Here is a 1120528-nt window from a genome sequence, read left to right on the forward strand (position 1 = left end):
TGCCACTGATACCCAGTTTAGGGGGTTGGCAAGCCAATTCTAGGGATCGTTTCACAGAGCTCTGGTTCTGAGGCTGAGGGTAAACAAAATGGAGGCCTTTTTGTTTAAGAAGAAAAAATGTAAATGACTGAAGAAAAGAACATTTGGCCTTTTGCTTAATTGTCGGTTATTGTGTTAGCTACTTAGGCCTGGCTTGGAAAAAGTACTTCTAGAATTCCAGGAGAGAGAGAGGGTTTTGTTTTGAAAGTGCTAAAATCTCTGGGCACTTGTTTTAAAAGTGCTTAAAAATAGATAAACTTGAACGGCTTTAATCTTAACAAGGCCCATGGGTCGTCTCTGCCATACTCAAGTCAAACAGAGCCCAGCTGAGGTGACCAGTCCCCCAGACTGTGACTGGATAAATACTGAGGGTGATGATGATATACAGTATGCGTATGAATGTTTGTCTGTGTGTGTTTGACATTGGGCTGGCTCAGCACGCAATTGACATTGTCATCAGTGAAAACACAAAACCAAGATTAATCTTTACTTTACAGATGGAGAAACATCAACATTTTAACTCATGGCCCGTCCATTTTTGCCAAGTCATTTTATTAGGCTTCACGACATTTCCATTGATATGGTTGTAAACTGCACCTGCCATGAACTATTCTTTCTTTAGAACCCAATGGAAAAGGATGGAAGATAACGAGTCTCTTAATTTCCAGTGTTTCAATACATCTGTCTTCTGAAGGTTTTGATTTAACTTCTGTCTTGTGATGTATTAAGGACTAATCACCTTTTTGACTTCATGATGCTTGAGCACTGTCGTCGGAGGCCGATAGTACAAAAGTCAAAAGGCAGCCATTTCTTCTTTTCTCAGTTTTTGTGATAGAATTCAGATTCTGTACTCCAGTAGAACTGATTCAAAGCTTCATAGACTTGCATCGTGTCCTGAAACTTTAATATGCGACAGGAAGGAGAAGGAAAGGAGTTCCATCTTCCAGCCTGTGTTGTGGGAGCTGAGGCTGTAAATTCCAGTAGGATATGGTGGGCGGCCCGTCAGGAGCATCCCTGACCTTGTGGCCTCTTTTGCAGTGGATGATCTAAGAAGCAAGTGGAAAGAATTTTGGGGGGCGTGTCAGCTCAACAGTGAAAACACATTTTTATACGGCGCGTGGGTGTGGGTGTCAAGTGGGAATGTGTAGGCCTTCGCGTGGCGCAAGAAGTTCTGTGTTAGCAAAAATTCCCCATGGCACGCCTTTGAAGCGTTTAATCAAACTGGAGCAGCAGGATAATTAAAAAAATACTTAATCTGCTTCGGAACAGTTGAGGTGGCTTTAAGATTAAATATACTTCTCTCGATGGCACTCTTTTGCCACAATTTGCATCATTTATAGACTTAGACAGGCTAAAAGTAAGCCTTTTTTGTTTGACTTAAGTACTCAGTTCTGCGTTTATTTTTAATGTGGATTACTCTCCCTCATATGAGGCCTACAAACAAACAGTGGTAAGTGAGGAGTTGCTGTTGACTGGGGGAAGCCAAAACGTGAATACAACGTAGACTTCCAGCTGCATATAAAATATGACCAACACTGACTAGGTTGTTGTGAGCAACAGGAAAGTAAAACATGAATAGTGTGTGGTCTGCGCCTTTACACCAGTCAGTCGCACCACGGTTGATGACTGGAGTCCATGTGGATTTGAAACAAGGGAAGCAAAGTAAGACTGCAGCCAGGAGACCTGTCTAGGTCAACAAATCGCTAGACTGTTTAATTCCTGCTGTACCCTTGAAACACCTCAGTGCTGTGACTGAGACGTGAACAGGTGGGTTCAAACGTTTGCTCGAAAATCTCTGTCATGTTTGCCTTTCATTTTCCAGGTGTGCAGTAGACAAAAGTTCCAGGGCGGAGAGGTTGGTGGAGAGCTATGAATCACAGAAGACAATAAAAGGAAGAAAAGTGTTATTTACTCGTCTGTCTGAGGTCTTCCCCCTAAGGAAAAGTCCCAACAGTGGATCCCCATCTGCAGTGAGTCAAGTGATTTGTCTGTAATGACAGGTTCAGAATGCTGCTTTGAAAGACCACTGCATACAGTTCTGTAAAGGCTTAATTACATTTATCATATTTTCTTTTCTGTAAAATACAATAAAAGGTATAGGGTGACGAAACAATTCTGTCCAATGTACACTATGATACACGCCACAACAGCACGTTCATGAACAAGACCGGTCCACATGTCCCAGCATTTGTGTATTATCACACATTATTTTAACATCCACAAGTCATCCATCCTTTTTTTAATCACTTCATCCAGTCCAGGACAGAGGAGTCGGAGGCCAACCGGACGAGCAAAGGGCATAAAGCTGGATACACCCTCGACAGGACACCAGTCCATGACAGGGCAGACAGGCACAAACACAGACACACACACACCAGAGCCAGTTTTTTTTCCAGAAGCCAATTAAACTATCAGTATATCTTTGGACTGTCAGAGGAAACCAAATCCAGAGGTAACATGCAAACAAGGGGAGAACATACAAACTCCACACAGATAGCACCCCAGGAATTGAACCCAGGGTCCCAGCTCTGCAAGGCTGGAATCCTAACTACTGTGCCTCCCTATGTTTTAAAACTGTTTTTAAGATGGCATTGAGAATAAATATTGGATATTATCAGCAATGTTCAGAATGATACAAAACATCATTTACAGCTAACAAAAAACACTACTGTGCACAGTTTTACATTCAACTGTAACCAGTGTTACCAGAACTTCATACAGAGTCAGATATTATCACCAATATTCAGAAATATCGAAGGTTCTCAGACACTGGGGTGAGGAAAGCCATTTTCATATTAAAACTTTGTTAAAAGGGGATAGGTATTCACCCCACATTTTCCACCTAAGAATGTGTAGGGTGATTATTTCATCATGAAAGGCACTGTAAAGACTGCCTTCAAATGATCTGAATCATTTGAAGAAGAGCGCTTCACTTTTCATGCTGTTACAGTATGATGTAATCCAATGTAAAAAGCTTCAGCGCTTTTTTGTGCCTGTAGTGTTTGAGAGCAAAAGAAAACAGGTGCACACTTTTGGCAGGTATTAAACACTAGTGTAGTCTTTATTAACTCAGTAATGTTTTTAGATTAACCCAGAGGACAGAAGAACCTTGGGGATAGTTCGATATCACATCAACACTTGTTCTTAAATATTGCTTGTAAAAGCTGCCAACAAAAATAATTCAAATTTTAGCGATGACTACCTTTGAACGATAATGGTGTGCCATGTGTTTGTCATTGAGAATCTTTTTGAAATTAAACTGCCAAATACTGTTCCTTTACGGGACTGTAAAGTGATCATTTATAGGACATAAGATCACGATCATGTTTGCATTACAGACCATTCTCAATTAAAACATTCCATTATTTGATTCTCCCTGCTCACAGAGAGGCAGTGTTTGTTAGTCAGGTCTGTTTGCATTGTTTGTTTTCAGATCAAAGCGTGTCGTACGTTGGTCCCTACAGTTAGGGTTTTGTTATTTCAAAAAGCCCAATAAAATTCAATCTGAAATCGTTTTAATATACAGTACATTTGTCAAATCAGTCCTGAAAAAATATTTTGAAAGGGTGAAAAATCTACACAGTCCTGACAAAGACTTTCAATATTTGCAAGCAGTTTCCTAAGGGATTGCAGTGCCTGTAGTGGGTGGATTTGGGAATGACAACAATTCTTGTTCATAATACAACATGGAAATTGTATACAACAGAGCTGCTATCATACACACATATTCACAAATGAAATGTAGTATTTTCCAATCGGAAGACCCAGTGTGGGCTGCTCTAGACAATAGATTGAAACCATGACTTAACTTTCTAGTATACGTGGATTATTTTAGCAAAAAGTATTAATATTTTTTCAAAAATATAAGTCAAAACTGAACATTAATTGTGGTAGGCGATAACATTCGAATTAGTTATTTGAAAGATTTAGCCATTGTTTTTACTGAGGGTACATTATTCCTCTATTTTCCAATCGCTTTATCCAGTACATTATCGTGGGGGAGTCAGAGTCTCAGCAAGTAATGTGCACAAAGCAGGGTAGACCCAGAACAGGACACCAGTCCATTTGAGGGCTACACACAGACAAAAACAAACATGCATTCACAAAAGGCAGAATTTTCCCAAAAGCCAAGTAACCTACCAGCATGGATTGTGGGAAGAAGCCAGAGCACCTGGAGGAAACCCATGTGAACATGAGGTTAACATACAAACTCCATGCAGATAGCACCCCAGGTCCAGAATTGGACTCAAGGCCTCATCCCTCCAATGCTAACCACTGCACCACTGTGCTACCACAAGTACACAATAATGAAGTGTAATAGGCTCTTCATTCCTTTACAACACATAAAGATGCATTTGCAGAAACATGGTCACGATCTCCTTGATTCCTTAGAAAGTACCTTTCAATCATTAATTTTGGCTAAAAAACACACAAAAGATGTATTTCTAAACGGAGGTTATAAACAGCCACAAAAAAAAAGTTAAGGTACCTCCCATCAAGTGCCTGGGTGTCAACACAAGCCTCCCAAAGTAAGTGATTATTAAAATACTCCCTTTGTGCTATAATCTGCTATTTATATTTAGGTCTAACACTTTGCTGCAAATTTGTTTTCTTGAATTACATGTTTTCTTGCATGTGTTTGTTGAAGACATCGATCTTTTGTGGAGGCTCTATAAATGTTTTGTTTTTATGTATTGTTTGACAAAGAGAACGTATGACTGTTTCCGTCCCAGTACCGTGCAGATCAGGTGATGGGTTTTTAATTAACCGAAACACGTTTTTGTTCACATTGTTCACAAAGCCTAGCGACGAAAAGTTGAAAGGAAAATAGTTTCAAGATTTTTCAAAGCAGTGCAGTATAATCTATAAAAACTCTACCCATATATACAGTACAGGGTGCTTGTGAAGTTAGTTGTCCTGTTCACGTACTGTAACTAACTTGTATTAATGGAATCCATGCCTATATTACACAGCAGGGGACATTAATATTAACATTAACAGCAACCATTAACAGCAACCATCAATTTATGAAAGCTGTCGGGGCACTAATAGTAGTTGTAGAGATCCAGTATGGTTTTCTCTAGTGTTTTAATTGCCGTTTTCTGATAGAAATGTGTTCACCATTACCTAATTTATACAGTATATCTAAATTATTTAAGGGCTTCATCATGCAATTTGTGGGCCAAAATTCTTTGAATAATCTGACACTCATGAAAAGCCCTTCAAAAGTAAACAACAGATGGGACAGAAAATGAACAGCCTGAGAATACAGTAGTGTTTTGCTAAAGTTTAAGTGACGATAAAAATAATAATACCTTTAGAAATGTATTTTTTTGTGAGCCATTCCGAAAAACATCTTAGTAACATGGGAGGAGTGAATTATATATACTGAACATTGTCATTGCCTTTTAATAATATCTTTGGTTTATGTGTTTGGCACCGCAACGTACTGTATATTAACTTAGTTTAAACTGGTCAATTTAGTGCATTTGATCAGTATTGTTCTCTCACAGTTTTCAGACACCTTGACAAAAGTGAAGTCCCTTGAGGTTTGCTTCAGTTATTTTTCACTTCGTTAACATATGAAGTTCCTCTGTATTGACTGCTGTTGCCCCTTGTTCTTCAGTGGGTAATATATAAAGTCTGACAGCTTAATTGCGCCTTCATTACCATCTGTTTTAAGAGACTCTTGATTGATTGGATTGAAAGCTACAAAGTGGAGCTTACTGAAGCTACAGTTCCCAAATTTATAAACACAAAGTATTAACTTACTATCTGCACGAGATAGGTGACTGAACATCCTACTAGGATGTGCTAGAAGGTTCACAACCTTCACATATTGCTGCATTTCAGTAATTGAAGTTTTTTTGTTGCTTCCCTTATTACAAACCTGTGACAGTTCCATAGGTTGTGTTGAACTTGAATTGTGTTGAACATAGGAACTATGACAGCTGCCAGTGTTGGGTGGACTAGACCTCAGCAGAGCTACGTTGGCAATAACTGGTAACAGAAGTAACTATATTGGCTATAAAGCTGACATGACAGCATCAAGAGATGCACCAGGCCTCCAAACACATGCTAACGCTCCTGTATGAACTGATTTGATTAACAACAGGTTCCAAACTGGCATCCATAAAACAGAAAATAATTCAACATTAAATATGTCTCGAAAGAATGCACTCTGGGGAAACACATTTGTGCCATGTTATGATGTTCTGCCATTATAGCCTGTGCAATGCTCAGACATATGTCTCCAAACTTCTCTCCCATGGAATCTTTTCCTGAACCAATTTTTGTTAAAATTCTTCTGAAATGGCATTTTAAACGCAACCATCCTATAGCAAATTACTAGGGAGGAATGCAATCAGAAAAAGAAATGGAAAAGGCACAAAATTTATAATCCCCACTTTAAATCTGATATTCTGGAAAAATGTTTTCATGAGATACGAGTATTACACTTTTATTTCTTTTTATTGACCATTACTGCATCGCCTCAAGAAAATTGTTTGGTATGAATAAAACATTTTAGATCTAGATCCCTAGGAGACAGTTTTATGCCACTGATGATGTGTTCCTGCAGTTTTAATCTTGCTTAGAATGAGAGGAGCCGCAGGTTCAGACATTTGGAGTATGTGCTTGCTGAGGAACAAATGGCGTGAAACCCATCTGTGGGATTATGACTGAACGCCTAAAATAATTGTCTCTGTTCTTTTAACCCTCCTAGCAGTCTGTCAGAGTGTTACAGTAGGGGATCACGCAGGAGGGCCATCACTAGATCCAGAGTACTCTTGACTGAAGTGGTGAATGGTGGTGCTCACAAGATGGCCATATTGAATGATGATAAGATGACAAGATTGTCAGTTTTGAATGATCTTTTATCAGTGATAGACAACACTTGTTGAGGGTTTCGTGGGTGGAGAATTCTGCAGGTATCTGCTGTGCTGAGGGATAATGTGATTCTGTGCTAGAGCTGCAACATGATGGCATCATGCAGACTTGTCTAACTACGTCAGTCCTCATAGCTGTGATAAGCGACCACTGGGGGCCAGATGAGGAGAAATTCAAGGCGCAAGATCTGCTGCACCACTCTGAAGTGAATGCAGTGTATCCATGCAGGAGGTGCAACTCTCATTATGATGGGAGAGGGAGTTTGTGGAGATGCTCAAGCTTGGGACTACCATCAGACACATACAGACACGGGTATCTAGTGTGGTCATCAAGGGCAGGGAGTTTGGCCCACGCGTATTAACAGGCACTGTCTATGGGGTCACAATAGCCATCATCCCAAAGGGATCACAAGCTAGTTGTCACTGTGTGATTAAACCCTGTAACCATAGTTAGTGAACACGAATGTGTTGCAATCCAAGGCTACAATAGGGACCTTCACAAGTGCCTTCCTGATTTTCAAAGCAGGACTGTGAGTGTAAGTGTGCAATAAGCAATGTGCACAACTTTTGAAGTTGAGTTTAGATGGACTGTCCTTGGCAAAGAAGGAATTCTTCAGATCATTGAGGTCACGCCCACAGTCCCAATATCACGATACCAGTGACTGTTGAGGACACTTGAGTTCAAAAGCCAGAAGAGCTGCAGAGTCCCAGGGCAGGGAGGCAGAATTAAAGGGTCTTAATGACAACCCTCAATTCAAGGTCTGAACCTTGAGTCAAGGTTGATGAGAATGGAGAATTGTTGACCTGATTCAGAACTGTTTTGCACCACGGTCGAGTCAGGTTCAAGACACATTGAAGCTGGGCTGAAGTCCTTGAATTCACAGTGCTAAAGATACCTATAACCTATTTTAGCCGAAACAAAGAGGATTGTAATGCACAGCCATTTTTAAGCGTTTAGTGGTCCTCAACAAAAAGGGATCCGCAGCAAAGTACATAGAAGTCCCACACAGAAAGAGAGAGATAGAGATATGGTAAGCAATTAAGAAAATGAAAGAAAAGGCCAGAGGGTTAAGGATGTTACCTTATCAAGGGTTAAGCAACCTGCCTCCTAAAGAAAAATCCAGGTGTAGGACACCGTGAATCAAATCCAACTTCAACAGCAGAATCCGAAACCAGGCCAAAGCCATTTAAAAGCAGTAAAGACATCTGAGTGAACCAAATGAATGCATAGAGATAGAGTCAATAGAGATTAAGAGCCAGGGTCAGGGGTGAGGCTAAAAATGGCATGACTTCTAAAAAAGGCTGGGTTAGTATGAACTGATTCATCATACAAGCTCAGCAAACGTCATTACAACATTGAAGCAACATGGATGTTCCACTTCCTGTTTGTTATTAACTGCATTATGAAGATGAATGGGAACTATGGAATACATTATACAGTACTATACAGTACAACTGAGGAAACATATCGTTTTAAGCACTACAACATATGGTTAAAGTAGCGTTTCTGTTCACCAATTTCACTGTTATCCATAGATTTTTTCAGTCACAGGTCCACTTTTCAGAAAATGCAGTGTTAGATCTTGTAGAAACTGCATGCCAAGAATTTAAACATGGTGGTATTTTCTTTAATTCCTTAATTCATTGCATGAATTCCTTTGATTCCTTATTCCATTTTGATGTGATTTATTACGCATTCAATTAAATATTTTTTGCTCTGTTTAGAACATTTTTTGCACAACCCTAGACACAGTGTCTTTTTTAGGTCAAAACTACAAAACAGTTTTGGATTTTGTTTGAATAGCAATATCCTTCAAACTGTTTTCTGACTGCTTTATCTAGTACAGGGTTGCAGGGGAGTCTATCCAAGCAAGCAGCGAGCACTAGGCAGGATACATCCTGGAGGAGACACCAGCCTGTTGCAGGGCACACATAGACACGCACACACCAGGGACACTTTTCCCAGAAGTCTGTTAATCTATCAGTATTTGAACTGTGGGGGAAAACGGGAGGACCCAGAGGAAACCCATGTAAACATAGGGAGAACACACAAACCTCATACAATGTTGACCACTGTGCCACCATAGTACCCAGAGGAGCAAAAAAAAATCATTTTTTACTTCTTTTGATGTCTCATTTTACCATTTTTATTTCATGTGATGTGTACTTCTATGTAAATGGAATTCGATAATTACTGGGAATGTAGATGAAGTTTTCTATATTGTTTCAATTTTATTTAAATTATTATTTTTAAAATACCCATATTCTTTTAATTATGTGGCACTTTTTTATTTTGTTTTACTCTTTGAACATATCAGTACAGTGGTTATAAATTAACTGACAGCTAGAAACATCCACTTTTTCAGTTGATTCCCAGCTCTAGAGGTCTTAGCAATAGGAACTGATTTAATCTGCATTTTGGGAGTGATTCTCAAATACTGAATTAGCTACAGTATTCTCAAATTAATACTCTAATTGTGTTCTAAATCCGAATGTTCATTGCAATTCAGAAGTAATCCATTCAAACATTCAAAACAAATAAAATCAGAGGATTTAATTAATGACTTTACACATGTTAGAGGGGTGTTAAGAATAATTCCTTAAGATAATTCTAAAGCAGATCCTGAAATAAACATGGAAAATCATGACAACAATTATTTTTTCCACAAGTAACAAAGCAGCTCCTTACAGGGTGCCAAATAAAGATTAATGTTTCACTTACAAAACATGCCAATGCATAAGTTAGGCCGTGAATTAAGGGGAATGGAATTCATGACACCTGATTAAATTTAACTCTTTCTGCAAGGGTAGTGGGAGATGGTTTTCAGCTGCTGGTGGCTTATCTCTTGCTTCCAACTTGAACTTTACCACAAGAGAATTCTAGAAAGACAAGTCTGATGACAGCAGTTAATAATGTATCCAGTTCTGAACAGATCAGTCTCATTTAACACCACATTACCATCATATGAAAACAAAGTGTAAAAATGACTTCAGAAAGAAAGGGAGAATTGAAGAAAGTGTCTTTATTTAGTGAAAGTCCTCTCAGGCAGTCAGTGTTTTGTGGTTTATTATAGGGTGTATTATATAAGTCACGTTTGGTAGAGCTACAGGTAGTTTCAGTTGCTGTGTTAGAGGCACCTCTGAATGATGGCTTAGTAAGAGGTTTCGCTGCTAAGCTTGTATGTACACTTGCAGAATCAATTGGCTTAATTGATTTGTCTGTATAATTTGAAGGTGCAGAGGAGAATCAATGATTTTTTTACTAACCGAACGCTTTTATCCAATAGTGTAAATAAGAAAAATAACCTCTTCTATTTAAAATCTATACAACAACATGAAAGCGATCTACAGGTTCCTGAGAGACCATTTGCCTGTGCCCCCAGTCAAACCATAATCATTATACAATGCAATTAAAACTGGAGGTGACATTTTTTCCTTTGGGTGTGTTTAATTTCAATGGGACGCGGACACAATGGTGGTGCAAGTTAGTCAAGAGAAAATTCACATGTATGCCTCTGGCTTAAAAGCTACTTCAATTAACGGCACTCTAGATGAACTCCACATCTGTCAACTCATGTTGAAAAGAAACAAGGAAAAAAGGTGTCAATAAATGGCACTGATATTGATGTGTTTATATACACGAAGAGAGATGGACTGGATAAATGTGCTCCCTGCCAGCTGGGCTGGCCTCTCTCCTGGTTTCCGAGAGGGTGTAACTGCCGGTTGGCCGGTTGCTATGCGTCAGCCATGTTGGAATGCTCTCCCCAGGATGCAGCGCTGCTGTGTCAGTGAGTGCAGGAGAAGGAGAGAGGCTGTGGTGGAGGCAGGCAAAGGGAAGCGCACGCAGAGCTCAGTCACCGCGCATTTGTCGGAATTAAAACACCTTTTAACAGCAAATAGGAGCGGAAACCCAGAGGGCAGCCTCCAGACTCTCACCGGGGAGGACAAAAGTGAGTAAGGCTTGATTATTAGGCATTTTGGAACGCGCAATTTTGGCATAAAATAAGTTAAGTGTCTGTGTAGTCAGAGCAGTGGGAAGGGGGTTGCTGACACTGGGTTTTATGTTTCCATTCCCGACTGCAGAGTGGTCTCAAGGACTGGACTATTGCGCTTGAACGACGCACTGAACTTCGCGTTATTTTGCAATAGCTGAGTGGGTCCGAGTCTCCCCTGTTCGGAATGGAGAGATTTTAAAACCTAGCAGGAGCGTTGCTGCTGACATTATGGCCAAGAAAGCCCTTTCAAACTGTGCTTATGCTGGAACTGTACATAAGCGAACCAACCATTGACTTTTGCACTTTCCCCTCCCATTTCTCCCAGCGCCAGCAGCACTAAGGGCTGTGTGTGTACTGTACTGGGGATTTTCTGCAGAAAATAGCGGAATTATTCATCAGATGGTCAGGCGTACAGCCTCTAGAAACCCACAGATTTCTACTCCATACAAGTGCGCGATTGAGATGGGATACCACTGTTCCGATTGGCATCAGCTGTTGGAAATTAAAATCCGAAAAAGACCTAGTGGTTGCTTTCAAAATATAACGTGAAACCCCGTGATTATTAATTTTCTCTGTGTTTTTTTGTTGTTGGTTTGTTATGGATTGCTCTCGTCTTTGTCAAATTGAATCTTTCCACCGAGAGAGGGGGGTTTTAAGTAAACGGTCTAAGCTGTGTGGTTTTTGCTTTTCTTTTGTGTACGTTTTCCTTATGTTTCAAGTATTTATGAACAGGGTTGGGCACTTACCGCACTTCATTTTAATTGTTCAATGCGAAAGCAATAGCGCAATTGGAGAGCGTAGTATTTCTGTGTATACAATGCCTTTATGGTATTTTTGCCTTTGTTTGAAAGTATTGTCGTTAGCTGGAAGGGTAGGAAATTGCAGTGCAGAAGGCCATATTATTTTTAGACAACAATTGGCTCACTTGTGCCTGAGCTCAATAGCAGCTTCCCCGCGTTTTGTAGTTCCAGTGGAAATATAATTTCAGTGAAAATATAGAAGAATGATGTGCAGTGACGGAGATGTTCCGGTGCTTGTACTTTATCTTTAACCTGATCTTGTAGGTGCTCATGGACGTAGACGTCATTTGCCTGCATCCTAGGTTTAGCATACTGCCTGTATACTCGTCAGAGCAATATACTGTATCCTAAGTGTTAGGTGCATCTTTATTTATAAACTTTATATTTCTATAAATGTTGTCAAACATGCTTAATAGTTCATAAATAAAATTGCACAGGCAACTGTGTGTAAGAATGTTTGTATGGTAATATGAAATGTTTATTTTCCTCCAACTGTCGAAAGTGCTTATTATTCCTCACAAAGCTTGCAACAATATTTGTGCAGATTCATTCGATAACAATGGGTGTGAATTCGTTTCTCCTTTAAAAACAAACTTTTGTTTTAGTTTAAGAGCTTACAAACATGTTTTAAGTGATACTTTACATATAACATGTTTCCTCGTTGAAAGTTTAGGACGGATTCAGTGACTACTTCAGATACTTTTTGCACTGGTATGAATGTTAAATCTGTGCCACTCATCTTTTAACTCTCTGGGTGGTAAGGAGCAAAGCGAGCAGCCTTTCTGCTGAAAAGCAGAAATATAAAAGTAGGGAGACTTCACCCATCCCTTAAAAAAGAAAAGCTTTTAAGGCCCGGGGACCAGATGTTCACTAGACAAAATTTATGAAAACAACTCACAAGGTTTCTGTTAAAAAACAAGCTCGGATTACATTGCAATCTACAGTGGTGTGTGCTTCAAAATGCTTTTTCTTCTGTTTTTTACAAGTGCCTCATGTCTTCCCAGGGCTGGATTGTGTAGTTTCCAACAAATAAGAAAACTGTGCACTTGAAATATATCCCTTAACATAAATGTGATTTCAATTTACGTTGGTTTTAATTTATGACATTTCTGTCAGTGTGTAAGGTCTGTGTATGGTACAAAAAAGTGGATTAAAATACATAAAGAAAAATCATAGACTTGGGAAGTTTTCATGTTATCACTTTCAAAATAGCTGCGCTTATGTAAAGTAGTTCTTGAAATATTTGGTGCTAATATAGAGCTGTTTCGGGCTCTGTGTGGCCTGTTTCGAAGAGAAGGTCTGTTTTAAGTGCTTGCCTGTGAGAGGAAGTGTGGGTTAATCTGTAAGATTTGCTGGTTTATTCTGCCCAGATTGTAGATGCAGGATGTTTTACCTCATTCCATGTCCCTCAGGATCTGAGGGAAAACGCCTTTTTCCTTACAATAGCAAATGCTTGATATCCTTCTGTGTCGCGTTAAAGCTACATAGTCTTAAAATAAATGTGTGGAACAAATCGGTATCATACCATATCAAGTTTTTACATTTTACATGTATTACAAAATACACAGTATGCCCTTAGTTACAGTATCTCTTATTTGTGGAATGTGACTAATTAACTTCATAAACAAGAAAAAGTCCAAGCAAAAGGAATGACTCCATGCATGTCAGAGTCTTTTGTACTCTCTTAAGGGTTTTTATTTTCTGAGGAAAGTGATTTCTGTGTGGTATTCTTCATCGTAACGTTAATTATGAGTTGACAGAGAAAACTGCTAGCTTTCAGAGGTTAGCAAAATCCTTTAAATACTCTTTATGCTGTTCCTTCCTCCACTGCCTTTTAAATACCTCAGCAGTTGATGTGGAAAGTGGCTTTCTATAAAGAAAGTCCTGCAGTAATTACTGTGCTCTGGAAGGAACCATGTAGTGTTTAAGATGTTATATAAGATAAGCCTTAAATGTTTTCAGTTATGAAACAAAACTCTTTCAACCAATGAGTTTGATGGGCAAAACCTGAAATTTGTCATTAGGGAATACAAATATTTACAATTTAGTATTGTAAAAATTTTAAAGAGGGGTATATCAACAACACTGTGCTAGCAAGGATAGCAACCTGAAGAATATCTTGTAGATTGTATTAACAGCATACTTAAGTATAAACAATATTTCAGGTGGGTAGCTGCGTCAGCATGTGTAGGCTGCAAAGGAACAAGTAATAGGTTTATTCCATGCTGAAAAGAGAAGAAACAAAATACGTTTGTGGAGGTTGTGTTTTCTTTCTTCTCTTTTCAGCATGGAATAAACCTATTACTTGTTCCTATAAACAATATTGTTCAAGTCCAATTACGTATCCCCCTTTCTAATGTACATTCAATGTACCCCAATGTTATGGAGTCTTGCATACAGGTGATTTGTTAGTGGAAACTCAATTACCACAGATGATTACAAATATTGTCTTCAATCTCAAGATGGTAGAATCATAGATGCCTTGTACCTGTTTTGCTGCCTTTAATCCTGTGTCCACCAGAAAACTAAAAATATTGTAGCAAGATGTAAAGAGAAGACTAATCCAATGGCTAGGATCAGAGAAAAAAACAATCAGTCCTGTGTACTCCTGACATACAGGTTTCAGATCACTGCTTTTCTTAATTTATTTTAAGGACCTCATGCACATTAGAATACAGAATCAATTAGAAGCCATTAGCCATTTTGTTTGCAGTGAGTTAAGCAGGGATCAGACCTTTTCTCTTAAAGAAAATACGCATTTGTCAGCTCAGTCAATTTAAAAAGCAAATGGGATAATATTAAGCCCAAGTCAAATTAGAAAAGTGTTATTAATGTTGCACTATTATAGTGCTATTAATAATAGTACTATGTAGTGCTTCTCTACTGGTGGAAGCCAGCTTGATTTATATCGTTCTGATAAACATTACCACAAAAAACAGCTGTGCAGGTTTGTTTGCTATATCCAACAGATTAAAGTGTTTGTGTCTGTGTTGCCTTTGGCTTCACAAATCATTTCCTTACTCAGACAAGTCTTCGTAATTAGCACTTTCAAAGACACAGCAGTGTTGAGCCTAATGAGCTCTGTATGGTCACATACTGTACAACACACAAATTCCTACAGCTCCATGATTGCAGAGTGGTGATCAGTGTTACATGGGGTACTTTAAGAGGCACATTCATACATTTGCCTTAGTGTACCATTAGTATACATGCTGTACATGTTGTGTGAAGTAGGTCTTTAAGGTTTAATGTACTATACCTTCTGTAATATTTTGATAAAATGAGAACCACATTCTTTGTGCAGATTAAATGGCGTGACCACTGACTGACAATCAGTGGAACCTGGTGAAAACCACAAGAACTGAATGAAAAGAAATTCCATTCGGTTTTGTAACACAGAGAATATCACTGAATCTTTTGGAGTTGGTTGGATGGGAGGATATAGGTTTGTGGAGTACTAAACAATCCAAAGTTAAGAAAATAATGAGCAGTATCAAGGAAAAACAGAATGGCTGGTGACTTTTCAGACAATTCCACAGTGTTTTTAAAAACACAGAAATGCTACAGATATAATGTAAAGATCTTTGATTCTCTGGTGTCCTGTGTACATGTAGTTCTACGTGGCAGAGAAAATGTTGTTTGCACTCTTTAACGTTCCTTTGAATTTATACTAAGCATGTCAAATGTTATTCTGTGTTGTAGACAAGTTTAAATTGTGTAGTCTAGGGATGCATATACACGCTGTGTATATGTTGTAGAGTCTAATTCAGTTTTTGAAATTAAAATAAACCTTGAACTGTGCTTATAATGTCCTTGAGTGCAGATAAATTGGTGAAATGGCATGTTCTAGGCACAAAAAAATTCTTAATTTCTTTTCACATGAATGTTTCAGAGATGCCCAGTATTTCTGTGAAATGTCTTAATGTTTTTTTGTGTTTGTAACCCTACATGAACAGAAGCGTAACACAGAACAGGACTTATATTAGAAAATAATGGTTGATACATCACTTAACATCAAGAAGACATGGTTTGAGGGAATCTGACATGTTCTTTTAACAGAGGCCTGATGGTTTAATCCATTAATGTGCATAAGCCTCTTTGTCAGTTTGGGGAATTTTATTTGAACAGAATCGTGCACAGAGATTCTCTGGAGGATAAAACATCTTTCTGCCCGTCTGCAGCACAAGCGTACTGCTCAGATGAAAATTGTTCTGTAGATATGCTGCTTTGTTTACAGGACTGCTGCTAAAGCTGGCAAGAGAGACAGGAAAAGGGAAACAAGCAAGGATACAGCTCAGATCCAGGCGAATGTGGACGCCTACCAAATACTTCTTTAACGAGGTTAACATCAGCACAAGCATAGTGATCTGGAGGCCTCACAAGTGAACATTACAGCAGTAGATATGCTGCTAAATTTATCTACCAGCTAAAGAATTCATTGAAATGAAAAAACATGCGATAGCTAATTACAGTATGTACAGTAGTGGCTTTGCAAATCGGAAACCTATAAATGAAGTTTATTTCCAGTTGCAGAAAAATTACTGTTGAATGTGCTTATAAATGCAGTTTATCACAGTAAAAAATCATGACTGCTGTGCAAATCTGTTTCTCTAGATAGAATATCTTCAAAGCATTTTTGACTGTCATCAGGTTATCACTTTCTTTCCTTTCTTTTCAGAAACATTACTTAGCAAATAAAGTACATTCACTGATACCTTGCTTGAAATTGCCAGACATACTGTATCTGAGGGTGCTTCCCTCCTACACTATGTGCTTATAATACATCTCAACCATTGATTTGAGACCTAAACCAGGACAAGATCCATGAAACTTCAAAAACTGTTTGATATTGCAGTGAACGTGTAAGCTTATATAATGCTATTACTGTATGTGTTCATTTAAGTTGTCTTTTTTTATTTCTTCTAACAGTGAAAATAAAATTTTCTCATTCGATTAGTTTCAATGTATGTGTATACTGTGCATATATTTTGCTTGAATGTTTCCAGATTTAAAGTCTGGTTGGCCTGAAACGTTTGTGCTTCTGCTGTTAAACGAAGAGGTAATGTACTGTATCTTAAGTGTTGGTTGGCATTGAAAGTGTTAGTGACGCATGAACTGAACTGTAATTTATAATTCATTTTATAGGGTTTGGTATGTGTCAAGACCTTGAGTGGCCTTCTGTCTATCTTTAACGTTCTGTCTACTAATGAGGGAGCTTTTATCTTTTATGAGTTCAGTTTACTTGAATAAACTGTTACGAAAGAAGCCGTTTCAGGCTTGTATGACGGATCCAATTCAGATCAGTGACTGGCTTTCTGGGTTAGTAGTGTTTCTTTTTGTTTCTATTTTAAGCAGCAAGTAGACGTGAAGAATAAATAATCTGGGATTAGCTGATGTGTTGTTAATGTAGTGAAAACTAGTTGGCATTCAAATTAAGTAATATAACAATGGATTTTATATTTAGAATGACCTGTCATGGCTGTGGAGAGTTCTAGCTACGTTATTATAGCAATGTTTTTAGCAATGTATGGAACCTGCTTTTTAAGAACACTTCTAACACTTTAGTACCCAGCAGCTATATCACCCTGCAAATCACAACTCAAAAAACCACTGACGCTCAGCAGGTGTGAGCCTGGCCAGTACCTGGATGGGACACCTCCTGGCAATGCTAAGGTTGAGGAAGAGGTGTTTGTAGGGAGCGCACCCCCTGCAGTCTGTGTGTGGCCTGGGTGAAAAGTAAAACCGAGGTCCTGACTCTCAAAAAGGTGTTTCTCAAAAAGATTCGGGGTGTTACTCTGGTGTCCTGGCCAAATTTCCCCCTGGCCTTTACCAGTCGTGACCTGATAATAATCCCCAACTCTGAACTGGCTTCCATCATTCTGTCCTCCTCCCCACTGCTGGCTGGTGTGTGGTGAGCGTACGGTGTGCACTTTGCCTGCCATTGCATCATCCAGGTGGGTGCTGCACTGGTAATGGATTGAGTCCCCATTACCTGTAAAATGTTTTCAGTGAAAATTCCTTACTCAGCTGTTCTGGACATATTATTCATCTGGGTTATTAATCATCTACCTACTTAATGCACTCATTTATTGATTTTGAGGAGTAAATACATTTTCCAAATGATGTAAAAATTCCTTAATTTAAAAAATCTTTCCAAAAGATCACAAATCGTTCTCCATATTTAGAAATTGGTCATTTGACGGTCTCTTTTCAAACCTTTTGGATTATGGCTTTCAAAAGCAGAGTTAGATATTGGAAGCCCACACATTGAGACTGTACTATAAGTTTGAGCTGTGTATTTTAAATGGAAAGTATTAAGTGGGGAAAAATGAACTACTGTAAGCTTGTGGTTATTAGTAAGCGCATTCTTAAACTAAATTGAGCATTCAGTAAACTAGTAAACTTTGTTTTGATAGGTCAGCTTTTGGTTAACTTTGTTGGCTATTTTATTAAATCGAGCTTTGGATAAGGAGCTGAGTTGGCATACGGGCTGCAACAGAACAAGTGTTTACTACATTCTGAAAAAAAAGCAAATGTTTTAAACTGCGGAGCACACAGGACTCGTCTGAAGGCTCTAAAGCTGAAACATCTTTTTGTTCAATGACACCTGACTCGCAGCAAAGTGATTCAATTGATCTTGAATCTAGTGTTTTAGTTCTCATGTTGGGTAAATCCTTTACTTTTTTCTCACTCAGAATCACAATCCTCATTTCACATATGGGAAGAATGAAAAAAGTTTACACCACCCATATTGATATAAACTATTCAGCAAACATTAGTCCTGGGCTGATTTCCATTTGGATTGACTTATGTTCTGTGATCTCTTTCATTCAGAACCACCTGCAGCCTCTGGTTAATGCCACATGTATGATAGGCTTTTGTGAGTCTCCTGTGAAACGGCAGCTAAAAAAGGTTTCCAGTCCTGAGGGTTAAAAAAAACTCTCAGGTTGTCACAGGTTTACATCTCAGTGGTCATGGAGTGAGCTTTTATGAAGTGCTTGTCTTGTTTTGGATAGGAACATGGCATTTTTTAATTAGAGTTTTATACAGTGATTTATTCTGTCGCTGAATGTCAAAGATGGTTCCAATTGGGCGTCAAGTTCCTAAAGCCGTATACATGTAAATGTGGATTTGATTGTATTTTATGGGAAAATGTTCTTGACTGTAAGCTGTTTTTAAACTGCACAGTCTTTTTCTTTTCAATATTCTTTGTCTTGATGCACTACATTAGTTTCATTCTTGCTTTCTTCTTGGGTATTTTTGTACTTTCATTACTGGAGAGAGGAAATGAAGAACATTACAGCTGTTCAAAAATCTCATTGGAATACCCAGTCATTAAAGAGCTCGTCTCCTGTGGAGCTACCGTTAAGAGTGATTTAATAATATTCTCCAGAGCAAGATGAGAGCTCTGTGGTAGATATGGCCTTTCAAGGAGCTGAGACTTCAACTATCAAGATTTCAAGTGTTTTGCTGGCAATAATTTCAAATAATGTGGCCTGTTGAAATTTCTTTTAAAATAGAAGTAGATCAGACTATTTTGGTCACCAGAACTATTTTTAAGCTGCCAAAAAGCTTTTTATTGCACAATAAAATGTAATAATGGGTTGGACGTTGGAATGGCATTGGGTCCTGAGTTTGATTCCAGGCTAGGGTGCCTTCAGGTGGCGCTGGCATATGTGTTGGCTTCTGCCAGGTATTTGGAAGATTGGAAGGAAACATGCAGACAGCGTTAATGAGTGTCTTGTATGCTGTATGTGTTTTGCACTGAGAGAGTAGTCTTGCCTTGTGCTGCCTTTAACTTCAGGGATAGGTATCAACATTTTATGATAAATAAAAAGACTTTATTGGTAGGAAAAAGTCGGTTACCCATCTTTAAACGAGTGTAACTGGAAAAGGTCAGTGGTGATATGACTGAAAAAGCATAGGCTTTTAGTCTAAAACTTAACTTGCTCCACTGGAAATTAGTTTTGCTTAACATACTTACCAGCGCTATATAATTAATGTTAAGAATCTTAAAAATCTCTCTGTTATTATGTTACTTAATACTCTGAGGAATAGTTGGAAGTTGTAGTGTTATTATCCCATTTATACACATACAGTATATTTGCATAATGTGCTGTGCTACTTGATCTAAGTCAGTACCTAAGGTGCTTTATTATTTTATTTAAGAAGTGTTAGTGGTTTCTGAGCTCTTAGTATAAGAGGAAAGTATTATTGATAAGATGTAATGGTTTCCTGTTACTGCTAATTTTGTAAGTTTTTTATTCATAGGCACTCTGCGAAATGGCTCATCAGTAAAGTGCTGGTTTTGAACTTTTTTAACATTCAGAAAGTTGTAGAACACGATCAGGTAAAGTATGTACAGATTTGAAAATACAGTATTTACCTATTTAAATATTACCTAACATCATGATGGCCTTACGTGAATGTGCAGTTACCCGATCCATGTCATGTATTTGTCAGCTGACCTATTTTTCTTTTAAGAAATTAATAACTTTGAGTGCATTTTTTACATGATTGTGTTTCTTGCTTTTGTTCACACAATGTTGTGGGATTTCTCAGATCCCAATAACTGCACCCTTGGTTAGCTCCTATTTAGCTTAAATGGAGTCTTCCACCACTCATCGAAGGGTGTCAAGGCTACACATTTTCAGTTTCATTTTAAAATAATGAAAGCCTGTCCGAACTAATCACATCAACCCATAGTCACAGCTGTACAGCGAAACAGATGAATCCTCGAACTTGTATCCCCAAATAGCACCCTTGCTTTTATACTTACAGTATGTCAGAATATAATTCCCCAAAAAACAAGTAAGACATTCAGAGGTGTTGAGCAGCAATATTAAATATTAGATTATATCTAGAGGCCCTGTTTCCAGCTAATATTAAATGCTAATGAATCAGTCCTTGATTTAAGGTGATACTATTTCCTTTTCTTGTGTGATTTTTGCATGTATAAAATATTATACAGCCTTTTGACAGCTCATTCTCTTAGGTGATTTTTTCCATAGTAATTGCCTGGATAATTTAGAATTCACCTAGAGGCTATGAACATCATAGGCATCGTAGATCCACGAGGCCTCACTGTGAAGTTCCTGCAGGTGCACTCTGAGATCATCAGACTGGAACCCTCTTGTTAACGTTTAACAGGAACGTGTCTGGACTTTCAGTTACGGTTTTGGGATCTTTATTTGTTGTGTTATTGTGGACTCCTGTGGTAACTAGAACATGACAGGATTTGCTTAAGTCATTGTTTTTAATTGTCTTGTTGCCATATCTTAGTTATGTTCAGGGTCATTTCAGGGACCATTTCCAAAAGCATTTTCTCTAGAGAAGAAGTGAGATGTACTGAAGTGATGCCACTGATAAAAAAAAATTGCAGAAGGTGGTTTTAGGTAGGGCAAGGTCACTGATGTTACAGTTCTATCTTTTACCACCCCAGTGATTTTCTGACACTGATACTGACCATGCCTGGGACTAGGACCTTCCTGCCTCTTCTTGAATATCTTTCTTGATGCTACATGTATGGCTTGATTAAGAGAAAGAAGGAATTCTAAAGAGTTTTTGGATTTCAGAAACGTTTAGCTACAGGGGAGTAAATGCTGTTATGTGAAAACGTCTCCTTTTAAGCTTTTCATTAAAATGTTTGCTATCTAACTGATAATGGTCAGTTACTGTACTACAGCTTAAAGCAGCCATAGAAAGTCACACTTGTGAAACAAGGGTTAGAATGTGCTACCAACCCTCTTATGTGTTCATTGTAGTCTGTATACTAATGCACTTTAAATTCCAATGTTTCTGTTCAATTGTTTACCTTGTTTATTGAATGCAGCAGATATGTATGTTAATAGGAGCATGCATTGTGACCCAACACTTAATGGCACCTTCTCTGTAAGGCGTGAATAAAGATTGTGATGTTTCTTCCATTAAACATCATTTGGGTGTCCATGCAGAACAGGAATAACGCTTGCTTATAGATGCCAACAGATAATTGTTTGACCAAGGAAACAAAAGGAAAGACTGAATTTTATGAAAACACTGCAGTCAAGGATTGAGTGTTTTAAAATGAATGTTTAATGATAAAGTCAGCACAATTATCTGTGGTTGTGCTGTGCATTGCTAAAATCAGCATTAACAATTTACACTGCATTTCGCTAAAGTGGTATAGCCCTTTTTCTCTGTATAAAATAAAATCTTTCATCACTCAATTTTAAATCTATATGAGGCTGTAAAAACAGGCTATTTCACTGCAGTTGGGATTTAGTAGGTCCAGTGTGAATTGTCGCTCAGAGGTTGTGTTTATACAGCTCTGCAACTGCAAGCAGTTTGTACCAGTTTTCTTAAGCCTTTGTGAGCCCCAGAATATTTTCTTTAGTGCTGATGAAAGTGAGCTTTATGAACTGCCATGCTACACTATTTCATACTTTGACAATGTTTTAATCTGAATTTGACGCCCTGCTCCGAGTGTTACAGGCTCCATCTCTGAGGAAAAGCTGCTAAAATACTTTTTTTTTCTGCAGTCTTTGCCCCACTTTGAAGAACAAACAGCTATGTAGTTAACACTTGAAATTGTTGCCTAGCATACATAACATAGTCACATTAGATTTTGAGGTCTTATCCCTTTTTCTTAATCGTAAGATTGAAGCCTCTGTGATTCATATTTTGCCGCATTTTCAGTATGTGCTTGCAGACCATTTAGTCTAGTTGTAAAGACCTTACTGTCCCCTTGTATTTTGAGATAGATTCTACCTTTCTGATTTAAATAATGAGAGCAAGGGTGAAGGAGAGGGAGGGGAGGAGGGAGGGAGTGTGTGAGTGAGAGACAATGTGATGTGCAATTTCTGCGTCAGGAATTCATCTAGAAGAAGATTGCTTTGGGGCTGGATCTCCTGATATGTACCTACAAAATGCAGTTTTGGAATTTTCTAAGCTGTGCAAGTGGAGGTAGGTCTATACCATTTCTAACTTTGTGGTCTTACGAAGAGCTATAAATTTGATCTTTTACAGCAACCTGGACATTTTTGGACTAGAGTTTAAGAGACGGTAGCTATTGATACTGTAATCTGGACCTGGGTCATTTCGTAAACAAGAGTGAATATGCTTGAGCTGAGATGAGGAATTTGTAGTATGTTTACGCTATGCAAGCAGCTGCTTGTGTGAATCTATAGAAACAGGTAAAACGATTTTGTTACAAGAAAGAAAAGCCTCATGGTCTTTAAACCGTTTATGGGATTTGTCAAACTTTCCATGCCGTGGATACGTCACCTGTAGTTTGGAATTGTTGTGAACAGCAGTGGTATTTTAATGAAGGTAGCACTGTGTTTTATATACCTGTGACATGGAATTCACAGTGGAAGGAAATGCAGTACCTAGAGCACTGACTCATAAAGCTTCAGGTCATGATTTTTGGGTTTCCTAAACTTTCTAGGTTAATTTGAAAAGGGTGTGAATGTATACAATTGTACTGTATATGTACAGTAAGTCTAAGTGTTGAATACTTGTTCTATTGTGGACTATTGTAAACAAGTGGTCTTATTTTTTACAGCATGTAAAAGGTTGATTAGTGAAGAAATGCCTATCATTATTAGTTTTTATCATTTTCATTTTTTTGGTAATTTCAGGGTTTGTGCTTGCGTGATGAATGCCCTTTTATATGTGTTTTTATCAAATTGAGGCATTTGAATTACTGTACATGTTGAGTCAGTTTTATAGGATTAAAATATCTAAGCCAAGCCAAGTTCTTTGGGTGCCTTGTGTACATTATTGGGTGGCACGATGAGAGGTGCTGGGCCCTTGTGTTCAATTCCAGACCATGCGGTGCTCTCTGTGTGGAGATTATATGTTGTTTCAGTGTTTGTGTGGGTACTCTGGTTCCTTCCACAGCACAGTTAATTGGTAAGTTAATTGGCTTCTGGGAAATTTGGTCCTTGTGTGACTGTGTGTGTATCCATCTGCCCTGCCATGAATTGGTGTTCCATACAGGGTGTTCCCTTCCATGTGCCCACTGCTTGCTGGGAAAGACTCCGGCTCTCCTGCCAAGCAAATTTGAAGAAGCAGTTTGAAAATGGATTAATATACATTGTTATACGATTTGTATATCAGTTAGTCAGGTAGTGACATATATACTAGTATTTTAAATGTTTTATTCCATAACACATCTTCTATTAAAACCTTGCTTTCAAAATACACAGAGAAGTTAGACCTTTTTCAGAATTATTCTTCGCTTTGTAGTAATTCAATGTAAAAGATTCCAACGTGAGAAGTGTGCTGTCAGTACAATGCTGGCAACTGGAGCTTTGAACAGTGTGTTGTTTGCAGAGCTCACTTCACGGTATCTCAGCTGGTGAAGTCTTGGTAATGAGTTATGTTTTACTTTTTTTTAATGGAAACCTCGTATTAAGCATGTGTGGTAAACTAATCTTCTCCCCTGTAGGCTGGGATGGCCATTCCTCTGGAAGAGTGGAGGTTAAAATTGTGACCCTTGCACTAGTATTCATTTCATGACAAGTCTGCACAAAGAGGAAGACCAACACACAGCTTCAGCAGCTTAGTGGATTAACGACCTCCTGTTTTCATCAGTATCTCTCTGGATCACTGGCTTTAATAGGAAAAGAATAACTACTGTAAATTCTGTTTCTTCCGTGCACATCATATCCTCAAACCAAACTCGCTTTTCCTCTTTGAAAGCGTGTCACCAATGTCTACCTAAGGCATAAGGCACAGTGAGAAACCAAATCCACTGGTTCCAACTGGAGCCTGTAATTAAGTAAAGCAATCCTTAGTGATTTACAGATTAACATCTGTGTAAAGAGTGAGCAATAATTTTCCACCTATAGAATATGTCCAGAAAATGCATTTGATGTTGCTTTAAAATGCATGTACAGTAGTTTATTCCTGGTGGTAAGCGAGCAGGGGATGTTGCAATTCTAGCATTTCTTGATAATATTTGTTTGGATATAAAAACAAGATTCAGCATGTAAACGGAAACCTATTTTTATATTTTTCTGAAGTATAAGTATTCATCTCATTATGGGATTTTTTTCACTGTGAACCTATAATTCACTCAATGTGGGGAAAACCCACTTTACACAATCTCTTTAAATCTTAGGCTATTATTTAGAAGTGAGTAGCTTATTAGAAATCCTAAACATGAAGTTATTTCCCCCCTGGTCAGTGTGATTATATGGAAGATGTAGATTTCGTTTGCCTTATCGAGCTTGAAAAGTTGTAAAGTGTGGCTCTAGAGGACTTTATTACCATGTTCATCTGATAGTTGTCTGTGTCTTGAGTCCACGCTCATATTTAGAGGCTCATCAGCCATGAGCTCATGCCCACTCCTGCACCATCAGGAGGACTGAGAGAAGGTGACCCCCCAGGGTGGGACAGCGATCCATCACAGGTTTAACCCCAGCAATGCTGATACCCATTAATCCAGCTTGGTGGAATGGAGCAATTGGGGAGAAATACCCTTCTCAGGGCTGCATCAGGTAGTGTCTGCAGTGAGGACTTGAACTCACATCCTTGCAGTTCTAAATGCTACTCTACACTGAAAGTAGCAGCTTCAGAGATAAGTAATTGAGTTTATTTCTTTCGGTGTTAATATTTACAATGGTGAAGATAAAGTCTGTCCATGTTTGTAATTATTCTTTAGCAATAACTTTCTCTGCTTGCTTAAAATAAAGGCTAAATAATACTGTTTTTGGCCTTATTATTTTTTGTAAGTTTTAGTACTGTGTGTTCTGATTGATCATAGCTTGATTGTCACATGTTATTTGGAAAATACAAATGCAAAGCTGACTTGGGTGCAGTAAGTGCTGTATTCAGGCGTTTCAGATTTCATTTTCCTTTATAAATGTTCCATTGAATGCTGTTCTTGAGGTAAAAATCCGAACGGTTTTACACAGATCGGACTCAAAATATGATTCCAAAATGTTCTCCTTAATCTTTTAGTAAATTGGTCCATCCTGCATTTCAATTCAATTTATTTTTATATAGCGCTTTTCACAACAAGGTTACCCCAAGGCGCTTAACAATGCAAGTAACCATCCAGTACATTCTGTGAATACGGAACAGAAGAGGAACCAAAAACTCCTTAGAGAGGAGGAAAAAAAACTCTAGGGGTCCAAGGTCAACTGGCTGCCCAACCCCTATGGGCATACTAACATTATATAATAAAAAAAGGAAATAAATGAATGGGGGTATTAATCCATCCATCATGTCCTCTGTATGTCAGTACTCCATGCAGTTCTCTGTAGACCAGCAAAATCCTCCTAAATGATAGCTATATCCATGATGCCCCTCTTGGATCCATGGCAGTGTGCAGCACGGGTGCCATCCAGACATGTGGGGAGGAGACTAGGATAGTTTGGTCAGAACAGATGTATCTACCTGGTGGGCCAACATAGAGACACACAATGGCATGTACAGCAGCACCAGCAGCCATGGTTGCAGCAGGCTGTAATGTAAGGTGGGAGTAGGCTAGGCTGAAGTAATAGGGCTTCAGTCTGGATTTGAATACTGAGATTGACTCGGCGTCCCGAATATGGGGTGGGAGACCGTTTCATAAGCTAGGGGCCCTGTAACTAAAGGCTTTACTGCCAATTGTTTTTTTTATTAATGCGTGGAATATGAGGAAGACCTGCATTCTGTGATCTAAGCAGGTGACTTGGATAGTAAACATTATTAAGTTCCATTAGATAGACAGGTGCCTGACCCCTGAGAGCCTTGTAAGTAAGTAGAAGGATTTTGAAGTCTGCCCTGTACCTGACAGGAAGCCAATGAAGGGAGCGAAGTACGGGGGTTATATGGTTGTACTTTCTGCTCCTAGTAACAATTCTAGCTGCTGCATTCTAAATTTATAGTTCTAGCTGCTGCATTTCTTAGGTAAAACTTTTTTCTACAGTATATTGGATTATATTTGATGGAATGCTAAATTTTTAAAAATAAGACTAATGAGCTTCAGAATCAAAATATTCTTTGTAGTGGAGTGTGCTTTCTATATCATAGAATTGTTTAGGTATTGAAAACTGCACATATGTCAAAAGTATTGTAAAAGTAAAGCTAATATGCAAAAGTCAAAAGCTAAGTCTACTGTAAGTTTGCTACAGAAAAAAACTTTCCAGACTTTATCTGATATGACTAGATTTTCCATGCCTCTGGTGTAGCTTTCATGAGCTGATCAGTGTTTGCAGAAAACATTACTAAAGAGACTTGGAATGCTCAGTCTAAAATAAAAGATCTTCTCAACATTTGCATTTCAAAGAGAATTCTAAAGAACATTTCTCACTTTTATTCTCATGTGTTAGACCTGTTGGTAGTGGATCTATACTGTACAGTCAAAGCTTTTCCCAGTTGTTCTAGACAGGAATTACATTAATGCTACAGAATCGTCACCCCCCTGCCTATCTACAGATGAATGATACCTGTTCAGTGAACTCAATAATATTCACTGATCAGACAGATTAGAGAGTTAAAACCAGTCAAATCATGCCAGCTGACCTCTTGCTAGCGAAAGGTCATTCTTGGCCACTTGTCATGATGTTATTTCCAAACATACACTCATGAACTCTTTGGGTATGTGGGTTTGGAGGTGAAACACCAAGTTTTATACAGGATTATAGAGTTGTGTTGGAATAGACCTGAACAGTGGCCAAATGCTTGTTTTAATGTGATGCTGTTAGTGTTATAGTGTTTTTAATAATGTGCTGGTTTAGAAGGTACTGTACAGAGAATTGGCAGTCTTGTGTGTAAATTATTTTCAAAGGAATGGATAACAATGGTGTATCAAGGCTCTAGGTAGTCATGTAATTTGAGGTCATGAACATTAGTTGCCAGATTTTATTTGGGTTTGTGCTCTAATTAGGATTAATTATGATCTGCAAGCTAATAAACTGTAGATGTGTGTTCTACTAATAAACTTGTAATTTGATTTTCAACTTTGCTTCAAACAGGCTCCTTTTGTTGAGGTACATACTTGATACAATACCGTTTGTTCTAGTATGCTGGAAGTTTCATAAAGTTACAAAGAGGAAAATAAGGATTTTTAAAACATCATTAAAGCGACCTTTGAGGCAGTCATTCTGTTGGGTTTTTTTTTAGAATTTGACTATTGTCTAATTATGCAGATCACCATAGGCTGTTTTGTAAAAATAAAGATGGGTAGCTGCTTCCAAATGTGATTTCAGGGTATCAGTAAAAGAATATCAAGCTGCCTATTTCTTTTAAGTGGAAATCATTTTCCTTGACACGCTAAATGTTACATAGCAATAATTAGAAATATACTAGTCAATTATTGAGTGATGGGGCAATATGTGAACCAAGTTTAAGGATAATTTTGGCTGCTGATGTTTTTTTCTGGTGTAGGAGACTTTGAATTTGTCAATTGTATAAGTACTTGAAATGTCGGTGTAGGGTTAAATAGAGAATGATTTGGACAACAAACATACTGTAAAGTACTACACAACAACATGTATAGCACCATTTATCCATAACTCCTATCTGGTGATTAATGTGATCCCAAACATTACATTTACATTAATGATGTTAAAATGTTGCTATGCCTAGTGTAATGCCTTCTATCACTTGACATTGTAATTTTAAATCAATAAAATTATTTCATAAACACAATTGCATAGTGCGAGCTACAGTATGTGTCAGGGAAGAGGTAAAGCTGTATGTGCATATGCCTTAATGTCACAGGACAATAAATAGCATACAATAATGTTCAAATTTGCATGAAATTGCTGTAGAGTAAGTGTGTAATTTAAATAAATTTCAATCTTGAATACTGGGCATGGCAAAGCACAGTAGGTAACCATTTGAAACGTTGTGGGTTGAGCTCCCCTCTGCAGCTGTTGTTTCTTGAGTGAGATGCTGTACCCTAGTTCCTCCAGTCCACCCAGCTGTAAAGATGTGGGGACCCATGTTGCTGGGGGTAATCCTGACAGCCCATCTGGGGGCGCCATCACATGCTCTGTAGTCGGCTTAATACCACAGAAACCAGGATGAACTCATGTGGCTCTGGTTTGGACTTTACCTTCTACACCCCTTGAATACTGGATTTACATATAATCTGTTAGAAAAGTAGTCTGGAGAATGTTACTTTTGCAGTTTGTAAATTCTTCTGTTGTGTGCCCCTGATACTGGGGTGACAAAACCTCCATAAAAGAAGAAGTGCATTGCTTGATGTTGAGTAAATATTCGGGGGTCATGTTGATAAATTCATCATTACCGACAGCAAATGAGCATGATCACACACAACCCTGCCACTCCCCCAATAGAGCCCTGTTAATCACCTTTGTTGATGAGAAATGTTAATCAACATAATAACCTCAACCAATACAAAACTCTTGTCATTCGTTTGTTGAGGTAGTGTTGTTTTTCATGCTCATATTTTCATGTTCAGAGACTCTGAAATACCATATGTGTTATTTCACCACTTTAGCAAAGCTAGCCTTATAAACCTGATCGTGAGCTTCCTCCAACCAGCCATTAAGAGTCTGTTCAGTTGACTGGGTGTTGGCTTATGAATGTACTGTATACAGAGGAAAAATTAGACAATACCATCAAAATAAGTTTATGAAGGGTTTTTTTTTGTATGTTATGCGTTTTTTCTTCTTCTTTCATACTTGGGTTCAGAATGTCTGTAGTCTGACCTTATAATGTCATTGTATTTTCCAAGAATTAAGTCAGTGGAGCCTGTGTCAGTAACAATTCTAGTTTATACTCAGTAGGTTAACAGTTGTAGGAGGTGCCTTTCGTCATGGTTTTTTGAAAAGATTCCAAGCTGTGTGACTCAGCCCAATGACCGTCTTCCTGCTGAAAAGAACAGGGTTGAACAAGAGATCTTTGGGACAGTGTCTGTAATTATGCAAGAATGAATCACAGGGAATTGCTCAGAAGAGAAACAAGAACTCATAATATGACCTTGTCTGCAGCCATATGATGTTTTCAATGAGAAGGAAAGATGCTGTTTTGCTACATCTTTTAACATGCTTAAAGTATAACCCATTTTATCAGTATTATGGCTGTCCTGTTCTGAGAGAAAAGTGTTTCAAATGGGTTGACTGTGAAAATAAGCTTTACAAAGACTAAACCCATCCAATGCCTTCGCTTTAATAGTTTTATAACTTTTTCAAAATAAATGATTATCTGAGTGCTTGTCTGAAAAGAAACGCTTTGGTCTCTCCTTTGTAATTCCTTTTTCCTGTCATTTCATGAAAATATCTGGAAATAGTTCCATGGGAGCTTTTGTTAGTACAGCTGTGGTCACCATTAAGAGGGATAAAAGGGGTTTAATCAAGAAGGACATAAGAGACAGTTACACTAACAGACGTGGGACAGAACTTTACTTAAATAATTGTGGAAAAAAATCCAGACCCAGGCACTCCTCCCCCCCAACTGTGTGCCAATGTCTTACAGACTGCTAAATTGAATGTATGTTTTTATGCTTAAGTAAAGCATAGTAAAAAATAAATCATACTTCCATAGTCTCCAACATGGAGCTTCATAGTTTGGTCCAAGCCCGGCTGGAGCTTCTGAGCACACCTTTTCGAGGCCGCCGCTGGCAGAGAAAAGCTGGGGCAAGGCCCGAGATCTCCGAACTGCAGCCCGGTCGTGTTCTCCGAGCGGAAACAAAGAAGAGAACCTTCATTCTCCTTTTGCACGTAATTGTTGAAATATGAGAGCGAATCGGGCTGTTTGCACCACATTGACACTTGTGTTTTAATTTCTTCCTCTCTTTTTTTTTTCCTTCCCTTCCTCCCTTTAGGACACGCCGAACAGAGCAAACTTTTATCATTGTCAGCAACTGTTAAACCAAAACAGATTTTGGCTTCTGCTAGACTAATCAAATGATGTAAGCTCAGCTTTGAGACCTGGAGATCAACCAAACAGTGAATGAGGGGGTTGAGTCAGAGGTGGAGGGGGGTAATTGGAAATGGGCCATTTTGATGACTTCATTGCAAAGCTTAAAAACTGAATTTACACTAAAGTGAGAAACCATTCCCTTCACAGTGGTGGGGATGTTAGGGCTGTCAGAGTTGAGAATGAAATCTATGAATTTGGAAATGAAGTTGTAATGATTCTTAGAACACACAGCTACTATCTGTGAGATTATGAATGAACACTTTTAAATCAGACTCTAATCTAAAAGGTACAAAGTATTTGATAAATTAATCCAGTAAAGAGCCTCCGGAGTGGCTCAACCATTAAAGGCGTTCATGAAAACTACAGAAATGTATTTCCAAAGTTGTTAGGGTATTAGATAAGTGGCATTTTGAATGTATAAAAATATAGTATATAGTACTACAACCACTAGAGGGATCACTTGACATAAATTTATATTACAGATTCATTAGGGGCTGTGAGATCAAGGGTATACTTTAAAAAGCGAAGTGGAGCAGTTTTTCTTCTGCATCAGTTTTGAAATTTGCATTCATGTAGTCTTAGAGCCTTACTTGGAGCTTAATCATGAGACATCTTTGCAGTGCTGGCATCTTTTTAAAAAGCGGAGAATAGCCAGTAATAACAACATGACTAATGGAGAATCACTTTACTGAATGATAGTCCCAAGTTTTTAATAATTCAAGGTGGTGTCGTCAAAAGTAATCACAGTTTTAATAATGGCATCAGGCTGATGAACCCCAAAGGGAGATGGAGAATACTGAAGGATTTTTCAAAAAATACAAATCAAGATGCAATTATGACATCCATATTTTTTATGCACTTTATCCTTCTTTTTGTCCTTTTTCTTTTTATTATAATAAACTGTTACAAGGAACGAGAAGGGTTTTCGGAAATTGACTTCACCCAATGAAAGCAGAAATAAAAGGAAAAAAGATTGGATATTTTCTGCCTCAAAGAAAGTCTTAAATAGAAAAAAGATGGTTTGAAAATCTTTGTATAAACAGAGTTTAAAGGATTCCAAAATATAAATACCAAAACCCAAAAATGTTTAAGTTTGGAGAATTAAAATTTTGTTGTTCAGTATTTTCCATGCAGCACAGAAATGTAGCAGATTGCCATATTTTAACCCAAATATCATTTCATATTAAGCAAAAATCTACAGATGTGCAATTCAGCAGTATGTTAATTTTAGTTATTACTAATTACATTTTTGTGTTGCGTCTTGTTTGGAATGCACAGAATCCTGTTCAGTCAATGTCTTCAGCTCGTCTTGTGGCTTGAAAAAGAAGCAATGAGTGAAAGGCAATCTAAACGAGAGATCTAATAAGGAAAAGGAAACAAACTTGAGAACAATAAGAATCTGTGAGGACTAATATGACGAGTTGTTGATCTTGTGAAGGTGTCCCTCTGTCTTTATGCTCACCTTTATATTACCAGTTTTAAGGACCATTTCAAAGAAACAATACTCATTATGAGAAAAACGGGACAACCTTTAGAGCTTTGTTTTTCCCTGTAGCTCATAATCCAGTATGTTTCTCTAGTGACGGAGGCATATCTTACTGAACTATCTTGCATAGTTTTTGTTGTGTGCTTTACGCTGCTGTGGTAATTGTATGATGTGAAGATCAATGTTTCTCGTAAAGCCTGTAATGAAAACATTTTAACATTCAAACATTTTCTTCCTTTGGTTTGAAATTGAGGAATACTTTCCTAAGTAATCTTTCTGATTTTCAGAAATGAACGAAAGATATTCAGTGAATGAAAGTCCTTTTTTTTCACGTTTGGGGTTTGTCTTCTGTGTGCCATTAGAATGTGTGGAGTGGGGGTCAGTCCAGCGGGTAATGTTTGTATGTACAGTAAATAGCTGCTTTGCTGGATCCAGAGTTTCTGTAGTCTAAATGGAATCTGATGTGCCTGAGGGATGTCAATGGCTCATGCACAGTTAGGACATGTAGAATTAATCTGACTAGTGGTCTTTTATGGGTTATCTACTAAGTTAGTGGCATTTAAAAAAGGTTGTTGCTGCTCTAGTGCCATCATTTCAATTGAAGTAATTGCTTGATGTTTTTTAAAATGGTTAGTTTAACTTGCTGGTCTTTTCATTTTCTTGATGTTTCATACTAGATATACCAAGGAGATTAAGATCAAGAGAGTTTTACCAGAAGCCAGTTAACCTACTAGTATGTCTTTGGACCGTGGGATGAAACCAGAGCACCCAAAGGAAACTCATGCAAACGCAGAACATACAGACTCCACACAGATAGCACCCAAGGTCTGGACTTGAACAAGGGGTCCCAGCACTGCAAGGCAGCAGTGCTGACCACTACACCACCATGCTGCCCAGTTGTCATCTTTGTTTACAATAAACAAATAAAGCACACCATATTGTGTCCAATTGTACACTTTACACTTAGTGTCAGTTTTTAGTTATACTCTTGCTTTAATTTCTGGCTGCCTGTGCTCCAGGCGTTCCAGTAAATAATACTGAGGGTAGTATTCTGAAGCATGTGAAGTATCAGGGGAAAATACACAAAATTTGAAAGTATTGATATGGATATTATCATTTAAGATGTGAAAAATCCTTGATTTAGTTCCTGTGTTTTCCATAACAATAAAACAAGCCATCTGACTTGAAGGAAGTTTTAGTTGTTCTTTCAATAGTGATCTAAACCTCATGATGCAGAACACTGTCCCGGAAAACACTAATTAGCAGTGGTGAAAGTGTGTGAAATGGTATTCTCTGTGTTTCATTACATAGGACACCTGTGGTCTACAGTCAAGGGTGTGGTGGTAGTTTATCCTTTTGTTCTAGTTAAACATAACTTGTAAAACACAGTTGTCACATTGTGAGAACTGTGACACGAATTTGGAATAAGAACTGAGCAAGGGATGTGCCCACAGATTTGATGTTTGTGGTAGCTGTATAATGTCAATACAGCGATGCTAAGAATAAATACAGACGCTGCAGTTGTAATTACCATTGCTGTTTTGAAATTATGGGGAAAAAAAACGCGTAATTGATGGAAGGTGTCTTAACCGGAACAAAGATTAAATGAAAAATCAAGATGAACTGACTCTTAAACATTTAAAAAGCATGAAGATGAAATCAGTGAGTAAATCTGTGCATGTTTGAATTCTGTGTATTACTAGCTATACAACAAACTTCGAATTAAAATGATTGTTGGTGTAGAACAGTTTTATTTTGATTACTTTGATAATGATTGAAAGCAGCTGAAATGCATTTGAAAAATGTTCAGCCATGATGCAGCAGTGTGCTCATATGGCTTTTTCACGTTGTTTTTGGCACTTTTTACTTTTTTCAGATTAACACGCACTGTATCTCCAAGTGTTCAGAAGGCACTGAGGCCCATACGGAATGGAAAATTTAAACCTGCGAGACTGAGGACATGTTTAGTTTGGCTTTTGTTTTGCTCTGTCATTGAGAAGAATTTCTTCCTGGAAAACATTTTTACAATACTTTGGTTGCATGTGGTATGGTCTTTATTGAAGTGGTATTTAATTTTTTAGGAATGAACAATAAAGACCTTTGTAATATTTGCAGCACATTACATTAATTATTATTAATTATTAATCTTTCCATGTTTAGGAAAGCCATAAAAGTAAAAGCTGTAAAAGGAAATTGTTTTTTCAAAAATGTTTGTTAGAATCTGTAAATATGTTCTGCAGTTTTAATTTAATTAAAGCATACATTATCATTTTATGTAATTGCATCCAATATACTGTATAAGAACATGCAGTGTATGTAAAGATTATTTGCACATTTATATTTGTTGTCATGGGTGTGTTGTGGACAAAAAGGGTCGATAATACCTTGCATGAAGCCAGTCATACTCCTAAGGCGTGAGTATTATTTAACAGAAATGCAATCGTCTTCGTGGGGGACCTTTCTCCTCTTGTTACTGTTAATTGCAGCTTAGAAGAAGGGTGTACTGCTTCTTTGCCAAGTTCAAACCATGTCAAACCCAGAGAGCTGGCAGGTAGTCAGACACTTTTGTGTGTAGCTTTCTCCCTGTTGGAATTTGCTGTTAATTCAAACTTTTCTTTAGAAAATGAAACAGCTGTCAGCCTTTCAGGTTATAGTGTGCATTTTGCTAACCATTTTTTACATCCTGAAATGCTTTTATTCTAGTTACATTTCTGTCTGCTTTAAATACAGTACATTTCTTTCTTCCTTCATTTATCTTTTGAGTTTTGGTAAAAATGAAATGTTTTCATGTGCTTTCCAACCCCAGCACTTGTCCCCTAGTCTGTAAAATGCTTTTTATCCTAGGTTTGGCTATGTATCATGATCTGAATTTAAAGTAAAGCTTGTGAATTAGTCAAGCTTGTAAATGGTACAGACTGAAGGCGCTGAAGGTTGTACACTGTATTTTTCACGGTCTTTATTAGGTTTATTCAGCTTGCAGAAGGCACCTTGTTTTTATATATTTCATGCACCTTCAGAATGTTGCTGTAAATCTCATTTGACAGTATACTTGGATACCCTGTAATTCAGAGATACCAAGACACTGGTGCAGTAGTTACACATGTAGAATTTTAAATTGGAAAGCATGGAGTGATTAGTCATCAGCTCCTCCAGTACAGTAAACCCTCCGTTTAATGGACTTTGGATTTAACAGACATAATCTTCTAAAGGGGAATGTTGTAAAATCAGAAATACCAGACTTTCCCTGCAATAATGGAGAAGTGCAAAAATAATAAAACAAGGTAAATATTGGTGCTATTTAAATTCAGGAATGGCAGTGGTGCCTTACTGGGGCTGGTCAATTGCCTAATGGGTCTTTTTGTATGCTTTAGTGAATTTTATGCAGTATACTGGATATACAGTATGACATGAAACAGAGCTCGTAGATTTATGCTAAAAAAGGCACAGGAACAATTTTATCAGCCGTGTTGATTGCAATTGTTAAAAAATAGATCCTGAAAGCATATGTATATACATATATTTTGTTCTCACATAGTGTCTGTGGGCTGCAAAAACAATTTGTGATTTAATAGACATTCAGCAATAATGGGCACCACTTCACCTCTATTAGTTCATCAAACCAGGGGTTAACCGTAATATGATAGAATTAGAAACTTATTTGCATATTTTTCAGAAGCTGTAACAATCGGTATACAGTATTTATTAAATTCTTAAACAGAAACTTAATGTTAAACTGTATGTCTTCTGTATGCATGTTAGACTTCAGCCAGAATGTTAAATGCGTTCCCCATAGTTGGCAAGATGTCAGAATAATTTGCTTAATGACTATCTAATGATTATGCTTGAAATGAGGGGATTTCTTCAACAAAGACCAGATCATTTTCCTTTGTTTTATCTTAGACAAATGTGTGTTTGATTTAAAAACTCTTTAAGTACGACATGTGGCCTGTGATCCTAATCCACATGGACAGATGCAGAGGCTTGAAATAATGGAACTTCCTTTTGATTGAAACGGTCTTGCTAATAGGCTTTCAGATGGCTGTGTATTGTGCTGTTTTGTCTTTGCACATTTTTTGACAGAAGGGCATCAGCAATACAGGCCTAGTTTTTTAATTGCTTGTTTTCAAATTGTGATCTTTTACACACAAAAAAAACAGCACAGTTCAAAGTCTGTTGATAGAAGCTGCAGTAAGGGTTTCATGCACCTTTCAGAAGATTCAGGCCAGATAAGGGAGAACGATTTAAAACCTAAAGGCAGAACTAAAAGGAAATTGAATTACAAAAAGAACCTTTTAACCAGATTGTTGGGATCATTGTTGATGCGTGTGAGTGAAGTGCTGGATTTTTTATTAAGCTGCACATCCTGTAAAGCCCTGTAGAGCCCTATAGTTCAGACACTTCTCTTTCAAGTCATCCAGTTATTTACTGTATGTTGCCAGGAACCCCCCATACACACCAACACAACTGACCTTTGAGGTCAAGGTGCCTTTGAGCTGGTCGGGGTATCCCTGGTTTGCTTATTGTCACTGTTCCCTTGCCTTGCTGGGCACCTGTGGTCTTGGTGTCGCCAGTCTGCCTTTTGTCGTGGGCCCTGCTTGCAGCATGAATGTAACGGAACGGCTTGATAGTGCTTCTTTCAGATTCGTTCGTGGTCTGAGGGTGAGAGAGGTTATCGGAGTTGACTGACAATGAGCGATTATAAATTGCTGGTGGTACAAGAGTTTAATAATATTTTTAAATTAAAAAAAAAAGTTGCTAGATGATAACGTGGCTTTAAAAGGGCTCGGGTATCATATCCATTAGCATATGTAATGCTTCAATAGGCGAACGTGATGGTAAAAGCTTTTGGTTAGCTGGAATGGCATCTTCTCTGCAGCTCTTCGCAGAAGCTTTTTACCATGTTAATACAACGAGCACTTTGCCCTCCCTTGTACGGATTGTAGATGTATCCAAGGAATCTGGGACTGCAGCCTACTGTGTACCAAAAGGCATTCTTTGCAGATGGCCTCCGAAACCCATTTAATACCAGCTAGGAAAGCGCTAGCTTCAAAATCCATAACAAATTAAACTGAAAGAGATTTGTAAACTTTTTAGAACACGAACCCGAGTAGCTTACTTAAAGGTGACTTCACTCCTTACACAAGATGTCCACCTAGTGATTTTCATCCATATATTTTACTTTATGGTGCGTTGAGCACTGTAATTTGCGGTCTTACATGCCATGTCGTATTTTCGCAAAACTCAATATTTGATTTAAAAACTCAGTCGCCCCCCCCCTTTTTCCCCTCCTCATAAATTTCTAAACGGTCAGCAGTTTAGTGAGTGGCTGTGATAGTTCTCCAGATTAGATTCGTTCTGTTCCTTTCAGCTGAGAGAAGGATGGGCACTGGATTGCCTTAAGTCTTGCGAACAGCAGCGAGAAGGTTTATAGCTTTATATTTGTTAAGTAAGCGCATGTGGCCCAAGCTAGCCACTACAGACGGCCCTGCCTGTTGCCACTTCATGTGGTACTGTGCTGTTGAGAGTAATTAAGAGCCCACAGAGATGATTAATTCCTGGTGTCGTGCTCAGCAATGGTGGATCTTCATGTCCAACTGCTCCTGGCAGAAAGGAGGCGCGTGTGGGGGACACTTCCTCTGGACTGTGCTGCCTGCCAGCCTCTGGTTCTTATGGCCGCAGTGTACGATTGCCAGATTAAAGCTTGTTTTCATGTGCTTTGAATAAAAAAAAGCCCATTAACTAAATCCCTTGAAGTGGATTTTTAAAATAATTTTTATCTAAATTGGAAAAAAAACCCATAGTAAAACAAGCAGATTAGAAGTATGGTGCTGACTTTAATGGATATGACTATGATTTGTTTTGGGGTTTTTTTCAGGGAGCCTGTGTGAATCTAATCATATTAGTGTATCACCGCATTCAAACAAAATGAGCCCTTCAGATCCTAATGGTGATTACCAAGCACAGCTTTGGCATTTATAAAGTGATAAAAGTACACTCTGTTGTGAAACATTGCATCTGTATTTTCTGGCAAAAGATTGCCTTTTTTTTAAATAATTGAACCTCTGAGTTCTGGTGAGTTAATAATAAGAATGATGCACTTAGGAAAACTATAAAATTGCACAATGCACAAGGGTCCAAGAGAAATGAAGTTAATTATAAAATACTGTTCCTGGGAAGCTGGGAGAATAAAACAATGCAATTTGCTTTTGGTTCCAACCCCTACAGCGACTTAATGGAGGAACTAGGCTTCTGCAATCTATGAAGTATCTGCAGAATTAATCAGTAGGTGCTGGATTTTGTCTTAAGGCACATAGAGCTTTCAGACAAAAGAACTAGAAAATGGGTTCTCAGCCTGTCTGAAGTCACTCCTTTCTCTGCCCGTACTCTCCCTGCAGTTGACTGAAGCACTGGCATTCAGTCTGAAGGGTGGAAGAGCACAAATTTAGAAGCCACACGGATGCCCTGTTGAAGTCCACTGTATGGCAAAGGTGACCGAAGCCCTTTGTTGGGGGAGACTTCTGTACTTTAATTCAGCATATTTTTCCCCCAAACCTGGTAACCAGAGAAGTGTGGGACTGCTTATAGAACCTTCTAAAAGAAGAACACATGCACTCCTTTGATGTACATTAATGTACAGTATAGTGTTTCAACAGGAAGAGTTTTAGCAGACATTCCGCCCTGGAATTTGAAAAGATTTGTAGATTTCTTTTTGATAAGTTCTTAATTTAAAGCAAAATTGAACGTTAGTAATGGTACCTTGCTTTAATAATACTCTGAGGCACTAAATTCTGCAATTTCCCTCACGGGATCAATAAAGTATCTATCTATCTAAATGTACCATTATTTCCGGTAAGCAAATTTGAAATATCTGCTTTATAACACAATTGTATTAATAGAATGTTTTTAGGGTGCCCTACTGAGAATTGTAATACTGTTTTCATTCCAGTTTCTAGGAAACTAAGTAATAAAATGTCTGTCTACGGTTCATCAAACAAATTAGCCACCTGTAGCAGTACTTTTTAAAATTTGTAATTCATGACTTTTAAATGATAATGTTAATGGAGGTTTTTGATAGTCAGCAGTGGAAAATCAGTATGTAATAAGCACCCTGCTCTCGTTAGGAGGTGCTCAGTTACTGCAATCAAAACAATTCAGTCTTATCTAGCTGTGATCTGTTTAATTGAGTGCTTGTGAAACTATTTAAATATGCACAATAAATATCTAGATATATATGCATATCTATATGGTGAAGTCCCAGTAGATCTTGTAGTTGCTGTGTTATTGACAGATGATCCTAGTGAGGTGTTGAAAATGATTTTTAAATTTAAGTGGGTTTGTTTTTACAGTTTTCACAACAACCTCTTTCTTTTTTAGAGTGAATTATTTTTGAGTAGCTTCAGGAAGACAGACATTTATCTCCACCCTGGCCCCAGTGTAGCCTGTATTTTGTGTCTGATTTAGTACAGCTATAATAATTGTTTCTTGGTAGCTCACCAACATCCTTTTTGGCTCTGATCAAATGCAAAGTTAAGAAAGCAGTCAAACAGATAGTAATCTAACAGAGAAAGAGATTTGAAAGATTCACCTCCACCCTCCACTTCTAATGGCACAGATCCCCCATTAGAAACCATAATCGTAGGCATATTACAGATTGGGCTCAGTGACTTTTCTTTCTAATCCTTTTTTGAGCTGGAGTCAAGGGAAGGATTTTAATTGCAGGGAGAAGTTCTGTACATCACATTTCAGACCTTAGTTGCCTGATTCAGGGATTTTTAGCTTTTCTTTCTTAAGTGGTGCTAAACATTAAGGATTAATCATGTGCTATTGCCATTAAACCACTGAATCTGAAATTAAAACTTTATCATTTTGAGAAAGCTTTAATAAAAAAATCAAATATTACTAGAAAATCTTCTCAGCTGAATGTTCTGTTGGATTGGGAGCAATATTTTAAAGCACAATCTGTAGTAATCAGAGTTGTGGTACAGATTAACACAATTTAAAATATATACAATACACTGTTGAAAAAAGCACTGGAAATGGAAGCATTTTCTTTAAAATGATGTTTTAATTATGATGTGATTTACTGCAAAGTCTAAATCTCTAAACAAATATTGTTCAGAATATTTAGTTTCATGCATGGACACGTGTCTGTTTCCTAGTATGTGGCTGTGTTTGCTTTTAAGCATGAAAAAAGGAGTTAAATTATTTTCAGTTCAGCTTTCACTGGAACTATTTCACACTCTATGCTGTATAATTTCTCTTGAAATTCATTATTGGTTCGTACAGTGGAGACTGGAGTTTTAAGGTACCCGGTGTACAGGTCAGACTGGTGAACAAGCTCAAAAAGTGCTGTTGAATTTAAAGAAAGATGAGCCTTGCAGAAACACAAAGCAGTGATCGTAGCGGAGAAGCTCTGTCCACTGTAACAAAGGATTGCATTAAAGGATTGCCAAGTAATTGTTTTTTATTTATTTAGGTATAAAAATAGTTATACACATTAACCCGCTTATCTGTCACACCTCTTAACTACTCCCAAAGATATTACTTTCATTTTCATGTATTTTACTGTTCTGTGAGAATCTTAGCTGGGTCAGTAAAGGCAAATTTCCTTGAACTTTTGCCTTTGCTCTTTTTTATAGAGTGACTCGGGAGGAAAGCCGAGTCTCATAATGTGATGCAGTGGGAGCTGTGAAGAACTGTATTTTATTTCCTGTTGGCTGATACCGTATATTCTAATTCCAACCACCTTCTGGTTTGATTTCTTTGAACCAGTCGACACTGAGTTCAGGGTTCAAAGCTTTTGAATGTATTTTTATGAAACGAAGGATTCTCAAGATACAAATACAAACGTTTTCTTTTTCTGAAACGTGACCTGTAGAAAACGTAATGTTCAGACCTGTTTTACAACAGTTTTTCTCTGTTTGAGTAGACAAAGCTTCCCTCCATTTCGGCTTCAAGTTATTGTTGTGAAGAGGAAGGCTGTGCTTTCTTCTCCCAGGGAGAGTTTTAAATTACGTGTGTAGCAACACATCCCCTAACCCTTTTGAATCAATTTTGCATGGTACGTTGTCTTTTGGCATGCATATCTCCAATGATTGATGGCTGTATGGTTTTTATGCCTTAGAACCTGGAGTGTATATTTACATGTGTGCAGTCTTACAAAACCACATCATACATTAGGACAACTTATAAAACAAAGCTGTAACACTTATAGTTAGGAACAGAAGGAACCAATTCTCCTCCTTTCGATAGTCATAGTTAATTTGTATTTTAAACTATCAAGACGAAATTCTCTTTTGAAATGTGTGGCCTGAAGCATTTCTTGTGCTCTTGGTCCCTGTAATTCTGTTGCCTGAAGCAACAAAACCAAAACTGTCTAATCGCTTTAGAAGTAAATCTGGAGATAATATTGGTGCGAGGAATGCTGTGACTTGTGAAGCTACCTAAAAGACTATGCAATGATGTGGTTTAGTTCATTTCCCACAGATTTCAGAACGGGGAAACCGCTTTTAGTTGAGGCTGCCAGTTGTGAAGTGGTGATGCTCTGTGTCTAGTGCTGAATTTACTGTTTAAGATAAGAACGTTTTTTTTATTCATCTGGTTGGAATGGGCTGTCTTGTCATCGGAAGCTAATGGACATCCAGTGATGTATGCCTTTTGTTTATGTGTGCGTCTCCCTCTCTTTCCCTCCCTCTCCGTCATCCTCTCTCTTCCTCCCTCTGGGTTTGAATGAGAGACAAAGACCCCCCCCCTCTCATTTCCTCTCCCTCTCTCCCTCATTTTGAGCTTGTCCACTTACATTATGAACAGGTTTGCAGCAGAGCAAGCAAAACGGCACAGTGCTAAGTGGGATATTGTTGTTTAGTTGTGATTAAGGGTGCAAAATGCAATTGCTTTCACATTGCTGAGATTCACAAATCTTTTCCGGAGACAAGACCGTAAGGATTACACATTGCTCCAACTATAAGGACTAAATCTGAAAGCAATTTGTGTTTTAATGGAAGGACTTTACCACGGTAAGCATCTTTTTCTGCTTGTTTTTATGCAGATGTCCTCTTGCAGTTTAAATGTTGATAGATTGTGCATTTTTTAAGTAGGCTTTGAAATGGTATAGGTCCCATGCCTGTAATGTGAAGAAGTGTTTTATATTGCTTGTGTATGGATGTTTGCAAGCTTTTACTTTTGAATAACAGACACACTGCAACACCATATCAACAGCTGCATCATAATCCCTTTAATGAATGTAGAGTATTGTAGAAATATAATTTAATTTATAAAATACTTCAAAGCAAATGGCATAGTTGTTGTACAGTATATAAGTAATTGACAGGTATGAAATGTTCTGCATAGCTGACTGGAAAACTGAATCTGAGAATATAAAAGGCCTACAATTTCTTAGCTTTGGATGCCTGTAAATAAGAAATGTATTTCCTTCAATTAAAAAAAAGTATTTTTCTGGTTGATTGATAGAAATCTCTCTGACAGTACCTTTTTTATCAAGGTAGGTGTGTAACACAATCTTATTTCAGATAAATAAGGTGAAACAGAAGACACTGTAAATGTTACGTTTCTAAGACGGGCCTGAAATATCTTCTTTCTTGTATGATCTGTTTTGCTCTGTTTTTTTTTTATTTCTGTTTGCTGGAGATTTGGTCTATGAGAATATTATAATATGTTTTTAATATACCTTTCGGCTCTAAAGCACTCTTGCGCAAACAGGAAAGTAATGGTGGTCAGGAAAAACTGTGCAGTCCAGGTTGACTCTAAAAGTGATATTGTTTGTCACCAGCACATAGTTATTTGTGTGTTTAATTGGCAGACATTTTGTGATCCAGTATGGGCCCGATTTTACTTTTATTTCTTAATGTACGTTTTTTGAATATTAATGTTAGTTGCATTCGTAAGTCAGCCCCTCACACAGTGGTTCACGCATGGGAATAGAGAGAGCCACGAAACAATCTTTAAAAGAAAAAGAGTCCTTCTCAGCACTGCAAAAACACAGGAATGCTTTTGTACAATTGCTGTACAAAACGAGGATCTTTTTCTTTTATGATCAGAATGATAACTGACACCCTCTTGTAACCGTCTCTTGTAGCCTCTGAGAATGGCCAGCTAGTAAAGGCAAAGTGCACACACACACACAGCCCTTTCAGCCAGGATGCTGGATCTCCTTTGTGTGTGTGAGTGAGTGAATTTGTGAGCAGGTGCTAGGACCCTGGGGAATTTCTACCGGCTGCCTCCCCTGCGTTCTGCCATGCACGCTTCAGTGTTGCTCTCCGTCTTGGCCTCTTTGTTTGACAATGAGAACCCGATGGCCTTGTGCCGCACTGAAAGTCGAAACGCGATGGGACTGCAGCCAGCTGGTCTTGAGAAGCTCCTTTGGAAAAGCAGAGGAGGGCATCATCTGTGTCTTAGCTGTTCCCTATTACTTTGCCTTGTTGCATAAAAGCTGCCTTTTGCTAATTCCTGTCAAATCCCCTCTTTTCATCTAAAAGGTGGCTGTAAGTCGTACACATTGTTTTCAAACTCTCTAACTGTGGCATGAAAATCTTTTGAGAGTTATGCTTCCAGTCTAAACTCTGCTTTTTCTTCTCCTTCAAGTCTCAAGGGCAGTTATTTAATGTAGAAAAACTGGAGTCAAATGCCTTTTATCAGTTTCTGCACAACCCGTTCCTTGTTTAGAGCAAGGCTAATGCGCAGGCTGCCTGCTTGTGTTGTGTCCTGAGCACCTGGCCTATAGATGATCACGAGTGGGGAAAATGAAACTGAATTTTAGATTTATATTGCGAGTAACATTGAAAAATGATAGTGTTACGATGTAGCCTGATCTTATCAGATGTCAGACAGTAAGGCTGGGTTTAGTCAGTAATGGAATAGGAGACCGCCAGGGTAATCACAATTGCTTCTGCAAATGGAGTTGGTGGAAAGGTGGGGGGTGCTCTTTTGGACTGGAATTCGCCAGGATAGTGACCAGGAACACTGGGCTGTACTGGGCTGTACATGGTGCTGTTCTCCGGGTGATCAACCGAGGACCTAACCAATTGGCCATTAGCGATTTTAATGTTAATGTTAACATCACTATTCATTCAAAAGACTGCAAAATTCTGACATTCTGAAAGCTAGCACTGCTTGAGATATTTGTACAGATATTTATTCAAACCACTGCAAAGAGAACATGAAAAGTACTAATAATAATTGCTTACACTTATATAGCGCTTTTCTGGACACTCCACTCAAAGCACTTTACAGGAAACGGGGACTCCCTTCCACCACCACCAATGTGCAGGCCCACCTGGATGATGCGACGGCAGCCATAGTGCGCCAGAACGCTCACCACACGTCAGCTATCAGTGGGGAGGAGAGCAGAGTAATGAAGCCAATTCATAGAGGGGGATTATTAGGAGGCCGTGATTGGTAAGGGCCAGTGGGAAACTTGGCCAGGACGCCGGGGTTACACCCCTACTCTTTTCAAGAAACGCCCTGGGATTTTTAATGAGAGAGTCAGGACCTCGGTTTTACGTCTCATCCAAAGGATATGTTTACAGTATAGTGTCCCCGTCACTATACATTAGGACCCACATGGACCACAGGGTGAGTGCCCCCTGCTGGCCTCACTAACACCTCTTCCAGCAGCAACCTTAGTTTTTCCCAGGAGGTCTCCCATCCAGGTACTGACCAGGCTCACACCTGCTTAGGTTCAGTGGGTTGCCAGTTGTGAGTTGCAGGGTGATATGGCTGCTGTGTCCTAGGAAAATAAGATCACAAGATAAGTGAAAGATGAGAGGAGAGCATTTAGTTTTGTGTGGTATTGCCTTTTGGGCTGTTTAGTAGCTAAGTAATCATTTTTCCGGCCCTCAAAAGGAGTCCAGTTCCATGGATCTACAACTCTTTCTGTAAAGAAGTAGGATTTTCTCTGTCAATTAATTCCCTTAGGATGCAAGGTTTCCTCACTTTCTTGTATTACTAATAAGCCTGAAGTGCTACACTTTTTGACCTTGTCCGAACCCCTTAGGACTCTGTAGTCTGCAGTTTAATTACTTTTCATGATATATCTCTCCTTCATATTGTTGATGGAGCTGCTCACACAGACAGCTTGAGCAGCAGGTGTTACAAGATGCTGCCAGACAAATGAGACCCACCCTCCTTTAATGGTGGAGTTAGGGAAGTTCTACAGAACTGACACGCTGACATATGGGCATGACCTGTCAAAGCTGGTATGAAAGAGGACCATCTGTAATGTAGTATTATCAGCCTATTAAAACAAGGTTATCATGACTAGAGGAGACCCCAAAAGGTAGTTTGCAATTTTAACTGTTTTAATCACATCATTGATTTCTGGAATCTGGAATTCATAAAAGGTTTGTCAATCAGAAGTGTATTGACCAAATTCAAATTCCTTCAGCTCTACATAAAATCTAAAGCTTATGTTATTGGTAAAATGACATTGAAAGTTCTCTCACAGAATGTTGTTATATTGGAAATTCCATTTTGTATTTACTCTGTTGCACGCAGCGATACAGTTGACCCAGAAAACAAGGAGGGAGACATGAGTCACTGTTGAAGTTTCAATATGTGGCTTCAGTTTTGATTGGCAGTTGAGTGCTGGTGGACAGCTAATGGAACGAACTGTATGCTGATTTTAATGCTGAGGTACTTTGGGATCAGTGTCAAAAGACGCTGTATTTCAGTTTTGCAGTGAATCGGTCATCCCTGTGCTTCCTTCCTCTTTTCTTTTCTAGCCAGTGAATAATCGCCTCTTTCAAAACATGAATCTTTGAATTGGAAACCGGCCTGGGAAAACTGAAGGAAATCCTAAAATGGAAACAAAGGCTGCTGGTTTCTGCAGTAGTTATACATGGAACAATCAAGTTTTATTCATGTTGCAGCACTTGCAGTAACTTTTCCGGTATCAAGAACACATTTCCAAATGTTGCCATTGTGAAGAAATTTCCAGCATAGTGGAAAATGTTTTTTTTTTACAGTTGTTACCTTCCTTTGTTTATTGACACATTTTAAAACCGTACATATTACATTTGGTCTCCATTGTAAAGCCCATATGCATTGTACAGTGGAACAGGTGTCTGTCCTTCAAAGCCTGTCTTTCCAAAACACAAGCTGAACAACGGAAAAAGCAATGTATAGAAGACAGGAAGTAACCTAACAATCTAGACTTCTCTTTGTTACATTTTTTGGTTTTAGGTTTATTTTTCTTAACTCTGTTCTTGAGGTGAGTCAAAAGCCAAGAATTCACTCCGCAAATGTTGCCTGCTTCCTAAATTTTAATCTAGTGTTATACCAAACAAGCCAATATAAGTCACATAGGGCTGTGCTGTTGGTGTTTGAGATAAGGAGTTTAATTGGGATTAAGTAATATTAAAGAATTTAAATGAGCTTCTCTTGCAAAGGAAGACAACGTTTCTAATCACTTAGTTTGCTTGCTACTACAAAATTATTATCCCAGTGTTCTGATTTTTATTTCCTAAAGAACATTTATCACGTTTTATTATATTTAACATTTGAATATATTTTATATATATATTTATTTCTTTTTGGTTTCTTATAAATTGCCACAATAAAGGCTTTAAGTGCATGGTTACCATTTTTAACAATGAGCTAAGTGTGATGGAGTGAAATTAGACATGAACTCAACTGAAATGCTCCAGAAGAACCAGGACCTCACCTAAGAACCTCTTCCATTTTATGGCTAGCTACATTTTACATTTTTGCTAAATTTACAGTGTTTTCTTGCCCTTTTTAGCTTTTTAGGCCTTCCGAATAGTGTGATGTGTAATGGCAAACCCTGTCTAGTACCACTGGTCTTATTTCTCTTTGAATTCTCTAATGATATTCCCTTCACATTTTTTCCTCAATTGTATTTTTTATTCAAACTGTTTCAGTTATGAGACGCTATAAAACTGGCATGACCTGAGTCTTTTAGCTGCTAGAAGGGACACTGCTGTGTCTTCAATTCCAGGCAATAATTCTTTCATTCAGTACATCCTGAGCGCCTTGACAGGATGTCTGGTGATGTTATCAAGATGCAGTGCTGCCAGCCCGTCCACTGTTTTGGTACAATACTGTGCTCTGCCATTAAAGGCTATAAAGTTTAATCATCTTCTCTGAAGCAGAGTTGGCTCTGATGTGTCATCCTCTTTTCAGTAGTTTTTAATTTTTATTGGAGATTAGTTAAGCAAGATGGTTTTTTAAACACTCCATTACGTATGACAGTTTTTTTGCTACTTTTTGTTTCTAATACTTAAGTTTGTTTTTATTATATTTTTACCTTAAACTGACTTTTAGGCGTTTAAAGTTTCCTTGTATAACTTTCTTACAGAGACTTAACCAAGCTTGTAGGAGAATAACCCACTGCGCCAATTCAAAACATAAGGATGATTACAAATGTGAAAAATCCATTTGAGACATTTATCTTGTTTGGTTCCTAGCAAATTCATTTAAGCTAATTAATCCAAGTTTCTCATCCAGCCATTTTTTGAAAGAATTAGAGGAATCTACTTCAACAACAAATTTGGGCAGATTGTTCCATACTCTCATAACTCTTTGCTTAAAATTTAAATATTTTCAGTATAGTTATTATAGTTTCCTTTAATTTGCTTTGGTTCCTGCTTTACTGTTGATTCTTCTGTAGAAGTCCAATTTATTGACTTTGTCTATTCCTTTGAGGATGATGAAGGATTGAATCATGTCCCTTTCATTTCCTTTCTCTGTGTAAGAATTCTGTTTCTTTAGCCTGTCAGGGTTGGACATTCATTTGAGTCCAGTAAGATATCTGCTTTCTCATTTCCAGACTGATTTCAGAGTAGTAATATCTTTCTGGTAACATGGTGACCAAACTTGTATATTATTCAAAGTCTGTTATTTCTAGTTGATTGTACACTTGTAAACAATATTTTCCACTTCCAATTATAAATCCTGGTACTGTTTTCCCAGATTTTTTTCTCCATTATTGTTGTTGCTTTTCAAATTAATTGATGATTTAACAAGACCTGCCTCTTCAAAATTCGTTTTGACTCATTCACTAGAACAGACGTCTTCATCCCAGGTCCTGGAGAGCCTCAGTCAGCTTCATAGATAACCTTTAAATCATCAACCAACATGAGTTAAACAGGTGGTGTGTTCAATTAAGTAATTTAGAGGTTATTTGGAAGAACACAGAATATCCTTAAGATCTCAAGGATAAGTGTTTCCTTCTTTGAAACTTAGTTGGTAATGTTTAAATAACAGGTGATTTTTTTGTAATCTTTAAGAATAACTGGATTTGAGCTCTCCAGAACAAGATTTGGAGACGCCTGCTGTAGAGTAATGAATCGAGGCGCTCAGTGTCCTCCCTCATGGGAGAGTTTAAATAACCAGACAAACTATCACTTTTTGGATTTTTGTTCTTAAGATGATTCTATATCCTTGATCTTTTAAGTGCTTTTTGTAAAATAGAGTTTTGAATTTTGAAGCAAATAAATTATGAACTCAGACTGTCCTTGATCAATGTTAGGTCAACCCGATTAATAACATAGATCAGGTTTAGTGGCGTTGTTAGGGAATGATAGCATGCCAGGAAGAAAGTGTTTTGAAGAAAGTAACAACGTGATTTGCAGTGATTTGTTTTTGTTGAGATCCGGAAAGGTGATTTATGAAGTTAAGCAGGAAGAATTACAGATGCAAATCTCAGAAGAAACTGTAGGATTTGCATCTGTAAAAGATCATGTATATATGATGTTCTGTTTGGAAGGGGTTATTTGAGTGGTTTGTATGGATGTTAACTGTGGTTCAATGCAAGAAGTCACTTTGCAGGCATGTTGTCACTTAATTCTGCTACTCTAGAGGGCGCTATACTATTTGTGGCTATCCTCTACATTGAGAGGTGGCGAAATTCCATATTGATCTACAGAAGCATCTTTTTCAATACTTCCAAAACACATACTGTACTTTCATAAATATTTCATTACTGCATAGGCCTATTTTCAGAAACACTGGGAGCATGCTGTTTGTTCTGCAGTGGCAGTTGTCACTTCTCATGTGCTGGAACATTTGGTGTTGGTATTCGTGTTGTATCAGTGTTCAAAATGTCAGTATTAAAAACTGGCAGACTGAAATTGTAAAATGTTTCTTCTCATTGTAAACATTATGCCTTTATTTATGCATACAGTTTTTTCATATAATGATTGTCCACACATTTTGTATATTGAAAATATATAGCTAGAAAATCAACATTGATTTTGCAAAAAAAAGCTGATCATTGTTCATTATGCATGCAGGAGACATTGCCATCAAGTTCTGCCAGAACCATTTTAATTCAGAAATCAGTGTTTGAGTTTGCTAAACACAGGGCAAAGCACCAACTTTATCAGTTGATGTAGTCTGAATACTATTGGATTTTCAAATAGTCTTTTGTATCAAATAAATCTCCGCTGTAATTAAGCAAAAGTTGAATGTTATTTCTTCATTTTGCACGTTTATTTTCCTTTATCACTGCAGGTTGTACATTTCATCATATTGGAAAAGTTTTACGATATTTACTGTAAAGGGAGTTCATCCTTTAAACATATACACTTCCTAACTGTCATGAGCAATGATTAAACACTTCCAGAGAAATTTTGTAAAAACACCAAGAGCCACTCCTGTCTCAGAATAATGAATTTAGGGTTTTGGTGACTTCAGTTTTTCGATCAGATCATCTTGATTTATACAAGTGACAAACAAAGACTGTTTGACCTTTTCAAAAGCAAAGTGAATGTTGCATTTGAAACTTAGTCACACATAGAGTCAAGGAAGTAGATCAGTAGTACCATTTGGATGCAAATGAAAGTTTAAAATTGATCTCATAAGATACTGTGTTATAAAGGTAAATCACATTTATTTTACATTTGCAATAAAATAGTGAGCTGTAACTGGAAAAAATGGAAAAGCAGTTGCAAGGAGAAATTACAAAAGGAGAGGTTTTTAAGTACTTTGTTCTGCAGAATCTTAAAATTAGGTCTATATTTAGCTTTTGTGTAGTCTTAATTATTTTGAATACTGAAGGTTATATCTAACAAAAAGTTACAAAATAACCTTAAGACATGGTTCATCTGGTATACCTACAGAATATGACATTAGACTGTAAAAATGCTTTTGATCGCTATTTGTAAATTGTCCATAACCCACTCCTTATATATATATACTGTATATCGCTTACGGCCACACCACATTGAGCAGTGCCCGATCTCTTCTGATCTCGGCAGCTAAGCAGGGTCGGGCCTGGTTAATACTTGGATGGGAGACCTACTGGGAATACCAGGTGCTGTAAACTTGAGGGTGGTGTGGTGGCTCTGTGGCTAAGGATCTGCGCCTGTTACTGGAAGGTTGCTGGTTCATATCCCGCGGCCGGCAGAGGAATCCTACTCCTTTGGGCCCCTGAGAAAGGCCCTTAACCCCAACTGCTTCAGGGGTGCTGTATAAATGGCTGACCCTGCGCTCTGACCCCAAGCTTCTCTCCCTGTCTGTGTGTCTCATGGAGAGCAAGCTGGGGTATGCGAAAAGACAAATTCCTTATACAAGAAATTGTGTATGGCCAGTAAAGTGATCTTATCTTATATTCACCAATCAGTGGGTACACGCAAAAGTGTTCGATTTTCTGCTGTTATTCCCCTCAAAAGTACGGTAAACTGAAACATCAAAATATATTTTAGTGTTGACATACAGTGCAGTTGTTTCCCGAGTCGCTCACTGGGAACAGCAGTGCCAGGAGTGTGTATTGTAGGGTTTCTGCGGGAAGGTGGCAGTGCTGTTTGAGTGAGTGTCCCAGCTCCTCTCTGCTACAGTAGGTGGCTGTCTTTGCACAGGCTTTAAACAGTGTTGCAAACTTGTTAGTACTGCGGATCTTATTTCTTTTTTTCTTTTTTTTTTACAGATATTTCAAGAATTTCCTACTACACAGGTGAGTGTCTATGGACTATAAAGGTTTTCATTCATTTCATGTGACTGTTAAATATTTGTCCTGGCTAAACTAGCCTATGTCCAACACCATATACTGTAAACAATATGGCTTGGGAGAGCACAGCTTAGCTTTAAAAATGTAGAATTTATTTTAAATAAAGCATGATGTTGTCCTCTCAGGAGAACATAATTCCCTATTTTTAGATTCTAGATGTGGTGGATCTTTCCTTTTCTCACTTTCACCTTTGTCTAATTTTTTATGCAATCTTAAATCATTACTCTTCTGGAAAGAGTTGATAAACAACACCCGGTTTTAGCAGAGAAAGAGCAAATATTTTGTGAAAGACGAAAATTAAATTTGGTGGATTCTGTGTGTCCACCAGTGCTAAACTTTGTTTCTATTTATTGCCTCATAAGCATCTTGCAAGGGTTGTGGAAATTTGTGGATAGGGTATTGTTAAATGTGTTATGGTTGCTTAATTCAGGCCTTTGTGAATCTATCACCCAAGGGGATTCATCTGTTGTGATGCTTTCAACATCTCATACATTAGTATTGATTGATCACTGTTTTTTATGTACACTTTTAAGTAGTTTCCTAACTAGGAGGTAGTATACTGTTCTGCTGAGCAGTCTTGTGCCCATTATTCTATGGTTGTGTAAGTATTCCTTCATTATATTTGCTGCTACTGAAGAGGCCCTGCCTCTGAATGCATTTTAAGGATTTCTGTAAAAGAAAAAAATATATCATCTTGCCATTTTATTTGGAAATAGCCCTGTATGTTACCAGGGTAAAAAGGGTAGTCTAAGAGAGGGGTAGCTTTTTGTATTAAAAAGGAAAGTGCTAAGACTAAATTCAAATATAAAGACATGTACATGCACGGTCTGTAATCCTTTGTTGTGTTTTGAAATGCTGTCCTGACTTGGTCATGTTATACCTGCTTTGAATCACTTGCGTTTTAAATGAAAAGGAATTATCTGCGTGGAATAGAGTAGGGAGGAGTCCCCACCTTGTATCCTGCACTGATCACAGCTCGGAAGCTAAGTAAAGCCGGGTCTGATCAGTAACTGTGATGGGAGTGGTGTTGGTGGGCCAGCACTCTACTGGCTGGACCAGTGCCAACGCTGCAGTATGGTGACCGGACATCCTTCAGATCCTGACTGCCTAGTCATTACAGATGCCGTGGTAGAAATGTTAACTCTGGTGTCTTTCTTAAATTCCACTCTGGGCTAGCAACACTCTCTCCTACGTAACGTTCCACTTGATTTAATTGGTGAGGTAAATTCTGGCTTTCCTACCTGATCTACTGTGTAATGAGGCTTCTGGCCCACGGTGGCCGTCATGCATCACTTGGATTTCTGCTGCACTTCGGGGGGTGTTATACATGATGGATCCTGAATGTACAGTTCTTTTTTTCACTCCTTAAAACGTGCTGTGTAAATGCATTAAAAAAATAGTGCTTTAGTATGCTTCCTGGCCTCCACAGAGAATTGTCTCTGCATCCTCAAACATAGGAGCATGTTAGGATTCTCTTCCTAACTACAAAGTGTTCATAGCCTCTGCGTTAATTCTGTGCAGCCAGACAACAACAAAAGCCCGTGCTTCGAAAACAAAACCCAAGAACAGTTTTAAACACTTCAGTTTACAGCAGCATTGAAATTTCAGCAGTGCAGTGCTTCATCTACAGTATTTCAATGAAAAGCTTTTGCTTCTTGTTATTCTGTTTGCCTTCCATGCCGTTCCACCATCCATTTGTCTCGGAGATGGACTGTCAAAAGAGCAGAGATGCACAGTAACGTCACACTGGATCCTTCACATGTGAAGCAGTTGCAGTGAATATTAAGCATCTGTGTGGGAAATTCTAAACACGTTGCTAATTCTGAGATGGTGAAAGTGTAGTATTTTAGGACATTTAGTATATCTGCTGCACAGAGAACATGTTTGCAAGAAATATAATTCCCTATTCCCTGAGATTAGGCTACTTACTGGAGTACAAATGTAAATGTCTACTCATTTATCTTCTTGACACCCCATCCACTGCGATGGTTGCGACCCCCTGCTGTGTGCAAGTGTTTCTAAAGCCTCAGGCCAGAGCTCTGGAGGTGAAGGACAGAGCAGCGGGCTGTAGGGACAGCAGGGTCTGTAAAACCATCACAGGTCTACAGGGCACACAGCAGCTCTGTGGCTACTCCCCAGAGCCGAGTCTCGAATACCTGAGAAGAGAGTGAGGAGTGGAGAAACAGTTCTGTGGCCTATAAATAAATCAGATGCTGTCTTGATTAATGGTTTTGCTTGGGCTAGCTGGATAATACTTCCGACCACTGCATGAACATGAGCTCAGTTTTTAAGAAAGTTGTTCATAAAACGCTAACATTAATTATCAGGTAATGGATTTCTGTTTGAAATATTACTGATTATTTCAAAATATATAATCAAATGCAAGATGTTCTCTGCTGTACATTCCAGTTTTTTTTAAGATGTGAAAATTGTTCATAATATCTTTTTTTCCTTTTATATTTCCTGCTGCATTACAACATTGACCACTTTGCAGTGCGCCCTGCAGGGGTTTCTCTGAGAATGGAGTCTTGATGAGATACCTAAACCACAAAGCGTGTTTTGTTTTCATTTTGTATTTCTTTCTACCTTTTTTCCCCCGGCATCTAAATGAAAACACCAAAAAATACATTAACCTCTTGGCTTGAATTTTTATTTTTGTGTAATAAGTGCTCATATTTTAGGAATCCTTTCATAGAAAGATAACTTTAAATTGTTGTACAATGATATTTACAGGCAGTGAGACTAAAGTCCTGACTGTCTCTGTACATCTTGAATATTTTGATAATATTAGGGTGTCAAATAATTGTTTTATGAAAGCTTGGTGTACTGTATATAATGTGTTATTAGATACAAAAATATCAGTTTTAGATATTTTTCAACAATGATGAATGTGATAAATTCATAGAATAATAATTCAGCTTTAACCTGAAATCAAGTTCAAGGACAAAAGAGTTTTATTGTAAAACTCAAAAGAGCAGTTCTGTTTTTCATTCATGCAAAGGAAACCTTTGCAGAGTATGCACTTTGAATGTGGCTGAGATACAATTTTTTTAGAGGCACACAATTCAAACCTCCCTCTTTGGAAAACAGTCTCTGGATGATGTCCACCTCAATTCTGCTGTCTAATATCTTTTGACTTTACCTTGCTGTCCAGCCAGGCCAGAAACCCTGATTTAGTGTTTAGTTTTTTTTTTCTGCTGGCAGGATATTCAAGTCCTGACAGGCCTTAAAAGGTTAAAGCAGTTCCTAGCTCAGTCTTATTAATTGATACTGATTTCATCACTGCATATTTGTTAGTTGTTCTGGTATTGTATGCAGCTATGATGAACACAATGGAATCTGTACTTAAACGATTCATTAAACCAAGGAAATTAATTCTTATTTATATTCATCTTGACAATAAACTGCTCTAATAACCATTTTGTGGGATACAGAAAAGTACAGGACAAATTTTGGACAGTTTACAATCTACACTTTGACAATTTATTAAGAATGCACTTGGTACATTTTCTTACAGATAATTACATTATCCATTATATTACATTTCCTTACATTTGCAAGGTAAAGTGATGCAAGTCTCTACAGGTCTCTTAAATACTCTTGTAGCTTACCTTGACAAACTTTTTGTGGTTATCTTAAGTGTTAGTTATTGGGTTTGAGGGTGTTTTAGAAAAAACATTTATCACTCAGTTTATTCCTTGTCTTTAGTTTAATGCTCAATATAATGCCTTTAATGACAGCATTGCAACGCTTTGAAATGAAATGGACCATTAAAATATGATGTATTACAAATGACATCTAAAAACTAGTGTATAGCGATCTAAGTGAAAGTGCTTTGATCCAGGCATGCTGTGGTTGAGTCTTGGTCGTGTCCTTAGCTGGGCCCCAAACTACCCAAGTAAAATGAAGTTAAGGTGGGACTAGTTGGCCAGATCTATTTGGAAAACACAGTGACCTCTTAGGCTTCCTGAGCATATGTATTGTAGGTTTGAGGTATTGTCAGTGAAAGAGGTGCCTCTCCTCTAATTGAACCTCCCACACAGGGCTGTGGTACCTGTCGTTAAAACACAAGCCACTCAACACTTCCTCATTCTGTCCTCTCTGAGGTGACTGAGTTTGTGAGCCAAGATGTGGAAAAATTGGAAAATTTCAAAATGGGGTGGGTGTAATAAAGAAAATAGCCGTTCTAATTTAACTTTCTTGCAAGGTGATATGGGCCTAGAGATCATGCCAGACCCTTGGAGCAGAACTGAGTCTAAAATATTGCTGCTTAACCTTAAATTAAAGTCTGGGATACAGTGCAAGCCAGCTGAAAAAGAGAGATGTTCATACATTTCAGTTTAAGATGCAAACAGCCGAGTTCAGGACATATTGCAACTTAAGATCATACACCACCAAGGCCTGCATTACAAAAAGGCTAGAAAAGATAAATGCTTCCATTAGATTCACAGAATCAAACTGCAGAGAGTTTTTTTTCTGAGTTAATTTCTGTTTGCAACACGAGGCTGTGATTCAGGATCCGACCAATTTGCAGGACTCACAATCAAGCTTAAGTACTAAATCATAAAGTACAGTAGTAATTCCTCTTCAGAAGGGCTTCAGTGCATCATTTATTCTTACACAGAAATGTAGCTTTGTTTCCCAAGAATGGATGGCCTCTGTAGGGGACATCTGAGATGGTATTCACTGTAAGAAATGACTTGATTCTTTTGTTGTGAAATAGATTGCTTTATCTCTTTGTATGACAGAAGACATGCATCTACCAGCCAAAGTGACCCTTCATCCCTAAATTTTCAAATAAAAACTAAAACAGGCTACAAGGAGATTGTTGATGGGTACCGATCTATACTGAAAAAGATTACAAACACGTACCCACCTCAAGGCAATCATTAAATGAGATAAAATGATGTGTGATAACTGTCCTCCCGTGTTTGAATTTAGAGAGAATAACTCATCTTGTTAAAATAATGGCATATGACAAGATATAATTTACCCTGTAAAATAAAACCTTTCCCAGGTTCCTTTACCAGGAATTATGGTAGTTTCAAGCAGCCTACTGGTCCAGTGACTTGAATCCCACCAGGACTTCCTTTGTGACTGACTGGCAGCTGTTCACCCATAGTGCATTTCTTTTGACACACGACAAGCTTTCTGGGAATATGCAGAAGGTTCAGCATCAACTGGAGAGGTGCATCCTTTGCTGATGTCATCACAACCCTGCAGGCACCTGAGAAGCCCAAGGGTTTGTAGAGTTCCACAGGAACCCAAGAGAGCTTGGTCTAACTAATTAAACCCCTCACACAAGAATAAAGAGTCCAGCACCTCTTGGATAATCCTGGTCATACACTTAACTTGTGACACCTGACCTGATAATTTGCTGATTATTAGAAGGTTCTGTTAAATTCCAGATTTATGATGTAATTTATGGATAAATGGTGCTTATTGCTTTACAGTATGTTGTGCATTTCAGGTTGATTTCAATATAGCTTTTTCTTTAGTTTGAAAATGAAAACTCAAAACTAGACTGTTTTGACATTAACGTATAAGAAAGTATGTAAACAAGACAAGACCATTCATCCCTCTTTGCTTGTTTGGTAATCTAGTGGCCAAACAAATCTAGAATTTCCTTCTATTGTTTCTTGAAGGAGCTCGGAGTTGGGACCATCTGTTGTATATCAGAGTTATTGCCATATATCATGCTGGCAAACAGAGATGTGCAAATTATTAGTTCTTTCTGAATGAATCAGTAGGGTCGATTCAGGAGTCTTTGGCTGGTTTGTTCATTTGATTCACTAAGTCTTTTGGCCCTGTGAGATGAATTGACCGTCAAGCCTAGAGAGTCACGGCAGGAAATGATTTAAAACTTAAAATCTGTTCCAGACGCAAAGCTCAGAGGATGAAGGGAGTAACTTCGAAACCTGAGCCGGATGCGATATAGTAAATATTAAGCAATCATAAATTGCCAAACTCAATAAAAGCATACATAGACTTTGTATTAATGGACAGTGGGGAATTGAAGGCTGTGTGAAAAATGTATTTTGCTGTTTATAATAATAAACACTAGATATACCTAATACGAGAGAAAAGCATGATTTTTTCTGTCTGTTTTTATTCTGTTTTAAAGCTCGATGAGGCATTTTTTTCCATTGTTTTCAGTATTAATAATTTAGTGTATAACCCTGGTTTGATAGTTTCAGAAATAAGAATATACATTTTTCATGTTAATGTTTCATTTTCTCCATTTATAATTTATTTCACCCTTAGCTTTAGTGAGACGTTTGTTTATAAATGAAAAATAATTTCCTAGTAGTTCAGCATTTATTGATTTACAGTATGTTTAGCTGTATATAAATTATATAAAAAATATACTTTTGAACAAACAGACTAAACTCTTATCCACTAAACTGTATGTACTGTACCGTCAATATTTTCTTTCTGTCACAAATATAATCTTGTTTCTCAAAATACAATACATATCTTTCCATGTGGAAGAAGGAAAACTACAGGAACTATCGATTTTGCATGATCTTATTTTGCAGATTTGTACACTTTAAGACTCGTTTCAATAATTTAAATGAATGTGATATTCAGTGGCATTGTGTGATTTGATCTAAATGTTTTTTTAGTGGAATAATTAAGATGATCAGTCCATATGTTGCTCTAACCCAGTACAAGTTAAAATAATGGCCCAAGCAAATATTATAGCAGTTATTCTTTAAGTAGCTAAATTGGATATAAATATCATTAAATAGATTTTAAATTAAAAATGTGTGATCTGTGAGAATAAGTGTGGTACCATTGCAAAAGAAATAAAAGCAGGGTAAAAGTAAATCGATCTTTCCTTGTAATGTGCTTAACGTACCCTTTGAGCATGACTGAGTTTAACACATTGAGTGTACCCTCAGGTTGCTCAGAGCCCTGACGTTTGTGCTCATGAGACACTCCACTTTGCTCGGTGTGTAGAAAAATAAAGGGAACATTGCCCCCAAGCGTTTCATTATCTCAGTCCTAATTTAGACTACCTTTTAGTTTCCAGTTGTGATCCTGTGTCACAGCTCCCGGGCGTGACCCAGTCTTGTACACCTTAGGATGTTACATACGTGGATCGGATCTCTTCTCCGTCTTCTTTTTCTTGGCCCAGTAGATTTACCTTCTTACGCCTGCCTGTATACGACAGTCCCCCGAGATCAGGAGTCATTATGTTGTTCTTAAAACTCAAAGGCTATTGTATCCTGTTTGTGTTATGGAGACCAAAGCAACAACATATTACTATGCAGGACCTTATGAGAAGCTTTATCAGAGTCAAAAAACATGATGTTTTATGTTCTCAGCAGTCCTTGTTACTTGGTCAACAGAATCTGAACGATACCTTCGCTTTCTAAATCCTTGTTGTCTCTGTCTTAAGATGACATTGTTTTGTAAGTATTTATCTGATTTAGCTCAAGCTGTTGTGTCCATAACTTCACTAATAACAAAAGCAAGGTGTGAGAAATAAGATCTGTAGTTTCCTGGTATTAGGTTTGTCTCCGTTTTTAATAAATTAGTGCAATTCTCCTATTTGTAGATGCAGCCCCCTTCCTTAGTAAGAGTTGAAGTACTGTAGCTAATGGTCTAGGAATAAAATCCCTCATTTCCTAAATTAGGACTGGGAAATTTATTAGTTTGAAACCACCCTAGCTTTATAACCTGTGTGCCTATTTTAAAATTGCCCAATGCTACTGGATACCCTTCTGTCACATGAAATTACTAATGGTACTTGCAAGACGGTAGAAACACTTAAAGAACTCGGACATAAGCATCTTCTTAATGATGATGAGTATTTGCCAATGTATATTTTCCTTTTGTATTTCAACGTGCATGAAGGGCATTTGTTGGAACATAATGGGGTTTGTAACCTGACATTTGCTGCACCATTATTCCCAGTGGGAGTGTTGCATTGCAGAAAACACTCTACTGAATCAACACTGCATTTAAGGCACAGAAATGGACTTACTGTCAGTAAGCATTAGATCATCGGTAATGATTTATATTTCTAACTTTTTCCTTTCAATAGATTTTCATCAGATGGGGTTGAGGTTAGGTAAAAAAATTAATATAGACCTGTATTTTGATAGAGTGTTTTTGTGCATATCAGTTACAATTAGTTTGTAGTTTGTGCACTAATTGCTAAATATGTTTGATTAATTTATCAATCCCTTCATAGTCATTCCTATGTTAGCTTTAGGTAACCAGAAACTGCTGATTCTTAATTAAGTCACTTTTAATATAATCACATTTTTAAGTTTTTGTCCCATGTGTCTTGTCATATCTTGGCCTGCCAAAATGCAATATAAAGTTTGTTCTGCAGTATGTTGGTGGTGGTATATTTTATATCACATGACCTCAAGATTCACAAAACGGGCTTTTTTTGTCGCGTCTAATTGGCTAGCATGTACCTTCATTCTTTTTGTTGTGGTAATTCAAGGTCAGTGTATCATTTTAATGTGTGCATCTGCTTTAGCAAATTACTAAAAGGAAGTTTTGGTACAATAGATGACTGAGAATATATACTGTATCTTCAAGTCATTAATTGAATTCTTTATAGGCAGCACTATATTAATATACATGTAGTACAATTATGGGGATTTGTATGTCCATCTAAATTCTTTGTCTTAATACAGATCTTCTGTGTGTTAATCACTGGCTTTCATGCACAGTCGGGATTTTGGGTGGATTTGATCATGAAAAGACAGCTTAGCTTTCTTGGGAAGTCCAATACCTGGAGTTCTTTCCTTTGCTTCTTACTAAACTCCCCCCTATTCAAGTACGTGTCTAAATGTACTTGGGTGTTGCTCTTAAAGGGTTCCTCCAGTCAAAGTACAACATCAGGAGCTGGTACTACATACATTATTGATGAGTTTTAATAGCTTAATCAAAGTTATTGCATTTTAGCTGGCAATAGTTTGTCAACATTTTTTCTTCATTTATCCTACACTGGTTTAAAAAAATCTTGTAAGCTTGATTATTTTTGCTATTGTCATTATGTACTATATTTAGTATATAATACTATAGTCAGTGAATCTTTCTCCAGTTTCTCCAGTAGGTCTTTACTGTGCATGCAGGAAAACTATACTGTAAATCATCAGCAATAGGGATTACCAAGTAGTTTTATTTATGACATGCATCATTATGAACATGACAGGCTATTTCCTATTCTTTAATATTAAATTCTTTTTTTATTGCCTGCTGATTTTAGGATGACTATGACATAGGCTTACAACTGTTTTGCTTGGATACCGTTAAATATTTTACAATTGACAAAATCCTGTACAAGAAATCCTTATATCCCCAAACGTATTGTATCAAAGAATTTGATTTAAAGAATTTTCTATTCTGAGCAGGAATGTTACAACAATGAAATATGGAATGGAAGCATCATTTCGTTAACATTTGAATTTGCATAGGCCATAGGGAGATCCCACAGTAGCAGATCTGCATGGTTTGCTGCAAGCTGTCCTTAGGACAAGTACAATCTGTTCATTAGTAGCTGAAAAATACTGAAAAGTAGCTTTGGACCATGGTTATGATGTCAAATTTGAAATTCTGAATGTATTTTAAAAGAGATTTAAAAAATGCTGATTTTTGTTTGTCAGTTCATTATCACATTGCAGGTTTTACTAAAATTTAGAGCAGTGATTTTAGCAATTATGCCAAAAAACCTTGTTTACCATTTGTATAAGGTAGGGTGTTAGTTGATATGACAAAACTATTTTAAACCTATTTAGTTTTCCAAGGGAACTCTTGGTTTGTAGTAAGCCTGTTTTTATTACTGGTTCTATATAGCTTATGAAATTGTGGTACATGGAATGTAAAGAAAGGATGTCAAAGCTACAGATGTACAAAGGATTACATATAATTTTTTTCCGTCTCAGACTTGAATTGCAGGGAACAGTAGTAGGGCTCCAAAATATACTGTTGTTTCAGAATATAGAAAAGTCAGTGTGTTTTCCAATTATCTCATTGACCTGTAGCAGTCTGAGCTGCAGAACAAAATAGATGTTTCCACACCTAGAAGAGCATTTAACCTGTGTTACATTTAGCAATAGCTGCTACTAACAGTTCAGTTTGGCTTTGTGGTTTGTCCATCCCTTTGAATTCAAGGAAAACAATTTTGTTCCTCTTGGCTTCACTGTTGCATATTCTTTGGAGCCTTTTAAACAAGATTACATTTTACATTTGATTAAATGGTGTTTTGGTTTTCATTGCTGGCTTTTTGTTAACAGATGACATATCTGTTTTCTTGTTACAACTGCCTTTGCAAAAGCATGGAAACACTACAGTGATCTTATTTCAAATTGATATTGTTGTAGCACATTCACTGTTTCAGAAGGCAAATGTTTCATCTTATCTAAATCGTGTTACTCCTAATATTGAAGAATTGCCATGTTCCACTTTTTACATGGTTTCTGGGTTGCCATTATGTTTTCCTGTAAGGAACTGAATTGAAAATCTGGGTGAAAATGCTCATTGTATTCCAGGCATGGGTCAGTCTAATTAGAAAAAACAGCATGGCAAAGCACTGTAGATGTTTTCTGCTAGTCTCCAAAGTAAACCATTTAACAGTTAAGGGAAAGTATTTATGGAGGAAAGCATCTTGACATTACCTTTATAAATATTTGAGGCTGTTCGTATCAAAGACTTATTCTGCATTGCAGTAAAAGATGAGTCAACATCAAACTGTTCTTTAATTACTTATTAGTTGCATTTCACTGTCTGTTTTATTCCAGGTATGTTTTAACCTGTTTAATTTGAATTAGTAAAAACAAATACTGTACGGAAACATTTCTATGAGATTGTAGGGAGTAAAATGAAAATCCTCTGTTCACTACTTTTTCTCCAGTGGGTTAGCTTATGTATTTGTAAGTCCTCTTTACAGTACAGAGGGTTGAGGAAACCAAGTCTCGCAGTAGTCATTAGCTTCCTTTTTTTTCCTGAAAGAAGTGGTCTAAGGTGAAAAACAAATCTAAATTAATGAAATGACATCTAATGTGAATCCTTTACATTCACAATTTTATCTTTGTTTTATACTTTATTGAGTATATGTTAAAGGTCTACCAAGTAAGGCATATTCCATTGATCAATGGAATAAAGTCACAAAATGGGAATTGGTACTCTTAAATATTAGCTTAACTTTTAGTCATTTAGTTCTTGCATGGAAATGTCTGTTTTTGCTTTAAACCCAAAAGCTTGATATTTCTAAAGGTGAATTGCATTGCTTTAAACTGCAAAGATTGCTAGGTATGTTTTTGCTGAATTCATATCCTTTGTTTAGCTTGAAAATTTCCACAAGCAAATAGAAGTAAAATAACATGTTTGTCTAAAGACTCCTTCTTTATTTTTTTTCTAACGGAACTTTATGTAGATGGCGTTCACGTAATCGACATCTGTGGCACTTTTTTTTTTCCCCGACGAGGGGCTGTGCACTAACAGAGCATTTGGTGTGGGGGGGAGGCAAGAGATGCCGATCAAAACAATGGCATTCATTTCCATGCATTCCTCACCTGACCTTTCTGCAGGACAATCATTGCTAATCAAGTGCTGGAATAAAGGGGAGCAGAGGGGGCTGTGGGGGCAAGCAGGCCTGGCCGAGGGCCAGAGGCAGGCAAGGAGAAAAGGGTAGGTGGGGAGGGAGGGGAGCCGTTCTGCAGACACGACCTGGGTCAGCCTTGATTTGCAGCTCCTGCTCACAGTGGAAAGGCACTGTCAGTTTTGTAAACACAAGAAGGCTGGGTGAATTGGAGCGAGGGTAAGATTAGCATATTAATGAGACTGCCCCCCTCCCCTGCCCTCCCTTCTTTCCCCCGATTCCCTCAATGAAGCAGTGTGCGCGCCCACTCTGAGTCACACACACGAACCGTGCTCACACACTCCTGCCTGCTTCAATTTTGTGCAGCCGCTGCTTGTACTGGATACAAAATAAAGGAGCCAAAGAAAATGTTCCACTGGAGCTGAGAGGATTCTATTTTTTTTGCCTCCTCCCCTCTCCCTCCAAATTGCTTCTAGTTTCCAAACGGTGGTCTGGATTTGTTTGCACCCAGCAGGGGATTTATTTTAGGTCCTGGGGATTTTTCTCAGGGGGTGAAAGGGTGAAAAGCAAGCAAGCAGATGTGAAAGGGAAAACTCAAAGATCTATCTATCAAACATTTATTTTTCCTATTTGTGTTTGCAATCAACCTGCTCTGATAACCCGGTTTCTTTGCGGCGAACGGGTGCTGATGTAGTGAAACTACCCCCACCCCCCCCACCCCCCAACCCTATCCCTTCGCCACCGGCTCGAGAGCTCTCCCCTGCCCCCGGCCTCTCGGCCCGAGAGGGGCTCTCCGGCCTGGGGCAGCGCATGCAGCGCAGCAGCCTGGCCTCTATGCGGTTGTGCGCGCGCGGGGAGACCTGGCTGGCCGTCGGGCCCGGGACCGAGAAGCAGGTGCCGTCCGCATGGAGAGAAGCGGCTGCAGCCCGTTCCCCGTGTGCTGGGCTAGAGGTACTCGTACTCGCAACGTCCTCCCATCGTTCTCTCTTTTTTTTAAAAAAAAAATCTTAATTTTCTGTTCATTATTCCTCCACCCACCTCATTGATTTTCATCTTAACTTGTGCCGTTTTGCAGCTAGAAAGTGCTCCAGCTTCAGAGTAACCCATTATCTTCTGATGTATGCATGCCACTTGCTATATACTATATAGACATATGCCCATGAAAGTATCTGTGTGTGGATCTTTTTAATGTCCAGCCATTTCCACAAAATTGTGTTGCAGTCTAACGACTGATTTGTCAGCCTTAGCAGGTCTGCTTCATCAGCTTTGATAGTGCTGTGGGTTTCACTTCATTCCTGGGGCTTAGTGCTGAAGTGCTGGATTCTGCCTGCGGGCTTTCAGCGCAGAATTACTTTATTCTGCATTATTAAGATTAACTTTATTTACATGCCGTCTGTCTTGCTGCATTAATTTCACGTTCTGGTTTAAAAGGGCACAATTTATTCCACCCACTAAGAAACTACAGCTTGCCTGCCTTCCCTGTAAACTGTTGGTCATAATGTTCTGCTTGACTTTTTTTATTCGGGTGTAAAGAAGCATTCTTAGGGGTGAATTCCTGTTTTTGCGATTAAGGCGGCTGTGATTAGTTTGGTTTCAGAGTAACTAGGGCAAATAAGTGACTTCATTGCAGCATTGCATACTGTTATTTCCATTGGTTGGGCTTGGAAATGTGTATATATTTTTGAAAGCAGTACAGAAGAGCAAAATTTTATACAATGTTTTAATAAACATTTCCATAAAGAATCTTTTTTTTTTCAAAAATCAAAACTTTGAATGGGATTAATACAGTATATTTTGTGATAAAACAATAACGAAAGTTAAATCTTTCGCATGAAACAATACTGAAAATATTGGTCCTTGGTTCTTTTATAGTGATGAATGTAGTGACACAGATAAGAGATGACTGAAATGTGCAGCAGAGTCCAGGAAGTAATGAAAGCCCTGGAGAGAAGCTGGGAGATCAGTGGGAAACTGGATTGTGTAGTAATGAGGGGCCAGTGCACTCAGGAGCAGGTGCTGGCTGATGAAGTTGAAGAGGTATTTGTAGGACATAGCAGCTGAAACTATTGATCCTCATGCAAGTAAAAGGAGGGAAAAGGCTAAAACTATTGCGCACACGCCTGCCATGGACATCCCTGTAATCAACGTGCACTCAGAGAGGACAGCACTTAATAATCGTGATTGTGTTGCATCCTCCTTTAAACCCTGGAAATGGGTAGGTTATTAAAATTGAATGAAGAAATAACAATTGTCAATGAAGCCAAGATCCAGCCACTCCACCCTATTTCAATAAACCTCTTGGGGGAAACCTCAGATATTAATGTACAGAGAACTTGATAATTGGCTTGTAATTGAACTAGCAGTAGCCCTAATTGTCAGCTTGTCAAGGACCAATGTTAGATCCATAAACCAGTGACAGACATCCAGCTTCAGTGGTTTCTATGTTTAATAAATTCTAAGTAATAATAGATTGCATAGAACGTGAATGTGCCATTAACTATGAAAACAATTCTGGTCACACTGGTATTTTTTAGAAGTATCCTTTGGGAATAGCGGAGCCGCCTAAGGTGTAGTATTCAGCGTGAGACAGTGTTTGAGTCTATTCACAGCTTCACAAGAAGTATCGTAGGTCAGTGCTGGAGCCTTCTTGCAGTTTTTGATGTACAGTACAGTAAGATTGTCAGCACTTGTCAACAATCCTCTGCAAATAAAATGAACATCTACCCCACCCTATTAAGATATTTGAAAAATGTTCCAGAATAACAGAGGTGTTTTTTTCATATACCTACTGATGTAAAGGAAATCATTTCATTGTGAGTTGTAGTTTTCTTTTAGAAAGTGATAACTGTGTTCAGTAGCAATATGGATTTTCTCATAGCTACAATATATACAGTATAGTCAAAAATCTACAATGTTGATGTTTAATTGCTACCTGTTATGACCTTGGTAGGCTTCTTTTGGGTTATTTTTTCCCACAGTTCTTTCTTCAGAAGGCAGAGTGCTTTGCACAGCCTGGTAAATCGATTACATATTAATCAGTGTATTAGTCAATAATGCTGTGGTTCAATGTACTGTTTCAGCTTTCTTTTTCCCTTCTGCAATGCTGCTTAATATTTTAATTCCTTAATGCAATGAAAATGTATTTTTTATTATATTAAGGAAGTTAAACATGGGATTAAGTTGCCGATTTTCAGAGTTAAGGCGATCCCATGGCTAGATGTTAGCTTCCTGATTGAAGATGATACGCAAGAATTCCTGTAGTCGATAACTGTCAGAATGTGAAGCATTTTCTAATAACAGATTTCTTTGGGGGCAGAGGAATTGAAAGAAGGCTGCTGTACGGAATTTTTTTGTGTCCATGACCTTCTCTCCCTGCAGAAATGGAGTATTAGGAAGTGAATATGTAAAGTGGTAGCATGAACACTAATTGCTTTTTTACATGTTTTATCTGGATAAAGACCTCATCACTGGTGAATGTTACCGTGCTTGATAGAGAACAATAGTATGGGGACTTATTCTGCTCTTTGGATCTTTTTTTTATTTTTGCCTCTAAGGCCACCTATAACATTCAAGCCTTTTACATGGTACATATATCTACGGGCAGCCTAGGCTGTATTTTACTATTGTAAAACCAGCCCATCCTGGAAAAAAAAGCCCTGCTGGAGGGCCAGATCCTGCTTTTAGATTGGATAAATCAGCTTAAAACGGTTTCCATTGTGTTCGTATTGAAGCAGAATCAGCCTCTTTATAAAACAGAAATATCCCCAAGCTTCAGGAGGGGGAGAGCAGGCTGTGTGGCGTCTCTTCTGAGTTTAATTCACTCTGGAGTATAAATATTGTACACTACACTGTGCTATATTTAGGATAAGATGGTGATTAAACAGGTTCCTTCATTAGCAAATTATATCGCGCATTCTAGTGTACTACTTTGGAATCATTGATATTTAAAATATGGTTAAAGATTGAAACATGCCATTTGTTTTTCTTGCATTTCTTACTGTTTTTCCCCTTTCTGACGTGTTGGATTGCATTATACTATAGAGCTTAACATTCAGAATCTTGTCAGAATGTTTACATTGCGAAGACAACATGTTTGTCTTAAGACTGGCGACCTGGGTGTATCCTGCCATGTGCCCATTGCTTGCCAACATAGGCTTTGGCTCCCTGAGACCCTGCATTGGATGAGGCTGTTAGAAAATGATGGATGGATTGACTCATTTTTACTGATATCACATATTCTGGGAAAAAAAGACTAGCAATGACTACTTCAGCTCCGATATCCCCTTTGACAGGTGGTGAATGTTGAGCTAAACTTAGGTTTGGTTTAATGATCTGTGTCAGGATTAACTATACTCCACTGTTCTGAACAGTATGCAGTGCAGAGTGGCAGGTTTGATACGTGATTTAAAAATAAACCCAGAGAAGCTTTAATGTTTTTAACATGGGTAAAAGACAGATGTGACAGCAATATTCTGGTGTTTTTTGTAGAGCCAATCCATTGGGATTTGGTCAGTGTATTTCACGTCTGCAGGCTCCGGTTTATGTTGAAAACCAACCATCTGCCTATTTCATACATTTACTTAGAAACACTTTATCTGAGCTACTGGATGAAGGGAAAGTTTTAGGCCTGTGCTCTTAGCAGGCTTAGTGTGCTAGGAGAGCACTGGAAAATCCAGGCACAGATGGTCTCACCAAGCCAGGTGGTATGCTTTCAATAGGTGACTGCTCTGACATATACGTTTTCACTGTTAGGAGATGGCTGAGCCTCAAGGGCACCTCCAGATGTCATGAAGTTTAATTATATTTCATGAAAAAGTAAGGAACTGTTAATTGTGCTTTAATATTGAATCTTAATGTTAGACTTTACAAAATTCAAATATCCTAAATAAAAATAGACCTAATACCTGAATTAATTTTGATGTTTTTAAATGACACCCCTATTTTTTACTTACTGCAATAGGATTGGTTTTAAAAAATGGCATGGTGTCTTTACGTCTTAGAGATATTTCTCACTTTGCTCATATATACTGCAGCTGGTTTTTGAAGTGGTTTCCCTACATGCTTTGAGCTCCAGCAGACTTAACTGTTTTCCCATTTTAGGGGGGCTCTGAATTTGAGGTGTTCAGTTTCCGTTTTTGATCAATTTTCAAAAGGTTACTGTTTGCTTAATGTTGTGTTGTGATTAAAATACGTTGATATGGGAGTTGTAGCCGTGGAAGTGCTGTGAAGTGAGATCAGAAATTTGTGGACACTTTCTCAAAGGGAAGTTTATTCAGTACGATTCTGCCTTGGGCTCTTCTCACAAGAGAGGTTTAGAATTGCCTTGTTATACAGTATATTGACATTGAATAATGTGACCTCGGCTTTTTGCTTTTTGGGTGGCTTTTCAGTTTTGAATTCTCATTTGCAAATGGGACAGAAAGGAGAGGGGTCTATCCAAGTTGCAGAGACCATCCTTTTGTGAAATGTCATGCAAAAGTTGCATGTAATATTTTTTTTCAGTATGAGAAGTTGTCCATTTTCTAATTGGAAGCTATTCAAAAGTGATACTACTTGAACTGATTGAACTACTTAACAATAAAGAGAGATGCTTTTAAAAAATGCATTCGTTTTTGCAGTCCATTAATGTAACTATGTGTATCTATTTTTAAATATGTGCAGTAAGCAGAGGGACGTGTTTTTTTTCCAGTTCAGCAGTAGGTGTTGTCAGTGAAGCAGTCCCATCTTCACGAGTTTATTGGGTAGAGGCAGTCCTTTTGTTACCCTGGCAGATTCAGTCCAAGGAATCTGTAAGCCTCTGTGTGATGACCAGCTTGGTAAGGGCCTTTCTAAAAACTCTGTTGTGCTCAGTGAAGCAGAAACAGCAAGCCCATATTGTATCAGCTCCTCCTTTGTTACAACCCTGTCAGCTGATCAAGAGTAGAATTAACCTTTTGTTTGCCTTGACCCATTTGTGCCACTGCAACCAGAAAGACGTCCTAAAAATGTTTAAAAAATGTTTCACAGTATACTGGCCAAAAATGAGGTTAAGGAGTAAATACGGAAAAAGACATGTTTGTTTAAGGTTGTCTTCTATATGTATTGTAACAGAGCACCTTACTACTTTAACAAAATAAAAATGGATGGATAAAGCAGGCTCCATTTTGATGTACTGTATAATGCAGTCAGTCTCTTCCTGAAGGTTAAAGCGCTTTAAAATCCTTTGGGATCAGCTTGAGACTGATATATAAAACTAGGTTTCCATTTCTTGCATCAGTGTGTAGGCTGTGGAAGGCTATGTAAATTAAATTTACGGCTTATTTGAATAAAACATGCCTTACATGTAGCTGTTGACCCTTCGATGACATACAGTAATACTGTAAATCTAGGATATCCTCACTGAGATCATGGCAGGTCAGATTGGTTGAGACTGAAGTTCTTTAGAATTGGGTCACTTTTCATAGAAGATTCTGTTCTACTGCAGAATTATACGAGGCCTGTGACTAGGGTTCATGAATCAATTGTCAAAACAGTATTTTGTAAAATTCCTTTTCTGCTTGGCCTTTTCTCACACTCATTGTAAAAATACCAGTGAAGCTTTTTGTTGTTTTAGGCACTACAATATGCCCAGTACAGCTGAGTGTTTCTTAAAAATCTCTTACAATTGTAATGATACATAAAGTATTCTCTGAGTGGATTTCTCTGCTGTTGTGACAGAAATACAAGTGGCACCCTGTAGCCAAAATAAATGTTCTGTAGCCTAGGCATTAAGTTTTCTTTTTTCTTTTTTACATCCTTAGCAAGGATGTAATTAAATATGAGGAAGGCAAGACCTTATGAAAATACTGGAGTGTGGGTATTGTACATTAAAGGGCATTAAAGGTTCAGTCTGTTTTTATTATTTAACCTTAGCAAGCAATTAAATTGCTTAAAATGTGCTTGGAAACTTGATGTACTTTGTTCCATTCAAATAAACTAGCCCTCAAGATCCAACCAAAGCATACTGTAGGTTTACAATGCAAATAACACGAGACACTTTATTACTACTTAGATCCTTCTTAAACATAGAAAATGACTTGTGAGTTTGGTGAATTGTAAGTTCTGTTAGAAGACTTTTTCTGAACGTGTTTCCACAAGGAGAGGGCAGATGCCTGTGGATTGTGGTGATGATGGCAGGATGTGCTTCAAGGCAGAGAGGATGCTTTGTTTAACCCCCAGCAGCACCCCTTTGCCTAAATTCTGATTGTTTAGAATCAAATCCCAGGAAAATTCATAGGGATCAGTGGTTGTGGCTAGTATTTTTTAATCTCTACTTAAATATCTATACTGGCCAGGTTTTCCTTCTGCTTTCTGCCTATTTTGAGGATTTTTTCCATTTTGTCGTGGTGAATGCATGTGATAAGAAACTTGATTGTATAAAAGTGGCTTCGAAAAGAAAAATAAATAGTGAGAGCAGATAGTAGAATTTAACAGCTCCAATGAAGGTTTGGAATACTGAAGGAAAGTAGACACAAACCAGTTAAATAAAAGCCCTTGTAAAAAAGGTTTTGAGTCTAGATTTGAAAGAGCTCAAGGAAGTTGACCCCCTGAGCTTTCCAGAGCTTTGGGGCATAGCAGGTGATGGCCCCCCTCACCCATAGAGTGTAGAAGGGCTTGGGGGACAGACAGGAGACCAAAATTAGATGAATAAAGGTTGTTAAGTGATAGTAGTGATAGTTATGTGGACAGGTGACAATGCAGAGCCTTATAGGTGAGCATGAGGATTTTGAAGTTGCTATGAAACTTGATAGGAAGCCAGTGGAAGGATGCCAGAATAGGAGTGGTCACTTGCACTAGTCAGGAATCTGGCTGCCGAATTCTGGACACGCTGAAGTTTGTTCAATGTAGACTAAGATACCCAAGTGAGTAGGACATTGCAGTAATCAATTTGAGAGAAAATGACCAGCTTTTCAACAAGTTAGCAACACAATAGAACATAGTCTGGTGATATTTCAGAGTGTCTTCCGGCCTAATAGAGTCTTTTCTTCACAGCACCGCCTATAGTCTGATGCATCATAGCAGTCAGCTTGAGCGCTAGTTCATTACATTTTCACTGTGAAGGAATGAAACAAATTAATCTTAGCTGAATTTCTCATTCTAGCTCCTTGGTGCTTTATCAATGTTATCTTCTGTATTGATCTCTAAGACCAGGAACCGACCTAAGAATACACCAAATGCATGTAAAGTACCTGTGTAATGTGTTGTACTAGCATGTTTCTAATGATCTGCCGTCGGTGGAAGCTGATCCCTGATAGCTGTTTTTAAAATTTTCATAAAATGTGTGCTTGTTTACAAATGTGTTATAATTCAGAAACATGCAATATACTGTACAGCCCTAAAGGATAGCGTGCAGGTGTCAAACAAAGTCACAGAAAAATGTTTAAAATAAAGATGGGAAAAATCCTGTTCAATTTTCAGTGTAACCTGACAATTTTCAGACATGACCTACCCAAGCATTAATACAATCCTGGCATTAGAAAACTCAGCATTGTTTCTTGAAGTCATGCCATTGTAATCCTAATGCTGTGTGGTCTAGCATTGTCCTGCTAGAAATTTTTCACTTTTGGATTGACAGGAAGGAACAAAAAGATATTGGCTTGAGCATTTGAGTTTATCCTAGAGCAGTCAAGTTGCCGTCACACTGCGGCAAAAATGTTCATGTGGTAAAGGAGATTCCTTTCCTCACACCAGTGGTCGGCAGCCTTTCAGGAGGGGTATGTGAAGACTTACAGTGGCCCATGCACTGGATACTTGTTTAATGTTGTTAATAGCCCTACTTACATTTCAATTAATAAGAATATAATATTAAAATATAATACTCTTTAAAATTAATATACATATCTTACCATTTAGTATGATTATTGGCAATCTCAGGCTCGTAGCGTGACGATAGTTTAAACAGCATGCAAGCCTCTGAGTGTTGTTAACCAGCCACTGGAAGGACAAAGAGCTGACTTTGTGTGCAAATACCTGTTCACAGACTTATGTTGATCCAAAATCTCTTTGTGCTGCCGACCCCCACCTCTTAACTTCCACTGCCTGTTTGGTTTTGCCATGCGACAGTCGGTATAACTCTCACCATAATGACTCTGGTCTTCATTCAGGTCTGTCCAAGGCAAAACAGTATTCATCAATTAATAAAACATTACACCACTGTCTCTGTTGCCACCTTCTAAGCACTCTAGCTGACCGAAGATGGCATTTACATTGTTCATCTGCCTGCATTACCCCAGAACAGACTTTTGAGCATGCAGACCAATTTCATGTAGATGGCGATCTAAAGTTTTCTGATATACGTTTTGTTTCTTCCTGAAATTTCCCATGCTGTAGCCCCTGTCATCTCAAAACAATAATGTCGATGGATCAGACAGGTGTGATGACCCTGGGATGACTACCTTGGACTGGTCTACTGATTTTTGACCTGGACCATCTTGTTCTCTCAAGCTGCTTCTCTTTAGTGATGCTGATAGCAACCAGATAGTTTTCATTATCGAGGGATGTGGTCATATCTTTCTTTGTTCTTGCCTTAATTAAATTCATTTATGGTTGCTGTTTATCCCGATTCTTAATGGACTTAGTTTGCTGCTGTTAACTCAATTCAAGTAAGGAATGCTGAAACTGGTCTTCTTTAAATTGCTTGACTTGAGCTGAGTGCTTTATTCCAAAAAACCTGTTTGTTCATTGCTCAAATTGTAAATAACATTGTGTGCAGTGAGCTGTTTTATGCAAAATGTTACATTTTCATTCAGTATCTGTATATATATTTACCAGTTGAAAGTTATTTTTTTAATACTTTTTGTTTTTGGCACAGTTGTCTTATAAATAGTCTGAATACTTTAATTCCCTAGCAACACACAATTGAACTGCAGTGTTGTGCAGACCCTGCTTTTAGGTGATGCAGTATTTTTCTGTGAGCACTTTCAGAACAATGGCCAGCAATTTTAGAGAGTCTGAATTTAGCTGCAGTACAGAAGTTTAACCCTACGCATTGTTTTGTTTTCTGCACTCTGTTTTTTACTGAGCATGATTTAAAAAAATATATTTTTTTCCCAGCAGCAGTAATTTGTGGGGAGAAAATTATGCTTCTATATATATAGTGTTTTGCTCTTTAAGATATAGACAGCATGATGCAGAGTAGTGATGCTAGATATACTTAAAAAATTAGAAGTAATTAACTTGCAGACTTGCAATAACATAATGATACTATCCGTGTCTAAATTAGAAATTAAAATGAAGGTTTTTCAGACTATGCTTAAATCTGTAGTGTTCTAAAGCTTTCTATCTTTTTTTGTAACTGACTAACTGCTATGTAATCATTACCTCATTGCTTCAGTCCTGGATCTAGATGAAGTTCATCGTATTTCAGCAGGGGAGTTATATAAAAGTCAGGGTTATGAATAATTTTAATTTGCTACAGATTGTATAAGGGTAAGTTTTGAGTGTGCCTTGAACAGATGAACATAAAGCCAATATCAAGGGATTTTATACAGTTTTACTTATATCAGCAAATACTTTTTCCCCACTCATTACTTCAGAGCAGTAATAGGACATTGTAGGCTTTCATAAATCCACAACTGTAGATCTTTTCTACTTAAGAACACAAGGAAGGAAAAATGTTCCTTCTGTGCAGATTACAGAGAAATGTCTGAAAATTGCCTCATGAAAATGTCTGAAATACAAGTCTAACCAAAACAGTTAATGCATGTCCTCCTCCATTGTACTCTTTGTCATTACCTATCCTGAATGTGGTGTGAGCTTTTGGCAGTTTAAAGGTTAACTTCAGCATAGCAGGCAGGTATGTAAGGCCCACCTTGTAGGCGTCTGCCTGTGCTGAAATCCGTTTAAGCCACTCAGGTCTTGTTTACTTCTGAAAGCCAGCCTGCATGCCTGCAGTCAGTAATTGTGGTGCCCCGTGATAAAAGTGTTTTGTAATCAGCTGTGGTCCCTTCCCTGCACTGGGAAGTTGTAGTCAGATACCTTAAGGCCTGGAGAGGGGAATGAAGGAGAAGCCCTGGAGCCTTCTTCTCCCAATGATTCATACTGCTGCTTGGAGGCAGGGAGTATTGTGATAACCAGGATGTGACGTGACTGGAAAGGAAAAAGCCCTAGGAAGACCGAAGATGTGTATGTGTGAGTGGTGAACGGAAAAGGCAAGGTGGAAAAACAACAGCTGCAATCACTTCCCTGGGATACCTTAAGAATAAGTGTCGATGAAGGATATAATTTCTCTCTTGTACAACTCATGTTTTCAGAGAGCTATGGTGGTCTGTCATCCCGAAACTCCAACATACCATGTACGTGCTGGCCTTTTCTTCTCAAAGGTAGGAATGATGTGTGTGACTGAGTCTGACTCTGGAAAGGAGCATGGTAATGAGTGAGACAGGAATTGGAGACTTATCTGTGATACAGGATATACAGTATGTCACAATTTATACTGCTTCACCTGGCAGTTTATCACGGTGTTGGCCTGTAATTACAGTTGAAAGGTTTTATTATTCCTCAGGACTCTTTATAACTGCTGTTGTGAAACGTGCTAGTTGTTTAGTTTTTAACATGTGAATGTTCACTAAGTTTGGGTAGGTAAATGTTCATTCTGTTTGACTCCTATTTTGATGTACGGTGATGAAATGTCAGCATTGTATTTTTTGGTGGTGGCTGAAGGCAGGCCCAGGCATTTCTAACATTTTTGTGTGCGAAACCAGTTAGAGAGAATCTGGAGGAAGAAAACCACACATTGAAATTAACCAACTGTGGAACAAACCTGTGTATAAGCCTTGATAATATTAGTAACCAGTTATTCTTTTGTGTTGGTTTGTGATTAGGTAGGAGACAGAACTGTTTATAAGGATAAAGCTCACTAAATGTCCTTTGGTTATTCGCTCAATTACAGCAACAACATGTGAAGGTAGTTGAAAACCAAATGCAGGAAGTCAGAGATTACATTAAACTTTTAGCAAGGTTCTGTAGACGGTTCAGTCAACTGTAACATAGATAATTTCAGGATAAAATCCCCCTACCAGGTCAGACCCGTGATGTGATAATATTTTGTGATTTTATGTGGCAGCATTTACTCTTAAACAGGACAGTCTTTTGAAAATAAAACTGTAGATTTAAAATTCACTCAGCATATTTATCCTACTTTCTTTATGATACGTTTTACCACCTGGTCTTTATTAATGTTTTGAGGATAAAAGATTAAAGCTACTAAATTAATTTCCTCCTTTATTCTATATCTGCTTATCAGACATCTTTGTCTTAATGAGGTTTATAATACTGCCTTGTAAAAGCTAGGGATACATGAATGAACAAAATAAATTTTCATTTGACTTTTTTGTCAAATCAGCATTCTAATGAGGATAATTCAGTGCTATAAATATGGATTTGATACTGATGGTGTTAACATATCTCCACATTGTTATATTGTTCTTTTCTCTCCATGCACCTTTTACAATATACTTTCATTTCACAACCTTATAGCACCAATTGAGCAAGGTAATTTTATTGATCATATCTTTCTGACATGTCAACCTCATGTTGTTACTTTTTAACTTGCATGACTGTATTCCGGGTCACTGTGAGATTCCTTCCACTGCCACAGCTAGAAAATGAACAGAATTGGGTCACTGATAAATCGTATGTATAAGATTGTCACTGGCAGTTTCCGGCTTGTGCATAATTATTAAATTGTCCGGTTCGTGCATAATTTCTGGCTTGTGCATAATTATTGAATTGCTCTTATTCTGCGTAAATTATGAACTTACACTACATATATATTTCAATACACAGTTTAGAATTATACATTGTGCTTAGAAACCTCATGGTCAACATTTGATACATTATCTTGTCTTATTGAAATAAGTTATGACAGTAATAACAATGAAACCTTTGTGTTCTTTCTGGTACTGTCATTAAATCTGATACTGCAGGACTGCCCCAGAAGCTTCACAGCTATTTTAGATGAAGTGATAAACATTATTTGTTTGTGTGTCTTCCCCTGGGCTGTGTCTTTACCTCTTTATTTTATAATAAGCGGCTGCTTTGTTTTGACTCCAGACAGCAGGCTGTGAAAGATAAACTTGAATGGAGGACAGTTTCTCCCATCACATCACACAGATCACAGAATCTCAGGTTTTAAATTATGAATGCTTTCTGCATTTGTATGAATACAGTGTAAACAAATTGGTTATCCATGGCTTAGCTACCTTTTAAGCATGTTGAACTTTGATAAGTTTTATGGTGTTGTATTGATCACTTTTTGTGACTCACAGTGAAACACTTGAATGACTCAATGAAATAGATTGAAATAGATTGGAACAAGTGACGTAACCTATTCAGTGTTAAGTCTGGTAAAATCAAGGAAGGAAAACCAAGTAACCAATGTCCTTGACAAGAGAACAATTAGAATTGTGCCTTTGGTGCAGTATGGTGGATGCTGGACTAAGTAAAAAAAACACCATGTGCTGTCTGGAGACGTTTTGAAGCGGGTAATACAATACATAACATGCAAACACAGTCTGTCAGTGTTGGGCTACAATCTGGGAGACTTGACATCTCACCTCAAAATCGATTGGGGGGGGGGAGGTGCTCTTAGACCTCATCTCTTGCCCATTCTGCTGGCTAGGAATGGAACAGAATCTCACAAGACAGCATCTGCAACCTGGTGCAAAGCATCTATCACAGATGTACTGTACAGCTTGTATTACTTTCAGCAGTGCCCCCTAGTACATTGTACTAGCCTACGAGTTTTACAGTACAAATGTTAGCATAATGAACTTACGTATGTCTGTGTCTGTTTGATAAAATATCACTACACCAGCTGCAAAAATCCTGTGAATTTGTCGGACTTCTAAGTGGCATTTGTTTTGGTGCTCTGTGCATTGGCACATACTAAACTGTATATACTGTACTGTAATATTTTCTGACTTTCCACCTCATTACTCCTTTACACACATGAGCAAAGAGGACTAGGAGTTTCAGTGGGTATTCTCACATTCCATGGTTTATATTCAGAACATTATCTCTTTCTGCAATATCGCCTAATCCCGGAGTGCAGGGCAGGATATTTCACCTCCTGCCTTCTCTTTGAAGAGTGGGGGGATGCATGAGCCCAGTGCTCATCCGCCCTTCTTAATTAAAGGAATGTTTGATGGAGCCCCTTCGGTTTGAACACTTAGTGTTCAACGTTAATGCCTCAAAGGAATCTACTCGTGAAACTTCATTTTTAATTATGGGATATGTGTAAGTCAGAATGGGAACAACTGCTGGTCAGATATAGTTGACTTCCTGCACTACTTTCTTACAGCATGGATTAGCTCAGTGAACAGCAAACAGACAGTGTTGTTTGACCTCAAATCTTGCTCTGAGCCAGGATCAAGATTTTAAAAATGAAACCCCATATGGCCTTGTTTTTATGGGTTTTCTTTGGTCATTTTAAATCAAAATGGGTTTTATAAGTAGTCTGTATGTATAATCTGCTGTATCCATTTCCAGTGCAGTATGTACTGTCCTTTTTAAATTCAAGGATTTGTAGGTTTATGGCATTTTTCATGTTACTTTTGGCTTTCATTACTTTGGAAAAAAGTTAATTTTTTTACTAGTAAAATGTAGTGTTGTATTATAGTAGTTGTGAAATCTGAACTGATTTAAGTAATTTATCTGACCTACTGTCTTTTACAGGGAACTTTTTCTTATCTTTGTTAGAACTACAGTATAAGGGCACTGAGGTCTGGGTGCTTATATGTCGTGGATAAATATTTCCTTCTCGTGGTTTGTGTTAGTGTATTTCAGAGTGTGTCAAGGACAAAAAAACAACCTTTTCATAGCCTTGTCTTTATATCAACCCTTGATGGTTCCTTTCAACTGTTTTTTTTAAATAGTGAATAAACAGTGCTTATCTTTGTCCACTATTTTTTTTTCTGTTTGTTTTCTTTATATTCAGAATAGGATATAAATTAAGTACAAATGAAAGCGATCCTGAGCGTATAGTTCGTATCAAAATAGAGAAACTGCAAAATAAATCCACAGCATCCAGCAGAATAAAGTCAGTGATCTCCTGTAATATTTACAATGCTCAACATTTGTATTGCCACTGTTCCTATCAGATGTTAATTCAATTTTAGCCAGCATACAGTATCAAGGACTGAGCCTGCTGGGGATATCTGTTAATACTGTAGTACACTGCGAAATGAAATTTGTATTTTCTCAGAATAATGTGGTGTTTAACAAACCAATATATTAACTATATCAATACATTTTCTTTTTGCTTGTAGAATATGACAGACACCTAGCACCCAGCAAAGGCATGGCAGCAGCTTACCTGGACCCTAACCTGAACCACGCTCTGGGCTTGGGGGCCAAGTCTCGGCTCAGCATGGGGATGGAGCGCTCGCCGGGGGCCCTGGACCGGGTGCTCAAGGTCTTCCACTACTTCGAGAGCAACAGCGAGCCCAGCACCTGGGCCAGCAACATCCGCCACGGGGACGCCACCGACGTCAGGGTGAGCTCTCGGCAACTCCCACGCCCCGACAGGGGACAAGAGTTTGTCTACTGCAAACACCCGGATAACAGTGTTCCTAAGCCGACTTAATACGGGCTGTCTCTGTGGAAAGTATTGTGCAGGTTGAAGGTTGTTTTTCATTTGCACCTATAAAGGTGTAGTTAAAGGATAGTTAAGAAGAAGAGTTAAAAACCGAAACGAAGCCGCCAAAATAGAGAGAGATCAGAAAAGAGCATTTAGCTCATTTGATTTTCAGGCCCGAATTGGTCCGAAAATCTCATTTATTTCGGAAGTCTTCCGAGGTAGATACTCTGCGAACAGATTTATTTTTTTGTTTGCTTTTAAGATCCTTTGCCATGAGTTTAGTGCTTTGTGGTTTTTACTCCTTTGTGTATGTTTCAGCGATCTAAAAATGACCTCTAAAAATGAGGTTAAACAGGTTGAAACCCAAGATAGATAAGTATTACAATAAATTGTTTTTGGTTTAATTAGTACATTAGTTGGGCATGTATGTTTTCATTTTGATATCATTTAATCTCTCAAAGAAGTTTGATATACTGTACATGGCACATTTAATTTAGGTGCCCCTATATAAGTGATGAATACCTGAGGATGAATACCTTGTCTACAAACAGCAGAGTATTAGAGTGCACACATACCACAGCAATATATGTCCACTCAGTCTGTAAGCTTGTGTTCATTCTATGTGCTCACACATCACCTTAACATATGCAAACTGACAAGCACACCTTTCTTGTGACACTTTTTCCATTTCATGCTCGGGATCTAGGGCAGCACAGTGATTTAGTGATTAGAGGTGCCTTCTCTCGTGTCTTCAGGGTAGCTCCATGAAGTTGGCTCCCCTACAAGCTGCACAAATGTTGCAATAGTGCAATGCACTATCTGGACAGCTCAAGCACCGAATTACTGAACACGTGGGTAGCAATGTCTGCAATAATGTTTCTCCATTTGCCTGGTGGGGCAGCGGTTGATTTTGTATTTAATACCAGTATTTTCTGTGCATTTGTATGAACCGAGAAATGTCTCCAATATCATACTGTAATCGTGACCGTTGCCATTTTAATCTTACAAAGAGATCATTAGTAAACAATTGCATTTTCTTCAAAAAGGCTTTAACTAGCACAGCTTAATACTTCACAGCTGTGTCAATATTTTCTATGTCAATATTTCTGTTAATATTTTCTAAAAATATCTATGAAGTGTTTGGATGTTCTCCCTGGGTTCATGTGAGTTTTGACTGAATGCTTTGGTTTCCTCCTACCTCACAAAGACATATTAGCTGGGTACAACTAGCTTTTCTCCTATGTCATCCCATCCAGTGGGAGAGAAGTCACATGCTTTCACTCCTGCCTAGAGCCCTACGCTTCTGGGATAGAATTAGACTTCCCATCATCCTCATCAGGGAGAGGGGTCGCTTGTGATGATGGACTTGAGAAATATGAAATTCATAAAAGGAACACGCGTTCTAATATTTTCTTTTACACCACTCTCAAACATGTTAGTCATTTAGCATGGAATAATTAATTAGGGTTGATAAGCCGAGTTTCTAGAGCATTTCAGTATATTTGAAGGTTAAAGTAATCAGGTTTGCATTAGGTTGCTTTTAGGTAATAAAAATTCAACACGGGTTAGTTGCGCTAGACTCTGAGTCATTAATAATTGTTACTGATATGCTTTGCTTCACTTGATAGGTAGTAAATTAAAGCTGTCACAAGAAATATATTGATTTCTGTTTCCCATCAAAATGAAAATGTATTTGACTTCTTTATTTGCCAGTGTATATACATTGGAGGGGATCAGTTCTTGACCTCTGTCTGCCTACCAGATTTTCATTCCCTACTGCAGTTATTCATTATCTATCCACACTTGCTGTCACTCTGCAGCATTTTCAGTTATTTTTTGTAAAGGAACATACAGTAGAGGTTGGTCTATTTTAAACCCATGAGTCAGTTTTCAGATCCATCATACTGACAGAATTCTATAGCTAATATTCAGTTGCTGTTCATGCCATACATTTTGACATTTTGTAGTAATAACATTGGCGTTACTTAAGTTGGCTCATAATTTTGGTCAAAGGTTGTTTTAAAGTAAGGTAATAGTAATTTGATAAATGTGTTACAGGACTGTCTTTGTTTGGCATAATAGAGTGTACAGAAAGTCAAAATACACCTATGTGGTGGTAAACTAAAGTCTTTTGCATGTAATAATTTGGGGTTACTGCACTTTTATGGACCAATATCATATTTTAATTAGATCTTAAGAAGGGTTACAAATGGTTATCTGTATCATCTTACCTGTCTGTATCCTAGCAGCTTTTTGACCCAAGCATCACACCGAGCCATTTCTCAAAATATCCGCATGAATCACCCACAACAATAATTAGCAGGCTTATAGTGTTAGTCCCACAGGTTTCTCTGGAATCCTGTTTACAGTCAGCTAACGTTATAGGCCAAGCTACGGGCTGTAGAGTTCAGAGTTCTCTGTGAGTGAGCATCTTCATGGGTTGAGATGAATTCATACGCATTTCCTGAAATTCTGGGTTTGAGAATAGCACTCTAAGGTTTACAGAATTGTCATATTTCTCCTTGTTTGTTATTGTGTCAGTAGGACAGTGTAGTGTGTACAAATAGTTTTACTGAACACTAGAGAAACAAGCAAATCTAAATTCTCCTAATTCACACTAGTGCAGAGTACCTGATGTAACCTTTCATTCACTGACAGTGCTCTGATCAGACTTAGCCAATCTAGTTGAATATTACTGTTACCATCACTGGGTGACAGGAACCTGGAGTTGGGGCATATCTTTTTCAGTCCCACACTCATGATTTACTTATCTTCCAAAACAATTACAGTGTGGTAAAACTGTAAGGCACTCCTTACAGTTAAAAATCAACCAAAATGTTGTTGCATCTGACTTTTTACATTCCTGTAAAGTTCACTTTTATTTTCATAAAAAAATAGAACTTTGTAATTAAGCACTGTGTACTTCTTCTTTATTACAGACAGTAAAGAGGTATTAGAGCAGAAGTGCAGAGCAAGGGAAAAGTCACAGTGCTATTCAGATGGTGATAAAAGAGCACTCTTTGTTCTAACACCAGTAATTAATCAACTTGTCACACAAATTAAGTTTTGCTAAACACCGCATTATTTTATTTTTGCAGCAGAATAATGAAAATTCTGTGGTCTCTTCTGTATATTTGAATTGTTGGCAGCTTAAGGGCACAGTAAAGATGTAAATATCTACAATGGAACACAATATTGTGCTGCTTTGGTGTTTCGGCGTGTTTTCATGTCTGATTATTCCTAACTAACCAGTGTACAATTAACAAGAAATGCTATTATTTATCCAGTTTTTAGCTTGTCTGTTACTGCTGGCTGTAATTTTAGCCATCCTGCTGCAGCCACTGGAGTGTTAACTTTTCAGTATCTGCAGGATTTGAATTGACAATGAATTCAAGGATTTCCTGTTTATATCCTCTTCTACCTTAAATATCCTGTATAATTATAGTGTCAAGAGCATCTTTCATGCAGCAAGTGTTTTGGTTCCAAAGGAAATAATATAATTATAGTTACATGTATAACTATATTTCGAGGATTTCTTCAATAGCTGGTTTTCTGTGGAGAAACTTCCTGCTTGTCTACTGAAATTGTTTTTTTATTGTAGATAGTGCATGCTACCCCGGTTCATGCTGAAGTAGCATATGAGAGATGGGTTACTTAATTATGAATTCCCTTAATATTAAATAACTTCACTTAATACAGTGAATTCACATGTATAGGGTATTTTTCAATCTGCAAACCAGATCTCATTAACAGATATTATTTCCTCCAAAGGAAGGTTTTGTATGCAGGCAAAACCATTAGGAAAATGTCATATGTGATGTATGCTGGGATAGGTCTCAGGAAACAGCATGGCTGAATTATTAAACATATCAGTAATCAACGTGGTCATACAAAAAGTTGTATTTGCATTTAATCAAGGGCAGCTTCTTGAATTGACTTCTATGAATTGTCTCTTTGAACACCACATTTTTTGTTACAAATCTCCTTACAATCTTATTAAGAAAATGAGTTTACATTTACCATTCTCTCATTTTCTATAATATACAGTACCTACCCAGGTCAGAAACATACAACTGCAGCTGGCTAGTAACTTGACCCAAGTTTCCGGCCCACAATGCCTGGATCATAGAGGTCAACCTGTACTGGAGCAAGGTTGTTACTGCTTGAGCCGCTTGGGAGACTCTGTAATAAAGGTGACCTTTGAAGGCAGCCTACGAGCTACAAAAGAATCTCTTAAATATGGACAGAATAGTTGCATTATATTACTTGTTGGCAGTAGTGGACATTTGATGCAGCCTGCCTGTCTAATAGTTACTCAGGCTGACAGTGTATTTCCTCTTCTTGAGCAATCACTGCTGCGTAAGCTTCTTAATCATCCTCAAGATCTCTTCTTATCTGGCTGGCTTGACGAAAAACTCATCAAATCAGAAAAGGCTCAATTGCTGATGATTTAAAGGGGCTCTTATTATTGTTGTGGTTTTTGAACGTTTATTGTTTCAACAGTCAGAAGTAAGTGATGTTATGTTACTCTTGAGCTCCTTCCTCAGGTGATTCTTATTCAGATTCAGGTCTGATTAAAGTGGAGGTTTTATGAATATTGCCAAACGGCTTTTCTAAGACCATAATGATTCAGTGTCACATTCTATAAGATTAACGTTTTTAATTTCAGTACTGCGGAAAAAGTCATCCATCAGTTTAAACCCCCCTCCTCCTATAGCTGTACAGTAAAGCCTTAGAACAAACAAGAGCACTGTGAGTTATTGGGGGTTAGGCTTAGGCAATTTGTATTTGCATGTAAATGGTTTTAATTTAGATTCAGTCTCTGCTTACAGATCTGCTCTTTCTTACCAGCATGCTTTTGTAAGTTGGCCATTGGAGAGTCGACAGGGCAGGGGTTTTAGAGGAGTCCTGGGCTTGCAAGAAGTACTGGAGAATACAGCCAATTTGCATGTTCCTTGACTGATTAGGTGTTTTGCAGTGTGCATGGTATTAAGAAGGTAATGAAAGATTTTAGTTGTACTGTGCTGATCTATAGGGGAATTTATGTTTTATTATCAAGTCTCTCTTTTTTTGGTATTGTGCATTGTAGTCTGTTTTCAAAGCACTTGTGTTTTTCTGGAGCTCGTGGAAATGATGAGGCGAGTTAAGTAGTCTTTCCTGGTAAGTGGAATCCAATCAATAAAACTGATACCCTGCACCTTAAAAGTATGAGGTTTTTCCTTTCTTTGTGGTGTTAAATTGATACTGCACACAACGGATTGTACCTCTGCTGAAAACATACTCCTCTAAGTACTTTGTATATAAAGTTATGAAAATAAAACAAATCGTTAATCTTTAGAATTAGAGCATAAAAACTCCACATTTTGAGTTCCGTCATATATTTTAAATCTCATAACGTCTTCAAATTTGGTTGAAGCAATTTAAGAATGTCTGTGCTATTCCACACTTCAGAATCAGTTTAAACCTGTTGGATGATTGTTGAAGGATTTGTAAAGTGTTTTTATAATAGTTGATGGTGTTGTATTGATTGAGCTGTTTTGCATATTAAATTCCATTCCTATAAGGTAATTTGAGATTATTTTGGTTGTTCTAGAGCAGTCGTTTGTTTTGTTTTGCTTTCTGAAGCACCTAAGGTTTGTATGTAGTATTTGATAGTGAAGTCTCACCTGGATTCATGTTTTCTCATTCACATTGAACATGACAAGATTAACTTCTAAATAATTTAGCCAGAGCAACAACAATCAAAGACACGCTTATGTTGTTAATTAAAGAAGTTCCTGATGCAGTGAACCAAAACAGGATGGATGGTCAGCCTTTCATCTGCAGGCTAAGAGGCCACTTCCCTTTAGCCACATGAGAGAATTCCTACTTCTGGGAATGCTGAGCTCTTGCAGGACGTTTTTTAAAGGAGAACTATCCAATCAGCCTGTATTATTTATCTTATACTTGTATTTTATTCTTTGTAAGAATATTTCTGACAATGTTGACATTTTTGGCATTGCTCTGGGCATAGGGGATTTTCGGTTTTCCCTATGTAAGTAATCAGTACCTCCTGTTTTAACATCACCTTGAACTTAGCCATTGTAATTTGTGTGGCATAGTCTTGGATTGTCTATGTGAATGTTTCTTCATTCATTCCGTAAAGCAGCTGCCAGATCAACAGTGTTATTTAGTGGCTTTGACATTGTGCATCTTAAAACCTATCCCCCAACTGTTTAGTTTGGTTCTGTAAATACAGAATCAGGTGCTGGAATGTGGGACTAAATATTATTGAGTAGCATCAACAGGTGGATAAATTCTCTCAGGTTGTGAACTGTATAATGACATCGCGCAGTGAGTTCACTGTCAACAAAAATTTGCCAGTTCCTAATACTGACATTAACAGCCTTCACGCCTATGTCTTTTCCGCTGAATGAGAGACTGATCAGGCCATCGTGAGAAAAAGCCACACTAGACAATAGGGTAGCTTGGGTAGCCAGGTGACATCGCATTATGGTTTTGTCATTCCAGTTTATGGGTCTTCTTAGACACCCAGTTTTGTTAGCAGCCATAGTTGTTGCTGTTCATACAATAAGTGATCCCTGAGATTCCCTCACTACATCTCATGATCCTTGGTGTCTGGGATGTTGAAGTTGACATAGCACAGGCTCACTCATGGGTGTTTTCCTTTCATGTGGTATAGTTGCTGCAGCCAGGTGATGGTGGTTTGGAGAAATCCTTCCATCTTTTTCACTGGACCATGGCATCAAAGCAGGGTGATCAGAACCAACTAGCATGGCTCTCACAGCTTTACACACATCACTGTGCAAACTAATCATACCAGTCATACATTGTCACCCTTGGAATCATTTTATACGAGGAGTGCAAAAGGGGGAGATCTCTTTTTCTGCTAGCATTATATAATTAACTTTAAGGGTGAAAATACATTTAGTTCTCTGTAACTATTTTAGTGTACGTGTTAAAACTGAGTTCTGCCATTAAGAAGTGTTTGCTGATTCTTTATATCAGCGGAATACTGATTCATATGGCAACTGCAGTTGTATGGATTCTCCGTATTGTTCTGTTAATTTATGCATCAGTTTTTCTTGCCAATTTTATTCTTTATATACAAGTACAGCTTTGGGGAAACAATTCTCAGGACTCAGTAAAATAAAAGAAAAATGATCAGTGAAGCACCCAATAGCCTTTTCAATGATTTTTGATGCCAGTTTGCTCCCATTCTACATTTGGCACGCTTTAATGTTTCTTCAGCTGTAGAGTATTCTAAGTTTTTAATGTAGCCAATAATATTTTAAGCTTTTGGTTTTGAAGAACTGCACTTTTACATATTAACCCCATAATTTCATAATGTAAAAATGTTGAAGAATGAAATTGAGATACTTCAGTTCATGTGAATGTTCCGATCTTAGCTCTTTTTGCATATGAGAGAATGCTGCATTTGTAAATGTGTGAGGGTCAGTATTAAAGCATTAAGTAAACAGGTAATGGGAGTCCCCATTACCTGTAAAGCGCTTTGAGTGGAGTGTCCAGAAAAGCGCTATATAAGTGTAAGCGATTATTATTGTTAAACATTCCACATAACTCCTCTTAATGCATAGGAACCATTTCTGTCCTGTCTGTTGTGCTTTATTTTGTGTTCAGTAATGCTGTTAATAGTGAACAGTGCTGTTCCTTTTCTCATTCTAACAAATAGATCAAAATGAGTTAGCCCCGTTCACAGAGTGGAAAATCCACATTTCTTTGCAGGTTAAATTTGTATACTCAGAGCAAAAACAGAGGGTTGCTTTCTCTTAATCACTGGTTGCACAAAACATTTTTTCCTGTACTTTCTTATATGATAAAAGCTCCTCAAATTCTTTCGCACTTTTACCAATTCTGGATCTCACCGTAGTGTGCATCTAACAAGGAGGACTGCCAGGAAGATTTTTGTCTTGTTCTTCGCCTGGAGAATTTGGAAGCTAGATTCTGCCTTCTGTTTTACTATTGACATCCTGTTTGTTGTGTTGTTTAGATGGGACCTTTTTTCTTCCCTTTCCTGCTCTTTAAAGTCTTATGTTTATGTTATGGAGTTGAATCAGTAAAACTCGTCTGGGCCACTGAGAGCTTTTTCAAGTGAAGAACTGGGACAACAGCATTTCAGATGTTTTTCTTATGCTCGCCTGCAGGCTTAGGATACATTAAAAAAAATCTTAAATATATATGTGTATGTTTTCTTTTGCTTTTTTTTTTGAGAGAGACAGTCATATCTCAAAAAGTTTGGTTTCAGCTTTAATGAAGTAGTAAAAAGCTATGCTTAGGAAAGTTAACATATAGCACCCGCATATAAATACAACCTTACAGCACTGTGCTATCAATATCTTTTTGTGCTGTATTGCAAATCCAGTTAATAAGTGGTATGCACGCATTTTGATTACATTGCAACATATAATTTTAACATTACCTTTTATTTTCATTTCAAGACATTTGTGAGTTATGTGGTATAAAAGTTGGCACACTGTTAAGTGTTATTTTAGTTAATATTGCTACTAAACAGAATTTTGAAAGGTCTGGTTATGTAATCTTTGCACTACTGTTGCAGTCTCCATTAATTTAACATACCCTGAAGGAGAATGACCATTATAGTTAAATTAACTACTGTAACATCAAGAGCTTTTAGAACTTTTTTTCACAAAGTGATGTCATGGGAAGAATCCCACAGAGCAGAACTTGTTCACAGACATGTAATGAGCACTAGTTTGCAATGTTAAATTGCCAGGTACAATTTTATTCCATTTTGAACTGAGACGGTAAAAACCCGTAATGAGATGGCTCAGGGAAGTCTTTAAATCAACTTCTTATTTTACAACACTTGTTTGCCTCAAAATGTGGATGAGAACTAAGGCAATTAACTTCAAGTACACAGTGGAACACATTTGTGGTGATAACAATACTTTGCTTAAGTTGATGTGCTTGTCGATGGTGATGTTAAAAAGGTAAAAAGGCGAGGCCTGAAAACATCAATATTAAAATAGCACGAATACCTGAGCTTAAAAATAAGTACAGTAAGATAACTTTCTAACAAAAATGTAAACCGATAGTTCTTTTCCTCATTATTTACACCTTTGACTGTTTGAAATGGAACCAAGTTAGTGACCTGGAATTGTCAGATAGTATTATATAATTAGAGAATATTTTCCCCTGAGCAGCATTTGCTGTTGCATCCGATAGCCAAGAAGCTGAAGTAATTTGGTTCCTGCAGTAAGGCAGGATGCTGCATAGCTTATACCACTTCAAGAATGACAGCGTTCCCTGGAGGAATCATTAGTATCATGTTAGTTCACATATCTAACGAGGCCGCTGCAATCATATTTGTAGAAAAGTAGGACATCTCTCGACCTTTACGCGCTAAATGTGCAATTCCTGTTGAATTTTGGCTAGGTTGTTAGGTTATTTAATTACATGCAATTTAGAAGTGGGCCCATCTGCATTGGATGGTCTGTGGAAGTCATAATAAATAATGGAAAGTGGAAAATGAGGGAAAAATCGTATTTTTTGTGGGCCTGCCCCAGATCATTTCCTGAGGATTCCCATATGTCCTGGAAAACCTGGGAAATTACAAATTAATTTCAAGGATTGGAAAGGTCATGAAAAAGAAAAAAAATGTCCTTGAAAAATCCTAGAAAAATTTGACAGAACCGTGTTAAGGGAATGACTAATATGTAAAGAAGGGGTATTTTGTAATGACACAGCAAAATGTTCATGTTTACGCTGAAGCACGAAGAATATTAAAATTGAGGAAAATAACTGATGATACAGCAATAAATTAATTATAGGAAACAGTACTGAAAGGACAGAGTCATCAAACCTCTATACTTAATTTTCTTGTCCATACTGTTCACTAGGCAGGAGTAACTCTTCGCTCACCTCCTTCTGGTATATGACACAGTACATAATGAAAAGAGTGTACTTTGTGCTAAAGCTGAAAAGAATGAAAATGGTTAAACAGATTTCTTAATATTAGTAGAATTTTGGTTATCTTTTCCTAGGCAAGTAGGTATATTACTGCACGCTGTGCATAAAGGGTAGTTCAGAAGTTGAATATATGGTTTATTTTTTAGAGGAAGAATGAAAATGTAGCGGGGCTGATTGTTAATATGTGATTCTGTCTGGACAGGGCATAATACAGAAGATTGTGGACATCCATAAAGTGAAGTGTGTGTCCTGTTATGGACTCCGCCTCAGTCACCTGCAGTCGGAGGAGATCCACTGGCTTCACCCGGACATGGGAGTGTCGCATGTGAGGGAGAAATACGAGCTGAACCATCCCCAGGAGGAGTGGAGGTAAGCAATCGCAGGGTATACCTGATCTCCCAGTGGAGGAAGTGTGCCTCAGATTCATACATTTAATCCTAGGATTGACACTGCAGTCGAGCCACAATATCTGTTTAATGATATAAATATGTTGCGCTACTCTAATTTGCTCAACTAGCCTTAGTTTGCCTTTATTCTCAAATATTGTTTTGGTGGATGAATCTTTTTCCTTGGCTCTAAAATAGAGAAATCTGATTTATATCAAAATGCATGTTTTAACAGTGTAATACAGTATGTTGCGCATTTAAGTAACCCCCATTGCTTTTCTGATAGGCAACAAGCTAGTTTTTTTTGTAGAAGTATATCTACTATCATTACTCATCATATTTTTAGCTGCTGCAGTTGGTGAAGTTTCAGGATTAAAAGACTGTTAATAGATCCGTTTTTCACACCTGTCAACCTTAATTACCCTTCATAGGCAATTGCTGCTTTTCTGTAAATCAGTACTTTTGCATTCATATGCCAAGATGTGTAACTGATGAGTGCAGACATACTCTGGGCTTGAAAAGGGTGTCATAGAGGCTGGGCATTAGACATAATTTAAAATTATATGCCTTTTAGTGCAAATAGCGTTTGTGCTTTTAAACCGTATTATTACATAAAATGAAAATACATCTTTTAAACCATTCCTCATTGACTTGACATTCATAGTCAGTAATGAGTGTGGGTGCAGTGGAGTTGATGACATGGCTTTATATATAGAATGTTTGAAATACAATTAGCAGATGCACAATTTGACTGTTTAACTTTTCTGCTTTAATTATGTTCTTGAGGCTTGAAAGTGCTCTTCTGGTTAAGAATAGTGATCTTTTCTCTACCAATGTTAGAAACGTTTGCAAACCTACTTACTGTCCTGAAGGCTGACGGACTTTTTTTTTGTAAATATACCAAGATGACACTTATTTGTAAGGGCTACAGAAATCGATTTAAAAAAATGCCAGTGATGGTTGTGCCTTCACAAAACTGTTTGTAAAATGCACACAGCATCCAGAAAACCTGTCATACAATGTTCTGCAATTTTCACTTATTGTTTTTCAAAATTCAATCGTGATTCACTTTTAAATCCTAAATTGAAACAAAGCCTTATGAAAAGCATAAGGTGTTAGATTTCCCACTTAGAAATAAGCAGTTATTTCAAAGAAGTGTAAGAGTCAGCAGGCAGATTTGATAAACTATTTGCATACACAATCTACAGCTGAGTTGACAACATATTTCTACAGCACTGCCAGAGTGCCTGCCTCATGAATTAATTAGACCCGTTCCTATGTCCCTTCCAAACATGTCACACTTTATTGTGCGAGAAATTGTGATTATAATTAGAGTTAAAGTGAGGACTGTCCTGCTGTCTATCAGTTCATATTATTGCAATGGTCAGAAAATTATTTTTTTCTGTTCCATTAGTACCTGCACCATAGTAAATGCAGAAAAACAAAGCACGATTTTAGAAGTAGTCAGATATAAATTCAGTTCTTTGGGTGGGATGGACATTGTATCAGCACTTTCAAATTTGCCTTTTTTTTTGCAAGACAGGAAATGAAAAAGTTACAGATATTCAACTTTAGATAAATATGAATTCCATGTCCCTGTGTTATTCAAACAGATGAATCATAGCTTTTTAATTAAGTGCTCTTTCACATCCAAAGAATCTCACAAATCGAAAAGCCATTAATAAAATAACTACTGCAAAAAAACGCTTTGCAATTTAAAATGTAAAACAAATGTCCCTTCCTGAATTAATTTGACATTTTTTTGTTCTACATTGACGTTTCACCTTATCCTTCTTATTGTGCAAAACAGATTTTCAGTTTTCTTTCAGTATCTTTATTCAGTCTTTGCAGTATTGAGCGTTTGAAGTTTGCATTGCCTGAACAGTCTTTTCTCTAAAAGTACAATACATACTGTAGTTCTTCCTCTCTCACAAATGGAGTGTGACTACTAAGCTCCCCAGCAGTATGTACTGTTACTTTTCCCTGAATTGAAGCTGCCTGCTTCCATGCTGTTTTTCATCTGACCCGTGTTTGTTGTGAAGTAAGCTGTTTACCAGCGTTAATTGCTTTAGTTTTTGGAGCAGCAGAATGCCCAGAGGCTGACACCGCGCTAGGCAATCCCATTTCAGCCTCCATTTTCATTTGCTATCTGCCCAACTGTGAACTACCAACAAGGTGACAGACAGCTCCTATTTATCATGTGCTTTCCCCCCAACAGCCACTCGGTGTGGGCACATATTTGGAAGACAGAAAGCGTCACCATCGCTTCAGCAGTGGGGGTTGGTCTTTGGAGCCAGTTTCCTCTTTTCTTTTTTTGCTGTTCACTGCACTCTGGAAAGCTTGTGTTTTACAGCCCAAAACACTGATGTGTTCTACATTTCATTAGATGAAACTCACCCCTTATAAATTGATCTCAGATAAAACAACTATGTGGTGGATTAAAGAGGCTGAAAACAGTCGTTTTAAGTCCACAGATGCAGCATGCACAGACCCTTATGCTAGCTTCCAATGCTTTTGGCCCAACCTGTCATTGCACCCTATTGTTTTCATCAGATTTATTTCCCTCTCTGGTTTACTTTTACCCTTAAGTTTGAAAGCTTGGCGCGCACTGAAACCCTCTGCAGAAGTGGTGTTACTGCAGCTTCCTGATACCACATGAGGGTATTGTCTTATTGTGAGGTTGATGTTTGCTTGGAGCTGTTCGATTGTTTGTGCAGCAATGTGAAAGCCAAATGTGCTTGATTTAAAATGTGCTAAAGAAGGTCACACATCGTCACACAGCTACAGCTGAATAAATTTGCCCAAAAATATGGCGCAGACTCAGATCTGGTGCTTTTATAAGGAGACTTTGATTCGTCCTAGGAGTTGATTATTAAAATAGTAATACTGATGAATACTTTAACACCATATATAGCTTGTGAGAATTCTAAAACAAATAATCTTTCAATGTGTTTTTAACATGCTTAGCTATATGCTTTTAAAAAATATCCACTTCAAGTAAGTGTGCATACAGTAAATCACAAATGAGTTTTCTACTTCTGGTTAGAAACAAAGTTAATCTGAGCGTTCTCCAGTTCAGAATAATGTAGTGCCAGGCATCTTTGCTTGGGTCTTCTCTGGGGTTTTCAGTGTTCACTGCTTCATGACACTGGCTGTGAACTCCACAGGGAGCTAATAACTGAAAGTAGGGCATTTTGCTGATTGCGTATTGTAGACCAACTCATTAAGACACCTCATCTCTTTGAGGGTCTCAATCCAGCAAGCTTTGCAGGACTCCTTAAAACATTACGTGCTCTAAAATAGGTTAAATTACGCAAATTACCCAATTAAAAGTTCACTTGGAATGATAAATCAGAACATCACATGGCTCCTTAGGTCTACTGTCCAGGACTGCTGATACAACTCTTTGCAGTTTAAAGTTTGATCATACTGTACTTGAAGATCAAGTGTAAAGAGAGTTCTAACTACTGTAAATCGGCAAGTATTTAAGTTTTTTTTTCTGAAAGAAATCTGTGTCCACAAACTGGGGTTCATCCTGAAAACAGCAATGACTTCAAAGGTGGAAGACAATTTTTACGTGGTTAAAATCCACGGCAAATATATATTTTAGGTTGATTTCAACCTTTATAGAATGTGTGAAGTCTATTTCATGTATATACTCTCTTTGGTCTGTTTCTTTTTTTATATTTTCTGTTAATGTTTGTTGTCTATAAAGCCTCTTACCATATCTTTCCATATTCAGCTTCTAGAGGAAAGGGAATATTATAAATTCTCATAATTATTTTCTTATAATGCAAATGTAGCCACATTAGTTGCTGACAAAAGTATTTTTAGCCACCAGGCATCAAGCACAGCAGCAGTTCTTTGAAGTAAATTAAAGTGCTGTGTGCATGATGTGGCCTGGATGTTTATTTCAGCGGTGTAGTGTATTCTGAAGTTTTTTCTTGTGAGATGAGAAGGATAATTTGATATAATTGTGTACTTTTCATGATTCCTTCTTTAGCGTCTGTGTTATCTACTTAGTCTTCTTTCATGAATGTAGAGCAATTAAATCTGCATTTGTATTTGAAGATGGGTGTCATAAGACTCTGTTCCATTTTTATTTCAACATGGTTTTTTTTTCATTGCTACCACGTGAAACAATTGTGCTTTTAAAAGTCCAGGTGGGGAGAGCTTATCAGGTTTTAGTCGGTGTCTGGTGAGCAGAAGGATGGGAGAGAGGAGGAAGCAGGGAAGGATTGCGGACAGCTCCCGGGCTCTCCTGGGGACAGGCTGCTGCCAATATGAGCCAGCTCACCTCTGACCTGCACGCCTGCAGCTGCTGCCCAAGGGGGAAGACCAATTCAGGCTAATTGACTCCCACAGGGAAAGCTGTTAATTCCTCTCTTCATACTGCAGCCCTTTTGTTTCATTTATCAATGACTGTTTTGACTGGCTCTGAAAAATTGCAAATGCTGAAGCCTGTCTTTATTGATTTAGAACAGATAATCCACACCACTTTCTCAATATTTGTAAGGCAAAGCAATGCATTGAAAGAGGTACTGCTTTATTCAGTATACTGTATTATGACCTCATAAGTAATGATAAATCAGACATAATTTGTGTCTAAAACTTTTTATTCCTCTAAAAAGAACTGAAGACATTCTTAAGTACTGAAAAATCAAGCAAATGTCTAATAGATTAATGCAATTATATATATTGTTTTGTTTAAGGTGGTAGATTCATTTAGTTATTGGTTTTTGATAGTTGACATGTAGTGGGAAAATTAGATTGAGAACTTAAACCTAATAATCACCAGTAATGACGCTGGGAGTTCCAATGCACCTGTCTGGCAGTCACTATACCATGTTGCATTAATTGGGAAAATGTGTGAATGGCTGTATAAGAACATCAGAAAATACTATTTACAAGTAGCAAAGAGGATATAAAACCTGCACTGTATAAACAATGAGACAATGTACTGAAAATGCAGCACAGTACAAGATTGGTCTTGCTCAAGTATGTCGACGTGGAATAAATAAATCGTTTTGACAGAGAACACAGGAAACACATTACACATGACTAAAACCCAGTTCATCCACAGTTTTTATTGCATTCCAGTTTCAAAGAGACACGTACAGTAAACTGTAACATGTACCTGTGGTCAGGTTTAGACCTCAGCATGTTATTGAAATCAAACAAATCTGTAGTAAAACATTTTGTTCTTAATCTTGACTAAAATTATTTTTAATTACATTTTAGTCTAGGACCTCCCTAGAATCAATGTATTAAGAGTCAGTTCATTATGGAACTGAACAACTTGCTGATTTCTAATCACTTTAAACCTATAAAAGTGGTTCCAACTTGAAAACATCAAAAGAAAACTTCTGTTGTTAACACACTGCACACACTGAACATACTGCATGTTAACAAGCATATGCTGATCTTTAGAAAAGGAATAAAAACATGACTTGGACTTCTTAGAGAATACAGTGTGCTTCAAAGGAACACTCTCTGGTTTTCTTCACTTAATAATAACAAGCATTATTTTTTCTTGTCTCTTTCCATGCCTAGTCAACACCTCAGACATCTTTTTTTAGTGGTTGCATTTTCCTAATTTGTTATCATGAGCCAAAGAGAGCTCTGGTTTCAACTGGCTATAGCTGCACTTAACTATGTTCAGACTATGCTTTTCATCTGAGATCGGTGTATTTATTTACCCCTTTTTTTACCAATATTTCTTAATGAACTGTGATCTGCAAAGTATGTTTTCTTCTTTTCAAGTTCAAGTTTGTCATTATACTCACACACAGGTATATGATATAACAAGATGCTATTTAATTAGCTCTCAGACGATAAGTAATACAATTGTGTTAGAAAAGAAAGACAGAGACAACAGGCTCTGTGCAAAAGAACAGGTAATGTGCAAAACAGCAACAGTTGTGCAAAATCATACTTCAACAGAATTAAATAAAGGATACAGAATTATGGGAAGTGAACATTTTGACGTGAGGTAGAGGTAGATTCCAATCTGTGTTTGAGTTTTGATAAAGAGAGAAGGCACTGTAAGGGTTCAGATCAAAGGTGAGAGTGGCTGGGAGTTTAATAGTTTAATAGTGCGGGGGTAAAAACTGTCTCCGAGTCTGATAGTCCAGGCCCGAATGCTCTGGTACCGTTTTCATGATGGTGGAGGGTCAAACAGTCTGTAGCTGGGGTGCGTGGGGGTCTTTGATGATGCTTAGAGCTTTCCTCAAGCACTGTCTGTCATACAGATTAGGGTCTTCGGCCTTTAATCTCATCCATCTCGTCCATCTCATTGGTGGAAGCTGAACAGTTTTATTCTGCAAAGACCGAATAGAATCTTTTTGAATGAGAGCATTAGGTGAAGAATAAATGTAGCACTGTAGAACTGTCTGAATGAGAGGACAATTACACAGCAGTTGGGCAGGCCAGTGACGCATACTAAAAAGGAGGCCTGAGCCCCACTGCCCATTTCACAGAATGAAAATAAATCAGCACTCCTCCAGCAGGGTCCAATATTTCAGACTTCACTCTAAGTGTAGCAGGACCTATGGTAGGGGGAGGATTGGAAACAGTCCCTTAAACATTTTTTACCGTTTCTGATACGGTAAAAGATCAAATTAAAAACAATGAGAGATGTATTGAGTATTCAAAACATTTATTTACGCATTTATGTTTGTAGAAAAATCAAGTATGTGGATAAGTGTTTTTAGCCTCATTTTGATTAATTGATCATTTATGACTGATATACTGAGAGTATTAATTGGGCACAAGTGTGTTAAGGTTTTGAATGTCAAGTCTGGTGAAAGAGAATAGTATAAAAAGGAGTTAATGTGCTCCACTTCAAAAGAGAACAACTTCTTCATGCCTTCATGTATGTTGGAAGCTGAACATATTTGCTTCCTTTGACTCTCTGGTGGTGGAGCCAAATCTTATTCAGTAATAAATCAAGGTTTTTTTGTGATCTGATGACATTGTGGGTATTGGAAAGTGTGTGACAGACATGTATAACTACAGTATATGGTTATGGTCAATTGAGAGATCATGTGTGATGGGCAATAAGTGGCTATTTGCTACTGAACTCTGCAAATAGTCCTGATGGTACAGTGCTACATTGACCAAGCCCTGGGACCTTCTGCCTGTATGCAGACTCATCCTGATGTGACAACATTCCAGCAGGACAATGCATGGCCTTGTGCTATTTGTATAACAGTATTCTTGACAGATATACATTTCGTCATTAAGCCCCATTAAATGTTTTGAGAGAACATGTGGTATGTGGGACTAGAGACCAATGATGAGACACATGCTTGTTCAGCAACCTGGTGCAAAGAATGTGTCACAAATATACACCTTGTCAACACACACAGCTAACCTGTGATCAACACTGTTGATGATAATTGATCATATACAGTACCTGTCATGTCTGTTCAATTAAAATGTCACTCTAGCTGCTTAAAGTTGTCTGTTCTTACTATGACTAGACCGACTCTCTTATTGAACTCTTCTAAAAGTACGTTCCTGATCTAAACCTGCATACTTTTTAAATAGAACTATGCTTGTATGTATTAGTTGTATAAGGCTGCTTTTCCTTTCATTGTGAGCGCTATACTTTTTTTTCTAAATAGACTGTAGTAAAATGTTATTAACAAAAATTAATAGCAGAAATAGAACTTTTTGCTTGCCACTTACAATTTGAAGCGTGGACCTATATCGCATTCTGAAAATACTTTTTACGATATCTAAACCATTTTTGAGCTAAATTTTAGGCCTTCCTCTATTTTGAGTTCCAATTTGATTATCTGTCCTTTTCTAGGTATGAGCTGCGGATTCGCTATTTGCCAAAAGGATTCTTGAATCAGTTCACTGATGACAAACCAACACTCAACTACTTCTACCAGCAGGTAAGATGAGACAAGACAGAGAAATATATTATTCATGTAGGAATGTTCAGTACCGTGCCAAAGTATTCAGACCCTTCTTGTAGTGCCCCATTTTTGTAAAATTATAAAATGCTGCACATTCTTAACCTAAATATTTTATTCAAGAGCAGAATACTCAGAGAATTGTAAAGGGTAAGATAATTTGCACAAAGTGTCATCAAAAACTAAAGAGAACAAAATGAAATGTGTTGAGTGAATAAATATTCAGATGTGTGTACTCTGGTTGAAGCACCTTAAAGTATTTGCCTGAATCAACTCTAATTACACTCATGTCTTTTTGAATAAGTCTCTATCAACTTTGCACATTGGCTTGGTGCAATGTTCATCCATTTTTCTTGGCAGATTTTCTCAGGCTCTCTCAATTTGAGAGGGGATTGCTTATGGACAGCAATTTTCAAATCTTTTCACAGATTCTCGATAGGATTCAAGTCGGGACTTCAACTGGGCCACGCAAGGACATTACCTTTCTTATTCTTATGCCAGTCTAGTGTAGTGTAGCCTTAGCCTTATACTTTGGATCATTGTCCTGCTAAACAGTGAATGTTTGCCCCAGTTTTAAGTCTTTAGCAGACTGAAACAGGTTTTCCTCTAGTATTTGTCTATACATTGATCTGTTCATTTTTCCTTCAATCCTAATGAGATTGCTAGTCCCTGCCGAAGAGAGGCAATACCATATCATGATGTTGGCACCACCATGCTTGACTGTAGGAATAGTGTTGAGTGGGGAAATTTGCTGTGTAGGATCTGTAACAAATGTAATGCTTCGTAGTCAGACTGAAAATTTTTCTTAATTTTGTTGACTGATACACGTATTATGCAATCTTAGCCTTTGAACTCTATCACTCTTTTAAAGTTAGACTCACAGTGACATTCCTCACCGGTTTCCTCCTTGCCTCGCTACTCAGTTTGAAGGAACAACTAGGTAGTGCCTGAATGTAATGTACCTTCAATTTCTTGATGACTGAGTGGACTGTGCTGAAAGGGATACTCGGAGACTTCAGTATTTTTGTCCCCTTCGCCTGATCTGTGCTTTTGCATGACTTTATCCCTGACTTGCTTTCAAAACTCTTTAGACTTGCCCATTTTGCCTTTGCCTGAAATTGAAAGAATTACTATGATAGCACACAGACAGGGGCCATCCAAATAATTGTATGGCTCATTGTAGTAATTTTGTGTATCTAAATTTTAGTTTTTCCACAGCAAGGGTTTGAATGGTTATATAATAATGACTTCTCAAGTTTTCTCAATTATTTTTGTTTTCTACTGTGGAGTATGTACATATAACGAAATCATTTCTACTCGATATGTCACAACTGCAAGCTTTAACACAAAATGTGAAAACTATGTAAGGGTCTGAATACTTTTTGCAAGGCAATATACATTATGTGTGAGGCATTTTCCTAGAGTGCTGATTGAACAGTCTTTGTTTAAATCATTATTTCAATTTAAATTAAAAAAGGAGATTTGAAAAAGACCAAAAGTGCAGTGTTGTTGGTGGCATTTATTTGCTTGATCAGTTTTTTATTTTTTACATCATCCGTCTTTCCTTTTTGTGCTTGTGTTTGCACATACAGAATGTATGAGTGACGCAGGTGTGTCTAACTGCATTTTCTCGGGCGAGAAATACTGTACAGGGTTGACATAGATTTTGAATCAGATGGAAGTAATGTTTGTTGTATACTGTAAATCTCTGCAGTCTGTTAAAAATAGGTCAGTAGGCTCCAGTGTGCTATACACTCAATGCCCCTGAGGTCTGCTACTAAATGTAATGTTTCAGTTGCAAAATGTTATGAGTACTGTTGCTTTAAGTCATTCCTAATCTGAATGGGTTTTCTAGATGGCAGAATGAAAATGTTCACATTCCACTGGCTCATGTTGTTAAAATTGCCACAGGATTTTTGTGATGAGAGCAACACACAATTATCTTTCACATGTGCTTTAGATTATAAGGTTTTATGGACCTCCTGCGGTATTTTCTCATCTTGTGTAATTTGCTGTGTTTGAAAATTTTAATTCTGGGTCCTCTAATTTTTATCTAAAAAACTGCAAGATGGTTTAAGGTTTAAACTTCATCACAACATTAAACGCAAAATGTACAATTTAGGAATAGCTGTTTTCCTGGACGTCATTAGCCTTCTGATGAAGATTAGATGTGTTTCAGGACTGAAACACTGACCATGTCTGATATATTTTGTAATATTTTTATTTATAATGCAAGACAATACAAAGTCTCTGTGTGAAGACTAAATTTTATTTAGTGGTTTAATTTCTAACATTGATTTTCACAGTGAGATTTAATTTTCTTTGTACACTCAGGATTTGTTAAATTCATAATTGTATTAAACATAGCTCTTAAGAGTTGTAGCAACAATTCAAATGAAAATGTTAAGACCTTCCATGATTTCATGGTTTGCATGGACATTTTTGAATAAGCATGCATTGTTGATTAACATACTGCCTTTGTTTTATTTTAGGGTACTATATAGTAACACTTACAACATAGGTCAATGTTTGTTAAGGTTGTGATCAGGACTGAAAAACTGTTTAAAAATACTTATTCATAGTTTCTTAGGGAGATTAGAATTTGATGTCCCCCATCAGAGATGGCTTTATAATGCTTATCCTCTACCAAATTACACAGGAATAAAGTCTGGTATTTATTATAAATTGTAGATAGAGGTGTTTGATCTTTTTGCCTATTGGCTTCTTCTACACTACATATACACTATAGAGAAATATAACCATATGAAAAAGATGATCTGCTGTAAATGGCCTCTTTTTGTCTTTTTGTCTGCGGCCTTCCTGGTGTTTGGATAGTTGGAAGACTGCTCACATTCACTAGGTCATATATTCTGTAAAGCATAAAGCTGCCACGATTTGGCACTTTAATCAGTTTAGTGTTGACCAATGCTCAACGTCAATGAATTTTGTATGTCACTAGCACCATTTTCATCTCCAGAAGAACTGCTTTTTAGACACCATTATTTGGCGTAATCAACTGTGAAGGCATTTTAGTCTTTTATTACTGAGCCTCTTTGGTGTAACTACAATTAATAGTTTTTTTACTAATATGTTTTCCATTTAATGAAATTACAGTTTCTATTTAAGTAGTTAAAAAGTACATTTTCTGGTTTCATTAGTTTCAACCTGGGTTCATTGTAGCTGCTGTAATTTATTTTTACAGGTGGGGAACTATAAGACAATGCAGGGTTAGTTACGTTGGTCATCTTCCTATCTTAAAGTTCGGAGACCTAAGTTTGTATCTTATGTTGGATTTTTAGGTGCAATAAGTTAAGGAGATTTTGAGCCAAATAGTTTGTAGCGATTGGTCCAATAGTCTTTGCATCGTGCTTAGAGAGATTTATTGCTGCCTAAGTTATCCACGGAATTGGTGTATGAAGGATAAGTATAGTATAAATTTTGCACAACATGCCTCTAAAACTAATACTTTTGTTTCTACAGGTTAGAAACGACTATATGTTAGAAATAGCGGATCAGGTAGACCAAGAAATAGCTCTGAAGCTGGGCTGCCTTGAAATCAGGTGAGTGGATGCTTATAAGTTGCAGATGCTTAAAAGGGTAGCAACTATATTATATTTAGGGTATCTGAAGCTTGTAACCAGCTACTCAGCCATGTTGTTAAAGCAGATTCTCTTCTCTCAAGAACTGTCCAGATGAGATCTTTGGATCAGCCATTAACTACCAACAGACTAAATGGGCCAAATGAATGCATTCTATGTATTACAATATCTGCTTCTCTAGAAGAGTACACATTCCATTTGTTAAACTTTATTTTTTTTGTCTTTATCACAGGAGATTCTTCCGGGAGATGAGAGGGAATGCTCTGGATAAGAAATCAAACTATGAACTATTAGAGTAAGTTGAGTTCTGAAAATTATTTTCAAATATTTTTTTCAAAAGTCAAATTTCAGCATTATTCTTTTAATTATGCTTAGGGTCAAGACAGAATGCTAGAGATTCTGAAAATGCAACATTTTTAATGCCTCCATGTTAACTTATTTTTAATCAAGAAATTTAGTTGTATATTGTTCTAAATATAAAAGCTCTTATCATTGCTGTTAGTTTTGTGCAACCACCTAATATTGATTATTATGTGTTTTCACATAAGAGAGTCTTCTCTATCTTGTGAAGTATTGCGCAATTTAAATGGATTCATGGCGTCTACTAATTGCCACTTGTTTTCCGGCTTTCAGATTCTTAAGAAATTATGATGAGTCAGTACAATCGTGGAATTTGTCTGTAGGTTAAGGATTTTTTATTTAATTTTTGTATCCTGCATCAAAAAATACCCTGCTTTTGAACATAGTATATTTTGTTACTATTGCTTTGTTTGGCTCATTAGTTGACAGAAAAAAAACTGTGGAAAAACCTGACACCGTGAAACCTACTTTCTCCTAACTCTATCAGAGAAAAGAGGAATAGTTGTGCAGTTCAAGAGAAGGAGAGAAATTGAGAATTCTTTGCATAAATGAATGGAAAGTCAACATGCTTAAACTTTCCAGAAAGTCGCTATTGCCAAAGAGCAATAGTGGTAGTTGTAGAATTGATTGTTTGGCTGTTTTTATTTTGCCGATACTGTATGTAACAGTGAACTACATTTTCAAAGTTTATTTTCGTCACACAATGTCCCTTTAACATAATCTTTTTTCTGATTCTGTTTCCCCGGTAAAAAAATAAAACTCTGCTAATTGCTGAACAATTAGTGTATGATAATTAGCGTATTACACCCATAAGAGATGAGACAAATAGGTAAAAAAATAAACTGTTGAATACACAGATGTCTCTTGACAGCTCACCTTTTCCAGTCCTTTCTATTCTTTTGCCACTTCTATAGCCAGTGGGAATGCTTTACTTATTTTCTTGGCTTTTGTAGATCCTGAAGCACTGGCATCATGTTTTGCCAATATGATGTGAAAAAGAAGGAGGATTTTCAATGTTACAAATCACTAAAAGACATTAAAAAGGAAGAACCTACAAATTGAAACACTTCTGTTGTAGCAAAAATAGCTTTGTATGGCAAAAAAACGGGTATAAAAATGCATTATTCAATTTTTATGAACATAACCGTCATATAGGGTGGGGTGTGTGTATTGAGGCTCAAGTTATTGAACATGTTAAAGAGCATATTTTTCAGGAGAAGATTTTCTAAGTGTACAATAATTGCATCTATGATATTTTGAATAAGGATGACTAACAATTCTAAAAAAATCCCTTATTAGAGTTATGAAGAAGCTTTGCTAATTTGTCATCTACTGAAGATGTCATGACTGCTAATTGAATTTTTAAAATTAATTATAAAATAAATGCCAAATATGCTAATTAATACATTATTTTTCCTATGGATGAACAAGTCCTCTTGGCCTTTAAGTCAGTTGAGAAGTTCATACATTGGGAGCAAGTTAATTGGTTAATTTTGCGGAAAGATGCTTTAGTTCCTTTTACTATCAGCCATATAAAATCCCAGTCTTCCGTCTCTATCCAACTTTGTATTTGCCAGCAAATCTCCTAGGATAATCCAAGAGAAACTCCTGCATGTCCACTAGTAAATGGTGGATAATTATTTACTGCAGCCAATGAAGTTTACTGCACCTTATTGAGGTTTGGACTATTAGAGATAAAGGCTATACCGTGCATTATTCCCATACTAGACAATAGCCTAATAAAATGTTATTACATAATAAAATGTATTATGTGTGGATGGCTCAGTTTAACATGTATGATCCACAGACATAAAAGTATTTAAAAATGAAGACATGCAGTTCTTTTTGAAATATTGCAATATTTGATTCGTTTCCTGGATTTGCATTTCATTATCTGACTAAAGTCTGTTTTCTGTCCTGTCTTGTTTGTTAACTCTGAAGAGAAGCTGAAAGGGGAAGTATGAGATCCATCATGTATTCTGTCATTTTTATGGCCAGATAATGTAGGTCATCTTAATAGTGCTTCTTTACACACTTGGCAACATGGTTGTTCTATTTATAGTTAAGAATAATTGATCCTCAGTAATTTGCAGCAGTAACTTAAGATCCTTAGTGACTTTTTCTTTGCCTGAAGAGTATTTGATATTCTGCTGGAGTACTGGATTTCCACTGTAGTTGTATTTTGTCAGGTCTCAAGTGACAACACATTACCTACAGTCTCTATGGGACATATTCTCTTTCATCCTGCTTCCTCTGTTATGGTAGAGAATGAAATAAGCCTGTTAATATTTGAATACTGAAGTTGGATGCTAAAGCTTTTAGTCTATGCATTCCTTGCACTCCATGTGACACCTTAAGACTGCTGTTTATGTCAGTTTTCCACCAGATTTGAAAAACAAGTCTGTACTGATGTGAAAGTAACTTCTTAGCCCTTGAGATTATACATGTTCGTGTAATACTTTAGAATGGTGGGAATTTCTTGACCACAAATCGGTTTTATTAAATAACATTTTTGCAGCATTTGTCATTGCCAAAATCTTAGGTCTCATTTTCCTTCAGGCTATCATAAAGTAAGCAAGATATTAAAAGAAAAAGGAAGGTTTATTTCCAGCACTCTCTCATTTAACACCCCTGACAAAGTAGTTATTGTTTTTCCGGAAAATTTAAAATGACAGAGCTATCAGGGAGTTTGTTTACTAGGACAAAAGTGATATACAGTATTTAGACTACTGTGTAATAAGTGTTTTATTAATATAATGAAACATACTACCTTCAGCAACTCCTGTGTTTCTCCCATCTTAAAAGGCTGGAGGAATTCAAAAAAAAACCTTGCTGTATTATGAGCCTTAAGCATCCATTTCCCTGTGCGTTATAATTGCATTTAAGTCTTTTGTATTTTAGTCTTTGAAACAAAGAGATTATGTCCAATCAAATCACATCTTTGACACAACTCTAATACAATATGAAAAACTACAAGAAATATTCTTTCCCGTGGAATAACCTGTTTTCCATATCTTTAGAGGAGAAAATACTGCGTAATATTAAAGTAATAGGTTTATTCTATGCTGAAAAAAAGCATGGAATAAACCTATTACTTGTTCCTTTGCAGCCTACGCATGCTGACGCAGCTACCCACCTGAACTAATATTAAAGTGTTGTTCTTATCACCTTCAGCTCTTGTCTGAAGAGTTATGCAAAAGCAATTGGAAATATTACACCAAATATTTCGTTTGAATATCAAAAGAAATATCACTTTTAATGTCATTACATCTCATAGTTATCATGTAAATGACTATTTTTGTAGCAGAGGCAACTGACATTGTATTGAATACATCTGTAAGTGTATAGTGCTTATTAACATTTGTCATCAACACAATGAGATCACAAGAAAGTCGTTGTTGAACAACCATCAAGAGGACAAGTATTGTCCTGCTGTTGGAATGCCGTTCGGCCGGAATTTTTGCATATCAGGACGCGCCTGCAGGAAGGACAGCAGGTGACGTCTCAGGACTTGATCAGTGTAGCACTGTGCAGTCAGGTGGCTGTCGCTTCAAGTGAAGTTCTATAGCAACTCATATCCAGGAAATCATGCTTTGATCTCCCCATTGCCTGCTTTGTTGTAGACATCAAATAGCATACTGTTGTGCATGTCTGCACCATACTTGCTGTCACCCATCAAAGTTTTCTAGATAAAACTGTGCTAAAGAGAGCTCTAATCCTGGTGAATCCAGCTGAGTGGACTTTGTCCTGTCTCCAGCAGACATTGGCATAAATGTGTTCTTTTGATATGCACAGCATGTTGGTTTCTCTTTTTTCTTAAAACAATGTTCAAACTTCTCTTTCTGAAACAACGTGTTTATTAAATATACCTCGCTGCTACTGCTTAATCTCAACGAGCTGTTTATTTTCTCATTCCTAATGAAAAATTAAAGTGCGACAGTGATTGTTGCATATTGTACCCCAGGAGGTAATGTCAGGCCTTTATATAACAGTGTAGTAATGCAGATATGCCAAAATGCACAATTACCCACTTTATCACATTTTTCCATTGCTATTATAAAGTATAGTTTGTGTCTCTATTCCTGTTTAATTCAGAGTTGAGTGTAATGACAGAAGAATAAAAATGAATCTATCTGATCTGTACAAAAGTATAAAAAGATGCCGGGGATAAGCTTGTTTATTGCTTTTTAAACCAGCTTCTGTGTTTGATTTTTGTCAACATTCAGCCTGCTCTCCAAGTACTCTAAGAAATGTTTTTTTTTATTAATGCTTCTGTCACAAAGCTCTTTGATTGATGGTTATTTTATGACCCAGGCCTGTTGCAGTGCATTAGCAACCAGAACAAATGTATCTTTTGTTGTAGTAATAAAGTATGTTTTCAATAAAAGTCTATCTGACATTGTGTCAGAAGTTCAGAGCATAGTTCTTATTTATAAAATTCTCAACTTTCAGTACACTCCCAGTTAAAGGCAAAATCTGTGACAATCTGTCTTTATTTCTTTAAAAGACATATATCTGAAATAGGTTATTTTTACTTATTTGCTTATGCACTTCTGTAGCGGTAACATTCTTGTTCAAATTTCACATCTTCAGTAAGTATTTCAGGTTGATGGGCCTTATTTATTCCTCTCATTTGGAACGTTTTTTTGTATTGTGATAAGATATTTCCGTAGTTTTGGAAAAACAATTGCCAGTTTTATTACAATTCATATGGTGTCGTGGATAGCTGTAAAATTCATTTTTTTAACACTGAGCTGTTTTGTCTTCTTCAAACAGAAAAGATGTTGGTTTGAGAAGATTCTTTCCCAAGAGTTTGCTGGACTCCGTCAAGGTGAGAAATCTTCATTGTAGTTTTATACATGACAAATTCCCTTTGATTGAAGAAATGTAAGGGTCACTTAAAATGGACAAATCAGATTACCTTTTCCACAGCAGAAAACAATTTTAATTACAACGAACGACCACTAGAAGCAAAGCTTCCTGATGGACTTATCCTGTGAGATCTAGGGGATAAAAATGAGTGTTATAGTTTATGGGAAGAGACAGACAATGTGGGAACAAACGATGGAACAGGAGTGAAAGTCCCTTTGAACTGAAGCTGCTTCTTGTATAAGAAAGCAGACAGATGCTGAGCCTGCAGCACAATGGGAAGAGTGCCAGCTGACCTGGGAGGTTTCATTAATCCTCCCATCTCGCCAGTCCCCTGGGATGAAGGGGTCCACTGTGAATTTCCCCTGCTGTCAAACTGGCTATTCCATCACGTAACTCTGACGTTGCGCATAATTTCCTGGCCGGTTCTCACTGTAAAGGCAGTTTTTTTGCCAAAGCGATGTTTATATTGCCGCATGGAAGTCAGATTAGCATCGGGGTCATTTTCTTCTTTTTGAGCACAACCTTGTGTTTTTCAGGTGTGATGTCTTCAAATCTTTCTAATGTTTTATGAAATATAAGAGATATATTTCAGGGTCTGTTTAATTAGGTACTGTACAAGTCAACGGCTTGTTCCGTTTTGTCATCTATGTGTTTGTTGTTGTTCAGACACATCAAATATTATCTTTCCAGTATGTCTAATAAAACCTTGACAGTGCGTTCAGGGGATAAATGGCAGATTTGGACATCAAAACATTGTTGATGTGATTATTTCTGCTATCCAGATGAACACATTTTATAGACTGCAAAGTATATTATCCGACAGATGGCTCAGGCTTTAACAGCTCATTCACAGGGTGATCAAATCAAGCAATAAAAATGATTGATGCTTGAATGTAATATTTGCATAATTAATCATCCGTAATTTATACCCAAAAGTCACTTAAATGCAATCTTAAAAGATTGATTAGGTATAAATAGCTTTTTCCCTGTTTGTTTTAAAGAAAGGAAATTAAGTTCCATCAAACATTAACAGTTTCAGTCTTAAACTTCAGTTGTTTTTGCTAGTTTCCACTTTCCTTCATTTTACTTTGGTTTTTCCCCAAAAGTGGATCCTGCACATTGGATCAAAAACATTTTTGAGCTGTACCCTTAATATTCTGAACTTGTGCTACCTGTCAAGATTGAAGAAAAGATATAGCTGTAGTGCGGGATGGGTGTGGCGTTTTTAAAGAGCTGTATGTATTTCTAGTAATTGCACAGGTTCTGGTAGTTTACAGTTCTCACCTTAGGTCAGCAATTTACATAATCTACCAATTTGTATGGGTTAAAAAACCTTTGGGTTTAGGTCCCTCTCTCCATGAAATGATTTTTTTCTTAAAATATCCATTTTAATTTTTTGTCTGACAAAATAGTAATCCTGCAGACTGCAGGTCTTAACACACAATAAACCAATATGTATATTTATTCACATGTAAACACATCTAATTTAAAAAAGAAAATCTCATAATATGCACTAAAAAGCAGTTAATATTAGGTGGGGTATGTGTATTGTAAACCTACAGATGAGAAGAAGCAATAAAAGGAAGTTTACTGATCAGTCATGCCAGTTGAGATTGTTTTGTGCTTACATGTATCTTACTGTTCTTGAAGCATGAACTCATTTACAACAGTGTTATATTCGACATCAGACTGGATCACCACCTATCATAGGCCTCTTTCAAGAGCCTGAGAGTTTTTCTTGACTGTGTCTTTCTGAGGGCCTACCCTGTAGTTCACTTATTATCCTCTAGGCGTCCCTGTAGATACTTTTTTATTTTAGCATTAGGCAATCAAAGGAAATATGATTAGTCAAAAAATTCAAACGTAATGGGTACAGATCAGTTGAACGAATTGAAAAATATAATGTAATTTGGACTTAAAAGCCATTGATTGAGTGAATGAGTGCAAGGGAAAAGAAAGGTGGCATGCAGTAAAGTACTGAGGCATCGGTATGCACTCACATGTTCCCCTGGATTAAAAAGTTAAGGTAATTGCACCTCTAAACAAATATTCAATAACCAATGGGGCAACTCCTATAACATGTCACTTAAGAAACAAGCTTTTGCCACAGTCTGACGATTTGCATAATCAAAGTTACATAATCAAGACATACATCCAGTGTCATTTTTTTTATAATAATAATAATTGCTTACACTTATATAGCGCATTTCTGGACACTCCACTCAAAGCACTTTACAGGTAATGGGACTGGATGATGTGACAGCAGCCATAGTGTGCCAGAACACTCACCACACATTAGCTATCAGTGGGGAGGAGAGCAGAGTAATGTAGCCAATTCATAGATGGGGATTATTAGGAGGCCATGATTGGTAAGGGCCAATGGGAAATTTGGCCAGGACCTATTTCGGTTACACCCCTACTCTGTCAGATCTACTTATGTCAGATTGAGTACATTAGACATGTATGTGTAATATCGGCAGTGTAGCCTGTGTGATAAATATATGGGCTTTTTTTTCTACCAAAACTAGACCAATCTGTTGCAAGCGAAATAGGTTTTAAAGAACATCAGAGAATCAAACAGGCTGTTCTCTATCCATAAAACTGCTCCTTGAGCCAGGTACAACATGATGGCTGAGAATACTTGGTGTTCTGTTGCCGGTTACCATTCTAAATAACTTATTTTTACTCAGACCTTGTGTAAATAGAAGTGGACATTTCATTGAACATGATGGGGTAAAAAGAGTTGGAACCATTACTGGAAGATGTACTGGTTTTGGAAAATCAGTGCTCCGATTGTGACAGATAGTAATACTCTCCCATACAGTGGTTTGATTGTTGTAAAGTCCACATGAAACAATCAATATGATAAGAAATTCAGTAAATGCAGAGCATAAACCACAGGATTAACAGACTGTGTTTTCATTAATATTCTGAAGAACTGACTGCATTCTTAAACTCTGATCAATTGAAGATCAATCAGGGTTAGAACCAAAACTATTTTGCGGTTCAAATAACTTTTTTCTTTCTCTGTCTTCGTTCCTAAGGATTGAATTAACCGACTTCTGCACAGCTGACACAACTTCAAGCAAGAAGGAATCCATTATTTTTCGTATTTTAACGATACTTTAACAATGCTTGAGATCATATGCAGTACTGTAATTATTTCAAATATATCTCATGTTTTCTTATTTTTTAGGCCAAAACTCTACGGAAATTGATCCAGCAGACCTTCAAACAGTTTGCAAACCTGAATGATGAGCAAAGTATTCTTAAATTCTTTGAAATATTGTCGCCGGTTTACAGATTTGACAAGGAGTGTTTTAAATGTGCTCTTGGGGTACGTGAAATTAAAGTTTTATGCATATGTACTTTTAGGAAACTATAAAGCATAATCTAAAAGTTTGATTCTGGACTGTGTGAAGTAAGGCCCAGCTTTGTCTGCCGTCTTTAGTACTGTCTTTCTTGTGAGACAGTTGTTCTATAGTGACACCTGCTGGGCAGCAGAGCAAAAATTGAGTTGTTCGTGGATTTTTTTTTCTATAACCATGCTTCAATTTCTTGTGGACATTCCATTTTATATTTATATTTGATGGATTTGTTCAGATTAGTCCATTTTCTGCATGCAGTGGAAATAAGAGATTTCATTCATGTCAGTCTATGGTAGATGAAGTTCAGAGTGAAAAAACTGTGACAAAAGATGCCTCTTTTGGCGCATCTGGTATGATGAGTTCTCAGTCTCGCATTTGCAGTGTTTCCAATGAGCAGAAGCTAGAGAATCTTATCCACCTTTTTAGAACTTTGATGTTAAGGTAATTACTTTGATCAAACTGTGTAATCCAAGGAAAATGAGTTTCCTGAGTACTACTTTTCTCTTAACAGTCAAGCTGGGTGATCTCAGTGGAATTAGCAATTGGACCAGAAGAGGGAATCAGCTACTTAACAGACAAGGGCTCAACTGTGAGTGCTTTTGTTTTATTGTATTTCATATTTGCTATTTGCTTATTATGCATTATTTTCAATAGCACTGTTAGCAGGGAGAAGGTCTGTTACTCTCCCACATTAAAAAAAGAAGGTAGAGCAAAGCAGCCTCACTTTCACCAGGAAAGTGCAAAAAGAGGGTATTAACAAGTCTCTGTTGAAAACTGAGCTGAATCGGCACCTCTTCTGCAGTCACGAAAGTCAGCTTGCACACAGGTAGGGAAATGATCAGGTCCTCATCATTGGTCACTGCAGGAATATTTTGGTAGAATAAGCATAACAATCACAAAAAAGCCCTTATAAATGATGAATTGTTTAACAGTGCTCTGAAATTAGCAAACATGAAGGTTAAGGGTCTACAATTTTAAAACGGGCATAATTATCCAGAGCAGTCTTTGTGTTACACTATTACAGTCCTGTGTTTATCAGTATGGCTAAACAAACAGTGTAGCTTAGCAAGTTTAACAAATATTCTAAGCCTGCAAGTCAATTGAGATTTTAATGCACGGCCTGTTTAGATTTTGTATAATTCATTATTTTCATTTAACAATCTTATTGCAAAATAAATACAGCTTAAGTATAAAGATTAAAGGTGTTTTATTAGCAGTTTCTTTATATTTGCATGGAGTAATTCAAAGCAGTACTTACTGATTCAGAAAAACCACTTCTGAAGTATCATTCTTCAGAACACAACACCTCATACTGCATAAGAAATACTGCTCTTTATGCCTTTGAAATATTAGTCTTTATATTCTTCAAGGAATAAATTTGGATGTTGACTTTACTTATCATGTTTTCTCTATTATCATACTTTTTTACATAACATACCTTTTACATAAGTTGACTTTCCATACGCATTTATTAATTTGGAAAAGATCCCAATTATTTCAGTAGTTCTCTGCTCAGTGTGACCTGATGTTATCTGAGTACCTTATCACTACCTGTGCAAAGCAGCAGCACTTTGCCTTGGTTTTGAGTTAGACATGAGCTGAAACCTGATACACCAGATCATCCTTGAGTTGCAGACTTGTTGGGGTTTTTTTACTAACCCTTATCGCAGTTTCACAGTTTTTCTCCAGAATGGAATTTCCAACAGCTTTGCTGAGAACAAATTATTTCATAAGTCCCAAGGTGCTGATATAATGGGAAAGGGATAACCTCTCTACACCACAAAAGGCTTAGGTATATTAAAACATGGAAAACAAATAGGATTTATTTTCCCCAAAGAAAAAAGAACTTTTCACCCTTTTTAACTTTTCAAGTTTTGTTGGAAGAAGCAAAAGTAAAGTAATAACTAGATTCCATGGGGGAGAATTGGCAATGAACCTTTATTTCTGGGAACAGTTGTAATGACATGGAATGACGAACAGTTTTCACAGAAGGTAGGGGGAAGTGAGAAACTTACAGCTCAAATAAAACTAAACATACAATACTATTGGCATAATAAAAGCAGTTGACCTCAATATGAGGAACTTCACAGACCTCGTAGAGATACAGTATAAGCAAATAGGCTCTAGGGCTTGCATGTGGAGCAGAAAGATCCAGAATAAACCCTTTTTATTAAATAAAACACCCTGTAGGGGAAATCTTTATCTATATTTAAATGATAATTCCTTCTTTCTTTCTAAACAATTTACAGTCCCATTTCCTTTTTACTTAGCATAAGCATTTTCAAGCATAAGGTTCTTTTTCACTCTTTCTAGTAGACTAGAGTCATAAACGGATAACATTACACATAAAACTGCAGATAAAAATACAATTTTAAAGCCATGTAAAACTGCCTTGTCATCAAATTTAGGAGAAAAGAGTTTAAGAGTTTTATGGCATAAAGGTACACAACAAATCCAAGTAGCCCAATATCTCTATTTTTTCTGATTGCAGTCTGAAAGAATTGTTCTCACATTTGACCTTATATTTCTAGATTTGGTGCTTAACAAATATAGTTTGGGTTTTAAGAAAATGTACTGGGATATGTCCAAGTAATTGTTTTCTATATGTCCAGCCAACCCACCTGGCTAACTTCAACCAGGTGCAGACGATCCAATACTCCAGCAGTGATGACAAGGATCGGAAAGGAATGTTGCAACTCAATGTGGCTGGAGCCCCAGAGGTAGGAACCAATCGCAAGAGGCTAGACTGTCCTGATACAGTCTGTGAAGTGTATTGGAATACAAGTGTCATTGGTTCATTTGCCAAAGGAATGAATGTATTGTAATTCCAATTAGCTGAGTCCTCTGCGGGTATATCAGAATTTATGTGGGGATAATTAGCTTTTCTTCATTTTATGACAAATCACCAATTCCGAATGTTGGAGTCTGGGCTCCAGGAAATTTTAAAGTGCCAACACCTTAGGACTGCTGAGAGGCGATAAACTACGTTACGACTACTGCTTTCATTACTTGGAAGTGCACTTAAAACCAGGAACAGAAGGCATTTCTTTACACAAAGTGTTGTTGGAGTATGGGACAAGCTATCACTCATGTTGAAGATGGTACGCTGACTTCTTTCGAGAATTGACTGCATGAGGTCCTTGGATCAATTAGGTACTAACTACCAAAAATGTTTAGAGCAGTTAAGTGGTCTCCTCTCCTTAAGAAAGAACCTTTTTTATGTTTTCTGGTCCAAATTAACACTTCTTTCGTGTTTCTAACCTATGGAGACATCAAACACCTCCTGGATTATGGAACCAGGTACCAGAGTTGGCAGTTCCTGAGTCAGAACATTAGAGCTTGTGGTTAAGTGGGAGTTTCTAACTTTGTGGTTAAGGCTGGCAAGAAGTGCCACAGTGTCACGAAAACCTTTTTCACATTGGTGTGCATCTTTAAGCATTGGTCATTGTAAGATTGTAAAAGATTTTTTATAGATATCAATTTAAAAGGCTTGGAGAGAGCTGATTTTGTTCTTGTGCTTCTGTGTTTGCTGATATTTGTTCTGGGAAGAGGACATGAGACCTTATTACAGCTGTGTTCAGTCTTGTTAATGGGTACAGAGTTTTCTAGTTGACACCATGCAATGCTGGTGCTCTGGTATTGTAGCAGTGAAGCCTTTTTTGTGTATTTCATGCACCTTTCTTGTTACAGGAAAAGGATATGGGAATCTTCACTAGCCCCTAGGACTGTTCAAAACATGTACTGTAGTTTTTCAATTTTGACTATTTAAGTAATGGACCGAGGAGTAAATGTGAACAAGATATAGTATTTCCTTGGTTCAGTTCCCAATTCTCCATGGAAATCCCTTCTTGTTAATAGGGGTCAGACAGAAGCAGTTTTGTGCAGTTACAGTATATGCAAGGTGGAGTCATAATTATGACAAACGACACAAACCATAATATTCTTGAAAGTATTACATTGCTAAACATTAGCTGAAATACAGTAACACCTTTGTGCTTCACAATTTTAAAGTATAAGCCAAGTTCTGATGCCTTCTTCTTCATTTTGTTTTACCAGTGAATCATGTACTGGCTTTGGGGCCACATTAAAAAGCAGATCTGAACTTGACTGGTGTTCCCTGTTCTCCTGCCCAGCCCACTGGCTTGTTTTCCTGTCTGCTGGTAGTGACCTCTGCCCTGGTGCCAAAGGAAGTCTGTGCACTGGGAAGGGGGGTTTCTGCTTGTGTGTGTCTAGCGTTCTGTGGTTGCGTGTGGTATCTTGATGTAATGGGGCAGCTGTGCAATTCAGAGCACTTGCAGTGTTGATAATGCCTCTTTGTTGACTCTGTTTTGCAGCCTCTTACAGTGACAACGCCATCACTGACTATTGCAGAAAATATGGCTGACCTGATAGATGGCTACTGCCGACTGGTGAATGGAGCCTCCCAGTCCTTCATTATTCGACCACAGAAAGGTATGTTTCCTGAATCTCTGATGCTCTCCGTTTCTGTTTGTTTGTGTCAAAGTAGGGAATGAAGGATGGTTATTTTATGTAAAAGTGAAACTTTTTAACAGTTGTGTGCGGCATACACACTGCATCCTTTGTAGGAGCTATTGTATGCAGTTACAATAAATGTTTCAACTTTTAACCATTTCAGTAGTAAATGCAATTGAAAGCTAATGGTAATCATTTTTATATTTTGCTAAAAAACACATTATTAGCCAGTTTTCTTTTAAAAATAGATTTTAGTTTTCCTCCAGAGATTCAGAGATTTTCCTAAAAATGTCTACAAATTTGTTGTGTTCTGAATATCAAGAGACATCTTAAAAAAAAAGATGTATTTAATGTAATTTCAATCTTCACTTTAAATCTGTGGAGAATATTAGAAAACATTTATTTGGAATTACTATTTTCTCTCATAATGAGACTCTATTGAACAGAACTTTAAAGATCTACTTACTTTTTGTGGTTTAAAAAACAATTACCACTGTTTTTTAAATGCAAAAGCAAAGTTTCATGAAAATCTGAAAAAGAAAACTTGAATGAGGTGGAGACTCTTTTCATTTTATTCAGCATTATAGTGCATTCTTTTTTCGTGGTTTCACACTGCCTCTGGTTGTTAAACGATATTCAATATCACAGCCCTAGAGTTGAAATGGGCAGCATAAGTGAAATTATGATTAGTTACAACTTCACTAACCATTAACACATCTTTGGAATTGGAGGGAATGCAGCTCTCAATTCAGGACCTGTGTTTTATTAACATTGTGTTAGGTGCTAACCCTGAAACGAGAAGAGGATAATTTACTGTATTGTTACTTTGGTGCACTTTTGTGGTTTTGCTATTGTAATGGAATTAGTTTCCAGTGGCGTGACTATAAGTTGGAAAGGAAGAGACAAGGTTTTCCCCTTCCGACCCAAAGCCAAGTTTATGACTTCTGAACAGACTGACAGTTCCCTTAGTATAACATCTCCATTCATTAAAGTTGAGCAACCCTTTATTTATGGATGGACAAAACCATTGGTGCCTCCAGATTTGAGTGTGCCCAACTAAAAGCTTCATCTGTAAGCTAAAAACAGAGCTGTTCATCATATTGATACAGGGTTTAACCATTGATCTTCCTGTTATGTTATGTACAAGGATTTGATTGCACTAGTGCTACTTTTATGCAGTTCATGAACAGATATTGGCCCATATTGTCCAATCGCAGAGCAGATTAACATGTCCTTTGCCAAGTAGGTGAGATTTTACACATTTTACGCTTTAGAAGGCCATTAAGATGATTTATCCTGAAAAACCTCAAGCTGTGATGTCCCTTTGCAGCCTCTGTTCTGTTTTCCTCAGACTGGCACAGTCTTCTAACCCAGATGGAGCCCTGCAGGACTAGCAGTGAAAACACTTGCCTCATTTAACTGACCTCGGTTTGTTTCTAATCTGTGAATTCTGCAGGTTTCTGTGTCTAAAGTGTCAGTGTCACAGGCGTGCCATGACATTTATTTGCACGTCTCCCTTTACTCAACATTGTTTTTTTTTCTTTTCAGCAGAGGGAGAGAGAGCTTTACCATCAATCCCAAAGTAAGTTTACAAATTATTTGTATTATGAATATATTTATCTTAATATAACTATTGTATGCCGGGTCTGCTCAGAAAACATAGAAGCAGAAAAACAGAATTGTAAAGGAACTGTAAGAAAGTTCTGTTAAAGTGTCAGCAAATACAGTAATGATAGAAAGAAAGGATTTCATGGTTAGATTGCTAGAACAAAAACTCGAGACCTTGAGGCTAGCCTTTTGCCACACCTTTCTACGAAAGCCAATCTTTTTGTTTTTTAATATAAGGTATTTTTCCTTAAATGACAGAATAATGTTCCAGGTGTATGCATTAGGAAAATTTTAAAATGAGCTTCTGTTCCTGAAGCCGAGAAGAGGCAACATTAACGTTTGAGTGCATAGGGCAGCTTCAGGCTGACAGATGTTCCAGAGGATCTCTGCATGTCTTCTGAGAAATCAAGGACAAGAAAATGTCTGTTTCTCCATGGCTGGGATTACAAACCACTTCTAAACAACTCTCTGCCCGAACAGTTGATAAACCATACCAGGGCTGTTTAAAATTGAATAGCGCGAGAAGTTATTTTTCTCCTTGTTTTACATATTTTTCCAAGTTGTCTGAAGTTGTACCAAAAAATAATCATTTTAACTTTAATTATGTTGTTTAAAAATGTAACTACCTGAATTACTGATGAAAACATTTAAACCAACTCTGTCACTTGAAACAAATAGTAGTTTTCTTTCTCTACTTAGTATACTTTTTTTGTTTTTTTTTTAGTTGGCATAGTTTTTTATGTATTTAGATGTATGTTGTGTGTCCATATTTTTCCCCTAGGGTATAATAAAAGTTTCTTATGCTTTTTTTTGCTAATGCCAGCCGTGTATACTTGTATATTTCTTATCAAAGTATTGTTAAAATTAGTATTACATCCTTTCCCATGCTCACAGTCTTCAACAATTATACCTATTCAGTCAGAACTGTGGCACACTCTGCTTTGGTCAAATAAGGCAAAATATTTTAAAGCCAAAGCTTTTTTTTACATCTGCACAGACTTTGAGCATGTGGGTCAGATTTCAGATTTCTTCTAAAAACCAAACAGGCTTCTCTCAAGTTTTGGCTGAATAGTAAGGAATTTCTCTATGTGTTGTGATGTTAATTTGATCCTTTTCAAAGGACTCGTGCCTGCCTCTTTTTAAGCATGCCCCAGTGGTAGCTCCTGATTCGTGTGTTAGAAGCAGCACCCCTACCAAAAGTGCACAGACTGTAAATGGAACAGTCCAGCTAGTTTCTGCCCTGCTGGGGACAGACAGAATGAATTTCTAATGCACCATCTCCTTGGAGAATGTACAACATTCACCTTTTCAAACCTCTCTTTTACAGACTTGCCAACAACGAGAAGCAAGGAGTTCGAACACGGACGGTCTCTGTCTCAGGTACAGGCACTGCCATGACTTAATTGCTTTACTGCTTCTAAACTAGCAATACCATTCAAGTATAATATGGTGTAGAGCATTCAGATGAAAACTCTTTAGCTATTTCAAAGCAAATATCTCACTCATACAATTTGAAGTTGTTAAGGAATGCTTAAAGGATCTTTCTGTTTCGGTTGTTGTGTTTTGACCAGGAGTAAATTTAGCATTTTAATCTAATCAGGTGGGATCCTTACCATAGACTTGTAAACTGACACATGTTGCATCCATTTGGTGTTTCTATAAATACTGTTGTCAGAACAATGTAGGCTGTCGTGACATTCCTTTTTTGTTGTGTGTTTTAAACTTTTTTACACCTGTGTTTTAATTTTATCTAAGTGATTTTGTCAAAAATGTTTGCATACATTTTGATTAACAGTGTCTCTGGCTGGTAGATGAGATTTTAGCATAAGCAGACGTACTGTAAGACAAAATCAAACAATGTTGTTAACCTGTGGAATTTGGTGGCCATGTGTTTTCCTCAAAATAGTCTTCTAGAGAAATCATTAAACGTGGTTTCTGCTTTGTAGCTGTATGGGCCAGTGTTGGGCAGTGCTGTTGGACAGTATCATCTTTCAGCAATAATTAGGTTGTGTGTGTTCAGTCCAGATCACTGTCAGGTTATGGGTCAGTTTGAGAATGTCTTGCCTGATAGAATGAGATCATGGGTTAAGTGGACCACGTTGGGCTGATTAATACATTTTGTCAAAAAATAAAATTTGCATAATCCTTCATGATCAACTTGATAGATTTATTCAGCAGGAAAACTATCCTGAAACTGTTTTGTGTCTTTATATAAGAAATCCACCCCAGGTGAGGAATTAACATTTTTCTGAAAAATGCCTACAAAAAGTGTTTAACAGGAAACATTTCTAAAATAATTTCCCCATAAGCCTGTAATTCTGCTTCTTTGCTGAACCTCTGAACAAGGTGATTACCTTATAAATTACTTTATAGCTAGAAATAGCTATAAACAATAACTTTATGGATTATGCTAATTGAAATGTCTATGTGATTGCAGATTCGCCTTATATTAAAAATGATATGTGTATAGTAGCATGTGTAAGGGGGGTGCACTTACAAACTGGAGGGAGAGAATAGATATCACATTCTAATAAATGGGGTGGATGAGTGGTTTGTGCCATGAACCCACACTGCTAATGACAATAAATGTCAACGAGCACAACATGTGCCAGCGCTAGTAACAAATTAAAGTGCTGGCGGATTAGCACGAGGCGATTGCACATCGCTGCCAAAGGAATGACGAGGGACAGCAAGCAGCTGCGATGAATCTCTAAGTGCGCCCTGCTCCTCCACTGTTGGCCTTTCCATGGAAGCTCGCCAGCCCCTTGTCTCTTCCCTGCCCAACAGGAGCAACACTTGTGCTAGACAACTGCAAGCCTCTTCCATGACAGCTTCGAGGACATGTGTCTTTCCCATGTCTTTACTGATAAGCTGATGGCGGATTTCTCACAAGTAAAGTTACTTATTTTAGCGTAGATGGATTTTTGCTAGCTGGAATGGTGGGTATTTGGGGTTTTCCTACGAAAAAGTTTATAATTTACGGCTACATGTATATATTCACATGCTCAAGCACTGAACGGGACTGCTCTGAATCATTCTTAGCGATAAAAGGGTATAGTGTTACAGTTGCACATTCTTTTTTTAAAACCTGGTTTCATGCCACGGAAAGCTTAAATTTTATTTTTCATTACATTGCGTGTATTGGCCTTTGCAACTCTTTTGGTTGCAAAAAGATACCCACGTTATCTACCTGGTTCATCTGGTTATTTATCTGAGGGAATGGTCGGGATGCTTAACGGAAGAGTCCAGTGAAGTTTTAGCGTATGGGTAAATTAATTCTAGTTAAGACAACAGTTTAGCCACTTAGTGAACTACGTGGTCAAAATAGTCCTGTTGATCAGGGTAGCAGTTACTACTGTTAATCAGCTTGATTCAGACAGTGTTATATAGCACAAGTTGCTTGTTCCTGATTTATGCTATTGAATGTTATGAAGATAGATTGAAATATTGTGCAAAATGAGGTGGGTTTTTCATGCGTGTTTTTTTTAATAAGGCATCTGCCTTTTCAACAGTTTCGATCTCATTAGCTGTAAGTGGATGCATCAAATAGATATGTCCTTTTAAGGTAGGTGTTTGAATTTAAAAGCAGACAGATTGATTGACAGCATATGCAGTATGTTTAAAACTTAAGAAGTTAGGAGTATTTGGAATTTTAAAGAATAACAAACCCCATTTCCCTGGTACTGGTGGACACTGCCTAGGCATTAAGCCAGAAGGAAGATCTTCACAGCTGAATTTGGCAATTTAATCAACTTACAGATCTGTACAACAGAAGGTTTCCATCTGCAAACTGCATTGCTCAGTAACGTTTCTAGATAAATGAGCCATATTGACTTGTTTTCACCAACAGTCTAAATGCTAATGTTTCGTGACATTTATTATCTTAAATGTCAGGAACAACAGCCTATAATAACGGGCCCATACAGTATAACAGGCAAATGCTAAATGCCAGAGTCAGTGAGTGACAAATAAAGAGCTGATTGAAGCTATAGTAATCCAAGAGAGCACAGACAACCCTGTGTGCTTTGTGACCCAGTGTCTAGGCTAAGAGAAGCCTCTGACAGACTGGACTTTGAAAGGGTTTCTTGTGAGATGACTTATCAGATAACCAATTTGGGAATGCTGAAGACACTGGCAGTCTTCTCTGTCTCAGTACTCTAATCACTCCACACAGAGCTACATTATAATATCATAAGAGGGACCGCAAATCACTACATACTGACAGGGCTAATTGGTGCATAGAATGTGCTACATGACCACTTCTGCAGTAGTGAGATGTTAAAGTATTTTTCTGTTGAGCATCACTCGGATCACTGCCTGGAAATAAAAGTACCTTGGGAGGTAATGGTGTAGAAAATATCAGCCCTATTTTAGTTTGAAAGCCGGTGTATTTCTTTTGGTCAAGAAGCAATTGGATGTTCCTGTGGGGAAAAAATGTTTTGCCTTTCGCTTTTGATCGTATGGTTGGAATGACCTGTTCTCAATTGCATTTAAGTTTTCCCTTTCCTTCTCGTTCTTGATGTGAACAGTCCTATTTACTACACAAAGGCCAGCTTCCTCTTGTGAATGGAATAGCTAATGGCATTATCATGCTGTGTTGTCAGAACTCTCCGAGCAATTCTGAGGACCGGTATTCTACTAAATAAAAATACAAGACAAGCACCAGAGGGAGAACTTTATGATTAGGAAATGTATATGGTCTTCTATTCACGCTTATGGTTAGAAATAAGAAATAGTGAACAATGACAGTTTTCTGAACATTTAGAAGTTTCACATTTTAAGGTATTCAACCTCAAAAAAGAGTGCCAAAAAATGGCACATTTCATAAAACCCTTTTTTAAAAGCATTTGTGTTAATAATCCTTTAGTTTGAATAACAATTTTTGTTGATTTATTTTCGTTTCCACAGATTTTTACGAGCATTTAATATGATGTTATCATGCTTAAACTGAATAATTCCATAATTACACCGGTGTCACCTTTTCAATTTCTTATTCTGTGTTTTTAATTTGCTTAATATGTCCACCTTATATTTTAAAGACTCTTGAGTCAATTTGACCTTTTCCAATTTCAGAATTCATTCTTCTCCCATCTTGTTTCTTCTCTCCTCTTTCCTCTTCTCCTGTCTCACTGTGCGAAGGAGTGAATCACAGTCAGCCTAGAGCTACGAAAGCCAGGCGCTTTCTCCTTCCTTTCATCTTCTGTTCGCATCAGTCTCCACCCAAGGGTACTGCACTCACGCTGGCACTGCTGGCCTGCTCCCGATTGCCTGACTAACCCAGCCCAGCAACCAGCTCACCACCTGTCTGCCTCCTCCTCACCCCACTCAGAGGCTCAGTGAATAAGCCCAGGGGCTGATCCTGGCCAAGTCCACTCTCGGCCCTGTTACAGCTTCAGTCGATAGCCAAAGTTCAAAGATTTAACTAAGTCAGAAATAGGAGTGAATCCACTCTTGGCTGCACTGTGGTACAGTGTTTAGCATTGCTGCCTCACAGGGCTGAGGCCCTGGTTTCAATTCTGAATCTGGGGAGCTATCTGCGGGGAGTTTGTATGTTCTCCCCACGTTTGCGTAGGTTTCCTCCAACAGTCTAAACCTAGGCAGGTCAATTGGCTTCTGGGAAATGAGTGTGCGCGTGTTTCTGCCCTGCGATGGGCTGGTGACCCATCCGGAGTGTATCTGGCCTTGAGCATATTGCTTGCCAGGTTAGGCTCCAGCTCCCCTGTGACCCTGATTTACATGAATCAGGAAGAAAACTGAGTTACCCTAGTTTGACAGAGGAGAAAAGGCTGGGTGGAGCTACTTTTGCCTTGGTTTTTTTTTTAATAATACCGCATGAAAACTAAATCTATTTTTGAGTGTATTGACTAGAAATTGCATCCAATATATACGCCTCTAATTGCAACAAAAATGAACGTGACTTGCAATGTTTTAGGCTTGTCTCCGAAAATAAACGTCAGTTAATCCTAATTTGATGTGTTTGTTTTGGTTCGGTACTGCATTCTCAGTCTTTTGTTTGCTTGATTAAATAGATTGAATGACAAACCACTGCTCTGTTATCCAGCTAAAACCGTATAATACTGCATCCACAACTTTTAATAACCAACCATGATCATGCTACTGCCTGAAAAGTGTCACACCCCATATAACAACACATGGGATGTACCTCAGGCTCCTGTCATGATTACCTTCTGAAGACTGGAAATTCCCCATATTGAAAACATTTTTTCCCTTCAGTAGATTTTAAGAAACAAGTTTGTGAACACGCTGTTCCTGATTAGTGTTCATAAAATAAACACATGGTAGGAAATACAGTAAACAATAGGTGATACTGTGTAAAGTTTCACCTGTGATATGGAGACTTAACCTACATACAGTCAGCAACTTTGTTAAACCTACAACTATACTGGCCTTGTCTGTACTTGCACATGTGAGTGTGTTGAGGTATGGAGATTCTCATTCCTTCTGTCAAATTTGTGTTGCCTCTTTGACTATAAGTGCATGCTGTTGAGGTTATTTTTTGAAGAAAGAACTAGCATGGCAACACTCTTTTCCAGTGATTTACCAAGGCACCTTGGCTTAAGTTTGGGCAGACTTCACTGCCTCTCTGACGAGCAGGGAAATAACAGTGGAGCTCTCCCCAGGCGGTATCTTTCTGTTCTGAGAAGACGTAATTGAAGCTGAAAAGGCTTCACAGGATGGTGAAGATTAGATAAGTGTGTTTTTGTCTAAAGGATTAGATTAGTTCATTTTGTCTAGAATAGGAGCTTTTAAATTACCTAGAAACTCAGTTAAAACCCTTGACACAACGGAATGAATCACTTCTTTTTCATTTTAATCTGAAAACAGATGAATGCGCTGCAAAACTGCCAGAATGTGGGGCTAAATTTAGCTTTTTATATTTACTTCCCATAAAAACTAATTTAAAAAACCTGCTAATTATTACTCCATCAGTGTGGCATTTTGCTTACATCTCCTGGAAGTTAGAGATTTTCCTTACGCTTTGGTTTGTACTTGGATTTGGATAATTCTGGATTCTGCTGGAAATCCACAGTCATCATTTTCTGTGTGATGTAAATAAAAAAAAAAGTTTTAATGCTGCAGCTTTAGTGATACACACATGAGGGGTTTGGTTTCTTAATTACTGTACTTGAGCAAGTATTTGTTGACAGAAGCCTGAGCAAGTATTTGTTGACAGAACAACATATTTAGGATGTTAAATTACTTAAATTTGCAATAGCAACTCAAAACCATTGAAATCATAGTTAGTTGAAAGGACTACCTGTAACATTTCTTTACGTAGAAAATGTGAATTTATAAATCTTTTATACTCTGTATTGCATAAGTATTTTGTAACTTGTATGGTAACAGAATAAAGCTATTTATGTCCCATTTACAGAACTGAATTAATTTGAAATGTACTTTTTTGCTCTTAGATTTTTAAAACCTTTTATCATTTGTAGTTGTAATTTGATTAAAAATCTTAATGGCTACGTGTTTGATATGCGTTTTAATCTTTATGTACTTGAAAACGGTTTGTTGCATTACAGTACCTTGAACTCAATGAATGAAGTTTAGCGTTGTTTAAAATGTTTTCAGTTGTTTAAATACTATGTATGAGGTTCCTGATTTTTTTCAAAATAGTTTTCATAGTTTTGCATTTGAAATTAGTGCTTCGCCAACAATGACTACTTAGTTTACAGCCACTGCTGACAAATAATTTTGGCCCCACCACTAGTATATAAGTGCATACAGAGTTCGGAATGGCTAAAATAGTGAAATCATGTTTTAAGTGGAGAGCTGTGATTGAATTTTTTGGCTGTAAAAGGTAAAGCGCTAACAGCGATCCACAGATGTCCACACCTGTCCTCTCTGGCTTTCATTTGTTCAGCCCTCTGAAAGATTCCCTATAGAAGCACCATTTTCAATCCACTGACGACGTGAAAACAGTCATTTGTCAAAGCTTTCTTTTGCAGAGCTATAATGGCACGGCTTCCACATTGGTACAGAGGACAGGACTGTAATGGGAACTGTATTGAAAAATAAGTCTCAGGACATTTTCACTCATCTTATCGCTATGAATGTATACTTATGTTGAATAATAAGTAACCAGTAATAAATTGTTAAAAATCAAGAGCATTACTTGTAGGGTGACATTTGAATGTATTTGTATAAGGAGTCCAGTAAATATATGATGAGCTGCCATACAGATGCAGTAGGTCACTATGATTTAGTGTCATCATTAAACACACAAACAATATCTCAGGACTAAGGAAAGACAGACCATACAGAGCAAGTTTGCATTCCTAAAGGTGTGCTTTCAGTATAAAAAAAAATAAACTTTGAGCTAATATCGTTTTATATTTATATATGATGTTTGAAATATAACAAGAGGGTATCGGAACAAAATACCACTTCATTCAGCACCTTGCCTTCTTCAGGAGGTAATTTTAACAAACCTTGCTCCCTGGTGGCTGTGAGACTGCTTCACAGACTTTGCAATGGCTGCTTCTGGATTCCCTTCTCACACTTAAACTGATTATGTATTAAGATCTTGAATGCTGCTGATCTAAATTAACCCTTTGTTACAGTGCTGACAGGTCTGTGGAGAGCTTTGCTCTTTGTTTGTTTGAATCAAATTGTAATTCAGGTAGCCGGTAAACTGCACTCCAGCTTCATTGCATGCATAAATCATTGAATTCTAACTTCAAAGCCAAACATTTTTAACAGAATGTTCAAAAAGTAGACTATGGGCCTTTAACATTTTTTAATCATGTATCAGTTTTTAATGACTCTTTAATGAAGTAATCTTTTTTTCTGCTTCTCTTTCCCTTTTTCATTGCTCTTTGCATGCTACCTGGATCTCCAGATGAAATAAGTGGGGATGGTAATTTTTTACATATCCTTTTTACTATTTCTGTCTGTTCCTGTGACTAATATCAAAAATAGGTTAGATGACTAATTGGCTGATTATATCTCATGCTGTACATTGAGTTTCATAATTGTCTGCTGCTATGCTTTTTTGGTTTTCAGTGTAAAACGTAAATATACATAGTGTATATTTCTATCATAATAGTATATGGTTGAATGAAATCTTGATGAGAATGAGGAAGTAGTAAAATTTAAATTTGGGTTGGTTTCACAAGTAGAGATTTTGGGTTGGGGCACCTTCTCTGTGAAGTTTGCACGTTCTCTGCACATCCACATGGGTGATCTCCGAGTAATGGATGTACTCCCATGACACAAATACCAGCTCACTAAGTTTGATTCTCTGTTCCAAACCGTTGTTTCTCTGTGGCTCCAAGACTGACCTGCATCCCATGTAGAGTGAGACAAATATTGCATTCTCTGTTCTGCCCTGCTCCTAGTGCTTCTCTAGGCTCTGGCAGGAAAAGCAGTGTTCTGAATATGGATGAATTAATCTATGCTGCTGTAGTTTGACAATAATTACTTGGGCCTGTCTCGTCTCATTCTGTCCGAAGATAACCCAGTGATGTTAGGAACATTTTGCAGCTGCCGTTTTGAGTTACCTCATTCTAAGCATTATCTTAAAGACTTTTATTCAGCCAAAAAAAAGTCCTTTTAGAGCTCCAAAATTCTTGTGTTAAAAGCATTGGCTTCGTTTACTGTAACATTTTCCTAGAAGTGGTGTTACAGACAAGATGACTGAGTTACTGATGACTTAATCTGTTTTTCCTGAAGTTTCTCTCTCTAAAAAAAAATCACATCCCTTTACCCCACCTCCTCCTTCCCTCCCCTTCTCTCAAATATCATAGCTGTGTTTATGTGCTCTTATTGGACAGTGCATTTTACACTACACAAAAGCTGTCATAATAGTGTGGATGGGCGGGGAGGAGTGTGTGTGTGTGTCCGGAAAAATTAGGAAATGTTAATGCCCAATTGCTTTTCTTTAACTAAAAGTAGCATTTCAGATTTAACACAGATGCCTGTGGGACTTCTCAGACCCTAAAAAAGTTTGTTTTCTTGCAGAGACAGATGATTATGCAGAAATCATAGACGAAGAGGATACGTACACCATGCCCTCCAGTAAGTACAACAGCAAATGTGAGGTCAGGCAGCAGGGAAACTAGTTTTATGTCTCATAGCAGTAGCTGTGAGAGTTATCTCGAGACCAGATTCGACTGCAAGAACATGTGTTTTCTTTTCAAGTTTCTTTGATCATGGTTTGTTTGTAAAACCTTAACCTACTTTTTAAAAAATATTGCTCGTCTTTTTAGCTTTCTTTCTTGAAGCATCACTAAAATCCCGAAAAGACGGATACAATTACATTCCTTAAATTGGCAGTTCTGGTGTGATTTAATCAAATAACCTGGCTTTATTTTATCATGAATTCTAAACCTTTTTGAGATCATTACACTAGGTTCTTAAATGAATTTTGTACATTTGTTTCGTTTCTCAGTGTGCAACATTATCAGCTTGATCTGCTGGCAGTTTGTGTTCAGTTTACTCTTCCTACCTCAGCTCTATTGAGCATTACCATGTCATGTCTTAGGTTTCCCTTTTTTTGATTATTAAAATTAAATGTATTAACAGATAAGCATGGGTAACCTGGTTCACTGGAGTGAGACATGTTCCATGTTTTCTGTATTTCAATCTGTATCCAGGTAGTAAAAGCGGTAATGTTGAATAAACAGTGTGAAATGTTATTCCTGTGCTTATTTTCCATGAGAAATCATCATGGGGGAAACAGCCGAAATCAGCTGACTAGTTGTGCCTCTGTGTGAAAGGCTACTTCTCTAGGAAGGAAGGAATTCTCTCTAACCTGTAAACCAGAATGTGAGCGGCGTTTATTTCCATTAGGAGCAAAACAAAACATTTGCCGTTCATTCAAAATTAGTTGTTTGATGTTCATATCTTTGCTTTATGGAAAAAGTTTGTTTTACTTATATTATTAGTAGTAGTATTAGTATTTGGGTGGGAAATACTATGCATCGAACTGTATGTTTTTCAAATGTGACAGTCTAATCCTCTAGCAACAAAACCTAATTAGTTAAACTTCTATGCATTAACACCAGAGAAATTTGTACTGTAGCACATATTGATTGAGAGGATTTAATTCTATAAAGCAGTTTGAGTCAATTCTTGAACCTAATGAACCCAACAGCAGATTCTTGGAGACATTTCTTTTAAGAACTTACTAAATCATGGCTAAATTACCCCTTACAACAGAAAATGTATTTGTGCAAATTTACTTACAATCATAAAATCTTTGGGATGAGAACAAGTGGCTATCTTTTTTAAAGGTATGCACCCTACACTTCAGCTAAAGGGGAAATTCCCCACTGCAGGTTTGTAGACGCTACCTTTTTCAGCATGCATGTGTATCGGCAGGAATGGTCATAAGTGATAGTACCCCTGTGGATTTCACTGTAATATAAATATGACAACATGCCTTAAATTTTCAGTGTAGTTCACAAGATGAATTTTAGTATGATAGTATTACAAACATGATTATTTCATTTTTCTAGCAATATGAATGCAAGCAAACCCATTACCCCCCAATTATAAAGATATAGTACCTGGGATTTTTAATATACTATATTAAAAACTGTAACATCTCTGAAAGCAGTTTAGACTGTTGTCATTGTCATGGCTGCTGCATTGCTTTGCAGGGAAAAAAAACATTGAAGTCAATTGAGTGCACTGATACTGTCATTTTTATTTAATATAGATATATGTTTCTGCTGCTGAATCATTTTCCTGTGTAATGTTGTTTGCTAAAGCATTAGCCCACTTGCGTCAAAAACAATGCAATGTCAGTGTCATCAAAAATCTGATGTGCTCTAAAAAACAGCTTTTTTGATTTTTCTTTCCATTAACTGCACTGCAGAAAGCTATGGATTAGATGAAGGTAATGGTGTTCCTCTTTTCCTTTCATTGTTACAGTGTGCTTGCTGCCTGTCCTAAATGTCTGCTGTGTTGTTATTTTTTACTTTGGCTTGTTTTTGTTTGGTTACCTTTCATACATTTTTGTGTCACTTGGAATTAATTGATTTAATGATTTCAAAAACAAGCTCCCAAGATGATGGTTTTATCAAACAAAAAATGTACCTTTATGTACTGAATCCAATTTAAAATATTGAATTGTTTACCAGACTGCTACCGTATGTAACACGACTGAAGTGAATTTCAAAGCGTCTGTGCTGTTTCTTGGTTTATTCTGACAGCTGACTAAGTTCTCCATACAAGAATGAAAAGACAAGGGAAGGGTGATGGGGATCATTTTTTTAATACTTGGTTATGATTGGAGTATTCATTCTATGCATTATGCATCAGTACAGCCTCAAGTTCTCTGCATGGTTTGCAGAACATTGAGTGGGTAGTTCTGTATGGCACATCTTCAGTATTAAACATGGCTTTTAAACATTAGTTAATAAGTTGACAAAACTTACTCGGTGAAATCCTCAGTATGCCTGAAATCACAAATGTGTGTGAGTTTGAATTCCAAGAACTACTACCTTCTTTAAATGTATAGTTTTAAACCTCTGCTTACACTTGGTATATTTAAAGTTAAATTGTTGCTACAAATCTGTCTACATAATTTTACATGTGTCTGGTGCTAATGAAGCTTATTAAAGCTCACCCACCTCAGCTTTAAGTACAAGAAGCGTTGTTGCCATTTGGAATACAGATTATACCTTAAATCAACTGTATTTAGACATTCCCAGTAGATAGCACACAACAATCTAAGTGATGGGTCTGTGTGGTGGAGATGGCCAGAGAATTCGGCTGTCAATAGTGCTGCCAAAGCTCTTACAGGACTGAATCTTCACAGTAAGACCATCCTCCAGCTGACAAAACCCAAGTTGATTTCCACAATGGCAGTTTGGAAAAAGCAAGTGATAGTTGGTGCTCATGTCCTGTAGATTCTGTGTTGTCGTAGTCTTTCCTAACACATTAGGAGATTACTATTCCAGAATGAGCCTGTAGAGGAAAATGTTATCCTTTTCTCATTAAAACAAACAAGAAAGAGAAGGACCAAATGCTCTTAATAAACATTCAGAGTCATCCCTTATATTATTTTAGGAATGTACACAGGCACTAGTTATATTTTGGTATAAAATGACTCAATTAGATGGGAGGGTGTTGCAGTAGAGGCCCTGGATTAAATTCCTGGGGGACTATCTGCATGGAATTTGTATGTTCTCTCTGCGCTAATGTGGGTTCCCTCCAGGTGCTCTGGTTTCCTCCCACAGTCCAAAAACATACTGGCAGGTTGACTGGCTTCTGGGAAAATTGGCCCTGGTGTGTGCGTGTTTGTGTCTGTCATGTGATGGACTGTTGTCCCATCCAGGGTGTATCCCACCTTGCACCTATTGCTTTCTGGGATAGGCTCTGGCTCTCCTACATGAACCTGAATTGGAAAAGTGGTTAGAAAATAAGTGATTCTGTGAGATTCTCCTGAACCCAGTTGAATATTAAGCAAATGTTTCTTAAAGCACCTTTCATTTGTTTCTTGGCAAGTTAAAAATAGTGTTATATCTTCCTAGACAAGGTACAAAATCTTTCTTACTTCTGTTGTTCTGAACTACAGAAATACCTCTCCAAAACTTTAAATTTTAAATTAAAATATTACACCATACTTTTTTATATTCCAAAATCACACAATTTGAATCAGTCTTGGCAAAAGAAAAAATTGGGAATGCAGGTTCCATTGATTCAACAACATTATTTCTCTATTGCTAATTTGCTTCTAAACCAAAATAAGTCTAAACGTTTGAGTGTTTTGTTTTTATTTGCTTGGATTTACTGCGTTGTGTTTTCTAAGAACCAGCTACATTTGAAATGTTCTTGAGTTTGAAATGTAGTGAACTTACAGATATTAATGTGAGTACTTAACACCCTGCATGGATTTGTTTTGTGAGACATTACATTCAAAATATAACCATGGAGTTAACTTTCGGAAAGTAAGGCTTAGTGAGTGTTGACAGCAGCTTTCTGATTATAATATCATTTGTGTATTTGACAAAAAGAAACTGTTTTGGGCAAACTGAAATATCTTTTGTGACTGGTGTGGAATAATGTTGTGAAATGACTTGTACCATAACGAACACTTATTTTATCAAATGCAAAAGGTGGGACAGATTTCTGAAAAGAAACCATTTGTTTTTCTCATTCTGCAAGCATGTCTACCCAGATGGAATGGAATTGTTCTGTAAGCTCTTATTTTTTTGTGTTGCCTTCCCAGCCAGGGACTACGAGATCCAGAGAGAGAGGATCGAACTGGGTCGCTGTATTGGAGAAGGACAGTTTGGAGATGTACACCAGGGAGTCTACATGAGTCCGGTAAGGAGCTCTGAGGTTATCAGCCCATAACTTTTTCCTTTACTGGCAGAAAGTGATTAGAGGAACATAAACATTTTTAGGAAATTCCTACAGTTAGAATAATTACACCTAATGACATTTTCACAGGATGTTGTATATAGTGGCAGTTAGCAAAATTCCTTTACCGCAATTTGAAATTTGTGTTGGTAGCTTTTTTGTCAGAATACTGAAAATTCACAATTTACTTCCTGTTACTAGACAATGACCCTTATGTCTCCAGGTTGTTCTTAAAAATTTTAAGGTGCAGTAAAGACAGGTTTCCTTTAGCTTTATGTTTACATCATTGGAGGTGATATATTTTTAGTGTGTTGGAACCTGTTTGAAACACCTTTTTCAGATTGTCCCAATAAAGATTTGTATTTTTATTTTTTTGTATTTTTAACCTATTTGCAGGAAAATCCTTCTCTGTCAGTGGCTATTAAAACGTGTAAAAACTGCACGTCTGACAGCGTCAGGGAGAAGTTTCTGCAAGAAGCTCGTAAGTACTGGTTCTGCATCATCTGGTACATTTACTGCTTGGTCTTTTCACAAAGAATCATGGAATGTTTTGAAATTTTGATAGGGATCAATGTTTTTATTTTATTTTTACATTCATATTTGTATTCATCAAACTTACTTCTTCCCTAACCAATTTCAGATTTGTACGTAAACAGTATTCAGATACTTTGTCTGTGGCCATGTGTTTAGTATTACTGCACATAAATGAAATGCTCTTTTTAAAGAGTCTCTTGGAAGTCAGCTTGCCTGGAAGCAGAACTATCAGTCTTCTGTAGTCCCGTTAGAAAGACTTCTTTATGTGAAGGAAAGACCCAGACAAGGTGGGACTAGCTATACAGATTGTAGAAAAATAAGGAAGTTGGAAGAATTTAGAGTGGGTTGCAGAATACAGAGTACTGTTTGAGTACGATGAAACTAGACCTCTTACGCATGAACTGAGGCCTCTTGATTTGCCTCATTCTGCTGCTTCTTTAAACAGACAAAAAATAGCTTTACAAAAATAGTCATTGCCAAAGAATGTTCTCTTTGGGGTTTTGAAGGCATTGAAGGTTAAATGATTTCAGGTTCAAATGGTGTATTACATAGGTGTTTCGGAGTAGTATAACAAGCATAGTGTGATCCCAGATTTTAGGTTAATCGGCAGTACCTAGAGGCTGGTTTAAGTCTAAATTTAGTTTTTAAATAAACTTGGCAAGTTATGGGAAGCTGGCATCTGGCTGGAGCATTAATTCTGTGTAACTCTGTGTTAAATAGCTGCAGTGTGCTTTTTTGTCATTGTACAGTATATCCACAATATGTGGGATATACTGTCTTAGTATATCCATCTAATCATGTAGCTCTGGACCGTGAAAACGATCATGGCTTGTCTTCCTTCCCCCACAGTGACAATGCGGCAGTTTGATCACCCCCACATAGTGAAGCTGATAGGAGTGATAACAGAAAACCCTGTCTGGATCATCATGGAGCTCTGCACACTTGGGGAGGTAAGAACTGTTGTGACTTTCACCCCTGCAGCCTATGCAGGTTGTTTTTTGTTGTTGTTATCCCTCCCTGCCCAGACTACCAAAGACAAATACATCCTGGCATTTCAAAATAAAATACATTTTTTATTCTCAGTGTACCATAAATTATTGAATAAGAGTTATAAGACTTGGTGGTTTTTTTTGGTAAACAGAATGTGTGGTATAAAAAACAGTCAATTCCCATATCTGTTCATCCCTCACAAAGGTATCCTGTCTCTAGTTTAGAATTCAAATTAGATTCCAGTCGTAAATGGTTATATCTGCTGCCATCTGGTGGTATTTCTAGTATTTTTCTAAGTGTGCAGTGTACAGTGGCTTCTTAGATAAAAACACTACAAATATGTTATAAAACAGCTGCTTATTGTTTTAGCTCATCAATCCTTCAAGCACAGTTTATGGGTATTGTAGGTAAAGAGTCCATGAGTCTTTCTGTAACACAAATTTAAGTATTGCAGTTGGTATATAGATAGATACTTAATTGATCCCGTGAGGGAAATTGCAGTATATAGTAACAGGTTCATGATATGCGTACCTATTTTCTGCAGTAGTCGAATTTGTTGTTTTCAGCAACACTACAATATTTAAATTGAGATGAACATCCTACATCCAGAAGGAAAATAATGTTTTGCTAAACTGGGATATACAGAAGATGCAACAGCTGCTCATTGCCTTTGAAAAGGTGTGATGTAACATAAGTGCTGGAAAACAAAACGGTCTTCTATTATTCATCAAATGCATTGATGACATCCGCACAAATGGATTTCTATAATAATGCAGTACCGATGTTTTTCATAAAACGTTTTGCATTTATTTCCAGATGTTCTTGCTTGTTTTTTTAAATGTGACCTTTCCTAGTTTTATTGCATAAAGCTTATTGTGTAAAACGTTTATCATCGTTATCAAAGGTCTTTTGCAGGTGAAAACACAGCATCAGTGAAGACCAATGAATATTAAGACCACAGTATTTTTGTTCCATTTCTGATAACAGTTTTTGTTTGTGGGATTTTGTGACCTGCTCTGATATCTGTAGGCAGTTTAATTCCAGAGGCTTCCTTTTTCTTTTTAATGACAGTTGCGATCTTTCTTGCAAGTAAGAAAATACAGTCTGGACTTGGCATCGCTGATTCTTTTCGCCCACCAGCTAAGCACAGCTCTTGCCTACTTAGAAAGCAAGCGATTTGTACATAGGTAAGCTGATTTGTCTTCCAGCACCAGCAAAACATTTGAACATTTTCCATTATATGCATCTGATCAAATTTGAATTGCTTTTTTGAACGTATGCTTCTGTCCTCAGGGATATAGCTGCTAGAAATGTCCTGGTGTCTTCCACAGACTGTGTGAAACTGGGAGACTTTGGGCTCTCTAGATACATGGAAGACAGCTCCTATTACAAAGGTATGTCTCCTCATATCTTCAGCACAGTGAAAATGCTGTCCTCTTCTGTTATAAATCTGAACTATTAATATTCAGGAATTTGTAACACCTCAAAATGTCTCCTATGAATGAACAATTTTCTATGTGAGGACAGAGCATCTTTATAATTTTAAGTTATTCTTAAGACACATTTCCAAAAGCTGACAGATTCTATGCAGTATGACTTTTGATAATTTATAAGGATTTTTGGTGGAGTTTCAGAAAAGTTACAACTTAGAACACATTACAGGCATCAACATTTTCGTTGAGGAATTGCAGGTCTTCTTCGGTCTTCAGCACCTTTTCCTGCATACTAAAGCTTAGTGACTGCCATTCTTCACCCAGATTTGAGCATTTTCTCATAATTGGGATTTTATATTTATTTTACATGCGTGCACATGTGTCTTTACCTAAGTTATGTTTATTTTCAGCTTCCAAAGGGAAACTACCTATTAAATGGATGGCTCCAGAATCAATTAACTTTAGACGTTTTACCTCAGCTAGTGACGTGTGGATGTTCGGTGAGTGTAATGCTTTTAGACTAAGTATTGTCTGCTTTTTTATCGTTTAATGATCTACACAATGCAACTTGGCTGTAGCAGATCAGATGTGTATGTAGTACATAACCTGCTTAAACCATTGAACACAGACTCAAGCTACTGCCAAAGTAAACTTATCAATGCATATGAGTAGTTCAGGTGGGTAGCTGTGTCAGCATGCGTAGCCTTCAAGGAACAAGTAATAGGTTTATTCAATTGAATAAACCCTATTAATTGTTCCTTATCAAAACATATAACTAAAGGAAACTTTACAAATAAGGGCAAGTCATTTAATCCATATTCAGTATGTTATTTGTAGCCAGCAGCCATATCACCCTGTAACCCGCAGCATGAGCTTGGTCAGTACCTCTCGGGAACGCTAAGGCTGCTGCTGGAAGAGGCGTTAGTGGGACCAGTAGAGAGCGCTCACCCTGCAGCCTGTGTGGGTCTTAATGTCCCGGTATAGTGATAGGGCCTTTTTACGGTTTAGTGTCCCCATCTTTCAAATGAGATGTAAAACCGTGCTCCTGGCTCTCCGTAGTCATTAAAAATCCCAGGGCGTTTCTTGAAAACACTAGGGCTTGTTACCCTGGCATCCTTCCCTTTGGCCTTGTGGTGAGCGTAGTGGCGCACTATGACTGCCGTCGCATCGTCCAGGTGTGGATGTTGTACATTGGTAGTGGTGGAGGGGAGTCCCCATTATCTATGAAGTGCTTTGAGGGGAGTGTCTTAAAAGCACTATGTAAGTATAAGGTGGTGGTAGTAGTAGCGGTAGCAGTAAATAATTCAAGGACTTCAACAAGCCTTTCTCTGCTGTTGCAACATCTTTGGGAAAACAAGTATATCCACAATGTAAAGCACAAGTACTGTGGTATTGGGTTTATTATATGTAATCAAACTATTTTCAGAATGGTTTTAGTTCAACAGTTGCTGATTAAACTATGAATGCTAAAACCTCCAAGATGAAACGAAGTTAAATCCTGTCGTTCGCTACTGCAGTTTTTGCAAACTGTAAATGTACAGAAACACCAAGGTAAACTTTACGTATTTGTATGGGAGGCCATATTTTTGTGATTTAGGAATCACATGCTGAGTAATATTGAAGATTTTAAATTTTCAGCTTTAATATTCTGTATAACCTCTGCGCTTTGCACTTCCCTGTAATATCTTATGAATCTTCCTTATATATTGCTTAAAATATATATTTATAATACAAAATATTCTAAATTCATCTTTTGCCTTTAGGGTGTTTTCAGAAACAATAATATTACACCAATATGCAGTGTTGTAATAGGAGAGATTTTAATATAATATAACCATCTTATAAAACAATTTTATCCGGTTTGAATGGAGAGCTTATTTTTATGTGTGAATATAGAATTGAATTAATGTATTTTGACTTTTTGCGTATATAACATGTATAAAACTGGTTAGACATGTGAGTAATATCAGATTTTGATTTTAAAATAAAGTGTTCAAACTTCTACACACAGAACTAGAACACTAGCTAGTCATTGAACTTGAGCACTGTAAACTACAGCCAGGCTGAAACCCATGAATCACCCTGAATGTGATTGGTCTTGGGCTCACAGTGTATGAGTGAATCATGGATTGGGCAGAGGGCTGCACCACAAAGTAATGGATCTCATGTCTTTGCCACTGCTGCACATGGTTCAAGAATGAAGAAGTCTTCTTTCCAAACTTCAGTGTACTTATGTCTAGTCTCTCTCTATATATATACTGTCTTCATGTGACAAGTTTGTCACAATGCACTGACGTGTATGTATGAGGGTCAGTCACAGTTCTCAGAACAAGGTACTGTACAAGATTCTAACCACAAGACTGCTGTGTCTCACACTGTATAAGACAGCAAACCCTTCTACTAATACTGTTCCCGAATGGATTTGAAAAGGACAGCCTTCTTACTGAGAGCTTAGACCTATCCAAATGCTTACGATTTATCTTTAAAATACTATCACATGAAATACCAACTTCTGCACTTCTCTAATTTATGCAACTGTTAAAGGTTCCAGTTTGTGATGACATCAGGAAGACATCCAGAACTCATTTCACCTTCATGTGACTCTTCCACACCCGAACTTGGCTACAGATTACATACATAGTGAGAATTGTGGTGCTCAGTCATTATAAACACGCCATTTGCTGCAGAGCCTTGCTATTCATTTCCAGTTAGGAAGAGAAACAGGCACTGATTTTGTAGCATGCACAAAAATGTGAAGAATGATCTTTGAACCAAACTGCAATGAATATAATTGCTTTGTTCTATGAATTTATTGATGGACCCTCTTACCGTTTACAATGCATACAGATGTACATAATTATGTTTAGAGGTATTTTTAGTGCATCTTAAAATCTAAATCCTGGAAATCTGTCTATTCTACCAGTGATTAAAGTTATCCCAGCTAGAATAATATTAATAATTGCTTTCACTCATATAGCACTTTTCTGGACACTCCACTCAAAGCACTTTAAAGGTAATGGGGATCCCCTCCACCACCACCAATGTGCAGCATCCTCCTGGATGATGCGATGACAGCCATAGTGCACCAGAACGCTTTTTAGTGGGGAGGAGAACAGAGTAATGAAGCCAATTCATAGATGGGGATTATTAGGAGGCCATGATTGGTAAGGGCCAATGATGAGAAATTCGTCCAGGACACCGGGGTTACACCCCTATTGTTTTCGAGAAACGCCCTGGGATTTTTAATGACCACAGAGAGTCAGGACCTGGGTTTTATGTCTCATCTGAAGGACGGCACCTTTTTATAGTATAGTGTCCCTGTCACTACACTGGGGCATTAGGACCCACAGGGACCGCAGGGTGAGCGCCCCCTGCTGGCTCCACTAACACCTCTTCCAGCAGCAGCCCAGGAGGTCTCCTATCCAGGTACTGACCAGGCTCACACCTGCTTAGGTTGAATACACACCTGAACACAGAGGAGTTGATTGAGCAGCTTGTCCTTCCTGTGCTGTGGCCGGCAGACAGAAGCTCTGAGAGAGATACTGTGTTTGCAGGCGTGTGCATGTGGGAAATCCTGATGTACGGAGTGAAGCCCTTCCAGGGGGTGAAGAACAACGACGTCATTGGCAGGATAGAGAACGGGGAGAGACTGGCCATGCCGCCCAACTGCCCCCCCACACTCTACAGCCTTATGACCAAGTGCTGGGCCTACGACCCCAGTAAAAGACCTCGCTTCACTGAACTGAAAGTACAGCTCAGGTAATACCACTGCTTTTCTGAGATGTTTTTTTTATATCGGGGTGCGTAGTTTTTTCCCCAGATTTTCCTGTTAGGTAGTATTGATTTGTTACAGAACTGAATTGCCTAATTCTTGCTCTTTGGGATTAGCAAGTCACGATTCTTTTAGTAATGTAAATTAGATAAATGTGGTCCTTTATTCACATAGAATTACCCCACCAGATAATAAATATAGTAAAACATTACCATAGCAAAAATGAAAGCAATGCCATGTACTGTGGTGAATTATCCAGATTTCTAATCACGTTTTGCCCACTAGGTGTCGCTGTTTTACACAGGTGCTTGAATAGGCTGTCGAGTATTTTTTTGTGCTTTTTTTAATTGTATGGTATTGGATGTTTCAGTTTAACTGCATAATAATCAAATGTGAGGTTTTCCTTTGCCCCAGGACGTCGGGCGTGCCTTGTGCTTATCCCTGTGTTCGACAGCACTGCTGTTCAGAGAGGGGCTTTTGTCTTTGACTCACACCTTGCCAGTCTGAAGCACATCCTGTTAGCGTATTACCTCATAGCTGGCACTCTCGCAGAGAGGGATGATACTGCCAAGACTTATCTAATACCACTTCTACCTGGGGGAAGAAATATTAAATAGCATCCACTAGGTTCGATTTCTTGAATTCACAGAGTTGCCAGTCACATAGATTATTTTATTGTAGCTTTCTGTCACCTCTCCTGATTTAGTTTTAGAAAATATTTTTCCTTAAAGCAAAATAAGACCGTGGTTTCCTAGCCCTGTGAATGAATGCTGCTACTGGAGACCACTTCTGAGTTCCTGTAGACTTAAAAAACCCCTCTGAAAAAAGAATAGTGTGCAAGTTAACGTGTAGCATATAATTTCCTTACACTATTTTTTGAGGCTGTGTGAGTCACACCTCCATTTTAGGTATTTCCCACTACGTCAGTCTCAGAGTGGCTGAGTTCTTGGAAACCATGTAAATATTTATACTGTTAATACTATTTATATCAAGTCCATTCCTTAAAAGGCATTGAATGTTAGGCTTGAGAAGCAGGGATGAATTTGTGTAAGATAATTAATCCATTCCAACATCTTATTTATTTAAATTTTTTCTTCCTGTCTGCATATTTATTTGGTTTCAGATAGTTTTCAATATTTATTTATTTTTTAGTGTGTGTCTTTAATAGAACTGCTTTTTTTGTATGTGTTGGGGAGTTGTTTTCTAACTTAAACTGTTGTGAAGGTGATTTATTGTAATTGTCATTGATGTTTTCACAAGCTTATGGGCTGACCCCAAATCCGGACAATTCACAAGATTCCAGTCAGCATTTCGGTAATTTTTTAAGTTTTGTTAAAGTATTTCATATTGAGCACAGATACCTTCATGCATAATGTTATGTTCACATACAGTTGACGAAAGCACATACTGAAATTTTTTCTAATAAGAAAAAAGACTTATACATGTGATCCCTAGTTTCAGAAGGGCTCACGGTCATTTTCAATTTCATTACAAGTTTCCCAGCATAATGAGGGCGCAGTCAGTGTAGTTCAAGAGAAGCTGCTGAGTAATAAGTTAGTGAACCGTCAGATAGAGTAAATACAAGTAAATACAAGTGATAAAGCACTGTCAGTCTTGCATTATGATTGTTGTGAAAAAGAAGACTTTGCACATACATGTCCTTTGTAGATCTGAGGATGACATTGTATTGACTCATTTTCCTTTGAGTCCCTTTGGCAAGATGTGATTTTCTGTGTAATTGATGGGAATATTTGAAGTTAATGAACTATATTATTCTGTTTCATGAAATGGGAGACTATCATATTCCTGTGAAAAAGTTGTGGAATCTCAGTACTGTGTTCCTAAGGTCCTAATATCCATTAATCAGCAACCAAAGGATTTTCTGAAGCACATAATGCAAACTGTATTTATTGTAGATATACTCCCTTCACATTAGCAGTACAGTATTTTAAAATTTGTTTTGAGTCATACGTTTGCTTGTAATGACTCTGATCACATACTGAGACAGCATATTCATTAGCTTTTGAATGCTGTCCCTCCCATCTCAGCATTGCTTATTGATTAAATACATCGATACATGGATGCAGTGAATGTAGAAAGTATTGACCCCTTTGGACCTCTACCGCATTTTGCTGTGATACCATCTCCAATTGCAACACGTTTGAATAACATTTTTTGTATGGTTAACTAAACATACTAAATGTTTTGGTGGGGCATCATTTTTATTGTAAAATTAAATTTGATCAAACATATAAAACTGTCAAATTAAGTTTGGAAAAGTATTCACCTCCCCTTCCCACGGGACTTTAATCATTTAATATTTTGTTGCCTCACCTTTTGCAGTAATTACATGCTCAAGTCTTTTGCGTTATGTTGCAACCAACTTTTCACATCTGACGGGGTTTAATTTTCTCCCACTCTTCCTTGCAAAAGTGCTCCAGCTGTTGCAGGTTACTGGGGGAGCGGTGGTGCACAGCAATCTTCAGTTCCTGCCACAGACCTGGACTTTGACTGGGTCGCTCAAGGACTTTCAGCTTCTTTTTAACACTCAAGGGTTGCTTTGGCTTTGTGTTCAGGGTCATTGTCCTGTTAAAATATGAATCTCCATCCCCATTTCAGATCTTTTGCAGATTGTTCTAGGTTTTTGCTCCATCTATTCTGCCCTCTATTTTGACAAGCCTGTCGGTCCCCGACAATGAAATGCAACCTCACAACACTTTGCTCTCACTGCCATGCTTTATTGTGGGGATGGTATTTTGTGAGTGATGAGCAGTGCTCTTTCGCCAGACATAATCCTTGGCATTAAGGCCAATGAACTCAATTTGTCTCATCAGACCACTGTCCACTTCTCTGACGAATATCCTTCTTGCCCAGCTGCTGAGTTTTGGATCACGAACTGGTGATTGCAGTTTCGGAGTATTTTTATATGTCCTTCACTTCCTGATAATTGATTTACTGTGTTCCGTGCCATTGAAATCTTTTTATATTCCTTACTTGACTTGTCTGTCCACACCTTTTCCTTAGTTGTTACAGAAGCTCCTTTGACTTCATATTCATATTACATGGCTTGGCACCTCAATACCTGTCTGAACTTTTATCGCCCTACTCCCCACCTCGCAACCTCCGCTCTTCAAATTCTGCCCTCCTTACAGTCCCCCAGGCCCGTCTACATTGTATGGGCGACAGGGCCTTCTCCTGCTATGCCCCCAAGCTCTGGAACTCTTTGCCCAAGGATATTAGAGAGTCACCTTCTCTAAACTCCTTCAAATCTAGACTCAAAACCTTCTTCTTCAGAAAAGCCTTTACTTAACTGGTTCCATTCTTCACCCCTCTGCTCTTCTTAATACCACCTTCCACGGTCTCCTCTATTGTTATTGTTGTATTGTTGTAATTATAATTGTGTCCTATCTTGTGAAATCTTCTTATTTATTGTTGTAGTCTTATTTATTGTTATTGTCATCCTGTAAAGCGATTTGAGAAGCCATCTTTAAAGGCGCTATATAAAATAGTTTTATTATTATTATTATTATTGTTATTATTATTATTATTGCTTAGTAATGTCTATTGATGGGATCTCACAGACAGGTGTATTTAACCTTACAAAGAGATGTGTTCAATCTGAATGGCTAACCCCTCAACATATTGAATCCCAGTCAGCATATTGTGTAAATTCTGAATACAACTGGTTGAGGCGGAGCCTGTTAAGAAGTATTAATGCTAAGGGGTGAATAGTTTCCCAGTGAAGATTTTTTTTTTCTAACTTTTTAGTTCCAAACTTTTAAACACATTGATATTGTTTAAATAAATGATACTGTTGTGTAGATTAAAAGGGAAAAAAAGTCTGTCGAGTTTTCTGGTTGTGACAACAAAAATTGGCAAAATACAATGGGGGTGAATACTTTCTACACTGTTCAATAAACTCTTATAAAATTATGCTCAAATCTGTTTTGTTACAGGGCAAAATAATTTAGCCTTAGAACAGTAGGGGTCAGACACTTTACCACTCACTCTGAAACAACTCAAGAATTGAATGCAGTGGCATGTTTGTCATTTGTTTAATGGGGTTGAAAATGTTTAATGGTGTTGTTGCTGGGTCAGTTAAAAGCCATTTGGGATGTAAACCTTTACGCTGTGGTACAGTTCTCCCTCCTGGGACACCAGCACCCTTGTTCCTTCACAGCTGTGAATACAGTGATCTACTGCTTGGCTTGTTTACAGGCAACCGCATGGAACTGATATAGTAATTTCATGGCCCCTGGCTTTTCTCAGAACCATTTTGGAGATCCTGGGGTTTTATAGAAACCGTTTCCTCTGCACTGTCAAAGGTAATTTGCAGAGCCTTCAGTCTATCAGGTTATTAGTGGTGCTCAGTGAAGAATGCTTGAGGACTGTGGAATAGAAACAAAACCAAGAGCAGAGGAAAGCAGAAGCCTTTTCGCAAAATATTATCCTAAGCGAAATGATGAAAACATAATAAGAGCAGAAGAGGAAAGAGTGCAGACATATTTAGGAAGCCTTTATTAAACATTTGTAAATGAATCGTACAGATGAAAGATAATCTATTGTTTCTTACATGAATGTGTCATGTTAAACTAGTTGACGGAACAGATTTTTATTTAATTTTAGTAATGCAGCTAGATAGGGTAACCACTTTCCATTTTATCTCCCAACAATTCAGTTTGGAAGTTCTTACAATGCACATGCGCATATAGGCATTTCAAATAAAAACGTAGAAGGATTATGGGCAACTGTATCTTGCCGTTAAACTTTCCCATAAAAAGCAAAGGTTTGAAAAGCACACTCCTACCATCAGAACTGCAGACCTGTTTCTGTGTGCCTTTGTTTTTCTTACTCCTCAAGGGTGCCCCAAAGATTTCACAGATATTGATCACATTCAGTTCAGAACAGGTCATATCAAAAGTCAGACAAAACATAGACTAGGCCATACCATATTTTACAATGTACCAGACTGCTAAACTTTCATGCCAGAATTTTTCTGATTTATAATGATCCACTTACTGTATATGGAACTTAAATTCCTTTTAGCTTGTACTGACTCACTACTATTACAGATGCTGATTCTGTATCTAATACTGAGTCATTGTGAACAAAGTGTGTTATCAGCAATGTGTTCCTTCTTTTTGAAACGGAATGCTAGTGTTGATTTTTAGCCTGCATAGCTTCTCTCCTCTAGAGCATTACAAACATGCATTCCCCTCTGGAAGTAGTTATTTATGGCATGTGTATTTCCTAAAGTGGCATTGCAGTTTGAGTTCCCATGATTGTCTGGGAAGGAGCACAGTGTGACTTAAGCCATCTCAGGGATTTTGCAGCCCTTCTGTGGACCTCCTTTAAAAAAATACAATTCTGGAATAATGCGAACTCAGGGTATCTGTATTTATATACAGTACATCCTAGGATGGAAAATCTCAGCTCCTTTAGATTGAAGATAAATCAATTGGGTCACAACACGCACGTATCTTACAAATATATGTCCTATGAGCATCTTAAAATCAGATACACAATGCAAAACATTGATTTGTATTAGAATCGGTAAAAGTAATAAATTAAGTATAGGGAGGGAAACTATTCGTGATGTGCCCGGTTTTATAATGAAGTTGTCAGGATTAGGGGCTGATCTCTTTCGCCAATTGCTATGTGCCTGTGTAGCTGTCAGCACTGTCACTCCTTATTTCTTACAATTATAATTGTTTAACTATGAGCAGCTGTTACATTTTTTGCAGTTTATCCTGTTGCTATTAGATACAAGCCAGAGAGCTGTCTTTCATGTGGCGCAGACTTCAGTGACATGTATGGTAAAGAATACTCCTGACCAGACGCCACATAGTGAAATAGTCGCCGCAGAAAAGAAATTGAATTCCAAGTCATTAGAGCTCTGTAAACTATTAATGAGTATGTAAATCCTCCAATATATTAAAACCCATCTGAAGTGGGTTTAAAGCCCAATATCAAAATCAATATCCAAAGGGTTTTGTGCACTCAAATGTTCCTCTCAGTGTATTTTCAACGTATTCTTCATGCTGTATAGGTATGAATACAAAAGTGCACATTTTCATAGAATTCGTAGATTTGCTCTCCGGTGTGGCTGCGAGGTCTGCTGGTGAATTGTCACGTCTGATATCTATGCAGGCAGTAAAGAGAGGAACAAATGTCAGAAGTAACTTGACATAGGATCAGTGGGACTTTCTGTGGAAACCTCCATGACCAATAAACTTTGGAATGCAGGAAATTGTTTTATATGGTAAAATCATTTACAGCATGGTAAAAACTTTATTACGTTTAATAGCATTTTATCATTTACTGTTTTTAAAATGATTGTGAAGGAAATAGATACCTACAGATCAAATACATGAGTTAGGATGAGAGCCTAATTTTATGTATGTATTTTCTCTCCTTGAGAGGTCATAATTAGACTAGAGTCTCTGCTTGCTGTACTGCAAGTTGACGGTGTCCAGAATGAAAACAAGAATTTATCCAAAAATGAAATTTAAATATTTTCTTCATGAACAAATTGTGTGTTCTTGCACAGTATAATGATGACTGATAAACTCTTGAAACACAAAACCTTACATTTTTAGAATCTTCCAAAGAGTGCTGAAATTCTTATATTACTACAGAATATTATCGGTCTGTCACATGGGAAGCAGAAAGATTTTTGATAAAGGAATACAGTTTAAATGTTCCCTACCTTTCTGTCTTTATTGGAGCTTTGCTGCACCAACCGTTAGCAAGTTAAAAATCCAGCCAAACTGGCAGAAAGAGGACTGCCCTCAAACAGCCCATTTCTGTGGAGCCTGAGTGTTGTACAAACTGCCCTCTTTTTTAAAAGCTGCCTGCCTGGGCTTTTATACGTTGGTCAGCTGCCAAGCGTAACAATCTGCATAGCTAGGCAGGGAGGAGGCTGCGTCACAGAAGGCCAGTCCGTTTCTCCCTGGCTCTGATAAAGGCTCTTTTTACTGTGAGCTGCTCTGGTAAGTCTTAGTCAGTGTCAGCTCTGGATTCGCACTCTGTCGTGTGCTGTTCCTGGCATTCCCTCACGTGCTTTGTTTGATCTTCCATCTCAATGGATTCCATTGTATGCATAAGAGATGAGGTGCTCCCAGCTGAAGGTAACAGATGGGCTTCTTGGGCTTTTTGTTGTTCTGCGGGATAATGCAATTGCAGTTTGCACAATGTCAGGGTTTGGGTGTCAAGCTGTAACAGATTCTCGCTATGGGTAAATGTGCTTGTGTGATTTTAATGTCGTGAGTCTTTCGAAAAGTTTCAGTAGTTCTGATTTCAGTTCAAATTGTACATATGGGATTGGAAGCATCAGTTTAAAAGGTTGGAGACTAAATTATTAGTGATTCAAGTGCTTTGATTACCGTGCTAATAGGAACCTCTGCTAAATAACACTAACATCTGTTTTCTACAAAAAATAGTCTTACTGACTTGGGATGTAGTTTATTATATTCAGTTGTCATGTGTTTTATTAAGTAGGATTTACCAGTGGTTAGCTATAGTATTTTAAAGTAATTATTGTTATCTAGTTCAGTTTTGTTTGAATAGAAAAGCACAGATTTTGTCATTATTTCAGGATGGACAAGGACAGATGGTCTTAATGTTGGGTTTTCCATTCATTCACAAGAACACATGCCAGCATTACACAGAGCAACCCCTTTTCCAGAAATAGCCCTCTCTAGGTGGCAGGCAATTCAGAAGAGACATTTATCTTTCTGTCAAATATGAGTCCTTGATGGTTAACCTGATGTTTTGCCATAACTGGCAGTATAAAACAGTAAAGATCCAATGCAGTTGTGCTTGGCCTTTAACGTTAAAGCAGTGTTGGAAGGGAATATTCACAGCATTACTAGGTCACCCTTCCCTTAATTGTGAGTTACTATAAATAGATTGTTTTATAATGGATATAGCAGACTTAAAAGGGAGGGCAAGCATTTTAGCATTTCAAGAGTTCAGACCGATTTCCTGCATGTGTCTTATATTCACATATAAGAGAAAAACATAGAAATCAAGCAAATATACCTACGGCTCTTCTTTGTAAGTAAGAACAAAGAGACTTGTGCGTATAATCCTATAGTGAGCTCTGCTGCAAACCAACTCACGTTGGATTTTTGTTCACATCTGTGACTGGGATTCCAGAGGAGAGCTGTAGTCGTTTTAAGAATCTGGGCAATGGTACTAGTAGTGAGTGCTCATCTTGAAACTATAGAAGAATTTCTTTTTTTTTTCTCCCACTCGCTCTGTAACCGATCCAGTTAGCTGCTTTTCAGCAACGTGAACTGGTGTCTGGAATTGTATCACTGTTTGAGTGTCTTTTGTCTCCTAAAACAGGGTTTTCCGGGTTTATATTTGCCAAGATGCTCTTTTATCTAAGGAAAGATAGGCTTTTATCTTATTTATCTTTTATTTCTTCAAAGTGTGTAGGAATCCAAAGTTAGCAGATAACTCCCTAGAGCCTTGAGTTTTATTCCAAAGCTACACAAAGTAGCTACTGCTTCACTTTGGTCTGTAGTTCAAAACCTGACAGTTGACTTAATAGAGTTCCTAAAGGTTAACCTGTTTCGTTTTTGCCACAGCACAATATTAGAAGAAGAGAAAGCTCAGCAAGAGGAGAGGATCCGAATGGAGATGAGACGTCAGGTGACAGTGTCGTGGGATTCCGGAGGATCTGATGAGGCACCCCCTAAAGTAGGTACTCTCTGGAGAACTGAGCCGATATTCTTATGGTCGGGTGGGCCAGAAAGACTGCAGCTCCCTGTGTCTTCCCCTGTTGGCTTTGTCTTGTTGTGCATTCCCTGTTAAAACTGGCAGCAGTGAATTGAGCTTCTCCCTGTGCCCAGGTATACAGTAGTTCAAGACACGAACATTATAATGTGCTTTTCCTGATTGGAATCTTGGTAAAATACTGCACTTGTTTTAGCCTTTAAAGCTTGGTCTTGTGTGTTTTGGCAGCTGCCTCTAAGTAATTGAAATTGCTAAAAGTACCTGATTAGTTTTATTTACACAAAGGGATTCTGACTTCAGGGCTGTGGATAATTATGGCATAAATTTAAGTTATTTAGATTTTTAGTTGAAATAATACCTAGCTGATTTAGTTTATTTAGATTGCAATTTAGATTATTTCCTTTTTGCAAATGAAATCAACAAATTGGCTTATACCTCTACAGAAGAGCTGTCTTGCTTTTTCACCTTCACAACATTGCTGTAGTGAAGGCTAGGCTGATTCCCAGAAATGCTCATTTTTAGCAATACTCAGATATAACTTTCCCATCCTAAGCCTCAGTGCATATGGTAAGAAAGTGATTTTTCACTAATATCCTTCAGCCTAGCTGGAAGTTTCCTGTTTAAAACTGTGTTTAAATGTCAGTTTTTGCGCTGTATTGCCAATACAGAGTAATACGTATTCTGGTGTTGTAGATTAGATCGTTTATATATGATTTATTTATATATGTATTAGTCCTAAATGTGCTTAAACTATTTTCTTGCTTTGTCATGTTCCAGACCCACACTTCTCTGCCTCCATCATGCACTGCTCTGCTTGCTATTTACTGTCCACTAAGTGTTTTTTTTCTTTCCAATGTGTTTTTTTTTAATGTGCTTCTGTGTCCTCTGTGCTGGCGTATGCATATGTCCGTGTGTCTCGTCTTGCAGCCTGCTCGCCGGCCGTCCTTGCAATACAGCCTTAGCTTGGACTGTCTGTCTGTGCCACCAGAGCTCTCCTACCACTGCTCTCAGCTCTGTCTGGGCCTAAAAGAGCCTACCGATCAGCATCTGCACCCTCTGGCCCTGCGCCCTGCCTCCGAGGCGCCCTGTCAGGCCAGGCTGCTCAGGGCTGTCCCTGCTCGGCCCAGGAGGTGGCCTTCACTGCCCCCCTGCGGCCCCCGGCCAGGGCCACAGCGCACGCTGCCACTCTGCTTTGACAGGCCAGCCCTAAGCCTGCAGCGCCAGCTGACCCCTGCAGGCCAAGGCCAGAGAAGACCCCAGGCAGGTGTTGAGTCGGGGAGGAGGAGGTTTGGAGATTGCAGGCTATTTTTACAGTGAAGACTTTTGCAGTAGAGCACTGAAACAGGCTTCCGGGAAAAGGTTTCGTAACTCAGTCATAGAAGCCAACCAGAAAGTTAGTGTGGTAGATGAACGCTTGCCTTTGAAAAGACCGCACAGCAGGGACAGTGGTTTAGAATTTGATTTTTCCTTTCCCCCATCTGTGAGTGATGTCTCAGTACTACTGAGAATCAGAAATAGACATCGGCTCTTCTCTCTCAGTGTGGTTCTGATGGCAGAATCTTAAGTTTTGTTTTTTCTAGCATAAAAAGCAGTGAATTACTGTAGGTTTAATATAAAAAGGTTTATAAACTAAGGAAGCTATATATTTTTTATTTCACCAAATGTGATTCTGTAGCAATCTAGGTGTGCGTCTTTGTCTTCAATAATATGTAGAACTTATAGCATGATATTTGAAATGGGTTCCATTAAAACAAAGACAAACTCACCTGCACTACTGCTATGTTAGCAGAATACAATTTCACTCTGCTCAAGATTAGACATTTCATAATCTTGATTTAAAAGACATAATCAAATAACGTATTGGTACTGCATGTTCTTTGCATGTTTTGAATGGAAAGCTTTCTGCAATAGAGGGTTCTCGACTTTTATATGTAACTGATTATTAATGGTAGTCTTATTCTGATTCACTCTCTTTACTGTGGTTTTTGCACACTTGACCATTATTTCCATGATAGTTTAGTGATGAACATGCTGAGATTCACGTTGGGGTGTTTAGACCCTCAAAGGTTTTTGAGTTTGCAGATAGCCGAGATGTACTGTAGTCAGGCTTTTTCTTTGTTCTTTTTCTGAATTATTACTTTTTTTATTACAGTAATTAATTTTCCTTAAGATCACAGCTTATACAAATAAATCAACTTGTGTTCTTTTTATGGCTATCTGTTTTGGAAATGCCAGTTGGTAATCAACGCAGATGCAAGTTTTAGATGTGTTCGGGGTATATGGATTTGTCACATGGTTTGGCCATCTTATTGAGCCATCAAAAACCATTCAAGTGACTTCTTTTCTGAAGTCACTATGAATCTTCAGACTTGGTTGATGTCATTCTTGTGTCAATATATTTAACTTTTGCTGAAAGCAGGCTGCTACATAGGCCATAATTCCTGCCTGATTGACATTTTTTTCTTAAAGTAGATATACTGTCTTTGAGAACTTGACTTGAAACTTGGTGTGTTTTTCACACTCAAATTTGCCTTAAAGTTGTACCACAAAGGCTGCAGTGAAACTTACAGAATGTCCTCAACCTTGTCATCTCGTGCTTTGAGAAATGGGTACTGTAACTGTTCTTCATTATAAATTTGACAAATTAACTTCAGATTTCGAACATATAATTGTTTTGACAGTGTAATTTCAAGACAGGAAATGGTGTTCTTACAAACCAGAAAGGCTACGTGACACCCATTTTGTTCTCATTAATGTACAACCTGTACTGCACTCAGTGCATGATTAAAAACTGTTTGGCCAAGTCGTTTGAAACGTGGTGAGTAACCTTGTAATGGCAGTACCCTTCTGTTATTAATTTATTTCTAAATGGGGTTCAACCTGCCATTTTATTCTCTTGTTGATATCTATACCTTGCACTTGGTAGGTAGGCTTTCCTGACTATACATTTGAAATATTGCACTATACAGTAGGAGTTTTGTATTACTTCACAGCTGTTTTTCCCTGGAAATTCACCTTGCCTCTGGAAACACACTGCTGATTGTGCTGAGACTTTTATGTTTCACATGTTGCTGCGGTACTTTTCCTACCCAAGCCAAGACATTATAAAACTTAGTAGGCCAGGCATTCATTGGAAACCTTGACAACTGAGAGCAGCTTTCTAGTTTCCCTTTGAGGTACAAGTAATGAACAGAAACTGGAAGTGGTGTTTTGTAAATTATAGGCTCAAACATTATTCTCCTTGGTTCAATCACAGGGAGATCTGCTGCAGACCAAGAATTTTGCCTTATAGTTTGGTTGTCGCAGTCGCTGAGAATGACTACAATTCACTATAAAATATAGATAACATTGAACATATTTCAATATATCAAAGATGGGGAATAATACAAGATAGTGGAAATGTACTTTATATTTGTTTCTAATAGAATTGAAGGTATGTCAATACTGAAAGATAACACCTAAACCTCAGATGACTTCTATGCTGTTGTATAAGTTTTTTAGTCTAGGGTTTAGTCTAAATGAGGCCTTATTGGTTTAATGGCAATATTTAATAAATCAGAAGTGCTAGAGTACCCTACAGACTGCTAAAAGGCCCAAGATTCAAAACTGGAAAGGGGTATATCAAGCTACAGCAAAAAAACAAAATCACCAAGAGGGAGGTGGAAAAGAAGGTTGAAATAGAGACAATAATACAAGAAGCTTTCAGTTCTAAAGCAATAAACGAACTGTAAAACCATAAACTGTTTAAATCCATATTATCTCAATGATAGAAAATGATCTACTAAACATGCTAGTATAGAGAGACACAACAGGTATTTACAATACAAGACATCATTGTGTCCTCTGTTACAGAATGAGCCAAGCAGTGTTAGAAAGTTTTAGCTTACACTTAGGTTCTGCAGGGGCCAGGACAGTTAACAACTTGTAAATAACCAGGTGTTCATGGTTTCCGAGTCATACTTAAGGAAATAAGGAATGTTATTTATAGACCCTTAGGTAGGATATTTAATTTCTTGCTTGGAATGGGACCAGTGCTCTGTGTTTGGAGAACTGCAAATGTAATACCAGTTTGTAAAAAGGAGAGACATCCAAGTCGAGAAACTAGAGATCACTGAGTCTGGTTTCTGTCACTGAATAAGAATTTTTCAAACAAGCAGCATAAGATATATTTTTAGAAAGCTTTTGATAAGTTCTGCTGTAAAAGGTTCATTCTCAAATTAAGTCATACGAATCCAAGAAGCTGCAGAAAGCTATGCACAAAAGTATATTGTTCTATGTCCACATCAACATGTTGTGGGGAATCAATAAAGAAAACACTGTTTAGGTAAAATTACAATTAAGGGGACTTTAATCTTACACTTTACAATGGACTTGTACGAGCTAACATATAATGTTATCATTTTTCATCATAGTTTCACAGTAATGATACCATGGTTTTAGAAAGTGCTTAAAGTAGAGGAACAAGAATGATGTGTGATAAAAGGTTTAATTTGAACTATGTTTACAGCTCCTAAATGTGTTGGAGACTGCATTTTAACTATTGTATGTCTTAAAATATCTCCAACCTTTCTAGACTAGAAAGAAACTCAGAGGTTTCAACAAAGCAACCCTTTTAGTTCAGTTTGATTCATGTAAGTAAAGGGGATTTACAACTATACTGATTCTCTTCAGAACAAATGAAATTTTATACAGGTATATAAAATCTTAATAGGTTTATGTTGTATCAAACTAGGAGACTATTTCGGTAAGTAAACAAGATGAGGACAAATTTGGAGATTTAGGGAATTTATTTAAGACCAACCATAGGAAACATACACAAGAAGATAATGGTATCTGGAAGACGATTCCTATACAGGAAGTTAAGGCCCAATCTCTTGACACTTCTAAAAAAATGATTGGATAAAATTTTAGATTTGATTAATTACTGATCTCCTCATTTACAGCCTTTCTTATTTTCAGTTATATTTCTCAATTTGGTCATGCATCTGACTCGGTTGGGTAGAGACCATAACAAAGGACAGAATCAAAAAATGAGTTGGCTGAATTTACAGTACAATACTTTCTCTGTACCACTCATGAATGTTCCCTAAACAACACAGTACTAAGTACTAGACTTTTTGTTACTGCTTTGTTTCTTAATCTTATCTGCTTGCTTCTTATTGCAACTTTTTGTCTTCCAAATCATCTAACATCTTGTTTGCACGAACATCATTGCTTGTTGCTAATTTGGAATCCATTCCTCAGGCAGCAGTATGAAACCTTGTTCTCTGTGTTCTCCTCTTTCTGCTTTTGTAGCCCAGCAGACCGGGATACCCCAGTCCAAGATCAAGTGAAGGATTTTATCCCAGCCCTCAGCATGCTGTTCAGCACAATCATTACCAGGTAAGACCTCATTAGCTACTTACCTACACTGTTTTTTATAAACTCTTTCTAAACCATTCAGTACCGCAAATGATCATATTACCTGACTGCTCTACACACCTTAGGTTTTCTAATGTATAAAATGATGTAAAAGTATAAAATAAACACTTTGTGAGAAGTGATTGTATCCAGCTGTCTTTTCATACAAGTTTGATCATTTTATAAACACAATAATAGCTAACAAAAACAGCAAGTTTATATAGAGCCTTTAAAGGTGGCTTCTCAAAGTGCTTGATATATATATGTGTATATACTGTATATAGTGCACAATATATGGTACCCTTCATATTTATTCATTCCTGTTTACATAGGAACAAAAACAAATACCATAGATTTACAGATTGGGTAATATCCTGTCTAGGATAAATGTAAACATTGTGCTGTAATATTAATAACATTGTACAGAGCAAGTCGTATTTTTAATAAAGTCCAGGCAACACAGGGATTCACTTCCCTGCAGTAGCCAATACGAATCCTCTAAAGCCAAGAGGTCCTGGCACTTCTAAGGAGGAATGTCCTCTATGTCCTTCATCCCCTTTGGTTTCCATTTGTGTGCAGTCTTCTTGTGTTTGAACCTCACTTGCATATTTATGTAATGGCTGCATTTTTAAGTCAAGCACTTTTATTTTGTTTGCAGTTAATAATGTCCTTGTCAACTGTGAATGTATGGTTTAGATTATTGTCATACTGAAATGCTTATTTTTTGCTGTTTGGCTGGAGTGTCCTGATTCTTCGTGGAGTTCATGATTTCCCTCTATCTTAACAAGGGCTCCAGGATCAATAGATGCAAAAGTATCTCAAAATAACTACTCAACTACCATACTACCCTGCCATATTTCACAGTGACCATGCATGTTTTCGCATCATGATCTTGACTTTTTTTTGCACAAAATATAACGAGCATGATGAACATCTCCAAAAAGCTTTTTGTGTTTTTTCTCCAAAAGAGGCTTTTTTTTTTCTTGCAACCCTACCATGAATGCCACATTCATGCTGTCAACAAAGAGTGGTAGTTTTTCGACACTTTGTATCCTGAAGATGCCAGTTTATGTTGGAGATGTGCAGCTGTTGCTTTTGGATTTATGGTTTGCCTGCCATAGGACTGTTCTCTCAGTCTGTGGTGTCAAGGTACACTTGTGTCCTGTTCCTAGGCGGGCTGCCACTATACCAGTAGCGTTTAATTCCTAAGACTTAAGCAAAGTGTTTCGGGTAGATCTTTGGGATTCTTTTATAAACATTCCCAAGTTTTGGAGATCAATCTAAAATGTCTGCAGTCTTGGGAGAGCTTTATGACGTTAACCCTCATGATGAACGCTGCTGAACAAACGTGAAGAGCACTGAATATATACGAATGCAAAGAACTAAAGAACTTAAAGAACTGATATGTCTCAGGAGATCGGAGAAAGTCACATGAGTAATTAACTAGAACATTTTAGTTTCTCATGAGCTCCAGACAGAAATTGTTAACAGACTGCAAAGATAATAAGTCAAAAATATTTTAAGTTTGTTAATGACCTTTAGGCTTCTCATAAAATACACTGAGAGCAAGCATTTCCTGTTATTTCATTTGTTTGCTTTTTTTAGGATGTTGGAATTCAGTACATAAAGTTTGTTCTGTTGGGACCTCAATGCGATATTAGGAACACTTCATTTTGACATGATATTCCACTTCCACTCAAATAGATTTTTGTTCCAGCTAGAGTACTTTACATTGATTAATTCTGAATAAAGTCTATGCTGTATTTAAATGTACTGACAGGGCTAATCTGCAGGGCTGCCAAAGCAGATTCATTTATGAATCATGAATATGTTACCAAATTTTGACATCTGAGTTTGAGCTGAACTGCATAGCAGCCTGTTACATCTTTAGCAGTGTCCTTTACATGCAATTAGATGAGGCCCTCTTGTCTGACATTTAGCCCCATAGTTACTAACATGGGGAAGACAATAGTTTCTCTTTCTTGTCGGTATCAAATTCTGCTGTACCATTGTGCTTTCTAAATCATTCACCACATTATTAGTTTTTCCTCTGTCAGGAAGGCCAGGAAATGCATTTTTAGATATAAAGGGACATTTAGAAAACTGAGGACTGCAGCAATTTGTCAAGTAGAATGAATTTGTTTGAAATTTCAGTCCGACCAATGATCAGACAGGCAATTATTACGCAAGTTGACTAAGTTCTATCTGGATTTCGTTGGCCAGCCAGGCAAAGGGCTCTTAATTCTCTTATTTTCCTGTTGTACGACGCACATTAGGTTTCAGTTGGTTTATATTCAGATCCATGTGCATTCCAGATACCTGTTGCCTGTCGAAATCATTTCCTGTCCTGCTTGTGCTCCGCAGGTGTCCGGATACCCAGGCTCTCACGGTATGTCTTCGATGCCCAGCGCGGTGTATCCCCCCCAGGCCTCTGTACTGGATCCCCATGACTCCTGGAACCACCACAGGCCACAGGACATTCCCATGTGGTCTCCCAACATGGAGGTGAGGACCATTCCGTGCCACGTTTCCCTGTGGAAGGCCATACAATTATCCAGACAGGCCAGATATTACTTGGTGCCCCCCCGCCTCCTCGCCCTGCATTTGCCGTTTGACAAAGAGGGAAGGAGCGCTCGCTGGTGGTTGTTTTCGAAACGCGTGACCACCGGGGCCGTCGTATTCAAAGGCCGAGATGGGTTGTTCCTCCTGCACTGCCCGCTGCCAAAGTGAGGACGGTTCGCCGTGGTGCAGAGAGCTCCAAGAGCTCAAGTGGGGCGGCCCGGGGCTGGGGAGGAGAGAGGGCCCAGAGAAAGCACGCTAATCGCCTGCGTGCCCGCAGGAGGGCGGAGCTCTGGACCTGCGAGGGATGGGGCAGGGGCTGCCCACTCACCTCATGGAGGAGAGGCTGATGATGCAGCAGCAGCAGATGGAGGAGGATCAGCGCTGGCTGGAGCAGGAAGAGAGATTCTTGGTAACGTCACCTTATTGTTTTGTTTTCCATGAGCATATAATTTAGGATGAAGATTTATTGCTTAGTTATGGCAAAGAACGGGACTTGACTTAATATAAAAAAAAAACTTTTGCCTTCCATGAATGGAATAAGCAGGTCATTTCCATCCCCATTTTGTTTTTGCTGGCATCAAGTTTACTGTTCTAAGCCCCATTTCTCTCCAATTAATTTTTCACGCTCCTGATTGTTAAAGGTATGTATTTATTTTGTGTAGAATAAACGGAAAACTAATCCCCAGGCTTTTGTCGGCAGTGCCCGTTTTTCAAAACAAACCTATAAATCGTGGTAGTGAGCTCTGCAAAAAACTGACACCAAACTCTGAGCTGTTTTTAGGAAATAAAGGAATCGGCCAATGTCTAAAACATTAGACTTTATCTGTCTGAAATTATGATGAAATGTCTTTTTCCCATTTAGTTTCCCAATGCTGTAAAGAATTCGCTCCTCCCACCCTGGTATTTTTGGTTTTATACTTCCTTTCTCAGAATCGGGAGTAAACTAAACCCCTAAACACAGCCCACCACTTTCCAATACTTGGTTAAGAGACAGTTTGGGTTAAGTCTGCATATACAATTAATCTTGGGTATTGACTCAGAATTAGGAATGCATTTGGCGTACAGAAATCAGTGCCAGTAATAACTTAACTCTTTTAATGCAAGTTTGCTTGAGCTTGAAACATCCTTGCATAATAGTGCAGTGATGTATCAAGAATTTGTTTTTCTGGCTAGGTTAAAGATTTACAATGAAGGAAACCTCAGTGTCTTCTGATGTCTTTCCTGTGGAAAATCTGGGATCACTGCTGTTTTTTTTTGTAACCACTGTGAGCGCTTTGGAAGCGTCCTCTTGAATAATAGTTTGTCTACACAGAGATGTGGAAATCTTTGTGGCCTGCAATTCACATATTCTAAGAACCATATAGTCTAGCAACTGACAGCTTCAGCAGCATTTATACCTGCTTTCCAAGGTGCACTGCAGACTGTAAAGTTTTTTCTTTTTTCATTTTTCTCCACGTGGGCAATGGGCAAACAATGTAAATAATAATTTATTCACTATTTTTGGAATATGTGGAGAGGAAAAATGATCCTTTCCCTGGCTTCATGATCTAAATCAAGATACTAAATAATTCAAATCCTCTGAAAAATTGCATCACTGCAGTGAATGTGGAAGTCTTCTTTACTTTCTCTTTGTTTTCGGTTAAATCTGAGGGACTGTCTTTGATTTAGATCTAAGTGTCTGTCTTCGATTTAAGGCTATAAATTAGAGGGCAGCATTTGTCTGAACATGTGCATTCAGTTGCGAGTAGTTTATTGACCCAAAGTTTTCATCTATTCTTTTGGTGAAAAATCTCAGCTGCTCAGCTTCAACTTCATCACTGGGTAGCTTGATCCAGACACCCAACTCCCTCTGTGTAAAGACCTATATCCTTTTCTCACTCCTAAATACCCTCTCCTTCAAGTTTCTGTTTCCTGGAACTTAAATTAGGCAATTAAGAATTCCTCTTGAATTTCTGAGATGCTTGTTGCACTAGAAAAAGTAAAGTTCTCAGAATTTTTCAATTTAGTCAGTACCTATCAGGATTTTAAATACTTTTAAATTTTCAAAAAGGGCTTGGTAAAGAAGGGTGTTGCTAAAGATAGGGAAAAGAGTTGGTTTGGGAAAATTAGGAGGGCTTCTTTGCAAAGTTTTGTCATAGTAATCATGAAGGTATGTCAGAAACTAGAAAGAAAGTTGGTTTAATGTCATGAATTAAATTCGTTTTTATAAAAGAGCACTTTGAAAAACTGTTTACTGCACCTCTGTTTTAGGAGGACTAAAACACTGTAGATTCCAGCTAATCTTCAGAAGCGCCCTTAAGCTTTTTGGTTTACTTTCATAAGATGGGGAGACATTTTGCACTGAAATGAATACCTTTGTATATCACTCTGTCATTGTGCTGTTTGTAAACTGCATGCCAGTGCTAGCTTGGAATTATCATTACAGGTAAAAACTGAGACGTTTATTGTCCACGTGCCAGCTCCTTGCGTGATGTGTACACTCCTCTTTTACCATTATTGATCACTATAGCTACAAAGTAATTAAAAAGGAAGTTTATTATATCCACTACAGTATTTGTGGACAGATGTTGCATGAAAGCACATTTCAGTGTAAACCAATCCCAGTTATTTGTTTTAAAATAACATTATCTAAAAAATCCAAAATGGAATGCTTCATTTTGTTTTCTATATTCCGTTCCTGCTCAGTCCCACAGTTTTTACAGCAGACTGGCTTGACATCTTTTGAAAGTACATATAAGGCATTCAGTGTTTTTTTTTTTTTGCATGATAAATGGCTACATAGGAATTCTTGGAGCAGTAAAGGATATACAAGGTCAGAGTTCTCAAATGCTTCTTTTATTTCATGAAAATATTTATTTCTAGTTCTAATATTTCAATACAGCTACTTAGTAGAATTGTGTGTTTTGTTGGTTTTGGTTTCAAGTTTGTATTTGGGCATAGCAAGAATGAGAGAAAATAGACCTCCTGTGGCAGGGAATACTAGGAATACTTCAGTCGACAGCAAAAGGATGCAAACCAACATACTTAAGGGATAAAGTGGAGGAGAGATGCCATGCATGGTTATCTGATCACAGGCATGGCGCACTCAGAGCGAGGGAGAGAGGCTGAATTAGCTGGCTGCGTGTCCTCGCTACATGAATCAGCCAAGTACATATAAGCCTTCCTCCAGCAGGAAGCAGATATTAATGCACTGCCCTTCTCATCCTGTTGATGGAAGTCCTCGTTGTTCGCTCCACACTTAAAACCACTGCAGCGATCCCACAAGAGAAAAGCACAGAGGATGCAGGTTTTCAAGTCCTGCTTTGGAAAACTGGTACAGCAAAGGGGGGAGGGTTTTTTTTTTTACTTGTTCGTTTTTCTTTTTTTTTTTCCTCAAATTGTTGGCAAGCAGCAGAGAACTGGCAAAGAAGACTGTTCTCACAAGTAAACCCTGTCAAAAGGGCTTGAAGGCTTTGAAGTGTTCTGTTCTACTTAAGGATTGTATTTAACAGGAAAAAAAATGTTTTTCTTAAAAATTGTCACAGCAAGGTAAAGAAACAGTGAGCGTATCTGGGTGTTCAACACTTTTTTGAAGAGGATTTTATTTATTTTTTTACTTTGTGACCGTGGGAGTTATGAAAGCTCAGTGACTTGTACTGAAAGCGTCGGTGGCCAATGTATAACAGTGCACTGTGGTTGGTAGTCTTGTTCTCCGAAAAATGGACCACAGTCATGAAAATGGACAGTGCTAACAAAGTTGCACTCTGTTCCTACTTTGCGGATAAGATTTTTCAATAAGTCAATGTTTTATAAATAACGTTGACCATGTTTGTTTTCGTTAAACTGTTTTTTTATATATATATATTATTAAAAAGCTGGAAATGTCTGTTAATCATCCCTCCTCTTCCCATCCCAGAAGCCAGACCCAAGGAATTCAAGGGGCAGTATTGACCGGGAGGACTGCAGTCTCCAAGGACCAGTGAGTGTCTCATGTTTTTTGTTTATTTTTCCAGATGTAACAGCTCACAGAAAAGGGGAAATCCCCTTCTTCATGCCTCCTCCTTCTCTCGAATGGGGCTAAAATGTTTCCTTCAGCTGAGGCTGAAATAAAATCATGCACTGACACATTTACAGTCTATCATTTTGCACCTGAGTTGAATGTTGCTTTGTGTCATTTGTAACAAACCCCTAATAACATCAGCAAGGAAATTGCTTACGATAATAGGCATAAATCGCTTCGAAGCATTGAAATACATACTTATAATTGGGAAAAAATGTGATTTGCAATTCTTCTAATATTTATTTCAGTAAGAGTTAACTTAAAAAATGTTGGGAATTCTCTATAAAATAGTTTTGTATTTTTAAAGCAATTATATCAATTGTAAAGACTGCAAAGCAATCCTTGAGCTATTAAAGTATTAAACCTTTTTTTTCTGCCAATATGAAGCAGGCTTGTTCAAACACTTCCCCTCTCTATTAATGCCCTGGGGTGTACTGTGAAACATTGCTACTCTTAAACAATGGTTCTGTTTAGGAAATCATAAACCAACTTCCAGCAGGATTTCAGAAGAAACTCATTTCATATGTTCTTTTGCTAGTCTGTCATTGTTTTAGCACCTTAACAGAGGTGAAATGTTTTCTGTGTGAACCAAAACACAACTCCGATATGAGCTACTAAGTAAAATACCAAACAAACTGTGGTGCTTTAAGTAATGTTTTTCTCATATGCTGCCGTGCTTCAGAGAACATGTAAATGGATGCCAGTACAGACAGAGGCAGTTATGATATTTTCCACAGGGAAGACATTATAACTCATTTGCTTCTCAGCATTTTTGCTTAGAAAATTCTCCTTTCAAAGATAGCACTAAAATGTTGAATTATTAATTTAGAAACATTTCTATTTCGGTCCGTTTTTGGCGTTAACTTTAGAATATATTAAAAAGTATTCATAACTGTGGAGATTAAAGCATGATTTATTCCCTATTATTTAAAAAAAAGGGTTTTCTCCAGGAGTGCCGGGCTAAGAGCCATTATTTCTGGTGATGGAATTCAGTTTTGGATACCAGTATGTTTATATGGGCTTGTTGTGAATTCCTTAAGAGGACTGACTTTTAAATGATCTCTGTTTTATTAAATGTATTGTGTTATCATGAATAACATTCTACTTTTAAACAAGTTATATGGAATAGTTTAGTGTATAATGCTATTATGTGGAAGAAGGTCTACACTAATACAAAAAGATTTGAATCCTGTCCTGTTGATATTTTAAATTTACAGTCTGTTTAGTAGGACAGGCTGATCCATTTCTAGCAGAGCTGTTTTAAAAAAAAACGTCTGCTTCTTTCATCATCTCGGTTCTTTTTTGATGTTTACTGGGTAAAAGCACAACTTTTCTAAAATGATTTAAAATTGGTTTATGGGTGTGTATGAGCAAGTTGCTCCAGTGGAGACGATTGTCACCAGTCCTTTTATAAAAAGATTTACTGACAAGGGATTTGTTGTTTGTGGTGTCACTACTCGGATAAAGGTTTTTTATTATTATTATTTCTTGTGGTCTAGGCAGATGTAACTGTGCTTTGCAAACATCTGAACTATTTGTGCTATTCATTGAGAAACCACAGCAACTCAAAGATGTGGGAGTAATTTAACTTTAACATAATAAAAACATTTTTGAATCAGAAGCCATGAATAATTCTAATTGCTTTTCATTTTTTCTCCTTTTGGCAGATGGGAAACCAGCACATTTACCAACCCGTAGGCAAACCAGGTAAAACTCAGGCCAACTGTGCTCTGTTAATTGCTTTGTTCTCCAAGTCCCTTATTGTTCCTGACTTCCAGCCCTCTTATTTAACAAGATTATATGTAGAGTTGGCATGTACTCTGCTTTATTGCTCCCACAAGACCAGTCCATGTGGCCTTGAAAAGACTAATTATTAATCCAAACAGAAGAAGCAAAAATGGTCTCAGCTCGGTGTTCATGTTGGGACCTACAGTCTACAGGAAATGAGTTGTTGGAATCGTGGCTATTTCATTCACAGATGCTGATTCCTGCAGGTAGATCATTCTGGAGTTAGGTGGGTGTGTGGCCATAGATCACCTCAGCTTGACACACAGCAGTGACCTCTATTAGCCGGCTTTGATCTTCATTTGAGCTGCGAGAGATGTCCGCCCGCTGCCTGAACATTGCTTCTTGTACTTTTGCAACTTGGTCTTGAGATGTGACCAGATGTGAGGCACACAGACTCATCTCCGTCAGATCAGTATGAGTGTTCATTGTTATTTTAAGAAAAAACAATTGAGCAAGTAAAAGAAATGTCAATATGCCAAACGTTGTAAGTCTCCAGTGTTGGTGTTCACTCTGTTAAATACATGACTAGGCTGTGAAAGCTACTGCATACCATCTACATGTACAAAGGCTTAAGATGGGGAAGTATGGATACCTCTTAGGACAAAATTGTGGAAGAAAGTGTATGTCTTTTTAGCTTCTGATATTCCCAAACATTTTATCCTTACTAGAACATGTGGCTCCACCAAAGAAACCACCTCGCCCAGGAGCTCCCAGCCACCTGGGCAGCCTGGCCAGTCTGAACCCTGTAGACAGCTACAACGAAGGAGTGAAGGTATGGCTCTGGTCTTCTTGTTTGGCAGTCCACCGTCCCTGTTTTGTCTGAGACGTAACTTTCCGAATGGATGTTGTCATGGTCACCGAGGTTATCGGCTCAGGCTGCATGGCTGATAGAAATGTAATATCAGTGCCAATGACCATGAAACACATGGCAAGTACATCACAATCTTTTCTTAGAAACTATAAGGGCATTATTTTCAAGACGTAGCCTCACACATTTCTCAAGGGGGAGCTTCAGTTGTGTTTTAGCGGATTGCTGTGGTCCCTGCTCGCGGGAACTGCAGGGGACATCGGTCACAGGCCTTTGTAAATGTACACCTCCTTCCATTTCTGACGCTAGGACACGCATACTGTACACCCACAGACAGGAAGGATGGAAAGTAGGCAGCCCTCTCAGCTTGTCAAAATTTCCCCTAGCTTACCAGGAACCTACATAGTTCCTTGGTGTCAGCAGAACAGGTCTCCTCCATCAGCTCCTCGGAGTCTGTGCAGCCTTCAGCCATGCCACTGGCCCCAGCCTGCCAAGCCTCAGCTAAACCAAGACCAGCTGTTCTCCTGCACAGCCCCCTCCTCCTTACTGCGTCTATCTGGCTGGCAGTGCAGCACTGTTAATAAATACCAAATATACGTCTGGCGAAGGTACAGCAGGGAGGAGGGAGTTCCTATACAGCGAAATATTAAAATCTGAGAAGGGGGGGGGAAGATAGGTTGACTAGAGCTCTTTCCCTGGGAAGTTGTTTTGCTTTATAAGAAAAGTACATTTGAAAGCTTCCTGTTGATCATAATCGTGTATAGAGAGATTATTAGTGAGAGACCATTTGGTAGTGGTATATAAAATGTCACAGTTTGTTTTGCTACCTTTTTTTTTCATTCCAATGTGATCTGTCTGCAAGCAGAGAGGGTTAGAGAAATCCCAAGAACAGACCAAAGAGGCCTCTCCTAACTGTGAACATAAAACGGGAGTAAAACTGGCTTATTGGAGAATGAATTCCTGAAATATGACAGACACAGGAGTATGAGCTGGGCTAAGTTTACCTTAATGTTATATACTAATGAAAGCACACGTGTTTTCTACATGTTTGATCTCTGCCTTACATCATGATAGGCTTTAGTAATGAGTGCAGGGCCAGAGTACGTTAACAGAATATGACTGTTTTTGTAGAATATGATAAATAGGCTGCCCAGTAAATTCATTTAGAAGTTGCCCTTTCAAGTCAGAAAGAAAACGGGAAAAATAAAAAAGCGTTTACTGCATATCTGCAACAAAGCATGTGCATGGTATTACTTTATTCTTGCAGCATTGCTCTAATGTTTAAGCATGTTTTTTTTTGCTTGTTACATTATTAATATTTTGTTCCTCTTTTGTTTCTCTGCACCTGCAATATTTTATTTTTTTTACCTTCTGCCACACTGTTCTTGAATTTAGCCATGGAGGGTAAGAAACTTATGTGTGTTTGTGTGAGTCTCTTTGCCTCTGATAGTGTCTCCATCTCCTTCACTTGTTTTTCACTAGATTTCATCAATTACTTTGCATGGGTCCGACGGGCTTAATTATCTCCAGCCTTTCTGATTCCTTTTGACAACTTTCTAACAGGGCTTTGTCATCTGAAAATCACCAAACTGGACTTAACTATCCTGGAATTCAGTCAATTAGTGTTAATAAATATTCTTTACTCCTCATTGGTTCTGTGCTGTACCTAGCTTACTCCCATATTGGATAACCTCCATCAACTTATAAATTCACTATATTTCCCAGTATTCTTTGCAAAACACCTTTTTTATGAAGGCAACAACTATCCTTTGTGAGCAATATGTAGGTATTTCTTCCAATAGTTTCATTCAAGCACAAACCAAGTGGTGATTGCGATATAATACTCCAAATTGATTAAGCTCATAGTAAACTCGTTTACAAAAAGCCCATTTGCAGCTCATTTGAAAAATGTGTAAGAGCATGACAGATCTGCAGACAGAGCCTTTTTAGAAAGAAGCTTCCTCTGCACTTCTTAAACACTTATCTTCATTGATCCAAATTGGTTTGTACCCATAATTAACAATTGCAACATTTTAGATGAGAAAGTTAATATGGGCATTTCATCATTTCACACTTAAGCCACAAATGTCTGAGCATTATCTTCGTACATTAATGTGAATTGAATTTTAATTGTACTGCAATGCATATTGTTGAGCCATTTTTTCAGTGTTGTATTTTTGTAGAATTGTATTAAATTTTAATGTATAAATGTGAGTAGCTTAATGTTAAACCACTCGTGTTACCAACAGATGTGTGCTAATTGTGAAACACTAATTTAAGAAGTTTGAGATTAACTCTTAATTTGCGCTATTCTGGAGCAGTAAATGTAGGTGTTGTACAGATAATATTAATAAATTAATTTCTGCTTATTTAACTGTTGTATTATCATTTTATTTTTTTTAACATTTATAGGTTTTAATCTACATTCAGTATTTCATTTAGTAAATGAAAGCCAGTGTTTTCATTTGAGAACAAAATAATACCTGCTGTTTGTGTTTAATTGAACTCACTCATGCTATTTGTAAATTAAATGTAATCTTTATCAATATATAAGATATTAATTAATTTCTGTATTGCAGTCTTTTAAACTGCCTAAATAGAAGTATTAAAAACAGAAGTCTAGAACCCCCATTTTTAAACATTTGTTACTTAAAAGTACTTTTAAAAAGAGTAGTAGTGAGGAGCTATGGTTAGGGATCTAAACTTCATACCATCATCAAATGGGTGCAAATGTAAATCAAACAGGATATAGAAATACAAGTATTTAATTCTGTTATGTGCTAGATAATCTTTTAAGCTCCTGAGGCATATATCAATAGCATAACAATCAATAGAGGTTTATCAACACTAACCTGGTACTGAAATTAATACAAATTCAAAGTTAATGCAATTAAAAAGTGGAACACTGCCCTCTGCTGGTAGAAAAGACAAACGCAGCCAGTAAATTGTCCTTCACAGTTGTCATCATGAATATTCGGCATTTTGCTATGCATTGACCACCTCTCAGAAACTTTACTGTGAAGCAAAACTGTGCATTTAAGAAGTCTTTAAACAGTCTGTAATGCTTTTTAACGTCAATATAGCACCACTACTATGCCAAGATAGAGTGACCTACTATGAACTGGAGTCCCTAGGAAAATGGACTCCACTTCCTTTTAATATTCAAAATGTTATTTAACTCCTTCGCTTTCTATTTCTTCTTTTTTTTGTTGTTGTCTAGATTCAACCCCAGGAGATCAGTCCTCCCCCGACAGCCAACTTGGACCGCTCCAACGACAAGGTGTATGAGAATGTGACAGGGCTGGTTAAGGCTGTGATCGAGATGTCCAGTAAAATCCAACCTGCGCCGCCTGAGGAGTATGTGCCAATGGTGAAGGTACAGGAGCAGTTTTCCACTTTTCCCTTCACTATTTTACCCTGAATCTCAGTTGAGTAAAGTTGGGATCCATATATGTTTTATAATGGAATTTTGTATTTAGTCAATTTATTTTATTAGTTTTTACAACATCTGCTGCAGAGTGGGGTTTTTTTTTACTCTAAAAACAGTCTCAAGCCCATTAAAACTCAGAAAAGGTTTTTATTAATGCTTGTTGTGCAGTCCCAATTTTTCAGACCGTTTATTAAATGTCTGCAACAAAATAAATTAATTGACGGTATGGCTACATTTGACAAATTCCAAGTTAAAAACAAAATCATGAATTTCGTGAAAGTACTGTATGGTCACCATGTCGTTGCAAACCCCTGGTCTCTCCACAGGTGAGAGCGAGGGTTTGTGCGAATTGTGATGTGAAGCGGCCCTTCCTGCTCACTAGTCACTGTAATGACTGATGTACGAGTGAATAAGTACAGGTTGTGCAGCAGACATTTCACTACATAACATATTCCAGCATGATCTAAATGTAGAGTAAATAAGAATTATTTTGTCGGCAAAACTGTCTTGAAGTTGAAAGTAAGATTTTTATTGGATTAAGAGATGAATTCACAAGCCTGCTTGTTCACAATGTAATATGGCCGCTTCACCTCACTGGAAGTTTGGTTGCCTTGTTCTGAATCACAGTCAGGTACGCACGGCGCCACTGGAAATTCGTCTATTTGTGACGTAAATTGGAGCTGTCACGCATTACTATGTACATTTTGCTTTCATTGTGGTTTGAAATGCACTCATCAGTGTTGATTCTTTATAACCCTGAAATTCAAAAATAGTGTTGCAGCTCCCCTTTAACTGTACGTTGTTTCAGGAGGTCGGACTGGCGTTGAGGACACTGCTGGCCACAGTGGATGAGACAATACCTGTATTGCCAGCCAGCACACACAGAGAGGTAGACATTCCAGCCATAGCCCTTTCATTCTGCTCCTGCATATTTCAGCTGATGTAATCTTTTTTGGCCATTAAAATCTTCAAAATGTAGCTAGTGGAGATTCTTGATGGTTTTGTGTGTTACAACATTCCTTCCAAATTCCCTCCAGAACCTGAAGAAATGTTATTGTTCAACTGAGAGTTGAATTCTCTTTCTTTATTGGCTTTAAATATTTTAAGACAGCACTGTCTTTATCATAAACACATGCTGACGTTAAAAAAAGTGAAGCTGAGAGACTACTTCCACTACGTTCTGTCATTGATGGAATATATATTGGCATTTAATAACTTGCTTGATTAATTCTTGTTAGTTTTCCTCTACTGACTGTACAAGGTGAAACACTGACTGGCATGTGGGGATTAAAGATGCTCATTACTATTAAATTCATTATTTCTTTTTTGCTGCTGTGTAGAAAGCTATTTCTAGGTTTTAGACTACTGCAAATATCATAGGAACCTTGACACGCAACGAGATGATTGCAATTTAATTTTCTAGCATTATGGTATTGTACTGTACATGTATATGTACTGTATCATAGTGGTAAAGTATTAAATTGTCAGACTGTTACTATTTTTAGGTAATCTGAGGCACAGACAAGCATCTAACATAGAATGATTGGTACCAGGTGCTCAGTGCATTGTTGAATTACCTAGCCTGACCTGCTTTGCTCTCTGCAGATCGAGATGGCTCAGAAGCTGCTGAACTCGGACCTGGCGGAGCTGATCAACAAGATGAAGCTGGCCCAGCAGTACGTTATGACCAGCCTGCAGCAAGAGTACAAAAAGCAAATGCTGACCGCAGCACATGCACTGGCCGTGGATGCCAAAAACCTGCTGGACGTCATTGACCAGGCCAGACTCAAGATGATCGGGCAACCAAGGCCGCATTAGTGTCCCAACCAGAGGGACGGGCAATTGGCCGAGTGCACGAGGGTAAATACAACTGTGTTGTGCTGCCGGATGGAGCTGATGTTGGCCAGACAGGAAAAAGACTTGGATCACCTGTCACACACCAGCAACGATGGACAGTTACACCTGTACCAGTACTGAAAAGCGGGAAGGAATTAAACTTCAATGAGTGTCCTTCTTCACTTCCTTCCAAGAACTTTTGAAAGACTACTTGGATTGCTTTCCAGACCAAGGACCTTTGAAGAACAGTCACACTTTTTGTTTTGATTGCGCCTATTGTGTGTGCTGATTGTACTTTTTTTTTGTATCAAGAGACACGTTCAGAATTTCAGTTCAGAAGCCAAGTCCCTATAGGTGGATAATCATCGGATCTGGAAAATGTCAACTGGAACCATCAAAGAGATCCAAGCTGTTGTCACGTTAGAGTTCTGGGAAACCTGAAGGTTGAGAATTCTTTAATCACATTTAAAATAAGTCTTTTTATTATTGTGTTTTATTGTAACACAGTAAATATGCTAAACCAGACTTTCAGTGGAGGATCGTAAATATATATTTTGGAGGTTCAAGTCATTTCATTTTTTTTTTCCCCATCTCCTCTTTCTTAGAGGGGAAAGTCTTCTGAAGCAATGAATGAAATAAACTGCCAGAGTGGGAAAGTAAAGACTGCAATTTGTCTTTTTTGACAGGGATCTCATGATGGTTTTTGTAGTTAGGTTTGAAGAAAATAAAGCATTGAAATCATTGTGGGAAACGTTTTCTGGAAGCAAATTTGCTGGTTTTAAAGGGCATACCAGAGAATTGAGTGTTGTCTGGGGAAAATTCAAATCAAATGCATCATTTCCTTTTATATTTAAAAAAGACTAAAGCTATGTTGGATATTTTAAACACTGTAGTTACTAACTCATTTCCTATGTTCACATTCTAATTTCTCTATCCTTGCCCAGGAGGTTTTAAGGAACAGAGAGACACTTTCCCCTTTTTCTTACAACCTGCTATGTGTAGCATCTGTTCGTTAAAACTCACTCTGCTTTTGGGTATAAATTATTCTCAGGAAGAATATAATGACCTGTACAGTTCCTTGACTTATTAAAATGGTGTTATCAGTATACTTGTCTCTTGAAGGTTTCTTTGAATATATATCTATAAAACAAGTCCTTAATGTTTTGTACATCTTTGTTTTCTATTAAAAAAAAATCAACCTAATAGTTGTTAACTTATGATGACCTTCGGTCCTTTTATTTACGTAAGAAGCACATTTCCTGAGAGGTCCTAGGACATTGTGGGGATCTTTTATATTGGCATCAAAGCATCATTGTTGGGATTTAGTGAACAAGTCTGCACCACTTATCTTTTCAGTACACACAGCTTTTATTATTTTATCAATATGGAAATGCAAATTCTCGTACATTCTAGTGTCCTTGTAATTGTTCACTTTACTGTTGTTCTCATTTTGCAGTAACTGTTTCTCATTTTAACATTCCACACACTACAGAAGCATTCAGATTGAATCATTGTAAAAATCTTTTGCCTTAAGGTAAATTTAAGCTTATTAGCAATTTACAATACACTTAATTGTGCAATTGCTGTAAAGGTGGTCCTCAATTTCTGTTTCAAATTGAAAGCCATTTTAGACTCAGTATACCGCTTTTATTACAGAAAACATGGTCACCAGCTTCTCTTGAAGATTGAGGTCAATTTTATACCGAATATGCTGCAGAAGGTTTTTTTCCTGACTTGTCTGTGGAGTTCAAAGGCGAAGGTCTGGAATCAACAAGTGGCACCATTTTCAAACACAACACTATTTCTTTGATGTAAATTGCATGTGTGATTTGCTTACAGTATTTTAATAGGGGCTGCCATCATTTAAATTGTGCAATTACAGTAATCCTATGCAGTTGAGGATGATTTTAATTTGGTCTCGGTTGCTAGATACAAGTTTTAGAGCAGAGGTTGGCAGCAGGTTTTATGTTTCCCTTGGCACGTCAATTTTCTTAACATTGGGAACAATTTAGTCTTGACTACAGAAGCTGTTCAAGTTTAAATTGCAGAATGGAAATATCACTTTCCAGCTCCTGACCACGGGTGAGCATTGCTAGCTTAATGGAACCAATTAACTTCTAATCATTGATCGAAACTCATGTGTTGCAGGTCTTTACAGATTGGTGCCCTACAGAGCCTGTCTCTTTATCCTTGTCTCTTTGAAACCAGGGTGATCAGGCCACCCCTGCTATAGACAAGACCAGCATGATGCGTTTCTGGCATTGTGCCCCAACTCTGTTCATTGACTTACCATCCAAGCTCAATTCTAATTTCCTCCAGCTCCAGGCTTTTTCGGACAAACATCTGCCGAGCTGACCAGTGTTGTCCAGAGCTGTTTCTGACTACCTGCGACTTCACATACTGCAGAGTTGGACAGCTGCTATTTTTGTGCTTCTCACTTGGAAATGGAGTGGCTGACTCGGTAAACCATGAACTTGTAAATATTTGTTTTTTGTAAGACTAGGCTATATCAGACCTCATCCTAAAAGCGGTTACATTACTTAACATTTACTGGCTGAACATTAGCACTCAGGCCATCTTTATACTTCAGCTGTGAATCTACTTATTGTATGTAGCTAGAGGAATTCAGGCATTGTCTTCCAATGAATCAAAAATATAATGGGAAACATTTACCCCCCTGCATCCAGTGGTAAAGCATTGTTGTAGACTGTATCTCCCTTATTATATTATGAAAGGCTGCCCTCTGCACCAGATATTGCTTTTCATAGTTTACTCAGATTATTTTGTGCAATTTGCTAAAAAGTAGTAGAATAGTCTTTGGTGTTTCATGCCAAAGCAAAATATTTGGATTCCCGATAGTAAAAAAAAAAGTGGAATGGGTATTTACCATGATATGCTATCATTAATTATGTTCTATTTTCTTACTGTTTTAACGTTTTATCAACTTGATTATTCATGAAACCTGCTTGTGATTTATAGACCAAATGCTTCGTTTTGTCACTGAAGAAGGTGGCATACCCGTTACATTTCCTTACCTCCTTATCACACCTGATCATGAGAAAATGAGACAACTGGGACAAATGTGTAGATCAATGTCATTCAATTCTAATGCTAAAAGCAGAAGTAGCTTTAACCTGAAGTGATTCACACTCCTAATATCTGTCCACAGAACTTTGGATCCACAGATTGTAGTTTTTAGCTACTACAGGACCTAATACTTTTACCACATTTATACAACTGATGAAATGTTTTTATATTTTTCCATGCCCCTAATAATACATTCTTGTATTTCAAAAGATATGGCCTTACTCTCAGCTTAGTATAACTAGTTTTAACTGATTGCATTCAGACTGTAGTGTTTCCAGTGGGTTATTGTACGACAATAAAACACATGTAAATTAAGATAACTTGTAATTGGTTTAGGGAAAGTAACACATCATGGTTTTTCTAGTGGTCTACACAATGTAGAGCTTTTAATCCAAGCTATTTATCCGTTTTCTAACCTTTTTATTCTATACAGGGCTACAGGTAATAACCACTATGTGCATGTAAAATTGAGCCTTATAGGGTCTGCTCACCTGCATTTCTGCTTTCAATATTTTATTGTTATTATTAAGAGTAATATTTGATCAGTCACCAGCTTCATTTTCAATTTGAATTAGTGGTCTATATTAAACAGAATTTCATAAAAGAGCAGAACTGAAAGGCTTCTTTATTGGGCTCAACTTTACTTTAATTGGCAAGATTTTACTTTTTCTGAAACCTGATCCAATTAAATTAACTGAAAAGTAGATCGAATTTTTTGTGATTTTTTTAAAGATTCTACTCAGTTTTACTAAACTTTTACATTTTTAACAAGATAGGTGGATAGGAACCAGGAATTCTGTTAAATGATTTCATATGTTAATGGGTTACACTGTAATGGCACTTTGGATTTGCTACATTAATAGAATCGCATACTATCAATGAGACATTTTTATAGATTTCTAGATAAATCAGTTTATAAGTTGGTAAGCAACCTTCCCAGTATTGAGCCTAGTTTTAAATGCAAGGCAACCTGACAATTTAACTGCCTGAAACAAAACTTTGCCTGCTGCAAAATCATCAAATTTGTTTTGACCTTTCTTCCCTCATAGATAAGCTAGAAAGGGCAGCATAAAAATAATTTCACAATTCCTATTCTAGACAGAGCATCTTGCTTGTTCTAGTCAAATGCCCAGAACTCAGCACAAATGGGGAAACCAATCGAAAATAGCCACAAAATGTTAAATGGTTTGTTCATCTGTCATACAGCTTAATGCAAGTTTACAGAAACTCAGATAATCACAAACCATTTAAACATTCATGTCTCGATTCATTTTAGCATGGTTCAACATTCAACCCCTCACGGCTTCACCAACTTTCATCAAAAGAATTGGCACGTCATCTTAAACTGGATTGAACTTGAATTTTAGTTTCCTCCCGAGACCTGTATTGCAATCCTGTTCAAACTGCAGGACATTGCCCAACTCTGAAACAGCCCTCCCAGAGCGCCGCGTCATTTGTTGGGGACGGTCAATTCTGATCCATATTAAAAACTACCCAGCCACGCTGCCCTCGAGTCCAAGGACAATTATAAAAAGACACCGAGAGCAGGAGTCATTTTCAGTTTTTTATTTTTCCCAGTTTCTACAAAAAGAACTTAGTCAAAGAGACCAAAGCCCATGTCATCGTCAGACTCCTCAGACTCTTCCTTCTTCTCTTCTTTCTTCTCCTCCTTTTCAGCTGTAACGAGGAAAGTCCCAGTTAATTACAGTCAGCGCAGCAGGAATGACAAAATCCCGACTCTCCCATTCCAGGGGACCCTTCATTTACACATCATGGCAGGAAAGCATGACAGGTACGCTTAACATTTCTTCAAAGGCTTACTATAGAATATGTAATTGAGAATATCATTTATCTGTAAGTTACCTGGTAAAGACACCCATAAATCACATCATGGAACTGCCTAAAGCCTAAATTTCAGTCCGAAAAACCTTGATGACAAAAGCAGGCTCTTATTTACCCAGAAGGCTGTGCGACGAAGGCGCCAACTACTCAGCCGTGTGACTGAAGCCGATAACCTGGCTTCTTTCACAAAGCGACTGCAGGAGATCTGTGGAACAACTAGTTCCGAGCCTAGCTGGCCGAAACATCTCCTCTCATCTGTAACATTTCTTGACGTTCAGGTAGTTTTAAAAAAAAACAACACAAGTACTCGGGGGGTAAACTGTATTCCGCAAGACCCCCCATCGTCGAGTCATCCTGTAACAGTGCGAGCCACCTTCCGTAAAGATAAACACTCCTGCTTCCCAAGAAAGAGCTACGAAACTTTTCTCTGGGTGGGCAGGGGCAGCCGGTTTCTCCCGGCGGGGGTCCTTACCTGGGGCGGCGGCGGCGGGCGCTCCGGTGGCGGCGGCGGCAGCAGCGGGGGCCCCTCCGCCGGCACCGACGCTGCAGATCAGGCTGCCGATGTCCACGTTGGCCAGGGCCTGGAACGGAGGAGAGGCGAGGTGAGAGGAGCGCAGGCGTCGCCCGCGGGCTGGCCCCTCGGCCGGGGAAGAGCGGGGACCGAAACGGCGAACCGGGTTCGAACGTACCTCCCACCCCCCCCCAGGGCACTGTGATATTTCATTCGGAAAAAATCGTCAGCCGTGTCTCATGACCTCCTCCAGCAGGTCAATGAAATATTACATTACCTGCTCACACTAGACTGTATCCAGGGGATCTCCAATACCAGCTCTGAAGGGCTGTTGTCCACAGGTTTTCATGACAACTCACTTTCTACCACTAATCATCACACCCAGATCTCAATCTTCTGGCTAAACTGAATTATATTAGCAATTTCCCCAAGCTCTTTAGGTGTTGGTGCTTTTCACAGATTGCAGAAAACCTTCAGATGATCCATGCCCAGGACTAGAGACCCTTGCTCACACTGCCTTTATTGAGCCCGGTTTCAGTCACCTGAGCTTCAGTTTGCAGTTTGTCATGATGAGAAAAGCATTTCCCCAATAGTTTAAACAAAAAACCTACAGCACCATTAATTCTGCCACAATCTATTCTTTTTATATTAGACATCAAAGCAGATACCCATTCAATGAGCTTGGGTTTGAAGTAAAAGGCTCTTGAGAAAAAGGATTCTACCACGTGAACTGCCATACTCTAAACTCCAAGATTGAATATGCTTCCTATACAAAAGCTATCGAAAGTAATTGGCCATTTAAAAGTTGTTCAATGTTAGTTGTCATGTATTCTTCCTGTTGACACGCAACAGCTCCTGTCTGTGTCTTAATCTTAAACTTCACTAATATTGACATTAGAAATCCTCATAAATGCACCACTTTGATCACTGTACAGATTTCATCCATCTTTTTCATTAATGTAATCTTCATCTGAAAAAACCTCAAGATGCATTAATGATGTAATTAGTGTCAATTCAACTGTAAACAGTAATCTGCATGAAACAGACTAACTTTCAATAACTTTGGTGTTTAAGAATTAACCCAACTTTAAAGAGCACAGGTAAAAAGAATTCTTTAAAAGAAGTGCATGTGTGTGTCTACTGTGTGTGTAAGAAAAAGGGGCTTTTCCCCCAGTCTGAGGGGAAAAAGCCAATAAAATGTTAAAGGTGTTAAAGAAGCAGCAGGGTGAGACAGTACAGTAGCTCACCTTGGCAAACAGACCAGGCCAGAAGGGCTCCACTGTCACTCCGGCCGCCTTGATGAGGGCGTTGAGCTTGTCCTCCTGCAGAGACAGGGACCGAGTGAGGCTTCACATCAGCACGTCCACCCGAAGCACGCAGCAGGTGGGATTTATACTGGACAGTAACATCACAGGAAGCGAAACTGCACGTTTCATTCAACACCGTTAAAAGCACATTGCTCTCATCTGGCGCCGACTGTACTGGCATCATCTAGGCAGAGTTTAATGCTGGTGATCGCAATTTAAGAAAATCATAACGGGCTGGAACACGTGCATCTAGAACAGTTATACTGGACAAAAACTACTCCTATAATACAGGATCTCTTGCAGCTCCCTGGGAGAAAACACGTGTCCAGCAGTATAACAGTAGGGCCCAAGGTGCAGGCCAGGTGCTCCACAAGCAAAGTAATGAAAACAACCATGAATGTTCATTTAAATCTTTAAACTAAAGGTTTAATCCTCTCCACTCACGGAGGAGCCAACTGTAATATCACTGCACTTTATAGTACATGGGTGATTTAACTACGGCTTGTAAAAAAACACTGACGCCAAGCAGTCAAGTGACATTTTTACAAGCCACAAAGCGATTGGGACTTGTACAATCCGAGACCCAAAATGAACATATGTCAGCACTTTAAAGCATGCACCGCTAACACAAGCCGACACCGAAGCTGTCGTGCGAAGGCAGTGGACCACATGAAACACTTTCCGGCTCTCCGCCATGTTGAGTTGGACCCGTCTGACAGCGGCCGGGGGAGACTTACTGTGACGGTGACTTCATCATCGTGGAGGATGAGAGCCGAGTAAATACAGGCGAGTTCGGACACGGAAGCCATTATTCTCGAAGGTGGTAGGGTTTTTGGCGTTGGATGCCTAAATAAAGGAGTGCTAGTCGCCGGATTCAGAGGCCTTAGCTTCAGATGAAGGACCGAGCACCTTAGGCACCACACGTACTGGCTCAGCGGGAGCGGAAAGAGGAAGTAGAAGGGCGGGGATTAGCTATTTGAAGTGAATGTGACGTCACGCTAGCCTTGGGCGGAGAAAGACAGCGGGGCCACACGTGTGCGCTTGTGCAGGACTGCGGGCTGGTGGTTTTTAAGTTGGTGTTTCTGAGGTTGTTGAGAAGTTACCCGTACACAAATATGGATTTTTTTTCTTTGGAAAATCGTGTAAAGTAGTGTATAAAATCAACACTTTTACAATAGTGTCGGATCTGGGTTTTTTTAGTCCATCTACATTGATGAAGCTTACATTATTAGATCCTTTGGTACTTCGGATGCGTGTAATATTTTCTGATTTTAGACAGATTTTCTTACGGCCTGCATGGTTTACTTTGTTTTTTGGTTTAACTGGGGGATCCTTATTGGGGATGGGTGCCACGTCTCCGTACTAACCAGGGCACCAGGGTTAAAACGCTAGTAAGTTGTGTATATGTGTCAATATGTACACATTTTCAGCCGATCAGACTCCTCCCTGTCCCCCACCTTCACTCCTCCTGGTCGTGCCTCCAAGTGATCCTCTGTTAGATTTGGGCACTGGCTGATGTAACGTTAATATTCAAACAAGGACTTTTAAATCAGAAACCGAACTGTTCGAGGGCAACCCTATCCATTTGAAATGATTTCTTCGCTATATGCGTTAATTTTATTTCGTAACGCGGTGTGTTTGAATCCAGCGAATGTTTGCATTTCATAAGTTGGGACGGAAGCAAAATGCTAAAGGATTACAGTTACAGTTGTATTGTAAAAGGAGAGCTCAGGATTCAAGTGGTTGCCACCGTCGACGTTTCTAGTGTGTGTGTGTGTTAGAAAAGATGGGTGTTTAATTTAGAAAAATAAAAGTTATCCGATTGGGTGTTTCATGCGACAACGTCCCTGAAGTAAAGGCCATGTTAACATCCGCGGAGGGGATCCCGAGTCCAAGAATGACTTTTGTGTCTGCTGGTTCTCTTCATAGCATCAGTACCTGAAGAGCTGGGAGATGTTAGCAAATTAGTCCAATTAATCCCTGAGTAACTTGATTCAGGTCATTAACTGGAACGAAACACACTCCCTGACCAAGGGAATCTTCATGTACCAATAAACAGGTGAGTTGGGGGAAAAAAGAAAATAATTCAGTCTTGTAGTCAAGTTCAGATTTTCAATGTTTTGTTGTCACTTATCATACATATCAATTTTACAAAGTGTGTTAGTCATCTACTGCTCCTGGTTTTAATCTTTCCATGTTTCTCTTTGTGTAAGCAGTTCATCTAAACATAAGATCAGGAATAGGAAATAATAGTTAACATGGTTTATTTTATGAAACACTCAGAAAAATCTTTTTAACTACAATTAGACAAGCACTTTTCTCTGTTGTACTCAGACATAGTGATGGAATAGAGACAGAGCTGTAGGGTCTTTCAACATCCTGCTGCACAATTGCAGCTATTAATAGATCATCTAATGACTTGTTAATTTACGTGACACCGAATAGCATTTTTTTGGCTTCAAATATGGAGTTAAAACAGTAGCTCGGGGGTTATCGTACTGCAGGCAGTCTGAGCTCAGGTGCCTGCTCTCTGCTGTCAGGTTTTGCTCAGGAGGAACAGTGAGCTCAGGGGCAGGGCCAGCAGCAGAGAGCTGAGCCTGGCAGTGGTGGAGCCATTGGCGTTGCACAGGTTCGTCTGGCAGCAGGTCACCTGGTTGCGGTTCCCAGACGAGTCCACACTGGAACCGGACGCGGCCGCAGAGCAGGTGGTCTTGCTCATGCACGCTTTTACAATGGCCTTGATGTTGCCTACAGACGCAGAGAGAGAGTTTAATCGTGGCAAAACAAAAAAAAAAAAGAGAGAAAGTAGTTCTGAAGTTTCGTAGCTTGAAATATCCACTAAAAGTAGTTCAGGTGGGGAGCTGCGTCAGCATGCGTAGGCTGCAAAGGAACAAGTAATAGGTTTATTCCATGCTGAAAAAAAGAAGAAAGAAAACAACGTTTTGGCTGTGGAGCCTTCTTCAGGTGTGAGAAAGATAAGGCAGTCAGCAAAGGTAATGCTTGTCTTTCTCACACCTGAAGAAGGCTCCACAGCCGAATCATTTTATTGTCTTTCTTCTTTTTTTCAGCATGGAATAAACCTATTACTTGTATATTTACTAGAAGTAGAGTAGAGAGAGAGAGTAGCAGAGTAGAGGAGTTTATTGCCCTATGAACATTGGAATTCTTATTCATGGGTCGTATCCTCTCTCTCAGGACATACAGTACAACAGACTGCACCACACAATGTAGCACATCACAAACACAATCAATGACAAGAACAGGAACCATAAATATGTAGTAGTGAAAAAAAAACATGGCAGACCAATGCAAAAAGTGCACATGCAGATGGGCGTAGAGTCTGAGGCATTGCAGTCGGCTGTTGAGGATGCGTACTACAGTGGGATAGAAGCTGTTCTTGAGTCTAGTGGTCCGTGCTTCAGTAGTGTGGCACTGCTTGCCAAAGCGCAAGGGGGCAGAACAGTTTGTGACCGGGATGGTGGGATGCAAAATGACATATTATCATCAGTGGGATACTTTTTACCAGGTACTCCAGTAGCAAGGCTCTGTCCAGGGGTCATTCCTCACAGATTCATAAACTATCAATGCAATTGTATTCAGAAAATAAGTAAACCGAATTGAGACTAAATGTATAAACCCTTAATTCTCTCACATCATTACTTTTACGTGAAGCTGAATGGCCACTCTACTTAGTGCTCTGGCTTAAGCAGCTGTTGTTTTGTTTTCTTTTTCATTTTTGTAATGTGCCAGGCAACTTACATGAGCAACCATTCAACATTTAATAGTGCAGACACTCTTATTACCCATTAATGTCCAGTCGGTCCTTCATGTTCCGACCAAACTATATTGAACACAGTTCTAACTGTTAGGAAATTTGAATTCTCGCGTCCAAGTCTCAGTTGAAAAGAGACAAAACTGAATTATCAAGCACGTCAAATGAAAATCCACTAACCAGAGACCAGGCTTTCGGTCAGGGGTCCCAAAATCTGGGCCTGAAGAGGCCTACAGACCTCCAGGGTTTCATTCCAGCTGAGCTTAGTTACCTACCTGAAGCTTTAATTGAATTAATAAGCTGCTTTGCTTGGGATATTTGCAAGTACTTTTTCGCCTCAAGAGTTTGGGATTTGTTTGAAATGCAATGGTTAAAAGGCTGCCTCCAGTAGGGTTAAAATCTGCAAACCGTCACACAGTTCATCCCATTATTAAGTCAATAACAAATTCAATACTGTAACAACTTGGCTGGAACAAAAACCAAGAGGTGTGTTGGTCACAGGGCACAGTATTGGGAATTATTTTTGTAAGGAGATTCAATCAAGAATGTATATCACGTAAATAAATATGGTGGGAATGAAATTTGTACATCAGAAATGGTAAACAGAATATTACTCACACCTCAGATTATTTTGTAACCCTTTGGGACAGAATTTTATCAAAATTTCTCTTAAAGGAAACCATCTCCCCTACAGCTAAAGTGCCGTGTAAATGCATAAACTTTGCTATTGCCGTGCAGAGCTTTATTTTTTAAATCTGTAGATGTTTCTTCTTAAAACATAGGTGTTTCTTATAAGCCAGGTGTTTATTATGTATCGTTCATCATATGTATCATAGATCATCTTAAATATCGCTTATCATCGGCGATCGCTGCACTCGATCCTTGTTATAAGAAACACCTAATAAACAAAGGAGAAGCCAGATTTTAACAAGTTGCTGAGGCTTGGTGTTTGTTACCCAGTTTATAAGCAGGTAAGCGGGATTATTGACATGATTACATCTGGCCATCCTGCAGGAGGAGAAAGGCGTGTGCACTGTCTACTGATCGGTCTCAGTTTCTCACCTGAAGTGACTACAGTTGTCATGCATGTGTCCAGGGGGGCCTGACAGCTCTGTGTGTTCTTGTTGCAATCTTCATTGGTAGATGTCGATGGACACACATAGCAGTCTAATGCAACAACTGAGAAAAAGGAAAATGGTGTTTTCATTGACTAGTGCCAGTTACGAGTGAGGCAGTTGTAATAATTATGTACTATTGTGTAGGTGCACCAAATAAAGACAAAATTCAGATTCTCACTCTTTTTTTTAAACAGTACAATTAATAGGGGTGGTAAAGTCTCTGAAATAAAACCACAAAATAAATTAGCTTATTTGTTATTAACAAATCTGAGACAAATCTGAACAGTGTGTGGTCCATGGCATTTTGCCTCTTCATAATTTTAATGAATGTAATCAGAAGTTACTATGACACTGACTATGAAAATAACCCATTTGTGTTAAATGATTGGGAAACAATTTTTCTGATTTAAAATTTTGTGATTGTAGGTTTCATTCACTTTAAAAGTCAGCTGTACATTGAAAGTGAATTATGATTCAGGGATGTCTACAGCATGTCCAATAATACCACTGTCTTAACCGAAAAAATAAATCAGACAGAAATGTTTTAATGAAAACCCTGATGATGATTTATGCTTTCAGGTTTGCTTTGTTTTGTATGTAATAATTGAGTTTTAACAGTCACGGCTTTCATATTGCAAATTGTTCAAAACATAAGATTTTTAAATCAATGAAACCTTGACATGGTTAGTTTTACTTTGAAAAAAGGTTGTTGTTGTTTTTTTTTTTTAAGTGTAGCTTTAATATATGGTTTCACCTGATGAAAAGTTTGGGTGAATCCGATTGTCTCTATGCTTATTCTGTACCATCTCTCACTCAGATACCATGTAGAGGTATTGTGGTCTACCAGTAGGTGGCAGTGTTTTTCCAGCAATCCTGTGATTGCTGGGCGTGTCACGTTTACTTAATAGTAATGCTGCAAATGCAATGTTTAATTAGTTTAAATGTAATACAATAAAATAATTGGCACTTATTATCGGTAATAAAGAATTATAGAGTCCATAACACTGGAATTACACTTTTTAATGGATTTTTAAATTCCAATTAGATGTATTTCTATAGATTTGCCTTTATAATTTTAAAATTAAAGTTTATTAATTTAGTGCTTTCCTTCCCAAAGTATTCTAAAAGAACTTTTTCATGTACGAAAATTCCCATTTTATCCACAGTTAAAATGCAGTATCAACCTGAGTAATTCTGAGTAAACCTGAGGAATTTAGAAATGCATCACTGACTCAATTCAATTATGGGAGAGGTACACCAGATTGAGTTTTCCTCAAATGGAGTTTATCTAAAACTTAAGGGCTAACATCCCTACTCTTCCAAATAGTGCCATGGGATCTTTAAAGACAATTTGGTCAAGAACTCAGTTTAATGGCTCATCCAATGGCTGGGACCTTCTACTGCAAAGTGTCCCTGATCAACGTAGGTCGGTATTGTTTGGAAATATAACCCAAAATATTTTCCCTACACAGATAATACACACAGCAACACAGCAAAATACAGTAATGCAGATTTTTATCATTCACTACGAAAACTCCTCTGTCAAGAATGCTGTTACAAAACCTCTGAGTCAGTGACACTGGATACACCAAGAGTGCATTAGGTGAGGGAGAGGATCCTATTTGCAATAGAATTTAGAATTATATTCTAATTTTGAATATATTAATTTAGAATACTGTGTACGATTCTGGTCACCACTTTATCGAAAATATATTATTTCTCTGGAATCAGTTAGGAAAAGAACAACCAGATCCGTTTTGGGACATAAAGGAATGTCCTAAACTGACAGGGCGCGAATCGAACTGAAACTTTCTAGTGTAGAGCAGAGAAGACTATGAGGGAAACTGATACCAGTATTCAAAATCCTCAAAAGCACTGACAAAGTCAACCAGGGTTAGCTTCAGAAAATGTCTAGGAAATGCAGGACTGGAGCAAGTTTTCCACCTTTGGATCCAGAAATGGATTGAACACAGTCAGACTGTGTCACCAACACTGTCCACATAAATATTTACCATCCCAAATGAAATATAAGCTATACACTTAAGGCTGTATGTTATGATTCCTTTCTGTTTCTCTTACATACAGTACAATTATGTATTTGATCTGTTTTTTAGATTTATATCATTGTTATTGCCAAAATTCTAAAACAGTCATTAAAAGTAGAGCAAATGAGAAGTAATTTGTCAGAAGCTCAATCCTGATAATTACCATTGAAGAGTCAGAGTTTAAACAGGTAGTTACCAGTACTATATTGTATATAAACATACTGTACAATTAAAGAATACACTACCATAATAGTAGTTCAGTCAGAGAATTTACCTGAAGTGACATCAAGACAAAGAACTAGCAGGGGAACCAGGATAATCTTCATTTTTGGTCTTTCAAGTCCACCAGTGACAGTGCTCCTGCGTGTGTCCTCTGTGCCTCTGTGTACAACAGACTCCACTTACAATTGGAGGATCCACCCACACTGACACAAAATCTTGTTCTGCTCTCTTTGAGTTCATGAACAGCAGAATCAATACTCAGCAAAATGGAAACTGAAATTAACCCCCTTCCCAGTTTGGTCAAATTTGGTACATCGCCTTGTGATTTAAAAATCTGGTTTTACAGAGTTTTTTTTTTTAATCTATCAGCAGATATTGTTCTGAACTGTGTTCTTCTATTTTATTTCAGGACTTTAAAACTTGCACAATGTATAGCATTCATACATACTTGCACAACCTGATTTCCAGAAGGGACTCAATAAGAACTGGATTATTATTCTTTGAAACCTGATAAAGTAATTAAGTCAATTTATTCTGATATTTTGAATGCAGTAATAACTAAAACATAATGCATTTTTACATATTTTTGTCATTATTTTGTGAACAAACAAATCCCAACCTTCACTAATACATACAAATTGTTTGTTTATGCAATATGTGGATTTTTACTTTTGAATATTGTGGTTCTCATTCTTTTTTTTCTTTACAATATCTGTAATACACTAAAAATGTTGCAATATGTTAGGAATATGTTTTCAGTTTTTCTCGGTGAACGAAATATTTTAGAATGTTACAGAACCTCCACAACAACTGCCTGTCACCAAGCTTATTATTTCTGTTATAAAGGAATGCAGAACACTCCCATCATTGAAACTACTCCACTTCTTCTGTTTATTTTTTTAGGACCAGGTGAAATTGTGATCTCAAATGAAACTCGGAGAAGATAACGTTTATTTGTGTAATCTTCATCCGAGTGCTCCAAAATGTCGTATTGAAGAGCTGTGAAAATAATGTGGGATTAATCTGACAATAAGAAAAGACACTAGAGGTTACAGCCGCCCGCAGTGAAGTACATTCTAAACTGAGGCCATATCTCAGGGCTTTTCAGAGCATTCATAAGGAGAGAGGGCCTATTTTTACAGAAAATCCTTTTCTGTTAAATGTGCTAAGCTTTCAGAAGCATGTTGTGTTTAATAAGGTGTCTGGAGTATTATGTGCTCACTGTACTGCATCCTAATAGTTTAATCTACCTCACTGCATTGCACTGGAAGTGTTTTGCTTCCTGTTACACACCAACAACAAAAGCCCTTCTTGTAAAGAAATGTTTCGCCATGTGTTGTGAAGAAGGTTCTTGTGCGTTTTCTGATTCTAGAGCTACAGAATGCTAGATAATTATGGTTTACAAGGTTTATGTTCCTTGAAAACAAGGTGAAATGCATTCGCTCGCTGTTGGCTGTCAGGGCTCCAACACCTCTGCATAGTTGCAAATATTTGTAGTCAATAAAAATACATTCAGTTCTTACAACTGATACAGTGTAGATATATTCTGTTCCAAATACAAGTCTCCGTATCTGAGAGTTAGCTTCTGGTTCTGTTTCAAGACTGTGGAAAGATCTCCAAATCCAAATTAGAGCTCGCGAGTCATTCAGCCATTAAAACTCAGTCAGTCTTATAACTCCATCCATCCATTTTCTAAACATTTTATCCAGTACAGGGTTGCCTTAGAGCTACCAGACACACCTAATGACACAAACAAGACTGGCTTATTACAGTGCCTGCCAGAATTATGGGCATCCTTGGTAAAGATGAGCAAAAAAGACTATGAAAAAATATCTTTGTTGTTTGTCAGCTGGATCTTACACTAAAAATATGAGAGAAATCGAACCTTTCAGTGAGGTAAAATTATTCAAAGAAAAAAAAAATCCTTATAAAAGATATAAACTTTTTTTTCAAACATACGGGCACTGTATGCTTGAAAAAAATAAGACTGAATTCACTTCAGTCTTAGAAAAAATGAGCATTTGCCACCTCGCAACCCCTGTATATTGTGCTATCCTGGCACTTTTTAAAAAATAAATTAAAAAATCTTTTTTAAAAAAGCACCTGGATAATCCACAAATAATTTCCTACCTGCAACTTCAATGGAACACTGGCCTGGCGATCCTTGATATCAGAAACAAACTTGTATCACCCTTCACTGCCAGTTTTTGCTGACTTTTTCTAGCACTCACTGCAGAACTGTCCACCTTTGCATAAATATGTCGCTGCAAACAGCAACAGTACTTTCAAAGGAAACATTTCCCTGGATATTCAAATTTGTCTCGCAACCAGAAGCATCCACTGCTCCGATACTTCTGGTGTCAAATGCCACCATTACTCACATAAATTCATCTTCTTCGTGAAACGCTCACATTTCTGATCCAGCTGATTGGTAGAGACCTTTCCATCATCCATTTACTAACCTCTTCTTTCAGGTCAGGGTCGCAAGTCCCAGCAAGCAGTGGGCACAAGGCAGGGTGCACCCTGGACAGGATGCCAGTCCAGCGCAGGCCAGACACACAAACACAGACACACATACTCATAGCAGGACCAATTTTCCAAGAACCCAATTGACCTACCTAGTGTTTGGACTGTGGTAGGAAACTGGAGCACCTAGACGAAACCCATGCAAACTTAGAGAGAACATGCAAACTCCATGCAGATAGTCCCCCAGGTCCAGAATTGAACCCAGTGCAACAGGGCTGTGAGCTAGCAATGCAGACCACTCTTTTGCTGTGTCACCCACTAACTTTATAACTCTAGCTTTTAAGTTTGTTGATTTACTGTTTTAATCTGTAGACCTGTGTGTTTTGGTTTGTTCTGTTGTATAGCACCCTGATATGATGTCCTGTGAAAGTACTATATAAATAAAGGCTGTCAAGATTAATACTAGTAGTAATACTGAAATGGAACAATTAAAGGTTCATTTCATGCTGATAAGTAGAAAAATAATGTCAGCATGGAATTAACCTGTAGGATCTCCTTTACAGTAAGTAGAGCTCCCCATTCAAAATCTTGAAGCATTCCTTTGTAAGCGTGTAAATTTCAATTTCTTTAATTACACAGAAAATCTAAAAGTTTTTTTTTTTCCACAGAGATGTTTTATAGGTACCTCGATAGGCCTTCCAGAAAATATAAGAAAAAGAAAAAAATTAAAAATCAAATAATGTTTGTGTATGCATGGAGACAAAAAAAACTAGGTGTTAACTTTTTAATGATTGTGTTGGACAAGAAGTTACAGAGCCTGTTTTTTTCTTATTGTGTTTTGTTCAGTTTATTATATACACACCCAACCGATTAAAACATAAATCGCTGTCTTTTTGTACACTGCTATTGTACGAAATTGTTCATATGAAACTTTACTGCTGCCTAGCAATTTGTATATTGTTCTGGGACATAATATTGATATATTTAAAGACTCAAAGGAATAAAATCATAGATCGTTCAGTCTTAAAAGAGATTTCATAAAACTCCAAACTGATTTGCTTTCCCAATACTTTAAATAAATATCAGCACGATGTTAACAGTTACACAAATACATTTGTGAAATGAAAACCTTACAGATGTAGGTGAAATTAGATATTTATTATTGCTAATCTTTTAGGTTTAATTTTATATTTAGTGAAAAGCCATTGAAAAATCAAATGGAAATGATCAAATGTCATCAAACACAACATACCATTTTAATGGTAATAAATATCTTATTGGCACATTTCTTAGGAAGTCAGGAAGTTCTTAACAGCATACTTTAATATTCAGTGACTTTTATTGTTCCGTTTTATTTGCACCCATGTTTACATGAAGAATTTCCTTGTTGATTTTATTGACAATGATGTCAGCTAAAAATAACAATGATGATGGTTATTAATAATACAACTATTTCACTGAAAACAATTGACCCTTAATTGAAAACGAAGACCGTGAGCACAGAGTAAACGCAAAACTACAGAGTGACAAATGGAGATGGATACCGGTATAATTATTATCTGTATGTCACTGCAGCGACTTGTATAATCAAGGCCAGACAGATATAAAATAATTTTATGGAATTATGCGTTCATCTACCACAATGAGAAGCAGTTCCCCTGTTTATTTTTAAAGAAATAATCTATTTTGGACTTTCTCCAACATTTTAAAGTGCAAGGTTGTATTTTTATTTTTAGTGTCATGCATCAGGAAATTTCTTGTGCAAATTAAAATTGTGGAACTATGTAAAGGAATGGTGCTAAATGATGTAATATATCAGAATACAGTCGTTTGAAAGAGTATTGCAGTATTAATTAAATCTTAGTAAGTGTAGATGTATTACGGACACGCCTCGCTGCCATCAAGGAAAAAAATTAATGTGTATCTCGTAATTGTGTGAACATTATCTCATAATTACGAGATGGTACATTACCGCGTACTCAATGTGATAATCACGCTGTAGCATAATTTTCACAAAATATCTACATTATCCCTCGTTGGTTTTCATTTTTGAGCGATTGCACGGTGCACTTTGTTGTTTAAGGATAAGTCTTGGTGTCTTTATGTTAATAATTGATTAAACTGAATATTGTAACATTTCATTGTGACTAAACCCTTGTGGACCGTCACTCTGTGCACATTTTGCAGCTGAGCGGAACACTAAGCCCTCAGTCTCAGCTGAGCTCTCGGTCGCTTCTGGGTGCTGTCAATTGCACAGTGCAACAGGTTGTTCACACACGCAGATGATGATGATTTGTATCTCGTAACTACACCACCAAGTAATATCTCATTAGAACGAGATCATTTGTTCGAAATTACGTGATACACATGATTTTTTTTTCTTGATGAAAGAGTTTCTGTAGTTTTTAACCCATACAAATGATATTTCAAATAAAAAGGGGATTTAAACGCCAGTGAGTTATTACCACTCTCATATCTTTTGAGAGCACGTCCCCGTCCACACGTCCAGTGGTATTCTGATCGGCCGGTAAATAAAGTGACCAGATTTTCAAGTCAAAATGAGATGAGGCATTCAAAGGGCTTTTATAATGGGGAAAACAGAACCCTTCTAACAAGACGGCAGCGATTCGTGGGCGAGCAAGACACCGCCGCTGTCGACCAGCAATCTCCGCTGGTGCTTTCACGCCGCCCCCGTGGTGACCAGCATAAGCAAAACGGAGGGCAGCCCCAGAAGCAGGAGGTTGAGCCTCGTCAGCTCGAAGCCGCTGACGTTACAGAGATTAGTGGAGCAGCAGGTGACTTGCTTGCCGCCGATCACAAGGTTGACGTTGGTGGCCGCGGCGCTGGCGCACGTACCGGCGGTGGAGCACTCCTTCGTGATGTAGTGCAGCCCCACTGCGGAGGGAAGAGGGAGCAGAGGAGAGTCACTTCGCAAGACGCAATAGAGAAAATGAACATTTGTTCGTAGTTGATCTTTTAGGAATCATAAAAGATATCGCATTCGGAAAACAAGATCGTCTAATGCTACCCCCTCCTTCCATGCTTTTAAGATGGAAGTGCAATTCTCAGCTGCGTTCAAAACGTTCAAATGCCATTGGTATTTGTAAAAATATAACTGGTTGTGCTCAGATTTTTAATGACCTCTGGCAGTTTGACCTCTATTTGTCTGCAGTAACATACCAAACGAAACAAGGGGGACAAATTGATTTTTGAGCTATTTTCGTGTTTCTTTCGTCGAAATAATTCTTGTACTTCTATGTACCCACCTTATATACTACGCTGTATGAACACTGGGGCTAGTAGTGGATTACAGCTTTGTTAATCGGTGTTGCCGCGACATGGTCTTGTTACTTACGGACGTTGGTGACGGTAGTCATGCAGGTGTCTCCCGTGGTACAGTTCTGTGGGCTCTGGTTACATTGCGTGTTGCTCATAGTGGAGCTACAGACGTAGCACTGCAGCGCCTCCACTGGAATTCAAATACCGACAATACTCAGTGGGTACATCAGCACACCTCTCTTCCCCAAACGTGCATTGCAACCACTTGAAGAAAAAATATTACGGGCGACACCTCCCCCGTTATTATAAAAAGGGCCAGAATACAGAACTTAGGCCTGCTTCAATTTTATACCGGGGTACTAATATAAATAATCACTGATTGCATTTGTATAGAGCTGTTTTAATAGGACTCATGAGATCCACCTGGAGATTTTGAAAGCACACCTAAAAGAGCTAAAATGTTTTTTTTTAAAAAAAGGTGACAGCAAATACTTTCATCCCTTTACTGACTTGGTTTACAACAGAACACTTAATACGCGATTACATTAAGGAGTAAATGTTTGAAAGGCATCATGAAAAACAACCTGTAAGGTTAATATGATGCTTAATGCATAGTTAACATGCAACAGGCTATGGTAATTTGAAATAACAGTGCTGCTCTCTATATGTAGCAATCAAAGAGTACTGGTTTCGTTTCTTTTACTATCATTGCCAGGTTCTTATTGGTTCAGTTCAAATTTAAAACACCACGTTGTTATCCGCCTTGAACTTGATTGGAAAAATACACGCACCGCTAATTTCCCCGTATTGCAATAGACTGTGTAACGCTGAAAAAACGACTACGAAGCCCATACATAATCTGGAACGACAACTGAAAACCATACAATAAAATACGGGATTTTGTGCCACCGAGCACGAAACTGGGGTAAATGGGGAATTTCAGAAAGAATATTCCCGGTTGATGTATTCAGTAATGCAGTGCATTTAGTAGTAGTAAGCATTGTTAAATGCCCGTGTGGAACAGAATATAATTCTTTAAATGTTTTATAACGGAACAGCTCACTTTTCTGTCACTGAAGCGCAAAACCCTTCAGCTTCACCTGAAAAAGCGTGGGTATAACTATTTGTTCACCATGGTAATAAGCCTGTTCTTGACCTAACATCTCTATTTTGTATCGCTTAATGCTAATTAACTATAATCAGCTCTTAGTTTGCATTCGTTTTAAGTATCATCAGCATAGTGCTCATTTATAATAATCTACTTTCATAGTAGTAACATCCCAATTAAGTCTTTTAAAAATGATTAAAGATGCAGAGCGGTTCCACAGTCTGGTGCTTCGCCACGGCATTTAGACTTAGTGGGCGCGGGAACCGACTCCTTAAATGTAGTCTGGCACCCTAACATCTCAACATTCACCTGGGCTACTTCACCTCCCCGAGCTTTTTAAGTTGCGCATAGGTACCCAGTGCATTTAGTGTCAGCCTGTCAGTTTTTTTTTGCTTTTCGACCCGTGTTTATTGCCTGTGGAAGCAGCTTGGCCACATCGGTGCAGACCTCGTCAGGTCTCCGAAGCCAGGCCACGCTGGGCCCGTTCAGCAGCGGGATGAAGACGGCCAGAGGCGCTGGTGGACTAGCAGGCGGCACTGTTTCCAACCAGTGTCCCTGGATGGGGACCGGGGGACACTGTGCTGTCGGGGGTGCCGGGAGCCCGAATACTTGGTTATCAAAGATCCAATTTCACGTTTCAGGAGAGTAAACGTATGAACCCCGTTCTCCGGGCCAAATTCCACTCTGGCCTCGCACAATTCCACCGTCCTAAAATTCGCCCTCAATTCGAGTTCGCAATGTCTCACTTTTCCTCTTGATCTGCTAAGTAGTGTTGGTAATCTAGAAGTTGCTGAATACTATCAGAGCTAGATGCATATAATATGGTGACCTATATTACATATGTGAAGAGTTTTGGGATAGTTTGAAAGTTACTTTAAGGTGTTTTATTTAATTATTGAATTGCGTCCCTAATATTACAGCAAGGTACCGCAGATTAAAAATTAACAGTAACATTTAATCCAAATACCTCTCCAGCGCCTATCTAAAATTGTGAAATATTCTTGTTTTCAAAATGTTAAGTTCTATGAATAACGATAGAGATTACCACTATGTCCGTCAGCGGACATGTGCCTAAATTTCGTATGTACATCGTTTCAGGGAAAAGTACAATTTTATATAATCTTATAATAGTGTAACGCTTACGGCCGACAGGCACTGTGTAAGAGCCGGCGTACCAGAGCGGGTGACGTCACCGCCCTTCCCTGTGATAGCAGGACCACAGCTACTGGGCTGTGGAGAGATCTCTCTTTAGCTCACGGGGCTAGGTCGCTGCAGAGAGACGCGGAAGTCCCGGGTTCGAGCCCCGGACGGTGCAGGGGCCGACCTTATGCGGCAAGGGCGCCCGCCTGAGCCCCCGTTGCGTTACAATAGTATTGTAATAGTAATATCGTATCAGTCGTACAATCCACTCATACTAAAATTGTATTTTGCTATACAGGGAAATTCGCTATATCTTTTTTCTGTGTTCACATATTTTGTACTATAGTCTGTTCTCCCTTCTCTTTCAGTGACTTGTACTTTTCCTAATATGTTTTAAACATTCCATCCTACATAAAACCCCTCATTTTTGTTTCCACGAGAATGCTAAAATAACCAATTAAGTAAAAGTACTGTACCTGAAAGGGTGCTCATAGAGACCAGCAAAAGAAATGCTAGACCAGTCTTCATTTTGGGGAATTCTTGAGGATTTCAGAATAGCTGTAACTGTCTAGTCATATACTTACGGATCGCCAGCGTCTTCGCAGTATCTGTCGATTTTTTCCTTAAATACTGATATGTGTTTTGAGTTGTTGCCTAGATAGTGTTAGGTGAATCAGTTCAAAACGTGATATTTGATACGACAGCTCAACAGGTAAGTTGAAAACCTACCAAATCCCCGTACATATAATTAAATCAAAACAAGACCGTAACCATTGTCTTTTTGTTTTTTATTACTCTGTTAATGTTGCAATTATTATAGAATAATGGAGACATTTGCGTCAGCGGATTGGATCATACATTAAAAAATCAGAATTTGAGTTTATCTATCCTCAATATAGTTGTAACAATAATTACATTTCAAAATTGGTTTGGAAACCTTTGTGGCAGAAAAGTTGTGTGGTAGAAAAATCGTGGTTGAAACAGTGTACCAGTACCAGTTAACCCAGGTTCATTTTCCTGGTCACATTATGTGTTTTTTTGTTGTACATTATGTGGTAACTGGGGGCTGGAAACAGACTTGTATTGTGTGCAGTGTCCGTGTCAGTGTGAAAGGTTTCTACTGGCTTTGTGAAACAGAAATAGTTCATCCATCGTATTGAGGACACCGGAAATTTATGAGCGCGTTTCATTCCGATCAGAGAGATTAGGGTGGAGGCAGCAACTGACGTCAATATTCTAAAGCAGTCCTGCAAGATAAAATACCAAACGTTTTTTCTCAACAAAAAAAAGACAGCAAACATTTAAAAAATAGTAATGTAAAAGGTACTGCTCAAGATAATCCCATTAATCAGTCCTTCATACGTCTATGGGAATGTTGGATTAATTCTGAATCTTTTTTGTTGTTGCTTGTTTTAGACCATTTATTTATTCCTTAAAAAGATTGGGAGATGTAGATTGGGAGGGTTTGTAGAAATCGAATTAACCTTATCCACCTACAGTGTGTCCTTCCTTTTCTGTAAAAACACCCGTTATTGTTTAATACATCAGGAGTCTACACAGTATAATCCAGGTATTTCACGATGTACCTTTTATGAAACCATATGTTAAAAATTGAGATCAATTCATTTTGACAACTTCTTCCATTGTTTATTAAAATCGCTTTTGCTGCAGTGTTTTCTCTGAGTAGCCAAGTAGAGACAGATTAAGGTCTTGGGCATAGAAAGGAGTCTCAGAATAGTTCAAAAATCTTTGCCAAGTGATACAAAACTGATGGGTCCACTGCTTATTTTATTTTCTTCAATCTAACGAACTACGCTGTATTTTTGATCCATTGAAAACATTTTTTCCTGATTTTGTAGTACAGATCTAGCATATTGCTGTATTTCATAATATGCACCATAAGTAACATAAATCTGCAAGTAGTCAGTAATGCAGAAATTTTAAACACATCAAAAAATGTTACAATACTTTTTCCAGAGAATTGCATAGACTATTAAGCCTCTAAGAAAAAAATGAGTCAAAATTACTCATTTTAAAAAGATTTCCTTTTCAGGTAACTCTAATTAAAATGCTCCAGAACTAAGGAGCAAACATGCAGATGTTAATTGAGTGATTGGTTCAAGCTGTGAAAAACAGCTGAGGGGTGGCTCATTTAGAACTCATTAAACCAATCCAATCTAGCACTGAGAGAGAATGAACACTTTAATTAATCTTTACTTTTCTTGTATCTGTCTTCAGAATGTTCTTACCTTTAAATTAAAGAATACTCGGCACGGAATGATTTATTTTGCGTGGAAATACCGAATTTCATTTTTTGTCCCAGGATGTATTGCATTGTTTCACAAAATCCTTTTCTTTGGCCATAGCTGTAAAGTTGTCAAGAGCTTTACTGAGTCTGTTTGTATCGGTCATTAAAAGGGAATCTATTTAAATATATAGTATTGGGAATGAAGAATGAATCACATTAAGGTTTTTTTTCCTAGGATTAAACATCTACCACAAAGTAAAAATACTTTGTGTGTGCAAGGTGGATATCTTTAATCGTTATTTTGTAGGCAATACAGAATACCCTGTTATGCTTTGTAAGCCTATTTAGCGGTTAACCAGAAGGCTTCAGATAAATATATTGTAATAAAGTATGCTCTCTGATATTCTGTCTTTCTTTGGAGCATTTTCTTTGCTTAAGTACAGGTGTGTGTAGTGTTGCTTAGAAACTGGTAACCTCAGAGGTTCAAACACAAAACACAGTCGACATTAAAAGTTTAAAAACTTTAACTTGATATATAATTACAACTAACTACCAGTGTTTTTTCCTATTATCGCCACTCCACCAGCCAGTGTGCTCAACATGAGTAATAATCTTTAACAGATCTTGACTGGCAACAGACAACATTAAACGTGCTGCCAAACAAGGTTGTGATTATTAGTGAATGCGGTCCTTAATGTTCAAACACAAGTTACAGAAGATTAAAATTCAAAGAAAAATGTATAGCATTTATTCCAAATAACAACCCCCCACTGTTCTAAATTATTATTATATAATAAGAAACATTGTCTTATTTTTCCAATAATTGAAATGCAGTGAAAGTTTATAAAGATAATAATTATCTCCATTATTATGTCCTTGCATCTGTCTTCATCATCATCATCTTTATTTTATATAGCACCTTTAAAGGTGGCTTCTCAAAGTGCTTCATAGAATGATAACAATTTAAAAAAAGAATACACAAGATAAAACACAAATACAATACACAGAGGAGACTGTGGAGTGTGGTACTAAGTATAGTAGGAGCAGAGGGGTAAAGAATGGAACCAGTTAAGTAAAGGCTCTTCTAAAGAAGGTTTTGAGACTGGATTTGAAGGAGTGTAGAGAAGGCGACTCTCTGATATCCTTGGGGAGAGAGTTCCAGAATTTGGGGGCATAACAGGAGAAGGCCCTGTCACCCATACAATGTAGATGGGCTTGGGAGACACTAAGGAGACCAGAATTAAAAGAGTGAAGGTTGCGAGGTGGGGAGTAGGGCAATAATAGTTCAGACAGGTACTGAGGTGCCAAGCCATGCAGAGCCTTATAGGTGAGCATGAGGATTTTAAGGTCCACACGGAATTTGACAGGAAGCCAGTGCAAGGACTCCAGGATAGGAGTAATGTGATCACTTGTACTAGACCTGGTCAGGATTCTGACTGACGAATTTTGGACATTCGCAGATGCATACAATGGCCAGTGTCTCTGTATGTTGGCTGCATTCGTCTTTCCTAGTTCTCTCATTAATCAAAGGTCCTTGTGTCGATACTTGTTAATACCACACATTTCAAAGGTGATGGGGGGGATTGTGAGACAGGTCTAGCGCCTCGGATTGAGGGGGCGGCTCCAGCACAGGGTTCAAAGACAGTGCAATCGTAACACCTCAATTTCCCTTCAGGGTCAATAAAGTCTTATCTATTTATCTACACTTGGCCATCAGCATGCAGTCAGTTGGTCGATGAGCCCTGAGGAGCTGGCTCTGCCCACCCTTACACATCAAAGGGACAGGTCCATCCCCAAGAGGAGGGAGTCCTGTTCCCTGGTTAGGGGAACTTCAACAACCCCCATGATAAGGTCTTGCTAGGACACAGGGACAGAAGAAACTGGGTGGACTGGAGGACTTGGATGACCGAGAGAAACAGAGGAGCGCCCCCCGGCTTTGTCTTCCTCTCTCCTCTACCCAAAACTGGACTCGGGAGATAAATCCTCAGGGATCGTATCGTTTGGGACAGCCAAGACTGGAGAGGATGCCTAAGAGCACACCGCGTTTCTGCTCTGTGACGGGAAAAGGCATGCAGGGTCACCAACTGGAGTTATTTTTAGAGAATGACGCTGCGGGACTGCTCTTCTGGGACGCTGGATTTTGGAAACCAGGGTCCCCTTGTTTCTTCTGCTTGTTTATGAGTGTATGTCCCTTGCGGATAATTTGTCTCATCTGTTCTGTACGATCTGTAAATTGTATTGTAAATTGCCATTGTGTAATATATTATATCCAAATGTTAATCTAATCCCTATAAATTCTGTCGCTCTTACGAGCTCGCTGACAAAGCATTTCATTGCCGACAACACCGCTGTATGCTGTACTGTTCGTGCATTGATAAATGCACCTTGATTGATTGGATTGTTCTGTGCATCAGGTGGGCAGCTGTATAAATAGTTGTGTTATGGGGATACGTTTGTGTGATAAGTAGATTGGTAGACTGGGGTATTATGTAAGATAAGTGTTTTTTTGTCTGGTCTGTGAGTGCCCTGGTGGCGCAGGAAGATAAAAAAAAGACCTGCTACGGGGAAAAGGGGCACACCTTTAAAATTGATAGGTGGCGTAGTTGCTGTGTTTAGATGTCATCACCCGTGATACAGTGTGAGAAAAGCAGGAGTTTCGCCACCTTTTGTCGCTCGACGCTTTCGAGTACAGTACTGTGAGTCCGTTGCGCCATCTGGTGGGGATTAAGCTAATTTCGCACAGTTTCTGCTTTGATCTTTGGCGAGCTGCCTGATGCAACGTAACGTTTAGGGGCGCACGTCACAAACTTGGATTTTGTATTTAGTAGCTGAGCGTCGCCATTACCAAATTTCACGATCTTCTTTATACAGGCTGGCCAGCTAGCTCTTTTATCTCCCATACGTTTAGTATAAAAAAGCTGTACTTGTAAGGAGCAGATGAATAAGAGTTGCTTCGCGGTATGGTATTGGTGAATGTGTCCATTCACTACAGGAGACTGGAAGCTTTCAGTTAGGAGAGCAGAAGAGCGGTAACCAAGACACTCTCTTAGTTTAAGTAATCGTGGGACAAAGAAAACACTGAAGCTAACCGTCTCTTTATAAAATTCCTTCTTTACTGGTCGGTAAAAATCTATTTGCTATGAATAACATTGCATTCTTGTGATAATTTGGTAGTTCATTAAACTATTATACGCTGTATCTGATGTTCCGAGTTTTTTTGCGCATGTTAATTTTATGTATCATTTACAAATATTATATGTTAGAAAAGTTTTTTTTTCTAATACTAACTCACCTTTATAGTTTAAATAAACGAGTGGGAACGAAAGCACTGAAACTAATCGTTTTCCCTCTATTCTTTATAGTTGCGGCGGTCCCAGGCTTATTGTTGTTAACTGTAATACACCAAAAAAATATTCGGACGAAATGAAACCAGTTGGTTTTAAAAGTTACACTAAGCTTGTCATTGTTTTTCTATTATGGATGACCATGTGCTGTTCCTGTTTCTTTACACACAAAACAAACAGTGCCCTGCAAACGTATTCACCCCCTTCTTCGCTGTAAATGTTATTTTGGACGAAGTCAGGACTGACAGAGTCACTCAGGGACACTAACACTTTTGTTCTTAAAGCCATTTAAGCGTAGATTTGGCCTTGTACCTTTACTCGTTGCCCTACCGAAGGGTGAATTTGTGTCCCAATTTTAGATCTTTAGCAGACCAAAGCAGGTTTTCCTCTAAGTAACAGATCACCCTGTGCTTCGCTCCATCCATTTTCCCTTCAGGCTCGACAGGCTACCCAGAAACAGCTCTTTCAGAAACAAACACTGACACCACCGTGCTTGACAATCGGGAGTTAGACCAAAACGTTTCCGTTTTTATCTAATTTGACCACAAAACCTGCCCAATGTCTGCAATGTACACCTTATGAGTCTTTTGCATTAAAGGCTTTCTTTCCACTTTCCCACAAATGCAAATCTATATTTCTGACATCCATTCATTCATTTTCTAACAGCTGCTTTGCATTCCAGGCTGGTGGGGGACAAAACTAGAAAGCAAAGGGCACAAATTAGGATACAATCTGGACAGGATACCAGTCCGTCCACCACAGGCATAGAACTTTGCAAATCGTTCAGGTACTTTTGGCTTGGCTTCAAAGTGCCCTTGCTAATCAATTTTCTGTTTACCCCATGTACTCCGTGTGGAAGGGCAGGTTGATCTAGTTAATGTCTGGTTTGTTATGATGCCCATTTTCCCTTCTTCATAATCAGCTTCCTGGTACTTCCTGCAACTCACAACTGGCAGCCCCACTGAAGCTAAGCAGGTGTGAGCCTGGTCAGTACCTGGATAGGAGACCTCCTGGGAAAAACTAAGGTTGCTGTTGGAAGAGTTGTTAGTGGGGCCAGCAGGGGGCGCTCACCCTGCGGTCTGTGTGGGTCCTAATGCCCCAGTATAGTGACAGGGACACTATACTGTAAACAGGCACTGTCCTTCGCATGAGACATAAAACCGAGGTCCTGACTCTCTGTGGTCATTAAAAATCCCAGGGTGTTTCTCGAAAAGAGTAGGGGTGTAGCCCCGGCGTCCTGGCCAAATTTACCATTGGCCCTTACCAATCATGACCTCCATCTATGAATTGGCTTCATCACTCTGCTCTCCTCCCCACTGAGAGCTGATGTGTGGAGAGTGTACTGGTGCACATTGCATCATCCAGGTGGGGCTGCACACGTGGTGGTGGAGGGGAGTCCCCATAATCTGTAAAGTGCTTTGAGTGGAGTGTCCAGAAAAGCGCTACATAAGTGTAAGTTATTATTACTCAAAGGGATGAGCAAATGTATCCTGATCCATTTGGAGGGGAGTATGCACTCCCCTCCACTTTATCCCTGCTTCATAGAGCTGATAGAGCTCATTACTCTTGTGGTTGATTTGTAATGTTGCTGTGTGGTTTAAATCAAGATCGGTCTGAGGGAACTTACAGAAACACATGGCTTTACTATAAAGCCGAGTTAAAACACTTTGATCACACGCAGACAGAAACCTTTACACTAATTTGGTGACCTTTCAAACTACTCTTTTAACTTAGTGAAACCGAGAGTAAAACTAAATGTCACATTCCAAGATTTAGTGAAGATTTTGTGTTGACAGATATAAAAGTTCTAAGGTACTTGAGCTGTGAGATGTACATACTGTATATCATATATTTAAACATCATAATAATTATTAAACAGAGATTTGGGAAACATATGGAGTACTTTTCTATGGTTTAGTAAGAATAATCAGAAAGAACAGTTCAGCTGTTATCCATAGTTCAATTGTAAGAGTTATGAAATAGGTGCAATAGCATATTAACAACATGGTATGACATATTGCATTAACATTTTAGAAAGAAACCATTTACCTATTACAATGGTTTGATTTAACAGTGAACCATTAAGTATTAGATATTTATTTTGCAATCAATAATTGTTTTTCATGTTCTTATCTATGTTAAAAACATACTCTCACGTTGCAAATATAATTAAGATATGATTATACCTTGTAAACTTATTTTTGTTGAGAGTGGAGGATTCTGGTATCTTTTCCAGAGGCAAAAAAAATAATGTAGAAACAACATATATTTCCTTCTATTTAGAATCATTGTTATTTTAATGTTATTAAACAAACAACATGTTTATAAAATAGCAATGGAAATATCTGCATCATCCTAAATTTATGGAAAAGTGTCGTGTTTGCAGTCTGTCTGATGTGTAGAAAATGAGTGACCTCCCAAGATGGGCTGGCTCACACTAACTGAGAAAAGCCAAGTAGAATATGATCTAGAGTAAAAACAGATATGAGTCATGTATCATATTTGTGCAAGACTGGCTTCACACTGCTTTTTTTCCCTAGAATTTACTGTTCCCATGTGGGGCTGAAACAATGATATGACTGGCTCTTGAGTCAGATTCATGTGTAGAATATCTGCATGCAGCTGCATTCTGGAAATTACTGAATATTGTAGGGCCATGCGTTACTGTACGTAACCCTGTTACTAGATTTGAAAAAAGCAATGCATCAGTCCTAACATTTGGTCCTTATTATAAGACTGCTGAGCACATCCTCTGACATTATCACACAAATCAGGCACACACTAATGCAAAGCAAAAATATAACAATAATAATTCCTTACTTAATTCGTTAATTATAGTGCTTTTCAATACAATAGATCTTAAATATCTTAAACATAGGAGACGATCCACTTCACCAACCAATAAATACAGCTCCCATCTCGGTCGTACGCAGAGATTCCCAGACACAGCAGAGGTAGTAAGAAAATGCTTAGCTGAATTAAGGGGGAATTCTGGTTAGACCAGATGGTATAAACCTAGAGTAGAAATTAGCAAGCACACAAGTCTTTAGTTTTACAAACATGGGACAGACTTTTGTTACCGAAATTTAAAGTCAGCAAAACGGTAAAGGTTTGTTCCATGTTGAAAAGACAAGAAGAGGAACACAATGTTTCAGCTGGGGAGCCTTCTTTGGGTATGCTTTTTTCAGCATGAAATAAACCTTAACTTGTTCCTTTGCAGGCTACCATGGTAACACAACTACATACTTGAATTAGTCAGCAAAGAGGCCCTTGCATTTTTTAAAGAAAATTATTTCTGTTGTGAAAACACAAAATATGTGTAATGGAGAATATAGTATTGTTAGGACAACTACTGCAATCAAGAAACTGGATTCTGATAAACATTATTAAGAAGATATGTTTCCAAGTTCATAAAACATTAATATAACAATATTCTTAACATTTTTCAGTTAGATAGTATTAAACAAATTGTGATCAAGCTAGCGTTTTATTGGAAGGACTTATTTGTAATTTATGATTCATTAATTTAATGAAAATGCTGTAGTCTTTTGTTTTGACAAGTTTAGACGGTACATTTCAGACTATAAGCAGTTTCAAAGTACTTTCATTTTCAATGCTTGTGTTTGCAAAAGGATTTAAAATAAAAGCAAAGGAACTGACCATTTTTTAGTTTTATTATTGTTCTTGCAGTGTAATTAAATTTTACATATTAAAATAGAAAAGCTTCTGCAAAAGCCATCACAGTGTTATATCACATAAAGAGTTTGGTTACCGCAGAAACAGTTTTGATTTGATCCCAAAGAAAAAACATTCACTGCATTTGTAATCATTGGGCTGGTCAGGAAGATAAGATAAGATAACACTATCCCAAAGGGAAATTGGGGAATTTCCTAATTTTTTTTAGAAATTAAGTAATTGTAATTTCCATTCAAATATCTTACTTTCGGAAAGAAAAAACATAATCAAAAACCAATATAGGGTTTGGCATGCTATTGAAAAATATTACCTCTCTCCAGTCAGTCTGCAGAGGAGCAACTAGATACATTCTGGGCCTTAAAGGAATGTTTGGCACCAACAGGTTTTAGGACATGAACCTTTTTAGGTCTGAGCAAAGAGCACTAAAGACAGGAGGGAGCGATCCAAGTATTCAAAACCTCAAAGTCAAGCCAACTTCACAAGTGGATACTATGTGGTAGTTCATTTGAATCTGAAAACAGGAGGCATTTACTTAAACAACATTACATTATTGAAACAATCTACATTGTGAGAGTGTAGAGCAAACTACCCGTCCATGCTGCTGAAGCCGAAACTCTGCCTTCTTTCACAGAAATAAATGGGCGTCATCATGTGGTCAATTACAGCCACAGACGGGTTTTATGGGTCTAATCGGAAGCATAGAGCCCGAGAAAAGTACAATTATCATGTCAGTTGAATTCACGCTGCTTTTCCAGACAACCCTACTGCACCGTCTAGAATCCATAAAATAATATTTGGCGGTTGCATTTTGAGTTCTAGTTACAGATTCATAATTACACGTGGGAAATGATCAACGCTGTTTAAAGTCGAAACAACGCGTTCTTTTCTTCCTAAACTTGGGCTCTGGGGGAGATGAACAGGATAACAGGCAGAAAGACACGCTTGCAGAGGTTGGCAGAGGACGTGAGCGTCGCTTGAAAAAGTTCCCTCTCCAAGTACAGAGGACTCCCGCTTGCAGTTAACAGGGAGGGGAGCGAGGCGGGACATCGCGTCTGGTATGCAAACAGGACAGTCTTGATGCGTGTTTTCTGAATGGCCGTTTTTATAACGGCTAACCACGCCGCAATTATGTTTCAGATTTTAGAGTAGCCCCATCCTCTGTTTATACTTTACGACGAAAAAAAAAGTAACATGTTAAAAGAAGTCATCACAGATCAAAGACACTCAAGCCCTTATTTACTTTATGTTACACGCGACTGTTCCTGGTACCGACACTTAAATGGAAATATTTTTTATATTGTCCCATACTAGATTAGGGCGCCTGCAAAGTAAATATAGTAAAATAATAAAAAAAAAACTGGTTGGTATCCGGTTTACAAATCATCGTCAAAGCGGGCTGTATTTTGTGACTGAGCCAAGTTTTTGTTCCTTCGAAGCCTGTAAATGAACCACATTAAAAAACAAACAAACTGTACAGGCAGGTACGTTTTTGCCAGTTTTTTGTTGTTGTTGTTGTTGTTTCCCGGTGCGGTAACTGAAAAAGCCCATCGCTTCAAGCCTATGAACACCGCGCAGCGGCGGCGTCCGCCCAGAGGGCCCCGGGCGAGCACATGGCTTTCACCGCGCCGGCCCCCCTGGGTGACGTCACGGCCCCTTCTCCTCTCCTGCGGTGAGCTGCTGGGGGAGGAGCGGAGGAGCCCAACTAGCGAGGATCCGTGTTTGTGTTTCATTCCCTTCACCCCCCAACTTTAATCCTCTCGAGTGAGGCTGCCCCTCTTGTTCAACGTAATCACGGCGAATAATTTTTTCTTTGGGGGGGGTGGAAATCTGAAACGTGGAAAGTGAACGGCAGCCGGACGAGACGGAAAGATGTACACGGGAGGAGCAGCTGGCGGTAACTTCATCTAGTTTCTTTTTTTAAAAAAAAAATACTACAGAATGTGTGTTGATGGGGGAATTTAAAAAGCGGAGGAGGAGGTGGTGGTGGTGGGGGGGAGCGTTTATTTGTTTAAGTTTGCCTTTTAGTGGTTCCGTAAGGAAAGTTGGGCTTCCAGTTGAAAATCGCTTCGTGTTTGCAAATCGCCAGGCGTGGGGGGAATGAGATAACGAGTCTTGACGCGGAGAGCGAGTCTGGAGGAAAGAGTTGGGAGCAGAAGGGAGGGATAGAGGCCCAAGACACCGATAACGTGAGGAGAGTAGGTCGGGGAGGGGGGGGTTATCGTGGTACGATTTCGGACGAGCCCCTTGCGAGGTGAGCCGGAGTGGCGCCGCGGTCGTGCGAGTTGGCGCACCAGCTGCGCCTCACGGCGGTTTCTGGTCGCGCTGGCGGGGTTGGCGGTAGGCCTGAGCGCCAAGCCCCGAGCTGGCGTGAGCGCGCAGGCGGGGGGACCGGGGCTGAACTCCCGGGGGCATCCGGCGCTGGCGGCTCGGAGTCATGGAACCGGTGCACCCCGCTTCCTCCTGCGGAAACGCACGCTGAACAAGCTCACGAGTTTATCAACGTGAAAATAATGACTAAATATGGTCTATAAGGCTGCTAGGCACGTCTCTGTACACTGGACAGCACAATGGTTGCGATACTGTACTTTCAGCATCGTGGACTTTTTCTGCTCTGAGACCAATGTTTTCGTCAGCTAGCGCGTATTAAATGCAGAATTTGTACGACACAATTGTGGCTTTTGAATATGTAGGGTGGATCTTGAGATCTTATATCAGTGGTGGAGTGTTATGTGTTGTTAACGGCAGCAAGAGTTTAACTTCATTCCCACACAACTGGGTCGTTCATTACGGTGATGTTGTTATTGAGGGTTTTAAAGTGAAAAGTGCGCAGCTAATGGTAGTTTATCTGTCTAATTTCCACTGTGAACCACAGCGGTTCAGGTTGCGGTTTGCCTGGCATCAGAGCATACCTGTTTTTGAAACTGGAACTAGACCAGAACTACAATCTAAACTCCTTTTTTTGTATCCGAAATGCATCGGTTTTTTTCCCGCTGGCTCTCCTTGCCCTTTTAAGTAATTACACACTGCAACACAAGACATTTTACGTTGTGTACTGTATTACAAAGGGACTTTATATGTGATCAAGAACGCAGATTCCAGTAATGCATCTTCAGTTTACCTTAATCATCCTCATTTTCCCTTTCCCTTTGACTGAAGGGGGCTTTATCTGGGAGAAAGGGGATGTCCCTGTCATCTCAACGGTAGGGAGGGATAACTTGGCTAGTGTAGGTGCAGAAAGATGAAGCTATTTTTGAAGTAGGCCATACGTCTTTCAGTGTGATGACCACAAATATCCATGTGGTAATTGAAATTGTTCTGTTTTAAGACATATGAATGACAAAGTAGTATGGGCTAAATTTCATTAGAAGATGACTGCTCTAATGGCATTTTGGTGTGGATATCACATCTCCCATTTGGCTTTGATATTCTTGAAAACTAGGTATGGCTCATATGTAGTAAGTGCTATGAGTGATTTTGAGTGTCAAAATGAGAAGGTGATTGTGCCTCGCCCCTGGTACAGAATGATGTTAAAAAAACTGTCTAGGGTAGATAAAAAAACCCTAAACTGATGGCGGGATTTCAGTATGCTTCAGTTAAGCGTTCTTAAAACTGCTGCTTGGTTTCCTCTGATTTCTAGATTCAGACGTGAGCGAGTTATGTGCTATCCTCAGGTTCACTCAGTTCCTGACTGACAGAAGAGTATCTTAGTCAAGTATCTGCACAAGTTCCTGGAATTTGCTGGCCAGTTTGTATGATCTGAAAGCCTTGCACAAAAGCCAGGCCCAGTTGGCTCAGAGCAATCCATTGCACTCTTATTTTGTAGCTACAAGTACAGCTTTGCTCCCTTTTACAGCCTAGAACAGCAGTAACACATTATGATCAAAACCTCAGAAGGTCTGTGAGCATAGTGATTCGTATTTGGATTTCCACAACTTATATATTGTAAACTCACGATGTATTATAAACTCAGAAATAAGTTTATTGTTCAGATGAAATGTATAAGGAGTGTTTAAAGCTGTATTTTGTTTTAAAAGCAGACCCTTGGAAACAAAGGTTGGTTGTAATACTAATTTGATATTTTCAACAGTGACTCAACTTTTCGATGGCGAGTTCACTTGTAGCATTTAAGTAAGTGAAAATGTTTATAAGCCTTATATCAGATATTCTGGATTGCAAATGGTAGGGAAACACACTTGGAGAGTTTTTGATTATTATTCGGGGGATTTTTTCGAGACTTTCTGGCAGTGGGCACGTGGAAAAAGGTCAGATCCTGGATCGGACGGCACTGTTTCTAAAAAAGGTTTGTGAGATAGTGGAAGATACGGAGGCACACTTTCTTGGAAAATTGAGTGTCTGCCTTTTCACTTGATCTACAGACATGAGAAACCTGTCTCGGCTGTTACTATTTGTTTGTGATAGATTGGATGAAAAAGATGAGATCAGTACAAAATTGGCCTGTCAGCTCTGTTCCAGCAGAATTAACATCCTGTATGTCTGATTCCTGACCCTCAAATAATCAGTTTGTAAATTTGTGCAATAATATTTTACTAATCATATATGGATGTGATTTGGTCAGTTACACTTATATAGCTCTTTTCTAGACACTCCACTCAGAGTGCTTTACGGTAATGGGGACTCCCCTCCACCACCGCCAGTGTGCAGCCCCCACCTAGCTGATGTGACGACAGTTCACCAACGTAAGCTCTTAGTGGGAAGAACAAAGTTATGAAGCCAGTTAATAAATGGGAATTATTAGGAGGTAATGATTGGTAAAGGCCAGGGGGGAATTTGGCCTGGACACCAGGGTAACACCCCTACTCTTTTCAAGAAACTCCCTGGGATTTTTAATCACCACAGAGAGTCAGACTCTCAGTTCTACGTCTCGTACCAAAAAAGGACAGTGCCTTTTTTTTACAGTTTGATGTCCCAATCACTGTGCTGTAGGACCCACACAGACTATAGGGTGACCACTCACTGTTGGTCCCACGTACCCCACTGGTGTTACTGGTCCCACTTGAGCTCATTTGAAATGAAAATACCTTAACCATGAAACTCCCAGGTCCATCGTTTTCCACTCCCGACTTCATTCAACAGATTATTACTAAATGGATCAAAAAGTTAAGTTTTAAGACTTTCTGAATTTGATTTTTAAGGGTGATCTCTAAGACCTGCTAGATTGTGGCTTTTATGGAGCAGATGTGGCTACCCCTGACACCCATAGACGAAGCAAGGCATATTTTATACAGAGGACTGCTGGCCTATAAAAATGGAGCTTCCAACTGAACGTTGATTTACTGTTTTAGAACGGTATGCTTGAAGCTCGGATCTCTACTTGGGATGTTTGTGAGGTACTGGGGCTCTTCTGTGGATCTTTATTGAGAAGGGTGTTTGATTGGTAAGCAGATGTGGTTCAGATCTCGCTGAATCGGAGTTCTGCATTGGTTGATTATTTTAAAAAATCACAAGTGGATTGCAGAACTACCATATGTGCGGATATTTTTGACAACCTAAAAGGGCCCAATATCAGTATGCATGCTCCAGGCACCTAAAGTAATGGGTCCCTGCAACAAAATCAAAAGGATACGAAGCCAAAGAAGGGTGGCGTAATGGAACTGTCACTAGCCCTGGGTGATGTGAGTGTGTGTTTGTGTGTCTGGCCTGCGCTGGACTGGCATCCTGTCCAGGGTGCACCCTGCCTTGTGGCCACTGCTTGCTGGGATAGGCTCTTGCGACCCTGACCTGAAAGAAGAGGTTAGTAAATGGATGATGGAAAGGTCTCTACCAATCAGCTGGATCAGAGATGTGAGCGTTTTCGAAGAAGATGAATTTATGTGAGTAATGACAGCTTTTAACACCAGAAGTATCGGCGCAGTGGATGTTTTTGGTTGCGAGCTGAATTTGAATTTCCAGGGAACTGTTTCCTTTGAAAGTACTGTTGCTGTTTGCAGTGACATATTTATGCAAAGGTGGACAGTTCTGCAGTGAGTGCTAGAAAAAGTCAGCAAAAACCGGCAGTGAGGGATGGCGCAAGTTTGTTTCTGATATCAAGGATTGCCAGGCTGTGTAAGACCCACCAAGTGTTCCATTGAAGTTGCAAGTTGGAAATTACTTATGGATTATCCAGGTGCTTTTTTAAAAAAAAAAATAGGATTAGGATTAGGGATAGCACAATATGTAGGGGTTGCAAGGTGGCAGATTATTTTTTTCTGAGACTCTGAAGTAAATTCAGTGTTATTTTTGTCGGACATAATTAGCTAGTCTTGTTTGTGTCATTAGGTGTGTCTGGAAGCTCTAAGGCAGCACAGCTGCTGTATGCTGTCTGATAAGAAACCTACTGGGCAGTGGCTGCTGTAGTCCTCAGAGAAGATCTGCTTGTATTTTAACATCCGAATACATGCTCTGCTGCAGTTTTGCAATATTATTGCATTAATTAAGCATGGGAATGGTGAGATTTTGTTTATAGTCATCCTTGATGTATCATAACAGCCTAATGGCAAGGAGGAAAATCAGTCGTTTAACAGCAGTGTTTTGTGGAACAGTGGTATCCAGTTTAATTGCTTAATGTAGAGCATAATAGCTTTTTTTCTGCTGTATAACTTGTTGGGTGATGAAAAGCTGCATGCTTATGGCATAACTTTTACATTAAAGATAGAATCAAGAAGTGGTATATTGAACTTTAAAAGCCTTTTTTAATGTGATATATATTTTGCTGTCATTTGGGAATTGTAAGCTGCTCTAGACAACAGACATTTGGATGAAGGGAGTTAATTGTTGCATTGTATACCATTAATAGGTTTGATCTGCAAATCTGGGAACTGCTTTAAGTGAGCACTTCTAAGCAACGAATTTGAGTAGTTGAGCCTACTACTGTGGATTCAAGACTAAAAGCATGTTTCAAGCTAAGCTGTTCTTTTACTACTAAATTCATGTAGAAATTTAAGGAATTTTGAAAACAAACCATATTTTGCGATTGTTTGGACCTGGAATTATACAGATGGCGGTTGCTAGTTATTTTGGGGACAATACAGATTTTCTTGAAAAACTGTTACCCACACTAATACGCAGGTTTGCTCAGACTTATAGCTGTCACTGTCACGATAATGTGTTTCTTTCCCTATAGTTTTATTATAAAAAATCACAAAGTGATGCAGAAAGTTTATTTTTGAAGTATTAAGTATTATGCTTATCTCCAATAAACTTGAAGGGTTTAACCCTTTGCATTAGCTTTACCTGTGGCTTGGTAAAATGTAACTTTTTTTTAAAACCTGCTGTACTTGACTGTAGGCATATTTTGTTTATTGCACGCTTGTATTCTACTGTGTTTCATCATTTAACCCATTACCCACAAACTGTTTTACACGCCCAGTGAAAAATTGTGATAGGTTTTCCCTGATATTTCAAAGAGAACTGTTTTTGTTTCCTATAGCTGCTGAGATGTATGAGGAACTTCAATCCACTCATTCTGGTAAGCTTCTCAGAATTGTGCACCCGTGATTCCGTATGTTGTGTATGAAAATTGTTAAAGACAGTCTAAACCACATGCTTATTTGTAATTTCTAACCCCATGGAATTTTGCTAAATAAACCACTATAAAACATATTAGTTTAGATATGGTCTAGGCAGGTGCGTGGTTATTGTGTGGTAGCATGACAAGCCCTTTATATGTTTAGATGTGTAATGCATAACAAATATACCAGATCTGTGTAAAATTATTCATAGGCTATGAAGCCTTTTTCATTATCTTCTGGAAAAAAATGTTTACGGTCATCTTGATGGGCGAGAACATGAGTTGGCTGGAGTTTAGTTGACCTAGTTTATGAGTTAGTCAGGTATCTTGTGGATAGTAAGTTTCTGTAAGCTTTCAGCATTAAACTTGCATTAAACACCTTTAGCAACTGTAGTGTTCTAAAAATATAGGCTGCAGATGTTTTTAAATCGTTGTGCTTATGAATGTTTTAGTTTTTTTTACAAACCTTTTAGAACTTATTTCCACTATAACATTGAGCAAAAATAAGTACTTGATACTAAGGGAAGAGCACTTAACTCTCCGGGCTTGTATTACGTTTCTCTCTTGTTGGTGCAAAACGCAGATCTTAGCCACCCTGGTCTGGCTAATGGCAAAAATCTTTATTGTGTTAATCTTTATTATGTTGCAGCACCATTTGCATACACTGTTCAAGGCAGGCTTAGGTTTGGATGTACAATCCTACCCCTAAATCACAACATACTCTGTGATCTCTGGAATGAGGTGTAATTTAATATGGGTAGTTGCGTCAGTATGCGTAGGTTGTAAAGGAACAAGAAATAGGTTTATTCCATGCTGAAAAGAGACAAAATAATACACAACATTTCGGCCATGTGGCCTTCTTCAGGTGTTCTTCCTGGAGCTTCTGTACCTGAAGAAGGCTCCACGGCAGAAACGTTTTCTTTCTTCTTTTTTTCAGCATGGAATAAACCTATTACTTGCAATTTAATGTGCACACATTCCTAACACCTAAACTTTTTTTGCCCCCTTCAGCCAAAAGCAACTTTATCCACACCTGCTGCGAAGGCAGTGAGGTTTGGCCCCAGCTGAACGAAATTGTTTGCAAAACTTCTACAATTGAATATGTGAATCCTATTTCCTGCTTTGCAATGTTAAAAAAAAATGAGAAACAACATTAGGGTAATGCTTTATTAGCATATAGTTTTCAAATTATTTTGTCCCAAAACCTGATTTTTTTTAAGCCTGGCTTTTGGAAAATGAAATGAGTACTAAGTCTGCCACACTGAGGTAAATTGTGGTTTCAGCAAATTATGTAATTTGTATAGAATAGTAAAACTACATTTTAGAGGTGATAATTGCTTGCTGAGTAGATTAAAAGTGGTGTGGGTGTGGTTCAGGTTCCTGAGCGACTCAACTGGTAATGGTGCTTCTTTAAACTGCAGTTTGAAGTCTGTGGTGCCGATTTGAATTTGAGCCTCTTCATGTTATGAGCTGATTGTGACAGAGATTTACAAAACAATTGCAAGCAATTGAGCGCAGCAGGAGATAGTGTCGTAATTGGTTGCCTGGGAGGGGGGTTCCCTTAGCTGACTTAACCGACTTGCATTAGCATGAGTGAAGAATGTGTGCCATTCCTTCAGCTGCTGCTGAATTTCCTTTAAATTGCTCTGGAGTAAAAAGAATGGCTTGATGGGGGTGGGGGTTGAGGGGATCATGTGTGCCTTTTCTCAGTTTCCGCAGCTGAGCATAGGGGTTTGTTTTCTGGAACAGACTGGGAATTACAGGACTGTTGGCTTACTAAACAGCTGGCGATGCTAAACAAACAAACAAAAAAGATGCAGTTGACTGTTATACAGTATATGCACATTAAGTGGGTAATGAAAAAATGATGGCAACGTCTTCTGAAAAACGACAACAAAGTTGTTTACTGTTTGTATACGTCACACGTACAACACTAGTCAGGGAATTTAACTTAGAGGAACAGTCCTATCAATTTTGCATTGATTTTACATGCATGGAGGCCAGTGCTCTCCGAGCGTGTTAGAATTTTTACTAATTTACAGTTCTGTACCTGTTTGTTCTGTATGGAACTGTAACTGTTCTGTATGTGCGCTTGTTAATGACCTGCAAATGTATATGAAATTTGTGCCAGGTTTTGTTTTGTTTGCTACTTTAGTGATGGTATCAGCATTTTTAGTTATTGAATGATGGAGCCCTTGTTTTTTTAGCTTGGCTCTTGCTTCTCTGTTGTGTGTGAAACAGTGGTGATGGTGGTAGGGGGTCATTTTGCATTTACAGTTGCAGTTAGGGCAGCGTTGAGCCAGTGAAGGATGGGAGGGGTCATCTGGCAACATTTTACAGTGCCCGTAAACTATCTAAGAGCAGGCCTAGAAATAAACAGCTTAAGGTGTCTCTGTACTGAGGATCAAAAGACATTTAGCACTCTCCATTGTTTAGTAGAATAAAGTATGCAGATAATGGATAATGATTAGATGTTTTTGGTGTCCGTGTGTGACTAATTGATCACGACTAACAATCATCTACTCAAGTCACTTTGTTGCATGAGTGTTTCTGCACTAAATCGCCTTGTGGGTGAGAGAGGTGATTGGGCTCAAGGGATAAGGCATTGTTGAATATCAGACCTGCTGAACGTGAATCAAGAAAAATGAACAGGCCACGTTTACAAGTCTTGGTGGATTTGCCTGCAGGGGGTGATCTTTTGTATCGATCACCCTGATGGGTGGGTATCTGCTCCAGCCATGTCCTGGAGAGCCATACTCTCCCGTGTTCCAGTCTAGTTCTGACAGAATTAATAGGATTAATCAATTGCTTAATTAAGGGAAAACCTCTCCCTTAATGCAGCCCGTAAAATGTGTTGGACTGCTGCGCCCCACTTTGCAGACAAATTATTGCAATTATTTAATTGCAGATGACTTAAATACATACAGGGGTTGTGTGGAGTATGTTGTACAGTTCTTTTTGCGTTCAGTTTTTGAATAACTGAAGATAATTAGTTTTAAGTAAACATATTGAATTATATTTGGTGCACAGCTACAGATTCTTGTTCGAAATTTAGTCTTCACTGTATATATGTTATACATTAGCAGCTGTTTTTTCAACTTCATTAGGAACATCGACTTTCTAATTATGGAGTCTCAAGTGACTCATGTTGTATTTGAACCTTATTTAAAACTAAATAGGAGCATTTTTAGCACACGTTTGCATCCAATTTTACCGCCCATGTTTTGACGAAAATACAAAATCTTAAAGTTAAAAATGAAAACATCTTAAATTAGTGTCCCCAATTATTTCACTTCCAAACCTCAAATGAATAGGGCCCAGAGTTGACAGCTGGGATTCTCGTGATACCAGAAATTGTTTAATGTGGTCATCTCAGGTGAGGAGAAAAAAAACAAGCTCCCAAGTATTTTGGTTGCTTTGACATGGTTTTACTTGTCAAGGTATATTTTTGCTCAACAAATTCATTCTTTAGTTATCTTTCTCAGGGTTCATGTCCTTGGAAAGTAATTTTAGTTTGTAAATAACATACCAGCAAAGTCTAGGAATGTTCATCTTAGACCTGCTGAGCTAAGATAGACTATTTTGTATAGATCAAGTGCCCCGGAGATGTCCAGGAGAGGTCTCCCGGAGATGTCCAGGAGAGCCAGAGTATCTTTTGGTTTCCATTCTAGTTTTGACAGACGTAATAGGATTAATCAGTTGCTTAGTTAAGGAGGATCAACATTGTTCCCAGGTCCCTGCTCATTGATCTTTTCAGGCTGCCCGTAACTGCTGTTCCCAAGACCAAGGTTACAGGCCCCTGGTAGTTTAAATATAGCTTTTAAGATGTTTTTAGAACCACATCACTGTTTTCAAGAAGTTATGGTTAGTATGAAAATCCTAAACACATCACCAAAATGTTGAATGCATGTGTCGGAATTATCTTTTGTTACGTATACCATTATTGGGTCTTAGTTTGTAATCTGATACACGGCTACGTTTCGAAGCTGCATAAACATGGTTCACAGTGTGGTTACATTTCGGTGAAGACGATGTATAATGTTTTAAAAGCAAGAAATTTCCATTTCTTGTTGATCCTGTAGCATCACATGTGTTGCTCTGTTGCTGGAATAAGATTAATTGCTAATAAGTCAATTTTTATCAATTTAAGCCGCAATTATTATGCTTTCTTATACGCTCCTGTAAAGAGTTTTTATAGTGCGTCGTTCATGAAAGCCAGGTTTATTCTGAATGATGGACTGCTGAAAGCTGTGCTGAAGAGATAAAACAACAGACTGCTGAGGAAGTGGGAGCTGATTATAGCAGGCTGCTCTATGGTTGCTTCAGCTGAACAAGATCCAGACAAGCACACACCCGAACAGTGACGTGTGATTAACTGTATTCGTGTGACGACTTTAACCTTCAGTTTTTTTTTCCAGGCTCCCCCTCTCCACCGCCACCGGAATACATCTTCAAACCTCCTCCCCGGCCGGACTTTGGTACAATGGGGAGGATCATCAAACTCCAGGCGAATTTCTTTGAGATGGAGATCCCAAAACTCGAGGTGTATCATTATGACATTGATATCAAGCCAGAAAAATGTCCAAGAAGAGTCAACAGGTAAATGAATTGGGTTGTTTTTCGGTCGTTTTAAAATGTTAACATGCTTGATCTTGCCACAAAATGAGTATTTAAAACAGTTCTTCCCTAGAGCCAGAAATCCATTGTTGTGTAATACAGAAGGGTCTCAACATTTGGAAGGGTTTGGTGCAGAGAACTATCGCAAATAGTCGACTTCACATAAAATCAAGTCCAACTCTATACTGTTGCATACTATACTACAGGATGTAGTATGTATGGTTTGAAAGACATAAGTAACCCTCCATTTTATGATAAAGTACTCATGCTTTGGCTTTAAACTAATTTTAAATAACATCGATCAATTTCAAAGAAACAATAACCACAGAGTTATAGTAATCAGCTAAAATAAGCATGATTCCCCCAGGCTGATGCAGAATCGGGAGGGTTTGTAATGTAAAAGCAAGAGCACTTTGATGCTGGATAGTGAGTACTTTGGCAGGGGGCGGAGAGAGGCTCAGTCACTAGCGAGATTCAAATGGTTTTTCTAGTGTGGTGCAGTTAATCTGACAGTGATTCTTAACCTTCAGTTTGGTTTCATCTTGCTGTTTTCTTCTTCCATATGAGACCAAATCACAATAAGGAAATGTGTGAATGTTAAATTTGCAGATCTTGAGATGTCTTTTATAAGTTTCAGAAAGTATTGAATAGCATAGATTCAACGATCTGCTTAAGAGCTAACATGTATGCACTAAATAGAAAAAAGTCTCCTAAGGAGCACTTTTTAATCTTGACATTTTATGATTACAATATGGAATTATAACCTATTTTTGGGGGATATCTTTGGGAGGTTGCACAGTTGATTAGTACAGCTACTAATAAGAACTACATCATGAAGACAAAGGAACATTCAGAGCAAATTTGAATGACTTATTGAAGAATGCCAATCAGGGGATGGGTATAAGAACACTTCCAAGGCATTGAATATCCCCCAAAGTACAGTAAAGTCCATTATAAAGCAGTGGAGAAAATGTAGTACAACTGTGAACCTGTTTAGAGCAGGGCCAAAAGGAAATCTATTGTTGAAAGCAACTCACATCAGATTTTGTCTAAAGTTTGTCAGAAGAAAAGTGGAAGACTCTGAGACCAAGTGGAAGAAGGTTCTATGGTCTGATATGACCAAATTAAGCCTCAACACTAAGCATTATGTTTGGTGCAAGTGGGAACACCACTTCTGCCATGGGGTCAGCATCATGTTAAAAACAAAAACATTCTGTAGTAGCCAAGTCATAGCCCAGACCTCAATGCAATTGAGAATATTTGGCAAGAGTTGAAAGTTGCCATTCACCAATGGTCCCCACCCAACTTGAAGAAGCTTGAGCAATTCTGTAAGGAAAATTGGGCAAAATTTGCAGTGTCCAGGTGTGAAAAGCTTATCAAGTTTTTTTTGGCTTTATATTTATAATTGAGGAGAATCAGTAGGATATTATTTTTACATTGACATTTAAGAGTATTTTGTGTTGGTCAGTAAATCCCACTTAAAAACATTGATGCCATATTGTAACAATAACACGTGAAAAAACGTGAGGCGGGTGAATACTTTTGATAACCACTTTAAATGGGGCACCGTGGTATTAAATACATGTTTTATAAATTGTCTCATGTTAACCAAATAAGATCTGAGCTGAAAAAGTGTGATCATTTTGGAATTTTCCATGTCAGCCAGCAAATAAAGACGATCTGCACCAGAAATTGTTAATACAGTCTGAAACCCCAAAGAAGCTGTATGGTTCAGACTCTTTTCTCAATTTAAATTGCAATTTTGTGTAAGTGGTATTTGTTCCCTTTTCATTGTACAATCCTAACACCTCATGATGGTCTGATATGCAAACTTCATTTGGCGAAACCTTTTTTCTGACCAATTCTTAAGGCATCCCTGAGTTTGTGAAGACCCTCACACAAGAGCCTTTTCACAAAGCCTACTTCAGCTGGAGCTCATTCAAAAGGCATATCAAAGCAATCCATTCTTGCCCGTTTTAGTTTTCGGACTGCCCTCCAGTGTTGGATCAGGGATTGTTTTCCTCTTTCTTTGTTGTCGAGCATTATACACCTTCTCCCCGGGGTTTGTAAGTGGTCTGTTCTGTAAGAGTTGACATAATCCAAATTTCCTGTACGAAAAGCCCCTTTCTCAGCTGTTGCGTGAATGCATACAATTACCATTCATGCTATTGCAGCAACGCTGCCTTATTTGCCCTAGATCTGTCTGCAAGTGCGGAAGGGGGTGCAGGAGAGCACAGTTGCCAGTTCAACAGCTCTTATCTCCCTATGATGCTTAACAGGTATGTGTGCTAATCTCAGAGTGGGTAGAGAAACGTGGAGAGACAAAATAGCGATGAATGAAAAACATGTTTTAAACTTAAATATAGCATACCTTAAAATAAGCAGTACAGAAAATGAGAGGAATACATTTTATAGAATTTAGAAACGCAGTACACTGTACTGTTAATTAATTCAAAAAAAAAAGTAAAATCACTTAGGTGCTTACCCAACACGATTGCCAAAGGGGTTGCTCTCAATTTTCATTGAAAGTGCCAAGATATAATTTTGAAGAAAAAAAACACTTTTATGTACCTTCAAATGAGGTATTATGTAAAAAGTTGTGTAAAAATATGGAACGAGATAAAATGGCTTAATGTTTGTATAGAGCCCTTTATCAAAAAAAAGTAACGACAAGAAAATAGTTTCAAAAGTAATACACTTGTACTGGCGGCATGAAAAACTCAACAATATATTAAAAATGAGAAAACGATATCCACGGATTAGTGGATGAGTATATGCAAATTAATAAAAAAAACTTTTCCACGTTCACGTATGTAGAGAAACGTCTGTTGGAAAAACCTGATTTGTTTAGCTCCAAAATGGAAGTAAAAGAAAAGAATGACAAAAGAATCACTTCACAGGTTTGGAGAGCTGGTTAAGACCTACTTGCACATATTCTAGTCCTGTTGGCTATTTATAGCCCTTAATTAATAAGGTGGTAAACTCAGTTACACCTTTAAATTCTCAGTAACAAATCTGTAAAAAAGTTTCCTTTTGATCACATTGAACCAAAATACCATTTTATACTAGGAATTAATCTTGTGTGATAGTAAAAACGCTGTCACAAGAAAACAGTTTATCAAAGAACATCCGACATCTGAACAGTGGATTGATTTAGTGAATGAGATTTATATAATGGAAAGGATAACATTTTCTCTCAAATTAGTCAGAAAGGTTTAACTAATACTCATTAAACTGGATCAATTGTCCCCATTGAGACCTGATTTCAGTTTCTGAAGTAAAATGAAGTGATATTTCTGTGTAGATGCCTTTTTTGATTGGTTTTTTTAGGTAATGTTCAAATGCGTGTAGCTTCTGATTTTGTAGAAAATCTAAATTTGTGCAAGTTGAGTCTTACACAGCCCGGGGAGAGAGTGTGTTGCTTTTCCATTGTTTTTCACAGACCCCTTCCAGCCACAAGACCTGTTGTGGGTTTGTTGCGCTTGTTTGCTTTATGATGAGTTGTTTTGGTTTTTCTTCCAGAGAAATAGTAGAGCACATGGTCCAGCACTTTAAAACGCAAATCTTTGGTGATCGAAAACCAGTATATGATGGAAGGAAAAATCTCTACACAGCTATGCCTCTTCCAGTTGGGAGAGAGAAAGTAAGTTCAATTAACATATTTCAATAAAGTTGAAATTATTAAATGAATTTGAGGCTGCCCTGGTTTATTTGTCTGCACATGGTATTTCCTCAGAATACTCCGAGATGGTAGTCTTTGTAGAATTTTAAATTATTTACATTAAAATGTTTTACAGAAGACGAGTTAGTTTGATGGAGTCTGTAGGATGATTTGTGGATGATTTTTATATTGCTACATTAGCAACCAGTTGCTGCAGAAATTGTGACTTCAGTAGTTTAAAACTTTACCTGTGTACTTCACAGTAGGATTGTTACAATACCTTTAAGGCTAAAGTGTTGCTCACTCTCTGAGTAAAGCAGTACATCACACGCTTTTAATTTGCTCAGGGTTTAATACCTAAGAGGTGCAATTTCCAATGCAAACCTGAAACGGTAAAGTATGGCATGAAAACTCCTATTATTCTTCAGCCGTTCAAGTGCATAAAGGCTGGACTTTCAAGGATGGCTGTGGTACTGTACTGGAACTAATTTATTTTTCTCCGCAGACGGAACTTGAAGTTACCATTCCAGGGGAGGGAAAGGACAGAAGTTTCAAGGTGGCAATAAAATGGGTTTCTTGTGTCAGTCTTCAGGCTCTGCATGATGCACTGTCTGGGCGACTGCCAAATATTCCCTTTGAAACCATCCAGGCACTGGATGTAGTCATGAGACACTTGCCCTCTATGAGGTTAGTAATCCCAGTGTTGACTTGGGATCTTTGGGGACTGGTTTGTTTGAAGCAGGCGTAAATGCATTTTCTGTGCGTGAATAAAGCCTTGTTAAGCATTAGCTGTGTGTCTTCACGTCCTGCTGAAAGCCCTGAAGACAGGGTCAACACTTAATTCACTTGACTGATTACGATACTTCAGTGTTGTATTTAATTCAGGATTGATAGTAAATCCTTAAAGAAATTTGCTGTTCCAAATTTCATCATCCCTTGTTTCGTACATTGCTTTCAACTTGACAATGAACCCGTCTTGTCAATAGTTCTTTTGTGGGAAAAGAATCAACCACATGTATAACTAACAAAAATATTTAAATTTATGAATCTACATGTTTTCAGTTGCATAGGGTTGAATAGGCAAGTGAACTGAGGCAGGTTCATTACAGTTTTATCTTGCCATTGCTTGTAGTATCTAATGTAAAGTTTTGCTCTTTTGTATTTTTATATTTTAATAATTGTGTACACTATTAGTTTAAAAGAATCACAATGTTACACTTAGAATGTGAAGGGTTCTTTGAACAAAGCTAAAATTTAGGAGCTTAATGTACACTGCCCTCTAGTGGCCTTTGCAGTTTGTGCAGGAGCTGCCTCTGTGGAATTCAGCTTAGAAAAAGTATTCTGAAATACTGATTTGTGCTTCTGCATGTGTGGAGTCTTTCTGGCAGTTGAAATGTTGCAGAAGTAACCTTGTGATTTAGTAGATGCTTTTTGAAAAAGTGCATTTTGAATCGATGCCACCTTTATCTTACTCACACTCTTAGATTGAAGTAAGCACCAGCCTTGACTACATATCACAAAAAAAAATAAGGCTGATTGAATCATTCACATCTGTTTAATATTGATTAGTTAAGCTCAGTAAATGGTATGATAAGTAAATGTTATAAACCCTAACACCTGTAGACAGACCCTATTTACCAGTTTTTATTATGTACTTTTTATGTACATAATCATAACTGATGTTTCGTTCACACTATGGAATGGACATTTCTGACCCTATAGCTCTTGTTTGTTTCACTTCAGAGGTGAATGGTACCCTGCCTCTGATGACACGTTCTAGGAATAATGGTGTTTGTGTTGGCAAACAACATTACTGCTTCGCTTTTATTAAGCGGCTTTGAAAAACAGAAAGACAGCAGCCAAGAGAACAAGTTCCTCCATCGCTAAGAACATGCAGCAACTCTGCAGCCATTTCATAGGCTTCATCACTAGACCGAAAGGTGATTGGCAATTGCAGTTATTTAAACAGCACAGGATTAACTGAATTTCCTTGTGGCGTAAACATTCTCTACAGCAGCATTTGTATGATAAAGCTCCACCCAGCCAATCAGCTAGATATAAAATAACCTTTAATTTAATTTAATAATGTGCTGTCAAGTTATATTTTCTGATACCGACTGGAGGGCCCTTCAGTGAAAATCAAGGAAAACAAGAATGTTCCGTTTTAAAATGTTACAAAAGCTTTTTGTCGGACATTTTAAATGGAAATATTAAATTTTTCTACTCTAAAATTACAATGTGCGTAACTTCCAACCTGTCACTGCTCAGAAAGCCAACTTTCCATTTCTTTTGTGCGCTGATGAGCGAACGCTAATTCACGTTCGCAACCATGCTTGGAATAGACCTGCTCTGGGACCCTGAGCAGGTGACAGTTTTGAAAACGGAAGAACCTCATGATGATGATGATGTATATCACCTTTTAAGCGCAGTGCCGTTTAAACTGGTGTCAATCCAAAGTACAGCAGTGCAATATCTCCCAAGCGTTACGTGACGGATGTCTAATTACGGCGAACTTGTCTGTGCTTACAACAGGTACACCCCCGTAGGCCGCTCTTTCTTCACTCCCTCGGAGGGCTGTTCAAACCCCCTGGGTGGAGGCCGGGAGGTGTGGTTTGGGTTCCACCAGTCTGTTAGACCTTCTCTCTGGAAAATGATGCTTAATATCGATGGTAGGGTTTCAATCCGTGTGTAGATACCTTGTACTTGAATAACTGTTCTTTTTTCAATCCCTCCCCCCTGGCATTTCGATTTCACTTATCACTCCCCAGTCACAGATCAGCCTTCGTTCAGGCCCTTGCCTACGTGGCCATGCTACCCCCCTGTCCTGTGTTCTCCTGTTCGTGATGTCTCATCCACCTCCCTCTCTCTCACGCACACCTGCAGAAAGCTCAGCAGCTGAAACCTTGTTCCTTTGCCCCCTTTTATCGCATCCTTTCCTGGTTGCTTGGTTGTCATTGTCACTGACATATCTGGTTATAAAAAAAAAACCTAAAGACTAGCACTCGCCGTGTTCAGCTCAAAATATCTTCACAGCTAACTTCAATTTCTGTGTGATTTGTTTTAGTGTCCGCCACTGCGTTTTACAAAGCCCAGCCGGTGATTGAGTTCATGTGTGAGGTTTTGGATTTCAAAAGCATTGAAGAGCAGCAGAAACCGTTAACGGACTCCCAGAGAGTAAAATTTACAAAGGAAATAAAGGGTCAGTTATTTTAACAACGCGTTATTGTGGTTCTGTTTTCAATAAGTAGTTCAGGTGGGTAGCTGCGTCAGCATGCGTAGGCTGCAAAGGAACAAGCAATAGGTTTATTCCATGCTGAAAAAAAGACGAAAGAAAACGCAACGTTTCGGCCGTGGAGCCTTCTTCAGGTGTGAGGAACCTGTAGAAGAAGCTCACACCCGGAGAAGGCTCCACGGCCGAAACGTTATTTTCTTTCTTCTTTTTTTCAGCATGGAATAAACCTATTACTTGTTCCTGTTTTCAATAAGCCTCCTGTATGTATTCTCTGTTTTATGTTTCTCTGCTGTACTGTCTACTAATTACAATTTCATTGAAAGCTGACGTGCATTGGGAACTGGCTTGTGGTCTTTAGCCTACTGTGAGAGCAAGAGTTGTTGCTTCTTATTAGATCTAGAAGTGCTAATGTGTTAAAAACACTCCAACTGTATTAAAAATATTAGTTAATAGAATGCAGAAGGTGTCTAATTTTAGTGGGCAAGCCTATTCAATTCAACAGTTCACCCATGCGTAACTACTTGAAGGCTTTATAGGCACCCATAAGGTAACATGCATTTTGAAATTACTCAAAATACTGCGGCATGCATCTTAGTCACACCTGCTTTACAAATGCTTTACAAAAAATAAGCTTTGGATCTTGTGTGTGTGTATATAAATCTCATCTTCTTGATTATAGGTCTGAAGGTGGAAATAACACACTGTGGACAGATGAAAAGAAAATACAGAGTATGCAATGTAACCAGGAGGCCAGCCAGTCACCAAACGTAAGACTTCACACATGTATACATTTTCCATTCCTTGTAGGCTCTCTTGTATTATCTATCTGCATTTGAAATTGATGTAACTAGAGACTCAGATTGCTTTAATGCATATAGAGAAACTAAATTTTAGCATCTTCTGTCTTGAAACCTTGGAGAAATAGTCATTGGCATGCATCCTATTATTTGTCATACTAATTTTGTTTTTCCTTTGCATAGGTTTCCTCTTCAACAGGAAAATGGACAGACAGTTGAATGCACTGTAGCACAATATTTTAAAGACAAGTACAAGCTTGTCCTCCGTTACCCTCATCTTCCATGTTTACAGGTTGGCCAGGAGCAGAAACACACCTATCTTCCTCTAGAGGTTAGTCTAAACTCCATTGAGGAAAATAGAGCTGTATATCCTCGCTGATCACATTTTTCGCCACGAGACCAAAAGTGTTTGAAAGTTGGAGGCGTGTGTGGGTGCCAACTTCAATGTGTTGCGTGTCCATCACGTGTTTTATCTCTAGTTACCTAAACTAATTCTTTTTAAGAAGATTAGTTTATTCAGTCATCTGTTTCTCGGTTTATTCAAAGTGACCAATCTCTGTTTGTTGTAACAGGTTTGCAATATAGTGGCAGGTCAGAGGTGTATAAAGAAGCTGACAGACAATCAGACCTCCACAATGATCCGTGCCACAGCCAGATCAGCGCCTGACAGGCAGGATGAGATCAGCAAACTGGTGAGTATAACTATGTACTTAATAGTTGCTCTGTAGATCTCTGTACTGCACATCAGAAAAAGTATTATTTAAAACATTTCAGTGTATTCAGTATCATATTAATTGTAGATGAGCATCAAGAGAAATTTACACAGATATTGCTTCCTCTCTTTGGATTTCTCGAGTCTGTGTTGGATCTAATGTTTCAAACACCATTGAGCGTTTGCTCATGTACAGCTTCTTTTCCACTACATTATTTTCTAAAACTTTAGGAATAGAGATTCCAAACATTAGTCAGTCCTTGATAACCGAAATGACTACTTCTCTTTCAGATGAGAAGTGCCAGCTTTAACAGTGATCCTTATGTACGCGAATTTGGCGTAGTGGTGAGAGACGACATGACAGAAGTAAATGGTCGTGTTCTTCAGGCACCTTCTATACTCTATGGAGGCCGGGTACGTATGTAAATAGAATTATTATGAATACAAATGAGAATGTAATGTTGCAAATGAGAGGGTCAGCTCACCTGACTCTTGTGGTATTAATCTCTCATCCTTTAGATTAATGCACAGCATTTTCTGTTTTGAGAGTTTTGTTGTTTCAGAAAATGTCTTTGTAGTATTGGGATTTCTAAAGTTGTGTATTTGAGGAGTACAATTTTTAATTTCACAGCAAAATAGCCTAAATATTGTGCAGGTGTAGGGAAAGAGTTGCGTTGCGCTCCTTTTTTTTTAGTATTTTCTGTTCCAGAGGAAATAAACAAGTCTCCTTACTGAAGCCTTCACATCTGTTGGAAGCAGTGAGGATGTTTAATTCTTAACCTCTTCTGTTTTAACTTCCAGAATAAGGCAATAGCCACTCCAATCCAGGGCGTGTGGGATATGAGGAACAAGCAGTTTCACACTGGAATTGAAATTAAAGTTTGGGCGATTGCCTGCTTTGCTCCCCAGCGACAGTGCACTGAGCTTTTACTCAAGTAAGCACGGTTTCTTTCCCGTTACGTTTTTCAAGAAGTTTTGGAATAGTTTCCCGACCTCCGATTTTATGTGCTTATCCGTCGTTAAAAAGACGTCTTTTTTTTTCTTTTAAAGAGCTTTCACAGATCAGCTTCGCAAGATTTCACGGGATGCCGGCATGCCGATTCAGGGGCAGCCTTGTTTCTGTAAATATGCCCAAGGAGCTGACAGCGTGGAGCCAATGTTTAAGCATCTGAAGTACACCTACCAGGGACTTCAGCTGGTGGTGGTGATTCTCCCAGGGAAGACTCCCGTGTATGGTTAGTACTGCCCATATTCAATTATTCTGCACACATTTGCGTATCTTGTTTTTAGAAACTAAACCGTTTTTAGGCAACTTTTTAGCTTGAGTTAATTTATAGTTATATGGGTTTGTAATTGTAGTATCTTGTCCTGGGCAATTTTAGCTGAAGTGAAACGCGTTGGAGACACAGTCCTGGGGATGGCCACTCAGTGTGTTCAGGTGAAGAATGTGCAGAAAACTACCCCCCAGACTCTTTCAAACCTCTGCTTGAAGATCAATGTCAAACTGGGCGGCGTTAACAACATCCTTTTGCCACAGGGCAGGTAAGGTCAATTTTCATTGAAATGTGGAAAGAATTCTGCATAACCCGATATACAGTACATACAAGGTGTATTGAAATACTTAAGCAGCACTGGTATGTGGTAGTAAGGGAACGATTTGATGACTATCACTCTGTATAATCATTCTTCATCTTAATGCTTTTGGCCCATTTGGTCTTTAAAATGGAAATTACTTGTGTATAGAACCCTTCTGACTAGGTGTGTTCAACTATGGTGTCAGATCAAAATGACCCTGGACTAAGAACAGTAGTGTATTTAAAGCTGTCCAAATTCACAGGTAATGAGGACCTGTGCCTTGTTAGCAGTACAGGAATACCATGTTGGTTGTTCCCAGTACAAATATTCAGTCATGGTCTCTGAGGTTGAGTGGTGAACCTGTATCTGGTCATCAGTTACTAGATGATAAAGTGGCGGATCAACAGCTTTTCTAGACACCACTCTTTGGGATGTTTTGAGCTGAAATTCTGGGGCTCCCATCTTGCAATAATGTTTGACATGCTGAGATATTGCTGGATAATTTCAGTGTTACAAAATTCCGACTGTGTCGCGTTTGAACTCCTCTTCCCAGCATGTGATTGTCTAATAATGATGGACAGCTTCCCCCTCATCCCAAGCACTTGTCCATGGATTTAGTTGCAGTGTGTCCTTCCTTTGACCAGCATTTTGACCAAATGAAAAGATGAAAAGAACAGCCATTAGGTGTACATTAAATAATACATGGATTATAATTGTTTGTGCAGCTTTCAATAATTCTTATGATTTGCACAATACTCAGTGCTTAAGCATGCGAGTTGCGAAACATTTTGAGCACCTCATTTTATAGATGTAGGTCTGTTTTCTTAATGCAAATGTAAAGTTTCAGTGTGTAATCATAACATGATCTCTTTCAGGCCCTTGGTGTTTCAGCAACCTGTCATATTTCTGGGAGCAGATGTGACTCACCCACCAGCAGGAGATGGGAAGAAGCCCTCGATAGCTGCTGTAAGTTTTTTATGCTTGGCTTTAAATCCCTTATTGTGCATTTTTTTTCCCCTCCGAATCCTTATGAATGCCTTTGCACTGCGGGCCAACTGGCTGTTCTCCTGCTTTGCTAGGTTGTGGGTAGCATGGATGCCCACCCCAGCCGATACTGTGCCACTGTGCGGGTCCAGCAGCACCGTCAGGAGATCATTCAAGACCTGTCTGCCATGGTGAGGGAGCTGCTGATCCAGTTCTACAAGTCGACTCGCTTCAAGCCCACGCGGATCATCTTCTATCGTGATGGCATCTCTGAAGGGCAGTTCAATCAGGTAATCGGGAGGAGTAGATGTGCAGAAGGTGTGCTTTGTGTGGGCCGTTTTCAAAACTAGAGGATAAATTCAAGGGCCCTCTGTAATAAGTGAAGGACACTAAAATCGTGACCTATAAAAACGTTTTTATTGTGTTTTCAATCAAATGCATTCTCAGGTTGTTATCCTCTTGCCTTAGTCCTTTATTAGTAATTCAAGCTAATGTTATTAATATTAGAATGTTTCTTCTCAGTAAAGGGGGTAGCAGGTGAGAAATCCTCTGCTAAATTTGTAAGTTTGTGTGTTATGCCGAAATCGTGCAGTACAGCTGAGGCATGCAGATTTTGTCCTTCTGTCTAAAGTCTTCTTGAAGATGCCCCATGGTTGTTGTTCATTTTCTTAAGGTGCTTCATTACGAGTTACTTGCTATCCGTGAAGCTTGCATCAAACTGGAGAAAGACTACCAGCCAGGGATTACATTTGTTGTGGTGCAAAAACGCCATCACACAAGACTCTTTTGTATGGACCGAAATGAAAGGGTAAGGGATATTAACTAAATTCTGTCCCATGCACGAACCGAGGCATTGCACACATTTTTACTAATCTGAATCATTTTTGTCTTTGCAAACTGTAATGAAATCCAATTTTATAGAGGTGGTATAAAAAGCTGCATAAAAGTGGTCTGTACATTTGGTCCTCTAAAAACTGTAATAAGAGTGTATATATATATCATGGGTTTTCTTTAGAAAGTTTGTGGGCTATATAAATGGAAGCATTAAGTCAGCTTATTCAGTGGTTGCTGCATTCCTGGCTGTACTTGGCCTTCCAGAACTCAGAGCATTATTAGGGTTATTTAATTCTTATCTAAATGTCTTCACTTGTTCATCTATAGTAGACTGGGGCACTCGCTTAAGTTATAGTGTTAACTATTTTGTGATTATCCAGAGCTTTCTTGTCCCTAAGGGCTGATCTGCTCTCTCCTGAATGTCCTTTCTGTGAATGGTGCTATTTTAAGAATATTAGTTGACCACCTTGCCTGTTTGGTTGGTAGAGAGCTTAATGATTATTCATAGTTTGTCCTACAATATCCTGAAGATGCCCAGAGTTTGGGTTGAAACTGGCCGGCCGGACACCATGTACCCAACACCCACAACTGTTTGTGTAAAGAAATGACCAGCCTTTATATCATTTCCAGTGAAAGTGACCCTGTGTCCCTATTTTGCTTCTAAGCCTGATGAAGTCTCCTGGGTTTACCTTATTTTTAGCTATAATTCGTTACTAAGTTCTCCCTTAATTCACTTGATCAAGCAAGTTCTTAAATATTTTTTTGCATTGTGTTGAATGTATTATTTTATTTTGACATAAATGCCTACTCCCTGAACTTGAATATTTTACCAGGTTGGAAAGAGTGGAAATATTCCTGCGGGCACAACCGTAGACACAAAAATAACCCACCCGTCAGAATTTGATTTCTATCTGTGCAGTCATGCTGGCATCCAAGTAAGTACTGAGTCTGTCACCGACTTCTGTTCTTACATTTTTAATTACCCCGTAAAATGGATTTTGCCTGTGCTTCACTTTTTTTGTTAGGCTTTATTTCTTAAACATTTAGGGCTTTCATTATACCCACTCTCATCTGAGGCACCTTGACGTGACACCTGTACCAACTGTAATATGTCTCTACAGGGAACCAGCAGACCATCACATTACCATGTGTTGTGGGACGACAACCATTTTTCTTCAGATGAGCTGCAGGTGCTCACCTATCAGCTGTGCCACACCTACGTGCGCTGCACTCGCTCCGTCTCCATCCCAGCACCTGCCTACTATGCTCACCTGGTAGCGTTCCGAGCACGCTATCATCTGGTGGACAAGGAACACGACAGGTACGCAAGAATAGAATGAGAAAAATATTATCGTATAACGTATTGACCTGCTCTTATAATACAGCACGCTTCCTCATGGGTGACGTTTGATATGATGTCATCAGGTTTTCCCAATTTTATTTTCTAAACGGGATTCTTGGAAGCTTAAATGTCAGATTAACCAGGTAACAAGTGCAGTTTAAAAACCTCTAGGGTAATATGTATGGGATGAAGCCCAGCTTTGAAAATGAATGCCCAAATGATTTTCTTTCTTAATTTCTAGTGCTGAAGGGAGCCATACCTCAGGGCAGAGCAACGGACGGGACCAGCAGGCATTGGCCAAGGCAGTCCAAATCCACCAGGATACACTCCGCACCATGTATTTTGCTTGACCAGGGTGTGGGTGGGAGGGGGGAACTGGGCAAGGCTTGAAGCATAATGTTGCAGAAGAGAGCTGGGTTCCAGTCTGACTGAACTGCACTTCTCACCCCTCATTACTTAAAACAGATCAAGAAAGCGATTGGAAAAGCACTGACAAGACAGGTACTTCATGACATGTACTTTGATATTTCTGTAATGTACTTGGACAATACAACATTTTTTTTTTTTAGTGGTAGACCAGTTCTACTCTGACTGATCTCGACTGGCAGACTAAACATGTCAGGATCTTTTTTTTTCTAATATTGATGGGACTGGGTCCCACCAGAAATGGACTTCAGTGACGCATTGTTCATATAGGTCCATGTTTTTGTTACAAATACCTAAGCAACAGGTATGCCACTTAAGTGTTTTAAGCCATGATCTTTCTATGCATTGCATAGGACACTGATAAAAATGATGGGGTCTCATTACTTTATGTATTAGCCAAGCAAATACTGTTTCTTTTTTCGCTACTTATAGACTCTATGGTGCACTGTAGTTTTAAACACAAAATCCTTCTTCTGAAAGTTTTAAAAATTGCTCTTGTATGCCACATTTTGTATGAAGCAACTTAGAATATATCAGAAGTTCAAATTACATAAAACCTCAAAAACATTTTAAGTGAGCTTGGGAGCAGGCAGGACTTTTCAACAAACATTGCACAAAAGGTGCAAATTTAATTTGACTGCTATACTGTTGAATTTTATCGTGTCTAAGGATATGTACAGAGCCGACCAAGAAAGATTTTAGATGCTTTGACACTTAATAAAGGTCCTGTGTCTTGATTCCTTCCTGCCTTCATCTCAGTTTGGCACTTAGATTTAAGACCAAGACTAGAGAAAGGAAATTTGGATAGTTTGGTTTTGTAGAGTAGTATGCTTTCCTATCTATGACTTTTTGAGTTTAATCTTTTGAGAGAGATTTAATAACAGGTCTCTTTTGAAAGCATCCAGGAAAAAATGAGCAATGAAATAATCATTAGTACTTTCTTTCTCCTTAGTATAAGGATAATATTTTTTTTGTAATTTGGCGTTCCACCCAAACTTTAGTCTACAGCTGTATATTTCCATTAGAATGTGATATTCCTGTTTTAATGTGAAAACATAATTGTTAAATCATTTATAGTAACTACAATTTGGCCTCCATTATTGATCTAAATTTTCAATCTCTTCGTCTTTAGATATTCACTATTTATACAGCTACCTTGTGATTTTGTTTCTTTCAGTAGTTAGTTTCATTATATTGTGATGACTTCATTGTCTTTAATGGTACTTATGTGTCCACACCTTAATTGTAGTGCAAAAAAGGAGGACATGAATTTTATTCCCAGTAAGTATAGATTGAATTTGTTTTACTTATTTACTGATATTCACCAGCACCTTACGTTGTCTGACATGCACAGAATAAGCAATTCCTTGAATTATGAACAAAACTAGAACAATGTTTTGCACTTTAACTGAAAAAATATAGATGTTGTAGTTTGAGAGTTCAGGACCAGTGCAAATCATGAAACAGTAAGTATAAATATCAAGTGTTTTGGACATGGACTTAGAATAGCAGATAGTCATTATGTATTTTATAATTATTTGGCAGTTTTTCAGGAGAAAACGAGAGAAAGGGCAAGTTGACCATTTGTTGAGTAATAAGTTCAGCGCCTGAAATACTCATTATAAAAACAAAGCCCAACTGCACTTTTTAATCTCTTATAGTACTTGTTTTATGGTTCAGTACAATGGCTGGTTTGAAGATCTCAATGCAATCTATTACACCGCCATGAAGTTTTGATGGGTGAAGGTTCAGTGTAAGACATTGTCAGAGCTGCCCAGCTCCCTTCAGTTCAATTAGATTGCCAATAGCATAGAAGACAAAAGTTTACTTGTACTCAAGAACTGAAAAAAAATGTTGTTTACCTGAAGGTACCTCTGTTAAACCAGCTATCAGCTTACAACACAGTCAGAAGGGGAGGTGGTACCTTCTGTCAGTCCTTTGAAATCCCCACCTTGTTTTATGGTTTTAAGGTTCAATTAATGTGAGAGGTGGCAAGGAGATTTAATTTGTTGAAAATGTAACTGGTAGATCTTTAGATATTTGATTTGGTGAAAAATATTCATCTGCACACCTTGATAATTGAATACTATTTTTTTATTCAGAAATTAAGAGCTTCAAGGATACCTATACTATCCTTTTGTACTCGAAAAGCTATTTCAGCAGACTACCTGAATGTTCATAACTTGACTAGAGCCAGTGCTTTCAGTATGTCTTCAAAATAAGATCAGTAAAGACAAGCCTTTTAAAGCAGTCAGAGTAATCTTGGGAAGCTACTAAGAATGTATCAACCAGACTTTCTGATAGCAGGCCAGCATAAAAACAAATTGTGAAGGTTTTTATGTAAAACAAATCTTCACATTCTTAAAGCTTTTGTGAGGTGGTATAAAAAACGCATTAAGGGTGCTTCAGAGTCTTAGAAAATTAAGACTTGTAAATATTCTCTTGGCTAGTTAAACTCTCTGTTATGGCCCTGAATTTGGCCAATGTCTGTACATCAGGTTTCAAAGTGCGGTTTTACTTTATTTAAAAGTCAAATGTTGAAACAATTTCCTACATAATTTTTAAATGCCTATGGTATGCCTAAAGCTATTTTACATCTGCAAGTGCATCAATTTCACAGTAGTCTACTAATCATTACTTTTAATTGCAATCTGTTTATATATATGGTGAAACCAAGTTTAATGCAGATGCTTATCTATTTTAAAAAGACAAAGTTAATATAACATATCAATGTGTATGAGATGAAATTTTCTGGTACTTTCAAAGTAACTGATTTAATATAAAATGTATTTATATTTTTAGGAATTGTAGTACCTTTAACATATATTCAGATTCAGTCAGTGTGTTCAAAAGTAGATCAGAAACTAAAGAGCAGTGGGTTAAGCCAGTTTTATTTATTTCCATTTTCTAATCACAGTTGGCCTGTTTTTGTAAATCTGATTATCAGGTTAAAACCTGTAAAATGTAAAATAATGTAAATACAGTTATCAGTCTATGCAGTAAGTTTGTAAATATCCCGATACATCTTAACATAATTTGGTAGATTCTACCTCTACTATGAGCTTTTTTTGTGTCGACATTGCCTAGGCACTGCTGTTTAAACACATTACTTTGATGAAAGTTCATACAACAGGAAGCTGTGTATTAAAATAAATATAAAAATATTTAAAATGTCCTGAAAGTATTCATTTGATCATGTCTGACTTTAGGCATATCATAGACTGAAACCAGCAAGTTCCAGATGTCCACCTGTAACCATGGCTAAAGAGTTTTTATTTTGTTTTTAAACCTAGACGTGCTTCTTTTTAAAAGCCACACTTTGTTAATCATAGACCCGCTTAGAGCCTTCTGCTATGCTGCTCCCTTCAAAGATAAACTGTCAACATTCCACAGTAGGAACAGAGTGACGTCTGTATTTCTCTAGTAGACACTATGTATATACTTGTATTAGTGCTGTTCCAGCATCTTGAGCTTGAGTCCTTACTGCTGCTGCGAGTTGAATATAAGTGTGTGTGCAGGTAATTGTGTGTGTGTGTGGGTGCGTGTTTGGGGGGTGGGGAAGAGATTTCATCTCCGAGGTTAATGGGGTTGCATGACAAATCATGGAAATATGCCACATAACCAGAAAAGAGAGAAAATGGTGCTTAGTATAATACAAAAATAACAAAGTAGTTACGTCTCTTTGCATTTATTACCGCGGTATCTTTAAATAGTTTTCTGCCTTGACTGGTGTCTATTATTTTCGTTTATCGTTGTAATCACGAGCAGCTGGAGAATTGTAAGCTGTTTAAAAATCCCAGTCTGAGAAGGTTTCAAAACATTTTGGAATTGTCAAACAATGTTTTCAATCAGTTATTGCATAAAGAAATGATTCTCTAGAAAATATATTAATTACTGTTTTTTTTAAACCTAGAAATGTCACTTATGCTCATGTTTGGATAAAGCAACATCGTGGTCTCTTACACAAAGTTCTTCAAAAGATGACTAGTCCTGTATGTTTTTTTTAAGGGGAAACTTTCATTGGTAAATGGTGCCTCACATTTCTTGGATATTTTTCCATATGGAGTGTTTGGGTATGTTAGCGAAAGCTTTAGTTGATAAAAGTATTGGCAGCTTCAGTTTTTGCATGTGTCCCAACAAATATTGCTTTTTCAATCACTTTTGTAAGAAGGAATACCTTGATATCATACCATTCAAGAATGGAAGGAATCTAATGTTCAACTTCGTATTAGGTCATCTGGTTTGTGGGCGTTTTGGAATCCTAACGTTTCGTAAAACAAAAAAGTCATAACTGTTATTGTTTTGCCTTTGTTATGAGATTTACATTCAGAAACCAGTAATATAGAACATCATACATTTAAGATATTGCTTCTTTCCAAATTGTAGTAAAATAGTTTGCAAATCAGCAATCTAGTCAACTGCTCTAGCACTAGAATGTTTTTAATTGAACACAAGAAGCAGAACGAATGTATTTTGAGAAGCCAGCTTTTTATAATACATTAATGTAGGTAACTGACAGACGCATATGAAAACTGCAGAAATTCACTGGCTCCCAAATGGCACAGATATTTTTACAAGTGTTTTGTCTCCATTCAAAATTTCTTTGTTGTGGGTTTTTTATGTTTTGGTGGATCAACACAAAATATTTGACATGCAAAGACATCTCTTGCACATTTTGTGCTGAGTTTTCATGCTGAAGAAATGTAACATTGTGCCCATATAATCTTGTGACCATTTGCAGTTTTCTTATTCATAAGTCTCCAACGTGGATATTACATTTATCCCATGGATAAAAATGCCAAATATGTCATTTCTCAGCTTCCCATAAAGTGTGTATGAAAGTTCAGTAGACACCTATAAAATACTCATTTTGTACCTCATGAAATGTACAAATGTACCACAGCAGGACAGCACCAGCCATTAATTAACTTTTGAAGAGTGAATTTGGTAACCCAGTTTTCAGTGTGCACTGTAACAGTTGAAACCGTGGAATACACTATCTACCATTTGAAAGCATTATATCATTGTTCAAACTATACAAAAACAATTTCTAGGAATATCAGTGTAGACTGAGCACAGCCAGTTTCAATCATATAGTAATCTATTTTTATTTTTTTAAGGATGAACTCAAAATTCTGGTAATGGGACTGTATCCATTTAGATTTCGAGGTGCACACTGAATAGAGAGTCTGAATCGGAAAATGGTTCTTAATTTTGTAATGGGTCTGAATGAGAAACCTAATATTGTTCTAAGGATTTATCCAGTTGCTTAATATTATTTTGAATAATTTGTGTGTATATTATACTGTACTCATGGTAAGGTAGAATTTACAGCAATGAAGTTTTTAGCTTTTTTTGTAGTAAACACTGCCTCGTTTCAACCAGACTGGTGTTCTTGCAATTTTAAAACACTTTTATCTACGTTTTTCTTTGTTTTGTAATTGCAATATTGTACAAATTACCCATGGCCGCAAGGTATATACTTGATAATTATAGCTGTCATTGCAGAATGAGTTTTTATTTTAATATGGAGACATATAATTCGTGTGAAGAAACTCACATGACAAGATAATGTACTGTTAGTAATCTATGGAAATGTGAGATTCTGAGCAGTTTATGCCTTTGTTGAGTATAAACCTGTCATTTAGTAGGGTTCTTCACCAATGTACTGTGAGTTAGACTTTTTTCCTACAATATACAAATATACAAAGTACAATATACTTCCTCTTAAATAATTTGACAGCCTCATAGTTAACTCTTTGTGGAATACATTGGCTTGATAATTTCTTTGGCAGACTTTGACACAACTAGCTGGTGTGCTTTAGACCATTCAGTACTAACCACTGAGGGTTATTTTTCTAAGATGAAGTGACTTCACTGCTGCCACTGAATCACAGCCAGAAATGTTGTCATAAATTTGTGAATGACAGAAAACTATTATAGGGCTCCTCGTATTTAACAGCTGATGCCATATTCATTTAAGATGCTTATTAAAAGCAATTTATGACTAGAAAGAACATTGTTTTGTACTTTTTTTTTTTGCATGAGGCATTAATGATTTTGGGATGACCTGGCTTTTTTAATACCAACTGGATCTACCTCAGAATGAAGGTCAGGTGCTACAGTTGTTATCCCTGACATAGAAAATAAACCACAATTGTGACCAAACAGCCAATACTGTGTATATTTGTTAAAATAGTAATTGTGGACTAGCGTGATGGGTGTTTTCTTGAATATGTCATAGGAGTTCAGGGGACCATTTTTGTAATTGGAAATAATAGTACAAAGGGGAGTCTTTGCATCTGAGTATTGTTTTAAAACTTTTCTCCCTTTTTAAAATGTAGTATAGACTTAGTAGACAAGTGTTTCAGTTTTGATAACATTTTATTTTACTTAACCTACTGCTACTAAATGAAGCACATTATATAGGACAACATTTGGGGATACATAAAAGGTTGTGCTCTTAATTGCAATGGAATTTGGAGATGAAAGTCACTTAAAAAAACTATTGCACAATAATTGGTCTATTCCCTGGAACTAACCTTTCTCAAGTGAATCTGTTGGGCAGTATTGAGCAATAATTTCACTGTAAATGAGGTTTTAGAGCACTGATTTGAGTTAGGCATGTCCCTACTTTTTGTACTTTTCACAAGTAAAGCAGGTTAGATATCTTGCAGTGCAGAAAGAATAGGGTGTAATTGCACAGGTTCAGTTTTCTAAATTTTCTCCAATTAATTTTTTTTTCATTTCAGATACCATACTTTTTTTGTTGCTTTAACTGGATTGATGTATTGAAATGAAGTGGGTTAGCCTTAACTCTAGTATCCATTGTCTAGGCATAGCAAAATGAATTCTGTGCAATAGGCTCAATCACCAGCATATTATTACACTTTCAATGGATCATTTGGCCAGCAGGAAAAAGTGGTGTCACTGCACCTAATAAGCTATGTTTTATTGATCGATGAAAATTATAAAGTAAAGCCTGACTCATTTGTCAGAATAAGTGATGGCTGCAATTTTCATAAGGGTTTTTACTACATTTTATAAAGGGAAGTCTTTTTATTTTAGAAAAGGTTTTTTTTATAATATACATACTGACTGCATATTATTGCATATAGAAAGTAATTTTAGACTTTATTCAAATTAAAAGGTACAAAGCTTGTGTGTGTGTATATATATATAGTGGAAATTTTCATTTTTGGTGCAGTTTGCAAATTAATTCAGCAAAGCTATTGTATTTGTTCCCTATGTCTCCCTGGCTGGAAACATCCCTTGTTTTATTTGTGCCTTTTTGTACAAGCAGTTTCCCTACTTTGGTTAGCTGTAATAAGTGTTATCCTTTTGTTTCACAGCACCACATAACAAAGTTCTAAATACATATACAATGAGAAATGACCGTGCATTCTTGAATATGCTGCAAAGAATGATCAGTATTTGTGTTTTGCACTTTCTAAGCAGTGACATGATTGCCTGTCAAATAAAGCCGGGCAAATAAAAATTAAAAGACGAGGTATTTTGTGCTAACAAGAGGATCTATAAAAAATTCAATAACTTTGGAATAAATATGAAGTACCTCATAAGCCTGATATATGCTGCATTGATTTTTTTTTTACCATTTTATTTGCTGCTTAGTTGAGTTGACTTCTATACTTCATAACCGAGATCACTTTGAAATTATTTTGCCCCCATTTCTTGTTGGTCTTGCTGTTCACAGGGTACTGTGCATATTGCCTTCTAGAAGTGATTAACATTTAATGACATAAATTTAACTCTTTAATGGAATGTATTCTTTGTAATACACCTTGGTAAAACGCCACAAGCACTTTTGAACCTTTTTTTCTTTCAGTCCCATGACAATCAGCAGGCAAAACGTACTAGACACTATTGTTTGTGCACCAGAAGGTATTGATGTTTTTGCAGATTTTGGTTTTGATGGGATCATTATCCTGCTAGCTTTTATTAGAATTTAATGCAGTTTGCAGCTTAAAGTTAATTCATTTTCAGTGGTCGTAATGGTTTGAATGGATAGAGCCGCAAACCTAAAGAGTGGTGTTAATGGAAGTACTTTTCATCAGGCAGTTACTCAAAATAAGCCAGAGTTCCTGAAAGTAAGACTAAATGTAATTGCCAAATGTAGCTTGCCTGATCCATTCCTAGCAGCTTGGTGATCAAAGTACAAATCCATCATGCCATTTCATGCTCGGCACCTGTATAGGCACGCCATGCCATATATTGGTAGCAAGACAGCAGTCTGGAGTCCTGAATCAGAGGGTTGTTACTGAAAGAGTACCTGGCTGGGATACCACTGTTGCACCCTTGAGCAAGGGACTGCATTCATGTTGCTCCAGTAAATACCCTTCTCTGTAAATGGGTCTCTAGGTTGTCGTTATGAATATTCTTTCTCGATTTACTGATCCATTAAATTAAGATGGTCTGTTTTGACTTTGTAACATCCTTATACGTCCATCATCTTCATTACCTCCAAATCAAATAGCTAGGACTTATCTTCTTTGGGTAAGTAAAATATTTAGGCACTCCCGACAAAATAATGGGTTCAACTTCAGTACTGGGTGCGCAAACTATTTTGTGAGCATACGTTTTTGACTTGCATCTCTTCCTTTTCCAACAAGTGCAACTGTCAACTCAGGTATCGGCATTGAAGGGCTCTGTGCTCCAGCTGAACCACTGCTTGCACTTCACTTTTGTCTTAAATAGCCCTATAATTCGTGATGGGTTATAGTTAGAAAGATTGGCCTTAAAATACATAGTTGCACACTGTAAATTATGCTCAAATTTTAAAATATAGTATGTTCTGCTGTTGGCTCCTAACCCATAGATGTCACATCTACCTCCTCCATATTCTGTCATTTAGAGTTTGCAAACTACTGTGTTTACCATACCATGGAAGAGCTAAGTAACCAAAGTTACTGTTCAGGAATACTGCACAGTGTCTTTTGAACACAAGGCCTTGAGTCATGAGTTTTTTTTTTAACATATGCCAAAATTGCTGACATTTCCATTGAGGTGAGGTCTTTTGTTGCTGTTTTAATTCATTCAGTTTCACTGCTAAGCTCCTTGTTATTGTAAGTATGTTGTGAGCATAATTTACATTTTCCTTTTGTCAACACTTATTAAAACTCCAATATGCTGTAAACCCTGTTAGAACATAATGTGAAAATGTATCATTTAATGAAGTTGATATTAATGTAGTTCACTTATAAGTTTTTTTTTGCTTGACTGTATTACATTCTTAATAAAATTTAAACTTTTAATGTTTGTGACTTATTTCCAGTTTGTTCTAAAACATAATTGAGTAGTGTCTTGTTTCACTAGACTAACCAAACGAGTAAGGGGCTTTGAAGACAACTGGCTTTATAGTCTTAGGCCTGGTTTGCAGTAAGAGATCTTATTCTGACTTGTTTTTTCTTTGCAAGCTGTGTCAACTGCAGTCCTCCCACCATTTAAATAGGAAAAATGTTGACCTGGACAAAAAAAAAACTTGTCAGTTACTGGTGAATGTCTTTGGTCTGACATATGTCGTTTGAAGTGCTTCCCAAAATAAGCTGGAAGTAAAATTTTAACAGTTCTAATTACTGCATTCTTTTGTAGCTGAAGCATATGACTTCAAATCTGACTTGAGTTCTCTTCTCGTGTTTCTAATAGTGCGTATAAACTTATGACTGGCATTAAGGCACTTGCTGTGAAATTAATGATTGAGTTGGAAAACAATTGTAGCCACAATATAAAAATGTAAAAGCATACTTTGAGAAACGGCTAATATTTTTGTACTCTTTTTGTGATTGTGATTACCAAATAGTGTATGTTGTTAGCACAGTGGTGATAAGATTTCAGCAGTTCGATTAAATACCTTTAAATGCCAAATGCTGTCAAATTCGTTTTCATCTGCGATCACTTGTCATTAATATGGACTCCTCTTGGCTATGCATTTTGAACTTTCTGCACTTAATCGACATACAAATAAAACACTTAATGGAGGGATAATTACAATTCATCCAGCTGGCAAAGAAAAGATTAGTTAATTGAACGTAAACCCATTGTAGTTAGGATAGTTGGGAAAAGGAGGCTCCCCCAAATTGCACCTGGAATCAAAGTTTATTATATTAACATCGTCCAACTTGGCGAAAGAAAATAGCAACTGAAGAATATGCACTTTCAGCATTTCACATGATAACGAACAGAAGTATCAAGTGAATTAAGTGAAAGACGTGAATATTAACAGTATTTGCAAAAATAACGTTTTTTTAGTCCTTGAGCAAAAAAAAAATCCTGATGCAGTTCGATTCCTTAGTTGTCTAAGGAATCGAACCTAATTCCAAACAATCTAAGTAATAGATTTAATGCATGTCTAACATTTCTCTAAGAAATTAGCCGGCAGAAAATCTTGCATCCAAAGAAATCGCGACACCGTCGCAGGATTCAGGTAATAATTTGTTTCAGGCATTATGAATTATTTGCGCTTGTGTTAGTACTCCTCCTTAATCAGTGGACAATTACAGTCCGTTCGCTATTTTTCACTACTGTAAACTGCGGTACTGCAATGCGTTTGCCAGCTGATTCATGTTTTGACTACACATGAGGTTGCTGTAGAAACCGAGAAAATTCTGGACAAATGATGAAATAACGTTCTCGTCTGAATTGTATAGTCTCATTTCGAAAGTAGAAAGTTAATTAAACAACGATATTCGCAAACTATAAAGACTGGTTAAGTTTCGGGTCCTTGTCAAATGCATCATTCATATATTGTTTCGAACAATGTCGTGTTGTTTTTCATTTAAAGTGTTGAATGGCATTTTTAGCGTTTTAAGATACGAGCGGCACTGCAAAGTCAGGAACGCAGACACGGTGAAAGCTTTGCTTTTGGTTTTTAAAGACAAAAAAAAAACTGTCACGAATTCCACGATTGTTAAATGTCGAGTTTCAAAAGCGAAATGAGGTAAACCTCGAACGAAAGCAAATTATGTCGGCGAATACTGCCGGGCATTTCCCTTTAAATTCATACTCCAGGGCATTCAGCGTGTCAAACTTTCCAATAGCTCATCGGTGCTTGTAATAAGCCACTGCTGGCTCTCTGAGAAGGAGTTTTGATGTTTGATGTTGTGTTGTGACATCCACTGAAGGTAAGTAAAATATTTCGTTTTGATACGTTACAGCGATTTAACATGCTGCAATATTTTGCTTTGAGTAGCACTTAATGCAAAACTGTTTGCGAGACGATATTTAATAAAGGTTAACAGTGGTGCATCTCCGCTTCAGTCTTTCTTGGCAGTTCAAATATCTTGGAGTCATCGAAGTGTCGTTTTTGTTATTCAGTGCTGTGAAAACCGAATGATGCAAATTGAAACGGACCACAGTTTGTGTTCTAAAAAAGTTAGTTTAATGAAACATGAACAAGCTCGGCTTTATTATTTACTAAATAATTTAGTTTCATTCGTTTGTATTTCTTATTAAAAATTTCAGATGGCTTCCAGTTGTTTTTCTTTTTTACGATTTCCAACGCATCTTTAGGTTGTTTTACTTTGTCCGGTTACAAACAAAAACTACATCCAGTCGTAATTAAACTTAAACTATGGGTCAGACTTTTTCCAACAGTATGTCCTTGGACGTTAGGAATCCCCAATCTTCTGTTTATCTTCATAGAGAGAGAGAGATGCTACTTGTGCTGAGAACCAAATTGGATTTGGCCACTGTAATACCCTGGTCTGTCTTGCTAATGGACTGCAGCCAGGTTACTCAGTAGGTTTTCCTATATAACCTATTAAGTTATCAGCCAACAGCACCTAGGCGTGCCAGCTGGGTATTAGTCTTATTTTTATAGCTACTACTGTACCAGACGTGTTCAGCACCAGTTGTAAAGGTAGCCTACCCCCAATTAATGGAAAAATGTCATGTTCTTAGTGGCAAGACATATAAGGAATCCTGATCTTTTTATATCATTTTTCAGTAAGAATAAAGAACATTTAACAGTTTTTTTTTTGCTAACCTTCTTGTGAACGTTTTATGTGGATTTCTTAGATTTTCTCAACAAAGAGGTTGCCCTACGTAACTGTTCTGCTTCCATGGAATTGTTCCATCCGCATTTTGCGTTATCGAAACAAACCTGACTGTCAGTATTTGAAGCTTAAAATAATGAGCATATTGATGGGGGAAATAGGATATTGCAGAGTGTCTGGATTTAACTTCTGAAGACTAGCATTTAAGGCGTATTCTTCTCAGTCTATTTTACGGTAGTTTTAATGCTAGTTGCTTAGAAGTAGAAAAGGGAACATATTTACCTTAAGACATTTCTTGGAATATGAAAATGAAAAAAAAGAATTGCCGAATTTTTGCCGAACAAAGGAGGGTCAAAAAAACAGACTCCTTCTTTTTGAGGTGAAGATTCCCAATCTATGCAAACCCTAAAATTAAAAGGGTTTGAATTGTACTGTACACTTTTCAGTGACTTGTTAAAGCTCTAGTCTTTCAGTGGTGTTTATCACCAGATGTACAGTGGTGTACCCAGTTTCTTTCACGATTCTGAGAGGTCCAGTGATGTTCCACTCAGACATTACCAGCAAAGAACCAGTTGTGGGTTTCTCTCTCCTGTTAGTCGCTTTTTTGAGGCTGACTTTTACAGCGATGTGTTCTTTTAGATCCAGTTGTCAGAAACAAATCTGCAGCAGGTTGGACACATGGGTGGAAATGACCATTTCAACAACTCAACAAGCCCACTTAGATGTTGATTATGGTCAGCTGACTATTTTCTTATAGAATACCATGTTGTGAAGGGAATTTAATAATCATGGATACCACATCCTTATATCTAAATCTTTGTGTTGGGCCATGGTAACTCAACTATTATTCACTGATCTTGTATGTTCTTACACACTTCCTGTTTATATAGTCAGCTCATCAGCCTGCATTTTCCAGTTTTTCTATGATCCTCTTATCACAATGAAATAACTTTCTAAAAGCTCTCCACACCCATCTGAGGGGCTAAATGCCAGTAATCGCTGTGCACACAATTCAGTTTGAACTCAAAACTGTTTCGCTGAAAGTATTGTTTTCCTTCTGTAGGATTGTAGTAATATTTCCAGGTGTCCCCCTAATGTGTACTATCATTGTATGCTACGTATGAAACATCCTTAGCATAATTTATAATGCTCACAAGTGAGTAAAGCTTAATATATATGCTAGAAACTGATTGGAAGATTTGGATTTCTTTGTAAGCACAGTTAGTCCCTAATCTAATTGAGGAATTTGTCTTGTGATGTTTAGGAAACAATGACACAGGCTTGGCTGCTAGGCTGCCTCCTGCTGTCGCTATGCACTCTGTGCCTTACGGAAAGCTTTCATCTGGAACTGGAGATGGAGCATGACTGGGACTGGGGGTCTGGACTGGAAAATCTTCTCCACAGCTTCCCGGCCGACAGCCCTTTTGTGACCGAAACCCCCGAGAAACCGGTTAACTGCTCCCAGCGCTTCTGGCTGCCCCCGACCTCGCCCATCTGTTGGGAGAACATCGCTGGACCGGAGGAGTTTGAGCGATCTCGTCTCCTGGTGCTGCAGAACCGGGCAGCTCTGAGGGCTGTGTCAGAGGCCAGCGGTGTGCAGGAGGGGGAAAGATCCTACAATCAGCAGGCCAGGGAGGAAGTCCTGGCCATTCAGGCCGATCACCTCAACATTGTGCAGACGGCTGAGACAATGCAGAAAGTCTTCCAGAATCTGGAAGAAAAGAGGAAGGAAGGTACAGAGCTCTTGACCTTTTCAAGGTGAGTAACCTGTCTTGCACTACACCAGGAAGCAGGTCTCAAGGTCAGCACCTAGAGAAAAAGGTAGAGTCGTTAGTAATTCAAGGGGAACTGCAGTCCCAATTTCTCTGAGCAACAAAATAAATTAATAGATGATATTGCAACGTTTTACAAATTCCAACTTAAAATCAACACGAAATCATGAATGTTGTGAAAGTACTGTATGGTTGCCATGTTGTCGCAAACTGCTGGTCATGTCATGGACAGGAGCAAGAGTTTGCGACATGAAGCGGCCCTTCCTGCTCACTAGTCACTGTGATGAGTAATGGAATGTGATGTACGAGTGAATAAGTACAGGTTGTGCAGCAGGTATTTTGCTGCAGAAATGTTCCAAGGTGATCTACACGCAGAGTTAACAATTAAGCAGTATTTGTCGACAAACGCATCTCGATGTCATGAACAATATTTCTTTTTGAAGAGATTTATTCGCAAGCCCGCTTGTTTCCAACGTCCTAGGGCTGTTTCACTTCACCGGACGTTTTGTGGCCTCATTCTGAATCAGTGACAATGACAGCAGAATTGTGGTTGCGCATACCTGGACATTTTATTGTGTTGTGTAAATTGGAGGTTTTACACATGACTGTGGACATTTTACTTTCATTTTGGTTTGAAATTGAATCATTAATGCCAGTTCTTTCTAACCCTGCAATATACCCTAAAAATAGGGTTGCAGTTCTCTTTTAATCAAGGAGTCTGACATCTTGCATAAGTCCTTCCTGTGAGCCATTCTGTCAGAAACGGACAGGTAAGTGCTCTGTATGGTTAAGAGTTACAGAGTGCTTACGTGGAAGCCAGACAGCTAGCGGAAAAATAAAATAGGTTTACATTTGCACACCAACAACACTGAATTCTCTGAGCATGAAGTCATGTGGATCGGACACAAGTCCAGACTCATCAGCATGGGCTGCTTGGTCCAAAAACGAACAGAAAATATTCTGGATGCCATTTGTCTTGCAACTAAAAAACTTCACATGTTGATTTTATTTGCAGGCCCATCTGGTTTGAGGAAACGTTGCCTTTAAATGTAAACATGGAAACCCATCAAGGGTCCTAATTCTGATGTAGAGTGGGCATTAATTATGAAAAAATATCCAAGTGCTTGAAGCACAGCCAAATCCTAAGTATTGTGCAGCAAGCAACACATAATCTAATCCCTAGGTGCTGATTTACACAGGATGTGTGGGAAGGTGCTGTAGATGAACTAGTCGTTTTGTCCTTTTAAACTCTGTGATTTCTTTGCAGCTTTAAGGAGAGGATCGGCACAACAAAGGATTCTATACAAGGACGGGAGCACCTGGCAGACTTGCTGGAGAGACAACTGGCCAGCCTGGAAGGGTCTATTCACATCCTGCAGCACAGGCTAGCCAAGTTACTGGCCTGATGATTTTGTGAGTCAGCCTGCAAGACAGCACCCTCTCTCCAGATTAGCTTAGTATATCCAGAACAAAAACTTGATTTGCTTGGCTGTATGCCTAGAAAAGCAAAGGAAACCTGTTTTTACACAGTGTATGGTAGCCTATAGAACTTTTTTTTGTATCTCAATATCCATTCTTTGCATGCTGACAGTCATGTACTAAATTCTCCATCTACACATAGCGTTCCTACTTGAAGTTCCTAGCAATAAAATCTATTTTTATACTTGTAACTTGCCGCATTTATTCCATAGCACTTTTATTCTTCTGTAGGAATGAGGATATTCTATGGTTATTTTTAATTTCCAGTTTTGTATAGTACACGTACGTATGACTTATATACCACTAGTTCATTTCACTGTTTTAAGTATTGCGATATGACTATACACATTTCAAAATGGGGTCGACTCCCATAAAAAAAAATGTTTAGAAAAGAGTGTTTTTAAATGTTATTTTCAGCCTAATTTGAGTCTTGACATCACAAGCAAGATCATACTTGATATAAAATGTCATTAGCTGTAAAATGAAGGATTTGCTTGATGACCTTGGGAATATTAAGTGTGTTAGGGTGGATGGAAAGAAATGCATAGTGGTTCTGTGAGAGAGATCTGCTTGTGATATTGATGTTTTGAGGGGTGTCGGACAGCATGCTGCTGAAAGACAACATTTTAAGGACTTGGTTTTGTAAGTCTGTGTCCTTGCTGCAAAGATGATGCCGATGATGTCTGAGCAGAGAATCAGTGGATTTGTAATGCACAACAACTTTCAATCCCAGGTGGTTAGTCTTAATTATCTCCAGTTAAAACAAGATAATATTAATTGGCTTCCCCCTCAAAATTACATTGTCCATAGCTCACTTTTTCTGATACAGAAATTGTTCCCTCAGGTTCTGTTAAGAATTTAGGAGAGATTTTGGACTTATCCTTATATTTCAACTCACATGGCCACAACGTCTGCAGCATATCCCTCTTACATTTACAAAACATATCCCGTTGATTCTTTGTCTTACTGATGTTTTGCTAGCTAGATCATCCAAGAAGAAACTTCAGAGACTACAATCTCTCCGAACTGCTGTCGAGTGCTGAGCAAGCCTTAAAAAACCTGCACAGATTTCTCCAGTGTTGAAAAACCTGGACTGGCTACCAGTTGACTTGTTTGTGAAACCTACCAGACACTGCATGGTCCGACTCCTGTGTATCTTACAATTCCCACACATCCCAGATTTGCTCACTTTGCTCCGCTGGCTCTAGGCTCTTCCAGCTTTCCAAAGCCTTCACATCGTATGAGAGGGGACTGAGCCTTTTCAGCAGTGACCCCTCTTCTTTGGAATACTCTTCCTGCCCACATTAACGACTCACCCACTGCCGTTTTTAAATCTTGCATCAAAAGTTTTTTTTTCAGATCTTATTCTCTTTTTCCTGCTTAATACTCATTTTTAGACGCATCATATAAAATGCTCTAGCTCGAAAGGTGCTATATAAGAATAAGCTTGAGACCAGAAAAGGACGAGTGTCAGATTAGAGATTAAAAGTGAATTTGAGTGATAGATGTCAAAAGAAAAATATTGTTTAATAGCCACCAGAAATCCAATTCTTCCTGGTGAAGGTCACTGGCACCTTGGGCCTGGAAGCACAGACCAACCTGCATAATTTAGTTAATACAGCCAGTCTGTCTTTAGACTATGGAAAGAAACCAGAGCATTTGAAGAAAACATGTTAATAGTAAAATGTATAGTAGTTTTAACATATTTTTGTAGATATTTACCAGGTGGCATGGTGGTGCAATGGGTAGCATTGCTGGGACCCTGGGTTCCATTCTGATGTGGGGTGCTATCTGCATGAAATCTATCTTGTACATGAGTTTCCTCCAGGTGCTCCATTCTCCCACAGTTCAAGAACCTACTGATAGGTGAAATGGCTTGTAGGAAAACTGGCCCTAGGTATGGGGGTGTGTGTATCTGCCCCGTGAAGGGCTGGTGTCCCATCCAGTGTGTACCCTGCCTTGCGCTTGCTCCTTGTTGAGACAGACGCCGGCTCTCCTGCGACACGAAATTGGAAGAAGCACTTAATGGCAGCAAAATGTATGGATAGATATCTACCTTCTAGATCTAATCAGTCTAAATTCTCTTGAGATTGTTCCGTACTGACAGTGATTTCTTGAAAAGAGGTTTCACTGCCAGAAAAAGTCAAAACCCTCTTGCATATATTACGCAATTGCTGTAGTAGAAAAAGATGAGAGGAACTATTTAATGTATGTCATTTTATTTATTTTTTTACAAAACTGAATATACAAAATATCTGAAGAAAACAAAACAGCTGCATGATATACAAAATCTTCCAATATATCCTTCTGCTGTTTGACCAAATTATTTACAACAATCAGGGTATTTGATTAAAGAATTCCCCTTCACGCAGCAGAGGGAACAGTTTAATATCAACAGCTACCCCACTCTTTACAGCTGTTCATTTTCATGAGGCGGCTGGGCTCAGAAGCATTTCTACCTCATCTGTAGATCGTGAGAAAGGGTCTATAGTATGCTACCTCACATTTCACAAGCTACTACATCCCAATTATGTTGAGTAATGGAAATGTACCATTTCACTAAGCAGAGAAAGTGTTATTTTTTATTTCAAAAAGCTCATTTCTCCTGATTTTGGATGGATACCAAAACACAAGAAATGAAATGAAATTCCCGTCGACAGAAAACAGATATCCTCTGTGTATCATTAGCAAATATTTCATACAGTGTAAACTATAAAATGTATTTTTTCTTGTTTCTGAGTAATTAATCTGACTAGAATACAGAAATGGTCAGTGCACAGTACAATCTAGCTACACCTGTTTGGAGGCTGTTAATATTTCTATGTACAAACTACAGTTAGCCCTTCTTAATGAAAAAAGGCAGTTTGTGAAATATCAGATGCATCCTTCTGTCTAAAGATCTTTTGTTAATGTTCCAATACACAATACCTGGTGACCTTATAGTAGTAGTAGTAATAATAATAATAATAATAATAATAATAATAATAATAATAATAATAATCATGCTTAATGGCATTCTTTGTTTAGTAGCATTCAAAATGACACTTGCGCAATTTGCTATAAATCAAGGAATAATGTTTTGAGTGTAATTAAAGAGCTTCTGAAAAAAGCCCTTACAAGTGTCCACTAGTGAGAAATAACTTACAAAAACCCTCAACTACTTCAGTGGAATTAAACTTGAGATTTCTAGAAAAACACCCTTTTTTTGCAGCCGATATACAGATTCTATCAAGGCACATCTCCTTCAGAACTGCTGCAAAGATCTTCTGAAGTATCACTTTGACTAATTAATTTTTGGCTGTTTTGATTTGTGGATATATTAAATTCCCTTTTCTCTCTGCAAGGCAGAATCCACTAATTCTGTTCTGAAACAAAAATAACCGATCACCACTTTTTTATGGGGAATGTTCCAAGACTAGTAGAATTTGCGATATAAGACATGGACTCTTTGCACAATTTTCCCATGCCCTTGAAGGAATTTCTGATAAATTTCCAGTAGTTGCAAAAATTAAGCTGGCACAGATCACGGACAATCTGGTAGACAATGGGAAACTTAAAACCAGCAGCCTTTATTGAACCAAAATTTTGATTTTTTTTTAAATTAAAACTGCTATCAAGCTCAGACTATGAAATTGAAAATTATCAAAAATGTCTTCCATGATTTCCAGACTCAACATCAAACCTAAAACATAGAAAGTAAATGTTTAAAAAGTTATTTTTGTGTCCCCCACAGTATATGCTACCATGCCACACCACACAGCAAAGACTGTACATCGTACTGCGGTAGTTCAATGTCTGTAAGTACTGCAACCAGCAGTGGTCGAAAACATTGTTTTTTGTATTGAGAACAGGCAAACAGAAGTATATGGGTATTTTACTGGAGCCGATATATGAAAAAAGGGTTGATCTGTGAGGATACTATTCAGACGTCAGAACACAGAACTCTCAAATTAAGTTGTCACATAAGACAAATCTCCGATTGCAAACAACAAAGGTAAGGTTTGCTGGGGTGATTTGTTAGCAATTTGTCGTCCTCAAGACCGTGACATGAGTGTGAGCCATATGGTCTTTTGTGGTAAATGTCATCTCGCCCAAGATCTTTATTGTAATTTACTTAGTAGGATTTGTTTCCTACTTTTCCTAGCTCTTATGCTGCTGGACAGTTTTAAGAGGTTGACAAAAACTTGGGCTGGGCCATGGAGTCACGTACCTCCACCTGAATTGAGCAGATCAAGGAAAAATGAACAAAAAAAAAGATATGAGCCTGCCCTTTATATGATAGAAATATTACGTTTTCTTTGGCAAGTGGCAGATTGTTGGGGGGTCAGGAGTGTAGAGGCTAAGAGGAGTTCATTGGAGCCTGAGAGCCTGGCTGTTCTTCCACATCCCAAGCAACAGAATTCACTCGCTGTCTTCTCCCTTCTCCTCCAGCGACTTCAGGTAATCCCGTGCCAGAATCTTTCTTGGTAGGATATCTGAAAAATTAACAACCACAGTAAGGAGTACGACATTACATCCTTGTATGAAAGACAAATATAACACTACATCACTCATTCCCTAGCCTGACTGGAAGGCAGTCACAGAATTACAGAATAAAGTGGCCAGCACGTATCAAAATATAGGGATTTCTATAAAATATTCAATCACCGTCAAATAAAATCACTAAGTATTGTAATTGGCAGATTAATACATGCAAATGGTCTATTGATAACTTAAACATATCATTTAGATTCCATATTACATGGGCTTGAAGATGCTACACCAAAACGCATATCTATTGCCAGGGTTCTCAAAAATAATGCTTACTTTTCAAGGAATCTTAAGTGAACACAAAGAGCTCATTACTACATAAGCCTGCTTTTTTAAAACCTGAACTTTCTTAAGTTTTAAAAAGGTAGGACATACATCTGCCTACCCAGACCTTAATTAAATACACTGTATGAAAAACTGTGCCTATGGTCTTAACAACCAATTTCTCTTGATGTGACAGCAATTTCCCGATAAATAAGAGAAGATGGGGACGGACCACAGATCTCAAGGTCACAAGATGCACCCAAGTGAGTGGGTGGGTTTGGGTGTTGGAAACTGCGGAGATCAGGCTTTATAACAGTGGTACCCAACCCTGGTTCTGGTGACCCACATACCTCTTGGAGTTTGCTCCAGCCAGGCCCTCAGTTACACAACCAAACCCTTCATTGACTTAATAATGAGATTAGTTTGAACCGACTGTTCCCGGCTCTCAAACGTGTTGGTGCTTTAACCGCTGTATGTGGTAAGTGAAATCAAATCCCAAGAAACGAAATGCAAATATTCAATTGAAGCACCTTCTTAGATCGAGTAAGGCTCCAAATATCTAACTTAAGGTGGGAAGGAATGAAACCCAGCAGGAATGTGGGTCACCAGCATTAGGAACTACTGCCATAGGTTTGTGAGTGGTAAGAGATGCACCTGCTAGAAACTGGAAGGTCTCTGACTCCTCTGCAGCATTTGCAAGGTCACTGTACGTCAGCGAATTTTTCTCTTTTCCTTTGCCTTTTTTGAATGCGTAGGTTGCCAAGTGTTGCACAAAAAGTTCCTGTGAAAAGAAAGCAAGCATGGTGCCACAATCATGAATTGTCAGAACTGCTGAGATTCCAAATAGCTCAATCACTATATTCTCTGTGCCACTGTAATGGAGGACAGTTTGAACTGATCCAGCACCTTGCCTTCCAGCACTAGGGACAACGCTATGATGCACCAACAGCTTTCATACAGCTGCCTGTTTGCACTTTCAAAGGATGGAAGCCTTTGGTGACTTCTAGACTTAAATTCTTGGGAGTTTCAGGTCCCAAGTGGGGTAAGCTTTAGGAACTGCTAGACCGACAGAACTGAAACCTGTCCGATTTAATTTAAAAATCAAACCTTTGTGAATGCTGCAACTCAAAAGTTAAGACAAAAGCTTTATAATAATCTTTACACCTCTCTGCTTTCCTCAAGCCCTGGCTGCATCTCACTGGTTACACCTGTACCTGACACACCCACAGTGGGTCATCACCTGTTAAGCAAAATGCAACCTATAATGTTAACTGCTGTTGTTTAACTAGCTCAATATTTTTTTAACTCCAAACATATCCAGTATCATTCTATTAAAGTGTTTAAAGTGTCAAAAGAGAGTTCATGCTTTAAACCACGGTGGTTTCTGATCTTGTTCTCAAACTTCTATGACAACAATACAGTATGTTCTTGACAAAAAAAAAAACCTCGACAAAGTCTTCTTCAAACTTTTTGGTTAAAGGACTCCAAATTGATAGGTAGCCCATCATTCTAACTTACCCATTACTAAAATGGTTAAAGACATGTTCAGAATAATTTAAAACTGCTTTTATTGCGCATCAGAAAACCCCTTCAAAATCTCATGAACCACATTATATTAAACTGAATAGAAAATATAATTTTAAATCGTTTTCTTTAAACCATCATCTGAATAGTAGATGCGATATGTTTTACACCCACAACCAGTCATAAACAGTTACAGAAACGCGGCCTATCGTGCAAACTGCTCATGCTCAATAATCGTTCGGCCAATTTACTCCAATTTCCCTAAATCTAGTCGCAGTCACAACAGTGGCTGAGGATGTACTTGGATCGTTTAAAAATGCCTTGCAGTCGTAGTTGACGTTTAAATTCGCAACATTTTACATTTAGATTCTAATTTATAATTTGTTAGAATTCTAAGAACATACATTAAACAATATTTAATTAATCTACAGGCGTTGGATATCACACATCCAATGCTTCCATTAGAAAGTAGACGGAATGTGCTCAAACATTATGACCATAACAGCTGTTTTTTGTACTACTCTGTCCTTACCGTAGCCTTAGCAGTCAGAAAAAGGGCGTCTTGATTAATACTGGAAACGTCAGGAGAGCTTTTCATTATCAGCTTAACCCGGGAAATAGGAAGTGAAATATGTTTGTTACTTGTGTGATTCTGTTTCTCATCCACATTGTTCCCCGCCATCTTTACAAAACACAACTGTCCCACAGCATTCTGTAAATAGAGATTTGAGTACATGAGGGGAGCTGTAAGTGGGAGTTGTAGTTTAAGCGGAAACAACGTGCCTTTTGCTAAAGCACTTTGGGAACGACCACGGAACTACAACTCCCACTATTCAGGTCGGTCTTCCAAACTTTATTTAAACACGAATTTGTAGCTTGAGCACTTGATCTCAAGAGGAAGCAGCAGCATTCCTTTTCTGACGTAGGATATTATTTGCAGTCCACAAAACCAACACAAAAATGTGTGTATGCGTGAGAGTTTAACAGCTGCACTTACAAAATGTAAAATATCCCAGAGAAATAGCTAACTATACCCTAACAAACACTCAAACCTTTAAATATTTCTGCTAGTTAACTACTCAATCACTGTCAGTGTGATCTACGTCACATCATTAGTACACCTGCGATGTTATACAGCATTCTTGTTTTCACCGATTAAACATTAGTGCATATTTATTATTATTAACAGTTATTTGTTCGTTCAAACGGAAGTTTTTTAAAAAATAAAACTCTATTGCCCAGACTGCACAGCATAGCCCAGCACACTACCCTTCCAAAAATATGCGGACAAACACGGTGAGGAGGGAAAGATCAACTAAACGACCGCTGTAGGGGTACGAGGTTGTTACTAGTATAAAACGCATGCATATATAGAAGACGTTTGTGCTATTCCAACAAGCTAATTTGAAAATTCTGGATTTTAATTACGTTACATACATATTCCAGGTAAACAGTCCGTAACTGATGGACTCGTTAAGCGATAGTAATAAACACATTCCCCTGTTTCTGGGTTTGTAGCAATTAGGAAGCAGGAAGTTGCTCCTGCCATTCAAGGAATGCTACAAGAAAGCTGCCTGGATTTGTGACGGGAAACGCGCAGAAAGTGGGCATGTAAGTCGAGTCAGGCTTTCTTTTAATTACTGTGAAGGGTTTTAGGGTGCAAACGTATTTGCCTAGCTGTGAGTTACAACCACGTCGGCTAAATTACACAAGAAACAGTTCAATGGAAGTGAAAACGTCAAACACTTTACGTTAAGTACTATTGCATAAATTGCAATGCATGCATCCTAAACCTCTACACACCAATCCCAACAGAAACGGAGGGTTTTGCAAATTGAACCAGCGAAATGTGGCTGTTTTTCACACCTGCCGTCAATTATCTGCAGTTTTAACCTACAAACCTACAGGTTTGGCGCGTCTTCCTGTGATACAAGTCTAGTGTACTCTTTATGTTCAACTGCTTTTTGGCATTTAATTTTGAGCTTATAATATGTTAAATGCACTATAATAAAAAAAACGTATTTAATGTTGTAACAACAAAATGGAAAACCGTTAGCTGTCGTTTTATTATTTTATTTAGGGAGGTGGGTGGATTTCACGTCTGGTTTCGTAGTCTCAGGCTTGTACGAATGTTAGTGAAAGATGTAAGTTTCTGTTTGTTGTAAAAGACCTTTCTTTCATTTGGAACTTATCTGTGCAAGAGTATGTCTCCTGTAGAACGGAAGAGCAGCAACTTTCTTTGAAACAAGTGTTTGGATTAAAACGCAAGAGATCTCAGTAGCTGTTTAAATCACACAGGGGTCTAGACTCCTCTGGTTAGAGGGGGCGTTTGAATATGGGAACTGTTTTAGAGCAGAATGAGCTGGGATGAAGATTGAAGAGTTGCATACCAGACTGTATTCCTTTTAAACGGATCTAGTTACAAAAATGGGTTTAAAGACCCACAAAAAGGGTAGAAGTCAGCCGGGAACTCAGATTGTTTAATCGCCAGTATGTCGCTTCTTGAAAGAGCCAGCCTGTAACACGATCAGAACTACCTCCAGCAGAAGCGCTCGTAACTCGGACTTTCCAGTAGTAACCAAGCCAGTGCATTGCTTATCTTCTGTGATATTGTGTTATTAGGTGGCTTGGTTGCTGGCCAAATTCAAAATATGAGAAGACAGTTCATCATTAGGTTCAAAAACCTTGCTGAATTTGCTTCTCGGTTCCTAAACTTGGAACTTGGTTAGATTAATTAAATTGATGAGTTCATGCCATGTAAGTAATCCTAAACTTTGAGCATGCCAAATTGCTCTCGGTACTTAAGGAAAATGTGCATTTCCCTGATGTAAAGATAATAATTGCTTAAACTTAGATAATGCTTTTTTGGACACTCCACTCAAAGCGCTTTACAGGTAATGGGGACTCCCCACCACCACCAGTGTGCAGCCCCACCTGGATGATGCGACGGCAGCCATAGTGCTTCAGAACGCTCCCCACACACCAGCTCTCAGTGGGGAGGAGAGCAGAGTAATGAAGCCATTTCATAGATGGGGATTATTAGGAGGCCATGATTGGTAAGGGCCAATGGGAAATTTACCCAGGACGCCTGGGTTACACCCCTACTCTTTTCGAGAAACATCCTGGGAATTGTTAATGACTAGAGAGAGGACCTCGGTTTTATGTCTCATCTGAAGGACAAAAAAGGCTGCATAGACCGCAGGGTGAGCGCCCCCTGCTGGCCCCACTAACACCTCTTCCAGCAGCAGCCTTAGTTTTTCCCACCCAGGTATTGACCAGGCTCACACCTCAGTGGGCTGCCAGGTGTGAGTTGCAGGGTGATTATAGCTGCTGGTGACGATGAAGGTGATCAGAATGAGGTCTAGGTCTCTTCCAGGAGAGCAGGGGGATCAAGCTCTGGGCGGAGCGGTGGCTCTGTGGCTAAGGATCTGCGCCTGTGACTGGAAGGTTGCCGGTTCAAATCCCACGGCCGGCAGAGGGAATCCCGTTGGGCCCCTGAGCAAGGCCCTTAACCCTAACTGCTCCAGGGGCGCCGTACAATGGCAGACCCTGCGCTCTGACCCCAAGCTTCTCTCCCTGTCTCTGTGTCTGTGTCTCCATGGAGAAAAGCTGGGGTATGCGAAAAGACGCATTCCTAATGCAAGAAATTGTATAGGGCTAATAAAGAAACATTATTATTACATTATTATTATAAGCTTGTCCCGGTCTTCTATCCCCCCTGTCCGCAGCCGTGTGAAAGATGAGCGTCCCTGACTACATGCAGTGTGCTGAGGATCACCAGACGGTGCTGGTGGCGGTGCAGTCAGTGGGTCTGGTCCCCGAGGATCAGTTCTTCCGCATTTACAAACGCATTGCCAGCGTGAGCCAGGTCAGCATCCGCGACTCCCAGAGGGTCCTGTTCATCCGCTACCGGCATCACTACCCCCCGGAGAACAACGACTGGGGCGACTTCCAGACGCACCGCAAGGTGGTGGGGCTGATCGCGGTGACCGAGTGCTCGGCGGCCAAGGACTGGCCCCAGACGTCCGAGCGCTTCCACGGCCAGAAGGAGGTGTTCGGCTCCACGCTCTACGACTCCCGCCTTCTGGTGTTCGGGCTGCGGGGGGAGGTCACCGAGCAGGCCCGGACCGACGTGGCCTTTTACCCCAGCTACGGCGAGTGCGAGGACGTGGAGAGAAGAGTGGAGGACTTCATCGAGTCCATCTTCATCGTGCTGGAGTCCAAGCGCCTGGATAGGGCCACCGACAAATCGGGAGACAAGATCCCTTTGCTCTGCGTCCCCTTTGAAAAGAAGGACTTTGTTGGTCTGGATACTGATAGCAGGTGAGTTCTTTACCTTTCACATAGTATTTTCCCCCAGTTCCATAGCAGAACGCACTGAATCCCGTGATTCTAAATGATCCAAATTGGGATCAGTAGTATAAGCGTGATCCTGGTCGAATTTTAAAGTGCTCATTAAAATGTTACGTTTTGTGTCTTTTCTCTCCTCCCAATCTCTGCATTGAGTTCGTCTTTAGGCTACTAAACCGTAATGCACGTAGTAGGAATTGTAGCAAGTGTAGTAGTGGGAACTATTGTTGGAAATCTGGAAGCATATCCTGCTACAATATATAGCAACACTTCAGTATAGTCTCCATCAAGTTTAATGTGATCTCACGGAAAGCATTTGTCTGACATACTGAAAAACAGCTCACCTTACTTTCAAATGCCATGTAATTATCTTATTTCTTTCATATTGCTGCACAAGACAAAGCCATATGAATTAATCAGAAGTATAGGAGAATGTGTAAGTCCGCGGGACAGCTAAAATGACTGTAACCTAGACCAGTGAGAGATTTCTGAGCAAGTCTGGTCGCAGGTTAGCTGTATAAAGATCTTGTTTAATTTAGATTCATTTTTAGGTAAATGAGATTGAGGTTGTATTCGTTGAATTACTTTTGAGCCCTCCCTACAAAAGGAAGGGGAGAAGTTCTAGACCTGGGGTATTCACTGTCTTGGGTTTTTCCCATTTTGTAGAGGCAACTTGTAATGGTCAGTGAGGGAAGACCTGGAAATGTTGGTTAATATAGAATTAATGTAGAACAGTTGAGTGCGCCATTCATTTAAACCAAGTGTTTCAGAGTGCTGGGAAGAATGAAAGACGGAAGATACATTCACTTGACCTAAATGAGCGAATCTCTGTTATAGACACTGTCAATGGTCAAGACTTTGGTGTATTTATGAAGGAACCTTCACCTCTCTCAGTTATTCTGTTTGTCTTCTTAATAAATGAAGTTACTGAGACACCTTCACCGGCGCGACACCTTCTCTTTCACACACATACTGAGGCTGATCTGGGTTCAGTCTGATTGCATTTTGAGGATCAAACGGGGGGAAAAATGCTTTGACTTTGTTCTTGCTTTTTCATCTCTTAGAGCAAAATCTTGCCCCAATGAGCAATGGTTATAGAAATGTCAATTGTTAATATGTATTATTATTGTAAAGCACAGTTCTTCATAATTCAGTTAACTGCAGGTTAATAATAGCAAGAGCAGTCATTATTTGTGTAACAGGCTATACTCACTATCAAAGCAGAATAGTAGCACCGATTGAGTGTAACTGTGCTAAATTCCAATATAAGTAATACCTGCTTTTTAGCGTTGTAGCAATGTTTAAATTGGTTAATCTGCTTAACAAAAAGTCGTTCTTATAGTTTTAAGTTTGATTTTTTTTGGATGTTAATTATTGGATGCATCTGTTTTAATACTTTCTTTTATGAGTGTTACAGTGGTACATCTTTCCCATGCAAGGTTGACCGCTAACTTCCTGTCTGTTGCAAAAAGAACAATTCATACAGAGTCACGGTTCATTTTCTTTACCTGTCCATTGTGCAGAAAGGAAAGACTGCCCCTAGCATTTATTAGGCCTGTATCACAGGACACTCCCCAGCCATATGTTAAAATACAATAATGCTTTAAGTAATAAAGGAAATGTAAACAAAATTTAAACCAGATAAACTTCAAAACTACAAATGCAATTAAACAACAACAAAATGATTTTTCATTTGTACATGAGGGATATAAGTTTCTTTAGATTATTAGATGTTTTGCAAAGTAAGCACATGACACTGTTAAGCCTCGTTTTTATTTTTTATGCTTATTTTCTTTTAAGTGATTTCTCTTGTTTTATTTGTCTTTCTTCTTTTTTTTCCATACTGTCCTGTGAGTTTGTTATTGGGTGTCAAAAGGTGAGCTGTAGTCTAGTTTGCACCTTGCAGTAGCGAAATCCATAATGTGATCCATTGGCTTGAGCCCCTGTCCCGTGCAAGAAACCTCTAATGTCTCAGTGTCTGTGGTTTAGATCTGAAGTCCAAAGACATTGCCCTCCTTTCCTATTTGTTTTTAAGGCTGTGTCGGCTGGATTTATAACGTGTCAGGTCAACCAAAAATTCCAGACATCACAATTCAGTTCTTTTGCTCAGTTTTTCAACTCTTGCGTGTCTCTGTAAGACAACTCAATGTAACTATTGAGGTATTTGAACCTCAATAACAGTATGTGGGTTAAAAATAGTCAGTATTTCAAAAGTTCAAATGCCAGGCTTTCCATTATTTTCGCTGAAAAGTCATGGTAACCTTATTGAGACAAAACTAAGGGGATTACAACCTTCTTCTTGAAAATCTTGGCTGTCATTGGAATTTAAATATACTACGGCTTATTCGAATGAATATAAACCCTACAGTTTCGGTGTTAAACTAGAATGGGTTTTAACAGGTACACGAAAGAAATTCGTATGCATGTAGTCACTTCCAAAATGCTGAAAACCATGAAGGATTCTCAACGTTGTTTTAACGCTGCATCAGAAACTACAGAGAAATATTTTCAGTAATTCCAGATCTGCTGTTTTGCGGATGCTGAATCGCATCTCGTTTTACCCAGAAGAGGCACCGTCATTCCAAACAGCAATTAAAAGCAAAATGCGAATCATTTAGTAGCTACACTACAAACTGTGTAGTTGCTAATGCATGCTGGCTCCTAAACTTCAGACCTGTTTCAGGGCACAGGATGGTCAGATTTGATCGCAACTAAGCTGTGCCAGGGTGAACTGTTGTTATTTTCTCTGCTTATTTCAGTCAATTAGTTGATCAGTCAGTTTTATTCTTATATGGCACCTTTCAGTTCAGGGCATTCTCAATGCTCTCTACATAAATTATGCATATAGAAATGAATGTGAATACAATCAAATAAATCAATAATCTATCGAAATCATTAATAACAAGCTTAAGAATTCGCAATTTTTATTATTTGAACTTTAATTTAAACATTAGTTTAATTGCTGCATTTGTCTTGCCTCTCGTGTTGCATGATCAAAACTCTTCCCTAAATCTTGAGAGTTCTGTTACGTATGTTTTTTTTTTTAGTGCCAAGTTGTTTATTCTTGGGATCAAGACGAGTGCTGCAATGTGTACTGCCACGGATCCAACAACAACAAAAACTTCTTCACCCACTTAAATTTATTCACTTAAAACTTTAATTTATTATTTAAGCTTTATGCCTTAAACTGCAAGCTTTGCAGTTTAAAATGTGAGGAAAAAAATGAACTTGAAAAGAAATCGGCTCCAGCCCTTGTCTTGAGCATTTTCTTTTCTTTTAAAATGTCCTTCTTTATGTAGAATTATAGGTGTATTGATGGTTTTATCCCATTTTGAAGATGGTTTTGAAACTGTTCCTTTTTTCTATGAGCTGAAAAGAAACCAAGACTCACTAATTCAGCACATTTTTGGTGAGGACATGATCGTTAATACAAACAACACTTCACTTTGAAAATGAGCAAAATACAAATTGTAGGAATTTGTGGTTGAAATGGTGGAACCTGTGGCCAAGTAAATCCTTGGAGTTGTTTTGGCTCCGAAGACCCTTTGGGCTAGAAGGTTAAGTGTCCTTCCCCTCCCAGTTTTTACATTAAGTTATAGAGACCTGTACCTGGATTTCATATGAGAATTCATGTGTTACACATTACTGTAGCTTGGCTTACCATCTTGCCTTTCTTGAAAACATGAATTTGATTATGGGTTCCATGTACTGTATTTCTTTTGTGAATGGAGGTAGAAAGTTATTTTTTAATTCCAGGTACAAGGCTGGAGAAGGGATTCATTTGGCCCTGTAAGATGTTCCAAATTTATGACCATCACAATGCCTGTTGTTGGGAATGTGAGCAGTATGCAACTACTCGTTCCTTGCTTCTTCTGTGAACTTTGCGTATTTTTCAGCATCATGTTCTTTTGTATCTTACAAGATTGGCTTTCCCCTTGCCAAAATCCAAATCGAATGCCCAGATGTGCAAAGCTGATGAAAATGTTGATCTTGAAAACAGTTTGGAATGTGCTAATAATATTGTAAATCACGATAATAGTATGTATAAACATTGCATTATTAGATAATGGTAGTATTTCTGCAGCTTTAACTTCAGTTGTCTTCAAACCTCTTGATACACAACTGTAAAATGGTTTATATATAAAGATTATTATATTTTGTAATATATATATTTTAGTTTATTGGGTCTTTTTAGGGGATGACACTTAACCTTCTGTTGCACTGAGCTTCCAAAAACAAAGAGGTCTTGCATGATGGTCCTGTATTCTGTAGAAAATGAGTACTTTTGCCTCATTAGGTCTTCAGAAATGTGCTTCTGCTTCCTTTTTAAATCCAGCTCCTAAGATAGTGCCATTTGTACTTGGAAGGCCTGCACTCTCCTGTCCTTGTTTTCACGGAGCATTCATTCTGGGTCACCCTAGCCCAGTTGGAAGTCTTTGGATGTTCTGGTAAAGTGGAAAATGAAAACCTGGCAAGCTGCAAAAATCCCTGCTACACTTCAGAGTGATTTTAAAGTAATTTTAAGGATGGCTGAATGTTTACCAGTGACCACACAAGTTGTGATGCCTTGCAAAAGTATTCACACTCTTCCCATGTTGTGAAATTCCATTATTATGCATACTGTACACTTAATGTGTTAAAGAGAAGGCACTGAAATGTGTGTATTGCATAAGTATTGAGACCCTAAACTCAATATTGGGTGGAAGCATCTTTGGCAGTCATTACAGCCACAATTATTCAATAATTGAATATTACTTTACCGACTACACTCTGGCTTAAGATAGTTTTTGCTCATTCTTCTTGGGAGCTTTGCTCAAGCTTTCTCAAGTTGCTTGAACATCAGTTCATTAAGTCTTACATCGATTCTCTATAGGATTCAAGTCGGAAACTTGAATGTCATTGAGTGACCCAGTTTAATTCTTATTCTGAAACCACTCCAGTGTGGCTTTGGCCTGATGCTTCCAGGTTATTGTTCTGGTCAAAGGTGACTTTGATTCGGTTTTAGCAGGTTTTCCCCTTAAGATTTGCCTGCCTTTGCTCTTGTTTATATTGCCATCAGTCTTGAGCTCCCCACTCCTGCTGATGAGAAGCAAAACTCATAATGCTGCCACAGTGCTTAATGTTAGGAGTAGTTTTGGCTGAGCAATGCAACATGTTGGGTTTGCATCAGATGTAAGACTTTGCATGTAGGCACAAAAGTTTGAATTTTGTCTTTCCTGTCCACAAACGCTTTTGCCACAGGTTTGCAGTATCACTTAACTGCTTTGTTGCAAACCTTATGTGGGATGTGGAGTTCTTTTCAGGGTGTGTTGAGAGAGATCACTCCAAATACAATTTCTTGCATTAGGAGTTTCTTTTCACATACCTCTGCTTGCTCTCCATGAGACACACAGGCACACAGATGGGGTCAGAGCGCAGGGTCAGCCATTTAAACGGCGTCCCTGGAGCAGTTGGGGTTAAGGGCCTTGCTCAGGGGCCCAACGGAGTAGGATTCCTCTGCCAGCTGTGGGATTTGAACCGGCAGCCTTCCAGCCACAGGCGCAGATCCTTAGCCACAGTGCCACTGCTCTGCCTGGTGTTGGATTGAGAGCCAAATGTAGCCACTGCCTGTATGCCTTCCACTTCTTAATGAATGACTTCATAAGAGAGAGAAAGGGTCTTTGAATTTTCTATGCCCTTCTACTTGTGCATATATCCTATTTTTGCCCTTATTTTGAAAGCTCTCATGGTTGAGTCTTTGCTTTACATTCACTACTTAACTTGAAGACCTTACAGTGATAGGTGTATAAACCTCTTTTATTGCACACAGAGACAGACAAAAGCCACCCAACTAATCATTGCTTAAGGTAATTTGACCCTAGTTTAATTTTGCTACAGTAAAACATTTCAATACATATGTAACCACGACCTTTCTGTTTTTTCTTTCCTACTAATGATGTTTACTTATTTTCTGCTTTGGAAGTAAGGAGTAGGCTGTGTATATAACAAATATTAGCTGCAACTTCAGTGTCTTGACTGCAGGTTTTAAAATAAAAATGTGAAAGCAGTGTCTGAATATTCTTGCAAGGCAAAGAACTCCATATCAGGTTTCATTCTAGAACTTTAAAATTAGTACTGTGTGCAGTTCTCTTTTCCCGTGCACTTAAAACATTTTCTTGAGAAATCGGCTCAGATACAATTAACCCTATCTCAATAAATGTTAACCGGTTTTGTGTCCTAACTTGAAATAAGTAATGTAATTTAACTGACAATATTATACTTAGCAGCTGTGGAATTACCTCATTACAGTAAATTAATTCCATTTAATAAAGCATTAATTTAAGTTTTTATTCCCAGACCCAATTTTAATCTAAAAAACAGCTATACCCTTTTTCAAGAAATGATTTTCGATTTGAATCCCCAGTTTAAACGCATCTAATTATTATTCATGTCAGTAAGTACGTTAGAATCCAGCACAAGTGCTATCAGACCAGACTCGCTATGCCAGTTTTGCTCACTACTACTCGAAATGGAGGTAGAGGTGGCATTTCTTTTTTTAAGAGATACCCTGAACAGTCTCCGAGGGGCTCCCTGAATCACCTTTTGCACACCCCTACTCTAAATTATAACTCGCATTGGAAAGGTTTATGGGTTACAAACATTTGGCCTCTCTAGCACATTCGGTAGTTATTAACTTGCTCCTCCAGCTGTTTCTTGAAAGAAGCCTTGCTATTGGCTTCGAAAACATGGCTTGGGTAGCTACAGGTTATCGGAAAGGTTGTTGTCTACTAGGTAGAGTCATGCAAGTGCAGGTTCTCTGCCAATTTTAATTTTAATTCCCCAATTTGTAACCCTCTCTTTCTCAATAGGCACTACAAGAAACGCTGCCAGGGGCGAATGCGAAAGCACGTTGGGGACCTGTGCTTGCAGGCTGGAATGCTTCAGGATGCTCTGGTCCATTATCACATGGCTGTGGAGCTCTTGCGCTCTGTTAATGATTTCTTGTGGCTGGGAGGTAAGTGTCTGCGCATGATTTATGAGCGCTGGTAGCAGCCTCCAGGGGGTTTCATAAAGAAGTTATGTGCACAGAATTGTCACTTCTGTCATCTTGATCTTTACGGGATACCCTGCACCAGCTGCCACATGGTGGTAACTTTTCAAGTGCATTGCATTTGATTTCTTCGTGGCTCGAGGTCCATGATGGACAGCCAGCCACGTCTGATTCAGCCTGCTGCCCTTATCAAGGAGAAGCTGTTTCCTTGTCTGATGCATGGCAGCTGTTTTCATCTTTGGTGCATGGTCGTTCTTAACCCATTCAACAGCAAAACCTCGATTTCTGCTTATTAAACAAAACGTGGTTTGCAAGTAGTTTAGATTTATGGCCAAAGCTCAGAAACCACAGAAGAGATTCATTTAATATTTTCCAGCTTTACGCATTTTTTGAGAAATTGTGCCAGGAATTTTGTGGTATTTTCCTTGCTAGTAGTTGTCAGATTGATGGTTATCTCTTTGTCCGGTAGGCAAGTGCACTTGTGTTTCCACAGATGCATAATGTTCATATATCAATCAGTTCATTCTTTGTAAACATCCAATATTATGTAAAAAACACATGCTTCAATTTGAGCTTAGAGTTTCTTGAGAAGGTGTATGACAGTACTATTAATCTCAATCAGTTCAGTATCCTTCCAAAACATAGACATGTTGTACTCATAGGCATAGGCATAAATTTGTTACATTTGACTCCAGTGTAGAAATTAGCTTGTGGGGTGTTTTTATCATATTTTATCATATCGGTATCTGAAGAATACGTTATAATGTAGAATTATCTTAAATGTTGAAAGATGTATACAAGGTGATTGGGGAAAAAAAAAGCGTTTCAAGTTTATATTGCTTTATTTTTATAAAAATAAATCAGATAGCTTTGTAAATAAAATATTGATATAGTATCGAGCAGTAGAGCGGTGGAGAAGTTTGTGTTCTAGACTCAGACTGTAACATTGTGGGTTCAAGTGAAACACTGCTATTCTACCCTAGAGCAAGTTGCTTCAGTTTCTTCCAGTAACACACCTGTGTGAAAGGGAGCAAATGTCAGTTGCTTTGGAAGAAAGCATCAGCTCAATACATGCACTGTGAATGTAGAAGAATAGATTGAACATGATCTTTGATGGTTATGCATATTGCAGTTTTTTTAATGTGTAATCGATTTGTCTTTGTGATGCACCCACCAAATGTGGTATCGCCAGTTCCCTGTATGTCTCTGTATGTTCCCATATTAACGACCTCGACAGTCACGCAGGGAGAACGAGGATTTGCACACAGGCTCCTCTTGAGCCTGCTCAGCCCTTGAGCTGTTCAGCTGTGCCGCCAGCGCAGCAGAGACGTGTGGCATGTATCTCATGATGTCACTGCAAGCCTCAAGGCACTTCGAAAGGCACTGCAGAGCAGAGGTCATTGTTTCACTGGGAGTCGAGAGCCTTACTAACCCCAGCCCTGTTCCTGGTTGTGAACATATGACTCATGAACTTTTGAGCTTGTGAAGTGTCGATCTTGAAAACCTCCTACACTTGACACGAGCGCCTTTCCAGTCAGTGTCTTCATATCGCCTTATTTTGAGAGATTGCTGTATGCTCCTTGAAAGGAGCTTCTAACCAGCCATTGCATAATTCAACATAAATTGATGACACTGTGGAAAATTGTAAAAAAATCTTCCCGTTAAACGAATATATTAAATGAGGAAACTCTTGCCGAAATTAAAGATTGATCAATGCTTCGAACGAACTAAGATAAAATAAAACGGTTCATTTGTCGTTGGTGAAGCTCTCAGCCGCAAACCTGAGACCACCGGAATAGTATTTTCTCAGCAGTGGGTCCATTCCTTTTTTTTTTTCCTTTCCTTGTGTGTGACTTGCTGCTGTTTCTTCTCTCAGCTGCTCTGGAAGGCCTGTGCTCTGCTTCCGTCATCTACCACTACCCTGGGGGAACAGCAGGCAAGGCCGGGGGCCGGAAGCCCAGTCTTTCCCAGCCGTCTGACGCGGGGAAGAGACATCGGCCAGGTAAGACCCTCCCTCTGCTTTGTGGAATAATAATAATAATAATAATAATTGCTTACACTTATATAGCGCTTTTCTGGACACTCCATTCAAAGCGCTTTACAGGTAATGGTGTGTAGCCCCCACCTGGATGATGCGACGGCAGCCATAGTACGCCCAGTACGCTCATCAGCTATCAGTGGGGAGGAGAGCAGAGTGATGAAGCCAGTTCATAGATTAGAAGGCCATGACTGGTAAAAACCAATGAGAAGTTTGGCCAGGACACTGGTATAACACCAGTACTCTTTTCAATAAACTCTGGGACTTTTAATGACTATAGAGAGTCAGGACCTCGGATTTACGTCTCATCTGAAGTTGGCGCCTTTTTACAGTATGGTGTCCCTGTCACTACACTGGAGCATTAGGACCCACATGGACCGCAGGGTGAGCACCCCCTAGTGGACCCACTAACACCGCTTCCAGCAGCAACCTTAGCTTTCCCAGGAGGTCTCCCCTCCAGGTACTGACCAGGCTCACACCTGCTGAGCTTCACTGGGTTGCCAGTTGTGAATTGCAGGGTGACATGGCTGCTGGCGTGGTATGGCTATAGGCTTTCATCCGAGACACGCATATCGCAGGGAACATTGAGTAGCGAATGGGCAATTTTAACTTTACCTTTTTAATTTTTTTACATTGTTCCCTGTTTTCCCTTTCGGTATCTTCCCAGTTTTGTAATGACGCTTTTAATTGTATTTGTATCAAGGAAAAGGGGGATTAAAATCACTGAAAGCAACTCAATTTGGAAAGTTGCTTTTCATCCCGAATGGTCCCAAAGCTGTTTGTATTGGAACCCGTGACCTCACCCTAGAGGTGTCGCACATGCCTAGGTGACCAACACCAGCCAAGGAGCCCCACTGCACAGGAGAGTGAGAAGCTGCACCACACGTTGACGTAAGAGGGAAGATGAGGTAGTTCAGACTGAGCAAGTTTTAAATGGCATTCAGCCAGAACACCAGGGCTAATGGGTCTTCCCTTACCAATAATACCATGGGACTCAGGACACTGGTTTACTCTGTTTAACTTTCCGAGGATGTAATAATGTAATTCCTACAGCAAAGTATCCAACTTTGCCACACAGGGATTTGGGGTTTTTAACAATATTGCCCAGAGAAGAAAAAGAAAAGGAGGAGAAAGGGGAGAAATTTTAAAAATTTCGTCCAGAGGAGGAAAAAAGAAAAGCCATTTATTTGAGCATTAATTACCACAGGGAACTGGTTTTCCTTGGGGGTCTACCATTCCAGTACTGACCTGGCCCAGCCCAGACAGTTTTAGGCAAGAATGATTGTTGTCCCATATTAGAAAACAAGTAATAATTGTTGAGATCAGGGACTTACCATCTCAATTAATTGTTTTATTAAAAAATGCAGAAATCAAAACAGTCAATTGGCACCTCATGTAATAGATTTAAGTGATGTGCTTAAAAGGTTAAGTGTATCTAAAAATGCACTAAAAGTGCACAGTTGTTTTTTTAAATTGCGGAAAGGATGTAGCAAAGAGAGGTAAAATATAATATTTAGCTGTTGTTGTAAAGATAATTAGTTGCTAGATTCCCAAATGTCCACAAAAATGCAACAACAATTAACTGGTTAACTGGTTGTTAAACAAAATTCTCATCCAATCTTAGGTAAAGATTTGATAATATAAATGAAATAATCCACAACATGTTTATAACATTAACAGTATGTTTCCAAATGGTCTTGTGGGATATAGATCTTAAACTATCAGAAGCACATCTCCTAAAGAATTATATGTGTGGTTAATTTAACACTTAAAAATGCACTTATGGTAAAAGATGCATTTTAGCTTAACAAAATATTTTCTAAAATGAGACTTAATAGTGTATATAGTATTGTGAGTTTCATAGCTGTTTCAAATCTTTGACCATCTTAAGTAATTATGTACAAGATATTGTCTTCTGAAGTATATTTGTTCTGAAAATAAGTGGAGTGTAAGTTATTTACCTCTGAATTTTTATGTTTAATGATATTTGAGTGCACATAATTATGGGTCTTTTTGTGTGTGTTTGTGTTCGCTTTGTTTTTGGATAAACACTTTAACTGCTGTACACGATAATGGGATTGAATGACGAGTCCGCCCCAGGGTTACAGAATCCTTGAACATCGGCCTCATGGTGTAAATAAATACCAGCCAACACTGCCACCTTCAGGAGCTATAATAAAATTCATCCATCCATTTTTCCTTTCCTGCTTTTTCCCGATCAGGGGTTGCGGCAGTCGTAAAAAAATCAGTTGTTTTTCCTTAAGATACATCATGGTCATGGATAAAGATTTGAATAATAGCTTTATGAAAAGGTACAAATTTAACACTTGAATATGCAAGTAATGGATTATGGAGAAAGCTGCATATTAGCTTAAAAAGTAATGGGTTTCTAAAATGAGATTTTACGGTCTTCTGAAGAATTCATACTTCTGAAAATAGGCGCAGTCTTTTTAACCCACTTTTGTATGTCTTTTCAACTTGTAATATATTTAATGAGTGTATATTTGCACAGCTTCAAAGATGTTACAAACGCTTTGTGTCTAGTTCAAATTATTATGTTGTGTCCTGGAACAAAAAAAGAGTTGATTTAAATGTTAACTGTCTCGTCTTGTTAAACCTTTTACTTCTGATTTTACTTTGCAACTAAACTACCTGAATGAACAACTGTAGAACTGATAAGTTGTACGATACTTGTCAAATCACACTCAATGGTATATAACTTGAAAATGGACATTTTTGCAGTATATTTTTAATGATTTCCAACCCAGAGAAGATGTCTGATGTATGGTTTAAATGTCTGTGCTGGTTATACTGTTGTCTTTGCCAGTTTTGCTTTGCCTTTGCTAAGGTTACTGGTCATCACTTAGAATTCCCCCCTCTCACAAGACAAAACTGTCAGAATAATATCAATGTTTCTGTGTGTTATTGAATTAACGTCATTCTATTGCTAGAAATATACCATATTTACATTAACATCATTCACATTGAGGCGTTTATGATGCTCTTAAATATAATAATGTTCCCTTCTTTGGAAAAATATCCAAAATCAGAAGCTCCTCTCATTCAGCTTTGTTTCCAGTAAGGCGCTTTCCAGACTAAGGACATGAGCAATATCACAATCTGGAAAATCGAGCTGTTTAGTATATGGTATCTAATATATGAGTAACTACAGGTTCTTCTTCCTAATGGGTATCTGATTGTCGTCTTGTGTTAGAACAGAAGATGTCCTTTGTTGTGGCAATGGTATAATAGTTCATTACAATGCTATTAATGCAAGCATAGTTTCTGGTCAGCTATGACAAAAGGAGTGTTGTAAGTTGCACCTTGTTAAAAAAGTATGCATATTGAGCATTAAAAGAAACGTATCCCTTACAACTGCACAGATTCTCAAACATATGGAACATTACAGTTTTCTGTAGCAGGTGCACTGCCATATGAAACAGAAATGATATGGTGAAATTCATTATGCTGATTAAGTTTTGTCATTGACAAGGCTGGTATACAAGGGGTCTGCTATGAGAGTCACTGGGCAGAAGAGTGTGTGGCCACTTTTGAAAGCAATACAAGCTGTGCAAATGTGACTCTGGTGCACACTCTGTCAGGCTCACTGAAGTCTATCTGCTCACTGATGAGGGACAGATATGTGCCTATTTACTGGTCTCTGAAACCAAAATGCCACACATTATCGCTGCTCATCTCACAAATGTTAACTGTTGAGAAGGACATTCATGGCATACAGTGGTGTGAAAAAGTGTTTGCCTCCTTCCTGATTTCAGGGCCATGTAGGTTTGGATTTTTTTCCCTTAATAATAAAAACCTTCATTTAAAAACTGCATTTTTTGTTAACTTGTGTTATCTTTGTCTAATATTTCAATTTGTTTGATGATCTGAAACATTTCAGTGTGACAAACATGCAAAAAAAAAAGAAATCAGGAAGGGGGCAAACACTTTTTCACACCACTGTATTTGTAACGCAGTGAGCAGCTTGAGGTCATGCGTTGTCCTGCTGGAATGTGGTTGCGTCAGGGTTAGCGGTCAATAGGTAAAGCACAGGAGGTCTCAATACTCGACAATATGAGAAGTAGAGTCTTTGACTAGACGCTTCTGTCCAGACCGCCATGCTTGGCTCTTCCCATTGACTGATCTTTACACACAATGAGTGAATCTTTCTGCATGTCTTTGCCAGACTCCCTAACGCCTGTCAGGCTGGTCTTTGCAAAACCTTGATTTATTACTAAGGAGAACTTGGCTCCACCGCTAGCAAGCCCATCTGAGGTGTTGCTCCATCATAAAACATCTTCTTTCTTTGTTTTCAGCAGGCCTGACATTCATCAGGTTAAATCTCCTTATCTAAATCCAATAACTCCCTCGCGAATAATATGATTTAGTGTTTGTGCAAGTCACTCAAGTGTATCACTGTCAATCACGAATCCTAAGTAAAATGATGTCAAAAACCTATTTAATTTTTGTAAAACAATACATGGCCTGCATCGAGTATTAACTTTCTTTAGATTCTTAGTAGGATGAGAACATGTCTATAGAGTAGTTTATATTCCAGTAACCTTTGCAGACGTGGTTGTCTATTTGGGGCTTTTTGAACATTTGAAATTTAATTTCAATATATAGAGACAGTTTGATGTGATTTTTGTAGTTGGCCTTTGGTACAGTAAGTTTCGATCTCTATTTTTGGTGCATTTTAATCATCTCTTGAAGGTACATAGCAGGCAGCACAAGTGCAGTCCAGGTTAAAATATGATAAAAGCATCTAAGACAGAACGTCACGTTTCTATTTTTGAGGTATACTATAAAGAAATCAATCCTTTTGTTTCCAATTAATAGATTGGAAATGAAACATACACAGCATGCTAGAAGGAATAGCAATTTTATTCACGTTATTTGTTGGTGTGATATAGTCCATCTTTAACAGGAGAAAGCAGTTTCTTCCAAAAAGGATAATTAGCTTTTGACTTGACTAAGATTGTTTTTGATATTCTCCATCTTTGAAATAATTGGATTAATGATCAATATGCCTGAATTAACTGCACTTTGTGCCAATGAGTGAAACTGCATTCTTTCTCTCTGTAGGAGCTCAGGAAGTTCTCATTGATCCAGGTATAGTACCATCAAATTGCTGCTTTAGTTGCCTGTCTTTGCTTGTTTCTTGATGTGCGTATAGTGATGTGCTCCTTACAATCTAGTCTGTCTTCCTAGTTACTAACTGTATGAGTAAAGCTTGTTTTAGCCCATGAGTATAGTGCATATTAATCTCTGGTTTCCGATTCTGTACTTCTGTGAGTCTTGCATGTTACGTTCAACTTTTGTTACATTTTTTGTAACCTGATAATGTGTAGACTTCTAGCGTATATATTCTTCTCTTTCCAGGAATTTTGTTATGCTTTTTTTTATTTTGTTTATTCTACTCTCCTAATAACTTTGTACACAAGCCCCAGAAACGTTATTTCTGAATCTGTAGAAAATATGTTTTCGGATTTATGCCAGATGTACAAAATATACCTGATTTATATAAAACCTTTTTTTTAAGTTTATTACCCAAACAGTACAGCAACCATTTGTTTCCAGTATGACTTGTGATTATTACACAAAGAGAACTGAGGATGGCAGTGTTGTAAATGAAATAAGGGGACAGTACAGCATGACTAAATGGATGACTTCAAGAGCTGCTGTGTCTGAAAAAGGTATCTTATGACTGCAAGTATATTTGCACGAAGCAGTTTGATAATGAGTAAACTAAAGATGTAACTTGGCACTCATCATGGGAAAGCACACAGTATGCCAGTGTATATCATTTTCCTCCATGGAGTAAGTTTTAAAACAGTGCTGTCAGTGATCGTAACCGGCCTGAGCTAATGACTGCTGCAGCCCTGCTTTGGATTCTGTATTTATAGTTATATGGGGGCAATCGGTATACCCACATTGTTATACTGTGGAGTGTTTGGAAATCTGTGGTTCTTTTATATCTTCTGTTAAGCCCCGTTGTTTTGTTCTGCTATCTCAACTTAAGAATTTGTGCTTAACTGTGGTAGAATACAGTACATTGCATGATAGGGCAATGCAGTCTGAATTATTGTTTACTCAGGCTTAGTTTGTTCTGCAGCTGTCCCTAAACCGATTCAATCTTTTAATTTGCTGGTTTTTACGTAGTTCTAAAATGAAGTAGGTGTTTTTTTTTTTAAATACGAGGAGGCAGGAGAAAAGCATCTTAGCTTGCACTGAATAAGCAAATGAGGAAATTGGGGAAATATTGTGTTCACGTATTCCAAGTTTCCTTCTGCTGAGGGTGGGTTTTCATGGTAGGTGAGTTCATTTGTTCTGTTAGTTTATCAGTTTGTGAGTGATATACTACCAGGCAATACCTAGATTTGGAAATTAATACAAAGCTTTTGCTCTATTAAACCTTTATTTAAGAAAAGAATATTGAATCCCCTGTGAATTGATTTTATCTCTGTTGTGTTTTTTGAATGAAACTGGCGTTATGGGCTCAATAGCAAAGAAAAGGTGGGAAAGAAACTTTAAGAATTTAAGGTAATTTAAGAATAGATGATCCGTTATTGGATATATGTTTTGTTACTAAGATTGGGAACCTTTTTTATAACACTTTAAGGTTTAGAAGCCCAACCAACGGTAAATAAAGTTGTTCATGTATTATAGCACACAACAACAAAAAAGTTTAGCTTGGTTGACAGGGATCGTTCTTCAACTTTCTAGGTAATGGATAGTGCATCTCGCTCTATGATAGCTCTCCTGTCAGCTCGTTATAGATTGTAATCATTCATTGAGACATATTGATACAGTTTGAAGTACTACTTTTTTGATCCTGTTAAAATTCTGAGGAAGAAATCAATAGGTATTTAAGGGCAGTCCCATTATTAAAACAGCCAGTGAATCCCAAAAGCTTAGCTAAGCTTTTTTTTTTTGTTTGGTGCCAAGGCTGGATTATTACCTTTGGAAAATCAATACTTTAGTATGTTAATCGTGAATGCACATGTTTTGGGATAGAAGCAGTGGTTATTGGATTTGTAGGATTCAGAATGATCTAAAAAATTATGTTTTCCGACGTCGCAGATGGGTTTTACAAAATGTTTCCATTATTTTAAAATTATTTCACTCTTGCATTTAAATTTTTAATCATATACTTGTGCAAAGCTTTCAGGTATATACGTTTCCCAGAGGATCCTCATTTATCAAGTCCACAATAATTCATTAAGAATTGTATGTGGCTATTTTTGTTGTTTATTTTGTTACCATCTCTCTGAAGTAGCAGAATCTTTGATGTTCTTTCTCAAGATTTGATACTTTGATTCATAGTTTTTTTTAAGTATTCTGATCAGTCCATATCAGCAAAAGAAAGATAAAAAATGTTGGTTCCTTCTTCTTCTAGGCTTTCTTTTTGAGATTAATCAGACAGAGCAGGTTTTATTTATTGCAGGATTTTTTTTATCGTGTTTTACATATGCAAAGGACCAAACTGTTATTCGCTGAAAAGTCTACTTGAAAAATAAGAGTTTGGTGTTTTTCTTTAAATGCTTTTGCAACAAATGCTAAATGTTTACTGTAAGTGATATTTTTTCACCTGTTGGGTAAGATGAAAGGCATGAATGCACGCATGTTTACATTTTTTATTTCTATTTAAGACCTCTTTCTGTCCAGGTGATTCCTTGCATGACAGTAAATGTCCTTGTGTGAACATGGCTACATATGTAAAATATTTCTTTTACATTTGCAGTAACACATGACATTTGAAACCTTTGTGGTGATTTAAGTGTTGAATTGTTTCACACATTTGTTGACTGCTTGTAGTCTTGCCTAATTGTATTGTGTGCATGCAATCTTCAAGATGCATGTCTAAGGCCTTTTCTGTCAAAATGATCTTACATGGGCTCTTCCCATGTAAGTGGTTTGTGATTTATTCCTTTTTTTTTCCTAAATCCTAAATCCTGAAAAGAGGATGGCAGGGGGAACTCGGCGTGGTTTTCTACAGGAGTCTGCGGGGATTAATTTCATTCTCGCTTTGTGCAAGTCCAGGTGCCCTGACCACCAATGGCATCAGTGCCGACACCAGCAGTGAGATTGGACGAGCCAAGAACTGCCTGAGCCCAGAAGACATCATCGACAAATACAAGGAGGCCATCTCTTACTATGGCAAGGTACTGAGCCTTTATACACCTTGGTATAAATGGGGAAAAATGAAAGGATCACACTGCGGGTCCTTCAGTGTAGGAACCAGTGCAAGATTGTTTTTAGAAAGGGATAAATTACTTAAGGCTTGGTAGCGTACTTGAAAAGCACACTGTAATCGTGCATATATTATTTGCACTATTACAAGAATATTATACTACATCTATGAAAAGCTTTGGTTCGATTGGGTGACTAAGAATGAAACGAATATTTTTCTTTGGGGAGTGAACCAGTGTTACTTCTGGATTCAGGTCGTTGTTGAAGGTTAAAATGCATTTCATAACCCCTACTTTCCTTTCATTATATTCTGCTCCTGTTCATTGCCTTAAGAGCCTTCAAAGGGATGTTTATCCATTTTTATTAAAAAAGCAAGCATTTAATAGCTTTGTAATCAGAATTGATCTCCCATGGGTTTCTGTGTACAACTCTGAAGTTGACTTAGACAAATGGTGCAAGATAAGACTTTTATTTTATTTATTATCTACAGTAAATGTGCACTGTTATATTAGGTACATAAATAAAACCATTATTAATGATAGGAGATAACTGGGGACTCGGAGTCTGAGGTAGAAGGTGTTGTCTTTAAAATTGGGGTGCAGAGATGATAAGATCAGCTTTTCCCCTTCCCAGTTATTTTCTAAGAACAGGCTACAGGTAATGTCTGAACATTTAGTCACAGTGTTTTTTTTTCTTTGTGCTATAAATAAACATTCCAAAAAATAGTCACTTTATAAACTTGTCTACTTTGTAAGGATAAAAAAGAAGAAATTAGAGACACAGCCCTGCCCTTCTATGCCGGATTAGAAACAGCTTTAAGAGCCTAAGCATTGCTCAGAGCTGTGCTCCGATAATAGTCCACAGGTGTTGGAGATGATTGGTGCTCATAGCTCACCAGAGGGCTCTCTTTCCTTTAGGTCATAAACTCACAGACAGGGCAGACTTACATTTCCAGCAGTTTGAGCCACTTCAGACTTTATTTAGCAGTACTTTGAGCATTTTACTTTTCACTTGTCTGTGCTGATTTATTCACTACTAGGAGACCAGAACAGTCTTGTCTTCCTACAAGTTTCTAAAGCTAATAAATAGTCAAAAAAAGGATCCGCGCCATGTTTCCCTGATTTATTTGGCCCTTCATTTAGGATCAAAAGAAGAGTCCTCAAAAGGCAGAAAAAAGGTTTGTGCCCTTTTTTTCTGGTCAATCATGGGAAAAAGTGGTGTAGATATGCATGTTGTTGTTTATAACAGTGCACGGTTGCACTCCGACAGATTGCTGTGCCTCGTATATGATTGATATAGTTAAAAGCTGAAACGAAATGTTGAACAATGAGAAGACATCTACTTCAGTCTCTCGCCATGATGGAAAAAACTGTAGAACATTAATTGCCTTCTTTACATGCAGCTCTCATGCTGCCTCTTTCACCTCTAACTAGTTCATGCCATATCAAATTACACCCCTGATACAAGGGCCAATTTAGATAGTGATTGGATTTAATTAGGAATACAATTTTTTGTGTTTCAGGCCTTGTCTGGCAATGCTATTGATTGTGATAAGTTGATTAAGCATTTCGGTTGGATCTAAACAGACTAATATGGATCTTGATCTCTTCAGAAGCTCAGTTTTCCTCTTACCTCGAAGCGAGTTTAATTTTACAGTCTTTATTGTAAAATCAGCACAAGTATTGGGATCTGAAATTAAGGCCAAAGCTTTTTTGCATTTACAGGGCTGCCCTGTTCTAATGTGGTTGTTGGGATTCATAACTGGGAGACTGTTTTCCATTATAACATAATCTGTGCTTCTGAATTATTTACACCGCCCACAATCCCAGTTATTACCGTCGATGTAGATGTTAGAGGATAAGCAAGGCTGGGCCTGGCAGTCCAGGGATGGGAGACCTCTGAGGAGAACCAGGTGGCTGCTGTATGTGGTGGTGTTGGACCAGTAGGTGGTGTTGTAGGAGTTGCAATCCTCTGGCTGAGACGTTAAACTGGCACTAGGACTGCGTGTCCGTTAAAGATCTCATGGCACTATTCATAAGGCAGGAGTTATCCGTAGTGTCCTCATTCCACTGGCATACCTTAGTTTCCTACTTAAATCAATTGTCATTTCAACCGACTATATGATCTGCTGTATAGTGAGGCAGCTGGCCCATAATAGATGACTAGCATCACTTCTATCTGTGATCTTTTTAGTTTTAATAACATCTGTGAGCAACAGTATTTTGTATAACTCAGTGCTACTGTGTAGGTTGTTTTCTTGTAAGAAAACAACAGCAAGATAAAACCAGTGTTGGAGGGTTTTCTTGACTTTTTTGAGTATCTTTGACAGGTTAGACACTCCTTTCTGATGTTTTTGCTGTGCGCAAATGCCTAGTTCAAGCCTACATAGTCATGCTAATTGCTTTCTCAGTCTGACTAGAGGATGAGGAGCTTCTGTATTTAAAATGAAAACTCTCTTTAGCGTTCTGGTCACAGTAGGGGCATCTAGTTCTCATCATTTCTGAAGTTCTTAATTTGCAAGTCTTCGTTAATTTGCGATTGCTGCAGCGCTATTAGTCTTAAAAGGTGAAGAACATTTTAAATTGCCATGCCCTTGCGTTTAAGTTAACTGTTAAGGTTAATATTAGCAAGTTTAATATACCTCGGATTAAAATGTTGTGTTTTACCACAGTAGTCTGTGCAGTGCAAAAAAAATAAATGCATTAATAGGCTTGCTCCTTTTCAACTAAAACTCATGACATTTGTACCAGTTGGAAGATTCAAGCTGTAAGCTGCTGTAAATACATCCAAAAACTTTTAATTATGACTCATTTTTCATCTGCAAGAAAAGAACAGTGCCTCCTAACTTTCCCTCATAAACCCAGTTAATGGCATCCCTCTGCTGAGAGCATCACAGCCAGCCTGTCCTTGCTTGAGAAATGGATTGATCTGTTGAGTGCTTGTTAAATATCAATACCCCTGTTCGCAGTAAGACGTAGACTCCCTGTTGGTGTTCCTGCAGAAACCAAAGAAAATGGACTAGTTCATCATCTTCACTTCGGCACTTTTTTTCCTACTTCTAGGAGTCCTCTTTAAAGCCTCCTGCCTGAAGAGTCCTTCTTTGTTCCATCTTAACAGTATAGATTTTGCAAAATATATACACCTTTATTTGTAATCAGCCATGGGAGTTTAATCTTTTCTTCAATCTCATCAGCAAGTGTTTCATTTTAAAAGTTTCTGACTATCTCCAATATTTGAGCCCAGTTATATTGAGGGACAGGGCCTTAGCCAGCCACCATATCGCCCTGCAACTCACAACTCATTGATTTTAATCCCCCTTTTCCTTGATACAAATACAATTAAAAGCGTCATTACAAAACTGGGAGCATAACGAAAGGGAAAATGGGGAACAATGTAAAAAAAAAAAGGCAAAGTTAAAATTGCCCATTCGCTACTCAATGTTCCCTGCGATATGTGTGTCTCGGGTGAAAGCCTATAGCCATACCACGCCAGCAGCCACGTCACCCTGCAATTCACCACCGGCAACCCACTGAAGCTCAGCAGGTGTGAGCCTGGTCAGTACCTGGATGGGAGACCTCCTGGGAAAGCTAAGGTTGTTGCTGGAAGAGGTGTTAGTGGGGCCAGCAGGGGGTGCTCACCCTGCGGTCCGTGTGGGTCTTAAAGTCCCAGTATAATGACGGAGATGTCTAACCCTGGTGTCCTGGCTGAATTTACCATTTGTCCTTACCAATCATAATAATCCCCATCTATGAATTGGCTTCATTACTCTGTTTTCCTCCCCACTGATAGCTGATGTGTGGTGAGCGTTCTGGCGCACTATGGCTGCCGTCACATCATCCAGGTGGGGGCTGCACATTGGTGGTGGTGGAGGGGAGTCCCCATTACCTCTAAAGCGCTTTGAGTGGAGTGTTCAGAAGTGTAAGCAATTATTACTATTATAAATACTAAAACAGGTCTGCAATGAGGAGCAGTAGTTAACTTTCTGGACTCCTAACCGGTGTCGTGGGTTCAGTTCACAGCTGGTGACTCGGCTGTACCCCTGTCCAATGTAGTTTGCAATATTTCTCTAGCAAAACCAGCTGTATAAATATAAATACTAAGATCTGTATGTAAAAATAGGTTTAGCTGTGTAGATCACTTGGGATAAACATTCAATTAATAATAATAATTAGTTGGCAAAAGCTTGCAATGACTCATTGTAATCGTGCTTTTAATCTTTGCAGTCATGTTTTCCTCTTTAATTCACATTATTACTTTTGTTCTGTCCTTGCAGCCTGCTATCAGGCTTTCTCTATTTAAAAGATGAAAGACTAGGATTTTAGAAGTAACAAAATCAAATTCGCTAATTAGTAATGATGAAAAGTTGCTGCATCTATTCATGTTTTTTCCCTTTAATAAATTTAGCTTTGATGCCTACACATTTGACAAATGTGAAGCATACATCATTAGTTTTTTAATCCTTTGAGAAATGTGTTATTGCTTCTAACAGAAGAATTTAAGAGGTTAAAAACAAGAGCAAGACATTTGACTGTAGTTTTTGGATAATTGTGCCATGAAACTTTTTAAACTCCATTTCAGAGGATCCCAGGACACCAGTTTGAAATTCTTTGAATGTAGCTGGAACATCCACATTTTGTATTGTACACAAAACCATAATATACTCCATAGTACTCTATTTGTGTTGGAAAAATTAAGGGATTCACATAGTGTTGGAGTAATATGTCTGTGTTTTATGCCTCCACACCAACCAAGTCCCACTGTTTGCTTTGTATGTGTTTCTAGAAGTAGAAATATTTTAGAAAATGCAGTCAGCAAAGCTTTAATACATGAATTGTTACAACCAAATTTGTCTTTTTTCCAGTAATAAAATTAGGGAAGAAGGCTTGTCCTCCTACATCTGTTCAGTAGCTGAGTTTCACAGTAAGAGGATAACTGTTCCTTAAGGATGCAGATCCAAGCTGAATGTGAACAGCATGCTGCATTTACAAACCAACTAAATAAACGCAAGAGACTGCTCATGATTTTTCCAATTAGGCAGTGGTATATGTTTTCAGTACTGAAATATGCTGAGACGTATCTGCCATATTCCTAAATAATTGCCGATCCCCAGGGGAACATAAGAAATGAAAACACACTCTAATTATGTGCGATACAGAATTTCCTGTAATTACAAATAACAATTGTTTTCTGATTGGTATCCTAAAGCCACAATCCTTCAGCCCTTGAGATAAACTTGTCCCCAGTTGGCAGCAATTAAGTGAAATAGCTTGTGTATTTTATCCACTGTTGTTCGATAACAAGCCCTTCAACTGAGAGCACAGACATTGCCATAACAACAGAATTTTTAACACTTGTGAAATTCGCACCAAGCACTAAAACTTTTGCTTCTTGTACGGCCTCATTTGGATGTGGGTGAAAATGATCATCTTTGGCGATTTCTACAGCAAGCAATTGAAGTACCTGAAACGTATCAAGCTCCTGCACTTGACAGTTTATTTTTTCTTTCGCTGGGTGTTTTCTGTGAAGAAGTTCAGTTTGTGGAGTTCTGAGCAATAGTATTCGCAATGACTTGATTCTCTCTGAGGAAAAATAAAGAACCACTTCAGCAGTGCTGTTGATAGCCTCATCTTCTTGACTTTGGACCTGTGCATCTTTTCATCCATGTCTGATGTCAACTTTACAGTCTGACCTCAGGAATGCTAGTAAATTGTAATGAATGTCCACCGTCAAATTTGAGTTTCCTTTTATTGCCCCAAAAAATAATTCTGTATTCACAAGAATTTCCTGTGTCTTGGTAAAAATGTCGGTGTTTTTTTATCTTCCTGATTCCACTTTTTTTAGTGTAATCAATAAGTTATTATTTACTTTGGTCATATCATAATTAGCAAATGGTTTGTATTACATTTAATTTTGTACCTTTTGCCAAATGATTTAAAGGTTTGAATAGAGACTATAATGCTCTGCAAAATACTTAACATTGCCATCACAGGCCTGATTAATCCTGCTTGCATAATTTATTTTTTGTGATCATTTTGCTGGTGGTTCTTTGAGTTTAGTTTTTTTTTTGCTGCAAAGTTACACTTTTAAAAACTGTCTTCGGTTACTCAGCTTCTTAAAAACCTTTATTTATTTTTTTGCTGAACACCGTAACAAATTGCTATTTCCGTTGTGCACTCAAGAGTGCTGAATTTGCCTAAGGCTGTGCACTTTCTTTTATAGTATAAGAATGCCGGTGTGATTGAACTGGAGGCGTGTGTGAAGGCAGTCAGAGTCCTGGCGATCCAGAAGAGAGCCATGGAGGCATCAGAATTCCTTCAGAATGCAGTCTACATCAACCTCGGCCAGGTAATCTTCTCTCGCCAGATGCAGAGAGTCAGTATATCCTGTGATTGTCACTTAAATCACACTCTCTGAGCTGTTTCCAAAAACGATGGAAGAAATGCAGTTTCCTCGAGAATCATTAAAACGATACCGAATTCCGAAAGCAGGGAAGACCCTAACTGACTTATTTCCCAATGCTTTAAGTTTTGTATATTTCTTTATGCGTGTGCTTTGGGACTTCTGATGGAGACCTGCGTGGTTTGTTGATCAGAGGAGGTCTCTGGGCTTCTGTGTGTTAATTCAGAAAAGGTGCTGAAACAGTGCCAGTTGGTGTGGTGTCAAGAGTTTGTGCTGGGTTATTTTTGGATTTCTGTGTAGGAGTGTTCCTCAGTGGAAACACGCTTTGCTCTAGACTCCCCTCTGCTCCTGTGTTTCACTGGCACCTAACCTGCAGCTTCTTAAAGCATCCATTTGCCTTCCCCATTTTGTTCAATTTTGCTGGGCTCCCCCTGTTGAGAGACTGATTAAAAATAGCCCCTAGTAAATTTGTTGCTGGGAAAAGGGAACAGGACTCTTGATTCTGATCAGTTTCCTAATCTAATTAAGTTAATGCATTTGTGGTTTCAGTTTCAGAATATCTCTGAAATATTTTAAGTGGACTGTATTTATATTTCAAGTATGCTTTTAACTGGTTACACAGTATTGAAAATTGTGATTAACTTAGTGAACTGTTCTTATAATATTTAGCTCGTATAATGCATATTCATAGGTAGTTTACTTTTCTAGGAGCAATAGCTGTTACTATACACAACACAATGGGACAACTGGTTTTCTGCTAGAGAATACTGTTACAAATATATTAATATATTATTATATAATATTATTATATTATAATATACAAATGGTAGACCTTGTATTCAAAGATTCAATGCAGATGTTGAAAAGTCTGTCAACCCAGATCAATTAAAAAAATTAGAAGTCGTTTCATTCAACTATCTCTGTTGTTTCAAGGCAGTGATGGAGGATGTTCAGCCCAAAACAAGTGTGCCTTTAAGACAGTTAAATTATGTTCTGTGCTTTAATGACTAATTGAAATCTGAAGTAGAAAAAAAGAAGAGGTTTGGAATCAAGCTGAAAAAATATTTCTTAACTTAATGTTAAAGGCTAAACAATATTTGTCACACAGCAAGGACAATCCCATGAAAGAATGAGTATTGCAACACATGATTCTATTTAACAGCAAGTAATAACACACAGTATACTTTGAATATAATTAAGGAAAATAAGTGTAATTTAGTAAAAATTGTTACTTGTACATTACATGTAACTGCCTTTTTTCCCCACTGTACACTATTACCATACTATATACTGTATAGGCTACTTCTGTTTAATTTTGACTGTACACATTTTCTGATTTCAGTATCTTTCATCTCTTCATTTGAAGCAAAACTTGTTGACACGTTACATATGCCTCATTACCACACTGTTGTAATATTGAATAAAATTGGTGAATTGCCGTATCGATCTACACATTTATGCATGTTGTACTAATTAAATGAGTGGCATACGGTTGGTTTAATGATTGGCTTAATAAATGGCTTTACTTGATTCTGTATGGCCATGTGTGTGCTGGAGAGGTAAATACTGGTTAAAGTCAAGAACGATTCCATGCTATAACAATAACAGAACATTCAGTTCCTGGTCTTCATTTAGTTCATGCCAGGTTTAGCTCTTTTGTGTTTTAGCCAGAAATGTGAACTGAATTTTTTGCAAGATGTTGGTTGTAAAGGCAGAAGGGTGGCACACTGGTTTGTAACGCTGAGGCCCTGGGTTCAGTTCTGGCATTGGCATGGGTGTCCTCTGGGTGCTCCCGTTTCCTCATGCAGTTGAAAGTCATGCCAGTGGGTTAATTGGCTTCTGGAAAAATTAGCCCCGGGTGTGAGTGGGGTTCTGTATGTGCCCTGCGATGGACTGATGGGCTGACGTCCCATCCAGAGTGTATCCTGCCTTGTGCCCATTGCTAGCCAGGATAGGCTCCATGAGGACCAAACCTTTTCTTCAAAGGTTTTCAGACAACGAAATGCGTAAGTGCATGCCGTCAAAGGTGGCACCAAGGTTTTGAGATGAAACGGCAACATCTTTGATATAACCAGGTCTCATATTCAAAAACTAAACATGAAGTTAAAACGTTATGTAACCTAGGTGAAGGTTATGTTGTGGCTTTCCGAGTGGCTCAAACAATGAAGGTGCTCGCTCAGAATGCAGGCATCTGTTTTGAGCATGAGACATGTCATTATGCCAGCAGTGACCTGGTCTTCCTTAATAGGCAGAGTTGCTGTCAGTGCAGGGTGGATGTAAGTAGGCCAGGATCTGTCATTTGGTGAAGCAGTGACGCTTGCAATGATGCCATTGAGAGATTACATCTCCGCTAAGGAACTTCGGAGCTTGCTTACATCATAAAAGAAAGATTGATTCTGGTAGGTTAGGGTTAGTAAGTCTGGTAAGTCTGCATTACTTTAATGAGCCTTTTCGTTGTGCTGCATGCTTTATGTACTTCTGTCCCCCCCAAGAAAAGGACTTGGATATAGATATATATGTGGATCCAGTCTCATTTCGGTAAAATATTTTTCAGAAATATAATTTTAAATTATTGCAGTAAAAGAGGAGGGTAGGTTCTACTTCCACAAATATTGTCAGGTGAAATGCATGTAAACTGATATGACAGAAACATGTAATACAGACATTTTAAAAGGTATTTTTTCTATTCAAGATTTAGCTTCTCAGTTAAGATTCTATCTTTGACTTGAGATGGATAGGATTGCCACCATTCTAACATTTCCAGCTGTTCCAGCTAAGAAAGTGCCTGAGATTTTGGCTATTGATTAATCGTTGATGCTTTCTGTAGCTATAGTGGTCTACAGTAATCACTGAGACTGTCTGGAATGGATCATAGTCTAATTTCGCCTCAAGGACTAATTAAGTAGAAAAGTGTAAGAAAATCTAGGAGATTTACATTTCATAGTGATTTAAGGACTAACATTGAAGCAATCTTACTGCATGACCTTAAGATCTTGGGTTTGAAGTTTCTCTTGGTGTCCTCCATGAACATATTGCACATGCACGCTTTAGAAGATCTACAGGAGTTAAAATGATTGTTGGCCTAATTTATCCATCTTCTACATGGAGATTATTAGTCTAATTTGCCAGTTATCCTACCATAAAAATGCAAATATTAGCATTTTTTCATTGGAAAGGAAATGAGTGGGATAGGAACTTGTGTAATGAATTTTGAATTCCAAACCCGGAGGTTTCTATATAAAGAGCACACTTTTAGAAAGATGTAGCAACACATCAGATAGCTTGACAGCCAAGAAAAACCTGTCAGTATACATAGCATGAGAACTGTAATTTTAATGAGGAAAATGTGGATGAAGAGAAAGCAGTATAAAAGTACTGTTAAACCCAAATTTGTGGAATAAATCACCCCTAGAACAGAAATGCGTCAGGTCAGCTCCTCAATGATCAAAGATAACTGTACTTTGCAGATTAAGGTAGAATGATAACTTGTATGTAATTAGCATCTGTAAACAACATGGGAAAAATGTTTTCATTATGAGTAGACCTAAACGTTTAGTCTTTAGCAAATGGCAAAGACTGGTGCTTCAGTTATTCAGAAACTACAATATCATTATGGCCAAATTAAGTTACTGGACTTCTTCAGAAAGAACAGTGACACATGAGCCAAAGACCACAGTGGAACTTACAGGGAAGTACATTTACAGTGGCTATCAAAAGTATTCGCCCCCCTTGGGCTTTTACAGAATCACAATGTATTTATTTTTTTTGCCATTGATTGACACAAAACAATGTCAAAGTGAAAACAAAATTCTACAGATTCCCCTTAATTAATTATAAATATAAAACACAAAAGTGATTGCATACCTGTAAGTTTCCCCCCCCTTTACTAAGACACACCTAAATAGGCTCTGGTGCAACCAATGTCTTTAGTAGTCCCATAATTATTTGAATGGAATCCCGCTGTGTGCAATTAGGGTGTATCAAAGTATAGGTTTAGGATACATACACCTATCGCTGGGAAGTCAATTATTTGATTTGTAACCCTTCCAGCAAGAATTACATCATGAAGACAAAGAAAGTTTCAGAGTAAATTTGGTTATATACTGCTGGTGAAAACTTTTGCAATTCATTATTTTCCCATTGTGTGTTTATAATTAATTAAGGAGGATCTGCAGAATTTTGTTTTCACTTTATCGTGTTTTCTGTTAATCAGTGGCAGGAAATTAATTCCCCCATGGGGGTGAATAAAGTATTTTGAATTGAACTGAAAACTCCCAGTTTAATGCATTATGATTCCATATTGTAACACATGAAAATATAAAATACAAAGTCCAAGGAGGGTGAAGACCTTTGATAGCCACTGTAAAACTGAGATCATAAAGGGCTGTGAGATCTGGAACACGTTACCCAGGGATGAGATGCGATCCTTGGATCAATTAAGTAGTAAAAAACAAAAAAAGCTAGATGACCCAAATGGCTGTCTCATTTGTAAATGCCCTTTAAAATGGAAAATAATTTTAAAAACTCAGGGAATATAACAATTTACACTAAAATGAAATGTTAAGTGGTTTCACTGTAATCATAAACTCGGTGTCCAATTGCAACCGTTCAGAACATGTTTTAATAATAGTGCAAATTTAATTAGGAGGAAACCGCTCTTTTGGGAGAACATTTGTTTGTCTGTGTTAATACCGAAGCAGGCAGCATAACCGCTGCTTGACATTTCAGGCTTTGCTTTGTTACTGTGCGTATGAGTTCCTCGTTGAGACTGGGTGCTTACAAAACCCAGACAGTGGAATCTGTGTTTGCAGAGAGAACAATCCCACAAGTACACATACTCATTTGTAAAAAAACTTGTATTTTCATATGTACATCATAAACGCATGTTCAGTATCCCCAGTATCTGTAGTTGTACTGACACAGCTTGCTGTTCGTACAACCTGAGAATCCTTTGTCTTCATTTTAACCTCTACTACTAGTTATTCTGTCCTTGTTCTTCACTTTATAAAAGCAAAATAACGAATATCTCCTCACCCCCTTCACTCGACTCAAACAGTCTCTTCCCTTTTAATATGCATGTATAGTTGGATATCTTTTGTGTGTATACACGTCACTAGTGGGGCTCTGGTTTAGTCATTTTATCGCATTTCTCTAATCCAAGTCGAAATAATGCAGTAGAAAAAAGATGGTTGGGTCCATTCATGCAGATTTTGTATGACTCCCCTGACAAGGTAGGTACCTCATATCATATATATATATATCAAAGTATCAAAGTTTAAAATGTGAACAGTCAGGACTCTTGGTTTCTCAGAACCTTTAGTGGTAGAACATTATTGGTAAACTTAATGCTACTGCAGCTGTATAAGAAGATTTGGCTGGCTTTTAGGGTATATGTACGAGTTGCGGTAAGGTGTCAATAGTATATAAAAGGTATTTGTCACCACCCCTTACCATCCAGAGATCGGTGGAACGCCCAACCCTGAAGACTGTGGATCATCGGTTTATCACCAGTACTGACAAAGACTCTGGTTATTGGTTGGTGTAGTTGATTATTGCCTACTGGGAAAATGACGTGTCAACTGATTCATAATTAATAGTCAGATAAATTGACTGCCGAATTCAATATATTCGGTAATTGCAGTCCTATGGCAGCCAGATTTATTATCAATGTGATCGCAAATGTTAGGAGTGCTTGAGCACACACAGCTCAAACCGACATGGGACCTAAGGATGGCAACTGAAAACCTTTGTGTTACTTTGCACCCTGTCCTTTCATTTGATGTTCATCTATCCATTTTTCTAACTGTTCCTTCTATAATTCAGGGTCATGGGCGAGCCAGAGCCTTTCTTGGCAAGCAATGGGCACTAGGTGGTGTACACCCTAGATGGCCTGTCGCTGGGCACTCACAAATACAGACACGCACACACTCACAATGCCAATTTTCCCAGAAGCCAGTATGTCTTTGGGTTGTGGGAAGAAACCAGGGCACCCGGAGGAGACCAGATTGATCATGGGGTGAACATACCGCGAGGCAGAGATGCTAACCCCTGCACGACTGGATCCATTTGATGTTCATATCAGACTGAAATATCGATACATGCCTGGATTTATCCAAAATGAGACTACTTTAATGTTATGCAACAAGTCGAGGTTTATTCCAGGCTGAAAAGAGAAGAAAAAGAAACACAACGTTTCGGCTGTGGAACCTTCTTCGGGTGTGTTTCTTTCTTCTCTTTTCGGCCTGGGATAAACCTCGACTCATTGCTTTGCAGGCTACACATGCTGATGCAGCTCCCTACTTGAACTATTTTGATGTTTTGGCTTACTGGGGTATCTTCTAAGGTAGCTTTTGTATTTCTAGAATTCTTCTGTTTTTAGTTTTGCTGTTTTGTAACGTGTACCATTATACACAGCATTTATATAAAACTGAATTCGTATTGCTGTAAAAAAAAAAGTATGAATTCAAATACCGAAATAATGGTCTTCTTTTCACTTTAGCTGTCTGAAGAGGAGAAGATTCAGCGTTACAGTATTTTGTCCGAGCTGTACGGCTTAATTGGTTTCCATCGCAAGTCTGCATTTTTCAAGCGTGTGGCTGCTATGCAGTGTGTGGCCCCCACCATCCCTGAGCCAGGCTGGAAGGCCTGCTATAAACTGCTTCTGGAGACTCTGCCTGGATACAGCCTGTCTTTGGATCCGCAGGACTTCAGTAAAGGTAAACCTCTTCTTTTGATATTGGAGCTTCTGCTTTGAAAGTCCGCAAGTGTATCAGGTATATAGGTATGACCTGTGTTCCTGTGAGCACTTGTGGTTTGTGAAATTTCTTCACCAGCTGAGCCCTCCAACACACACACCTCTCATTTTGAGATTCCAAATTTCCATTTGCCTCCGTCTGCTCAAGTGAGTCTTACATTTTGTGGACAATTGCTGGAAATGTGGAGGGGTTAGTCAAAGAGCATCGTGGTGGAGAAATGAGTCATTTCTTATAACGACGGAGAAGACAATAACTATTCCTTCTGGATGGTTGCCAGTACATATTATGGAAAAACTAAAACCAGGACCACATCAAATCTTTTACCTAATTACTGTAGATCCTTTAAAAAAACCTTTGTTGAGGTCTTTAGTGGAGCACTCTTGCAAACAGAAAGAAGCTATCAGTTACGGGGTTCATAGTTTGAGAGTGATGATTGGGTTAAAGTGCTTACTTGATGTTGTCCAGACAGAAGAATATTTAAAGTTGCCCTTTTATAATGGGGACCTCATTGTCTTAATAAACCTGCTGTTGTGTTAAATGATGAAATGATCTATTTCATCATTTAGGTTGGAATCTTTGTATTCTTTTGACACATGGTCATAATCAGACAAGTCATTGGATGTCATATTGAAAATTATCATAAAAGGGTTTTTGTTTTAAACCAACCAGACAAACAGCTGTTCCAAGTGATACGTTTAAGATAAAGTGGATGCATCATTTTGTAATTTCACATAAGTCTGAATAATTTTGCAAGGCACTGTATATGCACAGGCAGAAACAATATATTGTTACTGTTTATAGCTTCTTAGACTATAACACAAATTGCAAAATGAAATATTATGACCGTATTCGCAGTCAGTAAACCACTGGGGTGTGAGCTTTTTTTCGGTGTACAATATTTCTTTGGCCTCTCTGCCCCCCCCCACAGTATTGAGTTGTTTTCCTGCTTGCATATAATTAATATAATATAGCTTAAAATGTAGTTCTGCTTCTAGTTCTTGAATTCATTTGGCTAAGCAAAAAAATAAAAAGAAACAACTCTTTTGCTTCTACGCATTTGACTTTGAAACTTTTTTTGTAGGATTTCAGAATCCATTTTGGCTTGATCATCTAGGGCTATCGGTCTGTCTCCACTTTTGTTTTTCTTCATAGACCTTTGGATGGGAAATAATAATTTTTGTTGCAGGAGCTGTTAGGTAGTTTTACAAAAAGTTCAGCCTTAATACATTTCCATTATGGAGTTTCTGTATAGAATGTTTGCTTCTTCATAACGTGATTTGATCTATAGGCAATGTGAAATGCTGTTTTTTCTGTCCATTCATCCATTTACTAACTACTTCTTCCAGTGATGCCAGTCCATTGCAGGGCACACAAAGACAGACAGCCAGACTTACATACAGACACACGCCAGGGCCTATTTTCCCATAAGCCAATTAACCTGCCGGTATGTCCTTTGACTGTGGAAATAAACAGGAGCATCTGGAGGAAACCTGGAGTTATTCTATCAGTAAAATGTGGTGTGTATATATGAAAAATAAAATCTTTGCCTTGGGCCTGGTCACTGACTTTTAGAAAATTCTTCAAATGAATATCGAATAGCGATTTTCCCTCAGGTATTCAAGTCATTTTATCATTTACGTGACCTCTGCACAAACACAGTAAAACAAGACCTTGAGGGATCTGACAGATGTATATATTTAAAAATGCATGAGGAACAACTTTTCTGACTTGATTTTGATGGATTGATTAATTTTCTTTTACACCAGTGTGGAAGAGGACTATTTGCTTCATAAAGATTTTCAATAGCGAAACTGTACTGTAAGGACACCAAGGTATCGGATACGCATTTAATGCTTGAATAGGCAGTTCAGACAAAGAAACTGTCATATAAAGTATCTGCACAAAAATATTCAAAAGAAAGTACAGTAAACTTTAAAAAAAACATGGTTAAATCTTGTATTAAATACATCCTTTGTCTTTGTAGTCTGTGTAGTTTAAGGTCTGAAATATCTGCTTTCTACATGCGGAATTTGTGAGTCTTTTGTAGATTGAGATGAGTCTGCACATTATACAAGTCTGTAAGTCGTGCATTTCATTGTTTCATAGCTGTGGGCCTCCATCTGCTGTCTCAATCCCTTGTCTGACCTTGTGGCCTACAAATCATGTGACTGACCTTAAGTGCAAATCTGCAGAACAGCTCTGGGGATGATGTGTGTGGGGGGGGGGCAGGTGTTATTTGCCTATCCCCGTTTTGCTTCAGCGCGCTAAAATGAGAGCTGATTAAAATAACAAAGCTGTAAATTGACACCTGGTGATGACAATGCCCCTGAGGAGAACCTGCAGTTAGAGCAGAGAAATACAGACAGGGCCATGTTTTATTATTCCCTTGTGGGTACGGTACTTGCTTTGCTCTGTCAACATGCACACATGCGCAGACAGTGTATTCCCAATTAAATAATTCAGTGCAGAGAAACCCAAAGTAAGCAATTAAATGCCACTCAACAGTGAATAGAGCACTATCCTGACTTGTTTCATTTTATCATTTACAAATCTGTCGGATGCATTTGAAAGTCAGTATTTGTGCTGAGTTGGGTTCCAAATAACCTGGTTGTACTGTAATTTTTTCATTACATTTTCTTCTTTTGCTTTTTTCGTTATGCATTTTTTCTTACATACAGTTCATGACTGCTAAAGAAGCAGTGTAATTTCTTCACAGGGATTAAAACAACTTTTTCCTGATTTGTTTTTCAGCTGCATGACACTGCATGACATGATATCCTGCATGTACAAGATCATAATGCAATCAAGGTGCTAATTAGATGGAAGTATAATGTGACAAGATAGCCCTCCCACAGACCTGCCAAGCATGATTTAAAGATGCATAAAGTGCTCTCCTTCAGATTCAGTTCTTCAAATTAACATTTTAAATCTCGCATTTGGTCAGTTATATTCCACACAATGACTTCCCACAATGAATTTAATCATAAAAGAAGTGAAACAAAGCAATTCCGTGATTTAGGCTTGATCCGAGTCACAACAGAATACAATGTTTGCCTACCATATTGACAGAAATGACTTAAAATTGATGTTGCTTTAAATATTTAGCTGACATGATGAAAAACAAAATTTAAAGATAATAGATTCACAGTTTACATATCAGTTGTACAAGATGCCCACAGTAAGAAGTTTAAGGTGTTTGGAATGGAGTGGCATGGTTAAGTCAAGACAACTTCGGTATGTAAAACACAGATTTCTGAAATGCCTTGCCCAGAGAATACAGGTGCTACCTTACAGGAGCATTTGGTCTAATTACTTATTGAATTGAGGAAGGTATATTCTGGCATTGAGTACTGGATATTGAATGTGGCTCAATAGAGAGATCATGAGGAAGTGAGTGGCACACAGGTTTTATTGTTTTGCAAATTCTTATAAGTACTTTCAAATGACCAGAAATGGAAAGTGCAATGGAAAGTGCAACTGTTCTGTTGCTGGGCTTTTTTTACAGGTTAACGTGATTTGGGGTTTTGCAGTTTTAGGGGTTATAATTGTAGCCATGTCATGAACCTTTTTTGAGTTTTTCCTATAGAAGTTCAGTGGCAGTCAATATTCAAAGACACAGTCCTAGCTGGTTTAATAGACTTGTAAATAGAGATTTATTGCTGGCTGTATGTCAGGATTAATAAGAAAAGATTTTGTGTTGGTGCGTCAAACTAAAAAAAAATGAATAAAGTTTCACAGAACACAACAGTTGTAATTGCAGTTGTGAACCCATCACAACTTTCTTTACTGACTTAAGTGCTTCCTTTCAGCAGACTGTGGTGCCTTTGTCAGGGCCTTTTGAGGATTTTTCATATTTGTAACAAGTCCCTTCGCAGTCTTCACTTTTCAAGACTAAATAAGTTTGATTCCTTCAGTCTGCCAGTATGAATATTTGTACATTTGTATTTAATTTAATATCCCTTGGTATAAATTTTATACTTTTGAGTATGAGAACATTTTGTTTGACTTATTTCTATTTAATTATTTTAATAATGTTTTGGAAATAAGTAGAATGTATAAGAAAGTTGTGGCACTTTCGTGAAGGGGCTATCACTTGCAGTAGACATAATAATTTACTGGAAAAGAAGTAACTTATAAAAAATGCTTGATATGATATACACATCAATATAAAACAGAAACGACATGGATTTAGTTCCAAATCCTTCTGGTTATTTTAGGCCATGATTAAAGCAGTTTAAGCAGAGTCAATAAGAACTGATGGAGTTCTGTTTAAAATTCAATTGAACTTTGATTATCCTATTTTTATGTATAATCCTCGGTGCATGTCTTCAAGGAAGTTTGTAATTTATTGGTCAAAGAGTTAGGAGAATTAAGAATAATGGCAGTGTCCAAAACAGCAGGGAAGGAATTAAATTATTGAATGTGAAGAAGCAGCAGCAACATCGACATTTCTGTTTTCTGCAAACAATGTGCGCATCCACTTGTGACCAGGCTTAATTATTCTGTAAACCCATTTGTATTAGCCCTGGGAGTATACGCGCCCATCAAAATGTTTCTCTCTCCTAACCCATGATATTCTAGGCAGTGAGGCATTGTATTTGTCGTGTTGCTGAAGATATAACTTTGAAAAAGCCACCTATTTAATCATTGTTAGTGGTACTAAAATGGAGATTTGCAGTCATAACCTGAAAAGTGAGACCAGTTCTCAAAACTGACACAATAACAGGAGGTCATTTTTTTTTCTTGGAAGACTTTTGTCGCAAAGAGGGACAATACCGGAACAATCACTTTGCGTTCGGCTTTTGTGACATTTCCGTCTCGCGTTTGGCCTTTCAAGTTCCTTGAAGTTAAAAAAAAAAAGTCTTTGCATCGAGCAAGTAACTGTTTTTTGTACACCGTCCCTATAATTAGAATTTAATTAGAAGGTTGCTATGCTCTGTCAAAAGAGTTGGGTCTGTGACTTGGGCCACATTTGTTTTTCCCAGTTCATTCATGGATTTTACTTCCTCATGACAAGTGTGAGGATGAGTTTGTCCCACTGTTTGATACAGCCGGGAGATTCTCGGCTCCAGCTGCAGCACTTCGTCAGTGTGTGCCTGATGCCTGACATGCAGATGTGCAGTTCGTGTTTGAAAGATACATTTAAGGTGATAAGCTTTAATTAAACCAGGTGTTGCAAAGGGAATAACAGGATGCAGGGAAAAGGGAAATGGTTACTAAAAATTCAGATGTACAAGAAGGAAAATAATCATAGCTAGGTTCCCCCGCAACTTGCTGTTCTTCTATGCAGGTGTGACCAATTTTGGAATTTGTTTCTTTAGCATGTGTTAAACAAATATATATGACAACGAAATAAAAAAATACCTTTGTATAACCAAGAAAATCTGAAGACTTGGTACTGCCAAGCAGTATGTCTGTTAACTACGAGCAAGCTTTATTTTACCTTTTATTCATCTTCAGTTTATCTGTTTATTTCCACAGCTTTCTAAGCAAGCACAAAATGATGATATATTTTGAAAGCATTTCAGACTTCAAAAGATTTTTTTTTTTGTTTAGGCTTGTGCCATTTCCTTTTTTTTCCCTTATATTAATGCGAGCAGGCAGTGCCTCATTTATTTACTTATAAAGCAACACAGGCAAGGGAGCCCAGCTGTGATGTGTCATCCCGAAACTGCAAAGTTCCTGGCAGCACCAGGAGAAACATAGTAGAACAAAAAAGCATCGCAGAGATACGGCCAGATAACAAACAGCCACATTTTAATTTAATAAGAAGCCACTCTTAAAATAGCGTAGGCCAGGTGTTCGGTTTTGCCAGAGAAAGGGGAGTTCAAAGTGATAAATGAATTTCACTCATCTGTGATGTAGCCTCTTATTAAGAAGACTTTGTAATAATTTGTTACAGTTGGGTTAAAATAGTAGTGCCAAGTTTTGAAATGAAAAAAAATACCACATTTCTTCCCCGATATTGACTAATGCAGTGTAATATTGTACACAGCTGTGCATATAAATATTTTTTTGCAAAACAAGAATAAATAAATTGTTTTTTTTTTTTACAAAGAGAACTGACAGCATTTTTTGAACTCCTAAAGGATATTTCCTTTGAGATAATCTGTATTGTTAAATAGCATCGCTATTATACAGGTTTTTTGGGCAGAAAAGGGGGGGACGGACTTAAAATGTTTTCAACAATTTTCTTTTAAATGTAATAGATACTGGCTGAAATGATCTTGTGGCATCATAATTTAAGCAGATATTTAAGATGTTCCTTGCACACCTGAAAATGATTCACCTTTCTAAGCTCTAGAAAAAATAAATCGCAAACCTAAAATAAGAGTATTGTTAATCCCTGCACTAAGCACCCTCTGAAGTAAATGGAGCTTTGGTGCCCCTTTATCCTTTATTTTGGCAAGATTACAATGTTGATTTTTACAAAAGCTACATTCTATCATTTTATTTTGGATGCAGTATTTGAGAGAACCTTTTATGACTCCCAAGTGAATGTACAGCGGAGGTATTTGAACTGTGGGATTTAAATAAATGCCAAGATCAGTATCCTGTACTCTTTACAAGGGACTAATACTCTGCCTTTTGTTAGCCAGCCAGAAGGTGTTGAGCCTTTGATTTAGGCAATGTGTGACAGTGTGATAGCTCTGTAGCAGGACCAATATCATTATCTTGGCAGTGTGCTAATTGGATTGCCAGACACCTTCAATCATACCTTGAAATAACACCAATGAAGACATTCACACGGAGAGCTGGAGCCTACAGCTTGTCCACTGGGTTTCTTTCACCTGATAAAGGCATGTTCAATGTATAATAAGAATCTGCCTCAGTTTTTGTCTTTAGGGCACTTCGTGTTCTCTCGGGCTTTAAAGTGATCAGCATCAGTTTTTAGGGCTAGAAAACGCGCTGTCCCACATGTAAGGGAGTAGGGCGAGTTGTGGCACACTCCACACAAAATTGCGAACTTGCTGTATGCGTTTAGCCTAGAAAAAAACATTTCTTTAAAAGTGCATCTTCATGCTTAATTTGTGAGCTTTGTGTTGTGTGCTGGTAATGAAAGGCATTTAAATTTGTCAGCCTTATAAACACATGTGGAAAGAGTGTGGAGACTGTAGCCTCATGTATGTATTGCATCCACAGAAGGAAAGCAAAATTTGCTTGATGCGACAGCAGCCAGAGTGCACCAGTACTTTCACTACACATCAACTATCAGTGGGGAGGAGAGCAGTTTATAGATTGGGCTTATTAGGAGGCCATGAGGAAATTTGGTCAGGAGGCCGAGGTAACAGCCCTATTCTTTTCAAGAAATGCCCTGGGATTTTTAATAACCACACAGAGTCAGGACCTTGGTTTTACTTCTTCACTATACTGGCGCCTTTTAACAGTACAGTGTCCTCGTCACTATACTGGAGCATTAGGACCCACAAAGACTGCAGGGTGAGCACCCCCTGCTGGCCCCTCTAACACCTCTCTCATCTAGGTACCGACTAGGCTCTCACCTGCTTAGATTCAGTAGGTTGTCAGTTGAGATGCAGGGTGATATGGCTCCTGGCTTTAAAAGCTTAAACGTTTTTAATGATAATACAAGCAGTTACCTATTTTAGACTTATTGTTTTGAATTGGGGATTTTTAACGGCTTCTTAGCTTGCTGTGTCATTCTTCTAACAGACTTCAACTTTTAATATTTTCTTCTTGTAACTTCCATTTCTTTTATAGATTGCTTTGCAATAACAGTCATGGCATAAGCTCTGTGAAATCATATTATGGAGATGCTCATTTTCCTGGTTCCCTAATAGCTTCAAAAGGACTAAATAACTTTAACTGAATATGTAATGTGTAATGAAATTTGCCTCCTTCACAGTGTGCTTGACTTAGTGAGTTATGTGTGTATGGATTGCTTTTTAATAAAAAATAAAGCCTTATTGATACAATAAGTGGAACATCAATAGCACATTGACTTTTTAAAATAGTGATATATGTTTTTCCAAACAGGAGACTACCCTATAATTAAAATATGATGTGCTTGGTAGTATACTTTAAAACTGTGCAAAGCCCCCCCAAAAGTTTACAGTGTTAGAAAATCAGACTTTGAAGGAATGAGAGAGAGCTTAAGAGAAGCAGAATGGTAGGATAGGTATCAGTGAAGAATAAATGGCAACAGTTTAAACAGATTCTGCTTGAAGCACAGAACAGGCATCTCCCAAGAGTAAAGCCCAAGCTACAAAAGGCTCCCAAATGGTTTAACAAATCAGTTCTGAAGGGAAAGGGCTTTTATAAAAACATCAGAATCTGGTTAAGGAAGAGAAGTATAATGAATTGTACTCACAGGTAAAAAGGATATTAGAAAGGCTGAGAGAGACACTGGGATTTGGAGAGCAACAAAGGCTAAAATAAAGTTCTTTCAGTACGGCAACAGTAAAAACTGTAAAGGGTCGTGCAAGGTGCATTTGGCAGAATGATGGGAACATTTTAGACAATGAAAGGGAAATGGCTGATGTACTAACTGGTTATTTCACTTCTGTGTTAAACAGTATTAACACAGAAGAGGCGGAAGTACCTGGGTTAGTGGAAACACTCGAGATGAATAAACCTCCAGGTCTCTAGGTATTCTGCCAGTTGTGCTTAAAAAAAGATGTTATTCATAAGCCATTGATGCAGCTCTTCCAACAGAATCCTCAGGCTTGATTAGTGTCCAGGGACTAGAGAATTGCTAATCTAGTGACCACCAATAAGAAGATTAACAAGCTTGAACCAAGTAATTAGAACCAATAAGTCTGTGTACCTTTATGGAAATGATTCTTATAACTTAATTAGAGGGTCACTTCTGTGGAAATAAAATCCTAGGGAATAGTTAGCTTGGGTTTAATCAATTTGTTGCTTGTTCAGAGAATCCTATAAACTGTAGCTGATACGCCGAGTGTGCAATATAGTGCATTTATATTTTCTAATGGCTTTGATATATTTCCTTCTGAAACATTTTCTCTAATGACATTCAGTCAGCAAATGTGTATTTGAATTCAAAATTGAAGTACAGATAAGAGGAGAATACTCAATGGGACTTGATGTAATTGTGTACTACAAGAATCTATAGTAGATTTTATTACTGTTGCCAATGATCTGAAATGTGGTACACTTAGTAAACCAGTCGAGTTTGCAGAGGATACCAAAATAGGAGGATTAGCAAGTCCATCGCACACACACACACTCATACCCAAGCAGGATTTTCTCAGAGGCCGTTTAATTTACCAGTATGTATTTGGACTGTAGGTAGAAACCAGAGCACCTGGAGGAAACCCACACAAACGTGGGTAGAAACTACAGTTTCCTCTGATATAGTGCCTCAGGTCTGGCATTGAACCAGGGCCCCAGGTGCTGTTCCTGACCAATACGACTGGTGAAATACAAAGAATGTAACTTCTGGATTTAGCGGTCAGTGAATGTTTAGGAGCTGCACTGCATTGTTTGTGAATGAAATTTGCAAGCATTGCCACCTACATACTTTAACTGATGCGAATACTGTTGTAGTGAGCAGTCAATATGGAACAACAGCCGTTCTTTAAAGACTGTTTAAGTTAAGAAGCCTCCGAAGTACAACATAAACCTGAAATTGGTGTCCAGCTTGATTGTTACCTACACCTGTATATGTAGGGTCCTATAGTATCACAGCATCTTTACTATTACCAAGTAGTGTATATTTGTGTTTTTTCTTAATTTGGTGGAAAATCTTAAAAGGGAGCAGGGTAGGCTAGTAACTGGAAAGATGTGGGTTTAAATCCTACGCGGAGCACAGCTGCTGTACTCTTGAGCAAGGCGCCTCACTTCGATTGCTTCAGTGAAGTACTCAGCTGTGTGTATGGGTACACCTCTAAGATGCGTCGGATAGCGGCATCAGTACAGTGATAATGCCAGGTATGCGCCAGTCCTTCAGGTATTGCGGGACTTTTGGGGCGACGAATGACACAAAGAATTTGTGTTTTCTCCGCAGGGTCTCACCGGGGCTGGGCGGCTGTGCAGATGCGTCTGCTCCACGAGCTGGTGTACGCCTCGCGCCGCATGGGCAACCCTGGCCTCTCCGTTCGCCACCTGTCCTTCCTGCTGCAGACCATGCTGGACTTTCTCTCTGACCAAGGTAGGCCACCCCCCCATCCTGCCTGCAGGCTCTGCGTCCCTCAATGTGAAGACCATGGTTTTGGTAACAGTAAGGAAACCATGAGAGAGATCTTACCTCTTCAGTGAAGGAGACAAGGAAGACCTCATTTTTAGGTAGAAGGAGGAAAAGCTTACAGACTTATCCTTACTTTTTACCCACTCTTCCTGTTTGATTTCTGTCCTCTGATGTCTAAAGAATATTTAGGGACATTAAATAACCTTAAGCGTCAAGGAAAAGCAAACTTAAACAAGTTTATTGCTCACTACTCGTAGCTGTTTATTGTGCTTAGAGTGTGGGACTCATTTGTTGTGTAAAATTTAGTTTGATTCTTTTGAGGTGAACAGTTTTTGACTGCAGCGTGTTTATTATTAGGACTTAATCATGCCCTCGTATTTATCAAGACTCTATTAATATTAATGTATTTTCCTTTGAGATCTGTTTGCATGTTTTACAAAGTTAGAATGCATTTTACACACACAGTCATTCTCATGGGGTCAGCTTCTCGTGGAATTATTTATTCCGTGATTAAAATATTTATACAAGAGAGCTCAGGGAGATGTGAATTCTCACAGGTCTTGGCACTAGAAATGAGGTCCTCATTTACTCAAGGGGCAGTGTGTAATTGATGTACAGTTAGATGTCAGGCGGTGACGTTCAAGCCTTTGAGCAATCAGCATTACACGAGGAGAAAATCTGTCATAAATCGTAAGTTGACAGTGTCATCTATTAGTGCTAATTGGCTGTTTGTCTTTAAACAACTTTATCGATCATCTTGGTAGATAGTCTCTAAGGCATTAAAACCATTTTTCTTCATTTTTTGTGTACAGTTAGAGAGACAGTACGTCTCAACGTCTCAAGAGGTTATTTTTTCACACATCTGCAATATGGGACTATTGAAATGTGGGTCCAGCATGGTACCTGTATGCTATGATGCAATGCAATAAAATTAAAAAAAGAAAGCGTGAGTTTCAGGTAAAAATTGGGTCTTTTCTTTTCTAATAATGCGATTACCTGTGAATTGCTTTGTGGATCTGGAGATTACTGTGTATTCTCTGCTCAATGGTCCCTGTCATAGCTGTGAAGAGTGTAATATTGCTCAGAACGAAGCTGCCCTGGAGTTTCACAGCCATCGGTACTCACCCATGCAGTCTGGAGCTGAGTTTGCAGATGACATAATCAAGGCACATGTAATCCTCTGGCAGATAGAGTGCTAACACCATGAAATATTCAGCACTGTTAGCAGGAGCAATACAAATCAAGGGAATTCAGTGAACTGCGCGAGGTAAACGGCAGCCTCCGAAGGCTGCACTTTTCTTCCAGGGTTACCAGCACGAATCACTGCTGTTTTCAACTGCTATTTTAAGCACGATTCCTTATGAAGATGCCACCTCCGAAATGGATGACAATGGTCGAGCAGAAATCATAAAACACTTTTTTTTTTTAGAGTATACCCAAATCTCAGAAGATCTGAAAATAACATGCAGGTTTTAAACAGCACTGAGCACTTAAGAACTGGCCACTTCTTACTCACCGTTCAGTTTTATTACATCATGAAATGTTAGACGTTTATTCCATCTTATTTAAAATGTATCAACATCCTTTGTAGTTGCAAAATTTAACTTCTATGTTGTATGATCTCTAGCTGCTAGTACAGACAGAGCCAAATACCGTGCAAGCAGGTCCTTAAGTGCCTGTTAAATTATGCTGTTTTATGCTGAGGTAGAATGCAGTGTTATCAGCCCTGTTTTTTAAAGCCAAAAACTGAAAAATAACAGTAATACTTGATGCAAGTGCTGTTGTTGGTCAGAGAAAATCGCAAGTTTGGCATCTGTTTTTTTCAAATTTTGAGCTAGACTGTAACAGGTGCAACTGTCTGCAGTTAATATTTGAAAGTTATAGAAAACGGTTTCCGTTGTGCACTTTCAATAGAGTTTGCACCTAAAAATTGTATTAGCGCACAAGGAGTTTCATTTTATTTATGGTAACATAGAATAGTGATAAATGAGGGCAATTCAATTAAAAAGGTAATGCGACCTCACACAGTTGAAAATGAGTTTCCCTGGTGGTTTAAGTAGACCGAGAAGGTGCATCGTCATGAACCCACTGTGTTGCTCCACCTGTTTGCAAATGTGATTGGACACGGAGTCCTACTGTACATTGCTTCAGCAAGGCATCATGGTCCTTCATGATAACACAGGGACACACACCACCAACCACAACCAAGAGTGCTGATGCATTATGGGTGTAGGCACTGGACCACCAACCTGAAAATCATTGATTCACGTCTCCTCTGTCCCTTATACAGGCTCCTGTCCACATAGCTGATAATGTATTGTTACTGTCGAAATTCAATTCGTTTTGTTTCAGCTCTAGGAACGACATGGATTTGTAGTACACTGGAGTTCTTCCTGTTACAACTGGGGACGCACCTAAACAGATTTTGAAACTATGTGACAAAGCATTTTAATTGTAGCTATACATTAATGAATGAATTTGCAATGGATTGTTACTTGTTAACTTATTTTATAACATTTTTCCACACAATATTGCTTATTTTTTTTGTTGGAATCTGGGAACAGGGCACTTGGCTTTTTAATAATTCCAGATAGGTCAGTTTTAGTTGTTCATTGTCCTTGATTTACCTCAGTCTACATGTACTGTAGAAAATGTCCTCCATCCATTCTTTCTCCAACGCTTTGAATTACACTTTGAAAGTACTTCAGTAGATTCAGGTCCTCAGTGGAATTCTTAAGTAAGATTATAACATCAGGAGAGTGAAACACAAACACTGTGCCTCACAGTGACATAAATATGCACTGTTTCAGCATACATAATTTCTTTTAACATATCGTTGTTTGTAAGAAAATAAATTATGCACAGAATAGTAGCTCCTGTACAGATGAGGACCTCCTTTTTTGGAAAATATAATAATTATTTGATTGCTTACACTTATATAGCGCTTTTCTGGACACTCCACTCAAAGCACTTCACAGGTTATGGCGACTCCCCTCCACGACCACCAATGTACAGCCCCACCTGGAAGATGTGACAGCAGCTATAGTGTGCCAGAACACAGAAGTGGTGAGAAAAACAGAGTAATGAAGTAATGAAGTCAATTCATAGATGGGGATTATTAGGAGGCCATGTTTGGTAAGGGCAAATAGGAAATATGCCCAGGGTGCCAGGGTAGCACCCCTACTCTTAATCTGGGATTTTTAATGACTACAGAGAGTCAAGACCCCAGTTTTACGTCTCACTTTTACGACTTTTTACAGTAAAGTGTCCCCGTCACTATACTGGGGCATTAGGACCCACATAAACCGCAGGGTGGGCGCCCCCTGCTGGCCCCACTAACACCTCTTCCAGCGGCAACCTTTGTTTTTCCCAGGAGGTCTCCCATCCAGGTACTGATCAGGCTCACACCTGCTGAGCTTCAGTGGGTTGCCAGTTGTGAGTTGCTGGCTGCTAGCATCTGATACGTATATTTAGTTGGATATTATACATCAACTACTAAGTTATGTCTAGTATATTAGTCTTCATTCCCCTCAGGCTGCTCTCTTAAGAGGTCATTTAAGGTTCCTCTTCCCAACATCACAAATACTATTGCTCTTCAGTCCCAGCACATGGTCATGCACTGTGCATAGAACACAGCAGAGCTTCATCTCACATGCTGTAATTATTCAGCATTGCTCCATTTCTCCCTGCAGTGCCTTCACACTTGCCCTGGCAAGATATCTAGTCTCTGGTCTCCACTGACATGGAGGGCATTGTCTGAATTTAACAGGGAATGAATTCTGTGGTAACACTCAATGTGCCCACCCATGAACTGAACCCCTGCTGCTCTGTGGTTGCGGACTGATTTGGAGATTTGATTTTAGATGCTCCAGTGCACCAATGGAGGTGAGCTGTGGGATGTGGCCAAGTGGAAAGGTTAATGTGACCGAAACTGTGCTTCTCCATGTCTGATTTCTTCTCAGCAGTGTGGGGAGACAGCCTGTTGGTGGCAGCAAAGCATGTAGTCTAACTGTTGATGATAACTTTCTAGGCTTGAAAGAAGAATAAAGCTCTATAAATCTTAAATCCAACTCTTACTGATGCCGAAACATGCTGAGGGCAGCGACATTAGCTTTTGTTCTTTTTTGGGATATTTTTGGTTCGTGTTTCTCATGCCCTTGTTTTGGGAAACTGTTGTGAAAGATGGACTACATTTGCCACAGCTAACTGCAGGTATCGCTTTTGATGACCTGTTGGCTAATAATTAAGTGGAAAGCATGTTCCTTAGATTTTAAACACACCTGTTCCCTTCATGAGAGCAGGCCTGATGTACAGGTTGCAGGTGGATGATCTTTTAAAATATACGGTTATACTGCTGTAGGGAGGGAGAGTGTGCAGAGGAGCGAACTGTTTTTTTGTTTCTTGTGTTTAGTTTTTGCGACGGAGGCAGCTGGCATCTGTTAGGGCATCTGTCTGCTCCTTCCACTGTGGCGTGAAAACATGAAATCACTTCAGGATGGAAAAAAAAATGTCCTTTGAAACATCCCTCACTAAATGTACTAAAGAAATACACTTGTGTTCCTAATTTATTGTTCATATTGTTAATTATTTTTTAGATCTGGGCATTAAAGCAAACTGTATAGTTGTGTACTGTCCCCTCTGGTTTCATATTAACCTGAGCACCTCGGTATAGTTTCCATTCAGTGAAGTAACATAAATATTAATGCCTTCGAAACCTTTTTTCATGTGCTAGGAATGGAATAGCATTTCTTCGATATGTAACGTTGGAGGTTATAAAACCCGTCTCCAGTGGAAAAAATGACGAAAAAAAGACATCCGCCTCTGAAGATCAATGAGGAAAAATGTCAGGTTTTAAATACTACAGTGCTTCCTTATATGTCATGGCTACGCTGGGAAAATATTTCAGAAACGCGTCTTGTGTAAGGTGAATCCAGAGAGAGATTTCTGTGTTTGCATCATGTTTTGAAATCTTGTGGCATGACTTACAATGGGGGTATTGTAAAAAAAAACACCTACTTTGCATGAACACCATTTCATTTGTATTGTGACCTCGTGCAGTGTACTTCTTTAGCCAAAATAAGAGAGGGGATGCTAAATCTTTAAGTAGAGGAATCTTATCTCAGACAAAATACTGGTGATATTTTTTAAGCTGATATGAAAATGTCAGACTGATGAAATTATGTCAGCATAACTGCCCTAAGACAGTTGCAGATTTAGAAGGGATGTAAAATTTTATCACAATTTAAAGTGGAACAAACCAGGTGTACAAGTGGTGTTAAATAAAACCTTGCACCATGCAATTAAACAAGCTATAAATAAATAATTAAATTGGCTGGCATTGTATTTAGATGTACCCCATAAGCAGTTTATTTTTCAAATAATAAAGCAAACAGACAAAACAAACATCAACAACAACAATGTATTCTGTTGGATACAGTAAAAACTGTTTACTTTGCAAAATGTACAGCAGTCTCTTGCAATTTGCTGTTGGAACATAAGGAATCTGATTATCATTAAACCTCATTGCCTCGCTTTAAAGAGGCTCTGTGGGTGTGGAGGATTAATTGCATCTTTTAAGACCACTTAAATCATTTCTTTCATTTTTTTTCATACCACTTTATCAGCCCACTTATGCAGCCAGAACTGAAATTTTAATTCACCTGATTTCAGTCACAGATCACCATGATATCGGGACTTTTTCTCTGGATCTCTGGATGTTTTCAGGCCTTTGACCTGCGGCTCCATCATTAGTAAGCATTTGATATTCACCAACAGGTAGCCTCTTCGACAAGGGAAGGCTTTGAATTTTGGGCATTCTGTTTCGGTCACTGCCTGAGGTAATTGCCTTTCAAGTTTCAGCCTGTGACATTAAAAACTTAACTTAAAATGTTTTATTTAAACAACCCTTAATGGCAGAGTAGGCTTGAGCAGCACTTACCTCCAGCTTGGGTCACAGCAGAGGGGTCGCGCAAGCTAATTACTTCCAAGCCTCTTGTCATGCAGACTTTCACCACCGACACTGAAAACAGGAGCAAATATGGAGGAAATGTAAGTGACAAAACTGAAAACTATTGCAGACTGACTGAGACGTTTCCTTGAATAATAGAGGCATGTCAGTGGTGCTTAATATGGATGGATGCACAAGCAAAGAAAGCAAGAGTATGGCTTTTTTTTATTAAGTCTGAAATGCAATAGAATGGCGAGCTATATCGCGTAGAAACAAATAATTAAGAATTTGTGTAACTGAAATAATAAATGAACCCCTAGTCACTTAGTGCCTTTAATTAGAATTATGCGTTCCATTAGGAGTAATTAGAACCATGGCATTGAATAATTGGGTACTGAGCAAAAAAAGGACTGGGTTTCTGTAGTCCTAGCTTAAATAATGACCGTTAATGTTGTAATTTTGGTCTACACCATACATGTTATTGGAAACATGTCATGCCATGAACAGAAGAGATTCAGAGGGCTGTAGAAAACAATTAGTTAATGCAGATCAGTCTCATTAGGGTTGCAAACTTATTTCTAGACATTTGAGGCTCCATTCATCCATTATCTGTCAGTCTACAAAAGTGTCCAAGACCACGGTGATTCTACTACTAATCCTGCCAAGATCTCTCCAAGTGCAACCTCGAATTTCACCCAGTTACATCTAAGGATCTTTTCTTTCAAGCCTTTTTTTTAATCAAGTATAGATGGGGTGGGAATGGTTTTCATGGGAGGATAGGCAGGAAGAAACCATTGCTTTCTTAAAAGAACATGCCTCATGTTCGCCAGCCTGCACCTGGTGGATCCACAAGACTCTTGGAAGAATGTTCTCTAGGTAAAGTTGAATGAGTCAAACATTGAATATTCAGTCCACAGTAAGGAATTTTTTGTGTGTAGAGAGCCAAACACTGCCTTCTGACAGAAGAACCTCATCCTGACCTTCAAGCATGGTGGTGGGGCTGCTTTGTTGCTTTAGGACTTGGACAGCTTATCATAACTGACTGAACCATGAATTAAGTGTTGTATCGGCAAACTCTGGAGTTGATGAGGCCAGTCATGCATTAGCTGAAGTTGAGCTGAAATTAGATCATGCAACACGACAATGTTCCTAAACATACAGTACAAACCAGATCTATACCAGAATAGTTGAAGTAGTTTGGATTGGCCAGGTCAAAGTCTGGACCTAAACCCCATTGAACTGCAGTGAGCAGTTCATTCATGACATCCCTCAACAGTCATAAACCTGAATCAGAACTACAGTACAGGGGAGAATGGTACAGTGTTGAAGTTGTCTAGTTGAAGTCATTGTTGCTCAAGGAGGTGCCACCAGTTGATGACTCCAAGCATTCACTGAGTTATTCATATGAGGATACAGTATTTGCTGTTGGATCATTTTGATAAATAGTCCTACTATATCTTCTGTATTTTCTATGCTTAATCAGGTAATTTTCATGTTTTGTTAAGGCTTTTCATGAAGATCTATTATGTTTTTAGGTCTGAATATTGACCAGGTTTGGAGGTCTGCAGTTTTTTTCTCAGCACTTTACTTTCTTTCTCTGTTGTCTCTGGCCTCACTAAAATTAGAATGCATCTCTTTATAGGTTTATTTCTGAATTGACTTGTCATGTGCTCTTCCTTGATGCAAATTACTATTTTTTACTCCTTGGGAATTGCTTGCTGTGCCAGTGCACCTGTGATCTATCCCTCTAGTGCTTCTTTTGTGTACCACTTAAAATTTGCATTTGGTTTCAAAGTTTTTTTTGAACAGCTACTCCTTGAAACTCATATACATTTTATTTTAGTTTTTTGAGCTGACGTTCTGAAAAGAACTGTCCATGGTCTGTCATATTCTGTCACAAAATACTGTGTAATAGTCAAATGCTCATTTCCGGCTGTTGGTATAATTTAGGCCCCTCAACCATTCTTGAGTTTTGATTTTCATCAGTTGTTTCTAAACCTTTTAATAGATATAAATCTTGCTTAAAAGTTAACATTTTATAATGAGGAATAATACTAGAATCTCTTTAATATGCATGGTAAAATCTCCTTGGCTAACAGAAATCTCTCTGTATAACAGAAATGGTATACAGTTAGAACAACAACCATTGCATTACTATTAATTGTTTCTTTGTATACAAGAGATAGTGTTTCAGCTGAATGACAGTTGTAGACAACTGCTGATGGTCTTATTGTTTTATCATTTATCCATCTTCTAACCTCTTTTTCCACTGCAAGGGTGCAGTGGAGCTGGGGCCTATCCTGGCAAGCTGTCAGGCAGGATACACCCGGTCCGTCACATGGCTGACACACGAGCACAAACGCGTACTTGCACTCTCTGGGCCCATTTTCCCAGAAACCAATTCATCATCCAATATGTTTTCTTGAGTGGGGGAGGAAACTGGAGCAGCTGGAGGAAACCCAGGGGATCCTGGTTAGAACATGCAGACTCCACACAGGTAGCACCCTAAGAATTGGACCCAGGACCCCAGCACCGCGAGGCAGCAATGCTAACCACTCCACCATAATAATGCAATCCAGCTTTTCTCCATGGAGAGACAGACACACAGACAGGGAGAGAAGCTTGGGGTCAGAGCGCAGGGTCTGCCATTGTACAGCGCCCCTGGAGCAGCTGGGGTTAAGGGCCTTGCTCGGGGGGCATTGCTCAATGGAGTAGGATTCCTCTGCCGGCCGCGGGATTTGAACCGGCAACCTTCCAGTCACAGGCGCAGATCCTTAGCCACAGAGCCACCGCTCCGCCCACCTTGCCACATTATAACTGTATATGTATCCTTAACTAATTTTAGTTAGTGTCTTTTATTTTACATTGTTACTCCTTCATCTTTTTTTTTTTTAAAGTTGATGACATTCTTTTTTGCACATTTCTGTGGTTTGGGCTGTGTGTGGGGGGGATTTAGGATCAGCAAATGAGGGGATTCACAACTTGGAAACTTTGTATCTCGATATGTTGTCCCCCTTGAAAAACATCCAATAATAAGATCTGAGCTAAAGTATAAAGGCCTAGTGCCCGTGGGTACAGTTACAGAAATTATCAAGCACCTTTGTAGTCTTAACTGCTCTGATGCATTAACTTTTATTTGCACTCGGAGCCCTTCAGTGATTAATTAAAACCCGCATAACTGAGAAAAATGCATTTTGTGAGAGTGATCTTTTCCTTAAAATGACAAAATCCCGCTTAATGTGGGGCATGAGCTCATCCCACATGCATCTAGCCTTAAAAAAAGTAATTTATGCTCAAGTTGCCCTTACAGCTTTCATACGTCATTGTCTGTGAATAGAATTTTATGTTTTCCCTGTTGTGATTAATTTACAGGCAGGAATTGTGAGGCTCACATCCGTGTTCAGTTTAATGGACGATATGATATCCTTTTGTTTCTTAGCTCCGGGCACCTCATGGGGATGCGAGGCAAGCGAATCGGTACAAAAAGCGGATAATCAGACTACAAACAGAAAGGGAAAAGGGATCAAATCAACAAATCAGTTATATGACCGCCCCTGGGGATTAGCTCTGCAAGTACAGCAGTAAAGTTTGACATGTGCGCTTAGACGAGGCCAAAAGAGATCGGCAACAAGAAAATCTCTAAAGTTCTTGAGTGAATGTTTGCATTCATCTTGCAGACAAACGTCCTCTTGGAATTAGCAAGGGGCCAGGACATCGTCAGCAAGTCTGATACCCCATGTGCTTGCCATTCCTGTTGGTTAAACTGTGTTCAGCAGTGGAAACATGTGGCCTAAGCTGTCCACTGCCTGTTGGGACGTGGTGTGATGAAGGCTGCTGTTTCGTGAGGATCAAGCCTGAGCTGCCCTTCCAGCTGTTAGACTAGGGTTTGTCACTGCACTGCAACATGACACTGCTGAGCAGGAACATGCATGATTCATCCTATTTTATCAACGGTAGGCAGGCCCTGATATTTTTATCAAAGTAGCAGTGCCCAGCTGACGTTTTTACATTATTTGCAACACATCAAGCTAGAATCTGAATGCTGTAATATGCTTCCCAGCATTACAACGGATACTAACTTATTTAAAGTGAGTATTTTTAATTAAAACTTACTTTACACAACTTTATGGCTGAAAGATGTCAAAAACTAAAATATAGTGAATTCTTAAGTATTCATCCCCTTTCTCCAAGACCAACATAATTTAGCTACATAAAATTCTCAAGTCATTTATAATCAGTTGATGCCCTCTGTGTGCAATATTAGTGATTAGTTGTGATTTCATAATAAAGATGCCTGTCTCAGTAAGGTCCTTCAGTTGTATAGTAAATTTTCATTGGTGTAAATGCAAAGTGCCAAAAACCCAGCAGAGTACATCACGCAGTCCGCATTGTAGTGGTGCATGGTAGTGGCAGCATTATTTTATAGTGGTGTTTCTCATCAGGAGTGGCTGGGAAACTTGTCAAGATTGAAGGGAAAGTAGGTGGAACAAAGTACTGGAATGTCTTAAAGGAAAACCAGACACAGTGTGATAAAATCAGAAATTAGGGCAAAAAGTGCTTGGATTTTCTATGGAAACTCCATTGGAAAGATTGAAAATGGCTGTCAATCTGTGTAAATGGGTGAAAACTGCCCTGTCATGAGAATTTGTCATCAAGATTCTTAGCTGTAATTGTTGCAGGAAGTGCTCCCACCTACAGTAGTTCTGATGCAATGGTTACACCTTGATGTTTTCCTTGCAATTTCTATTGGGCTTTCACTACTTTCATCTGTAGAGGTGTTCAATTTGAGCACTATTAAAAATATTCATATACACTGGATTTTTACATTTCAGGCTCTTTGTCCGTGTGGAATTTCAATCTGACTGAGCCCAAGATGAGGTTTTTAACCATTAGTTAATCGGAGTGTTTCTAGTTTCTAACCGTGTTCACCTAATGAATGAGTTAATGAGTCAGTCATTTCACAGGATCGAGGAAATTTAGCTGAAGCAAAGAAGTTCTCGTCTTTGATTCTGCTGGCATCTGTACACTCACGTGATGGATCTTGTATAACAGCCAGGACACTGCCCTTGGCTCAGCCGCCACGCCAAGCGCACCCTGACAGTGCAGTCTAATGACTGGGCAGTGAGTTCATTGACATCAGCCACTGCTGAGAGTGCACTGCTGATTGCTCTGCTGTTCTCCTGTGGGCGTCTTGGTCTCTCTTAGATAACTGTGACTGAGTCACAGTGGACAGGTGACCCTGTCAGGTTTATGTCTCCCACTATTAAACTTAAAGGCCTGACATGGTGTATTCGCTGGGGACCAGTTGCTGAAGTGCTGACATGAATAATTTGTCTAGTAGCAGAGCAGAAAACGCCAATTATCGTACTTTACTGATGCAGATTTTTGTCTGTCCATTTACCTGTCAGAATCTCTTGCGATTTCATATCATTTGAGTATTAAACTGGTGTTTTACAGCATTGTAATGTGGTGTGAGATCAGACTACCACACTATGTGAATTTACTTTGGTTGAAATTATTCCTAGAAATAATTTGACTTTTTTTTTGTATTCTGTTCTGCTGTCTGTATTCTATAAGCAGTTTATCCATCAAACACCACTGACCAGTTTATCATCTATGGCAGCTGCAAGTATAAAGTCTGCTTTTATAGAATTTAATGCCCTGTCACTACACACTTCAAATAGAGATGTAATTCATCCAGAATGCATTTTGAGTTTGAAGCATACTGGATTTTTCTGAAAGGCAGCATGACACAGAATGTAAATGTTCTAAAAAAGCACAGATTGCCAGTAGTATTTCTGTCAAAATGCCCAGTGCTTTTTACTCCCTACATGCAGTTAATAAAATATATGGATTCGGGGAAAAAAAAGTACTCCGTAAATTTTAGAAAATACTTTTGTGTTCAGTTAAATGTTTTTTGTTGCAGCTATGCTCTTCATTTGCGTTACATTCTAATAAAATTTTGAATGTTTTAGAAAGCATTTGGATTTGAGCAAAGCAGTGATTAAAGGAGCACATGGACTTTTGTGGGAATTAATCTCATAGCATCTGTAGTGCATTTGGTTGTTTGTGGATTTGTTTCGAATGGCTTTTGCCTAATAGTTCAAATCTAGGAGTCAACCATCTCATATTGAATTATACTTATAATTGTGGTTATAACTAAAATAAATAAAGCATTTTATTTAAAAAATCCACCTAACCCAGAACACCCATTGCAAACATTCCTAAACCCCTTGTATAATAATATCATCTTATAAGCCAGCAGCCATATCAGTCTGCAACTCACAACTGGCAACCCACTGAAGCTCAGCAGGTGTGAGCCTGGTCAGTACCTGGATGGGAGACCTCCTGGGAAAAACTAAGGTTGCCACTGGAAGAGGTGTTAGTGGGGCCAGCAGGGGACGCTTGCCCTGCGGTCTATGTGGGTCCTAATGCCCCAGTACAGTGACGGGGACACTTTACTGTAAAAAAACAAACTGACATTTTCTGGAGAAACCCAGTGATATATTGACTTGTAGTGAAAATGTTCCTCCAGAGAAACCTTTGATTTTGTTTAGAAGGTCTTCACAACATAGCACTGGGTTTTGCTTCAGCAACAGGCAGATAATTAACATTATTATGCCAGTAGGTCTGAAGGAGTTTGAATTCTCAACTCCAGTGTCCTTGGAGGACTAATGCATCACCTACGTGTGGCAGATGAGGAGAATATGTGAATGTAATTGATGGGCTTTGCCGACTATTGAAGTTACATGTGCTGCTGGAGTACCTGACATTCTGTGATGGGTGTTTGTTGCCCCTTTGCATGTGGAAACAAGTCAAGCTTTTCTAGAGAGATTTGAAGCCTGAATCTATTGGTCCTCCTGGCTTTCTAACTGCAGCAGTGAAAACCGTAGTTAAGATGGAAATGCCGGGTTCTGTTCTTTTTTCAACATGTGAACTGTGGGAGTCAACTCACCAGTTGCAAACCTGCGACCTACTAGCAAACTTTTATTTCTAGACTGCCCTTCATCAATCTCCGATGTGATCACAGAACTAGGGATCGCAAACCTTTCAGATTGGGATGGCTGGATTGCAACAGTGAATATGGGCGGTGGCTGTTGAGTCTTTTTGTGGATGCCAGTTAATTTAAAACACTGTAGGAATCCTATTCTAGTTGTGTCCCAAAGAACAAGAAATAAGTTTTATCACCTAGACTTTTTTCTTCATGCACTGATTTTATGCGGTTTTAACACTTGATAGATTGAATGTTTTAATGCCGCACCTCTCAGATTTCTTCATCTCCATTGGGCATCTTTCCAAGAGACGTTTAGTTTTAAACACTATGCAGCTGCCTTTTTTCCCCCTTTTTATTACTGTTGATTTCGTTTGTTTCAAAAGCGTAGCCCCCCTGCTTTTCCAAGTGGAGATGAACCATACAACTAGCTGTTGTATCCGTACCCACTTATACCCAATTGAAATTCCATTCCATGCTTTTGTCTTTTAGGTTTCGTGTGCGTAATGTATTTTGAAATACCACCTTCTTTCTGTCGCATAAAACAGCAACATACAAACCGGTGTCATGTTCCAACCTCGCTGTGCCATTAGTGTTCAGAAAGTAGGTCATGATCTCTTGGAGGATTGTGTGGGGACAGCCCTGAGTTTTCAATTGACTCCATTACCGAGATATTTTTTATCTAATGGGCCGCATTTGTTGCACCTGAAAAGAGATTTTTGATGTTTTCATTTTGTTTCTGTGGATTTCTCAAAGCTTCCCCATTATGTGCTAAATTGGAGGTTTTGTGCGTATACATGTGTAGGTGTTTATTTGTAGTTTATTTATGCTGTTGGTTTTCTGGCCTTGAATGGGTCTACCTGAATGCATTATTTCCCCTTCTGCGTGGTATTCTGGCCCGCATCTCCTGACCTTTGTTCAAAAGCCTTTTTTTCCTGTGTGTATGCTTTTTTCTGAATGTCAAGCATTTTGGTTCACGCTAATACAGCTGCCTGAAATGTTTAGTTTGGACTTGTTCAAAAGTTTTTCTTTGTTATGCTGAGATAATGCCATTTTTAAAAATGTTTTTCTAGACTGATACATTTAAACGTTTGAAATCTGCCAAGAAGTTAGTGGTGTATTAGTGTACTTGATGTAGTGTAGCCACTGCTTCAACAGAAAAAAAAAAAACCCTCTTTAAACACCATACTGGGCCATGGCTGAGTGCCGGCTCCCTTACTGGCTGCACAAGTAATCCCCCGCAAGGTCTGTATTTCCTCAGACGCCTCTTGTTTGCAGGCTGATGGCTCCAAGTGAGCATCTGAGAAAACAAGAAACTCTGATTGGCTTTACTGCTTTATCTTTGTGCCCCTTGTTGCCTTCTCCTGATTTTCCTGAGCATCCAAGCAAGCTGTAATAAAGGCACACGCACATAGAAAACAGCATTCCATATGGGAGCTGTTATGAAAAAGGAAAAAAAAAAATTACTACTGTGCTTCTATGGGGCATAACTTTTATTTGCTGCATTGCTGCTGAATGCAGGTGAAGTCAAAGTCTTCTGCTATGCTTGTGTGCTCGGTACCCCTAGTTTCAGATGCTCGATTAATATTAAAAGACTGAAATGCACCAAGGAACAATTTGGGGAGAGGAGGAAAAAAAAACATTCCATTAATATTGATGGTTCAGTGCACTGCAAAGTCTAGCCTTAAGGAGTATTTTTGTGTTCCGATTCATGTAATTTATATACCTTAAAATCCTTGATGACTAATCCTTTAAAAAATGTTTGAAACAGTGGTGGAGATGTAAGACCATCACTTCTGTGGCTTGTGTTCAGAGAAGCACTATTTCTAGCACTTTAAATGTTTTTTTTTTTCACTGAATTATAAACGGGGAGATGCTTGCTATACATACATAGACTTACACTTTTTATATACAGAAGTCAGTATGCAAACTTTACAATTTATTCATCAAAGACACTTGTGGGAAACACTTATTTTTTAAAATATTCCCCTAAAAATCCATACCCTTTTGCCACCAACTCATAAAGCTCGATGTCCTATGTTATTTCTGCACTGCTACTTAGATCTAATTATTATCACTCAGGTTCCGATGTCAGACATTTGTGGATGGTGTAACAGTTAAAAAACTCTGAGACCTATTAGCAAGGAATGGTACATATAACACTGCTTGACTTTCCATTTAATAGGACATAGTTAATACCTTTACAGGTTTATGTCCTTATACAGTATATGCATTTTCACTGGCTCTGTCAAACTGGTGGAAAAAATACAAATCTGACACTGTATGAATCCTATATTAGGATGTCATAAGGGAAACAAAGGGTTCTGAAGTTAGACTGACATCCTTTGTATGTTCCTGGTGAAAGGGATTCATATAGTACATAAAACAGTGTCTTAAAGAATATCATTTTCTTTCTTGGAAACAACTTTGCCCTAATCAGCTGTTGTTATTTTTTTTCCCTTTAAAATTGTCTCTGAGGTACAGCAGTATGTCAGTGAATTTCAAAGTTCCGATTTGTACGTTGGCTTTCCTTTGTGTTTTTTTTTTAGCAGGTTTCTTCAACCAGTGGTATGTGGAATTTATGCCTAATAAGGAATAGTGCTCTTAGAATTTTCTGTCATTCTTCCAGTATTTGTGCTATAGTTCTGGCCATGCTGTTTTTATGTACAGGGCACACGTTCAGAAAGATAGGAAACATTTTATACAGCTTTCTGCTAGAGTAACTCATCACGTTTTTCAGAACCCAGTTGACAGAGTCTTTGCAGAAGTATGTGAGTAATATCAGGAGTTGCCTAAATGATTAATAAGACATCATATTAGAACAGCTGGATGAGATCCTGGGATCAATGACCTACTAACTTCCAAACAGGCTAAATATGCTGCATGACCAGCAATCACATGTAACCATTCTTACTGTAAGTTTTAAATTTTAAATTCAAATCAGTGGTTTTTAAGTTGTGTAAGGCTTTCCCATTTTTCTGAGCACCCTCATGCATTATCTTCACTTGTTTATTTTAGTTTTTTTAATCACTGATCTTGTGTTTTCAACTTTAATGCATCATTTTTACAACCCTAGTTTTACATCCCCCAAAACGTACAGATGTCCTTTAAGTTCAAACCATGCAGACATCTAATATCTTGACAACTGTTCCCATTTATTTTATAACGAAATGTTAACTGTGTGGTATTTTGTTGGTAATAGTCATTTCCAGTGGCTCTGAAACGCTGGCATGAAAAACGAAACACTCAAGACTCTTCCACTTTCTCAAAGAATACAGCTGCACACTTTCTCCTAGAGGTCACAATCCCAGAAATAATGCAGTATTTAAGCTTGACTTGGATCTTACTGTTAAGTCTTTTTCCTAGCCAGGGTGACACCTTCAAGTGCCTTTGCAGGCCACCTATCTAAAAAAAGTCCCTACAGGATCTATTGTACTTCACAAGCAGAAGTTAAATGGGAAAAAAAAAACAACAGCCGAAAACCACAAAAAGTTGTACCTCTTAATGGAAGATGAGATGCTAGAGACTCAGATTTGAAAATTTTCGTAGATATATTTAATTGACATCAAGAGTCATCAGGACAGAAATGGAAAAGTGTTGAAAAGCCTTGCTTTCTATTACGCATAATTTAAGGAATTATGTTGTAATACTATGTATATACTAATATATAATTTGTCCTTTTCATCATGGTTTTTGTCTTTGAAAACTCAGTATTGCTAGTTATTGTTCTGGGTTCGGTTAGTAGATGTTGCATAGTTATACAGTAGTTCAGGTGGGTAGCTGCGTCAGCATGCGTAGGCTGCAAAGGAACAAGTAATAGGTTTATTCCATGCTGAAAAAAAGAAGAAAGAGAACACAACGTTTCGGCCGTGGAGCCTTCTTCAGGTGTGTGGCATAGTTATAGTTATACAGTGTATGCTTCACGGATTGCTTTGGATTTCTCTGGGGTTCTGTGATGAAAGCCACATTTGTATTAGTTTAAAGATATGGAAATAAACTAAACTTCTAACTATAGAATAAGGCAGAAAAGCTGAAAAAGGATAAGCTATTTGTGTTCCATGATTCTGTTTCCTTTAGTCAATTTGTTATACCTTTTCTTTCTTTCAGCTGACTGGAAACAGGTCAGATTTTACACCTTTTTCTGCCTTTGAAGCCCTCAAGTTGTGTGTTGTAGTAGTTTGAGGAGTACAATATTCCTTATTTATATGGAGAGCAGAAATTTCTGTTTACAGAAAATGTTAAAAGAAGGATGTTTGAAAGTTACCGTATATAAAAGCAAAAAGCAGCCACTGCGCCCGTTCACTGTAATCTAGGTAGAAAATCACAGCACGAGTTTCCAGACTACTTTGTAAAACTGATAGCTGTGAGCTTTTTTCCCTTTAATGCTGTCATTTATATGATTATGAACAAAAATGAACTGGTTCTCATGCAAATTGCCAATTAGGTCAGAAACAAGTGAAATCAGAGAAAAAAAGAGTGCATTAATGCATTTGACAAAACGTTGACTAATGAGTCTCATTCATTAACATTGTGAGACTGAAAACAACAGGTCTGTACATTAACAGCCAGAGGAATGCTTGCTTTGATTTCTCAAATGAAGGGAGATTTACAGTAGTTAAGTTCTAAATTAATTTAATGAAGGCAGACCTATTTTTAATTTGAAGGCAGATCTGTTTTTTTTTTATTCAACTTTTAAAGTCTCCAACTGTGAAAGTTAATCTACAATGATGATTTGCATGTGGCTGAGCTCCTCATCTAATTATAGAGCTCTTCTTTGTGGATGTAAATCTGGTGAATTGCACGAGCTGCACTCAGAACTTGGAAAACATGCTGCTTCTTCTCAGAACTGGCTGTTATCAAGACATTTTCAACTGCACAGAGAGACAAAAGAAATGAAATGAGACAGAGAGGCAAAGTTGTCGAGACAGATATGTTGGCTGTGCTTTGGACTAAAGGTTAGATTTCTTTGTGCTTTGGTTTTAGTAGGTATCCTACCAAAAAGAAATTGATTCCTTGTCAAACATGACATGTGGCTGTCCTTCAGCACTCAAGGTTAAAATGTTATGAAAGTTTTGTTTTAGCATTTGTTACAGAGGCTACAGCACTGTTTGTTTGCAGTGGAACTTATTGATTGCAAGTATATAATGGCTCAGTTAAATTAACCATGGCAGGTGGGAGTAGTGATGAGGTTGGAAAGCACTTTATCACAGAAGGAGAGGCGAATTCTTGCAGTGGGATATCAGGTCATGCTGACAGCACTAACACTTGAGGACACACATTATTTTGATTCTCACTTGAGTACAGTAGAATATGCTGCATTTTCAGAATTCAACAAGCCGCTTAGTCATATAATCAACTAGGAACCTGAATTCCAGGTCGGTGACAAAGGTACGTGGAAGATTTTCAATAGCCAGCACTTCTGAGCGAAAGAAATCATATCCTTCAGAGAACGATGTGTAGTTCATACAATACTCTCTCCTCTTCCTTTCCTTTTTCTGCTTCTAATTATAATTCCTCAAATGACCAGTGTAGAAAGCAACAATATAAAAGGAAAACAACAAAACCGAAACGGTTGTTTTTTAAAATTTCTTTTGAAGTCACTTTGTTATAATTCGGATAGACATATTTGTCATGCAGGAACGAGAGATGAAATTAAAGCACGACATGGGGAGTCATAAACGTTTTATAGCTCTGGCAGTGAAACAGCTTTGACATAGCAGAAGGCTGCTATGAAATTAGTGTTTAAAAAATAAGTGTACAAAAGATCTGCAAGTAGTAGGTAGTTTATCTTTTTAAATTTGGAAGCTTAATCTGAGATTAACCTTATTGAGCTAAAGTGTCACTTTAGCAGCTATAAAGAATTCATGCGTGAGACAGGCTTTTTGGCATTAGCTTGTTGGACACTGATCCTGCGTAAAAATATGAAAAAAGCAAAAATCAGGCCCCGTGCCGTTCTCTTTGGTAGTTGTAGAGGCGCTTTCGTGTCACTTTTCTTAACAGCCGGGGTGTTAACCTCAGTGTCCTGGCTAAATTCCACCCTGTACTGGTACAATCTGGCCATCTTGAAATCCCCCCTTAATTCATCTGTTGGAACAGTTTCTCACTTCTCGGCCTGATCTGTTGTGTAATGTCGGTACATTAAAGCTGCAGCGCTTCATTATTGGAGTAAGTTGGGTTCCTTCAGGTTTTTAAGGTGCTTTTGCATCCTTTAGAGATAAAAAAAAACATTATTTCCATGCACAGAAATATTTTTTTTTCTGTGTGAGTTTAGCCCGTACAGCAATATTTTACCAAGGTGGCGCCAGTTGGAAATCCTAAATAATGTTAGAGTAACGAGAAACGCTTGTTTTTAAAATCCTCAAAGGGTAAATGCCAGTAGGGTCTTGACATCTGCAAATGTAACATTTGCGAATTTGCTTGCTCTCTGTTCGGTCTGGCCGTCGGAAAAGAGCAGAACGGGATGAAATTGAGCTGAAGATGGTGAACTGCAACTTTCAGATCAGCAGTGCGATAGATTAGGATCATGAGATGAAGCTAGCTAATGAGTGAGCATCTTCCTGTTCCCTGCCCAAGTACCCACTTCCCAGCATCCGTATCTCAATAAGGTCCTGCGAGTGTATCGTAGTGAACTCTCCCTGTTCTGTGTCAGCAGAGTGGGGACTGAGAGGTTGGAGACGACTTTACAGGCTCCCTGACAGTTTTTTTGCCCTTTTCATTACAGTGGGGTGGGCTTATCCTGGTGGCAGAGGGAGAAAGTGCAGGCATCCGCTGCACACCAGAGGAGGAATTAATGTTAGTTGAGCTATAAGTGTGTGATTAGTGTTGTTTCTTTTAGTTAATCAATGATAATTAATAATAATAATAATAATTGCTTACACTTATAAAGCGCTTTTCTGGACACTCCACTCAAAGCGCTTTACAGGTAATGGGGACTCCCCTCCACCACCACCAATGTGTAGCCCCACCTGGATGATGCGACGGCAGCCATAGTGCGCCAGAACGCTCACCACACATCGGCTATCAGTGGGGAGGAGAGCAGAGTAATGTAGCCAATTTTTACCAATAATGTAGCCATGATTGGTAAAGGCCAATGGGAAATTTGGCCAGGACGCCAGGTTACACCCCTACTCTTTTCGAGAAAAGCCCTGGGATTTTTAATTACCACAGAGAGTCAGGACCTCGGTTTTACATCTCATCCGAAGGACGGCACCTGTTTACAGTATAGTATCCCTGTTACTATACTGGGGCATTAGGACTCACATGGACCGCAGGGTGAGCGCCCCCTGCTGGCCCCACTAACACCTCTTCCAGCAGCAACCTTAGTTTTTCCCAGGAGGTCTCCCATCCAGGTACTGACCAGGCTCACACCTGCTGCACTTCAGTGGGTTCCGAGTTGTGAGTTGCAGGGTGATACAGCTGCTGGCATAAATTATATTTAAATGAACAATGCCAGTGCATTACTACTTCAATTACCACATAAGGGAGGGTTACTTATGTCTTTTAACTGAATACCTTTAACTTTAGTACATAGTGTCGTATATTATGCGATGGCACAGGGGTGGACGATGTTGTACAGTATGCAGATTTGGCTATTTGCAACGGTTCTTTGTACTGAACCCTCGTGAATGTGACGACCCTATTGTATACCACTTTTTGGACTTGGCCATCTTATTGTTTTGAAATGACACTTCTGTAAAATTGTGTGCATGTATTTTGTATGTGGGTGTTGTGCAGCCTCACTGTTTTTGTTTTCCATTTGCCACAGAGAAAAAAGAAGTTACCCAGAGCCTTGAGAATTATACTTCTAAGTGTCCTGGTGGAATGGAAGTTATCACACTCCCAGACGGACTCAAACTGCCTCCTGTGCCATTCACCAAACTCCCTATCGTCAGGTAAACTTTAACTCGGGGAAGCCGTGAAAAATAGCTTGGAATATGCTAATAATTTCTGTTTATATTGTTGCTTACAGAATACCGCAATAAAAAGTAGCCTTTTATTTAAGGAGTTGTTTTAATTTCCTTATTTTAACCTTTTTAACTATATACAGTAACAGTAAGCAATTAGAAATGTAAGTGTATGTTCTTCATTTTTTAAATAACATAGATACGATAATATTCAGACACCTGCCCCTTTTTAATGTTTAAAAAGATGATGAAATTGTTTCCTGCTGTCATTGAATGAAGTGATTGAAGGCAGTTTTAATGTTAAAATAAATCCACACACACTTAAAATGAGCAAAGTACTGACAGTTATCACTTGTGATAAATGATAATGATAAAGATCCTCAACATCCAGTCAGACTGTGAGGTCAATTGGCATCTTAAATGAAACAATTACCAGGTGAGTTTTTTTGTTACAGTACAGCACCATAGATTATCAATGTAAAAAAGTATGAAGTCTCAATACTTTATTTAGTAATAAATCACACATTTTCATAATTTTCCTATAGATGTTTCAGAAATAGTGTTGTTTGTTTTTTTTAAATTGAACGGTTTAGTCTTGGTAATCCAACAAATAAAAGAACTTAGCATTTTAAACATGACAAAGCCATTACAAGGTGTTTTATTTTACTTTTCTATATATTTATGCATGCTCATTGTAAAAAAATCTTTCTTCTGTCTTTGGTCTCCCAGATATTACATCCTACATCTCAGAGACAGTTTTTGCTTTTTCAGCAGATAATACCCATGTGAGCGTTTTATGCTTCATTTTCTGGCTTACAGTACTGGCTTTATATCAGTTTGTAAGCCTTGATTTCAATATTTCTGTCATCTCCTAGACTCCTTTCCTTTAGGAGAGACTTGCCTCCAACCCTGTTGTTAATCATATTGTTGTGTTCGGAAGTTGTCCGTAACACTTTCACTGGTTGGTTTGCGCTTGCTAAATAAAAGGGATTGGTTATGGGGTGACACAGTAGAGAAGTGGATTGCTGCCTTGCAGAGCTGGGGCCTTGGGTTTAATTCCTGAAGTGTTATTTGTCTGGAGTTTGAATAGGTTTCCTCTGTGTTCTCCTGTTTCCTCCCAGAGTCCAGAGACTGGTAGGTTAATTGGCATCCCACATAGGGTGTAACCTACCTTGTGCCCATTGCTTGGCAGGATAGGATCTGGCTGTGCCCTATATTAGATAAAGTGGTTACAAAATGGATGGATGTGAAGAGAAAAATAAAAAATGCATGTCGGTAGCCTAAAGCTAAAAAAGTGTTCTACCTCACAGTACTGTGTCAGCAAATACTATGAGTATTCCAACATTTCCTTACCAGCTCTGTTTTATGATTTTAACATTTGAATCTTGATGGATGTGTTAGCCTCTCAATGGAACTTTATTTGGCAGCAGTGTTACCACCTTTTGGCCCCAGCTTGTTTGATCTCAGAATCTCAGGTCGGCACAGGCATGAGAAATCTCCAAGGAAGACAAGTTTGCTGCTACAAATGATGTTAGTGGACTAACACTAGGTGGCAGTCTTCCCCCTGGATAAGACTTTTTTTTATCCAATGGCCAAGTGTGGTAATTGCAGACACTGCGCCAGAGGAGGTGTATTCCCTTGGATGAGATATTAAACTATGCTAATGAGTGTTTGGTCATTAAAGATCTCATGACACTTTTTGAAATAGTACAGTAGGAGTGTTAATCTCTGTGTTTTGGCTGAATTCCACTCTTGACCTGCACAATCTGCCCCTAAGTCAACTGGGGAAGCAATTACTCGCTTTTCTTCCTGATCTGCTGAATACTGGGGTTGTGATGGCATGTAATGGCTGCCACATGTGACGTGGGCGCTGCACCTCGTTGTGATATCTGGTGGCAAACAATGTATTTCCTTTCTCTCTGTAACAGATCGGTTAAACTCCTGAATCTGCCCATCAGCCTGCGGCCTCATAAAGTGAAGAGCCTTCTGGGTCAGAACATGGCCACCAAAAGCCCCTTCATTTACTCGCCTATCATTGTGCACAACCGTGGAGAAGAAAAGGGAAAGAAAATAGGTATGGAGGAAAATAATGCTGTTCTCTTTTATCGTTTGTGAGCTCTGTTGGAAGCTGACCTGTGTTTGCAATCTTTTGATCTCTGCCTTGAATATTGAGGTATTGATGGTGTTCCCATAAGATTCCAAATAGCATGTTGAAAAACAAAACAAGTAAATGAATGCGGCTTTTTTTCTTGCAATTTAATTCAAAAATGACTGTTGATTGTTTTACAAGAATTGAGCCACGCAGCTCACCCCGTCATTTCTGAAGAAAGGGTGTCACACAGCTTTTTCCATATACCCATTTATCTAAAAACAAATTAAATGCACTTCCACTTCATGTCCTCTGGTTTGTGATTCACTGTTTATTAGTAAGTCCATAGAATTTTCAGCGAATGTCTTTGAGGATTTTGAATCAGTTCCCTTTGTCTTCTGCTCAAAACTAAAAGGTTTTGATTCTTTCAGCTGATTATTTCAGCGTAGGTCCTTCCTTTGAGCCCAGGAATGTACTGTATATTGTTTCTTTTTTTTTAACTGATTCCAGAGGAACATATTTTCTGCGTCTTGGTGACCATAATTGTACAGGTGCATTGTACTGCTTGAATATAGCATTCCTTAATTGCTTGCTCAAAGAACTCTAATAAGTTAGTTAAGCATGACCTGACTTTTCTAAATTCATGTTGGCTATCCCTACTAATCTTATGTCTATGCAGACGATCCCATCCTTTAGTTTTAATTGTTGTTTCCATAACCTTGCATTAAATCGAAGTAAGACGTATTGTTCTATCATGAATTGGTTTAGCTTCTTCTCCCTTTTCAAGGATGGGTGGTCTATTAGCGATTTTTCCAGTCAGTGGGTATTACCCTTGTCTTGAGAAACTGCTGGAGGTGTTTTGTAAATGGTCTATGAATAACATCTCTTGTTTCTTATGTTCAATTGGTAGAACCATCAGGCACTGAAGATCTGTTTGTCTGAAGTTCTTCTAATACCTATAATACTAATATTTTTAGATACTGTATGTTTATGAAGGTGGTACTTGGTAAGGTCTTCATCGTGCAATGATTTTTCCCTCAGTCCTGTGTATTGATACTTTTGAGGAGGATCCATGTTTAATGTAAGAGTTTACACATGCCTAGTCCTCATATTACACAGATTACAAATTGCAGGTTTTAGGACAATTTCATCGACTCTTTTAGGACTACAGTCTGTCTCATCTTGTTTCAGTTTTTGTTAACATTTTCATTAGTTTTAGTGATAAAAGCCATAATAAATTTGAACAAATGAATGTTAACATACTGTAAACTTAAACAGCATCAAATTACATTGGTTGTGTTTGTGAACTGTGACTTATAAGTGAAGCTAAAGCAATAAAAAAAAACTGCTGTAGCTATGGAACAAATGTTACATTGAGTAAGACCGGTTTTGAAGCTTGGAAATAGGACTTAAACATGGAAAACATGTCAGATCTGGTCTGTACTACATTCCTCAGAGAGCTGTGGAAAGTGATCTGCCATCCTCAGTCACATTACTAATTAATAGAACACAATTGGTCAGATCAGAGTTTAAAAACCCGGCAGCAAGGTCAGTCAACATCTGTTGTCTGGAGACAGAGGGGAGATTCTCTTTTGTGATTGCAGTGTGAATGGAGTATAGAGACGAAAGGATGTGATTGACCAACTGTTGGAACTCAGAGTGGTGGGTCTTTTGGAAGAGTGGGAGTCAGTGGGAGACTGTTGTGGAGCCGCTAAGCATCTTAGCTGCCTGGCAGTTTATTAAAGAGGGATTTGGTTTTGTTTATCTTACTTATAAAAGTATGAATAAAGCTTGGACCCGTTTTTCAGTTCTGGAATAGCATTTTCATGTGCATAGGCACCCCGATCCACACTGCCAAAGGCAGTGCTTTCACCTTTGTGGTGCAACCTGCCAGAGTTTTCAATGAAGTACTGCAGAAACTTGCCGTCTCCCACAATCTACTGCATTGCAGCAGCGCCTGGTAGGGGGATTCAGCCTGGTGTCTGTGAACAAACAGCCATCCAATATCCTCAGCAGGGTTAGAATGAATACAGGTGTTGTTTCGTAAGACAAATGACGAGGGTGCATGCATGAGGTATTCAGCTTTTTGGTTTTGCTTTTTAATTTAGTTTTAAATATAAAATAAAAAATGTCAGGTTTTAAATGTCTTCACATCATTAGCAAAATGTCACTGTTAACAGAGGCTCAAGTGATTATCCACCTCTTCAAATATGCAGTATAAATAAATGAAATAAGCCTCGTTGTTAAATTTACTATTAATTTTAGGACATTCAGAACCTTCATTACTGGCACACGTAATATGCGAACAGATGGTTCTCCAGCATGTACATTCCCCACTTTCCATGGAGCTAGAAGATCATATTAGTCCTTCTTTTTTTGCAAACTACTTCAATCAAAAACCAGCGATTTGCCAAAATTCAGATTTTATTCTGAGAGGTTTTGCTAATACAAACACTTTGTTTACTTTGATACAGAAACTCTTTTTAGTGCCAAGAAATATTGTGTGGTACAGTATTTTCTGGCATTATGTGTATTAATTTGTTTGTAATATCCTCATGAAAAGAATCTGTATATAGCAGCAAGAAGGGTATATTTAAGATTAATCTTGACAGTTGAGTTTGTTAATCTGTTCAGCCTTTTAGTTTTTAAATTACAGTTTTTTTGTGACATAATACATAGACATGCAATGTAACAGGTGCACTACCTTTTATACCAAAAATAGATTTAGTTTTAGAATGTTTTCCTCTTTAACTGATTTCTATCTGGAATTCTTGTGCTTGAATGTCTGCTTAAAATGAACAATGTGTGATTTCGTATAGTATCTTGGGGCTAAAAAGATTCTGAAATATGTTTTAATCCTTAGTGCAATATTGGAATTTTCAATTATTAATACTTGTTTAAATACTGCTCTACTGCACATTCTTACAATGAAGTATACCGTTTCAGAGTTCTGGTCTGGATTTGTGTTTTGGATTTTAGTAAGTACTTTAACCATGCCTTTCTGGTGAGTGTACACCAACGTTAAGGTGATCCTGTGAATTATGTTTGTTTGAACCTGAAATGCATGTAGTTTTCATATTTTATGTACTTCCAAGCACATATCCTAATGAGATCTCATAACAAGACTTCAATCCTTACAAAGTCTCACTGGTCACCTCAGCTCCCTGAGACTTAATACATAAGTGGGTCTTTAGTATGTGGAATGTTTTTTTTTAAACCCTGTGAATCCAGCCTTGCTTCTAAAATGAAAATGAATATTGCAATTTTATAATAAAACGGAAAGATGGAAGTTGGTTTATTTTAAGCATTTTGGCTGCAACATTTATTATGTTTTATTAAAAACCACGTCTTTTCCACCCGTCTCTGTGGTGGAAAAGTGTGGGTGACTGCTGTTACTGTATACGAGCGGCTGCTCTCTCTTGGCTCCGGAAACTCTCTTCCCTCAGCACAGGCGGATCAGACAGCAGAGACTCTTCCTTCTGGAAACAACCCCCTCTTTCAGCGCTGGTCCAAAGCTTAGCCTCTCCACTCTGTGCGGTAGCACCTCCTGCCGTCAGGTCGGCTTTACGGCTTCTTGAGAACGCCTCTTCTTTCAGTTCCGGTGCGGGTCTTGGCCACTTGGTCTCCCTCCGCCAGCACTGCTCAGGACTTTGCTCTCCGTCAGCTCTATAAGGCTAAGTTTGGAGAAATTTAGTCATCTCTTCTGAGCATTACATTACACACCTGCCATATGACCGTACACCTGGTGACATAAAATAAAAACGAAAACGAGAGAGAGAGCTACGTATGAAACATCGCCATTGAACGGCACTGATACGTTGATGTGAGTGACCTCTAATTAAGGCCACATCCTTACACGAACAGCTCTGGCTCTGTCTGAGCACTTTGTTCGGCCACTCTTGTGTATCCAGACCCTTAACCACTGGTCTCTTTCAGTGGCCATTGTGCAATAGCGTTGCAATGTTGCTGGCATGCGTGTCGATAAACCCCAATTTCAAAGAAGGCAGAGTTCTGTTGTTTTACTTTGGATTTGTGTTCTTCGATATTGGAAATATACTATAATTCTGAAAAAAGGAAAGAAGCTTCCTCTTCTATTTTTATGCTCTGTGTACAGAAATAATACTGTAATTTTCTGCTGTGCTGGTCTCTGGCATGTTAGAGTTTGTGAATTTCTCAGCCTTAGACATATTGTATAGTAGAAGAAAGAGTTGAGATTTATATTCATGGATCTGTAGACAGGCAATCACACAGGAATGCTGCAAATAACAGAAGCATCTTACAACAGGAGGAATGTCCCTAGGTTATTCTGGATTATTATGATCATTTCTGAAAGGAGCTACAAACTGATCTTTAATTTCAAGATACTAGAGAGAAAAGCTGGCTGTGCAATTGATGAGAATGTTGGACCAAATAAACCCAACATCATTTGCAGTTCCAATTGCAGTACATGTGTAGTAATTGCCATGAGTTTTTCTTCTTCCACCTCAGTTTGGAATTGATAATTGTCGATAACAACTCCTCTCCTACTATCAAAGGGGACCTGATGCTAACATAAATACTTCTTGAGGGACCTTATCTGAGCCTGCAGGTCTTTTTAAACTCCAAACCCTCTGTGGAAATGGCAAAGCTAACACATTGGGCAGAGGGCTTGACACGGCTCTCACTGATAACACCACTTATCCCCAGGCACCTGGCCATCCACAGGAGTCAGTGGAAAACTTTGCCAGCTTCAAATCAACCTGGCCTTGGTGGTGCTTGCTAAATTGTGTGCTGCCCCCTGGTATCTCCAGGTCACAGATGGCTAATGACAGCCTAGATTTGAACCAGCGATCTCTGGAGCGTATAACCCAACCTGCCAACCTGCAAATCTGTTGCATTCAGAATTGCTTCCCTCTTTCATGCAATTGCAGGGAACCAATATTTATATAAAAAATCTTTAGGTGATATACCTCTTTCAAGCAGCCAAAAATATGTATTTATTCTGTTTTTACAATTGAATTTGGCGCCAGGATCATAAGACTTTAGGAATTTTGTTTGCTACCAAGAGGATTCAGAAAATTCGATGAGATGAGTATTAACCTGGCTTATCAGCTCAGTAATGCAATTGCAGTTCTTATGGCAGCTGGATACTCCATTCCCATAATCATGTCAGCCTTAAGAGATTGACGTATGACACGTGCCTTGTTTTTGACGTGTCTTGGTTAAAAAAAGCTTAAAAGGGAGAACATCCAGACACGAATTGAGGCTTCTCGTTAACAGGCATAACTGTTTAAGTAATGCAGATCAGTGGTTATTTGCTCTCACACATTGTTATTGGTAGTATGAGTGCAATATCTAACAGTTTGACATATGCAAAGCCATGTTAATATGCAAACAGGTGTGCTTCTTAAAGCTACTGCGCTGGGTGTCATACTGGTATATTGAAATATAAAGTGCTGCAACAAATACTGATCAATGCTTATAATTCTTTCCAGGGTGCTTAACAGCAACTGTTTTTCTGACAACCATGAACAGGAACATACATAATAGGGTAATAAGGGTATAGCATTTTGGAAAAACAGCTCATTTCTACGTGATTCCACGAATGATTAAATCTTTGAAGTAGAAATTCTCAAAAGTCCTACTGGAATATTAGGACCTAATAGGAAGTGTTTAGCTTCTGTAATTAACATATTTGTTCCGACTTCAGTGTATTTTAAAAGCTTAGCAAGTGGATTTTAAGGTTAGCATCGCCTCACAGGTCTAGGGTTCTGGCGGTGATTCCAATCTGGGTCACTTTCTGTGTTCGGTTGCATATTGCTTCTATATTGTTAGTTTTTGGGGCAATTTGGTTTCTTATTATCTCTCAAAAATATGCTGGTTAGGTTTCATAAGATTTTCTACATTCTCCCTAGAATTTGCTCTCTTTGCCCCCTTATCCTTCTGAACATAGAAAGATACAGTATGTATCACTGTGTATGAAGTGTATGGCACTTGTATGGTTGTTGGAGTATGGGACAAGATACCAAGCCATGTTGTTCCATTCATTAGTACAACAATCCTTTCAAGCAGTTTGCCTGACAGTTTTTAAGTCCACTGGTTTTTCATCATCGAAAAGCTCGATACTGTTTGGACCTGAGAAAGTAGTCTCATTCAATAGGCTCTGCATGTGTGTCAATGAGACCTCAGCAGATGATTGACAGTTCGATGATGATTAAATGTTTATGAGGTGTAGGTGATTATATTTCTTTTCACTTTGGTGGCTGTAATGTATTTGTATTGCGAAACAAGGAGTGCTTGGAAGTTTTCAAATCCAAATGAGAGAACCAATATTGTTGGTTTTACCTTTGAAGAAAGATCGCTTTTTGCATGCTTTGTGTCAGTTTAAAAAAACATAGAGTGGTATGCAGTAACTAAGATAGGAGACATGATATAACTTGTCTGGACTCACTAAGATAAGAATCTTGACTGGCTTGCAATAACCTGTTGATTTATACTACCCATTTTGAATGTTTAAAACAACTGACTCAGTCTTACTGCCTGAATTTCAGATGTGTCCATTAAATATTTTGGTTTCATTACATTCAGAAGCAAACACCATTTTAAAAAACATATGCGTGCCAACAGACGTTTTACAATATAGTTTTCAGTATACGGTATGCTGAATCAACCTCCCCTTCATTTTTTAAGCAAGTGGCTGTAGATTAGTGCCTGTAACAGTTACATTTGCTCTTTTTAACTACCCTGCACAAAAAAGTCCTATACGTTCCATATGTTATATTAGATATGGCAAATTCAGTTGAATAAGGTTGCCTATTTTGTGGGCTTTAAGACTAGAGGGCTTTTAAGTTTTATGACACTCTTTTCATGATGAGGCTTCTAAGATCCAAGCTATTGAAGATACACTGTCTTCCTCCAGAGTGCAGGCCTAGGGCATTTTTCAATGTTCCAATCCATGCCACTTTCTATAAAACAGATTGATGCAAAACCATAAAATAGAGCTTCTATAATAATAGATTGTTTTTCCTATAATTGTTTGGAGACTTGTTCTAAAAACTGCTTAGTTTACCAGTATCCTTTTGTGACTCTAATCCACCGTTCAAGGCTGGCAATGTTTTTCAAGCATTTAAACTCGCAGAGGGTGAAAGTGGAAATCTTTAATATAACAATATCAGCTTGTGAGTGCAAGATAAAAATGTCTGTGTTAGATGAGATTTGGGGTGCTTCTAATTTTTTAAAGAACGTCTGGCTGTCACGGTCTCCCTGACTCACCAGACTACTTTAGAGTAGGTTTGATTGTTGGTCTGTTTTAAAGACCATTCAAAGAAATCTGGGATTGTGCCGTGTAATTCAGGGCAGGCTGCTTTCATCATCTTTCAAATGCATTGATTAATGCTGCATTACTCTCATCAAATATAACAGTATTAATGAAGACACTCCTTATTACTGGCCAGCACATGTACTAACACAGATCTCAAGAATGAATATGTAAGGTAATGAAACAGGTCCGCTCCCAGCAATGAAACTTTATTGGCAGAAAAAGGAGAGTAACACATCACTAAACCAAGTATTTTATTGTATTTAAGGATATTGCAATAATGATAGATGTATTTCATATATCCTTATTGGAAACAATAAGGGAAAAAAAACATTCTTAATATGATGCTTTCTTTGGTTTTATGACGCTATAAAGTTGAAGGAATTACTGGTGCTCCTTTGTGATTTACATAAATTAACCATTTCGTATATTTTCATGAAAATCATACTTTTCTTGAGGCTTTAAATGAGTGTGATGTATTCATTTTTTAATAAAAGTGATCTCACAGGTAAGAAGCAAAACTCAGGCAAGAGGAAAAAATGACCTTGTGCTTCTATATATATATATGATTTATAAAAGCTTCCATTTTCTTACAGGAGTCAAGCAGTATATTTTAAAATGACATTTGAATAGTGAATAAATTTACATGTATTACTCCAAGCTAAATCCAGCTGGGAAGCCTGCATTATTTTGAGTGCTGTTCTGTTTGACTGTTTCTGTCTAATTTAAAAAGAAAGGATTAAGTACCCTTGCATTCCTTATGGGTACTGGAGTATTGTCCTTATTAACCTCTGAGTTCTCCTGGCTCTTGTCAAATTTTAAATCAGAAGAAGTATCATTGTCTGCTCCATGCAGTCTTCATGGCAGTGCAAGGAAAGCTCTCAGTGCTAAAAAGACAGTACCACTTTAAGTTGTATTTTTTTAAACCTTCTAAAAGGGTTTTCACTAGCCATTTTCTATGGAAATTGCTTTATCAGGCATAAAACACTCTTTTTTTGCCTAAAAAAAACAGTATAAATTTCAAATATACCTTGGTCCATTTGTTAACAAACAAATGCCAATAATACACAAATCCATGGTATTAAATTTAGATCTGTGTTGACGCTGTGAATTAACCATGGGCCATCTGCCAATTTCTTTGTAAATTACCTTAAACTGGTCATTTTTCGTTTTCTCAATTTGCCCACAGAAACAGCTTTCTCTTAATTATTTTTAATTGATGGGTTTTGCTTCGCAAACGTGTTGGGAAAAAAAAAGATCAATATACCCATTACACATTGAACAGCTGTCGAGTAAGATATTTTGGATGTCATCATTCATTTTCATATATCTTTTTTTAATTCATCTACTTACATTCTAGAAGGTGGAATATAGGAAAGTTATTTCTTAGCATACGTTTAATTCTTTTTAGGATTTGTCCAGAATGGCATGGAACGTATTAGAGTATTATGTTATTATTGATCAACCAGTGAAATATTAATTACTTTTGACTGAAATTGATTATTTTTAGCAGAGATTTACTTTTGATTGCCATTTGGCTCTGGTGTGATATTTTGTGGATGGAAGACTTTGAAAAATAATTAAATCCACTGGAGTGAGGATGTTTAGTCATGAACACACTTTGAGAAAATCTAAAAATAGTTTTATGTTAAATAACATGGGTGCAGATGTTCTTTTATGTATTTGAGGTGGACATAAGGAAGATGAGCAGATGAACAAGATTTGTCTTGTTCCCTTGCTATTGTTTTTGAGGATATTGAAAGCTTGACCTAAGCCCTCACTTAGTCTCTGTAACTAAAATGATTACAGTCTTTTTATTTAGCAATGTCACACATTCTTTAAGTCAAAGAAAGTACCTGGTCATTCTCAGATATTTTTTTAATGTGCTGAGCAAAGGTGCCCATTGAAGAAACCAAGAGATTCGAGCCTGTGGTGTCCGTTCGCCAAGCTTCATTGTATGCAAAGAACAATACAATTAGGATTATTGTTGTAATTGTTCCAAGGGGATGTGGCTCTCCACAGCTTATATACACTTTTCTCTTCACCTCCCCCTCCCCTGTCTTTGAGGTACTTTCTCAAGAAACTCAAGGACTCAGAGAGCAATTAAAACATTCCTTCCGTATCAGGGAGTTTGGTACAGAAGATGGGAGTTTAGTACAGAGAGGGAGAAATACCTGTGCACAAGCAGGCGTGAAGGTTAGAGTTTAGCATGTGAATTCAGCAGCAGTTCACAGCTCCTACCACTATATGGGTACAGAGTAACATACAGATTCTGCTAGCGGACTCCATCACCGTAATGGTGCTCCAAACTCCTTGTGCTCAACCTAAACAAAAGATTGGAATACAATTCTAGTAGCTGGCAGGTAGTGCTTATGAAAGCAAAAGCCCTATTACTCTGTTAGTGGTGAATATGTATTGCAATTTGAATATTGAGGTAGCACCATGAACTGTGGAGGTATTTTGTACATCCGGGTTGTAGAAGATAAAGGCAACTGACGTTCCCCTGATCAGAAAAAACTATAATCATTAACATTAACAAATCTGTAGATCGAATGTTGGAAAGTAAATAATTTAAAGGTATTAAATATTTAAGAAAACAATAGGTGGAAGGGGAAAGCTGGAGGGTAGGGCGAGAGGGGAGGTGTCAGTGATCGTTTTTTCTAAACCAGCAGTGCTGATGGCTGCAGAAATAAAGCTCTCTCCCAGCAGAAATAGTAAACTCAGTTAAGGGGATGCAATTTTACACTGAGCAGCGAGTGTTGCAGGCCATCACAATTCATTGTGAGTTAGTAAATAGCATTAGGCAGATGGCTGGGGCTATGAAGACCTACTTTTATTTGCGTTTGAAAGTAAAACGAATGGAAATGTGGTTCCCGACGGCGAAATGGCTCTGAGATGCTTATTTCAAATACCACTCTGAATTTTTTGACATGATTATCTACCTTATAGGGGCAGAAATGGGAGAGGGACAGCTGGCAGGGAAAGTAAAAATAACTTTTGGGGAATAGATCTTTCTCTTTTCCCCATCTCATTAGTGGCTTAATGAGCCTCACAAGTTACCTGTTGTAAGAGTTCTCCTCAAGGCTGAGTGAGGCTGCCACCACTGGCATTCTCTGAGATGCCATTTCCTGAACGGTGGCCTTTGTATTATCACAGAGCCTGGGTCTCTCGAGTTTAAGAATATTTATCTGTAGCCTTTAAATACTGATGTTTCAGGTGCGTAACAGGTGTCTCAAGCTGAGGAAATCATTTCACTGTAGTTCCCAGTGCTTGTATTTTTAAATATGCTAAATATGTATTTAAATATTTATGTAAATATTCCAATTAAAAAATAACATTTTGTAGCCATTTAATTCTTTTTAAATACATGTGCATGCTCTTTACATTAGCACAGTCATTTGCTCAAGAAGTGTATTAAATGTTGCATGTGCATGTTATTTAAACTAGTTGAAAACAATTTATTTCAAAAGTCGAAACTAGAAGTGAAGTGTTCTCTTAGAATGTGAAACTGTCTAATCAGATTTCTTCAGCATGTGATTTTGTAGGTGATTAAAATTGCAACTGTGCTGACCATCAAAAGAAACATCTCACATACACTGTAACTACAAATTCCCAAATTTTTACCAGGAAAATGCTTTCTGTAGACAGTTTATTGAACAGACATCACATAAGTGAATACGCTATTTGTCATCAATAGGGTATCTTCTGTGAAACTCAGAGGCTAGTATAGGGTGTGTGGCCATCTTTGAGAGCAGTACAGACTAGACAAATGTGACACATTGGTTGCCGATGCCTTCGTGTGGGATTCTGTCCCTTTTGTCTTGTAGAGCCTGGAGAAACGTGCCTATTCACTGATCGCAGAGTCCTAGAAACCACAGGTCATCCCAGCTCGTTCCACAAATGGTGAATGGGGCTCATGTCTAGAGAGTAGGGTGTCCATGGCTTAACTGTAATTCTCGTCTTTTATAAAGAACATATGGGCTTGCATTGTCCCACTGTGTAACTCCAGAGGAAGAGTAAGGTCCCAGGTGGAACGGAACACTATGCTAGGTAGCACAGATCTGTAGGGACTGTATGTTCCTGTCCAGACCATCAGACTTGGGCCTCCCCATCAGCTGGTTGGTTATATGCAGTAATTAGCCCATTATTCTATATGTATGAGACACCCTCTTTGATATCTACCAAGATCTACAAAAAAACGTGGTTTATCACAAAAGAGGACTTTGGCTCCACTCCTGGTGAGTCCATCTGTGACTTTATTCAGCCTTCAATATCCTGACGGCATGAAGGTGTTGTGATGTAAATAATCAAGACATATTGATTCTGTATTTTTCTTTCCTGATTTCATCAAGCACGATATTCAATTGTATTATGACTAGTCACAAATGAATAATTAATGCCAAAATGAAGCCAACACAATTAATTAATATCCAGAATCTTTCTAATTTACTTTCCTAAAGAGTAAATAGTGACATTTCTCTTGCTCAATATATTTTCTGATGAAGACCACTACCAGTTTTTCTGCTACATCAAAGTCTTCCTTTTCTCTCTTTTTTTCTAAATCATGGGATGCATAGCCTGTGACATGTCTTTCAATTTAATTAGAGTTAGTCAGTAGTTTTCCTGTTTTTACATTTTGATCTCTTTGTGGTTGTATTATTTTCTGGCGAGGGTCATAGCAACCTGGAACCTCAATCATACGTATTGGGTGCTGGGAAGGACAGCACCTTGGATGGAACTTGGTGCCAATGCAGGCCACACATACACAACCAAAGACAAAAGCAATGTCAGAAACAACACGGCTTTAGAAAATGGGAGGAAAACTAGAACCCAGGATCTGTGAGCCAGCAGCAACTACTAAACACCATTGGTGATATATTTAATTATTTAGCAATTTTTACTCTTGCTTAAATCTCAGGTGTGTACAAGTTGAAGCTCATGAACTCTTTCGTATTCAGAAGACAAAAAGAATTTGAGGGAAGGCACCTAATGGGATGTTGAGCACAACTGTGTGAATGTGTATTTTGAGGAGAAAGACATACTGTATTGCAGTGCAGTGAAGTTCTGAACAACCTCATGTTGCTCAGATATTAGGCAGGCTTATGTTTGACATTTGATAATCACAAAGTAATTTCAGCAGCAGTTACATGATGACCAGATGGAGCTGTTTTAGTATTATTGTCATTTTTATGTTTGTATCATTTTTTTCCACATTAGAGGATAGCTGTCTTTCTTTAGTAGTCATAAATACACCAGGCCTCTTTTGTCATGGAGGAATCTGTATGAATATGCATGAAAAATACAGCCTTCCATATTTAATAATTGTGGACTCCTGAAAGGAGTCTTGGGTTTATAATGCTCCGGTGTTGGTGAAAGACAAATGAATATAATTATAACTCATTTTTGTCTTTCTTTCCTTGTGTTTGTTTGCATATTTAAGTTGAGTTAAGTTAAGTCTGTTAAATGTTGTGAATAGTAACTAAATGTGCTTGGAGACTAATTCTGATTCAGAGTGCAGTTCACACACTGAGAAAAATCTGCACGAATCCTCTAGTCTGCAGATTTTAGCCCGTTGTTAACAACAGGTCATCTTTAGGTATTTTAATTAAAGGTAATTTTCTAACAACTGCTATAATCAGGGCACTTGTCTTGTAATCAGAGATCAAAGAGTTTTTTTGACCCCCAAGTAATACACTGAGATTTGGAAAGGTGCTGGAAGATAGAATGCTGACTCTTGTCATCTGAGGTACTGAGGAAGGAACTACAAAGTTTTTTTTTTTCCTCTAAGGGAGCTAGCCACCTGTCATAGCATGGCTTGAAATAACCAGGCTTTTTAATATTGTTTGGCAGGTGAATTTTGAAACAGTTTAATGGTGCTCATGGGTAATACAATATAAATTCATCTTTTCATTTTCGAGCCATAATGAAAGTGTGCCAGAAATGTGCAAAGTGCTGTCCTAAACAGAACTTGATAATGGAGAGAGAGCAGTGCTGGTTCTTGGAATAGAAGAGTGCCTTGGCTCTCTGACCTAATCCTTAAAATCTGCCATCTAATTGGCAGCTCTGAAATGCTGGACAGCTAGGCAGCTACAAGTTAATTTGTTAATTTACACGAGCTATTTAGCAAAAGAGTTTATGGGCACTTAACTAAATACATTTTCATTAAATTTTGTGAAGATTTCCTCTTGTACTTTTCAGGAACATGTAAAGATGAATAACATCTGATATGCAAGAGACAGAACAGTTTTATATGCTGTAGGATTGTGCATAGCAGAGATACGAGTTCTTTCTCCGTTCCAAACACTTGGATCTATTTACGATGTGTTAGCTACTGCAGAAGTGTTAGCAGTCCTTGATGTTAAATTATGAAAACAGATATGCCACTGTATATCAAAAAGGCCGTTTCTACAATAGGCTCCCCAAATGTCGTTTTGTTTGCTGTTTGATTTCCTGTGCTTTGTGTGCATGCATTATGCAGGGCATGATTACATTACAGCTGCCGATGTTTCCATACTCTAATATATATTGCTGGAATGGGATTCAGATGAAGGCAGTAAATATCTGTTCCTGTGTTTCCTTGTAACTGAGGATCTGTGACCTGGGAAATATTGAGTATTTATGTGAGGACAGAGAAGCCTGGATCTTTAAAATTAATGTGGTGAAAAGAGAGCTTTTATCCGCCCTATGATACACTGAGTGCTCCATTAGTGATTTTATTTACTGTATGTACATTTTTTTTAAAAAGTACTTCTGGTTAAAGTTAATACAAATTAAAAAAAAAATGATACAAAGCCCATTATAATTTATAATTTAACTCCAAACCCATAGTAATTTAGGCTTATGTCCCACATGTTTAAAATGTCTGCAGAAAATCTTTCTCTGTGATCTTTATCAGTGGATCCACACTGATACAGTACCAAACATTCATGTTGTACAAAGCCAAACTGCTAAGTACTGTTGTGCAAATGTTCTATTTGTTTTTTGCACTATAGTGATGCTGTATCTCTGTGTCCAGTCTTCATATTTTAATGTGACAGCACCTGGTATTTACTGTATGAATTGAGATGATTTCAGGTGGCAGAATCTCGGCATCTTTCCAATGTTTCCAGTATGCTTGTGCTCGAATTTTAAAATTCCTCCACATCAAAGTTATTGTTTTTTTTTCCCCAAGATAAACTTTTGTCAAACTTCACTTCTGTTATGGGAATATGAATCAAAATCTCAACCTAAAACTTTTGACGATTTTCAAAATAACACTTTCACTGAGGAGAGATTGAAGTTTTATGATTGCTGTGTTAAGAATTCTCAACAGAAGCAGAAGAGTGCAATATGTATTGTTACATTCATTTTCAGAACATTAAGTTCAAAACGGGGAATCACAAGGGACTCATCTTTTTTTTCCAGATTGGTTTGATTTTTGATCATGTTTTCTAGGCATATGTCATGACTAAGATCTAAAAGAAAAAAAAGGAGTTTGCAGTCACAGTCCTGTTAATTTAGAAGTTTGGTGTTAATCAGCAGAAGTAAAATATTCCAACATGACCAGTTATGTCGATTTTGTGTAGTAAAAATCTAGTCTTGACTTCATTTAGTGTATGTGTAAAGCTTTGTGGATGAAAGCAGTGTTTACTTATTACCACACTTTTCCTTCTTAAATCTGTTTCTTACTTAATTGGACCTTTGTGAGTCAGCGTCCCAACAGAGAGATGAAGTTGTGATGGTTGTCTTTCCTACATTATGGATGAATTTGAATATCTTTAATTTCCCAGGTGTTCACAGAGCTTACTTTCTATAAATCCAAATGCCTACCAGATTCTAGAAAAGATTGTTCAAAATACTTCTCTTGGGTCCACTTAATGTATTTAGAATGCACAGTAGAAAGAGAAAATATAGTTTAAATATATGGAAAATTGAACCACAGTGTAATACTTTTAGGAGTGTTTTAATTAATCAAATGTGCAGTGTATAGTTGTCAGCTTCTTTCTATAACCTACCATCACAGAATCGGGCTGAGAGACCACCTTTCCCCTTGTTACTTCTCTTGCTTTTCATGTGATATGAATTTGCATTATTTTCATGCAGATCACTGAGTCTTCTTGAACTAAAGCATTGCTAACAGGGTTTATGAGAAACTACTGTACCCGAATCTAGTTCTCAGCAAGAGTCTTATGGTAAAAGCATCGAAAACTGCTGGAATTTCCTTCCAGCAAAAAAATATTTAAAAATATTGTTTTACTGTTATAAAGGCTGTACAAATGATGCCCACTTGATGTTCTAATGAAAGTGTTACTTTTGTCCTTCCTGTTTCATGTTCATAACAGTTCACTAATGAAAGGAATAAAGTATTGTATCACAGTGGTCAATGAAAAGGTCTGTACTTTGTGCTATAGCTAATAAACAGTAGTTCAGTCAAATATACAGTATTTTGGATCTGGTTATACATTTTTAAAGGCAGCCTTATTTGTTATTTTATCATTTTAAAGTAATTCCCTGTATTATTATAGTAGTGTTTGTCATCCCAGTAGATTCACATATAGGAAAAATCCAACTTTTTCCATAGCTGAAGTGGATAAAGTGCCGGATAGGCTTTTAAAAACTGTAGTTTGGGAACTTTAATGAACAAGTAATAAGGACCTTGCTTTAACATTTCATCCAAAGAAAGGTTCTTCCTACAGAGCATTCTGCCCTCCAACCACACTTGGACATTGGTTTGGAAGTTTTAATCCAGAAGAGATAGTGCTACTTACTGGTTCAACACTAGTTTAAAGTTTAAGAAAGTTTAAAGTCATGTTATAGCTTTCAGTTTGCCATGTGAATTCCCTACTCCAGCCTTTGTAACATTTATATTTTTTTAACTTTCCCCTAAACTCACGGCTCTGTTAGCACGTGTCAGCACGTATAATACACATAACAAAAATAAAACAAAAGGGAAAAGAAAAGCTCACCAAGCTGACTTAGTCGATTAAGACCATATCTATGATCAGAAAGCTGTTTTTTCTTTGTAAGTGTCATGGCGTCCTGTAGCGTGTCTTGGAATGTTAGTGAGTGAGGAGCGAGACTAACTGTTACTTACACAACACAGCCCCCCATCACCTTATATGAACAGGAGTGGAGTTCAAGACTCATTTATGAGGTTATTTAGAAATGAACAAAGAGTAGTGAAACTAGCTTTGAATAGGGAGGTAGAACTAGGATCTAACAAACAGGTAATGAGTTGTATTTTAGCGATCGGCAGCATCAAGAGAGAAACATGAATCTATAAAAATAAGAGAGGGTGCCGTTTTTTTACTTTTGTGTACCATGGGAGGATCAGGCAAAATAAGTGGTTTTGTCAGAGCTGCACTTTCAATAACTTTGTATTAATGTGTCATTGTAAAGAGCAACAGAATCCTCAAGCAGCACTAAAGGGAGACTTTGTGCTCTCCACTGAACCAGTTGAATTCACTACATTCAGTCTGCAGAAGGTCATAGTCCATTAAGTATTAATAGGAAGGAAATATAAAATACAGGACAGGCATTTAAAGCTTTTCTGTATTAAAATGCATAGATTGAGAACATAAGAAATGTTACAAATTAGAATGGTGGATTTAACAGATTTTAATATTTTTCCAGTGTTGCTACCTTACTGCTTATAGGATTTTATTTGGCTGTTTTGAGCAGGAGCACAGGGAGTCTTCAGTACCATGGCGGATATTTTTCTTTGAGAGAGAGAGAACCTTTCATACCAGTTTTTGGTCCTAAATGCTTTCCCTAGAACGCAGTGGTTTCATGACCTCATTTGATTAGTGTAGATTGAGCCATGAGATTAGAAAGCTGCTTTTATCCCTGATGATTTCTTAGTATTGCAATGAGTTAAAAGTATAGTAATGTTTATTTTGTGTTTATAAATTCAGTGTTCAAAAAAGGATTTTTAAAAAATCTGTGCCTAGAATTCTTATTCTCTCCGTATTTCAAGTGTTTTAGGGTTAATTTACTAGTTTAGAGGCAGTTTTATGGTATTAACATCAGAGGAAATGTCACAGTACACTGAAATGTTTCAAATGACAGTGACTCTAGACCCACAGATCTCTCTCAAATGACACCATCTGTCCCCTTCTGTCATGTAGTGATGTGCACTGTTATGAGTTTTGAAATTGAATTTCATTTTGTTTTGGAGACCCCAATAAGCAACTATAATTAATGTGAAGGGGCATTAACAAATGAAAGTTTTGTATTGAATTAATAATTTGTACACGTATAAGTTCTTACTTAAATTTACTTCAGGAATGAGTTTACATAATTAGAAGCAAAAACCTTTTCATTTACGTCATGTAACATTTTAAACATTACAGGTTTATAAGGCACTTAGAAAAGGTTGAAGCATCCAACATAGTAGGGTATTAAAATAAGTTTACAATCATTTTCATTTCCTTTTTTCAATGTTTTTGAATAGTGTTAATGCACAATTAGCTCACAATTATTTACAAGAAATGTAATTGATAATTGCTGTTGAAAGATAAGTTACTTGTGACTTATATGGGTTAATCCTGTTTCTTTGGTGAGCTTTGATACCACACACAGGACCTAGGTCTTATTTGTTTCTTTTTCTTTCAGACTTCCAGTGGGTACAAGGAGACGTGTGTGAGGTGCAGCTCATGGTGTATAATCCCATGCCTTTCGAGCTGCGTGTGGAGAACATGGTAAGTTCAGTTTCATTATGGGGGAAAAAAAACATCGTAATTAAAAACATAAAAATCGTTATTTAGGCAATTATAATTTAATTGACCTTTATGATCACTATTTCATCAGAGAGTTACATGTTAATCAGGTCCAACCAAGCTAAAATGAACTTTCAATAATAATAATTTTTTTCCTGAAATTCTTCTGGTACCTTGGGCTAAAAGGCTATAAAATAGCTTTGGCAAAGGTCATGTAAGCATATAAACCTTTGCTGATAAAGATTTCATAGCTGTTCCACTAAATCAGTACAGGGATTGATTCTTAATTCACTAATTCACTTAGACTTCTTGTCACTGGGACTGGAAAAAATCATCTGTGCTTTGCAGTAATCTTTGCACACCTCCCTACTTTTCCATAACGAGCTTCATCTCAGTGTCAGATGGGTGATGTGTAAACTAATTATTTTCCCAGGTGGGAGTCCTAAATGCGAGAGTTGTTTCTCTCAGAACTGTGACTTTGGCTCAAAAACAATATCTACTTTTCAAGGGGCTTAGCTCAAGGTATTTATTCACTTTAAGAGAACTGAAAAAAACACCTTGAGCAAAAATACTGCAGTCAAAGACTCTTCTCCTTCTTGGGAGAGTTAAAAGCTTTCCCTTGCACTGAACTATAGATTAATCCTGGCACTCATTTTAGTAGAAATAAGCATTCTGATGTTTTTCTTCACTTTGAATCTGCATGGTCTCCACAGCGTCCTTTTTTATAAGCTTCTAAATTATTCTAAAGATGAGGGACACCTTTGAACATTATTGACAACTCCATATCAGATATTGTCTTCACGGTGAAATTACTTCACTTATGATTTCTGGCTGTATTGCTCCTTCTTTTGATAAAAGTAAAGGTATCTTGGTTGTGTGTCTTGTATGAGTGTATCACATTATCATGAAAGACTCCAGAGAATATAAATGAAAAGTCAAAAAGCCATCAGGCCTCTATGGCAAATTTGCTCGGGATAGCTCCCAAAATTGGTAGTAAGATCTAGAGGTTGGGCTCTCCCTAGCCTTTCTAGGATTGGGATTCCACTTTCTAGGCTTCCAATTGGGGCATTGCGTAGCCAATCAAATTTGGAGACTTGCATTTTTTTGTCCCCTTGTGGGGGTTATATGAACAGTGACTCCAGGTTGTGAGATCTTGGTGTGACGCTCAATGATTTGTGTTCTTCATGGAAATTTGAAAATATGTCAGCATTTCTTGTAGGAACCAGTAGGCAGACTCTATATTTTTCTGTCAGGCCAGGCAACACATACAACTTGCAAAGATGCAAATGTGCCTGGGTAACAAAATTATTCCTGCGTGTCAGCTCACTCCAAGCCTTCAAAGGTTTATATGGTAGATTTATTTTTATTTTGTACGATTCTGTAATTCACAGTGCCATTTTCTTCAGTAGCCTTATAGAGCTTCTGGCAATGGGCAATGTAATTTACAATCTGGAAATGGAAGGAAAGCAAGACTTGTTCTCCTGAGCTAAATTGCTGTATTAGGGTTCAGGTCATAATGCTTTTTTGTGTTTCTTGTAATCTAGTTAATAGCTCTGTAGGAAAAATGCATTCCAGCAAATGCAATGCATTCCTGGAAGTGCATTAAATAATAATCTAAAAGATTTAGATCAGTTACTAGTTTGTTCAGATTTCCAAGGAACTATCTAGGATACCTCTGGGGCATCTCCCACATGGGAGAAAAGGAAGAAAATCCTGCAGAATCCAGGAGTACCACCTGGATAGTGGAGAAGTCAAAGTGTAGTAATGAATCCCAATCACATCCTAATTTTCCTGAAAAATGCTTGACCACAAATGTTTAAGAATGTTGTACAGGTCCATTAATTTACAGGTGCTAGAGCAAAAATCAGGAAATCCATCTGTGTAACATTCTCCGTTAATTGGGAAGTGAAAGGACTACCCTCATCAGTCAGACTTCTGCTAGGGATTCTTAACTCATGAAAAGAGTACTGTATACAATATATCCCTGCGAGAGATTGTATCTTGAGTGCAGTAGCATAGTCTACTATTAAAAGGATTTTTCATGGAGTTTTTGTCTAATAGCCTATAAGGTCCATGGCTATCCCCTGGAAAGGATCTGTGGTAAAGGACAGCAGCTGTTGTGGTGTGCTGAATTTAGATTGAGTAACGTCCATTGGCAATCAGAGTAGCCAGAATTTAACGCAGTAAAATGTTTCGTGTGCCTTGGGCCAAAAATATTGCTGTAAACTCCTGCCTGATGTCTTTTTTACATAAAATGAGTATGTGCATAGTGGTTTTGGTTTGCCCCCCTTTTCGTTTATTTTATTTAAGGGGTAATTTCAGATTGCAAATGATGTGGGCATCTTGACCTTCATTCTGTAGGAGTTCCATTCATCTTCACTGCCGAAGCACAAACAGGATTGATGTGGGGTCCTCTAAGCATCTTGTAATTGAATCCATATGAATGTGGCCTATAAGAGTTTCCATTTCCCAGGTCTCCCATGGATCAGGGAGAGGAATGGCAGCGCTAGAGGGAAGGTCACGGAAGGATAGATTTCTGGTCACCCCTTTCTTCTTTCTATTTTTCTACTGTATCTTAAGTGGATGGGAGGGAGTGTCCTGATGTTTGTCTTCCCTTCTTTGCAGACATGGTTTTGGAGTTTTGAAAGCAGCAAAATAGCTCAGACATCTGGACTGAAAGAAGTGTTTATTGCAATTTCCATAAGTTTTTAAATGGGTAAATCCTCATTCTTTTGGGTCTTAAACTCCATCAAAGTTTGCACAGTAATCAGAGAGTAGGGCAGTTGAGGTATGACGGCTACCTTGGCATTATAAGTTTAGCTGGAAAGGAAGTTAAAGTGTATTCCATGCTGAAAAATATACCAGAGAAAAACAATGTTGCAGTGTAAAAAAAATATTCTTACCCATAAATGGGGATCCCAAGAAAACAGTTGTATGATAGAACATATTTTGTAAGGTGATTAAGAAAGAGCCCCAATATTAACTCAGCACTCATTTTCTAAAGAATTTTGTGCAAGTTGCATTTAAAATGTCCACTAACCATACTAATACCGTCAGTTGTCTTAGGTCCTTCTAATTGGTCTACTGTCAGCACACGGTCTGCGTCACCACGAGTTGTTTCTGCAGGTTTCATGTCTGAACCTGCACTGGCTCTTTATGATGTGGCTGGGCAGTAAGTCTGTGGTTTTGGTTTGTGTTCAACAAGTTGATGCAATTTATTGTTTTCCTTCCTGAATCAGCTGTTGCACAAGCTTATCTTCTTGTAGGTTTGCGTCCGATTGTTCAAAGCCTGCATGACATTGTTTGTCGGTTTGAGGAAGGTGGTTTCAAATATTTCAATTAATTTATTTAAGAAAAAGTACAGCTTGTGTGCATCGGCCGAGAATATCAACTTCTAGTGCTGTGTCCTGCATTTGTTGTGAAAAGCATCCCCTATATCTGTAGCTTGGAGTTACTTGAATCTAATTAACTACTTTGCCCGGCTTCTGGTCACTGGATTGCAAAGAGTCTGTGGAGAGGCTATTCCAAACTGGGTTAGTTGTAGTTAGAGTTGGATGGCTTCCGAGCAAACTCATTTTTATTTTCCCCTGTGGGAGTCTTTTCCCTCAGAACTGCTGCTCCAGCCAGAGGACGGTATCAGCTATCTTTACAGGATAGAACGCCATGAGCGAACAACGCTGCAGTCCGAGAGTCATTTTCTCAGGAGGGCTAGAAGCTTTGCCTTGTGCTAACTTCAAATTAATTCTGGGAATCTCTTTCTTAGTAGAGAGGAGCCTTCTGTTGGCTCTTTCTCTTTTTGTGTCTGGTAATAGGCTGATACACTCTCCCTAGGCTATTCTTTCATAATGAGGAGCACCTATGAATATTACCGACATCGGCTTCACGTGGAAATAACTTCCAAGCAATGATTGCTGTTGTGGTTGTTGGCACCCTCTTGTGACTTTTGATGGTATTGCTAGCCTCTTTTGACGCTACTTTGGTGCATTATTTTTAATAGAACATAAATTTGATTATACCTGTATGGGATAATGGGAAAGTTTACAAACTTCAGTGGTGCATAACTGTACTTTAGGGTATATATCTGCAGTGCTATTAACTTCTATGTTTCGTATGCTGTACTCTCAATGCTTATAAAGTGTAGAATAGGAATAGGACAGTGATAAAGCTTTCTTTATTCATGTTAGTGAAAGCATTTTAAATTGAATTGGGTGCTTTTGTTTTTCCATCTGTCGTGTCAAGCTCAAAAGCACCATAAGGTAGCTCAGTTCCAATGTAACTGTTTTTAATCGCTATTTGATGTTTAGCGTTGAAGAGCTGGATCGCGACGCTAAAAGCAAAGAGCAAAATCAACATGTAATTATGTTTAGTCCTCTCTTCCTCAGTGACTTTCTAGAAAAGGATGACTTTTATTCGTTTTATTTGAGCAGGAAGAATAATCTTTTTAACCTTTTCATGTTACAAAAAGATGTTGAGAGCAACAGGAGCAAAAATTAGAATAGAAGATACATAAACCACAGATATTTAAAATTGAATGCAGCATAGCAGTTATATGTTGATATAGTTTATATAGTTTAGACATATAGAGAAATATAGTTTAATATACATATAGAAAAATATCGTCTGTAAAGTAAAAGTACATCTATAAACAATACAGATCTTATTTTACTAAAAACAAATATTAAACGGAGAATGTACTGGTATCTATTAATTGCTCACTAGCATGATCAAATACAATGTGTGTGTGGTGTTCATGTTTCCCCATTACTTGGTTGATTCCTCTTTTAGAGCAGTTCAGTAGCCAAAGTATCACTGATTTACTGTACAGTATTACCACCCACATGTGAAGCTGGTCAGTAAGATCTCCGCTGGATCGTCCTCAGTTTCATAGTAAGTATACTCTTTGGCACATCTGTTAACTACTTCCATTTCTGTTACCAACAGTTCCAGTTTCCCTCACCAGGGTTTTGGGTAAAATTTCTGCTGAAACATGAATTTGGGACACAACCTGTTGGAGGGAGAAACCGTCACTAAAATGTCCGTTTCTTGTTATGTGATTGGGCATCTCAAAGGCCATAATTACTTCTGTGCATTCATCACAGAAGAATAGTATCACTGCTCGTACGTCTGTAGTTCGTAGATGGATAAATACTTCCCAACTGGGGAATCATAGTTTTTGTTTCTCATGAACCAAGTACTGTACCTATTGTAATGTATTGTACATTACATTAAACAAGTAATGTGTTTCTGTACAGCATACTGCTTTATTTCTAACATTTTTACACAGTAAACAATATCCTAAGAATGGCCATTTCCTTTTGTTATGTGTTGTGTAACAGGTTTAAAATAGTTTTAGTTTTCTGCTGAAGACTGGACGGAGCTGTACCTTTCTTTACTTTTTTTTTCTTGGAAATAATTTAAATGCTGAGAAAGAAATGATCTTATCTATTTATCTACAAGAGTTCCATGGAGGAAGTATTATCTATAAGGTTTCCTTCAAATGCTGGCTATCATAGATGGCCCACAAACCATAAGTATAGATTAAATAATTCTTAAATGTCTAATTCAATTAAAACAAACTTTTCAATTAAAAGTCATGTTTTTGTTGAGCATAATGAGCAGATTGGTGAGAAATAATGGCTCACCTTTATGCATTGTTTTGCTGTGCTATACAGTACAGACGTATTTGTATATTGCTCTTATACATTTTTTATATTTTGATAATTGTTGGATTTTATAGTTACATGATCCTGAGCTGACAAAGACAAAAAAAAATGAATTGAACAAAATTATTCAATGAATGTTATGAAATCACATTTAGAGTGGCCCTCTGTCTTGATCTACCTTCTTAGATTGAAATACATACAGTAAGTACTGTGCGTCAAAAAAATTAAATGTGCACAAGAATAAAATGCACAACTTTCCTTTCCTAACGCTACGGTCTGAAACCCAAGTTGGCAGCAAAAAATCAAGAATATCTACTGTTTAAGCAAACATTTTTTAAAGTCAATCTTGTATCACCTCCTCCTTAGTTTAAGTCCTTTTTTGAGTATTTGAGAAGGAAGGGCACACAACTTAAAGTCCTGAACAATGAGAAACATTCCTCTCCATTAGTTTCTCAAGGCAATGGCTACTTATTACTTTGACTCCAAAAGAGTGTGTTGAGGAAGTAGTTGATCTTTGAATAGCATTACAGGTATGTTCAAAGAGACCGATTCCTTAAAGGCCAATCCAGTCTATAGAGAGATAATACCATCTATTTATGTTAAAAGCCCTACATTCACTTGGCTGAAGACTGGAAGATTAGTGCCACCATCCGTGAGGATTCCTGCCTGCACCATTTAAGAACTACGTTTGAGAAGAGAGAGTCACAGTAGGTGGGAAATAGCCTCATTAAAAGTATACAGTAAGAGCAAAATACACCAACTGTTAAAATTACCTCAATATTTCTGGAGCAATGGACTTAAATAACTCTAATGCTCCATTCTTGTCAGTTTATTTCTCTTATTTTGAAATGCATCATACAGATTTTCAACAGCGATTTACAGTGAATAGCTGAAGTAACCCCAGAAGACTAAAAACAAATGTTTTTCCAAAAAGCAAAACACATTATTGCATTTGCTTTTTTCTGTCTCTGCCGATTAACTGTGCTCATGACATTTTATAAGAGAAATTAGTTTTAACATGGGATTTTTAGAAGATTGTATAATGGACTGTAGGTTTTGAGCAAATTCAGTGTATTTGTTTTTGACTGTCGTTTTTTTGAAAATTTAAAGAAAACTGTTATTTTCAAATGTATAATATGTTCCTACATTTCAGCAAATGATGAGCCATCTGGCCTCAGTACCTTTTCTACCCAGCTAAGCTTTTTCTTTTGCTATAAAATCAGTCATCATTATCAATTCTCACAGTGATGGAGTGTCTGACCTCCTTCATGGAGATCCTCTGAAATTTCTCTGACGAGGCTACAGTATGCTGTCTGGATGACTTTTTTCTCTGAATCAGTTTCAGAGAAGTCTTTTTTCACTGTATCTCTGTAGGTAGGAGTTTTCAGAACCTCAGAAACACCTTTTGGTTCAATTTTCTTCAAATTGTGTTTGAAAATCTATAATATATGACAAAACACTTAATTGGATTTTGCCTTATATACTGTGCTGTATTTGGAAGCCCATACTTATTTCTAAGAAAATAAACATGCAGAAGGAAAAGTTTTTATAAAGTTTAGAGTACATCTTCAAAGGAAATACACATAGTGGAAGCCGATACATTTTTAAAATCAGGTTCCCAACGTTATACTTCCTCTTACTTTCTGCTTGGAGAGAATTTTATCAGCCTCTTGGTCTCTTTACAGGGCTGGAAGGCAGGATGAGATGAAGGAGTGATACGATCGAAGCAGTGAACCCATAGCAGATAAATGTCCTAGTACACAGATATGAGCCAAGTGTTCTCCGTTTTCCTAGCAGCACAATAATTACACTTATTGAGGTTTGTCGGAACATTTTCTCCTCCAGTCATATTTATGTCTTTATATTTTTACCTCCTAGTGTCTTTTATAGGTAAATTGGCAACTGTAGGTGATATTCAGAGGGCATAAGACTGTTTCAGGAGGACACTTTATGAGGAACAGGTTAACCTATAATATTTAAACCAGCTTGCCGATGTATTCTGCGCACTGACTCATGATGCCACAGCTCAAGTCAGAGCGTAGCTGCTGCATATAAACCAGCCTGTCCAGATAATCACTCAAAGGCACCTTCCTTTTATCCTCATTGCAAGGTTATGAAAAACTTCTCTCACTGGCTGCAGCGTTCAGAGTACAGAATATGCTTATATATGCTTATTTTCTTAAATTTGTTTTATGTCATGACTAAGTGCTTTATGCGCCTTACTTGCCTTTATGTTTCAACAATTGATTTTATTGAGGTTTGAAACATTCCCTCCTTCATATACACACTTACAGTTTACCCCTTGGTGTTTTTTTATTGACTTTAAATTTTTAAATTTACTGTAAATTGCCCTCCTGATTTCTCCACTTAGTGTATTTGTTCCATGAAAACATTTTCTTAGCTTTATCTGAGGATCCCAGTTGCTTGAATACCTAAAACAAATATAAATGTTTGAAAAGCTGAAATGGAGCAATATTGAAATGGTCAAAACGCCAGATTCTGATCACTAGGCAAGGTGCTTACACTAAGGCAAGAGTTTTAGATTCTTGTTCCTATGTTGAAGTCAAGACAAAGCAAATTATTGCCATTACTGTGTGATTTTGGAACCAGCCTTTGTCAGGGGTTCCAGAAACAGTGCAAGCAATATACTGTATACAGTGCAGTCCATAAGTATTTGGACAGTAATAAATATTTGATGTTTTGGCTCTGTACTCCAGCACATTTGATTTGAAATAGAGCAATGACTGAGGTTAAAATGCAGAATTAATTCGAGGGTATTTATGTCTATATTAGGTGAACCATATTACAATCACAGCCCTTTTTATACATAGTCCTCCCAAATAAGTTCAAAACAAACTAAAAAAAATACTGATACTGAGAATTTTTGATGAAAGTCTGATTAAAATGGTCTATTAAATAGAATCAGAGTGAAGAGAAATCTCATTTTTATATTTTGCCTTTCAATGAGTAGCAGTAATCATTTTTTTGTTTTCCCAGACACAGATCCATGAGTACATAAGCAAAGAAAAAAAGCAGTGTTTCACCTTCATGGAATAATCTCTTCAAAATGAAAATTTATTCTTGTAATATGTCTTTAAAGAAATTATGCTTCTTGTGTTGATCAAATCCTGTCCAATATCCATGTAGATAATGGTGGAAAAATGCAAGTGATGTTTGATTTTATTTAAATCTGAATTTTAAACTCTCTGTAATGTTTTCTGATACGATATCTGCAGTGCTTTTAATACAGTAGATGGGCTATTGCTACCTATCTGGAGCAGAAGTAACATCAACATTTGTAATTGAATCCAGAAGTGTCTTTATTCGTTTTTTTCTTTACTACTGCAGTAGAACTTTGAAAAAATAAAGTGAATTAAAAGAGCATAGACTTGGAGATGGAAGCCAGTGATGTACCAGAGACCCTGATATTTTCATTTGCAAGCCCTGTTTCCTACTGTTATTTGTGGCATCTGTGCAATGCAAAGGCGTTGCCTGAAGAATGTACTTTAATCAGCCATGATAATCAGGTTGTCAGCAACATCCATTGCTCTAGTGCAAAATTTGCTTTATTTCTTTCTGACTCCAAATAAGTCTTTTTTTCTAAAGCTAGTTTTAAATTTAGAAAAATATTTGAGGTCTTTTTATACTATTGTCTTACGATACAACATTTTACCTCCGTTTTTTTTGCTGATGCCCCCAGAAACAGAAGCCTTAAAAGAATATTCTGTATTTTCCTTGTTTTTTTTTTCTACTACATGATTGAATGCCTTGCTGGGGTAAAACTCTATACGTAAGACCATGACCCTATCTGAAATCCAGGATATTTCAACTATGGAGAAGAAAACGGCTAAAAGATCTCTAGAATGTAATGACTTTAGCTATAGATATGTTGTTAAATATTTGTGTTGTGGTGGTAGATAGGAGCAAAGGCAGTTATCCTTTTTTTTTGTTTTTTTCCCCATAGACAAAATCTTCTGTAAGCCAGGACAATACATTTCCACACAGGGATGGCATACTCCCATAGGGTGTATGGTATGATTATAAGCCGCCTTTATCATGGTGATTCTCTTAATGGACTTTGTGACTGAGCTCATAGACATAAATAAATGTAATGTGTGACCTGTACTGGGGTGTCTACACTGATGGTGTCAATTAGGATGAGTCAGTCCTTCACTTCACACTCTGGGTCAGCCAGTGAGTTGCTACGTAACCTGGCATCTTCTGTAATCTTCTCCATGTATTAATCATAATATCCACAGAGGATTCGTGAATAATAGCTGACTGCCATCCAAGACTATTTCAGTCCAGTGTGTGAAAAGGTTTAAGACACTGTCCCGTTATTTTCTAGACAAAAATGCAGATGATCAAGGGCATACTGTAAGTTTATTTACTAAGAGATGATGAAAGCAGAAATAGCATGATGTCTGGATCTCCTTGTACACTGTTACTTCAAATGGTCTCTTTAACTAAGCTGCAAATGTATGTTTTCAGACGTTGGATTTTCTGGCAGCTCATCAGACTTGCTTTGCATTACAGCCTTTGTTGGGAACTTGTATAGCTGGAATAAAAGCACAGGTTATGGACCTGTGTTTTTTTATTTTTTGCCCCTACATATATCCTGTTCCATCATAGTAACCTGTACCAGGTGGCTGGGAAATGTTTAAAAATATATTTTAAATTATGTTTTAAAATGTTAACACACAAATGCCATCTCCATGTAAAGATTCAGTTCATTGGAGCTGGATTACAGTAAGAAGAGAAACGGTAAAAATGCATTAGCTTTTTTAAAATTACTGTTTAAAACCTGAAATTTTATAATTATATTTCATCATTGAAGGCATCCAGTGGTCAATGAGCTGAAACTGTTTGTACTGTGCTAAAGCCATTTCATTGCAAATCTTTTCATATTTATAATTTGTAGATCTCATATAATTGTTTTTGCCTTAGATCATTTTCTGTTCAAATCATGGGCGCCAGTGGAAATGAATTATTGACTTATCACTATTGCGCCTGTTTCCTTCAGCTTTTGTGATCAGCTTTTGGATAAATTGTAATCGTCATGTCACGATACATTTCGAGTCTTATTTCTGATCTTAAACTTTCCAAGTCTTCTTTTTCACGTGCAGGAAATTCTGCATACATCTACATGGTCACTCATTCAGATTCATCTTAAACAGTGAAAAACACTTGTGAGGAACTCACTGTGATCACAGCCGGTTCTCAGTTTTGAAATAAAAATTGGGTCTCAATTAGAACTGACTATTACAATTCTCTCTGCAGTCTGTCCTCCCACTCAATAGTAGATACAGTAGGTGCAGCATTGGGAAGAAATCATATTAATCTATTAAGCACAATATAGTTATGATTATTTTTCTCTGTGGGGCTGGGTGATTTTGATAGACTGCCAAAAACGGTTCTGTTGTCTTTGTGTTTGATTAGCATATATCAAAGTAGGCATGGGATCAAGTGGTATTCATGACTTGCAATGTTCATTAAAAATTAAGCACTCTAGCAGCCAAACTTTCAAGAGGAAAGGGTCATTAAAGTGAAGGGCGCAGGGGGGAGCTCCTCAGGGTACAGAAATAACTCCAAGTGCTGCCTTCTTATTCCTTCTAAAGGTTAGCACCTCCCCGGAGCTCTGTTAATTTGGCAGTAATATTTAACACATGCTTTTCTGCTTATTGAGCTTCCTTAAACTTCAGTGCCTTCGTGTCTACAGCCAAGGAATGGAAGCAAGGGGCCTGCTTTCCTCGGGGCATTAGTGACCGTATTGGTAGTTGGGGGGCTAATGAATGCTTGAACTTTCAACTCATCAGTAGCATTTGAAATTCAATATTTTGCCCACCAAGGCCCATGTGCATTGACTTCTTAGGCTGCTAAGTAGTGCAGTGCAGAGGGGACTGGTCCTTCTTTTGCAGTAATCCTATTGAAATAACTTCTTGTAAAGGTTAGAACTATAAAATATGACTTAATTTTGTGATTGTTTTTTTATATTTGTTCTGTGGTTTTCTGAAAATATACAGCCCTAAAATGCATACATTTGGGAAAATATAAAACAGCTTTTGTGATGTTATACAAGAGTCATCAATTCAGAACCATTAAATTGTGTGTATTGCCTAATCTGTCCAAGTGTTAGATGTCACGTGATTCTGACATTTGGATGATCACTGATCATGTTTCATAAGCACAAACCATTGTTTTTGTTTTAAGTAAACTCGCTATTGGTAGTTTGTATTGGATTGTCATAAGCCAGCAGCCATATCACCCTGCAACTCACAACTGGCAACCCACTGAAGCTCAGCAGGTGTGAGCCTGGTCAGTACCTGGATGGGAAACCTCCTTGGAAAAACTAAGGTTGCTGCTGGAAGAGGTGTTAGTGGGGACAGCAGGGGGCGCTCACCCAGCGGTCCATGTGGGTCCTAATGCCCCAGTATAGTGACGGGGACACTATACTGTAAACAGGCGCCGTCCTTCGGATGAGACGTAAAACCGAGGTCCTGACTCTCTGTGGTCATTAAAAAATCCCAGGGTGTTTCTCAAAAAGAGGAGGGGTGTACCCTGGCGTCCTGGCCAAATTTCCCATTGGCCCTTACCAATCATGGCCTCCTAATAATCCCCATCTATGAATTGGCTTCATTACTCTGCTCTCCTCCCCACTGATAGCTGATGTGTGGTGAGCGTTCTGGCGCACTATGGCTGCCGTCGCATCATCCAGGTGGGGCTGCACAATGGTGGTGGTGGAGGGGAGTCCCCATTACCTGTAAAAGTGCTTTGAGTGGAGTCTCCAGAAAAGCACTATATATAAGTGTAAGCAATTATTATTATTATAAAAATGTGGCAACATTATATTATGTTTACAAACATTTTTGTGTACAAGATTTATTGTTAAGATTGGTGTCACAGTGGCACAGTGGTTGGCATTGCTGCTCTGCTGAGCTGAGGCCCTGAGTTTAATTCCTGGGCTGCTATCTGCATAGAACTTGTGTGTGCGTGGGTGTCCCGTGGGTGCTCTGGTTTCCTCACACAGTCCCGTGTCCTGGTGTGTGTCCGTGTCTGCCTTGCGATGAAGTAGTGTCCACCTGTTGCTTGCTGGGATAGCCTCCGGCTTCCCTGTGACCCTGTATTGGATAAAACCGGTCAGCAAATGGGTGGGTTGAAATAGGTTTGGTCTAAAATTGCCAAAGATCCCAGTGAGCACCAATTTATAAGGCGAGACCCTCTTTGTTTGCCAGAATTGATTGCAAACTTATAATGTGACCTTTTCAAGCTTCACAAAATATTTCTTAATTGTCTTCTTTGATCATTCTGAAAGCTTCTTTTCAAAACCTCGTTCATATTTGCCATACATCAACCTTCACGCAACATTTGGGTTTTACTCTCTCTTTTTACTTCATTATTTAATTTACAGTTCATCTTAATCCGACTTATTTTTTAATAAAAATAGTGCTGGTAGAGCCTGCAGATAAGGTTATTGTTTTTATGTTCGTGTTGAATGAGTTATTAAATCCGTTTTTTAGGCTCATCTGCTCACATCTGCTTGGGTTTAAACTTTGCAAGCAGGTAATCACTTACAGGTGAGTGTTATTGCTGTTTGGTGATATAAATTGTGAACTGCTCTGTGCTGTTGAGTGCAGATTCAGAGCCTGTTTTCCCAAATTGCAGGCACTTGATTACGTCGATAACACAAAGGGGAAAAAAGCCACGTGGGTGTAAGCAAAAATTGGTTTTCACATAGTGATTGTAATATCTAATAGACTTAGAAAATAATTTTCCCTTTCTTCTGAACTGTTCCATTTATAACTGTAAATACTCATTTTTGTGTTAGCTGACACCTTCAGGAAAATGCTGAATCCTACAGAGAACATCTTTTATTTTTCTAACAACTAAAACCCCTAGTGCTCCAGCTGCAATTCTCATTTGTTAATTATCAGTGGTAGGCAAAGACAAGTTATAACAAAACACAAATAATTACAGAAAAAAGGCATGAAATTTCAGCTGTTCTGTTTTGCTTTTCCTGGATTGTCTCATTACCCCTTTCTGATCTTCATCTGATTGTGCTCGTTTGCCCATATTCTTTGATGAAGGACAGGCCCTATATACAGTATAAGCTTCGCCTCAGTTGGAAGCTAAATGCTTTAATCTAGTTTACTGTTCACAACCTGAGAAGAAATCTTCATTGCATAGCCTGTGAAGAATGCATTACAATGCCTTCTAATTAAATTGACACACTTTCAAAATAAGGACTGGAGTATGCCAAGCACTGAATATGTTTTAAAAAAATATTTATCTGATTGTTTTTTGCACTGAAATATTGAGTGAGTCTTGCATGGTTCAAGTGATGTTTTGTTAGGTATATACTTGTATTCTGCAATTTTCTTGCTAATATTCCTATGCACTGCTCATGAAATGAATGATGAATGAATCGTGATGAAATGAATAGAATTTGTCTTCAAGGATAAAACAGTAGGTGGCATTTCTGCCATGATAACAGTGTACATGCTCTCTGTGTAATCTAGAGTTGTGTTGACATTATGCTATAGATGTGCTGACATTGACCTCATTGTGTGTAGCAAACGGACATAATCATAAATAAAGAAAGTCTTCTTTTCTGTGCATCTTACTTGTCTTCAGGTGCTAGAATTATGAATAGGAAGAAATACAGTATGTTAACACTGACAGTTTTCATGCTAGAAGACTTTAACAAGACATTTGTGTCAATGAGGCAAATCAAAGAAGATCTCAGAAAATTGATGAGCTGTCGTGAAAAATAGTAATCATTTTCTTGCTTACAGTATTCTTGCATTATCAGAGTCGGACCTTGAAGAAAACCTACTGAAATTGTCATGATCTGTATAGATGTACAGGTTTTGGACTCCGTTAGAAAAATCAAGCTTAAAGTGTCCCATGGCTGTCTAGTCCATGAAATCAACTTCAAACTTCATGTCATACGTCAATGGTATACCCTAGGCAAAACTGTGGAATTTAGCTTGAGTCATCCAGGCAGTGGGCATGCAGAGAAAGGAACAAGATGTTTTAAACTTGGAATCATTTTTCATTTTTTCAAGACATTATTAAATTGATTTTTACATGGTGAGTTGGGAAGTTGTTCCGTGCCTGTTATGGATAGGTGTTCATAATACAACTTAATCCATTACACAATGCGAATTTTGTGAGTCTTACTTTAGACTTTAAAGAAAAATAGCAATGCTTACCTTTCATGGTTTTCTCTGTATTTGAAATACTGAATTACATTTAGTGTAGTAAGTGAAGAGTGTGTTGTTTTCTTTAAAGAATACACATTATTTGGATAAATTCCTTTTAAATAATCCTCATAAAATGCAATCATTGTACCTTTGTTAGGTGACAGTTTAGGAAATACCCTCTGAGTATGGGATGTTTTTCTAGCATTGTCAATTATATTTTAAATACCTTTTCAATATAATTCAACAACACATGAAATAAATGATCTGTTATATACAGTATACCCACTAATTTAATGCTCTGTTAATTATTTTTTTCCACAACAAAGCACTTATTTGAATATGTTTTCTACATACTCTTTATATTTTACATAATGTCTGTAAAAGGTGTTGCAGTTGCTTCAGGTGTTATAAAAGCAAAGAGCACAAGCCAAAGTAAGGAAGAGAAGATTGAAAAAGCCATGTGGTTGAAAGACATTATGATAAGGATACTCACTTTACTAAGATAAATGGGCTAATTAACTCATGCGATAGCTTTCTTATATTTAAATTTGACATATCTCAAGATGTGAATAATATTGGATGTTCTTGATCTTGGGAACAAGTAATCCATGTAAAGAAAATGAAAATTTACTTTCATAAACCATATGCAGAATGTATTAATTGATGAAGTATTTGAATAAAATGTGAAATGTAAGTTACACCAGCCCTTGTTTAGGGATCAGGATCACCTGTTAACTCTGCTTGAGGAACCAGAGTTGGCAAAAGGCAGGATAAAGCTGACACCTGTCAAAAAATACACTGAAAATGTGGAACATTATTTGCTAGATATCAGCAATATAAAACCACAGTAAATTTACTATTTTTCTTTTGCAGTTGTTATAGAATTCAAACGTAGCTTTTCAATTCACTGTTATGGAGAAATCTTTTTCGATTTCTCAGCTTCTTTAGAAGCACTTGAAAATTCCTGTTTTAATTTCTTCAATATATTATTATAAAGGTCTTATTACTAAGCATTCTTTTGAGATAAGAGAAAAAAACTTTCAACATTCACTGAAATCTGGTTGCTTCAAATTTGTAGGGAGGGTTTTGAGGAGGAGTTTGCGGGTCATTTTTCTCTCCATTTTTGTGCAAAGGTTCCTCCCTGTCAAAGTAAATCTGCGAACACATCAAACAGCGGTAGACAACCGCAGCGAGTGTCTTGGTAAAATCAAGTGCGCTCGCTCGGTGTGTGAGCTGTTCAAGCTCTGCCAAAGTTTGTTTTAAATCCTGAAAGAGGCTTCAACCTCACCTGCCTGTGACATATTTGACACCCCTGTTTTATATAAAACTCAGATAAATGATAAAAGAATCAGGTGATTTCTTACTGTTGAGTTTTTAGTGTGCTATAATAGCCTGAGTATTCAATTAGAATTAAAAAAAGTTATTTTTCAAAGAACATCAGATCTTTTATCACGGCGATTAATAATAATCAACCATCATGTCGCAGAAATTGACAAGGACATTAATATATATTTAAGAACACCTACATTACATAAGTCTGTAAATTGGCATTACCATTATTATTTGCATGTATAAAGTTATTACTTCATGCCATTACTAAAGTTATATTCAGTGAAACACAATTAATCTCCATTCACCTATTATTTGATCAGTTTAAAAACTATATTATAACATACAACTTTCATTTGTGTTTTGTACCATTCAATTACACTGTACATTATTTTTTTTAAAGGGTGGATGGGTGAGCCATGATTTCCTAGAATAGAACTTGACCAGTATTCTATTTGAGCTGATGAAAAGTATCTAGGAATTGTACACACGGCTTATTCAATGCAAATTTAGATCCTGATACTGTGTGAAACCAGGGTTTGTAAAAAATGGAACATTTGAGGAAATGCCAGTGGAATTTCGTATCGCTTTACGTCAAATCCATCCGTTTTAACCACTACAGGGTCATGGGGGAGCAGGACAAATCTCAGCAAGCGAGAGGCACAAGGCAGGGTACCCCCTCGGTGGGATGCCAGTCCATCACAGGGCAGACTCACAGACCAGTCACACTCACACCAGGGCCAATTTTTCTTTGGACTGTGGGAAGAAACTGGAGCACCCAGAGGAATCGCACATTAACACGGGGAGAATGCACAAATTAACCACCTTAGGAACTGAATCCAGCACCCCAGTGCTTCAAGACAGCAAAGCTAACCACTGTGCCACCATGCGGCTCCATCATGTCAAATACATGCATTACGTGTGTTTCTTTGAATTGCAGGGTCTCCTGACGTCAGGTGTGGAGTTTGAGTCCTTGCCTGCAGCCCTCTCTCTGCCTGCAGAGTCTGGCCTCTACCCAGTCACGCTGGTCGGGGTTCCACGGACAGCAGGGAACATAACAGTGAATGGTGAGCAACCCCCCCGTTGCCATTCAGGCACATCTTTATTACCTTAGACCTCGAAATGGACAAACCTCATGAGTGGGCAGAGTGGTTTGTTGTTGTTCATCGTCCAGGTTTGTGTTTTGCAGCAGCAGCAATATCGAATCTCGGCATTTCAGTTTCTAGAGAGAACTTACAGTGCCTTTCTACCCATGAACAGTGACGAGTAGACAAATCAGAAATGAAATATTTCTTCTTGCTTTCCCAAATTCATCCTTTTACTTCTGAGGCCTGAGAATGTCCTGTGTCGTGTCATGGGCTACATGACTAAAGAAACGGAGATAGCCTTTTTGATTTCTTGAATTAATTATCAAATAAAAGTCAGGTATCTTTATTCTTTGGCAGCATGTTGGGATATTAATTGAGAATTGCTTGAGAGTGCTTCAACTTTACAAAGCTGTTTTCAGCTGTATACTACAATAAGCTCCTCTGGCTCATTTGGTAGTTCAGTAGCTGAGTGAATCTAAAATTATATCTAGCTGTTTCTTAATGGTGCCCAGCCAGCACATGGCTGGAAGCCTGTTCCAGATACCACTACTATAAGAGTGAAGAAGTGTTTCCTGTTCCCTGTCTTAAATAAGTATTCCTTAAGTTTCCAATTGTGACCCTTTGTTTCTCTACTGAGTGTAAAACAGGCCCATTGGTTGAACCTTTATTAGTGCCAATTAAGATTGTGTTTACTTGGATCAAATATTCTCTTTACCTCTAGATGACTGAAGAATTTTAGCTCTGTCAGTCTGTCTGTATTTCTTTGTATATGACAAAATACTGTTTTTAAGCTAGAGTTACTTGGAGTTTTTGAAAAATGTTCATTAAAATCAGTGTCGGACTTATGGGGATGCAACATGAAACGCTTATATTTAGGAAATTCAGTTAGTTTTTTAAAAATAAAACAGTATGGGTTTCCCTTGGAAATTTTAGTTCTTTTTGCTTAGTTTGCAGTACCCTTGGCAGGACAGCCTGTTATACTTGTAGATTTGTATAAATACAGTAGCTGTAATGTAGACAATCTTGCAATGTTTTAATTCATTTCTTCCTCACAGTGAATACAGGGCAAAGTCTCTGTTAATGTAGAATGTCTGACACTGTCCTTCAGATTCAACGTTGTTGTTTCAAGCCCTAGGAATTCCGCTTTGTAAGTTATTTTTCAGATGAATTGATTGCTTGGATAGAGACAAAAAAACTTGCACATGCCTACTCGAAGCCTGACGTGGTTGTGTCTGACTCAAGAGTGCGTGGCAACAAGTGGGCCACTTAACCTTCTGTTTGCATTTTTTCCTCTCGCTGTGAGATTATGAACTGTAGTGACTGTGCCGCGTGTTTCGATTGTCATTAGAGAAGAGCGAGTCACAATAACCTCTCTGGGAGCCCTGAGAGAATCTATTCAGAGTGCTCTTATTTGAGATACATGGAATCGGAGGGCTTTTCTTCACTGAATGTGCTCAACGGCCTACACCTAAGTTTAATAAGTTAAAACTATAAACAATTTATGCTAGCCTATGAAATGGTGTCTAGTGTCTGCAGCTGTTTTTTTAACTCAGTTTAAGTTGATTTTCATTGTTGAAAATTTAATAAATCTGTTTTTCTTGAACAGTAGAAAATTATGAAATAGCACTGCAATTGGACATGTTTAATAACTACAGTGTGTCATGCAGATAAATGGCATACTTTACTCAGTAGAATAACCATTTAGTGTGATTCTTAGATGTGTCAAGTTCCCCTGATGATACATTGTCTTTTTTGCATACTACTGCAGGTATCTAATTATTTCACTATATATTTTCAATCTGAACTACAATCGGGACTTCCAGTGACCTAGATTAGGTCAGGGCAAACAATTTATTCTGTTAACCCACCTACTTCCTTTATCTTCACTTTGTCTGTCTTCCAACAACAGTGGGTATCAAAAGTATTCACCCCTCTTGAACTTTTTCACATTTTATTGTGTAGCAATATGAAATCAATATTTATTTAATCAGGATTTTCGTGAATGATTGACATAGAACACTGTATAATGTCAATTTGAAAACAGAATTCTACAGATCCTCCTAAATATAAAACAGAAAGTAACTTGAGCCCATTAATATTCACCCCCTTTACCATGAGACTCATAAACATGCTCAGGTGTAACCCATTTCTTGGTTGAACGGACCACCAGAGTGCTATTAAGTGCTGTTAAGATTCAGGTTAAACACATTTGTCTCTGGGCAGTGCAATAATTGATTAGTACAGCTTCCAACGAAAACAAAGGAATATTGAGAGCAAATCCAGTAAAGGGTTTTTGAAAAGCTGGGGGAAGGGGATAGGAGAATTTCCAAAGCATTGCATATTGTGGCTTACATTTATAATTATTTTTATAATTCATGTAGGAGGAATCTGTAGAATTTTGTTTTCACTTTGACATTATGTAGTGTTTTGTATTAAACAGTGCCTAAAAATGTGTTGATAAAGGCAAAAAATTAAATGAGTTATGATGTAACACAAAAAAGTCAGAGGGGGGGGAGGTAAATATGTCTAATAGCCACTGTAATGATGCATTTTGTTGTTTTGTATAGAATCTTGTTAATTCCTGTTATGAATATGTGTCACCATAGATTAATTGTAATCTACAATTGCTTGATTTCTGTCTGGAAGATGAATCAACAAATGTCAAAAGTTGCCTGTCTTTAATTAGGATTGTGTCAAAAACCATTGTAATGTGTGATGTCAGCCTATGTAGTTCTGATTCATTGATTGAATATGCATCTTGTTCTGCTTCTGGACAAAAAGAGCAACTGATTAATACCGGTTCTGTTTGTGGTGCTTGTGAAGTGAAAGGTATGTTCAAAAGCATGCAGTCTGTTCTGCTTTGCATTGCAAAGATGGTTAGGGAAACTCTTGAGAGTTTATGATGCAGCAGCTGTTTGTAAGCACACTCTAGTCACAGGAGTTTGTGCTGCTTCTTGATGGAGAGCAGGCGGAAATTGATTATGCGTAAGAAATGACTCCGTCCCGATCAAAACATGATGCGAGACGAGCTTGTCCCTGAGCACATCCTGTAATTACCTGAAGAGGACTGTGATGATCCACAGTGTCATGTTCACACTAAGGATTGCATCTGTGGGTTGAACAAGAGTGGAATAAATCTCTAGGGCTATGACATCCATGCAGTTTTGTAACTGTGGTGTGGCGACAGCGTAATCCACTTTCAGTCTCACTTGCTGACAGTCGGGACACTTGATATTCATGTATCCTTTACTTGTTCTCCTTGTGCTTTTATGCGGTCATCTTCCAAATTACCACCATTTGAGCGTTTGAAAGGCTTCTTGTTTGTGGAACAGTAAACTCTAAAAGTGAGCAATGAGGGTTATGTAATGACCTGCATGCTTTGATCTTCCCATACACCTCAGTGAAAACCCTCCACTCTTGCATGTGGAATACATTGCTGTAACCAGAAGAATCGAATTTCTCAGGCAACAGCCAAGGATAAGAAATGAAACTTATTTATGTTTGAAAACAATTTGTAACATTCATATTGCAGTATATTGGGTTTTTAAATGTTTCTACCTGCTAGGTAATATTTTGACTTTGCATTGGAGTTGCAGCCTTTTTTATTTAAGAATAAGAACAACAACGCAGGCTTACAGATCTAGTGGATTTCGAATTAGCGTCATGATGCAGTGACTTATGAATCAGTGGTTGTCTTGATTTATTAATTGAGTATGAGTTTTCTGTGAAACATAAGGCTGTCTTAGAATATCGCACATCCAATTTAATACTCTTTACTTTTAAAATACTCATACTATATGTACTGTCTTTTTATACTGTTTATATTCTTTTGATATGCAGTATGTGACTATGCTCTCTTGTGTTTGGGTGCTGCACAAACACCTGCAAATTAAAAATTCCCTCATTTAAGGGAAATAATAACTTCAATACAGGTACCTCAAATATATTGCTTTAAAAACAAATCAGGTTATCTTTGCATTACCAGTTTGTTGAGCTGTGTATAGTATTCCAACAGTCATCTTATCTGCCAAAGTACAGGGGGTCCCATTGACATTTTAAGACTGTGGATTTAAAAATGATCTGACTACATTCAAAGGACCTAAACTCCACCCTAAAATGGAGTCCAGAGCATAAAATATGGCAATTTTGTAGTAAAATCATTACAAAATAGCACTGTACTATATTAAATCATTATAGATAAATATTTTGCTGTACACCTTTATAGCTGTATGCGTTTGAGATATTTATTTATTTTTTATGTCTTTTCTATGCTCCAGCTTTTTCCTTGTAACTGACAAAGATGATAAGTTAAATTAAGTTAAAGTATAAGTAATTTTACTCGGAATTTTACACTTTCAGTATTTTATCTATCTTGATGTAATATTATTCTGTACATACAGTAAGTTGAATTGAAAAGTATATTACTGTGTTGCTTTCATCTTCATGTGTTCTGTAGGAACACTATGCATTAATATTATTGACATTTTTACTTTTAAGGTAAATGTTTCAATGAGTTTAATTTAAAAAAAATGTTGTTCATCACTCACACACACACAAACAAACTCTCTCTCATACGAAATCTCTTTCATTCATTGTTAATTTCTAATTGAGAACCCAATGTTCAGAAAATGTGAATGCACATTACAGAAGTCATCGTCATGTTCTGGTCATTCTGGTTATTGCTAAAATACATCGATTCTTCTAAAAAAAAATGTTGAGCTTAACATCTTGTGGGGAATGTTTACACCCTGTGGTCCCTGCTAATTCCCTGCTTACTGTAGCATTGATTCGCTTTATGGACCGGTTTTACAATCCCCATTAAGTATGTTAAACAGGGACTTACTGTATAAAGTTTTTTATTCCTAATCACAGTGATACATTTGTAGCACAGGAGCCAATGTTTTTAATCTGCAGTATTGTTAAGATACAAAATACTTTGTATTTACAAGATTACAAATACAAGATTTAAAATACACCCCAATTCCATGTTTCGATTCAGAACTTTTTCAGTGCTAATAACCTGATTCATGATTAATTACTTTAGTAACAAATCAATTGCTTAATTAACAAAAGTCAGATTGTTATCATAAATGCTCATAAATGTGTAATGAATACTTCAGTGTTAATAACTTCATGCATTCATGCAAAAGTGTAATTTGTACATCATATTGTACTTGAAGTCATTGAGATAATGACATGTTATATTGCACCCTGATTTTACACAAAGAAAGGGTTTTGCGATACAAAAGCAGGTACTTATGTAAAATTTTAATTTCTTCTTTCACATCTTCTTGAAAAGACAGAAACACACATCGGCTTTTTCCTCAGTGTCATGGAATGCTGATGAAACATACTGTATGTGGTGAAACATACAGTACATATGGGAATTTACAGATTGAGAGCTGTTCATTCAACAGAATCTGGATTGCACTGCAGTGTGGCCCCATACTGATCCAGTGCCTTTAAGGACACATGGCCAAAAAATGTGCTTACTATATACAGTATGAATGTATAGTTCATTTGATGGTGATTGTCAAACAAATTTGATTTTGACTGTTGAATAAAAGGTTCACAGCCAGGTATGCAGCATACCATTTTGCAGTGATGTGGAATTTGTGAACAGTTTGCGTGTCAATAAACGTGCTTGTTGCAGATGGTTTGATAGTCTGATGCGATAAGACCGTCCATTAAGAATATATCTATATCCGCTTTATTTATGAAACAAAACCCTTAATCTATCCCTTTGGGCAAAAAATAAAGTCATGGATGCTCACAGGAAATGATATCTGTTTTATATTATTCTGATATTCTTTATTTTACTGAGTCGCTCATATGCTGTGCATAATCTCATTCAAAAATCATATTAACCATAGAAGAGCAAACTAAGCACCGTTCTGAAGTATATTTTGGCACAATTTGTTGATTAATATCTCCTTCACCAAAGAGCTTACAATAACATGGGGCTTATTGGTGTATTCCCAGTGTGTGCCCTTTCTAATTCACAATTTAATTTCCTCGTCACCTTATGGTCTACTGATTATTATTGTGAGTAGACATAGCTTTGCTCAGCTCTTCTAATTTAATTTGATCAGGAGTCAAGGTGGTATGACTACAGGCCTTTAATTTTCTTAATGCCAGTGCTAGTTTGTAATATCATTCGTGTGTTTGCTGATATCGCCGAAATTAAAACAAGGGTCCAGAGTGTATTGCATGAAAACACATAGAACGCTCTTCCATTTCCAAAGGATCTCTCCTGCAACGTGTCCTTCTTTCAATTCCTTGCAGTTCTCCAACTTGTCATTTGTTCTTACCGTTAGCTTGTGCCAAAATACTTCATTGTCTTCTAAATGCACATGCACATCAAGTAAAGGAAGGATTCTGTGAGTTACCTGTAGTCAGTTGAATGATTCATTAATCCTTTCTTGTGTTCTCAGGTTACCACACGTCGGTGTTTGGGGTGACGAGTGACTGTCTCCTGGAGCATTTGGCTGGGGTGAAGACCAGCGGATGCACTGTGGAGGTGGTTCCTGCTCTGCCTCGGCTCCAGCTCGGCACCTCCCTGCCTCGGTAAGCCGGCCTGTGCCTTTGTTGCTGTAAGAGGCGTTAAATAGTGACGCGGTGTGGCTGAGAATTTCAGAAGATGGGCAGTAGTCTGGTGAAAGACAATTGTAGTTCCCCACAGTGTCAGGTGATTTCTGATGCACCTGGCCCATACCCACCTGCTTGGCAGGAGTTGATAAGATGCAGGATAGGGTACAAAGGTGATATTATTTGTGGACGGGGTAATTTATGGAAATCAGGTGTTATTCCCTAACCTGTACTGATTCCCACCTGTACAAATTGACAGAGAACATTTTCCCACCGTGATGCAGCTGTTGTTATGGACCTGGCTGGCCCAATGATGATAGGCCTCTACCTCATCACTTTAGATCTCACCAAATACCGGCACTGACAAATACCCCTATCACACTTACAAGGAGTTAGGCACCAAATATCTAACAAATGACCCAGCAGAACCCTTAAGACTTTTCATAACCTTTGACTTCAGGTGTTTTACAAATACGCATTAAACATTTGTAGAAATAAAACTGAACAATTGAAATATTGATCTAATGTGCATTCTACACTACAGTTATGAAATTCTTAATTTTAATAAAACATTTTAATAAATGTAATACATTTGAATAAAACAGGTCGCATACTATTATGTACAGCTTTTGACTTTGTCAGATAAAATCATTAAAGGACATTTACATAGTTTTCCATGTTTATAAATGTATGAGTAAAGCACATCATTGTCCTTTGGGCTTTATGACCTTGATGTTTATTAATCATAATTTCCCTATTTAGTCATTTGTTTGTATACTGCAATTCAAGGTAACAATGTAAAAATGTGGGACTGAATATTAACTCTGGTTTTGAGATGTTTGTTGACAGAACCATCTCAACAACTACTAGTTCTTCTTCATGGGGTATCTTAATTGACACTCACAGTAGCAGCCATACTGTATGTGAAAAATTAATATTCCCTTAATTCATCATGAAGGCTTGTTCTCAAAACACACTAACCCTGTAGGATGTTCCTTTTTATATTCATTTTTAATCATGGGATATATCAACAATGGCTCCAGCCATTTCGAGACACTAGAAAGTAGAACTCTCTAATGAGATTTTTAATTAGTCTTTGTATAATTAAGTCAGTGTAAGCAGCCACAGACAAACTATTAGGGCTCATCAGCATAGCATGGCTGTAACTTGATGAATGAAACAGGCTTATGCATTAATCGTCTTATGAACATCTTTCTAGAGTATAATATTTTTAAAGAGTAAGTAGAGGTTGCTATGGATCATGGGGTATATGATTATGAAATAGATGTGATCATTTTGCAATTCTGTCCTTGGCTTCTTACTTTGACTTTTGGATATCCACAAAGCAGAATTAGAAATCTCTTCAGATGGTTCTTTTTCATAGCATATGAAACACTTAACAGGTAATTCAGATTCACATTGTATATCCCATGATTCCTCACAATGTTTCCTCGCTCTAGATAGATAAAAAAAATAAATTCTTTTGACATGTTATGAAGTAGCTACAGGAGAAAAAAAACATGTAAGCCCAGACATACAGAAAGAAAATATAGCTGTTCCTTTGGACTATGCAGTTGCTAGAAGGCAGTTGGCATTGTAAATGAGACCTAATCTTTGGCAGTCATATCTGCAGCAGAGTCTCCTAAAGCCAAATTTCTGTTCTATATTAGTTCTGAGTCACGCGTCATTGAACGCTCATAATTCTGACAGCTCCTGCCTCTGGCCAAGTATGATTCCAGTCAAAGTTTATTCCAGAATAAAACTGTTTTTATATATATTCTGACATTATTTTAGATTATGAATAAGAGTCTTTCTTGGGGTTAATGCTATTAACTATAAAGAGTGTTTTGTCCTCTGTTATAGAGGTTTTTCAGTTTAAGTCATGCCACCCAATAACATTTTTCTGCATTCTTGCCCCACACTTGCTGATAAGGGACAAAACCTTCACTCTTTGCTGAAAAGAACTTGGGACCACTACTAGCAAGTTCACCTGAGTTGACATAGTCCAGCCTCAACCGTACTGATGGCATGAAAGGGTTGTTTTGCAAGAATAATTATTACTTTCTGTAGTTTTGTCTTTTTGGGTGGCATGGTGGGGCAGTGGTTAGCACTGCTGCCTAGCAGAACTCTCCCAGGGGCAATTTTCAGGATTATAATGTGAATATCAAACTTTTACTCATAAAACCAGATCAAGTTTAAACTTCCGTCTGAAGGCCGAGCTGGGTTAGATTTGTCACAGCTGTTGAATCTCTTGCAGCTGACAGGCCTGTGTCCCAGGGCACCAAGAGAGAGGAGAAGCATGGAGTTTGTCTGTGCTCTCCGTGTTTGTGTAGGTTTCCTCCCAAAGACATACTAGCATGTAAATTGGCTTCTGGGAGAATTGGCCCTGATGTGAATGTGTGTGTTTCTGTGTCTGTGTGTCCTGTGATGGACTGGCATCCCGTCCAGCGTCTGTCCCAACTTGCGCCCTTGCTTGCCGAGATACGCTCCAGCTCCCTTGCAGCCCTTCATTGGATGAAGTAGATAGAAAATGGATGGATGGATTTATCTTTATTTTTAATAGGCTTGACATTCTCAATAGGTTACATCATCTCATCATCTGTTGCCAATCAACTTCCCCAGTAAGGAGGTGATTTAGTGCTTTTGCAAAAGTCACTCCACTGTATCATGGTCTGTCTTGAATGATCAATTAATCATTCTGATGGCAAAGCGTTTAATCATAATCCAAGAACTTTGCACTTTGTTTTTCTAAAAACATGCATGCATGAATAGAGAGCAGAAAGTTCTTTTGATGCTCAGTATGAATTGACTCATTGGTTGGGCAATGTCTCTTAAAGGAGAAGTTTAAGTTGATTGCAAGCTTCTTTTAAAGGGGAGCTGAGTTTGTGGTCCATGATTTACCATCACGCTGAGGAAATACGGTGATTAAATAGTCATCATGCACCTGAACCTTATCAAACCACATGACTGCAATCATTACTATCCAGGTTAGAATTTTAACTTTATTTCAAGATGCCAAGCCAAGGGAGAGTCCTATGGAAACAGAATTCTGACCAAGGGGAGAAATCATGTGATTGCATCGTAATTTTTGGCCAATCAACAAAATGAACACAGTTTAACCTTTTTGTCGACAGCCAGGATATCAGAGTGTATTCAGGAATAGCCTGGGACAAACCAAATTCTCCCCACCTGGCTAATTGCAGCCTGACGCAAGTCAGACGCTGTGCACAGTTTGTTTTAAAAAGCAAAGATCAGCACATAGCAAACGTCCCCGAGGAGCTGTCTTCAGCACCGTGCTAAGCAATGCTCTCCCTCTCTCTGTGTGCCCTGGGGCATGCCTGGCAGCAGACCTGCCAGCTGAAGGAGATTCGAGAGCTGTGACGAACCTAGCCCAGCTCTGTCTTCACAAGGAAGTTAAAACTGGACCAGAAACGCTTGGCCAGCAGTGTTTCTAAATGTAAAAGTTTGACATTCACCTTACATTTTTGAGAGTTAAACTATTATTCCAAATGCATGTCTGAACTGAAAAAGTCTAGATCACAATAGTAAATGAATGTTTACTTGCCTTCGGGAATATAAATGTGTTTAATTATATGAGACTTACAGAGTAGCGAATGACAAATCTAAATGTTAATCCTAATGTTATTAATGCCCATGTAATCCTTAGAGAATGATCAGCCAGTCGTATCAGTATGTAAACCGATCGATTCACATAAAATGCATATTATATCTCTTATGGGTTGCTATGAATGTTTAGGTATTGTATTAAGAAATTATTCATTGTATAGTCGTCTCCTTGATAAAGATGAGCAAAAAAGGCTGTATTAGATAAACAACACGGGTAATGAGCTATATTTTAATTTTCTGACATGGAATATATTTTACTTTTTTAATAATTCAAATCAAATCAACCAAAATTTCACATCTCAGATTATAAATTGGATTCCAAAAATATTAGCACACCGTTTTAAGTACTTTGTTCACCCTCCTCTGGCGAGAATAACAGCAAAGAGCCTTTTTTATAATGTTTTCTGAGATTGGAGAACACATTTGGAGGGATATTACGTTCTTCTATAGAGAATTGTTCCAGATCCCTGAAGTCCAGGCACTTTGTTGGCCTGTGATGCATATTTTGATTTGCAAAATATTGATGTTGTGGTCAGTTAACTTTTTTGTGTGGATTTTAATGTGTGCTTGCTATCATTTTCTTGCTGGAAGATCCATGTGTAGCAAAGTTTAACCTTCATGCAGAGGCAAGCAATAGAACAGTATGTCCTGGCACTTGGTAGAGTTCATGGTGTACTGTAAATAACCTTAATAAGGGCCCTAGGACCAGCAAAACAGTCCCATGACATCAAAGATCCCACACCATTTTCAGAATAGGTATGATGTTCTTTTCTGTATACGCATTAACCTGCTAGAAGGGTGTATGGCTCTATTTCCATCTCATCTGACAACAGTATCTGGTTCCAATCCTAGTCCCAGTGTTATTTAGCATAAAATATTTAGCATAAAAACTTCCTCATCAGTATCAAGGGTGCAAATATTTTTAGAGGTGACTCTATATTTTGAATCTTATTGTGGCGACTGCTTGTTATTCTGTCCTGTTGATTTTAGACACCCTTTTAAGCAAACTCATAATTTACTTTTCCAATTTCTAATTGCTTCAGTAAATCAAAAGCCTCCCATTGTTACCCAGGTATAATGAAAATAGTGCCAATTTTGAAAAGGAATATCCTATTCAATTTTTTTTAAATAGAATTCTCAGGTGATGGAAAAAAGGGTCGGTAATATAAAACCTTTCTATGTATTCACTCAAGCTTTTTACTTCAACTTCACTGGAAATTTGTGGAATAAGCTTGACCAAAGGGATAAAGAGAACTTTTGAATGAGAGATGATGAGTATGCAGTATTAGATAGTGATACACTCTATCTATGTGATGCCTACAGTGTGTGCAGATGTTATTGCTGATGAGGGACAGATTGACATCTCTCAATAGTTTGTTAATTTGTTTGTAACTATGTTGCAGTCAAATTTCCATTTTTTCATTCCCTAACTGTTCACTAAAACTCTGAAGCATGTGTTATTGTGTATGTGCTCCTGAGGTTCATCTGTAAGTTAAGTTTGGTTTTTGGGCTGATTTGTTCTTGATAATATTCTATTTATGTTGCTATCTGAAAAACTAATAAAATATAAGATGCCATCTTTTGCACCTTTTAAATATGTATTTGCAGAGCCTGAAATTGATAAATCGTAGAGAATGAATTTTTAGGGTCTACTTTCAGCAGAGCTGGACAATTATGTATGTGTAGTTCTTGATGACATGTAAATGTTACAGTTTACAGATTTATATTGGACTTTTGAAGAATAGCTTACGTTAACACATCATTAAGTGTCACCATTACCACCAGTTTATTTTTTCCTCACAAATGAAATAAATGAAAAAATAATTAACACTGCAAGAGGCGGCAAATGAGGACGGTTTTGGGTTATCGGTCTCATCCACTCTAAACTATGTCTAAATCCATCACTGTCAGGCAGAAATCTAAATCGGTTCTGCTCTGTCACTAAAATAATTTATATAGACAGTTGTTTGGCTTAAAGACACATTTTTAATTATTCTTGCACACATAAAAAAAAAATCAAATTAATCCTTGTTAATCTGTTAATTACAGGTTCTTGCTTTGCTTGTGATTTTTTTTTTTGTTGAAGATTACTGTGTACTTGACAAAACCTGATCAATTAAATACCTTTTGTAATGGTTTTAGTTCTTAGGTTGCTTTTTTTCTTTTAGCCTGTATATTACTTTACCCTTTTATTTACCTTTTCAGATATTTTCAGATGTCTTGTAAATGTTCCTTCAATACTGAGTCACTTTGGATTATCCGAGATACCTAACCTTTTATTTTCTTGACATCTCTAGGGCTGCAATTATCACCAAATCCCCTAGGTGCACAGATTATAATAGAAGTCCCCTGATAGCTATAATACGGATGAGTGCCTCAATATATAGCATTGACATAAAATAAACTCTTAAATTGCACCACAGAAGCATTTAATAAAACCAAACAACAAAGCACGAAGCGTGTTTTAACAGATAAGAGTGTACAATCACATTTCATAAAGAAGCTTTTATAAGCACTGGATTTCTTTGATCAAGTTTTTCCAAAAAAAACCCTGGCAATTTTATTTTACTAATACCTCACATCTGTTAGCTGTATAATTTGATGCACATCGAGTATCTTTGCTGCTGGACTTTTGTATTGCTTATCTTTCTGTGAGAAACAAGCGCACACATAAAATATTTGTAGTCCTTATAAATGTGTAACATTACATTTACAGATGTAAATTGCTTGTATTGGCCAAAATCGGTAACTGTAACCCCAGCGAGTAAAGAGTGACTAATCAGCCAATGGATCTCATTAATCTTAGAAAACCCTTTAGATGAGCTAATTAAAATTTTAAAGCTTAAACTTTGTTCCTAATTTTATTTTGTCAGAGCTTAATTGGTTCTGCTTCTTATTTCATGATGAGTAAGGTTGAAGTGATCAGTTAGTCTAGCAGGCAGCTCTTAAGATTGTGAAACTAGAGTGCTCGTGCTTTATTTTTAAATCCCATGTTGATGGCAACCTTTCTCATTAATAACCTTGCCAAGTGACAATAAGTCATCAGACACCTAGCCTGGAGACTGGTTTGAATACTGGCAGTTCATTTAAAATGTGAATGCAAAGATTTTCTTTCACTTTGACCACCTGAGCTTATTGATACTGTATGTGTGCTGTGGACAATTACTTCTGAAATTCTTGTGAAACTTTTCCTTTTCTCTGACTTTTTAACATGAAGTGTTCACAGCAGAGAAGGCAATACTGAGTCACTTGTAGAGGGAACAGGTTTTTAAGCACATTGGCACTACACCCAGGCAAATCACATACAGTAATAAAACAAGGGGCTGGTGATAAAACCCTTTATGCTTCTCAGTGGTAATACACAGAGCAGCAGGCAGTAACATTTCGGCAACATATACAAAACTTTTGTGCTGTACTAAGCTGAAATACATTTGGTGCTGCTGTCCAACAATGGAATGACAATGAACAATGTGTTCTCATTGTGTTTTGTTGCTTGTTTCTAACACGGGTCATTGAAAGTCGGTCTTCATGTTCATGACCTTTGTCTGGTTTGAAAAGCCTGGCGCTGAATGCCGGTGCGAGTGCAGGTGAAAGCTGCCACTTTTTGTAGTTGTGAATGTTATTTTGTGCACTACAGCAAACACAAAAGGCTGCTGTGCCTCTACCGTTCCGCACTAGCGTGGCTCTGCTTAGTTTGTCATGTGCCAAACCCATCTGTGCTACTGTTGGTGGACCAAATCGATTTCAAGCAAAAACATACACTTCAAACTTGTTGCAATTATTTTTTAGCAAAACGTGAACATGTTTTAATTATACTTGAACCAGACTTAATTCTCTGTAGGGTGTAGGGAATACAGGGTGAATGATACATTATTTAAAGCATTATATTGTAAGTATTTAGTCCCTTTAATAGTTTTCAAATGCTGCTGGATAACAAATGATACGTTCACATTCTTTTCCAATCCGTATTTATATTGCCAACTCGCATGCTCAAAGACAAAACACTTTTAATAAGAAAATTAGTTATCAGCAAATATTTAAAAGAAATTCAAAAACTGAATGTGCTGTTTGCATAGGTATTCAGACAACTTTGGTTGGTAACTTTCCGAATTTGATATCATCTGGAAACATGTCTTCCATAACATGTATCCATTACTATTGTTACTTTTTCATAGTTTTCAACCATTTGCTACAATATTATTTCCATATAGCCACAAGTTTGATAAAGTTTGGTTATAAGAGTGCATCGTTTTGGGTGGTGTGTAATTTTTCAACCATTTATACCATCATTTACAGCATATCAATAGATTGTTTATAGACAGTTAATAACATTAGGTATCTATTAATGCTTTACACTGCTACTGACAGAGTGAAATTCTTACATTTATTTCCTGTGCAAAATCTTACTTTCATCTTTATCTTGTGGTTGTCCTTCTTTAGCTCTGCCCACACCCTGCAGCTTTCCTCTGGAGAAGAGGTCTCCACCAGTGTGTCAGTCCAGCTCTTCAATGGAGAGACCCAGCAACTCATCATCAAACTAGAGAACATTGGCACAGAACTTCTGGAGTCATTGGAGATTACTTCAAAGACTGTCAATACTAAAGGTAGGAAAGGTCTTTCAGGTTGATCTAAATATATTAACTGGTTTACAAATGAGATTAAATGTTAGACCATTTGTGTTTCTGTGTTGTTTGCTATTTGACTCAGAAGCTTACTACAGTTTTAATTTTATGTTTAATCCTTTGTGCTAGGACTTCTTGGGCAGGTTTTTAAGTCCCGTTTCAAATTCATCCAACCTTGTTCCTCACAGTCAGTTGGTACAGTAGTTTGATAATGTTGATCACAATGGCATCAATATTGTGGGGAGTGTAATCTTGGTAACGCTTAAAATGTGACAACTGAATTTTGTCCTTCATTAAAATGCTATATAAATAGGTGCACATTTCTACACTTTGGGTAACAGTGTCAGGAAAAATAAATTAATACGTGTTATAAAAGCTTGTTGGAACCTTCTGAGTAGCTCAGTGTACAGGGGCCATTCACATAACTTTGTGTTAAAGGTTTTTAGAAACAAGATAGTTTCTCAGTATAATCAACCTTCATTTCAGTAAGCCTAATTATCCATCAAGCTTCCAGTTCCCTATTAATCTCATTCTTCTGACTGCTCCTTTAAATGCTCGTGAATGGTATATTTAAAAAAACATCCATAACATCAGACTGTGTACCATGGAATGCAAAGATCTAATGTCAGAACAACTAATAACCATTAATATCTCAGTCTGGGCTGTAATGTGGATGATTTAACTGTTTAACTTACAGACTTAGACTGACAAATGAAAGCATGTGTAGCTCTAGGCTTGTGAACTGGGATGTAGTCATGCACTGATTGAACATCAGGTGTCAACATCCCCTGCTGTGTTTCTACAGTTTGACAATCTTACAAAACTTGGGCTGTACTCGATTATCTGGGGTTGTAAAGTACTTCTGGCATGTAATCAATTATCATTACCCCTTTTGAGTTCCAAAATATTTTACCATAATCGTATGTGCTGGGGCTAGGTGGTATCATTTCTCTAGGGGTGGAAACAGAGCTTTGAATTGTCTTGGTCAAAGTGAACTCATGTCTCATCACTAGGAACAAGATGAGAGACAACTCCTTAGTAAATTTTCAGATGGCAGGCTTGTGAGCTGGGTGTTCAGATGTTTTGAGAAAATGTGGCAGAAACTTTTGATATGCAAAATTGTCCATGGGTTAGGGTTATAATGTTTCCAACATAAATGCAAAATCTTCGTACCTGTCACTGAGCAGTCGGATATTATGATGATTTCAACAGCAACGTTATTAGTCCTGAACTGTTTGTGTCCGAGACTCATACAGACTTGAGAGACATCTTCAGTTCTTTCCATTCTTTGTGTTCTCCCTTGTTTATCATGTTACTGTGGGATAATGAATTTACTTTGCAGTTTCTTACAAATGTGTGACAAGTGCTTGTGGGCCAGGGTTTGAAAACGTGTTTTATGGTGATATTGGAAACTACAAAATGGAATTTGTTGTCTTCAAATACAAACATGAAAATTGAACTGTACAGTATGTATAATTGTAACATAAATGTTAAAAACCTGCTGTTTTTTTAATGAAAATCAAAGGCAGTAAATGTGGAGATACAAGAATCAGACACTAAGTTACTAGAACCAATTCAAATGTACTCTTTTTGCTTTTTTAATTATACCTGTAAGCTACAGTATAATGTGATGTTATAGATATCATCTCTTTTTGTACCTTTAGTATATTATCAGATCATTTGGGTCCTGTAAATATTATAATAATATAATGCAATATTATTAGATGAATATAAGAAAATTATTATTATTTGGGGCGCTGTAAATGCAATATTACACTGCAATAGAAGTTTTCACTTTCACAGACTCAGTACTTTGCACAAAAAACTATAATATACAATTGAAAACAGTGATAAAAAGTTACCTAAAGGAATAATGCATATAAGCTTGTGTTTAAAACCAAAATTTTGCTATCTAGGTACAGTAGGTTATACCTTAATGATGCCTTAAACAAATTATATGTTCCTTTGAAAAACAACTGATAAATTTGATGTTGGATATTTTAAAAATAAAAACAAGGTCAACCAGAACAGTGCCAGTCAATCAGGTGTTTCTCCCCTCAGATGGTGACAAAAACAGTATGCCAACTTTTTACTGAGGGCTGCGTAAAAACTCCTGCGGCGTTTGGCAGGGTTGTTGAAACAGATTATGTCTGTAGACATTTGGACCTTTCAGCAGATCCTGTAGAGCAGCAGGTAAATCACAGGTACTGTATCGAGAGTCTTAAGTTTGAATGATGGAATAATTTTGTATTTTTCTTTTTTTTTTGCTGAGACATACACTTCAAAAACACAATCCATCGGATACAACATGACAGTATATGAATGATTAGGTACCAGAGTTTTTTGTTTCACGTTTTACCTAGGGATATTTGGATCTGAGTATCTGAAGTGGAAATAATCAGCCTCAGTCATACCCTGAAAAGTGGAACACTGAGAGCTGTATATAGAAATTGACAGCAATTACTGTCCATCTCAAAATCCACCTTTCAATAATGCACATAAACCGCTAAACTTTTTTGAACACCCCTCTTCCACGTTCTTGGTTTTTGTTTTGGCTGCAGGTTGAGTCCTGTAGTCAGACATTGCTGCATTAAATCTGTTCTCCTTTGTCACATGACTCTAGCTGAGATTCCCCAAGTGGTGGAACACCGTTGTTTGAATGCAGGCGAGGTTGTGTAAGCATGACTCAGACAGAGTATCCCATTTTCTCATGGTTTCTTGGGCTCCTGTGAGCTGGCATGATGTTGTCGGCAGGAGTTGTGTCATTCATCCAACTGCTGTTTGCACTGTAGGATTTACAGGCTGAAAAGACACAGTTAACTCTCTCAAGGACATGTTTTTCCCTTTTCCGTCTGTGCTGGTAGAAGTGGAGATTCTAGTTTGATGGATTATAGAAAGAAAAGCTAATCCTATCCTAAATATCAAGACCTTTCAAGCTAAACTGTCTACTCATCATGCACAGTAATAGAACCTTTATTGTTTCAGCCATATTGCACAACAGATTATAAAAAAAAAAAAACTTGAGCTCACCCAGTGTCTTATTAATGGTTGGAAAAAGTAACTACAAACCTAAGGGAAAACATAACCTTTAGGATTATCTTTTGGTGAATTTGGACTATTGTATCTACTATATCTTGGACTGGCTGCTTTTTGATGATGACCTTTTTTAATGCACTCTAAAATATCCTTTTCTCTTCGTGTGGCTTGTTTCTGGTGTCTTTTTCTCTGTCCCAGTGGCTTGCCTGGAGGTCACTGGTCACTGCTTTGGTTTCTTGCCTTCTGCACTGGCAGTCCTTCATGCTTGCCCGCGCCTTTTCATTCTGAGTTACCTCACATTGCTCAACACCTGCTCTCCCTCGGTTCTTCTCCAGATCTCTGCGGCTCTCCCTCTTCTTCCATCTGACTACAGCAATATGCCACAAGATGCGAGAAGCTTGTCCACATTTAAATTTAAATCAAGACTCATCCAGTTGCAGAGATAAAATGTTAATTTTTTTGTCTCTAAACGGCTTCGGATTTAGATTGATTTTGTTACCAGTCCTCTATCGTTTTCCCCCAGTGTCTAAAACCTGAAATAAAGTGTTTTTTCCATGCATTTGACGTCTATCTGAAATGTGTATTTGTCATATCCACTCTTGTTGTCAAAGTGTTTTATTGGCTGCATATACTTTTCTGGGTTTGAAGAAAACCGTTGTGTGTGCAGAATATCGTTATAATATACAAAAATATACTTATGTACTTGTTCTTGATACTCATTTCTTTTGATTTATGTGTTAGATTTGTTTTCCATATGATACAGTATACCTTTATCAGATGTTCACTTTAAGATAAGCACTGCCTAAAATGGTGGCAGTGTACAGCAGTATGCTTTAGAAACCTTCTGACAGGAGGGTTGAGGGATCAAATAGCAGGTAGGGACACTGTTACTGTGTCTTTGAGCAAGGTTTGTTGCCGAGATCGCTCTAGCATTCCCATCAGATGAAGTGATTCCAAATAAATAAATCTGAATGTAAAACAAAATTTTTTTTAAAAAGTTAAGGCCTGAAAGTCTGCCAAATAAATGCATGACCAAGTTCAGGATTACAACAGCTTCAGTGAGTAAATACTGGAGACTGTTTACTGCATTCTCAAGCAGAGTAAAAGCTATACTTTAATATTTTAAGGCTTTGTAAGGCTCTTGTGAATGCACCAGCTTGGAAAATGTTAAAATATAACTGCATGAGCTACAGAGTTATAGAAACTATGGCATAAAATATTTTTATTCTGTGCATGTCCAGACATCATTTAACTTTGATAACGGTTTGATCTATGATGTTGCAGACCTACTTGCATTGAAAAGTAACTATACACGAATTGTAAAATGAAAAACTTCATATGCTGTCCATACGGTACATCTGCAGCAGCATTTACAGCATTTGCCCACAACATAATGTGGCTATGAGTTTTCTCCACATACAGATGTACATCATGTTTAGTACTGACAATGCTTTTTAATGTTCTTTTGTAAAGCGTGATGGGCTGGGGATTTTTCAGTAAAAAAGCTTTTAGTGGATTATTTGCCAATATACTGTTGTTTTTTTTGAAGTTATCTTTTGCTTAACCTTTGAAATCTTTGGGCCCAGGATTTTTTTGGGTGTTCCACTAAACTTCTTTCAGTCGTATAGCTGGATATCAGAGCAACTCGCTTGCTATGAAGACATGGTTGAATGAACTGGCAAGATTGTTCTTGTAAATGAAAAGGTTTATCAAGGATAAGAGAATTGCCCTAATTAATGCTTACTGTGCTTGAATGTGAAAAATGTCTGCTCATTAACAAAAAGCAATTGATGCTCTGACAGGCATAAGTAAGTATCATGTGTAGTTTCATCTCATCTAAATTATGAACTTTAAAAAAAACATATAGCATTGTCATATGTGTTCTAATTTGGTTACGAACTGTGTAAGAAAATAACTGAGGTAAGGCTGGAGACTTAAGACTGCTGTCAACTCATCCTACACGGTCATTTGTTTTCATGGCATCAAATCATTTATTTCAAATGACACCAATGAGCTATTGTGTTATTTCTAGGTATGGCATGCCTTGAGACTGACTACCTTTGTTTTTCTGTATTACCTGTTTTGTCATCATTAATGCTTTCTGGTGCTCTAACACTACTTTTCTTAGTGCATAATGCATTTTCAGGTACCCATAATTATTTTGAATAACCAGTAATGTCGAAATCAGTCAGGGCTTCTGCCCTTCAAGAAAGGTGTGAAATTCAAGTATTCACAATAAATGGTAATATTAAGCAACTGTTTATTTTAATTTGGAAGGATGCATCATTTATTTAGTTTTTGAAATATTATTAATATGGTATAACTATGAATAAGAATTTATGATCTGTATTCCTATGCATAATTGTCAAGTGGGGAGCTGTGTCACTGTGCTTTGGCTGCCAAAATTACAATTTCAAGCTGAAATACAAGCACACTAATATTACAGACCAAACCCTGAGTTTGTCAAAGCTTTCCAAAGCATCGAGTTAGTCCTTACTTGTTCCTTCCTAATACATAACACTCATAAAACTATTTAAATTAATGATTTATCAAATTAAAGTGGAAACAGTAGTTAATACATTTAAATGCAGTTTATTTATTCTTTAATGCTCTTAGATAAGAAAGTGAAAATGTTTGCAAAATACAGCTTTAGTAGGATGCTGTTTAAAAAAAAAAAGGGTGGCTACCTGAAACAGCCAGAAAGTGAGAAGAATATTTTGAAGTTACTGAGTATGTGGGATGGATGAAAGTCATGCTCTCACCTGAAATGGCAAACCATGTGAATGTTAATATCTCTTCTAGCTCTGCTGTTGCCACAGGTCTCTATGGAGCGATTGCTGTCAAGAAACCAATAAAAATAAGACCTAGAATAAGTCAAAATATTGAATACTGGAACAGTGGAATGAAATAGTGTTACTAGTTTAAATTGAAAGTTTTTGGATATGGACAACACTATTTTCTTTGTGGGTGAGAATGTTTTTTGGGGATGTGCCATCTTTGGAGTATGAAGACTACCTTTTCTTGTTTTTTCATTGCTGGTCTTTACTGACCTTTGGTGATTTAAAGACTAATGTGTACACCTGAAAAATGTCATTTAGGATTTTGGAAAGGCTATGCTGATTATGCAGTGTAAGCTTTTTACAACATGCCTTATTACACCATGCTTTGGTATATACCAGTATTGTTGTGTCATCTCAGTTGGATATACATTTCTTGAAAATCCAACATTTTATGTTTTATCTAAAATATGTAGCCTGTATAGCATTTTAAAATGTATCATGGCTATACAGTTTTTTGTTCAGAAATGGCAATTACATGCCATAAATGGAGCCAGGATCCACTAGATGGAAAGCTCTCACTTTAGATCACTATGTATGGTATTTCTATGTACAGTGCTGTAGCATTCATGTATTGGAAGTCTTCTTTAAGCCCAGTAAAAGGAAATTTTGGTTGCTGAAAGTAAAAATCACCAGAATATAATAATATTTCCTAAAGTTATTAAAATATTAGTTTATGAATAGAAATCTTATGTACAGTATTTATATAGCCGGTAGTGATAGATGAAAAGGAAAAAAGTACAAAACAGTGTTCCTCCTTCTTCAAAAACGTTTTCTGCATCAAATTCTTTAATTTGCTGTTGTTATTTTTGGAGCGTTTTGATATCTTCGTTGTGACAACATTTTCAAATGTGGAAATTCTTTTGGAAATTTGGAGTTCAGATTAAAAACAATGAACAACATACGACTGAACAAACATAAATTATATGAGTAATTCTAAAACATCAAGGCTCTTTTTTCTTTGTATTTTGCAATGTTTTGATATTTGGCAGTTATCTCGTTTTTCCTTTGTGATGGTAATAGGCTTCCATAGCCCTGAAGGTCCCACCTTATTATGTATTTGAACTATGACCTCTAACATGAGGGGACAAAGAAAGATGAGAAATACGTGGACAAAACCCCCCCCAACATTTTCTGACCTCCAACACACCTTAAAGAATTCTGTGAATATCTACAGAAATCCATGTTGTACCTTAGCTACGTTCTTGCAGACTACCTTAATCTAGATGAACGTATTTACACTACTGTTTTGTAAGTGCAAGTAAAATATTAAAATGTTTTGAGTGGTGCAAATATTGACAGTCCTGCATCAGATTATTCTTAAAAATAAAAAAAAGCATTTAGCAGCGTACTGCCTACCGTGGTATACAGTATCTACTGACACTTTGCGCATTCTAGATGGCTGAATCTGTAGGTTAATTGGCTTTTGGGAAAATTGACCCTGGTGTGAGGGTGTTTGCATGGCGTCCCATCCAGGGTGTACTCTGCCTCATCCTGTAGCTTGTCAAATTGTTTTCTCTGGCTCAACGTGACCCTGAACTGGAAGAAGTGGTTAGAAAATTAATGAATGGATAGATGGAAATCCTGTTTGTAAGTGTCATGATTTCAAACATGGTAAGAAAATTTGGAAAACTTTTCAGGAGGCCTGAAAACTTCCGCATCCCCTGTGTGCCACACCATTTTATGCTATTATAATCTATGTTGCACTTATCCTTATTTTTCCTCAAACAGTGGTACAGTTTCACAATAGAAATGAAACATAGCCCTGTTGCCTTTTCCTTTATAAAATAATCAAGGTCTAACTGGAATGACCCTCTAAAGCTTGACAGAAAAAATAACAAGTTGTTCTGAAACTCCATTTGAATCGTGAGATGCTGCCAGATGAAGGGGACTTTTGAGAGAAATAAGCTTTGCTTGTAGGGGAGCTGACAATATTAATAAGTAATGAAGGCAAGAAAAGATAATGGAATCGATTTGACTTTGTTGAGCAGACTGCATTTTTGCTTTAATTGAAGTCTTCCTTTTGTATCCCTCGGCAAAGATTGTGATTGTCTTGTCCTATGGCTGATACTGATTTAATGTGATATAAGACAGTATTAGCAACATAAATGTTCTTTCAAATAATCAACCCACATCATGAAGGTCTTTAAAACAACATAAAAATAATAAATGTCCAGCAAGTGAATCTTGGTGCATAACAAAAGGCAATAAAACTATAATATAGGAGTTTTTATACAGTATGTATCATACTGTATATATATACACACACACCTAGGGTATAACACCTTAACTGATTAATGTATTACAGTTAAAATTAAATCAAAAGCCTTTGAAAGCTACGACATGACAGATCATTTTCTTCAGCTCTCTATGACCTGGGAAAATCTTTTTTGGACCTAAAGGGACGTCAGACTATCAGTGACTTCAGCTTCGATTTTAGCCATAGCTCTCATGTCACTGTTCCATAACTGTCAAAGCTTTGTCACCCAGACATTCGTCTAAAAATAATGTTTATCAAAAGGGAACACACTGGCTTAGGCCTCAGTGTCCATGGTTCCTATTATAACCATGCACTGATTCTGATTTCAAACTATGACATTGTGGCACAATTTAGAAGAATTCTGAACAAATTGTACTATTTTTCACTAGTCTGACACTCTGGGAATCCCTTTTCCGAATATTTACTATGCCAGGAGATGCTTTTAATTACAGTGGAAAGTTTCTAAAAAATTCCAAACTGCAATTATTTTACATTTTAAACACTGCCAGGTTGGAATTGCTGGTTATTAATCGAATTTGCTTTTATGACCCTCTTCATAGAATGTAAACCATGTGTGCTTTTCTTGAAAATAACTTGCTGTGATCTACAGTCTTGAACATTGCAGGACCCACTGTGTCCACATCAACTAGAGAAGAGACGTGGTTCTAACTAATGTGAGTGCAAACTCACAGGCCCTGGGCAAGTCACATTAACTGACCCTGTTTGGCATTGAGCTCCTCCAATCACAAACAGCACTATTTCAGTTCTGATTCACTGTTTGGGGAATTTTGGTTATGGTCAACTAATGGAATAGCCTGGATTCGAACCACCGATGTTTGGACTTAAGTCTCTTTCTGCAATCCAAAAACAGTTTTACAGTGTGAGCCATGTGTGAGCTGCCAACATACTGTATTAAAACCATTAAACAAATGTCTGTGGTATGAAATTATATAGCAGATGTCCTCTTAAAAACGAGCATTTAAATTTACTAAATAAGTAAGAGACTGTTAATCTCGGAATAAGTCTGGTTTGAAGAGGTTCAAGTGTGGAGTTGCATCCACATGTGTCGGCTACCGAGGAATGAGTAAAGGTTAATTCTGCACTGAGAAGTAGAAAGTAGAAACTGTTTTGGCAGATATAACGTCTTCAGTTGTGTGACCTGTTGCCGCTTTAAAGATTCTCAATACGATTTAAGTCAGGATTTTGACTGGGCCACTTAAAAACATTCATTTTCTTATTTTTACACTATTGGAGTGTAGCTTTGGCCATGTGATTTAGGTCCAGATTCCTACAAAAAAGTAAAGTTTTCACTCCAGTCTTAATTTTGTAGTAATTTTTTTTTCTGGGATAGTGCTGAGTGTGAGATGTGTTGTGTTGTCTTGGCTTGTTGTAGGCCTCACAGTGGCATCCCCTACCTTCCTGCCTGACTGCCAGAGACATCACACACCTTCTGTTTTTCATGATCAGAGCTTTTCCATGACTTTATCCTTGTCTTGCTTGAGTCTTTACTTGCAATTCACAACCTGACCAAGCAACCTGGCAGAGAGGAATTATTCAAGCACTACATTTGCACACAGAGGCCGTTGAAGTAATTGGTTAGCTTGTTATGGTAATTTCATGCACCTAAATCTATTTAGGTGTGCCATAGCCAGGGATTTGAATACTTATGTGATAATTATTTTTCCATTTTTCTTTAATATTATCCATTTACTTATGTCTTTTTGTATTTACTTTGAATATGCAGAGTAAATTGTGTATATGAGTGTATGTGCATATAACAAATACTGATTGCTAGTTCAAAGTGTCATAACTGCTAACTAAAAAATGCAGCACTATTATGCAAAGTTCTAAGTTCTTTTGCAAGCCACTGTAGAGTGGAATTTATGCCCATGACTTATTACAGCTATAAATACAGCTTGGAGTGGCCTGACCAATTTTTTATATTTCTTGGAGGGGTGGCATATTCATTACTATATTCTCAAATGTATTCATGCTCCCAGTGAAACAGAAGTAAAAAACATAAAACAAGTTTCATATTGGATAATGAATATTGCTTTACAGTAATCAAAACATTTTACCTTAATTAATGTTAATGTACAATTAATATTGTACAGATCATTATAGTGACTCACCTGTTGTAAATAAACTCCAGAAAATATTCCTTTCCATAAAATTTAACTAAACCAAATCTATATTCTGCTTCTTGGGAAGACAATGGAACTATATAGATGCCTCTAAAGATTTCTTGTTTCCCTGGATGTAAAACACAGCAGACATTCAGCAGCAACATTCATCATCATGGTTACAGTCCCAAAGCTCTCTGAAGACCGCAGGCAAATGATCATCGACCTCCTCAATTTGGAAGAGGGGTAGACTACAAAATAACTGACTCTGCAGTACCACTTCCCACTGTAGTTCTCTTTTTTAAGAAATATAAGACTACTGTTATAGTGGCATCCTTGTCAGGAAGAAGCTACAGTGCATTTTAATTCATAATAATTCCTTACACTTATATAGCGCTTTTCTGGACACTCCACTCAAAGCGCTTTACAGGTAATGGGGACTCCTCTCCACCACCACCAATGTGCAGCCCCACCTGGAGGATGCGACGGCAGCCATAGTGCGCCAGAACGCTCACCACACATCAGCTATCAGTGGGGAGGAGAGCAGAGTAATGAAGCCAATTGATAGATGGGGATTATTAGGAGGCCATGATTGGTAAGGGCCAATGGGGAAATTTGACCAGGATCCCAGGGTTACACCTATAATTTTAGAGAAACGCCCTGGGATTTTAATACAGTATGCTGCTTTTGTCACTGTGGGCTGTAAAATAAGTTGTCTGGGAAGCAACAGTAAATGCGAGTGCAACAGTTAGAGGTTTTCGTCACAAACTTACATCTTGAGAATAGAAAGTGCTGACAATGACCGTTTGACATTACCTACTGTAAGTGATTTCTGATAAATATGGATTTGCTCTGAGCAACGCTATTAAGAATTCAGTATAACATTTTCATATTTTTTAAACATTATCCAATCTATGAATCTTTCATATGTGATTTTTTTGTTCCTATTTCATCAAGATTATGAGCAGATCTGCAGGGCATAATCTTAATTTCTCATTTTAGAGCTTTGCTAAAATGTGGAAATGTTTTAATGGACTTACATGCATTTCCTCAGACTGAACCCTCAGAAAATACTCGGTTTGAATCAGATTATCTGTTTCAACAAATACTGCCATTCATACTCTCTGCTCAACTGAGTCAAGATGTCTTTATTTCTTATTCCGGTGCAAAATACAAAAAAAAACAGCAGAACAGGCTTCGCACTGAGAGCCAAGAGAATTTCTACAGGCCATGTTCAGGGAAACTAATAAACCACTAAATGACACATTATTTCTCTAGATAATCCAATGTCACCTTGTGGTCTTTTACTGCTCCTCACATCTTGCTTATGTGTGCATTTACATCCCAGATACTGAGGAGCTGAGATTAAAATGTCATTGTTAGTCTACAGGGGTTGAATTTTAAAGGTCCTATTGCTAGGTAGCTCCCTGAACATACACTTAAAGAAATAATCACAATATTGAAAAGAAAAGTAGTGCTTCTGGCCTACAACAGCATCTAATGGTTATTTTCAGTATTTCAACTGAGATAATGCAAAGTGTCCTCTTGTGGCTTTGCAGAATAAATTATCACCATATGGACTTGGAACTTTCCACATGCACAAAAAGGGCAGGAGGGTCAAATATAATGAGCAATGATTTATTGACTTTTAAAATTATTTTTAAGGTGAACCCAGTCAGCGACAAATGTGGACCCAACCAATTGCATCCCTTTTTCTAACATTTTAACCAGTATATTAGTTGTGAACGGGTCATATTCAACCCTGCCTACTCTTATTCCTAATAAGGACTCATCAAAATGAAGCTTCAGAGTATTACACAAGTTCAGTGCTATAGGCAGTTTAAATGTGTTTTTCTCCTTTTTTTAAAAAAAAAAAGTACGTTTGACATAGAGTGACAGAAAAGGCTCAAAGCAAGGCCCTTGGAGACGACATTAAGGACAAAGGCAGCCGCAGAAGAGACAGTTGAAGGGATGCTGATGCTGTATGACAACACCTACTTATCCTCTTCTGTACTCACTTTCATCACTGAGTTCAGAAGGCTTTCTCTATTTTGCGTCATTATGAGCGCATGCTTAAATGTAAAATGAGATCTTGCACTTTATCATGACTTATTATAAACAACAATTCTTTTGGAAATAATGGCAGTTTTAAAAGGGACTGAGAACAAAGCCAAACAAAAGAAAAAGAAAAACCACTTCCCCAGGGAGGTGTTTTCTCAATTTGTTAGTAAACTGTTATCGCTAAACTTGGAAAAAGTATTCGAAATGCTAATTAAAAACAGAAAAACACAATATTCAGTATCTTGAAATTCAAAGTAAGTTTCTTGAATTACTTATAAACAAGACTACAATAGCATATCTATAAAACCATTTTGTCAATGGAGCCACCACCCAGATTTTAGGCATCAACCATAATGTTAAGCTGAAAGCCAGATTTTCAATTACAGTATATCCTGTTCCTATTAAGATGCGAAATATATCCTGTGTTCTGATCCTTTTTATTCAGTGGTTCATATCCAGCCTTCACATTAAACTCAGTACTGCCAGAAAATCATTTCTAGAAATGTTTTTTTTAACTTGTCTACAGTATATAGTAAGTTTGGATATATCTGATTTGGTGAAATGGAAAACTATGTCTTGTGTGCCTATAATTGCTAGGTGTCATTTCAATCTCGAATACTGTATTAGATTAGATTCAATAATCTAATCTTATATTAATTCATTGATGTTTCCTATCTTTTTACTGAGTAACTCAAGCAAGTTGCCACCTTATCTAATGCTAGGTATGATGATACTGTCAATTACCCATTGTGTACTGCTTCTATTTATCACAAGAGAAAACTTTGCTCACTGTTTGAGTGGAGGAGAAATCCATATTTGACTAATCAGACTATATAGGGTGTTGTCAAATAACTCAGGAGGGTTAATGGTGTACATTTTGCCATATTGTATTCACAATGATTTATGTATTGTCTTGAGATGCTGGTGGTATGGTATATTGAACTTCATCACTTGATTTCTTGCCTGTACAGTTGATGTTGTTTCTTTGATTCTAGTCTTCTAACCTAACAATCTTTCTCTTTTATTCAAACATTTTACCACCAGATGTTTTTTTTAGTACTGATTTGCTTGCATTAAACATTCTTACAAAAAATTAAGATTTCATCTTAATGGAGAAATATAATTGATATCACTATTAATAATTTTTGAAATATGTTTTAAAATCTAAAATAAAGAATATAGTGAATTGCATTAATGCTGCATTTACATTTTATTCTTTGTCAGGATAGTTTCTGACTTACAAGGCATACTGTATATAATGCATACTCCTTTTTTCAGTCAGTGAATAAATTACTTTAAATACATACAGTGCATGGTTTATACACTGATAGATTTGAGCAGGTATGCCATTACATTTGTTCTATCTGGCTGTATGTTCTCTATTAACAACATTTGTGTGATGTCATCCTTTGATCTTTTGATTAATTTAATTTTACAACTCTCTTGCCTAAGTGGTTGAGTGGCTTTGAAGAGAAGAGGGTTCTCTTCAAAGCCATCCGGGGCGTGAATCAACAATTAGAGCTACCCCTGCAAACCATTGCTTCTTTTCAGCAGTCAGCAACTGTTGCATTCAATACACAAGAACATGAGAAAGCTTTCAATCAAAACGAGGCCATTTGTCTCATCTTGCTCGTTTGTTTGCTAGTAGCTGTTTGATCGTATCCAGCTGTTTCCTGAAAGAAGGGTGTAAGTTTTGAAAAGATGACTATTTCCATTCCATCCAGACTTTGTGTCAACAAGTATTCTCAAGCATAAATGCACTTCCTTGTAATTTCTGATTAAGGTTTTGGAATATTTGAATCAGAGCCCATCACAGGTCCTCCAAAAAGATTATTTTCTTTAAAGCTCTCAATGTAGGATATTTCTGTAAGCCCTGGAATGTACTGTATCTGGTTGATCTACTCTGTAATAACTACAGAACAGCAATATTGTTTGTAACATGGTGACTAAAATTATACATTCTAAATGAAGTATAACTAGTGAATCATACTATTTGAACACTATCTTTTGATTCATATTCTCCACTTTTATTTATTCTAACATGTTTGTCAATTTTATTACATTGTCCTATATTGTCTAGATTAAGAAGTAAATTGTCAGTATATATAAGAAAAACTTTTTTGACAAGCAGCTGCTTCAAACTGAGTTTATCCCTTTTATGCTGATAGTTTCTATTACGTGGGTTCAACATTCTACACTTGTGTGCATTAAATTTAGTCTAAGCCCTTTTGAATCTATTACAACATCCTAAATTCATGCCAATCTGTTATTCAAATTATTCCTTTGGTATAATCTGCAAACTTGTTTAATTTACTAAACTGTTCTAATGTACAAGTCTAGATAATTGATGTAATCTAGGAATGACGGTGGTCCTAATACTGATCCCTGTGGTGCATCACTACTTACATACTGTAGCTCCAGTTAGAGCATTCACCCCTTATCATTATCCTGGTCTGAATTCAAATAAATGTATTTATTAGCTTAAACATCCACCAGTACAATTTGAGAATTAATATTGTATAACGTCTGCCTTTTGCATACTATATTTATTATGTTTATTACTTTTTTACTCAGCTTGTTCTTTTTTATCTTTGGTCAACATCAAGATGATATATTAATTTAATATATCAAGTTATTTCCCTTTTATTGTATAAATGATTGTATTATTAATGATAAGTTATAAGTTATCTTTGACATAGGACTTACTGTTCTTTTTTCAATTACATATTTCTAATATTAAACTTGCAGCTTTGCTTTGGCTGTTGCAAAATGTATGCATTCATATTTTTCTGCAGTTACTACATGAATTTACTATCAGTTATTTCCTTTTTTATTGCCTATTTGGGCATTTTTATTTTTGCTTTGCACAAGAAATCATAATAAACAACAACATTAAAAAGGCCACAGAGGAGAGAAGGACATTTGGGTCATTGAACTCAGTTGGTTCTATTTCACTCTGTAGGCCTACATACAGTTTTAGTTGCAGAAGGAACAATTTTCCAGTTATGATATTCCCTAATATCCCAGAAAGGCACAGTTTTCGAAACGTCAATCCATCCTAACATACAGGTCAGGCTAGGTGTCCAAAGAAACTGTGAAAAACTCCATGTGAACATGCAAACACTAACCAGCCTAAGCTGGAATTTTACCCAGGGCTCTAGTGGTATAAAGCAATAGTGCTAACCACATTTTCCCCTTCATTTCTAAATATATTTTATGGTAAATTGCTTTTATGAAACCCAAAACCAGGCAAAAAGCGAACCCAAAGATTTCTTTCCTTCTATAATTGAATTGTTTCTCTTGTTAAATATAGCTCAGAATTTATGTGTGCCTTCTGTCTGTGATGTCATTTTATGTATCCTGCAGTGAGTCACATGATTAATAAACTCCACAGCTCACTGTTGTTGCATGGTGTCCTGGGATGTGTAGTTTTCTGCCCATTCTCTCCAAGTTGTAAGTGATCTGGTGCCTGGACTTGGATATATCAGTAGCCTGTCGTTTTTACCTTTAGACTCCACAGATTTTCCTACATGTGTTACTTGATGGATGACTTTATTGATTTGTTCCTCAATGAGTTGGGCTGTGAAGCCTATGCATATGTGCTGCAGGGTTTGGCCATCGGTACATTCGTTGTATTTTATAATACCAATTCAGACACTACCAGGAATTAAGCAGATATACAGTAACTGGAGAACCAAAAATTCTACCAGTATTTTAAAAGTATTCAAACCCCAGTTGTTCATATCGGAGGAATTAGAATACTAACCCCAAATGATTTATCTAATACGCTCATAGTTTTTTATCGTTATCCTTTCCTGACAGTATAATGTTTTCATGTTATTTTTATTTTTTGGTGCCCGTAGTTTTGATGCTCTGGTGTACATGCATTTAATTTCTCTCGTAATTGTTTCACTTTCCTCTTAGCTCCTTTATTCAGATTTACGGATTATAGAGAATTCTATAATTTACAGATTATAGAGTTTGTGTACCCTGTATAGAAGAAGACACTTATTTTAAAGCTGGGCTAAGAGTTTAACCTGTTATTGCGATTTGACTTCTGAAGCAGTAGTTAATATAGGTAGTTGTGTCAGCATGTGTGGGTGCAAAGAAACAGGTAAAGGTTCATTCCATGCTGAAGAAATGTTGTCTGTTCTCTTTTTCCTTTCACAACTGAATAAAGCTCTACCAGTTTTTCTGAAGCAATAGGTATTTTACTTTGCAGTGTTGATATTGTTCATCAATTACTGTTACATATACAGTATACAACAACATACGGTACAAGCCTTACTGTAAATAGTCTTTAATAGACTTTAATTAGAAAGATTCTTAATAAGATCACTTTATTGGCCATATACAATTTCTTCCATTAGGAATTTGTCTTTTTGCGTATCCCAATTTGCGCTCCATGAGACAGGGAGAGAGAAGCTTGAGGTCAGAGTGCAGGGTCAGCCATTTATAGGGTGCCCCTGAAGCAGCTGGGGTGAAGGGCCTTGCTCAGGGGCCTTACGGAGTAGGATTCCTCTCCAGCCATGGGATACGAACCGGCAACCTTCCAGCCACAGGCACAGATCCTTAGGCACAGAGCCACAGCTCCGCCCCCAATATAATGTAGGCTTCCTCATTTTTTTAAATATGTGCTATATATATTGGTACATTCATACAGCCAGGCATGTTGCTGGAGAAATCTGTGCATAGCAGCCGTGCTCCACGTTAGGAGTCTAGAGCCCTAACCACTCCTCCACTAAATGAAACACTGGAAATCTTTCCTTGAAAGACCCCAGGAGCATGTTTTATGAACAGAGGATAAACTGGATACAGCTTTGAAATCTGCCCTATGCTGTGACTAGTAATTAACACAAAACATCGTGCAGTTTTAACATGGTGCTTTGCTGCCACTGTGCTTGTTATTGGCAGCAGAATGTAGTCTAACTGTGATACCATAGAACGTCTTATAACCCAGGTCATACTCCAGTTAAATTTCTGAAAAGTATTTTTAAGAGGATAGTGTAGCAAAGGATCAACACACAACCCAGTGCAAATGCTAAGTAAAAAATAAACATACTTGAGACATTTTAGGTTATTTGGCTTATTTTTTTACTGTTCTCTTACTTTGGTAGGTAGACCTATAACAATACTGAAGATGAGGAAAACAAATACTTTTTTTGATGTCCACTAACCACCTTATGCATTTCCTTTGCTGCAAAGATACGCTTTTTTGAAAAGCATACCGATTTAAATAAATCCTTTTGTCTTTTAGGCACTTTTTTGTTGCCTGTCTGAAAATGTTAAACTGTTAAAGGAAGAAGAAAACAATGCTGAATAATGTGAATGTTGGAGTATACTCAGCAAGGAGTGAGACATTAGATCTAACCACACTAAAATTTAACACACCTGTCACAAATGTTAACGTCTTCTCTTTATGACAGTGAGTGTCAGTCAAACTCCTGAAAGAGAAGGCAGCCCTTTGCACATTGCTTCTGTTGGTTCAGCATTGATGCTTATTGCTTGTGCTCTTCACGTGTGTAAGTACAGAGTTCTTGTCCCACAGAGATACTTCCATCCTTTTAAAAGGGCTAAAAGAGCAAGAGAAGTGATAATAGATCCCACCGACTGGATATGAGTGTCCTGCTGCTTTGTAAAAAAAAAAGTGAAATAGAGTCTCTGTGTTATTGTTAATACTCGCCAAACAGTAATGCCCTTGCAAATTGATGTAAAATGTATGTAGATCATTAGAATCGTAAAATGATTATGAAGTATAATTTGTCTGTATTACTTTTAGCTTTTTGCCAGCTTTAGTTAACTTCAGTAATATTGATGATCAAAATGATCATGATCCTCCGATGCAGCACTGACTATATAGCTGGTGATGTCACCAAAATTTAAATATTAGAAAGAGTCCAATACTAGAGAAGATGAAAAAGAATTCAATTGCGGCAACATCCCCTACCACAGAAATGAAAGTATTAATGAAAAATAGCAAGAGTCAAATGCTTGCATATTTCAGAAAAATGTGGTGAATTTTACTTACTGCACTTCAAATTCTTGTTTTATTATTTTTGGGTTACATTTCAGATGTTTAATGCTTCACGTGGTTTGAGTTATTGGCTGGTTTGATTAATTCTCATTCTCAAGCATTGTGCTAATAGAAAGATAACCTGTCTAGAACCACCAAACTTCCTTTTCCTCTGCCACTGATCTTTGGTTACTGTTTTGAGACTCCTTAAAGGCTGTACCTCCCTATGAATAATGAATACTAAAAAATGCTTTTCACAATAGAGAGTCATCTGTGGAAAAGCAAACAGCAGATTCATAATGCAAATTTGCTGCTGTAGAAAGCTAGAGGGTGAACTGTCAGAGACTGAGAAGGCTATCTGAGTAGAACCCTGCAAAATTGTAAGCATGCCAGTATCCTGACAGCAGAGGGCAGTGGAGCCAGCATGAACAGGGAGCATTTAATGGGAATTGGGGAAAGCTGAAATCAGCCTTCACTTTGGACTAATGGGATTTTGTTGGTCTTGAGAGATGATGTGCTACATGTTCCATTATTAATGAATGACAGGTAAACCTGCTTTTGTGTAGCCAGTGAATGGAAATGAGAATTTATTTTAAACAAAATCCTACTCCTTCTCACTTTTTTGTCACATTTAAAAACAAAACAATGGGGAGAACTTCTGTTTTGTCTTCTGGTAGTAGTAAATAGTATTTAAGTATGTGGTATCACTGAAAAGCAAAGCCACAGTTTTGTTTTTTGTATGCAGTGTTTTATATTTAAAATGACAAAGGAGAAATAATATTGTGGTCTAATCGCCTAAATGTTTCTGTACAAGCAGGAACAATTTAACCTGTATTCAGAAGAGAAATTCACCTAGCAGGATGATTTGGAAGAAGTAGTTTATTTAAACATTGAAATTGAACTGTACCCAATTAATGGTTTGAGTGATAGAGAATAGAATCCATTGTTAAGTGACCATTGAAATGTATTTCAGAAAAATGATTGCTGAGGGATTAGTGTCTAATCAAAAAGTGTTATTTCTTTCTAGGTTGTGTCTAACGTGTTAAAAGGGAAGAACAGTCACTGTATTGTGACTTGTATTATGACTATGTACTTATATGACTAGCCTTATATATACAAGCTCAATATTTCTTATGAAGACCTGAAAGAAAAACTTAAAGTTTTTATTCTGTTAAAAAGACAGTTTAGAATGTGTCTTGATAGTTCTACCATGCTGGAAGCATTGCTCATGTGTGAGCAATAGAGACGCGTACAGAAATCTGTCAGTCAGGCATTGTTCGGGACTGCTGAATTCTGCCTAAATTTGGAAAAGCAGGACAAAGATACATGACCCTGTTGTGCTATCATGAGATACAGATTGATGCTGCCATTAAAGGAGCTGTTTCAAGTACTGATAAATTACACAGAATAAGAAAGTAAAGATAACAGAGTTAAGGATTCATACTGTACATATGCAGCTTATTCCATTACACTTCACATCTGATAATCATACATGCACTTCAAATTAATTGTAAAAATTAATACCTTTAGTGCATTTTGGATCTCATAGATGTATCTTATTGAAACACTTGGAAGGTTTTTTTTATTTGAATCCATAAATTTGTATTCATCCACAATTGTATGTTCTTACTATGTTTTTTTTTTGTTTAAAACGGTAGTTTATGTGCATTACTTGTCTAAACAGAAAAATGAGTTCAGACAAAAATAAAGTAAATGGAACCTATTCCCTTTCCATTTCTTTATAATCTACTGTACATTCTGTTAGACCTTATATATTTATACACCTGCAAGAGGACTGTCTTCCCACATATTACACAGTTGGTAAAGATATCAGAATAAACTGCACATTCAAAAGGTTTTCAAAAAGCTTTACATCTCAGATAAGGAGTAATGCCCTCATGTTCCTTATCCCCTTCCCCCTTGGTGCACGATTCTCTGATGATATAGCTTTTTGCTTCTTTACCCACAAATTGAAAGTGGACTAGGAAGAATTGTTGTTTTGAAATTATTTACCACAGAGTGCAGACTTCAGATACTGGTGCACATAATTGTCACGCAGGGCTACTTTAGAGCTGTGATTCAACAGTTCAGACCCACACTGCATAATGGCAGCCTGTGTAACCCCGGTCTTGTTTTGCAACAGCAGAGGTGTTTATTGTACTGCATGTCAGCATTCCCTGCCATTTTCGTGTGGGTGGCTTCATGCAGCCAGGTCTGGAAGTCAGCATAATTTGATTGAGTATTTTGCAGCATGACTTTAAGGATCAGAACGTCTTTGAGGATGGAAGTGCAAGGTTCTTCCACTTGATTTAGTGTTGGTCTGGGGGTCCCCTAGCACAACACCCATAAATACTGTAGATGCATTTGGTACTCATCATACCCTTTCTTTCAGGAACTATGGCTGTGGATTAGTTAGGCTTTGAAAAGTTAATTATTCAGTGATGCTGGACAGAACAAATCTGTATGAGTTAGTTACAGATATAATAGAAAAAAAAACTTTTGAATTACATATTATTGTATATCTTATAATAATGATATGTCTATAGGTTGTATAGCCTTTTGAATGTCTTTCTTACAAATAATGTTCAACCTCTCGCATAGTTCACAGACTTGCAGTTGAGAAATTAAATTCTGAAGTCCAAGATGAATATGACAAAGGTTTAATATTACTGTAGAATGTATGGTGAGGTTTTGCAAATAATATTCACAAGTATTACACCCAAGTTAAAATGGGTAGCTTCAATAATTTCCAACTTTTTGGTGGAGGGCCTGAAACTCTTTGTCTCTACTGGATAAGGCAGGCAAGGTTTACCACTGACATAGTGTTTAATTTCAGTAAATTTTAAACTTGAAGCTGCTTAATGTTGTCATTGGTTAGATGCATTGGTTTGTTTATTTTTTATTACTTTGTCCTGCGTGACAAAGTCTCTCTTCATTGACATAGTGCGTACTGCTGTAGCTTAAATGGTAGTGCAGTAAGCATTTTATATTCAGTTACAGTATACCGACAATTCCAAGTTATTTCCTGATGTTGAATCCTATCACTATAACTCTGGCAGAGTTACTTTAGCCAGGTCTGTTGGTGTGGATATGGATATACAGTAGGACACATGAAGATCAAACTTGTCAAGCTGCCCGTCAAAATTAAACCCTTTGAACTCCTGATTTCCAGTCATCTTTAAAGGGGCTCTGATGTGATATGGAACTGTACAGAGAAAAAACAGGAAAACTGTGATACATCAAGGGCTCTGTGCAGGATGAGTGATGTTGCACTACTTTTTGGTCTGCAGTGATAAGACTACCTGTTCTCAAAAGATGTTTTTCCTGTTTATTGATATTGGTGTGGATGCATTATGTTTATGGGTGGGGCAAATTGGTACGTCTCTTCTTCTGATCATTGAACTCTGAAGTCATCGCCAATAGGGAAACAAGACATTTATTGCTTCTGCTGATGCTCCTTCCATCTTAACGCACGCTGTACACATGGCTTCATATGTGGCTTCTGGCTTCTGTCATAGTACATAAACTATGTTGTTTGACCATAATAAGAAATCCCATTTTCATTTTATTGATATACATCCATTTTTTCATTACAATGTGCAAGTGTGTATATTGCAGGTAAGGCAGAAACAATCTAACCTTTCCTACACTCTTTCCAGAGTGACTCACATCTCTCCCAGTAGAATATGATAAATAAAAGATACAGCTATGCAAATAATCTTGTAGGTCATGCGCAGCTTTTCCGGATTCTAGTATTCTACAGAATATATTTATAAAAAGTATTTTTTCATAAGTTTCTCACAACCTTGGTGTGTGTCTGATGACATAAAGTTGTTTGATTATGTCAGATCAGATGGTGAGGAATAGGGACTAGAGCTATTAATCCTAATTATCTGTCATCTCATTATTTTTGCTACAGTGTTTTACAGTTTCTTTTTGGCCATAGATAACAATGAGGAAAATGCTTAGTTTCCAGCTTTGACTATGGAAATAGTACAGACGTGCATTCACAATAGTTTTGTCAGTAGAGTGCATTTTTGTTTCCTGCTTCAAGTTATGTCTTATTTTATGCTATTAAATGGGAAGGATGTTTTATATTAAAGTACACTCAATTTTTTCATTTAAGATAATTACTGATTTTTTTAGTTAAGCATGTTGATTTTACTATCACCTGGTGTATGTGAAAACCAAAGCCTATCAGTTTTGTGACTTAGTGAAGTGTTTGTATTTCACTTTTTAAATATCTTTTCTTCCCATTGTAATTATGATGACTGCATTCAAAACCCTTCCATCCATTTTCTTTTTGCTTCATCCGAATGGACACCAGTCCATTTCAAGGCAGAGACAGACAAAGATACACTTACACCTGGGTCAATTTTCCCAGAAACCAGTTAACCTAGCAGTCTTTGGACTGTGGAAGAAAACTAATTTGAACAGGGGGAAAACATTACAGATTCCACACATGCCTGGTAGTTTTGCATATATAACCAAGATTATATTTCTTTCATTACTTAAAAAAAAAGTCACTCAAAACTGAGTAACTTTGAAAATCACCATTTAGAATGCACCGCCAATCTTAAAATATAGTTTATTTCATTTTAAATGAGAAAACTATTAATGCTATCACCTATGGTAGCTGAGTCATCTCTCAAGGTCTGTACTAATCTAGGTGTGACAGATTGGGCAAGTGTCAGGGACAATATAAGTTCCTGGCCAAACAGGATCAGTTAGATTGCAAGTTTAAGAAATGGAAAGGTTAGTGGATTATGGATCATTCTGAGGTTGGGAATATTGGAAATAGCAGGGTTTGTCTGTCCTCATCCCCAGTTCTGCACTATTCATTAATACATAGGGGGTTTTGTGGGTATATTTCCATGGAAAAGTATTTGACCCCTTTTAGATTTTCTGAATTTATGTGTATTTTCAACCATGAATGTTAAAGAAGAATTAATTTCAGTGCCCATATACACCAACAATATTTGGGGCACTTTACAGAGTGGTAAATCAAAATAACATGAACAGAAATAAGGATATCAATAAATATCTATAGATATATTAGTAGATACAAAAAAAAGAAAATGAAAACCTGACTAAACAGATAAACTGAGATTTTAAAATTGTAAGAGCTTATATTTCTCGAATTTGCAGGGAGTGAGTTCCAGAGTTGTGGAGCAAGGTAATTAAAAATGTGCACCCGGAGGCACACATACCTATAAGAAAGAACTACTAAAAGTTGTATCTCAGCACAGCATAAAACCCTGTTTGATAGAGATTAAATGATAGGGAGAAATGAGAAGTATTATGGGGATTTGGTATCTAAGGCTTTAAAAATTTAAAATAGAATTTTGAACTGAATTTGCTAAATAATGGTGAGCCAGTGAAGATGTATCAGAATTGGGGTGATATGATAATGGAGTCTTGATAATGATATTATTGATATGATAATGGAGAGTTGAGTTTTGAACTAGTTTGTTCAAGTTAGGGAGACTATAGCCTGTTACAATAAGGCTATTACGGTATTCTATCTGAGATGTGATGAAGGCATGAATCAGGGTTTCTGCAGCAGCATAATCAAGAAAAGACTGAATGCAGACAGTGTTTCAGAGGTGAAAGTAAGTGAGACTTTACAGATGGCTTTTTTTTGTGCATCAAAATAGAGCTCTGGATCAAACAAGACACCCAGGGCTCTGTCCTGGGCATCTGCCTTGTGGGAGAAGACAGAATTCCTATGAAGTATCTCCGTTCAGTTCACTTAGATGTTCTGAATGGACTTTGACTTCCCGAGCCAGGTCACTGAATCCACTCACCACCTTCTCTGCCTCAAGCAGAGTACCTTGTGCCTGCACACAAATATGCCATCCAGTTCTGGACCCTGGCCATTGAGTGTGGATTGGGGGTGGAAGCACTCTGCGCCATGTTCAGAAGATCTCAAGGATGAGCTGACGTTTAAGCACCTGCTGGACACCCTTGATGCCCTTATGACACCAGCCATCCATCTTGACAACCATCTAAGAGAGTGCTGTCTGGGAGAGGAATTGGAGAAACCATCTTGAATCCCTCAGGAGACCACCAGTGCTCTTCAGCTGATGAATGCTGTGTTCTTCTTATTCCCGAAAAAGGATTGTTCACTCCATCCATTCTTGTATTGATTGCACAGGGCTAAATAAGATAAATAAGAAGAACTGGTATCCCCTGCCTCTGATTCTGTCACTACTTAAGAGGGCCAACCAGGTGAAATATAAACAAAAGGTAACCTGAGAGGCGCCTACAGTTTGGTCAAAATCCGGCAAGGCGATGAATGGAAGACGGCGTTCAATGCACGTTTGGGGCATTACAAACATAAAGACATCCTGTAATGCTGACCAGATTTACTCAACAAATTAAACAAACACTGAACGTTTGATTTGGTGAGTTCCCTCGGGCACCCTTTACATAGAGTATCGCTATGACCCACGTGAACTCTGGAAACACCCTTAAGTATATTTTTGTTTAAGTTACTGTACGTAGCTCGAGTCAAAATAAAGCGCACCACATAGTTATGCCGTTAGCCGTCTGATGTTGGTGTTGTGTTGGTGCGTTGGGAATACTGGTACACAGTGATGCTGTTGTTGAGAGTTTTTTTTCTCTTTCACATCTTCTCTCACTCAAATTCCCTTTACAGTAAACATAACTTTATGTATTTTATGTCTGTGTAAACAGTGTTTTTGTTTAATACAAGTCACAAGTTGATGTATTGAAGGTATTTAGTGTATGGCACATCCCAACATTTGTGTCTATAGGGTGTAAGTAGGGTCAAACGTACGCACGCAGAACGCAACTATGGCATTTACCATTATTTTAGTTGGAAAAATGCCATGCCAGTAGCCTGGAAGGATCTGCTACACATCTGAACAGTTTTTTCCAGACTCCGATAACCCTTTGAGTAGTGGAATATTACCTGTCGTAAAAATGTTTTTCACATGTCCTCTGGTTCATTGTTAGTTTTAAAGACTAAATGCACTATAGAATGTGACCTTGATGTGACTAATTCACTCAGTAATTGAATAAGCATTAAATAAAGTAAAATGCCTATTGCAGCCCATCAAGTTATTTGGGCAGATCAGTATTTATTGGTGCCCTACGTATATTTTTCTAAATGGCTTTATAATAAGATTTGTTTTGTCTGTGGTAGAGGTGACAAGGTCACATCCTAAGGCACATTTAATCCTTTCAGGAAGAGCAAGTGTGATTCGTTTCCTAGAGATAGTTGTTTACAGATAAAAATCTTTTAAACTTAACCAACAGAAGGTAAATTTATGGGGACATCAATCAGATTAAATCAATTAGGAATCTTGATTATTAAATATTATATTCTTAGGTCCGTATCTTTTGACATCTGTTTCTTTCTGTATCCATCCTTCTGGTGGTCTTTGAGTCAGTGATCATTTATTCCACTACAATGTCTTATGCGTAGTGGCCGTTAGGCTTCCTGTCTATAATTGTCATCTTCCTCACTGTTTCTCACCTTGTCTAAGATACAGAAGAGCCGCATTGCTATAAACTGAGTATGTTTCTTCTGTTTTTGTTTGAATGTTTCTATGTCTTTGTACTGTAGATATAAAATACTTTGTATACTGAAATACTTTTTAAGGGCATTTGTATGGTCTGAACATGTAAGGTACTTTACTTTACCGAACTAATGCCAAATAAATTGACTTATGATGCAGATACTCGGGACAAAAGATGAAACTTGCGACTGGCAAGTAATATATGGGCAAGACTTTGAAATGTCTATTTTTAGCGTATGTTGAATGGCAGCTAGAAAAAGCTTTTGCTGTCGAAGCGGTTGATAGATGATATGGCATATCAAACAAGGTGCAATAACTCACACTCACATTCAGGCTGCATTAGGTTAGGAGAAACATGCCGTACTGCTTTTGCCAGTGACCGAGAGTGCTTGTGCATTGCGCCATATTGTGTAAGGCAACAGTTAAGTGGTTCCTGTAGCTTAGCAAGTGTTACAAAGATAATGGGTGTGTTGCTAAAATACATCCAGTTACATGAGTAAGTGAGTAAATTGCATAATAAGTATCCACTCCCATCAGTTGGAGATGTTACCAGTAAGTGCCTTATCTATTTAGTTTTTTTTGTTTTTCCTTTTATAGAATAGCTTTTACTTGAATTTTACTGCAGTGTTGCTTTCATAAATATGCATTTTCTGCCTTTATAACACCTTCTATTCTTTTAAAAGCATATATTTAAAGAATGCTGAGCATACATTATGAAAGAGTCTAAAAGTGTCCTGTTGTGAGGCCTCCTAGATTTGAAATTTAAGATTTTCTTAATTGGAAAAAAATACTTTGATGTAAGAAATGGCATTTAGTCTTTTTTTCTATTGCTCTTCTGCACGATGGATATGGTACAATACATTTCCATCGTTGTACTCGCATTTGCCTCTGAGGGGAATCTTAAATGGTTTTCTTGGTAAAACCTATTAAAAAGGCTGAAAGGGTGTCAACCAAAGTCTCAACCTTACTGTTTGTGGAAGCGTTTTAAAATGGTAGATAATAATGAAGGTTTGCCTTTCTTACATTTTTTGAAAGGCTATTGTACAACTAATGCAACATTTAAAACTGATTATTAGTATTTAAAATATTTTAAATACTGTTGTAAGCAATATATGGACAAAAATAATTCAGTATGATATATTGCAATGTAAAGCCCCTAAAACTTGGAAAGCTTAAGTCATTCTTCAGGTTTTGTTCTGTCAGCTGTTTAGAGGCTATAAAATAAAGCTTATTTCTCCAGATGACTTAGAACGTGGGTGATATTTTATCGGCAAAAGGGTTTATGGTAATGACGCTTGATAAGAAAGGAGCAGACTTGTCAGTTTGATCTATACCTGGGGATCTTAAAACCTCTTCAGAGGCCCTGTCATGTTCAGCACAACAGATATGAGAATGTGCTGATAGGGTGTTGTAAAAACAACACAATTTCCATGCATATTTATTTTCTCTTCCAGAGAAACTGTTTGGAGACTTCTTGAGTTGGAACCTGGAAGACACACTTTCCCAGTTTCCCCTGAAGCCTGGGCAAGTGGCCACTTTAACTGTGAACATAAGGGTGAAACTGGACTTCTCCGGGCAAGAAAACCTGCTGCAGGACCTCAATGATGGTAAGCACTGTCTGTGAATACTTGACATATGCTGAGGATCCCCTCTGTCAATGCTGTTTTGTCAGTAATTGTTTCTTCAATAAAAGAATTAGTCCTTGCAATTTGAAATTTAATTGTCAGAAATATGATTGATTTTTGATTAACGTAAGTACTATTATTGATGTTGCACTGTTTAAATCAAAGAATGAGTAGCAGTTGAATTTACTAGGATTTCCAGATCAATGGAGAAATGCTTTTCTTGACTACAGGCATGGGCATAAATTAGTAGCACTTTAGAAACTTCAAATTGCACTTTCTAAATGCATAATAATGGAATTAACGCTGAAGTATCCGTAAATAAGGTATTTCTATCCAAGAGGATTTGGTAATAACCATACAGATAGTCATTAGGAGGGGTTGCTACTAATAATTGTATTATCTTGGTTCAAACCAGGGTCAATGGTGTATTTCGAGCCAATGACTGCTGAGTAATTCTGCAGAATTAGATAGATCTGGACTAAAAGCACATACAGGTAGAGCATGGTAGAAAAAAAAAAAAGAACAGTTAGCCTGGCTGTGGAATTAGTCATTCCTCTGGGCAGCCTGAGGAAAGTGAATCAGTCTGCTCCTAGACTGCAGCTGAGAAGGTGAGAGTGAGGAATCCATATATGGGAGTTCCTCCTAGAGCCAGCTATGGGAGTCACCGAGCTGTGAGGTAGATAGAGTAAATGCTTTATGGAGGTGCTATACAGGTTCTGGATAGATGGGCTGCATGAGCAGCCATTCCCGGTAGGAAGGTTCTCCTCATGTACTGCTGAGGACCAGGATGGCATGCTGGACCAGGGCTGACAAGAGGCACCAGCAGGAGGGAGGCATTGTCTGCCAGTGTAGTCAGTGGTAAGGGATGAGACAGAATGATTACTCTCATGCCTAGTGAAGGAAATGATCAAATAGGAAGTGAATGGGAAATTCAGAGGAAGACCCAGATCTAATTTTCTCTGGGAAGGGACGTATGTGATTGCTAGGATCTAGGATGGGGTCCTTGCATGGTAATCACATAATTCCAGGCCACTAAAAGGGTGGAGCGGTGTCTCTGTGGCTAAGGATCTGCGCCTGTGACTGGAAGGTTCAAATCCTGCGGCCGGCAGAGGAATCCTACTCCGTTGGGCCCCTGAGCAAGGCCCTTAACCCTAACTGCTCCAGGGGCGCCGTACAATGGCAGACCCTGCGCTCTGACCCCAAGCTTCTCTCCCTGTCTCTGTGTCTGTGTCTCCATGGAGAAAAGCTGGGGTATGCGAAAAGACGCATTCCTAATGCAAGAAATTGTATAGGGCTAATAAAGAAACATTAAACATTAAACATTAAAAATGTTAAAAGGTCTCATGAAGCAGCTACCACTGAATGATGCGAGATAAGGCTGTGAGAGGGTAAGCTCTTGTTACAAAGACCAATCTCAAGAAACACTGCTACGAAACTTTGTGGACCTTATGCATTCTGTTTCAAAACTCTGTCGGTCTCTTGTCAATAACAAAACTGCAATATAGCCAACATGCTGCATTTCAGTGTGTAAATGTTGACTGGGTTAAAATCATGCAAATAACCATGTCATGTTACTTAAATGAAATAAAGGAAATGGGAAGGAAGGATATTTATTAGCTGTGTCAATTTAAATGAGGAGAAAATAGAGCAGATTGCTTAACATATTCACATATTCAAAAGGTTTTGTTAACTTACTATTAACTTACTGTTCGAGTGAATGCTCTGTGAATTTGGAGGCCATGGTAGTTTCTAGGACTTCACTGTGAAAATGTTCTTTCTATTTTATATGTTTGATAGCACTATAATAATCTAAAAAAAATGGGCCAGAGCTCTAGCTTCTTAAAGTAAAAACTGTTATTATACACTTGAACAAGGTTGTTTACCCCAATTGCCCTGGGCCACCCAGCTGTGCAAACAGGAACTACCATTGGTGTAGGTGACACTGTGGTACAAGGACAGACTTTATTACTTCATAACCTACAATATGTACCCCAATTTTAGATGTTTTAAATCCTTTAAAAATGTATTACACAGATGCAATAGCTACATTTTATAACCCTATTTTTTTTTTTGCATATTATGTCAACTGTTATTTGCAGTGCCTTACAGAATTATTAAACCTGGATTTATGTATTTAATGAAAATGTAAAAACATGAATGTGTTCCTCTGAGGATTGTTGAATAGATCATATAGTTGGATATCATCAGAATCTGGTGAATTGTGCTATTTATAAATAATTTCATGGTTAAAATGATTTATTTAAATACACAAATGATTTTGCAGAGAAGACAAAACACTACAGTACCAGCTATGGATCAGGAGATGAAATAGAGATTTATTTACAGAAATCTAGCACTAGAAGACAACATTAGAAAGTTTAAGGAAAGTATCAGTGTATTATGATTTAGTATGTGTGTAATTAAAACAATCTAAGTATGTGTGGTCACTTCCAAGCATTTTGATGAGGATGTTCTGTCAGGTGCTCTTGTTTGACCAGAGCGTCAGGTGACACTGTATGGCATCCCCCACAAGCATTTCCAGCTCCTGATCTATGGTCTTTTTTATTTGTCTTCTTTTTTCAGAATTCTGCAGGTTTACTTTTCTATGTTGTATAAAATAGCCTGGAAGTCTTTTTACAGTTCTTTGTTAAGCATTTAGCATCAATTGCTAGAGCACGATACTGATTAGTAAGTTGTGCTTCTTTTTAGTAATAGTCTGTATTTGTGCAGAATTTTATATTAAAGTGTTATTGTTAAGTGTTAAGTATTTTCATACTTAGTACCTTGCAAAAGCATTCAGCCCTTGAAATTGTCAAATTTGGTTGAATTACAAATGATGTATACATATGTTTTTTAAGTGAATAATATAGCTTGAGTGCTCGCTCTAAACAGATTAATGGCTGAAATGGTAAGTCTCTGGAAAAAATCCAAAACTACTGTATATTATGTTGATTGTGAAAGTGCTCGCCACTTTTGCTGTGGTAAACTTAAATTTGTTGAAGTGCACTAAAATACAAGTCACACGATTAGATGAATGGCCTATGTCTGTGTCCAATTATAATGGTTCACATGATTTCAGGATAAATACACCTGTCTCTGAAATTTCAAACAGCAATTCATCCATGAAGACCAAAGAGCTTTCAAAATAAAGTGGTAGAAAGGCACTATGGAGATGGGTATAAAAACAATTCAAAGACATTGAGCAAAGACCTCAGAGCACGGTGAGGCTGATCATTAAGAAATGGAAAGTCTATTGTACTGTCGCACACAGACATTGCCTAGATCAGTCTGTTTTCCTAGACTGAGAACCTGTCAAACAGGAATGTGGTTGAGGATGCCATAGTGAGGCCGCTTTGAAAATGCTGCTGAATTGGAAGAAAATGTCTACGAGTCAAAGCTGGTCTGTATGCCAAGAAGGAAGCCTTTGTTGATTCTCATTTCGTAAAGCTACAGTAGTAGAGAAGTCGAGAGATGTATTGAATCACTGGAGTGAATACGTATACACATCTCGTTTTTTTATTTTTCTTTTCCTAACATTTACCTTGTTTCATGTATATAAGTGTGTGGTTTAAATATTAAAATATTCCCGGTAAAGCAGTATGTATACATTATTTGCAATTCAACCGATCGTGACATTATTGGAAGCTGATGAATACCTTTATTAGGCACTGTAGTTGTAATCTAAAGCTTTCAAACTGAAGAAGATTGTGTTCAGCTTTCAATGTTTAATGTAAGGCACCACACAGATACTACATCAAAGCCTGGTGTGTAGCCATGTGCTCCTGTTACCGTATGTTTGACTGTTTAATCATCCTTTGCTTAAGTATTTTTTTAAAATGTTTTTAATCTGTTTGTCTATAACATGTAACATATTACACATTTCTGATTTCATACATGTGTATGACCATAAGAAAATGGGTATTTTTTAGTGGATGTTGAATAATACTGTACCTTTACAAAGCAAAATCCCTGGATTTTTTTAACAATGCCCTCAGCAGGTTTCACTATCTATAGTTCACTGACATATTTTTTTGCCAGCATGAACTGTACATAGAATGGCAAGCTGCATAGTGTAAATGTTGTGCTCCTTTGACATTTTTTCAATTGAAACTTTGACCACCTGTCTGGGAAATGTGAACTTTCTGGCTAATGGGCCCAAGGAAATCAGCTGGGTCAGTGAAGTCTGGGATGACAGATCATGTCTGGGGTCAGTCATAGCAAGAAAATAACTCTGTACCAACGAAAGAGATACAGGGATGGAAAAAAAAACTAGCAAAAAAAAAAGGGCAAATATGTGTTTTTTTTCCATTTTTAAATTTAGAAATGCCAGTTGTTTTGTTTTTCCCAGTGGACTGTTGAAACACCAGCTGTGTGGTTTTCTTGCCTTGGCTCACAGCTAAGGCCACCTGTCGTGTGCCCACAAGTGTCTGGGAGTCTGTGGAGGGGTTGCTGTATTTTGGGGTGAGGGTCTGGCCAGTCATTCCAGGCTGCAGCTTTGGGAATCCTGTAATATGCATAGCGTGTTAAGATGATTTTATAAGCCATATACAGTGATCTTAACATGCTATGCGTATTACAGGATTCCCAAAGCTGCAGCCTGGAATGACTGGCCAGACCCTCACCCCAAAATACAGCCTGAAAGATCCTATCCCATATGCTAAACTCAGCTGTTCTTTACTCTGGAAAAGCACCAGCCACCAGTTCAGAGAGGCGAAGCATCTATTAGAAACCTTGTCGGTGCTGCTTATTCTGGTGAGAGCCTTATGAGTTATGTTGGAGCTGCTCAAGACCAGTCAACTAAAAGGAATTGTCACTTCTAATGGTCACTTGCCAGTAAAGTGACATGGCCGGAATTATTCCCTTTAAAAGTGAAACCAAATCTTCTCTATTAGTATTAATGATCATTTTGCAGTATGTTAAAGTAAAAATGAATTCTGAGGTAAATCCTAAGGTTGTGCAATCCTGTTGAGTATGGCTCATTTTTTTCATAAATAATATATCCTTGTTTCAATTAGATGTAACAGTCATTTGCTTTAACAATCACAATTTGTTTATTTGTAGATGTGGATAAGTTGTATAAACACATACAGTAGGTAAATAACCAACCAAGATTTTTAAAAGCTGTGTTCATAATTACACAATACACCATACTTTTATACTTTTGTCTTGGTGGAAAAGAAGAACAGAAGACAATAATGTCTTCTGTTTACAGCACTAGTGTGCGTTTGAAAGCAGAATGCATATTTTTGCATAAATTGCAAAAATATGCGGTATAAATAATTGTGATGCATATGGTAATCTCTTCTAGGCATTTGAAGATACTGTTGAAAGTTTTAAATTAGGATTTAATTAATGTAAATAACTGAATTCCAGAGATAAAGCAGCAATTCATTAAGAAAAAACACTGAATAATTTATATAAGGGAACATGGCACACTGCTTGCTCAATAGTTTTAATGCAATTAGGCATTACAATGCATTTCTATTTACTGTATAGTATTAATAGTAGAAATACTAGAACTAGTGTAGTATAATAGAAGTTTTGACTTACAGTATTATGCCTAACTTTCATTGGCTTGCATGTTAATCATTTCAAGCTGTCCTGCATCCAACACAGTACTGTATATGCATGTCCTATAAAAATGCATCCTGTATACATTACAAGAATTACCATATCATATTAAAATGTGATAAAGCAAAATAACAGGAAAAAAATAAAACAGCATTAAAATTCTATAACAGCAGAGGCGGGAAATAAATACCACTAGCTCAGGGGTGAATTATTTTGTAGCTCCGAGCCTCAGTAGCAGAGGTAGGATATTTAACCAGTCTTGTACTGTATGTTCAGGTACTGCTGAACTCCTACTCAAAGTTATTTGCATTCAATATAGTTTTGTAAAAACTTCAAGATAAGCTGTTTCTTTGACATTTCTGTGAAGCAGTTTCTTAACTATTTTTGTACTGCACAGAACTAGATTGTATTAGTTAATTCAGTTATGTTTCTGAATAACTGATATTAGTTACTTATTGATATTAGATATTATTACTGTTACCATTTTAAAGCTGCTTATGCATTTATTATGATTAATGATCAAGCATATGTGGGAGACTGAAGAGTGGGTATTTATGACATCTGGAGACATATATCCATCTTAATCCAGTAAGGGCAGCAGTGATTCTCTGTCTGTAATTTTATTCCTTATTGTTAATGTACCCTACTTGGGTTTTCCTTTTTTCCTTTACTGCAGTAGTGCCACAATGGAATACATTTCATATTGTGTTCATTAGTTTTCAAAAATAATTTTGCCCTCGTGCCCTGTAAAGCATAATTACTCTTAAAAATGTGACTTTAAGTCATCATGTATATCTAAAATGAACAAACAGCAAAGACTACTTGACAGACGTTAACTATAGAGCTGAAAGCTTTTTCACAATTATTAAAAATACAGTACATACAGGTACATACTGTACATAGAGTTAACTAACCATGAAGGATGCTGTTTTTGCAGACACTAAAAAGAAAGCGATTATTTATGAAATCAACCTGCCTTCGTTTCATTTTATTTGACCTAGACACACTTCATCAAATATATTATGTTGCTGTAAAATAAATTAGTCAGAATGCTGTCCAAAGTGAGGGCTCTTTATAAGAGAAGGTTGCCTGTCACCTGCATGTTAAACAGGCTCCTTTATTTTCCTTTTTTCAACAATCGCAATGTGGTTCTAGTTTTATTTAACGATTTATGACATGCATATTTGTATATACAGTATTTTCTATTTTAAGAAGAACAATTTGTAAATTTCAATTAAAGATTGAAGTAACTAATATATTTTTTGAGGAAGTGCAATATGCAATGTATTAATTTCAATAGTAAAATGTAGAAATCACAGTATCAGTTTTTATATTTTACAAACTGCCCTACTGCTTTAAACTTACTCTCTGAGAAGTGCACATTATATATCTAAAATTGGATTTTATATTTTTAACCCTGATGGGAATTATTAAAGCCATTTAGTCCATGTGCATACCTGGTTGTTCTTCTTGATAAGACTAATCAATAGTGTTAACTGTTTATAGATGTATGTCTATATGATGTCTATAGCAGTTTTCAAGTGCCTGTCATGTATAAACTTAGGAGTGCCTAGCATGACTGATTTATTAATTGTAGAGAAATGAATTTATTCCTCATAGTACATTTCCATTTCAGAAAATGTACTGTACGTTCATATCACCATATGTCTTGCATATCTTTTCAGTGCATGTCGTACACATAAAGAAGCATGTTTCTTTTCACCAGAGTAACTATAATGTGATCAGTCACTGAAGCAGCTTTTAATAAGAAGATCAGAAATAAACATTCATTTTAATTGTGTTTAATGGCTACGACTTGTACCCATGCATTTTAGATATGAGTTCTGCCCTGGACTTTTAGAAATATGGAGAATCTATCAGTGTTTCCTCCTACCGTGACGTTCTTTAAATCATAAAATAAAGAGGAAAATGGAGAATTTTTTACTCCAACAATATACCGTGTTCTGCTTAGTTTTTGTTCCTTAAACAGAGATTTGAATTAAGAAGGCTCAGCACTTTCAGGTAGTGAGCGTTTTGACATGTGTCTGATGGTTTATTACTGGCCCAAGGAGATCTTATAAAAGCTCTCTGGAAAAGCAGCAGCCGCCAGAAACTTTCAACTCACACACAGTGAACTGACATTCCAGGCAGCTCAGGTACAGAACTGAATAGAAAAGGAAAACATTGTCCTGTACCAGAGAACTGAGACACTGAGTCAACCCATACTAACAACTTTAAACCCCTCATCATTCTTATGAAAAAATGAGATCCCCAAACTCAATATGCCCTTGAAACCCTGTATTTTTAGTTAAAACTGTCCTTTTGTACTGTATTGTTTTAACTCGTCTTTGCTTGTTTGGTCTATGCATACAGTATGTCTGTGCAATTAATTCGATCCACCGCTAGATGTCAAATGATTTTCATTTATAATGCAAAAATATTTATAATTTTGTTAATGTTGTAAAACTCTTCTTGTTTACAATAGGTAATTTCAATATCCATATTCCATATCTGTCACACTGATTCATCACTCTAGAGCTTAACCTTGTTTTGCATGGTGTTTAGCAGACTACAGTCCAACCCACTGGATAGGACATCAATCCATTACAGGAATTACCCCCAGTAGTGCTGATCTCCACGTACAGTATCCGCGTTGAAGATCTTAGCTCAGGGTACATACAGTACAGTAAGCAGTGTCTACTGTCTGACTCCACAACCCACCAGCTATGAAAGCAGGGCTACGCTAAGCTACAGTATCTTCCCTGTTTTTAATTTCCTTACTTTAAGATGGTCTCATCAGGATTTTTACAGATTTACAAGATTATTTCATTTGAACAAAACCTTATATTTATCATCCAGTGCTCTTATTCTGTTACCGGTGCAGCAATTTGAAGAACATGTAATGATGACAGCAGATATGAGTCAGATGTGTGTATTTAGGCTTATTTCCGCAACTGATGACTAGTTATTACCTGTGCTTCCATGTTGATAGGTGTGGATCATAGTTATCATTAAGCTGCAGTATTTCTGTCTCATACTATAGTCATGAACATGTCTCATGAGTTTTGAAAACTGAGCTCCATTATCCAAAAGAAAGTTATCTTAAATATTTCATGGTGTGCTACTGCATAGAAATATATTTTGCTATTTTTAATAGGGTAGAATATGGTGGTTTATTAGAAATTCCGGTAATGTCTTAGCCTACTTTTAAGTCAGAATTATTTTACCTTCTTTATACTGTGACCATTTAATGATAATGACCATAATCTCATTCAGGCTCTTAAAGCACACATTATGGTCTTCCGTCAGAATAACCTTTTTTATAAGGCTTCTGTTCCCTTATCCAAGAGACGAAAGTCATTGAACAGATAACAATATTTTTAGAAAATTTCTGGGTCTTTGCTTTATTGCCTTGGTAATTACTCTTTGTGGCTCAAAGGGTGGGGGAGTAGAATATATGTCAAGTATATAACTCAGTGTTAGATAAGAGCTAATTGAAAAAAGATGAGAAGGACTCTTTAATATCATTGGAAGTCATCCCTAAGCAGATAATTTATATATATATATTTCTACTTATTGTTGCTACTAATACATTGTATTATAAATCAATTATCTTTGCAGCCCAGTTAAAGTTAAAATAATCATTTTCTTCCCTGCAGTCAACGTGTCTCGAGGCATTGAAGGAAATTTGTGGAGCCTAACAGGATCCTGTCATAAAAAATAATTGCTGGCTTTGGCAGTAATTGCTTATTAGTAGCAAACCAGTTTAATAACAAGTCATTGCTGGTGTTCTAGAAAGGTTTTGATGAGCATATGTTAGGAATGAGAGTTAAATGTGAAACACAAGATAAGGAGTAGAATTGTTTTAATTTGTTTTCAGTGAGCTACGTAAGGCTGTCATGAAGGTATTACTGCTAGTCTCTAGGTAGTATTTAAAGGAAGGGTAGGAATAAAGTACCTTCTATAACTGTGATCTTTTAAAACTGTTATTGTTGTGACAGAAAATTTAATTAGGTGAAGTGTGCATTTTATTTAGTCATTTCTAACATGTAGTAAAGAAAAACTACATCTGTTTGCTTTAGACCTTTCGTTTCTTTAATTTGAGGTGTGTGGATTAAGTGAGGGTTCCCTTAAATATTTTGGTGGCATGTATGCATGTACCATCTCTCAGCAGTGGACACTCATGTTTTATTACTCATTGTTAGAACTGATCCTTTTTTCAGTCAAATCATGAATTATTAACCCTCTTCCAAAATGATCTTCAATTTCTAAGTTCATTTCATTTTTTTTTGTTTCAGTCACACTTTTATTTTTCCTAGAAGCCACTCCCAGCATTTTTCCTTTGGAGTCTCTCTGCCTGCTATAAATTGTCCAGTCACTATCCATTACCCTCTTTGTTAAAACATTCATTTGTGGTTTGGAGAGGGTACCTATCCCTTCCATTCTCATCCCGTACCCAGTTCATTAATTGAAGCTGAGCCCTCACAAGCTGCTGTTTGAAGGCAGCATAATATTTTTTATAGCTTTCATAGGAGACGAGCAATCTGATTAATGTTGTCATTATTTCTTACATTTGTTACTCACATTTTCATTTCATTTGTACTTCAGGACATGAAAACTTATGTGCGTTTTAAAAAGCAGGGGCATTAATAGAGCCATTAGTCACTAGGGTATAGCTAATGTTCCTGAGCGCTCCAGGCAGTTTCTCTCTCATTGAGAAAAGAAAAGAAAAAAAATCTGTACTTCCAGCATTCAATAAAACTGTAATAAAAGTAATGCATTGGATATATTAGATTTCCATAGTGTTATTTCCCTGAGTTTTTCAAGAGGATTTCAGTGTGACTTGTCAGATAAATAATCAAATTCCAGCAATACAACACTACCACCACCACCAACAACACACAAATGATAATTCCTTCTTGTCTCTATCATGAGTTTGATGTCAGAGGAACAAGCATTGAGGTTATCGGTACCTTTTTTTAACCTTAATGCTGCAGTACCCCCATTAATTAGGTTTGCTGTCGGTGGAATTCTTGAAGTTCTAATTTCGTGTCCTTCAGATTTGTCGTACTGTAAATGCATATGGTAAAGAAAAACAGCCGGAAGAAATCCAAGTTCTTTTTAATTGCCAGGGGATCCTACAAGTAGACATTTCAGGGGCCCCACAGTGTTTTACTTTTACTAGAAAAAACACTTGTCTTTTTTATCCTATTGCGAGGACCAAAAGAGCAGCCTTCCCACAAGTGGTGGTTTGGCATTCGCAGATGTGTTGATAATGTCGGGAATCTTAATGCAAAACTGTTGAGGCCTAGGAGCTCAGAAAAACGTCATCTCAGAATAACCACAGATAATTTGTATCTTTTCTCAATTTCTGCTTGGGTAACCTCTTGCTCTATCACTCAAAATGGACTGCTGATTTCTAGACACCAGTGACAATTTGTAATGCTTACTACACCTCAAACAATAATTTGTAATATCTTTAGGACTGGCTGAGAGCTTGATGGATTTGCAGAGGTCAGGAAGTAATTGGTTATTGTAGTTCCAAGCCTGACCCAGGGGGCTGAATTTTATTAAAGAGCCAGTTTGCTGTTTATCATTTGTATGAATTCTTTAGCTATATCAGCCATTGTGTTCATTTGATGTGTGTGATGTTTTTTTTTTATTCTAACTGGGAGGCAAGAGAAGTCTGGCCTTAATGATCAGTTCAAGTATGCTTTTGAGGAATTTTTGTTAGGTAGTGAATAATGGCACTGCAAAAGTCGCAATTTAACTGGTTGTAAATTATACTGCAAATAAATGCTAAGTTTGAGTAAGTGTAATTATTTGAAATTTAGGATTTGCTCTGTGTGTCTGTTCGCCCGTTATTGTCATTTTGGGCAGTGAGGTGGTGGGGAAACTGGCTTAAGTGTAGCACTCAATTTGCATCAGAAGTCTTTTTCAGTTTCAACCACACTTAAGTCAGAACTTTTCTCAGTCTTTTAAGCTAAATCAGTTAATTATGTTAGAATTTGCAAAGACCCCTAAACATCCCCCTGAGATGGTTGTTCCCATCTCATATTATAGCTTGCTGAGTGTTCAATGGATATAAAAAACCCTTGGATAAGGAAAAATTATTTGGATTACTTGACTTTACCGTGTGACCTCTCTTTTTCCTTAGATGTTTCAGCATGGCTGTTTTCTGAACTTTGGGATAGTCTTAAAATGCTGCCCATTTCACAATGACTCAGTGCATTGAGTGGATAGGTATCTGCACTGTTATCAAAAGGTTTGTAGCGAGTTCCTGCCTATACTGGCTTTCCACCAGCAAAGGCCTTAGAATAAATCAGAACTTTGACCCAGTCAGCACTTCTAAATCACAAAACCCAGTAGCTGATGGTGACTTCTTGGTTCTGTCTATTGGAAATCTGCTGTCAAGTATTTGTTTTGTAATTTGTGGTGGTGGTGAGTCGATGCTTTGAAAATTTGCCCCTTAGTCTATTGACTTTACAGTGCTTTAGCAGAGGCATGTGTCTAATGATGCCTGTGTGGTGTCCACATCACATGACAAGATGCTCAATAGCTTCTGCAAATTACTAGTAGTTACATAATGGGTAAGCAGCTGACACCTATTGGAAAATACTATGCTTCATTAGTTGCCACCTAGTTTAAACTAGTTAAAGTAAAATCCCAGTTATCTAAATTAATATAGGTACAGTGATACTCGGTGCTCCCTTCAATCTATAAACAATCTGTGTATTTCTGTTAAAGAAATTAAATTACTTTGCAACAAAACTGTTAATGACAATAATGTAGATGTACTGTATTAAAAAATGTTGTCAGCAATTTACTAATGCCATTGATTTGTATATTTAATGTGAAAAGTGTGCAGCCAAACTAATACCAAATATAAAAGAATCAAGAAAATATTTTTTCATTAAATGTAGGATGTATTATTAAAAACGTTATCTAGTTCCTGGACATCCTATAAAATTAAGATCACACAAATTTCTTAATGCTTTTTAAAATAAGAACTGTAGGTGAATCACTTTGACATCTTCTTATATTAGACCCTTCTTCCATTTTAGCAGCTGTGATATGTGTTTCATACATCCATTTTGTAAATCTGTACACTTGAAATGAACAGATCAAAAGAGCTGCCATGACTTTCACCCGTCTGTGAAATTTCCTGCTTCAGTTTTCTGGGTTATGTTGTAGTTGCTGCACTGAAAATGTCTTAATTGTTTCTGTTATCAGGTACTGCTATACCCAGCCTGGTCCAAACACTCAGTCAAGAGCTTCCTCTTTAATGAAAGAAGTATGTTTGTTGGTACATGGTGGCATCACATGTAAAAGCAATGTGCTCTTAGCTGTAAATGAGTGTTTGAACAAACAACTGGTAATACAATCCTAGTACTAGTGAAATTGTTACCAAGCAAATAAATATATAGCTAGACGACAAGACCGTGTCACTTTGTTTTTTGCAGCATTGTACCTGATTTGTTTTAGATTACTGAGACTTCAGAAAATTGGCCCTAAGGGATCTACTTGTAATGTGGCTTTGGAGGTCATTGTATAAATCCTGTGGATGTTCACAGGGTGCTCCAGTCTGGGTGGTTGTGCTTAAAACACACACACACAGGAGCTGTCCAGTGCTGATTTAGTTGATACAGGAGGAGCTGTCCGTAACTGCAGCTCGGTAGTTGGGCTGAGTGTATCCTGTGTTAACATGATGGTGTCAGAATGAGGCCCAGCTGAAAACAGTGCTGTCATGCTGCTGCTGCTGGTGTTACTACTACCACCACCACCAATATCCTTCTACATATGTCATACCTTTCTAGGGAATCCCTTCCACCACTACCAATATATAGCACCCACCTGGATGATGCAAAGGCAGCCAAAGTACACCAGTGTGCTTTCCAGACTTCAGCTATCATTGGGGAGAAAAACAGACCCTTGATGTATCTTAATATAGGTGTAGGACATTGGATCCATTCCTAGCAAGCTTATTTCAGCTGTGTCTGCTACTCTGCCTTCCACAGTCCGTACAATTGAATACAAACTTGCATTTCATTGATATGGCATATTTACTGTATTTTGTATTCTGCTTGAATTAATGTTGCTTTTAGTTTAATGAAAGGGAGCACAACCTGACAAAGGATTTCTTTACTCAAGAGTTTCTTTCACTCCTGAAAATTTTGAATGCACTCAGTGCCAAAATTATATTTGTTTTGTGAGGGATTGTTGGATGCATGTTGGATTAATATTTTTTAGTGTATCACATTTATTTGATACGTTATACCTAAAGTCCAGAGTTTTATTGATTCATTTTCAAACCTGTTTTTCAGTCTTCCAGCATTAAAAGGTTGATTTTATTTTAAAAAAGTGGCTTTTCTAAAGCCACTTATGGAAAAAATCATCCCATTCTGGTACCTAAATCATCTCGGTCAAACACATAATTGACATAATTTACTCACATAAGCAAGCAGATTAACAGCACATGGCTATTGACACCTAATCACATTTCTGTTATAGTCAATAATATCATGGCCAATGCTCAACTTTATTGTATCTGATTTTTGCCACTCTCAGACCACAGATTAATCAGACTGTTTTGCTCAATGAGTTGCAGACAGACAGAGTTACGTTTCTAAATCTAGTGTATCCTAGTGGAAGTAACCCATTTGCTGTACCTGGCTCAGGGGGAAGTTTTATACTGTAGGCAGAATACATCCTTTGTGTTTAGTTATTTGCTTATTTTTTAAATGTGCTTAATTGTGCTATTATAAGTAATAGTACTGAAAGGCAGGCTGTGTAGTCACAGCTATGTTAAAGGTAGGACATACTGTAGCTGCTATTCTGTGCCTTTCCACTGACGTCTAGAGGACTCTAGTTATTGACACGTGGTGATACTTTACAAGAAGCAGCACAAACTAGTTTTTCTCAAGTGAAAATAACATTACTTATTCACAACAAAGAAACAACACAGATGTTTTATAGCCCACCCCAGTTGTACTGCAGATATGCATATGTTACATACATTTGTAAAGAGGCAAACTGGAACAAACCGCCCAACCAAAGTTGTCAAAGTTCATCCTGGCTTTAATCAAGAAACAACTGGGGCAAAATATCTGGATCAATCTTTGGATCATTGGATTGAATAACAGTTGCAAGTCAAGGTCGTGTGGTTTCTCTGTGCTCTCTGTGCAGTAAAGCAACAGTGCTATTTTTTACATTTACCTACCCAGCTTCTCAGAACCACAAAGTGTTCAAGAATGTGTGAAAAATTAATAATATTCCAGATAAGTTATAATATATGTGACATAATATATTGGTCTAGAGTTCTGCTTTGCTAACACAAACCTGAATAGATGCTTCATCTTTGCTAGGCCTCATCAGCATGGCATAGATGAGATCAGCGAAACAGGCTTATATACAGAATGTATCTTATAAGGAACAACTTTTTAGAGCAAGCAGAAAACACTCAGTTATGGGGACTTGAATATTAATTAGCTCGGACCATTTCACACTGCTGGAACGCTGAGCTATCTAAATAGAATTCTGATTTCACAATTTGTAAAAATATAAAATATGCCATCAATGTAGTTAAGATGCCATTGAACGGCTGTAAAATGTTTTTCAACAGATGCTTTAGAATGGGAGGCATATGATGCTTCTGTTTTATTCCCATGCTAACACGTCTATTTAAGTGTAAACATTTCCATTAAGGGAAAAACAATTAATTGAGGATACATTCACCTAATGTTGTAATATTGTCTATTGGGGTTTTCTTTACAGCCTTCTCATCAAGGAACGGCTTAAGTGTCAGTTTAGTACAATTTGTTTAGTTTAATGATTTTTAAATCATTGAATCCTTGTATACAAAGCAAAATCCTTTCCTTTTTTCAGTACATATGGTTCACTACTCATCCTTGGCTTTACATTTGCAAATGCAGCTTTCATTAATATTTATAAAGCTTATCATCGTGGTTATAAATTTTGGATTATTTATCCAATTCCTTTACCAGTCTTTTTAATAATAGTGTAGCCTCATTATTTATTTGCCTTTGCCTGCCACCTTAAGCACATCTATTGTTTGTAGAGAGCACAATATGTCCTTTATTTTTCCTTAGAGTGTCAGGTTGTAAGATATAAATCAGAAAAATATCTTTAATCTCCTTTCTCCCTGCTGCGGTTGTGAAACTAAACAGGGCATAGGACTCTACAACATGATATCTCATATCAACAATCAAATTTATCTGTTTTTAATGAAAATGGCACCTTCTCTAGAAGGAGGGAGGAAGATTAAAAGTCCATGCTTGCCTTCAGATTTTTCATTCTACACAGGGGCTCTGGTGGAAACAAACACTAAAATGTCTACTAAGAAAAAAGATAATTGAACTCTGTTGTTATCCCATTGTCATATCAATTTGATTTGTTGTGGTCATACTTAACATGCCCTTTAAGAAACAAGTTTGCACTCTATGGCTGGGGCATTCATTTTCAGTGCATACTGTAGCAGTGTATGCACTCGACAGTGTTTCTTCTGCCTGCTAAGCTACAGTACCTTTCTATCCACATCTCCCTTCTATCTGTCATTTTATTTCCTTTCTGTTAGGCTAGTATTTATTTGTTCTGCTGAAATTCTATTTTCCGATTTCAACAACTTTCAACGAGAGAACAATTTCCGCTTTCCTAGACATTCAAATACAAATGTTAACAAATGAAGCAAGCACACACCTGTTCAGAAGACAAAACTGTTTTATATCTTGCATATTTTATGGCGTATTCAAGAAGGCCTAGAACTATTGCTTGTACTGTAAAAAATCCCCGCCACACCATTAGAGCAATCCACCTATAGTACAACTGTGTAGTAAGCACACTAAGACTTTGTATTTTCAGAGTACTATGAAAAGAATAGTTATTATACTGTATGTTTCTTGACAGCTGGTGTATTTTATTGCAGTACATGCAATAATAATTTCATAACATGCCACAGGGTACACAGGTAATGGGATGAGTTCAGATTCCTAATAATTTGCCCAGAACCCTGCTCTTCCATCTTGTTGTTCACATTTGTGTCCATGCTGTAGTGCCCTGTTGTGTTCAGAAGGATCTCAACAGCATTAACAGTGCCTCCCTTAACCAAGCGACCATCTTGTGTTGTGTGCTTTCAGATGGAATCAGTGTGACTGGCCTACCCATCTCCAGCCCCCTGCGTCAAGTCCTCAAACCGCGGGCTGAGAGCAAGACTGTCAACCCCTCAGAGGCCAGCAAGGCGGGGGAGTATAACCACATCAAGGTACTGTAGGACCGCCGTCTCATAAGTGATGCGAAGTGCAGTGGCGAAGGACACGTTTTTCATCTTTCAGTGTGGGGTTAATGTGTCTTCTATAAGCGAACCACTGAACACGCCAGATTTTATACCTGTGCAACATGTGTGTTTTGGATTTTTCCCTTGAATCTGACTTTCACAACACTTCTGCAATGTTTTCTAATGATAGGCTTTTTTTTTTACCAGGACAGAATGAATAAGTCAGGCCAGACCACCTTTTTTTTTTTACTTCACCAAACCTAAGATTTTGCTGCAATTTCCCCATTTTAAATTCATTGTGTTTTCCCCCCTGCTACTGTGAGTGACTGAAAAGCAGTGTCGAATTACCTCCAGCTGAGATTCAGAAACAGCAATGTGAACAGGGATTAGATTAGCTGTCTTGACTGTGTGAGTTTCAATGTCATGCACAGAAAAAAACCTGCTTTTTGTTGTACAGTTGAGTATGAGGTATACAGTATAGAATCTATTGAACTTGGTTTATATTCGTTTTTAATGCTTTAATTAGCAAAATCTAATTAGGGGGGCAATTAGCAATCGGTAGAAAACAAACTTGGCAAAATGTCCAAGTAAGGAAAAAATGATCAAATTAAGCAACATGCATTTTATGCTTTTTGTTCTAATCATTTTGTACATGCATTTGTGATTTGTGTGTGTTTTTTTTAGTTTTAGGGAGATTTGCAAATATTAAAATTAAGTTAGTGCTTTATGGATCTTGGTTGTATCAAATAGTTAGTAGATATTTTAGCATTTTAACTCCTGGTAAATAAAATTGCTGAGTACTTTAAACTTCTAGTCATAAACGAGGAATTCATGTTTTCTTTATACTGTAAGTTTCCTAATTGGACAGTTTGTCTTTTATAATTTTCTTCTTTCCTTTGAACCTCTGTTTCACTAATTAATTTTATATCAGGCTTTGAAGAGTTGAAAGTATATAAAAAGATACAAATTATATTATTGTGGAGCTTCAATAGGAGAGACACATATAAATATAAAGTTTAAATCTGAGCTCTTCACCCTCTTTGTCTGCAATGAGAAAGATTGTTTGTGTGAGCCTTTTGTCCATCGCTGCTGCTTTAAATCGGGACGATTCAAAAACTCTTGAGGTTACTGTGTAATATTGAAACTCAAACCAGACTTAGTTTACTGTTCATTTCAAGATGTAATTTTGACTGAACCTTCTGTGTACTCCAGTACAAATATAAACGGACCCAGCAGTGTTTTAACTCTTTTTCAAGACTGAAGTAAAGTAAAATGAGTCCATTCCAAATGTTTGGTCTGCCTTTCATTTTGGTCACCTGTGGTTAGGAGTGTATGAATAAGGTAAGAAAAGCTGTAAAGTATAATCAGATAATGCAGTAGCCCAGCTTGGATATTTCACATGAGCACTAGACAGTTCACTGAAAATCTGTAGTTAAAAACCACAGCAAAGTCAGTAGATTGCAGGGGTCATTTTCCACTGATCCTTCCAGCTAGCTGTGCTGCAGTGCTTTAACTACATTTGAATGAGATTGATGACAGCGGTGCATTAGTGGAGAGATTTAGCTGAACACCCTTTCTCTCAATTCTAGGCAGTCAACATAAACTAATAGATAACACTGCATCAGCTGATGATTCCCTTGCCTGCAGAAATTTGAAAAGCACCAGAGTATTACTATTCCTGTACCACCATTATTAGTTTATGATTAAAACCTTAAATCTACAGTTGAATATTTTTAGAAATAAAATGTATGCTTAAAGTATTAATCTCGTAAAACAAAACCATTTCCATTACATGTCCTTTGGGTGTGTTTTACTTCATGCTTTGGTGTATAGTTGAGGTATTTTGGTTGATAAATGTATGCACTGGGAACTGAATTATATAGGCACAAAACACCTGTCAGGGTTGTGAACACTCAAAATACTGTATATTCCTCCTTTAAAGTGTGACGATGCAAGTTTAAAATGTTGTGTTGCTGAGGTTAAGTGAACAAACTGGTAGTAAATTAATTATTGAGTGTGCTGTAAGACTGGTATGTTAAATCACCACGTTTTGCACACAGAATGAAAAAAAGGAATTCCGTTTTTAGTGTGCAAAAATTTCATGTGCTGTAACAATAAGTAGCTGAATTCAGTTTTTCTCACAGCTTACCCGCAGACTATAAGTAATAATTATATTTGCATTTCTTAAATGTGTTAACTAATTTTGGAAGTGTGCTTTACTAAAAAATGCCTGCTATTTGTTATGCATTGCACGAAAATGTTTTATTTCAGTTTAATATACTTTAGTTATGTCATTTTTGTCCTGAACTACAGATTGCTTTGACTACGGGAAACATAATAGAAACAAATTGTGTGATAAGGGGAACCCAGATTATTGTTTTATAGAGACAATATTAGCAGATTAGTTGTCCAGGCTAAGGAATGACACTCTCCTGTCAGGAACTCTTTTAACTGTATCCTGATATCCCAGAGTGAGACCTGATGCCCAAGTTCAGGTGACCAACGTACAATCCTACTTAATGCACTCGTCACCTGCTCTTGGTGCTTGTTGCTACACATCAGCTTTTATGTTCTTACCCCAAGGCAAGAAGAGAGGATGTGTCTTTCTCATTCATCTCTGAGCAGGAAGGGCTGCAGAGCAGATCAGTATGAGTTCATCTTCTGCAGATTCTGACAGGCGCATGCCACTCTGCTTCATTCACACCAGCTTTATTTAAACCTGCATTGACATGTGCAGGTGAGAAGGAAGAGGGACTGTGAGGGGCACTTTTAATTAACTAAAGACTACTTTATTATTCAGCTCTTTAAAAATGCATAAGCCTGAGCATTCAAAGAACCTTTGCTTTGAATCTGTCAGACATACATGCTCTCTGGTGACTCACGAAGAATAAAAGTAGAGTTTTGGCTGTTTACACCAACACTTTTTATTTCTTGTTTCTTAAGATTTATTTTCCAAATTTAAATCTTGCTTTTGGCTGCATGAAGAGATGCATTATACATATAGGCCTGCGTTTTGTGAAAATACATTTGACTTTTTATCAAAAGCTTGACTCAAGGTGAATAGAAAGTATTGTTTTGCAGTGTCAGTTATGTTCTTGATATTTTGATGCCTTCTTGAGTTAAATTATCTCTTTTAATAAATAATGTTTGTGTTATTTGTCAAATGGGGTTAGTTGTATCTACTATTAGGACTAGATTCTAAGGTCCTAATTTTAGAAATGTCTAAATATGTTAAACCATAAAAAATACTTTTTCACCACACTATGTATTGACAGAAGTCAACAATCTAGTAGAGTTGCATATTATTCATATAATTGTTATACAGCCTAACAGAAAATACATTTATCATGGGTTATCACTATTAAGGATTTTTAGTAACAACTTTTGGTTTTAAATGGTGAGCTCATGACATATCATAGTAGTGTGTCATTCTGTATATTTATTTACAAAAACAAATGCTGTTGGTTTATTACGCTAGTTCATTTTGGTTTGGGTTGCACCAATTATTTTTCTCTTTGTAAACTCCTTGATTTGGAATAGTTATGTATTGACTTGGCTTTGTCAGTATATCTACTGTGCCAGCATGGTCAAAATTAAAGTACCATGGTTGCACTTGTCAGAGCAATTTGTCATTTTTTGCACAGCACGTCTCACAGTGCTGAAATAAGCTTTAGCATTGATTACACAAGGAATGCATCTCTCACTCTTAACTGCTAAGGCTCAAAGGTTCCTGGCAAATCCCAGGAGTTGCTAAATCAAGCTTGCTTGGTTATTGTGGCTGTTAACAGACTGTTTGCTGCCTCTTGTGAATCACAGTTACAGGGGACTGATGCTTTCACCAAGACCAGGCTTTTCTTGACTATTCGGATCAACCTGGGCTCTTTATTGGTCGAGCTATTTAGCAGGCACAAAGAGTGTTTTAAAGAAATAGGATGATTAACTTGGATATTGTTTCTTAACTCACAAGTGGTTGTGTGTGTTCTGTGTTCAAAATACAGTAGTTTTTAAGGTGTTTCAACCTATGAAGCATGAGCTGTGAATTCAACTGAACACATGCACATATTTTCTTAAAACCATACACCTGTGTTTAAAAAGAAACCCTTTTTGTATATACTGTATGGCCTTTTTTTATCATACAATGAACTATTTTACTCTCACGAGCATTAGAATGTAATATTTCTTTGAAAATGTATTTAAAGTGTTTTAGAATTGTTGGATTTAGAATTACCATCTGCTAGCAAAAGAGAAGCAAAAAGAGACAATACCTTTCTTCTACTGATAAAAATGTATTTCGTCTCATTGGTGACATGCAGTCATATGAAGTGCCTCTTTAAGTTTTAATAGCTGAGTTTATTTAATACCCTAGCTTAAAAATATTTTTTAAGCCCCAGTTTCAATTTTTAAATGATCATGTGATGCATGATGATGAAGAATATTATCCTATTTCACTTGAATTATCTGTATGTAATCCATATGTTAATTGGTCTCTGGAAGGAATATTCATGATATCTATGACGTGCAAATATTTTGTTTGACAAAACTGATTTGAGTGCATCTTACATATTCCCACAGTGTGTAATTTATTTCAAAATATATGCACTTTCATCCTCTTTGAATATAATTTTGTCTTTCTTCCTCCTTTGGCAAGATTCCCCATTCAGCATCCTTCGGTGAAACATTCGTTTTTCATTAGTACTACAAAATCAGCATTTTTTCTCTAGTGTTCACTGATTTTGTGGGGGCATTGACAGTCGTCACACTTTTCTGGATTGACTTAGGTTTTTCTGTGTGTTACCAACACAAATTAATAAGTGAATTGGAAGGGATTGATCTCACCCTTGTCTTTTGTACTCTGGAAATGATTTTGTTTGTGTCCTCTTGCAGGCTATTCTACATATGTACTTCATGTTGCTGTTGTAATACTATTTAGCAAAGAATCTGTTGTTTCTGAAAATATATATATATAGTGCATACAGTATTCCATTACGAGCAAGTTCTCTTCCAGTTTAGACTTCAACTACTTTTTCCTTTCCTCTACTAAATTTGTTTGAATCTGTTTTTAAACTCTATTCCATTTTTTCTGGTAAGAGAAGTTATATATATATAAAATGTATCGTACGTTAGGGAAACAGGAAGGAGACTTGGAGACCGCTTCAGAGAACATGTTAGGGTGAAGATTAAAGATTTCTCCAGGCCTATTGTTTCTCATTTCACCTCTGATGGCCATGATCACACTAATCTCTCCGTCTGTGTTCTCAAAGCCAGTTTTCCTAACTCCTACATCAGAAAGACTAGAGAAACTTAAATTATCCTGCAGCTAGGATCACACCTTTCCCCTGCTCTCAACAACAGACTCATTTTCTTCTAAATTCTCTCTATTCATTATAGGTTTCATTTTACACCTCTCTTCACCAATCCTGACTTCACACTACCTGATTGGCTACTCTTTCTGTCCCCTGCTCCTGCCTCCCGCCCCTCCTCTCTCCCAGCTTTTGTTCTCCTGCTACATTACCTTTGCCTACTGCCTTGTCTTTCTCACACCTGAAGATGGCCCAATGGCCGAAACAGTGTTTTTTTCTTTCTTCTCTTTTCAGCATGGAATAAACATATTACTTGTTCCTTTGCAGCCTACGCATGGTGACGCAGCTATCCACCTGAACTATATTTAATGTATTTTACCTGAAAAGTACAATTTGTCTTAATTGCCCAAATGACGAAGACTGCAAAGCAAATGGCTCCAGCAAGGCAACTGCTAGTAGACTTCGTTCATATCCAAACGAAGACAAAGCCAAGAAATATAAACATTTTTTAAAGCTTTTTCTCGTTCTACAGTGTGACTGCTATGGTCATCAGCATCTAGCTGATTCATGAGTAGTCACCATGAAGGCTTGAACTGTTCTGTGTAAAAATAAAGGAAAACAACACATGGTAATGGCTACATAAATGGTGGAAACTATTGATTTATAGATTTTTCAGTTTGATTCATATGTCACAGAATTCCTACGAATCCTCTCTTATCGGTTCCTATTGTACTTTTTAAATGGCAAGTCAATGACAGAACAAAAAGGTCAATTATTCCGGCATGATCAATATTCATTTCTTTTTCACTGCAGTTGCTGGTCTGTTGTATTCATGTCATTGTTTGCATTCCTGTCAATTAGTAGCAAGCTTTGCTGTTTAGTGATGTTGCACATTATATGAATGCTTGCAACTGTAGATTGTAACTTTGTACCCTCAAAGTCTATAAATGAAACTAAATTATGCTCAGTCTTGCTTACAGAAAGTGTTTTTATTTCCTTCTAGAGGTACGGTCTGACAGGCATGTGTGCCGTTGGAGAACCCCTATTAATGCCTCATCTTAAAATCAACTTTGTCCTGTATTCCTGTAAAATGATCATGTTTGCTTGACTTAACTTTGTTCTTCTTTGGAATTAAGTGTCAGTAGACTAAGTGTGGTGTAGTAGCTCACAAACTTTGGAAAAATCGCAAATTCTTTTACCTTCTTCTCCTTCCTCTTGAAATTTATCGCATGTTATTGACCTTCACTCACCTCCCACCTTGGGTCTGTAAATTAAGGTCTGTGCAAACTGTCACTACGTTGGGCTTTTTTATCTGTAGTCTTCGCTTTCCTCTGCTTAGAACACAATCCATCCATTAGCTCCCACTGTGCCTATTAGTGAAAAGGCACTCTTGCAAAAGGAGGCTGCTTCACAAGGCATTAGTTTAAAGTGAGCAGATTGAACTTCAGCAGCAGCTCGAGAGGGGGTCGAAAGATTTGGCATTGACTCGTTATGATGTCCTAGCAGTCTTCATGACACAAAAAGTGAATTTGGAGTGAGGAAGGAAATTTGTCCCACTGAGACTTATTTTTAAATGTTAGGAAGATGCCTTTATCTCTTTAGTGATGCTGTGAATTTTAACAAGGAAACCATTGCAGTAAATTGTGTCATGCAAAAAAAAAACGGTTCAATGTAAGTACTGATTGCTAGGAGCTGGCAGTGCTTTGTGCTTTTCTGTGTCATTGTGAACCTGAATATTTAAATTAGATTTTCTGTGTAACAGAAGGTTTATAATGACAAGGTCTTGATTTGCCATTCTGCAAAACATAAAAACTGAAGAGTTACTAAGTAATTAATAGTTCATAATTGCTTACACTTATATAGCGCTTTTCTGGACACTCCACTCAAAGAGCTTTACAGGCAATAGGGACTCCCCTCCACCACCACCAATGTGCAGCATCCACCTGGATAATGTGACGGCAGCCATAGTGCGCCAGAACGCTCACCACACATCAGCTATCAGTGGGGAGGAGAGCAGAGTAATGTAGCCAATTCATAGATGGGGACTGTTAGGAGGCCATGATTGGTAAAGGCCAATGGGAAATTTGGCCAGGACGCCAGGGTTACACCCCTACTCTTTTCGAGAAGCGCCCTGGGATTTTTAATGACCACAGAGAATCAGGACCTCGGTTTTTCGTCTCATCTGAAGGACGGCGCCTGTTTACAGTATAGTGTCCCCATCACTATACGGGGGCATTAGGGACCCACATGGACCGCAGGGTGAGCACCCCCTGCTGGCCTCACTAACACCTCTTCCAGCAGCAACCTTAGTTTTTCCCAGGAGGTCTTCCATCCACGTACTGACCAGGCTCACTCCTGCTTAGCCTCAGTGGGGCTGCCAGTTATGAGTTGCAGAGTGGTATGGCTGCTGGCTGTAAGTAGCACTAAAGTAGTTAAAAAAGTCTTGATTTTTTAATTTCCATTACACATAACCAGTATTATAACTTAAATAACACAAGAACTGAGGGCAAAGTATTTAAAACGTTTGATTTTGCTCTCCAGAGGGATGGCAAAGTGTGTGACTCTGTACCAATTGTGTAGGTGAGACCACATGGTTTTCTCTCAAGCCTAGTCTGGTGGGTCTAAAAGAACACGCAGGTCAGTGTCCATCACAGTACAATCACCTGCTCTGGCCATCAGCATACAGACTCTTCGCACTGAGTGATTTTTACAGTAACTGAACAAGTAATAGGTTTATTCCATCCTGCGCATGCTGACGCAGCTACCCACCTGAACTTTTACAGTAAGTGCTGTGTCTGCTTTCTTTGCTTAACCAGGTGAGAAGATAGGAAGTGTTTTGGTCTGAGTGGCAATTGGGGTAGTTGTTAATATGCCCCACTTAAAATATAGTTGCTATTTCCCAGTACATTTTGAATTTACTGTATTATTTTTAGTAGTGCTGAAAATGTCTATCCTTCAGTCGATTGACATCATTGTTTAATAAACAGAGCCAGATGTACTGGATATATTGTTTCATAGCAAGACAAGGAGACCCTGGTCTACTGTAACTCATTAATAAAAACTCGTAATCATTCTGTGAGTATTATTTTCCCATTTCATTTTTATAGCAAAGGTATTCATTTATTTTACTTACTGAAACAAAATGAAATACAATATGAAAGTGTCATATCTGAAAGGAAATAATATTTTTCCAAATATGATTTCCTTAAAGTCTGGGTCTTAAAATGTGTAAAAATTTTTTTTTAAAGAAAAATGTGTAAAAAAGTATTTTTTAAAGATTAATGATAATGCTCGTTGTTTATCAGAGGGTTTATTAGAGACTGCTATAGTGCGTTTGTTGCTAATTGGTGCAAAAAAAAATCCACTAGAAAAATGCAATGTTCTGCTATTTGCTGAACACCCTGAACATGCTGTTTGCAGTTTATATACAGCTAAGACTAAATAAAGAGGATCAGACTTGTACTGAGGCAATCAAGGACAATATTAATAAGATGCATTCGAATCCTGAGCTGGTCAATCAAGTTTTTTGGTGCTTTTATTCTCATTCCTCCTCTTCTGGAGCTGGAACTAAATTCTACTTGAATGATGAGTAGAAATTCTCAGTTTCCTGACAGTAATTCAGCAAGTATAAAAGTGTTGCAATAAATGCCAAGTTTATAATGGGCCATTTCACAGTAATAAATAAGTTTCCTTGGTAGATTTGAATAGCAACAGCCCTGTAGCACTATTGTCTGCTTTATCAAGAGTCCTAAGAGCATGCCACCTGTGTGACACTAAGATCCGTTTACTCTAATGTTTTGCAAACATAGTAGAATACCAAGATGTGCAGCTTGATTTTATATCTGTGTGCTACAGGCTATGGACACAACACATTCTGGAAAATTAATTGCTAGCGCATTTAGGTGCACAGACCTTATATTATGGCATGCAACTTGGTATAGCGGTGGTGAAGTGCCCTATGCAAATAAGTTTAGGAAAGATAGAAATATGAAACCTGATGTAATTTACCTTGGTAACATTGCCTATAGCCAGCACCTATGGGTACCACAAAAAGTGCATGCCTTTTTGAGTACCACAATAGCTTGTAGATGTTCATAGAGTAAATTAACTCAGGGGCTGCCTGCTGCAAGTGGCCTCATAACACCAGGCTTCACACTACCAGCCATACCAGAAATTGTATGTCGTATTACATGTGGGATTGCTGTATAACCCAGCTCGTAATTTTAACCTGGCATCCAAAGATTCTTCTTCCGTTCCTTAAGGACGTGTCCAGTAGATGACTTGGAACTGGAAGTGAAGTGCAGCAGGGAATTAAGCCTGGGCTTCAGGAGCTTGGCATGGATTTCTGCTATACTGGATTCAGTGCGTTAGTGTCACAGTGTGACACATGATTAAATTGGTTTGGAGTATATGTGAGGAAGTAATGAGCGCCATGGGTTTTTTATTGGTTAAACTGTAACCATGTGCAAATAAATGCAGTATCAAGGGAGCTCTTATCCTGCTGTTAGAGACGTGCTTATGTTCGAAACTTTTTTTGCAGTTTGTTTTATAGTTATTTTTGGTATACACCCACTCCATTTAGATCTGCCAGCCTTCAAACCACTGAACTAAGCTACACAGCCCCAAGCAAGAGCTGTTTGGAGGAGATTTCCCTCACAGACAGTATTGGAAGACTGACTGCATTCACCGGTAAGTCACAGGTGTGACTGGGAGCCAGGGGAACCCGGCCCAACCTACTCACCATGGCAATCAGCAAATGGTGTGCCACTGCTCTTAAATCCCAGTCACTCACAGTGAGTTACAGGACTCAGGCTGGAATTCATGATGTGTGGATCATCGACCTCAACGTGCTTTCGCCTCCACTTTAACTGGTTAACCCACTTAGGGCACCCCCTTTTTTTCCCCTATTAAACGTGTGAAATATATTCTGATTTTTGAATCTGTGCTCTGAGGTATGCAGTTTCAATTCAGTAGCAAGAGCAGTAATGCCAAATTAGACAGCTTAATAATGAAATGAACAGTATGTAGTTTGTATTCTAGGAGAGTGTACACACTCAGTCCACATGGCTACAGGAAACGGTGTCTTTTTATATGATTCAGTTTGATGCCCCTTATGCTGCTCTTCAAAATACTGAAACTGTTGTGCCTTCATTCTGACATTGAGAAGTGTCGTGCTGCTGTTATTTAACTGGGAACAGTGTATCCCCGATCGCTTTGGGTTAGATTTATGATGAGTACCTACCTCAGGTGTGTGGAGATGACTGAATATAAGTATTTTTTAATGAAATGGAAGCCGAGAGGATCAGAGGAAAACAGTCATAGTAACAAGAATTTACAGTATTATGAAAAGAAGGTCAGTTTGCATGTCGGTACTGTAATGGGAAATTTGTTTCATATAATAAGATTTCGTATAACAGCAGTGGAGTTTGTGTTAGTAAAAACAATCAATTTGATACAGTACATACAATTGAATACAGCATTACAGGTCCTCTGAATGTGCTTTTCTTTCTTTTTGTATTCATCAATCTTGTTTTGTGATAAATCTACCTTTGCACAGCAGAGCATTTGAAAGGCTCAGTGCTACTGCATCTCTTTCACTTTCACAGTGGTAGAACAGGAGGAGATTAGTTTCTGTTGTGGCTTCATTACTTGCTACATGTTCAGTGCTCTTTTGCTGTCTGGTTTGTGTGCTGTAGTTTTCACACTTTTCTGAAATATTTTATATACAGTAGGTTTGAACTTCCTATAACTGTTGACTTAAGAATATGAAATCGTTCATTTTGTCCTTTGGAAGCAATCAATGTTGATGCATCATATCAGAAGTTCTAAAAAAGTTTAAGAAAAGGCTTTTTTAACATTAAGAACTCGAGAAAATATACAGCAAAGGGAGTTTGTGCATTGACATTCTTTATTATGTTTATGTAACAAAAAGCTTTGCAGTCATTACCAGTGTGCCTTATATATGTTTTTGCTGTACGTAAAAGTTAATGCCTTGCAGACATTGTTATATTAAGGAACAAGTAATAGGTTTATTCCGTGCTGAAAAAAAGAAGAAAGAGAACACAGTTTCGGCCGTGGAGCCTTCTTCAGGTGTCAGGTTTTTTTCAGCATGGAATAAACCTATTACTTGTTCCTTTGCAGCCTACGCATGCTGACGCAGCTCCCCACCTGAATTATTATATTAAAGTGCATTTACTGTATACTTGGCAGCCATCCCAAAAATGTCAGAACATAAGCAAGGGTACAGGCAAGAGGAAGCCATTTATCCCATCTACTGTACTACATTTGGTTATTAATGGCTTAATGACTATTTAACCCTGTATTTTCAGAAGAAAATTGAAGTTGGTAAAATGTGACGTGGCCAAACGCAAATCTGCTTTAGAATAGGATAGCATGGACCAGCAGGTTGGGATTTCATCAGCAGTGTGACAGTGATGGGTGTGTCAACTTTCAGATAGACCAGCCTCTACACCACTGGTGCCCAGTCCTGGTCCTGGTGACCCACACACCTGCTGATATTCATTCCACCCCACCTTCATTAGAGATTTGAAACCTTACTTGATCTAAAAAGCTGCTCCAATTGAATGTTTGCATTTTGTTTCTCGTCAAACGTTTGAGATTGTTTCATTTACCAAATACAACGGCTGAAGCTCCAATATATTTATGAGCTGGAAACAAACAGTTTACAACAATCTTATTATTAAGATAAGAGATCCCTTTATTGGTCATATACAATTTCTTGTATTAGGAATTTCTCTTTTCGGATACCCCAACTTGCTCTCCATGAGACACACAGACAGGGAGAGAAGCTTGAAGTCAGAGCGCAGGGACAGTCATTTACATGGCGCCCCTGGAGCAGTTGTGGTTAAGGGCCTTGCTCAGGGGCCCAACGGAGTAGGATTCCTCTGCCGGCAGCAGGATATGAACCGGCAACCTTCCAGCCACACGCGCAGATCCTTAGCCACAGAGCATTAAGTCAATGAAGGGTTTGTTTACGTCACTGAGAGCCCGGCTGGTGCAAAAAAAAAAACACTAAAAGACTTTGAATGTATATTTTATTATAAAATACATTTATTATTTTAATTTGGAATTTTGGTTTATCCTTGACTTTGATGGGTCAGTTTGGTATTCCAGTGCTCATAAATAGATGCATGCATTATTTTTTTTAACATTTTTATTATTAAGAAAGCCAATAAAACCTTCAGACACAAATGCATATACTGTTCCTCTTGATATTTTTTTTTATAGCTGTAATTGATCTTGAATTCTACTGCTTTGCCATGCAGTTAAAGTTTCAGAAAATCTGTTTTGGCGAGGAAAATAAAACACGTACTGTATCCCCTGGCAGTATCAATTAAAATTTTGGAATCCTGCTGTATTTCTCCACTGATTTGCTTACAGAAATTTGGAATTTTTGATGACACTCCCTTGCTTGTTTTAGCCCATTGAGGAGTGCCATTGAGTAGCTGTGTATCAAATAGAGGTGGAGTCATAGATGCACATTAATGTAAAAAGTAAACAAGCTGGCAAGTAGAAATGAACAGAAAACCCCAGACTCCTCCATTAACTAGTATAAGAAATTAGCACAGCTGTTTGAAATCATGCTTGCGTTGCATGGGAGCTAAATGAAATGTACTAAATTAAAATAAGGACATAGTCTGAAAATAAAGATATAATTCAGTTGTAAGATAAACAGGCAACAATGTTTGCTGTGTGCAGAACCATTTTATATGAGGTGCAGGATTAGTACAGATACTAATTAGTGGAAGGGAAACTTTCTCTAAGGATATTAACATAATCAATTTCCTTTCCAGGCTGATAAAATAGTTTCCTTCATTAAAAGGAAGATGGTGTTTTGCCCCCTCTCTGAAGAGAGGTATTTTAAATAAATAATACTGGAAAAAAATCCATACTTAATGAAAATCCACGAAGCAATGCAGGAATGCACTGTGTGCTATTTTTAGCGTAGTCGCTGACTTGTGCCCAGTTCTGTTTAAAGATTCAGTTCTTGCTCCTGTTGGGGATATTTATAACGGTGCTGCTGACTACTGAAGTGTGAACGTCTTGATAAATGATAAATCTGTTCCTTAGGAAGCGTTCATTGGTTTACCGTTAAGTTTTACTGACAGAGCGTGTTGTGTTGAAACCCAGCTCAGAGCTAACACCGGGCCTTCATTGCATTGCTTGAGTTCCATTGTGTTTGCAGCTCTTTTATTTCTTTAGGCATGTTGATCTGATCTTATTCTTTATATGAATACTGAATAAAGCAGTACATACAGTTACTAATGTAACTAATGGATCATACCACTCACTGAAGGTGCAAAAAATAGACATTGCAAATGTGATGCACTTTGCTTATCATTTAGCAGGCCAAGGTTCTTATACAATGCATGGATTATACTGTACGTTTCTGCCTGATTGTGGCTTTTTTCTCTGCACAGCCGTTATTGCTCATGTGTTGTATACAGGTATGACTTACAGTAAATGTACAGAATTGGGCAACATCTGGGTTATTCCTTTGCGGAATATACTGTACATTTATAGAACATATGGGTCATGTTGAAATGTCCATCCCTTTCCAATTAGATGATTACATATTCAGGGATCTTTTTCATCTGATACAGGCGATCAGACAGTGATGTTTAATGTGAAATGATCAAGGTGCAATAACATTTAGTAACATTTAATTGTTTAACAAACCACAGTATATGGTCTCTTTGGAGGGAGAACATCATACGGTATTTCAAATTGCTATTTCAGTTTCCTATCATCTGATTTCTTAAAGCATAGTCAAAAAATTAAAATACACTGTTAAATCTTTGTGACTGTTGCTTTGTTTGTTGTTCAGCATAGGTCTCTTTCTGCTTCAGTATGGTAGCTCTTGACAGGAAGAACATTCAATGGTATTTTACAGTATATAAAACAAAGGACTTTTTTAATTTCTATGCTAACACAGATCTCTGTCTTCACCTTGTGAAGACTTGTCAATAAGTACACTAGGATCTTCTTTACCAAAGCATTTAATCAAAGAGCAGAGTTCTGAGATTTTAAACCAGACTCTTTTGCTCAGAAGAAATGCACGTCTTCAGAAACAGGATGAGGTAATGCTATCAGATGGTGGTAATTAGAAGCAGGAGAGGGACAGCAACATTTATTCACCTTTTGGTGCTGTTGCACATGATAAGAGCACGACATAATTTGTTTTAAGATTATATAGTGTAAGTCATGGTTGAAATAAACTTCATGGTATCCATGATGTTTAATTATTTGGAATTAATATTGTTGCATGTTTGAATAAGCAATTTGTGCCTTACTTGTTAGTAGATTTCAATATACAGTATGCTACTAATAATCTCTGATTAATTGCTCACTGACAGTGCTGTGTTCTGAATTCATCTCTGAAAGGACATTGTTTTCCTCTTATAGCTTGAGCAGAAGTTCTTACAATAAGATTTCCATTGATTTTTTAAAAAGTAATTTATGAATTGTTCCATTACACTAGCATTTATTTCAAAAGTGACCTGCTACTGATTATTTCCACGTTTTCAGTGAGTTGACTTTATATTTCAAGGGGATGCCAGATGCACAACAGGCAGTATATACTATTGACAGCAGGATTTGTACAGTAGGTACAGTCATACATATTGTACAGTGTCCTACTTATCTTTAATGAATGCTGAAACCAGTAAAACCTCAGCTCTTATACTTGTTTTTATTTGTTTTTTTAATAAGAAAATATATTTTCTGATATATCAAGTGGGTTCATCTGTTTTGTCCTTTGGAAATGCATATCAAGATACATGTTTCGTTGTTTTCTTATTTCAAGTGTCACAAGGCATTGGCCCATGAATTTCACAAGGAAACACACACTTCATCAAATATGACACAGTAGTTTATCATGTAGATCAATGGTTCTCAATCCTGGTGTTGAAGGACCCCCTGTGTCTGCTGGTTTTTGTTCCAGATGGGCCCTTAATCCCCAGTGATAATTGGTGCTTGTATCTGATGGCTTCCTGGTTTAGGCTTTTTTCTACTCTCAGGGCTTGTTCTCAAAAAATACCCTAGTGCAGTGGTTCTCACTTTTCATCCTAGGTAACTTCTGTATCCTCTGTTTTTTCTTCTCTAGTCAGGTTGTTTATCACAGGTTAATTTATTTCAGTTTTCTAAGTATTTCAGTTTATATTAAATTTGCTGTCTGCTCTTAAAAGGCTGAATGAGGTTTCTAATTGATATGCACCTTATACAGTTTCTGCCCTAACTCTGGTGTGCTAGCCGAAATACAGACATTTGGACCTAAGCACAGGGGAAAAAATTGAATCATTGTGGGAGTTGTTTAATTAGTATTCTCAGACAGGTGAGAAATATATTAGACAGGAAGAGCACAAGTTATAATTCTACACATGAATATGGTAACACATATACTCTCAGAACAAACACATCATGGATTTCAGCAGGAAAATGTTGGGTTTACTACATTTCAGTACTAACTTTTTATTATCATCACAGTATTAAAAATATACTTGAATGGAGTTTTATGAATGAGATAGTAAGATCTGTTTATGTGGGTTTACTTTCTTTGCCCCATGCTGTTTTTGTCTGAAGGAATTTTGGTAAACCAATTAATTTCAGGGGTGTTTTTAGGATGTTTTTGGCAAAAAAAGGCTCATAGTGTTGCTTGCCCATACATTATATAATGATAGAAAAAAATCAGGAACACAAGGAAATAACAGGCCTCAGTCCTAGTCCATCAATGGGCTCATGCAGTGGCAGTCTCTACAGTTTCTACTATTCACCTTTCTGGGGTAGTTGGCAATATAACAGATGTTTTGGCTTCTATCAGGAGCTGATTGCCAAAACACCTTGGGATGCAACAACTACAACTCTAGCAGTGAAAGTTAAAATTGCAATTAGACAGAAACTTGAATAAAAATGCTTAAGATGCAGTATCACTCTTTGCTCTGCTTTCTGGCTATTGGTTCTGTGCACTGTACAGTATATATGAAGATGGACCTTACTTGGTAAAATGATGGACACATTAGGGGTCCTCCTTGGCTGTATTGTTGCTCATACAGTACATATTCATCCACCTTCATATCTGCACAGGGACTTAGTTACAGTATAAGAACCAAGTTACTGTAGAATAGTAATAATAAATGTTAACAATAATAGTTACCGTGTAATAACTAAGGTCCTGTACTTGAATTTAAATAAACTTCAGCTTTGAAATTAGGGATAGACAGTCCTTGGTAATAAATTCATTAAAGAAAAACATAAAACCCAGTTCACTATGTCTTGTCTGATACTAGTTTATATGTCGTTATTTTAAATGCAAGAAATGCAGATCATAACTACACACGTTAGGGAGGAACATATCCACATCAATTCTGTTCAGCTGCGCATGTAAGGTGGTTCTTCCTAGACACATTGGCACATGAAATAATCTGCAGTGTAGTTGCATAATCACTCCCGAGCATATTTGAAATTGAGCCTCAGTGAAAATTGTTGCTTTACTTGTTGCCTGCCTCTGATGTCAAGCAAGCCTCTCACACTCCAAATCACTCTTCAGCTCTTCTTGATATGTGAAGTACTCCGCGGAGAGACAAGGGCCAGATTAACGTAACCAATCCATGAAGAGGAAGCAGCAGTGTGTTTCTGTTGTTCCTGCTACCATCAGACTCTGGGATAATAATAATGGGTCTTTATTATGGGTAGTGCAAAGTATAATGTGTACCATTTTGGGTAATCTATACTTTCAGTCCATGCACAGGAAAAAGTAAAATATACTTTATTAAGCAGGGCTTTTATTTAACTGGCTCTTTGTCTGCCCCTTTGCTTTCCTATTGTATTCCAGTCCCTTATTATAATTGTGTGATTCTGCTGTCTCTTTTATAGCACTTGTTAAGGTGCTATATAAAATACTACTACTATTAATAGCAGCAACAATAATAATTTCAATCCCAGCACAGCAAAGTAGCTCCTATTTTTTTTTGTTTTAAATTATTAGACCACTGCTCAGTCACAGCTTCAAATCTATCTTTAAGGAACCTTAATGAGACTGCTTTTGCAGAAACTGTATCTTATCTTGCAAGTTTGAATTTCAGCTTCCCTAAAACAACAAGGAGGCAGAAATGTAAATGTTCATGTCTGTGTTTATGTGGGTTTTCCCAAAGCTCTGCTTTCTTCCCACTTAGACGACTACAGTATGTTTGATGGGCTCTTCTAAATCGCCAATTGCATCCCATCCAGGCTGAGAGCAGTTATGTCCAGTTTGATGAGACCCCTTACAAGGACAGCAGTTTTTATGATGATAGATGGACATAATGATGCCGGATTAATATAAGAGGTGTTGTTGATGCAAAATGTTGTACAATTCTTGTGTTGTAATATTAATCAGAACCAAAGAAGATTGATAGTGATGGATTGAGCACGAAGGGTGCAGTGACATTGTGAAAAGTACAGTATTTGTTTAATTGAGAATCATACTTTACATTTTTGGTACAGATGAAAACACAAGTCATAATGTTTTTCAACTTTTTATAGCGACATCGATATCAAGAAGCAGGTATTTTAGTTGTTATGCAGATACCTGGAAATCTGCACGCAAAGAAAAAATAAGTCTCCCACACAAATGGGAAATTATAGTCTCAGAGGACCCAAGTAATGAAGGCATCCTACGTATTTTTGAAGAAAAAGAAAAGCCTCCAATAATTTTTGTAAATGTCCCTTCCTTTCTACTTACTTTGTATGTAATGTACTCTTAATTAGAGCTTTAGAACAACACATTCAAATCAGAACTTGAACATATTGTACTGGGTAATGCACTACAGTCTATTAGGAATTGAGTTTAGTTGATATTATTTGAATTTATATTTTTGCCTAATGTGTGTATTTCATTTTTTTTATTTGACATGAAGTATTTTAATATACAAAATACATGTAGCCCTCTGGCATTCCACATTTGGAAATGCAAATTGAAATTTCCCCCTAGGTTATTGTTCATGTATTTTAAACAGAGCTGCACATTAACACATAATTATATTTATTCATTTAGCCAGCATCTTTATCTAAAGTGATTTGCAGTGTTTGAAAGAAAATAGAATACAATGTTTGTTTAGCACATTAGAGTGTTTCATATGTACATTGCTATATTCAATATGTATGTTTCTTGAATGCATTTGAAAAATGATCTATGAATGCTCAGCAAAAACATGCAGATTTTCACTTTCAAATTACAATAAGCGATGCTGAATGCTTTTCAGCATTGTTATGCCTGTTTAGGCCCCAAAACACAGTTGCTTTTCAATAGTAATAAGAGGGTTCTGAGAAGTACATATCTGCTTATTAAATATGAGAGACGTTGTGGCTAACGGTCAGTGTTTAGTTGTGCAGTCAACATACTAACTTACATTAAAAGGCATTAATGGTAATTAGGCTGAGTAAAAAGGCATTTATTTCTAAACAGACATTGCAGTGTGTTTTCACTTACATTTTCCAAGCTACCCAAATTCTGGGCATATTTTCTAATACATTTGACTGTTTTTAAATAAATGTCTAAATATTACGAATTGTAACTACTGTGCATATTAGTGATATGTAATCATATTTCTCAAAATATCCTGTACTGTACAGGTATCCTGATAGTTATTGTCTACTAGGATTATGCAGAACAACACTTACTGTACATGTTGTTAGACTTAACAGAATACTTCAAGTGGTACTCTGTGTAAGCTTAATGGTTATTTTAACAATCTATTTAATAATATATGAATATGTAGGGAGGATATCGGGTGCAGGACATCATCTGCAATCAGGATTGTTTTTAAACTGATTTTGATACTTTATCATGTTCAGTACTTTATCTAAAAATGCTTTGAGCACTTTTGAGTGTTTATTTGGACACAGCAATGCTCACATGCAGCAGTTTATCTGCAGTTGAAGTGAATTGTTGGTAGCCTTTGTACTGTAAATACTTAGGCTACTAACTGTTGAAACGTCGCCAATGCTGTACCTCAGCAGGTTGAATCTTTACATTAATACAGTTAGTCCCTAAATAGTACAGACCAGCTCAGATCCCCACTTACATATTGTATTTATGGCTCAATTCAGCATTGTGCTATACATTTTCATATAGGAAATGGATAATTACACGTCAAACTACCATCTAACCAATATCGATACAGGGTTACAGGGGAGCTGGAGCCTGTCCTGGCAAGCAATGGGCACAAATCAGCATACCCCCTGGGCAGGGCCACTCCTTCACAGGGAACACACAGACACGCACACACTCACACCAGGGCCAGTTTTCCCAGAAGCCAGTTAACCTCCAGTACCAGTATGTCTTTGGACTGTGGGAGGAAACCAGAGCCCCCAGAGGAAACCCACCCAAACACAGGGAGAACATACAAACTCCACACAGAGTTTCTCTGTGGAGAAGCTTTATGAAATGGAGATTGCATTTTGTGTTAACATAACATGCGTCCCTATATGGACATCACCTAGAATGACATGATTGTATTTGACATGCTGCACAAGCACAGAAGTAGTTAGGTGGGATATTGCTGGAAATTAGTAATGATCAAATATGCTTTATCCCCTTTTTTTGTATTCCTTTGTTAATAATTCACAAATGTAAATATCACTAAATATTCAGCAACGTTCCGTCATCATCACCATTTTCTATTCTCCAAATGAAACGCAATGTAATTCACTAAAATAGTTTTGGCAAGTTTAGATTTTTGAAGAAGTTTTTATGTAGTGCGTAAAAATAATTTGACTTTTGCAGACCCGTGACAAGCTGTTTCTCAGGAGTTACTGTTCTTTTGAGGGCTTTTTCTCCCATTTTCTCCCGTTTGGGCCCCATAAATATAGTGCGCACACTGACACTCCCACATCTTCCTCAACTCCGCAACGTTGTGTCATAGTGACGTAAGGAAGGGGGGGGTAATTAAATTGAGCCTCAGAAAGGGTGAGACTGCTGGCAGTGATGGAGGAGTAAGCCTGAATGAATGTAAATTAGCTGCGAATTTACAAGACAGCTGTGTGAGAAAGACAGTGATCAAGCAATCACCATGCGTCTATAAAAACATATATCCCCCTTCCCATTAGGGGATCTGACTGAGTGCCGAGAACATTATTTTCCAATCTGCTTACCTTTATTAAGTGTTTAATTCACTTTTCTCTAATTCCTACCAGCTGCATGTGGCTACACTTGATTATTCTCCTACACAGAGCAGTGGGGTTGCATGAGGATGTTTGTGTGTAGGATTGCAGTGAATCGAAAAATAAACGTCTTACTTTACAAATGTATTCCCTTGGTTTTAGAAAAGGATATACAGTACCGCACTGGTGTATTCAGGTGGTGAACTATGGCTGTTACCTCAGCTAGCTTTGTACTGTACTACAAAGCTACATAGTACACAGCTTTGTACTTTGGCTACGTATCACACAGTTATTGTTCAGCTTTAAATAAAAATGTGTCTATAGTGAGAGCAGTACCAAATGAAATTCTTTTAAAATTAATTTGTGATCACATGTACAACACAATTTTTCTATTAATTAAAAAAGCAACATAAAATTAATTACACAGCCCTCAAAGAAAATGCCTAATTGTCTCTCCACACAATATAAGTAACTGGATATAGAAATATTGGTAGCCATGCACTATTTTGAAACAAAAAAATAGCTGATTTTTTTCAATATATTGAACTGAACCAAACAAATACTGCTGTTGTATTTTCCTAATTGAACGTATTAATAAAATACTAGCAAATGGACAGGATGAGCTGAATGGATTCCTCTCATTTGTAAGCTTTCTTAATACTGTAAATGCAGCAATTCGTCTCTATAAATTAATGCAGAACACAGTACTTTAAATTACTTACTGTACAGTTTTGGTGATGCCTGTTTGGATAACTGCTTCAGTAAATGGATATTGGTATCCCTCTACCTGAGTTAGAATTCAAAGTTAGTTATTCTACAAGTTGTGGGTTAGAGTGTTGTTCCTCTGTGTAGGTCTAAGCTATTGATTCAGCATCAAAGAAAAATAGAAAACCATTTTGTAATCTCAGTTTCTAATTTCTAATCTCATAACTCATAGTAAACTACCAGACAAACCCATCTCTGGATGCTTGTCTAATCCAGAGAAGCACACCTCTAAACAGTCACATTAAATTAATATGGAATAGAATGGTACTAAAATGTCTTCACTCTTCTTAAGGGTTTGAAAAAGAGTCTATTAATAACTTCCGTTAAGCCATTATTATTAAAGAGGAATTTCTAAAAAGATGTGTTTGAGTATTATTTTCATTTGTTGCAACAACAGGTATAAAAACAAACTGCCTTTTGTTTGCTGTAGTTTTCTTTGTTTCTAACCTAATGAAAGGTTTTTCCCACATATTGCTTAAAATATTGCTGCATCTAAAAAGTAGGAAGTATTTTACAGGTTTCCAAGGATAACTTTGGAAAATATTTTTTTAAAGCCTCGTTGATGTATTAATTTTAGGCATCAACACCTCATATGTTAATCAAAACCTGTTTAATTACTTAATTAATGTTTCTTCTACTCAGTTGTGGAAAATCATTTTGTCATTGGTCTATATGTAGGTAAATAGTAAATATATATCTCGGTACTTGTTCCTGAATAAAAACGACAGTTCTCTGTTGTTATCTTCTCTATATATGTATTTGAGTGTACAGTAAGTGAACAGTAGAATCTTAAAACAGAGAGAATAGCTCAAGATGGTGGTATCTGTGGGCTGATTTCTGTGATAATGCTGTGATGCATACATGTACCATAAATGGCAACTTGTGGCGGAACTCCAGAACGCTTGTGTAAAGGGATTTTAACAATGCAAAGAAGCTCATCATTTATTGGCAAAAGTTAGCCTCCTATTTAATTTTTACTATCACTATAATGTCATGCCCTGGTGCATTATCCTACAGTTACCTTAGTTGTGGAGAGAAATGCATTTTATTATGGATAAATGTCAATGTTATGAGGAAATAATACTATGAACTTTTTAAAAAAAAACAAGGCTACTGGATAAAGTGAGACTGTATTTTCAACTTAAACATTTCGTTTGTGTCCGTTTTGTACAGTAGTCACTCTAACCTTTTTACAGCCCTAACATCTGAAATTTTAGTCATGTTTTTATTAAAAGAATGTACACTTTTTATATTTAAGTTGCATGTGTTTAATAAGAACAGTATGTCATGATGTGGGATATCACCAGCTTTTCAAGTAGCCAGCGAGCTGCTTTAATATTCTATAACAGTAAAATCCCTGGAGTGCTACTGTATGTTTGTCAGTACGTATGCAGGTCATGTCATCTTCTTTTTTCCCTTCATGACCAAGCCTTACTCTTGCACCAGTTAGAGGCATTTTCCCATTCTATATACTGTATATAGCCTGTATTTTACATTGTAGTGAAATTAATGTCTGCGGATAGTTGGTCTATCAAGTAGTGTTCACCCATCTCCCATCTTTGCTGTTTTCTTTGAGAAGGAATGACACATTGAAATAACTTTCTATCACTTCCTCATTAAGGTTTCTCACACATTTGTCAAGAAAGAAAATGGTTTCTGGAGGCTCATTGTCTGATAATTCCAGACAGAAGAGTATGTTCTTTGACAATCTGTACAGTGATACACTGAATCTTGTTGGGAAAAAAAATATACAGAGATGGGCATTACATCCAACAGCAAGATAATTCAGCAAGCTGATGTTCTGGACTGTCTCTGAAATTCTTTATATAAAAGCGAGAAAATGGAGAGGAAACTCAATATATCATATCCATGTCTTTTTTTGTTGTTGCTGCTCTGTCAGCATATGCATACTCTTTTGCTACTGTATACCCTATTTGTTATTGCTGGCTAGTAAATTTCAAAGCCATTAAACTGAGCTTGGAAAGCTTAAATGGCTGCTTTGTATTCTTATTGCTAATCGCATATCGCAGTAAAATGCAACTTTCCTATAACACTAAGTATTTTTTTATGAGCAGAGGCCAGGCAAAAAGCTCATATTTCATGACTTTGTCACATTTTAAATGCCTTCCTGGAGCTGCAAATGAACAACATCAAGATGAAAGTCTGTGCCATAGATATATTTATTTTTTTATTTTCATTGTTATATTGATCTAGACCCATTTTTGTACCTTAAAATAGCACTGAATTCAGTAGTACTTAAAGGGAAAGTCTGCAAAATCTGTACAGTGGAGCAAGGAAGACAATCCTATGTTGTTGTTTTTTGATGATATAATGGTAATGAAGATAATCTTAATAAGCCCTAGGAAGCATCACCACCCATGCTAGTTGGCAAAGTAAAATTTAAAAGTATAAATGCATGATTTGAATACCTTAGCAATCTGCAATGCAGAGTTATGCATACTTTATGTCCACCAGTGCTGCTCTGCTAGTCTTTGATATTTGCTAGAACATGGAAGAGAAAATCAACACAGGTATTAGGCAGGGAAAACATAAATAGCCCTTTCACATTGAATGCTAAGGTTTTAGTTTTGAATGATTTGGAATTTTTTCCTGATGATTGAACTGATTTCAGTTCAATGTACTGATTTACCATATTTCAGTATACATCATTTGTACCTCAATAGCATGAAAAACTATGACTGGGGGTCATAAAAAAACTGTGAGGGGGTGAATACTTTTCTAAGATGCTAACAGCTAATAAAACATCTATAGATCAGTCAATACAATAAAGTAGAACAGAGTGGTGGTGAAAGTGTTATTGTTTTAGGAAAAAACGTCCTGCTGACAGTAATAAGTATGACATAGGGAATACAAAACACTAATACATACTGTAGATATGTCGATTGCCTTTTTAAAGGATAGATTTTTGGCAGACTAAAAAAGACCACTTGTCAAACGAAACAGTGGAATTATATTTCTCAGTGTCAGAGGTGGAATATACAATGACAGCTGTTTCTGTGCTGTATTCCCTGCAGGCTTTTCAGTCGCCACTGGTTGGGTTGTGTGGTTTGTGTACCCAGGGAATGTGACAGTCACAGGCTGCTGGCTTCACTTAATTTTATTTCACACAAAACTTATTTGTAGTGTTCTGTGTATACTGTTGCTTTTTGGTGTTGTGCCTGATTGAGCTGGCTGGTGACTTAGTGTTCTCGAATCACAGAATACATTTTAATGGGTCTAAAATAGCTAATTGCTCACATTTCATGTGCTTTACCTTCTGTTTTACAGCATGTATATTTGAATAATTCATGTTTTAATCTCTGTTGTCTGAAAGAAAAATTGCAATACTGATATTGATTTTCATTCTTCTCTTTTGCATAATTTCCAAACAGTGCCCCTGATGCTATTTTCTATTTGATTTGTGTTTGTAAAAGGAAATAAAGACACAAACCAAAGCTGCTCGCAAAACAAAATACTATCTTGAAATATGAAATATGGTGATATGAAACAAAAATAAATTGGAATTGTAATTTGCTGACTCGGTGAAGTAATGATGGAATTATAATTTACAGCTGTATATTTGCCAAAGTAATTGGCAGAACATATTGTTGATTATTAATAGGAGTATCATCATCATTATCTTTCTCATTATTGTTATTATTAATTCTAATGTTTTTCATAATGCAACCTCAAAGCACTTTGCAATAAAATAAATACATGGTAATGCACAGTTGCAGGATAAACAGTGATGGAAGATAACGCACCAAAGTAAGATGTTAGAGAGGATTTAGAAGTACTAATCTATTTGCAAAATCTAATATAGGCTACGTGATCATATGAAAAACCATTTAATCCTTTGGAGGAGAACATCTGTATTTTTAAAATTTTATTCTGAAATCCACAAAGAGCCATCGCAAGAAAGCTTAAACGGGAGAGAGACGCTCTTGTTATTTAATTTTGGTTATGATTCAGGCAGTTCAGTTCTGAACAAAGCCAGTTGCAGTTGCAGCCGGTTAAGAATATGATAAATAAGCAGTGCAGTGCAACAAGCAAGCTTAGAAACAAAACCAGCCATTAGCTTCTCCGTGTCACTGTGAGAGGGACACAAAGAGACACCAGCAGTGTTATAAAGATGAAATAGAGCCACCTTTGCACCACTTCATGAGCCATGAGATTTGAATCAAAGATTCCTGACCCGAGAACTTGAACTGATTGTAACATCATCCAACGTCCAACTAAAGTCATCACATTTGTGCAGCCAATCAGCACTATCTATTTTGGCGGAGTTCAGATGAAAAAAATAAAATATTCCACTATTTTTAACATCAACTGAGTGGTTTGACAAGTACTTGCTTAATATCACACTTTGTGCAAACATACGTACATACTGTATATATTTAGGTGTTATGATATATGATTTCATCATAAAAACGTAAAGAACCCTGTGGGATACTAGATGTGACCAACTTTGAACAGTGCATACTTCAAAAAGATGTTCTATCACTTAAATAAAAAAATTAACAACAACAAAAGCAGTTCAAATAATGCCATAAAACCCTGTCTGATGCGGTCAACCACCACAGTCAGTAGTCATCAACCATTAGTAACAATAAGAACAATTGTGGTAGTATACATAAATCTGAATCCAGATTAAAATGGTTCGTTTGATAAATTACTCTATAACTGAAATGTTGGTCCACCAAAAATGGGTTCAATAATTATTTCATTATTCTATTACTGTAATTTTCCCCCTGAAATCAGACCTACTGGTACTCAGTTCTTTAGTATCTGATTGTTAATGTTTCTTGAAGGCAGGTGAATAAACAGATAGACAAGTATCCCCTCACCCTTTTCCATGTTTATGGAGAAAAGTTGCCAAAGACTGTCATGAAAATGAAACATTCTCCAATTTTGTTTGGTGAGCTAAACTATTTAAAATGATATCAAAGTTGGAATTCTGATGCATTATTTTCCTCAAAATAGACAACTCAGAATGGATTTTAAAATCCATTGGAAGTGATAGTAGACATGATTTTGTATTAACTTAGTAGTATTCTTGGGTTTCTAAGTGGATATGGAACCTTCTGCTCAAAATGTATGAATGATCTAGATTTCAAATGCCCAGTTCAAGGACTTGAAGGTTACTAATAAGCAGATGATACTGTAGGTGATGATCCAGTATGTTACTGTTGTCATGGACAGATATATTCACATGCTGAATAAACAATTCAAGAGAGCTCCATGTTCTGCTGAAAGAACAGTGAAAACATGCTAAAATTAAACTCTTTGTAGAATTAGGTGTCAGAGGTGACGACATATCCTAAAACTCTTATAAAATCGATCTGTTCTTTGATAGCCTATCAACAAGTACATTTTTGGAAACAAGAACTAGACAAAGGTGTTGAGAATTTTATGATCCCAATTCATTTAAACATAAGTGTAGTTCATTCACAGGAAAAAAAATCAGTAGTAAAGCCTTTGCTGATCAAAGAGTGTGCATTAAACAAAGCTAATTTAACGGTATTTCTGGATTTTAATTGCTTGACAATACAAGAATAGGAATACTGCGCAAACATCTCACATCAGTACATAGATGCATAGGTAAAGAGGATTTTTGCTTGTCCAAAGGGAACCTGTGTTAACATTTAACTGCATATTGTAAATAAAATCTCTGCTAGATCACTGCCTAAGGGTCTGCATTCTTAACTGAGAATAACTGATTTATTTAAGAAGAAACAATATGTACAGTATATTACATTAAAAATGCAAGAATTCAGACAATGAGAAAACCCCGAGGCATTGTAAAGTCAGAAAATTATCAACTTTAAAGTTCTATGTAGAGAATTAAAAATCCTTAGCCAAAGGGACAAATCAATCAAGTTGACTATAACACCTGGGCAGCAGAGCCTGAGATGGCTCCCAGCAATCCAGCACAAACACTGGATAGTACAAGACTACGGGGTAGAAGTAGTCCTGATGAGCTAATCATGACATACATTAAGTTGGGTATCAAACTCACTTTTGTAGGAATAGCTTCTCCAGTGGTTTGTAGAAGATAGGAACAGGATGGGATAATGGCGGTCTTAGCCAACCACAAGTTAACCACCTCGATCAGTGACTGTGATCTGACCCAGTGGACTGAACCCCAGATTAGCAGACCAGTCCACCAAGGACTAACTACACCATAAGCGGAGAGACAGGCAATGCACCATTCACTCAATAGTCGAGGGTTGTAACACACTGTCACAAAATCAGGGAATCATAACCTGACCCCAAGTGACCAGGTCTAGCCTCTCCAAAGCTTGCAGCAGGTCACATTTAAATAAATGCTTTGGATTGGATTAGAAACACAACTTGTAATAGAATATGGATATACTGTAAATAAACAATACTAGTGAAATGAAAAACTACTGATGAAGAACCAACTAAAAACATAGACAAAAACACATGGCGGAGAAGTGGAAGCCAAGATGCATCAGTATACAGTACTCCTAATACTAAAAAGGACCCTGGTCTCTATGGGTTATAATTCTTTCCAGTTTTATCTGGACCTTTGTTTTCCTAACAAGAGAAGCATTTTTTCCAATCGGCCAATGTTTTATTTGCTTTCACACCCTTTGCAGTTTGTCACAGTTCCTTTACACACACAAAACACGCCCGGCAGTATTATACTTCACTACCTTTGCACACACCCTTATATAAGTAAATATACAGGTTTTTTTTATAACTATTTTAGTTTCTTAAAAATCAAAGCACAAATAAGCATACAAATTTTAAATGATTTTTAAAAAGGTTTTTATTTTAAAAAATAATAACTGAGCTTACAGTATGTCCTTAACACACACCTATTGATAAAATATAAGAAGGAAATAAACCGAAAAAGGTTTTTATGCGTGTTGGGATGATGATAATAGTATTTTCTCACTTGTAATGTTAGAAAGCTTAAGCACCTTGAATAAAAAGAAGACGGTGTAATTGAATGTAACAGCACGTTCATTGTGAACTTCCAGCACCATATTCCTCGTATTGAAGAAACTCCTGCCTTTGAAAAAGATAAATTAAAGGCTGCAGCTCCAATATAAAGCATGCTGTGGAGTCAGTCTGCTCAGCTTCCGATTATTCTAACCTTGTTTCAGTTTGGAGCTAATCATCAAATATCTAGCAGGTGCCAAATGGTAACCTTGGGAAGTCTTATTCATAATTATGATTTGATTTACAGTATCAGCATCCAGCATTCATTAGGGTCACCTGAAAGGTAATTCAGCATCTGTCAGGTGTGTTAAAGAAGGTTCCCCAAGTGATTCTGTGGAAGGTCCTGATTGCATTTTACCAACTTAATTTTTGTCGTCACTCAAGGATACTTGTGTCTTCGTGGAGGGATTTAAAAGTTGTTTTGAGAAGGACTAGCTGTCTTGTGTTGCTTGAATCAATATGATCTGATTGTTATCCCAGTTCTGATGAAAGCCAGTTTAAAATGCCTACTGTTTAATAAGGCCAGCTGTCTATTTCCCAGTTATTTTTCCTTGGAGGAGGCTGTCACTCTGTCTTACCCTAGCCCATGTGGTAAACGCTATGGTGCATGTTGAGAGCGATATCATTACTCAAATCAGTCTTAACACATGGCCAAAATGCAGGCTGTCAGTGTGGCACGTTAAATCATTCTTTTAAGTCACACAGGAGAAATAAACAGGCTTCCCAATGCTCCCTAAATGAGGAGGCCAGAAGTCATTTTTGGCATTTGCTGTTATATTGTCCCTAGAAAGGTTCATATTTTCTAATATATTGATAGAATTGAGCAGTTATAAACTGTTAACATAATAGGTTTTAAAATATGTTTAGTTTGCTTTAGTTTATTGGTATTTGTCTGTACTTCTTGTTGTGCAACTTTTATTTATTAATTTTCATTTATTGTTCAGGACCAGAAGCTTCCTTATTTTGTCTTTAAGTGAGACATTATTTGTATTGTGGTAGAAAAATTTGGAAGTGCCTGGAAAATAGTGTGATGTTTCGCGTCAATTATTACTGTATGTTTCTATTATGTTTCATCAATTATTATTATGATACAATATCTATCAATTGTTTATCCTTATGCTTTTTCTTTCCTCAGCATATTTCTATTGGACAATTTGGAGAAATCAGTTCTGTCATTACTTTGTTTTTTATTACTCAACCTTATTCATTTAACATGAAGCTGTTGTTAGATTTTTTGTTTCCAACTCAAGTGACACGTGAAATTGGTGTATGTTGCTAGAAATCCTCCTGGTGCCTCTGTCCAGCCAAATACCTTTCATGTGTGTGTTCCAACAATCAAAATCAATCTGGGAGTGCATCTGATCTTATGGACCCTGGAGGTTCTTCTCCATCTGCTGATGGAGAGGAGAATGTGTGACTCTACATCCTTGTACCCTAGACAGTCGAGAGGAACTGTAGTTCTCCCTGTGCACCCAAAACAAAGATGAACATATCTGTATGTTCAAGATAGAAGGCATAAAGCTCTTGATTGCAAATATTATCACTCTAAATGCAGTATTGTTTTTTGTGGATGACACACCTTAAATGTAGTTTCCTTCAATTATTTTAAAATGTAAATTGATGCTCTCACTATTAACTTGCTTTTTAAAACAATTTAGCTCAGTTAAATATAGTTATCCAATAAGGTTGAATTGATTACAGGGGTATGTATATACTGTAGGTGTGCAAGTGAATGAATGAGTGAAGAATGCAAAGTTGACACAATTTAGAAATGCAGATTGAGTTTGATGTGCTTCATTTTGAAGCGAGGACAGAACGTCCAAGCAGTGCAACTAATGGTGGGGATGTTGGGAGGCAGATGAATGGATCTTTAATCAAATGTGAGTCACAGTTATGATGAAGGAAATCCAACAAAGTAAGTGTCATGGGGCAGGACATCTGGCTCAGAGAACACATAACAGATGGGTGATATTTGTAACAGGACAGTTTCCAAGAATTGGAACATGATATTGGAGGAGGCAGAAGGGGAGCTGGAGAGATGAATGTGAAAGAAGTGGAGGCGTGAGATGAGAATGACAGTGGACAGCGCTGTATAGCAAAAAGAGTGGACAGCGCACTCAGCAGTTGACTGTCATTACCTGAGAGCTATGAATTCCCTATTTGTTTGCGGTTGAGATTCCTTGCTGTATTAAATTAACATTAATTGAATTTCAGAACTTGCCTCATAGAGAGATTCTGCAGGGAGTTTTCAGATATCTCCGTTCAGCATCTGTTTGTTTTTTTGCTTGCTTTCACTACAGTTTATTTTGTAAAACTCTCCGACATCCAAATCATATTCTCGGACTCTTCATAACCTCTAAACAATTACACCTGAAAAAGGGTGCACAGCCAAATTATTGTTTTTTTATTTCTTTTTTCTTTTCAACATGGAATTAATCACCTCTTTTTCCTTTGCAGCACAAACCCTGACATAACGTCCTGTTTCTTTATATTGACACATAGAATTAAATCCATAGTAATTTCAGTCCATTTTCTAATAAGAGTTATAACTATATACATGCAGACATACCTAAAAAAGCAAGTTTCATTTAATGGTTGTTTTTCAGTGGTGATAAAGGCACAATAAAGTATTAAATCATTGAGAATTATATACTTTTTGCAAACTGCTGAGCAGCTACTAGAATGATGCACAAAAATGATTAAATGATCAGAAATTTTAATTTAATTTTTTTCATTTCGTGTGAATTAAATAAAGCCAGGTGTATTAATGATTCTGGATGGAGAAAAAAAAACTGTGTTGAGGTTCCCTGGTGAGCTGTTTAATGCAGTAGATTTGTAAAATATATGTAAAATATGCCAAGGTCAGGACTTACAGTACTACACTTTGCTGAGTGAATTATACATATTTCATTAGGATGTTGGTCTGTATCAAATGTGAAACATAGTGCAATGTTTGGTTTTCTTGTCTTAAGCTCCTACATCGTACTTGAAGGTCTTCATTAAAAGCTGGTTTGAACTTTATTGTGGGATGTGAGTTATATGAGGCAGATCAGTAATTTATTATTTTTTTATATTAATGGGTGTTTTGGGATTGTGAATCATAGGATGTTATATGTGCACTTTTGACTTATTGTTTCTTTATCAGAAATTCAGTTTTAGACCTTGTGACCATATGGTGTCAGATTTTGAGCAGTGGCACAGTAACATTAGTGAAGTGTTCTTTTTAAGAACATCGCAGATCTTCTGACAGTCCCTTTTACTGTTTTATATTAACAATGGAGTTTCCGAAGTGATTTTGCTGGCATGATATCAAGTTCCACATTCAGAAGTGACTGCAAGATAATTTCAGAACAGAATGGTGAAAATGAATGACATTCTATTAAATACTTCTCTTGCAAAAAACTGTAATGTAATTTTAGTTTAATCTTGTCTGGGTGATTTATTTATTAGCATTGCATTTTTTATGGGCTGTAGACTGCTGCTTTGACACGGTTATGTAAGCTTTTTAATTGGTATTATTTTGTAAGGCATGTCAGTTTTTCTAAAGTAAATTTCTCTACTTTTAATATTTATCAGTATTCTTAAAAAATTCCCTGGCAACTAAATTGCCATACATTAATTGACAAAACTGTAAAGGAAGAATTCAGTACAATCCAGAGACATTGGAAGATGTCCTAGACACTTACTATTCAAGCCCATAAGATTTTATAATTGTACATAGCTAGAATAGTACTAATTCCAGACATTTTCCTCATTGATTCTTTCCCAGAAGCGTGAAAGGTTGCCTTGTTAGCACTGACCCTGATCTCTGACAGATCACCTTACTGATCGGACCCTATTGAGTTTGAGTTTTACCAGAATAGCACTACATTTTAATTACCTCCTTTACGCAGGGGTACTTAGTAATCCTTCTTTAATGTGTTCTGTCTGGCTTATTCGAAATGTCAGGTCCCTGGGTTGAATGTATACGCAGTATATACAGTATATTGAGCATCAAAACAGACACCAAATTCACAGTTATCAGGAAAAGGTTTTTTTCCATCAAATGTACTAGCATTTTATTAAAAAGACATGTCATCATTAAATTCATGAAAAATAAACGCCTTATGATGAAAGTCACCGGGTTGTAGTGTACGAGGCCATAGATGGAAAATGTATAAGCTGTACATGTTTAATGTGTGCTTTGCACCAGATTACAGATACTGTCTTGTAGGATTCTGTCCCATTTGTCCAGATAGAGCATGGACAAACTAGATCCTGTTCTATAATTGTTCAGTGATTGGTCACCAGTAAGTCTGATTGGTAAGATTAATTGATTTCTAAGCCTTAGGTGCCACATGAATTCCCAGCTCATCCAACATCATCATTGGGGTTTACAGTAAGTCTGAAAATTATTTCATGGAATAATTGGTAACTTTGAAAACTCGTGTTACGTGAGCAGCACTGAGCCACGCATTGTCCTAATAGAATGCTGTTACTTCAGGATCAGCTCACAAAAATAAGCAACTATTGAGGTTCCAGGACTTGATCAATCAATTACCATGCAACCAGGTGGCAATCAATCATTACAAGCAGAGGTCTGTAGGGACTAGACACTCTTGTCCTTATCATCATACATGGGGCTCCCAATTGATTGGTCTGTGGTACTTTACAATTTGCATTTCCTTCTGCACTTCTGCATAATTGCTGAAATCTATCAAGGTGGTGTACACCAAACCTGCATTCATGGGACCTGGTTTTATTGCTTGTGGGTGCAGCTGAGCTGTTGCTCACAACTCATTATTTTGTGTCCATGAGCATTGGTGATTGGTGGGCTCCTGTAGTGTAATCTAGTGTGAAGAGTGTAGAAATGTGTAGCTCAAAAATGTACCTCACTCTAGAACTAGTCATTGCAGCCTGGCATCTCAGATGCACTGAAGCTGTCAGTTCAAGAACAATCACAGCGATGTAGCATGATAGTTTGTAAATCTTGGCAAGGTGTGGTCTCCTAGTTTGTGATCTAATATTGATGGACTGTGTTCGGCTATAACAGTGGCAGTTTAGAAATTAGTGGCTATCTGCATCACAGTTGTCCAAGGATAGTGCACTGACTTAGTCAAATCTCCAGCTTACCGACAGCATTGTTCTCTTGTATGAGTATTTTATTGATTTATGTAATAATTATAAAATGTTATGTTTTTGTAAGCTCTTTCAAGGATGTATTTGTACAAAATTATTTCTAGATATATTTACAAAATTTGTTGGCTTTTGTGAGAACTCTGGGATCAAACATTTCTTTTTAGCTTCTCCTTTGTTTAGATTTATATATATAATCTGCTTAATTTATGCAACAAATTAAAAGTTGCAATGCAAAGATGTGTAGTATTATTGCTTTTTCGAATCAGTGCTGTAATTTGCAAAGATTTCCTAACATCTATAAATGCAATAGCAGGCATTTGCAAAATTGATGATTGCTGTTTTATAAACCCTTGGCCATGTATCCAACTCCTGAGAATTTCCATGTATGAGATGTTGTGTTGATTTGTTTAGATTGTGGCATCTTGTACTTGTGGTCAGACTGCTTTAAAGTTTTGTGCATTGCTTCAGCTAAAGGCTACCTTCTGGTGAAGTGATTTCTCTCCGTGCTTGTTCTTCTCTGCTCTCTTTGTAGTGGGATTTCTCTTCCAAATCTTAAATTCTTTTCTTAGATGACCTTTTTCCTTTTTTCCATTATTTTGATGCAGTATTCTTTTAGTAAACTGATATCCTGAAATGACGAAAATTGAGTATTTAGATAAGGATTTAGATGAGTTTTAGGTGATGTTAATATTCATATACTGTAGGATGGATGATGGAATTTGTGAATATTTTAACTGCCTGGGCTGTCATTTCCCCTTAGATCATCTTTGGAAACATACAGTTCATTACTGTAGAAGGGCTTTCTGGGGAAATTGTACAAAAGCATCTTTGCAACCATGATTCATTGTAATTGGATAATGTGAGTTTTAGAACATTAAACCATCCTAAATTCTAAACTGTGCAGGGTATAATTTTCCAGAAGACTTTGCATGGTATAATGATGAACCTTGATCCATGAAGACTGCAGTTTATCAGCTTGAATACAAATGGAAATTGATTAGATAAACTGTTCTGTGATCCTATGAGATACAGTAACATCAGTCATGATATAGTTCGTCTTTATGGAATACCAGAAATGCCATTTTAGTCCAGCTAGTTAGATAGTGAAGACCATAGCCCAAGACATCGTTTTAAAAATATATCTTCTGTCAGCCACCTTTTGTCTCTCCTCTAGATGTTCAAGCAACAGCTGAAAAGTGTCAGGTGAAGTTTTTTCAGGATAACAATTTCAACCATTAAAGTCAGCAGTTTCTGCTCCGAAATTGTGATTGAAATGAAATCATTCCTCCGAAAAGGAATGTTTTGAAAATCTCTCCTCTCAAGACCTTTTAGTTTTTTTTTCTTTTTCTTTTAAGTTTTGAACAAGTTTTCATTTATCTGAGATATAGTAATTCCCACCTGTTTATTATTTATTGAGCAGATTTTCTCTATTACAAGCTGTGCTCTTGTAAAGCATTGTCAGGATGCCCATTCTCTCGGATCTTCTCGGACGATTAATTTTTTTATATTTGATTACATTTTATTTTTTTTTATAATAAAGTCTTCTGTCTTAAGTGCAGATAGTACAGGATAGCACCAAATGTGTATGCATTTCCTAACAACTGTATCAGTATAACTACTGTACTGTGCCATAAATGAGCAGGAGTGCTTTTGTTTTCTACCTACAGTATTGTTTATACATTGACTAATATCTTTAACCATGTTACTCCAATAATTAACCATGAATGTTATTTTTTCATACTGTGCTGAATAAGGTCAAAGTTGCGTGTTTGAGGGAGTTCTCAAAACAGAAATTATGAAATGGGAAAAGGACTTTAATTTCCGTTATACAAGATCGCACCTTTTGAATAGTTTTCGAGGAACTAATTAAGATTGTAGAAATTACTTTAAATAAAGCCCAGCACTTGTTGCTTTGATCCCTTGCCTACATTTTTGTTAATAAATTAGTTTGCAGCTGTCTCCTTCTATCTAAGGTGATAAATATTTGTCTGTGTTGTGGTGAGGCTGCAAATTACTTTTACTGTGTATATCATTTTGTCCTCAGTAACTACAGATGAATTTCAAACCTACCACGTATTTAGTAAAGATTGGGGAGTGATTTGTGCTTCCTTAGAAATGACTTTGGTTAACTTTGCAATTCATCTGCATTTAACAGTGGGTTCTGTTTTTTGTCCATTCTTCATGTGGTTTTAATTCTGAGTTTTGCCTTTGATACTTTCACAGTATCCTCCTTAAATGCTTCAATATTTCTTAAGTGACACTATTCATTGCTGATTTGAGCCATGACAAAGTTTTTATCACTTGGTTATTGTACTTTTGCTACATCAGCTGTTTGTACTTGTGTGCCTCAGGGGTTTATGTAGGAACCTGTCATTTACCATCTACATGTTCCCATTTTACCCTTAGGTGAAAAACTTTACAATCTTAGCATGGGTTATCACTTTATACAGTATGATGCTGACATTCAGATTTCTAACTCACATAGTAGTTCCTTTACTTGTGCTACCAGGATATAAAACAGGGGTGTGAAATATTTTGAAATTCTGATAAAACTGAGGTTGTTTTATTTGTTTTGGGGCATCAGGTTGTTTATTTGTCTGAGTTTGGCATTTGATAATCTAGATTTTATACTACTTTTTAAAGCCAGAAACCTTGGTGTTATTTTTTATTTTACTGTCAGATTCATTCAGAGTAAGACTAGAACATTCTTTTTTCATTTCACAGTATGTACAGTAACATTGATAAACTCAGCTCCTTCTCATCTGTGCTGCTGAGACATTTGTCCACATCTTTGTTTATTTTAGGATTTACTGTTGTATCACGTTGTTGGCTAGTGTCTCAGAAATCAACTGAAAAGCTCCAAAATGTCTAAATCAGTGTTTCTGGTGTCCTCCCAAAATCTTCACTGCAATGATTACCTGTAAAGTATAGAGTGAATTTTAAGAGCTTGCTGTTGACATGCAAAGCTTTATTTAGCCTTGCTCCTCTGTATTTGAGGGACCATTGGCAAAAATGAAATTTTATCTTTTCGTGTATTATGTTCAACAGATTGCTGGTCTGTTTCTGTACCAAAGCTGGAAACTATGGGTGAACAAGCCATTTATATCTGCATCTAAGCTGTGGAATTCCTTTCTCTTTCTCCGTAAATGATTCTGAATTATTGTGAAAACTTTATAAAAGACTTTTGTGCGATTCGATCTTTTGAAAATTATAGTCTTTATAATCTGTATTATGTTTTCTGCCTTTGTGTAGACATTGTTTTTTAGTGTCTCATAAGCATCTTGAGATGCAAAGCATTAAATGGTGCTTTATAAATAAACTTTGACTTGAATTTGAAATGCAAATTTACAGAATGTAAAGTTGTCCAAGTTTTTATTTATTTTTTTGTCATTTAACACTACAAGATAAAGTTATGCAGCTGTACTTTTTCCATAGAGGTTTAATTATTATAGTTCCCTCTGAAAATGGTTTGTAGCAGTACATTAACCTGCTTGATTGCATTAAAACATGTTTCATTGCATTTATTACTCCTTTTATGCATGATGTGTAAAAGTATTTAATGTATAATATGTGTGCCAGGCTTTAGTAATCATTATATTAACTTAATTGTTTTTTAAATAGGATTTCCAATACATTTTAACAGGTGAAGCAGCTTTGCATAATTTTATTACCTGACCTATCAGCTGTCTATTGTATATGCAGTTAGATTTTTTTTTAACACGTCAGTGTTGTTATAGAGGTTTGGGTTATTAATTGAAGTCCTTAAAACAGATACCAAGTATGTAGTACACTGTATTCAAAATACTAATGCTCTTATGCGTGTCTTTGCATTTGTATGATTACTGGAGCATTTCAGTAGATCTTTTGTCCCATTTATTTTTAGTTACAGCAAAGACAGCTAATCACAATTTACAAATAACATGACAATTTACATTTTAATTAACAGCAATGTGTCTCTTTGTGCCATCTCAGCAAGGAATCCATTTGAGTGTTGCGACAGATGTTTATTTAGACGTTCACAGACTATGGGACACAGAGGTCCAAGTGCTTGCTACAGTATTAAGAATTATGACGTACTAAGATCATAATGCACTACAGCACTAAGATTATGATGCAGTTTGATGATGCAGACATTTATATCCATGTTTTTCTTTCTATTAAGTTGCTTTATACTCCGAGTCCTTCATTTATTCTACTAGCAAGCTTTGAACATGAGTCAGCCCAGGAGCCACGACCTTCAAAAACACACACATATACACACACACACCTGTCATTTAACATTACTTGATTCCAGTTCCATTAAAAAAAAAGTGTTCATTTTCTGTATCTAATTAATTAGAAGTGACAAGCCATTGTAGCATTGCTGAAGCCAGCTGTAGGTTCCTGGCTCAGCTGCCCCGTCCCGGATAGGAGTGAGACTTGTTTATTTATGGAACGATAAGTAACAAATCAGTTACCTGCTGGGAATGATTCTGGGTTTCATGTAAGGAAAAAGCTAAGGGTCTTCCCTGAATTCATTCTGCCATTAATTCAGGAAATCATAATGCTTGTTGACACCTATGTATCAGTATCCTTTTCATAATTGGAATAGAGAAATGAAAGCAAAAAACAGATACATTCCAATCAGGGATGAATGTTTGTAGTGATACACAAACACCATCACAAACTGCACTGAATATGAAGATCTAATGGCATTGCCTCTCATTTTAAAAAACATAGATTATCTTCATTTTTCTTGTTTTGCTGTTCTTATATCCTGTATTTAGTGAGCTTTATATTGCATCTGATCCATTTTCCTTGTTTTTATCATTTTAGATTCTATCTTAGTTGTTTCCTAGAATTGTCAGGTCCACATTCAACTTATTCATTTTAAGAAGTGTTAAAGCAACTACATGTTCCCTCATGTAGCTGTTTTCTAAAGTAAAAACATATGACATGTATGAGAAAGGGTTAACCTATGTTGAAAAGCAGCACTGAGAAAAATAACGAGAATGTCAGTGACAAATATAATGTAATATTTGCATGGATAAGCAGTATGCATGTACTGTACTGTATATTTGTGAAGCAATTTGATTAGGTACCAGTGGTCAGCTTGTGCTGCTTTTAGTTTGAAGTTTATTTATTTCCTTAATTAATTACATAATGTTGAAGCAGCGCCAGGTCTTTTTATTGTTAAATGTCACTCTCAGTGCTCCCAAATAGAACATGTTTTCTTCTAACAAATTTTCAGTGACAGTTTCAAGATGACATTGTAGAATTAAAAGTGGTCAGTAATGTAGGAGTTATTAATGTAGTGCCTATTATATTCATGAAAGCTGCAATGTGTACACTTGTTTTAAAATGGTATTAGCCCTGTCAGAGCCAGACTCATTTGTAAATAGATGAGGTAGTCTCTTGGTAAGGCATTCATCCAAGAAATGGGGCATTATTTGTGGCAAATGTCATGCTGGTTAGCATTCCAGTAATTAAGGAAGTCATAAGCTTTTATATTTTCTTTAGCTTCATTTAATGATGGCCAGAGGACCCTGTAATTATCAGGTCTGTTTTGCTGTAGTCCTCAGAGTTCTCTTCAGTTCCATTTTCATTCCAGAAAGGTCAACGGGAAAGACATTAGCATTAGGCGTAGCACTGATATTGTATGTCACAAGTAACAAGATGGACATGTCAGAATCACTTGTAACCATTTCAGGATCAGATTGGTGTTCCATGCTGAGAATACGGTGAGGTTTGTATTACAGGGCAATTAAAGTTACTGTTTTATAAATGATTTATCTCATAATTATGCCCCTAAGTCTGTGTATGGATACATGTAAACACATTGTCATTGTTTAAATCCTTTGCGTTAATAGAAAATGCGACCATTAAGTCAGGGCAACACATCGGTTGCTACCATGAGGTAAAGCCATAATGTGTAAATGATTATCAAATAAATCCACTTGGGTTGTTGCACTGTTCCGAGTGACTGCTTCTTTAGCCTTTTGTTGATAGTGTCAGAAAAAAATATTGTTTTGAATATTGCTTTTTTATTTCTTTGCCATGGCAGAGCCTTTTCTTCTGGCTTTATTAAAGTGTCTGTTAACTGTGATATTGCAGTGTGTTTGTAATGTATCTTACAGATCTCAACACCTTGTTATGCACTGGTTTCCTTATTGAAAATGCCACGGATATTGAATTGAGGCGATATGCATATAGTAAACCTGAGCAACATAATACTTAAGTTATCACCTGAAGAACATTAAAAATGGTCTCAGAGAGAATCCCAGGGTTTCAGCACTACTTTGTTATAGTGGACTAAAGGAGGTACAATATTTTGAGTAAAGAAATTCAGCCAAGTCACTAATGGTGCAAGCGAGCAAGCTCTTATCTAACAGACTGAAATGAAAGATCTTTCAGCACCTGAATATTCTCAGTTCATCCTTATATAATTGCAGTCATTAGTCTACACAGACATATATTTCAAAGTATAATGAGAGGGATATAGACACACATATATGTTGTGACACTGCCAGGGGTGTACTAGGCAATGATATTTTAATAGATGAGTCTCACGAAAACAAACACACAGATGCAGCCATAAGTGTAATGCAGTGTAATCTTAGTGATCTTTACAGAAAGGAAATATAAATCTAAAAAACACTGTCTTTCTTTGAGCAATAACTGCACTTCTTTTCAAATTGTCCTCTCAAGGCTGTCCTCTCTAGATGCAGCTGGGCATCTAATCTGCTTCTTGCCATAAAAACAACTCACTTTAAAAGTTGACATTTCAGAAAAGCTCACAGGTTCTGTGGTCAGCTGGTTGGTTGGTTGGTTGGATGAATGTTTCCTTCACCTTCTCCCTCTAGTGCAGTGCATAACAGAGGATCTGTCAGGTTCTGAGACATTACATACTGACCGACAGCTGGTAGCCTGTGTGTCCTGTTGTTTTAGTTCCGCCTGATAAATTGTGTTCCACAAATTGATCAGGTGACAATGGATTGCAGATAGTTTCCTACTGACTTCTAGGGAATGTGGTCCAACAAGAACTATCATCCTAACTCCACCTACTGCCTTCTACAAATTGATTGATTATATCAATGTGTGTGACTTTGTGAGAAGTAAATCCAGACCAGAGTTGGTATTAGCAGTAGAATGGATGGGATACCATTGAATACAGAGGAATAGGATTGGCCTGCTGTACCAGGGTTGAAGGGAGGCATTAGTACCAGAGGAGAGGAGAGCAGAGAATCACTTGGCTATGCGAGAGAGCACAGTGAGAGAGCAGCCTAGATATCACAACTTGAGTCCGGATCAGTCCCTGTTTTTTTGCTTAGAGAGAAGAAAAAGGAAGGAACTGACAATCAGCTGTTGCTATGTCCGGGACACAAGTGTTTTTGATAAGTGTCCCTGGCCAAACAGGATTTGCCTGCAAATTACGAAGGTAATTAGTGAGGTAAATGAGTGGTGATTAGACAAGATAATTGCCATTTTGTGAGAGAAAAACCTAGAATATGGGTGTGAGTACTAAAAGAGTCATAGAAGGCCAGTTGAAGGAAGAGGTTCCATGTAGTCTTCTCCGAGAGGGGACCAATGAGTAAGAACAAGGATCTCACAGGAGATCTGGAGAAAGAAAAAAGAAAGAGTAGGCACAGACATGTTAAATGCAAAATGGTAAGGAGGCACATGGGCGGTTTTGGGATTGATAAGGAAAGTGAAAAACTATGGGTCAGCATTGCCACAGGGTGTTTCAGTAAATACAGTACACCCAAAACATGTTTGCACACAATGAGAAGGCCATGGTATACAACTAATATTTCACATAAAAGGTGATTCAAAAGGAACTGATAAATGAGTACCAGGTCAGGGCAATGATGTGGTTAGTTCAACATTTATGGGTTTAATTGTCAGTGAACTGAGGCTGTAACATATGTAATGTGTCATATTCATGAAAGAGCCTCACCTGGGTGGATTCCTGAGCAAACTTGCTTCATTGTTCAGCACGTGCCCCCAGGGAAATGTTTCTTTTGCAGTGAAAGAAAGTTTCAGAGGTCTGTCTTCCCTCATCAGTGTGGCAAATATTCTCATCTAGAGAGAGGGTAATGGGATGTCACCTTTGCAACTCGTGAATGTCTGCTCTGACATTAACAGAGCCATTGTGCCACACCCACACACATTTGTGTAACCTGACAGGAGATCTGTATATCTCCATGATTTGGAGATAAATTTTAGCTAAAGTTGCATAACACTGTATAACTCAGTGGTTGACCGCGTTTGCACAATGCAAGCCATCTTTAAACTAATACTTGCCATTAACACTAAGGTGGAACTACTATATGAACATATAGTATGACAGCATTACAGTGCACTACCTATACAAAATGTATTTGATTAGTTGTTTTCGATTGTAAGAGGCCTTACGTATTTAAATTTTCTTTTATTTTATTCTAGACACTTATAAAATATTTGCTTCTGATTCTAGCAAAGAAAAAAAAACACAGGAGAAAGGGGTTTGTTGTGCTTGATGTTCTGTAGACCTTATATTCCTCAATTGATTTCATGTTATAAAAATTTGATATATGTAGATTGAATGGATGTGGAAACCAAATTAAATTCAACTCACTTAGCTGCTTCATTCTTCAGTATTCCTGAGTGAAGTCTTAAATTCTGTTTATGAAAAGGTATTTAATCAAGATTCCAATCACAGAGAACAATTATCATATTAGTTGGCAAAACACTTATGCCAGTTTCACAATAAGCAGTTTTCTGAGACACAATTAAAAACTACTGTCTTCATTGCCATCACTTGCAATCATAGGTTTGTCATAAAATGATTTAATTGCAAAGCATCCAATTAAGTTTTAGTTTAATACTGTGTATTTAGTTGGAGAATATGCTACTTAAACACAAATGAATTCCAGATAGCACTGGAGCATATTAAAAATATCACTCAAATAGAAAGCATGGTTGTCAAAAAAAGACATTTAGTTTTTTTTAAAAAAAATTTACATCCCCAGTTTGGAATTACCGAAACTTAATCAACTGAATTTTCTGTTAGTCTACTTTCTGAAACAGCAGAGGTGAAGACTCTAGACTTGTTTTGTGCCCTTTTGAGGCCAGCCGTTTCTTGTTCCCACAGCAAATCAACAACTCCACTCAGAGAATTGAAAGGAGCACAAGTGCAACTCTCACTTACAGTAAAGCATTACAAGTTACGTACTGGTGTCGGGTAGGCAGCAGTGGTCACTGTTGTGTAGCAAGGTATGGATTCAGAGCAGCTCAAGGAGGACTTGCTTTTGGTTTGAAGTTTTCTCCATTGTATCTTTAAATATACAAAGTCAGAAGTCCTTAACTCTAGTTACAAGAGCCACAGAGCTTTTGGCTTATTCTGTCTGAACTGAATTGTTTTCTTAGTTGGATGATTTTAACCTCAGGCTGGGAGTTACACACTCCACACAAACGTACCAATTGTTTTTCTTCTAGAAAAGCAGTGTGTTGTGAGAAATTATCATTCTAGTGCAACTACGGTTCTTTACAAAGAAATTAAAATGTAATTTTGAACTCCATCCATCCATCATCAGAAAGACACTTCAATAACAATATTCTTTAACAGTCTTAATCACCGAACATAACAGAAAATAACAGTGGTAATTACACTGCCATTAATAATAATGAAGAGGAAAGTGTATAAACTCATTTAAAGTTAATAAAAAAATATAATAAATCCTCATTAGGCAAAATCATGGACAAGAAGGAAAGCCTACTTTGCCAGTGACATTTTTTAAGGTCATAGTTGTAGGGAAAATGATCTTTTTTTTCTTTTGCCAATTTTCCTTATGAATCATCTGTGTGCCTCACATTGGCGCAATAGGAGCCAGATAATGTCAAGCTGACGCCAACCAACAATTATGGGTTTCTGCTTCAGAAGCTGTCAGAGAGGGAAAAAAAAAGCATACATTGTTTTTATCACAGCCTGCTGATTATCAGGTCATTAAAGTAAACCATGCATGGTCACCTGAAAACTGGAAAGCTACAGGTCACCAGTGCTAAATTCTACATATATATAACTCTATAATACTGTGGTAAAGACACTCTTACCTGTAATCAACAGGAACCTACATTTCTGAGGCATCTAGATTGCGGAACATAAATGTATTTGCATATTCTGTCATCTGTAAACACTAACTAATTAACTTTTACCTGTATGTTCGAATGTGTATATGTATATACATAAATACATAATATATTTTTTTGTAAATTGTTACAGTACGCTAATCTAGTTACTCAACAGATTAAATGATCAGAATGCTAAGAGAATTCTAAAAGTAAATGTTGAATTACAAGTTTATGACACTTGAATAATTGCAGTATTTATAGCTTGAAAATAGATTAAAAGGATTTTTTCGATGGCGGTCTTATTGGATCATGGAACTTGAACGGGCGGTGTTTTCAAGAAGGGTTGCACTCTGATTCTCAGGCAGCTTCCTTTTCCTTTCTGAAAGAAAGTGGCATCATTGTGTTGACTTAGTCTAATGAAATCCAGAAATTCTGTAATTGTTCAGCTGCATGAAGGCATATTTTAGACTTTAGTGCTGGACAGCAGAATTGTTATCACTTTGAGTCAAATCAATGGCGATTAACATCTGTTCTTTTATTTTGCCTACTCAAAAGTGTTCTCTTTTTAAAAAACAAAATGCTTTTGATGATAAATTCTATAGAATCCCATGAATAAATACAAAAAAATTGGAAGTAAAGAAAGACACTGCCAGACACTGCATTTTCAAAAGGCTCTTTTATGCAGAAGCTGGTACTAAAAGCAAAGAAAAATATTCAAGATGGTGCTTGAACTGCTACAGTTTTCTATCACTTTTTGTGTCTTATCAAGGTGGCCAATCCACCCTGACCTAATTTGCAGAGATAGCATAGTTTGTATTAGAGCCTTTTATCATTCTTTATAAAGGATTAGTATTAATTCAGTAATCTATCCTTGTTTCACTAAAAAATAGTTTTAAGTTTGACATTAGCTTCCTTAACTGTCACCCATCTGGTCTCTCAAGCATTGCCTTTTCAAATCATATCATTGTACCAGCATTTATTTACTGCATCTTATAAAATATTCCACTAATTTTGCCTCACACTTCAGTGGACAGTGATACTATCCTAATTAAAAACATTGTAAACCAAATACTAAAATTAAGTGCTGGATATGTACAGTAAATTAGAGTTCCCCTAAATCACTGCTAACTGATGATTTAGTTTTCTGTCCTCTGAAGTTGCATTAGATTGGCAATTATTTAATATCTTTTTTTACCAATGAAATTATCTGAGATCCATCTTCTTTCCACCCTCAAAGGATTTCTAGTTCTAAACCCTAACACTCATTAAGCTCTCTAATATCTAATACTTTTAAGTTAATTCTATAGTGTGTGCTAGACAAGATGAATGATAACATTAGGTTTAAAGACGGGGCACACAAGCAGAATAAAATTGTACACTGTAAAAGTTAAGACCACCTGTGAAAGGTGTTACTTGGTATACTGTTGCCCTCTGTTGCTTTTCATTTTTCATCCCACATCTTATTGTTTTGTTTTTCACAGTATTGTAATTATTCTGAGCTAGAGTTTACAGCTTTTATTTTAAAAATGTATGCGTAAAATGTTTGTCTGCTTATATGCAGTTAATTTTGAATTATTTATTCTTCAGATTAAAGCTCCAAAAGTGGAAAATCTTATCAATATTTAACTCACTTGCTTATACCAGACTGGGAGGCTTTTTGCTGGTGCCGCTGTGATTTGGTTTTGATTGCCATGGTTGTGGTACTCAATGGTTTATATACTGTAGTATCTCTGTATTATGTTGGGAAGTTTTGCCTTAAAAAGCAAGTATCCAGCAGAAGTATAACCATTTTAAAAGCTTATAAATGATGACTTGTTTGATTTCATTACCTTAAAATGAATTGATTTTGCATTTTTGTGTACTGTATTGATTTGACATGTTTTTTTGGATTGAGTTTTCAAAAATGTTCTTAAGAAAAGGTGAGAAATGTTTGCTTATTGGCCTTTCTTAACTGTCTGCCTCTATCTTGGCAATTCCAGACCCATACAGTGAAATATACTGTATCTATGCAGTTAGAAATAATGGCCTTTATCCTATCTGGGAAATTATTCAAGTTTTGAATAGAGGGATTTTGAGCATCATACTCACTGCCTTTTGTCCTGTGTACTGAAACATACGGAACAGCAAAAAATGTATTGTTTCAAGCACCTTATGGATCAATTAAAATCATTATCTGTCAGTAATGTGCATCATATAGTTTTTTGATGGGTGCTTTGGCAATATAGGATAGCTTTGAGGTTTGCAAGTTTAATTGCGTGTGATTGAATTTAATTGTGTTTGATGAAATGTGAAAGACATGAGTGTCAGCAGAAAGTATAATTCACCAATAGAGAGGTTTTTCCCTGTTTAGTTATTAGGCAGTAGCATTACCAAGTTTTTGCCTGATCTCATCGGATCTCAGAAGCCAAACAAGGCTGATCATGGACAGTACTGTGGTGGAGCTTGTCCAAGAAAACCTGGTTGCTGCTGCAAATGTTGTTGGTGGACTAATAGCTGTCACACCACCTTCTGGATCAGAATTTCAAACCTGTTAATATAACCGGGGCCAGTATGCTGTATGAAGGGCTATCCTTTGATATGTCAAACTGAGATCCTGGCTACTTGGTCATTTCCCATGGCACTTTTCGAAAGAGTAGGAGTGTCAACCTCTGTGTCCTGGCTCAGTTCCACTACTGGCTTGTACATCTGGCTTTTTTAAAGTCTCTCCTTAATTCAATGAGAGAAGCATTTTCTCCCTTCTCCACCTGATCTGCTTTGTAGTGGGACTGCAAGTGGTCCCTGTCTTATGTTTAAAGTACATTGATATCCTTTGGGATGAAAAGTGCTATATATAATTCAAAATAGCATATCTGGTGTTGTATTTACAAGGCTACTTTTTATTAATCATTATCTGTATTCCAACCATCCATTATTAAAGTTACTTATTCCTGGTAAGGACTGTGGCACCCCAGGATGTAAGGTTATGCTTATATAATCCACTGTTATAGTTCTTTTCTACTCCACCCAAAGCCCTTTACAGATAATGGGGACTCTCCTCCACCACCACCAATGTGTAGGACCCAGCACTTGGATGATGCAACAGCGGTCAAAGCGCTAGTATGCTCACCACATATCAGCTCTCAGTTGGGAGGAGAACAGAGTGATGAAGCCAGTTCTTAGATGGGTATTACTAGGAGGCCATGATTGGTAAAGTCCAGGAAGAAATGTGGCCAGGACACTGGAGTAACACCCCCAACACTTCTGGAGAACGATCTGGGATTGCAAATGCTTACAGTGAGTTAGAACTTTTACGTCTCTCCTGAAGGATGGTACCTTTTTTTTTACAGTATTTTTTACAGTGTCGCTGTCACTACACTCGGGCATTAGGACCCACACATATGGCACGGTGAACTCTCTCTACTGGTTCCACTAACACTTCAAGCAGCAACCTTAGCTTTCCCAGGAAGACTTCTATCCAGGAACTGGCCAGGCTCACACCTGCTGAGCTTCTGTGGGTTGCCAGTTGTGAGAAGCATATGGTGCAAGGCAGGATTATATGCTGGATGAGATTCCAGTCATGCACAGATATACAACACACACAAATACACAGGGACAATTTAGAAGCAGCCATTAACCTAGTCAGCTTGCCTTTAGAAGTTAAAAGAAAACCGTAAGAAACACATGTGAGCATGATCTTCTCCACACAGAATACTCCCCAGTCTTTGATTGAACCCAATACATAAAGGCAGATAATCTTTGTTACTATGCTAAACTATGTATATACTGCATATACAATACTTACAGTATATATTGTGTAGAGTGAATGATGCCATCTTGGCAACTGATATTTAACCTTTTCAAATTTTGTGAACAATATTTCACTCATACATCATTTTAAATTTTTCGGATTTTTAGTGTTTTTTTTATTTTTGTAGTCATTTTGTAAGACAAAAATAAGACGTTTTGTGAAAGAAGATGGTGGGAAACACTGAAAGCCATTGTGTTGCTTTCAGTTTATAATAGAATGCTGGCAGGCTCTGCAAACTAAGAGATAGGTCAAGCAAAAGCACTTTTTGTCCTTCAATCCCAGAGTAGAATGTGTTTGGAAATGTGTGCCTATCATTAGATAGTTGTTGAGTTCCTGTGGCGGACCCTGGATGAGACCGCCGGTCTAGATTTGTGACATAAAGCCTTTGAAGCAGCTGCCACTTCTTCCCACTGGCAAGCTGACGTCACAAGTACACAAAGCTGCAGGGCTATTTGCAGCTCTGAAAGGCAATGGCAGATTTTCTGTGTAAGGAACAGTGCGACCTTTGATAAACTTTTAATGTTCCACTGGGAGGCCTCTTTAAATACATATTAAGGTTGCAGCTGAGTTACAGCTGTACAGATAGCAATCCAATTTCTCTGTAGTACGTAGTGCCTTAGTCCTGCTCTCTTGCCCAGACGTCACTACTAACATTTTGCAGAGAGCTTGGTGTAAAACTCTTCTATAAGCAATGGGAGATCATTACAGGATGCTGCATGACTGTGTGGGGGGTTTCAGCCTATGCAGTGCTAAGAAATGTTTTCTGTAGAGCTGCATTTGTTATAGTTATGTTATGTTTTCAGCTCATTTCACAAACACTCTGTATCTGAACCTTTGGTTTGAAGTTATTCGGATTAGAAATGATTTGGATTTTGATTGAGCATCAACTTGAGAAACCATGTAGCCCTTGCAGAAGTATGAGTATTATGTTCTGCTACTGTGGATTATTTTAACCTTTCAAGATATTATTACTACCATCATAGTGATACTGGTAAATACGGAATTGTAAGTACATTTACATAGCTGGGCCTTTTGTCTCATCTTCAGGGGTCCCTTCTGATGGAATCCTAACTTCTTTAACTCTCCTAGTTATAGTCTAGAAGAGACAACACATGTACAGTACTGATTCTGTCCCACGATTGCCACAATTTCCATTGATCAGGCTGAATCACTGCAAAAGTGTGCCTTACATGAAAAGCACACAATCTGGAAGGCAATACAGTTTTACACCTGCAGCATGGTTGTGTACTGTATTTGACTGAAATTCACAAAACTTCACAACAAAAGCCTTATTGATTAAAGTATGATGTGCCTAACCTGATACATACAGTACTTGCTGCATCTCACCAGTTTAACCGTAATATTAAGGCATTGGTAAATGAAGCCAGATGTCAATTATTTTCAGTCCTCTGTATTTCTGTGTCCATTGAGTTGGCTGGTTAAGTACAGGTTCATGTCATGATTGTCTACAGCTGTGGGAAAGATAGGTTGTTCATGCTTTCTTTGAGAGTGGTTAGTCTGTGTTTTCTGCCTGCTTGAAAGCTTATTTCAGGTTTGGACAGCCACAGATGGGCGAATGACTGATTGTAATTCAGGTAATATCATTTCACGTACTGGAGTAGTAGGGTACAGAGGTACAGGGTACAGAGCAGCTGTCCAGATATTTGCACAACATGGAAATGGATTGCTAAAATATTTTGTGTAAAAATGTAATTATCACTGTTTTTTTTTTGTCAGAATAGATCACACCCTTCCACGGTTAATAAAACAAAATGATAAATTTCTGTACAGGAGGGAGGTCACTGCTTTGGTGAGCTGATGCAGTCAAAACAATATCCAGCTCAATATAAATGAAACCAAAGAGGTATTGTTTGATTATGATTGATGGTCGGATAGTGGATGAAGTAATGCTTCAGGTTTCTTGGCACAATAATCTCCTCCACCTTGAAATCGGTGACCAATGTACAAGAGACAGTGAATTAAGCCCATCAGACACTATTTTCTCATATCGCTCAGAAGGTTTGTCATGTCTCAGGAAGCCATGGTCCATTTCTACAAAGCAGCAATTAAGAGCATGTTAACTTTTTCTGTGATCGTCTGGTTTGGGAACAGCTGGATAGGGTAGTTTATGCGGCTTCTAAGATGTGAGTTGTGACTTACCATCTGTTGCTTCCATTTAAATCAGAAAACTGAAGATTATCAGTCAACACTCCCACCCAGTTTGGGCCTCACAACTCAACACTGTTAAAAAAAGTACATATTGGTAAATTTGTGGATTTCTATCTGCGCTGTAATGTAGCAGTGTATTGTAAATTATATGTGATTTTTATTTATGCTTTTTTTTCAGCTTCTTTTTATCTATGCCCTTTTTATCTTTATTTTGAGTGCGCCACAAAACATCCACAACAACCTGAAGGGGTGGTTTGGCCATAACCTTTTTGTCAGACATTGATAGTGCTATACATGACTGTTTACCAGCTATTAGTCTTACTAATTAGAATCAAACAGTCAATTAATTTGATTTTTTTCTATTACTACCTTTTGCCATCAAGAATGTAAATCCTACATTTACAGAATGTATATGCAAATCTTCAGTCCAGAAAACTTGGAACATTAATGTGGCTTTTTCCAGAAACAATGACCACCTCAAGTCCATTATACATTATAGTGGAAGTTATACATGAATTGGGGGATTCCAGTCACAGTTGGCTAATGTCTTACGCTCAGACATGACCGAACAAAATGACTGGACTAGAGGGATCAAAACTGTGCTTAATAGAAATGAAAGTTTTAAAGAAAGGTTATTGATTAGACGAGACAGTTTCTAGCTTATTCGGATACTGGTATCTAAGTGATCTAAGGAGTTCATCTACCCATTTCATGAAATATTCTGTTTTTTAATTCAGTTATTGAAGTACAGTAAGTTTTATTCTTTTAACTATACATCTTGAAAGGAATGTGAAAATCCTAGTTTACTGATTTTGCCAGCAACTAGATCATAATTTAAATTAGGAAGAGCTGGGGTTCTAATTCAAACTGTGGTACTCTTCTAATTACAGTACTGTACATCACCACAATCTGAGTAGCCACCCCTTATCTGTACTGTTTCAATCCTCTAACCAGTGCTCAAACAAATGCATTACTATGTATGCCCACTGCTTCCAGTGTAAGAATTAATATTCTCTGAGGACTTTGATTAAAGGCTGGTGCTTGCAAACAACATATACAGTATTACATGTGAGTTAAGACATACAGTAGCTTTCCTAAATCTATGATGGCTGTTCCCTAGAATGCTTTGCTATGCATTTGTTTGTAATTCTTCTCATTTCCATAACCTGCCATGCCAAGAAATTTTGCATGAGAATGCACAAAATTGAGCCGATTCTAACGTCTGCCCTTCATATTTCATCTGATCGTGAGACTTAGTGAGTAGTCTTTTTGAAATTGCTTTACCTCAGACATGTTGATGTCTGATATTAGGCATTACCAAAAAACATTTCTGTTCGCTTGAATTTACTGTCAGTGGCTGCCTCCATAAATACTATGGAGTGCTTTATGATCCGTGGCTGATAAAATATGCTCTATAAAGTTGAAATTTGTTTAATTCATTAATTCCCTGTCACCCAAATTATAGAACAGCCTTCCTAAGGCAATTGGGGATTTAGAATCTGCAGTTATCACACAAAGGGCTCTGATTTGTCCTACTGCATTTTTGTCTTTATATTAGATTTTTGTATAGCCTAATTTCAATTTTTGTAGTATGAATTGATCTTTTAAATGAATTGAGAAGTAATTGACACAAACAGCTCTTGCCCACTTGATCCTGTATTAAATATACAGGTGACTGACTCTCTGGCTAGTAGTGGCTCAAGATTCAGGTTTTTGAATGTCCTGGGAGAACAGCAATTGAACTAATATGTTAGGAAATTAAGATTTAGAATTTATTTGATATATTTTCGGGTTGCAATATGTGAGGGGGTTTGGAAAACAGAAATGAACAGAAATGATCAACAGGCAGAAAAGTAAAAAAGAGGAAATGGGATAATAATTTGCTGGTAATGTGATATGAAACACGAGTGAAATAAATGAGACGTTAAAGTATTGAGGTTTTAAAGTAATTTTGCAAAACAATGTGTATTAAAATAAACTGTGTTTTGTTTCAAAGAGCAATAGTCTGAAACCAGCAATGAATGTGCAATTATGGCTGTTTCTGTAATTTGATCCAGATCCCAGCATGGGTTAAGAGAGTGAAGGGAAACATCTTTCCAAAGGTTCTGGTGTGCTGTTGAAGCTTCCTACAGTATATCTGTTTTGAAAGACAAATAAGCTGATAAATCCAGCATGTGATTTCTCATTCTTTTATAGATTAGGTTTTTAACAGTGTTTTTATTAATTTTGAGAGACGAATTTGCATCTGTTAAATGCAATAAATGGGAGCTTACAAAAGGAAAATAGGGGAAAGGGGATGAATTTGGCTTTCTTTTATGATGATAACCATGCTGTTGCAATGTAGTATAACAGTAAGTCTTTCTGTAGGAATGGGAAAAGGCCGGAGGCTTTGTGTTACCATGGGAGCCATCAATGAGAAAATGCAGTCCAGGGCTCAGTTGCACATAAACACCTAAAAGCGACATGCAGATAAAAAAGCAGTTCATCACAGGACACCCCAAAACATGTTAGTGGGGTACTTGGCACAACTTTGTGATCAAGAGGGAAAGGAGAAATCTTCATGGGGAAAAAAGTCAGTATGGAGTTGCATGCATGTTAGCACGTTTAAAATGGCAAGTGTTGCAACAGACAGGTCAGTTAGGTATAGCATCCAGCTTGAACGTAATAGGAGGGGACTGATTTTAGAAGGCGAAGAAATCAGTAGAGAGAAGAGACTAAATGCATAGTGTTGAGTGTTGAAACAATTAACTTCAGCCACTGGATAGGAGGGTAAGGTCTCTGCAGGCACCCCATAGGTGTGATGGAATAATTGGAGTCTGGGGTCCATGAAAAAAGGAAGACCCAGGAGGTGTGTAAAAGTTCCTCGTATCCTGTAATGCGCACAGGCCGTTTCCTTTAATGAAAACAGATGGACATTTGTTCATCACAAAGAAGGACATTTCCTGTAGGACTCCCAAGATTGCCAAGCCTGTGATTTACCTCCATGCGCTATATGTCGCATGTTTGTAATGATTGGGTACACTGAAGGGGAGGCACATCTACTCTTGGGAGCAAAAAAAAAAAATCCTGGAGTGTAATTAGTTTAATTAAAGCTTCCTCAGGTTGGAGCTGCAGAGCTGATGCTCTGCAATCCACCCACGCCCCAAACACTCTGAACTACAAAGTCCAGTAGAAATAAATTAAGTATAGCAAAGGTCTCAAGAAGTTTTTTAAAGGCATCAAATGTTCTTAGGTGCACACCTCTACTGATGGAACTAGTTATTATGAGAGTTAATTTGTTCTGGTAGTTGAGTAAGAGTGAAATAGGAATCTTGGAAAATAAGGAATAAGGCAAGGAAGTACATTAATTTCTATAATGGAAACTCTACCTCTCACTGTAGCTCGTGAAGACCATCAAATCTAATCTACTTCCACTTCATTCTCAACCATGAGAATAATCTCTTTTATAAAAGATCTTAATATCCACATAAGCCAAACCTCAAGACTGTAACTGAATATGAATATGAGGTAGGAGAGTGCTTGTCAGAGGAGTGGGTTTTGAAGATGTAAAGATAGAATTTGTCCAATTTATTTTAGATCAAGAGGATTTTTCGAAGTTATGAAATAGTTTAAAGTGTGGGAAACTGAATTAGAAATATTATAAAGAAACAGGATATTGTCATCCAAATGGTATTTAGACCCTCCATATGTCAAAAGGAGCATTGCTGATATTTTTGTCCAGCAGTCCTAATGAAGGTAAACCAATAATTCTGATCTCATTGAGTGCCTCTGTGCCGAATGAACTGAGGAAATATTACTGACCTGATCTACACATAAGCACTTTAGGATCGGCATCACATTGATAACTACATGGCCAGAATCAGACGTCTTCTCTGCGACTAAAAATGAAATCGTACAATCGCCTAGTTGATGAGAACCCTTGAGAGATCTGGTCCAGAATGTTAAAGAAGTTGCTATTTGGTTATTAGAAGATAACCACCATGCCTTAAAGTCATATCTGGTTATAATATTTTAGATAGCATGTTTGTATCAAATAGCTTCTCCTCTGAATCCTTCCAAATCAGTTTTTGCTTGAGTTTAACTATGGGCTAAAGCTACCATATTCTTATTGGTCTTTGCATTTTTTGAGAGTAAGTCAGCTGTGAAAGTTACTGTGGAAAAAAAAATGTGCAGAATCTAGCTAAAATCTTTCTTAATCCTAGGGCACTAGAAGCAACTCAGGAGGCTGGCATTTCCACTTCTGCATAGATTAAGCAGCTCTCTGAAACTCTTGTAGATGTATAGAAGGAAAAACTCAGCATGTTTAACTGTTAACTGAGACAAGTTAAGTAGATTTAAAAAATGCTTGAACTTTGTCAAGTTAATGTGTGCTTTTAAGTGCAGAGACGCAAATAAAAGTCTTAGACAGCTGAATGAATCTGGGTTAGAGAATACAATACGTATGGTCCTTCACCTCTGTAGAAGCCTTTTTTATTTTAGTCTTAGCGCAAGGTATTCAATATGTTTGTAGTACTGCTGTTTTCTTTTTTATGTCTTAGCAATTCAGCTTTAATGCAGGGGAGATTTTTAAATTGACTTTTCAGAGTGGCCAGATGCCTGCCTTGATTCTCCAAAGAAATGTTTTTTTTGTTCTGTTTCCAACTGGAGTTTTCTATCTGAAAAATCTGCTTGTGGGTTTCACAGATTAAAAGCAACAGCTTCTAATATAGCCATTTAGTAACCTTCCATGAAGTAAAAGGATTTATTTCACTATAGTTCATCCTTTGCTGGTAATATACCGTACGTCTTCTTAACAACTCTTAAGGGACCCTCTTTGTTTTTTTCAGAGTATAATAATGAATGAATAAACAATGAATTGATTCTGCATATTTTAAAATCTGTGAAAATCAGCAGACTTGTGATGTGACTCCTTGTATAAAACAGTTGGAATGTTCTAATGTTTACTAGCTATTTTGTTGGGTGGAATCAAGATGTGCTTGTTTCAGGATATAACACAATCTTATTTAAAGAGATTTAAAAACACAGCAGTCAAGGATGGTCTTTGTCCTGGGATAGCATAGCACACAGGACATGTGTAGCTTCAAACACATCAAAAGAAATAAGGAGAGACAAAAAACAGTGTACTCTCCAGTTCGTCAAATAGATAACGTCGGATCATATTGAAAAAGACAGGATCTGAAAATGTTAAATTACCTCACAACAATATTCAAACACTACCTTCACATGAAAGCTAAGAAGCATTGACAAACACACTAACTGTGAAAACACTAGCCTATTACTCACTGCCAGAGCAGGATGGAGCCCATACATCCATTTTCTAACTGCTTACTAATGGTGAGGGTCACAGTACTAACAGGCTGAGCAGGGCAGACACTTTCCCCAGCAGCATCCAGCTCCTCCTAAAGGGATTCCCAGTCGCTCCCAGGCAAGCAGAGAGAGATAATTCCTCCAGAGTGACCTGGGTCTGGCCCAGGGGTCTCTTCTCCGTGGGCCGTGTCCTGGGAAGAGGAGGTCTGAGGATGGAGACCTCTGAAAAAAATAGTTTTTCCTGGTTTTGGTGGACCGGTTGGTGATGTTCAGCCCTCTAGAACATTCTTAAAGTCACTCTGGGGATATTGTGCTGTAGGAGCTACTGTATTTCAGATGAGACAATAGACTGAGGTCCTGAAAACTTGTAGTACTTCAATACTTGTTCTCATGGTACTTTTTGAAAGAGTAGGAGTGTTATCCAATTTATCCTGAATAAATGGCACTCAGCTTGTCATCCAGGTGAGCTCTGTGCAGGTTGCTGTGATGAGTGAAATCGGTCTCCTCTTATATTTAAATGCTGTGAGATCTTTTTGGATGAAACGCATTGTGTATAGTTAATGCAAATAATAGTTATTAACATAATCGCATACCCTACAAGCTGCACTGTGCAAGACTTGTTTAGGTGGGTTTTAAGCAGCGATCTGGCTCTTTGATGGTGTTGTGGGACTGGCACTTTGCCACTTGCGGAATCTCCTCTCCCTTTCATTCTTCTCCAAATGTTGAAGGCAATATTAGAAGGTTCCCTGAGTGGTGCAGACTGCTTTAACAACCTCAAAGAGATTGGGTTTTCATAGTTCCTGAGGCGCTAACACAAGTCCCTCAGTGAGCTTAGCTGTGTATGCAATAACTGCAGTAGTTCTCCTTGTAAGTTTTCCCAAAAAAGTTTGCAATCTGAAGTTACGACCTGTGATTTAAGAAGGTGTTTCCTGACTTCGTTTTGTGGATGATATGCCTGTATTCATTACTGACGAGTTATATTTGTCAGTGGTCTTCCTATTGCGGTGTTGTTGTGAAAATTGTCCTAAACTAAAACTAAAAAGGAAATGGGTTCAGTGAGAACCCCTTAACCAGGCAAACTGCATGGCAAGGGGTAACCGGAACTGCCTGTTTTTAGAATAATTAATGACGTACTGTACCTGTAGTGATTACTAAGCTGAGAAGTTTTTAATTGGGAAGTAATATTTGTGGTAGGTTTTATGTAATCTAATCAGGTTGTGTTTTGTACCTGATTGAATTCACTTGTTATTAAAGACTCCTCATATTAATAAATGCACTGTAACATACTGTTGTGAGAAAAGAAATGATGAATAGATTTACTTACAGGGTCAACAGATGAAAAAGCAAGTCAAACCTTACAAAGAACATAGAACACAAGAAAGGTCACAGATGAGAAGAGGCCATTTAGCCCCTCAGGTCTGCTTGTCAGCAGTTAACTATTAACTACCAAGTAGTAGTAGTTAGTACTTGCTTTAATGTAGCAATTTCCAATATGAAAAATCAAAAATAGATCATGTTAAAACAGATATTTCAAACTCAATCAATATCAGTCAATTAAGGTATTAAATTAGGGAAAGCACGTGCCTTTCATTTCCAATTTAATGACTATAGAGAAGCTGCAAAAATGTAGTTTCTGTGCACCATAGAATACATGATCTTCTCAACCCCTGAGTTATCTTTACAATTTTGCCCTTAATTTATTAACCAGCAATTAAAAGTTAAAAGTAGTTAATCAATTATAATTATTAGGAGTTTATGTAACAGCTACAGTATAGGAGCTAGTGATCTGCTTTTATTTGTATTCATTCCTTATTTTTGTAAAGCCCTGACTCTCTTGAATTTTGTATTCCAAGAGTACTGTATGTCTCAGCATTCATGTCTGCATCAGTAAAGTGAAACTCTATTCCTTGCACGCTTTGCTCATTATAAGGCTGGCTATTTTTAGCTGCCTGCGATTGAAATAGAGTCTTAGGGGACCCTGAGGGAAGTATTGAACTGTTCAAGACGCCAGGGATCACAGAGCTGAGCAGCAAGTCTGGAAACACTAGGTACAATATTACACTGTTTCTGAGCTGAGCTCCTTGAGGAACAAACTGCGGGACCTATGTAGCTTTCTGATTTTTCGTCGTGCCCTGTGTTTATACAATATATTCCACGACATGTTAACATACTGTATAAAGGCTTGTACAAGTGGCTCTAAGGTATGTATGGGAATAAAGGGTTGAAGACTGCAGTTAACGCCCCCACCTCTGTATATTACTATTTAAGAAAGGCAGGTCAAAACTGGCCAGATTGAATGAAGATGCAGTATGTACAAATTAGATTCAAAATATTAAATGGTGCCAGAATTCCTAATATAACTTGGAATACAGTTCTAAAGACAGGAAACATAATGATGGAAGGCGCTGGCCCGTGATTTTGATTGACCTTTGGGACCTGCATTAGTCATGGTTTTGGAGTGTGGCTGGGAATGCAAAGAGTTCTAATAGAACACAGTATAAATCAAAATACCTAAATTAAGAAATAATTTACAATAAGGAGATAATATGAAGGAATATGTTCAGAGTGTACTCTCATCCAGAGAACTCACGTGTAAAAATATGCATATTTTTTCAGGTACAGTAACTGTTGACACAATTGTATTAGAAGTGATTTGAAACTAAACGGTAATGTTTGAGAATTTTGTGAAACATGTGAGGCAATTAGTGGTCAGTGATAGACGGTGTGAAAAAATACATGAGTCTTTAGTCCTTTTACTCTTTTTAAAAGTCTTGTAAGTAATATAACGAATTGATTTGTGGCACAGCTTAAGAAGTAAACGTGAGATGTTACATCAGTGGTGGCTGTCAAAACACTGGAACAAAAACTGCCCATCTTGCCTGGCTGTCACCCAGGTGACAATATTTGTCCCAGCATGCAACTGTGTTTGTTCAGTGGACGGTATATTGTCTAGACAAGTGGCCTGTTGATGGCAGCACCCAACAATTAAAGAAAGAACCAGTAGCTTCCTAATTTAAGAAGTGGTGTATGTGCTTGAGGTGTATCAAACCAAAAACACAAATTTATACATTAATTGAGAACTGACTATTTCCTTAATAACAAAGGTTATAGTCCTAGAATTAACCTTACGTACATTTACATTAGTTTTCAAACCTTGAGCAATCCAACTGGGGTTCCCAGTCAATAATATTTTGCCAAATTGAAATGTTAAATGTTGATTATTTATTGCAAAGTTATAATCACATGCCAGCATTTTAATCCTTGGAAGCAATCCCAGGTAAATCTGGGTCACCACTTTCATGGAGTGTTCATTTTTAATAGACTCAGGTGTTGTGTGGGCTGTACATCAATACCACATTTTCATTTCAATCTAAGTTTGGTAATGTGCCAGTGAAACAAATATGTTTCAGCACGTGGCTGCAAATAATTATAATTCCTGTTATAGTTATAGTTTAAATGTTATAGTTATAGATGTTATAGTTTTAGGTTAGAAATTATCTTTTTTGATACTGTCTGCCTCTGCCTGGCTTTGCAGTTTAGGAGTCTTACAGGATATACAGCTTTCTACAATGGAGCACTTTTTTACTGGCTTCAGTACTTAGAAACAGAAACAGAAGTTAATCGCTGTCTATATCTTCATTCATGTTCCAGTGCTTTACTGGCCTTGCTGCAACCAGTAGCTCCTTCTCGGTTGGTATCAAGTCTCTGCTTTGCAGGTGAAGTCTGAAGTTAATGATCTGAAGCCTTCTGGTAGGCGACCTTGTATGTGAAGTCTTCAATCATTCTGAAAGCCACAGCAAAATCCACAAAACCTGTGTACATTGTTTTTCATTTTTCTTTTTCTTCTACATTTTGACAGAATTTATAAATCATGTAGTCACACTCTGGTTTCTTTGCCCGTCGTGCATTTTTCTTAGTGAGGTCCGTTCTTGTTTTGATTTTGTTTTTAATCCTCACCTGCAGTTTATGTTTCGTGTTTAGAGACTTCAAGGTATAATTGGCAGTAGTGTGGAGTGTTTGACTGGAAGGTCTTGGGTTTGACTGTCCTATGTGTAGGCTTATGCTGGTGTAAACAATCAGGATACTTTCCTTAGATTGCTCCATGAAGAGATCCTGTTGTATAAACCGAAATCTTGCCATTGACTTGCCTGATGAAAAATACTTACAATCTCTATCATTCTGAATTCTGTATACCACGAACCACATGTTGCATAGTGAACTTACTAATTGCATAGAAATATAATGTAAGGTAAGATCACTTTATTGACTATATACAATTTATTGTATTAGGAATTTGTCTTTTTGCATACCCCAGCTAGCTTGCCATGAGACACAGACACACAGACAGGGAGAGAAGCTTGGGGTGGGAGCTCAGGGTCAGCCATTGTACAGCGCCCCTGGAGCAGTTTGGGGTTAAGGGCCTTGCCAAGGGGTCCAATGGAGGAGGATTCCTCTGCCGGCTGCAGGAGTTGAACCGGCAACCTTCCAGCCACAGGCGCAGATCCTTAGCCACAGAGCCACCGCTCCCCCCATGTGCTGTTAATGGCTGGGAATGGCTAATCTTGCAAGGCAATGTATAATTACTGCTTAGCGTTAATTCATTGTGTGACTTATAAGATATACAGCATATATGAAGATTCCACTCAAAGGACAGTATTCTGCACAACAATTATCTGGAGTTCTTTTTGCTTGAAATACCACATTCTCCAGCGTAAAAGTACTGTTTAGCATTTGTATAGGAGTTTCTGTTGTGTACTATAACCTGTACTGTACATAGCACATAATCAGAAGGTTAAGACTCATAAGAGGTAAGAGAGAGCTGAAAATGTCCTTTCAAATATAAACTGGTGGAATATACATTACTGTCACAGTGTCTTAACCAATTAACCAACGTTAAAAAATATTTACTATTTGTGATGTATGCATGTAACCAAATGTGAAGATCCATGTTTTTCAGTATTTTTCTCCTCAGAACCTTGTAATGTAGCATTAACATTTTTTTAAATATAACCATTAACCTTCTCATTCAGTGTTTGGAATTTTTGTGTGCTAAGCTTTTGCCTGTGGGTTGTTCAAAATGGACAGTTATTCTAAATAATATGCAGTGTAGGGTCACACTGCTGTTATGTTATTTTGTCCCTTATTACCTTCATTGTTGTCATTCAGTGCTTCTTAAATATGTGTTACCTACAACTTGTATTTCAAGTACATTATAATACAAAAAAATATTCAGGAATTAAAATAACTGTTGCTCATTTCCACTTTCAAGTGCTAAAAATGTGGAATCCTATTGAGTTTAAATCATTAATACATTTTAGTAAATGACCAAGATTCACAGTTGCTACAAAGTGTACTTGTTGCCCAGTATAAAGGGTTAATGCTAATGATTTTTAATCTCCCACCTTGCAGAATATTAGAAATTAGGTTCATTAATTGCTGTCATCCGTCTGGTCTTTAAGATACGTAGTTTTCTCCGCCAGTCCTTTCAGGCTTTGTCTCTGAAACCTTTCATCACTTTCTTTTTCTACTCCGGCTCTCTTAATGTTGCGTAGCCTCCAGTTCTGAGGGGTTCATTAATTGACGCAAGGACATAAAGCCAAGTACAGCCTGTAAAGCTGTTTGAAACTTATACATCAGTTATTGGTTTGGTTCAGTGGGCTTAAGGAGGTTGTGTAAGAATAATTAAATGGCAGAGAGCTCCTGGGATCTGCACAGTCCGCAGACAAAGAAAACTATTGGATTTCATACTCCCAGGATACTTTCTTTAGACCTAGAATTGACTCTCCCCTACAGTAGGTCTACGAAATACAGTTGAAATAAGACACAAGATGTGAAAAGGGGTTAACTTAAGTCAGTTCTGCCTGAAGATTAGACTTCTAAGCAGCAGGAGTTAACTGATAAGGATTCCAGATGCCAGCTAGGAAAACCCCTGGGGACTTAATCCCTGATTTGGCCAAAAGGCTTTAAACTGGCAAAACACATGACCTCTCCCCTTTACCATAATAACGAATGACGTCTGAAGCAGCAAGGAAGGACTATATAAACCTAGTTTGTACAGGCACCTTGAACAATACTTGAACAATATTGAACAACGGTTTTGTTGTTTCTTGCGGGAAATAACTCTGCTCTGTGCCATTGACACCAACACAACTTCATAAGTCAAAGTAAAGCCAAGCAGTGTTTACAATATGATATATACAATGCAGTATATATAGCACCTTTCTTTGCAGTACGAAGCTTTCCTTTTTTGTAATGTAAGTCATAATAATTTACAGGGCAAGAGAATTAACACTAATACTCATTAGTATGATCAATAACATTAAAATGAGGGAATTTGTAAAAAAGATCAAGTTAATTGGATACTAGAAATCAATAGTGTGCATTCCTGTAGTGTCTCTTGCAATATAATACCTTAAAGTTTTAATTTGAAAGGTTAAAGCACAGAAATATGACAGTTAAGAATGAAACATAGCTCAAACTACAATTACTTTAATTAGTCAAACCAATTTTGAGATTGCAGTGCTAAACAACTAAAGTCTACAGTAACAAGACTGCAAAGTAAATAAAAAATATGGATATACATGGATAGATGTATGGAATTTAACAGAAGAACTGGAATTCTTTAAGAATTTTCCTCTTTCCTCTGTCCTGGTAAAAATTATCTGTTAACTACTGTACATACATTACAATATGTACAAATCCAAAAGGTTTAAAGAAACTATTTTTTGTCACGTGCTTTCAGAAAGCTTTAATGCTCACTGAAAGGCAGAGGAGAACTGTAACGATTTTCCTTTGAAAAATCATTTGAAAAATACCTGTTGAATGCTGTTCAGAAAATACATTCTTTATCTTTTCTTAACTTGGCTTTTTAAAAAATAAATAAAACTCTTGTACAAATGTTTTATTTCCCAGCAACTTCACAAGTTTTCATGGAAAGTTTTGTGGAAAGTTCTACATCTGCACCTTTCTAAAGAAGCATAACCAAAAGCAAAGACATGCCTTCTTTTTTTTTTAAAAAAAGTATTTTAAGACTACCTATCTACAGTGCGGCAGATTCTGCATACTCTTTCTTCTACAATTCAGGATGAACTGTGGTGGAAGGTGTATTTGCACAGAAGCAGATTCCTGTGTACTTAAAATCCCTCCCTGAACTGTTCATCCTAAATCCTTTATGTCTGCATGTACTTAAGTGCTCAGTGTCATTTTCCATTTTTAATGCTACCTAGCCTTACTGCAGCTACAGCCGCCAAGTAAATCGTCAGGCAGACGTGTGGATATCAAGCAACAGCTGGTGGTAGATCTCATTTTGCTTAGCTGTTAAAAGGAAAAAGAGTAACAAAATCATAAAGAATTGCCAAATTTATTCCAGATCAGGCCGCAAGTGCCTCTATCAGCAATATGACAAATTGGCAGTGATGATGAATAGCCGGAGGTACAGAGCACCTCTTCAGCTCTTGCCCCTGCCAATAGCCACTGCATGTGCCTGAGTCAGCGAAGCTCTTTCTCATTAGCTGTCACTTCCAATATCACTTTTTCATTGCTTACGAAGAGCGGGCATTCAGAGGTAGTGCTGTTCACCACTCTTGCTTTTAAAAAATGGGACAGACTGATCACACTCTCTGCTGAAGCTTCAGCAGATACTGTACCTATGTACCTGATACAGAGAACATGAGCCTCAACACTTCTCCAGATCACCGGTTTAATGCTGTTTAAATGTATATATTATGATGGAAGCTGGCTGTCACATTGACTGCAGAGAAGAACCTGCTTCCAGCAGTATGTGATTCCAGCAAGGCCTTCTGTTCATGGTAATGTTATTTACAAAAACAGCTTTGGTCATTTTCTGTGGGTGTATGTGTGCTCAAAGCTTTCCAACATCAGGTAATCATGGTTACCTTAAAGGTTCATCCTGTCCTTGGAAGTTGGTTTGCCTGAAGTCCCACCAAATTCGGAATTAAGTGACGGTACAAAATTATGTGTAATGGAAATCAAACTGGCAAAGTACTGTACCTCCAATTATAGAGCATGAAGGGTCATGAAGTTGATATGACAGTTGTCTAATGTCACTCTCCCTCTTTCACACTGACATTATTTTTGATTTTTTTGCTTTGGTAATTATCCTCAGTATTGTTTGAGATGTATGGGAGAGTCTGTCTGGAAATTCTCTGTATATAAAATGCTATTCTACCCTTAGGTTAAATAGTAACCTACTAATGGCTTTGAGTGCAGCTAAAGGTTAATAGAAGTTTTAGTCTGCAAATTTAACTATTTGCCGCTAGTAAATTTCTAAGGAAATGGATGCAATGCTGTTGAGTTTCCATTCAGGAAAAACCATGATAGTATATATCAAGACAACTGATACAAAATATAGCATGTAACTGTAATTTGTCCTGAACAGTCTCTTTTAATGAGTTCAAATCAATGTGAAAACATTCAAATTTTTCTTTATGCATATAGTGGTAAAAAAACAAAGATGCTCTCAAGTCCTGTGTTTTTGGCATAGGGCTTTTTTGGCACACATTTTTCTGAGCACTTAAAGGGGACTTGCAACGCTATTTTTATATTTCGGGGTTAGAAAGAATCTGCATTGAAGAGAGCATTTCAAACCACATTGAAAGTAAAATGTACACAGTAATGTGTAAAACCTCCAGTTTACGTCACAAACTTGAAGAAATTTCCAGGTCCTGACTCTCTGTGGTTTTTAAAAATCCTGGGGTGTTTCTTGAAAAGAGTAGGGGTGTTACCCTGGTGTCCTGGCCAAATTTCCCATTGGCCCTTACCAATCATGGCCTCCTAATAATCCCCATCTATGAATTGGCTTCATTACTCTGTTTTCCTCCCCACTGATAGCTGATGTGTGGTGAGCGATCTGGCACACTATGGCTGTCGTTGCATCATCCAGGTGGATGTTGCACATAGGTGGTGGTGGAGTCCCCATTACCTGTAAAGCGCTTAGAGTGGAGTGTCCAGAAAAGTGCTATATAAGTGTAAGCAATTATTAATATTAATAAGTGAGGTGAAGCTGCCCTATTACATTTTCAAACAGCAGGCTTGTGAATAGCCCTTTAACCAAATGGAGTGATTTGGTGATATCTCCAGGCTAAGCCTTTTATAAAGGGTGGTGTGGTTGGTGAGGGGTTCCTCATTTCTTTTACAAATTTAATTAGCACAACTTTCAGCAAATGTTGTTAAGCAAGCTGTGGCAATGTTCATGTTATTACAATTTTTCATTTTTGAATAAAGACCTAAACACTTCTAAATGTTAAAGTATTCTTTTATTTTACCACATGCGTCAATTCAGAGTGAATTTTCAATAACAATAATTGTCAATGAGCAGGAGAACCTTTTATACAGTACATCATGTCATTTACTGGAGCAATTGAAGAATATGGTACCTTACTCAGGGGTACAATGGCACAATCCCATCTGCGATCTGAACCCCTAACACTCCTGTCTGGAGACTGAAGCCCTAAACACAGCATGCAGCTGCCAAATTATAATACACTTACTTAACTAAAATTTCCAAATATTTACATCCACACCTAGATACTGCACTATAAACAGCTTTAGGCTCTCTCATGTGATGTAGTATTTTATGTAGACACTTTCAATGGATGTTTTGGCGCACAGAAAATACATTCTTTGATTCCTGGCACATGCATATCTTTGAGATTTCAATCAGGAGTGCTATAATCAAGATTTATAAGGCGGCTTTAAAATGTTCCTCTTAAAATATATGTTTATTCTTAAGCCTTCTTGGATGCCCATTTGCAGGAAAATTAATTATGTCTTCATTTGCTGGCTGGGACTGCAATATGGGAATTCAAGCAGAGTGGGAGGTGGAAATCAAAGCTTGGTAACCAGACATGCTGCATTGAAAATAAACCTTCACGGCTCTGCTTCTCTAATGCCTGCTACTCTTCGAGTTAAACAAGGTGTTAATGAGCAGAGCACAAGGGGCTGGTACTGTGTTCTTGGTATGAACAGGGGCAGACTCATTGCAAAAGAAATACACCTAAAATTGTGTGACTATGGAAATGTTTTTTAATTAGCAGAATTATAGTTTTCCTCCTGATTTGTGGACCCCTAATTTGAAAACAAAAACAGAGATAAATTAGGAGACTATTATGTAGACAAACATTTGGGTGAGCTCCAGGACCTTTTCTCTGAAAGTGTTAGGCTGAATGAAGTTAAATGTGGTATAGAATAAGTATGTCATGGTATATGTCAGATTTGTTTATGGCAGAGCGCTACCTGCAATGCATACAGTTTATAGCATTAGTCTCTCGATGATATGGTCTTACAGACTCATTAAATCACATACACTGATCAACAGTAAATATTTAAGTGACCCTAATCAGTCACATGGTTTGACCACATGGGGTGGTCATCATATGTGAGTATTCATAGTTTCACACAATTTTGAAAAATCTTGTTTAAGATTTTTTATCTTTTAATAGTTTTACCACCTGTCCAACATTGTGATTTGTCCAGGAAAGACGGATCAATCAGGCCTGGCAGGCAGTTTGGAAGTTTGGTTTGCTGGGGAAAAAAAAAAACATTCAAACATATCTTCTCATTGTGGGCTTGCCCAGTTGCAATGAAATGTGGTTTCTGCAAGCTAGGGCTGGCTTTTTCTAAAAGTAATTCAACACAACTTATGTTAAAAAACTTTGGTACTACAAGCCAGCAAAATGTCAGGTGTGTTTAAAGTGCTTATATTGTAACAAACTGTACAGTACACCTATAAATCACAGCGGAATAGTAGTGTATGGAAATTATAGTTGACTAAAAAAGTTGATTGGTCACATGATTTGGTAGATTAAATTATACTGTATACAGTATCTTAGACACCAGAGTCATGGGTATTCTAGAACGATTCTATAAGAAATCTAGAATAATTCTATAGGAAATATTTTTTTTGGTTGAATTTCATTAACAGTATTTACTGCAGAGGACATTGTTTGTGAGATTACTTCATACAGTATGTTTTTAATTGAAAGTTTAAAGAAGTTTTATTGTGTTGTTTTTCCCTACACTAAATCTGATGCAATATGTCATTAAATCCAGTATTTTAAAAAAACTTTGATTTCTTGTACTCTCACAATGTTATTTAATGAGTGAGCATCCCTGCAGTAACACGTACAGTACAAATACTGTACCATCCTTTTCTAAAGTGCTTCCTGAATCCTTACAATAAATCCTTACAATAAATCTGTTATCGTCTATTTTACATTGTATCTGTTATAAAAAATCATATAAATTAATATTCACATTGAGTTTTTGATAAAGTCTTAGGATGTGATGTCAGATTAAACTGAAGAGAACAGAAGATGCTGATCTTATTCACATAATGTATCACAATGTTAGTACCATTATTGATAAAAAATTCATGAATGCCATCAGTGTGCCCTTTTGAATAGTTTCAGTGTCAATGCACAGTGCATTAGGTTTAGTTCTCTTTCCTATGGATGTCTTTATAGTGTACTACAGACAAGGTTTAAATTAATTAACACAGCATTGTGTAAAGAACGCACATGAAGCTTCTTCGTAACACTGCTCCAAGAGGTTAAACTACCAAATTACAGACATACTTTTGCTGAGGCCACAGAGACGTTTTGAAAGCTAAACTGTTTAAGATGGTTACGCTGATACCTTGCTGGAGAATAAATTTAGTCAACTCACATACCATTGTTCATTAGAAGGTAATCAATCCCACAAGCTTTTTACATTGTTTAAATCTTCAGTATTTTTTTGCTAGCCTTTGCATTTTATATTATATATAAGTTAATGGTTAAGGTTGTGGTATTTTTCCATCATTAGTGCCTGGTTTTATGCTGTGGTACTTTTTCAAACCCTAAGAAAATCTACATTTATTATCAGTACATGGCCATTTAAGCAGTAAATGAATTATTCAATACTGCATTCCTTCTTATGTAAGAAGGCAAGTTCTTTTGATTGCATTTAGAGATGATTGGGAACAGGGAACTGAGATGAGGCAATGCACCAGAAGTGGCTAGGAAAGACAGGACTGCCAGATGGATATCATTCTTATGCAGTAAAGACTTAAACCTGCAGTTAGTGGAGAAAAATGGAAAAAATAGAGTAGAGTTAGTAGCTGAATATTTGAGTTTTCAGGAGCCTTCTTCAGTTACAGATATACCTTCTGTTCTCATGATCCAAATCCATAGTATGGGTACTGGTGCTAGGCTGGGCAGCCAGAGTTGTTGCAGGAATAAGTAGTGTACCATCAACAGGATGGGTCAATGAGTTGGTTTTAGTGTGGTCATATCCCACTCAGTGTCCCTGGCCTTGGACACTAGGGAACATTACCTTTTGACCATATATCCTTTTTTGTGTAATGCGTGTATCCCCAATGAAGAAAAAATGTCTGAGTAACTGGTGTAAGCTACAGAAATCTCTTGCTACTAATACATCATACTATATATACTGTATATCAATCAGTGGATTTATTTTAGTTTTGTTATGTAAACCGTACAGGTACAGTCATCATTTTACAGCTCAATTTTACAAGAAAAACTGGAAGCACAATGTAACAGAATCCCATCTCCCTACATGTTATTTGGTCATTTTTAATATTCAAATATATGAACAATGTATTAATACCAAAGATGAAGACTTGGTAAAATACTCATATTTTACGTACAGCAAGTATGTAAATAAATCACGATTTGTGTTTTTATAAATATTTATCAGTAATATTCCTGTGCAATCTACACTTCTGAGTTACACACAACAAATCATTAGTTGCAAATTGTTAGAAGTTAGCCAGACTTGAAGACCTTTAGATTTTTCATTTATTTACATTGTCTAGGTCTCATATGTACAGTATAATCATGAAACATGCATTGTACCAAAATATGTGTGGGAGATAAAGCAAATTCCATCCATTTTTTTCATACAAATCAAAAATTTAATAGAGCGCATAACATTGATGGTAATTAAACAGCAAGCAATTCTTATGGGCTTCTCTGTGAAGATGGCATCATTGTTTTTAATGTAACTGATATTTGTATGGGAGTCATTTCAGTCATGTTCTGTTCTGACTCTGCTGCTCTACTGCAGTGCAGTACTTACATACAGGACATACAAAGCTGGTGTGTAAACTGTTTATTTTACACATTTTTCAATTTAAAGCAAAATTAGTTAAAAAACTAAAACTGTTATAACAATTTGATATCTATAAATTACATAAATTTCTAGGTGGTGTGAGAACTATAAAACAGAGATGAGCTACGTGAAAGTTTGTGAATTGTACCTATTTGTGTCCTGTGGAACATTGCAAAGAAAGTAAGGAAGGTGGATAGGGGAAGCTATCCATTATTTAAGTAAAGCTATGACACTTGTTCTCTGATCTGTGGAAGTAAGATTTATACTGATGTTGTGAGAAATTAAGTGTTTTCTGGAACTCAAATGTTGACACTGATTTCATAGTTGGAACTTAAGGCTTGATTTAAGACGTTTTGTGCAGATGTCAACCCATAAAATGTAAATGGTATTTTTGCATTTGTTTAAGATCAAGTTATTAGTTGTACATTAAATGTAGCATATCAGTGAGATCAGAAGCTTATGCCAGGCATGTACAAAACTAACTTTAGTTAAACTCTACATGAAATTTGTTTTTGTGATTTTTACTGCCTGCAGCATTAAAGGCTTTAGAAAATGTTTCTTAACATAGGCTTACAACAAGACGACTATAACACCCCCATATAGTAGTGACAGGCAGAAAGAACTGAACCTTTTTAGTCTTAAACAAAGAAGACTTGGAGGGGACCTGTTGCAAGTTTTCAAAATTCTCAAAGGCATTAAAAATGGATAGCTAGTGCAGTGGACTTCTTCAACATAAACAGTGAAACATGAACCAGAGAACGGAGGTGGAGACTACATGGAAATGCATTTAATACTGTTCAAAAGAGGCATTTCTTCATCGAGGGGTAATATGAGTATAGAACAAGCTACCTAGGCAAGTGGTTGAAGCCAACACGATTACTTCCTTCAAGAAACAACTGGATGAGAACTTTGAAGCAGTAAGCTACTATCTGCCATCCATACAATCCATTTAACCATTTTCTAACCAATTTATTGCAGGGCAGCCGGTCCGTCTGCCGAAAGGGCTAAATGACCTCTTTTCGTTTGTAGTCTTTCTTATGTTCTTAATGGCAAACTTTGCTTTTTCTGTTCCATTCCTTTGTATGTTCCTTGCCCCTGAAATGCAGATACAGTACGCTGCTTGTCTAATTTTTCAAATTGCTGTTTGTTTGTTTGTTAATGACAGAATCATTTATTTCTGCTCCTTTTCTTGCAGACTGTTGAAGCAGTTTTGAACTTCAAGTATTCAGGGGGCTCCGGCCACGCTGAAGGTTTCTACCGAGATCTGTCTTTGGGACTGCATGTGGAAGTGGAGCCCTCTGTGTTTTTCACAAGGGTCAGCACCCTACCTGCGACCAGGTAATTCTTCAGAGAGCCCATTTACACTGAGAGGTCTCATCTAGATACAGTAGATATTTATTTTTTCCATTTTTTTATGTGTATGCTTACCACCAAGATAAAAATGTATGCAGTGTGAGGTATATCAACCATCCCAGGAATAATGGATTTCCCCTTCCCAGAATAGAAGCAGAAGAGCTAAGCAGTTAGAAACCGTTGTTTGGAACAGGTTAGATTACACTAACCAAACAAGGTCATACTGTATAATTGATTTGTTCACAGAAACATTTATGAATTTTGTTCTGAGGGTAGAGTCACACCCAGTAGCCGCACAGAGACCTCTCCACTTGTTCTTCTGTCCCTTCAGAAGATTCATGGCTAACACCTGAACAGGGTGAAAAATATTTTTCATTCAAATTTAATTAACATTGTGTGCATTAAAAAGATTTTTAATATATAATTAACAACAGAGTGTTTTAGGACATCACAAATTATGAATGCATTGAATTCACTGCATTAATCTTGAACAGAAAATGTCTGTCATGTATGGTTAAACATTCATAATTTTGTGAAAGAGTAGAAGAGAGTGTTTTTATTAAAATATCTATGTATATGTATGAATGTCTGTGAAGGATTTAATGTCCCACGTTTAAGAATTTCTTAATTTTGAATACTGTCCTTTAATGTGTCTTTTGAAGCCAGACCTGGTGGTAACATGATTTTATCTTTAATGAAAAGTAAATATTAATTCCTGATCCTCTATGTCAACTGTGTGTTTGGGAATGTCTCATATTATTGGGGCCCAAAATTAAAAAATGTATTTTCTGTGTTTAGTTATTGTGGAAAAAATACTTTGAGGAAGACAGATTATACAATTTAGTCTGTGCAACTTGAATTATTTACCATAATTATAGCTGTAGTTTAACCCATCTATCTTACTTAGTGACAAATTAACTATCTGACAGTCCTGGCACCAAGAAATGTGTGTTCTTGAAAGTTTTCCATCATGAATGAAAGCACTAGATGTGCACACATTTCAGAATGGATATACTGTATATTTAACCATTTTACAGTGGCCCATAACAACTCATAAAAGTTACAAATCAGAGCAGGCCATTTGAACCCATGATTCCTCTTGGATTTCTCTCAGAATAGACCTGCATAAAAATAATTTACTGTTCCAAGTTTAAAACCATTCAGTGCTGGGGAGTAAATAGAAGCTATACTCTTGTTGAGATACAGTATTTCTGTGGAGCCAGGTCAGTGTGTATGAATGTAACATTTAACAGGAGATTTTCTTAAACTCTGTTTGTTTGCATACTGTGCCATACTAAGTAATTGTATTGTATCAGACTGGAGTCTGAAAAGAAACAACTTTCATCCTTCTGAGGCTTCTCACTAAGTACATTATTGAGACCCTTGTTTTTTTCTGTTTCGTGAGCCCCCCAAACCTCTGCTGCTGTTTACTGACAGACAAGGGGATGATACATTGCTCATGAGTGGGATTTCATTCTGCACACAAAACGATTAAGAGAGATGTGGATACACGGCTGGTCTCACATGGAGCCAGCTACTTATTATCACTTAAACCAGTCTTTGAGTGGAAAAGTAACAAACAGAGAACTAGACGTACACAGCTGCTGACATGAGATTTTTTAATTTTCCTTTTCTTGAGAGCGAACATTTGTGAGTTGAGAGAGAACACTAATTCTCTAACATATTAGTGAAGCCTCTGTCAACTTCCATAAGGCAGTAGTGCTAGATAAAAGTTCAACATATAGATACATACAATATATAGATATAAAGGTGAATTAACTGAATGTCTAAGACGTTCATTTGTGAGTAGGGACTTTTTAATTGCTTTTTTAAAAATCAATCCATACTTTCTCCCAAGATAATTGAGTTGATTCTTTGTGTTAAATAATCTCAAATCTTGGTCATCTTATTTCAAACACTTTTTTTTTTTGCACAGTGACCTCCCATAATAGGATGACCCACACATTGGAATAAGTTCTTTATCTACTGTATCTGTATAAATAAAAGTTGAAAATCTGTAAAAGCTCCAGTGATCCGTGCAATGGTAGAAAATCTTTTTCTTTTTTCTGCAGTGTCTGGGTGAAGATTGGGTAGCAGTTCCTTCAGTTGTTAAAATGAATAACACCTCAGTACTAAATTCTCTTGCTGTTGGTACTCAACCAATGGGAGCTGTTATATATTGGAATGTTGGATTTCAAATCAGGGCCAAGCAATCAGATTAACTAAACATTTTCTTTAATAGTGGCTTGTTTCATTAAAAATAGCTCAGGAATTGATTACACCCTATTATTCCCATATAACATTCATCTGTTTTGGTAATTTAGAGGGTGTCTGTGTATGTATGTTGGTATTGTGGCTTTTGGGACACTCTTATGTTACTGGAAATGGAAGATTTTATTAACAGCACTGCAAGCATGTACTGTTCTTGTGGACTAATTTTATTATGGAAATTAAAGGCATTATGTATGCCAGACATTCATTTAGAATACCAGAAGATTGCAGTGGAGTGCTTTATTCCATGTAGGAGCTTAAGACTGCAATTCAGAAGAATATGATTGCATTTCTGAGTAAAATCAAAAGCTGTGGTATGTCTACAAGCATTTCTAATTAGATTGATTTAAATTAAATTTTGAGTACTTTTGAAATAACACTGACAATACCCACATTCCTTACAAAGCGAATTCAGGGAAGCACATTAGCACAAGCAAACATGAGAAATAAGTCTTCTTTTATGTTCCTGTAGAAAGGAGTAATGTTTTCTCTGATTGGGGAAAAAAATAAGTCTTTCTCTTAGGTTTCTTTTTATGTGGACACATTTTTAGTTTTCTGAACACGATAAACTACTATACAACAAAAATAACCATTCCCCACTCTGTAACCCCCTTCCTCCCAATTCTTCCCCCTTCCAAGTTATTACCCATAGGCGTAAAAAATTTGAGCAGCTACAATGGAACTCCCAAGCCACATGGCTTTGACTGAACTAGTTTCAGGTAAATAACAGAGACCAGGATCCACTAATTATAGAAGAGGCAACGCAGAATCTCCTATGACAACATATTAGTGCTGTTCAGACCAGCCGAACAGCCAGTTTATTTTACTTGGGAATTCTTTGATCTTTGATGTCCCTGTGAGACACAGGTTAAAGCCATCGTCCAGCAAGGGTGTTAAATGCGAACAAGGAATATCCCTGTTTAGAAAAACGGACAATCAGAAAAAGGCCTGTTTCCAAAATATAGCCTTTGGAGCCTTCCAAATACTAATAGCCAGAGTGTGCAATGTAACAGGGCGAAGTGTGACCCTTCCTTAGATCTTAGACATTGACCAAAGAAAAAGCACGATGAATTTTAATGTCCGAATTCTTCTTGGATCCTTTCTAATCCTTGTTCTCAGAGCTAAGAATGGGCTCCTGAATTTTTAGTTATTGAAGCATTTTTTTACTTTTGAAAAGCTACTCATTTTGTTTCAGGCTTACTTTATTTTTAAAAACATTTTTCAAGAATAGCTTCACGGTCAGAGGTTATTGATCAAAGGCTGTTTATATTGACCAATGGTCCATTGTAACATTGATTCTTGTTAATGATCTTTGCTGCAGATAATTTATTTTCTGAGCTGAAAACACATTTACCCGCTTTATAAACGATGCATGCACACTCCTTATATGTGCTCTGTTTATAAAGATGTCAGTATCAAAAATCTACTGAATTTAAGTGTACTGTATGAAGTGGCTGTGAGGCCAATCTTCCTATTTTCCATACTAATAAATAATATATCTAATTTTGTCTTGAAATGACGGGATTTCATCAAGATGTTTCTTGAAGAAAAGCTGCAACAGAGTGGCTCTGTAGCTTGTTCCTGATTTCTCAGTCTTTTGCTTTAAAAAGTGCCATCTCTTCTCCATATTAAATGAATATTAAATGATTTTCACAATATCTTTAAGGTTTTTTTATCCTTGAAACAATTCCTATATCAGAATATATATAGGAATTCCTATATATAAGACTAAAGACATTCTTTTCTTTTCACTAGTCAGTGTAACATATGTATTCCTTTGCTATCAAGGAATACACCTGTTGGCCAGGGGCTTCTATCCAATGGAAAACCATCATGAAGCAGAGTGTAGTCTGTAAATCACGCACTTGGATCAAGCTCTGGATTTTATCTGGGCCTAAATCGCCATTTAGAGTCATCGTAGAAATGATGCTAGGTGGTTACCTACAAGTGGCATGCATAATAGCAGTTTTTTTTAAATGGTCGATGAAAGGCAAAAGGGTAAATCACTTTATGGATTTACTGCTCAGGTTGGTATACCTTGTGATGCCTGTTGTATTGATGGATGGATTTATTGATTGAAAAAAATTAAAATCCCATTAGGACTTTTCCTTTTTAAAATGTGAATCCAGTTTTGGTCAATGATTTTGCTTAGTGGGGTCTTCTCTGATCAATACCAGCAAATAGCTGACTTCACATCTCATTTATCAGTGTGGCGGATCTTAGCCCAGATATAGAACCACTGTTCTTTGTTTTGGAATGCATTTTCATTGGCTAGCCATTCTGGCTGCATTTATTTTTTATCATTTTTTAAAATATGTCGTTTGCTTTATTTTAAGTAGAAAACATATATATATATATTTTTCTTTTCTTGTGAATATCTGTATTAACACAAGTCACTTTTTAAACTTTTTACACGCAGAAAAATATATCAGGCATTGGTTGGTTAACTGTGAGATGGCAAAGATGTTCCACTTCTATTAATACTATCTGTAAGGTGTTGTTGAGTGTTCAAAGGTGGATTCAAAAAGTTACCTTTGGTTACAGTTATGTAAATTCCAATAGCCAAGTTGAGGTTGTTTCATTCCATTCCTAATATATACAAAAATTAATCATGACGACCAAGCTCATGAGTTGTTTTCATTTCTGAGAATAAAGAATGAATGGAAATATATAAGTCTCTTCATACAGTATACTGTATGTCACTAGTTGCAAGTGGAGTACTTAGCAGTTGAAAAACGTGTTCCTTTTTTTAAAATAAAAAGTGTTACTGGCACCAGTCTGGCACTGAGTTGCCTTGATTAATTATAGCAGTTGAAAGCTTATGCAAGAAAAATCAGTGCTTTATCGCAGTCCTTGTAAATCATCTCCTGAAACAAAGGCAAAGATTGAGAGAAATAAGTGAAGAAACATTGATATACCTTCAGGATGTATGTGCTTTTAATTACAGTTGATCGTTTTTAAGGAACTTCGTCACATTGTATGTAAGCAGCCATTTTTCCTAAGATTCAGTGCTCAGTAAGATGTCAGTGAGATTTTAACCTGCTTTCTGCTGTTTTGAAGTCTGCTTTTTTTTTGCTAACACAGTATTGCCCTTTTTAAGCGCAAGAAATAATCACTGGCTCTTTTGGAAAATGTGTTTACTGCAGTCAATGTATTACTGTTTGGACAAAGTTTGGAGTTTTCTTTGCCTGATCTAGAAGCCTATTGATACTGTTCTGAGTGGCTTGATAGCAGAAACATGATTTAAAAAAACCTCAATGTGTAAAGTCATGCTATTTATTCAAGGAACAGTGGTGAGCTTATATGAAGTATCTAGCCTCTGTTTGCAGCACAGGATATCTGTTATGTGTCTAGAATGTCAAAGTATCTTTTTTTTATCTGGCCTCTTTTAGAAATGCAGTTTTGGTTTTATACAACTTCCCTGCATTTAAATAATTTATTTTAGAACCTCAGGAACTGTTCTTTATAATTTATCAGTAATACAGTACATTGCTTGCAGCGTCTTTATGTGAAAGACTATTTACCTTGAGGGGGGGATGGTGATGTGGTTCGCACAGCTGCCTCCAGGCTCTAGTGATCCAGTGAGGACAGACGAACATACTGTACAAGAGGTTAGGAACTAGTGAAGGCATTTTGGCCCATCTCGGCTCTTTGGCAGTTAGCTAATTGATATGCTGTATACTGAGTATGCTGATTGATATAGTGGATACTGTATAGGATCTTATCCAGCTGTTTGGAATGGGTAGCTTGTTCCATACCCCCACAACCTTTATACTGATGAGATTAATCCAGGGCTTTGACGCTTGTCTGCCCAGACTCTGCATGTTCTGTCCATGTTCTTGTGGCTTTTTACCCAGTGCTCCAGTTTCCTCCCTACCCCCAAAGACACGCAGGTTAGGCTCTCTTACTGCAGATTGCCCTCTGGATCGAATACTCTGATTCCTATTAGCCTAAGAATCATGGCATGATATGCTTTTTCATGATTATATATGTCATATGACAACAGCATGTTTGCCACTAAACATGTCACTTTGACCTGCTTAACTTAAGTACTTTTTGAACTGTTTTTTTAAAGTATTTTCAACTGATATGTTCAAAATGTTTTATAAGAAATGTCTAATGTTTCACATAAGAAAATGGGATACTGTAAGTGATATTACATTATTTGGTTCTTCCAATACTTCTAGAAGTGGCTATTTTATATTATGTAGTGTTTTTTCTTTTTTCTGAATAGTTGTGTTTTAGACTCTCCACACTGAAGTGAATTCTAAGAAAATAATTAAAACAATAGTGGGTGAAACAGATCAATAATCCTTCGGTTCAACATGGACAAATCTGACAGTGTTTTGAAATTAGCACCACTGTCTACTGTACGTCTTACAAAACACACTTTGTGTCTGACTTAAAGATGAGCTTGAATGAAGGACTGTGACAAATCACTACTACCATAGCCTCTGGGCAAATGACACACCTCAGTTACTGTTGTTTTATATCTGGTACTGTATGTGAAGCACTTTTCAGGGAATCTGTGTTGAACTGTGTGATATGAATTTTGCCCACGATGAATTTCACAATATTTTGGAATAGAAAAGTGTACTTTACGGTGGCAGGGTGGCCCAGTGGCTAGCATTACTGCCTTTCTGCTGGGGGCCTTGGGTACAATTTCTGGGATTTTGCATGTTCTCCCCGTGTTCATGTGGGTTTCCTCCCATGATCCACAGCCATACTGGTAGGTTAATTGGCTTCTGGGAAGAGTGAGTGTTTGTGTCTACCTGTGTGCCCTGCAATGGACTGGCTTCCCATGCAGGTGGTATCCTGCCTCTCGCCCATTGCTTGCCAAGATAGGCTCCCCTTTTAACCCTGTATTGGATGAAGCGATTGGAAAGTGGATGGATGAATGGATGTGTACATCAACTTAAAGACAAAACTAGTGATGGTGAGTGCCCATGCTCAATCCATAAAATACACACTTTTGTTTTTTTGCAAGCCTTGAGAGTGAAACCTCAAGCGATTTTTATTTTTTGTTGCAATATGGAGCCTGTTGTATGGACAGAAACAATAAGTCTCAATGATGGAGTATAATGCCTCTTGCCAGTATGACAATGAGGAATGTCTGTATGGAAGTATGTGAAAAACTGCTGTAACGTCTTAGATCAATCACAATGGCAGTGTCTACAAGCTCTTTTTCTATGGTAAATCATGAATGAGACAGTCATTATGAGTTGGCGGAACGTAATATACAAAAGTATGAATCAGACTTAACTGTCCTGTAGTACATACTAATGATATCATATGCAAGTTTAGTCTTAATTGTGTATGTGTGTATAGTATTAAAATATTTAGTATTTTAGGATTGTTATTTCTAACAGTACCAGGTGTTGATCGGCTGAAATTTATATTTCAAATCCATGGAAATGTAAACGCTACATAAAACAGGAACCAAGTAAAGAATGACCTAAAAAAATATCCATACAGTAATTACATTTTTTTCCCTAACAAAAGCACATCAGTAATATGTTGCAGCTGCAAGGGAAGTTGTTGTGCAATTGATCACCGTAGGAGACTAATTTCTCTCTCCATTCTCTTGTAATAGAAACATTTTCTAATCCTTTATGCAGCATATTGATTTACAGGTGGTGCACAAATTGGCCAGAAGGGCAAAAATCACTTTATTGACATATGTTTTAGCTTCCTAAATACGGCTGATTGTTCCTGTTAAGCTCCCGGTGCTTTGAAGGATGCCTTCTGATATTGTACACAAGATGCAAAATATACTTTTCTAGGATGATGTAACCAGACCCTGGTTAGTGTTTTCTTTTCCTTCTCGTTTACATTTTGCTGTTAATGTGAATAATATGATCCTGAACAAGTCAATAATGAAGAATTTTTACGATGGTCTGAAAAGTTTTAAATGTTGGTGAGCTTGGATTGACCAACGACAACGACAATGACAACTACTACTACTGGTGCTCCTACTCCTACTATAAATAAGCATAAGCAGGAGAGATGAAGAAAACATTTGTGTCATTTAACAACATGTGCAGTCTAGTTACCTACTTGTATTTGCTATTGTGAGCCCAAAGCCCTAGCAGGAAGACCTGAAGAACTGGAAGGATGGACAACTGAAGGCCTCAATTATAACATCGTGCCTGGCAAGTCTGAAGTTGAGGAAACCAAGCACTCTTGGGCCTAACTAACCACAACTTCAGGAATGCTGTTTCAGTCACAGCTTGCTAATGCCACAACACCAGGCTCAGTAGAAATGACATACTGTATGAGTATACAGTACATAGAAAAGGTTGTCTTGACTTTAAATTGAGTCATGGGTACATTTAATACTGTATGTATTATATCAGGTGGTAATGAGGAAAAGTTAATCTGCCGCAAGGTTAACAGAATTTAAAGTGCAACTTTAACTGTGAAAAGCAAAGTTGTAATAATCAGTGGTGGAAAAGAATTCTTTTGGCAGCTTTTCCTGTTTTCATTAGCCATTTACAAATTAGAATTTATGTGTGGGGTGAGTAATTGTGATATCATCCCTTTGCCAAAAAAGAGGGATGATCTAATCTTGGTTAAACTTTAGCATTTCCGAAGTCGTCTGCAATAAATGCACAGTGCAAAATGATATTTTGATTAAAATTATTTTCCCCCAGTAAGAAATAGAAATTTCTTACTCTGATTTTAGATAGACTTTATTTACTTTACCTTTATCGCAAAGACCACCTTTATGACACATAAATGGTAACAGATCTACCAGTTGGAGGAAGTCTTGTTCCATTAGATTTCCTGACAAATGTTATTTGTAGGCTTATTAATAAAATAGATAGATGGATGGATGAATTGGAAAACTGATGTATGTGAAGATTTTATAGAAAAGCAGTTCTGCTCTGTGAGTTTGCAGAACATTCCTGACATTGTACCCTATGGATGGTATCATCCAGGTGGGTGCTGCACATTGGTGGTGGAGGGGAGTACCCATTACTTGTAAAGCGCTTTGAGTGGAGTCTCCAGAAAAGCGCTATATAAGTGTAAGCAATTATTATTCTTATTGTGTCAACAAGGTTAAAACTGTTATTTTTGCTTTGTAGTCAATTTGTACTGTAGTGGCCAGATCATTGTCAACATCCATCCTTATTTTTTTTAGGTGGGTAGCTGCGTCAGCATGCGTAGGCTGCAAAGGAACAAGTAATAGGTTTATTCCATGCTGAAAAAAAGAAGAAAGAGAACACAACGTTTCGGCCGTGGAGCCTTCTTCAGGTGTGTCACACCTGAAGAAGGCTCCACGGCCGAAACGTTGTGTTCTCTTTCTTCTTTTTTTCAGCATGGAATAAACCTATTACTTGTTCCTTATTTTTTTTAGTTTCGTTTTACACAATGGACATAATCTCTTGATATTTGAATTAACATGCCAACTTTCTCAGGCATATCTTTCCTATCATTCAAATGTATTCCATTTCTTTCAATTTCCCATATTTTCATAGTTTTGATATGAGGCAACACTAACATTGTAAATGCCATTGTCTTTGCCTCTTTATTGTGGTATACAAACAGAATAAAGCATTGTAGGTAAAATATACTGTACAATAGTAATGAAGTCAACATATTTTTTTTATTTTATATAAAATATATCTACGATATATATCTCATTCTATCCCTTTACTTTGAGCTCTTTGTACAGTAATTGGTGCATGATTGCCATTGAAATTGTACTTTATTTTACTATGTGCTTTGGATAACAGTTTGCTACTATAAATACAGGAATAAAATATTTGTATTGATTTATATCTAGTATGTTATTGTTAAATAAAGGCGAAAACTGCATTTTTTGCACAGTTTCTCTTAGCACAATAAAAGCTCAATATATACAACCTGCTTTACTGCCATTTTTATGGATTGAGAACCCTTCTTCTTTAATTTAGTCTGAAACCATACTATACAATGCTTGGGAATCTAACTTCTTTGAGTGAAAATCTTTACCTAGTGCTAGATCAAATGGAGCAAATACAGGAATAGCTACAGGATGTTATATTTGTGATTCACCCTCTCAAGGGAGTTTTTTTTGTTGGCCTGACTTTTTGAGGTAACTGTGCCTTCACATAAACTAGTACAAGGTGAATGGAAGTTGTTCGCAAAACAGTGGTTTAAGCAGAAATGTGCCTGTGGTTTTGCAAAGTTGGTCTAGATTGAAATCCGGGCACTGTGGCATAGGCTCCTAATGAACCTTTGCACCGATACTTTTCCTGTCAGTTAAACATACTTCTGCAGGTAACATTTTGCTGTCTTCTTAATGCACAATTTGAAAGCATTAGACTTTCTCATAGACTTTTCATTAGACGATAACTGTTGTATAAAGCCATGTCAGTGCCTTATCTACTGTTTTTTTAACTGTTTCTAACAAAACATTTAAAGTGCAGATTTTTTTTTTTAATCAAAGTGAAATTGATTTCACGATTGACATGAAATTGAAACATTTCTTTCTCAGGGGAAAGTCGCACAGTATATTTATCAAGTCTGTCAAAATGAATTTGACAAACTAGTTCTATATCGGTACATCATCGAAATATAAGTAGAAGAAACAGAAGAATTATTTTCCTATTTCTACAGGCTTGACCTAGTATGGGGGTCGATCTCAGTTTTTGATTGGTTCCTTAAAGTGAGTCTCCCAAAACACTAGCATTAAGAGAATACTAAATAGTAAAACAAAATGAAGGTGAAAGTACACATTAAATGATAGTACTGAATAACATGATTCGATCTGTTATGTTAGCTGAGAGTTTAAGTTGGCTCAAAGAGAATGCTCAGAGAGGTGCAGTGATGCTAGTCGTCCTAAAACCCCTCTGATCTGTCTGCTCAACTGGACTATTAAGACCCCTTTCACTTAGGGAAATCTAAATTGCTTTGAGGAATTTATTGTCACTGCACGGTTTATGTTCTGCTTAGTACTCTCTATGCAGTTGAATAGATCTTTTGAAAAATGCTTCAAAAGTTATCATTTGTTGGGATTAAAGTTAAGCCTGGGGCTAAAACAGGTACACACTGCGTGAACCTTTCCGATAGGAACTGCAAAAGCACACATGATGTAGTTCACACTTACTTGTCTTTGAGTGCATGAGTTTGTTCTGAATCCTACATAATGTACTCAAGTCTGCACAATCATTACAAGCGTCAAGAATGCTTTTCGCGAGCTTTCCTGTAATTTTTATTGAAAGAGAATTCTTCTTAAAGAAAAACAAAAAAAAGAGTGATGGTATGGAGGGTACTATAAATCATCTGAAATTTTACAGATTTTATCTAGAAGATTGCTGTAGTTAGGTCCAGGAGGTATGTTTGAGGGAAACTGGAAGTTCCTGTTTTCCTTGGGTCTTGACTGCTACATCTTCCATCTAGTGCATAGCCCTGTATTTGCTCGGCTCTGCAGGAAGCTAATTTTTTCTTGTGAAGGCAAAAATGGGTCACTGAACTGAACACTGTGGACATCACCAGCTTGAACTTGGGCATTAACATCTGACAGCTGGTCTTAGCACAGTTTGGAACAATGTGAACTGTCTTTTAGGTTAAAGCCTCATTCTATATTGGCCAGATTTTCACCTTTCACTTCCATTCTATTTGATTTTTTCTGGTTTTATTTTACTCTTTTAAAAAATGTTAGTTTTGAAGTGTTTTTTTTTCCTTTTTTATCCATATCATATAAATGAAAAACACATTTCTTTTCTCTTCAAAATAAGCACAACTCTTACACGTTGAACTTCTGTTCCAGTATTTCCTGCTTTTCAAAGCAATGCACACTGTATGAAATCACCTGGATTCTAGGATCTGTAGTGGTACGGGAAGCTCATGCCAACTGATTTTTATTGTGTCCTTGCCCACAGTGCCCGTCAGTGCCACCTGCTCCTCGATGTCTTCAACTCAACAGAGCACGAGCTGACAGTCAGTGCCAAAAACAATGAAGACCTGGTCCTGCACGCTGGAGAGTGTCAGAGGTGAGACATGCAGGCTACAGCTCAGACCGTGACCACCAAGATCTCCAATTCAGACTAAAATGCCGTTCTTTTACAAGAATTCTAGAGTTACAGCCCTTTGAATTTTCAGCATATGGAAATAAACTAGTGACCGGTGTTCTTACTTTGCATTTGCATACTAAATAAGACAAAACCTTTCTGCTAAAAGCTAATATAACACATTAGAACATATGGATAATCTCTTTTAATTAACTCGATTACACAAATAACTTGCATGAAATGATAGCTAGTAGAGCTCAGTACCTCGTTCGTCGTACCTAATAACTAGGTGCTAGTACTTAATCTCATTGGCCTGGGAAACACAACGACAGTTTATAGTCAGTGGTAAAATGTTAAAATAAATGAAGGTTTCTAAATTCAATTGTAAGTTCTAAGTATATTGCAGCTTGAGGCTCTGAGACAGTTTTCTGCTGCATACCAGATATCTTGTTTTCCAACTAAGAACTTTAAATAGGCAGTTTACGTGCCTTTGCCTTGTGTAAATGAGACAGTAATTGCTCCTATGGATTTATTGGGTAGTGTCAATGAGTTCCTATACCCTCAACCATATAATATGAATTGTCAATTTCTCCACCAACAGTCTTATTGACATGTTAACCACACTGCCTTAGGCGCAAGTGTTTTTTCTGCTTTAGTTTGTTGTTGGCAATGTAATTGCAATTTTTCTTTTTCTAGAGGTTAATTGTTTGTAGAGTGCTAGACTGAAGCAGTCTACGGCCTAAGCTTTTAGGTGCAGCATACACCATTGAAATACTGTACCAGAAATATGCAGACTTTAAGGAGATAATTATTTACTATTATGATGGATGAATCCTCCTATTCATATATCTTGCTGTCTGCCTGCCTCACTTTCTATATCCAACTAGGAACACATTTCAGGTTTATGATGTATTTTTAGCACATAGTTTTAGTCTTCATAGAACCTTGCTTGCTTTTAGATGTCTGCTTGCTCTTAAAATACAAGGAATACCTTTCAGACTTTTGTAAAACACATACAGTATATACACCTGTTGTACTGGTCACAATTAAGAAATATGTACGTTTCTTTATGGAAACATAAATGGAAAAAAGAAAGAAACATCCACAGCTGTCTATGGCTGCTTTGATCTGTCTGTTGAGATGGATCTGCTTTTCAGCATTATGAAACCAAAGAATTATGGGAATGTGAATATGAATTTCTGTGTCTGAGTTTTTTCTTATGTCTCAGTAATTAATTAATGGAAACCTTTATTACCTGTGCCAGCACTGGTATAGATTTACTGTATGTATTTAAGCCCATTTTCAAGTTTAACTAATTTTTAAACCATGTATTGAATTCCAAAGTTATTAACCTAAAAGTAATGCATATTGTCTAAATAAACCATTATTTGGTACAATCTGCTTAATTTCACTTTGAGACTTCCCAAATCAACACTATATACTGTATACACAAAGCGGTTTAAATGGTCATTTTAGAACATCTGACCCAGCCATTTCAGACCATTTTTTATTAAGGAAAAAAATATTTGTACACTGCTTTTATGTCCGCTTACAACCTGCTTGCCTGCACGTCTTTAATGCAAAATATAGTGCTTGGGTGCATCAGGACTCTGTATGTTAAGGAATCACGACAAGTGTAAATGCAGTGAGCAATGAGATTAGTAAAAACTGCTTTTTACTAATTTAAAATAATTTTTAAAAGTACTCAATGTGGGTAGACATGGCAGTTCAGCGATTAGCATCGCTGGGGCCCTGGGTTCACTGCCAGACCAGGAGAGGTTGTATGCATGCAGTTTGTACTGTATGTTCTCCCTGTTTGGTGTTTCCTTCAGGTGCTGGTTTCCTCTCAAAGTCCAAAGATATACTGGTAGGTTAACTGGGCAAATTAGCCTTTTTGTGAGTGTGTGTGTCTTTGTGTGCCCTGCAATGGACTGGTGATCCATACATGTACTCCACCTTCTGCCTGTTGCTTGTTGGGGTTGGGATAGGTACCGGATTCCCCATGACCATTTATTGGAAAAAGTGGTTAGAAAATTGAAAGATGGATGGATGGATTGATGGAAGGAACGGAAGTACTCTACGCAACTGTTAGACATATCTGTGGTGGATAGCAACGTGATGGACAGCTCAGAAAGAAAAGTGGTTCAGGAATGAGATTGTAAAAAGCAATTTGTTTAAATGTGGTGTTTGTGCTATCTGCTGTCACTTGTTTTCTTTTTGGTAATGCATGCTTGAGTTAGGCATCCCATTAAAATTTCAGATATTCATGTGGTTCAATTTCCTGGAGATGGTTTAATTTCATTCACACAAAAGGCCCTTTGCAGTTCACAGCAGGTGTCAGCTTCTAAGTAAAATTGTTGTAGTACATTAGATAGGTGAGAAGGAAATACATAGAAATTAATCATAGGCAGAAGAAAATAGCACTTCCATCAAATTCAATTGTATGCATAAAGTGAAAAGCTAAATAAGTGCACAATCTGTAAAATAAGATAATATTTAATGATACATTTATAAAGTATAATGGGTACCTCAGATTGAATAAATGTCATAACCAGTGTCCTGAGTTTTTAAGATTGGTTTTGGGAATAATTTATGAATATGCAAATAAATCCCATCTAAAGTTGTAAATATCAACTGGAAGTCTTTTTATAAACTTTCTTTTTGACATTTGAAGAGGAAGAGACTGGATGAAGAATCTATGCTCTGGATTTTACATTTCTAGATGTGAAATGCAGCTGAAGCTGCAGAATGTGAACATGCATAAATGGTTTATAATACCAAAATTAAATGAGGAACCTCGGACATAGGTACTTAGTTTTTTCTTACTTCTGTTTGACTTGCTAACACTGACAAAACAGTTCATCTAATTGCTTTTTGTGAGACATTAAAGGATTGCTTTTTTAGTTTTAAACTAAAAATTGGTGACCCAGTGAAAATATTGGTAAGTGTAATAATGGAATTATGTATCATTCAAATTCAGACATGCTGCTATTTCAAATCCTGAAATGTCAGAATATGTCATTTGAGTTACTTGTCAAGGACTCTGTCAGAAGGAAAATGTCAGCCATGACTATGTAAGACATGCAAAGCATGAATTTAGAGAAGACAAATGTTTTATCAATAAAATTATCTGCTGAAACTAAGAACGTTAAAATGGTTATCTTACCAATGAAAATACAGTGGGGTTTTTTTCAGAGCGATAATGTCTTAATATGACTTTGATATCTTGTCAGAGTAGTATCACAGAGATTAGTTGGAAATGAAAATGGAACTTTCTTGATCAGCAGTTTGTTCTGTGGTCTGTCTTGCTTGTTAGTCTATGTATCCTTGGTTTCACATCTCTGCAATCTGTTAAGTATCAGTCAGATTTCCGCCTTTTAAATGTCTGGCAAGCAGTGAGATATCAGACATGTTGTAGCAGGTGGCTTTTGTCAGATGTGGGCAAGCTTAGATCTCCTCTGGACAGTTTTGTGCTGTGTGTATCTCTTCTTCTGTCCAATATGTCTCAGAATCTGCTTTAATAATTTTCTTGTGCTCCAGACTAAAACAAGTTGGAATGACATAATAAATCACATGCCCTATAAAAATAATCTGGTAGATTAGATCCTGACCTTACAAATGTTTATTTTACAAAAAAAACTATAATTTTACTGTTGTACTTTATGTAGTGTGTATATATATATAGTGCATATAGCCTGTTCTTATTGTTTGTGACAGGCCGCACTTAACTGAACAGTTGCAGGAGTGTTTTTTTAAACAGGCCTTCTTAATGCACATAATCCTGCTGTAAATGTATTAGCAAATAATCCAATAAAGAGAAGTGGAAGGTCACAGAGTCTGTTCTTGGCAGAGTTCCATATCATTTTTATAAAGCTTTGCCACCAAAAATCATTTCTCGCATGTGGGATTTTCCAAAATGTTGCATTGTGTTTGCAAGCATCTATAGTGATGCATTTCTAAAAGGGAATGGTTAATATTTTTTTTAATTGCAACAGAGTGGTGGCACTACAGAATGTGCTATTGTTCTTTATATTGACTGAAAATGTACTATTTTTTGCAAAGGCTATTTTTAAGGTTCATCAAATGTGTAGGCTTGTGTTCTGTCTCAAATGAAGTTTTCATTAAAAATGTGTACATGAGCCACTGCACTGCAGGTCAGCCTGTAACGTCTAATCATCATGATTACAGCTGCAGAGAAACTAATCTCTTAAAAAGGTACAGTAGTTTTCCACATTTTGTGGATTGTGGACTTAATGTAATACATTATAAGTCCAGCATGAAGAATTAAATGAAAGGCACCCTGGTTTGATGGTGCTGTAAGTATTGCTGTCTGACAGTTCTTGGATCCTACTGTTGGTTTGATTCTGGTTTGGGCATATTGAATTCATTTTTTTCTTTCTTAATTTCAATGCATTTACAGTACTATAGTGATCCTGTATGATTTTTGGTGACTTCTTTAAAAATTGAAATCTAAAGGCTTTATGCTTAGTTCTAAAATTGTCGTAACATGCTTTAAGCACTTTAGAATAGTTTTTTTCTTTGTTGTCTGTAATGACTGGATGAGGAATCTGTTGTTTTTTGTATAAAATAAAGCTCCAGCAAATCACAGAAAACAACATTTTTAAAAGGTATTAATGACAGGATACTTTGCATTATATTACACATCATTGTTTTGGGTAACATAATAGGAATGGAACATGGATTTTAACCGTTCTTTTGTAATAAAGCTCTAGACAAGCTTGGCAGATGTCCCTGCTTTAATTGTATTTGATAGATCATATTCATGTTTATGAATCAAAAACGACAAATAAATAATGACTATTTTCTCACCAGGTTTCACAATAGAACAGTACTAAAGATACCATGTATAACTACTGTTTTCTAAACAATTCTCATTGCTCTGCATCTGAGTCTCTTTTTGATTTCCTTGGGCTGTTTATTTTTTGACCTACACAAAGTCAAAAGCAGATAAAGATTTATTGTCTGACATCAATCATCAGTTAAGGTGCTCTGCTCAGAGTAATATTTTTGAGATGTTAACAATGTAAAGAATAAAAGATTAGTCTAATGCGACACCAGAAAAGTACACAAAACCAAAAACTATACAGAAGTAGTTTTGTGAGCAGAAAAATAAAGCCCACACATCCCAGCTACATGCAATGTGCAACTGTCTACTGTGAAATTCTCGAAAAATGTAAAGTAATAGTTTTTGGACGACATGGTAAATTACATAGTAATACCTTAGCTTTTCCCTCCCCATATTGCTTACTTCATATACAGCTCAGATCCATCCCTGATCTTACATTATTGTATGGTTCATTTGGTATCACAATATTGTTGTATTTCTCATTTTCCAGCTTCCCAAATTATGCTGTCACATTCTGTTTTCAGGCCATATTGAAAAATGAAAAATGTCAGTCTGCGTGATTTGTAGGTTTTTGAGAACTGTGTAACAGATTTAAATGGTATAACCCTCCTCAGTATGAACTATTTATCTGCCAGTCATCTTGATTGCTTATATACAGTAGTACTGAGACAGGAAAATGCCTAAGATAGTACCCTCTAGACTAAAGTGGACTTCAGTTATAAGTCAGACTGTTCAGCACGGCAGAAGAACAGCAGATTTCTATCTCTTTTTTTAATTTAATTGTTGTTGAATTTTTGTTAATTGTCGTTAAATTTAATTTGGAAAGCATTACTTAACTTCCTCATGGTTGTCGTATGTGCATAATCAGGCTTCAGTGCAGTGTCTTTCTTAAAGAACTATCACTATCTCTCAAATTAAACTCACCGGTTTTAAGATTGAAAATGGAAGATACTAGTCCCTTCAGCCATTTTTTTCTACATTTGATCTGTGTTAAAGAGCAGATCACGTTACTTAGATCCTCTGCTTCCTTCCAAAACAACATCTTGTTCTAGGATATTTTTTCTTTAAAAAAAAGTTGATAACAAAAACAGGTACTTATGAATACAAATTGGCTGTGTGATGTAGAGGTGTTTCTTAAATCAGATGCCAGTTATTTAAATTAAATTAGATTCATGTCAGCAGTCAGAGTTTTCACTGTTTTTGATCTGTCTCTCTCACCCTATTTCTGCAGCCAAAACACAAACATAAAATAAAAAAGAAGTGAAATTTCAAAGAGACTAGTCTGTCCCCTGTACCAACCACATACAGTACTAATTGTCTAGTGACAGTTCTATAAATTGCTGAAATGTAGTTCTACCTCATTCCCCTATGCCTTCAGATATATCTATCTCAATTTCTGCCTCTCATAATATTTACAAAATAGATAGATTATGTATGGGATGCAAGAATGAAGTACTTCACCGAGTTCAAATTGTTAAAAGTGTTACAAAAAGTGGTCGTGTAATATTTGTTCACCATGAAAAAGCTTGAATTTTTGCAGTTTGAATCTCAATTCAGTAAAACTCCACCACACAATGCAGGCCATACTCTGAGTGCTTCATCGTTTTAATTACTATGATTTTGTTTTAGCTTTGCTTCACACGGTACTTCTTATTTTTAAAATTGTATTTTAAGCATGAATGTATTAAAAAAATATTACATAAAAACAGAAGGAAAAACATTTGGAATAATAAGCATCTCATTATTTTTGTTTAGCTTTATGAGCCTTCTTCATTTGCCTTTCATAAGACAATCATTCCAAATAAATACAGTAAATCTAGCTTAGGGCATTGAAGACTTATAATACACAATTCATATTTATGAATGTGTAGATTTATATATATTAGTTTAAAATGTTTTTGTGTGGTGTGTTTGGACTCAAATTTCTTCACAAATCCAGCTTGCCTGTGGTAATATTATCTTTATTTTAAAAATTCCCTTGCTTCAGTCTCCAGAGGGCATATAGTTTTAAATTCATGTGTGAGCTAATTTGTTGTGTCTTGTCTTTTTTTAGTTTTAGACTGCTATAGCATAGCGCATTTATACCGCAAAGAAACAGCTACAGGAGTGTAGCGTGGACCAGTCTGACTTTGGGTAAGAGAAAAGTATTACACTGTCTTAAAGAAAAGCTACAGTTAAAAATGGTCAAAGACCTCCAAAGAAATAGAAGTAAACATATTTATAAATCCATAGCAGTAATTCATTCATTGCAGAAAAAAAGAAAAACAGTACCATGTTATGGTGGCAAAGTAGTGCAGTGGTTATCATTGGTACTGTACATCACAGTGATGGGGCCCTGGGTTCAATTATCTGCATGGAGTTTTTATGTTCTCCCCATATTTGTATGGGTTTCTTTCAGGCGCCCTGTTTTCCTCCACAGCCTAAAGACTGGTAGGTTGATTGGCTTCTGGGAAAATTGGCCCTGGTGTGAGTGTGTCTATGTGTGCCCTTTGATGCACTGATGTCCCATTGAGGTTGTATCCTGCCTTGCTGGGATAGGCTCCAGCTCCATAACCCTGTATTGAATAAAGAGGTTAGATGGTAAGAAGGTTGGATGGTAATTAATGAAATGGGTTGTCACAAAATAAATAAAACTAGACACTTAATCTATAGAGATTAGTACTTGATTCTATCCTGCATATATAGAACATTTTTTTAAACAGAAGCCATCCAGAAAGGAAATGTAAATGAAAAGAAATAATTTTAAATGATTATGAATTCAAACTGATGCAAATATACAGTATGAAAGGGATTATTGAATTCACCAGTAGCATAGCTGGAAAAACTAGTTTTTTTTTTTTGCATCATGGATATTTTGCAATATTTAAAATGTTGTGTACAATTCTGGTCATAGAGAATCAGTCCAATCCCATGAACATTTCAGGGCTTAAGGGTGCAGTATGTCCTTCTCTGACAGGCAGAAGGAACTGTACCTTTTTAAGTCTTTAATAGAAAAATGATGAGGGAACCTGATTGAAGTATTCAAAATCTAAAAAGCACTGAATCATCTTGCTAGTATCCTTTTTGTGTTATGATTAGCAGAGAAAGGGTGATGGTCGTGCTGAAAAAGTATTTCTTCCTTTTAGTAATGAACATGTTTTAGAATTTGCATCTTCTAGTTCTGGTGTCCTGGTAAAAATGAGTGTCATACAGATTACAAAGTTTAATAGTGTCTTTTTAGCCAAGAGAACTGGTGGCGAATTCTGCCAAAAAACTCATGCTTTGTCGCAGATGGACTTGTTACAACAGAATAACTACTTTCAACCTTTTATGAAACGTGATGCCCACACGGTTAACAGAACTTACAACTCCCAAGAGTTTTCAACACATGTTCTTGATTAATCATCACATTCTGTTGTGGAACATGTGTGGTATGAGCTGAAGAAACCAAGTGACACGTGCAGGAAAAGCAGGCAGAAGGAGGAATTCAGCAAGTGCCTCCTCTTGGTTGTGAAAATTGTTTGCTAAGGTATCCATATTGAAAAATACTTACAAAGCTCTATCGTTCTGAATCCTGTACACCATGAACCATATGTTGCACAGTGAACTTACTAATTGCATAGAAACATATACTGTAAGATAAGATCACTTTATTGGCTATATACAATTTCTTGTATTAGGAATTTGTCTTTTTGCATACCCCAACTTGCTCTCCATGAGAGACACAGTCAGGGAGAGAGAAGCTTGGGGTCAGATTACAGGGTCAGCCATTTATATGGCAGCCCCGGAGCAGTTGGGGTTCAGGGCCTTGCTCAGGGGCCCCAACAGATCCTTAGCCACAGGAGTACCGCACCGCCCGTGTGCGAAACCCCGTAAATTTTTTCAGCTCAATTGCTCACCTTGGATGTCAACTTATCTTGTTGCGCCAGTGCTGAGTATTCGAACTGAGTGTATAAGGTCTCCTGCTGTGCTTACGATAAGTGATGAGCTCAGTGTCTCCTCACATTTGAACTACCCTACTACTGTTGTAATCTGGTGTTTCTAATACAGTGCAATTGGCACTGTTAAAACAATCCCAATGATAACATGCTCAATCTGGCATAGTGTTATGTCTCCCCATATGTGGGGAGGAATTGGGGGTTGTTCCCTTCAACTGAGTCTGCTCCAGTGCGGACTCAGATAAACGTAAGTTTATCTGTGCCCAATTAATTAATCAATCCCACTAATTAGATGATTTAATGCTTTTGCAACTGACAAATCATTTGAATGTATCACAGTCATGAATGATCAACTGAAGGAGATAGTGCTAAAAGTGCTAAGTGCTAGATTGTTATAGAATATAGTATGTTGTCCTTTTTATGTCAAAAGCAGAAGCAGTAGAAAAAGTTAACTTCTTTTATAAGAAGCCATTTTTATAAAGGGATGAAAGTGGGGAAGAAGTTCTCTAGAACTGGTGATAACACGTTGAAATCTATGGGTATGTTTACTCTTAGGAGAAAATGTGACAGTCATCAAGACAAGTAATTTTTATTTTCGACACTAGAAATAAAATGTATATTTAACATGATTAATAGTATTAATTGGCTTTTGGAAGACTGGCCCAGGTGTGAGTGTGTCCATGCTTGTGTCAGTGTCTGCCCTGTGATGGACTGGTGTCCCATCCAGGGTGTATCCTACAGTCTATGAATAACATTTCATGTTTTCTTAAGAACAGTTACAGTATGTACACTTGGAGATTTGTTTATTGTTAGAGCTTCTAGTACCTGTTTCTCTTCTGTTTCTTGTATGCTAAAACCGTTTAATGTACAGTAGCATGTTGTCTTTGCTCAGCCTGAGGCATGTTGTCAGTTTCTTTCTTGATGATCACCTGAGTGAATTATTTATTTCATACATCCGCCCTTTACCTTTCATCATCCAAATGTTTCCCATTATTATGTCTGAGATACCTTGCGTCTGTTTACTGTTCTTTTGCTGTTAAAAAGAACTTTGATTTTCTCTGTTGCAATAAGCTTTTGTATCTCTTCTCTTCCAATGTCAATACTTTCTCACAATTAATTTCCTCCTTTTTTACCATTTGATCCTGTTAATTTAAATCATTTTACGAAGCACTTTCTTTCTCTGTATTTTTATTTATTCTACCATTTAATCCACTATATATTTCAGTAATGGAATGTGCCTTTTGCCTCATTTTTAATTGGTAGTGCACTTACTTACTGTAAGAAGGTGCAATAGATCTGTCAGTGGCAAGGGGGTGGATATGGGGAACATTCACATTGATGCTTCTTACACCCAGCATGTATTTTCTGGTCCTGAAAAATAAGAATCAGTTGCTCAATGTCAAAAAAAAAAAGTTAGGGAGAAGATTATTTTTGAGTCCCTGAAGTTTCTTGCTCAGAACAGACCTTTTCACTGATTTCAAGCATTTGCCTACAGTACTATACCTGTTTTTTTATTTTTCAGATTTTAATGCTTCATTTTTACGTCGCTCATCTCCAGTCTCTCCTAGTAGTGCAGTAACAGGCTAGATGTTAGTCACCGTACATATTCAAAACTGGATAAAGGTGTTGAAAGAGGGTGACCTCTGGGTACACACAACTAATGAAAGAGTACCAGTGTAAACAGTGCATTGTCAGCGTTTGTGGGTTTCTGTTAGTTTATGAAAGTGCATTGTCTGTAAAAGTGTCCAAACTTTGACAGTTCCTATTTTAACTGCATAAGAGTTTATTTTTCTGTCTAAATTTCATGGTCCCTTTTTTAGTCTTGGGTACTTGTGTTCTCTATCCATTTCATTGTCGTTTCTCAAACTTGATGTTGTCCTCATTGCTGTCTGTACACTGAGGACTAGTGACTGAGCTGTGTGTATAGTTTGTATGTGATGGAAATGGCTTTTCTTATTATCCATCCCTAACAAATGCAGGCTGTTGCTATAGCAATGGATTCTTAAAAACCTTCCACATTGTGTTTGCAAAGACAAAGGTCATAATAAGGTGCGCTTTCTACTTACTTTTTTACCGGAGAGGCAACATTACTTGGAGATATTCTCACATCAGTACAGAACACTTCTGAGATTATGTGTACATCCTGGTAGATAGACATGGTAATGGAGAAAGAGAGAATTGTGTGTGACTGTGTGTTTGTATATGCATTCACAGATCCCTGTTTCTCCACCCCCTCCTCCCATCCATCCAGTGCAAATAGTATTGAAGTGTAAGGTGTCCCTTATTGGCACTGAAGCTGTCACCTAGCAAGCTAAAAGGCTTAGAAAAGATGGGTGATGAGCAAATCAGTAAATATCTAACTGTAGTAAGGTGCAGAGTTTTTATTTGTGAAAGGTCACTCTACTCAATAAAAACACTAATATGACATTTCCCAGGACCTTTTTAAACCTTCTTCCTTCTCAGCTCGATTCCTGTGACACAATGATATTAAGTGTCATTGATAGTGACATCTGTCAGTTTAAGTTGGAAGATACATGTTCCCTCTGGTCTTAGTGCTATTGCGAGAATATACCTGTGAGTCTTTTAGTTTAGTCTGTGTAAAATTTTTAATTTTCTTTAAAGAGAACACTTATTGTAGCTTTTTAGACATTGAATCAGCAGAAGCTATGTATACTGCAAGTCATACCTTATTTAAAACAAATCCTACTTCACTTGCATCACCTACAATACTTGAATGTCATTTTATGTTTCACCGCAAACAACCCTTTGTAGGTTAATGAAATGCAGTTCATTTTCCAAAAAGCAAAATGTCTGGTGTTTCAGATATATTCTTCTGACGTTTTGACTGCCATGAGCATGTGTATCATGTAATTGCAAAGATTTAACTGTTATATGTGCCTTTTCCATATTAGAGGAAATACATTTCAAGCAAAAAACTGTATCGCATATATATAAAAGCTCTTTATTGTAGGTTTTGAAGATATAAAGGTTTTTAAAGGTACCTCACAATCCATTGCTAAGGTAACTCTAAAAGTACTGTAGGTACCTTCTCACAGGGCTTATTGGTGCTCTCCTTTGCATAGCAAGAATGTGTGCTGTTTGTAACTCATTAGGCTTAAACAACCATCACCAGGATAAATTATTGAGACATACAGTTCTGTAACATGGGTTTATAGTATAAAGAATATTGCAATTTTAGTATTCTCCCAGTTATTGTCAGAGAAAAATGCTGATTAGGTATCCTATTTAATTGTAGGCTTGCCTGTCTCTCATCACTGATTATCATATCATCAGTCGTTTGTTTTTACAAAATATTGTTACATTTGAGAGATCAACCATGATATTTCTCAACAGAACAAACTTGTTTCTCTCAACTGTTATCTTTTACTTTGTAATAGAAAATAATTGGGTTAATTTATCACAGTGTGTTGCTGAATATTAACTTTAGTACTGTTTTTTGCCTTTTCAACATGTTTTCATATTCAGATGAGTAAATGCCATAAAACATAATGAAACCAAATACGACAGACCTCTCTTTGATTAGACACTGAATTAACGAAAGAGATTTCATGCACAGTATCCCAGAAAGCAAAATATATAAAGTATTCTATAGTAAGAGTGAGATGGCCTTTTATTTCCAAGTTACAAAATGCTGATGTGTAGAAAACCTTTGTGCATATTAGTTGGAGAGAGGAGAAGAGAGATGTAATTTGCAGTGTCTTGCATGCATCCTGAGACGCCTGTGTCATGTTAATTGCATGACGGATTCTTCCCACGTCTTACCTGTCAGGAACCACATCTGGTCCCCTCAGTGATCATAAGCTCAGTCAGTTCCGAGTTGGCGACACTTTTCCGCTCCATTTCATGAGCACTGTCCCAGCTGGGATTGTCTAGTTCATAAGGAACTCTTCCTACATCGGCTTTTTCCCCATGTGCATCCTTTTCATGCCGGCGTCCGTCTCACTGGCTTGACAAGCTTCCTTACTGATGGAAATACAGCTCCGTACTTGCTGCCAACACAAATTAGCCCATTTTCTTGAACAGAATTGAATACGGTTCAATTTGTTGTGTGTTGTGTTTTTGAGATCAGGGCTTAGTAGAGAGAGTTACCTATCAATAAATTGTATCAGACCTCTAGGCTTAGAAAGTTTCACATTGACTGAAGTAATCTGCCCCATCGCTATTGTGGGTTTGTGTAGATAAAAGACACCAGTGAGTGTTGCAGCTTTTGGCACTTCTGGCTGTTGAGGGATTTATCATCTTTCATTACAGAGAGCATTATTGTCTCTCCCTTTTGTGGTTTTGACATGTTTGCCAACATTACTGTAGAGTTTGGGTGAAAAGCAATTGTTCTGTCCAGAACTGCCTAGAGCTTTTTTCGCATTTTGATCAGTCAGGAGACAAAAGGTTGCAAAGAAAAGCCCTGTATGTTAATTGCTTTGGAAAACAACTCTCATCATGATCAAATCTTACAGCTTTTGGATTGTAAGAAATGTAGTTTAAGACACATAAACACGGTACAGTTATTAACAGAATTCCTGGAGGATGATGTTCTTGTATTAAACATTATTATTCACCCAGGTGAAGTTGAAATCCATCATTTATGATTATTTTCCCTTATCAAGAATGCACACAATGTATCCAAAGTTTTTATTAAGTGTATGTACAATATAACCAACAATGATGTATGTGTTAGCACAATAAAATAATTAGACCTCACACAGTAAAGCTAAAAGTGCACAAAAGAAGGAAATACAGTAGAAAGAGCTAAAAATAGCAACCATATATTGATATACATCAAGCAACAATGTGAACTCTCCATTCATCTTATGGTCTAGGTTATAAATCTGTAACCTTTTAGTGTGACAGCCAAGAGCTGTAAGATGTCCTGGTATACTAAAAGAAAGGCACTGGTGATTTTTTTATTTACAGTACTTTATTTATCTTTCTCATTTAAGACGGTTCTCTTGTCATTTTCGGCATTGTTCTTCTTTGAAACATGAGCAACTGGAAGCATGTAGTGTGAAGCATGTAGCATCACATCTAAGCAATTGGTACTTTTTTTTACCAAAGGGTCAATATAGCTGGAGCAAACCAGTCATGTTGTCAAAACCTCTCCTCCAGAAAACACCCAAATGAGATCCTCAGATCATTAAGCTAGTAGCAAATAATCAAGCTAAATGGTCTCACATCATATTAAAATAATTAAGATCAATTCTCTTGTCAATGTGTACATTACCTGAGAAGGATGATGTTGAATGTTCTATTTTTGAGAGTAAATCAGCATTAGAGAGTGAAGTCTTATAATTCCTTAGCACTTTTTACAGCCAATTTCATTTGGGTTCTTTATCATCCTTCCACAGTAAACCTTTCTGATAAAGGGCCTCGCGCCACATTTTGCATGATCCTGATCATTCCGAAACCAGCAGGCTGCCATGCTGTTTCTCCCAGATTTAAGCAATGAATTTAAAAATAAATCCCTATTCCCTTACGCCCAGACAGACCAAATCTGTACCCTTTTCCTTTCAGCAGCACTTACAGATCTGTTTGCATTGAAGCCTGACGGTGTAAGAAGCCAGACTCAGAGTTCAGAAGCTGTTGCTACAGAAGGTTACCAGAGTCAGCCGCAGTCTAAAAATAGACTCCTGATGAAGGAGACTGCATTTTAAACATTTTTCTCTTCTCTGCCAGCCACTGATCTCAACTGACGAGCAGATGCACGTGAGCTAAAAATAGCTCCTCTGTTGCTCTCTCTCTCCCCCCACTCCTGTTCTGCACTTTCCTTTTTTTTCCTTCCAAGCTTTTCCCTAGTGCAATAACACAATTACAGGCTGTTAGAGCCAGAGCAAAAGGTTTTGATAAAAAATTCTTCTCCCTGGTGTCTTTTTCCCTAATGGGTTCCTCTGTTCATGCTTGAATTATGGATTCTACAGCGTTGTTTAAAAGAAACAGCGAAAGAAAAAGAAAGCAACTGAGTAATATTACCATTGGGAATAAATGTGACTACAGGAGATGTAATGGATGTAATTGCATTATAAATCATTATTTGTAAATCAACAATTTGCATGCGAGTAGACTGATACATGCAGTCTTTTTTCAGAAATGGCTGCTGAGAACTACAACTGCTTTTTTTAATTAAAAAAACACCAAATGGGATTTTTTACTCAGGAACATGGTATAGTTTGACCCCTAATGGCATACATGATCAGATAATAAGCAAACCTCGTAACCTTTAGGAAAAACAATTGCACTGAAAACACGTTTTCTCCTTCTTATTTTGAGTTGTCTTATTTGGAATCGTAATTTAAGGTTTCTGAAGTAATATCCCTGGCTTTCCTTCTTCCCCTCTAGTACTGCAGGGCAGTCCTCCTCAAAGGACCTCTTTAAAGCTTTTGATATTGATTAGTTTCAAACACCGCTGCTCAATAGAATGACATTTTGTTCCTAAACCTCTGGGTCCACGTAGTATTATAGAGTGAGACGAGGTTTGTGGAGAGGAAACGCCTTTTTTCAGTCTCATGTTTTGAAGCAAATGTGACCTTATTTTCTGCATGCAAGCCTCATACTTTTCATGCATACAAAACTGTATATCATTCTGGAAATTGTTAATAAAAAAGCTTTTGCTTGGATAACAATAGTTTAAATAAAAAGATTTAGCAGAGTTTATTTACCGATTTGGTCCCAGATGCAATCAGTTTTCACAGCTGTTATATCTTTTATTTGCATTTGTTTTTTGAAAGAGGGAAATGAATGGGTAACATCTTTGCAAGTGGCACCCCAGCCAGCCATTTCCTGGGTATAATGTTACAGTGGAGGGTGCAGGAGCAGGCTGTGGTGTTCTTCTCCTTAACCACATCTACAAAAATCAAAGAATCCAGCTGAAGTGAGCACGTCGGTAAATGTCAGAGCCGGAGACAGAGGGGTTGTGCGGGGTTAAGCAGATGCTCCGTTCTGAGGAGGGGGTTGACACAGTCTGTCAGCAGGGGCGCTGTTGTCTTACTGCTGCATGCACCACACGGAGACAGACCCCCCCCCTCCCTCCCTCCACCCCACCATGGGCTCTCTGTCACACTGCCAGACTCAGCCGACTCTGTGCACACCTTTCAGCTCCTGATCCAAAGACCGCATGTCTGCAGAGCTGTGGGATCACTTCCAGTTCCTCCCTTTCTGTATGGCTTGTATGTGTTTTCCTTTCTTCTAGCTGTCAAACAATAAGAAATTTGTAGTGTGTGGGGCTTCATAAGAGCACTCTTCTGTTTCCTTTCCTGGCTTACACTTAAGCATTTAAGGAAAATGAAAAGAAAAAAACCCACACTGAAAGATTTCCTTCCTTTCTTCCTCTACTTGGATGTAGAATGAGCCTACACCTTGTTAGTGTTTTAATAACTGCTAATTGTTCTTGTGTGCTGAAAATCCTTTTCTTAGCTTGTTGTTCATAGGTATCTGAACAGTTTATTATTAAAGTACGATTCCGATGTGTAATCACACACATGCTTGGCTTTTGGAAGCTCAATGTAAATTCAGAAGACCTACATACATTCAAAATCAGCAGTAGCTCATAGTGAGAAAAACAGGAAGAGAGTTTAATTTAGTTTTTGGATTCTTTTATATTTTTGTTTACATAGCGCTAAAGTAAAAATGGAGCTATGAGGTAATGAGGCTCCTTGTGTTTCCTGAGTTATGTAGGTTTATAAATATTTTTTGTAAAACCGATTTAAATGGGTGGTGTTCATGTATTTCATATGCATTCTCTGTAAAATATCATTTGTATCTTTTATATCATTTTGCATTACAAATAGCTCTGTATCTTTCCTTTTTTTGTGTTTAGTGAGAGCCACCCTGTACAATATATACTGTATAAATATTATTTCTTTCAAAAATCTGATCCAGGAATATATCGTAGTTACAGTATAGGAACTAGGAGGATTCAGCACATGCATTGCATAACAGGACTTTAAGCACTGTTCTACTGTATAATGAATATATGTATGCTTTTTTGTCTTTTGTTACAATATACTATTTTTTTCAAAAGATAAAATGCATATCAGATAAAAATAAAACAATACAGCTTCTTAAAAATCCTACATGTTTAAGCCCCGGCAGCAGTATCTGCCCTGAAAAATAAAATCAACATATGTACATTTTTTTTCCCGATATATTGTGAGGCAGATGGGTAAAAACCAAAGAGGTCATTCTGTCAATTTGGCAGGTACTATTATAATCATCTGTTTTTAATTATTACCATGATAATGATGTTAATTTTGTATTCTGTGGTGCATATCTCAGCAGCTCTCCAGAAGTTATTACCTTGAGTTAAATACTTTAAAAAGAAAAAAAAAAGATTAATGTTTAGAGAGCTTTAGAGAGCTACACTAAGTATGGATGCATAAATCAATTGCTGTTCATAAGCTACCCTACTCATTGCCTTTCTACATCAGACAGATATCTGAGTCACTACCTCAGACTGTCCTGAGCCACTGAATTCTGAGCTTTTGGGTGAAAACAGTTCAATAAGGGCCCAGCAGGTGACTTTAAAGTGTTGTGTGTGACGGAACAGAATCAATGGAGGAGCTGGTGTCAGCTTGGGAAAGTCCCGCAGATTCGGCACGGCCCCGTCTAGACAAGAATATGAGGAGGGATGGAGGAAGGAGAGCCAGTTCTGCTTCCATTTTCCCTCTTGCTTCCTGGCGCTGTGTTCCTAGGTCAGCGAGGACAAGGTGGCGATTATCCGCTTTGTCTGTTCTTCAGGACAGTGGTGCCTCAGGGGAATTTTCCACTTCATGTGTGGGGATTAAGGCTGTAAAACCTCTGCTGCAGGCCTAGATTGCTGCGTGAATGAACGCAGCCAGTGATTAAAAGATGGTTAATAGACCAGATTAGCTCCCTGTTCCAGCTAAATCCCTCAAAGATGCTGTGGTCCTGCAAGTCACAGAATCTGAAACGGCCTTTTAACCCTTTCCTCCTTAATGAGGATACCTACCTGACAACTTTAATACGCCAAATTAACTTTGACTGATTTCGTATTTTCTGGGAGAGGTAGAGGCCTATCTTAGAGCAGCAAAAGCGGCTACTTGATAAAGCTTCTAGGAGAAGGGACCCACTCCAGGCAATATTTCTTATTCATGCTGTAATGCAGCTGCTCCTAGTGTACAATTTTGCCTGTCACTAATACCGTATTTTTTCATCACTGATGAACAAAGTAGAATGAAAACAATAAAAAAGAAAAAAAAAATAAGAGCTCAAATCACAGAGAAGGCAATAGGATATAACCAAATTGGACGGGTGGTCAAGATGTCAGAATATGTGGTAGGCATCCTGTCAGTGCAGATGATTAATGGAGTATATTCTAAACTTATTTAGAATTTAATTACAGTTTTTAACAGGTTTTCAGCAATGAGAAATCAGCCTGGGGAACATGCATGTCATGCTCAGTACAAAGCAAAAACAAGATAAGATAAAATATTTGAAAAACCCAGGACCTGTATTAAACAGCCCAGCCTCTAATTTATTAATCTTGGATTGCTTCACAGAGACAGGGCTTCAGTTTATTTGGCTATGAAGCAGACTTTTAACGCATTAGCATTTGGCATGTTAAGCTTTATAGATTGTTTTTTTTCACCGATATGCCCAGTAGTGCCCATAACCCTTCAGTTTTTGAAGGATGTCAATTTCACATCATATGTTCTTATTACAGCATTTAAACTATAAGGTTTGTGTTTCTTTGTTGCTAGATGTTAAAGATAACCTGGATTATCTCTTTTTCTATTGAAAAGGTAGGTTGATAGATTTTTAGCATTCATCAGGCTAGATTTATTGGATATGTAATATTAGAAACGGTAGAAGATGAAGTTTGAGGTTTTGAAATGCACTTGTAAGCTACCACCAATATGGCGGTTTACATTAAGAGTTCATTCCTGACCGATGTGGTGCTTTTGCTGCTTTATTTTAAGTTATGCCTTCTTATAGTTTGCTAAGTCACTACACATGGCATGCGTGGTCTTTTCTAAATGGCCTTTATGACTAGGTTAATTGGATGAAGTCTTGTGTGCTTTAGCATGAGCCTGGTATATTACAGTCTACTCTTTTTCTGTTTTAAACCATAGTGCATAGGAACAGAAACCTTTCATTCTCTTTGTACAGAGCCTTGATTATTGTTTAATTTCTGCTCCTCTTTGTTGTTAGGGCCTGTTAAATGATAATTTAACAATTTTTGCTTTGAGCTTTCCTCAAGGGTAATCTGGAGTGCCTTGAACAGGACTGTGTACAAAAAACACAGGCCTCAGTGTTTTGTTTTCCACATCCTTAACATGCAGTGTGCCACTGCCTTTTATATTTTTTGCATATTGCATCAAAGGTAGAAACCAGACAAAGCTGGAGAGAATTAGCCCTCCGCATTTGCGAGCACACGGCTTTATAATTCATTTACAAAACAAAATGATACTTTACATCAAAGAAATGGGGCTCCGCATCTTAATTAGCTGAGACGCTTCCCAGCTGAATTCCCGTTCTTTCCTTTTTTTCCTCCCCCCCCCCCCCCCATTGAGTTTTTTTCACAAGGTGTAGAGGGGATGGACATCTTTAATCTTAATGAAGCTTGGCTTTTTCCTGCTCTCTTTATAGATGCTTAGAAAGTGTAATTGGAAACAAGGTAGTTCAACCAGCAAAATAACATTATAGGATCAGATGAAGTCATGCATAGCGTTTTCGGGTGGTTTTAATGCCAGCTTACAAGGCTTTGTATACAACACGGTCAAATAAGGCAGGTGTGTGGGATGTATCTGCACAGTAGGTTCTGTATCTCACCGAGAGCTCTTTGCATGCCAATGAAAATGATACAACTGTGGAACTTAAATAAAGCTACAGTATCTCATATGCCAAAAAAGAAGAGGAGACATTTTTTTATTTACTACGAAGCATTGTTTTTGCACTGTTTCTTCATTCATGTTAAGGAAGGGAGTAATTGAGATGTTGAAGATGTGTATTTAAATATTTTCCTTGGAAAATTTTTCATACTTAACATTCTGGCTGAATTGTAGTAGCCACTACAGTGTTAACCAAAGTGAAGTACACAGGTAACATTATCTACAGGTGTTCTCAAAGTTGTACAGTATATCGAAGACAGCAAGCTGAACATTTGAATGAAACATCACTCACGTGATGTTGGATTCACATGCCAGTGATTTAAACAATAGCTTGTTGTTTAATCTGTTTTCATGTTTTCAGTAAGATGAGGTCTCAAGCAAGGTTGAAGAAGAAACATAAGAAAAAAGTATGGGCATGCATAATTACTAAACACAGCATGTGGAAAAAGCTTATTCTTTAATGAGTAAGTCTGCATGATTGCTGAATTAGCAAGTGCCTTTATCATAGAGGCTGTTGAAGTCAATTTAGTTTGCACTTAGGAGGTGATGTATGGAAGGAAACTGTTTTATACCCATGATAGTTTTGCACAACCAGCTTGTTTCAAAAGAAATGTGAGGTCATCGCATGTTTATCTTGATGGAGAACCATTTCAATTCCTCTTAGCTGCAAGACCTAATGAATATTACAGTAGAACTTTCCTGCTATACCAGAGCGTTTGAAAAATTGAATGTCCCAAGGCAGCAAAGATGATGACTTTTCAAAACCCAGGGAAAAGTCCACTGCTATCTGCTCTTTGTTAAGGAACGTACTTATTGAAACTCTCTCTCTTCTAAAACAAATTAAAAGTCACAGGCAACCAGGAGTGACTACAGTGTTTGTACATTCAAATCCTGCCTGAGAAATTAGTTTAATTACAAACACAGCACAGGTGAAATCTCTGAACTTTACCTCTAATTAAATGAAAGCTTGTGCACATCCTGTGCGATAAGAACCTGCTGCAGTGTCTATAATCCCTTGACTTTTTAACTCAAGAGAGGGCTGTCTCCTGACATGCTCTTCTTCGTGCTGCGGGCAAATGCTTTTTTAGTTAACTTCAATTTGTTTTCATTTGATATGATTAGTGACTTCTCTCCTGTGTTATATAATTGCTATTGATGGGATTATTGTTCTTGCTCCCAGGCTGCCACTTAACTGTTGTGTAAAGATCTGCTTGCTGTCTTGTCTACAGTGAACATTATTTGATTACATCTTTTTCTTTTTTTCTTGTTTTACAAAAGAGTGCTTTGCAAATAAACTGTTTATCTCAGTGGAAGGCATCAGAAAGGATATTAGCTTTGTTACTACTGTACAAGTGGCAGTTTAGTTTAGCAGACATTTTTGTGTTTGTGAGTTTCCCCCGTAAGTGGCAGTAATTTGAAAGAGAAGCGCTCACACATATCATTTAAATGGTTCTTAGAATCGCATTTGGATTGTGAATGGAAATTTTTAATAAGTACTCTATTTCTTAAATATGCTTTTTTGTTACTTATTAAGTTACTCTATTTCACATTGTAGTGTCATCAGACTGTAATACTATACATGCAGTGGAGAAGTTCTTTAACAATTCTGTCGTTTAATTTTGCTTGGGTTTCGGATTATGGGATGCAAGGAAAAATAACCTAATAAACAAGCTTGGATTTATAGTATGTTCTTAAATGGAAATATATGACAGCATTTTGTTAAAAGTGCAATGTGTTTTATTTTTCTCCACGACAGCATGCTGGCCTGAAAGTTGAAGGATCGGTGGATTTAAACCAGTCACCTCTGCAGTCACACATGGCCACCTTGCTGCTATTTATATCTTCTTTGCATCATCATACCTTTCCTGGAATGTAGTACAGAGAGCAGTTGTGCTGTAATTGGCTCTAACACAGCAGTGTGGCACACAGAAAACAGCAGTGTGCAGAGCGAAATCAAATCTCAATGGTCCACACTCCACCCTTCTGGGAAGCATACTGCTCTCTAACTGCGGTCATTAACCTGTAACATCTCACAGTCAGAGACATTTATTGCAACTAGATTGAGTATCACTTCAGAACTGACACTTCTTGATAATAGTGACAGACACACATAAAGTACAGTACAAAGAAAATTAGCTAGATTTGTTTCATAACAGGTAGCTTTTTGATGTTTTCTCACAGTAAACTTCCATTAACATCTTACAATAACGCAAAACATTGTTCTCTACCTGTAAGCTGTGTCCTGCAAAAATCACATCTGTGAATTTATTGCACAATACAATTGTAGAAGATACTAAAAAACAAATAGTTGAAACAATTGAAAATGTTTGATCGTGTCTTGTATTGCTGTCAGGATAACCTATTTTCTCTTCAGTGACTGAATCCCATACTATAAGTGAGAAAGTAAATTATCTGAACAACACTCCCTTTGTGCAAAAAGAAATAAAGCCATGAACTCATTAAAAGGAAAACGGTGTGTTAACTTGGTGAAAAAGTATTCTCAAACTTCCAAAACTGACTTCAAGGACGTTATAAGGAGCCGCGCCATTAAAACGATCTTGAATCTTGTCCTGCTTCAAGCTAACCACTTGTACTGTATTTTTGTCTGATTTTGTAGGATGGCGATTCAGGTGAACAAGTTTGATTTTGAGAGTCTTCCTGAGCCTGGTGATGAGAGAGCCCAGTTTACTAACCTGAAGCAGCTGGAGGAAGAGAGACAGCAGGCCAGGGGGTACGAGATCAACAGCAAGCTGGACATCTGCTGGAAGATCATATCCTTTTCCTATGCTTCTCTTTGGTGTGGCCTGCTGTCACAATTTTGGATATGTGGTACTTAAATCAGCTTTGTGTGGGGTTTAAGTAATTCAAATAGGGTTCCATCGAAAGCACTGTAATAGGTTGTAATGCGTTGTAATGATACTTGTCGATGGGTAGGATTCTGTTTCCCAGACACACTTAGTATCTGCTCCAAGGAAAACTGTCACTAAGTAGCAATTTTGGAAGTTTGTTACCGATGCATACGTTACGACTTGATCTTATTCCGACAACATAAAAAGAAGTATTACGTTTAAATGTGGAAGACAAACATGGCTGTGTGCTTTAAATCTGTGATCTGTGATTGAAAAATAACATTTTTAACAAAACAAATTGTTTTTTTTAGTAACTTTCTGTTTAAGAATTTGAACAGAATCTTTACAAGATGGATATACAGTACAGTGGAAATCATTATACCATTATTTATATTGTATATTGAGAAAATTTCAGATTAAAAATATTAAGTTTAAAATGTTTTAAAGCCAACTAAATCTACAGTAAATTACCTGCCTGAGAGTCATGAAAAGGATATATTCTTTGATAGAATCTGTCTAATCTAATTGTTGCACTTTATTTCATAGAGTTGCATGTTAAAGATTTGTAGGATATCCTTCAAATGGAACACGTTCTCAGTTTACGTATTCTTTATAATAAGATGTGTTTTTATCCTGGCATTGTACAGGATTATTAACCTTGTTTAAAATTTGAAGAAAGGAATTTGAATTAGAATATGCCAAGATCATTTAGAGTGATGGTGACAAATCACCTTCATTCACAGGTATGTTAATACTTTTAAAGTTTTTAGCTGTTGGTATTAGGGTTCATTCTATAGTGGAGAATCAGTGGACATCTGGCCAAGTCCTGCCCATTGCCATCTGGCCTGTCGGGAGCATTTGGAAAAAACATACTCCAAATGTTTTTTTAAAATAAAAATAATGCATACGTTGTTACATTCAGGTGTGTTAATGGTGCAGTGTAGGGTAATGTTGGAAAGGACGTACAGTAAGTGACTGATTTTCTGAAAAGGTGTGTATGGTGTCAATCCCTCCATTCCTCCAGATCTTACAACATATTTGATATGTCTCAAGTCATTTTATACTTGTTGAAGTTCTAGTTTGCATGGTTATTTAATAAGAAAAGGGTTTTTCAATTCTAAGCTTTTAAAGTATAAAGTATACTGTTTACTGCAAGCAAAGTGCAATATTCTTTGAAGAAAAATTGACAAATTATGTTTTGTGAGGATGAAATGCCTGTCCATTTGCCTGATTTGTGGAGAAATGATTTTTGACAAGAAACATCTAATATAGAAAGAAACTGCAAAAAAATAAATCGAAGAATTGTTAGATCTCCATTTAGACCAAAATAAGGAACCTATGATGAATTTATGCAGCGGGAGCTTTTCAGAAGATCATAAAAGGAGATATTGTTACGCCATCCATTAATTGTAGAGAGAACTTATTGTATCACAAGAAAATCTTGGCCTTACTCAGAAAGAGAATTTGTAAGGGCTGTACATTATTACTACCATCCCTGACTAAATAAAAAATTAGAGTTATTAGAAAGCGTAATAAGCTTGCAATTTCTTCTTGGACATCATCAGATCGAATGAACAAAATGATCTGGTAGTGTATATTGAAATGACTAGGAAGGATTCTACAACCAATTTTGAGTTCTACTCCCTAGCTATGAATCAGATGGCAGACCTAACAAATACTGGGCAGCAGGCTATTTTTATGTGCGGGATTACACCTGATTGTATGATTCAAGAGGATTTGCTTTCTTTTGTATCAATGCTTGGCACGAACAAAGGAGAGAATATTTTTGAGAAGGTTACAGTATGTCAGCTGTAAAGAGTCTTCAGTTATTATTTGAAAAATGTCAGTGGTCTTACTATTGATGCGGCGGCAAGTGTGGTGGGGTCTTGAAGGGAATTAGTTGCCCTACTCAAGAAAGAAAACACCTTAGCCTTGATCTTGATAAGTTGATATTGCGTCCTTGACTTTATTGTTTAAGAAAATCTATGTGCAACTGAATAATGTAATGGTGGCAGTAGTATCATGCTTTATTTTTTTAATAGAGAATTAAACAGTCAATAGTAGCAAAACAGATGAACGACATAATTGTAAAATCACAGTATATTGTATATTCTAGAAGGGTCCAAGCTAGGGTTATGTTAACAACATGTTGATTTGTTATTTCCTGGAAAATGAAATTTGGCCCAGTGTTGCAGTTTTTGCTAAACCATGTGCCTGTCAATCCAAAATGGTCAGAAATCACAAGTTAGAAAACGCCCTTTCTTCATGCTAAATAGTTATATTTTTTTCATTGCAAAACAAACAAAACAATGGTTTTGGCCAAACTGTAGTAGTGATTGTAATCCTAACCTGTAAACAGCTCAAAATGTGCTCAATTTATACGTCATTTCAGCAGCAGGTTGCAAAATAAGATGTACTGGAAATTTTGAATAGATTCACAGCAGTTACCTTTTGAAGTACTTTAAAACTGCTACTTCAAATGTTTATAACTAATTTGGAGTCATGGAGTATCTTGACCTGAGCTGAGCTAGGGTTAGGGTTGGGATTTTAACAACATGTAGACATTCTGTGATGTTTTTGCTGTGTTTTGGGAAGCATTTGAAATGCAGTTTTGTTTTGTAAGTTCCTGGAAAAAGAAATTTGGCCCAGTGTTGCAGTTTTTGCAAAGCCTGTCAATCCAAAATGGTCAAAAAAAAGTTAGGAGAAACACTCCATGTTTCTCCATGTTAAAAGCATGTATTGTTTGCATTGATAGCCACTGTAGTGGTAACCTGTAAATGGCTCAGACGTGCTCAATTCAAAAGCCATTTCAGCAGCAGGTTGCAAAATAAGACGTACTAGAAAATGAAAATTGGTTCACAGCAGATGCTGTACCTTTAAAGTCCTTTAAAACTGCCACTTTAAATGTTTCTGACTGATTTGGAGTCAGGACGTAACTTTTTCAGTAGTCTTCGAAGCCAAGGTTTTTTATATATGTTCTAGAAGGGCCCTAGGTAGGGTTAAGGTTGGGATTTTAACAACACCTGCCGGTTTTGTGATGTTTCTACTGTGCTTTGGGATACAGGAAAAGTGTTGTTTTGTTGTTTCCTCGACAAAGATACAAGTTTTATCTATAGGAAGAAAACTAGGTCTTATAGGATGTAGTTTCTTTATAATGTGGTGTTGACATATAAAAGTGAGGGTTACAGAAACACAATGAATCGTGATAATCTACATACTGTATGTACATCAAACTTTCTTTCCTGTGTTTTTTTTTCAGCAGGGTATCATGATATAATTAACAAGCTGCCTCTGGTTCAGTAGGATTATTTTATTTTTGAGGTGATATTCTTTTTACTTTAGCAAATTAATGTTTAAATTACAATGTGTAGTATAGGCAATATGATTCTTAAAGCATGTACCGATTGTTCTGGCCATATTCATCCTGATAATATCTACCTAATTTACAGTTGAAGTACAAATGTACTGTACATTTTACTGTAGTATTCGTTCTTCACTTCATTCAAATTTGAAGTCATTCAACGCTAAGTAATCACAAACGTAACTAAAAAAGGGCAACACGATCAAAAATGTGTCAACAAGAGAGTATGCCAGGGACTGTACAAATTTGACAAGATGTCAGAGTGGAAGAATGGGGATTAAACATTTTCTCCATCTTTCCAAGTCTGAGCCGTTGATGTGCTGTACAGTACTTGGCAACTTTTCTCTGCTGGAATTCTGCAGATTCAATGCAAGCGCCAAAGAGTTTTGGATCTTGAGGAAACATATTTGGAAATTAATGTTATGTTTGATATGCTGTGAGCAGTTTCTGTCAAGTCTTTAGCTTGACTCAGATTGTTGGCTGCATGCCTAATTAACAGTTCTGAATTTGGAAAAAAAAAGTTCTGAATTTGTGAGTATAAACACCTACAATTTCTCTATAACTAGACACGAGAAGAAAACGCCATCTCAGTCATCTCTGGTGAGTTTAACATGTTATATTTCTTGCTTTCTAAAAATAATCTAAATTAAGCTCATTTGGTATGTATTGGGAGAATTTATACAGTATGTATTTAGCCTGGGGTTGTTTTTCTTCTGGGTCAATGGACAGTTGTAGAAAAAAAGATTTTCCAACACTGGATTAACTTTGCCAATTAATATTAATTTCCAAACCTAGCCATTTCAGAGGTTTTATATATATATATTATTATTATTATTATTATTGTTATTATTATAATTATTATTATTATTATTATTATTGTTATTATTAATAATAGGTTAGCTAAATGATATAATGGTGTAGCAACTTGAAGGTTTGAGAAAAACAAGATTGGTTTCAATCTCATGCCTAAGTAGCTGCAGATTCAAAAACACCACCTAAATTTACTGTATATGTTCACTGATTGCCTTTGAATTGCACTCTGTATACATCACAAGGCCCGACTTGAGCCTGTCTAGAGTCACATGTTTTTTCACATCAGAGGAATCTCGTAGCATATCTGTCATCGTATTAAGGGCAGTAGTAATTTAGTGTGTAATCTTTTGAAACACACATGCCAAGGAATATTTATAACTGACTGCGAAGGTGTAAAATCAAATCACATTTTGCTGAGAAAGCAACAAGGGGAAAATATTTGAATACTCTTTTAATTGTGGTTTTATATCCCTGATGACGACAACCAGAACATCTGAGATTTATTCTGAACTGCCATCTATGAAAAAAAATATTACTTCTTTCTCCTTGAGCTGTGCTTTAATGCAAAAGAAACAGATTGGGCTTTTTTTTTAGGGATTTGAAAAGCCTGAAGTGATCACTGCCACAAATGCAGTGCATCTATGTTTTCGTGCAGTTCATTGTGGAAGTCAAACCAGCTCTCAGCTAGCATCTGCCATCGACATCTGGATAGTACTCAGGATGAGAGGGCTGTCTGTAATGTGGTGAGAGAGCAGATGAGTTGATAGAGTTGAAGTGGATCGTGCATTCACAAATTTATTGTTAGATATAAAGCACTTCAAGAGAGCAGTTTGGTCTTTGGATGGATGTTAACTAAATAGGGGATCGTTAAATAGTATTTGGATATTGATTTTCTTCTGCATTGTATGTTTAAATGTATAAATCTATTTTATAGATAAAAATGAGCAATACTTTAAGAGGGATTTTCCTTTAGCAATATTGAATACATTAGAATGCATTTTTTCGCTAATAAACTGGGATTTATATCTGTTTTCAATCATTTTTCCTACCCTGACACCCAGTAAGTTATACTGTAATTGTGTGTGTGACAGACAGCACCAGCAGGCCCTCACTATGTACACATTATGACTCCCCATTTCTGATATACTTTGGCTGAGATCTTCCACCACTGCACTGACTTCTTCGTATCGTTGTTATTTTTCTGTTCCAGTTGTGGATTGCTGAGTCTAGTGCTCTTCATTTCACTGTTGTTTTATAAAAACTTTTTTCATCAGCTTGTTCATTATTTGTTGTACTGGCAAGTGCTTATCTTGTGTTTTGCTTCCGATGGGAAAAAAAACTAAGAGAGAACAACAGCCAGGTTGTCTGGACTTTTTGCCTGTGGCTTTCATATTTCTCCAGCACTCCCCTGTGAGATTGCTAGAGATGGACTGCTGTGTTGCTTTGCATTATGTCTGGTGCTTTTGCGCTGCAGTAAGCATCTGTAATCACCCAACCCCGGCTTCCCATTTTTTAAGCTCACCACATGATAGTGGTGGGGAACAGGCATATTTCTGCTCTTTGTTTGGTTGTACTGTATGGTTTTGTTATGTTTCTTGCTTCTCCTTGTTTCTAGAAATTAAGAGATCTGCAGTAGCTACAGTATAAGATACAGTAATACAGGCTGTGCAAGAAAACCCACTGTTCCAACACTCTTGTGTAATTGAGGGCATCTTATTTTTAAAAGTTTTTATCTCTGTATTATGCACCCCTGTTTTTTACACAGAAAAAAAAGTGAGTTTTAGCTTTATTCTTCTAGATTCCTGTTTAGGGCTCTTAAGTGGCTCAACAGTTGAAGGTATTCACTCCACCCATGTGACTAACCAGCTGCGTCCGGGATTCTTTTGAAGTGATGGAGCACAACTGGTAGAACAAAAAATGGATGTTTATCACTAAAGTGACCTAAAAATAACTGGCAAATCCAATTTCAGATTTTAAAAATCCTACTTAGCTTATAAAACACCTCATAAAAGGTTATAGTGCTCTTCTTCTCATAAAGACACTGGTTCTGTGATGGGACTGTTAAAATGAAACCATATTGATATACAGTAATATATATCTGTTGATGTTGCTGTTGATGGAATAAAAAAAACCCAATTTCTATGATGCAGCACATTGCTGCAAAGTCAGCAACAAAATAGTCTGCAGGAGAAGTCCATATCTGGAACAGCAGGGTAGAGAAGAAACAATTATAGATTCAAACGTGGTGTATTTTAAAATTAGCTGTCAGGTCGCAAATGCTATTATTTATTCAGTTGCATAGTTATTGAATTCACGGTCATGTTGACTAAACAGCCCTTCAATTATTCGTCTCCTTCTTTGAGTAAGCAACTATAGGAGAGGTGTTGGGTCCTGCGGTGTTTAAACAAAATAAGTTAAACACAAAGATATACTGATGAACCAATTGAAGAGAGTCGTATTAGAAAGGGAAGTACAAAAACTGTTACATGCTGAAGGTTGTTTTCAGTTACCTCAACAAGCATTACTATGAGGTTAAGGTATCCATTGTATACGTCTCCAGAAAGTTTCTTTCATATTCACTGGCAGCAGATACAAATCTATATCTTGAATGGCACAAGTGCATGACATCATACCAGGCCAGCAGCCCACGTAGGAAGGTGCTAGATTGTAGTAATTCTAGCCAGCATAGCCATGAGCAAAGATGATGTAAGAACTGGCAAGAAAAGTTAATGATTTGCTTCAACAAGAGCTGCAACCCCCTTAACAATAATACTGCATGTTATGAATTGCACCCTCTCTGTAAACTGCTAGCGATGTCATGATTTATGGGAAAATGTAATATTTATAGTTAGCCCATCAGTTGCCATTTCTGTCTTAAGAACATGGCTGACAATCTTACTGAAGAAAAATTTTTAAACAACAGAATTTTAATTCCCTTATTTTCAGAATCTGAAATGTGAAAGTTTTTTTTTCATTTTTTGTGCATAAACATGGAAAGATTAACATTCTACAATCAATATTGCATAGTAGCGTCAGGTGATATTACATAAAAATATGCTGCCAGTTTGTTTAATTATACATTGTTAAATTTTGAGATTATTACCTTTTTATTTTCAGTAGTTTTTTCTCCAGTAGTTTGTCTGCAAATAGACTGTAGATTTTAGGACCTCAGATTTGGCAGTATGAATTGGTAACTGTCCAAAATTCAGAGGTGCTTTTGTAATGTAAACTATGATCTGGATTTTTATGCACAATAAATCATCCATTGCAAAAATCATATTACTATTTTTTAAAACTTTTATCTTTGTGAGTTAAGGTAGAATATCCCAACAATATATGACATTACAAAACTGAAGAAACAATAAAATAACTTAATACAGGTCGTCACATGCAAAATTGAACAAGATAATAAAGGTTAAAAACAAACGGGCACCATTTTGGTAGTTTGTAACAAATGGTTATGAGGAAATTCAATAGTCTTTATTACCCTTTGTTTAAAGGGGAACTGCAGTCCTAATTTCTCAAACAGGTTATCTCTAACCAGTAACAAAATAAATTCACTTACATTATAGAAACATTCTACATATTGTGAATTAAGCACAAAATCATAAACTTTCCAAAAGCATTGTAAGTTGCAATGTGGTTGCAAACTTGCTTTTGAGTTTCCATGAATTGACGTGATACAGCCCTTCCTGCTCACTAGTAACCATAATTACTAATATAATGCAATATTTCTATTGGATTAAAAGAGATGTATTCACAAGCCTACTTGTTTACAATGTAGTAATGCTGAAACATAACCGGAGGTGTTGTTGCCTCGTTCTGAATCACAGAAATGGGCACTGCTCATACCTGGAAATTTTGTATATTTTGTGTTTCAGTGCAGCGCATTCCCTGAAGCCTAGGAATGTACAGTATGTGGCTGTTCTTCTCCAGGCTGATTCTAGCACAGTCATATTCTAGCTGTAATGGAGCAGCTATCTCTCTGAACTGTCCTTGTCAGTTTATGCCTCTAGAGTGTGGCTAAAACAGCCTCAGTAAGTATAGTCATTCACACTAGTTTGCAATGCAGGATACCAAAGCCAGGTGATTTTTAATTAGGTTTCTCTATAAATTGGTAAAGAACACAGGTATAAATACCTAGTTTTTTTGGATCATACCTGCATAGTCTCTTATACCAGTCTCTTGTGATTGTCTTATTTGTGTTCTGTAACTTAAGGCATCAACACTGAAGTGAACAACTGAGAGTGTTCAGAGTATGTCCATCAGCTCAGTGATTAGCGACAGCAGGTATTTCCCAGGTTAGGAATACAAGTATGCATACACTATAGGTTTAACTGTTGCCAGTGTGTTCACTCTCTGCGAAGCCAGTTGGTTCTACTTGGAAAGGAAGTTTTAGCACTGGGATAAAAATTAGTCGCTGATGTGAAACTCTGAAAGAACTGCATTAAGATTTAGACAACAGGGAAATTCAGATTGGCAATGTGGTTATAGGCCATATTAGAGTGGAAGTCTGATTTTATGACACCAAGGTTGGTTCGGTATCAGACCCAACTCTAAATTTCCCCATAGTGTTGTTGATGTTCTCCTAAAGGCAAAAGTTTGAAAATAAGTGATAATACGGTTCAAAATCTTATGTTTGGCATTGAATGGACAATGGTTGCATTAATTCTTTGGAGGAATTCTGAACCCTAACCCTAACCTAGTGCAAACACAAAGCTAGGGTTAGGGTTAGGATTCCTGCAAAACGTAGATACTTTTTGAGGTCATGGCAGTGTTCTAGGATGGAAATGATATTTAGGAAAGTTGTTATTTGGGTGATAGCTCTAAAATAAAATTATTTCATATATTGCTATTTGCCCTGCATTGCTCAAAAAGGAATGTTGCTGAGGTTGTCCTAAAGGCAAACGTTTGAAAATAAGTGATAATACAGTTCAATATCTTGCCTCTGGCATGGAATTGACATGAATATTAAGATATAAAGGCCATATTTTGGTGGAATTCCTGACTATTACCCCCCTTAAGCCTGAAACCATGCCCAATGAGGTCACAATTGAACACAACATTTTCAGTAGTAGAATACTTGTCCAAAAATAGAATTTTACCCTTGTTGATGCATTCTCTATGCTTTGGTATGCTTGCTTAAGCATTTCAGACCAATATATTGTTTCAATGAAGCATATTTTGCCCTTAAATGAGTGGAAGGTTGCATTAATTATTTGGAGGAATTCTGAACCCTAACCCTAACCTAGTGCAAACACAAAGCTAGGGTTAGGGTTAGGATTCCTGCAAAACGTAGATACTTTTTGAGGTCATGGCAGTGTTCTAGGATGGAAATGATATTTAGGAAAGTTGTTATTTGGGTGATAGCTCTAAAAAAAATTATTTCATATATTGCTATTTGCCCTGCATTGCTCAAAAAGGAATGTTGCTGATGTTGTCCTAGAGGCAAAAGTTTGAAAATAAGTGATAATACAGTTCAAAATCTTGCCTCTGGCATTGAATTGACATGAATATTAAGATATAAAGGCCATATTTTGGTGGAATTCCTGACTATTACCCCCCTTAAGCCTGAAACCATGCTCATTGAGGTCACCATTGAACACAACATTTTCAGTAGTAGAATACTTGTCCAAAAATAGAATTTTACCCTTGTTGATGCATTCTCTATGCCTTCGTATGCTTGCTTAAGCATTTCAGACCAATATATTGTTTCAGTGAAGCATATTTTGCCCTTAAATGAGTGGAAGGCTGCATTGATTATTTGGAGGAATTCTGAACCGTAACCCTAACCTAGTGCAAACACAAAGCTAGGGTTAGGGTTAGGATTCCTGCAAAACGTAGATACTTTTTGAGGTCATGGCAGTGTTCTAGGATGGAAATGATATTTAGGAAAGTTGTTATTTGGGTGATAGCTCTAAAATAAAATTATTTCATATATTGCTATTTGCCCTGCATTGCTCAAAAAGGAATGTTGCTGATGTTGTCCTACAGGCAAAAGTTTGAAAATAAGTGATAATACAGTTGAAAATCTTGCCTCTGGCATTGAATTGACATGAATATTAAGATATAAAGGCCATATTTTGGTGGAATTCCTGACTATTACCCCCCTTAAGCCTGAAACCATGCTCATTGAGGTCACCATTGAACACAACATTTTCAGTAGTAGAATACTTGTCCAAAAATAGAATTTTACCCTTGTTGATGCATTCTCTATGCCTTCGTATGCTTGCTTAAGCATTTCAGACCAATATATTGTTTCAGTGAAGCATATTTTGCCCTTAAATGAGTGGAAGGTTGCATTAATTATTTGGAGGAATTCTGAACCCTAACCCTAACCTAGTGCAAACACAAAGCTAGGGTTAGGGTTAGGATTCCTGCAAAACGTAGATACTTTTTGAGGTCATGGCAGTGTTCTAGGATGGAAATGATATTTAGGAAAGTTGTTATTTGGGTGATAGCTCTAAAAAAAAATTATTTCATATATTGCTATTTGCCCTGCATTGCTCAAAAAGGAATGTTGCTGATGTTGTCCTACAGGCAAAAGTTTGAAAATAAGTGATAATACAGTTCAAAATCTTGCCTCTGGCATTGAATTGACATGAATATTAAGATATAAAGGCCATATTTTGGTGGAATTCCTGACTATTACCCCCCCTTAAGCCTGAAACCATGCTCAATGAGGTCACCATTGAACACAACATTTTCAGTAGTAGAATACTTGTCCAAAAATAGAATTTTACCCTTGTTGATGCATTCTCTATGCTTTGGTATGCTTAATTAAGCATTTCAGACCAATATATTGTTTCAGTGAAGCATATTTTGCCCTTAAATGAGTGGAAGGTTGCATTAATTATTTGGAGGAATTCTGAACCCTAACCCTAACCTAGTGCAAACACAAAGCTAGGGTTAGGGTTAGGATTCCTGCAAAACGTAGATACTTTTTGAGGTCATGGCTGTGTTCTAGGATGGAAATGATATTTAGGAAAGGTGTTATTTCGGTGATAGCTCTAAAAAAAATTATTTCATATATTGCTATTTGCCCTGCATTGCTCAAAAAGGAATGTTGCTGAGGTTGTCCTAAAGGCAAGAGTTTGAAAATAAGTGATAATACAGTTGAAAATCTTGCCTCTGGCATTGAATTGACATGAATATTAAGATATAAAGGCCATATTTTGGTGGAATTCCTGACTATTACCCCCCTTAAGCCTGAAACCATGCTCAATGAGGTCACCATTGAACACAACATTTTCAGTAGTAGAATACTTCTCCAAAAATAGAATTTTACCCTTGTTGATGCATTCTCTATGCTTTGGTATGCTTGCTTAAGCATTTCAGACCAATATATTGTTTCAGTGAAGCATATTTTGCCCTTAAATGAGTGGAAGGTTGCATTAATTATTTGGAGGAATTCTGAACCCTAACCCTAACCTAGTGCAAACACAAAGCTAGGGTTAGGGTTAGGATTCCTGCAAAACGTAGATACTTTTTGAGGTCATGGCAGTGTTCTAGGATGGAAATGATATTTAGGAAAGGTGTTATTTCGGTGATAGCTCTAAAAAAACATTATTTCATATATTGCTATTTGCCCTGCATTGCTCAAAAAGGAATGTTGCTGATGTTGTCCTAGAGGCAAAAGTTTGAAAATAAGTGATAATACAGTTCAAAATCTTGCCTCTGGCATTGAATTGACATGAATATTAAGATATAAAGGCCATATTTTGGTGGAATTCCTGACTATTACCCCCCTTAAGCCTGAAGCCATGCTCAATGAGGTCACCATTGAACACAACATTTTCAGTAGTAGAATACTTGTCCAAAAATAGAATTTTACCCTTGTTGATGCATTCTCTATGCTTTGGTATGCTTGCTTAAGCATTTCAGACCAATATATTGTTTCAGTGAAGCATATTTTGCCCTTAAATGAGTGGAAGGTTGCATTAATTATTTGGAGGAATTCTGAACCCTAACCCTAACCTAGTGCAAACACAAAGCTAGGGTTAGGGTTAGGATTCCTGCAAAACGTAGATACTTTTTAAGGTCATGGCAGTGTTCTAGGATGGAAATGATATTTAGGAAAGGTGTTATTTCGGTGATAGCTCTAAAAAAAATTATTTCATATATTGCTATTTGCCCTGCATTGCTCAAAAAGGAATGTTGCTGATGTTGTCCTACAGGCAAAAGTTTGAAAATAAGTGATAATACAGTTCAAAATCTTGCCTCTGGCATTGAATTGACATGAATATTAAGATAAAAAGGCCATATTTTGGTGGAATTCCTGACTATTACCGCCCTTAAGCCTGAAACCATGCTCAATGAGGTCACCATTGAACACAACATTTTCAGTAGTAGAATACTTGTCCAAAAATAGAATTTTACCCTTGTTGATGCATTCTCTATGCTTTGGTATGCTTGCTTAAGCATTTCAGACCAATATATTGTTTCAGTGAAGCATATTTTGCCCTTAAAATTAGTGGAAGGTTGCATTACTTATTTGGAGGAATTCTGAACCCTAACCCTAACCTAGTGCAAACACAAAGCTAGGGTTAGGGTTAGGATTCCTGCAAAACGTAGATACTTTTTAAGGTCATGGCAGTGTTCTAGGATGGAAATGATATTTAGGAAAGGTGTTATTTCGGTGATAGCTCTAAAAAAAATTATTTCATATATTGCTATTTGCCCTGCATTGCTCAAAAAGGAATGTTGCTGAGGTTGTCCTAAAGGCAAAAGTTTGAAAATAAGTATAATACAGTTGAAAATCTTGCCTCTGGCATTGAATTGACATGAATATTAAGATATAAAGGCCATATTTTGGTGGAATTCCTGACTATTACCCCCCTTAAGCCTGAAACCATGCTCAATGAGGTCACCATTGAACACAACATTTTCAGTAGTAGAATACTTGTCCAAAAATAGAATTTTACCCTTGTTGATGCATTCTCTATGCTTTGGTATGCTTGCTTAAGCATTTCAGACCAATATATTGTTTCAGTGAAGCATATTTTGCCCTTAAAATTAGTGGAAGGTTGCATTACTTATTTGGAGGAATTCTGAACCCTAACCCTAACCTAGTGCAAACACAAAGCTAGGGTTTGGGTTAGGATTCCTGCAAAACGTAGATACTTTTTGAGGTCATGGCAGTGTTCTAGGATGGAAATGATATTTAGGAAAGGTGTTATTTCGGTGATAGCTCTAAAAAAAATTATTTCATATATTGCTATTTGCCCTGTATTGCTCAAAAAGGAATGTTGCTGAGGTTGTCCTAAAGGCAAAAGTTTGAAAATAAGTATAATACAGTTGAAAATTTTGCCTCTGGCATTGAATTGACATGAATATTAAGATATAAAGGCCATATTTTGGTGGAATTCCTGACTATTACCCCCCTTAAGCCTGAAACCATGCTCATTGAGGTCACCATTGAACACAACATTTTCAGTAGTAGAATACTTGTCCAAAAATAGAATTTTACCCTTGTTGATGCATTCTCTATGCCTTCGTATGCTTGCTTAAGCATTTCAGACCAATATATTGTTTCAGTGAAGCATATTTTGCCCTTAAATGAGTGGAAGGCTGCATTGATTATTTGGAGGAATTCTGAACCGTAACCCTAACCTAGTGCAAACACAAAGCTAGGGTTAGGGTTAGGATTCCTGCAAAACGTAGATACTTTTTGAGGTCATGGCAGTGTTCTAGGATGGAAATGATATTTAGGAAAGTTGTTATTTGGGTGATAGCTCTAAAAAAAATTTATTTCATATATTGCTATTTGCCCTGCATTGCTCAAAAAGGAATGTTGCTGATGTTGTCCTAAAGGCAAGAGTTTGAAAATAAGTGATAATACAGTTGAAAATCTTGCCTCTGGCATTGAATTGACATGAATATTAAGATATAAAGGCCATATTTTGGTGGAATTCCTGACTATTACCCCCCTTAAGCCTGAAACCATGCTCAATGAGGTCACCATTGAACACAACATTTTCAGTAGTAGAATACTTGTCCAAAAATAGAATTTTACCCTTGTTGATGCATTCTCTATGCTTTGGTATGCTTGCTTAAGCATTTCAGACCAATATATTGTTTCAGTGAAGCATATTTTGCCCTTAAATGAGTGGAAGGTTGCATTAATTATTTGGAGGAATTCTGAACCCTAACCCTAACCTAGTGCAAACACAAAGCTAGGGTTAGGGTTAGGATTCCTGCAAAACGTAGATACTTTTTGAGGTCATGGCAGTGTTCTAGGATGGAAATGATATTTAGGAAAGTTGTTATTTGGGTGATAGCTCTAAAATAAAATTATTTCATATATTGCTATTTGCCCTGCATTGCTCAAAAAGGAATGTTGCTGATGTTGTCCTACAGGCAAAAGTTTGAAAATAAGTGATAATACAGTTGAAAATCTTGCCTCTGGCATTGAATTGACATGAATATTAAGATATAAAGGCCATATTTTGGTGGAATTCCTGACTATTACCCCCCTTAAGCCTGAAACCATGCTCATTGAGGTCACCATTGAACACAACATTTTCAGTAGTAGAATACTTGTCCAAAAATAGAATTTTACCCTTGTTGATGCATTCTCTATGCCTTCGTATGCTTGCTTAAGCATTTCAGACCAATATATTGTTTCAGTGAAGCATATTTTGCCCTTAAATGAGTGGAAGGCTGCATTGATTATTTGGAGGAATTCTGAACCGTAACCCTAACCTAGTGCAAACACAAAGCTAGGGTTAGGGTTAGGATTCCTGCAAAACGTAGATACTTTTTGAGGTCATGGCAGTGTTCTAGGATGGAAATGATATTTAGGAAAGTTGTTATTTGGGTGATAGCTCTAAAAAAAATTTATTTCATATATTGCTATTTGCCCTGCATTGCTCAAAAAGGAATGTTGCTGATGTTGTCCTAAAGGCAAGAGTTTGAAAATAAGTGATAATACAGTTGAAAATCTTGCCTCTGGCATTGAATTGACATGAATATTAAGATATAAAGGCCATATTTTGGTGGAATTCCTGACTATTACCCCCCTTAAGCCTGAAACCATGCTCAATGAGGTCACCATTGAACACAACATTTTCAGTAGTAGAATACTTGTCCAAAAATAGAATTTTACCCTTGTTGATGCATTCTCTATGCTTTGGTATGCTTGCTTAAGCATTTCAGACCAATATATTGTTTCAGTGAAGCATATTTTGCCCTTAAATGAGTGGAAGGTTGCATTAATTATTTGGAGGAATTCTGAACCCTAACCCTAACCTAGTGCAAACACAAAGCTAGGGTTAGGGTTAGGATTCCTGCAAAACGTAGATACTTTTTGAGGTCATGGCAGTGTTCTAGGATGGAAATGATATTTAGGAAAGTTGTTATTTGGGTGATAGCTCTAAAAAAAAATTATTTCATATATTGCTATTTGCCCTGCATTGCTCAAAAAGGAATGTTGCTGATGTTGTCCTACAGGCAAAAGTTTGAAAATAAGTGATAATACAGTTCAAAATCTTGCCTCTGGCATTGAATTGACATGAATATTAAGATATAAAGGCCATATTTTGGTGGAATTCCTGACTATTACCCCCCCTTAAGCCTGAAACCATGCTCAATGAGGTCACCATTGAACACAACATTTTCAGTAGTAGAATACTTGTCCAAAAATAGAATTTTACCCTTGTTGATGCATTCTCTATGCTTTGGTATGCTTAATTAAGCATTTCAGACCAATATATTGTTTCAGTGAAGCATATTTTGCCCTTAAATGAGTGGAAGGTTGCATTAATTATTTGGAGGAATTCTGAACCCTAACCCTAACCTAGTGCAAACACAAAGCTAGGGTTAGGGTTAGGATTCCTGCAAAACGTAGATACTTTTTGAGGTCATGGCTGTGTTCTAGGATGGAAATGATATTTAGGAAAGGTGTTATTTCGGTGATAGCTCTAAAAAAAATTATTTCATATATTGCTATTTGCCCTGCATTGCTCAAAAAGGAATGTTGCTGAGGTTGTCCTAAAGGCAAGAGTTTGAAAATAAGTGATAATACAGTTGAAAATCTTGCCTCTGGCATTGAATTGACATGAATATTAAGATATAAAGGCCATATTTTGGTGGAATTCCTGACTATTACCCCCCTTAAGCCTGAAACCATGCTCAATGAGGTCACCATTGAACACAACATTTTCAGTAGTAGAATACTTCTCCAAAAATAGAATTTTACCCTTGTTGATGCATTCTCTATGCTTTGGTATGCTTGCTTAAGCATTTCAGACCAATATATTGTTTCAGTGAAGCATATTTTGCCCTTAAATGAGTGGAAGGTTGCATTAATTATTTGGAGGAATTCTGAACCCTAACCCTAACCTAGTGCAAACACAAAGCTAGGGTTAGGGTTAGGATTCCTGCAAAACGTAGATACTTTTTGAGGTCATGGCAGTGTTCTAGGATGGAAATGATATTTAGGAAAGGTGTTATTTCGGTGATAGCTCTAAAAAAACATTATTTCATATATTGCTATTTGCCCTGCATTGCTCAAAAAGGAATGTTGCTGATGTTGTCCTAGAGGCAAAAGTTTGAAAATAAGTGATAATACAGTTCAAAATCTTGCCTCTGGCATTGAATTGACATGAATATTAAGATATAAAGGCCATATTTTGGTGGAATTCCTGACTATTACCCCCCTTAAGCCTGAAGCCATGCTCAATGAGGTCACCATTGAACACAACATTTTCAGTAGTAGAATACTTGTCCAAAAATAGAATTGTACCCTTGTTGATGCATTCTCTATGCTTTGGTATGCTTGCTTAAGCATTTCAGACCAATATATTGTTTCAGTGAAGCATATTTTGCCCTTAAATGAGTGGAAGGTTGCATTAATTATTTGGAGGAATTCTGAACCCTAACCCTAACCTAGTGCAAACACAAAGCTAGGGTTAGGGTTAGGATTCTTGCAAAATATAGATACTTTTTGAGGTCATGGCAGTGTTCTAGGATGGAAATGATATTTAGGAAAGGTGTTATTTCGGTGATAGCTCTAAAAAAACATTATTTCATATATTGCTATTTGCCCTGCATTGCTCAAAAAGGAATGTTGCTGATGTTGTCCTACAGGCAAAAGTTTGAAAATAAGTGATAATACAGTTCAAAATCTTGCCTCTGGCATTGAATTGACATGAATATTAAGATATAAAGGCCATATTTTGGTGGAATTCCTGACTATTACCCCCCTTAAGCCTGAAACCATGCTCAATGAGGTCACCATTGAACACAACATTTTCAGTAGTAGAATACTTGTCCAAAAATAGAATTTTACCCTTGTTGATGCATTCTCTATGCTTTGGTATGCTTGCTTAAGCATTTCAGACCAATATATTGTTTCAGTGAAGCATATTTTGCCCTTAAATGAGTGGAAGGTTGCATTAATTATTTGGAGGAATTCTGAACCCTAACCCTAACCTAGTGCAAACACAAAGCTAGGGTTAGGGTTAGGATTCCTGCAAAACGTAGATACTTTTTAAGGTCATGGCAGTGTTCTAGGATGGAAATGATATTTAGGAAAGGTGTTATTTCGGTGATAGCTCTAAAAAAAATTATTTCATATATTGCTATTTGCCCTGCATTGCTCAAAAAGGAATGTTGCTGATGTTGTCCTACAGGCAAAAGTTTGAAAATAAGTGATAATACAGTTCAAAATCTTGCCTCTGGCATTGAATTGACATGAATATTAAGATAAAAAGGCCATATTTTGGTGGAATTCCTGACTATTACCGCCCTTAAGCCTGAAACCATGCTCAATGAGGTCACCATTGAACACAACATTTTCAGTAGTAGAATACTTGTCCAAAAATAGAATTTTACCCTTGTTGATGCATTCTCTATGCTTTGGTATGCTTGCTTAAGCATTTCAGACCAATATATTGTTTCAGTGAAGCATATTTTGCCCTTAAAATTAGTGGAAGGTTGCATTACTTATTTGGAGGAATTCTGAACCCTAACCCTAACCTAGTGCAAACACAAAGCTAGGGTTAGGGTTAGGATTCCTGCAAAACGTAGATACTTTTTAAGGTCATGGCAGTGTTCTAGGATGGAAATGATATTTAGGAAAGGTGTTATTTCGGTGATAGCTCTAAAAAAAATTATTTCATATATTGCTATTTGCCCTGCATTGCTCAAAAAGGAATGTTGCTGAGGTTGTCCTAAAGGCAAAAGTTTGAAAATAAGTATAATACAGTTGAAAATCTTGCCTCTGGCATTGAATTGACATGAATATTAAGATATAAAGGCCATATTTTGGTGGAATTCCTGACTATTACCCCCCTTAAGCCTGAAACCATGCTCAATGAGGTCACCATTGAACACAACATTTTCAGTAGTAGAATACTTGTCCAAAAATAGAATTTTACCCTTGTTGATGCATTCTCTATGCTTTGGTATGCTTGCTTAAGCATTTCAGACCAATATATTGTTTCAGTGAAGCATATTTTGCCCTTAAAATTAGTGGAAGGTTGCATTACTTATTTGGAGGAATTCTGAACCCTAACCCTAACCTAGTGCAAACACAAAGCTAGGGTTTGGGTTAGGATTCCTGCAAAACGTAGATACTTTTTGAGGTCATGGCAGTGTTCTAGGATGGAAATGATATTTAGGAAAGGTGTTATTTCGGTGATAGCTCTAAAAAAAATTATTTCATATATTGCTATTTGCCCTGTATTGCTCAAAAAGGAATGTTGCTGAGGTTGTCCTAAAGGCAAAAGTTTGAAAATAAGTATAATACAGTTGAAAATTTTGCCTCTGGCATTGAATTGACATGAATATTAAGATATAAAGGCCATATTTTGGTGGAATTCCTGACTATTACCCCCCTTAAGCCTGAAACCATGCTCATTGAGGTCACCATTGAACACAACATTTTCAGTAGTAGAATACTTGTCCAAAAATAGAATTTTACCCTTGTTGATGCATTCTCTATGCCTTCGTATGCTTGCTTAAGCATTTCAGACCAATATATTGTTTCAGTGAAGCATATTTTGCCCTTAAATGAGTGGAAGGCTGCATTGATTATTTGGAGGAATTCTGAACCGTAACCCTAACCTAGTGCAAACACAAAGCTAGGGTTAGGGTTAGGATTCCTGCAAAACGTAGATACTTTTTGAGGTCATGGCAGTGTTCTAGGATGGAAATGATATTTAGGAAAGTTGTTATTTGGGTGATAGCTCTAAAAAAAATTTATTTCATATATTGCTATTTGCCCTGCATTGCTCAAAAAGGAATGTTGCTGATGTTGTCCTAAAGGCAAGAGTTTGAAAATAAGTGATAATACAGTTGAAAATCTTGCCTCTGGCATTGAATTGACATGAATATTAAGATATAAAGGCCATATTTTGGTGGAATTCCTGACTATTACCCCCCTTAAGCCTGAAACCATGCTCAATGAGGTCACCATTGAACACAACATTTTCAGTAGTAGAATACTTGTCCAAAAATAGAATTTTACCCTTGTTGATGCATTCTCTATGCTTTGGTATGCTTGCTTAAGCATTTCAGACCAATATATTGTTTCAGTGAAGCATATTTTGCCCTTAAATGAGTGGAAGGTTGCATTAATTATTTGGAGGAATTCTGAACCCTAACCCTAACCTAGTGCAAACACAAAGCTAGGGTTAGGGTTAGGATTCCTGCAAAACGTAGATACTTTTTGAGGTCATGGCAGTGTTCTAGGATGGAAATGATATTTAGGAAAGTTGTTATTTGGGTGATAGCTCTAAAATAAAATTATTTCATATATTGCTATTTGCCCTGCATTGCTCAAAAAGGAATGTTGCTGATGTTGTCCTACAGGCAAAAGTTTGAAAATAAGTGATAATACAGTTGAAAATCTTGCCTCTGGCATTGAATTGACATGAATATTAAGATATAAAGGCCATATTTTGGTGGAATTCCTGACTATTACCCCCCTTAAGCCTGAAACCATGCTCATTGAGGTCACCATTGAACACAACATTTTCAGTAGTAGAATACTTGTCCAAAAATAGAATTTTACCCTTGTTGATGCATTCTCTATGCCTTCGTATGCTTGCTTAAGCATTTCAGACCAATATATTGTTTCAGTGAAGCATATTTTGCCCTTAAATGAGTGGAAGGCTGCATTGATTATTTGGAGGAATTCTGAACCGTAACCCTAACCTAGTGCAAACACAAAGCTAGGGTTAGGGTTAGGATTCCTGCAAAACGTAGATACTTTTTGAGGTCATGGCAGTGTTCTAGGATGGAAATGATATTTAGGAAAGTTGTTATTTGGGTGATAGCTCTAAAAAAAATTTATTTCATATATTGCTATTTGCCCTGCATTGCTCAAAAAGGAATGTTGCTGATGTTGTCCTAAAGGCAAGAGTTTGAAAATAAGTGATAATACAGTTGAAAATCTTGCCTCTGGCATTGAATTGACATGAATATTAAGATATAAAGGCCATATTTTGGTGGAATTCCTGACTATTACCCCCCTTAAGCCTGAAACCATGCTCAATGAGGTCACCATTGAACACAACATTTTCAGTAGTAGAATACTTGTCCAAAAATAGAATTTTACCCTTGTTGATGCATTCTCTATGCTTTGGTATGCTTGCTTAAGCATTTCAGACCAATATATTGTTTCAGTGAAGCATATTTTGCCCTTAAATGAGTGGAAGGTTGCATTAATTATTTGGAGGAATTCTGAACCCTAACCCTAACCTAGTGCAAACACAAAGCTAGGGTTAGGGTTAGGATTCCTGCAAAACGTAGATACTTTTTGAGGTCATGGCAGTGTTCTAGGATGGAAATGATATTTAGGAAAGTTGTTATTTGGGTGATAGCTCTAAAAAAAAATTATTTCATATATTGCTATTTGCCCTGCATTGCTCAAAAAGGAATGTTGCTGATGTTGTCCTACAGGCAAAAGTTTGAAAATAAGTGATAATACAGTTCAAAATCTTGCCTCTGGCATTGAATTGACATGAATATTAAGATATAAAGGCCATATTTTGGTGGAATTCCTGACTATTACCCCCCCTTAAGCCTGAAACCATGCTCAATGAGGTCACCATTGAACACAACATTTTCAGTAGTAGAATACTTGTCCAAAAATAGAATTTTACCCTTGTTGATGCATTCTCTATGCTTTGGTATGCTTAATTAAGCATTTCAGACCAATATATTGTTTCAGTGAAGCATATTTTGCCCTTAAATGAGTGGAAGGTTGCATTAATTATTTGGAGGAATTCTGAACCCTAACCCTAACCTAGTGCAAACACAAAGCTAGGGTTAGGGTTAGGATTCCTGCAAAACGTAGATACTTTTTGAGGTCATGGCTGTGTTCTAGGATGGAAATGATATTTAGGAAAGGTGTTATTTCGGTGATAGCTCTAAAAAAAATTATTTCATATATTGCTATTTGCCCTGCATTGCTCAAAAAGGAATGTTGCTGAGGTTGTCCTAAAGGCAAGAGTTTGAAAATAAGTGATAATACAGTTGAAAATCTTGCCTCTGGCATTGAATTGACATGAATATTAAGATATAAAGGCCATATTTTGGTGGAATTCCTGACTATTACCCCCCTTAAGCCTGAAACCATGCTCAATGAGGTCACCATTGAACACAACATTTTCAGTAGTAGAATACTTCTCCAAAAATAGAATTTTACCCTTGTTGATGCATTCTCTATGCTTTGGTATGCTTGCTTAAGCATTTCAGACCAATATATTGTTTCAGTGAAGCATATTTTGCCCTTAAATGAGTGGAAGGTTGCATTAATTATTTGGAGGAATTCTGAACCCTAACCCTAACCTAGTGCAAACACAAAGCTAGGGTTAGGGTTAGGATTCCTGCAAAACGTAGATACTTTTTGAGGTCATGGCAGTGTTCTAGGATGGAAATGATATTTAGGAAAGGTGTTATTTCGGTGATAGCTCTAAAAAAACATTATTTCATATATTGCTATTTGCCCTGCATTGCTCAAAAAGGAATGTTGCTGATGTTGTCCTAGAGGCAAAAGTTTGAAAATAAGTGATAATACAGTTCAAAATCTTGCCTCTGGCATTGAATTGACATGAATATTAAGATATAAAGGCCATATTTTGGTGGAATTCCTGACTATTACCCCCCTTAAGCCTGAAGCCATGCTCAATGAGGTCACCATTGAACACAACATTTTCAGTAGTAGAATACTTGTCCAAAAATAGAATTGTACCCTTGTTGATGCATTCTCTATGCTTTGGTATGCTTGCTTAAGCATTTCAGACCAATATATTGTTTCAGTGAAGCATATTTTGCCCTTAAATGAGTGGAAGGTTGCATTAATTATTTGGAGGAATTCTGAACCCTAACCCTAACCTAGTGCAAACACAAAGCTAGGGTTAGGGTTAGGATTCTTGCAAAATATAGATACTTTTTGAGGTCATGGCAGTGTTCTAGGATGGAAATGATATTTAGGAAAGGTGTTATTTCGGTGATAGCTCTAAAAAAACATTATTTCATATATTGCTATTTGCCCTGCATTGCTCAAAAAGGAATGTTGCTGATGTTGTCCTACAGGCAAAAGTTTGAAAATAAGTGATAATACAGTTCAAAATCTTGCCTCTGGCATTGAATTGACATGAATATTAAGATATAAAGGCCATATTTTGGTGGAATTCCTGACTATTACCCCCCTTAAGCCTGAAACCATGCTCAATGAGGTCACCATTGAACACAACATTTTCAGTAGTAGAATACTTGTCCAAAAATAGAATTTTACCCTTGTTGATGCATTCTCTATGCTTTGGTATGCTTGCTTAAGCATTTCAGACCAATATATTGTTTCAGTGAAGCATATTTTGCCCTTAAATGAGTGGAAGGTTGCATTAATTATTTGGAGGAATTCTGAACCCTAACCCTAACCTAGTGCAAACACAAAGCTAGGGTTAGGGTTAGGATTCCTGCAAAACGTAGATACTTTTTAAGGTCATGGCAGTGTTCTAGGATGGAAATGATATTTAGGAAAGGTGTTATTTCGGTGATAGCTCTAAAAAAAATTATTTCATATATTGCTATTTGCCCTGCATTGCTCAAAAAGGAATGTTGCTGATGTTGTCCTACAGGCAAAAGTTTGAAAATAAGTGATAATACAGTTCAAAATCTTGCCTCTGGCATTGAATTGACATGAATATTAAGATAAAAAGGCCATATTTTGGTGGAATTCCTGACTATTACCGCCCTTAAGCCTGAAACCATGCTCAATGAGGTCACCATTGAACACAACATTTTCAGTAGTAGAATACTTGTCCAAAAATAGAATTTTACCCTTGTTGATGCATTCTCTATGCTTTGGTATGCTTGCTTAAGCATTTCAGACCAATATATTGTTTCAGTGAAGCATATTTTGCCCTTAAAATTAGTGGAAGGTTGCATTACTTATTTGGAGGAATTCTGAACCCTAACCCTAACCTAGTGCAAACACAAAGCTAGGGTTAGGGTTAGGATTCCTGCAAAACGTAGATACTTTTTAAGGTCATGGCAGTGTTCTAGGATGGAAATGATATTTAGGAAAGGTGTTATTTCGGTGATAGCTCTAAAAAAAATTATTTCATATATTGCTATTTGCCCTGCATTGCTCAAAAAGGAATGTTGCTGAGGTTGTCCTAAAGGCAAAAGTTTGAAAATAAGTATAATACAGTTGAAAATCTTGCCTCTGGCATTGAATTGACATGAATATTAAGATATAAAGGCCATATTTTGGTGGAATTCCTGACTATTACCCCCCTTAAGCCTGAAACCATGCTCAATGAGGTCACCATTGAACACAACATTTTCAGTAGTAGAATACTTGTCCAAAAATAGAATTTTACCCTTGTTGATGCATTCTCTATGCTTTGGTATGCTTGCTTAAGCATTTCAGACCAATATATTGTTTCAGTGAAGCATATTTTGCCCTTAAAATTAGTGGAAGGTTGCATTACTTATTTGGAGGAATTCTGAACCCTAACCCTAACCTAGTGCAAACACAAAGCTAGGGTTTGGGTTAGGATTCCTGCAAAACGTAGATACTTTTTGAGGTCATGGCAGTGTTCTAGGATGGAAATGATATTTAGGAAAGGTGTTATTTCGGTGATAGCTCTAAAAAAAATTATTTCATATATTGCTATTTGCCCTGTATTGCTCAAAAAGGAATGTTGCTGAGGTTGTCCTAAAGGCAAAAGTTTGAAAATAAGTATAATACAGTTGAAAATCTTGCCTCTGGCATTGAATTGACATGAATATTAAGATATAAAGGCCATATTTTGGTGGAATTCCTGACTATTACCCCCCTTAAGCCTGAAACCATGCTCAATGAGGTCACCATTGAACACAACATTTTCAGTAGTAGAATACTTGTCCAAAAATAGAATTTTACCCTTGTTGATGCATTCTCTATGCTTTGGTATGCTTGCTTAAGCATTTCAGACCAATATATTGTTTCAGTGAAGCATATTTTGCCCTTAAATGAGTGGAAGGTTGCATTAATTATTTGGAGGAATTCTGAACCCTAACCCTAACCTAGTGCAAACACAAAGCTAGGGTTAGGGTTAGGATTCCTGCAAAACGTAGATACTTTTTGAGGTCATGGCAGTGTTCTAGGATGGAAATGATATTTAGGAAAGGTGTTATTTCGGTGATAGCTCTAAAAAAACATTATTTCATATATTGCTATTTGCCCTGCATTGCTCAAAAAGGAATGTTGCTGATGTTGTCCTAGAGGCAAAAGTTTGAAAATAAGTGATAATACAGTTCAAAATCTTGCCTCTGGCATTGAATTGACATGAATATTAAGATATAAAGGCCATATTTTGGTGGAATTCCTGACTATTACCCCCCTTAAGCCTGAAGCCATGCTCAATGAGGTCACCATTGAACACAACATTTTCAGTAGTAGAATACTTGTCCAAAAATAGAATTGTACCCTTGTTGATGCATTCTCTATGCTTTGGTATGCTTGCTTAAGCATTTCAGACCAATATATTGTTTCAGTGAAGCATATTTTGCCCTTAAATGAGTGGAAGGTTGCATTAATTATTTGGAGGAATTCTGAACCCTAACCCTAACCTAGTGCAAACACAAAGCTAGGGTTAGGGTTAGGATTCTTGCAAAACATAGATACTTTTTGAGGTCATGGCAGTGTTCTAGGATGGAAATGATATTTAGGAAAGGTGTTATTTCGGTGATAGCTCTAAAAAAACATTATTTCATATATTGCTATTTGCCCTGCATTGCTCAAAAAGGAATGTTGCTGATGTTGTCCTACAGGCAAAAGTTTGAAAATAAGTGATAATACAGTTCAAAATCTTGCCTCTGGCATTGAATTGACATGAATATTAAGATATAAAGGCCATATTTTGGTGGAATTCCTGACTATTACCCCCCTTAAGCCTGAAACCATGCTCAATGAGGTCACCATTGAACACAACATTTTCAGTAGTAGAATACTTGTCCAAAAATAGAATTTTACCCTTGTTGATGCATTCTCTATGCTTTGGTATGCTTGCTTAAGCATTTCAGACCAATATATTGTTTCAGTGAAGCATATTTTGCCCTTAAATGAGTGGAAGGTTGCATTAATTATTTGGAGGAATTCTGAACCCTAACCCTAACCTAGTGCAAACACAAAGCTAGGGTTAGGGTTAGGATTCCTGCAAAACGTAGATACTTTTTAAGGTCATGGCAGTGTTCTAGGATGGAAATGATATTTAGGAAAGGTGTTATTTCGGTGATAGCTCTAAAAAAAATTATTTCATATATTGCTATTTGCCCTGCATTGCTCAAAAAGGAATGTTGCTGATGTTGTCCTACAGGCAAAAGTTTGAAAATAAGTGATAATACAGTTCAAAATCTTGCCTCTGGCATTGAATTGACATGAATATTAAGATAAAAAGGCCATATTTTGGTGGAATTCCTGACTATTACCGCCCTTAAGCCTGAAACCATGCTCAATGAGGTCACCATTGAACACAACATTTTCAGTAGTAGAATACTTGTCCAAAAATAGAATTTTACCCTTGTTGATGCATTCTCTATGCTTTGGTATGCTTGCTTAAGCATTTCAGACCAATATATTGTTTCAGTGAAGCATATTTTGCCCTTAAAATGAGTGGAAGGTTGCATTACTTATTTGGAGGAATTCTGAACCCTAACCCTAACCTAGTGCAAACACAAAGCTAGGGTTAGGGTTAGGATTCCTGCAAAACGTAGATACTTTTTAAGGTCATGGCAGTGTTCTAGGATGGAAATGATATTTAGGAAAGGTGTTATTTCGGTGATAGCTCTAAAAAAAATTATTTCATATATTGCTATTTGCCCTGCATTGCTCAAAAAGGAATGTTGCTGAGGTTGTCCTAAAGGCAAAAGTTTGAAAATAAGTATAATACAGTTGAAAATCTTGCCTCTGGCATTGAATTGACATGAATATTAAGATATAAAGGCCATATTTTGGTGGAATTCCTGACTATTACCCCCCTTAAGCCTGAAACCATGCTCAATGAGGTCACCATTGAACACAACATTTTCAGTAGTAGAATACTTGTCCAAAAATAGAATTTTACCCTTGTTGATGCATTCTCTATGCTTTGGTATGCTTGCTTAAGCATTTCAGACCAATATATTGTTTCAATGAAGCATATTTTGCCCTTAAATGAGTGGAAAGTTGCATTAATTATTTGGAGGAATTCTGAACCCTAACCCTAACCTAGTGCAAACACAAAGCTAGGGTTAGGGTTAGGATTCCTGCAAAACGTAGATACTTTTTAAGGTCATGGCAGTGTTCTAGGATGGAAATGATATTTAGGAAAGGTGTTATTTCGGTGATAGCTCTAAAAAAAATTATTTCATATCTTGCTATTTGCCCTGCATTGCTCATAAAGGAATGTTGCTGATGTTGTCTTACAGGCAAAAGTTTAAAATAAGTGATAATACAGTTCAAAATCTTGCCTCTGGCATTGAATTGACGTGAATATTAAGATATAAAGGCCATATTTTGGTGGAATTCCTGACTATTACCCCCCTTAAGCCTGAAACCATGCTCAATGAGGTCACCATTGAACACAACATTTTCAGTAGTAGAATACTTGTCCAAAAATAGAATTTTACCCTTGTTGATGCATTCTCTATGCTTTGGTATGCTTGCTTAAGCATTTCAGACCAATATATTGTTTCAGTGAAGCATATTTTGCCCTTAAATGAGTGGAAGGTTGCATTAATTATTTGGAGGAATTCTGAACCCTAACCCTAACCTAGTGCAAACACAAAGCTAGGGTTAGGGTTAGGATTCCTGCAAAACGTAGATACTTTTTAAGGTCATGGCAGTGTTCTAGGATGGAAATGATATTTAGGAAAGGTGTTATTTCGGTGATAGCTCTAAAAAAAATTATTTCATATATTGCTATTTGCCCTGCATTGCTCAAAAAGGAATGTTGCTGATGTTGTCCTACAGGCAAAAGTTTGAAAATAAGTGATAATACAGTTCAAAATCTTGCCTCTGGCATTGAATTGACATGAATATTAAGATAAAAAGGCCATATTTTGGTGGAATTCCTGACTATTACCGCCCTTAAGCCTGAAACCATGCTCAATGAGGTCACCATTGAACACAACATTTTCAGTAGTAGAATACTTGTCCAAAAATAGAATTTTACCCTTGTTGATGCATTCTCTATGCTTTGGTATGCTTGCTTAAGCATTTCAGACCAATATATTGTTTCAGTGAAGCATATTTTGCCCTTAAAATTAGTGGAAGGTTGCATTACTTATTTGGAGGAATTCTGAACCCTAACCCTAACCTAGTGCAAACACAAAGCTAGGGTTAGGGTTAGGATTCCTGCAAAACGTAGATACTTTTTAAGGTCATGGCAGTGTTCTAGGATGGAAATGATATTTAGGAAAGGTGTTATTTCGGTGATAGCTCTAAAAAAAATTATTTCATATATTGCTATTTGCCCTGCATTGCTCAAAAAGGAATGTTGCTGAGGTTGTCCTAAAGGCAAAAGTTTGAAAATAAGTATAATACAGTTGAAAATCTTGCCTCTGGCATTGAATTGACATGAATATTAAGATATAAAGGCCATATTTTGGTGGAATTCCTGACTATTACCCCCCTTAAGCCTGAAACCATGCTCAATGAGGTCACCATTGAACACAACATTTTCAGTAGTAGAATACTTGTCCAAAAATAGAATTTTACCCTTGTTGATGCATTCTCTATGCTTTGGTATGCTTGCTTAAGCATTTCAGACCAATATATTGTTTCAATGAAGCATATTTTGCCCTTAAATGAGTGGAAAGTTGCATTAATTATTTGGAGGAATTCTGAACCCTAACCCTAACCTAGTGCAAACACAAAGCTAGGGTTAGGGTTAGGATTCCTGCAAAACGTAGATACTTTTTAAGGTCATGGCAGTGTTCTAGGATGGAAATGATATTTAGGAAAGGTGTTATTTCGGTGATAGCTCTAAAAAAAATTATTTCATATCTTGCTATTTGCCCTGCATTGCTCATAAAGGAATGTTGCTGATGTTGTCTTACAGGCAAAAGTTTAAAATAAGTGATAATACAGTTCAAAATCTTGCCTCTGGCATTGAATTGACGTGAATATTAAGATATAAAGGCCATATTTTGGTGGAATTCCTGACTATTACCCCCCTTAAGCCTGAAACCATGCTCAATGAGGTCACCATTGAACACAACATTTTCAGTAGTAGAATACTTGTCCAAAAATAGAATTTTACCCTTGTTGATGCATTCTCTATGCTTTGGTATGCTTGCTTAAGCATTTCAGACCAATATATTGTTTCAGTGAAGCATATTTTGCCCTTAAAATTAGTGGAAGGTTGCATTACTTATTTGGAGGAATTCTGAACCCTAACCCTAACCTAGTGCAAACACAAAGCTAGGGTTTGGGTTAGGATTCCTGCAAAACGTAGATACTTTTTGAGGTCATGGCAGTGTTCTAGGATGGAAATGATATTTAGGAAAGGTGTTATTTCGGTGATAGCTCTAAAAAAAATTATTTCATATATTGCTATTTGCCCTGTATTGCTCAAAAAGGAATGTTGCTGAGGTTGTCCTAAAGGCAAAAGTTTGAAAATAAGTATAATACAGTTGAAAATTTTGCCTCTGGCATTGAATTGACATGAATATTAAGATATAAAGGCCATATTTTGGTGGAATTCCTGACTATTACCCCCCTTAAGCCTGAAACCATGCTCAATGAGGTCACCATTGAACACAACATTTTCAGTAGTAGAATACTTGTCCAAAAATAGAATTTTACCCTTGTTGATGCATTCTCTATGCTTTGGTATGCTTGCTTAAGCATTTCAGACCAATATATTGTTTCAGTGAAGTATATTTTGCCCTTAAAATGAGTGGAAGGTTGCATTACTTATTTGGAGGAATTCTGAACCCTAACCCTAACCTAGTGCAAACACAAAGCTAGGGTTAGGGTTAGGATTCCTGCAAAACGTAGATACTTTTTAAGGTCATGGCAGTGTTCTAGGATGGAAATGATATTTAGGAAAGGTGTTATTTCGGTGATAGCTCTAAAAAAAATTATTTCATATATTGCTATTTGCCCTGCATTGCTCAAAAAGGAATGTTGCTGAGGTTGTCCTAAAGGCAAAAGTTTGAAAATAAGTATAATACAGTTGAAAATCTTGCCTCTGGCATTGAATTGACATGAATATTAAGATATAAAGGCCATATTTTGGTGGAATTCCTGACTATTACCCCCCTTAAGCCTGAAACCATGCTCAATGAGGTCACCATTGAACACAACATTTTCAGTAGTAGAATACTTGTCCAAAAATAGAATTGTACCCTTGTTGATGCATTCTCTATGCTTTGGTATGCTTGCTTAAGCATTTCAGACCAATATATTGTTTCAATGAAGCATATTTTGCCCTTAAATGAGTGGAAAGTTGCATTAATTATTTGGAGGAATTCTGAACCCTAACCCCAACCTAGTGCAAACACAAAGCTAGGGTTAGGGTTAGGATTCCTGCAAAACGTAGATACTTTTTAAGGTCATGGCAGTGTTCTAGGATGGAAATGATATTTAGGAAAGGTGTTATTTCGGTGATAGCTCTAAAAAAAATTATTTCATATATTGCTATTTGCCCTGCATTGCTCATAAAGGAATGTTGCTGATGTTGTCTTACAGGCAAAAGTTTGAAAATAAGTGATAATACAGTTCAAAATCTTGCCTCTGGCATTGAATTGACGTGAATATTAAGATATAAAGGCCATATTTTGGTGGAATTCCTGACTATTACCCCCCTTAAGCCTGAAACCATGCTCAATGAGGTCACCATTGAACACAACATTTTCAGTAGTAGAATACTTGTCCAAAAATAGAATTTTACCCTTGTTGATGCATTCTCTATGCTTTGGTATGCTTGCTTAAGCATTTCAGACCAATATATTGTTTCAGTGAAGCATATTTTGCCCTTAAAATTAGTGGAAGGTTGCATTACTTATTTGGAGGAATTCTGAACCCTAACCCTAACCTAGTGCAAACACAAAGCTAGGGTTTGGGTTAGGATTCCTGCAAAACGTAGATACTTTTTGAGGTCATGGCAGTGTTCTAGGATGGAAATGATATTTAGGAAAGGTGTTATTTCGGTGATAGCTCTAAAAAAAATTTATTTCATATATTGCTATTTGCCCTGTATTGCTCAAAAAGGAATGTTGCTGAGGTTGTCCTAAAGGCAAAAGTTTGAAAATAAGTATAATACAGTTGAAAATTTTGCCTCTGGCATTGAATTGACATGAATATTAAGATATAAAGGCCATATTTTGGTGGAATTCCTGACTATTACCCCCCTTAAGCCTGAAACCATGCTCAATGAGGTCACCATTGAACACAACATTTTCAGTAGTAGAATACTTGTCCAAAAATAGAATTTTACCCTTGTTGATGCATTCTCTATGCTTTGGTATGCTTGCTTAAGCATTTCAGACCAATATATTGTTTCAGTGAAGCATATTTTACCCTTAAAATTAGTGGAAGGTTGCATTACTTATTTGGAGGAATTCTGAACCCTAACCCTAACCTAGTGCAAACACAAAGCTAGGGTTAGGGTTAGGATTCCTGCAAAACGTAGATACTTTTTAAGGTCATGGCAGTGTTCTAGGATGGAAATGATATTTAGGAAAGGTGTTATTTCGGTGATAGCTCTAAAAAAAATGTATTTCATATATTGCTATTTGCCCTGTATTGCTCAAAAAGGAATGTTGCTGAGGTTGTCCTAAAGGCAAAAGTTTGAAAATAAGTATAATACAGTTGAAAATCTTGCCTCTGGCATTGAATTGACATGAATATTAAGATATAAAGGCCATATTTTGGTGGAATTCCTGACTATTACCCCCCTTAAGCCTGAAACCATGCTCAATGAGGTCACCATTGAACACAACATTTTCAGTAGTAGAATACTTGTCCAAAAATAGAATTTTACCCTTGTTGATGCATTCTCTATGTTTTGGTATGCTTGCTTAAGCATTTCAGACCAATATATTGTTTCAGTGAAGCATATTTTGCCCTTAAATGAGTGGAAGGTTGCATTAATTATTTGGAGGAATTCTGAACCCTAACCCTAACCTAGTGCAAACACAAAGCTAGGGTTAGGGTTAGGATTCCTGCAAAACGTAGATACTTTTTGAGGTCATGGCAGTGTTCTAGGATGGAAATGATATTTAGGAAAGGTGTTATTTCGGTGATAGCTCTAAAAAAATTTTATTTCATATATTGCTAATTGCCCGGCATTGCTCAAAAAGGAATGTTGCTGAGGTTGTCCTAAAGGCAAAAGTTTGAAAATAAGTGATAATACAGTTGAAATTCTTGCCTCTGGCATTGAATTGACATGAATATTAAGATATAAAGGCCATATTTTGGTGGAATTCCTGACTATTACCCCCCTTAAGCCTGAAACCATGCTCAATGAGGTCACCATTGAACACAACATTTTCAGTAGTAGAATACTTGTCCAAAAATAGAATTTTACCCTTGTTGATGCATTCTCTATGCTTTGGTATGCTTGCTTAAGCATTTCAGACCAATATATTGTTTCAGTGAAGCATATTTTGCCCTTAAATGAGTGGAAGGTTGCATTAATTATTTGGAGGAATTCTGAACCCTAACCCTAACCTAGTGCAAACACAAAGCTAGGGTTAGGGTTAGGATTCCTGCAAAACATAGATACTTTTTAAGGTCATGGCAGTGTTCTAGGATGGAAATGATATTTAGGAAAGGTGTTATTTCGGTGACAGCTCTAAAAAAACATTATTTCATATATTGCTATTTGCCCTGCATTGCTCAAAAAGGAATATTGCTGATGTTGTCCTACAGGCAAAAGTTTGAAAATAAGTGATAATACAGTTCAAAATCTTGCCTCTGGCATTGAATTGACATGAATATTAAGATATAAAGGCCATATTTTGGTGGAATTCCTGACTATTACCCCCCTTAAGCCTGAAACCATGCTCAATGAGGTCACCATTGAACACAACATTTTCAGTAGTAGAATACTTGTCCAAAAATAGAATTTTACCCTTGTTGATGCATTCTCTATGCTTTGGTATGCTTGCTTAAGCATTTCAGACCAATATATTGTTTCAGTGAAGCATATTTTGCCCTTAAATGAGTGGAAGGTTGCATTAATTATTTGGAGGAATTCTGAACCCTAACCCTAACCTAGTGCAAACACAAAGCTAGGGTTAGGGTTAGGATTCCTGCAAAACGTAGATACTTTTTAAGGTCATGGCAGTGTTCTAGGATGGAAATGATATTTAGGAAAGGTGTTATTTCGGTGATAGCTCTAAAAAAAATTATTTCATATATTGCTATTTGCCCTGCATTGCTCAAAAAGGAATGTTGCTGATGTTGTCCTACAGGCAAAAGTTTGAAAATAAGTGATAATACAGTTCAAAATCTTGCCTCTGGCATTGAATTGACATGAATATTAAGATAAAAAGGCCATATTTTGGTGGAATTCCTGACTATTACCCCCCTTAAGCCTGAAACCATGCTCAATGAGGTCACCATTGAACACAACATTTTCAGTAGTAGAATACTTGTCCAAAAATAGAATTTTACCCTTGTTGATGCATTCTCTATGCTTTGGTATGCTTGCTTAAGCATTTCAGACCAATATATTGTTTCAGTGAAGCATATTTTGCCCTTAAAATTAGTGGAAGGTTGCATTACTTATTTGGAGGAATTCTGAACCCTAACCCTAACCTAGTGCAAACACAAAGCTAGGGTTAGGGTTAGGATTCCTGCAAAACGTAGATACTTTTTAAGGTCATGGTAGTGTTCTAGGATGGAAATGATATTTAGGAAAGGTGTTATTTCGGTGATAGCTCTAAAAAAAATTATTTCATATATTGCTATTTGCCCGGCATTGCTCAAAAAGGAATGTTGCTGAGGTTGTCCTAAAGGCAAAAGTTTGAAAATAAGTGATAATACAGTTGAAAATCTTGCCTCTGGCATTGAATTGACATGAATATTAAGATATAAAGGCCATATTTTGGTGGAATTCCTGACTATTACCCCCCTTAAGCCTGAAACCATGCTCAATGAGGTCACCATTGAACACAACATTTTCAGTAGTAGAATACTTGTCCAAAAATAGAATTTTACCCTTGTTGATGCATTCTCTATGCTTTGGTATGCTTGCTTAAGCATTTCAGACCAATATATTGTTTCAGTGAAGCATATTTTGCCCTTAAATGAGTGGAAGGTTGCATTAATTATTTGGAGGAATTCTGAACCCTAACCCTAACCTAGTGCAAACACAAAGCTAGGGTTAGGGTTAGGATTCCTGCAAAACATAGATACTTTTTAAGGTCATGGCAGTGTTCTAGGATGGAAATGATATTTAGGAAAGGTGTTATTTCGGTGATAGCTCTAAAAAAACATTATTTCATATATTGCTATTTGCCCTGCATTGCTCAAAAAGGAATGTTGCTGATGTTGTCGTACAGGCAAAAGTTTGAAAATAAGTGATAATACAGTTGAAAATCTTGCCTCTGGCATTGAATTGACATGAATATTAAGATATAAAGGCCATATTTTGGTGGAATTCCTGACTATTACCCCCCTTAAGCCTGAAACCATGCTCAATGAGGTCACCATTGAACACAACATTTTCAGTAGTAGAATACTTGTCCAAAAATAGAATTTTACCCTTGTTGATGCATTCTCTATGCTTTGGTATGCTTGCTTAAGCATTTCAGACCAATATATTGTTTCAGTGAAGCATATTTTGCCCTTAAATGAGTGGAAGGTTGCATTAATTATTTGGAGGAATTCTGAACCCTAACCCTAACCTAGTGCAAACACAAAGCTAGGGTTAGGGTTAGGATTCCTGCAAAACGTAGATACTTTTTAAGGTCATGGCAGTGTTCTAGGATGGAAATGATATTTAGCAAAGGTGTTATTTCGGTGATAGCTCTAAAAAAAATTATTTCATATATTGCTATTTGCCCTGCATTGCTCAAAAAGGAATGTTGCTGATGTTGTCCTACAGGCAAAAGTTTGAAAATAAGTGATAATACAGTTCAAAATCTTGCCTCTGGCATTGAATTGACATGAATATTAAGATAAAAAGGCCATATTTTGGTGGAATTCCTGACTATTACCCCCCTTAAGCCTGAAACCATGCTCAATGAGGTCACCATTGAACACATTTTCAGTAGTAGAATACTTGTCCAAAAATAGAATTTTACCCTTGTTGATGCATTCTCTATGATTTGGTATGCTTGCTTAAGCATTTCAGACCAATATATTGTTTCAGTGAAGCATATTTTGCCCTTAAAATTAGTGGAAGGTTGCATTACTTATTTGGAGGAATTCTGAACCCTAACCCTAACCTAGTGCAAACACAAAGCTAGGGTTAGGGTTAGGATTCCTGCAAAACGTAGATACTTTTTAAGGTCATGGCAGTGTTCTAGGATGGAAATGATATTTAGGAAAGGTGTTATTTCGGTGATAGCTCTAAAAAAAATTATTTCATATATTGCTATTTGCCCTGCATTGCTCAAAAAGGAATGTTGCTGAGATTGTCCTAAAGGCAAAAGTTTGAAAATAAGTATATTACAGTTGAAAATCTTGCCTCTGGCATTGAATTGACATGAATATTAAGATATAAAGGCCATATTTTGGTGGAATTCCTGACTATTACCCCCCTTAAGCCTGAAACCATGCTCAATGAGGTCACCATTGAACACAACATTTTCAGTAGTAGAATACTTGTCCAAAAATAGAATTGTACCCTTGTTGATGCATTCTCTATGCTTTGGTATGCTTGCTTAAGCATTTCAGACCAATATATTGTTTCAATGAAGCATATTTTGCCCTTAAATGAGTGGAAAGTTGCATTAATTATTTGGAGGAATTCTGAACCCTAACCCTAACCTAGTGCAAACACAAAGCTAGGGTTAGGGTTAGGATTCCTGCAAAACGTAGATACTTTTTAAGGTCATGGCAGTGTTCTAGGATGGAAATGATATTTAGGAAAGGTGTTATTTCGGTGATAGCTCTAAAAAAAATTATTTCATATATTGCTATTTGCCCTGCATTGCTCATAAAGGAATGTTGCTGAGGTTGTCCTAAAGGCAAAAGTTTGAAAATAAGTATAATACAGTTGAAAATCTTGCCTCTGGCATTGAATTGACATGAATATTAAGATATAAAGGCCATATTTTGGTGGAATTCCTGACTATTACCCCCCTTAAGCCTGAAACCATGCTCAATGAGGTCACCATTGAACACAACATTTTCAGTAGTAGAATACTTGTCCAAAAATAGAATTGTACCCTTGTTGATGCATTCTCTATGCTTTGGTATGCTTGCTTAAGCATTTCAGACCAATATATTGTTTCAATGAAGCATATTTTGCCCTTAAATGAGTGGAAAGTTGCATTAATTATTTGGAGGAATTCTGAACCCTAACCCTAACCTAGTGCAAACACAAAGCTAGGGTTAGGGTTAGGATTCCTGCAAAACGTAGATACTTTTTAAGGTCATGGCAGTGTTCTAGGATGGAAATGATATTTAGGAAAGGTGTTATTTCGGTGATAGCTCTAAAAAAAATTATTTCATATATTGCTATTTGCCCTGCATTGCTCATAAAGGAATGTTGCTGATGTTGTCTTACAGGCAAAAGTTTGAAAATAAGTGATAATACAGTTCAAAATCTTGCCTCTGGCATTGAATTGACGTGAATATTAAGATATAAAGGCCATATTTTGGTGGAATTCCTGACTATTACCCCCCTTAAGCCTGAAACCATGCTCAATGAGGTCACCATTGAACACAACATTTTCAGTAGTAGAATACTTGTCCAAAAATAGAATTTTACCCTTGTTGATGCATTCTCTATGCTTTGGTATGCTTGCTTAAGCATTTCAGACCAATATATTGTTTCAGTGAAGCATATTTTGCCCTTAAAATTAGTGGAAGGTTGCATTACTTATTTGGAGGAATTCTGAACCCTAACCCTAACCTAGTGCAAACACAAAGCTAGGGTTTGGGTTAGGATTCCTGCAAAACGTAGATACTTTTTGAGGTCATGGCAGTGTTCTAGGATGGAAATGATATTTAGGAAAGGTGTTATTTCGGTGATAGCTCTAAAAAAAATTTATTTCATATATTGCTATTTGCCCTGTATTGCTCAAAAAGGAATGTTGCTGAGGTTGTCCTAAAGGCAAAAGTTTGAAAATAAGTATAATACAGTTGAAAATTTTGCCTCTGGCATTGAATTGACATGAATATTAAGATATAAAGGCCATATTTTGGTGGAATTCCTGACTATTACCCCCCTTAAGCCTGAAACCATGCTCAATGAGGTCACCATTGAACACAACATTTTCAGTAGTAGAATACTTGTCCAAAAATAGAATTTTACCCTTGTTGATGCATTCTCTATGCTTTGGTATGCTTGCTTAAGCATTTCAGACCAATATATTGTTTCAGTGAAGCATATTTTACCCTTAAAATTAGTGGAAGGTTGCATTACTTATTTGGAGGAATTCTGAACCCTAACCCTAACCTAGTGCAAACACAAAGCTAGGGTTAGGGTTAGGATTCCTGCAAAACGTAGATACTTTTTAAGGTCATGGCAGTGTTCTAGGATGGAAATGATATTTAGGAAAGGTGTTATTTCGGTGATAGCTCTAAAAAAAATGTATTTCATATATTGCTATTTGCCCTGTATTGCTCAAAAAGGAATGTTGCTGAGGTTGTCCTAAAGGCAAAAGTTTGAAAATAAGTGATAATACAGTTGAAAATCTTGCCTCTGGCATTGAATTGACATGAATATTAAGATATAAAGGCCATATTTTGGTGGAATTCCTGACTATTACCCCCCTTAAGCCTGAAACCATGCTCAATGAGGTCACCATTGAACACAACATTTTCAGTAGTAGAATACTTGTCCAAAAATAGAATTTTACCCTTGTTGATGCATTCTCTATGCTTTGGTATGCTTGCTTAAGCATTTCAGACCAATATATTGTTTCAGTGAAGCATATTTTGCCCTTAAATGAGTGGAAGGTTGCATTAATTATTTGGAGGAATTCTGAACCCTAACCCTAACCTAGTGCAAACACAAAGCTAGGGTTAGGGTTAGGATTCCTGCAAAACATAGATACTTTTTAAGGTCATGGCAGTGTTCTAGGATGGAAATGATATTTAGGAAAGGTGTTATTTCGGTGACAGCTCTAAAAAAACATTATTTCATATATTGCTATTTGCCCTGCATTGCTCAAAAAGGAATATTGCTGATGTTGTCCTACAGGCAAAAGTTTGAAAATAAGTGATAATACAGTTCAAAATCTTGCCTCTGGCATTGAATTGACATGAATATTAAGATATAAAGGCCATATTTTGGTGGAATTCCTGACTATTACCCCCCTTAAGCCTGAAACCATGCTCAATGAGGTCACCATTGAACACAACATTTTCAGTAGTAGAATACTTGTCCAAAAATAGAATTTTACCCTTGTTGATGCATTCTCTATGCTTTGGTATGCTTGCTTAAGCATTTCAGACCAATATATTGTTTCAGTGAAGCATATTTTGCCCTTAAATGAGTGGAAGGTTGCATTAATTATTTGGAGGAATTCTGAACCCTAACCCTAACCTAGTGCAAACACAAAGCTAGGGTTAGGGTTAGGATTCCTGCAAAACGTAGATACTTTTTAAGGTCATGGCAGTGTTCTAGGATGGAAATGATATTTAGGAAAGGTGTTATTTCGGTGATAGCTCTAAAAAAAATTATTTCATATATTGCTATTTGCCCTGCATTGCTCAAAAAGGAATGTTGCTGATGTTGTCCTACAGGCAAAAGTTTGAAAATAAGTGATAATACAGTTCAAAATCGTGCCTCTGGCATTGAATTGACATGAATATTAAGATAAAAAGGCCATATTTTGGTGGAATTCCTGACTATTACCCCCCTTAAGCCTGAAACCATGCTCAATGAGGTCACCATTGAACACAACATTTTCAGTAGTAGAATACTTGTCCAAAAATAGAATTTTACCCTTGTTGATGCATTCTCTATGCTTTGGTATGCTTGCTTAAGCATTTCAGACCAATATATTGTTTCAGTGAAGCATATTTTGCCCTTAAAATTAGTGGAAGGTTGCATTACTTATTTGGAGGAATTCTGAACCCTAACCCTAACCTAGTGCAAACACAAAGCTAGGGTTAGGGTTAGGATTCCTGCAAAACGTAGATACTTTTTAAGGTCATGGCAGTGTTCTAGGATGGAAATGATATTTAGGAAAGGTGTTATTTCGGTGATAGCTCTAAAAAAAATTATTTCATATATTGCTATTTGCCCGGCATTGCTCAAAAAGGAATGTTGCTGAGGTTGTCCTAAAGGCAAAAGTTTGAAAATAAGTGATAATACAGTTGAAAATCTTGCCTCTGGCATTGAATTGACATGAATATTAAGATATAAAGGCCATATTTTGGTGGAATTCCTGACTATTACCCCCCTTAAGCCTGAAACCATGCTCAATGAGGTCACCATTGAACACAACATTTTCAGTAGTAGAATACTTGTCCAAAAATAGAATTTTACCCTTGTTGATGCATTCTCTATGCTTTGGTATGCTTGCTTAAGCATTTCAGACCAATATATTGTTTCAGTGAAGCATATTTTGCCCTTAAATGAGTGGAAGGTTGCATTAATTATTTGGAGGAATTCTGAACCCTAACCCTAACCTAGTGCAAACACAAAGCTAGGGTTAGGGTTAGGATTCCTGCAAAACATAGATACTTTTTAAGGTCATGGCAGTGTTCTAGGATGGAAATGATATTTAGGAAAGGTGTTATTTCGGTGATAGCTCTAAAAAAACATTATTTCATATATTGCTATTTGCCCTGCATTGCTCAAAAAGGAATGTTGCTGATGTTGTCCTACAGGCAAAAGTTTGAAAATAAGTGATAATACAGTTGAAAATCTTGCCTCTGGCATTGAATTGACATGAATATTAAGATATAAAGGCCATATTTTGGTGGAATTCCTGACTATTACCCCCCTTAAGCCTGAAACCATGCTCAATGAGGTCACCATTGAACACAACATTTTCAGTAGTAGAATACTTGTCCAAAAATAGAATTTTACCCTTGTTGATGCATTCTCTATGCTTTGGTATGCTTGCTTAAGCATTTCAGACCAATATATTGTTTCAGTGAAGCATATTTTGCCCTTAAATGAGTGGAAGGTTGCATTAATTATTTGGAGGAATTCTGAACCCTAACCCTAACCTAGTGCAAACACAAAGCTAGGGTTAGGGTTAGGATTCCTGCAAAACGTAGATACTTTTTAAGGTCATGGCAGTGTTCTAGGATGGAAATGATATTTAGGAAAGGTGTTATTTCGGTGATAGCTCTAAAAAAAATTATTTCATATATTGCTATTTGCCCTGCATTGCTCAAAAAGGAATGTTGCTGAGATTGTCCTAAAGGCAAAAGTTTGAAAATAAGTATATTACAGTTGAAAATCTTGCCTCTGGCATTGAATTGACATGAATATTAAGATATAAAGGCCATATTTTGGTGGAATTCCTGACTATTACCCCCCTTAAGCCTGAAACCATGCTCAATGAGGTCACCATTGAACACAACATTTTCAGTAGTAGAATACTTGTCCAAAAATAGAATTGTACCCTTGTTGATGCATTCTCTATGCTTTGGTATGCTTGCTTAAGCATTTCAGACCAATATATTGTTTCAATGAAGCATATTTTGCCCTTAAATGAGTGGAAAGTTGCATTAATTATTTGGAGGAATTCTGAACCCTAACCCTAACCTAGTGCAAACACAAAGCTAGGGTTAGGGTTAGGATTCCTGCAAAACGTAGATACTTTTTAAGGTCATGGCAGTGTTCTAGGATGGAAATGATATTTAGGAAAGGTGTTATTTCGGTGATAGCTCTAAAAAAAATTATTTCATATATTGCTATTTGCCCTGCATTGCTCATAAAGGAATGTTGCTGATGTTGTCTTACAGGCAAAAGTTTGAAAATAAGTGATAATACAGTTCAAAATCTTGCCTCTGGCATTGAATTGACGTGAATATTAAGATATAAAGGCCATATTTTGGTGGAATTCCTGACTATTACCCCCCTTAAGCCTGAAACCATGCTCAATGAGGTCACCATTGAACACAACATTTTCAGTAGTAGAATACTTGTCCAAAAATAGAATTTTACCCTTGTTGATGCATTCTCTATGCTTTGGTATGCTTGCTTAAGCATTTCAGACCAATATATTGTTTCAGTGAAGCATATTTTGCCCTTAAAATTAGTGGAAGGTTGCATTACTTATTTGGAGGAATTCTGAACCCTAACCCTAACCTAGTGCAAACACAAAGCTAGGGTTTGGGTTAGGATTCCTGCAAAACGTAGATACTTTTTGAGGTCATGGCAGTGTTCTAGGATGGAAATGATATTTAGGAAAGGTGTTATTTCGGTGATAGCTCTAAAAAAAATTTATTTCATATATTGCTATTTGCCCTGTATTGCTCAAAAAGGAATGTTGCTGAGGTTGTCCTAAAGGCAAAAGTTTGAAAATAAGTATAATACAGTTGAAAATTTTGCCTCTGGCATTGAATTGACATGAATATTAAGATATAAAGGCCATATTTTGGTGGAATTCCTGACTATTACCCCCCTTAAGCCTGAAACCATGCTCAATGAGGTCACCATTGAACACAACATTTTCAGTAGTAGAATACTTGTCCAAAAATAGAATTTTACCCTTGTTGATGCATTCTCTATGCTTTGGTATGCTTGCTTAAGCATTTCAGACCAATATATTGTTTCAGTGAAGCATATTTTACCCTTAAAATTAGTGGAAGGTTGCATTACTTATTTGGAGGAATTCTGAACCCTAACCCTAACCTAGTGCAAACACAAAGCTAGGGTTAGGGTTAGGATTCCTGCAAAACGTAGATACTTTTTAAGGTCATGGCAGTGTTCTAGGATGGAAATGATATTTAGGAAAGGTGTTATTTCGGTGATAGCTCTAAAAAAAATGTATTTCATATATTGCTATTTGCCCTGTATTGCTCAAAAAGGAATGTTGCTGAGGTTGTCCTAAAGGCAAAAGTTTGAAAATAAGTATAATACAGTTGAAAATCTTGCCTCTGGCATTGAATTGACATGAATATTAAGATATAAAGGCCATATTTTGGTGGAATTCCTGACTATTACCCCCCTTAAGCCTGAAACCATGCTCAATGAGGTCACCATTGAACACAACATTTTCAGTAGTAGAATACTTGTCCAAAAATAGAATTTTACCCTTGTTGATGCATTCTCTATGTTTTGGTATGCTTGCTTAAGCATTTCAGACCAATATATTGTTTCAGTGAAGCATATTTTGCCCTTAAATGAGTGGAAGGTTGCATTAATTATTTGGAGGAATTCTGAACCCTAACCCTAACCTAGTGCAAACACAAAGCTAGGGTTAGGGTTAGGATTCCTGCAAAACGTAGATACTTTTTGAGGTCATGGCAGTGTTCTAGGATGGAAATGATATTTAGGAAAGGTGTTATTTCGGTGATAGCTCTAAAAAAGTTTTATTTCATATATTGCTAATTGCCCGGCATTGCTCAAAAAGGAATGTTGCTGAGGTTGTCCTAAAGGCAAAAGTTTGAAAATAAGTGATAATACAGTTGAAAATCTTGCCTCTGGCATTGAATTGACATGAATATTAAGATATAAAGGCCATATTTTGGTGGAATTCCTGACTATTACCCCCCTTAAGCCTGAAACCATGCTCAATGAGGTCACCATTGAACACAACATTTTCAGTAGTAGAATACTTGTCCAAAAATAGAATTTTACCCTTGTTGATGCATTCTCTATGCTTTGGTATGCTTGCTTAAGCATTTCAGACCAATATATTGTTTCAGTGAAGCATATTTTGCCCTTAAATGAGTGGAAGGTTGCATTAATTATTTGGAGGAATTCTGAACCCTAACCCTAACCTAGTGCAAACACAAAGCTAGGGTTAGGGTTAGGATTCCTGCAAAACATAGATACTTTTTGAGGTCATGGCAGTGTTCTAGGATGGAAATGATATTTAGGAAAGGTGTTATTTCGGTGACAGCTCTAAAAAAACATTATTTCATATATTGCTATTTGCCCTGCATTGCTCAAAAAGGAATGTTGCTGATGTTGTCCTACAGGCAAAAGTTTGAAAATAAGTGATAATACAGTTCAAAATCTTGCCTCTGGCATTGAATTGACATGAATATTAAGATATAAAGGCCATATTTTGGTGGAATTCCTGACTATTACCCCCCTTAAGCCTGAAACCATGCTCAATGAGGTCACCATTGAACACAACATTTTCAGTAGTAGAATACTTGTCCAAAAATAGAATTTTACCCTTGTTGATGCATTCTCTATGCTTTGGTATGCTTGCTTAAGCATTTCAGACCAATATATTGTTTCAGTGAAGCATATTTTGCCCTTAAATGAGTGGAAGGTTGCATTAATTATTTGGAGGAATTCTGAACCCTAACCCTAACCTAGTGCAAACACAAAGCTAGGGTTAGGGTTAGGATTCCTGCAAAACGTAGATACTTTTTAAGGTCATGGCAGTGTTCTAGGATGGAAATGATATTTAGGAAAGGTGTTATTTCGGTGATAGCTCTAAAAAAAATTATTTCATATATTGCTATTTGCCCTGCATTGCTCAAAAAGGAATGTTGCTGATGTTGTCCTACAGGCAAAAGTTTGAAAATAAGTGATAATACAGTTCAAAATCTTGCCTCTGGCATTGAATTGACATGAATATTAAGATATAAAGGCCATATTTTGGTGGAATTCCTGACTATTACCCCCCTTAAGCCTGAAACCATGCTCAATGAGGTCACCATTGAACACAACATTTTCAGTAGTAGAATACTTGTCCAAAAATAGAATTTTACCCTTGTTGATGCATTCTCTATGCTTTGGTATGCTTGCTTAAGCATTTCAGACCAATATATTGTTTCAATGAAGCATATTTTGCCCTTAAATGAGTGGAAAGTTGAATTAATTATTTGGAGGAATTCTGAACCCTAACCCTAACCTAGTGCAAACACAAAGCTAGGGTTAGGGTTAGGATTCCTGCAAAACGTAGATACTTTTTAAGGTCATGGCAGTGTTCTAGGATGGAAATGATATTTAGGAAAGGTGTTATTTCGGTGATAGCTCTAAAAAAAATTATTTCATATATTGCTATTTGCCCTGCATTGCTCATAAAGGAATGTTGCTGATGTTGTCTTACAGGCAAAAGTTTGAAAATAAGTGATAATACAGTTCAAAATCTTGCCTCTGGCATTGAATTGACGTGAATATTAAGATATAAAGGCCATATTTTGGTGGAATTCCTGACTATTACCCCCCTTAAGCCTGAAACCATGCTCAATGAGGTCACCATTGAACACAACATTTTCAGTAGTAGAATACTTGTCCAAAAATAGAATTTTACCCTTGTTGATGCATTCTCTATGCTTTGGTATGCTTGCTTAAGCATTTCAGACCAATATATTGTTTCAGTGAAGCATATTTTGCCCTTAAAATTAGTGGAAGGTTGCATTACTTATTTGGAGGAATTCTGAACCCTAACCCTAACCTAGTGCAAACACATAGCTAGGGTTTGGGTTAGGATTCCTGCAAAACGTAGATACTTTTTGAGGTCATGGCAGTGTTCTAGGATGGAAATGATATTTAGGAAAGGTGTTATTTCGGTGATAGCTCTAAAAAAAATTTATTTCATATATTGCTATTTGCCCTGTATTGCTCAAAAAGGAATGTTGCTGAGGTTGTCCTAAAGGCAAAAGTTTGAAAATAAGTATAATACAGTTGAAAATTTTGCCTCTGGCATTGAATTGACATGAATATTAAGATATAAAGGCCATATTTTGGTGGAATTCCTGACTATTACCCCCCTTAAGCCTGAAACCATGCTCAATGAGGTCACCATTGAACACAACATTTTCAGTAGTAGAATACTTGTCCAAAAATAGAATTTTACCCTTGTTGATGCATTCTCTATGCTTTGGTATGCTTGCTTAAGCATTTCAAACCAATATATTGTTTCAGTGAAGCATATTTTACCCTTAAAATTAGTGGAAGGTTGCATTACTTATTTGGAGGAATTCTGAACCCTAACCCTAACCTAGTGCAAACACAAAGCTAGGGTTAGGGTTAGGATTCCTGCAAAACGTAGATACTTTTTAAGGTCATGGCAGTGTTCTAGGATGGAAATGATATTTAGGAAAGGTGTTATTTCGGTGATAGCTCTAAAAAAAATTATTTCATATATTGCTATTTGCCCTGCATTGCTCAAAAAGGAATGTTGCTGAGATTGTCCTAAAGGCAAAAGTTTGAAAATAAGTATATTACAGTTGAAAATCTTGCCTCTGGCATTGAATTGACATGAATATTAAGATATAAAGGCCATATTTTGGTGGAATTCCTGACTATTACCCCCCTTAAGCCTGAAACCATGCTCAATGAGGTCACCATTGAACACAACATTTTCAGTAGTAGAATACTTGTCCAAAAATAGAATTGTACCCTTGTTGATGCATTCTCTATGCTTTGGTATGCTTGCTTAAGCATTTCAGACCAATATATTGTTTCAATGAAGCATATTTTGCCCTTAAATGAGTGGAAAGTTGCATTAATTATTTGGAGGAATTCTGAACCCTAACCCTAACCTAGTGCAAACACAAAGCTAGGGTTAGGGTTAGGATTCCTGCAAAACGTAGATACTTTTTAAGGTCATGGCAGTGTTCTAGGATGGAAATGATATTTAGGAAAGGTGTTATTTCGGTGATAGCTCTAAAAAAAATTATTTCATATATTGCTATTTGCCCTGCATTGCTCATAAAGGAATGTTGCTGATGTTGTCTTACAGGCAAAAGTTTGAAAATAAGTGATAATACAGTTCAAAATCTTGCCTCTGGCATTGAATTGACGTGAATATTAAGATATAAAGGCCATATTTTGGTGGAATTCCTGACTATTACCCCCCTTAAGCCTGAAACCATGCTCAATGAGGTCACCATTGAACACAACATTTTCAGTAGTAGAATACTTGTCCAAAAATAGAATTTTACCCTTGTTGATGCATTCTCTATGCTTTGGTATGCTTGCTTAAGCATTTCAGACCAATATATTGTTTCAGTGAAGCATATTTTGCCCTTAAAATTAGTGGAAGGTTGCATTACTTATTTGGAGGAATTCTGAACCCTAACCCTAACCTAGTGCAAACACAAAGCTAGGGTTTGGGTTAGGATTCCTGCAAAACGTAGATACTTTTTGAGGTCATGGCAGTGTTCTAGGATGGAAATGATATTTAGGAAAGGTGTTATTTCGGTGATAGCTCTAAAAAAAATTTATTTCATATATTGCTATTTGCCCTGTATTGCTCAAAAAGGAATGTTGCTGAGGTTGTCCTAAAGGCAAAAGTTTGAAAATAAGTATAATACAGTTGAAAATTTTGCCTCTGGCATTGAATTGACATGAATATTAAGATATAAAGGCCATATTTTGGTGGAATTCCTGACTATTACCCCCCTTAAGCCTGAAACCATGCTCAATGAGGTCACCATTGAACACAACATTTTCAGTAGTAGAATACTTGTCCAAAAATAGAATTTTACCCTTGTTGATGCATTCTCTATGCTTTGGTATGCTTGCTTAAGCATTTCAGACCAATATATTGTTTCAGTGAAGCATATTTTACCCTTAAAATTAGTGGAAGGTTGCATTACTTATTTGGAGGAATTCTGAACCCTAACCCTAACCTATTGCAAACACAAAGCTAGGGTTAGGGTTAGGATTCCTGCAAAACGTAGATACTTTTTAAGGTCATGGCAGTGTTCTAGGATGGAAATGATATTTAGGAAAGGTGTTATTTCGGTGATAGCTCTAAAAAAAATGTATTTCATATATTGCTATTTGCCCTGTATTGCTCAAAAAGGAATGTTGCTGAGGTTGTCCTAAAGGCAAAAGTTTGAAAATAAGTATAATACAGTTGAAAATCTTGCCTCTGGCATTGAATTGACATGAATATTAAGATATAAAGGCCATATTTTGGTGGAATTCCTGACTATTACCCCCCTTAAGCCTGAAACCATGCTCAATGAGGTCACCATTGAACACAACATTTTCAGTAGTAGAATACTTGTCCAAAAATAGAATTTTACCCTTGTTGATGCATTCTCTATGTTTTGGTATGCTTGCTTAAGCATTTCAGACCAATATATTGTTTCAGTGAAGCATATTTTGCCCTTAAATGAGTGGAAGGTTGCATTAATTATTTGGAGGAATTCTGAACCCTAACCCTAACCTAGTGCAAACACAAAGCTAGGGTTAGGGTTAGGATTCCTGCAAAACGTAGATACTTTTTGAGGTCATGGCAGTGTTCTAGGATGGAAATGATATTTAGGAAAGGTGTTATTTCGGTGATAGCTCTAAAAAAATTTTATTTCATATATTGCTAATTGCCCGGCATTGCTCAAAAAGGAATGTTGCTGAGGTTGTCCTAAAGGCAAAAGTTTGAAAATAAGTGATAATACAGTTCAAAATCTTGCCTCTGGCATTGAATTGACATGAATATTAAGATATAAAGGCCATATTTTGGTGGAATTCCTGACTATTACCCCCCTTAAGCCTGAAACCATGCTCAATGAGGTCACCATTGAACACAACATTTTCAGTAGTAGAATACTTGTCCAAAAATAGAATTTTACCCTTGTTGATGCATTCTCTATGCTTTGGTATGCTTGCTTAAGCATTTCAGACCAATATATTGTTTCAGTGAAGCATATTTTGCCCTTAAATGAGTGGAAGGTTGCATTAATTATTTGGAGGAATTCTGAACCCTAACCCTAACCTAGTGCAAACACAAAGCTAGGGTTAGGGTTAGGATTCCTGCAAAACATAGATACTTTTTGAGGTCATGGCAGTGTTCTAGGATGGAAATGATATTTAGGAAAGGTGTTATTTCGGTGATAGCTCTAAAAAAACATTATTTCATATATTGCTATTTGCCCTGCATTGCTCAAAAAGGAATGTTGCTGATGTTGTCCTACAGGCAAAAGTTTGAAAATAAGTGATAATACAGTTCAAAATCTTGCCTCTGGCATTGAATTGACATGAATATTAAGATATAAAGGCCATATTTTGGTGGAATTCCTGACTATTACCCCCCTTAAGCCTGAAACCATGCTCAATGAGGTCACCATTGAACACAACATTTTCAGTAGTAGAATACTTGTCCAAAAATAGAATTTTACCCTTGTTGATGCATTCTCTATGCTTTGGTATGCTTGCTTAAGCATTTCAGACCAATATATTGTTTCAGTGAAGCATATTTTGCCCTTAAATGAGTGGAAGGTTGCATTAATTATTTGGAGGAATTCTGAACCCTAACCCTAACCTAGTGCAAACACAAAGCTAGGGTTAGGGTTAGGATTCCTGCAAAACGTAGATACTTTTTAAGGTCATGGCAGTGTTCTAGGATGGAAATGATATTTAGGAAAGGTGTTATTTCGGTGATAGCTCTAAAAAAAATTATTTCATATATTGCTATTTGCCCTGCATTGCTCAAAAAGGAATGTTGCTGATGTTGTCCTACAGGCAAAAGTTTGAAAATAAGTGATAATACAGTTCAAAATCTTGCCTCTGGCATTGAATTGACATGAATATTAAGATATAAAGGCCATATTTTGGTGGAATTCCTGACTATTACCCCCCTTAAGCCTGAAACCATGCTCAATGAGGTCACCATTGAACACAACATTTTCAGTAGTAGAATACTTGTCCAAAAATAGAATTTTACCCTTGTTGATGCATTCTCTATGCTTTGGTATGCTTGCTTAAGCATTTCAGACCAATATATTGTTTCAATGAAGCATATTTTGCCCTTAAATGAGTGGAAAGTTGAATTAATTATTTGGAGGAATTCTGAACCCTAACCCTAACCTAGTGCAAACACAAAGCTAGGGTTAGGGTTAGGATTCCTGCAAAACGTAGATACTTTTTAAGGTCATGGCAGTGTTCTAGGATGGAAATGATATTTAGGAAAGGTGTTATTTCGGTGATAGCTCTAAAAAAAATTATTTCATATATTGCTATTTGCCCTGCATTGCTCATAAAGGAATGTTGCTGATGTTGTCTTACAGGCAAAAGTTTGAAAATAAGTGATAATACAGTTCAAAATCTTGCCTCTGGCATTGAATTGACGTGAATATTAAGATATAAAGGCCATATTTTGGTGGAATTCCTGACTATTACCCCCCTTAAGCCTGAAACCATGCTCAATGAGGTCACCATTGAACACAACATTTTCAGTAGTAGAATACTTGTCCAAAAATAGAATTTTACCCTTGTTGATGCATTCTCTATGCTTTGGTATGCTTGCTTAAGCATTTCAGACCAATATATTGTTTCAGTGAAGCATATTTTGCCCTTAAAATTAGTGGAAGGTTGCATTACTTATTTGGAGGAATTCTGAACCCTAACCCTAACCTAGTGCAAACACATAGCTAGGGTTTGGGTTAGGATTCCTGCAAAACGTAGATACTTTTTGAGGTCATGGCAGTGTTCTAGGATGGAAATGATATTTAGGAAAGGTGTTATTTCGGTGATAGCTCTAAAAAAAATTTATTTCATATATTGCTATTTGCCCTGTATTGCTCAAAAAGGAATGTTGCTGAGGTTGTCCTAAAGGCAAAAGTTTGAAAATAAGTATAATACAGTTGAAAATTTTGCCTCTGGCATTGAATTGACATGAATATTAAGATATAAAGGCCATATTTTGGTGGAATTCCTGACTATTACCCCCCTTAAGCCTGAAACCATGCTCAATGAGGTCACCATTGAACACAACATTTTCAGTAGTAGAATACTTGTCCAAAAATAGAATTTTACCCTTGTTGATGCATTCTCTATGCTTTGGTATGCTTGCTTAAGCATTTCAGACCAATATATTGTTTCAGTGAAGCATATTTTACCCTTAAAATTAGTGGAAGGTTGCATTACTTATTTGGAGGAATTCTGAACCCTAACCCTAACCTAGTGCAAACACAAAGCTAGGGTTAGGGTTAGGATTCCTGCAAAACGTAGATACTTTTTAAGGTCATGGCAGTGTTCTAGGATGGAAATGATATTTAGGAAAGGTGTTATTTCGGTGATAGCTCTAAAAAAAATGTATTTCATATATTGCTATTTGCCCTGTATTGCTCAAAAAGGAATGTTGCTGAGGTTGTCCTAAAGGCAAAAGTTTGAAAATAAGTATAATACAGTTGAAAATCTTGCCTCTGGCATTGAATTGACATGAATATTAAGATATAAAGGCCATATTTTGGTGGAATTCCTGACTATTACCCCCCTTAAGCCTGAAACCATGCTCAATGAGGTCACCATTGAACACAACATTTTCAGTAGTAGAATACTTGTCCAAAAATAGAATTTTACCCTTGTTGATGCATTCTCTATGTTTTGGTATGCTTGCTTAAGCATTTCAGACCAATATATTGTTTCAGTGAAGCATATTTTGCCCTTAAATGAGTGGAAGGTTGCATTAATTATTTGGAGGAATTCTGAACCCTAACCCTAACCTAGTGCAAACACAAAGCTAGGGTTAGGGTTAGGATTCCTGCAAAACGTAGATACTTTTTGAGGTCATGGCAGTGTTCTAGGATGGAAATGATATTTAGGAAAGGTGTTATTTCGGTGATAGCTCTAAAAAAATTTTATTTCATATATTGCTAATTGCCCGGCATTGCTCAAAAAGGAATGTTGCTGAGGTTGTCCTAAAGGCAAAAGTTTGAAAATAAGTGATAATACAGTTGAAAATCTTGCCTCTGGCATTGAATTGACATGAATATTAAGATATAAAGGCCATATTTTGGTGGAATTCCTGACTATTACCCCCCTTAAGCCTGAAACCATGCTCAATGAGGTCACCATTGAACACAACATTTTCAGTAGTAGAATACTTGTCCAAAAATAGAATTTTACCCTTGTTGATGCATTCTCTATGCTTTGGTATGCTTGCTTAAGCATTTCAGACCAATATATTGTTTCAGTGAAGCATATTTTGCCCTTAAATGAGTGGAAGGTTGCATTAATTATTTGGAGGAATTCTGAACCCTAACCCTAACCTAGTGCAAACACAAAGCTAGGGTTAGGGTTAGGATTCCTGCAAAACATAGATACTTTTTGAGGTCATGGCAGTGTTCTAGGATGGAAATGATATTTAGGAAAGGTGTTATTTCGGTGATAGCTCTAAAAAAACATTATTTCATATATTGCTATTTGCCCTGCATTGCTCAAAAAGGAATGTTGCTGATGTTGTCCTACAGGCAAAAGTTTGAAAACAAGTGATAATACAGTTCAAAATCTTGCCTCTGGCATTGAATTGACATGAATATTAAGATATAAAGGCCATATTTTGGTGGAATTCCTGACTATTACCCCCCTTAAGCCTGAAACCATGCTCAATGAGGTCACCATTGAACACAACATTTTCAGTAGTAGAATACTTGTCCAAAAATAGAATTTTACCCTTGTTGATGCATTCTCTATGCTTTGGTATGCTTGCTTAAGCATTTCAGACCAATATATTGTTTCAGTGAAGCATATTTTGCCCTTAAATGAGTGGAAGGTTGCATTAATTATTTGGAGGAATTCTGAACCCTAACCCTAACCTAGTGCAAACACAAAGCTAGGGTTAGGGTTAGGATTCCTGCAAAACGTAGATACTTTTTAAGGTCATGGCAGTGTTCTAGGATGGAAATGATATTTAGGAAAGGTGTTATTTCGGTGATAGCTCTAAAAAAAATTATTTCATATATTGCTATTTGCCCTGCATTGCTCAAAAAGGAATGTTGCTGATGTTGTCCTACAGGCAAAAGTTTGAAAATAAGTGATAATACAGTTGAAAATCTTGCCTCTGGCATTGAATTGACATGAATATTAAGATAAAAAGGCCATATTTTGGTGGAATTCCTGACTATTACCCCCCTTAAGCCTGAAACCATGCTCAATGAGGTCACCATTGAACACAACATTTTCAGTAGTAGAATACTTGTCCAAAAATAGAATTTTACCCTTGTTGATGCATTCTCTATGCTTTGGTATGCTTGCTTAAGCATTTCAGACCAATATATTGTTTCAGTGAAGCATATTTTGCCCTTAAAATTAGTGGAAGGTTGCATTACTTATTTGGAGGAATTCTGAACCCTAACCCTAACCTAGTGCAAACACAAAGCTAGGGTTAGGGTTAGGATTCCTGCAAAACGTAGATACTTTTTAAGGTCATGGCAGTGTTCTAGGATGGAAATGATATTTAGGAAAGGTGTTATTTCGGTGATAGCTCTAAAAAAAATTATTTCATATATTGCTATTTGCCCTGCATTGCTCAAAAAGGAATGTTGCTGAGGTTGTCCTAAAGGCAAAAGTTTGAAAATAAGTATAATACAGTTGAAAATCTTGCCTCTGGCATTGAATTGACATGAATATTAAGATATAAAGGCCATATTTTGGTGGAATTCCTGACTATTACCCCCCTTAAGCCTGAAACCATGCTCAATGAGGTCACCATTGAACACAACATTTTCAGTAGTAGAATACTTGTCCAAAAATAGAATTGTACCCTTGTTGATGCATTCTCTATGCTTTGGTATGCTTGCTTAAGCATTTCAGACCAATATATTGTTTCAATGAAGCATATTTTGCCCTTAAATGAGTGGAAAGTTGCATTAATTATTTGGAGGAATTCTGAACCCTAACCCTAACCTAGTGCAAACACAAAGCTAGGGTTAGGGTTAGGATTCCTGCAAAACGTAGATACTTTTTAAGGTCATGGCAGTGTTCTAGGATGGAAATGATATTTAGGAAAGGTGTTATTTCGGTGATAGCTCTAAAAAAAATTATTTCATATATTGCTATTTGCCCTGCATTGCTCATAAAGGAATGTTGCTGATGTTGTCTTACAGGCAAAAGTTTGAAAATAAGTGATAATACAGTTCAAAATCTTGCCTCTGGCATTGAATTGACGTGAATATTAAGATATAAAGGCCATATTTTGGTGGAATTCCTGACTATTACCCCCCTTAAGCCTGAAACCATGCTCAATGAGGTCACCATTGAACACAACATTTTCAGTAGTAGAATACTTGTCCAAAAATAGAATTTTACCCTTGTTGATGCATTCTCTATGCTTTGGTATGCTTGCTTAAGCATTTCAGACCAATATATTGTTTCAGTGAAGCATATTTTGCCCTTAAAATTAGTGGAAGGTTGCATTACTTATTTGGAGGAATTCTGAACCCTAACCCTAACCTAGTGCAAACACAAAGCTAGGGTTTGGGTTAGGATTCCTGCAAAACGTAGATACTTTTTGAGGTCATGGCAGTGTTCTAGGATGGAAATGATATTTAGGAAAGGTGTTATTTCGGTGATAGCTCTAAAAAAAAATTATTTCATATATTGCTATTTGCCCTGTATTGCTCAAAAAGGAATGTTGCTGAGGTTGTCCTAAAGGCAAAAGTTTGAAAATAAGTATAATACAGTTGAAAATTTTGCCTCTGGCATTGAATTGACATGAATATTAAGATATAAAGGCCATATTTTGGTGGAATTCCTGACTATTACCCCCCTTAAGCCTGAAACCATGCTCAATGAGGTCACCATTGAACACAACATTTTCAGTAGTAGAATACTTGTCCAAAAATAGAATTTTACCCTTGTTGATGCATTCTCTATGCTTTGGTATGCTTGCTTAAGCATTTCAGACCAATATATTGTTTCAGTGAAGCATATTTTACCCTTAAAATTAGTGGAAGGTTGCATTACTTATTTGGAGGAATTCTGAACCCTAACCCTAACCTAGTGCAAACACAAAGCTAGGGTTAGGGTTAGGATTCCTGCAAAACGTAGATACTTTTTAAGGTCATGGCAGTGTTCTAGGATGGAAATGATATTTAGGAAAGGTGTTATTTCGGTGATAGCTCTAAAAAAAATGTATTTCATATATTGCTATTTGCCCTGTATTGCTCAAAAAGGAATGTTGCTGAGGTTGTCCTAAAGGCAAAAGTTTGAAAATAAGTATAATACAGTTGAAAATCTTGCCTCTGGCATTGAATTGACATGAATATTAAGATATAAAGGCCATATTTTGGTGGAATTCCTGACTATTACCCCCCTTAAGCCTGAAACCATGCTCAATGAGGTCACCATTGAACACAACATTTTCAGTAGTAGAATACTTGTCCAAAAATAGAATTTTACCCTTGTTGATACATTCTCTATGTTTTGGTATGCTTGCTTAAGCATTTCAGACCAATATATTGTTTCAGTGAAGCATATTTTGCCCTTAAATGAGTGGAAGGTTGCATTAATTATTTGGAGGAATTCTGAACCCTAACCCTAACCTAGTGCAAACACAAAGCTAGGGTTAGGGTTAGGATTCCTGCAAAACGTAGATACTTTTTGAGGTCATGGCAGTGTTCTAGGATGGAAATGATATTTAGGAAAGGTGTTATTTCGGTGATAGCTCTAAAAAAATTTTCTTTCATATATTGCTAATTGCCCGGCATTGCTCAAAAAGGAATGTTGCTGAGGTTGTCCTAAAGGCAAAAGTTTGAAAATAAGTGATAATACAGTTGAAAATCTTGCCTCTGGCATTGAATTGACATGAATATTAAGATATAAAGGCCATATTTTGGTGGAATTCCTGACTATTACCCCCCTTAAGCCTGAAACCATGCTCAATGAGGTCACCATTGAACACAACATTTTCAGTAGTAGAATACTTGTCCAAAAATAGAATTTTACCCTTGTTGATGCATTCTCTATGCTTTGGTATGCTTGCTTAAGCATTTCAGACCAATATATTGTTTCAGTGAAGCATATTTTGCCCTTAAAATTAGTGGAAGGTTGCATTACTTATTTGGAGGAATTCTGAACCCTAACCCTAACCTAGTGCAAACACAAAGCTAGGGTTAGGGTTAGGATTCCTGCAAAACGTAGATACTTTTTGAGGTCATGGCAGTGTTCTAGGATGGAAATGATATTTAGGAAAGGTGTTATTTCGGTGATAGCTCTAAAAAAATTTTATTTCATATATTGCTATTTGCCCTGCATTGCTCAAAAAGGAATGTTGCTGAGGTTGTCCTAAAGGCAAAAGTTTGAAAATAAGTATAATACAGTTGTAAATCTTGCCTCTGGCATTGAATTGACATGAATATTAAGATATAAAGGCCATATTTTGGTGGAATTCCTGACTATTACCCCCCTTAAGCCTGAAACCATGCTCAATGAGGTCACCATTGAACACAACATTTTCAGTAGTAGAATACTTGTCCAAAAATAGAATTTTACCCTTGTTGATGCATTCTCTATGCTTTGGTATGCTTGCTTAAGCATTTCAGACCAATATATTGTTTCAGTGAAGCATATTTTACCCTTAAAATTAGTGGAAGGTTGCATTACTTATTTGGAGGAATTCTGAACCCTAACCCTAACCTAGTGCAAACACAAAGCTAGGGTTAGGGTTAGGATTCCTGCAAAACGTAGATACTTTTTAAGGTCATGGCAGTGTTCTAGGATGGAAATGATATTTAGGAAAGGTGTTATTTCGGTGATAGCTCTAAAAAAAATGTATTTCATATATTGCTATTTGCCCTGTATTGCTCAAAAAGGAATGTTGCTGAGGTTGTCCTAAAGGCAAAAGTTTGAAAATAAGTATAATACAGTTGAAAATCTTGCCTCTGGCATTGAATTGACATGAATATTAAGATATAAAGGCCATATTTTGGTGGAATTCCTGACTATTACCCCCCTTAAGCCTGAAACCATGCTCAATGAGGTCACCATTGAACACAACATTTTCAGTAGTAGAATACTTGTCCAAAAATAGAATTTTACCCTTGTTGATACATTCTCTATGTTTTGGTATGCTTGCTTAAGCATTTCAGACCAATATATTGTTTCAGTGAAGCATATTTTGCCCTTAAATGAGTGGAAGGTTGCATTAATTATTTGGAGGAATTCTGAACCCTAACCCTAACCTAGTGCAAACACAAAGCTAGGGTTAGGGTTAGGATTCCTGCAAAACGTAGATACTTTTTGAGGTCATGGCAGTGTTCTAGGATGGAAATGATATTTAGGAAAGGTGTTATTTCGGTGATAGCTCTAAAAAAATTTTATTTCATATATTGCTAATTGCCCGGCATTGCTCAAAAAGGAATGTTGCTGAGGTTGTCCTAAAGGCAAAAGTTTGAAAATAAGTGATAATACAGTTGAAAATCTTGCCTCTGGCATTGAATTGACATGAATATTAAGATATAAAGGCCATATTTTGGTGGAATTCCTGACTATTACCCCCCTTAAGCCTGAAACCATGCTCAATGAGGTCACCATTGAACACAACATTTTCAGTAGTAGAATACTTGTCCAAAAATATAATTTTACCCTTGTTGATGCATTCTCTATGCTTTGGTATGCTTGCTTAAGCATTTCAGACCAATATATTGTTTCAGTGAAGCATATTTTGCCCTTAAATGAGTGGAAGGTTGCATTAATTATTTGGAGGAATTCTGAACCCTAACCCTAACCTAGTGCAAACACAAAGCTAGGGTTAGGGTTAGGATTCCTGCAAAACATAGATACTTTTTGAGGTCATGGCAGTGTTCTAGGATGGAAATGATATTTAGGAAAGGTGTTATTTCGGTGATAGCTCTAAAAAAACATTATTTCATATATTGCTATTTGCCCTACATTGCTCAAAAACGAATGTTGCTGAGGTTGTCCTAAAGGCAATAGTTTGAAAATAAGTGATAATACAGTTGAAAATCTTGCCTCTGGCATTGAATTGACATGAATATTAAGATATAAAGGCCTTATTTTGGTGGAATTCCTGACTATTACCCCCCCTAAGCCTGAAACCATGCTCAATGAGGTCACCATTGAACACAACATTTTCAGTAGTAGAATACTTGTCCAAAAATAGAATTTTACCCTTGTTGATGCATTCTCTTTGCTTTGGTATGCTTGCTTAAGCATTTCAGACCAATATATTGTTTCAGTGAAGCATATTTTGCCCTTAAAATTAGTGGAAGGTTGCATTACTTATTTGGAGGAATTCTGAACCCTAACCCTAACCTAGTGCAAACACAAAGCTAGGGTTAGGGTTAGGATTCCTGCAAAACGTAGATACTTTTTGAGGTCATGGCAGTGTTCTAGGATGGAAATGATATTTAGGAAAGGTGTTATTTCGGTGATAGCTCTAAAAAAATTTTATTTCATATATTGCTATTTGCCCTGCATTGCTCAAAAAGGAATGTTGCTGATGTTGTCCTACAGGCAAAAGTTTGAAAATAAGTGATAATACAGTTCAAAATCTTCCCTCTGGCATTGAATTGACATGAATATTAAGATATAAAGGCCATATTTTGGTGAAATTCCTGACTATTACCCCCCTTAAGCCTGAAACCATGCTCAATGAGGTCACCATTGAACACAACATTTTCAGTAGTAGAATACTTGTCCAAAAATAGAATTTTACCCTTGTTGATGCATTCTCTATGCTTTGGTATGCTTGCTTAAGCATTTCAGACCAATATATTGTTTCAGTGAAGCATATTTTGCCCTTAAAATTAGTGGAAGGTTGCATTACTTATTTGGAGGAATTCTGAACCCTAACCCTAACCTAGTGCAAACACAAAGCTAGGGTTAGGGTTAGGATTCCTGCAAAACGTAGATACTTTTTGAGGTCATGGCAGTGTTCTAGGATGGAAATTATATTTAGGAAAGGTGTTATTTCGGTGATAGCTCTAAAAAAAAATTATTTCATATATTGCTATTTGCCCTGTATTGCTCAAAAAGGAATGTTGCTGAGGTTGTCCTAAAGGCAAAAGTTTGAAAATAAGTATAATACAGTTGTAAATCTTGCCTCTGGCATTGAATTGACATGAATATTAAGATATAAAGGCCATATTTTGGTGGAATTCCTGACTATTACCCCCCTTAAGCCTGAAACCATGCTCAATGAGGTCACCATTGAACACAACATTTTCAGTAGTAGAATACTTGTCCAAAAATAGAATTTTACCCTTGTTGATGCATTCTCTATGCTTTGGTATGCTTGCTTAAGCATTTCAGACCAATATATTGTTTCAGTGAAGCATATTTTGCCCTTAAATGAGTGGAAGGTTGCATTAATTATTTGGAGGAATTCTGAACCCTAACCCTAACCTAGTGCAAACACAAAGCTAGGGTTAGGGTTAGGATTCCTGCAAAACGTAGATACTTTTTGAGGTCATGGCAGTGTTCTAGGATGGAAATTATATTTAGGAAAGGTGTTATTTCGGTGATAGCTCTAAAAAAATTTTATTTCATATATTGCTAATTGCCCGGCATTGCTCAAAAAGGAATGTTGCTGAGGTTGTCCTAAAGGCAAAAGTTTGAAAATAAGTGATAATACAGTTGAAAATCTTGCCTCTGGCATTGAATTGACATGAATATTAAGATATAAAGGCCATATTTTGGTGGAATTCCTGACTATTACCCCCCTTAAGCCTGAAACCATGCTCAATGAGGTCACCATTGAACACAACATTTTCAGTAGTAGAATACTTGTCCAAAAATAGAATTTTACCCTTGTTGATGCATTCTCTATGCTTTGGTATGCTTGCTTAAGCATTTCAGACCAATATATTGTTTCAGTGAAGCATATTTTACCCTTAAAATTAGTGGAAGGTTGCATTACTTATTTGGAGGAATTCTGAACCCTAACCCTAACCTAGTGCAAACACAAAGCTAGGGTTAGGGTTAGGATTCCTGCAAAACGTAGATACTTTTTAAGGTCATGGCAGTGTTCTAGGATGGAAATGATATTTAGGAAAGGTGTTATTTCGGTGATAGCTCTAAAAAAAATTATTTCATATATTGCTATTTGCCCTGCATTGCTCAAAAAGGAATGTTGCTGATGTTGTCCTACAGGCAAAAGTTTGAAAATAAGTGATAATACAGTTCAAAATCTTGCCTCTGGCATTGAATTGACATGAATATTAAGATATAAAGGCCATATTTTGGTGGAATTCCTGACTATTACCCCCCTTAATCCTGAAACCATGCTCAATGAGGTCACCATTGAACACAACATTTTCAGTAGTAGAATACTTGTCCAAAAATATAATTTTACCCTTGTTGATGCATTCTCTATGCTTTGGTATGCTTGCTTAAGCATTTCAGACCAATATATTGTTTCAGTGAAGCATATTTTGCCCTTAAATGAGTGGAAGGTTGCATTAATTATTTGGAGGAATTCTGAACCCTAACCCTAACCTAGTGCAAACACAAAGCTAGGGTTAGGGTTAGGATTCCTGCAAAACATAGATACTTTTTGAGGTCATGGCAGTGTTCTAGGATGAAAATGATATTTAGGAAAGGTGTTATTTCGGTGATAGCTCTAAAAAAACATTATTTCATATATTGCTATTTGCCCTGCATTGCTCAAAAACGAATGTTGCTGAGGTTGTCCTAAAGGCAATAGTTTGAAAATAAGTGATAATACAGTTGAAAATCTTGCCTCTGGCATTGAATTGACATGAATATTAAGATATAAAGGCCTTATTTTGGTGGAATTCCTGACTATTACCCCCCCTAAGCCTGAAACCATGCTCAATGAGGTCACCATTGAACACAACATTTTCAGTAGTAGAATACTTGTCCAAAAATAGAATTTTACCCTTGTTGATGCATTCTCTATGCTTTGGTATGCTTGCTTAAGCATTTCAGACCAATATATTGTTTCAGTGAAGCATATTTTGCCCTTAAAATTAGTGGAAGGTTGCATTACTTATTTGGAGGAATTCTGAACCCTAACCCTAACCTAGTGCAAACACAAAGCTAGGGTTAGGGTTAGGATTCCTGCAAAACGTAGATACTTTTTGAGGTCATGGCAGTGTTCTAGGATGGAAATGATATTTAGGAAAGGTGTTATTTCGGTGATAGCTCTAAAAAAATTTTATTTCATATATTGCTATTTGCCCTGCATTGCTCAAAAAGGAATGTTGCTGAGGTTGTCCTAAAGGCAAAAGTTTGAAAATAAGTATAATACAGTTGTAAATCTTGCCTCTGGCATTGAATTGACATGAATATTAAGATATAAAGGCCATATTTTGGTGGAATTCCTGACTATTACCCCCCTTAAGCCTGAAACCATGCTCAATGAGGTCACCATTGAACACAACATTTTCAGTAGTAGAATACTTGTCCAAAAATAGAATTTTACCCTTGTTGATGCATTCTCTATGCTTTGGTATGCTTGCTTAAGCATTTCAGACCAATATATTGTTTCAGTGAAGCATATTTTGCCCTTAAATGAGTGGAACGTTGCATTAATTATTTGGAGGAACTCTGAACCCTAACCCTAACCTAGTGCAAACACAAAGCTAGGGTTAGGGTTAGGATTCCTGCAAAACATAGATACTTTTTGAGGTCATGGCAGTGTTCAAGGATGGAAATGATATTTAGGAAAGGTGTTATTTCGGTGATAGCTCTAAAAAAACATTATTTCATATATTGCTATTTGCCCTGCATTGCTCAAAAACGAATGTTGCTGAGGTTGTCCTAAAGGCAAAAGTTTGAAAATAAGTGATAATACAGTTGAAAATCTTGCCTCTGGCATTGAATTGACATGAATATTAAGATATAAAGGCCTTATTTTGGTGGAATTCCTGACTATTACCCCCCCTAAGCCTGAAACCATGCTCAATGAGGTCACCATTGAACACAACATTTTCAGTAGTAGAATACTTGTCCAAAAATAGAATTTTACCCTTGTTGATGCATTCTCTATGCTTTGGTATGCTTGCTTAAGCATTTCAGACCAATATATTGTTTCAGTGAAGCATATTTTACCCTTAAAATTAGTGGAAGGTTGCATTACTTATTTGGAGGAATTCTGAACCCTAACCCTAACCTAGTGCAAACACAAAGCTAGGGTTAGGGTTAGGATTCCTGCAAAACGTAGATACTTTTTAAGGTCATGGCAGTGTTCTAGGATGGAAATGATATTTAGGAAAGGTGTTATTTCGGTGATAGCTCTAAAAAAAATGTATTTCATATATTGCTATTTGCCCTGTATTGCTCAAAAAGGAATGTTGCTGAGGTTGTCCTAAAGGCAAAAGTTTGAAAATAAGTATAATACAGTTGAAAATCTTGCCTCTGGCATTGAACTGACATGAATATTAAGATATAAAGGCCATATTTTGGTGGAATTCCTGACTATTACCCCCCTTAAGCCTGAAACCATGCTCAATGAGGTCACCATTGAACACAACATTTTCAGTAGTAGAATACTTGTCCAAAAATAGAATTTTACCCTTGTTGATACATTCTCTATGTTTTGGTATGCTTGCTTAAGCATTTCAGACCAATATATTGTTTCAGTGAAGCATATTTTGCCCTTAAATGAGTGGAAGGTTGCATTAATTATTTGGAGGAATTCTGAACCCTAACCCTAACCTAGTGCAAACACAAAGCTAGGGTTAGGGTTAGGATTCCTGCAAAACGTAGATACTTTTTGAGGTCATGGCAGTGTTCTAGGATGGAAATGATATTTAGGAAAGGTGTTATTTCGGTGATAGCTCTAAAAAAATTTTATTTCATATATTGCTAATTGCCCGGCATTGCTCAAAAAGGAATGTTGCTGAGGTTGTCCTAAAGGCAAAAGTTTGAAAATAAGTGATAATACAGTTGAAAATCTTGCCTCTGGCATTGAATTGACATGAATATTAAGATATAAAGGCCATATTTTGGTGGAATTCCTGACTATTACCCCCCTTAAGCCTGAAACCATGCTCAATGAGGTCACCATTGAACACAACATTTTCAGTAGTAGAATACTTGTCCAAAAATATAATTTTACCCTTGTTGATGCATTCTCTATGCTTTGGTATGCTTGCTTAAGCATTTCAGACCAATATATTGTTTCAGTGAAGCATATTTTGCCCTTAAATGAGTGGAAGGTTGCATTAATTATTTGGAGGAATTCTGAACCCTAACCTAACCTAGTGCAAACACAAAGCTAGGGTTAGGGTTAGGATTCCTGCAAAATATAGATACTTTTTGAGGTCATGGCAGTGTTCTAGGATGGAAATGATATTTAGGAAAGGTGTTATTTCGGTGATAGCTCTAAAAAAACATTATTTCATATATTGCTATTTGCCCTGCATTGCTCAAAAACGAATGTTGCTGAGGTTGTCCTAAAGGCAATAGTTTGAAAATAAGTGATAATACAGTTGAAAATCTTGCCTCTGGCATTGAATTGACATGAATATTAAGATATAAAGGCCTTATTTTGGTGGAATTCCTGACTATTACCCCCCCTAAGCCTGAAACCATGCTCAATGAGGTCACCATTGAACACAACATTTTCAGTAGTAGAATACTTGTCCAAAAATAGAATTTTACCCTTGTTGATGCATTCTCTATGCTTTGGTATGCTTGCTTAAGCATTTCAGACCAATATATTGTTTCAGTGAAGCATATTTTGCCCTTAAAATTAGTGGAAGGTTGCATTACTTATTTGGAGGAATTCTGAACCCTAACCCTAACCTAGTGCAAACACAAAGCTAGGGTTAGGGTTAGGATTCCTGCAAAACGTAGATACTTTTTGAGGTCATGGCAGTGTTCTAGGATGGAAATGATATTTAGGAAAGGTGTTATTTCGGTGATAGCTCTAAAAAAAATTTATTTCATATATTGCTAATTGCCCGGCATTGCTCAAAAAGGAATGTTGCTGAGGTTGTCCTAAAGGGAAAAGTTTGAAAATAAGTGATAATACAGTTGAAAATCTTGCCTCTGGCATTGAATTGACATGAATATTAAGATATAAAGGCCATATTTTGGTGGAATTCCTGACTATTACCCCCCTTAAGCCTGAAACCATGCTCAATGAGGTCACCATTGAACACAACATTTTCAGTAGTAGAATACTTGTCCAAAAATAGAATTTTACCCTTGTTGATGCATTCTCTATGCTTTGGTATGCTTGCTTAAGCATTTCAGACCAATATATTGTTTCAGTGAAGCATATTTTGCCCTTAAATGAGTGGAAGGTTGCATTAATTATTTGGAGGAACTCTGAACCCTAACCCTAACCTAGTGCAAACACAAAGCTAGGGTTAGGGTTAGGATTCCTGCAAAACATAGATACTTTTTGAGGTCATGGCAGTGTTCTAGGATGGAAATGATATTTAGGAAAGGTGTTATTTCGGTGATAGCTCTAAAAAAAACATTATTTCATATATTGCTATTTGCCCTGCATTGCTCAAAAACGAATGTTGCTGAGGTTGTCCTAAAGGCAAAAGTTTGAAAATAAGTGATAATACAGTTGAAAATCTTGCCTCTGGCATTGAATTGACATGAATATTAAGATATAAAGGCCTTATTTTGGTGGAATTCCTGACTATTACCCCCCCTAAGCCTGAAACCATGCTCAATGAGGTCACCATTGAACACAACATTTTCAGTAGTAGAATACTTGTCCAAAAATAGAATTTTACCCTTGTTGATGCATTCTCTATGCTTTGGTATGCTTGCTTAAGCATTTCAGACCAATATATTGTTTCAGTGAAGCATATTTTGCCCTTAAAATTAGTGGAAGGTTGCATTACTTATTTGGAGGAATTCTGAACCCTAACCCTAACCTAGTGCAAACACAAAGCTAGGGTTAGGGTTAGGATTCCTGCAAAACGTAGATACTTTTTGAGGTCATGGCAGTGTTCTAGGATGGAAATGATATTTAGGAAAGGTGTTATTTCGGTGATAGCTCTAAAAAAATTTTATTTCATATATTGCTATTTGCCCTGCATTGCTCAAAAAGGAATGTTGCTGATGTTGTCCTACAGGCAAAAGTTTGAAAATAAGTGATAATACAGTTCAAAATCTTCCCTCTGGCATTGAATTGACATGAATATTAAGATATAAAGGCCATATTTTGGTGAAATTCCTGACTATTACCCCCCTTAAGCCTGAAACCATGCTCAATGAGGTCACCATTGAACACAACATTTTCAGTAGTAGAATACTTGTCCAAAAATAGAATTTTACCCTTGTTGATGCATTCTCTATGCTTTGGTATGCTTGCTTAAGCATTTCAGACCAATATATTGTTTCAGTGAAGCATATTTTGCCCTTAAAATTAGTGGAAGGTTGCATTACTTATTTGGAGGAATTCTGAACCCTAACCCTAACCTAGTGCAAACACAAAGCTAGGGTTAGGGTTAGGATTCCTGCAAAACGTAGATACTTTTTGAGGTCATGGCAGTGTTCTAGGATGGAAATTATATTTAGGAAAGGTGTTATTTCGGTGATAGCTCTAAAAAAAAATTATTTCATATATTGCTATTTGCCCTGTATTGCTCAAAAAGGAATGTTGCTGAGGTTGTCCTAAAGGCAAAAGTTTGAAAATAAGTATAATACAGTTGTAAATCTTGCCTCTGGCATTGAATTGACATGAATATTAAGATATAAAGGCCATATTTTGGTGGAATTCCTGACTATTACCCCCCTTAAGCCTGAAACCATGCTCAATGAGGTCACCATTGAACACAACATTTTCAGTAGTAGAATACTTGTCCAAAAATAGAATTTTACCCTTGTTGATGCATTCTCTATGCTTTGGTATGCTTGCTTAAGCATTTCAGACCAATATATTGTTTCAGTGAAGCATATTTTGCCCTTAAATGAGTGGAAGGTTGCATTAATTATTTGGAGGAATTCTGAACCCTAACCCTAACCTAGTGCAAACACAAAGCTAGGGTTAGGGTTAGGATTCCTGCAAAACGTAGATACTTTTTGAGGTCATGGCAGTGTTCTAGGATGGAAATGATATTTAGGAAAGGTGTTATTTCGGTGATAGCTCTAAAAAAATTTTATTTCATATATTGCTAATTGCCCGGCATTGCTCAAAAAGGAATGTTGCTGAGGTTGTCCTAAAGGCAAAAGTTTGAAAATAAGTGATAATACAGTTGAAAATCTTGCCTCTGGCATTGAATTGACATGAATATTAAGATATAAAGGCCATATTTTGGTGGAATTCCTGACTATTACCCCCCTTAAGCCTGAAACCATGCTCAATGAGGTCACCATTGAACACAACATTTTCAGTAGTAGAATACTTGTCCAAAAATAGAATTTTACCCTTGTTGATGCATTCTCTATGCTTTGGTATGCTTGCTTAAGCATTTCAGACCAATATATTGTTTCAGTGAAGCATATTTTGCCCTTAAAATTAGTGGAAGGTTGCATTACTTATTTGGAGGAATTCTGAACCCTAACCCTAACCTAGTGCAAACACAAAGCTAGGGTTAGGGTTAGGATTCCTGCAAAACGTAGATACTTTTTGAGGTCATGGCAGTGTTCTAGGATGGAAATTATATTTAGGAAAGGTGTTATTTCGGTGATAGCTCTAAAAAAAAATTATTTCATATATTGCTATTTGCCCTGTATTGCTCAAAAAGGAATGTTGCTGAGGTTGTCCTAAAGGCAAAAGTTTGAAAATAAGTATAATACAGTTGTAAATCTTGCCTCTGGCATTGAATTGACATGAATATTAAGATATAAAGGCCATATTTTGGTGGAATTCCTGACTATTACCCCCCTTAAGCCTGAAACCATGCTCAATGAGGTCACCATTGAACACAACATTTTCAGTAGTAGAATACTTGTCCAAAAATAGAATTTTACCCTTGTTGATGCATTCTCTATGCTTTGGTATGCTTGCTTAAGCATTTCAGACCAATATATTGTTTCAGTGAAGCATATTTTGCCCTTAAATGAGTGGAAGGTTGCATTAATTATTTGGAGGAATTCTGAACCCTAACCCTAACCTAGTGCAAACACAAAGCTAGGGTTAGGGTTAGGATTCCTGCAAAACGTAGATACTTTTTGAGGTCATGGCAGTGTTCTAGGATGGAAATTATATTTAGGAAAGGTGTTATTTCGGTGATAGCTCTAAAAAAATTTTATTTCATATATTGCTAATTGCCCGGCATTGCTCAAAAAGGAATGTTGCTGAGGTTGTCCTAAAGGCAAAAGTTTGAAAATAAGTGATAATACAGTTGAAAATCTTGCCTCTGGCATTGAATTGACATGAATATTAAGATATAAAGGCCATATTTTGGTGGAATTCCTGACTATTACCCCCCTTAAGCCTGAAACCATGCTCAATGAGGTCACCATTGAACACAACATTTTCAGTAGTAGAATACTTGTCCAAAAATAGAATTTTACCCTTGTTGATGCATTCTCTATGCTTTGGTATGCTTGCTTAAGCATTTCAGACCAATATATTGTTTCAGTGAAGCATATTTTACCCTTAAAATTAGTGGAAGGTTGCATTACTTATTTGGAGGAATTCTGAACCCTAACCCTAACCTAGTGCAAACACAAAGCTAGGGTTAGGGTTAGGATTCCTGCAAAACGTAGATACTTTTTAAGGTCATGGCAGTGTTCTAGGATGGAAATGATATTTAGGAAAGGTGTTATTTCGGTGATAGCTCTAAAAAAAATTATTTCATATATTGCTATTTGCCCTGCATTGCTCAAAAAGGAATGTTGCTGATGTTGTCCTACAGGCAAAAGTTTGAAAATAAGTGATAATACAGTTCAAAATCTTGCCTCTGGCATTGAATTGACATGAATATTAAGATATAAAGGCCATATTTTGGTGGAATTCCTGACTATTACCCCCCTTAATCCTGAAACCATGCTCAATGAGGTCACCATTGAACACAACATTTTCAGTAGTAGAATACTTGTCCAAAAATAGAATTTTACCCTTGTTGATGCATTCTCTATGCTTTGGTATGCTTGCTTAAGCATTTCAGACCAATATATTGTTTCAGTGAAGCATATTTTGCCCTTAAAATTAGTGGAAGGTTGCATTACTTATTTGGAAGAATTCTGAACCCTAACCCTAACCTAGTGCAAACACAAAGCTAGGGTTTGGGTTAGGATTCCTGCAAAACGTAGATACTTTTTGAGGTCATGGCAGTGTTCTAGGATGGAAATGATATTTAGGAAAGGTGTTATTTCGGTGATAGCTCTAAAAAAAATTTATTTCATATATTGCTATTTGCCCTGTATTGCTCAAAAAGGAATGTTGCTGAGGTTGTCCTACAGGCAAAAGTTTGAAAATAAGTGATAATACAGTTCAAAATCTTGCCTCTGGCATTGAATTGACATGAATATTAAGATATAAAGGCCATATTTTGGTGGAATTCCTGACTATTACCCCCCTTAAGCCTGAAACCATGCTCAGTGAGGTCACCATTGAACACAACATTTTCAGTAGTAGAATACTTGTCCAAAAATAGAATTTTACCCTTGTTGATGCATTCTCTATGCTTTGGTATGCTTGCTTAAGCATTTCAGACTAATATATTGTTTCAGTGAAGCATATTTTGCCCTTAAATGAGTGGAAGGTTGCATTACTTATTTGGAGGAATTCTGAACCCTAACCCTAACCTAGTGCAAACACAAAGCTAGGGTTAGGGTTAGGATTCCTGCAAAACGTAGATACTTTTTGAGGTCATGGCAGTGTTCTAGGATGGAAATGATATTTAGGAAAGGTGTTATTTCGGTGATAGCTCTAAAAAAAATTATTTCATATATTGCTATTTGCCCTGCATTGCTCAAAAAGGAATGTTGCTGATGTTGTCCTACAGGCAAAAGTTTGAAAATAAGTGATAATACAGTTCAAAATCTTCCCTCTGGCATTGAATTGACATGAATATTAAGATATAAAGGCCATATTTTGGTGGAATTCCTGACTATTACCCCCCTTAAGCCTGAAACCATGCTCAATGAGGTCACCATTGAACACAACATTTTCAGTAGTAGAATACTTGTCCAAAAATAGAATTTTACCCTTGTTGATGCATTCTCTATGCTTTGGTATGCTTGCTTAAGCATTTCAGACCAATATATTGTTTCAGTGAAGCATATTTTACCCTTAAATGAGTGGAACGTTGCATTAATTATTTGGAGGAATTCTGAACCCTAACCCTAACCTAGTGCAAACACAAAGCTAGGGTTAGGGTTAGGATTCCTGCAAAACGTAGATACTTTTTGAGGTCATGGCAGTGTTCTAGGATGGAAATGATATTTAGGAAAGGTGTTATTTCGGTGATAGCTCTAAAAAAACATTATTTCATATATTGCTATTTGCCCTGCATTGCTCAAAAAGGAATGTTGCTGATGTTGTCCTACAGGCAAAAGTTTGAAAATAAGTGATAATACAGTTCAAAATCTTGCCTCTGGCATTGAATTGACATGAATATTAAGATATAAAGGCCATATTTTGGTGGAATTCCTGACTATTACCCCCCTTAAGCCTGAAACCATGCTCAATGAGGTTACCATTGAACACAACATTTTCAGTAGTAGAATACTTGTCCAAAAATAGAATTTTACCCTTGTTGATGCATTCTCTATGCTTTGGTATGCTTGCTTAAGCATTTCAGACCAATATATTGTTTCAGTGAAGTATATTTTGCCCTTAAATGAGTGGGAAGTTGCATTAATTATTTGGAGGAATTCTGAACCCTAACCCTAACCTAGTGCAAACACAAAGCTAGGGTTAGGGTTAGGATTCCTGCAAAACGTAGATACTTTTTGAGGTCATGGCAGTGTTCTAGGATGGAAATGATATTTAGGAAAGGTGTAATTTCGGTGATAGCTCTAAAAAAATGTATTTCATATATTGCTATTTGCCCTGTATTGCTCAAAAAGGAATGTTGCTGAGGTTGTCCTAAAGGCAAAAGTTTGAAAATAAGTGATAATACAGTTGAAAATCTTGCCTCTGGCATTGAATTGACATTAATATTAAGATATAAAGGCCATATTTTGGTGGAATTCCTGACTATTACCCCCCTTAAGCCTGAAACCATGCTCAATGAGGTCACCATTGAACACAACATTTTCAGTAGTAGAATACTTGTCCAAAAATAGAATTTTACCCTTGTTGATGCATTCTCTATGCTTTGGTATGCTTGCTTAAGCATTTCAGACCAATATATTGTTTCAGTGAAGCATATTTTGCCCTTAAAATTAGTGGAAGGTTGCATTACTTATTTGGAGGAATTCTGAACCCTAACCCTAACCTAGTGCAAACACAAAGCTAGGGTTAGGGTTCGGATTCCTGCAAAACGTAGATACTTTTTGAGGTCATGGCAGTGTTCTAGGATGGAAATGATATTTAGGAAAGGTGTTATTTCGGTGATAGCTCTAAAAAAAATTTATTTCATATATTGCTAATTGCCCGGCATTGCTCAAAAAGGAATGTTGCTGAGGTTGTCCTAAAGGCAAAAGTTTGAAAATAAGTGATAATACAGTTGAAAATCTTGCCTCTGGCATTGAATTGACATGAATATTAAGATATAAAGGCCATATTTTGGTGGAATTCCTGACTATTACCCCCCTTAAGCCTGAAACCATGCTCAATGAGGTCACCATTGAACACAACATTTTCAGTAGTAGAATACTTGTCCAAAAATAGAATTTTACCCTTGTTGATGCATTCTCTATGCTTTGGTATGCTTGCTTAAGCATTTCAGACCAATATATTGTTTCAGTGAAGCATATTTTGCCCTTAAATGAGTGGAAGGTTGCATTAATTATTTGGAGGAACTCTGAACCCTAACCCTAACCTAGTGCAAACACAAAGCTAGGGTTAGGGTTAGGATTCCTGCAAAACATAGATACTTTTTGAGGTCATGGCAGTGTTCTAGGATGGAAATGATATTTAGGAAAGGTGTTATTTCGGTGATAGCTCTAAAAAAAACATTATTTCATATATTGCTATTTGCCCTGCATTGCTCAAAAACGAATGTTGCTGAGGTTGTCCTAAAGGCAAAAGTTTGAAAATAAGTGATAATACAGTTGAAAATCTTGCCTCTGGCATTGAATTGACATGAATATTAAGATATAAAGGCCTTATTTTGGTGGAATTCCTGACTATTACCCCCCCTAAGCCTGAAACCATGCTCAATGAGGTCACCATTGAACACAACATTTTCAGTAGTAGAATACTTGTCCAAAAATAGAATTTTACCCTTGTTGATGCATTCTCTATGCTTTGGTATGCTTGCTTAAGCATTTCAGACCAATATATTGTTTCAGTGAAGCATATTTTGCCCTTAAAATTAGTGGAAGGTTGCATTACTTATTTGGAGGAATTCTGAACCCTAACCCTAACCTAGTGCAAACACAAAGCTAGGGTTAGGGTTAGGATTCCTGCAAAACGTAGATACTTTTTGAGGTCATGGCAGTGTTCTAGGATGGAAATTATATTTAGGAAAGGTGTTATTTCGGTGATAGCTCTAAAAAAAAATTATTTCATATATTGCTATTTGCCCTGTATTGCTCAAAAAGGAATGTTGCTGAGGTTGTCCTAAAGGCAAAAGTTTGAAAATAAGTATAATACAGTTGTAAATCTTGCCTCTGGCATTGAATTGACATGAATATTAAGATATAAAGGCCATATTTTGGTGGAATTCCTGACTATTACCCCCCTTAAGCCTGAAACCATGCTCAATGAGGTCACCATTGAACACAACATTTTCAGTAGTAGAATACTTGTCCAAAAATAGAATTTTACCCTTGTTGATGCATTCTCTATGCTTTGGTATGCTTGCTTAAGCATTTCAGACCAATATATTGTTTCAGTGAAGCATATTTTGCCCTTAAATGAGTGGAAGGTTGCATTAATTATTTGGAGGAATTCTGAACCCTAACCCTAACCTAGTGCAAACACAAAGCTAGGGTTAGGGTTAGGATTCCTGCAAAACGTAGATACTTTTTGAGGTCATGGCAGTGTTCTAGGATGGAAATGATATTTAGGAAAGGTGTTATTTCGGTGATAGCTCTAAAAAAATTTTATTTCATATATTGCTAATTGCCCGGCATTGCTCAAAAAGGAATGTTGCTGATGTTGTCCTAAAGGCAAAAGTTTGAAAATAAGTGATAATACAGTTGAAAATCTTGCCTCTGGCATTGAATTGACATGAATATTAAGATATAAAGGCCATATTTTGGTGGAATTCCTGACTATTACCCCCCTTAAGCCTGAAACCATGCTCAATGAGGTCACCATTGAACACAACATTTTCAGTAGTAGAATACTTGTCCAAAAATAGAATTTTACCCTTGTTGATGCATTCTCTATGCTTTGGTATGCTTGCTTAAGCATTTCAGACCAATATATTGTTTCAGTGAAGCATATTTTACCCTTAAAATTAGTGGAAGGTTGCATTACTTATTTGGAGGAATTCTGAACCCTAACCCTAACCTAGTGCAAACACAAAGCTAGGGTTAGGGTTAGGATTCCTGCAAAACGTAGATACTTTTTAAGGTCATGGCAGTGTTCTAGGATGGAAATGATATTTAGGAAAGGTGTTATTTCGGTGATAGCTCTAAAAAAAATTATTTCATATATTGCTATTTGCCCTGCATTGCTCAAAAAGGAATGTTGCTGATGTTGTCCTACAGGCAAAAGTTTGAAAATAAGTGATAATACAGTTCAAAATCTTGCCTCTGGCATTGAATTGACATGAATATTAAGATATAAAGGCCATATTTTGGTGGAATTCCTGACTATTACCCCCCTTAATCCTGAAACCATGCTCAATGAGGTCACCATTGAACACAACATTTTCAGTAGTAGAATACTTGTCCAAAAATAGAATTTTACCCTTGTTGATGCATTCTCTATGCTTTGGTATGCTCGCTTAAGCATTTCAGACCAATATATTGTTTCAGTGAAGCATATTTTGCCCTTAAAATTAGTGGAAGGTTGCATTACTTATTTGGAAGAATTCTGAACCCTAACCCTAACCTAGTGCAAACACAAAGCTAGGGTTTGGGTTAGGATTCCTGCAAAACGTAGATACTTTTTGAGGTCATGGCAGTGTTCTAGGATGGAAATGATATTTAGGAAAGGTGTTATTTCGGTGATAGCTCTAAAAAAAATTTATTTCATATATTGCTATTTGCCCTGTATTGCTCAAAAAGGAATGTTGCTGAGGTTGTCCTACAGGCAAAAGTTTGAAAATAAGTGATAATACAGTTCAAAATCTTGCCTCTGGCATTGAATTGACATGAATATTAAGATATAAAGGCCATATTTTGGTGGAATTCCTGACTATTACCCCCCTTAAGCCTGAAACCATGCTCAGTGAGGTCACCATTGAACACAACATTTTCAGTAGTAGAATACTTGTCCAAAAATAGAATTTTACCCTTGTTGATGCATTCTCTATGCTTTGGTATGCTTGCTTAAGCATTTCAGACTAATATATTGTTTCAGTGAAGCATATTTTGCCCTTAAATGAGTGGAAGGTTGCATTACTTATTTGGAGGAATTCTGAACCCTAACCCTAACCTAGTGCAAACACAAAGCTAGGGTTAGGGTTAGGATTCCTGCAAAACGTAGATACTTTTTGAGGTCATGGCAGTGTTCTAGGATGGAAATGATATTTAGGAAAGGTGTTATTTCGGTGATAGCTCTAAAAAAAATTATTTCATATATTGCTATTTGCCCTGCATTGCTCAAAAAGGAATGTTGCTGATGTTGTCCTACAGGCAAAAGTTTGAAAATAAGTGATAATACAGTTCAAAATCTTCCCTCTGGCATTGAATTGACATGAATATTAAGATATAAAGGCCATATTTTGGTGGAATTCCTGACTATTACCCCCCTTAAGCCTGAAACCATGCTCAATGAGGTCACCATTGAACACAACATTTTCAGTAGTAGAATACTTGTCCAAAAATAGAATTTTACCCTTGTTGATGCATTCTCTATGCTTTGGTATGCTTGCTTAAGCATTTCAGACCAATATATTGTTTCAGTGAAGCATATTTTACCCTTAAATGAGTGGAACGTTGCATTAATTATTTGGAGGAATTCTGAACCCTAACCCTAACCTAGTGCAAACACAAAGCTAGGGTTAGGGTTAGGATTCCTGCAAAACGTAGATACTTTTTGAGGTCATGGCAGTGTTCTAGGATGGAAATGATATTTAGGAAAGGTGTTATTTCGGTGATAGCTCTAAAAAAACATTATTTCATATATTGCTATTTGCCCTGCATTGCTCAAAAAGGAATGTTGCTGATGTTGTCCTACAGGCAAAAGTTTGAAAATAAGTGATAATACAGTTGAAAATCTTGCCTCTGGCATTGAATTGACATGAATATTAAGATATAAAGGCCATATTTTGGTGGAATTCCTGACTATTACCCCCCTTAAGCCTGAAACCATGCTCAATGAGGTCACCATTGAACACAACATTTTCAGTAGTAGAATACTTGTCCAAAAATAGAATTTTACCCTTGTTGATGCATTCTCTATGCTTTGGTATGCTTGCTTAAGCATTTCAGACCAATATATTGTTTCAGTGAAGCATATTTTGCCCTTAAAATTAGTGGAAGGTTGCATTACTTATTTGGAGGAATTCTGAACCCTAACCCTAACCTAGTGCAAACACAAAGCTAGGGTTAGGGTTAGGATTCCTGCAAAACGTAGATACTTTTTGAGGTCATGGCAGTGTTCTAGGATGGAAATGATATTTAGGAAAGGTGTTATTTCGGTGATAGCTCTAAAAAACGTTTATTTCATATATTGCTATTTGCCCTGCATTGCTCAAAAAGGAATGTTGCTGAGGTTGTCCTAAAGGCAAAAGTTTGAAAATAAGTGATAATACAGTTGAAAATCTTGCCTCTGGCATTGAATTGACATGAATATTAAGATATAAAGGCCATATTTTGGTGGAATTCCTGACTATTACTCCCCTTAAGCCTGAAACCATGCTCAATGAGGTCACCATTGAACACAACATTTTCAGTAGTAGAATACTTGTCCAAAAATAGAATTTTACCCTTGTTGATGCATTCTCTATGCTTTGGTATGCTTGCTTAAGCATTTCAGACCAATATATTGTTTCAATGAAGCATATTTTGCCCTTAAATGAGTGGAAAGTTGCATTAATTATTTGGAGGAATTCTAAACCCTAACCCTAACCTAGTGCAAACACAAAGCTAGGGTTAGGGTTAGGATTCCTGCAAAACGTAGATACTTTTTGAGGTCATGGCAGTGTTCTAGGATGGAAATTATATTTAGGAAAGGTGTTATTTCGGTGATAGCTCTAAAAAAATTTTATTTCATGTATTGCTATTTGCCCTGCATTGCTCAAAAAGGAATGTTGCTGAGGTTGTCCTAAAGGCAAAAGTTTGAAAATAAGTGATAATACAGTTGAAAATCTTGCCTCTGGCATTGAATTGACATGAATATTAAGATATAAAGGCCATATTTTGGTGGAATTCCTGACTATTACCCCCCTTAAGCCTGAAACCATGCTCAATGAGGTCACCATTGAACACAACATTTTCAGTAGTAGAATACTTGTCCAAAAATAGAATTTTACCCTTGTTGATGCATTCTCTATGCTTTGGTATGCTTGCTTAAGCATTTCAGACCAATATATTGTTTCAGTGAAGCATATTTTACCCTTAAATGAGTGGAACGTTGCATTAATTATTTGGAGGAATTCTGAACCCTAACCCTAACCTAGTGCAAACACAAAGCTAGGGTTAGGGTTAGGATTCCTGCAAAACGTAGATACTTTTTGAGGTCATGGCAGTGTTCTAGGATGGAAATGATATTTAGGAAAGGTGTTATTTCGGTGATAGCTCTAAAAAAACATTATTTCATATATTGCTATTTGCCCTGCATTGCTCAAAAAGGAATGTTGCTGATGTTGTCCTACAGGCAAAAGTTTGAAAATAAGTGATAATACAGTTCAAAATCTTGCCTCTGGCATTGAATTGACATGAATATTAAGATATAAAGGCCATATTTTGGTGGAATTCCTGACTATTACCCCCCTTAAGCCTGAAACCATGCTCAATGAGGTTACCATTGAACACAACATTTTCAGTAGTAGAATACTTGTCCAAAAATAGAATTTTACCCTTGTTGATGCATTCTCTATGCTTTGGTATGCTTGCTTAAGCATTTCAGACCAATATATTGTTTCAGTGAAGTATATTTTGCCCTTAAATGAGTGGGAAGTTGCATTAATTATTTGGAGGAATTCTGAACCCTAACCCTAACCTAGTGCAAACACAAAGCTAGGGTTAGGGTTAGGATTCCTGCAAAACTTAGATACTTTTTGAGGTCATGGCAGTGTTCTAGGATGGAAATGATATTTAGGAAAGGTGTAATTTCGGTGATAGCTCTAAAAAAATGTATTTCATATATTGCTATTTGCCCTGTATTGCTCAAAAAGGAATGTTGCTGAGGTTGTCCTAAAGGCAAAAGTTTGAAAATAAGTGATAATACAGTTGAAAATCTTGCCTCTGGCATTGAATTGACATGAATATTAAGATATAAAGGCCATATTTTGGTGGAATTCCTGACTATTACCCCCCTTAAGCCTGAAACCATGCTCAATGAGGTCACCATTGAACACAACATTTTCAGTAGTAGAATACTTGTCCAAAAATAGAATTTTACCCTTGTTGATGCATTCTCTATGCTTTGGTATGCTTGCTTAAGCATTTCAGACCAATATATTGTTTCAGTGAAGCATATTTTGCCCTTAAATGAGTGGAAGGTTGCATTAATTATTTGGAGGAATTCTGAACCCTAACCCTAACCTAGTGCAAACACAAAGCTAGGGTTAGGGTTAGGATTCCTGCAAAACGTAGATACTTTTTGAGGGCATGGCAGTGTTCTAGGATGGAAATGATATTTAGGAAAGTTGTTATTTGGGTGATAGCTCTAAAAAAAAATTATTTCATATATTGCTATTTGCCCTGCATTGCTCAAAAAGGAGTGTTGCTGAGGTTGTCCTAAAGGCAAAAGTTTGAAAATAAGTGATAATACAGTTGAAAATCTTGCCTCTGGCATTGAATTGACATGAATATTAAGATATAAAGGCCATATTTTGGTGGAATTCCTGACTATTACCCCCCTTAAGCCTGAAACCATGCTCAATGAGGTCACCATTGAACACAACATTTTCAGTAGTAGAATACTTGTCCAAAAATAGAATTTTACCCTTGTTGATGCATTCTCTATACTTTGGTATGCTTGCTTAAGCATTTCAGACCGATATATTGTTTCAGTGAAGCATATTTTGCCCTTAAATGAGTGGAAGGTTGCATTAATTATTTGGAGGAATTCTGAACCCTAACCCTAACCTAGTGCAAACACAAAGCTAGGGTTAGGGTTAGGATTCCTGCAAAACGTAGATACTTTTTGAGGTCATGGCTGTGTTCTAGGATGGAAATGATATTTAGGAAAGGTGTTATTTCGGTGATAGCTCTAAAAAAAAATATTTCATATATTGCTATTTGCCCTGCATTGCTCAAAAAGGAATGTTGCTGAGATTGTCCTTAAGGCAAAAGTTTGAAAATAAGTGATAATACAGTTCAATATCTTGCCTCTGGCATTGAATTGACATGAATATTAAGATATAAAGGCCATATTTTGGTGGAATTCCTGACTATTACCCCCCTTAAGCCTGAAACCATGCTCAATGAGGTCACCATTGAACACAACATTTTCAGTAGTAGAATACTTGTCCAAAAATAGAATTTTACCCTTGTTGATGCATTCTCTATGCTTTGGTATGCTTGCTTAAGCATTTCAGACCAATATATTGTTTCAGTGAAGCATATTTTGCCCTTAAATGAGTGGAAGGTTGCATTAATTATTTGGAGAAATTCTGAACCCTAACCCTAACCTAGTGCAAACACAAAGCTAGGGTTAGGGTTAGGATTCCTGCAAAACGTAGATACTTTTTGAGGTCATGGCAGTATTCTAGGATGGAAATGATATTTAGGAAAGTTGTTATTTGGGTGATAGCTCTAAAAAAAAATTATTTCATATATTGCTATTTGCCCTGCATTGCTCAAAAAGGAGTGTTGCTGAGGTTGTCCTAAAGGCAAAAGTTTGAAAATAAGTGATAATACAGTTGAAAATCTTGCCTCTGGCATTGAATTGACATGAATATTAAGATATAAAGGCCATATTTTGGTGGAATTCCTGACTATTACCCCCCTTAAGCCTGAAACCATGCTCAATGAGGTCACCATTGAACACAACATTTTCAGTAGTAGAATACTTGTCCAAAAATAGAATTTTACCCTTGTTGATGCATTCTCTATGCTTTGGTATGCTTGCTTAAGCATTTCAGACCAATATATTGTTTCAGTGAAGCATATTTTGCCCTTAAATGAGTGGAAGGTTGCATTAATTATTTGGAGGAATTCTGAACCCTAACCCTAACCTAGTGCAAACACAAAGCTAGGGTTAGGGTTAGGATTCCTGCAAAACGTAGATACTTTTTGAGGTCATGGCAGTGTTCTAGGATGGAAATGATATTTAGGAAAGGTGTTATTTCGGTGATAGCTCTAAAAAAAAATTATTTCATATATTGCTATTTGCCCTGCATTGCTCAAAAAGGAGTGTTGCTGAGGTTGTCCTAAAGGCAAGAGTTTGAAAATAAGTGATAATACAGTTGAAAATCTTGCCTCTGGCATTGAATTGACATGAATATTAAGATATAAAGGCCATATTTTGGTGGAATTCCTGACTATTACCCCCCTTAAGCCTGAAACCATGCTCAATGAGGTCACCATTGAACACAACATTTTCAGTAGTAGAATACTTGTCCAAAAATAGAATTTTACCCTTGTTGATGCATTCTCTATGCTTTGGTATGCTTGCTTAAGCATTTCAGACCAATATATTGTTTCAGTGAAGCATATTTTGCCCTTAAATGAGTGGAAGGTTGCATTACTTATTTGGAGGAATTCTGAACCCTAACCCTAACCTAGTGCAAACACAAAGCTAGGGTTAGGGTTAGGATTCCTGCAAAACGTAGATACTTTTTGAGGTCATGGCAGTGTTCTAGGATGGAAATGATATTTAGGAAAGTTGTTATTTGGGTGATAGCTCTAAAAAAAAATTATTTCATATATTGCTATTTGCCCTGCATTGCTCAAAAAGGAGTGTTGCTGAGGTTGTCCTAAAGGCAAGAGTTTGAAAATAAGTGATAATACAGTTGAAAATCTTGCCTCTGGCATTGAATTGACATGAATATTAAGATATAAAGGCCATATTTTGGTGGAATTCCTGACTATTACCCCCCTTAAGCCTGAAACCATGCTCAATGAGGTCACCATTGAACACAACATTTTCAGTAGTAGAATACTTGTCCAAAAATAGAATTTTACCCTTGTTGATGCATTCTCTATGCTTTGGTATGCTTGCTTAAGCATTTCAGACCAATATATTGTTTCAGTGAAGCATATTTTGCCCTTAAAATTAGTGGAAGGTTGCATTACTTATTTGGAGGAATTCTGAACCCTAACCCTAACCTAGTGCAAACACAAAGCTAGGGTTAGGGTTAGGATTCCTGCAAAACGTAGATACTTTTTGAGGTCATGGCAGTGTTCTAGGATGGAAATGATATTTAGGAAAGGTGTTATTTCGGTGATAGCTCTAAAAAAAATTATTTCATATATTGCTATTTGCCCTGCATTGCTCAAAAAGGAATGTTGCTGATGTTGTCCTACAGGCAAAAGTTTGAAAATAAGTGATAATACAGTTGAAAATCTTGCCTCTGGCATTGAATTGACATGAATATTAAGATATAAAGGCCATATTTTGGTGGAATTCCTGACTATTACCCCCCTTAAGCCTGAAACCATGCTCAATGAGGTCACCATTGAACACAACATTTTCAGTAGTAGAATACTTGTCCAAAAATAGAATTTTACCCTTGTTGATGCATTCTCTATGCTTTGGTATGCTTGCTTAAGCATTTCAGACCAATATATTGTTTCAGTGAAGCATATTTTGCCCTTAAAATTAGTGGAAGGTTGCATTACTTATTTGGAGGAATTCTGAACCCTAACCCTAACCTAGTGCAAACACAAAGCTAGGGTTAGGGTTAGGATTCCTGCAAAACGTAGATACTTTTTGAGGTCATGGCAGTGTTCTAGGATGGAAATGATATTTAGGAAAGGTGTTATTTCGGTGATAGCTCTAAAAAACGTTTATTTCATATATTGCTATTTGCCCTGCATTGCTCAAAAAGGAATGTTGCTGAGGTTGTCCTAAAGGCAAAAGTTTGAAAATAAGTGATAATACAGTTGAAAATCTTGCCTCTGGCATTGAATTGACATGAATATTAAGATATAAAGGCCATATTTTGGTGGAATTCCTGACTATTACTCCCCTTAAGCCTGAAACCATGCTCAATGAGGTCACCATTGAACACAACATTTTCAGTAGTAGAATACTTGTCCAAAAATAGAATTTTACCCTTGTTGATGCATTCTCTATGCTTTGGTATGCTTGCTTAAGCATTTCAGACCAATATATTGTTTCAATGAAGCATATTTTGCCCTTAAATGAGTGGAAAGTTGCATTAATTATTTGGAGGAATTCTAAACCCTAACCCTAACCTAGTGCAAACACAAAGCTAGGGTTAGGGTTAGGATTCCTGCAAAACGTAGATACTTTTTGAGGTCATGGCAGTGTTCTAGGATGGAAATTATATTTAGGAAAGGTGTTATTTCGGTGATAGCTCTAAAAAAATTTTATTTCATGTATTGCTATTTGCCCTGCATTGCTCAAAAAGGAATGTTGCTGAGGTTGTCCTAAAGGCAAAAGTTTGAAAATAAGTGATAATACAGTTGAAAATCTTGCCTCTGGCATTGAATTGACATGAATATTAAGATATAAAGGCCATATTTTGGTGGAATTCCTGACTATTACCCCCCTTAAGCCTGAAACCATGCTCAATGAGGTCACCATTGAACACAACATTTTCAGTAGTAGAATACTTGTCCAAAAATAGAATTTTACCCTTGTTGATGCATTCTCTATGCTTTGGTATGCTTGCTTAAGCATTTCAGACCAATATATTGTTTCAGTGAAGCATATTTTGCCCTTAAATGAGTGGAAGGTTGCATTAATTATTTGGAGGAATTCTGAACCCTAACCCTAACCTAGTGCAAACACAAAGCTAGAGTTAGGGTTAGGATTCCTGCAAAACGTAGATACTTTTTGAGGTCATGGCAGTGTTCTAGGATGGAAATGATATTTAGGAAAGGTGTAATTTCGGTGATAGCTCTAAAAAAAAATTATTTCATATATTGCTATTTGCCCTGCATTGCTCAAAAAGGAGTGTTGCTGAGGTTGTCCTAAAGGCAAAAGTTTGAAAATAAGTGATAATACAGTTGAAAATCTTGCCTCTGGCATTGAATTGACATGAATATTAAGATATAAAGGCCATATTTTGGTGGAATTCCTGACTATTACCCCCCTTAAGCCTGAAACCATGCTCAATGAGGTCACCATTGAACACAACATTTTCAGTAGTAGAATACTTGTCCAAAAATAGAATTTTACCCTTGTTGATGCATTCTCTATGCTTTGGTATGCTTGCTTAAGCATTTCAGACCAATATATTGTTTCAGTGAAGCATATTTTGCCCTTAAATGAGTGGAAGGTTGCATTAATTATTTGGAGGAATTCTGAACCCTAACCCTAACCTAGTGCAAACACAAAGCTAGGGTTAGGGTTAGGATTCCTGCAAAACGTAGATACTTTTTGAGGTCATGGCAGTGTTCTAGGATGGAAATGATATTTAGGAAAGGTGTTATTTCGGTGATAGCTCTAAAAAAAATTATTTCATATATTGCTATTTGCCCTGCATTGCTCAAAAAGGAATGTTGCTGATGTTGTCCTACAGGCAAAAGTTTGAAAATAAGTGATAATACAGTTCAAAATCTTGCCTCTGGCATTGAATTGACATGAATAATAAGATATAAAGGCCATATTTTGGTGGAATTCCTGACTATTACCCCCCTTAAGCCTGAAACCATGCTCAATGAGGTCACCATTGAACACAACATTTTCAGTAGTAGAATACTTGTCCAAAAATAGAATTTTACCCTTGTTGATGCATTCTCTATGCTTTGGTATGCTTGCTTAAGCATTTCAGACCAATATATTGTTTCAGTGAAGCATATTTTGCCCTTAAAATTAGTGGAAGGTTGCATTACTTATTTGGAGGAATTCTGAACCCTAACCCTAACCTAGTGCAAACACAAAGCTAGGGTTAGGGTTAGGATTCCTGCAAAACGTAGATACTTTTTGAGGTCATGGCAGTGTTCTAGGATGGAAATGATATTTAGGAAAGGTGTTATTTCGGTGATAGCTCTAAAAAACTTTTATTTCATATATTGCTATTTGCCCTGCATTGCTCAAAAAGGAATGTTGCTGAAGTTGTCCTAAAGGCAAAAGTTTGAAAATAAGTGATAATACAGTTGAAAATCTTGCCTCTGGCATTGAATTGACATGAATATTAAGATATAAAGGCCATATTTTGGTGGAATTCCTGACTATTACTCCCCTTAAGCCTGAAACCATGCTCAATGAGGTCACCATTGAACACAACATTTTCAGTAGTAGAATACTTGTCCAAAAATAGAATTTTACCCTTGTTGATGCATTCTCTATGCTTTGGTATGCTTGCTTAAGCATTTCAGACCAATATATTGTTTCAATGAAGCATATTTTGCCCTTAAATGAGTGGAAAGTTGCATTAATTATTTGGAGGAATTCTAAACCCTAACCCTAACCTAGTGCAAACACAAAGCTAGGGTTAGGGTTAGGATTCCTGCAAAACGTAGATACTTTTTGAGGTCATGGCAGTGTTCTAGGATGGAAATTATATTTAGGAAAGGTGTTATTTCGGTGATAGCTCTAAAAAATTTTATTTCATGTATTGCTATTTGTCCTGCATTGCTCAAAAAGGAATGTTGCTGAGGTTGTCCTAAAGGCAAAAGTTTGAAAATAAGTGATAATACAGTTGAAAATCTTGCCTCTGGCATTGAATTGACATGAATATTAAGATATAAAGGCCATATTTTGGTGGAATTCCTGACTATTACCCCCCTTAAGCCTGAAACCATGCTCAATGAGGTCACCATTGAACACAACATTTTCAGTAGTAGAATACTTGTCCAAAAATAGAATTTTACCCTTGTTGATGCATTCTCTATGCTTTGGTATGCTTGCTTAAGCATTTCAGACCAATATATTGTTTCAGTGAAGCATATTTTGCCCTTAAATGAGTGGAAGGTTGCATTAATTATTTGGAGGAATTCTGAACCCTAACCCTAACCTAGTGCAAACACAAAGCTAGGGTTAGGGTTAGGATTCCTGCAAAACGTAGATACTTTTTGAGGTCATGGCAGTGTTCTAGGATGGAAATGATATTTAGGAAAGGTGTTATTTCGGTGATAGCTCTAAAAAAAAATTATTTCATATATTGCTATTTGCCCTGCATTGCTCAAAAAGGAGTGTTGCTGAGGTTGTCCTAAAGGCAAAAGTTTGAAAATAAGTGATAATACAGTTCAATATCTTGCCTCTGGCATTGAATTGACATGAATATTAAGATATAAAGGCCATATTTTGGTGGAATTCCTGACTATTACCCCCCTTAAGCCTGAAACCATGCTCAATGAGGTCACCATTGAACACAACATTTTCAGTAGTAGAATACTTGTCCAAAAATAGAATTTTACCCTTGTTGATGCATTCTCTATGCTTTGGTATGCTTGCTTAAGCATTTCAGACCAATATATTGTTTCAGTGAAGCATATTTTGCCCTTAAATGAGTGGAAGGTTGCATTACTTATTTGGAGGAATTCTGAACCCTAACCCTAACCTAGTGCAAACACAAAGCTAGGGTTAGGGTTAGGATTCCTGCAAAACGTAGATACTTTTTGAGGTCATGGCAGTGTTCTAGGATGGAAATGATATTTAGGAAAGGTGTTATTTCGGTGATAGCTCTAAAAAAAATTATTTCATATATTGCTATTTGCCCTGCATTGCTCAAAAAGGAATGTTGCTGATGTTGTCCTACAGGCAAAAGTTTGAAAATAAGTGATAATACAGTTCAAAATCTTGCCTCTGGCATTGAATTGACATGAATAATAAGATATAAAGGCCATATTTTGGTGGAATTCCTGACTATTACCCCCCTTAAGCCTGAAACCATGCTCAATGAGGTCACCATTGAACACAACATTTTCAGTAGTAGAATACTTGTCCAAAAATAGAATTTTACCCTTGTTGATGCATTCTCTATGCTTTGGTATGCTTGCTTAAGCATTTCAGACCAATATATTGTTTCAGTGAAGCATATTTTGCCCTTAAAATTAGTGGAAGGTTGCATTACTTATTTGGAGGAATTCTGAACCCTAACCCTAACCTAGTGCAAACACAAAGCTAGGGTTAGGGTTAGGATTCCTGCAAAACGTAGATACTTTTTGAGGTCATGGCAGTGTTCTAGGATGGAAATGATATTTAGGAAAGGTGTTATTTCGGTGATAGCTCTAAAAAACTTTTATTTCATATATTGCTATTTGCCCTGCATTGCTCAAAAAGGAATGTTGCTGAGGTTGTCCTAAAGGCAAAAGTTTGAAAATAAGTGATAATACAGTTGAAAATCTTGCCTCTGGCATTGAATTGACATGAATATTAAGATATAAAGGCCATATTTTGGTGGAATTCCTGACTATTACTCCCCTTAAGCCTGAAACCATGCTCAATGAGGTCACCATTGAACACAACATTTTCAGTAGTAGAATACTTGTCCAAAAATAGAATTTTACCCTTGTTGATGCATTCTCTATGCTTTGGTATGCTTGCTTAAGCATTTCAGACCAATATATTGTTTCAATGAAGCATATTTTGCCCTTAAATGAGTGGAAAGTTGCATTAATTATTTGGAGGAATTCTAAACCCTAACCCTAACCTAGTGCAAACACAAAGCTAGGGTTAGGGTTAGGATTCCTGCAAAACGTAGATACTTTTTGAGGTCATGGCAGTGTTCTAGGATGGAAATTATATTTAGGAAAGGTGTTATTTCGGTGATAGCTCTAAAAAATTTTATTTCATGTATTGCTATTTGCCCTGCATTGCTCAAAAAGGAATGTTGCTGAGGTTGTCCTAAAGGCAAAAGTTTGAAAATAAGTGATAATACAGTTGAAAATCTTGCCTCTGGCATTGAATTGACATGAATATTAAGATATAAAGGCCATATTTTGGTGGAATTCCTGACTATTACCCCCCTTAAGCCTGAAACCATGCTCAATGAGGTCACCATTGAACACAACATTTTCAGTAGTAGAATACTTGTCCGAAAATAGAATTTTACCCTTGTTGATGCATTCTCTATGCTTTGGTATGCTTGCTTAAGCATTTCAGACCAATATATTGTTTCAGTGAAGCATATTTTGCCCTTAAAATTAGTGGAAGGTTGCATTACTTATTTGGAGGAATTCTGAACCCTAACCCTAACCTAGTGCAAACACAAAGCTAGGGTTAGGGTTAGGATTCCTGCAAAACGTAGATACTTTTTGAGGTCATGGCAGTGTTCTAGGATGGAAATGATATTTAGGAAAGGTGTTATTTCAGTGATAGCTCTAAAAAACTTTTATTTCATATATTGCTATTTGCCCTGCATTGCTCAAAAAGGAATGTTGCTGAGGTTGTCCTAAAGGCAAAAGTTTGAAAATAAGTGATAATACAGTTGAAAATCTTGCCTCTGGCATTGAATTGACATGAATATTAAGATATAAAGGCCATATTTTGGTGGAATTCCTGACTATTACCCCCCTTAAGCCTGAAACCATGCTCAATGAGGTCACCATTGAACACAACATTTTCAGTAGTAGAATACTTGTCCAAAAATAGAATTTTACCCTTGTTGATGCATTCTCTATGCTTTGGTATGCTTGCTTAAGCATTTCAGACCAATATATTGTTTCAGTGAAGCATATTTTGCCCTTAAATGAGTGGAAGGTTGCATTAATTATTTGGAGGAATTCTGAACCCTAACCCTAACCTAGTGCAAACACAAAGCTAGGGTTAGGGTTAGGATTCCTGCAAAACGTAGATACTTTTTGAGGTCATGGCAGTGTTCTAGGATGGAAATTATATTTAGGAAAGGTGTTATTTCGGTGATAGCTCTAAAAAAATTGTATTTCATGTATTGCTATTTGCCCTGCATTGCTCAAAAAGGAATGTTGCTGATGTTGTCCTAAAGGCAAAAGTTTGAAAATAAGTGATAATACAGTTCAAAATCTTGCCTCTGGCATTGAATTGACATGAATATTAAGATATAAAGGCCATATTTTGGTGGAATTCCTGACTATTACCCCCCTTAAGCCTGAAACCATGCTCAATGAGGTCACCATTGAACACAACATTTTCAGTAGTAGAATACTTGTCCAAAAATAGAATTTTACCCTTGTTGATGCATTCTCTATGCTTTGGTATGCTTGCTTAAGCATTTCAGACCAATATATTGTTTCAGTGAAGCATATTTTGCCCTTAAATGAGTGGAAGGTTGCATTAATTATTTGGAGGAATTCTGAACCCTAACCCTAACCTAGTGCAAACACAAAGCTAGGGTTAGGGTTAGGATTCCTGCAAAACGTAGATACTTTTTGAGGTCATGGCAGTGTTCTAGGATGGAAATGATATTTAGGAAAGGTGTTATTTCGGTGATAGCTCAAAAAAAAATATTTCATATATTACTATTTGCCCTGCATTGCTCAAAAAGGAATGTTGCTGAAATTGTCCTAAAGGCAAAAGTTTGAAAATAAGTGATAATACAGTTCAATATCTTGCCTCTGGCATTGAATTGACATGAATATTAAGATATAAAGGCCATATTTTGGTGGAATTCCTGACTATTACCCCCCTTAAGCCTGAAACCATGCTCAATGAGGTCACCATTGAACACAACATTTTCAGTAGTAGAATACTTGTCCAAAAATAGAATTTTACCCTTGTTGATGCATTCTCTATGCTTTGGTATGCTTGCTTAAGCATTTCAGACCAATATATTGTTTCAGTGAAGCATATTTTGCCCTTAAATGAGTGGAAGGTTGCATTACTTATTTGGAGGAATTCTGAACCCTAACCCTAACCTAGTGCAAACACAAAGCAAGGGTTAGGGTTACGATTCCTGCAAAACGTAGATACTTTTTGAGGTCATGGCAGTGTTCTAGGATGGAAATGATATTTAGGAAAGGTGTTATTTCGGTGATAGCTCTAAAAAAAAATATTTCATATATTGCTATTTGCCCTGCATTGCTCAAAAAGGAATGTTGCTGAGATTGTCCTAAAGGCAAAAGTTTGAAAATAAGTGATAATACAGTTCAATATCTTGCCTCTGGCATTGAATTGACATGAATATTAAGATATAAAGGCCATATTTTGGTGGAATTCCTGACTATTACCCCCCTTAAGCCTGAAACCATGCTCAATGAGGTCACCATTGAACACAACATTTTCAGTAGTAGAATACTTGTCCAAAAATAGAATTTTACCCTTGTTGATGCATTCTCTATGCTTTGGTATGCTTGCTTAAGCATTTCAGACCAATATATTGTTTCAGTGAAGCATATTTTGCCCTTAAATGAGTGGAAGGTTGCATTACTTATTTGGAGGAATTCTGAACCCTAACCCTAACCTAGTGCAAACACAAAGCTAGGGTTAGGGTTAGGATTCCTGCAAAACGTAGATACTTTTTGAGGTCATGGCAGTGTTCTAGGATGGAAATGATATTTAGGAAAGGTGTTATTTCGGTGATAGCTCTAAAAAAAATTATTTCATATATTGCTATTTGCCCTGCATTGCTCAAAAAGGAATGTTGCTGATGTTGTCCTACAGGCAAAAGTTTGAAAATAAGTGATAATACAGTTCAAAATCTTGCCTCTGGCATTGAATTGACATGAATATTAAGATATAAAGGCCATATTTTGGTGGAATTCCTGACTATTACCCCCCTTAAGCCTGAAACCATGCTCAATGAGGTCACCATTGAACACAACATTTTCAGTAGTAGAATACTTGTCCAAAAATAGAATTTTACCCTTGTTGATGCATTCTCTATGCTTTGGTATGATTGCTTAAGCATTTCAGACCAATATATTGTTTCAGTGAAGCATATTTTGCCCTTAAAATTAGTGGAAGGTTGCATTACTTATTTGGAGGAATTCTGAACCCTAACCCTAACCTAGTGCAAACACAAAGCTAGGGTTAGGGTTAGGATTCCTGCAAAACGTAGATACTTTTTGAGGTCATGGCAGTGTTCTAGGATGGAAATGATATTTAGGAAAGGTGTTATTTCGGTGATAGCTCTAAAAAACTTTTATTTCATATATTGCTATTTGCCCTGCATTGCTCAAAAAGGAATGTTGCTGAGGTTGTCCTAAAGGCAAAAGTTTGAAAATAAGTGATAATACAGTTGAAAATCTTGCCTCTGGCATTGAATTGACATGAATATTAAGATATAAAGGCCATATTTTGGTGGAATTCCTGACTATTACTCCCCTTAAGCCTGAAACCATGCTCAATGAGGTCACCATTGAACACAACATTTTCAGTAGTAGAATACTTGTCCAAAAATAGAATTTTACCCTTGTTGATGCATTCTCTATGCTTTGGTATGCTTGCTTAAGCATTTCAGACCAATATATTGTTTCAATGAAGCATATTTTGCCCTTAAATGAGTGGAAAGTTGCATTAATTATTTGGAGGAATTCTAAACCCTAACCCTAACCTAGTGCAAACACAAAGCTAGGGTTAGGGTTAGGATTCCTGCAAAACGTAGATACTTTTTGAGGTCATGGCAGTGTTCTAGGATGGAAATTATATTTAGGAAAGGTGTTATTTCGGTGATAGCTCTAAAAAATTTTATTTCATGTATTGCTATTTGCCCTGCATTGCTCAAAAAGGAATGTTGCTGAGGTTGTCCTAAAGGCAAAAGTTTGAAAATAAGTGATAATACAGTTGAAAATCTTGCCTCTGGCATTGAATTGACATGAATATTAAGATATAAAGGCCATATTTTGGTGGAATTCCTGACTATTACCCCCCTTAAGCCTGAAACCATGCTCAATGAGGTCACCATTGAACACAACATTTTCAGTAGTAGAATACTTGTCCGAAAATAGAATTTTACCCTTGTTGATGCATTCTCTATGCTTTGGTATGCTTGCTTAAGCATTTCAGACCAATATATTGTTTCAGTGAAGCATATTTTGCCCTTAAAATTAGTGGAAGGTTGCATTACTTATTTGGAGGAATTCTGAACCCTAACCCTAACCTAGTGCAAACACAAAGCTAGGGTTAGGGTTAGGATTCCTGCAAAACGTAGATACTTTTTGAGGTCATGGCAGTGTTCTAGGATGGAAATGATATTTAGGAAAGGTGTTATTTCAGTGATAGCTCTAAAAAACTTTTATTTCATATATTGCTATTTGCCCTGCATTGCTCAAAAAGGAATGTTGCTGAGGTTGTCCTAAAGGCAAAAGTTTGAAAATAAGTGATAATACAGTTGAAAATCTTGCCTCTGGCATTGAATTGACATGAATATTAAGATATAAAGGCCATATTTTGGTGGAATTCCTGACTATTACCCCCCTTAAGCCTGAAACCATGCTCAATGAGGTCACCATTGAACACAACATTTTCAGTAGTAGAATACTTGTCCAAAAATAGAATTTTACCCTTGTTGATGCATTCTCTATGCTTTGGTATGCTTGCTTAAGCATTTCAGACCAATATATTGTTTCAGTGAAGCATATTTTGCCCTTAAATGAGTGGAAGGTTGCATTAATTATTTGGAGGAATTCTGAACCCTAACCCTAACCTAGTGCAAACACAAAGCTAGGGTTAGGGTTAGGATTCCTGCAAAACGTAGATACTTTTTGAGGTCATGGCAGTGTTCTAGGATGGAAATTATATTTAGGAAAGGTGTTATTTCGGTGATAGCTCTAAAAAAATTGTATTTCATGTATTGCTATTTGCCCTGCATTGCTCAAAAAGGAATGTTGCTGATGTTGTCCTAAAGGCAAAAGTTTGAAAATAAGTGATAATACAGTTCAAAATCTTGCCTCTGGCATTGAATTGACATGAATATTAAGATATAAAGGCCATATTTTGGTGGAATTCCTGACTATTACCCCCCTTAAGCCTGAAACCATGCTCAATGAGGTCACCATTGAACACAACATTTTCAGTAGTAGAATACTTGTCCAAAAATAGAATTTTACCCTTGTTGATGCATTCTCTATGCTTTGGTATGCTTGCTTAAGCATTTCAGACCAATATATTGTTTCAGTGAAGCATATTTTGCCCTTAAATGAGTGGAAGGTTGCATTAATTATTTGGAGGAATTCTGAACCCTAACCCTAACCTAGTGCAAACACAAAGCTAGGGTTAGGGTTAGGATTCCTGCAAAACGTAGATACTTTTTGAGGTCATGGCAGTGTTCTAGGATGGAAATGATATTTAGGAAAGGTGTTATTTCGGTGATAGCTCAAAAAAAAATATTTCATATATTACTATTTGCCCTGCATTGCTCAAAAAGGAATGTTGCTGAAATTGTCCTAAAGGCAAAAGTTTGAAAATAAGTGATAATACAGTTCAATATCTTGCCTCTGGCATTGAATTGACATGAATATTAAGATATAAAGGCCATATTTTGGTGGAATTCCTGACTATTACCCCCCTTAAGCCTGAAACCATGCTCAATGAGGTCACCATTGAACACAACATTTTCAGTAGTAGAATACTTGTCCAAAAATAGAATTTTACCCTTGTTGATGCATTCTCTATGCTTTGGTATGCTTGCTTAAGCATTTCAGACCAATATATTGTTTCAGTGAAGCATATTTTGCCCTTAAATGAGTGGAAGGTTGCATTACTTATTTGGAGGAATTCTGAACCCTAACCCTAACCTAGTGCAAACACAAAGCAAGGGTTAGGGTTACGATTCCTGCAAAACGTAGATACTTTTTGAGGTCATGGCAGTGTTCTAGGATGGAAATGATATTTAGGAAAGGTGTTATTTCGGTGATAGCTCTAAAAAAAAATATTTCATATATTGCTATTTGCCCTGCATTGCTCAAAAAGGAATGTTGCTGAGATTGTCCTAAAGGCAAAAGTTTGAAAATAAGTGATAATACAGTTCAATATCTTGCCTCTGGCATTGAATTGACATGAATATTAAGATATAAAGGCCATATTTTGGTGGAATTCCTGACTATTACCCCCCTTAAGCCTGAAACCATGCTCAATGAGGTCACCATTGAACACAACATTTTCAGTAGTAGAATACTTGTCCAAAAATAGAATTTTACCCTTGTTGATGCATTCTCTATGCTTTGGTATGCTTGCTTAAGCATTTCAGACCAATATATTGTTTCAGTGAAGCATATTTTGCCCTTAAATGAGTGGAAGGTTGCATTACTTATTTGGAGGAATTCTGAACCCTAACCCTAACCTAGTGCAAACACAAAGCTAGGGTTAGGGTTAGGATTCCTGCAAAACGTAGATACTTTTTGAGGTCATGGCAGTGTTCTAGGATGGAAATGATATTTAGGAAAGGTGTTATTTCGGTGATAGCTCTAAAAAAAATTATTTCATATATTGCTATTTGCCCTGCATTGCTCAAAAAGGAATGTTGCTGATGTTGTCCTACAGGCAAAAGTTTGAAAATAAGTGATAATACAGTTCAAAATCTTGCCTCTGGCATTGAATTGACATGAATATTAAGATATAAAGGCCATATTTTGGTGGAATTCCTGACTATTACCCCCCTTAAGCCTGAAACCATGCTCAATGAGGTCACCATTGAACACAACATTTTCAGTAGTAGAATACTTGTCCAAAAATAGAATTTTACCCTTGTTGATGCATTCTCTATGCTTTGGTATGATTGCTTAAGCATTTCAGACCAATATATTGTTTCAGTGAAGCATATTTTGCCCTTAAAATTAGTGGAAGGTTGCATTACTTATTTGGAGGAATTCTGAACCCTAACCCTAACCTAGTGCAAACACAAAGCTAGGGTTAGGGTTAGGATTCCTGCAAAACGTAGATACTTTTTGAGGTCATGGCAGTGTTCTAGGATGGAAATGATATTTAGGAAAGGTGTTATTTCGGTGATAGCTCTAAAAAAAATTTATTTCATATATTGCTATTTGCCCTGTATTGCTCAAAAAGGAATGTTGCTGAGGTTGTCCTAAAGGCAAAAGTTTGAAAATAAGTATAATACAGTTGAAAATCTTGCCTCTGGCATTGAATTGACATGAATATTAAGATATAAAGGCCATATTTTGGTGGAATTCCTGACTATTACCCCCCTTAAGCCTGAAACCATGCTCAATGAGGTCACCATTGAACACAACATTTTCAGTAGTAGAATACTTGTCCAAAAATAGAATTTTACCCTTGTTGATGCATTCTCTATGCTTTGGTATGCTTGCTTAAGCATTTCAGACCAATATATTGTTTCAGTGAAGCATATTTTGCCCTTAAATGAGTGGAAGGTTGCATTACTTATTTGGAGGAATTCTGAACCCTAACCCTAACCTAGTGCAAACACAAAGCTAGGGTTAGGGTTAGGATTCCTGCAAAACGTAGATACTTTTTGAGGTCATGGCAGTGTTCTAGGATGGAAATGATATTTAGGAAAGGTGTTATTTCGGTGATAGCTCTAAAAAAAATTATTTCATATATTGCTATTTGCCCTGCATTGCTCAAAAAGGAATGTTGCTGATGTTGTCCTAAAGGCAAAAGTTTGAAAATAAGTGATAATACAGTTGAAAATCTTGCCTCTGGCATTGAATTGACATGAATATTAAGATATAAAGGCCATATTTTGGTGGAATTCCTGACTATTACCCCCCTTAAGCCTGAAACCATGCTCAATGAGGTCACCATTGAACACAACATTTTCAGTAGTAGAATACTTGTCCAAAAATAGAATTTTACCCTTGTTGATGCATTCTCTATGCTTTGGTATGCTTCCTTAAGCATTTCAGACCAATATATTGTTTCAGTGAAGCATATTTTGCCCTTAAATGAGTGGAAGGTTGCATTAATTATTTGGAGGAATTCTGAACCCTAACCCTAACCTAGTGCAAACACAAAGCTAGAGTTAGGGTTAGGATTCCTGCAAAACGTAGATACTTTTTGAGGTCATGGCAGTGTTCTAGGATGGAAATGATATTTAGGAAAGGTGTTATTTCGGTGATAGCTCTAAAAAAAATTATTTCATATATTGCTATTTGCCCTGCATTACTCAAAAAGGAATGTTGCTGATGCTGTCCTGCAGGCAAAAGTTTGAAAATAAGTGATAATACAGTTGAAAATCTTGCCTCTGGCATTGAATTGACATGAATATTAAGATATAAAGGCCATATTTTGGTGGAATTCCTGACTATTACCCCCCTTAAGCCTGAAACCATGCTCAATGAGGTCACCATTGAACACAACATTTTCAGTAGTAGAATACTTGTCCAAAAATAGAATTTTACCCTTGTTGATGCATTCTCTATGCTTTGGTATGCTTGCTTAAGCATTTCAGGCCAATATATTGTTTCAATGAAGCATATTTTGCCCTTAAATGAGTGGAAAGTTGCATTAATTATTTGGAGGAATTCTGAACCCTAACCCTAACCCTAACCTAGTGCAAACACAAAGCTAGGGTTAGGGTTAGGATTCCTGCAAAACGTAGATACTTTTTGAGGTCATGGCAGTGTTCTAGGATGGAAATGATATTTAGGAAAGGTGTTATTTCGGTGATAGCTCTAAAAAAAATTATTTCATATATTGCTATTTGCCCTGCATTGCTCAAAAAGGAATTTTGCTGATGTTGTCCTACAGGCAAAAGTTTGAAAATAAGTGATAATACAGTTCAAAATCTTGCCTCTGGCATTGAATTGACATGAATATTAAGATATAAAGGCCATATTTTGGTGGAATTCCTGACTATTACCCCCCTTAAGCCTGAAACCATGCTCAATGAGGTCACCATTGAACACAACATTTTCAGTAGTAGAATACTTGTCCAAAAATAGAATTTTACCCTTGTTGATGCATTCTCTATGCTTTGGTATGCTTGCTTAAGCATTTCAGACCAATATATTGTTTCAGTGAAGCATATTTTGCCCTTAAATGAGTGGAAGGTTGCATTAATTATTTGGAGGAATTCTGAACCCTAACCCTAACCTAGTGCAAACACAAAGCTAGGGTTAGGGTTAGGATTCCTGCAAAACGTAGATACTTTTTGAGGTCATGGCAGTGTTCTAGGATGGAAATTATATTTAGGAAAGGTGTTATTTCGGTGATAGCTCTAAAAAAATTTTATTTCATATATTGCTATTTGCCCTGCATTGCTCAAAAAGGAATGTTGCTGATGTTGTCCTACAGGCAAAAGTTTGAAAATAAGTGATAATACAGTTGAAAATCTTCCCTCTGGCATTGAATTGACATGAATATTAAGATATAAAGGCCATATTTTGGTGGAATTCCTGACTATTACCCCCCTTAAGCCTGAAACCATGCTCAATGAGGTCACCATTGAACACAACATTTTCAGTAGTAGAATACTTGTCCAAAAATAGAATTTTACCCTTGTTGATGCATTCTCTATGCTTTGGTATGCTTGCTTAAGCATTTCAGACCAATATATTGTTTCAGTGAAGCATATTTTGCCCTTAAATGAGTGGAAGGTTGCATTAATTATTTGGAGGAATTCTGAACCCTAACCCTAACCTAGTGCAAACACAAAGCTAGGGTTAGGATTCCTGCAAAACGTAGATACTTTTTGAGGTCATGGCAGTGTTCTAGGATGGAAATGATATTTAGGAAAGGTGTTATTTCGGTGATATCTCTAAAAAAAATTTATTTCATATATTGCTATTTGCCCTGCATTGCTCAAAAAGGAATGTTGCTGAGGTTGTCCTAAAGGCAAAAGTTTGAAAATAAGTGATAATACAGTTGAAAATCTTGCCTCTAGCATTGAATTGACATGAATATTAAGATATAAAGGCCATATTTTGGTGGAATTCCTGACTATTACCCCCCTTAAGCCTGAAACCATGCTCAATGAGGTCACCATTGAACACAACATTTTCAGTAGTAGAATACTTGTCCAAAAATAGAATTTTACCCTTGTTGATGCATTCTCTATGCTTTGGTATGCTTGCTTAAGCATTTCAGACCAATATATTGTTTCAGTGAAGCATATTTTGCCCTTAAATGAGTGGAAGGTTGCATTAATTATTTGGAGGAATTCTGAACCCTAACCCTAACCTAGTGCAAACACAAAGCTAGGGTTAGGGTTAGGATTCCTGCAAAACGTAGATACTTTTTGAGGTCATCTCAGTGTTGTAGGATGGAAATGATATTTAGGAAAGGTGTTATTTCGGTGATAGCTCTAAAAAAAATTATTTCATATATTGCTATTTGCCCTGCATTGCTCAAAAAGGAATGTTGCTGATGTTGTCCTATAGGCAAAAGTTTGAAAATAAGTGATAATACAGTTGAAAATCTTGCCTCTGGCATTGAATTGACATGAATATTAAGATATAAAGGCCATATTTTGGTGGAATTCCTGACTATTACCCCCCTTAAGCCTGAAACCATGCTCAATGAGGTCACCATTGAACACAACATTTTCAGTAGTAGAATACTTGTCCAAAAATAGAATTTTACCCTTGTTGATGCATTCTCTATGCTTTGGTATGCTTGCTTAAGCATTTCAGACCAATATATTGTTTCAGTGAAGCATATTTTGCCCTTAAATGAGTGGAAGGTTGCATTAATTATTTGGAGGAATTCTGAACCCTAACCCTAACCCTAACCTAGTGCAAACACAAAGCTAGGGTTAGGGTTAGGATTCCTGCAAAACGTAGATACTTTTTGAGGTCATGGCAGTGTTCTAGGATGGAAATGATATTTAGGAAAGGTGTTATTTCGGTGATATCTCTAAAAAATTTTATTTCATATATTGTTATTTGCCCTGCATTACTCAAAAAGGAATGTTGCTGAGGTTGTCCTAAAGGCAAAAGTTTGAAAATAAGTGATAATACAGTTGAAAATCTTGCCTCTGGCATTGAATTGACATGAATATTAAGATATAAAGGCCATATTTTGGTGGAATTCCTGACTATTATCCCCCTTAAGCCTGAAACCATGCTCAATGAGGTCACCATTGAACACAACATTTTCAGTAGTAGAATACTTGTCCAAAAATAGAATTTTACCCTTGTTGATGCATTCTCTATGCTTTGGTATGCTTGTTTAAGCATTTCAGACCAATATATTGTTTCAATGAAGCATATTTTGCCCTTAAATGAGTGGAAGGTTGCATTAATTATTTGGAGGAATTCTGAACCCTAACCCTAACCTAGTGCAAACACAAAGCTAGGGTTAGGATTCCTGCAAAACGTAGATACTTTTTGAGGTCATGGCAGTGTTCTAGGATGGAAATGATATTTAGGAAAGGTGTTATTTCGGTGATAGCTCTAAAAAAAATGTATTTCATATATTGCTATTTGCCCTGCATTGCTCAAAAAGAAATGTTGCTGAGGTTGTCCTAAAGGCAAAAGTTTGAAAATAAGTGATAATACAGTTGAAAATCTTGCCTCTGGCATTGAATTGACATGAATATTAAGATATAAAGGCCATATTTTGGTGGAATTCCTGACTATTACCCCCCTTAAGCCTGAAACCATGCTCAATGAGGTCACCATTGAACACAACATTTTCAGTAGTAGAATACTTGTCCAAAAATAGAATTTTACCCTTGTTGATGCATTCTCTATGCTTTGGTATGCTTGCTTAAGCATTTCAGACCAATATATTGTTTCAGTGAAGCATATTTTGCCCTTAAATGAGTGGAAGGTTGCATTAATTATTTGGAGGAATTCTGAACCCTAACCCTAACCTAGTGCAAACACAAAGCTAGGGTTAGGGTTAGGATTCCTGCAAAACGTAGATACTTTTTGAGGTCATGGCAGTGTTCTAGGATGGAAATGATATTTAGGAAAGGTGTTATTTCGGTGATAGCTCTAAAAAAAATTATTTCATATATTGCTATTTGCCCTGCATTGCTCAAAAAGGAATGTTGCTGATGTTGTCCTAAAGGCAAAAGTTTGAAAATAAGTGATAATACAGTTGAAAATCTTGCCTCTGGCATTGAATTGACATGAATATTAAGATATAAAGGCCATATTTTGGTGGAATTCCTGACTATTACCCCCCTTAAGCCTGAAACCATGCTCAATGAGGTCACTATTGAACACAACATTTTCAGTTGTAGAATACTTGTCCAAAAATAGAATTTTACCCTTGTTGATGCATTCTCTATGCTTTGGTATGCTTCCTTAAGTATTTCAGACCAATATATTGTTTCAATGAAGCATATTTTGCCCTTAAATGAGTGGAAGGTTGCATTAATTATTTGGAGGAATTCTGAACCCTAACCCTAACCTAGTGCAAACACAAAGCTAGGGTTAGGGTTAGGATTCCTGCAAAACGTAGATACTTTTTGAAGTCATGGCAGTGTTCTAGGATGGAAATGATATTTAGGAAAGGTGTTATTTCGGTGATAGCTCTAAAAAAAAATTATTTCATATATTGCTATTTGCCCTGAATTGCTCAAAAAGGAATGTTGCTGATGTTGTCCTACAGGCAAAAGTTTGAAAATAAGTGATAATACAGTTCAAAATCTTGCCTCTGGCATTGAATTGACATGAATATTAAGATATAAAGGCCATATTTTGGTGGAATTCCTGACTATTACCCCCCTTAAGCCTGAAACCATGCTCATTGAGGTCACCATTGAACACAACATTTTCAGTAGTAGAATACTTGTCCAAAAATAGAATTTTACCCTTGTTGATGCATTCTCTATGCTTTGGTATGCTTGCTTAAGCATTTCAGACCAATATATTGTTTCAGTGAAGCATATTTTGCCCTTAAATGAGTGGAAGGTTGCATTAATTATTTGAAGGAATTCTGAACCCTAACCCTAACCTAGTGCAAACACAAAGCTAGGGTTAGGGTTTGGATTCCTGCAAAACGTAGATACTTTTTGAGGTCATGGCAGTGTTCTAGCATGGAAATGATATTTAGGAAAGGTGTTATTTCGGTGATAGCTCTAAAAAAACATTATTTCATATATTGCTATTTGCCCTGCATTGCTCAAAAAGAAATGTTGCTGATGTTGTCCTACAGGCAAACGTTTGAAAATAAGTGATAATACAGTTCAAAATCTTGCCTCTGGCATTGAATTGACATGAATGTTAAGATATAAAGGCCATATTTTGGTGGAATTCCTGACTATTACCCCCCTTAAGCCTGAAACCATGCTCAATGAGGTCACCATTGAACACAACATTTTCAGTAGTAGAATACTTGTCCAAAAAAAGAATTTTACCCTTGTTGATGCATTCTCTATGCTTTGGTATGCTTGCTTAAGCATTTCAGACCAATATATTGTTTCAGTGAAGCATATTTTGCCCTTAAATGAGTGGAAGGTTGCATTAATTATTTGGAGGAATTCTGAACCCTAACCCTAACCTAGTGCAAACACAAAGCTAGGGTTAGGGTTAGGATTCCTGCAAAACGTAGATACTTTTTGAGGTCATGGCAGTGTTCTAGCATGGAAATGATATTTAGGAAAGGTGTTATTTCGGTGATAGCTCTAAAAAAAATTATTTCATATATTGCTATTTGTCCTGCATTGCTCAAAAAGGAATGTTGCTGATGTTGTCCTACAGGCAAACGTTTGAAAATAAGTGATAATACAGTTGAAAATCTTGCCTCTGGCATTGAATTGACATGAATATTAAGATATAAAGGCCATATTTTGGTGGAATTCCTGACTATTGACCCCCTTAAGCCTGAAACCATGCTCATTGAGGTCACCATTGAACGCAACATTTTCAGTAGTAGAATACTTGTCCAAAAATAGAATTTTACCCTTGTTGATGCATTCTCTATGCTTTGGTATGCTTGCTTAAGCATTTCAGACCAATATATTGTTTCAGTGAAGCATATTTTGCCCTTAAATGAGTGGAAGGTTGCATTAATTATTTGGAGGAATTCTGAACCCTAACCCTAACCTAGTGCAAACACAAAGCTAGGGTTAGGGTTAGGATTCCTGCAAAACGTAGATACTTTTTGAGGTCATGGCAGTGTTCTAGGATGGAAATGATATTTAGGAAAGGTGTTATTTCGGTGATATCTCTAAAAAAAATTTATTTCATATATTGCTATTTGCCCTGCATTGCTCAAAAAGGAATGTTGCTGAGGTTGTCCTAAAGGCAAAAGTTTGAAAATAAGTGATAATACAGTTGAAAATCTTGCCTCTGGCATTGAATTGACATGAATATTAAGATATAAAGGCCATATTTTGATGGAATTCCTGACTATTACCCCCCTGAAGCCTGAAACCATGCTCAATGAGGTCACCATTGAACACAACATTTTCAGTAGTAGAATACTTGTCCAAAAATAGAATTTTACCCTTGTTGATGCATTCTCTATGCTTTGGTATGCTTGCTTAAGCATTTCAGACCAATATATTGTTTCAGTGAAGCATATTTTGCCCTTAAATGAGTGGAAGGTTGCATTAATTATTTGGAGGAATTCTGAACCCTAACCCTAACCTAGTGCAAACACAAAGCTAGGGTTAGGGTTAGGATTCCTGCAAAACGTAGATACTTTTTGAGGTCATGGCAGTGTTCTAGGATGGAAATGATATTTAGGAAAGGTGTTATTTCGGTGATATCTCTAAAAAAATTTATTTCATATATTGCTATTTGCCCTGCATTGCTCAAAAAGAAATGTTGCTGAGGTTGTCCTACAGGCAAAAGTTTGAAAATAAGTGATAATACAGTTCAAAATCTTGTCTCTGGCATTGAATTGACATGAATATTAAGATATAAAGGCCATATTTTGGTGGAATTCCTGACTATTACCCCCCTTAAGCCTGAAACCATGCTCAATGAGGTCACCATTGAACACACATTTTCAGTAGTAGAATACTTGTCCAAAAATAGAATTTTACCCTTGTTGATGCATTCTCTATGCCTTTGTATGCTTGCTTAAGCATTTCAGACCAATATATTGTTTCAGTGAAGCATATTTTGCCCTTAAATGAGTGGAAGGTTGCATTAATTATTTGGAGGAATTCTGAACCCTAACCCTAACCTAGTGCAAACACAAAGCTAGGGTTAGGGTTAGGATTCCTGCAAAACGTAGATACTTTTTGAGGTCATGGCAGTGTTCTAGGATGGAAATGATATTTAGGAAAGGTGTTATTTCGGTGATATCTCTAAAAAAATTTATTTCATATATTGCTATTTGCCCTGCATTGCTCAAAAAGAAATGTTGCTGAGGTTGTCCTAAAGGCAAAAGTTTGAAAATAAGTGATAATACAGTTCAAAATCTTGCCTCTGGCATTGAATTGACATGAATATTAAGATATAAAGGCCATATTTTGGTGGAATTCCTGACTATTACCCCCCTTAAGCCTGAAACCATGCTCAATGAGGTCACCATTGAACACACATTTTCAGTAGTAGAATACTTGTCGAAAAATAGAATTTTACCCTTGTTGATGCATTCTCTATGCTTTGGTATGCTTGCTTAAGCATTTCAGACCAATATATTGTTTCAGTGAAGCATATTTTGCCCTTAAATGAGTGGAAGGTTGCATTAATTATTTGGAGGAATTCTGAACCCTAACCCTAACCTAGTGCAAACACAAAGCTAGGGTTAGGGTTAGGATTCCTGCAAAACGTAGATACTTTTTGAGGTCATGGCAGTGTTCTAGGATGGAAATGATATTTAGGAAAGGTGTTATTTCGTTGATAGCTCTAAAAAAAATTATTTCATATATTGCTATTTGCCCTGCATTGCTCAAAAAGGAATGTTGCTGATGTTGTCCTACAGGCAAACGTTTGAAAATAAGTGATAATACAGTTGAAAATCTTGCCTCTGGCATTGAATTGACATAATATTAAGATATAAAGGCCATATTTTGGTGGAATTCCTGACTATTACCCCCCTTAAGCCTGAAACCATGCTCAATGAGGTCACTATTGAACACAACATTTTCAGTTGTAGAATACTTGTCCAAAAATATAATTTTACCCTTGTTGATGCATTCTCTATGCCTTGGTATGCTTCCTTAAGTATTTCAGACCAATATATTGTTTCAATGAAGCATATTTTGCCCTTAAATGAGTGGAAGGTTGCATTAATTATTTGGAGGAATTCTGAACCCTAACCCTAACCTAGTGCAAACACAAAGTTAGGGTTAGGATTCCTGCAAAACGTAGATACTTTTTGAAGTCATGGCAGTGTTCTAGGATGGAAATGATATTTAGGAAAGGTGTTATTTCGGTGATAGCTCTAAAAAAAAATTATTTCATATATTGCTATTTGCCCTGAATTGCTCAAAAAGGAATGTTGCTGATGTTGTCCTACAGGCAAAAGTTTGAAAATAAGTGATAATACAGTTGAAAATCTTGCCTCTGGCATTGAATTGACATGAATATTAAGATATAAAGGCCATATTTTGGTGGAATTCCTGACTATTACCCCCCTTAAGCCTGAAACCATGCTCAATGAGGTCACCATTGAACACAACATTTTCAGTAGTAGAATACTTGTCCAAAAATAGAATTTTACCCTTGTTGATGCATTCTCTATGCTTTGGTATGCTTGCTTAAGCATTTCAGACCAATATATTGTTTCAGTGAAGCATATTTTGCCCTTAAATGAGTGGAAGGTTGCATTAATTATTTGGAGGAATTCTGAACCCTAACCCTAACCTAGTGCAAACACAAAGCTAGGGTTAGGGTTAGGATTCCTGCAAAACGTAGATACTTTTTGAGGTCATGGCAGTGTTCTAGCATGGAAATGATATTTAGGAAAGGTGTTATTTCGGTGATAGCTCTAAAAAAAATTATTTCATATATTGCTATTTGTCCTGCATTGCTCAAAAAGGAATGTTGCTGATGTTGTCCTACAGGCAAACGTTTGAAAATAAGTGATAATACAGTTGAAAATCTTGCCTCTGGCATTGAATTGACATGAATATTAAGATATAAAGGCCATATTTTGGTGGAATTCCTGACTATTGACCCCCTTAAGCCTGAAACCATGCTCATTGAGGTCACCATTGAACGCAACATTTTCAGTAGTAGAATACTTGTCCAAGAATAGAATTTTACCCTTGTTGATGCATTCTCTATGCTTTGGTATGCTTGCTTAAGCATTTCAGACCAATATATTGTTTCAGTGAAGCATATTTTGCCCTTAAATGAGTGGAAGGTTGCATTAATTATTTGGAGGAATTCTGAACCCTAACCCTAACCTAGTGCAAACACAAAGCTAGGGTTAGGGTTAGGATTCCTGCAAAACGTAGATACTTTTTGAGGTCATGGCAGTGTTCTAGGATGGAAATGATATTTAGGAAAGGTGTTATTTCGGTGATATCTCTAAAAAAAATTTATTTCATATATTGCTATTTGCCCTGCATTGCTCAAAAAGGAATGTTGCTGAGGTTGTCCTAAAGGCAAAAGTTTGAAAATAAGTGATAATACAGTTGAAAATCTTGCCTCTGGCATTGAATTGACATGAATATTAAGATATAAAGGCCATATTTTGATGGAATTCCTGACTATTACCCCCCTGAAGCCTGAAACCATGCTCAATGAGGTCACCATTGAACACAACATTTTCAGTAGTAGAATACTTGTCCAAAAATAGAATTTTACCCTTGTTGATGCATTCTCTATGCTTTGGTATGCTTGCTTAAGCATTTCAGACCAATATATTGTTTCAGTGAAGCATATTTTGCCCTTAAATGAGTGGAAGGTTGCATTAATTATTTGGAGGAATTCTGAACCCTAACCCTAACCTAGTGCAAACACAAAGCTAGGGTTAGGGTTAGGATTCCTGCAAAACGTAGATACTTTTTGAGGTCATGGCAGTGTTCTAGGATGGAAATGATATTTAGGAAAGGTGTTATTTCGGTGATATCTCTAAAAAAATTTATTTCATATATTGCTATTTGCCCTGCATTGCTCAAAAAGAAATGTTGCTGAGGTTGTCCTACAGGCAAAAGTTTGAAAATAAGTGATAATACAGTTCAAAATCTTGCCTCTGGCATTGAATTGACATGAATATTAAGATATAAAGGCCATATTTTGGTGGAATTCCTGACTATTACCCCCCTTAAGCCTGAAACCATGCTCAATGAGGTCACCATTGAACACACATTTTCAGTAGTAGAATACTTGTCCAAAAATAGAATTTTACCCTTGTTGATGCATTCTCTATGCCTTTGTATGCTTGCTTAAGCATTTCAGACCAATATATTGTTTCAGTGAAGCATATTTTGCCCTTAAATGAGTGGAAGGTTGCATTAATTATTTGGAGGAATTCTGAACCCTAACCCTAACCTAGTGCAAACACAAAGCTAGGGTTAGGGTTAGGATTCCTGCAAAACGTAGATACTTTTTGAGGTCATGGCAGTGTTCTAGGATGGAAATGATATTTAGGAAAGGTGTTATTTCGTTGATAGCTCTAAAAAAAATTATTTCATATATTGCTATTTGCCCTGCATTGCTCAAAAAGGAATGTTGCTGATGTTGTCCTACAGGCAAACGTTTGAAAATAAGTGATAATACAGTTGAAAATCTTGCCTCTGGCATTGAATTGACATAATATTAAGATATAAAGGCCATATTTTGGTGGAATTCCTGACTATTACCCCCCTTAAGCCTGAAACCATGCTCAATGAGGTCACTATTGAACACAACATTTTCAGTTGTAGAATACTTGTCCAAAAATATAATTTTACCCTTGTTGATGCATTCTCTATGCCTTGGTATGCTTCCTTAAGTATTTCAGACCAATATATTGTTTCAATGAAGCATATTTTGCCCTTAAATGAGTGGAAGGTTGCATTAATTATTTGGAGGAATTCTGAACCCTAACCCTAACCTAGTGCAAACACAAAGTTAGGGTTAGGATTCCTGCGAAACGTAGATACTTTTTGAAGTCATGGCAGTGTTCTAGGATGGAAATGATATTTAGGAAAGGTGTTATTTCGGTGATAGCTCTAAAAAAAAATTATTTCATATATTGCTATTTGCCCTGAATTGCTCAAAAAGGAATGTTGCTGATGTTGTCCTACAGGCAAAAGTTTGAAAATAAGTGATAATACAGTTCAAAATCTTGCCTCTGGCATTGAATTGACATGAATATTAAGATATAAAGGCCATATTTTGGTGGAATTCCTGACTATTACCCCCCTTAAGCCTGAAACCATGCTCATTGAGGTCACCATTGAACACAACATTTTCAGTAGTAGAATACTTGTCCAAAAATAGAATTTTACCCTTGTTGATGCATTCTCTATGCATTGGTATGCTTGCTTAAGCATTTCAGACCAATATATTGTTTCAGTGAAGCATATTTTGCCCTTAAATGAGTGGAAGGTTGCATTAATTATTTGAAGGAATTCTGAACCCTAACCCTAACCTAGTGCAAACACAAAGCTAGGGTTAGGGTTTGGATTCCTGCAAAACGTAGATACTTTTTGAGGTCATGGCAGTGTTCTAGCATGGAAATGATATTTAGGAAAGGTGTTATTTCGGTGATAGCTCTAAAAATCATTATTTCATATATTGCTATTTGCCCTGCATTGCTCAAAAAGAAATGTTGCTGATGTTGTCCTACAGGCAAAAGTTTGAAAATAAGTGATAATACAGTTGAAAATCTTGCCTCTGGCATTGAATTGACATGAATATTAAGATATAAAGGCCATATTTTGGTGGAATTCCTGACTATTACCCCCCTTAAGCCTGAAACCATGCTCAATGAGGTCACCATTGAACGCAACATTTTCAGTAGTAGAATACTTGTCCAAAAATAGAATTTTACCCTTGTTGATGCATTCTCTATGCTTTGGTATGCTTGCTTAAGCATTTCAGACCAATATATTGTTTCAGTGAAGCATATTTTGCCCTTAAATGAGTGGAAGGTTGCATTAATTATTTGGAGGAATTCTGAACCCTAACCCTAACCTAGTGCAAACACAAAGCTAGGGTTAGGGTTAGGATTCCTGCAAAACGTAGATACTTTTTGAGGTCATGGCAGTGTTCTAGGATGGAAATGATATTTAGGAAAGGTGTTATTTCGGTGATATCTCTAAAAAAAAATTATTTCATATATTGCTATTTGCCCTGCATTGCTCAAAAAGGAATGTTGCTGAGGTTGTCCTAAAGGCAAAAGTTTGAAAATAAGTGATAATACAGTTGAAAATCTTGCCTCTGGCATTGAATTGACATGAATATTAAGATATAAAGGCCATATTTTGGTGGAATTCCTGACTATTACCCCCCTGAAGCCTGAAACCATGCTCAATGAGGTCACCATTGAACACAACATTTTCAGTAGTAGAATACTTGTCCAAAAATATAATTTTACCCTTGTTGATGCATTCTCTATGCTTTGGTATGCTTGCTTAAGCATTTCAGACCAATATATTGTTTCAGTGAAGCATATTTTGCCCTTAAATGAGTGGAAGGTTGCATTAATTATTTGGAGGAATTCTGAACCCTAACCCTAACCTAGTGCAAACACAAAGCTAGGGTTAGGGTTAGGATTCCTGCAAAACGTAGATACTTTTTGAGGTCATGGCAGTGTTCTAGGATGGAAATGATATTTAGGAAAGGTGTTATTTCGGTGATAGCTCTAAAAAAATTTATTTCATATATTGCTATTTGCCCTGCATTGCTCAAAAAGAAATGTTGCTGAGGTTGTCCTACAGGCAAAAGTTTGAAAATAAGTGATAATACAGTTCAAAATCTTGCCTCTGGCATTGAATTGACATGAATATTAAGATATAAAGGCCATATTTTGGTGGAATTCCTGACTATTACCCCCCTTAAGCCTGAAACCATGCTCAATGAGGTCACCATTGAACACACATTTTCAGTAGTAGAATACTTGTCCAAAAATAGAATTTTACCCTTGTTGATGCATTCTCTATGCCTTTGTATGCTTGCTTAAGCATTTCAGACCAATATATTGTTTCAGTGAAGCATATTTTGCCCTTAAATGAGTGGAAGGTTGCATTAATTATTTGGAGGAATTCTGAACCCTAACCCTAACCCTAACCTAGTGCAAACACAAAGCTAGGGTTAGGGTTAGGATTCCTGCAAAACGTAGATACTTTTTGAGGTCATGGCAGTGTTCTAGGATGGAAATGATATTTAGGAAAGGTGTTATTTCGGTGATAGCTCTAAAAAAAAATTATTTCATATATTGCTATTTGCCCTGCATTGCTCAAAAAGAAATGTTGCGGAGGTTGTCCTAAAGGCAAAAGTTTGAAAATAAGTGATAATACAGTTCAAAATCTTGCCTCTGGCATTGAATTGACATGAATATTAAGATATAAAGGCCATATTTTGGTGGAATTCCTGACTATTACCCCCCTTAAGCCTGAAATCATGCTCAATGAGGTCACCATTGAACACAACATTTTCAGTAGTAGAATACTTGTCCAAAAATAGAATTTTACCCTTGTTGATGCATTCTCTATGCTTTGGTATGCTTGCTTAAGCATTTCAGACCAATATATTGTTTCAGTGAAGCATATTTTGCCCTTAAATGAGTGGAAGGTTGCATTAATTATTTGGAGGAATTCTGAACCCTAACCCTAACCCTAACCTAGTGCAAACACAAAGCTAGGGTTAGGGTTAGGATTCCTGCAAAACGTAGATACTTTTTGAGGTCATGGCAGTGTTCTAGGATGGAAATGATATTTAGGAAAGGTGTTATTTCGGTGATAGCTCTAAAAAAAATTATTTCATATATTGCTATTTGCCCTGTATTGCTCAAAAAGAAATGTTGCTGATGTTGTCCTACAGGCAAAAGTTTGAAAATAAGTGATAATACAGTTGAAAATCTTGCCTCTGGCATTGAATTGACATGAATATTAAGATATAAAGGCCATATTTTGGTGGAATTCCTGACTATTACCCCCCTTAAGCCTGAAACCATGCTCAATGAGGTCACCATTGAACGCAACATTTTCAGTAGTAGAATACTTGTCCAAAAATAGAATTTTACCCTTGTTGATGCATTCTCTATGCTTTGGTATGCTTGCTTAAGCATTTCAGACCAATATATTGTTTCAGTGAAGCATATTTTGCCCTTAAATGAGTGGAAGGTTGCATTAATTATTTGGAGGAATTCTGAACCCTAACCCTAACCTAGTGCAAACACAAAGCTAGGGTTAGGGTTAGGATTCCTGCAAAACGTAGATACTTTTTGAGGTCATGGCAGTGTTCTAGGATGGAAATGATATTTAGGAAAGGTGTTATTTCGGTGATATCTCTAAAAAAAAATTATTTCATATATTGCTATTTGCCCTGCATTGCTCAAAAAGGAATGTTGCTGAGGTTGTCCTAAAGGCAAAAGTTTGAAAATAAGTGATAATACAGTTGAAAATCTTGCCTCTGGCATTGAATTGACATGAATATTAAGATATAAAGGCCATATTTTGGTGGAATTCCTGACTATTACCCCCCTGAAGCCTGAAACCATGCTCAATGAGGTCACCATTGAACACAACATTTTCAGTAGTAGAATACTTGTCCAAAAATATAATTTTACCCTTGTTGATGCATTCTCTATGCTTTGGTATGCTTGCTTAAGCATTTCAGACCAATATATTGTTTCAGTGAAGCATATTTTGCCCTTAAATGAGTGGAAGGTTGCATTAATTATTTGGAGGAATTCTGAACCCTAACCCTAACCTAGTGCAAACACAAAGCTAGGGTTAGGGTTAGGATTCCTGCAAAACGTAGATACTTTTTGAGGTCATGGCAGTGTTCTAGGATGGAAATGATATTTAGGAAAGGTGTTATTTCGGTGATAGCTCTAAAAAAATTTATTTCATATATTGCTATTTGCCCTGCATTGCTCAAAAAGAAATGTTGCTGAGGTTGTCCTACAGGCAAAAGTTTGAAAATAAGTGATAATACAGTTCAAAATCTTGCCTCTGGCATTGAATTGACATGAATATTAAGATATAAAGGCCATATTTTGGTGGAATTCCTGACTATTACCCCCCTTAAGCCTGAAACCATGCTCAATGAGGTCACCATTGAACACACATTTTCAGTAGTAGAATACTTGTCCAAAAATAGAATTTTACCCTTGTTGATGCATTCTCTATGCCTTTGTATGCTTGCTTAAGCATTTCAGACCAATATATTGTTTCAGTGAAGCATATTTTGCCCTTAAATGAGTGGAAGGTTGCATTAATTATTTGGAGGAATTCTGAACCCTAACCCTAACCTAGTGCAAACACAAAGCTAGGGTTAGGGTTTGGATTCCTGCAAAACGTAGATACTTTTTGAGGTCATGGCAGTGTTCTAGCATGGAAATGATATTTAGGAAAGGTGTTATTTCGGTGATAGCTCTAAAAAAACATTATTTCATATATTGCTATTTGCCCTGCATTGCTCAAAAAGAAATGTTGCTGATGTTGTCCTACAGGCAAACGTTTGAAAATAAGTGATAATACAGTTCAAAATCTTGCCTCTGGCATTGAATTGACATGAATGTTAAGATATAAAGGCCATATTTTGGTGGAATTCCTGACTATTACCCCCCTTAAGCCTGAAACCATGCTCAATGAGGTCACCATTGAACACAACATTTTCAGTAGTAGAATACTTGTCCAAAAAAAGAATTTTACCCTTGTTGATGCATTCTCTATGCTTTGGTATGCTTGCTTAAGCATTTCAGACCAATATATTGTTTCAGTGAAGCATATTTTGCCCTTAAATGAGTGGAAGGTTGCATTAATTATTTGGAGGAATTCTGAACCCTAACCCTAACCTAGTGCAAACACAAAGCTAGGGTTAGGGTTAGGATTCCTGCAAAACGTAGATACTTTTTGAGGTCATGGCAGTGTTCTAGCATGGAAATGATATTTAGGAAAGGTGTTATTTCGGTGATAGCTCTAAAAAAAATTATTTCATATATTGCTATTTGTCCTGCATTGCTCAAAAAGGAATGTTGCTGATGTTGTCCTACAGGCAAACGTTTGAAAATAAGTGATAATACAGTTGAAAATCTTGCCTCTGGCATTGAATTGACATGAATATTAAGATATAAAGGCCATATTTTGGTGGAATTCCTGACTATTGACCCCCTTAAGCCTGAAACCATGCTCATTGAGGTCACCATTGAACGCAACATTTTCAGTAGTAGAATACTTGTCCAAAAATAGAATTTTACCCTTGTTGATGCATTCTCTATGCTTTGGTATGCTTGCTTAAGCATTTCAGACCAATATATTGTTTCAGTGAAGCATATTTTGCCCTTAAATGAGTGGAAGGTTGCATTAATTATTTGGAGGAATTCTGAACCCTAACCCTAACCTAGTGCAAACACAAAGCTAGGGTTAGGGTTAGGATTCCTGCAAAACGTAGATACTTTTTGAGGTCATGGCAGTGTTCTAGGATGGAAATGATATTTAGGAAAGGTGTTATTTCGGTGATATCTCTAAAAAAAATTTATTTCATATATTGCTATTTGCCCTGCATTGCTCAAAAAGGAATGTTGCTGAGGTTGTCCTAAAGGCAAAAGTTTGAAAATAAGTGATAATACAGTTGAAAATCTTGCCTCTGGCATTGAATTGACATGAATATTAAGATATAAAGGCCATATTTTGATGGAATTCCTGACTATTACCCCCCTGAAGCCTGAAACCATGCTCAATGAGGTCACCATTGAACACAACATTTTCAGTAGTAGAATACTTGTCCAAAAATAGAATTTTACCCTTGTTGATGCATTCTCTATGCTTTGGTATGCTTGCTTAAGCATTTCAGACCAATATATTGTTTCAGTGAAGCATATTTTGCCCTTAAATGAGTGGAAGGTTGCATTAATTATTTGGAGGAATTCTGAACCCTAACCCTAACCTAGTGCAAACACAAAGCTAGGGTTAGGGTTAGGATTCCTGCAAAACGTAGATACTTTTTGAGGTCATGGCAGTGTTCTAGGATGGAAATGATATTTAGGAAAGGTGTTATTTCGGTGATATCTCTAAAAAAATTTATTTCATATATTGCTATTTGCCCTGCATTGCTCAAAAAGAAATGTTGCTGAGGTTGTCCTACAGGCAAAAGTTTGAAAATAAGTGATAATACAGTTCAAAATCTTGCCTCTGGCATTGAATTGACATGAATATTAAGATATAAAGGCCATATTTTGGTGGAATTCCTGACTATTACCCCCCTTAAGCCTGAAACCATGCTCAATGAGGTCACCATTGAACACACATTTTCAGTAGTAGAATACTTGTCCAAAAATAGAATTTTACCCTTGTTGATGCATTCTCTATGCCTTTGTATGCTTGCTTAAGCATTTCAGACCAATATATTGTTTCAGTGAAGCATATTTTGCCCTTAAATGAGTGGAAGGTTGCATTAATTATTTGGAGGAATTCTGAACCCTAACCCTAACCTAGTGCAAACACAAAGCTAGGGTTAGGGTTAGGATTCCTGCAAAACGTAGATACTTTTTGAGGTCATGGCAGTGTTCTAGGATGGAAATGATATTTAGGAAAGGTGTTATTTCGTTGATAGCTCTAAAAAAAATTATTTCATATATTGCTATTTGCCCTGCATTGCTCAAAAAGGAATGTTGCTGATGTTGTCCTACAGGCAAACGTTTGAAAATAAGTGATAATACAGTTGAAAATCTTGCCTCTGGCATTGAATTGACATAATATTAAGATATAAAGGCCATATTTTGGTGGAATTCCTGACTATTACCCCCCTTAAGCCTGAAACCATGCTCAATGAGGTCACTATTGAACACAACATTTTCAGTTGTAGAATACTTGTCCAAAAATATAATTTTACCCTTGTTGATGCATTCTCTATGCCTTGGTATGCTTCCTTAAGTATTTCAGACCAATATATTGTTTCAATGAAGCATATTTTGCCCTTAAATGAGTGGAAGGTTGCATTAATTATTTGGAGGAATTCTGAACCCTAACCCTAACCTAGTGCAAACACAAAGTTAGGGTTAGGATTCCTGCAAAACGTAGATACTTTTTGAAGTCATGGCAGTGTTCTAGGATGGAAATGATATTTAGGAAAGGTGTTATTTCGGTGATAGCTCTAAAAAAAAATTATTTCATATATTGCTATTTGCCCTGAATTGCTCAAAAAGGAATGTTGCTGATGTTGTCCTACAGGCAAAAGTTTGAAAATAAGTGATAATACAGTTCAAAATCTTGCCTCTGGCATTGAATTGACATGAATATTAAGATATAAAGGCCATATTTTGGTGGAATTCCTGACTATTACCCCCCTTAAGCCTGAAACCATGCTCATTGAGGTCACCATTGAACACAACATTTTCAGTAGTAGAATACTTGTCCAAAAATAGAATTTTACCCTTGTTGATGCATTCTCTATGCATTGGTATGCTTGCTTAAGCATTTCAGACCAATATATTGTTTCAGTGAAGCATATTTTGCCCTTAAATGAGTGGAAGGTTGCATTAATTATTTGAAGGAATTCTGAACCCTAACCCTAACCTAGTGCAAACACAAAGCTAGGGTTAGGGTTTGGATTCCTGCAAAACGTAGATACTTTTTGAGGTCATGGCAGTGTTCTAGCATGGAAATGATATTTAGGAAAGGTGTTATTTCGGTGATAGCTCTAAAAATCATTATTTCATATATTGCTATTTGCCCTGCATTGCTCAAAAAGAAATGTTGCTGATGTTGTCCTACAGGCAAAAGTTTGAAAATAAGTGATAATACAGTTGAAAATCTTGCCTCTGGCATTGAATTGACATGAATATTAAGATATAAAGGCCATATTTTGGTGGAATTCCTGACTATTACCCCCCTTAAGCCTGAAACCATGCTCAATGAGGTCACCATTGAACGCAACATTTTCAGTAGTAGAATACTTGTCCAAAAATAGAATTTTACCCTTGTTGATGCATTCTCTATGCTTTGGTATGCTTGCTTAAGCATTTCAGACCAATATATTGTTTCAGTGAAGCATATTTTGCCCTTAAATGAGTGGAAGGTTGCATTAATTATTTGGAGGAATTCTGAACCCTAACCCTAACCTAGTGCAAACACAAAGCTAGGGTTAGGGTTAGGATTCCTGCAAAACGTAGATACTTTTTGAGGTCATGGCAGTGTTCTAGGATGGAAATGATATTTAGGAAAGGTGTTATTTCGGTGATATCTCTAAAAAAAAATTATTTCATATATTGCTATTTGCCCTGCATTGCTCAAAAAGGAATGTTGCTGAGGTTGTCCTAAAGGCAAAAGTTTGAAAATAAGTGATAATACAGTTGAAAATCTTGCCTCTGGCATTGAATTGACATGAATATTAAGATATAAAGGCCATATTTTGGTGGAATTCCTGACTATTACCCCCCTGAAGCCTGAAACCATGCTCAATGAGGTCACCATTGAACACAACATTTTCAGTAGTAGAATACTTGTCCAAAAATATAATTTTACCCTTGTTGATGCATTCTCTATGCTTTGGTATGCTTGCTTAAGCATTTCAGACCAATATATTGTTTCAGTGAAGCATATTTTGCCCTTAAATGAGTGGAAGGTTGCATTAATTATTTGGAGGAATTCTGAACCCTAACCCTAACCTAGTGCAAACACAAAGCTAGGGTTAGGGTTAGGATTCCTGCAAAACGTAGATACTTTTTGAGGTCATGGCAGTGTTCTAGGATGGAAATGATATTTAGGAAAGGTGTTATTTCGGTGATAGCTCTAAAAAAATTTATTTCATATATTGCTATTTGCCCTGCATTGCTCAAAAAGAAATGTTGCTGAGGTTGTCCTACAGGCAAAAGTTTGAAAATAAGTGATAATACAGTTCAAAATCTTGCCTCTGGCATTGAATTGACATGAATATTAAGATATAAAGGCCATATTTTGGTGGAATTCCTGACTATTACCCCCCTTAAGCCTGAAACCATGCTCAATGAGGTCACCATTGAACACACATTTTCAGTAGTAGAATACTTGTCCAAAAATAGAATTTTACCCTTGTTGATGCATTCTCTATGCCTTTGTATGCTTGCTTAAGCATTTCAGACCAATATATTGTTTCAGTGAAGCATATTTTGCCCTTAAATGAGTGGAAGGTTGCATTAATTATTTGGAGGAATTCTGAACCCTAACCCTAACCCTAACCTAGTGCAAACACAAAGCTAGGGTTAGGGTTAGGATTCCTGCAAAACGTAGATACTTTTTGAGGTCATGGCAGTGTTCTAGGATGGAAATGATATTTAGGAAAGGTGTTATTTCGGTGATAGCTCTAAAAAAAAATTATTTCATATATTGCTATTTGCCCTGCATTGCTCAAAAAGAAATGTTGCGGAGGTTGTCCTAAAGGCAAAAGTTTGAAAATAAGTGATAATACAGTTCAAAATCTTGCCTCTGGCATTGAATTGACATGAATATTAAGATATAAAGGCCATATTTTGGTGGAATTCCTGACTATTACCCCCCTTAAGCCTGAAATCATGCTCAATGAGGTCACCATTGAACACAACATTTTCAGTAGTAGAATACTTGTCCAAAAATAGAATTTTACCCTTGTTGATGCATTCTCTATGCTTTGGTATGCTTGCTTAAGCATTTCAGACCAATATATTGTTTCAGTGAAGCATATTTTGCCCTTAAATGAGTGGAAGGTTGCATTAATTATTTGGAGGAATTCTGAACCCTAACCCTAACCCTAACCTAGTGCAAACACAAAGCTAGGGTTAGGGTTAGGATTCCTGCAAAACGTAGATACTTTTTGAGGTCATGGCAGTGTTCTAGGATGGAAATGATATTTAGGAAAGGTGTTATTTCGGTGATAGCTCTAAAAAAAATTATTTCATATATTGCTATTTGCCCTGTATTGCTCAAAAAGAAATGTTGCTGATGTTGTCCTACAGGCAAAAGTTTGAAAATAAGTGATAATACAGTTGAAAATCTTGCCTCTGGCATTGAATTGACATGAATATTAAGATATAAAGGCCATATTTTGGTGGAATTCCTGACTATTACCCCCCTTAAGCCTGAAACCATGCTCAATGAGGTCACCATTGAACGCAACATTTTCAGTAGTAGAATACTTGTCCAAAAATAGAATTTTACCCTTGTTGATGCATTCTCTATGCTTTGGTATGCTTGCTTAAGCATTTCAGACCAATATATTGTTTCAGTGAAGCATATTTTGCCCTTAAATGAGTGGAAGGTTGCATTAATTATTTGGAGGAATTCTGAACCCTAACCCTAACCTAGTGCAAACACAAAGCTAGGGTTAGGGTTAGGATTCCTGCAAAACGTAGATACTTTTTGAGGTCATGGCAGTGTTCTAGGATGGAAATGATATTTAGGAAAGGTGTTATTTCGGTGATATCTCTAAAAAAAAATTATTTCATATATTGCTATTTGCCCTGCATTGCTCAAAAAGGAATGTTGCTGAGGTTGTCCTAAAGGCAAAAGTTTGAAAATAAGTGATAATACAGTTGAAAATCTTGCCTCTGGCATTGAATTGACATGAATATTAAGATATAAAGGCCATATTTTGGTGGAATTCCTGACTATTACCCCCCTGAAGCCTGAAACCATGCTCAATGAGGTCACCATTGAACACAACATTTTCAGTAGTAGAATACTTGTCCAAAAATATAATTTTACCCTTGTTGATGCATTCTCTATGCTTTGGTATGCTTGCTTAAGCATTTCAGACCAATATATTGTTTCAGTGAAGCATATTTTGCCCTTAAATGAGTGGAAGGTTGCATTAATTATTTGGAGGAATTCTGAACCCTAACCCTAACCTAGTGCAAACACAAAGCTAGGGTTAGGGTTAGGATTCCTGCAAAACGTAGATACTTTTTGAGGTCATGGCAGTGTTCTAGCATGGAAATGATATTTAGGAAAGGTGTTATTTCGGTGATAGCTCTAAAAAAATTTATTTCATATATTGCTATTTGCCCTGCATTGCTCAAAAAGAAATGTTGCTGAGGTTGTCCTACAGGCAAAAGTTTGAAAATAAGTGATAATACAGTTCAAAATCTTGCCTCTGGCATTGAATTGACATGAATATTAAGATATAAAGGCCATATTTTGGTGGAATTCCTGACTATTACCCCCCTTAAGCCTGAAACCATGCTCAATGAGGTCACCATTGAACACACATTTTCAGTAGTAGAATACTTGTCCAAAAATAGAATTTTACCCTTGTTGATGCATTCTCTATGCCTTTGTATGCTTGCTTAAGCATTTCAGACCAATATATTGTTTCAGTGAAGCATATTTTGCCCTTAAATGAGTGGAAGGTTGCATTAATTATTTGGAGGAATTCTGAACCCTAACCCTAACCCTAACCTAGTGCAAACACAAAGCTAGGGTTAGGGTTAGGATTCCTGCAAAACGTAGATACTTTTTGAGGTCATGGCAGTGTTCTAGGATGGAAATGATATTTAGGAAAGGTGTTATTTCGGTGATAGCTCTAAAAAAAAATTATTTCATATATTGCTATTTGCCCTGCATTGCTCAAAAAGAAATGTTGCGGAGGTTGTCCTAAAGGCAAAAGTTTGAAAATAAGTGATAATACAGTTCAAAATCTTGCCTCTGGCATTGAATTGACATGAATATTAAGATATAAAGGCCATATTTTGGTGGAATTCCTGACTATTACCCCCCTTAAGCCTGAAATCATGCTCAATGAGGTCACCATTGAACACAACATTTTCAGTAGTAGAATACTTGTCCAAAAATAGAATTTTACCCTTGTTGATGCATTCTCTATGCTTTGGTATGCTTGCTTAAGCATTTCAGACCAATATATTGTTTCAGTGAAGCATATTTTGCCCTTAAATGAGTGGAAGGTTGCATTAATTATTTGGAGGAATTCTGAACCCTAACCCTAACCCTAACCTAGTGCAAACACAAAGCTAGGGTTAGGGTTAGGATTCCTGCAAAACGTAGATACTTTTTGAGGTCATGGCAGTGTTCTAGGATGGAAATGATATTTAGGAAAGGTGTTATTTCGGTGATAGCTCTAAAAAAAATTATTTCATATATTGCTATTTGCCCTGTATTGCTCAAAAAGGAATGTTGCTGAGGTTGTCCTAAAAGCAAAAGTTTTAAAATATGTGATAATACAGTTGAAAATCTTGCCTCTGGCATTGAATTGACATGATTATTAAGATATAAAGGCCATATTTTGATGGAATTCCTGACTATTACCCCCCTGAAGCCTGAAACCATGCTCAATGAGGTCACCATTGAACACAACATTTTCAGTAGTAGAATACTTGTCCAAAAATAGAATTTTACCCTTGTTGATGCATTCTCTATGCTTTGGTATGCTTGCTTAAGCATTTCAGACCAATATATTGTTTCAGTGAAGCATATTTTGCCCTTAAATGAGTGGAAGGTTGCATTAATTATTTGGAGGAATTCTGAACCCTAACCCTAACCTAGTGCAAACACAAAGATAGGGTTAGGGTTAGGATTCCTGCAAAACGTAGATACTTTTTGAGGTCATGGCAGTGTTCTAGGATGGAAATGATATTTAGGAAAGGTGTTATTTCGGTGATATCTCTAAAAAAATTTTATTTCATATATTGCTATTTGCCCTGCATTGCTCAAAAAGGAATGTTGCTGAGGTTGTCCTAAAGGCAAAAGTTTGAAAATAAGTGATAATACAGTTGAAAATCTTGCCTCTAGCATTGAATTGACATGAATATTAAGATATAAAGGCCATATTTTGGTGGAATTCCTGACTATTACCCCCCTTAAGCCTGAAACCATGCTCAATGAGGTCACCATTGAACACAACATTTTCAGTAGTAGAATACTTGTCCAAAAATAGAATTTTACCCTTGTTGATGCATTCTCTAGGCTTTGGTATGCTTGCTTAAGCATTTCAGACCAATATATTGTTTCAGTGAAGCATATTTTGCCCTTAAATGAGTGGAAGGTTGCATTAATTATTTGGAGGAATTCTGAACCCTAACCCTAACCTAGTGCAAACACAAAGCTAGGGTTAGGGTTAGGATTCCTGCAAAACGTAGATACTTTTTGAGGTCATGGCAGTGTTCTAGGATGGAAATGATATTTAGGAAAGGTGTTATTTCGGTGATAGCTCTAAAAAAAATTATTTCATATATTGCTATTTGCCCTGCATTGCTCAAAAAGGAATGTTGCTGATGTTGTCCTACAGGCAAACGTTTGAAAATAAGTGATAATACAGTTGAAAATCTTGCCTCTGGCATTGAATTGACATGAATATTAAGATATAAAGGCCATATTTTGGTGGAATTCCTGACTATTACCCCCCTTAAGCCTGAAACCATGCTCAATGAGGTCACTATTGAACACAACATTTTCAGTTGTAGAATACTTGTCCAAAAATATAATTTTACCCTTGTTGATGCATTCTCTATGCCTTGGTATGTTTCCTTAAGTATTTCAGACCAATATATTGTTTCAATGAAGCATATTTTGCCCTTAAATGAGTGGAAGGTTGCATTAATTATTTGGAGGAATTCTGAACCCTAACCCTAACCCTAACCTAGTGCAAACACAAAGCTAGGGTTAGGGTTAGGATTCCTGCAAAACGTAGATACTTTTTGAGGTCATGGCAGTGTTCTAGGATGGAAATGATATTTAGGAAAGGTGTTATTTCGGTGATAGCTCTAAAAAAAATTATTTCATATATTGCTATTTGCCCTGTATTGCTCAAAAAGGAATGTTGCTGAGGTTGTCCTAAAGGCAAAAGTTTTAAAATATGTGATAATACAGTTGAAAATCTTGCCTCTGGCATTGAATTGACATGATTATTAAGATATAAAGGCCATATTTTGATGGAATTCCTGACTATTACCCCCCTGAAGCCTGAAACCATGCTCAATGAGGTCACCATTGAACACAACATTTTCAGTAGTAGAATACTTGTCCAAAAATAGAATTTTACCCTTGTTGATGCATTCTCTATGCTTTGGTATGCTTGCTTAAGCATTTCAGACTAATATATTGTTTCAGTGAAGCATATTTTGCCCTTAAATGAGTGGAAGGTTGCATTAATTATTTGGAGGAATTCTGAGCCCTAACCCTAACCCTAACCTAGTGCAAACACAAAGCTAGGGTTAGGGTTAGGATTCCTGCAAAACGTAGATACTTTTTGAGGTCATGGCAGTGTTCTAGGATGGAAATGATATTTAGGAAAGGTGTTATTTCGGTGATAGCTCTAAAAAAAAATATTTCATATATTGCTATTTGCCCTGTATTGCTCAAAAAGGAATGTTGCTGAGGTTGTCCTAAAGGCAAAAGTTTTAAAATATGTGATAATACAGTTGAAAATCTTGCCTCTGGCATTGAATTGACATGATTATTAAGATATAAAGGCCATATTTTGATGGAATTCCTGACTATTACCCCCCTGAAGCCTGAAACCATGCTCAATGAGGTCACCATTGAACACAACATTTTCAGTAGTAGAATACTTGTCCAAAAATAGAATTTTACCCTTGTTGATGCATTCTCTATGCTTTGGTATGCTTGCTTAAGCATTTCAGACCAATATATTGTTTCAGTGAAGCATATTTTGCCCTTAAATGAGTGGAAGGTTGCATTAATTATTTGGAGGAATTCTGAACCCTAACCCTAACCTAGTGCAAACACAAAGATAGGGTTAGGGTTAGGATTCCTGCAAAACGTAGATACTTTTTGAGGTCATGGCAGTGTTCTAGGATGGAAATGATATTTAGGAAAGGTGTTATTTCGGTGATATCTCTAAAAAAATTTTATTTCATATATTGCTATTTGCCCTGCATTGCTCAAAAAGGAATGTTGCTGAGGTTGTCCTAAAGGCAAAAGTTTGAAAATAAGTGATAATACAGTTGAAAATCTTGCCTCTAGCATTGAATTGACATGAATATTAAGATATAAAGGCCATATTTTGGTGGAATTCCTGACTATTACCCCCCTTAAGCCTGAAACCATGCTCAATGAGGTCACCATTGAACACAACATTTTCAGTAGTAGAATACTTGTCCAAAAATAGAATTTTACCCTTGTTGATGCATTCTCTATGCTTTGGTATGCTTGCTTAAGCATTTCAGACCAATATATTGTTTCAGTGAAGCATATTTTGCCCTTAAATGAGTGGAAGGTTGCATTACTTATTTGGAGGAATTCTGAACCCTAACCCTAACCCTAACCTAGTGCAAACACAAAGCTAGGGTTAGGGTTAGGATTCCTGCAACACGTAGATACTTTTTGAGGTCATGGCGGTGTTTTAGGATGGAAATGATATTTAGGAAAGGTGTTATTTCGGTGATAGCTCTAAAAAAATTTATTTCATATATTGCTATTTGCCCTGCATTGCTCAAAAAGGAATGTTGCTGATGTTGTCCTACAGGCAAACGTTTGAAAATAAGTGATAATACAGTTGAAAATCTTGCCTCTGGCATTGAATTGACATGAATATTAAGTTATAAAGGCCATATTTTGGTGGAATTCCTGACTATTACCCCCCTTAAGCCTGAAACCATGCTCAATGAGGTCACTATTGAACACAACATTTTCAGTTGTAGAATACTTGTCCAAAAATATAATTTTACCCTTGTTGATGCATTCTCTATGCCTTGGTATGTTTCCTTAAGTATTTCAGACCAATATATTGTTTCAATGAAGCATATTTTGCCCTTAAATGAGTGGAAGGTTGCATTAATTATTTGGAGGAATTCTGAACCCTAACCCTAACCTAGTGCAAACACAAAGCTAGGGTTAGGGTTAGGATTCCTGCAAAACGTAGATACTTTTTGAGGTCATGGCAGTGTTCTAGGATGGAAATGATATTTAGGAAAGGTGTTATTTCGGTGATAGCTCTAAAAAAAAATTATTTCATATATTGCTATTTGCCCTGCATTGCTCAAAAAGGAATGTTGCTGATGTTGTCCTACAGGCAAAAGTTTGAAAATAAGTGATAATACAGTTGAAAATCTTGCCTCTGGCATTGAATTGACATGAATATTAAGATATAAAGGCCATATTTTGGTGGAATTCCTGACTATTACCCCCCTTAAGCCTGAAACCATGCTCATTGAGGTCACCATTGAACACAACATTTTCAGTAGTAGAATACTTGTCCAAAAATAGAATTTTACCCTTGTTGATGCATTCTCTATGCTTTGGTATGCTTGCTTAAGCATTTCAGACCAATATATTGTTTCAGTGAAGCATATTTTGCCCTTAAATGAGTGGAAGGTTGCATTATTTATTTGGAGGAATTCTGAACCCTAACCCTAACCTAGTGCAAACACAAAGCTAGGGTTAGGGTTAGGATTCCTGCAAAACGTAGATACTTTTTGAGGTCATGGCAGTGTTCTAGGATGGAAATGATATTTAGGAAAGGTGTTATTTCGGTGATAGGTCTAAAAAAAATTATTTCATATATTGCTATTTGCCCTGCATTGCTCAAAAAGGAATGTTGCTGATGTTGTCCTATAGGCAAAAGTTTGAAAATAAGTGATAATACAGTTCAAAATCTTGCCTCTGGCATTGAATTGACATGAATATTAAGATATAAAGGCCATATTTTGGTGGAATTCCTGACTATTACCCCCCTTAAGCCTGAAACCATGCTCAATGAGGTCACCATTGAACACAACATTTTCAGTAGTAGAATACTTGTCCAAAAATAGAATTTTACCCTTGTTGATGCATTCTCTATGCTTTGGTATGCTTGCTTAAGCATTTCAGACCAATATATTGTTTCAGTGAAGCATATTTTGCCCTTAAATGAGTGGAAGGTTGCATTAATTATTTGGAGGAATTCTGAACCCTAACCCTAACCTAGTGCAAACACAAAGCTAGGGTTAGGGTTAGGATTCCTGCAAAACGTAGATACTTTTTGAGGTCATGGCAGTGTTCTAGGATGGAAATGATATTTAGGAAAGGTGTTATTTCGGTGATAGCTCTAAAAAAAATTATTTCATATATTGCTATTTGCCCTGCATTGCTCAAAAAGGAATGTTGCTGATGTTGTCCTACAGGCAAAAGTTTGAAAATAAGTGATAATACAGTTCAAAATCTTGCCTCTGGCATTGAATTGACATGAATATAAAGATATAAAGGCCATATTTTGGTGGAATTCCTGACTATTACCCCCCTTAAGCCTGAAACCATGCTCAATGAGGTCACCATTGAACACAACATTTTCAGTAGTAGAATACTTGTCCAAAAATAGAATTTTACCCTTGTTGATGCATTCTCTATGCTTTGGTATGCTTGCTTAAGCATTTCAGACCAATATATTGTTTCAGTGAAGCATATTTTGCCCTTAAATGAGTGGAAGGTTGCATTATTTATTTGGAGGAATTCTGAACCCTAACCCTAACCTAGTGCAAACACAAAGCTAGGGTTAGGGTTAGGATTCCTGCAAAACGTAGATACTTTTTGAGGTCATGGCAGTGTTCTAGGATGGAAATGATATTTAGGAAAGGTGTTATTTCGGTGATAGGTCTAAAAAAAATTATTTCATATATTGCTATTTGCCCTGCATTGCTCAAAAAGGAATGTTGCTGATGTTGTCCTATAGGCAAAAGTTTGAAAATAAGTGATAATACAGTTCAAAATCTTGCCTCTGGCATTGAATTGACATGAATATTAAGATATAAAGGCCATATTTTGGTGGAATTCCTGACTATTACCCCCCTTAAGCCTGAAACCATGCTCAATGAGGTCACTATTGAACACAACATTTTCAGTTGTAGAATACTTGTCCAAAAATATAATTTTACCCTTGTTGATGCATTCTCTATGCCTTGGTATGTTTCCTTAAGTATTTCAGACCAATATATTGTTTCAATGAAGCATATTTTGCCCTTAAATGAGTGGAAGGTTGCATTAATTATTTGGAGGAATTCTGAACCCTAACCCTAACCTAGTGCAAACACAAAGCTAGGGTTAGGGTTAGGATTCCTGCAAAACGTAGATACTTTTTGAGGTCATGGCAGTGTTCTAGGATGGAAATGATATTTAGGAAAGGTGTTATTTCGGTGATAGCTCTAAAAAAAATTATTTCATATATTGCTATTTGCCCTGCATTGCTCAAAAAGGAATGTTGCTGATGTTGTCCTACAGGCAAACGTTTGAAAATAAGTGATAATACAGTTGAAAATCTTGCCTCTGGCATTGAATTGACATGAATATTAAGTTATAAAGGCCATATTTTGGTGGAATTCCTGACTATTACTCCCCTTAAGCCTGAAACCATGCTCAATGAGGTCACCATTGAACACAACATTTTCAGTAGTAGAATACTTGTCCAAAAATAGAATTTTACCCTTGTTGATGCATTCTCTATGCTTTGGTATGCTTGCTTAAGCATTTCAGACCAATATATTGTTTCAGTGAAGCATATTTTGCCCTTAAATGAGTGGAAGGTTGCATTATTTATTTGGAGGAATTCTGAACCCTAACCCTAACCTAGTGCAAACACAAAGCTAGGGTTAGGGTTAGGATTCCTGCAAAACGTAGATACTTTTTGAGGTCATGGCAGTGTTCTAGGATGGAAATGATATTTAGGAAAGGTGTTATTTCGGTGATAGGTCTAAAAAAAATTATTTCATATATTGCTATTTGCCCTGCATTGCTCAAAAAGGAATGTTGCTGATGTTGTCCTATAGGCAAAAGTTTGAAAATAAGTGATAATACAGTTCAAAATCTTGCCTCTGGCATTGAATTGACATGAATATTAAGATATAAAGGCCATATTTTGGTGGAATTCCTGACTATTACCCCCCTTAAGCCTGAAACCATGCTCAATGAGGTCACCATTGAACACAACATTTTCAGTAGTAGAATACTTGTCCAAAAATAGAATTTTACCCTTGTTGATGCATTCTCTATGCTTTGGTATGCTTGCTTAAGCATTTCAGACCAATATATTGTTTCAGTGAAGCATATTTTGCCCTTAAATGAGTGGAAGGTTGCATTAATTATTTGGAGGAATTCTGAGCCCTAACCCTAACCCTAACCTAGTGCAAACACAAAGCTAGGGTTAGGGTTAGGATTCCTGCAAAACGTAGATACTTTTTGAGGTCATGGCAGTGTTCTAGGATGGAAATGATATTTAGGAAAGGTGTTATTTCGGTGATAGCTCTAAAAAAAAATATTTCATATATTGCTATTTGCCCTGTATTGCTCAAAAAGGAATGTTGCTGAGGTTGTCCTAAAGGCAAAAGTTTTAAAATATGTGATAATACAGTTGAAAATCTTGCCTCTGGCATTGAATTGACATGATTATTAAGATATAAAGGCCATATTTTGATGGAATTCCTGACTATTACCCCCCTGAAGCCTGAAACCATGCTCAATGAGGTCACCATTGAACACAACATTTTCAGTAGTAGAATACTTGTCCAAAAATAGAATTTTACCCTTGTTGATGCATTCTCTATGCTTTGGTATGCTTGCTTAAGCATTTCAGACCAATATATTGTTTCAGTGAAGCATATTTTGCCCTTAAATGAGTGGAAGGTTACATTAATTATTTGGAGGAATTCTGAACCCTAACCCTAACCTAGTGCAAACACAAAGATAGGGTTAGGGTTAGGATTCCTGCAAAACGTAGATACTTTTTGAGGTCATGGCAGTGTTCTAGGATGGAAATGATATTTAGGAAAGGTGTTATTTCGGTGATATCTCTAAAAAAATTTTATTTCATATATTGCTATTTGCCCTGCATTGCTCAAAAAGGAATGTTGCTGAGGTTGTCCTAAAGGCAAAAGTTTGAAAATAAGTGATAATACAGTTGAAAATCTTGCCTCTAGCATTGAATTGACATGAATATTAAGATATAAAGGCCATATTTTGGTGGAATTCCTGACTATTACCCCCCTTAAGCCTGAAACCATGCTCAATGAGGTCACCATTGAACACAACATTTTCAGTAGTAGAATACTTGTCCAAAAATAGAATTTTACCCTTGTTGATGCATTCTCTATGCTTTGGTATGCTTGCTTAAGCATTTCAGACCAATATATTGTTTCAGTGAAGCATATTTTGCCCTTAAATGAGTGGAAGGTTGCATTACTTATTTGGAGGAATTCTGAACCCTAACCCTAACCCTAACCTAGTGCAAACACAAAGCTAGGGTTAGGGTTAGGATTCCTGCAACACGTAGATACTTTTTGAGGTCATGGCGGTGTTTTAGGATGGAAATGATATTTAGGAAAGGTGTTATTTCGGTGATAGCTCTAAAAAAAAATATTTCATATATTGCTATTTGCCCTGCATTGCTCAAAAAGGAATGTTGCTGATGTTGTCCTACAGGCAAACGTTTGAAAATAAGTGATAATACAGTTGAAAATCTTGCCTCTGGCATTGAATTGACATGAATATTAAGTTATAAAGGCCATATTTTGGTGGAATTCCTGACTATTACCCCCCTTAAGCCTGAAACCATGCTCAATGAGGTCACTATTGAACACAACATTTTCAGTTGTAGAATACTTGTCCAAAAATATAATTTTACCCTTGTTGATGCATTCTCTATGCCTTGGTATGTTTCCTTAAGTATTTCAGACCAATATATTGTTTCAATGAAGCATATTTTGCCCTTAAATGAGTGGAAGGTTGCATTAATTATTTGGAGGAATTCTGAACCCTAACCCTAACCTAGTGCAAACACAAAGCTAGGGTTAGGGTTAGGATTCCTGCAAAACGTAGATACTTTTTGAGGTCATGGCAGTGTTCTAGGATGGAAATGATATTTAGGAAAGGTGTTATTTCGGTGATAGCTCTAAAAAAAAATTATTTCATATATTGCTATTTGCCCTGCATTGCTCAAAAAGGAATGTTGCTGATGTTGTCCTACAGGCAAAAGTTTGAAAATAAGTGATAATACAGTTGAAAATCTTGCCTCTGGCATTGAATTGACATGAATATTAAGATATAAAGGCCATATTTTGGTGGAATTCCTGACTATTACCCCCCTTAAGCCTGAAACCATGCTCATTGAGGTCACCATTGAACACAACATTTTCAGTAGTAGAATACTTGTCCAAAAATAGAATTTTACCCTTGTTGATGCATTCTCTATGCTTTGGTATGCTTGCTTAAGCATTTCAGACCAATATATTGTTTCAGTGAAGCATATTTTGCCCTTAAATGAGTGGAAGGTTGCATTATTTATTTGGAGGAATTCTGAACCCTAACCCTAACCTAGTGCAAACACAAAGCTAGGGTTAGGGTTAGGATTCCTGCAAAACGTAGATACTTTTTGAGGTCATGGCAGTGTTCTAGGATGGAAATGATATTTAGGAAAGGTGTTATTTCGGTGATAGGTCTAAAAAAAATTATTTCATATATTGCTATTTGCCCTGCATTGCTCAAAAAGGAATGTTGCTGATGTTGTCCTATAGGCAAAAGTTTGAAAATAAGTGATAATACAGTTGAAAATCTTGCCTCTGGCATTGAATTGACATGAATATTAAGATATAAAGGCCATATTTTGGTGGAATTCCTGACTATTACCCCCCTTAAGCCTGAAACCATGCTCAATGAGGTCACCATTGAACACAACATTTTCAGTAGTAGAATACTTGTCCAAAAATAGAATTTTACCCTTGTTGATGCATTCTCTATGCTTTGGTATGCTTGCTTAAGCATTTCAGACCAATATATTGTTTCAGTGAAGCATATTTTGCCCTTAAATGAGTGGAAGGTTGCATTAATTATTTGGAGGAATTCTGAACCCTAACCCTAACCTAGTGCAAACACAAAGCTAGGGTTAGGGTTAGGATTCCTGCAAAACGTAGATACTTTTTGAGGTCATGGCAGTGTTCTAGGATGGAAATGATATTTAGGAAAGGTGTTATTTCGGTGATAGCTCTAAAAAAAATTACTTCATATATTGCTATTTGCCCTGCATTGCTCAAAAAGGAATGTTGCTGATGTTGTCCTACAGGCAAAAGTTTGAAAATAAGTGATAATACAGTTCAAAATCTTGCCTCTGGCATTGAATTGACATGAATATAAAGATATAAAGGCCATATTTTGGTGGAATTCCTGACTATTACCCCCCTTAAGCCTGAAACCATGCTCAATGAGGTCACCATTGAACACAACATTTTCAGTAGTAGAATACTTGTCCAAAAATAGAATTTTACCCTTGTTGATGCATTCTCTATGCTTTGGTATGCTTGCTTAAGCATTTCAGACCAATATATTGTTTCAGTGAAGCATATTTTGCCCTTAAATGAGTGGAAGGTTGCATTATTTATTTGGAGGAATTCTGAACCCTAACCCTAACCTAGTGCAAACACAAAGCTAGGGTTAGGGTTAGGATTCCTGCAAAACGTAGATACTTTTTGAGGTCATGGCAGTGTTCTAGGATGGAAATGATATTTAGGAAAGGTGTTATTTCGGTGATAGGTCTAAAAAAAATTATTTCATATATTGCTATTTGCCCTGCATTGCTCAAAAAGGAATGTTGCTGATGTTGTCCTATAGGCAAAAGTTTGAAAATAAGTGATAATACAGTTCAAAATCTTGCCTCTGGCATTGAATTGACATGAATATTAAGATATAAAGGCCATATTTTGGTGGAATTCCTGACTATTACCCCCCTTAAGCCTGAAACCATGCTCAATGAGGTCACTATTGAACACAACATTTTCAGTTGTAGAATACTTGTCCAAAAATATAATTTTACCCTTGTTGATGCATTCTCTATGCCTTGGTATGTTTCCTTAAGTATTTCAGACCAATATATTGTTTCAATGAAGCATATTTTGCCCTTAAATGAGTGGAAGGTTGCATTAATTATTTGGAGGAATTCTGAACCCTAACCCTAACCTAGTGCAAACACAAAGCTAGGGTTAGGGTTAGGATTCCTGCAAAACGTAGATACTTTTTGAGGTCATGGCAGTGTTCTAGGATGGAAATGATATTTAGGAAAGGTGTTATTTCGGTGATAGCTCTAAAAAAAATTATTTCATATATTGCTATTTGCCCTGCATTGCTCAAAAAGGAATGTTGCTGATGTTGTCCTACAGGCAAACGTTTGAAAATAAGTGATAATACAGTTGAAAATCTTGCCTCTGGCATTGAATTGACATGAATATTAAGTTATAAAGGCCATATTTTGGTGGAATTCCTGACTATTACTCCCCTTAAGCCTGAAACCATGCTCAATGAGGTCACCATTGAACACAACATTTTCAGTAGTAGAATACTTGTCCAAAAATAGAATTTTACCCTTGTTGATGCATTCTCTATGCTTTGGTATGCTTGCTTAAGCATTTCAGACCAATATATTGTTTCAGTGAAGCATATTTTGCCCTTAAATGAGTGGAAGGTTGCATTATTTATTTGGAGGAATTCTGAACCCTAACCCTAACCTAGTGCAAACACAAAGCTAGGGTTAGGGTTAGGATTCCTGCAAAACGTAGATACTTTTTGAGGTCATGGCAGTGTTCTAGGATGGAAATGATATTTAGGAAAGGTGTTATTTCGGTGATAGCTCTAAAAAAAATTATTTCATATATTGCTATTTGCCCTGCATTGCTCAAAAAGGAATGTTGCTGATGTTGTCCTATAGGCAAAAGTTTGAAAATAAGTGATAATACAGTTCAAAATCTTGCCTCTGGCATTGAATTGACATGAATATTAAGATATAAAGGCCATATTTTGGTGGAATTCCTGACTATTACCCCCCTTAAGCCTGAAACCATGCTCAATGAGGTCACCATTGAACACAACATTTTCAGTAGTAGAATACTTGTCCAAAAATAGAATTTTACCCTTGTTGATGCATTCTCTATGCTTTGGTATGCTTGCTTAAGCATTTCAGACCAATATATTGTTTCAGTGAAGCATATTTTGCCCTTAAATGAGTGGAAGGTTGCATTAATTATTTGGAGGAATTCTGAACCCTAACCCTAACCTAGTGCAAACACAAAGCTAGGGTTAGGGTTAGGATTCCTGCAAAACTTAGATACTTTTTGAGGTCATGGCAGTGTTCTAGGATGGAAATGATATTTAGGAAAGGTGTTATTTCGGTGATAGCTCTAAAAAAAATTATTTCATATATTGCTATTTGCCCTGCATTGCTCAAAAAGGAATGTTGCTGAAGTTGTCCTACAGGCAAACGTTTGAAAATAAGTGATAATACAGTTGAAAATCTTGCCTCTGGCATTGAATTGACATGAATATTAAGATATAAAGGCCATATTCTGGTGGAATTCCTGACTATTACCCCCCTTAAGCCTGAAACCATGCTCAATGAGGTCACTATTAAACACAACATTTTCAGTTGTAGAATACTTGTCCAAAAATATAATTTTACCCTTGTTGATGCATTCTCTATGCCTTGGTATGCTTCCTTAAGTATTTCAGACCAATATATTGTTTCAATGAAGCATATTTTGCCCTTAAATGAGTGGAAGGTTGCATTAATTATTTGGAGGAATTCTGAACCCTAACCCTAACCTAGTGCAAACACAAAGCTAGGGTTAGGGTTAGGATTCCTGCAAAACGTAGATACTTTTTGAGGTCATGGCAGTGTTCTAGGATGGAAATGATATTTAGGAAAGGTGTTATTTCGGTGATAGCTCTAAAAAAAATTATTTCATATATTGCTATTTGCCCTGCATTGCTCAAAAAGGAATGTTGCTGATGTTGTCCTATAGGCAAAAGTTTGAAAATAAGTGATAATACAGTTCAAAATCTTGCCTCTGGCATTGAATTGACATGAATATAAAGATATAAAGGCCATATTTTGGTGGAATTCCTGACTATTACCCCCCTTAAGCCTGAAACCATGCTCAATGAGGTCACCATTGAACACAACATTTTCAGTAGTAGAATACTTGTCCAAAAATAGAATTTTACCCTTGTTGATGCATTCTCTATGCTTTGGTATGCTTGCTTAAGCATTTCAGACCAATATATTGTTTCAGTGAAGCATATTTTGCCCTTAAATGAGTGGAAGGTTGCATTAATTATTTGGAGGAATTCTGAACCCTAACCTAGTGCAAACACAAAGCTAGGGTTAGGGTTAGGATTCCTGCAAAACGTAGATACTTTTTGAGGTCATGGCAGTGTTCTAGGATGGAAATGATATTTAGGAAAGGTGTTATTTCGGTGATAGCTCTAAAAAAAATTATTTCATATATTGCTATTTGCCCTGCATTGCTCAAAAAGGAATGTTGCTGATGTTGTCCTACAGGCAAACGTTTGAAAATAAGTGATAATACAGTTGAAAATCTTGCCTCTGGCATTGAATTGACATGAATATTAAGATATAAAGGCCATATTTTGGTGGAATTCCTGACTATTACCCCCCTTAAGCCTGAAACCATGCTCAATGAGGTCACTATTGAACACAACATTTTCAGTTGTAGAATACTTGTCCAAAAATATAATTTTACCCTTGTTGATGCATTCTCTATGCCTTGGTATGCTTCCTTAAGTATTTCAGACCAATATATTGTTTCAATGAAGCATATTTTGCCCTTAAATGAGTGGAAGGTTGCATTAATTATTTGGAGGAATTCTGAACCCTAACCCTAACCTAGTGCAAACACAAAGCTAGGGTTAGGGTTAGGATTCCTGCAAAACGTAGATACTTTTTGAGGTCATGGCAGTGTTCTAGGATGGAAATGATATTTAGGAAAGGTGTTATTTCGGTGATAGCTCTAAAAAAAATTTTCATATATTGCTATTTGCCCTGCATTGCTCAAAAAGGAATGTTGCTGATGTTGTCCTATAGGCAAAAGTTTGAAAATAAGTGATAATACAGTTCAAAATCTTGCCTCTGGCATTGAATTGACATGAATATTAAGATATAAAGGCCATATATTGGTGGAATTCCTGACTATTACCCCCCTTAAGCCTGAAACCATGCTCAATGAGGTCACCATTGAACACAACATTTTCAGTAGTAGAATACTTGTCCAAAAATAGAATTTTACCCTTGTTGATGCATTCTCTAGGCTTTGGTATGCTTGCTTAAGCATTTCAGACCAATATATTGTTTCAGTGAAGCATATTTTGCCCTTAAATGAGTGGAAGGTTGCATTATTTATTTGGAGGAATTCTGAACCCTAACCCTAACCTAGTGCAAACACAAAGCTAGGGTTAGGGTTAGGATTCCTGCAAAACGTAGATACTTTTTGAGGTCATGGCAGTGTTCTAGGATGGAAATGATATTTAGGAAAGGTGTTATTTCGGTGATAGCTCTAAAAAAAATTATTTCATATATTGCTATTTGCCCAGCATTGCTCAAAAAGGAATGTTGCTGATGTTGTCCTATAGGCAAAAGTTTGAAAATAAGTGATAATACAGTTCAAAATCTTGCCTCTGGCATTGAATTGACATGAATATAAAGATATAAAGGCCATATTTTGGTGGAATTCCTGACTATTACCCCCCTTAAGCCTGAAACCATGCTCAATGAGGTCACCATTGAACACAACATTTTCAGTAGTAGAATACTTGTCCAAAAATAGAATTTTACCCTTGTTGATGCATTCTCTATGCTTTGGTATGCTTGCTTAAGCATTTCAGACCAATATATTGTTTCAGTGAAGCATATTTTGCCCTTAAATGAGTGGAAGGTTGCATTAATTATTTGGAGGAATTCTGAACCCTAACCCTAACCCTAACCTAGTGCAAACACAAAGCTAGGGTTAGGGTTAGGATTCCTGCAAAACGTAGATACTTTTTGAGGTCATGGCAGTGTTCTAGGATGGAAATGATATTTAGGAAAGGTGTTATTTCGGTGATAGCTCTAAAAAAAAATTATTTCATATATTGCTATTTGCCCTGCATTGCTCAAATAGGAATGTTGCTGATGTTGTCCTACAGGCAAAAGTTTGAAAATAAGTGATAATACAGTTCAAAATCTTGCCTCTGGCATTGAATTGACATGAATATTAAGATATAAAGGCCATATTTTGGTGGAATTCCTGACTATTACCCCCCTTAAGCCTGAAACCATGCTCATTGAGGTCACCATTGAACACAACATTTTCAGTAGTAGAATACTTGTCCAAAAATAGAATTTTACCCTTGTTGATGCATTCTCTATGCTTTGGTATGCTTGCTTAAGCATTTCAGACCAATATATTGTTTCAGTGAAGCATATTTTGCCCTTAAATGAGTGGAAGGCTGCATTATTTATTTGGAGGAATTCTGAACCCTAACCCTAACCTTGTGCAAACACAAAGCTAGGGTTAGGGTTAGGATTCCTGCAAAACGTAGATACTTTTTGAGGTCATGGCAGTGTTCTAGGATGGAAATGATATTTAGAAAAGGTGTTATTTCGGTGATAGCTCTAAAAAAAATTATTTCATATATTGCTATTTGCCCTGCATTGCTCAAAAAGGAATGTTGCTGATGTTGTCCTATAGGCAAAAGTTTGAAAATAAGTGATAATACAGTTCAAAATCTTGCCTCTGGCATTGAATTGACATGAATATTAAGATATAAAGGCCATATTTTGGTGGAATTCCTGACTATTACCCCCCTGAAGCCTGAAACCATGCTCAATGAGGTCACCATTGAACACAACATTTTCAGTAGTAGAATACTTGTCCAAAAATAGAATTTTACCCTTGTTGATGCATTCTCTAGGCTTTGGTATGCTTGCTTAAGCATTTCAGACCAATATATTGTTTCAGTGAAGCATATTTTGCCCTTAAATGAGTGGAAGGTTGCATTAATTATTTGGAGGAATTCTGAACCCTAACCCTAACCTAGTGCAAACACAAAGCTAGGGTTAGGGTTAGGATTCCTGCAAAACGTAGATACTTTTTGAGGTCATGGCAGTGTTCTAGGATGGAAATGATATTTAGGAAAGGTGTTATTTCGGTGATATCTCTAAAAAAATTTCTTTCATATATTGCTATTTGCCCTGCATTGCTCAAAAAGAAATGTTGCTGAGGTTGTCCTAAAGGCAAAAGTTTGAAAATAAGTGATAATACAGTTCAAAATCTTGCCTCTGGCATTGAATTGACATGAATATTAAGATATAAAGGCCATATTTTGGTGGAATTCCTGACTATTACCCCCCTTAAGCCTGAAACCATGCTCAATGAGGTCACCATTGAACACACATTTTCAGTAGTAGAATACTTGTCCAAAAATAGAATTTTACCCTTGTTGATGCATTCTCTATGCTTTGGTATGCTTGCTTAAGCATTTCAGACCAATATATTGTTTCAGTGAAGCATATTTTGCCCTTAAATGAGTGGAAGGTTGCATTAATTATTTGGAGGAATTCTGAACCCTAACCCTAACCCTAACCTAGTGCAAACACAAAGCTAGGGTTAGGGTTAGGATTCCTGCAAAACGTAGATACTTTTTGAGGTCATGGCAGTGTTCTAGGATGGAAATGATATTTAGGAAAGGTGTTATTTCGGTGATAGCTCTAAAAAAAAATTATTTCATATATTGCTATTTGCCCTGCATTGCTCAAATAGGAATGTTGCTGATGTTGTCCTACAGGCAAAAGTTTGAAAATAAGTGATAATACAGTTCAAAATCTTGCCTCTGGCATTGAATTGACATGAATATTAAGATATAAAGGCCATATTTTGGTGGAATTCCTGACTATTACCCCCCTTAAGCCTGAAACCATGCTCATTGAGGTCACCATTGAACACAACATTTTCAGTAGTAGAATACTTGTCCAAAAATAGAATTTTACCCTTGTTGATGCATTCTCTATGCTTTGGTATGCTTGCTTAAGCATTTCAGACCAATATATTGTTTCAGTGAAGCATATTTTGCCCTTAAATGAGTGGAAGGCTGCATTATTTATTTGGAGGAATTCTGAACCCTAACCCTAACCTTGTGCAAACACAAAGCTAGGGTTAGGGTTAGGATTCCTGCAAAACGTAGATACTTTTTGAGGTCATGGCAGTGTTCTAGGATGGAAATGATATTTAGAAAAGGTGTTATTTCGGTGATAGCTCTAAAAAAAATTATTTCATATATTGCTATTTGCCCTGCATTGCTCAAAAAGGAATGTTGCTGATGTTGTCCTATAGGCAAAAGTTTGAAAATAAGTGATAATACAGTTGAAAATCTTGCCTCTGGCATTGAATTGACATGAATATTAAGATATAAAGGCCATATTTTGGTGGAATTCCTGACTATTACCCCCCTTAAGCCTGAAACCATGCTCAATGAGGTCACCATTGAACACAACATTTTCAGTAGTAGAATACTTGTCCAAAAATAGAATTTTACCCTTGTTGATGCATTCTCTAGGCTTTGGTATGCTTGCTTAAGCATTTCAGACCAATATATTGTTTCAGTGAAGCATATTTTGCCCTTAAATGAGTGGAAGGTTGCATTAATTATTTGGAGGAATTCTGAACCCTAACCCTAACCTAGTGCAAACACAAAGCTAGGGTTAGGGTTAGGATTCCTGCAAAACGTAGATACTTTTTGAGGTCATGGCAGTGTTCTAGGATGGAAATGATATTTAGGAAAGGTGTTATTTCGGTGATAGCTCTAAAAATAATTATTTCATATATTGCTATTTGCCCTGCATTGCTCAAAAAGGAATGTTGCTGATGTTGTCCTACAGGCAAACGTTTTAAAATATGTGATAATACAGTTGAAAATCTTGCCTCTGGCATTGAATTGACATGATTATTAAGATATAAAGGCCATATTTTGATGGAATTCCTGACTATTACCCCCCTGAAGCCTGAAACCATGCTCAATGAGGTCACCATTGAACACAACATTTTCAGTAGTAGAATACTTGTCCAAAAATAGAATTTTACCCTTGTTGATGCATTCTCTATGCTTTGGTATGCTTGCTTAAGCATTTCAGACCAATATATTGTTTCAATGAAGCATATTTTGCCCTTAAATGAGTGGAAGGTTGCATTAATTATTTGGAGGAATTCTGAACCCTAACCCTAACCTAGTGCAAACACAAAGCTAGGGTTAGGGTTAGGATTCCTGCAAAACGTAGATACTTTTTGAGGTCATGGCAGTGTTCTAGGATGGAAATGATATTTAGGAAAGGTGTTATTTCGGTGATAGCTCTAAAAATAATTATTTTATATATTGCTATTTGCCCTGCATTGCTCAAAAAGGAATGTTGCTGATGTTGTCCTACAGGCAAACGTTTGAAAATAAGTGATAATACAGTTGAAAATCTTGCCTCTGGCATTGAATTGACATGAATATTAAGATATAAAGGCCATATTTTGGTGGAATTCCTGACTATTACCCCCCTTAAGCCTGAAACCATGCTCAATGAGGTCACTATTGAACACAACATTTTCAGTTGTAGAATACTTGTCCAAAAATATAATTTTACCCTTGTTGATGCATTCTCTTTGCCTTGGTATGCTTCCTTAAGTATTTCAGACCAATATATTGTTTCAATGAAGCATATTTTGCCCTTAAATGAGTGGAAGGTTGCATTAATTATTTGGAGGAATTCTGAACCCTAACCCTAACCTAGTGCAAACACAAAGCTAGGGTTAGGGTTAGGATTCCTGCTAAACGTAGATACTTTTTGAGGTCATGGCAGTGTTCTAGGATGGAAATGATATTTAGGAAAGGTGTTATTTCGGTGATAGCTCTAAAAAAAATTATTTCATATATTGCTATTTGCCCTGCATTGCTCAAAAAGGAATGTTGCTGATGTTGTCCTACAGGCAAACGTTTGAAAATAAGTGATAATACAGTTGAAAATCTTGCCTCTGGCATTGAATTGACATGAATATTAAGTTATAAAGGCCATATTTTGGTGGAATTCCTGACTATTACCCCCCTTAAGCCTGAAACCATGCTCAATGAGGTCACTATTGAACACAACATTTTCAGTTGTAGAATACTTGTCCAAAAATATAATTTTACCCTTGTTGATGCATTCTCTATGCCTTGGTATGTTTCCTTAAGTATTTCAGACCAATATATTGTTTCAATGAAGCATATTTTGCCCTTAAATGAGTGGAAGGTTGCATTAATTATTTGGAGGAATTCTGAACCCTAACCCTAACCTAGTGCAAACACAAAGCTAGGGTTAGGGTTAGGATTCCTGCAAAACGTAGATACTTTTTGAGGTCATGGCAGTGTTCTAGGATGGAAATGATATTTAGGAAAGGTGTTATTTCGGTGATAGCTCTAAAAAAAAATTATTTCATATATTGCTATTTGCCCTGCATTGCTCAAAAAGGAATGTTGCTGATGTTGTCCTACAGGCAAAAGCTTGAAAATAAGTGATAATACAGTTCAAAATCTTGCCTCTGGCATTGAATTGACATGAATATTAAGATATAAAGGCCATATTTTGGTGGAATTCCTGACTATTACCCCCGTTAAGCCTGAAACCATGCTCATTGAGGTCACCATTGAACACAACATTTTCAGTAGTAGAATACTTGTCCAAAAATAGAATTTTACCCTTGTTGATGCATTCTCTATGCTTTGGTATGCTTGCTTAAGCATTTCAGACCAATATATTGTTTCAGTGAAGCATATTTTGCCCTTAAATGAGTGGAAGGTTGCATTATTTATTTGGAGGAATTCTGAACCCTAACCCTAACCTAGTGCAAACACAAAGCTAGGGTTAGGGTTAGGATTCCTGCAAAACGTAGATACTTTTTGAGGTCATGGCAGTGTTCTAGGATGGAAATGATATTTAGGAAAGGTGTTATTTCGGTGATAGCTCTAAAAAAAATTTTCATATATTGCTATTTGCCCTGCATTGCTCAAAAAGGAATGTTGCTGATGTTGTCCTACAGGCAAAAGTTTGAAAATAAGTGATAATACAGTTCAAAATCTTGCCTCTGGCATTGAATTGACATGAATATTAAGATATAAAGGCCATATTTTGGTGGAATTCCTGACTATTACCCCCCTTAAGCCTGAAACCATGCTCAATGAGGTCACCATTGAACACAACATTTTCAGTAGTAGAATACTTGTCCAAAAATAGAATTTTACCCTTGTTGATGCATTCTCTAGGCTTTGGTATGCTTGCTTAAGCATTTCAGACCAATATATTGTTTCAGTGAAGCATATTTTGCCCTTAAATGAGTGGAAGGTTGCATTAATTATTTGGAGGAATTCTGAACCCTAACCCTAACCTAGTGCAAACACAAAGCTAGGGTTAGGGTTAGGATTCCTGCAAAACGTAGATACTTTTTGAGGTCATGGCAGTGTTCTAGGATGGAAATGATATTTAGGAAAGGTGTTATTTCGGTGATAGCTCTTAAAATAATTATTTCATATATTGCTATTTGCCCTGCATTGCTCAAAAAGGAATGTTGCTGATGTTGTCCTACAGGCAAACGTTTGAAAATAAGTGATAATACAGTTGAAAATCTTGCCTCTGGCATTGAATTGACATGAATATTAAGATATAAAGGCCATATTTTGGTGGAATTCCTGACTATTACCCCCCTTAAGCCTGAAACCATGCTCAATGAGGTCACTATTGAACACAACATTTTCAGTTGTAGAATACTTGTCCAAAAATATAATTTTACCCTTGTTGATGCATTCTCTTTGCCTTGGTATGCTTCCTTAAGTATTTCAGACCAATATATTGTTTCAATGAAGCATATTTTGCCCTTAAATGAGTGGAAGGTTGCATTAATTATTTGGAGGAATTCTGAACCCTAACCCTAACCTAGTGCAAACACAAAGCTAGGGTTAGGGTTAGGATTCCTGCAAAACGTAGATACTTTTTGAGGTCATGGCAGTGTTCTAGGATGGAAATGATATTTAGGAAAGGTGTTATTTCGGTGATAGCTCTAAAAAAAATTATTTCATATATTGCTATTTGCCCTGCATTGCTCAAAAAGGAATGTTGCTGATGTTGTCCTACAGGCAAACGTTTGAAAATAAGTGATAATACAGTTGAAAATCTTGCCTCTGGCATTGAATTGACATGAATATTAAGTTATAAAGGCCATATTTTGGTGGAATTCCTGACTATTACCCCCCTTAAGCCTGAAACCATGCTCAATGAGGTCACTATTGAACACAACATTTTCAGTTGTAGAATACTTGTCCAAAAATATAATTTTACCCTTGTTGATGCATTCTCTATGCCTTGGTATGTTTCCTTAAGTATTTCAGACCAATATATTGTTTCAATGAAGCATATTTTGCCCTTAAATGAGTGGAAGGTTGCATTAATTATTTGGATGAATTCTGAACCCTAACCCTAACCTAGTGCAAACACAAAGCTAGGGTTAGGGTTAGGATTCCTGCAAAACGTAGATACTTTTTGAGGTCATGGCAGTGTTCTAGGATGGAAATGATATTTAGGAAAGGTGTTATTTCGGTGATAGCTCTAAAAATAATTTTCATATATTGCTATTTGCCCTGCATTGCTCAAAAAGGAATGTTGCTGATGTTGTCCTATAGGCAAAAGTTTGAAAATAAGTGATAATACAGTTGAAAATCTTGCCTCTGGCATTGAATTGACATGAATATTAAGATATAAAGGCCATATTTTGGTGGAATTCCTGACTATTACCCCCCTTAAGCCTGAAACCATGCTCAATGAGTTCACCATTGAACACAACATTTTCAGTAGTAGAATACTTGTCCAAAAATAGAATTTTACCCTTGTTGATGCATTCTCTATGCTTTGGTATGCTTGCTTAAGCATTTCAGACCAATATATTGTTTCAGTGAAGCATATTTTGCCCTTAAATGAGTGGAAGGTTGCATTAATTATTTGGAGGAATTCTGAACCCTAACCCTAACCTAGTGCAAACACAAAGCTAGGGTTAGGGTTAGGATTCCTGCAACACGTAGATACTTTTTGAGGTCATGGCAGTGTTCTAGGATGGAAATGATATTTAGGAAAGGTGTTATTTCGGTGATAGCTCTAAAAAAAAATTATTTCATATATTGCTATTTGCCCTGCATTGCTCAAAAAGGAATGTTGCTGATGTTGTCCTACAGGCAAAAGCTTGAAAATAAGTGATAATACAGTTCAAAATCTTGCCTCTGGCATTGAATTGACATGAATATTAAGATATAAAGGCCATATTTTGGTGGAATTCCTGACTATTACCCCCGTTAAGCCTGAAACCATGCTCATTGAGGTCACCATTGAACACAACATTTTCAGTAGTAGAATACTTGTCCAAAAATAGAATTTTACCCTTGTTGATGCATTCTCTATGCTTTGGTATGCTTGCTTAAGCATTTCAGACCAATATATTGTTTCAGTGAAGCATATTTTGCCCTTAAATGAGTGGAAGGTTGCATTATTTATTTGGAGGAATTCTGAACCCTAACCCTAACCTAGTGCAAACACAAAGCTAGGGTTAGGGTTAGGATTCCTGCAAAACGTAGATACTTTTTGAGGTCATGGCAGTGTTCTAGGATGGAAATGATATTTAGGAAAGGTGTTATTTCGGTGATAGCTCTAAAAAAAAATTTCATATATTGCTATTTGCCCTGCATTGCTCAAAAAGGAATGTTGCTGATGTTGTCCTATAGGCAAAAGTTTGAAAATAAGTGATAATACAGTTGAAAATCTTGCCTCTGGCATTGAATTGACATGAATATTAAGATATAAAGGCCATATTTTGGTGGAATTCCTGACTATTACCCCCCTTAAGCCTGAAACCATGCTCAATGAGGTCACTATTGAACACAACATTTTCAGTTGTAGAATACTTGTCCAAAAATATAATTTTACCCTTGTTGATGCATTCTCTTTGCCTTGGTATGCTTCCTTAAGTATTTCAGACCAATATATTGTTTCAATGAAGCATATTTTGCCCTTAAATGAGTGGAAGGTTGCATTAATTATTTGGAGGAATTCTGAACCCTAACCCTAACCTAGTGCAAACACAAAGCTAGGGTTAGGGTTAGGATTCCTGCAAAACGTAGATACTTTTTGAGGTCATGGCAGTGTTCTAGGATGGAAATGATATTTAGGAAAGGTGTTATTTCGGTGATAGCTCTAAAAAAAATTATTTCATATATTGCTATTTGCCCTGCATTGCTCAAAAAGGAATGTTGCTGATGTTGTCCTACAGGCAAACGTTTGAAAATAAGTGATAATACAGTTGAAAATCTTGCCTCTGGCATTGAATTGACATGAATATTAAGTTATAAAGGCCATATTTTGGTGGAATTCCTGACTATTACCCCCCTTAAGCCTGAAACCATGCTCAATGAGGTCACTATTGAACACAACATTTTCAGTTGTAGAATACTTGTCCAAAAATATAATTTTACCCTTGTTGATGCATTCTCTATGCCTTGGTATGTTTCCTTAAGTATTTCAGACCAATATATTGTTTCAATGAAGCATATTTTGCCCTTAAATGAGTGGAAGGTTGCATTAATTATTTGGATGAATTCTGAACCCTAACCCTAACCTAGTGCAAACACAAAGCTAGGGTTAGGGTTAGGATTCCTGCAAAACGTAGATACTTTTTGAGGTCATGGCAGTGTTCTAGGATGGAAATGATATTTAGGAAAGGTGTTATTTCGGTGATAGCTCTAAAAATAATTTTCATATATTGCTATTTGCCCTGCATTGCTCAAAAAGGAATGTTGCTGATGTTGTCCTATAGGCAAAAGTTTGAAAATAAGTGATAATACAGTTGAAAATCTTGCCTCTGGCATTGAATTGACATGAATATTAAGATATAAAGGCCATATTTTGGTGGAATTCCTGACTATTACCCCCCTTAAGCCTGAAACCATGCTCAATGAGTTCACCATTGAACACAACATTTTCAGTAGTAGAATACTTGTCCAAAAATAGAATTTTACCCTTGTTGATGCATTCTCTATGCTTTGGTATGCTTGCTTAAGCATTTCAGACCAATATATTGTTTCAGTGAAGCATATTTTGCCCTTAAATGAGTGGAAGGTTGCATTAATTATTTGGAGGAATTCTGAACCCTAACCCTAACCTAGTGCAAACACAAAGCTAGGGTTAGGGTTAGGATTCCTGCAACACGTAGATACTTTTTGAGGTCATGGCAGTGTTCTAGGATGGAAATGATATTTAGGAAAGGTGTTATTTCGGTGATAGCTCTAAAAAAAAATTATTTCATATATTGCTATTTGCCCTGCATTGCTCAAAAAGGAATGTTGCTGATGTTGTCCTACAGGCAAAAGCTTGAAAATAAGTGATAATACAGTTCAAAATCTTGCCTCTGGCATTGAATTGACATGAATATTAAGATATAAAGGCCATATTTTGGTGGAATTCCTGACTATTACCCCCGTTAAGCCTGAAACCATGCTCATTGAGGTCACCATTGAACACAACATTTTCAGTAGTAGAATACTTGTCCAAAAATAGAATTTTACCCTTGTTGATGCATTCTCTATGCTTTGGTATGCTTGCTTAAGCATTTCAGACCAATATATTGTTTCAGTGAAGCATATTTTGCCCTTAAATGAGTGGAAGGTTGCATTATTTATTTGGAGGAATTCTGAACCCTAACCCTAACCTAGTGCAAACACAAAGCTAGGGTTAGGGTTAGGATTCCTGCAAAACGTAGATACTTTTTGAGGTCATGGCAGTGTTCTAGGATGGAAATGATATTTAGGAAAGGTGTTATTTCGGTGATAGCTCTAAAAAAAAATTTCATATATTGCTATTTGCCCTGCATTGCTCAAAAAGGAATGTTGCTGATGTTGTCCTATAGGCAAAAGTTTGAAAATAAGTGATAATACAGTTGAAAATCTTGCCTCTGGCATTGAATTGACATGAATATTAAGATATAAAGGCCATATTTTGGTGGAATTCCTGACTATTACCCCCCTTAAGCCTGAAACCATGCTCAATGAGTTCACCATTGAACACAACATTTTCAGTAGTAGAATACTTGTCCAAAAATAGAATTTTACCCTTGTTGATGCATTCTCTATGCTTTGGTATGCTTGCTTAAGCATTTCAGACCAATATATTGTTTCAGTGAAGCATATTTTGCCCTTAAATGAGTGGAAGGTTGCATTAATTATTTGGAGGAATTCTGAACCCTAACCCTAACCTAGTGCAAACACAAAGCTAGGGTTAGGGTTAGGATTCCTGCAAAACGTAGATACTTTTTGAGGTCATGGCAGTGTTCTAGGATGGAAATGATATTTAGGAAAGGTGTTATTTCGGTGATATCTCTAAAAAAATTTATTTCATATATTGCTATTTGCCCTGCATTGCTCAAAAAGAAATGTTGCTGAGGTTGTCCTAAAGGAAAAAGTTTGAAAATAAGTGATAATACAGTTGAAAATCTTGCCTCTGGCATTGAATTGACATGAATATTAAGATATAAAGGCCATATTTTGGTGGAATTCCTGACTATTACCCCCTTTAAGCCTGAAACCATGCTCAATGAGGTCACCATTGAACACACATTTTCAGTAGTAGAATACTTGTCCAAAAATAGAATTTTACCCTTGTTGATGCATTCTCTATGCCTTTGTATGCTTGCTTAAGCATTTCAGACCAATATATTGTTTCAGTGAAGCATATTTTGCCCTTAAATGAGTGGAAGGTTGCATTAATTATTTGGAGGAATTCTGAACCCTAACCCTAACCTAGTGCAAACACAAAGCTAGGGTTAGGGTTAGGATTCCTGCAAAACGTAGATACTTTTTGAGGTCATGGCAGTGTTCTAGGATGGAAATGATATTTAGGAAAGGTGTTATTTCGGTGATAGCTCTAAAAAAAAATTATTTCATATATTGCTATTTGCCGTGCATTGCTCAAAAAGGAATGTTGCTGAGGTTGTCCTAAAGGCAAAAGTTTGAAAATAAGTGATAATACAGTTCAAAATCTTGCCTCTGGCATTGAATTGACATGAATATTAAGATATAAAGGCCATATTTTGGTGGAATTCCTGACTATTACCCCCCTTAAGCCTGAAACCATGCTCAATGAGGTCACCATTGAACACACATTTTCAGTAGTAGAATACTTGTCCAAAAATAGAATTTTACCCTTGTTGATGCATTCTCTATGCTTTGGTATGCTTGCTTAAGCATTTCAGACCAATATATTGTTTCAGTGAAGCATATTTTGCCCTTAAATGAGTGGAAGGTTGCATTAATTATTTGGAGGAATTCTGAACCCTAACCCTAACCCTAACCTAGTGCAAACACAAAGCTAGGGTTAGGGTTAGGATTCCTGCAACACGTAGATACTTTTTGAGGTCATGGCAGTTTTCTAGGATGGAAATGATATTTAGGAAAGGTGTTATTTCGGTGATAGCTCTAAAAAAAATTTATTTCATATATTGCTATTTGCCCTGCATTGCTCAAAAAGGAATGTTGCTGAGGTTGTCATAAAGGCAAAAGTTTGAAAATAAGTGATAATACAGTTGAAAATCTTGCCTCTGGCATTGAATTGACATGAATATTAAGATATAAAGGCCATATTTTGGTGGAATTCCTGACTATTACCCCCCTTAAGCCTGAAATCATGCTCAATGAGGTCACCATTGAACACAACATTTTCAGTAGTAGAATACTTGTCCAAAAATAGAATTTTACCCTTGTTGATGCATTCTCTATGCTTTGGTATGCTTGCTTAAGCATTTCAGACCAATATATTGTTTCAGTGAAGCATATTTTGCCCTTAAATGAGTGGAAGGTTGCATTAATTATTTGGAGGAATTCTGAACCCTAACCCTAACCTAGTGCAAACACAAAGCTAGGGTTAGGGTTAGGATTCCTGCAAAACGTAGATACTTTTTGAGGTCATGGCAGTGTTCTAGGATGGAAATGATATTTAGGAAAGGTGTTATTTCGGTGATAGCTCTAAAAAAAAATATTTCATATATTGCTATTTGCCCTGTATTGCTCAAAAAGGAATGTTGCTGAGGTTGTCCTAAAGGCAAAAGTTTTAAAATATGTGATAATACAGTTCAAAATCTTGCCTCTGGCATTGAATTGACATGAATATTAAGATATAAAGGCCATATTTTGATGGAATTCCTGACTATTACCCCCCTGAAGCCTGAAACCATGCTCAATGAGGTCACCATTGAACACAACATTTTCAGTAGTAGAATACTTGTCCAAAAATAGAATTTTACCCTTGTTGATGCATTCTCTATGCTTTGGTATGCTTGCTTAAGCATTTCAGACCAATATATTGTTTCAGTGAAGCATATTTTGCCCTTAAATGAGTGGAAGGTTGCATTATTTATTTGGAGGAATTCTGAACCCTAACCCTAACCTAGTGCAAACACAAAGATAGGGTTAGGGTTAGGATTCCTGCAAAACGTAGATACTTTTTGAGGTCATGGCAGTGTTCTAGGATGGAAATGATATTTAGGAAAGGTGTTATTTCGGTGATATCTCTAAAAAAATTTTATTTCATATATTGCTATTTGCCCTGCATTGCTCAAAAAGGAATGTTGCTGAGGTTGTCCTAAAGGCAAAAGTTTGAAAATAAGTGATAATACAGTTGAAAATCTTGCCTCTAGCATTGAATTGACATGAATATTAAGATATAAAGGCCATATTTTGGTGGAATTCCTGACTATTACCCCCCTTAAGCCTGAAACCATGCTCAATGAGGTCACCATTGAACACACATTTTCAGTAGTAGAATACTTGTCCAAAAATAGAATTTTACCCTTGTTGATGCATTCTCTATGCCTTTGTATGCTTGCTTAAGCATTTCAGACCAATATATTGTTTCAGTGAAGCATATTTTGCCCTTAAATGAGTGGAAGGTTGCATTAATTATTTGGAGGAATTCTGAACCCTAACCCTAACCTAGTGCAAACACAAAGCTAGGGTTAGGGTTAGGATTCCTGCAAAACGTAGATACTTTTTGAGGTCATGGCAGTGTTCTAGGATGGAAATGATATTTAGGAAAGGTGTTATTTCGGTGATATCTCTAAAAAAATTTATTTCATATATTGCTATTTGCCCTGCATTGCTCAAAAAGAAATGTTGCTGAGGTTGTCCTAAAGGCAAAAGTTTGAAAATAAGTGATAATACAGTTCAAAATCTTGCCTCTGGCATTGAATTGACATGAATATTAAGATATAAAGGCCATATTTTGGTGGAATTCCTGACTATTACCCCCCTTAAGCCTGAAACCATGCTCAATGAGGTCACCATTGAACACACATTTTCAGTAGTAGAATACTTGTCCAAAAATAGAATTTTACCCTTGTTGATGCATTCTCTATGCTTTGGTATGCTTGCTTAAGCATTTCAGACCAATATATTGTTTCAGTGAAGCATATTTTGCCCTTAAATGAGTGGAAGGTTGCATTATTTATTTGGAGGAATTCTGAACCCTAACCCTAACCTAGTGCAAACACAAAGCTAGGGTTAGGGTTAGGATTCCTGCAAAACGTAGATACTTTTTGAGGTCATGGCAGTGTTCTAGGATGGAAATGATATTTAGGAAAGGTGTTATTTCGGTGATAGCTCTAAAAAAAATTATTTCATATATTGCTATTTGCCCTGCATTGCTCAAAAAGGAATGTTGCTGATGTTGTCCTACAGGCAAAAGTTTGAAAATAAGTGATAATACAGTTCAAAATCTTGCCTCTGGCATTGAATTGACATGAATATTAAGATATAAAGGCCATATTTTGGTGGAATTCCTGACTATTACCCCCCTTAAGCCTGAAACCATGCTCATTGAGGTCACCATTGAACACAACATTTTCAGTAGTAGAATACTTGTCCAAAAATAGAATTTTACCCTTGTTGATGCATTCTCTATGCTTTGGTATGCTTGCTTAAACATTTCAGACCAATATATTGTTTCAGTGAAGCATATTTTGCCCTTAAATGAGTGGAAGGTTGCATTATTTATTTGGAGGAATTCTGAACCCTAACCCTAACCTAGTGCAAACACAAAGCTAGGGTTAGGGTTAGGATTCCTGCAAAACGTAGATACTTTTTGAGGTCATGGCAGTGTTCTAGGATGGAAATGATATTTAGGAAAGGTGTTATTTCGGTGATAGCTCTAAAAAAAATTATTTCATATATTGCTATTTGCCCTGCATTGCTCAAAAAGGAATGTTGCTGATGTTGTCCTACAGGCAAACGTTTGAAAATAAGTGATAATACAGTTGAAAATCTTGCCTCTGGCATTGAATTGACATGAATATTAAGTTATAAAGGCCATATTTTGGTGGAATTCCTGACTATTACCCCCCTTAAGCCTGAAACCATGCTCAATGAGGTCACTATTGAACACAACATTTTCAGTTGTAGAATACTTGTCCAAAAATATAATTTTACCCTTGTTGATGCATTCTCTATGCCTTGGTATGTTTCCTTAAGTATTTCAGACCAATATATTGTTTCAATGAAGCATATTTTGCCCTTAAATGAGTGGAAGGTTGCATTAATTATTTGGAGGAATTCTGAACCCTAACCCTAACCTAGTGCAAACACAAAGCTAGGGTTAGGGTTAGGATTCCTGCAAAACAAAGATACTTTTTGAGGTCATGGCAGTGTTCTACGATGGAAATGATATTTAGGAAAGGTGTTATTTCGGTGATAGCTCTAAAAAAAAATTATTTCATATATTGCTATTTGCCCTGCATTGCTCAAAAAGAAATGTTGCTGATGTTGTCCTACAGGCAAACGTTTGAAAATAAGTGATAATACAGTTGAAAATCTTGCCTCTGGCATTGAATTGACATGAATGTTAAGATATAAAGGCCATATTTTGGTGGAATTCCTGACTATTACCCCCCTTAAGCCTGAAACCATGCTCAATGAGGTCACCATTGAACACAACATTTTCAGTAGTAGAATACTTGTCCAAAAAAAGAATTTTACCCTTGTTGATGCATTCTCTATGCTTTGGTATGCTTGCTTAAGCATTTCAGACCAATATATTGTTTCAGTGAAGCATATTTTGCCCTTAAATGAGTGGAAGGTTGCATTAATTATTTGGAGGAATTCTGAACCCTAACCCTAACCTAGTGCAAACACAAAGCTAGGGTTAGGGTTAGGATTCCTGCAAAACGTAGATACTTTTTGAGGTCATGGCAGTGTTGTAGGATGGAAATGATATTTAGGAAAGGTGTTATTTCGGTGATAGCTCTAAAAAAAAATATTTCATATATTTCTATTTGCCCTGCATTGCTCAAAAAGGAATGTTGCTGATGTTGTCCTATAGGCAAAAGTTTGAAAATAAGTGATAATACAGTTGAAAATCTTGCCTCTGGCATTGAATTGACATGAATATTAAGATATAAAGGCCATTTTTTGGTGGAATTCCTGACTATTACCCCCCTTAAGCCTGAAACCATGCTCAATGAGGTCACCATTGAACACAACATTTTCAGTAGTAGAATACTTGTCCAAAAATAGAATTTTACCCTTGTTGATGCATTCTCTATGCTTTGGTATGCTTGCTTAAGCATTTCAGACCAATATATTGTTTCAGTGAAGCATATTTTGCCCTTAAATGAGTGGAAGGTTGCATTAATTATTTGGAGGAATTCTGAACCCTAACCCTAACCTAGTGCAAACACAAAGCTAGGGTTAGGGTTAGGATTCCTGCAAAACGTAGATACTTTTTGAGGTCATGGCAGTGTTCTAGGATGGAAATGATATTTAGGAAAGGTGTTATTTCGGTGATATCTCTAAAAAAAATTTATTTCATATATTGCTATTTGCCCTGCATTGCTCAAAAAGGAATGTTGCTGAGGTTGTCCTAAAGGCAAAAGTTTGAAAATAAGTGATAATACAGTTGAAAATCTTGCCTCTGGCATTGAATTGACATGAATATTAAGATATAAAGGCCATATTTTGATGGAATTCCTGACTATTACCCCCCTGAAGCCTGAAACCATGCTCAATGAGGTCACCATTGAACACAACATTTTCAGTAGTAGAATACTTGTCCAAAAATAGAATTTTACCCTTGTTGATGCATTCTCTATGCTTTGGTATGCTTGCTTAAGCATTTCAGACCAATATATTGTTTCAGTGAAGCATATTTTGCCCTTAAATGAGTGGAAGGTTGCATTAATTATTTGGAGGAATTCTGAACCCTAACCCTAACCTAGTGCAAACACAAAGCTAGGGTTAGGGTTAGGATTCCTGCAAAACGTAGATACTTTTTGAGGTCATGGCAGTGTTCTAGGATGGAAATGATATTTAGGAAAGGTGTTATTTCGGTGATATCTCTAAAAAAATTTATTTCATATATTGCTATTTGCCCTGCATTGCTCAAAAAGAAATGTTGCTGAGGTTGTCCTAAAGGCAAAAGTTTGAAAATAAGTGATAATACAGTTCAAAATCTTGCCTTTGGCATTGAATTGACATGAATATTAAGATATAAAGGCCATATTTTGGTGGAATTCCTGACTATTACCCCCCTTAAGCCTGAAACCATGCTCAATGAGGTCACCATTGAACACACATTTTCAGTAGTAGAATACTTGTCCAAAAATAGAATTTTACCCTTGTTGATGCATTCTCTATGCCTTTGTATGCTTGCTTAAGCATTTCAGACCAATATATTGTTTCAGTGAAGCATATTTTGCCCTTAAATGAGTGGAAGGTTGCATTAATTATTTGGAGGAATTCTGAACCCTAACCCTAACCTAGTGCAAACACAAAGCTAGGGTTAGGGTTAGGATTCCTGCAAAACGTAGATACTTTTTGAGGTCATGGCAGTGTTCTAGGATGGAAATGATATTTAGGAAAGGTGTTATTTCGGTGATAGCTCTAAAAAAAATGTATTTCATATATTGCTATTTGCCCTGCATTGCTCAAAAAGGAATGTTGCTGAGGTTGTCCTAAAGGCAAAAGTTTGAAAATAAGTGATAATACAGTTGAAAATCTTGCCTCTGGCATTGAATTGACATGAATATTAAGATATAAAGGCCATATTTTGGTGGAATTCCTGACTATTACCCCCCTTAAGCCTGAAATCATGCTCAATGAGGTCACCATTGAACACAACATTTTCAGTAGTAGAATACTTGTCCAAAAATAGCATTTTACCCTTGTTGATGCATTCTCTATGCTTTGGTATGCTTGCTTAAGCATTTCAGACCAATATATTGTTTCAGTGAAGCATATTTTGCCCTTAAATGAGTGGAAGGTTGCATTAATTATTTGGAGGAATTCTAAACCCTAACCCTAACCCTAACCTAGTGCAAACACAAAGCTAGGGTTAGGGTTAGGATTCCTGCAAAACGTAGATACTTTCTGAGGTCATGGCAGTGTTCTAGGATGGAAATGATATTTAGGAAAGGTGTTATTTCGGTGATAGCTCTAAAAAAAATTATTTCATATATTGCTATTTGCCCTGTATTGCTCAAAAAGGAATGTTGCCGAAGTTGTCCTAAAGGCAAAAGTTTTAAAATATGTGATAGTACAGTTGAAAATCTTGCCTCTGGCATTGAATTGACGTGATTATTAAGATATAAAGGCCATATTTTGATGGAATTCCTGACTATTACCCCCCTGAAGCCTGAAACCATGCTCAATGAGGTCACCATTGAACACAACATTTTCAGTAGTAGAATACTTGTCCAAAAATAGAATTTTACCCTTGTTGATGCATTCCCTATGCTTTGGTATGCTTGCTTAAGCATTTCAGACCAATATATTGTTTCAGTGAAGCATATTTTGCCCTTAAATGAGTGGAAGGTTGCATTAATTATTTGGAGGAATTCTGAACCCTAACCCTAACCTAGTGCAAACACAAAGCTAGGGTTAGGGTTAGGATTCCTGCAAAACGTAGATACTTTTTGAGGTCATGGCAGTGTTCTAGGATGGAAATGATATTTAGGAAAGGTGTTATTTCGGTGATATCTCTAAAAAAATTTATTTCATATATTGCTATTTGCCCTGCATTGCTCAAAAAGAAATGTTGCTGATGTTGTCCTAAAGGCAAAAGTTTGAAAATAAGTGATAATACAGTTGAAAATCTTGCCTCTGGCATTGAATTGACATGAATATTAAGATATAAAGGCCATATTTTGGTGGAATTCCTGACTATTACCCCCCTTAAGCCTGAAACCATGCTCAATGAGGTCACCATTGAACACAACATTTTCAGTAGTAGAATACTTGTCCAAAAATAGAATTTTACCCTTGTTGATGCATTCTCTATGCTTTGGTATGCTTGCTTAAGCATTTCAGACCAATATATTGTTTCAGTGAAGCATATTTTGCCCTTAAATGAGTGGAAGGTTGCATTAATTATTTGGAGGAATTCTGAACCCTAACCCTAACCTAGTGCAAACACAAAGCTAGGGTTAGGGTTAGGATTCCTGCAACACGTAGATACTTTTTGAGGTCATGGCAGTGTTCTAGGATGGAAATGATATTTAGGAAAGGTGTTATTTCGGTGATAGCTCTAAAAAAAATGTATTTCATATATTGCTATTTGCCCTGCATTGCTCAAAAAGGAATGTTGCTGAGGTTGTCCTAAAGGCAAAAGTTTGAAAATAAGTGATAATACAGTTGAAAATCTTGCCTCTGGCATTGAATTGACATGAATATTAAGATATAAAGGCCATATTTTGGTGGAATTCCTGACTATTACCCCCCTTAAGCCTGAAATCATGCTCAATGAGGTCACCATTGAACAAAACATTTTCAGTAGTAGAATACTTGTCCAAAAATAGAATTTTACCCTTGTTGATGCATTCTCTATGCTTTGGTATGCTTGCTTAAGCATTTCAGACCAATATATTGTTTCAGTGAAGCATATTTTGCCCTTAAATGAGTGGAAGGTTGCATTAATTATTTGGAGGAATTCTGAACCCTAACCCTAACCCTAACCTAGTGCAAACACAAAGCTAGGGTTAGGGTTAGGATTCCTGCAAAACGTAGATACTTTTTGAGGTCATGGCAGTGTTCTAGGATGGAAATGATATTTAGGAAAGGTGTTATTTCGGTGATAGCTCTAAAAAAAATTATTTCATATATTGCTATTTGCCCTGTATTGCTCAAAAAGGAATGTTGCCGAGGTTGTCCTAAAGGCAAAAGTTTTAAAATATGTGATAATACAGTTGAAAATCTTGCCTCTGGCATTGAATTGACATGATTATTAAGATATAAAGGCCATATTTTGATGGAATTCCTGACTATTACCCCCCTGAAGCCTGAAACCATGCTCAATGAGGTCACCATTGAACACAACATTTTCAGTAGTAGAATACTTGTCCAAAAATAGAATTTTACCCTTGTTGATGCATTCTCTATGCTTTGGTATGCTTGCTTAAGCATTTCAGACCAATATATTGTTTCAGTGAAGCATATTTTGCCCTTAAATGAGTGGAAGGTTGCATTAATTATTTGGAGGAATTCTGAACCCTAACCCTAACCTAGTGCAAACACAAAGCTAGGGTTAGGGTTAGGATTCCTGCAAAACGTAGATACTTTTTGAGGTCATGGCAGTGTTCTAGGATGGAAATGATATTTAGGAAAGGTGTTATTTCGGTGATATCTCTAAAAAAAATTTATTTCATATATTGCTATTTGCCCTGCATTGCTCAAAAAGGAATGTTGCTGAGGTTGTCCTAAAGGCAAAAGTTTGAAAATAAGTGATAATACAGTTGAAAATCTTGCCTCTGGCATTGAATTGACATGAATATTAAGATATAAAGGCCATATTTTGGTGGAATTCCTGACTATTACCCCCCTTAAGCCTGAAACCATGCTCAATGAGGTCACCATTGAACACACATTTTCAGTAGTAGAATACTTGTCCAAAAATAGAATTTTACCCTTGTTGATGCATTCTCTATGCTTTGGTATGCTTGCTTAAGCATTTCAGACCAATATATTGTTTCAGTGAAGCATATTTTGCCCTTAAATGAGTGGAAGGTTGCATTAATTATTTGGAGGAATTCTGAACCCTAACCCTAACCCTAACCTAGTGCAAACACAAAGCTAGGGTTAGGGTTAGGATTCCTGCAACACGTAGATACTTTTTGAGGTCATGGCAGTGTTCTAGGATGGAAATGATATTTAGGAAAGGTGTTATTTCGGTGATAGCTCTAAAAAAATGTATTTCATATATTGCTATTTGCCCTGCATTGCTCAAAAAGGAATGTTGCTGAGGTTGTCCTACAGGCAAAAGTTTGAAAATAAGTGATAATACAGTTGAAAATCTTGCCTCTGGCATTGAATTGACATGAATATTAAGATATAAAGGCCATATTTTGGTGGAATTCCTGACTATTACCCCCCTTAAGCCTGAAATCATGCTCAATGAGGTCACCATTGAACACAACATTTTCAGTAGTAGAATACTTGTCCAAAAATAGAATTTTACCCTTGTTGATGCATTCTCTATGCTTTGGTATGCTTGCTTAAGCATTTCAGACCAATATATTGTTTCAGTGAAGCATATTTTGCCCTTAAATGAGTGGAAGGTTGCATTAATTATTTGGAGGAATTCTGAACCCTAACCCTAACCTAGTGCAAACACAAAGCTAGGGTTAGGGTTAGGATTCCTGCAAAACGTAGATACTTTTTGAGGTCATGGTAGTGTTCTAGGATGGAAATGATATTTAGGAAAGGTGTTATTTCGGTGATATCTCTAAAAAAAATTTAATTCATATATTGCTATTTGCCCTGCATTGCTCAAAAAGGAATGTTGCTGAGGTTGTCCTAAAGGCAAAAGTCTGAAAATAAGTGATAATACAGTTGAAAATCTTGCCTCTGGCATTGAATTGACATGAATATTAAGATATAAAGGCCATATTTTGGTGGAATTCCTGACTATTACCCCCCTTAAGCCTGAAACCATGCTCAATGAGGTCACCATTGAACACACATTTTCAGTAGTAGAATACTTGTCCAAAAATAGAATTTTACCCTTGTTGATGCATTCTCTATGCTTTGGTATGCTTGCTTAAGCATTTCAGACCAATATATTGTTTCAGTGAAGCATATTTTGCCCTTAAATGAGTGGAAGGTTGCATTAATTATTTGGAGGAATTCTGAACCCTAACCCTAACCCTAACCTAGTGCAAACACAAAGCTAGGGTTAGGGTTAGGATTCCTGCAACACGTAGATACTTTTTGAGGTCATGGCAGTGTTCTAGGATGGAAATGATATTTAGGAAAGGTGTTATTTCGGTGATAGCTCTAAAAAAAATGTATTTCATATATTGCTATTTGCCCTGCATTGCTCAAAAAGGAATGTTGCTGAGGTTGTCCTAAAGGCAAAAGTTTGAAAATAAGTGATAATACAGTTGAAAATCTTGCCTCTGGCATTGAATTGACATGAATATTAAGATATAAAGGCCATATTTTGGTGGAATTCCTGACTATTACCCCCCTTAAGCCTGAAATCATGCTCAATGAGGTCACCATTGAACAAAACATTTTCAGTAGTAGAATACTTGTCCAAAAATAGAATTTTACCCTTGTTGATGCATTCTCTATGCTTTGGTATGCTTGCTTAAGCATTTCAGACCAATATATTGTTTCAGTGAAGCATATTTTGCCCTTAAATGAGTGGAAGGTTGCATTAATTATTTGGAGGAATTCTGAACCCTAACCCTAACCCTAACCTAGTGCAAACACAAAGCTAGGGTTAGGGTTAGGATTCCTGCAAAACGTAGATACTTTTTGAGGTCATGGCAGTGTTCTAGGATGGAAATGATATTTAGGAAAGGTGTTATTTCGGTGATAGCTCTAAAAAAAATTATTTCATATATTGCTATTTGCCCTGTATTGCTCAAAAAGGAATGTTGCCGAGGTTGTCCTAAAGGCAAAAGTTTTAAAATATGTGATAATACAGTTGAAAATCTTGCCTCTGGCATTGAATTGACATGATTATTAAGATATAAAGGCCATATTTTGATGGAATTCCTGACTATTACCCCCCTGAAGCCTGAAACCATGCTCAATGAGGTCACCATTGAACACAACATTTTCAGTAGTAGAATACTTGTCCAAAAATAGAATTTTACCCTTGTTGATGCATTCTCTATGCTTTGGTATGCTTGCTTAAGCATTTCAGACCAATATATTGTTTCAGTGAAGCATATTTTGCCCTTAAATGAGTGGAAGGTTGCATTAATTATTTGGAGGAATTCTGAACCCTAACCCTAACCTAGTGCAAACACAAAGCTAGGGTTAGGGTTAGGATTCCTGCAAAACGTAGATACTTTTTGAGGTCATGGCAGTGTTCTAGGATGGAAATGATATTTAGGAAAGGTGTTATTTCGGTGATATCTCTAAAAAAAATTTATTTCATATATTGCTATTTGCCCTGCATTGCTCAAAAAGGAATGTTGCTGAGGTTGTCCTAAAGGCAAAAGTTTGAAAATAAGTGATAATACAGTTGAAAATCTTGCCTCTGGCATTGAATTGACATGAATATTAAGATATAAAGGCCATATTTTGGTGGAATTCCTGACTATTACCCCCCTTAAGCCTGAAACCATGCTCAATGAGGTCACCATTGAACACACATTTTCAGTAGTAGAATACTTGTCCAAAAATAGAATTTTACCCTTGTTGATGCATTCTCTATGCTTTGGTATGCTTGCTTAAGCATTTCAGACCAATATATTGTTTCAGTGAAGCATATTTTGCCCTTAAATGAGTGGAAGGTTGCATTAATTATTTGGAGGAATTCTGAACCCTAACCCTAACCCTAACCTAGTGCAAACACAAAGCTAGGGTTAGGGTTAGGATTCCTGCAACACGTAGATACTTTTTGAGGTCATGGCAGTGTTCTAGGATGGAAATGATATTTAGGAAAGGTGTTATTTCGGTGATAGCTCTAAAAAAATGTATTTCATATATTGCTATTTGCCCTGCATTGCTCAAAAAGGAATGTTGCTGAGGTTGTCCTACAGGCAAAAGTTTGAAAATAAGTGATAATACAGTTGAAAATCTTGCCTCTGGCATTGAATTGACATGAATATTAAGATATAAAGGCCATATTTTGGTGGAATTCCTGACTATTACCCCCCTTAAGCCTGAAATCATGCTCAATGAGGTCACCATTGAACACAACATTTTCAGTAGTAGAATACTTGTCCAAAAATAGAATTTTACCCTTGTTGATGCATTCTCTATGCTTTGGTATGCTTGCTTAAGCATTTCAGACCAATATATTGTTTCAGTGAAGCATATTTTGCCCTTAAATGAGTGGAAGGTTGCATTAATTATTTGGAGGAATTCTGAACCCTAACCCTAACCTAGTGCAAACACAAAGCTAGGGTTAGGGTTAGGATTCCTGCAAAACGTAGATACTTTTTGAGGTCATGGTAGTGTTCTAGGATGGAAATGATATTTAGGAAAGGTGTTATTTCGGTGATATCTCTAAAAAAAATTTAATTCATATATTGCTATTTGCCCTGCATTGCTCAAAAAGGAATGTTGCTGAGGTTGTCCTAAAGGCAAAAGTTTGAAAATAAGTGATAATACAGTTGAAAATCTTGCCTCTGGCATTGAATTGACATGAATATTAAGATATAAAGGCCATATTTTGGTGGAATTCCTGACTATTACCCCCCTTAAGCCTGAAACCATGCTCAATGAGGTCACCATTGAACACACATTTTCAGTAGTAGAATACTTGTCCAAAAATAGAATTTTACCCTTGTTGATGCATTCTCTATGCTTTGGTATGCTTGCTTAAGCATTTCAGACCAATATATTGTTTCAGTGAAGCATATTTTGCCCTTAAATGAGTGGAAGGTTGCATTAATTATTTGGAGGAATTCTGAACCCTAACCCTAACCCTAACCTAGTGCAAACACAAAGCTAGGGTTAGGGTTAGGATTCCTGCAACACGTAGATACTTTTTGAGGTCATGGCAGTGTTCTAGGATGGAAATGATATTTAGGAAAGGTGTTATTTCGGTGATAGCTCTAAAAAAAATGTATTTCATATATTGCTATTTGCCCTGCATTGCTCAAAAAGGAATGTTGCTGAGGTTGTCCTAAAGGCAAAAGTTTGAAAATAAGTGATAATACAGTTGAAAATCTTGCCTCTGGCATTGAATTGACATGAATATTAAGATATAAAGGCCATATTTTGGTGGAATTCCTGACTATTACCCCCCTTAAGCCTGAAATCATGCTCAATGAGGTCACCATTGAACAAAACATTTTCAGTAGTAGAATACTTGTCCAAAAATAGAATTTTACCCTTGTTGATGCATTCTCTATGCTTTGGTATGCTTGCTTAAGCATTTCAGACCAATATATTGTTTCAGTGAAGCATATTTTGCCCTTAAATGAGTGGAAGGTTGCATTAATTATTTGGAGGAATTCTGAACCCTAACCCTAACCCTAACCTAGTGCAAACACAAAGCTAGGGTTAGGGTTAGGATTCCTGCAAAACGTAGATACTTTTTGAGGTCATGGCAGTGTTCTAGGATGGAAATGATATTTAGGAAAGGTGTTATTTCGGTGATAGCTCTAAAAAAAATTATTTCATATATTGCTATTTGCCCTGTATTGCTCAAAAAGGAATGTTGCCGAGGTTGTCCTAAAGGCAAAAGTTTTAAAATATGTGATAATACAGTTGAAAATCTTGCCTCTGGCATTGAATTGACATGATTATTAAGATATAAAGGCCATATTTTGATGGAATTCCTGACTATTACCCCCCTGAAGCCTGAAACCATGCTCAATGAGGTCACCATTGAACACAACATTTTCAGTAGTAGAATACTTGTCCAAAAATAGAATTTTACCCTTGTTGATGCATTCTCTATGCTTTGGTATGCTTGCTTAAGCATTTCAGACCAATATATTGTTTCAGTGAAGCATATTTTGCCCTTAAATGAGTGGAAGGTTGCATTAATTATTTGGAGGAATTCTGAACCCTAACCCTAACCTAGTGCAAACACAAAGCTAGGGTTAGGGTTAGGATTCCTGCAAAACGTAGATACTTTTTGAGGTCATGGCAGTGTTCTAGGATGGAAATGATATTTAGGAAAGGTGTTATTTCGGTGATATCTCTAAAAAAATTATTTCATATATTGCTATTTGCCCTGCATTGCTCAAAAAGAAATGTTGCTGAGGTTGTCCTAAAGGCAAAAGTTTGAAAATAAGTGATAATACAGTTGAAAATCTTGCCTCTGGCATTGAATTGACATGAATTTTAAGATATAAAGGCCATATTTTGGTGGAATTCCTGACCATTACCCCCCTTAAGCCTGAAACCATGCTCAATGAGGTCACCATTGAACACACATTTTCAGTAGTAGAATACTTGTCCAAAAATAGAATTTTACCCTTGTTGATGCATTCTCTATGCCTTTGTATGCTTGCTTAAGCATTTCAGACCAATATATTGTTTCAGTGAAGCATATTTTGCCCTTAAATGAGTGGAAGGTTGCATTAATTATTTGGAGGAATTCTGAACCCTAACCCTAACCTAGTGCAAACACAAAGCTAGAGTTAGGGTTAGGATTCCTGCAAAACGTAGATACTTTTTGAGGTCATGGCAGTGTTCTAGGATGGAAATGATATTTAGGAAAGGTGTTATTTCGGTGATATCTCTAAAAAAATTTATTTCATATATTGCTATTTGCCCTGCATTGCTCAAAAAGAAATGTTGCTGAGGTTGTCCTAAAGGCAAAAGTTTGAAAATAAGTGATAATACAGTTGAAAATCTTGCCTCTGGCATTGAATTGACATGAATATTAAGATATAAAGGCCATATTTTGGTGGAATTCCTGACTATTACCCCCCTTAAGCCTGAAACCATGCTCAATGAGGTCACCATTGAACACACATTTTCAGTAGTAGAATACTTGTCCAAAAATAGAATTTTACCCTTGTTGATGCATTCTCTATGCTTTGGTATGCTTGCTTAAGCATTTCAGACCAATATATTGTTTCAGTGAAGCATATTTTGCCCTTAAATGAGTGGAAGGTTGCATTAATTATTTGGAGGAATTCTGAACCCTAACCCTAACCCTAACCTAGTGCAAACACAAAGCTAGGGTTAGGGTTAGGATTCCTGCAACACGTAGATACTTTTTGAGGTCATGGCAGTGTTCTAGGATGGAAATGATATTTAGGAAAGGTGTTATTTCGGTGATAGCTCTAAAAAAAATGTATTTCATATATTGCTATTTGCCCTGCATTGCTCAAAAAGGAATGTTGCTGAGGTTGTCCTAAAGGCAAAAGTTTGAAAATAAGTGATAATACAGTTGAAAATCTTGCCTCTGGCATTGAATTGACATGATTATTAAGATATAAAGGCCATATTTTGATGGAATTCCTGACTATTACCCCCCTGAAGCCTGAAACCATGCTCAATGAGGTCACCATTGAACACAACATTTTCAGTAGTAGAATACTTGTCCAAAAATAGAATTTTACCCTTGTTGATGCATTCTCTATGCTTTGGTATGCTTGCTTAAGCATTTCAGACCAATATATTGTTTCAGTGAAGCATATTTTGCCCTTAAATGAGTGGAAGGTTGCATTAATTATTTGGAGGAATTCTGAACCCTAACCCTAACCTAGTGCAAACACAAAGCTAGGGTTAGGGTTAGGATTCCTGCAAAACGTAGATACTTTTTGAGGTCATGGCAGTGTTCTAGGATGGAAATGATATTTAGGAAAGGTGTTATTTCGGTGATAGCTCTAAAAAAAATTATTTCATATATTGCTATTTGCCATGCATTGCTCAAAAAGGAATGTTGCTGATGTTGTCCTACAGGCAAACGTTTGAAAATAAGTGATAATACAGTTCAAAATCTTGCCTCTGGCATTGAATTGACATGAATATTAAGATATAAAGGCCATATTTTGGTGGAATTCCTGACTATTACCCCCCTTAAGCCTGAAACCATGCTCAATGAGGTCACCATTGAACACACATTTTCAGTAGTAGAATACTTGTCCAAAAATAGAATTTTACCCTTGTTGATGCATTCTCTATGCTTTGGTATGCTTGCTTAAGCATTTCAGACCAATATATTGTTTCAGTGAAGCATATTTTGCCCTTAAATGAGTGGAAGGTTGCATTAATTATTTGGAGGAATTCTGAACCCTAACCCTAACCTAGTGCAAACACAAAGCTAGGGTTAGGGTTAGGATTCCTGCAAAACGTAGATACTTTTTGAGGTCATGGCAGTGTTCTAGGATGGAAATGATATTTAGGAAAGGTGTTATTTCGGTGATAGCTCTAAAAAAAATTATTTCATATATTGCTATTTGCCCTGTATTGCTCAAAAAGGAATGTTGCCGAGGTTGTCCTAAAGGCAAAAGTTTTAAAATATGTGATAATACAGTTGAAAATCTTGCCTCTGGCATTGAATTGACATGATTATTAAGATATAAAGGCCATATTTTGATGGAATTCCTGACTATTACCCCCCTGAAGCCTGAAACCATGCTCAATGAGGTCACCATTGAACACAACATTTTCAGTAGTAGAATACTTGTCCAAAAATAGAATTTTACCCTTGTTGATGCATTCTCTATGCTTTGGTATGCTTGCTTAAGCATTTCAGACCAATATATTGTTTCAGTGAAGCATATTTTGCCCTTAAATGAGTGGAAGGTTGCATTAATTATTTGGAGGAATTCTGAACCCTAACCCTAACCTAGTGCAAACACAAAGCTAGGGTTAGGGTTAGGATTCCTGCAAAACGTAGATACTTTTTGAGGTCATGGCAGTGTTCTAGGATGGAAATGATATTTAGGAAAGGTGTTATTTCGGTGATATCTCTAAAAAAATTTATTTCATATATTGATATTTGCCCTGCATTGCTCAAAAAGAAATGTTGCTGAGGTTGTCCTAAAGGCAAAAGTTTGAAAATAAGTGATAATACAGTTGAAAATCTTGCCTCTGGCATTGAATTGACATGAATATTAAGATATAAAGGCCATATTTTGGTGGAATTCCTGACTATTACCCCCCTTAAGCCTGAAACTATGCTCATTGAGGTCACCATTGAACACAACATTTTCAGTAGTAGAATACTTGTCCAAAAATAGAATTTTACCCTTGTTGATGCATTCTCTATGCTTTGGTATGCTTGCTTAAGCATTTCAGACCAATATATTGTTTCAGTGAAGCATATTTTGCCCTTAAATGAGTGGAAGGTTGCATTAATTATTTGGAGGAATTCTGAACCCTAACCCTAACCTAGTGCAAACACAAAGCTAGGGTTAGGGTTTGGATTCCTGCAAAACGTAGATACTTTTTGAGGTCATGGCAGTGTTCTAGCATGGAAATGATATTTAGGAAAGGTGTTATTTCGGTGATAGCTCTAAAAAAACATTATTTCATATATTGCTATTTGCCCTGCATTGCTCAAAAAGAAATGTTGCTGATGTTGTCCTACAGGCAAACGTTTGAAAATAAGTGATAATACAGTTGAAAATCTTGCCTCTGGCATTGAATTGACATGAATGTTAAGATATAAAGGCCATATTTTGGTGGAATTCCTGACTATTACCCCCCTTAAGCCTGAAACCATGCTCAATGAGGTCACCATTGAACACAACATTTTCAGTAGTAGAATACTTGTCCAAAAAAAGAATTTTACCCTTGTTGATGCATTCTCTATGCTTTGGTATGCTTGCTTAAGCATTTCAGACCAATATATTGTTTCAGTGAAGCATATTTTGCCCTTAAATGAGTGGAAGGTTGCATTAATTATTTGGAGGAATTCTGAACCCTAACCCTAACCTAGTGCAAACACAAAGCTAGGGTTAGGGTTAGGATTCCTGCAAAACGTAGATACTTTTTGAGGTCATGGCAGTGTTGTAGGATGGAAATGATATTTAGGAAAGGTGTTATTTCTGTCATAGCTCTAAAAAAAAATATTTCATATATTTCTATTTGCCCTGCATTGCTCAAAAAGGAATGTTGCTGATGTTGTCCTATAGGCAAAAGTTTGAAAATAAGTGATAATACAGTTGAAAATCTTGCCTCTGGCATTGAATTGACATGAATATTAAGATATAAAGGCCATTTTTTGGTGGAATTCCTGACTATTACCCCCCATAAGCCTGAAACCATGCTCAATGAGGTCACCATTGAACACAACATTTTCAGTAGTAGAATACTTGTCCAAAAATAGAATTTTACCCTTGTTGATGCATTCTCTATGCTTTGGTATGCTTGCTTAAGCATTTCAGACCAATATATTGTTTCAGTGAAGCATATTTTGCCCTTAAATGAGTGGAAGGTTGCATTAATTATTTGGAGGAATTCTGAACCCTAACCCTAACCTAGTGCAAACACAAAGCTAGGGTTAGGGTTAGGATTCCTGCAAAACGTAGATACTTTTTGAGGTCATGGTAGTGTTCTAGGATGGAAATAATATTTAGGAAAGGTGTTATTTCGGTGATATCTCTAAAAGAAATTTATTCCATATATTGCTATTTGCCCTGCATTGCTCAAAAAGGAATGTTGCTGAGGTTGTCCTAAAGGCAAAAGTTTGAAAATAAGTGATAATACAGTTGAAAATCTTGCCTCTGGCATTGAATTGACATGAATATTAAGATATAAAGGCCATATTTTGGTGGAATTCCTGACTATTACCCCCCTGAAGCCTGAAACCATGCTCAATGAGGTCACCATTGAACACAACATTTTCAGTTGTAGAATACTTGTCCAAAAATAGAATTTTACCCTTGTTGATGCATTCTCTATGCCTTGGTATGCTTCCTTAAGTATTTCAGACCAATATATTCTTTCAATGAAGCATATTTTGCCCTTAAATGAGTGGAAGGTTGCATTAATTATTTGGAGGAATTCTGAACCCTAACCCTAACCTAGTGCAAACACAAAGCTAGGGTTAGGGTTAGGATTCCTGCAAAACGTAGATACTTTTTGAGGTCATGGCAGTGTTCTAGGATGGAAATGATATTTAGGAAAGGTGTTATTTCGGTGATAGCTCTAAAAAAAAATTATTTCATATATTGCTATTTGCCCTGCATTGCTCAAAAAGGAATGTTGCTGATGTTGTCCTACAGGCAAAAGTTTGAAAATAAGTGATAATACAGTTGAAAATCTTGCCTCTGGCATTGAATTGACATGAATATTAAGATATAAAGGCCATATTTTGGTGGAATTCCTGACTATTACCCCCCTTAAGCCTGAAACCATGCTCATTGAGGTCACCATTGAACACAACATTTTCAGTTGTAGAATACTTGTCCAAAAATAGAATTTTACCCTTGTTGATGCATTCTCTATGCTTTGGTATGCTTGCTTAAGCATTTCAGACCAATATATTGTTTCAGTGAAGCATATTTTGCCCTTAAATGAGTGGAAGGTTGCATTAATTATTTGGAGGAATTCTGAACCCTAACCCTAACCTAGTGCAAACACAAAGCTAGGGTTAGGGTTAGGATTCCTGCAAAACGTAGATACTTTTTGAGGTCATGGCAGTGTTCTAGGATGGAAATGATATTTAGGAAAGGTGTTATTTCGGTGATATCTCTAAAAAAAATTTATTTCATATATTGCTATTTGCCCTGCATTGCTCAAAAAGGAATGTTGCTGATGTTGTCCTACAGGCAAAAGTTTGAAAATAAGTGATAATACAGTTGAAAATCTTGCCTCTGGCATTGAATTGACATGAATATTAAGATATAAAGGCCATATTTTGGTGGAATTCCTGACTATTACCCCCCTTAAGCCTGAAACCATGCTCATTGAGGTCACCATTGAACACAACATTTTCAGTTGTAGAATACTTGTCCAAAAATAGAATTTTACCCTTGTTGATGCATTCTCTATGCCTTGGTATGCTTCCTTAAGTATTTCAGACCAATATATTGTTTCAATGAAGCATATTTTGCCCTTAAATGAGTGGAAGGTTGCATTAATTATTTGGAGGAATTCTGAACCCTAACCCTAACCTAGTGCAAACACAAAGCTAGGGTTAGGGTTAGGATTCCTGCAAAACGTAGATACTTTTTGAGGTCATGGCAGTGTTCTAGGATGGAAATGATATTTAGGAAAGGTGTTATTTCGGTGATAGCTCTAAAAAAAAATTATTTCATATATTGCTATTTGCCCTGCATTGCTCAAAAAGGAATGTTGCTGATGTTGTCCTACAGGCAAATGTTTGAAAATAAGTGATAATACAGTTGAAAATCTTGCCTCTGGCATTGAATTGACATGAATATTAAGATATAAAGGCCATATTTTGGTGGAATTCCTGACTATTACCCCCCTTAAGCCTGAAACCATGCTCATTGAGGTCACCATTGAACACAACATTTTCAGTAGTAGAATACTTGTCCAAAAATAGAATTTTAACCTTGTTGATGCATTCTCTATGCTTTGGTATGCTTGCTTAAGCATTTCAGACCAATATATTGTTTCAGTGAAGCATATTTTGCCCTTAAATGAGTGGAAGGTTGCATTAATTATTTGGAGGAATTCTGAACCCTAACCCTAACCTAGTGCAAACACAAAGCTAGGGTTAGGGTTAGGATTCCTGCAAAACGTAGATACTTTTTGAGGTCATGGCAGTGTTCTAGGATGGAAATGATATTTAGGAAAGGTGTTATTTCGGTGATAGCTCTAAAAAAAATTATTTCATATATTGCTATTTGCCCTGCATTGCTCAAAAAGGAATGTTGCTGATGTTGTCCTATAGGCAAAAGTTTGAAAATAAGTGATAATACAGTTGAAAATCTTGCCTCTGGCATTGAATTGACATGAATATTAAGATATAAAGGCCATATTTTGGTGGAATTCCTGACTATTACCCCCCTTAAGCCTGAAACCATGCTCAATGAGGTCACCATTGAACACAACATTTTCAGTAGTAGAATACTTGTCCAAAAATAGAATTTTACCCTTGTTGATGCATTCTTTATGCTTTGGTATGCTTCCTTAAGCATTTCAGACCAATATATTGTTTCAGTGAAGCATATTTTGCCCTTAAATGAGTGGAAGGTTGCATTATTTATTTGGAGGAATTCTGAACCCTAACCCTAACCTAGTGCAAACACAAAGCTAGGGTTAGGGTTAGGATTCCTGCAAAACGTAGATACTTTTTTAGGTCATGGCAGTGTTCTAGGATGGAAATGATATTTAGGAAAGGTGTTATTTCGGTGACAGCTCTAAAAAAAATTATTTCATATATTGCTATTTGCCCTGCATTGCTCAAAAAGGAATGTTGCTGAGGTTGTCCTAAAGGCAAAAGTTTGAAAATAAGTGATAATACAGTTCAAAATCTTGCCTCTGGCATTGAATTGACATGAATATTAAGATATAAAGGCCATATTTTGGTGGAATTCCTGACTATTACCCCCCTTAAGCCTGAAATCATGCTCAATGAGGTCACCATTGAACACAACATTTTCAGTAGTAGAATACTTGTCCAAAAATAGAATTTTACCCTTGTTGATGCATTCTCTATGCTTTGGTATGCTTGCTTAAGCATTTCAGACCAATATATTGTTTCAGTGAAGCATATTTTGCCCTTAAATGAGTGGAAGGTTGCATTAATTATTTGGAGGAATTCTGAACCCTAACCGTAACCTAGTGCAAACACAAAGCTAGGGTTAGGGTTAGGATTCCTGCAAAACGTAGATACTTTTTGAGGTCATGGCAGTGTTCTAGGATGGAAATGATATTTAGGAAAGGTGTTATTTCGGTGATAGCTCTAAAAAAAATTATTTCATATATTGCTATTTGCCCTGTATTGCTCAAAAAGGAATGTTGCCGAGGTTGTCCTAAAGGCAAAAGTTTTAAAATATGTGATAATACAGTTGAAAATCTTGCCTCTGGCATTGAATTGACATGATTATTAAGATATAAAGGCCATATTTTGATGGAATTCCTGACTATTACCCCCCTGAAGCCTGAAACCATGCTCAATGAGGTCACCATTGAACACAACATTTTCAGTAGTAGAATACTTGTCCAAAAAAAGAATTTTACCCTTGTTGATGCATTCTCTATGCTTTGGTATGCTTGCTTAAGCATTTCAGACCAATATATTGTTTCAGTGAAGCATATTTTGCCCTTAAATGAGTGGAAGGTTGCATTAATTATTTGGAGGAATTCTGAACCCTAACCCTAACCTAGTGCAAACACAAAGCTAGGGTTAGGGTTAGGATTCCTGCAAAACGTAGATACTTTTTGAGGTCATGGCAGTGTTCTAGGATGGAAATGATATTTAGGAAAGGTGTTATTTCGGTGATAGCTCTAAAAAAAATTATTTCATATATTGCTATTTGCCCTGTATTGCTCAAAAAGGAATGTTGCCGAGGTTGTCCTAAAGGCAAAAGTTTTAAAATATGTGATAATACAGTTGAAAATCTTGCCTCTGGCATTGAATTGACATGATTATTAAGATATAAAGGCCATATTTTGATGGAATTCCTGACTATTACCCCCCTGAAGCCTGAAACCATGCTCAATGAGGTCACCATTGAACACAACATTTTCAGTAGTAGAATACTTGTCCAAAAATAGAATTTTACCCTTGTTGATGCATTCTCTATGCTTTGGTATGCTTGCTTAAGCATTTCAGACCAATATATTGTTTCAGTGAAGCATATTTTGCCCTTAAATGAGTGGAAGGTTGCATTAATTATTTGGAGGAATTCTGAACCCTAACCCTAACCTAGTGCAAACACAAAGCTAGGGTTAGGGTTAGGATTCCTGCAAAACGTAGATACTTTTTGAGGTCATGGCAGTGTTCTAGGATGGAAATGATATTTAGGAAAGGTGTTATTTCGGTGATATCTCTAAAAAAATTTATTTCATATATTGATATTTGCCCTGCATTGCTCAAAAAGAAATGTTGCTGAGGTTGTCCTAAAGGCAAAAGTTTGAAAATAAGTGATAATACAGTTGAAAATCTTGCCTCTGGCATTGAATTGACATGAATATTAAGATATAAAGGCCATATTTTGGTGGAATTCCTGACTATTACCCCCCTTAAGCCTGAAACCATGCTCATTGAGGTCACCATTGAACACAACATTTTCAGTAGTAGAATACTTGTCCAAAAATAGAATTTTACCCTTGTTGATGCATTCTCTATGCTTTGGTATGCTTGCTTAAGCATTTCAGACCAATATATTGTTTCAGTGAAGCATATTTTGCCCTTAAATGAGTGGAAGGTTGCATTAATTATTTGGAGGAATTCTGAACCCTAACCCTAACCTAGTGCAAACACAAAGCTAGGGTTAGGGTTTGGATTCCTGCAAAACGTAGATACTTTTTGAGGTCATGGCAGTGTTCTAGCATGGAAATGATATTTAGGAAAGGTGTTATTTCGGTGATAGCTCTAAAAAAACATTATTTCATATATTGCTATTTGCCCTGCATTGCTCAAAAAGAAATGTTGCTGATGTTGTCCTACAGGCAAACGTTTGAAAATAAGTGATAATACAGTTGAAAATCTTGCCTCTGGCATTGAATTGACATGAATGTTAAGATATAAAGGCCATATTTTGGTGGAATTCCTGACTATTACCCCCCTTAAGCCTGAAACCATGCTCAATGAGGTCACCATTGAACACAACATTTTCAGTAGTAGAATACTTGTCCAAAAAAAGAATTTTACCCTTGTTGATGCATTCTCTATGCTTTGGTATGCTTGCTTAAGCATTTCAGACCAATATATTGTTTCAGTGAAGCATATTTTGCCCTTAAATGAGTGGAAGGTTGCATTAATTATTTGGAGGAATTCTGAACCCTAACCCTAACCTAGTGCAAACACAAAGCTAGGGTTAGGGTTAGGATTCCTGCAAAACGTAGATACTTTTTGAGGTCATGGCAGTGTTGTAGGATGGAAATGATATTTAGGAAAGGTGTTATTTCTGTCATAGCTCTAAAAAAAAATATTTCATATATTTCTATTTGCCCTGCATTGCTCAAAAAGGAATGTTGCTGATGTTGTCCTATAGGCAAAAGTTTGAAAATAAGTGATAATACAGTTGAAAATCTTGCCTCTGGCATTGAATTGACATGAATATTAAGATATAAAGGCCATTTTTTGGTGGAATTCCTGACTATTACCCCCCTTAAGCCTGAAACCATGCTCAATGAGGTCACCATTGAACACAACATTTTCAGTAGTAGAATACTTGTCCAAAAATAGAATTTTACCCTTGTTGATGCATTCTCTATGCTTTGGTATGCTTGCTTAAGCATTTCAGACCAATATATTGTTTCAGTGAAGCATATTTTGCCCTTAAATGAGTGGAAGGTTGCATTAATTATTTGGAGGAATTCTGAACCCTAACCCTAACCTAGTGCAAACACAAAGCTAGGGTTAGGGTTAGGATTCCTGCAAAACGTAGATACTTTTTGAGGTCATGGCAGTGTTCTAGGATGGAAATGATATTTAGGAAAGGTGTTATTTCGGTGATAGCTCTAAAAAAAAATTATTTCATATATTGCTATTTGCCCTGCATTGCTCAAAAAGGAATGTTGCTGATGTTGTCCTACAGGCAAATGTTTGAAAATAAGTGATAATACAGTTGAAAATCTTGCCTCTGGCATTGAATTGACATGAATATTAAGATATAAAGGCCATATTTTGGTGGAATTCCTGACTATTACCCCCCTTAAGCCTGAAACCATGCTCATTGAGGTCACCATTGAACACAACATTTTCAGTAGTAGAATACTTGTCCAAAAATAGAATTTTAACCTTGTTGATGCATTCTCTATGCTTTGGTATGCTTGCTTAAGCATTTCAGACCAATATATTGTTTCAGTGAAGCATATTTTGCCCTTAAATGAGTGGAAGGTTGCATTAATTATTTGGAGGAATTCTGAACCCTAACCCTAACCTAGTGCAAACACAAAGCTAGGGTTAGGGTTAGGATTCCTGCAAAACGTAGATACTTTTTGAGGTCATGGCAGTGTTCTAGGATGGAAATGATATTTAGGAAAGGTGTTATTTCGGTGATAGCTCTAAAAAAAATTATTTCATATATTGCTATTTGCCCTGCATTGCTCAAAAAGGAATGTTGCTGATGTTGTCCTATAGGCAAAAGTTTGAAAATAAGTGATAATACAGTTGAAAATCTTGCCTCTGGCATTGAATTGACATGAATATTAAGATATAAAGGCCATATTTTGGTGGAATTCCTGACTATTACCCCCCTTAAGCCTGAAACCATGCTCAATGAGGTCACCATTGAACACAACATTTTCAGTAGTAGAATACTTGTCCAAAAATAGAATTTTACCCTTGTTGATGCATTCTCTATGCTTTGGTATGCTTCCTTAAGCATTTCAGACCAATATATTGTTTCAGTGAAGCATATTTTGCCCTTAAATGAGTGGAAGGTTGCATTATTTATTTGGAGGAATTCTGAACCCTAACCCTAACCTAGTGCAAACACAAAGCTAGGGTTAGGGTTAGGATTCCTGCAAAACGTAGATACTTTTTGAGGTCATGGCAGTGTTCTAGCATGGAAATGATATTTAGGAAAGGTGTTATTTCGGTGATAGCTCTAAAAAAACATTATTTCATATATTGCTATTTGCCCTGCATTGCTCAAAAAGGAATGTTGCTGATGTTGTCCTACAGGCAAAAGCTTGAAAATAAGTGATAATACAGTTGAAAATCTTGCCTCTGGCATTGAATTGACATGAATATTAAGATATAAAGGCCATATTTTGGTGGAATTCCTGACTATTACCCCCCTTAAGCCTGAAACCATGCTCAATGAGGTCACCATTGAACACAACATTTTCAGTAGTAGAATACTTGTCCAAAAATAGAATTTTACCCTTGTTGATGCATTCTTTATGCTTTGGTATGCTTCCTTAAGCATTTCAGACCAATATATTGTTTCAGTGAAGCATATTTTGCCCTTAAATGAGTGGAAGGTTGCATTATTTATTTGGAGGAATTCTGAACCCTAACCCTAACCTAGTGCAAACACAAAGCTAGGGTTAGGGTTAGGATTCCTGCAAAACGTAGATACTTTTTTAGGTCATGGCAGTGTTCTAGGATGGAAATGATATTTAGGAAAGGTGTTATTTCGGTGACAGCTCTAAAAAAAATTATTTCATATATTGCTATTTGCCCTGCATTGCTCAAAAAGGAATGTTGCTGAGGTTGTCCTAAAGGCAAAAGTTTGAAAATAAGTGATAATACAGTTCAAAATCTTGCCTCTGGCATTGAATTGACATGAATATTAAGATATAAAGGCCATATTTTGATGGAATTCCTGACTATTACCCCCCTGAAGCCTGAAACCATGCTCAATGAGGTCACCATTGAACACACATTTTCAGTAGTAGAATACTTGTCCAAAAATAGAATTTTACCCTTGTTGATGCATTCTCTATGCCTTTGTATGCTTCCTTAAGCATTTCAGACCAATATATTGTTTCAGTGAAGCATATTTTGCCCTTAAATGAGTGGAAGGTCGCATTAATTATTTGGAGGAATTCTGAACCCTAACCCTAACCTAGTGCAAACACAAAGCTAGGGTTAGGGTTAGGATTCCTGCAAAACGTAGATACTTTTTGAGGTCATGGCAGTGTTCTAGGATGGAAATGATATTTAGGAAAGGTGTTATTTCGGTGATATCTCTAAAAAAATTTATTTCATATATTGCTATTTGCCCTGCATTGCTCAAAAAGAAATGTTGCTGAGGTTGTCCTAAAGGCAAAAGTTTGAAAATAAGTGATAATACAGTTCAAAATCTTGCCTCTGGCATTGAATTGACATGAATATTAAGATATAAAGGCCATATTTTGGTGGAATTCCTGACTATTACCCCCCTTAAGCCTGAAACCATGCTCAATGAGGTCACCATTGAACACACATTTTCAGTAGTAGAATACTTGTCCAAAAATAGAATTTTACCCTTGTTGATGCATTCTCTATGCTTTGGTATGCTTGCTTAAGCATTTCAGACCAATATATTGTTTCAGTGAAGCATATTTTGCCCTTAAATGAGTGGAAGGTTGCATTAATTATTTGGAGGAATTCTGAACCCTAACCCTAACCTAGTGCAAACACAAAGCTAGGGTTAGGGTTAGGATTCCTGCAACACGTAGATACTTTTTGAGGTCATGGCAGTGTTCTAGGATGGAAATGATATTTAGGAAAGGTGTTATTTCGGTGATAGCTCTAAAAAAAATTATTTCATATATTGCTATTTGCCCTGCATTGCTCAAAAAGAAATGTTGCTGAGGTTGTCCTAAAGGCAAAAGTTTGAAAATAAGTGATAATACAGTTCAAAATCTTGCCTCTGGCATTGAATTGACATGAATATTAAGATATAAAGGCCATATTTTGGTGGAATTCCTGACTATTACCCCCCTTAAGCCTGAAACCATGCTCAATGAGGTCACCATTGAACACACATTTTCAGTAGTAGAATACTTGTCCAAAAATAGAATTTTACCCTTGTTGATGCATTCTCTATGCCTTTGTATGCTTGCTTAAGCATTTCAGACCAATATATTGTTTCAGTGAAGCATATTTTGCCCTTAAATGAGTGGAAGGTTGCATTAATTATTTGGAAGAATTCTGAACCCTAACCCTAACCTAGTGCAAACACAAAGCTAGGGTTAGGGTTAGGATTCCTGCAAAACGTAGATACTTTTTGAGGTCATGGCAGTGTTCTAGGATGGAAATGATATTTAGGAAAGGTGTTATTTCGGTGATATCTCTAAAAAAATTTATTTCATATATTGCTATTTGCCCTGCATTGCTCAAAAAGAAATGTTGCTGAGGTTGTCCTAAAGGCAAAAGTTTGAAAATAAGTGATAATACAGTTCAAAATCTTGCCTCTGGCATTGAATTGACATGAATATTAAGATATAAAGGCCATATTTTGGTGGAATTCCTGACTATTACCCCCCTTAAGCCTGAAACCATGCTCAATGAGGTCACCATTGAACACACATTTTCAGTAGTAGAATACTTGTCAAAAAATAGAATTTTACCCTTGTTGATGCATTCTCTATGCTTTGGTATGCTTGCTTAAGCATTTCAGACCAATATATTGTTTCAGTGAAGCATATTTTGCCCTTAAATGAGTGGAAGGTTGCATTAATTATTTGGAGGAATTCTGAACCCTAACCCTAACCTAGTGCAAACACAAAGCTAGGGTTAGGGTTAGGATTCCTGCAAAACGTAGATACTTTTTGAGGTCATGGCAGTGTTCTAGGATGGAAATGATATTTAGGAAAGGTGTTATTTCGGTGATAGCTCTAAAAAAAAATTATTTCATATATTGCTATTTGCCCTGCATTGCTCAAAAAGGAATGTTGCTGATGTTGTCCTACAGGCAAAAGTTTGAAAATAAGTGATAATACAGTTGAAAATCTTGCCTCTGGCATTGAATTGACATGAATATTAAGTTATAAAGGCCATATTTTGGTGGAATTCCTGACTATTACCCCCCTTAAGCCTGAAACCATGCTCAATGAGGTCACCATTGAACACAACATTTTCAGTAGTAGAATACTTGTCCAAAAATAGAATTTTACCCTTGTTGATGCATTCTCTATGCTTTGGTATGCTTGCTTAAGCATTTCAGACCAATATATTGTTTCAGTGAAGCATATTTTGCCCTTAAATGAGTGGAAGGTTGCATTAATTATTTGGAGGAATTCTGAACCCTAACCCTAACCTAGTGCAAACACAAAGCTAGGGTTAGGGTTAGGATTCCTGCAAAACGTAGATACTTTTTGAGGTCATGGCAGTGTTCTAGGATGGAAATGATATTTAGGAAAGGTGTTATTTCGGTGATATCTCTAAAAAAATTATTTCATATATTGCTATTTGCCCTGCATTGCTCAAAAAGAAATGTTGCTGAGGTTGTCCTAAAGGCAAAAGTTTGAAAATAAGTGATAATACAGTTCAAAATCTTGCCTCTGGCATTGAATTGACATGAATATTAAGATATAAAGGCCATATTTTGGTGGAATTCCTGACTATTACCCCCCTTAAGCCTGAAACCATGCTCAATGAGGTCACCATTGAACACACATTTTCAGTAGTAGAATACTTGTCCAAAAATAGAATTTTACCCTTGTTGATGCATTCTCTATGCCTTTGTATGCTTGCTTAAGCATTTCAGACCAATATATTGTTTCAGTGAAGCATATTTTGCCTTTAAATGAGTGGAAGGTTGCATTAATTATTTGGAGGAATTCTGAACCCTAACCCTAACCTAGTGCAAACACAAAGCTAGAGTTAGGGTTAGGATTCCTGCAAAACGTAGATACTTTTTGAGGTCATGGCAGTGTTCTAGGATGGAAATGATATTTAGGAAAGGTGTTATTTCGGTGATATCTCTAAAAAAATTTATTTCATATATTGCTATTTGCCCTGCATTGCTCAAAAAGAAATGTTGCTGAGGTTGTCCTAAAGGCAAAAGTTTGAAAATAAGTGATAATACAGTTGAAAATCTTGCCTCTGGCATTGAATTGACATGAATATTAAGATATAAAGGCCATATTTTGGTGGAATTCCTGACTATTACCCCCCTTAAGCCTGAAACCATGCTCAATGAGGTCACCATTGAACACACATTTTCAGTAGTAGAATACTTGTCCAAAAATAGAATTTTACCCTTGTTGATGCATTCTCTATGCTTTGGTATGCTTGCTTAAGCATTTCAGACCAATATATTGTTTCAGTGAAGCATATTTTGCCCTTAAATGAGTGGAAGGTTGCATTAATTATTTGGAGGAATTCTGAACCCTAACCCTAACCCTAACCTAGTGCAAACACAAAGCTAGGGTTAGGGTTAGGATTCCTGCAACACGTAGATACTTTTTGAGGTCATGGCAGTGTTCTAGGATGGAAATGATATTTAGGAAAGGTGTTATTTCGGTGATAGCTCTAAAAAAAATGTATTTCATATATTGCTATTTGCCCTGCATTGCTCAAAAAGGAATGTTGCTGAGGTTGTCCTAAAGGCAAAAGTTTGAAAATAAGTGATAATACAGTTGAAAATCTTGCCTCTGGCATTGAATTGACATGATTATTAAGATATAAAGGCCATATTTTGATGGAATTCCTGACTATTACCCCCCTGAAGCCTGAAACCATGCTCAATGAGGTCACCATTGAACACAACATTTTCAGTAGTAGAATACTTGTCCAAAAATAGAATTTTACCCTTGTTGATGCATTCTCTATGCTTTGGTATGCTTGCTTAAGCATTTCAGACCAATATATTGTTTCAGTGAAGCATATTTTGCCCTTAAATGAGTGGAAGGTTGCATTAATTATTTGGAGGAATTCTGAACCCTAACCCTAACCTAGTGCAAACACAAAGCTAGGGTTAGGGTTAGGATTCCTGCAAAACGTAGATACTTTTTGAGGTCATGGCAGTGTTCTAGGATGGAAATGATATTTAGGAAAGGTGTTATTTCGGTGATAGCTCTAAAAAAAATTATTTCATATATTGCTATTTGCCATGCATTGCTCAAAAAGGAATGTTGCTGATGTTGTCCTACAGGCAAACGTTTGAAAATAAGTGATAATACAGTTCAAAATCTTGCCTCTGGCATTGAATTGACATGAATATTAAGATATAAAGGCCATATTTTGGTGGAATTCCTGACTATTACCCCCCTTAAGCCTGAAACCATGCTCAATGAGGTCACCATTGAACACACATTTTCAGTAGTAGAATACTAGTCCAAAAATAGAATTTTACCCTTGTTGATGCATTCTCTATGCCTTTGTATGCTTGCTTAAGCATTTCAGACCAATATATTGTTTCAGTGAAGCATATTTTGCCCTTAAATGAGTGGAAGGTTGCATTAATTATTTGGAGGAATTCTGAACCCTAACCCTAACCTAGTGCAAACACAAAGCTAGGGTTAGGGTTAGGATTCCTGCAACACGTAGATACTTTTTGAGGTCATGGCAGTGTTCTAGGATGGAAATGATATTTAGGAAAGGTGTTATTTCGGTGATAGCTCTAAAAAAAATGTATTTCATATATTGCTATTTGCCCTGCATTGCTCAAAAAGGAATGTTGCTGAGGTTGTCCTAAAGGCAAAAGTTTGAAAATAAGTGATAATACAGTTGAAAATCTTGCCTCTGGCATTGAATTGACATGAATATTAAGATATAAAGGCCATATTTTGGTGGAATTCCTGACTATTACCCCCCTTAAGCCTGAAATCATGCTCAATGAGGTCACCATTGAACACAACATTTTCAGTAGTAGAATACTTGTCCAAAAATAGAATTTTACCCTTGTTGATGCATTCTCTATGCTTTGGTATGCTTGCTTAAGCATTTCAGACCAATATATTGTTTCAGTGAAGCATATTTTGCCCTTAAATGAGTGGAAGGTTGCATTAATTATTTGGAGGAATTCTGAACCCTAACCCTAACCTAGTGCAAACACAAAGCTAGGGTTAGGGTTAGGATTCCTGCAAAACGTAGATACTTTTTGAGGTCATGGCAGTGTTCTAGGATGGAAATGATATTTAGGAAAGGTGTTATTTCGGTGATATCTCTAAAAAAATTTATTTCATATATTGCTATTTGCCCTGCATTGCTCAAAAAGAAATGTTGCTGAGGTTGTCCTAAAGGCAAAACTTTGAAAATAAGTGATAATACAGTTGAAAATCTTGCCTCTGGCATTGAATTGACATGAATATTAAGATATAAAGGCCATATTTTGGTGGAATTCCTGACTATTACCCCCCTTAAGCCTGAAACCATGCTCATTGAGGTCACCATTGAACACAACATTTTCAGTAGTAGAATACCTGTCCAAAAATAGAATTTTACCCTTGTTGATGCATTCTCTATGCTTTGGTATGCTTGCTTAAGCATTTCAGACCAATATATTGTTTCAGTGAAGCATATTTTGCCCTTAAATGAGTGGAAGGTTGCATTAATTATTTGGAGGAATTCTGAACCCTAACCCTAACCTAGTGCAAACACAAAGCTAGTGTTAGGGTTTGGATTCCTGCAAAACGTAGATACTTTTTGAGGTCATGGCAGTGTTCTAGCATGGAAATGATATTTAGGAAAGGTGTTATTTCGGTGATAGCTCTAAAAAAACATTATTTCATATATTGCTATTTGCCCTGCATTGCTCAAAAAGAAATGTTGCTGATGTTGTCCTACAGGCAAACGTTTGAAAATAAGTGATAATACAGTTGAAAATCTTGCCTCTGGCATTGAATTGACATGAATGTTAAGATATAAAGGCCATATTTTGGTGGAATTCCTGACTATTACCCCCCTTAAGCCTGAAACCATGCTCAATGAGGTCACCATTGAACACAACATTTTCAGTAGTAGAATACTTGTCCAAAAAAAGAATTTTACCCTTGTTGATGCATTCTCTATGCTTTGGTATGATTGCTTAAGCATTTCAGACCAATATATTGTTTCAGTGAAGCATATTTTGCCCTTAAATGAGTGGAAGGTTGCATTAATTATTTGGAGGAATTCTGAACCCTAACCCTAACCTAGTGCAAACACAAAGCTAGGGTTAGGGTTAGGATTCCTGCAAAACGTAGATACTTTTTGAGGTCATGGCAGTGTTGTAGGATGGAAATGATATTTAGGAAAGGTGTTATTTCGGTGATAGCTCTAAAAAAAAATATTTCATATATTTCTATTTGCCCTGCATTGCTCAAAAAGGAATGTTGCTGATGTTGTCCTATAGGCAAAAGTTTGAAAATAAGTGATAATACAGTTGAAAATCTTGCCTCTGGCATTGAATTGACATGAATATTAAGATATAAAGGCCATTTTTTGGTGGAATTCCTGACTATTACCCCCCTTAAGCCTGAAACCATGCTCAATGAGGTCACCATTGAACACAACATTTTCAGTAGTAGAATACTTGTCCAAAAATAGAATTTTACCCTTGTTGATGCATTCTCTATGCTTTGGTATGCTTGCTTAAGCATTTCAGACCAATATATTGTTTCAGTGAAGCATATTTTGCCCTTAAATGAGTGGAAGGTTGCATTAATTATTTGGAGGAATTCTGAACCCTAACCCTAACCTAGTGCAAACACAAAGCTAGGGTTAGGGTTAGGATTCCTGCAAAACGTAGATACTTTTTGAGGTCATGGCAGTGTTCTAGGATGGAAATGATATTTAGGAAAGGTGTTATTTCGGTGATATCTCTAAAAAAATTTATTTCATATATTGCTATTTGCCCTGCATTGCTCAAAAAGAAATGTTGCTGAGGTTGTCCTAAAGGCAAAAGTTTGAAAATAAGTGATAATACAGTTCAAAATCTTGCCTCTGGCATTGAATTGACATGAATATTAAGATATAAAGGCCATATTTTGGTGGAATTCCTGACTATTACCCCCCTTAAGCCTGAAACCATGCTCAATGAGGTCACCATTGAACACACATTTTCAGTAGTAGAATACTTGTCCAAAAATAGAATTTTACCCTTGTTGATGCATTCTCTATGCCTTTGTATGCTTGCTTAAGCATTTCAGACCAATATATTGTTTCAGTGAAGCATATTTTGCCCTTAAATGAGTGGAAGGTTGCATTAATTATTTGGAGGAATTCTGAACCCTAACCCTAACCTAGTGCAAACACAAAGCTAGGGTTAGGGTTAGGATTCCTGCAAAACGTAGATACTTTTTGAGGTCATGGCAGTGTTCTAGGATGGAAATGATATTTAGGAAAGGTGTTATTTCGGTGATAGCTCTAAAAAAAATTATTTCATATATTGCTATTTGCCCTGTATTGCTCAAAAAGGAATGTTGCCGAGGTTGTCCTAAAGGCAAAAGTTTTAAAATATGTGATAATACAGTTGAAAATCTTGCCTCTGGCATTGAATTGACATGAATATTAAGATATAAAGGCCATATTTTGGTGGAATTCCTGACTATTACCCCCCTTAAGCCTGAAACCATGCTCAATGAGGTCACCATTGAACACACATTTTCAGTAGTAGAATACTAGTCCAAAAATAGAATTTTACCCTTGTTGATGCATTCTCTATGCCTTTGTATGCTTGCTTAAGCATTTCAGACCAATATATTGTTTCAGTGAAGCATATTTTGCCCTTAAATGAGTGGAAGGTTGCATTAATTATTTGGAGGAATTCTGAACCCTAACCCTAACCTAGTGCAAACACAAAGCTAGGGTTAGGGTTAGGATTCCTGCAACACGTAGATACTTTTTGAGGTCATGGCAGTGTTCTAGGATGGAAATGATATTTAGGAAAGGTGTTATTTCGGTGATAGCTCTAAAAAAAATGTATTTCATATATTGCTATTTGCCCTGCATTGCTCAAAAAGGAATGTTGCTGAGGTTGTCCTAAAGGCAAAAGTTTGAAAATAAGTGATAATACAGTTGAAAATCTTGCCTCTGGCATTGAATTGACATGAATATTAAGATATAAAGGCCATATTTTGGTGGAATTCCTGACTATTACCCCCCTTAAGCCTGAAATCATGCTCAATGAGGTCACCATTGAACACAACATTTTCAGTAGTAGAATACTTGTCCAAAAATAGAATTTTACCCTTGTTGATGCATTCTCTATGCTTTGGTATGCTTGCTTAAGCATTTCAGACCAATATATTGTTTCAGTGAAGCATATTTTGCCCTTAAATGAGTGGAAGGTTGCATTAATTATTTGGAGGAATTCTGAACCCTAACCCTAACCTAGTGCAAACACAAAGCTAGGGTTAGGGTTAGGATTCCTGCAAAACGTAGATACTTTTTGAGGTCATGGCAGTGTTCTAGGATGGAAATGATATTTAGGAAAGGTGTTATTTCGGTGATAGCTCTAAAAAAAATGTATTTCATATATTGCTATTTGCCCTGCATTGCTCAAAAAGGAATGTTGCTGAGGTTGTCCTACAGGCAAAAGTTTGAAAATAAGTGATAATACAGTTGAAAATCTTGCCTCTGGCATTGAATTGACATGAATATTAAGATATAAAGGCCATATTTTGGTGGAATTCCTGACTATTACCCCCCTTAAGCCTGAAACCATGCTCAATGAGGTCACCATTGAACACAACATTTTCAGTAGTAGAATACTTGTCCAAAAATAGAATTTTACCCTTATTGATGCATTCTCTATGCTTTGGTATGCTTGCTTAAGCATTTCAGACCAATATATTGTTTCAGTGAAGCATATTTTGCCCTTAAATGAGTGGAAGGTTGCATTAATTATTTGAAGGAATTCTGAACCCTAACCCTAACCTAGTGCAAACACAAAGCTAGGGTTAGGGTTAGGATTCCTGCAAAACGTAGATACTTTTTGAGGTCATGGCAGTGTTCTAGGATGGAAATGATATTTAGGAAAGGTGTTATTTCGGTGATAGCTCTAAAAAAAATTATTTCATATATTGCTGTTTGCCCTGCATTGCTCAAAAAGGAATGTTGCTGATGTTGTCCTACAGGCAAACGTTTGAAAATAAGTGATAATACAGTTGAAAATCTTGCCTCTGGCATTGAATTTTCATGAATATTAAGATATAAAGGCCATATTTTGGTGGAATTCCTGACTATTACCCCCCTTAAGCCTGAAACCATGCTCAATGAGGTCACTATTGAACACAACATTTTCAGTTGTAGAATACTTGTCCAAAAATAGAATTTTACCCTTGTTGATGCATTCTCTATGCCTTGGTATGCTTCCTTAAGTATTTCAGACCAATATATTGTTTCAATGAAGCATATTTTGCCCTTAAATGAGTGGAAGGTTGCATTAATTATTTGGAGGAATTCTGAACCCTAACCCTAACCTAGTGCAAACACAAAGCTAGGGTTAGGGTTAGGATTCCTGCAAAACGTAGATACTTTTTGAGGTCATGGCAGTGTTCTAGGATGGAAATGATATTTAGGAAAGGTGTTATTTCGGTGATAGCTCTAAAAAAAAATTATTTCATATATTGCTATTTGCCCTGCATTGCTCAAAAAGGAATGTTGCTGATGTTGTCCTACAGGCAAAAGTTTGAAAATAAGTGATAATACAGTTGAAAATCTTGCCTCTGGCATTGAATTGACATGAATATTAAGATATAAAGGCCATATTTTGGTGGAATTCCTGACTATTATCCCCCTTAAGCCTGAAACCATGCTCATTGAGGTCACCATTGAACACAACATTTTCAGTTGTAGAATACTTGTCCAAAAATAGAATTTTACCCTTGTTGATGCATTCTCTATGCCTTGGTATGCTTCCTTAAGTATTTCAGACCAATATATTGTTTCAATGAAGCATATTTTGCCCTTAAATGAGTGGAAGGTTGCATTAATTATTTGGAGGAATTCTGAACCCTAACCCTAACCTAGTGCAAACACAAAGCTAGGGTTAGGGTTAGGATTCCTGCAAAACGTAGATACTTTTTGAGGTCATGGCAGTGTTCTAGGATGGAAATGATATTTAGGAAAGGTGTTATTTCGGTGATAGCTCTAAAAAAAAATTATTTCATATATTGCTATTTGCCCTGCATTGCTCAAAAAGGAATGTTGCTGATGTTGTCCTACAGGCAAATGTTTGAAAATAAGTGATAATACAGTTGAAAATCTTGCCTCTGGCATTGAATTGACATGAATATTAAGATATAAAGGCCATATTTTGGTGGAATTCCTGACTATTACCCCCCTTAAGCCTGAAACCATGCTCATTGAGGTCACCATTGAACACAACATTTTCAGTAGTAGAATACTTGTCCAAAAATAGAATTTTAACCTTGTTGATGCATTCTCTATGCTTTGGTATGCTTGCTTAAGCATTTCAGACCAGTATATTGTTTCAGTGAAGCATATTTTGCCCTTAAATGAGTGGAAGGTTGCATTAATTATTTGGAGGAATTCTGAACCCTAACCCTAACCTAGTGCAAACACAAAGCTAGGGTTAGGGTTAGGATTCCTGCAAAACGTAGATACTTTTTGAGGTCATGGCAGTGTTCTAGGATGGAAATGATATTTAGGAAAGGTGTTATTTCGGTGATAGCTCTAAAAAAAATTATTTCATATATTGCTATTTGCCCTGCATTGCTCAAAAAGGAATGTTGCTGATGTTGTCCTATAGGCAAAAGTTTGAAAATAAGTGATAATACAGTTGAAAATCTTGCCTCTGGCATTGAATTGACATGAATATTAAGATATAAAGGCCATATTTTGGTGGAATTCCTGACTATTACCCCCCTTAAGCCTGAAACCATGCTCAATGAGGTCACCATTGAACACAACATTTTCAGTAGTAGAATACTTGTCCAAAAATAGAATTTTACCCTTGTTGATGCATTCTCTATGCTTTGGTATGCTTCCTTAAGCATTTCAGACCAATATATTGTTTCAGTGAAGCATATTTTGCCCTTAAATGAGTGGAAGGTTGCATTATTTATTTGGAGGAATTCTGAACCCTAACCCTAACCTAGTGCAAACACAAAGCTAGGGTTAGGGTTAGGATTCCTGCAAAACGTAGATACTTTTTGAGGTCATGGCAGTGTTCTAGCATGGAAATGATATTTAGGAAAGGTGTTATTTCGGTGATAGCTCTAAAAAAACATTATTTCATATATTGCTATTTGCCCTGCATTGCTCAAAAAGGAATGTTGCTGATGTTGTCCTACAGGCAAAAGTTTGAAAATAAGTGATAATACAGTTGAAAATCTTGCCTCTGGCATTGAATTGACATGAATATTAAGATATAAAGGCCATATTTTGGTGGAATTCCTGACTATTACCCCCCTTAAGCCTGAAACCATGCTCAATGAGGTCACTATTGAACACAACATTTTCAGTTGTAGAATACTTGTCCAAAAATAGAATTTTACCCTTGTTGATGCATTCTCTATGCCTTGGTATGCTTCCTTAAGTATTTCAGACCAATATATTGTTTCAATGAAGCATATTTTGCCCTTAAATGAGTGGAAGGTTGCATTAATTATTTGGAGGAATTCTGAACCCTAACCCTAACCTAGTGCAAACACAAAGCTAGGGTTAGGGTTAGGATTCCTGCAAAACGTAGATACTTTTTGAGGTCATGGCAGTGTTCTAGGATGGAAATGATATTTAGGAAAGGTGTTATTTCGGTGATAGCTCTAAAAAAAAATTATTTCATATATTGCTATTTGCCCTGCATTGCTCAAAAAGGAATGTTGCTGATGTTGTCCTACAGGCAAAAGTTTGAAAATAAGTGATAATACAGTTGAAAATCTTGCCTCTGGCATTGAATTGACATGAATATTAAGATATAAAGGCCATATTTTGGTGGAATTCCTGACTATTACCCCCCTTAAGCCTGAAACCATGCTCATTGAGGTCACCATTGAACACAACATTTTCAGTTGTAGAATACTTGTCCAAAAATAGAATTTTACCCTTGTTGATGCATTCTCTATGCCTTGGTATGCTTCCTTAAGTATTTCAGACCAATATATTGTTTCAATGAAGCATATTTTGCCCTTAAATGAGTGGAAGGTTGCATTAATTATTTGGAGGAATTCTGAACCCTAACCCTAACCTAGTGCAAACACAAAGCTAGGGTTAGGGTTAGGATTCCTGCAAAACGTAGATACTTTTTGAGGTCATGGCAGTGTTCTAGGATGGAAATGATATTTAGGAAAGGTGTTATTTCGGTGATAGCTCTAAAAAAAAATTATTTCATATATTGCTATTTGCCCTGCATTGCTCAAAAAGGAATGTTGCTGATGTTGTCCTACAGGCAAATGTTTGAAAATAAGTGATAATACAGTTGAAAATCTTGCCTCTGGCATTGAATTGACATGAATATTAAGATATAAAGGCCATATTTTGGTGGAATTCCTGACTATTACCCCCCTTAAGCCTGAAACCATGCTCATTGAGGTCACCATTGAACACAACATTTTCAGTAGTAGAATACTTGTCCAAAAATAGAATTTTAACCTTGTTGATGCATTCTCTATGCTTTGGTATGCTTGCTTAAGCATTTCAGACCAATATATTGTTTCAGTGAAGCATATTTTGCCCTTAAATGAGTGGAAGGTTGCATTAATTATTTGGAGGAATTCTGAACCCTAACCCTAACCTAGTGCAAACACAAAGCTAGGGTTAGGGTTAGGATTCCTGCAAAACGTAGATACTTTTTGAGGTCATGGCAGTGTTCTAGGATGGAAATGATATTTAGGAAAGGTGTTATTTCGGTGATAGCTCTAAAAAAAATTATTTCATATATTGCTATTTGCCCTGCATTGCTCAAAAAGGAATGTTGCTGAGGTTGTCCTAAAGGCAAAAGTTTGAAAATAAGTGATAATACAGTTCAAAATCTTGCCTCTGGCATTGAATTGACATGAATATTAAGATATAAAGGCCATATTTTGATGGAATTCCTGACTATTACCCCCCTGAAGCCTGAAACCATGCTCAATGAGGTCACCATTGAACACAACATTTTCAGTAGTAGCATACTTGTCCAAAAATAGAATTTTACCCTTGTTGATGCATTCTCTATGCTTTGGTATGCTTGCTTAAGCATTTCAGACCAATATATTGTTTCAGTGAAGCATATTTTGCCCTTAAATGAGTGGAAGGTTGCATTAATTATTTGGAGGAATTCTGAACCCTAACCCTAACCTAGTGCAAACACAAAGCTAGGGTTAGGGTTAGGATTCCTGCAAAACGTAGATACTTTTTGAGGTCATGGCAGTGTTCTAGGATGGAAATGATATTTAGGAAAGGTGTTATTTCGGTGATATCTCTAAAAAAATTTATTTCATATATTGCTATTTGCCCTGCATTGCTCAAAAAGAAATGTTGCTGAGGTTGTCCTAAAGGCAAAAGTTTGAAAATAAGTGATAATACAGTTCAAAATCTTGCCTCTGGCATTGAATTGACATGAATATTAAGATATAAAGGCCATATTTTGGTGGAATTCCTGACTATTACCCCCCTTAAGCCTGAAACCATGCTCAATGAGGTCACCATTGAACACACATTTTCAGTAGTAGAATACTTGTCCAAAAATAGAATTTTACCCTTGTTGATGCATTCTTTATGCTTTGGTATGCTTCCTTAAGCATTTCAGACCAATATATTGTTTCAGTGAAGCATATTTTGCCCTTAAATGAGTGGAAGGTTGCATTATTTATTTGGAGGAATTCTGAACCCTAACCCTAACCTAGTGCAAACACAAAGCTAGGGTTAGGGTTAGGATTCCTGCAAAACGTAGATACTTTTTTAGGTCATGGCAGTGTTCTAGGATGGAAATGATATTTAGGAAAGGTGTTATTTCGGTGACAGCTCTAAAAAAAATTATTTCATATATTGCTATTTGCCCTGCATTGCTCAAAAAGGAATGTTGCTGAGGTTGTCCTAAAGGCAAAAGTTTGAAAATAAGTGATAATACAGTTCAAAATCTTGCCTCTGGCATTGAATTGACATGAATATTAAGATATAAAGGCCATATTTTGATGGAATTCCTGACTATTACCCCCCTGAAGCCTGAAACCATGCTCAATGAGGTCACCATTGAACACAACATTTTCAGTAGTAGCATACTTGTCCAAAAATAGAATTTTACCCTTGTTGATGCATTCTCTATGCTTTGGTATGCTTGCTTAAGCATTTCAGACCAATATATTGTTTCAGTGAAGCATATTTTGCCCTTAAATGAGTGGAAGGTTGCATTAATTATTTGGAGGAATTCTGAACCCTAACCCTAACCTAGTGCAAACACAAAGCTAGGGTTAGGGTTAGGATTCCTGCAAAACGTAGATACTTTTTGAGGTCATGGCAGTGTTCTAGGATGGAAATGATATTTAGGAAAGGTGTTATTTCGGTGATATCTCTAAAAAAATTTATTTCATATATTGCTATTTGCCCTGCATTGCTCAAAAAGAAATGTTGCTGAGGTTGTCCTAAAGGCAAAAGTTTGAAAATAAGTGATAATACAGTTCAAAATCTTGCCTCTGGCATTGAATTGACATGAATATTAAGATATAAAGGCCATATTTTGGTGGAATTCCTGACTATTACCCCCCTTAAGCCTGAAACCATGCTCAATGAGGTCACCATTGAACACACATTTTCAGTAGTAGAATACTTGTCCAAAAATAGAATTTTACCCTTGTTGATGCATTCTCTATGCCTTTGTATGCTTCCTTAAGCATTTCAGACCAATATATTGTTTCAGTGAAGCATATTTTGCCCTTAAATGAGTGGAAGGTCGCATTAATTATTTGGAGGAATTCTGAACCCTAACCCTAACCTAGTGCAAACACAAAGCTAGGGTTAGGGTTAGGATTCCTGCAAAACGTAGATACTTTTTGAGGTCATGGCAGTGTTCTAGGATGGAAATGATATTTAGGAAAGGTGTTATTTCGGTGATATCTCTAAAAAAATTTATTTCATATATTGCTATTTGCCCTGCATTGCTCAAAAAGAAATGTTGCTGAGGTTGTCCTAAAGGCAAAAGTTTGAAAATAAGTGATAATACAGTTCAAAATCTTGCCTCTGGCATTGAATTGACATGAATATTAAGATATAAAGGCCATATTTTGGTGGAATTCCTGACTATTACCCCCCTTAAGCCTGAAACCATGCTCAATGAGGTCACCATTGAACACACATTTTCAGTAGTAGAATACTTGTCCAAAAATAGAATTTTACCCTTGTTGATGCATTCTCTATGCTTTGGTATGCTTGCTTAAGCATTTCAGACCAATATATTGTTTCAGTGAAGCATATTTTGCCCTTAAATGAGTGGAAGGTTGCATTAATTATTTGGAGGAATTCTGAACCCTAACCCTAACCTAGTGCAAACACAAAGCTAGGGTTAGGGTTAGGATTCCTGCAACACGTAGATACTTTTTGAGGTCATGGCAGTGTTCTAGGATGGAAATGATATTTAGGAAAGGTGTTATTTCGGTGATAGCTCTAAAAAAAATTATTTCATATATTGCTATTTGCCCTGCATTGCTCAAAAAGAAATGTTGCTGAGGTTGTCCTAAAGGCAAAAGTTTGAAAATAAGTGATAATACAGTTCAAAATCTTGCCTCTGGCATTGAATTGACATGAATATTAAGATATAAAGGCCATATTTTGGTGGAATTCCTGACTATTACCCCCCTTAAGCCTGAAACCATGCTCAATGAGGTCACCATTGAACACACATTTTCAGTAGTAGAATACTTGTCCAAAAATAGAATTTTACCCTTGTTGATGCATTCTCTATGCCTTTGTATGCTTGCTTAAGCATTTCAGACCAATATATTGTTTCAGTGAAGCATATTTTGCCCTTAAATGAGTGGAAGGTTGCATTAATTATTTGGAAGAATTCTGAACCCTAACCCTAACCTAGTGCAAACACAAAGCTAGGGTTAGGGTTAGGATTCCTGCAAAACGTAGATACTTTTTGAGGTCATGGCAGTGTTCTAGGATGGAAATGATATTTAGGAAAGGTGTTATTTCGGTGATATCTCTAAAAAAATTTATTTCATATATTGCTATTTGCCCTGCATTGCTCAAAAAGAAATGTTGCTGAGGTTGTCCTAAAGGCAAAAGTTTGAAAATAAGTGATAATACAGTTCAAAATCTTGCCTCTGGCATTGAATTGACATGAATATTAAGATATAAAGGCCATATTTTGGTGGAATTCCTGACTATTACCCCCCTTAAGCCTGAAACCATGCTCAATGAGGTCACCATTTAACACACATTTCAGTAGTAGAATACTTGTCCAAAAATAGAATTTTACCCTTGTTGATGCATTCTCTATGCTTTGGTATGCTTGCTTAAGCATTTCAGACCAATATATTGTTTCAGTGAAGCATATTTTGCCCTTAAATGAGTGGAAGGTTGCATTAATTATTTGGAGGAATTCTGAACCCTAACCCTAACCTAGTGCAAACACAAAGCTAGGGTTAGGGTTAGGGTTCCTGCAAAACGTAGATACTTTTTGAGGTCATGGCAGTGTTCTAGCATGGAAATGATATTTAGGAAAGGTGTTATTTCGGTGATAGCTCTAAAAAAACATTATTTCATATATTGCTATTTGCCCTGCATTGCTCAAAAAGGAATGTTGCTGATGTTGTCCTACAGGCAAAAGTTTGAAAATAAGTGATAATACAGTTGAAAATCTTGCCTCTGGCATTGAATTGACATGAATATTAAGATATAAAGGCCATATTTTGGTGGAATTCCTGACTATTACCCCCCTTAAGCCTGAAACCATGCTCAATGAGGTCACCATTGAACACAACATTTTCAGTAGTAGAATACTTGTCCAAAAATAGAATTTTACCCTTGTTGATGCATTCTCTATGCTTTGGTATGCTTGCTTAAGCATTTCAGACCAATACATTGTTTCAGTGAAGCATATTTTGCCCTTAAATGAGTGGAAGGTTGCATTAATTATTTGGAGGAATTCTGAACCCTAACCCTAACCTAGTGCAAACACAAAGCTAGGGTTAGGGTTAGGATTCCTGCAAAACGTAGATACTTTTTGAGGTCATGGCAGTGTTCTAGCATGGAAATGATATTTAGGAAAGGTGTTATTTCGGTGATAGCTCTAAAAAAAATTATTTCATATAGTGCTATTTGCCCTGCATTGCTCAAAAAGGAATGTTGCTGATGTTGTCCTACAGGCAAACGTTTGAAAATAAGTGATAATACAGTTGAAAATCTTGCCTCTGGCATTGAATTGACATGAATATTAAGATATAAAGGCCATATTTTGGTGGAATTCCTGACTATTACCCCCCTTAAGCCTGAAACCATGCTCAATGAGGTCACTATTGAACACAACATTTTCAGTTGTAGAATACTTGTCCAAAAATATAATTTTACCCTTGTTGATGCATTCTCTATGCCTTGGTAATCTTCCTTAAGTATTTCAGACCAATATATTGTTTCAATGAAGCATATTTTGCCCTTAAATGAGTGGAAGGTTGCATTAATTATTTGGAGGAATTCTGAACCCTAACCCTAACCTAGTGCAAACACAAAGCTAGGGTTAGGGTTAGGATTCCTGCAAAACGTAGATACTTTTTGAGGTCATGGCAGTGTTCTAGCATGGAAATGATATTTAGGAAAGGTGTTATTTCGGTGATAGCTCTAAAAAAAATTATTTCATATACTGCTATTTGCCCTGCATTGCTCAAAAAGGAATGTTGCTGATGTTGTCCTACAGGCAAACGTTTGAAAATAAGTGATAATACAGTTGAAAATCTTGCCTCTGGCATTGAATTGACATGAATATTAAGATATAAAGGCCATATTTTGGTGGAATTCCTGACTATTACCCCCCTTAAGCCTGAAACCATGCTCATTGAGGTCACCATTGAACACAACATTTTCAGTAGTAGAATACTTGTCCAAAAATAGAATTTTACCCTTGTTGATGCATTCTCTATGCTTTGGTATGCTTGCTTAAGCATTTCAGACCAATATATTGTTTCAGTGAAGCATATTTTGCCCTTAAATGAGTGGAAGGTTGCATTAATTATTTGAAGGAATTCTGAACCCTAACCCTAACCTAGTGCAAACACAAAGCTAGGGTTAGGGTTAGGATTCCTGCAAAACGTAGATACTTTTTGAGGTCATCTCAGTGTTGTAGGATGGAAATGATATTTAGGAAAGGTGTTATTTCGGTGATAGCTCTAAAAAAAATTATTTCATATATTGCTATTTGCCCTGCATTACTCAAAAAGGAATGTTGCTGATGTTGTCCTATAGGCAAAAGTTTGAAAATAAGTGATAATACAGTTGAAAATCTTGCCTCTGGCATTGAATTGACATGAATATTAAGATATAAAGGCCATATTTTGGTGGAATTCCTGACTATTACCCCCCTTAAGCCTGAAACCATGCTCAATGAGGTCACCATTGAACACAACATTTTCAGTAGTAGAATACTTGTCCAAAAATAGAATTTTACCCTTGTTGATTTATTCTCTATGCTTTGGTATGCTTCCTTAAGCATTTCAGACCAATATATTGTTTCAGTGAAGCATATTTTGCCCTTAAATGAGTGGAAGGTTGCATTATTTATTTGGAGGAATTCTGAACCCTAACCCTAACCTAGTGCAAACACAAAGCTAGGGTTAGGGTTAGGATTCCTGCAAAACGTAGATACTTTTTGAGGTCATGGCAGTGTTCTAGGATGGAAATGATATTTAGGAAAGGTGTTATTTCGGTGATAGCTCTAAAAAAAATTATTTCATATATTGCTGTTTGCCCTGCATTGCTCAAAAAGGAATGTTGCTGATGTTGTCCTACAGGCAAACGTTTGAAAATAAGTGATAATACAGTTGAAAATCTTGCCTCTGGCATTGAATTGACATGACTATTAAGATATAAAGGCCATATTTTGGTGGAATTCCTGACTATTACCCCCCTTAAGCCTGAAACCATGCTCAATGAGGTCACTATTGAACACAACATTTTCAGTTGTAGAATACTTGTCCAAAAATATAATTTTACCCTTGTTGATGCATTCTCTATGCTTTGGTATGCTTCCTTAAGTATTTCAGACCAATATATTGTTTCAGTGAAGCATATTTTGCCCTTAAATGAGTGGAAGGTTGCATTAATTATTTGGAGGAATTCTGAACCCTAACCCTAACCTAGTGCAAACACAAAGCTAGGGTTCGGGTTAGGATTCCTGCAAAACGTAGATACTTTTTGAGGTCATGGCAGTGTTCTAGGATGGAAATGATATTTAGGAAAGGTGTTATTTCGGTGATAGCTCTAAAAAGAATTTTTTCATATATTGCTATTTGCCCTGCATTGCTCAAAAAGGAATGTTGCTGATGTTGTCCTACAGGCAAAAGTTTGAAAATAAGTGATAATACAGTTGAAAATCTTGCCTCTGGCATTGAATTGACATGACTATTAAGATATAAAGGCCATATTTTGGTGGAATTCCTGACTATTACCCCCCTTAAGCCTGAAACCATGCTCAATGAGGTCACTATTGAACACAACATTTTCAGTTGTAGAATACTTGTCCAAAAATATAATTTTACCCTTGTTGATGCATTCTCTATGCCTTGGTATGCTTCCTTAAGTATTTCAGACCAATATATTGTTTCAGTGAAGCATATTTTGCCCTTAAATGAGTGGAAGGTTGCATTAATTATTTGGAGGAATTCTGAACCCTAACCCTAACCTAGTGCAAACACAAAGCTAGGGTTAGGGTTAGGATTCCTGCAAAACGTAGATACTTTTTGAGGTCATGGCAGTGTTCTAGGATGGAAATGATATTTAGGAAAGGTGTTATTTCGGTGATAGCTCTAAAAAAAATTATTTCATATATTGCTATTTGCCCTGCATTGCTCAAAAAGGAATGTTGCTGATGTTATCCTACAGGGAAACGTTTGAAAATAAGTGATAATACAGTTGAAAATCTTGCTTCTGGCATTGAATTGACATGAATATTAAGATATAAAGGCCATATTTTGGTGGAATTCCTGACTATTACCCCCCTTAAGCCTGAAACCATGCTCAATGAGGTTACTATTGAACACAACATTTTCAGTTGTAGAATACTTGTCCAAAAATATAATTTTACCCTTGTTGATGCATTCTCTATGCCTTGGTATGCTTCCTTAAGTATTTCAGACCAATATATTGTTTCAGTGAAGCATATTTTGCCCTTAAATGAGTGGAAGGTTGCATTAATTATTTGGAGGAATTCTGAACCCTAACCCTAACCTAGTGCAAAAACAAAGCTAGGGTTAGGGTTAGGATTCCTGCAAAACGTAGATACTTTTTGAGGTCATGGCAGTGTTCTAGGATGGAAATGATATTTAGGAAAGGTGTTATTTCGGTGATAGCTCTAAAAAAAATTATTTCATATATTGCTATTTGCCCTGCATTGCTCAAAAAGGAATGTTGCTGATGTTGTCCTACAGGGAAACGTTTGAAAATAAGTGATAATACAGTTGAAAATCTTGCCTCTGGCATTGAATTGACATGAATATTAAGATATAAAGGCCATATTTTGGTGGAATTCCTGACTATTACCCCCCTTAAGCCTGAAACCATGCTCAATGAGGTCTCTATTGAACACAACATTTTCAGTTGTAGAATACTTGTCCAAAAATATAATTTTACCCTTGTTGATGCATTCTCTATGCCTTGGTATGCTTCCTTAAGTATTTCAGACCAATATATTGTTTCAGTGAAGCATATTTTGCCCTTAAATGAGTGGAAGGTTGCATTATTTATTTGGAGGAATTCTGAACCCTAACCCTAACCTAGTGCAAACACAAAGCTAGGGTTAGGGTTAGGATTCCTGCAAAACGTAGATACTTTTTGAGGTCATGGCAGTGTTCTAGGATGGAAATGATATTTAGGAAAGGTGTTATTTCGGTGATAGCTCTAAAAAAAAATCATTTCATATATTGCTATTTGCCCTGCATTGCTCAAAAAGGAATGTTGCTGATGTTGTCCTACAGGCAAAAGTTTGAAAATAAGTGATAATACAGTTGAAAATCTTGCCTCTGGCATTGAATTGACATGAATATTAAGATATAAAGGCCATATTTTGGTGGAATTCCTGACTATTACCCCCCTTAAGCCTGAAACCATGCTCAATGAGGTCACCATTGAACACAACATTTTCAGTAGTAGAATACTTGTCCAAAAAAAGAATTTTACCCTTGTTGATGCATTCTCTATGCTTTGGTATGCTTGCTTAAGCATTTCAGACCAATATATTGTTTCAGTGAAGCATATTTTGCCCTTAAATGAGTGGAAGGTTGCATTAATTATTTGGAGGAATTTTGAACCCTAACCCTAACCTAGTGCAAACACAAAGCTAGGGTTAGGGTTAGGATTCCTGCAAAAAGTAGATACTTTTTGAGGTCATGGCAGTGTTCTAGGATGGAAATGATATTTAGGAAAGGTGTTATTTCGGTGATAGCTCTAAAAAAAATTATTTCATATATTGCTATTTGCCATGCATTGCTCAAAAAGGAATGTTGCTGATGTTGTCCTACAGGGAAACGTTTGAAAATAAGTGATAATACAGTTCAAAATCTTGCCTCTGGCATTGAATTGACATGACTATTAAGATATAAAGGCCATATTTTGGTGGAATTCCTGACTATTACCCCCCTTAAGCCTGAAACCATGCTCAATGAGGTCACTATTGAGCACAACATTTTCAGTTGTAGAATACTTGTCCAAAAATATAATTTTACCCTTGTTGATGCATTCTCTATGCTTTGGTATGCTTCCTTAAGTATTTCAGACCAATATATTGTTTCAGTGAAGCATATTTTGCCCTTAAATGAGTGGAAGGTTGCATTAATTATTTGGAGGAATTCTGAACCCTAACCCTAACCTAGTGCAAACACAAAGCTAGGGATCGGGTTAGGATTCCTGCAAAACGTAGATACTTTTTGAGGTCATGGCAGTGTTCTAGGATGGAAATGATATTTAGGAAAGGTGTTATTTCGGTGATAGCTCTAAAAAAAATCATTTCATATATTGCTATTTGCCCTGCATTGCTCAAAAAGGAATGTTGCTGATGTTGTCCTACAGGCAAAAGTTTGAAAATAAGTGATAATACAGTTGAAAATCTTGCCTCTGGCATTGAATTGACATGAATATTAAGATATAAAGGCCATATTTTGGTGGAATTCCTGACTATTACCCCCCTTAAGCCTGAAACCATGCTCAATGAGGTCACTATTGAACACAACATTTTCAGTTGTAGAATACTTGTCCAAAAATATAATTTTACCCTTGTTGATGCATTCTCTATGCCTTGGTATGCTTCCTTAAGTATTTCAGACCAATATATTGTTTCAGTGAAGCATATTTTGCCCTTAAATGAGTGGAAGGTTGCATTATTTATTTGGAGGAATTCTGAACCCTAACCCTAACCTAGTGCAAACACAAAGCTAGGGTTAGGGTTAGGATTCCTGCAAAACGTAGATACTTTTTGAGGTCATGGCAGTGTTCTAGGATGGAAATGATATTTAGGAAAGGTGTTATTTCGGTGATAGCTCTAAAAAAAAATCATTTCATATATTGCTATTTGCCCTGCATTGCTCAAAAAGGAATGTTGCTGATGTTGTCCTACAGGCAAAAGTTTGAAAATAAGTGATAATACAGTTGAAAATCTTGCCTCTGGCATTGAATTGACATGAATATTAAGATATAAAGGCCATATTTTGGTGGAATTCCTGACTATTACCCCCCTTAAGCCTGAAACCATGCTCAATGAGGTCACCATTGAACACAACATTTTCAGTAGTAGAATACTTGTCCAAAAAAAGAATTTTACCCTTGTTGATGCATTCTCTATGCTTTGGTATGCTTGCTTAAGCATTTCAGACCAATATATTGTTTCAGTGAAGCATATTTTGCCCTTAAATGAGTGGAAGGTTGCATTAATTATTTGGAGGAATTCTGAACCCTAACCCTAACCTAGTGCAAACACAAAGCTAGGGTTAGGGTTAGGATTCCTGCAAAACGTAGATACTTTTTGAGGTCATGGCAGTGTTCTAGGATGGAAATGATATTTAGGAAAGGTGTTATTTCGGTGATAGCTCTAAAAAAAATTATTTCATATATTGCTATTTGCCATGCATTGCTCAAAAAGGAATGTTGCTGATGTTGTCCTACAGGGAAACGTTTGAAAATAAGTGATAATACAGTTCAAAATCTTGCCTCTGGCATTGAATTGACATGAATATTAAGATATAAAGGCCATATTTTGGTGGAATTCCTGACTATTACCCCCCTTAAGCCTGAAACCATGCTCAATGAGGTCACCATTGAACACAACATTTTCAGTAGTAGAATACTTGTCCAAAAATAGAATTTTACCCTTGTTGATTTATTCTCTATGCTTTGGTATGCTTCCTTAAGCATTTCAGACCAATATATTGTTTCAGTGAAGCATATTTTGCCCTTAAATGAGTGGAAGGTTGCATTAATTATTTGGAGGAATTCTGAACCCTAACCCTAACCTAGTGCAAAAACAAAGCTAGGGTTAGGGTTAGGATTCCTGCAAAACGTAGATACTTTTTGAGGTCATGGCAGTGTTCTAGGATGGAAATGATATTTAGGAAAGGTGTTATTTCGGTGATAGCTCTAAAAAAAATTATTTCATATATTGCTATTTGCCCTGTATTGCTCAAAAAGGAATGTTGCTGATGTTGTCCTACAGGCAAAAGTTTGAAAATAAGTGATAATACAGTTGAAAATCTTGCCTCTGGCATTGAATTGACATGACTATTAAGATATAAAGGCCATATTTTGGTGGAATTCCTGACTATTACCCCCCTTAAGCCTGAAACCATGCTCAATGAGGTCACTATTGAACACAACATTTTCAGTTGTAGAATACTTGTCCAAAAATATAATTTTACCCTTGTTGATGCATTCTCTATGCCTTGGTATGCTTCCTAAAGTATTTCAGACCAATATATTGTTTCAGTGAAGCATATTTTGCCCTTAAATGAGTGGAAGGTTGCATTAATTATTTGGAGGAATTCTGAACCCTAACCCTAACCTAGTGCAAACACAAAGCTAGGGTTAGGGTTAGGATTCCTGCAAAACGTAGATACTTTTTGAGGTCATGGCAGTGTTCTAGGATGGAAATGATATTTAGGAAAGGTGTTATTTCGGTGATAGCTCTAAAAAAAATTATTTCATATATTGCTATTTGCCCTGCATTGCTCAAAAAGGAATGTTGCTGATGTTGTCCTACAGGGAAACGTTTGAAAATAAGTGATAATACAGTTGAAAATCTTGCCTCTGGCATTGAATTGACATGAATATTAAGATATAAAGGCCATATTTTGGTGGAATTCCTGACTATTACCCCCCTTAAGCCTGAAACCATGCTCAATGAGGTCTCTATTGAACACAACATTTTCAGTTGTAGAATACTTGTCCAAAAATAGAATTTTACCCTTGTTGATGCATTCTCTATGCCTTGGTATGCTTCCTTAAGTATTTCAGACCAATATATTGTTTCAGTGAAGCATATTTTGCCCTTAAATGAGTGGAAGGTTGCATTATTTATTTGGAGGAATTCTGAACCCTAACCCTAACCTAGTGCAAACACAAAGCTAGGGTTAGGGTTAGGATTCCTGCAAAACGTAGATACTTTTTGAGGTCATGGCAGTGTTCTAGGATGGAAATGATATTTAGGAAAGGTGTTATTTCGGTGATAGCTCTAAAAAAAAATCATTTCATATATTGCTATTTGCCCTGCATTGCTCAAAAAGGAATGTTGCTGATGTTGTCCTACAGGCAAAAGTTTGAAAATAAGTGATAATACAGTTGAAAATCTTGCCTCTGGCATTGAATTGACATGAATATTAAGATATAAAGGCCATATTTTGGTGGAATTCCTGACTATTACCCCCCTTAAGCCTGAAACCATGCTCAATGAGGTCACCATTGAGCACAACATTTTCAGTAGTAGAATACTTGTCCAAAAAAAGAATTTTACCCTTGTTGATGCATTCTCTATGCTTTGGTATGCTTGCTTAAGCATTTCAGACCAATATATTGTTTCAGTGAAGCATATTTTGCCCTTAAATGAGTGGAAGGTTGCATTAATTATTTGGAGGAATTCTGAACCCTAACCCTAACCTAGTGCAAACAGAAAGCTAGGGTTAGGGTTAGGATTCCTGCAAAACGTAGATACTTTTTGAGGTCATGGCAGTGTTCTAGGATGGAAATGATATTTAGGAAAGGTGTTATTTCGGTGATAGCTCTAAAAAAAATCATTTCATATATTGCTATTTGCCCTACATTGCTCAAAAAGGAATGTTGCTGATGTTGTCCTACAGGCAAAAGTTTGAAAATAAGTGATAATACAGTTGAAAATCTTGCCTCTGGCATTGAATTGACATGAATATTAAGATATAAAGGCCATATTTTGGTGGAATTCCTGACTATTACCCCCCTTAAGCCTGAAACCATGCTCAATGAGGTCACCATTGAACACAACATTTTCAGTAGTAGAATACTTGTCCAAAAAAAGAATTTTACCCTTGTTGATGCATTCTCTATGCTTTGGTATGCTTGCTTAAGCATTTCAGACCAATATATTGTTTCAGTGAAGCATATTTTGCCCTTAAATGAGTGGAAGGTTGCATTAATTATTTGGAGGAATTCTGAACCCTAACCCTAACCTAGTGCAAACACAAAGCTAGGGTTAGGGTTAGGATTCCTGCAAAACGTAGATACTTTTTGAGGTCATGGCAGTGTTCTAGGATGGAAATGATATTTAGGAAAGGTGTTATTTCGGTGATAGCTCTAAAAAAAATCATTTCATATATTGCTATTTGCCCTACATTGCTCAAAAAGGAATGTTGCTGATGTTGTCCTACAGGCAAAAGTTTGAAAATAAGTGATAATACAGTTGAAAATCTTGCCTCTGGCATTGAATTGACATGAATATTAAGATATAAAGGCCATATTTTGGTGGAATTCCTGACTATTACCCCCCTTAAGCCTGAAACCATGCTCAATGAGGTCACCATTGAACACAACATTTTCAGTAGTAGAATACTTGTCCAAAAATAGAATTTTAACCTTGTTGATGCATTCTCTATGCTTTGGTATGCTTGCTTAAGCATTTCAGACCAATATATTGTTTCAGTGAAGCATATTTTGCCCTTAAATGAGTGGAAGGTTGCATTAATTATTTGGAGGAATTCTGAACCCTAACCCTAACCTAGTGCAAACACAAAGCTAGGGTTAGGGTTAGGATTCCTGCAAAACGTAGATACTTTTTGAGGTCATGGCAGTGTTCTAGGATGGAAATGATATTTAGGAAAGGTGTTATTTCGGTGATAGCTCTAAAAAAAATTATTTCATATATTGCTATTTGCCCTGCATTGCTCAAAAAGGAATGTTGCTGAGGTTGTCCTAAAGGCAAAAGTTTGAAAATAAGTGATAATACAGTTCAAAATCTTGCCTCTGGCATTGAATTGACATGAATATTAAGATATAAAGGCCATATTTTGATGGAATTCCTGACTATTACCCCCCTGAAGCCTGAAACCATGCTCAATGAGGTCACCATTGAACACAACATTTTCAGTAGTAGCATACTTGTCCAAAAATAGAATTTTACCCTTGTTGATGCATTCTCTATGCTTTGGTATGCTTGCTTAAGCATTTCAGACCAATATATTGTTTCAGTGAAGCATATTTTGCCCTTAAATGAGTGGAAGGTTGCATTAATTATTTGGAGGAATTCTGAACCCTAACCCTAACCTAGTGCAAACACAAAGCTAGGGTTAGGGTTAGGATTCCTGCAAAACGTAGATACTTTTTGAGGTCATGGCAGTGTTCTAGGATGGAAATGATATTTAGGAAAGGTGTTATTTCGGTGATATCTCTAAAAAAATTTATTTCATATATTGCTATTTGCCCTGCATTGCTCAAAAAGAAATGTTGCTGAGGTTGTCCTAAAGGCAAAAGTTTGAAAATAAGTGATAATACAGTTCAAAATCTTGCCTCTGGCATTGAATTGACATGAATATTAAGATATAAAGGCCATATTTTGGTGGAATTCCTGACTATTACCCCCCTTAAGCCTGAAACCATGCTCAATGAGGTCACCATTGAACACACATTTTCAGTAGTAGAATACTTGTCCAAAAATAGAATTTTACCCTTGTTGATGCATTCTCTATGCCTTTGTATGCTTCCTTAAGCATTTCAGACCAATATATTGTTTCAGTGAAGCATATTTTGCCCTTAAATGAGTGGAAGGTCGCATTAATTATTTGGAGGAATTCTGAACCCTAACCCTAACCTAGTGCAAACACAAAGCTAGGGTTAGGGTTAGGATTCCTGCAAAACGTAGATACTTTTTTAGGTCATGGCAGTGTTCTAGGATGGAAATGATATTTAGGAAAGGTGTTATTTCGGTGACAGCTCTAAAAAAAATTATTTCATATATTGCTATTTGCCCTGCATTGCTCAAAAAGGAATGTTGCTGAGGTTGTCCTAAAGGCAAAAGTTTGAAAATAAGTGATAATACAGTTCAAAATCTTGCCTCTGGCATTGAATTGACATGAATATTAAGATATAAAGGCCATATTTTGATGGAATTCCTGACTATTACCCCCCTGAAGCCTGAAACCATGCTCAATGAGGTCACCATTGAACACAACATTTTCAGTAGTAGCATACTTGTCCAAAAATAGAATTTTACCCTTGTTGATGCATTCTCTATGCTTTGGTATGCTTGCTTAAGCATTTCAGACCAATATATTGTTTCAGTGAAGCATATTTTGCCCTTAAATGAGTGGAAGGTTGCATTAATTATTTGGAGGAATTCTGAACCCTAACCCTAACCTAGTGCAAACACAAAGCTAGGGTTAGGGTTAGGATTCCTGCAAAACGTAGATACTTTTTGAGGTCATGGCAGTGTTCTAGGATGGAAATGATATTTAGGAAAGGTGTTATTTCGGTGATATCTCTAAAAAAATTTATTTCATATATTGCTATTTGCCCTGCATTGCTCAAAAAGAAATGTTGCTGAGGTTGTCCTAAAGGCAAAAGTTTGAAAATAAGTGATAATACAGTTCAAAATCTTGCCTCTGGCATTGAATTGACATGAATATTAAGATATAAAGGCCATATTTTGGTGGAATTCCTGACTATTACCCCCCTTAAGCCTGAAACCATGCTCAATGAGGTCACCATTGAACACACATTTTCAGTAGTAGAATACTTGTCCAAAAATAGAATTTTACCCTTGTTGATGCATTCTCTATGCCTTTGTATGCTTCCTTAAGCATTTCAGACCAATATATTGTTTCAGTGAAGCATATTTTGCCCTTAAATGAGTGGAAGGTCGCATTAATTATTTGGAGGAATTCTGAACCCTAACCCTAACCTAGTGCAAACACAAAGCTAGGGTTAGGGTTAGGATTCCTGCAAAACGTAGATACTTTTTGAGGTCATGGCAGTGTTCTAGGATGGAAATGATATTTAGGAAAGGTGTTATTTCGGTGATATCTCTAAAAAAATTTATTTCATATATTGCTATTTGCCCTGCATTGCTCAAAAAGAAATGTTGCTGAGGTTGTCCTAAAGGCAAAAGTTTGAAAATAAGTGATAATACAGTTCAAAATCTTGCCTCTGGCATTGAATTGACATGAATATTAAGATATAAAGGCCATATTTTGGTGGAATTCCTGACTATTACCCCCCTTAAGCCTGAAACCATGCTCAATGAGGTCACCATTGAACACACATTTTCAGTAGTAGAATACTTGTCCAAAAATAGAATTTTACCCTTGTTGATGCATTCTCTATGCTTTGGTATGCTTGCTTAAGCATTTCAGACCAATATATTGTTTCAGTGAAGCATATTTTGCCCTTAAATGAGTGGAAGGTTGCATTAATTATTTGGAGGAATTCTGAACCCTAACCCTAACCTAGTGCAAACACAAAGCTAGGGTTAGGGTTAGGATTCCTGCAACACGTAGATACTTTTTGAGGTCATGGCAGTGTTCTAGGATGGAAATGATATTTAGGAAAGGTGTTATTTCGGTGATAGCTCTAAAAAAAATTATTTCATATATTGCTATTTGCCCTGCATTGCTCAAAAAGAAATGTTGCTGAGGTTGTCCTAAAGGCAAAAGTTTGAAAATAAGTGATAATACAGTTCAAAATCTTGCCTCTGGCATTGAATTGACATGAATATTAAGATATAAAGGCCATATTTTGGTGGAATTCCTGACTATTACCCCCCTTAAGCCTGAAACCATGCTCAATGAGGTCACCATTGAACACACATTTTCAGTAGTAGAATACTTGTCCAAAAATAGAATTTTACCCTTGTTGATGCATTCTCTATGCCTTTGTATGCTTGCTTAAGCATTTCAGACCAATATATTGTTTCAGTGAAGCATATTTTGCCCTTAAATGAGTGGAAGGTTGCATTAATTATTTGGAAGAATTCTGAACCCTAACCCTAACCTAGTGCAAACACAAAGCTAGGGTTAGGGTTAGGATTCCTGCAAAACGTAGATACTTTTTGAGGTCATGGCAGTGTTCTAGGATGGAAATGATATTTAGGAAAGGTGTTATTTCGGTGATATCTCTAAAAAAATTTATTTCATATATTGCTATTTGCCCTGCATTGCTCAAAAAGAAATGTTGCTGAGGTTGTCCTAAAGGCAAAAGTTTGAAAATAAGTGATAATACAGTTCAAAATCTTGCCTCTGGCATTGAATTGACATGAATATTAAGATATAAAGGCCATATTTTGGTGGAATTCCTGACTATTACCCCCCTTAAGCCTGAAACCATGCTCAATGAGGTCACCATTTAACACACATTTCAGTAGTAGAATACTTGTCCAAAAATAGAATTTTACCCTTGTTGATGCATTCTCTATGCTTTGGTATGCTTGCTTAAGCATTTCAGACCAATATATTGTTTCAGTGAAGCATATTTTGCCCTTAAATGAGTGGAAGGTTGCATTAATTATTTGGAGGAATTCTGAACCCTAACCCTAACCTAGTGCAAACACAAAGCTAGGGTTAGGGTTAGGGTTCCTGCAAAACGTAGATACTTTTTGAGGTCATGGCAGTGTTCTAGCATGGAAATGATATTTAGGAAAGGTGTTATTTCGGTGATAGCTCTAAAAAAACATTATTTCATATATTGCTATTTGCCCTGCATTGCTCAAAAAGGAATGTTGCTGATGTTGTCCTACAGGCAAAAGTTTGAAAATAAGTGATAATACAGTTGAAAATCTTGCCTCTGGCATTGAATTGACATGAATATTAAGATATAAAGGCCATATTTTGGTGGAATTCCTGACTATTACCCCCCTTAAGCCTGAAACCATGCTCAATGAGGTCACCATTGAACACAACATTTTCAGTAGTAGAATACTTGTCCAAAAATAGAATTTTACCCTTGTTGATGCATTCTCTATGCTTTGGTATGCTTGCTTAAGCATTTCAGACCAATACATTGTTTCAGTGAAGCATATTTTGCCCTTAAATGAGTGGAAGGTTGCATTAATTATTTGGAGGAATTCTGAACCCTAACCCTAACCTAGTGCAAACACAAAGCTAGGGTTAGGGTTAGGATTCCTGCAAAACGTAGATACTTTTTGAGGTCATGGCAGTGTTCTAGCATGGAAATGATATTTAGGAAAGGTGTTATTTCGGTGATAGCTCTAAAAAAAATTATTTCATATAGTGCTATTTGCCCTGCATTGCTCAAAAAGGAATGTTGCTGATGTTGTCCTACAGGCAAACGTTTGAAAATAAGTGATAATACAGTTGAAAATCTTGCCTCTGGCATTGAATTGACATGAATATTAAGATATAAAGGCCATATTTTGGTGGAATTCCTGACTATTACCCCCCTTAAGCCTGAAACCATGCTCAATGAGGTCACTATTGAACACAACATTTTCAGTTGTAGAATACTTGTCCAAAAATATAATTTTACCCTTGTTGATGCATTCTCTATGCCTTGGTAATCTTCCTTAAGTATTTCAGACCAATATATTGTTTCAATGAAGCATATTTTGCCCTTAAATGAGTGGAAGGTTGCATTAATTATTTGGAGGAATTCTGAACCCTAACCCTAACCTAGTGCAAACACAAAGCTAGGGTTAGGGTTAGGATTCCTGCAAAACGTAGATACTTTTTGAGGTCATGGCAGTGTTCTAGCATGGAAATGATATTTAGGAAAGGTGTTATTTCGGTGATAGCTCTAAAAAAACATTATTTCATATATTGCTATTTGCCCTGCATTGCTCAAAAAGGAATGTTGCTGATGTTGTCCTACAGGCAAAAGTTTGAAAATAAGTGATAATACAGTTGAAAATCTTGCCTCTGGCATTGAATTGACATGAATATTAAGATATAAAGGCCATATTTTGGTGGAATTCCTGACTATTACCCCCCTTAAGCCTGAAACCATGCTCAATGAGGTCACCATTGAACACAACATTTTCAGTAGTAGAATACTTGTCCAAAAAAAGAATTTTACCCTTGTTGATGCATTCTCTATGCTTTGGTATGCTTGCTTAAGCATTTCAGACCAATATATTGTTTCAGTGAAGCATATTTTGCCCTTAAATGAGTGGAAGGTTGCATTAATTATTTGGAGGAATTCTGAACCCTAACCCTAACCTAGTGCAAACACAAAGCTAGGGTTAGGGTTAGGATTCCTGCAAAACGTAGATACTTTTTGAGGTCATGGCAGTGTTCTAGGATGGAAATGATATTTAGGAAAGGTGTTATTTCGGTGATAGCTCTAAAAAAAATTATTTCATATATTGCTATTTGCCATGCATTGCTCAAAAAGGAATGTTGCTGATGTTGTCCTACAGGGAAACGTTTGAAAATAAGTGATAATACAGTTCAAAATCTTGCCTCTGGCATTGAATTGACATGAATATTAAGATATAAAGGCCATATTTTGGTGGAATTCCTGACTATTACCCCCCTTAAGCCTGAAACCATGCTCAATGAGGTCACCATTGAACACAACATTTTCAGTAGTAGAATACTTGTCCATAAATAGAATTTTACCCTTGTTGATTTATTCTCTATGCTTTGGTATGCTTCCTTAAGCATTTCAGACCAATATATTGTTTCAGTGAAGCATATTTTGCCCTTAAATGAGTGGAAGGTTGCATTAATTATTTGGAGGAATTCTGAACCCTAACCCTAACCTAGTGCAAAAACAAAGCTAGGGTTAGGGTTAGGATTCCTGCAAAACGTAGATACTTTTTGAGGTCATGGCAGTGTTCTAGGATGGAAATGATATTTAGGAAAGGTGTTATTTCGGTGATAGCTCTAAAAAAAATTATTTCATATATTGCTATTTGCCCTGTATTGCTCAAAAAGGAATGTTGCTGATGTTGTCCTACAGGCAAAAGTTTGAAAATAAGTGATAATACAGTTGAAAATCTTGCCTCTGGCATTGAATTGACATGACTATTAAGATATAAAGGCCATATTTTGGTGGAATTCCTGACTATTACCCCCCTTAAGCCTGAAACCATGCTCAATGAGGTCACTATTGAACACAACATTTTCAGTTGTAGAATACTTGTCCAAAAATATAATTTTACCCTTGTTGATGCATTCTCTATGCCTTGGTATGCTTCCTAAAGTATTTCAGACCAATATATTGTTTCAGTGAAGCATATTTTGCCCTTAAATGAGTGGAAGGTTGCATTAATTATTTGGAGGAATTCTGAACCCTAACCCTAACCTAGTGCAAACACAAAGCTAGGGTTAGGGTTAGGATTCCTGCAAAACGTAGATACTTTTTGAGGTCATGGCAGTGTTCTAGGATGGAAATGATATTTAGGAAAGGTGTTATTTCGGTGATAGCTCTAAAAAAAATTATTTCATATATTGCTATTTGCCCTGCATTGCTCAAAAAGGAATGTTGCTGATGTTGTCCTACAGGGAAACGTTTGAAAATAAGTGATAATACAGTTGAAAATCTTGCCTCTGGCATTGAATTGACATGAATATTAAGATATAAAGGCCATATTTTGGTGGAATTCCTGACTATTACCCCCCTTAAGCCTGAAACCATGCTCAATGAGGTCTCTATTGAACACAACATTTTCAGTTGTAGAATACTTGTCCAAAAATAGAATTTTACCCTTGTTGATGCATTCTCTATGCCTTGGTATGCTTCCTTAAGTATTTCAGACCAATATATTGTTTCAGTGAAGCATATTTTGCCCTTAAATGAGTGGAAGGTTGCATTATTTATTTGGAGGAATTCTGAACCCTAACCCTAACCTAGTGCAAACACAAAGCTAGGGTTAGGGTTAGGATTCCTGCAAAACGTAGATACTTTTTGAGGTCATGGCAGTGTTCTAGGATGGAAATGATATTTAGGAAAGGTGTTATTTCGGTGATAGCTCTAAAAAAAAATCATTTCATATATTGCTATTTGCCCTGCATTGCTCAAAAAGGAATGTTGCTGATGTTGTCCTACAGGCAAAAGTTTGAAAATAAGTGATAATACAGTTGAAAATCTTGCCTCTGGCATTGAATTGACATGAATATTAAGATATAAAGGCCATATTTTGGTGGAATTCCTGACTATTACCCCCCTTAAGCCTGAAACCATGCTCAATGAGGTCACCATTGAGCACAACATTTTCAGTAGTAGAATACTTGTCCAAAAAAAGAATTTTACCCTTGTTGATGCATTCTCTATGCTTTGGTATGCTTGCTTAAGCATTTCAGACCAATATATTGTTTCAGTGAAGCATATTTTGCCCTTAAATGAGTGGAAGGTTGCATTAATTATTTGGAGGAATTCTGAACCCTAACCCTAACCTAGTGCAAACAGAAAGCTAGGGTTAGGGTTAGGATTCCTGCAAAACGTAGATACTTTTTGAGGTCATGGCAGTGTTCTAGGATGGAAATGATATTTAGGAAAGGTGTTATTTCGGTGATAGCTCTAAAAAAAATCATTTCATATATTGCTATTTGCCCTACATTGCTCAAAAAGGAATGTTGCTGATGTTGTCCTACAGGCAAAAGTTTGAAAATAAGTGATAATACAGTTGAAAATCTTGCCTCTGGCATTGAATTGACATGAATATTAAGATATAAAGGCCATATTTTGGTGGAATTCCTGACTATTACCCCCCTTAAGCCTGAAACCATGCTCAATGAGGTCACCATTGAACACAACATTTTCAGTAGTAGAATACTTGTCCAAAAAAAGAATTTTACCCTTGTTGATGCATTCTCTATGCTTTGGTATGCTTGCTTAAGCATTTCAGACCAATATATTGTTTCAGTGAAGCATATTTTGCCCTTAAATGAGTGGAAGGTTGCATTAATTATTTGGAGGAATTCTGAACCCTAACCCTAACCTAGTGCAAACACAAAGCTAGGGTTAGGGTTAGGATTCCTGCAAAACGTAGATACTTTTTGAGGTCATGGCAGTGTTCTAGGATGGAAATGATATTTAGGAAAGGTGTTATTTCGGTGATAGCTCTAAAAAAAATCATTTCATATATTGCTATTTGCCCTACATTGCTCAAAAAGGAATGTTGCTGATGTTGTCCTACAGGCAAAAGTTTGAAAATAAGTGATAATACAGTTGAAAATCTTGCCTCTGGCATTGAATTGACATGAATATTAAGATATAAAGGCCATATTTTGGTGGAATTCCTGACTATTACCCCCCTTAAGCCTGAAACCATGCTCAATGAGGTCACCATTGAACACAACATTTTCAGTAGTAGAATACTTGTCCAAAAATAGAATTTTACCCTTGTTGATGCATTCTCTATGCTTTGGTATGCTTGCTTAAGCATTTCAGACCAATATATTGTTTCAGTGAAGCATATTTTGCCCTTAAATGAGTGGAAGGTTGCATTATTTATTTGGAGGAATTCTGAACCCTAACCCTAACCTAGTGCAAACACAAAGCTAGGGTTAGGGTTAGGATTCCTGCAAAACGTAGATACTTTTTGAGGTCATGGCAGTGTTCTAGGATGGAAATGATATTTAGGAAAGGTGTTATTTCGGTGATAGCTCTAAAAAAAAATCATTTCATATATTGCTATTTGCCCTGCATTGCTCAAAAAGGAATGTTGCCGATGTTGTCCTACAGGCAAAAGTTTGAAAATAAGTGATAATACAGTTGAAAATCTTGCCTCTGGCATTGAATTGACATGAATATTAAGATATAAAGGCCATATTTTGGTGGAATTCCTGACTATTACCCCCCTTAAGCCTGAAACCATGCTCAATGAGGTCACCATTGAACACAACATTTTCAGTAGTAGAATACTTGTCCACAAATAGAATTTTACCCTTGTTGATGCATTCTCTATGCTTTGGTATGCTTCCTTAAGCATTTCAGACCAATATATTGTTTCAGTGAAGCATATTTTGCCCTTAAATGAGTGGAAGGTTGCATTATTTATTTGGAGGAATTCTGAACCCTAACCCTAACCTAGTGCAAACACAAAGCTAGGGTTAGGGTTAGGATTCCTGCAAAACGTAGATACTTTTTGAGGTCATGGCTGTGTTCTAGGATGGAAATGATATTTAGGAAAGGTGTTATTTTGGTGATAGCTCTAAAAAAATTATTTCATATATTGCTATTTGCCCTGCATTGCTCAAAAAGGAATGTTGCTGATGTTGTCCTACAGGCAAAAGTTTGAAAATAAGTGATAATACAGTTGAAAATCTTGCCTCTGGCATTGAATTGACATGAATATTAAGATATAAAGGCCATATTTTGGTGGAATTCCTGACTATTACCCCCCTTAAGCCTGAAACCATGCTCAATGAGGTCACCATTGAACACAACATTTTCAGTAGTAGAATACTTGTCCAAAAAAAGAATTTTACCCTTGTTGATGCATTCTCTATGCTTTGGTATGCTTCCTTAAGCATTTCAGACCAATATATTGTTTCAGTGAAGCATATTTTGCCCTTAAATGAGTGGAAGGTTTCATTAATTATTTGGAGGAATTCTGAACCCTAACCCTAACCTAGTGCAAACACAAAGCTAGGGTTAGGGTTAGGATTCCTGCAAAACGTAGATACTTTTTGAGGTCATGGCAGTGTTCTAGGATGGAAATGATATTTAGGAAAGGTGTTATTTCGGTGATAGCTCTAAAAAAAATTATTTCATATATTGCTATTTGCCCTGCATTGCTCAAAAAGGAATGTTGCTGATGTTGTCCTACAGGGAAACGTTTGAAAATAAGTGATAATACAGTTGAAAATCTTGCCTCTGGCATTGAATTGACATGAATATTAAGATATAAAGGCCATATTTTGGTGGAATTCCTGACTATTACCCCCCTTAAGCCTGAAACCATGCTCAATGAGGTCTCTATTGAACACAACATTTTCAGTTGTAGAATACTTGTCCAAAAATATAATTTTACCCTTGTTGATGCATTCTCTATGCCTTGGTATGCTTCCTTAAGTATTTCAGACCAATATATTGTTTCAGTGAAGCATATTTTGCCCTTAAATGAGTGGAAGGTTGCATTATTTATTTGGAGGAATTCTGAACCCTAACCCTAACCTAGTGCAAACACAAAGCTAGGGTTAGGGTTAGGATTCCTGCAAAACGTAGATACTTTTTGAGGTCATGGCAGTGTTCTAGGATGGAAATGATATTTAGGAAAGGTTTTATTTCGGTGATAGCTCTAAAAAAAAATCATTTCATATATTGCTATTTGCCCTGCATTGCTCAAAAAGGAATGTTGCTGATGTTGTCCTACAGGCAAAAGTTTGAAAATAAGTGATAATACAGTTGAAAATCTTGCCTCTGGCATTGAATTGACATGAATATTAAGATATAAAGGCCATATTTTGGTGGAATTCCTGACTATTACCCCCCTTAAGCCTGAAACCATGCTCAATGAGGTCACCATTGAACACAACATTTTCAGTAGTAGAATACTTGTCCAAAAAAAGAATTTTACCCTTGTTGATGCATTCTCTATGCTTTGGTATGCTTGCTTAAGCATTTCAGACCAATATATTGTTTCAGTGAAGCATATTTTGCCCTTAAATGAGTGGAAGGTTGCATTAATTATTTGGAGGAATTCTGAACCCTAACCCTAACCTAGTGCAAACACAAAGCTAGGGTTAGGGTTAGGATTCCTGCAAAACGTAGATACTTTTTGAGGTCATGGCAGTGTTCTAGGATGGAAATGATATTTAGGAAAGGTGTTATTTCGGTGATAGCTCTAAAAAAAATCATTTCATATATTGCTATTTGCCCTACATTGCTCAAAAAGGAATGTTGCTGATGTTGTCCTACAGGCAAAAGTTTGAAAATAAGTGATAATACAGTTGAAAATCTTGCCTCTGGCATTGAATTGACATGAATATTAAGATATAAAGGCCATATTTTGGTGGAATTCCTGACTATTACCCCCCTTAAGCCTGAAACCATGCTCAATGAGGTCACCATTGAACACAACATTTTCAGTAGTAGAATACTTGTCCAAAAATAGAATTTTACCCTTGTTGATGCATTCTCTATGCTTTGGTATGCTTGCTTAAGCATTTCAGACCAATATATTGTTTCAGTGAAGCATATTTTGCCCTTAAATGAGTGGAAGGTTGCATTATTTATTTGGAGGAATTCTGAACCCTAACCCTAACCTAGTGCAAACACAAAGCTAGGGTTAGGGTTAGGATTCCTGCAAAACGTAGATACTTTTTGAGGTCATGGCAGTGTTCTAGGATGGAAATGATATTTAGGAAAGGTGTTATTTCGGTGATAGCTCTAAAAAAAAATCATTTCATATATTGCTATTTGCCCTGCATTGCTCAAAAAGGAATGTTGCCGATGTTGTCCTACAGGCAAAAGTTTGAAAATAAGTGATAATACAGTTGAAAATCTTGCCTCTGGCATTGAATTGACATGAATATTAAGATATAAAGGCCATATTTTGGTGGAATTCCTGACTATTACCCCCCTTAAGCCTGAAACCATGCTCAATGAGGTCACCATTGAACACAACATTTTCAGTAGTAGAATACTTGTCCAAAAATAGAATTTTACCCTTGTTGATGCATTCTCTATGCTTTGGTATGCTTCCTTAAGCATTTCAGACCAATATATTGTTTCAGTGAAGCATATTTTGCCCTTAAATGAGTGGAAGGTTGCATTATTTATTTGGAGGAATTCTGAACCCTAACCCTAACCTAGTGCAAACACAAAGCTAGGGTTAGGGTTAGGATTCCTGCAAAACGTAGATACTTTTTGAGGTCATGGCTGTGTTCTAGGATGGAAATGATATTTAGGAAAGGTGTTATTTTGGTGATAGCTCTAAAAAAATTATTTCATATATTGCTATTTGCCCTGCATTGCTCAAAAAGGAATGTTGCTGATGTTGTCCTACAGGCAAAAGTTTGAAAATAAGTGATAATACAGTTGAAAATCTTGCCTCTAGCATTGAATTGACATGAATATTAAGATATAAAGGCCATATTTTGGTGGAATTCCTGACTATTACCCCCCTTAAGCCTGAAACCATGCTCAATGAGGTCACCATTGAACACAACATTTTCAGTAGTAGAATACTTGTCCAAAAAAAGAATTTTACCCTTGTTGATGCATTCTCTATGCTTTGGTATGCTTCCTTAAGCATTTCAGACCAATATATTGTTTCAGTGAAGCATATTTTGCCCTTAAATGAGTGGAAGGTTTCATTAATTATTTGGAGGAATTCTGAACCCTAACCCTAACCTAGTGCAAACACAAAGCTAGGGTTAGGGTTAGGATTCCTGCAAAACGTAGATACTTTTTGAGGTCATGGCAGTGTTCTAGGATGGAAATGATATTTAGGAAAGGTGTTATTTCGGTGAGAGCTCTAAAAAAAAATCATTTCATATATTGCTATTTGCCCTGCATTGCTCAAAAAGGAATGTTGCTGATGTTGTCCTACAGGCAAAAGTTTGAAAATAAGTGATAATACTGTTGAAAATCTTGCCTCTGGCATTGAATTGACATGAATATTAAGATATAAAGGCCATATTTTGGTGGAATTCCTGACTATTACCCCCCTTAAGCCTGAAACCATGCTCAATGAGGTCACCATTGAACACAACATTTTCAGTAGTAGAATACTTGTCCAAAAATAGAATTTTACCCTTGTTGATGCATTCTCTATGCTTTGGTATGCTTGCTTAAGCATTTCAGACCAATATATTGTTTCAGTGAAGCATATTTTGCCCTTAAATGAGTGGAAGGTTGCATTATTTATTTGGAGGAATTCTGAACCCTAACCCTAACCTAGTGCAAACACAAAGCTAGGGTTAGGGTTAGGATTCCTGCAAAACGTAGATACTTTTTGAGGTCATGGCAGTGTTCTAGGATGGAAATGATATTTAGGAAAGGTGTTATTTTGGTGATAGCTCTAAAAAAATTATTTCATATATTGCTATTTGCCCTGCATTGCTCAAAAAGGAATGTTGCTGATGTTGTCCTACAGGCAAAAGTTTGAAAATAAGTGATAATACAGTTGAAAATCTTGCCTCTGGCATTGAATTGACATGAATATTAAGATATAAAGGCCATATTTTGGTGGAATTCCTGACTATTACCCCCCTTAAGCCTGAAACCATGCTCAATGAGGTCACCATTGAACACAACATTTTCAGTAGTAGAATACTTGTCCAAAAAAAGAATTTTACCCTTGTTGATGCATTCTCTATGCTTTGGTATGCTTGCTTAAGCATTTCAGACCAATATATTGTTTCAGTGAAGCATATTTTGCCCTTAAATGAGTGGAAGGTTATATTAATTATTTGGAGGAATTTTGAACCCTAACCCTAACCTAGTGCAAACACAAAGCTAGGGTTAGGGTTAGGATTCCTGCAAAACGTAGATACTTTTTGAGGTCATGGCAGTGTTCTAGGATGGAAATGATATTTAGGAAAGGTGTTATTTCGGTGAGAGCTCTAAAAAAAAATATTTCATACATTGCTCAAAAAGGAATGTTGCTGATGTTGTCCTACAGGCAAAAGTTTGAAAATAAGTGATAATACAGTTGAAAATCTTGCCTCTGGCATTGAATTGACATGAATATTAAGATATAAAGGCCATATTTTGGTGGAATTCCTGACTATTACCCCCCTTAAGCCTGAAACCATGCTCAATGAGGTCACCATTGAACACAACATTTTCAGTAGTAGAATACTTGTCCAAAAATAGAATTTTACCCTTGTTGATTTATTCTCTATGCTTTGGTATGCTTCCTTAAGCATTTCAGACCAATATATTGTTTCAGTGAAGCATATTTTGCCCTTAAATGAGTGGAAGGTTGCATTAATTATTTGGAGGAATTCTGAACCCTAACCCTAACCTAGTGCAAAAACAAAGCTAGGGTTAGGGTTAGGATTCCTGCAAACCGTAGATACTTTTTGAGGTCATGGCAGTGTTCTAGGATGGAAATGATATTTAGGAAAGGTGTTATTTCGGTGATAGCTCTAAAAAAAATTATTTCATATATTGCTATTTGCCCTGCATTGCTCAAAAAGGAATGTTGCTGATGTTGTCCTACAGGCAAACGTTTGAAAATAAGTGATAATACAGTTGAAAATCTTGCCTCTGGCATTGAATTGACATGAATATTAAGATATAAAGGCCATATTTTGGTGGAATTCCTGACTATTACCCCCCTTAAGCCTGAAACCATGCTCAATGAGGTCACCATTGAACACAACATTTTCAGTAGTAGAATACTTGTCCAAAAAAAGAATTTTACCCTTGTTGATGCATTCTCTATGCTTTGGTATGCTTGCTTAAGCATTTCAGACCAATATATTGTTTCAGTGAAGCATATTTTGCCCTTAAATGAGTGGAAGGTTGCATTAATTATTTGGAGGAATTCTGAACCCTAACCCTAACCTAGTGCAAACACAAAGCTAGGGTTAGGGTTAGGATTCCTGCAAAACGTAGATACTTTTTGAGGTCATGGCAGTGTTCTAGGATGGAAATGATATTTAGGAAAGGTGTTATTTCGGTGATAGCTCTAAAAAAAAATATTTCATATATTGCTATTTGCTCTACATTGCTCAAAAAGGAATGTTGCTGATGTTGTCCTACAGGCAAAAGTTTGAAAATAAGTGATAATACAGTTGAAAATCTTGCCTCTGGCATTGAATTGACATGAATATTAAGATATAAAGGCCATATTTTGGTGGAATTCCTGACTATTACCCCCCTTAAGCCTGAAACCATGCTCAATGAGGTCACCATTGAACACAACATTTTCAGTAGTAGAATACTTGTCCAAAAATAGAATTTTACCCTTGTTGATGCATTCTCTATGCCTTGGTATGCTTCCTTAAGTATTTCAGACCAATATATTGTTTCAGTGAAGCATATTTTGCCCTTAAATGAGTGGAAGGTTGCATTATTTATTTGGAGGAATTCTGAACCCTAACCCTAACCTAGTGCAAACACAAAGCTAGGGTTAGGGTTAGGATTCCTGCAAAACGTAGATACTTTTTGAGGTCATGGCAGTGTTCTAGGATGGAAATGATATTTAGGAAAGGTGTTATTTTGGTGATAGCTCTAAAAAAATTATTTCATATATTGCTATTTGCCCTGCATTGCTCAAAAAGGAATGTTGCTGATGTTGTCCTACAGGCAAAAGTTTGAAAATAAGTGATAATACAGTTGAAAATCTTGCCTCTGGCATTGAATTGACATGAATATTAAGATATAAAGGCCATATTTTGGTGGAATTCCTGACTATTACCCCCCTTAAGCCTGAAACCATGCTCAATGAGGTCACCATTGAACACAACATTTTCAGTAGTAGAATACTTGTCCAAAAATAGAATTTTACCCTTGTTGATGCATTCTCTATGCTTTGGTATGCTTGCTTAAGCATTTCAGACCAATATATTGTTTCAGTGAAGCATATTTTGCCCTTAAATGAGTGGAAGGTTGCATTATTTATTTGGAGGAATTCTGAACCCTAACCCTAACCTAGTGCAAACACAAAGCTAGGGTTAGGGTTAGGATTCCTGCAAAACGTAGATACTTTTTGAGGTCATGGCAGTGTTCTAGGATGGAAATGATATTTAGGAAAGGTGTTATTTCGGTGATAGCTCTAAAAAAAATTATTTCATATATTGCTATTTGCCCTGCATTGCTCAAAAAGGAATGTTGCTGATGTTGTCCTACAGGCAAAAGTTTGAAAATAAGTGATAATACAGTTGAAAATCTTGCCTCTGGCATTGAATTGACATGAATATTAAGATATAAAGGCCATATTTTGGTGGAATTCCTGACTATTACCCCCCTTAAGCCTGAAACCATGCTCAATGAGGTCACCATTGAACACAACATTTTCAGTAGTAGAATACTTGTCCAAAAATAGAATTTTACCCTTGTTGATGCATTCTCTATGCTTTGGTATGCTTGCTTAAGCATTTCAGACCAATATATTGTTTCAGTGAAGCATATTTTGCCCTTAAATGAGTGGAAGGTTGCATTATTTATTTGGAGGAATTCTGAACCCTAACCCTAACCTAGTGCAAACACAAAGCTAGGGTTAGGGTTAGGATTCCTGCAAAACGTAGATACTTTTTGAGGTCATGGCAGTGTTCTAGGATGGAAATGATAATTAGGAAAGGTGTTATTTCGGTGATAGCTCTAAAAAAAAATCATTTCATATATTGCTATTTGCCCTGCATTGCTCAAAAAGGAATGTTGCCGATGTTGTCCTACAGGCAAAAGTTTGAAAATAAGTGATAATACAGTTGAAAATCTTGCCTCTGGCATTGAATTGACATGAATATTAAGATATAAAGGCCATATTTTGGTGGAATTCCTGACTATTACCCCCCTTAAGCCTGAAACCATGCTCAATGAGGTCACCATTGAACACAACATTTTCAGTAGTAGAATACTTGTCCAAAAATAGAATTTTACCCTTGTTGATGCATTCTCTATGCTTTGGTATGCTTGCTTAAGCATTTCAGACCAATATATTGTTTCAGTGAAGCATATTTTGCCCTTAAATGAGTGGAAGGTTGCATTATTTATTTGGAGGAATTCTGAACCCTAACCCTAACCTAGTGCAAACACAAAGCTAGGGTTAGGGTTAGGATTCCTGCAAAACGTAGATACTTTTTGAGGTCATGGCAGTGTTCTAGGATGGAAATGATATTTAGGAAAGGTGTTATTTCGGTGATAGCTCTAAAAAAAAATCATTTCATATATTGCTATTTGCCCTGCATTGCTCAAAAAGGAATGTTGCCGATGTTGTCCTACAGGCAAAAGTTTGAAAATAAGTGATAATACAGTTGAAAATCTTGCCTCTGGCATTGAATTGACATGAATATTAAGATATAAAGGCCATATTTTGGTGGAATTCCTGACTATTACCCCCCTTAAGCCTGAAACCATGCTCAATGAGGTCACCATTGAACACAACATTTTCAGTAGTAGAATACTTGTCCAAAAATAGAATTTTACCCTTGTTGATGCATTCTCTATGCTTTGGTATGCTTCCTTAAGCATTTCAGACCAATATATTGTTTCAGTGAAGCATATTTTGCCCTTAAATGAGTGGAAGGTTGCATTATTTATTTGGAGGAATTCTGAACCCTAACCCTAACCTAGTGCAAACACAAAGCTAGGGTTAGGGTTAGGATTCCTGCAAAACGTAGATACTTTTTGAGGTCATGGCTGTGTTCTAGGATGGAAATGATATTTAGGAAAGGTGTTATTTTGGTGATAGCTCTAAAAAAATTATTTCATATATTGCTATTTGCCCTGCATTGCTCAAAAAGGAATGTTGCTGATGTTGTCCTACAGGCAAAAGTTTGAAAATAAGTTATAATACAGTTGAAAATCTTGCCTCTGGCATTGAATTGACATGAATATTAAGATATAAAGGCCATATTTTGGTGGAATTCCTGACTATTACCCCCCTTAAGCCTGAAACCATGCTCAATGAGGTCACCATTGAACACAACATTTTCAGTAGTAGAATACTTGTCCAAAAAAAGAATTTTACCCTTGTTGATGCATTCTCTATGCTTTGGTATGCTTCCTTAAGCATTTCAGACCAATATATTGTTTCAGTGAAGCATATTTTGCCCTTAAATGAGTGGAAGGTTTCATTAATTATTTGGAGGAATTCTGAACCCTAACCCTAACCTAGTGCAAACACAAAGCTAGGGTTAGGGTTAGGATTCCTGCAAAACGTAGATACTTTTTGAGGTCATGGCAGTGTTCTAGGATGGAAATGATATTTAGGAAAGGTGTTATTTCGGTGAGAGCTCTAAAAAAAAATCATTTCATATATTGCTATTTGCCCTGCATTGCTCAAAAAGGAATGTTGCTGATGTTGTCCTACAGGCAAAAGTTTGAAAATAAGTGATAATACAGTTGAAAATCTTGCCTCTGGCATTGAATTGACATGAATATTAAGATATAAAGGCCATATTTTGGTGGAATTCCTGACTATTACCCCCCTTAAGCCTGAAACCATGCTCAATGAGGTCACCATTGAACACAACATTTTCAGTAGTAGAATACTTGTCCAAAAATAGAATTTTACCCTTGTTGATGCATTCTCTATGCTTTGGTATGCTTGCTTAAGCATTTCAGACCAATATATTGTTTCAGTGAAGCATATTTTGCCCTTAAATGAGTGGAAGGTTGCATTATTTATTTGGAGGAATTCTGAACCCTAACCCTAACCTAGTGCAAACACAAAGCTAGGGTTAGGGTTAGGATTCCTGCAAAACGTAGATACTTTTTGAGGTCATGGCAGTGTTCTAGGATGGAAATGATATTTAGGAAAGGTGTTATTTTGGTGATAGCTCTAAAAAAATTATTTCATATATTGCTATTTGCCCTGCATTGCTCAAAAAGGAATGTTGCTGATGTTGTCCTACAGGCAAAAGTTTGAAAATAAGTGATAATACAGTTGAAAATCTTGCCTCTGGCATTGAATTGACATGAATATTAAGATATAAAGGCCATATTTTGGTGGAATTCCTGACTATTACCCCCCTTAAGCCTGAAACCATGCTCAATGAGGTCACCATTGAACACAACATTTTCAGTAGTAGAATACTTGTCCAAAAAAAGAATTTTACCCTTGTTGATGCATTCTCTATGCTTTGGTATGCTTGCTTAAGCATTTCAGACCAATATATTGTTTCAGTGAAGCATATTTTGCCCTTAAATGAGTGGAAGGTTGCATTATTTATTTGGAGGAATTCTGAACCCTAACCCTAACCTAGTGCAAACACAAAGCTAGGGTTAGGGTTAGGATTCCTGCAAAACGTAGATACTTTTTGAGGTCATGGCAGTGTTCTAGGATGGAAATGATATTAAGGAAAGGTGTTATTTCGGTGATAGCTCTAAAAAAAAATATTTCATATATTGCTATTTGCTCTACATTGCTCAAAAAGGAATGTTGCTGATGTTGTCCTACAGGCAAAAGTTTGAAAATAAGTGATAATACAGTTGAAAATCTTGCCTCTGGCATTGAATTGACATGAATATTAAGATATAAAGGCCATATTTTGGTGGAATTCCTGACTATTACCCCCCTTAAGCCTGAAACCATGCTCAATGAGGTCACCATTGAACACAACATTTTCAGTAGTAGAATACTTGTCCAAAAATAGAATTTTACCCTTGTTGATGCATTCTCTATGCCTTGGTATGCTTCCTTAAGTATTTCAGACCAATATATTGTTTCAGTGAAGCATATTTTGCCCTTAAATGAGTGGAAGGTTGCATTATTTATTTGGAGGAATTCTGAACCCTAACCCTAACCTAGTGCAAACACAAAGCTAGGGTTAGGGTTAGGATTCCTGCAAAACGTAGATACTTTTTGAGGTCATGGCAGTGTTCTAGGATGGAAATGATATTTAGGAAAGGTGTTATTTTGGTGATAGCTCTAAAAAAATTATTTCATATATTGCTATTTGCCCTGCATTGCTCAAAAAGGAATGTTGCTGATGTTGTCCTACAGGCAAAAGTTTGAAAATAAGTGATAATACAGTTGAAAATCTTGCCTCTGGCATTGAATTGACATGAATATTAAGATATAAAGGCCATATTTTGGTGGAATTCCTGACTATTACCCCCCTTAAGCCTGAAACCATGCTCAATGAGGTCACCATTGAACACAACATTTTCAGTAGTAGAATACTTGTCCAAAAATAGAATTTTACCCTTGTTGATGCATTCTCTATGCTTTGGTATGCTTGCTTAAGCATTTCAGACCAATATATTGTTTCAGTGAAGCATATTTTGCCCTTAAATGAGTGGAAGGTTGCATTATTTATTTGGAGGAATTCTGAACCCTAACCCTAACCTAGTGCAAACACAAAGCTAGGGTTAGGGTTAGGATTCCTGCAAAACGTAGATACTTTTTGAGGTCATGGCAGTGTTCTAGGATGGAAATGATATTTAGGAAAGGTGTTATTTTGGTGATAGCTCTAAAAAAATTATTTCATATATTGCTATTTGCCCTGCATTGCTCAAAAAGGAATGTTGCTGATGTTGTCCTACAGGCAAAAGTTTGAAAATAAGTGATAATACAGTTCAAAATCTTGCCTCTGGCATTGAATTGACATGAATATTAAGATATAAAGGCCATATTTTGGTGGAATTCCTGACAATTACCCCCCTTAAGCCTGAAACCATGCTCAATGAGGTCACCATTGAACACAACATTTTCAGTAGTAGAATACTTGTCCAAAAATAGAATTTTACCCTTGTTGATTTATTCTCTATGCTTTGGTATGCTTCCTTAAGCATTTCAGACCAATATATTGTTTCAGTGAAGTATATTTTGCCCTTAAATGAGTGGAAGGTTGCATTAATTATTTGGAGGAATTCTGAACCCTAACCCTAACCTAGTGCAAAAACAAAGCTAGGGTTAGGGTTAGGATTCCTGCAAAACGTAGATACTTTTTGAGGTCATGGCAGTGTTCTAGGATGGAAATGATATTTAGGAAAGGTGTTATTTCGGTGATAGCTCTAAAAAAAATTATTTCATATATTGCTATTTGCCCTGCATTGCTCAAAAAGGAATGTTGCTGATGTTGTCCTACAGGGAAACGTTTGAAAATAAGTGATAATACAGTTGAAAATCTTGCCTCTGGCATTGAATTGACATGAATATTAAGATATAAAGGCCATATTTTGGTGGAATTCCTGACTATTACCCCCCTTAAGCCTGAAACCATGCTCAATGAGGTCTCTATTGAACACAACATTTTCAGTTGTAGAATACTTGTCCAAAAATATAATTTTACCCTTGTTGATGCATTCTCTATGCCTTGGTATGCTTCCTTAAGTATTTCAGACCAATATATTGTTTCAGTGAAGCATATTTTGCCCTTAAATGAGTGGAAGGTTGCATTATTTATTTGGAGGAATTCTGAACCCTAACCCTAACCTAGTGCAAACACAAAGCTAGGGTTAGGGTTAGGATTCCTGCAAAACGTAGATACTTTTTGAGGTCATGGCAGTGTTCTAGGATGGAAATGATATTTAGGAAAGGTTTTATTTCGGTGATAGCTCTAAAAAAAAATCATTTCATATATTGCTATTTGCCCTGCATTGCTCAAAAAGGAATGTTGCTGATGTTGTCCTACAGGCAAAAGTTTGAAAATAAGTGATAATACAGTTGAAAATCTTGCCTCTGGCATTGAATTGACATGAATATTAAGATATAAAGGCCATATTTTGGTGGAATTCCTGACTATTACCCCCCTTAAGCCTGAAACCATGCTCAATGAGGTCACCATTGAACACAACATTTTCAGTAGTAGAATACTTGTCCAAAAAAATAATTTTACCCTTGTTGATGCATTCTCTATGCTTTGGTATGCTTGCTTAAGCATTTCAGACCAATATATTGTTTCAGTGAAGCATATTTTGCCCTTAAATGAGTGGAAGGTTGCATTAATTATTTGGAGGAATTCTGAACCCTAACCCTAACCTAGTGCAAACACAAAGCTAGGGTTAGGGTTAGGATTCCTGCAAAACGTAGATACTTTTTGAGGTCATGGCAGTGTTCTAGGATGGAAATGATATTTAGGAAAGGTGTTATTTCGGTGATAGCTCTAAAAAAAATCATTTCATATATTGCTATTTGCCCTACATTGCTCAAAAAGGAATGTTGCTGATGTTGTCCTACAGGCAAAAGTTTGAAAATAAGTGATAATACAGTTGAAAATCTTGCCTCTGGCATTGAATTGACATGAATATTAAGATATAAAGGCCATATTTTGGTGGAATTCCTGACTATTACCCCCCTTAAGCCTGAAACCATGCTCAATGAGGTCACCATTGAACACAACATTTTCAGTAGTAGAATACTTGTCCAAAAATAGAATTTTACCCTTGTTGATGCATTCTCTATGCTTTGGTATGCTTGCTTAAGCATTTCAGACCAATATATTGTTTCAGTGAAGCATATTTTGCCCTTAAATGAGTGGAAGGTTGCATTATTTATTTGGAGGAATTCTGAACCCTAACCCTAACCTAGTGCAAACACAAAGCTAGGGTTAGGGTTAGGATTCCTGCAAAACGTAGATACTTTTTGAGGTCATGGCAGTGTTCTAGGATGGAAATGATATTTAGGAAAGGTGTTATTTTGGTGATAGCTCTAAAAAAATTATTTCATATATTGCTATTTGCCCTGCATTGCTCAAAAAGGAATGTTGCTGATGTTGTCCTACAGGCAAAAGTTTGAAAATAAGTGATAATACAGTTGAAAATCTTGCCTCTGGCATTGAATTGACATGAATATTAAGATATAAAGGCCATATTTTGGTGGAATTCCTGACTATTACCCCCCTTAAGCCTGAAACCATGCTCAATGAGGTCACCATTGAACACAACATTTTCAGTAGTAGAATACTTGTCCAAAAATAGAATTTTACCCTTGTTGATGCATTCTCTATGCTTTGGTATGCTTCCTTAAGCATTTCAGACCAATATATTGTTTCAGTGAAGCATATTTTGCCCTTAAATGAGTGGAAGGTTGCATTATTTATTTGGAGGAATTCTGAACCCTAACCCTAACCTAGTGCAAACACAAAGCTAGGGTTAGGGTTAGGATTCCTGCAAAACGTAGATACTTTTTGAGGTCATGGCAGTGTTCTAGGATGGAAATGATATTTAGGAAAGGTGTTATTTTGGTGATAGCTCTAAAAAAATTATTTCATATATTGCTATTTGCCCTGCATTGCTCAAAAAGGAATGTTGCTGATGTTGTCCTACAGGCAAAAGTTTGAAAATAAGTGATAATACAGTTGAAAATCTTGCCTCTGGCATTGAATTGACATGAATATTAAGATATAAAGGCCATATTTTGGTGGAATTCCTGACTATTACCCCCCTTAAGCCTGAAACCATGCTCAATGAGGTCACCATTGAACACAACATTTTCAGTAGTAGAATACTTGTCCAAAAATAGAATTTTACCCTTGTTGATGCATTCTCTATGCTTTGGTATGCTTCCTTAAGCATTTCAGACCAATATATTGTTTCAGTGAAGCATATTTTGCCCTTAAATGAGTGGAAGGTTGCATTATTTATTTGGAGGAATTCTGAACCCTAACCCTAACCTAGTGCAAACACAAAGCTAGGGTTAGGGTTAGGATTCCTGCAAAACGTAGATACTTTTTGAGGTCATGGCAGTGTTCTAGGATGGAAATGATATTTGGGAAAGGTGTTATTTTGGTGATAGCTCTAAAAAAATTATTTCATATATTGCTATTTGCCCTGCATTGCTCAAAAAGGAATGTTGCTGATGTTGTCCTACAGGCAAAAGTTTGAAAATAAGTGATAATACAGTTGAAAATCTTGCCTCTGGCATTGAATTGACATGAATATTAAGATATAAAGGCCATATTTTGGTGGAATTCCTGACTATTACCCCCCTTAAGCCTGAAACCATGCTCAATGAGGTCACCATTGAACACAACATTTTCAGTAGTAGAATACTTGTCCAAAAAAAGAATTTTACCCTTGTTGATGCATTCTCTATGCTTTGGTATGCTTCCTTAAGCATTTCAGACCAATATATTGTTTCAGTGAAGCATATTTTGCCCTTAAATGAGTGGAAGGTTTCATTAATTATTTGGAGGAATTCTGAACCCTAACCCTAACCTAGTGCAAACACAAAGCTAGGGTTAGGGTTAGGATTCCTGCAAAACGTAGATACTTTTTGAGGTCATGGCAGTGTTCTAGGATGGAAATGATATTTAGGAAAGGTGTTATTTCGGTGAGAGCTCTAAAAAAAAATCATTTCATATATTGCTATTTGCCCTGCATTGCTCAAAAAGGAATGTTGCTGATGTTGTCCTACAGGCAAAAGTTTGAAAATAAGTGATAATACAGTTGAAAATCTTGCCTCTGGCATTGAATTGACATGAATATTAAGATATAAAGGCCATATTTTGGTGGAATTCCTGACTATTACCCCCCTTACGCCTGAAACCATGCTCAATGAGGTCACCATTGAACACAACATTTTCAGTAGTAGAATACTTGTCCAAAAAAAGAATTTTACCCTTGTTGATGCATTCTCTATGCTTTGGTATGCTTGCTTAAGCATTTCAGACCAATATATTGTTTCAGTGAAGCATATTTTGCCCTTAAATGAGTGGAAAGTTGCATTAATTATTTGGAGGAATTTTGAACCCTAACCCTAACCTAGTGCAAACACAAAGCTAGGGTTAGGGTTAGGATTCCTGCAAAACGTAGATACTTTTTGAGGTCATGGCAGTGTTCTAGGATGGAAATGATATTTAGGAAAGGTGTTATTTCGGTGATAGCTCTAAAAAAAATTATTTCATATATTGCTATTTGCTCTACATTGCTCAAAAAGGAATGTTGCTGATGTTGTCCTACAGGCAAAAGTTTGAAAATAAGTGATAATACAGTTGAAAATCTTGCCTCTGGCATTGAATTGACATGAATATTAAGATATAAAGGCCATATTTTGGTGGAATTCCTGACTATTACCCCCCTTAAGCCTGAAACCATGCTCAATGAGGTCACCATTGAACACAACATTTTCAGTAGTAGAATACTTGTCCAAAAAAAGAATTTTACCCTTGTTGATGCATTCTCTATGCTTTGGTATGCTTCCTTAAGCATTTCAGACCAATATATTGTTTCAGTGAAGCATATTTTGCCCTTAAATGAGTGGAAGGTTTCATTAATTATTTGGAGGAATTCTGAACCCTAACCCTAACCTAGTGCAAACACAAAGCTAGGGTTAGGGTTAGGATTCCTGCAAAACGTAGATACTTTTTGAGGTCATGGCAGTGTTCTAGGATGGAAATGATATTTAGGAAAGGTGTTATTTCGGTGAGAGCTCTAAAAAAAAATCATTTCATATATTGCTATTTGCCCTGCATTGCTCAAAAAGGAATGTTGCTGATGTTGTCCTACAGGCAAAAGTTTGAAAATAAGTGATAATACAGTTGAAAATCTTGCCTCTGGCATTGAATTGACATGAATATTAAGATATAAAGGCCATATTTTGGTGGAATTCCTGACTATTACCCCCCTTACGCCTGAAACCATGCTCAATGAGGTCACCATTGAACACAACATTTTCAGTAGTAGAATACTTGTCCAAAAAAAGAATTTTACCCTTGTTGATGCATTCTCTATGCTTTGGTATGCTTGCTTAAGCATTTCAGACCAATATATTGTTTCAGTGAAGCATATTTTGCCCTTAAATGAGTGGAAGGTTGCATTAATTATTTGGAGGAATTTTGAACCCTAACCCTAACCTAGTGCAAACACAAAGCTAGGGTTAGGGTTAGGATTCCTGCAAAACGTAGATACTTTTTGAGGTCATGGCAGTGTTCTAGGATGGAAATGATATTTAGGAAAGGTGTTATTTCGGTGATAGCTCTAAAAAAAATTATTTCATATATTGCTATTTGCTCTACATTGCTCAAAAAGGAATGTTGCTGATGTTGTCCTACAGGCAAAAGTTTGAAAATAAGTGATAATACAGTTGAAAATCTTGCCTCTGGCATTGAATTGACATGAATATTAAGATATAAAGGCCATATTTTGGTGGAATTCCTGACTATTACCCCCCTTAAGCCTGAAACCATGCTCAATGAGGTCACCATTGAACACAACATTTTCAGTAGTAGAATACTTGTCCAAAAAAAGAATTTTACCCTTGTTGATGCATTCTCTATGCTTTGGTATGCTTGCTTAAGCATTTCAGACCAATATATTGTTTCAGTGAAGCATATTTTGCCCTTAAATGAGTGGAAGGTTATATTAATTATTTGGAGGAATTTTGAACCCTAACCCTAACCTAGTGCAAACACAAAGCTAGGGTTAGGGTTAGGATTCCTGCAAAACGTAGATACTTTTTGAGGTCATGGCAGTGTTCTAGGATGGAAATGATATTTAGGAAAGGTGTTATTTCGGTGATAGCTCTAAAAAAAAATATTTCATATATTGCTATTTGCTCTACATTGCTCAAAAAGGAATGTTGCTGATGTTGTCCTACAGGCAAAAGTTTGAAAATAAGTGATAATACAGTTGAAAATCTTGCCTCTGGCATTGAATTGACATGAATATTAAGATATAAAGGCCATATTTTGGTGGAATTCCTGACTATTACCCCCCTTAAGCCTGAAACCATGCTCAATGAGGTCACCATTGAACACAACATTTTCAGTAGTAGAATACTTGTCCAAAAATAGAATTTTACCCTTGTTGATTTATTCTCTATGCTTTGGTATGCTTCCTTAAGCATTTCAGACCAATATATTGTTTCAGTGAAGCATATTTTGCCCTTAAATGAGTGGAAGGTTGCATTAATTATTTGGAGGAATTCTGAACCCTAACCCTAACCTAGTGCAAAAACAAAGCTAGGGTTAGGGTTAGGATTCCTGCAAACCGTAGATACTTTTTGAGGTCATGGCAGTGTTCTAGGATGGAAATGATATTTAGGAAAGGTGTTATTTCGGTGATAGCTCTAAAAAAAATTATTTCATATATTGCTATTTGCCCTACATTGCTCAAAAAGGAATGTTGCTGATGTTGTCCTACAGGCAAAAGTTTGAAAATAAGTGATAATACAGTTGAAAATCTTGCCTCTGGCATTGAATTGACATGAATATTAAGATATAAAGGCCATATTTTGGTGGAATTCCTGACTATTACCCCCCTTAAGCCTGAAACCATGCTCAATGAGGTCACCATTGAACACAACATTTTCAGTAGTAGAATACTTGTCCAAAAAAAGAATTTTACCCTTGTTGATGCATTCTCTATGCTTTGGTATGCTTGCTTAAGCATTTCAGACCAATATATTGTTTCAGTGAAGCATATTTTGCCCTTAAATGAGTGGAAGGTTGCATTAATTATTTGGAGGAATTTTGAACCCTAACCCTAACCTAGTGCAAACACAAAGCTAGGGTTAGGGTTAGGATTCCTGCAAAACGTAGATACTTTTTGAGGTCATGGCAGTGTTCTAGGATGGAAATGATATTTAGGAAAGGTGTTATTTTGGTGATAGCTCTAAAAAAATTATTTCATATATTGCTATTTGCCCTGCATTGCTCAAAAAGGAATGTTGCTGATGTTGTCCTACAGGCAAAAGTTTGAAAATAAGTGATAATACAGTTCAAAATCTTGCCTCTGGCATTGAATTGACATGAATATTAAGATATAAAGGCCATATTTTGGTGGAATTCCTGACTATTACCCCCCTTAAGCCTGAAACCATGCTCAATGAGGTCACCATTGAACACAACATTTTCAGTAGTAGAATACTTGTCCAAAAATAGAATTTTACCCTTGTTGATGCATTCTCTATGCTTTGGTATGCTTCCTTAAGCATTTCAGACCAATATATTGTTTCAGTGAAGCATATTTTGCCCTTAAATGAGTGGAAGGTTGCATTATTTATTTGGAGGAATTCTGAACCCTAACCCTAACCTAGTGCAAACACAAAGCTAGGGTTAGGGTTAGGATTCCTGCAAAACGTAGATACTTTTTGAGGTCATGGCAGTGTTCTAGGATGGAAATGATATTTAGGAAAGGTGTTATTTTGGTGATAGCTCTAAAAAAATTATTTCATATATTGCTATTTGCCCTGCATTGCTCAAAAAGGAATGTTGCTGATGTTGTCCTACAGGCAAAAGTTTGAAAATAAGTGATAATACAGTTGAAAATCTTGCCTCTGGCATTGAATTGACATGAATATTGAGATATAAAGGCCATATTTTGGTGGAATTCCTGACTATTACCCCCCTTAAGCCTGAAACCATGCTCAATGAGGTCACCATTGAACACAACATTTTCAGTAGTAGAATACTTGTCCAAAAAAAGAATTTTACCCTTGTTGATGCATTCTCTATGCTTTGGTATGCTTCCTTAAGCATTTCAGACCAATATATTGTTTCAGTGAAGCATATTTTGCCCTTAAATGAGTGGAAGGTTTCATTAATTATTTGGAGGAATTCTGAACCCTAACCCTAACCTAGTGCAAACACAAAGCTAGGGTTAGGGTTAGGATTCCTGCAAAACGTAGATACTTTTTGAGGTCATGGCAGTGTTCTAGGATGGAAATGATATTTAGGAAAGGTGTTATTTCGGTGATAGCTCTAAAAAAAAATCATTTCATATATTGCTATTTGCCCTGCATTGCTCAAAAAGGAATGTTGCTGATGTTTTCCTACAGGCAAAAGTTTGAAAATAAGTGATAATACAGTTGAAAATCTTGCCTCTGGCATTGAATTGACATGAATATTAAGATATAAAGGCCATATTTTGGTGGAATTCCTGACTATTACCCCCCTTAAGCCTGAAACCATGCTCAATGAGGTCACCATTGAACACAACATTTTCAGTAGTAGAATACTTGTCCAAAAAAAGAATTTTACCCTTGTTGATGCATTCTCTATGCTTTGGTATGCTTGCTTAAGCATTTCAGACCAATATATTGTTTCAGTGAAGCATATTTTGCCCTTAAATGAGTGGAAGGTTATATTAATTATTTGGAGGAATTTTGAACCCTAACCCTAACCTAGTGCAAACACAAAGCTAGGGTTAGGGTTAGGATTCCTGCAAAACGTAGATACTTTTTGAGGTCATGGCAGTGTTCTAGGATGGAAATGATATTTAGGAAAGGTGTTATTTCGGTGATAGCTCTAAAAAAAAATATTTCATATATTGCTATTTGCTCTACATTGCTCAAAAAGGAATGTTGCTGATGTTGTCCTACAGGCAAAAGTTTGAAAATAAGTGATAATACAGTTGAAAATCTTGCCTCTGGCATTGAATTGACATGAATATTAAGATATAAAGGCCATATTTTGGTGGAATTCCTGACTATTACCCCCCTTAAGCCTGAAACCATGCTCAATGAGGTCACCATTGAACACAACATTTTCAGTAGTAGAATACTTGTCCAAAAATAGAATTTTACCCTTGTTGATTTATTCTCTATGCTTTGGTATGCTTCCTTAAGCATTTCAGACCAATATATTGTTTCAGTGAAGCATATTTTGCCCTTAAATGAGTGGAAGGTTGCATTAATTATTTGGAGGAATTCTGAACCCTAACCCTAACCTAGTGCAAAAACAAAGCTAGGGTTAGGGTTAGGATTCCTGCAAACCGTAGATACTTTTTGAGGTCATGGCAGTGTTCTAGGATGGAAATGATATTTAGGAAAGGTGTTATTTCGGTGATAGCTCTAAAAAAATTATTTCATATATTGCTATTTGCCCTACATTGCTCAAAAAGGAATGTTGCTGATGTTGTCCTACAGGCAAAAGTTTGAAAATAAGTGATAATACAGTTGAAAATCTTGCCTCTGGCATTGAATTGACATGAATATTAAGATATAAAGGCCATATTTTGGTGGAATTCCTGACTATTACCCCCCTTAAGCCTGAAACCATGCTCAATGAGGTCACCATTGAACACAACATTTTCAGTAGTAGAATACTTGTCCAAAAAAAGAATTTTACCCTTGTTGATGCATTCTCTATGCTTTGGTATGCTTGCTTAAGCATTTCAGACCAATATATTGTTTCAGTGAAGCATATTTTGCCCTTAAATGAGTGGAAGGTTGCATTAATTATTTGGAGGAATTTTGAACCCTAACCCTAACCTAGTGCAAACACAAAGCTAGGGTTAGGGTTAGGATTCCTGCAAAACGTAGATACTTTTTGAGGTCATGGCAGTGTTCTAGGATGGAAATGATATTTAGGAAAGGTGTTATTTCGGTGATAGCTCTAAAAAAAATTATTTCATATATTGCTATTTGCTCTACATTGCTCAAAAAGGAATGTTGCTGATGTTGTCCTACAGGCAAAAGTTTGAAAATAAGTGATAATACAGTTGAAAATCTTGCCTCTGGCATTGAATTGACATGAATATTAAGATATAAAGGCCATATTTTGGTGGAATTCCTGACTATTACCCCCCTTAAGCCTGAAACCATGCTCAATGAGGTCACCATTGAACACAACATTTTCAGTAGTAGAATACTTGTCCAAAAAAAGAATTTTACCCTTGTTGATGCATTCACTATGCTTTGGTATGCTTGCTTAAGCATTTCAGACCAATATATTGTTTCAGTGAAGCATATTTTGCCCTTAAATGAGTGGAAGGTTATATTAATTATTTGGAGGAATTTTGAACCCTAACCCTAACCTAGTGCAAACACAAAGCTAGGGTTAGGGTTAGGATTCCTGCAAAACGTAGATACTTTTTGAGGTCATGGCAGTGTTCTAGGATGGAAATGATATTTAGGAAAGGTGTTATTTCGGTGATAGCTCTAAAAAAAAATATTTCATATATTGCTATTTGCTCTACATTGCTCAAAAAGGAATGTTGCTGATGTTGTCCTACAGGCAAAAGTTTGAAAATAAGTGATAATACAGTTGAAAATCTTGCCTCTGGCATTGAATTGACATGAATATTAAGATATAAAGGCCATATTTTGGTGGAATTCCTGACTATTACCCCCCTTAAGCCTGAAACCATGCTCAATGAGGTCACCATTGAACACAACATTTTCAGTAGTAGAATACTTGTCCAAAAATAGAATTTTACCCTTGTTGATTTATTCTCTATGCTTTGGTATGCTTCCTTAAGCATTTCAGACCAATATATTGTTTCAGTGAAGCATATTTTGCCCTTAAATGAGTGGAAGGTTGCATTATTTATTTGGAGGAATTCTGAACCCTAACCCTAACCTAGTGCAAACACAAAGCTAGGGTTAGGGTTAGGATTCCTGCAAAACGTAGATACTTTTTGAGGTCATGGCAGTGTTCTAGGATGGAAATGATATTTAGGAAAGGTGTTATTTTGGTGATAGCTCTAAAAAAATTATTTCATATATTGCTATTTGCCCTGCATTGCTCAAAAAGGAATGTTGCTGATGTTGTCCTACAGGCAAAAGTTTGAAAATAAGTGATAATACAGTTGAAAATCTTGCCTCTGGCATTGAATTGACATGAATATTGAGATATAAAGGCCATATTTTGGTGGAATTCCTGACTATTACCCCCCTTAAGCCTGAAACCATGCTCAATGAGGTCACCATTGAACACAACATTTTCAGTAGTAGAATACTTGTCCAAAAAAAGAATTTTACCCTTGTTGATGCATTCTCTATGCTTTGGTATGCTTCCTTAAGCATTTCAGACCAATATATTGTTTCAGTGAAGCATATTTTGCCCTTAAATGAGTGGAAGGTTTCATTAATTATTTGGAGGAATTCTGAACCCTAACCCTAACCTAGTGCAAACACAAAGCTAGGGTTAGGGTTAGGATTCCTGCAAAACGTAGATACTTTTTGAGGTCATGGCAGTGTTCTAGGATGGAAATGATATTTAGGAAAGGTGTTATTTCGGTGAGAGCTCTAAAAAAAAATCAGTTCATATATTGCTATTTGCCCTGCATTGCTCAAAAAGGAATGTTGCTGATGTTGTCCTACAGGCAAAAGTTTGAAAATAAGTGATAATACAGTTGAAAATCTTGCCTCTGGCATTGAATTGACATGAATATTAAGATATAAAGGCCATATTTTGGTGGAATTCCTGACTATTACCCCCCTTAAGCCTGAAACCATGCTCAATGAGGTCACCATTGAACACAACATTTTCAGTAGTAGAATACTTGTCCAAAAATAGAATTTTACCCTTGTTGATGCATTCTCTATGCTTTGGTATGCTTGCTTAAGCATTTCAGACCAATATATTGTTTCAGTGAAGCATATTTTGCCCTTAAATGAGTGGAAGGTTGCATTAATTATTTGGAGGAATTCTGAACCCTAACCCTAACCTAGTGCAAACACAAAGCTAGGGTTAGGGTTAGGATTCCTGCAAAACGTAGATACTTTTTGAGGTCATGGCAGTGTTCTAGGATGGAAATGATATTTAGGAAAGGTGTTATTTCGGTGATAGCTCTAAAAAAAAATCATTTCATATATTGCTATTTGCCCTGCATTGCTCAAAAAGGAATGTTGCTGATGTTTTCCTACAGGCAAAAGTTTGAAAATAAGTGATAATACAGTTGAAAATCTTGCCTCTGGCATTGAATTGACATGAATATTAAGATATAAAGGCCATATTTTGGTGGAATTCCTGACTATTACCCCCCTTAAGCCTGAAACCATGCTCAATGAGGTCACCATTGAACACAACATTTTCAGTAGTAGAATACTTGTCCAAAAATAGAATTTTACCCTTGTTGATGCATTCTCTATGCTTTGGTATGCTTGCTTAAGCATTTCAGACCAATATATTGTTTCAGTGAAGCATATTTTGCCCTTAAATGAGTGGAAGGTTGCATTAATTATTTGGAGGAATTCTGAACCCTAACCCTAACCTAGTGCAAAAACAAAGCTAGGGTTAGGGTTAGGATTCCTGCAAACCGTAGATACTTTTTGAGGTCATGGCAGTGTTCTAGGATGGAAATGATATTTAGGAAAGGTGTTATTTCGGTGATAGCTCTAAAAAAATTATTTCATATATTGCTATTTGCCCTACATTGCTCAAAAAGGAATGTTGCTGATGTTGTCCTACAGGCAAAAGTTTGAAAATAAGTGATAATACAGTTGAAAATCTTGCCTCTGGCATTGAATTGACATGAATATTAAGATATAAAGGCCATATTTTGGTGGAATTCCTGACTATTACCCCCCTTAAGCCTGAAACCATGCTCAATGAGGTCACCATTGAACACAACATTTTCAGTAGTAGAATACTTGTCCAAAAAAAGAATTTTACCCTTGTTGATGCATTCTCTATGCTTTGGTATGCTTGCTTAAGCATTTCAGACCAATATATTGTTTCAGTGAAGCATATTTTGCCCTTAAATGAGTGGAAGGTTGCATTAATTATTTGGAGGAATTTTGAACCCTAACCCTAACCTAGTGCAAACACAAAGCTAGGGTTAGGGTTAGGATTCCTGCAAAACGTAGATACTTTTTGAGGTCATGGCAGTGTTCTAGGATGGAAATGATATTTAGGAAAGGTGTTATTTCGGTGATAGCTCTAAAAAAAAATCATTTCATATATTGCTATTTGCCCTGCATTGCTCAAAAAGGAATGTTGCTGATGTTTTCCTACAGGCAAAAGTTTGAAAATAAGTGATAATACAGTTGAAAATCTTGCCTCTGGCATTGAATTGACATGAATATTAAGATATAAAGGCCATATTTTGGTGGAATTCCTGACTATTACCCCCCTTAAGCCTGAAACCATGCTCAATGAGGTCACCATTGAACACAACATTTTCAGTAGTAGAATACTTGTCCAAAAAAAGAATTTTACCCTTGTTGATGCATTCTCTATGCTTTGGTATGCTTGCTTAAGCATTTCAGACCAATATATTGTTTCAGTGAAGCATATTTTGCCCTTAAATGAGTGGAAGGTTATATTAATTATTTGGAGGAATTTTGAACCCTAACCCTAACCTAGTGCAAACACAAAGCTAGGGTTAGGGTTAGGATTCCTGCAAAACGTAGATACTTTTTGAGGTCATGGCAGTGTTCTAGGATGGAAATGATATTTAGGAAAGGTGTTATTTCGGTGATAGCTCTAAAAAAAATTATTTCATATATTGCTATTTGCTCTACATTGCTCAAAAAGGAATGTTGCTGATGTTGTCCTACAGGCAAAAGTTTGAAAATAAGTGATAATACAGTTGAAAATCTTGCCTCTGGCATTGAATTGACATGAATATTAAGATATAAAGGCCATATTTTGGTGGAATTCCTGACTATTACCCCCCTTAAGCCTGAAACCATGCTCAATGAGGTCACCATTGAACACAACATTTTCAGTAGTAGAATACTTGTCCAAAAAAAGAATTTTACCCTTGTTGATGCATTCTCTATGCTTTGGTATGCTTGCTTAAGCATTTCAGACCAATATATTGTTTCAGTGAAGCATATTTTGCCCTTAAATGAGTGGAAGGTTGCATTAATTATTTGGAGGAATTTTGAACCCTAACCCTAACCTAGTGCAAACACAAAGCTAGGGTTAGGGTTAGGATTCCTGCAAAACGTAGATACTTTTTGAGGTCATGGCAGTGTTCTAGGATGGAAATGATATTTAGGAAAGGTGTTATTTTGGTGATAGCTCTAAAAAAATTATTTCATATATTGCTATTTGCCCTGCATTGCTCAAAAAGGAATGTTGCTGATGTTGTCCTACAGGCAAAAGTTTGAAAATAAGTGATAATACAGTTGAAAATCTTGCCTCTGGCATTGAATTGACATGAATATTAAGATATAAAGGCCATATTTTGGTGGAATTCCTGACTATTACCCCCCTTAAGCCTGAAACCATGCTCAATGAGGTCACCATTGAACACAACATTTTCAGTAGTAGAATACTTGTCCAAAAATAGAATTTTACCCTTGTTGATGCATTCTCTATGCTTTGGTATGCTTCCTTAAGCATTTCAGACCAATATATTGTTTCAGTGAAGCATATTTTGCCCTTAAATGAGTGGAAGGTTGCATTATTTATTTGGAGGAATTCTGAACCCTAACCCTAACCTAGTGCAAACACAAAGCTAGGGTTAGGGTTAGGATTCCTGCAAAACGTAGATACTTTTTGAGGTCATGGCAGTGTTCTAGGATGGAAATGATATTTAGGAAAGGTGTTATTTTGGTGATAGCTCTAAAAAAATTATTTCATATATTGCTATTTGCCCTGCATTGCTCAAAAAGGAATGTTGCTGATGTTGTCCTACAGGCAAAAGTTTGAAAATAAGTGATAATACAGTTGAAAATCTTGCCTCTGGCATTGAATTGACATGAATATTAAGATATAAAGGCCATATTTTGGTGGAATTCCTGACTATTACCCCCCTTAAGCCTGAAACCATGCTCAATGAGGTCACCATTGAACACAACATTTTCAGTAGTAGAATACTTGTCCAAAAAAAGAATTTTACCCTTGTTGATGCATTCTCTATGCTTTGGTATGCTTCCTTAAGCATTTCAGACCAATATATTGTTTCAGTGAAGCATATTTTGCCCTTAAATGAGTGGAAGGTTTCATTAATTATTTGGAGGAATTCTGAACCCTAACCCTAACCTAGTGCAAACACAAAGCTAGGGTTAGGGTTAGGATTCCTGCAAAACGTAGATACTTTTTGAGGTCATGGCAGTGTTCTAGGATGGAAATGATATTTAGGAAAGGTGTTATTTCGGTGAGAGCTCTAAAAAAAATTATTTCTTATATTGCTATTTGCCCTGCATTGCTCAAAAAGGAATGTTGCTGATGTTGTCCTACAGGCAAACGTTTGAAAATAAGTGATAATACAGTTGAAAATCTTGCCTCTGGCATTGAATTGACATGAATATTAAGATATAAAGGCCATATTTTGGTGGAATTCCTGACTATTACCCCCCTTAAGCCTGAAACCATGCTCAATGAGGTCACCATTGAACACAACATTTTCAGTAGTAGAATACTTGTCCAAAAAAAGAATTTTACCCTTGTTGATGCATTCTCTATGCTTTGGTATGCTTGCTTAAGCATTTCAGACCAATATATTGTTTCAGTGAAGCATATTTTGCCCTTAAATGAGTGGAAGGTTGCATTAATTATTTGGAGGAATTTTGAACCCTAACCCTAACCTAGTGCAAACACAAAGCTAGGGTTAGGGTTAGGATTCCTGCAAAACGTAGATACTTTTTGAGGTCATGGCAGTGTTCTAGGATGGAAATGATATTTAGGAAAGGTGTTATTTTGGTGATAGCTCTAAAAAAAATATTTCATATATTGCTATTTGCCCTGCATTGCTCAAAAAGGAATGTTGCTGATGTTGTCCTACAGGGAAACGTTTGAAAATAAGTGATAATACAGTTGAAAATCTTGCCTCTGGCATTGAATTGACATGAATATTAAGATATAAAGGCCATATTTTGGTGGAATTCCTGACTATTACCCCCCTTAAGCCTGAAACCATGCTCAATGAGGTCACCATTGAACACAACATTTTCAGTAGTAGAATACTTGTCCAAAAAAAGAATTTTACCCTTGTTGATGCATTCTCTATGCTTTGGTATGCTTGCTTAAGCATTTCAGACCAATATATTGTTTCAGTGAAGCATATTTTGCCCTTAAATGAGTGGAAGGTTGCATTAATTATTTGGAGGAATTTTGAACCCTAACCCTAACCTAGTGCAAACACAAAGCTAGGGTTAGGGTTAGGATTCCTGCAAAACGTAGATACTTTTTGAGGTCATGGCAGTGTTCTAGGATGGAAATGATATTTAGGAAAGGTGTTATTTTGGTGATAGCTCTAAAAAAAATATTTCATATATTGCTATTTGCCCTGCATTGCTCAAAAAGGAATGTTGCTGATGTTGTCCTACAGGGAAACGTTTGAAAATAAGTGATAATACAGTTGAAAATCTTGCCTCTGGCATTGAATTGACATGAATATTAAGATATAAAGGCCATATTTTGGTGGAATTCCTGACTATTACCCCCCTTAAGCCTGAAACCATGCTCAATGAGGTCACCATTGAACACAACATTTTCAGTAGTAGAATACTTGTCCAAAAATAGAATTTTACCCTTGTTGATGCATTCTCTATGCTTTGGTATGCTTCCTTAAGCATTTCAGACCAATATATTGTTTCAGTGAAGCATATTTTGCCCTTAAATGAGTGGAAGGTTGCATTATTTATTTGGAGGAATTCTGAACCCTAACCCTAACCTAGTGCAAACACAAAGCTAGGGTTAGGGTTAGGATTCCTGCAAAACGTAGATACTTTTTGAGGTCATGGCAGTGTTCTAGGATGGAAATGATATTTAGGAAAGGTGTTATTTCGGTGATAGCTCTAAAAAAAATTATTTCATATATTGCTATTTGCCCTGCATTGCTCAAAAAATAAAGTTGCTGATGTTGTCCTACAGGGAAACGTTTGAAAATAAGTGATAATACAGTTGAAAATCTTGCCTCTGGCATTGAATTGACATGAATATTAAGATATAAAGGCCATATTTTGGTGGAATTCCTGACTATTACCCCCCTTAAGCCTGAAACCATGCTCAATGAGGTCACTATTGAACACAACATTTTCAGTTGTAGAATACTTGTCCAAAAATATAATTTTACCCTTGTTGATGCATTCTCTATGACTTGGTATGCTTCCTTAAGTATTTCAGACCAATATATTGTTTCAGTGAAGCATATTTTGCCCTTAAATGAGTGGAAGGTTGCATTAATTATTTGGAGGAATTCTGAACCCTAACCCTAACCTAGTGCAAACACAAAGCTAGGGTTAGGGTTAGGATTCCTGCAAAACGTAGATACTTTTTGAGGTCATGGCAGTGTTCTAGGATGGAAATGATATTTAGGAAAGGTGTTATTTCGGTGATAGCTCTAAAAAAAAATCATTTCATATATTGCTATTTGCCCTGCATTGCTCAAAAAGGAATGTTGCTGATGTTGTCCTACAGGCAAAAGTTTGAAAATAAGTGATAATACAGTTGAAAATCTTGCCTCTTGCATTGAATTGACATGAATATTAAGATATAAAGGCCATATTTTGGTGGAATTCCTGACTATTAACCCCCTTAAGCCTGAAACCATGCTCAATGAGGTCACCATTGAACACAACATTTTCAGTAGTAGAATACTTGTCCAAAAAAAGAATTTTACCCTTGTTGATGCATTCTCTATGCTTTGGTATGCTTGCTTAAGCATTTCAGACCAATATATTGTTTCAGTGAAGCATATTTTGCCCTTAAATGAGTGGAAGGTTGCATTAATTATTTGGAGGAATTCTGAACCCTAACCCTAACCTAGTGCAAACACAAAGCTAGGGTTAGGGTTAGGATTCCTGCAAAACGTAGATACTTTTTGAGGTCATGGCAGTGTTCTAGGATGGAAATGATATTTAGGAAAGGTGTTATTTCGGTGATAGCTCTAAAAAAAAGTATTTCATATATTGCTATTTGCCCTACATTGCTCAAAAAGGAATGTTGCTGATGTTGTCCTACAGGCAAAAGTTTGAAAATAAGTGATAATACAGTTGAAAATCTTGCCTCTAGCATTGAATTGACATGAATATTAAGATATAAAGGCCATATTTTGGTGGAATTCCTGACTATTACCCCCCTTAAGCCTGAAACCATGCTCAATGAGGTCACCATTGAACACAACATTTTCAGTAGTAGAATACTTGTCCAAAAATAGAATTTTACCCTTGTTGATGCATTCTCTATGCTTTGGTATGCTTCCTTAAGCATTTCAGACCAATATATTGTTTCAGTGAAGCATATTTTGCCCTTAAATGAGTGGAAGGTTGCATTATTTATTTGGAGGAATTCTGAACCCTAACCCTAACCTAGTGCAAACACAAAGCTAGGGTTAGGGTTAGGATTCCTGCAAAACGTAGATACTTTTTGAGGTCATGGCAGTGTTCTAGGATGGAAATGATATTTAGGAAAGGTGTTATTTCGGTGATAGCTCTAAAAAAAAATCCTTTCATATATTGCTATTTGCCCTGCATTGCTCAAAAAGGAATGTTGCTGATGTTGTCCTACAGGCAAAAGTTTGAAAATAAGTGATAATACAGTTGAAAATCTTGCCTCTGGCATTGAATTGACATGAATATTAAGATATAAAGGCCATATTTTGGTGGAATTCCTGACTATTATCCCCCTTAAGCCTGAAACCATGCTCAATGAGGTCACCATTGAACACAACATTTTCAGTAGTAGAATACTTGTCCAAAAAAAGAATTTTACCCTTGTTGATGCATTCTCTATGCTTTGGTATGCTTGCTTAAGCATTTCAGACCAATATATTGTTTCAGTGAAGCATATTTTGCCCTTAAATGAGTGGAAGGTTGCATTATTTATTTGGAGGAATTCTGAACCCTAACCCTAACCTAGTGCAAACACAACGCTAGGGTTAGGGTTAGGATTCCTGCAAAACGTAGATACTTTTTGAGGTCATGGCAGTGTTCTAGGATGGAAATGATATTTAGGAAAGGTGTTATTTCGGTGATAGCTCTAAAAAAAATAATTTTATATATTGCTATTTGCCCTGCATTGCTTAAAAAGGAATGTTGCTGATGTTGTCCCACAGGTAAAAGTTTGAAAATAAGTGATAATACAGTTCAAAAGCTTGCCTCTGGCATTGAATTGACATGAATATTAAGATATAAAGGCCATATTTTGGTGGAATTCCTGACTATTACCCCCCTTAAGCCTGAAACCATGCTCAATGAGGTCACCATTGAACACAACATTTTCAGTAGTAGAATACTTGTCCAAAAATAGAATTTTACCCTTGTTGATGCATTCTCTATGCTTTGGTATGCTTCCTTAAGCATTTCAGACCAATATATTGTTTCAGTGAAGCATATTTTGCCCTTAAATGAGTGGAAGGTTGCATTATTTATTTGGAGGAATTCTGAACCCTAACCCTAACCTAGTGCAAACACAAAGCTAGGGTTAGGGTTAGGATTCCTGCAAAACGTAGATACTTTTTGAGGTCATGGCAGTGTTCTAGGATGGAAATGATACTTAGGAAAGGTGTTATTTCGGTGATAGCTCTAAAAAAAAATTATTTCATATATTGCTATTTGCCCTGCATTGCTCAAAAAGGAATGTTGCTGATGTTGTCCTACAGGCAAAAGTTTGAAAATAAGTGATAATACAGTTGAAAATCTTGCCTCTGGCATTGAATTGACATGAATATTAAGATATAAAGGCCATATTTTGGTGGAATTCCTGACTATTACCCCCCTTAAGCCTGAAACCATGCTCAATGAGGTCACCATTGAACACAACATTTTCAGTAGTAGAATACTTGTCCAAAAAAACAATTTTACCCTTGTTGATGCATTCTCTATGCTTTGGTATGCTTGCTTAAGCATTTCAGACCAATATATTGTTTCAGTGAAGCATGTTTTGCCCTTAAATGAGTGGAAGGTTGCATTATTTATTTGGAGGAATTCTGAACCCTAACCCTAACCTAGTGCAAACACAAAGCTAGGGTTAGGATTAGGATTCCTGCAAAACGTAGATACTTTTTGAGGTCATGGCAGTGTTCTAGGATGGAAATGATATTTAGGAAAGGTGTTATTTTGGTGATAGCTCTAAAAAAATTATTTCATATATTGCTATTTGCCCTGCATTGCTCAAAAAGGAATGTTGCTGATGTTGTCCTACAGGCAAAAGTTTGAAAATAAGTGATAATACAGTTGAAAATCTTGCCTCTGGCATTGAATTGACATGAATATTAAGATATAAAGGCCATATTTTGGTGGAATTCCTGACAATTACCCCCCTTAAGCCTGAAACCATGCTCAATGAGGTCACCATTGAACACAACATTTTCAGTAGTAGAATACTTGTCCAAAAATAGAATTTTACCCTTGTTGATGCATTCTCTATGCTTTGGTATGCTTGCTTAAGCATTTCAGACCAATATATTGTTTCAGTGAAGCATATTTTGCCCTTAAATGAGTGGAAGGTTGCATTATTTATTTGGAGGAATTCTGAACCCTAACCCTAACCTAGTGCAAACACAAAGCTAGGGTTAGGGTTAGGATTCCTGCAAAACGTAGATACTTTTTGAGGTCATGGCAGTGTTCTAGGATGGAAATGATATTTAGGAAAGGTGTTATTTCGGTGATAGCTCTAAAAAAAATTATTTCATATATTGCTATTTGCCCTGCATTGCTCAAAAATAAAGTTGCTGATGTTGTCCTACAGGGAAACGTTTGAAAATAAGTGATAATACAGTTGAAAATCTTGCCTCTGGCATTGAATTGACATGAATATTAAGATATAAAGGCCATATTTTGGTGGAATTCCTGACTATTACCCCCCTTAAGCCTGAAACCATGCTCAATGAGGTCACTATTGAACACAACATTTTCAGTTGTAGAATACTTGTCCAAAAATATAATTTTACCCTTGTTGATGCATTCTCTATGACTTGGTATGCTTCCTTAAGTATTTCAGACCAATATATTGTTTCAGTGAAGCATATTTTGCCCTTAAATGAGTGGAAGGTTGCATTAATTATTTGGAGGAATTCTGAACCCTAACCCTAACCTAGTGCAAACACAAAGCTAGGGTTAGGGTTAGGATTCCTGCAAAACGTAGATACTTTTTGAGGTCATGGCAGTGTTCTAGGATGGAAATGATATTTAGGAAAGGTGTTATTTCGGTGATAGCTCTAAAAAAAAATCATTTCATATATTGCTATTTGCCCTGCATTGCTCAAAAAGGAATGTTGCTGATGTTGTCCTACAGGCAAAAGTTTGAAAATAAGTGATAATACAGTTGAAAATCTTGCCTCTTGCATTGAATTGACATGAATATTAAGATATAAAGGCCATATTTTGGTGGAATTCCTGACTATTAACCCCCTTAAGCCTGAAACCATGCTCAATGAGGTCACCATTGAACACAACATTTTCAGTAGTAGAATACTTGTCCAAAAAAAGAATTTTACCCTTGTTGATGCATTCTCTATGCTTTGGTATGCTTGCTTAAGCATTTCAGACCAATATATTGTTTCAGTGAAGCATATTTTGCCCTTAAATGAGTGGAAGGTTGCATTAATTATTTGGAGGAATTCTGAACCCTAACCCTAACCTAGTGCAAACACAAAGCTAGGGTTAGGGTTAGGATTCCTGCAAAACGTAGATACTTTTTGAGGTCATGGCAGTGTTCTAGGATGGAAATGATATTTAGGAAAGGTGTTATTTCGGTGATAGCTCTAAAAAAAAGTATTTCATATATTGCTATTTGCCCTACATTGCTCAAAAAGGAATGTTGCTGATGTTGTCCTACAGGCAAAAGTTTGAAAATAAGTGATAATACAGTTGAAAATCTTGCCTCTGGCATTGAATTGACATGAATATTAAGATATAAAGGCCATATTTTGGTGGAATTCCTGACTATTACCCCCCTTAAGCCTGAAACCATGCTCAATGAGGTCACCATTGAACACAACATTTTCAGTAGTAGAATACTTGTCCAAAAATAGAATTTTACCCTTGTTGATGCATTCTCTATGCTTTGGTATGCTTCCTTAAGCATTTCAGACCAATATATTGTTTCAGTGAAGCATATTTTGCCCTTAAATGAGTGGAAGGTTGCATTATTTATTTGGAGGAATTCTGAACCCTAACCCTAACCTAGTGCAAACACAAAGCTAGGGTTAGGGTTAGGATTCCTGCAAAACGTAGATACTTTTTGAGGTCATGGCAGTGTTCTAGGATGGAAATGATATTTAGGAAAGGTGTTATTTCGGTGATAGCTCTAAAAAAAATAATTTCATATATTGCTATTTGCCCTGCATTGCTCAAAAAGGAATGTTGCTGATGTTGTCCCACAGGTAAAAGTTTGAAAATAAGTGATAATACAGTTCAAAAGCTTGCCTCTGGCATTGAATTGACATGAATATTAAGATATAAAGGCCATATTTTGGTGGAATTCCTGACTATTACCCCCCTTAAGCCTGAAACCATGCTCAATGAGGTCACCATTGAACACAACATTTTCAGTAGTAGAATACTTGTCCAAAAATAGAATTTTACCCTTGTTGATGCATTCTCTATGCTTTGGTATGCTTCCTTAAGCATTTCAGACCAATATATTGTTTCAGTGAAGCATATTTTGCCCTTAAATGAGTGGAAGGTTGCATTATTTATTTGGAGGAATTCTGAACCCTAACCCTAACCTAGTGCAAACACAAAGCTAGGGTTAGGGTTAGGATTCCTGCAAAACGTAGATACTTTTTGAGGTCATGGCAGTGTTCTAGGATGGAAATGATACTTAGGAAAGGTGTTATTTCGGTGATAGCTCTAAAAAAAAATCATTTCATATATTGCTATTTGCCCTGCATTGCTCAAAAAGGAATGTTGCTGATGTTGTCCTACAGGCAAAAGTTTGAAAATAAGTGATAATACAGTTGAAAATCTTGCCTCTGGCATTGAATTGACATGAATATTAAGATATAAAGGCCATATTTTGGTGGAATTCCTGACTATTACCCCCCTTAAGCCTGAAACCATGCTCAATGAGGTCACCATTGAACACAACATTTTCAGTAGTAGAATACTTGTCCAAAAAAACAATTTTACCCTTGTTGATGCATTCTCTATGCTTTGGTATGCTTGCTTAAGCATTTCAGACCAATATATTGTTTCAGTGAAGCATGTTTTGCCCTTAAATGAGTGGAAGGTTGCATTATTTATTTGGAGGAATTCTGAACCCTAACCCTAACCTAGTGCAAACACAAAGCTAGGGTTAGGGTTAGGATTCCTGCAAAACGTAGATACTTTTTGAGGTCATGGCAGTGTTCTAGGATGGAAATGATATTTAGGAAAGGTGTTATTTTGGTGATAGCTCTAAAAAAATTATTTCATATATTGCTATTTGCCCTGCATTGCTCAAAAAGGAATGTTGCTGATGTTGTCCTACAGGCAAAAGTTTGAAAATAAGTGATAATACAGTTGAAAATCTTGCCTCTGGCATTGAATTGACATGAATATTAAGATATAAAGGCCATATTTTGGTGGAATTCCTGACAATTACCCCCCTTAAGCCTGAAACCATGCTCAATGAGGTCACCATTGAACACAACATTTTCAGTAGTAGAATACTTGTCCAAAAATAGAATTTTACCCTTGTTGATGCATTCTCTATGCTTTGGTATGCTTCCTTAAGCATTTCAGACCAATATATTGTTTCAGTGAAGCATATTTTGCCCTTAAATGAGTGGAAGGTTGCATTATTTATTTGGAGGAATTCTGAACCCTAACCCTAACCTAGTGCAAACACAAAGCTAGGGTTAGGGTTAGGATTCCTGCAAAACGTAGATACTTTTTGAGGTTATGGCAGTGTTCTAGGATGGAAATGATATTTAGGAAAGGTGTTATTTCGGTGATAGCTCTAAAAAAAATTATTTCATATATTGCTATTTGTCCTGCATTGCTCAAAAAGGAATGTTGCTGATGTTGTCCTACAGGGAAACGTTTGAAAATAAGTGATAATACAGTTGAAAATCTTGCCTCTGGCATTGAATTGACATGAATATTAAGATATAAAGGCCATATTTTGGTGGAATTCCTGACTATTACCCCCCTTAAGCCTGAAACCATGCTCAATGAGGTCACCATTGAACACAACATTTTCAGTAGTAGAATACTTGTCCAAAAAAAGAATTTTACCCTTGTTGATGCATTCTCTATGCTTTGGTATGCTTGCTTAAGCATTTCAGACCAATATATTGTTTCAGTGAAGCATATTTTGCCCTTAAATGAGTGGAAGGTTGCATTAATTATTTGGAGGAATTCTGAACCCTAACCCTAACCTAGTGCAAACACAAAGCTAGGGTTAGGGTTAGGATTCCTGCAAAACGTAGATACTTTTTGAGGTCATGGCAGTGTTCTAGGATGGAAATGATATTTAGGAAAGGTGTTATTTCGGTGATAGCTCTAAAAAAAATTATTTCATATATTGCTATTTGCCCTGCATTGCTCAAAAAGGAATGTTGCTGATGTTGTCCTACAAGCAAACGTTTGAAAATAAGTGATAATACAGTTGAAAATCTTGCCTCTGGCATTGAATTGACATGAATATTAAGATATAAAGGCCATATTTAGGTGGAATTCCTGACTATTACCCCCCTTAAGCCTGAAACCATGCTCAATGAGGTCACCATTGAACACAACATTTTCAGTAGTAGAATACTTGTCCAAAAAAAGAATTTTACCCTTGTTGATGCATTCTCTATGCTTTGGTATGCTTGCTTAAGCATTTCAGACCAATATATTGTTTCAGTGAAGCATATTTTGCCCTTAAATGAGTGGAAGGTTGCATTAATTATTTGGAGGAATTCTGAACCCTAACCCTAACCTAGTGCAAACACAAAGCTAGGGTTAGGGTTAGGATTCCTGCAAAACGTAGATACTTTTTGAGGTCATGGCAGTGTTCTAGGATGGAAATGATATTTAGGAAAGGTGTTATTTTGGTGATAGCTCTAAAAAAATTATTTCATATATTGCTATTTGCCCTGCATTGCTCAAAAAGGAATGTTGCTGATGTTGTCCAAATGGCAACAGTTTGAAAATAAGTGATAATATAGTTCAAAAGCTTGCCTCTGGCATTGAATTGACATGAATATTAAGATATAAAGGCCATATTTTGGTGGAATTCCTGACTATTACCCCCCTTAAGCCTGAAACCATGCTCAATGAGGTCACCATTGAACACAACATTTTCAGTAGTAGAATACTTGTCCAAAAAAAGAATTTTACCCTTGTTGATGCATTCTCTATGCTTTGGTATGCTTGCTTAAGCATTTCAGACCAATATATTGTTTCAGTGAAGCATATTTTGCCCTTAAATGAGTGGAAGGTTGCATTAATTATTTGGAGGAATTTTGAACCCTAACCCTAACCTAGTGCAAACACAAAGCTAGGGTTAGGGTTAGGATTCCTGCAAAACGTAGATACTTTTTGAGGTCATGGCAGTGTTCTAGGATGGAAATGATATTTAGGAAAGGTGTTATTTCGGTGATAGCTCTAAAAAAAATTATTTCATATATTGCTATTTGCTCTACATTGCTCAAAAAGGAATGTTGCTGATGTTGTCCTACAGGCAAAAGTTTGAAAATAAGTGATAATACAGTTGAAAATCTTGCCTCTGGCATTGAATTGACATGAATATTAAGATATAAAGGCCATATTTTGGTGGAATTCCTGACTATTACCCCCCTTAAGCCTGAAACCATGCTCAATGAGGTCACCATTGAACACAACATTTTCAGTAGTAGAATACTTGTCCAAAAATAGAATTTTACCCTTGTTGATGCATTCTCTATGCTTTGGTATGCTTCCTTAAGCATTTCAGACCAATATATTGTTTCAGTGAAGCATATTTTGCCCTTAAATGAGTGGAAGGTTGCATTATTTATTTGGAGGAATTCTGAACCCTAACCCTAACCTAGTGCAAACACAAAGCTAGGGTTAGTGTTAGGATTCCTGCAAAACGTAGATACTTTTTGAGGTCATGGCAGTGTTCTAGGATGGAAATGATATTTAGGAAAGGTGTTATTTCGGTGATAGCTCTAAAAAAATTATTTCATATATTGCTATTTGCCCTGCATTGCTCAAAAAGGAATGTTGCTGATGTTGTCCAAATGGCAACAGTTTGAAAATAAGTGATAATATAGTTCAAAAGCTTGCCTCTGGCATTGAATTGACATGAATATTAAGATATAAAGGCCATATTTTGGTGGAATTCCTGACTATTACCCCCCTTAAGCCTGAAACCATGCTCAATGAGGTCACCATTGAACACAACATTTTCAGTAGTAGAATACTTGTCCAAAAAAAGAATTTTACCCTTGTTGATGCATTCTCTATGCTTTGGTATGCTTGCTTAAGCATTTCAGACCAATATATTGTTTCAGTGAAGCATATTTTGCCCTTAAATGAGTGGAAGGTTGCATTAATTATTTGGAGGAATTTTGAACCCTAACCCTAACCTAGTGCAAACACAAAGCTAGGGTTAGGGTTAGGATTCCTGCAAAACGTAGATACTTTTTGAGGTCATGGCAGTGTTCTAGGATGGAAATGATATTTAGGAAAGGTGTTATTTCGGTGATAGCTCTAAAAAAAATTATTTCATATATTGCTATTTGCTCTACATTGCTCAAAAAGGAATGTTGCTGATGTTGTCCTACAGGCAAAAGTTTGAAAATAAGTGATAATACAGTTGAAAATCTTGCCTCTGGCATTGAATTGACATGAATATTAAGATATAAAGGCCATATTTTGGTGGAATTCCTGACTATTAACCCCCTTAAGCCTGAAACCATGCTCAATGAGGTCACCATTGAACACAACATTTTCAGTAGTAGAATACTTGTCCAAAAAAACAATTTTACCCTTGTTGATGCATTCTCTATGCTTTGGTATGCTTGCTTAAGCATTTCAGACCAATATATTGTTTCAGTGAAGCATGTTTTGCCCTTAAATGAGTGGAAGGTTGCATTATTTATTTGGAGGAATTCTGAACCCTAACCCTAACCTAGTGCAAACACAAAGCTAGGGTTAGGGTTAGGATTCCTGCAAAACGTAGATACTTTTTGAGGTCATGGCAGTGTTCTAGGATGGAAATGATATTTAGGAAAGGTGTTATTTTGGTGATAGCTCTAAAAAAATTATTTCATATATTGCTATTTGCCCTGCATTGCTCAAAAAGGAATGTTGCTGATGTTGTCCTACAGGCAAAAGTTTGAAAATAAGTGATAATACAGTTGAAAATCTTGCCTCTGGCATTGAATTGACATGAATATTAAGATATAAAGGCCATATTTTGGTGGAATTCCTGACAATTACCCCCCTTAAGCCTGAAACCATGCTCAATGAGGTCACCATTGAACACAACATTTTCAGTAGTAGAATACTTGTCCAAAAATAGAATTTTACCCTTGTTGATGCATTCTCTATGCTTTGGTATGCTTCCTTAAGCATTTCAGACCAATATATTGTTTCAGTGAAGCATATTTTGCCCTTAAATGAGTGGAAGGTTGCATTATTTATTTGGAGGAATTCTGAACCCTAACCCTAACCTAGTGCAAACACAAAGCTAGGGTTAGGGTTAGGATTCCTGCAAAACGTAGATACTTTTTGAGGTCATGGCAGTGTTCTAGGATGAAAATTATATTTAGGAAAGGTGTTATTTCGGTGATAGCTCTAAAAAAAATTATTTCATATATTGCTATTTGCCCTGCATTGCTCAAAAAGGAATGTTGCTGATGTTGTCCTACAGGGAAACGTTTGAAAATAAGTGATAATACAGTTGAAAATCTTGCCTCTGGCATTGAATTGACATGAATATTAAGATATAAAGGCCATATTTTGGTGGAATTCCTGACTATTACCCCCCTTAAGCCTGAAACCATGCTCAATGAGGTCACTATTGAACACAACATTTTCAGTTGTAGAATACTTGTCCAAAAATATAATTTTACCCTTGTTGATGCATTCTCTATGCCTTTGTATGCTTCCTTAAGTATTTCAGACCAATATATTGTTTCAGTGAAGCATATTTTGCCCTTAAATGAGTGGAAGGTTGCATTAATTATTTGGAGGAATTCTGAACCCTAACCCTAACCTAGTGCAAACACAAAGCTAGGGTTAGGGTTAGGATTCCTGCAAAACGTAGATACTTTTTGAGGTCATGGCAGTGTTCTAGGATGGAAATGATATTTAGGAAAGGTGTTATTTCGGTGATAGCTCTAATAAAAATTATTTCATATATTGCTATTTGCCCTACATTGCTCAAAAAGGAATGTTGCTGATGATGTCCTACAGGCAAAAGTTTGAAAATAAGTGATAATACAGTTGAAAATCTTGCCTCTGGCATTGAATTGACATGAATATTAAGATATAAAGGCCATATTTTGGTGGAATTCCTGACTATTACCCCCCTTAAGCCTGAAACCATGCTCAATGAGGTCACCATTGAACACAACATTTTCAGTAGTAGAATACTTGTCCAAAAATAGAATTTTACCCTTGTTGATGCATTCTCTATGCTTTGGTATGCTTCCTTAAGCATTTCAGACCAATATATTGTTTCAGTGAAGCATATTTTGCCCTTAAATGAGTGGAAGGTTGCATTATTTATTTGGAGGAATTCTGAACCCTAACCCTAACCTAGTGCAAACACAAAGCTAGGGTCAGGGTTAGGATTCCTGCAAAACGTAGATACTTTTTGAGGTCATGGCAGTGTTCTAGGATGGAAATGATATTTAGGAAAGGTGTTATTTCGGTGATAGCTCTAAAAAAAAATCATTTCATATATTGCTATTTGCCCTGCATTACTCAAAAAGGAATGTTGCTGATGTTGTCCTACAGGCAAAAGTTTGAAAATAAGTGATAATACAGTTGAAAATCTTGCCTCTGGCATTGAATTGACATGAATATTAAGATATAAAGGCCATATTTTGGTGGAATTCCTGACTATTACCCCCCTTAAGCCTGAAACCATGCTCAATGAGGTCACCATTGAACACAACATTTTCAGTAGTAGAATACTTATCCAAAAATAGAATTTTACCCTTGTTGATTTATTCTCTATGCTTTGGTATGCTTCCTTAAGCATTTCAGACCAATATATTGTTTCAGTGAAGCATATTTTGCCCTTAAATGAGTGGAAGGTTGCATTAATTATTTGGAGGAATTCTGAACCCTAACCCTAACCTAGTGCAAAAACAAAGCTAGGGTTAGGGTTAGGATTCCTGCAAACCGTAGATACTTTTTGAGGTCATGGCAGTGTTCTAGGATGGAAATGATATTTAGGAAAGGTGTTATTTCGGTGATAGCTCTAAAAAAATTTATTTCATATATTGCTATTTGCCCTGCATTGCTCAAAAAGGAATGTTGCTGATGTTGTCCTACAGGCAAACGTTTGAAAATAAGTGATAATACAGTTGAAAATCTTGCCTCTGGCATTGAATTGACATGAATATTAAGATATAAAGGCCATATTTTGGTGGAATTCCTGACTATTACCCCCCTTAAGCCTGAAACCATGCTCAATGAGGTCACCATTGAACACAACATTTTCAGTAGTAGAACACTTGTCCAAAAAAAGAATTTTACCCTTGTTGATGCATTCTCTATGCTTTGGTATGCTTGCTTATGCATTTCAGACCAATATATTGTTTCAGTGAAGCATATTTTGCCCTTAAATGTTTGGAAGGTTGCATTATTTATTTGGAGGAATTCTGAACCCTAACCCTAACCTAGTGCAAACACAAAGCTAGGGTTAGGGTTAGGATTCCTGCAAAACGTAGATACTTTTTGAGGTCATGGCAGTGTTCTAGGATGGAAATGATATTTAGGAAAGGTGTTATTTTGGTGATAGCTCTAAAAAAAATTATTTCATATATTGCTATTTGCCCTGCATTGCTCAAAAAGGAATGTTGCTGATGTTGTCCTACAGGCAAAAGTTTGAAAATAAGTGATAATACAGTTCAAAATCTTGCCTCTGGCATTGAATTGACATGAATATTAAGATATAAAGGCTATATTTTGGTGGAATTCCTGACTATTACCCCCCTTAAGCCTGAAACCATGCTCAATGAGGTCACCATTGAACACAACATTTTCAGTAGTAGAATACTTGTCCAAAAATAGAATTTTACCCTTGTTGATGCATTCTCTATGCTTTGGTATGCTTCCTTAAGCATTTCAGACCAATATATTGTTTCAGTGAAGCATATTTTGCCCTTAAATGAGTGGAAGGTTGCATTATTTATTTGGAGGAATTCTGAACCCTAACCCTAACCTAGTGCAAACACAAAGCTAGGGTTAGGGTTAGGATTCCTGCAAAACGTAGATACTTTTTGAGGTCATGGCTGTGTTCTAGGATGGAAATGATATTTAGGAAAGGTGTTATTTCGGTGATAGCTCTAAAAAAAAATCATTTCATATATTGCTATTTGCCCTGCATTGCTCAAAAAGGAATGTTGCTGATGTTGTCCTACAGGCAAAAGTTTGAAAATAAGTGATAATACAGTTGAAAATCTTGCCTCTGGCATTGAATTGACATGAATATTAAGATATAAAGGCCATATTTTGGTGGAATTCCTGACTATTACCCCCCTTAAGCCTGAAACCATGCTCAATGAGGTCACCATTGAACACAACATTTTCAGTAGTAGAATACTTGTCCAAAAAAAGAATTTTACCCTTGTTGATGCATTCTCTATGCTTTGGTATGCTTGCTTAAGCATTTCAGACCAATATATTGTTTCAGTGAAGCATATTTTGCCCTTAAATGAGTGGAAGGTTGCATTATTTATTTGGAGGAATTCTGAACCCTAACCCTAACCTAGTGCAAACACAAAGCTAGGGTTAGGGTTAGGATTCCTGCAAAACGTAGATACTTTTTGAGGTTATGGCAGTGTTCTAGGATGGAAATGATATTTAGGAAAGGTGTTATTTCGGTGATAGCTCTAAAAAAAATTATTTCATATATTGCTATTTGTCCTGCATTGCTCAAAAAGGAATGTTGCTGATGTTGTCCTACAGGGAAACGTTTGAAAATAAGTGATAATACAGTTGAAAATCTTGCCTCTGGCATTGAATTGACATGAATATTAAGATATAAAGGCCATATTTTGGTGGAATTCCTGACTATTACCCCCCTTAAGCCTGAAACCATGCTCAATGAGGTCACCATTGAACACAACATTTTCAGTAGTAGAATACTTGTCCAAAAAAAGAATTTTACCCTTGTTGATGCATTCTCTATGCTTTGGTATGCTTGCTTAAGCATTTCAGACCAATATATTGTTTCAGTGAAGCATATTTTGCCCTTAAATGAGTGGAAGGTTGCATTAATTATTTGGAGGAATTCTGAACCCTAACCCTAACCTAGTGCAAACACAAAGCTAGGGTTAGGGTTAGGATTCCTGCAAAACGTAGATACTTTTTGAGGTCATGGCAGTGTTCTAGGATGGAAATGATATTTAGGAAAGGTGTTATTTCGGTGATAGCTCTAAAAAAAATTATTTCATATATTGCTATTTGCCCTGCATTGCTCAAAAAGGAATGTTGCTGATGTTGTCCTACAAGCAAACGTTTGAAAATAAGTGATAATACAGTTGAAAATCTTGCCTCTGGCATTGAATTGACATGAATATTAAGATATAAAGGCCATATTTAGGTGGAATTCCTGACTATTACCCCCCTTAAGCCTGAAACCATGCTCAATGAGGTCACCATTGAACACAACATTTTCAGTAGTAGAATACTTGTCCAAAAAAAGAATTTTACCCTTGTTGATGCATTCTCTATGCTTTGGTATGCTTGCTTAAGCATTTCAGACCAATATATTGTTTCAGTGAAGCATATTTTGCCCTTAAATGAGTGGAAGGTTGCATTAATTATTTGGAGGAATTCTGAACCCTAACCCTAACCTAGTGCAAACACAAAGCTAGGGTTAGGGTTAGGATTCCTGCAAAACGTAGATACTTTTTGAGGTCATGGCAGTGTTCTAGGATGGAAATGATATTTAGGAAAGGTGTTATTTTGGTGATAGCTCTAAAAAAATTATTTCATATATTGCTATTTGCCCTGCATTGCTCAAAAAGGAATGTTGCTGATGTTGTCCAAATGGCAACAGTTTGAAAATAAGTGATAATATAGTTCAAAAGCTTGCCTCTGGCATTGAATTGACATGAATATTAAGATATAAAGGCCATATTTTGGTGGAATTCCTGACTATTACCCCCCTTAAGCCTGAAACCATGCTCAATGAGGTCACCATTGAACACAACATTTTCAGTAGTAGAATACTTGTCCAAAAAAAGAATTTTACCCTTGTTGATGCATTCTCTATGCTTTGGTATGCTTGCTTAAGCATTTCAGACCAATATATTGTTTCAGTGAAGCATATTTTGCCCTTAAATGAGTGGAAGGTTGCATTAATTATTTGGAGGAATTTTGAACCCTAACCCTAACCTAGTGCAAACACAAAGCTAGGGTTAGGGTTAGGATTCCTGCAAAACGTAGATACTTTTTGAGGTCATGGCAGTGTTCTAGGATGGAAATGATATTTAGGAAAGGTGTTATTTCGGTGATAGCTCTAAAAAAAATTATTTCAAATATTGCTATTTGCTCTACATTGCTCAAAAAGGAATGTTGCTGATGTTGTCCTACAGGCAAAAGTTTGAAAATAAGTGATAATACAGTTGAAAATCTTGCCTCTGGCATTGAATTGACATGAATATTAAGATATAAAGGCCATATTTTGGTGGAATTCCTGACTATTACCCCCCTTAAGCCTGAAACCATGCTCAATGAGGTCACCATTGAACACAACATTTTCAGTAGTAGAATACTTGTCCAAAAATAGAATTTTACCCTTGTTGATGCATTCTCTATGCTTTGGTATGCTTCCTTAAGCATTTCAGACCAATATATTGTTTCAGTGAAGCATATTTTGCCCTTAAATGAGTGGAAGGTTGCATTATTTATTTGGAGGAATTCTGAACCCTAACCCTAACCTAGTGCAAACACAAAGCTAGGGTTAGTGTTAGGATTCCTGCAAAACGTAGATACTTTTTGAGGTCATGGCAGTGTTCTAGGATGGAAATGATATTTAGGAAAGGTGTTATTTCGGTGATAGCTCTAAAAAAAATTATTTCATATATTGCTATTTGCCCTACATTGCTCAAAAAGGAATGTTGCTGATGTTGTCCTACAGGCAAAAGTTTGAAAATAAGTGATAATACAGTTGAAAATCTTGCCTCTGGCATTGAATTGACATGAATATTAAGATATAAAGGCCATATTTTGGTGGAATTCCTGACTATTACCCCCCTTAAGCCTGAAACCATGCTCAATGAGGTCACCATTGAACACAACATTTTCAGTAGTAGAATACTTGTCCAAAAATAGAATTTTACCCTTGTTGATGCATTCTCTATGCTTTGGTATGCTTGCTTAAGCATTTCAGACCAATATATTGTTTCAGTGAAGCATATTTTGCCCTTAAATGAGTGGAAAGTTGCATTATTTATTTGGAGGAATTCTGAACCCTAACCCTAACCTAGTGCAAACACAAAGCTAGGGTTAGGGTTAGGATTCCTGCAAAACGTAGATACTTTTTGAGGTCATGGCAGTGTTCTAGGATGGAAATGATATTTAGGAAAGGTGTTATTTTGGTGATAGCTCTAAAAAAATTATTTCATATATTGCTATTTGCCCTGCATTGCTCAAAAAGGAATGTTGCTGATGTTGTCCAAATGGCAACAGTTTGAAAATAAGTGATAATATAGTTCAAAAGCTTGCCTCTGGCATTGAATTGACATGAATATTAAGATATAAAGGCCATATTTTGGTGGAATTCCTGACTATTACCCCCCTTAAGCCTGAAACCATGCTCAATGAGGTCACCATTGAACACAACATTTTCAGTAGTAGAATACTTGTCCAAAAAAAGAATTTTACCCTTGTTGATGCATTCTCTATGCTTTGGTATGCTTGCTTAAGCATTTCAGACCAATATATTGTTTCAGTGAAGCATATTTTGCCCTTAAATGAGTGGAAGGTTGCATTAATTATTTGGAGGAATTTTGAACCCTAACCCTAACCTAGTGCAAACACAAAGCTAGGGTTAGGGTTAGGATTCCTGCAAAACGTAGATACTTTTTGAGGTCATGGCAGTGTTCTAGGATGGAAATGATATTTAGGAAAGGTGTTATTTCGGTGATAGCTCTAAAAAAAATTATTTCATATATTGCTATTTGCTCTACATTGCTCAAAAAGGAATGTTGCTGATGTTGTCCTACAGGCAAAAGTTTGAAAATAAGTGATAATACAGTTGAAAATCTTGCCTCTGGCATTGAATTGACATGAATATTAAGATATAAAGGCCATATTTTGGTGGAATTCCTGACTATTACCCCCCTTAAGCCTGAAACCATGCTCAATGAGGTCACCATTGAACACAACATTTTCAGTAGTAGAATACTTGTCCAAAAATAGAATTTTACCCTTGTTGATGCATTCTCTATGCTTTGGTATGCTTCCTTAAGCATTTCAGACCAATATATTGTTTCAGTGAAGCATATTTTGCCCTTAAATGAGTGGAAGGTTGCATTATTTATTTGGAGGAATTCTGAACCCTAACCCTAACCTAGTGCAAACACAAAGCTAGGGTTAGTGTTAGGATTCCTGCAAAACGTAGATACTTTTTGAGGTCATGGCAGTGTTCTAGGATGGAAATGATATTTAGGAAAGGTGTTATTTCGGTGATAGCTCTAAAAAAAATTATTTCATATATTGCTATTTGCCCTACATTGCTCAAAAAGGAATGTTGCTGATGTTGTCCTACAGGCAAAAGTTTGAAAATAAGTGATAATACAGTTGAAAATCTTGCCTCTGGCATTGAATTGACATGAATATTAAGATATAAAGGCCATATTTTGGTGGAATTCCTGACTATTACCCCCCTTAAGCCTGAAACCATGCTCAATGAGGTCACCATTGAACACAACATTTTCAGTAGTAGAATACTTGTCCAAAAATAGAATTTTACCCTTGTTGATGCATTCTCTATGCTTTGGTATGCTTGCTTAAGCATTTCAGACCAATATATTGTTTCAGTGAAGCATATTTTGCCCTTAAATGAGTGGAAAGTTGCATTATTTATTTGGAGGAATTCTGAACCCTAACCCTAACCTAGTGCAAACACAAAGCTAGGGTTAGGGTTAGGATTCCTGCAAAACGTAGATACTTTTTGAGGTCATGGCAGTGTTCTAGGATGGAAATGATATTTAGGAAAGGTGTTATTTTGGTGATAGCTCTAAAAAAATTATTTCATATATTGCTATTTGCCCTGCATTGCTCAAAAAGGAATGTTGCTGATGTTGTCCAAATGGCAACAGTTTGAAAATAAGTGATAATATAGTTCAAAAGCTTGCCTCTGGCATTGAATTGACATGAATATTAAGATATAAAGGCCATATTTTGGTGGAATTCCTGACTATTACCCCCCTTAAGCCTGAAACCATGCTCAATGAGGTCACCATTGAACACAACATTTTCAGTAGTAGAATACTTGTCCAAAAAAAGAATTTTACCCTTGTTGATGCATTCTCTATGCTTTGGTATGCTTGCTTAAGCATTTCAGACCAATATATTGTTTCAGTGAAGCATATTTTGCCCTTAAATGAGTGGAAGGTTGCATTAATTATTTGGAGGAATTTTGAACCCTAACCCTAACCTAGTGCAAACACAAAGCTAGGGTTAGGGTTAGGATTCCTGCAAAACGTAGATACTTTTTGAGGTCATGGCAGTGTTCTAGGATGGAAATGATATTTAGGAAAGGTGTTATTTCGGTGATAGCTCTAAAAAAAATTATTTCATATATTGCTATTTGCTCTACATTGCTCAAAAAGGAATGTTGCTGATGTTGTCCTACAGGCAAAAGTTTGAAAATAAGTGATAATACAGTTGAAAATCTTGCCTCTGGCATTGAATTGACATGAATATTAAGATATAAAGGCCATATTTTGGTGGAATTCCTGACTATTACCCCCCTTAAGCCTGAAACCATGCTCAATGAGGTCACCATTGAACACAACATTTTCAGTAGTAGAATACTTGTCCAAAAATAGAATTTTACCCTTGTTGATGCATTCTCTATGCTTTGGTATGCTTCCTTAAGCATTTCAGACCAATATATTGTTTCAGTGAAGCATATTTTGCCCTTAAATGAGTGGAAGGTTGCATTATTTATTTGGAGGAATTCTGAACCCTAACCCTAACCTAGTGCAAACACAAAGCTAGGGTTAGGGTTAGGATTCCTGCAAAACGTAGATACTTTTTGAGGTTATGGCAGTGTTCTAGGATGGAAATGATATTTAGGAAAGGTGTTATTTCGGTGATAGCTCTAAAAAAAATTATTTCATATATTGCTATTTGCCCTGCATTGCTCAAAAAGGAATGTTGCTGATGTTGTCCTACAGGGAAACGTTTGAAAATAAGTGATAATACAGTTGAAAATCTTGCCTCTGGCATTGAATTGACATGAATATTAAGATATAAAGGCCATATTTTGGTGGAATTCCTGACTATTACCCCCCTTAAGCCTGAAACCATGCTCAATGAGGTCACCATTGAACACAACATTTTCAGTAGTAGAATACTTGTCCAAAAAAAGAATTTTACCCTTGTTGATGCATTCTCTATGCTTTGGTATGCTTGCTTAAGCATTTCAGACCAATATATTGTTTCAGTGAAGCATATTTTGCCCTTAAATGAGTGGAAGGTTGCATTAATTATTTGGAGGAATTCTGAACCCTAACCCTAACCTAGTGCAAACACAAAGCTAGGGTTAGGGTTAGGATTCCTGCAAAACGTAGATACTTTTTGAGGTCATGGCAGTGTTCTAGGATGGAAATGATATTTAGGAAAGGTGTTATTTCGGTGATAGCTCTAAAAAAAATTATTTCATATATTGCTATTTGCCCTGCATTGCTCAAAAAGGAATGTTGCTGATGTTGTCCTACAAGCAAACGTTTGAAAATAAGTGATAATACAGTTGAAAATCTTGCCTCTGGCATTGAATTGACATGAATATTAAGATATAAAGGCCATATTTTGGTGGAATTCCTGACTATTACCCCCCTTAAGCCTGAAACCATGCTCAATGAGGTCACCATTGAACACAACATTTTCAGTAGTAGAATACTTGTCCAAAAAAAGAATTTTACCCTTGTTGATGCATTCTCTATGCTTTGGTATGCTTCCTTAAGCATTTCAGACCAATATATTGTTTCAGTGAAGCATATTTTGCCCTTAAATGAGTGGAAAGTTGCATTATTTATTTGGAGGAATTCTGAACCCTAACCCTAACCTAGTGCAAACACAAAGCTAGGGTTAGGGTTAGGATTCCTGCAAAACGTAGATACTTTTTGAGGTCATGGCAGTGTTCTAGGATGGAAATGATATTTAGGAAAGGTGTTATTTTGGTGATAGCTCTAAAAAAATTATTTCATATATTGCTATTTGCACTGCATTGCTCAAAAAGGAATGTTGCTGATGTTGTCCAAATGGCAAAAGTTTGAAAATAAGTGATAATATAGTTCAAAATCTTGCCTCTGGCATTGAATTGACATGAATATTAAGATATAAAGGCCATATTTTGGTGGAATTCCTGACTATTACCCCCCTTAAGCCTGAAACCATGCTCAATGAGGTCACCATTGAACACAACATTTTCAGTAGTAGAATACTTGTCCAAAAATAGAATTTTACCCTTGTTGATTTATTCTCTATGCTTTGGTATGCTTCCTTAAGCATTTCAGACCAATATATTGTTTCAGTGAAGCATATTTTGCCCTTAAATGAGTGGAAGGTTGCATTAATTATTTGGAGGAATTCTGAACCCTAACCCTAATCTAGTGCAAACACAAAGCTAGGGTTAGGGTTAGGATTCCTGCAAAACGTAGATACTTTTTGAGGTCATGGCAGTGTTCTAGGATGGAAATGATATTTAGGAAAGGTGTTATTTCGGTGATAGCTCTAAAAAAAATTATTTCATATATTGCTATTTGCCCTACATTGCTCAAAAAGGAATGTTGCTGATGTTGTCCTACAGGCAAAAGTTTGAAAATAAGTGATAATACAGTTGAAAATCTTGCCTCTGGCATTGAATTGACATGAATATTAAGATATAAAGGCCATATTTTGGTGGAATTCCTGACTATTACCCCCCTTAAGCCTGAAACCATGCTCAATGAGGTCACCATTGAACACAACATTTTCAGTAGTAGAATACTTGTCCAAAAATAGAATTTTACCCTTGTTGATGCATTCTCTATGCTTTGGTATGCTTGCTTAAGCATTTCAGACCAATATATTGTTTCAGTGAAGCATATTTTGCCCTTAAATGAGTGGAAGGTTGCATTAATTATTTGGAGGAATTCTGAACCCTAACCCTAACCTAGTGCAAACACAAAGCTAGGGTTAGGGTTAGGATTCCTGCAAAACGTAGATACTTTTTGAGGTCATGGCAGTGTTCTAGGATGGAAATGATATTTAGGAAAGGTGTTATTTTGGTGATAGCTCTAAAAAAATTATTTCATATATTGCTATTTGCCCTACATTGCTCAAAAAGGAATGTTGCTGATGTTGTCCTACAGGCAAAAGTTTGAAAATAAGTGATAATACAGTTGAAAATCTAGCCTCTGGCATTGAATTGACATGAATATTAAGATATAAAGGCCATATTTTGGTGGAATTCCTGACTATTACCCCCCTTAAGCCTGAAACCATGCTCAATGAGGTCACCATTGAACACAACATTTTCAGTAGTAGAATACTTGTCCAAAAATAGAATTTTACCCTTGTTGATGCATTCTCTATGCTTTGGTATGCTTGCTTAAGCATTTCAGACCAATATATTGTTTCAGTGAAGCATATTTTGCCCTTAAATGAGTGGAAAGTTGCATTATTTATTTGGAGGAATTCTGAACCCTAACCCTAACCTAGTGCAAACACAAAGCTAGGGTTAGGGTTAGGATTCCTGCAAAACGTAGATACTTTTTGAGGTCATGGCAGTGTTCTAGGATGGAAATGATATTTAGGAAAGGTGTTATTTTGGTGATAGCTCTAAAAAAATTATTTCATATATTGCTATTTGCCCTGCATTGCTCAAAAAGGAATGTTGCTGATGTTGTCCAAATGGCAAAAGTTTGAAAATAAGTGATAATATAGTTCAAAAGCTTGCCTCTGGCATTGAATTGACATGAATATTAAGATATAAAGGCCATATTTTGGTGGAATTCCTGACTATTACCCCCCTTAAGCCTGAAACCATGCTCAATGAGGTCACCATTGAACACAACATTTTCAGTAGTAGAATACTTGTCCAAAAATAGAATTTTACCCTTGTTGATTTATTCTCTATGCTTTGGTATGCTTCCTTAAGCATTTCAGACCAATATATTGTTTCAGTGAAGCATATTTTGCCCTTAAATGAGTGGAAGGTTGCATTAATTATTTGGAGGAATTCTGAACCCTAACCCTAATCTAGTGCAAACACAAAGCTAGGGTTAGGGTTAGGATTCCTGCAAAACGTAGATACTTTCTGAGGTCATGGCAGTGTTCTAGGATGGAAATGATATTTAGGAAAGGTGTTATTTCGGTGATAGCTCTAAAAAAAATTATTTCATATATTGCTATTTGCCCTGCATTGCTCAAAAAGGAATGTTGCTGATGTTGTCCTACAGGCAAACGTTTGAAAATAAGTGATAATACAGTTGAAAATCTTGCCTCTGGCATTGAATTGACATGAATATTAAGATATAAAGGCCATATTTTGGTGGAATTCCTGACTATTACCCCCCTTAAGCCTGAAACCATGCTCAATGAGGTCACCATTGAACACAACATTTTCAGTAGTAGAATACTTGTCCAAAAAAAGAATTTTACCCTTGTTGATGCATTCTCTATGCTTTGGTATGGTTGCTTAAGCATTTCAGACCAATATATTGTTTCAGTGAAGCATATTTTGCCCTTAAATGAGTGGAAGGTTGCATTAATTATTTGGAGGAATTTTGAACCCTAACCCTAACCTAGTGCAAACACAAAGCTAGGGTTAGGGTTAGGATTCCTGCAAAACGTAGATACTTTTTGAGGTCATGGCAGTGTTCTAGGATGGAAATGATATTTAGGAAAGGTGTTATTTCGGTGATAGCTCTAAAAAAAATTATTTCATATATTGCTATTTGCCCTGCATTGCTCAAAAAGGAATGTTGCTGATGTTGTCCTACAGGCAAAAGTTTGAAAATAAGTGATAATACAGTTGAAAATCTTGCCTCTGGCATTGAATTGACATGAATATTAAGATATAAAGGCCATATTTTGGTGGAATTCCTGACTATTACCCCCCTTAAGCCTGAAACCATGCTCAATGAGGTCACCATTGAACACAACATTTTCAGTAGTAGAATACTTGTCCAAAAAAAGAATTTTACCCTTGTTGATGCATTCTCTATGCTTTGGTATGCTTGCTTAAGCATTTCAGACCAATATATTGTTTCAGTGAAGCATATTTTGCCCTTAAATGAGTGGAAGGTTGCATTATTTATTTGGAGGAATTCTGAACCCTAATCCTAACCTAGTGCAAACACAAAGCTAGGGTTAGGGTTAGGATTCCTGCAAAACGTAGATACTTTTTGAGGTCATGGCAGTGTTCTAGGATGGAAATGATATTTAGGAAAGGTGTTATTTTGGTGATAGCTCTAAAAAAATTATTTCATATATTGCTATTTGCCCTGCATTGCTCAAAAAGGAATGTTGCTGATGTTGTCCTAATGGCAAAAGTTTGAAAATAAGTGATAATACAGTTCAAAAGCTTGCCTCTGGCATTGAATTGACATGAATATTAAGATATAAAGGCCATATTTTGGTGGAATTCCTGACTATTACCCCCCTTAAGCCTGAAACCATGCTCAATGAGTTCACCATTGAACACAACATTTTCAGTAGTAGAATACTTGTCCAAAAATAGAATTTTACCCTTGTTGATTTATTCTCTATGCTTTGGTATGCTTCCTTAAGCATTTCAGACCAATATATTGTTTCAGTGAAGCATATTTTGCCCTTAAATGAGTGGAAGGTTGCATTAATTATTTGGAGGAATTCTGAACCCTAACCCTAACCTAGTGCAAAAACAAAGCTAGGGTTAGGGTTAGGATTCCTGCAAACCGTAGATACTTTTTGAGGTCATGGCAGTGTTCTAGGATGGAAATGATATTTAGGAAAGGTGTTATTTTGGTGATAGCTCTAAAAAAATTATTTCATATATTGCTATTTGCCCTGCATTGCTCAAAAAGGAATGTTGCTGATGTTGTCCAAATGGCAAAAGTTTGAAAATAAGTGATAATATAGTTCAAAAGCTTGCCTCTGGCATTGAATTGACATGAATATTAAGATATAAAGGCCATATTTTGGTGGAATTCCTGACTATTACCCCCCTTAAGCCTGAAACCATGCTCAATGAGGTCACCATTGAACACAACATTTTCAGTAGTAGAATACTTGTCCAAAAAAAGAATTTTACCCTTGTTGATGCATTCTCTATGCTTTGGTATGCTTGCTTAAGCATTTCAGACCAATATATTGTTTCAGTGAAGCATATTTTGCCCTTAAATGAGTGGAAGGTTGCATTAATTATTTGGAGGAATTCTGAACCCTAACCCTAACCTAGTGCAAACACAAAGCTAGGGTTAGGGTTAGGATTCCTGCAAAACGTAGATACTTTTTGAGGTCATGGCAGTGTTCTAGGATGGAAATGATATTTAGGAAAGGTGTTATTTTGGTGATAGCTCTAAAAAAAATTATTTCATATATTGCTATTTGCCCTGCATTGCTCAAAAAGGAATGTTGCTGATGTTGTCCTACAGGCAAAAGTTTGAAAATAAGTGATAATACAGTTGAAAATCTTGCCTCTGGCATTGAATTGACATGAATATTAAGATATAAAGGCCAAATTCTGGTGGAATTCCTGACTATTACCCCCCTTAAGCCTGAAACCATGCTCATTGAGGTCACCATTGAACACAACATTTTCAGTAGTAGAATACTTGTCCAAAAATAGAATTTTACCCTTGTTGAAGCATTCTCTATGCTTTGGTATGCTTCCTTAAGCATTTCAGACCAATATATTGTTTCAGTGAAGCATATTTTGCCCTTAAATGAGTGGAAGGTTGCATTATTTATTTGGAGGAATTCTGAACCCTAACCCTAACCTAGTGCAAACACAAAGCTAGGGTTAGGGTTAGGATTCCTGCAAAACGTAGATACTTTTTGAGGTCATGGCAGTGTTCTAGGATGGAAATGATATTTAGGAAAGGTGTTATTTTGGTTATAGCTCTAAAAAAATATTTCATATATTGCTATTTGCCCTGCATTGCTCAAAAAGGAATGTTGCTGATGTTGTCCTACAGGCAAAAGTTTGAAAATAAGTGATAATACAGTTCAAAATCTTGCCTCTGGCATTGAATTGACATGAATATTAAGATATAAAGGCCATATTTTGGTGGAATTCTTGACTATTACCCCCCTTAATCCTGAAACCATGCTCAATGAGGTCACCATTGAACACAACATTTTCAGTAGTAGAATACTTGTCCAAAAATAGAATTTTACCCTTGTTGATGCATTCTCTATGCTTTGGTATGCTTCCTTAAGCATTTCAGACCAATATATTGTTTCAGTGAAGCATATTTTGCCCTTAAATGAGTGGAAGGTTGCATTATTTATTTGGAGGAATTCTGAACCCTAACCCTAACCTAGTGCAAACACAAAGCTAGGGTTAGGGTTAGGATTCCTGCAAAACGTAGATACTTTTTGAGGTCATGGCAGTGTTCTAGGATGGAAATGATATTTAGGAAAGGTGTTATTTTGGTGATAGCTCTAAAAAAATATTTCATATATTGCTATTTGCCCTACATTGCTCAAAAAGGAATGTTGCTGATGTTGTCCTACAGGCAAAAGTTTGAAAATAAGTGATAATACAGTTGAAAATCTTGCCTCTGGCATTGAATTGACATGAATATTAAGATATAAAGGCCATATTTTGGTGGAATTCCTGACTATTACCCCCCTTAAGCCTGAAACCATGCTCAATGAGGTCACCATTGAACACAACATTTTCAGTAGTAGAATACTTGTCCAAAAATAGAATTTTACCCTTGTTGATGCATTCTCTATGCTTTGGTATGCTTCCTTAAGTATTTCAGACCAATATATTGTTTCAGTGAAGCATATTTTGCCCTTAAATGAGTGGAAGGTTGCATTATTTATTTGGAGGAATTCTGAACCCTAACCCTAACCTAGTGCAAACACAAAGCTAGGGTTAGTGTTAGGATTCCTGCAAAACGTAGATACTTTTTGAGGTCATGGCAGTGTTCTAGGATGGAAATGATATTTAGGAAAGGTGTTATTTCGGTGATAGCTCTAAAAAAAAATCATTTCATATATTGCTATTTGCCCTGCATTGCTCAAAAAGGAATGTTGCTGATGTTGTCCTACAGGCAAAAGTTTGAAAATAAGTGATAATACAGTTCAAAAGCTTGCCTCTGGCATTGAATTGACATGAATATTAAGATATAAAGGCCATATTTTGGTGGAATTCCTGACTATTACCCCCCTTAAGCCTGAAACCATGCTCAATGAGGTCACCATTGAACACAACATTTTCAGTAGTAGAATACTTGTCCAAAAATAGAATTTTACCCTTGTTGATTTATTCTCTATGCTTTGGTATGCTTCCTTAAGCATTTCAGACCAATATATTGTTTCAGTGAAGCATATTTTGCCCTTAAATGAGTGGAAGGTTGCATTAATTATTTGGAGGAATTCTGAACCCTAACCCTAACCTAGTGCAAAAACAAAGCTAGGGTTAGGGTTAGGATTCCTGCAAAACGTAGATACTTTTTGAGGTCATGGCAGTGTTCTAGGATGGAAATGATATTTAGGAAAGGTGTTATTTCGGTGATAGCTCTCAAAAAAATTATTTCATATATTGCTATTTGCCCTGCATTGCTCAAAAAGGAATGTTGCTGATGTTGTCCTACAGGCAAAAGTTTGAAAATAAGTGATAATACAGTTGAAAATCTTGCCTCTGGCATTGAATTGACATGAATATTAAGATATAAAGGCCAAATTTTGGTGGAATTCCTGACTATTACCCCCCTTAAGCCTGAAACCATGCTCATTGAGGTCACCATTGAACACAACATTTTCAGTAGTAGAATACTTGTCCAAAAATAGAATTTTACCCTTGTTGATGCATTCTCTATGCTTTGGTATGCTTCCTTAAGCATTTCAGACCAATATATTGTTTCAGTGAAGCATATTTTGCCCTTAAATGAGTGGAAGGTTGCATTATTTATTTGGAGGAATTCTGAACCCTAACCCTAACCTAGTGCAAACACAAAGCTAGGGTTAGGGTTAGGATTCCTGCAAAACGTAGATACTTTTTGAGGTCATGGCAGTGTTCTAGGATGGAAATGATATTTAGGAAAGGTGTTATTTCGGTGATAGCTCTAAAAAAAATCATTTCATATATTGCTATTTGCCCTGCATTGCTCAAAAAGGAATGTTGCTGATGTTGTCCTACAGGCAAAAGTTTGAAAATAAGTGATAATACAGTTGAAAATCTTGCCTCTGGCATTGAATTGACATGAATATTAAGATATAAAGGCCATATTTTGGTGGAATTCCTGACTATTACCCCCCTTAAGCCTGAAACCATGCTCAATGAGGTCACCATTGAACACAACATTTTCAGTAGTAGAATACTTGTCCAAAAATAGAATTTTACCCTTGTTGATTTATTCTCTATGCTTTGGTATGCTTCCTTAAGCATTTCAGACCAATATATTGTTTCAGTGAAGCATATTTTGCCCTTAAATGAGTGGAAGGTTGCATTAATTATTTGGAGGAATTCTGAACCCTAACCCTAACCTAGTGCAAAAACAAAGCTAGGGTTAGGGTTAGGATTCCTGCAAAACGTAGATACTTTTTGAGGTCATGGCAGTGTTCTAGGATGGAAATGATATTTAGGAAAGGTGTTATTTCGGTGATAGCTCTAAAAAAATTATTTCATATATTGCTATTTGCCCTGCATTGCTCAAAAAGGAATGTTGCTGATGTTGTCCTACAGGCAAAAGTTTGAAAATAAGTGATAATACAGTTGAAAATCTTGCCTCTGGCATTGAATTGACATGAATATTAAGATATAAAGGCCAAATTTTGGTGGAATTCCTGACTATTACCCCCCTTAAGCCTGAAACCATGCTCATTGAGGTCACCATTGAACACAACATTTTCAGTAGTAGAATACTTGTCCAAAAATAGAATTTTACCCTTGTTGATGCATTCTCTATGCTTTGGTATGCTTCCTTAAGCATTTCAGACCAATATATTGTTTCAGTGAAGCATATTTTGCCCTTAAATGAGTGGAAGGTTGCATTATTTATTTGGAGGAATTCTGAACCCTAACCCTAACCTAGTGCAAACACAAAGCTAGGGTTAGGGTTAGGATTCCTGCAAAACGTAGATACTTTTTGAGGTCATGGCAGTGTTCTAGGATGGAAATGATATTTAGGAAAGGTGTTATTTCGGTGATAGCTCTAAAAAAATATTTCATATATTGCTATTTGCCCTGCATTGCTCAAAAAGGAATGTTGCTGATGTTGTCCTACAGGCAAAAGTTTGAAAATAAGTGATAATACAGTTGAAAATCTTGCCTCTGGCATTGAATTGACATGAATATTAAGATATAAAGGCCATATTTTGGTGGAATTCCTGACTATTACCCCCCTTAAGCCTGAAACCATGCTCAATGAGGTCACCATTGAACACAACATTTTCAGTAGTAGAATACTTGTCCAAAAATAGAATTTTACCCTTGTTGATTTATTCTCTATGCTTTGGTATGCTTCCTTAAGCATTTCAGACCAATATATTGTTTCAGTGAAGCATATTTTGCCCTTAAATGAGTGGAAGGTTGCATTAATTATTTGGAGGAATTCTGAACCCTAACCCTAACCTAGTGCAAAAACAAAGCTAGGGTTAGGGTTAGGATTCCTGCAAAACGTAGATACTTTTTGAAGTCATGGCAGTGTTCTAGGATGGAAATGATATTTAGGAAAGGTGTTATTTCGGTGATAGCTCTAAAAAAAATTATTTCATATATTGCTATTTGCCCTGCATTGCTCAAAAAGGAATGTTGCTGATGTTGTCCTACAGGCAAAAGTTTGAAAATAAGTGATAATACAGTTGAAAATCTTGCCTCTGGCATTGAATTGACATGAATATTAAGATATAAAGGCCAAATTTTGGTGGAATTCCTGACTATTAACCCCCTTAAGCCTGAAACCATGCTCAATGAGGTCACCATTGAACACAACATTTTCAGTAGTAGAATACTTGACCAAAAATAGAATTTTACCCTTGTTGATGCATTCTCTATGCTTTTGTGTGCTTGCTTAAGCATTTCAGACCAATATATTGTTTCAGTGAAGCATATTTTGCCCTTAACTGAGTGGATGGTTGCATTAATTCTTTGGAGGAATTCTGAACCCTTACCCTAACCTAGTGCAAACACAAAGCTAGGGTTAGGGTTAGGATTCCTGCAAAACGTAGATACTTTTTGAGGTCATGGCAGTGTTCTAGGATGGAAATGATATTTAGGAAAGGTGTTATTTCGGTGATGGCTCTAAAAAAAAATTATTTCATATATTGCTATTTGCCCTGCATTGCTCAAAAAGGAATGTTGGTGATGTTGTCCTAAAGGCAAAAGTTTGAAAATAAGTGATAATACAGTTGAAAATCTTGCCTCTGGCATTGAATTGACATGAATATTAAGATATAAAGGCCATATTTTGGTGGAATTCCTGACTATTACCCCCCTTAAGCCTGAAACCATGCTCAATGAGGTCACCATTGAACACAACATTTTCAGTAGTAGAATATTTGTCCAAAAATAGAATTTTACCCTTGTTGATGCATTGTCTATAGTTTGGTGTGCTTGCTTAAGCATTTCAGACCAATATATTGTTTCAGTGAAGCATATTTTGCCCTTAACTGAGTGGAAGGTTGCATTAATTCTTTGGAGGAATTCTGAACCCTAACCCTAACCTAGTGCAAACCCACAGCTAGGGTTAGGGTTAGGATTCCTGCAAAACGTAGATACTTTTTGAGGTCATGGCAGTGTTCTAGGATGGAAATGATATTTAGGAAAGGTGTTATTTCGTTGATAGCTCTAAAAAAAAAATATTTCATATATTGCTCTTTGCCCTGCCTTTTTCAAAAAGGAATGTTGCTGATGTTGTCCTACAGGTAAAAGTTTGAAAATAAATGATAATACAGTTCAAAATCTTGCTTCTGGCATTGAATTGACATGAATATTAAGATATAAAGGCCATATTTTGGTGGAATTCCTGACTATTACCCCCCTTAAGCCTGAAACCATGCTCAATGAGGTCACCATTGAACACAACATTTTCAGTGTTTTTTTAACTGACTTTTTCTGTTTGCACACTTCATGTTTTTTTGATAATTGATATGAATCATTCAGAGATTTTAAGGTGGTATATTATTCACAATCCATTTTGTGCTCAGATTTGTTTTTAAGCACACAGAACACAAAAACAGTTCTGCATTTCCATAGTCCTGCATTAATCATCTTTTAAATTATAGATATTAACTGGTACAATAACTTTTTCCAGTTTAGTTTTAATATAATTGCCTAGTTAGGTTAGGTTGATGTAGTAAAACAACTGCATTGCTCTAACAGGATCTGTTTGCACCTGTTACAGAAATTTCTACATGTATGCAGTGTTTCATCTGATTCCACAGTTTGCTTTATTTATGATAGTCAGTGACAGTTAAAATTTTAAATTTGAATTATAAAGTGGAAACAAAAATGAAAATATTGTTGACTCTGAAGATGGGTAATGAAGTACCAATTAGTGTGCTTTGCCCTCTGGGAGGCTGTGGCCAAATTCACAGCAGCTCACTGAGCAGAGCAGTTTATGTTCTCAAATTAGCCCTTGATCTACACTCAAAGACAGTTTTTTATCACGATCTGGCATTTTCATGTTGCATTAGAAAGGAATAGAACCTATGGCAGGAATTACAGTATATCACAAATATAATATGCAAACTTGCCAATTCTGACCGTATAACTTTTCATTTCTACAAACTGATTACTTGATGACCTTTAGATTAATTGATTATGTTTAAAATGTCTACGGCATTATTTTATTAGTATGTCTGTTTTTAGAATAGTGGAATATTTATTAATTTCTGCTGTGTGTTGCTTCAGATTAAGTCAAGGGAAGAACAGACTACAAATATAATTTAAGGAATTAATTTACAGAAGCATTTGCTAGCAGTGCAAGAGGGAATGATATGACAGATCTGGATGCTAATTTTCTTAATTAGAAAACGAATATTCGTATGGTATTTTCATAAGCTGACATTCAAATGCAACCCTTACTCTCATTAGAATATACATTTTTTTTGTCTAAAAATTTTACATGGTTTCCATATAATTTACTTGTTGGGCATAATATTTTTGTGGTCTTCATCAACTGTACATTCCAATACTTGTCAATATCAGTTTTTCTGAAATTTAACTTATAAAACAATGGTATGAGATTACGTAAAAAGGTGCCCTATGAATAATTTGGTTTTCATCTACAGTATTTATCACTAATTAAACTTTAATCAGATGAAGTGAAGTACTTTCTTCAGTTCCAATGAAAAGGTTAGATAGTAGAATTTAGCATGCCTGAATCATACTTATAAAATGAAAAGAAAGTCTAGTATTTCCCTAAATTAATTTGCTTCTAACATGTCATTGGTTTTTAATGACACCTTGTAAAATGTGTCTACTCTCCTGATAAGTAGATCCTGGTTTCTGATTGTGGTTCTGTCTTCTTTTTGATTGCTGAGACGTGACCACTACTGACAGGCTTTGTTCTGGTTTTGTTCTTACTTGGGCTGGTCTCATTCGATTATCCCCCTTTATATTGTGTATTGTATGCCATCAGCGAGACACACTCCTGCATTCTGGAAGAGCTCAGATAATTTATTTTCTTTTGTGAACAGGTTTTTAATTTCTGAATTTGTAAATGTTTCAAAACACTATCATTCTGCTTTTCTTCCTCTAGAAGTCATACAAAATTGGATGTATATTACATGAAAGACCAAACAGCTGCCTTCAGCACTATTGCACCACCATCCCCACCGATTCTGACACTATGAATCCTGGTAGTAGAAAGCTTCATACTGTATGAATGATGCCATGAAATTCCAAGATGGGAATGATACCAAGGAAGGTTCTTCACAAAGTGCAAGCATCCTTTTTATCAACAGTAATCCTTTTCTACTGATGTTAAAGGCCATGATTGGAGACATCATTTTACACAAGTAACAAAGTGTGAACAAGGAATGTACTTGACTAAAATAGAGGACAGGGGGAAACCTGTTTCCAAATCAAATTTCATATTCTTTTAAAACATGCTTCATTTGTTATTCATTCCTCTTTCTTCATCAGGATTTTTGTCTTTTGTAATATGTTCTTGTCTTGTGTAGTGTCAAATTATAGAATAGCAGTTTGAAAATGCTGAGGAATGTTTGTTAGTGTTGCTTACATAATTTAAGAATTAGTCTACATCCTCAACCACAAAGCATTTTGCCACTTCTGCAACATCACTTAAATGCTTCGTTGCAAACACTAAGCAAATTTTTTAGCTGGGTTTACCACTCAGCCATACCTTTTGTGTCTACCTTTTCAGAGTGACCGCGATATTATTGACTCATGGGTTTTTTCTCCCATCTCACTTATTGAGCTACAGTACGGTATGTGGCTTTTCAACGTTACTGTTGGCCCTCACAGTGGTAACTGGTTTCATCCTTGTCCGAATGCTCATTTTGAAGGGATGGAATGACCTACTGTATGTAGGTAGTATCTGGGTTGTACAATATAGATTCCACATCATAATGACCAACTTTGCTAAAAGAAATATTCAGTGTCAGTTGTTACACCATTCTCCCGTGCCTTTCTTCTAGTTGTTTTAAAGGTTTCTTTGTCATCATGGTTTAATTTTTGCTTGAAATTTAGTACCTGACTGAGAGACCGTGAGACAGGTGTATTTATTCTGAAATCAATTTTTTTTTGTTATTGCACACAGACAGAGGCAATTCAACAAATTGTGAGAAGTTTTATTGTTGCGAGTTGGCCGTGATTCACCACACTGCCCAGATGGATTATTGTGTACCTTTCCATTTAGCTGAGCATCTTGTTCTGTTATTCAAGATTTCCCCAGTACATTACAACCTGTCATGATTCAGAAGTCCATTGATCATGTGCTTCTTATTGAACAGCCATTGTTAACCCTTATGTCAGATTGGATAGTGAAAGCAGGGGAGGTGTTTACTTATGTGTCGTTGTATAATTAAGAAAAACAAAAAATCACAATAATTATGCAAAGACAACATTGTGTGAGACAGAATGTGCCGCTTTCTTATACACAACAGTCCAGAACCAACTAGTGTGCAGTGCTTGAACAAAAAGGGGAATTTAGCTTTCTGTTACGGAATCTGTTTTTATTTTTATATTGGCTTTCTTGATTGTGTCCCTCCTGGATAAGCAGAGATGGCCCATAATGAGTCTGGGTACACCATTATACACATCAGGTAACATTTTGTTAAGCAGCAGCTGGCTTCCCATTTCCAACCATTTATATCATTAAAATGGAAACTGGCCCACAGCACGTTGCAATCTACAAATGTTTAATTCAGCACAAGGTCTGTTTTTTTTTTCAATACCTGAGGGTAATCTGCTTGTTGTTGATATATGCAACATTATTATTCAAGAAGATGACCTGAGGGTTATTCTTGCTGGAAGGGGATTGGCAATGGTTGCCGTGTTTATTTAGGAATAATGCTATCCAGACAAATTGACTCATTTACTTTCTTTCTATAGAATGAAGGCAAAAAAGAGGTCCTTCTGAAAAAGCTGATTTTGCTCTTGTTTTTATTTGCATGGTATGACATTATATTTCATGGCTATTAATACCTACTACTGTTTGGGTACTGGGTTGTATATAAATATATTAATTATTATGTATTATTTTTTATAATTGCTTCATGCCTTGAAGAAGGAAAATTCACCTTTATTATATTTACAATTTTCCTGAAACACACTTACAGTTGAACTTAAAACACAGATGTAAAATAATATCACACTTACATGCTGCACAGATGAAAAGGTGTTCTTAGGAGCATCTGCAGTTTCTTTCTTTCTCCACACTCTAACCTTTCCATCACTGTGAAAGATTAATCCTGGTCTCATTCGTCTATAAAACCTACAAAAATGTGTACTTCTTTGTTTTGTTGGAAATTCTGAAGCATGGCAGAGGTAATGTCAAGGCCTGGGCATGCTCAGCCACCTCTTGAACTGGGTCAATCCTCATTATTGATAGTGTATGGTACCTTCTAATGGCAGCAGCAGAATATATTCTGAAATGTACATTAATATTTAATGCGCTCATGTTAAAAGAAGAGAATGTTTTCATACAGCATGACATTGCAACCAAGGAACCAAAGAATTCAGCAGGGGTATAACGTCCAAGCCAATCTCTAGATTTAAATCCAATTGAGCATTTTACTTCCCCCCAAAAAAAAGTCATAACATCCCAGGAGCAGGAAAGAACTCAAAGTGGATGCAGCATAGCATCAGAAATGATTTCATGAAGAGTTCAACAGTTCATAGTAATGGCCTCAAAGGGATACGCAGCCAAATGACTTTTTGCGCTCTGAAATCTCACTTAAGTGTATGGTTTCCAATACTTATTAGTGCTTGAAATACAGTATACTGTAGTAATACTATTTTATAGTCGATTTTTATGCACTGTAAACCAAAAATACTAGTTTTGACTTTGCTGCCTCACTAATTTTTTAGCTCAGTGAAGCTGAGCTCCCTGAAGAATTGAGGTTATCCACAAGAGTGTGGTTCATAAAGATTGAGTTTGAACTGTGGTAATGTGAGATTTCATTGAGTCACTAAAATAATAGTTATCAACCGAAATATTACTATATGTTGTCTGGAATGGTTTGGGAACTATCTTTATAATGAATCATATCACCACGTGTCGTGGTATGTTTATGTTTGGAACACCTGTGTTGATAGTAATTATGTCTGTAAGGTATTAAAATACAAAGCAATTATTTTTCCAAATGTAAGCAGTCCCAAAATTGTCTAGTGAACCTGTAACATTGTTAGGCTAATTATCCAAACGTGCTGTAGGCAATATATTTGCTTTAAACACTGGAATTCAGCTAAGGTGTTAAGTTTACAACTGAACCTGACCAATAGATGCCCTTGGTAAGGGAATTTTACAATCTGGCGGATATAATAGCCTTAAGCATGTATGGAATGCAGCTCACATGACAAGTCTGCCAAGAATCAAATGGCCAAAAGGCACACTGTCTAGAGAGATCCCATGAAAAGGTTGTGCATCAAAATCAATCATGATACATTTCTTTCAGTCCATCTCCTAGTTGGCACTGTTAATATTGCTGTTCGCCTGCAGGAAATGGACAAATCTGGGGTCACAATGCATGGTCTAGCTGCTGTATACGGTATAATTCATAACACAAAACACAGTAACGCCTTGTATTAAGGTAAATGTTTTATAATAGAAAATATTAAAACTGTTAATTTGTCGGTTTCCTGTCATGGCCAGGGGTTGTAATCAGGATATTAACTGTAACATGTAACTCTTTTAACAGTTAACTAGTGCACTTAATTGAATTAAGTTATAATTGTTAACAAAAAGTATTTGTTATTTCATTTGATGTTTCAGCAACAATAATTAGATGGTTTACAAATACCCCTTGGCTGTATCTCTGTTGTTAACACAGACATTGTAACATAGACATTGACAATAGTACTGTATGTTATAAAAATTTAAACCAGTGTTTTTAATACATTTTTGGATTGAATTACTTTCCCAGCACACAGCTCTTGCATTGTTCACCAGCATTTATACCAATCACATACATTTTACTAATAAACAAGTTGGGATGATTTTTGTAGTTCCACAAAATTAGATTCGGCTTCTTTTTTTAATACTGTTGCTCTTACTCTATTCTTGAAGAATCCCAAACTAAGAATGAACATCTTATGCCCTTATCTATAAACGGAATTACTGTTTCTGTAAATCTGGAGAAAAAAAAAAACACTTCCTCATGTTCATTATATAACATTCTGCCTGTTGCAGCTGGAATGTGACTTTCGGAAAATGCTTATTCTGTTTTGCAAAGGACTGGCTTGGATGTAGTGTATCTCTGCTACATTTGATAAAAGTGTAAGGGGTGCTTTCTATACGTACACTGTTATTCACATGATTGAAATGAAATGCTGTGCTTTTTGTTAAAAATCACATGGTATCTGTTAAGAGGGGATGACAATTAAAATAAGGAGAAAACATTGTGGAGGCTCAGTTGCATTTATATGAGTTAATGTGATAAATTTGTTTTTCTACTGCTTTTCTAGCAGTGTCTACACACTTTTCTTTAACCGAAATTCACCCTTCTCTGAAGAGGCAGGGAGAAGCTAGTGTGGAAGGTGTACTCAATCAACTTGTTCTGGAACACCTGCAGCTGGCTCCTCTTCAGTGGGGTGAGTACATGAGGGCTTTTTTCCCCTAAGTATGCTTTGCTATGATGGTAGACATCATGTTTGGGTTTGAAACTAAAAGATCTTGGGGGCTGCTTCTATTGAAATGGGACTTGGGTCCTTTTCTGGTGTTATCTGTTTCAAGAGAATGATTGTGAAGAAACAGATGAGCTGTCCAGGTCATTCCACCTTTCGTCCTTGGGCTTAGTGAGATCTTATGCTGTTACTAAACAAACTAGACTCAATGATCTTGAACAGTTGATGCTACCAGGGTTCTGTAGATTTGTTTTTGCCTGTAGATGGGGAGTTGTGTATGCATTGAAGACTACATTGTGGAAAGCAGTACAGTAATTTAAGGATTCATTGGATTTGCCATCTGCAACTATTCTCTGAAATGTTTGTTGTTTCAGTTAAATTGTTTTTTTGCAGGTTATGCTTCATTTGCGGACACAATTTTGATTATATAGGCTTGTCACTTTTGGTTTGCAGACAAAACCATCTGCATGAATGCATGTCATCTTCCATTTTTAGCATCTTTTGTCATGTAAACAAGAAGTTATGACTTGTTTTTCAATTAATAAAGGCCCACCTGGCTGAAGATAGTACATAGAAGTGTAATTGTCATATACTTCCTATGCCAGTAACACTGAATCCTTGTTTTCTAATCTTGAGTTATTTTGATGGAGTAAATGCTTAAATTATGAGAAACAATTACTTTTTGATTTGTGAAATTCCAAAATGAAACATGCACATCTCATTCAACTTAATATTTTATTCAAAACCTGATTCCTCAAACTGAAACTTACTAAGAGTAAATGCCAGCCAAAAATAGAGTCAAAACTGGAATACATTGTTTGCATAAATATTTAGACCATGATCTCAATTTTTGGTGGAAGCACCTTAGACAGAAATTATAGCTACAAGTATTGTATTTGTGGGCAAGTATTATCTCTACACGATAATCTATCTTTTTTCACCAGCCTGGTGCAATTGGTTTTTGGTTGTTCACAGATTCACACAATCTGTGTGATGTTGCTTAGAGATCGCTTATGATCTGCACTTAGTTTTTTTCAGATTCTCAGTAGGACTTTGACTGTATGGCAGGTTAGAATATTATTTAGAGATATCTAAATCATTTGATGATATCTCCAAAAATTACTGATACAATAAAATATTTAAAGATATCTTATAATGATTCAACAATATATCTAAAACCATTAAAGATATCTAGAAATGAGTTATAGATATCTTCAAATAATGTGGTATAAATGATATCTTTAAATAACTTAAAGATATCTTTACATGATCCACTCAAGGATATTTGCTACTGTATTTGATTGATAAGCTATTTCAGTGCTTTGGGTCATTGTCCTGATAAAAGTGTTTTTTTGTCCCGGTTTTAGATTTGAAGCATGTTTTCCTCTTAGAATGGCCAGTATTTTGCTCCTTCTATAGTTTGTTCCCATCATTCTTAACAAGCTTCCTAGTCCTTGCTGACGAGAAGCAGAATTATAACATAATGCTGCTGTTGCCACATAAAGAAAACAATGGGGATGATGTAGCTTTTTGAAAACCCAATTCAGGATTTGAGGTTTTTTTCTCTGGCTTTGTGGAGTGTCTGGGATATTGTTGACCCCATGGACAATTTTTCTAATCTCAGCCACAGAATTCTGTGGCTACATATGGAGGGATAGCCAGATCGATGGAGCATGAATAACTTCACTATATTTGAAGGAATATTAAGAGTTTTTTTATATCTTTCACCTTATACAGTATGTGTGTTTTTACAACATTTTAGCTTTGAAAGCTCCTTGGTCTTCATGGTTGACATTCTTTGCTTGACATTCTACATCTAATTTAATTAACCTTTGCCTTTACAAAGGGTTTGAATACTTATGCAGTCATGACATTTTACTTTTTTTTCTGTAAATATATATATAATATTTTTAGCTCTGAATGTCTTTAACATTTTCTGTTTATAATAAATAGTAATTGCATATCAATTATGTATATTTAATATATATGACTGCAGGCTTTAAAAGCAACAAACACTAAGCAATGGCTTGAATACTTTTTGCAAGGCACTGTATCTTACGTTGAGGGATCAGATTGAAATTAGATACATTCATTTTACGTCATGATCTTGCTGTCATCAATCAGATGGAAAGGAAATCCTGCTTATTACTTCTGTAGCCCTGTGCTGATATTTTCTGCTTGGGTCTAAAACAGAAACAGTGACATTTAGTATTATTTGTAGGGGCTATAGTATGTTAAAGAATAACAGGTGGTAACTTTTTTTATGATTACTGTGCAATTAATTTTAATTCATCCAATAAGAATCCCTTCGTCAATGTTGCCAAGACTATCATAGCTTTAATTATCTGACTACACTTGGAGAGCTTTCCCTACGGATAGGAAAATCATTAACGTGAATCGGCTGCTTTAATACTAAACCACCGCTAGCCACAGATCAGTGGTGATTAAGTGCAGGATCCATCTAAATTAACCGGCTGCGTGCCAACTTTGATCTGCAGAAATCAACCTATTGAATAGCCTTTTCTTTTTTTTTCTTTTTAATAATATGTTTGCTTCCATTTGTTTTTTTTAAAAATGTACAGTAAGTCATTAAGTTTCTTTCAATTTTCCCAAACTTCCTGGAAGATTTCTCAGGAAGTGAAAAGGAATGTGAATCTATAGGCGAATAGAAAGATGAAATGCATATAGTATAGATGTTTATACATGCAGTATATGTTAATAGATTAAATATATTATAATTCTTCAATATGTGCAAAGAGACATGTGTTTGCTATTTATTGAAATATTCTTTACCACACAGGTGGAATGGGAGTCTTGTTAATGGGTGTCTCTTGGGATTCCAATAGCTGAGTAGAAATGGAACTGACTCTTTATCTGCCCACAGGTTCTGTTTTAATGTAATGGAAATCTGATTTGGGCTTTAGGTTATTAGGTTACTCCTTTTCTAATATGATTTTTTTACTGTGTTAGTTTATAGGTCGTTATTAAGTAGTCTAGGAAAAAAAATGCTATAAAGCTAATAAAAAAGCATGCACTTCAGCTTTGGTTAGAAGTGACATTAGCGGTACTCAATGTGGGTTTGAAATACCACACTCCACATATGGCTGTGCCCTTTAAAATAATGGAAATGTCTACGGCAATAACTTTAACCAGAAATAGAGCGAAGATTGATTGCTAGTTTGGGAAATCCTTTTTATTTACATTTATTTTTTTTATATCAATGAAGCCAGAATGACATTTTTCATTTTTGCTGAATGAAGTCTGGGAGGTGAAGGTCCTGTCTGACTGAGTGCCTGCTTTCCCGAGTGAATAGTGTAAAGCAAAATAGCGGTCTGGTTTAGTTCTAATAGTTCTCTAAGTCTGTGTTAAAATGTCAATGCAACTTTGTGCAAGTTACCAGCACAAAGTTCTTTCACGAAAATATGATTAAATAAAAAGTTTCCCTTCACATTCAATCTTTTCGTTTTGTGATTTGTTAAAAGTCAAATGTGTAGAATATCAGTACAGTTTTTGAACAACACTGTTTAAAACCCAGACAGTGTAAATATAGCAAGAATACCCAAGTGAAGTTTTATCTCAATTATTAATGTGAAATGAAAAAACATCTCTGTTAAAGGACCTTTTTTCAAGATACGAAGGCAACAGCGATCTCTGTCATATCTTTATGATACTTCTGTCGAGCTGTACAGTACAAGTACAGTGAGGTGGAGTGGCCTGAATGCCAAAAAGATCAATTTTTATTGCCCCTCCACCACCCCCACAACTTTGGAGGACATATTTATACATCTTTTCATTTCCTAAATACATCTCTAACCTTTATACTTCCTATCATCATACTTGGAAACAGGAAATATTAAATAGTGTATTCAGCTATGATGCGCTTCCAGCTGATAGACAAATACTTTATCTAATGTTTTTTTTTTTCCTTTTGGTCTTCTTAATGTGTTTTAGAGTATGTCCTTACTACTGTTATTCTCTTCATTTGCATTATCTTTGAAATGCAAATTATATCGCAGGGCAAGACTGGCAGGCTGCTCACCTCAGCCTCTTAAGGTGCACGAGACCTGTGTCAGGTCCTGAGAGCTATTGATTCTACAGGTTTGGTTTTGTGTTGCTTGTTCACTGTTCCCTCTTCATTAAGCGTGTCTTGGGGTTAATGAGGAAGTGTTTGTCTTGCTGGCCATCTGCCACTGTGCACCTCGTGACAACAGTCAGTTTGCCAGCAACCTGTAGCCTGTCAGTTCTGAAGTTACCTGCAATAAAAAGAATAATAATTGTAGTTCATCTTGGTTGTAGGAAGAGAAATAGTGGTAGAAAATAGTACTAGTTAATAGTAAATGCATTAGAAAATGGGGCACTTAAGGTGATATGCATCCTGATTTCAGCTGATAGTTGCGTGGTTATCCATTCGTGACATCCTATTTCCATTGTAACATTTGGAAAGCAGCAGATTATATGGCATTCAAAGTCATGCCACACGGTGTACATATTTTATGTATTATATAACTAAGCAACCATTCTATACTTGCGGGGAGAAAAAGCATATTACAGTATATTTTTTCTGTGCAGTACTGCACTGTTCATGGATAATTGCCATGTTATACAGTACCTTTTCCATGAGTCCCAGAAATCTTATTACTATGGCTGCTGCTAGTTATCCCACTAAATGTCTTGTATTACATGTACTGGTGTATTATTTACTTAAGATTGCAGGATGGGTGTCTCCTAAATGTTTTGACTTCAGGGTAGTCATTCTATCACATGTCAGTTCATGTCTTAAGTCATCTATATTCTAATATCTTACCTTAAACAAGCTGTGTTTGCAATGAATTCTCATGTAGTGTCAAATACAAAACAAGGTCTATATGCATATCTGCTTATTAGTGATTTCAGTAATTATTAGACTGGCTTTCCTATGATATACAGTAAAAGCTCTATCTATCCAAATATAATGAAATTCCCTTTACTGTATGCAATGACTTTTATAATTCAAGTATTGTAAGATGATGCAGATCTGTCATTTTCCTTGCCTTTTTGGCCAGGACACAGTGAAATGGATAAAACTGTTCGATGACCACCTTTAAGTGAGTTTTAGTAGTTCAGGTGGGTACTGAACTACTATTGGTTCCGAACTCATACTGTACATCAGAAAGACTACCGAAACCAAACTTATCCTGCAGGTAGGATCACACCTTCCCTCTTCTCTTAACAACAGACTACTCTTCTTTTAAATTTTCTCCATTCATTGGAAGTTTCATTTCACACCTCTCTATACATATTCTGACTTCACACCTCTTGATTGGCCTCTCTTTCTGTCCCCCTGCTCCCGCCTCTCACTCCTCCTCTCTCCCAGCCTTTGTTCTCCCGCTACATTACCTTTGCCTACTGCCTTGTCTCTCTCACACCTGAAGAAGGCTCCACTGCCGAAACGTTGTGTTTTCTTTCTTCTTTTTTTCACCATGGAATAATTACTTGTTCCTTTAAGTGAGTTTGCAGTCCTCACCGTCTCAAACTCGAGAACTATCCAGTGGTTATATGTTTTGAAAATTACTGTTTTTCTTAAGATGAAAATAATTGATTTTATATTAATCAGCAGTAACATGTCTTTCTTTCCTGTTGGCTATCCAACACTTCAATGCTTACGTAGTTTTGAAAAGTCTTGCTTACTGCATTAATAGTACCTTAGCTTCTTTCTGTTGCTTGGTCTTTGATTCATGGCGTATTGAATATCTTTTGCACTTTAAAACATCTGAGGTTAGCAAAAGAGTTTACTTCCAGAATCACTCTGACAGAACCAAATCCATACCAACATTGACTAACTTAAGATGCTAGGCATTGTGTAGCTGGGTGCACTACAGTTTAATACAGTAAATCACAAATGCAAATCTGTGCCAAATGTTTTTTTTAAATATCTTTTCAATGTGTGAAATGTGTCTTATTTGTCTGATCAAACTACTCCTGCAGTTTGCCCTACAAAAAAGCACCAGCAACATTGGATTGTAAACTTAAATAGACAGCTATTCTAAAGCATAGAAAACGTGTGGAGTGGTTTTCTGAGAGCTAATATAGCATACAGGTAGTTCTGAAACCATAAAGTTGTACAAATAGTTATTTTTATTACAGATCCCAGATTTATTACATTTATTACAGATTCCTGAGATTTTACTGTCTATTCTCTTTTTGGCAGCATGTCAAATCTCGGTGTCCTCTCACATTCTCACCTCACTGGTGTTCTGAATGAGTGATCATAGCTATAATTGTCCAGCAGAGAGCTGTACATTGAAAACCAAGGCTGACGTTGTTCAATTAGAGCCTCGTACTTTTTCCTGATATGGTTGATGTTATTGCCATACAAATGCTGTATCTGTATCCTTATGTAAAGTACAGCTACAGTATGAAATAATGCTTTCAGGATAGTGACCAATTGTTCAAATTAAGAGAAGAGGTATTGATAAAAAATAGAATTTATACTGATTTGCATTATTAGTTATTGTGTAGTTTTGGTATTATTATAAGAAAAATAGAAGTGTACTGTTTTAATTAGATATGCATAGAAAATGTATGAAATATTCAGCATTTTAAGGAAAAATGAGGCTAAAGTTTTATCACCCAGTTGCTGAATTCAGCCAAGCAGTTAAATCATTTTTTGGGGGGAAGTACAGTCAGTATTTAATGAAATGCAGTTCTCAAAACTGCATGGCTTGAATTTTCAACAAGAAGAAGAGACAAAAAATGAGGACACGGCATTATCATATATAAATGAGATCTGTTTAAATTTTATTTTTCCCTGCATGAAATAAAATGAGAAAGATGATAGAATGCAACTCACAATAAAAATACTAATGTGTGTATTTAATTAAAGTGTAGTAGTTTAAGTGATTAAATAAATACTACTTTTTGGCTGCCCTATAACTTCATCTTGTATCCTTTTGTACAAATTCATACATAGAGTTAAGAGATTAGTCAGTTTTGTTCTATGACTGTGCATTGAATATATAACTATTTTCATTTCAAGCATTTATTTATTCTGTTACCTGCATGGTGGGAATAAAATTTCCCTGTAGGACATGATTCAAATCAAATCTTTTAATGGTTTTAGTAAGGGCATCACTTTGCAATCAATCATTCTCATGTTTTTTTTTTTCCAAGAAAAGTTGAAAAAAGGTATTTTTCCTAAATGGGTAGATCGGAGAATTTTATGAATTCTCTCTTAATTTTCCTTACTGTAATATTCTTTACATAGAGGTAATTATAATCACAATGGAGTGTGCTTTTATATCACTTTGTGAAATCTTTAAAATGTTAAAAAGTGTTAATTAATTATCAGAAGTAAGCAATACTAAATGTAGTTTCTGCTAGTTAAATGCAGTTTTGCTGCTGTGATATAAACACATTCAATTTTTTGAGGCGTTGTGTATTCTGGTCTCTTGTCCTATACGTAATGTCTCTTTAATGCTACTGTATTCCAAGTGCTATGCACTGAAGATACATTTGAGTCAAAATGTTGAAATTATACTTTAGATACTTCAAATGTGAAAAAATATATTTCATGTACATTTCATGTACAGTATGCCTTGTGATGGACTGGCGTCCCATCCAGGGTGTACCCTGCCTTGTGCTCGTAGCTTGCTGGGTAGGCTCCGGCCTCCCGCAACACCATCTGGTATGAAGCAGTTTGGCAAATGACATGGCATGACATTTCATATATTCATGTATCTAATACATACTCTATAAATAGGAAATATCTTGGATATCTTAGTTTCAAATATATACTATTTTTCATGTTAATAACTGAATTTTGATCATACCCTAAAAGATTTCTAGAGGATGTTGTATCTACAGTATAACTGTAGTTTCAGTAGGTATTGTTGAGTAAACAGGTTTTCTTAATATTATTTGTAATTGTTAAATATGGCAAATATTTTCTTTATACAGCAGGTATGTTTCTGTTATGTAGTTTACACAGTGAAATGTAGAATTAAAATGTTGTACCTGTAGATTTGTTCTTTATTATTTTGTTAGTAGTTGTATTTAAGAAGTAATTTATGATTGTCTGATATACCGCTTGTATTTACGAGTGATATCATGCATTCCTGGTTTTTCTCTAGCTATAAAAATTGATGTTGCAGTGATTGTGATTTAGCACTGATGAAAGATACTTGTGCTTCTGAAACATCTGTTTTGTGCTAGGCTTGATACAGTAAGCAATTATGCACTTAATCCTCAATACGTCTCAATAAATGTATTTTTCAGCAATCTAACTGTCATTTAGTCTTGGACTTTATTTTTTGCCTAATTGACTGCACATCCAATTTGGGTTCGTCTTAATTTTATTACCATTTTCAAATGGGTGCTGGTTGGAAGAACTGGAACATTTTTGCAGTAAGCAGGAATTCACTCAAAGCAATCCCCTTTCTGCCCCATTAAATTTTGCAAAGGGCCCAGAAATGTTGATTCCACTGTATTTTTCAAGACATATCTGGATTAAAAACATCTTTTTGTATTTGGCTGATACGTGTCTTAACAAGAAACATTCTCTCCATTGAAATGCGGGGCCACCAAAAGCCTCTTTCTGCCTCGGCTAAGCACAATTAGTTTTAGTGATACAAGCAGACATCTACTGCTTGTAGAATAGTGCCGTGCATATTAAAAAGGGGTCAGAACACAAGCTGTTTCTCAGTATTTATTTTTTGTCTTTCTAGTCATCCATTTAATTGAGCAATTCTGTCTGAATAATAATAACATAGTAGATATAACAATTGATATCTACTGTTCATTTTTTACCCTGGTTACACTGAAAAGGCTGAATGGACAACGGGTGTCTGTCTGTGGAAGAAAATGACCTGTGCTTCCAAAGAATCACTTCACTGTCCATTTTCCTTTAGGTTCCCAAGCAACCCTAATTTGTCATGCATTACCATAGCAACAAGTGGATTTCTGAACATCTGTTTTCAATGAATGCATTAGTCAGCATTGTTTTGGTTTACCAAACTAGTAATCATCAGTGCTAACTTACTGAGTCTGATACCTATAGTAGTGACACACTGCTTTTTGGTCTCTTCTTCATTATCAGCAACATTAACTATTAGCTTTGGAAATCCTGCAATTATACAATTGATGTCCAAGGCATCTTTTTTTCTAATCCAGAAGAACCATATGGCTATAGTTTTTTGGAACAAACATTCTGCTATGTGAGATGTCATAAAAAAGCTCACTGATGCAGCAATTGCATCTCCTAAATTATTCAGGTCCATACTGTGTTCTGTTTTCTTGATTCTTTCCACTGTTTGAACATATCTGTAAAACAATTAAACTATATTTTCACTACCTTACAATGCACAGTAAAATAGAAATATTTTTGAATATTTGGCATGATATTTGTAGATTTCCACTAAGTGTTTGATAAAGGCCCTCATAAAGCTAATCTAGGTTAGCTAATTCAAAAGCAATAGGAGTCCAAGATAATTAACACAAAAAAAACTGCATATTAAGGAGCATAACCTGTCAGTGGCAAGATGTACAGTAAGCAAGGTTGTAGGGCAGGGATGCATTTTAAGCAAGTTCCTTTTCTCTATAATAAAATGTAGATCTAATATATTGTAATAAAATACTTAAACTTGCAGATCTTACACAATTAGTGGTAATGGTATGCACTGAAACAACAGCAAGGACATATACTATATGTATTGGGCATAAATGCAGGGAGCTATGTGATCAGGAGAACTAGGTGTTTACAGTATGTAGATTCTTCTGTCTTCTATGACACAGGGAAACAAAACAAATTAAACAGAATGCACACAAGCAGCAAGTGTGGAATATAAATTAAGAGTCAGCTAGATCTTTACAGTGCATTTGTAAGCCATTGGGATATAGTCTGCAAAGGAACAAGTAATACAGTAAATGTATTCTGTCCTGAAAAGAGAAGAGAGAAAACACCACATTTGGGCTGTGAAGCCTTCTTAGAATTTGGTTCAGGTGGCCATACCCCCAAAATGAACATTAAAGCCTTAGAGAGATTTCAAAAGTCAACAAAAGAGAGATTCAGTTTCTTTAAACATGACTGCTAATTACTGTATAAAGTGTACTGTATGTTCATACCAATGTAGAAAAAGCCATGACTGAAGCCCATGACCGCTGCCCCTTTTGTCCTTTGTTTTGTTAATGTTTGCTTTGATAACTTATGCCATCAGTCATTTATCAGTCAAATATTTTGAAATAGCCTTTTTGCTCAAAATTCTCCAGTGTCCTTGGATTTTCCTTGACTATGCCATTTGATTGCCACTCTAATAATGGTTGATGTTTTTGGACTTTCAGAAGACAAACCTAAAAACAAATGTGATGTACAGTAGTATGAACCCCAACAATGCAATTGATGTTCATAGAATACTTGAAAGCACATTAATTGTCTACTGTATCTTATTATAAATATTGATCGTCAACAGACCAGAACTTCTACAGTTTCAGGAATCAGAAATGTAGAATGGTTACAATGAGTAATTATACAGGTACATCTTATTCATCTGAGATTCACAATGAGTATGGACTGTAATGGTACAGATCATTTAGAAATGAATATTTGTTTATGATAACTTATTTCGAGTTTTTAGGATTCATATTCTTATTTTGGATGTTATATTTTCTTTAAGAGGCAGTGAGATTTGTGAGCCTAGTAAATATGCAATGCACCTTACAGTATATACAGTACCCCTTATTTTATTTTTTGTCCATAGGGCTGTGAGAAGTCCTACTGTATAAATAGTGTTTTGTGATTGTGCTTTTGCAAATGTGAAACACCTATGTTTTGATGAATTCTAGTCTGACAGGTAGTTAATTGTAACTGAAATTGCAGTTGCTGTATTTAGAAAACACTGTGCTGTGTAACTGACATTTCGAAATATTTTTTTTCAGTCTTGGGGATTCTAATTTTAATTAATATTTCTGTGGATGTATCAGTGATGCATGGCAATATACCTACATTACTAGTTTATTTTCTATAATTGATAAAATGTTGCAGATGAAAACAATGTACATTTTCAAATGGCCTCATAATTGGAATAACTTTTAATATCCTATTTCTTTAATTAAAACCTCTTGCTTTATTGGTTTAATTCTCTGGCGATTCACATTACCTAATGACACAGGGTAATCATGGCAAAGCTAAAGACAGATGTTCTTCATATTGAGTACTGAATCACCTTAAGTCAGAATTATTGAACGATTACCATAAAATCACAATTTGTAGTAGTTATGCCATGAGTACTTCCAATTTTAACATCTCATTTTTAATATTCATTTAACTGTATTTAATTTTTATCCTGCCTTAATTTTAAAATTGAACATTGAGACATGTATATTATATTATTTCCTTTATTTTATTTTAAGTGTTTAGCAGTGAATTAATTCCCAATCAAAACCAATTACCATTCCTCCACTTAACTAACATCAAGACAATTTACTGGGCAATTATTGAAGTAATGTGAAATCATATTTGATGGATACTTAGGCATACAGTGCCTTGTCTGAGACATGTATGACAGCAAATCTAGAAACAGTTACGGTGGTGTGAATTTCAAACCATTTAGTTCCGAACCATTCTAGAATGAAAAAGGGCAAAACATTGATTTTTCATTGTTTAGAAGATCAAATGTTTCGCGCCCCAAAAAGTTGTAAAAGAAAATGATGTCCATCTGATTTCACCGTGAGCATTTTAATTGCTCTTGTTCTGCCATTCTCTCCTCATTCTTCTTTGAAATCCTTCTGGGTGTCCTACAACGAGATGCTTGAGTTGCTAAAGAGGTGGCTCTACCGAATGACATGTAGGTGAGGAGAAGATGTGGCACAGACTGATGCTGTCAGCAGGCAACCCAAGCTGAGCTTTGTCCCTCTGGTCTTTTGTTACCAGAAACATTTAAATGTTCCAAGTCGACAAAGGGTATTTCTCCATGCTGAATGTGTCAGGAATAAGTACAGCCTCAGTTCTAGTGCTAGAGGCAGTTTTGTGCATTGTTAAACACTGTGTTCTTTCCCCATGTTATCAGACTGAGAAAATAATGCCCCTGTCTAAATGTCAGCCTGGGTGCTGCTGCCTGTGACTCTTTCTTTTCCCCATTGTGTTACAGAAGGTTACTGGCTGCCTGGTTAATTATCTGTGACAAATGATTGCGAAGTTCCAGAGCACCTTGAGGGGTTCATGTCATTCTTCAAAACGGATAGGTCAAAGAGAGAACCTGCGGATTAGGGAAGTGGGGGGCAGAAAGAGCAAGAAAATAAAAAAAAAACGATTCCTGTATTAAAATTAATTACCGTGTCAATAGATAAAGAACACAGAACATTGTATTAAGTGTCAGTACATCATGGTTTCACTGAGTCTGTAGCAGCTCTGCTGTATATGAATTCCTTTTGCTTGAATATTCATGTAATGGAAGACTGAAATATCGTAAATTCAAGCATGCCTTGGAAAGTTGGAAAAAGGATCAAATGAAAATAAATGTTACTTGTATAATAGTAAATAACTCAGCAAATCAGCACTTTCAAATTCGCCGTTTGGATATATTTGGATAACGTTTTAGATAGACACAGTGCACAGCTTATGGAACTTGTGTTAGTATCCTTCGTTGAGTCCTAACATAGCTTATTATCTGAAAATGCCAATACTTATATGATGCAAATTAGGCCTATTAGTGCCTTGTTTTATCTGAAACTTTCGCATTCACCACTTGAATTCAATTCTAGCAAGAGAAGTGAATAAGATTTAATAAACCGATAAATGGCGAAATCATTTAGCTGATCTGCAATTTAGATTAAAATTAATTGAAAGAAAGACCTTGTAGACTTCAAAAATATGTGTACTGATTAACAGTTAATTAGTGTATTCTATTACATTCCAGCTTTTAACCCTTGTTACAACAGAGATACAGCAGTGCATCATTTTGCCAAATTACACAGACTTATCATTCCATTAACCCTGGCCAAAGATTCAGTGCATTCACTCTTGGCTTCATCCTTCCTTTTTATCATGTTCTGTTTACCTTCAAGAATCCTGACACACATCTATTTTGTTACGACAAGAAGCCAATTTCTAAATTCAAAGACTAATTTCAGACAAAAATAGTTTAGGTCAGAGTTACTGAATTGTGTAGGATAAGTTCAAGGCTTCCATTATCGAGAGAATATTAAATTACAAACAAAAGCTGAAGTTATGTAGTGTTTAAAAACTATGCGTCTTCCACAGATATTAACACTGGTATAAAGGATTTATTTAAATTTAAATTAAAAAGACTTGATCAGTTATAGACTCTGAAGATTAGGGTCTGGAAATGTTCAGAAATATAAGATCTTCTCTGAAAAGTGGTGGCTGAATGTACACTTTGGACAAGTAGTCTGTCTGCCTGTGTTTGTTTTAATGTTTGTGTCTTTTTCTGTTTATATATGTGTTTTGCACATGAAAATTCAGTTTATTGCCTTTTAGGCAAGCCAAACCATTTCAGTAAGCATACAAGAAGCAGAAATTGATTTGCACATTGCATTACTTGAACGGCATTTATTGAAACTTGTAATTATATAGGACAGTGTAGTACAGTATGTGTGTTGTGGTAAATATTATATATCCTCATGCTTCAAAAAGGTGTGTAACTGCTTTGTTCTCAGAATTGTTAGAAACAACAGAGAGACATCTGCATAGTGGACTTAAATTGTTTCTGTGCCATTCCAGTTACTTGCTGGAGACTTCAGGGTCATCTCTATCTGTGTAAAAGGAATATTAAAGCTCTTTAAATTAGTCCAAAGAAACGGAAAACATGAATAATGGGAGATGTCGCCATTGTATCTAAAGCAGTGAAAATCAGATCTCACCACAGCAGGAACATGAGCCTGCAGGGTCAGATTCTTTTTAGAGTTTAGAGCTGAAAAGGGCAGGAGGGAACAGAAAAAAGCATCTGTACAGTATATCAGAAATGGAATATTCTGCTTCTAGCTTAATTTATTTGTTGTACTGCCAGTATTTTGTATTGAATGTCTGGCAATAGAGTACTGTATATACAGTATGTATATCAAGGATTCAGAAGAATTATCTAGTATCAAAACTGTTATATTCAAGAAACTAAAGTGCTTCAACTCAAAGAAACATGTTGACATTTAAACACATGGCATGGAAAACCAGACTGCGAAGCAGCAGAATTGCTTGGGAACTAAGGATGGCAAAAGAGAACAGCCGAGATGTACCAGTCCGACAGAAAACGCAACAGCCAAGGCCAGGTCTCAGCAAAAAATCAAGGTGTTTGTGCTTCAAAAAACAGAAGTCCACAAAAAAATTATAAAACAACCAAAACTGTATCCTTGTTGCTCTGCAGAATCCTGGCAACAGATAGGAAGTGTTCAAGGAATTTGCGATGTGAAGTTATCCAATGATACCAGCAGTCTGCAGCCAGGATTCTGTCATCAGTTTTTGCATCTCAGTCCTGAAAAGGAGATAAACTGCAAAATCAAGTGACACGTTTATACCATTTCTGTTGTTAGGTTAGTTTAGATTTTGTCTGCTTGTGCCGTGGAGATCTGTCTGGACAGCAGATCAGCACAATTCGCATTTAAAAATTTAGTGTTTGCTCAATATTTGTGTGCTCCCACACAGTATTTTCACTGCCTAAGGTAAGAATAGTTTTCGCAGAAGCTGTTTCATCTGTAATCATTAGTTAACAAAACGTATCATGCAAGAAGACACAACAGTATGAACCTGAGCAGCGCACAAGACAACAGATATTAATCTGAAGATGGAGATGTCACTGATTAGTCCTTTGGTTTTACAAATCGCTGATGTGCTTCTAAGGACTGAGATGCTAAAATTAACAATTAAACAATTGCTTATATTGTCTTCAACTACAGTAGGATTCCACAGAGCATTGACTAAGCTTATTGTGGACATCATACTCTTATAACTGTGATCTGAACCTCTTTTAGTGGGAAAGAGAGTTCTGTAAGACAAAGAGGAATTGGGGATAGAAATGTGAAATGGAGGTTTGAGCAAACTATTTCAAATTTCATCACCCAGGACTCTCTGAAACAAAACAACACAGCATGAATTTATTTTTTAATCATTTTTGGAAGAGCTGAAAAGTTTATTTTAGCAGTTACCTGGTAACCAGTTTACCATACCATACATACAGTTTCTGTATGTGAATCACTGTATGGTAATTTCATCCTTAAAATGAAAAGCTTTTCTGCAATACTCTGATGCTCATTAGTATTGATTGTGCTTTTCATGCCATTCGATAGTGTAATTATTATTTTGTGGTGATGTTTTATGTTTGTATGAAACAACGAGCTGATGTTGTAGTTTTTCCCAGTTAGTGGAGTTAAATCAGTGTGGGTTCGCTTGTTTGCTTCACTTGTCACTGCCTTTATCCAGCCTTAAACAAAAACCAAGAGTAGTGTTAAATTGTTGAAAGACCATAGTTATGCAGGATCATTCCCTTGTTGGTGCAACATAATACATACATTTTAAGAATCTTCTAAAGCCCAGTTTTCTTTGATATGCTCCACCTGCATAGTCACATAGTGTCCTATGGGGAGCTAAGCATTTTTGTATTGAAATTTTGAATGATTCATGGGGCAGAGAGGCAGTGCAACGCAAGCAACGCAGACTCAGTAACCCCAAAACACTATTAACGTAGAAATGTTGGTGTTGTTACCAGAGCATTTTCTGATTTTATTTTAAAATGTCATACTACTACTGTATGTACTGGACAGAATCCTGTGGAACCCTGGTTCAGTAAACATCTTGTTAAACTTTTGGAGCGGTTATGGATGCTTGCATGGCATTGATTTGTAGCTTCACATTGTGCCATTCCTGCTACTTTTATAGAATTTATTCAAAGTGTTTTTTAAACAAAGCACACAGTACTTTCAATGGCATGGGGGTCTTGTCACAGGGTAGGAGTGTGAGTGTAAAAGCCCTTAATATCCATGAAAGGTAATTAGTAGGAGATCTACCTTTTTCACCTTTTCTGTGTTGGGCTACGGGTGTAAAGTAATTATTCCAATTAAGAGTCACCACAGACTGGCTAACCCTTTCTCCCCTTAGACTGACACCATCATGTGATCAGGGGTATTACCGGTAATCAAAAGCAAGACATGCAACCATTTCCCTTGTCTGGAGCCATAAACCTTTCAAATTATAACACCAACCAGAATGCTTGCCACAATGCTTATAAGCAATATATCAAAATCTTAGAAGTGCACTTTGGTCTGTGACTACAGGTAAGGGAATATAAATGATAGTCATGAAGTACAACAGTACTCAGACCTAATGTAAATGGCACTAATTGCTTACATACTGACATTTTAATTAAAAACAAAGCAGTGCACCTTGTGTTTAGGGTTGACAAGCCTGGATTGCAAAGTGTGGCTACATAATCATCAGATATGCTTGCTCAGGGGTTCCAGGCTGACATCTGACTGTGAGGGAGTTGCCTTTAAAAGTGGAGAAAACAATAAATGTGCTGATTTTTAGTGGTGTTGCTAGCAAATGAACAAGACTGATACTGTATTTCATATTTCGTTTCAAGGGCAGGTGTTTTCTGAAGTCTTTTTTAAAGTATATTTTAAAGGCACACACACAGGGATATTCTTAAAGCTTTTTGCTCAAGAGCAGAATTCACCAAAACATTTTCAGAAGAATGAATATTCCTTTGAGCTGAAGACAAAATATGTGTGGGAAAAAAATAAAACTGCTGCTTTTCACTTTAAAATGATTTAGGGATCTAAAGTGACACAAATCTTCCACTGTAGCAAAATGCTTTGAAAGTGCTCCTATTAATTTCTTTATTACGTTTTTGAACACTCAATTGAACACAAATCTTCATAGGAATGAAAATATAAATATTGGCTGATGAAAAAGAGGGGACTGTAAAAGCAATAAGCCTGTTTAATATAATGGCTGCTTTGAACAAGCACACAATTTTCTTCTACAGACAGATGGCCAATTGAAGTGGTCACAGACCTCTGGTTTTCCAGTGTATGCTGGAGATAACGGCTAGGTAATGCTCCTTTAAGTCTTTTGTCAAGAACCCAATCAACAGGAACAGGGAGGACAAATGAAGCTTGCATCAGTTTTGGCTGTAAAATTCCACAGCACTTTCCTGATTGATAATGTGGTGTCAGCACACAGAGAAAGAGACGGTGGCAGCATTCACATATGAAAACACAAAAGCTATGAACTCATTAAATTCAATTTTATGACAGACGAGCTTGCCTACTCGTAAATAAAGAAAATAGGAGAGCAAACCGAAGTAGATTTGGTACAAGATCAACAAGGTAAAAATAATGTACTATAAGTGCTGACAATGGCCAACAACAGTGAGGAGCATTGCAAAAATAGATTAACTGTTTGTTTTTCATGTTATTATTGTAAACACTGTATGTTTTGAGTCCCGTGTTTGTCCCAGATTGATTCTCCTGAGACAAAGCTTTAAAAATGGTGCTGTCTGATGCAAGGTGCCATCCATTGATTAGATTTCCAACTAAGATCCAGGCCTTGTATAGGCCTAAATACTCAGAGCACACACACAGTAGCTTTGAAAACCTGGGAGTTCCTTTGCTGAGCAGAGAATTCAAGATGGCCTCTTTTTTGCTGCGGAAATTTCCGGATAATATATTTATTACTGCCAGTGCCCTGTCTTTCTACTGGGAGTTTGAAAGTGGGTAGAAAAACAGGGAAAATATCTGTTCCCCTTGATTTAAAATAATTATTTACATATGGTATAAAATATGAACTGAGACTGTGATGTGATTTTCATGCTTTCTGTTCTGTGGCAAGTGGACGTCAGTGTTGGGATGAGGCTGGACCAGCCTCTTAGTGTCAGAATGAACCACACAATGTATGTAAAGCTCCGTTTAGCCCTAGAACGAGTTAATTCTTTTCGGAGTGCCTGTAATAAACAGACCCTGAAGTAAATGGAGGGAAGATGAATCGCCAGAGCTCCTCTGTTAGCAAACCAAGGCGTAAATCAGAGGGGTACTTTGCACGAGTCAGGTGCCGCCTCGTTTTCTGAGTGATGGCTCCGGGGGAGGAGTCCCGCTGAGACTCGCAGGCTGAATTACTTGCTTGTTGTTCAACCCTGCCACTGCAGCACTGTCCATCACCTCGCCTGTACGACAACCCTTTGCTTTTTATTTATTTTTCTCTCTCTCCATGTGGGGTGGTGGTGCTGAAGGAGTGGAGACCATCTTGTTAGCACTTCTCTCCATAGTTTGCCATTTATTGAAAGGCTGAGTTGCAGCTGTAGTGCTGACAGTACTCTGAGGAGTGATGCAGCAGAATTCAGAGGTGGATGCATGCTACCTAAAGCAGGAGACAATACAGTATAATCCCTGTAATGCACCATTGAAGTGAAAGTAATTGAACTAATCTACTGTATGTATTAGTCTATCACCCAACAATACTATCTTATCTGAAGGAAGAGGAAAGTGGGTGTCCCTCAACAGCTATCGGGTGTTCCTGTTGCTTTCTGTCATTCGTACTGTTCCAAGGAGTCATGATATGCTTCAGAATTATCAGCGGTGGTGCAGTGCAGTTAATCAAACATCAACTAGTGGCATTGACTGTATGGTTACCTTGACCTCCAGCTGCACTCCCAGACTGCCACTCCTTTCCTTCTGGGCCTCTCACCTGCCAGGATTCATTGGCTTGTAGTGGACAGCAGGAGCACAGTGTGTCAGGACATGACTCCTGATATTTATTGGGAATACTGGATTTGCTGTGTAAAAACTTCATTAATCAGGCTCATTTATAGTTCTATCTCCGATGTCGGAGAAAATGCATTGTGTCAGTGGCTATTTGGAAAGGTTTCTTTTTCGTTGAAAGAAAAGTTAATCGAGAAGCTGTGACATCTTTCCAAAGACTCTAAGTAAGCAAATTAAGTTGAGAGTATGTTAATTACAGGGAGACCTGATGTACATTGGAAGTCTCAAGGTTTTGCCAAGAAATTTGAAATTCATGTAATGACATATTGTCGCTAAGAAAAACCTGGCATCAGTCAGACACTGTCCCAGTGTGGAAATTCAATCAGACATTCTCAGATAACAGTTGGACTTGATCACCTCTGTTGATGTCTCTCATTAATGGCTCACGTTATTCATGTTTTCCCTCCAAGATGAAAAAAATAGGATATGGGCATATTTGTAATTTAAATTTGAAAATATCTTCTTCACAGTTTAAATGAATTCTATTCAAGCAGGTATTTATGGTCTACGGTATACACCATATGTGGGAGACCAGACAGTATAAAATGTCAGGTCATGACAGCTGTTGCTACAGTTTCTCACTGAGATCTGTGTAAATATGGATTGTGTCTTACATGAAACTAGCCGTAGGTGGGGTTTGTGGTACATTACTCATTGCCACCAAGCAGCTCAGCCTGTCACCAAGTAAATTTGGATGAATACTGCAAATAAATCACTACTCCTCCAGGATCTAACAGAAAAGAAAGATAATTTTCTATTGGGATAGAGGAAGGGGGTGTAATGGATAAACTTTTTTATATATTTAAAAGAGAACAAAAATGTAAGGGATGTACTGTATCATAAAAGGAAGGCTCTGCCTGTTGGACTTGAAAACTATATAAGAAGCAGTTATTTCTTGAGCTTTAATAAGTGTGATGTAAAAGGAAATTCTTTGTTTCATTCTGCCACCACTTTATGATAGATTTGCTAAGCTAAATTCATGTTTTCCAATATAACAAATTCAGGCTGATACCATAATTTCCTAAATGTTCTTTCATTTTCATATATTGGAATCAGCAATCCCAGACAGCAGTGCATTTAAATTATGTGTACAGTAGCAGTGTATGTATTCATATATGGAAAAAGTACAGCTTTTAGAGCATATTTTTCATTTTCTAAAATGTATATATTCCAAATATTTTTGAAAAAAATGAATGAGACCTTTTAAGAATTAAAACCGCACCTATTTGTACTATAAAGAGAGAACTATTTTAGCTGTTCTGTCTTACCTTGTATGGGTACAGTACAAAAATGAAACTCTTAAGGAAACCACAAAAATCAGCAGGAATTGAAATTTAAAATTCAATCAGAAGGCTTAAATCGACTAAAAATTAAAATCAAAGGACTGATGTATTGCTCAAGTGCAGCACGTTTATTTGAGGCATAAATATTTAATGATCTATGCAGCATTTAGTGTGTTATATAAAGACCTTTTCTTCCTTTAAAATGGTATGGCTGCACAGAGATGATGTAATTGGTTACAGTAGCCTCTGCCTCACTAATTTTTACATGCAGAGTGCTTACATATTTTGTGCTATGACATAGTTTATATATAATCTACATGCCTTTACTAGTCTAATTTCATAGGGCCTGATGTTCAAGATAGTACTCAGTATTCTGTAAACCACACATAAAGAACATATTTCAGTAAGTCCACATAATATAATCCAATTACAATGTACTCATCAGAGGCTGAAGTCTTATGCCTGAGCCATATAAATGAAACAACAAGGTTGGGGTAGAATGTTTAATTAGGCCAATTTGTTTTTTATAAAATGGTCTCTGTTGGTTGAACTGAATGTACTGTACATTGATAAAAAAATGAATGGATAATTTATTATATGTATTACAATCTAGATGGAAAAGTAACCGAAAACAAACAACACACTGTACAAGAGGTACAGTATGTGTTAACAGCTCAGAACACAGATGTTTCTTGTCACATTGACATTGGGAAACTAATTCGATGAGTACGTTTTTTTTTCTTTACGGGCAGCAGAATCACAGAATTGTTGTTTGTGTCACCTGCCTCATCCCATTATTACCTTTCTTCCTCGGTGAATGTTTTTTTCTGAATGTTCCTGTGACTTCCTCTCCTGCTTTTCTTGCTAACATTGTTATTTTCTTCCAAATGAAGTATTCCAGCACAAACTGACTTCTCAAACTTTACCTGTTTGCAGAGAAGGATTGGGCTTTTCAAACAGGAGTAAAATTTTACTGTACAAAACTGAAATAAGATTTCCTCATGAAGTAATGAGACAAAAATATTTCCAATTCTTTAATTAAATTACTAAAAAGCAAGAAGTAAAAAGTTCTTGTTTCAAAACAGGGGTCTCTTCGCCAGCCTGTCTTTTGCTAGCTTGTTAAAATACACACTGCTTAATGCAGAAACAAGTAATTTTAAAAGTCAAGAATAAGGTGGACGAGTAAAAATTGTAAATAGTACAGAACAGAAATACACAAAAGTTTTTGATTATTTCTAATTTTGGCTACGTAAATTTTTAAAAATAAAATTGCAGTCCTAGAACCAAATTGAAAACGTATTTTTATACTGTCTTTTACCATTTCTTACACTCAGCAATTCATATTTTGTTGACTGGATAATCTACATTCTGAGGAGCATATGCAGCTTCAGTATTTTCTGTTACGTCACAATTTTGTACATCCATCTGCTTGCTTGAACTTCATTATTATACCATATTTATTAATTCTCCAGTCTGCTTGTATGAAAAAAAAGATATAATAAGGTTTCTTATGGACATCAACATGAAATCATCTTAATAATCTCTTTGATAATCCTTATTACAGAAACTTGTTGGCTTTCTGTATTCTTAGGAAATTCCAGGATTAGTGGTTGGATGAGAGAATAGAGGAGAAAAAAGACATCCATAATAACTAAATCCAAAATCTTTTTCTTCACGCTGTCAAAATGTACGTTTTTTTTTCCTCTGGTGAACAGGAGCGAAAATATTTTGCTTAAATGTAAAGCCCACTGCCCTGTTTGTGTTTTGTTGCTATCATCAATATCAAGTAACTGATGAAATGACAGGTAAAAATGTGTCAGTTTGAACTGCATTAAGCACAAACAGGCATCAATAAATCAAAGTTGTTGAACTTTAAGTGTCCTAAGCAAGCTACACTTCCCGACTCGCAGTACCATGAGCAGTGAGTGGGAGTAAATAAAGAGTAAGGCAACTGTGGCATGTTATGTTTTTAAAGTTGAAACTTGTACCTAGTCTTCAATTTAATATACAGTATAATATAGATAGATCTAATTAAAGTTGAAAGTTTGGTTATGTTTTTGCCACTTGGAAGAGTGACATTAAAACTGACATTAATGTTAATGATGTTAACATTTAAAAACAGGGTGCGCCTCTTTACCGAAAAGGTGGCGGCGGTGTGTTGAACGAGATCCCCATCCATCTTGTTGCGGCCGATTCCCTGGCTTCTTTCAAGAAGTGGCTGGATGAGATCCATCCTACCAGATGGACAAGATGGGCTGATCGGCCTCCTCTTGTTTGAAAACTAACTTATGCCCTCCCAATTTGGAATCTCCAATTGCTAATCAGTCTGGTTCACCACCATGGCCACTGCACCTGCAAAAGGGCAACCAGGATTTTTGCTTGCTTTCTTCCAGCATGCCTGCATTTGAGCTGCTCAGCTTTTGACACAGTGGAAGCTTCACGGAGGTTTACAGGCTAGTTGGCATAGGCTGGAGTAGGGACACGTCCTTCAATGATATGGCTCAAATGTCAAGTTCAGATGCAGAACCTGGCAAATTAATGGCTCACAGGAGCAAGGCAAGTCCACCCACCCTCAAGTTACTCAACCAGCTGGGAATATTCAGTTGGATTAAATGACATAGCTCTACTGCAAAAAAAAGTTGATTTTTGGACTATTGCTATTGACTATGTTACTGTATGTGCCTATTATTAATTGTAGTATGTTTTACTATATTTTCTTGCAAATTGGAAAATATTTTTTGCCTTACATAACTAGTATAAAAAAATTCTGAAAGATTCTGTATTGCTCAGTATTTGTTAGTGTGTGAAACGGGTCATGTACTGTACATGAATCGTTTTGGTGAAGGTTCATCTCACTTTATTAAACAATGTAAAAGAAAGAATGGGGATACTGTCAGTGATTTTCAGGATAAAATTCCCATACTTTTTTGTTTTTGTTTGTTCACTTGCAATTTGTGCAAAACTGGAAGTAATAGGATTATAAAATCAGACTTTCTCCTGCTTGAATGTCTCTCTTCAGCTATGGCAGTGCATTAAAAGTGAGTTACGTATCTGTTAATTTTTTCAAGAGCCAGCTGTGTTTGACTGTGGTGTCATGAATGGGATTTTCTTCTTGTGGTTTTCACAATATTTGACAAATCATGAGAATAGTGTTAATATACAATACTAACTGTTAGGGTCCAAAATAAAGATCAAAATTCCATAAACATTAGAATACATTCCTATTTTCACATTTCAGAAAATGTTATTATTTTCCATAGAAACATTAAAAAAAGACATTCAGGTCTCTTAAGTGATTTGTACTCATCATTATCTCATTTTTATCCTTTTTTTGCATTAGAATGTAAGACCAGTAACAGGAAAGCAAGTGGGTCTCTGACCCCTATGTCTCAATCTTCTGGGAAGTCACTGTGTGTCGATGAGAAATCAGACGCTTTTTAATAGGTTGAGTAGTGCCCACGCTATATACAGTACACCTCAGCAGTTCAGAACAAAAACTGCCAGTGGTAATTTCTTATGCCAATTTGCAGTCTTATATTTGTGAAAATAAGAAACAGCATGTGGACTTCTTATATTCAGCTAGCCTTCCATGTTTATATGGTAAATTAAATACAAATTTTGCTTAATTGCCATTTTAGCCCTTTCAGGAGTGTTTGGCAGCAGATGTTTTATAAAGAAAAAGAGGTTCCTGTAATTTATTTTTGAGTATTCACTTCTTTGTGGTATTTATTTTTTACTTGTAGAATTATTTATGGTATCTGACTCATCTTCAGGAAGTAAGTCTGTGTTTACTCTTTATTTGAAAATGTTTCCTACTTGCTTGTTGCCTTCCTCAGAAAGGTCTCCAGAGTGCCTCTGTGTAAGAAGCATCTCGTATGATTGGTTAAACTCTTTGCTTCACACTTGTGCTTCAGCCAATACAGTATCAGAGCCCAAGTGCAATTAGAAAATGGAAAATAAAATTGATACAATTTAGAACAGCTTTTAAAACACAAACCGATTTAAAAAATGGCAGCTCATTTCAGTTTCTACAATAATCCCAGAATTTTCTATATGAATCAAGGACAAGACTTTGTCATACCTTTAAGCAAAATGTAAACCCTTTTATAAAACTCCACACCCAGGAAAGGCTTTTGTTGGGAGCACAGGCTTGACTCTATACAGCTCAGGTTTGATCCAGGGTTGTGTTATTTGCTGATTTTGAATACGAATATGCTCCGGTATTGCTTCACTGAATAAGAGCAAGCAGGAGCTGAGTTAGTTTATTCGGCCAGTTGAGCCAGTGTCCTCAACTTGCCACACAGTTTTGTTAATGAATCTATTAATGTGTGTATTGTTAATTTTGAAAATGCCAAAAACTTGTTAGTAACGTAAAGAATGCTACTGTTTAACGAAGAACCAAATGCTTTTGACTCTTCATGCTTAAAATAAAAAAACAGTACTTACCATTATGTGATAAATAGATACTGACATGGGTCAAAATATCACAGTCTTTAATGTGATATGTTCCATGGGAATCATTTTGCAACTGGTTGGTTTTAGTATGAGTAATCCTACTGTCAAACCTAGTGATAACGTATCTTTTGCAGTTCAACAATGTGTAGAAATGGCATGCTGTTCAGAAAATAGAAATGAACTTTAAAACGACGAGACCTCTGTCTGATATCGTTTTTTGAGCTTTGAATAGACAGCTAAGGGGTTGTGTTCAGTTCAGTTTACAAAGTTTGATTTTTGGTGACAGTATCCCAGTACTGTTAGAATGAGAAACCGGTTATAAACGTTCACATTTTTGCTTGTAGAAAAAACAGAGTACAGTAACAGAGTACAGTGAGGAGAGTTCGGGCTTTGTGTGTTTTGCACATTGCTTTTAGTCATTGATTGGACTGTGGTTCATTTGCCAGTTCTTTATGCAGTCACTAGCATGCAAACAATGCATTTTGTTCTAATTCTCAGCTGGATCTCTGCTGAAACTTGACGTTTTGTGCCTTTATTTGGAAACCAGAGGATGAGTGCACTTTTATTCTGTACAGCTTGCTGACTTGAAATACAACACAAAGGATAATTGTAAGATTACCAGACTTTTATTATGTGACCTTATAGCCTAGAGCTTTTACTGGCTCAGCCTTTTAAAGTCACTCCTGAGGTTTCCAGTGATGTAACTTTGCTCGTTCTGTGCCATTATTTATTAGTCTGTAACTTTTTTGTCAGCTTTTGTTTCTTTGTCATTACATTCCAGTTTTGTTTTAAAAGAAATTCACTTTACGCATTACAGAATGCCAGGTTTTTACAACACCAGAAGACATTGGAAAAGACATTTCAATTTTATCAAGGTAAAACAATGGTTTTTAAGAAAGATAAGTTACCATAAACTTTTTTTAGTCCAAGGAAGCTCAGGTATTTGTACTGATGGTGAACCGAATAATTCAGTATATATTAATATTATTTAAGTGCTGAGTTTTTTTTAGTTGAGCCCATGGGTCATGCAGCGAGCTCTACATGGCCTGCACAGCCAGTTTTCATTAGAAAATAGATTTTTTACTGCAGATTTCCCATCTTATTATTTACTATCGAGTGGACAGTTTATCTGCAGGGACAGTTTGGCTTTTTCTGTAATGCAATAAATTTGATTTTTTTTATAATAAGCTCATTCAAGAAGTAAATATTCTATTTAAAAAAAAAAGATCAGAAAAATTGAGTTATCCCCCTTCTAGTTTCTAGTTAGCAGCCACAATCCCTGGAGGAATCCATTCTAAATCAGTGACTGTTTCAACACAAAAATACTAGGTGTCTTAATATAAAGTAGCCATCTTTCTCGAAAGAGCATTCTTGTCTTCTATACAGTAAAGCGTACTGCATGTGTATTTACTAAAGCAAATATCTGGGCTTACTGTAACCAAATATCAGATATATAAGTAAGTAAATTATACTGTTTTCATCTGAATTCATTAAATGGTATATTCATAGCAGCAGGTACTGTATATAACCCTGCAACTCACAACTTCCAGCCCATTGAAGCTCAGGTGTGAGCCTGGCCAGTACCAGGATGGGAGACCTCTTGGGAAAACTAAGGTTGCTGCTGAAAAAGGTGTTAGCGGAACCTGTAGGGGGTGCTCAACCTATGGTCTGTGTAGTGACTGGGACACTATATTGTAAAAAAGATGCTGTCTTTCAGATGAGACATAAAAATTAGGTCTTGGCTCTCTGTGGTCATTAAAAATCCCAAAGTGTTTCTCAAAAAGAGCAGGGATGTTACCCCAGTGTCCTGGCCAAATTTCCCTCTGGCCTTCATCAACCATGGCCTTTAATAATCCCCATTAGCGCATTGGCTTCTGTTGCATCATCCAGATGGGGGCTATATATTGGTGGTGTTGGTGAGTCCCCATGACTTGTAAAGAGCTTTGAATGGAGGGTCCAGAAAAGCACGATATAAGTGTAAGAAATTTATTATCCTAAGAATAATTGTAGAATTGCCTTTGACCCCATTATACATGAAACTGTAACTTCAAACATACTGAATGTTTCCGCTTTGAGCTTTTTTTTCCTAAATGCACAAGATTTGAAAGTAGTGTGCATCATTTAGTGCTTAATACACATGTTTTGTAACACTAGTGACAGGATCTCGCCCTCTTTTGTGTCTTGACGTGACTTCCTCTTGGGGAGAATAGACTTTATTGGCAGTGCTGCAACCTCCACAGGCGCTTGTTAAAGAGCCCTTTGAGTGACTGATGCTGCCTGAGCTACAGTATGAGCAGTGGGAAATGTCAGTATTGCAGCTCTCTGCTGGTCAGTAATAGAAGAGGAATAAGGGATTGTCCTTCAGGGAGTTAATCCTCCAAAAACAACAGGTGTTTGTAAAATGGATGAAAAACAGAAAGTCGCTGGTATGATTTCTGCAAATTTTATTTTTAGACAATATGAATTACCATCCCCTCCTCCCCTGCTTTTGAATCTCCCACTTCTTTTCCACTCACAAACTTAAATTTAGAGGTCCCAAAATGATGAGGAAAGTGTTAGTTTCTTGGAATAAAAAAGTTTTTTAAGGCAAAACTAGATTGTATCTTATTAGATTTTAAGGGTGCATGCAGAAAAATCAGCAGTCAAAAGTGGTTCACGCAAATGGTTATCTTTATTCTACATGGGTGAACTAGGCATTACTTGTTGTCTGTCTCTATGACAAGATTAACATCTTGGCATTCAGGCATTTATGATTTTGCAAAGGCTTCATATGACGAGACTAAAAGAAAGAAACCTTTTTAGTTTTGAACACAGAAGAATACGAGGGGATCCGATTCACTTATCAAAATCCTCAAATGGATTGACAAAGTCGACCCAGTGGAATTCTTCTGCATCAGTGGCAAAAACACAAACCAGAGGAAACAGAGTTTGGGAAGTGCTGGTACTGTACCTGCTTCAAAGAGGAGTTAAGTGCTTCCTCAATCAGTTAATCTGACACCCGCATTCTCCAGATCTGAGAATTAATAAGGCATTGGTTGTGATCAGTAAGCAAAATGTTTTAATGTCAAATTGAATTTAAAAACACACAATAATAAGCTACTGCTAAATACTTATAAGACAGGTAAAAATTAAAGTTAAAATACATTCTTAGACACACATATTCACAAATGGCCAGGGATCTTTCAGCAGCAATGAACAGAAGGAGTCTAGTTTGCGTTAATTTTAGCACAGCAGGCATGTTGCCTAGAAGGAAGCCAGAAATGAAATGTCTTCAATTTACACCTCTTGTGTTCTGCGGGCTTGGTGTGCATAAAAAAGAAAAACTTTGAACATAGGCACTGTTAAAGATGGAACTCTGTTCTCTCCCAATATAGATGTGTAAAAATAAACTACCAGAAAAAATATGTCTTGGCATCTGTCAATGAAGTGGTAACTCTCTAGTTAATTATCATTGCATTAATTATCCAATTAAACTGTGTTGTGAGTGAATGTAGTACTATATGCTGAATAGTGCTGGGAATACTCAGAAACCCACAGTGGGATTGTCAGGAGCTCAGGCGGAGCTGTCCTGACCTGAGGAAACGTAGACCTTAGCTGTGATAAAATGATAGAATATTCTGTAGATGTGAGATAACACAGATGTCTCAGCATAAAGTATCAATTTCCTTTTAGTGAAAAATAGTTCTATTAGTTTTTTCCATACTTACATTACAAACTTATTTGGGCTTGCAGGTGCTGACTTATGATTCTGTGATTCGATGACTTACAGTGTATGTGTATTATTTTGAAAGTGGTTCTAAAATCAATATACCTGTATGCAAACTCCCTTCAGATTGAGTGCTACAGTATCTACAGTAATAGCCTCATTACACAAAGGCACAGATATCCTTGAGAAGGAATGGATTTAGTGACAAGCAAATATTTTTATTTTTTCGTATCTTGATTCAGATTAATAGTTTTATTTAGTTATTGGAAATAAAACTGGAAAACTGATAACTGAAAAAATCATTAAAAAATGATGAAAAAACATAATACCTTGCTAACTTACCTAATACCTTTACTATCATATACAGTATGATTGGATGGTTGAGTTGCTTATAATGTACTTAATTCTTCAGTGATAGTATTTCAATTTAAATATTTTTTGCTGGGCGACAGAAGTAGCATGTTTGGAAGTTGAGGTAAATACAGGGATTTTAAAAATAATGTTTTTAGCTCTAGATATTAATCTGGGCTCCAAACTGTTTTTAATTAGAGGCGTAATCCATAGAATGTTATTTTCAGGCTCCAGTACATAAAGAGTAATGTGAAGGAGCTACTGTTCACAGACAGTTTAATTCTTCATCAAGCTCATTGTTGCTGAGCCTCATTGTTGATCTGGTTAGAATTTAACATAAAATCTGGTAAATTATTATGCTCTTAAGTGTTGACAAAAAAGAACTTATCTAGTGCACTATTTGCTAGAAAATAGGTTTTGAAAAATTGTCCTCAAAATGTATGAAATTCTTATACAAATATTATTTACAGGACTCAGGAAGTATAGCTTACAGCTTAATCGCAACTCTTTCATACCTTGCAAGGAAAGAATGTAAAAAAAATGGTTGAAAATGCCCTGCACATTTGTAAGTAAAGTAGAATTCTATTGAAAGATGCAACGTTTCAGAAATGTAATACAACCTGTCGAAGTGGAATTCAGTTGCCTAGTAACAACAGTTATAAAGTACCTGAAACACTTAAAGGCTTTGCCCTTTAGTTGAGAAAAGAGTAAAAATCAGTAGCATATCAAAATATTCACCCCATTTATTTAATATTCTTAATGATGTTTTTGGCACTGATTCCCAAGATTATGATTATGCAAGCTAACCAATGTAACCAAAGAGTTGTTTTTTTAATGTATTGATTTTAGTTTGCATTCTTTATTTACTCTACTGGCATTAAATGTTCTTTTTTTCTTGTGGTAGACATTTGTAATGTTGTTTTTTTTCTTTTTAAAAGGGATTTTAAGAGACTTTATGTGTTTCTGTTTAAAACACCCTGATTTTAGTTCGTTTTCACCAATTCTTGTGAGATTGTTCCAGACACCTGTGTTTGTTTAGGATTATTGAATATAATCTAGTAGAAGAAATCTACTGAAGGGAGATTTTGGTCAAATGGAATCAGGTGACCAAATCATTTGTAAATGTGCTAGAAACTTGAAAGTTTTCAAGACATTAAGGCCTAAACATGATTTGACTTTTCGATTGAGAGATTTAATTTTGTTAACAGAGAAAATTCCTTTCATCAGCATAAAATGTGTAAGTGTATTTATAAATCCTTAAGAATCTAATGCATCTAAAGCTACAGGTAAGACAACACTTTTTGTAAGGTTTTTACCTTTTTCAAAATATCTGAGAGATAAATTTTAAAAAGTTAGCAACTTTTATTGAATGGTTTCGTTCTTTTCTTAAACGCATTTCAGATCCAGGCAACAGTAATTGCTAAACACTTGTTCTTTTGAGTAAGTGTTCTCTCTTACTCCAGTGAATTCCCTTTGATATTTTTTTCCCAGCAGTTCATAATAGCGTTGTCTATTCTGATCCTAGAGCAATACATTGGGTCAATTTTGAATAGAGGCAGCTGGAAACAAAGGAAGCTCATATCCAAATTGATGAGTTTTCAAAACTGGAAGCGATGGCCATTGATCCTCTCCTGTTGAAATATGTCTCTAATATGACAGCCATTGATTAGGAAGTATAATTAAAACAACCAGACTACTATAAGAAAGTATATTATCTGTTATACCATACTCTGCAAATTAATTTACAGTGGGTGGAATAATGGCTTCACAGTGCCAGTTTTATTGATTTTAGGGTCTTTGAATCTCTCTTAACTCTTGTTCTGTACTGCTCATGCCAGTGAGGACAGTTGTTGCCATTCAGCTAAATTAGGAATTTAGACAGAAATATGCAACTGTATTTGAGAACATAGTAAAACATTCCAAAGCCATGGAGAAACAGAAATGAAACAAAAAAGCAATAAAGTCCTAAAATAAATTAAAAATAATGGCCTTCCCCCCTTATTTTTGTGGTTGTTTATTGTATGAGACTAATTCTGAAACACTTTATCTCTACTTTTAATCTAGGAAATACAGAAGCAGACAGTGTTTCTTTTTAATATTTGGGCGGGGGTTCCGTTCCATAGGATTTACTTTTAGCTTAAGGTTAATTTAAAATTGGTTAAAATTGTTTTGGCAAATTTATATTAGATTTACAAATAGAAATAGTTTGCCTTCATTTTTAGGAGAAACAAGTTCTAGTTCTTAACAGTGCAGCCACATTCTTCCCGACAGGCTCCATAGCACTCCAGGATGGCCATGGCAGATAGCCACACCTCCTCTAATCTGTCAATCAGTGTTGGTTGCCATGGATGCACATCAGACAGGAAACCTGAATCACCTGCCTGGGGTCTACAATAAAACCGGCTTTAGGTGGTTCAGGATATTTAGCATCTCGGACCATCTCTGGTCTCCAATATAGAGTCTGCTCTAGGTACTGTACCTACTCAGAGTCTCCTTGTATTCCTAGTTGTTGCGTTCCTTTGTTACCTTGTTCTCGAGTTCCTTGCTTGTGCTGTGTCTTGTACAGTGTGCTCAGCCTTGCTCTGACCATTTCACCTGGATTTGCCCCTTTACTCCTTGGTGCTGTGTATTTCTCAGGCTACAAACCTTGCCTGTTTGTCTCGACTACAATTGTGGAATTCCCTTTGTGCCTACTCTGGGTTTTGACTCACACTTCCATCCGACCATGGATCTGGCATATGTTTGTCTGCAAAAGGCTTTGCAGGTATCCCTAGTCTGCTCACACACAAGCAGCTCTTTTTTGTCTTTCTCTTGTTTTGCACGTAGACTCACCTTACAAACCATGACCACTGCTTAGTACCTTAAGCAGAGAACATGACACTTGGTTGTACTTTTGCAGTTTATGTCCACAAAAACTGTTGTTGCTCTGAATTCTATACTCAGAATGATCAAGCACTCTGTGCATTTACCACCTATTGCTTTTAGTTAAGAGCAAAACCAGACTGTGACTTACACATTATTATCACAGATTGGGGAAGCACTAGAGTGACAAAAACCTGGGGCTTTGAGTTTCGTCATCTCACCTCTGTTGTTAGAGAAACTAACAGGCAGTTCACTGAAAGGTGAGACAGTTTTATAGTGCTGAACAGAGCAAGGTTCTGAATAGGATGTTAAACTATATTTTATCACAGCTGCTCAAATTTGATGGACTGATTAAACATTAATTTTGCTGGTATTCTGTTTTCATTTTATTGTTGATACATCTGTATCATTTCAATAGGATGCTAGATTTTCCCTTATTAGAAATTATTCATCAACAGTTTAATTTCTTAATTGGAAATTTTGACATTGTTTGAACTTTACATTTTTTAAAGCTTTCTCCCTCCTTTAACAGTTTAACTGATTATTCACATTACATCTATTTATCACATGAGAAAAATGCTATTACTAAACACAAAGACAGAGTGATTTGCTCCTGTTTAGCTACCTAACCACAAGTGAGCCTAATAGCAGCAGTAAATTTACAAAGAATTCATAAATGCTTTATAACCCCTGTAAAGACAGAAATAGCCTCTTAAAATGATGTATTGCCATTGTCTCATGAGCTACAGTACAGACAGGTGGCTCGGACTGTGCTTTGTGGGGTGATAGCAATAATCTCAAACCTCTGAGATATTAAGGTTGTAACAATCTATTGTCCGAAACCGTTCCCTGAAGTCCTGGAGAATTAGTGTGAGGTTTTCAAAGGGTCTTAAGTAGGAAATTGAAAAACAATGTTGAGAAATAATGTATTTTATACAGACTCTAAATACACAATTACCTTCGTCTTTGGTATTCAGAGTTTTAAAAAGACCAAACATCCCAAGCTGACAAAACTATCTTCTAAGGCTGAAAATGTTGCAATATATATACATCCAACACCACAGCATCTCTGGCAACACTCTTGAATAATACAAGAAATGGCCAGACAAATTGAAACACAGATGACTTCAGCTGGTAGTCAACTTTGCATTTAACAGCAGGACTAACAAGTTAGTTCCTTTCGTATTCTTCTTTCATTTTCATAATACACTTCAATGAAAATTTTAAACGCTTTTTTTCCTATCATTATGTAATCATCTCTTTAGATTTAGTCTGAATTTAGTGTAATTGCATTTACATTAATATTTAAATACTAGGTTGTAAAGTGGTTTGGCAGAGTTAATTAATTATATTTTGATTTACATTTATACAGCAGTAACACTAAATAATGCAGTGAAATGCTTCTGGGAGGTATGATTATTTTGTCTTATTTTACAGTTAATAAATTAATGTTATTTGTGCAGCTATAATGGAGAAGATGATGATCAATTCTGAGTTTTGGCTTAAGGCTGTGTTAGACTGCAACTATTTTACCTTCCTTCCAGTTGTTTAATTAATCCTGTTCTTCAGTCTACTAAATGATACAGCTGATACGGAAAATAAGCAGTGCATTTTGTTTAATTTACCATCTCATTAATCAATTTAGTCAGTCCTGTTATTTAATACATTTAGCATTCTGTTAGTCAATCTGTACCATAAAGCGAAGAGGACCAAGATATTTGTTCATTTAGTGGGACAATTTCTTTTAATAAATTGTCTGACAAAGTGGTATTTTAATAGTTCAGTTATTTGCACAATTGATCAGCAATATATTAATATAGTATAGTAGTTTATAAGATGTCAGATTCATTTATAAACTGATCAATAATCTGATAAATGTATTAATTTGATGTTTTAGAAATGAAGTGATTTTCTACATAAACTGTAACATATGCATTCAATTGTTTCCTTTAAGCTTATTAATTGTCGTCAGAATCTACCTAAAATCTGATATTCTTTAGAATAGAAAAAAACAATTTTTCAGTCAGCACGATGATAAGCATTGCTGCCATGCGGTGCTGGTGTTTTGGGATCATTTCCTGGAGTGCTGTCTGTGAGGAGTTTGTACAGTATATTCTTTCAGTGTTCATGAGGATTTCCTCTGTGTGGGCTGGTCTCCTCCCACAGTAAGTTAATTGCCTTCTGGGAAAACTGGCCATGGTGTGTTTGTGTCCCTGTCTGTGTCTGTGTGTCTACACTGTGATGGACTGTCATCCTATTCAGGGTGTATCCTGTCTTACGCCCATTGCTTGCCAGAAAAGGCTCCTGCTCTTCTGCAACCCCTAGAGTTGTTAGAAAATACTTGGATGTACAGTATGTGTCTGTTTCTGTGTGGTTGTATGGAAAAAAAACATTTCTTCCCTGATGTACGTATGTGAGTTTTATTTTGTATTTCCTGTACAATCCTTAACAAATGCATACAGTAAATCATACCATGCTTTTTTTCAATTGTGATGTGCATATGTTTATTACTGTACAGTAGCACTTGCTATGGTTTAATTAAAAAACTCAAGTACAGTACTGTATTTGACTGTAAAAAAATATGAAGCAGGGTGTTTATTTTCTTTAGAAATCAACAAGTACATCAGCTTTTCAAAAATAAATATAGACTCCGAGCAGCAGGAAATAATTTTGTCATTGCACTTTGTAGAAGTGATGCACTCTAGTATAATATGATACCCATTATTAAGTGTCTCACTGGAATCACTTCTGTATTCTTTGACTACATTTGCAATTGCTATACTGTGCACCAGCCAGCAACTTGTGACAAGTCTTTTGTAACATTATCATTTTAGGTGACTGTATTTTTTCGAGCTGTACAAGGCCCTTTGTTTTCCTCATCTAACTAGTGCTGTAGCTTGCATTGTTCTTTCATCCTGGGATCTGAAAGCATTTGAACTTTACATGAGCTGTAATTAGATCTAACAATCCCACCCATTTCTATTTTAAGCTAGTCTGTGAACAAGTGCACATGCGCATACTGCAGCATAGTAAGGTAGGTGACAATTTGAAGTGGCTTTTTGCTTTAATGTAAGGAATGCCAGATGGCTTTTGTAAAAAAAAAAAATAACAATGACACTTTCAACATATTTTATAATTAGGTCAGAGAGTGTATTTTTTCAAATTAGTGATTGGAACGGAACAAGGGACACTTCCTTATCCAAAAGAGTATAGTACAAGCCCTTCCATGTTGTTCAAACAGATACCTTGGCTTTCATTAAGAAACAATTAGTAAATGGACCAAATCACTGTGTATACCTTATATTCTTTTGGGATTGAACTTTGTTTTTGCTTTAATTTAAAAATCTAAAATTTCGATTGATTATCAGATACAAAAATCACGTAAGTACTACAAAGCATTTTGAAGGATCACTTTCATACAAACTTTTGGGAAGAGCGGAGTCATCAGCACTAGTTATTCTCTCCTCTCCTGACTTACCCAGTAGAGGTACAGTAATATCCTTATTTCAGCAGCTGCAAAAAAAAACTTTCAAAAGAGACTGTTTCATTCTGCAGCTTTCTCTATGCTATAGCATTACATCTCTCTTTTTGAATTCCTTAGATTTTTGAGTCATTTCCTCCGAAATGCATAGTGGTTTCAAGGCTGTAATGGAAAGTAAATGACAGATTTTCAGTTTTTATTTCAGTTTGTTTTAAAATCAATTGATCAATTCGCCCTTGCATCCTCAAAACTTTCTTTTAAATGAGATTATTTCTTGCTTTTGTCACTTTGAACCCTCTTGGGATTCTTTTTGATTTAAACCTGGTGAAGAAAGAAGGCTAACTGGATTTCTTTTCTTATTCGTTTTGGACTTAAAGGTGGAAATGTGGATTTTGCATGTATTGTATGCTTATAAAGATAGATAGTTACTTTATTGATCGTTACTTTTAAGATCACTTTTTATTAGCCATATACAATTTCTTGCATTAGGATTTTGTCTTTTTTTGCATACCCCAGCTTGCTCTCCATGAGATACAGATAGGGAGAGAAGCTTGGGTCAGAGCGCAGGGTCAGCCATTTATACAGCGCCCCTGGAACAGTTGGGGTTAAGGGCCTTGCTCAGGGGCCCAATGGAGTAGGATTCCTCTGCCGGCCATGGGATATGAACCGGCAAGCTTCCAGCCACAGGTGCAGATCCTTAGCCACCTGGGCATCTGTGTTATGGGTCTGTAGTTAAAAATGTTTAATGGCTGTCTAACATTTACATGTACAATACACGCATACTGTACAATACACGCAAATGTCTGGCACAACCACTTGTTTAATGCCGATTTCAATTCATAAAGAACCTCTGAAATATGGCGTAAAGCCCCAGTCACCTTAATTTATGATACGTGTTTGAAACCAGTTGAGATTAGGGTGATCACCCCATTAGCATGATGTTTACATCGGTCCTTACCGTCACCCTGCTATTCAGAAATGTGAACAGCAGGAAAATGCTATCAATAACTAGATGTTACTGAACACCTGCTGAGGTTAGTTCAAAGCCAACAGCAGCCTTGAAGTCAGAGCACAGTCAAAAACAAACATCTTGAACATTGTAGAGTTTCTATGCGGGAACATTTATTATGTTGGCAATATCATCAAATGGAGATTTTGCTTTTGAATTACTATATTCCTATTCGTAAAATACTTAGAATAAATACTTTTATAAATATGGGCATTTGTTTTGAATACACCACATGGTGCATAATACATGTTACTGCCGGTGTATAAGTCAGGTGCCGAATTGTGGCACCCTCCTGGGTGCACCACTACACAGTAGATAACGTAGTGCAAGTTCAAAATGGCATTCGTTTGGGACAAAAGGATGATATTCTTACAAAATGCAGTGAAGTCTTTAATGATCAAATAATCGGGACCCTTAGTTTAACCTCCTATAGCACAGTGTCCCCATTCACCTTCCTGGCCCCCATTCCACTACTGACCTGACCCAGTCTTCCTAGGTTTCTGAGATCAAGCTAGAAAGCAGGGATTCAAACCCATGAAAGTGAATATTGGGGAACAGTAACTAATGACTTTTAGTATCCAGCTTCACAAACTGCCTTATCTAATTTTTGAACTGTTTAAGGGAATAAAATAGCATGCTGTGTAATTCTATTTTAGAAATGTGTTACTAAGACTTTAGCAGTTTGTACAGTTAATTAACGAGAAAATTTATTTGCAGAACGAGTGAGAGAAGTGATAATAATAATTTCTAAGAAAAGCTTATTTATGTAGGACAGCAACTTATACAAATGTATTATGTTTTCAAAAATAAAAATGTGATATTAAAGTTATTTAAAATAAGGTTTATTAAATTAACAATGTGGTTATGAATCCATATGGAGTTATATTCCAATGTAGTGTCATAAAGATGCAGTATATGCCTGATTTAGCACATGATTAGAGTGTTCCCTGTTGAAATTGCAGGTGATTATACTGGCTGATACTCTGCTCTAATCCTCATATGCTTTAAAACCTTATTCATTTCCACATGGAGGAGTATTGTCAAGTTAGACTCACACATCCTATTCACTGGGTGCACATTTGAGCTTTCATTTCTATGCCTTTGCCAACAGCTTTTGGATTTTGTGCATTTCATGCATATGTTAAATAATCTTGAAACAGCTGAATAATAGAATATTAAATGCAGCAACCTCTCTTTAATCTCAGTAAAGATCTTTTGGATACAGTGTCTTGCCATAATGGTTATGGACTAAAAATTAAACCCAGGGATTATGACTTTCAACAAATGCCAAGCAGTCCATATTGCTTCCATACTGGAATTAAAGCCTACGAAACTTTTCCAGCTTCTTTCTTCCAATAATGTAAGCCTTGTTCTGTGTAGTCGGCCACTACATACTCGTACTCATCCAGATAGATCTCAGTTTTGTAAATAAAATCAAATCTGCAGGTAATTTGTGGGACTGTGGGTCTGCATAACTTTTTGTACGTTATGGCACTCTTTGAAATAGCACTACAGTATTTAATTTACAGTATATGAATAATATGTAAGCGGTCTATTGTAGACTTATTAGTATTTAATGTATTGTTACAATTGCAATGTACTGTTACTATTGTAGGAACGTATTGTTAATTTACTGTAAATTATTAGGATGCATATCAAAGTGATTGCTTTCAGTATAAATAATAGGGTTTGATATCATAGCTAATTTTAAGTAAAGATGTCTTTCATTGAACATTGAAGATTTGATTCATTAGATTTGTGCCAGCAGTGACTAGTGTTCTTCACATTACTAGCTTCTTCAGTTTAAACTTTGCAGTTTGGGAATCCCTGTCAAAATATATAATGCAATCTTTGTCACTTTGAGCTTTCAGGGCCCAAGTCATTGGGTGTCTTGTGTCTTTCCAAAGGTGCCTTGAATTGCCAAAGCACTGCTGTAGTCTGCTTCCATTTCACAGGGGTCCCTGTTTCACTTTGGTGAGCTGTCAGTTCAAAATATGTCCTGAAAAAAGCTTTCATTAGACATCAGAGGTTTACTCGCCCCCCCTGTTCAACCCATCTGATCTATCTTTGATATATATTGTAGCTAAAACCAAAATGTAATACACTTGGCTATTTACATTAAGTGCTGAACAAATCAAAGAATTGCTTCTATGTCTTCCTAAGAAAGTTGTTCCTATGGAGCTGTGGCACGAATGCTCTTCCACTCTCTATTCAGAGCTCATGTAAGGTAGAGGGGCATCCTGGGGCTAAAATGGTAACATTCAGCTCAGTCATTGGTTGTCTTCACCTCCCATGCAGGGTGGGGTTAGCCACTTGAGCCCCATGGTGTCTCTCTACCAAATGTCGGGCATTGTCGAGACAACTGCTACAAAATTCTAGGAAAGCTGTATAGTAAGGGGTTGTGTTAGCCTCTAGATGTGCTAAATCTACGGTATAATCTTGTGCTTTTTTTCTAAATATTTTTGTAGACATACAGTACAGTGGTCTTGAATACAGTATGCTATACAGTACATCAGCAAGTACTGTATAACATCTGAAGGACACCTGAAGAAGACTCCACGGCCGAAACGTTGTGTTCTCTTTCTTCTTTTTTTCAGCATGGAATAAACCTATTACTTGTTCCTGTATAACATGCTGTGTAAAACACACACAACTTCCAAAATCAGCATTTGAGCATAAATTACAGTTGCACTAGTTGTGAAAAAATCATCCTGATCAGTAGGTAAATGATAGTGGGGATTAGGCCTTTCAGAAAAGAGACAGCAAGGGGGATTTTGGTACTGTTTGAGTCATACATTTGACAAAATCTGCATTATGCAGAGCATGAAGAACCTACAAAGCGTCCTTGCCATTTAACTCTGTACTTTTCTCTACTGCCCAGGCTTCCTTTGTAGGTAGTGATTTATTCCCTTTGCACTTAATGCTTCCGAATCCAACTTGTTTGGAAGATAGCAAAGCTCTTAAAGTTTGAGGACTTAAAACGGCTTCAAAACAGTGCATACCTGATTTCCCCATGGGCATAATGATATGCTAAAGCACGTTATATATCCACAAAGATTAACAGTGAAGTGACAGATTTATAAGACTGCCTCATGGAGATTACTGTAGCATAAACACTCACCAAGGTTTGGTAAAGGAGCTCCAGCTGGCAAGTGCAGTGACCTTAGAAACAAGAAGGTTGCTCATTTATCCCAACATGACCTTTTAATGAACACCGAGATAAACTAATTTGTGCAATGATTATTGAATTGCTTTCCATTTTAAAAACTGCTTTATATTGTAGGTAGCATTGAATGGTGTCACCCCCCTCCCCACAAGAAATAATGCTATATATGCTTATATATAATCAGGTTCTTTGCTGTTTACTTATTTATAAATCACAATTAGTCCCATTATATTCCAAACGAAATGATGACCTTGTTTTATGTCATTTACCTACAGTTTAAAATATGCTTAGAAATTCATGTGACAGAAAAAAAGAGCAAATCGAGGGCATGGATTCACTTAATGTTACTATATTTCTTGACATTAAATCTAAAAATAGGCCTTGGATAAAGGTTAAAGCTTTTACTTTGCTACATTTCTTGATCTGGCTATGTTCATGTGCTTTGAGAATAAGCTAATGAGTATTCCAAGTATGCAAGTGTTAAAAGTAGAAATTAACCCTCTAATCTGATCCTTGCTTTTTTTCCTGGTGATTTTCAGTAAAATGCGATCATGTCTGTTGCTCACAGACCTCTTCCCTGCGACAGGGCTGCCCAGCTGCTGTACAGAGAGAGAATGTACGCCTGTGGAGTGCCATATGTTGTCTACAATGACACCCTGCTGTAAAGGGTATTTTTGTGCAAATCAGTTATTTCATCAATGTGCCTCTTTTGGACACATTTAGCAGTCAATATTGTTTTAGTATGCACACATTACAGGCTTTGATAATGCAAACATTAGCCTTTTCTCTTTACTGATATGCCAGCAGGTGTCGATGTTCGGAGCCTGGTTGAATGTACAGTATCTACAGTACATCTCTGTATAGCTAGTCCCCTTGTCTTCCTGTCTTTCTGTTGTGCTGCAGATTAAGATCTCTCCTTGCCTGTGAAATCCCAAAGTACAGAGCCGAGGAACAGCATGTTCTTAGGAAAAGAGAGGTATTGCGAGTCTTTATAGAAATAAAACACAAGAAGGATGTTAATGATTTATTCCAAATTAACAACGAAACAACTGATGTAGCTGATAATTCTTCAACAAGGCCCCTGGAAACCTTTTGAACTGAATAATATATCAATGAAGAGATACTGTACTTGTATCTCTTGTACCTTGTACCTCTCTTTGTTCAAAAGAGAGGGCATTGGTTTGCCTCACTCTTTTTAATGTACTGTAAAACTTAAGAAAGTATAGTTGTCTTGGCCATTTTGTTGAGTGGATATTTTATAAATGATTTCCAATTATATACAGTACTTGTCTGGAAAAACAGTTGAAATTAAGCTAACAAATTTTATAATGTTTTTGTAGAGGATACAAAACATTTTAGCGTTTTAATTGTCATACTCCAGTTATTAACAGATTAATAGGGAGGAAGAGGTGTCTGTTATTGATGAATGATGTTTTGTCAACCCACAAACATATTATATGAGAAAAAAATACTTTTATATGTTTTCTGGATTTGTTTTACTTATTTTTTAACAAAAACCTCAAACTGCAGTCAACACAGTCAATGAAAATTGTTTCTGTGTTTTTCTGGGGATAAACATGCAAGCTCTATTTTTAAGTCTGTTTTAAGTATGTTTTAAGTCTACTGTATAAAATCGCTAAAGCATATGAAACACAAACACCATCCATCATAAGCAATTGCCCTACCCCTATATGGCAGAATTGATATTCCTAAATGTTAAACCTATGCAGAATTTATTTTTATTATTTGTGGATTTCAAAATTAATGTGGGGAAAGTTGGATTATTCCCAATTTTACAGATTAATCCCCTTTAGATTTTGTGAAGTGTTAAAGTGAAAATGTGAAATACTGTATGTGAAAGCAAGGTTGTTTTAAAGTGCTCTACCTTACAAGCTTTGTGTTATAAGGAAATGATAGATCAGTATTGTTGCTTATTGGGTTTCAACCACTTGCTGTGCTGAGATAGTTCATACCAAGCATTTCACTGTCCTGGTAATGTCAATTTCAAATTTAGTCAGGGGTTACGTTGGAGATGTGATGTGACAGTTGCTGAAGAGACAGCAGTTCTTCTCAACCGTGAATCAGTTATTTAGACAATGCAAAGAATATAATATAGAGAAAATTATTAATGTGATACCAGATTGACTTGATACTGTATGTAGCCTGATAGTCACTGTGTGATGAATGCAATATAGAACAGAAGGGATAATAGATCTACTTGCTATCAGTGTGCTTGCATTCTCATGCTTTCCACCTGCCACGATCTAACACATGTATCCTCCAAGCAAACTGAGTGTTGCAGTCTGAGTGTTTCTATGTACTAGAAAGAAAACTAAACTGATAACTGTAAATGATGAATATCTCTTTCATATTTCATTTGCACTTTAAATGGAATTAGGGCTCTTCTCATCAGGAGTCCTGTTTAATTTTCAGCCTGGGTCTCCCCAAGACAGTTACTTTCAGAGACAAATGAAATTCCTCAAGACAGAAGTTTTACAAAGCTTCCTTAATCACATCAGGTGTTGAGGACAGATATGTCTCATCCAATTAGTTGTTATCCATTGGATTGTCAGAAGGAAAGAAAACAAACAAATTCTCGTGGCAGGTACCATGTTTCTGAGACAGGCAGATTTGAGAAAAAGGTAAACGATGCCTGGTGCTTTTTTTTATCTTCACAAAGGTGTCAAGATAAGTAGTAACATGGCTCCAAAGAAAGAACTCAGTAAATATTCCGTACATTTTGCCAATTTGGGTTTCATGAATTTCAGAGCATTTCAGTGGGAGAAACACAAAAAATTAAATGGTAATAATACATACAAAACCTTGGTTTTTATTGCTCCTTTCATGGGATATTCCATGATATTTAATGTTTATTGACCTCCGGAGGATCCGGCGGAAAACCACAGGAACACACGGAGAACATACAGTAGAAACTCCACACAAACAGCACCCCGGGTCCAGAATTTAAGCCAGGGGCCCAGTACTGTGAGAACAGCAACACTAAGCACAACCATCTCACTCACCAGTTGAAATAATTTTCAAAAAGAAATGGCTTTATCGCAAGTGCTGTAAACATATCTATAATGGCGAGAGGTATAAGCTGTTGCCAGTGTCTCATTACAAAGAACTCTTCTGAATGGACAGTGAGATATCTGACTTACAATGTATGAATTAACTTTACTCTATTGCTTTGCTAGAAGGAGTGTGAATTTTTTATCTGCAGTTGTAATTAATGTTTGAGTGATCGAATTTGAGAGTCCATGGAAGCTGTTGACTTCAAGGGTTTTATCATCTGCTGTACCAGCACACCTTAAAAGAATTGGTCCCATGTTGTTTCATACTGCAAGGGAATTTCCACACCCACTTTTTTTCAGAAAGCTATTCCAAACTAAATGCTTCAAAAACACATTATAAACATACGTTATAATGTATATGAACTTGTTTGCTGGTGTGCTTAAGTACCTGAATGTTAACATTAGTCATACAGACTTCAGAATCTGCCTTACAAGAGCACGTTTTGACCAACAGTAATGAAGGCATCCACTTTTTTAAAGCACTTTATTGCGCTTTCTGTCAGACTTAAAAATTGATAAATGTGCAGTTCTGATCTGTCAGAGTTTTTTTGGGGTTTGTTGAGTAACGTCATTAGCAACAGTCAATAGAGCAGAGGAAGCTCCTTCTGCTCTTAGAAATCATGGCAATTCAGCAAAAAGTGAATAAGCAAAGTTGATTGGTTGTTTAATGAAGTGTAATCTGAAATGCAATGTGTGGTTTGTTACAGTAGATACAGAGATTGATGATCAAACCATTAAGTTTTCCAAAGATACTGCCAACATTAATTATCCTAATTCCACAAAGCAAGACAATGCACAAGGCATTTGGAAAAATGCTCATATTTTATTTGAAGAAGCTTCCATAAACAAAGGCAAAATTGACTTTTGGATAAATAGATTGAAACATTTAAGATATTAACTATTTAAGCTCAGGCAAATGTATTTTGGCGAGCCAGCTCCCTGAAAATGCACATTATTTTCAGACATCATCATGAACCAGGGTTTATTATAAAGCAGATTGGAGGCGCTAATGATCTCTACGTCCTACAGTATATGTGTAGACTTTTGTCAATGCAAATAATATGACTGGGGTTGTATATCTCCATGTCATTAAGAGCCATTCACTGCCTCATCCCATTAATGATTTTGCACTCATTTCCATGTTCTAGTAAAAGTTATGACTTTTCAGAATATTTTTGTATTGCATATTTAATTGATCTTGGGGGCACATCTACATGTACAGTACTCTGTAAATGAATTCATATCCCTAGTGAAATATATCTTTCTGTTATATCAAAATGCATCATATAGCAGACTGGGTTATGGATTAGACTGGGTTTTGCTTTCCAATTGTAAAAATAAAATGTTGTGCTGTAATTATTGAGCCAGATACAGAAGTGACATCACCCCCCTCTGAAATCTCTGAAGTGTAGAGCACTGCCTTAGTAGAGGTCAGGTGCTTTAACATGGAAGAATAATCCATTGCCTAGGGCAGTGGTTCCCAGTTCTAGTCCTTCCCACCTTTATTAGATAACTGAAGCCTTATCTTTATCAGATAACTGAAACCTTAATCTAAGAAGTTGCTTCAATTGCATATTTGTATTTTGCTTCTAGTCACATGTTTATTTCACTTCCAAAATAGTAAGGTTAAAGCATTTAACCTTTCTGTTCTATGATTTTGTAATCCTATTTCTTTTACAATGTGGACACATCTTGAGGAAACTTAATATACATATATGAGTGTATGTAATTGTATGTTTCAATCCATAAACCATGTTTCCATAAAGACATTATATCAATGGAATATGCATCTTCTGCACACAGTTCCCCTGATTATAACAGAAGAATATCGATATTGTCCTGAGAAAATGTGTATTAGTCAATCATTCTACTGTCAGTCACACTGGATGGGTGGTACAGTTCAGGGCTGAGTTCATTAAGGCCTGGTTATTAGATTAAGGGCATGTTTGGAAGGTGACTCTTTCCTTAATTACAAAGGCAATATAACAGGTATAGGCTTTGGCAGCTGGAGTACACTGGATCTGTTATTGCTGCTCTAAGCACTTGCTGTCCCATCCACTCTGACCCAATGAAAGTGACAGGGTGGTTGAACAACTTTATTAAGGCCACTAGATACAGCACAGAGCAATTTGTATTCCTCGGGAGCTAGTTGCTTATAGAGGTAGTCACAATAACAACCAAAGTGGCTTCCTTCAATGCAGCGTAACATGATCTACTGAATAGTAGAACAGAAGAAAAGTTAAATGAGCGCAAGCCATTCAAGCTGATGTTGCTGCACTAAACATATTTTGTGGATTTTCTTTCCTTAATCACTTTGCATAATTTATGGAACATACGAAGTCTGTGTATAAAGATGACCTTGTTTCAGTCAGGTGAGAATGTGCCTGTTTATCGGCTGTACAATTTAGATGGATTCCATCAATAAGCAATTTTGCTGGCAATGGCAGTCAGCCCTCTGACCATATCTCGTGTGCATTTGTTTAAATTTCAATCTTCAGGATCGATCTTTCATTGATCTGTCAATATTGCTTTCATTCTGTTCCCTGGCTTATGGACTTTCTCCCGGAGCACTTCACTTTGAGAGTTATTAATTGAAATCCAAGGTAGATGGAATTGCATAATACACATCATTTTCCTTATTTCTTCTGCTAGTTTCTGTTAAAGTTATCTTTACAGATTTCTACTTTACATTTGGCGTATACTGTATGCAAAAATATTCCCCTAAGCTTGTATATGTTTTCCTGAATTATTTAAACTCCGGGTTGGTTCACACTTGCCCCAGAGAATCACAAAAACGGATGCACTTAATTTTGTAATGTACTGTTTGCTTCCATTGTATTTAGAGAATGAAACGTCAAGGATTGTCATGGGTACGGTATTTCCAACTTTTAAATATTGTAAAGGCTATAAGAAAATACCATGTAGTTGAACTAAGATTGTTTTTCACCTTTTCTTCTTTTAGTTTTTAATGTGTACATATTTAATGCATTTTTTTCTTCCCTGCTTTGAATAATATATGATTCCAAACACGTAGCTTTCAGACATTAAAGCACCGAGGAAAACTGGTGTTTTTTTTTTAAACAAACCTAAAAATTTAATAAGCAAAGTAAAGTACAGTGTAGGTTTTATATGTATCGGTAAATAGCAGTCATATGAATTGTTCTTTTACTCTCATTAAATACTATACTACTACTCACTTAAAGCAGTACTTTTACTGTAACTTGTGGAAATGCACAGATCCCTAAGAATTCGCAGAAATATGGTCAGCAGTTATACATTATTTAGACTCTTTCTTAGTCACCAATGACTACTACTTGCTTTAATTAGGCAAGCTCTGGATAGGTAGGAAAGTTTTATTCTTTGGGTTTTTACAAGAAGGATCACCTGACAATCAAAAAGGATCATCGATCCATTAGAGTTGATTGAGAGTAATAAACAATATTCTTCTGTACAAATTAAACTGTATGTTTTTTTTTAATTCAGGAAAAAATTGAAACTCGGCAGGAAATGTTATTATTTTGGCTTCTTATTGTATAGGGTCAAATAGCCTTCTTTCATTTGTATCCTTCCCTGTGCTCTTATGTTCAAAGTTAAAATAAATATAAAATATAAACAATATTTTCTTGGCTAACAATTGATTCCACAGGGGATAATATTACTTATTGTTGATCTTGGAAGGTTATCCAAAACAGTCTGGTTTTCTTCATTCATTAAAAAAGCCACTTTGCTAAGGGATGTAAATCTATACTGTACCTTTTTTTTTTGTTAATTTTTCCATCACAATCATGGATGTGACAGTGGCACAATCATATGGGTATTTATTTACTGGGATGTATTTCTCTATACTCTATAAAATCCTTTTTTTTTCCTTTTTCATTCACTCTTCACCTCATTTAATTTCAAAATAGAAAACTAGAAGTAAAAAAAAACACTCATTGAGGCATTTGGTCTTATTTTTGTAAAGAGAATCTTACTTTTTCAGGTGGCAGACACCGAAGCATGTGAAAAGAAACTAGTGTTATTGTCAATGTTAATGTCGCTGCTTCAGTCACAAACTTTATAGTTAGCATCTTAAATAAAAGAAATTGCTTGGCATATTCAATTCATTGTAAATGGTTTCAGGGTTGAGTGGGCTTCAGTAAGCCAGGGCTTCCTCATCTAGCTGCACAGCAATGACTCAGGAGATCTGCCAGATACTTCCAAGCTTCCAGTGATGCTGATGGGTGATGCACTGCTCCTACAGTCTTTCCTAACTCTTCTGGTAAGGCACTGTAGCACATATTGTGTGTCAAAAAACTAAAGGCTTGAAGTGGGGGTGGAATTGGATGCCGTCTCCAGTTACAGTAAGATACAGTAAAATGATTGATAGGGATATTGATGATTCCAATATTTATAGACCAGGTTGCTGCTGTAAGTAGGTATCTGTCTTTCTTCTGGACCAGGGAAACTGCTGTCAGAGGTGCAACCTTTCAGATAAAACACTAAACCAAGGCCCAGACTACTTGGCCATTAAACTTCCAACAAAGTGTTACTTTTCATAAGACTGAGTGGTCCCTTGGTGTCCTAAACTCCACTTTTTAAACTAGTGATTTTTGCAAATGGCATTAAAATAGGATGATTGGCAAACACTGTATAAGATGCAAAGGAAATTGAAAATTATTCAGTGACTAAGATTGGGCAAACACCTGACAGATGACATATAACATAGACATTTACAGAATGCTTCATGCGGGTAGCAGAATGATAATCTATACTGTGTATATAAGATGGGAAAACGCTGAGTTTGAAGAAGTTGTTTATGGAAGAAGTCTGTGTGGACACATCATTTTCATGTAGACAGTGTGGATAAGCAATAAAAAAGACAAATGTTATGATATTTATTAAAAGCTCATACTTTCTTCAAAGGATGCTATGTTAAAGATAAAAGAAATAAATTGCTCCTCTGGAATCAGTCCAGAGAAGAGAATACAGATACAGTACATTCCTAGTTTCAAAGCAATGGGTGTAAGAATTGAGAATTACTTCCACATCTTGGAAATAAGACTTCATATGGACCTGATTTAAGTATACATAATCATCAAAGGCATTGGCAAAGTCAATCCTATGGATCTTCAGTGAAACAAACCAGAGAATATAAGTGTATGAGAGCAGGGGGCACTTCTTTACTCAAAGGAATGGATATGCTCTTGAAACTGATGCACTGACTACCTTCAGAAATTGCCAAGTTGTGATTCTTGGATTAAATAGCTTCAGAAAAAAAACATTTCAGATGAGCCTAATGGCTGGCTTTCTTTTACAGTCGTTCTTATGGTGTATATTCCTTTATAAGTTGTACAATGCACTAGTAAGACCTCAGGAAGAATGCAGTGTTTAATTTTGGTTATACAGTAGATAAAAATATCACTATCACTACTAGAGAAGAGCAACCAGGTACTTTCTTGGACTCAAAAGAATATTGTTGCAAAAAAAAACAAACACCAAAAAAAAATGGTTAAAAGAACTAAATGTTTTTAGTCTCAAACAGAAAAGATAGTGAAGGTCCTCAAGGCTGTCTTCTTCAGAATGATTAGTAAACAAGAACCAGATAAAACAAATGAAACTAGAGTTTGGAAAAAGCTACCTAGCTATGTTGTTGAGGCTTCTTTTAAGAAGTAGCTAGATGAGATCCTTTGGTCACTTAGTTATTCAAATACCAAACGATGTAGGGCTAAATGTCCTCCTCTTCTCTGCAAACTTTATGTTCACAGTATTGCCTTTTTTTTAACACATTTAGATTTTGCTTGAGAGAAAGCAATGTTCAGGTTTTGGCTAATAGAGAATGGAAACTCCCAAATAAAGTGACAATTGCTGTCCTAAGAAAAACTTGAAATGGACCATAAAATGTATAAGTCATTATTGTCCATGTCTAAAATCAGATTCTGATTGCAGAGGAAAGTTCACCATAGATTAAGATGAAATAAGGTGTTACAGAAAGTATCTATAGGCTCTTGTGATACTGTTGCCATCTTATTGGTTTTTCATTCAGTAGTTAATTTTTTACATGCAGTGAACAGGTTGCTTATTTGGATGCCTGTACGTTAAAAAGTGCAAAGAAGGAAATGCCAGAATGTGTCATGCATGGTAGTACCAAGGCTGAAAGTAAGAAATGCTACAACTTGAGGATGAGCACAGAAAGAATATATGAGCACCTAATCTTTGTAAATACGCAGTAATAAACAATAGAGATACAGCAGGATTACTGTATTATTAAAATCTGTCAAAAGTGAGCGATGCATATCATCTTACACAGTACATTTTATGGAAGCCATTAAGATGGAAAAAATATTTTAAGACACTTAAAGTGTGAGTCAGCTGTGGGAAATGCCAAAATTATGTCCACGACTCATCCCCCGCAAAGAATTTGTGGTACAGATCATCAATAAATTGTGGGGCCACCAAAGAAGAAAAATTCAAGATGATAATATATTGATATTATATGATAATATATTTCATAACATAAAACTGAAGATGTGCAAATCATTCTGAAAGTTAGGGTGATACAGTATTTGTGTAAGTATTCCCCAATCAAAATAGAATGCGTGTTTCGGAGATAGCAGAATGTGAAACAGCCAGTATACCAATAACTCTGCTGCACAACAGCTTTTCAGTATGAGTTTGTATTAAAATACATAAGTATACACAGTGCCCTGGAAATGTTAGTGTTTTTTTCTTATTATTAAAAAAAAACAAACAAACTGAATATTAAAAAGCAGTTTTCTTTGAACCTTTTATGTTTATTATTTTGTATGTATAGTTTAATGGCTTTTTAATTTGAATGCCTTTAAATATCAAAAAGCAAATCTCTCTTGATTATGGACATTTATATCTGTAGTCTTTGTATTTGTTTGAAAGTCTTCTTAAATTATAATATCTGGTTATGTGTAAGTGCTGGTGATGATCTGACAGTGAGTGGGATTTGCTTATAAAGTTTCCTTTCTTTCCTGCCAATAACACACCAGCTGGCTGCCCCTTTCTTGAAATACAGAAGTTGTCTGAGAAATGCCAGGGTCCTCAGTTCAGTTCTGGACTGGGGCATGATTTATGTGGTTTGTTGGGCTTTTGGTAGGGTTTCCTTCAGTTGCCTTTTTTCTTCAAACTTTCCAAAGACATGCTGGGTAGGTCAATTGGTGTACATTACCACTTTACAGTTGTTCTTATGTATATTGTGTGCCGTGGAAAGCTCCTGTAAGGAGCTTTCTGGAAATGGATAGATTTTGATAACAAAATTGAATTTCATGTATTGTTGTGCAGATGTGACAGTAATGACCTGTCATATCACATGTACAGTAGCTATACATTTGCATTTTAATCAGTGCAAACAGTGCTGGATACTGCTGGAGAAATGCTTCTAGTTTCTCAAGCAAGAATATTGCTTAGACGTGACTTCCCTAATGCCTGTCAGGTCATTGAATGGATCTGGTTTAGTTATAAATCTAGATCACTACTGCTTTACCTCTTTTCTGAGATTTACACAGCTATAAAGCTGTACTTTAATTACACCAGGCAAGCACCTCCAATTTCGGCTGTAAATTTTGGGAGGTATGTGTCTCTTCTTTAGATTTAAGTATGTAATTTATTAAGAATCATTCGGCTGTTTACAGCAGTAGTAAACATAACCTCTTATAGCTTTATAAAATAGTGTTTAATGTGTGTCTTACAGCTGTTAAGTGGTGTATTTATTATGTTTCTGATTGCACTCTACCTGTCAGACATGCTTACACTTATAAATATACTCAAAACTAGTTGGCATCCCAGCCTGATGTGCTACTATCTGAATAGTTTAGAGAAATGGGTTGAAAGCTCAGGTTATAACTGTGCTCAGTTTTACAAAAGGAATCCTGATGGAGCTGATCAAGGGCCAGATGAGTCCCAGCTGTCATAAACTGGTGTATCGATGTCCAGTCTTCCCTAAACATACACGGTACTTCCAAGACAAGCATTGAAACCGAAGACAAGTGAGAAAGAATGCACAATAGAATTGTATGCTAACGCAAGAGAAAAGTTCAGTTTAAATTTTACAAAAAAATTAAAAGATGTTTTAAACTCCAGTCTATGCGTAAACACAAAAAATATACTGTACTTTTTATTACTTGACAAGATTATTAGTAAAGGCTATACTGTACATATATAGTTCAGGTGGGTAGCTGCGTCAGCATGCGTAGGCTGCAAAGGAACAAGTATTTGTGGTTTATTCCATGCTGAAAAGAGAAGAAAGAAAACACAACTTTTCGGACATGTAGCCTTCTTCAGGTGGAGTTCATGGCATGTTTCAAGTGGTATAAGTAAAATGTGTTCACAAGGGGTGTCTTTTTTGTGGAATCATTAATCCAGATCTTCTACAACAAGAGCCTTTAATACTGTAAACAAGTAATAAAGTACTCTAGTACTCCATGTCATACTGCACAGCTTCCAGCACATGACCAGCACATTATAATTCAAGTGATACCATAGTGCCAATAAAGAAAACTTATCTCTATATTCATGTTTGTTTTGAATCTAAAACATGTGATGATCGTGTCCCTCAGTAATGGTCAAGGGGGAATGTCTCGCCAGCAAAATGCCCCTGTTCTGCTAATGTAGGTGGGTATCACATATTTTTTTAAAAGATACCATTTCTTCAAGAAATGAGACTTAGCTGTACAGTTTCTGGCACTTTGTGTATAAAGCGACAATGTAACACACAGGGAAGGCAATAGCTATAACATATATCCATGCCCCTACCTCACAATATGGTTTCAGCAGTTTTTCTGCTAAAATGCCGCAGCTGGGCACGCGATAAACTTAAAAAAAAACCAGCAGAAACAGTATCCCCGCAAGACACGTCCAAGAACACCGCAAGGTAAGAGTAAAAATGTGCTAAATATATCAAACAGTTCTAAGATTAAATACATCAAGGGTCAAGCATCTGAGTGTCACAATGAAGTACAGTGTATAGATTGTGGATATTGATTAACTTGGCATTATTTTGATGAGCTTGTCTTGAATATGATACGCTCAAGTGACTTTGACTGTAGAATAAGGCCTAAATGACCTCATTAGTTAGAGAGTACTGTAAAATAGAGATGACTCTAATTTAACCTCGGATCTGGTGAAAATCTAGGATAAAAAAAATATAGAAAGGAGCCAAAATGTCCTTCTTATCAAGAGAAAAACACTTTTGTGCCCTTGGTTTGTTGAGGGCTATAAGAAGTCACTGTACTACTCCATACTGAGGTATTCAAAGCCAGTGATTTTTAACTTGGCAAGATATTACAGCCAAACACAGACTTTCAATTATAGGCCACAGTCTAGGCGACCATGAGTCATGACATCTCACCAAGATCAATGTGCAGGTCTGAGTGTGATGATCAGGATAGAAGTGTTTAGTCATTACAGATCTCCACTTAAAGTGATTGATTGCAACTGGACTGCATGGCACTGTGTTGATCAAGTCCTTGAGACTCACTTTCTGCTCATCCTGATGTGACAATGTTCCATTAGGACAACACATGTTCCCATATTCATGTAACAACAGCCTTATCACGAGATAAATAAAAAAAATTAAGTTATGTCACGGATGCCCTACTCATGAGACTTGAGCCTTGTTGTACTTTTGTGGGTTGAATTGGAACTGCATATGGTATCTGTATCTCAAACAATTGGAACAGGCACATGTTTTTCCAGGTTCTATGAAAGGAATAGGACAGAACCCCACAAGACAGCATCTTTGAGCTGGTGCTGAGATTTACTGTACATGACAGGTTTACATGGCAATTAAAATGGTGCTAGCCTATGACTTTCACAGTAGACCCCCTTTTGACCAACTATGTTGATGCTAAATGTTAATCAGCATAAGGACTTATGTCAGCTAAATTCAATAAAAATGTCAGTACACCTGTTACAAAACATCTCGTCATCAGTTTCCTGTTACTTTTCTGGAAAAAGTTGTCATGGTTTGTTTTTTTATGTCCAGTATACAGTAATATATTTTAGGTATTTAAAGTTTGCAAATACGAGGACATCGGTTCACCTTAGCATATTGAAATGCAAACTGCTGTGGAATTTCTCTTCCCCTGTAGCTCTCCTACAGCACGTGCTCTTAAGTGATAATATAATCACAATTCCTACCTTTATGAGTAATAAGTCTCTGCCTTGATCTCCAGCATATTTTGACTCTTAGCTCCAAAGACCTGCTTTTAACAAAATGAAAGCTGCTTTATTACTAATACCTTGAATGCCCCTCAGACATTTTTTACATTTCCAAACTAAGGTATACAGGTTAAGCGTGCATAAATAGTTCAGAACAGCTAAAGATTCAGTTTCACCTACATTTCCTATCATTGTATTTTGCATTAATTGTAAATGATAACATGCCCTACAGCATGTTAATTAGAATTTTGAACAACTGCAAGATTCCCTTTAACAACATAGCTTTAATTGCCTGTAAAGCTTTCTATTAAACAATTTACATTTCAGATACTGTATGTCTTTCTTAAATGCTTTAATGCTTCTAAATCACACCAAGCGATATTCTGCTAAGCAAAATTTAAAACCAGTTCCTAACCTCAGGAACTAATCAAATTATTTCACTTTTTTTAAAAACCCTGTGTTTGAGATAAAGTACCAAGGAAAATGCTATACTTTAATTACTGTATCTGTTACATACAGGGTAGCTAATGTTGACAAGTGAAACCAGTATTGTGAAATGGCCAGAGATCATTGATCTTCCCAATCACGTACTTTGTAGCTACTGCTTGTTCTTAAAGGAAAGTATAACCCTGAAAGGTATTATTTGCAAGATACATACTGTACAGTATATGCACCCCTTTCATTTCATTTGTAAAAATTAGCTTTTGTATGCTGATGAGGCTTATTAAAAGCCAGAGAGGTGTCTGTAGCCTCTGATTTTGACTATATACAGTATGTAAAGTGGAATTAATGTTTTCCAGTGTTGTGAAATCACTAATATTCATATGTGCAAGTTCACAACACAGTGCTGACCGGGGTTTTATTGTAGAGGACAAAATGAAACTAGAATTAAGTTTTTTGTGTTGTATGTATGTGTAATTGTATATGTGTAATTTTATTTGGTTACACACTAAAACTGATAGATGTCAGCTTAAACTAGATTAATTCTTTAAAGATTTCTTAAAAGACGCTTAGTTGAATTTTATATACATTTGTTCTATTCTTATCTGCCATATTGATCCTACTGTAACTCATCCAGAAATCTATCCACCTATTTGCTGTATAACATAGTGTCAGCTTTTACTGTGTGGGACTTGTCAGGTTCCTGATCAATAAGCCAATGTAACATTGTTGCACTCAGAAGCCTTGTTAATACTATGTAATATCTGTTTAGCTTTTTAGGTATGCAATAAAACCTCAGGCTTTCCAGCCTCCATAATTCTGTAGATGTAGTGGAGCTGCTCAGCAGCTGGGCTGAGTGAGCCATCTGTGTGCTCTTATTGTTTGACCCTGCTTGCTGGCCTGTGTTGGCTCAATAGTACAGAATGTGAAATGACTATGTTATAATTCATAATTAGTATGCCTAGAATACCCCATAGAAACATTGTTTTCATTTTTTTTCCTAAATCCTTGGACATGATTCACCTGCCATGAATGTTAACCAGTCATGGTTTTGAGAGTGAGCAGCTCACATCTACTAGAGTTAAGTCACAAATTGTGCCAAATTAAGAATGCACCTTCTTAAACTATGATTTCTGAAGTCTGTTATTGGTCTGGGGGAAGCATAGCAGGTAAACGTACTCAGAACTGGTGGGTTTTGGGATCAAGTCTCCATTGCGGACCCTACTGTTGTACAGTACTTTGAGGTTTTTTACCAAAATGTTTACCCAAATTACCCAAATCACGTCCACCCAGCTTTATAATGAGCCAACCTGGCCTGAGTATGGAAATTACCTACTATACCTTCTTGATTCACTTGTGTATATTTCCATTTAGTTGGATGTATAATGGTGTCAAGAGATGAGTGAAGTCAAGCCCATGCACTCATCCAGATTGAATTGTTCTGTTTAATGTAGTCTAGCTTTGGAATAAAATCATAAAATATTTTTAAAATGTATCATTATGCATTCAGTGACCTTAATCCTGTTTATAATGATTGTTGTACTGTATGCTGTAAATTGAAGATGCTGTGATCCCAAAATCTGTAATCAGTGATATCCAGTTTACATGATAATTATGTGAAATGATGTCATGTTTGTAATGTACTGTAATATGTGTTCCCCTGCCTGTTTCTAATTTTTTATTGTATGGTGACAACAGTTATGCTCATTCTTTCCAAGTAGTTTAAAATACTGTGAGTCCCCATCTTGACACAGTACATACCCCTAATATAGTGGCTACACAGTGTATTTCTTGAGCTGTAATTGCTACAGGCTTATTTCTGTCTCTGAGGTGAATTTATTGACAATTAGGCTTCTTGCCATAGAGAACTCTCCTCCCACGGACTGCCAAACTGGAGGTGTGTGGCATTCAGAGAAAGGCTTTCTGATTCCCCCAACACAAAAAAAGTAATCTATGAGTGCTTGCAAATTTATTCAAGGCTCAAATCACTGGGTCCTCCTAGAGCCAACAAGAATAATTGCCGCCTTTAGCAAATTGAACTCCTGTTCTGCTGATAGTGCAGCTCTTTTAGAAGTCTCCCTCCCTCAAACTACCAGGTTTACAGGGGAATTAGCATGACAGGCCGTGGTAATGCTTTTGGAAGGAACACAAACGCTAATGGGGGCAGGGTTTTGATCATTTTATTTGGTGAAAGTCTTGTAGTGGAAATCTAATGAGTTAATTGATTCTTAAAAATGTATAGAGCTTTACAAAAAAATATATTGGTGCTTTTAGATAATATTTCAAGGATATAACTGCTATGCTACAGTACGTGCAGAATTTTAGAAAACAGTTCGTCAACAAAGTACACTGTTTAGGTTAGTTTAGAAGACAATGTACCAAAATAATATATGCTGTCTGGGTCATTAGAATTAGCTGAAAGTAACTGATAAGCTTTGAATAACAAATCTAGTTTTTCTTCTCTCGCTCTATGATGTAATCTGTTTTCTCTTAGAGAAAGGGGAAGTTTTAGAAGGGACCAAGTGCTGAACTTTTTTACAGCGCAACGTCTTATAAAAACCCTGTACTGCTTGTAACAAATTGAGTCTCTGGTTGCACTTGGCGAAGTGGCAGCAGGGCTCCCAATATTGCAATATTGAAATAAAGACCTTACTCAGGTGAGAACTCTCTCTTGTGGCTTCCTTGATAGTTATATTTCCATGACAGTCTACAAGAGGGAAAGGAAACAAAGTTCTTTTTAAACACAGGAAAGTGTCTCTAAAAAACATTTATTATGAATGATCAGTCTTGACACTCAAGGGAAAAAAAAAACAGAGAAAGATGCACTCCATCATATTAAGCAATGAAATCAGAAATAAAAATGAACGCATTCAAATTATTATAGAGAATTCAATCATTTTCCTATATAAAGACGTTTCCAGACAGTTTTCTGTAGTGATGTAAAGGTACAGTACTAAGGAGGAGGATTTGAATGATCACCATGTTGTTTATGACAGCGGTACAGTAGCAGTATTTTAACAGCAATGATAGTAGAAACGCTTGTGTCATACTGTTGTCATTAGGCAATCCTTACTACAGTATATACTGAATGTATGGTGTAGTTTTCTCCAGAATTATGGATTGCAACCAATGGACTTTAGGGACTAGGAGATAAGAAGTTTTAAGGCATAATTGCGGTCATTCACAAATGGTCACAATCCCCACAATTGGCCTTTGCTTGAAAAGTATGTAATACTCAGCTGCTATAAACCTAATCCTTATTATAAGCCTAAAGTTAAATTCTCTGAAGAGTAACATTTTTCATTTGAAACCAGGATTAGTGTCTGTTTGTGAACTGTAAACACAGTAAATGTTTCCTGAACAATAAATGTTTCTTGTTTCAGGTTCCCATTGGGAAGTTACCTGGTCATGCACATCCTTTTCCAATTATAACTGTGGGTAGTTGGATAGTATTTTAATCAGCATAATCCTTCTTTCATCATCTCAGCATTTACTGAAAAAATCAGGCTTTATACGTTTTTGACCTGAGAATAGAACTCCTGATGTACTGTAGCTTTCATACATTCACAAAGACTGTCACATATAATTTACAGGAATTTACTTTCCTGCAGTTCCAGTAGAATACAATTCACGTTCATTTATTAGCATTTAGAATGTTGATGAGAGAATTGTATAACACAGAAGCATGCTCATATTTTAATTTGTTCTTCTGGATTTTGTATCTTCTGTAAATGTGACAAGATACTGAAACATGGGTGTTTTGAGTCTACAATGAGGTAGTGGTCCTAACACTGACCCTTGAGGTATTGCACTGAATAGCTAAACTTAGAAATGCAGAAGATGCAGCTTAATGGGGATTTTTATTTCCTTGAAAATACATATTAGAAAAAAAGGAACTTCACTAGATTTTGTTCAAATAAGTTTGGTTGTTTTTTAATGTATGAAATGGCTCCCCTCTGGATCTTCTAAGTTTTTTGGCTGAATAAGCAATGGTAAAAATTTATGAGAAGAATAAGATGATAAATCTTGTAAACATTTTTCAGTTTCACTAAAGCAGATGGAGAAAGGTTTAATTGTTTAAGAAGGTTTTAGATTGCTTGTAATGCTTACTTGATTACTGAATATTTGGTCATTAAACATTTCACATCTGCTGAAGTAATGAGATGTGTCTTTTTAATGTTACATAAAATTGTAAAATTACATTTTTTTCTTAGCTTTCCATCACTGTGAGATCATAGGTTATGGCTTCATCTTTAGATTTTATGTCATTCATTTCCTTAGTTTGATTGAAACCTCAATGCTAGCAAACAAGGCCAGCAAAAATGGAGCATTAGGTCTTTTAGCTGTAAATAACTGCTGAAAATAACAAAATTGCTCAGTATTACCATACCCATCTGACAATGATATTTAATTATTGTAAACAACAAACAAATCGAAAACAAGGCAGAGGACTATAATAAAGTCTACTTTGACACACTGTACCTGCACCATAATAGAACTGGTATTACTAATGTCTTACTATTAGTTTTAAAATGGGATTGAATAATGTTCATTTTTCTCAGCTGTGATTTAATCATGTTTTCTACAGTCCTTTGAATTTAGTGCTTTGTTATTAAAGCATTGTGACTGTGCTTTCTGTTGTACAACAGAAACAACTATGGCTTTTTAGACCTTGTGAAGCAATTGCTTGTGAGAATTGCACAGAATACTAAGTACAGTATACTGTATATATTTATAGGATGGTTTCTCAACTATTTTTGGTTGTGGGTCCCCTCTTTTGAAACACTTCTTTCACTTGAAATGTACAAGTATACATAAAAATCACACTGAGAAATCATTATTATAATCAGTCACATTTTTGTCATAAATCTATTCAACAGTGAATTTCAGGTCAAAATGTTCACCTTTAGATGTGCTGTGTGACAGTGTTAGTGTTTTTAAAGTATATTTGTGAATAAAAACAGGGAAACATTTTTTGGCCCAAACTCTGCTGACTCCTTAAGACTAAAAATGTTATTACCTTTCAGTCCCTGGCATAAGTTGTTTTCAGGGTGTTTCTCCAAGTTGTTCCTCTGACAATCCAGGGCACACACCTCTCTCAGTGTTGGTTTTGTCAGTTCATCAATTTCCTGGAGCTCTTTGAGTGCCTTTAGTTCATTATCAGAAGTATTTACATTTTGTTTAGGACAAAACAGTGCTTCCTGTCATCTTATCAAAAATGCTAATTAATGTACAAATGCTGTAATGACCGGGCTGGGACTGACTTGCGTCCTCCTGCTGCCCCTGACAACAGCAATAATTCCCACTTGCACTCAACCTGTCATTCAAACTAGTTTGGGACATCTTTCAATTAAACCTTCAATCGTTCAATCAGGCTCTCTGTTTAAGTCTGTTCTGAATGCCGAATCTCCACTCCGTTATTAGAGCTAAACCTTAAGAACCTCTTACAGTATAGATTATAACTTTGCTTTTTATCTTAAAACTCTGATTCTTTGTTCCTGAAATATATTCTCCCTTTTTTTTCCCCTTTTTTCTGCGCCGACTCGCCAGCCTCTTTTCTTTATTTCGGCTCAGAGCCATGCGCCCTTTTCTCTTGTTTCTTTCCGCTCACATTTTTACATTGTCCCGACCTCTAATCATCAGTCTGTGTTCAATCTGATACTAGCTCTCTGGTCATTCAGACAACCTCGGAAAGGGCTTTAAGTCCTGTGCCTGGGCTTCGACTGTAGCTCCGGCTGCAAAACCGTTTTTAACTTCTTTACTGCAGGACTACAGATGCAAAATAAAACATAAAAAATGAGCATACGAAGTACTGAAAAGAAAACATTTTTTTACCACTTATATTACTATTCTAACTAAATAACCTGTTTCTGATTGTTATCATTCATATATTTAATATTAAATTCTATGATGACACATGATCATGATTAAGTACATTAAAAATAATGTCTATATATAGAATTAGATTGCCTGCTGCCTTATTTTCAGTGTAAACCTATGTCCAAGTGTGTACGCTTGGACATAAATACTGTACAGTATATGAGGATATTCAACATAGAGAACAGTGCACTAAGGTGCATATTATAATCCTAATGAAATCTGTAATGAAATCTAAAATAAGTTAAGTTGAGTTTTAGAGAAGGAAGGAGAGATGGCCAATTATTATTGTACACTGTTTGGAAAACAGTGTTTTGTTTCTACAAAGTTATTAAGCAGTGCACTGTGGTGTTTCAGAGAATCCCCCAGGCGTGGCAGCGCCGACAGACCCATGCCCTTTACATCATGCCATGATTAAAAAGTTGACCATATTGTTTTTTTTTCCTTCAGCTTGGCTGTTTTCTTTTTAAGTTCTGTAATTCATCACACTGTAATGTCAATTTTGCGTAACAGATTGCTTTCAAATGGAGCCAGGTGAACTGATTCAAAACTGTTTAGCTACTGTAGGAAGCTTAGAAACACTAGAATGAACCAACAATCAAGCACTAGAGCTCAGCTTTTGTATATGAAATATATATGGTGCAAAATATATTGCTGTGTTAAACAGGTTAATCTACAGGCAACTCTAGGAAACATGTCATTGGCTTGGTCTCTATTGTATTTGATGGCCAGCTATTGCTAAACTATGTCTCTAATTCAGGTAATATGAAGGATTCCTTCTGATCTTTTTGCACTCTAATATTGCATTCATCCATAATATATTCCATTAAAGGAAGTGAGAAACCCATGCACTGTTGAGAATACATTTCAGACTATAAGGTGAACCAAATGAGCCATATGTACTGTATATGAATATATAGCTGCATTCATTCATATTTCCACACATAGTTTCTACAGTATACAATATGGCAGCTGATATGATGTGTGTAATGAAACATTCAACTGTTACTTTGGTAAAAGAAATACTTGCATTGTCCATTGAATTATTTTATCATCTCAATAGATATACTGTACAGGATATACTGTACCATATACTGTTTAATGTCTCTTTGTATTCAGTATGGACTCCTTATTTTTTGTGAGGGGAGCAATGATTATTTTTGGAGTGTGATGTGCGGGGCTTCAAACAAAATGTATTAATTTTCTGATGCCTGTCTTTCTGTTTTAAAATAAAACTGTATCACTCAAAGCTTAAGCAATGACTGAGGGAAAGGAGTACAACACCGACTTGAATGGAAGCTTGGATCCAGCCTGAGTACTGATTCCTGACACACAACTACAGTATCCTTGTACTCCTATTTCTACACCACAGTGCATCTCCATTATAGGACACGCCATTGTATTCTTAATGGCGCTCATTCATGAAATTAAGTGGCTTCATAACAAAGTCTCCCCTAGAACATATTAGTAATCAATTAGAAGAAGTTGTTTCAGAAGTACAGGGAAACAGTGAATTTATTAAAATCATAAAGAAAAAGAACAGCCTGAATAAATTGCAATAACACAATACAGTACCTCTAATCTGGGCCATACTTAGCAGTCTCCAGGGAAGCAGGAAATGATAAAATTATAGGGAGTAGTACTAAAAGCATTATGAGGTGAAAGTAGTTTTTTCCCTCCAGTTCTTCAGAGCGAATTTAATATGGTTTAATACAATCTATTATGAACACCACACCTTCATTTTGCTTAATTTACCCCCCCCCCCCTAGTCAGTAGTAGGATCTTGTTGGATAGGATGGTAGGCAGAAGAATCGGTTAATTGTCTGGAGGCTTCCTTAATGTACATGTCTTTTTGCCACACTACAACAGCTCCTCATTTGTCTCCTGGTTTGATGACAATATCATTCCTATTGCAGAGAGACTGTAGTGCCTGAGTTTCTCCCTGGGTGAGGTTAGACCTGTGTTTCCTGGGTGTGGAAAGGGTCTTGGGAACTTGAATGTTACATAGGTTAATAAAGTATTCAACTGGTAGAAAATGGCTGGAAAGAGGAGGCCAAGAACTCTGTTTAGGATTGATATTGTTAATGGGATCAGTGACTGGGTTGTTGTCTGCTACCATTGAGGAGTCGTCGTCAGCAAAATGAGCTTTGAGCCAAATCCTGCGGTAAAAATGGTTGAAGTCATATATTGTATATTCCCTAATTCCTGAGTAAAACTAATAGAGTAGCACAATGTGTTTAATCCCTTTCATTGATAGTTTCCATGATTAGTTATCATCATTACAGAAATCCACAGAAAATGCCATTTATTATAATGCTCTAAGTAAATGAAAGACGTGTTGAGTGTCAGAAAACACCAAACACTTACCAGAATATGACTTCTCTGTAAAACATTTGATGTTTTGACTTGAACAGTTACTGGACTGGAAAATAAGTTGCACAGTGTATAAAGTCATGTCCTATTAGCCATTAACAGACAAGATTTGGGGATTTTAATCAGATCATGAATAATGAATATTTTGAAAGGAATTAATAAAGTAAGACTCAAAATCAATGATCTTGGTATTTTGTGCATTCTCCATCAATGTATAATGATCTCAGATAACACAGAAATGGGATGTGAAATGTAGATGATAAAATTACATTTTACCCCCCAATATTCAACATTATTGACCTAAACAATATCTGAAATATAGTATATGTATAAAGGGTAGACATTTTCCATATAGTCTTCCTATAGTAGAATAACTCTTGTGGCAGAGCTTGCCTTTGAAACTGGTACACCATGTTGCTAAAAAGGATGGCCTCTAAGATTTCCCACGATAATACTCATGGCAGTAAAGATGGGTGTTGTTTGAACTACACTTTTGTGTAGAGGAATTACAGTACAAAGCCTGCCACACATACAATATTTGTAATATTACAATTTGTTCCAATGAGCATTGTTTTACTGTCCTAAAACTGAGTTTAGCATCAGTGAAAGGCCCATGTTAAGGTTGATGTTACGTGCCTGGACTTATTGAACATTTACTTTAGACATGCCATATGGGATAATCATTAAAACTGTCCTTCAACACAGTATTCAGTTCATTCAAACCAAATACATTCTCATTCTTTATTGCATCTATTGGAGCATGATAAAATGCATAGTTTAATTGGAATTCCTTGAATTTCACACCCCTGGGGTGTATCAAATCTGCCACTACCAAAATAAAATCTTTTGATTTATTAATCTAATTATTTCCCAAATTGATCTATTTTGTTTTCCTGATTTATATATTAACCTGATTGCCAAACAAAAGCTTGCTCCTGTATTTAACCAAAGAAAATGTGTTGTCTCCATGTATCTACTGGAACTCATTTTTCTCTTCGAATCTTTCTCTGCATTGAAGCAAAAGTTTGATCTTATTACTTGGTTTAGTGGATTAAATCTCATTTTGAAAATAAAAATCAGAGCACAGATGCTGACCTTTTTTCATTGTTACACTGTGCTTTTTCATTTGTTTAATAATCCACTTAGAATTTGTATGCAGCATTTTGTTAAGAGAAAACATTATTTTTTTTATCTGAGGCCCTTTGATTAGACTATAAAGGAATGTTGATGATAGTGGATGTTGATCTAACAAATGTGATTATGGAAAAAGCAAGGTCAGCAAATTAGAGGGCATCAATTAATAAGCCCAATTAGGCTCTCCATAATAAAAATCTTAAAATCATGAATACCTGAAAAAAACTCAGGTTGGGGTTTTCCATGCTAGAGTACTATTTCCATGCAGGTGTGTGGTTGTTGGTGGGGGATTTTCATGTGAAAGTCTGATATTTGAGGTTTTTCAACAAAATGTCCAAATACGTGTAGGTGCCGTTTTGTATCCTTAACATAGTTAGAAGTTTGGTTAGAAATGAATCAGTTTTTATTTGATGGGTCAATTAAAAAGTTTATTATATGCATTCTTCTCTAATATTGCTATTTTATCTGCTGCTATGATATGATGTATCATATTAAATATGTGTGTTTATTTGAATACTAGGGTCCGCTCCTTGTAATAAAGTAGTCAGCAGACACTAGTGTTTCTAGGGACATTCTACTGTGCATATGTAAGAAGAATACAAACTCATTGCTGTTTTATTCTGCAGTTTTGTTGTCAGTAAATAACCCCCTAACCCCACCCCTTTGTAGTCAATATCTTTTCTTGCCCTTATTGTGCCTGCTCTGCTGTCAGTTAAGGGCTTAAAATAGCTCTGGACTGATGTCACCACTTGCAGTGACAATGCAGAGCCAGCACAACAAATGAGATTACAATCAGCAGAGAATAGACACTCGTTCTGAAACTTCCAGGTGAAACGTCCAAGTATCCCTCATCCTGGTACTTTCAGGCTGGTTCTGGGGTTAGAGACTTTGAAAGTCCCACTGCTGTTTTAATTACAGTATAGTTGTACATTATTTTTTATTCCTGTAAGATTCCTTTTGTATGGTCGCAACAGTGTTTTAATACAGAATAAGAAAAACGTAAATAGTACTTGAGTTAACATTTTTACTGTATGTATTAATATTTACAGTACCTCAAAGCAAAAATCTTAGTATGGAACAAATGCTCTTTATATGTTATTACTTGCATTGAACTTATGAAAGATGACATTTGCTGTATGCAAATGTATTTTGTGGTGTTCTCTTTTCTCTTGTTGTTTGGTGTAAACCAAACTACATACTTTAAAATCTTAACTGGTAAATCTCTATAAAATCTTAAGTGGTAAATGATAAGTAATCAAGATTAATCACCTACAACAGACGAAACATGCCCTACAGGTGCTATTACTGTACTTTAAGAAGACTGCCAGAAATGCTGACTTTTTCTATTTGGTTTTGGAAACTCATTGTTAAAATTGTGGAAACAAGGCAACTCTTGGAAACATGACTGGGAAGCTTGTTTTATGCTCCCACAGCACTGTGGGTAAATAAGTGCCTCCTGTTTTTGGTTTTAAATACACTCCATTGTATATTGCACTTGTGCCCTTTGATTCATGTTTCATTATTCATTCTGGACACGGCCAGGACTTTTGATAGTGACTGGGATGTTGCTGACTGATGCACATTCTCTCCAGTCTTCCTTCACCTGTTTCCTCCTTGCCTGGCTACTGACTTATATAGGTAGAGCTTAGCACCTTCCATTTCTTGATGATTGAGTAGACAACACTTACAGAGATATTCAGACTTCAGTACTGTTTGTGTCTTTTTGGGATCTCTGCTTTGTGGTGACTTTTTCCCTGACTTTCTTTTCAAGTTCCATAATTTTCATGGTTGGTTACTTGCTTGAATTTCATTACTTAAACTAGGAATCTCACTTTATAAATTATAATAAATTATATTTGTTCATATGCATATAATAGCTCTGGTTTGTCTGAGTAAAACTGGTGTCATGAAGATGTATTAATCATGATTACTTCTAGGGCCCAAATATTTCTTCCTCTGCCATGGTAATGCTGTTTAGTAAAGAACTTTGTCCTTCTGCTTTCCATGGCTTGTTGTTGATGTCTTCCTTAGTCAACATCTGAGTGAAATTCGCCAGCAGCCATATCACCCTGCAACTCACAACTGGCAGCCCACTGAAGCTAACCAGGTGTGAGCCTGGTCAGTACCTGAATGGGAGACCTCCTGGGAAAAACTAAGGTTGCTTTGAGTGGCGTGTCCAGAAAAGCGCTATATAAGTGTAAGCAATTAAATAATTATTATATTTTCCCAAAAAGGAGGTCCTCATCTGTACAGGAGCTACTATTCTGTACTATTTATTTGCCTACAAACAACAATCTGAATAAGAAATTATGCATGCTGAAACAGTGCATATTTATGTCACTGTGAGGCACAGTGTTTGTGTTTCACTCTCCTGATGTTATAATCTTACTTAAGAATTCCACTGAGGACCTGAATCTACTGAAGTACTTTCAAAGTGTAATTCAAAGTGTTGGAGAAAGAATGGATGGAGGACATTTTCTACAGTACATGTAGACTGAGGTAAATCAAGGACAATGAACAACTGACATTGACCTCTCCTCCCCACTGATAGCTGATGTGTGGTGAGCGTTCTGGCCCACTGTGGATGCTGCACATTGGTGGTGGTGGAGGGGAGTCCCCATTATCTGTAAAGCACTTTGAGTGGAGTGTCCAGAAAACCGCTATATCAGTGTAAGCAATTATTATTATTATTATTATTATTATTATTATTATTATTATTATTAATTTTAATTATAAATTATAATTTGATACATTGACAATCTCCTTTTCAATGTCTAGACGCTTCCCAGTGGATAATTGTTGTTTTCTTAAATAAGATCTTAAATTCATAAAATGTCTCAATAAATAATACCCATGTTTAGGTCATACAAGTTAGTATAATATAAAACCGGTCAAAACCTTTGACTATGATGATAGCTTGTAAAACTCATTTGATTATTCAGGAAAGAGTAATATTTCTCATTATGCTTTTATAGAAATAGGTTCAACATGTATCAAACATTTTCTCGTTGCTAGTACCTATTACTCCAATTCCTGTACTAATACTCCTGTTAAAACTAGAATCAAATTGCGATTATATCTGTAATTAATAACTACAATTCCAATAATACACTGTGTAAATCTTACACTGAATTTTCCAGTGCTTACAATGTGTATGTTGTGCTCGCACTGTATTTTTTATGTAACTCATAATCTGCATGTTGCACTGCTTATTAATAAATAACAGGAGCTTCTCAAGTTCTTTACCATTTCTTTATTGTCAGCAATATAGCAGCCATCAAGGCTGTGTAACCAGAATAAACAGTGTAATTAATGGACATCTGTTTTAATTCCATTATTTTGCCATCACATATTTTCTTAAATGCAGTACTCATAGTGAGCACCAGTGACAGATGAAATGCCATTGTGATGCCACTGTCTGAAGGGCAGCGCTACAGTCTTCATTTGTATGTCACTGGGCTTTGAATTGATTCTTACACTAAAGACGTGGTTTGACATCTCATTGTTTATTTGACCCATGACCTTGTCAACTAGCCATCCACTTCAGCCACAGGGTTTCGGATGACAGCTTGGAAAAACTAGGGCCAACTGGGTTCACCTGCATCCCTGCAAGAATCTTAGGATATTTTGGCAGTAATTGGAATGTTGGTACATTGTAATGGTGTGATGACATACAAAATAACTTTAATGCATGATACAGCTGGATTATGTATTTTTACATCCCAAGTAATGCCTGGAGGAGTGTTAATAATAATAATAATTGCTTATACTTTATATAGTGCTTTTCTGGACACTCCACTCAAAGCGTTTTACAGGTAATGGGGACTCCCCTCCACCACCAATGTGCATAATCCACCTGGAACGCACCTGATGGGGATCATTTGGAGGCCATGATTAGTAAGGGCCAATGGGAAATTTGGCCAGGACACCGGGATTACATCCCTACTCTTTTCGAGAAACACCCTGGGATTTTTAATGACCACAGAGTGGTTTAAAATAGACTAGAAGCATACAAAATAGACTAGAAGCATACAAAATACAACACAGAGCATGGTCCTGTGCAAAGATTCAGGGTGTATCTTGCCTTGTACACATTGTATGCTGGGTTAGGCTCTGGCTCATTGCAGCCCTCTATTGGACTAAGTGGTTATTAAAACGATTCAATGAAGTTAGAATTTGATGGTTTAAAAAAACAACTTCATGTTAAAGGTTAACTTATTGCCAAATGGTACTTTTTTAAACAGGAATATGAAAAATATCAACAAGTTTTAGATTTTTCAGAATGATCCCTTTTAACATAGTATCAACTAAGCCAATGTAAACGAATTCAACCTATAGGGAGAGGTAATTAGAATTGAGCTGAAATTGTGGCAATCTAGTTAAATTCAGTCATTGCCTGTTTTGTCATGCACAGTTCTGCATGGAGTGCTATCACTTTATCTCTGTCTTTATGCGTGTGATCTGATAGCTCAGGGGGGAAAGAGGTGGCTATAAATAGCACAAAAGGCCACTGCGTGGTGTTCCACTAAAGCTTGTCTCTGATTCTATCTGGCAGTGTGGCACACAGCTCTGGGAAAGAGCCAGTAGGAAAGAGAGAGAGCCACGCTGAGACAGCATTAGGAAAGCCACCAGGAAATAGACCCCACTGAACAGAACCCAGGACATTTCTTATGATCTTTAAAAAGTGCTTTCGTTAATTGCAACTTAATTAAAAAATTAAACAACCCAGTTTGCCTTGATTAATCTCTCATTTACAGTATTTGAGCACGTTTTTCATGTTAGTAAATAGGCATTTCGTAGGTGAGTAGAAGTGTTTTGAAACGTCGGGGATGGATTTCTGTTGTGAAATGTTAAGGTTTATGTACTGTATGTTTGTGTTATTTGTGTAGAGAAAATATTTGATAAGTCAAATGTCTCTTCTAGCCATTAACAAACCATTACCTCAATTGATTGTCTTTGGACACCGTGTTCCTCGTGAAATTAAACTTTAATAGAGAATAAATATTACATACATCGGTTAATCCAGAAGCTAAGCACACCTTCAGTATCTCTTTGTATTAGAATTAACTCTAAAGAATGAGAGTCTGGGTGGAATAAAGATTCTTTGAATGATATAAATGTGTGGCTGGAATTGGATTCAGTTCGAATACCCAGGTGAAATACTTGGATGCTTTACCTTTTTGGTCATAATATATTGTCTCTTATGTTATTCTAACCCCTGATCTAAGATCTACAGATCCAAAGCCATGTAAATGAATACATCTCTCAGTTTTCCCTTTTTTTAAAACATACTTTAAATCATTTAAAAATGCAAAGTCAAGAAGACTTACAAATTGCAGCATAGCATAATGCAGTATCTAAAAATATGTACTGTTTTATTTGTCATTTTCAAATGACACTAAATTCAAATTCTTGTGCCTTTTTTGCCAGCTCTCTACTGCTGAAAATTTAAGGGAATGTCGGGACAGAAATTCCAAACATTATATTCCTTTGTAGTACACGGTACACTGAGATTTGCAGGGAGCTGTGATGTAAAAGATTAGCAAGGTCTGCAAAGGCAAAAGCTGGAAGCTATGGAGGTTATCTGCATATGCTTGATAAACATTTTATGCAAAAGGGTTTTGTATTTATGTTTTGTTATATTTTTGTTTTTTATTTGTTATTTCATTGTGTTGGTCTCGTATTCTATGTTCAATCATTTTGTGCATACATGGTCCCTACAAGCCCATAATACAGAAGATGTGAAGATAAAAAAAATACTTCCAGTTAAATTGTATTTAATAATAAGTTCACCATGGGAAAAAATAATAAAATTAAAGTAGGGACTGTGATATGTTGGACAGATGTCATTTTAATGAGATGCATGGAATTCCCCATTATTGTTGTAAATAAGTCACACAAAAAAGAAAAAAAAAGTCCCTCAGATTAATTGTCTGTGTACTGTAGCAAAAGGGGAGAAGAGAGCAACCCCATCCATTGTCTGGATGTTACAGAGGGAGAAGACTACAGTAACCTATTGCTGCCACTGCAGCTGCCAGGTTTTGACATGTAATGTCGAAGTAATGTAACCATTCAGATGGAATGATCCCATTTCTTTACTGAGACAGCAAATGCAGAATGCATAAAGCATCCAATGGGCTTTATAAGATGTACCAAACAGTACAAAAACATAAGACCTGAACTGTTTTTGATACAATATGCACTGCAGTAATCACCTAGTCAGAAAGGACAACCCAAATAATTGGCACCCTTTAAATAATGTATTCAGAAACTTGTAGATATCTTTTTGTAATAATTCATCTACTTCTGGACTTTGCTTTGGGTTATGTCCTACAAGGATCAAGTTCTCGTATATCAGTTGGTGTTGAGTTTATTAATGCGTGGTCTGTGCATTCTCTCTCGTTGGCCTTTGTGTTCACTGTATGCTCTAGTAAAATACATAATATGGTATCCTTGTGTGCTAAACATGTTTTTGTTTCAATAAAGTATTTAAGCATAACTACATTTGCAGTGCATTATTGTAAATAATGTACATGCTGCTGGCAGACATACTTTATAAATGTATGATGTCACAGAAATACTTAGTAAGATGTGGTTGTAGTTAATATACTGTAATAAACATAAAATTTTGTCATGTCCTGTAGATAATTTGACAGGACATACTGAAATAAGCGTGAGGGCTACATGTTAATTCATTTTAATGGCTAAAATAGATGTGTGTGACATCTCCTCTGACCCTCCTACAACCAAAAGCAGGTTTGATCATGGGTGGGACATGACATGCAGCATCTTGTAACCTCTGAGCTATCAATATAATTTAATCTATTGATGTAATCTATCAGTATTAGGTTTATTTTACATACAGTACATTTGTATTGTTCAATGCACAAACTGCAGCACACCCATTACAGACTTTCAGAGAACTGTATTGCAGTGTACCACCTTGAGCTGGATTCCACCCAGACGCACTACAGGCAGCGGTGAAAGTTCTGTTGTACCTTTGTCCAGCAATAGTAATGTGATGCACAGCGGTGGTGCTGGAGCTCACAAATCAGACACCTGAACGATATACAGTTTGTAACAGTGACTGTTCTGCACGGGTACTGACAACTGTATGAGTCAGCTACAGTATGGAGATACAGTACCACACTTAGCCAAAAAACCTTACTTTTTTATGTTGCTACTCATTAGGTTGAAAATGGTATGGATTTCTGTGCAGATTTCACTAATGGTGCTATCACATCTCGTACACCTTGGATTACTGCACATGGATTGATACTTACTGTATACTGTAGCATAAGCTACAGTCCTTGGGAAGGAAACAGTGGCATAAAAGCCTTAAGCTGCAGACACTTTTCCCATTACATCCAGGCAAGTATACAGTATCTTCTACTTTTGCCTGGTTGGTCTTTCTGCAGTAACTGACAGATGTCAGTTAGTGTTTGCTTATTTAACTTGAGCTGCTGCTGTCATTGTTTATAAGAGAGGACTAAATAATTTATTTTTCTTCGACAAGTCAGTTCTGCAACCCACATTTTTCTACACCTCTTATGCCTGATAAGCCGTAAACAGTACTCTTTCACATCTGCAGCAAAGCACAATTAAGTTCTGTATTTATTATTTAGGGTTTCCTAAACCATAATTAACGGTAATCTTAAAATACATTGCATTATTAGTTGTATCCAAAATTAGTGTTGAGGGTTATGATATGAGCCAGTAGTGCACTCAGTAACTGAACATTTATAATACATTTTCCTGATTGCATCACTGTATAAAATTGATTTCAAAATGCAGATCTGCTATTTTTGATTATGCTGTATAAGAATAATTTTGGCAAATATGCTTATAATACAACACCCTACAGTTTGGGCCGTTCTGTGGAGTTGGGACTCTGTAATGATTGAGACATCTTCAGAATAACCATTTCTGATCACTTTTCTATGCCCACATTTGAACATTTCAACAACAATTTTAAGTCAATTGTCTGTTGCAGTACATGCTTTCTTATACACAAGATCAAAAAATAAATCTGAGCTAGAGTCCTCTTGAATAAAATAAACATTTTCATTAAAGAGCAGGAATGAATAATAGTATTTTAGTCTAAAAGTGGGGTGTTTTGTAGTTATGCATGGGCCCATTGAAACACGTGGAAGAACTGTTAAATTGCCATTTTAATTCATTGAGTGAGACTAAAAGTATAGAGTACATTTTAACGAGATCTGAAAACTATTTCTAGGAATGTCACAAATCGCACTTGCAAAGGCAACACATCCAGTTTGACAGCTCTACACTTCCATTCAGTTTGTTCATGTGCCTGTTCATTCAGCAAGTCATTTGCCTTTCATTCACCAAATCATATGTGCAGTGAATAAGTACTTATTCACTGCATTTTCATTTATGCAGGATCACAAAAGACAAACCTTCTTCCATAGAATTGAGTAAAATCACGTAAATCAAGTAAACCCAGTGATTTTACATTGTTTTACATGGCCATACTGTACCAAGGATTTGCAGTTCAGCATTTATGATCTTATCTTGAATCTGTTTCCTTGAGGTAAAACATTTCTAAGATTTATGTCTGTATACAACATTTAAATCCAATTGTCAACACTCATTGAAATATTTGTCTTTTTACTTTTTTCAGTAAAACCTATAGATATCCCCCAGTTTCAAAGAAGGTGCATCTATTCAAAAGGAGGTTAAATACTGTAAATGAGCCTCTCAGAGCAGTGTGCTTTTTGATGTTCTTGCAGGCGATTTCTAACTTTCACACCCGAGTTTGTTATGCTCTTTTTATGCTGCAGTTTTCAAATTGTCAGCAGCAAATACTCTGCTGATATTCTGTGTATACAAATCTTTTTACTTACAGAGGGAATATTGTATTGCTGTAGCTTGCAATACAGAAACAGATTCCTCTGATTTATTTAAGCCATTAAAACATGAATGCATCACTTTGATCTTTTAAAGCTGACAGAAATTTAGTGATTTGTAGAAACAAGAAAGAATGCTGGCTTAAACTTTTAACCTGTGAAAACACTAGAGGATGTTAAGATGAGGAATCAATTAGAAATAACAGTTTGAGTTAATGAACTTCTTACATTGCTGTTCACATTGATGTTTATTTTTTTGAAATCTGAGTGCTTTACTGGGTAATGAGGTGTTCAGTTAGATTACCAGTAACCTTGAATTTTATGTAAGCTGTCACACTGATACAAAACTGCTAGTGCTAATTGAAGGTCTCAAACATCTGTTTTCAGCTACACACATCTGGATTGTTCCAGCTCATGTCTCAATTTCATCTTGACACTTTTTATGAGTTGTTGTCATGGTTATTTCTTCTGACTAGGGATCCAATCACAATATTTTTCCTTTGGCAAATTATGATCCATTGTGTATCCTTCCCAAGTTCATTTCAATGTCTTCTCTCTATACCATTCATAGCCTTTTCTGTCCTTTTCCTTTTCAACATGACATCATTATGTTCTGCCTTGGCCTGCTTGTGGTTGTTCTAAGAAAAATGTATGCAATCAGTTTGAATTTAGTGGTTCTGAATTGACATATCTTTGAAATTTGAAAAGAAAAAGTCAAGACCCTTTCTTTTGAAGCACAAAGGTGCTGTAGTTACTTCTTCAGATATTACTTTCTTCCTAAAGCACTCTTGTCCATTTTTTTATCACTTCCATCATCAGGTTTCCAGGTTTCCATCAGATTTGGGTAGAAATTAACTCCAATGTTGATAATTTAAAACTATTTTTTTCTAGACTCATACTACTAATTCCAAAACTTTCCCTTGAAAATAAACATGTATTAAACACCAAGTTAAGTTTTCTAAGTTTCAGACCTATTTTAGTGGTCACTTTGCACTGTTCTATAGTTTGTAATTGACATTTTTCTGCCTTGTGCACAAATGTAATGATGACAGTAGTCTCTTTTTTATTTGGTCTCCATTAATCTCACTCCACTGTCTTCCTAATCCTGTGCCCTGAAAATAGCTTCCTACTGTATATGACTACAGTTCTTTCAGTGCTAATTGTCTCTTCATCTTTGCCTTATTCTCCTGTTTACTTATTATACTTGTAAATGGTGCATAGGTTTTCCAGTTGCCTTGATTCCTGAAAACAGTTGCAGTATATAGAGATATATTTATATACAGTATAACCTATTGCTTTCTCCTAAGCATTGAATTCTTACATAGTGGCATCTCAGACACATTGACTCTTCTATTATTAGTCCTGTTTCTTGAAGATGGTCTGAGGTACTAAATTCCCCTCTTGAAACCTACTTGTGCACTTGGCTGGACAAGATCCAATTCTCCCCGTGGCCTTTTTGTGATCCCTTATGCATGACTTTGTAGATAAGAGGCGCGTAAGTGGTTTGTAATTCGTCTTTAGATCTTCTTTGTTTCCTTACCTGTGCCGATCTATTTCTACATAACCGTTCCATTCACCTTAAAAAAAAGTTATTAACTTTTTTAGCTGACAAAAGACGCAGAAAGCATAAAGAAACAAATACTTTAACATAAAGACAAAAAAAAACTTAAAAAAAAAATTTCAGTATCATATACTTGGCAGCGCTGGAAGTGGTGTTAGTGGGACCAGTAGAGGGTGCCCATCCTGCGGTCTGTGTTGGTCCTAATGCCCCGGTATAGTGCCAGGGACACTATACTGTAGTGGGCGCCATCTTTCGGAAGAGACATTAAACAGAGGTCCTGACTCTCAGTGGTCATTAAAGATCCCTGGGCATTTCTTGATGAGACCAGGAAGTCCGTTACCGTGGCCTCCAAATTGTCCCCATGTATGATTGGCTTGTATTTGTCCTGTGATGGACTGGTGCCCCGTCCAGGGCGTACCCTGCCTTGCGCTCGTTGCTTGCCGGGTAGGATCCGGCCTCCCGCGACACCGTATGGTATAAAGTGGTTTGGCAAATGACATGACACATGCTTGTCAGCATGCTGCCCTGGGGTTCAATTCCAGACCTGGGGTGCTATGTATTGATGTGGAATTTGCATGTTTACCCTGTATTTGTATGGGTTTCCTCCGGGTGCTTCAGTTTCCTGAGTTCAGTCCAAAGACATACTGGTTTGGTAATTAGCTTCTGGGAAAATTGGCCCTGGTTCAGTGCGTATCTGTTAATGACCCGAGATGGACTGGCATCCCATCCAGGGTGTACCTTGCCTTGTGGCTGTTGCTTGCTGGGAAAGGCTTATTCTCCCCTGCAACCATGAGTTGGATAAAGCGGTTAGAAATTGCATGGATGTCATTATAAATATTTTCATTATATCAGCAAATTTGAAAGTGAAGAAAAGGGAACATGCATTATTATAAAAAAAGAGCCAAACAGAAAAATATACTTTTTGATTGTTTTATGGTATTGATACATTCTGTTAAGCCTAGTGTGAAAATCCCCATTCTTTCCAAACGTTTTGTATAAGGCTGCAGTCATACAGTAAGTAAATGCAAAAAATGCACAAAACAAAGAGTTCAGGCACTAAAGCCTAAGGCTGAGTCATGTTTACTTTATTTTTTATTTGCTTGTTTTATATTGATTTTGGATAAAGGAATATACCTCAGTGTGCTGACAAAGTGAATATATTGCTTTTTCACTAACTGTATTTGAATTGACTTGGAGGAATTGTGAAAACCTGCTTTTCTGTCTTTGTTTTTAAAAGCACATGAACACCATGTCTATGATTTAAAGCAAAATAGAAATAAAGGAAGAATTGAAATTGCTTAGCTGGCTATAGCTATAAAGGAATTTATTATTGTTGCCTGTGTGCTGTAGTGTGTAGATTATTTTATAAAATATAAGATCACTGCTTTAGAGGCTGAATTATAGTTTTCCAATATGATTTACTAGATATGACTTCTATCAAGTGAAGACCATTACTTCCATAATTGGAACTAAAACAATATATACGTAGTAGTTGTAGTAGTGTTTTTCTTCTTTTATCACTGTGGGTATAAGCTTCCGTTCTTGAGCTTCTGGAAGTGGGTGGGTTTGTAGATTTCAAACTTTGGAAAGCTTTTCATTCTGTTTTCGGAAGTCTTCAATGTCGTCCATACTGTTATCAGAATCTGGACCATCTATTAAGACAGTTCCTCTAAATGTGGCTTTTATAGATTACATAGCATGTTCCTGCGTCATGCTGTGAATACTTGCCCACTGAGTTGCCAAATTCCGATTAGTAGCTCTGATGCAGGGTGGCAGGCCAGTGTCTAAAAGACAGGGTTTTGAGTTCTAAGAGAGCAGGGAATAATAATGGAGGAGATTGGTGTGAAGGTGAATTGGAGCGAGAGAGCAAGCACACAGCAGCCTCTGGCAGTCTACAAACTGGGCTGGTTGGCAAGAAGGAGTTCTGAATGCTGCAAACATGACTGGTGGCCTAATGGAACCCATGCTGTTAAACTGTGTGATTCATGAGAGTCCTCTGTGTGACATTCCCAGCTATCTGTGAGACAAAGTGGTCTCTAATTGCTATAATGACCTCCATATCAACCCTTCATCTGATTCTTGCCTTACTTGAATTGTTTGTCTTCTTAGTTACCCCTCCTATACCTCTTCAGGGTATCTGTACTTAGCATGCATTTGAGTCTAGATAAATCACTTTTTTTGGTGATTAAAACTTAATTAGAGAAGCCACTTAGGAATTGTTTTGTGATCCAGAGCCACCAAACACATGAGCTCACTTATTACTTTGGCTATACCAGAAATTCTGTTTTTTTTATTGCTGCTTAATAATCTGATTGATGTTTTTGGTGTTATAGCACTTTATGTGCATGGGAAGAAATTGCTACTACTTTAGGAAAGTGAATATTTGTACCTGAAACAAAATGTAGGTGAAAATCAAAACCCTTCTCTGGTTCATCGATGACTTTAATATAGCATACATTTTGATTTGATATACAGTATTTCTACTTTGTAAAAGCTTGAAAAAGCTGAAAAAAACCTCACGCTAACTGTACTAATGCTACTAAGAACCAAATACTTTATCAGCAAAATCTTTACTGAATGACTGCTACTGTATATGGTGTTCTCAGAAGTCTTCAATGAATATCATCTAGTTAAAATCAGTTTTTGCAGGACCCCTTTCTAGTTCATAGAGTACAAGTGAAATAAAAATACAGTAACTCACATGTACAGTATAATGGTTTTGATAGTGAAAGTGTTTTTTCATTTCCGAAATATGCCATCTTATAAAGCTGCTATACACAATACATTCATAATTTAGTCTGTCAGGCTTTTGGCAACAGCTGATACATCTTGCTATCTGAACGGTTTTGTGTAAGAGGACAACTGTGTGCGAGTGTACAGTACACACATTTGTCTCTGCAGTATGTGTACATCTGCACTAGTCACTACATCACTACATGTGACAGTTGGTGGAACTGACAGGGTGGTACGTTCCTGGAAAGCTGCCCTATGCAGGTTCAGATTGGCCTGCAAAAGACTGTACTTTGTCAGTGTCATCTCTTCTAGGGACGTTTCTAAAGTAAAATTATCCTGCACCCTTCCTCCTCCCTTTGTGCCATCTTGTTAGTCATAAATTAGACATAATAAGAGCAGAGTCAAATTCTTATTTGTCCTTCAAAATGGCAGTTTTGTAATGTATAGGTAAACATATGAGCCTTATTTAAATAGGTGGTATTCAGTCCTCGGCCTAGAGTACTCCTGTGGTTTCTGTTCTAGCTTGGACCTTAATTGCCAGTGCTAATTGCTTCCAGTAATTGATCTGCTTGCTTGTTCAGGCTTTTTTTCTTCACTCAGACCTTGATTTAAAAAATACCCTAGTTCATTTGTGTAACCAACAGACGCAGGGGTACTCCAGAACCAGCATTGAGAAGCACTGCTGTAAACGGTTCAAATTAATCTTTGAATTGCGACTTCACTGCCTGTATTCAGTACTTTGTGGAATAAATGAGTTCTCCCTTTCCTCATCTAAGTTTAAATGCAAAACCATTGTATTCTGACTTCTGAGTATTTCACCCTTATGTTCTTACGATGCTGAATAGGCTTTGTATAACAGTAGTTATTGAGATAAATGGATGAGTGAGAGTTGACATCTGTGATTGTTAAAGTTTCGAAGAATGCCTTTGACAGAAAAATAGTTTATTGTGAAATGGTGCATATATTTTGTCTTCATCCTTAAAGACTTCTAGACCAACTTATTACCAGAAAAAGGTTTTTGTGTATCTATTTCATTTTTTCTGTGCTGCGTATGTAGAAAGGTAACTTGAAGGTGAGGTGTTTTCAGACTGAAGTTTTTTGTTCCAAGAAGGGTGGGGATGATGCAGTGTCACTTAGCAAACTGTGTGTGTTTATTAATGAATGAATATTTAACAGAAGAACGTCAAGTGCCCCATCGCAAAACCTCTTATTGATCTGTTCTTTGCAAAGGCTATTGCAGCAAGCTTATCCTCTTTACTCAGAGGAAATCAGAGAAAAATAATTGCCAGGGATATTCACACAACAAAAATCATTGACTCATTCCCATGTTCACTAATACCTCCAAGCATGGTCTCTAAAACCTGTCTTCAGATCATCTTGAAAAGAGACAAGGGAGCAAGATATACAGTATATTGTACCAAAATAAGGATGATTACTAACCCTTGTTTTTTTAAATAGTAAATAAAACTTGCTGTAAATCCTTCTGAGGCAAACAAAATACTACACGTGTGCACATAAATAATCTTTTCCTGTTTCTTAATTAAAACCTCTGTGAAGAACAAGTGCAATTTACTGTTACAATGTGGATAGTCTGGGCTCTCATCCTAACTCAGCTGCCAAATCTGAACACATACCATCTGACCTAGCTGTATGTTTTGCTATTGTTATTTAGAAGTTCAGTTAATTAGGGTTGAGGCAGCAAACAGATGCATTTCAGAAATAGGGACAGGCAACAGAGGACAGGTGTCCCTACCTCTCTGTTTCTTTTGCAGCTTCTGCTGTATTCACATCCATCCATTTTCTAACCTCTTCATCCAATTCAGGGTCATGGGGCAGCCGGAGCCTTTCCCAGTAAGCAGTGGTCGTAAGGTGGGGTACTATACATTCTGAATGGGACTCCAGCCCCTCACAAGGCAGACAGATACAAACACAGGTACATACATGTACATGCAGCAGGCAAGGACCACAAGGCAAGGTACACACAGGGGCACACACAGACACACACACACTCACACCAGGGCCAATTTTTCCAAAAGCCAATTAAGATGTCTGCATGTCTTTGGACTGTGGGAGCAAACAGGTGCACCTGGAGGAAACCCACATGAACAAAGGGAGAACATAAGAACTCCACACAGATAGCACTCTGGGTCCTGAATTGAACCCAGGACCCCAGCACTGGGATAAAGCAATACTAACGACTTCACCCCCATTCTGTCCTGCTTTATTCACATTTGAAACTAAATATACACTTATATTTAGATGCAATATATCAATGTTTAAAACTTTGTAAGGGATATAAAAATTGACATTTTTTTCCAGTAGATAATTAAATGCATTTTCTTAATGTGTCAACAGAACAATGGCAGTGACTGTCAGAAGTCATGTTTAGTGTTACAGTGTGATGATGCTACAGTATGTGTCTTGATTGCTATTTGTCAGCTGGTTGTGATCACTTGTGCTATATTTAAAATAGCTCTGCTTCTTCTCTTGAGGAATTGTATGTCTCTCTTCCCTTACAGGTCAATTAAACACGCAAACTACAACATGGCAACACTCACCCAGTTTCTGTAGCAAACAACCAAGTTTGAGTGGATTCTGAATTTCATTCAGTGGCCCTTTTACAATGCCTGAAATGAAATACACCCTGCTGACCATTCATGTCTACGCAGTAGCAAATGCAATCATGTCTCTTTTAAGATGCATATCACACTTGCATCATATTTTTGCATGCACTACAGTATGCAAAATTCACAAACAGCATGCACAGTGTATGTTCTTAAGTATAAAATGGGGCATTCACAGGCAAACTGGCTGCACGTCTATTTTTAAAACAGAAGCTTGAAAAGCTATGAATATTTTAAAGGCTCTCTCTTTATTTTGGGCCTGGCAGCTGTTTTTAGATGCTGCTGCTATTTATAGAGGTGCTCACGTGTAAACTTGAATAACTGGAGAATGAAGAGGGAATGTGAGGTTAAGTAATACCTTTCTTTGCCTCACTTAGTCTGAGACATTGATGCTAAGAGCCACAGTCAGGTCCCATTGTTTTAATTATGTATCTTTCTGTCTGAATGTGTCTGTCTGCTTTTCCATTCATGCATTATTTGGTCTCTCTAACAAGCTGCCCAATGAATTGTAGAACCTTTAAAGGTTACTAAAATGAATGAATTTTAATATAGTGATTCTGACTATGCTCACACAGTATTTACTGTATACTGTTTCTCCATCCCATCAGATAAGTTGACAACACTGAATATAGCTTTTCAGATTTATGTATATTCAGATCAAATTTCAATTGAGAAGGAAACCAAATAATAACTGTATTCTTTTCATGACATTTCTGCCGTAAAACTTTGGTTGGTTTCTAGATAATCGATTCTGAGGAACAGTACAAGAATATCATAATTCTATTTCAAAGATTATTCAAGTTTGATAAGAGAGAGGAGGTTTTGTTTTCCAGAATTACTTTTCAGCAACTGCTGCTCTAGCAAGCCAAATAGTGACAGTCTTCTTTAATAATGACACTATGTCAGTACAAAAGTGTGTACATCTTCTGAACATTATTTTATATTTATATATAACATATTTTGTATTTTAACAAACAGTACATGAATGTCTATCAGTTGAATATTCTCATGTTAGAATCCAAAAGAAATGATCATTTCTTGTAAATGTTACTGGAACTTGGAGCTTATCCTGGAAACACAGGGCCCAATGTGAGATTACATCCTGAACAGGATACCAGGTCATCGCAAGGCACACATATATACTGTAAACTGCATACACCCACACTCAGAGAGAGACAATTTATAAACATTAAGTAGCCTAGACAGTATATCTTTGCATATCAGGAGAAAACTGAAGCATCTGGCTGAAGCACTCCAATGCCAATCTCAGGGAAGATCTCCCTGTCCAGAATCAGGACCTAGCTAAGAGGCAACACCACCACCCATGAGGAATCATGTAGGCTTTTACTAAATAAAACATTACTATATAATTCACAGGCATTGATAATCAAATATTGCACGTAACATTGTGCCTGACATAGCTGTTACAGTATTATGGTACCATTTTGATTTGGTTAGGGAAACTCCAATTTATAGCATATAAAAATACTCTCTCTGTAGAAAATTTCAAAATACAGCAGTTTCTTGTCATTTGTCTAGGCAAATTGTAAGGAAACTTGGATTCTGATCCGTAAGGTTTTCATGACTTACTGTTGCTGTACCTAAACTACAGTGTAACCTGTTTAAATTCAAACTGAACTGATTCAGCACCACTGGCTTCTTTTCCCATTGATGTGATTTCTTGAAATTGCTAGCACTCTGTCTGTCTTTTATATTTGTGCTGGGTTTCTAGTGTAACATGTCTTTATTTTTAAGCTCCCAATTGACATTCTGGGACTGCCAGCAAAGTTCCAATTTTTGGACTGCTTTTTCAGTCCTTTAGTCAGTGCTTAGCTGGTTTGAGACTGTACTGTTTTGTTAGCCAACAGTTGCCAAGGCACTGTACTGTTTTGCTAGCCAACAGTTGCCAAGGCACTGTACTGTACAGTACATAGCAATATAGTTGGTCAGATGCTGCCAAGGTGGGTTGAATTGCGGTGGCCATGATGTTCTTGATTTTGCACAGCAGTGACACCTGTGGCTTGTTATTGTCACTAAACATTACATCTCTTTCATTAAATGTGACATCCTGTAGGTGTCATGGAACAAGAGGTGTCTGGGTCATCGGTGTTCATTTTGGAGAAAGACCTGCATAGTAGTTATAGTAGTGAGCCAAGTTTTTACATCTCTGGTGATTAAAACAAATTGGGAATTATTGAATGAAAATTAACTGGAGATTACAATTAAAAAATTGTGCTCTGCTACAGAAGGCACTCATTAGCTGGGTACAGTTCTTTTTTACAAACCTACTGTAGATTTTGACATTTATTTAGCCTGACTCTTGTTACGGATCTCACTGTTCAGTTTGTTTTGTGTGTAAATCGGGGCTTTTTCTATAATTAAGTTGTTTTTAAACATTCTCTTAAAACATCCTCTGGTTTGTTTCAGAAATGTCTATGAAATTTACAATTCAGAATATGAATGTCATGAAAAGTACTTCTCTCTGAAAGTGGCCTGTTAATATTTACAGTATACAATTGCAGGGTAAAACATTTCTGTGTTCCCCCTGTGAATTGATTTGAATGTACTTTACAAATAACCATTTAAACTTTTTTTTAAATCAGAAGCAGACAGGCAGGATGTTAAGCCAAGGAGTAAATACACATTCTATGCTGTGTAGTGAGTTACCTTTCAATCTTTTGTTAGCTACTGTATGCTTGTGAAGGCAGGCATGTATGTATGGATAACATTGGTATAAAAAGTGTATCTTCTTTTGGAAAAGAATACAGCAGGTTGTTTGAATAAAAATAACAGTTTTGCATTTTAAGTTTTACACGGAAGGTGATTTAATAAAAGATTGCTGCATTATCTTTTCTTCCTTTTGTGCATCTTGTATAATAGTTTTTTCTGAAGCACTTATTTTAACATTCAAGGAAACACCTAGAGGATAAGATTTTCTATGTAGCTGTCTAATGTATGTTCAGTCCTTTTTAAAGGGATAGTAGTTAATTTCCATGAGAGATCTTTCAAAACGATTTTAACTTTATGAATCTCTGCTCTCCTGCTCTCCTGACTATTTCTAGCAATGATTTTGTTTACCACAATGAAAAGGAACTAATACAGTGAAATACTAAATTATTTCAGAGTATTAAGACAAGTTACCAAATCTGCACGTGCAGTGTCAAAAAGGACTTAACGTTCACACACTAAATACATTTTTTATTTTGCATTCCACACAAAAAAGAACTGATCAGAAACCTGATCTCTTGGATACAAGCAGCAACATTTTCCACTCTTAAAATGTTCAACTTTGTTTTCATTTATCTTATCAATTGCGTGTGTTCTATAATTCTGACTATTTTTCACTAGTTCGTGCAATAGCAGGTTTCACATTTTTTTCCAAGCACTTCTTTATTTTTTCCTGCTGAATAAACAGCTTGATAAGACTACAAATAGACTTTGAATGTGTCTTTTTGTGAATGTGAATTTGGAAGATTTTACCTTTATTTTGGAAGAAAACATGTACAGTACGAGCTAGGCAGGATTATAGCACTTAATGGAAAATGCTCAGCTGCAACAGTGCAAGGTGACAGTACTTCATGACAGTGTTCAAATTTATCATTATTGAGTTTAATCCAGGGAATTCAATGTAGATAAAAGTGGTAATAAAAGTGGTGGTATAGACAGTTATTTGTAACGGTACTGTACATTTACAGCAATTATTCCAGACTTGCTAGATGCATACGGTACTGTATATGAATGGAGTTCCTGGGTATTTCAAAAGTGGAGTCTTGTTCTTTTTGTCCACTTAACACTGCAGAAAGAGAATTAACCTCACATTATGAAGGTCAATTAGGACATTAACATATGGGGTCACAAGCTTAACCTTTCAGTGTCATTGAAAGTTATTAATAGTTTAATCTATGGGATCTGTCATTTGAACATTTTTGTTGTACAGTATATAGCTTTATGTTTCACGTTTATTTTGCATTGAGAGTAAGAGAATGCACAAACACTATACATGTTCTGTTTACAGTTCTAACAAAGCTCCCTTGTAATTTTATCACCAAACATATTGCACCCTAGGATTTAGGATATAGGGTATTTCTGAAACCTGGATAAAGATTAAGAAGTGGCTTTATTTCTGAGAGGATTACTTTTTTTCATATATTCATAGTGATTCCTCATTATCCATTTAGGTTTCAACTGGTAAGCCTTTCATGACATTGAGAAACTATTGTTTGCCCTGATTAATTGTGGAATAGTGTAACAGGCTATCACTCAAATATGGGTGCTTTTAGCTGCTGTTTATCTGGCTTGTGGCAATCATGCCTCAAACAGTTTTTGCTGGTGTTTGTATTTGTCATTATGGATGTTCGTAAAAGGGTTTACGGTATTTCTTTTGGTTATTGATTTTAGTGCCATATTACCACCACACACAATGACAGTTATTGAGGCATTTGTAATCAAGCAGTTGGAGAAGGGTTTGTAGCCATAGAAACCGATTAGAAGGTTGTCCTTCCCCAGCAGGCATGGGACAACATGTCCTTATGTTCTGCAGGCTAGCATTCTTACTGTTTTTTTTTAGAATTAGAAAAACTGTACCACACAGTATTGTTGGAGTTTTGTTGTTCGTCTTCAAATAAAAGTTTAATAAAACCATTTGTTTTGAATAAACAGTGGATATTGGGGCTATCAATTATTTGATGAGAAAGGATTCCTGACACTACCTATTCTGACAAATAGGCTCTTGAACACAAGAATTTCTTTTTGTTTAACAATTATTTAACACTTTGCAGTATCAAACCATTTACCTAGTTCTCAAACAGTTAAGGGCCAACCCGGAGTCTCATGGTTGAAGGTGACAGCTGTTGAGGCCTGGCCTCAATTAGGAAACTCCATGGTTTAACTAAGAGTTACTAAGTTACTAGGAGTCTTTTTCTGATTGACTAACTTGGAGTCTGCATCCCTTTTAATTTTACCCAGACTTTGTTACCTTCCCACACTTTCTCACTGTTTGTTCTGATACTGTATTGTAGGTGATTTCCAGAAATTATTGATTAGGTATAGAGAGCTTCCATTTATTAAGTAACTTTTGGCTTGATGAGAACTAGATAATAAATCTGAAACAGAGTTCAGTATTATCAATCTCAATATAACGCTTTTCATTAGGAAGTGAATATGCTGAGAAAGTTAAAAAGTTTGTTAAGGATTTGTTGGTGAATTTCCATTACTTAATTATAAATCATTAATAAATTTAATTAAATTCAACAATATTGTGAATCATTTAGCTGTTCATTTTTTATTTATTAGATTAATGATTGATTAATAGCTAATTCATTTATTTTACTCTGCAGTTCTTGATAGTTATGTACTGTACAATACTCAATCGGTAGTCTTATACTGTAAAAATATACAAAATAAAAAAATACAAAAATACCTTTTTGTGAATATGAGTTTTACATACTTCTATACATAAAAAATATTGATTGGTCCTCTAGATGTATTTACAAAGCATTATAATGGCATAAAGTAATACTAGCTAGACAATTAAGCATAATAACTGTTATCATGTCCTTTTTTCATTTGTTCAACTCTTATGCTGAATTTGTCTTAGTCATATCTAGAATGGGATTTAAAATTATCTTGCCACCCTAATATCTATTACTTTCACAGCACTAAAAGAAAGAGCAGACCTTTTGTGAGCCTGTATTTTTCTCACATAATACATGCAGAGGGTCTGTTTGGATTATCATATGCCTTGGAGATCAAGCTGATACTGCAGCACAATCTTTGCTTTATGGGTGAACTACACTGAAAACTGTGATTTCTGTATCTGTGAAATACCATTTTAGAGCAGCAGAGAAGCACAAAAGCCTTGTTCTTGTGGAAATTAATATTGTAATTTAGTTTTGTCAAGTGCTTTGTTAAAAGAGTTATATACATTCACGAACATATAGCATTTATACTTTATATTTTTTAAGCTTCTACGGTGACTTTCATGACTGTAGCTTCCAAAAATAAAATCAGGACCATTCTGACTGATCGCTAATTCCTTAAAAGATATCACATAGTACCTCACATGTGGACATAAAAGTGAATTGAAAATTGCTATTCTTAGAAGTGCTAATATTTGGAAAATAAGGGAACATTGTAGTATTGAATACAGCAGTAAATGATAGACCAATGTCTGAAAAATATATTGGTCTAAAAATAAGTTGCTAGCAAGAGCTGAGCTCTAAACTGTGTTAAGAAACACTTACAAGAAGGACACCACTCGCATTTCATGTCTTTTAGCCTGTGAGTGTTCCTTTAGCTGTTTGGAAAGAATGACTTTAATCAATCTACAAGTTTACTGTGGAGAAATCAGTCAATGAGCATCACGCTTTAAACAGAAACTGAGCAAACACACAGACTTTGCCTGCTACCTTATGGTTTTTTCCTGAGTAAGTGATTAACTGTGACATTGATTTTACAATTTTCCAGTGTTCCAGAATAGAAGTATATTGCCATGAGGCTAATTGTTTAACAATAAGCAGTTCTACCAATCACTGCCCAGTGGTATAAAATCGAATCATTCTAACATGCATTTAGGGATTTCGTTTATATTTTGAAATCTAATTATAAATTATAAATATAAAGCAATACTATATATGAAGCTTAGTTACATATCATCCCATCACTCCATTTTGTCAGCTTTGTTCCTAAAAGTAATCTGTAAAGAGCCATTGGAGTTTAAAACATCTTCAGGACAGCGAGAAAATTATTTCAGGCAACAGACCTGGAAGTAAAAATCTGAGGATATAGCAGATATGTGAAAACTAAAGTTAAAGTAGTTAAAGGCATGTTTGATATCATTTTAAAAGTGTATGTTTTTACAACATAATTCTGAATTAGATAATAAAAAATCAAAGTAGTGCTACTGTAAATATAAATTATGGCTTTTTGGTGTCCTAAGTGACTTAGTCAGTCAAGGAGCAAAAATGCATATAAGATGCAAGAATGATATATAATTATAATTTTATATAAGATGAACCAGGTAGACTTTAGCTGAATGTGACTGATTTTGGCTTACATTGCTTAAGTTGAAAGGGCTTGCATTGACCACAATATACAGTATAGTGTAAGGTTTTCATACAGGCAGTAATCCTAGTATTGGTGGCCTCCCGTGTGTTACAGTACTGTATATACTCACCCCCACCCCTGTTAATTTATATATATTTTTTATTTACGTGCACATTGGGTCATATGTGATTTTGATGTTTGTTTTTAAAGAATCATTTTAATTATTGCTTTGATTCAGTATGGGTTATTGGTTCTCCATTTAACTTTCTTATGTTTGTGAAATCTTATTAAATAGTTCCAGCATCTGGAAGACAGTAGCTTCAAAAGCATGGCTCTTTACTTCAATAAGGAAGGCTAAAGAAACAAAATGCTTTAGTGGTTTGTAACCTTAAACTAGTTCCTTCTACATTGCTGTAAGTCTTGTGATTTCTTGTGTGTAGTTATTTTTTTCAGTAATAGCATAATGTGTGAAAAGCTTAAGGAAATATTGATTATTTTTTCATTGACAAACATTCATAATCAAAGCTGGAAATTCAATAAACAACATATTGTATATAACATCTAAAATTTAGGTTTTAGGGTAGGGTGTTAGCCTTTCTTGTAGGTTATGTCATATGCACTGCAAAGGCATTGACCAAACCTTTATCTATGAACATATTCTGACAGTAAGGATTCAAGTATATTGTAGCTTATATAATAGAGCCTATTAACTGCTTATACTAAGAAACCACTGACAATAATGAAAAAAAGTAGAATCATGGCTTTGGATGCTGTAAATGGAGTGTAACTAGATTATTTTAAAGTGCTTGAAGTGTCAGTGTAGTTCAAACATTTATAGACTTTGGAGAGATGTTCACACGTGCACAGGCTGTGAAGTTTAGTCCTATTTTCTGAGTACAATTTTTGTTCCAGCTACCATGTGATGTGTGAGAAACAAATGTCTAAAATTGAAAGGTGTTTGCTTTATTGTGAAGGAAAAACACTTTGATTTGCTTGTCACACTCATGGTGATGAATTAACACAATTAACAAAGAAATCTGCACAAATGCAAATACTGTCCTACCTATGAGCCTGTTTCAGGGAATATGCCATTAACAAATTATTGTAACACATCAGCAATACAATATTTACAATTTGTGGAGGAGAACACAAGAAGTTCTTGATGTTAATTATAATTGTTAATGACAGAATTATTGAAGCACTGTCAAGTAATGGACTCACAATAGATGGTCTATGCATTATTTTAATGAAATGTTGCTATTGGTTTAAAGCAGTTAAATATTATCATTATTTCACTGTTCATATTTTATTTAACTAGCAGCTGTGTTGGGGAATAATCCCTAATTACAAACCAGCAGCTGACCAGTGGAATTAAAAGAGCTCTTCTGTTGTCATTTCCAATTCATGCAGAGCGGATGTTGGATAGATTAGGTCACTGATCGGTGTGCCTTGATCTTTGACCCCCTGCTATTCGAAATCGAAGAGAGTAATCATTAATAGATGGGATTTTGAACAATTTAATCCGGTGTTGTGACGCCAGTGGTTCTTCAGCCTCTCTTTCTCATCACGCACGCAAGGAGAATGGAAAACCATACAGTGAATGAATGAACCTCAGAAAGAGAGGAACTGGTATAATGATGATCTCTACAGTTAAAATGGCCTCCTTTTAATCCAGATGGGGAACGGCTTTCAAAATCATAACCAAAAATAAGCAAGCCAAAAAGATCAATTGCAGTATGCTGGAAAGTTTGGAGTTATGGATTTTAGATGTCTGCTTGAAGGAATAAGGAATGGCTTACAACGGTGAGGAAATGGTGAGTGTTTGTTGCATCACCCTACACATTTCTCCCCACAGTCTGCTACTAAAATGTGTCCTTTAGGTGTTTCACTTTAACAGAAGAGATTTAAACCCATATTTGGCATATACAGTGCAATATTTAATTGTGTGCACACAGCTTGATCCGTTTGTATGATACAATATCTCCCACCAGCCCTTTCAGTAGTAGATCCTTACATACTGAACAAAGATTTTAAGACTCACTTGACTCAGGTGAGTCACAGTTTTTCTTGAGAGCAACACAATGACTTCTCATATATTAGAGTAGAATATACCACTTATAGTTGTGCCAAATTTGGAACTATAATGAAGTAGTGTTGTAGTGTTGCTTTCTTAAGTCCAATAATATAGATCACTTTTTCTTTTGTGCATTATAATTCATGGTTTATTCTGCTTTCAACAGCTATTTAATGATGTAGTTGCATCTTTTTTTTTTTTTTTGCTCTTCCTTGGCATACTTAAATGAACCCAATGCATCTTTATGTGGTGAGAACGTTTTAATTAAAACTGTGGTAAATATCAATTGATGCAGTCATTGTGCTAGTGCGGCGAATAAGGCTTTCAGATCAATAGAGTAGGATATGCTGTAGATGGCAAATTTTGCTGATTTCTTAAGTTAATATAAAGGCTATACAGTGTAATTCTCCTGGGGAAGCTACATTCTAAAGAACAAATCTTACTCCAATAAATAATTATTCAGAAAGACTATCTTTGGCGTCCTGGGGAAATATTTTGTGAATATGTTCTAAAGTAATATACTGTAGGTTTAAAAGCAGTGTTTTGTTTAATTTCTGTAAATTGCAAATTTAAACATTTATACGAAAATGCGCTTATCATCCTCATTTAGAATGTTGAATACGGTTTTGATTTCCACATTGCAATATGCTATACATATTTACTGTATATTGCTGCTCTGGGATCAGTGCAAAGAAAAGCAAGCAAGTACAGTACATTGGTACCAGTCTTAAAGGAATCTTCTACTCTGTTGTAGTCTCAAACAGAAAAAAAACACAAGGGGATCAGATTCAAGTATTCAGAATCCTCAAGGGCATAGGCAAAGTCAATCCAAGGAACTTCTTCATAATCAGTAGTGCGACATGAACCAAAAGACCCAGCCAGAAGCTATGGGGAAACGCATTTTAAGCAGAGAAGAGGAAGAACATTTAGTACTCAAAAGGACTGTGGGTGTGTAGATAATCTACTCAGCCATGTTGTAGAAGTTGATATTCCCAGAAAAGGAACAAAGAGCTGAGAAAAACCCCCCAATAAATAAATGTTTGTATAGTAAAGTAAACATGGTCTCCCATTTAATAATTAATTTCCGGAATAAAGCCTACAGTACATGATCATGCCATCTATAAACCTCTTGACCAGCACATTCATAACTTACACTGTTATACCGATATAAAGAATTTCAATTGGAAGAAGGCCTAAAGGACATTCATTCGGATTTCTCACAAAAAACTCTTATTCTTTTAAAAGCTGATTACTTGATTTTTTCCCCCTATGCCGAACAACAATTGCTTAATGCTTTATCAACCAGATACCTTGATGACTTAAAAACATTTCAAATCAATTATTATGCTTACGTGATAAAATAAAAGGAATTTAACCGTAGTCATTTTGAAAACATATATGATTGGCATAGTCCCATTCGATTCATTTTTTATGTTGTAGTATAATTAAGCAGCTTAAAATATGGGAAACGAACACTCTGCTCCATCAGAACAATTATAGGAGAGAATACTGAAAGCTTTTTCCAATATTTTTGTCTTGATCTTGATGCCAGTGATTAATCTAAAGGTCTAATACACTCTTCTTTTTCTTACATGCCAATTAGGCAATATTTGTTCCAGTCAAATGTGACAGGATTTTTGGAGCTTAAGCAACCACTGGCTCATTTCTATTGGTGCATCCAAATTTATTCTTACTAGATTCCCTGTGGCATTTACTCGATTTTTTCCATATAAATCAGGAGATTTCAATGATAATGGAGGTCAATACCAAAAAAATGTAAATGTATTTATTGTATTGTATTAATGTATTACTACATTTGTACTGTCTTGGCTGTGCCTGGCTGCTGTAGCACTTAATAAAGTACCTACCTAAATGTAATTAACACAAGATGAAGAGAGATATCAGGCACTTTGAATCATGGAGTCACCACCATACTGTAGTTTCATGTAGAGAATTTCTGAAGCTCCATGTCCTAGTACACAGTGGTTCAACCCTAGGTCCTGGAAAACCCTTTTAATTCAAGTTCAGGTCATTAATGGTTTAATTGGAACAATTTATCAGGTTCTCTTATGTTTTTCTTAAAATCCCCAAACACACTGGGCCTCCAGGACAGGCGTTGGACCTCTCTGACAGAGAACATACAAATAGTACATGTTCAAATAGCACCTAACGTTTTGAAGAAATCTTCTTAATTCCAACAGTATAAAATGAATTTATAATATATAATACGTAGTACACACAATAAAACTATCTTTTTGCTTCATTTTGGATGGGAAGCCAGTGGGTTTTAGAAACACATGAAATACAAACATTTCTGATTTTATTTTTAGCATTTCTGTGGGTTACAGTTAAAACGATGGCAATGAAGGACAAAAATTAAGGACTTTGAAGAGCCTTATTTTTCTGTTTGGTTGTGGTTCCTGAATGGCTCAATCAGTAAAGATGGTCCTTGAGTGGGCAGGCCGAGTCCAGATTTCCAGACATTACCGGCTCAAGCATCATCAGATGTAACAACGATTCCCCAAGGTCTGGAGTACAATCAACTGCACCCTTTTCAGGAAGTGGGCTATGCTTAGTCCTCTCTTCTGCGAGTGACCTGTGTGACTTGTTAGACATCTGTGAACTTGAAGTGTTGACTCCTCCAGTCAGCACGAACTCTCTCCCAGGTGCTCTGGATTTTGCAGTGTTTTAAATGTAAAGTCCTTGTTTCTCTGACTACACATTTGAAAGAAATGTGTACTCATCTCATTTTACCTGTGTTGGTGTAAGTTTGGTAGTCAAGATATTTTTTTCGACTTTCAAAATACAGATAATTCCAATCCATTCATGTTTTGGGTTGCAGAGCTTTAGATGTGAAAACAGCTTTTTATTTATAGATGACATTTATTGGATTTTCTCATTTTCTCAATACAATTTAATGGAGGAATTTTATTTCTATTATCAATATTAATATGACCTCAGAACCTAACAATGTCAACTTTTTTGTAGGTGTGCTTTCAAGAGATTCTTGTTGCTAGGAGCCTTTTAGAGTCATTATACAGTACCTGTGCTCAAAAGTAACACCAATCATGGTCTTATAGCTTAACACTACACTATCTGTTGAATAAATTTTAATATACTCGATTGCTTTTCTCTACACCAAATAATAACCATCTTTCACAAGTCCTGACATTCATTGGCTACATTAAATAATAACTGTGATACTAAACAATGTTGCACAATACTTTGGTAACAGTTCTGTTATATTGCTTAAATTTTATTGAGTAAATTCAGGCCAGGTTACATAGTCTGGTAAGGTTAATTAATGTGTCAATTAACTTGATTCTTTTTATCCTTTACCACTTTCCCTGTTCACATGAAAAGATTTCATCCTTAATAGCATTGTGGCTGCAACGTCTTCTGGTTTGTATGAATGTAAACACCTGGAAGATTATATTTAATGTAGACACATGCCAAGTGTTACATTCAAGTACCAAAAACAGAAACTATACATATAAAATGGGAAAAGACTGATCTTGTAATTATACATAACATAATTATAATGAAATTAGGTTTAGATTTATAAATAAAAAGTTTAAAGGGTTATCTATATATATGAATTGCTGTAAGTAATTTCTGTTTATATCATTCGATAAGCATTGAGTTCTGTCCCATTTACAGTATTTAACATAAAGAAATTTGCTTAACTACAAGATAAGTGCAGTTCAGCAAATTTCTGCAGTCAGTTTTCTGACAGTCAAAAGTCTATAAATCCAAGGTGCAGCTTCATTTGCAGTCAGTGTGTATTTCAGTAGATAGTAACTCCAGCCCACGGGTTAATAATAGAACATTCTCATTTACTGTTAAATCCTTCCTGAAAGATTGTTTCTTTGTGTGGGTCTCCTACAGAAGGGTCTTCAAGGTGAGAAAAAAGTTTAATGGGGGAAAATAGGACTACATGCGATGGGGAAAAACTATCGTGAAAAAACTATGAGTAGTATTTTGGTGTCTGTGATCACTGTTGCTCTGTGTCTAGTAATGATATTGAAGAAACCTCTACACGGTGTTGATTATTTCTGTTAAACAGCTCATGCTATTTACTAAAGTGATAATCAAAAGGGGCAGTTTTTCAGTAATGTATTTATCCATAAACCCCTATAGTAGACTGAAGCACAACCATAATTCTCTTGATGAAACACAGTGACACAAATTAGAATGTGATTTGTTTTTTGCGCTGTGATTAGTGCAGTAGAAATATGACAGTGACTCTTGATATAGAAGTTGTAGGTGGATGTTGCCAGGGAAAGTAGCTGACATTTAGAATGACAAAGACCAACTTTATATATAGATCTAATGTTGTGCAATCTCTCTCTATATATAAATATACACTAGTCCCCATTTTGGAGTCTATTAGCTTTGTTTTATTCTTGTATGATGTGACATTTAAGTCTAACTTGTAATTGTTTTCCTTTTTTATTGCTCCTTGCTCTACATTATTATTCTGATTTCCTGGTTATTTCCTGACTACAAGTACTGTATATCGGGAATTCAGATTATTGGTAGGATTTCTGATATTCTGTTGAACTTGATAAGGTTTAGTCAAGGTTGCATAAATATACAATAAAATCTTGAGGTCCTGACAAACCCAGTACCCACTAAATTGAAGATACCCATTATTTTATGGAATCACATGTATTGATATTTAAATGTGTAATATTTACATGTTGCTTATTAATCAAATATTTTATGCACAGAATCCTAACCCTCTGGAAAGCAGTGCAATGATAACCTTTGTCCCCCCCCCCAAAAAAAAAAAAATCACATTATTTCTCTCCCAATACTTAGAGATGAGCCATTGAAATAGCTGTTGTCAAAACTGGCACATTTGAATGTTTTTTTTAAACAACTTTTCTGAGTTTATATGGAAAGACATCATCTGAGACCTTATATTTATAATACTGCAGCCAATAGAGAGCTAATAATAATAAAGATCATACAGTGCTTGAAAAGGTTTCATCAATATTGTAAGAAATTGGATTAATTAAGATTGTGTAGATCAGTCAATAGTGAGAGATAATGAACTGAAGTCTCTCTCATTGTTCGTGTGTGTGGTTTAGTATTGATGAGCTTTTTTTTAGTACGTCCATGATGTGCTGTTCCCTCCCTTTATTAGAATTTAGAATTAGTTAAGTTTCTTAATCCTCTGTTTCAGTACTCACTGGAATATTAGTATTACTGGGCCTCACGCATACTGCTGTATGTCATTACATTGTTCCGTCTCTGATTCCTGTGAGAGAGAAGAGCATTTCTGGATTAAGCTGCTGTTTCAGAATCTCCTCATGTTATTTTAATTCAGTTGAACGGTTAGACACAGCTATTTGTACTGTTACTCAGCAAGTACAGTTGGTTCCAGTTTCACAGTAGCTTAGGCACGGAGCCCTCTTGGGATTTATTTGTGGAAACATATAAGGTGATGTATTTGTTATCTTTTTGTTTTCAGTTGCTTTCCTTAGCTGAAATCTGTATCATACAAAGTAAACATAAATAAAAACATTACATTCCTACTATGCCTTTCTATGCGTATTTGAAAATTTGGCAGTGAATAACACATGAATTTAAAATATTTTACTCTAAATCGAATGCTGTTTTTTCATAGATGCTACTGAATGAATTATGCTACTATGTTTGTTTTTTTTCCGCATAAGTAAAAACACAACACTGAACATTATCTTATTCAAATTTAGTAGCAGGGCTGCCCTATACTGCTTCTGGAGAATCACATTCTGGCACACAAAAGGTAGTATCCATTAAATCATCAATTTGAAATACTTGAAATACTTTTGTTTCACCACCTAAGCCAGTGACTTTACGTAGAGTATAGATTTGAAATCAAAATACCATGTTGTTGTCAAGGTGTTCTGAAGGAAAGAGCTGGCTGTTCCTGACTTATTCCTGAATCAATTAACTTTAACAAAACGTTTTGTTAAAATTCACAAAACTTAAGTTGCAAAAATCGATAATTTAATTGACCTACAGTATAACACATCCAGCCGGTTTCCAATGATTTAGTGACTGACTAGTTCGGGAACAGCTGAGGATAGACCATTGTAGTACAGTACTCACAAAGTGTTAAAATGTCAAAGTAATCACAAAGCATTGAACTGTAAATATCACACAACAGTGTAGGATGAGCCACATTCGGAACACAGCACTGTGCTGTGAACTCATGATTCACTTATGAAGCTAGAAAAGTGATACGTTTTGGACAAATCCGTGTAAAGTGCTAACTGGGTAAGACAAAGCCATGCCACACACATACAAAATATGTGCAGAGACAAAGTGTTACAGGAATTGCACATGCGCAGCTTTAAGACCACCTAAGCTCATCTTAGTAACAAGCAAAGCCTACATCTTCACGCTGGCTTCAACAATGGCACACCAAATCCTTTTGTAAGGGTCCCTGTTATGCTGTTTTCTCCCACAGACATATATTATACATTGCCTTCCAAAGACTTGAAATCCTGTCAAAGCCACCTACATAACCTGCCACAAATCACACACACTCAGATAACACAGAGACGCTCAGTTGCAAATAACTCTCTTCTCAGTTATATCACAGGCATTACTGGGCTACAAGGGACGCTGTTGGAGGGTTGATCTAAGACCTAAGCTTGCCCATCTCATCGTAGCCCACCATGTTTTTTTTTGTTGCCATGTCATGTAATGACAATTAAACTTGTCAGTGCAGTTTCTTTGCCACTTTGCTACATAGTAGATGGCAGGAATATCCATTCTCTTTCTAATTACACAATAGGGTTATCCGTATACTGTATACCGTACACTGTATACTATATGTTTTACTGCATAGTGTGCTTTATACTGTATATGAAGAAGCTGCTGTGCCCTGTGACCATTGTGAGGACATCAACACCTTCAACCTTCTGGAACACATTTATTGGTGTCTTTTTTCTTTGTTGTTGGACTTTTCTTAGAATCTTTTATTTCGTCTTGTCTATAGTGGATATCACCTGGCCCCTTATTTATTTTAATGTGCCAAACAGTATCCAGTTTGGGGTCACTTCTGCTCTCTAATTTTCTGCTCATGAAAATGCCAACTAGCCATTAGAGGAGAGTTAGTTGAGAAAGGGACAATATAGGTACCACCTTCCTGTTTTATGTATGACTATCAAAATGCCTTTATACTGTCTATTGTTTTATTTTTCATAAAGCATTTTTCATTGCATGGTAATTTACATTCTACTAATGTTGCAGAGCCTTAGTAATTCAGTATGGTATCATGTGATATACAGTACTGTCACCTTGTGCTGAATACTTACAAAATATACAGTATAATCTAACGATTTCTACAAAAGAATTCCAGTGCACCTTATAAATCAGATCCAGGAACAGGGATATCACATTGAAGAGAATAGAAACCTGTTTCTTTATTGTGGTCTGTTTTTTTAAGGATTTATGTTCTTTCAAAGATGAAAGATAATTATAGAAGAATCATTTCAAATACCAGCGCTTTGTGTGGATCACTACAGCAGTGATGCATCTGCTGTATCTGTGATTATAATCTGATTGTAAAGCTCTTAGAGATACTACTTGACATACCCCACAAGAAAGCCATTTCAAAGCTATTGTTCTCTGCTGCTTGAAACTGAAGTAGGGAATTGTAGATAAAGGTGCATGCCATTAGTGAAAAGGCAGATTTTTTAGATTCTATTTTTCTAAGCAGTATTAAGAGTGGTGCATTGCCAGTGTCCTTCAGATTGGTGACAAAGCAATGTAGTAATGAAATCATGTGACTGAAAATGAAATACATTTAATTTCTCTGTGTAATATATTTATTCAGTCATGTTATATTTAGATATTTTAGAAAACTTGGGCTTTCCTAGGCAGAACAATTAACCATTGTAGTACATTTATCATTATGGAATTCACAGTATAAATGATATTTTAACGGTTGATATAAAAAGCATAACAGATCCAATTTTCAATAAATGTATTTTCTATTCCACCATGCTATTCAATGATCAATGAACAGTAAAAAAAGAGTACAGTATATCAAAGCAAGCTAGAGACAGGACATTTGTTTAAATACTGGGGAAAAAACCCTATGCCCTGCATATTCTTCTGTGACTATATATTGTAATGATTACCTTGACCATCATGTTATATGTACTTGAAGTATTGGTTTTGCAATCCAAGATTCACACCTGGATATTTTATTTTTTTTTAGCAAGTATAGGATGTATCTTCAAGGGCTTTTACTTTATTTGGTTCTAAAATCGAAATGGAATAAATTTTTCTTCACATAAAAACCAGTTCTGTAAGATCTCATGAAAAGGTTTGTGACAAACTAAAGCTAATAAATTCATTAGTCACAGCACAGTTTATATGTGTCGTAACTGAAAGCACATAATTTTTTGTATAATTTTGTTTAGTGTTTCTAATCTTATATTTTACCTTGGGTATGCTGCTGTGGTCCCCCAGTGAAATGTAAGAGATGTAAAAGGTTGTTACTTATTGTATTTTTTGGTGCCTTGGGATCACTGTCACGTAAGATGCTGTGCATGTGGAGGTATAATTACTAATGATGAATATTCACCTCAGGGAGTCCACAAGAAATTGCAGACTTGATTAGTAAGCCCTTCTCAGTGTTCTGTGCCCTCAGTGAGTGATAGACTACATAAGACTGCAGTCTCTTCACTTCATGGGTCAGCCTTGGGCAAGTGAGGCCTCGAGACCTTTCCTTCTAGGCCATCTTTGTATTCTGTATGCTTGCTTGTGCTCCTTTCCCAAAGCCCAATGCAGTCTACTGATTCCTTTAAAGACACTGGATCTCCTTCATCGGTGTCACATCATCCTAAATTTAAACAGAGGTTTAAACCTGGTCTAAAGGATTGTGCTGGATCTCCATAAATACTTTAGTACTGTATGTCGTATTATGTATGCAATGATGTGGGCTTTCAACAGCTACTGTACAGTATGTATGCAAAGATAAAAGGGGGGTGGAGGCTGTTCATTGTCTTCCATGCTCACTTTGTATTGTTCAGTGAGATACAGTGTGCTGTAATTTCGTATCTATTTATATATTAAAGATGCATATCTTTACTGATTCAGTTTCTTAAAGAAATAAGTCACTTAGCTTAATTACTCAATCAGAACATTGAATACAAGTCTTTCAGTATATACTGTACTGCCTTTTCAGAGTCATGTTAAATAATGTGAATACACATGAAATAATAAATATGAAATGAAGAATATATTTTTTAAACCTAGACTAAATATACACTGATATTTTGCATGAAAAGGTTAAACAGTGACTCCCCATATGTGTTTTACAGGGTCTGCATTTTTTTTCCTATTACATTAAATGCCTTTAAATATGAGCCAAAGAGGCAGGTTAAGAAGTTAACAGCCCTAAACAGTTTTACTTCACAGATGAAACTACATCCTTGGGGTATCAATAAAATTCTGTAGTTCTTCGTCTCACTTTTATCTTTAACTTTGCTTCTCTCTAAATGATTTTATTTGTGTTGTGTATTGAGTGGTGTTAAAATTAAAAAAGCATATTCCGCTTAAACCCTTCAGTTAATCCACCCATTACAGTTTTTTTTCTTTTCTAGTTGAGGTTTATAAACTTTTATACTTCACTGAAAGCAGGTGAGGTAAAGAATACCATTTTTCAGGATCCAGATACGAGGATGAAGCCAAAAGTTCAAACTCGAGGTGAACATTTATATCTATCCTGGGTGCTGAAACAGCATTTTTTACCATAGCTGGCAAAACAAATCTGCAGAGATGAGTATTGATCAGCCAGCACACAGAGTATCATCAGAGTATTACTGGAGCAGAAAGAGGCTCAGCAGCTGGACCTGAGGGAATTTCAGGCACCACTGGGGAGAGTGCTTGGTACAGCCAAGTGTTTATATATTTGATGGGCAGGCTTCTCAGTGGCTTTAACTCATCTTACATAATCCTGTCCTTCATTCATCTACCAGTATGGCTTTTTTGCATCTGTCCTGGATGATTCTGTGATATTAAAATATGACATTGTATGTATAATGCATTACTGTTATCTGTAAGTCACTTAGCTTAAAGTATTTTACAAAATAAATGAATGAAATCCAACATTAATAAGGCAGTATGTTATGTAAAATATGATTTTGTACTTTTTCAAAGCAACCACTGAACAAAAGGTACTTCAGCTAAGGTATAATGCGCTGGTGTGGACACTTTAAAATACATACAGCCCAGAATGAAGGAATTGAATGTGATTGTGATACAATTCCTGATATTTAAAGGATATGGAGGGAAATAAGATCAACAAGATAAAATAAGAATAAGTTCATATGTTTATATTTTCATGCTATGGCTACGTTCCTGCATCATACTTGTAGCTTGGTATCCTGAATAATCCTAAAAAATCTTAGCAGAGCTGCTGCATTTAACAAATGGTCTTATTTCCATGTGTCAGCCTTTAACAGATAATATCCTAGTGGAATATTATCTCTGAACCCAGTTTTGCAATGTTACCTGTCTGTTTACCTACTGTACAGTATAGTAAGCAAACGTGTTAAACATGTGTTAATAGATACTGTGTTAAAAGTCCTGGGTGTAGAAAGGAACAGGTAATGGCTCCCAAAATATAATGCTTCTGCACCAATACTCTACAATTACTATGAACACACAGTATTGAAGCTCTATACCTAGACTAGGCTGATGACCATCATCTTGAACCAACTTCTTGGTGTCACCAAGTGTTGTTCTGTATGTTTTCTGTATACATGCATTGTACATTCTAAAGAATACAAGAAAGCAAATACAGGCACTTAAATATCAGGCCTGTTTTATATATTAGCTTAGTTACTTTACTTTCAATGAATACTCCTGAATGCATTCTCTTTATTTATAAGCATCTCTCTAGAGAACTCTTGTTTCACCTTTAAGATACAGTAAATATATTAATATACAGTATATCTTTATTAGAACTTATTAATATCTCGAGTGTACATGTATAGCATGTATGCCTTGCTTTATCTTTTTCTTTCTTTTGTTCGGAGCCCTTTGTGTGTATAGGTCAGAAACAGAAAGAAGGCACACTACTCTGTTTGATTAAGATATCAGCTGACCCCATGTTTATTTTTCCATACTTTATGCTTGTGTTATTGATGGAAGAAGAGAGATGTTCTCACTAATATGTTTCCAGTCCAATAACCCTCCTCTCTTTCCCTGTTTGCAAATATTTATTTGTGAAACAGGTTTTAAATTTATATCCCAAACTGCATTTCACCCTCCAGTAATAAGAATAATAATGCATAATATATATTTACACAAGTGAACATTTTATAGACCCTTCTATTGCCATTGTGGACTCATGTTTGAATTGTGAGATTACTGTCTTTGATTTTGACAGTGCTATAAACCACCTGTTTATTTTCCATCCGTGTTGATATGTGTATTTGTTTATTACCACAACTATCCTCAGATGAGCACAGATTTTCTACCAAAATGTATAGAAAAAAACTAAAACATCACTTGATGGTAACAGGACAGTGTATTTGTTATTTTCACAATGTCAGGTGTGCAACTTGTTTTCTTTCTTTTAAATCAAAAGAAATCAGCAATAAAATAATGCTTGGGTATAAATAGATTATAATCCTTTTTTACTAATCAGCAAACCTGCTGTTTTGTAACTTTAAAGGAGTATGAAGTAAAACATAGAACTTCACATTAGAAACCAGAAACAGTATTAAACTTCAGTATGTGTATTTGAGATTACATTGGCTTTTATCAATAATTTCTAGCTGCCTTGGTGAAGTTTTGGAAATTGGAAAAGCACAAGATTGCATAGTTGCACATGTTAAAAAGACAAAAAGAAATGAAAATCACAATATTTTGCTTTTCTAATGAGGTTTTAATGGTGTTCTTGTTGGATGCAATAGGTGTTAGTAAACCTGGCACATATGCACTTGCTAGTCACTGTTTACTTAACAGGTTGTTCATCTGTTATGTGCTGCATTTTTAATTCATAACTCATATCCAGCTATTGAAACCAGCAGCATTTATTATCAGCAGAGTGTTTCTCTGTATATTTTATAAAGGTTGCTAAAAAAGTGAACACTGAAATAAATAAATAAAACATTTAAATGTAAATTCTAGAACAAGGTGGACTTTCAGATTCTGTGGATTTGTGGCTAATAAGATGATGTGCCTGTTTTGTTAGCTTAAAGATTTGTTAGGCAAATTCCCATTTCCAAAGTACTTGTAGTGACAGCATTTTGTAAAATGAAGAGATATGCAATTCCACTTTTACTTCTTTCATTTTTGGACCGTAAGAGAATCTTACCCTTTCTTATCCAGTTGAATAGCTTAAGGTGGTGATTTTGTATTTAAATACATAAAAAATAAAACAGCTCCAATTCCAGTTTATCTCCAACAGCTTAGCCAGTTGCTTGTTAAAGACGCATTGCTCTGAGCTGTTATTTTAGAATTGACAAGAGGGAGACACTGTACTATATTTCCTGTATTTCCTGTTGTTTAGTGTGCTGATACAGGAGAGATACAGTATGTTAATTTGACATGCTTCAAAGAAACAACAAGATCTCTCCCCCTCTTATTGTAAAACTTTGGAGTAAAAACATACTGTAAATACTGGATTCTGGGAACAATCTGGAATGTCTTCTTTTTGAGTTGTGCGTGTACAGAAACTTGGATTTACTCTAGAAAGACATTACTTTAGCGCATATCTTTAGCTTTGGAGACAGAAAACCAAAAGATAAAGACATTTTATCTTTATCTAGCAGTTCTGTAGCAGTTCTATCAGTATAACTGCATGAGTTGTGCTGGACTTAAAAGTTGCCTTGTAGTTCCTTATTTGTGTCGATGTGTTCTGTTGATGAAAGCTCCTACTTAGTTTACTGTGAGATTTGCTATAAATAGGCTAAAATAGTGATAAATGGTGTTATGACAAATCATCCAAACCAGAAGATATCTTAGATATATTCACCCTTTTATCTGAGAATGTAACTCTGTAACATGTCTCAGTGTAGAAGCTCTGTGTTTGGTTTTCACAAGTCCCTTATTGTCTTCATAAGTGACAGTTGAATCATTTGGGGTTGCACTTTAGAAGTATTTAAGATGCCATTCTCTTTGTTTTGCTACACATATCACAAAGTTAAACCTGTGGTAGACGCACAAAAAAAGGCTAAACCAATTTAAAGCTACTGGATCAGAGATAACTTGTATCCTCCTAGCAACAGTTCAAAATTGGCTGAACAAAGTAGGAATTGGGTGGCTTTGAGCTGGATAGGGTCTTGGCTTGCAGTGCAGCAGTACATCCTACTCTGGTACTTTGGAGGCATGTGTGAGCCAACAGTGTTGTTGGGAGGAGCAGCATCTGTCTGCTCTCCAATGGCTCAGTTTTTCTGCTGGCAGTGGGGGACTTGTGGAAGGTACAGAACAAAGCTTGACAGTTCATGTGTACAGTATGTTCTCTACACTTCTCTTATGGGGAATGAGCATTATAGCAGTGAGCCGCATTTGTGTTATAAAATGGTGACTCACAATTTGTGGTAAAAAAAGAAAGGCAGGTTAAGGTTAAGGTCCTTCCTCTGTCTCATGCTGAAAAACTGATACATGAACCATGATCATGTTACTTTAATGCCTTATTTACAGAATTCTGCTGTTATGTTAACTAAAAGTTCTCTGCCTCAGCATACAACAACCATCTAGCTCAACCAGCATGAATTGCATTAGTTCCTTGGGACATTTTGAATGGGTAAAAAGGAAAATCTAAGACCTACGAGTTTAAGTTTTCTTATTGTACCCAAGGCATGAAACTCAGACTGACCTAAGGGCATACAGTGGGTGCTTTCCCTTGAGGAGTTCCATGATTTAAGAACTCATTGCCAATATATAATAGACTCGTGACTATAGACCACATTTTGATGTACAGTACTCTTTATTGGATTGTTTTATTCTGAGTTATTTCAATATTCATATGATCATATGATTATTATTAATTCTGTTCATTGCAAGGGAAAATATATTTAAGTGCTATTGATTTTCTTTTGTTTGTGCCAATACTTTTCTCTGGCAATTTCTCACAAGTACTGTGGCAAGTGTTGTAAAATTTCCTCATCTTTTGCTTCCTTGATATAGGCATCCCCGTGCTTTTGATCTTTGAGGTTTTACATTGGTTATCTAGGAGCCTACAGCTTTCTGCTAAAAGCATTTAATTTGTTTGCTTATGTTTTAAAAAAAGAATTTTCATAGTCACTGTGATGGTTTTGTGGAGATTTCAAAAGCAACAAAATGCATACAGTATCTGTGTAGAATTATATCTAAAAATTTTGGTATACCTGTACTCAGATCCACCCGCTTATGTGATGCATATTATTTCCCAACATTTTACTTTGTTCTTTATATAGAGAACATAGCACTATGGGATATTACAGTGTAATTATTTCTATTTAAGACCAAGACATTAATCCCCCTCATGGCACAGTTCCATTGTCACTGATGACCTGGGGGCAAGTGGCAGCAAATTACATTTAAAATTGCAGAGTAATAATTAGATAATTACAGTTTAATGCTATTTAGGTCTCAGATTGATCCAGGCTCAAGACGAGAGGGGGGCTCATGTCGATGAATGACTTGCAGGCACTGTTTTGTCTAAGATGAACTCTATTAAAAGCTAGAGTGTATAACCATAAGTTCATATACATCAGTATATGGCTTATGATTTATATGATTATAGAAAATGGTAGAAAAATTATAAAGTGTATGGATGTTTGGTCGTCCATCCCTGTCTAGCTTTTTAAAAGATTTCACTCATTTCTTGACATATACGAGGGTCCAATGTCTTGTTTTTGACAAAAATTGCACAAATTAGGTCTGGAAAGCAGGGCAACGTGTGTACAGTATGCTGCTCTGTTACATTTGCTGTGTTGTTGATGCCAACGCTGAACTACTTTAAATTGTTGTTTTTGGCCCAGCACCTCAAGCAGACTAATTATAAAACAAAAATAAAACTTATTTAAGTGGTTACAATCCATCAGTCATCACATTAAACATTTTCCTACTGTGCTATAAATGAAAAACATAATCAATATCAGCGTTCTTCTTTGCACTTGGGATGTTTGAATGATAATTCAAATATAATAATGATGATACCTTGATAAGGATGATTTTTGTAGCTTTTTTAAATAAAAGATGGATTTGGGGATCTTTTAAAAATTCCAAAGCATGTTACATACTGTATAGGAGGTATTCCACTAAAGAGCAATACCCACCTATGAGTCAGTCCCACTACTCAGTGGGTCAGGTAGAGAACTGAGTGGTTGCATCCCAAATAAGGACAAAAATTATAAAGGGCTGATTCAACAAGTTGAGAGTGGAATTCAGCCGGGATGACATGGTTAATACCTATAAAGTTTTGAAACGTGCCATGGGATCTTTAATGACCAAGTAATTGGGACCTAATTGGCAAACCATGGTCTCATCTGAAGCACAGCACTGCTTAAAACACGCTGTCCCTTGTCACTATACTGGCGCATTGCTTTGGGAATTTTGGTCCATAGAAAACAGTGTCACTTACCTATCTATCAACACTATTTGCAGCCGTATCCTGGTTTTCTTAGAGGTCTTTCACCCCTGGACTAAAAAGTCCAACTGAAGTGTTCAGAAGACCAGAAGAAGAGATTAATGAGTAATCTTCAGATTTTAAATAGATGTTTTTCTTTCTTCTTCCTTTCTGCTTAAATGGGGGTTTGATCTATTAGAGGCTCAGTCTTAAGGACTGCTCTCTTGAGTTTTTAAAATATTTAGTTTGTTCTTCTCTCATGGAGATTTGTAGATGGGTCATATTTCATTGTTCTGATACTTGTACTCCTTACCTATTGTACTCTGTGATTCCAGTTAAATATTCAGAGGTGCTGAAGCCATATATCTATATTTTTAATGTATTTAAAGTTTTAATTACATTGTTGCTGCCTGTGTTTCCATTAGTGTAAGATATCTACAATAAATCACTAAAGCTCAGATCAGTTCGGTACTCTATGAATTTTCTGGAGTACATTTCAGTCCACCAACACCACAAGTGAGTATTTCAGTGCATTCATAAAGGGTCAGACCCACTTGTAAAGTAAACACTACATTCCTTTTTCCTCCTGTGTCACCTACAGTATGTCTATCATGAATTCCTGTCAGCTCTTGAGTCTACTGAACTATAGAGGCATGGTGGCACAGTGGTTAGCCCTGGGGTGCGATCTGTGTGGAATTTGTATGATCTCCTTGTGTTGACCTTCTCTTTTGCTTTAAGTGTTCAAAAAAGTGTTAAGAAAACTAGATTACATAATTCACTGAGAATTTAACCTCTGTCCTCCAAAAACAATCCGATGGATTTGTACTTTATTCACTATTTGTTTCATAAATTAAATTTTGAAATGCTAATTTACCAGCCAATGTGAAATATATGGATAATTGGATTTGTGCTCTTTGTTGTATATGAATTGATTGGACTACAGTACATCAATTGGTAAGAATGATTTATCCCTATGAGATGATTAATGTTTATCAGTTTTATACAGTAAGCAAAAGTCATGTCTTTTTCATAGTTTTACACTATAACATAAAATCCAGTGGATTCTATTAGTTTTTTTCATCTTAAATCAAAATACAAAAATGTGTTTGCAGTTCACAATATTTTTATTGTAGACAATATAGCATGAGAGCAAACATTTTAATTAAAAAATAGGTTTGACCTTGGGTAGCACAGCAGTATTTAATGCTGTTAGGAACCAGCACATATGCCGGTCTAAGTAAATAAGTCTCTTTCTTTTCAAACCAATAAAATGTTCTGCTGACCTTTTCTCTTTTTTGCCCCTGAAGATACACATAGCAGAATGTCCTGTTTCTTAAGTGTCTCCACTAATCTCCAGTTGAAACATACCAGATTAATTTACAATATCTTCTTGTCTTCCTTTCTCCTATTAATAGCTTAGCATGGCAATTATTTTAGGTTTTGTATTTTGCAGCACCTGAGGTTAATGGAAATTAAACTTCTCGATGATTTATTTATGTGAAAAGATTTTTTTATTAATGTGGGCAATTGTACTTTCTTTTTTTAGCTGTTAAATTACATAAGCTAACTTAAATGTAACCAAATATATTCAGGTAGTTAGAAGTTTAGTCATTATGATTTTATTAAATATAAATATTTAAAATCATTTTTTATAAAACTCTCTGTGCTTGTCATTTCTTATATTAAAGAACCCTTTTTACAGAAATTAGTGTAAGTGTGTTTTATGATGAAATTCACATTTTCTGTGCTTCTGAGACCATGTACTTTTTTACATATTACAAAATGGAAAGAAAATATACAGTGCTCAAAAGGTAATTTCACATTCCTATTTCTTTTAGGAGCCATGCAATTAGATGAACTTGAATGAAACTGTAAACTTAAAATGCTACTTTATATACAGTATAATGTTTTATTAATGTATTTATTTTTAGTTTCTGACTAAGTTTAAAATTAAAGCAAGGTGCAGATCAGACAGTCTTCACTGGTGAACAGATTAAAAAAAAGAAATATAGAAAACGTGTTTCTTTAGGGCTTAGTTAACACAACATCCCTGTGGCTGGGGAAAAAAGGATGTCTGCTTTATGGTGGCACCTGTAGCTTTGTAGATAATACACCTGTAAAAAACTGAACATTATATTAAATAAACATACTGTATTTGAACTGCTTACATTGCTTAATATATGATTGCTTCTTATTTTTCATCTATGATTTGAAGTACTTGATTAGCTTCTGATGAAAAGTTATAAATGTTATTTGTCCTTTTCAGTAAGTAACATTATTAGTGGTACTGCAGATGCTTTTTTCATTGAAATGTTTTAAGCAATACTATAGTTCTTTATACCAACAGTATAGTTGAGATTTATTTTCCTCTCTTAACTGGTAGCTTTAGTGTGAAATGGTGGGATGAATTCTGTTACACATTTAAAGAGTAGTTATTTGTTGTTATCATACAGCCTTGGAAATACAGTAATGTGCTTATCTCATTCTTAAAACAGGGTGGAACCCCAGTGTCCTTGTTTCTGGGTAATTAAAAAAATGTAAACTGGTTGTGACCCAATCAGCAGAAACCATCTTGCTTGCTGGGATTAATTTAACAGTGAATAGCAGTGAGCTTTGTACCTTCCATATGAAGTAATGTTGTTGTATTGCTAAGAGTTTAGTCATTTTGGAATGAACAATTAAACGTGAACCAAAGGGTGCAGTGGAAACTATACAGAAGTGCATTTAAAATAAGAAAATAGCAGGCACCTCTTTATTTTAAAGATTGTGGGAGTGTGGAACAAGCTACTTAGTCACATTGATGAAGCTGATACCATTACTTATTTCCAGACACACCTGGAACAGTCCCCTCTCATTCTTATGTTTATTTTATAATCTTGCTTTAAAATAGATCCAGAAAATAATTGTATTGATTTATTTTCTTCATATAATAATGTGGCCTTTGTGAACTACACTGCCAAGAAGAATCTCTGGCAAATTAGAAATCAGATAAAACAAAAACATTATGTTGGAACAGGTGTGTTAAAAGTAAATTGACTATTATCATTTGATAACAGACTCTGAATATGAAAAAAGTGCTGTGGATCAACAATAGGTCTCCAAACCACCTCACCACCTTTAAAGCAGCTTATTCACTTATTGATTTTTCTTGTCATGTGAGTACAAACTAGGAACTTGGATATATCCCTGTCATTGAATAATTGTCCGAGGGGTGCATAGAATATCACAGGCAGAGCCTCCATAAAAAGCATTTACTTTAAAAAATGTCTCAGGAAATGTGCTCTAAATCGACTAAAGTTTGAAAAAATGTGAATTGGTTATACTGTACTTCTCTCCATTTCTGTACTGCATGCAAATTAAATGTTTAATACTTTAAGGGCCATCATCATGATAAAAAAACACTGTGATACATTTATGTTGAATGGTTGTTTCCATACTGCTCACCAGTATACTTAATTCACAAAGATCTGAGGAGACACTGTCCAGTTGAGCCCTTTGACTTTATACTTAGACTTGCTCCCATTTTCTTCTAAAACACTCTAATCTCATTTGCACTTCTTAGCAGCAAAGTTAAAGAGGAAAATAAAGAAATAGGAATCAATAATGCTCCTACAAGGTTAGCTGTGAGTTATTACCTCTGAAATGCCCCTGTGTGTCGTAATGAAGCTTTCCATGTCTTTTTATCTGCCTCACTGTCCTTTCGCCAGCTTACCAAAGTAAAAATCCACAGTACTTAAAAAAAACTCAATGTAGTCCACTCAAGGATAAAGAGGGGGGTTAGTGAATGGTCTTTCTAATCACTTGATGAATAATCTACAATATACAGTATTTTTAAGAACTTAATTTAAAAAAGACATTTAATTTAAAGACCCATTCAAACTGCTGATGCCTGCCCTGCTTTAGAAAATAGAGAATGTACCTGTGATGTAAAATAAGAAAGTGGTCACTGTGTGTGTTTGTCAAAGTCTGTGTGATTTCTATAAATCCCTGCAGTTGAACTTCAAATTCCGATCTACAGTACTACCTGACCCTTTTAACACTATTCCTTCCAGAAACAGTCCACTGCATAAGGCAGTGAGTGGGAAATGCATTGTTCATTTTTTTATGCTTTCCTTACTGTGTCATTTACCCATTACTAATAGTATTTGTGTGACATGCGTCAAATATTCTGTTTTTGAAAAACGGCATTGCTTGCGGCAAGATTTTTAGGTTCCAAATCTCTTGAGGTGAACAAAACTTTTTATTAAATATTACAGTTTCAAGTCTGTACTGGTGCCTGTCTCCAATTACTGTAAAGCATTGACAGACAAATACTAACTGTAATGGACAGTTCTGTGTAGTGACAAATACCCTTTTCATTGATCTTAGAATTAGATCTAAGAATTAAATCTCAGATTAGAATTTAGATTTTTAATATGAACATTCTGATTTCTTAGGTTTTAAAGCCAAATGTGAAATGTTTTATGAACTCTTATATTTATAGACCTTTTTCTATAAATAAATAGTGAGGTAACATCACAAATCAAGACTGCATGACTAGTGTTTGGCTCTGGATATTTTGTTCACATATTAATCATGACATCCTGTGAAGATAAAGTAATAAACTGCAGATATTAAACTTAACTCAATAAAATGTACAATACTGTCAAACTATTTTTGCAAAACCAGTACAGTGGTATTTCCAGTATAATTCCTGTTGGGGAATCAGTTTGCAAATGCATGGTATGTTCTTGATTTTTCATTTTTTCTGGTTTTGTATTGTCCAGTTTTGTATTGTCATCTCAAATCAGAAAGCCTTTTATTTATGGCAGTGGTCACAGTGACCTGGACATTATCCTAGACACATGGGGTCCTAAACTGGATTGCACCCTGGAAAGAGAGATTACACCCAGGATTGGACACCAGTTCTTTATACAGTATACTTGTTCCCAAAACTGCAAAGGCATGAAAAGAAAATTCAATTTTTTTGGCAACTCTGTAATGACTAGGTAGTGGGAGAATATTGCAAAAATATTTTAGCTGGTGTTCTGTTGCATCTAATGTACCAAACTGGAAGAGCCTCCAGCAATTCACTATAGTTTCATTGCTACCTAGGAATCAGTAGAGCATGCAAAAAAAAAGAAAGTGGGGACTTCGCAATATCTGCTGATTTACAGAGGTGTTAAGGAAGAGAAAAGAGATGGAGCCAGGCTGCATGAAATAAGAGGGTTTTTTTCATATAGAAAACAGACAGATGTAACTAGCTGGTAAGCTGTACTGAAAGCATATGAAACAGTATAGTTATTTTATTATTTAATTCCATTTAGGAACCACAGATGTTCACAGGTACATGGAAAAAAGAAGAGGTAAAAGTGTTACTAGTGTTGCTATTGTTAAAATTATTCACTATCATTATGTTTTAGGTAAATGATTATCGGAAGAAGCTGAGGTTCAAATGAGAATTTTGTCTTCAAGCCAGCAATGGTGAAAAGTCCACTGTCCTTCACAAACTGTGAAGTCTGTGTATTTGTTTCTCATGATATTTGAAGATGAGAGGTGTTTTTGAACATTTGTATGGAAATGTAAAGGCACATATTGGATATTTAAGGAGCATGTAACAAGAGATGCATCTTATGAGAAAGTCTGGCAATTGAACAACACTGACAGACAAATAGAAATGTACATTTTAGCAAGTCTCAATATGTGCCTCTTGTTTAATAGTAACGCACCTTCAAATTATATATCACAAAGACACTATATAAAATAAAGATAATGTCTCTATTTACTTGGCACCAAAAACAATGGTAACAGAAATATATTTTTTTAAAACTTAGCAATGAATATTACCAATTAGTCATACAGGACATAACACAAATTGCTCCCAAACAAAGAACATAGAACTTTATATCTTTGTCCTCTATGTGAGTATGATTTTATTTTCTGAGATTATTATTCAGTGACTCAGTGTGAGGTTAGTGAACTTAATTACTGGATCCTTTGTACCCAATCAAAATAAATATAATCAAAAGACTTAAGAGGAAGGCAAGTAAAAGCGAACTGATTTGTAAGATTTCTTTATGCATTCTTAGTTCTTTTGCAAGTACATTTTTTTTTCATCAGTGCTATCTGGCTGTTAATAAAAATGAAGTGTGCTTTCAACTGCTTTTTAATGGAAAATGATTAATAAGTGTTTGCACCTGTTGGACCCCTCCCCTCTCTGGTCATAACTAGTGTCCTCTTTACTTTTCTTGTACAAAACCCACCTTAAAAGTGGGTGGTTTATATTGAAGTAACAACAGGAGATATTTCGTGAAAAAACCAAGTTATACAGTACTTTGAATATTGTTATTCTAAGGTCTTCAGTGTGTGAATGAATAATTACCAATTGAGCCTTTGTAATATTATAAGACAGAAGGAACGTGTTTCTGAGGTGAAATAGACAATCGTTGCAAATGACACATCTTGAAAATGTTTTGTCTGTAAAGCTTGGATAGAAGGTGTTTTTTATCTTCTGTAAATACTGCGCAAAACATTTAGGTAATAGCCATGAAAGCAAGTGTAAATAATGTTCTAGTTGGAAATCCAAAAGGTCAGGAATACTTTTTATCTTTCTCTTCTACAGGGCAGTATCCCAAATGAGCACTTTGTTGCAGAAAATGTCTTTGAACCAGACTAACCTTGAATATATATCTCAGATCACAAATGGATTTGTGATATATGGTAATCCCTACTATGTCTTGATTTCTGTCACCATCCAGTTTTAAAAGAGAAGTGCAACACAATACAGTTCTTCATAAAGCATATAGTAAGGAACATTTTTTCCTTATATGTCTAAACATATTTGTTAAGCAGCGGGTATACTATACAAATAATTTATTCAGAAGACACAGCAGTTCAAAATCTACTGTGGCCCTTTTCAGGCAGGGAAGATTTGTGATCCTCAAGTAGTCATTGAATTGTGTAACATAAAAATGCATGACGAGAAACTCTTGATCCTTCTATCCATTGCCTGTATGGTTCCCCTGTTGCTAGGAAAACAGGGGGATTCTATTTCATTTTTAAGGAATAATGCCAAATTCTGCATGAACTAGCTTTATACTAAAAATAAATCACACTGCAACACTACACTTGACTATTAAAAATTCAATACAACTTCATTACTTTGCTATTTCACAATTACTGTTTGAGTAGTTTTATCTGAGGTAGTTGTTTGATAAATTGAGCAGCAATATAGGATGACATATTACAAGACAAAATTTCAATTTGTCAAACCAGACTTTCAGAAATAAGTTCTGTTTTATTACCAATTCAATAGTTTGGGATCATGTGATTTTTTTAACATTGCTAATTTTGATAAAAGCATTTGATTTCCCACAGATATTAGACCAACACCCACTGAGGAATTTTTCATATCCTGAATATTGTTAGAAAAATACCATCTTTACAGAACAACTGTAGGCTTTTTAAAGATGCTGATTAAAAGAGGATTTTTTGGTACACATTTGTATTTGTCATTCATTTAATGCCCCTTTTCACCAGGCCATTAGCTTTTGCTCTTTTCATCCATAAATTAAATTAAAGTAACCTTTTCAGCATAGTTATTTTTACTCTGTACTGTATAGGTATATACTGTAAGAATAACATTTCAAAAAGACAGACTACAAATAGTTTTGTTTCTCTTCTTCTTTAGTGCACATACTATATATATCTTAAACAGGGTTCATTTTATCTGTCTGCAATTGTAGTTAGACTGCTTTTTTATACTGAAATGGTTTTACAGAAAGTGATATTAAAAAGCCTTTTTTTTTTGCTGTTCTGTTTTCCAAAGACTGGCAGGTGTGCAATTCTGAGGCTGTAATAGAAATCCAAAAGGCTTAAGAATCCTGCCTGCGCCTTGCCCTGCTTCTCTTCCACTTATAGCTAAATAGTTCCCCCCTGCAAGCATTAGGGCAATTAAAGCAGGGCCAACAGCTGACAGGCTGCAGCAAAATGTGAATGTGTAGGTGTTTTTTCATAGGGATAAGACGGCTGATTTTTTTCAATAACCGCTGCATGCATGTAATTCTGCACAATACAAGTTATTGATTGATGGCCCTTGCCTTTCATAAAATAATAGAAAACAGGCAGCTTAAACTTTGTTCAGTATTATTCAGTTTTGCTCAGCAAATTTGAAGAATTCTCCAATTCACAAGAATGAACTGGTTTTTGTTTGCCAAACCTAGCTGGTTTGTATTCAAGTTTTCATTGACTTTGGGTCCAAACAATTCAGTGAAACACCACCCCCAGCCATGATCAAGCATGTATCAAGTAAATCCATCAAGCGTGTTTTGTCTGTCCACCCTTAAGAAAATAGACAGGTATCGTGTGATAAGATGTTTGTTTTACAAAATCCACAGATTTAATCAGGATTGATTATGCATGACTCTTCAGTACAATTTATGATTGAAACATTTCAGCTGTCCTTCTAGGAATGAAAATAGGTCATTCCCTCAGATATGTTTTTTTTTAAATCCTTGCATAGCAAGAAACAGGTGCATGCCCTACTGGATAGCCAGTTTTTTATGACCTGCTAGCAGATGAAATGTTAGTTTGTAGTCTGTGATACTGTACCTGTTTGATATTACTATTTTTCTTTCAAACTAATTATTAAAAGATTTAGCAGATTAATCTTAACTTTAGAAGATAGAGAGATGACTGATTCAACCCATTAAACTTTCCTGATGTTCCCCAATCACCTTTCTTCATAATCTTTGGTACTTCAGTCTTGTTAAAACCCCTACTGTATGTATGGACAAACATGTCCTTATGAGTTATGCACTAAACAGTTTTAGTTACATGCTTTTTTGTTAAAGCATTACTTTAAAGTACCAGTGTCACATGTACAATTTAATTTGAATGCATGTAATGAAAAGGAATATATTATCACTCAACTGCAATATTACATGTGGACAAAAACATTCTTTCATCATTTGTGATTGGTAAACGCTGAAAATGGTATTGATAGTGTATTTTTAAATACTCCAATAATGATAATTTCCCTGAAATAAAAAAAACAAGGGAACAATACAGAAATTTTACATCTTGTTGATTCCATATGTCTTCTACATGTCTTCCCGAAAATGTTTCAAGGCATTTTCCTCTAGTAAGGATTGCTTGCTCAGTAAAGGAGTGTTGTTAAGGCAATTGAATTGAATTATAGCTTGACCAGCAACAGAGTCCAACAGTTTCTGCCCTGTTTGGTGATTGTTTTTATTTACAGTAGACGTACATTTAATTAACTCTTTATTTTTAGAGACTTTTCAAAGTCATTCCAATGAAAGGCATGGAATATACAATATGCGCATACAGTATACTGTATATGTTTCCTCTTTCTGTCATGTACAGTGTACTGTACATGCTGTAGTCTCCTTTAGTTTTACCAATGCCTAACTTAACAGTCACATTTTTCTGTGCAATACTATAGCATCACGGGGATGTTATCTTTGCCATGGTCTGATGATACCATGATCACAGAGCCCCCAGTAATGTCCTTAGTACTGAATCTCCCATTCAGTGTATCTACGTTAGCCAGGAATAGTATTCTGATTTTGTCATATCAGATGACAATAGTGATGCGTTTGCATTTTTTACTGGCATTGTTGTTTATTTTTCATTTTAAATGGTACATCATGCAGCGTTGGGGACTCAGTTTAAGTTTATAATCCCTTAAAATATACATGAAACATTTGGGTGTTGCAGTAAGTGTTCTTCAGGTGAATATCTTGATCTTCAAACTATGCTAACGGTTTTACCTCTGTACCCCGAAACATGTATGGTAAGGTTTATGGGGTGATTTTCAGCAATGAAAAAGATGATTCTAGAAAGCAGCTGGAAACCACAGAAAATGTCCGAATGTTTAAGGTTTGGAAAAAAAGATGGCAGCTTTCCAAAATGGTTAATACAGGATGTGATCAAAATGACAGCAAAATGTATAAAAAAAAGAAATAAAGACCACAATATGTAAAAATTATACTTTGGTCTTGGATTTTTCAATGTTTGCTTAATTTGAAGTTAAAAGATTCTGCAGATAACTCAAGTGTCATTTGGAGTGTGAAAATAAAGTACAGGGGAAGAGAAACCTGACCCTTACTGCAATAATTCTGAAAATAAGAATGAATGTCAGATGGGTCTACAGTAATATCTGAATTATATCAAATTTTAATGAGCTTCCACCTTCATTTTGAATGAGTATTGTTCTTTTAATTTTAGGTCTTATTAATTTTGGTGAAAATGACATCTATATTAAATAATGTAGACAAGTAGATATCTTACAGACTGGTATTGGTTAATTAACATAACAGGAAAGTGCAGTAAAGTATGCAGTAAAGTGCTAAAATTGAAGTTAAGTTTGGGTGTTTTAATAATTATCTTAAACTAACCTTGAATTTCACAGTACCGTGAAGAGAGTAATACTGTGGTATAATGACACTATGAAAAAATATCACCATTACAAAGGCTATGGTAGCAAAATATACTGTAGAAGTCATGCTGTTGTTGAGTTTTCTGAAATGGAATCAAAAAGTTCAGACTTCCCTGATACATAGGTTAACAGCTACAGGGGTCAGGTTTTGACTATACTCTTTAGTACTCAGTACCAGGGCTTTTTAAATATCTGTAATGAGTACCGTGACTTATTTGATCTGCTTTTCACAAAATATCCATGTGTTGCAATCAATCATCCATTAGGTGACTTGTTAACATTAGTTGATGGAGGAAATAAAACAGATTTAAACTGTTTGTAACCATTGAACAAATGTTTTTGAGCTGCAATCCCCTGTATCCTATGAGCATATTGATAGCTGATTGCCATGTTTAGTCTCATACTTCCAAGCAACCCTCAGTTTTCTCCTTTGGTTGTTTTCCTCCTTTACCCCAGCCCCTTCTGTCTGAAAGATACTCATTTTTCTTTAGAAATATGAGGCATTTCATTTTCTTCTGGTTTCCTTCACAGTATGCCCCGTTTTTAAAGGGGCTATTACATTAAACTAATCCCCAGGAGTCATGATAGCCCTTTTTACTGTACAATCTTCCAACCTCTTTCAGGATCTCCATTTAAAATACCAGAGTAATGAGCTGCTGATCCAGACTTTCACAAGCTTCTTTTGGTCTCAACCAGCTCAGTTACTGAAGACTGTCTCTATTATTCAGGCTGAAAGGGGAATACTGCTGTACAATTGGTAAAGATTTCTTGAGGGTAATTGAGGTGTAACATATCCAACTGTTAAATATATGTATATTTAATACATAATGCTTTTTATATTTAGCCAGTGCTTTAGATGTACCAGTTTAACTTTATTTGGATTTCATTGTTTTCCTGGCATTCCTGTGATTTATACATCTACAGGCACATACACTCTATAGGTAGACTGATTTAATAAGGCATATTTTACCCTCTTATTAATCCTGCCATACTTGTACAGTAGTGGACTGTCAGAAAAGTAATTCAATTAAATGTCTTTCTTCACTTTCAAGGAGCTTGAAGACTAAATGTTCTTAATAGTGAATCTTTTAAAACTGTGGTGGTGATTTTCTATTATTTAAGAAGAGACTCACAATTGCTGTCTGTCTCTTTCACGCAAATTCATCCAATGTTCATGTATTTGGCAGGGGACTAAAGTATTCACTGTGCTCATTTTTGCTGCTCCTGTATTTTTCTGTGGAAGGCCATTCTGATGCTCACAGAGTTTGCTGTATTTTTGCCAGTGTGGGCAGGCTATTGTATGTGAAAGATAAATGGCACAGTTAGGGCCCTGCTGGGAGTTAATGAATTGTAGAGAAAAGAGACCCGCCTTACATGCATTTAATTATTTTTATAGAAATTCCTGTAAGGTTCTTGAAGTATTGACAAAGTACACTGGAAAAGCTTTCATATTCAGCAAAATTATTTTCTTTGGTAACCTTAACTTATACTGTATACAAATATTGACAAGATGGCTAAATTATCATTTGTTTCTCCAAAAATGCATAAAACATGCTCATTTGGCCATTTCTGTTGAAATATTCAGATTCTGTGATAACAAGCTCCATTAATACCTTATTACTTTTATGTGACATTCTTTTATTATATTGCACGCTAAAAAAAAGATTAAATCAACACGAGTAAACTGTGAGTTGACTATGACATACTGTAAGCTACACCACAACAGTTCAAAAGTCAATTAACTTCATCCTTACCACATATAATATCAAAGTGAGGCTTTAAGAACCTACATTATATGATGCAGATTGGTACTACAGTATATACAGACAAGAACCAAATTTGTCATAAACTCTAATCTACAGTATACAGTACAGAATATATATATATGTGTGTATTACAGTAGTTTAACCGAATTCAGATTAAATGGACAAAATCTGCTAAAGGCAAATTTTATCTGTAAAATCAGAAATACTATACTAAACTTTCCCCACAATAACAGACAAAGCACAGGGCAATTGGTATAGGGGTAGATGGTTTTCTTATGATGGGTGTTGTTCGTGTTTTATGTGCTTTAGTAAATATTATAAGAAACAATCATTTTAAGAAATGCACTAAAATGCAAACAAATTAAAAGAAAAGCCCCTTTAAAATGCACAAATAATAAAACAAGGTACAAGTGCTACATAAGTTTAAAATTCAGAAATATCAATGGTGCCGTATAGGGGAACACTACTGTAAGTGCTTGTGATGGGTGTTGTTTGTTTTTATTCTTTAGCCAATTGTATACAGTATATTTATGACATTTGAAAGAAGCTTGTATATTTATGATAAAAAAGGCACTGGAGCAATTTTCATTTGGTGTGGCTATTGCAGTTCTTACAAAAAGAAGTCAAAATATCCAGGAAGCATATACAGATACAGTATATAAAGTATGCATATATACACATTTATTCTCATATAATAGGGTTTTTTGTCCGAAAAAAACAATTTGTGATTTAGCGGAAATTCGACTTACTTTGAAATGGTCCGTTAAACCAAGGCTATATTGTATCTGCATTCTCTTTATTAAATAGTTTTGTATTTATGATAGTAAAGAATTAAAGACAGGTTCCTGATTTGTTATCCCTCCTCCATTCAGCACTTTTGCAAACCTTACTTATTTCATCACTGAACAGAAACCATGAAATATAACTTTAATTCTTCAGTTTCATTTCAGTAGAAGCCCTGCAAATACACACTAAAAAAGCAAACATTTCAGAATTGGAAAAGTAAAAATAACTTCAGTGGTTGTTATGGTGATAATTATAAAAGTAGCAGATGGTTGAAGGTATCAGATGCTGTAGTGATATGTAACATTAGCAGGGTTATTTTTAGCAGCGCAGTGACATGTCTGCAACCTTACTAAAGCAATTACTCAAACTTCATCAGCTCATCCATGAAGGCTTCCTAATAGAAAGGGTTATGACTTTGGAAGAGACATATATCAAGTCAGTGTAAACTACCAAAGAGCAAGGCAGAACAGTCTAGCTTCTCAGTGTTTATTGCTTTGTTTTATGAGTGCTTAAGCTTGGGTTAGCGAATACTAGAACTCTTTTTTTTTTAGTTTTTACATCTGTTCAGTCCATGACGCGTGGATTGAAATAATCCTAAGTGGCTCTTAGAGGTAATTCTCACATATGTTGTCATATTGTAGTTTTATAAAGGTTTTGACATTATCATTACATATACTGGACGGTATAACTTGTGCATCCATTCTGTGATAACTTTATTGTTCGCTGTTGTGCTTTCTTAGATTCAGTTAATTTGTTTTACAAAATTGGGTGCCTTAAATGATTTACATGGGTGTTTCTTCCAAAATTACTTCATTCGAAGGCCACAATAATGGCAGACATTCTTTTTCACAGAGTTCAAAATGCAACAGCAAACCTGTTCCTTAAAATCCTAGTGGTGTCTTCATGGTGTTTAGAAATAAATGAAGCTAAACGCTACTTAGCAGTTTCGAAAGCAGGGACGAAGTGTCCGTTTTATTTGGATCTATAGTAAAATTCAAGACAAATCTTATTCCAGTTAATTCAAGATGTTTGCTAATACCTCTCTTATTCTTTATGGTTGTTAACACAAATTTTATTGTTTTTATTTAGATTTTCCTCCCTGAAGCATTATTATTATTCATCTGTGGTAACTCTTCTTGTCTTCTTGCCTATCAGATGTTGTGCTTGGCTGGTTTTTGTTTAGTCACTGCACAGAGTGCAAATGGGAGCAAGCACATAACTCTTTTTTTCAAAAACTTTTGTCACTTATTTCATATTCTTGTTCTTTGAGATTATGGTTTTCACTATTTTCTGTTTGCTTTAGCAGACAGTTGTGTACCCTTTTTCTTGCAGAAAGGCATTTAAGTAAATAATTGGTATCATAACTCCTGTCAAATTTTGGAATGAACATTAGCCACCAGTGACCCATATTTGATTCATGTTTAACTTCTCGTAAGTCTGACAAACATCACCATGGTGTATTTGTTAAATTAATAAGTTAAATCCCTTCTTTCTCAGTGTGAAACAGAAAATGGATGGATAGTTTGATTGCATGTGCACATCAAGTCAATACTGCAGAACACACTGAGTGTGTAAGACATTGTCACACCAGTGCATGACAGAAGTTCTTCTCTAATCACTTTATTCAAAACTGAGTCATGGGGTACACAAGAGCCTAACCGGGCAACAAGGCAGGATACACCCTGTGTGGAACGTCTATCTTTTACAGGGTACACACACACACACACACACACACACACACTGTAATCAGGCCATTGTAAATGAACTCAAGGAAAAATATTAAAAGACAGTTTATTGAACAATAAAATTTATTGAGGTAATTCATATTTCATGTAGGAATTGTTGAGCTCCTGGGAAGGCAGATTTTGTGAAATTCTACTATGATGGTTGGCCCAGCCTTTTGGTGTAGTGTTTTTACCTCTGTCTGGGAAAGTGCTGTGTGTCTGAGCCAGCCACATGGAGACCATACAAACCCTGCAGTTGTGTCCTTGAATGCAGTTGTGTCCTTATGAAAGTTCAACTTAAATCCTGAAGCAAAATCTCTACAAACTCATTGTACCCAGTATGAAATTATATACTTTCTCCTGAAAAGCAAGGAATGTAATAGGAAAAAGGTGTGTTTCATGACATGGTCAAGACTCATATATCGTATTCAGGGCAGTACAATTAAAATCATATTGCTATATTTATGCTAGCAAAAATTACACAAGGACAGTAACGTTTGAATTGCTGCGTTCTGCACTGGATGTTGCATATTTAACACAAGTATAGCAAAATACATATTAAAAGCTGTAGCATTCTATCATAATTTCATATTCAGTCTGAAGACAGGGCTAAATCGCCGTAACTGATAAAGGCTAAACGTTTGTCAGCACTATCCCAATTTAACAGCATCACTTGATATTATCTATGAGATGCAATTGTTTTGTCAAAAACAGTTATCAAATGTTAGCAGGAACTAGTACAAACAGCTGGTTTGCAAAGCCTCTATCAAAAATGAAACACACCTATTTGTAATATTGCTGGTAGATATATTGTATATGAAAATGTTTTGATGATGTTGTTTTGAGAATGAGAATGTTGAGATAATGGTCACATTTGTTGTGGATTTACCTATTATTCTGTAAGAGTATGTGTTATTAATTTTCCTTATTTAAATAGATTATGCAACTAAGCTTGTTTAAAAAGATTATAGAATATTTCCAGAATTAATTAAGAAAATATTTAAAATCATGAAAAGATATGTATTGAGAGTAAAATGAAGCTTGTGACAGTTTCTGTAATTTACTTTAGTTTTAAATTATGTTGGACTTTAGAAACTAAATTATTCCATATTTAACCACAGTTTAAACTTGGTAAGTGATACATTTACAAATTGTATTCAGGGTGGAAAACAACTGAATACAGTAGGTTACTCTGGTATCCAAATTAGCATTACTACTGCTGTGAAGGTAATAATAATCATCATAGTAGCAATAACACCCAATTTACTCTACTGCCTCGTATTAAGGTCTTGGTTTGCTTCACTAAACCTATACTGTATTTGCACCATTAAAAGGACCATTAATCTCATGGCTACCATCATTACAATAACACAGAAAGAATGTTAACCCTCCCACAAGGCAATGTGCTGTGGGCAATCATGTAATGTATTCCAGTGCTTGCACTGGGATAAGGCAATGATGAGAGATTCATAATTTTAAATTAAATTTGGTGTTTCACTTCCAGAAGGCTCAACCCACGGAAATCAATGACTGCCATTTGCTTTGTGATACTGCATCTGCTCTTTCCCTTATTTCTCGAAAAGCTGGTTTGTTGATCTTCAACTATATGCTTTGCTAATCCTACAGCATTAACTTCTTTTTGTTGTACATATATACAATATAGATGGGGTGCATCAGCTAAAATTAGCCACTTGAGGAATGTCAAGTTAAAATGCTGGAAATACAGTGTCTTGCAAAAGTATTTGCGATCTTCCGATCATATCCTAGTGCTGACATTAATCTTTTTCCACCTATGTGAGTGCTCAGTTTGAGTACTCACTTTTTATTGATACTATTCACTTTAATAATACATATGCATATTTTTTAATTCAACAAAAGTAGCATATTGTAAAGGGTTTTAAAAAACTACATACATGATTATTATGTGCTTTATGTAATGCATATAAAATGAGTGTTCTCGTGTTCTTATGTTCTCACGAGTAATAGATACTTTATTAATCCTGTGAGGGAAATCGCAGAATAAGAAACTGTACTACTGTAATACTCTATATAACTATTACTGGCTTGATTAAGTGTATTTCTAAGCATGAAAAAGAAAAAGAAATATGTAGTCATAAAATTAATTCAGATGGGACTTAAAGTAAATATTTTTGTCACTTTTCGATATACTGTAGAGTCTGACCAAAATTAACATCTGCTCCAGTTCTTTTTGAGAACACCACACATTAGCAGCTTGTTGTGGAAAGCAGTGTGTTACACCCTTAAGATCTGTACCTTTTCTTTCTACTAAATGGTGTTTTTTTCCATATACACCATGTCCTTCACTTACCTGTTCCCTTTTTCTCTTTTAAGTGTTGAGGTAGGAGCTTCTGTCCTAAAATAAAGCCCTTTAATATCTTCTATTAATTCTACCTCATTGGGTTTCAATCATGACCAAGTCCCAAGAGCTTAAGTCTCACAGAGCCCGTGTTTACTCAGCTACAGAGGTGCTGTAAATCATACACCTGCTTAATGGAGAGCTGTGCAGAAACAGAGAAGAGAGAGAGATGGGTTGGTGATAAATGTTTTCAAATTAGCTGTCAAATCTGAGCTTAACCCTTCCTTTACAGATAAAAAAAAGTTTCCATAGCAACCAGTGCTGGTGAGTTGTACAGAGACAAAAGTCCCTTGATGAATAAATAAAACAAGAAGACATCTAACTGTTCTTGGAAAACAGACATTTGCTTCCTATGATATGTGGAAATTCAGTTTCTTGCAAAAGTTTTTCACAAATTATACTGTCAGTTAAGGGATAGTTGAACATAACAGTTATTATTACAAACACTAGGAATTGTATAATCTTTTGAATCAATTTTGATTTGGGTTTCTTTAATCCATAATTATACTGTATATCTATAAATTATCACTGGTGTTCAGTACATGCAGTTGTTCTGGTAGAAAACCCTCTTAAGGTTTGTGGATTGAATCTTTTTTATCTACAGTTGAAATTCAGATCCCTAATTGGTCTGTAATTGGTGTTCTGAGGTCATTGTGCAGTTTTAAGAAGAGTATTGTCGTCTCTCAATCATATCATTTGTAACAGAGAGGTTTCTCACATTTTAGTGCTTTGTCAGCTGAAGACAACCCATTGAAAGAGGTCACTGAAAAAGTCCATAATAGACTGCAGTTTAATTGAGTGATTGTAAAGCCTTTAGAATGTTTTTCTGTCTCTTCATTGGCATTAGAAATATCTTTTTATGTCTTTTACTTAAACCCTTGTACTGTCTTAGAAACTTCAAATACTAATAATCTTGATAGTTGAATGTACAAATTTATTTCCAGTAGTGACATGTAAATGTTGAACTCACATTATTTTCAAATATTCCTTATTATTGGTTATACAGTATTAGTTAATAGATCAATAGTTTTGTGTAATTGACAATAAAATACACTTTTGTATGCATGTACCTGTAAATCCAATAGTTATTTTAATGATTGTGATTTTTAAGATGCAACCTGTGTTTTCAAGAGGGCTACAGAGTGTATTTTGCCTTTTCAATGTCATAAATGTGAACAACAGTAAAGAAACATAAAGACAGCTACAGTATTCATTAAAGCCATGATCGGAATCTCTTTACACATTTATTGAAAGACAACTATGGATGTTTTTTAGAATTCTATAGAATATTCTAGCAATTGGTGTTCTTTAGAAATGTATCAAATAATTGTGCTTTAGGACTAAGAGACCAAGTGAGTACTGCATAATAATTATTATATATTTATATAAGTGATACATAAATTATAATTGATAATTTATATAATAAGTGTGTCCTTCATAGCCTTTCATGTAGTGCAAGCCCAACACAGTTCACTCAGTCAGAACTAACCGGACACTCATGAATGGTAGTGGCAGCATCAGGTTATGGGGAATCTTCTTATCATCAAGGACTAGAAAGACTGTCAGAACTGGGGACAAAATGGACGGTTCAGAGTACAGGCAAATCCCACAGGAAAACCTGCTTCGCTCACCCCAGAATCTTAAACTGGGTCATAAATCCTCACTTCAGCAGCACAAGGAACAAAGCACAAGACTGAAGCCACACTGAAGTTGTCTGACAAGAACCAATAAGGTGAATGTCCTTAAGCGGAGCTCACAATATCCTGATTTGAATCTAATGGAAAATGTGTGTTGAGACTTGACGCTTGCAGTCCATTAACTATAACCGGCAGACATATCAGACCTGCAAGAGTTCTGCCAGCAAGAACAGACAAAATAACACTGCCCCACTATACAAAACAGGTAGAGAACTATCCCAAAATACTGATAGCAGTAATTGCAACCAAAGGTGTTCACCAAGTACTTATTTAGGGGGCTGAATATTTACAGTATGCAATCATTACATTTCACGTTTCTTTAAAGGTTTTTCTAACATTCACACATAGCAGTTCAGACTTTAATCAGTTCATACACATAGTAGTGCGTACTGTACTTTAGAGTTTTGAACCGGAAAATTTAATTTAAAAAATGTATACATTATTTGTTTTTTGCAAGGCACTGTATATACTGTACATATACAGAGGGTTCCCATTATAAATCTATAATATGGATTACAAAATCTGGGTAAATGGGCACCATAAAGATACAGTACATTTTTCCATGTTAAACTCAAAACAGGGAGGATGCATCCATAGAAAATAATGAAATAAGCCAGACTAACACCCAGAAAGAAAACAAAACAAGTATTGGGCAATATCATTTTAATACATTTAATTATACATTTAACATAATGCAACTGCAATGGATCTCCTCCAATAACACTTTCACTACTCTTTGATTTCATTTTGCAAAGATGCAATAATTATAAGATGATAAAACTGTTGCACAAATTTCCCAGTAACTTAGCAAAACACATGCTGCTTAGCAAAGCACTGTAGTTGTGTTATGGTCAGGAGATGGAGGAGTACACAGGAACTTCCTGTTCTCAATGGCAACATAAACAACACATATCGTATGTAATATAAACCTGTACAATACATGCAGTATCTGCCTACTTTACTGTAATTACGTACAGTAAAACACACAATTACACAGATAGTAGTAACAGTAGTATAGGGTATTGATTACATTACAAAGGATATGTGCACGAATTTTACTTAGCAACTACCTTTTCATGCTTCTCAACGCTCATTTTAAGAGGAAGTTTGCCTCCAATGGACTTAGAAGTGGGAAAGTTTTACACCCTGGTAAAAAATGTCAATGGTGTAAGTGCAGGAAGACATACATGTATAACAGGGATACTTACTGTATAATGGACCATCTGTTTACACATGTAGTGTATACAGCACTATATATACTGTATATCCTGTAAGTTGTCAAATCTGCTTGATGTAATTGGTGGTATTTCCAAATACCTGTAGGTCTTTGTCACCCACAGAGTCATGTTGAATGTTTTCTCAGAGCTCATGCATTTTGTCACCATGGGGCACCCATTCTAAAATCGAGTGTCAGTTCTTTTGACTTCCTTCTGTATGAAACTTAGAGTGTTGTCAGATGTTTCTATTTGCTTGCAGAGATGCATTTACTGTACATCTTTAAACAGCATTTCTCCTGAACTTCCATTCAAATAAAAATGTAAAACATTTTTTTTTGTGTAAAGTGATGAATACTGGACATCATCAGTGAATCCAGGATGTGCTTTAGTATGATCTGTTACATTATGGAATGCGCAATATAAGAAATGGAATACAGGAATTAGCTTTATACTTACCCATCCAATATACAGTGTGTCTGAATATATTTTAAGTTGGTACGGTCTTTTATGAATACGATGCTGCACCATGTAGTACTGCAGTTGCTAATTTATTCAAATACCTTTTTCTTAAAATATCACCTGGCGTTCTTTTTGGAAGCTTGGAAATTATTCTACATATAATGTACAATTAACTATTTTATGAAAAAAATGTTCACACTTCTTCTTATGCCCTGTACATTGCATTATGTGTGTTATGGAATTATACAGTAACATGGCAGTATTGTAAAACACAAACAGAGCATTAAAATTATTATATTGCACTTCCAATGCAATGTAAAGTTGATCCATGACTTTGTGCTGTCTGTGTTGAATGCTTCTTTGTGATTTGATCATCGGAGTAATGTTTTTCTGAAGCATTATGCAAATGGAAAACAAATAGTAGGATTACTACTTATTTTGAGTCAATGGATATAGAGTCAAAATATACAAGCATTTTCAGTTCAGGTATTGAAACACTGGCATTTATAAAAGAAAAATGTCTTATTACAGATAAATGCTTAGCGAGTACAGGTGCTTGCTACCAGCACAGGCTGAGCTGTATGAACAGCTCATCAGATATTTTACATTTAAGCCTGGGTCATGCCACTGGCAAACTATGACAGTAGCCAATCCTGTTACTTCCCAGGGCCCTGAAGGCTTGCTGTGGAGCATATCTGGATAAACGGATGACTCCTTGGTTGGATGGGTTGATTGAGCTTGTTTGCCCATTCTCATCTGCTCCAGTTTCGAATTCTCTGTTACCCATAATGTAAAAAAAAACATAGATGGAGTTTTCAAGATTTCAACCCATGTGAGCATTAAGGGAAAAATGATATCCCTTGTTTAAATAAAAAAAAAGTATATATTTGTATTAATGTTTGAATTTTTGTAATGGATTAAGTTTAATTCCAAAATATTTAATTGCATTGCCTGTTCCTCTTAACAGCATGGAAGATGCATTCTGGTCTTGCAATAAGAGTTGTTAGGGATTGTAGAAAAATGTCACCATACACTTTCTGGAATGCTTTACTGAAAACAAAGGTTTATTCTAGTTTTTATGCTCTGTATATGAAACATGGTGCTTACTATGAATACAAAGTTCTAGCTGACTCAAAAACAGAAATGATTTTCATTATTTGTAATGGTAGCAAGTGATGCCCGACTGCAATGTGGAGGAAGTAAAAGCCTGCTCAGATGAATGGTTCCATGAAATAATGTTTGAAGCTACTGAAAGATTAATCCACCTGTGATGGCAATAAGTGAAAAGTAGAAGCCATTTGTTGCCGAATAATTTTCTTTACGCTTGTTGAATGAGCCCTGAAGATAATGAGGCTCATAGATTTCAAATGCTAAGTATGACTTTTGAGACAATGAAAGCATGAAAGAGTTGAATTCAGAAAGCTGTTGTTAACATGAGCCTGAACTTTAACATTGCTCATTCACCAGAGGGAGGCCATGCTTTGGAGGTGTATCGATCTTCCTGTACCACTTGGCCATTGAATGGCAGTCTGTAGAAGCTTAAGACAGTTTTTTGCTTTTTGTTAATATTGCCATAATGACACTTGGGCATTTCTGTTTCTGTATTTTGACAGTTAAGGGCTAAATGTTTTTATAAAAAAAGATCTCTGATTCTGAAAATAGAAAGTTCCAATTGAAGACTTACAATATAAATGATTATGGACATGCTATAACTACAATATATGCTGTTTGAAAGGTGTATATGTAGGTACAGTACACGATTTGGTTTATAAAATAAATTGCAAGGTAAAGTGAATATGTGCCTTATCCCCAGCCCAGATCTGATCTCCATTTCTCAGGCATGCTTTTAGCCATGAGCATCACAACACGCCCTTCAAGAGTGGTGAATTTTATTGTGTCAAAAGACTGGCCCCATATTGCAGGAGAATTAATTGTTCTTTGATGTCTTAGGGGGTTACATCATCATTACAAGGTCAATGAATGAGCGGTATTATACTTTACTGATTAATTTGGATCTCCTGTTTGTTACAGGCTTACCTGTACTTTGCATGTCTCCTAGCAACAAGCTTTTCAAAACTAAATATATCCTCTTAGTAAAGTGTTGTGTTAGGACTGGCTCGATTTGGTGATAAAAATGCAGCATGTAGAGAGGTGCAACTTCATTCATGTCTGCCATCATTGTATATCATCAACCATCATGATATGAGTGAGGCATATGGCGTGAGGTCTTTTCAAGGCTTCACTAGAAGGTAGTATTGCAAGAATATGAGGCTGTATGAGTTACAAAATACGTTACTCATTATTCACTCATATTTCAAGGAACAGAAATAATGAAAGTATTAAAAATATTTCTCTCTTTTATTTTTTGGTATCATTAATATGTCAATGTTATTCTAAAGGAAAAGCATAGAAATGTTATACTATGATTTTAATACATTAATACATTAAAATACATGAATACATTATATAGATTATTCTTTTTTGAAGGAATGTATTGTGAAACTACTGTACTGTATGTCACAAGACAGCAATGTATAACATTTGTAAAGAGAAATGTAAAGAGATGTTAAGAGACAAAGATGTAGATGGTTACAACTGAAACCCTGTACTGTCACGTAAACCAGGTGCATTTTCCATATGCGTCACTGACTCGACAACTCATTCGGTTAGATAATGATGTGATCACTTTGTCTAGAGCCCCCAGAACAGAACGACATAAGGAGGGCTCTTGTGGCCTTCATTACCTAATTGAACCCATCATTTGTTGAATTTGAGAGTTGAAACCTTTTGTTTTCTTTTAAGAAGCTAGCGACTTTGACCTACAAAACTGGCTGGACCTTGGCAATTGAGGACTGGAATTGTATAGCCCTGTTCTAGAGGTTTCCAACCTGGGGCAAGGGCATTTCATTTCCCTTCTAAAGAGATTATGTACAGTAAATAGACTTATAAAGGATTATGGGACAGAGGACAATTAGCCAATATTCATTCAGGACAGTCTCTCATGTTCATAGTTTTGTTTTGCCAGGTTCGGTATCTGTTTTCTGTTCTTTATGTGGAAATGTCCTTTTGGGGGCCTGCCTAGGTTGTAAAGTTACAGTGGTATCAGCCCTTTCTGCAAGCCCCATTGTGTTCTGTGTGTCTTTCTCTCTGCACTGTGTAAATCAGAATGCTACTAAGGTGTGTGAGAAAGCCATTCTTATTTAATGAGAATTGTTCCAGAGTATATTCCATTTTACCATTACCAATGCCTCTGCAACAAATGTTCACAACCAGGCAATGCACAGTGATTACTGATCTCAAAAATTTAAATGTATGTGTGAGTTATTTTAGGGGAGTAGCACACCATTTCCTGAAAATTATAGGGTATTCCTTTTCTTTCAAGAAACAGCTGGATGAGATCATTGGATCAATTATTTATTTAAAACCAAATATGCTAGATGAACCAAATAACTGCATGTTCTATTATGCACTATTATTGGATTGGACTAGCTTAATTATTTGCATTGTAGCACCAATTATTCAATATATTAAGCAGTTCTGGATTTAAAGATGCATTACACATACTGTGAAAATGCACCTCCTGAGGACCTGGATATATGCACTAGCTATTGATCAAATGGCTTTTGTTTTTGCAGACCTAAATGATATGTTCCCAAGAGAAGTTTTATCCATCTGTGCCAGAAGTTTAAATGCTTCTACTTCTGCCTTAAATTACATCCACATGAGCCCCCTGCCCCCACTCGCTATTTCACCTACTTTTGCAAGTTCTTTTTGATCGACAATAAACTATATTTATGACCTCTTTAAGCGAACAGTGTTATACCCTAATACCTTCCTGCATCACAGTGTTAAATTTTTAAACCAAGTGAGTAAATTTTTAACCAAGTGTGTGGTCAGCAGAGTGCCATTGTCAGCAAGTAGCCTCAATAATAACACTGTATTTCATTCAATGACTTAATATGCCTGAAACATATTCGACCTCTTTGACCTGGACTAGTCTATAAAACAGATAATGATGAAAAGAATCTGCCCTTCTATCCCGCTCAAGTACATACAGTTTGTGAGCACCTGCGCCAATACCTATTTGAAACCTTATACTGTATATTACATTGAGAGGAAAAGGCAGTGCCTTCTTCTTGAGGCAAATCATGGAATAAATCCTCAGACCACTTTTGTTACCAATAAAAAAGGTAGCTTTGTGAATAGTTTGGATTGGTTTATGGGGAAAAATAGTAACATGAATTAGTAATAGATTTGGAACAAATGCAACACTGTACAGACTTCATGGAATACCATTCAGTGTGAGGATGACATGAAGGTACACTTCCAAGCTTTATGCATGAAGGTGACAGCTGTACAGAAGCCCCAGGCACTTGGTGAATATTGGAATTTTTCACCAATTGATTGCTTATGATTTTAAAGCTCACCCCGTAATCATTTTATTGTGGTTTGAGTAGGTAGCTGTGTCAGCATATGCTGCAAAGGAACAAGTAAAGTTTATTCCATGTTGAGAAGAGAAGAAAAGAAACAACGTTTTGGCTGTGGAGCCTTCTTCAGTTGACACCTGAATCATGTAAAGGTGACACCTGAAGAAGACTCCACAGTCGAAATGTGTTTCTTTTCTTCTCTTTTCAGCATGGAATAAAACTTTACTTGAGCATATCTTGTATGTTAAGACTACGTTAAGATGTCCATCCTTGTGTTGATATGCAATGTATGATAAAAGCACGGTAGGACCAGACAACACCTTTAACACGTTTTTATTGTTCATGCCAGCAGCCACTGTTGTCACCAGGATTCAAATAGACTGTAACCTTACTGAACAGTATCAAATTACTTATCTTGGTCACTGAAGATGGGAAGTTGATATATTTTCTAAACTGAAGTGAGAATTAACCTGAGCTTTGCTGATTGACTTTCACAGACCTGTGTTCAGTGGAGGAGTGATGGTGCAATGCGCAATGAATCCTCAACTCCATCAGAACTTATTGTTGTACCAAGTAGTATAACAATGTCTGGTATATGGAAAAACATATTTAACTTGTGATGGATCAGCTGCTGTAAAGCTTCATTGACTTTCCATGCATAGTTTTTCTTGAGTTGTTGTATGTTTTTTAAGATTCTTATTAATATGTATTAAAAGTTGCTTAATGGCTTAGTTTCTTCTGAACTAACTAAGCATTGTTAATAACAGTCCAAGTTGTTTTATTAATAGAATGTTTGTGTATACTTTGTACAGTATATTCCATTGCATGGTCAAGGACTTTCCCAGTTCTTGAAGTATTAAAACATTATACATATATATTTCAGTATTCAGAGTATTAAGTTATAAAAATATAAAAGTTGCCATTTTATTTAGCATAACATCTATTCTATGCACAGATTGCCCTTTTCAACAATCAGCTTAATGTAATAGGGACTGCTGATTTCAGCATGCAGTCGCACATCATAAGTCCTTATTGGAAAATAGGTAGTAGATAAGAAAAATATTTCAGTTAATGTGCTTTTGGAATAAGGATTTACCACATGAACATTTGTCTTTCTTGATCTGTGATAGGCGATATATGTAATATATAAAATATTACATGTAAATGCATATAGACATAAGCATTATGATTGTAGTTATGCACATTTAAAAATAATAAATAACCTTTGTTGTATTGAAGAGTTTTCAGTGAAAATAAATGAATACTGAAATCATTTTTGTCATCACATTGTCATAAAATGAATTGGCATTCATTTCAGCATTTATCACAATGACAACAATGACTCCATGCCAGCAAAAACATGCTCGAACCGTATGTTTTTGAATATGCATGCAAAGCCTGTTATATAAAATCATAGTCATTTCTTCATGTTGTCATCAACAGTGAGCCTGAAATAGTTATTTGAGTATGATCGACCCTAGTACACTGAGAGGGCTTTTAAAATTTCTGAGCACAAAGGACAATTGTGCTTGTTTAAAATAAATTGTGGCACTTTAACTTCACTTGAACTGGATCTCTGTTGTATTAGGATTAATGGCACATTAGCTAAATTAAATTTACTCCTAATTTAACATGGTATGAAAATGTCAAAAAGAACAGTTTTCAATGTGTGTGTGGGTGGGTGGGAGGGAGTTGTGTTCCAACAATCTCATTTGTCCCTACTTGACAGAAATTATTCATGCATGAGATTGATTGATCCCAACAGGAAGAAAACAATGTTTACATCTTCTGTACAGTGTCTGGAAAGTTAACAGGTAAAATAAAAAATGCTGAGTGAAAATGTATAATTTCTTATGTATTCAATGCCTTTAAGACTACAAAATTGTATTTTTTTCAATCATGGGTTTATCATGGATTAGGGAATTATTACATCACAGAGATGACAAATACAGGTACATAGGGTGTAGCAGCTATCATTGACATTGGTCTTCATCTTTCTACATCATTAGCAGGGGTTCAGATGTAGCTGCTGTCACAGGAAATGTGAACTGGGTATTTAAGGTGAAATGGAGGTGACCAAGAACGTTTTAAATACAATGCTCTATGAACTGAAATACAATGAATTCTAAATAAAGCAAATAAAACATTAACAAAGAGTAAAATAAATCAGAAACCCTCACCATAATACAAAGATTTTTTTTGGTTTGTTTGAACAATTACTGCATTCTTGAACCATTGGATTCTGAGAAGTCTTCTGATGTTTGGTTACAAACGTACAGTAACTATTCAGTACTGAGATATATACTAGTTTTTATATTCTGTTCTTGCTGTTCTGTTCTTGCATCCCAAAGCTTGCTGCGTTTATTGTATGGCCCAATACATCTATTAGAGAAACTACATTTTCTAAAATGTTCCCAGCTAAATACTACAAGATAGAACTCAGTGGGAAATACAATTAAATACGGTTTTGTTTAAGAGTGTGTTGCTTTTGTATTATTATACAGAGATGATTGTATAAGTAGATTGGGAACTGGCACTGAGAGGTTGTTTTCTGAATGTTTATTTAGAACCTGTTTTCTTACGGGTTAAGCAGTTGTTCTTGTATTTTGACTTTCCCGTGTTCTTATTTGCTGGCTTATTTCTGTTTTCTGATTGATTCCACATTTCTACGATCTAATAAGCTGATCAGGCCCTGTGATGTCATTGATGCATAGCACACCTTAAGAACATACACATCAATTACAATATTAAGCCCCTCTCTGATTGAATTCCTACTGTATATGAAATTCGTGTGGCAATTTAAAAAAAAGGTATACCTCTGATATATTTTTTATCTTATCTGTGTCCTAACTGTGTTATGTCTACTGATGGTATCTGCTCATTTTCCATATTCTTATTACTTTTACACATGAAAATTTCTGTTTTTGGTGAAAGAACTATTTCACTGACTCTAAACTGCAGTGGATTGCTCATATTAATCTCCTGAGAAAGCCCTTAAACTATGCAAGGACAGCTTTTTGAAAAACAAAATGACTGAGAAATTGTACTGAGAAAAGACATTTTTTTAAATGGAGTACTACTTCATACTGTACATACAACACCATTTAGGTAGGCATACGTTTCACTGAAATCCTGTAGAATGAAAAAAATTCTCTACTGTAGCTTCTCTTTACAATGTGTCCTCAGACTTTTGAACGGTCCTGTATGCTTTCATTCCAGTTGAGTTCTCAGTCCCAAAATTGAGCCATTAATTGATGTATGATCCATTTGAACTCTTTAATTGTTTAAGCTTCTAAACATTTTGAACATTGCTCTTTAACAATGTTTCATACTGTATGTAGCTTAAGATCCCCAACTTTTGAGTAAGAAAAAAACATGCACAGGTCACAGGTCAATTACAGTTGTTATTGCAATTAAGGATTCAATTAAGTAACGAGATCAGTTAGAACATAAAGCCGCAGGTATATGGGTTCCCAGCACCAATACATGGCTTTATTGTAGAGGCTTGATGTACCAAGGATCATGTTTCTCACATTTTGTTTATGTGAGACATACAGTTGGCCATATAGCCTAAATCCTATCCCATTTTCTTTTTCCTTTTTCTTCAGATGTACTGGTAAATGGGAAGCCTTGTGACTGTGATGTTGTAGCTGACTGCAAAGTAGGAGATCCAGTGCCTCTTGAGGTGAAGTTGACTAATTGGAGCAAGCATGCAGTGGGTCCCTTTGCACTGACCATCATTCCCTATCAAGACTACCAGAATGGAGTCCATAACTATGATCTACAAGATGCTGTCACCTTCATTGGATCCAATACCTTTTACATTGACAAAGTGAGTGAAATTGTCAATGTTCGGTTTGCAATAGTAGGCTTCTCCAGAGTTTATGCTTCCATTTAAAAGGCGTAAAGTTATCCAATTTATAATTTCTTGACATAATAAGGAGTCAGATTTGTATACCTCAAACCTGATCATTTTATCAGACAGCATTTCTAAACCCTCTACCTACTATTGTTTTTGTACAGTATATGTATGTTCAGGGTTTATTCTCTTGGATTTGCAGGTTTCTATCTGATTCACTTTCACTTAAACTGCTTCTAAAAAAAATTGTAGTATGGTAAATTGTACTTGTGTGGTAACTGTTGTTGTGGGTTCTAATTGGCAAAATAATGCCCATGACCTTATTGATCTCTTATCACGGCCACAGTAGTTTCCAATGATGTTGAAAAGTAGTTTAATAAAATTCCTTTTGCACTGTGGAACGATTGCAGAATGTATATAACTTTCATCTACACACACATTGTATCTGGACATAGATGAATATCCTACCTATACTACATCATTTTTGAATCAGTGATGGAAAACAATTCTGCACGTTCATTTATAACTCATGTCATTGGATTTATGGAAACTTCTAAGAATAGTTCCAGATGAAGAAAGCTTGTAGCATTTCTATGTTTATGAGATCAACAGACGGCCTCTTTTCTATTTTTTTTTTTGTACAGTAGACATTTTTTTGTCTACTAAGTGATTTTTTCAGCGATTTATTAGTTTTATTTCTAAAACCGCTTATCATCGTAGAATAAATTGAAATGAAGAACCCTACATACTGTATGTTGTATAAAGTTGGTAAAATACTCATTCAAAAACATTTCCTTCCTCTGTTTTAGGTGAATCCCACTGAAAACATCATCTGTGACGGTGCTCTTTTATTCCTCTACACTGGAGATTATTACCTGAACATCAAGTTTCATGATGACAATTCTAGCCGGGAGCTTCCCTTAGCTTGGTTCTGCTTGCCAAGTATTCATATCAAAGCCGTGGACCCTGAATTTGAAACCAAATTTTAAACAGTGTCAGCACTACCTCTTCCCCTGCTCTTCCCCCTCACCCCCCCCAACCCACCCCCTCAGGTTTCTGTATATTTTGGAGTGATATTGCTTACTGAAGCAAATGTATTCTGCTGAGGATGTTATGCTGGGGTGACATGACATAACAGATATTCTGAACTCAATCAAGGAGGACGTATTAAAAAAATGTATTTTAGGATAAAAATGCCTTTGACTTACCGTATTTCTATGTTGCGACTATACCCCTGAAAAAATAAAGAATGAAAAAAAAACTAGTATGTGAACATAGATTTCAAGAAAAGGACAAAATAAATCTATTTAAGGCAGCAACTTTTATTGTAGCTTGGGTCACATTTACAGTGACCCAGAACTATCAGTCTCAGTTTTATCCCTTGGACAAACAGGCATTAAAGAGTATACCTAAGCAGCAATGCCATGCACAGTGGGAGGTGCAGATTACTGCTTCGTTTTTAGAAGGCACGATCTCGAGCCCAGGGCCTCTACAAAGACTAGATTCTAGAAACAGTACAGTAATCAGTCTGAATTTCACTTAGTGTATTGTCCCAGGAACATTGCAGTATAAAATATACAAATGTATGTAATACTTATAACCAAGTATCTTTTGTGCAATGAAGAGAAATAAAAACAACAAGTCATGATTTAAACAATAAAATTGAAGTTAATATAAGAATAAGAAAGTGTTTTACGATATTTGTATTTGGCTTTTGCCCCATTAAAGTACCATAATTTCAGTATAGAGCTCAGCTGAATATTTTATGCTAATCCACATAAAACTGAAGTTTAATTACATGAGTACTTTTTTATTTTGTGTATTTTGAGAAGAGTATACTGTTACGACAAGCATCAAGTATAAAATCAACAATTAGACTGTGAAACCATCTGCAAATAATTGAAAGAAAATGATCATAATTAAGGAATTGTAAGACAGCCTAATATTGTACATACTGTACCCAAGGAATTGCAATATCTCTGTCTTTTTGAGACACCAAATTGGCCAAAATATATGCCAATTTGGGGGATTTGTCCAAATAGTTTGTGAGCAGGTCTATCAACTCCTAAGGAATACAGTTGCTTCTGGTACTGCTGATTTTTCATTGTATGTTTGGTTACACTGTCAATGTTAAAATAAGCTGAAATGTCTAGAAATGCAGCATTTGTGAGTATATGAACTTCAACACCGCTTTGTGAATAATTATAAAAAGTTGGTGATCACTTGAGTTTTTGACTTGTCGATAATATTACCTGTGCCTCAATAAATATTCCCTCTGAAAAATAAAACTCAATGCAATTGCAGGAGATTAATTTAAGAAATTCACATATACAAAATTTTTGTGTAATAAAATTTTAAGTGTAATCAGATTTGTTTTGGTGGAAATAAAGGTTGGATATAATCTTTTTCAAATGTGAAAGAAACAATTATTTTAAAACTAAGTTGGAATAAGTGAATGCTTTTTTTGCTTTTGGAGTTTCAGTATAGAATGAATTAATATCAAGATCAAACATTGTAATCATTTTAATTGTTTTAAGATGAATATGTTTAATTTTAGAAAACGAAAACAACCTAAATAAGCACGAAACCAATTAGTGAGATAAGTCTTGAGAAAATAATATAAGCTTTAATAGATTCCAAATGGATAAATATTAATCTTTTTAACAATACCTGCTTTGATGTATTAATGTTTTAGATTATCACAAGAATAAAGTCTAGTAGATTTCAGATTTTAGAGGGAATTCCAGATCTATTTTAGTTTCTAAATAAAGGCATTACAGTTGTTATACATATGTTATATACTGTATATGTAGAAAGTTTGAGAAGCTGCCATCAGATCTTGATAAATCTTGTTTTTACAACCAAACTTCGTCACATTAACTTTAGTTTCACTATAATAAAGCCATGCAATTAAAAAATTGAAATTTGTAAAGAAAGACACATGATTAAATATGATCAGTGGATCATTATTTTGTATTGTTTTATAAAATGGTAAATACTACATCACATTAGAATGACAGTTTCCTTAAAAAAGAATTCCTTCTGCATCCGATTGTAAAAGCAAGTGGTATTCACAGCCCCTTTTCTAATTCACTACACATTTTAACAGAAGTTAACTTTCAGCACAGAATAATGACTGCATTTCAAGAAAGACTGTATTGTGAGATGTTTCACAAGCATAATTTAGTCCTTCCAAGACAATACTTCTCAGAAAGTAGTCAGGTTTGAATGGGAAAGACGTCACCCATCAGGTGTGGAATTGACATCTGGACATGTCGTGCTTGTCCTTTCCCGAAAGTCCAGGCAATCTCAGTCTTTGCATTTGGGCCAGGCACCACATTCATCAGCGTGTCACAATGACAGGGGGCATCAATGTCTTCACACACTTCATGCAACACTTGCTCACCTTGATGAAGCTCTATGGCGAAAGTGTGGCCAGCTGTGAGATGTGTCAAATTCCAATGCAGTCTTTTTTCTCTCCCTGGCTGTCTTGCCTCCTGTCAAACAGACAGTATTATTAAACTCTTAAATATTAGAAACACATTGCCTTGCATCAGGTGGTCCCACTGGAAAGAGTAGACAGAAGAATATTCCCAAAGCACTTTGTCAAAAACATTTAGTACTAAATTTAAGGGAAATTTAATGTGTACGGATACAGCATTGAATTCTTGTTAATGTATCAGTATTTGTTTACTCTATTAATGAGCTACTCTGGCTAAGCTTTTATTATTTGTTTTAGGACAAAGTAGTGTAATTTTTTTTATATTTTCTAAAGCTGAATCTTTCTGACTAAGCAAACATTGAAAATAAAAATATCTGTGCTGTGCCTCAATCACAAAACCGATGCTGTCAAAAGCCATAGATTTCAATCTCACACTAAAATTGCTGATCTGATGTTTTGAATTATTCATCCCTGCTATCTCCTAACAGCTGAAATTGTTCAATGATTATCAGCTTCGATTGTAATATAAATACATGAAAAAAAAAACTTTTTAAGCCATTGAAATGCTAAAAATAAACACTATTATTTGAGTCAGTCTGTTACACATCATACCATATACAGCCTTTGGATATCCCTCGAGGTGTTATCTCAGAATAACATACCTGCTGTTCAGTTCTACTCCTCGATGCATTGCTTGAAAGCATTTTAATTAAGTTATGAATCTCTTAACAAATTGCTCTTCACAGATATTTCCAATTAGAATAATGATGTTTTAAACTTTATAATGGTGCCACATGCATTGTTGCTAAGCGCATGTTCGTGTATGTCTCCGTATCAAATACACAAAATTGCTAAAAATCATTAAATCTGTTGTGGAATTTTAGGCCAACCTTAATCGAGTGGCCGCTGTACTTGAATATGCCTAGGAAGCTAACAGCGGTTAACCCAGATCAACCCAAAGGTTAATTTTCAAATTGAAAGCTTTCTCTACACTAAGCATGTCTGTCATTATCCTTGGTTCCTTTTGCAATTCACAGCTCAGACTGTTACATTTTTCGGTCATCTGTTAGAAATGTCAGGTCAAACTGCCACACAATGTCTGAGATTGTGGTAGTGCTTTTGTTTCTTGTCTCCATAAACGGTTTGATTTATGATACAAATAAAACATTTTCCCTTTGCTAAGCCTCCAGACTTCAGTATGCACCACGCATCACAATACTCAGATGAAAGTTCACTAAGAAGTGATTTAAACTGATAGTGTTGTAAAGCTTTTGCGCAACTCAAATTAATTTTAATAAGAGGCATCATAACATGATTAAACCTTATTGCTTTACATCAAATTACCTGTTGGTGAATGATACTGTGGTATTTCAAGCAATGAAGGAAATCAGGATCTGCTCTTAATGAAACCAGCACGACAGCCAGTCAATGCTGTGCACCGTTGAGTTTTATTAATATGAGCTTGTGGATTGCATGTTCTTTTGACAAAACAATTCTTAACCCTGTTAAATATATTGTTTCCTCCATTTTGTTTTTCAAAGGTAACAATACCACTTCAATGCTGAAGTCCTTAAACACTCTCCCCCTCACTGAGCAATGCTGCATGAATCAATTCAGCATAATGATTGGAAAACTAAATGCAAATCTTTTCTTTTCCCCCCATTTAATGTCCCGAAACATTTGTTTTCGTGCTCTACAATGTTTTGATCTGCTCATACAGAGTTTCCAGTAGTTTGGTGAAAATTGTGGCAAGTGTCTGGAGATGAAGAGTAGCAGGAGTGACAGAGGCGAAACATTGCAAGTTCTTTCAAGAGATGTCTGTGTCTGACAACCCTGAAACAGAGCGCTAGAAAACACCCAGTCAAGGTGTTACAGGTGAGTATTTCAACAATCTACAACATTTTATAAATGTATATCCACCCATCATTACCAATGCTCAGGTTGTGGAGTAAATAATAATAAAAGATGCTGCACTTCACAATAGGGAATATATACACTATATTTCTGACGCTAACCTTACCTGTAATGTAAAGAAGTACAACTTAGAAATGTATATTAGAAAGTAACCCTTTTTCAGAATCTTGGTGCCATTTGTATTGCAGTATTTATCCAAAAGATATTTCATATAATGCAACAATCAGAAAAATGCAAAATTCTGGTCCTCATTCCAAAGCACTTCATGAACATATTCACTTTCTTGCAAGCATTCATTTTGTTTTAGAGATACTCTTGAACTCGGTTCTGGCTCGTGGTCTTGAAAAATACTGTTTTAATATTTAAATGCTATTTTAGGAACCTTTGCTTTTTCATAAATGTTTTATGTAGACTAGACAAATACGTGTACCCCACAATGTGGCTATGACATCATTGGCACAATAATTTCAACTGCAGTCATCCTAGTTTCTTATATTATTTTTTCACATTTTTAGTGGCTTCCTATTAAGTCTTATTGGAAGACTCCTGGCTGTTTCAGCGATCCACCCTTGAAGAAGTCAGCACAGTCTTCTTTTTCTTTATCCTTTTTTTCCCTTACTCAGATCTTCATTAAACACTAAACACTCTTTTTTAGTCCAATCAAGAACTGGATTATTCTCACCAACTCATTCCACATCAATCACTCAGAATCTTAACTTTGTTAATTACTCTTCCACTCATTGAAACCAGCTCTTTTCATTAGTCTATATATATATAGAATTCTATATTGGCTGATCCTGTTTGGCCAACTGCTCCCTTTTCAATAATCAGTGTCCTGATAATCCTGATATGTCTTATTTCACTCTTAGTTATGGGGAGAAGATATGCTGCTATCTTGCCCTACTCCTCCAGAAGCTTACACCTCCCATTAAACTTGGTTCAGCTCGCTAACCCTGTTCATTGGTGCATTTCAACTGAGCCAGGCACATTCAATTAAATTCAATTTATTTTTATATAGCACCTTTCACAACAAGATTACCCCAAAGCGCCTAACAATGCAATTGACAATACATTTTGATGACTACAGCCTAGGAATGTAGAATGCCAGTCCTCTCTCACCTTCAGGCCTACTTCACAAGTTTTTACTGTCTCCCCTCACAAATAACTTCAACAGCCCCTTCCCAGGTACCACACAGATCATCTGTCAAACACCTGTGGTGTCCCTTAGTACATTCTAAGCTGTATGTTCTTAAACCCCATCGCTCACAGGGTCCACAGGCCCATAAATCAGCTTAATCCATTACTATTGAAACCCTCCCATTTTAGTCGAAGGGAATAGCCAATTGCACAGTGCCTGTGTTCCTTCCCTTGTTGGAATCTCACTCCCTCTTGGGGGCCAATAATTCAATTAGAAAAGGTGTGTCTTATTTCACCCTGCTTTTCCCTCAGTAACAGATCTCTTTCCTCTGTCTTTTACTATTTCAAAGATACACATTGTATTGTTCACAATTTAATTGTCACAAGAATATATTTTAAACTCTTAATAAATGTATTAATCAGCTAAAAGTTGTTACATGACAATCATTACTTATGAAGTGAAGCTAAAAGATTATTTTGTGTTGATTCAAAATGAATGTTATTGTCAGTAAGTAGTAATTCATACTGTAAGTAGCTTATCTTCGTTATACATAAATGCATTAAAGTCATTCTTGCTTTCACTCTTTCAGGACTCTTGGAGCTAACAGAAATTAGGATGACTGACAACATGTTGCTAAGCTGATCCACAGCTCAGAAAACAAAAAATGGACCCAATGTGGTTTTCTAGATCACAGAAACTCAAAGACAGACAATTAGGGAAGTCAACAGCCAGGGTGAGCGAAAGTCCAAAGTCAAGAAAGAGGTCAAAATCCAGAAGTCAGGCAAGGAGTCCAGGGAGAATTCAGCAAGTGCAAAATCCAGATCTCAAAGTGTTGAAAACAATACTGAGCAAAGCTTGAACAAAGAGCAGGGGACGCGTTGTGATGTACACTGGGCAAGCAGGGATTGGCTAATGCTCTCTGCTTGATCTATGCCTCAGCTGTACAGATGAAGTAGGCACCAGAGGTTGAGGTGCCCTCTGGTGGCGGGATGCTGGGACTGTAACACATGCTTAGTGTGAAGTTGCTACTCAACTAAAAAAATTAAATCAAATATACTAACTGCTTCAGATTAGTAGGTTATACAGTATAATCTGATTGTGTACTGTGGCAGGTTTGACTAATATTTTGTCTCAAATTCTTTTGCTTTTCAAAACTAATGTTCATACAGTACTTTGCAAAGGAAAGGCAGGAACAGCTTTATGCTTACAATACTTAGGCATATGAAATAATGGAGTTCATCAGTCATGGTAACACATTTGAGAATGTGAGAAACAGGGAATTGTAGGTACGTCAAAACTAAAACAAGGTTATGATAGTAGTCAAGGTCAAAAGGCAACTGAGAGGTAACTTGATAAAGGCTTCTATACTGTATGTAATACCTTACAAATGTGTCAAAAGTGAATTTAATGTGCACACAAAAAGTGCCTAAAACACATTTTATTACATTAAATGTTGAGCTCCAGGCAAACTCCTTGGCCATATTGGATGTAAAACTATTATATCTAGGTCAGTGAAGCATGTCCAGCTGTTGCCTAGAAGGCAAAAAAATGAAACAATTTATCGATGATGTAAGACTTTCTAGAAAGAACAAGGGGAAGTGCCCTTTCAAGCTCTGTAGATCTGATAGCTTTTGGGTCAAAATTAATTTATACTCTTATTTTATATGTACTTATAAGGTCCTTGAGTGCTGCATTCCTGCAGGTTTTAGATTTCCCTTTCAATTAACATCTGATTAAGGCATTGAAACATTGCTGATTGGTCTTCTTAACCTCTTAATTGGTTCAATTAAGTAATTAAAGTCTGTGATAGAAGGGAAAACAGGCATAAATCCCATGAAAACCCTGTATAAAAGATTAAACTACTTTTCTCCTTTGTGTGATCTAAAATGCAAATATAAATCTCAATGCATTTAACTCCTGATATTAATCTTGTTTCACACATAAAAGTGTTCAATTTGAGGATTACAAAATATTATTTTAAAAATGTGTATACTTTATCTGTAATTGAACAAAATTGGACATCAAACGGCCATTTGAAAATGTAAATGAAATGGTACTGTACATTAGGTCTGATGTTTTAATTAGCTACTTGAATGCTTCTCATGACTTCAAGTGTGAAATAAACACCTTCAGAAAAATAGAAACACACAAAGAAAAGAACTCTCAAGCTTTTGTAGTACTTATTGTATTTACCTCTCTCCCCTCTATTTTGTGAGCCTGTTCTCAGTAACTCGTTTTGTAAAATGCAAGTGAAAACCAAAATAGTACATGGAAATTAGGCAGAACACAAATCCCTGTAATGTTATCAAGTTAAAAAAATGAAAACCTGAACATGAGCAGAAGTAAGAAACTGTATGTTCAATTTTCCATGTATTAAAATATGAAGAAGTTTCCACCTGAGCTGTCTTCTGATGGATGTACAGTACATTTTGCTACAAATTGTCAAGCAAAAAGTGCCTTAAACTCTGTACTGTACATATTAGTCAATGTCTCTAGTTTTATGTCTTTGCCTTTGTATTTCTGTTTCTGTGTGTTGCTTGCTTCAAAGCTGCATTAATTCAATAAACTCCAATCAAAGCAGTAAAAGAAAATGTAAAAAAATAAACTGTATTGGTACAATTTTCATATAGGTATGCTATTCAAATATGGCTTTACCCACTGTAAATCACCTGGAATTGAATCTCACTGGAAAATATATTCTCGATAAAATTTGAATTTTATTTTGTAGATTATTCATCTCTCGTGGTCCCCTGTGACATGCCATACTGTACTTAACAAAAATAGTAAAATCATGTATTATGTTAACATCCTGGATAATAACAGGAACCGAATAATGGTAGATTTTGGTTCCATTTTTAATTATTACACTGCAATGGAGTCCATTGAAGCTATATATTAATATTTTATGTATATATAATTAGTGATTGTGCTGTCAACAGTCAATAACGATTGTTCTCAGATTAAAAGCAACATGCATACTGTACCATAAGTAGGCTATGTGGATTTTTACAAAGTACTAAATGGATAAAAACTTTAAATGTTAACACATGCACTCGCCTCTAAATGTACTGAAAGGCAACAGTTCAAATTACTATTAGGTTAATGATCTATTAATAATAGTCCTATGCACAGAAATCCTCATTCTTTAGACAAACAAAAACGTCCCTTTTTAGCTTTGATAACCTCAGACAGGTTCATTTTCTAGGATTTATAAAGGTTCAGAAATTGCTTAGTTATTTGTTTTATCAATTGTTCATTCATATTTTTCCTGAGGTTATATGGCTTTTATTTGCCATCTTCATTATTCAGTTTATAACCCAGTGGTCCACCAGTTTGTGGACGGAGATTTTGATGGTACCTCAGGGATACTGATTTCACGCTTCCTTGACCATTTGTTTGAAGACTGTATTGAAGAAATTTGAAGTTTTGGGAGCTCTCTAACCTCCATGTTTGATTATAATCGAGTATGAGGAAAACCCAGTTTCACAAAAAAAATTTACCTTTACTGAGCTAAAAAAAAAAGATAAGAAATATATGTTATGACCAGAAGTAAAAACTAGTAAAGCTGCTGCAAAACATGGCTATTAAAGAGTGTTTTTTTCCCCAGACTTATCGTTTTTTTATCTTCATTGTTTTAAGTATTTATCTTGCTTGATTTCATCCATTTTTTCCTGCTGTGTTTTTTCTGGACTAATAGTAATCTTCTGCACTGTCTCCCTTCACTTCATCCAGCCTCGTTAACAGATTAAACCACTAATTTGTTCTCACCATCAGGTCCTGTGTTTTATTTGTGGCTCCTACTGTGAATGAAGGGCTGACCACACTGGCATTTATTTATATAGATCATGATATGTTCTTTGCATTGTTATCCTTGAAAATCCATTTGAAACCAAGCTTGAGCTTCTGACAAGAAGGAGCTGGGTTTTTGGATAAAATATCCTTTTGAATCCGTCTAATCTGAACAATAGAACCAAAGGATTCAAAGTAAAAGCGTGAACGATTCGCCTTCATTCTTCACAGAAAGAATGCCATTCTTCTCAATAAGGGTTTTACCTTACTGTGCCAAACATACAATTGCTCAAATTATGATTGTCCAAAAAGTTCAATCTCCAATCATAACTCATGCTGGAGATACCGTATACTAATGATTGTAATTTTGTCGAAGATAACCAATCATTGCTCCTGGGTTGCCTGAATCACTCAAGCAAAGGGTACTTTTACAGCCATCCTTCAAGTTATAGAGGTTAATAACCTTTTTGTTTGAGGTCTTTGGATTTCAACGTGATGCTGAATGATATTTACTTCTTAAGTGGCAATCAAGGTGAATACGAGATACCATACTTCTATTAGCACCCAGTGTTTTCGTAAAATTACAAGACGATTAGAAAACACTGGAATTATAGCACTTGTTTTGAACTTGTTTTGAACTTAAGCTTTTATAATTATTGTTATACAGTAATATATGAATTATAAGTGTATTTATAATTGAATGCATTTTCTTTTCAAACATGCTATTAACATTAAATAAACTAATTTATTTATCCACTTCATCCACTTTTTTGTCTTAATCTTGATATACTCTTGAATTTTCTTTTCTTCAGTTTATTAAGGATAATGAAATTGGTGCCAACCCTACAGTATATACTGTATAAACTATAAGACTATATATAGCCTTTGCTAAAAGGTTGTGGCGCAACATTACATCATTAATACATAATGCTCTTAAATAGAACTTACACACAAAGACAGTTCTGTGGTCATCAACAACCTTGGCAATCATTATAAAAATGAAAACAAAAACAAAAAAATAAAAAGAAGACAATAAGAACTATAATAATAATAATAATATTATTAAACTATAAAATATCAAATTTTGTTCAGTAGTCTAACTGCTTAAAGAACTTAAAACATACACAGAATAAGTAAGGTTTTTTAGCACCTCTGCTTTTTGAGGTCTCTACCTTGCCTAATCATTTTCTTTGAAGAGCCAAACTGTGATGCTGAGGTGTACAATGACCAGGCAAACAAAAACAACACTTTGAGAAAATTCAATAACAGCTTTAATAATCCAATACTGTTGTGCCCTGTATGTGCTATATGTTTGGTAACACCATTCATCACCATGTCCAATGTGAAGCCATCAGAGGCTGAACTACTACACATGTGAGACACTTGGTATGTTCTTGTCATTAAAATAATTCCGACTAGCGTCTCTGAAATGTTGGTAACAAAATCTCTTTACACCAATCACACCAATAGGAATATGCCGACTGCACAGTTCAAGTGCTGTTACACTAGGAGTTGGATTGCAGGGTGGTACTTATGGATTCCCTGCAAAAAACCCAGGATGTACTGTTAATTTTATTGTACTGTTTGCATTCATCCTGGGAGACTGTGTTTATGGTACTTCTAGACATGCATTTATTAATTAGTGTTAGAAAGGGAAAATACACCACCTTCTGTAGCACTGGAAATGCAGGGGGTTTACCTAAGCAGCAGAAACAGCAACATATTGCTGTATTCAGCACATAGAAGGGAATCCTTGACTTAATTATATAAGTTCTTTCTAGTGTTATTCACCAACACTGTTTTCGGAAGTAGGTAATTTGCTGTTACCAAGGTGCATAAGGTTATGCTATCCCTGTCTCTTCTTTATTGATTTTTCTTGATATCAAACGGTCATCTTAATTCCTTTCTTTGGTTTGTCTAATCCACAATATTTTTTAGCTTAAGTGTGACTTTGCTTCTGTATATAATAAAACATTAAACAAAATAGCCAACTCTTTTCCCTTATAATTAGTACACCCATTGTTGATTAAAGATAATGACAATCCAGAGGAAAAAAATAACAGAACCATTTGGTTTCTATGTCTTCACCAGCAGTTAAGTATCCCATTTTCTTTTGTTTGTTTTTTTTAAACAAAGAAAAATAAAACTGTGGCACCCCCACCATCTTTCTTCAGTCCAGATTTCCTGACATGCCTCCAAATAACTATTGTTTCATCTCTCCAGGCCAATCAAAAATCCCAAACTTTCTTCTAAATTACAGTTTTTCACCCTAGTTGCATTCAATATTTACTAAATACCCTTTCTCTTTTTTTTTACTTTTAATTTTCCCTCAGGAATTGAATGTTTGGTTGAGATAGCAGACCAAAAATTTGTCAAGACCTTGACAGAACCACCCTGCTAGATCCTATTAAATAATTCTAAACTCCCCTTTCTTCTTCATGTTCTTGTTTGTTCTTTTTTAAATTGTTTTTTTTTTTCCCCTAGTGTTCCCCCTGTGAGACCCTCCTCCATTTTGATCTCCATTATCAAAAAGCTGATGGTCCCATCTTCCCAATGATAAAACATCTGGTTACTCTGAAGTTATTGAATTTGTTGGAATTATTATCACCTTTGAAGACTTTTCGGCCTCTTTGCCTTGTGATACATCTGACCACATTTGGATAGTGGGTAGGTAGTTTACACCTGCCTGTCATGTACCTCAAGCACTAAAAATGAACTCTTAACCTTGCAGGGTCATCTCAACAAAGCTACTTTAAAGAGAAGAAACTCATCTCAACTAGAAAGATACAACTCATTCCACAAGGCCCAGTATTCAGTTCTTATATCTTTATTATTGCCTCATTTACTCTCCTCCTCCTTCTATTCCATATAACCCTAAACTCATTTTGAGTTTCATTGTGGGATTCATTTTTTAAAAATGGAATGTCCTTCTTTTCTGTCAAATTTCTCTCATCTCCTGATGACCTCCAGCTTTCTATGGATGCAGCCTATTCCCTTGGCTTTGGAGGCTAAAATCAAGGATGTTTGTAAGCACCCTGGCTTTTGAGTTTTCATTTTTGTCACCATTTAAATGTTATTCCATATAAGATCTCATGTATCCTAGACTACAAGGTGACCTGGCAGTAGTACCTGTTATTGAAGGTCATAACCTAGGTTCTAGCACATACCTTGTTGTAATCTGCAAGTCCCGATGCTTTAATTAAACTAAAATAATTATAAAAATTCTGAGTCTTTGGTAAGATGAGAAAACAACATATTGTTTGAGTAAAAGCAGTGAATCTTCAAATCCTGAGAAAAGCATTTAGGCTTTCCAGGACCAATTACCCTTGATTAAAAATTAGGATATAAAAAAGTGGATTACAAATGGTATAGAATTAATAACTGTAAATTGTTGCATTCCAACAAAAAAGCCTGAAATGCCTCTAGTTTTGGCAGTCAAAGCCTTACAGATCTTGGCATCCAATACCACTCTGTCTCAGCTATTTGAAGACGTATTGTACAGTATCTTGAATCAACAACATCTTCTATGTTTTCTAAATATGCAGTGTATCTTTAACACAAAGCTTCACTTGCAGAAAATGGACATGGTGAATTCACTAAATTCTGCAACTTGTACTGGATTTTCATTCTGTCAAAGCACTAAGCAAAATCTAGACTAATATGTTTTCAAATAAATCTGATACAAAGGAAGTAATGATTTAAGGGATATTCTAGGATGATATCATTTTGAGGGTGATTTTATCCCATATTTAAGTTTATTTTGTTTCAGCATGTATTACACAACTGGCTAAATTAACAGTTATTTTAGTACTATAGATATTAATGTAAACTACCACTGAAACAATTCTTACTGTATGAAGTTTTTATAACACATCACTTAGCCCAAAATTATCAACCTGTATTCCATCATATTGTTTTAGACTCATTAATACCTGATGGTTAAGTACTGTAAGTATAAGTAAATAAACACAAACAATGCCTAGAGTGATTATTTAGGAAGTGCTATGTTTTGTCTTGTTTCATTGTTTGGGATTAAATGCTAACATCCGTAAATACATGATTTAGGTTTTTGCTGCAACTAACCATTATCTTAATAGGTTATTGACCAGACTTACTTTGATTTAGCATACAGTTTCAGCCATCACTGTTTGAACAATATGGGACAGGGTCTTAGACTCCATACAGTAGGTGAGAAACATTAAGCACTGTATATATACTGTAGTAAGAGCCTTTTAGGAAGACAGAGATTATACAGTATGCTAGCTAAATCCTGAATGACAAAGGACTATCAAATTGGAGTCTTTCTGGAAAAACAGCAATTTATTAGCAACCTGGCAAAGAGAGCAAAACCAAATGAATCCAACTGCCCTACCTGTTGTGTTTTAAAAGTTAATTGAGGCAATTAAATTGATAACCAACACTTGTCTGCTACAGGGGAAAGTCAGATAAGGCACTTTATAAATTACTGGAAATTCCATTTCAGAAAATGCTTACTCTCATACTTTTACCACATCACATCATGGCCTTGATTGGAAAAGGTACTATAATCAGCATGAAGAGTGAAAAACAACCTAAGATTATGATTTACGTCACGATAATCTTAGGTGATTAAGATTATACCTAAGGGAAGCCATTTATATGGTGCTGGCTATGTGTGTACTTACTGTATACAGTAAATATCAAACTGGCATTGAAACACTATTAGTGTGTGGTGGTATTTGTACTGAATGTGAAATAAAACACAGTAGACTAATAAATTACACAACTTTACAATTAACTTCACACACCAACTAAGTGAGCATTAAGAGATACTCAATTATATCAATAAATTAATCTTCAAGTGTGCCATAAAACAAATTGATACATACTGTAATGTCTCTTTGGAGTACTCAGCATAAGGAATATCCATTATGCCTGTTAGAAGACAGTTTTGCTTAAAATATCTTAGTACAAACTGTAATGCAGCTTGGTGGACCATGTCATACAAGATATAGCTATGAATCTATCAACCATTTCAATGCACATTTCTTCCACTATGCTGATGGTAAATCCTGTAAAAAGTAATTTAAAAAACATAGTAAAAAGAGACTGAAAAGTGAACACAGAATTTTAACTAATATAGATTTCTCATGAATAAGCGAATGACCATCTGATTCTGGATGTGGGCATTTGTATAGAATCTACATCTGCCTTTATTTAACGCATATTCAATTTTATATTTCTTTTAGAATCTTTTCCACTAGCCACCTAGTATGTGTCAAAAACTATATTGAGAAATAGAAGATTAAAGTATACAATCCCATTTTGATCTTTAATATATTTAAAGTGCAACTTAAAACCACAAGAGTGCTTGTGGGTAAAGACTGGAAGATGGGAGAATTATAGATTCAATTATTCAGTCCGTGTATTGGCTCACACACTGTTATACATGTTTGATGCAACTGAGATAACCCAAGAGGCCAGATAACACAGAGGTAACATAAAGTTTTAGTTTAATTGGACACAGTGAGCCCCACTAATTTGTCCCACTTGCAAATTCATCAGGAATAGAACCTTTCTTGTGCATGTTTTTAATCTGCTCCTTTTCATCCTTGGATGTCCAAATGTGAAATAAAAGTAACTAAAAAATACAGGAACAATTATCTCTTACTTGCAAAAAAGGCCACACATATAAATTTAATTGTAGGTCAATTCAAAAACAATAGTCAACGGCTTCTATATACAAGTACAAAATAACTGTAGAAGGTCAAGTATGAAAAAATGCATAAGATCCAGAAGATATATATATAAATAAAATATTTACCTTAATTATAAATAGAAACTGTTTAACTGCTGCTTTCATAGTAATTTTCTGAATCCTTTAACATAGGTAAATGGGATGTAATCTAAATAAACAGATTAAAACAAATATTTAAAAGGGCCAGAAGTACAAAAAACAAATTAATAAGACAAGATTATACTGTAGGTTAAAATATGTACAGTAGCAGTTCACCATGTAAGGAATACAATGTTTCTAAATTCGTTTAGTAACATGCCATTCTGTGAAAACATGAGTATACAAGGATGTTATTGGAGAATTAAGGTCTATTATCCAATACAGGATCGTTGGGCTAGAGCCAATCCTGCCAAGCCAAGGGGCGAAAGGCAGGACAGGACTGGACACCAGTCCATCACAGGGCATACACAGACACAAACACAAACAATTTTCCCAAAGGTCCATTTACCTACATGTACGTCTTTGGACTGTGGGAGCAAACCAGTGCACCCAGAAGAAACCCAAGTGAATATGGGGAGAAAATACATACTCCATTTGATACCTGAATTGAATCCAAACCCCAGCTTTGTGAAGGAGCAATGTTAACCACTGCCCCCATACAAGTATCACCACACTGTTGATGGAGGTCTCATTACAAAAAAAAACGTGAAGATAAGATACCAACATTTCTTCATGAAATCACAAAGAATTGATTAATTTGGGACATGGAAAATGCAAGCAATTCTAAAAGACCTGTATCAGGCTGAATTGACCGACTCAATGGAATCACAGCAATGGAAGTCAGAGACAAAATGGATACTGAGTGTTCTGATGTCTCCCAATAGCAGAGTAGCAGTTGGAACTCTCAAAATAGACATGCCGAATATAGATGTATACTGTACATTTCTTAGAATACTTACTAATATTTGCCACTTTACAAATAAACAAAAACAGGTAGAAAAATTATAGGATAAAAATATATACTGTAAAAAATACTGTATCAACCATAACATTATTCTCTCATCAGAGCATCAAAGTGTTATTTGCTTAACAAGACAAAATGGATGCCACCCGACATTTACAGTATGAGTTTCAGGATGAAACTATTGTTTGGTCAATACAGTGGTTTTATATACCAGACTTACTGGTTCATTAGTTGCACTAATGTTTTGTTGTAGTAAGGGAAGAGTTTTCCCTTGCTGTTGACCATTTTCATTTTTCACTTTCATTTAAGGGTATGCAAGGTCCTGCTCAGTTTGAATGTGTATTATTTTTGGTAGATTGCAATCAAATTATTTTCTGCTATTTAACTTTTAATGGGAAATCACATTAAAAAATGCTTGAAAAGACAGATGAGCTAATCTTGTGGCATTTATCTGTTTTAATAGGACTGCATTTAACTTAAAGGTCTGTAATATTTACTAGTATCTTGACAATCTAGGGGAAAAATCTATTTTATTGACTGAAAGAATTTGGCATTATTATTAGTGACCAATACCAGTGACCAAATGCATTACTGTTATTACAATTACACTGAGAAATCACAAGTGATGTTTTGGACAAATCCTGTATATAAGTATAATTTAACAATAAATTCAAATGACTTTCTAAATATGTTTATTTTTAGACCTTTACAGTAGGTTTAAATACTTGTGTGAGTTTCTTTGACTCAAACAACACAGTACTCTAGATTCTATAGAATCTATTAAATTCAATAGGTTAATAATAATCTATTCAATAATTCTAGTTTTTGACTGGAACATCAATAGCACATCACAAATACATTTCCACTTTTTTGGCAACTTCAACCTTTAAAACATTTATCCATACTTGTATTGTACCTAATCTGAAATCTACTGTTACGCAAAACATGTTTCAATTTGGCTTGTCTGCGACTTGAGTAACCGAAAGGATTTTACAGCTCTGTTGACTTTAATTCCGGCTTCTCAGCATTTTCTTCTAATCACTGCCTCCAAGTTCTGAAATAGAAATTTCTGACAACTCTATAACCGTATTTATGTTGTATGTTAGAATTTTTGAATTAACACAAAATAGGGGAACAGTAATATTTCACATTTAGCATAAAATTGTATGTTACACATACTGTATATATTATACATTCACCATATAATTATATTTTACAGAAGTGGCTTTAGATGCTGACCCATAAATCTTGAGATGCAATAAGGAAATAAGGCACGAGAAAGACACAACGATAACAATACTGATCTTTGTTGAAAAATCATGGTTTTATGAAATAAATGAAGCTGGCTGCCTTCATTTATTTCAGGGCTAGTCCCTGCCAGAGCAAGTTTCATACTTTAGAGACGTGAAGAGCCTAATATTATAGTAAATGGTGCTGTTTGTAAATATCATCACCTACAGCTTTATGTGAGGATTGATTGTAAGTACTAAACCTCTCAAAAAATGAGAGGCTGTTCGTTTACTCAGTTTACTCAATCACAGTCACTTATTTTTCCACTGGGCTGCATGGAATAGCTAGAATGAGGCTTCTACATATTGTTAATATCTGTGGAAACGAATCCTTTTTTTTTCTTCCGTTCTGAACAAAATTCCTTCTCAATTTGCAGTACAGGCATTTGTCTTCTGAAGGGACAACAGATTTCCCATCCTACTGAAGACTCACTGGAAAACTTGGAAGATATAACAAAAGCACCTGGAGCAAAAGGAGACCATAATCAAAGGACCTAGCCTTGTATGCTGTGGACGACAAGCTCATTCTTTTTTTTTTGTACCATGGCAACATTAGCCCTCTTTTTATCAAAAGAGAGCCCTTAGAGAACACAGTCTCTCGTTATAAAGAAATATGGAAGAATTTAGACAGAAATGGGTAGGCTTTTCCCCTGAAGCACCATTTGTGTTGTATGGTGAAGTAGCTGATGAAAGATTGTCAAACACTTCTTCAAGGGAATCCCAGCTGGGTGAGATTTAGTTTAAATAGCTGAATGTCTCCATGTGACAACTACCTATCAATGCAGCTCCTTATCATAAACCTACAGGGCACTTGATAGCAAAGAACTGAAAGCATTTTTTAGCCACTCACTCAAAGACGTTGTACGCCCACCCAGTGCAATTATACATTTCACAGCATTTCTGTGACCAGACCAGCTTTGAATTAAAGTCTGTACATGTAGCTTCAGCCCTAGAGGTTCTGAGAAAAAGCCAGAACTCTCAAAACTCCCTATTGTGTCAGACGAACAGAAGCGTCCAGGGAGAGAACTTGGCTAAAAAAACAAAATTGTGTAGTCCCTTGAGTGGTGACATCATTTTTTAAAAGTTAATAAGCATAGTTAATTAGAAATCAAATGCAGAGCCGCTACACATAATTAAAGTTAAAAACTTGAAAAATATTCATTTTTAAAACATCTCCCACTTCAAATAATATTTTTCAATTTTTGTTTTAAAATATTGTTACTAAAATAATTTGCTTTTTAACTAACACTTTTGACAAAATATTGTTATTTTTTTATGTCTCTAACCTAGAATGTTTTATAAAACATATCAGTATGGTTTCAATATAATAACTTTTGATGTTATCTCCTATCTATCTTAATACTAGCACTTATGACATCTGAAGAACTTTTAGTAAGTATAGTCATAGATTTTACTACATCAGTCAATTAAGGAAAGCTGTGGTTAAGGTAACAACTCACTTTAATCCATCACATAGAACATAATCAATTCACAGCACATTTTGCTTCTTACTACATACATAATCTAATTATATACAAATTATACATTGCACATTCAATAATTAATGACAACATCCAATGAACAGCAAGGAAAGTATTTTTAAAATGGCTTCAAGCAAGCACTTATGTTTTTGAATTAAACACATCTTTCTCAGCCTGACTCACTTGACTATACTGCAAACAGTGTAATTCTGTAGCAGTATCTGAGAGGCATAAACATACCTTAGGAAAAAAGGTTATAATGGTACAATTAAGCAAATAAGCATCTTAATTACAGTATTAGGAGGTTTGGTGAAATGAAAACCAGACTATTCTACTTCCCTTGAACACTGCTATAGAGGGCCAGTGATTTTATCTAGGAATAGCTAATTTCAGTCTTTGAGGGCCACAGAGGATCATATAATTTACAGTATTTCCTTAAATTCACCAAGTCTTAAGTAGGTCTTCATTTAAACATAAAAAGTGATTGATGAATACTGATGAATTGCATTTGGCTACCGTAGATGGTAGACTTAGTGATGGTAAAGAGATCTTTTAAAAAACTCCCTTTTATGTAATCACTCAAATATGGCTTATTTTATGAAAAGCTTTACAGATGCCTCATAAATAAATGTATAGATAAAGTAACCCACAGCCTGCTCCATACCACGTCAACTTCATCTCACAAACAACAGATAAAAACTTTCTCTAGCTTAAATTTTGAATTTAGTTTATGCTCTAAAAAATCAAAACACCACTCCTAAATTACAGTATACAGCTATACATTTAGAGACAATAGAACTCTTTTTAGAATACTAAAAAGCAAAATAATTTATTTTAAGAATGGAAGCAATTTTTGAAATACTACCTGTTCCCTGTGATCTTAAATTGTGAAATGCAGGACTTTCTAAAGACATTTTATAAGTGCATTTTCAAACGCGTCACTAAAACTGGATTTCTGACATGAAACAAGAAAAATGAAAATAATAAGCACATATACACTTATAATTATACTCATTCACTGTCAAAGCATAACAGGTACAATAGAAATTTACAATTCCTGGTTTTAAATATATATAATGTAGTTAATTACACAATAACATTTTGTAAACCTTTCAAAAATGCTAAAACCAATTAATTGTATGACATTTTGGAGAGCAAATTATCAGATACTTTGTCGATCAGTAGGCCTGACAGTAACTTACAGTAAGTATTCATTAAGACGTTATAAGAGTACTTGTCAATATCTGTAGAAAACTGCCAATGGAGAGAATTACCTTTGGGCCAGTCATGATGAAATGAATGAAGACTGGGTTTCCCCAATAATAGAAAAGACACCCATGTTGCACTGGGAGACATATATCATATCTGACCAACTCTGTTCCAACTTCATTAAAATGCATTTAACAGTTTAAAATTAATGTGGACTGCCATTTTACTACCTTACATACAGTACTAATGATTTCTTGACATGACCTAGGTCCAGGCCATAGTACATTAAAATTTCCACTCAATACTCAAAAGAACACCTACCCAAATAAAAATCTACACTGCCCCATACTGGAATTACAAAATACAAAATGTGAATATACTGTACTGTATGTATAAGAAGAAAAAGACATTTACGACAATGAACATCTAACCCACCATATCTACAATCCCAGGCTATCTTTGTTGTTTTATCTCTCCCCTCTCCCCAATCCTCCTTTTCGTTGTCCCTTTAGAAGCCCCCATGGGAGCTCACACCACCCTGAGTAGCCTGAAGATACAATATCACAGATTCTGTTATGAGCACAGCCAGCATCAATCCTCATTATTCAATCTCCTCTTCCTTCACTAGTTAAACCCTCTGTTCACTCCTAGTCCTCGCTCGGTATTAGGAATCTATCCGCCTCCTGAGTTTGCATCGTCCTCAGACTTCTGATCACCGACACAAAGACCCATCTTGCTTTGGACCTTTTGACTACCCTTTCATCTGGCCCCTTTTTGGATTTTTTTGCCTCAATCTCTTAATGCCGGATTCGACCTAGCCTGGAACTACTGAGCACTCTGCTGCCTCGCCCTTCTCGGACTCGTAAGCCATCGGACTCACTCAGAGACCTGCACAGGGTACATAACAAATCGCTCGTAACAGATTCAGCGTGCACTGGGACTGGACTTCTTTTTCACCTCTGCTCACACCAGAGATATGTCTGATACAGTGACAAATCGCATTCCCCATCCTTTTTCCCCTCCATGCTGTGGTGTCCAGCTGGTGCAATGTCTGCTCTTAACTATCTCTCCCCCCCAGCCTCCCAAGGTTCCTAACTCCTGAGTTATTTTTCTTAGGACCATCACTTTAAGAACATTGCATTAACTGATATTTTTCCTCTTTTGGGAGTTACATTTGGAACCCATACTTGTTCTTTAAATTCCATATATTAGACTTAAAAATAATTTTATTCTTATTTTGCCATACCGGAATTAGAGACTTTTATTATAGATGTCCTCAGGCTGCTCTTTCCACATCAACACAGCATCTTCCTCTTGACCTTACAGCCAAGGTTGTGATTTTCCCAGTCAGGTGAGTTAGCACCAAGTATTAAAATTTTACTTCATAGTTAAATAAACTACCCTTTTAAAATCTGTGTCTCATTAATTAGTGACCAACTTAGTGGAACGGAGTTGTTAAACAGAAGTTGGAGAAGAGGTCAAATTGTTATCTTGCACTTCCATTCACAATATCTTGCCTGTTGAGCATTTGTGAGCATTTTTCTCGCAACCCCTCCCTCCGTCTTACTGTGCTTGCAGCTGTCTCCCTGGTGCATTCCTTGCAAGTAAGGTTTTTTTTCTCCACCTCACTTTTATGGTCAGTGCTGCCATTTCTTCAGCTAGATGAATTCATGTCAAATATTAAAATATTGGTGCCCCAACTAGCTCTGTTGGTAGAGCATGAGACTCATAAATCTCAGGGAAGTGGGTTTGTGTCCCACATGAGGCGCAAGGTTGTCTAATAACGCATACTGGGCAGCAGCAGTATGGGGTGGTGTTGGTGGAGGAGGATCAATGGTGACAACGGCAACAACACTAGCACTATCTGCATGGAAGAACTGCCTAGCAATCTACTTCCATATCTTGCCATGACAGCTCTATGGCTAGTGACGGGGAAACTATCCATAGGGTCACCATGAGTCAATAGCGACTCGACTTAACTCATTCCATCCCTATCCCATTAAAATATTGAGCACATTATCCCTTTAAAATGTATTGTCTCTTTGCATTCATACCAATTTGACTGAACTACTGCATTCACATTTTCACAGTGAAATCGCATTTGAAAGCAAAAAACACAAAACTTTTTAAATGTACAGTATGTCAAGTTAAATCATCTGAGGTTTATCTAAACTTTTTACGCATTTGAAATGTGAGGCTTTGCATAACTAGATAAAAGATCTGACTGCAAGAAAAAGCAGAGCAGCCCGAATTCACCTTGATCTTATAAAAATATCAGAAATAGTTTCTCATGTGAGAAATTAATCCACATTGTCAGGGTTGACTACATTTGGCTCACATTGTGGGGCCTGTTATTCATTGTGTGTTACAATCCGGTTAAAACTTGCAAGCACAGTGTTAATAGCATTAGTGTTGAAAAAACCTGAAATAAAAGATAAGTATCAGGGCAGTTTTTTAATGAGTTCTTTGTCTCAGTTCCAGCTAATTACCAATAAATTACTCCAAGGAGGTTAACTGTACGCTCACTGTATCTTTTAATCCTTCATCTAACTTTATCATCTTTACTTTCTGAAGTCCCAAATTTACCGAGAAGCAATTAGAAAACAATGAAAAAACACAACCCTTGATTATCCCTTTGTTCAAAAGCTTGCATGAATAATTCATGTTCATATCCAAAAATATATATTACTTCTAATATCATGCATTTGACAGAAATTTCCATGTGTTTGTTAATTACAAAGATATAGATCAACAAAGAGGCCCTCATAGAACCATAATGAGCTTCAATGTTAAATTGGCAAAACATACCGATGTTAGAAATATGAATAAAGAAGGTGTGCTTGAACTGTATCCCATTTGCACAAATTACAGCACTACATGAGTGTGTGAAAGGCTTTATAGCCATTTCAAAAGAGCAAACAAGGAATGTACACCTGACCTTTCACGTCTTCCCATTACTCCTGGTTTTAAAATATAGAAACCTCATGAGCTGGTAAACAATATTTCAGCACTCCTTTCATTTCTGTCACTCAATATTTTACAATAGTTTCTAGATTTAATGACTAGTATTATTAAACACCAGTAAAAAAAAGATAATTTGAAACACAAAATGGGGTAAGAAAAAGCAGAAGCTCATGACCTCTTTTTGAATAAGCGAGCAAAATTGTTTGAATTTGGATTTTAAAAAGGCATTTAGTTTATCATGTTCTTTACATACTCCTATGTACTCCATGAATAGAAACCTTAAATTTGGAAAACATTAAAACACAGCAGTAGAAAGTATTCAATCTGATGTCTGTGTCCACTGTATGGGTTACCCTAAGGGAAAACTTTTATTACTTCAGTTGCTTGCTAATGACTTCCCAGACGCATTTTCCTTCTTGGTATTATTCCCCAAGCACAGAAAAATGGTTATTAATTTGTGCTGTATTTGTATAAATAATCAATGGTTAACTCAAATATTCATAGTTAAAATCTCAGTTAGAAAATAATCATTAAAAAGACACGGAGATTAAAGAAAATAAAGATACAGTATAATTACTGTGAATTAAATGGATATACAATATAGAGTATTTTCACATCTTGGCCTTGATGTTTGATGATTAACTTAGAGGTTGAGGTATAATAATGGGATTTTTTTGTCCTGGGTTAGCATTTACAGAATACATGCACAGAAAGGTTGAAATTGAGATGTCAGCCATGGTAAATGCTTACCCAAATGCACTCAGGCCAAATTACATTCAGGTTGAAACAGAGTCCCAAGGCTTGCTTAACAGATATGACCCTATTGCTTGGAAAACTACAGGATAGGGCAGAGAAGAGCGGTGTCCATCCTATAGTTCGTTATCAAGGAATGAACTAAAAAAAGCAGATGCACACACATCTCTGAGGATGTGTTGCCTTCATTTAATATATGTAGACTACCACGGAGCGTTAGACAAATGGCAGAGCTTCGGTAGTTGGTCTGGATTCCTAACTGGTACACCACCATAGACACTTATAAATAAAATCAAGCAATATTTATGCAATACTATATATTGTACTACGAAATAAACAAGTATTAGGGATTGTATTATCTTGCGAAATATTGATTTATTTGTGGTGTGAGTGGATGTAATTAAAATCACTTTTTTCTAATGAATCCAGAACATCGTTTTGCAGTGATGGGGCCCTGAGTTCAATTCTGAACCTTTGGCACTATCTGTGTGGATAGTGTGTATCGGTTTGGGTATTCCCCCTGTGTTCACATGGGTTTCCTCCAGGTGCTTTAGTTTCCTCCCAGGTTTTAAAGATGTACAGGTACTGTAGGTTAAATAACTTCTGAGAAAAGTAGCCCTGGTGTGATTATCCGTGTCTGTGCATTCACTGTGATAGACATGTCCTGTCCAGGGTGTACACTGCTTTGGACAGGATAGGCTCTGGCTCATCTACCACCCTGTATTGGAAAACTAATTAGAAAATAGATTAAAGTTATCCAGAACGAAAGCCTAAAAAATATTTTTTCACAATGGTTTTCTCATCCTCCTTTGATTGATGGCTTCTACAATGATTAATATCTACAGTGTATGCTTAGCAGACAAATACAGATAATGCAATATGTAAACATAGCATTAAGTGAAAGTGCAAGGGCATTGTCACCAGCCAAGTGACTGGGTTTGGCTAAAAAGAAAAGAAACTCCCACAAAGCAGTCTTCAAATACAAACAAAACTGGATTTATTGCCATCAAACTAGGGATAACAAAGAAAACCCTCACAGGCATACTCTCCACACCTTTCCTCTAAGACACCCTCCTCTATACTGAGCTCTCCCAGTCCCTTTTATAGCCCCTCCTCTTCTAAGGCCCATCCTATTAAAGGGACTCACTCACATTTTCTTAACATAGTTGGGCAGTTTGATCAAAATAAAGTATTTAACCATCAAAAAAAAAACTTCTAAATTTTAACAGAGTCATGCAACTGTGATATATTCACTTAAACAAAACAACTAACCTTACATCGGTTATTTATAGATGGCTCACCAGTAACCTTTCCCTTTAAGATCATTTGTGTGAAACTACAAACAGGAAAGGTGACTGGTGGCCATCTTGATCAACACAAAACAATACTCCAAATGGGGGAAAAACACTGCAGTGATTTTAGGGAAACAACAAAAAGGGTAAGTATCATTCACACTTCATTCGTATCACATACACTCTCTCAAACATACCAGAAGGGTAGAGGGAAGTATTGGAGTATTTCACATTCAGAAAGAAAAAATAACAAGCACTCTGTCACATGTGATGCAGGTACAATAAGGTAAAAATCAATGATTTATAAAAGTACAATTTTGTTAGCACAATTTGGATGAGTAATACAGGTACCCTGAGACAAATGAATAAGTTAGAATTAAAACAGTACAAAAGCTGAGTGGACAGTTATAAAAACACTTTTAGGTGTGTATATAATACATACTTTATAGTGAGTACTATAAGTGAAATTAACAAGGTGCATTACTGGTTTCCAAGTGATTTGTTTTAATTAGTGCAATACATAGTAAGAATTATTAAAGGATGTAGTTGAGTGCTGAGAGTTCACACGTGCTATCTAAGCAGATGAGTCTGGCGCAGGTGTCTGCTTGAGAGACTCATTCCTGTTTCCAAGAAAACAAACTATCCTGACCACTGCTATGTGTGTCCCAACCCAGATGTGAAAACCAGCCCTCAAATCCCCAAAACAATCCTGATCCTTGTGGGTACCGATCACCTGCGTTCCTACCAAATGTAGCATCTCCGAATGTTATTGTCCATAGCAGATGGTCACTCTGATATTGGCAAAAATCCTCATCACCTCAGTGCTTCCACAGAGAAGTGGTTCCAGAATACCATCCAGGACAAAACGAGCAGGATGAGTCACAGCTGTACCTACCATCCTGTACCTGGACAATCACTCTGCCATGCACACAGGCTGGGTGTATAATATACTGTATACCTCAAAAGGGAGGAGAGGAGTGTCTTTTCCAAGAACATCAAACACATTGGCCTTGGCAGAAAGCCTGGTGAGTGGAACATCAGACGACTGAATGAAAGTAGTCAGGGAGCAGAGAATGGTCCCACACAATGCGACAGCCTACACTCATCCAGGTGGATGCTGCACATTGCTGGTGGTGGAGGGGAGTCCTCATTACCTGTAAAGCGCTTTGAGTGGAGTGTCCAGAAAAGCGCTATATAAATGTAAGCTATTATTATTATTATTATTATTATACTGAAACAGCCTGTCAGTAGCTTAAATGTCCAAGGTCTACAAAAAACGTTTTTACAACAATTTACAAAAAGATTATAGAAAGAGTAAACGGTTTTAAAAATGTTGATATCTCAATCTTTTGGAGATAAGCGCATTGCCTGTCCACTTGGTTACCTTTGTACCATCTCTTATACACTGAGACAAAAGTGGAAGGGGGGAATTATCAACTCCGTTGCCCCTGTAAAAAAGAAGGAGGGTTGATGTAGTAATGGACATGAACACATCATGCATCCTTCACCATACAGAGAAATAACCATGCCCGTGTGGTCAACAAAATAAAAAAGGAGGTTCTGTGTCATATAAATGGCAGGTTTAGAGACGATTCTCTGGGGGAGATACACATATAACCCTGCCCTGGGGGAATGGCGTGGTAGACTCTGACAGACTTGGCTCCAGGACAGAGATTCCTCCAGGACAGAGATTGAAGGGAGACTGGCATTATCATCTAGATAATGCCCTGTTAATCCTTGCCATGGGTGGATATGGGTTTTATTTGGAGATGTCCTCTATTTCATGTGGTGGAGTCAATAGTGAGAGAGGCATCATTGTCATCCAGGCAATATTCTCCCCCTCAGTCAGAGACTGTGGGTAGAACAGTGTTGTTTCACAGACGTCTTCGTTCCATGTGGCATCTCTGGGATAGGGGCTGATGACTGAGCATAATTTTCACCTTTCTTCTCTTGAAGGTTCTGGTCAGGACAGCAACATTAGAGCATTGTCCTCCCACTGGAGGTTCTGTCCAAAGTCATCCGGCTCTGGCACAGGGGCCTGGAGTTTAATCTCCCTTATGTCTTCTTGGGTGCAGAACATGGTTTCTCCCATTGACACTGCCTGACCAAAACATGTTTGCTGCACAGCTTTTGAACTTTCAACTGGGCTGAGTCCTGGAGTGTGATAAAGTCTCCAACTTGACCTGACTTGGATTGCATCAGCAGATACTCCCAGTACCTATCACAGTCCATAATTCAGTTTGAATTTTCACAAATCAAAAAGTCTAGCTGGATTTTTTAAAACGCCAATTAATTCAGATGATTCCCCCATATGTGACAGGCCCCGATGAACAGTAACAAGAACAGTCTTACCTCAAGTCATTGAAAACTAATTCTGTTCGAAGAGTAAGCAAAAACATGTATAGTATATAAACAAGTATTTAGAAAATGTGCTGTTTTAATTTGTCACAGAAACAATGAAAACAGCATGAGTTAAACCTGAGAATGTACACTGACATGGAGATGTATTTCACATATACAAAAAACAGAACATGGGCTCCTTTAGATTATTTTTTCCCCCCCAAAGAGAGGAGTGTGATGATTTTATACTGTTGTTAAAGTCAATGCTACTTTGCACGGGACAATATTTTTGCATATGTAATGAAAGATATTACTATAGTATCCAACATTATTTACAAATTAACTATTGCATTTAAACTCAATTTAAATTGCAATACCATTTTGTATAAATGCCATATGTTCTTTCTCTGTGGCGCCAATAAGCTTCCATGTCAAAGAACATAGTGTTCTTTATTTTTAAAAAGAAAAAAAATGTTTTTTCATGTATTTTAAAAGAAAAACTGTAAAACACAGGAATAAAAGTGGATCATAACTCCTAGTCAGAAATCTCAAGATATCAATTAAGACACACCTTTGAAATGTCTTCTAAAAAACTGGGTAATGAAAACAACAACTGCTGGCACATTATAAAATGAAGGGCCAATAATTAGTGACAATTATCCTCATGCTGGGCTCTTTCCACCCTTGTTACATTTGCTAGTCTGACAAGCTAAAATTAAAATGGTAGAGCAGAATGTATGCTTAATTAACTCTTTCATACTATGGGAAATTATAACAGAAGCACTAGGATGACTGTTGGTATGTAACATTTGTTTTAGATATACTGTAGCATACTACAAATATGCTACAAATAAGAGGTTTTCTGTAGTCTCCTTATATTTCTTCCTTTAGTCAAATGCTCTGTATCTCCTCCAATGTGATCAGACTATATGCAAAAACAAAACATAATATATTTAGATCACCCCTATCTGTAGCTATTAATTGTTATGATCAGCACTGGGGCTAATTCTGTCCTCGCATTAGCGTTCAAACAGCGTAGACTCCATTAAATGCTCTGTTAAATCTCTAAGCACACTGATTTTGTATGTTGATTATTAACTGTGAAAATGATGGGGTTTTTTTATTTCAGTAATGTTACATTGAAAATGGAAAAAAAAAAGATTCTCTTAAAATTTGTTTGGTTTGATTTGATTTGATTAAAATTTTAAATCGCAGGGGTGTCAGATCCTAAGCCAGCAAGCAACAGGTGCAAGGGGGGGACACTATCCAGATACTGGACTGGACAGTGGTCTATCGCAGGGCACACACACTCACACCAGGGCCAGATGTCCCAGAAACCAGCCAATCAGTACTGTATGTCTTTTGACTGTGGGAGGAAACCAGAGAACCCAGAGGAAACCAACTCAAATACATGGAGAACATACAAGCCACACAAATAGTACCCCAAGTCCGGGATTGAACTCACGATCCCAGGGCTGTATTGTAGCAATGTTAAACACTGCACTACTGCACTGCACTAACTGCTATAACATGACACGAAGCATAATTTTGTTTTGTTGTTATTAAAGACATACAGGAAGTTGATTAAAATTAAGCTCTGCTTTAAATTAAGCTTTACTTTCAGTCACAAGTATTGCAGAAAGACAATATCAGTTCCTAATTAATAGGGGATCACTATCAATCATTAGTCAGTAATTAACTTGTTAAATAATTATTCTTTAGATTAGTTTCATTGGAGCAGCTTGATTGATGTCTAGAGGCTTTCGACAGAAAACCAGTTTAGTCTGCCATTCCAATTAACCTTTGGATTGTGATGTGAAAATCTTTGACAATTGTGATTGGCTTACATTAACATATTATAAAATCATCAAGACTCCTCAGGGAAATGTTTCAGTTTAATTTAATTCTGTTATTCCACATGTGTATCAGATTTATACTCAGTTTGAAATACTGGAAAATTAATTACCAAGGTCTAAATTTCAGATATAACGTCTTTATTTAGTTGTTCATATTAAGTAATAAACATTGATTTCAATTTGTCTGGCCAACTGATCAGTTATCAGTAACATGAAAAACAGACCAGCACTATTGTCCAACTGAATATAGGTTTTTCTAACTAAATAATTTATATTTATTAAATCTAAAATGAATAAACTTTACATATATATGTTTTTTTCTATTTTTTGTAATACCTTCATCTTCACACATTATGCATAAATTATACTCTTACCTCAAGAAGTTGTTGCAGAGTAATTCTAACAAAGGATAGTCAAGTTCTATTAAATACTGTATATCTATTTCATAGGCACCACAGCTGCTGGCTAGTGATAAATAGCCTCAAATTCAAAAGTTGGTTTTAATGTTCCCTCCCCACACACACACACCATTACAGTACCACCACACACTGTTCCTATACACATATAACATAACATTATGATGTTATGTTACATAATGTTCATCTGTGGTTTGTATAAACCTTATAATATATTCTGTCTGCCAAACTGAGTAATGTGTGTCATGGTTTTGTCCTTTCATATTTAGGAAGTAACATGGAGAATGAAAGAAGAGAGTAAGCATTAAAATTCTTTACATATCACCATTTCATTCTAAAATAGGTTAGCTGATTTGGGGTATTTTCAAATCATTATCTCATCAGGAATATGCAATGGACCACAGTTACTTTGAAATGCTGTGAAACTCATGAATTATGAAAGCCTTTTTATTTTTATTTTTGAATGAAAAAAAAACTATTTTGTTCAAGTGTACCATATTTACGCGGTGTGCAAATCACACAATATGCAGTGTCTGCAAAAACTCTGTTAAAGACTGTAATTCAGAGGTCTCTAATCCTGGTCCTGGAAGGTCATTGTGCCTCTTGGTTTTCATTTCAGTTTAGATCTTAATAAATTAAATCAGACCATTATAGGCTTAACTGAGCCAATTTAATATCTTCAGGTACTGGTGCTTGAAATCTTGACATTACTGGAGAGCTGCTATAGAGTAGTTACAGTTCCTTCCAGTATTTTTAAACTTACAGTACATAATAAAGCTAAGAACAATCCTGTACATGAATAGCATGAATTGTAAGATGTAGACATCGAAATCAAATTAGCACACGTAACATGTAAAAAAATCAATTAAAGGGAAATGATACCTCTCTGGCCTTTTTTCATTTGCATATTTAGAAAGGACAGTGGAATTCAAGGTGCCATTTAATAACCAGATAGCGGTAGCTCCAAATAAAATAAGTCTGAATTTAGTGACAGCCTGCAGCAGGTGATAAGCATGCTTCTCCCATCCTTGAACTATGCTGATGTTATTTACCTTTCAGCTCCAGAGTATTGCTTGTTCTGTATTACATCACTGATATTTTCTCATTATTGAAGTGAGTTTCTCGTTTGAGGAAGACTCTAAATAGTACCCATTTTCGGAGCTGATTTTTACTTCTTCTAATGTATTGTCATGCATGATTTTGTAAAGGCTTGCGATTTCTAAATCAATCAGTTTGTCATAGTGCACAATTTTGGTTTCATATAATTGTTCATATTTTTTTATTTTGCAGTCACATTTCCAAAATAGTTTTTTTTTTAAATAGATTTTTCATTTAATGCAATGAAAGCCATTCATGGTTCCTTAGTTTGATAGGATCCCCCTAAGCTGAACGAAAAAAACTTTAGATAACAGACGCATCCATTAACCTTCTTGCTTTAAATCTCTAACGAGTCATACTTTTCACGAAGGTCTTGTTAAATAACCCATCTCTTTTTTTTTACGTTAGAGAATTAACTTGAATTTAATGATACTAGAAGAACTGTATTTCAGTGAAGAAAATGCCGGGGATTTTAAAAATATTAGAAATAAAAGCAAACGTTTAGTTTTAACTTCAGTGTTTGTTTCTTTGTAAAAGCATGCACCTGGAGTATTTTTCATTTGTCTCTGCTGTCAGAAGGGCTTCTGCCCTTCCTGAGCAATAAAACCCATCACCATTGTAGCACTTGTTGAATACAGTACGTCAAGATTTCTCATACATTGTAACCCATTGCAAAACAAAGTGGATTCTATCTTATTTCTTTAAAACGTGCTTAAAAAGCATCCGGACTCTGAGCTATTCGTGAATGTTGCTGTTCCTGACTTCTGTTGTTAACCTCTTAAATACAGGCACTGTGCAGCAAAGCAGGTGTTGAGAGCACGGGTCAATCTCCAAGGAGTGGGGTCATTTCAGGTTAGCGAGCCACATTCTTCAAATTCGCACAAGGAAATCACTGAATTGTTTGCACCTGGAGTCTCCACCTTCCTGTAAAAGCAGTTCCTGCGGGAGTCACAGATTGTCTTTTTAGGGGTTCTCACACTTTAGGAGAATAGTGGACATTTAAAAGAAAGTATGAAGGTTAGTGTTTTTTTTCCCCTGGTACAACAGGATCATAGCGGTGTAATACAGGTAGCAGCCTCGGTTGTTTTCCGGGTTGGGACGCTGGTAAATAAGAATGCGGTTAATGAGTGTACCTGGCCAACCGGAATCAACAGAGTGAGGTTCTTGCTATTGCAATCCAGGGAAATATTCGGTTACGTTTCATATTGGGGGAAAAAACCCTTGCCACGCTATCGGAAAGGAGGTCTTTCACACACTTGTTATGTATAATAAATACGCTAGTTATTCAACTTACAATTCTAGTCCAAAACGAGCTGATTGAACCAAATTGCATGCATACAATCTTTAAAAAAACACTACGAATAATTCATTGAAATATTAAAACATGTGCCTGTTGCTTTGTTCAAAGACTTTTGGTATCTAATAGTGTTTTCATATTGGTTTACTGTATACAATCATGATCTGTATACAATCAATTTTTTTGTGGCAATTTTGTTTAATTTAAGTTTAACATAAAATAACCTATTAACTTAAGTATTGTACATGAAATACCTTAATTCTGATAGAATTCACAGGTTTACAAGACAATCATTTGAAGTTAACTGCCAAAAAGATTTAAGAATTTTCCTTTATTCTAATGCTTCTGCCTCCTTTTAATTTTCAATGCTGTTGTTTACATTCAAATCTGGATCCCACTGAATTCAGTGTAGACCCAATAAAGATCTGCAAAAGTAAACTTGTTTTACTTGGCCTGCAGATGATTGTTTGAGCCATCATTTATCAGATTCTTCTGCAGGTTAAGCACAGTTTGACCTCATAGGGTACCACACTAGTGCATCCTGCTGCTGGTGAGACAGGTGTAATAAACTGAGCATTACTCAGTTCTGTACTGTATGTACTAAAGTAGCTCACTTGAATTAGAACAATCTGTAATGGTGCCAATTATAATAAGATTATTGCTCTGTCCTAGAAGGGGCTGAAAGATGGCTCCACAGGGCCTTACTACGCATCCAAACTGTTCCAAAAATAAAAGTTGGAGTGCTACAGTACATCTATAATCCTTACAGAGGCTGTAATTTGTTTTTCTTTCTAAGAATAAGAAAATTATTTCAGTTGGCAGAACAACATCCAAGAATTGAATGCTTTGTGAATCTCTGGAATATTTCGTGGGATAGGATTGACCTAACCAGTTAATACATTTCATTTAAAACATTATAAATGGCTAGAATTAGGATAAACAGCTACCTATAGTTAACATTCAATAACATATTCTTAAGTTGAACATCAGCTGTAAGAATTACTTTGCGAGTTTTGTCCAACTTTTTTTTTATCAGGAAATAACTCTTCTTTCTTCTTGTTCAATTTCCTTTTGTGGAAAATACAGAAAAAACAAATGGTCACCAAAAGGTCTAAGAGAGCTACTGTTTGCAGCTTGTGTGTACCACTTTCAAGAGCTAGAGAGTTTCTTAATACATTTTAAAATGTATTTTTTAATTGAGTAAAAAAAAGTTGCTACAGTACATTTTGAGATGCTCAAACTTTAAAGAACAAAATATGAATGCCTTTGGAAAAAGTATACAAAACATCCAGCAATTGTTGTTTTATAATTTGTTTTGCACATCAAGCAAGAAATCCTATTAGATGTCTTTGTGCTTGTATTATAACTGACAATGCTCATGCTAATTGCATTTTGTTCTGATTATGAGCAGAATCTTAATATCTCTTCTGTTTTTTATGTTAAAAGTGATGTACATAGAATTTAACATTAGTTCAAATGTGATTTCTTAAGAACTAAAGTAATAATAAGTTACAACAGAACTGTGGTCACTTGTTTTGATATGTTTAGCCGTGAGGGTTCTGCCCCCTGGACTGCTTGAGATGTTGCAGAATTTAGATACTTTTCAGAACTGAAATATGTATTTCTGCAAATGTTACAGGAACAGAAGAAGTCTGTTCCTCCAAGGTGATGGATATTGATGAGCCTATTATTTACAATTGCACTGAATGTAATTACACACTAAAATATTTTGTGGACTCTGTTTTAAATTTCCTTTTTAAGTTAGTTTTAGTTATATACTCCTTTATATTTGATTTTAAACTCAATCAAGTAAAAAAAAAGAATCGTGCTTTCTGCATGATAAAATTTGTGCATGTCCTTGGTTAGTTCAAATGTTACAGCCTTAAAGTATTACATTACATTCAGATATACAGTACTTTTGGATGTAATGACTCCTGCATGCCTGGAAATACACTTTCCATCATCTTCAGATACTTTAGATGACTGGAGGAATACAGTGTCATTCCTCTTCATAGCACAATTTCTACTACGAAGGAGTTGGTCTCTTGAGACTTGTCTTGATTTGCTTTTCTAACTCATTTCAGGAATGTTCTGTAAGAATGAATTTAAAAGCCCAGGCAGACCAAATGTTTGCAATTCTGATCTCTTTGAAACACCAGGATATATTCCTGGCATTATGAAATTTTATTGTATCTGTCCCTCACCTTAAAATTCCAATAATTTAAGCAATATACTGCTGTCAAAAATAGTATATTACTTCACAATACATATAAAGCAGCTGTCAATAGCATATTCTTTTACTCATAGTACCCATTATAAATATTAAATATCAAATGGCACAAGTTAATAGCACAAGAAACACACTATCACATAGACACTTTCATATGCAACTCTCTCAATGATTTGTGGATCAAATGATTCTCAGGGTACAGTAGCTACAACATGAAGACTCTCATTAGAAACAAAAAGTAAAGCAAACTCATCATCGCCAAGGATACATAACTACTGTTCTATAAATCATTGACCACAGACACATCTGTGAATTCACACACATTATCTTTTGCTCGGTCAGCTTAAGCCGTTTTGGATGCAGCTCCTGACACTCCTAAGGGATGGTTGGTAGTTAATAGCTTGAAGGCCAGATTATTAGATTTGTATTCACCAGATGCATCAATAGTCTCGGTGTGTTGACGCACTGTCAGATTATTTGGCTAGCTTGGTCTGGCATCGTCTCTGACATCTCCCCTTAGTCATCCTCCCAAATGCAATGCATCTGTCACATGGTAACCAATTACTATTCCATGATGAAATACTGTCGGCTCCAATCCATTGGCAGGAACTTGAAATTCTTTTTATACCTGTCTACCATTAACATTTTCCACATAGCACATCACCTGTGGTAGAATCCATTACTGAAAGAGAGATATTCATTGATAGTTCTGATGAAACTACTGCATGTAGCCTTTGCCCTTAAAACGGTCCGTAAAATTAATACCTTTTCAGTAAAAAGCATTATTTATTTTCAGTTTTATACAAAGAATGTTTTTATTTTACCATACAATTACTATACCATACAATTTCATAAAAATATTCAGCTTTCATTTGACTAGCTAGCTAAAATGTGGAAGAAAAAACATTCAATATTGCTTAATTCTGAAAAAACATTCATGTGGTGATGAAATCACTATGTGCATCAAGTCTGAACGAAGTTGTGAAGTTATTGTGTTGTTATTCTAAAGAAGCTCAACACAGCTATAACTGTTAAGCATGTCCATCTGAATGAGTAATGAACAAGTAGCAACATAATGATCTCCCTAGAGCAGCTTTTCTGGAAACAGGGAGCCTTGTGGAAGTAAAGCACATTGCCATTCTCTAAACACCAAGTGTAAGAGCTGAACCTTTGGCTTATTTTCAAAATCAATGAATGTGCAGACACTTGGGCCAAACTGCTTAATTTCTTCAAAACATTGACTGCAGATCAAATATAGCTCAGTTTAAAAATTGAACTAAAAAATAGTATAGGATTTTTGTCACTTCCCATTAGAAAGTTTTAGAAGAACAATAAATGATTGATTCACAATGTCTTACATTCAATAACACAATAAAGAAGTCGCCCTCCCAAGATTAGGAATGCTACATAAAAAAAAGAAAATCTTTACTGCCAAGCAATACATCAAGAAATATATTCTTAGTAACTATTATAATGAAGACCCTTTTGTTATTTCACATTTTTAGAACAGTCAACTCCAAATGTGGTATTTATAAACTGTAATTACGTACAGTAACTCTACTCATTGCTGAAGTGCACTACAAAAAGAACATTATAGCTATAGAAATAGTTGAATGAAGAGCGATAATAATGAGAGAATTTTGCCACTTATAGACAAGTAAAAGACACAAATCTCTTCAGTCTACAACAAAAGACAGAGCAGAGTCATGATCAAAGTAAATATAATACTCAGGGGTATACACAGAGTGATCCCAAGGACTATTTCTTACTCAGTGGTGAAGCAAGGACATGAGGTCACAACTAAACACTCAAAGGGAATTCATTTAAGATGAAGAAAAAGAGACTCTCTATATACAACATTTTGTGGGTATCTGCAACTTGCTTACCAGCCAGGTCCAGTAGTTGAGGTCCAGTCTCTAGTCTGAAACTGTAGATTTGCTTCGCTACTCAACTATAAACACACAAGTAGGGTTAGCAGTTTCCTTTCATTTTCAAATCTTATATTCTTAAGTAAATGTTGGCATATTGGTATACCTTTACACAACAATGTTATAATAATTAAAATGCAAAATACACAAGATAAACAGTAGTACCTGAACTTACAGGAAATGACTTACAGGTACAATGTATCACTAATTAAAGGCCTAAAAATCTATAAAGTGATGCAATTGAGCTTTGTCAAATCCATACTAAGTTCACTCTAATACACAGTGCATACAATACATAGAATATACATAGGAAACTGGAGCTCTATGAGGGATCAGTGCTAACACTGCTAAGATTTCCAGAGCTATAATTTTCCCACATAGGATATATGAGGTACATGGTTTTACTATTATAGTATGTACAGTAAACTACTTTTATATTTGCTACTGTTTTTAAGAATGTCTACTGTATATCTTGAACAAGATGTTTATTAAGGACATCTTATTTTAGGTAGGGTGCACAGTGACATGCTCTAGGGGGTCGGGTTCAATTGTGAACTGGGGCACCTTCTGTGTGGACCTTGCATGACGTATTCTACATCCCAGTCATACTGGCTTTGTTAATTGATGTCTCAGCTTTGTGCTTGTGTGCCTTGTGATAGGATGGTGTCTCCACCCACCAACCTCGCACTCCATGCTGCCAGGCTGTCACAAACACAATGAATATAAGCAGCTTTCAACCAAATGTTTCTATAAATTGAAAAGCATCTGTATTTTGAAAGCAAACATACAACACAGTATAAGCCAGAGAGCTAAAGTCTCCTGTGTGGCAGTATAAATACAATAAAGCACTTTTTGCTTTAACACTGCAACACAAGCATTGATTTTTGTAAGACTGTACACATGCCTTGTCCGGTGGGAGTAAATATTTAGGATTTTTTTTTGTTCCATTCTTATGTTCTAATGGCCTCTGACTCATATTGTATTGTGGGGAGCTGCAAAGAAATACAGATAAGCAATGAATCAGTGTTTTTTTTTTCATAGCGCCAAAAAGCATGCAGTTAGTATTTTTAAGAAGCATTAGCTGAAGTGTTTACTAATTAAAAGCCCTTTTGATTAAAGCCATTCAGCAGTGTAGACATTGTACACATAAACAATTTCAATTGAATATGAATATTTTAATGTACATGAATATAGAATAATAAAATAAGTTAAAGAAAAAAAGAGACAGAAAAAACTGAGTGGAAAATGAAAGTCTGACTGTATAAAATTCAGACTTGTATTTGGTGAAAGTCTCTACCAACTTTGCACACCAGCTTGGTGCAATTGTTGTCCATTCTTCTTGGCAGATTTCATCAAGATCTTTCAATTTTTTAAGGGATTACTTTTGGACATTAGTTTTTATGATCATTCCACAGATCCTATTGTATGACTTTAGGTCAAAGGTTAGTTTTAGGTCAGAAGCAGGTTTTATCCTAAGATTTGCCAGTACTTTGCTCCATCTACAGTATATTCCCAACAGTATTGACAGGAATCCCAGTCACAGAACTACAATATCATTTGTGACAGTGTTAATAATAATTAATAATTGCTTATACTTATATAGCGCTTTTCTGGACACTCCACTCAAAGTGCTTTACAGGTAATGGGGTCTCCCCTCCACCACCACCAATGTGCAGCATCCAGTGTTGAAAAAGTGATGCTCTATGTTTAGTTTGTATCAGATGTAACACTTGGCATTTAGACCAAAAAGGTCAAAAAAGGTCTTCTCAACACATAACCTTTTATCATGTTTGCAGTATCATGTACATGTGAAACTTGCTTTATGGGCGATGGGTTTACATTTTCTATACCTCTGCTATACATTCCATCTTTGTGGGATGGCTAGAATGTTGTTGACCCAAGGATATTTTCTTGCATCTCAGCCACTGAACTTGGTAACTCTTCAACGGTCACCATTCGCCCAACAGTGGTACCCCTAACCATTTTCCTCATTGCCTGGCTACTCAGTTAGGAGGGACAGCTTGATCTTGTCAATGTCTGGGAGCCTTACACATCTTACTGATCATACATTAGGGATATTGGTCCTTGAAATGTTTTTTTCTACCCTTCTCTTGATCTGTGCCTTTATCAGCTTTATTCCTTAGTTAGTGTGAAGGCTCCTTGCTCTTTGTGGTTACCTCTGTGTTTGAAATTTACTATCTGAATAACTAACTTTACGGAAACAGGTGTTTGTAATCTAAAATCATCTGAACCACTATAAATTCACAAAGGCAGAGGTAATTCTACTAATTGCATGGGTTAGTAAAGTAATTTGGTATACCTTAATTCATTTAGCTTTACAGCAGCAAAGGGTTTGAATACGTACACGGTCATGACATTTCCACATTTTGTTCATATTAATTATCTAATTATCTTTACACCTTTCTGTTTTTTTTTGTTTTGAATGTGTTGAGTGGGTAGTGTATTACCATTAATTTCTCCTTTAAAGTTTGATGTTGGCAAGATTTAAAACAATATAATGTGAAAACCTCAAGAGTCTGAATGCTTACAATGTAAGTACACATAACCCAATTTATATTCATATAATATAGTATACATAGACTAAAGCAAGAAAGACTGTTGACAAATCTGGTGTGATATTGACGCATGTATTGTAAAGTTTCTACATTTTAAAACATCTGGGATTTATGATGTAATCTTCCGTCAAAAATGACCCTGGAATAAATAAAATGACTACTTGCGTAAGAACCTGTGTAAGAAACAAAGAAAACATTTTGCAGAAAACACTATAGTATCTCCATCACTGTTTGTTCACTCCCTTTAGAGCTAAGAAAAGTCAATAAATCATGCACAATGTTCCAAGCCTGTCACCATGACATAGTTTAAAGTGCAACAGGGAAAGTATGATTGTTGATGTAATTATTTTTAATTGTGGGGGTAAAAATCAGCTTAAATTCAAAGTAGTACAGATGCCAGTAAGAAATAATCATGCATGAGGCACATTTAGAAATGGGACAGTCACTGTATTTTACAGTGTTCAAGGGTAATGCAAGTGATTGAAAACACAACAGTTTAATAGAGAAGATGATAGGGAGAGAGGTGGTTCAGACATATTCAGAGAGCCAAAATGATCTAGCACAAAGGTTAAGATGTCTTCAGCTCTCATTCTAGAAAATCTCAGTCCATACATTTTTGTAGGTCACCCATTTACTCACCAATTTTTAAACAACTGTAATAATTCCATTGTCCTCAATTAAATTTGCTATTTGTTTAATTCATTTTAACAGATAAGATGATGCGTTTCCAAAATCTAAATACTCTACAGTCAGGAAGGACTAGAGTTCTCTTAAATAAATGCATGGCTCGCTTAAACCATTGGTTAACTTCTAGATATTTCCCATCTTTAGAGACATCTAAAGACCAAGCTAATGGCAATGTATGGTTCCTTATTTGGAGAAAAATGTTTCAGCTGACAGAGAAAGAACAGTTTCAAAAGAAAATTATTACTAGGACAAAAAAAGATTATTTTTATTCTAGGGAAAATTTTATGTGGGCCCATTGAAAAAAAAAAGCAAAAATTGTACAAATGCAAAGAATTATATTATCATATAAAACTACAACAGCTTTATGGGGCACAGATAGACTCCAGTGATTCTTAAAACTGATACAGGTAGTTAACTTCTAACCCCTTAGTAACAATTTTCAACAATTTTCAAAAGACTGCAATGAGCAGTAGTTGCCTATTGTGCAATGGTAATTTAGAACAAGTGTTACAAAAAACGATGGTTGCTCTTAAATTCATGTTTTTTTTAAAAAAAAAAGAGATCTGCTGTCATGCACTGACCAACTTATCAGGAGTTTAATCTATCCTAAAAGTGGTATACACTTATTGGTGTATATTTAAGATAACAAAAATAAAAATGAGGAAAGCAAATGTACATACTGAAAGTCAATTCTTTGTCAGGTATAAGACACCCAACCATTGAACCTCTCAGTTGCACACATCATGGACAGATACTGACTCTATAAACAGGCCATAACACACCTAAGTTCTGAGTCAAAAAACAATGTATTAAAGGCTGCTCCTAGGAGCTGTGCAATATTGTACATTTATAGCACGGACTTTCCAATAATTTCACTTTATTTTATTTTGCAATGTCTTCTGTAACACTCCATATGGCATTAATGTATAATTGCTTTCCAATTTGTATGTTTTCTGGTGGCTTGAAATTTGTTTCATTGGATTTGTTATAATTCCTACAAAACTCTAGTTGTTCCCTTTAAATTTTGACATAATTATTTAGGGCAAATATCTTGTGTTATTTTGTCAGCTTGTTTACTCATACATTGCTTAAGCAGAGCCACACTTTTGTGAAATTTGTCAACATTGTTGAAAATATCACTTTTAGAATTTGTCTTAAGCCATTCACAGTACTTTCTAAAGGTTCTTCGACCTCTTAGAACAGGATTTCTGAGTACATTATATAAATTTATAACTAGATTCAATTGGACCTCTGCAAAAATACTTCCCCCTTGCTACGTAGCTCCATATTAACAGTTCATAGATTAAAGAAACTCCTTATTTCAAAAGTAAAAAATACTCAGAAAAGTTACAATAAAGAACACACTCAACCTTAACGTTTCAATTCACTGATCATTCATATTTAAACTCAAAATACGGTACATTGCAGTCTTAAAGCACCAGCATCAGTGTGCATCAAGCATTGACTAAATGGTTGAGATCATGAAAGAGCTAGATTAAAAATCCACAGAAATAATCATTGTCTTCGGTTCAAGTTCAAGGCTGACTTGAAAAAAAAAATCAATTTCAAAATCAGATTCCTTCCAAGGTGCAAAGAAAGGCTTGAAAGGTCCTTCTGAACTTCAAACGCATCTTTGTAAAAGAAACTAAAATTATTTAAAAAGTACCTTTTGGCTATATTAAATATTCTCAATTTTTGCTTTAAACTAACCTCGATTGTTGTTGTAGTAATATTTCATTTTCACAGCAGAACGTAACTTGAAGTCATGCAATATTGCTGCAAAGTAGAACAACTGATCCACAACTACCTGCTTTCTCAATTCTGGTAGTGTTAGTCTTTTTAAAATGTCAAAAGCAAATTTAAATTGCACACTACTTCAGAGAGTTATTACTTTAAATAGTTTATTGAAACATTTCTTGAAAATATTTGAGCCCCTTTTTAGATACAGAACTGCCAGACTGCCAACCTGTCTGATTTTATAACCAAGTTTAATTAATCAATTAATTTCACGTTTCAGTGCACCCTCATGATTGAATAGGTAGTACTAAGGGTCCTCTTACTTTTTACAAACAAAAATATTGGATGTTGGCTGATTTTTAAACATACAGTAAACAATGACATAGTAGATGTTTGGGTTATTTTGTCATTTGTCAAATGAGGATAGTTTAAATAGTAGTAGTAGTAGTGTCCACCAAGTCCTAAGAGTATCATATACTATTATGGATTGGTGGGGACGAGGTGAAGGTCATATATGTCTAAATACTCTGTTAAACAATAAGATCGTAAGGAGGTGCATTTACTTTTTCACCACACTTTGTGTCACTTACAGTGAAATTAATAGATAGATAGATAAGACTTTATTAATCCCGTAGGGAAATTGATGTGTTACAGCAGTCCAGCCCAAGACAAGCAAAAACAGACATCAGAATAGTTATAAAACAAAAGACATAGGTGTGTGCAAAATGTGATGATCATAGTCACTGTAAAAACAATCCAATATGTGCAAAATGTGCATAGGTTTTATACAGACTGATTTTCAAAAAAAGTACAATGGAGCAAACATGCTGTCCAGAGACGAGCAAATAAAGGGCTAACAGTCCTAGCCTAGGGCATTGACAGTCAATTTCAATATGTGACAGCTCTATTTAATTTTGTTTCAAACTGCATATGAGTAAGCTGGCTATAGCAGAATTTGTGTTAATGATCCTAACCCTTGATCACACTGGCTATTCCATCTCTTGTCCTATTCTTTCTTCAATTTTAGGAAGCCCTGCAGTGGTTAGTCTGTGGCAAATAACAGTCCAGAATACATTTATGTACTGTATTTGGGACCAGATTCAATGTTATCAAATACAGCTCCAAATTTGAACAACATTGATTTCAGACAACAAAGTTCTTCTTAAAGTAGCAGTGGTATCTGAAGAGATCATGTTTTAATGATTTGTAAAAAAAGAACAACAAAGTCTGGCCTTTACTTTAGATTCTCATTTACATACCTAATCAGCAAACTACTGTATGTATTGCAGTAAGATAATAATGGATTTGCCCAATTTCTGTAGCAAGATCTTTACATAAATTACCATTAGCAGAAATCATACTTTTCTATTCCATTAGCAATGCTTTCTTGAACTCAAAAATTTGAAATTCGTTTTCATTGTAAAGCAGATGCTTTGCATACACCTTTCATGGTTTAAGAACAGAGTTTTGATATTCACCCTTAAAAATGGATGCACATAAGTATTTTTCTATTGAAAAAGATCAGTGTCACACTCATTCATTCTTTTTCGTATAGTTTATAGGAACGTACACAAAACATTTCTGATAATCCATGTAAAGGTCTTTTCAACCATGACTACTCTGCAAAAGTATGAATGCATTTTATCATTTATCTTAGAAATTCATGTAATGAAAACCTTCATTTTGGTGTTGTATCAGTCTTTCAATAGAACAGCATTCATCAAAGTGACTTTCCGTTTATGTACTGGATTCCGACAATTGTTGATAAGTGATTCTGTTATCATATACCTTGACACAACACCTTGAATGTAATACCATGCAATGTGACAGACCGATCCTTACATTGGTCTCTAAACGATGGTTTGGAAGATATGCAAATCTTATCATTCTTATGAGTGCCAATTTTTCATCATGAGAAATTAATCAAGCAGAAGATGTTACTTAGGATTCATATGATGTCTTTCGGTCAGGTGATTCACAGTTAAAACACAACAATTCATTTTCATGTTGTTTAAGTGCATCTGAAAAAAACAGTTGCTGTTTCCTGCCCTTATCTACTGTACATCAAGTGATTGATAAATATAATAATATAATAATCTCCAGCTTTGCTCCGTCAACATTAAATATTCCTCGGCGGCACTGCAAAACTTCTTCTCAAACTGAAGAATAAACTTGTTAAATCTACTTTGGGTCGCTCTTTCATTAGGAGATATCCTTGCTTGGGATAAGGAAATGTCTTGGTTCTCAGCCAGAAAAAAAAATTGAGTAATGGAGTATTAAAGCAAAAGGAAAGTTGTTATTCTTGGGTCTCAATTCATGAATGGGGTTTATGAAGATTGAAAGTTCAGCCCTATAATTGGTAAATCATTAGTTTAAGTGGGGTTTAAGTCAATAATGGAATGTAACATGGAATCCAGAAATGTGCAGGTAGAGTTCTGAAGCCTTGACTAACCAGATACTAGCTCACATCTCCTCAACCAAGATTTATTACTGCTGTTACTGCTAGACCGACTGGCAGAGAAAAGAGGCAACACAAACAAATATTAAACAGCTCTTTACACCTGTAGTGAACATATTTTTGGACATCAGCAATTGGACAACTTGTGGGGTCTGTCTGGTCACTTTCAGAGCAGACTTGAACGTCCTTATGAAGGTTTATGTCTTTAAACCTGCAAAGTTGTTTAGTAGGTTTTGCACATTTTTACCATGCTGGTACCATACACCTGTTTTGTGTTTCGGGGGTCACCCATGATTTCTAATCAGCTTTTTCCATAGATTAGAAGCAAAAAAAATGTGAAAGGTGCCACTCCCATTCATATGAAAAAGGAGTAAAGTGCACTCACAAATGTTATTTGTTTTTCCCTCCTGAGAATTTAGTTCATCTCTTGATCCGTGGTTTAGACCTGATATCTCTTCGTGTGGCACTGAGCCCATTATTCATGGTTAACTTATTTCTGCAAAAATGTAATACATTAGGGGTATCTAAATCACAGGATTCTGAGTTAGGAAACTAGGGTGCAATCATAACTGGGTAAGAGTTTAGGCAATCACATTTTTACTAGTTTTAAAGATCAGGCACACTTTAAATTGAATGTTTGTGTTGCTCAGTGCGAAAGACAGACTTTGTGAGGGGGAGCCAGGTCTGAGAGTAAAACTCTTCATGGTGTGCTGGGAGATAAGAGTTGAAGAAGCGGGCCACAGTCTAGGTTGCTAAGCAACGGGTCTTGGAATACTCTGGGAAGAGACAGTTAATGGAGGAGTTAGGGTGGCCTAAGGGAGGGAACCTGTTGCTTCAGGCACTTTATTCTTGTTTCTCTCACGCGTCCCATCTCAAGTCAGATTAACTCCATTGAATTTCTTTTACAAGAATCTATATCTCACTATGTGCAATGGTGTACTATAAAAGTATTAAAGCTCTGCCAATCCTAACTAGCTAAATAACTTTGCACACGCCTCTGCAAGGGTGTCTTTATAAAGCCACGTTTGCTTTGTCAGCTTTCTTTTGCCGAGTACACTCTTTACACGATGTATAGTGAGAGGGCGGTCTTTCAGTGCTGTAATAAAGCTGATCAGGTTTGCTCTACTGTCCCTCTGTAGCCCACCCTAAACGACCATACCTTCAAAATTCATTTGCAAGGCATATGCTACAGTATACCCTATGTACTTCCAAATGAAAATTATTTTGAATGCTGCTCATATCAATTTTAATCTTGGAATACATTGATACAAAATTACATACTGTATGTTCTGAGAATGCTAGATAATTGCTTTCTCTTTTAGTATAGTCAATAAGATTTTAGAACTAAATATATCAACTGTGCCTTAGTGTATTTGCTTCGCCAGCAGCTACTGTATATCACCCTGCAGCTCATAACTGGCTACCCACTGAAGCTAAATAGGGTTGAGGCTGGTCAGTACCTGGATGTGAGTCCTCCTGGGAAGCTAGTAGTGTTAGTGGTACCAGCAGGGGGTTCCCAACCTGCGACCTGTATGGGTCCTAATGCCCCAGTATAGTGGCAGGGAACAGGGATATAGCCAGGAATTGATTTTTGGGTGGGCCTGCGCAAAAGTGGGTGGCCTGGGCTCTAACTGACCGTCATGCCAGCATAGGCGCACCCTTCCAATTTACAATCCAATCCTCACGCGGTATAGTCAAACAGCAGAAATAGCGAAACAGTATAGTATACTGTATACATACTGTCTCTATCTCTCTCACACACATAGGTTAAACAACAATTACCTAGGCTGCCGAACGCTACTGTGCCACGGCGGACACACACTCAAAAAAACAGTGTTAAAGTGCCTTTAGTGCCTACCTGTTGTGAGGTTTTGGCCTTCTACACCAGACGCTGAATACTGTATGGCGAAAATCTCTCTAAACTCTAGAAATTCGGCAAATTCCCGTTCAAATGACAGCTAGTTTGCAAAGGTCTCTCGGATGTAGAGTTTGTCTTTAGCTGAAAAAAAAAAAGTTGCAAGAGCTCATTTTCACTTGTTGCTTGTAACAGTTCTAAGTATTTCGTATGCCTGCTTATAGATAGTTCAGTAGTTTTACGAGTTACTCTGAAGTTAATATTTTATTGCAAAACACAATTAACACAATGCAAAACGCAAGATTAAAAATCCGTCCGAAATATTGTATTTAAAATTCCATGCAGGGCTTACCTTGCCTTTAAATATTCAGCGGACTTTAGCATTACATATCAGAAGAACGTGCACGCACGTGTGGGTTTAAGAGGTTGGAGTAAATGCATCACCCCACGGGTAATAGCGAGTGAGCGCCATGAGAATAAAAACTGCGAAGCTATTAAAATATTAAGTTCTGAAGATTTTGTTTGATCCTTCATGATTATTTTAAATTTATATGAAACCCACGAAATTTATATTCTTTTTTCGATCCCAAAAGACACTTAATTTGGAAATTCGGGACGTACTTCCAAAAAGAATTAACACTGGATTGGCATAGTCGCATTACAATGCTAACCAATTCATCGTACCTTTAATTAAAATAATGGTCTTCTAATAAAAGCGTCAAATACATACTTTGGATGTATTTTAGCTCTGTAAACGTCGTTCACTTAAAAATACTGCAGGGCATTTAGATGCGATACGAACAGTTATCTGTAAAATGCACACTCGTATCTATCCGTAAATACTATCTTAATGTTATTCATGCATTCCAAAACTTCTAATTTGTTTACAGGAGAAAGTTTAGAACCTCTTCGTGCTTAGGTAAGCTTCTTTGAAACATTGACTCTATCTTATGTAGTAGAAGAAATGTCCTTTCATGGCTAATGGCTCCAAAACTTCAGAACTTCATCCTGTTTGAACTACCACAATACAGCTCTGGAGTCTAGCCTGTAATACCCTCTATAATATTTCACTGACATGACTTTCTCTGCTTTTAATATACATGCTCACTCAATAACAGCAACAACAGCTGTACATAGATCTGTTTTTCCTTTTAGTCTGTTTGTTTACTGTTTATCAATATCCTCAATATTTTTTTCTAAAACAAAGCATAAACGATTGAGGAAAAAACATAAAACAAATATAAACACAAAGGAACAAAAGTGGAGGGTCTCCAAGTGTCAAATATACCATTAAAAATATTAATGAGTAGTACATAAGAGCTGAAAGGCCCTTTGTCAAAACGGGTGGTATATGGAGATGGTATAGTGAAGAATGCTAATGCTAGAATATTCCTTTGTTAATATACTGCATGTGGGTAAGATCAGGATTAATTTTTATGTTGCATTCCTAGTTATAGCTGGCTTTTACTTCCATATGGTGATGCATTTTTTTAAGTTAATTTTAACTAGGAACTGAAATCTGATTGATCCTAACTTTCTTATCCTTAATTTTATACCAAGTGACGCATGACCCTCTTGCATTTTGTTCTCATCTGAATTAATTTATAGTTATGGGATTGCTTTTCTTGCTGGAGGAATGTTTTTGCTTTGATATGTTTGACTATTGGAATGGGGGCAATCGTGTTTTGTTTTTGTGTCATGGCAACATACTGTACTGTATGTGTTATGAATTTGACAAGGGCAGGGGACTATGTAGAGATGGGTTCCTAGTTGGGGTCGTGTCTCTTCATGTGCAACCTTTTTTGGGGATAGATTCCCTCTTTAATTGCTGTTGAGAATGTGATCCAAGAAGCAAGGTAAACTATTTAATTTCTGTCTTGATTACCCTTTATTCAAACTTTCCCATCGCAGAGTACTGTGGTGGTTGTACAAAGGAGGTTGTACAAATAAAACCAATGAGCAGAAGCAGAGATGTACTGTAAGCGGGTTGAGAGACAGGATCGAGGTGACTCTTCCGTTAAATTACTTTATTCACTTTAATGCATACAGAGGTGGTAAAAGGAGATGCAGAAGAGAGTAGAAGAAGAAAGGGAGGTAATGTAACAGAAAGAAGAAGCTTGCCCGGTGAGCGGACTTGTTCTGGTCAGTCTTGGAGACCATTTTCTGGCCAAGTTGTTTACGAAAGCTTGCCACCCTGCAATACTACAGTACAGTAGGTCACTCTGATTTCCTTTATTATGGAATTCCCAGGCTAAAGACATGCTCTCCTAGCTGGTGATGCATTTTTACACTAGGGAGATAGATTCCCATTCACTTCTAGGCATCCAAGTTTTAAGATAGAAGATTTAGCACACTGGGTCATATTTAGTTACTGTAAGGTACAGTATTTCTCTTGTTGGCTTGGTCAGTCGTTATATAGGATTATACTGTACTGTAGGTTTCAGGGTTAAAATTCTGGGTGTCTGGGTCTGTAGAGCATTATACTCTGAAATGCCTTGTTTTCTGTGTAAGTTTTATGTTGTTAGGTTTGTATTTGAGAACAGCACCTATGAAATCCTTCCATTTGGTCTGTCAGTGGATCTCAACATACTGTATACTCAGATTTCACAGACATGGTCCTTGCTCTGCTTTGTCTGTGAGGCATCTGCATTTTGATTTAACCAGACCACTGGCTGGTGCTTGCGTTTTCAAAAGTTGAAGTAATGCACCACCTGATGCAGGTGATACACTGCTTCTCTAATTTTGGGCTATCAGGTCAGATTTTTCCAGTGCACAGTCAATTCCATTTAAAACAAAGCAGGCGATCATTGCCCTATTCAGTTATTTAGTTGATCTGCTCTGCATTTGAAGCTGTAACAATGAATCGGGATAACAGCAGAATAACAGTCCATTAGAAATGTCACGGTTTCACTGAGGGAAGCTAAAGGTACTCTATGCTGGTGGATTGGATCTGTGCGGATTGGTGTGCGAATCACCCGTCTGTGATTCCAACAGATTTGAATTCGATCGGAAGGAATTGCCTCAACAGCTTGAATGAAGTACAAAGCAAGGGAATACTTTTTCTTTCCCTTTCAAGGGGACTGTGAGTCATATTGGACTTCGGCCAGAGTTGTGTTTTTTTATATTATGTTTATACAAGTGAGTAATAAGGAGGGAACACTGGTGTTTTCACTTAAGAGTCATAATGGTTACAGATTCGGCAAGTGTAGGAAACAGAATGACAAAGAGCTCCCCTGTTTTTCTAGTTCTTATTAGGGGAACTACTTTTGTTCTTATTGCTGTTTGGACTAGGGGTGCTAATCATTAAGGAACAAGCATAAAGACTTCTATTATTTTCTCCACTTTTAATTATCAGTTGCTATGCATGCTAAAAACATGAAGTAATCTTTGACATTGGATTTGATTTGTGACACATACAGTAAGACTAATGTTTCTATTTTGTCCTGGATTGTATTAGGGCTAAATCTTCCAACCAAATTTGTGTACATTTCCCAAAATATAATACAAATGTTTAGATTTGCTAGAAAGCATAAATATACAAGAGTGACCCAGAAATTAATATGCCTCTTTTATTTCTTATTCACACTAATTGATGAGGAGGTCTATGTATGAATATTTTAACTCTGTGCAATAAGAAACTAAAAACTTAAAGCACAAAAACGTATAGTCTGTGTCTTCATTTGTATCACTAAAAGTTTATATACAACCCCTTCACCAATGGTGATGTCAGGCAAGATGTGTTCTTTGCTGCTTGCTATTTCCGGAGATGCTTATTACAAACGCCTACTTTCACCTTTGTTGTTTGTCTTTGAATCGTTTACTTCAGGCTGAGTGTCTACTATTTCTACTCTTTTTGCTGTTAATAATACCCAACATTGTACACTCTTCTATGCAAAACGTATAATGTAAAATGCTGACCATGCTTCCAAATCTGTGCCTCAGCTGTCTGGTCCTTTCTACACAATTAATTAGTCCATGTGTGCATTATTACTGTTAGATTTTTCAACAGAGAAATTCTGATGAAACACTTTAGATACCTTGCTACGGAGACTTACTGTACTTTTTTTACATGCCACCATGGCAAACAACTCCTTTGAATAGATGGACTAATTTTCCCAATTTTCCCTATTCTCTCCATGCTCACTTTAAATAATTAAACATTAAATGCATTAAACAAGTCAATGATGTTCAATAAAACACTTCTACAGTATCTTCCCCTAGCAGGATTTAGGAACCTAACCTATTGCTGAGATTTCCAACTCACCCATAGGGGAATTAGGGGTTGTAATTTTAATCCTTAGTTCTGCATTGGTGGTTTGGGGTCCTGCTCTGGTCTTATGTCTTATGAGGGTCCTAACTTTGGAGACTAATGGCCAGGCGGTTGGCCCTCAGCCAAGCGGGTTAAGCCAAAGGTTTTTATGCCACTAAACTTTCCTAAATACATCTTATTATTGTATTTTATTTCTCCATGTGAAGCTTTTGTTTATTTTGAGATGCCACTTCTTGGTGAAGGTGGTGAAGATACTGTAGTTGTGTCTCTTCATAAAGATTTCGGTAATCTCTCTTGTTCTTTTTCACATTGATGTAACAAAATGATTCGCGTTTCAGCAGATGTTTTTAATCAGGGTGGCATTTACAGGAATTGCAATCTTTATAGCTAAACAATGTAAGCTATAGCTTTCTGGCTTCTTACTTATTTTACTTATGTCTCTTATGTAACTGTACTTACACAATCCATAATCTGCTTGATCTCAGGGGCATTCAAAAGGATTTGACTCCATAGTATGTGTTTTTTGTTATTTCAGGCTTGAGACAACCCCTTATTTTAGGTTGAGATTTAGAATAGGGTTTTAAAATTCAGAGATGAAGCTGGGAATCTGCAGCTCATTCATTGTATGTGTATCTCCAATGCAAGAAGTGTGGGATGGGTATTGTTGTCATCACAAAAACTAATCCTGACCCTTTCCTTACATTCCCTTTCAAAATGTCTTAACTATTTTTGCACCAGACTATGAATACCTTTACATTGGTAAAAAATGAATTCAATAGAAATTTTCCGTATGAATGAGGAATTTGCTCCTCATTCAAACCCATTGCATTCTTCATACTGAATGTCAATTTCATGTGTTATGTAGGGAAGGAAAAAAATCTCCTGCTTTCAGAAATATCACTGTAGCTGAAACAAGATTTGTGTTGCTTCAAATGCATCTTTGACAAGCAAATTTTATCATTGAAGACATCTGCTCTCCCTTCATTTGAAAGGAAATGCCTTCATCATTCCCATTGCTATCCCCCACAAGCCTCATACACACTCAACTGAACTCACAATATCCTAAAGTACTAGTAATAACCAAGCCCACTCTCGCTTGATTTACTGGAGGTTTTGAAAGAGAAGACAAAATACAGAACAGATAAAAAAATAGGAAGGTAAACAAAAGTATTCCAGCTATTCTACTTCAGTTTACTTCTGTCTTTTATCTCTACTATGGATCAATTAAGGAATTGGGAAATTTCAAGACATAAAACCATGAAATACAATTGGCATCAAGAACCGTAACAACCTATCCATAAGTTTAATTGAAAATGTTGTATGCTAGTAAATCACAAAGGAATTTAAAAATGGGAACCTACATTGTAGAATTCTAAATGCTAAATAAAATATCATAGTAAGGTTAACTTAAATTCTTGTTTTTGAATGAACAAAATAAATTAACACCCAATGAGACCATGTCTTTGCAAGCTACAGTATATTATCTAATTAATTAAGAAGGAAATGCTATGATGGAGTGATTAAGTCTATACAATTAATTGCAAAAGCAGAAAGTTTTTTTGTTCATTTAGCATTTATAAATGGCTTTTATATTTGTTGTTTACCCCAACATTTAACACTTCAAGATGTATCAATCTGTTCATATTTATTGGATGCATGTTAAATACTAAATGAGTTTAAAGGTTAAACTAGTCACAGAATTCATCCATTTTTAGAATGCATGCTCTGTTATTGCTTTAAAATACAGCATTCTTTGGAAAAGTGTGACAAATCCAGTTGTCTCAATTACATCGTAGTCAATTACAGTTCATTTCCTCTTTGAACTCATATTTTCTTTTCACTAATATCATGCAAGTTAAAATGGTTAATAAACCAAAAGTTAATCAACAATTTACTCTGTGCTCCTGAAAACATGCATTGATGAAGAAAATTCCTATTGTACATTCTGGTGTTTTCACTATACTTTTTTGTTTTCATTACATTTATTATCAGTCATTACATTTCTTAATTCTCTCTTTTACATTTTGTAGGGTTCCGGGCTAACAAAAAAACCCCAATAAAACATAAAAAGAGCGTTGCTGTAACACTCCCACATTTTACATGAATCCATTTCTGAACAATGTTTAGAATTGCAAAATGCCATAATGTGTGCACTGTCAGCGAGAAAATATTAAAGGATATCAGTACTAGAGCAAATAAAGAGATAAATGCAAACAAAGTGAACTTTTTTCTTAATAATATATTCACTGTTTGTTTGCTAATGGCCATGTGATCTTTCTTAAAGATATGATCAAGTCTAATAAACTACAGCAAAAAGCTAGTTACATGCCAAAGGATGTGGGTAACATACATACCGTACAAAAGAAAAACAAGACTATTGTAATCCATCAATTTAAACAAAGAAGCAATGCTAAAATAATGAACTATGTGAAAAATAGCTGAATAGCTGAGATAACTGGAATAACTGAAAAACAATTAAAAAATTATTTCTTAATGATGTTATTTAGACAACAGTTACAGTTTGTTACAATTTAATTTAGAAACATGGAAATCTTTACTGAAGAATAATGATGTGAAGATGAGGCTTATCATCTCTTTCTAGTTATGAACTGGGAAAATGTGGTATCACAGCTTAATAATGTTTTAGTGACATCATCTCATACCTGTTTATAACTGATGGAATTAGTATTTGCTCCGTTTCAAAGCAAAATTTCAAAAACAAAATCTTAGAATATGACTGGATCGATAATACTGAAAGTTTATTTAAGGTTAAATGAAAGAAAAACATTGCCAGATACAGATTTTCTGAATATATTGGTGAATTGTACAAAGCAAGAGTAGAAAAAGTGCTGAAACTCCACAGGCAGTTGGGTAGTACTGTACAAACCTTGGAAAGCACAGGGAATATGGACAAGAATCATTAAGGGTATTGGCTGCTTGGGTTCGGGTTTTGTGTGTGTCTAAAAAACAAGTTATAAATTAATCTAAAATCCACTATTGTGAAACAATTATGCCAGACTGGCTCATTCTTAAAAAGACTTCTAAAGAATAGTATCTCATCATGCACTACTGTACATACTGTATAAACAGTTTTGAACTGTATTGCTGTTAAATCATGTAGGTATTCCCTTTATAAATATGCACACTGCACTCCTTGTTTTACATATGTTGTTTGCCAATATAAGGACTTTACTTTATATTGACAGAAAAAGTCATAACTTGATCTTAACTGTGATTAATATTAAGTTTCTAAGTATTGTGAATGTAAAGCACTTAAAATTCAAAATCCGCTTTCATTTGCTAATATCTATAATGAAGTGTCCATATAACAGTCAAGTATGCTGTGATGTTTGTTACAGTATCTTGCATTTACAAAAAACATAGTGTTACAATGAGCAGATGATTTTTGAGTGTGAATATAATTCCTGCTTTCCTTTTTATTAAGAACAGTAGAATATTTTATCAGGATAGTAGAGTTTACTTCACCTGGTGTTTAGTATTTTGTTTTGATCCCACTTCCCTGAGAAACACAGGTTTCAGTGTGATTGCACTATTGGTGTTTAACTGAATTTGGAAATTATCAGAACGTGTGACCCTGCTATTTGCTTACTAAAGATAAATGGATGCAAGAGTAAGATTTTATCCGTATAACCTCTGCAAATAGAAAAGCTAAATGAACAGTTACCTAACCAATGTGTTAGTTCCTGTACTACTTTTATTCCTTCAAATAAAGGAAACAAAGTATATTTGTTTTAACAGACATATTCATTAAGCATTTGCTGATATCAAATTATGATATGTACTAGACCATTTCCAAGCTACCATGGAAACTTAAAAATGGTTATTTTTTTATATCTGGAAATGTCTCTGCTCTGTGAGTGGGTAAGGGGGATTGGAAAGTGAGAAGTGTATAGCTTAATATAGACAACAAGTCGATTCAGACAGAAGTAATTTGCACTGATGTGTAAATTTCAGAGATATCTGCAAGACTTACAATTAGGAACGCTTTACTTTTGAACATTGTTCGCTTGCAAAAAAGCCCTTCAGGCCTTTCAGTGCTGGGGAAAAATGTCAGCAGCTATGCTGGCATCACAGATGTAGCCTTTTATGGAAATTAAAAAAAAATAGAGAAGTAATATATATATATAGAGAGAAGTAATTTTGCATTCATCTTGTATTATGTATAATTAATATATATAATAATCACATCCAGACATCTGCACACACATGATGATAACTCAAGTGGCATGGTGGTGCACTGGTTAGTATCGCTGTTTGCAGTGCTGGGGTTCAATTCCTGTGGAGTTTGTATATTCTCCCTTGTGTTTGTGTAGGTTTTCTCCCACAAACCAAAGACATACTGATAATTGTCTCAGTTTATCTTTCACAACCCCTTGTGTAAAGAAGTGCCTTCTTTTCAAAATCACCCACTTTTCTTAAAGGTCTTTGGCTTACATTTTGACCTTCACCTACTAGTGAAGTAGTTTTTTTTAATGAATATCTAATTACCCAACAAGAAACACCTGACCAACTGTCACGCCCTCTGCAGCCAGAGGGCGCTCCTTCTCTGTCCTTTCCGGTCTGCTGTCCTTCCTGTCCCTCTCTTCCTTGGGCTATATATTTCCGGGTCTTGCACTCTGTCCTGGCTCAGCATTGATGTTCGGATGTCCTGAGACCCGCCTAGCACCAGGGCGCCCCACGTCCGCTCCCTGAGGGCATAGGTTTCTATACGGCATTCCTGAACTCTTTGCACTAATGAGCCCGGGCCTTTTTCCCGTCTCGCCGCTACGCATATGGGTCTTTTTCTGCTCTCCTGCTCCCCACGGTTAGTCCCTTTGGACGTCCGTGACACCAACAGCAGACACCTGTCAGCCAGTACATTGCTATTTCAAAAATTAAAGAGGTTCAGCACTATTAGTTTATTAAATTGATCCAAAAACTGGGTCAACAACTGAATTTACAATATTGAAAATTTAACACTTAGAAGCTGTATGTGCCAGCAATGTTTTTTTTTATAGATACAGTAACGTCAATGTCGTCATCACTTGCCCACCATCACTTTTAGAGGGCACTCTAAATGTGTGCTATAGTAGAATGGATGTAAAAAAAATTTCAAATCTGCTAGAATCATCTCCAGTGATATGAAGCAGTGTGCACTTCATTTTGTCTTACATGTCTTAATTTTGTCTTTATATACAGTACGGAGACAAAACATGATTTCATTTGAAGCTGAGAATAAACAGGCATTGATCCAATGCACCATCACATAACAATGCAACCTTTCCGTCAGTTCAAAGGAAACCAGTAACAAAAAAGGTGGGTAGCATGTTTAAGACTCCCACAACTCCTTCTAAGAATGTCACTTCTTCTCTTATGTTTAAATGTGCTTCCCCAGAGTTTCCATTTGTGCATTTTCCACTGTTGAATCTGAAGAAGTCCATTGGGTTTGACCAGGGGTATATCTGGGCTGAGTCCAAAGCAGCAAAAATCTTTGTTGTATTGTGGTGACCAAAACTGTGCAATATTCTAAATGGTTTTTTTTTTTAGTGTACTGTATACTTTAAATATTACATCTTCTAAATTAAATTCTTATTGTCTCTTTATTGCTTGCCTACAGTGCCTAAAAGACACTGAAGACTTTTTTTATATATATACAGTAAGTAACTTCTTCAGGCTCAGTGTTTTCCATTTTATATTTATAGTTCATATCTTTGATACTTGCATACTGTGGAACACCATGCATTTAATTGCACTTAGTGTAATATCCTAGGTGTTTGCCCAGTCCTCAATTTTGATTAATTCTTTTTGAGCTTCTACAGTGTTTTTCAGTGGGCTGATGCTGATGACTGTATGCTCTGATATGGCTCTTTTTTACAGTGTCAGTTCTCCTATTCTGTTATTGGTAGTGAACTTGAATAGTAATCTAACTATACCAGTATCTAGGTGATTGATTTAAATCAGAATAATATAATTATTTTAATATACATCTCTGAAGTATTCCACTTATTATATCATTCCAATTTGAGCACCCACCCCTTACCTCTACTCTCTGTTTCCTGTCCATTAACTGAAGTACTTCACTGAAGTACTGTAAATGCATTACCTTCAGTGCCTACTGTCTGCAAATGTGAATTAACCTTTTATTTTTGATAAATCTAAATAGACCATATTGTATCCATTACTCCTGTTACTTGTTCAAAGAACTCTAGGAAGTTAATCAAGACCTACATTTTCTTAATCCATGTTGACTATTCCTTAAAATCTTATTACTACACAGATTATCCTCTAATTTTCTTCTAATTAGCTTCCATAACCTTGCATGTAATAAAAATAAGACTGTTCTATAATTACTGTTCAGTTTTGTCACCCTTTTTATGGATGGGAGCTACAGTCAGTGGGTATTACCTCTGTCTCAGGAGGCTGCCGCATTTGTTAATGGTCTATGAATAACATCTCTTCCTTAAGTACAATGGTAGGCTCTGGAGGTTTATCGTCTGCCTTTTGTATGCTAATGCTATTTAATATAGAACTTTGTGCCTGCTCTGCCTAAGGAATGTTGTCTATTTCTATTTCTTTGTTAGCAAATGTCTGAGCAAAACGTTAACATTATACAAAAAGTTGTTCAGCTATTTTACCCTTTATTGTCTAACATATTATAATTTAATTTGAGATACTTTGCTCAGTCCTTCACAGTTAATTTGTTGCTCTAATATAAACAAGGTTACCATTACAATATCCCTTTGGATTTCTGTGTGCTGCACTCTGAAGCAAGTAACATATAGTATATAGCATACAGTATACAGTATATCACATATCGTATAGTAATCATACTGGAGGTTCTATCCAGTTGCTTGTAGGCAAACCTGTTCACATACCAGTCAAAGCATCTTCAATCAGTGTTAGACACCAAAAGAAAAAAGAGAAGAGTAAACAGAACAGGAACCATTAATAACATGGAGTTTAATGAATCGAACATTCACAGTATAGGTCGATAAAAATATTAGAAAGGATAAAGTAGTTTCATTTTAAACTCTTATCTTACCCATCTTCAAGTCTATATCTCACCCTATGGGATTTAAATTTAATTTAAGATGAAGTAGCTCTCTGAGGCCAGGATTTTAGTGTGATGATCTATTTGTTTGTGCAAAATTAAATGTACCAGCAAATATTATTTTGTTGTAATTGGTCAGACAAAGATGTCTGTGGGTGTGTTTGGCAGCTACTGTAAGTTGAAATCCATTTTTTCCTCTTCATCTGTGAAGTGTATTTCATTGATAAGTCAAATATTCACTTAAATTATTTACTCTCACGTGTGTATGTGGTATATTTGATATAGATCATGCATGCAAGAACCGCATACAGCTGTAGTGTTTACTATCATTAAATAGAAGCCCAAGTGAACTCTATCTGTTGTTCTATATGTTGACAGTGACCATATAATATATGTGATCTTATATATGTGATTATGTCTTATGATGTGTCATGTTTCTATTTTCTTGACAACATTGTCTGGTTTTCGGCTGAACACACTCCAAGGTTTACTCAAGCATTCACACAGTGGACTAACCCACCTTCAGCCCTAACGTAAATTGAACACCAGCTGAATGAAATTCTAGAAATGGCTGACAGGAATAGCAAGACACATTCTGTGCCTTCATTAGGAATCTTTTTCATCTTCATTTCAGCACACCCCACTGTAATGAAAAGGTCAATAAAACTGTAAGAGAACCTGTATAGTCATCTCCAGCACGTCATTCTCCAACCTGCCAACACAGAACTGGAGCGTTACAATACAAAAACATGGCCATGTTGAAATGCAGATGCCAAGTAGTGGATACCTGGGCGGGGGGCAGGGAGAGACTACTTACTAGCTAGATTTGCCTCAACATCCTTGTCTATTGGACCACCAATTTGAAAGTTGCAGTTAACAGCCTTCAATTCAGTTTCATCCTACTCTGATCCTCTTTGATACAAGACCCGATCTGTCAGACCACATCTCGAAATGGTTAATTACCGGATATCCAGACCTTACTGTATATGATACCTGAAAACCTTTTAAAAACCTAGCATTTTCTCAAATAGGATGCACGTACCTTTAGAACCGAACATTCCAAGTTATGCATTACTCAATTTTAAGATAAGAAAGCAAAGCAAAGACAAGTATTTTCCCAATTTATTTACTCAGTGCATTCTCCTACAAGTGTCTACTGAGGTTTTCTATTCAGATTTCTGCCTTTCATATTTACTTTTCATTTGTTTCTATCATTTTTTTGCATTTTTATCCTTCATCTTAACCCCTAGCCATTCCCCCTTATTTCGTTCTTTTGCAACAAAGTTTGTATTAGAACGCCGCTTACAGTACTAATGGGAGAAACAACGCCTAGTGAAAACAATTTTCTTGGTCATGCTTATAGTGTCATGGTTGTAAAGTGAAAGAAATAATGTACAGTATGCAACAGCAAATCCTATCCCAGCAAGCAATGGATGCAAGGCAGGATGCACCCTGGACAGGGCATCAGTCCATCGCAGTACACATACAGAAACAAACACGCACACAGACACACCAAGGTCAACTTTCCCAGAAGCCAATTTACCTACCAGTGTGTCTTCGGACTGTGGGAGGAGAGCACCTGGAGGAAACCCATGTAAACATGAGGAGAACGTACTGTAAAAACTCCATGCAGCTACTGTAGCCCAGGAATTGAACTCAGGGCTCCAATGTTGTGAGGCGGCAATGCTAAACACTGTGTCGCCATGTCAGCTCCAATTAGAATTGTGCTTTTCTAACTACCTGTACATCATGCCCTTCTGTCCATTTAGAATAACTGCTCAGCTCAAAACAAGGTTAGTGTGAGCTAGAGTCTAATCCAGCAGACAATGGGTACAAGTCAAGATACACTCTGTATGGGAGGCCCATTTATCACAGGGTGGCCCAAATATTTTCGGAACTTCAAATAACTGAAACAGTATGGGGAGGAAAACAGAGCACCCAAAGAAACTCATAGGGACAACATGCAAATTTGACACAGAAATGGCCCTGTAGCGGCGAGGCTTATTAATAAGAAAGAATTAAGTGTTCCGAGCCTTCCCAAATGAGGCCTCATTTCTCTGTGGTGCAGCCACAGAGAAACTATTCATGCAGGCTGATTTAATAAGGACAAGGACAGCTCCCAAAGGGGGATAATAATAATAATAATAATAATAATAAACTTTATTTTATATAGCGCCTTTAAAGGTGGCTTCTCAAAGCGCTTTACAGGATGACAATAACAATAAATAAGAAGACTACAACAATAAATAAGAAAATTTCACAAGACAGGACACAATTATAATTACAACAATACAACAATAACAATAGAGGAGACCGTGGAAGATGGTATTAAGAAGAGCAGAGGGGTGAAGAATGGAAGCAGTTAAGTAAAGGCTTTTCTGAAAAGGAGGGTTTTGAGTCTGGATTTGAAGGAGTTTAGAGAAGGTGACTCTCTAATATCCTTGGGCAAGGAGTTCCAGAGCTTGGGGGCATAGCAGGAGAAGGCCCTGTCGCCCATACAATGTAGACGGGCTTGGGGGACAGTAAGGAGGGCAGAATTTGAAGAGCGGAGGTTGCGAGGTGGGGAGTAGGGCGATAAAAGTTCAGACAGGTATTGAGGTGCCAAGCCATGTAAAGCCTTGTAGGTGAGCATGAGGATTTTAAAGTCTACGCGGAATTTGACCGGAAGCCAGTGCAAGGACTCCAGGATAGGAGTAATGTGAACACTTGCACTAGATCTGGTCAGGATTCTGGCTGCTGAATTTTGGACATACTGCAGCTTGTTCAGAGTAGATTTAGATACCCCAGGGAGCAGAGCATTGCAGTAGTCAATTCGAGAGAATACAAATATGTTGATCAGCTTTTCAGCCACAGTTAATGATAGCATAGGGCGTAGTCTTGCGATATTTCTAAGGTGAAAAAAAGATGTTTTGACAGTATGCTGTACATGTGGGTCGAATGTTAAGCCAGAATCGAATATAACCCCAAGGTTTTTCAATTTTGATTGGAGCTCAAGTACAGAGCCATCTACAGACAGGGTTACAGGACTGGCTTTACGAAGTTGATGGGGGGTACCAATAAGCATGACTTCAGTCTTGTCACAGTTAAGATGAAGGAAGTTTTGAGTCATCCAAATTTTTATGTCAGAGATGCAATTAGATAGAATAGAGACAGCCACATCAGTGTCGGGTTTGGTATGGATGTATATTTGAGTATCGTCAGCGTAAAAATGAAAGCTGAGGCCATGTGATCTTAAAAGCTGACCAAGTGGGAACATGTAAATGCTGAAGAGCAAGGGGCCCAGTATTGAGCCCTGAGGGACACCAGACTTGACAAGACCAATTTCAGACCTGTACCCATTGAGAGAGACAAAGTGACAGCGATCAGTGAGGTAAGACTTAAACCATTTGAGGGCAGTGTCAGAGACTCCAAACACAGTCTCGAGACGAGAAAGCAAGATGTTATGGTCAACAGTGTCAAAGGCAGCACTGAGATCAAGAAGGATGAGTATGGAAAGAGAACCAGAATCAGAAGCTATTAGGAGATCGTTGGTGACTTTGACTAGGGCGGTTTCTGTGCTGTGAAGTTGACGGAAGCCAGATTGGAGGGGTTCGAAAAGGTTGTTTGTCATGAGGTGGTTATGTAACTGAAGTGTGACAGCACGTTCTAGAATTTTAGAGAGAAAGGGTAAGTTGGAGATGGGGCGAAAGTTGTTAAGATTGTCGAGAGCCATGTTAGGCTTCTTTGGCACTGGGGTAATAGCAGCAGTTTTGAGGACCGTTGGTACAATGCCGGTGCTCAAGGATTCATGTATTATATTGAGGACAATGGGACAGAGAGAAGAGAAACAGGACTGGAATAAAGTGGTGGGAATGGGATCTAAAATAGATGTGGTGGGTTTCATGCGCGTAACTAGTTTGTTTAGGGATGCTGAGTCAAGAAGAGAGAAGCTGGAGAGACGGGAACCAGAGAAGTTGGATGAGGAGGGAGGAGGTGTGGAAATTATATCCGTAGTGGAGAGAATGTGATGCCGGATGTTGTCAATCTTAGAACTAAAGAAATCTAAGAATGTGTTGCAAAGTTGTGATGAGGCAGGTAATGTGGTGGGGCAGTTTGGCTTGAGCAGTCTGTTGATGGTGGAGAAAAGATGTCTGGGATTGTTTTGGTGATTTTCAATGATGTGAGAGAAGTAGGTGGATCTAGCAGACTCTATAGTAACCTTATAATCAGATAAGTAATCTCTCCAGGCCTGATAATGTACATTTAGGCCGGAAAGACGCCACCTACGCTCAAGTTTGCGAGAGGCTGCCTTCATGAAGCGCAGATGGTCATTGTACCAGGGGGCAGGGCGAGAGAAGGAGATGGTTCGAGTTTTTAAAGGAGCAAAGGTGTCGAGGGTAGATAAAAGAGCATTGTCAAGTAACTGTATTTTGTCCTCTAGAGGGTCAGAGGAAGAGAAACAGGATAAGGAGGATGCACTTAGCTAAGCCTGGCTATCATGATCAATGGTCATCCATTGGCGCCTATCTGTCTAGGGAGTGCCAGTTGGACATCTGGACTGCATTCCTAAGTGTCAGGAGTAAGTGACTCATATCTCACCTTGATCAACCAATCAGGGACTGGTAGGGCCGAGTAACCCACGTGGGACTCTGATGCCCATGGAACTTTCAGCCAATCAATGAGCTGAAGTTCCTCCAGGTAAAAACAGGCAACACAGAGAGCCTGAGAGATTCAGATTCAGTAAGATTCAGAAGGGATTCAGGAGAATTCTGTGGACTGTTCTAAAGGGAATTCAAAGGAGAATTCCAGGGCAGGACGGCCCAGGAGCAGAAGGCTCCCAAGGGCAGGACATTCTCGCACACACCTCCTGACCATCCTGAGACTCAGCCCGGACAACCACGGAACGGCCAGTGTGTCCGAGTGCCAGAACTTTCCTTTGTTCTAAGAGTCTAGAGCGGAGGTTGCCAGAGAGTAACCAGAGGATCCACCCGAGGTTAGCACCAGCAGCAGGCCTCGTGAACAGGTCGGAACTGTGGACAGCTGAATCACTATTCAGAACCAGCTCTTCATCAGAAACGAACCGGTCCTCTTCCTGACTTGCTCGGACCCACAGTCATCTTTTCTCCTGTGCACAAACTTTGCTAGTTAAAGCCAACAGTGAGCATCAGCAGCGCACCGTCGCAAGCCGCACAGCACAGCCTGGCACGGAGCCAGAGAGCGCGGATTGGACAGCAACAGCCTGCAACTGTTTCTTTGTGCCCGCAGGAGATCTGAATCCCCAGAAACTGGATGAGTATTCAACTTCAATGCATTACAGCATTACAGAATTCAATTGTTATCCCAACCAGTTGATATCAATTTAATTCCTAAGAGTTATGTACTTGTTTTGAGTATCTAATGTAGAAGTTGTAACCAAGTTCATTTACGAAACGGTCTTAATGAATGATATACTGAACGTATGTCCTCTTGATATATGTAACTCTTTTTAACTGACTGAATATATACCTTTTGTATTCTGATAACCCTCTTGATAAGATCTGTTAGGCTTACATGCATATTCTATGTATTAATAAATGTATCCTCGTGTATTAGTACCTGTGTGTGTGTGCGTTGTTTGAGTTATGTCGCATGGTTGGACTCTAAAGCCATCAAAATAATCAACTTTGTGATTTACTGCTACAATTAATAATTGTCTCAGTAAATGCCCAAACCCTACAGAACTGGTGCCTTCAGAGAGCCACTACATTTACATTTTGGCTATGGCAACGTTACATTTATGGCGTCCCTGAGTGGCTATGATTACATATTTGGCGTCCCTGGGCCGGCTATGATTACAGCCCCTAGCCAAATGGATTCCAGGGCAAGGAGCTGAGAGGCAGCAATGCTAACTACCCACATTATCGTACATACAGGTACAGTATTTATTAATCACCTTTGCAGATTCCAATATATATATATATTGAAAGTCATATGGCGTACAGGTATTAATCAAGTTATAGATTCATTCAAGCTTAAGCTGTATTTTTTGTCACATTTATTTTCATCTACATTGCTTCTGCACTTAACTGTACTGAACAAAAAAAGACATTTACAGTCCTTGTTTGGAGAATATTAGTTTCTCTTTCATCCTCAAGTTATTGCTTTGACAAAGCTATAAAATTCGATGAATGCAATATAATTGTTTTTAAATTATGGAAACTTTCACTATAGCTTCATTATAGTTTGACACAGCAAATTGCTGGAGACAATCCCGACAAAGAAAAAATGTATAAGAACGGAATGTCTTTAAGCACTTAACTTTAAATTACTGGAAGAGAGATTGAAGATGATGTTTATTAAATCACAAAACTAGAATCTGTTTGGTCTCCCAAAGGAAGTTCAGCAATAAAAATGAGACTAAGAAAGTATACGGTAATTGCTTTTTATTTTTTCAGCACTCCTCTGTTTGTTAAATTGCACTGTGGTTAAAGTTTTCAACCACGCACTTCGCTCAGATATTTTGACAAACATTTGGAAACACTGTTTTTACTATTAATAATGCTACTCGAAGTTTTCACTAGAAGATTAATTTCATACTAATTTGTAATTTAATGAGAAATTGTTTGAGGATCATGTGATTATACTTACTGTTGGATTAGCGATAATTTAGCAGATAACAAAAAAGTAATACATAATATTTACAGGAAGGAGACTCGGAGACCGCTTCAGAGAACATGTTAGGGCTGTGAAGATTAAAGACCCATAGTTTCTCATTTCACCTCAGAAGGCCATGATCACACTGATCTCTCCATCTGTGGTCTCAAACTAGGGTTTCCTAACTCCTATAGCAAAAAAAAACATCAGAAACTAAAATTATCGTGAAACTAGGTTCACACTTTCCCCTTCTGTCAACTACAGACTTGTTTTCTTCTATTTCTCTCACCTCTCCTCACTTCTCTCGATCTCGCACCACTTGATTGGCCACTCTGCCTCTCCCCTGCTCCCGTCACCTCCTCTCTCCTGGCTTGTGTGTTCCCATGCTACAGTATATTATCTTTGCTGACTGCCCTATCTTTCTTACACCCAAAGAAGGCTCCACAGCCGAAACGTGGTATTTTCTTTTTCTCTATTCAGCATGGAATAAACCTATTACTTGTTCCTTAAACATATCCTGTACCAGCAATTGTTCATTATTCTTTTGACTTCAATAAAACTGAGAGCCTTGCAAGTCTACAAAATGGAGTGAATTATTTTAACTACTGTATAATTTGGTTTTATTTCTCATGCACTTACAACCTTTTGTTGAAAGTTTTAGGGAACAAAATGAATTGCAATAACAGAACTTAAAAAGAGAAATTTCTTGCATTGTCATCAGAAGAATCAGCTTTCCTGGATTAATCTTCTTTTCTTCATTTTGGCATGAAATGCATTTTAATACCTAATACACCTTTTCACATAACTTTTTTGCATATATATATTAATGTGACTGAACCAATTTATTGCAGAAAGGTAAAATCGAATCAAGTATGCTTTTCTTGCATAGCTTTCACTTTAATGTTTCTTGAAAGGCACTATGGGGAAAACCATTTTTCTTGGCTTTGTATTAACATCTTTTCAGACATTCAGAATACACCAGATGGCACAAATATATTTTGTTGTATTCTGAAATTGTTGAAGTCCTAACACCAAGGTAAAAGCTATGGAGTCTGAAGCTCAAAAGGAGTTTCAAGAGACCATTTCTTACAGCTACAGTATGTAAGTACATGGTAAAAGGCAAAATAAAAGTATCTCACTTTGTGAAAACAAAATACTCTTGCTCATGTTGGTAAAGTTTATTTTGTTAAAAGTTGTGAGCATCATTTTTCAATAGCTTTATAATGCTAAATTAATAAAGATGTTAATAATTGAGAAATATATACTTTCTTGCTTTGTCAAAACTAATTTATGGTACTACAAAGTCAATACAGCATTTCCCATGTTTGCTATTGCTTTAAAACACATTTACTGAAGGTTCTCATCTTAAGATTTTTGTAGGTTCCTACAGGGCATGAACAAAGGATTATCAGAAAACAGAAAGGTAGTAGGGGCGTTTTATTGCAAGTTTTGTTGACCAGAAGATTGGAGTCACATGCATCCAAATATGTTTTTTCTGTACACGTAATAATAATAATTATAATAATTGCTTACACTTATATAGCGCTTTTCTGGAGACTCCACTCAAAGCACTTTACAGGTAATTGGGACTCCCCTCCACCACCACCAATGTGCAGCATCCACCTGGATGTAGGTTTCATGGAAGCCATAGGTATTTAAAAAATCTGTGAGTAATAGAGCCCTCCCTCCTAGAGATACCAGAAACTAAGAAACACCTGAAAAGGCCTAGAGGGAACTTGAGTCCAATGAAACAAAATGAAAAAGGCACCCAGGTGAGTGAATCCAGGGCCTCAGCACTGCAAGACAGCAGTTCTTACCAGTACGCCATCATGCCACCATGTTCATCCTTATGATGAACTACCAAATTACCCTGCAAGACCAATTTGACAGCATTTCTTTTAACGCAAAACGAAGCTTAAGTTATGCCTCGATTGCTTTGGCTGTATCTCAAACACTCGTATAATAAGATTCTTGGATAAGAAGCTGACTAGCCTGTCAAAATAAAGCAAAATACAAAATTTACCCAGATTTGTCTGTTTTACAGGGATGAGCAGCTGATGTTTGACAGCTTTAGAACTAGGATTTTAAAGGATATTACACAACTGTGGTAAAAATCTTTCTTGTAACATGAATATACATTTGAATTTCCTTATAATACCTTAGAATAGTTTCATATAATATTTGAATTTAATTATATTTCTTATTGTACAGTATGTATTATTCAATTTGCTAAGAAGATACCATCTCCAAATAGCACATTTTATATCTATATACCTGTATATGATAAACGTAAAAAGGAGCAACATGGATGTTTCTAAACCTTTAAATACTGTCTGATAACTGAGCTTCGTATTTAGCATTATCTTATTATTTAGCTGAACACATATACAGTATACATATTCACAATCTAGAAATAAGCAGCTGTGAAATGAGAACAGCAACATCCTTTTAGCATTTCTGAAAGATGACTGGTTGCTGCAATTCTTAATGGAAGGATTGCTGCCAAGAAATCAATTTTAACACCTCAAATTTAGTTAGAACTAATATGTTTCAATAAAGCATAAAAACCGGAAACATGAACAGGGGAATTGTGTGCTATGGTCTAATGAAATTGCTGGCTCCAAACAATGAGGTTTACTCAGATTTAGTAAACACTGAAATGCAGTATCTTCAAAGTCAACTTTGAAAAATGTTGATGGATCTGAGGCTGCCTGTGGGTACTGTTTGTCTTAGCTTTGTGGTCTGAAGAATTCATTAGTGTAGAATAACTGTGAGGACATAATTCTGAATTGGACCAGATACTTGAATACATCAGTAAGTTAAACCTATGCATCACAGAGGGCAAATGTTGCTATAGTGCATAAGGCTATCACATAGAAAAAATGAAAACTGCTACAAAAAGATATAAATGGATAATAAAATAGTCAAACAGTTTTGATAGCTTTCGTTTATTTAATTATAAGAATGGAAAGAAAAATGATTAGCAGCATTCAGTACTTTTTAACTTTAAATAGTCAACTGAGATTACAAAGTTTAACAAAAGATAACCACTCAAACAATTCAAACATGCACTGTGGTTAGGTCTTGCTTGGTACTAGTGAGATGATAAGAACAATTATAAACAAGAGGATATACAGAAACAAGAGGATGTTTTAAGTAGTAGATAATTGATCTAAAGGGATTTCAATTAGTGACTCTGTAGCTTTATTCCCAGATTTAAATTCACCTTAAATTTCCGAGGCTAAAATCATTCAGTTATTTCAGCCAGTCACTCACTAGCCTTGCTAGGGTATTGTATACATTTGTAATAACATCAGTCTAAAAAATTCTCTTTTGACTATAGAGTAAAAATGTGAATCCTAGTATTTTGTTTGCCCATTTCATTGCTTTCTCACATTGTCTTCAAGATATACAGTACGTGATGTGCCAACATGAAGACCCAAATCTTTTTCATAAGCAGTCTCCTCTGTTTCGGAGTTTCCCCACGTTGTATATATAGTTAATGTTTTTTCTAGCTGAATGTAAAATCTTTCACTTGATTACATTAAATATAACTTGCCAGATGTTTGCTGATTTTTTTAATTTGCTGCTTCTCCCATTTTTGTGAAATGTGCAAACTAGTCTACTTTACTAGCTGTAACAGAACCGAGATAAATGATATAAATTAGGAAAAGCAGTCATCTTAGTATAGACCCCCATGGTAATCCATTAATTGCGTTATCCCAATTTGAGTGTTCTCTCCACATCAATACTCTGTTTTCTGTTTTTTAAACAATTGTAAGTCCACACTTACATATTTTTGGAATGCCCACAGCCTGTAATCTTCAATTCTTACCTAAAAAGCATCTCCCTCTATAATGCTGGTACTATTTGATACAGAACTTTGTCCTTCCAGTTCCTGCAACATTGTTAACGTCTTCCTTAGTGAACACCTGAGTGAAATAGTTTTTATCCACTTCCCTTCCATTGTCTAGAAGTTTCTATTACTGTACCAAGAATATTTAACAGAATCCTTAACAGTTAATTTACTGTTTTTGCACTGAAAGAACCTTTCATTGTTAATTTTAGTCTCCTTTGTAATATTACTTTCCATTTCTCTCTTGGCATAATACCATTTTTATCTTTGCTTGCAGTTCTGTCTTAGCATTGTAGTTCTTTTCATTATTGGGATCCTGTTGTTTTCTTCTTTTGTAAAGCTCCTTCTTTTTCCTTATCTTTTTCCAAATTTATTTGTTAGACCAATGATTTCTTATCCCATTCTACTTCTTTTAATTTCTTTCTCATCCCTTCAAGATCTGCTTTCCACAAATAGTAAACTTTTGCTTTTGGAGTCAACTTGTAGGGTTTCAAAATATACTTAATATGAATATGAAACAGACCATGTTAGTCCTGGCTGATACATTTCACCTAGGTTGTTAGAAATATTTTATTGTAGCTTCAATGGGGGAGACAGAGAATCAGAAAACATGATTATCTTTCTTGGCACTTTTGTGAAACAGAAGAAACACAAAAACATTTCTCTTCACAACAAAGATCTGATTTACACAACTTCAGGCGCCTAAAGCATGTATAGTATGAAAACATCCAGGTTATCCAGGTACTCCTGCGTAGTACACCACATTTTTTTTTGTATTCTTGTGAGTTCTGTAATGAAAATAACCTTTGGGAGATTGCCAATGATGGAAAAGGGAGGGGAGTTGTTAGCACAATTTTATTTCCATCTTTATAAAATTATAATTAATGGATGGCTTTTTAAATGTCAGTGCTCACACTGTTACTGGAACCTTTTTTGGAGGTTCTTTAAATGTTGGTGAGGTAATATTTCACTCTTTCCAACATCAAGACCTTCTCTTTCATTTTACAGTTTAATCACTCACTTATATGTTACACAAATTTAAACCTTCTGTTTTTTAACTAAAAATATTAATAGCCAGGGGCTGTAGGGAAAGGAGATCTTGGGGTGTCTTCTTTTTCTTTTTCGTAAATCTGCAGCATAAATATCCGAAAGAAATTTGATTTATCCCTTCACGTTTTTGGTTTTGTGGCAGTTCAGTGCATGCTACTTGTATTATTGTTTTTTTTTCTTCATCGCAAACACAGTATATTTCATTTCTTTGAGGATCTTATTATTCTTATTTATGGACCACGTAAAATGCTGAGGGAATATATACATATCAGTAAAAATACTGAATATATTGTAGGATAGTATTTTTCTAAGGAAAATATTGGTAAATACTGTATTATTACTAAACATATTTTTACAGTTTTTTCCCCCTGTAATATGAAAGGAATAAAATGTTTGAAGGGCACTACAAATAATAACAAATGCCTTCAACCTAAAGATGGAAATGTATTTTGCTAATGAGATATTTGCATTCATATGACTCATTACTGGATATTACACGCCTTTAAAGTCACAGCTCAGAAGAAAACTAAAAACACAGTTTAAAAACCCAACTAGATACTAGATACAGTATCTTGTACACATACTTCACTAAAACTTTTCAAGTCTTCTTATTCTTCATATCAATGAAAGCTTAGAATTTTTATGAACATGTATTTGTGTGGAGCAACCCATTTGAACACATAATCATACTACTGTTTGACACAATATTAAAGAACATGACACCATACAGTACATGTCCAACCAACCTTATCTACTACCAAAGGCCAAGAGTGACTGAAACAAAAGTCAAATGTTAATGTTATATGTAATGAGCTCTAGATGAAAAAAGTTGTCATTCTTCTCTTAGAGGAATGGAGGGCTTTGTACATTGGACAATACAAACAGTACAATTTAACAATAACAGGGCTTCAGCTTGAACATCTCACAGGTAATTTCATCTTGCAGGTAATCATCTCAGCTGTGCATTGTTAAAAAGCATCTGTACAATGAATGTAATTCAAGCATAATTATTCATCAAAATATAACTGCAACCCATGAAAACATAGTCAAGTATTCCATCTCTGCATCTTATACCTGTCAAACTGACAACTCTGCAGTTTTGTAGTTTCTTAGTAAATGGCAAGATAGGATATACCGTATTGCATCTGCACCTTCAGAAAATAGTCCTGATGTACAGTGCTCTTGTTCAACTTGAATGACCTTTATTAAACTCTTGATTTACATTACCAGTCATTTATATTGCTTCCACAGGGAAACTAAACTCTGGAATATATTCAGGCCTGCAGCAACATAGACCTGTATGCCACCAAAGTCCAGCATATTAGGGCTTCTGGTCATCATTTTGTTGGTAGGATGATTATAAAGGGGTTTATTTCTGCTGACAGGTTACACATATAATGGTTTTGTGATGATAAAACAGTTTAGTTTTGGTTACTGGTGATAGCTTTAAATAATGTGTAATACCTGTGCATATTGTCAATCTGAAATGTACAGAACATCCGCATACTGTATAACACTACTGTGTAATAGTACTTACTGTCATCTGTTATATGTTTATTTGGTATCTGACACACTTCACTCTTTCTACTAAAACTTTCTCTTCATCTCTTCATCATTGTTTTTCTTCCTCTCTGGATCCTATGCACCCTTCTGGTATTAAACCTTAAAACCTCATTTTTCTGCTCTCTAGAAATGGAAAATTCTCCCCCTTGTCCAAAAGTACTGTGCATTGCAGAATGGAATTAACATCTAGACAAAAGTCTAGATACATATACAATGCATGCATATCCCATAAGACAAGTAATGCTCATGGTCCAGTATCTATTATGTCCTATAATTTTGGAAATAAATATCAATTATTTTATACAATATATAAATTCCACATTAGCAGCAGACTAGATGATTTCCTCAGTGGGCTGTGCAATAAGGAAGAATGTTAACGTACTCTAAGTGACCTCACAAAATACATGTTTATTGCTGCATGCACTTCAGGTTAGTTCTTTGAAGGCAATAACAAACCTGGGTAAGGTGTTCATACACTTTACAAATATGTATTGTACATTTTCCGTATATTGATTTTACTAAATACTATAAAAGTCTGAAACACTTATAAAGTTTTACATCTAGGTACTGTACCTACTTTAGACGAAGCTGGAAACTATATTGGCTCCATGCACAGTGGATCAGGAACTCTACATACAGTACCGCTCGTCTTTGAATGCAGCAAGTCTTTTTTTATGTGTCTATACTATATGTGTTGAGTGGATTGCAAAAAGTGACAAATCTCCCATATAGTATAATTCAATTTAAAAAATGGTGTACCAATGGCTCTCTACTTCCCTAAAAATCATAGGATATTTGTGGGAGTGCTGGATAGCCCGGTTGTCATAAATTCCCCTCTGCTGCCATTTGGAACCTTGTGGCTGTGGTTGAACCAGCTGATGGGGCAAGTCAACAATGAGGTGTCAAACCATGTCTTAGATTCTGTTTGTTTTTGACGAATGGCTTATAACATACTATTGATGTGCAGAGGTATCAAGAGCACTACTCCCCCAGCTGCAATTCATACAATAACATTACAAGTAAACGGATGCCAAGGTATGGTTTAGATGTCTCTTTGCGTGTCCTCTCTGGTTTGTTCCAGTACTCACAGTACGTGTCTGTTAACAGTATATCGGGGGTCTTAAAATCCATTCCTGGAGGGCTATGGTGTGTTCTGGATCTTGTTCCACCTTAACACCTGGTTACTTAATTGGCTTAATTGCTTGATTAGACAAATGTAGTTTTTTTCTGTCCAGGCAACCAATTGTTCAAAGGTACTGTGTCTGCAAAGAAATGTTTTAGATTTACAGATGTGTGGGGAAAAATAGATTAAGTATCGGTGTGATACTTATTGTTTGAGCTTCTCTCTGTATAGGTTGAGTACTTTAAAGCGTTTTCCTAACAGAAAGAGACCAGTTTAAATAATCAGAAGCAGAAGTCAGCTTCTGCAAATGCTATATTTGCAGATTGAAGTTTCCCTGTCTTTCGGTGTCAACAGCAGATAACATTGCTCACTCAGTGCTTTTCCATTTTTTTGTTGAAAATATTATCCAACCACTGTTTTACTCAAGAAAACTCATACAGTTCATACTGTATAGCACTGTTGCAATACACTTACAGTGCGTATTTTGTTTTTCTGTGATCTTTCCGTGATATTTCCTGATTTTATTTTCTGCCACGACATGTCCAGGAATTATTTCCATAATATAGTGTTGCTCTGAGGCCCAGATTGGTTTTACTTGTGGATCTGCTCTTTGCTGTATTAATTTGTTCCACCTTCACTGTGTTTTTTTTTAATACAATGAGTCATTAGAAATGCAATTAGGAAGTAGAACAAAAGGGTCTATGACTAATTTGCATAACTGTCTTGTGCTTTTCTTATTTATTTTTATTAGGTTTATTTCCCTTTTATATCTAAGTATTATTAGAGATTAGAATGCTTAGATATATTATTATCACTAGTTACAAGAATCAAAATCTGAAAGGTTGATTTGTGAACAAATGTGATCCAACTGTAAAGCTAAAGCATTATATATAGAGTGGGTAGTTTGCCCAAACTTGAGTACATTGAACTTCCCCTTGTACATAACATGATCAGAACTCTGGCCCCTCAGTCACAAAACTATACAGCAAAATATTCACTTCTGAACTTACTGTATACGCTAAATATAATCTGTTAACAGTTGGAGTCCAAAGCGCTTGGAAATATTAATCCAACTTTTTGCACTTTTTGCATTATTTCTACCGGTGTTAGAAACAAATAATACTAACGTGAAGCTATCATAACAAGCCACAAATGACCCATATTGATTAAAACATCACAAGAACATATTCTGACTTGAGAATGCATAGTATCAGAGGCTTCAATTTCCTTTCTAAGTAAATATACTGTAGATAGTGTGCTCATCTAATCCATTCACTCTCTATACTGTGAGCAGTTTTTCCAAATCTTGTCCACTCTGGAAATTAAGGACGAATGTTTTTATTTGTTAAAGTTAAACCTAAAACTAAACTAAAAAATGCATTAGTTTAAAATGCTTTTTTTTCCCGATACGATGATGTTAACATTTAAAGATCGTCTGCGTCTTTTCTAATATTTTATTTATTGATTAGCTTAGATGCAATTGGTGCAATTTAGTGTTTTATGCATCTTGTGGAATGGAAATTATAATTAAAGATCATTATAAGGCATAAACATAACTAGAGACCTGTTTAGTCTGTCTAAATCTGCTCTGAATGTTTTTACATTGTCTGTGACAATATAAAACAGTCTTGCGTTTACTAAATCCTTAAAACTGCTCTTGTGTTGAATGTAGTAATTTTGGTACATAGGGCATTAAGTAACCAAACCCCTTTTTGCACAATCTTTTTGTCTGTGTTTTTGTGACATCTGTGAACACCCCTGGATTTACTCTCAGAGTGTTTTGTCTCAAGGATTTTAAGTATTTGGCATCGAAAAAGAGAAACAGAAAAAAAAAACAGCTGGAATAGACTTAAGTTAATTACACTTGCAAGAAGATTAATGTTTATACATATTTTGGCAGCATGGTGTCACAGCGGTTATCTATGCTGCCTCAGAGCACTGGGGCCCTGGGTTCAATTCCAAACCTGAGGTGCTATCTGCATGGAGTTTGTACACTATGTTCTCCCTGTGTTCCTGTGGATATTCTCCTTGTGCTCGGGTTTTCTCCTACAAATATATACTGGTAGGTTAATTGGTTTCTGGGAAAATTGGTCCTGGTTTATGTGTATGTGTGTTTGTGTTTGTGTCTGGCCTGTGATGAACTAGAGCCCTTTTCAGGGTGAATACTCCTTCATGTCCGTTGCTTGCTGGAATAGACTCTGGCTTCCCCATCACCCTGAATTGGATAAAGCAGTTAGAAAATGGATGGATGGGTGCATTACTGTGCCTGTTAACACTATTTGACGTATTTTATTTCAATAAGGAAAAAGGTGAAGAAAATTACCATTTCTCCGTTCCTTAATCAGTTCAAATAGATTAAGAGAGCCGTAAACAAAACACAATCCTCCTTTCTTACCCCACCTGAATGGTGATTATTTTTCAGCCAGTACTTCAGTTTTTTTACAGTAGAATGTTCTTAAAGTAGAACATAACAAACAGAAATTCAGAAAATTGGCTAGTACAAGCACCAAATTTGCATCTGTGTTTCTCCAGTAATGCCTCTCTAAAAACTTAATGTACCAAGAAATCTTATTTCAAGTCCGCAAACGCAACATAACATTTATTTAACCTGATTAAGAAAAAAAAATCACCAGTGCTAGCATTTGCCAACATCCTAAACTAAATCACAAAAGAAATATTTCCTTATTTGCAGCAAATATGAAAGTAGAAATATGAAATTTTCTTACATTTACACACATATAACTGCTCTGTGTAATAATAACAATCAGAAAAAAATATTTAACTTTCAAAAGAAAATAAGTAATTTATCTTTTCCTCCCTCAGTTGTTGTTCAGAAAGATTTATACATTTTGCATCTACACCAAAATTCTAGATGTTTGTAGCAGCCTGAGAAAAACATATGACATTTCCGTCTTTAATAAAGACAAAATGAACATGCTTGGTTTTTTAAATGTTTTATTTTGCATTTAATTTTCCCTATCTCACTACAAATAAAGGAATAGGATTTTATTTTAGTGAGAGGTAAAAAACTGTACTTGTGTCCCATTCACTCTGATTCTGACACATAGAAAGTTTGCTCTGTTCTGGAGGTGTGTAAGAATATGAAAATACATTTTGGATTAAACATAGGAAAAGCAATCCTAAATCATATATACTTGCAATCTTAATCACAGTGAATAAGGGACTGTAGTTTTGGTGGAGCAATTCTTGGACAAACGTAAACCACAGTTTCAGTGTCGGTGACATACAGTGGTCTTTTTCATACTGATATGCAAGTTTTTTGTCTAGGTCACTGACCGCAGAAGTACAGAGAAATATTTATCCTTCTGAATAAGGAAAGGGAATCAAGGGTACATTTACAGTATGGTTCCTTGTTTAGTAACCTTGACCTTGAATGACTTATTAAATATAACTGTGCTTCTATTGCATACAAGAAATTTTACATTTAAATCAACAGAAGACCACTTTTGAATGGGCTTTAGTTCTGGACTCCAAGTAACACTGACAAAATACTGCATATTGACATCAATAATATAAATTATAATCTGCACAACACTGGAAAAAATGCTATCGCTTGTGCTCGGGCAGGATTTTTTAATAAATTATATTAATCTCCACAAAACAAGATAGAGTAATTATTATTTTGTATGTAAAAGTTTAAAAAGCAGCTTATTGTTGATCTTTTCGCGGAGTCGTTGTGTCGCTGTTACAACACAAATTGCGTTAAGTCTGCAACTTGTAGTTTTTGTAATTTATTGTCACTCTTATCAGCTACAGTACCTCTTCGTAAACACATCTCCCCACATCAGTTTCCAGTCCACCACCTTCAGTTAAGGCGGTTATTTAAGTAATTTTCAAGAGAGAAAGTTTGCAGTCGACTTGTAGTTACTCCATTGTAATCAGGTGGGTAACGAAATATCATAAGCCCACTATTTGAAATGTATGAACTAAAAAAGAAGACAGGATTGGTTTTGGTGGTTCCCTTGAACCAGATCTTAAAAATCAGTATACGTTAACTGTATTTTGGTCAATTTTTAAGGAAAAAACACATTTTGCTTGTTCGTTTCATCTTGCTTGGAATCATTATTGCGCAGTCACTTTATGATATAAACAGAGCAACCTTGATCTTATTCTCCTCTACGCAACACATTGTGGACGCATGTAACCCACAGTATGTTTTCTAATCTTGTTTCCGTATGTTGTGTCAGTAAAATCACTTTCTTTCTGTTGATATTATTTAGAAACGCATTCATCAAGTTGGTGCTACAGTACAGTATATCCAGTTAGCTTTCTCACCCGAGAATAAAGTCTTGCGATTTTATACATAATTGTAAATAGAAGTGATTTACAATGACTCACTTTTGCGTGTTTTATGTTTAAATCACTTTTCTGAAAACTCGATGCGTAAGCATCCAATAACAGTCAAACATGCTGTGAAATATAAATCTTATTACGTATTATATTCTTAAAAATCTTTGTTGACGCCTTGGAGTGTTATTATTTACTGTAATAGTCTCAATTATTTCTTCTTTGCAATACTTCATATTTCCTTAAATTATTTTAAAAGCATGGGCATTCAGGAATAGACTTTGTTATAATATGTGTTACCTGTAAAATATGACGGGGTACTGTATGTTTGCAATTACAGTAGGGCGTTTTGGCAATGCTATTTTGATATATTGTCTCATGCAATAAATGTCTTAATAGCAACGCTGGCAACAGTGAGTGATTTACAGTACAATGCAAAAGCAGGAATGGACAGTTATCCACGCCTGCGTTCACAATCCACAATGAACTTCCAATAGTACGCGCGGAAAGAATTGGTATCGTGACTACATCTGAAAGCTTCAGCATATTACCCGAATCACACTTTACTAGAACATCTTTTATTGCAATGCCAACATCCACTCCTCAAAGCGATTTGTAATGTCGATTATGTAAATCAGTTATAACATCTTCTCCGCCCCAGACTTAATTCCAGTTGTGAATCTAACACGAATGCGCGATATACGGTTTGCAGCCGCTTCTCTCCCTTTTCACATGGTTAAAAAACGCAGTTCCTTGTCATGGGGGGGAGAGAGAGAGAGAGAGAACAGAGGACCACGTGCTCATCTGCAAAACCCCAAGAATTGTAATATGTTTATAAGTAGGAGTGGCCATCGACAGCGGAATGGCAGTGGTAGGGGGGACTTGGAGAGAGACTGGGGAACCCGGGATATTGCAGACCTTTTCAGCAAACACGTCCAACAGGAGAAAGTATGGAGGGCATGGCTTAAACTGTAAAGCCGCCGGCAACGAAGCTGCTACAAGTATCTCGCAACTGAAGCCACTGACAGTAACTTAAAAAAAGGCAAAACAGTAGCTTCTTATCCTTATTACATTGTTAATAGACAAAGGTGTTGGGAAACTTATTGGTCCACTTTTATCGCGATGCATCCTTCTACCTTACCTAAAATAAAAAAATGTCCTATTTTCTTCAGCCTGATATTATTAATAATCAATGGGGAAATGTTATAAAGGAGCTGCAATTCTTTAACCTGATTCTCTTGAGTCCCTGTTTAGGATTTTTTTTTACCTCGGGAAATTCAGATGACAAGCTACAGTACCAGTCCTATACTTGCACAGTTATTTTGTGCTCAGTCTCAGAAGATTTAATTGAATAGAAAGACGGGGCAACTGAATAACATTTAAGGGGATTCTTTCAAGTCTTTTTTTTCTGTCACGTTTACCCATCTCTCGGGCTGTCTTGAATGCTGCTGTGGTTGTATACCGTGATCTGCATTTTATCCAGGGCGGAAATCCGAAGGTTTGCTACGGTAGTTCCTTCGAAAGACTCGAGACTGACTAGCTAAGAGTGCTTCTTTAAGTGACCAGTGTGTTTTTCTTTTAGTCCATTCGATGATTGAAGAGATACCGGCTTTCCTCAAATCTAGTTCTTTATTTTGTATTTCTATGAATGCAACATCTCCCTCGGACGCAATTCAAGACCAGACCTTTACTGCCACGAATGTTCTTTTTTTGTACGGCGATCTGCTTTATGTTTGATTCCTGTTCAATCTAATTTAGGATCATCGCCTCTGATCACAGACCCCCACAGCGATCATCCAGTGAGTTGCAGTTTTCAAGTCTACTGCTGTGTTGCCTTTAACTCTTTCATCTGTCTGTTCTCAAGATCTTGTAGAAAGGAACAAGAGAGCACTTTTCCATCCCCGGTTTGATTTGATATTTATGGCATTTCGTGTCAGTTACTTGCAACTTAAATTTATTTTCTCCAAAGAGGAGCTTTGCGTTCAAAAACCTGCTGTACATCTGTTGAGTGTAGCGACAGAGAACACGTTGGTGCTAACTGCAAGAAACTTCGGAACAAAATGTTCAAGGATGTTCTTCCTTTCGTCTCTTTTTTGCCCTGGAACCTTTGTTTTTATATATAAACTAAAGAGAATGTCTCCAACACCAACCGGTAAAACGAAACTAAAGATATAATTTAAATACATGATAGTATTTTTCATTCATTGTTTTATGCATTTAGTATGTATAATTCCGTCCATTTACACCTTTAACCCTAGTAAACCACAAAAAGCACGGCTGTCTCGTTGCTAGCTGTTGATGGCACTACGCACTGGGACGACTTGGTTTGGGCAGGTCTTGCGCAGAGTCTCTCGGCTGCAGGGCACCTGGTCCCGGCGATCGAGCAGCCTCTTGTGTCTCTCCTCTTCCCAGGAACAGGATCAAGAAGCCGGTAATAGAAACCACAACCGTCTTCAACACTCCAGCGTCCATCGCACCCACCATCACCACCACCAAGATCTCTGCCCCCCTGGGTCCGATCGCTGCCGGAGCCTTCCCAGCTGCTGCTGCGCCTTCTTGGAGAATCCGAGGGGACATGAGCCCCTCACTCGCCGGTTCCTGGTGGCCATGAAGCGGCAGAACGTGCGGACCCTGTCCCTAATTATCTGCACGTTCACCTATCTCCTGGTCGGGGCGGCGGTGTTCGATGCTCTTGAGTCCGATTTCGAAATGAGGGAGAAAGAGCAGCTTGAGGCCGAGGAAAAGCGTCTCCAAGGGAAATATAACATAAGCGAGGAGGACTACCGTAATCTGGAGACTATCATAATGGAGGCCGAACCTCACAGGGCAGGGGTTCAATGGAAATTTGCAGGCTCTTTTTACTTTGCAATCACAGTCATTACCACTATAGGTAAGTTTGCGGTTCTAACTTATTAAGGAAAGCTAAACTTGTATGATTCTTGTACGCATACACTTCAACTGTGTGTTTAATGTTTTCTATCAACTTTTTTGTTCCTTTATTCTTTGCATTTATTGTAATTTGGAACACCTGCGTAAAATATGTCCAACATGCTGAAGAATTTATCGCCTTGTCAATACCCCAGGAGCTGCATGTTGCAAGTATCAGAGTAATGCACCACGAAGAGAAATGTAACTATTAAAAAAGAAACTTAAAGAGCAACACGCATCTGTCCAAATTTAATCATGGTTTAGTTTGTGGAAGCTTAATATGGAAGAAATCGTGGTCACTTGAAACTCTAATCAAGCAGTTGTGGATACCAGTATTGCAAGTATGCAAGTAAAATGTATTCTTTATATACAGTAGGCATGGCTATACAGCGACAGTACTTCACAGTTTTGTTGTGTTCAGTGTGAACGCAAAAGAGATGTCAACAAGAGGATGTTCAATGATACGGCTTGAGAAGCTTTTTATAGTGAAACGGTTAAACATTCGAGCCGAGAACAAGTGTTACATAACGGGTGTGTCTATTCTACTGACGAACACTCATTTTGTTTGTTTAGCTGTGCATCACACACAAGTGCTTTGATTTACCTCGTATTTCAAAAGGGCATGAAATCTTGGAAACTAACGACAAAGATGCTGATTGCTTATACCTTCGATGATGCTCGCACTTTGCTTTAAGATTTGATAGATAAGTACGACACAGTCTTCAGAAAGTTATCTTCTACGAGTTTTCATTAAGCCTTTAAGAGTTCTTCTCTGACCTAGTGACAAGCTTGTGTCTGTGGATAGAAAGATAGCACAACATACAGTACTGTATGCGCAATCATTCTAGTCAAGAGAAGCAGGTAGTGTGGGGAACTTTTGAAAGATTTCTGAAAGAGACTTTTGGAGACTCTTACAGATATTGCTGCGTGCAGCACTTTAATGTGTCAAATTAATGTACAGTATGTTCAAAAAGAACAAATAAATATTTTATATTATGGGGTTTCAACATTAAAAAACATCCAGCTTGTGTGCTAAAAATGTCTAAATGTTGCTTGTTGGTTTTCAAAGAACGTGCTGGCTCCAGGTTTGTGTTACACATAGACACAAAACAACCATTCTTTTAGACAATGATGTGACTGTGTGATACACGTTAAAGCTGGAGTTTTGAAGTGTATTCAGTCGACCGAACGGAATAGTCATTCGCCTCCGTTTCAATGATCGGTTTGTTACGGAACCAATCTAAGTACCCCAATACACCGAAATCCATAATCCTCAAGTGTTCAGCACACTACCATAAAAAACAAGCAAACTGCACACAGCTGTTATTTAGGTACTGCATATTTGGGTACTGCTGTTTACAGCTACAGAATTAAAGACCGTTTAGAATGGATATATTAATATTTTAAGTTTAAAAAAGTCACATAATGCAATGGCCGTTAAGATGAATATCCTTCCATTACACATAGTAGTAACATTTCCCAGCATTTCAGTAAAAGGACATTTCATGCCATAAACATTTCAAAGGTGACGTTTTAATAATGTAATTTCAAATCATGAAATCATACTTGCGGCATAAGGAGGTAATGACCATGTAAGATAAGTGATGAGACATTGGATTCGGTTTTTGGAGTTGGTAAGGTTTAAGGCTGTATGCGTTGTCACATTTAATTAACCATATGCATTAACAAGTAGATATTGTACATGGCAAAATACTGTACGTATAGCACGTGACTACATAATCCTTTATATTTTCTATCATGTGATTTCAGGGTTTTAGAATTAAGTTTTTATCTTTTTTTGTGAAACTTCAAAAGCAGTTTACAGTAATTACAAAGCGATAGTGTAAATGATAGTTGCTTTCGTTATTTGGAAATGCTACGCATTATACATGTTTCAATTCCTTATAATTTGTGATTGCCTCAGTAACAATTCTCGAAATTTCCAATTAGCAATTAAAAACACTACAGTACTTTTGTGCGTTAGGCCTTTTCAGCAGACAGTTTTATGTGTTGAGACGTTGCACTACTACTGTACATACTGATAAACCAGTTGGAGAACGTTAGTGTAGTGCTGAAGAACAGCTCCCACCCACGATGGCATGTCCGCAGTATTTGAAAACGCAGTTGTGAAACCAGCTAGTGTGCTAAAGGTCTAAATTTAGCATTTCGTAACTGCAACTACATTTGTTCTGCATTTGGTTCTACAAACTAAAACACCTTTGATATTCTTGCGTGACCCGTGTCTTTTAACAGCTTGAAGCAGATCATTTTCAATTCACATATGGACACTGCCACTTAACACGCAGTATCCCGTAAAGTCATTTCATTAAATTTACACCTTTTATACGCAGAAATAAAGATAAGCGAAAAATACTTGATGGAACTGAGTGAAACAGTAGCGTTTTAATTAACCTGCTAATGAAGGTCATACCCTCAACCCCCTACTGTTAAAAGTGGCGCAAACATTACATAAACTAATAATTTGTGCTCTTATTAATAATTTAGAATAGGTAAACTTCAGGGAAGTACTTTTAATATGCGTGCGTTCAATATTTACATAGGCAGTATGATGAAGTTGTGGTTCTTAATGATTTTTCAAGTAAACTTGTAAATCACAATATTCATTTCTTCCTTAATAAGTCTGGAGAATGAAACACATAAACGGCAGTGGTGACTTAAACTTTAGAGATTTATGTAACATATGAGAACATAGGTTGTTTTGTGGGGTATATCTATTTGTTACCTCTGTAAGGACCAAAAATCGATCTGGCATCCGAGGAAAACAAAGCCGTCTATAATGTAATTTCCTTACGCATCCTCTATCACAACGTGGAATAAGGTTGCGTGTCGAGGCATTCCAAATCCTTAATTTTAGGGTTTACAGGCGTCAAAGGGCTTCCAGGTTATTAGCTGTCGGCTTCACTGCATCGATCGTGTTTATTCATGAATCAGCAGTTTATGTACAATTTCAAGTTCTGTAAATAAATGTAAGAGTCATTTTGTTTTGCTGACTCTGTGCTTTAAGGAACGATTTACAGTTTGCACCATACAATAAGTGCGCTACACTCCAATTACTTTGTAAGAAAACAACTAAAGTTTGAAAAACTAGCCCTAGATTTGTGCTGCGATATGTAAAACACTAAGTATTAGCTGACTTCAAACTCATGTACTATACGAAAGAGGGATTGGACAAACAAACCTTACTGTTCATATGCAGTTAAAATACTTTTTTTTTCTACAGCTGCAGTATCACTGATGTATTCTCATTCAAGCGCTGCGTAAATAATCTCTAGCAGTCTGTCCATGGTTGGAGTGGCGTAGTAATCGGTCGATTTCCCGAAAGCAATCTTTTAACATCTTGAAGAGAACCCTACAGTATATACCGTGAATGATGTCATTCCATTCTGCGATGCAAGGTAGCAATTCCAAACGGATGATTCATGGCTACATCACTCACTTAATTATACAGAACACACAAAATACAACTAAAAAAAAACAACAACAATTCGGGGTATCTTAAGGGGGAGTGTGTGTGTGTGCGGTGGTGGATGGGGCGGGATATAGGCGGGGTAATGTTAAAAGAGGATTGTAGCATACGACAGTATAACGATATGGATCGTTTATTTCTTTGTGATGTTTAATTTTAATATATTATTTACATTACATATGAGTGATCCCTTTAAGTATCTTATTAAACTACAGTATATAAACCAGAACAACATTCTGCAAGCTTTACCTGATAAGTGATTCTGTTATATAATCCTGATCATATTCTTGTTACAACAAAGAGGTTATATGTCAAAAGAATCCAGTAATTACTAGTCAGAACCAAATATGATCAATAAGAACATTTATATGACTATGCATTGCAATTAGCTTTCTTTAGAGAACTGAACTCAGAAATGTTTTAGTATTGAGCTAGAAATTCAATCTACAATAATGGTGCCCCCTGTTGTTCCCATTCAACAATACCATAGGTGGAGTTACAATCACAGAAGACTAAATTAGATGACATCTTTTTAAAACTGAGGGTACAGAATTCCAACAAAAGTATGGACAGTAGCACAGAAATAAAGTACAAAGCAGTTAGTTTACCATTTTGTAGCCAGATCTCATTAGATTTCAGAAGCTAAGCTAGGTTGTCCCTGGTAAGTATTGGAATGGAAAACCCTCATGTAAAGTCAGGTTGCCATTGCATACAGTTTTGGTGGAGCAGTAAGTTTCAATCTGTTCCCTGGGCTGCAAGGTCTAAGTCAAAGCTCAAGTGTGATGAGCAGAGAGACTGTGCTGCAGGAGGATCTATCCTTTAGTGGAAACATGAAACTTTGGTCCTCAATACATGGTCATTAGATATACTGTACCATGGGAGTTTTCAGAAGTGTATGGGTGTTAATGCCACTGCAATATGCATCTGACTTTATGTGGCATTTTCGGAAATGTGTTTAGAGATAAGAACACCCATTTCTATGACAGCAAAAGAGATTTGTACAGTAAGTGTCATGCACAATCTTTGCTTAGTTTCTCTTTGCCTTCGGCATTTTTACAGCAACTGAAAAACCTTGGACAACCTGGAAGGCAAAAAGTGTGTATGGGTAGTTTTCACTTCAAGAGTTAGACTCAGATAATAATTTAATATTGTTTTTTAGTGTAAGTAATATACTGTTAATAGTAATTGTAAAGTTTTACTTTCACCTTTGAATTTGGTTGTGTTCAAAGATAAGTCTTTCTGGAAACCTAATACCAGATACAGTATACTGAGATAAGTCGTCAAAATTATGTCAGGAGTCATGATACTGGGTGAATCATGTCACAGCCTGACTTGCAAAAAACCCCTCATCCTTTTAATTTATTCTTATGAAGTGCTGCACAAAGTGGAAATGAAACTTGGCAAAACTTATCAACAACCAAAACAGATTTCAGATTTGCACCTGAAAAGCTGCTACGATAAATTATGATAAATGTAACCTTACAACAGGTAACATGCTATTTTGAGAAACATGGGCTCAGCCTAGAGCTTTACACTGCACATAATCAGGAGGTTGGAGTTTGACCGATTAAAGACAAATTAAGAAACATAATATCAACATAATGAATATTCTGTATGTGAAAATAGGTTTTGTGTTTAAACATACAGTACAGTAAATAACTGACTGATCACCAACTCTTCTTATTTTTTTGTTAATACATGTCCTAATCACACTAACTCATGCTGTTTAAAAATGTTTAACACCAAATTTAGTATGATTGTAGTTAACATCCAGTTAATGTCTGATGGACTGGTATTACTGCATATACAGTACAAAGGTGGTAAGATGACAATCACATTGAATCTTGAGCTACTGTTCTTGGTGAAATGACATTTCATACTCAGACTGGTTAAAGACTGTTACACCAGTTAATTCCAACCTTGGTCAGTTTGATTTTACAATTTAATTAACACATGTCAAAATGAATTTCCTACTAGAAACAAGATGGCAGCCTGACTACCATTGGTTCTCAAAGAAATACAGCACCAACTGCCTCAGAATGTTTCATCATACTCAAAGCTGCTTTGGACCTACAACTAACAGGTTGCAGTAATATGTTTTATGCCTATGCTGGACTGTCCCTCTTTGGTGGAATGAACTGTGCCCTGATAACTGATTTTCTTCAAAAAACCAATTTGGCAGATGAGCTCCAAAAATTGTAGGTATTTGTTCAACAACAATACATTAACAATATAGCAAAATAGGCTTGCTGTGTACACCAGGTCATCAGATCCCAGAAACTATTTCTTTGCAAAACCTTTTTGGCCAATTACCAGTAGACCTGGTACAGTAGGTAGCATTTATAAGACAATACAATTTAGTAGGGTTTTTAATCCTGGAATTTCCTTTTATCATTTGATATTCCCTCGTGGACAACTAATTAAATTAAAACTGCAACTGTTAATTCTACTTTTATTTAACACTTGAACTTTATTAAATGCTACCTTGGAATTATGTGAACTATGAAATAAACTTTTGAATAGTAAGTATCACTTATTTATAGGCATAATACAGTATCTAATTCCTTTACAAAACTGTGGATTTCTACTAATAATATACTGTACTATTTAATGTTAATCTCTTCACTCTTGAGTTGTATGTGAAAATGTTGTTTTCAAGGAAATAAGAAAGTATGATGAAAATGTGAGGTAGACAATGGTCATATTCTCATTGCATAGTGTTTTGGTTTATTTAGTGTCATTATACATACAGTATGCTTTTATTTTTGGTTGAGTACATTAAAGGTACTGTAACTGCCACATTTCATTACTTTGTAAATTGTGACATTTTTGCTTCACTGAAAATCTTCAAAACTCCTTGCAGTTTCATGTTTTGCCCGGTACAAAAATTAGACATACATGCAATTAACTTGACTATAAATTTTACTCAGTACAAACACACACAGTACTGCTTCTGAAACTACATTCCAACCACTAATTTACTACACATCGTAACAAAAGAGAAAAATAATTTATACCATACTTCATCGTCAGAAGTCAGAACAACTTCATTGTACGAAACTTGGATTTTGGAATTGTATTAAGTCAAGGAACAACCTAGCTTATGGTAACAGAATACTACAAATTATTGGAACATTCAGTTTGCAGGTTTCACTCTGTTTCTGTTCAAAAAGCACTAATACAGCCTGAATATCTAACTCAATACTAGATTGATATAGCCTCTTCTCTAACTACACGATTAAACAATCAAGTCATTATGGTACAGTGCCTTAATAATTGCAAATAGCAATTTAATTACTGCAACTTAATTTGCATGTCTGTTTTATTCAAAATAATAATAATAAAATAATAATTTAATATTATTATCAGTAGCATGTACAGTATTTAATGTGATTTGCTTTGTTTAAAGAGATTAAATACAGTATACTGTACAGGAATCAGAACATTAATGCAGTTACTGTACAATTAAGCTGTAGTAACCTTGCACAGTAAAAAAATAGGGAAAACTATTTCTCAAAGAGCATGTAAATGTCACATTTTGGTTAAAGACACTATCCAGTGTATTATATTTTGCTGGTAAATATGATAAAATATTATATAATTATTTATACAGTGTATAATGTCAAAAACGTATTATATCATTATAACAAATCTATAATCTATCAGCTGTTCTTCTATCATTAATTGACATTGCTGTGTGTTTTAAGTGGGAAATCGTTCATCTAAACAAATTCCACTGCCTTTTTCTTTTCCATAATGTTTGTATTTTCCACTTCAAATTTACATTCAACATCAAGACCTGGAATATATTTATCAAAGCATAACAACAATCTAACTGTGCACCTATTTTAGGGTCAACTATCCTGGCTGTCTTGAGAAATTTATGAACTGATTTAATGAAACATTCAGTTGATCTACTGTATGTTGAAGTATGCAGTTTTCATTGACTTTACTGAAGGAGTTAACACAGAGTTTGCTTCTGTTGCTGTCTGTGCTGTCCAAATGTTGTACCATTACTTAGTATGCATTTATTCATTCCTCAATTTTATTGCAAAAGTATTCATTCCCTTCAAATGGTGGCAATTTTGTTGAAAGATGGATACATTATTTCAAGTGAATATTTCTAAACAAAACCTGAGTGCACAAACTGACCTTTTATGGGGTGCAGAAAATAAAGAATGAAATGTGTTGATTGCATAAGTATTCAACTGTTTGAGTCAGTACTTGGTGTCAAGCACCTTTGACTGAAATTACAGGTGCACACTCTCTCTAGCAAGTTTGCACACTGGAATGGTGCAATTTCTTCCCATTTTTTGCTTTGAAAACCTGCTTAAGCTCTGTCACTTTTTTTACAGATCATTGATGGACAGCAGTTTTCATGTCTTGCCACAGATTTTCAAATGGATTCAAGTTGCACCAATCAAGGTCATTCAGTTTCTTCTTGTTTAACGATGACAGCATTAAAGCAACTTTTGCCTTGTGCTTTGGATCACTTAGATCATTGTCCTGGCGAAAGGTGAATTTTTGTCCCAGGTTTGGGTCTGAAATAAGCTTTCCTTTATGATTTGCATACCAGAACTTTGCTCAGTTATGAACCTCTAATCTTGACGAGCTTCCCAATCCCTGATGATGAGAAGCTGAACAAAACTGAAATTTCATATTTTTTTTATCTTTAGCAGATAGGTTTTCCCTAAGATTTGCCTGAATACTTAACTGTATTCTTTTTCCTCTGAGTCATGACTAGGTTCTCAGTCCCTGCTGATGGAAAAAAAAGCCCCCATAACATACAGTACATGCTACTCCCACCGCAATTACCAGTATGGATGTGTTTGACTGGGTCATTCACTGGGTTTGTATCAGACCTATAGTTCTAATTCCTGTCTCATTCGAAAATAAAACATTTGCTGCATATTTTCATTATTACTTCAATGCTTGTTCAAAACTCCATGTTAAATTTGATATGGGTTTGCATAGAGTAAAGCTTTGTGGAGTACCTGAGAATTTTTTTATTTATAGATGATTTCTTCAAATTCAGCTATTGAACTCCATAGCTCTTTCAAAGTTGGCCTCATGGTAACATTTCTTACCAGTTTCCTCCTTGCCTAGCTGCTCAGTTAGGATGCACAGACAAATGTAATTTTTAAATGTGTATTTAAAACAATTATAACTTTCTCCTGATCTGTGCATGTCTACAACATTATCCTTTGGTTTTTTTTAAAGCTACGTGGTTTTTATGGTTGGATCTTAGCTTGAAATTCACTAACTGACATTGGGACCTCATACATTCATTATACATTATGATTGCACACAGACAAAAGCTATTCTTATTGTGTTTGTTGTCAGACTAATTTTGTGTTCCCTAAATATTAAACAAATAGGGTGAATAATTATGCAATCAGCAAATAATAGTTTGGGATTTTTGTTTGGAGTTTTTGCTGACATCTAAATTCTGCCACGCCTTAAAGTCTTCTATTTGAGAGTTCAAGGTGTATAAAATATTCTTAATAATTGTGTATATATCACTTTGAATTTAACAGAATGGGACATCATTAGGAGGAGGTGATCTCTTTGGCAAAGCACTGTATGTTTTGTGGACCATTACCTTCTAAGTGAGCTGAGTTTCCAAACCTTTTGGTAAAAGTTAATGTATTTGGAATAGTAGTCTGCAGCAAAGTACCAATTTATGTATTATACAGTATGTGGCTCAAGAGGTGACTTAATGAGTATAGTATAGGCTTTTTGTTCAGTTACATCTCTCAGGTGTTCTTAAAAACATATTTTCCTGCTTAGACATAAATAATAAAGTTTTTTTATGTTTACATCATTTGTCTGCTTTTGACAATGTGAATATTACACATCAAATGTACTGAATTTGGCAGCAAGCCTTGAAGAATGTCATTGTATGTCTTGGTCATGTAACTGGCATTATCAGACAAAAATCCAGTAAAAAAATCAATTTTAAATGTATCTTGAAATGGTTGGCATTTTCAGGGGAATATTCATGTACTGTACACGGATGGCCTTGTCAAATCGTAAATTACAGCACTCCTGTCTTCCATGTTTACGTTTCCTTGCATTTGTTTACAGAACACTCTTCCTCACCAGTGGTAATTGTCAACCTTTAGTTTTTTGTGTTTATGTCAGTGTGTTATTACGTTTTGAGTGTAGGCTGTTGATAAACTGTAGAATTAGCAAAGTAAGTTACATCTGTTGGTGTACAGTGCACCAACTGGATAGTGTTAAACTAATTTCTTTAAATGCTTTTTGATTTTTAATGTTCTTGACACTTTCTTGAATTTTGGCAATTTATTGATTTGAATGAAGTCCCTTATATTATATAAGTTTCTAACTGTATTACCACAGTTCCTGACATTACCACCTAATGGTTGCTGATGCTCCACTGGGACACTTGGAGTACAACAATTGTTTAGGAGCCACAGAAGTCACATGGTGAAGAAAATAAAGACATGTCATTATTTATTTAAAGTTTGCATGAACACAAATGCAGGAAAATACTTAACACCAATATGAAAGTATTCGTTTAGGCATCTCGAAAAGAATAGGGGTGTAAGCCTGGCATCCTTGCCAAATTTCCCATTGGCCCTTACCAATCATGGCCTCCTAATAATCCCCATCCATGAATTGGCTTCATTACTCTGCTCTCCTCCCCACTGATAGCTGATGTGTGGTGAGCGTTCTGGCGCACTTTGGCTGCCGTAGCATCATCCAGGTGGGGCTGCACATTGGTGGTGGTGGAGGGGAGTCCCCGTTTCCTGTAAAGCGCTTTGAGTGGAGTGTCCAGAAAAGTCCTATATAAGTATAAGCAATTATAATTATTATTATTACGCGGGTACTGACCAGGCTCACATCTGCTGAGATTCAGAATTGCCAGTAATGAGTTGCAGGGTGATATGGCAGCTGGGTCAAAGTCCAGACTAGAGATGCTGGAGCCAGAGCCTCATACATGTAAAGTATGTACTCTACCGATTGAGCTACATCTCTGACCAATTTATTATTTATTTCTTTACATTTCATGATTTGAGCAAAATATTTTGATGAAAACCAAAATAAAGTTTTTGGTAGTTCGATTAGAATTAATTCATCCATTAATCTGCCTTTTAAAAATTATTATTTTAATCTCAAACGGATATTTCTGTTGCAGTGAAGGACAAAATTGTGAGATTGAGCAGCAGACTGAGAATCTGAGATTGTGAATGTATACAGTATGAGTATATACTATATAGTCAATATCTGTGAGTGTGAATATGGAAGTTATGGGAGTATTACATATTATTATTACACATTCACATTCAAATTATTACATTACATTTGAATTCAAACAATTCAGAAGTGATATGGAATAGTATTATTTCTATCTATGTTTTTTCTTATTCATATTTTGCTGATATTCAGTGTACTCATTCAGTTTGCTAATGTTAAGTGTAAAGAATTATAATTATATATATACATTAACTCAGATATATGGGAGAAACATTTGTGGTACAACCATCAGAGACATTTCATTTTTTCAATTTACCTTTGATTTGTTTGATTTTGTTAGTGCAACTTATGTATCACGTTTCCATTATCTTCTGCGTGACAGCACCAGTATCTCTATATGCATCTCTTTACAGTTTCTACAGTTACCAGAACTGTACAGTGTTACAGTATATGTTTTTTTCAGAATTTTTCCCAAAGTTTGCAGCATTGATCCAAATATTGTGTACATTTATCACCCATTCTGTATGTTTGTTGCAGTCTTTATGTGCTCATAGCTATCCCTTCATCACAAAATGGCTCTTTTTCTACATTTTAATATTTTACCTCATTTTCCATCATTTTAAAATTGACTCATGTGGCCTTTTATGAAGTCGCTTCAAAGAACACTTAGATTCTAAAGTTTTAGAAGCTCCTCTATCTTTCCCTGTGGGCTGTCTTACCAGATTCTGCTATGAAGCACTGGTTTATTCCCTGAAGTATTTCCATCGACTGAACTTAAACGTATTCCTTATTAGAATTAAAGTCACTCTAATAAGGAATTATTGAGCTATAACATTTAGTATCGAACGGAAGAGCTTAATTTTAACATTTGTAATAATTTGTTTTTAGTGTTTTATTTTAAGAAAACTTTTCTGGCTTGATTAAGCTGTAAAGCAAAACATTTTAATGTTCTAATTGGAATATGCATGCTAATATTAATGTCCTGTGGGAAGAAATTAGCCATGAAGCTCCTGTTTTAAAGTTTGTTGTGCCAGGTAACAAATTGAACAGAGAACTCTAACCATAAAACTGGTATTTTGGCTAGAACAAAGCACGGATTTTTCATTCATCTTTACGGCATAGTGTATATGATAAAACTTGACTGCACACTGAGGGGACTCAACAGCATTAAAAATAATATTTATGCAATTAGAAGTGTTGGGAATTGACAACACATTTTGCCACAATTGTGGTAAACATTGCCAGGATAGGCTCCTGCTCCCCTGTGACCCTGTATTGTATTAAGTGTTTAGAAAATGGATGGATAGATGACATCCACAATTTGGAGATAATGTACAATAAATAAAACTATTCTATGTATGTCCTGTGTGATAATAAAATTAGGCAATGTTACATGCACTGCAAGCTATGATGTGTACAGCACAATTCTTTGTTCCGATTTCTTCAACTAATCATAGATCACTCACAGTATAAAAAAATCAATAACATTGGAAAGAGTAAATGAAAAGGTGTATTGGTGCGATTCAATGTGTTTAGAAATAAACATACTGAAATGATTCTTTTTGGCATATGTTTACAAGGATTCAGTCCTATTATTTATTATTTTGCATAATGCTTTTCATAAAACATATCAGTGCATTACTGGTCACTTAATGTAATACTGGAGCTGGTCAAATAAAATGTCTTAGACAGGCAACTGACGATATAGTGCCTTGTAGGAGTATTCATTTGCAGTTTTCATTTTAAAGCTTGCAGTCATGACACTTTGAAGTAGCAATTCATATTCTCTATATACAAAATGTTTTCGATAAATTCAAAGCAAAAAAATGAAAAGAAAAAAGGAAAACAATATCTGAAAGAAGAGCACAAATGTGATTATTGCATAAATATTAAAATTCAGATTCAGACGCACAAAATAAATTTAATGGAAAAGCATAATTTATTTAGAGGCCTCTGTGTGCAACAGAAGTGGTTGACGTGTTTTCAGAGTAAAATCGTCTTTCTCTGTGAGTTTCTTGGTCAGGTCACTCCAAAAGGAGCAGTTAGGTAAGGAGGACTTTTTAGAGTTACAGAGTTGAGAGGCTTCGGTGCTTCTTTTTGGTCTTAATGCCAAGTGTTATATCTTTCACAAATCCGGCACCATCTCAACTGTCAAGCATGGTGGTGGCAGCATTATGTTATAGTTCTGATTCTCATCAGCAGGGACTAGGATCATTGTCAACGTAATCGGAACATAATGGAGCAAAGTACTGGTAAATCATAAAAGTGAACCTGCTTTAGACCTAAAACTGGGAGAAATGTTCACTTTTCAACACAACAATGATCCAAAGCACAATGCTAAATCTACACTGAGTGGCTGAAGAATAAGAAAGTGAATGTCATTGTGTGGCTCAAAGTCCTGACTTGAATCCATTAGGAAATCTGTGGCAAAACATGAAAAACTCTTGTCCATAAGAAACCTCCAAGCAACATTACCCTCAGCAGTCTTCAGTTTGAGCATTCAGGCTCAGAAGGTACGGTTTTAGATTTCAAGTTCTTGGCTACGAATCTACCAAATTCCCCTCTGTTAAACTCTTAATTTGGATCCCTGACACATGATTGTGTAATAGTTAGTGTGGCTTAACCTGAAGCCACAAATTGTTACAAGTGAATGACTACCATTTCATTGTTGAATAAAATGCTTTACTGGTATAAGCGGGTTAATGAATGATTTGAAGACCTCTGGTGAACTAGGGAACTAAATCATTAGTTAACTAGTCTTGAATGTGACACTGTATTTATAGAAGAGCAGGTTACTGTATTATGTCACTCTTTTGAGTGACCCATGATGTATGGTGTTTTCCAGGGAAGAACTACAGAGTTTAAAGAGCTTTCCAGTTAAGCAGCATACAAAATGGAAAAACATATTGTCTTAAACATTAAACTTTGTTTTGTTAAGTTAGAACATGATTGCAGACCTAGGGACAAGAGTTTGTACCTCATTGTATCTCAAGTCATGAGAAATGAGAGAATCTATACTTTAGATGTTCCATGAAAACTCTGAACACCTGGCATTTCAAGGTAGAAACACCCTCACACTGTCCACAGTGCCCTTTATGTAGGTTTGAGTGTTTGTTTTGACTTCTATAGAGGCTTAGTGTTCTGCACAACCCTTAACATTTATGTGGCACTGGTCATATTCATGATCGTCTTGATAGTATCAAAAGGGGATGCCTGTGGAGTGAGATGAGGTAGTTGTCTTTGGGCTCTGTCCACAGACTGAAATGGGCAAAAGTGATAATTCCATAGAACCTTGCTCAGCCTACTGCTCTGTTGTTCTGTATACAGAACTTCCACTTATTTGGTCAGTAAAGTTCCTCTTCCAATCTTCAGCTTACCTCTTCCACCATCAGTAAATGTCAAGTATGCTAGAAGTGGGAGAATTCTTCACAATTGCTTTGTGTCTCTCATTTTCAGTAATCACTAACCTGTCACTTTTATATAAAGAAATAGTGGTGTGTTTTACTTAGATTAACCTTTTACAGCCAGTGTTTATCTTCACTTTAATAAATACTAATCACTGTCCATAATGAGACACTGCAACCTTATAAACGAAATCCTGGAGTAATCAATATGAGTGCTTCTGGGCTACAAATCACTCTTTATCTTTCTTTAACAAATCATATTTTCCTCATAATAATCCTTGTAAATCCTTCACTCTCACACTTACCACTTGTTTTCCCAATTCAAGATCTTCAAGTACCACATTCACTCTTCATTCAGCTGTACTGGCTGATCCTGTTAGGCTAGGGACACAGTTTTCTGTCTTCATTAAAAACCACTTGCACCCCTGACACCAGCAGCAGCCAGCTTGATTCTCCCTCTACCACACAGACCCTACACCTGTCTGCTGCTGTTTAAGTACAGGGAAAATTGGACTCAAGCCATGCTATGTGGGGTCTCATTCTCCTCTCTTTCTTGTAGGGTCTTACTACAGGACTGGTTTCCATTTTCTTCCTGACTTCTTGAATACATCACCTCATTAATCCAGGGGAATGGCCAGTTATTTCCAGAGCCTATTCTATTTGCTTCTGTTCCTCATGTGGAATCTTACTTCCACTCAAATCTTATTTCCTATAAAGCCGCCATTTTCAACCTCACTCACTGCAACCTTTTCATCCCAGTGGACTAGTTTCCCCACTGGCTCAAATTATATGCGCTTCTGGACCAGAGTGTTCCTATGAGTCAAAGCCAGGAACGTGAGGTTAAAACAACCTTCACCACCCTGCTCCACCTGCTGGCACTGATGTTTCTCTACTACAGGACAAACAAATCCATCAAAATGAGATGCAGCTTCTGTTACAAAATATTGTATCTACAGTACATGGTGTGCTGTAGAGTATGTACAAATGCGTGGAGTCACAAAATTGCGAAATGTGTCTAAGGGTGGTCACCCCTGGGTTCGCTGACCATTATTATTAGAGTGGGGTATTACTGCAATACTGTTTGCTGCTAACAATTGCTGTTTGGTAATAATTACTGCATGGCAGATCTGCAGAGGTAGCACTGAGCTTTTAGCAATTAAAGAGCTTTGAGGGAAATAATTTCTTTGCCTCATTCTTCTGATGCTACATGAGCACTGACAAGTACTATAATATTCAACAGATGCTATCTTTTATTGGTAATTATTTTGCATTATAAGCACACAATGACTCAGCCTCAGTACTTTTAATACTTTGCTTTGAAGATTTCCAAGGCTGTTCTTTCGTGTTTAAATAAACCAGTGCATTATATTGTGTAATTCTATTATCTTTAAATACCACATTCAATCTCCAAGCATTCAGTATCGCTTGAAAAATAGGTATTGCTGCAAGACACATCATTGACACCTGACACATATTTCCTTTATCTCCATTAGGAAAATAATGTAGGTTCAAAATGAAATTTGTGTACAAATATATAAAATACATTTAAAGGTGACATTCTGTGTTCAGTCTTGTCTATAAATAAAGGCTTTAAAGAAAGCCTAGCATGCCTTGCAAACCTTTTGATTTGTTATAAAAAGGAAAGATGCCAGGACTAGAAAATAACATGATAGCGTCTTTGATTGCTTTCATTTTTTGTTGATTCAGAAACCTTAATAATTTTTGCTGAACGTTGAAATACACTGCTTTGAAAAATATTCAGTCCCATACTCAGTTTTCACATTTTATTCCTTTTAAACTTGCATTTATAACACTTTCACGCAACAAATAAGATTTATTATATACACAACCTACTACATACATTCAAAGCAAAAACAAAAACAGAGAGAAGTGAATAGATAATATGAAAGAAAATTTGGAGAAGTCATTATTGCCCACGCACTGTATTTGTTGTGGCACAATTACTTTAAGATTCCACACAAATAGTTGAGTGACCTCTGTGAGCAATAATGGTGGTTCACATGTTTTCAGAATAAATCACCTCTGTCTCTGTGAGTTTTCTTGTCAGGTCCCACCAAGTCTAATATCTTCAGTGTCTTATGAGAGGCTTACTGAAATATTGGCATGTTTGAAGGTCTACAGGTGCAGGTCAGCTCATGTTTTCCAGGAAGCTGAAAGGTTCCTGGCCAAAAGAAGCCCTCCCAGCTTTTGAGGTGTTCATCCAGTTGTGCATTGCAGGTGTCGTGTAGATGTAATCTTGTCACTTTTGTCTAATGACATGGTCTAGACTCAAAGAGTTGAAGACTATTGATACTATATATAGATTCTATACGATGGCTATACATCATATAGTGTCATAAGGGGCAGTTTGAGAACAAACACAACATGAAAAGCCATTCAAAACCAAAGCCAGGCTTCTTAGGTGGTGAAAAGGAAGCCATAGGAGTCACGGTTCATTTAGAGTGAGCCATTTAGCTGCACAACTGGTACTCCTGGTCACATTTCACTGAGTTTCAGATATAAAGCACTAATCTCTAGTATGCTGCATTATAAAAGGAAACATTTAACAAACACAACAGTAAAATTTGTTGTGCCCTTATGAATTCAGTGACTCACATTATAAATTTGGCATTTGGCAAGTTTCACTTTTGAAGTCATGCAATGTAATATACTGTATAGAGAGTGTATAGAGAATACTGTATGTGGTGTAGTGCAGGTAAGACTTCCTTATTGCACACTATTAAGTGACATTAATCCTAGGTCACACTTAATTCATTTCTCTTAACAGTCACAGTTAATCTTGGTGGAAAATGTAATGGGTTCTGAAACTAATGAACAATCACTTGGGGTTTCACCTTTAGTATCTAATTATTGAGATGGAGGAGGAAACATTTGGTGAACAGAACAAATATCTTTTTAATTTCCTTTTCTTTTTCTTCCTGCTCACTACTGTCATATTGTACCTTTTACAAATAAAATCTAGATTTTTAGCATAGTTATACTGCCTACTGCTTTACTCCGATGTGTTTTAAGAATCATCAAGTGATCCTACTTATTCTGTGGGTGTGTCTTTCTTGGTATAATTATCTGAAAATCTAGTTTTCTGGTTTTGGGGAGAGATGCATTTGACAATATAAATATTAAAACGTTAAAAGTATTGCAAAGATTTGTGTCGTTTACAATTGTTTTTTGTACATTATTCCTCACTTTGAATGAAAAAACAGATAGCAAAGGGTTCACCGCTCTAAAAACAACACTCATAAACTCCTTTCAAAATTTGCTGGGTGTCTGAATTGATAACTACTTTTCCATTGAATACAAGCTCAGGGAATTATGGGCCTAATGGACCTACATTTTATTAATTGGAGTTTGCCTAGTGTTTTTACATAAGACTCTTTATTGACATTCACAAATCGCATAGACTATTTTAAAATTGTTATATATGACAATACAGCTGACAACATTTCAACATTATCTCTACTCAATATATATAATCACATTAATGTGGTAATAGCCTAAATGGGTTGTCTGCTGCATTTCCCTTAAAAGTACTTTTTTGCTTTTTGAAATCTTCGACAATGGCATATGGAAAACGTTTTCATCAGTGATTAGAAAAATAAGAACTGTAACTACAGTATTTTGGTGTGGTATTATCTTGCAAATTTGTATTTCTTGTTAAGGACATAGGTTTGAGAATAAGAACGACTATACTGTACAATACAAAAATCAGAAAGTGTTCAGAAAAGCCAGTTGTCATTCTATCACAGATGGCATGCTTTATACAGAAATCTATTGTTACGTATTACTGTGCATACTGTATCATCGACTACAGTTATTTTGGTTCTTTTATAATTCACAAAGATTTAATTTGCATTAACAAACCAAACTGAATTGATAATGAAGCTTACTACATCTGAATGTCAAGGGGCTGGCCTTTCTAACAGACATAAAGGCTGGTTTTCACATAAAATGATCTTATCAGTAGACAAAGTAGTTAGGGAAAAGGGTAGTTTTTAATATTCAGTGTAACACACCCTGAAATTCAGTTTGATAAAAAAAATAACTTGTTGAGATTTTCTTTGTTGCACCTAGTTTTTCTTCTTTTGTACCGTAAGAGCTAGACTAACTTGACAGCAAACTATTTTTGATTTCTAATTACAAACAGTATACAGTATGGCAGTACGGTCTTGTGTGAATCTAACTATTTTATATCCCTGAGTATATTGCTGTTCTTTGAGCAACTTACTGTATATACACTATTTCCCTCTCTAGGAATTTGAACATAAGAATTGTGACTCACCCATGTGTTTTTTTTACTGTGGCCACACATTTTTCCAGATTTAAAACATAGAATCTTGAAAGTAGTATTTGTAGAGGCTGCATACAGGGGAATGAATATTGTAAATTGAGATGTAATAGTGGGATTGGACCGGAATGCAAGTTGCATCCTAACTTCAGCGAACACTTCTATTTTTCAATGTATAATGTATAATTAATAAGATACATGCTTTGTTGAGGATGATATGCTGTACGGACAGGTGATAAAAAGTCTGGTGTATCACAAAAAAAGGAAATACATGACTGAGATCTAAAAGATATCTGCAAGGTGAGTGCCATGGTTGCCTTGGAGACACTGAGTATTTTGAGCACGTTTGCGGCACCAACTTAACATTTCCATCCTCCTCACTGCCAAGCAGTCGATTTTCCTCATTTTGGTGATTAATTGCTTTGAAATGTTTCCACCTCCAAAGCCTGCGCTTCAGTCAGTAAAACCACAGACCCCCCTTCCCCCCCAAAAAAACAGCTTATAAAGAATCAAATTTTCCAAAACATATTTCACTTTGACTGGATATGTTTGCCTTTTGCTGGCTCTCCATCCCTGGTAGTGGAGATCATAGTTCGAAATGCACAATGTTAAACAAGGCAGTAGGGCTGTTATTTGGCATCATAGTACCCACAATATTTAGAAGCAATACCACCAGCTGGCTTCAGTTGAAACTGGACTGGTTTTGTAGGTTGAATTAGAGTACTCACCACCTGCAAACATGTTTTCCTCCCTTTCAGTTGTCAGCAGTCATTTTGGGGTTTGTAATAGATAGAAGATATAAGGCAGAGACTTTGGATAGCATCAGAACATCTCCTGGTTATTGTCCTTTTGGGGAGGGGTCTAATGCCTCTATCGAATAGGAAGGATGTCACAAGTATGAGCAGTTTGGGATAGGCTGACTACATTTTATTTAAATTTCATTTCTTTAATAAGCCTTTCTACTTTCCATTTAATTTTCTTCATTTGGTAAAGGATTGTGACGTACCGTTAGCCTTATAATGTCAGTTTCAAGTCATTTAGCAGTATGGAAAAACCATGGATCTGGTTTAAAACCTTTTCCGGTTTTATTTTAATAGCTGGAATACGAAGAGTGACTGCTTAGTGAGTGTAACACAGACAGCTAAGCGACGGGGCTGTGGTTCACACTGGTAACTGCTGCCCATATGGCCCAGATGAAAAGAGATAGAAAACATCTCTTGTTCCAATAATGCTGTGTCACCATGAAAAGTCATTAAACCTGGCAAGAGTGATTGTAGGTTTGTTGTTGCCAGCTGTTTGTTTTATTACTGCAATCACAGATGCTGCAAATCATATTACAGCTTTAAGAAATAAAAAAAACATAAGTTGAAGACCTTCACAAAATTAGGCAGTGTGCGCTGAATTCTTTACAAACCTTTGAACAAAACATACAGCTATATACTGTAAAGAGTGCCTTGAAAAAGTAATCACCCTCTTTCAATGGTGTCTCATTTTGTTGAACTACAAATGATGTACAGTATACATATTCTTTAAAGTGAACATTTTTATTTTTTAACAATTGTTGCTGACTTTTAACTAACTTCACCCATAAAAGTGTTCAGCTTGTACATTCAACTTCATACTATATATTACTATAGTTTTTGAATTCTTATTAAAATTATCGTGTGCCACTTTCTGACTGCTTGTATAATGGATGTAACATATCAATAAATGAATATGTTATGATGTATAACATTTTTACATTGAATGGTATTGCACAATTTTATTTGCCATTTATTTTAACTTTTTTTTCCTGCATACTACAGTACTGTATGTGCGCATGTGTGTACAGATGCTCAATTTCAGAATTCAGACTTTCAGTGAAAAAATGTGCTGATTTATGTTTAGTATATTAAAATGTATTGTAGAAATCTTTAAAAAAGTGCAGTAAATTTTATTGTCCTGGCAATACAGACACCTGAGCACTGAGTGCAGTTATGTAGGACAGTAACACAGCCACCTGGGACAATGAAGGACAGTAGGGATCACTAGGACAACAACATTTCATTGCTCCAGAACCGAGGGTTTAAAATATTGTATTTCAGCCCTTTACAACTTGTTTTCCGAAAAATGACAGATCTTCCTTTAATGAAAATCTTAAACATTTAGTAAGCATTAGTATTTCTGGAAATGTGTATTAGGTTGGTTTTGCTCTAATTTTAAAGGCTCAGTTAACATACATAGTACATATTGTAAATAATACATTCAAGAAAAAATGAATCAGTAATGTGTTTCTCATAAACACATTAATATATTTTTTATTAATTAAAATACAACATATTAATTTATTACAATGTATGCATGGTTCACATTTACCTTATAATAAAAATTCTTCTTCTTCATTCCTTGCACTTGTATAGCAAAGCACTTTACAGGTAATGGGGACTCCCCTCCACCACCACCAGTGTGCAGCCCCACCTGGGTGATGTGACAGCATCCAAAGTGCACCAGTATGCTCCCCACACACCAGCTATAAGTGGGGAGGAGAATATAGCAATGAAGCCAACTTGTAGATGGGAATTATTAGGAGACCAGGGGGAAATTTGGCCAGGACACCAGGGTAACACCCCTACTCTTTTCGAGAAACATCCTGGGATTTTTTATGGCTACAGAGTTTTACATCTTATCTGAAGGACGATGCCTTTTTACAGTATAGTGTTCCATCACTGTACTGGGGGATTTGGACTGGTCCCAATAAAACATCTTCCAGCTTTCCCAGGAGGTCTCCCAGCAGCCATATCACCCTGCTACTCACAACTGGCAACCCACTGAAGCCAAGCAGGTGTGAGCCTGGTCAGTACCTAGATGGGAGACCTCCTGGGAAAAACTAAGGTTGCTGCTGGAAGAGGTGTTAGTGGGGCCAGCAGGGGGCGCTCACCCTGCAGTCCATGTAGATCCTAATGCCCCAGTATAGTGACGGGGACACTATACTGTAAACAGGCGCCGTCCTTCGGATGAGACGGAAAATCGAGGTCCTGACTCTCTGTAGTCATTAAAAATCCCAGGGCGTTTCTCGAAAAGACTAGGGGTGTAACCCCAGCGTCCTGGCCAAATTTCCAGTTGGCCCTTACCAATCATGGCCTCCTAATAATCCCCCTCTATGAATTGGCTTCATCACTCTGCTCTCCTCCCCACTGATATCTGATGTGTGGTGAGCGTTCTGGTGCACTATGGCTGCCGTCGCATCATCCAGGTGGGGCTGCACATTGGTGGTGGTGGAGGGGAGTCCCCATTACCTGTAAAGCGCTTGAGTGGAGTGTCCAGAAAAGCGCTATATAAGTGTAAGCAATTATTATTATTATTATTATTATTATGCGGGTACTGACCAGGCTCACATCTGCTGAGATTCAGAATTGCCAGTAATGAGTTGCAGGGTGATATGGCAGCTGGGTCAAAGTCCAGACTAGAGATGCTGGAGCCAGAGCCTCATACATGTAAAGTATGTACTCTACCGATTGAGCTACATCTCTGACCAATTTATTATTTATTTCTTTACATTTCATGATTTGAGCAAAATATTTTGATGAAAACCAAAATAAAGTTTTTGGTAGTTCGATTAGAATTAATTTATCCATTAATCTGCCTTTTAAAAATTATTGTTTTAATCTCAAACGGATATTTCTGTTGCAGTGAAGGACAAAATTGTGAGATTGAGCAGCAGACTGAGAATCTGAGATTGTGAATGTATACAGTATGAGTATATACTATATAGTCAATATCTGTGAGTGTGAATATGGAAGTTATGGGAGTATTACATATTATTATTACACATTCACATTCAAATTATTACATTACATTTGAATTCAAACAATTCAGAAGTGCTATGGAATAGTATTATTTCTATCTCTGTTTTTTCTTATTCATATTTTGCTGATATTCAGTGTACTCATTCAGTTTGCTAATAAAGTGTAAAGAATTGATTTTATTCAATGTCTATGCAAATATCAGTGTTTCCGCTAATTAGAACCATAACTCTCTGGGCTGCATTTTGTTGCTAAGGATTTGCAAATCAAGCAGGTATGACATACAGTAGCTATTTATCACCTTCTTGCTACATCATCAATACATTTTTAAAGAAATGTAAATTTTATTCATTGTTAAATAGCCAGACACAGACCACTGCATGTTAAATTGTAAAATGAAAGAAAGCAGGATTTTTTTACACTATGTTTGTCACACACCTGTTCCATGTGGAAACAGGTACAATGTGTTGGTTATTATTTGAATGCATCTTTATTTTCTCATGCTGATTTTCATAAGAATTCAAGGCAGACTTTTTGATGAATACATTGACCTGTGCAGATATTGTACGTGCCGCTTTCTCATACAAAGCAGAAAGTTATCTCTTTCTCTGGCTAGAGAACATTACGCATACATTCACACTTGTCATAAAAATAAAATCTATTTATAGCGATGTCTTTTTTTTCAGTCTGCCATTGTGTAGGCATATGGTATCAGGGATATGTGCTACACAGCTGAATACATTCAGTGCTGCGATCCATGTGAGGTTTCATCTGACTGGTATTATAAACCTCAGGATCTGAGGTGGAGCAGTTTGCAGACGTCATTCAGCTCTCGAGAGTGAATTTTCCCATCATACAATATTTAGCCATCTGTTACAGCTCACACACTTCAAAAAGTCTTCGTTTCAGTTAAAACATTTTCTCCCTTTGTATCAATTAAAAAGAGAGTGCTGCTATTTGTTTTTCAGTGGGAGGAGAGCTGCTTTTTCTGAAATTTGTAATTTAATGTTTACTTGTTTGATTTCGCTGTGTACTGCTACTACAGCTTGCTTTATGTCTCCCATGCAGTATTAACCTCTGTATGGTCTTTCAAATTTCTGGAAGTTTTATCTTCTGGAAATGTTATCTCATCCTAGCGGGATACAAAGGAATCCAGTTCATAGTAAGATTTTAGAACACATTTTTCCACGCTTTCATCTTTTAAAACAGAAGCAGAGATCCCCAATTGTGGTCTCAGGGGTCTGGAATCCAGCAGGCTTTCTACAGTACATCTCTTTAAGTCACACCAGCTACAGTATATACAGTACATGGGGAAGAGGTTTAATTGACCCAATTAGTTATTGGGATTTGAGTGAGTTATGACTTAAAGAAATCTAGAAAGACTACAGGATTGCAGACTTGAATACCATAGATGAGATAAAAAGACCCTCACAGAAATCGACAGAGGTGTGAAAACATAATAATACAGGTTGACTTTTAAAAGTTATACAATCCTTAAAAGCTCAGAAATCGTAGGGATACAGTAGATCTTTTCAGTAGTGAAGGTTACTTCAATATTAAAGGCTCTAATGTAATATAGTACACTATAGTATAGTGTAATAAATCAGTCTTTACCAAATTAGCCAAATTGTTGTTTACCTTAGCATAACAGGTTTAATATGTTTATTATTTTATTACTGTAATTCTGTACAGAATTTATATTATAGGATTTAGAAAAGAACACTCTGTGCTGCAGCTGGTTCAGCACAGACAACATTCGTTGATTTATATTACATTGTTGACTATATTTTAACCAACATTCACTCTTAAAAACCTAATCAAGACAGGAATTGTATTTACCTGAAATACCAATGACAACAACAAAGGAGGTTATTCTTCAAGCTGTTCAGATGATGAGTGTGGTATTTGAGATCGTTGGTCATACATGATAAATTTGCAATGCATAAATGTATGAAAGATTAATTAGGAAATTAAATTATTCTGATTTCAAATGTCTTTATGTTGTATTTGCCCATGAGGTGGTGAGCCTGTATAAATACCGACGAAGCTGACATTTCTCTGCAGTCTTAGTACTCTGTTACTGTCCTACTGTATGTGGCACCAATCATTTCTGACTAAATACAGTAAATTCCACTATATTTTGGCTTGTGGGAAGTTAGTCATTTTTAAAACTAGCAATGCACATAATTTAGATTTCCTCAGTGGTGCTGTAGCATGAGGGACAGATACTGTGAATAAAACAAAAACTCCAATCTGTAAATGCAATGTCTTCAGGCTCTGTCTTAAAAGTTATTCTTTTCACTAATAATACTGTTTGGCAACAGTACTTCAGAAAGATCACTTTTTTCAGGAATACTGAAGTGACCGCACCTTACACTAAAGAAAATGGGCCTTGTTCCAAACAAGGATTTTTTTATTTTTTCAGTTAGAAGGATTTATGTAAAAATCCATTGTAATCTCGAAAACAATCTTTTAGCCTTTTTTTTTACCAAAACATTGTTTTTTGCATTATATTTTTATTTCACATATCCAGTTAGAATCATAGTTTTTTTTGTAACACTGTCACTTATTCTTAATTTTATTTTTTGATGTTACTGTAACTGTCTGGGGGTGTAAGCAGTAGTAAAATTAATTATTAAAACTCACTAAACTGGAAAAAAGAGAAGGTTTAAGGGATGCGAGGAAAATCTAGGTGGAAAATGGGATCATGAAGTTAAAACAAAGGTGCTTTTCAAAGCCTAAAGCCAGCTGTGTTGATCTTTTTGGCAAGTAGATTAGACCAATTTGCTAAGTGGGAAGAAGTTCCTGAAAGCAACATGTCAAGAAGAAGTCATTAATCTAACTTTTTTTTCTCCAAAGTGATGCAACCAATTACAGTCCCTGTATTTTCCTGTGGCTTTTATGCATAAAATAAAACTAGTAATTTTATAACAGAAATGCTTATTTATTTCCATATTTATGATCGATGTTCCTCGATGCCTGTCAGGAAAGAGTATTAAAATCAATCTAATAAAGTTAAAAGTTAAAAAAAATTAACTTCTAAATACCCAATAGGTATTTGTCATTTTAAGTCTGCAGATACAATTTTACTAACCTACAGTATAGGAAAAACCATTCTCAACGACAGAGCCAATGCATGCTGTGTTCATTGCACTTTTTCACAGCTAGATGGCAGACTTGAGTCTGACATCATGGTCCATGCAGATATAGTGTGGACAGCTTTGTAGAGGAACTGCTGAGCAGTTCTGAGCCAAGGATGGATTTGGTGATATCAGAGCTTATGATCAAAGACATGGATGCAGTTAAATTGACTTTATGTTTCGCAAGCTTCAGAATTTCTGGTATCACGACAATAGTTCTAGAAGAAAAAGTCTTTGCTGTAAAGAAATAAAATAAACATTATGTTTGTCTTGTCACACAAAAACGTTATGCCACAAGCTGTCTTCCAATATAAGTCAAAGTGTGATATTATTGTACTTCTAACACATGACAAATAATGGAATCATGATTGTATGTCATTTTGGTGTGAAAAGGCACTATTGGAAGGTCTACAATGAGCTACTGTATGTAAAATATGATATGTACTCTACATACTGTTCTGCGAAGCAGTGCCCTGTTTTTCCCCTTTCTTTGATAGCAGTGTTACTGTCCAAGCCTGACATGACATATGTGCATATAAAACTTTACCACAAAACATGGTATCTTACATAACTGAATGGTTCTTTTTTATGAGTAGGCAGTTTTATCCTTTTTGTGTATCAGACAACATAGAAAGGTTAAACACTGATGTGTAGAATTAACATTCCAATTATCAATCTACATTAAACTTATGCATTTACCATAACTCATATGATTATGTCTTTGTAAATATAATTAATGACTGTACTTTATACATGAAAATTAATTTTGCTAACTAGATGGCGTTGGTTAGTGGAATGAAGGTTCTGTCTGCCTGCATATTTGTTTGCCAGCCATTACTCTTCAAAACTGTGGCTGCTCTAGTACAGTATCTCTTGAGAAACTGAGCAGCTGTGCAGACTTTTCAGTCAGCTGGTGACATTTTTCTGACTAAGATCACGTAGATGCCAAACGTGGAGAGATTTGCTGCAGAATCTGTGTGGTCTGCATAGAGACTTCCAAAAAGGCTGTGTTGCGAACAAGTTACAATCTGAGAAACGGTAACCACACAGCTGCTGGCCTTCTGCTACAGTGCCCTCTTGAGGTCTGGAGGGGAGCTGGTGTCCCTGCCCATTTAAATACACCTGTGTGTATCCAAAAATCGCAATACTTGCATAAACAGTGATTTTTTGGAAAAATATAAAACATACAAAGGACACATGTATATATATTGTTGGTAGGGAAAATTAGAGTTGACTGTAATATGATTATTGTGTCAATGGGCATAAAAAGCAAGGTTTTCCTTTAAAAGTCACCATGGGAAGTAAAGGGGAGATGCTGCCAAGATAAAAGGGAGACGCCTGGGCCAGTCTGTTAGTTCTTTGACAGTTCACAGAGATGGTAGACCATTCACTGTCCTTGTGTCAAGGTGAAGAAAAATAAATCCCGCACCTTAATTTATTCCTTGGCTTCTGTCCAGAATTATTCATTTTACACTGGGCTCACATAGCCCATTTGGCAGAAATGCCTCATCCCTAAATAAAGAAACATGCTGTAATGTTTGCAAAACCTATTTCCTCCTTCAGTGTTGTGAAATAAGCTGCCCAGCCATATTGTTATGGCCAATACCCTGGTTTCTTACAATAAATGAATCAAGGAAATCCTTGGATCGGTTAGCTATTAGCTACTGTACCAACTGGGCTATTATGCCCAAATGGCCTCTGTAACTATCTTTATGTTTACCTCCTTGTTTAAAACTACCTCTCCTGCGTAGTGGGTGCTTTTTTGAATAGGAATATATTGTATGCTCCCATTTATTTTGTGGCTTTCAGGTAAGAGAGAGATTTAAGCGTAGGTTGTATTGTATTTAGTTTAGAAGGCAGCTTATCTCTTCTTTTGGCCTCTGTAGGCATTATTTTAGAATCAAATACTTGGTAGCAGTCTGGGGTTTTCAGAGTAGTATAGACATTGGTCTGAAAAACTTGTTCTGTAAACTTGTACATAGGGAAATCTGTGTGTGCTCCTTTCACCAGAACTGCGCCAGAGGATAAAAAATTCACATGCCTCTAATTATACCGGCTGCTTGGGTATATTCTTGGAGAGATCCTTATAAACTGGGAGTTATGATTATTTTAGCTCATGACGAAGCCTCTCAGTCAATTTCTGTTATGCACTATTTTTGTAATCCCCCCCCCCCTTTGTAATAATATTGTTATTATAATATAAAATAATAGTTGAGTTATCTAAATAATATCTACATTATATTTTATTATGTAGATACATCATTTTCTAGACAGTATTAGAAAGTATTTAAAAGATCAAAAAGGGAAGGTACAGCAGAAGAAAGGGTATGTGGTTAATCATATGGCATTATAATCAAGCAATTTATACAAGATATACTTAAGGTATTAAGGGGAATACCCAACTCCAACAAGATAAAAGGACTGATTTTTAAATAGGAGAAGACTATGAGCAGACTTAATTCAAGTATTCAAAATCCTCAAAGACACTGGCAAAGTCAACCCAATGAACGTCTTCAGAACTGAAATAGGCGATGAAACATGAACCAGAGGACACACAAAAAATAAAAACTAAGGGGAAGGACATTTAAAAATAAGAAGTGGAAGCAATTTTTTTACTCAAAATTGTCTAGAGTCTAGAACAAGGTTCCTACCTGTAGCTGTGTTGTTAAAGCCTACACCATCACATTTTTCAAGAAACATCTGAATATGATCCTCGGGTCAGTAAGCTACTGAAAACAAATTAACTACTGTAGATAGGCTGAATGGCATCCTCTCATTTGCATATGTTTTCTGTTTTTTATTACATACATTCATATTATACTGTATTGAAGTTTTGAATGTTTTTCTTCATTTCCTTTTCATAATGTTAGATCAAGTGGTCTGTTTTTTAGAATTTCTGTGAAGCACTTCTAAAAAACTCTTTTGACATTTACTAAAGATGGTCTCATTACACGGGTGTCACAGTGGTGCAGTGGGGTGGCTTAGCTACTTTGCCGTACTGGAACCCTGAGCTCTGTTCTGGACCTGGGCTGCGAGCTGCTTGGAGTTTGTATGTTTGTGTGGGTTTCCTCCCAAAGATCCCAAAGATCTACTGGCTTCTTGGAAAAATTGACTGTGAGTGTGTGTGTGTTTTTGTTTGCCCTGTGATGAACTGGAGTCCTGTCCAGGGTGTACCCTGCTTTGCCTATGTTGATTGCCATGATAGGCTCTGACGGCCCTGCAACCTTGAATTGGAAAAGCAGTTACAGAATGGATGGATGTTCTTATAACTACTGCTTCCAGTACAGGTGGATACATCCATTTGACATGAGGGTGGTAGCATGAACGTTGCATGAAAAAGAAAGGGTAAACTGTAATAACTTCGTTCCAATGATTAATCAGTAAGCACATAATAGATTAACACAGAGGATTTGATCAAAGTTTTAATCTATTTTGAATTACACAAATCTTCAGCGATTTGGGTTACTTTTCAACATAGTTATCTGAGCGAGTTCTTAAGAAAGGGGCCATTATTAGCTAGAAGACTTTTTATTATTTTATTCACAGAAAAAAATGAACTCTTTTGTACATTTTATTACTTTGTATTTTATTCATTCTGGAACCTGGGTTTTTAATAAGGCAGACTTTTATGAACCAGACCGTTGATGTGAAATTTAAAGTTAAAAATCTTTACATCAAATACTAACACCCTTAACAGTGTCCTCATCTCATTTTTCCCCTCTCCTTTGTGAGGTAATTAATGTGGTCTTATTAGGGGTCTCTAACTTTTGTCCTGGTGAGCTGCTGTGATTTTCATGCCAGCTAAGTCCTCAGTTCATCACCTGAGTCAATTATTAGTTAAATAAAGCAAAATCAATGTGGTCTTTAGCTGCAAATTGAAGCAACTTATAAAACCTGATGGATGGGGACTCTTCAGGACTAATGTGGAGACCAATGAAACATAAAATACTCTTTTTGTGATGCTTTTGTAACGAGTTAACATTTGCCCCTTGACATAATACTCTATCAAAGTGTGCAAATGAAAGAATCAATATATGAGTTAATAAACCTCAGACAGATGTGAAATAAACAACAAACTTGTATAAGAACAAGATTAAGCAGTTGATATATCAGTAAACCAGAGGTATTCACAGAAATCTCTGTTAGAGCTATTAATATTCCATATTAAGCAGATTTAAACATGCACAGTTGAGAGATTAAATGACACAATTGTTTCACTAACACTGAATGCACCACAAGTACCACCTGTTGATCATCTTTGGCCAGCGAGTCACATGTCGCGGTAAAGTGCAGCCCCAATAACACATTAGGGGGTTTTAACGTACAGTACCTTCTGAATGGGCACATCTGTATATGTTCAGCTGTGTTACCTGTGTTAAATATATGTTTAGCTTGCATTCAATCTTTGCTGAAGTTAAACCATTTCCAGTCGTGCTACAGTACCATAGTCTTTGAGACACAACACTCGTGGATTGTTGTGAATGGGCACATTTATGAAAGCAAAAATTGTAACTGCATTGGAAAAAAAAAGTTCAAACCAAAGTTAATGCATTAGCTCACTTGTTTTCTGAAGCTTGTACAATTTATTTTACAAGAAAGTTCGGTGTTCTACTATATCGTAAGAGAGGTTCAGATTGATTCTGTTGTTAAACTAGGCTTTCAATTGATTAAAAAGGCCAGCAACTTTGAGTTAAGGAGCTCAGGACTAATGGTGTATTTAATTCTGAGCACACATATTATCCAATTACTAAAAAGAGTGGAAACGGTATTGGACTTTCTACTTTATGGCATAGCATTTGTTTTCTAAAGTTAGCTTGTGTTCTCGTGGGAAATCAATTTCTAATGATGAGAATTTCCTTAACGTCCCTGTTAATAACAAGTTGAGAGGATGTTCTTCATTTTGTCACTGTTCAAAACTGTGCACTAATTAAACATAAGAAGGTGAAGGTGGAATATCCCAAGTGTAAGATATTCACATCAGGATAGGCTGTGTTGTCTGGTATACAGATGTCTGTTTCTTTGATAACTTTTTCTTAGAAGTGTGCTTGTAATGTTTAATTCCTCATTTGGGGGGATCAATAAAAAATCCAATTTCCAGAAGGTGTTCTTTTTCATATATTTTTCACTTTCTGCTACTAAATCATAACCTGCATGAGGACTGTTGTAATTCATACAACTACTTACTCTACAGTGTAACAATGCAACTATATCCAGCTGATCTTGCTTGTCCTTTTGAAAGTACACTTACCAAATTAACTTCATGAAGACTTGATTAGCACTCAATACATCACTTGGCAAGGTGGACCTGGATCTCTTTTTGTAAAGTACTGTACATAAAGAAAACAGTTTAGTCTTTATCTTAGAGGCTTGTCAAAGTTATACTTATTAAAGTTTATCAGGTGTAAACCTTTGTACAAACCTCGCAATGACTGACCAGAAATGAGCTTTTTTGTCATTCCATGAGGAGACAATATTCCTAGGGAGAGAAGTTAGTATTTTATAAAGCAAAATACGGTCTGAACATTGAATATGTTCAAGATGGTTGTGTCAGATGTATCAAGAAATTTCATATGAAAAGAACTTGCTTATCTATCAGACACCCCTTTCTTTCCCTTGAAAGAAGCTGCTGTGAACCTAGCTGATTGAACAAGACAAATATATCACTGGATTTGTAGGCATTTACTCACCCCCTTTCTACAGGTTTCCGTTCTAAAAAGCTTATTTTGCTTCTTTATACACTAACATACTGTATGTCTGAGGGAGGCAATAATAAAGTTAAAAAATTGAATAAATATGTAATCACAATATATTTCCTCCATGATCTCGAAAATGATATCTATTTCTTCTGTTGTTTACATCACATTAAATGTAGTTATGCCTTACTGACTGTTTTACATTGTATTATTCCCCTCTTTAATTTAATTAATTATGAATTATTAGGTTTTGAGAAATGTAATATACAGTACACATACCAAAAGGAAGAATCACAATATTTTCACTTGGTGTTTATTCAAATGCATACCTTTAAACATGTTTTTTTAAAGTGAATATTTATATGCGTCTCACTCCTGAAACACAGCTGTTCCCTGCCTAAATACAGCAATAATAATACATTTCCTTTGTCATTATAATTCCTGTGGAAAGTCCTTTATAAATAATTTATACTGGGCATTTTTAAATGACAATTTGTTGTTTCTGAATTTTCAAAATGTATTTAAATGAATCATATATTTACAGTATGTTTTTACGAATATGGTTTTCGGTTAATACAGTAATTCTGTCATTTGGTTATAAGTTAAATATCCAAATTCTTGTCTTGATGATAGGTTGTTGTTATTATACTAACGAAATAAAACAGAATAAGAGAAACAAGTCACTCAAGTGCTTGGCTTGTGGAACAGTTAATGCTTGTAACAAAGTTTTGCCTGAAATGCCGATGTATTAGAGAAAACAACTAGGGTTTGAATAGAGCTAGAAATTATGTTCACATTTGCAAATAATAAATACAAACAGGTAGAAGGTGATACCACAAATAAGATGTTTGAACTTATGTTGTACAAGATCTACAATATAATGTATGTCGTAATTAATAAAAAGTGCAAAGGAAATAATAAAAGATTAGAGAAAATGGAAGCTGAAAGACTCGTTAGCCAGCATGTTTTAATACTGTAAGTACATTCTATTTATTTAAAGCCTCAATTGAAGGCTTGGATTGTAGCTATTGTAAGCGAACATACTTGATATCATTGATAGATATAAAAGGACCCAGGTTTCCATTTTAATATATGAGAGTAATACTGTCAGTATAAAAACTGTTGCAGAACAATTCTCAGTTGGCTATGTTTTCTATTGAGATCTAAAGGGCAAATCATGAAATTATACTAAAATAGCATTTTTTCTTCATGGGAAAATCACATATTTGATCAACATGTACTGTTTATTTTTTGTTGGGTGACCAGTCATGTGCACTCATTCCATAAATAAACATATGATTTTTCATGTTAGAGACCACTCATACAGTATATTTATGTAAAATAATTTAAAAAGCACTCTAAAATATTTATAGCTTTCAAATAAAAAAAAAATGTCTTCATTGGGAAATTAAACAAGTATGTTTATGTTAGAGGTCATAGACTTGGAATACTCAGATGTGATTAGTCCATAATCCTCACTACACAGTCTTTCCTGGGCAGTTGATATCCCTAAACCAATAACTGGTGTTTTGCTTAAAAACATACAAATGACAATTATGAAAATGCAACGTTATAAGCATATTGGCATCTTTATATGTCCCCTTTTTTTCTAAAAATGCTTTGTAACTCTGTTACATATTTATATTTAGATTGAACATGCAACAGTTCTTCCATGACATGAACTGGTGGTGTGTGACATCAGTAGAATTAAAATATGAATAACTACCTCTTATGTAAATTTGAAATAAGATCAGAAAAGAGTTCATACCTTTGTTATTTTCTATTTTTAACATCTTAGCCATTTGTAGTCCTCAGCAGGCTAGCAACTGTTGGCAGCTTTTCTGTAGCTGTAGAAAATAGACAAAAAATCACAGCCTGTATTCCTCTGATTTGTAGAGTTAAAATTATATAAAAGCTGATTAGAATATGTATTAATATCCAAGTATCTATTTTTACACATACAAACATCTATATATAACCTTTCATCGCTTTTACTGTGCCCTAGTTTAGCCCTAACCAATTTCTTACACTAAAACACCATGATATACTTATTAACGGGGTAGTATAACAGACTCTAATTAGGCCTAGACATGCTCTCCTATTTGATAGATTAAAATTAGTGCAAATTATGATCAGTCAAACAACTGTTTAGTTAGCCAAACAAACTTCTGCTTAGTGTATAAGTAAATCATCTCAAGGCACGCACTGGACACAAGATCATTTCAACAGCATAAAGAATACACTTGTAAGAAGACTGTTTTCGCATATTAAAATAATATCATTTAAGACACCTGAAAAACCCGAAACGTTGTGCCTTTTTTCTTTTCAGAATGGAATAAACATTTACCTGTTCCTTTGCAACCTACAGTACCTGTGCTGTCGCAGTTAACTACTCGAACTTCATTTTAGCTTTGACACTAAAGATACTTTCAAAGCTGCCAGTTCTTATCGATTGTTAATGGACAGAAGCAGTTGAATATTGTGCAGCAAGACATAGGTAAGACTATTGCCCGAAGGCTGTAATCAGATATGTGCACATTGCCAGACCACTGTGCACAGACATTAGCCTTTGAGGTTCACTTATTTGTCTTTGCAGAGTGGTGTGCAGGAGACTCATAGTGTGCCCCTGGGATTGTGAAGCATAAGAGTGTGCTATGTAACACTAATGTGATGCATCCTGGACACACAGTGACTTTATTAGAGAATACGAAAGCCATCTAAGACTGAGTTTAGAGCTCCACCTTCAGGTTTTATGCGGAACTCCACATGCAGTATTTTTTTAAACTTCTATTCTTGGCGGATTGTATTTAGATGCTTGTGTGGGGCAGCTTGTTGCAGGCAAATGCTGATAAATTGCAGGGATATAGGAATACAGTAGAACCAATGATATAAAAGAGCAAATTATCCCAAAGTCTGATTTCAACCCTTTTTCACTCAAAGAAAAAACCCCATCCATTTATATTTTAGAACCAAGGAAGGAAAAAATGAAAACATGTTACATAATTTGCCGTTTTAAATAAAATTGTACTATCATATTAAATATACGCCTCGTTATTTGTTCTTGGGGTTTAAATGACTGCCTGAATAGCCAAATCTGATTTAGGCATATTTGTATTTCTGTGTTCCTGAAAGAAATGTCTCATGGGGTTAATTCAACCTTGAGAAATTTGTGCAGAAATAATGTCAGTAACAACTCAATAGGAATTTGAGGATATACTGAAGCAATCTTGCACTGATTTAACTAGTTAACATTATCTGTATAAACCCTAATATTTACTTGTAGGGGCTATTATAGTAGTTAATACAGGATTTAGAGGATCTGAAAGCTATTTTTTGTCTTATTGCGAGGAAAATTAAATGGACGAAACCCATGAAGTTTTACATGCCAGTTTTATAGGTTTTTTGTGTTGCCTAATGTTACAGACAGTAATATATTTTTTCAGGTGTCTCGTGACATCCAGATATTTGATAAGAGTTGTGTTTTATTTTGTGCTGGACTTCAGGTTTTGGCATCTCTATGTTTTTGGATGTACTTGCTCACACACACAGTGCTGGCTCCTTCTTTTTAAAATGCACATTTACAATTTAAAAAAGAACTTAAAAATAGAAACGAAGTGTCAAAAAGCATAATGGGATGCAGAGCCTCGCAATTTGCTGCACTGCTGATGTGCTGCATACACTGTTATTGTATGTTGCAGAATTGAGTGCAATGGGTGTAAGAGGAGTGGTACACAGACATCATGAGCATAACATAATACTTTAAAAATCTTTTACAATAGATTAGCCTTTTCTAATTCTGCATTGTAAACATTGTTGAAGCAAGCAAAAATGACAAAAAGACAGCAAATATACTTTTTCAGTAAAACTACTAGAACACTCCAGATGAATCTAAACCCATGTTTGTAAGAAATGAAGCAAGATCGGAGCAGCAGGCAGGTGTGAGTTTTGCTTCTAATGTTGCATCTAATGGAGATGCTCTGTCTAAAAGCATTACTTTGGTGAGTGAGGAGAGTGATACATGAGATGATATACTAAGTGATGAAGATATGAATCTGTGGAGCAGAACACAGGTGATTCTCACCATTTGAAATGTTTGAATTTCACCATGGTAAACACCAGCTGCTAATTATAGATAAAATGATTCACATCTTTAAGACTCCAAATGTGGGCATTTTAGTGCAGACCATTGTCAATGTTCAATCTCATCAACTATCCACCACATCCAGAGTTTTCAGTACTGCAGACAAAGCCAAACTTAATGAACCTGCTTATGGTTGTGAATATTAAATTGTCAGGATCTGAGTGGGATTGATATGGGTCGGATTTTGCATTCATTTTGCTACTCAAAATGTTCAGCAGCACTTTTTCTCAGAAATGCAGAAATGAATAGAAACTTGTTTGTGAATATAACACCGTGCGCAGCTAACATCTGTCAAATGCTAGATGAGACTTCTAGTTTGAGCAAAAAAGTGCCTTGATCTTGTTACACACCTGCTCATACATTTATAAACAAAAAATGTGTTTATATCACGGTGTTACAAAAATAACGAAAAGGGAAATATATGGTGTTATGGTCAGACCAGACTCTGCGCTATTCTGTTACACCTGAAGGATGAATCTTCCGCTGTCAAAAAAGTCTACACTGTCCAGGTTTTGAGAAGGTGACACAACGGCATTGTGTCCTGGTATAAAAGAAGTATAGGTTAGCGGGAGATTATACAGTCAGATTCTGAAACCCTACAGACACAACGATAGGTCTATCAGAGTACAAATGTTTCAAAAATAGAGTAAGCTTAAAAGCATATGATCACGGTATTCGAGATGATTAGTTAAAAAATAACATTTACATTTGTGCAAAAAGAAATGTATAGACCCATGAAGATTTATTGTATAATCTAGTGTTGCTGTCCATGTCAGCTAACATAACGGGCAGTAACAGATATTATTTCAGGTGTCATATGATGTCCACCTAAGTTTGATTAGGAGCTGTGTTTAATGTGTGCTTTTTAAAAAAAAATAGCTGAAACTGCATTACTTCGATGTTATGCATGTCACGGTTAAGTGCTCCAGTACCTCTGTTGCCTCTTGTACATCCGCTCTCTCACATTTACATTAAGCTCCGGCACCTCATGATTTACAAATTAAGCACCGGAGAAGAATATTTAATTTCTATGTAAATTTAAGGAACACATAAATGAATAAATGAGCAAAACAAATGAATACTTATTTTGTAAAAGCCCACTGTTCACTTTTTCCTAATCACAAGATGGTAGAGTTTGAATTCTAGTCTGACAATATATGTAAAAATGTTTTAAAAATTAAAACAATGGATTTAGGGATGGGGCGATGATGTGAAATCTCTCCAGAATTACTTTTAGGTTACTTTTAGAAAGTCCTAGCTGCTCCTGAGCTACGGTACCTGTTATCTCCCATGCTTCTTGAATCTGCTTCGATTCTGGGCTGGGCTGAGATAAGGGGCAGGAACAGGTCAAATTAAACAACCAGGGTGATCTGCCAAAGTAAAAAAAAAAGATTGGTACAACCAAGAACAGAATCGCAGTTTAACTTTCTTTAATTCATTGAATTGAGGGACAAAAAGAGAAAAGGTAGAAAAGAGCAGTGGAGAATCCAATTGCAAATTCAGCCCACTCTTTAAAGAGCAAAGTGCTTACCTGTAAAATATTTAACACGGCACACACACTTAAACATACTCAATAACTGATAGTTGCCAGGAGCTGTGCAACCAATCAATGCTGCTCAGTGATGTGTGAACGCACTGCTTCAAGGTAAGCTAACCTAAGTGAACCTAAGCTTGCATGACTCCTCATTATCACTTAGAAAGATATATACAAAGAACTGACACAGAATTAGTGACACTGTCTTTGAGGAGGTATTTTGCTAATCCTTGTTGCTTAGCAGCACTTGAAAGCCTTAGTGTGGTGAGAAGCATTGAAAATTATTAGAATTCTACAAGAAGTGTTTGCTGTTCTAGAGTTTGCAAGAAATATTTCTACGTGTGCTAATTTCACAATGATATGTTGTTCACTGTTAGTAATAAATGTGCAGAATAATTTTATGAGCAATGCTTGAAAACATCAAGCACTGTGTATTGATCACATTTTCTGTTATTGTTAGATTAGAGTATCCCAAATCCCATGTTTATCACAGGAGTGCTTAAAATTGAAATTTGGACTGCAAATCTGATTTGATATAGTTTAGATCGTGACTGCACCTCATCTTTGGTATAACCATATGCTTCAGTTATTACATTTGGATTACATTATTACATTTTTTCTTGAAATCAGGTAGGATTTATTTTTATATTTACTTATTCCAGAAAAAAAAGTCCTGGATATTATTTTACAGAGACATTAAAGAGTATGTAATCATCATAAATTGGTGGTGCACAATGCTTCATTGTCACTCACAGAAACATTAGCATGTTTAGCCACAGTATGATTGATATGGTAAACGTCTTTTTCTTTTCAAGCAGTCATGGAAATTCTTACAGTTGCACTAAACTATAAAATATATTTTTTCTGTTACTGTTAGTCTGTGTTTTAAAAAAATACCCAAAATGGAATCTAGAAGGGAGAGCCAAGTGGATCACATTTAAAAGTGCGTTAAGGCATGAAACATTTTTTATGGTTGAGGGACAATCACGTACAAAAATATGATATTGGTACTGAGCACACTAATGAATGTAAATGAGGAGAACACAACTCTGTGGAAAATAAGTATATTATTTACATAATTTTATGTTGTAATATTTAATTTGTATAAATCTACTTCTTCATCTGTTTTCATAATTATGTACAGTGTATACAATAAATAAACTGACATTGTGACATATATGCCATATTATGAAAATTCCGACATTTTCATCCCAAAGGATCCCAAAATGCTTTGCAAATAGGAGGGGAACCATCTTATCCACCATATAGCATCATCTCAACTTTTCGTTTTTTGGTGTGGAAAATACCTCCATTCTCTTTCTTACTCTAAGGAGAATTCGTTTAGTTAGATGACTATCTTTGCTTTGTGTGCATCTGCAAATGTATCTTGATTTTTCAACGCCATTTCAGTAGAACTGTCCAAGAATCATTAATTCGTGTTAACACAAACCACCCTCAGTAGGTTCTGCTGTCAATAGGTACCCCATTGGTGTGCATAATGTTCATAGATTTATAAGGAAATGTTTTGCTGTAACTTACTGTAGAATGTTTAACGTATTCAGACCGAATACTGTTCACTTCTCAGTTCTCTCTTGGTGTGACGAAAACATGTTTGACAGGCTAGCAGCACTGTTATTGATGTGTGTGCACAACCTCTGTTCAATAAGTTCTTCACCGAGATCACTAGACAGGGAAGAGCTCTTTTCTTCCAGCAGATTAAACCTGACTTGGTTAAACTCCTTTTCTTGTGATCTCTGTTATTTATATGATTCAATACGTCCTAACACAAATCTTTGAAAAGCACTAGTTTTATTTGCAGAATACATGCTGAACTCATGCATTTCACAGCTTGTTTTTATACAGTATATACAGCATTTCACTACTGTTCCTCAAAAAATGTATAATAAAAACTTACAGTACAAGTGAATTACAGATGAATGTTCTGTAGTCTTGTATTAATAGAAATCATTTCTGGGTTACATTTTAAAAGATACATAAAAGCAAGTGAACTTTAATAAGATATTCTATCAAATTAATTGACCTTAAAATGGTTAGTGTACTTCATTGTTTGCAATAATTCCCAACGTTTTTTTATACAACAGATTTGTTTTATTTTAATTGCTTCATAAGAGAATTATGATTTTACCAAAAAATTAATAAATGTATTGATTTTCCTAAATTGGCACCTAGGTATGTATAACCTCTGTGTGCTCAAAAGTTAATTAACTCTCTTTGCTGTATTTTAGTTGTTAGTACATACTGTATGCTGTGATGTCTGAAAATAGATACAACAGAAGTAATTAAGGAATTTAATTAGAAATTGTAAGTGAACGTAGAGTATGAATAGCATAAAAATATTGTACGGTTTGTGGTTTGTGTACTTTAGAACATTAATACATCTACAGTGTCCTTAGAAATCACAGCTCAGCCATTATTTAAGTGAATGGGCATTCCTGTATCTAACAGAGCAGTCCAGGAGTCTGCGTTGAACTACACATGGCTTTGACATGATTTGTCTTAGTGAATCTATTAAGCTTGTTTCCAAACAACAGGACTAATTTTCGAAAAATAGGATACGTTCTTAGAAAGGTGATACAGTATGTAAAATAAATCTCCATATTAGATTATTAAAATAGTTTGAAAAAATTCCAGTGTAAGTCTTCCATGTGTGTTACTTATCTTCTTTCTTGGAGATAATAATCTGGGATTAATGCTTATTTAATAACCATATGCAAATTAATTTGGTTCCTAGAAAACTAAACTTTGTCACTCTTGTAAGAATATTGTTAGTGCCACACACATTGAACTCTAAAATATGTATTTGTTGTAGTAAATGCAAAGATAATATATTTTCAAATGCATCATTCACTAGTTTTTCAAGTTTAGGCATATATATTATAGCCAGCAATTACAACAGTTTGTTTCAATTGTTCAGTCTTGGTGTGGGCCAAATAAACATTTTTTCTAGCAAATGATGAATGGCTAATTACTTAGGCAGAGGTTGGACAGGCTATGTAATTAGAGACACAGGTTTTGAAATTCATGAAGCACAAAGAAAATACTGTAGGACAATTAATTGCACTGTATATTTAAGGACAAAACTAAGGTTTTAATGGGATGTCCTGTAACTGTAGTTGTGGTATTTCACTTTAGCAGATAAGTGTTAGGTAATAGTTCAGTAGGTCTAGAGAACATTGGTATATTTTTATTAAAAAAGCTTGTAATAATATTTAATAAAATACCTTTTTTCCACATTCAATAGAAAGTCTGTTGGAACATTGTAGGTTTACATTCTACTGGGACATTTATTAACAAGTTGCAGGGGTCTGTAATGGGTTATCTGGACTGCATTCCTTAATCAATTAAGAGTGCTCCCACATGCAATCGTCTTAATTTAATTACTTCAAGTATTCACCATGGAAAGAAAAAATGTTTCTTTCCTGACTCTTTCAACACAAACACAGCTGAGTATTTCTTTTTTTAACTACACACTTCCTTCCTTGTGGAGCAGAACGATCCCTTATTAATGCTTATACTGCTCAAGTCTACAGGTGTTTTTTTTTGTATTTTGGTGGTTCAAAATTCAACAAGGAGTTACAGATATATACAACATTAATCATCCCGGAACTAAAAATTGAAAATTAAACATTAACCAGAAGTCAACAAAAATGACAAAAAGTACGTAGACTTCGTTTGGGGGACCTTATCAGTGCCTTAAGATGGCTCCAAAACGTGCTATGATAGCATACAAATCCTAGCAAGTATCGTTGCTTTTTTTAAAGTTTCATTTAAGAATTAAGTTAGGATTAGTGTGGTGGCACGGTGTCACAGCAGTTAGCATTGCTGTCTTGCTGTACTGGAACCTTTGGTTCAATTCCAGACTTGGGGTTCTGTCTACATAGAGTGTATAAGGAACAAGTAATAGGTTTATTCCATGCTGAAAAAAAAGAAGAAAGCATGGAATTTTCAGCATGGAATAAACCTATTACTTGTTCCTTTGCAGCCTACGCATGCTGACGCAGCTACCCACCTGAACTACTAGAGTGTATAAGTTCTCCCTGAGTTCACATGGGTTTCCTTGAGGTACTTATTTCCTCTAATAGTCTCTGAGAAAACAGGCATTGATTTGAAAGTATGTGTGTTTGTCTCTTTGTGTGCCCTCTGATGGAGTGGTATCCTGCCATGTACAGTACCTATTGATTGCTGGAATAGACCTTTTGGATAAAGCCGATAGAAAATGGGTGGATGGATGGAAGGTACATTCTTAGAGATTTCTGTGCTGACAACGGTGTATTGCTTATGCAGTTACATACGGTAAGTATACGGAACTTGCTTCCTCTCATTACACCTCAATCCTAAAATGTAAAGGAAATACAAATGTCACAATTTTATTGTTTGAGTATTCATAACAAGAATACCTTGCTTAGTTATAAAATAACAAGTTGTAATACTGTACTGTCTTATATTATTTGCCAGGATTCATTGTTTACCTGTACATCCCAGGTTTTCCCTCTACTAACAATAAGAAGCTTGTCTTTCAAATGATTTATTTGTAATTGTATCAAGATCACCATTCAGTTATTTTAAAGATGTTAAAGGCAGTAACACAATAAGGGGCAGATAAGTTTCCGAGAAGAGAAATAAGAAACACTACAACGAAGAGGACAGGAAGTCACAACAACACCCATATCAGAGCTCTCTCTTGTATAGTCAGACTGTCAGTCTTCCAGCCAAGAGAGACATTGGTTTTGTTCCTTGAACAAGCACCTCGCATGATACTGTGTAGCTCTCTCAAACGTAGTTCTTGCCATATTATTAAATAATGAAAAATATTTTAACAGATTATTTTTTTAATAAATAGTAACTTCCCTTACATAATTACAGTATATATTATTAGATGAATCTAATTATTTATATATTTTATTTATTATTTGTAAATAATAATAGAGTGTGTGGAGAAGATAGAGCATTTAATTTTGTTTCTGTTAGCATACATAATTTTTACCTTTCCCTTAATTTTCTTGGCACTATATTCATCACGTGCTTTCAGCTCTTCTCTTTTGAATTTTGTCTCTTAGAGAAAAATATGCCCTCTACAGCTAGAGGGTGCTCCTACTCTGTCCTGTTCCTATTTTCCCCGTGCTTTGCTTGTCCTTCTGGTTTGTCTTTGTTTGGGACTATATATTTCCGGGTCACCCTTTCCTCCTCGCTCAGCATTGAGGGATCAGATGTCTTTAGACACATCTAGTACCAGGTCATCTCCTCCGCAGCCTGAGAGCATAGGTTTCTAACCATAGGTATCGACCTCCTGAGCCTGGGCTAACCCCCCTTTTGCTGCTATGCATAGGGTCTTTATTGCTCTCCTTGTCATTCCACGGCATCCTTTTCCGACATCCGTGATAGAATGCTGAGCTATACCTTGACCCTGCGAGCAGCTTTTTTTGTTTTCCCGCATCGCTTTGGGCCTTTTTTTTCAGTTCTCCTATTTTAATTACGGGATGCCACTTCCTACATCTATGCCTGTGAGCGAGTCATTCAGAGGTTTGCCTTCCCGACATCCACGTCCGAATACCTGGCTTTCCACAGGAAGTCACTCCTGGTATCCATGACAGAATGTTGAACTTATTTTTTCCCCTGTGCGATGTTTTTCTATTTTTTGTTCCCGGGTTTTTTGTTGTTACTTTTTTTTACTCTTGGTGTTTGGTTTTCACACTTCCTGGTTTCCGTGTTCCCTGGTCTACCTGACCCCTGTTTCCCTGCACTTTTGGTTCCTATCTGTTGTGAGTCTTTCTTGTGTGGTTTGTTGCCCTGGTCTCCCAGGTTTATTTTCGTTGTGTGTGCTTTTGAACGTGTTTTTTGTCTCACTCCCTGGAGCCCTGTCTGGCTCCCCCTTCTTTTACTTAATAAAGTTTTAACCCTGGAGGAGGGGGTAGCTCTCAGCTGTGAACTCCCAGAGGTTTCCTTTCAGTTAAATTAGGTTTTTCCTCCCCCCCAGTGCTATGCAGCTCATTTGGTTTTTGGGCGTCAGGAGCCGCCCGTGAAGGGGAGTGGTACTGTCACACCCTGTACAGCTAGAGGGCGCTCCTACTCTGTCCTGTTTCTAGTTTCTCAGTGCTTTGCGTGTCTTTCTGGTTTGTCTTTGTTTGGGGCTTTATATTTCTAGGTCACACTTTCCTCCTCGCTCAGCATTGAGGGATCGGATGTGTTGAAATCCGCTTAGTACCAGGTCGTCTCCTCTGTGGCCTGGGGGCATAGGTTTCTACCGTTTGACCTCCTGAGCTCGGGCTAACCCCCGTTTTACCGCTACGCATAGGGTCTCTACTGCTCTCCTTGTCATTCCACGGCATGCCTTTCCGAAATCCATGATAGAAATAATTTACAGTGAAAATAGTATCATTTTAATTTTCTGAAAAATATTAATGATGATAATTCCTTCAATCTCAAGTGTTTCAGAAACACTTAACATATAGGAGGGGAGCCACTCCAATCACAACTGAATTGTAGCTCACACCTAGGTGACTTGTAGCAGCCAGTACTGCATGTGCTAGCAACCTCTCATTTTGCAACAAATAAGAAAGAGAAGTGTGTAATTGCTTCAGCAACTGAATTAGTTGAAGTTTAAGAAGGCAAGATTTTAAAAGATTTAGATCCAGAGTGGAATTTAACCAGGATACCAAGTATCATACTGCTATTCTGAAGAGTGCCATGGGATCTTTAATGACAAAACAGTGAGTTTATTGTCTCATGTGAAGGACAGCATCTTCTGCAGTGCAGTATTCCAGGTTGTCATACTACAACACAAGTTTAGAATTACTGGCCACCTACTGGTCCACCAACACCGTTTGAAGAAATGACCTGGTTTTCCTCGGATGTCTTCAATCCCAGTAATGACTTTTCTGGGTTAAATTCTGATTTTAACTAGATCAGGTTATGTGGAGGTAAAGCCACTATCAAAAGAAACACTCCCATTAAATAGTGTTACTAAAGAAGGTAAAGATCGAATGATATCCTCCATGACTTGAAATAATTAATTTTTCTTCGTACTGTATAATGTTGGAAACTTGATTGCAACATGAGAACCTCTTTTCTTATCAGATCACCAATAATTAGGAGTCCATGTTTGCCACAGCACACTGGATATGAATGTTATCTACTTTGGCTACACTTCTCTGTACCTTTTAAATGTTTTTTGTTTCTACTGATTAAAACAAAGGACTACAGTTCTATGGCTGCTATAAAAGTGAGTCCTTGTACTGCATTTCCAATGAAAATGCATTAATTTTAACCATAACACTTTATCCCCCGAAGTCCTGGAGCTTGTATCCAGTAATATCTTTTAGGCCAGGTATCCTCCAGGGAGAGTCACAAAAATAAAACTTGGTATATGAGGATGTTGAATGGGGCAGTTACAGCAGCATGATCTGAAAAGTGCACATTTTGTCACATCACCCACTCCCGGAGGTACACTTTGCCACACAGAGGATCATCATCTGAGAAGTGCCATTTATTTCTATTCTTGTTTAATGAACTGTGAACTGAGGACATGCTACGAAGCAATTTTGTAAAAAAATGTTAAATGTTTCCTTAACATTCATAATTTCCACAGCTGTCATTGGGTGTTGTCTATGAGCAATTGTTAATAAAACCAGGTACTATGCAGATGGACTAGTGTGCATATCATGGAGAGCAAGTTGGGGTATGCGAAAAGACAAATTCCTAATACAAGAAATTGTATATGGCCAATAAAGTGATGTTATATGAATGTCAGTCTAACTTCTGTCTCTGACTGTTCCACTTAAGAGTTTACATTTTGAATGCCTGGCATAGAAGATATTCATTTTAGAGTTAATTAACTTTCTTGATTTGTCAACCTAAAAGACTTTCCATGAGTGTCTTGTGTATATTTTCATTATGTACTTGTAAGTACCTTCCCAAGAAATTAAAGAATTCTGCTCTGATAAGTGTTTCCTTTATCACTATGCGGCCTTGAAAATGCAAAGAAATTTCTTGGAAATTCTGTTTGTTTTTAGCATATTGTTATTGTTTTCTATCACTCTTTACTAACTTGAAGTTACTTTTCAAATACATAAATTATATACCAAATCCATAATTATTATTTGCATATAAAGAAGCCAAAAGATGGGTGTAGTGAAAAAGCATTACAATGGCTAGCAAAAGCTTAGGTTGTATGTAATATTAAAACAAAACAGCATTTTTACAATGTTTAACAATTAGTATGAGTTTTATTAATATAATATATATAATGTTGTAAATTATATGTAAATTAGTAAAATATCTGAAGAGGTTGTGGATTTACTTTCAAAGGCATTTATACATTTGGAATTATGGCTTTTTAATACACAAAGACCTGTTGCTTGAAGTAGACAACAATCTGCAGAAATTCTAGTAGAAAGGACAATGCTTTTTTCATGATTTTATTAATAAATATACAGTAGTATACCTGTAAATTTATTTTACATTTTTGTTTTAAAAAAATACATAATAATACTGGCATGTATTGATAGATAGATATATATACCGTATATATTTACAGATGTAATAATTAACACATGTACTGTAGGTGGAGTTTTCAAGTACACATTTTCCTAGTGTACACCAGAATGCTCAGTAAGTAAAATGAACAAGTATTTCGGCAGCAGAGCAGAAAAACATGACTTTAGTATTAGACAATTATCCCACACAAACCAAATAAAGTGAGCAGTTATTAGAACTTTATAGACACAGCTGCAAAAGAGTGGGCTGAAAAATTTCATGCTGATTGGCATATCATTTTTTATTAAGAGAACACCCACTGACAATATGAATGCCTAGAGCAACCATATGCAACCCATTCCATTTTTATTTAGTAAAATAAAATTATAGCTATTGAAACTTCATGTTCCTCTACTTGTGTTTTCTACTCATGCAAATTGTATAAATCTGAGATAAAGTAAGTAGATTTTATTTTCTGCCACTTTTCTCAGCAGCTTTAATTGTCCAGTACCTCTTCATCCACACATAGGAAGGAAAAGTTAAACATTGAATGGTGTCTGTCTTCTGCCTATTCAAACATTATTTTTTTATTATAAGGTGAAGACTATAAAAGATCTCTTTAGTCATACCCTAACCTATGATATCCAGGGGGTATAGACATCATGACAGGCAACTAAGGCATGAGACGTAACTTTTCTTGTTTCTTATGCTCACTCCTTTTGTGTGCTTACTCTGAATAGTCTCTAAAACCTCTGCTTGCGGACTTTCTAAGTATCATATTATTGCTTGCATACAGTATTATTCTTGTAAAATGCTCACGCATTCACTCTCACTCGTGCCTCGGTCCTTTCTACGACCTCCTCTGAGGTCACCTCACTCAAGGTCAATTCATATCTCTGAGTTCTCCATTCATGGATTCTTGGATTCAATGGATATGGCTTTGTCTTCTACTAGTTTGTCCCTTTCGGGGAGTAACAGTGGAAGACTCTCTCGTACCCGTTTGTACAGACCGACATTACTGCCTCACCAGTGGGCTGACATGATAACCACCCAGACCGTTACCCATCATGAGTCTTCCCTGCACCTTGATGACTCTCTATGGCTCTCTATGATTATGTCTAGGTTGCTCCTACTGTACCTCACGTGGATTTAAGTCCTGATCCCTCTTGGACTCCATTCCTCCTGGATCTTTGTGCTCCTTACACTCTCTTGGAGCCTCTTGCTCCAGATATCATTCTTCTGTGGACTCCTACTCCTTCTGCTCTCTGAAGTCTCTCATTTGATGACTGCTGGCTTGTTTACTCTCTGCCAATCAGTCCTCGAACTTTGTGTCCACCTTCAGCTGCTGATATCTCCTTCTGGGTCTCTCTCAGCAAGATTTACTCATCTCTTGTTTCCTCCCTGTCTCACTTAATTCTTGTAACACATTGGTGGCAACCTCGCTTCTGTTGCTACTACTTGCCTTCAACTCCAGATGCTTCAAATAATGGTAACACTTTTCATGTCCTGCATAGGACAGCTACCTTCTTTGAAGTCAGCCTAAGACCAGTAGTCAGACAAGACCCTTTCTGTCTATCCTCCATACATAGAGTTAGGACCTCTCCGTTACACCCTGTGGAGTACCCTGATCTTCTAGAGCAGACATCTCTCTAAACAGACAGACCAGTTCTTTCTTACTCTTCTCAGCAGGCCATCTGCATTAAATCACAAAGTTCCCACTGGAACTTTCATTCGCATTTGCTGCCCCTTCTGGAGGAAAGATCTTGCACCCTGACATAGACAATGTCCCACTCCTTGGATGGCAATACAAACCTGACAAGCCGATATCATGGGATGTTGTCTTTAAATAAACCTAATTATTTTAGGTTATGTGCACTGAAGTCAAACACTAAATTCCAAATGATTTTCTTTCTATAACTTATGGTGGTATGATTGGAACTGTCAATGTGTTTATGGAACATTCGATTTTTTTAGTTTGTATCATACTTATAAACATCACATATTAGGACTAGAAAATATTAATAAACGTTTAAATTAAAATATTGGTGAAGATCTTTGAATGTTTAACATTTTTGTTTTGTAAATTAAAAAAAGGTCTTCCCTTCAATTTTTGCCTCAGAAGAACATTGCTTTAGTTTTTATTTCCACTATGAAGACACATACCAGATTTGCATAGTAACACAGACCTCAGATGTCCATCTTCTTAAAAAAATACATATACTGTACATTAAACTTTGTTTAATCCAAGTTTAAAGTCAAGAACTGTTATCATTTACAATATATCCAAAATAAGAACAAAATAGGAATTTAGTTTCTACTTTTTTCCCTAATATACAATATTGGCTTTTAGGTACACTTTGGGTAAGAAGAAAATTATGATTTCCAGTGAAGACTACCTAAGGTTAAAGGTTTACCTTCAAGCAAGCTGCACTGTATTTATTCTAAAATTATTCCTTTTTTCAATTATGTTTGAGTTTTTGGTTCATTCCTGGGTGATGTACTTTATACACATTCTACACAAAAATATTACAATGGCAATATTGTCTCTCACATGTCTTGGCATTTGTAAATATTCCATTGAGCAAAGCAGAAGAATGGAACTTTCCTTTCTAAAATTGCTTAATCACTCTAAAAGTACAAGCCAACTGTTTAAAGTAGTAGTTGGATTGAATTTAGTGAATTCAACTGCTTTGGTGTAGAATATCACAAAAAACTCCAATTAGCATAGCTCAGTCTATTTTACTTAATGATTGCGTTGCTCTTTACCATGCTGCACTAACATGTTATTGATAGTCTAGCCAATTTTAATTTTTATCTAGATTGTTTTAATTTTTCACAAACTGCACATTATTGAAGGGGACAGGATATCCCGAGCTATTGTGTAGGAAGATGGAGCCAGGAAATCTGATTTCCCTCCCTCTAATAAACAATGTCCCATGCTTGGGAAGAACTGCCTTTCACTATGACAATGTATGGCTCTTCTGGCTGCCTAGCCTTTGCAATGCAGTACTTACTAGGGTAACATGTTCCTATTTTGTTTTCTAATTTTTATTTTATTTTATTCTATCTAGCTTTATCTACTCAACATCAGCACAGAACTCTTCTCCTCTATAAATTATAGTGGCTCCGAGTGGAATTTTGAATGGACTTCAAGGATCTCCTGCTCACATACAGTATAAGGAACTGGATGTTTTAGCTCCATTTTTTAATCTGAGATCTGCTGATTTAGGCCATTTTATAAGACTAGGCTGCAAAACAGACAGACTGTGATAAAGTTTAAATAGAGGGCGATTGAGCCTTCTGGTGTGTAGTGCCACATCTTTGGAACTCATTGCCCAAATCCATTAAAAACTCTGTGAAAGCTGACATTTTCAAAATTCACTTAAAGATCTATCTTTTTACTAAATCTTGTAATGTAGAATTTAGCTTTACTCTTGGCCTCACAAAACCAATGAGATGGGCTTTTTCCCAACTTTTCTTTGTTCTCCTATTGTGTATAAGTTATTATATACAGTGTGTTTAGATTTGTATGGTGATTTGAGTTTATTGAAACGTTTTCATGTTTAAATTATTATTATTTCATATTGTATAATTGTAGTGCTACAGTGTTTTTTTTTTTGTTTAGGTCAATGCTTTCTGCCATACTGTAAGTTAAGTCTATTGCAAGAGCATGAAAACAACAAACTTCTTGGTCTTGTGGGACCAAACATATACTATATACCATATACCATACTGTATAGTATATCATATAACATATACAATACACCATTACAGTAAGACTGTTACCATTGCGTTGTCTCTTTGTCTGGTTCATAAATAGTTGTCATCTATTAACTGTTTTGTTGCCCATTTTATCCTGAAGGTTTCTGTGACGAAGTGAGAACTGGCCCTCTTGAGTAGCCTCTATCTTGGCTCAAATCAGGAGCAGTGAGGTTACCATGAGTCTTATAAGAGAGCAAGTCGCTGAGAGCAAGGAAGGAGAAAGTGAAAGCTCTATACCTAAGCACTTTTGCTAGAGCTGAATTTGGATAGATATTACAGTAAGCCTGTGGGACTCGGTGAGCTATTAAATAGTTTAAAGAGGTCTACAGGGCTGGATTTTAGTGTTCGTAGGCCCTAGGCACTTTCATTCCGAAATGTGCAAAAAGAGGGGTAAACGCCAACCAAATGATGTTGATTGACATGATGCACTTTAAACTATTCTTATGTTTAACCACGTGATTGACGGAGCGAGTCGAGGGACCATCACTTCGATACTTCTAGTTTCTAGAACAGTCACTAGATACCATTTGATTATTGATTTGGAGCACCTAGAGTCGATCGTAGGCATGTTGTTTCAGCTCATTTTCCTTAGTCACTAGTGTTTCCCTCCTTCATAGGCCCTAAAAATTGCCTGCAGTGCCTAATGGGAAATCTGAACTTTGAAGAAAGTTACGCCACATGTTCTGGACAGGTGGGTTGTCTGATAGCTCCTTTGTCAATTACAATGGTGAAGAAGTGCACTGCTTTGGAAAAGGAATGGTTTGCTTGAGGAGGCTTTAGCAACTGGAGGAGTGAGGCATTACCTGGCTGGGTAGCAGCATCTACTCTTACCATTGATAAGAATACAGACATTGGAGTAAATTTTCAAAACACTCTGCATCATAACTGCAGCTGAAGGACCAGGCAGGATAGAGAAGTAGAGGAAGATCATGAGAGAGCAAAGAGAGAATTTGGTAGAGCTTAAGAAGAAGAGTAGAAAGATCTGGGGTCTGCACAGTTACTCAGAATGAATACTCATGGAGTGGCAGAAAGAGCCAATTGCCAGAGACAAAAAGTCAGAATAAAAATAATGTGTAATGTAAATGATTATCAGATGAACCAAAAGTCAACAAAGGGTGATGAGTTGTATATGATGTCTGATGGAGGAAATAGTCTACTCACTTCTCCCCAAAGAGGAGGATGCCAGAGGGAATCCAAAAGCAGTAGTTAGTGCAGGGCAGTCAGGTTTTGTGATGAGCTCCAATTTGTAATTTCCCTTTATCACCAAAGGAGCATAGGGAGACATTTTTCAACATCACTGAATAGAAGTGAATATTCAGTGTAGCAGCTACAAAATACAGATGAGGAGACGTTTCTGCCCATCTAAGCCTTAACAAAGCACATGGTTGCACATTGCTGCAAGCAGATCCAAATACACATTCAAGGGGTAGATCAAACTTCAACGCATTACTAAGCAATGAACCCTTCCCTCTTCCAGTACTTCCTGAAGGATGTCAAGTTATAATCTTTCCCACTTTCATTCTTCTACATACAGTATGTATATAATTTCTTATATGATATCTCACCTTGTTTTGCACATCTTTTCTTGCACAGCTACCTCTATCCTAACTTTACCCTTGCAGTGCTTACTGGATTGTTCCCCACAGAGGCGGGAACCTCACTAAGTGGGGTTTTGTTAGCTTCACTCTATTGGTCACGGTGCTTCAGGCAGTTGTATTCTGCCAAATACATTTCCAATACATTATCATAATACATTTTTTACCTGCTACATTAAATAGGTTTTGATGAAACTACTGAAATGGGCATCCTCCTGGTACAGAGCCAGAAGATTGGACAAGCTCCAACATACTGTTGATCAAGCAATTCCTCTCTCTGTGGAATTTAACATAGTATCAGAACTAAACCTGTCCAAATGTTTTAAGTTTAAGTAAACATTTAATGTTTACATTTTACACTCAAGAAATAAGCTGTTATCCCAAACAACTAAATGTTCAATAATGATTAATTCATGAAAGTAATTGAACCTTTACATATCCAACATTAATGAATGTTGATGTTTGTAGTGAACCTGATTATCACAAGTGTGACTACACACACTAATTTAAAATTCTAGTCAACACATTTCTCTCTTGTAATCCCTGAGAGATTGATTAATCATTCACGTGGATCACAGCAGATTGTGTCATATCCATATTCATTCATATTCATATTTTATATGGAATGATTTGTTGTATTTTATTGTTCTATTCTATGAAAATGTATATGTACCTTGTTATTTGTTCTGACGGATTAATTCCAAGTAGCCATAAGGTACTCTCTGAATTTACTGGCCCAGTTTCGAATTAAGTAAATTCAAACCACCAATTCAATACAAATCAAAGCTTTATTAAGCTTTATTGATGCTTATGTGAAAGCAATATCACAAGTTGTCCACTTAATGCGATATGAAATCATTACAGAGTTATTTTATATTTTAAAATTTTAAAAATCACTTCTCCACTGTAGAAGTCTTTACGTTGAAAATGAAAAGATTTAGCATGTCCTCACCTATCACTTGTTTTGCAAAGGAACAAGTAATAGGTTTATGCCATGCTAAAAAGAGAAGAGAGAAAACACAAAGTTTCGGCTGTGGAGCCTTCTTCAGGTGTGAGAAAAACAAGGCAGACAGCAAAGATTAAATAGCACAGAAGAACAAAAGCTGGGAGAAGGAAGGAAGGAGGCAAGAGGGGCAGAGAGGAAGAGAGGCCACTCAGGAAGTGCAAAGTGCAGACGGGTGAAGAGAGGTGTGAAGTCAAAACCTGCATGAGAATAGAGATTACACGAAAATATGTCGGTCATTGAGAGAAGGGGAATGGTGTGAACCTAGTTTCAGGATAAGTTTAGTTTCTGTTGTTTTTCTGCTGAGTTGAGAAACCCTTCTTTGAGAACAGAGACGGAGAGATCAGTATGATCATGGCCGTCTGAGGTGAAATGAGAAACTATGGACTTGGAGAAATCTTTAATCTTCACAGCCCTAACATGTTCTCTGAAGTGGTCTCCTAGTCTCCTTCCTGGTTCCCCAACTTCAGTAGCTGGGCATTTTCTGCAGGAGATACAGTAAATGAGGTTTTTGGAGGTACAGGATGTCATCTGGGTGATCCGGAATTGATCTGAGGGGCCCTGAATGAGCATGTTGTTACATGTTGTTATGTACAGTATTTGCAGGTGATGCAGCGGGTTCTGTTGCAGGTGAGCTGTGAACCAGATGTTTTCGTAGACTGGGTAGTTGGCAGTATGAGATGACTAGGTGGTTAGAAAAAAAGGTACAGATGCAGGGATCGCCCTGTAAAATGGAGTAGTTGTTAATAATGGTCCTGTGGATAGAAAGTGTGTAAGAGTGGTAGGGAGGCACCAAAGGAATGCAGTTGTGAGAATGTTCCTGGTCGAGATGATGATCCAAGGGCTGTTTTTGGCCCGGGTGAGGGCCCTATCGATAACATGGGTAGGGTATCCTTTGTTGATACAAAAAAAATAAATTTTGAGTGCTTGGTTCTGGAAATCCATGTCGTCACTGCAGAGTCGACATAGCCTGAGGAACTGTGAAAAAGGGAGATAGTTTTTAGTGCGAGTGGGGTAAAAAGAGGTGTACAGGAGATAGCTATGTGAATCTGTGGGTTTGTAATAGACCGAGGATGAGAGTTGTGGATGGTTAACATATAAATTTATGTCTAGAAATGGAAGAGTGGTGGAAAATACTTTAACTGTATATTTGAAGGACGGGTGAGAGTTGGTGAATTGATGCAGGAAGTGCTCTAACTGGTCATTAGAGCATGTAGCAGCACCGACGCAGTCATTGATGTATTGCTTGTAGAGTTCAGCGACAAAGACAGTATAGGAAGCATAGAAGCATTCTTCTATCCAGCCGACAAAAATATTGTCATAGCTAGGTCCCATCCTGGTGCCCATGGTGACTCCACTAACCTGCTGATAAAAAAGGTTATTAAATGAGAAGGCATTGAGTGTGAGAACCAATTCAGCAAGATGCACTAGAGTGTGAGTGGGTGGATCAAGCGCTGCGCATTTGTCTAGCATGTGCTTAAGGGCTATAAGACTGTCATTGTGGGGAATGAAGGTGTAGAGAGACATGATATCCATGGTAAAAATGTAGCATTCTCGACCCTGAAATTGGAAATCATTGAAAAGTGGGAGGGCATGGTTAGTATCCTTGATATATGAGGGAAGCATTTCAACCTGAGGTCTCAAAAGGCTGCTGAGAAAAGCAGGGATGAGTGTGGTCAGACAATTGCATGCTGAGACAATGGGACGTCCAGGGGTTTCGGATTTGTGGACTTTGGGAAGGAGGTAGAATTGGGATACCTGGGGATGTTCGACGATGAGACAATTCGCCTACTGGGGGAGCTCCAGTTGCTGATAAGTAGAGAGATAGTGGATGCCACTTCCTTCTGGTAGTCAGTGGTAGGATCCTGTTGGATCCTGTTCTCTTCCAAACTAAGCATGCTGACGTAGCTACCCACCTGAACTATCATTTGTTTTGCACACTTTCACTTTTGCAGACTTCTATATCTCATTTGAAATATGGCATTTATAATGTATTATTTAGCATTCCAGTTGAGAACTCCCTATTGTAGAGAATTTAATAGTGTTGGCATAACCTGTGAATTTAAGGCTTTCTGTGATTAAATATTTAAAGAAGTTTTCTTGGCATAAAGACACCATAAATGTGTTAAGACAGACTATGTTTTGTCTTTGGCAATTTTTTTTTCCTCTTCAGGCCTTATTTCCTGGATTTTGCTTATTTTGTTTAGTCTCTGTCTCTAGTCTCTAGAAAAGAACAAATCTATAAATTAACCTTAGTCTGTAAAACAGCCCCGTCTACCATACACATCACAACTAAATTGTCCATTTTTCATAATAAATAATTAAAATGAATAAGAACTGGATTCTGAACCCCTAACATATGCTCCACACAGTTGAAAGTTTAGTCTCCTTCACATTTGAATTTTTTTGGACCCATGAAATATGGGTTTCCATGGTCAAAGAGCTTCCAGTGATTAGAAGGTTTAACATAAAGTGGAATTGTTTACACAGCATCCCAAATACTTGAATACATCAAAACGGTATGTAGAAACTCTGCAGTTACTGGAACAGACAACAGGAAGGACCACCTAGCAAAGAGATACTATACAACAAACGTTGTCGAGTCACTTATTTGTTTTATGTATGAATAACTTTTACTTTTTGAAATACCCCTCTGAGTATATTAGGCTTTTAATTTCCCTTGGTGGCTTTCCCTTCTCTGGCTGTATGAAAAACTCTTATTTTCCAGACTTCAACCAGAGTTGGGTGTGTTTGATCTTCAATGACTTAGAATCAAAGAATGTCATAGAAACTGTCATCTGGGGATAGAAATGCTGCTGACAAATTGGTCCAATATTCTTTTATTTTTCAAAGTATACATTTTATTTAACAACCAATGCTGGCAAGCTAGACACACTGCAAAAGTTCTATCAGTTTTATCACTATCAGTTCTGTTGACATTTGTAATTCAGTCAAACATTGGTCTTGATATTTATGGTGTCTGAGCTATCCTTTGAGTAAATTACTGTCTTGTGTTTTACTCACAAATATCTGTTGTCCTTCATTCAGCAAAGATTATGAACATCCTTATTTTCACTCTACTGGAAAATTCACTTGAGAACCCCATAATATTGTCTGATACTCATATACAGTTCTTAGAATCAAGCTTTTTTTTCAAATTAAAAGTAAATATACAGTATACCGATTAACAAAACACAATACACAAGTTTATATGGATATTAAATAAGAAGTATTTTATATAACATACCATATTGGCATTATGAAATATGCTACAATGTCAAAATTAAACATTAATTTTAATATGTCAATAAACATTAATAAACTAGTAACATTGGTGTTAGTACATACATTAGTATTGGGTATGGCCTCTTCCCAGTAATGTTGCTCTTTGCTAATTGGTTTCACCAACATTCTACTGTATTCAGGTCAGGTGAAAAAGAACAGGTCATGACAAAACCTCTGTTGTGTTTTACCACTTAAACACAACTACAGTACATAAAAACAAAAAAGGGATGGAGTCATTGCTGCAGTTATATCTGTATTGCAACGTTCTTACAATGCACAACATATCAGAGTGCAGAGTGCACTCCAATATGCCCCACCTACTGCAGAGGTCTACATCTGCAGTAAAGTAGATCCCATTTATATTACAACCTCAGTGTCATTTTATTAAAATAATCCCAGTAATGCTAGGACTATACAACACTATATGCTGTACTGCTGAAACAAATTGGATTGCAAGAATGGAGAAACTGTTGGCTTTAAGACATTGTCTTCAATACTTCAATACTCAACAAAGGTTAAAACTCAAAGGAGATTCTTCCTGGCATTATTAAACTAGCAAACCCCCAACAGTTGGCCTATACTAACTTTCGCTATACTCACCCATGTTGTCCTCAGTCAGGTCTAGTGAAGGTCAAAACAGCATTCATTGGTGAATTAAATACTTCACTTTTCTCTGAGCTGTCTACTTAGATTATCTATGGTCCAAAGAAGATGTGGATTTTATCTTTCAACTGTCAACACTACTCTTGAATGGCTTGTGAACATGCAGATTATTTTCATGCAGACAGTAAGCTAAAGTCATTCTGCTGATGCATGAATTATTGTTTCCTGGAGATTCTTATGCGTTAGCCACTGCAGTATGAAAACAATTATGCAGGTGAATCAGATGGATGTGATGGTACTGGGCTAGTTTGATGACCCTAATTGTTCCAAACTGTCCTTCAAAAAGTTGATTCCTTTGGACTAGTCTTCTGATTGTTCAAAAAGGACATTCTCTGGACAAAGTCTAATAGACAGGTTGCTGTCAATCGTGCCAGTAGAAGCTGAGTGGTATTTTTTCTAAAGGCAGGCATCGGTCATATCTTTTTCCGTTGTTGTTTTGATTAAAACAATATCTTCTTAAATGGTTGATGACACAGATTCTCAGTCAACTAATATTAGGATTTTTTACTTGCATACCAAACAGTGAAGTCTGGAAGCATTTTTTTATGGAATAACATTAGCGCTCAGTGGTTTATTTCAAGGAACAATTCCACTCAAGCAATTAAAAATCTATCTCCACACTCTTTGAAAAGTAAATACAGGTAGCACACATTTTGTGCACAATGAAATATTTATGCATTTTATCATTGTATTTGAAAGAACAAATTCTGGTATACAGTCATTATCAGATATGATTGTACTGTAGCTTCTCTGTCTACCAAAATATTTGTGTAGTATTTATGCTACTAATGTATATCCTCTGTACATTATGTTCTTGTAACATTATGTTATAGTTTGTGAACTATGTAAAATAACACAGGGAGTGCTTCTTTCTCTTAAGACAGGATCCTTTTAGTTCCATCTTTTTATTTCTATCATGTCTAAAGCTTTTGGAGTCATTATTTACTGTGGCAGCCCATTATTGGAAACCACAATAAAATAATAATTGACTAACATGGACAAAATACACCACATGCAACCATTGCAAAGTGATAAAGATTATATATACCTGTAGAGTTTTTAATATATATTAGGAAACAACTTGTGGTATCCTCCATTTTTAAGGTTACAATTAGAGCCAGATCTTTAACAGTGTTATGTAAACCTAAAACAGTAGAGCTATTGTTACCAACATTTTATAATTCCCACTTTTCAGGAAAGCTGTTAACATTCATATCTTATGTTTTCTGCTGTTTGGGATCATTAAAATGCAATGCCCTATAGTAATTAATACAGCGAGATGCTTCAGAGTATAAAATAGTTGGATTAACCTCTAAAATAGATGTACTGTACAAAACCATTCAGCTAAAAAGGGCTAAATGGCACTGGTAATAATTAACTTAGCTGTGGATGTGAATAAAGGGTTTTTACACTGTAGAGGATGAATTAACTTAAAACATTTTAAAGTTTGGCTTTGCTCAAGAGGTACAGAGGCAGTTTCATGTAATGTAGGTCATTTTACATGTTTAGATGTTCTAATGAAATTTTGTCGCCTCATGAGGCTATAGTATGTAAGAATTTGCATCACAAGAATCATTTTTCTAGTACCATTAGCATACGGTATATTTACCAAATGTAGCACAAAAAAGAAATATACTTTTGACTTTTGAGACAATAATTTATGTATCCATTTTTCTTATATTGCATTCTATGGTAACGGTGTTTACAGCAAAAAACAGTATTTCAAACAGTTCTTAAAAAATCAATAAAGACGTAAATAACAATTGCACTTGTGGATACTAGTGAAAAGAATGAAGGTGATGTATGATTATTTTTATACATTTGAAACATAAAGTGCATTGCACTATACAGTATAACATTAGTATTAGTACAATAGCGTGTGTATACCAAATCAGGCAGTCAGTTTTGCATTTAAATTGTGCCTTTTGCATAATGATATATACAATATACAACATAAAACAAAAGTTAAATATAAGAGATGAAAAAGGAATTCAATTCATGGCTGAATTGAAGAACCAAGGATTGTCTTATTTCTTCATGGAAGGTCCGAGGTTTAAATATTGCAGAGCCAAGTGCTGGGACATACCGTATAGACCTAGAAGATTAGGAAGATAAGATGGGATTTTGAAGTGTGCAGAAGTATTCTATTGAGAATTTATCAGGAAGCCAAAGAAACAACTTGAAATGAAGTCTACAGTATGTGTTACATGGACTGTGAAGTTTTTGAAGTTAGTTGATGTCTTTAGTTGGAAATACTCATTGAGCATGGAATGTGCAAATGGCAGAACTCAACTTACAAGATGTTAAATGCAAAGGGAAATATTTTATCCTACGTCCTATTGCAGGCCAGAGTGTTGCATTCCTTTCTCAGGTATTGATGTACAGCACAGTATGTGCAGTGTTGCAAAGTTAGTTTAAAAAAGCTGTTGAAAATCTCCTCATTTTTGCATGGGTTTTCTTCTACATTATAAAACATGGTGGTACTGTCAATTAATTGGCTTCTGGAAAAACTGGCCCTGGTGTGAGCATATCTGCCCTGTGATGGATTATCAACTAGTCTAGGGTGTACCCTACCTTGCCAGTGTTGCCTGCCCGGGATAGGTTCTGTCTTCTCCACGACCCTGAATTGGATTGGTGATTATAAAATGGGTGGATGTGTGGACGGTTTTGCTTCTGTAACAAAAGTGTGTTATAAATCAATTTTTATTTTATTTCCTGCTAAATTAGATTTAACTATACATTATAATTATATTTGTATTGCTATTTCCATATTTCAACTATATATCCATTATCCTTCATAATGGATAGCTTTCATTCCTTATCCAAAAAAACACTGTATCTATTTGTGTAGGTACAGTTTATTATTATTATTATTATTATTATTATTATTATTATTATTATTATTATTATTATTATCCAGTACATTAGAAATTGCAATTTCATACTTTCTCAGAAATCTATATATGGGTATGGAAGAAGCACACAACACAAATGAACCACATAAATTACAATACAGAATGGTCATACAGATTTACTTAATTCAGCCAGAACAACATTAAAAAGCTATTATTCAGCAAACTTTGTTTCGTGGTCAAGGATTTCCAATAAAGCAGAATTCCATACTTGGCCATTTAACAAATAATGAGTTTATTCTGTGGAAAATGAATACTTCACTAAAGGAGGAATATAAAGTTATTAATAAGACCCTGAATATATTAGAAAGTAACAAACCTTCTAATCAAACGTTATTAATACAGTTTTCAGGAACAGTATTTGAATTCCTGTTTGTTTGCTCAGGATCGGTGATGTTTTTGTGTGCAACAAGCTCCTGGGCATCCCGGTGATTGGGACAAAATCAAGATTTACCAATAAAGAGGACTGGTGTTCAGTTTTTTCCGTTGCACACTAGCATGATCTCCGTTCATCTCGGGCGTACCGTGCAGTTTGTATACAGTATATGTCAATGTCAATGTACAGTACATGAATGTACCCACTAGATTTTTTTTCTTAATTGTACAGTCGTACAGTCGCTAGTATGACTAGAAGCAGAATATGGTCAGCAGCCATATCACCCTACAACTCACAACTGGCAACCCACTGAAGCTCAGTAGGTGTGAGCCTGGTCAGTACCTGGATGGGAGACCTCCTGGGAAAAACGAAGGTTGCTGCTGGAAGAGGTGTTAGTGGGGCCAGCAGGGGGCGCTCACCCTGCGGTCATGTGGGTCCTAATGCCCCAATATGGACACTATACTGTAAACAGGCGCCGTCCTTCAGATGAGACGTAAAACCGAGGTCCTGACTCTCTGTGGTCATTAAAAATCCCAGGGCGTTTCTCGAAAAGAGTAGGGTTGTAACCCCGGCGTCCTGGCCAAATTTCCCATCGGCCTTTATCAATCATGGCCTCCTAATAATCCCCCTCTATGAATTGGCGTCATTACTCTGCTCTCCTCCCCACTGATAGCTGATGTGTGGTGAGTGTTCTGGCGCACTGTGGCTGCTGTAGCATCATCCAGGTGGGGCTGCACATTGGTGGTGGTGGAGAGGAGTCCCCACTACCTGTAAAGTGCTTTGAGTGGAGTGTCCAGAAAAGCGCAATATAAGTGTAAGCAATTATTAATTATTATTATTATTATTAGTAGTAGTATTGCTGCTTTGGTTCTTTGCAACACTTGACATATTTAGATGAAAGTATAAAGTTTGCATTGAAAAAAGTGTTTCAGGTATAGTATAGCAAGATAATTTTTCAAGTGTACTACATAACAGATGGAGGCAAAGCTGTACTGTGCATGCAGCATTATCTTTCTTTATGTTATCATCCTTCAATTCCCTGAGCTCCGTTTTTCATAAACAGCAGCACTATGATCTTTTGCTGCAAAGGTCCCTAAAGGATGAGGTTTTTTATGTGAAAAGTGCAATACCTTTTAAAAACTATACAGATAAAAGCAGCTTTAAAATCATTATACCTTTCACATAAAATGCAAACTGGATTATTTCATTTTCGAAAGGGACATTAGATTTCTGTTTTCGTGTGACTTCCTAGGCTCACAGATCAATATCTGAGGAACCAATGCATTTTCATATTTTTTGTTTGGCAAGATATGTGTACTGTGTCTTTGAGTTCTTGAATTTCAGTATGCAGGTACATTTATGGTACACATGCTGTAATAGATTGACTAACTAGGATGGCAAAGGTAATAGGCTCTGTGACATTTCCTGGAGAATAAAGCTTTTCTATTCATTCTTAGATGCAGAGAGAAACAAGGCATACATCTTTAGCAATCCATTCGTTATCAGAACGTTGTTTATCGTAGTATCAAGTTAGAATCTATCCTGGAAACATACTGTAAAGCACAAGGGTGGAGTTTTGGAGCACACAAGTAGCTACAACATTAGCCCATCACATGGCCATGGATAAATGGTCAACTGGAATCGATAGTTAAACCTAGAGTGTGTATGTTTGAGAGGTTGGAGGTAACCAGAGAATCCGATAAAGCACAAATCGCCCAAGACACCAATACACGATGTAAAATGTGTATACAGTATAAACAGACCCAATATACTGTATATTATAGTACATACAAACTGCTTCTGCACTGGTGCCTTTTTAATAAAAGGAGCTGAAACTCCATGTAATTTCGATTTTAAAAGGCAAAGTTAAGTAAATTTATAAAGCAATTTAAGGAATTGTTAATTAATAAATATCACTTCATAAGCTGTATTTCAATGAAAGGATCATGGAGGTCCAGAGCCTATCCCAGGAAGCATTGGTTGCAAGGTGGGATACACCCTGGACTGGATGCCAATCCATCGCATAGCACTCACAGATACAAACACACTCCCACTCACTCCAGGGCCACTTTTTATAGAAGTCAATCAACCTACCAGCATGTCTTTTGAATGTACAGTATGAGAAAACCACAGCACCTAAAGCAAATGTACAGTAGGAGAAAACCAGATCACCCAGAGGAAACCCATGCAGACACAGGCAGAACATGCAAACTACATGCACAGCACCCTAAGAATTGAACCCAGTGCCACAATGCTGTGAGGAATCAATACTAGCCACTGCACCACTGTGCCATTCGTAAGTAATTATACATTTACAGAACTCAGCAGAAAACAAACAGGCACATGAATCTGAAAGACAATGTGGTACGGTACTTTTCTTCACAATCACACTGTCAGTTTGATGAAAACCGAATCTCAATTTTCCATGTATGCCTTTATTTCTGTACATTTTTCAAAGGGATTACTCAGGTGGAAGAGCTGAATTATTTACATTACCGACATTACAGATGAAATAGTGAAATATAAGGAACTCTGTTATCAAATTTCTGATAACGAAGAGTAGTTTCCATTTTATTATTTGAAAGGTGGTCTGTTCCAGATCAGTGGTGTGAGAAAAGTGAAAAAAAAAAGGTTTTCAATGGTCTTTATTACTGTAGGTTATAGATATTGATGCAGTTTCCAGTTTAATGAGCACAATAATTATAAGTAGGTAAATGCAACCAATATGCTGCATCTGGTGTGTACAAAAACATTGTATTTCTTGAATCTTTTGTTTGGAAATGTTTGTTATTCATTTTTTTTCCAGTTTGCACAAGAAATACCATGCTAAGAATGCTCTTAATCTTTACTTAATCAAACAATTTAATTACTTTGATCCCAGTATGAATTTTATGCTATCACCAGAGTTCCCTGGATGGCAATGTTGAACATATGGCATTTTGTGTACTGTATATGAAATTCACACAGGAATGAGGCCCTTTCCTGTGTCGGATACATAGAAACCCACCAAGAATGAACTTAGTTCGGGTGGGCATAAGAATGAACTTAGTTGACTTTTTTTCTTCTCATTAGAATGAATCATTTTTATCTAGAAAAGGCAATACACAGAGAACATATTGTATTTTAATCCATGTAACTGATACTTAGGGTACTTAGCTCCATGCAGAATGTGCTAACAAATCCTATATAAAGAAAAGACTGAAAGCATAAAGTGCAGTATATTCACCATCAATTAAATCTTTATTCAAGGAGATTCTCTCCTGGTTTGTACAAAAACTTAAATCAAATAAAAACAAAATGCATACTAGTAATCGTCAACCTGAGTCAATTTGACTGCCATAGAGCATAATATTAAATAAATGTTATCTTCTCTCTTCCCCTCTCTATTTTTGGAGGTTGTCCCATATAAGAATGTGTTTATCTGACAGCAAACAATTCCATATGTTCAACAGAGATTTATACTTTTAGAAATTACTTCCTATTTTTAGCTGTCAATCCTGCATGTGTTAGTTAAGTGTTAGGCAGAATGCCACAGTACATTCATGTTCTTACTAATGGGAACAGCTTACCTCCTTATATGGGAAGTATTCTGTGTGGAGGTTACATGTTTCATTAAATTCTAATTAAACAGAATTCTGTAAAAACAATAAATCTGTAGTGGCCATTAAGCACAGATTTAATTAAAAATATTTGTTCTTACATACAGGTATTTGCTTGGCTGAAGAGGAACTGTTTATAAGAATATGCTGGTTGAATCCTCACTGAGGTGTCAGCTAAGATATTGCTGTAAAATGTTGATAGGTGTTGTAGAGCGATGTGAGCACAAAATGCAGGAGGAGGTAAAGATACCCTTCTGTATTTCTCATCTGGCTGGCAAATATGATCAGTGACATGATGGGATATCTCTCCTCTTCTGGATCCTATCAGAATACAGACCCTCATTTACTGTAAATTTAACAACATGGGAAATAACAGGACGTTGTCAGTTAAATCCGGTAAGTGTATATACTGAGTATCCAAGTAAATTATTAATGATAACGACATCAATTTCACAAATTCATTATCAGTTAAATAACATTTTCTTGTAGCAAGTACATTGAGGTTTTATAGAACAAACAGGACAGGTTCAGTGACTTGCAAAAGTATTTAAAAAAAAGGGGTAATTAGGTAATTAACATTAAAGAGAAATGGAAAGCCAAGATTGCATAATTATTTAGACCTTTGCTATAGCAGATCAAAATGACTTTAGGTGCACAAAATTACCTTAACGAGCCACACAATGTGTTGAGTGCCTGTCTGTCTGTTTGCAGTAACAGTGGTTCACATGATTTCACAATAAATGTACCTGCCTCTGTATGGCCCCTCGGCCAAGTAGTGAATTTCAAGCAAGGATTCAACTATGAAGACCAAGAAGCTTTGAAAACAACTGAGGGAAAAAGTTGTAGAAAAGTACTGATCAGGAGAGAGATATAAAACAAAAATCAAAACACTGAATATCCCTTTGAGTTCTGTGAAGTCAATCACTGAGAAATGGAATGTATCTCCTACCACCCAGACACTGCCTAGATCTGGCCTCTACCCGAACAGCCAGGAAGGAGGAAACTGATTAGGAGTTCAACTGTGAGGATGAGGGCAACTTTAAAAGTGCTACAGAGTTCAATGGCTGAAATGGGAGAAAATCTGCAACAGTATTCCAGTCACTTCACAAAGCTGGCCTGACACATGGCACATTCTGCATTGGGTTTTCAACTAAAGATTATAGTGATACTACAGTAAATACCTGTGGCAAAAGGTTTTGAGGTCATACAAGACAAAATTAGAACTTCCCGGTCTGAAATCAGTGTGTTATATCTGATGCAAACCCAACATAGTTCATCACTCAGTCAACACCATTCAACATGCCAACATCCAACATCAACCAACAACATACTGGTGTTGGCAGGGTTCTGTCATACTTCTGCTTCTCATCTACAGGTTTGCTAAAAGGTGTCAAGACCTACAAGAACATAGATGGAGCAATGTACAGTTCTAGCAAATGTTAGTGGAAAGCCTGCTTCAGACTTAAAACTGGGACAGAAATCCACCATTTAACAGGGCAATGAACCAAAGCACAAGGTCAAAGCTACACTGGAGTGTCCCTGGGCATGTCTAGAAAAGAGTAGGGGTGTAACCCAGATGTTCTGGCCAGTTTTCATCCTGGCCTTTACCAGTCATAACCTGTAATAATCCCGATCTATGAATTGGCTTCATTACTCTGTTCTCCTCCTCACTAATAGCTGATGTGTGGTGAGTGTACAGGCACACGTGGCTGCCATTGCATCATCTAGGTGGGGGCTACACACAGGTGATGGTGGACGAGAGCTCCCATTACCTGTAAAGCATTTTGAGTGCAGTGTCTAGAAAAGTATGGAGTTCACAGGTCTGAATATTTCAGTAATAACTGTATTACCTTTTTTTTCTCTTAATTTTTGTTCCTGACATTTAGTATAAACTTATGTCGTAGAAGTCTTCTGAACAGGGCATTCAGTTTTAAATAAAGTATGAAGTCTGAAACACAGTGCATACATCATTTTATAATTTCACAAAATGGGATGCCATAGGCTGGGTTTGAATACTTTTGCAAGGCCTGTACTTTCATTATGCTGATTAACATTTGTTATTCTTTTCATACTGTCTGAACTAGTAGGAGTTCCTTGCTGACATTTGAGCTGCAGATACCACACACCATCCCAGCAAATCTCTCTAATATCCAATGGGGCTCAAATCTGACATGTAGGGACTGTGTAACTGACCTATTCTTAACTTTTATAAAATGCTATTTTACTTACACTCTTACTGTTACATCCTAAGGAACTCACATGAAAAACAGCAAGTGAAAACCTTAGAGTCAGTGTACTGTAGTGCCATGTATTCAAGTTACAATCAATCACTACAAATGGAGTCCTGTACCTACATGCTGTTGCCCAGAATATGAAACTTGGAGTGTGTTCGATTGTCTTGTACATCACAACCATATTAAGAGGAAAAAAGCAACATTGTTTTTGTCAGTTTTTTTTTTTTGTGGTGTCCCACAAAAATGTTTGAATGAAACACGTTTCACTTTTTCAGGTTTCTTGTTTTGTTAACCCTGGAAATGATAACAGTGTCAGGTCTCTGCTCTTTTACAGTTTTAATATTTAGAATTATTTCTACCAGGTCACAATTAATAAGCAAAATACATAGGTTCTTTATTCAAAATTCTTCAAAACCTAATCTCAAAACATTTTTATGCTACAAGTTTGAGAACTAAGGAAAGGAGAAAAGATCAAATAGAAATTTCTGACATCTTTGTCAATTGTTTATTTTTTACTGTTTTTAAAAATGACTTTAAATTTAAAGAAACAGAAGATTTTTTCACAGTATTCTTTTGAAAATTAAAATGATAATAAATATGTGCTTAAGACCAAACAGGATGGTTTTAACTACTGATTAAATTTTTTTAATAAACTATGACACTTCACAATTTCTTTGTGTTATATGTACAAATATATCTTAAATGTTGTAGGAATGGGGACAGAGCTTTTCTGTAACTCTTTTAAACCTCTTTCAGCCATATGTAGCCAGAATGTTTCAAATAAATCCAAACTCACACAGACAAATCTAAACATTAAGGATTATTGTACTGTGTGGTACAGCAGGCAGCTCTGTTCCCTTGACAACAGGGATATAGGATTATTTTTTAAAAGCAGAAGGAAGTCAGTAACTATGGACCAGAACTATGACAGATACTCAACCCTCAATATTAAAAAGTAGTCCAGAATTTTTAATAAAGAAATATTTAAGAGATATATATTGCCTGAGAAATGCAAATCAAATGATAATGACACCAGCTACTACCGCATTTGTAATTTTTTAAGACACTGCGAAAAAAATAAGTGATGTTCTTATTGTTTTCACATTCTTTTCATAAAATCTCAGAAGAATTTACTTTTAATGCTGAGACTACTGCATTGTCCTTTATCTGTACTAACCAGGCTATATGAATTATTTATGTTTGAATGAAAGTTTCATTTATTCTTACTATATGTTCCTGCAATATTAATGTAATCTACATTAAACTTTTTAGCATTATTTAGTTAATTTCTTTACTTTTTTAATATTAGTTATATGAACGAAACCCCAGCGCATTTTTGTTAGGGGTGTATATGTTTTTTTTTGTCTTAGAGTGTGATTTACCATTAAAGGACCACAAAAGTTCCAAAATGTGCAATTATTTCTAATACCTCTAAATATAGTATGTAGGGGAACATTTTTATTCTATTTTTATAAGGATTATTATTATTGTAAGTATTACATATTTTACAATCTTTCAATTCTGTTGAAATAGATTTGCAGAATAATAATAATAATAATAATAATAATAAACTTTATTTTATATAGCGCCTTTAAAGGTGGCTTCTCAAAGCGCTTTACAGGATGACAATAACAATAAATAAGAAGACTACAACAATAAATAAGAAAATTTCACAAGACAGGACACAATTATAATTACAACAATACAACAATAAAAATAGAGGAGACCGTGGAAGATGGTATTAAGAAGAGCAGAGGGGTGAAGAATGGAACCAGTTAAGTAAAGGCTTTTCTGAAGAAGAAGGTTTTGAGTCTGGATTTGAAGGAGTTTAGAGAAGGTGACTCTCTAATATCCTTGGGCAAAGAGTTCCAGAGCTTGGGGGCATAGCAGGAGAAGGCCCTGTCGCCCATACAATGTAGACGGGCTTGGGGGACAGTAAGGAGGGCAGAATTTGAAGAGCGGAGGTTGCGAGGTGGGGAGTAGGGCGATAAAAGTTCAGACAGGTATTGAGGTGCCAAGCCATGTAAAGCCTTGTAGGTGAGCATGAGGATTTTAAAGTCTACGCGGAATTTGACCGGAAGCCAGTGCAAGGACTCCAGGATAGGAGTAATGTGAACACTTGTACTAGACCTGGTCAGGATTCTGGCTGCTGAATTTTGGACATACTGCAGCTTGTTCAGAGTAGATTTAGATACACCAGGGAGCAGAGCATTGCAGTAGTCAATTCGGGAGAATACAAATATGTTGATCAGCTTTTCAGCCACAGTTAATGATAGCATAGGGCGTAGTCTTGCGATATTTCTAAGGTGAAAAAAAGATGTTTTGACAGTATGCTGTACATGTGGGTCGAATGTTAAGCCAGAATCGAATATAACCCCAAGGTTTTTCAATTTTGATTGAAGTTTTAGTACAGAGCCATCTACAGACAGGGTTACAGGACTGGCTTTACGAAGTTGATGGGGGGTACCAATAAGCATGACTTCAGTCTTGTCACAGTTAAGATGAAGGAAGTTTTGAGTCATCCAAATTTTTATGTCAGAGATGCAATTAGATAGAATAGAGACAGCCACATCAGTGTCGGGTTTGGTATGGATGTATATTTGAGTATCGTCAGCGTAAAAATGAAAGCTGAGGCCATGTGATCTTAAAAGCTGACCAAGTGGGAACATGTAAATGCTGAAGAGCAAGGGGCCCAGTATTGAGCCCTGGGGGACACCAGACTTGACAAGACCAATTTCAGACCTGTACCCATTGAGAGAGACAAAGTGACAGCGATCAGTGAGGTAAGACTTAAACCATTTGAGGGCAGTGTCAGAGACTCCAAACACAGTCTCGAGACGAGAAAGCAAGATGTTATGGTCAACAGTGTCAAAGGCAGCACTGAGATCAAGAAGGATGAGTATGGAAAGAGAACCAGAATCAGAAGCTATTAGGAGATCGTTTGTGACTTTGACTAGGGCGGTTTCTGTGCTGTGAAGTTGACGGAAGCCAGATTGGAGGGGTTCGAAAAGGTTGTTTGTCATGAGGTGGTTATGTAACTGAAGTGTGACAGCACGTTCTAGAATTTTAGAGAGAAAGGGTAAGTTGGAGATGGGGCGAAAGTTGTTAAGATTGTCGAGAGCCATGTTAGGCTTCTTTGGCACTGGGGTAATAGCAGCAGTTTTGAGGACCGTTGGTACAATGCCGGTTCTCAAGGATTCGTGTATTATATTGAGGACAATGGGACAGAGAGAAGAGAAACAGGACTGGAATAAAGTGGTGGGAATGGGATCTAAAATAGATGTGGTGGGTTTCATGCGCGTAACTAGTTTGTTTAGGGATGCTGAGTCAAGAAGAGAGAAGCTGGAGAGACGGGAACCAGAGAAGTTGGATGAGGAGGGAGGAGGTGTGGAAATTATATCCGTAGTGGAGAGAATGTGATGCCGGATGTTGTCAATCTTAGAACTAAAGAAATCTAAAAATGTGTTGCAAAGTTGTGATGAGGCAAGTAATGTGGTGGGGCAGTTTGGCTTGAGCAGTCTGTTGATGGTGGAGAAAAGATGTCTGGGATTGTTTTGGTGATTTTCAATGATGTGAGAGAAGTAGGTGGATCTAGCAGACTCTATAGTAAGTGACACTACAGTGTACTACAAGTAGAAGGAAGTGTTTATTTCAGGGATCATTCAGTTAATCTGAAAAATCCATTTAGTAAATTATCTAGCTATCCCTTCAGTTATTGTCCCATTTACTTTTTCACTGTTGTAAGCATGGGTTCCTATGTTCACGTTACCACTTTAAATATCTGTTTTTCATTTGCCTTCTGAAATAAATTATTTAAGATGTCCAGTCCTTTAGTGTTGATTTCGGAGTATATCCAGAAGGATTAAGGACACTCTTTCCAATGCATACAGTGCCTTGCAAAAGTATTCACCCCGTTTCCATCATTCATAATGTTTACACATTTAAATATAGCAATTGTTGGGAATAAGAGGTTCTAATTATTATTTGTGATGACAGTCGCTGCAAGCTAAGTGCTTTGTCCTGCTGCTTTGGACATTTATAGTGAGGTCAGTGATTGCATAGCACAGAGGAAGGGCAGATCTAAGGAGCAGTCTTTTTAATGTTAGATGGAAGAAAGTTCATGCAGAGAGATCAGTGATGAGGCTTTTTTAACCAGAATGAGAGTGATCACATGAGAGTGATTTGACTTACAGTAGAGGTATAATCATAAAGTGGGGAAGGAGGGTGGTAGCCAGAGATGAGGGGATAGGTTTCTGAACTGGAGCCCAGGGACCAGAGATGGTTCAGTTGGCTTCACCAGGCAATGCAGGTCTCACAAAACCCAATGTGCTGGGATCACCAGAGCAGCAATTAGGGAGGAGAATTTCGGGGCTGATACAACATTAAGTTGGATGCTAGCAAGGGGGTGGAGGTGGGGATTTGGACCCGTTGCTACTGTTGCCTGGAACGTGGGCACCAGGGGAAGTGAGAGCTGTATGATGAGCCCAAATCACATGTAGACTAATTGAAACCGCTGTGTTGATGCTCAATGGGCAGAAGTGTCTAAAGGAGCACCAGTGCCCAGGAGGGCTCCTACAGGGACAGCAGAAAAAGAAAGCATTAGGGGAGGGAGTAAAATAACAAATATATTGCTGGGGTAGTGGAGAAAGCATAGGCAGAGTATAAACTTGGATAGGGGAAGGGAAGGAGCAAAGACATGGCTATGGTCTAGGATGAAAAAGGGGAACAGGCCAAGTCGTGACTGCTGACTGCCCAAGTGGCAAAAGAGACAGAGTGAGCATAGAGGGCAGTCACAGGGCTGCCTTGGTACAGCTGCGGTGAAGCTCTGTGAAGGGGTGATATCATCAGGAGGAGTCAAGGGAGGAGAATGGGAGCAAATTGATTCCAGGGTATGCAGAAGTCAGACTGGTATGGCTGTCTTGCAATTGATGTGCAGTACCGAAGGTGGATTCAACAGCTGGGAGAGATGCGAGCAACCTAATGTAACTGGATAAAGAGACAGACCTACATGAAGAAACTGCCACTGAAAAAACTCTCAGTTGAGAAATCACTCTTTTATTGGTTTTAGCACATTAGAGAATTATCTACAGTAGTGATTAATAGTTATATAGTTAAGAATTATAAGAGGGAAAGAAACGCAGACCATGTGAAACTAAATACATTTGTAATTGTTATTAGGTTTTATACTCTACTTTTTACATTCTGGTGAATGGGAGAAGGGGATAGAGAACGGATGAATACAGAGAGCAGGGCAAAGAGTGGATGCAGGGGTAGAGCTATGCTGGAACTTTGCTGAGGCGTGGTGTGTATAAGGAATAAGGGCAGCATAGAAGCCGGCAAAGCAAGTTGGTGCTCAGGCATAAGGGGGTCAGGCTGAAGATGTCTGCTTGGGGAAAAAAATGAACTTGGAAAGATGTAAAATTGATTTGGCTGCTGGAGTAGTTGTGAGCAGAGTGCTGTAACTGCATACGAAGAGATGGAGGCTGGTGAGGCAAAACCAACTGCTGGGAGACTTGCAAGAGAGCTTTTTTTATTTCGATTTAATTTTGCTTTGGGTTTGATTTGCTTTCAAATCAGCAGGGGTTCCCTGGCTTAGCTGGAGGTCGGTGGCTTATGGAATCTTTAGATAATGAGACCCCGTTGGAACAATATGAAAACTTGCAGGCATAGTATTTTACCCTGGAATGCAAAATTTGGCTAACTTATTGAATCCATTTACTTATATACTGTACATTTGTTTGGAAAATTACTATGGATTTATATTGGAAGTAGATTTTCAGAATTAAATTCTGAAACTTAAAAATCATGAAAACAATGTATTAATTGGTTCATGGTTTTAATGTACTGTAGGTATACTACTATTAATAATCATTATAAAACCAGAACTTAGACTGGAAACTCTGTGTATTTAGTTGGATGACAATAAACAAAAGGGAAATGTATTAAATGAATATTTCTCTTAGGTAAGAAATGAACAGCTTGCCTCAGGATGTGCCAAGTTCTACATTAAATAGTGTTATCAGAGAAGAGGGAGAACTGCTATTGTAGACAGAGTAATTCACACACGATTAATTGAATTCTATCAGTTGTACAAGAAATTACAAGAGCTACAAGGAAAGTGGATACTGTTCATAGGCTGTTGCCATAGTTAACTAATGGAGGTTACAAGCACCTTGTAAAATGAAAAAAAAATTAAAAAATATTCAGAAAGAATTCAAGACTGGAAAATACATTTCATTTTAGACAGAAGTGCAGAATGTTACATTCAGGTAACAAAAACATAAACGATACTTACTGTGAACTTGAACTTGAACTTGAACCTGAACTTTATTGCCATATGTAACCGGTGCTGGTACAATGGAATTCTTACTTACAGAAAGTCTCTCGATTGTAAAACAAGTGTAAAAAACAAAGTGCAAACAGTGCATCAAGACAATGTACAAACAAACAATAGACAATGTGCAAGTAAACATGCAGACAGTTTGAATGTAAACAATACAGACGTGTAAACAATGACTGGAGACGTACAATAAATAAATTACAATGAGGTAGATGGTGATGGCGTAGGTGTGGTCCGAGGGGGATGGCTAAATGTGTTCACCAATCTCACTGCTTGTGGATAGAAGCTATTGAAGAATCTAGTGGTAAGTGTCCGTATGCTCTTATATCTCTTGCCTGAGGGCAGTGGGGTGAAGAGCTCATGCCGGGGGTGGTGACTGTCCTCTGTGATGGCCAGAATTCTACCACGGCAGCGGTCCTCATAGAGCTGTTTAATCTCGGTGAGACCGCAGCCGATGATCTTCTGGGCCATATTGACCATTCTCTGCAGTGCCTTTCTTTCTCGCGAAGAGGTGTTGCCATACCAAACGGTGATCCCGTTGGTGAGGACGCTCTCGATAGTGCAGCGGTAGAAGTTCACCAACACATGTATTGGCATCCCCCATCGCTTGAGGCACCTCAAGAAATAAAGGCGCTGCTGAGCCTTTTTCATGATAGAGTCAGTGTTCACAGTCCAGGTTAGATCTTTAGAGATGTGAATTCCCAAAAACCTAAAGCTGGTGACTGTTTCCACTTCCGTTCCATCAATATTGAGTGGGCTGTGAGTGTGTGGCCTGTGTCTCCGAAAGTCCACTATTAGCTCTTTCATTTTCTTTATGTTCAAGTCCAGGTTATTGCTATGACACCACCTAAGCAGCTGTACAACTTCATCCCTGTAAGTGGACTCGTCATCATCACTGATCAGTCCTATTATAGTGGTGTCATCGGCAAACTTAATGATGCGGTTGTTGCTGTGTCTTGCTGTGCAGTCGTGAGTAAATAGGGAGTACAACCTTGGACTCAGACAGCAGCCTTGTGGGGTTCCAGTGCTCAGGGTGAGTGGTGTTGATGTTGTATTGCCTATCCGTACCACCTGTGGTCTCTCGATAAGAAAGTCCAGCAGCTAGTTGCAGACAGAGTTGCACAGACCTGTACCTGTACACAATGGGTTAACTTTGAAACACCTTGAAAAAAACACAATAGAGACTGGTCCGAGCCCATTTAGAATATTCTGTACACTTTGGTCGCTGTGCAACAAACATAATTTCTACTCTGGAGTCAGTCCAGAGAAGAGCAACTAGATACTGTTCTGAGCTTAATGGTAGAGATTAAAATAACAAAATATTTAAAGTCTTGAACAAAGAAGTCCACTAGTATATTTCACTCAGGTATCCTCAACAGTATTGACAATATAACAAAAGCATTCTTTCAGGACCCTGTGCAGACAACACAATCTGGGGAAGAGTGAGGAAAACACGTGGAAAACAGCATGCAGGGGTCAGGAATGAAAACAGGGGGCATGTCTATGGTGCACAGGGGTTCTGGTGGGTGAATCCCAGGCAAACAGTGCAAAAGGGAGTCCAAAGGGAAATCCAAGATGAGGCAAATATCCGGAGCCGGGCGGTCAATCCGAGACAAAGACAAACGGGATTAAAAACCGGAGCGGGATCCAGTGGAGGGTTGGGGGTAAAAGGGGGGAACGGGACCAGGCACTCCAGGTCCCAGACTTGGCTGGTTCAGGAAACCAATGCAGAGCCCGGAACAGATTGAGCGTTTGGCTTTTAAGGTGGGCTGAATAGGAAGCTAGAACAGGGAGCAGGTGCACAAAATCAATTCAGAAGTGAAAGAGCTGGAGCGCCCTTAAGGGGGAGGGACTACAATCGTGACAGACAAGTTCAACTGAATTGCCTTCCGAATTGATCATGTATGTTTAACTAGAGAGAACCGAGAACAGCAGGCAGGTATGGGAAAAACAACCACCTAGGCCCATTGTTAAAGCCAATTTAATAGCTTCTTTCAAGACATGTGGGTAAGACAATTGGAATAATTTACAGCGAGCAAGCAAATGGACTTTGGGGGCCAAAAAGCCCTTTGTAGCTTTTCTTTTGTTTCTTTTTTCTTTTAATTATTATATCAGTAAGGCTAATCTCGTCATGCATTTTATAGAACCGCAGTTGGTGGAAAATTGTTGTATAAATAAATGTGTAATACATATTCTATTTATCATCAGTCTTAAGCTTGACCCTTAAATTTTCAACAATTTCAAAAAAGACTAGTTTCATATTGTGTCATTCATTAAAGTGCTGATTGTTCGTCTACTATCCTCTATTTCGTAAGTATCAGGTTAATCTTCAGATAAGGTCAACAGGATTCAAATTAGGAGGTTCATCCATTACTACTAATTGCCTTTTCACTAATGGCTTGAGTATTAGCAAACAAGCATCAGAATTAAGTTTGAGCCAGTCACGCCATTTTATGGTCTCACTACGGTACTCTACTCTCAACATCTAACATAAGTAATATCCTGCTCTCAATTTTACAAAGGTCCCCCTCTTGCTGTAGGTAAGGCTGAATCCTTCCCATTCCATGTCAGATTTCCCTTCATATCTAATGTAAACACACTACAAGATATGTTCACCACCTTGTCTCCAGACCATGCCAGAACTGTGACTGTAGTTAAGATGGAAAATGAGTGAAGTGAAGAGGTCTGATGTCTGATCTTGGACATTTCATCTGATGTATTCATTATCTTAATCTTGAATATTTTAAATATTTAAAGTTTGCTAGGCATGTGGGTTTTGAGTCTACTGTACCTCATAACCATAACATGAAGCCCTATGAAGAAACTCTACCCCTCCTCTTACTTTGCAAAGGTCAATCATGTTAGCTTTCTCATACTATGATTGACTATGACTTATGAATGTTCTTCCCAGGATATTGAGAATCATTTATAAAATCACACACATTATTGGCTGGTATTACAAATGTTTTGATACAGAGTCCATATGTGAGGAAACAATGCTCTTGGACAATTGTCACAAACATAAAAGTGATCAAGGATCACTTGGCACACCATGGACTTTACCCAGCTTTCTAGAATGCGTCTGTGCTGTTTGTGTGTACTATAACACTATGCACTAGTACAGAAGCAAAACAACATAGATAATAATTATTGACAAAATATACTGTATAGAAGATATTTATATATTTCATATATTGCAATGCCATACTAAGGAGTTTGTCATACCTTAAAGGTTTAAATTTGTCTTTATTTCCTGGTGGGTGTGCTTTCTTTCTGTATATTTGTTTCTACAGAGTGATCCATTGATTGGTAGACTTAATTAATTGGATAAATGTAACACTTTTTTCCAGACTTCAACATGCTTAATATTAGCACCTCATTGATGAAATTATAAAACATATGAATTTACAATATTTTCACAAATGCTTGCAATACAAATCGCATCTTGCTCCCACACTTCAAATAAAATAATAAAAATAGTCAAGATAAAATCAAAACTGGAACACATGTGAACTTACTAAGAAAAACATCAAAGGCTTCCTGTGAAAGAGGTAGATAGAAAAAGAACAAAATGAATATACTGTACAGTAGAACTGAAAATAATAAGAAATATAACACTGAAAATATCAGAAATAGATATTGAGAAGAAAAAACAACAAAGACCTCCAATAATCACTTCAGTTTGTGTTCTCCTTTTGTTTTCCTTTTACCTCCGTGGTGGATGTAATAAACTTATCCAGAATGAGATGGCCAGCAGAAAACCAGCTCACCACACAGTGTCAACATTTCCCAGCCTCAAGGAAAATGAATAGTGACAATTGCACTCTTTCTCCAGGGTGGACGACAGTCTCTTTCCTGTGCTGTAGCAGAGCTGAGCTCTGTGAAGAATTGACAATGACAGCTCAAGACATGAAGGCCATATTATAGTTTTGGTTGTCAACCTTGAGACTGGGAAATGATAGATCCGAGTCTGGGCTTTGCAGCTACCACCTCCTTACTTTCTTCAGCTTTAATTATAACTATCAGCTTATTCAGGTAGCAGGTTCAATGCAATTACAATTGAAGGGTATTTGGATACGCAAAATCGTTGTGCATCAGAGGAGTAACATAAAGTACATAAGGAATGTTTTAATCAATTTTGTTATTCATCTTAAAAGATCCAAAAAAGAATGGAGGGATTGATAATTTACACAAAACAAAACCTAAAAGCATTGAAAGGCTGGTACAGCCATGCAAACTGAGAGAACACCCCTTCAGACATACTGTATGATGTGCAGAAATTAAAATTAACCAGATGCAGTTCAGCCTGTACCCAGCTCTAGGACTGCTTCTTTGGCCCTCTTAATGCATTTAAAAAATGGCCCCTCACAGTTAGATCAAACTGACAGATTGCATTATTTCAAAATGTAACCTCTCCCCTGCTCCCTCCTCCTGTTCTCTCCTGGCTTTTGTTTTCCCATGTTATACTGTAGTATCTTTCATGACTGCCCTATCGTTTTTATGCCCAAAGAAGGCTCCACAGCCGAAACGTTGTGTTTTCTTTCTTCTCTTTTCAGGATGGAAAATATAACTTGCTCCTTGGCTGATGCAGCTACCCACCTCAACATGTTAACATATAGTACATCTGAATTGAATTGGCATTGAATTACTGTAGGAATCCTTCTTGATTGAATAGCTCAGCCGTTGGTTCCAATGCAATTCAGCAAAGTGGCTGAAAAGGAGAACACCCTTTCATCCTTCTGAACTAGTATTTTTTATTAAAATGAAGGAATCTCTGAGTGAAAAGGAAAATGGAAATGGAAGTGAAAGAATGTGTGAAACGATAGCTCACCATGCCTCTTAAATAAGAAAATGAAATGATTTAAACAATAAAGCAAGCAAACATCAAAGAATGCTTTGTCTGGACCTTTTATCAAGAATTACCTGCTGCTGAAAACGACAAGAATTGTAAAAGGTTGTGCCAAATAACTCTCAGGACCTCATTTATTCTCATGTTAAATAGGCAACATAAATGTTGATACCGTTAATAATATTGTACAAGTACAGCACTCTAAGCATTACTGCCCCTGGAAAGGTGATAGAGGAGAGAGATGGCGATAAAGGGACCTATAAACCAAAGCCTTTTGCTGAAATAGTATGGCAGAACTGCCCACCTCATCATACTGGCCTTGATATATGAGTATTCAGAAGCTGTGGCAGGAGCAGAAGGTATAGCATGGCTCCTGGGATTAGTCAGTCATCTCATTATTTTAACACATGATTCTTATGCTGTCTTCTTTAATGAAACTGACTGAAATGGCTAAGAAGTTAGAATGAAATAGTCCTGTGTGCATTTTACTTACATCACATAGATGCTCATACATTTCTCCATTTTATCATAAATGCCTTTTTTAACTTCCACACTTCAAATAAACACTTTAAACATTTTATTAATAAAAATAAATGAACCTCTTTAAATTATACATCTGAGGACACAAGAGGTCAATTTTTCTTTTTTTCTAAAACCATGAACCAGTACCCCGGACCGAATGTTGAACAGTTTTTCATAATCGGGAAATCATTTAAACATTACAACAAATCATACTATCGATAGCTTCAAGCCAAGATGAAAGCCCCTTCTCAAGAAAACACAATAAACCTCCATTTTCCTTCTGTGCAAGTTAACTGATCAATTTTAAAACTTGCACACAGAAACTACAGTAAGTGACACAATAATGGTAGCTCCAGGTGAATATTGTTCCTAATACTTGGTGTCTACCAACACCTGTCCTCGGAGTGATCTGTGATAGAGTACTTTTAAGTGTACTGTATGGTACTAATGTGATTTCAGAAGTGACTGGTATAACTGTGACACTGAGTCTACAAATGTTCCTTCTCAATAATGATTCCCAATTCCCAATTCCCAATCAGTCTTCTGGTGCTGTGTCTCTTGTTGGTGCTTTTTAGCCACAAAATCTATTTTGTTAGTTTAACGCCCTTAAACCTCTCTCTTAAATATTCTTTGTATTTGTAGAAATTGTTCCAATGTGAAGAGACATACTGTAGCTACAGTAGATTACATTATGCTAGTGAAAAAACTGTGACAGCATGGTCAGAGCTTTTCTTCTCTCTAGATACATTTCCCCATGTTTTACGAGCTCCTTTTTTTGTGGATGTTGTCTTTTATTGTTGTGTTTTTAAACTAAAAGAAAGTTAATGTTCAACCTATGTCAATTCAAATTGCAAAAATGTAGCTTGGTAACTTCTTTAACCACATTCCATGGTTTTGTGAGGGAAAACTAAATTATTTCAACAGTAATTTTACCTGAATTTAAGCATGATGCTGGTATCACTTTTTTGATAATTGCTTTATCTCATCAGAAACCCTTGTATCCCTTGTGTGATTGATTAAAACAATAACTTAAATCCAACTAATGTATGTGTTTAGTGATGCTTAGTGATGATACCTAGTAGCTGCAGACTTATGTACACAGCCAATCCAATGAGTGCTTTGCATAATTGTCTTTCTGAAGATGTTAGTCTAGGCAACTGACCTAAATACAACTGAAATGTTGTACTGTAGGTTGTCCTGAAAGGAGGCAAAGTTGTTTGGATGAAATCTAATCAAAATCTAAGAAAAAAACATAATAGGAATATTCTAACAACTCTACCATCTTTAAAACATGTTGCATATTGTATCTAATTTTCAATTTAGGTTGAACTGCAGCGTACAAAATAAAATATGCTACAGTATATGCATGTTTAAATGTTTAAAAAGTATTTTCAGGGCATTTCAGACAAACTTTCTTATTTATGTACTGTATAAAGAAAAGACTTTTACAAGTTTGGTGTGTCTCTTGGAAATTCATGTACTGTAGTGTGTTCTGCTGTAGAATTCTGATGTGTATAGTACGACCACATTTAGCATTTTAATTTTACTAATTGCTGTGTTTGACTCTCTGAAGATATGATCCAGAAAGGATAGAAATGCTGGCAGTGTTCACATAGATGTAGCAGCAAACTTTGGCATGTGCTACAATCCATGTATCCCACTCATCAAACAACAACAAAGCCTGGTATTAAGGTAATGGACATTGTATTGACTGTTCCAAAGTACTGTGAAGCAAACAATAAAATATTGTGATACAGCAGAATGAAACACGTTTATCCTTTCTAAATATTATTAAAATAAACTGTTTTATATAACATATACAACTATTTTAGAAATGTTGAGCAATTATTCCAAGAAATATTGTGCAAAACATATCAGCTAAGTGGAATATTTTGTAGCAGAACAGGATTTTACTTTTTTAGAGAAATCTAGACCTAGTACATTAGAGAATTGCAAGCAATTATATATATTTATATCAACAGTCAAGAGATTACTGCCATCACATTAAATTTATCTGTACTTCTGTTATTGTATCTTGTCACTGAACTGCAGGTTATGCATTGATTAAAGGCAGAGCAGTGAGGTGAAATAAATGAACACATAAATATATACTGAAAAGATATATATTTTCACCATCATAACCAAAAGTACAGTAGTACACTATCTTCAAAAAGTAAACTTTGCAATCGTTCTTCCTATTTTCTCAATTTACAGTTACATAAAAAGTCAGCTTGTATAAAAACTTATTTCTAACATTAATACCTTCTTAATTAATTGTTTTAAGCATTTATATTGTTTCTGCTCAACTGCAGTTAGTTTTAGCATCGTGGATTTGAGCTACTGTACAGTGGACTGTCAAAATCTCTTAAAGACTGGCATCATCTCTGACTCTGCATTATCAGCTAATTGACAATTTCAGCTGCCTAACACATTGTACCCATCCAGTCATTTCATGATTTAGAACAGAAAGAAATGTACTTAAAAAACACTTTCAATCAAATACTGTAGCTACTGACCTTCATATTGAAGGAATCTAAAATGTTTCTCTGGCTACTCTGCCTTACAGCAAGCTACAGTATGAAACAAACGTAAAAATAAAGACACATTATTTACAGAACCACCATCTACAGTATGTGATACTAGAATATGCAGTTACATGCACTAAGAGTTCAGAACTTATATTTAATGCAAGTTAATAATGCTGATCATATTATTAAAACTAAAGTGCTGGGGAGTCATAAAATAATGATGGGTCTAAATATAAGTATATAATAATGTTATGAAGTAACATAGTTATAGGAAACACATGGTTTTGTAACTATTCCTAACATGCTGCAAACAGGTGTACTTACCAAATTTATAGTAAGCAAACATTTTCATTGACTTGTCAAGTAGCTACAGTAGTTTGGGAAAACTGGATGGCTTTTAAAAGTGTTGGAATGCAGATTTACTGCAAAGAAAAAAAAACTTTGATGTGATGACATAAAGCTAGACAAAAACAATCACATTTTCCATTTATGTGTTCAACTCTTCAAGCCTAAGTCTATTTTAAGGGATCTGGGAGTTCTGTAATTACATCATACACTGAGTATATTTCTAAAACAGCTCTGGTTAATCTGCCGAGCAAAAGCAAGCTTAAAATTCTAGAACAAAATGTTATGTCAACTGAAAACCTTCTCTATTTTGAAGTCATTTTAATATCAGGGTATAAAAAAGTGAAAAGAAGCATTTAAACACAGTACCATCTAAGGCTTTGCTACTTTAAAACCTAAAAATCAGTAGGGGAAGTCAGATTAAAATACAAATGATAGATGATCCTCAAACTGCTGACAGAAATAGTAGGTTGTGGGTGGAAAAGGGGTAGACAGGTGAATTAATGTGCAAGACTTTTAGCTCCTGACACAAATGAATAATCCAGGTTTGATACCCAACTTGCTTGCCAACTCTGTACTTTTTGTAGAACATTTACAGTTGCAGTCCAGATCATTCCTCAATCCTCCTTACCATTTCATACCATACTGAGGGGAAGACTCCAACTCCAAAATTGACTTCCAACTTTTGTATACATTAATTTTGAGACATAATTAATCTCTTAAAATATTCTTTCATGGTGTGAAACATCAAGAACTAACATTCATCCCCCTAATTCATAGTGACTGCATAACACACACCATAAACTGGTAATTTGAGACGTTCCTTGTAAAGTGAATGCATACTGTATGTGTATATACTGTAAGTAAAAACTGGGCATGTTCTGTGTAAAGATTGATTAATTGCATTATTATAATACTTCTTATCTCAAAGGATGCTAAAGTTCTTTACATACAGTATAAGACAAGGTTTACTTCATCAACCTAGGAGATACAATACCAACTTGGGTGGGTGGCAACAACTTTTATGTACAGGTACCTGCATACCCACTATGAAGCAGATGATACAGAGAAGTCAGAAATTTTGTTGAAAACCAATTGATCCCCCCAATTGAAATAAGGGTGGAGGGGGCATCTTATTCTAGGTATACTAATAGATTACTCAGTAATAACATTCTTACTCTTATTAATAGTGCCATGGGATATTTAATGATTAAATAATCGGGGCACAGATTAAACTCTCATCTGAAGGACTCCCCTTACAGCACAGTAAGGGCATTCTGGTCTTGAGTGATGCCTTCCATCTATGAATTCACCAACAATGCTTAAAGCAACAACATTGGTTTGCTTTACAAACTGATACGGATTTTCTGATACTGTTTTTCTTCTGGAAGAAGTATTTTTTTTTCTCGTATTTCTCTTAAAAGCTCACTTTGAAACCTATTAGTAATTTCTTGCCACACTAGTTCTTGTAACAGACCATGAGACTTTGGTACAGGCTCAGAAATAAATAGGGATGTCCAGAAGAGTAAGATAATTGAAAGATTTATGTACATAAAAAAGAGAAAAGGGAAGGTTTGTATCTAAAGAAGGTACAGGAGTAATGTGGCATAGATTTACTGTTTCAAAGTTCAGACAGGTGTATTCAAAGGGTATGAAAGATACTGCATGGATCTATTTTTTTCAGGGCTATAGAGGCGTAATACCAAGGACAAGAGGCTGTAGTATTAGAATAAGGATAACAGGCATCTCTGTTAACAAAGATAACTGGGCTGTGGGTACACTGCTTTCTCAATTTCTAAGGTGTCATAGAGGAAGAATGACTGGAATTAAAATGCCCCATTCAGCCATATGGTGAGCCTTTTGAAAGCCAAAAGGAAATGAAATTGATGAGTTCAGCTCTGCAAATATTTTTGCAATCAAATAGAAATAAACAAAATGTGTTTGTGTGCTTTTGTCAAAGAAGGAGGGAAATAGTGCCAAAAGGTTGTCTTGGAATGCACAGATACAGTATAAATAAAACACAAGACTTCCACCATTTGTAAATGTTTATTTTTATTACCTCAGCATCGTGTCCAGTAAAAGCTGTTAATAAAAATTTAAAAGAAATTTTCCGGCAGACTCAGCAATTTCAGCCTAGGAGGGGTCCTTTCTTCAGAATAGTCCATGGGCTGGAACACAGCCCTGAAAAGAATCTCTAATTAAGCTAAAAGCTTCATGGGCTTTTACGCTGCACACTTTTATCAATAATTCCTAAGTTCTCACCCCCTCACAAAGACCAAGAGAGGAAAGATCTGATTGATTGAACATCTAAATAATTTTTTCATCCCTAATAAGATAAATTAGGCATCTGATTTTCTTTTCAGGGTTCCATTCCAAATTCATGTTGGTAGTCATGGAAGGTTTTTAGAACAAATGCCTTACTTGGAATTAACGGTGGGATATGTTTGTAAACAAACTGCAGTGAGAATTTCTGTATATTCAAAGGAACCATGTTAAATACAAAGTAAAATATATACAGTATGTACAGTATGTAACTGAAGCTTTTAGCCAAACCAACTTACCTTTGCATCCCTTTATACAGCTGAGGATTTTACTTTCCAGTTGTGGGTCCTGAACCCTCCCCCCAAAATATTTGTTTTGGATTGTGCTCTAACGCACCAAGGACAAGAGAACAGCTGCAAAATACATCATATAAAATGTTGGTAACAGAGAACAAAGACTCTTTAGGAAGTATTCAATAACCAATTGACATCTATTAGTATCAGTTAAGTGTAAGTCATTAATACTTTCTTGTGTGTTGTTTTCCCCTCAGGTTATGGGCATGCAGCACCTGGTACAGATGCTGGTAAGGCCTTCTGCATGTTCTATGCAGTGCTGGGAATTCCTCTTACTCTGGTGATGTTCCAGAGCCTTGGTGAGCGCATGAACACCTTCGTCAAGTACCTTCTGAAACGGATCAAGAAGTGCTGCGGCATGAGAAGTACCGAGGTTTCCATGGAGAACATGGTGACGGTGGGCTTCTTCTCCTGCATCGGCACCCTTTGCATTGGAGCTGCGGCATTCTCCCACTACGAGGAGTGGAGCTTCTTTCAGTCCTACTACTACTGTTTCATCACATTGACTACTATAGGCTTTGGGGATTTTGTGGCTTTGCAAAAGAACAGAGCACTCCAAAGGAAGCCCCTGTACGTGGCATTCAGTTTCATGTACATCCTGGTTGGGCTGACGGTCATCGGGGCCTTCCTCAATCTCGTGGTTCTCCGCTTCCTGACCATGAACAGTGAAGACGAGAGGCGGGATGCCGAGGAGCGGGCATCCTTGGCAGGCAACCGCAACAGCATGATCATCCACATCCAGGAGGACTCCCAGCACGGACGGCAGCGTTACAAAGCAGAGGTGACGGATCTGCAGTCCGTCTGCTCGTGCATGTGCTACCGGTCTCATGAGTTTACCAGCCGTGTGGTTTCCCACCAGAACTCTTTCAGCTCACAGCTGAACCCCCAGTACTTTCACTCTGTCTCGTACAAGATTGAGGAAATCTCACCGAGCACCTTGAAAAATAGCCTTTTCCCCTCTCCCATCAGTTCAGTCTCCCCTGGCCTCCATAGTTTCACAGACAATCACCGATTAATGAAAAGAAGGAAATCAATTTGAGCGTACAGTACTCCTTAGTCTTTTCTTTCATCACTAGTTTCTAAATTCCCCTCCTCCCACCTCTTCTTAGCGTTTTTCTCTTTCATTCTGGGTTTCCGTTTCCTCAGTCCAAAAATGGACAGCTGGAAGATAAGAGCAACTTTCAGATGAACAATAAAATGGTCAACTTTGGCGTTCTTGGGGAAACAAAGCATGAAGCATGGATACTTAATTTTCCAGAGGAATGGTGAATTTGAAAACAAAATGCGCCTTACTTACTCAGCCCTTCCCTTTGCTCCCCTGTTTTGGGTGGGTTACAATTAAATCTCTTTACCTTGGTATCATACCAAATGTTGCACACTGAAGCTTGGGGAAAGCATTGGGAAATAATTATTACAAAAGGGAGTATGCCTGTTTAACCTTAACTTGAATAGATCGCAATTATGTGCGATTTCAGTGCCACAGTTAAACAGATAAAAATATTTTAAGAGCATCAGGTATTATTTTCTATAAGCAATTATATTTAGACAAAGGAAACTGGTTGCTTAGATATTAAAAGAAAACATCATAATAAAGACTTAAAAAGCCAAAATCTTGTTGCCAATCAGAGCATGCGCATTAAAAGCAGTCATATAATGGGTGTGCCATGGTTATTTGATTTCATTTGATTTTTAAATTTTATTTTGTAAAAGCAGGTTATATATAAATATATATATATATTTTTGTTTGATTATAGATTGTGTAAAATATGAAAATGGAAAAGGGGGCAGCAGAGATTTTTTTTAGCTTGCCAGTTAGAAAAAAGTTAATAAACGCATGCACTTTGTAAAACTGGTATGCATATTGAGTAACAAAAAATAATAGTAATCTAGCAATGAAATTAAATATTACAAGCAAATAATCTTGAAATGAATTTTTAGTATTATGTTTATTTTGACATTTTAAATAATTCCAACAATTAACCAGAATGGGAACTGTTTTACTTTGATTTTGCTACTTTTTATTAAAAGTCTTAATTGTTTGTCAACAAACGTATGAGTTGTCATGGGGTTTATAAACATTTGCTCTCAGGTTCAGATTGGATAGATGTTTGTTTTCTAAACCTCCCCAATACAATTTACATTGGGTGGGGGTGAGGAGGTCTTGCATTTACAAATCACAGTGTATTGAACTCTCCCATCTGCAAAATCAATGTATAAAAATTAATTTATTTTTTTAACAATACAGATTTTCCCAGGAAAAGCTCATTGAGATGCATCATCTTGTTAAGGGAAGCATCCAGGTGGAACAGTGTAGATTGGGCAAGCTTATTAGCACAGCAGGACATTAAACAATCATTCTCCATGTTACAAAGACTATATGAGAACAGAAGACTTAATCTCAAAGACTTTATGAGCAATTCTGCAATTTACAGAAGAATGGGGGAAGGATATTTTGTTGATACTGTAGGTACGATTTATGTCTGTATCATTCTTTATAAATATATAGCTGTGAACAGTGGCTTACACTGGGATGCAAACAAGGAGAAATGACATTTTTACAGCACAGAGAAACTAAGAAGGTGGTGATTAAATGAAAATCAATATGAAACATCTACTTTTATCACCCATCAAAAAGTTGTTGGAATTCTGTGTTTGTCATTTGGACAACTATTTCTGCAAACACAAGCCTACTTGTTCATGACTATATTTTGTATACAGGTAAGGTACGTTATGAAACTACTACAGTATACTGTATGTGCCTTTTCCCTCCCTCCTTACATTTTTATAAATGATCTGGAACTTCCCAGTTTTATAAATCCTATTCTATAGATTATTTTTACATTAGCATCAGTATGTACTGTGTGCATACTGTAGGTGTGCAAAACGTCTTGACTATTATTAGAAGGATGAATTGCAATAAAATAATATAGCGAAAAGTTTAAAGTAACGTAATCAAACCATAATATTTAACCAAAAGTTCTTGTATTCCTGTTTGCTGAGAATTAAAAATACTTACTTTACCTATTGCCAACATTTAAACCTATAAAGTAATACTTTATACTAGGTATAAATACTAGTTTATTAACTGTTTTATTAAAGGAGATACTGAAAATCTAATCAAAATATTTCAAATACTATACAACTACCGGTATTCTTTAATGACTTAACATTTAGTATATCCTGTAGGGAGGTGAATGACAGTTTTACAGAATTGCTCATAAAAAGCTTAATTTATTTGTAATGTATAAGTCTTGTTTTATTCCCAAGTAACGTACAACACCCTGGGGGAAGAATTCACTAAACCGTTTACTCCAAAATTGACAAGGACAACATTTTTTGATCTTCATAAATAATAAAAAAGTTTATAAAATGCTCATTAAAAAACAGAAAAGGGAGAATGTTGCTGTATTAAAATTAAATTATTGCTTTTACATGATGTTTCTTGACTTCCGGATATTTTTTCAATAACTAGAATTAAAAATGGTGCTAATGTAATTTTGGAGTAAACACTTTAATGGGTCCCCCTTTGAGTGATTGAACAAACTGGAAGTGATAACCCTCTGATTGAATAGCTCTGTAGATAAAGGTTTATCCACAGTAAGCAATCATCTCCTCTTCCTACTGTAAAACTCTTAGTGCCAATTCTTAAATTCTTTCTGTTTTTTTCAATCATTTTGATCATCTGTACTTTATTTAAAATATTGTAGGTGCCTGCAGGAGAAAGTATGATTCATTCTGTTTTTTTTAAAAAAAACATTACCCTTCCCCTCTAAAAAATGAATATACTAATGCATTACTGTGGATAATGGCCTTTATATCAAAACAACATGTAAATTGTTGGAATTAACCTTAACTTTTTTAGTATTTATTTTTTATATTTATTTTCTTCTTTATTTATAATTCTGTGCAGCAGCTACCTGCATGAACTGGAAGTCTATTTTTGGAATGCTTGGACTAAGACGGTTATACAGTAAATATTTCAATGTATTTTTTTTCTTTTTTAAATAAAAGAATGGCAGGGCCTTCCTTGGTTAAAAATTGGTATCGAAGTGTATATAATGGCTTGGCTTTGCTGTTCTAAGCAAGTGTTAAAGAAACAGTATCCCCACATGTAATGTTGTTTTCAAATTCACTACATCTTATTTGCCTTGAATTACAGTTTTCAGATATATTCTGATGAAGGTAAAACAGTTGTGACAAGAACAAAAGTGGTAATATTGCACTACTTCTTGTTTCAAATTAAAAAAGAAATGTATTTTAACACATTTCAGGTCTTTGGATTATTAGTTTTTTTTAGTTTAATATTTGTTTTCCGCTGAAAACAAAAAGGTCTGGTCTTTTTTTCCTAGAATGTCTTACTCTCTTTCGACAATATACATGAAAATAGTAGTATATAATGATGCAACAGCAATTTTATAATATTGGATAATAATTATAATAATAATAACAACAACAACAACAACAACATCCATCATTACATTGATGAGCAGAATTTCAAGCATGAAAATAAGACAAATCATAGCTAGCATACATCATTTTCCAGTTCAAACAGAGATACAGTAACACTTTTTTGTACATCTAATGGCAAAACCTGTGTTTATCATTCTGTCTCTTTATGTTATATACTCCATCATGTTTGTTTCTTTATTAAAACAAAGAAAATTGGACAATTGTACAAAATATTTTACTGTTCCAATAATCACTTTCGGAAATCCCTGCAAGAAAATATTTCAAAACATAGTCTGATAAGCCGGTTTTAATATTGATTTGGTGGAGCAAATATTTGCGGAGTCTTTTATTTACGTGTACAGTATGTTATATCAACATCAAATTAGAAACAATGTTTTGCCAGCCAAAAAGTGCATTCTTGCTAAGATTGAATGTATTTACAATACTTATCATGAGGAAATCTAGTGTTCTTAATTTGCATTGGTTACAATCCCCACCTTTGTTTTAAATTTACTTTTATTATTAAATGAATCTATACTTTAACCTTCTAATAGTTACTTATTGAGCAGGGCTGTTTCTTTTTTCCCCTATGAACCAACTCAGAATCTATAAAACATACAGTAAGTGATTTATCACATTTTATAGCCAAATAAAGCCTAGTAATCTTTCTGAAGGGTTGGAGAAAGTCATAGTTAGAAGCTGTGTTTTAAATTTTATACACAATAGAGCATTGCTATTTGATAAATACAGTATACTTTTTCCATGGCATGTGTAGAATTATATTATCACACTATTGACTGGTTTTAAAAAGTAACTTTTAAAGCACACACAGTATCTTACATTCATATTTTCCTTTTTAAAAAATAGTGTTTGTAGTAACCATCTCTAACAATTCAAAAATTCAAGTTTCTAGTCTTTGCAAAATAATGAAAAAAGCAATAACTGATCTCCAAAATAAGTGACATGTACAAGAATTTCATGTATTTGTGCTTCCTGCAGCAATATCTTAGAAACAGTTGTTGAAGGATATTTGTATAAATGGCTTTCAATACAATTTTATCTTTGTCATAAAAGATGGATGTGTTAAGAGAGCCAGTTTGAAACACCAAAATTCAACTTGACTTAATAATAACTTTAAAACAAAAGCATATTTTTGTAATTTTGCCATGATAACAACTCAATATAACTTTATATAAAATGTATGTTTTACTGTATAACTCAAACTGTATGAGTTATTTTGAATTTTATTAACTGAGTAAACGTTTTCTCAACAGTAGCATCAAACTTGAAAATTAGTAAATGAATGCCTGTGAAAATAATTCAAACTTTTGATTTATTCAGTAGCATTGCAGTTCCTGAGTATATTAATATTTGAAGGGATCTTTTTGAAACATTTACTTAAATTACAGCTTGCAAAGTCAGACTTTGTTTCCTAATCAAATCTGCACCATCTATGAAAACAAATCACTTTTATTTATTCACTAAACAAAGAAACATTACAGCATAAGAGATTCTGCAAAGCAAAGAAATGTTAACCTACAGTATATCACACCAATTGTTAAATTGAGTCAAAAAGGAAAATCTGATTTAATGTAACATCTCCAGTTTTTGGTTTCCCAAATTAGAATACTCCTTATTCTCTTTTCTGTAGTGTTCTAAAGCCACATTGCTGTTTTCCAGGCTGACCTACTTGCTTAAATTTTACTATAAATAAAACAGTGTTTTTGTTTGCATGAAATGACACATATAGCTATTTTTGGCATTAAAATGCTTTCTTAACTGTTCTAAATACACAGTATAAATGTGCATATACTGTAACACTGATTATTACATACAGGGAAACAACATTAGAACTTATTTATATACTGTACTGTATGTTGATCAGCTATGGGGCAAAGAATCATTAAGTCTGGAATGCCTTTTAATATTGAAATAGAGGCTTAGCTCATAATGCAAGAGCAACTCTACTCATTAATTGTTTGCTTGCAGAGAAAGTACTGTACAGTATGTCCTTTCTCTAGCTGATGTCTATGTTCTGTTCTCTTCATTTGAAGAAGAAAACTAAGGATTGCCATTTCTTGGGTCTGCATGTTTGAGATTGGTTCTCATATGTTCCTGCTTTAAAAAATAAAACACAATACTGTAGCTTCTTCTTAATACCTGCCAGAGTACCTGCCTATATAGTATAGTTTAGAACATTTATTTAAAATTATTGACTACGTAGTTCAAATGCTTATCCAAAGGACCCTACAGTACATACTGTAGAAAATATAACATAACATGCACAAATCACTCATATTCTTTAGTCAATAGAAAGAGTGCAATCCAAATACAGTTTATGTAAAAATGTGGTACTAATCTTTTTATGAAATCTGAAAAAATTAATACATTTGTATTGTAATTGGCAACAATTTGAAAAAGCCGAACTGGGTTCACAAGACTAGCAATATACTGTAGAGTGTGGCACTTTCTAGCAATAATGGTCATACTAGCAATATGTGCGTATCATTTGCTTCCATCCATGTATAGATGGAATATAAATGATATGTCTAAGAACATAAGAACAGCAGATTTTTTAAGGTCATGATAAAATACAGATATTAGGGACTCATTCTTAGCTGCCGATGAAAGATTGGAACATACTGTATACTGTAATACCCATTCACTTTTATAATGATACAGGCATATGGATTTTTTGAGTAGCTATGGAAGTTTGATCCTGGGTTATATCATTCGTTGACATAATGATAAGATAATCATAAGATTCTCCAAGTATAGGTTTACAATTGTCTCAGTGCTGATAGTCTAACATTGGGATTGTCTGGTCAGGACTCTGTCAATTCCCAACAAAATAGCAACTGCTGTGATTTAAAAGGTACCTGAATGTTTGCATTGAAATCTTTGGGGGACATGTCTCTCCCCCTTATGGTGCTGAACTCTGTAGCATACTGTATCAAAGGGTGAATGGTTTCATGGTTGGGAAAAGCAGAGCAGACTCCACAACTTCATAATTCCTGTACAGGGGTCATCTCCTTGAGCTGAGATACATACAGAGGTTTATGATTCCAAATTGTATGTCTTTAACAACAAAATCATAATTGGCAATTCTAAGAAAAAGAAAACAAATACAGCGCAAAGGAAGCACCATCTCTATCCACCAGACAGACGAATAAATGATAAATTTGTCATTTTTTGATAAATCAATTGTGGAGCCCTGCAAAATGGAAATCTCTACAGACAAAGACCGTAAATGCACAATCCGTTGCCTGCAGACTCATCATCTGATAATAAAACTCACTACCTTAAGAATGCCATTCTTACTGGAATTTCTCTCCTTGTATGTTTATTTCAATTTGTTTGGTAAAAAAGGTAAATATAAAAAAGTGATTATTGAGTGCTGATGCTTATTTTTCATTTAATTTAAATGTGTACAATGAAAAAATCTACTATGGGAAACTTTCAAGGTCAGCACAATTACCAGGTGACATTGATATAACAGAATTATGTTCTACTGCATCATTTTTCACACACTATGATTAATCCATAATATTTATGATTATACCATAACATGTTTCTTTACTAATTTGAAGTCTATATTAATAGAATACATATACGTTTATTAAATTTAATTATGTTTTAGCATTGATTTACTAAATTGTAAATGTATTACATTATATTTAGTAAATGGATTGGCAATCTCAAGATAATAACATGAGTAAAAACGAATTGTCTATTGGTCACAATCTCTATATTAAACTCTCACGTTGAGATACACATTCAAATACTGTTCGCTATAAGTCCTGTTTTTACACACCTGCATGATCATAGCAGAAATCCTCATGTAAATGCAATATCTGGAGAGTGAATAAGAACAACAGCCGAGTTGGAGCATTTCCAATTTCCCCTTCTCATATGACATATTTTACATTTCAAAGGAGCATTTCTCTAGGAGACAATAACGTCAACTTGAACTGCTGGCAGATGAGCCAAATACAGAACGGAAAAAAAATTCAACTCCTTTTTTTCATGCTTGTAGACCTAGCCTTTGAAATCGAATTAGCCTACCTTATATGAACATGCAGGCCTGAACGCATTGCATCCATACTGGGCAAAACATTGAATAGTTTCCATAACAGGCCTACTAGCATTTTCCCTCCCTGAATGTTGGAAAGAAGAATATAGAAAGATATTATATTGAACCAACATGCTTAAAGACACAGTGCTTAACAGCATTCTTAAAGACACAGTGTTTAACACATTGATATGAAAATATTGTTTTCAAACATAAATTTAAGGTTGGGATTGTGGAAAAATCTTGCTTCTACTAAGTAATTTTATTGTTTTTGATTATATAAATAATACCTTCATTTACTTAAACCAGGCTCTTTCCGGTTTGTACTCTTTGTACTCTTTCTTAAGACTTCTTTTACAATGGTGTTATTAAAAGTTGCCTTTCTTGTCAATTGCTAAGTGGCTATTTCAGTAGGTTTTTGAGCAGTGTCACCATATAGATCTTTCAGCTAGCTGCAGCATCGTTTTCATTTTCGGTGGCATCAATAAGCATGAAAAAAATAATTTAATTTAGATTTATTGATCTGTTTTGGCTTTTGGTGCTAATGAGATGTGCTGCGGAGAAACCTTAATTTAATGGTGTGGCTCTGCTATCCCTACTGGATATCTCAATACAGAAAAATGATCAACTTCAGATTCAGTATGGCAGTCATGACATGTTGTGTATTATAAGTAACTTGATTTGTGTTTGTTTTTTATTTTGTGCGTGTTTACATGACAGTTATTGGACAATTAGGATTGAGAATACTGCTCAGCATTGACAATCCCTTGGTTAGCATTTATATACATACAGTAGCTTACCTTATGTACAGTATTTACTGTATCTCCTCCATTGCCAAGTAATTGCTGTACAAATGACAGATTTATCTGACCTTCTGGAAATTGTTCAAATTTACATCTGCCACAGAATACTCGGCATCTGGTACTGTATGCCTGTTTCTTTGGTTTCTGTCCTGTACTGAATATAAAACTACTGAATGTGGCTTTTGCAAAATCTCAAAAGATTTTAGACTTTGTGTCGAGATTTCAAAATCAAAATCTTCTTTTCCGAAACCGTTCTTTTTATTGATCTGCTACCACTGTTTTTCACATTATTTGTTTCTAACCTGTTTTTGAAAACTAAGAGGGGATACTGTGGCTTTAGCAAGCTATGATAAATACTGTAGAGAAACAAAAATGTTTACAGATAAAAGTAGACATCAAACCCGTGTACAAAATGTAATTATATAATGGGACTGCATCTTTTGTAATGAATGCACTAAAATACTCTGTAAATATTTTACATTGTCTTTACAAGAAAAAAACTATAAATTACTGTAGTGTTGTAAGATAATGCACTTTTTCTATTTTTTTCATTAAAAGACTATGGCACGTTTTCAATTGTATATTTTTCCTTTTATGCATGCTGTATTTAGAAGAGCAGAACATAACATTCTTCTATATTAGCACTTAAACTAAAGCAATAGGTATTGCAGTGTAAAAGTAAAGAATGGACTAGGAAAATTGAAATTGATAGATTCCCAAAGACATTTGTAAAACACGTATCTACTGTATACAGACATTTCAAACTGAAATGGGTTTCAAAACCTGTGCCTTAAATAATTAATGTTTAAGCAGGTTTGCAATGTATTATTATGAGAGGTATGATTCACTATTCATGAAAAAACCTATAACACATTTTAATTTAGATATTTCTAAGGTCCCTGAAGCAATGAGTCATGTACTGTTATTACTTCTATGATCTTCTCATTTTTCATGTCATTTGTCATTGTATTTGAATGTACTGCAGTACATATATAAGTGTACTTTGAAAATGCATTTAGAAAAAACATTAGAAAAAACAAACATTTTCTTAATTAAAAATGCCAGATGCATCCAAACACAAAATAAGATATTTCACATTAAGTCATCACCAAATAAGGTACAAATGGAAAGAAAAGGACGGTATTCAATGTGTTGTCTATTAGCAAAAAGACAAACTTTTCCCCCAGAATTTCATTTTCTTTATATACAACCAACAAGTTTTTATTTTGTTGGGTTGAGAGATTGCTGATGCAGGCAAACCACCCGAAGAATATAAACAGCACTCAAACACACCCTAAATCATGAAAGAAGATACAATACAGACAATACAGTGTTAAAATAAAATAAAAAATCTCCAAGAAGTTCAAAACTACTGGTTCTGTCTGAATTATTGTTTCAGGACACCTTTAATCTATTATTATAATAATGTAACATTGTTTGAAAAATTGCATTTTATTAACCAATATACTGTTAATTGTAAAATTACTTTTACTTTCACTGAAATAAACCTGACCTACTGCATGACTGCTGTTGGAGAGCACTGGAACAAAAAGGGTGGTAGAAACAATTGTACATGAAATAATACAATCAGCAGTATGTATCGTCTGCTGTCCTTCTGTGAGGCACAGAATGTTTGGCAAGAATTGTGCTCCATTGAAGGTGTAATTAATGGAATTACATTTACATATGTAGATTTGCAAACAAAACAGGATTAGACAGGTCATGTATATAAATAAAAATAAGTGTACGTGTTCTGTGTTAAAATACAGTATGTTTGAAATGAGAACCTTTCCTACTCAATAAGATATGATTAAATACTGTACCTAATAATGAATAATATTTCAAAGCTTTTAACAGATATTTATATGAAGTATAACTATCACTAAATTGATGTTTGTATGAACAATACAACTTTTGGATATTGACTATTTTTCTGATTTCATTTTGATTAACTTAATTGATCATTCATGACTGACCTTGATATACAGTACTTGAGTGAGTTTGACAGCTGCATAAGCAGCAAATCACATCACTGCTAAGAGAGTTGATTTCATCCCATTTGTGAATGACATGCATTTCATGATAAACAGTATCTAAATATTCTCTTGACTGTTCTTTTAAATCTTTGATCTTATTGTACTTTCTTCTATGAAATAACTAGATTCCTTCCACGGTGTCTGTTCCACTTTAGCTCTTTTTTGTCTGTTAATAAATCTCTAGAATTGTTTACATAAAATGTAATTTGCTAGCAAAACAAGCATCTACTGTAATCCTGGGAGCTTATGGTCAGATGTTTTCTTCCCATCCTGTCATTCAGTCTGATGTTGAAGCCTAGCAACAAAAGCTGCCAAGCTGCTGAACCTTAGAGAACAGGTTCAGCAGAGCATTTCTGGGTCAGGCCCCACTGTCCATATGGTGAGTAGGCGTCAGTGTTGTTTGCTGATTCAAACCAGTTTCTATTCGTTTGGATCACAAAGTTCACATGAACCCCAAGCCTCTTTGAAGAATCTGCTCTGCGACAGAATAACTGACCTGAACTGTAGAACAGGTTTATCTTAGTGATATTGACATTTACATTTATTGGTCCCTTTATTATGATTCACAATTCTGAAAACCCATCAATTCAGATTGTACAGTTTAAAAAGAGTATCCTTGTGCCTTAAAAAAGCAAATACAGTAATGTATCTCTATTGTAAAGATACTGTATATTGTATCTCTAAAGCTCATGAAAGGGCTTGCATTAGAACATTATCGTTCCATATGAGAGGAGGTCATTTGGCCTAGCTACTGTAACTTGTTTTGTTTTTCTATCTAATTGATCTTAGGAACTCTTCCAGCTATTTTGTGATAGAAGCAATGCGATCAACATGGCTTCTCCCAGACTCGTGTTCTCAATTATAAATGCACTTGGCTTAGGTTGTATTAGTGTCCTATTAGTATTTACAATTTAGGGTTGGGATTTCCAATGTCTTTGAAGATATTGATTATACTGTATGAAGCATGTTCCCTCAAAGTTTTCTCTTTTCAAAACTTAAAAGATTCAGATCTTTTAGTCTGTCAGAGTAGGACATTTCTTTAAGCCCATTACTTTATCTGGTTAATCTTGTCTGGACTGCTTCTAGCGCTACATTATCTTATTGATATCATACACTACAAGTGCACTGCACAATTGTAAAATGTACAGTAAAATATAGCCTACACTTTTAATTAAATTGTATATCATAAGATTCTCTTTATCTTTTTTGTACTTTTACTTTTAGTACGTACAGTATACATTGTTTAGAAGATGAAAATGGCTTGTCAGTACTGTGCCTATACTTACAGTATATAAAATCCTTGTATATATCTTTGTACAAAATGTCATCTGTCAGGTGTTTGCCCAGACTTGAAGTTTGTCTAAATCTTTTTGATTCCCTTTGCAGCTTCTACAGTTTGCTAATCGTCATATTTCCATATTATCTGAAATTGTGACTAGTTTACTAACTGTGGAAGAATCTAATTAATTTATATAAACCAGGAATAGCAGTGATCTTAATACAGATTTATGTGACACTCCATTAATTACAGTATATCTGTTTTTCATTATCCTTATTTATTTATATTTGTTTTCTATCCATTGATGTTCCCAATCCAAACTTCAAGGACAGCACATAAATTGGATGTGCACATGTGTTTCAAGGCTGAAACCATATAAAAAAAAAACACAAGCTATAAAAAGCAACATGTTAATAACTACAACATTATATGTGCAAAATGACTAGTTAGCAGATTACTTAAATTAACCTCATATGTAAAATAAAGAATATCTACTGTGTACAGTATATACAGTATATTATATGGGCTGAGTGAAGTAATGTATATTTCCTTATATGGAATTTTTTTAACTTCTAAACACTTACAAAATTGAGAGAAGACATTTATTTACATACAGCTCTGCATTTCTCTTCACATTTTCTTTGATGTTTCCAATTCATAATAAGGACTTTGAAATCAAGTTCTGTTAATTTGATCCAGCGAGGCTTAAAATTTCAATATATACTGAAAAGAACATTGCAAACAAAAGAAATAAATTTGAAAATGCTATGTATGAAAATGTCTCTTTATGCATTGTATAATTGTATTTTTTAAATGTGATTTACATCTTTTCATATTGGATTTCGAATTAAGGCTTAATCTAAGTGTCTGCATGAACATGTGTAAAACTAACAGGTTTTAATGATCTGGCCTCTAAACAGTTGTACTCTTTGCATAACAGAATAACTCCTTAGCTAAAGTCTTAACAAATTCAACTGAATTTTTGCTATACTGTAGATCGGGAAGGAAAGAATACAAAATGTGACTTTCCAGTTTCCACAACAAAAATGTATAATGAATTTATTAACATACTGTAAGTATATTTTGATTAATAGATTATATATTAATAGAATAGTCTATGTCAAAAATGCAGCTAGATTACAGTTAAAAACTAAAAAGTACAATGTGATGAATACTCACAATTGAACCAAAACATTGATCCAGTAAGAAGGATCTCCTCCTCTTACTCTTTTCCCACCTCAAGAACTGAGTCAACACTTTTCAACAGAAAGCATATGCAAACCTCTTGTCATTTCTCCTCTGTTTGACTGGACGTACAGTATGTTTATTAGGAAGGAGTTAAGGTTTATTCCATGCTGAAAAGAGGAGAAAAGAGAATAAACAGTTTTGGCTGTGGAGCCTTCTTCAGGGCTTGAAATACTGGGCTTCATAATAGGGCTTGAAATGACTAAACCACACCTACAATTAGAGGTCATTTCTCCTTTCCTGCTTGTGCAAATGAAATATCAACTCAGCATGTACTGTACGGGATCATACTATCTAGGATAGATAAGTTCTCACAACCTGGAACTACTGTACTGTAGAGGAACCATTGACCTCTCAATATTTTTTCAAGGTTAATCTAACTGGCACAGGCCAAGCATTCTTCAAATTCAATGTCATCCATTCAGGTAAATGACATGACATATCATTGTTTTCATGCGTGCATGCTTAATCCATCCTACCATTGTATCCAATACAGGGTTATAGAGGAGTCTATCCCAGCAAACAATGGACGTGATACACTCTGGACAGGATTCCAGTCCATCCCTGGGCAACTAGAAGTATGTTTTTGGACTGTGGAAAGATCCTGTGTGAACATGGGGAGAACATACAAACATCCAGACAGACAGCCCTGCAAGGTAGCAATGCTAACCGCAATGCTAACAGTTGTCTTTGGGAATGTACTGTGAGTGGTATTCTTGTTGATGATATACATTTTATGGCTTATTTTAGATGCACCTAATCAGCAACTGCAAAAGTTCCACATTTCACATTTCAATGAGTCCTTTGATTAGCTTTATTTAGTTAACTTAATATTTTCTCCTTCTCATAAATGTAATAATAATATTCTGGAGTGAAGAAACAAAGAGTGCCTAGTGCTGAAATCTGGCCTTTTGTCCTTAAAAGACTTGTTATAGCTTTACTCCACAGACACACACCTCTGAAATGCATTTGTCATTCTCTAATTCTACTGTATTGCCTAAAGAAGACAGCATTTCTTCTCTGGAGTCTCAGCTCAAGCAGAAGCATATAGGTTTTTGGCTTCCTGAGGCAGAGGTCAGAATGACACTCTATGTACTTCTCAACAGCTGCTCAGTTTCACAGAATAATATACTGGCGTGAAAGGATAAATATGTAATCGTAAAACAATTTTCTTTTTAGTGTTAAAGTTAGTTTTAAGTGTTAAGTTCTTAGAGGTTAGGAACCATTTGTATGTGTATTGTGAATGACTTCTTGAGAAGATAATTTAATTTCTACAGATATCTGAGGTGCTCTCTGAAGGTTGGTGTAGTGATTTTTAACAAACAAAATAAAAAGGTAGATGAGTCTCTGGAGTGATCTCATAGTGCTCCAGGTGAATGTATAGAAAAGCCACTACCCTGAAAATGTTATTAATGATACAGGGTTTCGAGTGCTACATAGACCCAACAACTGTAGATACTCCATTGATAACAAAGAATTCACACATTATATGTCAATGAACATGACATAAGATGTCTATTAAAACTGCTGAGGCTGAAAATAGTCTTCGGTACAAAAATAGTGTCCCTATACTATGTGTTTGAGCATTTTTCTAATATTCTCTGGCCTACAAATGATGAAGGTTCCTGAGGCAATTTAGCAAGATGGGGAACTATCAGTTGTTTCAAGGAAAGAAAAAATGAATTATGATTAATGGGAACATTAATTAATTGAAAATATTTCATGGATAGTGACGACAGGCTTTGTTGGTACAGTCTTATGTTATGACCCTGATGAATAACAGTGGAAAATTGTTTAGTGTCATCATAAATGTTGACAAACATGCACTTCTTAGAAATGTGAATTCCATAATATGCCCATCCATCCATTTCCCAACTGCTTTATCCAGCGCACTGGGAAGCCAGTGACTATCCTGTCAAACAATGGGAACAGGGACAGATTCACCCTGCATGTGACACCAGTGCATCGCAGGGCAAACACAGACACAAACACACATGCTGACACCAGGGTAATTTTTCCCAGAATTCAGTTAACCTAGCAGTACTGCGTGTGTTTGGACTGATGGGGACACTGGAGCACCCAGAGGAAACCCATGTGAACATGGAGAGAATATACAGTATATACTGTACTCCCAGGGCCCCAGTACTGCAATGCTAAATGCTATGATACCATGCTGTCCGGCATCCATAGTTAGCCAAAACTATTAAAGTACTGTATGATGCCTTTTATCTGTGTCTCATCTCTCTAATTTAAATTGATTTAAATATGAAATAATCTCTTTCACTGGGACAGGTATGGCATTTTTTTCCTGCAACGTAAAGTTTCAGTGATGCATTTAAAAGATACACTTAACATACTCTTAATTAAAATCCTGCTATTATAAAAGAAACATTTGAAGTTAAAATCAATAAAACAACAGACAGCTGGATAAAACTATTAATCTCATTTATAAAAAAATGGAAAGGCAGCTTTTTTTATAAACATCAGAACATTAGAGTAGTGTTTTTTTGGTTCATCTTTATTTCAAATTCTTGTTTAGAGCCTTTTGCCTTGTTTGCCAAGAGACCCCTTTGAAATAATCTAATTTGTCTGGAAGACACTCAGAAGTATGTTGTTTCGCTTCAAATTTGTTATTTATTTCTGTTCCACTATCAAATTGCAGTTCCATTTGTATACAGAGAGGTGGTGGTGCAATGTACATACAGTAGCTGTCCTATTTCTCTTTTTTCTTCGTCTCTGTGTTGTTTAACATGTCATATTACTAGTGATACGCAGGGGGAGGTGTTATGTTGTCCATAGCTATGGTTTTGTGAGTGTTGGTATGGTAACTGTCCCCCAAGAAGAGAGGTTCACCTTCCAACTCTGCATCAGATGTTTGTTCTGGAGATGATGCTGTTAAACAACATAAGGGTAGAGGATATATTATGGAGGAGCCCAACTGTACTTGTGTTTTTATTATCTCTATTCAGGGTCAGAGAATTATGTGTCACAGTGATTTCTACAAGAAGGACAGCCAGATACAGTTACTATTAGAGAGAAATCTCATCTCAGGAGCACAATGTTCATAAATTTGCAGGAAAAAATATGAAGAGCTTCAAGTGGAGAACATGAAACTGCAAAGGAACAAAGTTAACCCACAAAGATGGCCCCAAAGCTGAAATTTTCTTTATCTTTTCTTTTGATTTTCTGCATGGAACTAATCTCCTCGTTCCTTGCTCCTTAATGAATCTTATGCGAATTCAGCAGGTAAAAAAGTTATTAAGCTAATGCACATCTTTTGACCTAAATTTCTCAACTTAATTGACCAAACACTTATAGACACTCTTAATATTACTCTCTATAAAGTGAATCTCTGAATATATTTTAAATTATTTGCACAGACCTCAGTGCTGTATTTAACCCAGTTCTTAATGAATTTTGAACATAGCAGAGCCCCCTTACAGTGCACTGCATCTGTTGCCCTTTGCTGATTTACATCTAACCTCAGGCTAGTCAATTCTTTACAAGTGTTTAACCATTCGGATTCTATGATCTTTTTGAACAATAATAAAATGTTGCCTGGAATTTGCTTGATTTTCACACCATAATAATTTCTCTGTTTCTTAATGTGAACATTTGATACATTTTCTTCAGATCACAACAACTACAACCTTAAAATACATGCAGATGTTCTGAATAATTAACACAATAGCACTCCAGCAATACAGTACTAGAGAATGAATAATTTACTCACTTTTCAAATCCAGGATTTTGGAATATCTCTTTGAATCATGAATGATCTTACAGAATACCTTAAAAGGCTACATCAGGAATACAACTACTGTACATGTTGAAAAATCCCATTGTGACAAATTAAAGAATTGGGACCTAAATCAGGACTTCAGCACACATTAAAAAGCTTCTTCAGAGAATCTTGAATTGGTTGGTGCTAAGACTAACCTCAGTGTTCTGCATGGAATTCAGTTTCTTAAACAGTGCTTTAACAGAAGTATTACATTCATGGGAGTAGACCAAACCATGTTCCAGTTTTTATGATTTTGCAACAGTGAAAGTTTGTGAATATTCCCCCTACTAAAAACTGGAGGGATCACATAGACACTGACCTTATTTTAATTAATTCTGAATTCCACTGGCTTTCCATATGATAGTGACAAATTTAAACAGTCTCTCAAAAGCCTTCACCTACCTTGTCTCTCAGACAGAGAATGTACTACTCTTATTGCCTTGATTTCTCTGACTGAGTTAAAAAAAGAACTGCAATTATGAACAAAAGGGAAGAGCATTCGATTTTATGGCATACACTGCATGTTTTTCCTCACCTCTGTGATCAGCTAGGATTGTCACTACTTCAGATGATGCAGACCTCTACAGTGAATGACTTTTCTCCAAAGAGACATTTTTTAAAGTTATGATTTAATTAGCACTAAAAAAAATAGAAAATCTTCTCTGTGTTTCAGCTCTTGTGCCCTGTGTCAAAAAATGCAGATGATAAAACTATAAACTACAGGAGAAGTTTAAAATAAGTTTTCAAAAAAAGTGCTTGCATATAGACTTGGGACTTAATGAAAACATTGATTTGTCATGATAAGATACATTTTATAACCCACATGATGATGTAAAATGTGTTGTCTGCTTCATTTTATTCATGCTGTCACCAATACCAAAATTTCTTGACTGTCCTTTCATTTGGTGGTGAAAAAGCTTTTGATAGCGAGATAATGATTCCCTGATTAGTGTTAGGCATAAAAATTTTGGGAAAGAGTTAATTAAAATGATAAAATATTTACATATAAACCTCTCAGTGATGCACTCATAAACCAAATGATCTCTGCAAGTTTAAAACTTCATCTTCAGATGTCTCATCTTTCTTTAGTCGAAGTTGTGTTTTCAGTTCCTTGCACAAGCACTTTTTGTCTCTATCAGCCTTAAAAATACCTAGCTATTGAATCTCACTTTATGAGATGTTGCCTAATCTTTCCATTTCTTATTTTTAAAATTATTTTAGCACATTTTCAGGATATAAAAAGTAACTGCTCTACGTTTGCCTTATACCTTTGAATATTTCACTGACAAATTTGATTTGGATTGTAATCAATGGTAAGCACTTCAAATATCTTTGTTGTGAAATCTACTCATTATTAAACAGGAGTGCTAGTTTACAAAATTGAGATTAATGTCAATAGTAGGATGCAAATTCCTTTGCTGCACATGTGCACTTTTATAATAAAAATGAATAGAATGATTTCAAAGCTTCCACTCCATTTCCTTCCTTAATTAAACTGAACACAAATCACAGGGTAAACATGAAACTAAACAGATATACTTATTTACACTAGGCTGTTCTTAGTATATTAGTATGGAAGGGGAAATGGCTATGTATCAAATTCCATACTGCACATTGCATCGTGAGAAATCCTTCTATGATCTCTACCAAACTTCATTTCTGAAAACTATATTCTAAGTAAATTGTTTTAGTAATGGGCCTAGGTCACAGTCTGGTTTAATGCTGAGACTCCTGTTTTATGCTTGTGTAGTGTGCTCTCACGAAGCACCAGTTCTGTAGGGGTTTGGGTATTTACTGGGACAATTATTAATTGTAGCAGTAAGCCACAAAATGATTATTTTGATGGCCTTAGAATCCAACCTTGCGGTATAACTCAAACAACGCACACACACAGGTACTAATACACGAGAATACATTTATTAATACATAAAATGTGCATGTAAACATAACAGATCTTATCGTGAGGGTTATCAGTGTCACGACTATAGTCCCCCCTCCTTAAGGGTGCTCCAGCCCTTTCACTAAAGACTTCATTCTCTGCACCTGTTTCCCATTCCCTGCCCACCTTAAAAGCCAGGCGCTGACGCTCTTCCGGGCTCTGCTCTGATTTCCATATCGTGCGAGTCCGGGACCAGGAAGCGCCTGGTCCCGTTAAGGTTTTAACCTCGGTTCCCGTTCCTGTTCCCCGTCCGCCGGTTCCGACCCGGCCTTCGTGGTTTTTAATTCTTGTTCTGATGGATCTCCTGGTTTTGGACTTACTCGTGCGTTTTGGATTTTCCCTAAGGATTACTCTTGGATTGTTCGCCTCGGCCACACCTCCCCCGTGCACCAGCGCACCTTGGACACGCCCCCCTGTCTTCAGCCCCGTTTTCCTGCATGACGTTTCCCCAGTGTTCCCCAACTTCGTCGGATTGTGTCGTCCGCATAGGAAAGAACTGTTCGTTACAATCAGAATACAAAAGATATATATATATTCATTCAGTCATGAAGAGTTACACATATCAAGAGGACATACGTTCGGTATATCATTAATTTAGACCGTTTCGTAATTGAACTTGGTCACAACTTCTACACTAGATACTCAAAACAAGTACATAACTCTTAGGAATTAAATTGATAACAATTGAATTCTCGAGCAGTAATGCAGTGAAGTTGAATACTCATCCAATCTCTGGGGATTCAGATCTCCTGCGGGCATAATCCGCGCTCTTTGGCTCAGTGCCAAGCAGTGACCGTGCTGTTGCGGCTTGCAACATGGTGAAGATACTGCGATGCTCTGCGCTGCTCTCTGAAGACCAACTAGTTAGTGTTGGCTTTAACTAGCGAAGTTTGTGCACAGGAGAAGAGTTACTGTGGGTCCCAGCGGTTTAGGAAGAGGACCGGTTCGTTCCTGTTGAAGATAGTTCTGAATGCTGATTCAGCTGTCCACAGTTCTGACCTGTTCACGAGGCCTGCTGCTGATGCTAACCTCGGGTGGATCCTTTGGTTACTCGTGGCAACCTCCGCTCTCGACTCTTAGAACAAAGGAAAGTTCTGGCACTCGGACACACTGGCCGTTATATGGTTGTCCGGGCTGAGTCTAAGGATGGTCAGGAGGCTCGCTGCAAGAATCTCCTGCCCTTGCCAACTGTTCTGGACTGCGGGCCGTCCTGCCCTGGAATTGTCTCGCACCCCTGGAATTCTCCTTTTTGGAATAGTTCCACAGGCTCTCTGTGTTGCCTGTTTTTTACCTGGAGATACTTCAGCTTGTTCATTGGCTGAAAGTTTCATGGGCATCAGAGTCCCACGTGGGTTACTCGGCCCTACCAGTCCCTGATTGGTTGATCAAGGTGAGATATGAGTTACCATGCCCTCTGACCTTGGGAATGCAGTCCAGATGTCCATCTGGCACTCCCTAGACAGATAGGCGCCAATGGATGACCATTGATCATGATAGCCAGGCTTAGCTAAGTGCATCCCCATTTGGGAGCTGTCCCTTATCAAAAGAAAACATCTTTAAATCAGCCTGCATGAATAGCTTCTCCGTGTCTGCACCACAGGGATGAAGAGAGAGATAGGTCCTCATTTGGGAAAGCACAGCAACACTTAATTCTGTCTTATTAACAAGTTTTGCCGCTACACTTGTAACAATAAGAACATTTAACACAGGAATGTCCAAATCCAGTCCTGGAGTGTCACGGTGTCTCTATATTTTCCTTTAATACTTCAATTTAGCTAATTATGGGATTGCTGGTAAGAGATTAGCATTTCTTTTCATATTTATGTTGTGGCTGATTTAGAAAGACTGAGAAAACCTGTTGAATTGTGGCCCTTAAGCACTAGACTTGCGTGCCCCTGATTTAGTCCTTTCTTTCAGATAACAAAACCTATTTTACTCTGGCCTTTAACTTGAACCTGTGGTTCCTAACTCTAGTCCTGAGAGTCCCTTGTATTTGTTGCATTTCTGTCCAAGATCAGTGTTTGCAACTATAGGTGACAGCTCTCTGGGTGCTATGTGTGCTCATGTGCCCTTAACCTAGTCATGTTATTGTTAGATCAGGGATAAATGCATTTTTATTTTGTACTGTATATGTTTGGGAGGTCACTATAGGATTGTACTTACAAATCCTTAAGAAGTCTCTTCAACTTATCTGACTGTTAATTACAGTATGATAATTCACAACCTATCAAATTGAAATGCAATAAATTAATGATATTTAATCCAAAAAAGTGCTGCATAGCATGGCCACTGCCTACAGGCAAACTGAAGTATGTAAAGTATATTTCAGAAATTGATTTGATAATTCGTACATCAAGTCTACAAAAAAACCCCACAAACCCTGGTATTTAAATGGGATTTCTGGTTTCAAAAGCACAGACAGTCACTATGAAGCTTCTAGCAAAATAATGAACACTGTACTGATAGGCTCTGCTACAAAAACACTACATTTCTCTGTCCGATATTCACATAGATTTGAATTCACTGGGGTTTGGAGATGCCATAAATAACTTCATTAGAAGGAACACAATGTGAAGGAACACATTCCCCTTAACTGCAGAGAAATGCTTTGTTAATGTAAGTACATTTTAAGATGAACACCCATAATAATTTAAAAAAAATGGCTCCAATGCCTATGATAGATATGTTTGCTTGTTTAGACTTTTCTTTGATCTCCGGCCTTCATTTCAAAACGTACAGTACCTAAGTTGGTTAAACCAAGCTAAAAACCTAGCTAAATTACACTTCGGCATTCAAAAGTGTCCTCAACCTGCTAATTAAGAATTTTCTCCATTATTTTTCACTATTAAGTTAATAGGTAAACTGTTTAGGAGGAACAGACACAGGAGAAATTCCAATTTATCAGACACTACCATAGTGAATAATTTAGGTTTTCCTTCATAATAAGTCCAATTGGTCACATATTGGCTAACACACATGAATGAGGGCAGTCCTGAAACTCAGTAATTAGTGCAGCATTGAATCAATTACAAGTCCTATTCAACTCTCTGAGAGCTGAAAGCAAGTTTCAAAAGAGGTCTCAAATAGAAAACTGAAATCAATTAGCTGTGATTAAGAACTCAACTGGAGCAAAAAAAACAAAACAGAATAGACAGGGGTCCACCAGGAGTCCAGGAGCCAGTCCTCCAGGATTGAGATCTACTGCTTTACACAATGGTCCTGTTAATTGCTATTTTATAACAGTATGATGATTGGTGGGAAAGGACGCCAAAATTGAAACAAAATGGTTTTCACATGCATCTTTTTTCAGATTTAACTAGACTGCCCGGCAGTACTGCTGCTACAAGGATGGTCAATCTACATTGGCAGCCTCTGCATTCCTTTCACTGAAACCAGTGAGATCTTGCTTATATTGATATTTTACATAAGATGCACTCCATTGCCTGGGTATTTATTTTACAACATCTTTAACTCTCCTGTTAATTTCTTGATAACTGCCTCTAATTTGTGTTCTATTTGATTGTTTGAAATTGATAAGCTTATTTGCCTTGCTAGTTTTCTTGGAAAAAAAAAACAGCAAATGAAAAGTTTTCTTAAATGTAATGATTTGGAAATACACACAGGAAACTAATGAGAGTGAAACAGTGCATTCTACAGTACCACTGAACTAAATCCTCATTTCATTTTTGCTTAATCACTCAACAATCACTCTTTTTTCTGGTTGATGCTAATACTGAGCATTAGATATGAAATGTACAGTAAGTACAATAATGTACTGTATACTGGTAACATAATAAGAGAGAATACACAAAATATACCGAGGGCTAAATAATTTGTAAATGTAAAATATAGTGACATGCTAACTGTTGACAGGAACAATTCAGTGTGATATGGTACAATGGTTAATGCCATCTATATACAGTACAACTGACATTGAAAATTTGCTTGGTTTTGTTATATGATTATATTGTTACAGGCTGAGGTACAATAGGTGACAAGGTGCAAGAATCTAGATTCAATGCAGTAACTTCTAACTAGTGTGAATATTTCATTTCCCCTTCCTAGAGCTTCACATCAAGGGTAAGTCGATCAAAAGAATCTTATAGTTTATTAAGTTCTGGGAAAATGATCAAGAGTATCTAAAGAAGGGAAAACAGTTCACGAGAGAGTAGACAGGAGAGAGAGACAAGAGACAGAACAAAAAGTATGTGCCTTCTATCTCTCTTCTTTTGGTCTCTATAGGCATTATTTAAAGTTGAAAACTTTGGTAGCAGTTTGGGTTTCTGACCAGTCTGTGTGGTCTAGACATACAGTTCAGTAGGCCTCTGAAACACTTTGTCTGAAACTTGTAATATACGCATAGGGAAACTTGCATGTTACTGTATATGTTTATGTGGTATGTAGTATAGTGTGTGTATTGTCATTGTTAATAAATATTTGTTGAACCAAGTCTGCCTGAATTATTGCGCTTTTCATCAAAACTGTGCCATACAGTAACTATATCGACTGCTTGGTTATATTACTGGAGAAATTATTTACAAGTAGGGGGTTATGATTATTTATTTTGCTTATTGACTAATCCACTTGGTCAAAACCTGATTTTCTCAATTTTTGTAACCCCCATTTGTGACAATATTAAATATATTAAAGTAAATGGCGGCACAGTGGTAGAGATGTTAACATTACTGCCTCGCTGTGCTAGGGCCTTGGGTTCCATTCTGGACCTGGGGTACTATTGTCCTGGAGTTTCACTCCCCATGTGATGGAGTGGTTCCCCATGCAGAGTGTACCCTGTCATAAGCCGTTGTTTGCTGGGATAGACTCCAGCTCCCCAGCGGCCCTGTATTTGATTATAAGCAGTTAGAAAATGGATGGATGTATTAAAATCTTTATAACGTCTCAGAAATCACATTTCTTCTTCTGATGGTCAGTAATACCAGTTACTGTACCTGATGATTATCCTCTTGCTTTTCTTTTACTCTTTTAATCTGATAAGAGGCAGCTCCAACATTCACCAGAAATTCTGGAAGCCCTGTCTGCTCTCAGAAGTCAGAACATAATTTTTTATGCATTGACTTATAGAGTAATCCAAACTCCAAAATTAAAAGTGATTTGGAAAATACATATTTTTTTCTAAAGAGGAACAAAGAAGTGCTCTTTCTTTGTAGGTGTAATCTATTGCAGCTCCAGAGAAACCTGTTACATTTAAATGGTATAGGACAAGGACAGCTATAGATAAGGATATACATGTATCTGCATTTTAATTGTGTCGTTAATAATGTATTGATTTTGAAAAGAAAAAGGAAGCTTGCAGCATTCATGCTGTTAAGGGCAACATGCATTTTACTAAAGAGAATGGAAATTAAACATGAAGTGAAACTGGCATAATTGAAGTCGGGTTGGAATGCCTTCAAAGGAGAAAAATCAAAAATGAAAATGGGGAATTTCATACTGAATGGATTGAGTGCTCTGCATTCATATCAAGTTCCACTGGGCTCCTTTATATCTCATTTTCAATGAAAAGTTCACCACCATAACAGCAACAACCAAAAAAGAAGAAAAAAAAACAACAGCCTTGAGAGACATTTTCTCAAAAAGCACAAAAAATATCTAGTTAAGAAAAAAATCTATTGAGTAGCTTCAGTATACAGTAGAGCAAAGTACAGTATGAACACATTCTGAAAATTAATGACAGGAAAAGAAAGTTTTCCTTAGTATGGTTAAGATGCTGAAAATAATTACATTTTCTTTTTCACTGATACTAATTCATCTTAACTGAGTATTCGTTTGAAATAATCTACTTGTGGTCTATTTATTTAGCTGATGACACCCAATGTCCTTCAAAAAGAGGGATTTTTGAGAATGCGACAGTCAGGAAGGTAGTAGTATCAACACACACATCCCTGTAAAATAAAGGGAAAGACTAAAATTGTAGAGCTGAACAGCAACAACAGCAAACAAATTGGATTACAAATCACTGTATGTGTGTAATTCTTATAATAGGGGTTAAAAAGTATTGTCTTATGTTATTAAATAAGATAATCTCATATTCACATAGATTGCACATATACTATTGAGTTCTTAACCATATCCAAGCAATGACTCTTCTTGTTATTTTTTTTACCATGGTATACAGTAGTATAAATACTACTGTATCTGAATGTGACTGTATTAATTCTCCTACCTACTGTACATGTATGTGTCACTGTGGTTAATCTCTTTAGTATACTGTACATTTAATACCTTCCATTTTGTCAGAAGGCCTTGCAGTAGTGGGGTTCTGAGTTTAGTTCCTGGGGTGAAAGCTGCATGGAGTTTGTTTTTTTTCCCTGTGAGCTAGGAATCGTGACACTCTGATTACTCATGTACAGTAAGGTAGCAATTAAATTATACTTTGTACATAGTGGACATTTGTTTCCACTTGTTTCCATTTGCATGTGACACGATTTTTTTCCGCTTTAATAGAAAATAAAAGCTTATGGTCTATGTTGACCATACTTTTTAACATGATGATTTCATTAGCATTATGTGTAAAGTACTGTACATCTAAAGTCAGTTCCTTGTCAGAAATGTTTGGTTTTATATATAAATATCTGGGATACATTCTTTTATTCCAAGGTCTAAGTTTTTCAGTATTCTAGGACTACCATACTCCACCTTCACAATTTTACCTTATATCTCCCGCTGTAACAACCACATTCTTTTGGTGCTTCCCTGCCACCCCAACACACTTTCTATCCCCAGGACTATTAACGACTACCTTTCCATCCTATAGGATGATCCCTCCATTGGGGCCTTCTTTTCTGACCACTTCATCATCTCATATCACTGACCACCTAATCTGCGTAACCTTCTTGTTCACAGCTCCCTTCATCGCCCTCAGCAACCATCTACACCAGCCACTTTCCCTTCCAACAGAGCTCGCTGTATCACCTGCAAGTACACATCTAACACCACACTTATTCTAGGCCCCTCAGGACAATTCCGGATCACTGAGATGACATCTTGGACCTCCAGCAACCTTATTTACTGTATCTCTTGCAGTAAATGCCCAGCTGTCTACATTGGGGAAACAGGAAGGAGACTTGGAGACCGCTTCAGAGAACATGTTATCTGTGAAGATTAAAGATTTCTCCAAGCCTATTGCTACTTATTTCACCTCTGATGGCCATGATCACACTAATCTTTCTTTCTGTGCTCTCAAAGGTGTTTCTCCTAACTCCTACATCAGAAAGACTACAGAAACTAAAATTATCCTGCAGCTAGGATCACACCTTTCCCCTTCTCTCAACAACAGACTCATTTTCTTCTCAATTCTCTCTATTCATTGTAAGTTTCATTCCACACCTCTCCTCTCCCATCCTGACTTCACACTACCTGATTGGCTACTCTGTCTGTCCCCTGCTCCTGCCTCCCGCCCCTCCTCTCTCCCAGCTTTTGTTCTCCTGCTACATTACCTTTGCTTACTGCCCTGTCTTTCTCGCACCGGAAGAAGGCTCCATGGCCAAAACGTTGTTTTCTTTCTTCTCTTTTCAGCATGGAATATAAATATTACACTTGTTGTAAAGGATATGTAAGATACAGTAAAGACCACAAACAAATTTCTTTGATTAGGAGTAGGATTAACACATCTCTGAAGAATAAAATCCTGAATATGAAGGGTATTCTTAAGAATGAACTGAACTAGATCATCTTGGAGCAATAATTACTTTTGATCTTTTCTTACAAATTACAAGTTACACAATATTTACAGTACTGTATGTTTAGCATGAACAGAAATGCTACCACCATCTCACTGGATCTCAAAGGCTTAAGAAGGCAGGGCCAGGTTAGTGTTGCAAAAAACAACTTGGGAATTTGGAAAACCCGGTTGCTGCTGTAAGGCGTACTGACTGACCAATAGGTGGCACTCTTTTCTCTTTACCAGAAATTTCAAACCAGTGCTTCAGTATGGTGACCAGGGACACTACAGTATGCTTTAGAAGAGGGTCTCAGCAACCTTTCAGAAGTGGTGTGCCAAGAGTTAGCTCATGCACTAGTTTTATATATTTGTGTGCCACTGATAATTTTTCAATGCGGATAATAGCCCTACTTACATTTTGATTAATAAAAAAATTAATATATAATAATATCTAAAACACGTAAATTAAAATGTATGACTTACCATTTAGTCTGGTCCTTGCCTTTGTTGTCCCTTGTCGAGTTCTCGAATCTCAGGCTGTTCTCAGAGTTATAGTACTGCATGTTGATCCAAATGCTGAGAGCAGTGAAAATGTCACTTTCTTCAGTCAAATTTCACTGGCAGGGGTACCAAACAGGTCATTTGATTTCCTGAGATGCATTGATCACGTTCAGTAGCCTCATGTCTGTTTTGCAGATCCCAGAACTTTGAATTCCTAGAAATTAGTAAACACTCAGCTTTGTCCTCTTCATCCTTGGAGTGTCTGTTGTGTTTTGCCTAAATGTTGCTGGACACTTGATGTGCAGCAAACAAGACTCTTCCAACACACAGCACAAACAGCATAGTTTTTAAACTGAACAAATTCGTATTCATCTCTAAAGGGCTGAAATTACTGAACATTTAACTTTCCTTTTTTAGAAGCTGCCATTTTGTCTAAAATGTTTGACTTTACACTTAAGTGTGAAAAATGTTTCAGGGGCACTGATTGCAAGCTTTCCTGTGAAAACAATAGACTAGTCCTGCTAAAAATAATGCAGTAAATAAACCAGGTGAATCATTTTTCTATGCCAAACAGTATTCATTGGGTTTATGCATTTTCATGGTGGCTTATTAGACTTTTTCTGCACGTCTTGCTTTCATTTATACAGGAAATTTTATTACAATTATGGCACGCAGGGCCAATCCCTGCTGTAGAAGATGCTGAATTTAAGTTGAGATGTTAAAACATGGTCTTGACGTCCTTGATCTTTAAAGATTCCAATGTTTGTAACAGTATGAAGTTGGTCCCCTCCTATATATAAAGTTATTTGAGATCCATTGTAAACAAAAGTGCTATATTTACAGTCAATGCAAGGAATGACTACACCTACATTACCTACATTACAGGCATCAGCATGTTTGTGTAACATTACAGCAACTCAATCCCAGCAGATTTTGTGTTCCCAAAACTCTGGGAGGAAGGATGTTAATTTCACTCTTCTGGCAGGCTGCAAACAATCTTGTAAGTGTGGCCTAAACTTTATCCACTCAGCAATGTCACAAACACACAGATCACTTGAAACACCGAGGAATTTGTTCATTTAATGTAGTGAACCACCTTGGACTGAGGAAAATTGGCAATTATTTATTTTTTAGATGTGTCACTGCATCAGTAAGAGAGATTCTAAAGCACCAAAAACGATTCTGAACAAATCCTTCCAGATTATGCCATCTGCAAGATGAGATACATCAAATCTTACTTTAATAACAGAATGTGCACCAGACCACCGAAAAAAACCAATATATCAGTATATTGCTTCCTTCTCAGAAAAATTTAAGTGATACCTCTTTGCTACATAAATGAAAAAGCTAGAGCAGACAGCTCAATAGAAGGAAGTTCAAAACTATCAAACAAACCAGAAAGTTTATCATAAGTGGGCATTCCTGCAGTTAAGGAAGAACTTGACTTAAAACATAAAGGTGATAATGATTTTATAAAACAAATTTGTGCATTTTTTTTTCTAATTTTCATTCCTACATGTACTTGCCATTATTTATGTACATTTAGAGTCATTTAGGTTTAAGAAGAAACCTGACCTGTCTTTGCTTGCAAAAGTTTTCGCAGCAATGGGCATTCTTATAAGCAGTGAAGTGAAATATACTGTAAGAATTAAGGCCCGGAACCAACACATAAATTGCTCTGTGTGTTTCAAAAGTGACAAAGACAAATCCAGCCATGAACAGTGTGATAGTGTGATTTATATGAGTGGGTAATAACGCAGTTGATTAACCTACTAATTAGTGAGTTTGTTTCTCATAAAGCAATGCCTATTTGTTGTCCAAGAATTAAATTTCTGCATAGACTGTACAAAATTTGCAAAACCACTTAACATTAAATGTTAATGTAAAATGACACTACAGTATACACGGAACGTTTACAAATCTTTTGCGGTATTTCAAAAATCAGGACTATAATGCTGCTTTTATAATCCAGATTACTAAATTAAATATGCAATAAATCATATCATCATATCTGTAAAATGTGTTATTCCTTTCAGGTATAAAAAAAGATACATTTTGGTGTGATCGCTTTTACAATTTATAAGTACGCAATTTGAGACAATGGGCATAATGTTGGCAGGACCATTAAAAAAGGGACAAATGTAAATAAACCACCTTCAGATAGCCTGTAGTGTACAGTCTATAGCTCATGGACTACAAACAAATTACTTTTACACAGAGATAGAATGTGCTGCTCATTATAGCTGTCATGTGATCAGAGAATATTTGGATACTGATAAGATTGTGAGTTATAGAACACAACACATGATTTTATTTCTTACATATGCCATGGATGTCGGAAGGGATGAACCGTGGAGAGGCAGGAAAGTGGAAAAAGATCCATATGCGTAGCGGCCGAATGGGGGATTATAGAAGTCGTATAGAAACCAATGCCCTCAGGCAGCGGACGTGGGGTGACCTGGTGCTAGGCGGGTCTCAGGACATCTGAACGTCAATGCTGAGAGAAAGTGAATGAGAGACCTGGAAATATATAGCCCCAGAGAGAGAGAGACACTGGAAGGACAGCAAAGAACAGGAAACTAGGGACAGGACAGAGTAGGAGTGTCATCTGGCTGCAGAGGGCGTGACAACATATCTGTTAATTACATTATTGCATTTTAATTAGTATGAGTCATAGATTAAAAAGCAATAAGCAAAACTAAGAGCACGTACAGTCTGGGGTTTTTGTTGTTATTACTTACTGTGCTGTGGTTTACCCCGTGATATATTATACATGACTGTAGAAATTCTGACAACAAACTGGCAAGGCGCTTGTTTGATGGGACTGGACCCTACACCATAAAGAGCTTGACAGTGCACTGGATGAACCATGCTTTAGGCCCTACTGATGGAACAGACTCTACTTAAAGAATAGAACTGCTTTGCATTAGGAAATGGTTATAACAAAGCTAGAGTCAACAAACTTTCATGTTCAGAGGTCATTACACCTTGGGATTTGGATACTAAATTGTCTTAAGTGTCCAACAAATGACCCAGTTGAAGTGGAATCTGCCAGGGTAGGCTGTCCAGAATATACTGAGGCTCTGAGATCTTGGTCCTCTGAACAGGGCAATGAGCAAATTTTCCATGCTTTCCTGGCCTTCTCCAGAATGCCTGACATGACTACTGAAGACAATTAAGTCTGTACCCAGTCAGACACAAACCAGCGAGTTATCATGCTCTGTCATCAAAATCCAAGACCTTCTATAATTGGACTCTTGATTCATCCGTCCTGCAGAGATTCAGCACCTGAGTCTGGAGACACTATTCTAAGGATAACAGACCTCCCCTGCACCCTTTCTGATTAAGGATCATTGGCAGATATGCTGCCCAAAGTGATAAAAGGTGCTATTTTGTCTACAGCAGGATCTGTACTACTACTGAATTAAGGGTCTGAAACCTTTAGCCACATTGGAGACTGGCATAAGATGCTACTATTATGTTGTCCATCCACAAGCATTGGAAGGACATGCTGGAGGTTTGAATCAACTGAGAACTGATGTACACAGACCTCCAAATAACCTCAAAGAATCCTACCCTTAACCACATTGGGAATATCTCAGGTAATGACTTCCCTATGGCATATCCCACCCACAGGAACACCATGGGAGAAATTAGGGGGTCATTCCACCCCATTAGAGCTTCCCAGTGAAGCACATGACACAAGCAACTGATAGTTAGTAAAAGCATTGTAAGAGCACAGCTGAAACAGCAACCACCATGAGGTTTAGCAACACAGAATAATTATTACCGTGTGTGCATACTGTATGTATAGAGTTTTGTTCTGCAGACTTTGAAGACTGTTTAGAGTTAAACTGCAGTGATTAATTTGCATTTTACAACTGTTCGGTGACATTACTATTCACTCCTTCTATTGTCATAAACAAATGATAGCTGAAAGTAAAGTTTAAATTAAAAGCTAACATGAAACTAGAATGGTAATGATCTTATTAAATTCTCAGTATGCCATGATCAGATGCTAATCATAATCCTTCCCGCACTAAAACTAATCAAATGACAGAAGTACTTTTATAGTAGTTTCTTATTAAACAGGCAATTACATATTTTTATGGTCTAATCAATATAGTGTTATTATAACCAGCAACATTTAATACTCATGTCAATTCCGAATTCCATAGATGTTAGATTTTTAATGTCTAATTCATAGACATGGAAGATACATGTTGTATCTTCCATCCTAATTGTGTCTTATTGAAAACAGTCGCAAGAAGTTATTACAATAATTCCAGCTCCTCACTTGTCGTATCTTGAGTTGAATTGCAGCTGTCTGATTTTAGGTTATTAGAGTATCTTATCTTATCTCTCAATCCATTTTCTAACCACTTCTTCCAATACATGATTGTTGGGCAGCTGGAGCTTATCTCAGCATGCAACAGGCACAGGGCAGGGAAAACACTGGATAGGATGCCAGCTTACCACCAGGCAGACATACACAATACTGTACACATAATGTACACATATACACACAGATAACATCTCAGGCCAATTCTTCCAGATGCCAATTAACTTACCAATATATTTTTGGACAGTGGGAGAAAATAAAAACTGGTGCACCTAGAAGAAATCCACACAAACATACAAACTCTATGGAGGTAGCACTCCAGGGTCCCAGCTCTGTGAGGCAGCAACGTTAACAACTGTGCCACCATGCTGCCCGTTACTGTAAAGTCCCACACTCTTGCAAAAACACCATTACATTCCCAAACCCACTGTTTCACAATCTCATTCATAACTGAACCCACCACATTCTCAGAGGCACCCGATTCCACAAGTTCTCACTCCTGGACCAATTACCCAACCACATCTCTCTCCCTTCAGTATTTGAAGTTCCCTCACGCACCAAACCATGCTCACTAGTGAGAAGCCTCCTTAGAGTTATCTAGTGCGTGTTTTTGTCTCATTGGATTTCCCCGTTTATGGACTTAACTTTTCCCCTTTTTGATCTCTTCTCTTGGATTTCGCCTTTTGGATTGTCTTCTCGGTTTGTCTCGGCTCTTTCTGGTTATCTGATCTCTAGCCTCTCCTATCGACCTTGCTTCTGGATTATGATTTTGGATTGTTTGCCTCTGCATCCCGCAGAATTCACAACTACACACAGGACTCTCGGCAATCTCCCTGCCGGTTCCCTGACAGTTACTAGACTGGCAAAAAACAGTGTAGCTTTTCTTTGTTAGTAAAGTGTTTACTTTTTGCTTGCTTGGAGTGTTTTTTGTAACAAAGATGAAAATGAAATAGAATTCCAATTTATAAGGAAAACATACTGTAGTTATTTAAATACAACACAAAATCAGTTCTTCACAGTTTTGAAGATTGACAACAATAGTTTGATTTAAAAACTCCTTGAAAGACTGCCATAGTAAAAAAACATCATAAAGTCATCTCATGTCTTAGTTGTAATAGCAATAATTTAATTTAAAACGACCATCAGATTGGTAGGACCTTGACGTGTTATATGGGACATAAATCACACCCAGCCACTCGAACACACACACAACTTTCATACCACATTCGTACCACAAACACAAATACATTATTTAGACAATTTTTTTCTCCTATTTGCTTCCCTTTATGTACATAAACAGATCACCGTTGAATATGAAATCCTAATACTGACATTCTGTGGAAAATAAATCCATGTACACTCCTGTTGTATTTTCTTGTTTCAGAAAGTACTATTGCTTAATATCATTCATGTCAGGATAATCTTTGAATAGTACTTGCTTTAAATTACACCTTCTGTTTTCATACAAGAGCTAATATCTAAAGCTTTGGGTCACTCACCTGTTTATTCTTAAAAAGACAGCTGTAGGCTTACATACTGTAGCAATAGTTATTTTGAAATTGTTTCTTATCTCCTTTTGTCAATTCAGACTAATGTTGTGGAAATATGTTAGATTTCACAGTATGCATTTCCAGTTTTATGGACAGGTATTAGATGTTAGTAATTTGTCAAGTACAATAAGTCTATAACAGGAACCATGGTAATCAAAGATTGGTTAATCACTCTAAATTAGTTAATGAATGGATGGATTTCATTATTGATCCAACAGAATCAAGTTGAGTAATAAGGCTAGGAGAGGCTCAAAACCTATCTCAGTTGAAAACAAAACAACCGTGCAACAATATGTATTTATTCGTTGAAAAATTCAAAAACATAAGGAAGGAGATCTTTTTGTTAGTGTAGCCTTTTAATATTCCTAAATATAATTTAGTGCAAGTATTGCTCTTACAGTATGTGTGCATGAGAGTGTATATGGGGTACAGGTATGTTTAAATGTATAGTGTTTCCTTAAGTATTAGTTAGTTGCAAAGCTGAACTTGTGCTGTTCATTTAATGATTATTATTGTCAGGTTAAAAAAATGGACATCTACAGAATGCCTGATGAAAGGTAAAGTGTTTTTTATGGAATGTACTTCATGAAATGTAGACCATTTGAGCATTACAGATTTAGTACATAAAATGTAAGAGAATATGTAGTTTCCATGGCAACAAGCCCAGTACAATTTGATTTCAATGTACAGACCTTTTGCACAAGTAAACATAATTAAACAGATATGTCTTACACTGTAGTGCCAATGGCATCGAAATTAAACACAATTCATCTTTATTAAGCATTTTAAAAGGCAAAAACACCTGTGCAAATTAGTGTTACTTTCATGTACTGCTCCTAAAGAGAACTCAGTTAGACAGAAAATGGCAAAGCAAGGTTTTCCTTTTGAATAAATGTACTGTTTAATATGAATTTCTACATTTCTTTGGATCAGAATATATACAATGAAAGTAAGGTATTTTACCACTAGACATTATAGAAAATGAAGAAATGGAACATAACGTCTGGAAAAAATAGACACAAATTAAGGATTTTATTTGGATGATAGTGTTTGAGACAACACTTCCAGCCTAAAAAGAGTTGTGGTGACTCACTATGCATTTTCACCTAGTGGTTTCTGCAGTGTCAAACAAATGCAATATTTATATCAAAGGTACATGAGTTCTCCCTTGTAAAGCTGCTCAATTGTAGGATAGTTTGAGCACTGTTGCCTGGACACATGCTGGTTCAAGCCTGCATTATGTCATGACTGATACCAAAGTTCCTATAAGCAGCAGTGCATGACTGGCCAAGTGCCACTAGGCTGGGAGGGCTTGAGTCAGCGAGAGTTTCCTTGGCTTGCCACACAGCACCAACTCCTGAGACCTGCTGGTCTTTTAAAACAGATTCATTAAAAACACCAATGCTAGAGATGGATGAATTGATTACTCGTATCCTTAAGGATTTCACAACACTTTGCATACAGGATGAGACTCACTCCTTCAATTCACCATTGCAGCCACCATACGCCAAAAGTCTTACTATACTGCAGATGAAGTAGTGATGTATAAAATATTCATACCTTACCTTAGGCATTACAACATAAGTATATCAAGACACAATATGTATTTTGTTCAGTGTGTGAAGTCTTTATGAATGGATACTCACCTTTACTGTTCTTGGCCAGTTCTAAGCTTGCCTGAACATTTTTTCTCTAAAAAGCTACATGTACATAGTAATCTCTTTTCCTTTTGTTTTTCTGGACCCTTCCTCTTCCATATCTGCACCTTTGCCACTACCCCTTTATGAACTCTTCACTCTCAATGGGGGGTACAGATATGAAAACAGGACAGTCCTTAGAACAGGAAGAGACAGATCAATGCATCAGCACACTTGGCTATATTAGCACAGCCACTTGGACACTTGCCCTGTGTCACTTACTGTAGCACCTGGAGGAGCACTCAAAACCTCCTGCCCCCATCGTGGCAACAGTCCTGAGCCTTCTGTTTAGAAAACAAAAAAGCCCCAATCTTTTGGGACAAATCACACCAGTTGGTACCGTCATCTTTCTCCCCCTCTACCCAAATCCACAAAACTGGATTCGGAGACACATTTGTTTAGGACGTTGGGACAGAGGCGATTGCCTGGAATTTCACTGTCTCTTCACTGTGGATTCAGAGAATAATGCTTGTGGACTTTTTCCTTGGCGTCTTTTCTGGTAACTGGGGTTTTGGATTAAAATAAAGTCTCTCTGTTTTAAAAATAAAACAGTTACCTTTGGTGCTCACTGGATAACAAAGGATCTCCTTTCTGTAAGCAGACAGCAGGTCAAAGACTGACCAAGAAAACCTCAGCTTCCTGATTTGTACACTAGATTGTCTTATGCCAGTTGGTCAGGTGACTTAGGATAATAATAATAATTCCTTACACTTCTGGACACTCCACTCAAAACTATGTGAAGCAAAATGTGGTCAGAAGTTTTGCGTATGTAGAAAAATGTATGAAATTCAAATCCAGTTGTGCTTAAGCTCTACAATGCATTAGTAAAATCTCATATACTGTAGAATATTGTGTTCAGTTTTGTCAGCATCCAGATAAAGTATATTATAAGCTTAGAATGAAGTGTCAGAGAGGAGCAACAAGAATGATTCCTGGTGTCAGTGGACTGTCATATAAGGATGGGTTGAGAGAACAAACCAAAAGGAGACTGAAAGACATTTGATCCAGGTACGCAAAATCCAAAGGGGTATAGACTGTAACCAGGGGAATTTGCAGTGAAACATGGACACAGGGTCACAATTGAAAACTTAAGGGGAGTTCATTTAAGAAAGAAACTTTTACTTGAAGAGAGCTGAGTAAATACCAAACGTGTTAAATGGACCCTTCTTGTTTGCAGACCTGTCCTATGTTCTAACATTATCTCAAATATCTGAAATCACTACAATAAATGTGCAGGAAGTGGGAATAAAAAATCGCTTAGGTAAGATGAACCTTCCCATCAAAATGATTATCAACATGTAAACAAATATTTTTAAACTGGAAGGAAAATGATCCTAACTCTGTCCAAAAGACTACCCCAATACAAAGGGTGAATTTTCAGAAATATCATGGTTCTGAAACACTGATAAACCAAAAAGATGGCTTTCACTCTCACATTCCTCACTCTTGGAGGTATTCAATCAGTGTCAGATTGCTCACAGAGCAAATAAAGCTGCATGACAAGCATTCCACAGGATCCTGTATGAATTATTGTTGGAACAGGTGACATTTATGCCCAGCTCAGCTCAAACCTATATCAATGTAAACAACATAAACTGAGGTACTGGGCTGCAGTGACTTGTGTAAAATATTTTTAAAACAGGAAAGACTCCTCAACCTACAAGGTTTTAAATTAAAGCCGTTAATTATCCACTCAATTGCCGAGGACCAAGTGAAGAAAAAATCTTTTGGTCAGACTTAAAATGAAATCTTAAGAAAGCAATGTATTACACTATTTGTACTTATACAGAAAATTTCCTCTACTAAGTAATACAAAAATGTTTTGTTTTGCACACTGCCTGCTGTTGTTTTTGCACACTGCCTGTTGTTTCTGTCTTTCTTTTATTATACAATTGTATTGTTGTTGTTTTTTGTACTACTTATCGTCTGAGAGCTAGCTGAATAGCATTTCATTATACCATATACCTGTATATGAGTACTGTATAATGACAATAAACTTGAACTTGAACAAAAATAATTCCCTTTTGTTTTGTTGGATCCAACACAAAACATGAGGTTGTTGATCTGTTAATAATATTAATGCAGAACTATAAATGCAGTGGGAAAATTCTCATTAATTTCAGAAATAATAAAAATAAATTTAAAAAATATATCAAATAAAATTAGTTAATACTTGTCTTAAGAAATAAAGTACTCTTTCAAAAACCAAATTCAATAACCAGTTTTGTACAATGTCAGAAATCTGTATTCTAATGTCTTTTAAAGTAATGATTTTTGAAAACAATAATAAGCTGATATTTACAGAAGTGTAAATGTGCTATTTGAAAACAAGGATAAACTCCCATAAGGTTATCACTGGATTCAGAACCAAAGCCTCAATGTGACTATCGGAACAAGAGACCTCACTGAGCCATTTGATCTAAGAACATTTAAATGTATTACAGTACTCTATACAGTATATAGTGCACTTCTTCACACCAGAAGAAGGCTCCACAGCCGAAACATTGTGCTTTTTTTCTTCTCTTTTCAGCATGGAATAAACCTTTACTTGTTCCCATTGTGCACAAATGAACATGTTCCGTTTTTCAAATACTGTATGCAGTTGTGCCCACAGTGACAAATAATGAGGACTGTGCCTCCACAAAAGTATTAAAACAACATAAAAAAGGAAAAGCCCAAATCTGAGAGATTAGGAAAATAGTATCTGATAAAAAAACTGAAACCTATAAATTACCTAGGACAGACAAGCATTTCACAACATTACTAGGATGCTGTACTAACATTTAAAATATGAGCCTTCCTAGATTTGTACAACCCACTTATAATAGAAGTGAAAATTGGTGTATTTGAACAATATATTAATTTAAAATAAACCTATAGACCTAATATAAAAAAGTAGAGTCAAATCTGTATAGATAGATAATACTTAATATATTATGGTATAGATCTCCATACATCCATGAAACATGGTACAACAACTTTTACCAGATATGTAAATACGTTATTAGGTTGAATTTAAGCTCTACAGATTTGCACACAGGTAGTATCGTAGTGCAGTGGTTAGCTTCTCTGCATTGCCGCACCAGTCCCTTGGGTTCAATTCCCAGACCTGGGGTACTATCTGCCTAAAATTTGTATGTTTTTGTTATATTTGCATGGTTTACCTCCAGGTGCTCCTGTTTCCGCACAATGTCCAAAAACATAATGGTATGTTAATTAGTTTCTGAGAAAATTATCCCTAGATGTGAGTGTGTGTTCGTCTGTCTGCCCTGTAATGGACACAGGCACAAGGATGTAACCTGCCTTGCACCTGTTGCTTGCCAGGAAAGGCTCTGGCTTCCCTGCGACCCTGAATTGAATGAAACGGTTAGAAAATAGATGGATATTCGCAAACAGCTTCTGTGGGAATTACAAGTAATGACTAAATCTAAAATTAGTAGCAGCAGAAAATTGCTTGCATGCAGGGAATATCTTTTAAAATGATTTGATGGGAGAGAATTCTGATATATCAAAACTGCTTCATGTGGATGTAAATGCCAATGAATTGGACAAATCATTCTGTAATTCAACATCCTGATTGCCAAAGCACAGAACACAAATATTGCTATCTGCTAAATTCCAAATTCTTCCCTAAATCAAACCTTAAAGAAAAAAAATGTTAGGAAAGTCAGTACTACATTGAATGCATGAGTCTAGATTTATAGAGACCTTTTCCTCATAACAAATAGCTTTGAGTTGCTTTACATCAATGCCCTTACAGTAGTCACAATCATGCAGTGAAATCCAACAAATGTCTGAGGTGACAGATGGCAGACATATGGCAGCATATGGGAGTGACAAACCAATGGAATCTTAAATGAGAGTGAATTTGATCAGAGACTCAACAGGCTAGATTTTAATAAAATGTGTTCAGCTTGGGCAGCATGGAAGCACAGTGGCTAGCATTTCTGCCTTACAGTCCTGGGTTCCGGGGTACAATTCTGTACCCAGCACAGAGTTTGCATGCTCTACCCTTGTTCACATGGGTTTCCTCTGTGTGCTCCGGTTTCTTCCCACAATCCAAAACTCATATGTTAATAGACTTCTGGGACAATTGGCCCTGGTTTGAGTGTGTGCATGTTTGTGTCTCTGTATGTTCTGTGGTGGACTGGTGTCCTGTCCAGGGTGTACCCTGGCTTGTTGCTTGCTGGGATGGGCTCCAGGTCTCTGGAGCCAGAATTGGAAGACGAGGTTAGAAAGTGATTGCTTGAATGTATTCAGCTTTGTCACAGTTACAGGTTTGTAGCCTAATGTGTGGTTGTAGCCTCAACCACAGCTTTTTTAGCCTCAACCACAGCTTCATAAAAAGTTAACCGCACCTCCAAAATAAATAAAACACCTTTCACAATTTCTGGATATTTGTGTGGACTTGTGAAGGTAGGCTGCAACTGAACTTCTCTGTTCAGGTACTTTGATCTTTTTTTTTTCATTTTCCTCAAATTCCTCATCTGAGATTTAAGCAGGTCTTTCAGTTTTCAAAATTAAGCAAGACCAAGCCCAAAGGTGGTAGAGCTGCAGGCTTTAATTATATTTTTAATTATAAACCCAATTAGGTTATAATAGTAGAAAGTTTTACTGTGAGATTAATTAATGAAAGAGAAATGATATTTAACTTATTATCTCGTAGAAAATTTAAAGTCTATGCCCGATATAATTTCATTTTATTCTGTAATAACATGACATTTTTTTTCAAATTTATATTATGCAGTCTTAGACACAAATAGGCTAATTTAAACTATTTAGTCTATCCAACATAGCCTGTAAATACTGTGGTTTGACTTCCTTCATAAAGTATAGTAAAGTAGATGCTCAGATTTTAGTTATCCATCCATCTTCAATAACTTCTTAGTTCAGTTCAGGGTTACAGTGTATGAAAACCCAACCCAGAAAACAATATACATAATAATATATAAAGTCCATGTTCAAAATGTTCAGACCAAACAAAAGGATTGATACACAGAAATGAAGATGAAAGGTGTGGTTAGTGGCAATGAATTCAGCACCTCAGGCAATCTGAAGAAGGCCAGAAATCGTAATATTTTGTGGGTTAAACTGAGAGGAGGAGAGTGTAAGCCATGTTTGAGCTATGACATACAGTAAAGATCGCAACAGGGAAGTGTTTGTACTGTATGATAGAGGTGATTTTGCTTTGGGAGTCCTTTAAGTGAAGTCAACTTGTGGATGAGTGCAGGCAGTTTCTGTTAGTAGTTTATGGAAGAAAGTGAGACAGATGGCATCAAACTGTGAAATAGAAGTTATGGTAATGTACCTGCGAAGGTGCCAGTAATTCAGGTCAAATGACAAGAATTTTAAAGTGTTAGAAATGTTGGCTATCACCATGTTGATATTTATTTCTTCTTAATGCCAATTCCAAGAAATATTCCACCTACAAGAGTGTGCAAAGAGTGTGTGATGTAGATCAACTGTATGCAGCCAAAAAGGTTTCCATTGACCACAGCATGACTGAAAGATCTGCATAGAAATCCCAAGGGGTCATGTGTTGTTGTTAATGTGTTTAGACTGATCTAGGCTCATGTTATATCTGTTCTATTTTATTGTGCTTTTACCTATTTCTTGGTGGACTGCTCATGTGAGTTTCCAAATCATTACTACACTGTTCTCTTCTGGTTCTCCTTTTGTAAAAATAATGTTTTATTCTTCATTTATTTTGTACAAGTACAATAATAATGTTTAAAAGAGTTTCTTTGCAGTCATTTCAAATGGATAGAGTATTCCAAACAAAATGAAGATTTTACTGTAAGTTCTTTTATTTTAATACTCTTTACTGAATTAGATTCACCTTGTTTACAGGTGATACAAACTGTACAGATTTCCCTTTAAAGCCTCTTTAACGTTTTTTTAATGTGAGAGTTAATTTATTTTTCCATTTGCATGCCCTGCCAGCTTTCTAATATTTTGTTTGTTCTGATTGCTGTGTGTTTAAAGCTAAGTAGTGATGTGAAATCAGTATCATTAAATACCTGTAATTCCCTACTTTAATTATGCTTTTGAATGTGTTCAGTTATGCTTTATCAACCATTTTAAATAGTAAACTAAATTAAGTGTATTAAATATGTTACTTTAAAACTTTAATATTGTCAAAACAGGAAGTAATAAAACAATCTATGAAAACTACTCAGTTTTATGAGTACTGTGAGTATCTGGAGGGGCGGGGGGGGGGAATCCATATTATGAATTGCTTCACTGGTAAAAACAGTCACAATGCACTCACAATCTAATTAATGTATTTGTTACATATATTCAGTATAGCCTTAAGAAAGGCAGTATCTCATTTTGTGGCATACATATATTGCTTCAGCTAATATTATGAAAAACTAATACATCTGAGCTGTAAAGTCATTTTAACACTAGTTTAAAATCTGAAAAGGAACATTCTTTGCCTCAGGAGGAAGTGCATTCTCAGTCTGTGCTGATGAAAATGCAAGGGACATCATACTAAAATTGGATATAATTTCTGAGATATGGAAAGACCTAAGGCAGATGTCCCTGAAAGGCCTGTTCCAAAGTACTCAATTTAGTTGTGATAAGGTAGAAAGCAAAGGACCTGCTGTTCAAAACCATTTTTCTCACTAAACACTACAAAATAATGTATTTCTTAAATCAAAGACAAACTTCCCAACCTTAATTTAGTAAAATGACAGTCTCATCAGACCTTGCATTTATAGAAAAAAGTTGTTCTGCACCGAAATGCTAATGCTAAGACATTGCATAAATAACACTGAAGGTTTTAGGAAGTAGTCTAAAATTGGAAATATGGAAAAGAAGCTTTCTTCTTACATACAGTGAAATGTTTTTAAAATTGAATTCCCTTTGCTAAGTGTGAACTGTAAATGAACTCTAGTGACGGATTGTGAAAACATATTGTATTTCTTTGACAAGATGATGAAATATGGCCATTTACTGTGAATTACACATGGGCCTATTTACAGCAACAACAGTTGGGCCTAAGGGCAATATTTATTAAAGCTTCAATGTATCTATATTTTACAGGCAGTTAGGGAAACATTCGAACATTACAAGTGATGTGTTCACTGAAGTATACGGAGGCACAAATTGGTGTTCTGTGCCAGAGAACTGGGAGACTGAGGTATGTGCCTTCCAGCATGCTAACTAGTAATTACGGACAGATTCCCAAAAACGTATATCAAATGATCAACGTAACAAGTGCCCAAGCTTCAAAATATGACATAATTATTTTTTTTCTTTAAAATGTTTAATCATAAAATTGGACATTTATTGTGTAGTCTATTAACCAGTTATCAATTAACACCTCTAAGCCTGCTTTCTGGCACACCAAAAGAATAGTTAGTATAGGTAACAAAATAACTGGATACAGTGTGTGTCAAGGGGAAAGCATGCACTTTTTATCAGGTGTCTGCTCTGTGAGGTATGGTATAAGACTGGTAGGTACCGGGAAGCATCTGAAGTCCACCTTCATTATGCACAGACACTCACCTTTTAGCAAGAACCAACATTTATGTAACCAAACATTATTTGTTTCTTTTGCTCAAGCATGACCTGTGTTCAAATGTGAATCCTTGTCAGGCCGAAGGCTGGGGGCTTGATTCCAAGAACTATTACACCATGTACTGTATCTTGACCATTGACCAGTGAATTCACTGACAATACACTATTGTACCTTCCTCAGAAAACAGCTGCAGTATATTAGATCCTTGAATCAATTAGCTACTAACTACCAAATGGGCAACTGTAGATTAATCTAATTAACCTTTTTTGTAACCTATCTCATGTACTTATATTGTCATTAAACATAGTGCAAGTATAACATTTCATTGATAAAAAATAAGGTTGCAATTTTTACTTCAGCACCTTAAGCACAAGGTACAGTACTGTATTCATTTTGAACAGTGCCATGAACTGCACTGCTTTTCACTTACCGTGGTGAGTTGCATGGGTACCTATTTGAGGATTTCATATCTCACTGTTGTTATTCTGCGATTCATTTCAATATTAAATTAAACAAAGTTTTATTTGATGTCCTAAAAATCTGTTGGGAAGCTTTGTCCTTAGCCATAACTAGAGCTGCCAATTGAAATGAAGGACAACCTAACAACAGGAGCTCATTTACAACATAGCTACACTACACTAATGAGCTCCAACAAGGGCAAAAGCAGCCTGTTCTGTAGCTGCTGAGTTCTTCTGTACTTCTGTATTAATGTTACCAAAAAACAGAATCACCTATTTTGATTCCCTCTTATAGTCCTGTAGACAGCCCTTAAATGAACAAATATAGTTCTATTGTAAATACATCAATAACAAACCTACAAACAGAAATTTGAAGTAGAGAGCTAGTACACCTTTAGAAGACTAAATTATGAGCTGTATTGAAGTTATGATGATAAGTAATTAAAAATAACAACATTGTTTATAGTACATGGCTAATTAAATGCTACTAAAACGTACACATGTAAAACATATAGAATGTGTTTATAATGGACATTATATGTTAAATACACATAATATTATATACTGTATAATATCAAATGTTTATTTTAAAATAGCAAGCTTTGATGTTTTACTGTTTAGAAAGGATGAATTAATGCAATCAGTCAACAGGGAATGGATTCATTTGTAACAAAACCTGAAATGTAGTACATTGCTGCTAATAATTTATGACTGTGTTTTTAATTGTAAATTCTTTCCTATGTGTTATATCAATGTTTTTACATAACCCATCACATCACATAACGCTCAGTGTGTGTCTTGAACTGTCAGACTCTGGGAGGAAACTAGAGCACCTAAAGGAAACCCATGTGAACACAGGGAGAACTCCACACAGATGCAGTTATCACCCCAGGCACTGAACCTAGGGCTCCAGCGTTGTGGAGCAAAAATACTAACATCAGTGCCACTTTCCCACTCTAATTTTGAAGCATTATTTTAAAATGTACTGTTGTTGAACAAGAGTGTTAAAGGCTGTGTTGTAATCTCTTGATCTTGTTTTGATGTAAAAGAACAGCTGCTATCTTTTGAGGTACAAACAGGGCTGGGGTTAAAGAAATCTGTCAAGGTTCAATTTGGTACCACAACGATTGTGAAAGAGCTTTAAAATGTGTAGGTTAATCCACAACCTTAGTTGATGCAGGACCCCAGTTAAGTGGTTTATCTTAGTACACCTGCCCTGTATGCTGTTTGGTTTTCAACCACAACAGGTTTCGAATATGTGTCTTATTGTTCTGGAAAATCGCTTTTGAAACAGTGTACAGTATGTGCAGCATTTCATTCCTTAATTGTTCTTTAATATTTCATAAATAAAATATATTGCTCCTGTTTTTTTTTTTGAAAACTTAACACTGGTGACCTCAAATTTTTTTTTAGAACTTCATTTATATAGTTTAAACACCTGGTGCTCTGAACCTTAACAATGCATCGTGTAGCAGTCTGTTTGAGGTTTTAATTTGTAAAAATAATGCCTTGGAAATTCAGCATTAAGCATGCTTGTTTTATTAAGGTTTAATTGGGTTGCTAGCTGACTCACACCTGGCTTTTGAACATGTACTACTGTAAGAAACAACACTCAGTGAAAAGTGATGGTGATAGAAGACATTGTTTGTTTTACTGGACAGAAAAAATACAGAGATTGAAATGAGTAGATGCTTAGAAAGGAACCATTACTTCCTTTGGTCCTTGTTGTACTGTATGGTCAAAGAAATGCTTTCATCTTCCTGAATCAAATTCAGGTCCATGCAGATAGATGCCTTATAATTGCACTTAGGTTTTATAAGATCAGAAAGAACCAGGAACCTGCATTCCATTTCCAGGACATTTTGAAGTAGTCTAAAATATGCTCCACTTTTTTTTCCTTCTCAGCAGAGAAAGATTTCTGTGTTGAAAGCAAAATGAAACCACTTTTATTTTTTTGTTTTCATATGTGAGTACTCCCTCAATAGTTTTCCAGTCTTAAAATGTAAGGCTCATAGCAAAAATGTAACTGAAAGAATAAAACGTTGGCATACGGTGTGAAAATTATTGTATACTATTTAAATTATTTTATACTATTATGGGGTAATCAGGATTAATTAAATTGAAGAAGAATTTGCCTCTGTGATTTTTTTTTCTCTGCACTCCTTAGTGTTATTAATTGGTTTAACATGGAAATAGCTTACATTTGTTATTTCACAGCAAAAGATCTCCAAGTACTCAAATTCAAAACTATGTTGCTACTAAATTTTCACTTGTATTTTTTCCCCATTCATTATATTCCCATTTATACTTCTATGTACTGTAGTATGCATTTGGACAGGATAATCACATATCTGTTGAAAAGTAAAAATACAAGTGAGAAGTGTTCATCTTTTTAAACTTGACTTTCTAAACTAAAATTCCCTTTGTCAAACAATTTCCTTTGTCAAAACTGAGACCTCTGTGCAAGGTACAGTATTTGTGCTCTTCTTAGATTATCCCTTAGCAAGTGACAAAGAAAGACTACAGGAGGATCAATGCTTCAGTAAGGACTGTACGATTACCCTGTCCTCTCATTGAGGTTAAACTACATTACAGACCTCAAATTTTATCTTACCACAAAATACTTTACACTTTATTAAACCACTAATGAGGATCAATGAAAGACAATTTCATGTATTGATCCCTAAAGATGTCTTACTGATGATATTGGGAACACATTTATACAACCATGTTTATCAACAGTCATTATTAATGAAAATAAGCACATAGAGGGAGTGTAGGGTGGCAATACTCATCCTGCTTCTGACCAGCTGTTATAGAAGGAGCTGATTTTCTTAAATCGTATCTTTGACATAGTGAAATTTCCCTGATGCACAACACCAAAAGATCCAATATTGACTATATTGTCTTAAAAATAGGTAAAAGGGCCATAATATTTAAGTCCTGTATTTTTGCTCTGATTTTGAGCACAACATGATTCCTGGTATATGGAAGCAAGTATCTGAATAAATGTTTTCATCTAATAAAAAACAACCACATAATAAAAAATGCGTGCCATTCCGGTAGTCAAGAGTTAAAATAGTCTGAGCTTAAAGATTGAAACGACATCAATAAATAAACCAGGCAATTGGTAATGAACATAAAAAATATTTTTCATTTATCATTAAACTTTTTTATTAGCTTTTGGACCAGCTCCCTGAATAGAATAATGACAGTAGTTGAAAGGTGTTTATTATTAAAATAAAAACCCACGAGCTAGTATTTTGCTCTAAGATTCTGCTGCATAGAAAGACAGGGGTTATTTCCTGGTATTAAAATCTAATCCTCTGTGAGATACCTGCACCAATATTACCAATAAACAAACAATAAAAACTGAACCCACAAGAAATGAGGTCGATGATCATTTTCAGTCAAAAGCACAAAGATGAGGCACCTACTACATACAATACTGGTGTTCGCACTATTGATGAATCCAGCATTACTGCCACTAATAATTATTATTATCATTATCATCATGGTAAATGTAGCCCAACAACCAATGCTAATTACCTCTACCTTAAGTTTAAAAACAGTTTTCAGTGGGAGAAAGTGTATCTCTTACTGACAAAAGCAGGAAGGATGTCGACAGAAAATGAGCCATGGACATTTATCTACAGGGTTTTTTGCAGCTGTATTTTTCAACTTAGTGTTTAATAGGTGGGAGGCCGTGCATAGCAATGCTATTTATCCCTACATGCACCCTAATAATTAAATTGTCAGCCTTGGACGTCAAGGACCTAAAGAGGCGACACAATAAAAACAGTGGTAAAGGAACTGAGACTATTCTCAGCATTAAGCCTGTAATTTTTCGCATCTCAAATGATGATGTTTATAAAGCCAGTTGCCTCAGAGGACAGTTTTGCCATCACAATGAGCTATTTAATGAACAGGTGCTGAAGCGGACCTCACATTGAACAGCTTTGTCTGAATTTAAGAGACTAAAAAATGGCTTAGGTGATGTTCTTTTCTTGAATATTCCATAGCATGATGGAGCCTCAGCTATGATTGTGAAGCACGTTTTTAGGTACATTATCACAATTTTGTAACCCTTGAAAGCATTTAATTTGCAGTTTACAGAGTGTTTAATTATTTGAATTCCATTTCAATTTGCATGATAACAGTAAACAACCAAAAATGTGAAAGTCAATTAATACGTCATTGAAAGGCTAAAAGAATATGACAGTGCCTTCCCAATTGAGAGGGCCTGTATTTAAAAGAACATGTTGTCATTCACACACCGTTTTTCTTTTCCCATTCCTATTAAAGCAACTTTTCTTCACATCCACTATTCTCGGTTCTACAGTTTTGTTTTTTCTCATTAAATCTGACAGAAAAAGAATAACTCCCCTGGCATATCATCTATTAAAACTCTTAGGCATGCCACAGACTTAGAGAAAACTATTGAAAAAGTAACCTGACGGAATTGTACCTCGGTTTGTTGTGTAAAGAGAATATGAGTATCAACATAATAATATAATCTTTTACAAGGAGAAAAATAACTTTTGTAAGACTCCAGCCATTTTGAAAATCAGTTCTCTGACTTTTTTTAATATGATACTTCCCTTAAGCAGATAAAATCAAAACGCAGTGGAGGCTAAATTCCAAACTAATGATGCCATGAAGGATTAGTGTACCTAATTATTTCTTGTCAGTCCATCTCTGACAATATGTGAGTTTGATGTCAATTTTTTCATATTATCCTTACCATACCTTGCTTCCTTCAGGTATATTAAACATTTAGCTTGTAAGAAACTGATATGAAAAATATGAAAATATGGAACATTGACCTGTGACAGGGAAGGTAGGATTAGCATTACCTGCCACCACATATTGTATAAAAAAACTTTGAATGTTACTGGCAAACAGACAGCCTTATGGTCTTTCCCCAGTCTCGTCAGCCTGCAATCACTCTATTAAAGAGACAACTTTCTTTACATGTCCTTACATGACACTCACGTCCAGGGGCACATGCTCAGGAAGGTAAACACACCTTCCCCAACTTTAGATATCCGGTTCATCAATACTGTAGCTACATAACCTATAAAATTAAAGCACATGATCACAATTGGTTCCCTGGACAGACTTGTCACCTTGAAGAGCTTCCTCAAGGAACTGGTTGAGTGATTACATGCTAATTTCTGTATTAACTATATAGATTATATTATTTTGATAAGATATGACATGAAAGCACAACTTGGCAGTTTCATAGAGTTAACAAATAGAATTACGCCTATCACCTTCAATATTGCTAAAAGTAAAACTATGATAATTGTTTTAGATGTGTCTTTACAATGTATTGAGAAAGTAATAATAGTGTAATTTGAAGCTGATTTTCTTAAGAAATAAATATTTTGATAGGATGGAGTCCTTGCAATGACTACATTTCTGATTGCATTACAGTTTGATTTGTAGTACATTATTGTACCAAGATTGCATTGGATACACTACTAAAAAATGTTAAATTATCTAAATGTGATTGACAGTTACTGTAGGTCTTCTGATTATTTTCTTTAGATTTAAGCTGACAATAAATGTTTTTTTCACAGGGTTACTTTTTTATTGTACCATTTTTTAGAAGACTGCAAATATTTAAATTGATTTATATAGTGTACTATAAAAAGGAATGTACACATTATGCAGTATATATAAAAATGAAAATACATTCCTAAAAATACAAAAAGAACAGATACAGTAATATAAAATAAATGAATCATTTGCTATATTACTGTGTTATGTTCAAATTAGAAAATTAATTTTTAAGAACTGCACTATAATGTTACATTTATAAAAAATAAGAGAATGATGATATTGATTTTAGTTACAGTCTTTTTTTATAGAAGGAGGCTGGACTCTTAACTGGATACATGCAAATATTAAATGCAGTGAACCATCTTAAATGTGATAATTGCCCAAAAGAATTGATTTCACACATTCCTCCATATAATTTAAGGCCTTCATGTGGGAAGCACAACTGTAGGAATAGTAACACAGTACTCCTGAGACCTGATATTGACTCATTTGAACCATACAGGAATGACTTACCACAGGAGACATATTCTGAAAAATAATGGATACTTTCATGTTGTGCTAATAATTCCTAAACTGAGAGCGCAAACTCTGAAAATAATGTGCAGAGAAGCAGTCAGATACAGAAACTGTTATATTTTAGTCTAACTAAGGATTGGGTAACCTTCAATCAGGGGTACAGTGCATGCTGTAAAACAGAACTATTGAACTTGCTCCCTTCCCAATTCACTCCTTTGCAAAAAGAGGCAAAACTGCATTATTAAATATTAATTATTAGCAGAATCAATACTGCACATAAAGTATTGGTTATATTAAAGTCGTGCATTTTGAATAGCTACTTTATGTTGATCTCCCACGGTCATTTTTTAAATGCTAAGTCTGTATTGCAGGGTGACTCCTACCCAAAATATATTGCATGCTAAAGAGGTGTAACATCCATCCCTTTTCAATAAAATTGCTTAGTTTGTTATATTACATTTTATTACACAGTGAGACAGTTAGCCTACTTGGCCTTACTAGCCCTACTACTTAACCATGGCCTTAAAATTCAAGAAGTACTAACAAACCAAACCAAAAACGTACAAAGAACCTAAATTGAAAAGAGCTAGAAGCTGCTAATCACCTTCTTACTCTGTTTACAATGGAGATAAACGTTTTTTTCAAACAAATATTTAAACATCAATTTACTCACGATGTACAGTAAATATAAATTCAACATAATTAAACATAGAAAACTGGTATCTAGTACAGTATAATGATAGAGAAGTGAAATGCGGTAATACGAATAGAAATAGTGGTGAATCATACCATGGTAACAGGAAAAAAGGACAAATGATGAAATTGAATCAAAAATAACAAGGCTCTGCTATATAAAGTAAATTTCCATTACAGAGCTTTCAGAGATATAATTCAACACTGCCAGGTTTTCATATAATGTCATTGCTCTATAGTAAATGTGTTATTCAAATATGTATTAATATAGTTATTGCTATACAGTCATAGCCTATGTGAACTTTATTAATTATTCTGCTATGAACACTCATTTGTGAAACTGCAAACTTCCATTCAAATCGCACAGTTGGGTGCAGATTTTGTTAACACCAATAAAATCCTTGATAATATCCTACTTTTTCCTCTAATTTAAGAAGGTTTGAAACGTGAACAATGGGGCTGAACACCAGGGATCACAAAACTAAAGGAAAAATAGTTTCCATGAAAAAAATTGTGCTCTAGTGCTGAATAAGCAGAAATATTTTCCTCAATAATCGCTCAAGCACTTATTTACTTCATCCATTGTCCATCCCTGCATACTTTCTATACATTTTATAACTTCACTTTTTGTTACTTCACTGTGTTGTATTTTAATGACTGTGAATAAAAATATGTTTTTGTAAGCATATAAAAGTATCAAGATAGCTCAAGCCAGAGCTTTTTCAACTCCTTTTAAAGCATACAAAAGCCCCAAAAATCCTACCGATGCTAGAAAAAGACTGTTACAGCACTTAAAATGAATACATTTTATTTTGCCTAAGGCCTAGATTTAAGAAGACAGAAAAGAATGTTGATTATGCAGAAGAAAGCTTAAAACCAATGCCTCCTGAAACCAATTTCAGGAACCCAACCTTTTGCATTATTTCTCATTTACCTCTCTTGCTTTGCCTTTAGTGAATCACTTCAGGAGCAATTTCAATCTTCCAGTAGATTACAGTTAAAATGGAACACCTTGCAAATATTCCTCCGAATGTAGTTAAATGAAATCAGGGCTAACTCCATTTAACTTTGCTGATCTTCCTCTTTTCTTTATTTTCTAGAACTAGCTATGAAGTAAATTATTCCAATCTGACTATACAGTATCTCTGCAACACACACTTAAATTATACAAGCAACAGCAAAAAGAAAAAAAACCCAGGACTGACATAGCAACAAAATCAGCTAAAATAGCAGAGTCTGAGTCTGCACTGTTTAATAAACTAATTGCACAAGACACTTGCGGCTCTAATGCACAAAACCTTGGCAAAATAAAGGGCATCGCTATGCTGACATTTTACAACTGTATTATAGTGGGCTTTGTCTCCATCTAGTGAATTTAAGTACAAAATTTAAACTGCAGTTTATTAAATAAATGTACTTT

General features: G+C 36.5%; 9 protein-coding genes, 1 long non-coding RNA gene and 1 pseudogene across 42 annotated transcripts; 6 read left to right on the forward strand and 5 right to left on the reverse strand.

Moving 5' to 3' along the window:
- Positions 1–1991: 1991 nt before the first annotated feature.
- On the forward strand, positions 1992–165548 carry LOC138241535 (focal adhesion kinase 1). Of its 24 annotated transcripts, none has more exons than XM_069195128.1 (37): positions 1992–2009; positions 50979–51005; positions 77913–78139; positions 88377–88543; positions 96377–96464; positions 99966–100045; positions 100317–100379; positions 105221–105275; positions 108513–108653; positions 109196–109273; positions 111297–111404; positions 113019–113136; positions 114706–114739; positions 116093–116145; positions 119905–119991; positions 123632–123649; positions 124753–124809; positions 126027–126071; positions 126614–126634; positions 128972–129069; positions 129502–129586; positions 130489–130589; positions 131701–131816; positions 131923–132023; positions 132473–132562; positions 135617–135821; positions 144432–144543; positions 145507–145839; positions 149875–149961; positions 152344–152484; positions 152819–152950; positions 156437–156499; positions 158248–158287; positions 159037–159140; positions 162397–162552; positions 163415–163495; positions 164212–165548. In XM_069195128.1, exons 3-37 carry the CDS (start codon positions 77945–77947, stop codon positions 164422–164424), a joined length of 3666 nt encoding a protein of 1221 aa, XP_069051229.1. In that variant the 5' UTR covers positions 1992–2009; positions 50979–51005; positions 77913–77944; the 3' UTR covers positions 164425–165548. The 24 variants fall into 24 exon arrangements, with proteins under 24 accessions (XP_069051229.1, XP_069051217.1, XP_069051224.1 ...); XM_069195116.1 differs by lacking the exon at positions 1992–2009 and adding an exon at positions 10680–10876; XM_069195126.1 differs by lacking the exon at positions 1992–2009 and adding an exon at positions 41877–42090.
- On the forward strand, positions 50259–50378 carry LOC138241643 (5S ribosomal RNA; annotated as a pseudogene).
- Positions 165549–169080: 3532 nt separating the features above from the next.
- rplp1 (ribosomal protein lateral stalk subunit P1) lies at positions 169081–172150 on the reverse strand. Its single transcript, XM_006635792.3, has 4 exons — positions 171927–172150; positions 171130–171204; positions 169844–169952; positions 169081–169206 (listed from the first exon to the last, which is right to left on the reverse strand). The coding sequence occupies exons 1-4, from the start codon at positions 171996–171998 to the stop codon at positions 169124–169126; spliced, it is 339 nt and encodes a 112-aa protein (XP_006635855.1). The 5' UTR covers positions 171999–172150; the 3' UTR covers positions 169081–169123.
- Positions 172151–173292: 1142 nt separating this feature from the next.
- LOC102696461 (prostate stem cell antigen-like) lies at positions 173293–178522 on the reverse strand. Its single transcript, XM_015357406.2, has 3 exons — positions 178399–178522; positions 176024–176140; positions 173293–173937 (listed from the first exon to the last, which is right to left on the reverse strand). Exons 1-3 carry the CDS (start codon positions 178448–178450, stop codon positions 173726–173728), a joined length of 381 nt encoding a protein of 126 aa, XP_015212892.2. The 5' UTR covers positions 178451–178522; the 3' UTR covers positions 173293–173725.
- A 3610-nt stretch (positions 178523–182132) lies between these two features.
- On the reverse strand, positions 182133–187012 carry LOC107078612 (prostate stem cell antigen-like). The gene is made up of 3 exons (XM_015357368.2): positions 186816–187012; positions 184168–184281; positions 182133–183707 (listed from the first exon to the last, which is right to left on the reverse strand). The coding sequence occupies exons 1-3, from the start codon at positions 186865–186867 to the stop codon at positions 183493–183495; spliced, it is 381 nt and encodes a 126-aa protein (XP_015212854.1). The 5' UTR covers positions 186868–187012; the 3' UTR covers positions 182133–183492.
- Positions 187013–197291: 10279 nt separating this feature from the next.
- ago2 (argonaute RISC catalytic component 2) lies at positions 197292–230586 on the forward strand. 7 transcript variants are annotated; one of them, XM_015357460.2, is made up of 21 exons: positions 197292–197521; positions 203054–203092; positions 207553–207733; positions 209926–210030; positions 211274–211394; positions 211918–212099; positions 213945–214081; positions 214477–214611; positions 215324–215411; positions 215625–215772; positions 216014–216133; positions 216445–216567; positions 216955–217088; positions 217204–217388; positions 217536–217695; positions 218604–218694; positions 218808–219002; positions 219386–219520; positions 220380–220481; positions 220668–220867; positions 221130–230586. In XM_015357460.2, exons 1-21 carry the CDS (start codon positions 197497–197499, stop codon positions 221236–221238), a joined length of 2715 nt encoding a protein of 904 aa, XP_015212946.1. In that variant the 5' UTR covers positions 197292–197496; the 3' UTR covers positions 221239–230586. The 7 variants fall into 7 exon arrangements, with proteins under 7 accessions (XP_015212946.1, XP_015212951.1, XP_015212955.1 ...); XM_015357465.2 differs by having other exon boundaries at positions 209949–210030; XM_015357461.2 differs by lacking the exon at positions 197292–197521 and adding an exon at positions 200191–201458.
- A 1349-nt stretch (positions 230587–231935) lies between these two features.
- LOC107078614 (uncharacterized) lies at positions 231936–236767 on the forward strand. The gene is made up of 3 exons (XM_015357372.2): positions 231936–232452; positions 234590–235083; positions 236365–236767. The coding sequence occupies exons 2-3, from the start codon at positions 234596–234598 to the stop codon at positions 236501–236503; spliced, it is 627 nt and encodes a 208-aa protein (XP_015212858.1). The 5' UTR covers positions 231936–232452; positions 234590–234595; the 3' UTR covers positions 236504–236767.
- A 2011-nt stretch (positions 236768–238778) lies between these two features.
- Positions 238779–243616, reverse strand: chrac1 (chromatin accessibility complex subunit 1). Its single transcript, XM_006635794.3, has 3 exons — positions 243427–243616; positions 242025–242151; positions 238779–241051 (listed from the first exon to the last, which is right to left on the reverse strand). Exons 1-3 carry the CDS (start codon positions 243574–243576, stop codon positions 240978–240980), a joined length of 351 nt encoding a protein of 116 aa, XP_006635857.1. The 5' UTR covers positions 243577–243616; the 3' UTR covers positions 238779–240977.
- A 784-nt stretch (positions 243617–244400) lies between these two features.
- On the forward strand, positions 244401–910354 carry trappc9 (trafficking protein particle complex subunit 9). Of its 4 annotated transcripts, none has more exons than XM_015357321.2 (23): positions 244401–244505; positions 246623–247217; positions 254093–254238; positions 256151–256276; positions 261398–261424; positions 264356–264477; positions 270725–270850; positions 277404–277620; positions 287648–287791; positions 308531–308657; positions 310598–310743; positions 328649–328734; positions 345888–346014; positions 352470–352602; positions 360691–360854; positions 388204–388356; positions 405099–405223; positions 474228–474370; positions 486526–486636; positions 508918–509070; positions 776480–776571; positions 907698–907921; positions 908758–910354. In XM_015357321.2, the coding sequence occupies exons 2-23, from the start codon at positions 246634–246636 to the stop codon at positions 908935–908937; spliced, it is 3456 nt and encodes a 1151-aa protein (XP_015212807.2). In that variant the 5' UTR covers positions 244401–244505; positions 246623–246633; the 3' UTR covers positions 908938–910354. The 4 variants fall into 4 exon arrangements, with proteins under 4 accessions (XP_015212807.2, XP_015212808.2, XP_006635914.3 ...); XM_006635851.3 differs by lacking the exon at positions 244401–244505 and adding an exon at positions 244583–244801; XM_069195140.1 differs by lacking the exon at positions 244401–244505 and adding an exon at positions 244976–245038.
- Positions 910355–911266: 912 nt separating this feature from the next.
- Positions 911267–954814, reverse strand: LOC107078552 (uncharacterized). The gene is made up of 3 exons (XR_001479507.2): positions 954730–954814; positions 954381–954521; positions 911267–911445 (listed from the first exon to the last, which is right to left on the reverse strand). It is a non-coding gene; the product is annotated as an uncharacterized lncRNA (long non-coding RNA).
- Positions 954815–985009: 30195 nt separating this feature from the next.
- kcnk9 (potassium channel, subfamily K, member 9) lies at positions 985010–1078862 on the forward strand. The gene is made up of 2 exons (XM_006635576.3): positions 985010–987100; positions 1069165–1078862. Exons 1-2 carry the CDS (start codon positions 986509–986511, stop codon positions 1070004–1070006), a joined length of 1434 nt encoding a protein of 477 aa, XP_006635639.1. The 5' UTR covers positions 985010–986508; the 3' UTR covers positions 1070007–1078862.
- The last annotated feature ends 41666 nt before the right edge of the window (positions 1078863–1120528 follow it).

This window comes from Lepisosteus oculatus, chromosome 10, assembly GCF_040954835.1.
Source record: "Lepisosteus oculatus isolate fLepOcu1 chromosome 10, fLepOcu1.hap2, whole genome shotgun sequence".
NCBI lineage: Eukaryota > Metazoa > Chordata > Actinopteri > Semionotiformes > Lepisosteidae > Lepisosteus > Lepisosteus oculatus.

Bases quoted from the DNA above. Each gene is read 5' to 3' on its own strand.
- LOC138241535 (XM_069195116.1), top strand. From the start codon at position 10,696: ATGCAGCGCTGCTGTGTCAGTGAGTGCAGGAGAAGGAGAGAGGCTGTG. The intron at 88,544-96,376 runs GTAAGCAATCGC...GTCCTTTTCTAG, and splicing joins CATCCCCAGGAGGAGTGGAG to GTATGAGCTGCGGATTCGCT. The intron at 163,496-164,211 runs GTAGACATTCCA...TGCTCTCTGCAG, and splicing joins CAGCCAGCACACACAGAGAG to ATCGAGATGGCTCAGAAGCT.
- rplp1 (XM_006635792.3), bottom strand. From the start codon at position 171,998: ATGGCTTCCGTGTCCGAACTCGCCTGTATTTACTCGGCTCTCATCCTC. The intron at 171,205-171,926 runs GTAAGTCTCCCC...CTGTCTCTGCAG, and splicing joins ATGATGAAGTCACCGTCACA to GAGGACAAGCTCAACGCCCT. The intron at 169,953-171,129 runs GTGAGCTACTGT...CCTCCGTTCCAG, and splicing joins GGCCTGGTCTGTTTGCCAAG to GCCCTGGCCAACGTGGACAT.
- LOC102696461 (XM_015357406.2), bottom strand. From the start codon at position 178,450: ATGAAGATTATCCTGGTTCCCCTGCTAGTTCTTTGTCTTGATGTCACT. The intron at 176,141-178,398 runs GTAAATTCTCTG...CCTTTTTCTCAG, and splicing joins TTGTCTTGATGTCACTTCAG to TTGTTGCATTAGACTGCTAT. The intron at 173,938-176,023 runs GTGAGAAACTGA...CTGCGTCTGTAG, and splicing joins GACAACTGTAGTCACTTCAG to GCAACATCAAGGCCATTGTA.
- LOC107078612 (XM_015357368.2), bottom strand. From the start codon at position 186,867: ATGAAGACTGGTCTAGCATTTCTTTTGCTGGTCTCTATGAGCACCCTT. The intron at 184,282-186,815 runs GTACAGTACTTT...TTTGAATTCCAG, and splicing joins CTCTATGAGCACCCTTTCAG to TGGAGGCGCTGCAGTGCTAC. The intron at 183,708-184,167 runs GTAAGTAACAAG...TTCCCTCCGCAG, and splicing joins GACTACCGTCACCAACGTCC to TGGGGCTGCACTACATCACG.
- ago2 (XM_015357460.2), top strand. From the start codon at position 197,497: ATGTACACGGGAGGAGCAGCTGGCG. The intron at 207,734-209,925 runs GTAAATGAATTG...ATGCTATTGCAG, and splicing joins TGTCCAAGAAGAGTCAACAG to CAACGCTGCCTTATTTGCCC. The intron at 217,696-218,603 runs GTAAGGTCAATT...GATCTCTTTCAG, and splicing joins ATCCTTTTGCCACAGGGCAG to GCCCTTGGTGTTTCAGCAAC.
- LOC107078614 (XM_015357372.2), top strand. From the start codon at position 234,596: ATGACACAGGCTTGGCTGCTAGGCTGCCTCCTGCTGTCGCTATGCACT. The intron at 235,084-236,364 runs GTGAGTAACCTG...ATTTCTTTGCAG, and splicing joins GAGCTCTTGACCTTTTCAAG to CTTTAAGGAGAGGATCGGCA.
- chrac1 (XM_006635794.3), bottom strand. From the start codon at position 243,576: ATGGCGGGGAACAATGTGGATGAGAAACAGAATCACACAAGTAACAAA. The intron at 242,152-243,426 runs GTAAGGACAGAG...TTCTTTTCACAG, and splicing joins TTCTGACTGCTAAGGCTACG to GAACTTTTTGTGCAACACTT. The intron at 241,052-242,024 runs GTGCATCTCTTA...TTAATTTTTCAG, and splicing joins GACCTTCCAGTTTCTAGCAG to ATATCCTACCAAGAAAGATT.
- trappc9 (XM_015357321.2), top strand. From the start codon at position 246,634: ATGAGCGTCCCTGACTACATGCAGTGTGCTGAGGATCACCAGACGGTG. The intron at 254,239-256,150 runs GTAAGTGTCTGC...TTCTTCTCTCAG, and splicing joins TGATTTCTTGTGGCTGGGAG to CTGCTCTGGAAGGCCTGTGC. The intron at 486,637-508,917 runs GTGAGACATGCA...CTGATTTTGTAG, and splicing joins CACGCTGGAGAGTGTCAGAG to GATGGCGATTCAGGTGAACA.
- kcnk9 (XM_006635576.3), top strand. From the start codon at position 986,509: ATGGCACTACGCACTGGGACGACTTGGTTTGGGCAGGTCTTGCGCAGA. The intron at 987,101-1,069,164 runs GTAAGTTTGCGG...TTTTCCCCTCAG, and splicing joins CACAGTCATTACCACTATAG to GTTATGGGCATGCAGCACCT.